At 46.2% G+C, this 1075982-nt stretch overlaps 4 protein-coding genes, 2 long non-coding RNA genes and 2 pseudogenes across 18 annotated transcripts; 4 read left to right on the top strand and 4 right to left on the bottom strand.

Moving 5' to 3' along the window:
* Positions 1–158689: 158689 nt before the first annotated feature.
* On the top strand, positions 158690–173341 carry POMP (proteasome maturation protein). The gene is made up of 6 exons (XM_008275217.5): positions 158690–158746; positions 160998–161095; positions 161469–161529; positions 165007–165108; positions 169694–169787; positions 173168–173341. The coding sequence occupies exons 1-6, from the start codon at positions 158744–158746 to the stop codon at positions 173233–173235; spliced, it is 426 nt and encodes a 141-aa protein (XP_008273439.1). The 5' UTR covers positions 158690–158743; the 3' UTR covers positions 173236–173341.
* A 4223-nt stretch (positions 173342–177564) lies between these two features.
* SLC46A3 (solute carrier family 46 member 3) lies at positions 177565–203682 on the bottom strand. 2 transcript variants are annotated; one of them, XR_016213359.1, is made up of 7 exons: positions 203343–203475; positions 202774–202987; positions 191241–192111; positions 188473–188556; positions 184071–184176; positions 182642–182798; positions 177565–178941 (listed from the first exon to the last, which is right to left on the bottom strand). XR_016213359.1 is itself a non-coding variant. In XM_002721432.6 (6 exons), exons 2-6 carry the CDS (start codon positions 202960–202962, stop codon positions 178860–178862), a joined length of 1383 nt encoding a protein of 460 aa, XP_002721478.3. In that variant the 5' UTR covers positions 202963–202987; positions 203343–203682; the 3' UTR covers positions 177565–178859. The 2 variants fall into 2 exon arrangements, 1 of the variants encoding a protein (XP_002721478.3); XM_002721432.6 differs by lacking the exon at positions 184071–184176 and having other exon boundaries at positions 203343–203682.
* Positions 203683–203842: 160 nt separating this feature from the next.
* On the top strand, positions 203843–205208 carry LOC138843835 (uncharacterized). Its single transcript, XR_011378864.2, has 2 exons — positions 203843–204554; positions 204644–205208. It is a non-coding gene; the product is annotated as an uncharacterized LOC138843835 (long non-coding RNA).
* Positions 205209–282952: 77744 nt separating this feature from the next.
* MTUS2 (microtubule associated scaffold protein 2) lies at positions 282953–946472 on the top strand. Of its 9 annotated transcripts, XM_089304269.1 has the most exons (17): positions 282953–283084; positions 283674–284080; positions 303898–303963; positions 493039–495422; positions 502267–502507; positions 549536–549724; positions 736705–736866; positions 776336–776434; positions 801957–802168; positions 876261–876327; positions 924286–924500; positions 931848–931953; positions 935271–935344; positions 938656–938754; positions 940012–940131; positions 942138–942235; positions 943839–946472. In XM_089304269.1, exons 4-17 carry the CDS (start codon positions 493266–493268, stop codon positions 944053–944055), a joined length of 4056 nt encoding a protein of 1351 aa, XP_089160395.1. In that variant the 5' UTR covers positions 282953–283084; positions 283674–284080; positions 303898–303963; positions 493039–493265; the 3' UTR covers positions 944056–946472. The 9 variants fall into 9 exon arrangements, 8 of the variants coding, with proteins under 8 accessions (XP_089160395.1, XP_051690092.3, XP_051690088.3 ...); XM_051834132.3 differs by lacking the exon at positions 283674–284080 and having other exon boundaries at positions 283013–283084; positions 549539–549724; XM_051834128.3 differs by lacking the exon at positions 283674–284080 and having other exon boundaries at positions 283013–283084.
* Positions 726472–728903, bottom strand: LOC108178980 (S100P-binding protein pseudogene; annotated as a pseudogene).
* Positions 946473–949423: 2951 nt separating the features above from the next.
* SLC7A1 (solute carrier family 7 member 1) lies at positions 949424–1036763 on the bottom strand. Of its 4 annotated transcripts, none has more exons than XM_070049065.2 (13): positions 1036383–1036763; positions 991384–991480; positions 973485–973873; positions 968858–969016; positions 966354–966507; positions 962062–962183; positions 961377–961599; positions 959890–960029; positions 957402–957504; positions 955510–955727; positions 955115–955281; positions 954565–954673; positions 949424–953611 (listed from the first exon to the last, which is right to left on the bottom strand). In XM_070049065.2, exons 3-13 carry the CDS (start codon positions 973852–973854, stop codon positions 953508–953510), a joined length of 1869 nt encoding a protein of 622 aa, XP_069905166.1. In that variant the 5' UTR covers positions 973855–973873; positions 991384–991480; positions 1036383–1036763; the 3' UTR covers positions 949424–953507. The 4 variants fall into 4 exon arrangements, with proteins under 4 accessions (XP_069905166.1, XP_069905169.1, XP_002721471.2 ...); XM_070049068.2 differs by lacking the exon at positions 1036383–1036763 and adding an exon at positions 1035854–1036262; XM_002721425.6 differs by lacking the exon at positions 1036383–1036763 and adding an exon at positions 1025158–1025246.
* LOC149124651 (uncharacterized) lies at positions 1009657–1018769 on the top strand. The gene is made up of 2 exons (XR_016212946.1): positions 1009657–1010246; positions 1014222–1018769. It is a non-coding gene; the product is annotated as an uncharacterized LOC149124651 (long non-coding RNA).
* Positions 1036764–1070923: 34160 nt separating the features above from the next.
* Positions 1070924–1071767, bottom strand: LOC149124650 (heterogeneous nuclear ribonucleoprotein A1 pseudogene; annotated as a pseudogene).
* Positions 1071768–1075982: the final 4215 nt, after the last annotated feature.

Genomic DNA, 1075982 nt, shown 5'->3' with positions numbered 1-1075982 from the left:
TAATTTATAATTTACATAATAAATTATATATTAACTTATAATTTATACAAGTATACTTTAGAAAATTTGTGGGAAATAGAATTAAGAGGTAAATTTATTTTGGTGAAAAAAATTTGAAATCCATGTATGCATTTTTTTCCATGATACACATTTTCCATAAAATTTTGATGACTTCTTGTGTATCTCTTTCTTCTTATGCATATGATTAATTTTTTTCTTCAATGAACACATTTTTATCTTTTAGTCCTGCACTGAGGTAGACTATAAGCCCGAACTAAATTTTAGGCTCCAAGCACAGGGATAAGCAGAAAAATAGAGATGACGCACACTGACTAGGGATTGGAGCTTTGGTTTCGCAAATAGTCATGAAGTCACAGGACCTTCCCTTGAGTCTCCAGCAAATCCAGGTTGGTTTGATGACATGGATGAGGAGGTATGAAGCAGCCACAAGCAGAGACAAGTGACAGTGGTAAAATCCACTTGATATGGAAAGTACTGTTGCATAAAGAAGTTGCACAGGAATAGAGAAGCAAGACCAAGAATACAAAAGTGGCAGCAAAGTCAGGAAAGTTACCTAAAGGAAAATCATATCTATGTGATGGAGAGAAGAGAAATACAGAAGCTTTTAAAATCCTGTTTCTTCTCCATTATATTTACCTGATAACTATGGGTGGAATTCATTAAGGAGAGAGAATGAGACTTAGGAGGAAAGAATAGAAACTCAAGCCTCATCATCAATGACACTGTTAAAAAAGACTTTTAGTTTAGGAAGCCAGCAACCTGGTGCAGTGGGTTGAGCCACTGCCTGTGCTGCCAACATCTCATATGAGCTCAGGGGTGATTCCCAGCCGCCGGTCCAGCTCCCTGTTTTTTGTTTTTGTTTTTGTTTTTTTATTTGACAGATAGAGATAGTGAGAGAGAGAGATAGAGAGAAAGGTCTTCCTTTGTTGGTTCACCCCCCAAATGGCCGCTATGGCCGGTGTGCTACGGCCAGCACTGCGCTGATCCAAAGCCAGGAGCCAGGTGCTTCCTCCTGGTCTTCTGTGCAGGTGCAGGGCCCAAGCACTTGGGCCATCCTTCACTGCCTTCCCGGGCCACAGCAGAGAGCTGGACTGGAAGAGGAGCAACCGGGACTAGAACCTGATGCCCATCCAGCTCCCTGTTAATAAGCCTGGGAAAGCAGCAGAAGACAGCCCAGTGCTTGGGCTCCTACCACCTGCATGGAGAGCTGGATGGAGTTCCAGGGTCCTGGTTGCAGCCTGGCCCAGCTCTGGCCTGTTTGAAGAGTGAACCAGCAGATGAAGGATCTCTCTCTAATTCTAACTTTCAATTAAATAAAGAAATCTGAAAAAAAAAAAAAAAGGAGAAATACTTGCTTGTTTGTTAAACACACAAAGCAGTGTTAGTAGCAATCATCCTAGGCAGTTTTAGGAACAGAAGACAATGTTGCAAGATAACAAGCCATTTTTCCCCCTAGGATTTAGGAAGGAGAAAAGGGCCAACAATTAGCAAAGGAAAGTTTCTAGAAAACTAGTGGAGATAAAATGTGGAATCATGAAATCTTAGCATGCAAGTGGCCTTATAGCCGGCCTAGTCCAACCACCTGATTCTGCTTTGAGAAAACAAGTGGTGAGGTCATATGCTTGGCCCAAAGTCACACCTAAATCAGAGTGCAGACCTGACCCTGGACCTTCTGGGGCTTCTGGCTTAGACCCCCCTCTACCCCAGCCCCCTTAGCCCTGCCAATAAGCTGGTCCTGAACATCCATGGCTCCGCCCAGAGGACTTCATCATCCGTGAAAGGAAAGAAGGACTTGCTTGCAGGTCCAGATCTTCCTTTGACTTCATTCAGGTCAAGATCACGACCTTCTGCTGCAGAAAGCAACATAGAACAAAGCAGAGGGCAAAGAGCTTCTCCTAGTTAATTGGTTACATGCACAGGCTCTGGGGCCAGCCTGCCAGGTAGTTGGCTCTTACAGCTAACATGACCTTGAGCCGCCCCACCCCTCTGTGCTCCTTTCTCTCTAAAGCAGGGATGATGATGGGATAATAGGGTTGTTGCCAGGATTAATGAAGGATTAATGAAAGAATCCAGATAAGCACCCTTTTCTTCACAGTCCTCTGCTGCTTAAGTCCAGCATAAAACCTAAGAAAAGCCCCCAGCTCCTTAAATTAAACCAAAACCTTGATCTCCTGAGGAAGGAAGCAGACTCTCATCTTGGTGGAGACCTTGCCCTCACCCTGAGATAGCTGCTTGGATAGCCCACTGATCACTGCAGCCCAGGGTACAAGTTTATGGCATTCAAGGCTACCCTGTAGCATTGCATCTGCATGGGCAAATGTTTCTTTTCTTTTTTTCTTTTTTTTTTTTTGGACAGGCAGAGTGGACAGTGAGAGAGACAGAGAGAAAGGTCTTCCTTTGCTGTTGGTTCACCCTCCAATGGCTGCCTCAGCCAGCGTGCTGCAGCCGGCGCAACGCGCTGATCCGATGGCAGGAGCCAGGTACTCATCCTGGTCTCCCATGGGGTGCAGGGCCCAAGCACTTGGGCCATCCTCCACTGCACTCCCTGGCCACAGCAGAGAGCTGGCCTGGAAGAGGGGCAACCGGGACAGAATCCGGCACCCCGACCGGGACTAGAACCCGGTGTGCCGGCGCCGCTAGGCGGAGGATTAGCCTAGTGAGCCACGGCGCCGGCCGGCAAATGTTTCTTTTAACTTCCACCAGCACCTTTGAGTCTGGTTGGAGTCTGTATCAGGAGCCCACTAAAGACTCACACAACACAACAGCAAATGTGGCATGTCCCCTGCAAACCCGTGTGTAAAATCCCTTCCTGTTTCTGTCTCAAACCCAACCTGTTTCTATTCAATCATTCCACAAGCTCAGGTTGAGCTCCAAAGTGGGAAGCATCTATAAGGAAAGGGCTCCAGTGGAACAGCTCAGAGGAGAGAGGAAGCTACCAGGCTGCCGGCCCACCTGGTCCTCTTCTGGCCACCAAGGCCTCCTCCATCGCCAGGACAGCTGCAGCTTATTTTTTGACTTTGCCTGTTTTGCTCTCTGTATTTCAAATGTTATCCTACATGGAATCAGTAAGCGGAAGAAAATAAAGGTAGAAATCCTGTGATTTCAGGGTCTAAGAAGAACTGCAATTATAATTAACAACCACGGACAACATGATTTCAGCTTAGAAAATCCCCAAAGGCTCATCCTTTATCCATGAAGAGTCCAGATAGTAAGGGATGTGTCCAGCGAAGACCCCATAAGTAAATGAGTAGCGCGGTACTGGAGATTGGCTTTTGTTCCGTAGCTCTATCACTGGGCCTTGCCGGAGAACAGTCACTTAAGCATGTGGCTGTATCTTTGTCACTGCTTGTAGTTTTCATTGTTAGTGGTGTGAAATGATTTTTGAGAGGACTGATCACATCTGGAAGTTGGAAAGCTTGCAATAGGCCACCAGGAATAACATCAGCTTCAGAGAATCCTCTAGGCCCATAAAAAAACCTTTCAGGTTTTTGGTCTGATCCCTCAGCACAAACATTAAGATACTAACCACAGGGACTGGTGCTGTGGCAAAGTGGGTTAAACTGCTGTCTGTAGCACTAGCATCCCATATGGCTGCCAGTTCAAATCCCAGCTGCTCCACTTCTGATCCAGCTCCCTGCTAATGCAACTCAGAAAGCAACAGAAGTTGGCCCAAGTGTTTGGGTCTTGCACACACGTGGGAGACCGGGAAGGAGTTCCTGGCTCCTGGCTTCTGCCGGGCCTAGCCCAACCATTGCAGCCATTTGGAGACTGAGCCAGCAGATGGTTTTCTCTCCTTCCATCTCTGTAACTCCACCTTTCAAATAAATAAATCTTTTTTTTTTTAAAGAAGATGTTAGCCATAAAGTAAAGACCTCAGCTTCAGGAGGAAGGTATAGGAAGGTCTTCTTTCAAAAGTTCATGCATATTGTAGGAAAATTGGATGGATCTAAAGTTTTTGCACTAAAATAAAGTTATCTCTTAACTGCATTTTTCCATGAACATTTTGAAGGTGGGGAACTCATGCAGGTGAGAACCAAGAGCAGGTGCTGTACCTTGGAAGAGGAGGGCTGTATTTTACTGTTGAGCCTTGGATCCTCCTATTACCTGGTCATCCTTGGGAGCATTGTAAAACGGAAAAAGCAGACTTTCTATGGCATCTATGGGAGTTAAGGGTGTAAATGCAACTTGGGATCCAAGATCTCTAATGCGTGCCAGGATCTGCCACCATTTGCTCATGCTGGGCCCGCCCAATGGCACCTGAAACACCCTAACAATTTCCAGCTGCCTGTGAAGTCTGCCATTGTGTGAGCGCTGGCCCAAGAGCCCCATGAAGACGCTCCTGAGCCCTCTGGTCTACAGATCCTTCTCTCTAGAATGCAGAGTTCTACAGTTTTATTTTATACTTTCCTATTTAGACACCATTAGGAACTGCAAGGGACAGTTTTTAGTCACTGGGTGCTTGTTTAAAAACCAAACACAGGAGTTGGCATTGTGGCATAGTGGGTAAAGCTGCTGCCTGCAATTCCAGCATCCCATATGGGCAGTGGTGCAAGTCGCACCTGCCCCACTTTCATTACAGCTCCCTGCTGATGCACCTGGTCAAGAAGTGGAAGATGACCCAAGTACTTGGACCCCTGACACTCACGTGGGAGACCCAGAAGAAACCCTTGGCTCCTGGCTTCAGTCTGGCCCAGCCCCAGCCTTTGTGGCCATTTAGGGAATGAACCATTGGATGAAAGATCTCTCTCTCTCTCTCTCTCTCTCTTTCTGTAACCAATGGCAACTTAGGCAATAAAGACCAAATTTAATGATCTCGTAGAATAACAATTCTGCATGAACTGGTTTGCAGCTGGATGTGGCAGTTCCACAGTGTGGTACCTGGGCAGTACCCGGGCCACCTTGTGTTTCTGCCCAGCCATCTCTGACTCTGCTTTATGTCATAGGTGGCTTGTACAGCTACACTCATTGTGCCAAAAACTCGCCCAGGTTAGTGTGATTTTGAAACCAAAGCCTAGGTAGTCCTTTAGCTGGACGCATAAGGGAGAAAAGAGACTGTAGAATCAGAAATTAACAAAGTAAGGGTAAGCATTGTGGTGCAGCAGGTTAAGCCACTGCTTGGGATAACTGCATTCCATATCAAAGTGTCAGTTTGAGTCCTGGCTACTCCCCTTCTGATCCAGCTTCCTGCTAACACATCTGGGTGATAGCACACGATGGCCTAAGTGCTTGGGTCCCTGCCACCCACATGGGAGACCTGAATGGAATTCCTGGCTCCTGGCTTTGGCCTGACCCAGCCCAGCTGTTCTGGCTGTTGTGAGCATCTGGGGAGTGACCCAGAGGATGGAAGCTCTCTTTCTCTCTCTCCCCTACTCTCCGTGTCACTCTGTCTTTCAAATAAAATGAATAAAAAAAATATCAAAGAGAGGAAAGGGTCACATACTCTAACATGTATTACATGGCATTACAGAGAAATGTTTCCCTTCCACCTATGTATTCCCCGTGTGCGTGTGTGTGTAACAGCCAACTCACAAAGTATAATTTACAGGAGAAAAACTTTTTATACAGAGTGGAAAAGAAGTAAAAGCATCATCTACACTATCTTAGGGTGTCTGGCTGAAATTGTTCAAGACAACAAGAAATAGTATGAGAACACTATCATAGAGTAATTTCATCATTGTGTGGACATCAGGGCATACTTACACAAACTAAGCAGCTCTGAATTCACCAGGCAATGTAATATTTCTTAAAAATTTTTTATTTAATTATATGAAAGGCAGAGTTACAGAGACAGAGAGAGAAGTCTTCCATCTGCTGGTTCACTCCCCAAATGGCCGCAGCAGCTGGAGCTGGCCCGATCTGAAGCCAGGAGCCAAGAGCTTCTTCTGGGTCTCCCACGCAGGTGCAGGGGCCCAAGGACTCGGGCCATCTTCTACTGCTTTCCCAGGCCACAGCAGAGAGCTGGATTGGAAGTGGAGAAAAGCCAGGACTTGAACCAGCACCCATATGGGATGCTGACACTGCAGACAGTGGCTTTACCCCGCTACGCTACAGCGCCGGACCCGCAGTGTGATCTTATGGAACCACCATAACACAGGTGATGTGTCATTAGCTGAAATGTCTTTACGTGGCGCATGACTGTATACTGCAAGAGACGGAAAGACATCATCTTCTTTCCAGACACGCGGGTGTTTTGCATTTCCTTGCTTTTCTTGCAGCTGATGTTCTCATTTGACAAGCTGTGGCCCACAAGGGTAATAAAGTTAAGTGGCACAAAAATTCCAGGCCAGGTGAAGATGACACCAAGTTAGCAGACGCAAGTTCCTTCGATTGTCATTTTTCTTGTCCTGGCAACCTAGAGGTCACGGGTGGTGCCATATGGTCCTTCTAGACGCAGGTGTCCTGGACTCAGTTCTCTCTCTGCGAAGCGTCTTAGCACTGGAAGAGAAAGACCTGGACATGACATACCACTGAAAAGTCGTGGGAAGTTTGTTACTATAGCATAACCTAGCTCAACCTGACTAAGATTCTGAAGTAAGAAATTGCACGTACAAGGAAAGCAGTTGAATACACAGATAAGATCAGCACATGATTGATGTAGAGAACTGGGAGAATTTCTTTATTACATGTTTGGCAAAATTCACCAGTGAACTCATCTGGCTCCAGCATGTTCTGTTTTGGGAGGTTATTTACTATCTGCTCAATTTCTTTAATAGATACAGGCTGATTCAGATTGTTCCTTTTGTGACTTTTTTGTCGATTGGCCCATTTCATCTAGGTTGTAGAATCTGTGAGCACTGAGCTGTTCATAGTTCCTCCTTTTAATGTCCATGGGCTCTGGAATGACGCTCCCTCGCTCATTTCTCTAAAAGAACTCTCTAAAGAACTTCTCTAAACATTTCTTGCAAGGCAGACCTGACAGCAAATTACATCTGAGGGACATGGGCGTGGTACAGAATGCTAGGGTTTTCTTTTTTTTTTTTTCTCCTCTTAGCACTTCACTCCATTCTTTTCTCACTTGCATGGTTTCTGGGGAGAAACCAGATATAATCTTTGCTTCTTTATAGGTCAAGTGTTTTTCTCCTCTGGCTGCTTTGGAGGTTTTTATCTTTGCTTTTCTTTCTTTCTTTCTTTCTTTTTTTTTGAAAGGCAGAGTGGACACAGAGAGAAACAGAGAGAAAGGTCTTCCTTTGCCGTTGGTTCACCCTCCAATGGCCGCTGCGGCTGGTGTGCTGCGGCCGGCGCACCGCGCTGATCCGATGGCAGGAGCCAGGTGCTTCTCCTGGTCTCCCATGGGGTGCAGGGCCCAAGCACTTGGGCCATCCTCCACTGCATTCCCTGGCCACAGCAGAGAGCTGGCCTGGAAGAGGGGCAACCGGGACAGAATCTGGCGCCCCGACCGGGACTAGAACCCGGTGTGCCGGCGCCACAAGGCGGAGGATTAGCCTAGTGAGCCTCAGCGCCGGCTATCTTTGCTTTTCTACAGTTTGAAAATGAGAGGCCTAGGTGTATTTTTTTTGTCATTTGCCCTGCTTCATGTTCTCTAAGCTTCCTGAACCTGTGATTTGGTGCCTAACATTCATTTAGAGGAAAATCTCAGTCTATTGTTTCAGATTTTTTTTTCTATCCCTTTTCCTGTAGTCTCCTTGAGTATAATCACTATGGTAGTTGTTCCACAGTCTTGAATATTCTATTGCATGTCTTCTATAAATCTTTTCCCCTCCCCAGTATTGGAAGATTCTGTTGAAGTATCCTCAAAAGCGGAGGCTCTTCCCTCAACTATTTCCAGTTGGCTAAGCCCATCAAAGACATTATTCATTTCTGTTACAGTGGTCTTGATCTCTAGCATTTCCTTTGCATTCTTTCTTTGGATTTCTCTCTCTCCGCTTGCATTGCCCACGTGTCCTCGCATGTTGTGTCTATTTCACCCATCAAAGCCCTTGGGTGTTAATCATAGCTGTTTTAAATTCCTTATCTGATAGATCCAACATCCCTGCCTTATCTAGTTCTGATGTTGCCTTTTAGTATGCATTGTAAATTTTTTTCTGGATTTGGTACTGGGTAAAAGGATCTGCTGTGAATATGCCTGTTGTGGTATGATGGGGAGGTGAGCGCAGAGGGGAAACATGGTGTGGTCCTGTGATTAGTTCTCCTTTGGTGATCCAGTGCCTCTGCACTGTGAGTTCCACGAATGTTTCTTGGTTCTTTTGTTCTCCTTTCTCAGGTGGGGCAGGAAGCAATTGGGTATTTCCTTCCCTCCAGGTCACTTAGGCTCAGATAAAACCTCAGCAGGTTAGGTTCTCACTACTTCCTCCTTGCTAAGATCAGAGTGCTCAGGGTGCTTCAGAATTGTCCCCTTTCTCTTCCCCTGCTAGAAGCACAAGGGGATTTTTCCTCTGATATACATTTTTACAAGATTTATTTATTTATTTGAAAGACAGAGTTACAGAGAGAGAGAGAGAGGTAGAGACAGAGAGAGACTCTTCCTTTAGCTGTTTCACTCCCTAGATGGCCACAATGGCCAGGGCACAAAAGCCACGGGCCAGGAGCTCCATCCATGGCTCCCACAGGATGGCAGGGGCCCAGGGACCTGAGCCATCTTCTGCTGCTTTCCCAAGTGCATTGGTAGGGAGCTGGATGGAAAGTGAAGCAGCCAGGATTCCAATCAGGTGTCTGTACGGGATGCTGGTATCACAGGTAGTTTAACCCCATGCCACAACACCAGCCCCTTTTCTTTAATATTTACTGTGAGAACCTGAAGACAAAACCCACTAAAGTATAGGGGTCCGTGAAGACTGTGTGCCCATGGAGCTTTTGACCATGAGACTAGTCTACACAGAGCTTCCAGAAATTCTTCCTTACAGTTCAGGGTTCACACCACGCTTCTGGTTCTTGCAGGGAATTTTTCTCCAATGTGTTCCAGACCTCACATCCACCTGCCTGTCTCTCCAATTTGGGAAGAATAGTTTCATTTCTCTTGGGGATCTAAGAAGACATTGATTTTTCAATTTATTCACTTTTGCTTGTAAGGGAGAGTGAAAGTTTCCCGGCTCCTTACATGTAGAACTGGACATGATAGATACATAAAGTAGGAAGAGAAGGAGCAGAGACCACTGAAAATCTGATCACTGCCATAAGTTTTGAGATATTTGAAGCAACACATATGAAAAAGACAAAAATATTGAAAAAAACCTAATCAGACATTCACGGAAATGGGAAAATGATTATGATATTTCCAACTTTGTTATTGGCCTGAACCAATGAATCTAAAAATAGAAGGTAGTGTCTATTCAAAACAAAGAGGGGAAAAATTTCATAATATATAGAAAAAAAACCTGACTCTGTAGATCAAGAGAACAGATAGTATTCCAGGAAAATTTAGAGCGCTACAATGCTCAGGAGATTAAAATGCACAGATCAAGAAGAATTTACCAAACATTTGGGCAGCAAAGCAAAGAGAAATTAGACTAGCCACAGACTTCTCTTCCAGGGGCACAGAACCAAACAGCAGAGCCTGCAAAGGCCTAAGAGGCGCGGTGGGCCAGCCCAAGGTGTGATTTAGCAAGAAGGATAGAGGCAGGCGTTTCTCAAATAAGAACCCATTCAGGGACTCCGATGCCATCACTCTGCATGAAAAAGTTGCACGACGTGACAATCCAATGCAACCAACTAAAACAAATGAATGAAACACAAAAACTCAGGAATAGACACTGTGGGAAAAGGACTGAAGGTGACTGTTCAATCTGTTGGAAGACACTCACACTTAACACACACATACATGCACACTCACACATACACACACTAAGCACACACATGCACACTGACATAACACACCAAGAACACAAATGCACACTCACACGTACATATACTAAGCACACACGCTCACACACTAAGCACACACATGCACACTGACACGTGCACACCAAGCACATGCATATACAATAAGCACACATGCACATACTAAGCACACACATGCATACTGACATGTACACACACTAAACACACATGCACACTCACATGTACACACACCAAGCACACACATGCACACTGACATGTGCACACATGCACACTCACACACATACTAAGCACACACATGCACACCCTCACATACACTCACACATACTAACAACTCTGAGAACTATGCCATTTGATAGAATGTAAAAGTTGTAAAATGAAGCAAAGATCAGGTGAACAGAAATGAGGAGTAAGACTACTGTTGTCCTGCTTCTACAGTCGTCAGTTGATGCTATCTTTAATTTTTTTTAAAGATTTATTTATTTATTTCAAAGTCAGAATTACAGAGAGAGAAGAGAGGCAGAGAGAGAGAGAAGTCTTCCATCTGCTGGTTCACTACCCAGCTGGCCGCAACGGCTGGAGCTGTGCCGATCCAAAGCCAGGGGCCAGGAGCTTCTTCCAGGTCTCTCACATGGGTGCAGGGACCCAAGGACTCGGACCATTGTCTACTGCTTTCTCAGGCCATAGCAGAGAGCTGGATAGGAAGTGGAGCAGCCAGGTCTCGAACCAGCACCCATATGGGATGCCAACGCTTCAGGCCGATGTTTTAACTCGCTGCACCACAGTGCTGGCCTCCAATCTTTAATTTTTTAAATAAGTAAAAATGCCTGTCATACTTGCAAGAAGTATCTTCCTTAATATGTTCTATTGATGTATTATGACAGGCAGAGAGACAAAAGGAGAAAGAGAGGCAGACAGGCGGAAAGAGAGATCACCTCTCGGCTGCTTCACTCCCCACGTTCGTGCAGTAGCTGGGGTGGGGCCAAGCTACTCCCTCCGGGCCTCCTCTGTGGCTGACAGGCACCCAACTACTTGAGCCACCACTGCTGACTCCCAGAGTGTGCATTAGCAGGAAGCTGGAAGGGAGGACAGAGCTGGCACTCACGCCCAAGTGTCTGAAGCACCAGCGTAGTCACTGTGCCAAGCGCCTACCATAAAGCTCCTCTTTGACCTCTGAGAAAACTTACAGGAATTACTTTCTCATTGTTTTGTAATTTAGACTCATTGTAATCTCTGTTTTCTTTGAGTAAACTCCAGCAACATGAAAAACATTTATAAATAGACCTCTTTCTATTAATTTCAAAAATGGCACTTTCAAATATCTATCCATTCAATCTCCAATCTGTATAAATGCATTGAAAATTATATGAAATAAATGGTACGTGGCCAATGATGGTTCTTTTTTAATGGGGGTCTTGGAGTAACTTAAAACAAACTTTCATCTTTATAATCTCTGCATCTGTTTTCTTGACAAAATTAACACAGGGATTTCTTTTCCTCCAAAAAAGCTGAGCATATATTTATATCAAGATATTATTATAAGGCATTAAATATATATATATTTATAGCAATATACTAAAAGTGGTATAGAAATTAAAAAGAAATAGAAATCGGGATAGTTGTTATTTTTTACTGTGCTTTTTTTAAGATTTTGATTTAAAAATGTAAACACATAAAATGTTTTTGGCTCAAGAAAAATTAGGAAGTGCATTGATCAGTAACAATGAGAGTAAATTAATGCCAAAAAAATCTAATTTCTTCCCCTACTCTCTCCAAAATACATATAATCTCAGAGCTTTGCTGGCATGTTTTAACAAATTTTCAAGAGGCAGGTCATTGCTAGCTCATAAAACGAACAGAGAGGGGTCGGGTATTGTGGTGCAGTGGGACACTCACATGCCATACAGGAATGTTGGTTCAGTCCCCACTGCTGGGCTTCTGCTCCAGCGCCCTGCTGATGCCTGGGGAAAGCAGAGACGATGGCTCCAGCACTTGAGTCTCTGCCACCCAGGTGAAGACCTGGATGGAGTTCCTGGCTTCTGGCTTCAACCTGGCCTGGCCCTGGGTGTTGTGGCCTTTTAGGGAGTGAACCAGCAAATAGAAGAAGAATGTATTGGTATTAACAGGTGGGACCCAGGTAGGCATTTAGCTTACTGGTCAAGAAGGTGGTTAGGACACCCATGTTCCACACTGGGTTTTTGTTTGTTTTTTAAACACTTATTTGTGTATTTGAAAGGCAGAGTTACAGAGAGGCAGAGGCAGAGAGAGAGAGAGAGAGAGGTCTTCCATCTGCTGGTTCACTTCCCAAATGGCTGCAATGGCCAGAGCTGGGCCAATCCAAAGCCAGGAGCCAGGAGCTTCTTCTGGGTCTCCCATGCAGGTGCAGGGGCCCAAGGACATAGGCCGTCTTCCACTGCTTTCCCAGGCCATAGCAGACAGCTGGATTGGAGTGGAGCAGCCGGGACTCGAACCAACACACATATGGGATACCAGTGCTGCAGGCTGTGGCTTTACCCACCATGCCACAGTGCCAGGCACTCCCACATTGGGTTTTATTCTGGACTCCAGTTCCTGACTCCTGCTTGCTAATGCAGACCCTGGGAGGCAGCTGTGCTGGCTCCAGTGACTGAGTTCATGCAGGGGACCTGGACTGAGTTTCTGACTCCTGGCTGTAGCTCCCAGCTGGGGGGCACGGTGGGCATTTATGGAATAAACCAGCAGATGGAGGTGCACGCTCTCTCTCTCTCTCTCTCTCTTTCTAATAAATAAATGGAGGAAAAAACAAAAAGAAGCAAAGGGGCCTTGGCGAAGTGACTAGGTAGGTTCTGCGAGTGAAATTAGAGCTCTAATAAAAGGGCTTCAGGGAGCCTGTTTGCCACTTCTGCCCATTTGCAGACACTCAGAAGGTGCCATCTGGAAGAAACAGCCCTCCCCAGGCTGCGAATCTGCTAGCGCCCTGTCTTGGGCTTCCCAGCTTCCAAAATGTAAGAAATAAGTTCCTGTAGTTCACCAATGACCCAGCCTAAGGCATTTTGCTACATAAGCCGGAAGAGACTAAGACCACCCGCAAGGATGGCCCAGACAGGAAGGGTAGGGCCGCGGGAGCAGGGCGGCTGCGGAGGCAGGCCATTGTCCGTCTGCAAAGTGGCCCACGGCCAGGAGGCCCAGACTTAGTGTTCTGCTGCTGCCACCTTGAAAACATTAATGCTTTTTTACAAAGTGGCTCTGTGTTTCCATTTTTTTCTGCACAAACCATGTGGCTGCTCTTTCACGAAAGGTAACCAGGACAGTCAACTGGCTCACTCTCTCTGCTGGGCCATGAAGATGTGCTGAGCTCTGGGCTTCCTCAGGCTGGAAGCAAGATGGTTGCGGGGCTGGTTCAGATCCACAAGGCTATAAGGAACACACTTGGTCTCAACATTGACTTTCCCCCTCCATGTCTCCCCTATGGAACTTGATGGCGGATCTTGTTCTTAAAGATGTGTTATGGGGCCAGCGCTGGAGTGTAGCAGGTAAAGCCGCTGCCTGCAGTGCTGGTGTCCCATATGGGCACCAGTTCAACTCCTGGCTGCTCCACCTCCGATCCAGCTCTCTGGAATGGCCTGGGAAAGCAGTGGAAGATGGCCCAAGTTCCTGGGCCCCTGCACCTAATTGGGAGACCCAAAAGAAGCTCCTGGCTCCTGGCTTCGGATCGGCACAGCTCCAGCCGTTGCAGCAATCTGAGGAATGAAACAGCGAATGGAAGACCTCTCTTTCTGCCTCTCTTCTCTCTGTATAATTCTGCCTTTCAAATAAATAAATAAAAATCTTTAAAAAAAAAAAAAAAAGATGTGCTTATTTGGGGCCAGCACTGTAGTGTAGTGGGGAAAGCTGCCACCTGTAGTGCCGGCATCCCATATGGGCGCCAGTTCAAATCCTGGCTGCTCTACTTCTGATCCAGCTCTCTGCTATGGCCTGGGAAAGCAGTAGAAGATGGCCCAAGTGCTTGGGCCCCATACCCAAGAGGTGGACCAAGAAGAAGCTCTTGGCTCCAGATCGGCCCAGCTCTGACCGTTCTGGCCATTTGGGAAGTGAACCAGCAGATGGAAGACCTCTCTCTCTCTCTCTTTCTCTCTCTCTCTCTGCCTCTGCATCTCTATAACTCTGCCTTTCAAATAAATAAATCAATCTTTAAAAAAAGAAAAAAAATGAAAACCAAGGAGAAACTCTTTCATCTTGAATAGTTTAGATCAAAAGTTTTATAAACTATTTCTGTGAAACACTGGTACCCAGGAATTGAATCAAGTTTTTTTTTTTTACTTATTTATTTATTTGAAAGGCAGAGTTATAGAGAGGCAGAGGCAGAGACAGAGAGAGAGAGGTCTCCCATTCACTGGTTCACTTCCTAGATGGCCACAACTGCCAGAGCTGCACCAATCTGAAGCCAGGAGCTTCTTCCAGGTCTCCCACACAGGTACAGGGGCCCAGGGACTTGAGCCACCCTCCACAGCAGAGAGCTGGATGGGAAGTGGAGCAGCTGGGACTTGAACTAGCACCCATATGGAAGTTAAACTTCCTGCACAGGAACCATGAAAGTCCCAGAAAGCCACATGCATACTAAACTCCTCCCCATATGTGTATTTACTTGGGACACCACCCCCTAACTCATAAAAGAAGCTGATAACCAGGGAGCGGCCCTTCTTTTGCCCTTGGCTTCTGGAGCCTCCTCTGGCCCCTCCCCTCTTTCTTTGTAGACAGCTCCCTGGCTCACACAGCAGCCATCCCTCAGTGTGTGGTGGCCTGCGCTCCTGCTTGAATGTGCGTTCACTCTCTCTTTTAACTAAATCCTGCTCCCACTGTGAGGTGTATGTAAGCCTCAGCTTTGGATTCTTATCTCTGTGGGGGCAAGAACCTGGAATAAAGATTAAGAGACAGAGGCGGAAATCTTTACTTAATATATACTAAATTGATCTTCTGTATATAAACATAATTGAAAATGAATCTTGATATGAATGGAATGGGAGAGGGAGTGGGAGGGAAATTATGGGGGGGGAGCCATTGTAATCCATAAACTGTACTTTCGAAATTTATATTCACTAAATAAAAAGAAAGAAAGAAAAAAAAGAGACAGGGGCGGGCACTGTGGCTTTGAAACTTAAGCTGCCTCATGGGTGCCAGTTTGCGTCTCATCTGCTCCACTTCCAATCCAGCTCCCTGCTAATGGCCTGAGAAAAGCCGTGAAATATGGCCCAAGTGCTTGGAAGAAGCTCCTGGCTTCAGCCTGGCCCAGGCTGGACATTTGGGGAGTGAAGCAGTGATGCAAGCTCTTTCTCCTTCTCTCTCTGTAACTCTGTTTTTCAAATAAATAAATAAATCTTAAAAAAAACAAAAGGTTAGAATACATAGCCCATAGCAGGTTTCCTCTGGGTATAGTAACACTAGTAAAAGTCTTTCTAACTAACTGAATCAGGAGGGCATGTTTTTCAGTACAGGCTCTATTTGCATATTCACTAGAACTACTGAGTTTCTGCAAGGTATTATGCACTCTCAGATGGAAGTACTGAGCCTGCTCCCCTTGGCCTCAGGGCATTCTAAATGCCCCCTGGAAGATCAATGCCACCCTTGGTTAGTCAACACCATGCCCCACCCCCTCCCCCCAATCAAATGTTCAATTCCTAATCCTGAAGGTGATGGATGGCATTAGGAAGTGGGGATGTAGGGCCGGCGCTGGGGCACAGCGGGTTGAAGCACCGGTATCCCATATGGGTGCCAGTTCAAGACCCAGACGCTCCTCTTCTGATCCAGTTCTCTGCTATGGCCTGGGGTAGCAGTAGAAGATGGCCCAGGTCCTTGGGCCCCTGAGTCTGCATGGAAGACCCAGAGGAGGCTCCTGGCTCCTGGCTTCAGATCAGCGCGGCTCCGGCTGTTGCGGCCATCTGGAGAGTAAACCAGCTGAAGGAAGACCTCTCTCTCTGCCTTTCCTCTCTCTGTGTAATTCTGTCTTTCAAATAAATAAAATAAATCTTTTTTTAAAAAAAAAGGAAGTGGGGGTGTAAATGGGAGTAATGCCCTTAAAAAATAAATGAAGACTGCAGACAGCTGCCTTGTCTCTTCCAGGTTGTGAGGGCTCAGCCTGAAGTCACCCTCTATGAACCAAGAAACAGACCCTCAGTGGTACCACTTCTGCTGGTGCCTTGATCTTCGACTTCGAGCCTCTAAAGCTGCAAGAAAATTATTCCTACTATTTAGAAGCCAACCAGTTCATCCTATTGTGTCACAGCAGTCCAAGAGGTTTAGGAAAGTAAATGAAGGCAAGAGTGTGTTTTTATTATCAACATCCCATTGTACTTCGTATAAATAAAGATGGAAATTAGCACTCTCTCAATGCTCTTGAGGTAACAGCCCCGAGACTCCCGGGACATCACTGGATTGCTGTGGGTATGAGTGGTCAGCTGTCGGAGGGCAGGAGAATGCAGTCTGTGGAGGCGAAATGCAAAGGTAGGAGCTCCACGAGGTGGTTTCACAAGTCAACCCTCAGGATGTGAAAGACGCCACCTGCAAAGGCTCTATGGGGCCCCATTCTGACTACATAGCATTCTGGAAAAGGCAAACCTCTGAAGAGTGGACAACATCATGGTTGCCAGGGGTGGGGGTGGGAGAAGGGATGAGGAGGCGGAGCACAGAGGATGTCCCTGAGAGAGGGCATCCATCATTGCACATCTGTCCAAGTCCACAGTGGGTCCAGCACCCAGTGAACCCTGATGTCAGAACCCTGATTCTGTGTGATCCTGAAGTATCAGTGTGGCTTTATTGATTGTGACAAAGGAACCATTCTCAGGCAGGATGTGGTGACAGGGTGTAGGGGTGGGGGCATGGGACGAGGGGAGGGGCATGGGCGAACTCTCTGTATCATCCTCTGCATTTTGCTGTAAACCTAAAACAACTCTAAAAAAAAAGAGCCTCGGACCATTTGTTTAGAAAAAGCCAAGCTTTGGTTTCTTATGTCACTATTTTCAGGATGTTGCAAATGACCCTTCACTATTTTTAGGATTCAGCAGAAATCTAAGATGTGGTCTTGCTCATCACTGCCCAGTGTCTGGCCAAGAGGTACAGCTAGATGCTATGGAATTATGTACTTAAACATTGAGAAGGCATGTGTGAAAAGTCACACAAAGGAAAGAGGAAGCGATTGAGCTGAAAGTGGTGACTAATGGAGCAGCCTAGGGAGAACCAGACTATAAATCCAGTTTCACTATTTGCACTGCACTTACGAAACCGTCAAGTAGTTCTGATTCACCTCTTTCCATACCAACTTCACTGAATGTGCTTTACCATAGCGACACTTATTTGTTTTCTTTCTCTAATGAACAAATACAAGCTGTATGTGGTATACAATATGTTTTGAGGTATAGAGATGCTGTGTAACAGGTAGATGAAGTTTATCATTTTTTGTGATGAAAACATTTACAGTCTATTCCCTTAGCAATTATTTTTATTTTTTCTTAAAGATTTTATTTATTTATTTGAGAGGTAGAGTTACAGACAGTGAGAGGGAGAAACAGAGAGAAAGGTCCTCTGTCAGTTGGTTCACCCCACAATGGCCACAACAGTCGGAACTGTGCCAATCCGAAGCTAGGAGCCAGGTGCCTCCTCCCAGTCTCCCACATGGGTGCAGGGGCCCAAGGACCTGGGCCATCCTCCACTGCTTTCCCAGGCCACAGCAGAGAGCTGGATTGGAAAAGGAGCAGCCGGGACCATAACCAGCGCCCATATGGGATACCAGCTCTGCAGGCCACAGCTCTGGCCCTTCCCTTAGCACTTTTTTAAAAGGTTAATTTATTTATTTGAAAGGCAGAGGCATAGAGAGATGGAGACACACACACACACACATACACACACACACACACACACACAGAGAGAGAGAGAGAGAGAGAGAGAGAGGTCTTTCATCTGCTGATTCACTCCCCAGATAGCTGAAATGGCCAGAGTTTGGGCTGATCCAAAGCCAGGAGCCAGGAGCTTCTTCTGGGTCTTCCACATGGGTGCAGGGGCTAAGGACTTGGGCCATCTTCTACTGCTTTCCCAGGCTATGGCAGAGAGCTAGATCAGAAGTGGAGCAGCTGGGATTCGAATTGGTACCCATATGGGATGCTGGCACTGCAGGCCAGGGCTTTAGGGCTTTACCTGCTATGCCACAGCCCCAGCCTCCTTAGCAATTTCCGAGTGCACAATACATCGTCACTAACTGTCATCATCATGTGGTACACAGGTCTCTTGAATCTATCCCTCCTGCCTAATGACTTGGGAATTTTCTTCTCTTTGCCTCTGGATTTGCCTTCTTGCTGTCCTCTATAAAGGTAGAAGAATGTAAAAGAATTTCCAGTTACTTACATTCTTCAGGATAGCACCAGAGAAATCTTAACTCACCTACTGGAGACCAAAACAACCAGGTGAGATAAGCGGAGAGAGCAGAGGTTGTTGGATTTAGATCCCAGGGAACCCAGGGAAAGCTGCTCACCTGGCTTAGGGAGCCTGGAAGCCCTTGGCCACTGAGCCAGCATTTTCCTTTTGTGCTGCTGAGGGGCAAGGAAGCCTTGGATCCCACTTCTGTCACTGACCAGGGGGTGATCTAGGCCAGAGCCATAACCTCTGCACACCACACTTGCACAGCTGGGATACAAGCAATGCCTTCTTCATTAAGCTGGAGGTGCTTCATGTGACCTGTGTGTCGTAAATGCTTGCGGCATACAATCCTTAGGGCTTCCTCATCAAACTGATGCTTTGTTGAGGGAATCTGCCTGTTACCTCTCCATGAGTTAAATTTTCAAGAGATTGAATCTGCTGGCCCAGCCAGCCTGGACAGGGTTATAGGTATGTGTGTGTGTATGTGTGTGTGTGTGTGTACACATGTGAGTATGTGTGTGCACACCCAGAGGGGGAACTTCAGCATGTCAGATGTTCAACCATGAACTCTAGCCACAAACAGCACAGGGCCTACTTTGAAAAAGCTGCCCATATTGTAAAATCGGCAAGAACGTGCCGGCGCTGTGGCGCAGTGGGTTAAAGCCCTGGCCAGAAGCACTGGCATCCCATATGGGTCCCGGCTGCTCCTCTTCTGATCCAGCTCTCTGCTATGGCCTGAGAAAGCAGTAGAAGATGGCCCAAGTCCTTGGGCCCCTGCACCCACGTGGGAGACCCGGAAGAAGCTCCTGGCTCCTGACTTTGGATCAGCACAGCTCCGACTGTTTTGCGGCTATCTGGGGAGTGAACCAGTGGAGAGAAGACCTCTCTCTCTGTCTCTACCTCTCTCTATAACTCTGTCTTTCAAATAAATAAAATGTCTTTAAAAAAAATCGGCAAGAAGACAACTATATGCCTCTATTGCTGGCCTGTGTGTACTGTTTCACCCCTACCCTTCCTTCAGGGCCCTTGGGCCGTGCTGTGGACAGAATGCTGTGAATTAATACACTGAAGCCCTAATAGGATTGGAAGGTGAAGTCTTTAGGATGGAATCAGCTTACAAGGGCAGGGCCTTCGTTAACGGGGTTCGTGTCCTTATGAGAAGAGGCCGGAGAGTTACATTGCTGTCTTTGTGCCCCACAAGAACGTGGTCAGAATGAGGTAGGCAGACAGCAAGTGAGCACAGAGGGGCTGAGGACGGCCAGCACCCAGGTTGCAGCACCTCACCAGTCAAATCCTGCCCCTTATGTGCAAACTGCACCTACCACACGGGCTCGGCACACCCACTCCCATCATGCACCTGTACCTCATGCCCCATCATACACCACTGTAACCCACTCCCATCATGCTCTTGAATCTCACTCCCCATCATGCACCAATGGCACACCCACTCCCATCATGCGCCTGTACCTCATGCCCCATCATACACCACTGTAACCCACTCCCATCATGCTCTTGAATCTCACCCCCCATCATGCACCATTGGCACACTCACTCCCATCATGCACCAGACGCCATGACATTTCCTGGATTCCAGCACAGGTGCTGCAGCCCCTCGTGTACCAGATGACTTGACACTTCAGAGATTTCCAAAAAGGGGGCTGGAAGTGAGCAGTACTCAAGCCCCACTCACAAACTCCACCTCATTTGAATATTCAGTTAAGCTTGTTCGTACCCCCCTCTGAATGTGTGCTTTCCCTTTCTCTTTGCCTTTATTTTTAAAAAAGATTTTATTTATTTACTTGAGAGGCAGAGTAACAGAGAGAGAGAGGGAGAAACAGGGAGGTCTTCCATCCACTGGTTCACTCCCCAGTTGGCCACAACAGCTGGAGCTGGGCTGATCTGAAGCCAGGAGCCAGGAACTTCTTCTGGGTCTCCCACGCAGATGCAAGGGCCCAGGCACTTGGGCCATCTTCCACTGCCCTCCCAGGCCATAGCAGAGAGCTGGACCTGAAATGGAGCAGCCAGGACTCGAACTGGCATCTGTCTGTGATGGGCTTTACTCGCTACACCACAGCACTGGCCTTTTCCCTTTGCCTTTAAATAAATCTTGGTTACCTGCTCACCTATGTCTCCTTGAATTCTTTGACATGTGAAGACAAGAACTTGGACCAAGTCTAGCTGGGGGTCTCCCCCACAACAAGAAAGTGGCCACGTGCAGACCTGGAGGAGGTCATCACCAGAACCCCACCGTACTGGCAGCTGATCTTGGACTTCTGTTCTCCAGAACCAGGAGAGAGAAACAGTTAATATTTAAGCAGCACAGTCTGGTGATTTGTTGCAGCTGCCTGGGCTGACAAAAACAGGGGAAAACATAGGGGACAAGAGAGAGACAAGGGAGGGGTTTTATGTCAAAGGCTCTATCTACATTGGGGAGGGGCAGCCTTTCTGTGATCAGCAACCCAGATTAATACAGAAAATCTAGCCTTTAAAAAAAATCTGAGGGGCTGGCTTTGTGCTGTAGCAGGTAAAGCTGCTACCTGTCACACCTGTATCCTTTATGGGCACTAGTTCAAGTCCTGGCTGCTCCACTTCTGATTCAGCTCCCAGCTAATGGCCTGGGAAAGCAGCAGAAGATGGCCCAAGTGCTTCAGCCCCTGCATCCACATTGGGGACCGGGAAGAAGCTCCTGGCTCCTGACTGAAGCCAGGCTCAGTCCAGGAGAAAATAAGCAGACAGGGAATCCAGGCTAGAAGAGCCCAACCTGCAAGATGCCTGCAAACAACACTGGGAATTCCACGTCCCATTGTGAACCACAAGTGGCCAATTTAAAAGGCGCAGGGAGCCGGCGCCGCGGCTCACTAGGCTAATCCTCCGCCTAGCGGCGCCGGCACACCGGGTTCTAGTCCCGGTAGGGGCGCCGGATTCTGTCCCGGTTGCCCCTCTTCCAGGCCAGCCCTCTGCTGTGGCCAGGGAGTGCAGTGGAGGATGGCCCAAGTGCTTGGGCCCTGCACCCCATGGGAGACCAGGAAAAGCACCTGGCTCCTGGCTCCTGCCATCGGATCAGCGCGGTGCACCGGCCGCAGCGCACCGGCCGCGGCGGCCATTGGCGGGTGAACCAACGGCAAAGGAAGACCTTTCTCTCTGTCTCTCTCTCTCACTGTCCACTCTGCCTGTCAAAAAAAAATAAAAAATAAAAAAATAAAAGGCGCAGGGACTATGATCTTTTATCAATTTTTCAAGAATTTTCATTTGGACCTCCTCTTTGCAGAAAGATTTTCTGCTCATCATTGGGTCAATGGGGGAATGGGCAAATCCTTGCAATAAGCTGCAGTGAGTGAAGAAGGAGAGGACCTGTGGCTGATGGGGAGGCCATCCTACTGAGGATGCTCAGGTCACGGGGGTGTGCACTGATGATCAGCAGCTCTAGTCCAAGTCCAGGCAACTGATCAGCAATGGAAAGAGGCGTCCATAATGAAGCAAGAGGATGTCTGAGAATCGGTGGAACAGCATGGAAGACTTGGGTGGGCAGATGAGCACCCATCAGAAGGTGGCATGAGGCTTCTGGTAGGTTTGGCAGCCAGAACCCAACCTCTGGACTGGAGTTGTAACAAACAAGACCTGGTAACAGTCTCAGGAGAAGATGTGAGCAGAAAACCGGGACCCGGTCCAAGGCCCAGGAATAGAGGGGGAAACAGGTAGGGGGTAGGTGGGAGAACTCAAAGACCAAGGGGCCAATGGCAGTGAAGTCCCAGAACTGAGGGATTTCCTACAGACTTCTACTAACTGGAGACTAGGAAGAGCTTTCTTGATACTGTCAGCATGCAGAAAAGAAAGATTCAATAGTCACCTACACAGGTTAAGCTAGCACGAGGACAAGCACAAATTCCAGCTCTTTTTTTAAAGATTTATTTATTTGAGAAGAAGAGTTACAGAGGGAGGGAGAAGCAGAGAGAGGGATCTTCTATCCACTGGTTCACCCTCCAGAGGGCCCCAGTGGCCAGAGCTGGGCTGATCTGAAGCCAGGGGCCTCATGCCATCTGCCACTGCTTTCCCAGACCATCATCAGCTAGATGGGAAGTGGAACAGCCAGGACTCGAACTAGCACCCATATGGGATGCTGGCACTGCAGCTTAACCTACTATGCTACAGTGCTGGCCCTGACGAATTTCAATTCTTTTCCCCTAGCCAATGGCTGAGGAGCCCTGCCGGGGGTGGGGAACCTTTTTATGTGCCAAGGGTCATTTGGACATTTATAACATCAATCACAGGGCACACAAAAATCATCCACCTAAAAATTCACCTGCAATAGTTCAATTGTACTCCAGATCCCTCCTGCAGTTGCCTTCACAAGGCCAGATTGAATGATTTCACCGGCCTTATGTGGTCTGTGGGCCAGATGTTCCAGATTATCCAGCACGAGGCCAACTCAATATGCCCCTGCCTCGTGTGGCTGAAATTCTTGCTTATCCTTTTTGAGAACAACCCACCCCTCTGCTGGCAGCAATGAGAGGAGATGGCATCGCCACCTGGGCACGTAGACAGGTGGAGACTTAGGAATCGGGAGCCGATAGTCTACTGAAGAGAACACAGGATTCAACTCCTCCCTCTTTCCCCGTAGCTTGGGGCAGTTCTTTTGCTAAGAAGCTTTCTTTTCCTTCTAGTTCGTAAAGTATGGAGCATGCTCAGAAAAGATATTTTTAATGGTTGCTGGTGGCGAAGAGCTCAATGCTGAATTTCCCACCTCCACCCATGGACGTGTCTCAGATAACAACCTGTCTCTACCTAGGGCCGCCATTCTTCTGAGACAGGTGTCAGTACAAGTCTCCCAACAAGGAGGCATCAAGTATGAGATGGCCCTGGTGGGGGTCTCTTCACCACTGTCCTTTGAACACATCCATGAAATGTCTTTGGAGAACTGCCACTGAGGGCATTAGACATCATTCGGTTTGCTCCACGATGGCTTTGACCTCTGACTTCCTTTCACCTGGGTCATGAGTTGTTCCCGCTATTCCCATCGGACAGCTCTTGATCTATTTCTATGTGCAGGAGATGGTGCGAGGCTTGGCGCAGATACGAGGCGAGGCTTTAAGGGGCACACAGCCTAGTGGGGACACATTACAACAACATGAATAACTGCAAGAGGCTCAAACCAGACTAACACATTACATGTAAAAGCTACAGCAACACAGTTCTCAGGAGTCCCAAGAATTCTGCAGAAGCAAAGAGGACTCTCCCAAGAAGATAGACTCACAGAACTGTAGGAATTTGCACACGTGGTTGCCCTCAGTCTCAGTTCATCCTAGCTAACCATAGGAATGAGCCACCTTTTTCATTATTAAAATGTGCTTATGGGGTGCACTTTTGGCTGCAGAGTCTGGAAAGCAGCAGCGATGGCTCAAGTAATTGCAGCCCACATGGTTCATCTGGGTTGAGTTCCCAGCTCTCAGTTTTGGCCCCAGCCCAGCCTCAGCCCAGCCCTGGCCGCTGTGGGCATTTTGTGAGTGAACCCAGGGACAGGAGCTTTGTCTGTCTCTCTGTCTTCCCAAATTAAAAAAAAAATGTATTTCTTAAGCAATTAGGATTTACCCAATTTATACCTCTTAGGGATCACCCCAAATCTATTCCCACAGACCATAAGCTATAATCTTTCTTCTAGGCTTATCAATAAAATAACATGAGAATTTTTAAAAAATCAAGAGGACTTGATCAATTCATTCATTTATTGGAAGCATTGAACAGCCCTGGCTTGACTCAGCCCAGGTGGCAGAGGTTACCAAGAAAGGAACAACAGCGAGTGAAGCAATTAGAGTTGTTTTCCACCTTACAAAGATTCCTAGAGGGCTCCTGTGAGGCTTCCCTGGAGGATCTGAATATGTAAGTGTTGTTCCACAGACCAGTGGCTCCCGTGGCTGGGGAAGGGCCCGGTGCACGCAGAGGGGTCAGGGAAGCAGGGAAGCGGATTTAACCCGGAGGTGTTAAAAGCCTCTGAGAAAAACAGATCAATAATTTCAATACTTTGCACATGTAAGACAGCAAGTCCCCAGTGTGCTTTCTGTTTTGATTTGATCTTAGTGTCCATTAGCCAATGGTGACAAACTCTATAGTGAGAGTTGCAAAAATTGAATTTCCGCAAGGTGTTTGAAGAATCTGTGGCAGAAGAGGATCCGTGGGAAGGAGAGGTACCCTCAGAATAGATTCCCGTTTTCAAAAACAATTTCTTTTATTTTTGTTTATTTGAGAGGAGAGAGAGAGAGAGAGAGCGCGTGCTCTCAACCACTTGTCCACACCCCAAATGTCCACAAAGAGCCAGGAGCTAGGAACACAAGCAGATCTCCCATGTTGGCTGCAGAAGCCCAACTATGGAGCTAGCAGCACTGCTTCCCAGGGTTGGCACTGGCAGGAGCTGGAGCGAGCTGCGACTTGAATCTAGGCACTTACAATAAGCATTCTAAGCGGTGTCTTCATCCACTAGGCTCAACACCCACACCGGTAGCAGATTGCAAATGTAGAGTGCCTTCTTCCTCTCCAGTCGCTCTCACGGAGAGCAGGGAGGACAGAGGGATGGTTAGTGGTGTTACAGGAACCAAACACGTAGTAGGTGTGTGCTTGCAGTATGTGCATATAAAAAGGCATGCATATTACGCATACATATGAATTCTAGGTGCATGCCCAGCAATCCAGATGTTGGTATTCCCAGCCTAGAACTGCAGACAAGAAGACATTTAACGCATGTTTATAGTGATAAAGCGCCTACTCAGTGTGAGGCCCAGACCACGTCTTCCAAGTGCGAAGTCGAGGAAGATCCTTCCCTGTGTCGGCACTCTGTAGTCCAGTGCCACTCCAAAACGCCAACCGTGTGATTAGCGCAGAGCACAGTGAACCCCAACATCCAAGGACTAGTGGAACCGGAGAATGTTAGCTAGGAGTTTTGGGAGCCTAACCGTTGTTCAGATTTGTAAATTTGGGGCCCGCCTAGGAAGCTTCCCCCGCCCCGTTGCTCAAGTTTGGGCTGCCAGGGGCACGCGCAGGTTCCTGCGGAGGCAGGGTCGTTCCTGCGGAGGCAGGGTCGTTCCTGCGGAGGCAGGGTCCCTCCGCGGGGCAGCCCGCAGCTCCATCCGCCAAGCTCCGCTTGCTTCCAGAGATGCGGTGCTCGGGGCTGGGAGGCTTGGCACGGCCGGCGCGGCGGCCCCAGGGGGAGGGTCAGGGCTGAGACAGCGGCCCCATCCCATTGTTTCAGGCCGGGGCTTCCTCCCGGAGCGGCGGGCCGAGCGGGAAGGGGCCGGGCCGCGGCAGGAGCCTTTGGGATGCCGCCGCTGGCTCTCCTTCCCCTCGCCGGGAGCTTGGGTTTCCCGGGGTGTGTGCGGATTCGCAATAAAAAGGGAAAAGCACGATCCAAGTTAATTTTCCAGCGCCGGGAGGAAATGCTGTTTCCTGCATCGTACAAAACTGGTGCCAACAAGACTGACACAGGAGCCATTGTCCCACTAACAATGTGATGGGGAAGGACGCCTGAGAAAACAGACCTGGGGCCGCCGTGAGCGTTTGATCCTTCCCTGTAGGGTGTGTGTGTGTGCGTGTCTGTACAGTGTGTCTGTGGTGCGTGTGTCTGCACAGTGTGTGTGCTTGTGTATAATGTGTCGGCGTGTCTCTGCTGTGTGCAGTGTGTGTGGGGTGTGTGCCTGTATGCGACGTGTGTGTACAGTGTGTCTGTGGTGTGTGTGTCTGTATGTGGTGTGTGTGTCTGTATGTGGTGTGTCTGTACAGTATCTCTGTGGTGTGTGTGTACAGCGTCTGTAGTGTGTGTGTACAGTGTGTGTGTTTGTGTGTGATGTGTCAGCGTGTCTATGTGGTATGTGCAGTGTGTGGGGGGTGTGTGTGTGGTGTATGTGTCAGTGTGTCTGTGTGGGGTGTGCATGTGTGCAGTGTGTGTGTGTACAGTGTGTGTGTCTGTGTATGATGTGTCAGCATGTCTCTGTGTGGTGTGTACAGTGTGTGTGTGTGTATGATGTGTCAGTGTGTCTGTGTGGTGTGTACAGTGTGGGGGTGTGTGTGTGGTGTATGTGTCAGTGTGTCTAGGTAGGGTGTGTGTGTACAGTGTATTGGGGATGTGTATGTGGTATATGTATCAGTGTGTGTCTGTGTGGGGTGTGAGAGTGTGCAGTGTGTGTATGTGTGTGTGATGTGTATATGTGCTTGTATCTCTGTGTGGGGTGTGTGTGTGCAGTGTATGGTGTGTGTATGTGTAATTGTGTACAGCGTTTGTGTCAGTGTGTGTGAACAGTGTGTGTGGTACGTATGTGGTGTATGTGTCAGTGTGTGTCTCTGTGGTGTCTGTACGTGATATGTGGGTGTCTGTTGTGTGTGCATGTCAACGTGTCTTATGGTATGTGTGTGCAGTGTGTGCATGGGGTGTGTGTGTGTGCAGTGTGTCTGTGTGGTGTGTGTGGTGTCTATATGTGGTGTGTATACAATGTGTGTGTGTGGTGTGTGTCAGCGTGTCTGTGTGGTGTGTGTGTGCAATGTGTGTGTGTGTGGTGTGTGGAGTGTATGTGTCAGTGTGTGCAGTGTGTCTGTATGCGGCGTGTGTGCAATGTGTGTGGGGGTGTGGGATGTATGTGTCAGTGTGTGTGGTGTGTTTCTGTATGCAATGTGTATGTGTGTCTGTGTGGGGTGCATGTGTCACCATGTGTCTCTGTGGTGTATTTCTGTATGCGGCGTGTGTGCAATGTGTGTGGTGAGTGTGGGGTGTATGTGTCAGTGTGTGTGGTGTGTTTCTGTATGCGGTCTGTGTGTGTCTGTGTCGTGTGCAGTGCGTGTGTATGGATGTGCTGTGTGTCTGTGTGCCATGCGCGGTGTGTGTGGTGTGTGTGCGGTGTGCCGTGTGCTGTGCGCGGGGTGTGCATGGGGACTGGCAGAGACAGGCCCCGCCCCTTCCCTCCCCATCTGTGTTCCCCACACACCTTCTCCTCTGAAACTTCCAAAAGAAAAGACAGGGAAGGACAACCAAGGGGGAAGGAAAGAAGAGAAAAGGGAAGAAGAGAAAGCCAAGCAAACCACTAGGTCGCCCCAAGTCACCCGGCCCGGCGCGGGGAGCGCCCTGGAGCGGCGGCCGCGCTCGGGGCAGCCTGGCACGTGGGGTCCCCCAGCGCCCCGGCGCCCGTCTGCTTGTCCCGCGGGGTACTCGGGACGAGGGGCGCCCGGGGCGCGGCTCTGGGAGGGGCTCTGGGCGGGGACCGGCTGGGGGCGGCGGGCGCGGGCGCGGGAGCAGCGCACACGGGTGCAGCCCTTGCCACCTGGGCGCCCCGGGGTCAGGGCCCGGGCTGGGGACACGGTGGCGGCGGCTCCGGGCGGGCGGCTGCGGGGTCAGCTCGCGGCCTCGGCGCGCGCACGTAGTCCCGAGATTCGGGACGTGGAGTGCCTGCGAGGAGGCTGCTCGGCCCGGGGCATGGGCTGGGCGATAAACAATCGCACAGGATACACAACACCCTGAACTGTCACACGTCCCTCGCAGGAAAAGATAAATAACATCTGAGGAGCCGCGGCGAGGCTTCCCCGGGCCGAACAAAACCTCTGGGAGAAGAAAGTAAACAAGCCAGCCAGGGGGGTTCAGGCGCGGAACCTGGGCGGGCAGGGCAGGGCCGGCGTGGGCTGATTCCCCAGCTCCCGCCGCGCTCGGGGCCACAAGTGGGTGTCCTGGGCCCTGTTAGGAGCCCTGCCTGAAGCAGGGACGTTTAGACGGAAGAATTTTCCACGCATAACAACTTTCTTCTATAGGTTTTCCCCTTGGGGTGGAGAGCCCAAAGCAGTCCCTTGCTTTCTGGAAGCCGGCCCGGCCCAGGCCTCTGTGGCTCGGGGCCAAGACCCTCTCTCTGGGCCTCTTCTCTTTTGTCTGAACGCTCAGCTCCCTTTTTTTCTTGCCCCCCCCCCCCCCCCATGTTATTTTCCTGTCTGCACGAACTGGGCCACTCCAGGTCCCTCCAAGTGCCTCCCCTCCCCCACTTAGCTTTTCAGTACTCTTTAGCTGCATGCAAATGAATGTAGGTAATGTTTTTGATTCGGGAAGGGGCGTTGAGGACAGTGGAGATGTGGTGAGAATGTGGGGTGGCCACTTTGCTAAATGCTTCATGCCAGACTGGGATGTCCTCTTCCCTTTGGGGCTGCTCGGACCCCTGTCTCAGCAGGGACAGGAGGACACAGCACATTTGCGTGTCTAGATGGTCTTGAGACCACACAGGCATGATATGTTGGATCTGTGTCGATGCAGGCACGGATAGGTGGGTTAGTAACTGGCTGGCGAATAGTTCCCGTGATGCTCTGACGGCAACACTGCTGGAATCTATGGGAAACTTCCATGCGTGGTAAACAACCCAGCCATCTAGCCTGGACTGTAGGAAGGCAATCCTGTTTGGTTGATCGCTGCCTTCCCAGGGCCTGGCTGAGTACACAGAGCATAGTAGGTGCTCAATAAGTATTTGTCACTGAACAGGTATTGTTGACTTTCTTATCAAATTTGGAGGTGACACAAAAGTAAGATAGTAAACATAATTGGTTACAAAATCACCCAAGGATCCGGCAAAACAAGCAAATGAATCTGCAGTGAGAGCATTCAAAGTTCTTCTCTCCTTTTTCTTTAAAAAAAGTTGGTTCATTTATTTTAATTTTATTTGAAAGGCACAGAGACAGACAAAGAAAGATCATTCATCCATTGAGTCACTCCCCAAGCAGCCAGGACTGGGCCAGGCTGCAGCTGGGAGGCTGGAATTCCACCCAGGTCTCCTGTTTAGGCTGGGAAGGAACCCGATACTTGAGCCATCACCTGCTGCCTCCCACGATGCTCATTAGCAGGAACCTGGGTTAGAAGCCGGGTGGGGGATAAACTAGGCCCCCTGATTGGGAGGCAGGCATCCCAAGCAGCGACTTTCCCACTGTGCCAACTACCACCCTGAAGGTCCTTCTCTTAAACCCCACCCCCCCCGCTTTGAGTCTGTGAGTATAGGTTAGGGACGAGAGGATGACGCGGCCAGTCACACAGGCCATAGCTGGAAGTCAACTCATTGTGAGACATTGGGGACCTGTCTGTCAAAAAGTGAATGTAGCCTTGGGCTGCGTTCAAAGTGGTAGAGGCTCTGGGGCAGGCTCTACCTGTGACTGTTAGGCCTCACAAGCTCAAAGCTCAGCACCACACTCCCATTTGAAGCAGGGATTCAGGTATAGCCATCTCCACTGAGAATAGAGGGACCCAATGGAGTAGAAACTCTGTATCATGTATGAGGATGGTGGAAAAGAGGAGATCCTTTAGACACTTGCTTTCAAAAATGTTGAGACGCCAGGCAAAAGCAGAGGTTGAAATGATGTAGGCACTCACACCCAAGACAAACATGCGTGAGAAGAAACTTGAAAGACATGGAGTAGGATCAGACACACCCCCCCCCCCACAAACACACACACACCACCACCACCATCACCACCACCACACCACCACCACCAACAACAACAACAAACCAGAGGGCAGGGCCTATCAAGGAGGTCAGAGATGAGAATGCCTGCCCACAGCTCATCCAGTTCCTGCTGGCTGTTTCCTCGGGTAACAGATGAACTCCTGATACATACAGCTGCCTCAGGAGGAAGTGTGGTTCCCACAAGAGGCCCGATTCCAGAAGAAACCTGGGTGACTCCTCACCAGGAATTTAGTGAGGTGAGGCTTAAGCATCCCATGGGGCAGGTGGGCTGCAGAGCCAGCCTGTTAGGTCCCCTGGGGTTGGTGTTTAAGAGCCACTACCACTACCCTATACTGTTCTCTTATCTGTCTGGTTCTATTTTGCTGGAGGCTCACCCTGCCTTCATGTGATTTCTTAAACCTAATGAGATCATCAAGGTACTTTTTATTATTGTTTGAGAAAAACAATATGCATCATGGAAACAAGAAGTGAGCATTTCTGGGCCTCAGCTTATAGACTGTGAAGTTTTAAGATATAACCGCTCATTGTGGATGATACAATGTTCATGAATAGAGCAGGTTTGTAATAAAAATGTGAGTATTTGCAAAAATCTGTTACTGGCAAGGATTGAAAAACAACTGGAACTGTATGAATGGCTGGGAGGAATGCAAAAACGTCCAATCATTTTGGAAAACAATTTGTGAGTTTCTTATAAGTTTAAACATGCACTGTCCCACTAACCCTGCCACTTTGCTGCCAGCATTTATCCAGAGAAGGGGAAATTTCCATCCACGCGAAGACCCAGAGGCAAATGTTTGTAACAGCTTTATTTACAATGTGAAACCCAGAAACAAGTCAATGCTCATGCACTAGTAGATGGATAGTTACATCCACGCAATGGACTATTACTGAGCAATCACAAGGAGCAAGTTGGCGATACATACAACAATATGGGCAACTCTCAAAAGCTGCCACTGAGTGAAAGGAGGGACAGAGGCTGTTTACTGCAAGGCTTCGTGTGTGTTGGGGGGGGGGGTCAAATATTCATGGAAATGCGTTTTGTGAGAAAACTACGCATGCATTTCGAAAACGTTTGTGCACAAAATAAACTTGTACTTCCACTTTTTTCCTCTAACTTTCTGAAGTGCTCTCATAGTTGACATTTGGGAAGGCAAAATAAAACAAAAAGCAGATTGGTGGTTGCCAGGGGCTGGGGATGTGGTGAGGGCTTGGCTACAAATGGGCACAGTAGAACAATTTGGCATAATAGAAATATTTTGTGGTTATCCAGTGGCAAACATCTGGAAAAGGCATAGAACCGGGCAAGGGACTTCTATTGTATGCAAATGACACTGTTATAGAAGTGATTTAAAACCTCCATCCTTATATGTAATAGTTACCTTCTAGCGACTTGCATAAAGTTGATATTCAATAGATATTTGCTGCGGGGCCAGCTGTGTGGTGTAGTGAGTTGTTTCCCTTTGCAGCACCAGCGTCCCATATCAGAGCCCTGGTTCGAGTCCTGGCTGCCCTGTTCCCCTTTAGCTCCCTACTAGTGTGCCTGGGGAATCAATGGAGATGGCCCAAGTACTTCCACCCATGAGGGCCACCTACATGGAGTTCCAGGCTCCTGGCTTCCCTCTGGTCCAGCCCCAGCTATTGTGGCCATTTGGGGAATGAACCAGTGGGCAGAAGATCCCTTTCTCTTTCTCCCTTTCTCTGTCTCTCTGTCACACTGCTTTTCAAATCAGTACAGTAAATATTTTCTTTTAAAAAAATAAATGTTTGTTGAATGAATAAATGAACTGCATGGGAGTTTCGCCGTTTAATGAAGTCAAATTGCATAGAAAGGAATTGGAAGAGTGTTAAGTGCTCTTCTCTTAAGCTGCCCTGCCCTCTGTCCCAGGGAAGGGCTGCCCACAATCCCTTGTGACTTAGGGTGGTGTGGGTGGGCAAGCTTTGCCAGGAGGAAGCTGCCCATCTGGGATCGAGTCGTCTTTCTGAGGAAATCTGACTCATCCTGGGACTGGGGCCTTCTCTCAGGAAACTCCCAGTAGCACACCCAGTAATGAAAACTGCCAAGTCCGTTGGAGGGTCTGCATGGGCCAGCCCTTGGAGGGAGCTGCCAGCAATTGCACTGCCAGGGGTGTGGCATCCCACACACCCATTGTGTGAGTGGGAGTGTGTGGGCATGAGTGTGCAGGGGGAAACCTCAAACTTCCCAGAGTCCGACTTGTTAAACCAAGACCAGGTCCAACCAGGATGAAGAGGGGACTCAGTGATCTGACAGCTACGTAGCAAACAGTACAAGCAGAATTATGTTAAAGACCTGGCTCGTAACACTGTGCAGGAGAAACCCTCAAAAATGCAAGTGCCACCACAGCATCCCTATTCCCTTCTACTTTTCTAGTCTAGTAATTGATTAAAGAACAAATAGATCATGAAAACCACCCCCCCAACTTAAATAATTACCTGTGAATACTGGAATAACACAGCTAGCTTTAGACAAATAAGCCAATTTATATGTACAGACAATTATTTTGCCAACTGACTTTTTTCTCTACAAATTTATCACTGGATTCTCTTTTGAAAAAAAATATTAACTATTTTTAAGTGTTTTGATCCTGTTCAATATATTCACAGTGTTGCGCAAACCAATTTCCATAACTTTCTGTCTTGCAAAACTGCAAAACTCTTTACCCATTAAACAGCAACTCCCCATTCCTTCCTATCCCACCCTAGCCCCTAGTAACTGCCATTCTACTTTCTGCCTTTATGAATTTGCTTACTCTGGATACCGAGTCTGAGTGAACTCTTGCAGGATTTGTCTTTTTGTGCCTGGGGTATTTCACTTAGCACAGTGTCCTCAGGCTTGAGACAAGTTTTCTCACTTCTGAGGCTTGGTCATGCATGACACATATATTGAGCATCTTGTTTATCCACGCATCTGGTGGTGGACATTTGGGTTGCTACACCTTTCGGCTGTTAGGTACAACACTGATGTGACCCTGGACATACAAATATCTCTCAGAGACCATGCTTTCCATTCTTACAGGCTTATACCCAGAAGTAAAAATGGCTGATCATATAGTAGTTCTGTTTTTAACCATCTGAGGAGCCTCGATACTGTTTTCTATAGTCATTGGACCATTTCACATTCCCACTCACAGTGCACATGGATTTCAATTTCTCTACATCCTAGCAACATTTGTACTTTCTGTTGGGTGTTTGTTGTTGTTGTTGTTAGGCTGTAGTTATCCCAGTGGGCGTTATGGTTATCCCAGGAGGTGTCACATCATGGTTTTGATTTGCATTTCTCTAATGATCAGTAATGTTGAACATTTTGACATGTGCTTGTTGACCATTTATGTATCTATTTAGGGAGGAATTCTATTTAAATCCTTTGCCAGTTGGGTTGTCTGTTTTGTTGTTGGTGAGTTGTAGGTTTTTTTTTTATGATCTGGACATTTAGATACAGACATATGATTTGCAAATATTTCCTAATATTCTATGCCTTGCATCATGGTATTCTTTTATTGTTGTTGTTTAAAATTTATTTTATTTATTTGAAAGGCAGAGTCACAGAAAGAGGGAAGGAGAGAGAAAAGAGGAGAGAGAGAGACAGAGAGAGAGAAAGAGAGACAGAGAGAGATCTTCCATCCACTGGTTCACTCTCCAAATGGCCACAACTGCCAGGGCTGGCCCGACCGAAGCCAGGAGAAAGGAGCTTCTTCCAGGTCTCCCATATGGGTGCAGAAGTTCAATGGCTTGAGCCATCCTCTGCTGCTTTCCAACCCGTATTAGCAGGATCAGAAGTGGAGCAGCTGGGACTTGAACTGGCACACATATGGGATGCAGGTATCATAGGTGGCGGTTTTACAGGCTTCACCACATAAAATCTGGCTTCACCAGATAAAATAGGATGGAATTTTGGTGCTGTATTTATGTGGTGTGTTAGTAGTAATTTATGAAACTCTAGCATCCTTGGGAAGTGGAGTCTAGTGACAGCCAAAGGATTGTTTCTTCCATCCTGTTTAATTTTCTTTTTGAGTTTAACAGTCTTAATTGGCTTTATGTTTTATTCTGCACCCACACTCACATTCACACAGTGTGAACAGGCAGTGCCATTGCTGGCAGCTCCCTCCATGAGTTAGCTAAGGACACCACCCAGAACTGGAATGCAGGAGAGGGGGCGCAGTTTGCACCCCACAGGCATTTAGCAATGTTTAGAGTCTTGGGTCAGTGGATGGGGGTGTGCCACTGGCATCGAATGGGCAGAGGCCAGTGATGCTTCTAAATACTTCACAATGAAAGACTATACTTTCAGGGATCATTTCTATAGGTCGTTACTGAATACCTCACAGTGCACAGGACAGCACCATGTCTTCACCCAACAAAGACTGACCCAGCCCCAGAGTGCTGCCCTATGGTGATCCTGAACTTCTGGTTCTCTACCCAGAGCCCTCTTACTGGAGGATATGCCATGCCCCAGATGCTAACAATTTACAACTACTTCTGGTGCATAGAGGAGCCACCCAAAGTAACGAACTTAGCTGTGCCTGCCCTTCACCCCCATCTAAGTACTCCCAGCCAATGACTGACTGACACGGGGGTTCAAAAGCCCTCACCCCTGGCTTGAAAGAGGAACAACTCTGTGGGCCCATCTGTGTTCCAGAGCATCTGCAGGTTGGGGATGAGGCTGAAACTGCCTGCAATGGATGGAACGTTGGAATCTCCCCCAGTTCACATTGTGGACCCCAAATCCCAACGGGATGGTATGGGAGGGTCTAGGGGAGGTAATTAGATCACAGTAGTGGAACTCTTATGAATGGAAGAAGAGATCAAAGAGCTAGATCGCTCTTTCAACCATGTGGAGCATACTAGTGGGGAGGGCCCTAGCTTGAACCCAAGCATGCTGGAACCCAGATGGTGGACACGCAGCCTCCGCATGCATGAGAAAGAAGAGTTCATTGTTTAAACCACCCAGTGTATGTTTGTTACAGCAGTGGGAGCTGACGAAGACAGCACATTTTTCTCAACTTCTGTCCCACCAACCCTTTTTTTTTTTTTTTTTTTGCTTCTAATGCCTTCTTTCAGATGCCCCCTGGGAGCATGTCCCCCCAAATGCCTTTTACAAGAATCCCCATTGCAGCTCTGCCTCCAGGGACCTGTCCTAAGACAGCAGCCGTGACCAACATTCTTCAGTGGGCACAGCATGGACGATAACTAAAGCCTTGGTGCTTGAAAAGAGCTGGAGCCATCCCCAAGAGCTTCTCTGTTAGCCACTGCTGGTCCCCAAGGTGCAGCCACGAAGTGACCAACCCACCACCACGGAGGCAGCTGGCCCAACAACACTGTGTGATTGACTAAACCGGGAGAGCGTGTTAAAGCCTTCTAGTACATTCAGTCTGGTGAGCATGGGTTACAGCTTGCAGTTTTAGCCACAAAACTAATATTAAAATGAAGACAATGCTTATTGGTCTCCCTCTCCTTGACTCATGGGTTTCCTGTCTCTTGTCTTCCAAACCTCCGTGGTTTCCATGGCAATCTTCTAGAGAATGTGAGTCAGGTAAGAGCCATACCCAATAAGCAATTCTTTAAGGCTCCCATCACCTACAAGGCTCCTATCTCCAAGGCCAAGTGTCCTTTTGATCTGATCCTTATGGAAGCTCTTGGCACACCTCTTACCCATCTCCTCAAGCTTTTGAAACACAGCCCTGGGGTGAGCATTTGGCACAGTGGTTAGACTGTCACGTGGGTGCCCATGTAGCCTGTGTCCATGCCTGGTTTGAGTCCAGGCTCTGCTTCCAATTCCAGTTTCTCTCTAACGTATACCAAGGGAAATAGCACATGATGGCTTAAGTCCTTGGGTCCCTGCTACTTACATAGAAGCCACAGATGAAGTTCTGGGCTCCTGGTTTGGGCTTGGGCCAGTCCCAGCTGTTGCACGCATTTGAGGAGTGAGCCAGTAGAAGATTTCTCTCTCTTTCTCTCCTGCTTTTCAGATAAATCAACTTAATTAACTTACAAAAAAGAAAGAAAGAAAACATAGGCTTACTTGTTTCCTAAACATTCTGCCTTCTGAACAGGCTGATCTCCTTGGCTGTCCTCCCTGTGCCTTCCCTGTTGACACCTGACAATCTCCTCTTTCACTCCTGTGTACCTGAGGTTTCCAGGGCTACTTCTCTGTTAGGCTGACTCCTGAATCTTCCATTGGTTCTCCCTGTTTCTGGAGCAGTGATCAGTCTACTATAATTACTTAGTTGTATTGTCTTCCCTGTAGCCTATGTTCCTTGAGTTCAAGGAAAGCTTTGTTTTTATTATTTTTTATCTTGAGACCTAATAAGACCTTGGGGTGCACCAGAACCCCTTTACTGCATCACCAAGTGAATTCAGCGCTAGAATGCCTACATTTGCAGCTCTGTCATGTGCTGTTCTGGACCCTTGGCAGGGTAATACTGTTAACTTCTTCTCAAGTTATTGTGAAGATGAACAGGCGTACCCAGAGAAATGCAGGGGATGTAGGCAGACAGACAACGGCTGGGTTATAAAGCACAACCACGACATATAGCAAACATTTCATAAATGTCCATGACTTATTCTTATCCTGACTGCTAATTCCTGTCCTCGAGGAATTAATAAATAAGCAAGAAATACAAAGAAATGCTGCCTTACCAACCAGACAAGACACTTATTTATGACTTTAAAGAGAGGCGACATGTAAACTGTTTAACTAATCTGCTCATCATAGCTCTCCCAGGCCCTCTGCCTGTGAGCTGTTCTGGGAAGGTGGAATTTGAGATAAGCCCAGAGAACACGTGAGCGATGAAGTCAGCAGAGAGTGGAAGGGAATGTGTTCCTGGAAAGAGGGAAGAGCTTGTGCAAAGGCCCTGAGGCAAAGCAAAAAACCTCCACCACCTCTACTGAGCTCACCAGAGAACTAGCGTGACCCAGGGGCCAAGACGAAGACATTTACCTAGTGCTTGAGGGCTTAGAGGGGAAGGAGGATGAGGTGAATTGAAAAGGCCAGACTGTTCCAGGCTTTGGGAGGAGGCATGTGGATCTTACCTTAGGTCTATGGGAGGGTTTGAGTCAATGTAAGAAGACAATATGATGACAGAAAACAAAGGTGGTTTCACTCTGGAGCCTTTTACATTAACATTAAACTGCTATGAATCCAACCAAAAGGTCATTGGCAACCTTAAGGGCCAAATAATGACTTCTCCATGTATCTTGGAAATTCCTAAAAGCCATTTTAATTTCTGGGAACACACAGGAATGGTTAAGGTGGTAAGGGATTTGCTTTGAAAGTCAATTTACCAGAGTCCACAGGTATATAAAACCTTCATAAGATTTGGATTTTCTTTTACGTTATGGCAAAGTTTGAATGTTAGTTGAGCAATCTTGAATTTGTTCATATAATTTTCAGGCGTGTCTTATATAAAAGAAGTTTTATTCTGATGGTTAAGAAACAAGACCTGGTGGCCAATCACAAGGTTTTTGTGAAGCCTTGAACTATAAAATTCTACTCGCACATATTGTTTTTGAAATGAGAGCTACTATTTCAAATCTTGTTCAGGTAAAGGAAATCATTTATTTAAATGGAAGTGAAAAAGTGGTGCCTTGGCAAGTCTCATAAATTGAAAAGTGACTAGTTTCAACCAAATAGACCGTGTTTCTCTGTTATACTTTCTCCCTTGAAGTTTTAAACTTGCTCATTTCTATGTAATCTTAAAAATTGTTTGGTGGGGCCTGTACTGTGGCATGGTAAGCTAAGCCTCTACTCGCAGTGCTAGCATCCTATATGGGTGCCAGTTCTAGTCCTGGATGCTCCTTTTCCGATCCAGCTCTCTGTGATAGCCTGGGAAAGCAGTGGGAGATGGCCCAAATCATTGGGCCCCTGTACCTGTGTGGGAGACCCGGAAGAAGCTCCTGGCTTCTGGCTTTGGATCAGTGCAGCTCCGGCCATTGCAGCCACATGGGGAGTGAACCAGCGGATGGAAGACCTTTCTCTGTCCATAAATATGCCTCTCAAGTAAATAAGTAAATCTTTAAAAAATTGTTTGGTTTGTGATTTCTTTTAGTTACAGATGCTGCTCTATAATGAGGAGGTAATAGCCAGTCAACTGCATCATAAATTCAAAATTTCATATGTTGAAAATGCACTTAATTCACCCAAGCTGTTGAACGCATAACTTAGCTTAGCCTTCTGTAAACATGCTCAGAGCAGTGACATTATCTTACACTGGGGCAAAAATCTGCAACACAAAGCCTAGTGTCTAACAAAGTACTGGATATCTCATGGAACTTTTGAATATTATACTGAAAGTAAAAAATAGCACCTTCTTAAAGTGAAACATTTTTATATCAGGGACCATTTGTAAAGCCTTGCAACTGACAGCTTTATTAGTAAGCTAATTACTTTTCCTTAAAGTGTGTCTTTAAAGTTGGTAAATGCCATTTTTTTAAAGATTTATTTATTTATTTGAAAGGCAAAGTTACAGAGAGGCAGAGGCAGAGAGACAGAGACAGAGAGAGACAGAGACAGAGACAGAGACAGATAGAGTCTTCCATCCGCTGGTACACTTCTCAGATGGCTGAAACGGCTGGAGCTGGGCCGATTTGAAGCCAGGAGCCAGGAGCTTCTTTCCAGCCTCCCACACAGGTGCAGGGGCCCAAGGACTTGGGCCATCTTACATTGCTTTCCCAGGCCATAGCAGAGAGCTGGATCAGAAGTGGAGCAGCCGAGACTCGAAGCAGCACCCATATGGGATGACAGCACTGCAGGTGGTGGCTTTACCCATTACACCACAGAGCCAGCCCTCAAATGCCACTTTTGTCCCTAGCATTTTCTTCTTCGGAAGTTTACTCTGGTTGTTTTGTGCAGAATATGTTTGCTGGGGGCAGTGATAGAACAGAGGCCAAGAAGGGAGGTCACTGTGAGGATCTGGGCTAGAGATGAGGCCGGTGCAGGTGACTCCGTGTGGCCCTTGGGAGAAGCAGAAGGAGTTGAGGATGGGTTCCTAGGAGGCCTTGCTGTGCCTGCAGATGTGGAAGTGAGGATGAGGGAAGAACCATGGGTGGTGTCCACATTTCTGGCTGCAGCAAACAGCTGAGTGAGGCCATCTGTCACCGAGATGATGGAGTTGGGGAAAGGCACTGGTTTGCGGGATGGTGACTGGGTCAAGAGTTCCACTTTGGGCAGGAGCTGTCCAGTAGGCAGGCAGACAGAGGAGCAGGGAGATGGGAGGGGAGCGTCCTTCTAGGAATTGCTAGCACATGAACAGCAGGAGAGGGACAGGGTGAGGCCACCTGGAGAGAGACAGAGACAGAAGAGAGCCTAGAGCCAGCCCCTGGAAGCCAGCATCAACAGGTTGTGCTCCTGTGTGAGGGAGGCCGAGTGAAGTCAGCAGCAGCTTCAGGCAAGCACAGCAAGAAAGAAAGTGCAGAAACTTGCAACCTCTGATGAGCTAGGAGAAGAGGCTTTGAGGCATGAGGAAGGGGGCGGGTAAATCTAACGCCAAGGCCAGGAAAAGGAAAGACAGAACCAGCATTTCTTGGGTTTGTGCTGAGGCTGTTTTGAGTGACCCAGACAAGAGGAACTTGAGGGAGCTTAGGCCAGACACTAGAGTGGAGTGAGCCTGAGGAGCGAATGGGTGGGAGAAAGTCGACATTATTGTCAGTGACGGGGTGGCAAAGCTAAGTGTCAGGGCAGTAGGCAGATAAAGAGAGAAGGCGGTGGTGCACCGGCAAATGCTTAGCAAGCAAGCCACCTCCCCTGGAAAACCAAAACCATCAGTGGACTGGAATAAATATTCTCACTGTGGACACTGTTAAGTTACCACCATGATGTCAGACAGCTCGTGAAATTCCTGATGACTTAATGGTTGGTGCTTGGGAGCCAGTACCACACCTCTGCTTCTGGGAGGGTCCTTCTCAGGACAGCAAGTGCTAACCCCCCCGGGTGGGCTGGGGGCATGGTGCAGAGTAGAAGGAGAGCACCTCGCTCCAGGCAAGGAGGGTGAGGACAGAGGGAGCTGCCAGGTGGTGGTGTGGGTGCTTTTAAGGAAGCAGAGAAAGCCCTTGCTAAGTCTCCTGTTTTCTCAGTGACAAGGGCAAAGGCTGTCAGCTGTGGTTGAGTGGTGAATGCGATTTGGCCTGGATGGAGCTGAAAGATGGCTGTCGTTGAGCTATTTGAACAGGAGCAGTGGAAGGACAGGAAGCTGTAGCCATAGATGGTGGGGGCAGTGCTGGGATTATGGATGGGGGTGGGGAGGGGAACATGATGCCACCACCCAGGATGTCACCTGCTTGGACGTGGCCATGTTGAGGCTGTTGAGCCCTCAAGGGCCCCAGAAGCCAGCATGGCAGAGGTGTCATCTCCTTCTACATGGAAGTGGCCAAAAATGCTGCAGGAGCTGGAGCTGAAGGAAGACAGAGAACTACAGCTGGTCTAGGGGTGTGTGTGTGTGTGTGTGTGTGTGTGTGTAGAGGGGTGAATCTGGAAGTCTGTGCATGACAATTAATAGGAAGAGGCAGAGGAGGAGGGCCTATGAGAAATACAAGTCTCAAAAAGCAGTGATCCATGCAAGAGGAAGGGAGAGATGCAGTCTGTAATGGCACCCCACGAACACACAACTTTTGTTTCTGGTGCTGGGGCCCAGAGGATGTTAGAGAGAGAAGCACTTCCCAACTGCTTGGGCTGTAGTGGAACATGGTCAAAGCCAGCCAGGTTCTCCTGAAGGAACAGGATGGATCCAGACGGGTGACCTGTGGGGCCTGCCAGTGGCAGAGTGGAAGCATTAGAGGGTTGGAGGGAAGGAGAGGCCCTGGGGGGTGGGTAGGGGATGAACACAACACTATGGATGCCCAACAAGGCCTGGATTTGGGGCAATGATTGTCCTAAGAGTGGATCTGATTTCATGTAATCTTGTTTGGCTACAACACATTCCACACCAGTATGTCTCCAGCATTATCAACAAGACGTCAGACTTGAGATCCCATGCGACATTACCTGATGTAACCTCTAAGCAGACTGAAATTCTGTGTGTCGAGCATCGTTTGGCATCTGCCAATCACTGAGCCTCTTATGTCTTAAATTAGAATCTCCTGAGTTCTGTTCAGATTTCTGGCATTTGACTTAGATTTGTTGCCCTATGAGGCTCTTGCCTTAGATAACTTTCCTCTCTGAAATTCTATTTCATCATTTTTAAAGATGTATTTTTTTATTTGAAAAACTGTTACAGAGAGAGAGGTAGAATGAGAGAGAGAGAGGTCTTCCATCCTCTGGTTCACTCCCCCAAAATGATTGTAATGGCCAGAGCTGGGCCAATCCGAAGCCAGGAGCCAGGAGCTTCTTTTGGTCTCCCACATGGATGCAGGGGCCCAAGGACTTGGGCCATCTTCCACTGCTTTCCAGGCCATAGCAGGGAGCTGGATTGGAAGTGGAGCAGCCAGGACTCAAACCAACGCCCATATGGGATGCTGGCATTGCCGGCAGGGGCTTTAACCTGCTGTGCCACAGCGCCAGCCCCTGAAATTCTATTTCGATTTTGTATATCCTTTGTTTGCTTCTCGTAGCTGTCCCCTTATGCTCTGGGAAGCAAGTCTTAGATGATTTGTTGGCCTTTAATTGTCATGCTGTCAACCCAGAGCATATTCCTTTCAAAAGTATTTTCTTTGATTATTCCAAATCCACTCCCCCAACCCTAAATAAGAGGCCCAGGAACCTTAGCCAAGACCTATCAGGTCTCCTTGAATCATGGGTGGTATTAGTATTAGATATAATAAGCCTGGTAATATCCCTACCTCTTTCTATACATGTTTCAAAACAGCATTGAGGAAATACATTGACCACAAATATTTTTTCTGCAGAATTTAAGAGATTCTCAATTGTCAACAAAAGATGGCAGCGCAATCTAGTCTGCTGCATTAATACAATTTGTAGACAGCTGCCAACTCCTGTCTTAGAAGAAAAACACCCTATTATCCTGAAGACACAGGGTTTCAAGCGCCTGATTTTATAACTTGGAATTTTCCATCTTTACGACCCAGCATTTGGAAAGAGAAGAAATGCTCTCTTGGATTTCTGCTTTTCGGGGTGGTAGCCTTCAGCATAGCAAGAGTACAAACGAAAAATTCAACAAGGCACAGAAACTGCTGCTTGAAAGCATAAGGCAGAGCTATGTTTGGTGTGGGTGTCACTAGTTCTATGTTCTCTAAACAAGATGAGTCCCCTTATGAAATTCTCCATGTGCTTTAGAATTTAAAACAAACTCAAAACACTAAAACAGTGGGGGCCGCCGCTGTGGTGTGGTAGCTAATCCTCCGCCTGCAGTGCCAGCATCCCCTATGGTTGTCAGTTCGAGTTTGCCAGTTCGAGTCCCAGCTGTTTCACTTCCAATCCAGCTCCCTGCTGATGGCCTGGGAAAGCAGTAGAAGATGGCCCAAGTGCTTGGGCCCCTGCACCCATGTGGGAGACCCGGAGGAAGCTCCTGGCTCCTGGCTTTGCATCGGCACAACTCCAGCCGTTGTGGCCATCTGGGGAGTAAACCAGCAGATGGAAGTCTTCTCTCTCTCTCTATCTGTAACTCTGTATCTCAAGTAAATAAATAAATATTTAAAAAACTTAAACAACTACTGAGTCCCTCAACTATTCTGTATAGGGTGGCAAACAGAGCATAATGATGTTAAATACATGGATCTATAAGATAAGCCTGGCTCCTGCTCAGCCCCGCTCACTGTATTCAGAAGCCTGTAAGAGCCCATAAGATAGGTATTTCTGCTAGACATAGGTGCCCTTGTTTTGCTATTGAGGACAGTCCATAGCCTAAGCCTATTTATTAAGTGCCTGATCTATGCAAACATCACTAAGGTTTTTTTTTTTTAAGGTGGGAGCAATAATCTAGTTAGTAAATAAAATTGCAACGTGCAAGTGATAAGAGATAAAAGGAAGCCCTAAACCCTCTGCGAATTTAAAGAAAGGGGCATCATTTCTCATCAGAGGCTGCAAGAAGGAATCTTAAAGGAAGTGGAAGTTGAGTGGTGCATCAAAGGAACAGGGAGTCAGAAACAGAAGGAAGAGATAATGGAGAGATCAGTCAAGGCCAGGGAATTGGTAAGAGCAAAGTCATTCATGTGTTTAGGAAATGCCAAGAGCCCTGGTTTAGGAGGAACTCAGAGCAGAAAAAGAAGAGAAGATTTGTTTATGTGAAGGCTTGTACGGGTACCAGGCAAAGAAATGAGATTGCTATTGGAAAAGCAATGAGAAGCACTTAAAGCTGCGAGACTCCCGGCACATGGAGAAAGCGGGAGACGGGGGAAGAGCTTTCTGCTGAGATCTTGTAGGGGGCCTTCACAAAGCTCATGGGAATGCATTTTATGGGAAAACTATGTACGCATTAAATATTTTTTGCACCAAAATCAATGTCTTCTAATGCCATCTTCCATGATGTTTTGTAAATACTATCAGAAAGGTGTTCCACGTTTAATATTCTTTATTGTTACCATTTTGCTGTAATTATTATTACACAAATTATTGTTATCACAAATATTGATGACCACATGCTGCGCACTATTCTAGGCCTTGGAGAAACACAAGTGCTCAAGACAAAATGCCATTTATTGGAGAAGTCAGATAATAAACCTGAGTAGGGGAGGGATTTTCAGGTTTAATAAGTCTTACTAAGAAAATAAAACTGAAAATATGTCCCTTTGGGGGAACATGGTAGGGTAGGTATTTGGAAAAATGTATCCACTGAAAACAAGTAAAAATGCTGGGAAAAGTAAATTTTTTAAAAGATTTATTTATTTATTTGAAAGGCAGAATTACAGAGAGGCAGAGGCAGAGAGAGAGGTCTTCCATCTGCTGGTTCACTCCCCCAGTGGCCGCAATGGCCAGAGCTGAGCCAATCTGAAGCCAGGGGCCAGGAGCTTCTTCCAGGTCTCCCACATGGGTGCAGGGGCCCAAGCACTTGGGCCATCTTCCACCGCTTTCCCAGGCCATAGCAGAGAGCTGGATCAAAAGTAGAGTAGCCGGGACTTGAACCAGTGCCCACACGGGATACCGACTTCACCCGCTATGCCATAGCGCCGGCCCCACTAAAATACATTTTTAAAACCTTCATGAAAGCTCAGATATAATAAAGCGAATGTACTAGATCGAAATCTGCAGGAAGGAGAAGGAGAGCTGCGTCCTGAAGTTGCTTTTACCCTGAGGATGATTTCGACACAGAGAAGCTGAATCTGGGATTTGGTGGCCTGGAGGGGTAGAGGGGGTGGATCCTAGCCTCCCTTCTCCCACTGGAGGATTTGCAGTGTGGCCTTCTCATCACATCAAGCGAGGGCTGCCCCAATAGCGTTAGGCTCAACCAGAAGCACCCCTCAACCCTAAACCCCTGAAGGGCTGGGACCCTTTACAAATCCGCAGTTAACTTTTTTGTAGAAAGTTACTCTGGACGATGAAGACCACCCAGACCATCTGGAAGGAGCCACCAGAGCTTCAGCTGTTCAATCTCAGACCCATCCAGGGAGCTCTGCGATTAAAAAGAAGAAAACCGGCAGGAAAATGCATCTTCCGTGGCAGCGAGAGAGCCGAGGCCGCCGCATCTCCTCTGTGCCCCGCCGAGGTCCGCAGCAGCCGTGGGGGCAGCCGAGAGGAGATGAGTCCCTGAGAGTTACATGATGACAGCCAATGCCAGAAAGTGAAGCCGGCAGCTGGTCAGCCTTGCTGGACGCACTTGGCGTTAAATCACTGAGCCCTCTAAAATAAAAGGCGCAGTCTCGACCCAGAAGTAGTGTCTTCCTCCCCACCACGGCCACTGCCAGGCGGTGCCCAGGCGGCATCATGACTGGAGTCACAGCCTTCACGGTGGGTGCCCCTGGGGCAGAATGTTCTACCTTCAGCACAGAGAGAATCAAGACTCCGGACAGAGACTTTTCCACTGGCTGGATGCCAATTAATAAAGCACAAAGGAAAGGAAAAAATAGTAGAAATTTTACAGATTTTTACATTATTACACATATTTACATGGCTTTTAAAACCTTTTAAAAAGGATTTGTTTATTTGAAAGTCAGCATTACAGAGATATAGGGAAAGACAGAAAGAGAGAGGTCTTCCATCTGTCAGTTCACCTCCAATTGGTTGCAACAGTTATGGCTGGGCCAAGCTGAAGCCAGGAGCCAGGCTTCATACAGATCCTCCCATGTGGGTGCAGGGGCCCAAGGGCTTGAGCCATCTTCCCCTGCTTTTCCAGATGCATTAGCAGAGAGCTGGATCAGAAGTGGAGCAGCTGGGACTCCAACCAGTGCCCATGCGGGTTGCCGGTGTCCCAGGCAGTGGCTTAACCTGCTGTACCACAACGCTGACCCATTACATGATTTTCTGAATTTAATCTTTCCAATGTATGACTAGGTGAAAGAAGGTTGCTTTTTTTTTTTTTTTTTTAACCTGATTCTTAAATAACAGTGCAGTGGATTCATACTTGTTAGAGGTTTTACATTGACAAAGCTTTACAAAAGAAAGGAAGGAAGGAAGGAAGGAAGGAAGGAAGGAAGGAAGGAAGGAAGGAAGGAAGGAAGGAAGGAAGGAAGGAAGGAAGGAAGGAAAGAAACCCTGTGTGGTAAACATCATTATGCCCATGATATGAAAAAAACGGGCTCAGTGAGAAAACAGTGGCTGGCTGTGATCCGTGTACACCACCAGGTCCTTTTCCTGGTGGAATCCTCAGCAGCCTTTGCTGTAATTGCTTGTTTCAGGTTCACACCCCTCCAGGCCGTGCGCTCCGTGAGCCACAGCGGACTTGTCCGCACGTGCTCAGGCTGGGCCAAGCACACTATATACCAGGGGTCTTCAGAAAGTTCATGACAAATGCATGTTATGAAAACAGTTGGCATGGATTTCAAAAACGTTTGCAGCAGAAGGAACTTGCCTTCTAACTGCTTTTCCCCACAAGCTTTTGGAAGTGCCCTCATATATCAGGTGTCCAACAAACTTTGGTTGAATGGAAGAAGGAAGGGCAGAACCAATGAAGCAAATGGAATCCAAGGAACCAAGTTTGTTTGTGGCAGAGATATTTCAGTCAAGTTCTTATTTTGGGGGAAAATGGCCTGGCAACCGCCTCACCATTCTTAAATTAGCATCTTTAGGAAGTTGTAAGCGGTTGATAATGGAGGCGTATCTCAAATCCGCTAAGAGCAGCTGGTAACACTAACTCATAATTTCAAAGAGCAAAATTTGCTTTAAGATTGAAGGCCTACTGCCGGAAGGTAGCAAAGCTATGTTCTGATTGCTTTCATCAATGTCATGCCCTCCCACAACTGGTAGAAGGACCATATTGTTCTGTGTTTAAATGCACCATGTGTTTAGAGTATCGCTGTTGTTGTATTTTCTGTTGTTTTCTGGTCCCTGTCCCCTCCCCAAACTCCCACCTCTACCAGCTAAATCTAAAAACAGAACGAGGCTTGGTTTTTGTTCATTGGTTATCTATAGCAGTATTGGGTTCCCACATAGGCAAGCATGTAAGGCCAAATTCACATAGGGTCAAAATTACAATCGGGAATCTTTTGAGTTGTTCATCAGTTAGCAGCCAATTTTCCTCTGGGATTGCAGGGAATCACCAGGTCTCCTGTTCATAGCAGACAAAATTGCTGTCTGGGTTTAGGGTCCATGAGGTAGAATCACGCTCCAAAGAATGCGCACATCACTGTAACAAATGGGAGTCAGCAGTATCCAATTCTTCGTCTCTCACTCGCCCTGAGTTGGTCACTCAGAGACAAGCAGGATTGCCAGCACTCCATGTGTTCTCCCTGCCTCTCTCCCACCCAGAGGTCAATCGCTGTGCTTGGCCAGGGGGTACAAACAAAAGGCTCTCTCCTTCCGTCTTGCAGGTCCACAGCCAGGAATCTTGACTTACATTTGCTCAAGATGTAAGACACAGAGATGTCCACAGGCCTGGGTACACGGAGGTGGCAACGGCTCACGTGGTGGGCAAATGGAGACATCTGCACAGAAGCGCTGATGCTTGTCTTGGGTTTTGAGGGTTGCTTGTGAGTTCACTAAACTCAGAAGGCGAGGAAAGCCTGTAGAAGGAAGAGGGCAGAAGGCAGAAGATAAAGTTAGCATACCCTAAGAGGTGAGTAGTGCAAGACTTGAGCATAGCATTCCATGTTGTTCACCAGCCAGAGGATCGAATAGTCTTGAGTCTTTTTCACCTGTTCTATGCTGGAGGCTCCCGTGAGTGAAAGAAAAAAGACCAAACTACAGGTGTCTCCTGACCAGGTTCCTCCCAGGAAGTCAGCTCTGGGCGGGTGAATTCCCCTGCCTTTGTCTGGTCAGTTCTGTCTTTGATCAGTTCAGGTCTTTTTTTTTTTTTTATAGTTGCATTTGTTTATTTGAAGGCAGAGTTACAGAGAAGCAGAGGCAGAGACAGAGTGAGAAAGGGGTCTTTCATCTGCTGGTTCACTCCCCAGATGGCTGCCAATCCGAAGCCAGGAGCCGGGAGCTTCTTCTGGATCTCCCACGTGGATGCACAGGCCCAAGGACTTGAGCTATCCTCTACTGCTTTCCCAGGCCATAGCAGAGAGCTGGATCAGAAGTGGAGCAGCAGGGACTCAAACCAGCATCCATTTGGGATGCACAGCACCAGCCCCCTGTAGTTGTCTTGACCTTTGAAAACACAGGAAGCCTCCCCACTTGTACTGCCTTCAGGAGACACCCCTTCCCACCCAGAGCCCAGCAATGGTCCCTTTGTGGAACGCAAAGCTTGCATTCAGTACCGTTGACGACGTGGGAAAGGCTTGACTTTGGCCAACATGTGATCCGGTAGTGATTTGGCAAGATTCCAAAGGAAAAGCAACCGGTGTCATTGCCATCGTGTTATTTTGCACTTCCCTGTGCAGTAAACATGCTTGAGGCAAGATACAGCCTGAGCTGCGGGGAGTGCTGTAACCCAGCAGCCTGCTCCAGTCACCGGGAAGGTAAAAGCCAAGGCTGGACAGAGCGAAGTCAGCTAGAAAACTATTTTCTAACTCTAAGAATGTCAACTGCTCACAAAATCACCATTTGCTTCTCGTAATGCTCACCATCCAGCCTTGTGAAAGAGTCGTTGATGCGGGCGATTTTCTGCTACAGGCAGATTTATAAATTCCCAAGCAAAATATTTGAGAATGGGAACTCTTTGGGAAATACACAGAGAAAGAGCAAGGGAAGATGGGAGCCAAGTGCTACCCCTCCTGGCAGTTTTTAAACAAGTCTCAGGAAGAGGTTTCAAAGTGTTCGAAACATCTGGTTTTTATTTGAAATATAATTAGAATTGTATCTTAATATATGAGGAATTTTAAAAGCCAAGAGGAAGTACATTTCTGGGTGACCAAATGCTTCGGATGATGTCAGAATCATGGCATGAAGAAAGAATACCAGAGTCTTTGGCAGCATTTTGAGAGATTTTCTGCTTGCGTTGTTTCATTATTCCTGTGGAAAGTTATTTACAAATGAAACAAGAAAGAAAAGAATCAGATTTTATCGAACATATAATTAGGAATCAAGAGATTCCTAAGTGCAACTGGTATAAAGAGGAAAAAAAACCCGTTGATAAGTCATGGTTTCAAAATGCTGATCAGTTTTAAAATAAATGTTTTGCTCCTTTTTCTTTCCATTGTCTGCCCTTTCCCACTCCTGTTTGTTTTCCTTTTGTCTATTTTCTACTCTGGGAGTGATGAGGACAGAGTAGGATGTACTAGGGCACTTCCAAAAGCTCACGCAAAAATGGATGGTATTAAACTTATTAAAAGTTAAGTTTGTTTTGCTGTTATACCAATTTGAAATCCATGCATAGCTTTTTCATAACACTCATTTCCATGAATTTTTGGATGACCTGTCATATGCGTGGACCTCCAAATATTTTTGGCACCCAAATGAACTGATCTTTTAATTCTATCTTCCACAAAATTTTTAATTTATCAATTGTTGTTTGAGAGGCAGGATGAGGAAGAGAGAAAGAGAAAGAGAGGGAGAGAGGGGGAGAGAGAGAGAGAGAGAGAGAGAGAGAGAGAGAGAGAGAGATTCAGATCCAGAACCAGGAGCTAAGAACTCAATCCAGATCCCAACAACCTGCTGTCTCCCAAGATGCACATTAGCAGGAAGATGGAACAGGAGTTGAAGCCCGGGATCAAACCCAGGTACTCCAAAATGGTTCACAGGTGTCTGCACTGGCGGTGTTTAGCCTAACGGTGTAGCCACATCCTCCCAAGAACTTTCTGAAGTAACACCATATTTATTTGTAGAACCAAAAAGGTGAGCACGTGGCCACTGCCTGGCTCCTTGCCCCTGCTCACTCACCTGTCTCCTCTTGACCAGCTTTTTAAAGTCCCAATACCCAGACCTAGGACATGGGTCCTGGGGGCTCACACCTAGGCATCTGTTTGTTAAACACTGTCCTGGCAATGCTGATGTGCAGTCAAGGGTGAGTCCCACACTGCACAGCATCGTGGCCAAGGACTCCCTGCAGAACTCCAGGCCAACAGCCCAGATTCCCAGGCTTTTGTAATCACAGGCTGGGAGCACTTCACAAAGCACTTGGGAAAGCAACATATATTTTGGTTTGTCAACACATGAAAAAGCAACAATTACCACCTATTACCATGATCGCTGAATGGAAATGTAAAGGGGCACTGGAGCTGGCATTGTAGAACAGCAGGTTGAGCTGCTGCCTGCAACACTGGCATCCCATAGGGGAGCACTGGTTCAAGTCCCAGTTGCTCGGCTTATGATCCAGCTCCCAGCTAATGCACCTGGCAAAGCAGCAGAGGACGGCTCAAGTACTGGGGTCCCGATCATTGATTTGGGGCACCTGGATGGAGTTCTTGGCTCCTGACTTCAGCCCCTGCTATTATGTCCATTTGGGGAGTGGACCAGCAGGTGGAAGATCATGCTCTCTCTCTCTCTCTTTCTCTCTCTCCTTCCATCCCTCCCTCTCTCTCTGTTAGTCTGCCTTTCAAGTAAATAAAATAAATCTTAAAAAAAATGAAGGGGGCATTTTAGTATTGAAATAACTGAAAGTATGTAATCTGAGTATTAAAAATCTCCTTATATTTATATATAATATATACATATAGTTATGTATGTGTGTATACATGTATGCAAATATGTGTGTATATACATACATAATTATAAGGACAAGGGCAGTTGAAAAAACTTGAAAAAGTTTGTGGAAAATAATTTTTTTAAAAAGATTCATTTTACTTATTTGAAAGACAGAGTTACACAGAGAGAGGAGAGGCAGAGAAAGAGGTCTTCTATCCACTGGTTCGCTCCCCAATTGGCTGCAATGGCCAGAGCTGCACTGATCCGAAGCCAGGAGCCAGGAGCTTTTTCTGGGTCTCCCACGTGGGTGCAGGGGTCCAAGGACTTGAGCCATCTTCCACTGCTTTCCCAGGACATAGCAGAGAGCTGGGTCAGAAGTGGAGCAGCCAGGTCTTGGACTGGTACCCACATGGGATGCCAGTGCTTCAGGCCAGGATGTTAACCTGCTGTGCCACAGCAACAGCCCCAAAAATGACTTTCAAAGATAAGCTTATTTTGGCACAAAAATTTATGTCTATGCATAATTTTTTCATAATATGAATTTACCAGGGATTTTCTTTCTTGAAGTTTAATCCTATACATGGATTTCAAACTCTTCCACATCAAAATAAACTTAGCTTTTCAATACATTTTCTACAAAGGTTTTGCTGTATCCTTGTAGATTTTTTTATTTTGAAAACAATTGTAAAATATATGTAACACAGCATGTACTGCCTCAGCCATCCCTAAGCACACAACTCACTGGCATTCAGCATGTTCCCACTGCTGCGCACGCGTCACCACCATCCATCACCACAACCTGTTCAGTTCCCCAAACTGCAACTCAGATCCATTAAACTAGAGCCGCTGCCATTCCTCTTTCTGCCTTGACAAATCGGAAGTTTCTTCTCCCAAGAGAAGAGTCATGCAATGTGTGCTTCTTTCTGTCTGGTTTATTTCACTTAGTCTGATGCCTTGAAGATTCACTTGTAGCACGTGTCGAAATTCCTTGTAGCTGACTGCTATTCCATTCTATACCTGTACTATATTTTGTTTATTCATTCATTGGTTGCCTGGTGATATCTCACTGTGGCTTTGACTTGCATTTCTCCAATGGTTAGTGCTCTGAAGCATCTTTTCTCATGCTTATGGCCACTTGTGTATCTTCGTTGGAGACACTTTCATTGCCTGTTTTTAAATGGGGTTGTTTGTTTCTTGCTGTCGTGTTAAGTACTGATTCTTGGATAACAGATCAGCTAACCGTATATTCAATCACCAGCAGGAGGGCCTGCCTATCCCTCTCACATGTCAAGGCCAAGGTTTTTAAATACTATTCAGGTCGATTAGTGCCTGGAATAGCCTAACCCCCTTTCATCACTTTGACCATCATAGGGTGTTTCTGTCCCAAGGCATCCCAGCTAATAGTGCAGCATCTGCTTGGAAACAGGGGAATCCAGGGAAGGGAGGGTTGGAAATCTGGCAGTTGGCCCCGGTTTGGATCTCTAAGGTCGATTTGGGCACAGGGCCTGAACTAGGGGAGCCCAACCAATGCTCTAGTTATCTTCTGACCACTGTTGGGCAAGACGGCTTGGCCTACGTTGCCGCCACTTCAGATCCTCAGGCTGCACTGTTTGCAGGGAGAATATGGAAAACGTGGCTCTCTGCATAATATCCCAAGAAGAATAAAAATAAAACAGCTCTGCTTTATCTGGAGGGAACGCCCGCTTACCTCAAGCACCTCCCAAGATTTTCCAGATGGTTCTGGAAATCATGAGAAGGGCTTTCTGTGCTTGGTGTGCTGGGGGAGCTCGCCTCTTGGAACGTGTGCCTTCAGCGTTGAACTTCTACCATCCTTGATATCTGGGTCAACGCGTCCTCTGGGCAGCCACAGCCTGAGCACGCTCCAAGGCATTGGATCCCCGCCAGCGTGGCATGGAGGCTGCAGAAAGTGGCCTTGAACTCTCTGTGTCTGGGTGTCGTCTGGACTGTTGGCTTCAACGCTGGGGACAGTTCACACTGAACTGGTATTGCTGCTGGGGTCCTGTGTCTGGGACCTCAGGGCTGTGTGACTGAGTGTGACCTGCCTCTCACCCACCCCGCTGATGTGAGCGTGCAGCTCCCTGGCCAGATGCGCAGGGGATCTCACTCTCTGTAGGGGGAGGCGGCCTTTTTCAGCACACTTTCATTCTCTCCCACGTGGAAAATGCACCCTGTTGTCCCAGCGTCTACGCAAACCACAGCATCAAATTGTTCCTCATAAATACATACTTCGCTATTTGTCAATTAAAAAATAAGACCTGAAAGAGAAAGCAAACGCTTAACAGAACAAATTGATCCCACTGGGGTCCTGTTGTTCCTCTATCAAATGTGTGAACCATTCCAGGTGGGCACAAATAAAGCTCACACTCAGATCCCACCACATTACTTTGAAGAGAAAACCTTGTATTTCAGCTACAGTTATTCACCAGCCCACATGTACCTTGAGACGATTCTAGCACGCAGGTACTTCCGTATTCCCAGCTGCAGATGCTAAACTGAGTTTCCCCAGTGAGAATAGTCTCATGTATTTAGCTAAACACCTGAGTTCAGAAAGTTCAGGAAAATGTGTGCTATGAAAAAAAGCATGCATGGATTTAAAAATTGTTTTGCACCAAAATAAAACTTATCTTTTATTAATATTTTCAAGATGTATTTTACTTTTTTGAAAGGCAGAGAGGGAGAGACGGAGAGAGAAAGAGAACTTCCATCTGCTAGTTCACTCCCCAAATGGTCCCAATAACCAGGGCCAGTGTCAGGAGCCAGGAACTCCATGTGGTTCTCCAATGTGGGTGTCAGGTGCTGCTGTTCCAGGCATGTTAGCAGTGGGGCAGCTGGAACTTGAATGGGTGCTCACCAGGGATGCAGGTGTCGCAGTCAGCAACTTAACCAGATGTGCTACCACACCGGCCCCTAAGCTGCTTTTTAAATTCCATTACCCACAAATTTTCTGAAATCCTCTTGCATTTATTTATTTATTTTTGTTTTTTAAAGATTTACTTTTTATTTATTTGGAAGAGTTACAGGGAGACAGAGAGACAAGGAGAGGGAGAAGACTTCCATTCACTTGTTTCCTCCCCAAATGGCTGTAATGGCTGGAGCTGAGCTGATCCAAAGCCAGGAGCCAGGAGCTTCTTCCAGGTCTCTCACATGGGTGCAGGGGCCCAAGCACTTGGGCCATCTTCTGCTGCTTTCCCAGGCCGTAGCAGAGAGCTGGATAGGAAGTGGAGCAGCCAGGACTCGAACTGATGCCCATATTGGGCCTTGGCACTATAGGCAGAGGCTTAGCCCACTACGCCACAGTGCAGGCCCCCTACTCTTGTATTTATTAACCCATTCATTTCCTACTCGTCCCAGGGAGATTGCTGCAATTCGAGAATTTCATCGAGTTTGGAGTCTTCGGGAATAATGAAAAGACCAACCACTTGAGGGTAATGTGATGCATTTATTACTCTGCTGGGGCCCTACAAGAGAATATTTAACCACAATTCCTATTCCCTTTCACAAGGAAAATTTCTTCTTGGACTGCCTGGCTGTGGGAACAACTTGGATCCCATCTGCAAAGCTCCTTCCAAGGAGACTGACACTGAGCGTGCACTGCTTGCCAAACACTTGGCTAATCGGTTTACATTGGTTAAACCATTTAATCCTCATCATCCTAGAAAACAAGCACTGTTATTATAGTCATTTTTCACATGAAGAAATAAATCACGGGGAGGTCAAGCCATTTGCTCCAGGTCACGCAGTACATGCGAGAGCCTGACTTTGAACCCAGGCTGTCTGATTTCAGAACCCTGCACGTTCTTAGCTGAGTTACTTAGGCAGCAACTTGGCCAGATGCTCATGCGTTCTAGTATTCAACAAAAGTCTATGAAGCAACAGCTATGTGCTAAACACTGGGATGAACCCCGGAGATGCAAAGTTGAAGGGTAAAATCCTAGACCCTGGGTACTAGTGTGGGGGGTGGGGAGGGTCACCCTTATTTTCTACTCCTGATGTTTGCACAGAAGAGAGGGACTGGGGCCGGCGCCGCGGCTCACTAGGCTAATCCTCCACCTAGCGGCGCCGGCACACCGGGTTCTAGTCCCAGTCGGGGCGCCGGATTCTGTCCCGGTTGCTCCTCTTCCAGGCCAGCTCTCTGCTGTGGCCAGGGAGTGCAGTGGAGGATGGCCCAAGTGCTTGGGCCCTGCACCCCATGGGAGACCAGGATAAGTACCTGGCTCCTGCCATTGGATCAGCGCAGTGCGCCGGCCACAGCACCAGCCATGGCGGCCATTGGAGGGTGAACCAACGGCAAAAGGAAGACCTTTCTCTCTATCTCTCTCTCTCTCACTGTCCACTCTGCCTGTCATAAAATAAAATTTAAAAAAAAAAAAGAGAGAGAGAGAGAGGGACTGGCTATGTCAACTACCCAGGAAGGAAGTGAAGAAAGAGTTCAGCCCACTTCTGTCTGTCTCCCTCCTGGGAAGCAGTGGTCTCTGATGGTTACCAGGTGATGGGTGATGCGGGAGAAGTAACTTAGCAGATCCAGCAGGAAGGGGAGGAGGTGTTCTGCAGGGCAGAGGTTGTCCATGACCCTGGAAAAGTCTAATTCAACTGCTGTCCCGGAAACTTCATTGGCCAACAGCTACTGAGGACCTGCCCACAGCCCAGGACCTGCTGCTGGTGACAATACTTGGGAATGAGAAAGAATTGACCTCCCTGTGAAAAACACTCAGCAGGCAGAACTTCACTTCTCCCGGCCTTGCCTGCCCTGAAAACACAACGTGGGCAAAGCAGGGCATCTGTGCTCACAGTCTTGTGGCCACAAAGGCTTCTGGGTGCCAGGGCTCTATGCACAGCATGTGCTACTCCACAAAGGTACACAGGAGGCTAGGAGGGTGAGATGAAGGGACCCCCTCACCCCAGATCACGGGGCAGGGGGGCGCCAATGGCTTCTCCCTGAGAAAGTGGTACGCGCTTACTTCAAAAATCCACTGAAGGGTGGGCATTCGGCCTGGGGGTTAAGATGCCTGAGTCCCACATTGGAGTAACTGTTCCAGCTCCAGCCCCTGGTGCCAGCTTCCTGCTAGTGCAGGCCCTGGGGGACAGCAGTGACAGCTCAAGTAATTGAGCTCCTGTCATTCGTGTGGGAGATGGCAACCGAGTTCCCAGCTCCTGGTTTTGGCTTGGACCAGCCCCAGCTATTGCAGGCATTTGGGGAGTGAACCAATGGATGGGAGCTCTCTCTCTTTCTCTGAAAAAGAAATAAATTCTTTAAAACAAGTCACGGGAAAGTGGAACTAAAAGATAAGTTTAATCTGGTACAAAAATATTTTGAAATCCATGCACAGGCTTTTCATAACACAGCATGTTCCACGAACTTTTTGAAGACCTCTCTGTGCATGAATTCCAAAGTTCTTTTTTCTTTTTACAAATTGAGGTATTGGCGCGGGCACTGTGGAGTTGCCGGGAAAGCCGCCACCTGCAATGGCAGCATCCTACATGGGTGCCAATTTGAGTATCAGCTGCTCTACTTCTGATCCAGCTCTCTGCTGTGGCCTGAGAAAGTAGTTGAAGATGGCCCAAGTCCTTGGGACCCTGCACCAATGTGGGAGACCCAGAAGAAGCTCCTGGCTCCTGGCTTCAGATCGGCGCAGCTCTGGCTGTTGCGGCCAATTGGGGAGTGAACCAGCGGATGGAAGACCTCTCTCTCTCTCTCTCTCTCTCTCTGTGCCTCTCCTTCTCTCTCTGTGTAACTCCGATTTCCAAGTAAATAAATACGTCTTTTTTAAAATATTTTTAAAAAGACGTATTTATTTACTTACTTGAAATTCAGCATTATAGAGAGAGGGAGAGACAGAGGGGCACAGAGAGGTCTTCCATCCCGATTCACTCCCTAGATAGCCACAATGGCCAGGCTGAAGTCAGGAGCCAGGAGCTTCCTCCAGGTGTCCCACATAGGTGCAGAGGCCCAAACACTTGGGCCATCTTCCACTGACTTCCCAGGCCACAGCAGAGAGCTGGATCGGAAGTGGAGCAACTGAGATTTGAACCGGTGCCCATAAGGGATGCAGATGCCACATGTCCTGCTATACCACAACAGCAGCCTCACAATCAATTCACTTTTAAATCTGCTTTCCACAAACTGTCATGGGTGAACTGAGTCGTGGGGGACCACAAGGCGTTGGAGACTGTGAGGGGTGGAAAGAGCTTCCAGGCAGGGATGGGGAGGAGGAAGTACAGAGGCAGGAGAGGAGGCGGTGTGCTTGGACACCTGGGCGACCCGCATGCTGCCCAGTGTGAATCAGGCGCATGGTGTCTGCAGCCATGGGGCATGAAGTGAGACTGGGGAGATGGGCAGAGAAGTCCTGTGGAGCCTGGGAGGCCGTAACAACGGCTTTGGTATTTCACCCCGAAGGCAATGGAGAGCTCTCGTTCTTTTTATATGCTTTTTTTTTTTTAAAAGAATTTTTGACAGGCAGAGTGGACAGTGAGAGAGAGAGAGACAGAGAGAAAGGTCTTCCTTTTGCCATTGGTTCAACCTCCAATGGCCACCGCGGCCAGCGCACTGCGGCTGGCGCACCGCGCTGATCCGATGGCAGGAGCCAGGTACTTATCCTGGTCTCCCATGGGGTGCAGGGCCCAAGCACTTGGGCCATCCTCCACTGCACTCCCTGGCCACAGCAGAGAGCTGGCCTGGAAGAGGGGCAAGCGGGACAGAATCCAGTGCCCCGACCGGGACTAGAACCCGGTGTGCAGGTGCCGCAAGGCGGAGGATTAGCCTAGTGAGCCGCGGTACCGGCCTTATATGCTTTTAATTGATTGATTTTATTTGTTTGTAAGGCAGAGAGGTGAAGGGAGATGGAGATCTGCCATGCACTGGCTCACTTCCCAAAGGCCTGGGCCCGGGATGCCTAGAACTCAAGCTGGGTCTCCCACGTGAGTATCAGGGAACCAAGTGTTCAAGCCATTGCCTGCTGCCTCCCAGAGCGCACATAAGCAGGAAGCTGGGGTTGGGGGCAGAGAAGCCAAATGCTCTGATATGGGATGCAGGTTTCGCAAGTGATGTCTCAATCACTCCGCCAAATGAACACCCCAACCCAGCCAAGAGCCCTTGCAGATTTGAAAGCATGGAGTGTGACACGATTAGTTTTGCCTTTTGGTGAAGTTTCTCCAGCAACAGCAGGGAAAGCTTAGACCTAGGAGGCCCTGCTAGCAGGCTAGGTATTGTCCAGGCAGAGGAAGGCAAGGAGCTGAAGTGAGGAAGTGGCCGTGGGGGTGCCGAGGAGAGAAATCCAAAAGCCACCACTAGACCTCGGTGAGGGGTCAGCTTGGGAGCCAGGCAGAAGCAGCCTGAATCTGCCTTAGTGACTGACTGTGTGTTGGTTCCGTGCCCACAACTGGGAATTCCAGGAGATCAGGGAGGGGATGATGGCTCAGCTGCAGCCAAGTGCATTTGGAAGAGCTCACGATGGCAGCCCTCCCATGCTGTGCTTAGCTCCTGAACCGGTCCATTGAGCCGGACTCCGATTTTGCCACAGGCCACCAGATCCTCCCATGATCACCCCCAACACTCACAGGAGACGGCGGTCTCAGTCCTGTGTCCTGGCCCTGAATCGGTTTGCTTTTCTTTCACTCAGCTGCAGCCCTGGCACCTACCCCTCCCCTCCTGTGCTTCTCCTGCCTCCCAGGTCACTCCTGCATCCTCCACAGCAACTGGTTCCTCAAGTTTTTCTGAGCCTGTTTCTCTTCCCCCCCATAGCCAGGGTCAAGCTTTCTCGATCCAATCACCTGCCCCCAGGCAAACACGTTCCTCCCCTGACTTCACGCTGGCCACCTCATCCCAGTTATCTTCAATCACCCTCCCAGCTGTGTGGGACCTATTTGGGGTCAGTTTTGCCTAGGGCTGGCTGATGTAGATTAAATCTGGCAGTGGGTGCGCACTCTCTTTCAGGACAGGCCTGCCAAAAGTCACGCACACTCTTTCAACAACAGCTGAAGGTGACGGGCTGTCCCCAGGTCAGCAAGAAGCCTTGGGACCACAGCAGCCTGGAACTAAAGTGTCTCGGAGTGTCCCTCTCCGCCCCCCCCCCCACTACCTGGCTGCAGACCCAAGTTTGACCAAGACAATCCTTCGCATTCCCCCTGCTCTGTCCTAGGAGACTGGCCCAGGCGTGTGAGAAGATGGCAGGATTCTGGGCAAATCTGCAGATCACAGAAGCAGTTAATTTTAGCAGACAATCAGAGAAGCTAAGTTTAGGACTGAATTAGATCTCGAATTTCCTTTCCTCTGGCCGCTGCAGCGTGGAGGAGGTGCCTACCAAACATGGTTGATTGCTGTTGGCCAGGGCCAGCATTCAGGACGCTGGCAGCCCCCGGAATGCCTTCTGGGAGCCTTGCTCATTCAACTGTAATGCCCATACTTTCCCATCCAGGAAGCTTCATGTTGACATGAATTGGAGCTTAAACATGGCTCGATTATAGACCAAGCTCTGCTAATGAAAAGGCACTGCTAAATGGAAGCTGTCACAAGGGACTCAACCAAATGCAAAGCAGCCCTGCAGCCAAAGTTCAAAAATATCACTCCGTCCACACCGCCCCTCTGATGAGGCAGGCCAGCCAGCCAGCCCACGGGACAGCCCCAGTGCAATCGCCTTCAGTCCTACTCATCGCATGCTGGCGCTGGCCCCTCGCTGACTATTGCCAAGCCACCCCTGGGGAGAGCTCCGGGTGGGAATCCAGCGGATCTGGCCCTCACCATCAGAATCACGTGGGCAGGTCACTTTGGCTTGCAGCTCTCTCGTCTCAACACATCAGAGGTGGCTTGGTGGCCATGGTGTGGGTGGCAGTAGGTGCTAGCTGCGCTCCGTGTCCCAGGGGTTCTTTAGCCGGCAGCTATCACGGTGCCCAGCATCAGATATGGCGGGATGCAAGGAATTTGGGCAAAGACCCCAACAGGGCCGCCCATCCTCCAACTCTGTTACAAGGGATGCTGGCAGCTCCAAGTCATGTTCTACGTGCGGTCCAGCCTGGACAAGCACCGGCGGAGCAAGCATCCTGTGCCCTATGCAGGACCCCTGGGCGGTGCTCCTGGCCCACCCAGGGGTGACTTCATTTCTACGAAGGAATGTGTGGAGCACAGGGAGAGGCTGGAGCTGCAGGCTGCTATCAGCCAGGCCCCAGATGCAAAGCTCCAGGGCTCACCCAAGGGTGCCACGGATTTCATCCAGACCTACGAGAAGGATGACGGCCCCTCGTCCTGCTGGGTCCAGAGCGACGCCCTGTGGAAGGCAGCGGAGAAGAGCCTGCCCACGCAGTGCTGGCTAAAGGACCGCTATCTGAGCACCTTCTGGGCCTGCCGGACAGAAGTACCTGCCTGAGGGCGGTGGTGGGCGTGGGCGTCTCGTGGGCTCCTGCTGGCACAAGCTCAAGACCAAGAGGCAGCCAGTTAGCGGGGAGCCACAAAATAAGAGAAATTCAGTCTTGCCCGAAGACTTGGCCAAGACTTCAATATGGCAGGAGAGCCAGGATTCTGAAATGCACTTGGCAGTGTGTAAGGATGAGCAACTTGGGCGGGTGCTGTGGCACAGTGAGTTAACGCCCTGGCCTGAAGCGCCAGCATCCCATATGGGCGCAGGTTTGAGACCCGGCTACCCCACTTCCAATCCAGCTCTCTGCTATAGCCTGGGAAAGCAGTGGAAGATGGCCCAAGTTCTTGGGCCCCTGCACCTGCGTGGGAGACTCGGAAGAAGCTCTGGGCTCTTGGCTTCGGATTGGTGCAGCTCCAGCCGTTGTGGCCAATTGGGGAGTGAGCCATCTCTCTCTCTCTCTCTCTCTCTCTGCCTTTCCTCTCTCTGTGTAACTCTGACTTTCAAATAAATAAATACATCTTTAAAACAAAAAACAAAAAGGATGAGCAGCTCACGCCTGGAGAAGACTCAGAAACAACCTGATGAGGATGAAGAAAAAAGCAGCCCTACCCCACAGATGGGAGCTGCGGTGAAGACCATCCCCCCATTACTGGAGAAGCTCCCCAGGCACCTGTCTGCAGTTACGCAGACCTTTCTGGGGCATAGTAGTGAGCTGGAGGCTACTCCCTCCTGTTTAGAGTCTGGTTGGAGAGCTAAAGGATACCCCATGTGGGCCTGATGAGATGACAGAGATTTGCAAAAACAAACAAAAAAACAGATGATGAGACTCTAGAGATGATTGGTCAAAAAATTTGGTGCTCAGAATGTAGCCCAGAGCATCGAATTCTGAAAGAAGTAACTGGCAAGATCAGAGCGGGAAAATGGGCACAGCAGATGAGACTCTTACTGAAATTTGGAGAGTTCTTCCGTTAGCACTGACACTTGCCAGGGCTGGCACTGTGGCACTGAGCTTTAAGTGTGGCCTTAACAACTGAAAGCTGAGCACCAGTTCCGTCCCAGCAGCTCTGCTTCCCACGCAGCTCGCTGCTCATACCCCTTGGAAAAGCAGGTGGTTCTAGTGGCTGGGCCCCTGCCACCCATGTGGGAGTCCTGGACAGAGTTGCTGGCTCCTGCCTTCCTCCTGGCCCAGCCCTGGCCATTGCAGCTATTTGGAGGAGTGAACCAGCACATGCAAGTTTCTCTCTCCCTCCCCTTCCCCCTCTCCCTCTCCCTCCCCCCCTCCCCCTCTCCCTCTCCCTCCCCCTCCCTCCCCCTCTCCCTCTCCCTCTGTGTGTGTGTGTGTGTGTGTGTGTGTCTGTGTGGGTTGAGAGCTGTCCCTGGCCATGGAAGGACAATCTAAACCCATATGAGGAGCTGGTCTACGTAACAGTAATCCTTTGTGGGGTGGGAACCCCTACCATATTGGCAATAGCTAGTGACTAAGTCAAGGGAGGAAGGTTAGGTGGCATACATGTCTTTTTTTTTTTTTTAAAGATTTATTTATTTATTTGAAAGTCAGAGTTACACAGAGAGAGATGAGGGAGAGAGAGAGGTCTTCCATCCATTGGTTCACTCCCCAAATAGCCTCAAAGACCAGAGCTGCACCAATCCAAAGCCAGGAGCTAGGAGTTTCCTATGGGTCTTCCCGTGCAGGTTCAGGGGATCAAGGACTTGGGCCATCTTCTACTGCTTTCCTAGGCCACAGCAGAGAGCTGAATCAGAAGTGAAGCAGCTGGGACTCAAACCGGCTGCCATATGCAATGCCAGCACTGCAGGCAGTGGCTTGACCAGCTATGCCATAGTGCTGGCCCCAAGCATACGTGTCTTTTAGGTAGTACACAGGAGGACCCTCATGTCTGAGGCAGAAACTCCTGCAGGCTGCATCAGAGTCCAAGGGAATAATCTAGAAACGTGGGGAGATCTCAGAGCAAGGCCCTGAGCGTAGACTACGCCGCACCCTCATATCCCGCAGTGGGCTCCGGTTTCTAGACTGCTTGAGAAGCCCATCCACACTTTGCTGACTAAGTACCTGGCTGTTGTTGGCTTGCATCCCTTCACAGTCAAGTCTCTGGTGTGTGTGTTTCTTCCCCCACTGCCCAGTTTTGTTTCACACACACACACACACACAATTCTGGAGTCTCAAAAGCAGTCTTACTCTGTCAACAGTCGTGTGCTTCTGTTTACTGAGAATGGTTTTGTGCTGAAGACGGTGTGAGGCTTAAAAACGAGCTACTGGATTGGGTCTACTGTGTTAGGTTGCATTGATTATTGACAATAAGTGGCATTTTTGGTTTTGAAAAAAATACATACAAAAATTCAGATTTCAAGCACCTAAAGGGCATTAAATGGGAAACGTGTGTGAGAACTTGCGCTCCGCACAGAGGCAGGGAAATCTGAATTCTTTTGCAAAGCTTGCCTGTGAACAACGTCTTCTCCGAGAGGAGCACTTCTATGTATTCATCAAGCAAGCGGTCATGAACCTGCTAACAACGCGGAGGTATAGTCTTGTTCCTTTGTTTCGTTGGTTTCTTTCTGTGGTGTGTTCTACTGGCCCCAACCCTGTAAGCAGTAAGGGGCTCTGTTTTTATTATCTGCAAGGTTGAGAGGTGAGAACAAGAAATTCAGAGAGAATGAAATAAATTAAAATAAAAACAACGTGAAAGAACGTCGCATGCGAGTTTGGGTTTCAAAGCTAGATTTTGAGTTGCGCAGCAGAGAGAAGAGTTTAAATGAAAAAGTCGTGAGTCTCAAAAATGACAAGGCTTTGAGGGACTTGGGGCACAGAGTGTGTGCTGTAAACGGTGTGGTTAGAAGAATGAATGATCAGACGAGAAGGACTTTGTCCAGACCATGGGGCAGACAGGACGAGGGAACCCAGGACATGGGTAGGGAGAGAATAGTCTGAATCAACCAAAAAAGCCCTCATTGGGTTTACTCTGAATTCGCTAAGTTTTTGCCAGCAACAGAGTGGAAGCGCAAGAGACAAAATCCAATTCAGTTCTTTGAAAAATGACGCCGCATGTTTGTTTCATCCCTAAGTCTTACGCATGAGGTTTTGTAATCACTAAAATACGTTATGCTTCATAGCCTGTTGCTGGTTCTCACACCATTTAAGTCAAGGCTGACATCCTGCTACACGCAGGGACAGCTACACGGGAACCTGTGCTGAGGGATGGGTGCAACATACAGGTTATTGAATATTTTTACAGTTTATTTATATTTGAAAGTCAGAGAGAGAGAGAAGAGATCGACAGAGATCTCCTATCCTCTGGTTCACTCTCCAGATGCCTGCAATAGATGGGGCTGGGCCAAGCTGAAATTTGGAAGCAGGAAGTCAATCCAGGTGTCCTACGTGGGTGGCAGGGGTCCAAGTACTTGTGCCATCACTGCTGCCTCCTAAGTGTATGCCTCCCAGGAAGCTGGGATCAGAAACAGACCAAAGGCTTGAGCCCAGTCACTCTGATATGGTTTGCAGGCATCCTGAATGGTATCTTAACCACTGAACCAAATGCCTGCCCTGGTTATTCAACATTTTGAAATCATCCCTGAAATTGAGTGCTTGCTACATGCAGAGGCACTGTGTTTGGGGCAATGTGTCTCACACAGATTATAAACATCTTCATGCATTTATTCATTCAATAAATATAAAAATTCTGGGCCCAGCACTGTGGTATAGCTGGTAAAGCCACCACCTGCAGTGCTGGCAGCCCATATGAGTGCCAGTTTGAGTCCTGGCTACTCCACTTCCAATCCAGCTCTCTGCTAATGGCCTGGGAAAGCAGTGGAAGATAACCCAAGTGCTTGAGCCCCTGTACCTGCATGGGAGACCTGGGAGAAGCTCCTGGGTCCTGGCTTCGGATTGGCTCAGCTCTGGCCATTGTGGCTATTTGAGGTAGTGAACAACTGGATGGAAGACATCTCTCTCTCTGCCTCTGTCTCTCTGTAACTCTGCCTTTCAAATAAATAAATAAATCTTACAAATAAATAAATCTTAAAATTCTAGGAAACATGCTAGCAACTTAATGGTGAAAGGATAAATCAGTTTCTAGTGCTACAGGCCTTGCAGTCTGGTGGTTAGAGACAGACAGGATGTAAGAATGAGGAGAGTAAGGGCTGCCCTATGGCAGTGATGCCTGGTGGCTGGTGCTATGGGAGTGCCTCCCTGTAGCCTGGAGGTCACTGGTGGACACAATGACTGGGCTGGGGCAGCAGCTCAGTGCAGAGGAGCCTGCCATGGTTTGAACAGAATTTGGCTCCCAAGCCTGTAGATGTTTAAATCCCAAAGTGGTGGGTTGGTGGTGCTAGGAGGTGGGGGCTTGATCTAATTATGGTGCTTAGAAGGTTTAGGTCACTGGGGGTGTACCCCTGGAAGGTAGTTCTCATGAGAGCATTATTATAGAAGTCAAGCTGGGCCTAGCCACTTGCTCTGCTTCCAGCTTACCGTGTGATCTTTCCTCTGTCGATTTTCTATCATTGCCAGTCTGCAGCCTCACCAATATGGCCAAGTCAATGGGGCCTGTCTAGACAGTAAGCCTCCAAACCATTAGCCAAAACCTCCTTTCCCCTTTTTCTAGTAGCTGGGCCTCGGTATTGCAGCACCGTAATGAAAAGCTGCCTAATTCAGAGTTCAACAAAGGTACAAGACGAAGGACGGTTGAGAAACAAGACAAAGCAGACGGAGGAACAGCAGGTGCGCGGGTCCTGCACTCAGACACAGCACAATACATTCAGAAGACTGAAAGAAAGCCAGAGCGGCCAACATGCTGAGAACAGTGAGGAGGTGGTGCAGGATGAGGCTGGAGTGTAGCCGGACCTGAAGGGCTGTGATAAGGAACAGGATCTTTATCTTCAAGGGGATAAAAGGACGCTCCTCAGCCGGAAAGTGACCTCTCAGGTGGTTGGGCTACCCCTGGAGCTGATTTTTAGTACAGACATAGAAGGCATTCCATGCAAGGCAATTTCCTTGTAAGAAAATGGACTCAAAAGAAGGTTCATTTAAATCCTGTCTCAGTTCCTATCTCCTCCACCCACCCCTAGTCAGGGATGTGGCGTGGGCCATCCTTAGTACGTGGGGTTAGCCAGGGTGTGTGCGAAGCTGCTTCTCTTGTGACATTCTCTGAGTGCCTCCTACGTATGAGTGGGGCTGGTTACGGAAATGCACTGGGGCAGTGAGTGCCTCCTGCTTCTGCCTCGCCGGTACCCAGTCCCTGGCAACAGGTCCTTGATGGTCCTTTGGGGAACCCCACTGCTGCCCCTCCCACTCCTTTTGAGTGTGGCTGGGGCCAATTCCATCTCATACTCTCCGGGGCTGAGTAGGATCCACTCAGGCCAAAGGATGTGTCCCATCGCTTCAGGCCTGGCTCAGGGAGAGCTCAAGAGCTGGCCTCATCCACTGAGTCTCAATTCTAGCACCTCTTGTGGAATGAGGAAACACCTTCCTTTCTTCTGGGATTATCTCATTCTACAATGAGATATGCAGGCTACCACAGGCCAGCAAGAAGAGAAAGTCTGTTTGCTTGAGGTTGAAGCCAATGTCCAAGGAACTGGAACTGAGAGACAGAGACAGAGCGATTTCCATTTGCTCGTTCACTCTCTAGATGCCTGCAACAGCTGGGGCCCAAACCAGGAGCTGGAAACTCAATCCATGTCTCCTACGTGGGTGGCAGGAGCCCAGCTACTTGAACCATCAGCACTGCCTCCCAGGGTCTGCATTAGCAGGAAGCTGGAGGCAGGAGTCAGAGCTGGGAATTGAACTCAGGTGCTCCGGAGTGGAGTATCTGTGTCTTTTTTTTTTTTTTTTTTTTTTTGATAGGCAGAGTGGACAGTGAGAGAGAGAGACAGAGAGAAAGGTCTTCCTTTTCCGTTGGTTCCCCCTCCAATGGCCGCTGCGGGGTTGGGAAGTTGGGAGCAAAAAAATAAAAAAGCAAAAGGGCGAAGCTGAAGATTCTAAAGAGAAACTGTTCTTTCTCCTTTTTCTTCCCAGTGTGCAGCCTACCCATCTGTCTCTGCGATTTTCTTCCTCTTCTGGAGTGTGTAGTCCACGGGACACCGAAATTCCAGTGCCACAGTGCACAGCATGAACGATGCCTTGACAGCTGGCCAACATTCAGCATTGACGTCCTGGAGGAACCAGCAGTTCCAGTCAAGTCGCTTTCCTTCATTCGTTCAGCAAGTGCGGGTTCAGCACTGGCTGGGTGTTCAGGATGCAGACATGGACATGACAGAAGCCACTGTTTCTACCTGTATCATGAAACGATTAGGTTCTCTGTCTAATTAGACTGTTTGGGGTAAAAAAAGAAGTGTTTCGGTTCATTTAGGCTGGTGGGAGCTGCTCTGTGTGTGTGTGTGTGTGCATGTGCGTGCATGCTTACCTGTGTGAAATATTGAAGGTACAAAGAAATCAGCTAGTCTTTGCGGGGGGGTGTTGCTATATCTAATTCTGATTATTTTGAAAGGTTAAGTTACCCTGAGTGAACGGAGTCATTACTCACGGTGCAATTCGAGCCACTATCTCCTTATTTCCTGTTGTCATAAATTTATAAATAGAGAAGAAATTCCTGGAAGGCCATTTCATACAAACCCAAACATTTCATAAAAACACCAAAATTTCATAACAACAAGCCCAAAGTAAAATTTTAAAAAGCCCAAACATGCTTTCATATTCACCTATTATAAAACTGAACACCTAAAGAGCATTCTTATTAATATTGCTTTGAGAGGGAGGTGCCTTTCTCTGAAGGGAGGAGAGAACCTCCACTTTGACTATGACCTTGTCTAAACAAGATAAGAGTCGGAGAACTCAAGGGGCTTCCATAGCCTTGGAAACTCATGACTGGTGCATAGGGAGATTACTGATGCCATAAACAGGAGTGTCAATTTGTAAAGTCAACAACAGGAGTCACTGTGCACTTACTCCTCATGTAGGATCTCTGTCCTTAATGTGCTGTACACTGAGGCTTAATGCTATAACGAGTACTCAAACAGTATATTTCACTTTGTGTTTCTATGGGGGTGCAGACGATTGAAATCTTTACTTAATGTACACTAAACTGATCTTCTGTAAAAAAAAAAAAAAAGAAAGAAATTATCAATTCCCAACTTGACTCTCACTGGGATTAAACATGACAATAGGTCTGATCTGATTTCATCATCATTTAAAAAAAATCATCTATTATTTTTCACTTTAGGTTTCTGTGTGGGAACAAACTGTTGAAATCCTTACTTAAGGTATACTAAGCTGATCTTCTGTATATTAAGATAATCGAAAATGAATCTTGATGTGAATGGAAGGGGAGAGGGAGTGGGAAAGGGGAGGGTTGTGGGTGGGAGGGACGGTATTGGGGGGAAAGCCATTGTAACCCATGAGTCGTACTTTGGAAATTTATATTCATTAAATAAAAGATAAAAAAAAATATTGCTTTGAGAGATTTTTTTAAAAAAAGATTTATATATTTATTTGAAAGCCAGAGAGAGAGAGAGAGAGAGAAATATCTTCCATCCACTGGTTCACTCCACGGATGGCCTCAACAGCCAGGGCTAAGGCAGTCCAGAGGCAGGAACCAGGAGCTTCTTCCAGGTCTCCCACATGGGTGCAGGGGCCCAAGCACTTGGGCCATCTTCTACTGCTTTCCCAGGACATAGCAGAGAGCTGGATCAGAAGTAGAGCAATGGAGACTTGAACCAGTGGCCATATGGGATGCCAGCATCACAGGAGACAGCTTAAACTGCAGTGCCACAGCACCGGCCCGGGGGGATTTTTCTGCCAAGGATGAACCTACTGAGAATTCTTCAGAATAAGCCTGCTCCAATTCAGGCTAAGGAGGGCATCTTCCACCAGCATAGTCACCCTCCTCTCCAGGAGACCCTTGACACCGTGTAAATCTCAAGCATCCGTTTTGCTAAGTGAATGTGTGTGCATGCCTTTGAAATTCCTTACATGGCAGCAGCGGAAGAACTTCCCTTCCCTTGCTACCAAGGCAATGGTCGAGGGCTATTTGCTCTGGTATGTGCAGACCAGACCCCAAATGCCTTCACCCAGGACAGCCGCCTTACTCGCGAGACTCGGTACAAAAGGAAGATGACAGACCCTTGTTCAAAAAGTCCTAAGAATGCCACAAAACTAACAGCAAAGCATTAAACTAACACAGGCCCTGTGAGCAGGGGCCCTGGGCAAATGCAGTTTGCCTGTCCCCAAGGCTGGCCCTGCACTTGTCTGGATAGTCAGGCGGCTTTGAGGGCTGTTCACCAGGTTGTCTTCCGTATCTCGCAGCAAGCTCTATGGCACTTCCGTTCTTCTCCTGGGCCCTGCCTCATTTCTCTCAGTTCCAGTATATTCTTCTGTCTTCATATCTTGAGCCATGTATGTTCCCTCCCTCCCTCCCTCCCTCCCTCTCTCCCTCTCTCCCTCTCTCCCTCTCTCCCTCTCTCCCTCTCTCCCTCTCTCCCTCCCCCTCTCCCTTTATTTTTCTCTCTCCCTCCTTCTCTCTCTCCCTCCCTCCTTCTCTCTCTCCCTCTCCCTTTCTCTCTCCCTCTTTCTCTCCCTTCTTCTCTCTCTCCTTCCTTCCTTCTCTCTCTCTTTCCCTCTCTCTCCCTCCTTCTCTCTCACACTCTCTCCTCCCCCCTCCCTTCTTCTTTCTCTCTCTCCCTCTCTCTCCCCCTTTCTTTCTAACTCCAGCATTCTGACACGCCTACATTTAGCACAAACGATCTCTGGATTCAAACCCAACACCCAATCCAGAGTTGGGTGGGATTCCGCATACACATGAGTATCTCCAAAGTTCCCTGCTGCCTTCAGGCTTCCTCTCGTCTGTGCCCAGATCAATCAGAACCACCAGGTGCTCGTGTAGCCTGCAGGTGGGACACGGTGGGGAGGCGGGACCGGAGGGGATGCTCTGAGCCTACGCAGAAGGCCAAGAGTCAAAAGGGAACTGATGCCCCCCAAACCCTCCCCCTCACTTCACCCCTTTGCTACCATGCCTTCCATGTGTGGTATGGTCCTCTCCCATTCTCCACACTTGCAATCACACACTCTTGCTCCTGGCCTCATTCTTCTGAGCTTCTGCATGGAGCTGTCTTGGAGCCACAGCTGGATCAGCAACGCCAGGATGAAGGCACAGCCAAGGACCCAAGAGCGAATGCAGGATGACAGCGCCAGGCGTACCAAGGCCATGCACTTCCTCCAGCACATGTTCTAAAGGAAGAGGAAGTGCTTGACACATCTGTCCTTTGCCTTTGTGAAATCCACTTTTAGAAGGTTCTAGTCTTAACTTGATGACTCACAAAAGAGGCTATTCATGGACCCTTTGGGCAGAAGACTCAATGAAGTGAGTCACCTCTCTATTTACTAGATTTTATTGGGAATGTTCAGTGAAATCCTTTCCCCTGGGAACAGGAAGCTTTTGGTGTTGCTTACACAGAACACATGGGAGGAGGAGAGCAGAGTGCTGATGGGTTGACGTTCTGATGCTCGGAGGCCCACAGAGCAGCAGGCCTGGAGGAGGGCAGTAGCCCAGTGTATTTGACATAGTCAAATACAGTAGTCCCCTCCTTCAGAGGACAAGGCGGGACAAAACGATCCTTATTGGGAGATTTCCAGGAGACAGAGAGTAAGAAACAGCATGGGGAGCAGTGATAAGAAGCTTGACAGCTGAGTCTTTGGAACCAAGGTCACTGATTTTCCTACCAAGGATGCCAAGGTGTCTGCAGTGAATGGGAGGTTGTGCAGTCAATCAACCCTGGGTACCATCTGGAGCATTGCCCATGGCAAAAGGGCAGGCTCTGAGCTTGCCAGCCTCAGGGCAGGCAGGAAGCAGGTGGATGGACAACTGAACACCAGAGGCCAGCAGACACCACAGGTGGATATCCCAGAGCCTGCAGGCACTCAGAGCCCTCTCCTCCTCCACCGCCAAGGGTCAGGTAAGCCCCGTATCCCCTACCCAAGCAGCAGACACCATTTCAGGAGAAGGCCACCTGAGCCTGAGCAATTACACAAGGGAAGCAATTTCACAACTGCTAACTGAAGAAACCTTGGAGATGATCAGATGGGCTAAGCTTTAACCCTGATCAGATGTTTTATTAAAATGTTCCCAGTAGGGGCAAGCATTTGGCCCAGTGGTTAGGATGCTGACTGGGACACTTGCAGCTCATATCAGAGTGTTTGGGTATAAGTCCTGGTGCTGCTCCAGGTTCTAGCTTCCTGCTAATGCAAGCTGTGGGAGCTAGCAGGCGATGGCTCAAGGAGTTGGGTACCTGCCACTCACATGGGAGACTTGGACTGAGTTCCTGACTCCTGGCTTTGGCCTGGCCCAACCCTGGCTATTGTGGGAAGTGAACCAGAGGATAGGAAATTTCCTATCAGGTCTCAGAGAAGACTTCCCAGGAGTCAAGACTTGAGCCAAACTTGGGAGAACAAAGAGACATGAACTAGAGTTTAGATTCTAGATGAAGAAATGAAGGAAACATTTTTCAGGCTGGAACAATAGGAAGCTGCAGAGTGGAGGGAGGAGAGAGGATTCCACGTACCAGGGTGTGGGAAGGAGCGTGAGAGTGGAGGGGTCCCCTCAGGAAGAGGTGGCAGTCAGAAAGGGCAGAGAGCAAGGCGTGTGTTTATGGTGTGTGTGTGTGTGTGTGTGTGTGTGTGTGTGTGGCAGGGATCCAACCACAGTCACACTCCTGAGAAATGGTGAGGGCCTGCGCCAGATAATGGCTTTGCAAGGGGACAGCTGGGTTCAGACTTGAGAAGTATGTGCGAGATAAACTCTAAAGGGGTTTACATCTGATGAAACATAGGAGGCAAGTGGCAGGGACTTGGAGAGCTCTGGCTTCACTGTAACATCAGAGTGGGCACTTTGTCCCAAGGGAGTAAAGAGCAACAGCATTCAGGGAAAAGATGACCCATTTGGTTTGGGATGGGATTGACAATCACCCAGGAGGACTGATGAGAAGGCACCTGAGATCTAGTATTTCAGGATGTCTCTGAGTGGCCAAAATGCAAACTTGGTCTTGTCACTGGGCTTGTCACCTTGGCAGTCACTGGGGATCTTAACAAGAGCAAGTCCGGTGGATTGAGGAGGATCAGAGTGAATAAGAAAGAGAAGTTGGTATCTTCTCCAAAAACTCTGATTCCTCCCGATGCTCCCCTGCCCCCCACCTTGGCAAAGGCCTCTTTGGAAGCTGGGGGCATCACCTCACAGTGTGTATCTGACTCATTCTCTTCCCACGGGATCTCATGATTCCTCTCGCCTTTAATTCACACATCGCTTTTAATTCCACATTGCCTTTAATTCAGCCTGCCCAAGATTTGCTGCCTCAACTTCCAACAGAACATGGAAATCTTTCAAACACACAAGTGTGTTTTCTAAGTGACTTTCTAGAACCTTCGGGAAAGCCCAGACTCCTGGGTGTGACCCCTGAAGCCCGCCGGGACAGGGCCCCTGAATTCCTCTCTGGTCTCCACCATCCCCGCACCCCTCCCAGAGCCACTCGGCTCTGCTCAGGTTGAGATCCCAAGGCCCCCTGTGTCCCTTTAGCGCCGTGGGCACCCTGTGTTCATGTCCAGCATGGCACTCCCTGGTCACCATTGTCACCTGCTTGTCCTTTTGTCCCTATCCCATCCCCCAGTCCACTAAGATAGGGACCACATCCTATTCATTTTTGTTGTTGCTGCAGCCAGGAGAGGAACTGGCATGAATATGCAAACTCAATGAATGTATAATGAATAAACAGTCCATGGGTCCAGCGCTGTGGCGTAGCAGGTAAAGCCACCGCCTGCAGTGCAGGCATCCCATATGGCTGCCGGTTCTAGTCCTGGCTGCTCCACTTCCGATCCAGCTCTCTGCTGTAGCCTGGGAAAACAGAAGAGGATGGCCTAAGTCCTTGGGTCCCTGCACCTGCGTGGGAGACCCGGAAGAAGCTCCTGGCTCCTGGCTTCAGATTGGTGCAGCTCCAGCCATTGCAGCCATCTGGGGAGTGAACCAGTGGATGGAAGACCTTTCTCCCTCTCTCTCTCCCTCTCCCTCTCTCTCTCTCACTCTCTCTGCATCACCTTCTCTGGTTATGTAACTCTTTTAAGTAAAATAAATAAATCTTTAAAAAAAAGAAAAAAATGGATAAACAGCCCAGATACCGAGTAATCAAACAGCTTAATTATGAAGGGATGTATGATAGGATTTCAAAAAGTTCACAGAAAAATGGCATAAAAATGCAAGCTTATCATGATACCAACAGTTTTTTGAAATTCACACCTAGTTTTTTTTTGATGTTATACATTTTCCGTGAACTTTATGAAGACCTCTCATATAATTCAAAAATGTCTTTTTTTTTTTAAGATGGAAGAAAGCTGAGGTTTAGCTGCAAAGAACAATTAGCCAATGAAGAGAGGTTGCACAAGGAGAGAAGACGCCACCGGGAGACATGCACACAGGATGTCAGAGCACCCAGGAAGTGCGAGCTCCGGGGGTGGTGAGTACAGCTGCAGAGGAAGCAAGAGTGGCCTCAAAAGTAGCAAGGGGCCCAGGTGTTTGCAAACAGTGCTGAGGGGTTTTTGCCCCTGGTGGCCTCCACTGGCTCAGTGACAAGGTAGCAGCTGCTGAGTGCAGGCTAGGGCAGGGGGTGGGTGGGGAGAGGCCCTAGGCAGGGTGGCGTGGACTGTGCCGTGGTAATGATCACCCGGAAACTCAGTGGCATAGCACGATGTGCATGCATTTCTCGGTGTGCAGAAGTCCCACGCAGCTGGGAATCTGGGATCTGCTCCCTACCTTTCCCCAAGGACCCATTCTGCTTTCAGAACTGCCAGGGCCCAGCTCCAGATGCAAATACAGGGTCCCAGCTTGGAGCTGAGACCACCATCTTCCTTCCCACGGGCCCTACTGCCCAAACCCATGGCTGGTGGCCAGCCTCCAAGGGGCAGGACCCCTACATCGAGTTGCCCACTGAGTGTGCGATGTGGCTGCTGGCCACGGCTTTGCTCTGCCTGAGATGCCACAAGGTGTGTGTCCTACTGCTGTGATCTGGTTGGTTTGTGACCCTTCCAAAATTCTTGTGTTGGAGACTTAACCCCTAACACAGTAGTGTTTGGAGACATTTAGATTGTGCGAGCTCTGTCACACATGATACATGTCCCCACTGAAAGGACTTGTAGAGGTGGATTCACTCGCCCCTGCCCATCTGCCTTCTGCATGTGTGTAGAAGACCCACCCCAAATGCCAGCACCTTGATCTTGAACTTCCAAGAGTGGAATTAATCTCTATCCTTACAGATCACCGAGTCTCAGGCATTCTGTGATAGCACAAGACTCACTAGGATATCAACCTTGCACGTGTGTGCACCCAGATCCCCAGTGGGCGTGGAGACTGATGCTGGAACACCCTGCCTTCCACGTGACCCAGTGCTCTCCCTCCTGGGCAGGAGCTGCAGTGGAGCAGGAACAAGGAGGGGAAACTTGGGCTCTGGGGACAAGGAACAGGTGGCTAAGAATGCCTCCATGGAGTCAACGACAGCAAGAGGTGGCCCGCACACTGTGCTCCATTGTCCCATAACCCTTCACTTCCAGATCAAAAGGTCAAAGCTACAACTCCTAAGCATTTCAAGACAGTGACTACAGAGCAATAAACCTCAACCTTCCTCCCCACCCTTGGCCCCCCCCAAATCCCATATTAGCAGCTCACTTTCTTTACAGAAAAAAAAAAATCCTAATACTTTGCCCTGGCTTTTCACCTCGGGTGCTCTGGCACAGCATTCTCACGCCTCTGTCCGTGTCTCCCGCCTCCCACTGTGTTCCCCAGGTGCAGCAGCGCTCAGCAGTGGGCTCTGGGTTTCCACATCGCTCTCTCCAGGGAACATTCCACAAGGCTGTTGCTTAAGTGCCTCGTTGATTTGTGCTCACAGCGTGAAAAGAAAATGCAGGATATTCACGTGGAAAGGCCGGTCATTCGCCTGGCGAGAAGGCTGAGCTGACCACACAGCCTGGGCCTTGCGAAGGCGGAGCCTCCCCAGCATTGCACTGCTGCTAACAGACCCCTCTCCCTGGGCCCGCGCTCATGGGGCGTCTGTATCTCCGTGTCTCGCCCCATGAGCCTGGGGTAGAAGCTGGAATTTTATCCTCATCCCTAAACACGATGCTTAGCAGAGCTAAACAAAGTCAGCACACATCGTTGGCGCAGTCAGTGGTGTGAAGAATTGCGGTTGCATGCTCGTGTTATTGCAGTGGTCAGAGACATGAAACCAGAGTTTCCTCGGTAGCACCCTGATTCTGGAAGCACAGGGCCCTACCTGGAGCTCCTTGGGGACTGCTAGAGAATCCATCAATTGGCTTCGGCTAGAGGGGCCACAAATCCTGAAGACTGAATACAAAAATGTTTGGGGGGGAGGGGTACATGTAGTTTGTGGAGAGGAGGTGAATGACCAAGTAGAATATTCTCAAAGGGATCTTGAGCTGACAGAGCTATGCATCTTTGCTCTGAAGCAGTGGTTCTTAGAGTGTGACGCCAGAGAAGCAGCAAATTAGAAACGCAGATTCCTAGGCCCCACCTCAGACCTGCTACAGCCATAAACTTCGGGCCAGCAAATCCTTGAAGAAGTCTTCCAGCACACTGTGTTGTGCTTTCAAGCTTTAAGACTAGTAAAGGACAAGAAGTAGTTTGTTCTGTTTCCAAATCTGTAGAGGAAAAAAGTGGCAATAAAAAAATAAAAGGGGGAGAGAGAGAGAGAGAGAGAGAGAGAGAGAGAGGCAAAGTACAGCAAATAGAAAAATAAGTCCAGGGGCTGGCATTGTGGTGCAGCAGGCTAAGCCACCGCCCGTGACACTGGAATGCTACAACACCAACATCCCATATGACGGCTGCTTCATGTTCCAGCTGCTCCACTTCTGGTCCAGCTTCTTGCTAATGTACCTGGGAAGGAGTGGAAGACAGCCCAAGTGCTTTGGCCCCTGCTACCCATGCAAGAGACCCGGATGGAGCTCCAGGCTCCTGGCTTCGGCCTGGCCCAGCCCCTGCCATTGCGGCCTTTTGAGAGAATGAACCAGCAAATAGAAGAATTCTCTCTCTCTCCCTCTCTCCCTCTCTCTTCTCCAACTCTGCCCTTCAAATAAATAAATGAATCTAAATGAAAGAAAGAAGCCCAAATACATCAGGAATCAAAATGCCTGTGGCTGTACAGGAGGCCTGGATTGGTCGGAAGCAGTCACCGGCTAACTCACATCGCACAGGGTACGCACATTCAGCTGTGGCTTGTCCTCTGTAACTCAGTAAAGGCGGAGCACCAAAAGAGGGTTTACAAAAACACGGCAAGACAAAGAAACAACAGTGGGTTGGCGCAGACAGGAAGACTCATTAACAGTGCAGACAGCGCTTGCTCTCAGGGTGTTCCGTGCTGCTGTAACGGATTATCACAGATGGGTCACTTATAACGAAGAGAAGTTTGTTGGTCCATGATTCTGCAGCACCGTCACGTGACAGAGGGCAAAAAGAGCCAGAGAGTGAGCCAGGGAGGACAGAGCCTTTCCTCTCCTAAGGAGCCCATTCCTGCCACAGCAGCGTCAAACTGTTCTCGAGGGCGGTGCCCATCACCCTAGCACCTGCCATTAGTCCTTGTCTCCCACTGTCATTGCACTGGGCATTACGTCTTCAACCCTGGTTTTAGGGGGACACCTTCACAGCAGAGCACAGAGCTGTACAGTTCTGTGAGGGCGCAGGCTGGTCCAATATCATGAGCCAGTGGGGAGCAGAGCGAAGCCGTTGCTCTTCCCTCTCCGCTTGCTGCAGGCAGGATTGGGATGCCCGGAGACCTTGGCTCATGTTTTGCTGGTTCTCTCATTTGTTGCATTTGGGCCAGTGTGTTAGCACTTTCTGAGCCAAGAAATAAATTCCCCGTGATGTGTACAATCCTGACCATCACCAAAGGTATTTGCATCACTCTTAGTAGTATTTTATAATGGCCACAAATACTAAGTCTTTTCTCGATTGGTTCAGCCACAAGAAGCCAGAGGATTGGGCAAAGGTTAAGAGGCCACTGGGAAAAGGGTACAAGATAAGCCCCAGCTATGCAGAATGAGGCCAGGTGGGGAGAGACTACCAAGGGGCTTTGGAGATGCCAGAACCAGAGGAGGTGCCACCTGTCTGCAGGACGGAAGACAGTGGTCAGCCAGGGTGGGAGGGGGTTTGCTGTGATGAGGGAAAGGAAATCATGTATTTGACGCAGGAGCAGTGGAAGGGACGCAGGAGCAGCAGAGGGGACAGCCTCCAGGCATTCTGAGCTTCCTTTTCTTTTCCATCCTTTTTTACCATTTCAAAGTTTTATTTTGTAATTAATTGATGAATAATCATTGGGTGTTTATGAGGTACCGTGTACCATTTGGATACACATACGCATTATGGAATGAGCACACCAGGCTAATTAGCATATCTGTCACCTCAAGCAGTGAGAAGATTTACAACCCTCCCTTTTAACCATATCTCCAAACACACAGAAGTGGCAGATGGGCGGAGAAAAGCCCAGCCGCCTAATCATCAGAGGAATGCAAATGAACCTGTGGGCATCAGAACCCTCACACCTGTTAGGGCTTCCTTAGAGCTGGAAGCCGGGGCAGAGCTACTGATCCAGGAGGAGGGCCTCACCTAGAGCTAAATACAACGCAGAGGGGTCCACAGGGGGCGGGCCCAGCCCTGTGAAGTCCACATGGGAGTGGTGCTGGGCAATCGTTTCATCCCTCTGAGACTCAATCTCCTTGTCTTCAAGACGGGAATCACCAGGCAACCTCAGTGAGCTGCTGGGAAGAGGAAGGAAAACAGCACAGGAAGATGCGCAGAGGCCAGCACTCAGCAGCCATGAGGTCTTCGGCCTATTTTCTATTCCCCTGGGTTGAGTGACTTGCATTAGAATTCATTTTGTGTTTTTAGATTTCCAACAACTGCACGTGGTACAGCACGAATTATTCCATTTTGTTAGAAAATGTAGCCCCGCCTTGCATTGCAGCTGTCCTGACGGTCTGCAGAAACATCATCCAAATCTAAATGTTCAGACGTGTCTAAAAGTTGAGTCTCTCCCTCTGGAATGTTCTAGAATGTCCTGACTTAGTCCCGCTGTCATTTTCCTTCAGTGGTTCAGAATAGTCTCTCAGTGTTTATGGTTACAAAAGTCTATCACCAGGCTAGAATTTTCTCCCAGGTTCTACAGCGCAGATGCAAGCAGCCTGACAAGCAGTTCCTCTCGGAGGGCACACCTGTGCCTTGTGGAATGCCCCTGCATGGTGTCTTCACTCAGTGCATTGCTACAGAGGGGCCGGAAGGGCTGGATCCTGAGCTGGGGCCCAAGCCTGGAGGAGCGCTGTGTCTAGGGAGAGAGGAGGACAGTGCAATGCTTCTGCGCTTCCAGATGTGCTGCACAGAGGCCCTGGGGCCGGAGCAGCCCAGCGGCTGCCCCCGCACTGCGGAGCAGAATCCAAAGATGGGATGGGGTGGAAGATGCCATCTTTGACCTGTTGAGGTCCTCCTGTCACATCAGAGGGGCTGCCTGGGCCCTGCTGGGTGCCAGGAATCCCTGGCCCTCGACATCAGCTCCCTGGGCAGCAGGAGAAGTGAGCACAGCCAGGGAGGCAGAGCTGGAGAGGAGAGATCACCCTGGGAGGGCAGAGCTGGAGAGGAGAAGTCACCCCGGGAGGGCAGAGCTGGCTGGGGCTCAGGCCTCCTGTACATCAACTCTCATGAAAAGGGTGGATGCTACAGAATCCAGACCACCTCTGGTCCCCACTTGCTTGGTACAAGATAAGCCCAGGAGGGGCTGGTGCTATGGCATAGCAGGTAAAGCTGCCGCCTGCAGTGCCGGCATTCCATATGGGCGCCGGTTCGAATCCTGGCTGCTCCACTTCTGATCCAGCTCTCTGCTATAGCCTGGGAAAGCAGTAGAAGATGGCCTAAGTCCTTAGGCCCCTGCACCCACGTTGGAGACCTGGAAGAAACTCCTGGCTCCTGGCTTCGGATCAGTGCAGCTCTGGCCATTGCAGCCACATAGGGAGAGAACCAGCGGATGGAAGACCTCTCTCTCTCTCTGCTTCTGCCTCTCTGTAACTATGCCTCTCAGATGAATAAATAAATCTTAAAAAAAAAAGATATGCCCAGGAGGCAATTTGGAATTGCTGAGGAGTTAATAAAAGAAGGAGCCGACCAGATACATAAATAAACAGATGCAATAGCGCGGCAGTACTAAAAAACAATTCCTTTTGTTAAAAAAAAAAAAAAAGCCTTACTTATTTATTAGAAAAGCAGAAACAGAGAAATCATGTCTCCATGTTTTACTCCCACACATGGTCTGCAGCAGCCAGGGCTGGGCCGGGCCACAGCCAGGATCGCAGGACTCAGTCCAGGTCTCCCACCTGGATGGCAGGGGCCCAAGTGCCCAAGCGATCACCTGCTGCCTGCCGGGACGCCCACCCGCAGGACGCTGGGTCCGAAGCAGGGCAGACTCGAACCCAGCTACTCCAGTAAGGGGTGCGAGTATTCCAAAAGCAGCATCTTAACCCCCACACCGAATGCCCTCTCCCAGTTCCTTCTCATGGTGCTTGGAACCTGCTCAGAAATCACCATTTTCACGGCAACATGACGCAGTAGAGAAATCTTGGCGCCGGGCCCAGACACACTCAGACCCAGTCCCAGTCTTGACTCAGAACACTTGGGAGACTTGGACAAGTCCCGAATCCTCAGCGTCCTCACGGGTCAACTGCAAACAGAGGGCAGCGGAGGCTGAGTCAGACCCCACGCCTGGTGCAATCCTAACCGTTCAAGAGAGGATGGCGACAGTGATGCTGGAACCCGAGTCCTGCCTTCCCCTTTTCTTTGTGGGATCCCTGGACAGGTCCTTGGGGTAACTCTTCTTCTCTTTCCTCTTCTCCCTTCTTTTCCCTGTTAGGCCCTTTTCATTGTCGCATGTGGCCTCTAGCGGTGGCAGCTGTGGGTCCCTCCTCTGTCCCCACGTTCCAACCCAGTGTGCTTGGAGAGGACAATTCCACAGCAGCCAGGCTGGCCCTCGTCACACCAGCTAGACGCAGCCTCTGTCACCCTGGATATCCTCCTGCATGCCTGCATGCGGCTTGGGGTTGCCCGCAATGCTTGCTCTGTCACAGCGTGCCTGGCGTGGTGAGGACTGTGTACCTCTCATTGACTCTGCTGAATCAGACGCCATGAATGCTGAGACCAGCGGTTTCTGCATGGACTCCCACTCAGCACTTAGCGGCTTGCCCTGCACATGGAAGTGGCTGTGAGGTGTCAAATATGAACGAGTTTGGGAAGCGTTACCCCAAAACCTGCCACTTTGGTGGGGGGACGACCTTGATCCGAAGGCACTTGGGGAACAGCAAGTGCAGGAAGGGGCTCTATGCAAATTGCCCTTTTTCTGCTTGAAGTCAGGCCCATTCTCATGCCCTGTATCCTTTACTCTCCCCTAATCTGGCTGCACTCCACTCCCCCCTTTTCTTCCCTGTGAAGAATTAGACTTTGTTGGATTTTGAGGTATTCCCTTTCGCTTCCTGTGCTGTACCCTCCCCCCGTGCACATAATAAATTTACACATCATTTCTCCTGTGACTCTGTCTGCTAACAGATTCAGTTAGGGGACCCTCCGAGGGTAGAGGGAGAGTTTCCCCTCCCCTACAAATGGAATTGCAAAAACAGCACATGCTGAGCAGGTTCACAAATGATGCGAAGTGCTTTTACCCTACACAGTTCTGAACTAGCCTACGGTGGGCGAAGGACATCCAAGCCAATGTATTCTCAAATAGCTGTATTCTCAATAGCTCATGTTTCGATGCAAGTGTCCGTGCCAGTCTTCTGAGCAGAATGGCAAAGCCACGTCTCGAATTCTTTGTATTGGTCTTCAGTTTTCTGGGTTTACAACATAAAAAGGAACCTGATGCCGCATTCCAGGGCTATTACCAGGCAAATTCCAATACTACAAACTCTAAAAGGTCATAAAACACATCCTAACAAAAGTTACTTCCAATAAGAGAGTCTGGCTGACTAGGGTTTAAATCTCTTGTCTTCTGAAGTGGACACTTTGTTATAATCTGATTTCATTTGGGGCTTTGCTAGCAAACTCTGTAAATCCCAGTATGTTGCTGGCGGGGGAGATGGAATTGTTGGGAAAGCCATGGTGAGGGGGCGGGTGGAGGGAACATTAAGTAGAGATTAAGAAAAAATGCACAAAGGAAACAAGAAAAGAATAGGCACATTGAGTGTGTGTGTGTGTGTGTGTGTGTGTGTGTGGTGGGGTCCAGCCAGGGGTTGATGGAAGGAGCCTCTCTTCTGTGCCTGCCAACTTTTTCTTGGTGTCTTTCTTTACAGAGACCTGCCAGACCCCAGAAACATGGGCAGACCTGAAAGATCTAGGAAGCCAGGAAGCTGGTGGAGGACCTATGTGTGGACAGCCCCGCACTGAGGCTGCTCCTGTGCTAAGGAGCCTGGGAAAGCTCTCAAGAGACAGCACCATGGGGAAAGGAGTCTCCTCCCCGCCACACACCTCTGTTCATCTCCAGCTTCTCATCTCAGTCTCCGCAAATCTTAATCTCTACTCATCTCACTCTCTACTAATCACCCTTCCTACGTTTCCCGTTCTGGGCATGTCAAGCTAATAGTTGGTACACCGTTGTTCCAGGAGATATTCCTGAACTCAGCAAAGTCAGCTCTGACTGCTTGTGACTCCAGTGAACATCCTGGTCGCGCTGACTGGTGTTTTATGAAGTCGGCCTGTGTCTTACTAGCGCTTTCAAGACCATGAGGTGACACAACGTGGGGTCCGTCTGTGAAACTGAAGTGACTCAGCGCCTCTTTCAGATGCATCCGCTGAAAGAGAAATACGAGTGGGCGAAGTGTAACTCACCTTACCTTAAAAAAAAAGGAAGCAGCAGAAAAAAAAAGCCCTCTACGCCTCAGGCACAAATAACAGACAGTAAAATAGCAAACACGGTGAGTTGCTGGGACTGGGTTTTTGCTGCAGTGCGGATGGAGACCCGCTTACACCTCGTAAAGAGGCGCTGGGGGCTGGGACCTATAGGAAATGGTAAACAGGAGGGTAGAACAGAAGAACAGAAGGGGAAGGACAGCTGTTCGTGGAATCAGTTTTGTGATCGGGAGCATGTAGCTTGGGAGAGACATTGTGCACACTGTACTAACCCTCTTCTTGGAACGCCCCACATTCCATGTAGGAGAGCTGGTTCAAGTCCCAGCTCCTCTGCTTCCTACCAGTGCATCCTGGGAGGCTCGAGCACCCTGGACCCCTGCCACCCACTGGGGAGTCCCAGCTGGAGTTCCTGGCCCCTGTATTCAGCCTGGCTCAGCCCTGGCTGTTGCACGCGTTTGGGAAGTGAGCCAGTGGCTGAACGATATCTCACTCTCTCAGTCTTTGAAGTAGATAAAGAATGAGTAAATAATGTTAAATGATATCTCTGAAAAAATAAAAATATGTAGATTAATTGCAAAGACTAGCTTTCTGGAGCTGGCTAAAGCTTTATGGGTGTGTGTGCACACACACATATCGTTCCACCTGCTAGAACAGTGGTGGGTGCTAGGTAAGCTGTTAGACAAATTAGAGGGGGAGGAGGAATATTTGATGCATATTCAGCTTCACACTTTCCTGGGGCAGCTGGTCAAGCTGTGGCTTGGATTCCAGTATCCCGTATCAGAGTGCCTGGTTCAAGTCCTGGCTACTGAGCGCGTCTGATCCAGCTCCCTGCTAAAGCCTCCGGGACGGCAGCCAGAGATGGCCCACGTGGGCGACTCGGAAGAAGCTCCTGGCTCCTGGCTTCAGCCTGGCCAACCCGGGCTGTTTGGGTCACTGTCTGTCTCTCTGCCTTTCAGAGAAATAAATCTTCTTATTGAAATCTATCACGCGGCACGGTTCTGACTCCTCCGCGAGTCTTCCCGTCGGGGACCGTATTTAGCACAAATGCCCCCCCGTGTTTCCATGCAGCTGGAGAGTCCTGCTGTTTCGCACCTTTCCAGCTTCCCTGACCCTGGGTTTTCTTTTTTTTTCTTTTTGCCACAGAATGGCTTCTGTTAGCACCTGGGGACTCCCCGGGGACAGCAGTGGGCGCCCCCGGGGGAGCAGAGGAAATTAGACTCTGACCCGACGGCATCATGACTTCGGGGGCCTCGCTGTTTATTTCCTCACACTCCGTCCACCCACCAGCTCGTCACTCACCTTCTTCCCCCGTTCCTCTCCACTCCTGACACAAAGCAGAACAGCAAGGGAGCAGAAGAAATGGACTGGGCTGCCGGCGGGCAGCTGAAAGGTCAAAGCCACAACAGCCTGTATTTAGCCAATTGGTGGGAAGGCTGCTGGGGATTGAACAAGGGCCCCAAGAGCAGGTTTGCAGTCTGAAAGGACCAGCTGAGGGCGCAAGGGAAGGCTCCCCATCTTCTGGAAGTCCGTGGCAGGTTCAGGCAGTGATGCTACATGGAGAGGCGGCCTCAAGTGTCTGAGGCCATAGAAGGTACTTTATGTGGTGAGATCCCCCCCCACGCACACACACACACACACATGCACACACACATACTGCCTCTCTCCGCAGTTCTTGTCACTATTGTACACTGTGCTTATGAGAAAGCAGAAGATTGTTGGGGTCTCTGTTGTGGCACAGCTTCCACCTGTGATGTTAGCATCCCATATGGGCACGGGTTCAAGTCCTGGCTGCTCCAATTCCCATCCAGCTCCCTGCTAATGTGCCTGAGAAAGCAGCAGAAGGTGGCCCAAGTGCTTCAGTCCCTGCCATCCATGCAGGAGACCCTGATGGAGTTCCAGGTCCCAGCCGTTGTGGTCATTTTGGGAGTGAACCAGCCGATGGACTCTCTCTCCTTCTTTCTTTCTTGCTCTCTCCTCTCTCACTGTCACTCTGCCTTCCAAATAAATAAAATAAATCTCTTTAAAAAAAAAAAAAAAAAGAACGTTGAAGATTGCCTTTTGGGCAAAAAAGCAAATACATAGGGCCGGCACTGTGGCACAGAAGGTTAAAGGCCTGGCCTGAAGCATCGGCATCCCATATGGGTGCCGGTTCTACTCTCGGTTGCTCCTCTTCCCATCCAGCTCTCTGCTGTGGCCTGGGAAAGCAGTTGAAGATGGCCCACGTCCTTGGGCCCCTGCACCCATATGGGAGACCTGGAAGAAGCTCCTGGCTCCTGGCTTTGGATTGTCGCAGCTTCAGCCATTGCGGCCATCTGGGGAGTGAACCAGCGGATGGAAGACATCTTTCTCTCTCTCTGCCTCTCCTTCTCTCTCTCTGTGTAACTCCGACTTTCAAGTAAAATAAATAAAATATTTTTAAAAAAGTGAATACAATAATTTTTAAAGTTGTAAAAATTCCCAGTGTCTGTTACTTCCTCATTATAAGTTTATTTCTTTGGCTCTTTAAAGGTTTCTGATTAAAATTTAAGTCTCGAGTCAGAGGTAGGGACTGCTTGTTAAGTTCACAAGAAGAGGAACTAGCAGCTGGTCCCCCGGGAGTCTTAGGCTCCAAGTTATTTTGACACATTGGACATCCTAGCTGGCTCCAGGCCTGCTAAACTGGGACTGAGATGTCGCTGAGGCGAACCTTTTCTTCTGGCTGAATTAGCTCCCAGGACATGAGCCTGGTGGGGATTTTTAGTTCCCCAAGTCCAAAGGCAAAAGTCAAAGCCAATCAACATATTGAGAACATGTTTGCGATTTATGACAAATTTAAGTCGCCTTAATATAAGAGCTCTTGCAAATCAATGAAAGATGAATACCACATAAAAAACCAACAACCAAAAAAAAAAATCCAAAAAAAATGGAAAAGATGATTTATAAGGTAAGAAATACAAAGAGACGCTGGTATTGTGGTTCAGGAGCTTAAGCTGCCTCCTACAATGCTGGCCCATCGGATCAGAGAGCCAGTTTGAGTCCTGGCTGCTCTGCTTCTAATCCAGCTGGCTGCTAACGTGCCTGGGAAGGCAGTGGAAGACGGCCCAAGTGCTTGGGTCCCTGCCACTCATGTGGGAGACCTGGATGGAGTCTCTGGCTCCTGGCTTTGGGCTGGCCCAAACCTATTTACTCTGGCCTTTTGGCCTTTTGGGGAGTGAACCGGTGGACAGAAGATGCATCTCTCTCTCTCTTTCTCTCTCTCTTTCTGTTCTCTTGCTGTGTTTATTTCTTGCTTTGTCACTTTGCTTTTCAAATATATAAATAAAATCTTTTATTTAACACAATGCTATACAGAAGCAAATGAAGAACACTTAAATTCACAAGTAAACAAATAAAAAATAAAGCAACAATGAGATCCCTTTCCACTCATCAAACTGGTGAACAATTTGTTTTATTAATGTTAAAAATTTGGTTTTGGCAGGGGTTCAGGAAAATGGAGACCTTTTCACATTGTTTGTAGGCACGTAAATTGGCACAGCCTTTCTTGAGGGAAGTTTGGGGTTTTTAGCAACAATTCTTTAACTCAGTATCCCTCATCATGTGTGCCACAGGGAACTGGCTAAGTAAACTATGTCACATCTACACTTCGTCGTTGAAAATGACGCTGTGGAAGAAACATTCAGTGACATTGAAGGGAAAAAGTAGCACAAAATAACAAGTTCAGTATAATGCAGTGTTGGCTTAAAATGCACACACATAGGGAAAGGCTGAGAAACCAGATTCCTTGTAATATAAAGTCATTAAAATTGTGATATTTATTTTGTTCCCATGGGTGTGAGCCCACTTAAAATCTAATCAGGAGAATTTCCCCGCTAGTAATTGGCTGATGAATATTTATCCATCTCCTCCTACAAACCCCACACTGTTCTAGGTGAGAAACACAGAAGTGACTATAAGACATGACTCTAGCTGTCCTGTCCCTTTTGGTCACTGCAGTACAGTCTGTCAGCTGGTCTGGGGATAAGAGTTGAGAGGGTGACCGATATTATAAAATTATATTTGGGATAGGACCAGAGTGAGGAAAAGGATTGAGCCACGTGACGAGCGATCCAGGCAGGAGGAGGGCAGGTGCAAAAGGGCAGAGATGGGAGCAGCATTGAATGCTTATGGGACAGAAAGGAGTCCCTGGTGGCAAGAGTCTGTGTACAGAAGATAAGAAATGAGGTCAGAATTAGGCAGGGGCCAAATCTCAGGCTCTCTGAGGACAAGCTAAGGAGGCTGAATTTTATTACAGGGCAGTGGGATGGCACTGGCAAGACTTTATGCATAATTTGATCAAATGTAGTTTGTAGTACAAAAATGAAACCTAATAACCTATTGGTAATGATTTACAATTAACTTTACATATATGGCTTCCTTTAATAAAACCATTCTGTGGTGTGATTTAATTACTTATTCTCCCCATAAATCTACTACAGAGACTCGAAGAAGTTGGGTAAGTTGGCCAGGGTCACACAGATGGTCAAGGGCAGGATTGCATGAGAATTGGGGGACCCTGCCTCCCGGGTCAATTACTGGGAATTAAAATAAAATGCAGGCTACAAATACCATTAGTGGTTGATGTGGAAGCTAAAACACACACCTTGCTGTGTGAGCACAATGAATGAATGAATGAACCCTCCTGAGTCTCATGCAGATTTCAGAGGAAGTAACTGAGGGACTTAGACTGGGTGGTCCAGGGCATTGCTCCAGGATGGAGATTTCAGCTGCAACCTTTGGCATCTTCACTTCTGGTGGGCTTCAGCCTCCTGGAAGATGACCTGCGTGCCCTGGACGCCGGCTCTCTTTCAAAGGGCTGTGCAGCCCGGCCCCCAGGTGCCTGCTGCTGGAACCAAGCGCTGCTCCCAGGGCAGCAGGTTTGCCTCCGCCTGTCTCATCAGGCCGCAGCAACATCTGGCTTCACAGCAGCGTGTGTCCAAACCCTTGTTTGGACTTGGACTCTTCTTTGGCCCTTTAGTCTTTGCTTCAGAGGAGAGGCATCTAAGTGGAGCTCTCTCCGCTGAGACTTTCCCGGCATCATGGCCACTTGCTGGTGCATCTCACTTGCTCTCCGAGAGGCGCTGATTCTTACTCCTCCCTCAGCCGGTCCTGACCGCTCCTGAGCTCACAACCCAGGCTACAGGGAGCTGGGAAGGCAGCCCATGCGCTTGGTGAGCTGGTTTAGCACTGGGCTTCCCTGGGCTTCTCCAGGCTCCTTCACACCCCTAACTCTTGGGGATTTGACTTCAGCCCTCTGAAATAAGCGGAAAACTTCCCTACGCACTTGACACTCACGTAGTCAAGTGCATAGACACTGAAAGTTGCATGGTCGCCACGGTCTGGGGCAGGAGGGGATCGGGAGCTGTGGTTTAATGGAGAGTTTCACTTTTACAGGATGAAAAATGGCCTGGAGCCCACTGCATGACTGCATGCATACACCTGACACTATTACACGGGACACTTCATAAAGGTTAAGATGATTCATTTTATGTGTGTTTCTTAGCACAGTGGTTTTGAGCCATTAAGGGTGGCCCTAGTCTGCCCAGTATGCGCTTTTCCTGCCAGGCCAATTGCTCCAACTTGTGGAGCTCAGCTTCCTTCTGTGTGAATGTAGCCTTTGGCAATGACTCTCTTGGACCTGGCCTTTGGATTCAGGGCACAACCAAGAGCCCACAACCCTGCAGTCTCCATGAGAACACAGACCATCTCCTCAACTCACTCCAAGGATAGCTCCTACCCCACCAACCTCAACCTCCCTTCCTGTCAAAGCCACAGATGGCTTCCACTTTGCCTAATGCAGCAGCCACTTCTCTGTCTTCCTCTGAACCTCTGCCTTCGACACAGCTGAACTTCTTCTAAGAATATGTTCTTGTCTTGGTTGCAAGATCACCTCATGGCCTGGTTTCCTCCTAATGCACTCAAAATTTAGATGTCTTTTCTGGCCCCATCTCTTTTCAACAACTCAGTGTCAGTGCCCTGAGGGCTCTGCCCTTGGCCTTCTGTTCTTTCCTCTTAACATTTCCTCCCTAGACCGCCTCCTCTATCCCTTTGACTTACACACAAGTCAATAAGCTAACTTCTAGGTAAGTACGTTCAGCCTGGACCTTACCAACAAGCCTCGGAATCACACCCCCATCCCCACTGTCTCCTGACTTCTTCACTTGGATGTCTGTATCAGCTTATGCAGCACTGTCAGTTCATTGGGGGGTATAAACACAAAATTGTTTCATGTTTTCCCACAACTGCCCTGATTATGCTATTCTCAGTAGTCAAGAATTTGGGGATAGTTCAGTTCAATTACACAATGTTCAGATTATTAAATCAGTCTCATCCTCAATTTTAAAAGCTCAGTGTTGTTTATATTTAAATATTATCTCAATGGCTGATTCTCTGTCTGGGACAGGAAATGTGTAAAATTAGTCCTAAAACATCTTGGAATACCAGAAAGCAAGGAATCTATTAAAGAATCCTAGGGTCATGCCAAAAAAATTCAGGAGCCAACTTGAAGCGTCTCCCTCTGTCTAAAGATGGAAACATTAGAACAGCAATAAAAATACTAACTGTAGAGGATTACACACATAAAAATTATTGAATTTCTAAGACTATACTGAAACATTCAAACATCTTTCAAGTTATTTATCACCTTTTGAGGATGGTAGGGAACCAACACATTATTTTGACAACTTGTAAGTAAAGCGAAAGAATAAATGTTCCTACATAAAATGACATTCAAGGCAAGCAAGTAGTTGATGAGGGAGAATTTCTCTCCACAGAACTACTTTTTGCCGCTAATAAGGAAAGAAGGACTGAATTAGAATACCAGTTTTTTTTTTTTTTTTTTTTGGAACCTCTGATAAAATGATATCTAAGAAGACAGCTGTAAAAAAAAAACATAAGGGGGAAACTTCATTAAATTATATTTGGCAAGGATTTCCTGGGTATGGCTCCAAAGGAACAGGAAACCAAAATAAAAATAGACAAATGGAACTATATCAATAGTAACAAATTTCTAATTTTAAAAAAATCTTACCAAAAAGTGCTCAATTGGATCAAATTTATTTATAAAGATTTTTAAATAAAAAATTTTAAATGCATCAAAGGATACAATCAACACAGTGAAAGACAACTTCAAGAATGGGAGAACATATTTGCAATTCATATATCTGATAAGGTGTTTGTCTTAGTCTGTTTTCTCCTATTTTAACAGAATAACACAGACTGGGTAACTCAAGAACAATGGAAACTCATTTGGCTCACAGTTCTAGAGTCTGGGACTTCCAAGGGCACAGTGCAGGCATGTGGAGACGGCCATCATGCTGTGTCCTAATGTGGTGGAAGGGCAGGTGAGCATGAGAAACAGAGAGAGAAAATCAGAGTAAATGACATCCATTCTTCTACAAAGCCCCTCCTGATAACTGAACCACTCTCCTGAAAACAGCATTAACCCGTTCATGAGGGCTTTTTAAGGCTTCACCTCTTAACCTTGTTAGAATGACAACTATATTTCAACATGAATTCTGGAGGACACATTCAGGGCATTGCAGGCTAAGGACTCAACAGTGACAAAAACAAAACCAACCTGATTAAAAAATGGGCAAAGCACTTGAATTGGCATCTCTCCAGACAGGATACACAAATGGCCAACAAATATGCAAAAGATACTAACCACCACTAATTGATAGGGAAATGCAAATCAAAACCAAAGTGAGGGGCCGGCGCCGCGGCTCACTAGGCTAATCCTCCGCCTTGCGGCGCCAGCACACCGGGTTCTAGTCCCAGTCGGGGCACCGGATTCTGTCCCAGTTGCCCCTCTTCCAGGCCGGCTCTCTGCTGTGGCCAGGGAGTGCAGTGGAGGATGGCCCAAGTCCTTGGGCCCTACACCCCATGGGAGACCAGGATAAGTATCTGGCTCCTGCCATTGGATCAGCGTGGTGCGCCGGCCGCAGCACGCTGGCCGCGGTGGCCATTGGAGAGTGAACCAATGGCAAAGGAAGACCTTTCTCTCTGTCTCTCTCTCTCACTGTCCACTCTGACTGTCAAAAAACAAAACAAAACAAAAAAAAACAAAAAAAAAAAACAAAGTGAGAGATCACCTCACATTCATTAAAATGACTACTAAAAAACTGAAAAATAACAACTGTTGGTAAGGATGTAGAAAAATTAAAACCCTTGTACATTGTTGGTGGGAGTATAAAATGGTACAGTTGCTGTTGAAAACAGTATGGAGGTTCCTCTAATAAATACAACTAGAATTACTATGTATTACAAGTCCCTCTTCTGAGTGCAGACCCAAAAGAATTGAAAGCAGGATCTTGAGAGATATTTGCACATCTCATATTTGCACATTCTCATAGCACAACATTCACAATAGCCAGAAGGTAGAAACAACCCAGTTGTCCATCAATGGATACATGGATAAACAAATTATGGTCTATACATACAGTGGAATATTGTTTAGACTTAAAAAGGAAGGCATTTCTGACACGTGCTACAACATAGATAAATCTTGAGGATGTTATAGGAAGTGAAATAAGCCAGTCATCAAAAGACAAATACTATATGATTCTAGTTATATGAAGTACCCAGAGCTGTCAAATTCATTGAGACAGTAGAATGGTGATTTTCAGAAACCAGGGATATGAGGAAAGGTAGGTTGTCATTTAACGGGTACAGAGTTCTAGGGGGTTATAAAATATTCATTTATTAATCATTTGAAAGGCATAGAGGAGAGACAGATAGACAGACACAGATATACAGATAGAGTTGTCCTCTATGGTTAACTTCCCAAATAGCTGCAAGAGCCAGGACTCTGAGCCCAGCTGGAGCTAGAAACCAAGAACTCCATCCAGGTCTCCCACATGGATGGCAGAAACCCGTTTAAGTGAAACTCCACCTGTTGCCTCCCTGGATGTGGATTAGCAGGAAGCTGGAATTGATAGTGGCTACTGGATGTACTTCATTGCAGGCATCCCAAGCAGCATATTAGCTGCTGTGGCAAACACCCACCCAGAGTTTTAGTTTTGTAGTTGAAGAAAGTCTGAAGAAGAATGGTGGTGACGGTTGACCCAACAATGGGAATGTACTTAATGCCACTGAACTGTGCATTTCAAAATGGTTTAAGCTGGTAAATTTTATGTGTATGGTTTTATTTTTTACTACAATAAAAAGAAAAAGAGAGAGGGAGAGACAACTGGACTTTACATTCCTCCTAAGAAAGAACATATCATCACCTATGAAATAGTCTTGCAAAAAATCAAACCAATTTAAATTCGATCAAGCCTCTGCATCTAACTACCAATTTACAGAAAACCCAGGGCCGGGAAACATGTGAAACAAGGTCACATGGAAGCAATCAGCAAAATCCAGGCTGTGGGAAAGCCTACAGGAAAAACAACTGACTTTCTTCAGTAAATAAATTGCAAGGAAAAAAAAAACTCGAAGGAAAAGGAAACCATAGATTAAAAGCGTCTTAAAAGACATTAAAAAAGGAAAACGAATTGCGATGTATGGAATTTATTTGGATGGTTATTTGAACAAACTATAAAAACATTATGACATAATTTGGGGATTTTGATAATATTCAGGGATGAGATGCTTATTTTTAGGCCTTTAAATAAATGAAAATATTTGCGGGTGAAATAGGATGATACCTTGGATTCACTTCAAAGTAATTTGAGGTGGGGAAGCTGCAGGGCAGGGCTGAGACAAGATTGCTTGTGAGGTGGTGATCATAGAAGCTTCTGGATGGGAGTCATCACAAAAGCTTTCTTTCAAAAATATTAACCTTGGGATAGGCGTTCAGCCTGTGGAGATGCCCGAGATGCTGGTTAAGTCGTCTCAGTCCCACATCGCAGCGTCTGGTCCAACTCCTAACTCCAGGTCCTGACTCTGACTTCCTGCTAATGAAGATTGGGAGGCAGCATTGATGGCTCAAGTGATGGGGTTCCTGCCCGCCCCCCGCCATGTGGCTGACTGGGATTGCATTCCTAGGCCACTGTGGGTACTTGGAAAGGGAATCAGTGGATGGGAGAGCTCCCTCTCTCTTGCTCTCTCTCATAAAGAGTAATAAATAAATAAAATACCTTATTTTCCAATTATAGTTTTCCTCCTCTTCCCCCAGCAGAAGCATAAGAAATGAGGGGCCTGGGCGGCGTGGGGTGGGGACGGTCACAACCTGCAAACAGCGCCCCCTATTGAAGATCGGGCTCCGGTTTACTTCTGAGCTTCCCCCTCTACCCACAGCCCTCACCACAGCGCCAAGGCTGGCTGCTGCCTGAAGAACAGCAATCTTGGGTGGGGAACCCGAAGACAGCTAGAGTCCGGCCGCCTTCTGAGCTGTCTACAAAACCCACAGGAAACTCATGTGTCATCCGTGGCAAATGGCGGAAACGTAGGCTGCCCCAGTGGCACGCCCTCCCTTGGCTGTTCCTGCTGCATCTTTCTCCACATATCCTGGCAGAATCAGGCAATGTCTGTGCAGCTTTTAGGACAATCAGATGGGGGAAGGGGCGGGGGCGAACTGGGAACGCTGACTCTTTGCCATTATCTTGGGGGTCTCGCTCTTCATTTATTGAATGAATAAATAGGCCGGCGCCGTGGCTCACTAGGCTAATCCTCCGCCTTGCGGCGCCAGCACACCGGGTTCTAGTCCCGGTCAGGGCGCTGGATTCTGTCCCGGTTGCCCCTCTTCCAGGCCAGCTCTCTGCTGTGGCCAGGGAGTACAGTGGAGGATGGCCCAAGTCCTTAGGCCCTGCACCCCATGGGAGACCAAGAGAAGCACCTGGCTCCTGCCATCGGATCAGCGCGGTGCGCCGGCCGCGGCGGCCATTGGAGGGTGAACAAACGGCAAAGGAAGACCTGACCTTTCTCTCTCTCTCACTGTCCACTCTGCCTGTCAAAAAAAAAAAAAAAAAGTGAATGAATAAATAAACAATAAAAGAGCTCTGTGTAAAATATGACCATATGGAACCTACCATTAAGATTCCCCTAACCTAAGTATTCCAGGAAGTGAAAAGCTGAATGTCGTGCCATCAGTAACATAGGACTTCAAAAAGATTGTCAAGAAATGCAATTAAAAGACAAGTTTATTTTGCTGCAACATATTTCCAAATCCATGCCCATGACAGGTCTTTAGAAAGTTCACAGCAAATGCATGTTATGAAAAAAATTGTTTATGGATTTCAAAATTTTTTCCATTAAAATCAACTTGCTTTTTAATTCTTTCAACCAAGCCTTTTGAAGTACTCTTGTAGAACTGGCCACTGGAATAAATTTGTTTCTAATTTCATTGTTATGATTACTCAGTGTTTTATGAAGGAATAACTAATAGCTAATATTTCAGCTTTTTCTTCAGGGTTTGTGCCATACAGAAGGAGCTGTGGCAGTGCTCAGGAGAACACAATGAATGTTGATTCTCTCACTGTATGAGTGCATGTTTCCTAGTACAGAGCAAAGGAACCATGTGGAGAAATCAAGACAAACCCAGTTGCTATGGGTTTACTCACCCCTTTCGAGGCCAGCATCCAGTATGAACCCTGGTTCGAGTCCCAGCTGTTCCACTTTCAATCCAGCTCTTGCTGACACACCTGGGAAGGCAGCAGAAGGTGGCCCCAGTACTTGGACCCCTGCCACCCATAGGGGAGACCAGGATAGAGTTCCTAGTTTCTGCTTCAGCCTGGCCCAACCCCAGCCATTGTGGCCATTTGGGGAGTGAACCAGCAGATGAAAGATCTCTTTGTCTCTGTCTCTTCATCTCTCTGTAACTCGGCCTTTCAAGTAAGAAATAAATAAATATTTTTTAAAAAGAAAAAGAAAGAAACTCATAAAGACAGCTGTCTGCTTTGCGCTGAGGTACCCAGGGCTGTCATGGTCTCTAATGAAGATGAATTGAATCTTTTAGGGACTGCAGATGATGCCAACCCAGTTTGGTGGGGAAAGCAAATATTAGAGGAATCTAAGTTTATTTTAGCTAAATGCAAACATGCAATGACATCTAGGGAAAGACCCATCTGTTCATGAGTAGTTCCAACAAGCTTTTCATGAAAGCAAGCACAGGCAAGGGCATTGATCACCACAGCCTGCAAAGAACGGAGACTGGGAGACTTCTTCAGAGACCTTGACAACCCACTTTCTGAATTTAATCTCTTGGGAAGTAAAGTTGGAAAACGTGATCTGTACTGCTGAGGAGATGGAGTCTAATGACCAAGAGTAACATCAAGAGTCCTGGCATACAGGGCCTGGCATTGTGGCTCAGCAGCCTAGAGCCGTCACCTATAATGCAGGCATCCCAAATGGGCACTGATTCAAGCCCTGGCTCCCTCACTTGCAGTCCAGCTCCCTGCTAATGTGTCTAGGAAAGCAGCAAATGATGGTCCAAGTCCTTGGGCCCCTACACCCACGTGGGAGACCCGGAAGAAGCTCCTGGCTCAGGGTCATCACTGTACAGCGGGTTAATCCTCTGCCGGCATCCCATATGGGCACTGGTTTGAGTCCCAGCTGCTCCTCTTCCAATCCAGCTCTCTGCTGTGGCCTGGGAAAGCAGTGGAAGATGGCCCAGGTGCTTGGGCCTCTGCACTCGCATGGGAGACAGGGCGGGGTGGGGGTAGGAGTAAGCTCCTGGCTCCTGGCTTTGGATTAGCTCAGCTCCAGCCGTTGCAGCTATTTGGAGAGTGAATCAGAGGATGGAAGACCTCTCTCTCTCCCTCTTTCTTACTCTCTCTCTCTCTCCCTCTGCCTTAAAAAAAAAAAAAAAAAAGTCCACATACAGCAAGTCTTCTGGCAGGATCTCTCTCCTAAGCCTTTGCTACATTCACAGAATGAATGAGGAAGTTAATCAGGAAATGAAATCAAGGATATTGGTGGTTGTGATAAGGGCCTGAGTATCTTAATTTGTCCTCTAGATTCTTGCCCCTTTCATGTCCATATGGTCACGTTGACAGCTCCCCTCTTTGACTCCTGGATGAGACACAGGGGCATCCTGGGAAGGTGGGCGTTTTTGATCGATAAGTAAAGAGAGGACTTTAAATCTCAGGGCTTGGAAGAGTTCCAGCTCATTTAGGCCTAAGTTAGTCGCCTGCCTACTCACAGCCTATCAGCTGAGGATGCCAATGACAGTGCATTGCATTATATGAGCCCCATAAGGTCATCTTGGCGGTGCTGAACGAGAATGCTTTGATCAATACCTGTGTTTTAGACTCTGCTTCAGGGTCCTCCAGCAGGCCTGTGACATCACGGGAGGGCTGTCCTTGGAGGGGCTCTGGCCTGCAGTATTTCCTGCTCACAATCAGAGGCCTCAGTGGACCCTCTCAAGGCCAGTGCGTGTTCATTATGAGGCTGCTTGCTGCGGTCAGAGAAGTCTTGTCGAGACTGGCTATGCTTGCTCTGCGTGTTGCTGGTATTCTGCGATTTAGCCACATCTGTGCTACTAGGACAACAGACACTCTCCAAGATGTCTCTGCCTTCTGTACTGAAGGCCAAGAAAAGGAAACCAAAAGTGACTGCCTGGTCATAAACATTTCCTCACTTCTAGAGCTATTACATTCTTCAAAAATATTTATTAGCGAGAGAGAGTGAGCGAGGGAGAGAGAAGAGTTCCCAGCCACTGGTCCATTCCCCAAATGCCCACAATGGCCAGGTGGAGCTTTTCATAGAAATTTTGGGACAGAATCTTTGCTGAGAGGGATCTGAAAAAAAAAAAAGGCGTTTCTTATAGGAAATATTTCCAAAGCATCATTTTCCTCTTATGCTTCTGGGGAAAACAGCTGTTTGAGGGAGTCATTCTTTGCTATGTATCCTAAAATGATTCTTCCAGAAAGAGAGAAGGAACAAAGTTGTGACTTATGTTTTCAGTGGGATGATCGTTTGTCAGCGTCAGCCTGTCATGACTGGTGAGGTCCTTCCTGTTAAACACATACCTTGTGAAATTCGAACACAGTTTTGGATCAAGGAACTATTTATGGAGCAATGGCATCTCCCAAGACAGAGCATCACCCTTGAATTAAAAGTTGACTTCAACATTTGTTGCACAAATAGAAATCTTATTGTCTAGACTGAGATCCAGCTTCCGATATTCCTTTGTGTGTTATCAGTATGTATCTTGACTAAATCATCAAAATAATAATAATAGCTTGCCCTTGAGTAATTACAGAAATCTGATTTTTAGATTGGCAAGGAGGACAAGTGTGAGAGTTTGGTGGCAAATTTTTCTTCAAAAATAGAAAAAAACCGTTGTGTAAGAAGTTTATGAAAGCAAATGTTGGGGCCGGCGCTGTGGTGCAGTGGGTTAAAGACCTGGCCTGAAGTGCTAGCATCCCATATGGGCACCAGTTCGAGTCCTGGCTGCTCCACTTCCGATCCCGCTCCCTGCTAAATGCGCCCGGGAAAGCAGCAGAGGACAACCCAAGTCCTTGAGCCCCTGCACCTCTGTGGGAGATCTCCAAGAAGCTCCTGGCTCCTGGCTTCAGATTGGCACAGCTCCATTGCGGCCATTTAGGAAGTGAACCAGTGGATGGGAGACCTCTCTCTCTGTCTCTACCTTTCTCTGTAACTCTGTCTTTCAAATAAATAAAATAAATCTAAAAAAAAAAAAAGAAAGAAAGTGAAAGTCTGGGTTCTGATGAGGAATTTTTGGGGAAAATGGATTCTGTGCTGTATTGCTACTAGATAGAATTCGTTCCTTTCTTAATGGAAAAACAAGATTCCTATTTGAGAGCTTTTCTCTAAAGCTTTAGATTGATACCAAAAACTTTTATACTTCAAAAAAAATTATTTGTAATTTCAAAACTAAAAATGTTATTTTTATACATAATCTTAAAATTATTAAAAAGCCTTAAGTTCTGGCAGAGTATAGAAGGCGAATAAGGAATGATGGCTGGGGCCAGCGTTGTGGTGCAGCAGGTTAAGGACTGCCTGCGATGCAGCTTCTGCGGGTGCTGGTTCGAGTCCCAGCTCCTCCACTTCCGATCCAGCTCCCTGCTAATGAATCTGTGGAGGCAGTGAGAGATGGCCCAGGTACCTGGGACTCTAACCCTCTGTAAGAGACCCAGATGGAGTTCCAGGCTCCTGACTTCACAGCCTGGCCCACTCCTAGCTGTGTGGCCATTTAGATAAAGAACCAGTGGAAGGAAGATCTCTCTCTTTCTCTGTCTCTTCCTCTCTGTCTGTAACCTTGCCTTTCAAACACATCATTTTTTTTAAAGGAATGGTGGCTGTTAGGTTTGTTTGTAAAAGTATATTGATGAAAATCCTTTTATGCAGAAAACTCAGTATGTGAGATTTAAACTTTCCTCTGTATCAGCGCAAAAGTGGAGTCTCATAACAACTTGGAATTTGGCTAGATGACTTTAGGTAGGTTTTGTGTCCAGATGTGTGGTTTTGTTAACACAATCACCAAGATGTTGGTGATCGGGTGTTTGTTAATTCTTGAGTTAGAAAATCTGTCTTTTTAAAATACATTTAACGTTTCCTATACCAATGAAGTTTAATGGAAATCACTATTTGAGGTGCAGGAAAGGAAGCCTCATATAGTTTAAAGACAAACATGTTCAGCCCCAACGATCCGCTCAGTGTGCATTGAGGTAGACGGAACTCAGAAATGACTGCAGTCCATGATGGGGCCAGCATCCAGTTCTAGCTTCACTGGGCTCTGAAAGTTGACTTCTGTGTGAACTCTATGTACCACCTATAATAAAATAGTCAGAATACTTATCTGGCTAGGAGATAGATGATAGACAGATCATAGACAGGTAGATATGGTAGACAGTAGATAGATATTCAAGTTAAAATCTATTGACCTTCTGAGTACGATATAGAAACTGTGACAAATTTAGTGTATGTAGTCACTAAAGGCTTGCATGTTTAACACTTTTTCGAATACATCACAGGAATGACTTCCCCAAAATGTACATTACAGCTGCATTGGGAAATGTGGTCGTGAGCGCATCACATCATAAGTTGACTGGAGAGGCAACAGGATTTGCCTTTGTGAAATCTGAAACCAAGGTACAAGCAACAAAAGCTATTGAGGTTAAGTCTAGATCCTAAGAAGGAAAAAACCCCACAATGGTAGGTAGCCCATGTTGTAAACAAAAACACAACTTTGTTTAGTCCTTTCAATTTCTTAATGGGCTCACAGAAGAATCACCGAAAATCGGATGTATTTCCTGGAAGAGTGAGCAGTAAGCGCATTCCTGCCTAGGGAGTAGCTGGGGAGATACTTATTTAAAATTTAAACACATGTAGTTGAAGTAAAATGAAACCAATGATAACACTGCCACAGAGAAGAAGAAAGAAGGGGAGGAGCAGGAAAGGCCAAAGACTCAGCCGTGGGCAATGCCAGTGTCTGCAAGATGGAAAAATCCAGACTGCCTCGCAGTGCTCCCAAGTAGAGACTGCTGAATCCCGAAACAGGCCCTCCTAGAAAAAGCGAAACCGAAACCGTTGAAGCGTTCAGCTTATCTGAAGTCAGACCAGGGAAGAGGAAGAGAAGAAGCAGCTCTCTGAAGACGGATCCCTGCTCCCAAAGCAAAGAAAACGACTCAGAAGAGCCACACTAAACATGAGCTCCAGGAAGTGGGCAGTTAGCGGGGTGGTGAAGACACTCACCTCTGGACCGCAGCGCCCAGCTGCGGGTCCGGACTCCAGCTTCCCCGTGATGCTGTGGTCCGGTCCCTGACATGGAAGATCTGGATTTCATTCCTAACTATTTGGCTGTTGCAGGCATTTGGGGAGTGAACCAGCAGATGGGAGGTGTCTGTATGCTTTTCAAATAACAACAACAACAACAATAATAAAATTAACTCCAGGAGCTTCCAAAGAAAATAAATCTAAAACCATTTCAAGTTTAGCATAAGGTTACCTCTCACCCAGTTTCATAGCCAAGAATGCTCTAACTAAATTTCTAATTTCTCAGCAGGCAGAAACCTCTACTGACAAGGAAAAATATACTGGAGACGCAAAAGATGGATCCCTTTAAAGGCAAGAAAAAGCATAAAGACAGAAAACGGGAAGAGGTTGCAACATCAAGAGTGCTGGCAATATAAGTCAGTGGCATAAAGTCAGTTGTAAGCAATTGGGCTATGCTCCAAGGTTAGGTTCTCTCTTAACAGCTTGACAGTGCTTGAGAGGAAAAGTTGAGGTGAATCATATGTTGTTCTAGGTAACGAAGAAGAAACAACATGGTGTCAGGCATCTGAAAGCCCAGGGTATAATCTACATGGGCAGACTGTATAACCCTGCAGACTGCTGACATCTAGAGATCGCTTTCTTGATGTTATAAGAGGAAGACACAGAGCTGGAAGTAAAAGCAACTCAACACGGTCTTGCCTAAATTGCAAAAGTCTCAATGGTGTTTAAGAGAGTACATGGTGTGCCAAGCGGTAAAGGAGGGCTTAGGGGAATTCCCAAGGGAATAGCCCCAAGCTATTTTTATATCTGGGATGTGTTGAAAGAAAACTGAGAAGTTCCCACAGACACGCTGTTCCGCTAAATCCCGCACCTCCCTATATCTTAAAATATTTAAAAATACATCTCTTTTGCATAACAAACCACAGGAAAGCTCTGTTACTTTCATTTGCTAGAGGGAACTGTACCCTTGATGTGCGGGGATATGTTTGCCACACGGTGTAAAACTTTTTTTTTTATTTTTTGTGTTTTATTTTCAATATTCTTTACATAGAAGGCCACATCTGTTTGTCCTTTAGGGATAAAAAAAATGGATTTGGTATGTGAGACAAATTTAATTTTGCCATGTCATCAAAACAGATCACATTAATTGGAAGCTTCTGTTTCCTAAATAAAGCTGGTAGGGATAACTGTATTAGTTACCTGTTTCTACATAGTAAATTATTTCAAAGCTTAGTGGCCTAAAATAAGAGTATTTATAAAAAATATTTTATATTTTCTGTGGGTCAGGAAGGGCTTAGCCAGTGGTTGTGGCTCAGGGTCTCTCGTGGGTGTGTCACCATCTGAAGGCTTGACTGAGGCTGGAGGTGCTGCGTCTGGGACGGCTCAAGGGACACTCGAGGGACAGGTGAGTCAGGACCTCGGCACTGGACCTTCTCTGCACAGCAGATTGAGTGTCCTCATGGCTGATGGCTGGCTTTCCAAAGCAGTGATCCAAGAAGTTGCAACGGTTCCAATGCCTGTCCTAACCCGTTTTCTGTCACTATAACAAAGCACCTGAAACTAGGTAATTCATAAAGAATAGTGGTTTATTTGTCCCTTGGTTCTGCAGGCCGGAAAATCCGAGCAAATGGGCATCAACATCTGCCCAGCGGCTTGTGGGGGCCATCTTGCTGTGCTGTAAGACAAAAGAGGTCTCACCTGGTGAGCAGAGCAGGCACACCAGCTCAGCTCTCTCCTTATAAAGCCACGGATCGATCATGGGGGCCCTGCACGTGTGATACCATCTAACTCTGATTAGCTCCAAAGGCCCAACTCCAAAATGCCTGTAGTATACAAATTTGGGGGTTGAGTTTGCAACACCTGAGCTTTTGGGAAACACATCCAAACCATCAGCTGGAGTCACAGAGGAAGCAGGTCTCCAGATGCGTGCCAGCAGGTATGGTTGCCACCGGTGGCACGTGGCTAGTGAGCACTTTGAACGTGGCTGACCCAAATTAAGATGAGCCACGAATGTAAAATGCACAGTGGGCTTTTGAACACTTCGTATTTTTTAATGAGCCTGTAAAACATCTCATTAATTAAAAATTGATTATCTATTAAAATGATAATATTTTGGATTTCGTGGGTAAATAAGATATAATATCCAATATAACAATGTGTCTCCTTGGGGATGGTGTTGGGACATAGCTGGTTAAGCTGCGGCCTGAATGCTGGTATCCCAAATGAGCGCGGCTTCTGAGTCCTGACTGCTTTGCTTCAGATCCAGCTCCCTGCTAATGAGCCTGGAAAAGCAGCAGAAGGTGGCCCCTGCATTCTCATAGAAGACTGGATGGAGTTCTGTGCTTCTGACTTCAGCCTAGCTCAGTCCTGGTGGTTGTGACCATTTGGGGAGTGAACCAGTAAATGGAAACACTATCTCTCTCCTCTCTCCCCTGCCCCCTGCCTTTCAAATAAATTAATAAATAAATAAACCCTAAAAAAAGAAAGGAAGAAATTGTGGCTCCTATACAACTTAAAATCCCATTTGCGGATTTGAGGCTCAGGTTTGTAATTCAATTATATGCCTATTGGACAGGGTTACCCAGACACTTCCCAGCTACTTCAGGAACTCTAAACAGCGGTCAAGGTTCTGTGCCAAAGTTTATTCCTAAGAAGTAGGGAGAACCGGAGCTCCAGACATCAAGGCTACTGTGTAAACCACCTCTAACCCCTCGAACCGCCCACCCCGCCACAACTGGACAACACGTTGCTATTTCCCCATCAAAACATGCCACCAAGAAAAAGCTTAGGGCAGGCATTTGGCTGTGATTAATTCCCTGCTCGGGAGAGCCACATCCCACATTCAAGTGCCTGGGTTCACATCCCACCTCTGTTTCTCATGCCGGCTTTCTTCTGATGCACACCTTGGGAGGCTCAAGTACTTAGGTCTCTGCCACCCACTTGGGAGGCCTGGATTGAATTCTAGGCTCCCAGCTTGGGGCTGGATCAAGTTCCAGCTGCTGCAAGGCATTCTGGGAATGAACCAACAGGTGGGAGATTGATCTCTCTCCCTCCCTCCCTTCCTCTCTCTCTCCCTGCCTTTAAAATAAGAGTACATTAAAAAATTTGAAGCCTAAATTCATTCATGCTATCTATAGAACTTAATGATAACTTAAGTGTTTAATATCATTTTCATCTTAAAATGAAAGGCAATTAAAAAAAATTGAAAATCCAAATGTGAAGTAATCAGGAATAGGTAAAAGGAATTATTGCTGCTATGATTGCTCCCCGTGAGTCCCCCCCACCGATGGGGGCCAGGAGGAGAAGGGTCTGGAGGAAGCCCCAGAAAGTGATGGAAATGACCTTGTGAGGAACAAACCACACTGCACTGGCATTGTCCTGTGTGTGCGCTCAGTGGTTAATAATCGTAAGTCAAAAGCCTTTCACTGGAGCCTCATTAGAGTCCACCCTAAAGTTCTCATACACCAGTATACCACCTGTATCCACTGGGCTCACTGCTATTGGCTGCAAGGGAACCTGGCAAGTCTAGCAGTGTGCGGAGAAAGGCACCCTTTAGGGTTTTTGATCCGCACATAGTGGTCTATTATTTTTCCCCAAAACAATCCACTTCTCATCATGCAGGACACGGCTGGGTTCCAGTTTGTTCATATGACCCATATGGCTTTTCTCTATGAAAATACAACTCAGCTTCACCATGCAGGAGCAAAACAGAATGTCTATACCTATTTCACAGTACCTGCTGTCTTTCTGGTACCTAAATACGGCTGCTCACCCATCACCAGGAGGGCATATGTATTGAGTTTGTTGTCCAGTGGAAGAGATGGACGTCACTGCCATCTTCCTTGCTTTGTGAACCACATGCCCATGTAGAGAAAGCCCAGACTCTTTGCTCTAAATAAACATACAGCATGCATGCTAGGAGGCCACAGGGAACAGAGAAATCAGCAGACACGATCTGCATGTTGTTCTGGAACTTACATTTTTGACTTTAGGTGAGCTGCTAAGCCTCTCCAAGCTTCATCTAGAAAATGAGAACAATGCTACATTCCTCACTGGGTTTTGGAGAGAACTCTTAAGGTGCTAGGTTCCAAGCAGGGCACATGATAAAGTTCTTAATAAACGTTAATCTCCCTCCGTCCTCCTCCCCCTCCCTTGCCCTTCCTCTCCATACTTGGGCGGTTGAAGGCATTGCTTCAGGTCTGGTGTTTCATGTGGCCACCGGGCAGAGTCTGAGTGAAAACAGAACAGCATGATTGGTGATGGCAAGCAAAGATGAAAGTTTGCAGCATGAGACGAAACACTGACGCAGACTACCACTATGTCTGGGCACACCAGCCCGGGGCCAACAGCAAATGTGTTCCTTGGTGACGTGGAATGAATCAAGGCATGGTCCAAGTGTTTCCTGTGTGGCTGGGTGACAAATGGCCAGTGTGTGACAAGTCCAGACAGGATGGGCTTGGGAGGTGTGGTGGGGGTGGGGAAATCACCATTCTGGCCCAGCTTGTCGGAAAAGCCACCCACTTGGTTTCTCTTTGCTAGAGAAGTGGGACTTTAGAGTGATTTGAATATCGGTAGGAGGGGAGTTTTTAGCTAGGAGAGAAGGGGTGTTCTGGGCACAGCGTGTGGCCTGAGACAGTTCGGTGGGTGGAAGTCTCAGAGTGGAGGAGAGGACACACTGAGCATATGTTAGGCTATTCCAAGTCAGCAGTGAAGGAGCAAACCACCCTTGTGACCAGAGGGTGACGCTTCTGCAGAGCCAGGCTTGCGGAGATGCCCAAGGACATCTTCTGGAACATGGGTGCGGCTTCATTTGAGAGGCCAGGCTACGAGTGGGACGCAGGAGGCTCGGCACCCTTCCAAGGCAACGATGGCAAGGCAAAGCCAAAAGGTTGGACCAGCTGACAGGGACAGCAGATGGTGCAGAGAGACCTGGGGCCTCTTGCATTCCCACGGGCAGCTCTGCGAGCAGTGGAGCTGCTGCTTTTCCACTCAATCTGTGCAAAAAAGAAAGGATTGAGACCTAGTGGAGGAAGAAAGACAAGGAAATCACATGACTGAGAGACAGAGGAACTCCGCTCCGACATCACGCCCCCCTTGCTCTCCATCCCTCAGCTGATGCCATTCAATACACAAACATCTGCGAGACCCAAATTCCTAATGGAGACTGTAAACCTCACACGCCCAGCGCCCAAGGAGGTGCCATTGCTGCATTTGCAGGACCCCTTGAGCTTAGGTTTCAGGAAACCTCCTCCCTGCCCATGGCATTTTGCTTCCTGCTGCCTTTCCCATCCCTCCACCTTGCTTCTGCACCGACAGAACTTTGCCTTCTTCAAACCAGCAGCTTCTTCCTTCTGCAGAGACCCATGAACTGAGTGTGAGCCGTCAGAGAAGAGAGATGGGCCCCTGTCACAGAGCATGGGAAAAGGACATTGGGGGCTTGGGGGAGGGTCTGTCCCAGAAGCCAGGTGTCAGCACGCGTGTTGTAGATACGTGGGAGGGATGATGCAGCAGGCAGTTGGCTGTTCCCAAAATTCCCTCTCCGCTTCCTCCAGGCGCACCATGGGTCTACATCCTCCATTCTTTATGCAACCAGCTGGGGGGCCACAGGACTGAGTTCCCGCAAATGGAAAGTGGGTAGGCCCGGTTTGTTTGTTTTCTAAGATTTATGTATCTATATGAAAGTCAGAGTTACAGCGAGAGAGGGAGAGAGAAAGAGAGGGAGAGGGAGAAAGGGAGAGAAAGGGAGAGAGAGGGAGAGAGAATCGATCTTCTATCTGCTGGTTCATTCCCCAGATAATTGCAGTGGCCAGGGCAGAGCCAGGCTGAAGCCAGGAGCCAGCAGCCAGGAGCTTCTTCCAGGTCTCCCACATGGGTGCAGGGACCATCTTCCACTGCTTTTCCCAGGCCCTTGGGAGGGAGCTAGATTGGAGGTGCAACAGCCAGGACATGAGCCAGTGCCTGTATGGGATGCTGGCATCCTGGCATCGTAAGTAGCGTTATCTACTTCGCCACAATGCTGGCCCCTAGGTCTGTTTTTTTTTTTTTTTTTTTTTTTTTGAACTCCCATGAGATCCTCTGTGTTCTCTCTTCCTTTGACTGCTGACCAGACTCAGAGGCTCCAGTGAAGGACCATGAATCCCTAGGGGACACAGAGCACAATGACTTTGCGGGACACTCTTCCCCCACCAATTTACCTTGCACTGAGCAGGAGAGAAATCAACCTTGACTGTGTGGGGGCACTGAGCTGCAGGAGGCTGCTGTTTCTGCACTTGGGCTATGCAGACTAATACTCATGTGGACACTGGAGAATGGCTATCTGCCAACAGATATTAAAATGGTTGCTCCCTGGGAAGGCCTGGCCAGGAAGCCTGTGCTACGGAGCCAGAGATGATGAAAGAAACCAAACAGACAGTTAAAAAAAATGGAGCAGCTGGTGTTCTGGCATCGTGGGTTAAAATCACCACCTGCAATGCTGGCATCCCATATCAAAGTGCTGGTTTGAGTCCCAGCTGCTCTACTTCTGATCCAGCACCCTGCTAATGGCCCTAGGAAGGCACCAGAAGATGGATCAGGTACTTGGGACCCTGTCATCCATGTGACAGACCCTGATGGAATTCCAGACTCCTGGCCTTGGGGTGGCCCAGCTCTGGCTGTTGAGATCATTTGGGGAGTGAGCCAGAGGATGGAAGAGATGTCTGTCTGTCTGCCTGCCTGCCATTCTGGTTTTAAAATAAATAAATAAATCTTAAAAAAAAAATTGGAGGTATCACTATGTGAACATGTAAGAAAATATTTAAAAATGTATTCCAGGGGCTGGTATTGTGGTATAGCAGGTAGAGCCACTGCCTGCAACACTGACATCCCATAAGGGCACCGGCTCACGTTCCAGTCGGTCCACTTCAGGTCCAGCTCCCTGCTGATAGCCTGGGGAAAGCAGCAGAAGATGGCCCCAGTACTTGGGGCCCTGCCACCTACATGGGAGACTCAGATGAAGTTCCTGGATTCCGGCTTAGCCCTGGCTGTGGTGGCCACGTGGATAGTTAACCAATGGTTGGAAGAGTCTCTCTCTCTCTATCTCTCTATCTCTCTCTGCCTCTTCCTCTTCCTCTGAAACTCTGACTTTCAGATGAACAAATAATCTTTTTAAAAAACAATTTAAAAAATTTCCATACCTGGGGTAGGTGTTTGATGGCTTGGGATGCACTCCATACTGGAGTGTCTGGGTTCAAATCTCAGCTCTGCTCCCAATTCCAGCTTTCTGTTAATGTGCACCCTGGAGGCAGTGGTGATGGCTCAAGTATCTGAGTCCCTGCAATCCATGTAGGAGAGTTGGATTGAGACCTGACCTTCTGGCTTAACCCTGGCATAGGCCTAACCTTTGCAGGCATATGGAGAATGAACCAATGGATGGGAGATGTCTTTCAAATAAATAAAATAAGCAAAAATTAAAAGGAAATTTATTCCAAGGATGGCGTTGTGGCGCAGTTGGTTAAGCTACCACTTGCGATGTCGGCATCCCATGTTAGACTGTTGGATCAAGTCTCAGCTGCACTGCTTCTGATCCGGCTTCCTGCTAATGTACCCAGGAAAGTGGTAGAGGATGGGTCAAGTACTTGGGTCCCTGTCACCCACGTAAGAGACCCAGGTAGACTTCCTGGCTCCTGGCCTCACTGGGGCCAGTTGGGGAGTGAGCCAACCTCTCCCTCCCTGCCTCACTGTATTTGAGTAAATAAAATAAATAAAAATAAATCATTAAAAAATTATTTCATGTCCAGACAATTCAACACAGAAAGAATAAATAACAAATGATGAATGGTGCTGGGACAAGTGCATATATCTATGTGCAAAAAAATGAAGTTGGGCCTCTTACATTGCATAGAAAAAAATCAATTCCAAATATATCATAAACCAAAATGTAAGAACCAAAACTATAAAAAAAAACTTAGAAAAATATAGGAGTAAGTCTTTCTGGACTTGGGTTAGGCAAAATCTGAAGTATGACATTGAAATCACAACAAAGGACAATAAGGATAAATCAGACTTTATCAAAATTAAAAACTTGTGCTTTAAAGGACATGTGCAAGAAAGTGAACACAAGCCACACAATGGCAGGAAGTATTACTTCATGAGAGACTTGTATCCAGAGCTACTACATCTCAATAATAAAAAAGACAAACAATTTAAAAATGGGCAAATTGTGTGAACAGAAATTTCTCCCAAAAAGATATATAAATGGCAAACACATGAAAACACGCTCACTATCATTAGTCATAAGGAAATACAAATCAAAAATCACAATGAGATGCCATTTCACACCCACCAGGATGGCTGAAATTAAAGCCAGACAATAACAAGTGTTGACAGGGATGTGGTGAGATTGGAACCCTCATCCATTGCTCATGGAATGTGAAAAGATTTCACAGATCCTCAGATTGTTAAGTGAGTGAGCTGTATGGTGTATGAATTATATCTCAATAGAATTCTGATTATCTAAAATCATACTTCCAACTACAGAATGACATACTGTCCCAGGACATACAACTGAGCTGCCAGCGACAGGCCCGATTTACAGCAAGACTTGCTCAGGACACCTGTACTCAGAGACTGATGCGCTGGACTGCCCACAGCACCCCCAGGCTCAGTGGAAATGTAAGTAAGCCCAAGACGCTTCAGAGCACGCTTGCTGGTGATGTGCCGGTGATATCTGATCACTGACTCTCTCGTGGCCGGGGAGAAGTCGTCCTAATGCACAATGTTTGCCGATTCCCCGGAATAGACACTCCCATCACTGCCAGCTTCAAGTTACTTACAAAAGGCCTCTGCACTGGGGCCGGTGCTGTGGCACTGGGGTAAAGCTGCTACCTACAGCACTGGCATCCCATATGGATGCCGGTTTGTGTCCTGGCTGCTTCACTTCTGGTCCAGCTCCCTGCTAATGGCCTGGGAAAGCAGCAGAAGATGGCCCCCGTGATTGGGCCCCCGCACCCACATGGGAGACTCAGATGAAACTCCTGGCTCCTGGCTTCGGCCTGGCCCACCTGGCCATGGCAACCATCTGGGGAGTAGACCTGTAGGTGGAAGATCTCCGTCTCTGTGTCTCTCCCTCTCTCTCTGTAATTCTGACTTTTAAACAAATAAATAAATATTTCTTTTAAAAAAAAGGCTGCACAAGGAGTTGGAGGAGAGCTAGGTTGGTATACCATCTATAATGTTTCTGCTATACAGTTATGATAAACAAGTAAATAATCTCAAAAGCATAACAAATATTAAGATGCATCATAATTAAGAAGTTATGAGTTTTAAACATTTAAAACTTTTTAAATAGATTTATTTATTTTATTCAAAAGGGAGAGTTACAGAGGGATAGGGAAAGACAGAGACTGAGAGATCTTCCATCCACTGGTTCATTCCCCAAATAGCCACAGTGGCTGGAGCTGGGCCAGTCTGAAGCCAGGAGCCTGGAGATTCCTCTAGGTCTCTCACGTGGGTGCAGGAGCCCCAGCACTTGAGCCATCCTCCGCTGTTTTCCCAAGCCATTAGCAGGGAGCTGCATTGGAAGTGGAACAGCCAGGACTCAATCTGGTGCCCCTATGGGACACCAGGACCACAGGTGGAGGCTTAATCCTCTGTGCCACAATGCCGTCCCCAAAATCTTTGTTTTTAGTATGACTTATTTAATTATAAGGTTGCAATTTTGATAATGGATGTATTTATCAGTCATTTTGCAAAATGCCCCAAAATTTCACAATTGGCTCTGGTGAGGTGGTTCCAGTCATCCCTGAATCTCTGTTTATTTCAGGCTAGGGCGGCTCAGAGAAAATGGGTGAAGTGTCTCTCTCCTCTTATCACCTGCACGGTGCCCACTCCTTTAACTGAACACAATTTCTGTCCCTCCCCAAGCCACAAACAGGCAATTCCGGGAAGACTGTACATCTGTTAGAAGTGTTTCCTTTGGCTCAAAATAAAATTCCTGCCTTTATGATCCCATTCACCAATTTCACCTTGACCCCCTAATACTCTGTCCCAACCCAGGCGCATGCCCAAGAAAGACTAACAAGCAAACAAGAGGAGCAGGCTGGGCCGGCTGGTGCGTGAATGCTTTCTCTGTATGCTTCAGGAAGATAATGCTCGGGTCCTTCAGCCCACAGCGAGTGAGTGGATTTTGAAGTTACGAGAAGCGTGGCTTGGCTCTCTCACCCCACCCCACCCCCACCCTGGAGTGGAGCAGAGTGTGAGAGTGTAATATTTCCATGGAAAAATCCACAGACATTTCCGGCTGTCGGCCCTCACAGCTGGAGGTAATACGCTGAGAACGGAATCCAGACTTGTTTTGTTTATCTCTTCTGTTTGTTTGCCTAAACAAACAGAACCTGTGAAGATACCAGGGAGGCTGCTCCGAGGCCTCCCAGGAAAGCAAAGGTGCAAATGCCCCTCTCCCTTCTCCTGCTGTGCGTCCTGGATCCCCAGGTAGGGATTAAACAGCCCCGCCTCTGTGCTCTACAGCTCTTTTCCTTGCCGCTGCTGCACTCATGAAGCAAATGTTTCCAGGGGATGCAGGTTGTGCTAGGTGACTGGACACCCAGGCATGACATGACCAAGCCATTCTGTCCTCAAGGGCCTTCTACCTCTATTGGGAGAAATAATCACTCACTTTGTCTTCCGGCCCCTCACAAACAGATCTTCAAAAATTTCAAGGCCCAGTGGCTGAGTGGCCTAGCATTACTGATGCCACCTGGAAGACCCACATCTTGCATAGCGATATCCGGGTTCAATACCTGGCTCCAGCTCCTGACTCCAGCTTCCTGTTAATGTAGACCCTGGGAGGCAGCCCTGATGCTCAAGGAGTTGAGTCCCTGTCAGCCAGGAGGGACCTGGATTGAGGTCTTGGCTCCTGGCTCTCACCTGGCCCAGCCCTGGCTGTTGCTATTTGGAGAGTGAACCCACGGATGGGAACTCTTTGTGTCTCTCTGCTTCTCAAAAAAGTAAATTATTATTATTTAAAAGTTGATGGAAATGTCTTTTATGGAAAGGCTATGCATGGATTTTAATTTTTTTGTACCAAAATAACTGTTTAAATCCATTTTTTTTCTGCAAAGTTTTTGAAATCCTGTGGTATGTTGGCTACACAAGGAGCCCATATTGCCTACTAGGAAATATTTCCGGAACATCAGGAATTCAAGATTTGTCAAATGAATGAAACAGGTCTGTAGAGACAGACTCTCCTGTGTGCCCAAGTCTCTGAGAGCAACTAAGGAAAGATCTACCTTAAAGGCAGCTGAAACTCTCTAACCACACTATACCCTTCTCCCTGACCAACCTGCACATATCCTTAAGCCGTGGTTTGACTTGGTAGCCACAGATGAGCGAAGGAATACATGCATGGGGACTTGAAGGGCAACTTCAATTTCTGGGTCAAAGACATCCTGGGGAGAAAGAAAAGCGATGGTTCAAAAGATGTTTCGGGACTCCTAGAGGCTGCAGTGTGAGACTGCTCTGAGGGTGTCTATTTTCAACCAGCCATTGGATAAGAACATAGGAGAAGCTTTTCAAAAAAAAAAACCCACGAAGACCAAAGGGAACCAAGGAAGAGATGGGAATTTTCCAGGCCCTTTCAGCCATGCCCATATGTCATCTGCCTCCGGGTAAATACATGAGACACAAAAGCAAACACCCAGGAAGAGATGCTTAAACATTTGGTGCACACACATGTTCACGCATGTGCAGTCACCACTGATCACGAGATGGACTGGAGTCTTTTATTTATTATTAGTTTAGAAATCTTTGCATGTATTTATTTATTTATTTGAGAGGCAGAGAATGAGACAGACAGATGGACAGGGAGCTCCCATCTGTTGGCTCACTCCCTAAATGCCTGCAACGGCAGGAGCTGGCCGGGAGCCAGGAACACTATCCAAGTCCCCCATGTGGGTGGCAGGAACCCAATTACTTGAGCCAACACCACTGCCTCCTAGGGTCTCCCTTGACAGGAGCTCCAGCTGGGAATCAAATCCCCACACTCTGGTGTGGGAAAAGGGCATCCAGTTAGGCCAAACGCTAGGCTAGATATCCACCTTTAATTTTAATGAGCAAGCTCTTGAAAAAAAAGTATTTCATCCATTACTCTGAATAGCAAATTTGTGCAGGTATAATTCATGTAACTCCACTGGGCTTCTGTTAATTAGGGGCAATCTTCTGTAATGTTCAAAATAATCTTGATGTCTGATTTTATACAAACCAATGGGGCCTCTATTTGGTAACACAGTTTAGCTGATGTAGATGGTTCCTCTAACTACAAAGGAATATTCTGGAACAGTCAAGTGTTCATATCCTCTCCCAAATAGCTTCAAATCCAAAAGGAACAAAACATGAGATTCCATCCAGTCTGCAGCAATAGTGACTGGTCCTCCTGTAGAAGAAATTGACATATTCAAGGTCACTCCAAAGGCAGGGCTTTAATTGTCTAGCCCAGGGTCCTTCAGGTCCCAGACTGAGATAGGTATCTCATTTTATAGGCAAAGAAACTGAGGACTTCTAAGGTCATAACACTAATATGGGACCCTCGATAGCACAAATGAAATCAAACCGGTGGCTTGTCTTACCGGGTCTCTGTCTCTCTTCTGCTTTTTGTTCTGGAGGGCTGATCTGGATGGACTACCCCAGTAGTTCTCACTTTGTGGTGCCCAGACTGCCTGAGAACTTATTCAAGTGCAAGTTTTCAGGTGCCACTGAATCAGGAGCTTTGGAGTGGCATCCTGCGTCTGTGTTTTGCCAGGCCATTCAGGGGGATGCTGTTGTAGGCTAAGACGGGAGAACCACTTGACAACATCAGATAGATTCCCTACCCCTTTGGGCCATGGACAATGGAGAATCCTGGCAGGAGGTTTCAACAGACAGAGGAGTGAGTTCAGGTTGCTTTTCTCCTGCTAGGTTCCTGCCCTGCAGAATTGTGTAGGAGTGGCTGCCTCCGTGCCCCCAGAGGTCATTGTACCTGTCAAGGCAGCCACTGAGCCACATGGCTCATTCATCTGGAGCCAGGAATCATCCCCTCCCCTTATCCCAGGGACTAGGGATGCTAACATGCCCTGCTTCTTACTCTAGATCCCTGCCCCGCCCCTCAGGGTTCCCCAAGCTTCCTCTCACATCTTTGCAAATGGTCCCTGGATCCAACCCTCTCCTGATAACCCAAAAGCAAATGTGACATGAGAACACTCATCTGAAAGCTGCCTTCTCAGGAATGAGTAAGCTCATGGCATGACCCAACAGGGCTTTTCCCACGTGGGAGAATAATTTATCTGCCTCTCTTCCACCCTTCTAGTAAGAATGACATCCGGATATTTCCCCAAAACCATATTAGCAGCATACGATTTACTGACACAAGACCCGACTGTGACAGTTATTGTGTAATTTCCAAGATGAAATTTATTTCGCCCTACAGATGGCTGGTCTTGAATTTCTTTTTTTCATTCCCTTCCCCCTCTGCCTGGTATATATACCACACAGCAAAAGCTTTGGCTCAGTTTGGGTCAAGACCCTCTCTGATGACTCCAATGTGCCTTTGTCTCCTAAGCCACAGCCTCTTCTCTCAACCCACCTTGCTTCTTTTTGTGTGTGGAATAAATTCCACTCAACATAAAAATCACATCTTCCCGACTTGCAAGCATCTGGTTCTGCAGCACTAAGGACATTCTTCATGCAATCATCACTACGCACCCACAGAACTCTTTTCCAACTTGCAGAACTGCAAGTATGTCCATCAAATAACAACTCCTCCTTTCTCCACATCCCTAACCCCTGGAAACCACCATCCTACTCTGTCTCTCGAATTCAACCACTCTAAGTCCCTGATTGCATGATTGGACTCACACTGTGCTTGTCTTCTGTGACTGGCTTATTTCACATTTTAGCATAACGTCTTCATGGTTCAGCCGTGTTGAAGCTTACAAAATAATTCCCTTTATTTAAAGTTGAACACTGTTCCATCAAGTACATGTACTACATTTTTGTTTATCCACTCATCTGTGTGTGAATGGCCACTTCGGCTTGCTGCCACATTTTAGCTATTGTGAGTAATGCTGCTATGAACATGCATCTGGCTGGCGCCGAAGCTCACTAGGCTAATCCTCTGCCTGCGGCGCCGGCACACTGGGTTCGAGTCCCGGTCGGAGCACCTGATTCTGTCCCGGTTGCTCTTCTTCCAGTCCAGCTCTCTGCTGTGGCCCGGGAAGGGCAGTGGAGGATGGCCCAAGTGCTTGGGCCCTGCACCCACATGGGAGACCAGGAGGAAGCACCTGGCTCCTGGCTTCAGATTGGCACAGCGCGCCGGCCACAATGCGCTGGCCATAGCAGCCACTTGGGGGGTGAACCAATGGAAAAAGGAAGACCTTTCTCTCTCTCTCTCTCTCTCTCTCTCTCTCACTGTCTAACTCTGCCTGTCAAAAAAAAGAAAAATGCATGTGCAAATATTTCTTTGAGACCTTGTCTGGACGTCTTTTGGGTATGTAACCAGATGTGGAACTGCTAAATTATATGGTGGCTTTCTGAGGGGGTCACCATTCCACTTTCCATAGCAGATGCTCTGTTTTTCATTCTCACTAACAGCACAGGGGTTCCAATTTCCACACATCTTTGACAACACTTGCTAAGTTTTCTTTGATAGTGGCTATCCTAAAGGGTGTGAAACGGCATCCCACTGTCATTCTGTTTTACTTTTGTTTTCTAAGAATTATTTATTTATTTGAAAAGCAGAGTTACACAGAGAGAGAAGGAGGGAAAGAGAGAGAAAAAGAGAGAGAGAGAGAGAGAGATCTATCTGCTATTTCACTCCCTAAATAGCCATAATGATTGAGGCTGGGCTCTGCCAAAACCAAGGGCCAGGAGCCAGAGGCTTCCTCTGGGTCTCCCAAGTGGGGTGAAGGGGCCCAAGCCCTTGGGCCATCTTCCTCTGTTTTCCCAGGCACATTAATTGAGAGCTGGATAAGAGGTGGAGCAGCCAGGACTCAAACCAGCATCCATATGTGATGCAGACGCCGTAGGCTGTGGCTTAACTGTGCCAGAGCACTGGCCCCCTGTTTTATTGTTAATGGTATTTCTCCACCTATATGCCCTCTTATGTGCCCGTTAAATATCCTGCCTGTTGAAACCAATCTCCTCCCCTTTCCCATTTTCTGAACACTTTGCACTTTTATTTCAGTACCTACTTTCTCTCCCTGATGCTCTTGGTGATTTTAATCTGCCGGTCTCTTCAGTCTGGCTGTAAGCTCCCTAAGGACAGATGCCCTGACTCGTTCATCTCTGTATTTCCTAGGGTTTTTAGTCCAAGGCATGATATGGTGTAGGCTCCATAATCTCATCTAGGAGTGGGCATCTGGTCCAGCAGTTAAGATGCCCGCATTCCACGTCAGATTGCCTGGAGTCAGTCCCCTGCTCCAATTCCTGACTCCAGCTGCCTGCCTGCCGATGCGGTCCCCAGGGGGTGGCAGTAATGGCTCAAGTGACTGGGGTCCTGCCACCCACGTGAAAGACCCCGTGCTGAGTTCCTGGCTCCTGTCTTTGGCCCTAGTTGGGGTCTGTTACTATAATCTGGCTTGTGAACTGGTGGATGGGGGCTCTCTCCCTCTCTCTCCACATCTGTCTCTCTATTTCTCTGCCTCTCAAATGAATAAAGTTAAAATAAAATAAAATAAAAATAATAAAATAAAATACATCTGACTTGAAATGTTGAAAGTCATCCAGTTAATGGTGAAACCTAAACCAGACCCAGGTTTCTTAACTCTTGGTCCGATAATCTTCCTCCAGTGAGGAAGAGTAGAACTGTACAAGAAAAAGTTGTTAAGTTTGGAAATGAGATGTGGCTTCCTAACCTAAACTACTACCTCTCAACTTCTTCCTTAACATATCCGTAGTAAGAAAGAAAAAGAAAAAGCAGGCTGCTCTCAGATCCACAAAGTTCATGCTGTCAGGACGATTAGAGTGGCTGGGTTTCTGGAAATCAGCTCTGCACTGATGGTACCACCTCCTGCATTAGCTGAGCCGCCTCCGACCACATACAGACAGATGTGCCTGCCCTCTGATACCGTGCCCAGTGGTGTTTGGTTTTAATCCTGATGGGTTTTCATGGACTCCTTATCCTCTGAGAGATCGGTGCTCACGTATCCTTCCTTGCCGATAACGATATCTGTGTTCTCACAGCAGCTACAGGAGGTAAGTTAAAGGGCAGGAAGGATATCTAGTCTGATATTCATCTTTTGTGACGTGGTGGAGAACTGGCCCAAGCATCTTCCACTCATTTTCCTTCCATCCAGGGGTTCGCTCCTTGTTTTGCCTTCATGTCAACTCCTCACAGTTCAGGCCTTGGGAATCTCCAGGGATGATGAGTTGGCTCTGTGATGTGGCAGCCAACATCCTGCCCACAGGGTCACCCTGATCTTCAGAGAGCAGCTCCTCTTATCACCTGGTCGGGGAGAGGCCTCCCTTTGGGCACGGAAGCCCCAAGTGGGCTGTGGTGAGATCACAGGATAAAAGCCACTTCCTGGCTTCAGGCTCTTTGATTTCTTCTCTGAGGGTCTCCAGAGGGCAGCAGATGGAGATGGGAAATCTCACCCTGTCCCTTTCTAAGGGCTTCTCAGGGAGCCCGACCACTGTTAGCGGTTGTCAGGGCTAGAGTCTCCCTGTGAATAGGATTCCATGGAGCCTTCTAATGGATTTCCACTCCACGGGCTCTCCTTCCCAATTCACACTGTGGGGCCAGGATGGTAGGGTCACGTGTTAATAGCCCCAGATAACTCTGTTGTGTCTTTTACATTCTAGGCTAATGAGTCCAAGGCAGCTGTTTCTGGAGGCTTGTCTGGATCCCTTAGGCGGGTGTCGCTGTCCCGCTGTCCGCATTGGTCCCAGTGGGAGCCCTGTTCCTTTCCTGTCATCTGGATCTAGGAGAGATGGAGCACATCAGGGTTCCTGCAGGACTGAGCTGCCCTGTCCCATGAAGCGTCCCAGAGTGAGGTTCACTCTCCTTGGTCAGCTCCAGGTCTCATGGGTCAGGGATAGCTTGTGACGAAGGCTTCCCTTCCATTGCAGTGGGTCCTTGCACTCATTTCTACCGACGGGGTCCCAATCCAGAGCCATATGGCGGCTGTTATTCGATCCGAGCAGACACTGAATTGGGGTCAAGACTCAGACCTGAGGTGCAGTTTCCATACCTTCATCCACCCATGTGCTGTACCCCTTTAATAAGATCATCCCCCCTCTGTGGGACAGGAGGAAAGAGAAGGCAGTAAGAGCAAAGAAGCTAGGAGGACCTCAAACGTACAGGGTTCCGCATGATGTCTACAGAGTCACTCTGTCTGGGCCCATTTCTTGGCTCTGCCGTAAGTTTTGTGATTTGGGACAAGGTACTTAGCCTCTCATCCTTGTTCATCTGTAACACAGAAAACTCTCCATGACAGTTATGCAAAGTGAAGCGCTTGATGAAGCATCAGACACGCGGTCGCTGATCTCATGGATCTTACAAGTTGAGCCAGAGGTGAGACCATCTCCCTGCTCCAGCCACACCAGCTTCTCCAGTGTCCCCTAGAAAGGTGAAGCACATGCCTGCCTCCGGGCCTTTGCACTGGCTGGTGCCATCACTTGAAACTTACACCTCCAGAAACTGCTCACAACTTGTTCCCTCAATTCCTTCCAGTCTCTGGTTAAATGGTCCCTTACCAGGATGTCTTTCCTGCCTGCTGTATCTAAAAACAGCCTTCCCAGCCCCATTCCTCTCTATCTGCCTTCCCTGTTTAATTTTTCTTTAGAGCCCTTATTAATATGGGGCATCTTACAGAGCTGGGTGTCTCTCTCTTACTTGCTAACCTCTCGCCTCTAACATGTAAGTTCCAGAAGACAAGGATTTTTTCCTAGTGTGTTCACGACTGTTTCCCCAGTACCTAGCACGGGGCCTAAGACATCACAGATGCTGGGTGAATGAATAAATGAGGGGAAAAATACTTAAGCACTCAGTGATAGGCCAGTGAGCTCAGCATGGAACTGGAAATGCACACAGAAAGAGTGCTGAACTCAGGGGTCAAAGGCAGGGCAGCAGGCAGGCAGGAAGAGAGCAAGTGCAGCATGTGCAAAGGCCCCGGGGAAGCATAGAGCACTGTGAAAAGCCTTCAGCTTTAAAGGACAGTGTCACGAAGGGGCAAGGAAGGAGTCTGGAGATCATGCAGGGCTGGAAGGGTCTGCTCTCTGCTCCCGGCGTTACACTCCCGTGGCAGAGAATCAGTGAAGTCACGACTCGCAGAGCTAGGAGGAGAGGGGAAACCGTGCAACTAGGCTAGGAATGGAGCGGAACAGGAGAGTGATCAGTACTGGCTGAACAGCCCTAACCCAAACATTTGAAATATCAAAGGCTCCAAAATCTGAAACTTTTTGACATGATGCTACAAGTGAAAATTTTCACACCATGAAATAAAATTGTTAAAAATATTGTGTAGGAGGCTGGACTGTGGCACAGTGGGTTAAAACCCCAGCCTGCAGTGCCAGCATCCCATATGGGCACCAGTTCTAGTCCCAGCTACTCCACTTCTGATCCAGCTCTCTGCTGTGGCCTGGGAAAGCAGTAAAAGATGGTCCAAGTTCTTGGGCCCCTGCAACTGCGTGGGAGACCTGGAAGAATCTCCTGGCTCCTGGCTTCAGATCAGCTCAGCTCTGGCCATTGCAGCCATTTGGGGAGTGAACCAGTGGATGGAAGACCTCTCTCTCTGTCTCTACTTCTCTCTGTAACTCTGTCTTTCAAATAAATTAAGAAAAATAAATCTTTAAAAAATATTGTGTAGGAGCCCGTGTTTGGTGCTGCCACTTGTGACACTTGCTCACCATACCAAAGCGCCAGTTTGAGTTCTGGCAGCTCCTCTTCTTATCCAACTCCCTGCTAATGTGCCTGAGAACTTGGCAGAAGGTGGACCAGTTACCTGGATTCCTGCCACCCATGTGGGAGATCCAGACGGAGTTCCTGGCTCCTGGCTTCAGCCTGGCCCAGCCCCGGCTGCTGTGGCCATTTGAGGAGTGAACCAGCAGACGGACAATTTCTTTCTCTTTGTCTCTCCCTTTCTCTGGGTCACTCAGCATTTCATATAAATGAATAAATATTTTTAAGATGCTGTATATCATTAGCTTTTGGCTACATATATAAGATATACCTAAAACAGAAATGAATTTCACATTATGTTTAGGCCTCTTGTCCCTAAGATATCTTATTATGTATTCTATACACAAATATTGCCAAATAAAAAAAATGACATCCAAAGCCCTTCTGATCCAAAGCATTTCAGATAAGGGATGCTCAACTCACAATTTAATATTGTGTTTAACTAAATGAATAATCTCCACTTCCTCTGTTGACTTTTTCTTTAATATCCTTTCCTTCATTGTATAACTCAGAAACTATTTATGAATTCCCTCCTATGTGCCAGGCACCATGTGGTCCCAGGCACCGTGAGGAATCCAGATGGACAACCAACTTCCCACCATCATGGAGCTCACTGTGCAGTGAGACAGAAGGGGGGGGTCAAGAAAACAGAGAGACAATATTTTCAAGTGACACTAAGAGATGAAAGAAAAAAACAGGAGACAGGGCTAAAGATACCCATCTGCGACAAAATGACATGAACCCTGTGCAAAGCCAACTTCAGCAGCCATGAAAGTGTGTGTCACAAGGGAGGTTGAAGGGGGCATGCATCCCAGCTTCATCTCTCGTGTAGCTGAGACTGCCCAAGAGACGTGCAAGTGAGCACCTCATCAGAGGATGTTGTCAACCAGTGGTTTGAGGGGAACATCCATTTTATTGGAAAACTCTCCTTCCTCCCCTGAATCACCGACCTTTCTCCCTCTACAAGGTACTAGAAGCCCCATGGATGTCCCTCCCCCCTGGCAGGGCAGCTCTGGGCCGCCTAACTTGTCCCTGCCTGCCCTTCCATGACAATACTCTGTTCTCTTGCCTTTCATTCACTCAGGGTGCGTGAAGGTAGCCGGTTCACTGGAGGGAGCTGAATGCAGTCAGCTGGCCCACGTGCATGCAGGGCCCACCATCACACACTGCTAGAATCCCCTGGGGTCCACTTGACAATGGAAAAAGGGCAGGAGGACCCCTGGGCCACTGAGCCCCTGTTGGCTAAATCACCTCAAGGCTGCACCTGCACCTGGGCAGTCCGTCCTTACTCACATGTTGCAAGGGTCCCCTCAGCCACTAAAACAAACTCTGTAACCATCTTTCCTTCATTACACTCCATCCTGTAAGACAAGGGAGTTCCCTCCGTCTGGCCCCACCCTGTTAAGCATGTTCCGCCCATGACGTGTCCCCTCAAATGCACCTGTCTTGTGGCTGGCAGGGAGCGAATTGTCTGCTGTTTGTCCTGGGTTCCTGGGCACACCTGCGGGCTGACTTATCATTAAGACTCCAGAGGTCAAGAACTCTCTGTTTATTTGCACATTTATTACTGCAAGGAGCAAGTTTCAATAAGGCAAAGAAGGAAGCACAGATCAACACAGCACTGGTCCCGGGATAGCAACACCAGGGTAGTTATTGGTATTAAAGAATAAACAGTTTTAAACGATGCATTTATTTTTCTTGAGAAATAGTAGGTGAATCCTTTCCCAGCCACTAGCCTCTCCTGATTCACTCCCCAAATGCCTTCAATGGCCAGATCTAGGAGCTGAGGCCAGCAGCCAGGAACTCAATCTGAGTCTCCCATGTGGGTGGCAGGGATCCATCTGCTTGAGCCAAGAGCACATGTCCCAGGGTCTGGATTATGAGGAAGCTGGAGTTGGGAACGGAATCAGGAATCAAACCCAGGCACTCTGATGTGGGACACAGGCATCTTAACCACTAGGCCAAATGGAACCCCTGCAGAGGTTCCAAAGGGAGGTTCTTTTTTTTTTTTTTTTTTTTTTTTTTAAGATTTATTTATTTATTTGAAAGGCAGAGTTATAGAGAGTCAGAGGCTGGTTTTCTCCCCAAATGGTCAGGAGCAGAAGTGGAGCAGCCAGGACTTGAACCAGAGCCCATATGGTATGCCAGCACTGTAGGCGGTGGATTCGCCTACTACACCACAGCACCACCCCTATAAAGAAGGTCTTCAGAAGAACTTTTATGGACAATCGCTACAATCTAGCTTCTCAAGGACACACAAAACGTCGGACTTTGTTGCCATCTGTCCTGATGTCAGCTGATTTCTGTCTGCACCCTGATATTGCCATGGAATTATTCCAAGCTGAAATAGAAACGGAATCCAGGTAACACAACAGGGTAGAGTTTGCACCAAGGAGCCCACTATATTCTCACTGGAATTCTCACAGGAGTTCTTTCCTATTTTATTATTTAATTTTTAATCTTTTATTATTGCTATTTTTACACCAGTGATTTTCAACCATGGAAGTATATTAGAATTACTTGGAAAGTTTGTAAAACTTCCAAACCAAGCCACACTGCAGACCAACTACATCAGAATCTCTGCTCTTGGGATCCAAGGTCAGTCTTTTCCTTGCTAAGTATAATTTTTAACTGCACACAATTATTGTTCATGTTTATGAGGTATGATGTTTAAATACATACCTTTTCTTTGCATTTTTAAACTTTTAATTACAAATTTTTGAGCATGTCTTTTTCTAAAACTCATTCATTTTCTAAAGACATTCAAAAGAATATCTTTTTTTAAAGATTTCTTTATTTATTTGAAAGTCAGAGTTACAGAAAGAGAGAGGAAGAGAGATCCTCCATTCGCCAGTTCACTAACCAAATAACCAAAACAGCCAGGGCTGGGCCAGCCAAAAGCCAGGAGCTTCTTCCCAGTTGCCCACATGGGTGACAGGGGCCCAAGCACTTGGGCCATCCTCTGCTGCTTCTCCCAGATGCTAGAAGGGAGCTGGATCAGAAGTGGAGCAGCTGGGACTCGAACTGGCGCCTGTATGGGATGCTGGCATTGCAGGCAGCAGCTGAACCAGCTATGTCACAACGCCAGCCCCCAAAAGGGTGTCTTTATAGACTACTTAAACAACTGGGTTCAAGTCAAGAGAAAAAGTTTACATTGTTGCAATTAAAGAATAAAAAGGGTCTTAGAATTCCAGTGGTTTATTAGCAGGACCAGTATTGTGGTGCACTGGGTTAAGCCACTGCCTGTGACACCAGCATCCCACTTCAGATCACCAGTTTAAGTCCTGGCCACTCCATTTCTGATCCAGCCCCCTGCTAATGTATCTGGGAAGGCAGCAGAAGGTGACCACAGTATTTGGGTCCCTGCCACCCACATGGGAGGCGCAGGTGAAGCTCCTGGTTTCTAGCTTCTGCTTGGCCAACTCCAGCAGTCGTGCCCATTTGGGGAATGACCCAGAAGATGGAAACTGTCTCTCTCTCTCTCTCTCTCTCTAACTGCCTTTCAAGAAAATAAATAAATAAATAATTCAAATAACTGAGAAGCTGGTGCTGTGTCACAGTGGGTTAAGCCACCGTCTGTAATGCCAGCATCCCATATGGGCACCAATTTGAGTCACTACTGCTCAATTTCTGTTCCAGCTCCCTGCTAGAGCTCCTTAGAAAGCAGTGGAAGATGGCCCAAGTGCTTGGGCCCCTGTACCCATGTGGGAGACCTGGAAGAAGCTCCTGATCCCTGGTTTTAGTTTGGGCCAGACTCAGCTGCTGTGGCTATTTGGGGACTGAACCAGCAAATGGAAGATATCTCTCTCTCTTTCTCTCTCTCTCTCTCTCTTTAACTCTACCTTTCAAATAAATAAATAAATAAATAAATAAATAAATAAATAAAAATGAATAAAGATGAGACTGAAAAGAGTTATAAATTTGCCCAAACACACATGCCAGAGATGGCAAGTGCTAGGGCTCAACCACAGCTCTGAAGCCAAAACCCATACTTAGCTACTATCCTAGGTGCTGCCCTTTAAAAACAGAGACATAAGGCCAGTGCTCTGGTGTAGTGGGAAAGCTGCCGTTTGCCTGCATTCCATGTGGGCACTGGTTCAAGACCTGGCTGTTCCTCTTTCAATCCAGCTCTCTGCTGTGGCCTGGGAAAGCAGTAGAAGATAGCCCAAGTCCTTGGGCCCCTGCACCCACGTGGGAGACTGGGAAGAAGCGCCTGGCTCCTGGCTTCAGATCAGCCCAGCTCTGGCCATTGCGGTCATGTCTCTCTGCCTCTGGTTCTCTGTAGCTCTGCCTTTCAAATAAATAAGCAAAGAAAGAAAGAAAGAAAGGGAAAGAGAGAGAGAGAGAAAGAGAAAGAAAGAAAGAGAGAAAGAGAAAGAAAGAAAGAAAGAGAGAGAAAGAAAGAGAGAAAGAGAGAAAGAGAGAGAGAGAGAAAGAGAGAGAGAGAGAAAGAAAGAGAGAAAGAGAGAAAGAAAGAGAGAGAGAAAGAAAGAAAGAGGGATGGAGGGAGGGAGGAAGACGGAGACGCAAGCCTGGTGCAGAACAATGCTCAGAGTACCATCTAGCTTTGGGTAACACAAGCAAGCAGGCCTCAGCGTGCACACCTGGGGAGGAGCCCAAGCGTCCAGACTGCCACCCACTTCGGATGCCCGGGGCCTGGGTACTTCCCGTCAAATGTTCTGCTGTGTAGCTGTTTTTGTCTGTTCATTTTAAATACATGTTTGCCATGAACTTTTTTCTTAAAGATTTATTTATTTATTTGAAAGGCAGAGTGTTACAGAGAGGCAGAAACAGAGAGAGAGGTCTTCCATCCGCTGGTTCACACTCCAAACGGCTGGAATGGCTGGAGCTGTGCTGATCCGAAGCCAGGAACCAGAAGCTTCTTCCAGGTCTCCCACGTGGGTACAGCAGCCCAAGGACTTGGGCCATCTTCTAATGCTTTCCCAGGCCACAGCAGATAGCTGGATCAGAAGTGGAAAAGCTGGGACTCGAACCAACACCCACATGGGATGCCGGCACTGCAGGCAGCCCCTGTGTGGCTGTTTTCAACGATGAATATGCACAGTTTACAAATGCCAATATGGATGCAACGTCAGCATTAGTGGAGTAAATAAGGGTGAGGCCCCCAGGGTCAGGCAGCACTCCTGTCTCCCTCTGGCTTCACCTCCCTGAACATTTGGCCTCCTTCTCTGCCAGTCAGGATGGGAAAAGCGGCCGCCTCCCGGGAACACTGCCTGTACCATGCCCACGCTGTGTACCTAGCATCATCGCCAGCACCATCTACACAGTGCTGGTCATAAAGCCTGAAGCTGCTTCCTCATTGAAACCTCGCCGCCCATCGATGGCAACTGGAGTTTTTATGGCTGGGGAACCAAGGTCCGCATCATATGAAAACACTCGCAGGGCCGCTAAACACAGCCTGGACGACCGCCAATTCCACACCTCCCGCCCCTGCGCTCCCCCTCCTCCACCCTCCCACTCACTGGCCTCTGACTCTGAACTCTCGCGATGCTCCTTGATTTCCCATGTCGGAACACGGGACAAGATGAGGTCATTTTCTTAAATTTTTTTTTTCTTTCAATCGGGAGGGCGCTAAAAAAAGAATCCCAATGAGTCAAAACCAAAACAGCGACCATCTGCGTGCAGAGCTGTCCATGGAGAGGGGAGAGGCCATGGTGACCGTCCTGCAGGGCCTGACCGCGGCTCCACTCAACACACACTTGCAAAGCTGCAAGGACCCAGCCGGTGGCCTCCGAATGTTTTAGGCGAGGCCTTGCTTGTAAACAGTGACATGCTTGTTTGGTTTTTAGCCTGAGCTAGAACAAACATGCTTGCTTTGGTATTATTGGTGAGGGGACATCATGGCAGACCACAGAGCCACGCTTTAAGTTAGCAACAGCCCCCGGTGAGCCAGACTTGATGGTATGGGCAAGACTGGGAAAAAAGTGCCTTTTTCAGTTCTTCATGAAACTCACAGTTTCTCACATAAAAAAAAAAAAGCAGCAATATTTTTCACTGTGACTTCTGACATGTTCTAAGGAACGCCCACTTCCCGCAGGAAGTCCACTGTGAGTTGAAGGGAAAGGAGAGATTGATCTTCCCTGGACAGGAAGCGGGGAGATCCTCGATGTCCCCATGGCTCTCTCATTTGCACACGTAGCTGTGGACGCCAGGGTTCAGGCCGAGTTAATTAGCAGTGTCGACGTAGGAGAAAGTTCCCGAACAGGATGCCGAGGTGGCCGGGGCAGCTGGCCAGAGCGCACGTAGGGGCCCAATCGTCCTGCTGGGCCTCTGACGACAAATGGGACTTGGGGTCTGGATTCAAAAGGGGTCCTGGCATTTAAAAGAGCAAAACAGACATGTTTGCGAAAGCACACGTGCTTTCCCTCACACACACAGCGGGGCTGGAAACACAAAAGAAATGAGCCCGCCCTAGAGAGCAGGTCTGAGCGGCAAGAAAAGCTTCAAGACAGCGCCACGTCCATATGGGAACCGGAATAGCAAAGCCTGAAATGTTGGCAACCTACTTCCCTGCAGGGAAGCCACTTGGGATACATGTGGAGTGAAGGATCCAGCCTTTTTTTTTTTTTTTTTTTTAAATATAGCGGCATAGTGGGTGAGGCAGGGGGTGTGAGGTTGGGAGGATGAAGTCCCCCCCCCACCCAGGGTGAAGGTCTTTCTCAAAGAACAGAAACTTGTGTGCATGGAGAGAAGGAGAGTCAGAGAGAGAGAGGACGGAGAGGGAGGAATAGGTCTTCCATCCGCTGGTTCACTCCCAGATAGCTGCAATGGCCAGAGCTGTTCTGATCTGAAGCCAGGGGCCAGGAGCTTCTTCAGGGTCTCCCATATGGGTGCAGGGGCCCAAAGACTTGGGCCATCTTCTACTGCTTTCCCAGGCCATAGCAGAGAGCTGGATTGGAAGTAGAGAAATGGGGACTCGAACCGGTGTCTGTATGGGATGCCAGCACTACAGGCGTCGGCTTTACCTGCTATACCACAGCGCTGGCCCAGGTTTCAGGGTTCAGAAAGAATGAAGCAAGGATCAGCACGAGTAGGAATGGGGGTGTGACACAAGGAAGAGGTTAGGAGCAGCAGCAAGCACATATGGAGGCCCTCGTGTGGCCCAGGCGGTGCTTGGACCCTGCTACTGGGTCACTTCTCTCCTGCTGGGCCTCCCACCCCCAGCCCGTGGATGCTCCGGAAGCCTGAGTCATCTGGCCAGCCTGCACGGCCCTCAAAGGGGAGAGAGATGGCGTTACAATTCCATTCTTCCTGATGCCACAACCCCCAGTGCCATGTAGTCATTGAAGACGGGAAGGAACGCAGGATGCGCTCAGGAAACAGCCCAAGAAAGCTGAGTGCTGCACGCAGGCATCAGGGCAGCTTGGGAGTGACCCTGTCAGGGCCGTGACATCTGAAGAGGGACTGCCTTGTGCCGGGCCGTGCGTGCCGTACGTGACACTGCGGCTGAGTGGGATATCTTAATATTTTGACAGATTGTCTTTCTGGGTGTGGTGCACTATTGTTACACATGCCGCACACCCAGACAACATTGTGTGAGGATTTGCTGCTTACCTGGGAACTCTGGGCGCCAGGATTTGAACTGCAATAGTCAGAAGGGGTCCGCCCTGGCCAGCTATCTTGCTCTAATAACTGGAGGCTGTCCCCATAACCCAGGACTTCAGGGAGCTAACAGAAGGAAGAACCGACAGTGAGACCATGCAAGGAAAGAAGACCAACCCAGTTGCTTCCAGCTAGCTCAGAAGCTAACTAAGAAAGCCTTTCTCCACACACTTCCAGATCTTTCTATGGAACAAGAAAACCTCTTGGGCAGGCGTGACGCTGTCCCGCTCTGGACTGAATTCCTCTCAATCTGCAGTCTCCGTGTTGAGGTGCTTGTCGGATATCTCCACAACGCCTGGTTCTCAGCTCTGGGACCGCTGCCAGTTTCACTGCAGTCCCCAAAGAGTCAACAATAAGATTCCTAAGAAAGCTCCTCCTCCTCCCCGCATGCTCACTCATTTAGCGAGTGCTGTACCATCTGCTTTTTTGGTGAAGGGTTTCTCCGTGTGTTTGAGGCCCTGGGTGTCTAAGAGCCCTGTGTTCCGGCCAGCTGTATTTGAGTGTTCTCTAATTTGCATGACCAGAAAGGATTACGTTTGATGTCTTTTGACAAGAAGGGTGACTCTATTTTTTTTTTTGGGGGGGGGGAGTGAGAATCCTCCTCCCATCAAACATAGGAGTGCTAGGGAGCTTCGGCGTAGTCCTATTTCAGGTCCTTTGGGTGCAGTAGCTCAGTGCTGCTACTCTTTTTTTTTTTTTTTTTTAAGATTTATTTTATTTATTTGAAAGAGTTACAGAGAGAGGTCTTCCATCCGCTGGTTCACTCCCCAGATGGCCACAATGGCCAGAGCTGCACCGATCTGAAGCCAGGAGCCAGGAGCTTCTTCCGGGTCTCAGACATGGGTGCAGGGGCCCAAGGACTTGGGCCATCTTCCACTGCTTTCCCAGCCCATAACAGAGAGCTGGATCAGAAGAGGAGCAGCCGGGACTAGAACTTGTGCCCATATGGGATGCTGGCGCTTCAGGTCAGGGCCTTAACCCACTGCTACTCTTGAACCAATTTGTCTTCAGTGATGTTTGAGCCACACTAAGATAGCTGCTTAAGGCCCAGATAGGTTGCGGTGGTTAGAAGAAAACCCTTCAGTCACTGATAGGGGAGCCAAGTCCTGCATACCGTATTCAACTGAACTGCGAGCACCACCTATGCATGAAGTGTTCTGTTAGGAGCTTCACACACCTGCAAGCTTTTGTTTAATCCTCAGAATAGGAGTAGGTGTTCCATGCCCATGTTATGAAGAAATTGAAGCTCTGAGATATTGCTTGACTTGTACAAGGTCAAGGTCATGTAGTGACTATATATATAGTGACTTCTGCATCTAAAAATAATGTGGTAAAAAGCATAGAACAAAAAATTAATCATCTTCCTCAAGTCTGAGTGTCTGGGACAGTGATGTCAGCCATAGGCATCTAGTTGGGCAACAGTCTCGGGAATAGTTTTATCATCTCAAACTGAAACTCTGCCCATTTCCCTCCTTCTCCGCTCCTGGTAACCACCATTCTATTTCCTGTCAGAGGAAGGTGGACTAAGCTAAGGCTCTCACATAAGGGGGGTCATGCAGCAATTGTGCTTCTGCACTCGGCATGATGTTTGTGAGATCCGCCCACATTGTAGTACATGATAGAATTTCCTCTCTTCCTAAGGCTGAGCTCCCTTGTATGGATAGCCCACATGTTCTTTTTTTCTTACAGGTGTAGGATTTGAAGCTAAGTGTGGGAGCCTCCGAGTCCGATGTTCTTTTCAGGGGGACTGAATTGTGCTGCCTTGCCAGTGCTCCAAATGGAAGATAATTAGCAACATCACATAACATGACATGAAATGACAGGGAAACGAGGTAGAGGCCTCCCAGCTCTGCTCTTAGCATTCTAAGGTCGGAGATGGAAAGCCAGAGGCTTGATGGACTCAGGCATTTCTGAGTGGAGTGCCCTGTCTTTTGGGTCCCACGGGGAGCATCTTCCTACTCTTTCACTCACCTCCCACTGATCCCACATCAGCCTCCCACCAGCCTCCTACCCGGGGCACACCCAGGCCTTTCCTCTTCTGTGAGTCACGTATTAAGGGCTCTAAGACGTTACCAACTAAATATCAAACTCCCCACCCTGCCCTCACCACCCAGCCTTCCCTGTTGCCCAACTTCTCAGCCCTGGTGAGCCCAGCCGGTGTCGCGTATCGCTTCCGCGAGTCTGCAGCGGGGGTAGTCCGGGCCGCCCTCTCTGGTTTTCATCACCCACAGTCAGCTGCCAAGGACAGCAGCAGCTGCCCCTCCACAGCCTGCCTCATGGCTGTCCAGCTCCTTTCCTTTGCAATGGCAGCACCGTCTACCTAATCGCCCACAGGGAGCCTCGCACCACCACCTGCAGCCATTTCGCTTGCGTGGCCACACTGCTCTCCTTCCGCTAGGCCCCTGCATTGCCATCTCCTCAAATCCACGTCTCTCCCCAGCTGCTCCCTCGCGGCCTCCATCTCCACGTCCTCCTTGGGCAGCTTGGGTTTGTCCCAGGCTCCCCACCTCCACCCCCACCCGCACACTTCACATTCAACGTCCAGCATTCCCTGCACATTTGCACAAACCACTGCCCAGAACTGGGCCTGCCTTCTCGTCCACTGCCCTAGGAAATCCCCACTGTCCTCGCATTGTATTCCAAAACCACTGCTCCACTTCCCACCCAGCTCCCTTCTGGTGACCTGGGAAAGCAGCAGAGGATGCCCCAGGTGCCTAGGCCCCTGCACCCATGTAGGAGACCCAGATGAAGTTCCTGGCTCCTGGCTTCGGGCTGGCCCAGCCCTGGCTGCTGCAGCCATTCGGGGAGTGAACCAATGGATGGAAGATCTCTCTCTGTTTCTGTGTCTCCCTCTCTGTAACTCTTTCAAGTAAATAAATCTTTTTTAAAAAATGTATATGTCAATTTATTGTGTTTGAAAGCAGAGAGTCAGACAGAGACAGGCTGACAGCTCTCACCCATTTGTTCACTCCCCATGAAACTGGGAGCTGGTATTGCAATCTGGGGCTCCCACACAGGTGGCAGAAACCCGGCTATTTGAGCCATCACCTGTTACCTCCCAGGGTCTACATGAACAGAAGCAGAGCAGAGACTCAAACTCAGACACCTGGAAACAGGACCTCTGCATCCCAAGTGGGGTCGTAACCGCTTACTGCAAACGCCTCTCCCCTTTGGGCTGTAATTTGCAACCCGTATTAATTCCATCCATTGTCTCATTTGTTATCTCTGGGCTCTCAGGCTTCAGTATAATTCATCTACTTCTTTATAAACCTTTTTGTATACTGCATATAAATGTTTTCTCTGTTTACTGAGGAGATGGATAAGCTGATTACCATAATGTGACCATTGTACATTGTGTATATGTGTCAAAATATCCCACTGCACCCCGTGAATATGGACACACATGTATCAGCTAAATTTTGGGTGGACTGGCTTATTTCATTAAGCAAAATGGTCTCCAGTTGCATTTTTTCTTTTTTTGAAAAAGACAAGATTTCATTATTTCTGATGGCTAATATACCATTGTGTGTATGTACCATGTTTTCCTTATCCAGTCATCAGTTGTTGGATATCTGAGTTGATTCCATAGTGGAGGATCACGTCTGTGACTGTAAAGCAAATTGAAAGTATGTGATTGTAAGAAGTAAGAGAAAAAAAAAAAAGAAGGAAAGAAAGAGGAGGGGAGAAGGGTGGGTGATATCACTATGGACTTAAAATTACAAATATGGAACACATTAAATCTGTTCTCTTTATATAAATAAAAAGCAAAAAAAATTGAAAAGAACTTATAACAGAAAAAAATTTAAAAAAATCCACCCCCAATTTTTTAAAATAAAGAAATAAAATGTCTTTTTATATACGTTCCTTAAGGAATGAGCCAGGCCAGCTCTTCATGTTCCCAAATGGCCCCTCACCCTCACAGCTGATCTTACAACAACAATTTACACCATAAGCAAGTCAGGGTGAGGAGCCTCGAGATAATGTGACAGTTAGTCCCTAGCCAGGCTGGCTAGAATGGGACCAGTGAGGAGGAAGAGGAGGGTTTGAGGAAGCAGGGGCGGGGTCCAGATGCTGATCTGCACCTGAGAAGATCCCGGACACATCTGGGGGATGTTGTGTTTGACCCTACACTGGCAGGGGACTGTGGGCATTGTGTGAAGCCAGCACTTGCACCCCATGCCCAGGACATGAAGCAGTACCTGAGGTCGCCCCAAGGGAAGCCACACACCACCAGAAGGCTACCTTGCCATCAGCAGCAACCATGGGCAGCACTCCAGACAAAAGGTGTGTGTGCCCCAGATCATTAAAGGCCAATGAGAGCCTCCCCTGGCCCCCCATATCTTCTTCAGGCTCAGGAAAAACTGGAAGGGGCGTCCCTCACCTGGGTCCCACACGGGAAAGGCAGGGGACTGTGCTGGAAGCCACCACGTGGCTCACACCAGCAGATCAGGACCAGTGGGCTGCGCTGAGCTCATTTTCAAGTGTGGAAATTCCCCTCCTCCTCACAATCCCAGCACCCAGCAAACATCCGCAGGCTGGGGCACTTGGGGCGCAGGGCCTACAGCAGAGGATTTGAAGGTGACCTAAGAGGAGCCTTTGGCTTTGGGGACAAGGCCCCAGACCCCAAAGAGGAGCAGGGGTGGGATCCCAGCCCACCCGGGGACCCCCTTGCACCCAGCGCCTCCCTACACGCTGCAGTTCCTGCTCAGCCCCTGCAGGGGAGAGAGGCCACACTGAGATCACGAGAAAATGCATCCAGGGTAATATAACGGCGTGGGCTTTAATTCAAGGACAGCCACGAGGATGTGAGAGGTGCAAGAGTCCAGTGGGGATGTGGGGGGAGGGGAGAGCCCATTATTCATGTATTCTTGCATCAACACTGAAGTCAGAATGAGTGGGGCTGAAGTGTGGGAAGGCAAGGGCAGCTGCAGGTGGAGGTGGGACACCAGGAGCCGCCACCCTCACAGCCACGAAGGAACCTCTTCTGCTCTCCCTTACTGGGCATTTCTGGAGCCTACAGGACCAAATCTCAATCATTCAACTCAGCCAGCATTTGCTTTGGTTGTACAAAAGGTGCTTTAAAAAAAACAAACCTAAGCCGGCGCCGCGGCTCACTAGGCTAATCCTCCGCCTAGCGGCGCCGGCACACCGGGTTCTAGTCCCGGTCGGGGCACCGGATTCTGTCTCGGTTGCCCCTCTTCCAGGCCAGTCCTCTGCTGTGGCCAGGGAGTGCAGTGGAGGATGGCCCAGGTGCTTGGGCCCTGCACCCCATGGGAGACCAGGAAAAGCACCTGGCTCCTGGCTCCTGCCATCGGATCAGCGTGGTGCGCCGGCCGCAGCGCGCCGGCCACGGCGGCCATTGGAGGGTGAACCAACGGCAAAAAAGGAAGACCTTTCTCTCTGTCTCTCTCTCTCACTATCCACTCTGCCTGTCAAAAAAAAAAAAAAAAAAAAAACACACACACACACACACACACACACAAAAAAAAAACTACAGCCATTTGTATGAGGATCTAAGGCTTTTGCAGTAACAGAGAGGCAAACCCACCTTGTCTTCCACTGGCAGGGAGCAGAGTCCCAGCTACTCTTGACTTCTGAGCCAAGAATAGAATCGCATTTTCATGTTGCATTTGGCATCTTAGACCATCATTCTGCAGAGATAAAGGATTCACTTTCCTGAGCTGATGCTTCCTTTCCCCCATAGAATCAATGATGTGCAGCACAGAGGCCGAGCATGTGTATAAAATTTAGTAAGAGGGGCCAGCGCTGTGGCATAGTGGGCTAAGCCTCCACCTGTGGTGCCAGAGTCCAATATGGACGTCAGTTCGAGTCCCACAGCTGCTCCTCTTCCAATACAGGTCTCTGCCATGGGCTGGGAAGGCAGTGGAGGATGCCCAAGTGCTTGGGCCCTGCATCCGCATGGGAGGCCCAAAGGAAGTACCCGGCTCCTGGCTTTGGATCGGCACAGTTCCAGCCGTTGCAGCCATTTGGGGGGGTGAACCAAAGGAGGGAAAACCTTTCTCTCTGTCCCTCTCACTGTCTATAACTCTACCTGTCAAAGAAAGAAAGAAAGGAAGGAAGGAAGGGAGGAAGGAAGAATAGCTCCTCATTCTCTGAGATCGTTTTGAAGGGAACAGTTATCGCAACAACCTTAGGAATGTCATGTTGCACTTCCGACTTCACACAAGGCCTCACTCAAGGTGCTCCACACCGCTGGAGGAGTGTGATGAGGCCAAGTCTACTGAGAAGATGGGTTCATGTGCGATGTATAAAAAGGGAAGTGAGGGACTGGTCCCTTCCATCCATGCCTACTTGGCATAGAGCTAGGTCCCTTTAGAAGCTGGTACCACCTGTGCCACCCACACCCCATCCCCACCCCCACCCCACCCCCGCTGTGCTGCTTCTCCATGGCTCAGGGATGCAAAGTCACATTCAGCACTTTCCTTCATGTCCGAAGCACCTTGACAAGCGTGCACAAGGCCATCTGAAAAAGTTCATGGAATGTGGAATTAAGTGATAAGCTCATTGTAGTGCACGATATTTGAAATCCATGTGTACAAGGAGCCTTCAGAAAGTTCATGGGGAATACATGCCACGAACAAGCTCTGAATGGATCACATCCACAGTCCTACCAGATCGCGTTGCCTAGCAACGACATCACAACCGTCTTAGCTTGTATAAGTGCACTCTGCGGTTTGCACAGTGACGACGTATTGTCTAATCATGCGTTTCTCGGAATGCATTCCAGTGTTCTGCGACACCCAAGTGCAAGTGTTAGTTTATTCTTTCACCGTTCCTTGCACTCTACAAGGGCAAATTCGGTGCCTGCCTGCTGCGTTCATCACAGCCTCCAGCTGTGGACACCTGACCCACAGGTGGGGCCTCAAAACTAAGTGCTCACCTTCCCTGAGCGGCTCTAGTCCTCTGAACCTTGTAGAACTCCGTGGAGGGCCCGAATCGCTTCATAATTAAGTTTGTTTATTAGATAAAAGTTCCCTGCTGGGTAGTTGAGATCTTTCAAAACTCTGGAATAATCTTAAAACTATGTGTTTTTTTTTTGTTTGCTTGTTTTTTGTTTTGTTTTATTTTTTTTTGTTTATGTTTTTTGACAGGCAGAGTGGACAGTGAGAGAGAGAGAGATAGAGAGAAAGGTCTTCCTTTGCCATTGGTTCACCCTCCAATGGCCGCCATGGCTGGCGCACTGCGCTGATCCGAAGGCAGGAGCCAGGTGCTTCTCCTGGTCTCCCATGGGGTGCAGGGCCCAAGGACTTGGGCCATCCTCCACTGCACTCCCGGGCCACAGCTGGCCTGGAAGAGGGGACAGAATCCGGCGCCCCGACCAGGACTAGAACCCGGTGTGGCGGTGCCAAAGGCAGAGGATTAGCCTATTGAGCCGCGGCGCTGCCCTTGTTGTTGTTTTTTAAATCAAGGCTGCCTGGGGGCCGGCCTCTGTGGTGCAGCTGGTTAACGCCTTGGCCTGAAGCGCCAGCATCCCATATGGGTGCCGGTTCTAGTCCCGGCTGCTTCACTTCCTGTCCAGCTCTGCTATGGCCTGGGAAGGCAGTAGAAGATGGCCCAAGTCCTTGGGCTCCTGCACCAGTGTGGGAGACCCAGAGGAGGCTCCTGGCTCCTGGCTTCCGATGGGCACAGCTCCGGCCCTTGAGGCCAATTGGGGGGTGAACCATCAGATGGAAGACCTCTCTCTCTGTCTCTCTCTGTCTCTCTCTGCCTCTCCTCTCTGTGTAACTCTGACTTTTAAGTAAAATGAATAAATCTTTTAAAAAAAATCAAGGCTGCCTGGACATTTATTTATTTTTAAAGACTTATTTTATTTATTTGAAAGACAGAGTTAGAGAAGGGGGAGCCAGAGAGAGAGAGAGAGAGAGGTCTTCCATCTGATGGTTCACCCCCCAATTGGCAGTAACGGCCAGGACTGGGCCAGAAAGAAGCCAGGAGCCTGGAGCTTCTTCTGGGTCTCCCACATGGGTGCAGGGGCCCAAGCACTTGGGCCGTCCTCTTCTGCTTTCCCAGGTGCATTAGTAGGGAGCAAGATGGGAAGCGGAGCAGCTGAGACTCGAATTAGCATCCATACGGAATGCTGGCATTGCATGTGCTGGCTTTAACCTCTATGCCAAAAGGCTGGCCCCAAAACTACAGTTTTGAAAAGCAGCCATTGAGATTTCTCCTCTTAAACTGAGAGCAAGTGACATGACATCTATTACAAATACATTGTGTCAAGCACTTGACACACAATTCTCATTAGATTCTTGTAATAGCCCCAGGAAGGAGGTTTCTGTGTTGCCTATTTGTATTTTCTTCCAATTTCAGACACACTGCCATTGAATTATCATAATCCTGGGTTCAGACATATTGTTACTGTTCCAAGAATGGCCCTCTCTCATCTTTTATTAACTTATCTATTTTGTAATTTATTTTTGAAGATTATTTATTTGAAAGGCAGAAGGCAGAGAAACAAGAGAGAGTCAGAGAGAGGGCGATCATTCAACCAGTGGTGCACTCCCCAAATGGCCTCAACAGTGGTGGCTCGGCCAGGCTAAAGCTAGAAGCCAGGAACTCCATCCCAGTCTCCCATGTGGGTGGCAGGAACTTGAGTACTTGAGCCATCATCTGCTGCTTCCCAGGCGCATTAGCAAGGAGCTAGATCAGAAGTGAAATAGCCAGGACTCAAATCGGCATCCCTAATGCAGGCATCCCTGATGGTGGCTTAACCAGCTGCACCACAACACCTGCCCCTGGTCTACAGTGTAAATAATAAAATAGACCCAGTCTGAGCACTGGAGCATGAACAGTAATTAACTCTACCTAGGTGTTTCTCCCATCCTATTCTGCTCGCCCTACTGTACAGAATTGTGTTATTTCCTTGTCTCCCCCCCCCCCCATTGTATGCCTAAACACTTGATTGCTTGATTTCAATTATTCTGGACTTTATTTGCTTATTTCTTTATTTAGAATTACATTTCTTAGATGCATCCATTTATCACATGCACCTACAATTCTTTTGTTTTTGCGTTGTGTAATTTTTCCATACAGTTGGATGATGGGTGCTTTGTCAGCTTTCCATTCTCTGCTATCAGGAAAGGCTGTTTCTCTGGCATGTAATGCCCATTTTACAGATTTACAGAGAAGGAAACTGAGACACAGAGAAGTTTAGTTACCTACCCAAGATCTGTCAGCCAACAAGAGGCTCAACTAGGATTTGAGTTTAAATCCCTCTGTCTGTAAATCAAGGCCTTTTTTTTTTCTCTTTTACCACTGCATTATGCATCCTCTATTAGTTATCTCAGAAGGAAAAGACATTAGAAGGGAAGGAGCACATTTTCCTTGCTCATTTTATTGGTAGAAAGTTACTCAACCCACGTTTTGCCTACCAGAGAAGAAAAACTTGTAAGTTGAGTTAATTAGCCTTTCTATTTTATGTAAATCACTTATTCTCTTGGCTGCAGTAATTATCCACTCCTCCCATTTCAAAAAGTAACATAGTTGGGTGTAATACTTTATATTCAAGATTAAATGCCCAATTAGACTGGCTTCACACCTGTAGTCTGTTTAGCTCTTGGTTTTGTGTTTCAATTTCCCTTTGCTATAGAATTAACTCTGTGTGTGTGTGTGTGTGTATAGTTTCTTTTAAGCCAAAGTTCTAAAGAAGAAAATGATAGAACAATAGAGTGATATGTTAGTTCCTTCAGCCTGCTATAATGTTCCTAGAAGCAGGATTTGTTTCTTCAGATTAAAATTACATTTTGTATGGAAAACAGATCTGTAAAATAAAAGCTGTGCTCATATAAATGGTAGATAACAATTTAAAAATGGTAATGATTTCACTTACATGCAAATGAGTTTTCCAAAGAACAGTCTTAGGTATTTAGAATTTGGAAAAGACAAATGGGAAAGAATGCATGCTATGTTTTCATGTATACATTTTGTGCTTTTAAGAAATAGGCATTTCTGTGCTTCGGGAAACCCAACAATGTAAACTTTGTATTCTCGTGGCGTTTAGATGTGGACCAGATTGAAGTCTGGCTTTTACAGGTTTGTGCCCCCCACTTCTGTCCAGCTCCAGGAACTCCACAGCCGCCTCTCACTCCCTGTCTCCCACACAATTCTCAGAAGCAGCCCATTTCTTCAACAGTCACTCCCCACTTCTGTTCCAGCCTTCTGTGTGTGTGCAGATCAGGGGCGTGTACAGATGTTTTTATTACTGCTTGAAAATATCCAACAAAAACCATGCAAACACTGCATAGCTGCCTTACAGTAAACTTAGAGCATGGTTCTTCAAAAAGTTCCTGGGAAATGTCTACCATGAAAAAAACTATGCATGGATTTTGAAATTAGTTTGCACCCAAATGGAGACATCTTTGAACTCCACTTTCCTGGGGACTTTTTGAAATGCTCTCATGGGGTGGTGGTGGGGGAATGTGTGCACACCCTCAGCATCCTCATTCAACTCCCACTGGTGTGTGCATTCCTTCTCAATGGAATGCACATGTCCATAGGCATTGTGCACAGGGTGGCAAACAGGGGTTGGTCTACATTGCTTCTCCTATGCGGCTTAGCTTGGGTTTTTGCGAAAGCAGATGCTGAGAGAAAAGACTCATGAGAAGGTGGTCTCATTAGGGAAGTGCAGGTAACGCTGTTGGGACTGGGGAGAAGCAACCCCCCCAGGAAGGACAGCTACCAAGAAAAGAGTGCCTGTCATATATGATGGAAGGGCTGGCGCCGTGGCTCACTTGGCTAATCCTCCACCTGCAGTGCCAGCACCCCAGGGTTCTAGTCCCGGTTGGGGCACCGGATTCTGTCCCGGTTGCTCCTTCCTCTTCCAGTCCAGCTCTCTGCTGTGGCCCAGGAGTGCAGTGGAGGATGGCCCAAGTGCTTGGACCCTGCACCCGCATGGGAGACCAGGAGGAAGCACCTGGCTCCTTGATTCAGATCAGTGCAGCACGCTGGCCATAGCAGCCATTTGGGGGATGAACCAACGGAAGGAAGACCTTTCTCTCTGTCTTTCTCTCTCACTGTCTAACTCTGTCTGTCAAAAAAAAATCAAAATAAATAAATAAATAAGTGATAGAAGTTCAACTCCCAAGGAAATCTGTGCATGGGTACAAAATCTGCACCTCCAAGCGACCAGACCCCAGAACTGATGAAGCTGGGGTAGTCACACTCCCCAGACTGCCAGTCTGAGGGCTGCAGGCGGACAAGGAAGGAAGAGCTGATTTCTCCTGTGGGTGTCCCCAGCTGGGGAGGGCCAGCTGGAACTTGGCTGAGAACAGCACTGAGCGCCCTAAGTGATGTGGGCGGACCCGAAGTGTCTGCTGTCCTGCTTTGTTCACTTAAGACCAATTACAACACAAGCACTTCCTGGTTGGTTGCTACACAGTTTTTACGTGTATGAGCTTAATTTCTGCACGATATTTCATAATGGAGCCATAACTGAACTAACTTTAGTATTAGATATTTTGGTCATTTCAAAATGGAATGAACAGGTGGGCAACTACTGGTTAACTCATCTCTGTCCAAACTTTAAAAAAAAAAAAAAAGCAGGAGCCATATAAGAGGTCTTCAGAAGGTTCCTGGGAAGTGCATCCTATGAAAAACTATGCATGGATGTCCGACATTATTTGCACCAAAATAAGCCCACCTTTTACTTCTATTGTTCCAGGAGCTGTGTGAAGTGCCCCCCATATGGTAGGGAATGGAAATTTTCGATAAACATATGAGCGTCTGGGAACAGAGGGAGTAGAATATTGCAAGTGAGTGAGAGTCAGGAGCCCTGAGAATCACAAGCGAGTAGACTACGCAACCCAGACTCTGTTATCTAGGGCGACACTTTAATTGCTGGGATAGGATCAGGCAATAGCTGTGCTCTGTTCTTCAGAGTTGCCAAGGTCTATAAATTCTGTAGGTCCTGATTGTTTAGAAGTAGCCTTGTGCCAAAAAGCAGGTTTGACACAAGAGCCCTGGATTGTGCTGTGGCTTTGCTGTCAGGGTGCTGTCTAAGCTCCGGGAGGCCCCTGTGAGTGTCTCTGCTGCACCTGTAAATCCAGGTGTGGGGCAGACAGTCGACAGCTTCTCCTCCAAACATCGCCACCCTCCTCCTTCTTTGCTGACTCCCAGCTTCTGGCGGATGCTAGGAGGAAAGTCCCAACTGTGATGGGTTGGAGTCAAATGCGGTAACTCCATGCCTTCACCACTCTCCCATTCCCAGTCTCCTAGGCAGTCAGCGGCGGTCAAGTGAAATGATAATCATTCTTATAATATATCACTTTCCATGTATTCCTCTTGAAGTAATTTATGTACTTATGAGCTCATTAATTATAATATGCATGTATAATTAAATTCTCACAACCCCACAAGCTGAGTGTACCTTATCCTATTTTCCCAAGGCTGAAACTACGAATGAAGGAGTTTTCCTAAGGGCATGTGGCTAGTAGATGCTGGCACTCCAACCTTTTCAGAAAAGGTAGCAGGTAAGAGCTTTTGACTTCCTCTTTTTCCTCCCCTTAGGTTGTAGATGGCTCACAAATCTCCCTTCCCTCCAATTCTACTATGACTTTCTCCACGCGTACACTGGGCCCCATCTAAATGATGCTCCAGGACAAATGCCCCTTCTATGTGCTCAAGCCTCAATTTGAAGAAACTGTCCCTCAAGCCCCACCCAACCTGCTTGCAGTAGTAAGGTTTTTGTCACAATAACAAATACCTAAGAGAAGACACTTGGGGCTGGCACTGTGGTGCAGTGGGCTAGGCCTCAGCCTGTGGCACTGGCATCCTAGGTGGGCACCAGTTCATATCCTGGCTGCTCCTCTTCCAATCCAGCTCTCTGCTATGGCCTGGGAAAGCAGTGGAAGATGGTCCAAGTGCTTAGGCCCCTACACCCACGTGGGAGACCTGGAAGAAGCTCCTGGCTCCTGGCTTCAGATCAGCCTTGGCTGCAGCCATTGTAGCCATCTGGGGAGCGAACCAGTAGATGGAAGACCTCTCTCTCTGTCTCTCCCTCTCTCTGTAACTCTACCTCTTGAATGAATAAATCTAGAGAGAGAGAGAGAGAGAGAGAGAGAGAGAGAATATACTTAAGAGGGGGAGAGGTTTATTTCAGCTCCCAGTTTTGGAAGTCCACAGCCAAGACCAGGTGGCTCACTGGTTGAGTCTCTGTCTGGTCTGATGAGGCTGGAAAATGGCAGCAGCGAAGCCCCTGGGGGAAGGGACCACACAATGAGCCCAGGAGAGAGGGCAGCTAGGCCCAGCTTAGGCTCTCATAGCCACTGTCTCACAAGAACTCCCTCCCAAGGCCACGCTCCCCATGACCTGAGGGACCACTGGGCACATGCTGTTATCGCTGGATCAAGCCTCCACCCTCTCAGCCCCATCCATCCGTGACTTTGGGGTTTATCAACTGCATGAGTTACAGAGCCACGTCCTAGTCAAACTGCAGCTGGCCTCTCAGCTCTTGAAGTTCTGACTCACGTTTTTTCTTAGTCTTTACCTTGGATGCTCCCTTTTGGCCCAAGACATACTGTGATCTCTTGGACTCACACTGTGAGTTTCTATTTTTTTATTTTATCTGGCTTTTTTTTTTTAAAGATTTATTTATTTATTTGAAAGTCAGAGTTACACAGAGAGAAGAGAGGCAGAGAGAGAAAGAGAGAAAGAAAGGTCTTTCATCCACTGGTTTCACTCCCCAATTGGCCTCAATGGTTGGAGCTGTTCTGATCCAAAGCCAGGAGCCAGGAGCTTCTTCTAGGTCTCCCACGTAGGTGCAGGGACCCAAGGACTTGGGCCATCTTCTACTGCTTTCCCAGGCCATAGCAGAGAGCTGGATCGAAAGTGGAACAGCTGGGACACGAACCAGCATTGGCCAGCACCTCATCCCAACTGCACAGGGTGTTTGGGTCCCACCTTTCTGGAGCCCAAGTACCCCCTTCCATGGGAGTGTCGTGGACCCAGCCGTAACTCCCCAATTCTCCCCGTTATTAGCGGTCAAGGGCTCCCTCGCAAGCACAGCTCATCTTTCGTCCCAGGCCCAGGCAGCCGTAACGAGTCCTCTGATCAAAATCACTCTAGATTCGCATGAGCGGCTTTCCTCATTTCTTCTGAAGAAGTTGTAGATAATGCCAGCTTCCAGAATGCCGGTTCAGGAAGACAGTGCCCCAGTTCTTAAAGAGGAGAAGCCTTGTATTCCAGAAATCTCTTCCACTCACACCCCCTGGACATGACCTTGACCATTCAGAAAAGAAATCCAAGAACACCAAAGCATCATCGGCATGAACGCACTGAGACCAAGTCAGCCTGAACTGACCCCATTTTCGTTTGTGAGAGGGCAGATAAATTAGAGAAGCAAATCTGAACTCAGACCTCATAGCTCTGGTGTGTAACAGGCCGAGGAAGGGAGGGCCGGGTGGAGTTGCAACCTGCCCTCCAGCAGTTACGGGTGCTTTCAGTCTTTATCAAGCTGTTCCTGCCTTGAAAATACAAAAGAGAAAGCTTCCATCTGAGCAGCTGTTCTGTTTAAGTACTCAGAAGTTTGCTGTGTGGAAGAAGGGTAGAGCTAGCAGTGCGTACAGAGGGAGGCAGATTTACGCTCCAAACAGGGGAAGAGGAACACTTGGAGCATGTCTTAAGCCCGAGTCACTACAGTCAGGTGTCTTAAACCTGAGTCATGACCTAAGTCATGTACAGATCCCCTATGGAGAAGCAGTTTTGCAAATCTCTAGAGTTTACAAGTTCTTTTTCTCTTTTTTAAAAATATATATTTACTTGAAAGGCAGAGAGAGAGAGAGAGAGAGAGAGAGAGAGAGATCTTCTATCCACAGGTTCACTCTCCAAATGGTAGCAACAACTGGAGCTGAGCTGATCTGAAGCCAGGAGCCAGGAGCCAGGAGCTTCTATTGGGTCTCCCACATGGATGCAAGGGCTACTTGAGCCATCTTCTACTGCTTTCCCAGACACACTAGCAGGGAGCTGGATCAGAAGTGGAGCAGCCAGGACACGAACCAGAGCCCATATGGGATGATGGCGTTGTAGGTGGCAGCTTTACCAGCTATGCCCCAATGCCTGCCCCTACAAATTCCTTTTCTATAGTTATTCTTAATTATGGACAAACATGAAATGAAATATAAAATCCTTACACTTATATGAATTTACAAATCAAATTTATAACTACATTTACAAATGTGCAGACTAAAGGCAAGCAAATCGACAACATGTGAACAATTTTTAAAAATAAACAACCTTATTTTAATGGTGGAGATGATGCTGTTTTGCTGAAACAAAAATCACCATTCCAAGCATGAATATGGTATCAATGACTCTTATCTTAGGCAAGTGCACAATCATGACTGTATGAATGGTAACAACCCAACCCCAACATACTTCTTTTTTTCTGAGCCACAGAGAAATCTTCATTTGAAGCATGCTATGTCACTTTCCTTCCTAAAATCACTTATTACTATGTTCTTTTCTCATTCATCCCAATTAAAGCAGAACTATTTTCATAGCACAAAAACAAAAGCAAGCCCTGAAAAATATCTTAAAGTGGCCCTCATATAAAAAGTGATCACTATGTCTGCTAAAGCCCATAAAATATACAATACAGAGAGTGGACTTCAGTGGAAAACACAGATTTCGGGTAATAATAATGTATCTGGATTGACTCATCAGTTGTAACAAATGTCCCACACGAATGGAAGACATTAAAAGTAGGGGCATTGGAGGTAGGGAGCTATAGGAGAAATGTGCTCTGTCAACCTAGGACTGCAAAAAAAAAAAAAAAAAAAAAAAAGGCTACTAATTAAAAAGGAAGTGGTCCCAATAATATTCTTGCGTCAGATTGTGGTTGAATCAAGTCCCCACCACAGTTTCTAGGAAAAACTGGGGGCTGAGCTGTTGTGAGAAGTTGTTAGAGCCTGTTGACTCCAAGTGCCCCAGAAAATGCCTGCAAGGCCGTCGTTCAGAGATGTGCCCCTGGAGATATGTTCTCCTGGAGAGAAGTCCGAGCAATCTCCGCTTCCAAGATGATATAATTCCAGTTTTTATGGAGATTTCTCCTTGAGTTAATTCGCTTTTAGCTCTACTTTTCACAGACAGTGCAGTGGCCCAAGGCCAGAACTATAATATGCTCCAACTTGTAGCTTCCTAGGGCGTTTTTCCTATTCCCACAACCCTGTACAGATAGATAGCAGCGCCTCCTTCCCTGCCAAGCCATTGCCGATTTTCGGTCCTGGGAAAGAATATCTACTAAACCCCACTTCATTCCAGGGACCCCAGGCGCACTCCCCGCCGGTGGCTGGCCGTGGTGCACTCCGAGCCGCGTGCCGTGGTGACAGTCCTGTCTTACATTTTTGAGAAACCCATTTCTCACTGTTCTCTTAGATGAAAAAAAAAAAATCTAGAAAACCTTTCTATTTCATTATTCCTTCCAGGAATCTCAGGCCAGGACTGAAGCGCTAAAAGACCCCTGGTAACTCGTAACTTGTATATCTTATCGGAGTCACAAGTGTTCCTCTTGGCTTAGCTTCGGCAGACAACACGGGTCTATTATTAGATGCTGTCATGGCCTTGGCACCAAGTATGTGAAGTCCCTAGGCAAGGTGTGCCTTTGGGACAAATATTTAATTTCTTCAACTGGGGTAGAATTTGTGGATTGGGTTCGACTTGTTTTCCATTGGAAAGCAAGGAAGCCGGGTCCCAGTCATTAACGTGGATATCTAAGGGAAAAGAGACACCATGTGTCCTGTTCCTCTGCCGCTTCTCATTCATTACCTGAGACCTTTCAGGCTTCGGACTTCGGACTTCCAGAATGAATGCCGGCCTAGAGGCACGGCTTCTTATCGCCACCTACAGCCTCCGTGGAGAACTGCACGGGCATTTCCGACATCCCAGTCCCACAGCAGACGTGGGGGAGGTGGCCCAGAAAGAGGAAATGTATTGGAATAGAAAAGAAAGAATAAAATCGAAGAACACACGAACAGTCAAAGATTCCAGGGAACTTGTGTGAAAAGTTAATCGCTGAGGGAAGCCTATATTTTTACCTCTATTTTGATATCTCCAAAAGGGACCCTTTTATAGAAGATCACAAGCAAAAGTCCAGCTGTCTGAAACGAGGTGATGTTTTAGGTATAATGACAAGGTCTGCTCATCATTTCGGAATGAAATGATAAGCTGTCGTTGGAGAGATGTGAACACACTCGTTTTCATCATCGCTGGCGCAGTGTGTACCCCATTGGAAAGCCATTACGTGGTCAGCTTCAATATATTCTTGACAACAGTAGCTAGCTAAAAACAGACACAACAAGCATCCCCAGCATGCTAGAATTTTCGCTTCAATGGTAATTTTTTTTATACCTTCACCAGTTTCAGGAAAGGGTGGGTTCAAGTCAGGGGCTTCCTGGACCCGTTCAGAACAGGACTGCTCACGAAGCACGGCGCAGCGGGCCCCCAGAATGGTGTTCTGGAACACACCGACCCCATGCGGTGTTATCTTTGCCACATTTTGCAGTTTTGTGTGAAATTTATTTTTAAGCTTCAACAAAACATGCCCATGTTTATCTTCAATGCTGAAAGAGTTTAATAGTTTAAAACAAAACTTTTAAAAATAATTAAATATACAATGAATGCTGAAACATGAAAGTCAGACAGAATGTTACCTCGACAATAAAGGGCTTTCTAAAGATCAAAGAATCGCTGTTTGTTTTATTTGCCAGAGACAAATAACAAGTACTTTCACTTTAAGGGATTCAGATGGCTTGTGAAAGAGGTTAGGAGTTTCATTGCCCCACCCCCACCAAGATAAAAGCTTCCTCCACTGCAGCTTTGTGGAGCTGTGCACTTTGCCTGTGGATGCTGAAAAGATATACTGTGTGTTTTAAAAAATGGAACACTGAGATTTGATTGAATCAGCTAGTGATGATCTGAGCCCACGATATTGGCAGCATTCTCTTCAGTCTTACTTAAAATCATTGAAGAGGGGAAAAATAGCATGGGCTTTCCATGGGTAGCAAATAATTCATTGAATGGGCCGCCATGTCCACTGCTGTATGCCAATGCTTCTGAGTCCACCAGTGGTCCTGTTGAGTTGGTTATAATGCAACCTGTGATAAAGGACAGAAGAAAGAGGCTTTCTGGGAATGAAATCCCCTTTCCCCACTGAATCCCTGCAGATTTGGCTTCTCTCTAGGGTCCTGGTATGATTTAAGGCAGTTAACGATTGACATGTGAGCGCAGGACAAGATGGAAGTATCTTCTCAATGCAGGCTGCAGTGGCCTGTAAGAGACAGGTGTGCAGGTTCTTTATGAGCTGTTGTAAGCAGGCAAAGAAGCGGGTCCTTTCTACCTGTAGGTATAATGTCCTACAAAAATACTATTCAAAGAGAAACAACAGTTCTTTTCATTTATCTTATTTGTGTACTTTGAAGCAGTTGAAATGTGCTTTTTTTTTTTTTTAACAAATGCTTCAACAAAGATTAGCTTTTGTGTATGGCTACATTGTGATTTCTGGTGGCTTACAGCATGGTTTCTAGAGTTGCGACCCAGGAGTCCAGCCATGGGGTTAAGAGCTTGCACAGAATCAAACAAACTGACTCTCACTCACTTGTGGGATCTGAACAAGTGAATGAAATTTTCCAGGCCTTCCTTGTTCATTTGCAAAATGGCAAATATTAATCGCCTTTCACTTGAAAACTTTTTATGAGGACTAAATAAATGAGTGTAAGGATCTGAGCCTCTGCAGGGCCTTGCACTGAAAAAAGAATCCATTAAATAATAACTGTTATTATGATAAGTAAGGGCGTGTGTCCAAGTCCTAAAGTTAGTTACAAAGAATCAGGACATGGGGCAGGAGTTGAGGGCAATCTAATACTATCTCTCTTTTCCAACTTGTTTCCTGGTTGTTCTATTCTCATGGAATTGTGTGGAAGCTGTTGTGAGGAGGTCATGATGCAGAGAAAATGACCCTGATAAACAGACATGACAACATTCTTGCTGAAGAGGGTTCTGTTGAATAGTCATCCCTTACGACTTTGCTTGGGACTGAATGTAAGTGCAGTGAGTGATAAATGATTTCCCATGGCTTCAGGAAATCTTAGCCAAAACTCAAGAAAACAGAACTCTCATGGTTGGGAGATGCCAAGAATCCAAACACCAGAAACTCCCCAGATCATGGCATTGGAATGTATTGAATCAGCAAGTCCTTTTTTTTATTTCTGCTTAACTTATTGTAACGGGAGGCATTGCGGCAGAGTGGTAAAATTAGGTAGCTCAAATGTATTGCTGTTTTAAATATTATTGCATAGTTTTTCATCAATAATTGATTGTGCTTGTTGTTTGATATTGAATACTTATATACGCGTCAAGCAGTGGGAAAGGTAGATCGTAGGTATTAGTGATGATAAAAGTAAGTTTTGGGGCCAGTATTGTGGCTTAGTACGCTAAGCCTCCTGTGGCGTTGGCACCCCATATGGGCACTGGTTTGTGTCTTGGCTGCTCCTCTTCTGATACAGCTCCCTGCTATTGCACCTGGGAAAGCAGTGGAAACTGGCTCAAGTCCTTGGGCCCTTGCACCTGTTTGGGAGACCTGGAGGGAGCTCCTGTCTCCTGGCATTGGATCAGCCCAACTCTGGCCATTGCAGCCATCTGGGGAATGAGTCAGTGGATGGGAGACTTTCTTTCTGTCTCTTTTTTGTCCGTAATTCTACCTCTCAAATAAATAAATAAGATCTTTCTTTTAAAAAAATTAAGTTTTAAAAGTATCAAAGATAGAGAAGGGGACTGCTACTTTTAACAGAGGGACTTGGAAAATAGGACTAGTCATTTTGTGTAGATGAATTCTGTTTTGTGAGTACTTCAAGACATTCATAGAAAATGGAATTAAACGAGAAATTCTGGGGTGTTCATTTGGCCTAATGATTAAGCTGCCATTTGGGATGTCTGCATCTCATATTAGAGTACCTGTGTTTGAGCCCTGGCTCCACTCCAGTTTCTAGCTTCCTTCTAAGGCAGACCCTGGGAGACAGCAGGTGGCTCAAGTGGCTGGGTCCCTGCTGTCCATGTGGGAGAACTGGATTGAGTCCAACAGCCAAGGAGCCATTGCGACCACCTAGGGAGTGAACCAGAAAATGAGAGTTCTCCCTCTCGGTCTGTCTATCTCTGTCTCTGCTTCTCAAATATAATAAATAAAACATTTTTAAAGAAGGTGAACTTTTTTTGGTGTCTTTTGAGATCCGTGCATAGTTTCTTCACACCATGCATTCTTTTTGTTTGTTTGTTTGTTTTTGGTTTTGGGTTTTTTTTTGTTTTGTTTTGTTTTGACAGGCAGAGTGGACAGTGAGAGAGAGAGACAGAGAGAAAGGTCTTCCTTTGCTGTTGGTTCACCCTCCAATGGCCACCGCGGTGGGTGCGCTGTGGCCAGCGCACCGCACGGATCCGATGGTAGGAGCCAGGTACTTCTCCTGGTCTCCCATGGGGTGCAGGGCCCAAGCACTTGGGCCATCCTCCACTGCACTCCCTGGCCACAGCAGAGAGCTGGCCTGGAAGAGGGGCAACCGGGACAGAATCCAGCGACCCTACTGGGACTAGAACCCGGTGTGCCAGTGCCGCAAGGCGGAGGATCAGCCTGGTGAGCCGCAGCGCCGGCCTCATGCATTCTCTCTTAATTATACCTTGCAAGTCTTTCCAGCCAAATCTCCAATTCATCTTCATTTTTACCTGTCCTGCCTCCATCTCGCTAAGAATGAATGGTTTGTGTTAGTGAGCACAGATCAAATCTTTACAGTACAAGAGTCTGTCTTGCATTGCATATGCCTCAGACAGCATCATCAGGTCGTAAAATCCGTTAAATCCGACATGGCTGTGGTGTGGTGGAAGGAAGACTGCTGCGTACCTTAGTAGGTATTTGATAGAGAGTTGCTTATCTTGCTGTATTTGGTATTTGATGCTTGTTGATGGGTTGAACACTTAAGAATCTTGATAGCCGGGATGTCAGATTTTACTGCTAATTTGATGTACAGCTTTTGGAGGTCTCCTGGCCTGAGTTTATAGTTTCCTGGCTTCCTACAGAGAGACTGTGCACTCATGATTCTTAAAATAGGATACTAATTTCCCTAGATAGAAGACTTAAAGATTAAGTCAGAGAATGTACATAGCCAGAAGATAAATATCTTCCTAGAGAATCCGTTTCATTTGAGGGAAAAGAACCTTCAAGTTTTGTTCTCTGTTGCCATATGAAACCAAACAAGGGCACATTAGGCACTGCTGAAATGTAAAGTGCGTGTGAATTTTGTGGGCACTGTCAACAGGTTTGGATCATGCTCACATATGGCTCCCATGTTCCTGTTCACTTTCTTGTGCTTTTTTATTTTTTCCATGGAGATCTCTGAGAGATAAGTATTAAGAGTTAAATGAGGCCGGCGCCACGGCTCACTAGGCTAATCCTCCACCTTGTGGCGCCGGCACACTGGGTTCTAGTCCCGGTCAGGGCACCGGATTCTGTCCCGGTTGCCCCTCTTCCAGGCCAGCTCTCTGCTGTGGCCAGGGAGTGCAGTGGAGGATGGCCCAAGTGCTTGGGCCCTGCACCCCATGGGAGACCAGGAGAAGTACCTGGCTCCTACCATCGGATCAGCGTGGTGCGCTGGCCGCAGCGCACCCACTGCGGTGGCCATTGGAAGGTGAACCAATGGCAAAAGGAAGACCTTTCTCTCTGTCTCTCTCTCTCACTGTCCACTCTGCCTGTCAAAAAAAAAAAAAAAAAAGAGTTAAATGATAGCTACTTCTTTTAGCTCCTGTTTTGTCCTGATCTTAAAGTTCAGTCGTGAATTGCTTAAGAACAGGGACATGTTCTAAGAAATGTGTCGAGATGAGCTTATTATGGGGCAAAAAATTGAGCGTCCTCACACAAAGGTGGCAATGGCATCCCTGGGTGATATGATCTTAATGGACCACCACAGTACAAAGATACTTCAAAAAGTCCATGGAAAAATAAAATGTTTATTTTGGAGGGAAATTTGAAACTCATGTATAAGAGTACAATGTACAAGTACGCCGGCGATGTGGTGTAGCAGGTAAAGCTGTCACCTACAGTGCCAGCATCCCACATGGGTGCCACTTCAAGACCCAGCTGCTCCACAGCCTGGCTGCTCCACTTTCGATCCAGCTCTCTGCTATGGCCTGGGAAAACAGTACAAGATGGCCCAAGTCCTTGGGTCTGTGCACCCATGTGGGAGACCCGGAAGAAGCTCTTGGCTCCTGGCTTCAAATTGGCACAGTCTGGCTATTGCAGCCAACTGGGGAGTGAACCAGTAGAGGGAGGACCTTTCTCTCTCTGCCTCTCCTTCTCTCTCTATGTAACTCTTTCAAATAAATAAATCTTAAAGAAAGAGCAAGAGAGCGAGCGAGCGAGTGAGAGAGAGATAGAGAGAGACGGAATCTTCCATCCGCTGGTTCACTCCGCAGATGGCCTCAAGAGTCAGAGCTGGGCCTGGCTGAAGCCAGGAGCCAGGAGTTTTATCTGGGTCTCCCACATAGGTGCAGGGGCGCAAACAATTGGGCCATCTTCCACTACTTTCCCCAGACTATTAGCAGGGAGCTGTAACAGAAGTGGAGCAGCCAGGACTTGAACTGGTACCCATATGGATGCCAGCTTTGCAGGTGGCGCTTTATCCACTATGCCACAATCCCAGCCCCATTAATAGTATCCTTTTAAAATGAAATTTTGCATCTGTTTTTTGCTGGCACATAGAAACACAATTGACTTTTGCCTATTAATCTTATTATCTGATGATCTTGCTAAATTCTTTCTTATATAATTTGTGGTGGATTCTTTGAGTTTTCCAGGTAGACAATTATTTAATTCATATAGAGTAACAATTTTGATTTTTGTGCTTCTTAGTGCTCATGCTCCTTTGCATTTCATGGCTTTTGTTGATGTTCTCCAAATGCCAGATCTCGGGCGCAGAGTTATTAGGAATGGCAGTGGTTTATCTCCTTATGTCATTCCTTGTTTTGAAAGGAAATGCTTTTAACTTGTTGACTATGGAGCATGATGTTTGCCGGAGACATTTTTGCAGTTACCCTTAATTAGGTGGGCTAAGGATGCTGTTTTCTCTTCTAAAAGGGTTTTGCTTCCTTGTTTGCCTGTTTTTTTTTTTTTATGAGTAGCTTGTGAAAAATTTTTTTAAAAAATTTAGTTATCTGATAGGCAGAGGGAGGACAGGTCTTCCCATCTACTGATTCTTTCCCCCAAATGGAAGCAATGACCAGAGCTGGGCTGATCCCAAGCCAGGAGCCTGAAGTTTCCTCTGGGTCTCTCACATGGCTGCAGGTGCCCAAGGACTTGGGTCATCTTCCACTGCTTTCCCAGGCCATAGCAGACAGCTGGATTGGAGGTGGAGAAGCCAGCACCAGCCCCATTGTGAAATTTTTTGGAATACTTTTTTAAACCTCTTTTGAAATACCAAAGTGATTTTTTCTCTTTGAATCTGTTAGTGTGGTGAATTGCATTGATGCATCCTCAGATACTGTAATAACCTTCCATTCCCAGAACCCTGGCATAGAACAAAAAGAAGATCTGAACAAAAGGCGAAAGTAGCTTAGGGATGGCGAGAAGAGGATTCGAGAGCAACTTGGACATCAGTGCTGAAAAGATGTGATGATAGGTCATAAGGGGGCCGTGGCAGAGGAAGATGTCAAGCTTCTAACCTGTGCAGTGGAATGGCTGTAGTGGCATTTATGTGGAAATGAAACACTAGAAAGGGGTCTATCATGAGTTATACTTTATGCTTGTTATTTGTAGCTTTGAGGTATCCAAAAGAGAATGCCATGTTGGCAGATGGATATACGGGCTTGGCACCAGGAGGTGATGGACAAATACATAAAAGATCTGTGCAGAGGCAGTAACAGAAGCCCTGGGCATTAGTAGTAGTAGCCCCCAGAGAGAATACAGTCAAATGCTTCATAATGCTGCTACATAAAGTACATGTGGGGATGGGCATTCAGCCTAGCATTAAGAGGGTGGTTAAGATGTCCATGCCCCATATTTGAGTATCTTGGTTCAATTCTTCAATCTACTACTGACTTCAGCTTCCAGCTAAGGTCATGTGGGGAAAGTAATGGTAAAGGATCAAGTACTTGGGGTCCTGCCAACCACCAGGGAGATGTGGATTGAGTTCCTGGCCCCCAGCTTTGGTCCAGCCTGGCCTTGGTCATTGCAGGCATCTGGTGAGTGACCCAGCAGATGGGAGCTCGCTCTCGCTCTCTCTCTCTTTCTTTCTCTCTGGCTCCCAAATAAATAAATACTTTTTTAAAAATTAAAAGTACAAAAGAGCACATGCAGTCTATTGTTGGCATGATGCATTATGGCAGAAGAATATGGCACCCCCCACCAGTGAGCCCATACTTAAAGAAGAGGGCCTTGTCCTAAATCACATTATGGGTAAATGAATATGCACACACATGATTTATGTGAAAATAAAATATTCAAAATATGTATTTTTACCGAAGCATAACCTAGCCTAGCCTTTGTCAGAATAGGTTACATTATACTACAATAACAAAAAAGCAAAGAAAAAAAATCTACTGAAGCCTCAATGACTTGAAACCACAAAGACTTGCAGTGCATGTTGTAGTGCAGCGGGTTAAGCCACTGCTTGAGACACCTGCATCCCCTAGCCAGTCCAGCTTTGACTACTCACTCTTCCTGTCCAGTTTCCTGTAAATGCATCTGGTCGGTAGAAGATGATGGCCCAAGTGCTTGGGTTCCTACCACCCCAATGGGAGATCGGGATAGAATTCCATGCTCCTTGCTTTGGCCTGGCCTAGCCCTGACTATTGTGGGCAAAGACATGAACAAAAGTATAAAATATTATTGAAGGACATAAGCATGTTAACTCTCCCCAAATCAATGTATAACTAATGCAGTTCCAATCATAATCTCATAATCTCATGATCTCTTGATAAAGGCATTTTCTTTTTTTTTTTTTTTTTTTTTTTTTTTTGACAGGCAGAGTGGACAGTGAGAGAGAGAGACAGAGAGAAAGGTCTTCCTTTGCCGTTGGTTCACCCTCCAATGGCCGCCGTGGCCGGCGCGCTGCGGCCGGCGCACCGCGCTGATCCGATGGCAGGAGCCAGGAGCCAGGTGCTTTTCCTGGTCTCCCATGGGGTGCAGGGCCCAAGCACCTGGGCCATCCTCCACTGCACTCCCTGGCCACAGCAGAGAGCTGGCCTGGAAGAGGGGCAACCGGGACAGAATCCGGCGCCCCAACCGGGACTAGAACCCGGTGTGCCGGCGCCGCTAGGCGGAGGATTAGCCTAGTGAGCCGCGGCTCCGGCCGATAAAGGCATTTTCAAGTTCACGTGAAATAATGGAATTTACCCACAGTGCTGCTGTCAGGACTAAATGAGCTAAAACCCCACTAATGCTAGGATAGTATTTGGCACACATATACATTCAATACATGTTAGCTAGTTTTGCTATTTTGAAAAAATTGTTTGATCATTATAATGAGGATTATGCAAACATATGTAGTATACATGGGATTTTAATCTTGCCATCCAGAAGAAAATATAATTAGACCCCTATTTAACGTATATTCAAAAATAAAATCAGTGTGGATTAAAAATATGAAAAATAAAACAGCAAATATTTTAGCATAAAATTGAAGCTAATAAGTTTATACGCTAGGGATTAGGGGAACATTTTCATATGAAATAGCAAACCAGCGAGTTGTAAAGGAAAACAGAATATTTTTTAAAATGTGTATGTGAAAGAACCACAGACAGAAGAAATCTATTAGAATAGAATATGGGAAATAACTTCATGAGAAAGATTAACATCTAGAGTATGTAATGGGTGTCCACGAATTTATATAAAGAAGAAAAATTCACAGAAAAATGAGCAAAAGGACGTATGAACAGCTAGTTCCAGAAAAGCAAATCTAAATGATAATTAAATAGGTTTAACAATGCTTAATAATGATTAGAAAGATGCAAACTAAAGAAGCCATGAGTCAACACTCCTTATCCATCAAACCAGGAAATATTAAACTTTTGTTGACCAAAATTACAAATGCAAACTTAAAAAAAAAACTTTCATTTAGTTCAAAGGCAGAGGGACAAAGAAAGAACTCCCATCCTCTGGGTCACTCTCCAAATGCCTGCAGCAGCCCGGGATGAAGCCAGGAGCCAAGATTCAATCCAGGCCTCCTATGTGGGTGGCAGGGATCCGAATACTTGAGCCATCACCTACTGCCTCCTAGGATGCTTATTAGACAGAAGCTGAGTGAGAAGTGGTGGAGCCAGGACTGGAACCAGGCACTCTGACATGGAACACGGGTGTCCCAAACAGCAGCTTATCAGCTGCTCCACACACCCAACCCTGGAAGATACTAGGACAAGTCCCTGGCTTACTCTGCCCTTTAGGTCTGCGAGTGTACGTTCATGTGGACTCCAGACATGGAGTTCTGCACCTGATTTCAGTCACTGGGTAGTGTCCTTTGTTCTTCATTTTGAACTTTATTACTGCTCCAATCCATGACCACAGGGAAGCTCCCTTTAGCAGTACCAGAAGAACTTAAGCCAGGCAAGTTCTAGCAGCCTGGGTTGAATTCTGGCTAAATGTAGCTTTCCGGATCTAAGACACGTATGGCTGTCCTTACGTAATTCTTCCCCTAGCTTCTCACAATGTCTCTCAATCCACCACTCCCCCATTCTTCTTGGGAATCTCTCAGCATAGGCCTAGGGTCAAGGCCACCATGATAGCTACTGTAGTCAATAAATTAGTCTCAGGGCCAGGCATTTGGCATAATGGTTAAGGAGCTGCCTGGGACACCTGAATCTCATGCTCTTTATCCCAGCTTCTTGTTAATGCAGACTGTAAGAGGCAGTAGGTGATAGCTCAACTAATCAGGTCCTTGTCTCACCCATATGGGAGACCTGGATTGAACTCCTGGCTCTTGGCTTCAGCTTGGCCTTGCCCACGTTATGCCAGCCCTGGGGGGAGTGAAATGGTTGAGAACTCTCTCTCTCTCTCTCTCTCTCTCTCTCTCTCTCTCTCTCTCTCTCCTCCCCACCTTAAATGAATAAGTAACTGAAAGTTTAAAAGTAAATTAGACCAGGGGCCGGTGCTGTGGTGTAGCAGGTTAAAGCCCCGGCCTGTAATAGTACCGACATCCTATATGGGCACCGTTTCGAGTCCCAGCTGCTCCTCTTCTGATCCAGCTCCCTGCTAATGCGCCTGCAAAAGCAGTAGAAGAGGGCCAAAGTCCTTGAGCTCCTGAACCCACGTGGGAGACCCACAAGAAGCTCCTGTCTGCTGGCTTCAGATCAGTTCCGCTCTGGCTGTTGAGGTCATTTGGGAGGTGAACCAATGGTTGGAAGATCGATCTCTCTCTCTCTAACTCTTTCAAATAAATAAAATAAATCTTTAACATCAGAAAAAGAGTGTTGGAGTTTGGAGTGCAACAACAAGAGACATGTGCAAACAAGAAGCATATCTGTGTACTATGGCTGTTGTGACAAAACCATGACTATGTGAGAGGACGTCAAAAAGTGCAAACAAAATAAGAGACAGGTTTATTTTTCTGCAGAAAATTGATGTTCAGGCACAAGAATCTATGCGTGGCACACAGAGGGTCTGTTTTCCCTAGAAAATGGCAATGGAAGGGGGGTGCAAAGGATTCATGAGGTTTGACCTATGACAGTACAATAGAACATTCCAGAATGAAAGGAGGACAGGGATAAAAGCACAGGGGTACAAAACATAAGACATGCTCAGAGAAGCCCAGGTAAATTGGCAGAACTGGACTAAAGGGTGAAGAATGAAGTTGGCTGATCACAGGCAAGCTGTTTCCCATTCTGACGAGTCTGAAGTTAATCCCAAAGGGCAGGCCATGGGGAGCCGCTGAAAGAGATTTGGAATTCAGAAGACAAAACACCTTTGACACCTAAGGAGCATGGTTTGGAACAAGGCAAGGAACTCTGCTTGTGGCTCAGGCATCAAGTAATTAATTCCATTAACTACAACAGCCCATTTCGCAATAAGGTGGGTTCACCAAGGCACTTTAGAAATAAGACCTTTCTTTCTCACCGATGTAGACACCCAACTAGAATGACAAACAAGCACACTCTATTTTTCTCCTGAACTCTATTGTATGAACGTAGTTGTACACCCTCATTTAACAAATGTAGTGAGGATGAATAGACTTTGGCATCCATCCCAGATACTGAAACAGTAAGAAAGCAACAAAACAGGGAACACAATATCTATCCATCAATTCAATTGTATGGTTAGGATTATGGAGAATTGTAAGAGTTATGATTTCCCTGGCAAAGTATCAAAAAAAAATCACACCTTCAAAAATTATTCAGCACAGCCATTTGGCAGTCAACCATCCTGACAGGATGAAAAATGTTGAGTAAACAGCCTACGTGTAATTCCCCATTCCTGAAGAAGTCAAGGAAGGATGTTTTCAAAAGTCCAGAACAACTTATTTTAATAAATAGCATAGTCAGGAAAAAAGAACGAAAACTCCCCAGGCTCATGTAGAAGACGGAATCTACCTGTTGTTTTAAAAGGTAAATGGTTATATTCTGTCATGGAGAAGAATGTCTGTGCACCTGCTCACCAAGAGATGCATGGCACCTGCCTCCTGGTGCTGAATTACAATTGTCCTCCATTCTCTTCTTTTTCCCATTTGATCCCATCTGCTTTTCTACAATGAGTCTGCACTCCTTCTAGAAGAAAAAAAATTATCAAATAGACGAACCTTACCATTAGAATGTTGTATTGGGCTACCTTTCTCAGTTTTCTGTCTGTGTATCTATTTATTTAAAAGGTAGAGTGACAAAGAGAGGGAGAACAGGAGAGAGTGTGTGTGTGTAGATGAGAGAGATCTTTTTTTTTGTAAGATGTATTTATTTATTTGAAAGCCAGAGTTACACAGAGAGAGAAGGAGAGGCAGAGAGAGAGATCTTCCATATGCTGGTTCACTCACCAGTTGGCCGCAATGGCTGGAACTGAGCCAATCCAAAGCCAGGAGCCAGGAGCTTCTTCCAGGTTTCCTACGCAAATGCAGGGGCCTAAGCACTTGGGCCATCTTCTACTGCTTTCTCAGGCCACAGCAGAGAGCTGCATAGGAAGTGGAGTAGCCGGGACTTGAACCGGTGTCCATATAGGATGCTGGCGCTTCAGGCAATGGCTTTACCTACTACACCACAGCACCAGCTCTGTGAGAGCTCTTCTATCCTCTGGTTCATTCTCCAAATGCCTGTGACAGCCAGAGCTGGGCAAGACCCTAAACAGGAGCCAGAAACTTCATCTGGGTCCCCCACGTGGGTGGCAGGGACCCAAGTACTTGGGCCATCATCTGTTGCCTTTCCAGGAAGCTGTTTTGGATATGGAGGCTCCAGGACTTGAACCAGCTCTCCAACGTGGAATATAGTGGCTTAATTGGCTGCACCACAACGCTCACCCTGATTCTGAGTAAGATTTGTGTAAATTCTTTTGAGGTAACCATCTAGTGTGTTTTGAATAGAGGTAAAATTTTCTTTCCACAACTCTTTGCCTATAAGAAAACATTTTTGAATTTTCAATAATATAAAACCTGGGTGCTGGTGCTGTGGCATAGTAGCCAGTATCCCACATGAGCACCAGTTCGAGTCCCAGCTGCTCCTCTTTTGATCCAGCTCTTTGCTATGGCCTGGGAAAGCAGTGGAAGATGGCTCCTGAGCTTGGGCCCCTGCACCCACGTGGGAGAGTGGAAGAATCTCCTGGCTCCTGGCTTCGGATCGGCCCAGTTACAGCTGTTGCAACCATTTGGTGAGTGAACCAGTGGATGAAAGACCTTTCTCTGTCTCTCCTTCTCTTTGTCTATAACTCTACTTCCCAAATAAAAATAAATGAAATAAAATAAAAAATACAAACCTGATGCTCTTAACAATTTGTGTCTGTGGAGAATACTGGCACTAATATCTACAAGCAGAAGGGGACTGAAAAACTTCATGAATATATTACATTCAGCCTTGTAAGGTATTGAGTCCAGCATTTTTAGTAGGGCTTCTGAATTAAATTTGTGTTTGTCCAATATTAAAATGATTCTATGCTCCTATGGGTGGGCTGGTAAATGAAGGGAGAAAGTTATGGTAAAAGAACCAGATCTAAAATTTTAAATTCATTCATACAATCCTCATACTGTATGCTCCAAGGCTAATGAATCAAGGTTCTGTGGTGGCCTAATGGGTTTAGCTGATGCTTGGAACACCTGCATCCCATATCAGAGAACTACTGCACCCTGGCACATCCACTTCCTATCTAGCTTCCTGCTAATGCACCTGGGAAGGCAGTGGATGAGGGTGCCAGTACTCAGGCCCCTGCCACCCACATTGGAGACCTGGATGGAGTTCCAGGCTCCAGGCTTCAGCCTGGCTGTTGTGGCTATTTGTAGAGTAAACCAGAGGATAGAAAATCTCTCTCTCTTTCTATGCCTCTTCCCCCAAATCCTCTCTGACATTCTGCCTTACAAATAAACAAAATGAAAGTTTTAAAAAAAGAAAGGAAGAAAATGCAGGCCATTTGTTAAGCACAGACTGACTTGAAGTAGGGCTACACGAAGCATGGGAAGACGAATGTTAAACTTTGCTGGGTGTGATACAATGCAGGTGTAAAAGAGCAAACACTTGGATTCAAAATAGTCCACTCAACTACTGTTCTCAAAGTCTAGTTTTTTTCATAATCAGAGGGACACACTTTTAAAAGCAGTTCCATATGAAATCCTGGTCAGCACATTATTTCAGCTGAAATATCAAACACTCATCCCTTAGGGTTAAAGAAAAGGGGCTGTCGAAAAAGCTCCATCTAAAGTATTACTCCACCTCCTAACACATGGAAGGGGCTCGTGAAGAAAGCTGTGTAAACACGATTTATTGTAAAGGAAGCACATCACACCTCTCCTGACACCATTAGATCATTTACAAAGATCTAGGGGGATTATCTATAATTTGCAGATTGCTTTCAGGTCTTATGAAACAGAGTAACTTTCTTATTGGTTAAGATTTGTACCATCCCAATGACATGAACTTTCCTCCCCAAACCTTGTAGAGCAGCACAGTTTCTGAAACTTTCCCCATCCTACAATATTCTAGTTATTGGTGCCTTGGAAAGAGGTTACGCAAACTTTTGACACTACTTCTTTTCCTTCTCATCTCCCTCCAACAATGGGGTTCTCAGCCCCTCCTGCCATGTCCTCCACAAACCCCATGCTTTGGATTTCAGAGCACAAAAGAATCCATCCAGCTGAGAAGAATTGTCCTCACAGACTAGGAGAGGAAAAGGCCAAGTGGCCCTGGACAGAAGTGGCAGCCAGAGGAGGGACAGGCTGGACATATTCATGCACCAGTAATTTTTATCCCATCACATACACATCAGTGGTTCTCGGTGTTAGTGGAAATTAGGACTGTGGACTTTGGGGTGGGATGCCAGGTTTTGTTAAGTCTGGTCCTGGAGGGAAGGAGATGCGACAGGTAGGGAGTCAGGGCTTGAGCTTTAGGGTCAGCACCAGGCCCAGGAAGGTGCTTCTGGAAATGACATAAATAGGTCAGCTAGGATCCACCAATTTCCCATTCAGATTAGTCAATCTTGCCTTATAGGCACAACTGTTTGTTCACCTTTCCATTACCACACCCTTCATTCAATAATCCACAGTTCATATGAACTTTTCTATTATTTCTACACAATAGTATAAAGCTACAGTCCCGGGTTCATGGAAATAAGTCAGTGGAAATAAGCATTAAAGATTAAAGTATGTATGGGGAAACTTTCAAAAAGTTCAAGGAAAATGGAATAAAAGATTATGTTGGTGTAAAAAAATTGAAATACATAGCATATATCTATATTTTAATTTACCACAAGTTTTCTTGGCATGTCTCAACCTTTGCTGAAACTTAGTTTTTTCAAAAATGATGCCACGTTCCTCCAAAGCTTGTCAGGGGTGTCTACTCTTCCTCCTACCTTCCTGGACTCACAGGGCAAGAAAAGTGTCCCCACTACTGACTGCTTGATCATTAGTTAACATCAGCACTACTCAACCCACATTCGTGCACCTGCCTTTCACTTGTGTCCCATTATAAGTCGCAGTCTGAAAGGGAGTTTTTGACGATGTTCAACAACAGGCTTTCACCAAATATGTGTGTGGGAGCGTGGGTATTCGAAGGTAGATAGATCACACTGCTCAGCCTCCAGGAGCCTGTAGTCTAGAGACTAAAGCATCAGAGAGGCTTCCAATAAAGAGGACGTTAGAAGCCTAGGGAGAAAGGGCTGCAGGCGGAGGGGTCACTGCACTCCTTTCTGGTTACTTTCTTTGTCTATCTGACCCAGGGACCCCTATGGCCACCTGGAAGCCCTGTCCTGCTTCCTTGTCACCATATATATGCTTTCTGATCCCTCTTGATCTGCCCCTACGTTCTGAGAATTGCTGCAGGCCAGTGCTGCGGCCGACTAGGCTAATCCTCTGCCTGCAGCGCCGGCACCCCGAGTTCTAGTCCCGGTTGGGGCACCAGATTCTGTCCTGGTTGCTCCTCTTCCAGTCCAGCTCTCTGCTGTGGCCCGGGAAGGGAGTGGAGGATGGCCCAGGTCCTTGGGCCCTGCACCCGCATGGGAGACCAAGAGAAGCACCTGCCTCCTGGCTTTGGATCGGCGCAGTGCGCCGGCCGTAGCGACCACTTGGAGGGGGGGGGGCGGTGAACCAATGGAAAAAGGAAGACTTTTCTGTCAAAAAAAAAAAAAGAGAGAGAGAGAGAGAGAATTGCTGCAGAAAACAACGGAACTTTGGTGCACTTTTCTGTGTCATGAAATCTTGTGCTCCTGGGGGCATGATCTATCACTTTGTCCAGTGCATCCATGTTGCACATGTTACTTGCCTGTCACTTAGTAACCATCTTGGTTATCAGATTGACTGTTGAAGCACCACAGTGCCTGTGTTCAAATAACCCTTATTTTACTTAATAACAGCCCCAAAACACAGGAGCAATGATGCTGACAATGCAGACAGCCAAACAGAAGTCATAAAATGCTTTCTTTGAGTGAAAAGGTGAATATTTTTTATTTAACAAGGAAAAAAAATCACATGCTGAAGACGCTAAGATCTATGGTACAGAAAGTTGTCTGAGGGGCCACACTCATATAACTTTTATAATAGTATATTACTATAATTGTTCCATTTTATTATTATTCTCTTACTGTGACTTTTATAAATTTTATCCTAGGTATTGATATAGAAGAAAAACACAGTACACATGTTTCAATTCTGCAGATATTTCGGTGATTTAATATTTATTTCAAAATCAGCATAACTTGTAGCTTTATTGCTTAAGTTTGTGTAGGTGTCCTATATATAGGATGGTGGGACATAATGGGCTAACATCGTTCTCCGTTCCTAGCAATCTGGTTTCTTCTCCCACCATTTTACTTACATCCCTCAACAGGTCGTACAATGATCTCCCAGTTTGCCAAATTCCATTGTTTTTTCCATAACTCTTGACATCACTGGTCATTCCTTTATCTAGATATAATACATTTTGTGGCTCCTGAGACATTCCTGAGGTCTGAGACACTTTCCTACTTCTCCATGTCTTTTTCAAAACCTTCTAGCTTCTATCAAATTGTAAAAGCTCCCTATTAGATTTTAAAACCTGCCTGGGTGCCTGCCCCCTGTGTACAGGACACTGCTGTGAAGATAAAACAGCCTGTGGGTAGGGTTTGGTCTCAGACAAAGAACAAAAGCAGCAAGGGCAAGTGTAATTCAAGGTTCTCAGAGAGCACTAAGATTTCAGCCCTAGGACAAGATGAAATACAGGAAGAGGGCCCATACAGGAGGCAGCCAAAGGTCACCAATGGGGAACAAGCTAGAACAAGGGCGAAGGGTTCTTGCCAGATGCTGTGAATGTGGCTTAACTTTTGTAAAAAGATCTCCACTAGGTCCCATTGCCCTCACGGAAACATCCCAAACCTCAGCACATCAAGTAAGACCCCTTGTTTCGGCCCCAACCAATCTCATCTCTTCTTATTCCTGCTGCTCACCCAGGACTCCAACATGGAGTTTTCCACTGCTCAGAAATCCCCACCTTCCCATGCTTCCTCTTCCTTGAATACCTTTTTTCTCTGTTCCAAAATACTTGCTAGCTCAATTCCTTTCTCTATCAAGCATTTACCACATACCGTAAATATCTGTTCACATGTCTATCTCCCCAGGAAAATGTCCATTTCTTCTATATAGTTCCAGAATCTAGTACCCAGCAAATGCTCAACAAATATTCATTGAATGGTGATCAATGAACAAACATGAGTCTTTGTTAAAAAAAAAAAAAGAGTTCTAGTTTTAAAAACTTCCCCTGAGGTGGGACTGAAAGGGAAAAGATACAAATGAAACATTCAAGCTCAAATCTCAAGGAAAATATGAATATTCCAGAGGAGCACAAGTTATAAAAACAGCAGTAGGGAATACAGCTAGATTACCCCAGTAATGCCCATGCCTGTGCACAGAGTAATAACAAATCTCTTTCACCTCCCCCTCCAATCTCCTTCAATGGCTTTTAAGACAATGGTTTCACCTTTAATCTGGACGGCATAAAAAATGTAGGCCCCATCTACTTTACTCTCTGAACATCAGCTAGCCAGGCCTTCTCCCTCAGTTCAGTTTTCCCCCAGGCACACCTTCAGGTGAAGTTCTTCCTACTGCCTCAAATGACTCCTGTCTTATCCTTTGGGTCCCCCGGCACAAGGATTCCTTAAATTGTCTCCATTACATGACAGTCAAGCAAAGATCTTATACTGTAGCTGGAAGACAATGCAGTATAGCGGTGCTACTATGACATTATGCTCTGGGCCTCTGGGTGTATTTCTTCAACCGCTTTCTCTCTAGGTTTCCTCGCCTACACAACTGGGTTTAAGAGTGGTACCTGCCTCAAGGTACTGAAAAGGCTGAGGAGGGTAATTCCTGTAAAACACTGATCGTTGTGTTGATACGTAATTGTGGGAGCCCAATATGTCAATCAAGATTGCATTTCACCACTCCCCCCCCCGCCCCGCCCCCGCGGCCCCTTCCTCTAGCCCAGGGACCACATCAGCCTGATTCTTTGGCCTCATCAGAGTGTTCTGAACACAGGCCTTCGATATATGTTTAAAAATAAATAAAAATCTTGTATTCTGCTTCCGGCACTCCAGATGAACGACCTCAGGCAAATCACTCAACCCACATAGACCGCATTTACCCTGTGCAAACGGCAATGGCTATTAATAAAGCGGAGTCCGCGTCTTCCCTCCCCGCCGCACGTCTCGTCCCGAACCCGCCCTCCTCCCAGCCCACACCCTACTGCGCCCTTGGCCCTTGCTCCCTCGGGACAGCAAGCGTGGGAGCCTGGGCCCCGCGCGGCTCCCTCCCCGCACCCCGCGCCCTTCTTCCTTCCTCGCCCGGACGGACGCACTTCCGGCGGATGTAGCGGGGCGGCCCCCGGAAACGGAAGTGAGCGCTGGGGCAGGCTGACCGTCACGGGGCTGAGGCTCGTCGCTGAGCGGGTTGAAGATGGTGAGTGAGTGCCTGGGCAGCCCGAGGGCCAGGCGCCCCCGGGAGAATGGCCAGGCAGCAACGGATCGCTCCCCTCAGCCTGTCCCGCGGTAGTGGCGGCGGTAGCGTGGGGATGAGGCCGGCCTCGGAAGCCATGAGAATCTGTCGAGTCACGGGGTTGGGGCGGATGGTGGCCGTCGCCGGGCCCGGGTCTGACGCTAGTGTTGGAAGCAGCGATTGGGCTTTATCCTGTCCCTTCTCCCTGTCCGACTTTTCGCTTAGTTTGCGCCTTCCCAGCATGCCCAGGGCCCTTCCCCGTGGTGGGTACGCGGAGCAGGAACGTTCCGTGGGGGTGGCGCCGCAGACTACACCGTCCCTGATGGGAAAACCTCCGCTAGCCCGGGGTCTGCAAGCCACGGCCCCCGCCCACATCCCCGGCCCTTGTAGCTGGTTGATAACCACAATTGTAGAGCGCATTTGTATAACCCGGTTTTACTCCACAAACACCTATGAGAGTATGCAAGGGTGGGGGGGAGAGGGGTGGGAATCAGAGTTACTCCTAGTTTGCCAGGGTCTTTTCCTAATCCACCATGACTGCTTGTAGGGGGGGAGTTGGAACCTGTTGTTCAAGTCCTTCGATTCTGGACTAAGGATTCTGGGCTTTATCCTGCAGACATTGGTGAATGAATGAAAACTTCTGTAGTAGTTGTTAGTGGAAGGGGCGCTGTGTTTTAGGAAGCCTTGCTGCGCAGACCTGGAAAATGAGTGAGTGTAAGATAGCAGGACCTCCTAGACTGCTGTTGGAATCCTCCATTTGTGAGAGTCTGGACCAGATAAAATATCTGGCCAAATAAAATACGTGTGAGTCATGGAATGAATAAAGATGTTGGCTTCTTAGCTCGCCCAGCATAGTATATCAGACTCATTAACCAACTGCCTGTAGCTATGTCACGTTTTTCCGCAAAATTGCAGGGTTATTGTACTTGAAAAGTCGTGATTTAAGGTCAGCATCCTGTGTTTTACCTGTGTCACACTACATTTTATTTAACCTTGTTTTTATTAGATTAAGCCCTTGGGAAGTAGACATGTTCTCAGCACCTAGCAGGTTACTTAATACATAAAAGGTGCCCAGTAAGTATTTGGTGATTGCAAGTTTTATAGTGCAGAAGTGTAGTTGATTATGCATCAGTGTAATTCCCTGCAAATCAGATTTTATTTTGTTTTATCCTATCCTGATTAGATAAATTCATTTTTTATAGTTAGTGCTTGCCTCTTATAGAAGCTAAAGACTTCCTGAAAGTCCCCCTTTTTCTTTGGTTCTATGACCTCTCTTTTCTAGCTATTCTGGCTGTTGTTAATCCCATTTCTTTGGCTCTTTCTTTGTCCGTAAGGAATGATATTCCCCAGGATTCAGTCCTCAACCTTTTCCTTCTTTGTTAAACATCCCAACCTAAGGGAGCGTTGTTGCCAGTGAAAGCAAACATGATCATAACGTAAGCCTTCTGAGACTCAATTGCATAAGACCCAAATTTCTGTGCATCTGAGGCTTACCGTTTTTTCATATTCTCAGCCCTTACTTCTGCCCCATTCATCCAGATATTTGGCCAGTCATTCCAGACTACTTGTAGCTTGTTCTCTTACACAGTTGACCCTCCATGTCCCCAGGTTCTGCATCCTCAAATTCAGCCAATGCTGGGTCAGAAATATTAGGGGAAAAAAATTATGTCTGTACAGTACAGAATATGTACAGACTTTTTTTTTCCTTTGTCATTATTTCCTAAACGATGTTATATAACAACTATTTACATTGTATTAAGTATTATAAGTAATCTTGAGATGGTTTTAAAGGTTAGGGGAGGATATGGATAGGTTACTTGGAAATAGTGCACCTTTTTATATTAGAGACTTGAGCATCTGTAGAGCTTGGTAGTTGAAAGGAGTCCTGGAAACAATCTCCCATGGATGCTGAGGGAGAACTAATATTTTCATACTTTTATGCATATTGTTATTTCTTTTCTTGGAATGCCTTTCAGTTTGGCAGTCCAGGAGTCCTCTCCACCCCGAAATTTGGTTCTTACACCACACATGCCCCTCTGCAGTAATGCTCAAAGCCTGTAATTATTTGCCTATAGGCTCTTTGAGGGCAGAGACCTTATCTTTTCCTTCTACTGCTTAAACAGTGTTTTTTTTTTTTTTTCTGTCAGTGTTCAGTGTATGTGTGCTTAGTATCTGTTTTGTGTTTAATAATAGTGTTTTTTTATTTGTGTTGTAGAATGCCAGAGGACTTGGATCTCAGCTGAAGGACAGTATTCCAGTCACTGAACTTTCAGCGAGTGGGCCCTTTGAAAGTCACGATCTTCTTCGGAAAGGGTATGTGGAGAAATTGTGACTTCAGCTTTGTTAGAGTGAAATGCGTCTGTGAAACATACTTTATAATATTCTTTAAATACTTTGCTGTACCGTAAGTGTGTGTGTGATCTGGGACGTGGTAAACAGTAACAGCATGGGCTAGGGAAGAGTCCGGGCTGTTTCCTGCGGTGGAAGAAGCTGGTCGTTCCAGGATAGGATAGTTTGGTGTGTAGTCGTGTGAATTCCTGGAACTGTCTCCACAGCTGCAGTACAGAGCAGTTTCATCCCACCCGAGTAGCTGGCTCGCATCCTGGCGTTCTGGTCAGACCCTTGATGTGTACAGTTTTGATCTTAGTACTGTGATATTTACTGTCTCTGTTTTTTTTTTTTCCAGCTTTTCTTGTGTGAAAAATGAACTTTTGCCCAGTCACCCTCTTGAATTATCAGAAAAAAATGTAAGTATGTTGCCTATTTTTATTGATACTTGGATGGTTTCATTTTAGTAAAACAATTCTGCTGCTAAAGCTTTGACTGTGAAGAATATGAGGTCTTATTTTCCACCTCCTTATAGGGTAGGCTTTCAAATTATTATACTGTTTTACTAAAAGTCCCTTTCTATGCATCCTTTCCTATCTTTTTTATGTACATCTCTAAAGATTGGTCCACCTCTCAATTCCTCTCAGAATAATTTTCTCATCTGATACTTGTGTTTTCTTATGCATTTTTCCCTTGATACTTTTACTGTTGATCTCCAAAGCCATATCTCTAGCCTTGAACTCTTTCTCAGGTTGTGCCTCTCAAAGTTAGTAAGGAATATATCCACCAGGCACAGTAGGTGCACAGATGTGACATAATCCCTTCCTTATGGAATATACATTTTAGTAGGGAAGACAGGCCAGCGCCGCGGCTCACTAGGCTAATCCTCCGCCTAGCGGCGCCGGCACACCAGGTTCTAGTCCCGGTTGGGGCGCCGGATTCTGTCCCGGTTGCCCCTCTTCCAGGCCAGCTCTCTGCTGTGGCCAGGGAGTGCAGTGGAGGATGGCCCAGGTGCTTGGGAGACCAGGAAAAGCACCTGGCTCCTGGCTCCTGCCATCGGATCAGCGCAGTGCGCCGGCCACGGCGGCCATTGGAGGGTGAACCAACGGCAAAGGAAGACCTTTCTCTCTGTCTCTCTCTCTCACTGTCCACTCTGCCTGTCAAAAAAAAAAAAAAAAAATAGGGAAGACAAGCAGTTGAGAAGAGACTTCATAATGTGCTGAAGAGGGCCAGGAATGGGGCAGCCACCCATGCGTTGGGCCTTTGGAGGGCTTTGTAGAGGAGGGGACGTTGGAACAGTTTAAGGCCAGTATTTACCAGGTGTGTACTCAGAAGCCACTCCCACTCATAGGAGATAATAAATGTAGATGTTCCAAAGGCAAATTAAATGTTTTAGAGTATGTTTAGGGCAAGAAGAAGGAGTAGATCACTACAGAAAGATGGCAAAATGTGACCGAGGTAACTGAAATATTGTCAAGGCTGTTTTCTGTTGTTTTTATTGTTGGGGTCTTTGTTTTGTTTTGTTTTTGCCTTTTTAGCAAAAGGAAATACTTTTCTATAAGAAAGAGTAGAATACATGATGTAATTATGCAGTTGTGGTTCAGATAAGAAAATCAAGGAGCTCTTAGTTTGCTTTAATTGCATTCAGGTTTCAGGCTCAGAGGAGATTTACATGCATATGAATATGAGCACGTATGATTTTAAAACCATGCTGATCACCTCTGAGGAAGGTGGAGAAATAGTCCACATTTCTAAAAGGGATAAAACTGAAAAAATGTAGATTATCTGTGGTAGCATTGGTTCCTGGCAGTGTTCTTAGTGGGTTACTAAGGAGGTGACCGTGACTGTTTACTAAAGTAAGTGGTGATTTCCAGCACCTAAGTGAGCTTAAAAAACGGTAGTCTTAATTCACTCTTTTATCAAATTACCACATGAGTTCATCAAGGGGAGGAGTGATCTGACAGGGTAAGCATGATGATAAGGGGCGGATTGTGGGCTGACTGAGAGGGCTGCAGAGCAGAATGATTTGCTTGACAGCTGTACTGAGCGGTGACTAAGGAATTGTTGGTTTACAGGGAGTGTTTAGGTAGGGGTCTTGAGCCTCTACATGTCTCAGAGAGCAGGGTGACTACTAGGAAAGACTTGAGGAGAGCATCAGAAATATAAGTGAGGTTTTTTGGGGAAAAGCCTAGTAGTTCATTTCGAGGAATAATTGAACTGTGTTGCTGATGACAAAATGGACCAATAGGCCAAGGTGAAACTTTCAGAAAAAGTTATAGGGGTGAGTGTGAAGTTCTGCATCTGGGTCCAGATACAGCAAGTTACACATTTGTAGGAAGATGAACCTGACTTCGTATGTAAGAAGCTGCAATGGCTGGAGACATTTTTGATTATCACAAGTGGTGTGACTCGGGTGGGATGTTAATACCAGTAATGATTGAGTAGATACTAGAGATACCTCCGAACGCCCTAAAATGCGCAGGACAGCCCCCAACCCAAACAAAGAATTGCCTGGCTTAAAATGTCAGTGTTGCCAAAAGTTGAGAAACCCTGACCTATATGTAATGTTTTTCTCACGGCGTTGTAACCTCCTCTAGGGTAGACCAGTAGGTCTGGGTTTGTGTTTTGTGTGTGTGTGTGTGTGTGTGTGTGTGTTTTTTTGATAGGTAGAGTTATAGACAGTGAGAGAGAGAAAGGTCTTCCTTACGTTGGTTCACTCCCCAAATCAAATGGCCGCTACTGCTGGTGCTGCACTGATCTGAAGCCAGGAGCCAGGTGCTTCTTCCTGGTCTCCTGTGCGGGTACAGGGGCCCAAATACCTGGGCCATCCTCTACTACCCTCCCGGGCCACAGCAGAGAGCTGGACTGGAAGAGGAGCAACCAGGACTAGAACCCGGTGCCCATATGGGATGCCGGTGCTGCAGGCGGAGGATTAACCAAGTGAGCATGGTACCGGCCCCTTGGTCTGTTTTGTATTTTGCCACAGAGCCTAATTCTGCATGTTCTATGAATTTGTATGTTGGTTGATAATTGTGGTTTTAATATCACATTAAAAGGTGAATGTATTCAGAGAGAGAGATATCTTCCATCTGTTGGTTCACTCCCCCAATGACTGCAATGGCTGGGGCTGGGCCAGGCCAAAGCCAAGATCTTGGAGCTTCACTGGGTCTCCCACGTGGGTGTAGGGGCCCAAGCACTTGGGATGTCTTCTGCTGCTTTCCCAGGCACATTAATAGGGAGCTAGATCAGAAGTAGCACATCCAGGACTAGATCCCATATGGGATGCCGGCACTGCAGGTCCCAGCTTAACTAGCTATGCCCCAGCACTTTCATACTCAGTAATTCACAATTTTTATTAGTGCATGTTATATTTTCTGCATTCCAAATTATTTATGCCTTTTCTCTACTTGCTTTGCAGTGCTTCTATTCAAAGTTACTTAAATAATGAATATGCCTTGTAAATACACTTGTAATATGTAATACACTATAGTTTTTTTTTGACAGGCAGAGTGGACAGTGAGAGAGAGAGAAAGGTCTTCCTTTTAGCCGTTGGTTCACCCTCCAATGGCTGCCGTGGCCAGTGCGCTGCGGCCGGCAGAATCCGGCACCCCGACCGGGACTAGAACCCGGTGTGCCGGCACAGCTAGATGGAGGATTAGCCTAGTGAGCCGCGGTGCCGGCCAATACACTATAGTTTTATGAATCTAAAATTTAGTCATTTTACACTGGAAGTATACTGCTATTGCTGTTTCAAATATATGCATGTGTTCTAAAATGTGTCAAAAGTTGGGTACTTTGTTATTGGTATAAAAATCCTTTAAGTAAGTATTGTGTTATACATGTATCACTGCCAACTATGAAAGCTGAACATTATAAAGTTACATTGTCATTTGTAGTTCCAGCTCAACCAAGATAAAATGAACTTTTCCACACTGAGAAACATCCAGGGTCTGTTTGCTCCACTGAAACTACAAATGGAATTCAAGGCCGTGCAGCAGGTGAGTGTGTGGACTCAGTTATGCACGTGTTCAGGGTGTTGGTATCCTGTGGTCATAAGGACTTTTCCATGACATAACAGCTATTCAAGCCTTCCCTCAGCTCCCATGCAGCTGTTCTCCTTTCCCCCTTTTTAGGGTGTGACCATGATTCTTCATGGAGGAAAAAGTCACTAAATGGAAAACTCTAATTTTTGGTTCAGTATCTAAAAATATCTATCTATTTTCATGTTTTTCTGCCTTTTTTTTTTAAGGAGACCTTCATATTTTATTGAGGATTTCTTTTAAAGATATATTTACTTGTTTGAAAGGCAGCAAAATGACGAGGGTGAGGGGGGAGACAAAGAAAATCTCCCTTCTGCTGGTTTTTAGCCCACATGGCTGCAGTGGCTGGTTCAAAGCCACGATGAAGCCAGGAGCCAGGAATCACATCTGTATGTGGGTGCAGGGGCCCAAGTACTTGGGCCGTATTCTGCTGCTTTCCCAGTCACATTAGCAGGAAGCTGGATCAGGAGTGGAGCTACTGGGACTCAAAGTGGCACTCCGATATAGGATGCTGGCTTCTCAAGTAGCAGCCCTCGTGTTTTTCTGCTCTTTGTGGGTTCCACTGAACTTGCGATGACTCTCAGGGTACAAGTAGAGGTGCCGAGTGTGTAATCTGTATAGCTGACTATATCTGTGGTGAAGGACTAAGTGTGTCTCCCCAAGTGTGTGAGAATCATCCCCAGCCCTGTGCTCTGGCTTCTGCCATATCGCGTGCTTCAGGGATACCTTCAGCACCTCCCTCTTGCTCTGTCTCAGCAGCAGCATTTCTGTGTCTTTGAAACTTACAGTCTTTTCAAGCAAAACAAGAATTGTATCAAACCTGAATCCCTGCTAGCAGCTTCTTTCATTGTTCTATTGTCCTTCACCCCTTTTTCATTCTACCCATTGTGTTCTGGCTCGCATCAGTCACACCAAGGAAGCTGCTTCTAACTAGTAAAGACTTTCCCTGCTTGCTTTACTTGGTTTCTCTGCAGCACTTGGCACTAATTGAGCGCCTGCCTTCTTCCTTGGCTTTGGAAACACTTTTCCTGATGTCCGCTGTCCTTCTGAACTTCATTATCAGGTGTCTCTGAAGGTTCCTTGTCCCCTTCCCTCCCTGTTTCCTTCCTGTTCATACAGCTGTAGTCATTAGCATTTATATGCTGCTGTTTCCCCAGTTAAAATCCTCAGGAGCGGCAAACCTAGAGGCTTTTCCTAAGGGAGGTTCCACAGGCACCTCACATCTGACTGCATAGTACAGAGTAACTCACTGCTCACATACTCCTTACCACGTGCAGATAGGTTCTGCCTGAGGCAGAGGGGGGACTGTTCATCTTGGTTCTTACCCAGTACCTTGTCCCAGCCCACTCCCTCCCCCAAGCCTAAATATCTGGTTAGTTATTTGATTTTAACATTGGTTCTCACCCCTGGTGTGCTTCGTTTAGATTATTTTAACACTTACCCTTCCAGCTTCATGGTTCACACTCTGTAGTGGAAATAATCTTTGTAAAACAGAAATTTGATCAAGTCACTCTCCCATTTTGCCATTAAAATAAAAGGCAACTCCTTAACAGTTGGTGTTTTTAAATTGGCTTCTCCTTCCTTCCCACCATATTCCGTACCCTGCTAAACTACTTGACATTTCCTGATTATGTTCTTTCACCTCTTTATTTTGCACGTTTGCTACTAGTGTGGATTCCTTTCTCTGACTTAGTTAAAATTCTTTCAGTAAATTCCATTAGTGTCGTTAATTGTATTGGCTAAATCCTTCTGAAAGCTACTTTATTTCCTCCAAGAAAAAGCTCTAAAAAGCACGAAGCTTTAAGTCAAAATAACCTGGGCCTGAATCTTGGCTCCAACATCCGGTCTTAAAAATTCACGTGAGTTAAGAGACCTTTCCAAACCTCGTGTTTTTTCCTTGTTCTTAATGTGAAGTGGAGAGAGCAGTAAGAACAGCATGGGGTTATTCTGAAGAAGAAATGAAATGACACGCGTGGCACAGAATTGTCAGCTTCCCCTTTGATTTCCTGTCGCTTGGATTTCAGCTGCGTATTGCTCATATTTTGGACCTAAGTTTTAATCCCATGTGATCCAAAAATCTTTGCCCGGAATTCTGAGCCTTTTCTCTTGATCCCTGGATCCCTGTACTTTTGCAGTTCTTGCTTGTTGAGATGTATAATCGTTTTTGCTCCTCCTGCTTGTTTGTTTGTTTGAAAGGCTGAGAATGAGAGCGAGAGAGGGAGAGTAAGCAAGCTCCCACCCACTGATTCCCTCCCCAAATGCCTGCAGCAGCTGAACTCAGCCAAGCCAAAGCCAGGAGCCTGGAACTCAGTCTGCCTCCCACATGGGTAGCAGGGACTCAAGTAATGGAGTCATTACCTGTTTGCCTCCCGAGGGTTTTCATGAGCAGGAAGCTGGGACCCGGAGCGGAGCCAGGACTCAAACCCAGCAGTGCAATAGGGGATGAGGGCATCCCAAGCAGCATCTGGCCTGCTGCACCCCATGCCCATTTGTCTTCCCTGCACGTGACACCTTCTCTGGGCGGCACCTCTGATACCACCTGCCAGACCCCTTGCGTCTGGTGCAGTTTACAAGCTCCTGTTTTTCATTTCTTCCTCCCCCCAACTTTCCTTCTCCCTCCGCCCTTTTTCACACTTGCAAAGATTTAAATCTGTAGGCCAACGTTTATTGAAAATAACATCTTTAGTCTGGATACCTTTTTTTGGAATGAGGGGAAACTCTGAGCATAACTCCCTGCTTAGGTTCTAAAGGTATGATTATCTGTAAAATGCTAGTACCATTTGACCCTGAACCACCTGTTGCTCTCTTGGTAGTCTTCTGGCAATATCCCATATTATCTGCAATTGTAACTGCTGGATAGCTAATAGAACAGAGAAACTGGAAACTTGGTTAGGTGCGTTCAAGTTTGTCGAGGAGCTGCCATGTGCCAGTGACTACTTATGTACTGCACCACCCCACAGTATCTTGTTTCACAGAGGAGGAAGCGGGCTGAGAGGGGTCAGGTAACTTGCACAATCCGTGAGCTGGGAAAGTGATGAGGTCAGACTTGAACCCACATCTTTCTGCTCCCGGAGCCTGTGCTTCTGTCCATTATCCTGTACGTAGATAACAGTCTGCAGGAGGTGTGTTGATTACTTGAAGCAGTTCAAAGCAGTCTACAAAGTGAACTAATCTGTTTACTAAGTAAAACAGTGCTTTCACTGAGTCAGGATTTTTTTTTTTAAGATTTATTTACTTGAGAGGCAGAGTTACAGATGGAGGGAGAGACAGAGAGAGAGGTCTTCGATCTGCTGATTCACTCCTCAGGGCCACAATAGCCGGAACTGGGCCAATCCAAGGCCAGGAGCCAGGAGCTTCTTCCGGGTCTCCCACACGAGTGCAGGAACCCAAGCACTTGGGCCATCTTTTTCTGCCATCCCAGGCCATAGCAGAGAGCTGGATTGGAAGTGGAACAGCTGGGACTCCAACTAGTGCCCATGTGGGATGCCGGTTCTATAGGAGTATGCTTAACCTACTATACCACAGTGCTGGCCCCAGGGTCAAAATTTCTTTAGGAATTTGATCATCTCTTGTATGTCAGAAATGAGATACAATGTTAGGCTCTGTGATTTTGTGTTTTATGTGATGTGTGCTCTGGTTTTCCTAGACAGGAGCAAAGCCTCAAAATATTTGTAGATGTGGCAAGATTAAGTCAATAAAAGCTACAGTTTTACAGTGTTGGCATTTTCACTAGAGCTTTGAGAATTTTTTTTTCTTGAAGATTTATTTGTTTATTTGAAGGGCAGCAGAGCAATACAGATCTTCCATCTGCTGACTCACTCACCAAATACCCACAATTTCCAGGCCAAAGCTGGGGCCAGGAATTCTATCCTTGGTTTCCCACATGGGTGGAGGGACCCAAGCACCCAGGAGGGCATCTGCTGCTGCCTTCCCAGCTGCATTAGCAGGGAGCTGGATCAGAAGTGGAGCAGATAGACCTTGAACTGGCATTCTGAGATGGGATGCCAGTGTTGCAAGTGACAGCTTAGCCTACATGGTGCCGGCTCCTTGAGAGATATTTTATTTATTTTTTGACAGGCAGAGTTGACAGTGAGAGAGAGAGAGAGACAGAGAGAAAGGTCTTCCTTTTTCCGTTGGTTCACCCCCCCAAGAGGCCGCTACGTCCGGCGCGATGTGCTGATCTGAAGCCAGGAGCCAGGTGCTTCCTCCTGGTCTCCCATGTGGGTGCAGGTGCCCAAGGACCTGGGCCATCCTCCACTGCACTCCCAGGCCACAGCAGAGAGCTGGACTGGAAGAGGAGCAACTGGGACAGAATCCGGTCCCCCAACCGGGACTAGAACTCCAGGGTGCCTGCGCCGCAGGCAAAGAATTAGCCTAGAGAGAGATATTTTGAAACTTGGTATCTAAAATATGAGCTGGTGTTTTTCTCCACAAAGTAACTTGATATTTGACTTAGTTTTGTGACTCAGAATGAAGAACATGGAATTAGATTGTACTTGTATTTTTTTCCCCTTACCCTTGCCCTTTCATTCTTTTCCCGAAGGTTCAGCGTCTTCCGTTTCTTACAAGCTCAAACCTCTCACTGGATATTTTGAGAGGTAATGATGAGACTATTGGATTTGAAGATATCCTTAATGGTAAGTATCATTCAGACCTTTTTATGGAACTCATGTTATATATAAGGTGGGAACAGCCCAATAAAGCAGAATCTACAGTAAGAGAAAATGTAATGGCAACAGCTGTTCCCCATTTTTTAAAAGTGAAGATTATTTGTGATATTCTAAGATAGTCATTTCAGTGAAGTAATGCTCATCATATATTCATGTCCTGAGCATCAACTCTGGTATGTCAGCCTAATACGATATTCCTAATACGATATTCAGTATTCTTGTTTGTGAGAGAAGTCTCATTTTAAAGTGACTGGAACAAATACGATAAAAGATTTCTTTAAACATAGCCCCCAAATGTAAGTGAGCGGTGAGTAAAAAGAAGAATTTTTCACTTTTCACAAAATACTTGGAATGACTGTGGTTATGTAGAGATGAATAACTTTTAAGCAAGAACAATGCATGCAGCATCCTCTATTTCTTTGGTCCTGCGGAAGATAAACAAATACAGCCCTGCCCCATCTTGCCTCTGTGTGTTACCTCCCAGCGGAGCAGGAGAAAGAGCAGCCCAGCAGGATTAAGTCTAATTCGTTTTGCTTGGCTGCTGATGTCCGGTAAGGAAACGCTGTGGACACAACAGAAGTCTAGAGGGCCTCCTCTTTCAGAGTCTTCCCTGAGGGAATTTTTGAGTAAAGGAAAACGTGGGATTCCTAAGCTTATTGCATTGAATTTAGACCTCATATAAAACTAGGAAGGATGTAAATGCTTACATATACTTTTAATTAGTTCTACAAATGAGCCCATGTGAGACTCTGCTTCCGTAAGTTTCTGTAAAGGAAGGGAGACTCAGCACTTACTCATCAAGTACTTATGTGTCAGGGCGGGGAGTGCTCTGAGGAGACAGCAAGCATCTGTGCTTTCCAGGGGAGAGGCAGATGTTAAACAGACACGGTTATCCACTGTGGTAAACCCGAGGAATACAAAGGGTGCTGTTGTGTTAGGAGAGACGGTGCCTCTGGGAATGGAACACGTGCGGTCGTTCGTGCAGAGTAAACGGGTTAGTGGGACTGCTAGCCGAGGGAGCAATATCTTAGCCAGAAGAAGCGATGCATGTTCAGGGTCTCCGTCCTGAGAATAGCTCAAGAACCGCAGGGCGTGGGGTCTTACTCCAGTTACAGGCTGATGAGCCAGCCTGCTGTGGTTACACGGATGCTGGCAGCAGACACAAGACCCTGGAGTCGAAGAGCAGTTTCTTGCTCAAAGCAGGAGCAGTAGCCAGATGACCAGAGTTTCCATTGGCTCCCTGAGCCCCACCTCCTTCAGGGCAGGTGAGGCCTGCGTGTAGGGTGTATTTCGTTACAAGAGAGGGACGTGAGTGCTCTTAGAACAGGCAGTAAACCTGCCTCTCCCGTGCTGCTCTGCCTGCTGAGACTGCTCACTTCAAAGCTGCCCTGAAGAGAGTCCCGAACAGAGCCAGCCAGCCTCTGCAGACATGAGAACTGTGGGAGGCCGGCCGAGAATCGTCTACCCCTCACATAAGAGCGCTTCGAGAAGACCCGTAGGACTGGGGTGTTGAGCGGAGTGCAGAGAGGGGAATAAGATGAGGTCAGAAACGTAGACAGGGAACACGTGAGCTCAGGCCTGCAGACCAGCAAAAGAAGTTTGGAATTTATTCGGGACGCAATGAAAACCCTTGAGTATTGTGCAGCAGGGTTGTGGATGTGGTATAATTTCATGTTTGGAGAGATCACTAGGCACCTGGCTGTCTTTCCTTGCATCTGTGAGGTAGACAGACACTAGCTGGAAAGATCCCTCCCCAGGGTAGGTGATTTTGATCACTGTGGGGCCACTGTGCTGTCCTTGGGGGTGGTTCCCCCATTGTGGGACCTGACTGTACAGTATGCAGGTGACTGTGGCTTCACCTCAGGGCCTTGTGTTCGCTGTGCTTTCTGCTTGCAGTGTTTCCCCTCAGTGTTCAGTTCTCAGCTGAAAGGTGGCTTTTTTCTACCGACAGTAGTCCCTAGTTGTGCGTCACTTTACCTCACCTTCATTCTTCCCATAATCCTTCTCTTATGTTTGCTATTTGTCCTCCTCAACTTAAATGTAAGCCTCTTGAGAACTGGGCTTTGTCTCAGAACTGTTGTGTCCTGGTGCCAGCTAAGGTGCTGGAGCCACAGTCAGGGTGTGAAGTGCTTGCTGACCACGTTTTCCTCAGCACCTTGGACCCAGAATTCAGTGTGAGTCCACGAGGGTGTCATTTGTTCACCTGAACATTGTCTGAAGGCTATTAAAGTTCGGAGATGATGACATTGTTGCCTGTTTGTGGGTGAAGTGCTTGGCCAGGTCAGTTCTGCACACTTTACCAGGTGGGGAAGAGCATGTGTGGAGAAGATCAAGGCAAGTCAAATGCAGACTTTCTTGGTGCTGGCAAGGGCCTGTCCTGCGCTCCAATCCCTCACTTAACGATGAGTAAGCGGAGGCTGACAAGAGGTTCCAGTCTGCAGGCCGGCGCGTTGCTCACGTGGTGTTCTGTCACCAGAACAATCAATCAAAAATGATGTGTTTCATAAGTGTGTACTTTATTAAAGTAAGTCAGAAGCTTAAAAGTAGTTTAAAAGGATGTTGTCGTTACATAAATGAATATATTCTCTGTAAGAATAGAATTCTTTTTTTTAAAGATTTATTTATTTATTTGAAAGTCAGAGAGAGAGAGAGAGAGAAAGATCTTTCATCCAATGGTTCACTCCCCATTTGGCCGCAACGGCAGGAGCTTCGCCGACCTGAAGCCAGGAGCCAGGAGCTTCTTCTGGGTCTCCCACGTTTGTGTGGGGGCCCAAGGACTTGGGCCATCTTCTACTGCTTTCCCAGGCCATGGCAGAGAGCTGGATCAGAAGTGGAGCAGCCGGGTCTTGAACCAGCGCCCATATGGGATGCTGGCACTTCAGGCCAGGGAATTAACCCACTGTGCCACAGCACCAGCTCCAAGAATATAATTCTTACAACATTAGAAACTCAGTCATTAACCCTTCCCTCATTCCACAGTTACCTGCTGCTTTAGGCTGTGTCCTGGCAGACCTTTTTCTGTGTCTCCACACAAATAGATGTAGTCGGAAAATATTCGCTGTTGCCTTGGATTTTTCTTACCACAGTTGATATCATGTTGTATCCACCTTATAGAATCAGTGCAGGGGTTAATGCATGCTCAAGCTGGGGAATGTTTTCACTGCCCCCAGAAAGTTCCTTGATCCCTTCGCAGGCAGTGCTACCGCCCAGCCCCAGGCAACTCCTAGTCTGTTTTCTGTTACTTTGGATTACTTTTGACTGTTCTGGATTTCCATGTAAGTAGAAAATCATTGAATTTATTATTTTTTTCAGAATCTTTGGAAATGTTTGTTTCTGTTTGCTTTCAGATCCATCACAAAGTGAACTGATGGGAGAACCACACTTGATGGTGGAACATAAACTCGGTTTACTGTAATTCAGTGCTCTGTCCATGAAAACAGAAGAGCTGCATCTTGTTTATACCTGTCTTCTTGCTATAATTTGATGTATACAGCATTAAAAAATACTGACACATTTGAGAATTTTTGCCTCAGCAGTCTCAGTATCTTTGAAGTTATTTGGGTCTCTGGTTTGTGGCTTTGGAACAGTTCAAAGTACTTAAAATGATTTTATATCTCCTTTTTTATATTAAAACAGTAGTCTCCTGCGCATTTAAAATATGATTGCCCATGAATATTATAAAACTGTCTATAGATTCCAGCTCGGCCCAATGTTCAAGTGTTGCATAAAGTTAATTCTGAATAATCATTGTCAGTATTTAAGTCTGCAGACTTCATTACGGGCATCTTTCATAAAAGCGTTCATAATTGATTTCAGTGGCAGTACTTCATATTGACTCCAGTCTAAGAGACTTCACTTTGTCTTGTTTTGCTGTAAACCATTAATATTCAAAAGGTAATATTTGCTGTGTTGACGTTATTTTAGAGTGACAACTATTGTTTGATTCTTTCAGGTTGAAAAATATACACCCAGAGGTGTTAATTTTGGTCTTGTCTTTAAAGTGAAAAAAAAAAAACAGAAGGTATAAACTGCTAGTTTATTACAAGCAATACTGTTAAAACATTTTTTGTTACTAATTTATATAACCCAAGATGCTTAATTTTTAAAAACTATTAGAACATTTGTGTGTAAACTGCATCTATGAGCAAATTCCATAATAACTGACTTAAATCTTCCACATGATTGCTCTTTCTTATGTTCTTTATGAATGTGATATATGAAACTTGAGATTTTTAGAACATTAATGAATGGATCATCTTTCAGTAACTAAAAATACAGATTTTGCTGATCGGGTTTTAAAGAAGCCTCTTTATCAGGTAAGTGACTGATTTGAGATGCTTGACAGTGACTGGAGACTTTTGCAGAACAGCTTTGGGAGTGGACTGCTACTGGCATCTAGTGGGTGGAAGTAAGGAGTGCAGCTGAACTTCCTGTGAGGCACTGGACATTGATCTTTGTTCAGGTAACAAAGACACTAAAGGGAAATGATCTTAAAACTCCTAAGTCTTGTACATCTTAAAAAATAGTTACTAATGAATACCTCAGAGTCCACATTTTGTTTCCTGCAGCGAAGAATCACGTGGCTCACCAGAGTTGACGAGGTTGACAGGCCTTGAGATGAGCCAAATGATTCATTTTGTAAAATTTCTCTTTTGCTTCCTACTATTAAGCTTAAAATAATCCTTGTCAATGCAGCATTTGCCAACCCACTTCACGCATTTAATAATGAGAGATTCACTAATTGTTTCTGGAATCACTTAGCTGAAGAAATGGGAGGTTTCTTCTGCACCTGAGTTTCCTTCCTGAGGAAATAATGGATAGAGTTAAATGGGGGTCTGCTGTTGGGAGGTTGCCAGTCGCTGACTCCTTCCTGCTCCAGTGCAGCCCTTGTGTTCTCAGATGAAGTTCATGTTATTGCTTGTAGTCAGGGTCTCTAAGTAACTGGCATCAGACAGTTGGTGTTACGGGGAGCAAGACCCACAGCGATGTGGGAACTGGGATGAGTTACCAGGGGAGATAGGGTAGGCTGTGAGTGTTGGTTAGGAAATGAGCTATCTCTGGCAGGCAGTTGTACAATAGCTTTCTTATCTGATCACTTGAAATCACAGGCCCCTGTTACAGCAAGGATCTGGGCAACCAAAGTATGAAAAGGTCAGGATGCCAGAGTAGCTGCTTCCAACTGCATTGGGAAGTTGCAAACAAGTGACAGAACTGCAGATCTCCAAAGCACGCCTAAAGCAAGATCAGCGTCTCCAGCACCAGCACAGCTGGTGAGGTCACTGCCCCACCAGATCTGTTGTGAAACCTGGGCCTTTGGTTAGGACCAGGAGTACCCCCAAGCACAGAATGGAGTGGGCATACTCAGAAGGGTGTTCCCAAGGTGGGGGTGGAGGTCAGCTTAGCAGAGAAAACCAAATCCGGAGAAATCCAACATGCGCAAAGATATGTAGACTTCACGAATTTTTATCTGCAAAGAATTCAAGAACATGTGAAAAAAATACTCCCTGGATTTCCTAGAAGTCCTTGCTGGCTTGGGTTGAGACCAGGCCAAGGTTGTAAATGCTCCCAGGTGATTGGATTAGCCTAGAATAAAGCTTGGTGTTTGGATTAATTTGGATTAATGCTACTGCCTACCCCCAACTGTTTGAATAAAAAGAAGAGAGGGTTGAGAAGCACTCATTTAGGCCAGGGGTTTCCAGATCTGGATGTCAGTCACCTGGGGAGGTTTTTAAAATCCATTCCAGAAACTTTGGGCATCAGACTAGGGATTTTTTTTTTTTTTTTTTAATTTCCCCCAGGTAATTTTGGTGCACAGGCATTTCTCCAAAACACTGAACACAGGGCACCCTATTCTTACTCTTGGGATTTTTGACTGTTCAGTGAGCAATCAGAGAAGTACTCTCAGTCCATTAGTCTTCTATTACAGGGGTTATGAGTCCCAGGGATCCTGATGGATACCTGAAACGTTAAGGCCCCTTTATAACCAACAGCACTTCAGAAATGGCATGGTGGGGCAAGCACTGACGCTGCTTGAGACACCCGTGTCCCATACTGGCGTACCTGGCTTCAAGTGCCAGTGCCACTCCCAGTTCTGTCTTTCTGCTAATGCACAGTTTGGGAAGCAGCAGGTGATGGCTCGAGTAATTGGGTCACTGCCACCCTCGTGGGACACTCAGATTGAGTTCCAGGCTCCTGACTTCACTAGGCCCAGCCGTGATTATTTGGGCCATTTGACTAGTGAACCAGTGGAGGGGAGATCTGTCTGTCTTTTTGCTTCTCTTTTCTCTCTTTTACTTAAAGATTTATTTATCTGTTTATTTGAAAGAATTAGAGAGAGGGACAGATGGAGATCTTCCATCCAATGGTTCACTCCCCAGGTGGCTGCAATGGCCAGGGTTGGGCCAGGCCAAAGCCAGGAGCTGGAAACTTTATCCTGGTCTCCCACATGGGTGGCAGGGGCCCAAGCACTAGGGCCATGCATCTTCTGCTGCTTTTCCCAGGCCGTTAGCAAGGAGCTGGATTGGAAGTGGAGCAGAAAGACTTGAACTGGTGTCTGTATGGGATGCTGGCACTGCAGGCAGCAGCTTAACCCACTACATCACAATGCTAGCTCCCATCTTTGCCTTTTGAATATTTAATACATAAAAACAAAAGAAATAGGACCAGTGTTGTGGCGTAGCTGGTTAACTCACCACATGTGGTACTCATGTGTGTGTTGGTTCATGTCCCAGATGGGATGCCCTCCCAAGCCATCTCCCTGCTAATGTGCTTGGGAAAGCAGTGGGAGATGGCCCAAGTGCTCGGGCCCCTTGGCACTCACACGGGAGACCTAGGTGGAGTTCAGGGCTCCTGGCTTCAGCTTGGCCCAGCCCTGGCTGTTGTGGCCACCTGGGGAGTGAACCAGCAGTGCTCTCTCCTGTCTCTGTAACTGCCTCTCAAGTAAATAAATTTAAGAAAATAGGAGATGGCCGGCGCCATGGCTCACTAGGCTAATCCTCCACCTTGCGGCACCGGAACACCGGGTTCTAGTCCCAGTCGGGGCGCCGGATTCTGTCCCGGTGGCCCCTCTTCCAGGCCAGCTCTCTGCTGTGGCCAGGGAGTGCAGTGGAGGATGGCCCAAGTGCTTGGGCCCTGCACCCGATGGAAGACCAGGAGAAGCACCTGGCTCCTGCCTTCGGATCAGCGTGATGCGCCAGCCGCAGCGCGCCAGCCGCAGCGGCCATTGGAGGGTGAACCAACGGCAAAAGGAAGACCTTTCTCTCTGTCTCTCTCTCTCGCTATCCACTCTGCCTGTCAAAAAAAAAAAGTATATGTAGGGGCCAGCGCTGTGGCGTAGCTGGTTAAGCCTCTGCCTGCTGCATTGGCATCCTATGGGTGCCATTTGGAGTCCCAGATGCTCCTCTTCTGATTTCAGCTCTCTGCTATGGCCTGGGAAAGCAGTGGAAGATGGCCCAAATCCTTGGGCCCCTGCACCCACGTGGGAGACCTTTAAGTATCTCCTGGCTCCTGGCTCCAGCTCAGCTCAGCTCTGGCTGTTGCACCCATTTGGGGAGTGAACCAGTGGAATGGAAGACTTCTTTCTCTGGTTCTACTTCTTTCTGTAACTCTTTCAAATAAAAATACATAGGTAGCATATTTTGTAACTTACAGGGTGGCTTACTGTTGAAAGGTATCAGCTATATATTTCAGACTCATAAGGCATGAAATATATAGCTTTAAATAATTTCTACAAGTAAAAAACCCACAATTTTGTAGTCATTTAATTGAGTTTCGAGAACATGTACTGAGGCCACAAAAAATAAATCAAACATTGTCCCTGTCCTCAGGAGATGATTGTCCAGTAGGGGAAATAATTCCAAGGCAGTGGGAAATGCTGGGCTGGAAGTCCCAGGTGTATGGGGAGGCTGGGGCCCCGTAGGCCCTGGGGAGTCAGGGGAACACAGAGGCCAGGGTGTGGCTGGCACTGGGAAGTCTCACTGTGATGTAGGATGAAGGGCTAGTGGAAGAGGACCGAGTGATGTTTCCCAAGACCTCAGGGGTCTGGGGATGAGCATTGGGTGCCAGGAGACAAGACTGGAAGGGGTCCAGTCGGGGCGGGACCAGCATGCTTGCTGGATCCTACTCCCATGGGTGTCAACCCTGCAAGGTGTGTGTTTTAGAAACGCAGTTCTCTGGGCCATGGGGACTGTGCACGTGGTAGCTGGGAGAGAAAGGCTCAGGGTAGAACTCCCAGCCAGGGTTTGCGGAATGTGTATATCCCACTGACGTGAGGAACAAGTGCTGGCGCTACAGTAGAAGCTACTTTACACCACAGTTGGTGGTTTTTCAAATTTCTACAGGAAAATTTCATTTATAGTCTTTTTTCCCAGTCACCTCTGTGTTGCATATAAAAATATGATCATGCTGGTCGCGGATGAAACCCACGAGGGAAAATGAAGAAGCATGTTCTTTTCAGAGGACAGAATGGGTAATCACTGTTGCTGCCCTCAAGTGGAGGAATGCTTTCCTTTTTAGGATTTTGTTCTTAGTCAAAGCTGGTTATCAACAGCCCCTTGATGGGCTCTACAAAATCAAGCACTATCCAAGTATAGGCAAAATTATATTAGAAATATTTGAAAATTTGCATCACCATTTATCAGTGAGTTGCTGTGATTTTTCTTATGTCTTCAGAATCCCTGAGATAGATCAGAAACCCATTTTGCAGATGAAGGAATGGAGGTAAAGAGTTCTCGATTGCAGCGAGCCCGGAGGAAGTCCGGCGGATGATGGCTTTGGATCACATCTGGTGTCTTCATCTGTCTGGATACTCTTGACTTTGAGTTTCTTTTGTAAGTCCACAAGTGAGCAGTATTTTGAGATTTGTTCTTCTCTGTGTTGGAAATGTACTGCTTGAGAAGACAAAGTGCTTCAAGTGCCTGGTGCCATAAGCAGTTAAAGCCAGGAGCTGGTGGAACACTGATTATGCGGGAGCACTGATTGTGGAATGAGTTCTGTTCTGAATTTGCACTGCCCGGCGTGGGCGACCACGCGTGGGTGTCCTCAGCCTGACGGCTCTTCCCTCGGCTCCTCCTGTAAGAGGAGCCTGTAGCTTCCCTCGGTCCAGTTGATGCACTTGACGGCGCTGCAAAAGCACACGAGACATTGTGAGATCAGGAGGGAGAGTTCATAAACAAGGAATCCACACTCCCTTCTCTGATCCGGTCATGTGGCTTTGATAAATTCTACCAGTTGTGTAGAGAAGGAACATCCTGACTCCTCAGGCAGAGCGTAGCTGACCCAGGATGCAGCGCAGTGGGAGAATAATAACAAACCTACCTGAGCTTATTTTCTCTTTGGGACCCCTGACATCCCAGCTGTCCCCCGGCTACTCTTTGCAGACCACAAAGAATAGTGGGAGCTAAAGCTGTTCCTGAAGATCTTGTTCAGTAGCTAAGAAGCTGTTTGGTAGCTGCACCTTCAGCTCAGAAACAAGGGTACTTGGAAAAAATTAAAACTGCATGCAATTTTGATCTTAAAACTATTGAGCAGGATAAGATTAAAATAATCTCAAAAGCCCATCCACATCTACTTCATTATAATGAGCAATGTTAAGTATCAGTTTTTGACAACATTACCAAAGATTTCCTTATGTTAGTTCATGATCAATCATGAACCTTTTCTTTTTTTTTTTTTTTTTTAGATTTGTTTTATTATTTGAAAGGCAGATAGAATGGGAGAGACAGAGATCTTTGATTTGCTGGTTGAATCAAATGGCTCAAATGGCCAAAATGTCCAGGGCAGAGCCAGGTGGAAGCCAGGAGCCTGGAGCTCCATCCTGTCTCCCACCCACATGGGTGGCAGGGACCCAACCACTTAAGCCATCTGCTGCTGCTCTCCCAGGTGCATTAGCAGGGAGCTGGATCTGAAACGGAGCAGCCGGGACCTGAACTCGTGCTCTAATGGGGGATTCTAGCATTGCAGGGGGTGGCTTAACCCAGTGCACCACCCCAGTGCACCGCAATGCCAGCCTCCACTGAACCTTTTTTTAAAGTTTCAACACATGTTCATGAGTTGCTTTATGATAGAGCTCAGTAAACTACATCATGTGCTCACTGACACAGCATGTATTTGCAATTTTGCCAATTAGATGAATGACTTTTTTTTAAACATACTTAGTAAAAATAACTTTTCATCAAAATCAGAGCAGCTGCGAATACTGCTGTACTCTAATACAGATCTAGGTATCAGAATTCTGTCGAAGGGCCTGTGTGGTGGCATAGCAGGCTAAGCTGTTGCTTGCAACATGACATTCCCACATTGGGGTGCTTTGCTTCTGATCCAGCTCCCTGCTAATGCACTGGGAAAGCAGCAGATGATGCCCCAGGTACTTGGACCCCTCTCACCGCATGGAAGACCTGGAGGGAGTTCCTGGCTCCTGAGCTGGGCCTGGACCAGCCTCAGCCATTGCGGCCATTTGGAGAGTGAACCAGTGGTTGGAAGACCTCTTTCTCTCTGTCTCTCCATCTCTCTCTCTCTCTCTGTCACTCTGCCTTTCAAATAAATAAAATCAATCTCTCTCTCTCTCTCTCTCTCTCTCTCAGAATTCACTTGAGACAATATATGAAAGCTTCAAAAAGTTCATGGAAATGGAATATTAAAAGCTGTGTCTTAGTTCCATTTTTCATGAGCTTTTAGAAAGTACCCTCTTAGATATTCAGCTCCTGTTAGGAATAAGACATGGGCTGGCCCTTTAAGGAGTTCACGGTCTGGGAACAATGCTTTCAGTTTAAGAAAATTATTGGGGCTGGCGCTGTGGCATAGTGAGCTAAGCTTCTGCCTGTGGTGCTGGCATCCACATAGGTTCAAGTCCTGGCTGCTCCTCTTCCGATCCAGCTCTCTGTATGGCCTGGGAAAGCAGAAGGACTTGGGCCCCTGCACCTGCAAGGGAGACCCCAAAGAAGCTCTTGGCTTCTGGCTTTGGATCGGCCCAGCCCCGACCTTTGTGGCCATCTGGGGAGTGAACCAGCAGATGGAAGACCTTTCTCTCTGTCTCTCCCTCTCTTTATCTATAACTACCCTCAAATAAACAAATAAAAACTTTAAAAAGATTATTGTTCGTAAAATTAGATTAATTTGAAAGGCAAAGACACAGTTACACAAAGAACTGCCATCAGCCGGGTCATTCCCTAAATGTAGCCAGGGTTGGGCCAGGCTCAAGTGACAAAGATGCAACTACTTGAGCCATCACCTGCTTCCTTCCAGGGTGGGCATTAGGGGGCAGTGGGAGTGGGGAGTAGGGCTGGAACTTGCACCCAGGCGCTCTGATAGGAGGTGTGGGTGTCCTGGAAACCAGCAGCAGAATGCTTTGCAGGCCTGAGCTGGTAGGGACTGTTCTCCCGTGCTCTCAGCCTCACCCTACAGTGCTTATGAGGAGCAGAGAAGGCCTGGTGCCTTGTGACCTGCCTTCTCCTGGGTGCTGTCGCGGTGCTGTGCTGTCAGCCATGTGAAATGGGCCAAGCTCAGTGCAGGTGCTTCAGCGAGCTCTTGCTTCAAGGCCTTGGCCCCACAGACTGTCAAATGCATGTGCTTGGGCACTGTTGCGACCACTCACCCAGCTGGCTTACACTAGGTTCATTGGAAGGCAAAGGAAGGAAGAAATATTTCATCCGTGTTTATGCCTCTGATCTCTATCATATGTACTATACACAAATGGAATTTGGGGCTTGGTACTTATAAATCATTAAACAAGCTGATAGTAGAAGACCTCTTAATATTCACAACATGATTATTAATCCATGTTAAAGTAAATCGCATTATAATCTGAGAAAACGAAATTTAAATGTTATCTGAAGGTATTTCAGAAATTCCAGGACAAAACAGGGCAGGTGTTTGGCCTAGCGGTTAAGCTGTCAGGATGCCTGTGTCCCACTGTGGAGTACCTGGATTCGATTCCTGGCCCTGGCTCCTGATTCTAGCTCGCTCTAATGCAGACCCAGGAGGCAGCAGTGATGGCTCAAGTCGCTGCTGCCCAAGTGGGAGACCTGGATGGAGTTCCCTGCTCCTGGCTTTGTAGAGGGCATTTGGGGACTGAACCAGTGGAAGGGAGTGCTTTCTCCCTGGCGGTCTTTCCACCCCCAGCTTTTCTCTAGAAGAAATAAAAATAACTTCTTTTCACAGTTTGAGGACTGCCCAGCAGGCGGGCATCCCATGTTAGAATTCAAGTGCCAGCTGCTCTGCTGCCGATCCAGCTCCCTGCTAACGTGCTAGGAAAGCACTAGATGACAGCCCAAGTACTTGGGCCCGTGCACCCACGTGGGAGACCAGGATGGAGTTCTTGGCTCCCGGTGTCAGCCTGCCCCAGGCCAGGCTGTTGGGGCCATTTGGGAAATGATCCAGCGAATGGAAGATCTCTTTCTTCTGTGTCTCTGCTTCTCTCTCTTTTTTAAATAGATAAACACATCTTTAAAAAATAATAAAGTTTGAAGAAAATGGAGTGAAAGGATAAGCTTATTTTGGTAGAAATCCATGCAATTTTTTCAGCATGCTCACTTTTGAATGACACTTCCTATGAACTTTCTGAAGTGTCTGTGCATTTTAGATGCTTATCTGATGATTTATATTTCAAGAGAAAGGGGGAACCTCTCAGGCTCTCTAACCCACTCTCTCTCCTAGCTCTGGTCTCTCTCAGTCTCCAAAGTTGCAGACTTCCGTTTCTGAAAGTTATCGAGGGGAGCACATCCTGGGGCAGAATCCCAGCAGCTCTGCCCGAGGTGACCGCTGCAGTCAGGGAGTTCACTGAATGTAGCTGCCCGCCGAGAAAGTGACCGAAAGTTCCCACTCACCTCAGGCTGATCAGTGGGATTAGTAACAGACCGGCAGACAGCAGAAAAGTGAAGCCCGGGAACCAATCCACTGTGGCTGAATAAATTCCGTTAAAAGTAGACCCTGAGGCAACACCAGCCAGGGTTTCTAAGAAGGCAATGCAAGCGAACAGGGTGCCTGTTGGGGGAGGGGTGTGGAGGAAGACAAAGAAAGGGCTGGGTTACAAAACAACAAGCAAAAGCCAGTGGAGCCAATTGGGATTCATTGAAAAACAGCAGACATGGTGACACTGCCTGGTGAATGAGTTATTCCTTCAAAATCCCTGAGGATCATGGGAAGCCATTTTTGCCAATGGAGAAACCACAGCAAAGAGTTCTTTCTCCTTGGACTCGAGGTGGGAGCTGCTGAAAATGAGAAAAGCTGAATTGCAATGTCCAGAGGGCAACCGCAGCTGACCCAGGTCTCTGCTCCTGGCCACAGCATCAGGCAAAGCTGCACCTGCCCATTGCTGTTCCATCCCCAGGCTTATCTGCCACACCTGTGGACACGGTGGCTCCCAGCGAGCAGCGCTACCCACCCAAGGCCACCTGCAAAGCAAACACATCCTTTTCATCAGCCTTTCAGCGCTGGCAAGATTGACAGGTGCAGGCAAAGACTGATGAGATCCTTCCCATATACTCTGCACCTTGAACTTCACCCCACCCTCCAAAGTGATCCACAACTCCAGGCTCCACAATGTTCCTCGAGTTTGAGGCACCAAGTGAACCGCCCTGTGCTCTAGTGAAGCCTTATGCCCCAGTTTGAGGTGAAGTGGCTCTTTAACACCTGCTTCCATTTCACCTGCTCGCCGCTGCCTCTGCTCTGGGGAGCCTGGCGAGGTGAGAAGAGCAGGCCCTTTGCCGTGGCCACACCTGCTGTGCACCAGCTTTGCCGGAGGGCCAGTGTGCAGCGCTGTTAGAGAAGTGCCAGATGCCTGCACATTCTGTCCAAGTTCACACTGGACATTCTTCTACCAATTGTCGGTTCTGCCTGGAGTCCCTGCCACAGCCAACAGTAGTATGGGGGACAGACAGTGCCAGTCTTGTTCTGTGACGTTCTGGTAACGCACTCTTGGTGGGAAGTGGGGCAGACCGTGCCATCTGCCTGACACAGTCCGACTGGCATGAAGGAACTCTCCCTTGCTGAACTCCTCGGAGCAGCTCAGCTTGTTTAACAGTTGCCGGAGAGAAACAGTAACGACAAGTGCAATTAAGTATATTTCCCAAACTTTTAAAAAACCCAGTAGAACTAAAGAAGCAAGTCTGGTTTCCTCTGTTCCAATTCACAATAAAGGAGCACACAGGTTATGTCAGGGTAAAGCAAGTAGACCAAGACGGCTTTAGCTGTGAGTTTCACAGTGTAAGAGCATAGAGATGACTTCAAAATCATTATCAAGATTCTATTTCTCACCTTTCTTAAGTAGGATCAATGACAGACGTCTGAAAACCTCTGCAGTATTTCCCGTCCCCTTCTGATTATGTTAAAGTACAGAATACTTTCACGAGAAATGGCCAGTCTTTAAGGATAATAAAGGATAGGAAGACATTTAGCTATGAAATTTCCACAGCAGTCAAAGGATTTCTTGGTTTGCAGTTAGAAACGAAGTATTTATGCTCTCCTAGAATGATGGAGTCACAGTTCACAAAGTCACATCATTCAGAAATGCCAAAATGTATACTAAACACTTTTCAGTGTTACTGTGTTTAACACTGGGATGACTCTTCAGAAGCCATTACAGGGGACTGGCATTGTGGTGCAACAGAATGAGCTGCCGGCCGCAACGCCACATCCCATATCAGAGCACCGGTTTGAACCTGGCTCCCTGCTAATGTACTGGGAAAGCAGCAGAAGATGGTACATGTATTTGGGCCCCTGCCTTCCATTTGGGAGACTCGTATGTTGCTTCGGGCTCCTGGTTTCAGCTTGGATCAGTCCCTGCTGTTGCAGCCATTTGAGGAGTGAACCAGTGGATGGAAAATCTCTCTCTCCCCTGTCTCTCCTTCCCTCTCTCTCTCTCTCTCTCTCTCTCTCTCTCTCTCTCTCTCACACACACACACAGAGTTTTTCAAATGAATAAATAAATCTTTTAAAGTAGGTATAAACAAAAATATCCTATCTGCCTATAATCCGACAATTCCAGTTTAGCTCCAAGTCTTAACAGGGAGGCTTTGTTCCCTGGTAGCTTTGTGGAGATGGAATACACAAACCCTAACACTCAGCATTTGGAAGTGAACAGTTCCAAGGATCTCAGTATGTTCACGGAGTTCAGTAGCCATCAGCACCATCTAACTAGAATGTTTGCATCAAAGGCAAACTCTGCACACATCGTCGGTCACTCCCCATCTCCCCCGACAGTTAGCGGACCTGAATTTAAGTCTGTACCCACGGATCTGCTGATTCTGGACATTTCGTACAAATAGACCCGTACTTAGGTGTGGTCTTTGGGCATTTTGCATCTTTAATTTAGCATGAGGACCTCACAGCTTCCACACATGGCGGTGTGCATCGTATCCTGTTTTCTTTTTATGGAGCACTGGGAGCCCACTGGAGAGACACACCACCATTGTTTATCCACTCATCGGTTCATGGGTATATGAATTTGCCTCTTTCAGACTCTTGGGAATGCTTTTATGAACCTTTGCGAGGTCGTGTGTGGACATGTTGCTTCCATTTCTCCTGGGCCCATGTGTCAAGGTGGAGCTGCTTAGTCAGCAGGTGATTCTGACTGAAGAACTGCCAAACTGTTTTCAAAAAGTGGCCGCAGCATTTCCTGTCCATCCCAGGCTCTCCACCTCGGCGCTAGCATTTGTTAGGCGCGATCTTCCATTGGCTGTCCTAATGGGTCTCAATGCAGTTTTCATTTGCACTTCTCGGATGACAGGTGATTTTCACCTTTTTCTCATGTGCTTATTGGTCATCATCTTTGGAGACAAACCTATTCAAATCTTTTGCCTAGGGGCCAGCACTGTGGCATAGCAGGTAAAGCTGCCGCCTACAGCATCCCATATGGGCACTGGTTTGAGTCCTGGATGCTCCCCTTTCAATCCAGCTCTCTCCTCTGGCCTGGGAAAGTGGTAGAAAATGGCCCAGATCCTTGGGCCTCTCCCCTGCACCCAAATGGGAGACCCAGAGGAAGCTCCAGGCTCCTGGCTTTGGATTGGCATAGCTCCGGCCATTGTAGCCATCTAGGGAGTGAATCAGCAAACAGAAGACATTTCTCTCTCTCTCTCTCTCTCTAGCTCTGCCTTTCCAATAAATGTTAAGAAAAATAAATCTTTTGTGTATTTTAACGTTGTTGAGTTCTAAAGTGTGATATATGATGGATACAAGCTCCCAATCAGATTTAGGATTGGCAAATATTTTCTCCCCTTCTGGGGTTGTTTTCTCACTTGATGATGTCCGTTGAAGCACAAACATTTTTCAAAGGACAAACTCCAGACAGCATGTTTGGATAAAGTCTAATTTATCTGTTTTGTTGTTGTGGTTGTGCTTTTTAATGTCAGATTTTTTTTTTTTTACAGGCAGAGTTAGTGAGGGAGAGAGACAGAGAGAAAGGTCTTCCTTCCATTGGTTCATCCCCCAAACGGCTGCTACAGCTGGTGCGCTGTGCCGATCCGAAGCCAGGAGCCGGGTGCTTCCTCCTGGTCTCCCATGGGGTGCAGGGCCCAAGCACTTGGGCCATCCTCCACTGCACTCCCGGGCCACAGCAGAGAGCTGGACTGGAAGAGGAGCAACCAGGACAGAATCTGGCGCCCCAACCGGGACTAGAACCCCGGGGTGCAGGTGCCGCGGGTGGAGGATTAGCCTAGTGAGCTGTGGTGCCGGCCTAATGTCAGATTTAAGAAACTATTGCACAATCTGAGGCAGCAGGCCGAGTTTTACTTAGTGTAGTTATAAATTTTTATATTCCTAAGTGATTTTCAAGGTAACCATCATCACACAACCTATGAATAGCTGTGTGATTAATCAGCTACCTTATGAGTGGGCAAAAAAAAATCAAGAAATGCATTTTTAATTTCTTGAAGCAGGCAGTCTTCTGCAGTGTTGTCTAAACTGGCATAAATACAATGGCATAATTATGGATTATCAGTAAATAATCAAATAAGGCCACTTATACCCGGCTGGGATGGGAAACAGAAGAAAGTTCCAGAGTCTAGGGCTAGTTCATGATGTGAGAGGGACGGGGGGTGACCACAGCCCAGTATCCTACTAATGGCTAGGCTTTAGCTAGAAATTTCACGCTTGTCTCCTTCTGCACTGGTGGTTCTGTTGGATCATCTGTAGTTGGGAGGATGAACCCACAGGTTTTAAGACTTGGGCATCCTTGCTGGCCCAACTTCCTGTGCACTTGATCAAGGGATGATGTGGGAGAAAAGGTTATGGTGTGTCTTCTCTGTTCCTGCCACACATTGGGCATCTCCCTGGCTGCCTTCTCACTACCTGCATCACCACAGTGCCAGGCAGCCGTGTCTTTGCATTTGAAGCAGTTGAGTGAGATCCTGTTTCCTCCCTGGACTTGGACTTGGGTGCAGCTGCAGTATGTGCAGCACCCAGAGAAGGGACAGGATCAGAGGTCAACATACTGCATTCCATGTCCAGTCAGTCCTTGGTGTTCGCAGGTTCCTCATCTATGGATTCAACTCATCTTGGACCAAAACTGTAATTAGGCCTGCAATGGTTGCATCCTACTTAACATGTGCAGGCTTTTTTTTTTTTTTGGTCCTCATTCCCTCAGCAATATTACATAACAGCTATAGACATAGGAGTACACTGTGTTAGGTAAGATCCGTAAACTGGAAATGGTTTACAGTGTACAGGAGGATGTGCGTGGGTTCTATGCAAATACTACTCCAATCGATAGAAGGGACTTGTGTGTGCATGCATTCTGGTATCTGCAAGGATCCTGAGACCATCCTCAGTGGTTCCTGAGAGATGGACTGTATTTAGAAGTTATGACCCTGGGGGCTGGCACTGTGGTGTAGCAGGTAAAGCCGCTGCTGACAGTGCCAGCATCCCATATGGGCGCTGGTTGAGTCCTGGCTGCTCCATTTCCAATCCAGCTGTATGCTGGCTTGGGAAAGCAGTGGAAGATGGCCCAAGTCCTTGGGCCCATGCACCCACATGGGAAGACCAGGAAGAAGCTCCTGGCTCCTGGCTCCTGGCTCCTGGCTCCTGGCTTTGGATCAGCACAGCTCCAGCCGTTGTGGCCTTCTCAGGTGTGAACTAGTGGATGGAAGACCTCTCTCTCTCTCTCTCTCTCTCTGCCTCTCCTTCTCTCTCTGTGTAACTCTGACTTTCAAATAAATAAATATTTTTTTAAAAAAAGAAGTTAGGACCCTGGCTAATAAGCTGTCATTTAAATATGTTCTGTCTCCCCACTGTGAGAAATGTAACTTTGAAGGCCAGACAGAAACAGAATTCCCAGGCTTTTTTTTTTAAACAGTTCCATGCTGAAACACGATAACACTGAAAGAGCTGGTGCCTGGGTCTCAGTCCCAGGCTACAGTCATCCCAGGCCACAGGCTCAGAGAGACGCATGTACACACATAGGGGTATGCAGTGCCCCCTCCTCTGCAGTCACCAGGTCAGGCCCTACCCTCCTGTAGAGAAAGTCACTGCTTGGCTCCCCCTGGAGGAGGTGAGCGCTCATGGCAGGCCCCTTGGGAGAAAGGGCTGGGGAAGTGGATTCGCCGACCCCCCCACTGGGTCCAGAGCTGTCTCTTGGTTGGGAATTCCACGGATCCAGCAGCCGGTGGATTTGGACCAGTGCAGATTGTAGGCTGCCTGCACCCCGTGAACCCGCGACACTTACCTTGTTCGGTAGAATGAACCACTTTGGACAGCATGGCCCGCAGCACAGACAGCGGCACGATGGTGAAGAGAAACGGCACCCTGACTGGGAGGAAAACGGCAGGAGTCACTGTGGGTCACCAAACCCACAGCCAGCTCCAAAGGCGAAACCTTCTGTCTCCATGTTCATTTTCTGCCAGCTTCCTAGTGCACTGCCCCGAAAGATGGAATTAACCAATTGTAGGATTCTCTCTGATGAATTTAACAGGGACTCTGCATATGTGTCAGCCTAAGGGTACTTTAGAATTCTTATTCCAGGCCGGCGCCGCGGCTCACTAGGCTAATCCTCTGCAGCGCCAGCACACCGGGTTCTAGTCCCAGTCAGGGCACCGGATTCTGTCCTGGCTAACCCTCTTCCAGGCCAGCTCTCTGCTGTGGCCAGGGAGTGCAGTGGAGGATGGCCCAAGTGCTTGGGCCCTGCACTCCACGGGAGACCAGGAGAATTACCTGGCTCCTGCCATCGGATCAGCGCGGTGCGCCGGCCGCAGCGCGCCGGCCGCAGCGCGCCGGCCGCGGCAGCCATTGGAGAGTGAACCAATGGCAAAGGAAGACCTTTCTCTCTGTCTCTCTCTCTCACTGTCCACTCTGCCTGTCAAAAAAAAGAAAAAAAAAAGTCAGTAGCATTTTGAGTTATATCATAAAACAGAAGTAGATTATTGGGGCTGGTGCTGTGGCGCAGTGTGTTAAAGCCCCAGCCTGCAGCGCCAACATCCCATATAGGCTCTGGTTCGAGTCCCGGCTGCTCCACTTCCCACCCAGCTCTCTGCTATGGCCTGGGAAAGCAGTGGAAGATGGTCCAAGTCCTTGGGCCCCTGCACCCATGTGGGAGACCCAGAAGAAGCTCCTGGCTCCTGGCTTCGGATCAGCTTAACTCTGGCCATTGCGGTCATTTGGGGAGTAAATCTCTCGCTCTCTGGCTCTATCTGTCTCTGTAACTCTGCCTTTCAAATAAATAAAATAAATCTTTTAAAAAAAAAAGAAGTAAATTACATTTTCAGTCTGTTTTAAAGCTTTTAAAATATTTTCACATGTTAACTTACCAGACCTTGGCAGCTGGTAGGGAGACAGAATATAAAACTGGAATTTACTGACTAGTAGGCATCGTGCTAATAGCAAGCAAGGGTATCTAACCCAATACAAGCAAGGACACTTCAAAAAGCTTGCGGAAAAATGGAATTAAAAGATTAGTTTAGGGGCAGGTGTTTGGTCGAGCATTGGACCCACCACTTGGGATGCCTGCCTCCCATATCAGAGCACCTGGTTTCAGTTCCAGCTCCTCCACTTCTGATCCAGCTTCCTGCTAAGGTGCACCAGGGAGGCAGCAGGTGACGGCGCAAGTACTTGGGTCCCTGCCACCCAGGTGGGAGACTCGGCTTGAGTTTCAGGCCCTTGGTTTCACCCTGGCCTAGCCTTGGCTGCTGAGGACATTTGGGGAGTAAACCAGCAGGTGGAAGATCTCCTCTCTCCCTCTCTCTCTCTCTCCCCCTCTCTCTTGGACTCTCTGCTTTTCAAATAAAATGAAACATTTGTAAGAACTAAAATAAAAAGATAAAAAAAAGTTTATTTTGATGCAAAATTGTTTGAAGCCCATAATAGTTTTCTCATATACTTTTCATGAATTGTTGGAAAACCCATTGTAGTCATTATTACCCCCTGAAGTAATTACCACTGTGACCATTTTAGAGATGCGAAATGAGAATGCAGTGTAGTTAAATAATTCGCCTGGTGCTTTAGATGGAGAAAGTGCCCGTTTTTCACTCCACTTTAGACAGAGCGGCCTGGAGCTTTCTGGAGTTCCCCCTGTACAGTTCTAGTGTCTTTGCCATTGTAGGATCTCACTCAAGCCCTACAAGAACAGATAGGAGGTGGGGGGTAACTACAGAAGCAGTCCAAGGTGCCCAACAGCAACTTGGCAACCATCACTTCACACAGTGACCGACTGGCTCAAAGATCAGTTTGCAAAATCTTGTGTGCAAGAACTTTCCCCTTGAATTCAATGAGCGGGCGCTTTTCTTATAAATATTTGGGAGCATCCTCTCTATGATTATTCTAAATATTTTTAAATGGAAAATAGCTTTCTTAACAGCATTTTAAGAAATGCTCATGTCACAGAAAACTATATTGAAGAAGAAATTCCAAAAAAGAATGTTCTTCAAACAATTTTTTGGCAAATATGAGAATTTGGAAAGTTGCTGTTATTCAATAAATTATTTTTTTTAAAAAAGATTTATTTCATTTATTTGTTAGGCAGAGTGACAGGGAGACAGATCTTCCATCCGCTGTTTCACTCCCTAAATGGCCACAGTGGCTGGGGCTGGACCAGGCTGAAACCGGGAGCCAGGAACTCCATCTGGGTTTTCCATGTGGGTGGCAGGGACCCAAGTTTTTGGGCCACCTTCCACTGCTCTCCATGGCACATTAGCAAGGCACTGGATTGGAGGCAGAGCAGCCAGACCTCAAACTGGTACTTGTATGGGCTACCAGCATCATAAACAGCAGCTTAATCTGCTAAGCCAGAATGCAGCCCTTAGTAAGTTAATTTTTTTAAAGCAAATTTGATTTTCAGCTTGGTGGCTTCTGGCAAAGCAGGCTTTTTTTTTTTTTTTTTAATATTCAATTAAACTAGAATGGGGCAAATAAAGAACTTTCTATTAAAGCGTTTCTCCAACAGACCGCGTTCACCTTCCATAAAGTGAAATACACCGCTCTAAGGCCACATTTGCAACTCACCCAGAAACATCATCAGAGTTGTCCTGGCAAACGCAGTCAGAGCCATTCCCGACATGGTGGTGAGGATGCCGATGAAGGCGATGTGGATATCTTCCATGCAGTAAGAGAAAAGCCATATTCCCAGGAAGCTGCTTAAAAAAGAGGCACTCCCCAAAGCAGACCCGTAACCGATAAAAACCTCGTTCCAGCAGAGCGGTGAATTCAACTCATAAAGGATAAAAATCGGGGACATGCCAACCACCAGGAAGAAGTATGTGATTACGGTACAAATTAACAAGTAGAGCGTGATCCGCCGCTTCCTGGAAGCATTTTTAAAAAGCGCATACGTTCGGTAAAATAGGTTTTTAAAGCCTTCACACCACGACATAGCTACACTCTCCGGCGAAGGCTCTTTCATTGGATCGCCGAGAAAAAATAAAATGTAGATCAGGTTGACAGCCAGCGTCACGGCAATGATTACGAAGGACCACACGAAACCGAGCTCTCTGATAAAGTAGCCAGAGGCGAGCCCCGTGAGTCCAGTCACAAGTCCAAGTATGAAGTCGATCACAGCTATCCGGATAATTTTCTGCTTGTGGTCTTTACACTGATCAACTATGTAGGCAAGGCAAGCTCCCCAGAAGGTGGTGTAATTGCCACAAAGTGCACCAAGGAAGGTCGATGCAATCAGAAGCTGGAAGGGGAAGGCAAAATAGGAAAGCAGGCAGAGCCAGACGCTGGTGGCCAGGGCCCCGGCGGAAGACAGAATCATCGGGAGCTTTCGTCCGTGGAGGTCACTGTTGGACAACAGTATGAACGTGGACACCAGGCCAGGAATCAACCCGCTCATTTCCATCTGCAGGCTGAAAAGAGACGCTTTTTTCTGAACTTCCTGCAGAGGAATAAGAAGACAATATATGCACAGAGGTTTATACAATGTGCATTGCAGTATCCTGGTGCATGCTTTTCTTTTTTAAGATTTATTTATTTGAATGGCAGAATTACAAAGAGAGGTAGAGACAGAGAGAGGTTTTCCATCTGCTGGTTCACTCCCCAGATGGCCACAATGACTGGGATGGACCAGGCTGAAGACAGGAGCCGAGGGCTTCTTCTGGGTCTCCCACGTGGGTGCAGGGGCCCAAGCACTTGGGCCAGCTTCCGCTGCTTTCCTGGGCGCATTAGCAGGGATGGGAACTGGAGCAGCCCGGATCCAAACCGGCGCCCACATAGCATGCCGGCACTGCAGGCTGGGACTTTAACCCACTGCGCCATAGTGCCGGCCCTGGTGCCTACTTTTCTTGACGTTGCCAAGGGCAGAGAGTCTCTGGTGTAGGGGCGGGCGGGACCAGCTTCAATCTTCATCTGAGATGCAAAGATGACATCATCGTTCACACTCAGTTGCGATACTGAAGTCCATTTGTGGGGACATTAGCCCATAGAAAGAAAAATGTACTGTTATGTGTGTTCTGCAGAGGACTTGTAGATCCCAAAGCCTCTGGCGTGAACTGAAGTCCAATTTGTCTGTCTTCTCGGAAGAGTGGGCACCGAGAGCTCACAGTCACCGTTAAGCGACATTTCCGTGAGACGCCTTCCTATCTGTGCTAACACAGAACAGGAGCAGCCGGGCCGCCCTTTCTACCTGGCTCTCCACAAACAAATCTGTGATACGTATTCCTTTTTTTAAATTACAGAAAAGAAAATTTAAAATAAGATCAAACCCAAAGAGAAGCCTTGTGTTGACTAATGATGGTAGCAGGCCACGCATCAAGGAGCAAGATAACCTCAACTCCCGAGGACTGAAACGATGACAACTGCACAGACACAGAGTGAAGGATGGGAGAACTGTAATGCCAGTTATTTCACAGAAAGAATTTAAATTTTTTTAAAAAAGTTATTTGAGGAGGTGCCAGCACTATGGCACAGTAGGATAAGCCTCCACCTGTGGTGCAGGCATCCCATATGGGCACCGGTTCGTGTCCCAGCTGCTCCTCTTCTTTTTTTTTTTTTTTTTTTTTTTGACAGGCAGAGTGGACAGTGAGAGAGAGAGACAGAGAGAAAGGTCTTCCTTTGCCGTTGGTTCACCCTCCAATGGCCGCTGCGGCCGGCGCACCACGCTGATCCAATGGCAGGAGCCAGGAGCCAGGTGCTTTTCCTGGTCTCCCATGGGGTGCAGGGCCCAAGCACTTGGGCCATCCTCCACTGCACTCCTTGGCCACAGCAGAGGGCTGGCCTGGAAGAGGGGCAACCGGGACAGAATTCGGCGCCCCGACTGGGACTAGAACCCGGTGTGCCGGCGCCGCTAGGCGGAGGATTAGCCTAGTGAGCCGCGGCGCCGGCTCTGCTCCTCTTCTGATCCACCTCTCTGCTATGGCCTGAGGAAGCAGTGGAAGATGGCCCAAGCCCTTGGGCCCCTGCACTCATGTGGGAGACCTGGAAGAAGCTCCTGGCTCCTGGCTTCAGATCAGCCCAGTTCCGGCCATTGTGGCCATTTTGGGAGTGAATCAGCAGGTGGAAGATCTTTCTGTCTCTCTCCCTCTCTCTGTCTGTAACTCTACTTCTCAAATAAATAAATAAAATATTTAAAAATAAAAAAAAATCACAATGAGACACCACTTTACCATTGGATGGCTGCCATGAGAAAGACAGATAATAACAAGCGTGGGTGAGCATGTGGGAAACCCCAGCCCTCTCATAGAGTGCTGGGGGAGATATGCAATGGTGCAGGCGCTCTGGGAAGCACTTTGTTCCTCACATCATCAAATATGTACAGCTACTGTATATGATCTAGCAGCTCTACTCCTGGGTATAGACCCAGGAGAAATGAAAGCATAGGTCCACCAAAGATTGCATGCAAATGTCAATAACAACTTGGCTCTCAATAGTCAAACCCAAAGGCAAAGACCAAAACACCCATCAACAGATGAAGAGGGGAAAAACTGGCGTGTCCACATAATGGATGTCATTTATCAACAGAAAGACACGAAGTACGGCTTCATGCCACAACATGGACAAACTTAGAAAATGTTATGCCAAATGAGACAAGCTGGTCGCTAGAGTCCGCATATTGCTTGGCTGGATTTCTAGGAAATGTCCAGGATAGACAAATGTAGAGAGCCAGAGAGTATAAAACTCGCCACCCAGGACTTGGAGGTGGGGACACAGGATCGGGGCCTGACAGCTAGTAAGTGTGGAGGTCCTTTTGGGGGTGATGGCAACTGCCTACAATTGACTATGGCAATGGCTACACAACTCTGATTTGCTAACAGTTATTGAACTGCACATTCTCGACAGGTGAATTGTGTGGTATGTAGATAATATCCTCGTGAAGCTGTTCTTAAAAAGAATAAAACATGTCCAACCCAGTTAATGAAGCATTGGAACTAGACTGATAGAACATGGGCACCGCCAAGTGCAGCCTCTGGGCCTTTTTCCTTCTGCTGGGGTTTTAAGGTAGGAGACCAATACCTGTCTATCCACCTTTCTACAGGTGCATCTGTCACCTTGGGAGATTTCTACCTAAACCAGTGGAAGCTCAGGAGGGATCTGCTGGGAGCTGCTCCTGCAGTGTGACCCATGTTGGACTAGAGTGGATTCTGTGTAGATTCATTGACCTTCTCACCCGGATGTCCCAATGTATCCCCTCCTCTCTAGAGGTACTTTCTAAAAAAAGAGAAGCCCTCAGGAAAATAATGAGCCCAGTGGGCTAGGTAAGGTCCCTTTCAGAGACAGGTATCTGGATGGGTGTGGTAGTCTGTGTAGGTGAATGGGTGCTGAGCGAGAGTTGAGCAAGCATTTGTGCCATGGGCCCTCCAGCTATCGGGAGAAGCCCATGGGCACCATCTTGGTATTTTGAAATACATGCATCAGTGGCAACGTGCATTGTGTTTGGTGCAGCAGTGAAGTCACCAGGTAGGCTGTCTACATCCCACATTGGGGTGCTTGGTTCAAGTCTTGGCTACTCCACTTCCAATCCAGCTTCCTGCTAAGATACACCCTGAGAGCAAGCACATGATGACTCAATTATACTCAGTTCCCTGACACCCACATGGAGAACCCAGATTGAGGTCCGGGCTCCTGGTTTAACCTGACCCAGCCCTGGCTGTTGCAGACACTGGGGAAGTGAACCATCAGAGGGAAGATCTCTCTCCTTATGTATGTTTCTCTGTTTCTTTGCCTTTCAAATAAAATGAAAATAACTATTTTTCTTCAAAAATTCATCAATGGGCTGGTGCTGTGGCGTAGTGTGTCCCAGCTGCTCCACTTCTGATCCAGCTCTCTGTATGGCCTGGGAAAGCAGTAGAAGATGGCCCAAGTCCTTAGTCCCCTGCACCCACATGGGAGACCCAGAATAAGTTCCAGGCTCTTGGCTTTAGATCAGCCCAGCTTTGGCTGTTGCACCCATTTCGAGAGTGAACCAGCACATGGAAAGACCTCTCCTCTCTCTGCCTCTCTGTAACTCTACCTCTCAAATAAAAATAAATATTTAAAAAAATGCATCGGGGCTGTCGCTGCAGCTTAGTGGGCTAAGCCTCTGACTGTGGTGCTGGCATCCCATATGGGCACTGGTTCCTGTCCTGGCTGCTCCACTTCCAATCCAGCTCCCTGCTAATGTGCCTGGGAAAGCAGTAGAAGATGACCCAAATGCTTGAGCCCCTAAACCCACGTGGGAGACCAAGAAGAAGCTTCTGGCTCCTGGCTTCTAATCGGCTCAACTCCAGCAGCTGCAGCCATTTGGTGAGTGAACCAGAGGATGGAAGACCTTTCTCTATGTCTCTCCTTCTCTCTGTCTGTAACTCTACCTCTCAAATAAATAAGTAAATAATTTGAGAAGCAGAGTCAGGCAGGGTAGAGGGGTAGAGAGAAAGAAAAGATCTCATATCCACTGGCTCCTTACCCATGTGCCCACAACAGCTGGGGCTGGACTGAAGCCAAGAGCCAGGAGGAACTCAATGCAGGTCTCTCACATGGATGGAAGAAACCCAACTATTTGAGCCATCACCACTGCCTCCGAGTCCACATTAGTAGGAAGCTGGAGTCAGGACCTGAAGCCAAGCATCAAGTCCAGGTACTCTGATATATGTAGGAGTCTTAGCCATTGGACCAAATGCCTACACCAATGGAAAGAATTTTGTCTGACTCAAAAACAATTTCTGGGGGCTGGTGCTGTGGTATAGTGGGCTAAGCCTCTGTCTGCGGCACCGGACACCCATATGGGTGCAGGTTCATGTCCTGGCTGCTTCTCTTCTGATACAGCTCTCTGCTATGGCCTGGGAAAGCAGTGGAAGATGGCCCAAGTCCTTGGGCCCTTGCATCCACTTGGGAGACCTGGAAGAAGCTCTTGGCTCCTGGCTTCGGATCAGCACAGCTCCAACTGTTGTGGCCATCTGGGGAGTAAACCAGTGGATGGAAGACCTCTCTCTCTGTCTCTTCCTTCTCTCTGTATGTAACTCTACCTCTCAAACAAACAAATAAAAAATAAAAATAAAAAATGAAAACAATTTTTGTCTCTGCTTCTCTGTATATTCTGAGTTTATTATAAATAATACATGCTGTTTTTATGATGGGAAATATCAAACTCATTTTAACAAAAGATTTATTCATGAGTATCTAGAATACACTCCAAGCAAAGGATGAACTACACAAATAGAAAATATGTCCACTTCCTTTTTTTTCTTAGTTTTTTTTTTTTTTAATTTACTTGAAAGGCAGAGTTACAGAGAAAGGAGGGGGTGGGAGAAAGAGAGACAGAGCTTTCATTTGCTGATTCACTCCCCACATGGCCACAATGGCTGCGGCTGTGCCAGGCCAGAGCCAGGAGCTTCTTATGGGTCTCCCACATGGGTGCAGGGGCTCAAGCACTTGGACCATTTTCTACTGCTTTCCCAGGTGCATTAATAGGGAGCTAGATCAGAAGTGGAGCAGCTGGGTCTCAAACCGGTGCCCCTACAGGATGTTGGCGCTGAAGGTGGTAGATTTACCTGCTAGGCCACATGCCAGCCCTGCCACTTTATCTGCTGTAACCTAGCCTATGGGAGGCAGGAACTTTGACTTCTGTACCACAGGGCCACCTGCTCTGGGAACAGTGCTGAGGCAAAGGTCGGCACTCAGTAGAGACTGACAGAATGAATGAGTAATCAAGTAGTGCAGTACAACTCGGTAGCTGTGCATGACCCTGACCAAATGACAGAGCTCAGTAGCTTCTTCCTCCAACAAGAGTAGCCGTCCCTACTTCACAGGCTGTTGTGGACATTAAATTTAAATAAATATAAGTGCTCAGCACAAGGCTGTGGCTCCTACTCAGTGTTCAAGTTTAATTCTTTCACCTTTGCTAGGGTAGACTTCTCCAGCTCATCTTTGGGTCTCTACCAGATAGAGCAGCCATCAAGTAAATATTTAGGGAACGACTAAAGCAAAGTTACCTTTGAATCAGCTTCTCAGCAAGATTTTCCTCCTTTGGGTTCCTCCCATTTCTGCCCCTGCCACACAACTCCTGCCACGCAACTCCTGCCTTCCTCTTTGTATCTGTCATCACTCTTAACCCAGTCTTGTACACAGACTGCCTTCTCATGTGGAACCTGTTTTCAAACGCATATTTTAACAAAGACAAATTCAAGCCCTGTTTCTGTGGGGAGCAACTGGGAGCAACTCGGACTAGACTAAGTTACTGGAATTAAGACTTATTCTATGCATCTGCTTTCCCACAATATGGTGGGAAAACAGCTTCTACACAGCTGCCTCCAGTTCAACCAATAAACTGTGGGACCTGCTCCTGATTGGAGGAGAGCAGCGTACTCGGTGTGTGGGTAGCAGAGTTGGGATTGGTGGAAGAGGACTATAAAGGAGGAGAGAGACGGCATGCACCAGGAACATCTAAGGGGAACATCTATCTGAAGGAACACCTGTGCAGCCCCCGAAAGAGCCGGCCGGCGGTGTGCCGCTCCCCCGCGGAAGTGGGGAAGGTGGCAGGGGGAACCGCCCTTCCACGGAGGTGGAAGGGACGGTAGCCAACCCGGGAAGAACCGCAGCAAACCCGGGGAGGGCCGAGCAGACGAAAGAACAGCGCAGGGTCTTGTGTCGTTCCCCCATGAAGAGGGGGAGCGACAGTTTCCATCCCAAAGTCAAAGTCCAGACACAGGAAACAAATTGTGCACGTGTGTCTGTCTGTATCTTTGGAGCTGTGGGACATTACCATCGTAAATTCTCTAAGGGCAAATGGACAAATCACAGTCCACAGAGTGCTGATTCCTGTTTGAGACTGAATATCACGCCAAGGTACTGAGACAGGAATGTAGGGAAGGAAGCAATGGCAATTTTAAAGAAGTCACAATTTCATAGGCGACAATGTATGTGGTGACTCCAACTGAGTAGAAGATATTTCGTGTCATTTTTCCTAAGTAAGAATCTGCTGGTTTTGAGAGATTGAGTTTGTTATTAAAATGTTCAGTTTCTCCCAAGCTGCTTTTCTGTAACGGCAGGGTCTCTACTTTGAAAAAATGCTTGGGGAGGATAGATACCCATCACCAACTGAGTTATAGGGGCACTTCAAAAAGTTCATGGAAAAACAAAATTAAAGATGTATGTTTTGGTACACAAAGATTTTCAAATCCATGCCTAGTTTTTTTTTTCATAATACACATTTTTTCATGAACTTTTTGGAGACCCATTGTGTGTGCGGATTTCAAAAAATTTTGGCACCAAAATCATCAAATCCTCTTACCTTTTAATTCCACTTTTCCCTGACCTTTCTGAAGTACCCTTGTCATTCAAAACTAATCATTTAACAAGAGGAAGGAGTGAGAAGGAGTTTACAAATTCCTTCCTCTACAGTAGTCAACAACCATGCCCAAAATTTCTTACTCCTTAACCAAATATCCCTTCCCACAGCGTCATCATGCTGTTAAGAGGTCCTTTAGAGATTAACCTCATTGCCCGAGAAAAGTGTGGCTCATAGTCACAGGGCTCAGAAACCCAGAAGAGCTGAACAATAGGTTAGATTAATACCAAGCTGTTTCTATGAGTATGCTGATGTAGATATATGGTAACCCAAAATGGGTTGAAAAGACAAAACTTTCACCAATAGACTCCCAATATATCAAATATAAATGACAAAGCTCACTTTATTTTCTATCTATGCCCTGAAACTCGTAATACCTTTCATTCCAGTGCGTATACATATGTGTGTCATATAAGAATAAGACATCTAATGTATTATTATCATACGCCCTACCTTCTTGCCTACAACTGATTTTTAAAAAAAGATTTATTCATTTATTTGAAATGCTGGTTCACCTCCCAAATGGCCACAACAGCCGCAGCTGGGCCAGGCTGAAGCCAGGAGCCCACAATGATACCCAGATCTCCTAGGTGGGTGGCAGGGGCCCAAACACTTGGGCCATCTTCTGCTGCTTTCCCAGATGCATTAGCAGGGAGCTGCGTTGGAAGTGGAACAGCCGGGACTCAACCTGGCCTTCCAATATGGGATGCAGGAGCTGCAAGCAGCTGCTTAACCAGCTGTGCCACAATACTGGCCCCACAATTGATGTTTTGAGAGGAGTTGCAAGAAACTGAGTTTGAGCTGGAAAAGAAAATTGATTCATTTATCATATTAGGGACTCTGTGCTATGGCCTCTCTTATTTTTAGGGTTTGAAGAAGAGGCCACACCTCCCTAACTTCCTTAGGATGAGTGGCCAGGGTCCCCGCAGCAGCGCTGGGTGCTGCAGATGGAGGCTCAGGGAACAGGAACTGTTTGCTCTTGGGCTTAGCGGGAAGAGGATGTTCTCCAAGGGACCAGAAGGAAGTGCTGAAGTGGCGCCTCCTGGAGGAGAGAATGCTCGGTTTGCGGCCCTGGCCCAGCTCTGGGTGGGGCGGTGGGAGTGAGGGTGGCTTTCAGGGAAAGGATCTAGAGTAGCATGTTCTCTGGAATAACTGATTCAATTAAAAACAATTAGTAAAAAAAAAAAAAATATGCAATTTGAATCCGTGGGCAAAATCTAAATGAGGCCACTGCTCCGAGCAGTGAGAGGTTCTCAGGAGCTGGGCCAGGCCAGAAGCCAGGAGGCCAAGACCCATTGCCTTTCCAGACCTTCAAGTTTTCTTCTCCATGGTCCCTCCCGAAGGAACAAGGCGGCTGCTCCCAGGGGTCTGGTGATGAAAAGCAGGGAATCCAAGGCAGAAGCAGTCGTGTCCATCACAGCTGCTGGGAATGACAGATGACAGCCAGCCAATGCTCAGGAAGGGAGGCGGAACCACCTGGGCGACCTTGGCCCTCATCTTGGTAGGACCTTTCCATGGGCCAGAACCGCCCAGTCATTCCTAAGAAAACCTCTCCCACGGAAACGAGGAAATGAGTAATGCACCCCCCACCCGGGGTGGGGGAGGCGACACCACCTGACAACTGGGGTGCATCTCAGAAAGCCCAAGAGCCTTCCCTCTGGGCCCCCTGCGCCACGTCCCTGCCTCCACGGAGAGCCAGTGGGAGGTGACTCAACTCCTGCAAACACTTCTCATTTTGCACCGGGAAGGCAGCACCGCATCTGGGCCGCACAGAAATATCCCCAAGGGGAAGATGTTCCAGGTTTATAAGTGGTTTGTTTTTGAGGCATTGAGGAAAAAACATTTCCAAATCTGGATGTGTTCTCTGTTGCATCTGGGTCTCGGTAGCCTTCCATCCAAAACCACTGAATGGAGCAGAGAAGTGGGGAGGCATCCCCTGTTGTAAGGAGAGGGGTCTGGGGGGAAGGGAAAGGCCCCAGAATATCTGGTGAAACATATTCTGTGACCCAAGAGGCAAAGTGCCATCCCAATACAGCCGCTGCCACCCCCACGCCATGACACCCATCCATGGTTCTCAGTGATGGGCCACCTTTTGCAGTCCTCGAAAGCTGGGCCAGGGCCGGGCCTGGACTGCATTGTAGCATGTTAAGCCACCGCCTGTGGCACTGGCATCCCATATGGGCACAGGTTCAAGTCCTAGCTGCTCCACTTGTGATCCAGCTCCCTGCTGGTGGCCTGGGAAAGCTGTAGAAGATGGCCCAAGTACTTGGGCCCCTGCACCCACTTGGGAGACCCAGAGGAAGCTCCTGGCTCAGCCCAGTTCTAGTCATGTCCATTTGGGGAGTGAACCAGTGCATGGAAGACCCCTCTCTGTTTCACCCTCTCTCTCTAACTCTGCTTCTCAAATAAATAAGTCTTTGAAAAGAAAAAGAAGAAGAAAGAAAGCTGGGACAAGCAGTTGCAGAAGGTGGCTGGAGGAAGTGGGCAAAGGAGAAGCAGAAACCCTACATCCCACCCACCCCACCCACTCTTCGTTGGTTCAATGGCCAGTCTTTGCTTTTTGCATAAAGGAGGGAGACAGCCCTGCAGGAAGTGAGACTGACATTTTCCAAGATGACAGAAAAGAGCTGTGAGGAGGGTGTTCAGCCGGGCAGGTAAGACGCCAGCCAGGACACCCGTAGCATCCCTATGAGTGTGGCTGGGTTTGAGTCTTGACTGTGCTTCTCACTCCAGCTTCCTGCTAATGCAGACCCTGGGAGGCAGTGTAAGGCCTCAAGTTATTGGGTTCCTGTCACTCACATGGAGACCTGGATTGAGTTCTTGGCTACCAGCCCCAAGTACCACCCGCATTTGTGGAGGAACCAGCAGATGGGAGCTCTGTGTCTGTCTCTGCTTATTGAAATAAATAAATAAATAAATAAACAAACAAATAAATAAAAGCTAAGAAAGGCAGGGAGGCTTTGTTTTTGTTTTTATTTATTTTTTTTTTAGAAGAACTAGAGTCACACGAAAAGGAGGTTTTAAGAAGAAGCAGAGGGGGCCGGCGCTGTGGCGCAGCAGATAAAGCGCTGCCTGCAGTGTGGGGCAACCCTCCAGGCTCCTGGCTCCTGGATCAGCGTTGAGGCCATTTGGGGAGTGAACTGGTGGATGGAAAACCTCCCACTCTCTCTGCTTCTGCCTCTCTGTAACTGCCTTCCAAATAAATAAATGAATCTTTTGATTGATTGATTGATTTTTTAAGCAACAGGTAGGGGCTGACATTTTGGCATAGCAAGTAAAGCTGCTGCCTGCAATGTTGGCATCCCTTATGAGTGTCAATTTGTGTCCTGGCTGCTCCATTTCCAATTAGCTCTATGCTAATAGCCTGGGGAAAGCAGTGGAAGATGGACCTAGTGTCTGGGTCCCTGTCACTTACGTGGAAGACTTTGATGAAGCTCCTGGCTCCTGGCTTTGGCCTGGTGCAGCCCTGGCATTGTGGCCATCTGGGGAGCGAATCAGCAAATGGAAGACCTCTCTCTCTCTGTCTCTCTCTCTCTGTCTCTGTGTGTGTGTGTGTGTGTGTGTGTCTGTTTCTCTTTTTGTAACTTTGACTTTCAAATAACTACAATAAATCTTAAAAAAAAAAAAAAAAAAAGGCAGATGAAAGGTTGTCAGGAAAGCCCAGGATGAGAACTGAGTCTGATGAGTTCGGGTCACCCTGGAGAGGCCAAAGTATGATGACTTAAAGCCCCAGCCCACTTTCCCTTTTTATGCCATTTTAGGGGTATTTTAATTTCTTACCTCCTGGAATTCAAAAATCGGGCTGCTTTTGTTTTTTTCACACTCAGAAACATTGCTATCAGATGCAAAGGAGTAGTTGCCCGTTTCCTCCCATATTCTCCTGTACACATACTGCGTTGTCAGCGGCGAGGTTAAGGTCATGGCAAATGCATTCAGGAAGATGGCAGGTTCCACAAATAAAACCTTCATGTTGCCTGCGTGAGGCGGCGGGGGCCTGTAAGCAGAGGAGGAGACAGGTTATCGGCGGCGTGCGATCTTACCCCGAAGCTGGGTCCTCAAAGACCTGCCAGCGAGAGCGCAGATGCGCAGGAGGCGCCTCGCAGGACGGGAACTTCTGCTGCGGGGCCCGCGGCTGCCACGAGCGGCCTTTCGCAGAGGAGACCCGCCGCCCTCCGCACCCGCTCCCCACGCACGCTGCCAGCTGCTGTCCCTAAAGTAAACAACTTCCCTCCGGGACGCGCGGTTGCGTAACTGTGCTTATTTTGCTGCGTGTTAACCCACTAGGGGTGGACGGGGGCTTATAAAAGCAGCGATCAGCAAGGGGCCTGTGCTTCATTTTTTCAACTCACCCCACGACCGCGGTCCTCCTGCCCGGCGAGGCGCAGTCCAACCCCGTCGGCGGGCTGGCTGCTCCGAGGCCCCGCGCGGGCAGCGCCCGGCCGGTCTGGGGCGGCCGGGGACGTGCCGGGGCTGGGGGTACGCGGGGAGCCGGCAGGGGCTACGCAGCTGCGCGGGGCTCCGGAGGACACGTTCCGGAGCACTGGGGCCGGGAGACTCGAGCCCTGATTTATAACGCAGACCGAGGCCAGAGCACTTCCGCGTGCAGGGTGACACCTGCGCCGCTCCCCGCGCAGCCCTCGGCTCTCCCCTGCTGGGTCTGCTGCTGGCGAGTCGGGCGCTGCGTCTGTCACTCGGTCCGCGGCCCCGCCCGCGCTGGGAGCCAACTCGCCAGTCGCGGGCTTAGCACAGCGGCTTGCCGGGGACACCCCAGCTCCTCTGCCATTGGACCCCGTGGCCGACGCCTCCGCGGCGATTGGTCCGCCCGCATGTCACTCTCGTGCGCCCGCCTCCCCTTCCTTCCCCCAACCCCAGCAGAGAGGCCTGGAGTGATTCGCCGGTGTCACTGCACAACTGGCTCGCTCGAGGGTCTCTGCGGTTGCAAAGGGTTTCTGGGTCCGAACATCGAGTTTCACGGAATCAAACAAGACATCAGTTTTAAAAACATCAGGGTGGGCCGGGCAAAGTGCCCGCAGAAGAAGCGTAGTTGGAAGGGACGGCATAGGGTGCGCCGGTGGGGTGCGGTGGAGCAGCCTTGGGCTGCTCTTTCTAACGCTGCGACCTTGAACAGCCTACGGACTCTCTGTGCCTCGTGTCTATTTCTGTGCGATGGAGGTAACAGCAGCGTTACCGGGCGCCTAAGAGGAACCGAGGTGCCCCCGCGCCCCCGCCGCAGACCACCGGGCGCACACCTATAGTAGAAGGAGCCAGGCTCTTCTGTTTGCAAAGAGGAAGAATGCATGCATGAGGAACTGCGGGCGGTCCTCGGGAAAAGGTACTAGGTAGAAGTGAGCACGGGTTGTGCAGTGTGAGATGAGGAAGAGTTCGAGAACGCGAGGCCTGACTCTGCACTGGCTGCTGTCCCGGAAGTGAGGATAATCCTGTGTTAGCAGCGTCTTAATGCATCTTAGCCCGCAGGAGGCAAGACGAGACGCAGGCGACAGCCACGGGGGATTAGAAACTCAGCAGCCCCACATGCGAGTCATTTTTGTGGTTTAGACAAGGTTTGTCTGTGTTCGCACAAGATTATGGCGTGGTCTTGCTTGTTTTTCGCTTGACGCTGGTGTAATGGGAAACTGCTTTTCTTCAACAGAACACCGTGATCTAGAAAAGCCTATAGCAGCACCAAGGCCAGCCAATGGGGCTGGGCTAGCACCTGACTGTCAGACCGCTTCCTCTTTCTCAGCACTTCCTAAATGATAGTTACCTTGCTGAATGTGGAGTCCAGTCTTTGGTTTGTATCCTAATTGCTGCTTAATAGCTCATAACCTTGGCCTTGTAACACTTCTCAGTTTCTGCAAATGAGCATGTATAGAGCACTTAACTCTTGAGTTTCAAACAAGGGAGTAGGGCTGTTGGAAAGAAGGTATACATGGGGCAGGTGCTGTAGCTTCAAGACCTGGCTGCTCCACTTCTGATCCAGCTCTCTGCTGTGGCCTGGGAAAGCACTAGAAGATGGACCAAGTCCTTGGGCCCCTGCACCTACATGGGAGACCTGGAAGAAGCTCCTGGCTCCTGGCTTCAGATCGGCACAGCTCCAGCCGTTGCGGCCATCTGGGGAGTGAACCAATGGACAGAAGACCTCTCTCTCTCTCTCTGCCTCTTCTCTCTCTGTGTAACTCTGACTTTCAAATAAATAAATAAATCTTTAAAAAAAAGAGAAGGTATACAAAAATGAGTCAGATGGCGTTCCCTAGGCAAAAGGATAAAACTTAAAATGCTATGCACTATGCTAGGTGCTATATCAAGGACACATTCAAAGTGGAAGGGCCAGTGAGAGTGGCAGACTCCACCCAGATAGAGCTGGAGTTATCTCCATCTGTCTACACAAGAACACAAGAAAAAGTAAGTGAAATAATCTATGCACACGTGTTTTTGACTGCTGTAAAGCACCATGAGGCTTTAGCTGGTATTACTACAGCAACATCTACTCTGGGACTGGCTGAATCTGCTTTCTAAACAGTGTTGGCTAGCTTAAACCCTTTTGTCTTAGCTAGCAGGAGTAAAAGGATCACTTCAGGAGCTTGACTCCTGTAAAATCAAGAAAGTCAAGGTCATTACCCAAATGTTCCTGTCTCAAAACAGCAATGGTTTTTCTCTCAAGCTTCTTGTCAGTCTTGGATCACTAGGGAGCTCCACTCACTATTGTTTTCACTCCCCAAGATAGATGGAGCCATGACCTGAATGTTGCTGCTGGCACCAGGCAAAGAGAAGGGACCATGGTGTAGCTGGCACCAGCTCTTCACAGCTTCCCCCTAGAACTGATTCGGGCCACTTCTCATGCTCAGTGGGCCAAAATACATCTAAGCACCAGGTAGAAAAATGTAATCCCTCATGTGTTCAGGAGGAGGAAGACATAGGGTTGAACAGCTCTAATGACACCCATGTCCCCAGGCTGTGATACCTGGTGAAAATCAATAGAAGGCAGAAGGCAGTTAGAAGGTGTTCTTATGGGGCTAATGTACTTCTGTGCTCTCTGGTCTCCAGGTCTTCTTAATGTACAGATGTTCCTCGACTCATGATGGGGTTACCTCCAGTTACACCCATCCTAAGAGGAGGTATTATCCGTTGAAGATGGATGTAATGCACCTAACCTACCCCACGTCCCGGCTCAGCCACACAACGCACTGCAGAGCACCGGCTGTGTCCTCTCGTGATCACGGGGCTGCTGCCACTGCCCAGCATCCGAGAGGATCAGACTGCATGGTGCCAGCCTGGGGAAGGATCAAAACTCAGCGCTACAAGTACCGTCTCTACTGAGTGCTTTCCCACCATCATCATGGTGAAACACTGTTGAGCCATCGAAAGTGGGGAACCCTCTGTTCTGCTGCCAGAATGGCAGGTGACAGTGGGCGTTATGTGAACTTGTTCTTTTCTCTTCCCAAATAATATTAGGTATTATTTGAATATGTGTTCAATTGAGGAAGCCTTAACTGACCGATAACTGGAATCTCTCACTGTGGATGTGCAAGAAGAGAAGTCAAAACACCACAGTTGATCATCAAAGAAGTTCTTCTTTGTCTGATATGAAACAGTGGAGGAAAAACCATCCCCAGAGCAAATGTGTGAATATCACCAGAGTCCAGGTCTTCCTGCTCCCAGAATGGTCTTGTTGCTCCTCACAGGGTCTTGCTTGAGCTTTGCTCCTTCAAAGATTCTGAGAGAAGAAATTGAAAAGGAAGTCCATGCCTCCAGGAGGATCTTGAACTTTTAGGCTTTCAGTTCAATAACCTAGACATCGTCATGTAAGCATATTACAGACCGATGTTGGCTTTCAGGGTCTGTATTTGTATTTCTGCTCATGGTCACCCAGGCTCCAAGCAGAGGGACTTCACTAATGTCAGTGATGAGGAAAGAAGGGGACTAAATATGAAATGACATACCCAAGCTAAGTGAAGAACAAGCAATGTCCCATCACATTGTTCAAGAAAAGTTTTCAGCCGGCACTGTGGCTCACTAGGCTAATTCTCCGCCTGCAGCGCCGGCACCCTGGGTTCTAGTCCCAGTTGGGGGACCAGATTCTGTCCCAGTTGCTCTTCTTCCAGTCCAGTGCTCTGCTGTGGCCTGGGAGGGCAGTGGAGGATGGCCCAAGTGCTTGGGCCCTGCACCCACATGGGAGACCAGGAGGAAGCACCTGGCTCCTGGCTTTGCATCGGCACAGCGCGTCAGCTGTAGTGGCCATTTGGAGGGTGAACCAACGGAAGGAAGACCTTTCTCTCTGTCTCTCTCTCTCACTGACTCTGCCTGTAAAAAAAAAAAGTTTTCATGGTATTCCAATAAAAAGTGTGGGCGAGTTGGAAACCTCTGCCACACAAATAGACATGCTGTACTCAGAGGAACTCATATGTACTGGGCAGAGCTTCATGTCAAAGGCAAAAGGCGAAGCCAATTATAGTAGCCATGAGATTTTGTTGATTTGATGTGGCATTTCTACTTCAGGTAAAATCGGCAAAGTCAAATGTGATGAAAAGCACTTAGTTACACCCATAACTGCTTACTATGTAGTTGTCAATGCAGTGGTGATAAGAGTCCAGTGTGACCCAACTCCGGGCACAAATTGTTGAAATGAAATGTAATCTTGTCATATGACCTTGGTCAATGATTTGCCAAAGCCAGCCTGACTAGATCTTATCTTTGTGAGAAACTCATCACCTGACTTCAGCCCTTGGATTTTCTTGACCTCTGTTGCACTGGACACTGCTGAACAGATTCCTCCTGAAAACATTCTCCTCCACTGGGTTCCATGAGCAGGTGGTCTTCCTGTCCCTGGAAATGCTCTGAGGTTCCTGTGTGAGCTTGCTTTTAAGTTGGCACAGCTCCCCTGGTTCCACTGCAATTCCCTTGTGAGTCAGCTGTCACAAATCACCGTGACCTCACCCCAGGCTCTTACCTCAAGGCCATCTTCTCTTGAACTTGACACCCAGAGTGTCTGCATGAATACACACGCAAATCCCCTATCTAAAATACTTGGGGTACGAAGTGTTTCAGATTTCAGAGCTGTATGTTTAGACTTTACCAGAAAAGCATCCTTAATTTGAAAATCTGAATGCACTGAAATCTAAAATTGTCTTCGTTGTCCTATGCAGCACTCCAAAAAGTCACAGGTTTCAGGGTATTTCAGATATTGGATTTTCAGATCAGGGATGCTCAACATATATATATATATATATATATATATATATATATATATATATATATATATTTGACAGGCAGAGTGGACAGTGAGAGAGAGAGACAGAGAGAAAGGTCTTCCTTTGCCGTTGGTTCACCCTCCAATGGCCGCCGCGGCCGGCGTGCTGCGCTGATCCGAAGGCAGGAGCCAGGTGCTTCTCCTGGTCTCCCATGGGGTGCAGGGCCCAAGGACCTGGGCCATCCTCCACTGCACTCCCTGGCCACAGCAGAGAGTTGGCCTGGAAGAGGGGCAACCGGGACAGAATCCGGCGCCCTGACCGGGACTAGAACCCGGTGTGCCGGTGCCGCAAGGTGGAGGATTAGCCTAGTGAGCCATGGCGCTGGCCTCAACCTATATTTTTAAAATGATTGTCAATATTCAAAGCAGATATCATATTCCTCATAAATCTGATTTTTTTTAATACTCACTGCTTCAGTCAATTGTGTCACTTGTCTAGCCAGCAGAGACAGACTTGGGAATTATTCCTAATACTTTTGGTCATCAAATACATTGCAAATGCTTCATATCATAAATAAAATGGCTTTTCAATGCCTTTGCAAGACGTGTGGCTATAAGGCAGGCTCCTTGCTTTAGGATATTTAGGCTGAACAGCTCTTTTCTGATGTGGCCAAAATGGAGGTGCTGCTTTGTCATTGGTCCATTGGTGACAGGCATTTGAAGATTGCTGGAGAGAAGGTGAGCAAATATGCAAAGGGATCAAGGAGTTCATTTGCAAGCCAGAAATCCTGAGCCTTTCCTTCAAGGTTTCAAGTTATGACAACACACCTTATAGGCTGTGATGGACCCAAGAAGACTCGGTTTTCAGAAATGCACAATAATGGCTTCAAGAAGAAATCCACCCTGAGAGTGGTGGTGGAGAGCCAGCCTCAACAACAGGGCCTGTCTTGGCCTAGGGGAGGGTGAGTTAGGAACAGAGTGATGAGATGGCGTTGGAGCTTGGGGTCCCCTGAGAGAAATAACTGATTAACTTTAAAGGAAACCATTAGTCATTAGACTTGGAACCAGGAACTCAGCATCCACAGTGGGGAGTAACCATGCTATGACTTTTACACCCAAGAACTGCACTTCCTGTTTTCTGTGTTGCCAAAGCAGAGGCTGGAACCTTAGACTCAGTGACCAAACTTCTCAGATTCTTTTTCACACAAGTGCAGCAAACAAGATGAATATACAAACACAGAACTTGATTTGTTTGGGTAGTGACTTCAATGTTGCTTTTTCCCCTCCCCCAGTAAATGAACCAGGACCCCCCCGGACAGCTGCCGGAGCAGGGTCTAGACACTTGCTGGGTCTTCAGTAATGTTTGGATGTGGGTTTACATTTTGCTTGATCAGATACACATAGTACTGTCTTTAAGAAAGTGCAGAGGACAACCTGGTCACTGCTCTGAACTAACATTTTTCTTTTCAAAGGAGTTAGGCTGGTCTTACAAATTTTTGGGCATGGGAACAGAGAAGGGTTTAAAGCCAGCAGAATGAGTTACATTCATGCCCACACAACCCAACCCAGCTCCTTCCAGCTCCGACTCCTTTGTCTAGGTTCACTAGGCTAATCCTCTGCCTGCGGCGCCGGTCGGGGTACTGGATTCTGTCGTGGTTGCTCCTCTTCCAGGCCAGCTCTCTGCTGTGGCCCAGGAGTGCAGTGGAGGATGGCCCAAGGACTTGAGCCCTGCACCTGCATGGGAGACCAGGAGAAGCACCTTACTCCTGGCCTCAGATCAGTGCGGTGCGCCGGCCACAGCGGCCATTGGAGGGTGAACCAATGGAAAAGGAAGACCTTTCTCTCTGTCTCTCTCTCTCACTGTCCACTTTGCCTGTCAAAAAAATGAGCAAGTAATGGGACTGGTGCTGTGGCATAACAGGTAAGGCTGCCACCTGCAGTGCTGGCATGCCATATGGACACTGGCTCAGGTCCCGCCTACTCCACCTCCAATCCAGCTCTCTGCTATGGCCTGGGAAAGCAGTAGAAGTTGGCCCAAGTTCTTCAGCCTTTATACCCGTGTGGGAAACCTGGAGGAAGCTCCTGGCTCCTGGCTTCTTGTGGATAGGTGCAGCTCTGGCCATTGGCAGCCATCTGGGAAGTGAACTAGTGGATGGAAGTTTTCTCTCTCTCTCTGCCTCTGCCTCTCTCTCTCTCTCTTTAACTTTGCCTTTCAAATAAATAAATAAATAAACAAAATCTTTAAAAAAATGAGCAAGGATTTTCTTTTGGTGTTGAAATTCATTTGATCAGCCTGAGGTGAAATGAACGAACAGTTGCACACACTGTAAGTTAAGAAGTAAATTGGTAAAACTTTTTTCAGAGTAACAACTTAGCAATGCACACTAAAATCATTATACATTCTGTACCCAGAAGGCCTACTGATGAGATAATATGACTTTAGCTACTTGGATTTTTATCATAAAGTTACTTATAAGTTGAAAAGACATAAATCTCTCTCTCCTCCCCACCCCAAATATAGTTGAAATAGTGTATGCATATACTTGTTTGTTTTCAAAGGATATTTAGTTACAAGGACAGTTCTCATGACATATGAAAAGAAAATAGGCAACAAAAATCAGGTAATATATTTTTTGTTAAAAAATAAGTATAAATGTGAATGTATAGAAAAAAAACCCAGAAAGTAATATATCAGATGTTATAGCAATTATCTCTGAGTGGTAGAATTACTAACAAGTTTTTATTGGCATGTTAAATACCATAGACAGGGCAGGTGTTTGGCCTGGTGGTTAAACTGCCTGTTGAGACTCGTACATCCTACATCAGAGTGTCTGGGTTCAGTCTTGAATACAGCTTCCCGCTAAGGCAGTCCCTGGGAAGCAGTGATGACGGCTCAAGTAGTCTGGGTTCCTGCCACCTGTGGGGGAGACTTGGGTTGAGTTCCTGGCTCTGGACCTTGGCCTCTGCCCAGCCCAAGTCACTGAGTGCATTTGGGGAGTAAAACAGCAGCTAGGAGCTCTTTCTCTGTCATGTGCTCTGTGTCACAAATATCATCAACAGCATAACTTTCTATATTCTTCATATTTGCAACGGTGAATACAAATCAATTTATCATCAGAAAGGGTTTGGTTGAAAGAAATGAGTGGGGGATGATAATAAAGCAATTCTTTAAGGAGACCACTCACAGTCATTAAAAAGCTTTAGAGAAAAAAGGAAAAAAAGCAAACCCAGACCATCTCAAAGGTTGATACCTCCCAAGTGGTTTTACAAACTTTAAAGCTGATTCAGCAACCATGTGACAAAACGTGCCAGGTCGCCTAAGATAAGGCAGGATGCATACTGATGGCTGCCAAGTCCTTTATCTGGACAAGTTCTGCCAAGAATAGAGAAATAAGTGCTCTGAAGGGAAGCAGCGGCACAAGGGTGAACTTAGGGGCTAGCGGAACGAACCTGCTTGCAACCAGACTCATAAGAGGGCAGGAGGGACCCCCAGGAACTGAAGGTGAAATGCCAGTGTTGACTCTTCCCGACCCACGCCTGTGAGATGAGAGCTGTGGAAAGGGTCGCTCCTGGGATCCAGGCCCAGCTACCTACTACCCCCTGAGTTTTCCTGGCAAACTGTCCGCTACACTCTCATCTTCCCCCTCCCAGCCGCTCCTTACTCACTTTTTATCACTGCTGTCCCATGGCCAGAGCCCTCCCTGCAGTTATAAAACCAGGGCAGTCCCGCCAGCTGGCTTACACACCTGGGAGAGCCACGCCCTTGGGTATGGTTAAAGGAAGGAAGATAGAATTTATCTTGCCAACCTTCAAGTCAAGCCTGACTCATTCTGGGTTACTTTGTTTTTATTTTCCCATGAACTTGACAGTAGACACTGCTTTGCAACATGCAGAAACCCTTCAGGCACTCAGAACAGTCTGGGCAAATATACTTGGCTCTCCCACAGGGCCAAGTACAGGTGTACCTGTACCGACACAATACAACCATTTTCTTAGCACTTACATTGCAGTGGGTTCACAAGTAATTGAGATGATGTATAGGTTATACACAAAAGTGATTTCATTTTAGATAAGGGACTGGGGTGTCTGCGGATTTGGGGATCCTCAGGTGTCCTGGAACCAGTTCCCCATTGATTCTGGGCAGTGACTGCATTAAGAACATGATTAGGCAAACTGGAAGCAAGGAGCTGGCAAGCTCCAAACATAAAGGAAGGAGGAGGGGAGGAGAAGGGGAAAGGAAGGAGGAAGGGGAGGAGGAAGAGGAGTAGAGGAGAAAGATAAGGAGAGGAGTTGTCACAGGTTAAGCTGTGCTGGTTCGAGTCCTGGCTGGCTACTCCACTTCCAATCCAGCTCCCTGCTAATGTGCCTGCGAAAAGCAAAAGAAGATGGTCCAAATGTTTAGACCCCCGAACCCAGGTGGGACACCTGGAAGAAGCTCCTGGCTCCTGGCTTCAGCCTGGCACAGCCCTGGCCATTGCAGCCATTTGGGGAGTGAACCAGCAGATGGAAGATGGAAGACATCTCCCTCTCCTTCTCTCTCTCTCTCTCTCGGTCTCTCCCTCTGTTTCTGTAACTCTGACATTCAAATAAATAAAAATTGCTGGTGAGAGATGGATAGGCAGATTTTCTTCAGGAGAGGCTACAGTAATACCCCATGAGCCACTGCATCAGGCTCCTGCAGTGAGGGAGAGAGATTGGGCTCAATCCCAGCTCCTACAGGACAGAGTGGGTGTCAGTGGCTAGAAAATTACTAGGAGGAAACACCAAGGATAAGGGATTCCTGGTTAGCCTGACCTGACAGATCACTACTGAAGGCAGCTGCTAAGATACTGAGGATGGCAGATGCCCAGGGTGGGTGATTTTCACTAAACCGACTTGTCAGGATGCTTCTTCCATCAGCACAGAGGGGCCCGAGGTCAGGACTCAGAAGAAGAGGGGGAGGAAGAGGAGGAGGAAGAGGAGTAGAGGAGAAAGATAAGGAGAGGAGTTGTCACAAGTTAAGCTGTGATGGAAGGCTTGGTCAAAGGAGAGCCTTAGTCAGCTCCTCCTGCAAAGAGAGAGCATGGACCGCATCAGCCCCGTTCCCAGAGCAAGAAGAAGCCGAGCAAAGTGAAACTCAGTGTCTGTTCTGAGACTCAACAGACAATGCGTGCCTGTGAACAGATGTGGAGAGACAACAAACCCAGAGTCCCTGTTGAGAGGCCCCATCTGGAGCAGAAGGCTTGCAGCCCTCAGTCGGTGCACACGTGTATACGGGCATTTTGATAAATTGCTGGGGGCCTTTGGGGGTGTAGATTAGCCTGAGACTATACAACTCAGGGGTTCTGTGGTCTAAAGCAGGGGAGATCTTGCCTCCAGAAACTCCACCAGGCTCTCGTGATGAGCATCAAGGAGGATCCTCTTGGCTTAGGTGGGCAAAGGGGACTGTTGACCATTTTGAAAGATGCCCAGAGTATTCTGCTAGTGAGGAGCTCCCCTCTGGGTGAGACTACAGGGGCCTTATTGCACCTGGGGAAAGGCATTTTCCTGCCTCCTGCCCACTCTGGCTTTCCTGTCTCACCCAAGAAAGGAACAAAAGCTGATACAGATTTGTGGAGGTCACAGTCCCAGGGACTTGGGTCCGTTGAAAGACCAATATTAGTTATGAGACTCAATTAGAATGCTGCTGCCCCCCAAGAAAGCTGTAGCAGGACAGTGGGTGACCGATGAAGCTGCATGGGGGCCTCTGTGTAGGAGTTTCTGATATCTGCAACAACAACAAAGATGAACCACAGCCCAGCCCCTAAACAGAGTCACGTCCAAACTCACACACGAGGCCTCGGTCACATCCACCTTTCAACAGAAAGCTGCAGAACAGGTCAAAAGGCCAACAAAAACCCAGGCCAAAGCATTGTATGCAGTCATACAGTCCCAGATATGACAGAGTTTGAGGAATTGTTGGGCAGTCAATTGAAAATCACTGTGACCTCATAGACAGGGTTCTGTTGGAAAAAGTAGACAACTGGCAAGAACAGATAGGTGGTATCAGCCTAGAGATGGAAATTCTAAAAAAACAAACAAACAAACAAACAAAAAACCCACAAGAGAAATGCTAGAAATAAAAAACACTGCAACAGAAATTAAGATCCTGCCTCTGGTGGGCTCTACAGTAGATTAGCAATGGCCATGGAAAGAATCGCTGAGCTTGAAGACAGAACAAAGTGTGTTGAGTGCCAGTGTGGGAGAGATGCCATGATCAGCACCCAAGAACAGGACAAGCAGTCTCTGTCCTCTTGCAGCTGCATCACTCAACAGCCATGCAGAAAATTCAGGATGCACATGCTGGGATCGGAATGTGTCTCCCCAAAGTTCAGGTGTTGGAGGTTTAAACCCCAAAGTCCTGTGTTAACGGTCTTTGGAGGTGGGGCCTTTGGGAAGTGATTACCACTAGATGATGAGGTCATGGGGGAGGGGCCCCCATGATGCCATCCGTGGCTTGACAAGAAGGGGACAGAGAGCCCTGAGCTGGCTCACCTGCTCCGTGTCACCGGGTGATGCCGTCCGCCATGGTGGGACACAGCAGGAAGGCCCTCACCCGAGGCTGAGCAGATGCTGTCTCCACACTCTTGGACACACCAGCCTCCAGAACTGTAAGAAGTAAACTTCCTTTTGTTGTACATGACCAGTTGCAGGTATTCAGTCCTGGCAACAGAAGGCAGACTGAGACAGCATCCATTCACCTGTGTGTCCCGTCTTCTTCCTTTCTGTCGCCACTGTCTGCCAGCAGCCCAGCCTAGGCCTCCCGCTGTTGGAAGTCGCCTGGATTGCTCTCCCACTGTCACGCGGCAGGGTTGGTGCCTTCTGCAGGACTTGGGGGAGCATTTGTTCCCTGTCCTTGTTTGGTGGCTGCTGGCGATTCACCGTGTCCCTTGGCTTGTGTCATCCGTAGCATTCTCCCTGGGTGACTGTGTTGGTCACATTGGATTGGGATCCACGCTATTCCAGCATGATCTCATCTTAGCTAATCACAAAAACTCTATTTGCAAATAAGGCCACATTCTGAGGTTCTGGAGGTTAAGATTTCCACTTGCCTTCTTGGGCACACAACTCAGCTGTAACACTTACATCTTCTACATCAATTTCTGTTCCAGTAAGGGAAAACTCAGTGAAGAAAGTAAAAACACAATAAAAGTGACTACAGAAAGATCTGCCTTTTATTACTCACTTGGGCCAGCAGCTCTGAACAACAGCAGTTGATAGAAATCTTCCTCCCTGTTTGTTGGTTCAAATAATTGAGGTGGGTGATGGGTTTAAAATTAACTCTTTGATTCTCTTCCCTTCCAGGGTGGGAGGTAATTCCCCCCTCTTATGACTTCAGATTGGAGTTAATATTTGTTATTGGTAGCTGAAAATGTTAGTTCATACAGAATTTGAATGATGCCTTTGGAAATTTATTCTTTTTATTTGTTTTGAAACTAAAGAAGAAATCAAGGCAGCTAGAAGAAAATTAAACAAAAATAAAAATAAACATATTAGGAATAATTACTGAAAAGGAAGTTTGTAGTTAATGGGGTGTAAAGAACGAGCTAGGCTGGGTAGTAAGCCACAGCTTTTGTAGCATTTAAACTTGAGGCTTAGAATGCTATGAGGTAGTAAAAAAACAAAACAAAACAAAACAAAACAAAAAAAACACTCCATTGTCTTCATCATAGCTCTTTCTGATGTCAGAATTTGATCATATCAACAGTGAAATCTTATCCTTCCCTAAGCTGATTTTTAAAATTTGTCATATAAATTCTACAAAGGCTTCTTGAATACCACTATGAAGGTGTTTCACAGAGTTAGAGGAGGAGTGGGCATTTAGCACACTCCCATACCAGAGTACCTGGGTTCAATTCCAGCTTCCGGCTACTGCAAACCCTGAGATGCAGCAGGGATGCCAAGTAGTTGGCTGAAACAGCGGTTACATATTTTCTCATAGTTGGGAGGCTAAAAGTACAAAATCAAGGCAGGGTTGTTCCACTGAGGCCTCGCTCCTTGGTTTCCAAATATTTTTCTTCCCCCTCTTTTTTTTTTTTTTTAAAGATTTATTTATTTGAAACTCAGTAACACACACACACACAGAGAGAGAAAGAGAGAGAGAGAGAGAGAGAGAGAGAGACAGGTTGTCCATCCGCTGGTTCACTCCACAATTGGCCGCAACGGCCGGAGCTGCGCCGATCTGAAGCCAGGAACCGGGAGCTTTTTCCGGGTGTCCCACGTGGGTGCAGGGGCCTAAGGACTTGGGCCATCTTCTGCTGCTTTCCCAAGCCATAGTAGAGAGCTGGATCCGAAGAGGAGCAGCCGGGACTAGAACTGGTGTCCATTTGGGATGCCGACGCTTCAGGCCGGGCGTTAACCCGCTGCACCACAGCGCCAGCCCCTCTTCTCTTTGTATCTTCACATAGTCTTCCTCCTGTTCAGAGCTGCCCTTGGTTCTTGTCTTTGACTCCCAGGAACACCAGTCTTGTTGGATCAGAACTCACCCTTATGGCCTTATTTAACTTTTTTTTTTTTTTCAGATTTATTTTATTGGAAAGGCGCAGTTACAGAGAGAAAGAGGGAGAGGCAGAGAGGTGGAGAGATAGACCTATCCACTGGTTCACTCCTCAAATGGCCACAACTTCCAGGGCTGGGCCAAACTGAAGCCAGGAGCCAGAAGCTCCTTCTGGGTCTCCCACATGGGTGCAGGGGCCCAAGGGCTTAGGCCACTCTCTATTGCTTTCCCAGGTGCATTAGCAGGGAGTTGGATCAAAAGTGGAGCAGCCGGGACTCAAATTGGTGCCCATATAGGATGCCGGCACTGCAGGCAAGAGTTTTAACCCTCTATGCCTTCAATACTGGCCCCGGATTCATTTAACTTTAATCACCTTTTTAAAGGCCCTATCACCAAATACAGACACATGGAGGGTTAAGGCTTCAACCTATGAAATTTGGGGAGCTCAGTTCAGATCACAATAAGGTGTTGTACTACATTGCCTTGTTATACACCTTTTATACTGCTACTGTCTAAATATGGCTTGCCCCCACCAAAACTCATGTTGAAGCATATTTCATTACAATGGCAGTGTTGGGAAGGTGGGGCATCATGGGAAGATGTTTGTGCCTTGGGGGCAGGGCCCCTTGAATAGATTCATGGCATAATACTAAGCGACTTCTCATGCTCATGGTGTTGGGGTAGTTACGAGACAGGCTTATTATTCTCTCTCTGTCTCAAAAATTTATTTATTTGAAAGGCGGAGTTACAGAGTGAGAGAGGCAGAGGCAGAGACAGAGAAATCTTCCATCCTCTGATTCACTCCTCAAATGGCTGCAACGGCCAGGACCAGGCCAGACCGAAACCAGGGAGCCAGAAGTTTCGTCCAGGTCACCCAAGGAGGTGCAGGGGCCCAAGCATTTGGGCCATCTTCCACTGCTTTGCTGGGTGCATTAGCAGGGAGCTGGATGGGAAGTGGAGCAGCCAGGACACTAACCGGCACCAGTAGGGGAAGCTTAACCTACCAAGCCACAGAGCTGCCCCTGTGGTCTCTTATGCAGGTGTCTGCTTCCTCCTCTGTTTTTTTTTTTTTTTTTTTTTTTTCCCCGCCATGAGTGGAAGTGGAAGCGGCATGTGACCCTTGCCAGATACAGTTGCTCCATCTAGGATTTTCCAGCTTCCAGAATCATGAGCCAAAATAAACCCCTCTTCTTTATAAACCACGCAGTCTCAGTTCTTCTGTTCAACAGCAACAGACAGCAGACGAGACAGACATACTTGTCCATTGAGGACTGCCGGGTGGACACCAAACTCCCCAAATTTTCATGTCCCATTATATAAAATGGCATGATATTTGCACAGAATCTGCATGCATCCCCCAGGGGGTCAAAATCACCCTAGATTTACTTATAAGACCTAACAAGATATAAGTGTGATGCAAAGAGTTATAATACTCCATTGCTGAGGAAGTGACGACAAGAAAAACAAGTCTGTACATATTCAGGACAGGTTGCAAATTTTTTTTCTGAGCATTGTCAGTCCGTGGTTTGTTGGATCCACAGGTGCAGAACCCACAGTTAGAGAGTGTCGGCTGTAGCATAGCATTTATGTGTTAGGCAGTTCATGAGAAGCGTTCAAGTTTAATTTTCTCTCTGAGCCCAAATCCCTGGCAAACAGTGACAATTTACCCAAAGACTGAACTGGCCCAGGTGGCAAGTCTGGAACACCAGATCAATGATTTATGCCTGGTAAAAGGGGAGGGAAGGCTGGGGAGGCAGGTTGGGCAAGAATATTAAATTCCAGAGTAAAATTTATCGCAGTCCTTAGAGGAGGAAGCAATGATACACAAATGACACATAACAGGCAGAGCCCAGAAAGCAGCAGCCCTAGGCAGAAGCCAGGACCCTAGGGGCTGCCTTAACTCAGGATGTGCCCACCACACCAAGGAAGAGTGTGGGAGAACTGAGTAATTGAAGTAAGGACAAGAAATGGAAGTTGCTAGCAATCAGAGGGTACAGAGGAAGAGGAAGAGGGTGACTCTTCTCAAATATAATTTCTCTTCCAAATCTGTGTGCTTCTTAGAGTGGGAGGGATGTGTGGCCGTGTCAGGAAGAGAGGTGTGTGCTGGAGACTGGTGTGGAGTCTCTCCAATAGTGCAGCTTGTTGCCAAGAAGGCTTGGTATAAAACAGGGTTGTGAGCACGGGAAGTGTATCATTTCCCCAACCTCTAAGTGGTGGCCACGTTTCTTCTTGGCCATGTGGGCCAGAAGTAAAGCAAGTCCCTGAGGTTGACCCTTGAGTGTCAAGTACTCCATTCTCCCGGCTGCCCCATTTTGAGGAAGAAATGGAATTAAAGATACATTTATTTTGGTGCCAAAAAAGAAATCCAAGCATGATTTTTTTCATTATGTACATTGTCTGTGAACCTTTGAAAACCCCTTCATATGCATGGATCTCAAGATCTTTTTGTACCAAAATAAAGTTTTTTATTTATTTGAAATATAGAGATGGAGAAAAATATCTTCCATGCACTACTTTACTCCCCAAACATCCAGAACAGCAGGGGCTAGGCCAGGCCAAAGCCAGGAGCTGGAACTCCATTTGGGTCTCCCCTGTGGTTGGCAGGGACCCAAGTACTTAAGCCATCGCCTGCTGTCTCCTAGGGAGCCCATTAGCAGGAAATGAATTGGAAGCAGGGCCAGGACTCAAACCCAAGCACTCCCATATGGGATGTGGATATCTTAAGTAGCATCTTAACCACTGCACCGAGTGCCTGCCCCTAACCTTATCTTCCACAAACTTTTTGGGAACATCCTTGTATTTTATTTATTTATTTTAAAAGTTTTATTTATTTATTTATTTTTTGACAGGCAGAGTGGACAGTGAGAGAGAGAGACAGGGAGAAAGGTCTTCCTTTACCCTTGGTTCACCCTCCAATGGCCGGCGCACCGCGCTGATCCAAAGCCAGGAGCCAGGTGCCTCCTCCTGGTCTCCCATGCAGGTGCAGGGCTCAAGTCCTTGGGCCATCCTCCACTGCACTCCTGGGCCACAGCAGAGAGCTGGCCTGGAAGAGGGGCAACCAGGACAGAATCCGGTGCCCTGACTGGGACTAGAACCCGGTGTGCCGGCGCCGCAAGGCGGAGGATTAGCCTAGTGAGCCACGGCGCCGGCCACATCTTTGTATTTTATCCCTTCAATGCTCAAAACTCAGAACTTGATCATGAGGTGTTATTGACTGACTTGTGCAGAACTGAAACTTGTCACCAGATTCATGCCTTAGCAGCAGCTGATGCATGGTACCAGTTCCTCTTAAGCCAGAACACAGAATCTGAAAAGGCACATCTAGTGGGATATTCCACTAACCATTGCTAAGCCACACAGCATGACAATAGCATGCCCTGCTCATGGGTGGCGGGGTATCTGCCTCGCCAGAACACCAAGGTCGTATTTTACTGGGAACAACTGCCAAAAGCCTAGAGGCTCAAAAGACAGTTAGAAATGTTATCAGTGAGCTGCACGTTTTGGAAACTTGAAGAGGGAGTCGATCACCGCTGGTCTCCTCCCACATCCACGCTGCTCCTTGTCACATGCACATTTTCTTAACCTTGCCGCTAGGGCTAGAGTTTCACTCAGATGGTTCTCCTTCTCCACAAGCCCTCAACTCCAATGTCATGGCCCTCCATCCCCAGTCCCAGAGGCTGAGTCATTCTTAGCCTAATCCAATCACTCTCCTCCCATTTGGATTACTGTAACAACGGCATCCTGGCCTAGAGCAGTCTGCCAGGCTGCTTCACAGTTAGCAAGGGGACACATCCCACCCCCCTCTTTTTTTTTTGCTTGTGGAAATTGTATGGTGGTGAAGCTTAAAGCTGCTGCAGCCATCTTGTGACCATGAGACGAGCTAGTACCGGACAAACTGCCGTGGATGAAGGGCAAGGCGGAAAGATAGGAAAAAACTCGATTCCTGAATGAATGGTTGAGTTGCTGAGCTGTACAACAGGGGAGCCCGCTTTTCTGGCCGCGGCTCACTAGGCTAATCCTCCGCCTTGCGGCGCCAGCACACCGGGTTCTAGTCCCGGTTGGGGTGCCGGATTCTGTCCTGGTTGCCCCTCTTCCAGGCCAGCTCTCTGCTGTGGCCAGGGAGTGCAGTGGAGGATGGCCCAGGTGCTTGGGCTCTGCACCCTCATGGGAGACCAGGAGAAGCACCTGGCTCCTGCCATCGGATCAGCGCGGTGCACCGGCCGCAGCGGGCTGGCTGTGGCGGCCATTGGAGGGTGAACCAACGGCAAAGGAAGAGCTTTCTCTCTGTCTCTCTCACTGTCCACTCTGCCTGTAAAACAAACAAACAAACAAACAAACAAAAAAAAAAACAGGGGAGCCCACTTTTCTCGGGACCTGTTGCTTATTTTTTTGAAATAACAGGTGTAAGTTGAATCCAATGTATACTGTTAAATTTTCCATAGTTTGGGTTAGTCTGCTTCTACCACGTCCTGCTCTCACTGGCTTTTCTCGTGGAGCTTTGATTTCCGACTTGACATTCACGTTTGTGCAAAAGATGTTATCCTTGAAGAATGTTGTTTGGGGACTGAGAGAGACCTGTGACAGAGGTGCTTCTGCATTGGTCGGGGGCTGGGCCAGTCAAGGACACCTTAGACTCAATACCTGGCTCAGGATTCCGCAAGGCAGCCTGGCTTGCAAATCTGCCAGTCAAAACCCCTCCAGGCCAGCTTTCCCCTTGATTTCCAGCCCTGCTCAGCACCTGGCAGCCTTCCTGGAGGACCCTTAGCATCAAAGGCAAACTTTGTTTCAGTTTCACACCAACCTTGACTGGGGGTGTGAGAGGTGCTTTTCCGATTGTCAGGCTGGAGGAGGTTCTGGGCTCCGGCTCCTGCCTCTCTCCCTTTGGGAGGCCCAGGAAAGGAAGCCCGAGACTGCTGTTTGTGGCAAATGCCCTCTCTCATGCCGTAGTGTCCAGGAATGCCTGCATTCCACTTCTGGTTTAGGCTTTCCTTGACCTTGGTCTGGGCACAGGCTACCAACATGTCAAGTCTTTGATTTTTAAGGTGATGCTCTTTGTAGTTCATCTGACAACATGCTGTTTCCAGCGGGCGGGCTGATCAGCCCCTGCAGTTCCTGTTGCTTGAGAAAGGACCCTTCTTCCTCTTCCGGCATCAGAGCCAGGACTCTGCTACTTTCAGTCAATCAGCTCTGGGCTGCATGTCCCACCACCTCCTGGAGGAATTTCTGTGGAACACTTGCAAGTTGCCCATAGTATCCATCCTTAGAATTTGGAACATTAGAATTACAAAAATCTCTACCAAAGGAAAAAAAAATCTATAAAAGTTGTGTTGTGCAATTATGGCAGTGGGAAAGAGAGACTTCCCATGTATTGAGGACTGTCAGGGATTTGGCACTTTGGTTTTGTTGTCTCTGAGCTGAAAGCCTGTCCCATAGGTTCTGCAGTGAGGGTTGATCACTTACTATGTGCAGACAGTGGGAGACAGCCAGGGAAAGAGGGAGATGAAGGAGGAAAAAGGAAAGAGACAGGGGACTGGGGCCGGTGGAACACAGGCTGGGCTGGGGAGGGAGAGAGCACTGCTCCATTCTGCTCCTGCCCAGAATAAACTCACAAGAAGTGGATTCTCCATGTTTGCGCTCTCTGGGGCCAGGCAGAGCATATTGTATGAGAGCACCGAGGGCCTGTGCAGAGCCTCCCCACTGGAGCAGAAGCACAGCTTGGGGATGACAAGCCAAGGTTACAGACTGTGCATTGTACCTCTGGCTTGATATTTTCAAGCTGAGAGCCTTGATTAAAATTGTATTTAGGGGCAGGTGTTTGGCCTACCAGGTGAGACACTGGTTAAGACACTTGCATTCCCCATAGGAGTGCCTGAGTTTGAGTCCTGGCTCCGACTCCTGACTCCAGCTTTATGCCAGTGCAGATCCTGGAAGGCAATGGTAACGGCTCAAATAATTGGGTCCCTGCCACTCAGATGGGAGAGCTAGATTGTATTTCTGGCTCCTGGCCCAGCCCGGCTCTGGCCATTGCGGGTATTTGGAGAATGAACTAGCAGATGGGAGGTGGAAGTTTCTCTCTCTCCCTCTCTCTCTATTAATACATACATATATATATATATATATATATTTAATATTTATTTATTTTGTTTGAAAGAGCTACAGAGAGGCAGAGGCAGAGAGATAGAAAGAAAGAGGTCTTTTATCCACTGGTTCACTCCCCAGATGGCTTCAATGGCCAGAGCTGTGCCGATCCAAAGCCAGGAGCCAGGTGCTTCCTCCAGGTCTCCCACGCCAGTGCAGGGGCCCAAGAGCTTGGGCCATCTTCCATTGCTTTCTCAGGCCATAGCAGAGATCTAGATAGGAAGTAAAACAGCAGGGACTTGAACCAGCACCCATATGGTATGCCAACACTGCAGGCAGCAGCTTTACCTGCTACACCACAGCACTGGACCCCCATAAATATATTTTTAAATTCTATTTAGAGCCCCTTTAGCTGTGATGCCTACAAAGTCAGCTTCAGCTAGACATGATACCTTGGAGAGAGCACTGGGAAGCCAGGGTCCTGAGTCCAGCTGGGTTTTCCAAGAAGTGGCCTCTTGAACTTTGGCAGAATCTCAGCTTCTTTTAGCTTTTCTGCACCCTACTTAAAATTTAAAAAAGGAGCAACAAGACCATCTGGAGGGTTTCTCCAGATTCTGGAATACAGCTATACGAATGCAAATTTGCTTGATTTGGTGGCAGATCACTGAGGTCTTCTGGTAGACCTGTTCTCATCCCTGCCTTATTGTCCTTATCATCTCCCTGGCCCTGTGCTCCTGGCAATATCATGGCTGCTTGCCACAGATGCAGCCCAGACCCTGCGGGACCCTGTCTCAGCTGCTGGGCTCCAGATTCAGTCCCTGACCAGGAAACCAAGGCCTCAGGTGAAGGGAGTGCCTCACCCAACACAGAGCCCTTCTGTGGGGACAACTCGCCTCTCAGCAGTGGCCAAGAGCGTGTGGATGCATTGCTCAGGCTGCCATAACAAATACCACAGATTGGGGGCTTAGATCATGGAAATTTATCACCCACAGTTCTGGAGGCTGGACATCCAAGGTCAAGGTGTCTGCAGGGTGGTTTCTTGTGAGGTGCAAGTGGCCACCTTGCACCTTTCCTATGAGCACACACATCCTGGTCTCTCTCTCTGTCTCATAAGGACACCAGACAGACTGGATTAGGGCCCACTCATATTACCTGTCTGTGATGTGGTGTAACTACACAGTCACTTAAAGTTTAGATGAGTTGGAATCCTTGTTCCCCTGCAATGTAACCCCATATTTTTAACTATCAGTTCAATAGACCCCCTTCCCAGGATGGACATGTTGTGTCCAGGACCAGGCCGATGCTCAGACCTCAGCCGGGGCTGTGTATCTAATTGGGGCACCACCCACTTCCTTATAAAAAGAGGTGGGAGGTGGGAGGTGGGAGAGACCTCTCTTCCCATTATTGACTCTGCTTCAAGGTACTGCTCTCGTTTTCTCTTTCCACTGTGGACTCTTCTTGAATGGACCTCTTCTACTGTCACTTGGAGGTACCATTTTTTTGTTTCTCTCTCTCATACTTATGGGCAGCTCTTTGGCCCACTCATGATGGGCATTTGTCTGTGTGGATTGGCCCACACTCTTGCATGAATGTGTGTTTATCCCCTCACAGTTAAATAAATTCTGTTACTATTTGCACACATTAGTCTCCACTTAGTGTTTCTACCTCTGTGGATTGGACATTAATACATTCATTGCCCGTGACACTTCTACCCAAGTCATCCCCTCAAAGATCCTGTCTCCCTGTCTCTAATACACTCATATTCCAAGGTGTTGGGGTGTGGGCTTCAACAGAGGAGTTTTGAGGAAACACAACCAGTTCACAACAGGATGCAACAGCCCTAGATTCCCTGTCTCAAAGCAGAACAACTCCCAAAGGCCCTCTTGGGTCCAGAACTTTCTAGAAGCCTGGGGAGGACTCAGTTACTGCCCCCTCCACTCATCACTCAGCCACCTTAGGCCCTGCCTCAGGACGTCTCCTGCACCCATATTTCTGACTCAGAGTCATTTCCAGAACCAGACCCAAGATAGGCTCACTATCTTTTTTTTTTTTTTTTTTGACAAGCAGAGTTAGACAATGAGAGAGAGAGACAGAGAGAAAGGTCTTCCTTCCGTTGGTTCACTCCCCAAATGGCTGCCACGGCTGGCGCGCTGCGCTGATCCAAAGTCAGGAGAGCCAGGTGCTTCCTCTTTGTCTCCCATGCAGGTGCAGGGCCCAAGCATTTAGGCCATCCTCCACTGCCTTCCCAGGCTTCAGCAGAGAGCTGAACTGAAAGAGGAGCAGCCGGGACAGAATCCAGTGCCCTGACCAGGACTAGAACCCGGGGTGTAGGCGCTGCAGGCGGAGGATTAGCCTAGTGAGCCGCAGCGCCAGCCAATGCTCACCATCTTTCAAGTTTCTCCTCCAAGGAAGAATATTTTGGGGACTGGTGTTGTGGTGTAGCCAGCAAAAGCCACTGTCTGAAATGCTGGCATCCCATATGGGCACCGGTTCAAGACCCAGCAGCTCCACTTCAGATTCAGCTCTCTGCTAATGGCCTGGGAAAAGCAGTGGAAGATGGCCCAAGTGCCTGGGCCCCAGCACCCATGTGGGAGATCCGGAAGAAGTTCCTGGCTTCAGCCTGGCCCAGTCTTGGCCATTGGGGCCATTTGGGGAATGAGCCAGTGGATGGAAGATCTTTCTCTCTTTCTCTCCCTCTCTCTCTGTAACTCTTTCAAATAAATAAATACATTTTTTAAAAGTATGGTTTGATGGCATATCAACAAGGTGACTTTTGCAGTTGCATCCTCCCCTGGCTGCATGACCCTGAAGTAAAGTGACTGGCACTGTGGGGGAGGGGCAAGTGTGGGATCTGGTGGAGGAAAAGGAGTTTGATGGGTAGTTTCTTCCTTTCTTCTAAAATAAAAATTTATTTATTATTTATTTATTTGAAAGGCAGAGTGACAGGGAGACACTCAGAGACATAATGATCTTCCATCTGCTGGCTCACCCACCTAATGACCATAACAGCCTGGGTTGGACCACGCCAAAGCCTAGAGCCTGGAACTCCATCCGAGACTCCCATGTGGATGGCTGGGACCCAAGCTATTGGGGCGTCCATCATTGGCTACTTTCCCAGGTGCATCAGCAGGGAGCTGGATTGGAAGCAGAGCAGCCAGGACTTGAACAAGCATACCCACATGGGATGCTGGTGTTGAAAACAGTGTGTTATTCTGTTGTACCACAACATGGTTCCTTTTAAAGCACTTTCCTGGTCTAACTCAGAGTCACCTGACGGCTCTTTCTTAAATAATCAGAGGGCTTAGAGGCTCACATATAAGCAAAATTACTTGTCATTCATGCAGTTCTATTCTTGGAACCAATCTGACTGCCTTTCCCAAGCTCTCAGCATCCCCCAATGGTCTAACCTTCTCCCTGCTTATCGTTCATGTGCAAACTAGGAGAGAATTTCGGGTTATCACAGTCATGGGTAGGAATGGGGTGAATTTAGCTGAGATTCTACCCTTTATTGAACTTCTATTGTCTGCAGGGTGCTCCACCATGGGGAACACAGGAAGAGCAGAAGAAAAGCCCCTATTCTAGCATTGTTACAGAGAAGATGGAGAGATGCGTCGTAGTCAGACTGAAGCTTGTCATTGCCACGGGAGACACACCCCAAAGGGAGGACATTAGCCGCTTTAGGGAGGATCTGACAATGGTGAATCTGACATCTGATGATGAAATCCAGGTCCTATGACCAAGGGTGACTCCAATCTTGGGAATCCCTTTGTTAAGTGGGAAGTTAGAAATCAGCCGGTGTTGGCCAGCGCTGCGGCTCACTAGGCTAATCCTCCGCCTGTGGCACTGGCACCCCGGGTTCTAGTCCCGGTCAAGGCACCGGATTCTGTCCCGGTTGCTCCTCTTCCAGTTCAGCTCTCTGCTGTGGCCCGGGAAGGCAGTGGAGGATGGCCCAAGTGCTTGGGCCCCTGCACCCACATGGGAGACCAGGAGGAAGCGCCTGGCTCCTGGCTTCAGATCGGTGCAGCACGCTGGCTGTGGCGGCCATTTGAGGGGTGAACCAACAGAAGGAAGAGCTTTCTCTCTGTCTCTCTCTCTCACTGTCTAACTCTGCCTGTCAAAAATAAATAAATAAATTAGCCGGTGTGTCTGAGAGGGGCCTGAGAGAAATGCAACTTCTGCAGAAGCTCACTTGGGAAGCAGCCCAGCATCTACACTTCAAAGTGCTGCCCAGACTCTGAACACTTTCCAGGTGGTCCCAGCCCTTCCCCCAGGAGAATTTTGTCTCTTCAGTACCAAATGTGTTACTTGGCCTGATAACATGAAGCAATACAACTGCTATGTCCTACCTCCAAGGCAGGCACCCTAGCCCCATGCCAGGATGCCCCTCGCCCCAACTGATAAACCTGGGGAGGAATTTCCTAATTTCCACTCAGCAAGCCTTTGTCCTGGAGGAGGAGGAGGAGGAGGAGGAGGAGGAGCCGAGGAAGGAGAACCTGAACCCCTTTTCCCTTATAAGCCCCAGTCTTTTTTTTTTTTTTTTTTTTGACAGGCAGAGTGGACAGTGAGAGAGAGAGAGACAGAGAGAAAGGTCTTCCTTTGCCATTGGTTCACCTTCCAATGGCCGCCGCGGCCGGCGCGCTGCGGCCGGTGCACCGCGCTGATCCGATGGCAGGAGCCAGGAGCCAGGTGCTTTTCCTGGTCTCCCATGGGGTGCAGGGCCCAAGCACTTGGGCCATCCTCCACTGCACTCCCGGGCCACAGCAGAGAGCTGGCCTGGAAGGGGGTTAGCCAGGACAGAATCCGGCGCCCCAACCTGGACTAGAACCCGGTGTGCCGGCGCCGCTAGGCGGAGGATTAGCCTAGTGAGCCGCGGCGCTGGCCCTATAAGCCTCAGTCTTAACAAAGACTGCACGCTCAGCTCTCAGCTCTCCGCTGAGCCGCCCACCTGGCCTGCCTGGTGTATTCTCTGCATTTAACCACGTAACCTTGCTTTCCCCCACTCTGAGTGACTGGGCTCTCTCTCTGTCCCTTCCGTTCTGATGGATGCCCTGTCCCCAATAAAACCTTGCTACTTCACTCTCTGTCTCAAGTCTGAATTCTTTCTTGCACGAAGCTAAGAACTCCACCACTCCCTTCCACTGCCACCTTTGCTGCTCTTTAGCTCATCATTCACATCAGTTAAAGACCTATGAACTTTGTTCTGGGGTAGACTGGATCTCCAGCTGCCTTGAGTTTATTTCACTATCAATTGTGTTGCAGATGGTGGCTTGGAAACCGCAGAATGTGAAGTTCAAGTCTGCAGTATTAATACAAAAAGAGTCACACATTTCTCAGGTGTTCTTTCTGTACCAGTGACTGTCATTGTTCACAGAAACTCAACAAAAAGTGTATTTATGTCTGCCCTGTTTCCTCTAGGAGTTCCATGTACGTCCTTAAAAAAATTACGTTGAGCAAAATATGTAGCTTAGGAAACAAGTAAGGGAGCTCTCAGGCACTGAGAAGAAATCTCCCTGAAATCAGATAGGAGAAAAGCATCAAGATGTAGCTCCCAAATCCACCTCCTGCCTTCCATTGGCTCCTAGTGGAATGGCACAAGAACACTAAGCACCAGGCAGAGATTGGCACCACATCTAATAACCTGGATGTGGATTTTGGGGTCTCTCTGAAGCCAAAAGTCTGGAAACCGCCCCTGGGCAACACCAGGTTGCATGGACCTTCCATTGCACTCTCTGGTCAAGACTCAAGACTTTGGAGCCTGGGAATGTTCTAGAAGCATATTGCAGGCTTCTTATGGAGGCCAAAGCAAGTTTGGCAGAGGGCTCTATACTGCGAAGTCAGCTTAAAACATAAAGAGATTCTACAGACTCGAAGTTGCCCTCTCTCTTTAGGTGGCACTAAAGTGACTCCAGCCCTGGGTTGGGACTTATGGCCTGTATTTGCCCAGCCAGCTCAGGACTGGCTCATTGGTTTCGTATTCACAGGTTCAGAGCCCTCCTGGGGCACGCTGACTTGCTCTGGAGCCCTTCAGTCCAATGCGGTGCTTTAGCGTCCCTGCGCATTCCCTAGGTAGTGTCAGCCTCTTCACAACGTCCTCACCCAGACCCATGATGATTTATACTCAGTTGAAAATAAAGGTAAAATTCCTTCCTTCTTTCCTTCCTTCCTTCCTTCCTTCCTTCCTTCCTTCCTCTCTCTCTCTCTCTCTCACTCTTTCTTTCTCTCTTTCTTTTTGACAGGCAGAGTTAGACAGTGAGAGAGAGAGACAGAGAGAAAGCTCTTCCTTCCATTGGTTCACCTCTCAATGGCTGCTACAGCTGGCGCACCGTGCTGATCCGAAGCCAGGAGCCAGGTGCCTCCTCCTGGTCTCCCATGCAGGTGCAGGGCCCAAGCACTTGGGCCATCCTCCACTGCACTCCTGGGCCACAGCAGAGAGCTGGCCTGGAAGAGGGGAAACCGGGACAGAATCCGGTGCCCCGACCAGGACTAGAAGCCAGTGTGCTGGTGCCGCAGGCGGAGGATTAGCCTAGTGAGCTGCAGCACCGGCCAATCCAGTTCTTTTTCATAATTTACATTTTTCTATTTGTCTTCTGTTACAAGGCATTATTTTTTAAAAAAATTTTTGGAAGGTTGGTGCTTTTTAATCTCTAAGAGGAAATAGTTTATTTTCTGCATTTTTAGTAAGTTCTGTGTGAAGGGCTGAGTGGAAACCATTCACACACCATGCAATGAAAATACATTGCATTTGTATGTCAGAATTTTTTTCCAGACTCCTTTCAACAATCATTTGATTTTATAGCTGTAAACTGATGTGTATTTAGATACACAGATAGAACCAGATTAATCTGTGCACATAAAGATGCAGCTTTAAATACATGTGTATACATATATATATATATGAAAGATGTGTTAATATTGGGTATGCATGTTTGTGTGTGTGTGTTACATGCAATTGTAAAATTTGAGGAAACTATAGAATTGGGACATCAATGCTAATTTTGTCTAGGAAAAAATATAATGTGTGTAGTAGGACCCAGAAATCTTTCAGCAATGAATTTTAAATGATCAGTTTTCTCAATTGCTATTTTTTTTTTTTTTGACAGGCAGAGTGGAGAGTGAGAGAGAGACAGAGAGAAAGGTCTTCCTTTGCTGTTGGTTCACCCTCCAATGGCCGCAGCGCACCGCTGCGGCCGGGGCACCACGCTGATCCGATGGCAGGAGCCAGGTACTTATCCTGGTCTCCCATGGGGTGCAGGGACTTGGGCCATCCTCCACTGCACTCCTGGGCCACAGCAGAGAGCTGGCCTGGAAGAGGGGCAACCGGGACAGAATCCGGTGCCCCGACCGGGACTAGAACCCGGTGTGCCGGCGCCACAAGGTGGAGGATTAGCCTAGTGAGCCGCAGCGCCAGCCTTCAATTGCTAATTTTAAGCTGCATTTGAGGAAATGGACATTTTCTGTGTGCACTCCTTGGGACAGATACTTCTTTTAATCTACTTCTCCCTTTAGACCTTGGGATTTAAAAAAAAAAATTGAAATGCAGAGTTACAGAGAGAGAGAGAGAGAAAAAGAGAGAGAGAGAGAGAATCTTCCATTCACTGGTTCACTCCCCCAAATGGCCATAATGACCAGGACTGGGTCAGACCAAAGCCAGGAGCCAAGAGCTTTACCCGGGGTCTCCCATAGGGGTACAGGGGCCCAAGGACTTGAGCCATCTTATGCTGTTTTTGACCTTAGGATTTTTAATCCCACCTAGAACATGCATTTCTAGCCTGTTTGAGGGGAGAAACTACTTTTCAGAGAGAGAAAGAGAGACAAATAGAGAGAGAGAGAGAGATCTTCTATCTGCTGATTCATTCTCTGAATGCCTGTAGCAGCCAGGGCTGGGCTACGCTGAAGCAGGGAGCTGGAAATTCCAGCCAGATCTCCCACGTAGGTGGCAGGGACCCAGCTGTTCGAGCCATCACTGCTGCCTCCCGGGGTCTGCAGAAGCAGGGAGCTGAAACTGGAAGAAAGGGCAGGACTCAAACTTAGACACTCTGATGTGGGATTGGGATCCCAGCAGCATCTTGGTGCCCATGCCTGATCCTCACCCCACTTTTTGCTTTCTAAAGCTGTGTGTGTTCTCACAGGAATACTCACAGGAATAGCAGAGAAGCTTGTAGAGAAAATCCCAAGATGCCTGGGCTATCTGACACCCTCACCGCTTCCTTGCCAAGAATCTCTGGAAACTGAATGGACAGGACTTTAAACTGTCCATGGATACATGGAATTAAAAGATAAGTTTATTTCAGTGCCAAAAATTTTTGAAATCCATGCAGAGTATTTTCATAATATTCATTTCCATAAACTTTTTGAAGACTCCTGATATACATGGATTTCAATTTTTTTTACACTAAACGTAATTTATCTTTTTTTTTTTTTTTTTAACTTGAGAGGCAGAGTTAGAAAAAGAGAGATGGGGAGACAGAGAGAAAGGTCTGCCATCCGCTGATTCACTCCCCAAATGGCCACAATGACTGGAGCTGAGCTGATCCGAAGCCAGGAGCCACAAGCCTCTTCTGGGAACAGGTGCAGGGGCCCAAGGACTTGGGTCATCCATCTTCTGTTGCTTTCCCAGGCCATGCAGAGAGCTGGGTCAGAAGAGAAGCAGCCGGAACAGGAACTAGCACCCACATGGGATGCCAGCGCCTCAGGCGGAGGCTTAGCCCACGATGCCACAGCCCTGGCCCCAGTAGTTTATCTTTTAATTCCAGTTTCCATGAACTTGTTGAAGTCACCACTTCCTTTTGTGATGGCCAGAGACTCACCAAGAGGTTTGGCTCTGCCTTGGGCACGTAGCCAAGAAGGTGGGATTTTTGACACTAGAACAAAATTGTTTCCGTTACCAGTCATACAACAATCAGTAATAATCATTATTCTCACCATGAAGAATACGTTTTCATGTTAAAGATACTATTTGGCCAGCTCTGCGGCTCACTAAGCTAATCCTCCGCCTTGCGGCACCGGCACACCGGGTTCTGGTCCCGGTCTGGGTGCCGGATTCTGTCCCGGTTGCCCCTCTTCCAGGCCAGCTCTCTGCTGTGGCCCGGGAGTGCAGTGGAGGATGGCCCAAGTGCTTGGGCCCTGCACCCCATGGGAGACCAGGATAAGTACCTGGCTCCTGCCATTGGATCAGCGTGGTGCGCTGGCCGCGGCGGCCATTGGAGGGTGAACCAACGGAAAAGGAAGACCTTTCTCTCTGTCTCTCTCTCTCTCACTGTCCACTCTGCCTGTCAAAAACAAAACAAAAAGATACTATTCAATTCCGTATGTCATTTTAGGTATTAACTAAAATTCACATTTAGCAAAAATGCTACACTTCACAATACTGTTTTCCTCTTTTACATTAACTTTTTTTGAGAGACAGACAGACAGATACCTATGTAGAGAGAAACTCCCACGGAGAGAAGCTACCCAAATGTCTCTAGCATTCTGGGCTGGGCTAGGCTGAACCTGGGAGACGGGGACTCAATGCCGGTCTCCAAGGTGGCTGGAAGAAGCTGAACTACTTGAGCCATCAGCACTGCCTCTCACGAGCGTGCATTAGCAGGAAGCTGTACACAGAAGACAGAGCCCAGTATCAAGCCTTGGTACTCCAATGTGGGGTGCAGATTTGTAACCACTAGGCTAGGTTCTGCCTCCCACCCCTGCCCTGTCTTACATTTTAAGCACATGAAAAGACTTCCAAACCATTACATAAAACAGCAAAGTGGAAATATCACAGGTGCTGTTTCTTTGTCTTTACAATCATGATGCTGTCATCATTGATTTCAACTCTGCCTGTTAAACACAGTGACATGTGGCTCCTTAGGACTGGGGGCAGGACATGGACCTGAAGCAAACACGAGTAATTTCCAACTGTTGTCCATTTATTCTCCAAGCAGTTGTATGTAGGTAAGTCCATGTAAGTAAAAAGAAAATTTTCCAAATCACCTTCTGTTTATAGAGGCAAGTTGGTGCTATATCTGTGTGTGCTAACTTGAAGTTTACGTATAAAGTGAAACTCAACAATAATTGTGCAGAACTTAGACCACAAGCAGCCTTCCAGGAAGGTGCATTTTGTGCAGCATCATTAGTGCATACTCCTTAGGAGAAGCAGGGGGCCTGTTTGTGTCCCCGGCTTCCTGCAGCTGTCACTCCGTGAAGTACAGAGGGACTGTGAACTTGGACAATTTGGACTTGAGTGCTCTGTACGACCTTGGGAAAGTGACCTGTGTGTTGCCTTTCACTTTAAAAAAAATTTTATTTATTCTTTGCCCCAAAGAAACCTTTTATTTAGGGAATATAGACTTCATGCATTTCATAAGTACAACTTTAGGGATATAGTGACTCTTCCCACCATACCTGCCCTGCCACCCACACTCCCACCCCTCCTGCTCCCTCTCCCATTCCCAGTCCCATTCTCCACCAAGATCCATTTTCGATTAACTTTATACACAGAAGACCAACTCTATACTAAGTAAAGAGTTCAACAATTTGCACGGAAACAAAACAAAACAAAAGAAAACAAAACCTGTTCCTCAGCAGTTGAGATAAGGTCTGTTCAAAGTCGTTGCGTCTTGTAGTTAATTTCACTTCTTTCTTTGTTTTTTTTTTTTTTTTATAAACTTAATTCACTTTAAGGAAGCACCCAAGAATGATAAATCTTTTGGGAACATTTAGACATATTTATAATACAAGTCTTTGAGGACAGAGGTCCTGCATGGGAAGTTAGCATACAGTGACTCCTGTTTTTAATTTAACTATTAACACTCTTCTGTATGACATCATAAACACGATAGCTTGTCCACTCACCTCACATAACTTCGCTGGAGCTTCCATAGCTGAGGAGCTTAAAACTCACTGTGTGAACACTTTCTGTGTTGCGTCATGGTCTCTGTATCAGTGATGGACCACATATATGACAGTGGTCCCCAAAGATCATAATGGAGCTGCAAAATCCCTATCCCTGTGGACAGATTATCAACGGTGATGTTGGTGCACAACACAGTACTGACGTGTGTGTGGCACTGCTGATGTAAACACACGTACTGCCCCTGGTCAGTGCCGTAGAAGTGCAGCACGTATAAGGTGTAGACAGAATGCTTGGATAACAACACTAGGTTGTTTCTGGTTTATGTACCAGGGTGCTTCAAAAAGGCTACGGCAAAAAATGGAATTAAAAGGTAAGTTTGTTTTGGTGCAAACATCTTCAAAATCCATGCATGGACTTTTCATAACACATATTTCCATGAACTTTTTGTTTAATTTTTACTGGAGAGACAGAGACGTAGAGGCAGAAACCTCCCATCCAGTGGTTTACTGCCCAGATGCCCAGGACAGTCAGGACTGTGGGTGGGGCTGCAGCTAAGGGCCTGGAACTCCATCCTGCTCTTCCACATGGGTGACAGGAACCCAGTTCCTTGAGCTGCTGCACCCAAGGGTCAGCACCAGGAGGAACCTGGCATCAGGAGTTGAGCCAAGACACACATGTAGGCACCGTCATGTTGGATGTAGTGTCCCAAAAGGCATCCTAACTGCTGGGCCAAACACTTGCCTCTCCAGTAACTTCTGGAAGAATCTTTGTATTTACTGTACTATCCTTTTTATCATGATTATATATTATATTCCTTCTGTTTTTTTTTTTTTTTTTTTTTTTTTTTTGCTTAGGGACAAGTGTTTGGCACAGTGGTTGAAACACAGCTTGTGATACCTGCATACCATATCAGAGTACCTGGGTTCAAGTCTCAGCTCCACTTCTGATTTCAGCTTCCTGTTAAAGCCCCCAGTGGGAGGCAGGAGGTGATGATCCAAGTGTGGGGAGCAACTCGGACTAGACTAAGTTACTGGAATTAAGACTTATTCTATGCATCTGCTCTCCCACAATATGGCGCTGAGAAGGAAAACAGCTTCTACACAGCTGCCTCCAGTTCAACCAATAAACTGTGGGACCTGCTCCTGATTGGAGGAGAGCAGCATACTCGGCGTGTGGGTAGCAGAGTTGGGATTGGTGGAAGAGGACTATAAAGGAGGAGAGAGACAACATGCACCAGGAACATCTAAGGGGAACATCTGAAGGAACACCTGTGCAGCCCCCGAGAGAGCCGGCCGGCGGTGTGCCGCTCCCCCGCGGAAGTGGGGAATGTGGCAGGGGGAACCTCCCTTCCACGGAGGTGGAGGGACGGTAGCCAACTCGGGAAGAACCAGCAGCAAACCCGGGGAGGGCCGAGCAGACGAAAGAACAGCGCAGGGTCCTGTGTCGTTCCTCCACGAAGAGGGGGAGCGACACCAAGAACTTGGGTTTCTGCCACCCACACAGGAGGCCAGATTAATTTCTAAGCTTCTGGCTTTGGCCCCACCCACCCTTGTTGTTTTAGCAGTGAGCTAGTAGATGGAAGATCTCTCTCTCTCTTTCTGGCTTTCAAACATGCAAAAATAAATACATAAGGGTTTGAAAGTTTGTCATCAGTGTCACGTGGCACCCTGGCTGCAGTATCACGCGTCTCTTGTTTGCTCAGCATCTCTCGATTGCGTCATTTTGTCTTGTGCTTGATCTGACCTCGTGTTGTTTTGTTCCGAGGGCTCCCGGGGACAACAGGCTGTGTCATGTAGACCTGCATACATACACGCACCTAGGTGTGCAGTGGGCTGCACTCTCTGATGTTCACACCCACAACATCGCCCCGTGGTTCACTCCCCAGAATGTGTCCCAGTCATTAAGTCAAGCAGACACTTGACTGCTGTAGTTTGTACCAGGAGCCCCAGAAGTCGCAGGCTCTGTCTTGGGCCTGTGGGGTGTTCCTTCTCTTCCTTCTCCCCAGGCTCTGGTTCCAGCCTGTTGTCCGCCTCCTGAATGCACTGTAGGTGTTGTCCCAGGTGTTGCCTTTGGCTCTTGGCTCTCACTCACCCCATTGCTGCTCTTCTTTCTTCTGGCTCCCCACTGAGCTTATGCACTTTCTGCTTCCCCCTTTTTTAAAAAGCTTTTATTGAATGAGTGCATATTTCATAGGTACAACTTTAGGAATACAGTGATTCTTTCCCCCATACCCGCTGTCCCATCCCCACCCCCTCCTGTCCCACCTCCCGCTTCCTCTCCCATCCCATTCTTCACTATGGTTCATTTTTAGTTTACCTTTATATGCAGAGGACCAACTCTATGCTAAGCAAAGATTTCAACAGTTTGCACCCCCCACACAACATATAAAGTACAGTTTGAGAACAAGTTTTGCAGTCAACCCCCATAGTATAACTCATTAAGGACAGAGGTCCTATGTGGGAACAAATTCTGTTTTCATTTAACAATTGACACTCTTATTTATGATGTCAGTGATCACCCAAGGCTCTTGCCATGGGCTGCCAAGGCTATGGAAGCCATCCGTGACCCTAGACTCCATCATCTGCTTCCACTTTCACCGATGAGCCCAACACCTGTGTGCCAGGCCAGGCCAGCCTTCCCAACAGCCAATTCTCTTCCCTTCCGAGGAACAAATCCAAAACCCCGCCTCTTCCTTTTCTCTCTTCCTCCTTGGTAACATCCTCCTATGGGTTCCCACTTTTGTAAATTAAAGCCCTGTCTTTCAGTGAATCACACACTAAACCCCAGAGTCCTCTTGACACTCGCTTCCTGTTATTACTCACATCCAAACAGAAGTGAGCCAGATGGGGCCATTGGACAGACATGGAGCGCCTTAGATTTGGCTCCTGGTTACACCATGTGTCAGCTGTCTGACCTTGAGCAAGCTTTTTAATCTCTATGAATCTTGGATGCCTTATGTGAATTTTGACTTAGAATGTCAGAAAGAGCTAAAGTTTATTCTTTGTGTAATGTCCTTTCCCTTTAAGGGGTATTGGATTTCTTTAATTATTGTTTTTAACTGTGGTAAAATAGATGTAACGCAGCTTGCCATTTTTTTTTAATAGCAGCTCAATTCACAACAGCCAAGATGTGGAATCAACCCAGATGTCCATCAACTGATGACTGGATAAAGAAAATGTACTACATATACTCCATGGAATGCTACTCAACCATAAAAAAGAATGAGATTCTGTCTTTCGTAACAAACTAAATGTAACTAGAGACCACTATGCTTAGTGACAAAGGCTAGATCCCAAAAGACAAATAATATATGTTTTCTTTTATTTGTAGTTAATCTATAGAGTACAAAAAAGTGATATATATGAGTGAAATTGACATCTTGATATTTGATTGTTCTTTATATCCCTTGTCTATATTCCTGTGGGATAGTCATCTTTATATTTTCTACTTGTTGGATTCTTTATTTAGTGGAGGGTTAAGCCTATGACTATAAAGTGAATTGAAAGCATGTTATCGCAAAAATGAAAATGAAAAAAAGAAAGACAGGAAGGAGGAGGGAGAGAGGGAAGTATTGTTATGGGCTTAAAATGGTTTATATGAAATCTTTTCTATTTATTTAAATTAAAAAAAGAAGAAAAAGATTTATTTTTTTGAAAGGCAGACTGGCGGGGGAAGGGGGCAGAAACAGAGAGAGAATCTTCCATCTACTGGGTCACTCCCCAGATGGCTGCAATGGCCAGGCATTGTCCAGGGTGAACTCAGGAGCCAAGAAATCCATCCTGCTCTCACATGGGTGGTAGGGGCCCAAACGGTTGAGCCATCTTCCCCTGCCTCCCCAGGGCCATTAGCAGGAAGCCGGATCAGTAGTGGAACAGCTGAGACGCGAATCAGCACTCTGCTATGGGATGCTGAAGCAGTGGCTTACCCCAGTCCCGGTTTACCATCTCAATTCTCTGTAGGTGACCAGGTCAGTGGTACTCGGGGCACTCACACTGTACAACCTTCACTACCATCCATTCACAGAACTTGGTTCACCCGCCCATCAAACACCAACTCCTCATTTCCTCCCCAGTCCCTGACAGCCTGCTTTGTCCTTATGATACTGACTACCCTGGGGACCATATGGAGGTGGAAGCATTGGTCCCTGAGTGTCTGGCTTATTTCACTTGGCATAATGTCCTCAAGATCCATCCATAATATAGTATGTGTCAGCATTTTCTTCACTTGGAAAGCTGCATCATAGTCCATTGGATAGACAAGTCACATGTTGCTAATGCATTCATCTGCCAGTGGACACTTGCCTGCTTCCACCTCTTGGCTGTTGTGAATGAGGCTGCTGCGAACACAACTGTGCAAATGTCTCTTCAGGACCCTGCATTCAGCTCTGCTGCTATATTCCCAGAAGTGGGGTTCCTGCATAATACGGTGATTTTATATGTAGCTTTTTGAGGAACTGCCATACTGTTATCCTCAGCAGTCATCCTATTCTCTATCCCTGCTAGCAAGCTCACCAACACTCATTTTGTGTGCTACTCATATGACTTTTTATTTGTTAGTTTATTTATTATATTTGACTTGCATAAAGGCAGAGAGAGAGAGAGAGAGAGAGAGATAGAGAGAGAGAATGCAAGCAGGCTTCCATTGGTTCTTTCACTCCCAAAGGGTCACCTGGGTAGAAACTAGGAGCTGCAAACTGAATTCAGGTCTCCTATGTCAGTGGCAGAGACCCAGCTACTGGAGTCATCACTGCTGTCTCTCAGGTTCTGCATTAGTCGGAAGCTGGAATCAGGAGCGGAACCGGCACTCTAGTGTGGGATTTGGGCTGCATTCCCTGCCTCAAACTTCTTTTTAAATATGAACAGTTAACTAGATGTTATCAGTGTTCCTCCACACTTAGTCTGAAGATCACCTCCTCAGAATCACCTGCAGAGCTTGTAAAAAATGCAGACTCCAAACCCCACCTGGGGTCCCTGGGGGTGGGCTTTTAAACAAGCTTTTGGGCCCATCACCACCTGCCCATAGAGGAAGACCCCCAGCCAGTGACCCTGTAGGCAAGGAAGTTGGACCCCTAAAACCCAGAGCTTGTGAGAGGACTCAAGCCACACCCATCGGGATAATCAGCCAGTGGACTCAAATGACAACACAAATTCAAGGGTGACAGTCATTCATATTGTCTTTCCAAGTTTTCCTTTTTTTTTTTTTTTTTTTTTACCATGATCTACTAAAATATCAAGCTCTGGAAACATGACATTTTTAGCTTAAGGAAATGCTCTTGATCAAACCCAGATTTCTACTGGTGATACTCAGTGTAATACCCATTATCAGCTTCCCACAGATCTCGGAGGAACGATTCTCAGCCATTAGGGAAGCAATCTTCACAAGGGCCACTTCCCTGGCCACGGACGCCCGCTGTGCTGTGAGTCACGCCTTTTGTCTTGTGCCTGGGACCTGGGGATGTTTATGAAAAGTTGTAAATATTAGGCATAATTCCTCTCTTCCTAGATTCCTTATTTCAGGAACATGAGGACCTCATCATGTACAAGCGTCATAGCACTTCCTGCCGCCCCATCGTCACCTGGAGATGTTCTCGTCCTTGTTTCACCAGATTTTTTTAGAGGCTGTTGAGATCAGTGTGTCATAGGTGTCCTCCAGACAACAGTTTCTGGATTGCCAGCAACCATGTTCAAATGCACATTGACATTCACTGTCCTGCAGAGGAAAATTGCGGGGGGGGTTCCGGGGTCCCTCCTCCTCATCTTGGGTTCATGGTTGGGGCCCCTACAGTAAAAGATTAACATGTACCTTCACTGAATCTGAGTTCTACATGACACAACAGCTTTTATAGAGAAATGAAGGCCCAAAGAAACCCACAGGAGCCTCCGTATTTTTTACGCTGGTTTTGATGAAGAGGTGGATTGTCACAGACAAGCCCAAGTATGATGAATAATAATAATAACAGTAATAATAAATCTTGTGGAAATAAACTGTTCAGATTCCTCTTTGTGACTTTCACGTTCAGGCATAAGAAAGCCCCTTGCCTCCAGGAACAGGGTCTCCCATGAGGGTCCTAAGACCTGCTCAGGGCCAAGGACAGAGGGGAGCGTCAGGTGGCCTTCTCTGCTTCCACCTTCTTGAAGGCCAAGTGACACATTTTGGGGTCGCATGCGTCCCAACTCTATCCTTCCCAGCTTCATCTTTGGAGGGCAGGAAGGAGAGTCTTTGTATTAAGAAGTAAATGCTTTTGAGAAGCAAGATATCTTTTTAAATGCAGGCTCCTTGAGTTTCAATATAACATCTATTTATTTGCTTTCGTGAAATTCCCATAGCAAGTGGAGATATAATTATGATAATGTTTTCCATGATATAATCCTGGTAATATTTTCCATAGCATGCTAACTCCTGATTTGCAGGTTCATCTGTGCTCTTACTGAGTTTTAAGGTAAAGCGTGGATGGTTTGTAACTTTTTAGAAACACATAGATTAGGTCACCTGAGTTACTCTCCTTAGCAGTGCTGCTCTGCATGCCCCGGAACATGGATAACAGATTCCTGAAGACTAAAGCAGACAGGACGTAATCCAGACTACCCATCTAGGCTCAAACCAAACAGAGCAAAACAAAACCCCCAACATTCCATTGGACCCTGTCGGTAGAAACACATATGTAAACTGTCACCTCTCCCCATTCTTACCTGGCACACACGAGTGGAGGGAGAAAAGAAAGCTGGAGATGAGATGATCAGATGAGCTGGGGGGAGTCCACGGAAGTGAGTGTGAAAGACGGATGTTTCTGGAAACGGTATTTTCAGTTGCTACAGGGATACCCTGGGTGCCTGCAGTGACATCCACGTCAACACCGGCTGTGCTGTAGAGGTTGTGAGGCAGGTGAATGATTTATTGGGGAGGGAAGGCAGGTTGGGAAATGTCAGCCCCAATTCTCTTTCCTTCCACTTGGTGAAAGGCAGCAGTGACCACTTACACAGGTGGACTCAAACTCTAGGGGATGGTCCCTCAGCCTTTAATGTGGATACCTGGGGGCTTGGTTCAAATGCACATTCCAGTTTCACAGTGTCTGGCCCCAAGCCTGGAGAGTCTGAGACCTTTAACGAGGTCTCATCCACTGCTGTGTTGAGTAGCCCGACAGCTCTTTCCTGTTCTCTCTCTCTCTCTTGGCCTTTGTGAGCCATGCTAAGTTTGCACCTCATTAAAATGGCAGCTGTGATCAGAGGCAGACAGGTGCTTTGTCTTCTCTCCCAGCTGCCAGGGCAGAGCCCTGGAAGCAAGCAGAAGAGCTCAGCCCTGACAATGGTTAGCCTGTTTGGTTTTTATCCGAATCAGAGTCTTTGCTTGATAGCTACAGTATGCTTTAGTCTTTCTATTTTTAAAAAAGTATTCATTGGGGCCAGTGCTGTGGCATAGCAGGTAAAGCCACCGCCTGCAGTGTCAGCATCTCATATGGGCGTGGGAGACCTAGAAGAAGCTCCTGGCTCCTGGCTTCAGATTGGCCCAGCTCTGGTTATTGTGGCCATTTGGGGAGTGAATCAGCAGATGGAAGACCTCTCTCTCTCTCTTTCTCTCTCTCTCTCCCTGCCTCTGCCTCTTTGTAACTTTGCCTTTCCAATAAATAAATAAATCTTTTTTAAAAAGTGGAGCAGTAGGTTCACTGGGATCATTGCAGTGGAAAACCACCTGGGAGAGGGTTAGCTGTGATCTCGGATGTGTTAAGCTCATTGTTGAAATGAAGCTGGCCTTTGGTTTGCTTGCACAGGCATCCAAGGCATTGAAGCTCATGGCCTCCCAATTTGTGCTTTTAAGCCTGTCACCACTCCGGAGTAATTTTTCAGATGCGTCTTTAGTTTGAGAATCACAGAATTAAATGGCCCTTTTAGTGACCGGAAGCTCACGTCTTGCCTGTCTTCAGGTTCCCCATGGCATCTGCTCAGCCAGGATGTGCCTACGTGTGTAGTCCAATTCCCACCCCTGCTTTCTGGAAACATATGCTGCCTTGACAGCTTGCTGTCTTCTCTAAAGTTAGGTACATCCTGTGGCTTGCTCTGGCCAATTGAAGGTGGGTAGAGGTTCTCTTAGTTCCAGGAGGCAACTTGCAGGGACAGTGTAATTATGTTTCCATTCATCCAGCATCACAGAAACATTCACCTAAGCAGGGCTGGGGAAGCTTTTGTTCTGCCAAGCGCTATTTGGGGATTTATAATAATAATGAGCCTGGGGGCTGGTGCTGTGGCATAGCAGGTAAAGCTGCAGCCTGCAGTGCCAGCATCCCATATGAGCGCTGGTTCGAGTCCTGGCTGCTCCACTTCTTCTCCAGCTCTCTGCTATGACTTGGGAAAGCAGTAGATGGCCCAAGTCCTTGGGCCCCTGCACCCACATGGAAGACCCAGAAGAAACTCCTGGCTCCTGGCATTGGATTGGTGCAGCTCCAGGCATTGCAGCCAACTGGGGAGTGAATCAGTAGATAGAAGACCTCCCTCTCTCTCTCTCCCTCTGCCTATTGGTAACTCTGCCTTTCAGATAAATAAATAAATCTTAAAAAAAAAGAGCCTCCCCTGGATTTATTGAGTTTTGAGTCCTGTCTGGCAGGGCCAGAGCAAATGATTTCCTAGGGCATTCCTCACCCCTGACCTAAAGGAACCTCCCATCCTACCTCTAACCTAACCCACACTATGTATGTAGGAGGAGCTACAAACAACCCTTTGTTGTGTTAAGCCTCAGGTGTGTGTGCTATAGCAACCTGACCTAATCTTACCCCCTCTGAGTCACTGGCACTTGGCAGGTGCTATGATCAACCAATTGCAAGTAACAGAATGACCAGGAAACAAACTCTTGGTTTAGTCTTCATATTCCATTGCAGGAGGCCAGGTGGGAAGGAAGGGGTAAGTTTTCTTTTTCAAGTTTAAAGAAACAGGTATCAGAACCACCATGGGGAATCATTTTCTCATCTCCATTAGCTGGCTGGTGGTCCAGTCAAGTGCTGAAATTAATTCGTATACATGGTAAGGACTATAAATATCATTTTTTTTTAACAGATAAACTTTAGCTGTCTAAAATGTGTTCATTCTTCACACTTCTCTCTCAAGGGCAGACATCCAGGGGTATTTCAAAAGATGCATGGGAAAAGGGTATTAAAAGATGAGTTTAGGGGCAGGCATTTCACCTAGTGGTTAAGGTGCCAGGTCAGCTGTCTGCATCCCACACAGGAAGGCCTGGGTTTCACACCCAGCTCTATCTCCCGACTCCACCCTGGCAGGCAGTGGTGATGGCTCAATTAACCGGGTTCCTACCATGCACATGAAAGACCCAGACTGAATTCCCTTCTCCTGGTTTTGGCCTGGCCCAGCCCTGGTCATTGTGGGCATTTGCAAGTGAACCCACAAATGGAAACACTCTCTCTCTCTCTCTCTCTCCATGTCACAGTGCCTTTCAAAAAATAAATCATTTTTTAAAAATTGAGAGGAGCAGGAGCAGGGCAGGGGAGGCGTGGCTGTTCTGCTTTGGCACATGACACTTTGGTTTGCAGCCAGCTCAGTGTTCTGCCCAGGTACAATTCCTTCTTTTGCACACAACATGCTCAGAATGGTGGTGCTGCTCTTCCTGCCGCCTCAGGAAGGCCACAGACGTGTCACACTGGGTTATTCTGGCATGCGTGCAGGGTGTGTATGTGGTGGGGGGAATCCCTAACAGGGCATTGGGGAGTCTTTTGCAGTAGCGTCTGGAGGTGCCTTGCTCCTGCCTGGTTTGGAGCTGCGGATGGTTGCATAGTCAGGTCGGGAGATGGGTGTCAGGTCAGGAGGGCCTGGATTTAGAGAACCTGCTTCCATCCTGTCTCTGCAGCTGCCATTTCTTGGGCTCTGGGACCGAAATCCTCTCCTACATTTTCTACTGTCTGTCTCTGACTTAGGCTCCCCCCAGGAGCTGGCAATGGCAAATCCGGTCATTGGGTGAACACTCCCTTGCCATGTCTTTCTTTCATCTTTCCTGAGTTTGGTATCAACGTGAAAAAGGAAGACATGCATTCTCCCAGATGTTCTAAATTGTTGGTTTGTTTGTATAAAGCACAGCGAGAGGCTATGCGGGTCAGACTGCAGATACAGCGCTGTGAAGTGGTTTTGACCTTGGCCTCTGAGCTCAGGTTGGTGGGTCCAGATCCCACCCTGGCATTTCCTAGCTGAGTGATCATAGGCAGCTCCCTCAGCCTCTGTGGATCTGAGTCTCAGCATCTGTGACGTTTGAAAACTCCTTGAGGAGCTGTAAGTGGTAAGGACAGCATGTTACACAGTTCAGGAAGGAAGGGATACAGTACAACGGACAGCACTGGCCAGGGCATCTCCTGCCTCTGTGACGTCAGGCCAGCCAACAACTTCTCTGTGCTTCCTCATCTCCCAGATGGGGACCATAAAAAGGAGTGAAGCTCAAAGGAAACAGCGTGCAGAAAGCCCTTAGCAAATAGTGCAGGGACATTCAAAATACTCCATAAACACCAATTACTGTCATTATTATTTCATAAATTCTTGGCATTCAAGGAAATCACCACCTCCTTCCCGAACTTCCTGTGCGTGCCTGTTTTTGGAGGCATTTCAGTTTGAAAGACTTAATTCCCGGTGGTTGTCTAGTTTTTCCTTTGATGGGATCATTTCTTTGATCCAGGGGGACAAAGCGTTAATGTTGGTCATCAACAGGGCAACGCCCAGGAACTACTTTTTTTTTTTTTTTCATGATATAATGTCATTTCCCAGAAATTCTCCAATCAACACATGCTTTAGGGGCAAAATAAATTTGAGACTTCCGTTAGTTCTTGCAAACATATTGTAACATCTCCCAGATGCTCATATTTTCCTATGTGTTCTGACCCTCCCTGTAGGAATGACAGGGCGCTGACAGCCAAGGAAGAATTGCTTGGGTTCTTGCAGTGCCTTCTCTTTGGCTTGAGGTATCTTTTCCACTGGAAGTTGATAACAAGAAACTTGTGTCATATATATTTAGGCTACAGTAACTTTGCTCAGGTTTGTTTTCTACTTAATTTTAGTAAATTTTCCAAATGCTGCAGAATTAAGCAGACATTGCTGAGTGTTCCCTTGCACCCCTGAGAAATTCTACACTCATCTCAGCGCCCAGATCAAAAGAGCCTCTCAATTTATTACAGGCGTGGAAATGAATTTAGTGTAAAGAAAGCGGCATTTCCTTTCATCTCTTAGCTTTTACATATACAGACTCCAAGCTTTTGGTGTAAAGCAATTATTAATATTTTTTTTAACTTCTCTGAAAATGCTGGTGCTAAGCGTTATTGAGGAACAATGCTGAGTGTGATGGCTTTTCAGAAAGGAACACTCCCGGCCTGGACTTCACACTCTCTCTGGGGCTTGTCCGCTTTTAGGGAAGTGCTGAGTCACGCGCTGTGCTGTGCGCAGGCTATAGTTTATGAGACAGCCACGTGCTGGCAAAAGGTCAGCTTAGGCCCTCTTTGCCCATCAACAAGTTTATCTGGCGTGCAATGCAACGCCTTAGTGATGCTTGCAATGGCACATTGGGTTGAAAGAACTTTTACAAGCTTTTGACAAACATAAAGTTAACTAAGGAGTGTTGTTGGGTTCTGCAAAGATTCTGTGCTTGGGCAAACGTTAGTTAGGCTCAGGAACCTTCTCTGAGGCTCTCTGAAGGCTCATTTGTAAAATTCACTCTTAGCCAAGAGCCCTGCTGAGTCATATTAGCAAGAGTTCCCCAGCTTTGACATCTGTTCGCCTTTAAAGTCTGTACATCATCCCCCAGGAGGTTTCGGATCACCCACCATCTCCCAACCTCGAATGCTGTCTCATCATAATTTCCCCTCCTCCGAGCCCAGCTCTGCTCCTTGCATAAATCCCTATTTGCCCTTGCTGTACTGGGTTTTGAGCCGAATCTGTCTCATTGCATAGTGGTCCCTGTACCTATCGCAATAGTCCAGAATAAAATCTGCCTTGCTGTGCTTTGATAAGAATCACTGACTAACTTGCTTCTTGAAGAGCCACCAATACCACTAGCAGAATTCATCACTGGGGAGCCTCCAGAGAAAGAAGTACCAGGGCTGTGGTGTCCGTTCAGATCAGAGTTGAAGCAGCATTCTGGGGATTTAAGGGGAAGAACGGTGCCGGGAAGGGGGATTGAAAGAAGCAGGAACCATGTGAGTGATCCTTCGTGTCCAGGAGGAGAGTGAAGCCAGCTACGGGAGACAGGAAGTGCAACATGTGTTGCCTTCAGAAGGAAGTATCCCGAATCTACAACCACCGCTAACAGTTTGGGAAACAACCTGATATTCTGTAGTACGGAGAGACTGTAGGAGCCAAAGAAACCACAGTGCTTTGTATCTCCGTGGGAGGTGTCTCCTCCTGTGCCCAGCTCCCCCAACCTCCAATATCCCTCTGTGGGGTGGGCTTCCAGCACACCTCCACCAGGGAGCAGGGTCGGTCGCTGAATGTCAGATCACTGTAGCCGTTTTAGGTACCAGTTCTGGAAGCTCCAACAGAAAGCAATGCATCTCAGGGTCTCGGTTCGGCCGCGTTCTGTGCTGTCACTGCACGTCCCCTCCCACGGTCTTCTCTTGTAGCTGTGCCCCTTCCAGGAGAAGGGAGCTGGCCCTGCAGCATGGTCTCACGAATAAAGCCCTCTTCCGCGGGCTGTCTGCCCTCCCGCCTCTTCCTCTCCTCCTTCTCTCCCCAGGCTCTTTCTTCAAAGCCTTGCTCAATTTCCTGCGTCGCGATAACACGGAATGGCACCAGCTCAATCTCTGAAGCCTTTTACCAGCCGATGGGCTACCCCGTGCCAGGGGCGGTTATTTATTTGCTTCCCAGGAAACCTCACCATCCAGGTGGGGAAGGACTGGTTTCCTGGCAGAGTGCTTCTAGAAAGACCACCCCCCTCTAAGAAACAAAACAAACTGAGTCTAGGTACTTCCTGTTTCCTCAGTTTAAAGTACTCACTCCCCTGGCCACAGCACTTCAAAGGCACAGCCTCCTAGGTTTGGGCTCCTGGGCTTTTGGCTTTTAACTCTTCACAGTTTCCTGTAGTGGCCATTCAGCTACCTTAAGGAATGGCCTACCATGCGCATACCCGGTCTTGTGTGTTATCCGTGCGGTTTGGAGGCGTTAAAAGAAAAACTGACACCAGTTAAACTGAACAAAGTTTCCAGAATCGGGCAGCTTTCCAGACCTAAGATGGTACCAAATGTTCCATCGCACCCCAAGCACAGGTGGTTGGTATAGACAGAAAAAGAAGCCGCACAGAGAAGCAATCCGATTGGTGGCAGTCTTCGCCTTACTCAGCAGTCTGATTGGATGAAGTGTGACTGCGGTGATTGGCTAACACTCAGTCGCTTGGTTACGAGGGTATCCTTGCGAATTAGTTTGTTGACACACAAAGCTAGGGTACAGTTCTCTGTACAGAGGTCGCTTTGGGTCACACTTTGTCATCCAAGTACGGAGACAGTTTTAGGCCAAACTTCTTAACAATTTAGCAAGGGCTTCAGAAAAGAAAGCACGCAAGTGTGAGGTCAAAAGCACTCAGTGAAAGCCACTGCCACTTGTAAGGGCAAATATTTATTAAAATTTTTGGAAATGGTGCCCTATCCACCTTCACTTGCAAAATTATGACAAATATCATTTTCCATGGCCCTCTACGAAGTTATTTGCTTTGAGATGGACACGACAATGCTGTGTACATCTCAAGGTCATGGGGTCATTTCTCAGATACACATCTTGCATTTTGGAAAATTCCCTGGTATCAATCCAGTCTTTTCTTGGAAGGAACATGTGAAGGAGCTCTCCATCATCTAAACTTCATTAGCAATGAGGCAATGAAAGATGGAAAAGATCTTAAGGAGACCCAGAAAGTGAGTTGTGTGACTGTGGGCAGATTGCCCCCTCTCAGGGCCTCGTTCTCCTGTGGAAAGTGGGAAGGAGAGAACTGTCTCACAAAGCAAAGATCAAAAGCCAAAGGAGACAATGAATGGGAAGGTACTTCGGACGACTTGAATGCACTCGCCAAATGTCAAGACTCTCGCTGTTCTGATGGCAGCCAAGAAAGAGGGACGCTGGTGGACAGGGGAGTGAGAGTGGACAGAGGGACAGGGCCAGCCTCTGGGGCTGGGGCCAGCACTGTGGTGCAGCTGCTTGTGCTCCAGCATCTCATATCAGAGTGCCATTTCACATCCCAGCTACTCCGCTTCTGGTTCAGCTACCTGCTAATGCACCTGGGAATGCAATGGAAGATGGTACAAATACTTGGATCCCTACCACCCATGTGGAAGACCCAGATGGAGTTCTGGCTCCTGGCTCTGGCCTTGCCCAGACCTGATTGTTGTAGCCATTTGGGAAGTAAATCAGTGCATGGAAGACCACCCCCCCCCCATCATTTTTCTTTCAAATCAATTAGTCAGTCTTTAAAAACAAAGTCCGTCTGGAGGGTGGAGTGCCTGTCATGTCAAGCAGAGTGAGAAAGACGTGAAAAGGCTCTGGGATGGACTTTATTCCTTCAGAACACTTGCACAGGGCATGGCCATAAGGGGTTAAGTTGGCCAGGGGTTGTGACAGACATGTTTCATAGTGAAAAGGGTGTGGGTGCTAATGACAGAGGGGTTGGCAGTGCCCACTGACAATCCAGAATGACTTTGGGGAAGTAGCTCCAACTCTGTGTTTTAGTTGGTGATCTCTAAGTGGAAGATGATGGTGTCATTTATGTGGCCATTGCTGAAAACCAAGGGGGACGATAGGAGTCACTGCCTTCCTGGCCACCCTCCTGGTTTTGAGAAATGCTTGTTTCTCTTAAGAATGTCGTTGATGCAGCAATAACTATGATTCAGTTTCTTAAATACTGGTCCTTGAGTGCCTGTCCCATTCTCTGCGACCAGATGGAAGTTCATCAATGAGCCTCAGCTGCCTTCTCAAGCATCCAGGAAAAGCCCTTGTTTCGTCCCCACTTGAGCTCAACTGGCTGCTTTTTTCCCCTATGAAATGATAGTTTTGCTTTAAAAATGCAGACATTTGGGGGAGTGAACCAGCAGATGGACAATCTCTTTCTCTGCCTCTCTTTGTCTCTCTGTCGCTCTGCCTTTCAAATAAATAAATAAATCTTAAAAATATATTTCTCTGGCTGGGATTCCAGTACTCTGTTGAATAGAAGTGGCAAGAGTGTGTATCCTTGCCTTATTCTTGATTTTATAGGGGAAGATTTCAGTTTTTTCCACAGGAATGCTGTTAACTGTGGGCTCTTCATATGTGGTATTGACTACGTTGAATCAACTTCCTTCTATTTCTAGTTTGCTCAGTGTTTTGTCATGAAAGGGTGTTGAGTTTTATCAAATGCTTTTTCAGTCTCCATTGAGATGAGGCTTTGTGCTTCCTTCTGTGACTATGACATGGTACATTAATTGATTTTCACATGTTGAACCACTTTAGTATTCTAGGAATAAATCCCACTTGGTCATGGTTTAAAGTCTTTTTAACGTGTTGTCGAATTCAGTTTTCCTGGAAAGTGGTTCCATGCACATTAGCATTTCTAAATGACAGACAGCCACAAGAGAGACAAGAATGTTCAGTGTTCAGCAGCAGAAGGGCACACAAACAGGCCAGGAGGAGACATTTTAATGTTGATAGAGACCTATCTGGGGATTCGCATTCCCTCCCAGACCTCCCAGCTCCTTGCCGCCTGGTCGGAGGAGAAAGGGGCAAGGCAGAGTAGTTGTTGGGGTTCATGAACAAGGATTTTCCCTGGGGGTCCATGAGGAATCCCAGCAGGAGCTGGGCACTGAGTGGGGATGCTTGGTTCATTTGGCAGTATTTTTTGTAATATCTCATCTAGTCTCCCCACTTACTCCTGGATTGCCAGGGCCTAAGATTTTGCAGTCCAACCTAACTGGACAGTGTGCACTGGGCCTTGGAGCCAATGGCTGCATAAGGCACAGGCCTTGCTCTTTGGCAACCTGCAATCCTGAAGAACACAGCCAGACACCACGCAATCTCCACTAGTCATGAAGTGCATGGGTGTCAGGATCTTTATGTACAGGAATAGAAGACATACTGATGAATAAATTTCATGATGTGGGGGCAAGCACTGACCAGAACTGCCTCTAGGTGGCACCTTGTCAGTGCTCCAGTGACTCACGCCATTCCAGAGATCCTTAGCTTGAGGGTCTCAGACCTGAGGCTCAGAAGGTAGGAAAAGGGGCCAAAGCAAAATAAACCACGAGCAACGTTCATAGGGTAACCTAGTCATACAGTATCTGCCTTTTCAGAAGAAGACAAATGAGAAGGACTCCGCTCCCGGAAGTAAATGCGTCGGTTTGTCTCCAAGTTGTTTTTCTTTGTGCAACAAAAAGTTAAGATAGGACCAAATAAAATTACCTTAAAGTCATTTCTGGGAGCCCAAGAAGGGATATGAAAGATGGAAGAATACAAAACATAGGAAGATATCCAGGCTTTTCTCCACCTGCCAGCTGTGTGATCAGGAGCCCTTTGCTCCCTTCCTTACTCAACAGCTGTGAGCCTCCTTGCTGCGGTATTGTGAGGAGATGGAGAACAGGGCTGTGAACTTCACAACAGCACCAACGTGTAAGATGACTATTGCATTTATTGACAGTACAGAATATTTATAGATTTGCATATTACAAGTAAACAGGCATTAGGATGTCACATATAATTTGTAGTTTGAATGTTAATTTTATATCAAACATACTCTGGTTCTACTAGTAAAATACAAATATTTCACTTTTTTTTCCTTGAATCCTTGAAAGAAACCACAAAGTTTTTCACGTAGTTTGATCTTAGAATCTGCACAATTATTTTCCAATGTATAATTTAATTTTCTGAAGAAAAAATGCTCCTTTCCTCTTAGCACACAATTTATGACCTCCAGGGTCAGGGAGAGACCAATCCTAGCCCAGACCCCTACCTCACGGCCTTTGTTGTTTCCCAGTGCCATTTTCTCTAAGAATCTATGACTGCTATTGTACCAAGTAGCCCAGACTAGGAAAACAGCTTTCAGTAACAATTTTGGACTTTATGCCTAAGTCAGGTTAATCCTAAATCTTGACACTTCGAAGGAGTAGTTTTAATTTTTCTAGATGAAAAACGAGAGTCCACTCAATGCCAAATGCCAGACTCAGGCCTCAACCCAGGCAGCTACCTTCCACTAGAGGGCAGTAATCGTATCCTGATGTGCTGGTTCGATGCGCCAAAGACAGTTGTCATTAGGAACCCACACTCACCCCAGGGAACAGCCGCTGACCCCGGGAGCACAGTGCAACAGGACAGGGGAAGATGGAGGTGGTATGCGGTGGGATCTGAGGGGATGGCTCACTAACAGTCTTCTGACACTGTTGGCAGCCTGGGACCTACTCGTTGGGGAGGACCAGTGGCTTGGAGTCCCCAGCACTGTGATGTTGTAAATAATGCACCAAGTTTGTGAGGAAGCTGGGAGCACCCTGAGCAAAGGAAGGACCAGAGCTCACAGTGGGGCAAAATGAGAAGTTAGAGAGTTTCTCTCAAAGTCACCTCCCTTCTCCATGCTGGCTCCAGACTCCCAGACCTTCCTATGGGGCAATATCTTAGGTTCTCGGACAAGGAGAGCTACAACCTTGGGCACAAAGCTTCTGTCCATGGATTTGGAGGGGCTGCCTCTGTGTGTGTGTGTGTGTGTGTGTGTGTGTGTGTGTGGTGGAGTGGAGGGTGGGATGTTGGTAGTCCCAGCACAGGTAATCCAGTTGGGGGGCCTGGTGCTGGACAGGGTAGTGTGCCCACCATGCCTGGGCTGAACAGGCATGGAAAGCAGTCCGAGAGCCCTCCCCACAAGTCCTGACAGAGTACATGGAGTCAGACGTGGCTTCAGGAAAGGGCCTGAGGCCTGGGCTGGGCTGAGACAGCAGGCAGCGTTCTACCAGAAATTATCCCAATAAGTTAAGTTTTCTAGCACTTGACTGCATCATTCCAAGTGCAAGGTACGGATCTCCTGAAGGTGCTTAAGGCGGTGTTTTTCAAAGGAGAGTCCCCTGCTGCAAGCCTCAGATGCATCTGGAAGTTCTCAATAAAGATGTAGAGGGGCTGGTGCTGTGGCGCTGTGGTGCAGTGGGTTAATGCCCTGGCCTGAAGTGCCAGCATCCCATATGGGCACCAGTTCAAAACCCGGCTGTTCCACTTCTGATACAGCTCTCTGATATGGCCTGGGAAAGCAGTAGAAGATGGCCCAGGTCCTTGGTCCCCTGCAGCCATGTGGGAGACCTGGAAGAAGCTCCTGGCTCCTGGCTTCAGATTGGCACAGCTCCAGCTGTTGCAGCCAATTGGGGAGTGAACCATTGGATTGAAGACCTCTCTCTCTCTCTCTCTCTCTCTCTCTCTCTCTCTCTCTGCCTCTCCTCTCTCTGTGTAACTCTAACTTTCAAATAAATAAATACATCTTTAAAAAAATAAAGATGTAGACTTTGGGGCAGTGGTTAATACACTGGTTAGGATGCCCATGTGCCATATTGGCGTGGCTGGGTCCAAGTCCTGCCTCCACTTCCAATTCCAGCTTCTTTCTAATGCAGTGGCTGCAGGTGATGGCTGCAGGTCAGGTCCCCGCTACCTATGTAGAGGACTAGTATTGAGTTCCTGTCTGCTGGCTTTGCTGCAAGCCCTGCAACATCTATCTTCACATAAATAAAGAAATAAATAAAAATTTAAAAAATAAAAATTTAAAATATATAGCTATTATCAAAGAAGACCAAAATAACAAATGCTGGTGCAGAGGTGGACAAAAGAAGATTCCCATTCACTGCTGATAGGAATGTAAATTAGTACAGCTGCTCTGGAGAACAGTATGGAGGTTCCTTTAAAAACTAAAAATAGCTCTATCTCATGACCCTGATACCCCACTGTTTTCCAAATACCCAAAGGAAATGAAATCAGGCGACCCAAGAAATGCCTGCTTGCCTATGCTTATTGCAACAGTATTCACAGTAGCCAAGATGTGGACTGAACCTAGGTATCCAATGTCAGATGCACAGAGAAAGAAAATGCGGTGTAAGTACACAATACAGTGTTACACAGGTATAAACAAGGAATGATATCCTGCCATTTGTGGCAACATGGATGGAACTGGAGCACATTATATTAAATGAAATGAGCCAGGCCTGGAAAGACAAAGACACAGATTCTTACTTAGACATGCAGTCTAAAAACTTTGCTCTCAGTTCAAAGTGGAGCAGTGGTCACTAGCAGGGAGGATGGGCAGGAGGAGGGAGGCTGGAGGGAGATGAATAACTGGTCCCAAAATACAGCTGGATGGGAGGAATGAGTCTTTGTAGAATGCAAGGTAGGGTGGTTATTGTTTGCACCAATTTATTTTGTGTTTTATGAAGAACCAGAAGAGAGAAGTTCAAAGGTTCCCAATAAAATGAAGTGGGACCACTTGTTGGGATATAGCAGGTAAAGCCACCACCTGCAGCACCAGCATTCCATATGGGCACCAATTCGAGTCCTGGCTGCTCCACTTCTGATCCAGCTCTCTGCTATGGCCTGGGAAAGCAGTAGAAGATGGCCCAAATCCTTGGGTCCCTGTACCCACATGGGAGACCCGGAAGAAGCTCCTGGCTCCTGGCACCTGGCTTCAAATCAGCCCAGCTCCAGTTGTTGTGGCCATTTGGGGAGTGAATCAGCGAATGGAAGACCTCTCTCTCTCTCTCTCTCTCTGCTTCTCTTTCTCTCTCTGTGTAACTCTGACTTTCAAATGAATAAATGAATTTTTAGAAAAAAAGAAAGTGTCAGCAGGCTGTGCTCCCTTCTGCATCTGGGAGGTCTCTCCCAAGCTCTCCTGGCTGTTGCCAAAGGTCACTTTTTGTGGTTGTGGCACTGAAAGTCTTAGCACCCACCAGCTTTTGGCTGAAGGTCACTCTAGGGCCCTGCAAGAGCCTGTGCCCTCCCCCTCCACGTGGTCCTGTCCTGACCTACTTTCTGCAGCAGCTAAGGCAGGTCATATATCACTAAGTCTAATCAAGGGCCTGCTGCCCTGTCCCCCGGCCCTATTTGTTGTTGCTATGGTTTATCCTCACCCAAACTCATACTGAAGCTTGGGCCTCATGGTCACAGTGCTGAGAGCTGGTGGGGCCTATAAGAGGAGATTAACTCTTCTCCTGCAGAGCTGCGTTCTCCCTCTCACAGGACCGGATGGAACACTCAGCGTGGGTTTCTACATGGCGAGCTGGGCATCTTTGCTCACTCTCACACAGGCGCCTTCTGCTACACTTGCCCTTTTGCAGGAGGCCCTTGTGCTAAGTCAAGCAATAGGTGAGTCAAACACCTTTTATTATTTCCAAATTTCCCCAGCTCAGTATTCTGTTACCACAACAGCCAATGAACTAATACAGCTGTGGATTAGTCAGTTTGGGCTGCCACAGAAAACCACCAGAGACTAGGCAGCTCAGACAACCGAGAAGTTTTTTTTTTTTTTTTGAGATGTATTTATTTATTTGAAAGTCAGAGTTATAGAGAGGCAGAGGCAGAGACAGAGTGAGAAGTCTCCCATTCATTGCTTCACTCCCCAGATGACCGCAACAGCTGGAGCTGCGCTGATCCGAAGTCAGGATCCAGGAGCTTCTTCAGGTCTCCCACACGGGTGCAGGGGCCCAAGGACTTGGGCCATCTTCTACTGCTTTCCCAGGCCATATCAGAGAGCTGGATCAGAAGTGGAGCATCTGGGACTCTAACTGGTGCCCATACGGGATGCTGACAATGCAGGTGGCAGCTTTACCCGCTATGCCACAGCACCAGCCCCTAATATCTATGCTTTTAATTAGGAAAGTAAAAATATTCCTGAGGCTCTCTGAAGACCATGGCTTAAGATCCTATGGGGCGGCCAGCGCCGCGGCTCACTAGGCTAATCCTCCACCTAGCGGCGCCGGCACACCGGGTTCTAGTCCCGGTCGGGGCGCCGGATTCTGTCCTGGTTGCCCCTCTTCCAGGCCAGCCCTCTGCTGTGGCCAGGGAGTGCAGTGGAGGATGGCCCAGGTGCTTGGGCCCTGCACCCCATGGGAGACCAGGAAAAGCACCTGGCTCCTGGCTCCTGCCATCGGATCAGCGCGGTGCGCCGGCCGCAGCGCGCCGGCCGCGGCGGCCATTGGAGGGTGAACCAACGGCAAAGGAAGACCTTTCTCTCTGTCTCTCTCTCTCACTGTCCACTCTGCCTGTCAAAAAAAAAAAAAAAAAAAGATCCTATGGGGCAAGCAGTGTCACACATGGCTTCCTAACCAAAAGGAAGGCTGGGAGTTGGAATGGAAATGGAAGGGAGATCAAGGTTGGAGAGTGGACCATAAGTGTACAGAGGAGGCACACAGCTTGTTCAGAGAACCAACGGTGATCAGCACAGCTGGAGGATTGACTTGAACCAGGAAGTAGCAAGAGGTGATGTTGGAGTAGCAATGGGGCCAGGCTTAGTGAGTTTGGATTTTACCCTTGCAAAAGTTGTCAAGAGCAAGAACTCACTTGTGTCAGACTCAAACAAAATGGAATCAGGAGGCTCAGAGGTGAGTTCTCAAGGCATGTCCTCATGCCTGTAAAAACTGTCACACAGACTCTCTGAAGGGCTCCTGGGCACACACATGGGGTCTTCAAAATGTTCATGGAAAACACACATTATGAAACAACTACGTGTGGATTTCAAAATCTTTTGCACCAAAATGAACTTACCTTTGAACTCCATTTCTCATGAACCTTTTGAAGTTCCCTCATATGCCCATGACAAGAGCTTTTGCCAAGGACTTTCCAAACCGCAGCTTGCTACGTGAGTTACAAGGACATCGGCCACAGTCTCCACAAACGAACTGAGGTCAACTCCTGTGATGAGCCCTAGGCCCCATGTTCTCTTTGTCTCAGAACAACTTCTGTGTACTCTGCATTTGACCTTGAAAGAGATCTTGTCTCCTCTTGCCTCCAGGCACCTGTGGTTGCCACAGCACACATCACATACTCCTCACTGCGACGCGCTGCTCTTCCCAACTGAGCTCCATCATTTGGAAAGCCGCTCTTTCTGTTAATGATTTAAGTGGACTCCTTGAAGACATTGGAAGATGTTCCAGTTATCTATCCCTGTATAAAAAACCACACTGTACCCAGGCTGGGATGCTGTGAAGGTTAGGCTCAGCCACCAGTGTACTCCTAGTCACTGCTGTTTGGAGAGTGTCTGGGGAGTGAGCACATCACGAGACCCAGGTTGAAGCTGCAAGGCTCCTTCCAGCCTAGCCTCAGCAGTCTCACAGCACGACTTGTGTTGTAAACTCTTAGCTACATGCAAGTCACTCAGACCAGCCCCAACCCAAGGGAAGGGAAGTTATCCTGCACTTCTCAATGGACAAGCATTGTAGAGGAGCATATGGGATAGGAGATGTTGTTGCAGTCCTTTTTGGAAAATCCTACATATTAGTCAGCTTTTTAGGATGATAATGAGCTCCTCCCACCACAGGCAACTACTTTTATAAAGTATTTTATTTAGCTTGCAGTTTTGGAGGTTCAAGTCCAAGACTGGGCTGCCCCATTGGTTTGGCCTCTGATGAGGGCAGCAGATGTCAATAGCAGAGAGTGGGCAGAGGAAGGATTACAGGCAATCCAGGAGGCAGTGAGAGAGTGCATGGGCCTAAACTGAGGCTTTTACATCGACCATTGCATGAGAATTCAAAAGGCCAAATGAGAGTTGTGTTCTGAGAGCATGCACCCAATAACCTGAGGACCTTCTGCTAGGTCTCAACTCCCAGTAGCACCAGCCTGGGGATAAAACCTTCACACACAGACATTTGGGGTACACCTAAGCCAATATTAATATCCAAACCATAGCATCCCCATCTCCCCTAAGGGATGATTGAAAGGTTTTAAGCAATAGTAGTAAGTTAGACCGTAATTTCAGAAATATCATTCTGTCAGAAGCTTGAGAGTTAGTTGGAATAGGCCAAGAGAGGAAGTGGAAGATGTGGTAGGAGTTTGGCCTAAGTAAAAATGGTAGGTGTGGGACTTGGGCAGACTGGAGATAGCTTTTGCAGGCAGAATCCTGCCTGCAAAATCCTGAAGACTGACTAAAGAAGAGAGTTTAAGGAGAGGGAGAAGCCAAGATTCAGGGCTCAGCAGCTGGCAGCTGGTGTGAGTGACACAGGCACAACAGTAGGGCACATGTGATAGAAAACAATAGAACTGATTTTGAACAGGGTTTCGATGAGATATACAAGAGGAATTTTCTAATAGTTGGTTCTATGAGTTTAGTGTACAGAAAAATTTCTTATCTTGAGATGTTGACTTGAAAATCATGAATATGTAGTTGGTAACTGAGATGTTTAGAGAAAATGAGATTTACCACAGTGAACAGTGTGACACGAGAAAAGCAATGAGACTCAACAGAATTCTGGGGAGTCCCAACTTTTTTTAAAAAAATATTTATTTGTTTGAGAGGTAAAGTTACAGACAGTGAGAGGGAGATACAGAGATAAAGGTCTTCCATCTGTTTGTTCACTCTCTAAATGGCCACAATGTCCGGAGTTGTGCCAATCGGAAGCCAGGAGCCAGGTGCTTCTTCCCGGTCTCCCACGAGGGTGCAGGGGCCCAAGGATTTGGGCCATCTTCCACTACTTTCCCAGGCCACAAAAGAGAGCTGGATTGGAAGAGGAGCAGCCGGGACCAGAACTGGCAACCATATGGGATGCTGGCACTGCAGGTGGAGGATTAATCTATTGTGCTATGGCATTGGCCCCTTAAGATTTATTTATTGAAAGAGAGGGAGAGAGAGAAAGAGAGAAAGAGAGAAAGAGAGAAAGAGAGAAAGAGAGAGAGAGAATCTTCTATCCACTGATTCTTTCTCCAGCCCCTCCAATGGCCAGGGCTGGACCAGGCTGAAGCCAGCAGCATCCAGGTCTCCTATGTGGGTAGCAGGGGCCAAAACACTTGAGCCATTTTCTGCTGCTTTTCCCAGTCCACTAGCCAGGGGCTGGGTCAGAAGCAGAGCAGCCAGGACACATACCAATGCTTATATGGGATGCCAGTGTTGCAGGCCACAGCTTTACCCACTACACCACAAGGCTGGCCCTGAGTCCAAACATTTTAAGTCCAGGCAAAGGAGCCTGAAGAGAATTCAATGATGTGGGAGGGCATGGTAAATTGACAATGGCTCCCAAAGATAGATTCACATTCTAAATTCCAGAACATGGAAATGCTGGCTTACTTAAGAAGGGCTGACATTGTGGCATAGAAGGTTAAGCCACTGGCTGCAATGTTGGCATCCCATATCAGCGCTGGTTTGAGAGCCGGCTGCTCTACTTCCAATCAAGCTCTCTACTAATGCACCTGGGAAAGCAGCAGAAGATGGCTCAAAAGCTTGGGTCCCTCTACTTAAGTGGGAGATATGGAAGAAACTTCTGACTCCTGGCTTTGGGCTGGCCCAGCCCTGGCCATTGCAGCCATTTGGGGAGTGAACCCGCGGATGGAAGACCCCCCCCCCCCGTGTCTTTCTCTCTCTGTGTAACTCACACTTTCAAATAAATAAATAAAACTTTTTAAAAGAAAAAAAAGTATCTTTGAGGATGTGAGGGAATTATCCTGGATTATCACCATGAGTTCTAAGTGCCATTACAAGTGTCGTCATAAAAGAGGCAGCGAGAGATTAGAAACATGCAGAAGAGAAGGTGACGTGAACATGAGGGAGAGGATTAGAGAGATGTGGCTGCAAGTCAAAGCATGCCTGGATCTACCAGAAGATGGAATAAGCAAGGTGTAGCTACCCCCTCGGCACCTTCAGAGGGAGCATGGTCCTGCTGCCACCTTGATTTTAATCTTTTGGCTTCCAGAATTATGAAAGTTTCTGTTGTTTTAGGCCACTTTGCTTGTGGCCATTTGTTACATTGGCTCTAGGAAGCTAATAGAGAAGGAAAGCAGGGGAGTGTGATATCATGGAAACCAAGGAAAAGCGTATTTCAAAAGGATGCAATTCATTCTGCTAATAGTTATTGAGGACATTTGCTGTAGCAAGCCCTGTCCAAGGTGCTGGAGATGCTGTCCTTGCAGAGACTACATTCTAGAGAAAAGAAGACAGGTGAATAAGCAGTGTCCAGCGCACGTAGAGGTCAGTTAAAACAAGGATGAAGGGAGTGGTGTTATGGCATAGTGGGTTAAGATGCAGCCTGCATTGCTGGCATCCATCCCATATGAGCATTGGTTCAAGTCTCAGCTGCTCCACTGCCCATCCAGCTCCCTCCTTATGTACTTGGGAAAGTAGAAAAAGATGGCCCAAGTACTTGGGTCCCTGCCACCCATGTGGGAGACCTGGATGGAATTCCAGGCTCCTAGCTTTAGCCTGGCCCAGCCCCGAACATTGTGAGCATTTGGGGAGTGAACCAGCAGATGGAAGATTCTCTCTCTCTCTCTCTCTCTCTCTCTCTCTCTCTCTCTCTCCTTTGTAGCTCTGCCTTTAAAATAAATAAATCTTTAAAAAAGCCAAGGATGAAAAGAATAGTATTAGACATTTGATTTTTATTCTACCACCTGGTATCCTTTCATTTTTACTTTTATTACACACTCTCATTTCCTTTTAGACAATTTCCTTCCCCATTGTAAGCTGTCTCGGTACCCTACTGGAGTTTGGATTTTAAGAGAAATACAGATGATGCTCATTCATTCCATAAACGAGGCCCTGATAATGATTTTCAGTAGTGGTCATGACCTAGACTCCTACAGCTGTCATGGTTTCTGCCTTTCTTCTGATAGTGGTTCTCCAGATTTCCAGGTTTCCTGCTCTATTGATTTCCTTTTGGTTCCACTCTCTGTTTAAGGCAGTCAGAGTAGGTTTCCTTAATTGCAAACAAAGGCTTCTAACTGACACAGGATCTGTCATCTTTTAGCCAGATTATGAGTTCCTGATGGGTGTACAGAGAAGTAGAGACATGTGGCAAAGAGAAAGTTGTTATAATGGCTGCAAGAAGATGCAACTTAAGAGAGATTTCCTGGCTATTTCTTTCCCCCTCTCTTCTTCAAATATTGAGGAGACAGACATTGATGGATGGGAGTCAATAGGTGGGCAAAGGCTGAAGACACAGGAGAGAAAGGGGGTAGATGATGGGCATATGTCTGTGAGTGTAGAAGAGATGGGATCTGCTCTGGCTTGAATGTTTGTGCTCATTCTCCCAAACTCTGCTGTTAAAAACTGAACCCACAAGTTGATAGTATCAGGACACAAGGCTTTGGAGAGTGATTAGGTCACCAAGGAACAAGATCAATGCTCTTATAAAAGAGGCTTGAGGAGATCCTTCACCCATTCCACAGAGAAAGTAGGCACCATGTGTAACCCAGGAAATGATCTCTCACCAGACACCAAATATACCAGTGCCTTGATCCAGGGCTTCTCAGCACCTAGAACTGTGAGAGATACATTTGTGCTATTTTATAAATAGCCACCTAGTTTATGATATGTTTTTACAGAAGCCCAAATGAAATAACAATCTCAAACACAGATCCCAAAGATCTCTTCTACTGGTAGAAGATAAGGAGATGCCTATGAATGGGACTGACCTTGTAGGAAAGGTAGTAAAAAATTGTGAAGCTCCTTCATAATGTGTCTTATTTTCTCTGAAAAGTTGAAGGTCAGATAATCAGCTATGAGTAAGGAGCAGAGTGGTAGGATTACTGGTTTAGCGAGGGCCATGGTTTGAAGTCATCCTAGTAGAGTGCTTATTATAAAGCAAGTCAGAAGAATTGGCTGCCAAGGTTGTAGGCCCATTTTGAGTTAGGCACCATGAATTTATAGTGACATAATTTGGGAGATAGTATGGTTGCTTAGCAACATTGAAAATTAAGATTTTGTCAGGTGGGTGTGAGAGAAGACAACAGGTGACTTTACTGAAAATAATGCCAAGAGACTTTTGCCATGATGAAACACTGGGACAAAGAAAAAGAAGGAGTATGGAGGAAGAGCACCTGGGTGCCCCAGCTAGGAGGATAGGGTTGTGGTCACAGCCAGGATGCTGGAGCTCGAATCCAGAGGAGTGTCAGGTCCAGGTGATGAGATGTTTCAGGTCGCGGCCACAGAAGGGAATGGAAGCACAAGAAGAGGTGTGGAGGAGAAGGTTGCTACTGATGGGCTGGCCAAGGAAACAGAAGCCTAGCTACATGAGGTCCCTTTCAAAGATGTTTAATTTCCTCACACTTGACTTAGAAAGGAATACTGAGCCAGAGAGTACTGTACTATGACAATACTTTTGGCTTCTATATCCACCAAAATGTTTTTTGGGAGGCCAGCGTTGTGGCTTTGTGGGTAAAGTTTCCATCTGCAACACCAGCAACCCATATGGGCACCAGCTCGTGTCCCTACTCCTTCACTTCCAACACAGCTCAAGGCTGGGAAAGCAGCAGAGCATGGCCCAAGTGCTTGAGCCCCTGCACCCACAGGGGAGACCTGGAAGAAGCTCCTGGCTTCTGGTTTTAGTCTGACCCAACCCTGGTCCTTGAGGCCATTTGGGGAGTGAACCAATGGATGGAAGACCTCCCTCTCTTTCTCTCCTCTCTCTTTCTCCCTCCCCCCCCTTTCTGTAACTCTGTCTTTCAAGTAAATAAACACATCTTTCAAAGAAATGTTATTGGAAACTCCCAAGGGTCCCAGCATAGCATTCTCAGAACTTCTCTAGAACACCCCATTCTTCTCTACTTCAAAGTTAGAGCATCTCCAAAGACTTGCCATTTCTTCTCTGGGTCAAGAGCAAAGCCAAGTTTCCATGATCCAAACACAGGATTGCTTCACTATTATTTTATTATAGTAACAAATCTAACTTTATCTGATTTTTTTCAGTGAGACATCTGCCAAAATCACATCAGCAGATTCTTCAGTTTGATTCATCTGCTCCAAGGGGATGGTAGGTGTTGCCAGGTGGACAGGAAATGGTTTGAAAAAGACAGAGAGAGAGAGAGTAGGGGAGGGAAATGAGTACCAGCCCCTTGGGAAGACTCAGGACACATCCAGGTTCCCACATTTCGATTCCACTCTGGTATCCTCTTTGCCGGGTCAGCTTCTCTTGCTACCCAGCTGGAATGCTGCTAGCTGTGTGGCCTCCAGAAGATTGCGAGGCTTCTCTAAGCCTTACTTTCCTCATCTGCAGAATGGGAGCTAGTGATAGTAACCAGCCCAGAAGATGGCGTGCAAGGTGAGAAAATGCATGCAAATCACTTAGCACAGTTGGCCACAGATGTTCACTTCATGCCAGCTATTTTGTGTGCATGTGTGTTATACACCGAATTATTTATTTGTTAAGTGAATTTATATGTGAAAGCACACCTCATTTACATTATAAGGGAAAGCAATAAGGGTAAGCAAAAAATTGTAGCTTCTATGTCAAATCAAAAAAGTACATTTTGAAGAACATATAGCCAGTCTGTCATACAGGATTATTCTGTATCATGTGAATCCCCTACCACCTGCTGAGGGTGACTCAGGCAGAGGGTTTTTCCACACACCTTACACTTTTACAATGTTTTCTCTCTGTAATTTTGCTGGTTTTTCTACCTCCGTTGCATTCATAGGGAATTTTGTCTGGATGAGTTTTCTGAGAGAGTGAGGGCTGACTTACGGCACAAAGTCTTCCTAGGCACACACACTTTCCCATCTCTGAATCCCCTGTGTCACATCAGCTATTATTAATGAGCATTTCTGTCAAGGTTTCTGCCACCTGACTGCCAAATGGCACTTCTTCTGGAACACAGGACGTTTACTCAATAGCCTTGCTGCAATCTTTTGAGGTTTCCATAGCACCAATTACTGAACTTTTTTCCCCTGTAGTGGTAAGATGTGGATTGCAGATTTAAGTTCAGACATTTTGAGATGAGGTCGATCAATTAAAATTCAAAAACCATAAAAGTAAAAGGAATATTGTTTGGGGTCTTTGGAATTGCTATATGGGAGACACAAATTCAGATAGCTCTGAATCCGTGTTCGGAGGAGGGCAGGCATAGTGGGAGCTTATCTGTGAAGAAGAAGCAGGGGCTGCACGAATGAGAGACCGATAATGAGAAGAATGTACAAACAGAATGGAAATGTGGAGAAGGCAAGGATCCGATAGCCTCACACTATGGGTCTCGAGCCTCCGAATACAACGTGATTGCTTATTTAGGTCATTCCAGATGCCTGTGAGATCCCAGAGTCCAGGTGACCAAAGATCACCTTGTAAGCAGTACTAGAGATGTGTTTAAGGCCTGCTTCCTACTCATCTCTTCACTCCATTTTGAGAAGCTCTTTCTTTATGTTACTTTTCTGTTTTACGATTTATTTTATTTATTTGAAAGGCAGAGTGGCAGAGAGATAGGTAGAGACACAGAGAGAGCTTCCATCAGCTGGTTCACTCTCCAAGTGGCCACAACAGCCAGAGCTAGGCCAGGCCAAAGTCAGGAGCCTGGAATTCCATACAGGTCTTCCTATATGGATAGCAGATCCCAAGTACTTGGGTCATTTTCCACTGCCTTCCCAGGAGCACTAGCAGGGAGCTACACTGGAAACAGGCAGCCGGGACTTGAAATGGCATTCAGATATGGGATGCTGGTGTTGCAAGTGGCAGCTTAACCCACTGCACCACAACACAGGCCCCAAGATGCTCCTTGAATCTTGTTTTCAGTGCAATGTTCCTTTCATTTTCACAAAGACACTGATATTTAAAGTATACTGAAGGCAGTCAGCATGGCAAAAGATCAGGACAGCTTGGTCTCTGAAGAGTAGAGTAATTAAAGAAACTTTTTCAAATAAGCTGGAGCCCCTGAAAGAGATGTTTGCTGTTTCTGTGCTGGAAAAGAGATCTTGAGAGAGCTCATGGGAAATGTGCATTATGATAGCTTTGCACGGATTTCAAAACTTCTTTTCTTCAAAATAAGCTATCTTTCAATTCAATTTTCCATGAATTTTTGAAGTCCCTTCACGTTCCAAATGAGTTAAATGGAAGAACTGAAATGAGTTTCAATTCTTCTTTAAATATAATTTATTACAGAACCTTAATCAATCAAAGACTTCATTATAGAAAAACAGTTTAAAATTGTTGTATGATAACTTGCTATTTCTGTATTTTTTTTTAAGATTTAGTTTATTTATTTGAAAGACAGTTACAGAGAGAAAGAGGGAGAGACAAAGTGAGAGATTTTCCACCTACTGGTTCACTCCCTAGATAGCCACAATGGCTAGGGCTGGGCCTGCTGAAGCCAGAAGCCAGAATTGGGCCATTTTCCAATGCTTTCCCAGGTACATTAGCATGAGCAGGGTTGGAAATGCAGTAGCCGGGACACAAACTGGCACCCGTATGGGATTTTCTTGCCCACACAGAGCTAAAAGCTCAAGGCAGAGGCATAAATACCGTGCACAAGTGAGAGCAAGATTTATTTAAAAGAGAGAGAGTTAACATACATTCACACGTTAGTATGGGCCACCCACAGAGAGATACCTGTCACATGTGAAGCAAAGTGTTGCCTAGGAGGAGAGAGAGGGGAAGCAGGAGGCCTGAGAAAGATCCCCAAGCGTGCTCAAGAGCAAAAAAGGGCCCCTCCCATATTACCACCCTCTTTTATGAGGTAGCGGGTGGAGCCTGGTGGAGTTCAGTGTGCAAGAAGCTTTCTGGAATGTTCACTGTGTCTCCACATGGAGTTTAATTCCCACGTGGCTATCATGGTGTCTCCCCCTTCCTGCTCCTGGAAGAGACACAGGTGCATCCTGGGAAAGTAGGTGTATCAAACTGACAGGTGAGGGTACACAGTGACAATGTGGGGCTGGCAGCAATTTCAGCTCATCTCCTATCTAATCTTCCTGCATACTCTCTCCATGTCATACTCACAGTAGAGTGCGTTATCCTCATCCCTTTAGCAATAATTATAACCAGGCACAGCTAGATAACCATATTGTGGTGGCTATTGTCAAATAGGAAACTGCTACTTCTCCAAACACTACCTATGCTATAAAGACTGCTTGGTTTTTGAGTATATGTGCTGCCAAAGCAAGCACCACTTGGTTTTTTAAAAATAGTTCAGATAACTTGTGGACGTTGGAACTCGGTGATGAAATCTAAGATCTTCGTTTCAAGAGGAAGAAGCAATTACCATTTGTAATTTAATTAGAAAAACTCAATCAAAGGACTGCCGGATCTGTTCTCCTGATGAATATGAAAGTTCACCAGGGAGGAAACCCTTATGTGAAATGTAGTTGGGGCTAATTAGCCACAGCACATGGGCTGGAACGGGCGCCTTGCTCAGGGCTCCCCAGAGTTCCCCAGGGCCAGGAGTCAATGGTCGTTTAGCAAGTAATCACTTAGAATCACGTTAGAATATGCCTGTCTATTGTTATGTTTCACAGTACACAGTGTTCCCACCTATATTTTCTCTTCACATTCAATACTCAGTTGCTCAGAAACATCCCCTGTGTAGGCTTATTAGTATTTGCTGATATGGTGACCCTGAACTGAAACCAAGCAAGGCTGTCTGATCTCTACAAACAAGCCCAGTGGATTCCAGAGAGGCTGGGCCACTTGGTGGAGCTGCTGGTGCCGGGGGTCTCGGCAAGTGTCCCCAGATCCTTGAATAAACCTAAAAGCTCAAGTTGCAGATCACGTGTGTGGAACAGCAGGATCTCTGAAAAGGGCACCAGGAGTCTGGTGCTCTGTCTTCTAGATTTTGTTCTGTGTGGATTTGAGATTATTTCCCTGGGCCGTAGTTATTCCGTCCATGAGAGGTGGCAAAGGTGGGAATATATCACAGAGTAGGAGATGGGAAAATATAAAGATATCATTTGCTATGGATTTTTGTTTTACTTATTTATTTACTGGGAAGGCAGAGAGAGAGAGAGAGAGAGTGAGTTTCCCATTCACTGATTCACACCCTAAGTGCTCGCCATGGCCAGGACTAGGCTAGGGCTGAAGCTGGGAGCCAGGAATGCAATCCAGGGCTCCCATGAGAATGGCAGAAGCTGCCAGGGTCTGCGTTAGTAGGAAGCTGGGGTCATGAGCCCGGAGTGGAACCCAGGCACTGATACTGAACCCGAAAGCCAACGCCTCTCCTTGACTCAGCAGGATTTGAATGTGAACCCCAAAATCCGTGTGCTGGGACCTTTATGCCCAACGCAACACTGCTGAAACGGGACCTCGGAGAGGAGATTGTGTCCCGAGGGCGCTGCCTTTATGAACGGAACAGTGAGGCGACCTGACCGGCTAAGGACGAGTCCGGCCCCATTCTCTCTGCCCCGTTCCTGCTGTCTTGCCCTTCCGCCTTCCACCGCGGGGTGGCAGCATCGGCGCCCTCCCCCGGACGCCACGCCCTGGACCCGGAACCTCCCCGCCTCCAGAACCCTGGGCGGTGAGCCTGTCACCCTTCTAAAGGGCACCCCGGCATTCGCTCCCCGCCGCACACGGCCGACCAGCTGTGAAGCTGGCATTCTGCACAGCGAATCTGCGCCCCAGCGCGGGGGCTCGTCCACATCCGGCCTCGCGTCTGGCAGGGGGCTGAGGCTGCCCGGCCACTCTCATCTCCTCATCTGAGGGTCCGCCCAGGCTGGGGAAGGCTGTGAAGACCCCCGACACACACACACACACACACACACACAGGCGCCTTTCAGTCAGCGGGCACCTGGCAAAAGCTAACCCGGCAGGGGGCTGAGGTAAAAACACACCTGCGGAGCGACTCCCTGCCTGGAGGGGGCGCTGTGGCGTCGGTGACGTCGGCGCGGAGATCTGAAAGCGGACAGGAACCGGGCAGGAGAGGGGCTGCGGTCATCCTCCGGCCATTCAGAATACTTCTTATGGTTGTATGGGGGGGGGGGGTGTCTGTAAGTGAATTCCCAGGGGACAACAGCGACTGCGCAGGGGGGTGGGCGCCTGGGCGCCCTCGCTGTCCGGCCGCCCTCTGCAGCCCGGAGGACGTGGGCCGGCCGCTGCTGCCCCGCGGGGTCCCACCAGGCGCGGCCCTCTGCGTGCTCAGGCACAAGGCCGGGCCCTGCGCCCCAGCTGTCCGCACCCAGCCCGCGAGCATCCCGAGGACAGTGGTCGGCACGAGAGAGACACCGCCGGGCAAGGGAAGCCCCTGCCCAGGTCCTCATGCCGTTGTTACAAAGGGCCTGCAGCGCGGACCCCTCGGGGCTCCAGACCACCGCTCGGACCCTGCGGTGGAGCCCTATCTGCGTAAACAGGGCTTCCCCGTGGGGCCTGATGCCCTCTGCTGGGCAGACTGGGCGTTGCTCCTGCAAGGCTGGCAAGCCCCAATGGGAGACCGCGATTTAACCCTCTGGGCTTTTGAAGTCAGTTGTGTGTTTGGCCAGTTCCAAAGCGAACTGCTTGCTTCAAAGGAAAACTGTACCATCTAGATCTAAGATATAAAGTCCAGCAGAAACGACCCTGCGAACAGTTGGTGCTTAAAAAAAAAAACTGGTCCTACTGGGCCATTTGCAATCTTGCTTGTGGTGTGTGAAATAGTCTTTATAATCTTTAAAACTTTTCTTGTTGATTTGCATTTTATTTGAAAGGCAGAGAGAGAGATACAGAGCAAGATCTCCCATCTGCTGGTTCACTTCCCAGATGTCAGCAACAGCTGGGGCTGTGCCAGGCTGAAACCAAGAGCTGGAAGCCCTGTCCAGGTTTCCCACGTGGGCAGCAGGAATCCAACCATTTGAGCCCTCACCTGCTGCCTCCCAGGGTGCTCATTCACAGGAAGCTGGAACTCATGATCAGAGCCGGGTCTCGAACCCAGGCACTTCGATTTGTAATGTGGGGATGTGGGGGCTTCTGAAGCCTTGTTTTTGTTTTTCTAAGGTTTATTATTTGAAAGACAGAGTTAGAGAGAGAGAGAGAGAGAGAACGAGAGAGAGAGAGAGAGAGGTCTTCCATCCGATGGTTCACTCCCTAATTGGCCACTATGGCCCAGGGCCATACCAGGCCAAAGTCAGAAGCCTGGGGCTCCATGTACGTCTCCCACAAGAGAGCTGGGGCACAAGCACTTGAACTGTCATCCACTGCTTTCCCAGGTGCATTAGCAGGGAGCCGCATCAGAAGTTGGGCACTGGGACTCCAAGTAGCACTCGTATGGGATGCTGGCATCACAGGTGGCGGCCTGACCCACTGGTACCACAGTTCTTGCTTCCCAAGTGCTGTCAACTTCTGTGCCAAATACCCACCCTGCATATTATTTAAAAATTATTGGAGTAGGACCACTTATTAATACTACCTTTGTCCAGAGTGTGAAGAACTTAATGGCTTTTGTTTTCAAGTTCTATGTATCTGGTCATGTTTTATTTTATTGGAAATTGGGAGAATACCTTGTGGAAAATTCGATATTTAGCTGTTAAATCACTGCCTCTAAGGTACCTTCTCTTTTTGTCAATGATTTTACCGAAACCATTCCGTCAAGGCCGGCACCATGGCTCACTTGGCTAATCCTCCACCTGCAGCACTGGCATCCCATGTGGGTGCCGGGTTCTAGCCCTGGTTGCTCCTCTTCCAGTCCAGTTCTCTGCTGTGGCCCAGGAGGGCAGTGGAGGATGGCCCAAGTGCTTGGGCCCCTGTACCCAGATGGGAGACCAGCAGGGGGCACCTGGCTCCTGGCTTTGGATAGGCATAGTTCCGGCCATAGTGGCCATTTGAGGGGGTGAGCCAACCAAAGGAAGACCTTTCTGTCTCTCTCCCTCACTGTCTGTAACTCTACCTGTCAAATAAATAAATAAAAGAAAATAAAAGAAAAGAAAAAGAAACAAAACTATTCTGTTCCTATCCCACCGTGTGTGGGGGGTGGCGGGGCAGGGTGGACCGGGATGACACCTTTGTGTGTGTGTGATGGACATGAGACAAAAGTGAACAGTGAAAAATGAGCTTATACAACTCACTGGACAAAGGTTCATGCATGGAACATGAGTTCATTTTTTTTTTGCACCAAATGAATTTATCTTTTTAAAAAATTTATTTATTTTGAAAGTCATAGTTACACAGAGAGAGGCATCTTCCATGCACTGGTTCACTCCCCAAATGGCTGCAATGGCTGAGGCTGGGCGGGGCCAAAGCCAGGAGCCAGGAGCTTCCTCCAGGTCTCCCACTTGGATGGCACCATCCTCTACTGCTTTCCCAGGCACATCAGCAGGAAGCTGGATAAGAAGGAGCAGCTGGAACGTCAACCATCGCCCATATAGGATGCCAGCGTTGCAGACAGAGGCTAAACCTGCTACACCACAATGCCAGCCCCATGAAGTTATCTGTTCATCATACCTTCCACACTATTTGAAGTGAAAAGCACAAGGGTGTATGTGACTCACACAACGAGCTCTGGTATAGACTTGACTTTGTGCTAAGCACAGTGGCATGCCCTGCACCCACCTTTGAATTTTAATTCCGTTTGAATCTCACAGCAGCTTTGCAAGGCAGGTGTCATGCTTCCATAGGAAACCGAGGCTCAATGAAGTTAAACCACTTGCCTGAAGTTGTTCCACTAGTAGCTGAGGGTTTGGACTCAATGCTAGTTCTTCCTGACTTGAAGTTCTTTCACCACGCAGTGTGACCACCTGATGAAAGTCCCTAACCCTGATTAGTTTTGCAAAGAACAAAAGTTGTAGGATTGAGCAGATTGTGCAGCAAGATGACACATTGCAATTTACAGACGATGAAATTGCAGCCCAGAGGAACAATGCCCTGGGTTGGGTATTGCGGGGAAGAGTTAGACTCCAAGGCCCATCACCTCAATCCAATATATTCCATGGCTAGAAAATCAGCTTTCGAGACTACAGATAATCTTTGAAAATCCCTCCTTTCTTAACCACTTTTTGGTGCTTGGGCCCTCCAAAACTGCCTAGAGTGAGAAATGGAAAAGAATGACTATTTCAACAAGAGTTGACATGATGGAGTTGGCGCTGTGGCGTAGTAGTAGGCTAAGCCTCCACCTGTGGTGCCAGCATCCCTTATGGGTCTAGTTCCTGTCTCAGCTGCCCTTCTTCCGATCCAACTCTCTGCTATGGCCTGGGAAAGCAGGGGAGGATGGCCCAAGTGCTTGGGCCCCTATACTCACATGGGAGACCTGGAACAAGTTACTGGCCAGCTCAGCTGTGGCCATTGCCGCCATTTAGGGAGTAAACCAGCAGGTGGAAGACCTTTCTCTGTCTTTCCTTTACTCTGTAACTCTATTTCTCAAAAAATGTGTAAAATATCTTTCAAAAAAGAGAGTTGAAGTGACTTGAATGTTGGCATGGTCTAACTGTTTCAGAAGGAGAATACAAGTTAAGCAAAGGGGCTGCCCACTTTAACACCACTCAGCATAAACTTACAATCAGCAGATTAATCTATCGATGTGTGCTGACATCTTCTGTGTGCTAAGCACAAAGGTAGGTGATAGACTCCAGAAATGACTATGGTTTAACTGAGCCAACTGGGGTGAGCAAACATGTAAACCACAGTACACAGAATGCAAGTCCTACCCGTAGCCACAAATCACGGAAAGAAGAGCCACAAATACCATGGAAAGAGTGAGGGACAGCTCCACAGACATTTACCCAGGCCAGGGGACCTTCAGGATGGAAATGCTGTCCACACATTTTCCTAGTCCTTTTACCCACGAAACATGCATCCTTCAATTCCAAGTTGTAAATACAAGAGGATACAAAATAATCAAGAAGATGGGAATAAACATTTTTTACTAGCAACTAGATTATTTTGGCTAATGAGGAACAGAGAGATCTGGATTACTAGAAGGTTCTGGTAAATTTAAATTCTCCGGAGGAATTGGGCAGCAAATGAAAGCTTAATTTCAGCTTGGTTAAACACAATGTAATTGGAATAGTTAAATTGGTATGCTAATTTAATTACAAATTTGAAATAAAATTGAAGTTAGCGAAAAGGGTAACTACTTATAAAATCTTAATGAATTTTCAATGTAAACATCTTCCCAATTAGAAATAGAATTAGCTTTAGTACTCCCACATATATTACACTGAACTCAGGACAAATAAGAGAATCTAGGAATGAATAGTGGACCTCTGTAGATGACAGAATTACATATTTAAGATGTTTTACAAAAACGGAAAATGAAATTGATTACTGAATCTCAGAATTGGGAAGGACTGTTTAGGCTCAAAAGTAGTAGAAAAATAGACAAATTTAGCTAAAATTGAAAGTTTCCTTATGCATCATTTTAAAAACCATCAAAAAAAAACAAAGCAAGGGGCCGGCACTGTGGCATAGTGGGTAAAAGCCACCGCCTGCAGTGCCGGCATCCCAAATGGACACCAGTTCAAGTCCCAGCTGCTCCACTTCTGATCCAGCTCTCTGCTATGGCCTGGGAAAGCAGGCCTCTCCTCTCTCTGTGTAACTCTGACTTTCAAATAAATAAATAAATCTTTAAAAAAAAACCCAAAGCAAACTATAGCATGGGAGAATAGTTGTAGAATTAAGTTAATCATTATATTTTTAAGATCCTAAACATTAAACAGATTCTCTAACAGCCTAACAGGTGCTATAACAATGCCACATAACATATCTCCTTCAAATTCAGTGAGCAGCATTTATTCTCAGACAAAGTCTGCAAGTCAGTTCTGATTCGAGTTAGACTGGACTTGGCTGCCTCTGCTTCAGGCTGCAGGTTAGCTGGGCTTGGTTGTATGACTCTGCTTGGGTGCAGGTCTACCCCAGGTGTCTAATCATTGTTAAGGTCGGTTAGTACCCAGGGTTGGTTTTCACCCTGATGGTGAAAGGGTGAAAGTGCAAGAGAGAAACTACACCAAGTAATAGCAGTTACAGCCATTCCTTGTACCACGTCTGCAAATAATAGGAGCAAGTCTACCATCAGTGGGAGTAGGGAATGGTATTCCAGCCATGGGGGGAGAGGAAGCAGAATAGATCCAAGTGATCACAATGCAAAAAAGAAATATACCAGCAACCCACAAACAGAAGAATTTCACAATTAATAAATTGATACAGAAAGGTGACCAACTTCTTTAGTAATATAAAAATGGCAATTAAAATACATTGAGATAGCACTTACTACTTATTCACAAAAAAGTATTAAAGAAATCAGACCATTCAATAGTAAAGTTTCTTCCTAACAAAACAACATCCAGATGACTCTATAGTAGCATACAACTACACTTTCTAGGAGCAGTCATTCTATCTTATGTAAATTCTTCCAGAGAATTGGAAGAGTAGAAATGTTCATAATGTGTTTATGGCATCAGGACAAGCAAAGATCACCGAAATAAAGGGAAATTACAGTTCAATCTCATTCTTAAGCAGAGACGTAAAAAATCCCATATAAAATGTTATCAAATAGAGCTTAAGAGTATATGAAAAAGATAGGACACATGACAAGCTACTTCAAACACCATGGCTTTAATAAAAGAAAGGTTTACAGCCTGGTGGGACTAGGATGGTGGACAACTCTGCTTTAGCAAGTCATCCAGAGATCTAGGTTGCTTCCACTTTGTTGCTTCCACTCTTTGTTCCCAAGAATGCTGCTGCCTTCCTCTGAATGACCACTGGGCCATTCCTACATCAGTGGTGTGGTCAAAGCAATGTAATAAAAAGCAGAAGTCCAGGAGAAAGTGTTTCTTTAAACTGGAGGCACTTAGAAGCTACATCATCACTCCTGGGATGAAAAGAATTTCTTACTATATGGCCACAGTAAGAGGACAATGAAATTTTTAGAGACAATTGGCAAACAGCTACACTAGAAATAACTCTAATAATAGATGTGCATGACCTACATACAGAATATCATGAGATTTTATTGGAAGGCATTGAAGAATACCTAGGTAAATGGAATGATAGTCATGTTTTTGGAAAGGAATACTTGATATCCTGAAATCATAATTTTTCTCCAAATGTAAAACAAAAGCTGAATGAGATTTTCTTAAAGTTGACAAATTAGTTCTGAAAATTATGCAGAAGAAAAAAAGGTCATAGGATAGGTGGATTTGCCATAGCTGACACAAAGACTAATAATAAATTTGTAGCATTTATGCATTGAGTACTGGTGCTGGGATAGGTAAATTAACCAGTGGAACAGAATAAAAAGTTTGAAAGAAGCTCGCCTACTTATGGATCCTTGATATATAACAGAAATGGCATAGAAGGTGATGGAGGAGGAAGAAGGAATTACTTAATAAATGGTTCTGGATCATCTGAGCATCCACATGGATAAAATTAAATTAGATTCATGCTTCACAAAAACCAATTCCAGTTGGTTATGTTCGTAATGTGAAAGGCAGAACTTTAATATTTTTAGAAGGAAATGCAGGGGTGCTGTAGTTTGAACATGATTTTGCTCCCAATCTCACACAGGATGCTGAGCCCCAGGATCAGGGCTGGTGGTGCTGAGAGGGTGGAGGCTTGCTGCAGCAATGACGCTGTTTAGGAGGTGGGTCTAATGGGAGGTCCTCAGGCCATTGGTGGTGTGCTCTTGGGAGGCAGGATGCTTGTAACAACTGTCCAGCCTCTGTCTTTGCTTCCTGTTTGATCCTTCCTCCACAACCAATTCACCATTGCCTTCCTTCACCCTCACCAGATGTCCAGCCAGTGGGGTGGCCCAAGCTTGGACTTTCATCTTCTAAAACCATAAGCCAAATTAAACCTCCTGCCCTCACAGGTGTCTTCTCTGTGGTGTTTGTTATGGTGATGGAAAGCTGACTGATATGAAGAGAATATCCTTGTAACCTTGGAATTTATTTTTTTTAACTTTTATTTAATGAATATAAATTTCAAAGGACAGCTTATGGATTACAATGGCTTCCCCCCCATAACGTCCCTCCCACCTGCAACCCTCCCCTTTCCCACTCCCTCTCCCCTTCCATTCACATCAAGATTCATTTTTGATTCTCTTTATATACAGAAGATCAGTTTAGCATACATTAAGTGAATATTTCAACAGTTTGCTCCCACACAGAAACATAAAGTGAAAAAATACTGTTTGAGTACTAGTTATAGCATTAAATCTCAATGTACAGCACACTAAGGACAGAGATCTTACATGAGGAGTAAGTGCACAGTGACTCCTGTTGTTGACTTAACAAATTGACAAATTTATGGCCTCAGTAATCACCCTAGGCTCTTGTCATGAGCTGCCAACGCTATGGAAGCCCTCTGAGTTCACTGACTCTGATCATATTTAGACAAGGCCATGGTCAAAGTGGAAGTTCTCTCCTCCCTTTAGAGAAAGGTACCTCCTTCTTTGGAGACCTGTTCTTTCCACTGGATATCACTCGCGGAGATCTTTCATTTAGGTCATTTTTTTTTTTTTTGCCAGAGTGTCTTGGCTTTCCATGCCTGAAATACTCTCATGGGCTTTTCAGCCGGATCCGCATGCCTTAAGGGTTGATTCTGAGGCCAGAGTGCTGTTTAGGACATCTGCCATTCTATGGGTCTGCTGTGTATCTCACTTCCCATGTTGGATCATTCTCTCCCTTATTTATTCTATCAGTTAGTATTTGCAGACACTATTCTTGTTTATATGATCCCTTTGGTTCTTAGTCCTATCGTTATGATCAATTGTGAACAGAAATTGATCACTGGGACTAGTGAGATGGCATTGGTACATGCCACTTTGATGGGATTGAATTGGAATCCCCTGGTATGTTTCTAACTCTACCGTTTGAGGTAAGTCGGCTTGAGCATGTCCCGAATTGCACATCTCTTCCCTCTCTTATTCCCACTCTTATATTTAACAGCGATCACTTTTCAGTTAAGTTTCAGCATTTAAGAATAACTGTGTATTGATTACAGTATTCAACCAAAAGTATTAAGTAGAACAAACAAAAAAAATACTAAGAGGGATAACATATTAAGTTGCTCATCAACAGTCAGGGTGAGGGCTGATTAAGTCACCGTTTCTCATAGTGTTCATTTCACTTTAACAGGTTTTCTTTTTGGTGTTCAGTCAGTTGTCACTGATCAGGGAGAAGATATGATATTTGTCCCTTTGGGATTGGCTTATTTCACTCAGCATAATGTTTTCCAAATTCCTAACAGGGATCACTTTTCAGTTAAAATTTAAACACCTAAGAATAATTGTGTGTTAATTACGGAGTTCAACCAATGGTACTAGAACAAAAAAAAATACTAAAATGGATAAAGTATTACATTGTACATCAACCATCAGGACAAGAGCTGATCAAGTCACTGTTTCTCTTAGTGTCCATTTCACTTCAACAAGTTTCCCCTTTGGTGCTCAGTTAGTTGTTGCCGATCAGGGAGAACATATGATATTTGTCCCTTTGGGACTGGCTTAATTCACTCAGCATGATGTTTTCCAAATTCCTCCATCTTGTTGCAAATGACCGGGTTTCGTTGTTTTTGACTGCTGTATAGTATTCTATAGAGTACATGTCCCATAATTTCTTTATCCAGTCTACTGTTGATGGGCATTTGGGCTGGTTCCAGGTCTTAGCTATTGTGAATTGAGCTGCAATAAACATTAAGGTGCAGACAGCTTTTTTGTTTGCCAATTTCATTTCCTTTGGGTAAATTCCAAGGAGTGGGATGGCTGGGTTGAATGGTAGGGTTATATTCAGGTTTCTGAGGAATCTCCAGACTGACTTCCATAGTGGCTTAACAGATTTGCATTCCCACCAACAGTGGGTTAGTGTCCCTTTTCCCCCACATCCTCTCCAGCATCTATTGTTGGTAGATTTCTGAATGTGAGCCATTCTAACTGGGGTGAGGTGAAACCTCATTGTGGTTTTGATTTGCATTTCCCTGATTGCTAGTGATCTTGAACATTTTTTCATGTGTCTGTTGGCCATTTGGATTTCCTCTTTTGAAAAATGTCTATTGAGGTCCTTGGCCCATCTCTTAAGTGGGTTGTTTGTTTTGATGTTGTGGAGTTTCTTGATTTCTTTGTAGATTCTGGTTATCAACCCTTTATCAGTTGCATAGTTTGCAAATATATTTTCCCATTCTGTTGGTTGCCTCTTCACTTTCCTGTTTCTTTTGCAGTACAGAAACTTCTCAATTTGATGCAATCCCAATTTCTTAAACAAGACACAGAAATTCATGAAAGGAAGAAATGATAGATTTGTGTACATTATATTAAGACTTCTTCAAAATATGCCATAAAGAAAATGAAAGTCAAATCGTATTTAAGAGAACATTTTAATACATATAACCCATCAAAGTGTTGATATACAGAATATGCAATGAAATTCTACAAATTTATAATATAGATGGCCACATACATTGAAAAATAGGTAAAAGATATGAATCAGTATTTTACAAGTAGGACCACAGTTAAATATTTATGCCCATCAGATTGCCAGAAATTGAGAAATCTGACCAGATTGAGTGTTGGAGAGGAGAGAATAAGTGAGGTCCTTATATAGTGCTAGCAGTAATGTACATTGGTAAAGCCACATTGGAAAAATAATTGAATTATCTTGAATACTTTTTGATACATCAAGCAATTTTGTGAGATGTCCAAGTGGATTCATATAACAAAACACTGGAAGCAACCCAACAGGGGAACAACGGAATATTATATAGCACTTAAAGTGAATTATATAGCAGTTGAAGTGTTATGATATCTACATATGATATCATATGAGAGAGAGAGAGAGAGAGATCTCCTACATATCATAACACAGAAGGATTTTAGAAGCATTCTATTGAGAAAAAAAGTTGCCAAACCCTATGGAATGTGATACATTTTTTATGAAACTAAAAAAAATCTTATCACTATATTATTCAGTTATATATACACATGCTGATAAACTTGTTTCAGATGAAAAGAGAACTATGGACATAGCATTCAGGGTGAAGGTTGTATTAAGGATGGAGTGAGGAGAAGATAAGGGGCATGAGAGAGGGGCTGCCTGTGGATTCACGTTGTTGGTTTGGCCCATTAGTTTGTGGGTGTTGTTTTGGTTTATAGCTCATATATGTTATGCTAACTCATCTGTATTTTCCAGTGTTATGTTTAAAAATATGCCAAATAATCAGGAAAGAAATCTGATGTTTCAGATTTGCAAAAGCTTTAAAAGGAGATTAAAAGAAAGGTGAAATGGCTTTTCTTGTACCTTGACATTAGGAGTATAAACTGGTGTAGTCTTTTAGTTGGTGACCCCTTCTACATATATATATAAATACATATATAATTGTGTATTCATGCATATGTATACATATATAATCTATGTGTATGTAGTCATAAACATATTTATATTCTATAGCCCAATAATACAATTTTAGGGAAATAAAGGCTTAAAAATCTCATCTGGAAGCTAAAAATAAAGTTATATACACAAGGATACAGTGAGCATGTTCTTTTCCACCTTGAGGACTTGTTGTTTTCCCTTTTCTTTGCCTGAAAGTTTTTTCCCTTGAAACCTGCACCAGGAAGAAGAGCCAGGCATGCAAAACCTTGGAGGAGGATGCTCTCTCATCCAAAGTGGATACTTATCCCCTCCAAGTTCCTACTATAGCATCCTATTTCTTTCTTTCTTAAATATTTTATTTATTTATTTATTTATTTGAGAGAGAGAGAGAGAGATATCTCCTCCACCCACAGTTTATTCCCCCAAATGCTTACAACACTGCAGGAGGGGCCTGGCATTGGGGCGCAGCCCCAGCCTGCAGCTCAGGCATCCCATATGGATGCCTGTTCAAATCCCGGATGCTCCACTTCCAATCCAGCTTTCTGCTAAGGCCTGGGAAAGCAGTGGAAGATGGCTCAAGTCCCTGGGCCCCTGCACCTGCATGGGAGACCCAGAAGAAGCTCCTGGCTCCTGGCTTCGGATCCTGGCCATTGCAGTCATTTGGGGAGTGAACCAGCAGAATGGAAGATCTCTCTCTCTCTCTCTCTCTCTCTCGAGCTACCTTTCTCTGTAACTCTGTCTTTCAAATAAATAAAATAAATCTTTAAATAAAACACATTGCCGAAGGTCTAGGGTGAATCCTGGAGCTGGGTACCCAACACATGCTTCCCATGCAGTGGCAGGGACCCAGCTATGTGAGTTGTTAACTGTTTCCTCACAGTGTGCACATAAGCAAGAAGCTGAAATTGGCAGTGGAGCCAAGAGTGGATCCAGTGCTCCAATGTGGGATGTGGGCATCTGAAGCAGTGTCTTAGCTGCTCTGTCAAACACCCATCCTATTAATTTCTTGCATGGTTGTTGTACAACCCATAAATGTCTAGAATGTAAATTCCTAAGGGCAGAGACCAGTCTGATGTGTGCACAGTAGTTGCTCCAGCTTCTCTCACAGTTCTGGCACAATAAGCACCTGTTGAGAAATGAAGAAGAGGGCTTTTCTTGAGCCAAAATGGTCAACATATGTACCAGCAATTGTGCAATCATACTGCTCTCTGAAAAATGCCTTTGTGAGATCTTAGGTAAAATGCTAGGGATTCTCATTCCATTAAGAAAGCCTCTTGCATGGACTCCTATGACTAGAATTTTTGATTCTACAAATAAAATAATAAGCAGGGAACCCGAGGAATTAGGAAAACCTATTTGAATATGCCAGTTTTATGAGAAGCAGTCTTTGTATGTCACAGTTTGTGTTAAAACCTGTTACATACTTCTCAACAGGCTTCATCAGCATGACCAAAGCTTATTTTACCTCAAGTACATAAAACAAAGAGAAGCAAAGATCATTTTTTAGGTTCACAGGATTTTAGCTATGGCCTGAAATTGATGTCACAGTCCCTAGGGACTCATAGTGCATTTTGAATTCAAATACCATAAAGAGGTCTGTAGTCATTTCTATTTTACTGATGCTTCAGTCATCAGTAAATACCTGGGGGAATTTACCTTAGGTCTAGGAACAGAATTTAAGGCTTTATATTATTTTTTCATACTTTACACTGCTAAGAACCAGAAAGCAGAGCAGTCTCTAAGCAGAGGAAGAAAAGATCTTCCGGGCAAACATAAAATAAGGGTAATGCATCATTGAGGTAAAATCCAGCCAAGCCAGGGGTGCCAGAGTCTTTTGGGATATTAACTGCAACACTGTTAAGTTGCAATGGAATTTCAGAAGAACAAGAAGAAATTCCTGAAGCTCTTGGATATAACAGCCAAGGATAAATCTCATGCAGTGTTCAACAACAGTAACCAAATCAGTAATCTCTGTTGGAGGGAGGAGGGATTGTTGGGATTTCAGCACCATGGCCAGCGCTCACGGAACCTGGGAGGGGAGAGGGAGCCTGAGAAGGCTGCTGCAGGCAGCACCCTCAGAAGCCAGGGCACTCTGCTTGCTCTGTCCTGCCTTCCCTGCTCTCAGAGAAAGGAATTCCATCTTTCCAGAGCTACGCTGCTGGTGGCAGAGCAGCAGCAGAGGGCAGAGGAAACTTTGGGGGGTTCGGAGTCTGCTGTGCGGAGACCAAGCCTTAGGGGCACTGCGTCCCAGGATCTGAGCTGTACATTCAGAATGGGCAGTTGCAGCTTGCTTGCAACTGAATGGAAATATATGCACCCCAAACCTCGCACGAGTCCTGGCTGAAATGCCCACAGATCTGTAGATATATATATATATATATATATATGCACACACACACACACACACACACACACATATATATAGTTACAGAAGCTTCTTTTGGTGAATAAATACTTGTATATGTTTTTCCACCTTTTAACATTTCTGTGTGTATGTATGTTTTGGGTATGTTGTGGTGTCTTGCTATTTTAATCCAATCATAACATCTGTTTTCAATTTGTAAATGTATAATTTATATTTGCAATTAATAATAATAAATTGCAGTTTGTTTAAACTAATTACAATTGTATAATGGAACATAGTTCTATCATGTGCTTTTGTGCTTTCTGTTGATTCTGCTGGTGCACAGAGGGCGTGAGCAGTGGCCACTGCAGATCTTAGGATGTTGTCGAGGATGTGTCAGTATTCGAGTTAGGAGTCCCCTCATACATCTGGAAGGACCATAAACACACTGATCTCTGTGCCTCTGCCTGTATCTATGCAGTGGACAGAGAGACTCCTGGTGAAATGGGAAGGAGCCACATGGGGCAAAATCAGAAGATGCTTCACACTTTGGCTGTACAACCTGACCTGGCTAATTCACTTCTATGAGCCATCTGTAAGAGTGAGAATAGTAAAAAGTATACAACGTACTTTGCAGGCAGGAATCCAAGATAATGGATACAAAAGTGGTTTTTGCAAGTTGTAAATGCCATTGATAAATAATTTATGATGGTTGTTAGCATTAAGGCTTATTATTCATCTCCTGGCTGTTCTCTGCACCCCACTCCTGGAACCAAAGGCATACCAAGTCCTCAAATTCTAATGAGAAACGTTGACTGAAGACGGATGTTTGAAAGAAGGGCAGGAGGAGAATAATCAGATTCGGTCATTTGTCTTCAACAGAAGTGTACTGGCTCATGGCTCTGCAGGCTGGGAAGCTCAAGATCAAGGGGCTGCACCTGGTGAGGGCCTTTGTGCCACATCATCACACAGCAGAAAGCACCACACAAGGAGAAGAAAGAGCAGGAGAGCAAACTCATGGACCCTAGCTATTTTTTCTTAAAATATTTCTTTATTTTGTTTGAAAAGCAGAGTTAAAGGGAAGGGGAGAGACAGAAAGAGACCCTCCAAGTGCTGCTTCACCCCCCAAATGGCTGCAATGGCCAGGGTCGGGCCAGACTAGAGCCAGGAGCCAGGAGGCTCTTCTGGATCTCCCACATGGGTGCAGGGATTCAAGCACTTGGGCCATCTTATACTGCTTTCCCAGGTGCATTAGCAGGGAGCTGGATTGGAAGTGGAGCAGCCAGGACTCTAACCAGCACCCACATGGGATGTCAGCATCACAGATGACAACCCAATTTTCCATGCCACGGCTGCATGCCCCAAGCTCCTTTACAATCTGTATTAATCCATTAATGAGAGTGGAGCCCCCGTGACCTATATACCTTCCAGCAGGTCCTACCTCCCACCACTGCCACATTGAGGACTAAGGTTCCATCACTTGATCATTGGAGTGTGGGTGTGTGGGGAAGACATTCAGACCACAGCACCCCAGGAAGCACAAAGGTATCACTGGAGTCTTTTTTGTATAAATGTATCCAGGTACAAGGATGTGGATACATTTGAACCCTGGTGTGTTGTGTGGTAGAATGTGGAATGGTGCAGCCACTACTGAAAAGAGTGTTGGGCTTCCTCAGAAAGTTAAAAATAGAATTACCAGATTACCCATAAATTCCTCTTTGGGGATATATCCAAAAGAATTAAAAGCAGAGTCTCAAATTAAAGCAGCACTTGTCACCATAGTAAAAATTTCGAAGCAACCTGAGCACCCATTGGTGGATGGACAAACAAACGTGATCTACTCATACCATGGAATATTATTTATCCTTGGAAAGGAAGGAAATTCTGAAACTTTCTATAGCTTGCTGAAGCTTGAGGACATTATGCTATGTGAAATAAGCCAGACACAAATACTGCATGGTTCTACTTTTATGAAGCACTTGGAGTAGTCAAATTCATATATATATATATATACACATATATATATGTAGAGAAAAATTAAGAAATTCAACATCATAGTAAGGGAGTTTAATACTCTCAGCAATTGATAGCTCATGGCGATAACATAGTTGAAAGAATACAGAATATTTGCACCACAAAATTAAAGTTTGACCTATAAATCTCAATATAGAACCCTGCACCTAAAAATTAGATGATATACATTGTTCTCAAGAACATGCAGTATTCGTGAGTACAAAGAATCTGTATCAGACCATGTTTTCTGGATGAAATCAAATAAGAAAGCAAAAGCTAGATGACATCTAACACCTCCTGTATTTAGAAATTTACAATCCAGTCCTAAATTACTCATGGATCAAAACAATGATTGATCGTAACAGAAATTAAGACTTTACTACTTCATGATATTGAAAATATCACAGATGAAAATGCATGAGAAAAGGGACCAGTCTTGTGGCCTAGTGGGTTAAGGCATATCCTATGATGAAAACTGAACTAAAGGCAAGTTTATTTAGGTGCAAATTTTTTTCAAAATCCATGCACACTTTTGTCAAGGTATGCATTTTCCATGAACTTTTTTTTTCAAAAAAGGATTTATTTATTTGAAAAGCAGAATTACAGAGAGGCAGAGGAGAGAGAGAGAGAGAGAGAGAGAGAGAGAGAGAGAGATGTCTTCCATCTTCTGGTTCACTCCCCAAATGGCCACAATGGCCAGAGCTGAGCTTATCCAAAGCCAGGATCCAGGAGGTTCTTCCAGGTCTCCCATGCGGGTACAGGGGCCCAAGGACTTAGGCCATCTTCCACTGCTTTACCAGGCCATAGCAGAGAGCTGGACTGGAAGAGGAGCAGCCGTGTCTCAAACTGGCACTCATATGGGATACCAGCACCGCAGGCGGCAGCTTTACTTGCTATGCCATGGGGCTGGTCCCCTCCATGAGCTTTTTAAGGACTACTGATACAGCCTCCTGTACTATTCCATCCTTCAGATGTGCTAATTGTAAATAAACTCAAACTGTATTCCCCATGTAGTAATTAGGAAGTGATGCATCTGGGGTGTTTATTAACTTTATATATATATATATATATATATACACACACACACACACACACACATAACTGTAGGCTTCTATAATTTCATCTTGAATGATGCTGGGGAGGGGGTGGCAGGAGGGGAGTGGGGAAGGCTTTAAGAGGAATGAAATTACAGTTTCAATTTGGATTGGATTGCATTTTTTTAATACCAGCGAATCAGACTGTTTATTAACACCCAAAAGTGCCAGGAAAAGCTATCAAATCTGCCCTAGATTCTTCCCGAGAAGGGAGATCAGATAGAACCGTTTAAAAAAAGGCAGTGGTGTGGAGAAAAAAAAAGGTGCTATTTCATGGTTTCCCTTGACCAAGCAGTACAGTTTGTTAAAAAAAGATTGAACTAGTATAAAATATTGCTTCAAGTTTTAAAATAGCCACTCCCTAAAAGACTGTAAACCAAGCTAAACGGAGCCAGGACCAACACCATCCGTTCATCTTCATCATGGCAAATCCTCATCAACTTGGTCTCACTTCCTCCCCTGGGGGCGTCTCCCCGCGCCCCCTCCCCGCTGGCCAGAGCTGGAGCCGGACGCCCTCGCGCGCGCGTAAGCGCGGGGCGGCCGGCAGAGGGCGCTGCGGCTCCCCGGCGGCGGGGCTGCGGCCGGCGGCTCCGGGCGAGGGGCGCGGGCCGGGAGGAGGCGCCCGGGGCTCGGCGTGTGCGTCTCCGGGCGGCCGGGAGGGGGTGCGCGCCTCTGCCGCCCCGTGCCACCCCTCCAGCGCGGGCCTCTCGCGCCCGGCCGCTGTCACCGCGCCGGCACCTCGCGGGCGAGGCTCGCGGGCTGCGCTGCGCGCTCGGAGGCCCCGCAGCTTCTCTTTGTCCGGGCGAGGCGGCCGGAGGAGCGGCCGCTGAGGCGGGGAGCGCCCGGGCGTCGTGCGGGCGGCGCGGGGTTCCTCAGCCGCCCGCCGCCCGGCTGCGCTCGGAGCGGGGGCGGCGGCCCGGGTGGTGCCTGCGGCGAGGTGAGTGCGGGGACGCGGAGCCGGCGGGGGCGGGCGGGGGCGGCTGGGGCGCCTGCGGGTGCGGGGGCGCCGCCTCTCCCGGCAAGTTTGCCGGCTGTCTTTTGCGGCAATCCGTGGCCGGTCGGCGGAGTCCAGACCTGTCAGTAAATCGGAAACTCCAGCTGGGGCGAGGGAGAAAGAGGAGGAGGACGCGTGTTGGAAACGGGGTGGTCGGGATGGCAGTGTCCCGGAGGGACAGCGGTGGGCTTTCGGACTTGGTTCCGGGCTCTATCCGACCCAGGTGAGCGATTCCCGCCTTGCGCAGGGCGCGGCGGGTGGCTCCGGGCGGCTTGGAGACAGGTGCGCGCGCGGAGCCGGCTGCGGGCTGCGCCACTCTCTCGGCCTCTCCAGCGTCCCAGCGCCGTTCCCTCCCGCCCGCCTGCCTCACCTGCTCCGCGGCTCCCTGGGCATCTCCGCCAGGTGCAGCGCGCTGCGTTTCGGAGGCGCTGCTGGGGTAGTTGGAGCGATTCCTCCCCATCCACCCTCGGCTTTGGATAATTTGGTCTGTGCCTTCGTCTTAATTTAGTACGGATGTGTTATTTCCTTCCAGCGTTCTAATGGGGGAGCAGGGACGCGGCTCGCTACGTCTCCCCCCACCCCCCTGTCTCATTCTGAGCAGAAGGAATCGCAGGCATACAAGTGATGTTACTACCGTTCTATTTTAAATACAAACACGGGAAGAACTCTTGCAGCATACCAGAGGCGCCTGTACTCTGTTATATAAGTGCTTTAAAAAAAATCGCCTCGTATTGGTGAAGTTCCGAGTGGATAGCAAAGCAGCTAAGAGAGTGTGGAGGTGGCAGAACCTGCTCATCTCTGCTGTCGACCAAAACTTTGCTTCACGGTAAACGCTGGGCTTTTCAGATGCCACGCAGGAAAAAAACCTCGGAAACCTCACTGGGTAGAATTGCAAAGCGTTTAAGAAAACAGATTTTGTCAGCTCTGTGCTGGACATCGGTGAGCACTGTGTGACCACTTACGGGGGTCTGGGGAGATCACAGGTATCCGTTAACGACTTTCACTTATTGAATGGTTTTATTTTGATCTCTGATGGAAACCTAGTAATTGTTGAGTTGCCAGTTATCAAAGGCGTCCCAGACACGAAACAGAACCCCCACCCACGCGCATTCATGGTTATTTATTTATTTTTGGGTGAGGAGAAGAGGAAAGAAGAAAAGGATCAGAGGTACTGTGTTAAGGGCCCCTTAGTCCGCACCCCCCCACACCTGCTGTAATTGGTTTGGGGAGATACCCTGGCGTCTGCATTGTTAGTGGTGATTCTGATCCCTAGCCAGAGATGGGACCCATTGGAAAGCATTCTGTGAGTTTGCTGCTTTGTAACTTAAGCCATTCTCTGGTGGTTTAATAAGGTAGGTCAAAAATACATGGGGTTAGAAATACCGGAAGAGAATGACAATAGGAGATTTTTCCAGGAATTCCAGTCCCTGCTGAGACTGGTTGATATCTATCAGGGACCCATCGCTCTGCCTCCTGTGCTGAGCTGGGTGCTAAGTGGTACCCTGGCTCGTGCAGAGGTGGAAGTGAAAGTTGAGTTACTACACAAATTATGCTTTTATGTTTATGTGAGAAAGGAACCACATCTTATTAAGGGTTATTCTCATTCAGGCTTCTCCCCCTCAAATCAAAAACTTATGTTGATATAGATGAGTAAATTCCATGCAGAAAGCTTTTTATGATATTTCAGGTCTGAAATCAACCTGACTGCTGAATCAGTGCTTCTCTCTGCCTTATGTAACTCCCAGGATCCACATCGGAGAACAGCTCTCGTGGGTGGTTTATGAAGGCTTATATAAGAGCTACGACTGTGCTTTTGGTTCTCTCTTAAACTCCCTGTTTGGGCTGTTACATAATTGACTGGGAACTAGGCTGGTAAAGCCCGAATCGGGGGAGGATGCACAAACCCCGTTCTGCACATGCACTTTTATAATGAATTGCTGCTGCTGAATTAGAGGGAACAGCAGGGATGGTGGTTTGTGAAAGGGAGATAAGAATAGCATCTCGGGGATTGATGTAATAGAGGACTGTTATGTTGAGCGATTTTCTGGAGGTTTGCATGCTGTGGTGGAACCTCTGGTCTGTTGTCTCTCTCAGCAGAGGCGGATTGCCGGGGAGGCTGATGACTCTTAAGCTCCAGGCTTCTTCAGAGCCCCTGGGAGGGGCCCTAGCACTGTGTTTGCAGGGTCACACCTGAGTTTGCAATTGTAAGTTTGGGTTGTTTTTAAACAGATAGGATGCTCTTTCTACCCTTACACACACACACCACCACTATATAAACCCTAAGATTGCACAAACCTGACTCTGCCTCCAGCTGCAGGTTGTGTCCAACTGTTAGCTCATAAAAGTGCCTATTCTTATTTTCCTTCTTGTCATCCTATGCAATGATACAATAAAAGCAATCTGGCCAGTATTGTAGCTGACTTGCTGCAAAAATGCACATTGCTAGAACATAGGTCTATGGGGAGCTATTGAAATCAGGTGGTTGGGGCCGGCTCCGTGGCTCACTTTGTTAATCCTCTGCCTGTGGCGCTGGCATCCCATATGGGCACCCGGTTGCTCCTCTTCCAGTCCAACTCTCTGCTGTGGCCTGGGAGGGCAGTGGAGAATGGCCCAAGTTCTTGGGCCCCTGCACCCGCATGGGAGACCAGGAAGAAGCACCTGGCTCCTGGCTTCGGATTGGCATAGCTCTGACTGTAGTGGCCATTTGGGGGGTGAACCAATGAAAGGAAGACCTTTCTCTTTGTCTCTCTCTCTCTCTCTCTCTCTCTGTCTAATTCTGTCTGTCAAATAAAAAAAAAAAAAGAAATTAGGTGGTTACCTAGAGAGCCAGCTCTTAGCCTCGCCATGTCACAGGAGGCAGACTTTTCTGGATCTGAGTGTGGCCAGAGGTAGAGAAAAGCAGATATGGCCGCTAGACGGGAGCAGAAGGGTTACAGCTCTTCCTTGTCCCAGAAGCAGCCTGCTAAGGGGAAAAGCAATGAGAAATCAACTACTAAATTAATAAAAAGTTAATTGGAACAGATAGCATCAGCTCTATAGGAGATAGTCTTGTGAGCTCTGTGGGGTCAGACTCTGGTAGGAAATTTAAACAGCATGCAGACAAACGCAGATCTGGAAAATCTCTTGCATTTGTTTTCAATGCAGGTCAAGGAGGAATAAAGAATTTTGGCTTGACCCCATGGGCAATTTTTAAATTATTTAAAGTTGATTTATTTGAGAGAAAGAGAGAGCCCCTCATCTACTGATGCACTCCCCAAAGGCCCACAATGGCCAGGACTGGGCCAGGTCAAAGCTGGGGACTGGGAGGTCCATCCAGGTCTCCCACAAGAGTGGCAGGAACCCAACCACTTGAGCCATCAGCTGCTGCTTCCCAGGGTTGCACATGAGCAGGAAACCAGAATCAGGAATGAACTTAGGACTCAAACCCAGGCATCCTAACCAGGATCTTAACTGCTACGCCAAATGCTCACCCCAGCTACCTCTGTTAAGCAGTTTTTATGAGCACATAGGGGGCTTGTTGAAAAGAGTTGAGGAATTTCCCTGAGATAATTTCTAGTTCTTGTTTCCTTCAGATCATAGTGTGTTCCTTCCCACTAGCCCATGTACTGCATCCAACCATCCATCCATCCAGCCTTCTTTCCATCTGTCATCCATCCATCCATCCTCCATCCATCCATTTATTCATCATTCATTCATTCTTTCACCATCACCTGTCATCCGTCATCCATCATCCATCAACTCTATTCATCTGCACATTCATCCATCCTCCACCCACGAAGACTCTTTCCTTAACCAAGTTTTAGTCACACTCTTCTGAGCCCTACTCGTTAAGCCTGGTCTATAAGAAGTGTAGCTTTCAGCACAAATGTTTTGTGTCCCCCACTTACCTGAACTTGAAGACAGTCTTACATGACCTCTAGCTGCCCGAAGTCTTGGTCCTCCTTAGACCCATTTGCCCAGAGTTCCCCAAGACTTCCCTCAAAGAATTGAGCTCTTGTTCCAGCCAAAGCCTGGCAAAGGCTCTCACCTTTCCCTTAGTATTAGAGCATTTATTCAAAACAAAGCAGCGACTTAGGATGAAAAACCCTCCCTTTGTCCCTCTGAGAGGCACTGGTGTCTACCACCCAGGAGTGCCTTCTCAGGGGAACCCAGAACCATTCCTTTGCAGTGGGATGTCAGGAAGGACAGAGCTCCTCATCTCTCCCCCCTGGAAGAGGAGGGGACCTCACCTTGATGGGTGCCAGTGAGCAGACACAGGTGGCCTAATCCTGCAGACGTTGGCCACCTCCTTTAGCCTGCCTTCTGTAATTTTCTGCTTCCCTGACCCTGCCAGAGCCCTGCTCATGCGGGCTCCTTCTCCCTTTGTACACCCAGCCTGCTCCACTGCTCCACAGGAGTCGGAGTTGAGCTCAATTCTGTCCTGAAGCAGTACTGTCCTTACTACCTTTAACTAATATCCAGCTTTTTCTTTTCTTTTTTTTTTTTTTAACACCATCCAACAAATACTTTTGAGTATCTCTGGGTGCCAGGCACTGCTGTAGGCATTAGGTATGGAGCAGTCAGCAACACAGGAAAAAAAAAAAAAAACAACCAAAACCCAAAACTGTACTTTTGAAGAACTTAGAACTTACAGTGTGGTGAGAGGAATCAGATGAGCTTAATTAAAGCAGCTAATATTGTTGCCAAATTGGAAATCAAGTACTTGTCACAAGAGAAGCCGATGACTCAGAGGAAGAGGATGTGGGAAAAAAAGGGAGACGGCTTATTTAGGATGCCAGCAACTGCGGAGGTGGCAGGCTAGCGCCTTAGCATCCTCTGCACCAAAGGGAAGCTGGTCAGGGGTTTCCATAGGGAAACCCATTGCAAGCGGAGTCCTCATCTTGTGCCCAGGTTGTCGGCACCAGGGCTTCAGGAAAATGCAAACGAAAGCATTCATCAAAGAGGGGGTAGGAGGTCCTAGGTTAGACCTCGGTCACTGGGGTCCTTTTATTCTCAAAATAGTGTCCTGTTAGGATCTGTTACAAGAGGCCAGGTGGGTTAGTACTAGGAAGGAAAGTAAAACAGAGATGGGGAGAAGGGCCAGGAATTGGTGTTTCAAGTAGGGTGGTCAGGAAGGGCCCACTGAACGGTGCTGCCGAGCCTGTAGCGTGAGGCCCGTGGGTGTGGTTCACCAGGGAGCAGAGTGTGCAGGCCCTTCAGTGAGGACACGGCTGGCACACAGGGAGCCAGTGCTCCAAGCACTCATGCCAGCAGTGGTGTTTACTTAGGACCGCAGCCCCTACCCAACCCCCTTTCACAGCCACCTGAGGCTGGGTCAGCCAACGCTGGTGTTGCTCTGGGGGCCTTAGGTGGCGTGGAGACCCCAGCAGGAGTGGGGAGGGAAGCTGTGCCTTCACCAATGGCTCCTTTAGGCTTGGCTGTGGGAAGGGGGTCTGCGGGCAGGTTTCCTTTCAGCCTCCATTCCCTCTAGGAACATCCAGACCCATGGCGGAGAGGGATGCAGAAGGGGTGCCACTGGTGGGAACCACGCTGCTCTCCTGGGTATGTCTAAATGGCAGGAGCCTTCACCATCTTCCGATGTGGAGCTTAGCCAGGGAGAGCCCGGGGCCCAGAGGCAGCTCTGGTTATCCAGGGGACGTGGGAGGGAGTCGCTCAGGGGCTGACTTCTGGGTGTCCAGAGGGTGCCGTGCCTCTGATGCTTGGACCACGCTCACACACACAGGCTGCAGCAGGCTGCGTGGATCCCTCGGGGGAGGTGAGGAGGAGGCCCCTGGAGCTGCTTCCAGGAGCTCTCTGCTGGGTTTTAGTTACAGCCATGCTGGAGGCATGGAGGTCATGGGAGCGGACAGAAAAGGGGGAAGCTGTTTACTTCTTTATTTTTTGTTTCTTTTCTTTTCTTTTTTAAAAAAGGACATTTATTTGAAAGAGAGAAGGAGAGGCAGAGGGAGACACACACACACACACACACACACACACCACACAGATCTTTCATTTGATGACTCACTCTCTGACTGGCCCCAAAGGCCAGGGCTGGGCCAGGCCGAAGCCAGGAGGAAGGACCCAGGAGCTTCACCGGGGACTCCCACGTGGGTGCAGGGCCCCAAGAACTTGGGCCATCCTCCGTTGCTTTCCTAGGTGCATTAGCAGGGAGCTGGACTGGAAGTGGAGCAGTCAGGGCCCATATAGCTTTACCATATGGTGGTGGCTTTACCTGCTATGGCACAGCGCTGGCCCCAGAAACTTTTTAAAAGATTTATTTATTTATTTAAAGGTCAGTTACACAAGACAGGGAGAGACAGAGAAAGAACTCTTCCATCTGCTGATTTACTCTCCAGGTGGCCACAACAGCCAGGAGCCAGGAGCTTCATCCCAGTCTCCCACATAGGTGGCAGGGGCCTAAATACTTGGGCCATCTTCCACTGTTTTTTCCAAGGCCATTAGTGGGGAGCTGGATTAGAAGTGGAGCAACCAGGACACAAACTGGCACCCATATGCTTTACCCGCTACATGGCCATGCTGGCCCCAAGAGAGACTTTTTAAAAGAAGATTGATTGTCATCTCTCAGGCAAGTGCACTTCCCTTGACCCAGAGAGGCTGGGCTGTGTGACCCCTGGAGATATTCTTTGTTAGTCTGGCCACCCTGTGTGTGCCCACAGACCACTGCATCAATAGGTTTAGTTCCCATACAGAAACAAAGCAGTGTGCACACACATTGGGCATACAGTCGTAGTAGGTAGGTAGCAGTGTGTGTGATTAGGGCCAAACCGATATTAATAGGGCAGATTGATACTGACTCAGGGAATTCTGACTCACCCGCAGAAATGAAAAGCTAGCCTGGTGCGTTAGTGTCTGTGAAGACTAATAAGGCAAATAAATTTGTCCAGAAAACAGGCTAATGTTGATAGAGTGATTTTAAATGCATTTCAGAGGCGCAGTGGATAAAGCATGGAATATAATGCTGTGGATTATAAGATGTGAGATAAAACAGGAGAAGCAAATAACGAACCACTTAATAGGGAAGTTAAATTTCCATACTTCACCAGGCTGCCAGTGCCAAATATGTATCTGAAAACCCAATATATGAACACTGTCTGCCCAGTGACAGTATGGGAGAAGTAATGGCAAGCCATCCAGAATTAATTGTCTTTGTACGAAGTTGTTTGGAATTACTCACAGTAGATTCCTGAGACAGGCGGTCTTTCTCTGCAAACAAATACTTGTCTTCTCAGGTTGTCAGTGTTGGCATGGATTAATCCAAACAGATTCTGTTTCTGATTTTTATATTATGATCAGCTTATTTTGTAAGGCAGTCGATTTGAGAATCATGCAGTAGAATGATTTTGGTTGAAGTTGGTATTTCTAAGCCTGATGCATTTCTATTAGTGTTACATGGTATCTTAGGAAGTGTTTTTTTATGGTGAACATGCTAAACATCACATTTACTATCCCAAAGAAATTAAATATCTAAAGCATCCTCAGAAATTAAATATCTAAAGCATCCTCCTAAAGAAATTCACATTTATTGTTTTATTTATTTATTTTTGACAGGCAGAGTTAGACAGTATGAGAGAGACAGAGAGAAAGGTCTTCCTTTTTCCATTGGTTCACCCCCCAAGTGGCCGCTGTGGCCAGCACGTTGCGGCCGGCGTGCTGCGCTGATCTGAAGCCAGGAGCCAGGTGCTTCCTCCTGGTCTTCCATGCGGGTGCAGGGCCCAAGGACCTGGGCCATCCTCCACTACACTCCTGGGCCACAGCAGAGAGCCAGACTGGAAGAGGAGCAACTGAGACAAAATCCGGCCCCCCAACCGGGGACTAGAACCCTGGGGTGCCGGCGCCGCAGGTGGAGGATTAGCCTAGTGAGCCGTGGCACCGGCACATTTATTGGTTTAATTGGAAGCTAGTGTAGATTTATATGGACTGTGCTAATTTGCCTCTGTCAGATTTATGGTGATTCTAATGTAAGTTCATTGCTGTCTACCCCTAAACTTCACATTGAACGTTTTCTGCTGGATTGGAGGACTGCAGTTTTGGCTGTAGCTCAAGATATTGCAATGGCAGATAAATGTGGGTAAAAACTAGTATCTCAGTTTAGGTCATTAAAAATGATAAAAGGGTAAATGTGGTATAAAAATCACCCTTGCCTGCAGTCAGCACTAAAAACAGAGGCTGGTCAGGCACTTGCCTCTGATGCAGACTTTACGGAGTATGGCATTGTGTGCAAATAGGAACAGAGTTTATTTGGCAGTGAGGGAATAAATATACATTCATGTGCTGGTGTGGGCTGCTGAAAACACAAATCCCCAACACAGGTGGGCCAGAGGATTGCCTGTAAATGAGAGGAGAAAAACAAAATGATAGCTGTAATTGGGAAGGTCTGCCCAAGAGCGGGAGAGCGGGAGAGGTCAGTGTGAGACCAGTCTGCAGTGGAAGGAGCATGAATGAGAGCAGTCTGTCGAGTGCTTTCCACAGTGAAAAAGAGAAAAGCAAGAGCAGTGCTTCTGAGCAGGGTCCACGGCAGAAAGAGAGCTCTCTCCTGCCTCCCACCTGTTTTATAAGGAAGAGGGTAGAACCCCAATAGGATATACAAATGGATGGGGTCTTAGCATGTGCCCAGTCCTGAACTGCAGCAGGTGCATCCTGGAAGGTGGGCGTATCAAATTGACAGTTAAATAGAGGGCTATGTTGCAGGAATACAAGAGGTGCAGCTCACTTAAAACTTGTTTTGTTTTGTAAGATTTGTTTATTTATTTGAAAGTCAGAGTTACAAAGAGGTGGGGGGGAGGGGAGAGAGAGAGAGAGAGAGAGAGAGAGAATCAATCTTCCATCTAGTGGTTCACTTTGCAGATGACCACAATGGCCAGGGCTGGGCCAGGCTGAAGCCAGGAGCCAGGAGCTTCTTCCAGGTCTCCCACATGGGTGCAGGGGCATAAGAACTTGTGCCACCTTCTGCTGCTTTTCCCAAGCCATTAGCAGGGATCTGGATTGGAAATGGGGCAGCTGGGATGTGAAATGGTACCCATATGGGATGCCAGAGTTGCAGGTGGTGGGGTGGCTTTACCCACTAGCCCATAATGTTGGCCCCTTGCCTAAAGTTTAAATAACTAGTTACATCATATAAAAAGTTTGACAACACATACAAATGGAACCCTTCAGCAAAGACTGTGAAACATATTGGTTCAAATCATTTAAATAAATCTTTGTCTTGTTGGCTGACCATTGAAGCTAGACTTCAGCAACTGTACGTAATAAAGAAAATAGACTACATAGTTAGTCCAGGATACAAACCACAGTTGGAATAACAAAGTGACTCACATCAACAGCAACAAATGTTTGGGGGTGGGTCTGATTTCCAGAGTTGTAGTATTATTAAAAATCCAGTTTTCAATACAGTTACAGAACACACACACACACACACGCAGGAATATATAGATCATACACAGGAAAGAGAAACAATCAGAAGTATCTCTGAGAAAGTCCTGATATTGGAATCATTAGACAAACATTAAAAATAAACTATGTAAATGTGTTCAAAGAGGGAAAGGAAACCTCACTTAAAGAATGAAAGAAAATTATGAAAATAACGTATCACCAAATGAGAATAACAGTAGAGGGGAAATTATAGAAGAGAAATTATGGAGGTAAAAGTAGGATAATTGTAGTGAAAGCATCACTAGAAGGGCTCAGTAGATTTGAATTAGCAGAAGAGAGAATCGGCAAGTTTGAAAGTAGGTCAGTTAAAATTGTACAGTCTGAGGAGTAAAAAGCCACAGGAATAAAGATGAATCAGAGTCCCAGACGTGTGGGGACTACCATGGGTACCAGCATATGCACGGTGGACATTTTCCAAGAGAGAGTGAAAGGGCACAGAAACAATGGTTAGAAATTCCCCCAGTTTTACAACATTACACACTTAAGACACTGAGTGCACTCAAAATAGTATAAACAGAGAGCCCACACCCAGCCACAAGCTGTCAGAAGCCAAAACAAAAAGAGAAAGCAGCAAAGGAGAAGAAAACCGTTTTATGAAGTTATCTTTAATAAGATTAACAGCTGACTTCTCAGAAACCATGGAGTCCAGAAGGTAGTGAGATAATATGTTCAGAGTGACCAAGCAAAGACCAGCAGTCAGGAATCTGGTGTCCAGCAAAACCATCTTTAAAAAAAATTCAAAAAGGTGAGATGTCTCAGAAAACCACGAGAATCAGACCTACCCTTCAGGAACTGTTGAAGTTCCTTTCAAGTTGTAACAGAAGGACACCAGCCAGTAACTCAAATCCACAGGAAGAAGTAAACAATACCAGCGAAAGTAATTAAACAATAAATATAAAGGAGAAGACCCTCTGAGAAAATAACTAAAAATATATATATATCAAGAGAAGCAACAAGGGAATTAAGATGGGATAATGAAAAATACTATTTAACACAAAAGAAGGCAGTAATGGTGGAATATATGAACAAAAAGATGTAAGACAGAAAAAAAGCAGTATGTACCAGTAATTATATTAAGTGTAAATAGACTAAACACTGTTCAAAAGGCAAAGATTGCCAGAATGAATTAAACAAACACTATCCAACCATCTGCTTTTTTTTTTTTTTTGTTTTTGACAGAGTTAGAGAGAGACAGAGAGAAAGGTCTTCCTTCCGTTGGTTCACCCCCAAAATGGCCGCTCTGGTCGGAGCTATGCTGATCCTAAGCCAGGAGCCAAGTGCTTCCTCCTGGTTTCCCATATGGGTGCAGGGCCCAAGCACTTGGACCATTCTCCACTGCCTTCCTGGGCCACAGCAGAAAGCTGGACTGGAAGAGGAGCAACTGGGACAGAATCTGGCGCCCGGGGTGCCAGCACCGTAAGTGGAGGACTAGCCAAGTGAGCCATGGCACCGGCCATCAACCATCTTCTTTTTACAACAGTCTTGCTTTATATTTAGGGGCTGAAGTACTTTGAAAGTAAAAGAATAGAATAAGGTGTACCATGCAAACACTAACAAAGAGAGCTGTTGTGGCTATATTGGTATCAGGCAAAGTAAATTTTTAAGTGAACATTTAGACAAAGGTCATTGTGTGTTGTTAAAGGGATCAGTTAGGAAGTCATCTATAAACATTTGTGCACTTAACAATGGATATCCAAAACACATGGAGCAAAACCTGGTAATTGAGGGAGAAATAGAAAATTCAACAATAATAGTTGGAGATTTCAGTACTCTACCTTCAGTAATGGATTGAAGCTAGGCAGAATATCAGCAAGGAAATAGAAGGCTTGAACACCTCTATAAATATTAGTACAAATAGAAGTAACAGATATCTAAAGAATGCTCCATCTGGGGCCGGCGCTGTGGCGCAGTGGGTTAACGCCCTGGCCTGAAGCGCCAGCATCCCATATGGGCACCGGTTCGAGACCCAACTGCTCCACTTCTGATCGAGCTCTCTGCTATGGCCTGAGAAAGCAGTGGAAGATGGCCCAAGTCCTTGGGCCCCTGCACCCACATGGGAGACCTGGAAGAAGCTTCTGGCTCCTGGCTTCAGATCAGCGCAGCTCCAGCTGTTGCTGCCATTTGGGGAGTGAGCCAACGGTTGGAAGACCTCTCTCTCTCTCTCTGCCTCTCCTTCTCTTTGTGCAGCTCTGATTTTAAATAAATAAAGAAATCTTAAAAAAATAAAGCCAAATGATATATGATGGTCAGTTTACTTGGTGTATTGTTATTTTTTTTAAAAAAAGATTTTATCTATCTTTGAAAAGCAGAGTTACAGAGTGAGAGAGGAGGAGGAAGAGAGAGATCACCTATCTGCTGGTTCACTCTACAAATGGCCACAATGGAGCCAGGAACTTCTTCTGGTTCTCCCAAGTGGGTGGCAGGAGCCCAAGAACCTGGACCATTTTCTACTGCTTTCTCATGCACATCAGAGGGAGCTGGCTCCAGAAGTGGAGCAGGTGGGACATGAACCGGTGGCCATATGGGAAGTTGGTATCACAGGTGATGGCTCAACCCACTATGTCATAACACTGACCCTGAAGTGCATTTTTAACTTAACAAAATTTTCAATATATGGTACATTATAGGCACACAGCCCACTGCAAGCCAAGGAGCATCTTTACTGCCTTGGGGTTTATCTGAGGAATATGAGATTGATTTAACCCATGCAAGGCACTCCATACATCATATTAATGGAATACAGTACAAAAACCACGCAATCCTCTCAATAGACATGGAAAAAGCACTTGACAACTGCAGCAGTGTTTTATGGTAAAATGAAAAAAACACAAAACCAGGAAAAGGATGAAGCTTCCTTGATCTGATGAAGGACATCTATGGAAAGCCTGCAGTTAGCATCATGCTTAAATGGAAGACTGTTTTCCTCTCATGATAAAGAACAAGACCAGAGACCTCCTCTTGTCACTCTTGTACACCATAATACTGGGAAGTAAACTGAGCAGAAGGCACTCAGCATCTGTACGGTGACAGCTACAAAATGGAAATTGAAAGAAATGAGAGACTTCCTGAGTTCGTAGCCTTGAAGATTTGTACCTAGAATGAAAAGAGAATGGTGACATCTCAAGTATTTCATGAAGAAAAATGACCCAATTAAAAATAGGGCAAAGGATTTGAGTTGGATTTTTCTTTTCTTTTCTTTTTTTTTTTTTTAAGATTTATGTTATTTATTTGAAAGAGTTACAGAGAGAAGTAGAGCCAGAGAGAGAGAGAGAGGGCTTCCATCTGCTGGTTCACTCTCCAAATGGCTACAACAGCTGGAGCTCAGCTGATCTGAAGCCAGGAACCAGGAGCTTCTTCCGGGTCTCCCACATGGGTGCAGGGTCCCAAGCACTTGGATTGTCATCCCCGGCTTTCCCAGGCCATAGCAGAGAGCTGGATCAGAAGTAGAGCAGCTGGGGCCAGCACCGTGGCACAGTGGGTTAATCCTCTGCCTGCGGTGCCATCATCCCATATGGGCACCGGTTCTAGTCCTGGCTGATCCTCTTCCCATCCAGCTCTCTGCTGTGGCCTGAGAAAGCAGTAGAAGTTGGTCCAAGTCCTTGGGCCCCTGCACCCACATGGGAGACCAGGAGGAAGCTCCTGGCTCCTGGCTTTGGATCAGCGCAGCTCCAGCCGTTGTGGCTACCTGCAGAGTGAACCAATGGACGAAGACCTTTCTTTCTGTATTTCCCTCTCACTGTCTGTAACTCTACCTCTCAAATAAATAAATCTTAAAAAAAATAAGTTGAGCAGCTGGGACTTGAACCGGCACCCACATGGGATGTTGGTGCTGCAGGCTCGGTCTTTAACCCGCTGCACCACAGCACCAGCCCCATTAAGTTGGAATTTTCTAAGAAGATACACAAATGACCAATAAGCATGTGGAAAGGTGATAGCATTCGTCACAAATGTGGTTAATATTAGTCAAAACCACTGTGTGACAGAACTCCACACCCACTAAGGCTAAAAGAAAGATAACAAGTGTTGGTGAAGATGTAGAGACTTGGGGCCTTGATGCGTTGCTGTTGGGATTGTGAAATGGTGCAGCTGCTTTGGGAACTGGGACTTATTCAAATTACACTTAAATTATAGAAATAGAGTTCACGTAAGTCCCAGAAACTCCATTCCCAAGTTATTAGGCAATTTTTGTTACCACAGTGAAGCACCTGAGAAAAATAACTCTATAAAGGGAAAAGCTTTTAGCTTTAGCTCACAGTTTCTGAGGTTCACGTCTAAGACTGAGCAGCCACATATGTTTTGGCTTCTGATGAGGACTGCAATGGCAGAGTGCATGTGGAGGGAGGGTCTCGTGCTGGATGATCCAGGATGCAAGGGGAGTGGCTGGGTCCAACTCAGGCTTCTATTACCAACTCTCTCATGAGAATTCCCTTCCTAGTATGTGCTCCCAAAGACTTGAGGACTTGTACTTCCCAGACAGTACCAATGGAGTAAGTTCCCACACTGTAAGTACCGTTAGCTTAGGACTTTGGAGTTTAAATTCCTGCATGAGTTTGAAAGCCAAATCATGTTCAAATCTTAGTATTAAATATATACCCAAGAGAACTGAAAACTTATATCCGCATAAAGACTTGTGCACAAATGTGTACAGAACAGCCCCAGGTTGGAAATAATCCAAATGTTCAGCTGATGGCTGATTCATGCTAACCACTATGCCGCAATGCCATCACAGAAAAGAACTTTCTTTAGCTGATTCATGGATACATAGAATGTACATATACATAGAATGTGGCATATTCACATAATAGGATACTAGTCAGCCATAAAATATTAAAGTACTAATTCACTTAGCAAAATGGCTGAGTTTTGGAAGCATTTTGTTTGGTTAAAGAAGCCAGACACAGAAGACCACCTAATTTAGGAATCCACTTGTGTGAAATATTCAGAATAGACAAATGCATAGAGACTTCTGGAATTGGATAGTGGCAATGATTGCACAACTTTGTGAATATACTAAAAACTACTGTACTCATTAAAATTGTGAATTTTTATGTGATTTACATATCAATATAATTGTTATTTAAAATAGTATTTGTCTTGAGTGTATCAGTTTTCTGTTGCTATAAGAAAATACCTGAGGCTGGGTACTTTATTATTATTTTTTTTAAAAAGGCTTTATTTATTTACTTGAGAGGTAGAGTTATGGACAATGAGAGGGAGAGACAGAGAGAGGTCTTCCATCTGCTGGTTCACTCCCCAAATGGCTGCAATGGCCAGAGCTGGGCCCATCTGAAGCCAGGAACCTCTTCCAGGTCTTGCATTTGGGTGCAGAGGCCCAAGGACTTGGGCCATCTTCTACTGCTTTCCCAGGCCACAGCAGAGAGCTGGATTGAAAGTGGAGCAGGCAGTACTCAAACTGGCACCCACATGGGATGCTGACACTGCAGTTGGGGGTCCTACCCACTACACTACAGTGCCGGCCCCTATTTATTTACTTTGAAATTCAGAGTTACAGAGAGAAGGGTTGGGGAGAGAGAAAGAGTTCTCTTCCATCTGCTGATTCATTCTGCGATGCTCATGGCTGGGCCAGGTCAAAGCCAAGAGCTTCATCTGGGTCTTTCACATGGGTGACAGCGGCCCAAGCACTTAAGCATCTTCTGCTGCTTTTCCCTTTAGCAGGGAGATGGGTCATAAGTGAAGTAGCCACCACACAAACAGCATGGTTTTAAGCACTATGCCACAATGTCAACCCAGAAAAGAGGTTTCTTTAGCTCACAGTTTTGGAGACAGAAACTCCCAAGATCAGCCACTGAGTCATGGTGGTTACCATCGCAATAGTGGGAAAATGTGTGGGATGATCACCCAGTGAGACAGGAAGCCAGAGAGCAGCTGCGAGTCAGGCTTGCTCTTCTACATCAGTTCACACTGGCAGGAGTAACCAGGATCCCAGGAGCACTACCGTAATCTCTTGCAAGGGGAGAGCCCTGCATCATGTAGCCACCTGCCACTAGGCCTCACCTTGTAAAGGTCCCCTACCCAGCAACACCATCCTGAGAAACATGCCTCCAGCATATGCCCCTCGAGGAACAAGCCCCACCCAAACCATAGCACGGAGGTTCTAGATCCCTTTTAAATGTTCCGTGTCCCCTTGGTTCTGCTCTGCTTCTTGCTACCTCAAAGTCCAGGGAAATCTGTGAATCAGAAAGCAGAAACCTGAGGATTACATGTGGGATGCCGCCAGCTATAGTAGAGGAATCCATGAGTTCAAGGAGTTCTAAGGGCAACATTCTGTGTGTTTTTTTTTTTTTTTTAAGATTTATTTATTTATTTGAAAGGCAGAGTTACAGAGGGGCAGAGGCAGAGAGAAGAGAGAGAGAGAGAGATCTTCTGTCCACTGGTTCACTTCCCAAATGGCAGCAATGGCCAGAGCTGAGCTGATCCAAAGCCAGGAGCCAGGAGCTTCTTCTGGTCTTCCACACAGGTGCAGGGTCCCAAGCACTTGGACCGTTTTCTACTGCTTTCCCAGGCCATAGCAGAGAGCTGGATCAGAAGTGGAGCAACCAGGACTCAAATCGTGTCCATATGGGATGTCGGCACTGCAGGCAGTGGCCTTACTCGCTATGCCACAGCGCCAGCCCCTCTGTGTGCCTTTTAATGTAGGGACAAACTCTGAGTGTGCAGCAGGGCCATACAGAGCACCACTGCAGTGCAGCCTTTGCTGCCGTCTCTCTCACTAGGAAAGGCTCAGCTATGCGCAGCGTCGTGTCAACAGGTGTATAAATAAGGAAGAGAGAGGCTATGCTTTATAAAGAACTCCTGTTGAATAGAAGTGTAAAGGGAGTTACATATGCAATTTAAAATGTTCTAGTAGTCAAAAAGAAACAGATGGAATTCATCTCTGTTATTCAACCTAATAGATCATTTTACCATGTGGAAATGTTTCACATCTTTCTTTCCCTGCTGAATCTTCAAAGTCGTATATCTTAGAACACAGCTCAGACAAGTTGCATTTCAAGTGCTTCGTAGCTGCGTGTGGCAGGTGGCTACTGTATTGACAGTTTAGCATGATTTCTATACAACTCCCACCAGACACTCAGCACAGTGTACTGATTTTGAGCTGGATCTAGATTCAGATTCCAGCTTTGGCTCTGGCACTACATTTAACTATTCTTAAAACCTTTACTGGCCAGCGCCGTGGTTCACTAGGCTAATCCTCCGCCTTGCGGCGCCGGCACACCGGGTTCTAGTCCCGGTCGGGGCGCCAGATTCTTTCCCGGTTGCCCCTCTTCCAGGCCAGCTCTCTGCTGTGGCCAGGGAGTGCAGTGGAGGATGGCCCAAGTGCTTGGGCCCTGCACCCCATGGGAGACCAGGAGAAGCACCTGGCTCCTGCCTTCGGATCAGCACAGTACACCGACCGTGGTGGCCATTGGAGGGTGAACCAACAGCAAAAGGAAGACCTTTCTCTCTGTCTCTCTCTCTCACTGTCCACTCTGCCTGTCAAAAAAAAAAAAAAACCTTTACTACATGTTTTCCGAAATCATACAGTGTATTTCTAAAGTGTGACATACATGATGTTTGCTAGGCTAGGTGCAGGAAATGCATTTTTGACTTTCAATATTTTCCACTCACCGTGGGTTTCTCAGGGTATAACTCCATTGTGAGTTCAGGACTGTCTGTGCAGTGTTATTTTAGTGTTCTAGTTATTGTAGGACCCAGTGATGTAAGGACTCCGTTCCACCCGGGTGAGGGCTGGTGGTGGTCAGGAGGGGCTTCCTCAGAAGCTGAGGCTGGAGCTGTCTTTTGGAAGAGGAGGTAGATGAAGGAAGAGACATTGGAGGAGGAGAAAGGAGCAAAAGCAGAGGCAGGGGGCGTGCAGCAGCACTGCTCTGAAACTTGCTTAGTTGTTGGGATGGCCCGGAGCAGGGACGTGAATGCATGTCTGAAAGACTGGTGTTTCTGCTGTCAGTCCAGCATGCAGGGTTCACTCAGCCTGTTCAGAGAGCTCCCTGGGCTGCCCCTGCCTCTTGCTGTGCTCTGTGGAGCCTACTCTAGATGCAGGAGCGTTCCTGCAGGCTGAAGGCTTCTCTGGATGAGGCCAAGCACTGGGTTCTTGGGGAACCCCTGGCTCTTCTGGTGTGGCCTCCTGACAGCATCCACACATGGATGAGGCATGGTCAAAGAACTCAGGGAAAATTTGTGTAATGAAAAAACTGTGTGTGTTTCAAAGATTTTTTTCTTTTGCACCAAAATACTTACCTTTTCCATTTTTCTGCGCACTTATGTGAAGCACCTTGTATATATCCAGTCTTCACATACTTTAGCTAGAGTACTCCTCAACTTTGCTTATATTCTTACTTTGCATCTGTATTAACGTAATGCCACTTTCTACCTTTCTTTCACAATGGGTAGTGTGATTCCAACTGGTCTACTAACCCGAGTCTGTTACATTTGCGGCAGCTTTATAAGCAGTGGCTCTCAGCACTCTGCTGATGGTGGTTTTCTTTTCCTGTTACTGTCAGTGCTGCTCTTCAGGGGTTGCCATCTGAACTGATGCATTTGCCTTTGACACGATACTAGAACAAAATATGAGTCTGTTTCAAACTGGGAAATGGAATCGAAAAGTAAGTTGACTTTGGTGCAAAAGAATATTTACATATACCTAGTTTTTTCCTAGTACATGTTTTATGTAAACCATTTGAAGACCCACATAGGTATGAATTTCAGATTTTTTTTTTGCACCAAAACTTACTTTTAGTTCCATTTTCCTCGAACATTTTGAAGCCCCCTCACGAGTCACTGCTGGAACATGCAGAGTGCCTTTGGATGTCGGGTTTACTCTGCTTACCTTTCTCTTCGTGGAGTTTGTCACCACTCCATTTAGTCACAAGGGTGATTTGCTCCCATATCTTCTCCTTGCACAAGTAATTTTAAAAAGTCAGGAATAAAGAACAGCTGAATGGCACTAAAACAACATCAGCAAAGTTTATTTTGCAACCGGCTGCTCTTTCATGCAAAAAACAAAGCACTTTATGGTAGGCTGCTGGTTTAATGGGTCTCCTAGTGGGAGGGAAAATAATTTAAACCCTTTCCTACTTCTCTCACAAGAAAACACATTTTGCGAACACGTAAATTTTCTGCATCCAGGGTACTCACGTGACATGTATCCTGTTGGTCTTTAGTTTCAGTAGTCGGTGTATACCTCAGATTGCATGGTAGTGGTAGGGTAATCGTGCTGTTTGTTCTAGGGTGGTGTTCATGGCAGGGGTGGGGCTAGGGGTAGGTTGTAAGACAGATGGGTTGTTAAATATATGAGGGAACTTCAAAAAGTTCGTGGAAAATGGAATCAAAAGATAAATTTATTTGATGTAGAAAAGTTTTGAAATCCGTGTGTGTGAGGAGTCTCTAAGACGTTTATAAAAAATGCACATTGTTAAAAAACTGCACAGTTTTCAAATCATTTTTGACCAAAATAAACTTCCTCCTTTTAATTCTGTCTTTCCCTGAACTTGAAACCATATTTATTTGAGAGAGATAGAGGAAGAGAAAGACAGAAAAAGAGAGTGTTGCCACCAGCTGGTTCACTCCCCAAATGCCCACAACAGCTGGGAATGGGCTGGGGCTGGATCCAGGAGCTGGGATCCCACCCCAGGTTCCCACGTGGCTGGCAGGAAGCCAACTAACTGAGCTATCACTGCTGCCTTCCAGTGTGTCCTGGCAGGAAGCTGGGGCCAGGACTCCAACCCAGACGCTGCTCTGTGGGGCGTCGGCATCCTACTTGGTGTCTAAACGCACACCACTTCCATGAACTCTGTGACGCGCCCTTGTGTTCTTAGAAGTAACCGTTCCCGTGGTTGCATCTGTCGTGCAGCTCTGACTTGCTTCCTTTCCTTAGTGTGAATGCTGCCTTCCCAACTCACGAGGGCTCCTGTGCGTCTCGATCCTGCATTCCCCCACGTCCCTGCAACTTGCCCCTTCCTTGTTCTGCTCTGCTTTTGATTTCCCCTGCCTTCTTAGAGACCAGCATTCTGATCCTTCCCTTTTGCTCTCTTGTCTTTGTCTTGGCTTTCTGCGGCATTTGTGCTTTTACAAAGACATGTGCTCTACATGGGGAAGCTGAGGGGGTTAGGTTCGCAGTCAGGGGTACGCGTGTGGCACAGCAGCCACAGCACCAGTTGGGACCTGCATCCTACATTGTCCGGGGAGGCCACAGGTGATGGATCATGTAGTTGGGTCCCAGCCACCCGCATGGAGATCTGGATTGAGTTTCTGGTTCCTGGCTTCCAGTTCTTGGATGTTGCAGGCATTTCAGGAGTGAACCAGCAGATGGGAGCTTGATCTCTGTCCTTAGAAATAAATAAAATTAAAAAATAAAATTGACAAATCCAGTTAAAATTAAAAAGAAAATTGAGAAGGTATGTGTCGGCCCTTCCAAATGTTAGAGATAATTTGTCTTTTAGTTACTGCTGATGATAAGTTGGAGTGGAAGTAGTTGATATTATTGCCCAGACCATTGAAGCTACTCAGGAAATGATGTGTATTTGAGAATAAATAGTTTTTTCTGAAAATTCATTTGTTTCACAATTATTGGGTTTTCCAGTCTTGCCTAATTTCTTGTTTGGAAAACTTTTGAAATTGCCATCTTGTAGGTAAAATCTGGTTGAAATTCAGCAATTTGATATGAGTCAGTCTCATAATAGCAGGTAGCATTTGGGATTAAAATTCGTGTCTTTTCTACCACCTAACAGTCAATCTTCATGTTGGCAGTTTAGGAAGAAAATAGCTTTTGCTGATGTTTTTTGAAGCAGAGTTTTCTTAATGACTTATATTAGACTGTAGGACTCACAGTCGCTGTGGCTTCTGATTTCTTCTGAAATAGGAAATAAGAAGCATGAGAGAGTCTAAATTTGGCTCAGTTAAAGAAAACGAAGATCTCTGAAGCAGACACAGTGATTTGTGTATCAGAGCCCTCCTGCCCCTGCCAGAGGCTGTGTCTGAACTCCTTAAGAAGCTTCGTGTGTCTGCTGTATTTCAGAATCTGCTTTCCGGTCATTAACCACTATAGGGTTAGATAGAAAGAAATTGAAGTCATTTCATCCTTTGAGGATTAACCTGAAAATAAGATTAAGTATCTCTAAGATCTGGGCTCAGCCAAGGCATAAATGGGGAGTTTATAAAACAGCTCCAATTAGGAAGAGATTATTTGTGCTACCAGTACTGTACAGGTTGAAGGACTTCTAAGCTGTTGTAATTTTTCAATGAGAAGTATGGTGATGAATTAATTGTTTATGCTTTCCTTACCATTTTCCGTCTTCTACTTTTTTCTTTTTCAGGTTTCCACAGCTGGATTGTCGACCATTGTCACCAATGGCCATAAAACTTGTTTTCAGGGGGTCACGGTAAGTTCATGCGGATTGTTACTTGATTTATTATTTCATTTAGGTTGGATCTGCAATTGCCTCTTAAATGTTTAACACTTTCTTGTTGCTCGAAATAAATAGCTGGGTGTAGTTTTTTTTCTTTTATAAATGATCATTAATGAAACAATCAGTGCGGATGAAATCTCCTATAAAAGCTTTGTACAGTCCTGCTTTTGTTAACATGTGAAGAACATATTCAAATGTGATGTGAGACTCGAGTATATGCACATGTTTTGCTAATGCTCTTACATCTGTGGAGTCTGTCTATAACACACAGTTCTTTCTTAGCAGTAATTAATCTTCTACTGCAACAAAAGGTTATGTGTCATTGTTGACACGGGTTTAGTAATATCTGTGGACAGAAAGGGGACGAGAGGATGCAGTAGTGTTGGTGGGCTTGTTCTGAGCAGGGGAATGCACAAAGGACCAGGAAAAGACCAGGGAGAAGTCGATGCAGGTCTGAGTCCATGAAGCTAAGAACCGAAGCTTTAGCAAACAGCCAGGGCCACAGCAAGTTTACAGCACTGGAGAGACGCACTTTCTGAGAGCCGCTGCTGGCCCACATGGCCCTCTGGGCAAATTAGACAAAAGTGCCCCTTCCACAACATGTTTTCCTTCTATCTGATGGACAAGTGTTGGGCTGTCCTGATTTTTCGAACAAGACACTTTATTGTTGGAAAGTTGTAATGCCGGTAGTCAGCTTGCCCATCTTGCAGGGATCAGAGTTACGATGAGAACATGGGCAACTTGCAGACTCGTCACTGTGCATGTGACGCAGTTGGTGCCCTTGTGCAGTGTACAACCTGAACAACCAGCAGGCTGGCTCTGCACTGCGGGGATTCAACCCCTGACAGCCTCTAAGGGAGGGAGGGTTTTTTGTTAAATTCTGGTGACAGGGGGAGAGGGAGTAAAGCAAGAGTTGGCAAGATGGCTTTGATTGGAAACTTGAGTGACCTGAAAGAACCCCTAAAGTAGCTTCTACAGATTTGGATCATGAAGGGGGTAGCTTGAGATTTCTAGGTGTAAAACCAGGAAAGAAAAACCTAAACTATGTTTTTTTTTTTTTTTTTAAAAGATTTATTTATGTGAAAGAGTTACGGGGTGGAGAGAGGGAGAGGTTGATCAATCTATCTATTGATCTTCCCTCCACTGGTTTACTCCCCAAATGGCTGTACTGATCAGGGCTGGGCCAAGCCCAGACCAGGAATTGGTAGCTTCATCTGGGTCTCCCGCATGAGAGCAGGGGCCCAAATACCTGGGGCATCTTCCACTGCTTTCCCAGGCCATTAGCAGGGAGCTGGATTAGAAGTGGAGCAGCCAGGACATGAACCGGTGCCTGTATGGGATGCCTGTGTCGCAGGCGGCAGCTTTACCCGCTGTGCCTCAGCTCTGGCTCCACAACCAGATGTATGGCTGAGCTCTTGCCCTTTAGTGATAGACATTATGTACTCTCAGGTCCCCCTACTGTCGGCTGTGGTAAGCTTTTTTTCCATGGATCACCGTCTATGTGATGCTCTTATTCTCAAAGATGGCTTAAACTTGAAGGTTTTTTTTTTCCTCCAGTTAAAGGGAGCTGCTTTCAGAATGTTGACTGTGTACAGATTTTTGTAATTAATGTAGATCTTGGTTGGCAAATACAGGGGAAGGGGGTGAGCAGTCCTGTGGGGTCAGGTACTGGGTTGCCAGTGGCTGATTGGAAAGTGACTGAGACACAACCAACAGATACAGGGGCAGAACTTGCAAAGTGTAAACAGGTGAAGGTGATGGTGATGGTGGCCGGGCTTTTGGGTGGAGGTGGCGGTGGCTGGCGCTGCAGGATGCTCCGGATATGGGGGCTGTAGGGGAGTCGGCAGCAGCTGTCCTGGTGGTGAGGACTCAGAGGTAGCAAAGGCATGGCACCTGGCCAAGCAGCCTGGCCATAGACATAAAATCTGTGGCCTGAGAGAAAGCGTTCGCTTCCTTGGGTGCTGAGGACAGAACTGGTCAGGGGGAGATTCAAGGGGCCTCCTTGTTTTGTGGAACACAGAGGTGGTTTTCTTGTGTTGTTTATGCGGCTGGCTTTATTCCCTGAGGGACAGCACTGCACCTTGTGAATGACCCCAGGGGCCTCAGAGAACAGCTGTACTTCCAGCAGGCACTGGCGTTTATTTCTTCTACTCTATCTCACGTCCTGTAATTTCTCTGTCTGTCTCCCTTGGTCTCTGTCTCTCTCTCCTTCTTTCTTTTTCACGTCTGTGGTGGGGAATTTGATACCCTGAATTCTGGATGCACAGACACATGATCAATTAAGGCAAACATTTATGAGATTTAGGCTGAAAACCTGATGTTATTTGCACCTTAAACCTCCCCTTTCCCCTAAATACCCCAACACAGGAATGCTCTATGTTTGAAGGAAGTATTTTGTAGGGTTTGTGTTTATTTATTTTTTTAAAATAAGTATAGGGGCAAAAGGAAAAGGAGAAATAGGATAAAGATTTTTTTATTAATCAGTTTCCCCCTGGATATTTGCTTAACTCTCTGTCTTACTTTATGAATATTCTATTTTTTCCCCTGTGTCTTTGGAGAATACCGAAGGGTGAGCAAATGAAGATGTTTTATCTCTGATGTTTAGCACCTGTGATATTGAGCTAATAATTTTGTCTTCTATTTTTTCCTACCTTTCAGTAGGGAGAATGAGATTTGTTCTTGGAAAACACTGAGGGAATATTTGTGAAAACACCAACTTAATGAATGTGAAAATGAAACGGGATGAAAGGTTTGATGATGATGATCATGTGTTCTCACCATCATTAATCATCGTAGTTTTTAGATTGAGATAATTCATCATTATATGCGACAAATAATTGGCCTGGTTAGTCTTTTTTTTTAAGATTTATTTATTTGAAAGGTAGAGCAACAGAGAGAGAGAGAGAGAGAGAGAGAGAGAGGTATCTTTCACCTATTGGTTCACTCTCCAAATGGCTGCAATAGCTGGGGTTGGGCTAGGTGGACTCTGGGAGCCAGGAGCTCTTACACATGGATGGCTGGGACCCAAGTACATGGACAGCCCATCCATTGCCTCCCTAGGCACTTAGCTGGAAGCTGGATTGGAAGCACAGCATCCAGGACTCTAACCCATATCCCAGGTGATGGCTTATCCCACTGCACCACAACACAATGCCGGCTCCAATCCTGGTTTTTTTTTTTTTTTTTTTTTTTTTTTTTTTTTTTTTTTTTAAGATTTATTTATTTATTTGAGAGGCAGAATTACAGAGAGAGAGAGGTCTTCCATCTGCTGATTTACTCCCCAAATTGCCACAATGGCCAGAGCTGGGCCGATCCAAAGCCAGGAGCCAGGAGCTTCTTCTGGATCTCCCATGTGTGTGCAGGGGCCCAAGGACTTGGGCCATCTTCCACTGTCTTCCCAGGCTTCCCAGGCTAAGGAGCAGAGAGCTGGATCAAAAGAGGAGCAGCCAGGACAGGAAGCGGCGCCCATATGGGATGCTGGCCCCGCAGGCAGAGGCTTAACCTACTATGCCACAGTGCCAGCCCAATCCTGGTCATTAAGAAGAAATCCTTTATGGTGGTCACGTGAAGATGGGCAGATTCTGCAACAGAAGAGATTTAGACATCATGGAGAGCATTTTGTGCAGGGCAGTCAGTGAGTGATCCTCTGCCCGAGGCTTGTAGGTTGGGTACATGCTGTGTGTGCGCTTAATGGGATGGAATGACCCCCAGGTGTGCAACCGCTGATGCCGTCTCCCACGATGTCAGGTGCGGTCTTGGCCTCCGATGCTGCTCAGCTGCTCCGTATGGCACACTGCGAGGCAGGTGCTCCTTCCGTCTCACTCGCCAGCTCCCCGGTGTGAACTCAAGCTGGGGCTGCAGCCAGGATCCCTGTCGTCCCTGGGCTTCACTGTCTCCTTGGGCCAGCTCTGCTCTTCAGGGTCGTCTTCTTCTTTTTAATTTTCATGTCTCAGATTCTGTGTGTTTCAGATCAGCCTTGTTATCCCCCAACTCTGTTTTTAGATGGAGCCGATAATTCTCTTATTAGAGGCACCGGCTGAACCAGGCCACAGGCTTCCCAGACGCCAGCGTGCAACAGCTCGTGAGATGCGCGGGTCGGGGGGCGGCTGGCCACAGGTTCTTTTCCAGGGACCTTAGAGATTTGTAAAGGCCACCCCCCCCACCCCCCCCCCGCCAATGCCGGGTCCTGTGATTTAGGACTGAAATATCCTCCCATGGCGAGCAGATGAAGAAACACAGAGCTGTGTGTGTCTTTTGTTCTGCTTTCCAGGTATCCTCGAGAGTAGATTAGAAGCATCAGAGGTTCGGAGTCTGTTATTCCAGGGAAGGTGAGGGTAATCTTTTCCCTGCTCTGAATTTTCTTTACATGGAAAACACAGGAGAAGAAAAGGCCAAACGCACTTTAATATTTAAGCCCATGGACCCAGAGCCTGGCAATTTAGGAGACTGATTATTGAGGGCAGAGGGAAGGTAGCTCAGTAAATGTCACGTGGGCAATTCTGTTAAGATGACAGAATAGTATAAGCTGCTTTGTTGGCGTTTCCAAATGGTGCATAAGACAGTGCGATTTTCCATGCTCGGCTCTCTCAAACAGGCTGGTGTTCAGCCGCTGTAGTGAGAAATTAAATCTGTGGTCATCTGTCTGATGGGAGGCCAGATTTTATTAAACCAGGTCATCAAGGCACACACACAGGGGCCTGGGTCATCTGGCACTGTGTCATCTTTGGTAATGAAGTGGGTAAGCATGCCAGGAGGCAAACAGCATGACTTCCCAAGTGCAGGGAGAAGCAGAGAGCAGGGACCTGCGTGCTGTTCGAAGTGTTCCAGTTCATGGTGACTTGCAACGGGAACCCCTCCCGAAGTTCCTGTACTCAGGCCAAAGGTGGTCATTGTCTTTGAAATCATCACTGAGATCAGAGAAGAGTGGGACATGGGAGAGTTTTTAGTCACGTGTTTTCCGAGTGCTGGCTTCAGCTGGCATGTTTGAGGGCACCATGGAAGCCCCTGCCTCCATTTACAAGGCTGCAGACCTGAGTGGTCTCAGCGTCTTGGCAGTGATTTCCTGGGGCAGGATCTTGGGCTCTGGCACGGGGAGATCAGCTAGAGATGCATTTGTAGTCCTCCTTTGGGAGGCTTAGTGTGGTTCTGTCTAATGGTAGGGGAATGAATTAAACGATTTTACAAATGGCTTTTTAATATCCGCTTTTGCAGGGAAAGGATTTTGTGTTCAATTCTTGATCATATTGACATAGTTGTTCATTGTGCTTAGCCTCCTGATGGTTAAACCGCTGTGTGTGTTTAATGCTCGGCTGTGGACGCAGGGATATGCCTCTGAGGTGCCCGGATGAGAGAACAACCTTTGCAGAAGCAGTTGCAGACCCCACGTGTGGCACGTGGGGAGTGGGGGTCAGGTCTGTGGCATTTTCTCTCCTTGCCCTGTAGAACTCTAGAATGCAGACATCCCAAGAGGACAGGGTCTCTCTCTGTCTAGTCACTGCTGTGTCCACTTCTTTTGCCCTCATCTCAGTGAAAGCAAACCGGGAAGATTTACGTGGTCTTTCCCTGACCCTTGCAGCATTGCACAGACATCCTGAGAAGTCAGGGAAGCGCCTCCTGTCAGAAGCAGGAGGGAGAAACGTCCTTATTCACAGCATGCACCTTCGATAACAGGACACCTGGCGCTGTCCTGGAGGTCCCTGATGAGTATGGTTCTTCTTGGCATTTCTTCCACAGACCACAGCTGTCTTTGCAGCTCAGGATGGAATGGTGCAGGGGTCATGGGAAGGCCACGCAGAGGGACGGTGCAGAGTGTGGTGACACTTTGGGTCTTGTCTGGGTCCTGGCATTTTGCAGTGTGTGACCTCACCTACCTGCCAGTTTGCCTTCCTGTAAGGTGGCATGGTACCTGGCTGTCACTCAGTGGGGTCTCAATGAGAAAGCCAGGGAGGGTGCCTGGTCACGTGGCAGTGCCTGGCACAGGTGCACACTGCCTTTCCCCACGGTGCCTGGCACGGGTACATGCTGCCTTTCCTCACCTGTGACTGCCGCAGGGTGCGTGCTGCCTGGCCCCACGTGTGAAAGCCTCCCTCACCAAGCTGCCGTTTCTGGGCTTGCCAACTTCCTACTTTGTTTTCAAACATCAATGTGATTTCCCACCCCCCTCCTCCCTCGCACTCAGAGATATTCAACAGGGTCCTGGAAGGGACTGGAGCTGCCTGTGTTCTGCTCTGCATTACGGAGCATATCTAAGCATTTACATAACTGCACCAGTCTGAACTAGTTTGTTAACGAGCCCATGAGCTTCGATATGGAAGCCACGTGAGAGGCCGTGGGGAAATCTAAACCAAGTTCTGAGGTCTCCCGATCCAGGGCAGCTCTGTCTTCAGAGCTTCATTTAAAGCAATAGCAATTCTCTGTAATAACTAAAATGCACGGAAGAATTGGATCGGAAACCCCGGGCTAATCACGAGTTCTAAGGAGTGTTTCAGTTCACTCACGCACTCTTCCATCCACTGGAACGCACTGTGCACTTCTGAGTCCATCAAGTCAAAAGCTCTGAATATTTTAGTTCTGTTTTCTCTTTTTCTCTTTAGGAGAAATTAAATTATCTGGGCAGGCTGATCTCTACTGGCTATTCTACATGTGCAAACGAGCAACCACTGACCATGTGTGGGGAGCAATCCGGACTAGACTGAGTTACTGGAATTAAGACTTATTCTATGCATCTGCTCTCCCACAATATGGCGCTGGGAGAGAAGTAAACAGCTTCTGCACAGCTGCCTCCAGTTCAACCAATAAACTGTAGGACTTGCTCCTGATTGGAGGAGAGCAGCGTACTCGGCGTGTGGGCAGCCGAGTTGGGATTGGCGGAGGAGGACTATAAAGGAGGAGAGAGACGGCATGCACCAGGAACATCTAAGGGGAACATCTAAGGGAACACCTGTGCAGCCCCCAGAGAGCCGGCCGGCGGTGTGCCGCTCCCCTGCGGAAGTGGGGAATGTGGCCAGGGGGAACTGCCCTTCCACGGAGGTGGAAGGGATAGTAGCCAACCCGGGAAGAACCAGCAGCAAACCCGGGGAGGGCCGAGCAGACGAAAGAACAGCGCAGGGTCCTGTGTTGCTCCTCCACGAAGATGGGGAGCGACATAATGGTGCCGTGACTTGGATATGAAGCCTAGGCAGGGTTTAGTGTCGTTCCTCCACGAAGAGGGGGAGCGACACCATGCATACGTAATAGACTACCTGTGAGAAGAACTGGTGTTTTCTTATGCTTCCAGTGAAAGCAGTTCTCATTTTGCATTTAAGAAACAGAGCTGTCTTGTGCCTATGAAGAAGATGCGTATTTAACAAAACCAATGAGTTTTCATGGGCAGAGGGCGTGGGGACTGCCTTCTTCAGCAAAGACAGAGAGGAGGAAAGTGGTGGTCTGGAACCCACCACACTGTCCCTGCAGAGCACGCGCCTGGCCTCAGGGATGGCCACTCTGCCTCCCTTATGCTAGGTTACAAACACAGGTGCTCTCCCTGCTGGACCCTGGGCTTCTTCAGGGGTGTGACCCCTCTCTGCTCAGGCCTAGTGTTATCTGACACCATGGGGCTCAGTCAGTGTTTGGAGAACCAGTGAAGAGTCTTGGTCTGAGCAAAGTTCAGAGGGATGGGTCTCATCCTTTAAGAGAGGGGCTGGAGGGGCTGGCGCTATGGCGCAGTGTGTTAAAGCCCTGGCCTGCAGTGCTGGCATCCCATATGGGTGCTGGTTCTAGTCCAAGCTGCTCCTCTTCTGATCCAGCTCTCTGCTATGGCCTGGGAAAGCAGTGGAAGATGGCCCAAGGTACCCACATGGAAGACCTGGAAGAAGCTCCTGGCTTCGGATTGGCACAGCTCCAGCCGTTGTGGCCATCTGGGGCGTGAACTAGTGGATGGAAGACCTCTCTCCTGTCTCTGCCTCTCTCTGTAACTCTTTCAAATAAATAAAATAAAAAAATTTTTTTAAAGTGGGGCTGGTGTGGAGGAGTTCCTGTCCCTGTTAAGTCCCTGCTGAGCCATCACCATGTCCTGTAGCCTGTCAGAAAATCAATCGAGGTAACTTTCTTCCTAAAGTGGGAAGATACTGAAATAGGCACGAACAATTTAGACTTTTCTTCTAATAAAATCATTGCCACTTGAGGTTTGTTGTAGTGTCTATTTGATTCTTTTTATGGGCTCTAGTGCAGAGGAGAAGCCGAGGTGAGGGTGAAGTCTAAGGATTTGCCTTCCAGAGAGAGAGCAACAAGTGGCACGGGAGCCCTGACTTTGGGTTTCTCGATGAGGGAGGAACAGGATGTCCACAGGAAAGAGGCTCCGTGAGGGAGCTGCTCAGTGGGCTTTCAGACCTGGGGGGCGGATTCTGCAGGACAATAAGGAAAGCTTTTGGGGCTGATAAGACTTGATTTTGTTCAGCTCTCCCCCTTGTCTGTTATTTGCACTGTACCTTCTGTCCAGTTGTTGCCCTGGCAAATGGTTGGGGACTGATTAGGAGCTGGCAGGAGTGTTTGTGCAGGTGAGACCCCATTTCCTTCTCTACATGGGCCAGTTCCTACATCTGTGATCTCTTGTTAGCATTTTCTTGGGCTCCTTCCAACCTTGGCTTTCTCAACACCTGCCAGGCCTGTTGCCCGCTGGGGCACCGTCTGAGGAGACCAGGCTGCAGCCCTGGGGATTGGTGCCCCCTGGGAGCTGCACTTTGCCTGCTGGGCCTCCATTGTCTGCACAGCTCAGCCTGGGGAGAAGAGCAGGCTGGAGGAGAGAAGCTGGGCCTGCTCCCCAGAGCAGAGACTGAGTTCACTTGGGCCTTCTGCCCCCACCCCCTGCTACTCACAGGTTCCTTGGCAGGAGCACAGAGGCCTCTACACCCTTCTTGTTACAGCCCCATTTCCTGTGACATCTTCCTCTTCCAGTTCACGTGTGTGAGTATTTATGGAATGCCTGCTCTGGGCTATCCATTGTGCTAGGTGCCAAGAACATACAAAGGAATAAAATTGGGCTCGTGCTTTCTAAGAATTCACTGTAATAGGATAGCCTAGTACAGAAACAATCACAAAAGGAATAATTTAAAGGAATGTTAACAAGAAAACGTAAGAGTGGGATTCACAAGTCTCCTTTTCTTCTTCCTGCCAGGTTACTCAGAGCTCATATATTTGGGGTTGGTCAGCATTTGTTTAATGTGGGGGGTTTGTATGTGTAGTACTGGGTGACAATGATCGCTTCTCTGAAAAGTAACTTTAGATACTATGAGAATTATAATAGTTCAAAGGATTAAGTTATATCAGTTAATGGTCTCTGGTGTGACAAGAAGGGCAGTGAAAGAGAAAAGAAGAGAGAGGGCAGAGAGAGAGAGGGAGTCAGAGTCAGAGTCTTCTATCTACTGGTTCACTCTCCAAATGCCTAAAATGACTAGGGCTAGTCCAGGCTGAGGCCAGGAGCTAGGACTCTAGCTGCCTTCCCCACGTAGGTGGCCAGGCCCGGGTACTTGGGCCATCTTCAGCTGCTTTCCCAGGTGCATTACCAGGGAGCTGGATTGGCAGCTGAGCAGCCAGAACTTGAACGCTGTATTCTGAGATGGGATGCAGGCTGCAAGTTAACCCCTTGTGCCACGATGCTGGCCCCAGAAGTGTTTTTTTTTTTTTTTAAGATTTATTTTATTTATTTGAAAGTCACTGTTATAGAAAGAGAAGGAGAGATCTTCCATCCTCTGGTTCACTCCCCAGATGACTTCAATGGCTGGGGCTGGGCCAGGCCAAAGCCAGAGCCAGGAGCTTCCTGGGTCTCCCAAGTAGGTGGCAGGGGACAATGCACTTGAGCCATCTTCTGCCTTTCACAGGCCATTAACAGGGAGCTAGATCACAAGTGGAACACCTGGAACTCAAACTGGTGCCCACCTGGGATGCCTCTGTTGCAGGTGGCAGCTGAACCTGCTATGCCACAGTGGGGGCCCTCGCAGAAGTATTTTTATAACAAGCAGGTGTGGTTGTTGAGTTTAAAAGTAACTGAAGTTAGAAATATCTTACAGCAAGCCTTCCTCTTTATTACTACCTTATAATATTTCTAGCCCCACGCCCTCCGCATCCATCCCTCTGCTGTTGATGAGAGGGCATTTTGGGCCTTGTGCTGTCCACCTGTGGTGATTCTGCCCCCCTAACCCAGCAAGTGTCCAGCCATTTCTGGAAGCACAGTTCCCAGCTGTCCCAGGTTGGGAGGTTCTACCTGGCAGCTCATGGGTGGAGGCGGGGACCTGCTCATCACCCCGACAAAGACTTCTACCCCACGTGTGTCGGTAGTTCCAAGGCTCAGCACCCTGGCCCGGATGAAAGCCTCTGTTGCTTGTGTTCATTTGAATGTCTGATAATACCCCAGATCGCGTGTGCCCATACAGACAGTAAAAGCAGGATTTTGTAAAAGGGGGCTAGAGGGCTGGGGAGGGAGGCAGTCGGGAGATGGTAGTGAATTTCACTGCTAGCCTTTTCCGTTTTATTTTGGCCTTTGCTGCATGGTCTTAGAACAGTCTTGTTTTTATTATTTATTCTGCAAGACAAATTGTTTGATTATTGCTTAGCATGTTGCAGAGAACTTTACTAACGGGTCCCCAGTGTCTAGCACAGGCCTTGTGACATAGTCTACAATTAATATGCATCTGTCAGGCAGGCAGGATGCATAATTGCATATATTCCCGGAGATAAGTTGTGTTTTGTTTTCCAAACACTCTCATACTTTCCCAGCCACCTAAGTATGCTGGCAGAGCTTGTGAAAGTCATCTCCGTGGGTCAAAGACAGTGTTAGGTCAGTATGAACAAGACACCTGGTGCTCCAAAAGGGAGAGGTTAGGAAGTCATCAGCTCCCGTTAGCGGGTTGTTTGGAAAGCAGAACAGGCACAAACACGGCGGAAGTTCTAGAAAGTCCGCTTGGTCTGGAGCCACAGAGGAATCTGTGATAAGCAAGCAGCTGTACCAAAAAGCAAACTCAACATAAGCCTATAATAGCCAAGCAAGTGGGCATGATACACAGTCCTCTGCGGAAGTGGAAGCTTAGCTGGTTGCCAGTGCCACCAGTGAGCTCAGGAAGCATCTCTCGTCAACCCACCCCGTGGATGCCAGCCGTGCCAATTCTGCTAGGCAAAGCTGCTGCCTTGCTCCCCGCCGGTGCCTCTCTCACTGTTTTCCTGTGTGCTCTGTTCCAGCCCCACTTCCGCCCTGCTCCTCCATACCTGCCTTCTGCCGCAGCTACCTGCTTGCTGTCAGCCGCCTTCTGTCCAGGGGCTGTCTCTCCTCTCTCATGTCTCCCTGAGTCTTTGTTTCTCAGACTTGACACCCTGGAACAATCTGAGGCCTCTGTCGCCCATTCTTTCCCCATCTAGAAAACAAGCCTCAGTCATGGTTTATTGCTGGGGCTTAAAAAGGACATGTTGTTGTTGCTGTGGATTTGTTCTGAGAGAAGTGCAATGGGGGTAAGAGGCGTGGAGTCACCACACAGACCCGGGGATTCAGGTGAAAGCGGGATAGAGGCAAGCAGCTCACAGACTTGTTTATTTCTGTTGGTGCAGCAGCTTATATAGCCGAGGCAGCCAATCTGGTAAAGGGGCGGTTTATGCCCCAACCAGTCACTTCCTATTGCTAGGCAGGCTCCTTTGCTAGGTGGGCTCCCCTGCCATTTCCTGAATAACTGAACACATGTCTCGCTCTCTAGCCAGTGCCATCTTGGCACAGCCTTCTCATTCCACCACACATTGTGTTCCGAGATGTGAGTTGGTAATGAGGAATGATATGGATAAGAACGCCAGCAGGAGTCCAGTCTGTAGAAACCTCAGGTGTTTCAAACAGTTTACTGGGGACAGTTTCATCTTTCTTTGGTTCTTGGAGCTGACAACAGGGCTAGGAGGGCATTCCTGTCCTGTCTAGCAGGGACCCATTGGGTGGGTGCCCACTGGAGTTGGTGCCCAGTGCCCTGCCTTCTGGCTTATGATGGATGTGAGGGATTGTACAGTCCCTCCCTGGCCGAAGAAGGGATCTGAAGATGTGCTTATAACGAGTCTGCAAACTCCAGGTCTAGAGACAGGTGAAAATGTAAATGCTGTCCTAATCTGAGACAGAGGTCCCGTCCGCATTTGTCCAGGGCCTCATCCAGTTTTTGGATGCAGGTGAGAGCAGGCCAGACTGTGCTTTCTCAGGGTCCAGGTGCAACATAGAAGGTGCGCCAGTCTCTCACTGTGCCCTGGCCTTGGCTCCAGGCAAACTCAGGGAGAGCGGTCCAGCATTGCTAATGGAACTGTACCAGCCACACTGGGCTAGGCGTTCTGTCAGTCTCACCAGCAGCTTGCCCCCTACATCCAACCCAGAACTTGGCAGTAGTGAATATAATTCCCAGCAGCAGTAGGTTTGGAGCAGCTCTGTTTACAAGAGCAATATTAAAAACATAAATTGCCCAGAGGGTGTGCTTAACATTAAAGCGTGCAGCAGTAGAAGGGAGAAGGGACTTGTAAAAATGAAATCTAATTTTGCTACAGAGAACTTCTCTTCTCTGTGCAACATTTCCTGAGGATGTCCCTAAACCATCCCGGAGACTGGTCTTTAGACAGGTGATTGATTTTTTTCCAGCAGGAATTCAGACAGAGAGATTAAAATTAAAACCTCATGCTGGGTGTTAAAATTTCATTACCATACCTGTCCTTATTATAATTACTTGTTGTTTTCTATTCATATGAGACCACTGTGTAGAGAACATGTATCTTGATTTTTGCATTCTACATATCCAGTTACCTTTTTATCATGGTTTCATTTATTTTTAGATGAAAATTTCATGTTTGTATGCAGCTGAGTATGTCTCTCTGTTGCCAAGGAAGAGGGGGATCTCGCTGAAAATGAGGATGATCATTTATTTGCAAGTTAAAAAATACTCCGAAAAGGCAGGAAGTTTGTTCTGGCTTGAAGCTTGTTTGTTCTCTGAGGGCTGTTTCTATGCTGTGTTTTGTCTTGTGTGTTTGCAGTTAAGGCTTTTATTTATGGAAAGAGAAAGGTGTTAAAAGTGTCTGGGAAGGACCTATGAGAAAGAAGAAACCTGTAGCATTTGGGTAATTTAAATGCAGAGCTAGTGATTCAGAAAGATTTGCAACTGTGTTTTTAAATGTCTTGTGTAAACCTGGACACTTGACCACTGGCCTTGTTGGAATTCATGTTAAATGATCCATGTTGCCCAAAGCCTTGGCATGCATTGCTGATCTACAGAGGAAAAACATCAGAGCACTTGTCTTAAAAACAAGTCATAGCACACAAATAATTCTGGAAATGTGTACTGAGTGCCATGCATTGGGTGCCAGGCGGGTGGCACAGAGGCAGAGATCAGTGTGCAATGGTGCTTGCCCTCCGGGGGCTTAGTGTCTAGGGCAAGACACAGGTGAGTACCGAGGCTGTGGTAGTGCCACGTGAAGGGGGCTCTGATCAGCAGCGTCCTGAAGCATGTGAGTCTGCAAGCCTTCCTTCCACACAGGCAGGATTCCCGCCAGAGAATGTGGTAGAGAAATGAACGTGCTTATCAAAGGGGCTGGTGCAGGTGCAGGTCCCCGGAGCGTCAGCTGCCCACCCATGCCCAGTGGGACATAACTCAGTGAAGTAGGAGCACTGGAGCAGGACCCAGCCTGCAGCCCCAGGCCTTAGGCACAGCTTTCTGGAACAGGCGGTGCTACAGGTGTGTGTTGTTTCCATTCCAATTCCCCTAAAACATGTTCTTTCTGAAGCAGCCTGTCTGGGCCTTTGCAACCAAATGCAGGTGACATTCCTCTCCTTCTCACTGTTGGCTGGTGCGCTCTCTCAGAACCAAAGCTACATCCCTCCTCCTGCCTGCCCCCTGCTGCTGGGGGTGCCAGCCACTGGCCTGCTTGCTCTCCTTCCTGTCTCAGGGTGCGTGCTTGCTGTCCCCTCTGCTTGCAAGACTCCTCCCCATGTTGAGAACAGGGCTTGCTCCTTGGCTGCGTTCCCATCTGGAGGGACTGTGCCTGGCCGTACTGTCCAGGGTGCTGCTGAGTCCCATGCCCTTTTAATGCCGATCCTTGCCTCCAGAGCATCGTCCCCGTGCCACCTGCTGGCTTATGTCTGCAGCCGTGATTTGGTCCTGGGAGAGCCATAGTTCTCTACTATGTCACCCACACCTCAGGTGGCCTGGTCTTTACTGAACACGTGTTAGAGGAACAAGCCAGGGGGAGGACGCAGGTCCTAGGTGTAGGGACACTTGTGGGAAGGTCCCCTGTCAATGCTTCCAACAGGGAAGTTAACAGCCTTCCAGGATTCTAAATATTTGGAGAAGCTGAATGTATCTTTGTGTCTGAGAAATCTAAATTGACAGAATTTCTAAATTCTTGGGAAAAAAAATTGTCCCTGCCAGAAGCCTGTGGATAAACAGCCCCAGGTGACTTAAAGTAGGTCTGATGTTGAATTATCATCTACACTTAGGTGAATGTTCTGTTGGGCTTCAAATATCTTCATTTTGTATCTGATTAGAAGAGATTTTCACTTTGAGAAGTGAGAAAGGGAGGAGAAAAGTTCATGGAGTCTGTGTGTGTGTGTGGTGGGGGAGTGTAATTTTCAAGAGGTTAACGAAATCCCATATGAGGGGCTGGCACCATAGCATAGTGGGTAAAGCCATCGTCTGTAGTGCCAGCATTCCATGTGGGTGCTGGTTTGAGTCCCAGCTGCTCCACTTCTGATCCAGCTCTCTGCTATGGCCTGGGAAAGCGGTGGAAGATGGCCAAGTCCTTGGGCTCCTGCACTCGCATGGGAGACCCAGAAGAAGCTCCTGGCTCCTGGCTTTGGATTGGCGCAGCTCTGGCCATTTTGGCCAGTTAGGGAGTGAACCAGTGGATGGAAGACCTCTCTTTCTCTTTCTGCATCTCCTCTCTCTGTGTAACTCTGGATTTCAAAAAAATAAATAAATAAGCCTTTAAAAAATCCCATATGAAATATTTTCCACCGTAGGTTGTGCCTTTGTTAAACTTTTACATTTGACTGTGAAAGCAGCAGTTCGTTGAAATGGGATCTCGTGCTTTTTTCCTGCCAGAATTCCTGCAGCCTAGAATGGTCCTGTATGCTGTGGGTCTTTGGGGAGGCTCATGAAACTCTTTTGGGGACAGACAGTGGGACGCACATTCCGTTTCCTTGTATTTGCTGTCAGGACTGCTGCAGGTGGCTTCCCTTGGTCACCTGTGACGTCCTGCACTGTGGCATCCTGGGTCCATGTGGTGGAGGAGAAACTGTGATGGCTCCACACCCTTGTCCTGGGGGTAGCAGCTGTGTGCAGGGTTAGATAGACGTCCACATCACAGTACCTGCTTTTAACTAAATTAGCCTTCACAAATACCTGAGCGGGCTGAAGAGCAGAAACTCACCATCGCAGTGAAAGGGCGACAGAGCAGCATGCACCTTGAGAATGGCAGAATTGATATTGCTTCAGAAGCGCCAAGAAGGGCTTTGGAAGTGTGGATTTGCACTCGTTCTGGTAGGCGCGTGTCTGTTGTCATGGGCTTGTGTGTCTTGTTATGTTCCTTCTAGGTCAGAAGCTGGTGCGAGTCTGTGTCATGCACAAATAAATAAGTGTGTGCACTGCAGAGATGCATGCCCACACTTCCTGTTGAGGTGGCCACCCACAAAAGCTCAGTGCCTGTGTTTGAGGGTCTTTCCCAAATGAGGCGTCAATGCTGGGGGGCTGTATTTCAGAAATGCAGAGTCTCAGGCCTCAGCCCAGACCTGCTGAGTCAGAAGCGGCTGCTGCACAAGGCTCCCGGGGATCAGCCTGCACAGCTCAGGTTGTGGGGTGCTGCTCTGGGGAGTATTGTATAATCGGCTGCTTCCGGGCATCTGACATTGGAGAAGGACCACTCCCCGTGAGAAAATGTGGGACCAGCCAGCTCTGGCTGTGCATTCCAGCTCACAGCCACTCACACGCCTGACTTCGGCAGCTTTCTGATCTTTCCAGATCCCGTTTTCACATCTGTGAACTGACCCACCTGCCCGGGCCTCCTAGCGATTTCCAAGGATCACCTTCATGTGTCACACTCCCAGGAACTGCGGGTCACCCCCCCTCCTTCTACGGGGGCAACTCTCCCTCTCTTTGTATTTCCCAGCACAGAGATTTTTTAATACTTTTTACTCATCTGTTTCCTAAAAGTATCTTGAAAAAACCATGTGTACGCTCACCTTTTTGAAAATTTCATTGAGAAGTTTCATCCTAAGCTTAAAAAGCTGCCGGGGGATCCCTAGGGTATTGTGAACGTGAACAATGTGTTTAAAACAAAACTGGTCCTGTCACTTTTTTTTTAGTCTAGTTGGTGGAATCCAGGCAATTGGACTGACTCTCATGGGAGGTGCAGAGGTGGGAGCAGCCAGAGGTTGTAACCTTCCTTTCTTTCTCTGACTTTGATGGAGTCACCGGTAGTGGCGGAGTCCCCTGCAGATCTGGCTCCCGCTGAACAACCACACAGTGATTCCAACTTCCTCCTGAGGCCACAGTCACATCACACTTCCCTCTGTTGCTTCTGCTCAGAGGTGGTGCTGGCATCCCGCCCTTAATTATCCTAGTGTTGCTCCAAGGTTCCTAGTTGGCCTCTTAGCCCTTCCTTTATCATCTAACCAGTTCACTACAAGAATTCCCCCTGTGCCAAATAGAGTGGATTCTGTTTTTCCTGGGTAGATTCCCAACTGATGTGTCCTCTAATCTTTGCTGAGACAGGGTGTGTGGAATTGTCCTGTTGTCACTGGAAGGTTTTACACCCCACAGGTGTGCAGTTGTGAGCAGGAGAGATGTACCCAGCCAGAAGCTTTGGGGGAAACTACAAATAGAGCTAAGGTCCTGTAAATGCATTCCCTTAAAATGAGTACCCTAGAAAAGTCTTCGTGTATGGCAGTTTGATGATTGCTGCCTTGCTTGTTTAGCAAGTGTTGCTGATGGGAATGGGTGGCTGGCTGTGTAGCAAAGTCTCATGTTGTCCAACACATCCTGAAGCCGCAGTCCATAGGTGGCTGGCCTGGGCATCTCCAAGGGCCCGGCACTTGGCTGAGCAGACTGAGTGACCCGGGGAGCAGGCGGGCTGCAGGAGCCTCAGCAGCCCTGGACCGGCAGCCGGCAGCAGGGCTGCTGTTCGCACTTGCCAGCAGCACTCACATTGGTGCTGATGTCGGCAGTTGTGTGCACCTGCCGCTTTGCTTTGGAACTCTGCCTTTTATCTGGGGAAATCTCTTTGACAAATTTGTTTACAGAATCTCAAAGTGTGCGTTTATTGGCTAGCCCACTAAACTGAAAATAGCCTGAGGAGGGCCTGATAAAAGATTACCTTTCATTGGTCGAAGGAACCAGAGGGTTTCTCAAAACAGGAGTACTATTTAGCATCTTCTTTTTTGCTGTGATTTTATGAGGTTTCACATATATTCTGAACTTCAATCCACGCTACCTCTCAGCCACTGTCCCCTCGACAAAACCCAGAAAAGGCACTCAGGACTTACTTTTCACTTTGGACTTACAGGGAGATGTTGTATTGAGTCCATGTTGTTGATGAGGAAGCCAAGACTCACATAAAGTAGTGTACTTAGAGCTACATGGCTGGAATTGAACTAGGTGCCGTGGCTTCAGAACATAGCTTCTTAACCACAGATGCAAAAACATCTGAGCAGAGGAGCAGGTTAGCTGCTGACTCTCCAGGGAGGCACTGATCTTTCCCAATGGGGTTGAGGCCCGTGTGCTTCCCTTACCTGGGAGAGAAGGACCTGGGCATTGAGTATATGGAGACAAGGATAAATTAAATCTACAGCCACAATGAATACTGTTTCAAAGAGTCACTCTGAGTACAGAATTGGGGTTTCTAACAGGGAATTAAAAGGGAGGGAGGGAAGGACAGAGAGAGAGAGAAAGATGTCTTCCATTCACTATTTCAGTCCCTAAATGGCTGAAACAGCCAGGGTTGGGCCAGGCCAAAGCCAGAGGTTGAGAACTCCATCTGTGTCTCCCACATGGATGGCAGGAACCCAAACACTTGGGCCATCTTCTGCTGCCTTTCCAGGCACATCAGCAGGAAACTGGATTAGAAAAAAAAAAAAAAACAAACAAAAAAAACCCAAAACCCTACATGAAAGATCTCCGCGAATGAGATCCACTGAAAAGAACAGGTCATCAAAGAAGGAGGTACCTTTCTCTGAAGGGAGGAGAGAACTTCCACTTTGACTACGACCTTGTCTAAATATGATCAGAGTCGGTGAACTCAAAAGGCTTCCATAGCTTTGGCAACTCATGACAAGAGCCTAGGATGATTACTGATGCCATAAACAAGAGTGTCAATTTGTTAAGTCAACAACAGGAGTCACTGTGCACTTTCTCCTCATGTAGGATCTCTGTCATTAATGTGCTGTACATTGTGATTTAATGCTATAACTAGTAATCAAACAGTATTTTTCACTTTGTGTTTCTATGTGGGTGCAAACTGTTGAAATCTTCACTTAATATATGCTAAACTGATCTTATGTATATAAAGAAAATTGAAAATGAATCTTGATGTGAATGGAAGGGGGAAGGAGAGGGAAAGGGGAGGGTTGCGGGTGGGAGGGAAGTTATGGGGGGGGAAGCCATTGTAATCCATAAGCTGTACTTTGGAAATTTATATTCATTAAATAAAAGTTAAAAAAAAAAGAACAGGAAAAAAAAAAAAGAATTGGAGCAGCCAGGACTTGAACCAGCACCCTAATATATGGGATGCTTATGGCTTATATGGGATACAGACTGTGGTTTAACCTGCTACACCAGAATGCTGGCCCCACCTTATGGGAAAATTGAGAAGAGGATAACTCTAGGAGACAAAGGCAGGCCTCCTTATTTGTAGAAATCGACTTTCTAAGACATCATCTTCTTTTTTCTTTTTTAAAGTTAAAATGGGCAGTGTTTGGCTTAGTAGTTAAGCCACTGGTTGAGCCACTGTGACCCACACTGGAGTTTCTCTGTTTGATTCCCAGCTCTGGTTTCTGGCACCAGCTTCCAGCTGATGTAGATCCGAAGAGGCACTGGGGATGGCCTAAAGAGTTGGGCTCCTGGCCGGCGCCATGGCTCACTTGGCTAATTCTCTGCCTGTGGCGTCAGCACCCCAGGTTCTAGTCCCATTTGGGGCGCTGGGTACTAGTCCCGGTTGCTCTTCTTCTGGTCCAGCTCTCTGCTGTAGCCCAGGAGAGCAGCAGAGGATGGCCCAAGTGCTTGGGCCCTGCACCTGCATGGGAGACTAGGAGGAAGCACCTGGCTCCTGGCTTCGGATTGGCGTAGCGCTGGCTGTGGCAGCCATTAGGGGAGTGAACCAGTGGAAGGAAGACCTTTTTCTCTGTCTCTGTCTCACTGTCTATAACTCTACCTGTCAAATAAAAAAAGAAGAAGAAGAAGAAGAAGAAGAGTTGGGTTCCTACTACCCAAATGAGTGACCTGGGCTGAGATCCTGGCTCCTGACTGGCCCTGGCCCAGCCTTGGCTGCTGTGGGCACTTAGGCTGTGAACCAGAGGAGGGGGTCGGGGGGGGGGGACACACACTCTCTCTCTCATAGATAAATAAATAAATATTCTAGACACTAACTTCAGCTGCTCTGGGATATGAAAAGAGCAAGGGAGGACCACATTTCCAGGGACTTGATGGATGGAAATCATTGGCAAAGAACTCGAAAAACATCAAGGAAGCTGTGGGACAAGAGGAGAAGACAGAGACACCACTGCAGCCAGCTGCCGGTTGTGAGTGGCCATCATAGCACAACAAGGTAGGAAGAAACCAGCGTGCACCCTGCTGCTGGCAGCGTTAGCCGACAGGGACTTGCACAGTCACCCACGGACTTTGACTTCAGCCCGGGGAGCTGACGAGGGTCTGAGCAACCACCAGGTTTGTTGTGGGGATGCTGCCCTGCTTCCTTCCCCTCCCCGCCTCCTGCACAGTGCCAGTGCGGTTCTGCTCCGGCTGGTATCAGAATCAGCATCAGGAGCAGATGCCATCCTCTTAAAGAGAAATGAGAGGTGACTGCTGCAGCCAATGTCACTGGTGATATTGCCTGAGGGAGCTCTGAGTGCGGCCTGGAGCGCCAGCCACAGGGCAGGGTGCCCACCTAACCCCATGAAGGGAGAGCACATTGCCTGCCCCCCACCCCCACCCCACCCCAAGGGCTCCCAGCGAATAGCAGGGAAGAAATGCAGTCTTACAAGGTGAGTGCAGGCTGCTGTGGCTCACTTGCGTGTGGCTATGAGATTTTATCTGAGGGATACATTTATGGTTCCCACTGGTCTGGAGGGTTGACGGGGTGGGGGCCCACTGAAGCCTGTGGGGGTGCTCTTTTCCCTTCTGTGTCACTGACACCTGCACTCAGATTGCCAAGGTGGAACATTGACAGGCAGCTGGCTCTGGAACACCTCAGCGCCCTCTGTAGACAGAGTAGCCTCATGGGGCTGAGTGGATCCCCTGCTCCCTGTGACTGTGGGAGCCCTGCTTGCTGTGACTGTGGGAATTCTGTGACTGCACGATAGGGCATGGGGTGTGGTTGGGTCTCTGGGCAATCACTGTGTCTGGCTTCAGAGGCTCAGATTTTCCCGAGTGCCTGGGATGTGTCATAGGAGAGGGTTCAGTGCTTACACTGAGGACCACACAGATCCTTTGTGAGGTTCTTGTGAATGTGTGGGTGTGGTTTGTAGCCACTGTGGACTTGCCCTGGGCACTGATCACCTTGTCGGAGTGGGGGGAGGCAGTGATCACAGCAGCTGATGCGATCATACCCTCCCTTCTGGCAGTAGAGGAGAGGTACTATTCCCAGTGTGGGTGTCACCTGGACTCTTGCACATACCCAAGCACTGGCCAGAGCTCCCTGCCCCACTAGGCACACACCTCTGAATATCCACTGGAGGAGCAGACACTCCACTAAGCCACAGAGGTGTAGTTCAAGGCTAAAATCCATCAGAGGAGAAACAACAAGTAGTTCCACAGTACCTAAAAATAAATATAGAAACATGAGAAACACGAACAAGAAAGACAATATGACTCCCCCCCAAGGAACACAGCAGCACCTCAATATTAGAATGGGAAGACAAAGATACTGATGAAATGCCTGAAAAGCAATTCAAAAGAATGATCATAGAATTACTCAAAAGCTATGAGAAGCAAATTCATGAGATAAAGGAATCCATACATGACATGGATGAAAAATTTTCCCTTGAGATGAAGATATTGAAGAGAAATCAAACTGAAATATTAGAAATGAAGAATTCAATATGTCAATTAAAAAATAAAGTGGGAAGCCTTAACAACTGACTTGGTGAAGCAAAAGAAAGAATATCCAAGCTTGAAGACAAATCCTTGGAAATATCTCAGACCAAAAAAGAAGAAATTAGAAAAAGTAAAAAAAAAAGTGTTTGATATTTATGGGATACTATCAAACAACCCAATATATGGGTCTTAGGAGTTTCTGAAGGTGTGGAGGGAATGAATTAGAAGGCCTATTTAGGGGCCAGCGCCATGGCTCATTTGGTTAATCCTCTGCCTGTGGCACCGGCATCCCATATGGGTGCCAGGTTCTAGTCCCGGTTGCTCCTCTTACAGTCCAGCTCTCTGCTGTGGCCCAGGAAGGCAGTGGAGGATAGCCCAGGTGCTTGGGCCCCTGCACCCGCATGGGAGACCAGGAGGAATTACCTGGCTCCTGGCTTCGGATCAGCGTAGCTCCAGCCATAGTGACCATTTGGGGGGTGAACCAACAGAAGGAAGACCTTTCTCTCTGTCTCTCTCTCTCACTGTCTAACTCTATCTGTCAAAAAAAAAAAAAGGCCTATTTAGTGAGAAAATTAGAGAAAACTGTCCTAATGTGGAGAAAGAAAAGGACATCCAAGTACAGGAAGCACAAAGAACTCCCAATAGACATGACTAGAAAACTTCTTCAGCAAATTATAGTCAAACTTTCAACAGTAAAACAAGGAAAAGATTGTAAAATCTGACAAGAGAAATGCCAGATAACTTTCAGAGCATTTCCAATTAGACTGACAGCTGATTTTTCATCAGAAACCCTACAGGCTAAGAGACACATAGTCCAAATCTTAAAAAAACTGTCAGCCCAGAATACTGTACCCTGCAAAGCTCTCATTTATGAATGAAGGTGAAGCAAAGACCTTCTGTAAGAAGTAGAAATTGAAATAATTTGTCACCACTCTCGTCCAACCTTGCAAACAATGCTTAAGGATGTGCTGCACACAGAAACACAGAAAGATAGTTACTATGAGTGGATGTGGAGTCAGAATATATCCTAATGAAAGTACTAAGTAAAGATTTCAACAGTTTGCACCCACACAGACACACAAAGTATAAAGTACTGTTTGAAGACTCTTTTTACTGTTAATTCTCATAGTACAACACTTTAAGGACAGAGATCCTACATGGGGAGTAAGTGCACAGTGACTCCTGTTGTTGATTTAACAACTGACACTCTTATTTATGATGTCAGTAATCACCCCAGGCTCTTTTCATGAGCTGCCAAGGCTATGGAAGCCTCTTGAGTTCACAAACTCTCACCTTATTCAGACAAGGTCATAATCAAAGTGGAAGTTCTCTCATAATGGAGGGATTTGACCAACTCAAAGAATGAGAGGAAAAAGTGAGTGAGGATATACCATTTGCCCAAAAGGCTGAGTCTTCATTTGTTTGGGAGTTTCAGCATACATAATTCCTAAAGTTGGAATTATTTTGTACAAGAGACTCTTGAATGAATATGTCCAGGGATTGAAATCTGTTTTTTAATTGATATATCTGGATTTATTTATAAAATAATATATATTCATTATATCTTTAATTGACAGAATACTTGTACTTATTTGTAGCTTATGGTATTATAATTTGATACATGTAGACAATGTGTAATAATCTATTAGGGTTGTTCGCATTTCCATCTCCTCAAATACTATCATTTATCTGAGTTAGGAACCTTCACCAATGCCACAACCAGATAAAGATGTAACAACAGGAACAATAACAGCAGAACCCTACAAACCATAGACCAACAACCCTGATGAAGATAGAAGCACAATTTCTCAACAGAATATGAACAAATTAAATCTGATAAGATTATAGTAATACAAAAAACTATACACTGTGATCAGGTAGGGTTTATCCCAAAGCTGCAAGAATGGTTCAAAAGCTATTTCTTCATTGGTTTGTGTGTTTTTAGTTTTTTAAAACACTTTATTTTGGAATAGTTTACAAAACAAAAATTGTAAGGTAGTAAAGCGAAAAGTTACTGTATATCCTTTTCTTTTTTAAAGATTTATTTTATTTATTTGAAGGACAGAGTTACAGAGAGAGGTAGAGACAGAGGGAAAGGTCTTCCATCCACTGATTCACTCCCCAGATGCCTGCGAATGCCGGAGCTGAGCCGATCCGAAGTCAGGAGCCAGGAGCTTCTTCTGGGTCTCCCATGTGGGTGAAGGGGCCCAAGGACTTGGGCCATCTTCTGCTGCTTTCCCAGGCCATAGCAGAGAGCTGGATCGGAAGAGGAGCAGCCAGGACTAGAACAAGAGCCTGTATGGGATGCCGGCACTTCAGTCCAGGGCTTTAACTCTCTGCGCCACAGCGCCGGACCTTGATATTCTTATAGTTATTGTAAATGAGATTTCCTTCTTAGTTTCTCTTTCAGTGAGATAATCATTGGTAACTAAGTATACTACTGTGGTTTTTGTGTATTGATTTTGTATCCTGTGACTTCACTGAATTGCATTAGCAGTTCATAAAGATTTTTGGTTAAGTGTTTAGGTTTTTCCATGTAATGGATATTTTGATTTCCTGCTTTCCAGTTTTTTAAGAGTTATTTATTTATTTATTTATTTGAGAGACAGAGTTACAGACAGAGATAGGGAGAAACAGAGAGGTCTTCCATCTGCTGGTTCACTCCTCAAATGGCCACAAAGGATGGAGCTGGGCCAGTCCAAAACCGGGAGCCAGGAACTTCCTTCTGCACTTGGGCCACTTCCACTGCCCTCCCAGGCCATTAGAAGGGAACTGGATTGGAAGTGGAGCAGCTGAGACTTGGGCTGACGCCCACATAGGATGTTGGTGCCAGAGGCGCAGGCTTAACATACTGTGCCAAAGCGCTGGCCCTTGCTTTCCAACTTTGATGTCATTGATTTTTTTCTTTCCTCATTGGTTTTGCTAATACGTCCAATACTATATTTACTAAGAATGGTGGAAATAGACACCCTTTTCTTGTTCCAGATCTGAGGGGAAATGATTTCAGCTTTTCCCTACTAAGTATGATATTGGCTATCTGTAGCCTATGTCATTTTGAGGCATACACTTCCATACCTAATCTGTTGTGAGTTTCATCAGGAAGTGCTATCTTGTCAAACACCTTTTCTGCATCTATTAAGATGGTCCTGTGTTTTCTTCCATCATTCTGTTTCATTCCGTTCATGTGATTTATGACATTTGTTGATTTGCAAATGTTTAACCACACTTGTTATCTCTAGGATAAGTCCCACTTGATCATGATGTATGATCTTTTTCATGTAATGTTGGATTTAGTTTGCTGATACTTTGTTGAGAATTTTTGCACTTATGTTCATCAAGGACAGTGGTCTGTGTGTGTGTGTGTGTGTTTTTTTTTTTTTTTTTTGTGCTGTATCTTTGGTTTTGGTGTCAGAGTAATGCTGGCCTCACAAAAAGAGTTAGGTAGATTTTATCATTTTCAATACTTTGGAATAGTTTGAAGAGTTTTGAAGAATTCAATGCAAAAGCCATCAGATCCTGGACTGTTCTTTGATGGGAAACTTAATTAGTGCTTCAGTCTTATTTTTCATTATGGATCTGTTTAGATTTTTCTGTATCTTCTTGATTTAATTTTGGCTAGTTATAGCCAGGAAATTATCCATTCCTTCAAGGTTTTTCAATTTGTTAGCATATAGGTTTTTGTAGTAGCTTTTATGGGCTTTTGTATTTCAGTGGTGTCAGTTGTAATGTCTCCATTTTATCTATAATTTTATTTAATTGAGATTTTTTCCTCTTTTTTGCTGTGTTAGTCTAGCTAAAGATTTGTCTGTTTTATTTATCTTCTCAAAATATCAGTTTTTTGTTTTGTTGATCTGTCTTTTTCTTTTAGTGTAAATTTCACTTATTTATGCTCTGATTTGTACTATTTCTGTGTCCTACTAATTTAGGGTTTGGTTTGTTCTTATTTTTCTAACACCTTGAGATGCATCATTAGATTGTTTATTTGAGATCTTTCTGTTTTTAATGTAAGCATTTAGTGCTATAAACTTTCCTCTTAATACTGCTTTTGCTGTATCCCACAGGTTTTTTTTTTCTTTTTCAAGATTTATTTATTTATTTTAAAGACAGAGCAACAGAGAGAGAGAGGGAGAAACAGAGAGAGAGAAATTGATCTTTTAGGCCGGCGCCGTGGCTCAATAGGCTAATCCTCCACCTTGCGGCGCCGGCACACCGGGTTCTAGTCCCGGTTGGGGCGCCGGATTCTGTCCCGGTTGCCCCTCTTCCAGGCCAGCTCTCTGCTATGGCCAGGGAGTGCAGTGGAGGATGGCCCAGGTGCTTGGGCCCTGCACCCCATGGGAGACCAGGAAAAGCACCTGGATCCTGGCTCCTGCCATCGGATCAGCGCGGTGCGCCGGCTGCAGTGGCGGCCATTGGAGGGTGAACCAACGGCAAAGGAAGACCTTTCTCTCTCTGTCTCTCTCTTTCACTGTCCACTCTGCCTGTCAAAAATAAAAAAAAAAAAAAGAAATTGATCTTTTATCTAGTGATTCAGTTGCCAAATGACTGCAAAAACAGCCCTGGCTGGGCCAAGCCAAAGCCAGGAGCCTGGTTTAACCCTCTGTGCCACAATACTGGCCCTTTTCGCATAGGTTTTGATATGCTGTCTTTTCATTTTTGTTTGTTTAAAGAAATTTTTTAATTTCCTTTTTCATTTCCTCAGTGATACACTGGTCATTCAGTAGCATGTTGTTTAGTTTCTTTGTATTTGTAAATTTTCTATATGGCTTAGGAATTAAACCCCTGGCTAAACTGAATTGCAGATTTGTTTTCTTCACTGACCTGCTGTATTTAGTAATATGATGATTTACATTTGCATAGCAATGAGTATTGGTCCAAGTATTTGCAGGTAGTTATTTAAATGTGTTTCTCTACTATGTCCCCAGCTCTCCTTCCTCCTTTGCTTCATCACCCCACCTCCCAGGCAAGCAGGACAGACGGGACATTGTTGTCATTATCCCCAGCCACATCCAGTGCATCTTGAAAATCTGCTGCCTCAGAGATGAAAAGTAAAATTATCAATGTGTGCCCACCATTTATCCCCTTCTTTTGTTGAAATTAGCATGCAGTGGAGGGACAGACACTTCAACATAGCATGTGTTTATCAGACTGTGAGGGAGGGAGCCCTAACTCAGAACATGGGTGGAGTTGGGGCTGGAGGAAGCTTCCTCCAGAACCTTGCTGAATGGAAATATCTAGCTGGAAAGTGCTGAAGGTGAGCGGGAGTCAAATTCAGACAGAGTGAGCTGTGCTGGACCAGGAAGTGGGGCAGCTAGCGTTTCAGCCAGATTTCCAGTTCTTCCTTCAGTCCTGATTGCTTGTACTGAGCTGCCACTCAGGCAGGAGGAGGTGGGAGTAGGTGAAGACAGCAACCCTTCCCAGGGAGGGGCCACACAGAGAGCAAGTGGCTTTCATATCAGGAGGCAGCGAGCAAATATTTAGAAAGTACTCAGAATGGGCTGTCTTTGGGGAAAGGGAAAAACAGGTAATTATGATTCTGTCACAATACCAGTGACATTCTTTACAAAAACAGAACGGCAGAAAATATTTGCAAGCTGTTCAGTAGACACGATTAAAGAACTTAACCCAGTAGCTCCCCCAAAAATCCAATTAAAAATGAGCCAATGATCTGAGTAGCCATGTCTCAAGCGAAGACATACAGATGGTCAACAAGTATATGAAATAATGCTCAACTGCACAGATCATCAGGCAAAGGGAAATCAAAACCATAGTGAAATATTCTCCTCCCAGTTAGAATGGCTGTTAACAAAAAGACAAAATACCACATGTGAGATGTGGGGAACGGGGAAGCCTCATACTCTGTGGATGGAAGTGTGAATTATGGCAGCCCTGGTGGGAAACAGAATAGGGTTTCCTCAGAAAACGGGAAATAGAAGTATGATATGAACCAGCAAGCCCCCTGTGGGTAGATATCCAAAGGAAAGGAAACCAGGATATCAAAGAGATACCTGTACTCCCAAGTTTATTGCAGCACTGTTTACAACAGCCAGGGCATGGAATCAGCTGCGATGCTCCACTGGCAGCTGAATGGATAAAGAGCTTGTAGCTGCATATACATGATGGAACAGTACTCAGCCCTGAAAAAGAAATAGCCCTGTCATTTGCAGCAGCGCGAATGAGGCTGGAGGACGTTGTGTTAAGTGAAACAAGGCAGACACAGAAGGAAAATTATTGCATGTTCCCACTGACATGTGAAGGCTTAGAAGGTTGACCTCACAGAAGTAGAGAGTAAAACAGTGATTGGCAGAGGCTGGAAAGGGGGGGTGGGGGGGCATGACTGATGGGTACAAGGGTACAGTTGGATGGGAAGAGTAACTTCTTTTTTTAAAGATTTATTTTATTTATTTGAAAGAGTTATGCAGAGAGAGAGAAGAGGAGAGAGAGAGAGCGAGAGAGAGAGAGAGAGCGAGCGTACTTTCATCTGCTGGTTCATTCCTCAATGGCCTCAGGGCCAGAGCTGGGTGGGTCTGAAGCCAGGAGCCAGGAGCTTCTTCCAGGTCTCCCTTGTGGGTATACTTGGGCCATCCTCTACTGCATTCCAAGGTATGTTATCAGGGAGCTGGATCAGAAGTGGAGCAGCTGGGACTGGAACCAGTGCTCATATGGGATGCTGGCACTACAGGCCAAGGCTTAACCCGCTGTGCCACAGCACCAGCCTCAAGGAGTAGCTTCTAATGTTCTGTAGCACAGTGAGATAACTGATTGAAGAGAGTTAATTGTCAAAATAACCAATAGAGAGGATTCTGAATGTTCCTAATACAAATGATAAATGTTTGAGGTGATGAATATACTAATTAATTTGATCTTTACATGTTATGTGCATGCATTAAAATGACACTGTATCACATAAATATATACAATCATATGTGTCATAAATAAACATAAAATTTTCTAATTCTCTTTAAAAATTTTAAATTAGGAACTGGCATTTTGGCATAGAAGGTTAAGCCTCTGCTTGCAGTGCCAGCATCCCATATGGGCACTGGTTCAACTCTTGGCTGCTCCACTTCTGATCAAGCTTCCTGCTAATGCACCTAGGAAAGCAGTGGCCACATCCCTTGCCAGAGTTCCTGGGTTCAAGTCCAAGGCCTGCTTCTGACCCAGCTTCCTACTACAGCATACCCTGGGAGGCAGCAGGTGGTGGTTTAAATACTTTGGTCTCTGCTATGTATGTGGGGGACCTGGACTGAGTTCCTGTTTGGTCTGGTCCAACCTGGGCTGTTGTGGGTATTTGGGAAGTGAGCCACTGGATGGAAGTTCAAGGACCCCTGAACTCACATGGGAGACCTGGAAGAAGTTCCTGGCTCCTGGCTTTGGCCTTGCCCAACCCTGGCTGTGGTAGCCATTTGGGGAGTGAACCAGCAGATGGAAGATTTTTCTCTCTCTCTTTCTCTCTCTGTATTTCTGCCTTTCAAATAAATAAATATTTTAAAATTCGAATCTAATTAATTTATTTGAAAGGGTATGGGGGAGAGATCTCCCATCTGCTGGTTTATTCTCCAAACGCCTACAATGGGCCAGGTTAGGGTTGAAGTCAACAACCAGAAACTCAATCCAGGTCTCCCATATAGGTAGCAGGAACCTAGCCACTTGGGCCACCACCTGCTGCCTCCCAGGGTGTGCATAGGCAGCAAGCTGGGGTCAGGAGCAGAGTCAGGTATTGAACCCAAGTACCACAATGTGGGTTGCAGCATGTTAGCTGGCATCTTTACCATAAGGCCAACTGTCTGCCCCTGGGTTTTTATAGATGTCAGCAATGGTGCGATGTTGAGGCCCTGTACAATCATCACATTTGGTTCTCATCACTGTCCTGGTTCAGTGGTTCAGCACTGTGGGGGTAGTTGGGGGCTGGTGGGAACCAAGAGCTGGTGTCATCCCAGCCTTCCTGATGGTCAGGGATGGCTGGATTCTTCAGAGACTTAGGAACAGAAGGACTTGGGGACCTCACCTCTCCAGTACAGTCATGTTTATGGAGGAACATGTTTATGGACTCATGTGTCGGCTGGGCCTGTGTGGATGCTCTCTTATTTCCTAGGACGTATGCTGGCTTGTTACGTCCCATGTGTGGACATTCACCAGCTTCCCAAATTATAAAGTGAAGACTTTGGTGAGTCTGAAGGAATCTGTAATATTGAGGAGGACTGTCTACTGTGAAACTTCACTTTTTATTTCTGTGAAGTATATTGAATTAGAAAGGCAAGTCCTCCTGTAACCAGAAAGGCTATGTTTATTTAAGGAATTTCATAGGGGCTAGCATTGGTGCAGTGGTTTAAGTGGCCACTTGGGATGGTCACATCCCTTACCAGAGTCCCTGGGTTCAAGTCCAAGGATTGCTTCTGACCCAGCTTCCTACTAAAGCACACCCTGGGAGGCAGCAGGTGGTGGTTTAAGTACTTTGGTCTCTGCCATGTATGTGGGGGACCTGGACTGAGTTCCTGTTTGGTCTGGTCCAACCTGGGCTGTTGTGGGCATTTGGGGAGTGACCCACTGGATGCAACACACACCACTCCCCTTTCCAAATAAATAAAATAAATAAAAATGAAGGAGATTTACACAGATACATCACACACAGAGAAAAGATACGATGGGGGGGGCCGCTTTTCTGTGGGCTGAGCGGCTCCTGGGGGCAGTGGAGGTCTTCCCTGTAGCCGGCGGCTGGCACTGCTGCATGACACAGGCAGACTGGTGCTCTTCACCGCAGTGTTAATCTTGCCCATCACTCACGGCCCTTCTGTGTTTCGTTGTAAGATGTGCCTGGGGGGAGGGACAGATGGGGGGAAGGAGTTAAATTGCATTTAGATGTGATCAATTAGGCAAAGTGGCAGATAGTGTTGACAGAGTGGAGTTAGAATTTGCTTAATGGTCGTGTTCTGCCGTCTGTAGATGAAGAGAGAATCAGAATGAACTTCTGGCTTTTGCTCCTCCAGGGCAGAGTGTTTCCAGCATGATGGAATAAGCAGAGAAGGAGCCCCCTGATGACGTGTAAAATGGGCAGCAAGGCGTGGTGGAGCGTAGTATGTTTGTATTTCTAAAAGGTTCATGTGAGATTATGTGGACTAATGGCCCGTTTAACAGTGACTGCCAGAATTGTGGTAGAGCATTAATTGTAAGTAGACTGTACACCCATGTTAAGCTCCACAGAATTAATGATCTTTATGTAATTTGGATGCTGTGGGGACAGACAGGCCTGATGTAGGTACGGTTCTGTTGCTTAATAGCCTGATGTAGGCACATCAACTGTCTTTTTCTGAAAAGATTTTTTTTTTTCAAAATGTAGAGTGACAGAGAGGTAGAGAGAGAATGAAAAAGAGCTTCCATCTGCTGGTTCCCTCTCCAGATGGCTGCAGTAGCCAGGTCTGGGGTGTCAGGAGCCAGGAGCCAGGAACTCTATCTGGGTCTTGCAGGTGGGTGTAGGGGTCCAAGTACTTAAGACATCTTCTGCTGCTTTCCCAGCTACATAAGCAGGGAGCTAGATTGGAACTAAAGCAGCCAGAACTTGAACTGGTGCTCTGATTTGGGATGCTGTCATGGCAGGCGGTGGCTTAACCTGCTGTGCCACAATGTTGGCTCCAGCACATAGCCTCAGTTTACTTTACCCAAATGAGTGATAATGGTCAGCCCAAGGACTGCTTTGAGGATAACATGAGATGATTTTGTTTGTATGTGGATAGAGAATCAGAGAGATTCATTGGGAACAGCTTTGAAATTTCTGGAAAAATGTAACTTACCTAAGTTGATCTCAAAGTTGTAGGAAATGTGAACAGTCTAATAATGAGTGATGAGACTGCATCAGTATAGCTTCTCAACAACGAAAACCCCAGGACCAGATGACTTCACGGCTGAATTCTACCCAACCTTTGAAGAAGGACTAACACCAGTTCTTCTGAAACCATTCCAGACAATGGAACGGGAGAACTCCTCTAACCTCATTCTGTGAGGCCAGCATTACCTTTATTCCAACACCAGACGAGGATGCAAACAGAAAAAGAAAACTGTAGCCCAATATCCTTAATGAATATAGAAATAAAAATTCTCAATAATCCTAGCAAACTGAATCCAACAGCACATCAAAAAGATCATTCATCCTAAGTGAGATTTATTGCAGGGTTAGTTCAACATATGCAAATAAATACATATAATATATCACATCAACAGAACAAAAGATAAAAAAAATCATATGAGCATCTCAGTTGATGCAGAGAAAATGTCTGACAAAATACAACACCTATTGATGATTAAAAAATCCTTGAAAAACCTAGGTGTAGAAGGAACATACCACAAAACGATAAAGGCTATGTAAGACAAGCCCACAGCCAGTGTCATATTGAATAAGGGGAAGGTTAGAAGCATTTCCACTGTGATCTGGACTTGGATAAGGCTCTCTCCACCGCCACTGATGTTATTCCATATAGTTCTGGAAGCTTTATCCTAAGCTTTTAGGCAAGAGAAAAGAATAAAAGGCATGCAAATAGGAAAAGAGTTTTTTGTTTGCAGATGGCATGATTTTATGTATAGGGGAACCAAATGACTCTATCAAGAGACTTTTGGAACTGACATGTGAATTCAGCCAAGTTTCAGGATACAAAATCAACATGTACAAATCAGTAATGTTTTTATATACCAACAGTGATCTTGCTAAGAAAGAACTCACGAGAGCAATTCCATGCACAATAGCTACAAAAAATTAATTACCTTGGAATAAATTTAACCAAGGATGTGAAAGACCTCTATACTGAAAATTACAAAACACTAGTGAAACAATTTGAAGAAGCACAAAAATGAGAAGAATTTCCATGTTCATGGATTGGAAGAATTAATATAATCAAAATGTCTTTACTATCCAAAGTGATTTACAGATTTAGTGTAATTCCCATCAAAATAACACCATCTTCACAGAATTAGACCAAACAGTCCTAAAATTCATATGGAAACACAAGACCCTGAATATCCAAAATAATTTTGAATGATAAAAATAAAGCTGGAGGCATCAGACATACTACAGGGCTAATATAACAAAAATATCATGGTACTGATGTAAAAATCAACATGTGGACTGAGGAAACAGAGTTCAAACCCCAGAAATGCATCCAAATATTTACAGCCAACTTATCTTTGACCATGGTGCTAAAAGCACTTCTAGAGAAAGGGTAATCTGTTAAGTAAATGCATTTACTTAAATTTCCACATGCAGAAATTTGAAATGGGACCATACCCCTCACCCTACACAAAAAAATCAACTCAAAGTGGATCAAAGATTGAAGAAATGTAAGACCTGAAACTATGAAGCTACCAAGGAAAATATGGGATAACACTCCAAGGTATTGGTACAGGCAACCAAAAGACCCCCAAATCACAGGCAACAAAAACAAAACTAGACAATTAGGATTATATTCAATTAAGAAGACTCTGCACAGCAAGATCAATAGAGTGGACAACCAACAGAATGGGAGAAAATATTTGCAAACTGCATCTGATAAAGGACCAGAATATATGAGGAGCTCAAGAAATTCAACAACATGAATGATCCAGTTAATAAATGAGCAAAAGATCTGAATGAATGTTTTTCAAAAGAAGCAACATAAATGGCCAAAAACACATGAAAAAATCCTCAGTATCACTAGCCATCAGGAAAATGCAAATAAAAATCACAGTGAGGTATCACCTCACTCCAGCTGGACTACTGTAGTTAGAAAGAAAAATTACGAATGTTGGCGAAGTTATGGAGAAAGAACTCTAATATGCTGTAGGTAGAAATAAAGACTAATTCAGCCATTATGAAAAACAGTATGGAGGGTCTGAAAACAGGTCTGCCACATGACCAGGCTATCCCACTTTTGGAAACACATCCAAAGGAATTGAAGTCAGCATATGAAAGAGGTATCTGCACTTCCATGTTTATTGCAGCCCAGTTCATGATAGCCAACATGTGGAATGAACGTAGATGCCCATCAATGGACCAGTGAATAAAGAACATGTGGTATACTCATCCAAACACAGTGAACTACTGTTCAGCCATAAAAGGAATGAATGAATTGTTGATTATGATACTAAATGAAATAAACCAGACACAGAAAGACAAATGTATGTCTTCTCTCATATGTGAAAGTTAATTTTTGTGTGTGTATTCTAAAAAGTGTGGATGCCATAATAGTGATGTATGGATATTGGTAAGTGTTGTCCTCTCTGAATTATACCCCTTACACAGTAAGGTACCCTTGTTTCCTCATTGTGTGATATTTGTCATGAATTCTGTGTTATATGGTATTAATATATCCACCCATACTTTCAAAAATAGTATGTGTATATATATCCGTTTTTTTGACAGTCAGAGTTAGACAGTGAGAGAGAGAGAGAGACAGAAAGGTCTTCCTTTTCCATTGGTTCACCCCTCAAATGGCTGCTACAGCTGGCGTGCTGCGCCGATCCAAAGCCAGGAGCCAGGTAATTCCTCCTGGTCTCCCATGCAGGTGCAGGGCCCAAGCACTTGGGCCATCCTCCACTGCACTCCCTGGCCACAGCAGAGAGCTGGACTGGAAGAGGAGCAACCGGGACAGAATCTGGCACCCCAACCAGGACTAGAACCCTGGGTGCCAGCGCCACAGGCAGAGGATTAGCCATGAGCTGCGGCGCTGGCCTACATATGAAGAAAATGTGAAAAAATGTTAAAAGTTGTTAATAAGATAAAGTAATTTTTTAAAAGAAAAATTCCTGACAGCAGGCAATCAGTAGCCAATAGCTGCTGTTTTGTTATGCCCCAAATGTGACATTTGGGAATACTCTAAAACAAATCAGGGGTCTTGGGTCTTTGCTTGGTTGTATTTTTGCAATGCTTTGCACAGTGTGGTCATGCAGTTGGTACTTCCTAGGTGTCAGAAGTGAAGCGGCAAGTAGTCTCCATGTCTTTGACCTGAGGAATGCAGGTGTGAGAAGGATGCAGATGTGGCCACTTGGAGCACTTGAGTTGGAAGTCAGCTGTGCGTGGTCTTCTTGGACCCTGTCTGTAGAGAGGTTCAGAGAATCCTCTGGGTTCCTTCCCTTGGACTGTCACTACACTACCCCTTCCCATATATGAGGGATCTTCAGAAAGTCTAGGAAAATGTGTATTATGAGAAAACCATGCATGGATCCAAACAAATTTTTTTGCACTGAAATAGACTTATTTGAGAGTCAGAGAGACAGACAGACACACACACACACAGAGCATTCGTGTCCAGTGGTTCTCAGCCTGCAATGGCTAGAACTGGGCTAAATTGAAGCCAGGAGCATAAGTTCAGTCAGGTCTCTCACATGGGTGGCAGCATGCACGTTCCTTGATCCTGTCCCTTTGGTATATTTTAAATTTTTAAGGATGGCCCAAGTGCTTGGGCCCCTGCACCCACATGGGAGACCTGGAAGAAGCACCTGGCGCCTGGCTTCGGATCGACGCAGTGCTGGCCATAGCGGCCATTTGGGAAGTGAACCAATGGAAGGAAGACCTTTCTCTCTCTCTCTCTCTCACTGTCTATAACTCTGTCAAATAAAAAAAGGGAGTACCCATTTATGAGATATGGTGTGATAATTTGATACATATATCCAATATGTGATAATAAAACCAGGTTAGATAGCATTTGTGTCTTAATCATTTTAAAAGAATTTTTGATGAACAATAATTGTACGTATTTATGGAGTGCAGTGTGGTGTTTCTAGAAATGCATGTAACGTATATTGATCAGATCATGGTAATGGACATTTTCCTCTCCCTGTCGTTACATTTTGTTTGGAGCCTTAAAGTGTATCTCTATTATTTGTTCATAGATTATATGCTAGAATATTGTGAACTACAATCAACCACAGTGTTGTAGAATTCTAGAACTTACTCCTCCTGTAGACTCCTCTACCTGTAGACTCATGTTTTAAAAACTTCCATTTTTTTCCCATGAACTTTTTGAGCTGCCCTGTGTTTCAAAAATATGTGGAAAAGAAATTCCTTTATGTTTTCATGCTTAACCCATGAGAGAGAGGCTGATATCTAGAATATAACGTCATCAGAAATAGGCACTAATCTTTGTGCATCTGTACAGCCCTCTGGCCCCACACATGAATTGAATGTACATCTATGACAGAGGAAATAGCACAAGTCAATCTCGATGCGATCGGTTGGTTTGAAGTTCGGAAAATACTTACTTGGAATGTTATCTGATGGCAGGTACCCAGATCTTCTGTGATTAAACAGGTAAAGAATAACAGCAATGGTACAAGAAAGCATTAGAAAAACCACAAGAAAATAGGATTTAGTGTATATGAAACACCTGGTGGACAGGAGCCATTAGGAACAAGAAGGGATCAAGGGATCTGATCAGATCAGAGTGAAATCCTGTGCCATGGAAACAGAGTATAGCTAGAGTAGGAAATATTCATATCTGCTGCAAATAGCATTGAATATTTATGTATTTGTTATGCAAAGAGCTTATTCAAATTGATTAATACTAGAAAAAGGGCAAAGAACACAAAAGACAGGTTGGCAGAACGTAGCTGATAAGCACATAGAAACATGTCACTTTCAATAGCATCATAAAATACCAGCAAATGGAAGGCATTTTTATCTATTAAGTTTGAAAAGAAATCAGTGGGAACAGTGCTTAGGTTGGCAAAGATATACTCTCTGTTTTTGGTTGTCTTGTAAAACACAAACTTTTGAAAAGCAATTGCACATATAATTCAAAAATCAGTAAATGTGTGGATATCTGTCTCCATGTCCTACTCCTGAGAATGTATCCTAAGGAATGAGTGTAAAAGAGAAAGCCCTACACATGTAGGTATAGCTGTATTTATAATGGAGAAAATCTAGACATGTTTAAAAAGCTAGAGACTGGGATCCATCTCGATGGCGAATTCTCCAGTCATTAAAAGTGATGATTTTGAAGTTATTGTAACGTGGAAAAAATTTAATGTGATACTGACTGAAACTAGAAATCATTTAGGGTTAGTGCTGTGGCACAGTGGATTAAAGCCCCGGCCTGCAGCGCCAGCATCCCATATGGCCACTGGTTCAAGTCCTGGCTGCTCCACTTCCATTTTAGCTCCCTGCTAATGCACCTTGGAAAGCAGCAGAGGATGGTCCAAGTCCTTGGGCCCCTGCATCCACATAGGAGACCTGGAAGGAGCTTCTAACTCCCGGCTTTGGATTAGCCCAGCTCTGGCCATTGCAGCCATTAGAGGATTGGACCAGCAGATGGAAGACCTCTCTCTTTCTCTCTCCCTCCCTCGCCCTCTCTCTCTCTTCCTCTCTCTCTCTCTCTCTCCCTCTCTCTGTAACTTTGTCTTTCAAGTAAATAAAATAAATCTTTTAAAAAAAAGTTAGACATGTGGAAAAGAAGACATGCATAAGACTAGAGATGTCCCAGTTAGTGATCCTTTTTTTCTATTTTCCCTATGGGCTTCAATGTTATTTGCTCTATCATTTAAAACATTATATATTTAAACAATTATCTTTACTCCGCTAAGAGCGATCAAAAAGAAGAGATGACAAACAATTCAAACATGAAAGTCTGTCTAATGCTCTCTCATCTCCTGTTCTTAAGTGTTCTACCAACGTCCAGGAGAGCTCTGGTGACTCAGCTTCAGCTTTATCCAAAGGTCCTCAAAACAGAGAGGCCCAAGCTCATCACATTCAAGAATTCCTCCTGTGCTTTCTTTCCTCCTGTTTCCTGCACAGTTGCCTTCCTGGACTCCCATGGGAAGGCCTGCAGGCTGCTTTGTCCCCCAGACAGGTAGATGATCCCTTAGTGAAATCCAGTTCCCTTGCTATTCAGACCTTTCAGGTCATCTACAACTCCCTTGTCCCCCACGAGGTACAATTTGTTAGTTTGAGGGACATAGGTAGCCCTCTGGAAAGCTAATGAGATAGGCACAAATTGTGCTGTGGCCCAGCAGTTTCTGTGGTGAGCCATTGTGTCATTACTGTGTGTTTGCCCAGCCTTGTAAGCATTCTAATACCGCCTGAGGCTGGAAACTTTGACCTGAACCAGAGGGTGCTAATGGGCTGCTGTTACTGCTGCTCCTGCGTGTGTGTCCTGAGCTCTGTGTACCTGTCTCCCCACATTTGCCTGCAGAAGGTTTTCTAGCGAGGAAAATTGAGCTTGTCTTAGCAGAAGAATGTTTTACAGGTGCCATAAGTGATGTTGGGTTCTGCTGAAAACAGATCTGTTTTTTAAAGATTTATTTATTTGAAAGACAGTTACAGAGAGAGGTAGGGACAGAGGTCTTCCATCTGCTGGTTCACTCCCAGATGGCCGCAACAGCTGGAGCTGTACTGATCCAAAGCCAGGAGCTTCTCCCACATGGGTGCAGGGGCCCAAGGAGGGCCATCTTCTACTGCTTTTCCAGGCGATAGCAGAGAGCTGGATCAGAAGAGGAGCAGCCAGGACTAGAACCAGCACCCATATGGGATGCCGGCACTTCAGGCCAGAGCTTTAACCCGCTGTGCCCCCAACAGATCCTTTTTAATATAAAGTTTATTGTCAGCTCCCAGTCCCCATTGCAGTTTCTCCTCAGGGATTCAGAGCGTGTTAGGGACCCCTAATTGCATTCCTACAACATGGAATCTCCTTTGGTACCATTTTGTCTCCTGGAGAATCTGTGAGAACCTCATGCATTAGTGCATTTTCTGTTGCTATAGTGAAATACCTGGGGTTGGATACTTTACGAAGAAAAGTTTATGCAGCTCACAGTTTTGGAGGCTGCAACTCCAGTGAGTGTGGTAGCAGCACTGGCAGGGGCCTGCCCGGCCCCATCACCAAGTGGTAGGTGGTGTCAGGGTGAGAGCAAGAGCACATGGAGAGATCACATGGGGGAACAGGCGCACAGAGACTGGGGAGGGGCAGCCCTGCTTGCCTTCAGCAATCCTGTCTCCAGAAGAACCAGGGTCTCATGAGAACCATGCCATTCTGCCCGAGGGCAGCGACCCCAGTGACCCAGTCACCTCCCACTAGGTTCCACCTCTCACAGGTTCCACACCACCTCCCACCATCCTCACCCCGCGGACCACGCTTCCAGCCCATGAATCCCAGGGAGATGTGTGATTCATTTATTTGACTTTCTTTAGCCTCTCTACCTCCTCCCATCACATGTTCGCAAATGCAGGGAGTTCCTTTGGAAATATCTACCAATACAAGTTCACAAGGAAACTACATGCTAACCACAGCAAGGATTGACAAGGCCTGTACAGAGTAATAAGAAAGCGGGATCGCTTTCCATGCTATTTTATGGGAAAGGCAAGGTTAACCCAATTCAGGATATCGTATTAACCCTAGTTGTGAGCTGTGAACCTCTGCAGCTGGGAGCACTCTGTGCTTTAAGAATGTCTCATGGCAAGTGGTTGGCACTGCAGCCAGTGAAGTTCCCAGGTCTCCTGGCTCATTGGGGGGAGGGGGAGTGCGAGGAGGAGCCTCTGCTGTAACTTTCTAGGTTTCTGTTGCTGTGGTCTGCACTGCTACTTGGATGCTACTGGGTACCCAGGTGGTTCAGTGGAACTGAAAGGCTGAGACAGTGGACATGAGTGTAACGCATGGGTTGGAGGCACAGGAGGTTCTTGAAAGATACTCAGGTGTCTGAGACCCTGACTTCATTAGTTGTTGTCGGTGACATTGTGTTTCTCTCTGAATGTATGGAACCCAGCTGTAAGTCAGTCAGCCTGCTGCGAGTCAGCACTGCGGTGCTTTGGGCACTACTTTCAGTTTTCACGTGGGCCATTGGCAAGATCGTCTGCTTCCAGGCTTGGCTCTAGCTGGTGATCCTGCCAGTGCCTCCCGTTGGTTGCCAAGAGGCCCAACTTTGATTGTGGTGGGGTTAGTCAGCTAATCACCCCCTTTGCAAAAAGCACATCTGAAGTTTCTGTTGCTGTTTTGTCAAGGAAGGATTTAGCATTTCATTTCAGAATGATACGGTGGAATAGGGGCTTTATGATCTGTTGGATTCACTTCTATAAGAAATTCAGGCTCTGCATGATTAGAAGCCAACCTGCCTGGTGGAGAGAAAACATTGATAGGAATAAGTAGTCCTTGAGCGCTGTCCTCAGAGCGAAACAAAGCCACCCATCAACCCAGCAGAGGAAGGAAGGAAGGAGTCCTTTTTCTTTAAAAGAATTTATAAAAATAAAACTCCGTTTCCTGCAGTGTTGTGTGTGGGAGGACAGGAAGTGGAGGGAACAGAATATTCTAGAGGTTCAGTAAAATATTTGGAACCCAAGTAAATCTGACAGCTCTGGACATTATACAAGCTTATTGTCTGTTTCAGGCAACAGCATGTGTATAATGGCCTCATGTAAGAAGCTGCAGCTGATTTTAAGACTGAAATAAAATAAACAGAGACAGTAATCTTTTGTTGTAATTCCAGGGTAGAAATGTGTCAAAAACAGCATACCGTATCCTGTGGACTCCCAAGAGTTGGGGGGGAGGGGACAAGAACATTTTGTAGGGGCTCAGTATTTTCAGCTCTACAATGAGGAATCCTGAGCACGGCTTGTTAAAATAAAGCTTAGATTGTTCTGCAATTTACAATCCAGTGTTCTGGTTTACTACAAAGAATTAGGGGACTTTGATTCTCAGTCTTATTTGAAGAGCATGTTAGCAAACTGTAGATCAAAAAATAATTTTTTTTTTTTTTTACAGGCAGAGTGGACAGTGAGAGAGAGACAGAGAGAAAGGTCTTCCTTTGCCATTGGTTCACCCTCCAATGGCCGCCGCGGCTGGCATGCTGCGGCCGGCGCACCGCGCTGATCCTGCCTTTGGATCCTGCCTTTGGATCCTGCCTTCTCCTGGTCTCCCATGGGGTGCAGGGCCCAAGCACTTGGGCCATCCTTCACTGCACTCCTGGGCCATAGCAGAGAGCTGGCCTGGAAGAGGGGCAACCAGGACAGAATCAAGCGCCCCAACCGGGACTAGAACCCCGTGTGCCGGCGCCGCAGGCGGAGGATTAGCCTATTGAGCCATGGCGCCGGCCACTGTTTTTTTTTTTTTTCACCAATAAATTTCAACAAAGTCATGTGGTAAAATATAACTTAGAATATATTAAATTAATGGTTGAAGACCATGAATTAAAAAACTCTTTGATGGTGACTTAACAGTGACCGAACTAAATCAAAGGAAGATTAAAAAAACATGTGGGTCTGTGACTGTGTATGATCAAAAATTTGTAGAGTTTTAAACTTAAACAAATCCTTAGTCAGTGTTAGAAATAATTTATTATATATTTCAAAAAAGTTGGAAGAGAAGATTTTGAATATTCTTTTTGTTCTAAAAGATTATTTATTTGAAAAGCAATTAGAGGGAGAGAGAGAGCAGGAGAGAGAGAGGGAGATCTTCCATCTGCTGGTTCACTCCCCAAATGGCCGCAATGGCCAGAGCTGGGCGGTTCTGTAGCCAGGAGACAGGAGCTTCTTTAAGGTCTTCTACGTGGGTGCAGGGGCCCAAGGACTTGGGCCATTGTCTGCTTACCCAGGCACATTAACAGGCAGCTGGATGGGAAGTAGAGCAGCTGGGACTTGAACCAGTGCCCTCCATGGATGCTGGCCTTGCAGGCAGTGCCTTTACCCTCTATGCCACAATGCCAGCCGGGACTTTGAATATTTCCAATTCAAAGAAACAATAAATGTGTGGGGTTAAAGACAAGCCGGTGGTCCTGACTGGATCATTTCTCATTGTGCAGATGTTCCAGAGTATCACACCATAAAGGTGCGTAACTATTATATGTCAATTCAAAAAAGCTAGACATGGTGATCTCACTTATGAAAGTAAAAGCAAATACTTAGCAAACTTTCAAAGAAAATAATGCAGTTGCTTTTTAAATGTTGCATCACTATCTCAGTGAATTTTTATGAAATGTTAAAAAAATAAAAAGCTCAGATTCTTCACAGCCAAGATGCTAGCCAGTCACTTGAGGAGGAGTGTCATGCATCCTCATGAGATTCTTTCCCTGGGGAAAATTTGGTTGATTTCTCAGAAAGGCAGAAGTTAGTGAGTGGAAAATACAAACCCTGGGTCCAAATCTGTGATTAGCAGCTTGTGTAATGTCATTTTTACAAATTATTAGTAGTGTGTTTGTTTTTGTCCCCATGTACGTAGTTGACAGCTACCAGCAATTGATATTTTTGGTTTATATAGACACAGTCACTCTTTTTGTTTATTTACTTATTTGAGAGGCAGAGTTACAGACAGAGAGGGAGAGACACAGAGAGAGGTTCTCAAATGACCACAACAGCCAGAGCTGAACCGATCTGAAGCCAGGAGCTTCTTCTGGTCTCCCACATGGGTGCAGGGGCCCAAGGATTTGGGCCATCTTCTACTGCTTTCCCAGGCCATAGCAGAGAGCTGGATTGGAAGAGGAGCACCCAGGACATGAAACAGCGCCCATACGGGATGCTTAGCCTGCCGTGCCACAGCACCGGCCCCAACACAGTAACTCTTGAAGCATATGAAATCATACTGATAGTTTTGAATTAAAGTTTGAAATTAAACACAAAATTCTTTCAATTGAATACAAATGCAGACATGTGTGTCTGTGTGTCTACTGTATGTGTGCCTATGTATTTTTGTATATGTGTGTGTAAGTGCATGTATATGTATGTGTGTTATACTTGTATGTAGACAAGGGTACTTAAAAAGTTTCTGGAAAATGGAACCAAAAGATAGATTTATTTTGGTGTAAGAAATGTTCAAAATCCATGCATAGTTATTTCATCATATACATTTTCCATGAAAGCAAGCCCACCACCAGTGGCCCCCTCCTCTTTGTTTTCACTTGGCCTCTATGGATTTCAAAAATACTTTGCACTAAAATAAACTTGCTGTTTAATTGCATTTTCCATAGGCTTTTTAAGTACCTTTGCTTATGTGTGCAGGTGTCTGTGTCCTCTTGTGTGTGTGTGTGTGTGTGTGTGTGTGTGAGTGTTTGTGGTCAGCAGACCAACTCACAGATGGCAGTGTTCGTAGCTCTGTCATTTACAGTAGCTCTTGGAATAAATTTTAAGGTGCTGAAGAATTCTAGGTACGGATTCTGGGGTCTGTCTCTTGAGGTGCTAGTTGAGACTCTAGACTGGGCTTCAGGTTTGTGTACTGCTCACATCTGGGCTGCAGATGATGCAGATGACCGCAAATGAAACAAATCTTGCTGTGGAAGCTTGAAGGTGGAGCTAATGGAGTCCCTTCCACTTTCATTCTACTTCTTGCTCTTTCCCAAATCTGGTGGGTGAGGTCTTCAGTCATACATCAGAGTTAAGTTAAAGCCACAAAACACCTAGACAATATGAAATCTTCATATGGAGTTGGCAAACTGCCATGCTGTTCTCAGCCACTTGAGCTTCCAAGCGTGACCCTATGATTCCTCTTAAGGATTTGATGAAGAGAAGCCAGATTTAGTTATATGCAAATTGTTTTTAGCACCATGCCTCTGTCATAGACTGTACATCTTGGTTGGGGAGAAAATACAACTGGTGCTGATGGTGGAATCCCTGCACTGTGAGATGAATGATGGAATGTGTGGGGTATTCTACTTAAATGATCCCATTTAGTGAGCCAGGAAGGAGCAGTATCATTGCGAACAGCCTATTGGATTTCCATGGTGACATTCTAGGGAGAGCCAGCTCCACTAGAACGAGGGTCTCTCACACGCTCAGCTGCTGCAGGTCTTTGTAATTGCTTTACCTTGCAATTTCTTTGATGCACAAACCACACTGTTCTCTCAAAAACAAAACCAGAAACAAACCATCTGAGGCTGTTGGGGAACTCTGCTTAAAGTTTGTGTTCTTCCTTCTCTTCATTTCAAAGGCCAATGGAGAGTTTTTAGGATATTTTATTGTCTTTGAAAGGCCAAGTGCAGACAAGGGGGAGGGGGGCAATGATGGCATGTTTAATTTTTCACGAGGAGTGCATGTTAGTGCCTCCCCAGGTAGGCGGCTCTGATGCTAATTAGCAGGAAGATGTGTGCTCTCTGCATGGGAGCACATGTGTGCGTTGCATTTTGCAGCTGTTGTGAGACAGTGCCTCTGCTTCCTGCACTGTTTCATTGTTTTGATCCTGTTTGAGCTTAAAACATAGCTCACCAGGAGCTGTGTGAGTTTTTTCCTGCCTCTGGTGAAATTCAGGTGATTAGAACATCATTTTCCTGATGTTCAAATAGTTGATGAGCCCAAAAGCTTCTAGAAGTGTACAGAGAGAGCATGAGAGCAACAGAGGTGTGTGCTGCCTTGTGCTTCCCGGCAGGTAGTTTTTATGGCTTTACTACTGATCTCCATGGCATCTGTGCTTCTTGGGTGCCAGAAACTATGGGTTAGAACTACTTTGCATTAAAATACTGAAAGGACTGATTCTTGGTTTTAAGCCAAGTTTCAAAACTTATTTTGAAATGGCTTAAAGTAAATAATTTATTATAAACTCTTTACATGATTACCTTATTTTAAAGATGACTACATGTAAGATTTAGAGCCTGGTCCCAAGGAATGCTTTTTGGATAAGGTATGCATAATTTTTGGCTTAACTTGGCATAATTTTCATTTAGCTTTTATTTTTGATAGAGAACTAGATGAATTTCGCCGTCTTATATTCTTTGATGAAAGGATAACCTTCTGTATCTGACTTCCACACCTGAACTTTTTATAAAGTTGCTACATACACCTCAGAATATGTTTACTGATTCCTTATGAGGATTTATTGGAATGCAAAGTAAATTTAACAATTCAGATAAAGTTTTTAAGGGCATGAGTAGGATCATGAAAAATCAAAGCACATCACTTGCACATGCAGCCGGAAGTGATGTAGTCATGTTTTAAGTTAAACAGATAACTTCTGAATGTCTGCGAGCAGAAGAAATCATGACAGTTTTAAATCACACCTAGTATATTTCAGTGGCAGCTGGTAGATTCAGGAGGGCAGAATGACGGTGGATGAGTGTGAGTCGAATCTTGTGTGAGACAGGTACCAAGAGTGGCAGAATTTGCAGTGAATATTTCATTATTGCCACTAAATACATTTTGTTATGGCTTTGGCCCCTGGAGGTATGCTACCAAAGCTTCTCTTATTCCTGTTGCTGATTTCATATAGAGGTTTTAAGATTTAAGAAAAAAGAAATAAAAGAGAAGGGGCGTTGTATTGATCAGCAATACCAAGAGAAGTTTTTAGACCTCTTCAGAGTCCTGGGTGCCTCTAGGGAAGAAGAAACTTGATTCCAAACTTCAGTACATCTCTCATCGTCTCACTGCTGATCTGATCTTTTCTGCCACATATTCTTTTGTACTGCTTAAATCATATCTAATGGGAGGAGAGACTAAAAGGCTCGGGTATTTACATTCTATTACAGCTCTTCATCAGAAGGCGTAGGTTTCTTTCAGCAGTAAGGTGGGGAATATTGGAAGTGACGTTAGCAGGCAATGGGGAAGGTGGCGCTTTCTTGTAGGCAGTGTGGAGTCCAGATCAGCTGTCGTGAGGATACCGGCAGCCTGTGCACCTGTGTCCCAGCTTGCTGCTGGTCTGCCACAGTGGCTGGCTATTGGAGCTTCTGTTCTTTGTTCTGAAATCCTGGAGCAAGAACTCAGGGGAGCAGCTGCACTGCCCAGCCCTTCCTCCAGCAGCAACCATCACTCATCAAGACCCGTGGTGTTTGCTGACTCCAGGGACCGTGGTGGCTTGAAGGCCCTGGGATGGTTCTGAGCCTTCGAAGGAAATTCCGAGAAGGTCTACACAAGTGTCTGGATAACGCACAACTTCCTGCCTGCTTCTAAGGAAGTCAGAGCACTCTGTTCATATTGTGTATCTTTCTCTGCTTGTAGAGATGGGCTGCCATAAAAACAAGCAAGTTACAGAAAATGAACATCAGGAGGTAGTGTTTTCTTTCAAGTTAACCCAGAAGATTTGGGATATAGATTTTAGCCTAGTCAGGTGAAAAGTCACATGTTACTGTAATCCCGTGCTGGTGCCGAGCACTGGAACCTTTCTGCCTTGGAACCTTTACTTACCCTGAGTTGTCAGAGGCACAGTCGTCGCAGACACCACTGGTGACTTGCTGACTGGGAAGCCGGATTTCCGGTGCCCTGTCCTCTTCCCTTGCTGTGTTGGAGCTGAGCTGCAAGAGGAGGAGTGGGGTGATCAAGGATCAGTGATGCTGCCTGGGGAGTTCCTTCTGTTCCATTGGTTTTGCTGCTGCTTCTGTCTTCCCTCTCGTCAGACTTTTGTCCATTCATAGAACTCAGATCTTGTAAAGACAGGGCTGGAATGCGTTTGTGAATCCTTGGTCTTTTGGATTTCAGGAACCTGATGGTCCTGTAAAAATAAATACTCTAAATTCTATTTATTAACTTTGTTTTTAAATTAATTTTAATTTAAAAAAATGCATTTTATTATCTGAGAGGCAGAGTTACAGAAAGAGAGAGAGAGAGAGAAAGAGAGAGAGAGAGATCTTCCACCTGCTGATTCACTTCCCAAATGGTTGTAATGGCTGGGGCTGGGCCAGGCTGAAGCCAGGAACCAGGATCTTCATCTGGGTCTGCCACATGGGCTCAGGGGCCCAGAGATTTGGGCCTCTTCTGCTGCCTTCTCAGGTGCATTAATAGGGAGCTGGATCCTAAGTGGAGCAGCCGGGACTCTAAGTGAACCAATACCTATATGAGATGCTGTTGTCGCAGGTGGTGACTTAACCCGTTTCAGTACAACACCAGCCCTTATTGTATTTTTTGATATATATTTTTATTTTTAATTGACACATACAGGATAAGGGTATGTATTTGGGAACAGTGTGATATTGCAATACATGTACTCAGTGTTTAATGATCAGATTAGGGCGATTGGCATAGCTGTTATCTCATTCATCATTTCTTCATGTTGGAAACATTAAAAATAATCTCTACCAATTGTTAATTGCTGTCAACCAGAGTTATCCTGCTGCTGTATACAGGACATTAGAAGTTATGCCTTCTATCCTGCTGTGTCTTTTGTAGCTATAAACCATTCTTTCTCTGTCCTCCTCCCCCAGATTTTGAAGACCATGTAAATTTCAAGATATCCCCCATTGTCAGGTGCACCGTAATTGTCATTCTCCCCTTAATTTTGTTGTCAGTACAGAATTCATATAAGGAAAGACTTTTCAATCCCAGAAACACAGAGTTATCATCTCAGACTACAGGTTGTTTAGAAGTGGAATAAATTAACTTTATAAAAAGCTAACTGTTTACCATCTTTTTAAAAAATTTGATCATAGGCTGATTGATAAAAACTCATTTCCAACTAGCATTTGTGAGACCTTGCACTGGGTGATCCCTGGGATTCTTCTCAGGTTCCTTGCCCCACATCATGTGTGTGTGGGATGCACTTGGTTTCTCATTTCTCTTAGGTGCAAGCAGAGAGGAGAAGGTTCAAGTAGTATCCAGGACATGGCCAGAAATTTTTCTGAGATGTCTTTCTAAAGCACCTAACTGTGATGTTTGTGCAGGGTTGATTTGATGATCTAGAAATTAGCTGAAAATCCTTCTGAAAGCAAGACACTTTTGGAGCTGTTGAAGAACTCTGGACTTGACTTGGCTCCCACTCTTTACTAACCAGGCCTGGCTATCATAACTCACTCAAGTAGCTGAGTCCTCAACGCTAATTAAGGCCAGTGGTGCCCAGTTCTGATGAGTTTTAACTGGATAGCACATTGTTCAGGTGACTTCACATTGACATTTATCACAAGGTCCTTTCATAACTATTATGTTCCAGTTCCTTCTAACTGGTCCTTAAAGTAATTCTATAGTGGCTGGACTTTGATTGGTCCATTCGTAAATAAATTATCATTGGAAAGAAAAGTTCTTTCCTTTCACTAATATTCGTAAGACTTTGTTAAAATAGACTAAGAGAGTGGATCCCTCTATTTTATGTGTCTGTTCTCTGCACAATATAAAAAGCATTTTGGTTGTATTAATCAGTTATTCAGACTACTTTAAAATGTTCACTCTTGGGCTAACACAAAATCTGATTTCCTCGTGTACATTAGTAAAAATGTATGAGGGATATTTTTAGAGCGAAAATGAATGAAATTTTTATTTTCTTCTAGACTTAGGTCTGAAGGAGGAATCCACTTGAAATGTCACTTACTGTTTGAGCAGTCAGTGATCCAAGTGGTTGCACAAATGGCCTCCTGTGTGGGAAGAAGTCCCCCTGGAGTGGAACTGCACCTCACAGCGCCCCCTTCCATTCTTCAGTGTAGTCCTCTGGTTGGGGTTTCCACCATCCCCTCACGTTGACAGCCCACGGTCATCAGTGTCCAGGCCCCGGGGAGTAGCTAAGCTTGTTCGTTTTTTGAGATTCATTGTGTGTGTTAGATTTGCAGTTGGTCAGGGATGGAGGTTATAAAGGCATGGACATTTGCTGCAGCTCATGAGACAGAGTCTGGTGGTTCAGGGTAGAGACCAGCTTGGGTAGAAGACTCTCCAAGCTGTGATTTCTACTAGTGTAGGAAGCCAAATAAAGTCACTAACATCTTGGTTTTCTGAGAAGGTAGAATTGATTACTTTGAAATCTTTCTCCCTTCATCCTGCCCCATGAATGACATGCTGTTGTTCAGTTTCAGTTCTCGGCACAGCTTGCACGTGGAGGGAATTCTACATATTTATAAACTTGTGTCCTAATTTCCGTCCTGTTCCAATCGATTTTGATAGCAAACGAGGGGATTTTTGTCCATTATTATCAAATATCTCCTGAGCTCTTCCAGAAGTCTAAGTGCCAAGTGTTGGCAATGCAAAGATACTAGAGACACAGCTGCTGCCAATGTTAATGATGTGATGAATATTTATTAAGTACCTACTCAGCGCTACAACTGTTGTCACTTCCTTTGCTGTAATCCTTGTAACTTCCTGCCAGGTAAATGAAATAACATGTCACAGGATACAGAGTTGGTGGGGCTGAGATTGTCTAACTCGTAAGCTGCTTCTGTCTCTTTGTACTGATTGAGTTGGAGTGAAAGGTTTCTCTTCTGAGCAGCTGGGTTGATGAGATGTCCTTTATTCAGCTGTGCAAGACTTGGAGAGCAACAGATTTTGAGGAGAAAACTTTTCTTTTTTATGTAGGTGCCCAGTAGTAAATGCAAATTAGGTGCTCAGTATTAAATGAATTTTAGATGAATGAATAAATGAATCCAAACAATGTTATTTGTTCTTGGGTAGAGAAGTTCCAAACAGAGTCAGTGGATTCATTTTTTGTGTGTTGTTGTAGTAGGCCTGTGTATTGAATGCTCTGTATTCATGTTAATGTTTATTTTTAAATGGTTAACTTAGTCTGCTCTTGTGGAAAGAGGAAAAAAAAACCATAAAAAATACATACCATTGAATTGCTGTAGATTTAGCTTCTTCCCGGGAAGAAAATTGCTCAGCTGAATCCTGTAATTGGTCACTCTAGAGCATTGGGGACTGTTCCAACAATATGGAGTGAGTAAGGAAGATAAAATTATATTCTTAAGGAAGAAGAAAATCAGCTTCCACTCATTGAAAGAATTATTCCTACTAAAACGATCTACAGCAATTATTTAAGTGATTATTATTATTTTTTTTTATTTTTGAAAGGCAGAGTGGACAGTGAGAGAGAGAGAGACAGAGAGAAAGGTCTTCCTTTTTGCCATTGGTTCACCCTCCAATGGCCGCTGTGGCTGGCGCGCTGCTGCTGGCACACTGTGCTGATCCGAAGGCAGGAGCCAGGTGCTTCTCCTGGTCTCCCATGGGGTGCAGGGCCCAAGCACTTGGGCCATCCTCCACTGCCTTCCAGGGCCAGAGCAGAGAGCTGTCCTGGAAGAGGGGCAAGCGGGACAGAATCCGGCACCCCAGCTGGGACTAGAACCTGGGGTGCCGGTGCCGCAGGTGGAGGATTAGCCTGTTGAGCCGCGGCGCTGGCTGATTATTTTGTAGTGTGGTGGAATTTACTTCGTTCATGGCTTGTTTTGTCTTTTATAACCTGTTTAAAGTGTTTTTCTTAGACTGAAAATATGTGACTTGGATAGGTGGCAGAGTGCCAGAAGGGACAGAATTCCTATAGCTGCCTGCACACTGTTACCCTGAGACACTCAGCCAATAGCTGAAACACGGCCCTGTCTGGGAGGGCGTTAGCCCTCTAATCTTTTGCCTTCTGCTTTTCTTCTTTATGGCAGGAGTTTTCTGATTGTTAATCAAGGTAGGAATTCCTTATTGATTTCCATTTGGTTGTGAGGGGCCTCCCAAATGAGATGGAGATAGCAAGCATAGGTGGGGATATTGAATCTGTGTCTGTGTCCCCCTTAGCTTATGAATTCTGAAGCAAAGAGACCATATATGACATCAGGGGTCACTTGCAGTTATTTGTATAGAATGCCCAGTTAAGATGGGTTGAATGGTGAGATGCACCAGCACACATAAATATGGAGGCTGATCTGTAGCTGGGTGTTCAGCCTCACACCAACTAACGTTTCCAGCTCCTTTCCATGTGACTCACATGGCTCTGCCCTCATGCACATCCTCAAGGCATCCTAAAGATACCTGCAGAAACTCCATGCCTCTTCTCTCAACACACTGTCCGGAGGAAGAGAGAGAATGTTTCCTGAAGGCCTCAGACGCTTGAGGAAGGTCTTTTACAAAAGTCCCCGTGAAAGAACTCATTGACCTAGGTTGTACCCCAGGCCCATTCCAAAACCAAGCACGTGAACCCACTTTCTCCTGAGGGGTTGTGTTGGTGGAGAGGTGCTTACTTGAATAGAATCAGTGACAGAATGCATGCTGGGTAGATGGGCAGTCAGTGTGCCCTATACTTCTTGTGTCACCCATACACCTAGGACAAAGCTTGGCACATTAGAGGTTGTGATAAATATTTATCAGAGTAATTTACTCTTTGATCTTTTGATTTCATTTCTTGAATTCTATAATTGCTTTTGCTTCCTGGGAGATAATCATTTTAATTGCTTACTATTGTCTTACTTTTAAATGTGATTTTAAAAAACATTTTAAGGCCGGCGCCGTGGCTCAATAGGCTAATCCTCCACCTAGCGGCGCCAGCACACTGGGTTCTAGTCCCGGTTGGGGCGCCGGGTTCTTTCCCGGCTGCCCCTCTTCCAGGCCAGCTCTCTGCTGTGGCCAGGGAAGGCAGTGGAGGATGGCCCAAGTGCTTGGGCCCTGCACCCCATGGGAGACCAGGAGAGGCACCTGGCTCCTGCCTTCGGATCAGCGCGATGTGCCAGCCGCAGTGCGCCGGCCGCAGCGGCCATTGGAGGGTGAACCAACGGCAAAAGGAAAACCTTTCTCTCTGTCTCTCTCTTTCACTATCCACTCTGCCTGTCAAAACAAACAAACAAACAAACAAAAAAACAAAAAAAACACAACATTTTAATAGGCAAGTATTAGGGTTCTTAAAAATAACTTATAATTAGAACAATGTGGTAGATATATGCTTAGGCAGCATTGCTAGCAAATCACAGTCTAAGGGCTTTAGTAAAACTAAGAAGGCAAATCTGATCCATTATTTATAATTAGTAAGACAGTGGAAGTATAACCGAGAATATCATATTATAGTGATGCATATGGTAGGAACCATAAAATCTCACATTACTTGTTGGCATTTGCTCAGTTAAAAGAAGTGAATTTCATGTGAGATTATTGTAAATCCTGTGACTAATGCAATGATAATGTTGCTTTGGTAAATGAATCCATAAGAAGATTCTTGTGAGCTTCTCCACTGATCCATGGTAATATGGATATATGTGCATTTCACCTCTTGATGCCATAAACTGTAATTAAATTCCTCTGTTTGGTTTCTTCACATAAACTTAGCATCCAGAAAACAGTTTTCTTGGCTGCTTCTCGACTTGGGTGCTTTTTGTCCCATAAGGAGCATCCAAACATGTCCTACTTAGCCTTTGAACATGAAACTCTTGCACCACTGGACACAGAATATGGCTTTAGGTATTTTCTCATACTGCGTGAGGTTGATGGCTTCAGTAACAGCTGGTGGATTAGGGTGCCTGCTTTTTGACTCTGAAAAACTTTAGCTGATGTATGTAAAGGTCACACCTACTTTTTGTTGTCCCTTAGTCTAGGTCCAGAACACTTTCAAACGTTGAGCTTTGTAGTTTAAAAAGAAAATAACGTATTTTCTTGTTTAAAAAAGATTTATTTATTTGAAAAGCAGAGATATGGAGAGAGAGGGACAAGGAGAGAGAGAGAGACAGAGATCTTCCATCCACTGGTTCACTCCCCAAATACCTGCAACAGCCAGGGCTGGCCCAGCTGAAGCCAAGAGCCAGGAACTTCTTCCAGGTCTCCTACATGGGTGCGGGGGCCCAAGAACTTAGGTTATCTTCTGCTGCTTTCCAGGCACATTAGCAGAGAGCTGGATCTGAAGTGGAGCAGCTGGGATTCGAATTGGTGCACATATGGGATGCTGGTGCCGCAGGTGGAGGCTTAGCCCACTATGCCACAGTGCCAGCCTTCATTTCGCTTTTTACAATTGCAAGGTGTCCTGCACATAACAAATCTTCCCAGGCAGACAAATCAGTTAATTCACAAGCTTTTATTGGGATTCCGCTCTGGGGCAAGGCTCCTCGGTCCCAACAGAGCAGGGGCCCGGGAAGTCGCACATCAGAGATTGGGAGGGCTCCTTTTATAGATTCAGGGCATGGGGGTTAAAGGTTGAGGTGGGTCTGATCCTCATTGGTTGACCTTTAGGCACCCGCGGGGACCTTGACAAAGACTTTTCTTCCCCAGAAGTGGGGGTAGGGACTCTCCATTCCTGGAAGTATAGGCCTTCCCTCCTTGCGGATCCCAAAGCTACCAACAATGTGTGTTTCATTGGCTGCCATGACACTTTCCCCAGGCTCCTTATTGCATGTCCTGGTGATATGAAGTGTTAATAGTGAAAATATGACTTGGGAGCAATCATTGTTTGAAAACATTCTTGAAATGTCATTACTGCAAACTGAGAGAGTAAATTTCTCCTAGACAGGGTATATTGCTGTATGTGCTTTATGAAGGAGTTTTAAATTATCATCAAATAATAGCGCTCCTTGACGATCTAGTAGAGGTTACAAATTGATAAGGGAGAACTCCATAAAATGAGGTGATGGAGTTTCCATTTAGTGTTAAATGTACATTTTTTAAAAAATGAAATAATATTTTTAAATTATTTATTTTCATTTGATTTTAAAGTCATAGAAAGATAGATAGATAGATAGATAGATAGATATGGACAGAAAGAGATACCATCTGCAGGTTCACTCACCAAATGCCTGCAAAGCCAGGAATTGGTGAGACTGAAGCCAGGAGACCAGAACTGAATCTGAGTCTCCTATATGGGTGGCAGGGTTCCAGGTACTTGAGCTATAACCTCTATCTCATAGGGTGTGCATTTACAGGAGGCTGAATTAGAAGCAGAGTAGCTGGACTCAAAGCCAAGCACTCCCATATGCATTGTGGGTGTCCCAAGTAGCAGCCTAACTGCTGTGCCAAATGCCCTCCCCTTGAGTGTTCAGCTGATATTGACAGTTGAGATTGAGGGAACAAAGTATAGATTGACCTCAGTCAAGGAGACAGTGGAGCAAGAAGTTGAGGGTTTTTCAGATCCTGAGGTTGAGGCAAAGTAATAAAAATGTAGGAATGAGCTGACATATTGAGACAAGGCAGTTTCAGCTACTGCAAGTCCGTTCACTATTTCATTACATTTTTACCCAACTTTTGCTGATATTTTCTCTCTCCAACATGTGTTTTTGCTGTTCTGCACAACACATTTTGGTTAATAATTTGATTTAAGAAATAATTCTGTGTTCGTCATACTCACACCAGTTCTGGAAAAAAAAACCCTGCCATTTACTGTTGATGAAATTGCAGTCTCATTTCCTTCCTGACTTCTCGTTATTATTTTGTATTTGCATATTACCCCAGGCTAATGAGGAAAAAAAATATATTTTATCAAGATCAGAATGAATCTAGCAAGGTTCGTTGCTGAATACTTGGGAAGCACAACAGAACAGGAATAAAGGAAAGTGTGAATGAACCATGCTGTTCTCTGTTGGATCATGTAAAGTGGGAAAGCCAGGTCTAGGTCCTGGTAAGTTTGCTGACATAGTCATGCTCCTGACTTAGATGTAGTTATTTCTCAAAAATCAAGGATTAGAAGAAAAAGAAAATTACACATTGAAAAACTATGTTTTTGTTTTTTAATTATTTATTTGAAATGGGGAGGCAGGGAGGAACAGAGAGAGAGAACACTGGACAAGGCTAAAGCTGGGAACCTGGAACTCAATTCTGGTCTCCCACAGGAGTGGCAAGGACCCATGTATTTGAGCCCCCACCTGCAGCCTCCCAGGGTCCACATTAACAGGAAGCTGGAATGTGAAATGGGTGTGGGACTTGAACTCAGGAATTATATGAGATGCAAGTGTCTCAACCTCTAGATCTAATTCTTGCCCCCATGTAGGTTATAGGAGGAAAAATTAAATCTTAATATAACATTCATACTTTGGAAAATTAGTAAAAAGGAAAAGAAAAATAGTCATCATTAGTCATACTACTAAATAATCACAGACAATATTTAGAGTATTTTATTCAAGATTTCTTGTATGTTTATAGGTATTTTTCCTTTCTTTATGAGTTGAGATTATTTTCAGTTTCAGCCATTTCTGTTTTTTGAGAAGATTAGGTAAATGAGAGAAAGATGACAGTTATGCCCATGGTTAACAGCACAGTACAGTGTATTGTTGAAAGAAATTTTATAGAATATGGAATAGACAATAGTTAATATTTGCTTTTATGATTAAATGCGTTTTATAGAACTATGTATGTATAAAGTATTTATAGACAAAAAAAGAGGACCTGGAGTACTCAAAACAATTTCAAAAGAAAATATAGGTAGAGGACTTACACTACCAAATATGGTGTGTGTAAAAATAGACATAAGGATCAATGGAACAGAATGAAGAGGCCAGAAATATACCTGAATTTTTGTGGTCAATTTATTTTTGACAAAAGTACCAAATTATTTTAATGGAGAAAGAATCTTTTCAACAAATGTTGTTGGAACAATTAAATATTCATTTTGAGAACAGTCAAACACTTACCTCACACCATGTGCAAAAATTATCTTAAAATTTACCATGGATGTGAAGTCAAATGTTAAAACTTTAAAATGCCTAGAAGTTCAGTTTTGTGCGTTCATCAGGGATATTAGTCTACAGGTCTCATTCTTTATCTTTTTCTGGTTGTGGAATTTTTAACAAGTTTTTTTTAAAGGATTTATATATTTATGTGAAAGGCAGAGAGAGAGAAGAGAGAATCTTCCGTCTGCTGGTTCACCCTCAAATGCCTGCAACAGCTAGGGCTGGGCTAGTTTTCAAAGCCAGGAACTCCACCCAGGTCTCACATGTGGGTGGCAGGAACCCAAGTCCATAGGCCATCACCTGCTGCCTTGCTAGATGCATTAGCAGTGAGCTAGATCAGAAAGTGGAGGAGCTGGAACTTGAACCGGCATTCTAGTATTGAGTGTGGGTGTCCCAGGTGGCAGCTTAGCTTGTTGTGCCATGATACCTGCCCCAGGTGATCTTTAATGAGTGAATGGTTAAAAACTGTGGCACATCTATGCCGTGAATACTGTGCTACCACAAAAAGGAATGAGTTGTTTACACATGCAACAGCTTGGATGATCTCCAGGGAATTAAGTTGAGTGGGAAAAAAGCTAATATGCAAAGACTAACTACTATATGATTCCTTTAATACAACATTTTTGAAATAACAAAATTATAAAGCTGGAGAATAGATTGTTGGTTTCCATGAGTTGGGAATGGGGGAGCATGTGGCTAAAAGGGGTAGCAGATGGGAGCAGGAGCCTGCTGGTGATGGCCTAGTTCTGTATCTTGATTGTGGTCATGGATACAAGATTCTAAACACTTTATAAAATTTTTAGGAAGAGATGCCCAAAATTACTAATCATTAGGAAAATGCAAATAAAAGTTACAGTGAGATGCCATTAGGATGGTAGCTATTAACAAATTTTTTTGAGGATATAAGTGTTAGGATGTGACAGAAGTTGGACCACTTGTGCATTGTGAGAATGTTAATTGCAATGGAAAATAGTTTTGACAGCCTTCAAAAATTAAAAGAGCTACTATATGATCCAACAGTTCCACTGCTGGGTATATAACCAAAATAACTGGAAGCAGGCTCAGACGCTGATTTGGAAACCCATGTTCACAGCATCAGCATTCACAGCAGCTTAAAGGTAGAGTCAGCCCCAATGTCCATAGAGGGAGGATTGGATAGAGAGAATGCGTGTGCACTGACGATGGAATATTATTCAGCCTTGAAAATGCATGCTGCAATGATGATGAACTTTGAGGGCATTTCAGTGAGTGAAACAAGCCATCACCAGAAGACATGTGCTGTAGGATCCCATCTGCAGGAGGTACCCACAGAAGGCAGTTCCTAGAGACAGTAAGTTGAATACCCTGGTGGTAGCCAGGAATGAGTTCTGTGGAATTTGGTTGTTACGGTTGCCAACATTGTAAATGGACTTAATGCCACTGAAATGTACACTGAAAAACTGGCTAAAAAGGTGAATTTTTTATGTGGTGCGTATTTTATCACATTAAAAATTTGCATAGACACAAATAGTATTTAAAACTGGTGAAATGTGAGTGGAGTCTGTAGACTGTGTTCTGGTTTGATATTTGACTGCAGTGAAGCAGTGTGTTCTCATTGGAGGATGCTGAGGGAAACATACATGGGGCTTTCTGTGAATGTTTAAATATTTCAGAATAAAAAGTAGCGATTTTTTGTTTTATCAAGAAGTCGCGAATTTTCTTGGTAAACAGTAAATATACAAAACTGTCATCATTACCATTTTGTCAGATTTTTCACCCATATATTTATGAATTAAAATGCTTAGTTCTCATAGGGTTTTACATTTGCAGCTTTAGCTTTTTTTTAATGAGAGTTCACTCTGAATTACTCTGCTGAATTTCATCCTCAGGGATTTCAATGATTGAATTTGACTTTAGATCATAGTTCCCATACATATAAATAAATTTCTGTATAGAAGGCTTGATTTCATCAAATGTGGTTTGGATATTTCAGGAAAAGCCACATTTATATTTTGCATTACATCTTTCTCTGTAGTGAATCTATTTTGTTTTATACATCATCTGGTAAATAGTGAAAAATGTGTGAGATTAGACATTTGTATTCAGCTACATCAAAAAACGTTGTTGACAATTGAGTGACACCACGAGGCCAATGTAGAGGAGTGGACCTGTTGGGTTTTCCCTGTAGATAAAGGAAGGAGAAGTAGCTGATGATGGTTGCTTGTGCAAGCCTGTGCTCTGACTACTGTTACACTTTTATAAATGGGCATCAAGTGTTCTTCAGAAAAGTACATTGTAGCCTGGAGACATTAGTGCCTTCCCCAGGGTTAGACAGCCAGTCAGTGCCCAAGCTGGGAGCCAGACTTACTTGGGGGCGGCAATGAAGTGCAAGAGCGATGAGGAGGCTTTGGGGTCAAATTGAAGAGGACACCAGTTTAACCACTTTTATTAAGCTTTGGCTCTGAGTGGCCCTTGTTGGTAACAGCACACACCTGCATGGCTCAGTCTTGAACTTGAACAGTAAATGCTGTATTTCAGAGAGTAAATTGCTATAAACCAGTAAATATTGAGTCTTCATTTCTTGTTGTGGTCCCAGGCGGTGTTTAGGGACTAAGAATTCATCAATGAACAAAATCCATCATAATCAAGGAAAACAATAAAGTGTATGTACGATAGTGATAAGGGCTGTGGGAAGGGCTGTGGGAAGGAAGGGCGATGGAATGTGTCAGATGGTTGATATTTTGAATGAAGTCAGTGGTGAGAGCCTCACAGGGTGGGCCTTGCTGACAACAGTGAGGAGCTAAAGCTTGTGGGTCGGCTGGGGAAGGGCCTTCTGAACAGAGGAGCCCTCATGTGGGAAGGAGCCTGGTGTGTGCACACAGAACAGGAGAGGCCAGTGTGTGTGTGTGGCAGAGTCACAGGTGTGTGTGTGTGTGTGTGTGTATGGGTGTAGGTGGGTGTGGGTGTGTGGGTGGGGTGATAGGTGGCTGAGAATGAGGTCAGAAGAATATGAGGGACCACATCAGGATGAGACTGGCAGCCCACTGTTAGGAGTTGGGTTTTGCTGTGTGGGATGGGAGGAGCTCAAAGAGTTTTGAACAGAGAAGTGCTCATCTTACCTAATTTTGAAAGCATCTTTGCAGAGGAGAGACTGAAGGGGGCCCAAGGAGAGAGCAGGCAGGCCAATCAGGCAGTTGCAGTGGTGCAGGGTGGAGCTCAGAGGGCTTGGAAAAGGTGGCAGTGGTGGAGGGTGAGAAGTGGCTGGATTCTGATGACAGTGTCCAGGTAAACTGCCAGTGGATTGGCTGCAGTTCTTTGGCTTAGCAGGGAAGGAGATTGTGGGGAGCAACCCGGACTAGACTGTTACTGGAATTAAGACTTATTCTATGCATCTGCTCTCCCACAATATGGCGCTGGGAGAGGAGAAAACAGTTTCTACACAGCTGCCTCCAGTTCGGCCAATAAGCTGTGGGACTTGCTCCTGATTGGAGGAGAGCAGCGTGCTCGGCGTGTGGGCAGCCGAGTTGGGATTGGCGGAGGAGGACTATAAAGGAGGAGAGAGACGGCATGCACCAGGAACATCTAAGGGGAACATCTAAGGGGAACATCTGTGCAGCCCCCGAGAGAGCCGGCCGGCGGTGTGCCGCTCCCCTGCGGAAGTGGGGAATGTGGCCAGGGGGAACTGCCCTTCCACGGAGGTGGAAGGGACAGTAGCCAACCCGGGAAGAACCAGCAGCAAACCCGGGGAGGGCCGAGCAGACAAAAGAACAGCGCAGGGTCCTGTGTCGTTCCTCCACGAAGAGGGGGAGCGACATAATGGTGCCGTGACTCGGATATGAAGCCTAGGCAGGGTTTGGTGTCGTTCCTCCACGAAGAGGGGGAGCGACAGAGATGAAGTTGTGGATGTCATTGATGAGATGGGGAAAATGGGAGGGTGACAGAGGAAAAGCTCAGTTTTGGAGGAAGTTTGAGTGTTCTCAGGGGGAATGAGTGTGTGTGTGCAAATCATGGTAGCGCTTTCGGGCAGGCACAAGTCAGTAAGCTGTTCTTCAGGAACTTGCTGATAGATTACAAGAGAGAAAATGCACTTAAGTTTAAAAACTGTTATCAGTAATCTCCCTCATTTGTGGAATCCAGACAAGCCAATCTCATGGAAGGAGAAGGGAGAATGATGGTTACTAGCAGCTGGAGAGGGAATGGCCAACAGGCATATAATTTTTTTTAAAGATTTATTTATTTATTTGAAAGGCAGAGTTACAGAGAGGCTGAGGCAGAGAGAGAGAGAGAGAGAGAGGTCTTCCATCCAATGGTTCACTCCCCAGATGGTTGCAACAACCAGAACTGTGCCAATTCGAAGCCAGGAGCCCCTTCTGGGTCTCCCACATGGGTACAGGGGCCCAAGGACTTGGGCCATCTTCTGCTGCTTTCCCAGGCCATAGCAGAGAGCTGGATCAGAAGTGGAGCAGCCAAACTCAAACTGGTGCCCATATGGGATGCCAGCACTGCAGATGGCGGCTTTACCCACTATACCATAGCACTGGCCCTATGGCACAGAATTTGAAGAGACTAACCAATCCAGAGAACACCAGTTAACAATAGATAACTGTATTGTATTAAATACTCCAAAATAATTAGCTGAGAGGACTTTGAATGTCTTCACCACAAGCAAAGGATAAATGAGATGACGGTTATGATAAACACCATGCGCGGTTATTTCACAAGGTATGCATACATCAGAACATCACATTGTGCTCCATCCATAAATGAGTTCAGGTATCATGTGTCCATTAAAAACACAGTAACATTTTGACAAAGCATGTACAGTTTATGGGTGGCAGTGGTCGAAGCTGCTGTGGAAACGTCAGGTGAGGAATGATTGCCATGGGCTGTGGTAGTGTAGGAGTAGTGAACTTGGCTGAGGAATTTGTAGGGTTTGGTTGGGGAAGCCAGTCAGTTGGGAGTGGCTCACAGCAACACAGAGTGCATCATGTTGGTTGACATGCAGGAGAGTTTGAGTTGGGCATCAGTGGGGTGAAGGTTGGAAATACTCAGATTCCAGTTGAGGTGAGGAAAACCTTGGGTTCTGGTTAAGGCATTTGGCCTTCATTGTGTAGATAAACAGCCGAGATCAAAGGGGGTGCATTCATGTAGTTGGCTGGCTTGAGGCATGAGGGAGTTGAATCACCTCCCTCGGGTTCTTAGAGGCAGGCCTCTTTGCTGTGCGATTTTGCATATTCTGTGGGTGGTTTTGACGTTGCTGACCACACCCTTCCGGATATACTTGCTTCTTTTGGCTCCTTGGGCACTACTCATTCCTGAAGCACCACCAGTCCCTCTGGCCAGAGCTCCCTCCTCATTGGCTCAGGAAAGAAATACTTACGGAGAGTCAGCTCTGGGGCAGACCTCATGCTGGACACAGCACAAAGCAGGCAGGCTCCCCAGGGGAGCAGACGTAAGTGGACGGCTGCACAATTCCAAGGCTGTTAAGCCCAATACAAGAAAACTGAAGATGGAGTGACCCCTGTGGAAGGGACTTTAAGCCCGGGTCTTGGATCTGAGGAACACTGGACAGAAGGAAGGAGGGAGAACATTCCAGACTAATGTGCCAAGGCCCTGGTGGGAATGCACTGCGTGCACTTAGGAAACACCAAAGGCTGGTGCAGCTGTGAGTGTGAGGGAGGGTCCTCTGTGCACTGCCCTTGGACCTCTTCTCTGCCCACAGCATGCTGTCATTGGGATCTCATCTGCTCTTTGGCCTCAGCTGTCCTGTAGGAAGTGGTTTCCTCCTCTCACCTCTCATGACATCTAGGCTTCTGCCTAGCATCATCACCTGATGAGCTGCTTCCTTTTTTTTTTTTTTTTTTAAGATTTATTTATTTATTTCAAAGTCAGAGTTACACACACAGAGAGAAGGAGAAGCAGAGAGAGAGAGAGAGAGGTCTTCCATCCACTGGTCCACTCCCCAGTTGGCTGCAATGGTCGGAGCTGTGCTGATCCGAAGCCAGGAGCCAGGAGCTTCTTCTGGGTCTCCCACGTAGGTGCAGGGGCCCAAGGACTTGAACCATCTTCTACTGCTTTCCCAGGCCACAGCAGAGAGCTGTATCAGAAGTGGAGCAGCTGGAACTCGAACCGGTGCCCATATGGAATGCTGGCACTGCAGGCAGCGGCTTAACCTGCTATACCACAGCGTTGGCCCTGAGTGTCTTATAGGATTAAACTTCTCTTTGTCCAGGACTCCCTTTCCACCCCTCCTGCCTTTCCCACAGTGCCATTGCTGCTCTTCCTCACTGCCTTCCCTACATATTCACCTGCCCCCTTTTTCCCTGGCAGAATGAATTGGTCCTGGAACCCTCTATAGCACTATTCCTTCCTCTTGCCAACCTCTGGCTTGTACCAAGCATTGTGCATTTGTTTGGGTTCTTAAAAGATTGACCCTTTCTGGACCCTATATCGCTAAAGTCTTGTATGGTAGTTGGTTGGCTCAGAGTTTTGCTAAGTAACCACTTTATGAGCAGAATAAAAATACTTATTGAAACGTGGGCAAAATTGCTTTCAATGGGACAGGGAAAGTCAAGAGAATGGAAAGTCACAGCTAATACAGGATGAGAATGTATCAGATGGAGAAGGTTATCTGAGTTTCCTTTTGGTATCATAAGCAGGGCATGCTGTCGGTTGTTACTCTGGCTGGAGACCTTGCATGAATCTTGTAAAATCTGAAAAGCAGGAGATGTTTAGAGTGAGAACTGTCCCTCTGAGGTTTTATAATCAACCTTTGGGTCTTATCCTTTACCGTTGGAATTGCATTGTTGATGTCCAGGGTGAAGGGAAAGAGACAAACCATAGATGTTAGGAAGAATAAAGGAAAAGGTGTAAATTTGTATGCTAACTTGAAGCCACCCCCTAAGAAAAAGTGTAACTGATACTGAATCCTGATAAGCAAGAAGCGCCTTGGAAGTAATTAGCGTTTACTGAGAGTGTTCTGTGGAATCCAGGTTTTCATTTCTGTTTTAATTCCTTGTGATGATGGTGGTGACAGGTTCATTGTTCACTTGCTCTCAACTCTTCCCAGGGGATGTAACTCTCACTGCCTCCTGGTGCTGTGTGGCAGGCTTCAGGAAAAAAAAAAAAGTATCTCTTGTTGGTGGCATTCATTCAGGGGAAGAAGTTGGAGACATTTAGGGGTTCCCTTACCTTGCCAGGATGATTGAATTAAGACATGCCTCACTTACCCCAGACTCATTAAGCTCATTTGCACGGTAGCGTTTTCCTTCTGTGCCAGCATGAAGCTCGCAGGTACACGTTCATTATTTCTGACTTTCTAATTATAGCAGTCAGCACAGATTCGAATGAGCTAACCAGTCCTTAGATAATAACCTTGTCCCTCCCCCCACAAAGCCCCACTGCCTTGCAGGTCTCCCTTCTGAACTGGTGGGGAGCCCAGGGGGTGCCCTGAGCTCGGGTGTGTCTTTCTTCAAGACTTTCACACTTTCCTTCCTTTACCTATTTACTGTGCCTTAAACACAAAGCAGTGCTTTATGCTGCCTGCTGGGATTTGCATTTCAAAACAAAGGGTGGAACACTTTTTCTTCTTGGAGAGAAAGGTAGCCTGGGCCTGGGAAAAAAACATTCCAGCTCTGAGCTGCTTGAATTTTGTGATTCTGCGAGATTCTGTAGTAAACACAACCAGAAAACACAACTGAGGAGGATCAAAACTCCCAAAGATTTGGAAAGAGAGAATCTGGGAAAGCCCCCGGCAACTCCCCCTTATCTTGCCTGTGTGTTTTCTGCTTTCAGTGGAGTTTAAGCATAAGAAAGCAGATACATCCCGCCGTGGTGAGACTGTGTAAGGCTGAGGAGAGGGGGTGCCGGGTGTGGTGCAGCAGGGCTATTTCCCTGGGGTCTCATCCACATTGGCTCACACTCGCATTCCAGTGTTTGTTTTGGAGGACCTAGCAGGCAAGTTTCTGTGCAGTGTGGCAACTTTTTATTAGTCTGTAAATCACAGTATTGGCTCTGGCACTTCTTATTTTGGCAGTGTAGCCTCACTCCTGATGATTTGTGCTCTACTACTGTAGAATGGTGTAAGTCATGGGAGCGCTTGGTGGTCCTATCCGAATTCTAGACTCATTCTAGTGTGAAGGGGTCTTACCGACGCACCAGACAAGTATGCTTCTTTTCTTTTTTAAGATTTATTTACTCATTTGAAAGGCAGAGTTACAGAGAGGGAGAGGCAGAGGCAGAGAGAGAGAGAGAGGTCTTCAATCTGCCACCCCAAGATGGCCGCAATGGTAGGAGCTGGGCCAATCTGAAGCTAGGAGCCTGTTGCTGCTTCCGTGTCTCCCACGAGGGCACAGAGGCCCAAGCACTGCCTTCGCAGGCCATAGCAGAGAGCTGGATCAAAAGTGGAACAGCTGGGGCCGGTGCTGTGGCTCACTAGGTTAATCCTCCGCCTGTGGAGCGGGCATCCCATATGGGCGCCAGGTTCTAGTCCCGGTTGCTCCTCTTCCAGTCCAGCTCTCTGCTGTGGCCTGGGAAGGCAGTGGAGGATGGCCCAGGTGCTTGGGCGCCTGCACCTGCTTGGGAGATCTAGAAGAAACACCTGGCTCCTGGCTTTGGATCGGCACAGCGCCGGCCATGGTGGCCATTTGGGGAGTGAACCAATGGAAGGAAGACTTTTCTCTCTCTCTCTCTCTCTCTCACTGTTTATAACTCTACCTGTCAAATAATAATAATAAAAAAAGTGGAGCAGCCAGGACTCACACCAGCACCCATATGGAATACCGGTGACACAGGTGGCGGCTTTACCTGCTGCGCCACAGTGTTGACCCCCAGACAAGTATGCTTCAAACATCAGTGATCTGATGCTGTAGGCATGCTTGTTTTTTTTTTTTTTTTTTTTTTGCCATCTGAGAACTCCGTATCTCTCTAGATTATACTTCATATTTGGCTTAGCCTCATCCTGAGCATGCTCACTATGGCCTTGACTCTGCAGCCAGCCTGCCTGGTTTGAAGTCCCAGTTCCATCTGCCGTACTCAGAGTGACTGTGAGCATCTCATCACATCTCTCTGTGCTTCTTTGTCACCAGGTGCAAACTCAGGAAAAATACTACTATACTACTGTCTCATAGGTTTTTGTGAGAACTCAATGAAAAACAAAAGCAATGTAAAACAATTACAGGAGTGCCTTGCACATAATAGGTGTCCACAAAATGCTATTATTCATGACATATTTTTACAATAAACATGAAGATAGCTAATTATTAAATAAAAAGTCACTTTTTTGCCACCTGGAATTAGCTCACATTTTATTAGTGGGAGACATAATCTTTCTGTCATCGGGTTTCATGTGTCTTGGTGCTTGGTTCCATCCTAATTACCCTGAACCACAGTCCCCAGGGACCGCCCTCCGTTTGAGCCAGCTGTGACTGTCAAACCAGCTGCCTTCCTGGGCCTCTATTGCCTCTTCCCATTGGTTCTATTGTGCCTTTTGACATCACAAGGACCGCCTCTAATCACTCCTCTCCATTACAGCCCTTTGCATGGCTGGAAAAAGCCATCATGTCTCCCAGAGCCTTGTTGTTCCTTCCTGCACGGTGTGAGGAATGTTTTTCCCTCTGCACAAGCCCAGCCTGTCTGGCTTGTCTGCTGTCATCCCTCAGCATGGAAGGCAGCTGGGGGAGAAGAGACTTGTCTGAGGACATGTAGGATCCATTTTGCGGGTGCCAATTAGCGCTCAGAAACTCTGTGAGCACCTGGAACTTGAAAGCATCCAAAACCTTTTTTAGATGCAAAAGTTGCAGGTGGATACAGCTGATATTCCCATTGAGAGCCAGAAATGTTAATTTAAAGCAGTCTTGGAAAACTGGTGCTGTGGTTACCTCTGTGAGAGGGTACTGGGTGGCAGGTGAACTTACTTTTCACTGTATATTCCTTTATCTTTCATATTTTACACTATAAAGTGTGTTACCTATTAAAAAATTCACACACATGTAAGAAAGGCAGAATTGGATTGGAATTGGAAGTTATTTTTAAAAAAGTAATACGAGGGAGCTTTGCAAATAGTAACTTCCTGACTAAGGGAACAAAAACATAATGGGGGCACTTAGTTGATGGATATGAATAAACATAACAAATGACAAAGCTGTATCTCTGGAGGAGCAGGTGTTAAGCTTTGCATTTAGTACACCCATGTCCCACATCACAGAGTGTCTGCCTGGGTTTGCATCCAGCTCTTGCTTCTGATTCCAACTTCCTGCTAATGCAGACCATGAGAGGCTGCGTTGATGGCTCAAGTAATGGGGTTCCTGCCATGCACATAGGAGATCTGGCTTGCATTGCCAGCTCTCAGCTTTGGCCTGACCTGGCTTTGGTTGTTGTGGGCTCAGTGAATGGGAGCTGTGTTTTTGTGCCTCTCAAGTAAATAAAATTAATTGAAAAATTAAAAATAAACAGCACTTTTCCAAAAACTTTCTCTCTAGGCTGTGTCCCTTTTTCTCCTGTTCCCCATTTAGCCTGGCCAATTCCTGCATCTCCATTAAGATCCAGCCCAGGAATGATTTGCCCCCAGGAAGCCTTTGCTAACCCTCTAATTCCTCCATCAGGCTGGGCCTGCGGCCTCCCTGCCTGTTTCCTCAGCCTCTTGGGCACCCTTCCTGCTGCATCTGTCATAACGACTTGTTTCCTTCCCAGCTTTTTCACTCCCTACACCCAACTCCTACAGGGAGGGTGTTTTCTGTTGTTGTGACAGAGTCCCTGAGACAGTGCAAAGGAGTCTTTCTGGGTCATGGTTCTGAATGCTGGGAAGTCCAGGATTGTGGTTGCATCTGGTGAGACACTTGGGCCATGACATGGCAGAAGTATGAAGGGAAGATAGTCAGGTGCCTAAGAGAGAGAACAGGATGGGTGGACTCACTTTGTATCAACTCCATCTTCCAGTAACTAATCCAGTCCCCCACATATGACCTAATCACCTCTTAAAGGCCCCATCTCCCAATACCACCCCAATGTCAGTCAAATTTCAGTGTGCGTTTGGGACGGGACAAACCTTGTTCACTCCCTAGCACAGGGAGTTGTTCCCTGTACTCCCAGTGTGTATAAGCTGCTGAGCATGGAGAAGGTATGAGATGTGCATTCACTGGATGGACAAACTGTGCAGGATGGACTTGTGAGGCCTGCTGGGGCAGCTGGTGCCTGACCCAGTCTGATGTCCTAGTAGCATTGTTCAGGCTGAGATGAAAGGAACAGCAGGATCAAGGGCATAGACATGAGTGAGGTTATCCTTTCAGACCAAACCACTCTATAAACAAAAGAATTTTAAAGACTTACTTATTTGAAAGGCAGAATGATAGAGGGAAGAGAGGCAGAGAGATCTCCCCAAATGCTGCAAGAACCAGGGCTGGTCTCCCCCATGGGTGGCAGGGACCCAAGGACTTGGGTCATTATCCAGTGTGTGTCAGGTGCATTAGCAGAGAGCTGGTTTGGAAGCACAGAGTAGCCGGGACTGGATGCAGGCGTCCCCAGCTGTAGCTTAACCCCTGTGCAACAATGCCTACCCCTCTAGAAAATGTTTTAATCCAAAACACACCTAACATTTCCTCTCAGAAGATATTCAGTGTTTACCTAAATTATTTAAAAACATTTATGCTGTTTTGCTTTTTGTCTTTGCTTCAGAATGAAGATTGCTCTGAGTCCCTTGTTTAGTTTGCGAGTGTATCTGGAGTCATCTCATGTGGCTGCAGGAGAGGTTGTTGGGACTGGCCACTATCTCCTTCCTGACTCTTTCCCTCCATCTCCCCTTCCTCCTTCCTTTCCCTTCCCATTTCTGTATGATTCCATGATGTAAAAGATATCATCCAGACATCAGAAAACTGCAGTGAGGAGCGTCTGGTTGTGCAGTGAACCTGAGGTGCAGGACTGTGGTGCAAGGCAACAGGCGACAAAGCCACAGGAGCAAATGCTTAGATCTCCTGGAGTTCACTAAAAGCAGAACTTACTTCCATCTAGAGGAGATCCAAGAATTCTTCAGGATGGGACTCACACTTTTTGCATGAGATCTGAATTTAGTTGTGTGTGTGGAGAGGTGTGGGGTGGTGGGCACGAAGTGGGTGCAAGAGGGTGGTTGGGCATTCCTGGGGGAAAAAAGAGTAGACCATCAGCAAGTGTCAGAAGGCAGCATGGCCAGGAGTGCACCCAGGAAATGACAGTGCTCCAGAGGGCTGGGGAGGAGAAGGCAGAGCAAGAGAGAATCTTCCTGGGTGGGTGCATTCCTGGGGTTGCGAATGCCAGGTGAAATGTTTGGAACCACTGAAGATTTTTGTGTTTGCGGAGCTGGCAGTTGGTGTGTCAGGGCAGTCGTCAGAGTCAGGTGCCCCAACAAGACAGAAGCACTGGTTTGAGAAGCTTGCTTATAAAGTCAGCTGGACAAGAGGTGTTCCATGTAGGGAGAGAGAACCAACAGAAGTAGCAAAGAAACTAGTCTGGTACACAGTGCTCAGAATGGATGGTTAAGAGTTTAGTCTGGGCCCAGTTTAATGTAGACAACAGAACGGGGTGGGCGTAGGTTGCAAATGACCAGGGAGACAATAAAAATGACGCTCTTTTCCTGAGTGTTTAAGGTGAAGTCATTGGTCAGCTGATTTGTGGGCAGAAGTTGGTGGAGCTGCAGTGATGGGCTGTGTTATCTGTTCATTATGTGTGTTTCTCTCAGCCTTGATGTGCCCGATCATGGTTCTAAGGTTTGATGATGAGTAATTCTGAAACTTTCTGGAATATAGGAACAGAAGTGCCCCTTGAAGCACTGTGTTTTGCTGGTTGCCTGGATGAGCCTGCATTTCAGAAATATGTGAGGGGGGCATAGGGGGAGAGTGAGGTACTGTGAATATTGAGATACCCTCCAAAGGAAAGCCCAGCTGACTAAGTGAGAAGACAGGTTCAACAGACTTTCCATTTGAATAGAACATGATTACAATTATTTCTAGCCTTGAGTTGTGAGGCTTAGTTTCTTCCATGTGCAGATTTTTAATTTTTTATGACTCAGAGACATATGTTGAAAATCTCAGATCTGGAGAGAGATTGTTTTGCCTTTCCTAAAGACTTAAGATTTTGCCTGTGCAGCAAGTGTGGGCAAAAGGCACACAGAGCAAGTTGTTACTGAGAACTTACAGGCTTGTGTCATTTGATTCTTCAGGGTCTGCAAGCTCACTCACTACTTAGCTTTCCTCTTCATCTTTCTCCCTGATGTGGACTGAACATTGTCGTTTCCCAGTTCACATGTGGAAGCTTCAAGCCCCAGTGTGATGATATTAGAGATGAGGACTTTGGGAAGTAATTAAGTGAATACATGAGGATGGAGTCTTTTTTAAATTTTTTATTTATTTTATTTTATTTTTTGACAGGCAGAGTGGACAGTGAGAGAGAGAGACAGAGAGAAAGGTCTTCCTTTGCCGTTGGCTCGCCCTCCAATGGCCGCCGCGGCCGGCACGCTGCAGCCGGCGCACCAAGCTGATCCGATGGCAGGAGCCAGGTACTTATCCTGGTCTCTAATGGGGTACAGGGCCCAAGCACCTGGGCCATCCTCCACTGTACTCCCTGGCCACAGCAGAGAGCTGGCCTGGAAGAGAGGCAACCAGGACAGAATCCGGCGCCCCAACTGGGACTAGAACCCGGTGTGCTGGCGCCTCAAGGCAGAGGATTAGCCTAGTGAGCTGTGGCGCTGGCCGAGTCTTTTTTTTTTTTAAAAGATTTATTTATTTATTTTAAAGTCAAAGTTACAGAGAGAGAGAAGGAAAGACAGAGAGAGGGAGAGAGAGAGAGAGAGGTCTTCCATCCGCTGGTTCACTCCCCAGTTGGCTGCAATGGCTGGAGCTGCGCTGATTGAAAGCCAGGAGCCAAGAGCTTCCTCCAGGTCTCCCATGTGGGTGCAGGGGCCCAAGGCCTTGGGGCATCTTCTAATGCTTTCCCAGGCCCCAGCAGAGAGCTGGATCTTGAACCGGTGCCCATATGGGATGCTAGCACTGCAGGCAGTGGCTTTACCCACTACACCACAGCATCGGCTCCAGAGGGTGGAGTCTTAAGGTTAATGTCCTTGTGAAAAGCAGAAGCAAGGACAGAGCTGCAAGAGGGCGGCCATCAACAAGCCAGCAAGAGAGCCCTCGCCAGAACTCGGCTATGACGGTGCCCAGAAATCTGACTTCTGCCTCCAGAACTGAGAAAATAGTTTTCTGTTGTTTGAACTGCCCCGTCTACAATATTTTGTTATGGCGGCCCAAACCAACTAATGCGGTCTGCCCACAAGCACAGCTTGTAAACAGTGCAGCTTAGGGCTCACAGTCACATGGATATGGTGAGCTGCTCCTGGAGTAGGTCCTCCTGTGTACTGCGTTTTGGTATGTTTGATAGACACAGTGGCTGCTGTGGGCTCTGCACATGGAAACCTGGAGCCATTTATGCATTTGACCAGCTTGAGGTTTAAACACGGAAGTTCTTGAGTGAACAGTAAAATGAGTGAATTGGTTAATTTGTGATATCAATTTGGGGCTTCAGCGTCCTGTAACAACACAAGAAGTACTGAAGACGAAATAGTTCCCAGCAGAAAAAGAATGAGGAGAAGAAAGAATTTTAAAATCCATCTGTCCGTTGTAGCTCTCCCCAGATACACCCGTTCACAGAGGCTGACGGACAGCTCATGCGTGCCACGTTGTGTTCAGACTGACATGGGGAAGCAGAAGCTTATATCCATGTGTGGAGGTGGTCCCTGGGGTACTTTTGTGTCCCCCAGATCTGAAGCACAATGAACCCCCTTAGAATGCAGATTCGTGGGTCTCTGAGGCAGCAACACTCTCCAAAAAGAACACATCTTAGGAACCTTTTATTGTACTATGCTGATAATGGTGGCACCATGTCATGGGTTTTATTTGCAATGAGCTATGCATCATTGGAGCTTTCATATATATGAATATACTTTAAGGAATTCTGTGATCCAATGAAAATTATAGATAGGGATCTGGAATTTGTAACTCCCCAATATTAATTCAAGACATTAGAGAATTATTCATTCTCTTAGATTAAATAATATTAATAGATAGTTTTATCTACCCGGAATAGTTTTTTTTTAAACTTTTATTTAATGAATATAAATTTCCAAAGTACAGCTTATGGATTGCAATGGCTCCCCCCCATAACTTCCCTCCCACCCGCAACCCTCCCCTTTCCCGCTCCCTCTCCCCTTCCATTCACATCAAGATTCATTTTCAATTCTCTTTATATACAGAAGATCAATTTAGCATATATTAAGTAAAGATTTCAACAGTTTGCACCCACATAGTAAGACAAAGTGAAAAATACTGTTTGAGTACTAGTTATAGCATTAAATCACAATGTACAGCACATTAAGGACAGAGATCCTACATGAGGAGTAAGTGCACAGTGACTCCTGTTGTTGACTTAACAAATTAACACTCTTGTTTATGGCATCAGTAATCACCCTAAGCTCTTGTCGTGAGTTGCCAAGGCTATGAAAGCCTTTTGAGTTCACCGACTCTGATCATATTTAGGCAAGGTCGCAGTCAAAGTGGAAGTTCTCTCCTCCCTTCAGAGAAAGGTACCCCCTTCTTTGATGACCTGTTCTTTTCACTGGGATTTCACTCGTGGAGATCTTTCATTTAAGTTTTTTTTTTTTTTTTTTTTTTTTTTTTTTTTTTTTTTTTTTTTTTTTTTTTTTTTTTTTTTTTGCCAGAGTGTCTTGGTTTTCCATGCCTGAAATACTCTCAGGGGCTTTTCAGCCAGATTCGAATGCCTTAAGGGCTGATTCTGAGGCCAGAGTGCTGTTTAGGACATCTGCCATTCTATGGGTTTGCTGTGTATCTCACTTCCCATGTTGGATCATTCTCTCCCTTTTTTATTCTATCAGCTAGTATTTGCAGACACTAGTTTTGTTTATGTAATCCCTTTGGCTCTTAGTCCTATCATTATGATAAATTGTGAGCAGAAATTGATCACTGGGACTAGTGAGATGGCATTGGTACATGCCACCTTGATGGGATTGAATTGGAATCCCCTGGTAAGTTTCTAACTCTACTGTTTGGGGCAAGTCAGCTTGAGCATGTCCCAAATTGCACATCTCTTCCCTCTCTTATTCCCACTCTTATATTTAACAGCGATCACTTTTCAGTTAAGATTCAACACTTAAGAATAACTGTGTATTGATTACAATATTCAACCAAAAGTATTAAGTAGAACAAACAAACAAAAATACTAAGAGGGATAACGTATTAAGTTGTTCATCAACAGTCAGGGCAAGGGCTGATCAAGTCACCATTTCTCACAGTGTTCATTTCACTTCAACAGGTTTCCTTTTTGGCGCTCGGTTAGTTGTCACCGATCAGGGAGAGCATACGATCTTTGTCCCTTTGGGACTGGCTTATTTCACCCAGCATAATGTTTTCCAAATTCCTAACAGGGATCACTTTTCAGTTAAAATTTAAACACCTAAGAATAATTGTGTGTTAATTACAGAGTTCAATCAATAGTACTAGAAGAAAAAATACTAAAATGGATAGAGTATTACATTGTACATCAACTGTCAGGACAAGAGCTGATCAAGTCACTATTTCTCATAGTGTCCATTTCACTTCAACAGGTTTCCCCTTTGGTGCTCAGTTAGTTGTCACTGATCAGGGAGAGCATATGATAATTGTCCCTTTGGGACTAGCTTAGTTCACTCAGCATGATGTGTTCCAGATTCCTCCATCTTGTTGCAAATGACCGGGTTTCATTGTTTTTGACTGCTGTATAGTATTCTATAGAGTACATGTCCCATAATTTCTTTATCCAGTCTACTGTTGATGAGCATTTGGGTTGATTCCCGGTCTTAGCTATTGTGAATTGAGCTGCAATAAACATTAAGGTGCAGACAGCTTGTTTGTTTGCCAATTTCATTTCCTTTGGGTAAATTCCAAGGAGTGGTATGGCTGGGTTGTATGGTAGGGTTATATTCAGGTTTCTGAGGAATCTCCAGACTGACTTCCATAGTGGCTTAACCAGTTTGCATTCCCACCAACAGCGGGTTAGTGTCCCTTTTTCCCCACATCCTCTCCAGCATCTATTGTTGGTAGATTTCTGAATGTGAACCATTCTAACCGGGATGAGGTGAAACCTCATTGTGGTTTTGATTTGCATTTCCCTGATGGCTGGTGATCTTGAACATTTTTTCATGTGTCTGTTGGCCATTTGGATTTCCTTTTTTGAAAAATGTCTATTGAGGTCCTTGGCCCATCTCTTAAGTGGGTTGTTTGTTTTGATGTTGTGAAGTTTCTTGATTTCTTTGTAGATTCTGGTTATCAACCCTTTATCTGTTGCATAGTTTGCAAATATTTTTTTGACAGGCAGAGTGGACAGTGAGAGAGAGAGAGAGACAGAGAGAAAGATCTTCCTTTTCTATTGGTTCACCCTCCAATGGCCGCCATGGCTGGTGCCCTGCGGCCGGCATACCGCACTGATCTGAAGCCAGGAGCCAGGTGCTTCTCTTGGTCTCCCATGCGGGTGCAGGGCCCAAGCACTTGGGCCATCCTCCACTGCACTCCCGGGCCATAGCAGAGAGCTGGCCTGGAAGAGGGGCAACTGGGACAGAATCTGGCACCCCGACCAGGACTAGAACCCCATGTGCCGGCACCGCAGGTGGAAGATTAGCCTATTGAGCCGTGGCGCCAGCCCAGGGAACAGTTTAAACAGTGGGAGATTTAGTCTATAACTTAAAACGTGTGCCCTTAAAATTTGATTGTCCTTCTGTAAATCCAGGAAGGGTTAAGTTTTCTTTTTCTTTTTTTTTAAGATAAACACTTTTCACTTTTATGTATTTATTTAGTTATTTAAGAAACACAGAGAGCTCTAGTTCACTCCCAAAATGCCCACAGTGGCTGAGACTGGGTGTGGCCAAAACCAGGAGCCAGGAACTCAGTCCAGTCTTGCATGTGGGTAGCAAGATCCCAGCAACTTGAGCTCATCACTTGCTGCTCTCCAGGGTCTGTTTTAGCAGAAATTGGAGTCAGGAACCAGATCTGGGTATCAAACCCAGGTAGTCCAACCAGGGATGTAGTCATCCTAATGACTGGGCCGTGGGGTTAAGCTCTTGAATTGTTCTGTATGCCCACGTTGACACCAGATCCTGTGACAACTGCAGAGAAGCAGTAGACTTCTGCTGTCCGTTGTGGTAACCACCGACACAGGTGGATATCTAAATTTAAATGAATTAAAAATAATGATGAACCCATTTCCTCCATTTCCACCAGCCGTGTGTCCAGTGGTCACTCTCTGTGCCAGCTAGTGGCTACTATGAGGTAGTGTTAGAACTTTGCCACCATCCCAGGACGTTCTGGTGGATCATGCTGTGTGGGGTAGTTTTCTCTGGTCCTGATTAATTGTAACCACTCTGAGATCTAAGGCAGAAGGGTGTGAAGACAGACAGGCTAAAAGAAAATGTAATGAATACTTTATCAGCAGTGTCTCTGTGTAGCATGTGATTGATTATTGGACTAATTTTGTAGGTAATAAATGATAGAATCTTATATTGTGCTGGTTCTGGAGGAGCTGAGAATTTTCCCGAGTGTTAAAGTAATCACCCAGCAGACTTTGACAGGCAGGGACATAGTGGGAGTCTGCAAGAACGGATTGAAGTTCCCTTGTGGGATGGAGAGTAGAGAGTGTCAGATGTGCTTTAGGCAAGAATAGTTGTATGAGTTTGCAGCACCAGTGCAAAATGAAAATGTGGCATCTCTTGTGAAAAAAAAATTAGTAAGAATTTCCAGGTCACAACAGCAGAGAGTTCAAGCAAAAGTGGGGCCCTTGTCACCCAGCAGGTGGCATGGCCTGTTTTTAGAAAAAGGCGAATAAACAAAATTGAAGGTGTTCTCAAAGGTAAGTAGTAAGAGAAAGAGCCAGAAACACTGTCAGTACTGAACAGCGTTCCTTTGTCTCAGCTTATCATATCAGAGCATGGTAGACTCATCGTGGGCTGTGGATTGGGGCCTGAGCCCTGTCCTGCCACCCCGAGCGTGGCACTCGAGATGGTGCTGTTCTTCTGGACACAACGGCAAGCAGTAGTGCCTGGTGAGTTCCTTCATCTCTGCTGAGTACAAACTGGGTCTCTTCAAAGAAAATAAGTGATGAGGTTTAGAAGGTACCACCTGGGTGCCACCGTGCTCCATTCAGAAGTCTGTTTGTTGATGGTTGTACCAGACCTTTCCCCTTCATTTTGAGTGCCTCAAAGGGACTTAGCACTCCAAATGAAAAACAAGTAGAAATCATATTGGATGCATAATGTTTTTATTTTAGATATACTTTAAAAAAAAACCTGTTTAATAGGTTGAAAATTCTGGGCATTTTATTCCCCTCCTCCCAGTTTTTTTTTAACTGTTAACTTTAGTTTACTTTTGTTAAAGAAATTTTGGGTATTTTAAGTATTGTGTCTAATGTTCTAAATTTTTTTTTTTTTTATTTTTATTTTTTTTTTTTTTATTTTTTGACAGGCAGAGTGGACAGTGAGAGAGAGAGAGACAGAGAGAAAGGTCTTCCTTTGCCGTTGGTTCACCCTCCAATGGCCGCCGCGGCCGGCGCGCTGCGGCCGGCGCACCGCGCTGATCCGATGGCAGGAGCCAGGAGCCAGGTGCTTTTCCTGGTCTCCCATGGGGTGCAGGACCCAAGCACCTGGGCCATCCTCCACTGCACTCCTGGGCCACAGCAGAGAGCTGGCCTGGAAGAGGGGCAACCGGGACAGAATCCGGCGCCCCGACCGGGACTAGAACCCGGTGTGCCGGCGCCGCAAGGCGGAGGATTAGCCTAGTGAGCCGCGGCGCCGGCCTAATGTTCTAAATTTTTACATTTAAAATATATGAATGTTTATTTATGAAACTGTTTAAAAGTACAGTGTGGATTTAAGCTTATCACTAATCTTTAAAAGTAAGATGCAAAGTACAAAACGTATAGCTGCTCCACGAAGTATCAAGCTCATGTCACATATTCTCAGCAACTCAAGAGAAAAGACAGTGTTCATTCTTGCATCAGGTGTGCACTGTCTCAAGGAAAAAGGCATATTATAAAAATGATTCTATGTATAGCATGCTATACAAGATGCTGTAGATACAGAAGTACAGGTGGTTGTAGGTTGAGCCGGGTTGACACTGGCATGCAGTGCATCAGTTTGCAGAGAGTCTGCTGAAACACATCCTTCAGAAATGCAGTAGCTGTGTGGGACCTCGGCCATTGATTTCTTAGTTTTTTTTTTATTATTATTTTTTAATGCAGTTTCTGTTTCACTGTATGACTCAATCCATATATTTTTCATGCTGGTTTCTGAGATGAATGACCACATGTCTTACACTTAATTTCTGATTTCGTGTGAACAGCGATGTGTGGTGTCATCTTCTGGTGTTGTGCCAAGTCTGTGCTCAACTGTCTGCCTGTGAGTAATGATTGGAGTGTGTGTCTATAATGCAAGTGCTAAGGAGAATAATAATCAAATAATGCAGACTTAATGAAGACATGTACCTTTTATTTGGCAAAGACTTCTAAAGTTCTCTTTACTCCTACCTTTACTTCAGTCCCTGCCACTACCGCCCAAGCTGGGCAAGGACAGAGTCTCAGTTTTACTTCTCTAGGCAATTAAACACATTTCCTCTTGACATCATTTAGCTTTTCACATTGAGTTATTTGGAGATTCACATGCAGTTGTAAGACAATAATAGAGGCTGGCGCAGCTGTAGCTCACTTGGCTAATCCTGTGGCGCCGGCACCCCGGGTTCCAGTCCCGGTTGGGGCGCCGGATTCTGTCCCGGTTGCTCCTCTTCCAGTCCAGCTCTCTGCTGTGACCCAGGAGTGCAGTGGAGGATGGCCCAAGTGCTTGGGCCCTGCACCCGCATGAGAGACCAGGAGGAAGCAACTGGCTTCTGGCTTCAGATCGGTGCAGCGCGCTGGCTGTAGCAGCCATTTGGGGGGGTGAACCAATGGAAGAAAGACCTTTCTCTCCGTCTCTCTCTCTCTCACACTGTCTAACTCTGTCTGTCCCCCTCCCCCCCAAAAAAGGCAATAATAGAGACTTCGTGTACCCTCTACCCAGTTTTCCCTGATAGTTATATCTTGCAAAACATATAATAAAAGGGCTGGTGTTGTGGTGTAGCAGATTAAACTGCTGCCTTTGATGCCAGCATGCCATGTGGGCACTGGTTCAAGTCCCAATTGCTCCACTTCCAGTCCAGCTCCCTGGATTAATGCACCTGGAAAAACAGTGAAAGATGACCCAAATGCTTGGGCTCCAGCAGCCACATGGGAGACACAGATGGAGCTCCTGGCTCCTGGTTCAGCCTGGCCCAGCCCTGGCCATTGTGGCCATTTGGAGAGTGAACTAGTAGATGGAAGATCAATGTGTTTCTGTCTCTTCTCTCTCTGTAATACTGCCTTTCAAATAAATAAATAAATAAATAAATAATTTTTTTAAAAAAGCATACAGTATCACAACCAGAAGCTTGACAATCCACTAACCTTGTTGAGATTTATTGGTTTCACCTGTGTTGTGTTTTGTGTGTCTGTGTGTGTGTGGCGGGGGGATGGTGTTCTGTTCAACATTATCAAATGTGCAGGTCTGTGTGTGGCTGCCACAGTCAAGATTCTGAATTTCCATCACTGTCAGGATCCCTAATGTTGCCATTTGTTGACCACAGGCCTGTCCCTCCCCGTCATTAACCCTTGGTAACCACTATTCTGTTCTCCATGTCTGTTGTGTTGTCATTTCTAGACAAAATCCACATAGTAATATGTAACCTTTAGGGTTGACTTTCTTCATTCAACATCCTTCCATGAATATTAACCCACATTTTTGTGTGCGTCAATAGCTTGTGTCCTTTTGTTGCTGAGCAGTACTTACCATATGGCTGCAACTGAAATTTGTTGGAAGGATAACCAGGTAGTTTCTAGTCTTACAAACAAGGCTGCTGTGGACATTCATTGTATCGGAGTGCTGCAGCAAATCCCACAGACTATGTGGCTCTTATGGGAAATTTAGGACTTGAACAAATGAGTTTGGAGCCTAGTCCTCAGTTCAGCACTTGACATTTGTGTACGGGTTTTTCTGTCAGTGTCAGTTTTCATTTCTCTAGGGTGAATGCCAATGAGTGCAGTTTCTGGGCCGTATGGTAATTGCATGTCTGAATTTTTGAAAAGTGTCCTCTGGTTTACTTTCTCATCCTCAATGTATGAGTGACGAATTTCTTGGGATGCTAAGCAGTATTTGGTACGTCACTACTTTATATTGTTGGCCCTTCTTACAAGTGATGTCTCTTTCTGGTTTTATTTAGTGTCTTTGTAGTGGCAAATTAAACTGAACAGCTTTCCATGTGCTTACTGGCTGCCTACATTTCCTCTCTGGAGAAGGGTCTGTTCATGTCTTTTGCTCATTTTAAAATTAGAGGCCTTTTTATTTTTGAGAGTTCTTTGTGTATTTTTGATATTAATTCATTTTCAAATATGTGGTTTGCAAATACTTTTTCCTTTAAACAGGGTCTCTCAGAATAAAAGTTGTGAAAATTATCAATTTTTCTTTTTATGTATTTTACTTTGATATGAAGCCTATGATTCTTTGCCTAGCCCTAAGTCCCTAAGATTTTCTCCTATATATAATACATATATTTTAAATTAATCTTTCACATTTAAGGTCATGACCTTTTTAGAGTTAATTTTTGCTGTAAGATTGGAGATTTAGGTTGAAATTATTTTTCTGTTTATGGATGTCTGATTGATGCAGAATCATTAATTAGAAAAGCTGCTCAACTTCCGCTGAATTGCTTTTGCAGCATGATCGGATATTAGTTAAGCATACTTTTGTCAGTCTATTTCTGGGTCCCCTGGTCTATTCCACAGGTTTATTCTCTGCCAATACCAATGTCTGATTAGTGTAGTGATAAAATAAGGCTTAACAATGAGTGAGCAGTTCTTTTAATAAGTTGTTTCTTTCCTCAAGGTTATTTTAGCTGTGGTAGGACCTGTAGCTCTTCATATAAATTTTAGGATGAGTTTATGTCTATAAAGAAAAAATACACAACAAAACTATTGCTCGGATTTTGATGGTTACTGTATTAGATCAAATGGGGAGAATTGACATTTTTACAATACTGGATCTTCCAATACGTGGAAATGGTTAGGTCACTCTATTTATTTATATATATTTATCAGAATTTTATAATTTTTAGCTTAAAACCTGGCACATAGTTTGTTAAGTGCACACCTAAGCACTTCGTTTTCTCTGGAGAGATTGTAAATACTGTGTTTTTAATTTTGGTTGTTGTATGTCTTTGTTAACATATAAAAATGTGATTGATCTCACGTCCTTAGACTTTGCTGAACATATTAATTGTTTCCAGGAGATTTTTAAAGTAAATTCTGTGTAGAAATCCATATCATATGCCAATGAAGGTAGTTTTATTTTTTTCTTCTAATCCAAATGTATTTCTTTTCTTGCCGTATTGTGCCTGTGAGCACAGTTGGAGCTCTGTTGGATAAGGCTGGTGAGAGCAAGTGAGCTTGACTTGTTCTTCATGTCAAGGGAAAAACATTCAGACTTTAAAAAATGCAGTTTACTTTTCTGAAGTGTGATGTTTGCTATAGATTTTTTATGGGAGCTCTTTGTTAAGTTGAGAAAGATCCCTTCTCATCCTAACTGGCTGAAAATTTTCTTTGTCATGAATGGGTGTTGTTTGTGTGTTTATGTATCAAATGATATGATTTTTTAAGGATTATTTGGCCAACATGTACAGTCGATTATGTTGACTGTTGTTCAAATGTTGAGCCACCCTTGCATACCTAGAAGAACATCCTAAGTGTCACGGGATATCATTACTTTTACATACCTTTGGGTAAAAGTTTGTGATATTTTGTTCAGGAATTTTGTGTAAATTCATGATATTATATTCTTTGTACTGTCTTTGACTCTTTGATTTGATGTCAGGTAATACTGACCTCTTAGAATGAGCTGGGAAGTCTTCCCTCATTTTCTGTTCTCTGGTAGAGAGTGTGTTGATTGGTATCAATTTGGTTTTTTTTTAACTTTTATTTAATGAATATGAATTTCCAAAGTACGACTTATGGATTACAATGGCTTCCCCCCCATACCGTCCCTCCCACCCACAACCCTCCCACCTCCCACTCCCTCTCCCTTCCATTCACATCAAGATCCATTTTCAATTATCTTAACATACAGAAGATCAGCCTAGCATACATTAAGTAAGGATTTCAACAGTTTGCTCCCACACAGAAACATAAAGTGAAAAATAATAGATGATTTTTTTAAATGATGATGAAATCAGATCAGACCTATTGTCATGTTTAATCCCAGTGAGAGTCAAGTTGGGAATTGATATTTTTTTTTTTTACAGAAGATCAGTTTAGTATGTATTAAGTAAAGATTTCAACAGTCTGCACCCCCATAGAAACACAAGGTGAAATATATTGTTTGAGTACTCGTTTGTCGCTCCCCCTCTTCGTGGAGGAACGACACAGGACCCTGCGCTGTTCTTTCTGTCTGCTCGGCCCTCCCCGGGTTTGCTGCTGGTTCTTCCCGGGTTGGCTACTATCCCTTCCACCTCCGTGGAAGGGCAGTTCCCCCTAGCCACATTCCCCACTTCCGCAGGGGAGTGGCACACCGCCGGCCGGCTCTTCTCGGGGGCTGCACAGGTGTTCCCCTTAGATGTTCCCCTTAGATGTTCCTGGTGCATGCCGTCTCTCTCCTCCTTTATAGTCCTCCTCCGCCAATCCCAACTCGGCTGCCCACACGCCGAGTACGCTGCTCTCCTCCAATCAGGAGCGAGTCCTACAGTTTATTGGTTGAACTGGAGGCAGCTGTGCGGAAGCTGTTTACTTCTCTCCCAGCGCCATATTGTGGGAGAGCAGATGCATAGAATAAGTCTTAATTCCAGTAACTCAGTCCAGTCCGGGCTGCTCCCCACACTCGTTATAGCATTAAATCCCAATGTACAGCACATTAAGGACAGAGATCCTACATGAGAAGTGCACAGTGACTCCTGTTGTTGACTTTACCAATTGACACTCCTGTCTATGGCATCAGTAATCTCCCTATGCTCCAGTCATGAGTTTCCAAGGCTATGGAAGCCCTCTGAGTTCTCCGACTCTTATCTTGTTTAGACAAGGTCATAGTCAAAGTGGAGGTTCTCTCCTCCCTTCAGATGAAGGTACCTCCTTCTTTGAAGACCTGTTCTTTCCACTGGGATCTCACTCGCAGAGATCTTTTTGCCAGAGTGTCTTGGCTTTCCATGCCTGAAATACTCTCATGGGCTTTTCAGCCAGATCTGAATGCCTTTAGGGCTGATTCTGAGGCCAGAGTGCTATTTAGGACATCTGCCATTCTATGAGTCTGCTGAGTATCTCACTTCCCATGTTGGATCACTCTCCCCTTTATTTATTCTATTGGTTAGTGTTAGCAGGTACTAGACTTGTTTATGTGCTCCCTTTGACTCTTAGTCCTTTCATTATGATCAATTGTGAACTGAAATTGATCACTTGGAATAGTGAGATGGCATTGGTACATGCCACCTTGATGGGATTGAATTGGAATCCCCTGGTATGTTTCTAACTCTACCATTTGGGGCAAGTCAGCTTGAGCATGTCCCAAATTTGTTTTTAAACATTGTCATATAATTCTCCAATGATTCCTATTGGGGAGGTTTTTACATTATGAATTAAATTCTTTAATAGTTGTGGAGTTATTCAGATGATTTATGGTGGTTGAACTGTGGTAATAAAGAACTGGTGAATTTAATTTAAGATTCTTTATTATTTCACTTCGGTTTGTAAAACTTCGTTTAGCTACTCTTCAACACTGGATCTCTTAGCAGTAGGTTGTTAGCATTTTCCTATGTGAAAGAGTGTCTTTACTTCCTGCTTATTCCTGAAGGGTGGTTTGCTATATAAAGTCTTCTCAGTTGACAGTTTGAAATTTTCTTGAGCACTTTGAAAAACATTGTGCCTCTCACTTCTGGCTTCCTTGGATTCAGATGCGTAATCTGAGTTTGTATTTCCTCTACTGGTCATCTGTTTCTCTCTGGCTGCTTCTAAGATTTTGCCTTTAGTTATGAGAAATGTAATCATCATGTGTCTTGGTGTTTTTCTTTCCGTTTGTCTTACTTGGGATTCAGTTTCTTGATTTTGTAGATTCATATCATTCATCAACTTTGAGATATTTTCAGCATTGATTTCTTTTTTAAAAAATATTATATTGCTGGTACTATGGACAATATATATCTCTCAAATTTTTTAATAAATTTATCATTTAATCCCATTTTGTTTGTTTTTTTTTTCAGATTTATTTTATTTATTTGGAAGAGTTACAGAGAGGTAGAGACAGAAAGAGAGAGAGAAGTCTTCCATTGGCTGGTTCATTCCCCAAATGGTTGTAACAGCCAAAGCTGGGCAGAAGCCAGGAGCCAGGAGCTTCTTCTTGGTCTTTCATGTGGGTGCAGGGGCCCAAGAACTTGAGCCATCCTCTGCCGCTTTCCCAAGCACATTAGCAGAGGGCTGGATCAGAAGTGGACCAGCCGGAACTTGAACCAGCCCCCATAGGGGATTTCGGCACTGCAGGCTGGGCCTTAACCCGCTGTGCCACAGCACCAGCAGTGTTTATTCCTTAGTAAAGATGCTTCTCAAGTTAGATTGGGTTATGCACCAATAAACCCCCCAAAAAACAGAAAATATGATCAGTGGGAAATGCATTTCCTCCCCTACTGAACCTCACAGCTTGGCCAGCCAGCACACTGTGGAGTGAGTTGTTTACCCTGGTGGTGGGTGGCAGGAATGACTGGGAACAGTGGCGGCGCTGCTGCCCAGCCTGGGGAGAGAGGACGTGGGGCACATCACTGCTGGGTGCAGAGTGGAGCACAGCTTCTCTGAAGGCACGTCACTCCCGCACTGACTGTGACGTCAGAAGGTCCTAGCTTGAACCACCTGTACTCTTGGGTCACTCTCTCTTTTCCTTCTTAGGCTCCAACGAGACAGACTGTTGGACCTTTTGTGATTGTCCCACAGGAGCCTGAGGCTCTGTTGATGTTTTCCCCCCAATATCCCTCTTTTTTTGAGATTGGCTACATTTTATGGAATTGTCCTAAAGTTCACAGATTCTCTCTTCTGTTATGTCTGCTTTATGATTGTACCCATAAATTGAGGTGTTTTTTTTTTTAATTCTGCTGTTGTAGTTTTCAATTTTTTTCACTTGTTTTGAGAGATTTTATATTTGCTTGTTGGAGAATTGATATGCTGGTTGCTTTAAAATCCTTGTCAGGGAGTAGGCGTTTGGCCTAGTGGTTAGGGTTAAGATGCCAATGAGGACACTAGGGACCAATGCTAAAATGTTTGGGTTTGCTTCCCAGCTCTGGTTCCTGACTCCAGCTTCCCAGTGATGCAGAAATTGGAAGGCAGAGGTGATGGGTAAAAGAAATTGGGTTCCTGCTGTGGGAGGTTTGGATTGACCAACCCTGGCCCCTGTGGTCATTTTGGGAGTGATCCTGTGCATGGAAGATCTCTGTTTGTGTCTCTCCCTCTCAAATAAATAAATAAATATTTAAAAAGAAAATGCATTTGTTGTCAAGTAATTCCAACAACTGCTTCCTCTCAGTGTTGATGTCAGTTGCCTTTTCTCATTCCAAGTTGTGATTTTCCTGGTTCTCGTCGGGTGAATGCATTCCGCTTGCATTCTGGACATTTTGACCATTAGTTTGTGAGTCCTCTTTAGGTCACTCTGTGCAGGTTTAGTATGCAGGTCCTGACCTACATCAGTGGGCTGTGGCTCTGAAGATAATTTACATTTTAAGATTACTTGAGGTGGCTGTTGCATGGAGCCTCCCAGTGGTCTCAGGCAACACTGGCTGAGGGGTGGAAGTAGCTTAAGGGGCCAGTCCACTTTGGGCCTCTATAGGGGCAAGTGTTTCCAAGGGACAGTGCAGCTCTCTGTGCCTGCTACTGGGCTGGTTGTGTTGGTTGCCTTTGCTGCTGCTGACCAGGACCCTCAGGAACACAGCAACTTCCTGCACCAGGTCATGTGTGGTGGGTTTTCCCTGACTGTGGGGGCACTGAGCACCTTCCCTAGTGAGTCCTTGTGTGGGAAGATCCCTCTTGCCTGTGCTTGTCCTGTTCTTTGGTGTCTGTAGTGCAGAGGATGATCTTAATGCTTAAGGCTGCTTCTGGGGTGCATTTACAGTGGAATTTCCCCTCTGGGTCCCAAATCATTCCAGGAACACAGTGGCCACTTATCGGGGTCACCTGGATTCTCTTGCAGCCCCTCTCGCCTGGTTCACTCAGTGTTGCCAGCAGGATTCTGATTTGACTCTGATTAGGAAGGAGCTGCTGGATGAGAATGAAGAAATGCCAACCGTGGGTGGCAATCTGATTTTGGGTAGGGGGATTCTATGCCACCCTGCTACCTATCCTGCCCTAGGGTCCTTAACCACCACACCTGCCTCTTTACACCTCTCAGACCTCTCCTTTGATTCTCAGGTTATGGTCAGACTTAGCCTGGAGCAGCAGGGAGAAATGAGTCTCTGCCCTCCTGCCCAGATGTGTGTGTTTTCTGTTAGCTTTCATTCCTGTTTGTGTTTGATTTTATACTCCTTAGATTGATGTGTAATCAAGCCATGTCCTCTTACTCTTGAGGACACACGTACAGTACTCTGTTGCATCAGGCCAAGGTCAAAATCCCAGCAGCATGGAGTCAAGGCGTTCTGTTAGTATAAAGACAAAGTTGAAGTCCCCCTGTGCTGGGAAGAAAGGAGAGGGGTCTGCTGCTGCCCCTGAGTGGGGATGACAGGCTGAGCTGCCTCTGCTGCTTTCCATCCTTGGCCCTGGCCTGGCCCTGGGCCCTGTGGCCAGTGCTGGTCTGACTGATGGGCAGTGCTGTGACCATCTGGCCTCCCAGTTTCAGCTCTTTGAAGCAATGCCCTGGAGTTCTCCATCAGGGAATTATCTGTGAATTATCTGGAGGTATTTCCTGGGCTTTGAGCACTGAAAAGGAATGGAGGAAAGTGTGGAAATCACTTTAAGATTAACAGAGAGGCAGACGAAGTCTGTAGTTGATGACTGTTTCCCCTTTAACATGGAGCTCACACCTGGCCTTCTGTTGAGGAAGATAACCCAGCCCCAAATTTGTCTTGTCCATCATGGAAGGTTCTGCTAAGGCGTCTGCTTCTGCTCTATTCTGAATTACAGAAGAAATAATTTACCTCTCGCTCCCAACCATAGCTCCTTCTTCTAATGCCAAGAGGACAGTGAGATGAGTGATGTCTTATTTGCCCAGGAGCATGGAATAGTTCAGACTAAGCAAGGTCTTCCTGGGTTGGGTCAGTTTTGCACTTTGCCCAGCACTGAAAGTTGTGCTTAATGATTCTGACCCGAGAAGCTATTGGCCATGCTCACCTTGTAAGGGTCACTGCACCAGAAATAAATCCATGCTGGCTGTCTTCATTTAGTGATTGAACAATTCATGAATTCTTGCCTGAGTTTGTGTAATTTATGTTTTATGCAAGACCCGTGTTTTCTTTTTTTAAAAAAATTCGTTTATTTTACTTAAAAAACAGAGAGAGAGAGAGAGAGAGAGAGAGAGAGAGAGAGAATATCTGCTGAATCACTCCCCAATGAGTACAACAACCAACAAGGCTGGACCAGGCTGTAGCTAGGAGCCAGAAAACTCCACTCGTGTCTCCCATCAAGGTCTCCCAGGACCCGGGTACTTGAGCCATCACCTGCTGCATCCCAGGATGCATTAGCAGGAAGCTGGATTGGAAGCAGAGGTGGGACTGGAACCCAAACACTCCCATAATGAACTGCAGGTGTCTCAAGTGGCAGCTTAACTTGCAGTGCCACAATACGACCAGTGTTTTCATTGAGGACGTTGAACAGTGAAATGAGTTTGATCTTAATACATGTGTGAACATACAATCAGTTTAAGTGTTTTTTAAGCTGATATTTATTTGACCATACTTCATAAACTAAACATTTACCAATATCTGGTATAGGCTGTGTATTCCTTGTCTGGAGTGCTGGGAACCAGAGGGTTTTTGGATTTGGTGATATTTGCTAGACTTCACTGGTGAAGCATCATCCCTAATCCACTTATTTGAAATACGAGATCCAAAACTTTTTGAGCACTGACATGATGCCACAGTGGAAAATTCTATACCATGAAACTTTGTTTCATGCATAAAATTATTAAGAATATTATATAAAATAACTTCCAAGCTTTGTGTAATGTATTATATGAAACATAAATGAGTTTTGTTTTTAGGCTTGAGTCCATCCCCCAGATGCCTCTTTATATATGTATGAAAATATTGCAAAATTAAGAAAATTCTGGAATCCGAACCACTTCCAGTTCCAAGCATTTCAGACAAGGGGCGCTCCAGCTGTATATGCAAAGCCTTTAGAACAGTACCTTGCTTACAGAAAATGCATAATTGATGTTATCTTTTCTTGGGTGGGTGGTGGTTGTTTTTATGAAATCAAAAGAAAGGTATGCCTGTAGGAATTAAAATCAGTACTTAGGGGTGGAGATTTGGTGCAGCAGTTAAGTAGCTGAGTGGGACACCTGCATCCCCTACTGGAGTGCTTGGTTTGAGTCTCAGCTGCCCTGCTTCTGGTCCAGCTTTCTGCCACTGCACATCCTGGGAGGCAGTAGATGAAGTATCAAGTACTTGAGTTCCCGTGGGAGACCCACATGTGAGTTCTGAGCATCAGCCTGGTCCAACCCTGTTGTTACCGGCTTTGGGAGAGTGAAACAGTGGTTGGAAGATCTCTCTCTCTCTCTCTCTCTCTCTCTCTCTCTCTCAGTGGCTAGAAGATTGATCTCCCTCTCCCTCTCACCCTCTCATTTCCTTTCAAATAAATACAGTGAAAATAAGTACATCATAAGTAGGTAACTAAAATCAACAGATAAAGATGCAGCCACTTTGGCATTGTTTTGTGCCACCAGGATCTTGAATACTCTGCAAGTAAGAACCAGGCTGTGTGTGCTCGGCTTGATGGCACCCTGTCCTGTGTGCCTGGCTATGTTTGCTGTCTTGCACCACTCCACACTCTCCCTTCCTCCTCTACTCACAAAGGTAGGAAGTCTCTTCCTCTGTCCTTATTAAATTCTTCATAACAGTCAAATTAGAGACAATGGTATTAAAGACACAAATCCCCATCGAATCTGTTTCCAAAAGGTAGTGACTTCCACGTAGTGTACAGTCACGACAGTTCATTTTGTTGTTCTTTGTTATTAAGAAAAGATGATGTTAATACGAAGTGAGTAATAAAAAATCAATTAAAATCATTTAGGGAAATTAAAGTGCTGACAAGTTCATAATAGCTTCTCTGGTTGTGAAATGAGATTGACTTGGATTAACCATTGGTGGTGCACAGAACTGTGCTGGATTTGTTGAAGTGTGTTTCCATTAAAATGACAGCTGTGTGTGAGAGCCAGTTCCAGGGCGCTCAGTTGCGGGACCCATGAGTGTGAAGGAGAGAGCTAATCCAATAAGACAACTTGTCCTTAATTTTAATTAGGTAAATTCCCCTTCACGTTTTAATTGCATAAACTTAGTCATGGCTGGTGCAGAAGCAAGTGGCCAACCATTTTGTTGTCTAACCCTAGCTGCTTTTTCTGACTTATTTAGAAAAAAAATCAGCTTACAGGCTAAACTTTGTTCTTGATTGTGAATTTTGAAGTAACCTCCTGAATGAGAGGAGTTTGTCAGTCTTCTTTTCAATTTTCAAGTTTTTGTTTTACAAATCCCTGCTACTCATCTTTTGTAAAAATATACTGAAAAAGTCCTGTAGTACAATTTGCTATGTAACAATGTAGTTGGATATCAGGAGCTGATATCAGGAAAAGTGTTTAGTTGCTGCAGTGACAGTTGTGTACTTCTATTATATGATTTCTTTTTTGTTTTTAAAGATTTATTTATTTGTTTGAAAGGCAGAGTTACAGAGAGGCAGAGGCAGAGGCAGAGAGGTCTTCCATTCACTGGTTCACTCCCCAGATGGCTGCAATGGCTGGAACTGTGCCAATCTGAAGGCAGGAGCCAGGAGCTTCTTTCAGGTCTCCCACGTGGGTGCAGGGGTCCAAGCACTTGGGCCATCTTCTACTGCTTTCCCAGGCCATAGACGAGAGTGGGATTGAAAGTAGAGCTGCCGGGACTCGAACTGGCGTCCAAAAGGGATGCTGGCACTGCAGGCAGTGGCTTTACCCACTATGCCACAGTGTTGACCCCCTATAATATGATTTCTAAAGACTGCTAAAGCCTTTGTATTTTTGGAGTGTGTGGATTTTGAAGTTTTTTGTTTTTTTTGGCAGTGTGCGTATAAAAGGGATTCTAATCTTTGTTTGAAAGGCAGTTACAGAGAGTCAGAGAGAGAGAGAGAGAGATTGAGAGAGAGAGAATCTTCCATCTGCTGGTTTACTCCCCAAATGGCTGCAGTGGCCAGAACTGCCAATCCAAAGCCAGGAGCCAGGAGCTTCTTCCAGGTCTCCCCCATGGGTGCAGGGGCCCAAGGGCTTGGGCCATCCTCTGCTGCTTTCCCAAGCCATAGCAGAGAGCTGGATTGGAAGAGAAACAGCTGGGACTTGAACTGGCACCCATATGGGATGCCAGCACTAGAGGTGGTGGTTTTATCCACTAGGCCACGGTGCCGGCCCCAGTGAAGCAGCTTTCTTACTGTTGTTCCAGAAGGTAAACAGGGGCCAACGTGGGAACTGGTTGGTGGGCTCCATGGGTCACCTGTCTCTGGGTCAGTGTTTGCACCAGAAGAACGCTGTGTGCTGGGGTGAGCCCTTGCCTGCCTTCTGACTTTTGGGGCTGGGAATGAGAAGCTAGGCCTGATCCCTCATTGTACTTGTTTCCTTATTGAGCAGAATTTAAATTGTGGGTTCCTCTGTTTAGGTATAAACTGAAAGTAGAAGGAAAGTGTATAGAACTCAATAGGGAGATGGTTGGTGATTTCAGTAAGAAAAAAAGTCTTATCTAATATTTGGTTAGCCCCCCAGGCACTGATAGAAGGTTTTGATAGAATCAGTGATTTTTAGTTTAGTTCAGTCTGTGTTTCCTGAGTGCTTGCCTTATTTCCCTAGTGGAATTCTCCCTGGAACATCTGACCTAGAGTAGAATCTGAAACATTTTTCTTCTTGGTCTGTTACCATTAATGGTGGATCGCGTTAGCTCCAGCACACCTGAGGGAGGGCACTCCTATTAGTGACCACAGGGTTCTCTGTTACATTCGGGATTGGGAGGAGGGAATACCTGATGGGGCAGGGGTGGCTGAGGAAAGTAATTTTCAGGTAATTGCAGTAATTCCTCCTTGTGGGTTGAGAGTCCTGGCCCTTTTATAGCTATATGTTTTAGAAGAAAGAAGAAAATATATAGGAGACAAGTGGATCTTGTGTCCGACGATTCTGGGGTCTGATTTTAACTAACCACACCGTGACTTTGGAGAAGTAATTTGTGGTATACGGAAAAACTGAGCCCAAGTTGTCATTCTCTGTGGTAGAATTATAACTGTGGACTTTTGCTTATTGGAGCAGGCTTCCTTGCCTGTGGGTGTGGCCACAAAACCTACTTGGGTGAGTGAGGTATTAGCAGGTGTGTTACTGGAGAAGCTTGTGCTCAGGTGAGACATGCCCTGGGGTTGCCACCCCTTTCTCCTGGGCCCCAGGGTGAAATAGGAATAGGTCTGAACCCACCTCAACCTGGAGCCCCTGCAGGTGAGCCAGCCTAAACCAGCCAAGCTTGCACTGATAATGTGAGAATAAGCAGTGTTTGCAGTTACAAGCCATTGAGATTGGGGGGTCACCTGCCATGGCGGTGGCAATATTGAGGACCGTGTGGGTGTGCCTCTCTCTGTACAGCAGGCCTATCATCTCCTCTGTTTCACGGAGTGGTTCTCAGGCTTGAAATACAGCACTCTTGTCAGGACTGTGTTTGACTCATAGTAAGCAAGTGATAAGTAGCTATTTTAAAGAATTAAAATATGAGGTATACACCCAAAATAATGGGCATACTTTGTGCGTAGTGGGAAAGTGAGCAAGTAAAGAAGACAGGTAGGGCTGGCATTGTAGTGTAGTAGATAAGGCTACTGCATGTGATGCCAGCATCCCATATGGACAGCCAGTGAGAGTCCCAGCTACTCCACTTCTGATCCAGCTCCCTGCTAGTGCACCTGAGAAAGTGATGGAGGATGGCCCAAGTGCTTGGGCCCCTGCATCCACGTAGAAGACCCGGAAGAAGCCCCTGGCTCATGACTCTTGGCTTCAAAGCAGCCCAGCTCCGGCCATTGTGGCCATTTGGGGAGTGGAGAGGTGGTTGAAAGATCTCTCTCTCTCTCTCTCTCTTTCTCTCGTTATATATATATATATATAAACAAACTCTGCCTTTCAAATAAAAAAAAAGAAGGAAGGTAAGTAAGGCTGTCACATTGTATCCTGTGTTCACTGTAAAGTGGTTCCCATTCAGGGTGCTTTATATGAACTCAGTGTATGAGGTACTTAAAACATTTGGGGAAAACGGAATTGCAAGGTAAGTTTTGCCACAGAACAATTGTGAAATTCATGCATAATTTTCATAATGCATATTTTCCCTGAATATTTAAAGACTCACATATGTATGAGGGTCTTCTGGAGAAACAGAAGCAATATGTATTTGTCTGCTTACTTGTTGATTTATCTGCATATTGGAATCAGCTCACAGGACTTGAGAGCTAGCCAGTGTGAGGTTTGTGGGTCAGGCCAGGAGCTGGACACTCAGGTCTGATTCCAAGCTGCATTTTTGAGTCTGCATTCTGCAGCAGGGCAAGCTAGAAACACAGGTGGAGTTTCTGTGGCAGGCTGCAGGTAGGATTCTTTGCAGACTCGGAAAGCTCAGTCTTAGTCCTAAGGCCTTCCACTGGGGGCCTGAGGCCCAGCCGCATTGTGGAGGGAAACCTGCTGTTCTCAAGCTGACCTGTGTAAAGCTAAGCACATCTGAAGAAGACCCTCACAGTGACATCTGGACTGGTGTTGAGAGCCATAGGCTCACACGTTGACACACAGAATGAACCATCACCCTGGGCCTGTGGTCCTGAGTCATATGAGAACTGGAGCCTCCCTCCTTGGCTGTCATCTTGTTTTATGCTTGCAGAAGTCCTCATACCCTTATCTCCCATCATTTAGCAAATGAGGAAACAAGTGAGTCACTTAACTAGAATCACACATTTGTCCACTCTGGAGGCCTACGTGTGTCCATTCCCCAAGTGCCTCCTGGAAAGACCATTTCCCAAGTGGCAGTGGTCAACATTAAGTGAGCCACAGCTCCTATGGGATTTTCTGGCAGACACTGACTTGACTTTGTGCTTGGAGGCCTGTTAATTGGACTGATGAGATAGGAATTTATTGGTAGACACTTTAAATGTAGCAAATGCTGGAGGCTTTTATCTGTGCATATTTTGTTTTAGCAGTTGAGTAGAGTTAACAGACTTAGTCCTCACTCTTCTTAAGAAACATTTTTGAAGTCTATGCACAGTTGCATGTATGTCCCATATTTTCTCAATTAATACCCCAATGAAGTGAAGATTCTTGCCAGACAATGAAGTAATTCTATTGTATATGCCTATATAGAAGGGATTCTTGCATAGTGTAATGCAAAAGCCAGCCAAATGTCTATGCAGAATAAAGATATTTATTATTAAAGTTAACTTTGGATATCGCTCCCCTTGCATTGTGATCTCACAGGTTTACTCCTCCATCTTGTGTACTCACTTGTCAGTTTTATGTTAGTGTTCCTTTGAGCCTTTTCGAATTGCTCACTGTTATGCTGTAGGACATGGGCACTAAATACTGCTGGGGATATCAGGGCATCTTTCAGGTGAAGATGCTGTGATTTGATCTTTGGTAAAGTTTATTTTTGTATTGAGTTACAACTTATAGTAAAGATACACATCTGAAGTGTATGGCCTGATGAATTTTTACATACATGTTAACCTGTGTAACCCACTCCCTATCAAAATACGAAATATTTCCAGCCCCCCAGCAGGCTCCTGAGTGCCCATGCCCAGCCTCTCCCCACACCCCAGGAACACAGTTCTGTTATCATAGAATCATTTTGTCTGTACTTGAACTTCCCTCACGTGGAGTTACAGAACCTGTGCTGCTGTATGTCTGGGAGCTTCTGCTGCATGTTATGTATGCAACAGATAGCATTTGTAGTGTGAACTGTTGATGGACATTTAACATTATTCTCATTTTTTTTTGCTATTCTGTATAATACTGTTATGAGAATTTTTGCCCATTGTTTTTGGCAAATGTAGAAGCTATTTTCTTTTAGTGTGTTCTCAGGAATGAATTACTGGGTCATAGTAATATATATAACAGGTTTTCAAAAAGTTCATAACATGTACATATTATGAAAATACTAGGCATGGCTTTATTTTATTTATTATTTTTTGACAGGCAGAGTGGACAGTGAGAGAGAGAGACAGAGAGAAAGGTCTTCCTTTTCCATTGGTTCACCCTCCAATGGCCATCGCGGCCGGCGCACCGCGCTGATCTGATGGCAGGAGCCAGGTACTTATCCTGGTCTCCCATGGGGTGCAGGGCCCAAGCACTTGGGCCATCCTCCACTGCACTCCCAGGCCACAGCAGAGAGCTGGTCTGGAAGAGGGGCAACCGAGACAGAATCTGGCGCCCCAACTGGGACTAGAACCTGGTGTGCCGGTGCTGCAAGGTGGAGGATTAGCCTAGTGAGCCGCGGCGCCGGCCAGGCATGGCTTTCAAAACTGTTCTGTACCAAAATAAACTTGTCCTAGCTTGTTGTAGTGTGTTAGTTGTGAGGCACTCATAATGCTAAGATATCGGTTTACAAAGGGCTCCAATCAGAACAACACAAACTCTGCTAAAATCACAGCAAGAACAAACATCAAATTGATGGTGAAGCTGAAGTGGAAAAATGGTGAAACCATTGAACATTAGTGATGTTGATACTTTATCCAAAGCTTATGGGTCCAATTCCATGAAGAAATCATCAGTTTACAAATGGGTGACTCATGTTAAGAAGGGAGATGATGTTGAAGAGGAAGCCTGTGGCATCAGACTATCTCCATCAATTTGTGAGGAAAGTATTCACCTTGTTGGTGCCCTGATTGAAGAGGTCCAACATTAACAGCAGAAACAAAGGCCAACACCACTGATGTCTCAGTTGGTTCAGCTGACACAATTCTAACTGAGAAATTAAGATACAGCAAATCTACTCCTTGATGGGTACCAAAATTGCACCTCGATCAACTGCGGGCAAGAGCAGAGCCTTCAGTGGACATCTTAAACAAGTAGACTTAAGAGCCCTACTGACGCAGCACTGTCACAGGTGTGCCTCCAGGACCAGGTCCTTGGGATGCTCCAGCAGTTCCTGGCAGTCTCTTTCCTTGCACTCCTTGGGGTTGTTCTCTGAGGACTTTGCAGGGCTGAGAATGCTTGGGTGCTGGTGAGCCGAGTTAAAGGGCTTATCATTGCTTTTGTGTTCCTTCTCAGCAGTGCTTAAGACCACTTTTTTTTTTTTTTGAGGCTGGATTTTGTTTTATGGAAAGAAAGATTTTCTCTGACTTAAGAGCATGATTACAATTAGTCTCATGGACCCTGGGTGGGTCTTTGCTCATTGCTGTGATGTTTACATGGCTGTGTGATAGCAAGACAGCATACTGGCTGCTATGTCACTTCCAACCTGCATGCCACCCCCCCCCCCACTCCCACCTTGCTCCCCACCCAAAAGCCTGAAAATCGAGTTGACTTGTAATGTTTTTAGTTTAGTTTGGATTTCTCTGGACTAGCTGTTTGGCAGGGCCTCCCATTGCTTTTTTTTGAATGTCCGTGGCTATGTGAGATGCACAGCTAAGAAAGCACTGATGCCCACCTCCTCCCATTCCTTGATCATCTGTGACTTTGGTGGACTTATTTGCTGGGGCCCAGACTGCCCCATGTGGCCTGGAGAAGAGTGCAGAGAGCTAACTCACTTTCAGGCTCAAGAATCTGTCCTGTTTCGCCTGTTGGTAGAAGGAGCACCCGGGGAGTGACGAGGTAGGGTTTTCCTCATCCAGTGTTCTCCAGTGGTTCCCTGTGTTGTTGGTCCCAAGGAAATGGTGCAGTATTGCCCACTGCACTGAATGGGAGCTGTGTGCCCGCTGAGGAGTGAAGTCCACCTGAGATTTCAAAAACGGTTCATGACTTCATCTGCTCGGTAGTTCCAGTTTGTTTCTTTGTGCATGAGAATGTGATGTGACATTCTATGTGTGATATACAGTTCCTCCCACCTCCGACCCCTGCTTTAGGGGAAGCTCTTGGGCAACAGAGGAAATGGGGGCCTCAGAACCAAGATGTTCTGAACAGTGCAAGGGCAACTCGTCAGAGAATCTGTAGGAACCCAAGGAAGGGCTTAACCAGAACAGGGGAGCAGATTCTCGTGACTTTACGTGAGATTACAGTGGTGCCGAGGAAGAGGAAGGTGGTCCGAGCTTCCAGAGGACTTCTGAGCTCTCCACAGCTGCCATCTTCATGGCTGCAAACTGAAGTTTTGGTCAGGCAGAGCACGTGGCCCCTGCATATCCTGGGAGCACAGCCTGGGGTGCACCTGGGCTGGGACAGCTGCCTTCTTGGTGACCTCTGGGTGGCCATTTCTCAAGAAGGGCAGTGACCCAGGCTCCTGTTCCTGGGTTCACAGTACGAGGGTCAGTTGACCTGTAGGACTGAGGTGTAGGACTTGATAGTGGAGGAGTAAGACACGGGTTTTAGTGGAAGAGCAGCTCTTGGCGATTCCTGACGCCAGCACAGACTTCCTCTTTCTGCAGTGGTCCTGTGTGCTGGGGAGGAAGAAGGGTGCTTCTCGAACTCCACCCTTATGCACGCAAGCCCCTGAGAACATGGAAACTAAAGTTTATTAAACAGGGCTTGCTTCATTAAAACTGTGTTTTTGCTTTCCTAAGGAATTTTAAGTAGTGTATCTCTATTCTTCTGATTATTATGATATTAATCAGCATAATAACTTTTTCTTGCTCTGTTTAAAACCAGTAGTGTGTGTATCACAAAGAAAATTAGACTTTTTTATTAGTGGGTATAGTCTGGAGGAAGCCAAAACATTTAAATTTTATGTTAAAAAATAATTGTGTGGGGCCGGCGCTATGGCATAGTGGGTAAAGCCACCACCTGCAGTGCTAGCATCCCATATGGGCACCGGTTCGAGACCTGGCTGCTCCATTTCCAATCCAGCTATGCGATGGCCTGGGAAAGCAGTAGAAGATGGCCCAGTTCCTTGGGCCCCTGCACCCATGTGGGAGACCTGGAAGAAGCTGCTTCTGGCTTCAAATGGGCGCAGCTCCGGCCGTTGCAGCCATCTGGGGAGTGAACCAGCAGAAGAAAGACCTCTCTCTTTCTCTGCCTCTCCTCTCTCTCTGTGTAACTCTGACTTTCAAATAAATACATACATCTTTAAAAAAAGAATCATTGTGCTTCTTCATTTTCCTTTCTTACTGGCATATGGAACACACAACTATGGGATTTTGCTAAACGTCCTGTTTGAGGGTCTTTGTTCCCAGAAACAGAAAGGAATTTGTGATTGGAGACATTGAGGCACAGGGAGCCACAGAAAGGCCAAATGCCAGTCCCCTTTTTCACTCAGGATGAAAATGAAGGCACTAAGACTTTCCATGGAAGACGTTGAATGGCCTTTATTGCTTTTAATGTGGGGCTTTCCAAACATGAGCATAGTTTCATCCTGTGCACTCACTTCAGTCATGCAGGTACACAGTAGTAAGATCACCTGTGAAGTCATACTTCTGCACTTCAGTTGCTTGATCCTTCTTCTCATCTAGGCTTTTCAGGAGTGAACCAAAGTTGTTGGTCAGAGCTGTCACCCTCGTCCTGTCTTCGTCAGCAGGTCTGTTCAGTATTTCCATTCATCTTCCTCCCAGACTTCACAGTGCCTCCCGTTTCTCCTCTAGCTTTCCTTGCTGTTAGGGTCACACTTCTTCACTGGACTCAGAGTCGGGGTTGCTTGTGCCAAGTGCTTTTCCATGCACCATTTCTTTTCTGTCAAATGCTAACTTTTAAAGATCAGCTTTCTTGTAGCTGCTTAGTAGTACTGTTTAAATGTGGGAGCAACAGAGCTGCAAACCAGGCATTCTAAACTAGAGAAATACAAGGGTAAACGCTCAAGAGTGTTTGTTCCTATTTTTTGTGTAAAAGGGAATTTTGTATTCTCGTTGATATAACATGTATCTTTGTGGCTGAGTTGCTTTTTGTACTACTAATGATTTCTATGTTTCAGCCTAAAGAAAGGTTGAGTGGTATTTAAAAAGCATGGACAAAGAAGTTTGTAAATGTTTACCAAATAACTTAAAAATTGAGTATTTGTTTTATAGTCCAAAATGAATCTTTCTATCATTATTAATTCAAGGTTGAATTTTTTTATATTACAATTTTACAGAGTAAAATTTAAATTTGAATTCTGCTTCCAGCTCAATTTAAAAAAAAATCACCACCAAAGAAAACGTAAAACAAAGGAAAGTAAAAAATCCTATGTTTGCATGTGTATGTTCTTAGCCGTGCTATTAACATCTAGCCAAAAGGAGAAACTTACCCAAATGTCAATCAACAGATAAATGGATAAATGAATTGTGGTATGTATATACAGTGGAATGCCATCAGCCATGAACCTCATGCATGCTGTAATGTAGATTAACCCTAGAAACATGCTCAATCAGAGAAGCAAGACACAGAAGGCCACATATTTTATGATTCCCTTTTTATGAAATACCCCAAATAGCTGAATCTATAGACAAAAAAGATTGGTGGTTTCCAGGAACTGGGGGGGAGGGATGTGGAAAGTCTCTGCTTAATAGATGTGGGCTTTCCTATTGTGGTGGGGAAATGCCTTGGAACTAGATAGATGTGGTGGTTGCACTATGGATGTGGCAAATACCACTGTATTATTTACTTAGAAATGGTTACTTTTCTGTGAATTTCACCCCAATCATAATCAAAAAGCAAAATATAAAAAGTAAAAAAAAAAAAACAAAAACAACAAAAAAACAAAACTGTGTTTGAAGGCACTGGAGATCTACCAATGAAACAAGGAGGAGTGGAGCAATGCTTTTGTATATATTGTTTTAAAGATTTTGAGAGTCAGGGAGAGAGAGAGAGAGAGAGAGAGAGAGAGAGATCTTTCATCTGGTGGTTCACTCCTCAGATGGCTACAACAGACAGGGCAGGACCAGGCTGAAGCTTCTTTTGGGTCTCCACGTGAGTGGCAGGGGCCCAAATACTGGACTATCTTCTGCTGCTTTTCCTGGGTCAGTAGCAGGAAGCTGGATCAGAAGTGGAGCAGCCGGGACACAAACTGGCATGACTTTTTTTTTTTTTTTTTTTACAGGCAGAGTGGACAGTGAGAGAGAGAGACTGAAAGAAAGGTCTTCCTTTTCCATTGGTTCACCCCGCAATGGCCGCTGCAGCCGGCGTACCACGCTGATCCGAAGCCAGGAGCCAGGTGCTTCTCCTGGTCTCCCATGCGGGTGCAGGGCCCAAGCACTTGGGCCATCATCCACTGCACTCCCGGGCCATAGCAGAGAGCTGGACTGGAAGAGGAGCAACTGGGACAGAATCCGGTGCCCTGACCGGGACTAGAACCCGGTGTGCTGGCGCTGGCGCTGCAGGCTGAGGATTAGCCTATTGAGCCGTGGTGCTGGCCTGGCATGACTTTTTGCAATAAGTTTCTCATTGAGTTGTACAGAGGGTCAGACTGGACAAATCTTGCAGATTTACAGGTGTTAGAGAATTAAAATGCAGTTCAGAGCCCGCAAAAAGTCAGCGGTCCTGGTGAACGCATCATGATGTCCTTTGGAAGTCCTCAAGGATTATGATCTAGGAATACAGTTGAGCTATAGACAGCCCAGCCCTTGCAATTAGAAACCTAGCACAATCCCTTCCTAAGTTAAAGCAACCTTTCCTACCCTAACTGCTTGCCAGGAGGAAAAAGCAAAATCCTCTCTGGAGAAAGATTATATTATTTGACACTAAATTATTTTTATCATTTTTCATGCACAATTTGTAGCCTTTAATAAATAGGTATGGGAAAGTACCAAAAATGACTGAAAACCAAGAGACAAAACAGAAAAAAGGAATAAACTCTGCTGTTGGGTTACTATACTCAGGCAATTAAATAAGATGGAAAATTAAAATGGAACTAGAATTATAAGAGGGTCATTCTGAAAGCTATGAAAAAGTATAAAAATTGGATCTAAAAATTTAATTGAGGGGGTGCCAGTGCGTGGCTCAATAGGCTAATCCTTTCACTGCGGCGCCGGCACACCAGGTTCTAGTCCCAGTCGGGGCACCGGATTCTGACCCGGTTGCCCCTCTTCCAGGCCAGCTCTCTGCTGTGGCCCAGGGAGTGCAGTGGAGGATGGCCCAAGTGCTTGGGCCCTGCACCCGCATGGGAGACCAGGAGAAGCACCTGGCTCCTAGCTTCGGATCAGCGCGGTGCACCGGCCACAGTGCGCTGGCCGCAGCAGCCATGTGGGGTAAACCAACGGCAAAGGAAGACCTTTCTCTCTGTCTCCCTCTCTCACTGTCCACTCTGCTTGTAAAAAAAATTTAATTGAGGGGGGCAGGTATGTGGGATAGTGGTTAAGAGACCGATTGAAATTCCCACATCCCATATTGGAGTGTCTGCATTTGAGTCCTGGCTTCACTCCTGATTCCAGATTCCTGCTAGTTTGTACCTTGGAAGGCATCAGGTGATGACTTAAGCAGGTGGGTCCTTTCCATTCATGTAGAAGACTCAGATTGAATTCTTAGTTCCCAGCTTCAGTCTTGCCAAGCTTCAACCAGTGTAGTCATTTGGGCAGTTGAACCAGCAGATAGGAACTCTTTCTCTCTGTTTCTGCATCTCAAATAAATTAAAATTTAGAAATAAAGTAAAAAAATTAGCTAAAATAATAACTAAATAATGCGTTTAAGTATGCATTAGGCAACAACTGAAGAAAGAAATGGTGAACTAGAAAAGAGATTAACATCCAGCTAAAGCATGGATATGAAGAAGAATTAGGAAAAAATTGGCAAGCAGAAAAAAGCATAAGAGACATATGGAACATATGTGTTAAATGCATTTATTTAGTATCTCAGAATGTAATGAGATAGAAGGGAGGAAAGACAAATAATGGTTGAACAGATAATGTCTGAAAATATATACAATGAGGACATGAGCCAAAGAAAGTTAGTGTTAACTATGCTATTGTCTAAGTAGCCTTGGGGCAAGGATCTTTACTAGAGATGGAGAGAGAATGACAGCTGTTCTAAGTATACAGGTAAGTAACAGAAGTGTAAGGCACAAATAAGAAGCTGAAGGAAGAAATTGACAAAGTCATAATCACCGCTGAAGCTCTCAACACCTGTCTGTCTGTTTGTGGTGGAACAACTGCGCCAGCAGTTCTCTGGTGTTTTAGTCTTGGATCCTTTCTGCATTCAAAGTTTTGAGGGCTCCAAAGAGCTTGTGTTTGTGTGGGTTATTTCTATGAATATGTGCTCTTTTTGTATGCTATTATAATGTATATGCATATATACTCAGAAATCAGCTTAGAAATTTAAGGATATTTATGAATATGTAATACATCAGTATGTATGTAGAATAGTAATATCAAACCAATAATGCTTATGTTAATAACATTTTTATGGGAAAATTACTGGTTTATAAGCAAAAATTTAATGAAAAGAACGTGATCATTTTACATTTTTGTATATTTTGTTACTGTCATCTTGACAGAAAATATAGACAAAAGAAAAGAACATCTGTTGCTATATGTTGAATGGTTGACATATATGAAGGAACTCCAGCCTCACAAAGGTGTATTTAGAAAAGGGAGGCATATGTTAATAGCTTTTTCTGTAATTGTAGATACTCTTTGATGCACCAGACGTGGCAAACCATAGTTTATTTTTTCTTTATTTTTTAAAGTTTTATTTATTATTTATTTGAAAGCCAGAGTTACAGAGATACACACACACACACGCACACACACACACACAGTGAATGAGAGTGAGCTATCTTTTATCTACTGGTTCACTCCCCAGAGGATTGCAATGGCCAGGGATGGCCCAGGCTGAAGCCGGCCAGGAACTTTGTCTGGGTCTCCCATGTGGGTGGCAGGGTGCCAAATATTTGAACCATCTTCTGTTGCTTTGCTCAGACCATCAGCAGGGATCTGGATCTGAAGTGGAGCAGCCAGAACATGAACTGGTGCTCCTAAGGGATGCTGGCATCAGAGATGGTGGCTCTACCTGCTCACCACAACTCTGGCTATTCTTCTTCCTCTTCCTCTTCTCCTCCATCCCCCCTTCTTTTTTTTCTTCTTTTAAGATTTTTATTTTTTCTTATTTAAAAGGCAGAGTTGCAGAGAGAGGGAGAGACAGAGTGAGAAATCTTTCATCTGCTGGTTCACTCCCCAAATAGCTGCAATGGCCAAGGGCAGGGCCAGGTCAAAGCTAGGAACCTGGAACTCCTTCCTGGTCCCCTATATGGCTGACAGGGCCCAAATACTTGACTATCTTCTGCTGACTTCTCAGGCACATCAGAAGGGAGCTGGGCCAGAAGTGGAGCAGCTGGGACTGGAACTGGTACTTTTAGGGATGCTGGTGTTACAGGCAGTGGCTCAACCCACTGCACTACAATACCAACCACAAGTGTGTTTTTTTCCTAAAGCTTAGTTGCAAAGTGGCATCTGAAACCATATGGAAAACTTTTAGTACTATGTTACAATTCATGGGTCTGTCTCATACTTTGAATATTTATTTTTTTACTCATGCATGATTTTGGTTTTTTTTTTAACTTTTATTTAATGAATATAAATTTCCAAAGTACGATTTATGGATTACAATGGCTTCCCCCACATACCGTCCCTCCCACCCACTACCCTCCCCTTTCCCACTCCCTCTCCCCTTCCATTCACATCAAGATTCATTTTCGATTATCTTAATATACAGAAGATCAGCTTAGTATACATTAAGTAAGGATTTCAACAGTTTGCTCCCACACAGAAACATAAAGTGAAAAATAATAGATGATTTTTTTTTTCAAATTCCCTCTCTTTTATTTTCTTTTTTTTTTTTAACTTTTATTTAATGCATATAATTTTCCAAAGTACGACTTATGGATTACAATGGCTTCCCCCCCATACCGTCCCTCCCACCCACAACCCTCCCCTTTCCCACTCCCTCTCCCCTTCCATTCACATCAAGATTCATTTTCGATTATCTTAATATACAGAAGATCAGCTTAGTATACATTAAGTATGGATTTCAACAGTTTGCTCCCACACAGAAACATAAAGTGAAAAATAATAGATGATTTTTTTAAATGATGATGAAATCAGAGCAGACCTATTGTCATGTTTAATCCCAGTGAGAGTCAAGTTGGGAATTGATAATTTCTTTTTTTTTTTTTTTTTTACAGAGGATCAGTTTAGTATGCATTAAGTAAGGATTTCAACAGTTTGCACCCCCATAGAAACACAAAGTGAAATATATTGTTTGAGTACTCGTTATAGCATTAAATCTCAATGTACAGCACATTAAGGATAGAGATCCTACATGAGGAGTAAGTGCACAGTGACTCCTGTTGTTGACTTTACCAATTGACACTCCTGTCTATGGCATCAGTAATCTCCCTATGCTCCAGTCATGAGTTTCCAAGGCTATGGAAGCCCTTGTTTAGACAAGGTCATAGTCAAAGTGGAGGTTCTCTCCTCCCTTCAGAGAAAGGTACCTCCTTCTTTGATGACCTGTTCTTTCCACTGGGATCTCACTCGCAGAGATCTTTTGCCAGAGTGTCTTGGCTTTCCATGCCTGAAATACTCTCATGAGCTTTTCAGCCAGCTCCGAATGCCTTTAGGGCTGATTCTGAGGCCAGAGTGCTATTTAGGACATCTGCCATTCTATGAGTCTGCTGAGTATCTCACTTCCCATGTTGGATCACTCTCCCCTTTATTTACTCCATCGGTTAGCGTTAGCAGGTACTAGACTTGTCTATGTGTTCCCTTTGACTCCCAGTCCCTTCACCATGACCAACTGTGAACTGAAATTGATCACTTGGACTAGTGAGATGGCATTGGTACATGCCACCTCGATGGGATTGAATTGGAATCCCCTGGTATGCTTCCAACTCCACCACTTGGGGCAAGTCAGCCTGAGGATGTCCCAAATTATACATCTCTTCCCTCTCCCATTCCCACCACCATGTTCAACAGGGATCACATTTCAGTTAATTTTCAACACTTAAGAATAACTGTGCATGATTTTGTAACACATTGAGCTGGTAATTTAGGAAAAATGTATTCACTGAGTTAGGCAGATCTTTCAAATGTTGAGAATTTCATTTATGATATTAAAAAACTAACTGGATTCAATATTGTCAATATATTGAACTATTAAAATAAAAATTCTGTATATCAGGAAAACACAAAATGGCAGAGCACAGAGTGAGAAAGTACATGTACATGACAGAGATCACATATCCAGGATACTAAAATAACTCCTTCAGAACAAAGTAATGACAACTCAGTAGAAATGTGGGCAGAATACTTGACATGCACTTCATGAGACAAAATATCTAAATGACTGATAAATAAGTATAAAGACATTCAGTCTCTAGTCATTAAGAAAGTGCCATAAAACTACAATGAGATACCAGCTTCGCCTCCCTACCCTAATTACTAGAATTAAAAAGATGAACGTAATCAATCTTGGCAACTGTGGAGAATGTCAGAACTCATATACTCTGTGGCTAGGAGTGAATGTTGATGCAGCAATTTGTAAACTGTTAGAGAAAACATGAGCATTTGCATGATCTATATAGCTCAATGATCTCATTCCTAAGCATGTAACTAGCAAGAATGTGGCCTACATATGCACCACAACACAGGTACATGAATGTGCATGGAACAAGTTATTCCCAACAGCTCCAAACTTGGAATAACCCAAATCTCCTTTAGTAAGAGAGTAAATCATCAGCCTGTGATATATTGTTGCAATGGAATCCAGTATAGCAGCCAGTAGAACTGTTGCTTCTCAGAGTGACATAGATATGTCTCACAAAGTGTTGAGTGAACAAAGCCAGACACAAAGGGTATGTGATATATAATTTCATGTTGTATCAAGGTCAAAACCAGGCAGCACTAATCTCGTGGGTAGTGTTCTTATAGGGAGGATGGTGTGGAGGAGTGTGAGAGGGCACACAGGGTGGCTTCCATGCTGCTCGTCCAGTTCTAGTTCTGGATTTGGGTGGTGGTGTCATTGAGATGTGCAGTTTGTGCTGATTCATTTAATGAATCACTTTTCTGTATGGGTGTTATACCTTAATAAAAGCTTATATCAATATATATTAATAAGAAAAAAATTTAAACTATAAGTTATATCCACATCACAAAAAAGCTTGGAAAAATAGTTCAAAGAACCCAATACCATGATCCCTCCAGCTGCCATTCTTTTGATAGTATGCTTAGAATCCCCTCCTGAACAGTTATGAGGATTATGATTTGGGGCAGGTTGCTTAGTTCTTTAACTTCCTCATTCATAGAACAGAGATTATAATAATGCCTATTTCATGTTGTCTTGAATATCAGGTCGATAGTATATGTAATATGCTCAGTGAAGTGTTTGGTTCATAGTTAGCACTTTATTCATTGGTAAATACTTCTGAGTGTGTGCTCATTTGTTGGCACTGGGTTCCTGATGGCGATGCAGGGAAAACTGTGATAGAGTTCATGAACTCCTGTCTTGTCTGGTAGTCCTTAACCACCTGTTTCAATTAAAATTAAAGTAAAACAAGTTCTGTTTTTCAGTCACACTAGCCACATGTGCAGTGCTGCAGAGCCATCCATACACAGCTAGGAGGTAGCATGCTAGCACATACATGGATCATTGGCATCACCACAAAAATGGTCTTTTGTACAGTGTTGAACAGTGCAGGTGGTAGATGTGGGCATTGGCAGGTGTTTCGGTAGTGGTGAGTCTTGATCTGTTCTGAAAGACAAGTTTCCGGGTGGAAGGATTGGGGAGGTTGACTATTCCAGTAGGGTGAAAGAGCAGTAAGGCAGGGCTTTGTGAGGGAATTTTGACACCTGGGGACTCCAAGTAGCTCGGTGGGTATGGCAGGTGCACATGAAACCAGGGAGGAACTCAAGCTAAAGAGCTTTTCTTTAGGACACTCAGAGTGCTTTTGTTGGTGGCTTGCTTACCTCCTAAGGGTTAATGCTTCTTTTATCAACTTACTTAACAAAAATAAAACTATCACACTTGATAAAAATATTTCTTCTTGTCTTTTGTTTGCTTAAAAAAAATCACATGGAGATGTTAAAGTTTAATGTAAACAAGTCTGTTGTTTTTCCTTGAAAATTTCTAAACATGGAAGGTATCACCTCTAGGGGCTGAGAAATTTTCAATTCTGTTTGATTTTTAAATTTTTGTCTGCTATTGTTATGCATTTTTATATAATAGGGTGTCAAATTAGCATTTGTATGCTTGGGATGGAGTGCCTAACACACCCACTCACACACACACACACACACGCACACGCACATGTAGATTGCTAGCTTGTAATTCCCAAATAGTTTATTAAACAACACTTTCCATTACTGCTGATGGATCCTTTGTCATATGTTACATTCCTGCACATAATGAGATTCATATCTGAGTTATTAGTTGTGTTCTGTTGTTCTTTCTTTCCTTATGTCATTGCAAGATTGTTTATTTATGCCACAACATTTATGAAATGTCTTTTGGTGCTTGTAAATTAGAACTCGTGATGACTTACTTTCCCTTTTTGTGTTTGTTTGAATATTGAAACTTGTGCTGAGGTCTGGGTTCTCGTCTGAGCAGGCTCAGTCATATAGCTTGTCCCTGACATGCAGACTAGCATGGTATTTACTACAAACACCATTCTCTCCTGATAGGTACATCTTTCAAAAATGTGTGCTGCTCTTTTGGTACTTTGAATGACAGCTTTACCTCTGGGATGATGATATAGTTTGTAGTGTGTTCAGCCCACAACTCCAGATATGTGGAAAGATCTTGGGTATCAGTGTCTCAATCCCTGAGATTCATTGCTATATAGTTTAAGTTACATTGTGTAAGTATCAGCTATGGGAAAAAGGCTGTTAGCAACATTTTATTGATAAGAAGATTAAGAAAGCTAAAAGCAATTAGTATGTGGAAGGCACATTAAATTAATAAACCTGGTTAGAATTTCCAGTGAAACTTTTTGTTCCCCTGATTTGTCTGTCTGTGCGTGCGTGTACACATGTTTGCATATACGTGAGTACCTGCTAAGGAATGGAATTGAGGGGACTAGGACTGTTGTAAGTTGGGATAATTCACAAGTATATTTATTTCTTCCATAGCTCATGAGGCAGAAGGCATGACATGAGCTAAGGGACACAGTTTGGCCAGTGTATTTGTCTATTTTTTGTTGCTATAATGACATACCTGAGGCTGGGTAATTTTATAAAGAAAAGTGGCCTCCTCACAGTTCTGGAGATGGAAGGGCTCGGGGCCAGCATGGGCCTGGCTCTGATGAGGACCTCATGGTCAATGACATCACATGGCGGGAGGGTTCATGGAAGAGATCACATCTTGGACAGGAAGCCAGAGAGTCAGGGGTCAGGCTCACTTGATGACAAAGCACCTGAGTTCTGTGATAATTACCTTGACCCCTTCCAAGGGCAGCTTCCCCAGTGACCTAAGGACCTTCCCCTACGCCCCAGCTCTGGAAGGTTCCACCACTTCTTACATGGCCACCCTGAGATGGGTGGCCTCCAGAGATGGACAAGCCTCCAGCAGATGAAGCCCCTGGGGGGCTCACTCGGATCCCACCCAAACCAGACAGCATGGAGGTACTACTTGAACATGGCCAACAGCAGTATCTTGTATGCAGTGGGTTCCTGTAGTTTGCCTTCAGGCAGCTCATCATTGATTGAACCAGAAAATAGTCCAATTTACAGAGGTTTCTTGAAAGAATACTTAGTTTTTCTTTCAAAGCATTTGAAATTCAATATTATTACTTATTTTAAATGGAATTGGGGCCGGTGCTGTGGTGCAGTGGGTTAATGCCCTGGCCTGGAGCGCCAGCATCCCATATGGACACCAGTTCAAGACCCAGCTGCTCTACTTCCATTCCAGCCGCAGCGGCCATTGGGGGATGAACCAACAGTAAAGGAAGACCTTTCTCCCTGTCTCCCTCTCTCACTGTCCACTCTGCCTGTCAAAAAAAAAAAAAAGTTAATTAAACTTAAAATATAGACTCACGTAATTGCCAAACTATGAGGGTGTGGTCCTTTCCATTCTCCTGTCAGGGGGTCTTTCCACCTAACCATAGGGGCCAGGGTCTGGCATGGAAAGGATCCCCAGTGTTTATAAGCTGGGCTGACCCCTTGGGAATCAAAAGTAAGAAAACTGATAGTGAAAAGGACCTGCAGGTGTTAGGGGAAGGAAGGGCTTCAGCCAATTGATTTGGCCGCATAGTTGCTGAAGTTCATAAAGTGAGTATTTATGCTTGACTTTTAGGTTTGGGCCCATTGGAGATATATGGGAGATTTGATAAACCAGGAATTGAAAGGGAGGAAAATGTTGTACCTTTTCTGTGGCAATAGACAAACCCAAGAATTGTAAATTTCTTACCGTCTCATTTAAACAGGCTTTCAGGGTCGTTGCATTCTCATGAGCAAGAAAAATATCATCCACATAATGCTTGAAACAGGGGATGCTTTCAAATGATTGGCACTTGGTGGGTGAGTAGGGAGGGGGTGCACCCTGGAATGAATGAGATGAAAGATCAGGGACTGGGCTGTTGCTTTGGAATGTGTGAGCCAGTGTCCATTCCATAGAGGGATGATGCTTGATAAAGATATTTAAATGCAATTTTGCTATCTTATTTTGATGGATGTTAGATTTGTTCTGCAACGTGTTTGCAGGTTATTTATTAATTTAGATGAGGGGTCTTCAGAGTATCTACCAAGTCCATCTGGGATCGTCTGCTTTTTTGCAAAATAAAAAGGTTGTGACTCTTAATCAAAATGAATTATGAGTGAGTTCCTATCATGGACCTAAAGCAAACTCTTAATTATAACATTTCATTTACTAGTTCTTAGAGTTTGTAAAGACTCTAGCTCAATAGTCAGTACTTGTATCTCTAACCTATTTCAGGTCTTTCTAGAGCTACTTAAATGACATTTAAAATTTAGGAAAAGATGAGTAGTCAATTTTTGTATTTTTTTTTGTAAAAAAAAAAAAGATTTATTTTTATTTATTTGAGAGGCAGAGACACACAGAGAGAGCTTCCATCCACTGGTTCATTCCCTAAATGGCCACAGTGGCCAGAGCTGGGCTGATCTGAAGCCAGGAGCCAGGAGCTTCTTCCAGGTCTCCCACATGGGTGCAGGTGCTGAAGCACTTGGGCCATCTTCCACTGCATTTCCAGGCTATAGCAGAGAGCTGCATTGGAAGAGGAGCAGCCAGGACAGGAACGGGAGCCCATATGGGATGCCAGAACTGCAGGTGGAGGCTTAATCTACTGTACCACAGGGCTGGCCCTTCCTCTTTCTTTAAGATAGGATTTGAGGACCTTTTAGAAAGAGAACCCATGAAAACCTTAAGAAATGGGACATAGTTAAATTTTTACCCAGGATTTAAAGATAACTTTTGAATTTCAATTTTGTTGAGAGGAATGGGAGAAAAACTCCTTATACTGTTTTGACAATTGTAATTTCTGTGGAATCACTGAGATTAGAAGTGATTTTAAGGACAGGTCAAATCTCCCCTGTCTAAAATGCTTGGAATGAAAAATATTCCAAGTTTCAGATTTTTTTCCAATTTTTGAATATTTGCATATACATAGTGAGATCTCTTGGGAAGGTGTGACACAAGTCTAAACATGAAATTCATTTACGTTTCATATACTCCTTATATGAGGGTAATTTTATGCAGCATTTTTTAGTGTACTTGTATTTTGACTGTGACCCATCACATGAGGTGAAATGTGGAGTTTCCCACTTGTGGCATCATGTTGGTGCTTTTATAAAAGGGCTCAGATTTTGGAGGATTTGGGATTTCTGAATTAGGGATGCCTTGAGGTCAACTTTCTTTAATAATTCAAATGGAATTCACAAGCCATCTCTTTCTTGGTCAAAGATGACAGTTCATTTTCAGAGTTAGCATATTTGTGGAATCAAAAATCATTGAGCAGCGTGCTGTGTTTTCCCTAGTGAAATAATTTGGCTATTAGCTTGGCCTCCAAATCTAAGCTCCTTCAGAGCAAGACTCTGTGCCCAGGTGCTCAGCAAACACCATTTACTCACTTACGTGACTTCCATATTCCTACAGGAAATAGTGCTGCTGGAGGTGGTGAGTGCGAATGTTGTCAAATGATCCTAAACCACCTACATACTTTTAATTCATTTCTCTGCTTTAAGAAATTTAGACTCAGGTTCAGAGGTAAAATTTGGAGGAAAGCAATTTTGGATTCTGTATAAGAAGGAACTTTGTAGCTCTTTAAGGTCACTCAAAATAGAATGGGCTGTCTTGTTAGACAGTGACAGTCCTAGCAGTTAGAAGTGTTCACACAGATGGTAGGCACCTACCTGTCAGAGGGTCTGTTGGTGGGAGTCCTCTATGAGGTAGCAGATTAGTTTTGTTGAATTCTAAGATTCATGCTATTCCAATCTGGCTTATTTCTATGCTCTTGTAAAGTATCTGCTTCCTGTCTGAGTAAAAGCCAGAGGAAGCTTTAGTACCTTGTTTGCAATGTATTCTGCAGCACCATGGTGGACAGAGAACACCTGGCTTCATTATGGTAGTGTAAGTCCTTCCTTGTTTCACAAGGAGGTGGGTAAGATAAGAACCGACATATCCTGGGGCCCAGTGTGGCTCTTTCATTATAAATAAAACAACTGTTCTCTCTCCAGTACCCTAGCTTGAAGTTATGTTGGCTTTGTTTGGATCTCAAGTACAGGATGGGGCTTCTTCCCCAACCCTGTTGGGTGTCCATTGTGTCCTCTTGGGCTTAAGGTTGTCCTGAGTGGACTCCTACCCGCAAACCTGGGAAACTGTTTAACATCACTAAGCTTCACTTTTCTTTTACCCTATAGAGTACTTGTAGAATATGAAAGAGAATATATACATACACATATAGATATGTGTGTGTTTGTGTGTGTGTGTGTGTGTGTAATATTGAGTATCCTTTATCTGAAATGCTTGGGATCAGAAGTGTTTCAATTTTTGGAGTTAGAAATTTTGCAGAGACTTTACTGGTTGAGAATTCCTAATATAAAAATCTTGGTAGCTTGTATAGGTGGAATGACATAGTACTTGTTCTTTTGTTTTTTTAAAATATTTTATTTATTTGAAAGAGTTACAGAGAGGGATAGAGCCAGAGAGAGAGAGAGAGAGAGAGAGAGAGAGAGAGAGAGGTCTTCCAGCTGATGGTTCACTCCCCAATGGCCGCAATGGCCAGAACTGAGCTTATCTGAAGCCAGGAGCAAGGAGCTTCTTCCCAGTCTCGTATGCATGTGCAGGAGTCCAAGAACTTGGGCTATCTTCCACTGCTTTCCCAGGCCATAGCAAGAGCTGGATCGGAAGTGGAGCAGCCGGGACTTGAATCAGTGCCTATATGGGATGCTGGCACTGCAGGCCAGGGCTTTAACCCTCTGGGCCACAGTGCTGGTCCAAGTACTTTTGCGACTGGCTTACTGAATGTAGTGTCCTCAAAGTTGCTTCATGTTTCAGAATTCCCTTCCTTTGAAAGACTGAATGATATTCTGTTGTATGGATATACCAATTTTTCTTTATCTGTTCAACTGCTGGTAGACACTTGAGTTCTTTCCTCCTAAAGCCTATTACAAGGCTGCTATAAATGAGGGGGTACATTTATCTCTTCAAGACCTTACTCTAAAATTTTTATCCCAAATAGACAACTGAAGTGCCTGCATATTTACTAAAGTCCAAAAAGAAATGGAGGAATTGAAACTTACCTTGTGAGACATTAATACATACAATAAAAGCTACTATTAATAATAGATCAATAGTAGAATGAATAATACACAGATCTATTGATAGAATAGAATGGAGACTCCAGAAACAAATCCCAGTCTCATAAAATTTTACTCTATGCAAAAGTAGTGTTTGAATTCTGTTGGTAAATGAGTAGCATATTTAGGTAATAGCTACACTCTTAACATTTCAGCGGGGAAAGTTACAATTTGCAGAGTGTGTTCACTTTTTGTAACAACTCCGATGCATATTTATGTCACTTGCCAATAAGTCCCACAGGAAAAGGCAGAATCTTTGTTTGAGAAATTCTCAGCGGCTTATCTGGGGCATATTTCAGTGATGGTGACAGTGACAGGTCATTTCCGAGCTTCACGCTGTGAGCGTTGACAAGTCTGAGTGAGTGTCCCAGTGTGTCACTTCATAATTTCAAGGCACTGAAGATGATACAGATAGTGTGAGTTTTCTTTCTAAAAATAAACCAAGTTGGTGACCTTCCATTGGTTTGCCCTGTTATTCTCTACACCCAGAGCGTTGGCAGTGTCATCTCTCTGAACACAGCTGGGCTGACTCAGGGTTCGTTCATTCACTGAGGGGCTCGTAGTGGATGGAGGCCTTCTGAGTAGGCAGGTATTGTGGTGGGAATGTTCTCAAAGTGGGGCCACGAAGCGAGGTAGGATTTGAGCAGGTAGATATTTGAGAGAAGGGGGAAGGTGTCCTTCCAAGAACATGAGTGATGTAAAGACACTTGACATATGCAGTGGTGTCTCTCCCCCACTCGCGGAGGAACGACACCGGACAGGACGCTGTTTTCTTTCCCTGGTCCTTCCCAGATTTGCTGCTGCTCCTCTGCGGAGGCGGAGGAGCAGCACCAACGAGCTCTCCGACCGACTCTCTCAGGGGGGCCGGCCTCGCATATTGTCTCTCTCCCCCTTTTATAGTCCTCTCCCAACAATCCGTGCTCCGCTGCCCGCGTGCTGAGCACACCGCTTTCCTCCAAACAGGGGTTGGGTCAGGAATCAGCTAATTGACGAAGCAGGTGTCTAAGATTTGTTTACTCCCTCTCAGCGCCATATGGTGGGAGATCAGACGCATAGAGTTAGTTTCAGTCCACAGTCTCAGTACTTATTTGTCTCCCGGGCACCCCGCCATGTTGCGGGAGACGGACCCTGCTCCCCACACAGTGGTTTGGAGAAGTGGATGTGGGAGGAGAGGGAGGAGTGATGGGGTTAGGAATGAGAGCTCAGAGGTAGAGCTCCCAGCATGGGGACTTCCGTATGGGGCTGAGTTTGTTACTGAACACTCATGTGTAGGGGTGGTTGCAGCAGAGTATTCCAGGAGTATCTTTTTAGTCATGACCTCATGGACCTGCACTCTGTTGTTGCCTGTCCCTGGGAGGGTTACCATTCACTGAGCAATGTCAGTTGCCATAGTTCCTTAGCACTGGATGTGCAAGAACACAGTTGATAGATCCTGGTTTTATGGGTAAGAAAGCAGAAGTTTGAGAGACCAATTTGTCAGCTGTTATGTTTGTTGGCCAAACTGTGGTCCATAGATGGATCTCCTTGGTTCCAAAGACTGTTGCCCTTTCCACTCCACAACGCATCTTTTACTTGCACCTGCCACTTGTCTGCTGTAGTGCCAGAGTGGCATTGAACAAATTTCTATGATGTTTCATATTACAGCTCACATTATCAGTATTGTACCCATGCATAATTTCATTGACTTTAGGAAATAAAACAGAAATACAAACAAAAAGCAGATTTATAAGTATCTGGAGATGACTCTTGCATTGCACCCCATTTAAGGAAAGACTTTATCTCACTGTCAGCATTGTGCCCTGCCAGGCAGACCTGCTAGATAGGAATGCAGTGGCCCACTTAGGCTGTCTTTAATTGCTCACTATAAATAGCTTCATGATGTTGCCATAAAAAGCCTGTGTTCTAACTGAGGAGCTCAGTGTGACCCATATATGTGATGATTTTCTGGGTGTCTGTGTCTGGGGAAGTTGGTGGCCATGGATGAGACTGTGTTTCATGTTGAGATGAAGGCTTAATGTCCATGTGCATAGTTTCTTAGCCTCCTCCTGGCAGATTCTGTTGTCCCAGTCCTTCCTGGCTGCCCTCAGGTGTGGTGAGTTTGAGGTTGACACTATCTCACTCTTAAATGCCCCATAGAATTCTAACACCCACTAAGCTGTGTCAGGAGAAGAGCCTGCCTGAGCCTAGTAAAAGCAATTTTTTTTTAAAAAAATTAGTTATTCAAGAGGCAGAGAGACAGAGACATAGCTTGGATCTGCTTGTTTATTCCCACGTGGCTTGGGCTGAGCCATGCCAAAGCCAGGAGCTAGGAACTCAATTCAAGTCTCCAACATGAGTAGAAGGGAAATTATATTAGAGCCATCACCTCCCAAAATCTGTGTTGTCAGGAAGCTGGGGTCAGATCCTGGAACCAGTATATGACACAGACACTCCAGTATGCAACATTGGCATCTTAACCTCTGGGCTAAACACCTGGCACCTGAGCTCCATCCTGGTGCCCTGGGAGGAGCCTCCACAGGCCTTTATGACCTGCCCCTATCTGCCAAGATGGTCAACAGAATCTGGGCACCTTGCTTTGCTCACACGTGAGTGAATTATCTTGATTCACACACAAGATCACCAGCCGTTGGCCATCCGGGCCCCATCCCCACTCCCAGGCCATCATGTCTCTTGAGGTTCTCTCCTGGCACAGCTTGTGGGGGTTCCACATCAGTCCAGGATGGCCATAGCCACCCCCTGGTCCTTCTGGTTTCTGTCCTCTCCCTCCTGCCCCACCCCCCACTGTAGGTTGGTTTCTCACCTTTGTACAGGGCATCCCATCTGAACCTGCTGTGACATCCCCACCCCACAACTGTCTTTTCAAAAAGACCAGGATCCTCAGAATTGGAGACTTGGAAAGATTAGGAAAGTTGTGTTGAAAAGGGATGGTGTGATGGGTAAAAGAAGTCACAGAATAAAGACCCAGACTCTGAGGAGGGTGTGGCTCCAGGTGCAAAGCCCCAGGCTCCAGCAAACCAAACACTGTAACTTGGATGATTAACTGGGACAAAGAGAGGGAGTGGGTGAGGGAGTAGCAGGAAGCCACAGGGAAACTGGACAGAGGAGCTGGGAGGAAGAAGGTGGGGTGGGGACAGAGGGGTGCAGGCTGTCCCAGAGAAACAGTGACTTTCTTGGCCTGGGCCTCGGCAGCTGCCTTTCTGTGTGAGCTCAGAGATGTACCACAGGGACTCCCGGATTTGGAGGCACTGAGTGGATTCTCATTAGACTGAAAATCCACTTGGTACCTTGGCCGGCAGACGTGAGTGACTTGGTTACAATATCTGGCTCCTTCCTGCTCACGAGAGGACAGTCTTCTGCATACACAGAAACAAGGAACAGCAGGCATGCAGTTTGCCACTCGTGGAATTCCCGTGTTTCTTTTACAAGTGGCTTTTCTGACCCCAAAGTTCATCACGACCCAGTGAGGCAGGGTACTTCGCTCATTCCATAAGATGGGAAGATATTCGCGTCACCTGCCACAGCCATGGAGGTGGACGTAAAACTCCCTGATTGACACCTGCCTCTTTCCCAGGGCCACCTTTCTCCTCAGAAGTGCATGGGCCCTGCAGTGGGTGTCAGCTGATGATCTGTCGACCTGGCGGGTTGTGGAATCCGTGTTGTGGTGTGCGTGGGTAGGAGTCCAGGAGGTGGGCCTATAAACAGGCAGTGGTGTAGGCTGGGGCGTGGTTCCCGAGCACAGCCTGCTTCCTGAAACTGACAGGTGCTGTCACCCAGCATGTGGGATCACTGCTTTGGTTTCTGCTCACACTTTTTTTAAAAAAATATTTATTTGACAGGTAGAGTTACAGGCAGTAGAGAGAGACAGACAGAAATGTCTTCCTTCCATTGGTTCACTCCCCAAATGGCCGCCATGGCTGGAGCTGCGCCGAACTGAAGCCAGGAGCCAGGTGCTTCTTCCTAGTCTCCCATGCAGGTGCAGGACCCAAGGACTTGGGCCATCCTCCACTGCCTTCCCGGGCCACAGCAGAGAGCTGGATGGAAGAGGAGCAACCGGGACTAGAACCTGGTGCCCATATGGGATGCTGGCACTGCAGGTGGTGGATTAACCAAGTGAGCCACGGCGCCGGCCCCTCTGCTCACACTTTAAGAAAGCAAGGAGAAATCTCAAAATGCTCCCCAGGGTTCACGTTTTGCATATTTCTCCAGCTTGGTTAGCACAGTGTGTTGGAATCCTCAGCTTCATCCACAATCTCAGGTGCTCCCCTTCCCCCTAACAGGTCGTCACCAGGTTTTCAGAGCCGCCAGGAGGAGGAGGACATTTTTCAGTGGCCTGTAATTGGCAGTCCTACCTGTTCCCCACAGGCCTGCTGCTTGCTTGGTCTATCTTGGTTAAGGTTAAGCAAATCTATAAATATTGTGATACTTTCTGTGACTTGAGATCATTTTGTGTCCAGCCTCACGTAACTGGAAGATGAAGAGGACATCAACAGTAGGCTGAAAGGATGCTGGTGTAACCCAGATAGCTATCAGACAATCTGTGTATAGAGTGGAGTGTCTATATTCTTAGTCTGTTTCCTATTGTTTAAAAATATCTCCCAAAGCTTTGCCTGTGTGGCTTCTCAGTCTGCGTGCTGCTAGTAGTAGTGGATTAGAAGGTGTGGGGATTCTCTGGAGGCAGCCACGTTGACAAGAGCGAGAAATAGGAAACAGAAGAGGCGATTCCAGCCACTGCCCAAATTGGGGCAACAGGTGCCAAGTTCGTGGTGATTACACAGCACAGTCCAAGTGAGCCTTGTAGAAGGCACAGAGCCGAGGACGTTGGTCCTGTTGAGCATCTCAAAAAGGGCAGATTTACTTTGGTGGCCTGTGTTGTGGAAGGAGAAGCCAATGGCTGCATAGGCTGCTTTAAAGCTATTTCTGTTCAGTATTTAACAACAAAAATTTTTAAATTTACATTTAAGAAGACACAAATTCTGTTTTCTGGGACAATGGTAATGGGCATGCTTTCCCAACCAAAACACAACTAAAATCACAAACGGGGTCTCCAGGAGAGAAGTCAGGCCAGCTGGGGGCCTTGGGCCCAAGGAGCAGCCCAGTGGTGAGGCCCCCCTGGGTTTTCTTCTCGTCTCCCTCATCTCTGAGTCAAAGCAGTGGAGACTGAGAAACCAGAACAGCCAGCAGGGCCCACTTCTGCCAGCCAAAAGCCTAGAAAGGAGCCTCTTAGCAAGACAGAGCCGTTCAGCCAAAACCTCGCTCCTCCAACCAAGCGCCACAGGAAAAAAAAATGGCTCTCCCACCTGTGCCAGGAAAGATCAAGGAAGGAGTCTAGGGTTCCACCCCGAGGAGGCTGCAATTAGGTATTTTCATTGCCCCACTAGGATGGTGTGACAGGACGGAGGTGGCCTTGACCCCCAGCCTGGCACCAGGGTCACCAGCTCCCAGTGTCGATAGGGCCACACACTTCCTCTTCTGTGGTGCAGTGGAGGAGCCTGGACTTCGAGCCCTACCAGTCAGTAATGAGCTGCTCCCCTCCCCACCAGTGCCATTGGGATGCTCATTGCATTGTTAATAATAGTTGATATGAAATGGATATGAAATGTTTAGCATGGGCAAATCCATAGAGACAGAAAGTAGATTAATGGTTTCCAGGGACAGGGGATAAAGTCCTGGAAATGGGTGGTGATTACTGATAGGTTTGGATGGGTACAGGTGTTCTAGAATTAGAAAATGGGAGTGGTTGCAGAACTTTGTGAGTATACTAAAACCCCTGGATTATACACTTCAAAATGGAGAATTTATGGTATGCCAATCCCCCCCCATCACATTTCAAACAAAAATTATACACTTGAAGCACATAAAAAATTAAAAATCTCAACAAAAAAATAGAATCTATACAGAAGGACCAGACAGATTTTAGAACTGAGATATATAACTGGATTAAAAAAAAATCAAGGGATAGGTTCAGTGGAAGAATGGAAGGAACAGACCAAAGAATTGGTGACCTGGATGATATAGTAACAGATATTATCCAATTTGAAGGACAGAGAGAAAATAAAAAAGAACTAACAGAATATCAAGGGACATTTGGGACTAACCAGTGATTGTTGATGACACTCACATCATCAGAGCCTTAGAAAGAGAGGAGAGACAGGTTGAGTTGACAAAGGGCTCAAAATTACTGAGAACTTTGGAAATTTGACAAAGAAATACAAACTGATCCAAAAAAGTGGTGTTAACCCCAAAAGGATTAAACCTAAAGAATCCCACACCAGGGCATATCCCAGGCAAACTTCTGCAAAGAAAAGATGTAGAATGCAGCGTTAGAGATGTGAGGCTTTACCCGTCGAGGAAAAGCAGTTGGGTGGCCCTGGCTGTCTCGTTAGAGAGCAGGGAGGCCAGAAGGCAGCGGAACTCGGACCCTCTCCACTCACTGCATTGTGGCTGCTTCCATGGCACTCTACCCTCCAGTTCTGCCCAAACTGAGCAATTTAAACAGTAAGTATAAAATGTCACTGTTGATACTTTGATAACAATTGTTGGATATTTGGCAATAATTCTGATTAACATACAGAAAATACAAGTCACCCATAATCCAACTACCTGGAAAGTCACTGTTAACTTTTGTCATGGTTATAGCCAGCCTTTTTACTGTATACTTTACACGATTGAGATGATCTCAGATGTGTATAATTTCATTTACCTTTCTTATGTTTTTCCACTTTGTTACATAATAAAAATGTAATTTCTAATGACTGTGTAGCCTTTCATATTCTGAGGGTAAAATGATTTATGTTTGATCATTTTGGTGCATTGCAAAGTATTGCCATTTGATTTTTAAAAATAAGCTTTCTTTTTATTTTTAATGTAAACAACATGATGTTATGGGATACACACAGATAGTAAAAAAATCTCTTATAATGAAGCAAATCAACACTCATCATCTCACAGTTACTAGTTTCTTTGGTTTGTTTCTGAAGCAAGAACAGTTAAGATCTAGTTGTACAGCATGAATCTCCTATATAGTACTATTACTTTTAAAGATTTAGTTATTTGAAAAGCAGAGTTACACAGAGAGGGAAAAACAGAGATAGAGAGCAAGAGAGAGGGAGAGGGAGAGGGAGAGAGAGAGAGAATGAATGAGAATATCTTCCATTTGCTGGTTCACTCCCTAAATGGATGCATCAGCTGAGGCTGGGCCAGAATGAAGCCAGCAGCATAGAACTCCATTTGGGTCTCCTACATGAGTGCAGGGGTCCAAGCACTTGGGCCATCTTCCACTACTTTCTCAGGTGTTTTAGCAGGGAGCTGGATTGAAAGTGGAGCAGCTGGGACTTGAATGGATGCCCCTGTGGGATGTCAGTGTCACAGATGGCAGCTTAACCTGTGGTGCTACAGTGCAGGCCCCAATATACAACACTATTTCATTACCTGTAAGCCTAATGTTGTCTATTGGCTCTCTAAACTTATTTATCTGACGTTTATGTTTTTTTTTTTATTTTCCTGTAATTTACATCTGTTCAGTGTCTTCAGGATTCATCTATGTTGGGACAAATGGTAAGATACCATGCTTTTTGTAGGGCTGAACTCCATTGTATCACAATTTCTTTATCTATTTATCCATTATAAACAATGTAGATTTTTAGAAAAAAATATTTGTTTATTTGAAAGACACAGTGAGAGAGACAGAGAGACAGGGAAAGAATTGATCTTCCATCTGCTGGTTTACTCTCCAAATGGCCAGGACATCTGGGGCTGGACCAGGTTAAATCCAGAAGCCCAGAACTCTACCAGGTCTCCCACTTGGGTGGCAGGAATGCAGGTACTTGAGCCATCATCTGCTTTCCAAGCACCTTAAAGGGGAGCTGGATTGGAAGCAGAGTAGCTGGGCTTCAAACGGGCACTCCTGTGTGGGATGAAGGCTTCCTGAGGCCCCATGACACCTGCACCGCAATACCATAGACGTTGGGTTGTTTCTTTATCTTGGCTGCTGTGAATAATTCTGCAAGGAACATTGCACTGCAGATGTCTCTGAAAGATATTGATTCATATCCTTTAGGTATGTGCCCAGAAGAGAGACTGCTGGGTCATGGGCTAGTTCTACTTTTTAATTTCTTGAGACACCTCTGCACTGTTTTCCATAATGACTGCACCAGTTTATATTCCCACCAACAGGGTGCTGGGGTTCCCTTTCTAATCCCCCCCCACCTATACTTGTTCTCTTTGGACTTTTTGATAGTAGTCATCCCAGCAGATGTGAGGGAATGTGTCACTGGGTTTTGATTTGCATTTCTCTGATGGTTAATAATGTTGGGCACCTTTTCCTATACCTGTTGGCATTTTTGTCATTTCTGTTACTTAAACAACACCTCCATGCACATCTATGAATATGAAAATTGGCTGTACCTCTGGTTGTTTTCTTCGAGTAAGGTCTTAGGAGTAGGATTCTTGGATTAAAGAGAATAGACATTTAAAAATTTCTTGATCTATTTTGACTAGTTACTGTCCATAAAAATTGTACTAGTTTGGGGACTGGCACTGTGGTGTAGCAGGTAAAGCCACTGTCTGCAGTGCCAGCATCCCATATGGGCGCCGGTTCGAGACCCGGCTGCTCCACTTTCAATCCAGCTCTCTGCTATGGCCTGAGAAAGCAAGAAGATGGTCCAAGTCCTTGGGCCCCTGCACCCATGTGGAGACCTGGAGGAAGCTCCTAGCTCCTGGCTTCGGATTGGCACAGCTCCGGCTGTTGCGGCCAGTTGGGAGTGAACTAGCAGATGGAAGACCTCTCTCTCTCTCTCTCTCTCTCTCTCTCTCTGCCTCTCCTCTTTGTAATTCTGACTTTCAAATAAATAAATAAATCTTTTTTAAAAAAATTGTACTAGTTTATGTGATGGGAAGAAGGCTTGTGTTTACATTATAGCTATATATATTATATATACACATATTATAGCTATATATGCACACATCCATACATATACTATACATACATATAGCTGTATATATATTTATATCCATCTCTATATATGTATGTATGTGTGTACATACATATATATACACACATATATATATACACACACACAGCATTCTCCTACCAGTTAAGTCAAAGATCTTGATACATTTTCATATTTCTTTTTTCCTCTGCCCAGCTGCCCTGGCCCCAACTCCTTATTATTTCACATATTACAGTTTGCTGGACATTAGCTTAGAATATCCTCAATATTTTTTATGCAGTAAGATTCCTCAGACTTTGCTGTAAGTGTTCTGAGATGTTGATTTCTCTTTTTTCTTGGGTTACCATCTTCCTCTTGCAGCCGCTTCTTGTTCTAGCTCCCCCAATTGAGTCTCTGCATTAGCTCTGTGGATGGCAGACCGCTCTGTGCAATTAGCAGCAGTGTAGCATCTGTGGAAGGAAATCGACCCAGTTCCCTTGTTTCTACCCAGTGCATGCCATCGACTACCACAGCTCACAGAACTGTGAAGAAACTGGCTAACGTTTCTCCATATCTTTTTGCCTCAGTCTATATCAATTCATTGGTAGGAGGAAAATCTGAAATTACTAGACTTGGGAAACCAAGATTTGGGAGAACTGTTAGAGGAGTTGGCAGAGCCTGGACTTTCCTGGGCTTCTCAGAGGTGCTGCATTGGGAGCAGTATGACTTCTCGAGCTCTGAGGACATTGGGTGTCTGCGTGTTGAGTCCTGACCAGCCCTGCTCAGAATTGCGGCGGGGATTGGTGGGGCCAAGCTTGCAGATGGAGTGTCTTGAGAAGCCCTGTGGATCCTCTTTCCTGCACCGTCGATCTCTCCCTTTCTTTTCCACCATTCTGGAGTAACGCACAGCCATGCTGGGGTAAAGCCTGCCTTTCCCTGCCTCCCTCACTCCCTCCTTCCCTGTCTTTCTTTGTAAAAGTTTTATTTCAAAACTTCCTCTTGTAATGAAAGGGGAGTACTTGAATATGTGTAAATAATACAAGAAGTTTTATAATTAAATATAAATGTCCCTTTCACACCAGATGTCCACTTTCTTTCTATGGAGGCAGAGACATGTTTTGTTTAAACAGAGCATAATCATAGATGTTCACATATATGTATGTGAGTTTATGTACATGCATATGTATACGTCACATGTGTCTAATTGTGTGTGAATATGTGGAGGGAGGATAAGCGAGGGGAAGATGAGGGAGGGAGGGAAGGGAAGAGAGAGAAAGAGAGAGAGAGAAATACATGTTTTCCTACAAAACTAGGCTCCCTTCTTTGGCTCCACTTCCTCCATCTACCTTGCAGTTCCCTCTGTAGGAAGAGCTGTTTGTAGACACCTTCTCACTTTCCCACTCTCTATCCTTCTCAATAAGTTTCTTATCCCATTGCTCTCTGGGAGCTGTTCTTGCCAACTTCACCAGTAACTTCCGTTTCAGCTCCAGTGGCCCCTTTAGATATCACCTTACGCATCCAGGAGCCTTTGAACAAGGGCCACTGCTTCCTTCTCCCTCCTCTTCTTCCTTCTTTCTCTTTTTCTAATTTGAGAGGCAGGCAGAGACAGAAAGACAGATGGAAGTAGAGAGAGCTCCTATCAGTTGGCTCGCTCTGCAGATTCCCACACAGGCAGAGCTGAAGCCAGGAGCCAGGCACTCAATCCAGGTCTCCCACGTGGGTGGTGGGAGCTCAAACTTGAGCCATCACAATGGCTTCCTAGGTACTCTCTTCTTCTTGTCTCTTGTGCCTCCTCTGTCTTTACTGCCTCCTCACTGCCACCCCATCTTCTCACCTGGGCGTTTAATGTTTGTGTCCCATGGCTCAGCCACAGGTCCTCAGCTTTGTCTACTCTTCCCAAGCTCTGGCTGTGAAAGCCATGGGATGGCGAAGATTTTCAGCTCTAGCCCCAGCCACCCTACTGAGCTCCATACTTACTGGCTAATTGTTTCATTAATACCTACACCTAGAGGTCTAATTGATATCTCAATTAAGTAGCATTTTTGATTCTTCCTTACCAACTGATTTCTCTCCAACTGTTGACATTTTAGTAAAATATGACTTTGTAGAGTCTGCTTTCTAAATCCACAACCTCAGCAAGTCCTGTTGCCCCTACCTTGAGAGATATGTTCCCCAGTGTCCTTTGATGGTATTCCTCCAGTCCCCACCACTCTTCCTTACACCTCCTGTTTCTTTCCTTTTGCCTTTATTCTGCAAATAAGGAAGCTTTTTTTTTTTTGACAGGCAGAGTGGACAGTGAGAGAGAAAGAGACAGCGAGAAAGGTCTTCCTTTACCATTGGTTCACCCTCCAATGGCCGCTGCAGCTGGCAGGCTGCGGCCGGCACACCACACTGATCCGAAGGCAGGAGCCAGGTGCTTCTCCTGGTCTCCCATGCGGGTGCAGGGCCCAAGCACTTGGGCCATCCTCCACTGCACTCACAGGCCTCAGCAGAGAGCTGGCCTGGAAGAGGGGCAACTAGGACAGAATCTGGCACCCCGACTGGGACTAGAAACCAGTATGCTGGTGCTGCAGGCGGAGGATTAGCCTGTTGAGCTGCGGTGCCGGCCATAAGGAAGCTTTTGACAATGTAAATTGGATCCTGTCATTCCCTATATTACTTAGAATGCAATCCTTTCCTCTTTACAAAAGCAGTACAGCCTCTCTCTGTTTCCAGAACCAGTCACTCTTTCCTCATTCCCTGCAGGTGCAGTGCCTGAACTGTGCCTGGTGTCCAGGAGGTCTCTGAATTAAAAGGACAGTGACTGCATGTATAGGCACAGAGTTATGGTTGACACCACGGAAAAATAGGGCTGCTGCAAATTTCTGTGCATCCTTCTGGGGCCTCCAGTGAACTGAGACAAGGTTCCAGTCTGTCTGAAATTTAGTCATGTGCAGGAAGCTTTACTGTGTTCTTAACACCCAGGACCTTGGGTTGGCAGAACCCAAATGCTCCGGCTCCCATCCTTTGCAGTAACAGCTGGCCTTTCCTGATCGCATGTTTCTGAGCAGAATCACTACACTCCAGAGCTCAAACCTGCTTCATCTTGGCAGGATCTCACACTGTGCATGTGTGGCTGATGCTTCCATATGTTCTCTCGGTTTTGATGTGCCTCCCGTTTTAGAAACATGTGGTTTGTGTGCAATTGCTCCCTTCAGCTGATGAACAGCATGGTAATTGCAGTCACCCTATGGCATCTGTGTGTCACTTTCCATTTTAGTACCGTAGCGGGACAAGCCTCTAGTTTTAACCTGCATGCTTGTAACGAGGTTCATGTGGATGCTTGTGATTTATTATCTGCATTCTTCCAGCTCTTTCCTGACAATGGTGCATTTCTTTATAATTTGTAGAGTTCTTTCAATAAAGCTAACCTTCTTTACAATCTCCTGAGGTAGGCAAGGTGGTAGCAGGTGCCCTGTTTTGTATATGGGGAAAGCAAGGCATAGCCCTGAAATCACTTGTTCAGGTCCCACGTTTATAATCAAGACCTAGATGTTGGGTCTTAGTGTTTGGAGTTTAAAATGGACTTTCTGGTATTTTATGTTCCTGCCAGCCTCTCTAGGTGTGCAGTGATTCCTGTCTGAAGTATGTGATGGGTTATAACATTGTCTATGAGAGAAGCTTCTGTTCTGAAAGGTGTGGGTGTGTGATTGGCTGTGTTCATTGGGACTCTTCAGAGAAACAGAACCAAAGTGAGGGGCATGTGTGTTTTAGATGTATAGATAGATACAGATAAAGATGTAGAGACACTTATAGAAGGGCTTATCATCAGGAATTAGCTCATGTCATTGTGTGGCCCGAGCAGTCTGAAATCTCTCGAAATGGCCAGTGGACTGAAAAACTGGAGAAGCATTGATGTTGTAGCTTTGGTTTGAAGGTTGTTTGGAGATAAAATTCCTTCTTCCTCTGAGGATCTTGGTCTTTCTCATAAAGCCATCAACTGATTGGACATGGCCCACATGTCCAGATCTGTTCAGCCGCAACAACTGACCTAGGTGGTTGAGACATAAATTTTCCCATCATGTACATTGGTCAGCTATGCATCACTGCAATGAAACAATTGACACAGGATCCTTATGAAGAAAAAGCTTATTTTTCTCTCAGTTTTGGAGGCTGAAAGTACAAACAGCATAGGGCAAGCTGTGGTGAGGGCCCCCGTGGCAGGTAGCAGGAGATGTACAGGAGGAAGCTCCCTGCTACTGTGCCTGGGAAAGCAGAGGAAGATGGTTCAAATCCATGGGCCCCTGCACCCATGTGGGGGACCCGAAGAAGCTCCAGACTCCTGGCTTCAGAACTCGAGCCATTGCAGCCATTTAGGGAGTGAACCAGTGGATGGAAGACTTCTCTCTCTCTGCCTCTGATACTAATTTTCTGTATCTCTGCCTTTCAAATAAATAAATAAATCTTTTTTTTTTCTTCAGACCTATTGTCATGTTTAATCCCAATGAGAGTCAAGTTGGGAGTTGATAATTTCTTTTCTTTTTCTTTTTTTTTTTTTTTTTACAGAGGATCAGTTTAGTATGCATTAAGTAAATAAATAAATCTTAAGAAAAATAATAATTGAATGGAAAAATGACCATTTTACACATATGCAGTAATTTTTTTATTTATTTGAAAGGCAATAGAAGAGAGAAAGAGAGGGACAGAGAGAGGTAGAGACAGGAAGAGAGAGGTCTTCTGTTCACTAGTTCACTCCTCAAATGGCTGCAACATCCGGGGTTGGGCCAGACCAAAGCCAGGAGCCAGGAACTTCTTCTGGGTCTCCTATATGAGTGCAGAGACCCAACCACTTGGGCCATTCTCCACTGCTTTTCTTGGTACATTAGCAAAGAGTTGGATTGGAAGTGGGGCAGCCAGGACTCAAACTGGTACCCATATGGGATGCTGGCACTGCAGGCTGGGGCTTTAACCTGCTGTGCCACAGTGCCAGCCCCCCTTATACAGTAAATTTTAAAGTAATCACAGATCATTAAAACTGTAGTAAGTATAACATTCTTAACCATTGGTTTCACAAAGGTATAAAACAAAGTTTTATAACACTCTATTTGCAACAGTACTGATATACAGACATTTCTTTCTCTTTTTTTTTAATTTTAGCCCCCACATTAAGAGAGAACATGTGCTATTTGTCTTTCTGGGTCTGCCTTATTTCATTCAACATCATATCCACTTTGCTCCAAATGATAGAATTTAATTTTTAAAAAGATTTATTTATTTGTTTGAAAGTCAGAGTTACACAGAGAGCGAAGGAGAGGCAAAGAGAGAGAGAGAGGTCTTCCATTGCTGGTTCACTTCCCAAATGGCCACAACAGCTAGAGCTGGGCCAGGAGCCATGAGCCATGAGCCAGGAGCCATGAGCCAGGAGCTTTTTCCAGGTCTCCCACATGGGTACAGGGGCCCAAGTACTCTGGCTGGCTTCTGCTTTCTCAGGCACATTAGCAGAGAGCTGGATCAGAAGAGGAGCAGCTGGGGTACAAACCGGTGCCCATATGGGATGCCAGTGCCACAGGCGGAGGCTTAGCCCACTACGTCAGAGCACAGCCCTACTTGTGAGTGTCTTTAGAACTTGGGTCAGCAACTCACTGTCCATTCTCCCAGTGAAGCCTGCTCCCTCTCTTTGTAACAGACTTCTACTGGAATACCACCACTGTGCTCCTTCATGTGTGGGGTCTGGCTGTCTTCCTACTGCAGCACTTCTGTCACCATGACACTGCAGCCCGCGGACCCTGCCGTTCTGGGAGCTGGTGTTGTGGTGCAGTGGGTTAAGCCTCTGCCTGTGACAGTGGCATCCCATATTGCAGTGTCTAGTACCAGTTCTCTACTTCTGATCCAGCTCCCTCTATTTATACTTGGGAAGGCAAAGGATGATGGCCCAAGTGCTTGGGCCTCTGCCACCTATGTGGGAGACCAGGATGGTGCTCCTGGCTCCTGGCTTTAGCCTGGACCAGATTCGGGCTGTTGTGACCATTTGTGGAGTGAACCAGTGGATGGAAGATCTCTCTGCCTCCCTTTCTCCCTAGCTTTCTGTCACTCTGCCTTTCAAATAAATATTTTTAAAAGCCTAAAATATTCACTATTTGGTTCTACAAAGAAAAAAAATTTGAGATAACATTTTTAAGTTACATTGTAGTCAAAGGCTTAATGTTCCACTAAACAAAGAGTTTAACAAGTAAAAGAACCTCCTCTCGGCCAGGGAACCACAGTTGGGCTACGAAGGAAAGCAAGAACGGGAAGGCTGGACCCTACCTGAAATGTGTTCCATCAACAGAGGATTAGGAGATCTAGTTTTCCTCTTTCAGTTTCCTGCCACAGAAAATGCTCCCAGCCCTCTGATGCAGTGTCTACTCCATGTACGATCCACAAACCGGTGCTTTCAATGTTGGGATGCCGGGGCTGTGCATCTGTGTATCCCTGGGACCTGTGTGGTGTTAGTGACCAGAGGAGATGGTTGGAGTTATGGGGCCTATTATGGCCATGCTGAGGGTAGCATCCAGTGTGACAGGAGCATCCCCGTGGTGTTTTATTGTGTGGATTTGTGATTTGCAAGGGCAGCCGATGCAAATGGGCGGAAAAGCAGTGCTTGATGGTTACTTGGTTAAACCACGTGGCTTTTAATCCAGACATTGCTCACAAATCAGTGCATCTACTCCTTATGCCTGGGCAGGTGCTGAAAATAGTACCATTAAGTAGAGGTTGGTGTTGCACTGGAGCTTTTTCAAAATGCTATGGGAAAGCTTCATTTTGTCCATCATTTGAAACCGTTTTAAAGATATCTTTTTTAATGGAATTTTCTTTTAAAAGACTTGTTTATTTGAAAGGCAGAGAGAGACAGAAGAAGAGAGGGAGAAATATCTTCTACTAACAGCCAGGACTGGGCCAGGACAAAGCCAGGTACCAGGAACTCTATCTGGGTCTCCTACATGGAGGGCAAGCACTCAGGCCTTCATCAGCTGCCTTCCCAGGTGCATTAACAGGGAGCTGGATTGGAAGCAGAGCAACCCAGACTCAAACCAGTGCTCTGATATGGGATGCTGGCTTTGCAAGAGACAGCTTAAACAAGGATGCTGCAATACCAGCTGCTATAAAGATGTCTTAGAGCATTTAAAAAAATAACACTATACCAACACTATACCAATCAGTAGGGCCTTTTCCTTAATATTGTGTACGGAGGTGCGATATCTGGTTGGGGGCCATGAAATGAACCATTTCATGAAGAAAACAGATACCATGACTCTGGTATGCAGTTCCGTGGTCTGGGAAGCAGGGGCCTGGGGAACGGCCAGAGGAATCCTTAGGTTTTTATTTGGAGGAATTGTCTGAGTACCTGTTTTTCTTCAAGCTGGAAAGGAAATTATAATAAAACATTCAAATTATTAGTTCAGAGAAATATTAAGCCCATTACAACTTAAGCAATAAGGTCTATAGAAAAAATGGGCCATAATGTACAAACAGGGAGATAATCTCAGCTGTTTATTTGCTTGGTATAATGGGATGCAGACATTCCATTTGTTGCTATTACCACTAATAACAGCACCACCTTCATTTTCATGATGCTTTTTATTTTATGCAGAATTTTCCACATGCTTCAGCTCATGTAGTTATCCCATCAACAAATGAAAAAGTGTCGACAAAAGAAATTCAGTTTTTAAACAGTCAAGCGTGCTTGCTCCAGGTCAGGAAGCTTTTATGCGGCCAAAATGGGACACACATTTCAGTACCCACATCCCATTTGTGTGAGCCCAAAGTTTCCTTCATAAATAATAGAAGGAGTGACATATGTGGGCTGCGTAGAGACAGTGGTGCTGGACAACTTATGGTAGCACTGATTCCAAGTGGGAGTACCAACGGTGAAATCCAACATAAAATTTATGACTTTATTATTAATGAGGACTGCTGATTTTCACAAGATGTCTATGGGGATTGCATCTAGGGGTGTTCAAACTATTTACACAGAACTTTTATTGAAAAGAAATTTTGGCTTCGATCAAATGGATTTTGATGACTGTTCAGCTTCTGAGCTCTGCATAAGGTGTGAGGGATTTCAGATTCTAAGCCTTGGTGTCACAGCAGCCACAGGTGTGGTAAGGAATGATTTCTCTGAGAAATGACCCTCCTACTGTTTCAGGACACTTGGCCACAGCCAATAGTCAGCATTATTAATCTGTGAAGTAATTGGTGCCTCCAAAGTCCTTCTATGTTGTTTTAGCAGATGGCTGTGCAAAGAGTCAGCTAAAATCATGCCCATTCAGCAGCAGGAGGCGTTGCAACCTGCAGAGCTTCAGAATAAGCAGTAAGCATTTGGGGAGCAGGACATTTGAACGTCTGGAAACCCCAGACAGTCTTAAATTTGCAAAGGATCCAGTGGTAAATAATTCTGAGAACAGCCACATAGTAACTACTGGCTGGCCCGAGATGCAGCAGCATCTGAATACAGACATCAAAGCTGCCTGTTGATGCCCTGAATTCTGAGAGCTGCAGGCTGTTGGGGAGTGATTTTCTCATCCTGTGAGGCACTGTTCCTGTCTTATAGGAGAAAGCAGTCCTTGAAAAGGTAATTCTTTAACAATTACTTTAAATTTTTATTTTGGGAGTTTTTTAAATGTAGAAATACAGAAATGAATTCACCTTGTGTGCATGTCCACATTATGCTGGTATTTTGCATTTGATGAAGGTTTTTAAAAAGGAAATAAACAGAAACAGCGGTAGCCTTAAATCCCCATATTATTCCCTTACCTGTGTTCCTTCCCCTAGAAAACCCGTATTCATAAGTACGTGCTTTCTTCCAAGATTTTTTGCTTTTACATAAAATGTATATATCCAAGGGAATCTATAAGGAGGTTTCAGAAAGCTCATGAGACATTTGCATATCTTTAATTCCATTTTTACATGAACTATTTGAAGCCTTCTTGTATAATTCTATTTTGCATGTTTAAAGTGCATGTGTATTTGATATTTTTTAGAAGAAAACACCAGCATTATTTTTTGAGATTCAGGTGGAAGGATTTACTTTACTCCTTTAACTGCTCTGTGATACGAATCTCTGCTGTTGACACACCTTGAGATTACTTTTCACTTTTCACTCTTAGCAAAAGTAATGCCGCAGAATTTCTGATAGACACCTTCATAGACACACATCAGATTCCTCGAGGTGGTCGTTTTCAGACTGTCATTCACTCATGGGTCATGACAGTAACTTAATAGATGGCAGTCAACATACAAGGTAATAATGAAGATTTGTTACAAACTGTTGTTATATGAAGAATGTCAAAATTCACTATGCATTCTAAGAGTCAATTTTGTTAAGATTTTATTTTCACTAGGAGTGTGTGTGTGTGTCTGTGTGTGTGTGCAGGTGCACTGGGCTGTACGTGCAATGTGTTTCTTACTGAGTGAGGGTTATGGTTAGATGGTCAAAAGCCAGCACTCTAGGGCGTGTACACCACACCCTTCTGCTGGGTCACAGGTGATCTTCAATGATACTGGCTGTTGCCACACTGCTCTTGAGAGTGAGTGCATCTTACTTTCAGAATATCTTTCTATTTCACTACAACCTAGTTCTGGGCTTTTGTGACAAGGATTTCTCTCTCTCTCTTCTTTTTTACTTTAAAGCATTTCAAATTCAGAAAAGGATGAAGAAGAGTTCAGTTAACACACATAGGTGTAGTAGTTTTTAACATTTTGCCACATTTGCTTCATATATAAATATATACCCAGATCTAATATTTTTCTTGAAAGCAAAGGAGGTCATATCATTATCATCAGGGTAGGATTCCTGACAAGGAACATGAAATGAGGGGAAAAGGGCATATTATTATGTAAGGGATATAATTCAGTGAAGATAGCATTGATAAATATTATATATCAAATAACAGAATATCCACACACTTTTATGTTTGTATACAAATAAATATATAATATATGTAAACATATATATGTAAAGTTTATATATATATGTAAAATAAGTATATATATATATATATATATATATATATATATATAAACTTCCAGGCATGAGAGAAAACACACTGAATTTATCTTTCTGTGTCTGGATTAATTCACTTAGCCTAACAAGCTCCAATTCCATCCATTTCTAATTGTAATTTAATTTGCTTTTCCTGACTACTACTGAGGTGAGAATGAGTTAATTCTAAGGCTTGGAAATAACTGGGATGAAGATTTAATTTTTTATTTTACCCAGTGTTGGGTAGTCCTAAGAAGAATAACCAGAGCAGGTGGAAAGTAGAGACAAGAAGGTGAGAAACAGCTCCTGTTTTGATATCCAACATGCAGGAGTAGGGTCTCAGCCTGGAAAGGGACCGGACTTGATGGTGCTCTGTCCTGTCCAGCATAGTATGGGCTGCACCTGAGGCAGAGGGTGAGTGTATAGATGCCCTTAGCAGCCTGCATTTTATATAGGTGAGTAAAGTGTGCTGGGTGTCCCATGCTTGCACATGTAGTATGCAGGGCAGTTCTCCAAGGCTTCTTGGAATTATTATTATTGGTCTCTCTCCCAATTTTCTCGAGTCATAACACCCTCTTCCTCTTTTATTTTCCACCTTTGTTACTTGGGCCAGTGCAGAGAGTGAATGGGGAGGGGAGAGGTACTGACAGTGGGTCTCTGTGTTGAGGACACTGTGGCCAGGGTAGTTCCCAAAAAGGCTGTGGGACAATCCATGGAGTAGCTGCAATACTAGAGATTTTTGGTGCGTGGGAATGTGAGTACAATGTTGGTAGTTTTCCAAGAGAAAGTAGAAATATTTTTCAAGGTTGATTTTGTGAAACCTCTTGAGTTTTTGTTTTGAAAAGACTTATTTATTTATTTGAAAAGCATAGCTATGCAAAGAGGGAGGGGGAAGAGGAAAGGAGAGAGAGAGAGACAGAGAAAGAGAGAGAGAGAGAGAGAGAGATCTTTCATCTGCTGGTTCACTCCTCAGATGGCTGCAACAGATAGGGCTGGACCACACTGAAGCCAGGAGCCAGGAACTCCATCCTGGTTTTGCACATGGGTGGCAGAGGACCCAAGCACTTGGATCATCTTCCACTGCCTTCCCAGGTGCATTAGGAGGGAGCTGGATTGGTAACACAGCAGCCAGGACTCGAACTGGCACTCTATTTGGGATGCCAGCATTGCACGTGATAGCTTAACCCTCTATGCCACAACACTGGCCCCTCTGAGTTCATTTTTAAAATATTTATTGATAATTTCAAAAACATAGTTTGGACCAAATAAGCCATATCTGAATTTAACGTGTGAACCCCGATTTTCAGCTTCTATGTTAAGGGAACAGAACTGTGAAATGGCTAAAAATTTAAAAATCCTGAACAAAAGGTTGATTCTTGGTGATCTAATTTGTCATTGCCCCTTTTCATCCTGGGTGTATACACACATTTTGAAGGTGTTGTATGATACTGGGTTATGTTCCCTTGTCCTTGTTCCTTAACACAGTGCCTGCTAATGCTTGTTGAATGGATGGATAAATGCATTATGGAAACATCCAGTTCCTATATTCCTTAATAATTGAAAATATTTTTAAAAAATACTCATTCATTTGAAACACAGAATGACAAAGAGGGACACACACACACACACACACACACACCATGGTGCGGAAGGGAAAGAGCAAGATCTTCCTTTTCCTGATTCACTCCCTAAATGGCTGCAATGGCTGGGGCTGGGGCAGACTGCAGCCAGGAGCCAATGACTCCGTCTGGGTCTCTCACGTGGGTGGCAGGGGCCCAAGCACTTGGGCTACCATCCACTGCCTTCCCAGGTGCAGTAGCAGGGAACTAGATCAGAAGAGTAGCCAGGACTGGAACCAGTGCTTGTATGGGATGCTGGCATTACAGACAGTGACTTCACCTGCTATGCCACAACATCGGCCTCAAGTATTGAAAATCTTAAAGTTAAAAAATGTAATTGGGTGCATGTTTAGCCTAGTGATTAAGATGCTAGTTATGATCCCTCAGTACTGGCTCCAGCTCCAGATTCCAGCTTTCTGTTGTGCAGACCCTGGGAGGTAGCAATGATGGCTCAAGTAATTGGATTCTTGCCTCCTACGTGGGATATCTGGATTGAGTTGCCAGTGTGGGTCCAAGCTCTGGTCCAGCCCCAGCCTCTACAGGCATCTGGGAGTGAACCAGCGGAGGGAGGCTCTCTGTCCTTTTTCTGTCTCTCAGCCTCTCAATTAAATTTTAAAAATGTGCTTGAAGTTTTCTGATTTTGTGTTATTTTCTTAGGGCTAATAGCAAGAGGAAATTTCTGCTGTGTGAGACTCTTGCGCACATCACACCCTGACAGTCGTTCGTGTTTCACCAAATGCCGTGTAGCTAATTCATGATTTATGAGAAAAGCTCAGCACAGTAATAGATTAGACAGCCAGTAGAATAAATAATACATGGCAAAGCTACATATACAAAGAAAATATGCATAGCTCTTGGAAAATCATACAAGAAGGGTTGGCGCATCTGGGGCCTTTGCTTCCCTGGGGAAAATGTGAGGACTAGATGATAGCCCTTCAGTCATAAAAGGGAAATGACATTCCATTTGGGCATTTGATCAGACCCAGGAGTTTACAGTGCTGAGGAAATTCTGGAACAATTAATGCTCTTCCACACTTAACCTGGTTGTCAGCACAAATGGGATTGGTGGTTTCAGGATGTTACTGGTTTGGAATTTGACCCATAATCTTTTCCAACCTTAGTGGTCAGTACCATCAAGGTGTAATATTTATTTTAAGTCAAGAATTGTCCTTAGGCCTCCTTCCTCCCTGATCTCCAGGCCCCCATCTGAGTACCTCACCTTCCCCCCGGCCAATCTCTGGCCATTCCTGCCCTTGACTTTCTTCCCTGCTGGCCTGGAGCACAGAGGCGTGGTCATAGTCAGCAGGACCTTGGCCCGGCTAGGTGGTCCTGTGTCTTCTCCTGGCTCCTGCTGTGACACTCTGCAGAGGTTTCTTCAGGTTGTCTGCTCATTGGGAGCTTCTGGTGCTGAACCCAGGCCATCGCTATCTCTCTAGCTTCCTGCTTGTGGTATTGTAGAACTAACTCTTCAGATGAATATGGTGAAAGTTTATGCGGATCTGGCTGAAAAGCCCATGAGAGTATTTCAGGCATGGAAAGCCAAGACACTCTGGGGAAAAAAAAAAAAAAACCTAAATGAAAGATCTCTGCGAGTGAGATTCCAGTGGAAAGAACGGGTCATCAAAGAAGGAGGTACCTTTCTCTGAAGGGAGGAGAGAACTTCCACTTTGACCATGGCCTTGTCTAAATATGATCAGAGTCGGTGAACTCAGGGGGCTTCCATAGCCTTGGCAGCTCATGACAAGAGCCTAGGATGATTACTGAGGCCATAAACAAGAGTGTCAACTTGTTAAGTCAACAACAGGAGTCACTGTGCACTTACTCCTCATGTAGGATCTTTGTCTTTAGTGTGGTGTACATTGAGATTTAATGCTATAACTGGTACTCAAACAGTATTTTTCACTTTATGTTTCTGTGTGGGAGCAAACTGTTGAAATCTTTACTTAATGTATGCTAAACTGATCTTCTGCATATAAAGAGAATCGAAAATGAATCTTGATGTGAATGGAAGGGGAGAGGGAGTGGGAAAGGAGAGGGTTGCGGGTGGGAGGGACGTTATGGGGGGGAAGCCATTGTAATCCATAAGCTGTACTTTGGAAATTTATATTCATTAAATAAAAGTTAAAAAAAAAAAAGAATATGGTGAGGGTTTGGCCAACCAGCTCCAGTGCCTTTTCTTGAACTTTGTCCTCCTTCTTGACACTGTCTGAGTGCTCTGTATATGTCAGGCGCTGTTCTGAGGATGAAATGTATGTTATCTCATTCAATTTTCGCCACACCCTACGGGCAGTATACTCAATGAACCCTGGTTTTTGCAATGAGGAATCTGAGGCATTGCAACATCTTGACTATGTCTGCCTTTTTGAAACTCAGCTTCTCATTTCCTTTCCATACTGGTTCATATCCACGATTGTGTAAATGCCTGCTGGGTTTCAGTTATAAAGATGAGCAGTGTGGAGACTCTGTTCCTCTTGGGGCTTGCAGAGGAAGTGTTGCCAAGCAGAAGATCTGCCCATCCACATCCTTCCAAACAGCCAGACACTGGGATTAGCACCGTTGGAGGAAGAAAAGCTTTATTACAAGGTAGCCACGTAAGGAGGTCAGGAAAGTGATATCTCCATTCAAAATGGGGTTCGGGAATGTGTGGGGTTTGGGTAAATGGTAGCATAACTAGGCAAAACTGAGTGATGGAAGTCTAGAGACAGGGTGAAAAGGCAAAGTTTCTTAGGCATGTGCATAAGCAGATCCCACGACTATATGTCACACCTGTTCAAAGATGGCCACCAAAATGTCACTAGGAGTTTCTCACTTAGCATTATAGTGGACCTTTAAGGGAAGATGCTCAGATCAGCCAGGTTGATCTGTGCGCAAGCTTCAATCGCCATCTTGGTTTTGCCTGGTTTTAGTTTGGGCTGGGACCTTCCTGAAAGATAGCTCAGTAGAAATTTAGTAAGAACGGTATTATGGGATAGCATGTTAGTATGCGACCTGATGGCATGTAACTATTATGGGATGTTAGTGTGTTTAGACAGATGAGTTTTTGCTGCTAAGCAAGAGAGGGAGGTTCTTTATTATCCACAGTTTTGGAAGGTAAGAGATTACACTGTGTTGACTTGCAAAGGATGAACGAAGTAGGCCCAGGCAGCTGCTCAGGGTCATTGTCCATCCTGAGGGTTAGAGAGACGCCTTTCTGAGGAGGTGCTGATAGAGCTGTCATAAAGGTTCAGTAAAGAGTTGGATGAAATAAGATGGGAGGTTATTCCAGGAAGAGGACATAGCAGGATCAAAGGCAGAGAACTATGAAGAGGCCTGATTGTTTTGTGAAGACTACAAGTGGCTTCCTGTTATTAAATTGATATAAGAGTGGGTGAGACATTGTAGGAGGCAAGCATGATGTGCTAATGAGCTTGGCCTTCATCAAGTACACAGTCAGGCTGAGGAAGAATATGAAGCTTGGAACAGATGTGGACAGGATTGTAATTGAGTTGATTGGGGTGCATTTTGGAGGACGAATGGGAGGGAAATGTGGGGAGCAACTGGGAGCAACTTGGACTAGACTAAGTTACTGGAATTAAGACTTACTCTATGCATCTGCTCTCCCACAATATGGCGCTGGGAGAGGAGGAAACAGCTTCTACACAGCTGCCTCCTGTTCAACCAATAAACTGTAGGACCTGCTCCTGATTGGAGGAGAGCAGCGTACTCAGCGTGTGGGTAGCAGAGCTGGGATTGGTGGAAGAGGACTATAAAGGAGGAGAGAGACAACATGCACCGGGAACATCTATCTGAAGGAACACCTGTGCAGCCCCCGAGAGAGCCGGCCGGCGGTGTGCCGCTCCCCCGCGGAAGTGAGGAAAGTGGCAGGGGGAACCACCCTTCCACGGAGGTGGAAGGGACGGTAGCCAACCCGGGAAGAACCAGCAGCAAACCCGGGGAGGGCCGAGCAGACGAAAGAACAGCGCAGGGTCCTGTGTCGTTCCTCCACGAAGAGGGGGAGCGACATAATGGTGCCGTGACTCGGATATGAAGCCTAGGCAGGGTTTAGTGTCGTTCCTCCACGAAGAGGGGGAGCGACAGGAAAGTCAGAATTAAGGGAGATGAGTTATGTAGTGAAGATCCAGGTGAGGGATGGTGAGGCCCAGAATAAAGTCTGTGGAAGCAGAGTAGGAAGATAAAAGAGAGAGTGGATACGAGACACGTGTGGAAGTTCAGATCAGCAGGACATTTTCTGTAGCTCCAAAATGTTGGAAATATCTAAATGACTATTGGTGAGGGAATGATTAAATTAATGGTATATGACCAGCTGTTCAAAGGAATAAAGCAGCTTTTCTGTGTACCAACATGGACAAAGTTGAGCAGTATCGGAAGTGGGTAGGGGAAGTAAGGTCTAAAAGAATTGATTTGTAGACTCTGCTAATCATGACTATAAAACAAGAATGTGCATAGACACTCTGGAAGGATGTGTGGGTCACCTCTGCAGGGATGGGGTGGAGTAGGGGACACTCGCATTTTGTGATGTATCCTTTCTTTTTTGAACTTTGCACTATGGGCATATATGAATATGGTCTGTTTTATTTTAAGATAGTTTATTTGAAAGGCAGAGTTAGAGAGAGAGATAGAGAGAGAGAGAGAGAGAGATCTTCCATTCCGCTACTTCACTTCCCACTGGCTTCAATTACTGGGGCTGGGCCAGGCCAAAGCCCTGTCTCCCACGTGGATGGCAGGGGCCCAGGCTCAGAAGTGGAGCGGCTGGGACATGAACCAGTATCCATGTGGGATGCCAGTGTTGCAAGTGGTGGCCACAACTCTGGCCCCTAAGTTTATTTTTTCAATTCTCATGTTAACATGATATTAATGCAAAGAGAATGGATTCATACAATTCGTGTGAGCAGTCAGTCCACCAGTCATTCAGAAGGGTAGCAAATTCCTCCCTTTCCTTTTTTGCAAAGGCATCTGTAGATTCTGGACTCAGCCATTACAAGGAATACCAGGAATATATTAGGATAATTCCCAGATTCCAAGTGGTTTTACTGAGGAATTGAAGGTTGGAAGAAAACTTAACTGAGAGATACTTCTTTAAGATAGGAGCCCTGAGCAACCATAGCTGAGGACTTAAATGAAGACCTTCGTTAAGAACTCTGCATTGAGAGAGATGGATTCCATGGCCACATGTTCCTTATTTGTATTTATGGTGATTAGTCCAATCAGAACACTGCCCAATTAGGGCTGCCCTATACTTTTTAAAAAACCATTGTTAACAAGGATTATCTTTGAAAATTAATGGTGCTTCTTTTCTGGCTTACAGAATAAAATTATAAAAATTAAAGATTATATTGAATTTTTAAAGGTGTGCTGGTTTTTGTCAGCTATAAACAACCCCTTTTTTTCCCCAAAGAAAACTTTTATTTAAGGAATACAAACTTCATGCATTTCATAAGTACAACTTTAGGAATATAGTGATTCTTTGCACCATATCAGCCTTCCCCCCAACACTCCCACCCCTCCTCCACCTCTCTTTTTCCATTTCCAGTCCCATTCTCTGCTAAGATCCTTTATTAATAAACTTTATACACAAAAGACCAACTCTGTACTAAGTAAAGAGTTCAACAGTTTGCACACACACACACACACAAAAGAAAAGCCAAAAACTGTTCAACGGTCGAGACCAGGGCTGTTTAAAGTCATTGCATCTTGAAGTTAATTTAATTTTTTAGAAACTTAATTAACTTTAAAGAAGCACCAGAGGTTCTGCATGAGAAGTTAGTGCACAGTGATTCTTGTTAATTTAACAATTAACACTCTTATGTATGGTGTCAGTGATCACCTGAGGCTCTTGACATGAGCTGCCTAGGCTGTGAAAGCCTTCTGAATCCACAAACTCCATTATTATTTAGACAAGGCCATTAGCAAAGTGAAAGTTCTCTCCTCCCTTCAGAGAAAAGTACATCCTTCTTTGATGACCACTTCTTTCCACTGGGGTCTCACACACCGAGGTCCTTCTTGTAAAACATTTTCTTGCCGTGGTTTTCCCTGCCTGAAATACTCTAGTGGGCTTTTCAGCCAGACCAGAATGCCTTAAGGGCTGATTCTGAGGTCAGAGTGCTACTTAAAGCCATTGTCATTCTATGAGTCTACTGTGTGGACTGCTTCCCATGTTGGAGCATTCACTGCTTTTTAATTCTATCTACTATTATTACCAGACCCTTAATCCTATCCATATGGTCACTTTCACACTTAGGATGGTATTTTTACCACCCAGTTTAAGGGCTGGATTTTAAACTGTACACTTAGAAATAAGTCCGTAGGAATGTCTACAGAAATATACAGCTTTACAGTTACAAATTTAATACACTTCATAATTACAACCTTAGGAACATGGAGATTCTTCTCATTGTGCCCACCTTCCCACTCATACTCCCACCCCTCTTCTTCTTCACTCTCCTTTTCCCACTCTTACTTTTTACTTAGATCTATTTTCAATTGACTTCATACACATATGTCTAGCTCTATGTTAAGTAAAGAGATCAACAAATAGTATGAAAAAAAACCTGTTCCTAAATAGTCAAGACAAGGGCTATTCAAGACATTGCTTCTCAAAGTGTCAATTTCACTTCTACATATTGCCTTTTAGGTGCTCTATTAGTTATCACAGGTCAAGGAGAACATATGGTATTTGTCCCTTTGGAACTGGGTTATTTCACTAAGTATGTTTTGAGATTCATCCATTTGTTGCAAATGACTGGATATCTTTTTTTATTTTTACCATGAAGTAGTATTCCATGGTGTATATATCCCATAATTTCTTTATCCAGTCTTCAGTTGACAGGCATTTGGGTTGATTCCATCTTTGCTATTGTGAATGGAGCTGCAATAAAAATGTGGCTGCAGAAAACTCTTTCATATGCTGATTTCATTTACCTTGGGTAAATTCCCAGGAGTGGGATGGCTGGGTCATATGGTAGCTCTATATTCAGATTCCTGAGGTATCTTTATACTGTCTTCAAAAGTGGCTATACCAGTTTAAAATTCCACCAACAATGGATTAGGGTACCTTTTCCCTCACATTCTTGCCAGCATTTGTTGTTTGTTGACTTCTGTATGAAAGCCATTCTAACTGGGGTGAGGTGAAGCTTCATTGTGGTTGATTTGCAGTTCCCTTACAGCTAGTGATCCTGAATATTTTTTTCATGTGTCTGTTGACTATTTGGATTTCCTCTTTCTAAAATGTCTGTTTAAGTCCTTTACCCATTTCTTTTTTTTAAAGACTTATCTATTTAGGAATTATAGAGAGGCAGAGTCAGAGACAGTGAGAAAGGTCTTCCATCCACTGGTTCACTCCCAAAATGGCTGCAATGGCCAGAGCTAGGCTGATCCAAAGCTAGAAGCCAGAAGCCTCCTCCAAGTCTCCCGTGCCAGTGCAGGGTCCCAAGCACTTGGGCCATCCTCTACTGCTTTCCCAAGCCACAGCAGAGAGCTGGATTGGAAGTAGAGCAACTGAGACCCGAACCAGTGCCCATATGGGATGCTGACACTGCAGGCAGCAGCTCCATCTGGTATGCCCCTGCACATTTCTTAACAGGGTTGTTTGTTTTGTTGTTGTTGAGTTTCTTAATCTCTTTATATATTCTGGTTTTTAAAATCCTTCATCAGTTGCATAGTTTGCAAATAATTTCTCCCATTCTGTCAGCTCCTCTTCAGTTTCCTGAGTGTTTCTTTTGCAGAACAGAAGCTTCTCAATTTGATGTAGTAATCCCATTTGTTAATTTTGGATTTGATTTCTTGTGCCTCTGGGGTCTTTTCCAAGCACTCTTTTCCTGTGCCAATGTATTACAGGGTTTCCCCAATGTTCTCTCTTTTTTTTTGACAGGCAGAGTGGACAGTGAGAGAGAGAGATAGAGAGAAAGGTCTTCCTTTGTCTTTGGTTCACCCTCCAATGGCCGCCGCAGCTGGCGCACTGCAGCCAGCGCACCACACTGATCCAAAGGCAGGAGCCAGGTGCTTCTCCTGGTCTCCCGTGGGGTGCAGGACCCAAGCACTTGGGCCATCCTCCACTGCACTCCCTGGCCACAGCAGAGAGCTGGCCTGGAAGAGGGGCAACCAGGACAGAATCTGGCGCCCCGGCTGGGACTAGAACCTGGTGTGCCAGCACCGCAAGGTGGAGGATTAGCCTATTGAGCTGCGGCACCAGCCCCAATGTTCTCTAATAATTTGTTGGTATCAAGTTGTAGATTTAGGTCTTTAATCCACAATGAATGGGTTTTTCTATAAGGTGTAAGGAGTTCCTGCTTCATAGTTCTGTATGTGGAAATCCAGTTTTCCCAGCAGCATTTGTTGAGGAGATTGTACTTGCTCCAGACATTGGTTTTAGCTGCTTTGTCAAAGATAAGTTAGTTGTACATGCTTGGATTTATTTCTGGCATTTCTGTTCTGTTCAGTTGGCCGATCTGCTTTTGTACCACTACCTGGCTGTTTTGAATATAACTGCCTTGCAGTATGTCTTGAAATCTGGTATTGTGATGGCTCTGGCTTTGTTTTTGTTATATAAGTTTGATTTAGCTATTTGGGGTCTCCTGTGTTTCCATGTGAATTTTAGCATCATTTTTTTCTGTATCTGAGAGAGAATGTCCTTGATATTTTGATTGGTATTGAATTGAATCTGTTTATTGCTTTTGGAAATATGGATATTTTGATTATATTGATTCTTCTAATCCATTAACATGGAAGAATTTTATATTTTTTGGTACCTTCTATTTCTGTAATGTTTTGTAATTTTTGTCATAGAGATCTTTGACATTCTTGGTTAAATTTATTCCAAAGTATTTGCTTTTTTTTTTTGAAGCTATTGTGAATGGATTGATCTTAGAAGTGTTTTCATTGTCTGTGTATACAAAAAATTGTTGATTTTTGTGTATTGATTTTATATCCTGCTACTTTACCAAACTCTTCTATGAATTCCGATAGTCTCTTGGTGGAATCTTTTGGATCCCCTATATATAGAATTATATCATCTACAATTAGGGATAGTTTGACTTCCTCCTTCCCAATTTGTATCCCTTTGATTTCTTTTTGTTGTCTAATGGCTCTGGCTAAAACTTCTAGGACTATATTGAATGGCAATGGAGAGAGTGAGCATCCTTGTCTGGTTCCCAAACTCAACAGGAAAGTTTCCAACTTTTCCCCATTCAATAGGATGCTGGCTGTGTGTTTGTCATAAATTGCCTTAGTGTGTTGAGGAATATTCCTTCTAAACCCAATTTTCTTATAATTTTCATCATGAAAGGGTGTTTTATTTTATCAAATGCTTTCTCTGTATCTATTGAGGTAATCATATGGTTTTGTTCTTCAGTTTGTTAATGTGGTATATCACATTGACTGATTTGTGAATGTTGAACCATCCCTGCACATCAGATATAAATCCCACTTGGTCCAGGTAAATGATCTTTCTGATGTGTTGTTGGATTCAATTGGCTAGAATTTTGTTGAGGATTTTTGCATCTGTGTTCATCAGGGAAATTGGCCTGTAGTTCTCTTTCTCTGTTGCATCTTCTTTAGGTTTAGGAATTAAGGTGGTGCTGGCTTCATAGGAAGAATTTGGGAGGATTATCTCCCTTTCAGGTGTTTTGAATAACTTGAGAAGAATTGGAGTTAGTTATTTAAATGTCTAGTAGAATTCAGCAGTGAAGCCATCCTCTCCTGGACTTTGCTTTGTTGGGAGAGTCATTACTGATTCAATTTCTGTCTTGGTTATGGGTCTGTTTAGGTTTTCTGTGTCTTCATGGCTCAATTTAGATAAGTTGTATGTGTTCAGAAATCTATCCATTTCTTCTGTGTTTCCCAGTTTGTTGGCATACAGCTCTGTGTAGTAATTTCTGATTATTTTCATTTTTGTGGTATCTGTTGCTACATTTCCTTTTTCAGCTTTAGTTTTATGAATTTGGGTCTTCTCTCTACTTTTTTGGTTAGTTGGCCAATCTTGTGTCAATTTTGTTTATTTTTTGAAAAACCAGCTCTTTGTTTTGGTGATATTTTGTATTGGGTTTTAGATTCAGTTTTGTTGATTTCTTCTCTAATTTTAATTATTTCTTTTCTTCTACTAGTTTTGGGTTTGGTTTGCTGTTGTTTTTCTAAACCCTTGAGATGCATTGATAGTTCATTTATTTGTTGCCTTTCCATTTCTTGATGTAGGTAGCAATTGCTATAAACTTTCCTCTAAACATTGCTGTTGCTGTATCCATAAGTTTTGATAAGTTATATTGTCATCTTCATTTGTTCCCAGAAATATTTTCATTTCTTCAATGACCCACTGTTCATTTAGGAGCATGTTGTACAGTATTCATGTGTTTGCATATCTTCTAGATATTCCTGAGTTGCTGATTTCCAGCTTCATTCCATTGCATGTTATGATTTTGATTTTTTTTTAATTAGCTGAGACTTGCTTTATGACCTAACCTGTGGTCAATGCCAGAGAAATTTCCATGCACTGGTGAGATGAATGTATATTCTGCAGCTGTAGTATGGAAAGTTCTGTAGATACATGTTAGGTCCATTTGGTCTACAGTGTAGATTAACTCTGTTGTTTCCTTGCTGATTTTCTGTCTGGTTGATCTGTCCATTGCTGAAAGTGGAGTATTGAAGTCCCCCAATACTATTGTATTTGAGTCTATATCTCCCTTTAGATCTCTTAACATTTCTTTTTTTTAAGATTTATTTATCTATTCGAAAGTCAGAGTTACACAGAGAGAGGAGAGGCAGAGAGAGAACATTTCTTTTAAATAGCCAGCTAGCCTGTAATTAGATACATATACATTTATAATAGTTACATCTTCCTGTTGAATTGATCCATTAATCTTTACGTAGTGCCTTTGTCTCTTTTAACCATTTTTGTGTTATTTTGACTGATAATAGGATAGCTACACCAGCTCTTGTTTTGTTTCTGTTAGCATGGAATATGTTTTTCCATTCTTTCACTTTCAGTCTGTGTGCATCTTTGTTGGTGAGATGTGTTTCTGGTAGGCAACAAATAAATGGGTTTTGTTTTTTTAATCCATTCAGCCACTCTCTTTTAACTGGAGAGTTGAGGCTATTTACATTCAAGGTGGCTATTGGTAAATAACGACTTTGCTTTGCCATTTTTCCACAAGTATTCCTATTTTTTACTTTGGATTTCCTTTGTACTTTTACTGGGATATTTTCTTCCTTTACCTTCTTTTGTAGTGATGACCACATTTCTGTGTTCCTGTGTGCAACACACCCTTAAGGATCTTTTGTAGGGCTGGGCAGGTGGTAACAAATTCTTTCAATTTCTGTTTGTCATGAAAGGTCTTTTTTCTCCATTCATTCTTTCTTCTGCTTCACCAATTCTGTTGTTAAAGCTTTTCACTGAATTTTTTATTTGTTCTATTTAATTCTTCATTTCCAAGGTTTTGTTTTACTTTCTCTTTAAGATCTCATTATCGTGGAAGAAATTTTCTTTCATGTCCTGTATGGATTTCATTAGTTCAGGCATTTGCTTCTAATTACTTCTAAATAAAACTAAGATCAATTTTTTGAATTCTATTTCTAGTATTGAAGTGTTGTAGTTTTTCAGGGTGTCATGTTGTGTTCCTTACTCTTATTTTTTGAATTGGTGCATTTATTATTCAGCATTTGTGGAAATACTCCTTGGTTTCTTCTTTGATTTTCGCTATGGCAGGTTTTGTCTTTGGATTATGCCTCTGGATTGGTGGAGTGTCTACTTTCTCAGTGAATACCTAGAGGCGTGTGGTGGGTGTGGCCATGGAGCTCTGTTCAGTGCTCCAGGATGAAGGCAGTGTCTAAGGTGACACCAATTTGGGTGTGGTAAATCTCTCTCCCTTTTTTTTTTAATCAGAGGAGAAGTTTCTGCTCTGTTGGCATACATTCAGCTCACCTCATTTCCTCAGAGGAGACCAGTGCCTTTGCGCTAGCCAAAGTGAGTATAATATTTGTTCGTGTTGCCACAAGGACCACAAAAGGATCTGTGCAGTCCTCAGTGTAAGATCAGATTCCCCAACAATGTCCCTCACCAGGGAACCAGGGAGCCCTGAGTGTGTGGAGTCTCCCACGGTGACTGCCCCAAGTCTCAGCCACACTGTGAGCCCTCCCATGTGGCCTCAGTGTTTTCACAGCCCTAGTACACAGCTTCCCACAGTCACGAGCACCCAGCCCCATATCAATTCTCCCCACCAGACTCAGGAGTCTCTGGTTGGCTGGTTGCTCAGTGCGCACATGAGCTGGCACAGCTGTTATCTATATACAAAATGGCACCTGCTCTCTATTGGCTTGTTCTGCTTTCAATTATTGGTCCTTTTCAGTGCCCTAACCGGAAAATTGATGTGAATGGTCTGCCCCATGGGCGTTGTTTTCAATATCATCTCATTCCTTTTTAAAACAAATTATCCATTTTTTTTTAAACTGATGATTTTTTGGGACATTACCCCCACAGGTTTTTTTTGTTTTGTTTTGTTTTGTTTTGTTTTGTTTTGTAAGGCATCAATGATTTCACCATTCTTCTTCTCTGGCTTCATCATCATTTTGATGTTTGTTGCTGCTTCAGTTTTAGCAGAATTCATGTTGCTCTCATTGGGGTTCTTTTCACTCTAATGTCTTAGGCTTCTTAGTCATTCAAACTAGATCCTTTCCAGAATGTTATAACAAGTTAGTACACATGTATTTTGGTGGGAAAAAAATTAAAATCCATGTGTAGTTTTTTCCCATAATATGCCTTTTTCATGAGTTCTCTGAAGACCTCTCATACTGTAGCCTAACTGCCCAAACAGGCAGAGTCCCCTCACACAATGACTGCTTCTGCCCAGCCTGCCATTAGGCAGGTTTCAAACTGAGGGTTCTTATTTTGGCTTCAGCTTTTTAATTTGTAAGCCTTTCCTCTGATCTTGTTCTGCTTTTTGCTCAACTCTTGGGATTCATTTTTAGCTCTTCACTGCTGTCCTGATTAGTTCACTAATCAGGGTCAGGTTGTTGGGCTGTTTCCATTCTCTGAACTATCTGCCAAATTGATGTCATGTTTTTTGAGTAAAAAATTCAAATTCAAAAATTTAAAGCAAAATAACTGGGACAGCTTTTGAGTATATTCAGTCTTTAAAAAGTGAAAAGATCAATTATTTAAATGTGCACATGTATGTCTCACCTGTTTATGATTTTGTATATGCCACACACATACTGATGACAACTTATGTCTCATTTTATTGTATTAATTGTGAGTTATTCTTGCAATTACTTTTATTTATTTCATTTGAGAGAACAGGGAGGGAGGGGAGAGAAGAGAAAGAGAGAGGGAGAGAGATCCCATCTACTAGATCACCCTACAAATGCCTGCAATGGCATTGGATGAAAATTGGGAATTCAATCCATAGCTCTCATGTGAGTGGCAGGGACTGACCCACTGGAGCCATCACTTGCTGCCTCCCAGCTCTGTATTGATGAGAAGCTGGATTCAGGAGCCTGAGTCAGGTTTTGAACCCAGGCATTCTGATGTGAGGCCTGGTCAGTTCAACTGCTAGGCCAGATGCCTGTCCCAATTGCATGCATTTTTTAAAAAACTCATTTTGGGAGGCCTAATGACTCCTCAAAGGAGCACCTGTGAATATGTTGTATTTCAGAGCCAAGGGGACTTTGAAGATGGAGTTAAAGACGTGAAACTTAAGAGAGGTGGGCCTTAATTATATAAACCCATGAAGGCAGAGAACTTTGGGTGAGTCATAAAGATGTAGTAGAAGATATTATGAGATCTGAAGCATGAAAGGAGTGCCCTGCCCCGTGGAAGGATGAGAATGTACACAGGCAGCCACGTGGAGGAGAGACTATAGCCAATGTGGACGCAACCTAAAGTCTGCAACTATAGGAACAGAATTTGGCCAACGACAAAGGCAGAGAGCTTGGAGGTGGGCTTATCTCCGGGAACCCCAGTAAGGAACTTACTTGTGAGAGTCTGAATAGAGGCTCCACTTGAGCCACACTGTGTGTACCTTGGCATCAGCAAGACACAGAACTGAGATGGGTGTGTGTGTGTGTGTGTGTGTTAGTAACTAGGTTTGTTACAGTAAGAAAATTAATGCATTATTTTCTTGCATCACAAATATACTTAAACATTAATTTAGGTCTTAACAAATCTTAAGAAATCTTGTGTTCATCATTTGATAAATCAGTCCTGTGGTCATGCTAACCTGTAGTGCACAAATTGAAAAAATATTAAGACAGTCTTTTAAAGTTGGAAGCAACTTTTTTTGACTTTAAAATAATTCCATTTATCAGTAAACATTGTTTCCTCAAACACTGTTCCCTCAACAGAAGGGAACCTGGCTTCCAGAAGAGAATTAGGGAGGGAAGCACTTCTTCTTTTCTTCTGTGGGGACATGTTTAATTTAAAGCTCATGACCAGAAGAAACTCTGTCATACTTAACCAAATTATATGATGCATTTTGAAAAGGAAGTCACTTTCCAAAAGTCACGTTGAGGGGAGGTCATTTGGTCTAGTAGTTAAGATGCCACTTGGGACACCAGCATACCATACCAGGGTGCCTGGGTTCAGTTATCAGCTCTGGTCCTGATTCTGCCTTCCTGATAATGTGCATCCTGGGAGAATTCAAGCAATGGATCAAATATTTGGGTTCCTCCAGTCCACATGGGAGACCTGGATTGAGTTCCTGGCTCCTGGCTTTGGCTTGGTTTAGCCCTGGCCATTGAGAGCATTTAGGGAGTAGACCAGTAGATGAAAGATTCTCTCTCTCTCTCTCTCTCTCTCTCTCTCTCTCTGTGTGTGTGTGTGTGTGTGTCTGCTTCTAAGATTAAAATTTAAAGCAAAATCACTTTTACAGCTTTTGAGTAAATTCAGTGTTTAAAAAGTAAATGTAGGGAGCAAGCATTTAGCCTAGTAATTAAGAGATCTGTTTAGCCGGCACTGCGATTCACTAGGCTAATCCTCTGCCTTGCGGTGCCAGCACACCGGGTTCTAGTCCCAGCTGGGGCGCCGGATTCTGTCCTGGTTGCCCCTCTTCCAGGCCAGCTCTCTGCTGTGGCCAGGGAGTGCAGTGGAGGATGGCCCAAGTGCTTGGGCCCTGCACCCCATGGGAGACCAGGATAAGTACCTGGCTCCTGCCATCGGATTAGCGCAGTGCGCCGGCTGCAGCACGCCAGCCGCGGTGGCCACTGGAGGCTGAACCAACCGCAAAGGAAGACCTTTCTCTCTGTCTCTCTCTCTCACTGTCCACTCTACCTGTCAAAAAAAAAAAAAATCCGTTTCCCAATTCAGAGTATATGGGTTCAATTCCTGGCTCTGGCTCCTGACTTCAGTTTCTTGCCATTGCAGACCCCAGGAGGCAATGATGATGGTCAGTAAATGTGTTTTCTGCCAGATACATGGGAGACATGGATTGGGTTCCTGGCTCCTGGCTTCAGTCCCAGTCCAGCTGTGGCTGTTGTGCACATATGGGGAGTGAACCAACAAATGTGAGAGCTTGCTCTCTTACTTTATCTCTGTGTTTCTCTATGTCACTGCCTCTGTGTGTCTGTCTTCAAATAGATAAAAACATTTAAGTGAATGTACTGAGTTTGTGAATATTGGAAATAAATTGATATGAGTCCATGACATTAAAACTGGCAGTTCTTTTCCCAAGGAACATTTCTCCCTGCTTTTAAAAAATTCAGTTATTTTCAAATAGGTCAGATATTTACATTGTTGAAAAATTTTAAAAGGATACCAGAAGGTATGCTTTGAGAAGTCTTTTTTAAAAAGATGTATTTATTTACTTGAAAGTCAGTGTTACAGATAGAAAGAGAGACAGAGATCTTCCAGCAGCTGGTTCACATCCCAGATAGCCACAATGAGCAGGCTATGCCAGGTCGAAGCCATGAACCAGTAGCTCCACCCAGGCTTCCCATGTGGGTGGCAGGGGCCAAATATTTGGTTCTCTTTGTCCGCTTTTCCCAGGCTATTAGCGGGGAGCTGGATCAGAAGTGGAACAGTGGGGACACCAACTGGTCCCCAAGTGGGATGCTGCCACCTTAAGCGGTAGCTTTACCTGCTAAGCCACAACTCAGGCCGCTTTGAGAAGTCTTTTTTTTTTTTTTTTTTTTTTTTTTTTTGACAGGCAGATTGGATAGTGAGAGAGAGAGACAGAGAGAAAGGTCTTCCTTTGCGGTTGGTTCACCCTCCAATGGCCGCCACGGCCAGCGCGCTGTGGCCGGTGCACCGCGCTGATCCAAAGGCAGGAGCCAGGTACTTATCCTGGTCTCCCATGGGGTGCAGGGCCCAAGCACTTGGGCCATCCTCCATTTCACTCCCTGGCCACAGCAGAGAGCTGGCCTGGAAGAGGGGCAACCGGGACAGAATCCGGCACCCCGACTGGGACTAGAACCTGGTGTGCCGGCGCCGCTAGGTGGAGGATTAGCCTGCTGAGCTTAATGCAGCTCTCCCCACAACCTGTTCCTCTACCTCATGAGGTGATGTGTTAGTTTCTGTGTAGCCTTCCAGGGTCTTGGGGGAGGGGTTCTTTATCCAAATACTAGAATAGACGGCACTTCTTCCTGCTCCCCTTTCTTACTCAAAACTACCTACCAAAATGTTATTGTCCTTGTTTTTCATTTCAGGGCATGTCCTGGAGCTTGTTCTATCTCAGGACATAGGGAGCTGCTTCATTCTTTTTAAAGCCCCATAGTGTATTTTAGGGGTAGATACACCATCATTCATGCCATCAGCTTTTTGCAGATGGCTACTTGGGTTGTTTCCAATGATTTTCTTTTACAAGTGCTGCTCTATATTGTATATGCATGGACAGGTGTATCTGTAGGATAAAACCTCAGAAATGAGGTTATGGGTCAAAGGATACATGCATTTGTAATTTTGATAGACATTGTCAAATTTTTCCGCAGATTTTTTTTTTTTTAATTATCCTGTCCCCAAGAATGGTTAAAACAGACTATTGCCTTGTGGTAAGCAGCATTATTGTATCATTTATTATTCAAGCCAGGACACTTTTGAGGGTGCAAAGTAGTTCTGTTGTTAGGATGATGGGTAACAACTGGCAGGACTTGGTAGGAAGTCTGGGATATATATCTTTTTAAAAGATTTATATATTTATTTATTTGAATGTCAGAGTTACACAGAGAGAGGAGAGGCAGAAAGGGAGGGTAGAGAGAGAGAGAGGTCTTCCATCCACTAGTTCACTCCCCAGTTGGCCACAATGGCTGGAGCTGCACTGATCTGAAGCCAGGAGCCAGGAGTTTCTTCCAGTTCTCCCACACCGGTGCAGGGACCCAAGGACTTAGGCCATCTTCTACTGTTTTCCCAGGCCATAGCATAGAGCTATATCAGAAGTGGAGCAGCCAAGACTTGAATTGATTTATCCCCCTATATGGGGGGATAAATGAATTGATTTATCCCCCCTATATGGGATGCTGGCACTGCAGGAGGTGGCTTTACCCGCTATGCCTCACTGCTGCCCCTGGGATATATTTTGACTTACTCACAAAATGTGCTGTTAGAGTTTCAGGTTTTCCTCAGGGGGCCTTGGGTGAAATTAAAGCTCAAAATTAATCACTTAATGGGGTCAGCCTGTAGAAGTAAAGCCAGTGCTGATGGCTGTACACCAGTGTGGATAGACTTAATGCCACTGAAGTTAATGCCATGTAGACATGGTTCCAGTTTATTTTCTGTATGTTTTGCCACAATTAAAAACAAAAATAAAAATTTGAAATAGGGGAACACTACTGCTTCAGGAACCCTCATGAATGAATCAGTAATTCTGCCAAGTATACCTACTGCATGATTCTATTTATGATATTCTAGAAGAGGCAAAACTGTGGGAACATAACATAGGTAGGTCAGTAGCTTTTATGTCCTGGGATTGGTGAGGGCTGACTGCACAAGAGCAGGAGAAAATTCTGGAAAGTGCTGGAAACATCATGTGTCTTGATATGGTGGTGGTTACACAACTACTTGCATTTGTCGGACCTTGCAGAACTATAACTGAAGTGGGAAGAATTTCACTGTACGTAAATTGTACCTTAACAAGAAAAAATGAGAAAACAGATGCCAGCTCCCCAGTATTGTATTCTTGAACATTGGGCAGGTGCCGTGCCTGGGCTGGAATTCTTGTCTGGGCAAGGGCAGCATGATCTGAGTGTCACTTGCCAAGGGACTCCCTTCCCAGTGACTGTGTGTAACTTGCACTTTTCTAGTTGTCGTAGGTGGTGGTGACCAGGACACAGATGCAGCCAGGGCAGAGTCCAGCCTGGGGAGAGGGTCTTTCACTCTGTGTTCCATCAGAGTCATGGTTGCTATGCACCTGTCTTGTAATTCTGTGAAGTTGATGTCCTTTGGTTTCATGCACGCCTTCCTAGGAATCAAAGTAATGCCAGTTTGCTTCCTAGAGTTGGTAGTAAGTGTATATCAGGAGGTCTGAAGATTTGCACAAAAGGACTCTGCAGTCAATATGGACTAGCAGACTGTGCTTTTCCATTTCTAGAGAGCCTGGGTTCTCATTGTGTCCCATTCAAATCATCCCAAACTCTACCTTCTCAGGACTCAGCTGGTTGGGAGAACTCTGAGGGAGGATCTTGTGCATGCATTTGGTTCCCTGGGGAGTTCTTGATGCTGCAGATTCTTGGGCCCCTCTGGAGGTCCTTGGAATCAGGGACTCTGAGCCATCTGATATGTTAGTGCCTCCCAGGTGAGTGTGAGACACTCCGAATCCTAAGAACCAGACTCAGACTCTAGAGCCACTGCATCTCAGGCAGTTCCTAAGTCTCTAGTGACTGTGATGATCGCAATTACAAGGAAAGGATGTAAACAGGAAGTGAAGAGCCCACTGGTATGGGTGGATGAGTGCCCGGTGTAACAGCTGCTGAGATGAAAGGGCTGCATTGTCAGTGCTGCTGGCCACCCTTTCCTTTAATCCCAGCTCTTTGCAAGGAGGGCACCTTCGCCATGGGTGCCTTGCAAGCATTCTCCATTGTTTGGGTTCTGTGGCTTTGCTGCTGGTTCTCTCGTTCTGCCTCCACTCTTGGGCCTGTCTGGCTTCTGATTGCTTCCTTTCTTTACCCACTTCCAGCTCCATAGCCAAAGGACCTGAATGGCAATTTGGCTTTCCTTTTCCCTTGCTCCCTGGGAGAACGGATTTACACACATCCAGGCCTATTTCTGTTACCTGTTGCACTTGAGTTAATGGTTGCTGAATGGTCATGAGAGCTTTGCTGAATTCTGCATGCTGTCCTCGTTTTGCTCAGACAGAAAGGAGGGAAAGGTGTGGAAAATAAGTTGAGGTGAGAGTGCTGAACTGTGAGTGGTTTCAAATCTCATGCTATGGAGAACCTTGGAGAAAATGAAAGACTCCAAAAAGAACTGAACCTCTCTCTTCTCCCTGACTCCCTTTATTTCTTTTGGGGAAATCTTTGCCTTTCCCTTGTATCAATAAAACAGGTCTTTATGAGATTTCTGTACCTGGTTTTGATTGCATACATGAGGGTACATCGGAAAGTTTGTGGAAAAATACAAAATTTTAAAAAGATTTATGTGTTTATTATTTGAAAGGCAGAGCGACAGAGAGAGTGGGAGAGAGAGAGAGAAAGCAAGAAAGACCTTCCATCTGCAGATTCATTCCCCAAATGGCTTCAAGGGCCAGGGCTATGCCAGGCCAAAGTTAGGAGCCAGGAGCTCCATCCATGTATTGAATGTGGGTATCAGGGGCCCAAGCACTCAGACCATCTTCTGCTGCTTTCCCAAGCACATTAGCAGAGAGCTGAGTCAGAAGTGGAGCAGCTGGGACTTGAACCAGAGCTCATACGGGATGTCAGTATCACAGGCAGCGGCTTAACCTGCTGTGCCATAACACCAGCACCTGGAAAAATTAAATAAATGAAAAGTTTATTTTGTTGAGAAATTTTTTGAAATCCACATAAGCTTTTTGCATAATATGTTTGTTTATGAACTTTTTGAAGACTTCTTGTGTTCATGGATTTCAGTATTCCTATTTAGCAAAGTGAACTTATCCTGTAATTTTCCATGGAATTTCTGAAGTACCCTTGTATTTGAGCAAATCACTTACCTTAATAGGGCTGCTAACTCGCGTCCACAAGACGGACTGCTGTGTAGCGCTTGGCAGCCTGCTTTCTGTACTGTATGTGGAAGTTCTGCACGGATTGGATGCACTGGTGAAGAATCACTGTAATAGCACTGAATCCAACAGAGCAAACTATATTTGGTGGCTTTTGAACTTTGATAACCTCATTTGGGAAATATGGATTAATGTAGATTCTTACTACTTTGTGTGAAAGGCTTAGGGCTAAATAGGTGCAAGAATTTGTATTTTTGGAGTTTTTAGGTTGTACCCGTGTCATTTATAACCTGACATTCTTTGTAGGGTCTGGGTCAGCACCCGACATCAAATAAATATGTTAACCTTTCCAAAGTGAAATGAATGAACCTGCATGCTAAGTAGATCTTAAAAATAGTCTAAATAGCTTCCTATTGGTTTAGGTTATGTTTTAAGTCAAATAAGTTAGGAAAACTCTCCAAAGTTTTTAGGGTATTTTGGTATTCAGAATTGTGGTAAAGGGACATGGGCTTCGGTCTAACAGTGTGGTCTGCAATAGTGGTATACACTCAGGTTAGCAGATGTATGGCTTTGGTTTGTTCTAGGATGGCTGAGGAATTCGTTGGGTTGGGAGAAGATTCCAATGAGCTGATGCATATGTCAACCTTTTGTAGCTGATTTTCATGCCACAATCTACAAGGACTGGATGCTAGTGTGCAGAGATGTTTATCAGGGCTAGTGTTAGGGTTTTGATCATGAGGAAAAAAATCACCCAGATTCAAATGCTGCCTTGAATCTGGCTATATCATACATGCATGCTATACATGGTGCCATTCCCTTGAGAACAGAACACGAAGTAGTTGCAAAAATCCGTAGTCATGTCACAGATTTGCTGTGATGACTAAATATGATAATGTGTTACAGCATTATTGTGTGTAAAATTAGCTGAGAGGGTGGTGAACTTAACACATGTGAACTGGGGATTCTATTGTTATAATCATTGATGTTAATAGAAAGTAGCACTGTTTACTCTTATGCCAGGTATGAACGGTTCATATTAAAATTTGCTTCTTGTGTTTTGAAATACTTCAGCAGTGGAAAAATAGCATTCTTGTATTTTTTAAAAGCTTCTTTTCTTTTTCTTCCTGGCTTTTGTTCAGTGGTTGTGGTCAAGTTGCTTGAACTCTGAGGACTGTGTCAGCTTGGCTGGGCCACAGGGCCCAGATTTATGTCAAACATTATTCAGGGTATTTCTGCGAGGGTGGTTAACATGGGATTAATATTTAAAGTGGTGGATTTTGAGTAAAGCAGATTGCCTTCCGTAAGGGAGAAGAAGGGCCTTGTCCAATCGGTTGAGGATTTGACTGAACCCAGCCCTGCAAGAAGGAATTTTGCCAGCAGGAGGTCTCTGGGCTGGAGTGGAGTCCTCAGCTCTTCTGGGCGCTCCAGCCTGACAGCCCACGGTAAAGGCGTTGGCCTTGCCAGCCTGCCTCACCTTGTGAACCTGTTCCCTGCAATAAATCTTTCTGAATGTGCACACCCTGCTGCTGCTGCTTCTCTAGAGAGCCCTGACCTGTTGACCTTGTTTGGTTTCCTATTTTATAGAACAATGAAGAAGGTGATTTCTGAGTTTTCCTCTAATGGTTATGTTATGAGAAGTTATTTGTGTCTACAGCAGACAACTTGGGTTTGGAAGGTGTCCAGTATGGCTGAGGCTTGGGCAGCGGAGAGCAGGGGAGAATGGAGGGGGAAGGATTTTGGAGGAGGGGGCAGAGGGGCCCGAGGGTCCATGTGGAGGTGTCTGGTGGCATTTGGGTAGGGTCGGTCACAAGGGTGATGGTGATTCATGGAGAGATGGTTGCAGACCCATCATGTAGGAAGAGCTGTGGTTCCTGCTGCAGGTGGGAGGACCGGCTTCCTGGCCTCAGAGCATAGGAGGAAGCCCAGCAGCAGGGACCTCTGCTTGTCTGCTGTGAAGACACCATTTCCAGTGTCCTATTCACGGTGATCACATGCCACCAGAAGCACACACCCCTGGGCCACATTGCCACAGAAGCTGTGAGTCTGTGGCTTCTGGGCCCCTTAGAGGGGCACATCCTGCATGACTCTCAACCTCAGCTGTATGGTAGAATCCTAAGGCTCGGGTGAGGGTTTAGGATATCAGAATTGGTTTAAATGAACAGATGATTCCAGTGTACAGTCTATGTTGAGATCTGTTGTGCAGAAGAGGAAATGACTAGAAGGGTAGCATAGGGACACAGGTGTAGGGAGCCCTGCTGCTTCTGGGGCTTCTGGGACAGGATGTGTACAGATTCTGTGTCAGATTAGGGGTGCAGGGACACTACAACCAGAGTGTCACCCTGTCTAGGGATTGAGCTCAGCCGTTCCCTAGCTTCTCTGATTATGAAGTGCGAATAACACGTGTACCTGCCTTGCATGTTTTTGGTTTCTCAAGACCTGTCTGCTCCTTGGGAATTCGTTTTGTACAAATGATGTTGTGTAACACAGTGTCGTCCTTGTTAGTGACAGCTTTTCAGGAATCACTTTACTTTCCAATTTCTTTTTTTTATTATTTATTTATTTATTTATTTTTCACAGGCAGAGTGGACAGTGAGAGAGAGAGACAGAGAGAAAGGTCTTCCTTTGCCATTGGTTCACCCTCCAATGGCCGCTGCGGCCAGCGCACTGTGGCCAGTGCACCGCGTTGATACGATGGCAGGAGCCAGGTACTTATCCTGGTCTCCCATGGGGTGTAGGGCCCAAGTACTTGGGCCATCCTCCACTGCAGTTCCCTGGCCACAGCAGAGAGCTGGCCTGGAAGAGGGGCAACTGGGACAGAATCCGGCGCCCCGGCTGGGACTAGAACCCAGTGTGCCGGCACCGCTAAGCGGAGGATTAGCCTAGTAAGCCACGGCGCTGGCCACTTTCCAATTTCTATGCTCCCTCCACTACAAAAAACACCATTATTTAATTTTTTTAAAAAAAAGAACACTAGAAGAATGGATATGTGAGTGGACAGATTGATCAGGAAAAAAATTGCAGTATAAATATGAGGGTGCTTCTGCATGGGAGACCTGGAAGAAGCTTCTGGCTCCTGGCGCAGCCATGTGGGGAGTGAACCATCAGACCTCTCTTTCTTTGTGCCTCTGCCTCTGCTTCTCCATAACTCTACCTTTCAAATAAATAAATAAGTCTTTTTTTTTTTTTTTTAAAAAAGGGTACTTCAAGAACTTTGTGAAAATATAATTAAAAGATGTTTGTTTTGGCGCAAACTATTTTTGAAGTCCATGCATACATTTTTCATAATACATTATTTTCCATGAACTTTTTAAAGATTCCTTGTATGTAGACCCAGTAACAGGGCCTTTAGTAAGCTAAACACGTCCAAGGTAATCACTGAACATATGCAGTTATTTCAAAAATGTATAATTATTACTTTAACCTGAAAAATGCCAAAAATCCATTAATTACCAAATATTCAAAGCTGTGTCTTTGGAGTAGACAGACTCAAGGAGTGTCTCCAAGGGAGCTTTGTCAGGAAAGGGGGATACATTTATGTGTATAAACATGAATTCAGGGGAGAAATGAAGCGCCATTCTTCCTCCTGAATTTGACACCGTTTAAAATTATGTAAATCCGTGTCTCTGATATTTGTTGACTCTGAGAACCAGCCCCTTTGCAACATGAAGATGCCACCCATTCCGCTTTCTTTAATCAGAAGCAATTGTTTGTAGGACAGCTTTGCACTGCTGTGATTCAATTGGTTTTGGACCAGCTTCTAATCAAGAGATGCTGATGCTGTCTTGTCAACACTTTGATCTGCTTAGCCCTGTCTACTGAGGGAGGTTTCTATTGATTCCCTGTAATTTAAGATGCTCTGTGGGGCATGCTTTATAGCATTCATGAGGCTGGGCAAGCTAGGGGCTAAGAATCTGCACGTGGGTCAGCTGCTGGTAGTAGGAGGCAGCTTCTGGAAAATAATTGCTTAGTAATATGGGCCTTAGGGAATGAATTCTCATCTTGCCCATGACCTCACTGGTGAAAGAAGCTTGTGAAAATGAGGCTTATGGTAGACATTTGCCCTCACAGTTCAGACGCCTGTCAAAATGCCCACATCCCACAGCAGAGTACTTGGGTTCAATACCAGACTGTGGCTCCTGACTCCAGCCCCTGCTAATGTACCAGGAAGGCAGCAGGTGATGGTCTGAGTATTGGGGTTCCTGCCACCCATGTTGGAAACCTGGATTAGGTTCCTGGCTCCTGACTTTGGTCCTGGTCCTGTTCTTGCTTTTGAGAAGTGAATTAATGATGGGAGTGCTGTCTCCTCCCCCATCTCTCTGCCTCTCAAATTAAAAATGTTAAAAAAATAAGAGTTTTGGGGGATGCACATACAGTTCAGATACAGTGCTAAGAATTGAATTAAAAAAAAACTGGCCTCCTTAATGAATCTCTCATCAGCTTCCCAGATACACAAGAACATCCCTTTGCAAATGCTCAGAAGTACAAGGTTGCTGGCTTAGATTTGGTGTGTCTGTGACAGGGCTGGGGAGTCCTGGCATCTGGGTCATGGTGCAGTAGGGACGGGGTCTGCAGTCCCAGGGGGCCTCTGCTTGGCATCTCCAGGGTCTGGGCAAGGGGAAGCTGTCTGGGAGGACGAGGGCAAATGGCAGCCACCCATTGCCTTCTGTTAGGACAGCGGACGTGGGGTGACAATGGACTGGGCAGGGTGCAAGTGCTGCCCCCTAGAAGGGAGCCTGCTGGGCCCTCTGCACCAGGCCATTTCAACTTCCACCCTGATTCAGGCAGCTGGATATTTTATGTGGAATTTCCCAATTTGTGCTGGTTGAAAGCGAGTTCAGATCTTTACACTGTGAGAGTGTAAGCTGGCGGCCAGGTGTGGCCGTGTGTCAGGTGTTTGTGTCCCTGCTCTTCTGTCCATACCAGTGCCCTGTGCAAGAGGAGGGCGTGGGAGACCTTGGGAACTGGCAGGGCATTGTCCTGTGTTTGGTCTCACTGCATGGTTCACTCATTCCTTGGTTATTGATGAGCCTCTCAGTGCCTGGCTCAAGGAATGTGGGGGCCCAGGGGCTCCCAGGCAAGGGAGATGTTCAAGGCTGGGACTCGGATGGACCTGATGCCATCATGGAGTGAATCTTGTCTGTGGAGTCAGAGCGAGAGGGTTCCCAAGGGTGAAGGCAGGGTGGAATTGACAGGTAGATCTTGGGTGCTCAAGAGCTTGAGTTCTGCTGGAAGAGCAAGAGGGAATCACGTAGCAGAGAAGTGACAGGACCAGAGCAGAGAGGAGGTGGGAGGGCCAGTGTGGGTGTAATTTAAGGGCTAGGTAGCCTGCTGCTCCAAGGGCACCTGGGGTAGGGCACCTATGAACATCCCTGGGTGCTGTGGGAATGACTAAGACTTGCCTTTGCACAAGCTGGACCAACATTTTCTTGGTTAATAAATATCTTTTCTCCAATTTATTTCTGTGGGGGGAATGTGCCAGTTATGGAACTCAGGTGTACCTCTTCACCCTCCAACATTTTTTTAATTTTGGGAGCCGGCATTGTGCCACGGTGGGTTAAAGCCTCAGCCTGAAGTGCCAGCATCCTATATGGGTGCCGGTACTAGTCCTGGCTGCTCCTCTTCTGATCCAGCTCTCTGCTATGGCCTAGCAAAGTGGTAGAAGATGGCCCAAGTCCTTGGGGCCCTGCACCAGTGGAAGACCTGCAAGAAGCTCCTGGCTCCTGGCTTCTGTTGTGGCCATCTGGAGAGTGAACCAGTGGATGGAAGACATTCTCTCCCTCTCCCTCTCCCTCTCCCTCTCCCTCTCCCTCTCCCTCTCCCTCTCCCTCTCCCTCTCCCTCTCCCTCTCCCTCTCCCTCTCCCTCTCCCTCTTTCCCTCTCCCTTCCTCCTCCCTCTCTTCCCCTCCCCCCCTCTGTTTCTACTTCTCTATAACTCTGCCTTTCAAGTAAATAAATAACTACATAGCTTTCTTCCTCTTTGCCCTTCATGCAAGGGTCCTGGGGCCAGAGGCAGCACCCTGGAGGGTCCTTGGGGCCGTTGCTTGGGAAGTCCCAGTTGTTCTGCTTCCACTTAAGCTCCCTGCTGACGTGTCTGGGAAAGCAGAGGAATATGGCCCGAGTACTTGGGTCCCTGCCACCCACATGGGAGACACTGGTGGAGTTCCAAGCTCCACCCCCTGACCCACCCGTGGCTGTTGTGGCCTTTGGAGGAATAAACTGGTGGACAAAAGATCTCTCCCTCTCTCTCAGCCTTTCTGCCTTTCAGATCAATAACATAAATCTTAAAAACATAAAGTGGGAAGGAAGTGTCACAGGATCTCTCAGGTCAGCCAGTGTGCTGTCTTCAGTCTCTAGGAACCTGAGCCACATGGGAGTCCAGCCAGGGGCTAACCTAGCTGTTCTTTCCTTTGGACCCAGGATCTGATGGCTTTGGAAAGCCGCTGGCACAGAAGCTGCCGGTCCCCAGCATCTGCACCTTGCCCCTCTTCTTTGTGGACCTAGGAAATTTTCTTTAGGGGAATTTCCCAATCTTCCCCCATCTCCTCTGTGGTTCCCACAGGGGCGTTCCTCTCACTTAAACTTCTTTTGCTTCTGTACCTTCGTGGGCATAAGCATTTGGAAGGAGAGTACCTTGCTAGCAATTCCTGCTCTCTGCAGTCACCAAGCTTCCCAGGGACTGGTGAGTACTGAGCCTGCTTGGGGGAAGCAAACAGAAAAAGGGAAACTAGAAGAAAGAAGCAAATTAATATTTCAGCAGCTGTTTTTCCTTGGTGGTGTGTTGATGGTACCCTGTGGTTTCAGAGGCAAAAGGAGCAGAAACAAGGACTGTGGGGGACAGGGGAGGTGAAGAGGGAGCCAGGACCTGCTGCTCTGGGAGGGCTTGGCCTCTGGCCTGGAGAGAGGGGCTGGGGCAGAGGGAAGGAGGTGTGGTCTGACAGCTGCACCCAGACAGGAGCAGGGAGATGGTAGCTGAGTTGCACGCTGTGAACAGATTGCATGCTTCCCCTATTTCCAGGAAGATGCTAATGAGTATTTCTGTAATAATTATCTTTTCAGAGCTTCACAGCCACCTCCAGTAAAAAAAGCTTGCATTATCCCTGGTCATTTGTGGGGTCTCTGCTTGACTGTCCGTTCTCTGATTCCTTGGGGCTTTTGGAATATTCTGGTCTTAGGTTTGCTCTTATTTTTAACTTTTTCTGATTGTGGTAAAATACACTTAAAACCTACCACTTGGATGGTGTTTAAGTGGATGGATCAGAGGCACTGAGGGCATGCTCGTCGTTCTGTGGTCACTCCACCATTCATCTCCAGAACTTCTTCCTCCTGCCAAGCTGAAACCTCATGCTGGCTGAACAGTAACTCCTGGTCCTGCCTCCCAACTCTAGGCCACCGCCATTCTGTTCTCTGCCTCTCTGAATTTCACTGCTCTAAGGACCTCATCTAAGTGGAAGGACATGCGACTGGCTTATCTCACTTAGCTTAATGTCCTTGAGGTTCAGAATGTCATAAATATCCACATGTGTCAGAATTTCATGCCTTTTTAAGGCCGAATCATCTGCAACTGCATGGCTATTCCACATTTTGTTAACCTGTTTATCCACAGGTAGACATCTGGATTAGCTCCACACTTCAGCTGTTGGGACTAATGCTGCTATGAACACGAGTGCACAAATATTTTTTTGAGACCTTAATTTTAATTCTTTTGAGCCTATACCTAGATGTAGGACTGCTAGATCCTATGGTCATTCTATTATTAATTTTTCAAGGACAAAATACACTCTTTTCCACGGTAGCTCTACCTTTTTATAATCTTGCCAATAGTGCTCAGAAGTTGCAGTTTCTCCACATTCTTGCTGACATTATTATTATTGTTTTTGTTATTTTGGATAGCAGCCACCTAATGGGTATGAGGCTGCATCTTGTCAGGGTTCTGATTTTCATTTTTGTAATAAGTAGTGATGTGAGAATCTTTTCATATACTTACTGTCTATTTGTGTATCTTCTTCAGGCAAATACCAGGTTCACATCTTTTGCCCACTTTTAATTTGGGTTGTTTGTTTTTGTGGCGTTTTAGGAGTCTCTCTCTGTAATGAACGTTAATCCCTCATCAGTAATATGTAGAAAGGAAGTTGCAGGAAGACACCCTTGCCTTGTTCCCTGTCTTAGAGGAAAAGCTGTAAGTCCTTCACCATGAACTTTGATGTTTCCTGTGGGATTTTCATATCTGACTTTTATTATCCTGCAGTGGGTTCTTTCTACTGCCAGTTTGTTGAGTGTTTTATCATGAAAGGTATGGACTTTTCTCAAGTGCTGTTTCTGCAGCAGTGGACTTTCTTTCTTTGTTCTGTTAATGTAGTACATGTCATGGGTCAGTTTTCCTATGTTGCATTTTAGGAATAAATCCCTATTTCTCGTAGTGTATTATCCTTTTCAATACGCTGTTGAGTTGGGGTTGGTAGTACTTTGTTGAGGATTTATGTGCATCCGTGGTCCTAAGGGATAGTGGTCTGTAGTCTTCTCCTAATGTCTTTCTCTGGCTTTGGTATCAGGGTAATGATGGCCTCCTAGAGTGAGTTAGAAAAGATTCCCTCTTGAGAAGTTCAGAGTTGTTTCTTCTTTAAATGTTCAGTAAAATTCATCATCGATGTCATCAGATGTAGTACTTTGTTGGGAGAGTTTTGATTACTAATTAATTATTCTAGTTTTGGTTCTATTTTTTCATAATTTAGTTTTGGGAGGTTTATACTTTTAGAATTTGTTCATTTTAACTTCAGTTATCCAGATTATTCATATAATTGCTTATAATTCTCTCTTATAATATTTTCTAATTCTGTAGAGGCACCAGTAATGACCACAGTGTCACTTCTAATGATAATAAATTCATTTTTTCTTTTTGTCTGAGTCTGCTAAGCCCTGTCAGTTTTGTTGGTCTTTTCAAAGAACCATTTTTTCATATCATTGTTGTTTGTATTTTGTATATATCTACTTTAATCTATATTGTTGACTTCCTTCTATCAGCTTTGGTTTCCATTCATTCTTTTTATAGTTCCTTAGGTCTATTTTCTTAAGTTACAAGGATAAATTGTTCTTCTTTTAAGTTTATTTTGTAAAACTTTGAGAGGCAAAGAAAGAGTGGGGGAGAGGGGAAGGAGAAAGTGTAGGGTGAGAGAGAGAGAAGAGGAGAGGGGAAGAGGGAGAGAGGGAAAGATCTGCTGGCTCACTCTGCAAACACCTACAATGAGCAGGTCAGACCAAAACTGAGAGCCGGGAACCCAGTCCAGATCTATGGCAGGAATCCAGTTACTCAAGCCATCACCTCTGCCTTCCAGGGTCTGCTTTAGCAGGAAGCTAGAATCAGGAGCCAGATCTGAATATCGAACCCAGGAACTCTGATAAGGAACTCAGGCATCTTAATCACCATCTTAACAGCTAGGCTAAATGCCTGTTTCTATACTTTTTTTAATATTAAGAGTGTATAGCTATAAATGTCCACCTTTGCACTATTTTCACCATGTCCCATCAATTTTGGTATGTTGTACTTTCATTTTTATTTATCTCGAAGTATTTTCCTATTTTTTCTTGTGATTTCTTCTTTGACTCATTGGTTGGTGTTTAAGGAGTGTATCATAATATTTTCACAAATTTGGTAAAGATGAAAATCATTCCTTCTGTTGATTTCTAACATCATCACCTTGTGGTTATAGAAGATATTTTACATGAAATCTGTCTTTCAAAATCAGATAAGACTTAATTTGTTGCTTACAGTATGGTCTATCTTGGAATATTTTCCCTGTGCACTTGATTTATTGTGTATATTGTTATTGTTGGGTTGAGTGTTCTTTGCCTATCTCATAGATCTAGTTGGTTTATTGTGTTCTTCAAGTCCTCCATCTTCCAACTGTTTTTTCTGCCCATTATTGAGAGTGGGGTATTGTCATCTCCAATTATTATTATTGTAGGAACTCTTCATGGCATACTTCAATTCTGTCCATTTTTGCTTCATTTCTTTTGATTATCTGTATTATGTGCATAAATGTTTTTGATTGCTATAACATTACTATACTGAATCTTTTATCAATATATAATGACCTTTGTCTCTTGTATTCTTTCTTATTTAAGAACTACTTGTCTTAATTTAGTCTGGCCACCATTACTCCCTTTTTGTGTGGAATATATTGTCCTATCCTTTCACTTTCAACCACTTTTCTTTTCTGATCTAAAGTGATTCTTTTATAAACAGCATGCAGTTGGATAATTTTAAAAAATCTCTACTGTTAGTCTCCATATCTTTTGTTTGGAGAGTTTGATCCATTTACATTTACAATGATTACTGCTATGGGGGATGTCTGTCATCTTGCTGTTTTTTTTTTCCTGTGTGTGTGCCTTACAGCTCTTTTGTCATTCATTTCCTGAATTACTACTTCTTATGTGTTAACCTCATTTTTTCCAATAAAGCATTTTAATTCTCATTTCCTCTTGACTATTCTATAACTGTTTCCTTTGTGATTACCATAAGGATTCAATTTAAAATCCTAAATATATTACACAGTGTTTTGAATTTGTACCATCTTAACTCCAATAACACACAAAAACTCTGCTTCTTTGTAACTCCATCCCTACCCCTTTCAGTTGTGGATGTCACACAATTACATCTTTATACACTGTGTATCAATACATATATCAATAGTTGTTTTATTTAAAGCATTCACCTCTTAAATTATGCAGAAAACAAAAGAGGCAGTCACAAGCCTAAGTTACAATGACACCAGCATTTGTATTTATCTGTGGATTTGCCTTTACAAGATCTTTCTTTCTTTTCCTAGTTTTCATGACCTCCTGTCTTCAATTTTAGTGTGCAGGACTTCTGTCTTGTAGGGCAGGTCTAGTGGTTGTGAGGCCTCTTCACTTCAGTTCACCTGCAAATGTCTTAATTTCTCCTTCACCTTTTTGAATGTTTTTTAAAACTTTATTTTCATTTGACACATAGTAATTATGCATATTTGTGGCACAGCATGATGTTTTGATATATGTGTACATTGTATAATGATCAAATCAGGGGCCGATGCTGTGGCGTAATGGGTTAAAGCTCTGGCCTGCAGTGCTGGCATTCCATATGGGTGCCGGTTCGAGTCCCAGCTGCTCCACTTCTGATCCAGCTCTCTGCTATGGCCTGGGAAAGCAGTAGAGGATGGCCCATCTGTACCCATGATGGAGACTGGGAAGAAGCTCCTGGTTCCTGGCTTGGGATCAGCTCAGCTCTGTCCATTGCAGCCATCTGGGGAGTGAACCAGCGGATGGAAGACTCTCCCCGCCTCCGTCTCTCTCTCTCTCTGGCTATACCTCTCTCTGTATCTCTGTCCTTCAAATAAATAAAACAAATCTTTAAAAAAGAAAGATCAAATCAGAGCATTTCACATATCCATCATCTTAAGCATTTATCGCTTCCGTGTGATGAGAGTGTTGAAAGTCTTCTTCCAGCTATTTTGAAACATTTGGCTTATTATGTTAATTATATTTACCCTACTGTGCCATAGCGACAGAATTTGTTTCTCTTATTTAGCTGTAACTTAGTACCCACTGATCAACCTCTCCCTTTTCCCCTCTCCTCATTCCCCTCCCCAGACTCTGGCAGTCACTGTTCTCACACCTTTGAGAACAACTTTTTTAGACCCCGCATGTGAGTGAGCTCAATAGTTCTCTTCTGAGCTGGCTTATTTCACTCACATAATGTCCTCCAGATTTATCGTTGATGTTTTCACAAATGAAATTTCATTATTATTTTTGGCTGAATTATATTGCATTTTTAGATGCGCTACATTTTTTTTAAAATCCACTCATCTGTTGATGGATACTTGGTTTGGTTCCATATATTGGTTTTTGTGAACAGTGCTATAATAAACATGTGAGTGCTGTTATCTCTTCAACATACTGTTTTAATTTTGTTTGTGTATTTATTTATCCAGTAATGGAATAGCTAGATAATATGTCATTTGTATTCTCAGTTTTTTGTGGACCCTGTATACTTATTTCATAATGACTGTATTTATTTACATGTTAACCAGCGGTCTGTAGGAGTAACTGTTTCCATACATCCTTGCCAGCGTTTGTTATTTTATCCATTCTAACTAGGATGCAAATCCCTAATGACTAATGATGTTGAGTATTTTTTCATATTCTTGTTGGCCTTTTATATGTCTTCTTTTGAGAAATGTCTATTTATGTATTTCTCTTGTTTTTAAATTGGATCATTTATGGAGTTTTTTGGTTGCTGTTGAGTCGCTTGAGTTCCTGTGTGTTCTAGATGTTAACTCCTTGTCAGACACGTAGTGTACAGATATTTTCACCCATTCTGTAGATTGTGGGCTTTAACCCATTACGCCACAGCATCGGCCCCTGATTTGATCATTATACAATGTACACATATATCAAAACATCATGCTGTGCCACAAATATGCATAATTACTATGTGTCAAATGAAAATAAAGTTTTAAAAAACATTCAAAAAGGTGAAGGAGAAATTAAGACATTTGCAGGTGAACTGAAGTGAAGAGGCCTCACAACCACTAGACCTGCTGATTGTTTCCTTTGCTTTGAAGTACATTTTAGAGCCTTTGGTTTTGTTCCTTTTGCTCAAAAAGATTGGCTATTTGGTGTCTTCCATGGTTCCAGACAAACTTCAGGATTGCCTTTTCTATTTCCATGAAGAACATCATTGATATTCCTGTAAGGATTTCATTGACTCTGTAGATCTTGTTGAGTAGTATGGGCATTTTAACAATGTTAATTCTTCTGAACCAAAACATGGGGAACTTTAACATCTATTTGTGTCTCCTTGGATATCTTTCGTGAAGTGTTTTTATTCAAAGTTTTGTTTTAGAGATCTGTCACCTTCCTGGTTAAATTTATTCATAAGTATCTCTTTTTATAGCTATTATAAATTAATTTTCCTTAATTTTAGTTTCACATGGTTCACTATTATTACATAGAAATGTTAAGTGATTTTTCTATGTTGATTTCGCATCCTGCAACTTTATTCATTTGTTACTTCTAATGCTTTTTTTAATGGAATCTTTAGAATTTTCCATGTTTAATAATGTAGCCTGTGCAAACAGCAACAACTTGACATCCTCCTTTCCAGGTTAGATGTCTTTTATTAATGTCTCTTGTCTAACTTCTCCAGTGCGGACTCTTAGTACTTTGCTAAATAGAAGTAATGAAAGAAAATGTCCTTTTCTTGTTCTGTGGCTTTTCCTGAGGAAAGGCCTTCCACATTTTCCCCAGTCAGTGTGAAGCTAGGTAAGTGTTTTTCATGTATGGCCTTTAGTTGAAGTGGATTCCTTCTATGCCTAATTTGTTGAGTTTTTATCATGAAGTGATGTTGAATTTTATCTGGTGCTTTTATTCCCTTTATCTGTTGAAATGGTCATGTGATCTTTGGCTGTGATTCTGTTAATGCAATGTATCACCTTTATTGGTTTGCATATATTGAGCCATCCTTGTGTATCTAGAATGATTCTGACATGATCATGATAAGTCATTTTCTTAATGTACTGTTGAGTTTGCTTTGCTAATATTCTTCCCTCACATTTAAAGGACAGCTTCAGAATATAGGCTTTTTGGTTGAGAGTATTTTTCTTTTAGCATTTTGAATGTATTGGTCCACTGCCTTCTGGCCTCCAACGTTTCTTAAGAGAAATTTGGTAATCATATTATTGAGAGCTCATTGCATGTAATGAGTTACTACTATCTCACTGCTTTGAAGATTCTCCTGGGCTTTGGTATTCTGTACATTGAATGTAATGTATCTTGGTGTAGGCTGCTTTGAGTTCATCCTACTTGGAGTTCATTGAACTCCTTGGATGTTTACATTTATGTCTTTGATCACATTTGAGTAATTTTTGACCATTGTTTCTTTCAATATTCTTTCTGTCCCCTTATTGTCAGGTACTCCTTCTGGATCTCCAACAATGTATATATTATTCTACTTAATGATGTTCCACAGATCACTTAGACCCTGCTCACCTTTCCTCATACTTTTTTTTCCTGTTCTTGAGATTCAAACATTTCCATTTCTCTGACTTCAAGTTCACTGATTTGTCTTCTATCTGCTTAAATCTGCCTTTCAATCCCTCTAGTGAAATTTTTATTTTTATTATTTTACTTTTCAGTTCCAGAATTTTTGGTTTCCTTTTAGCTTCTGTGTATCTTTGTTGATATATTTCCATATTGTTCATGCACATTTTTTTTAGTTTCTCCATTTCTTCTTTTAATTCTCTGAATACATTTAAGATAGCTGTGTTAAATACTGTGCTTTTCATTTGCAAACAGGTCTGTCTCAGGTACAGTTTCTCTGGCTTTATTTTTACCTTTTGAATAGGCTATAATTTCCTATTTCTTTGCATGCTTTATAGGTTTTTTTTCTGTTTGAAAACTGGTAATTTGAAGTTAATAATGTGATAATTCTGGAATTCAGATCCTCTCCCTTCCATAGAATTTCCTGGGGCTAAGTTTTAGTTTTGATTGATACAAGCTGTATCTGCGCTAAGGATAAGACTGAGGTTTGGGGCCAGCACTGTGGCATAGCAAGTTAATGCCCTGGCTTGAAGAACTGGCATCCTATATGGGCACTGGTTCAAGACCCAGGTGCTCCACTTCCGATCCAGCTCTCTGCTATGGCCTTGGAAAGCAATAGAAGATGGCCCAAGGCCTTTGGCTGCATCCATGTGGGAGACCCAGAAGAAGCTCCTGGCTTCGAATTGGTGCAGCTCTGACTGTTGCAGCCAGTTGGGGAGTGAACCTTCGGATGGAAGATCTCTCTCTCTGCCCCTCCTTCTCTCTGTGTGTAACTCCACCTTTCAAATAAATAGATAAATCTTTATAAAAAAAAAAAGACAGGTTTAAGCTTAAGCCCTTTTCAGAGCCTGCATTTTTCTCCAGGCATGTGTGGTTCCTTTCTGATTTTCCTCATGTTTGCAATTGCCTTTGAGTTATCTTATTCTTCAATGTCTGGTTCCCAAATGGGGATAAAGAGAAAATGAATGAAGGAAAGTTCCTGGCTCTTTAAACCCCTTGGAAGTCACTAATGTGAGTGGAGGGGCTTCTTGCTAATGCACTTGTGAAGACAGAAGAGGATGGCCCAAGTGCATGGGTACCTGCCAAAGTGGGAGACCAGTATGGAGCTCCTGACTCCTGATTTTGGCCTGGCCCAGACCTGGCTGTTGCAGCCATTTGTAGAGTGAACCAGATGATGTCTGTCTGTCTTCCACTCTCTTTGTGTTGCTCTGCCATTCAAATAAATAAATCTAAAGACAAATTAACGTGACTGGAGGGGAAGGAGCTTTGAACAATGGGGAGAGGTACAGTGACACTGTCTGCTGTCTCTGTTTCTGCACCTCCATGATCGGGGCAACAGTCAGTGATCAGAACACTGATACCCAATATCGTGAGGACAGAGGCTGCCTGCAGCGGCTTCCACAAGGTGCTTTCAAGCTGTACCAGGAACACGTGTAGAGCTGCGTGCCACAGGACTGAGATGGGAAGGATGGATAGCCGCTGAGGATTTGAAAATCAACTGCAATTAGCCACAATTTACAGCCTGAGGCTTCCCTTGGATGTTGCAAACCTTTAGTAGTTTCCCGAGTTCCAAAAATAGTTATACCAGGCAGAAACTGAGGGCATAACAGTTGTCTGGATGTGGACCTAGGTTCCTGGGACTTCCCATTCTGCTTTCTTAGAGGAATCCTATCCCTGCCTCCTTTTATCAAACTCTTTGCTACCTCAATACAGTATTTATCACAGTGTACATAAAAATGTCATTGCACCTTGGTTAGTGGCTTCTCTTCCCCTGGGGGTTGGAAATACCTTGGTAGTAGTGATGGCATCTTATTCACATTTTATTCCCAGAGCTCTGCTCAGAGATGAGCTACCTATTTTACAACGTCCACTCTTCAGGTCCTCCAATGTGGATGTGAACATCCTGCTAGACTAAATGACCACCCCTAAGGTCCATTGTGAACTTCTGACCCTCAAAACTTTGTGTTGTTTGAAGCCATTGGGCTGTGATACTCAGTTACACCAGTGCTATGGAATGCATATACTAGAGGTACTGAGTAGGCTGTACTTTACCTAAGTCTGTGGTTTGGAGGACTCTTACCTTTCTTAACTTCGCTGATTGTGTTCTTTTGGCAGCCTCAGTTACCTTAACAGAAAAATCTGAGTTTGGATCTTAGCAACTAGGCTAAGTGGATTTCCCACAGTGTGTATGTGGGTTTCCTGCTCTTGACTGGTGATTCCTACTTGTACCAGAATTGATGTGCTATATACCTGTGTATAATTGTTGCTTCTAGACAGATTTTTAATATCTGGTTTTAATATCCAAAGTAGCTTCAGATTATAACACAGCAGGAAAAGTGATGTTCTAATGCAGACATAGTGATAGTTGAAAAATGGGATACTTAACTGAAAGCAGGGAAAGTTGCAGGAAAAATGAAAAGAGGAGATGCCTCGATTCCAGTATGGTTGCATTTGAGCTACTATCATAGTCAATGAGCAAACACATCTTTAAACCATAGCTGTTAATCCCTAAAACTGTCACCACACAACATGAGTCCAGTGACTCATGTTCGCAACGATCACTTTAAGTCACCATGAAAATGTTTTGACATGCATTTTCCAAAAACACAAAATTTTATGGTATATTCTAAGAGCTCTCTCTTAACATAATTCAGACTTTCAAAGGTGTTGGCTTTAGGTGTGCTTCAGTTGCTGGAAAATGACCTGATGTGGAATACCTAATTCCCTGATGATGCTAGATAGGAAATCACCCATGAGCTTTAGCAGAGGATAAATTCACAAATAGCTGTGTGAGTGAGCGAGACATTGAAGATTAGGTTTTAATAGTGCATAGACCCTGCTGTAAAAGTGTTTCTCTACAGAATTATAAACAACAGACATTAGAGTTAAAGGAGTACAAGAAGAACATCAGGATTGGACAGTCACACCCCAATTTAGACTCATTATAGTGATTTTGCTGTGGTCATTGGAATGGGGGGGTGAATTGTTTTTTCTTTTTAAACTTCTTTAATAACAGTTATATCATGATTACTGGACACCTAGTTCTTTTTTGTGGCTTTTGCATATACAAAGATGCTTTAAAGGTTCATGAAAAATTACTATTGCTGTCTCCACCTTACAGATGGTAGACGTGAGGCACAGAGAGATCAAGTAATTAGAGTTTGTCCAGCTGTTAAGTCTGGATTCCAATGAAGGAGTCTGGCTCCAAAGTCTGTGCTCTTAGCTGTGCTCTGCACTAACTTCTCCGGCAGTTTTCAGCTGTACTTCTGCATTGCCTCTCCTAAACCTGCCCATGCTGTAGGTGTTGGTGGAATTTCTCTTTGACGTTTTTGTCCTTGCTCAAGTCATGTTTTGCCTAGTCTGAGCAAACTGTTCATTCTGTCCCTAGTGATTCTGGTCTAATCCACTTTAGTACTATGTCACCTGGATGTCATTCTTGTTTAACAATGTGTACCATTTTCCATTTCCTACAGAATAGAGGCCAGATTCCCAAGTGTCATATTTTCGATATTGAAGGACTGAGTGCTTGGTGTGGTGGGTTGAGCTGCTGCTTGAGACATTCACATTCCATTTCAGGATGCCTGGGCCTTCCCCACTCTTCATTCCAGATTCCTGCTAAGTACACTTTGGGAGGCAGTGAGTGATTGTTCAAGTATCTGGGTCCCTGCCAACATTGTGGGAGACTCAGCCTGAATTCCAGGCCCCTAGCTTTGGCCTGGCCCAGCCCTGGTTGTTGAGGGCGTTTGAGGAGTGAATCAGTAGATAGGAGAACTCTCTCTCTCTCTCTCTCTCTTTCAAGTGGTAAGAACTATGAGAAAGATTGTGAGCAAAATAAACCCTCTATGGTAACCTTGAGCAGAAGAGAAAGGCTTGTGCATGATGCCTTGGTGATGGACAAGAATTGAAGACCAAGCCAAGCAAGATGCTCCTGCTGGCCCTTCTTGTGCCTGGCACCACCTCCACTGCAAAACCAGATGGCTACTGGTTACAGCACTGTCAGTCACAGGGACCATCTCACATCCAGTCTCACCATCATCTTGGCCTTAGGGTCGTGTGCACAAGATTCAAAATCACAAGCAGGAAAAGTCGTTTGACCAAGCCTGGCTCACTCCTCTGGGGATGGGGGAAGGAGGATAAGGAGTGCTTTCCTTTGGCTTCTTTAATAGGATGTAGGTTCTCTTCTTCCACTGAGACTGACAGCATGAAAATTACCCCAAAGTATGAAGTTGATTTGGTTCCTGGCTGCAAAAGCAATGAAAAATATCCCTACAATGGTGTTGATCCAACGTTTTCCTTTGCAACTCAAAGGGGATAGAATATATGCCCATGTGTGCTCACACACACACACACACATGCACATACAAATGTTTAGCTGAAAAAGATTTCAGGACACAATTCTTACCCATGGAAATGGGATAGATATTTTCTGTTACACTCTTACTTTTAAAAAGGTAGTCATGACTCACTATAGTGATTCAAGTTTAAAATCTTACCCTACAATATTTTCTGTATGTTATACTTAAAACACTCTCAATGAGTTGTTTTACCCAGGAAATGCTTACTTACATAATAGACAAATCCATTTACAATTTTGATCTTTGAGTGTTTGCAAAGTACAGATAGATGCATCCTTGACATGATGAGGTTATTCCCAACAGCTCCATCAGCAGCTGAAAATATCCCAAGTGGAAACTGCGCTCAATACACCTAAGCTACGGATTGGGACTCTGAGGGGGTGAGGGGCCTGGAAAGAAAAGGAAGAAACATACATGCAGTAACCTTCCAGGAGCCCTGAGGGAGGGGGAGAAAGGAGAAGGATATACAATGTAATCTTTGGATGCTGTTGTTTCTGCTTAACAGACCTCATGGAGCACTCTGAGAGCTTCTGTGCAAAGTAGTCTACTCCCATGTCAGAACCCTGATTGGGTCACATAAAATGCCTCATTAGCATATACCTTGTCCAATCAGAAAACTTCCTCCTTTAGAAATGCATACAACTCTGAACCAGGCAGACTTGAGCAGCAACTCTTAGGGCAGGCAGCCGGGTGCAGGGCAGGTCCTGCTGGCTCCTAGAAGGCTTTCGCTGCTTCTTTCAGTAAGTATTGTTATCTTTGCTCAATCCTTCCTTGTCCATATGCCTCATTCTTCATGATCACGAGACAAAGAACCCAGCAGAGAAGAGAAACTGTAGCACAGACGACTGCATCACTCTTCTCTGGCAGAAAGAAGCTGTGATCCATGAGACTGTTGTGCTCGGAGGAACCTTGCAGAGAAAGCTGTGACCTGATGGGAGAGGAGAAGCTGAAACCCAGAGAGCTGTGACACAATGAGCTATAACACAGGAGCTGTTCTGTTCCTGATGAACCTGGGGAAAAGAAGACTCTGTCACATCTCTCAGGGATAAGACTCAGGCTACTCTTGCCATGTCTGCAGCACTGTCAGACCTCACAGCTCAGCTGCACAGCACAGTGTGGAATATCCGGTTTCCTGCTCATAATCACCAGGCTGACAGTGCTACAACTGTTGCCTCTGTCCTGAACTGAGAGATGGGCTGGGGCAATATTGGGCTATCCAAATAAAAATGCGAAATGTGAGTTCTACTGAATGTGTCTGACTTTCACATCTCCTAATGTTAGGAAATTCTAGGGGCCTGTGCTGTAGTGTAGTGGGTAAAGCCTCCACCTGCAGTGCCGACATCCCATATGGGCGCTGATTTGAGTCCCTGCTGCTCCATTTCCGATCCAGCTATCTACTATGGTCTGTGAAAGCAGTAGAAGATGACCCAAGTTCTTGGGCCCCTGCACCCATGTGAGAGACATGGAAGAAGCTCCTGGCTCCTGGCTTCAGATCAGCACAGCTCCGGCCTTTGGCCATCTGGAGAGTGAACCATCAGATGGAAGACTTCTCTCTCTCTCTCTGCCTCTGCCTCTCTGTAACTCTGCCTTTCAAATAAATAAATAAATCTATCTTTAAAAAAGGGAAATTCTAAGCTGAACCACCCCAAGTTGGAGATCATCTGTATGGCATTTATTACCTTGACAACAAAATAGATAAAATATCAATGTATTGTGTAATGAAAGGCAGCCTTTTGTCATTTCCTAACAGAATATCTCATTCTTTCATCAAAAGTTGCCTGATGCAATAGTTCTAGCCTGTTTTTTTTATATCACTTTCCAGGAAACTTTAAATCAATAATATTTTGCTGAAAGGTGACAGGTTTGATTTTTGGTGATGATTCCACAGTCATGTTTCTTTCAGCAAACTAAACACTTGCCCCACATGAGCTCCTTTGCTGGGTGTGATGGAGGATACACAGTTACACTGGGCTGGGATCCTGTTCCCAAGATGCTGAAAGTCTAGAAGAAAAGACAAGGATGTAGAACATAGTTGTACCAGGTAGAAAGCGGTAAGAATCACAAGTAAGGAAAATGTGTGGGAATTCAGAGGAACATGGGTGTCTGGTTCCTGATGAGCAGGTTCTGTGGGATCAGGGAGGACTTAGGGACAGCAAGAGGGATTTCCCCATCACCTGTTGTCTGCTGCAGTGCGGCCAGTGAGGCCATACGGGATTGACCAGATTCACAGACCGAGTCCCTCTCCCTCCTGCAGTGAGAACTCCTGTCTCAGCACCTCTTTGTTCCTAGCATCTGGGCCACTTTTTTTGTGATGCTCAACACAAATGCAGTGAATGAATGAACTGCATTCTGACAGCAGAGCTCCTGTGGCTCAGCCCATCAGCCTGACAGCCAAAGGGCCCTGCACAGCCAGAGTGGGACCTCAAGGAGGTACATAAGAGCTCTTTGGGGAAGTAGTGCCTGCCCAGAAGCTGGAGTGAGGCTAGAATTCATGGGCATGGCTTGGAGCACAGTGCTAGCCTATCCTCAGATCAGAAGAAACAAGTTTCATCTGTGAGCTCATCAGTTTTCTTGAGTTTCTGTTAGGTGAAAGTTGTTCTGGGATGGGAAGGGATTTACAGGTGCTGAAAGGCAACGACTCTCTCCTAAAGAGAAGTCTGGTCTGGAACAGAGTAGGGCAGGGATTGGTAGGGAGGAGGCACACACAGAAATCACCAAGAATAATAGAGACAGAAGGGCTAAGTGCCATAAGTGGGGTGCAGGCCAAGAGAGCTAGCTGGTGACCTTTATCAACACCATGTACAGAATTCTAGGTTGACTATTGCGGATGTGACTCAGGTGTGTTATGGTACAGGACTGTTAGCCTTCTCTAGTAGTGGTACCAATATCTTGGAACTCTGCTCTTTCCTAGCCCAAATTAACCTAGTAGCATTAACCCAGTACAGAGTATTCACCAAAGCACTGTGTGTACTAGGAGACCAGCTGAGCGCAGAATCTGCTCTCCAGGAATACGCTGCATGGAAATCATGCTGAAAATGATACGAGTAGTATTGTGTTATCTGCTTTTGCAAGATGAAACTATGTGTCCTGGCAGATGGCCCATAGTGACAATTCATGTCTGACTACAGCCAATTCTTTAATAGATGAAATTCTGCCTCACAGAGACTTTCCCCAGGCCCCTACTGTATGTGAATCCATTTCTTGAAGAGACTCGATATTTATCCTGCATTGACTGGCTGTACAAGTTCTAGAATGGAGAGAGGCATGTCCCAGAACCAGAAGACAGATGGAGATGGGGATGGCCTTAGAGCTGGGCTTGAGATGGGCAGAGCAAAGAGCTGCGAAGCAGTGGAGAACACTCCAAGCTGCTGCTAAACCCAAGTTCAGATACAGAGCTCTGTGCAGTGGATGCTGATAGGAACGAAGCAGGTGGAAACTACATCAAAGCTCGTGTTTTGGTTCTGTGGCCATTAGTCCCTTCTGTAGCCCAACAGTTGTTCATCAATGAGTCTGTTTGTGTATTTTCATGCAGTAGCATAATACTCCTCCTTATTTTAGATCCACTATGTGCTATGAGTTTTACATACATTTTTCCTAGTCCTCACAACAAAGTTACAAGCCAGTGTTTTTAGTTCATTAAAATGCATGAGATTAGTGAGTTAGCACAGAGTCAGAAGAGCTAGAAGCTCAATTCAAAGTAGAGGGTGCCACATTCCTCTTCATTGTTCACCATTCCCCTTTGTCTCTGTCTTGTCTTTTTATGGCAGTCAGTATAAGAAGCCTAACAACAAGCAATTTTCAAAAATCTCCTTAAGACAGGACATCAGGAGACTGTGCCTTCTGAGTAGTGCTCTCCCTGATAGAACATGCTGGATGGTTCAGAAATATCCTGAGCTGCCACTCCACAGGGAGCTGGAAAATCTGAAAATTTCCTTTGCCTGGATCCAGTCTTTGACTCTTGTGACACTGTGTCTCACTCAGGATTTCTGCAGACTTCTTCTGTTGAGCTCAGGCACAGAAGGAAATGCTGTCTCCATTCTCCATTCTCTCACTCAGCGTCTGTAAGTGTAGGGTCTGCCCTTGTCTGCACAAGCTGGAAATGCACCTGGTTTTCTTCTGGATCCATTTCAGATTCAGATGTCTTGCATTTCAACAAGAATATCCAGTCTGTTCAGTTCCTGGTCATCGAATAAAACTTCAGTTGGAGTGGAAGTACAAACTCCATCTTTGTAAATGAGCTTATTGCTTTATTCACCATTAAAATGCTCTAAATCTTAGGACTTTGCTGTAGTTTTTATTTCATGAATCCATAAGAAAACAGCAGCTTCAAATTTTTAAACACGTCCTGCAGCATTCAGAATCTTGAAACAGAAACTGCAGCCCTCTGCCTGCTTTTCCCACTCCAATTCCTTGTCTTCAGAGGCCACGGATTTCAAACCAGTGTGCAGCTTCTTCCAATTTCTAGCTCCACCATTATCAGAATAGACTCTTTTTCTATTTCTTGTTATCAGTTTTGGATGTGTTCAGTTGGTTTTTTCTCTCAGTGGTAGGTAATTCAGCTCTTAATGCATATTTCCAGTTTCCCTTTTCCAAGACTTCCAAAATTTGGGTAAGTCAGCAGAAACTGTTTACATCGTATATCTATTACATGTCATTTACTAACTGTTAATGTCCTAGGATTTCAGTTTCACCTCTGAGGCTGATTCATGCTGCAGGAGGCAAACACTGCTCATTGCTGCTTTCTTTCCTGGAAAGAAAGAGGAAATAGTTCTAGTGTTTACTGTCTTGCCATTTGGCTCAGCACTGCCTTACTATGCTGAGCCAGGTACCAGGGCCCATTCCCTGCCCTGGCCCTTCAGAGAAAGACCTGCATGGGTTGCCTGTAGGGAAATTTGCTTAGCGATTAAAGATTTTCTTCAACGAGAGAGAGAGAGAGAGAGAGATGTCTCATCCACTTGTTCATTCCCCAAACATGCATAACAGCCAGGACTGGGTCAGGCTGAAACAGTGAACCAGGAACTCAGTCTGGTTTGCTATGTGGGTGGCAGGCAGCCAATTACTTGACCTGCTGCCATCTCCCAGGGTGAGCATTAGCTGGGAGCTGGAATCAGGAGCAGAGCTAGGGTTCGAACTGAGGGAATCCAGTATGGCTTATAGACATCATAAGTAGCATCTTATTCACTGTGGCTCATGCTCAACAGTTTCTTAGTTCTTAGAAAAACAAACAGAAGAAACAACCTGTTGTATCATTTGGACAGAGAGTTCCCAAATGCTGCAGAGCACTCACCAAATACAAATATCCAAACACGTTGGGGGCACGTGTTGTGTTCTTCTCACTGCGTCCACCTGCCACAATCTTGTTCATTCCACTATGAACGGGCTCACCTCTGGGCCTGGTCACTGCTTGCTTCCTTTTGGTCCACCTGTCCTGCTCTCTTCTTCTCTCACCCTGTCTTCTTTACTCATCTGCATCACCATTTAGCAGAAGCATACCCCCTCGTGTTTTGTAAAATATATATATTCTTGAGTTATTGTGTATTTGGAAGTGGATTTATTCTGTGCTCACACTTGATAGTTTAGCAAGGTATAGAAATCTGTGTAAAAATCCTTTTTCCTTGCAATGTTACCATGGTTCCCTTCACTTCAGGTCTTAATTTTTACTGTGTAGAAGTCCATTTCCAATATGATCTGTTTTCTCTCTCTGAAAGACTTGGCGCCTTCTCTTTATTTTGAGAGCACTGATATCAGTGTGGTGCTTTGCAATACGCCAGTTTGTGTTTTCTGTAACTCCGATGATAAGCCCTGTTCTGGAGACTTGTGTCAGTGTTAAGAATTTTCTTGTTTTGTTTCTTCGGGAATTTTCTTCTCTTGTTTTCTCTTCTTTTTTTTCCTGCAGATATATTAGAATTTAGAATTCCTAAATTGATCTTCTCATTCTTTTAGCTTTGCACCATTGGTTCTGATTTCTGATTTCTGATTTCTGAGATATCTTCTATACTTTATTTTTCAAGTCTTCTGTTGATTTTTATATTTTAAGTATCATATTTTTAAGATTTCTATGATCTAGTATTCATTCTCTGGCCATCCCTTTTCATAGCATTGTAAATCTATTTTATGCATTCTCTGAGGGAATTAATCAGTATTTTACACACTTGATCTTAGCCAAAAGGCCGAGAAGCGATGGAATTAATCAGTATTTTAAAATGTTTTCTTTTGTCTTTCAACTGGGTAATGTCTACACAGATGTAATACAGTCATACAGTAGAAGAACATTCAGCAATAAAAAGGAACAAACTATTGATACATATAGTAATATGGATGAACAGTGGATGCTATATGCATTCTATACTAATATTAATTTAATAAATGTGAGTATGACAACATGCCAGATTAATTAAAAATTAAATGAACTTTTCAATAATAGTAATATAATAAACTTGTTTTCTAGATTGATCCCTGTTAAAAGTGAGGAAGCCATACTTAAAAGGTAACATGCTGGCCGGTGTCGCGGCTCAACAGGCTAATCCTCCACCTAGCGGCACCGGCACACCCGGTTCTAGTCCTGGTCAGGGCGCTGGATTCTGTCCCAGTTGCCCCTCTTCCAGGCCAGCTCTCTGCTATGGCCCGGGAGTGCAGTGGAGGATGGCCCAAGTGGTTGGGCCCTGCACCCCATGGGAGACCAGGAGAAGCACCTGGCTCCTGGCTTTGGATCAGCGTGGTGCGCCGGCCACAGCGCACCAGCCGCGGCAGCCATTGGAGGATGAACCAACGGCAAAGGAAGACCTTTCTCTCTGTCTCTCTCTCTCACTGTCCACTCTGTCAAAAAAAAAAAAAAAAAGGCAACATGCTGTGTGATTGAAGCAATAGGGATGGAGAACAGATCAGTGTTTGCTAGAGCCTGGGGGGGGGGCTGATTACAAAGAGGTAAAGTTATGGTGAGAGAAGGTTTTGGGGCCGTGTGGCTCCCCCTCATCTTGACTATGTTGATGTTTTCTCCATGCATTTGTCAAAACTGAGAGCTATACACCAAAAAGAGTGCATTTATTGCATGTAAATTAAAACAAAGCTTTACTTTTTTTTGTATTTCTTAATGTCTTTTCTCATTTTAAGGCCTTCTTACATATTTGGTAATTCTTAGTTACTCAAATTAAGAGTGAGGCGCCAAAAAGCAGATTGGAATCTAAAGCTATGTGATGTGTGCTCTATGCATTTGCTTTAGTTGTTGAGATATGGAGGACAAAGGGCTAAATGATGTTTTAGATGCACACACACAATACACAAGACAACACACATGACACACATGTGATGTCCATATGCCCCACTAGATTCCCTCGGTTTGAACCCTAGCTCTGCTCCTGATTTCAGCTTCTTGCTAATGCTTGCCCTGGGAGATGGCAGCAGGTCAAGTAATTGGCTGCCTGCCACCCACATAGCAAACCAGACTGAGTTCCTGGTTCACTGTTTCAGCCTGACCCAGTCCTGGCTGTTATGCATGTTTGGAGAATGAACCAGTGAATGAGACTTTCTCTTTCTCTCTATCTCTCTCTCTCATTGAAGAAAATCTTTAATCGCTAAGTAAATTTCCCTACAGACAACCCATGCAGAGAATGAATATACAATACACATGACAAATGCAACACATATGACACACAACATACATTGGTTTACTCTTCGAATTATTTGGAGCCAGGAACTCAGTTTGAATCTCCCACATGTCATGGACCTAACTACTTGAGCCTAATTACTGCCACCTGTCAGGGTGTGTATTAGCAGGAAGGTAGAATCTGAGCTGAAGCCAGGACTCAAACCCAGGCATTCTAAGATGGGACATGGTAACTTTTTTTTTTTTAAGATTTATTCATTCTGTTTGAAAGTCAGAGTCACAGAGAGAGGTTGAAAGACACCTTCCATCTGCCAGCCTCAATTGCTCAACAGCCAGAGCTGGTCCAGGAGACCGGAGCTTCTTCCAAGTCTCCCAGGTGGGCGCAGGAGCCCAAGCACTTGGGCCATCCCCCACTGCCTTCTCAGGCATATCAGCAGGAAGCTGGATTGGACGCAGAGCAGTCAGGACTTGAACCCATGCAAATATGTGATGCTGGCACTGCAGGCAGCAGCTTCACCAGCTATGGAACAGCACAAGCCATGGGACATGGCATCTTAACTGGTGTCTTAACCACTAGGCTAAATACCTGCCCCTGAATTTCACTTTTCATTGCCCATGGGCTGGTGCTGAGTCATAGTGGGTAAAGCTGCCACCTGCACTGCTGGCATCCCGTATGAGCACTGGTTCAAGCCCCAGCTGCTCCACTTCTGATCTAGCTCTCTGCTATGTTCTGGGAAAACAGTGGGAGATGGCCCAAGTCCTTGGACCCCTGCACCGCATGGGAAAACCAGAGGAAGCTCCTGGCTCCTGGCTCTGGATCAGCACAGCCCCGTCCATTGTGGCCAGTGGGGGAGTGAACCAGTGGATGGAAGACCTCTCTCTATCTTTCTCTGTCTCTCCTTCTCTCTCTGTAACTCTGACTTTCAAATAAATAAATACATCTTTTTTTAAAAAAGTCATTGTTCACTCCTCCAACAGGACAAAAGCAAAAGCTATGTATATTTCAGCCCTTGGGGGACCAGTTGAAACACTTATCTGTAAATACATTTCATTTTCTGTAATTCAAAAAATTTGTGTTTTTATCTAGATTCGGAGTCCATATGTTTCTTTCTAGTCTCCCATTGATAAACACAGGCACGTAATACTGCTATTAGAACAAATTGCATCTTAGCTTGAATTGTAGATAGCATATTAATCTTGATGATGTTAGTTTTTCTCACCTGTCTCATGAAGTAGTGGCAGAGAATTTATCATTGGCTCTTGACAATCAAAAACAGTGTTCTTGCTGCCTTTTGAAACTGCCTATCATTTAAATTCAGTGTAAAAAAATATTCTTCCTCCACCAGACTAGATAAATCCCAGTTTTTTTCTGATATGTAGATAGGGATTGTAAAGATAATTGAAATCTACAGATAATCCCCATGCTTCATTTCAGGTCTTATTTTGTCCTCTTTCCTAATCAGATCCTTTCTAGAGCAAGCAGAGTTTAACGGATTTGAGTTTCACAGTGGCCTCCTTTCCTTAGTACTTCCTGGGGGAATAACAAATAAATAGAGCTTGAGGAAGTGGGTAGCTGGTGCAACAAGCCACTTTAGCATTCCTTAAAGTCCAGCCCCAGGCCTTAAATGGTGTAGCTGTTGTGGTGCATGTTATGTGGCCAGCTTAAAGCCTTGAGAAATGTCCTGCATCCACAAATGCACTCACGTTCATATGTGTGGAGAAGAGTCAAACAACCTCATTCTCACCAATCCCTCTGTTGGAATTCTGATCTCCTTCTTACCATTGTTTGGTGTGTAGTGTTTCTGTTTCATACCCTGCCTTGAGTTCATTATCATAGTTACTGGCTGTAGCTACATTGTATCCATTATATCCTTTTCCCTCAGGAGGTCATAATTCTTTGGGGATTGGGATTCCTGTTTTATTTATCTTTAATTCCTATTTTTCCTTGGATAAAACTCAATGATCAACAAATCAGGTGCATCTCAGAACCCCTTGGAGTTGTGTCTCCACGCCATCTTGTTTTTCCTGCCCTGCTAACCGAGGAGGCTTGTTCCAGATCTGGGGATGGGTATGAGCACTAGACTCATAGGTATGAGCAGGAGGAGCCTGGCCCCTACCCAGCTTTGAGAAAACCACTCAGCGTCACAATACAGTTTCCTCATTTATAAAATGAGAGAGTTGAACTAATTAATGTCCCAGTTCTTCCCACTGCTAACACTCCTTAGTGATTCTACTATTAATGTACTCCCAGCAAGGCATTACCCAGAGGGCTAAATAAATTAAGAAAGACCCAGTGATGCGTCCATATTAATTTATTGTGCACATTTTTGTTGAGCACTCATGAGGGGCTGGATGCACTCTTGTGGGCACTGGAGTTTGTGGTGAGCAAGACTTGGCTCATCCTTAACCTCATAGAACTTTTGTTCTATTGAGATAGGATGATGGTGAACCCATGAACTACATAAGGAAGAGCTGGAAGAGGCTGTGAAAGAAATGACAAGGAGCCATCCCTGGGTATTGAGAATGACCATCGGGAACACCTGTTGGAGGAAGGGTGCATTAGGCTGAGGTATGACATGTAATGGACATAGGGAGCCAGGCATTGGGTACGTAAAACCGTGTGGACATGGCAGGACTCTGTGGCTGCAGCTGAGAGAGAGGGGAGCATTGACAGGTGAGAGAGGGAGGTTTCACAGGGTCACAAAGCTTGGGGAAGGGATGTCTTTGCAGCATCTGTAGCTCAGAAATGACCCTATTTGATTAATGTGTCAGATACTCTCCTCTACTCCCTTTCCCCTTCCTCTCCTTCTTCCTTCTCATCCCTCCATTCCTGTCTTCTCTTACTCTCCTTCTGTAAATCTTTATTTTTTAATTAATTCAATTATTGTGCATATTTGTGGGGTGCAGTGTGATCATTTGATACAGGTATACAATGTATAATGATCAAATCAGGATAATTGTTGCCATTTCCATCTTAGGCATTTATCATTTCTCCATGTTCTGAGCATTTGACCTTCTACTTTTTAAAGATTTATTTATTTGACAATCAGAGTTAGACAAAGAGAAACTGAAAGAGAGTGAGAGTGAGAGAGAGAGAGAGAGAGAGAGAAAGAAACCTTCAGTTTGCTGGTTCAATCCCCAGATGGCCAAAACCAACAGTGCTGAACCAAACTGAAGTTTCTTCTGGCTTTCCCACATGGGTACAGGTGCCCAAGAACTGGGGCCATCTTCCACTGCTTTCCCAGGTGCATTAGCAGGGAGCTGGATAGGAAGTGCAGCAGCTGGGACTCGAATCTGCACCAATATGGGATGTGGCACTGCAGGTGGCAGCTTACCCCACTGCAGTACAGCACTGGCTCCTGAACTTCTCTCTGTTAGTTCTTCATACAATATATGAGGTTTTCTGACTATAGTCACTAGTATGCTGTAGCACGTGAAAAGTTGTTACTCCTGTCTGACTGCATTTGGATGCCCGTATACAACCTTCCTCCATCCCCTCTCCTCCTCCCCTTTCCAGCCTCTGGTAATCAAGATTCTACTTTCTTTTCCCTTGAAATCAACCTTTTTCCTTCTATCTGAGGGTACTTCAAAAGGTTCAGAGAAAAATCGAATTAAAACCCAAGTTTATTTTGGTAGCAAAGTGTTTTGAACGCCATGTGTAGCTTTTCCATGAACCTATTGAGGAAGCTTCTTATGCATGTGTCTCTAGAGAATCAAGGGCAGAAGCCTGGAGAACTGGTGGGTGACCTGTGAGTGGTGTCTACAGCAGAAGACAGTAGCGAAGCAGATGGGGAAGGGCAGGCACTCTGGAGATGAGGTTTGGAAGCCCAGCTCACAGCCCTTGCTACAAGGTTGGGCTCAGTAAAGAGGAGGGGTCAAGAAAGGTTCTAGATGTCCATCTCTGTTAGCAGGGGAGATGGTGATACCCATAAGCCAGGCTAGGAGGCCTGGAGGAGTGAGATGGACACTAGGCAAGGGGTCTTTGCTCTAATGCTCTGGAGCCAGTCCATACATTTCTAATATCTCAGTTCCCCTTGATAAAATGTCATTTCCGGAAGCAGCCTGTCTCCCATGTTTGCCATGAAAAATAATAGCTAAAAATAATTTCACTTCAGAGATATGCAGTAAGATATGAAGTTCACTGAAATGATCAGAGTCTAGTTAAAAAGTGAAAACTGAGGTTTTTCCAGCGAGTCAAGGTAAGGTTTCCAACCCGGAAACAATGGTCAGTTGCCTGCGTTGGCAAAGTTTGGTTACAGGTCTCATACTTTTCTTACTGTTGGAAATAGTTTTTTTGGTGGTTTTCTTGAAGGCCCATGGCTAGGCCCTATCAAAGCCTTGATGACATAAAGACCTCCCATGGGCTCACCTCTCAGACACATATTTAGATCAAATCCCTACCCTTACTCCACTAACGATAATATACAACGTGCTTTGAGGAATATATATCAAGGAAACTAAGGATGCCATAGCTGTGTGTTCATTGATTCTCTGTGAAAAGTTATTTTAAAAGGCTAAAAAAGTGAAAAGAGCCTAAAGTCTGACAGTAGAGGAATCCATGAGTAAATCATGCCACAAATGACCATTAAAAATTATAAAGTATTTACTACATGAATTTACATGGGAAGAAACTCAAGCAAAGTGAAAAATTGGAATTATGAAACATATGAGTTTTTTTTTAAGTCTGAGATATTACCTAGCACACTCGATGTCTTGGGGTGGGACCAGGGGGTTAGTGCATACTTGTACCTCTTTTATGCAGTTATAGTCCTTTTATTGTAAAATTGGCAGTGCTTGTGGCTGGCGCTGTGGCATAGCAGGTAAAGCTGCCGCCTGCAGTGCTGGCACCCCATATGGGTACCGGTTTGAGTCCTGGCTGCTCCATTTCCAATCCAGCTCTCTGCTATGGCCTGGGAAAGCAGTAGAAGACGGCTCAAGGCCTTGGGCCCCTTCACCCATGTGGGAGACCCAGAAGAAGCTCCTGGCTCCTGGCTTCGGATCAGCACAGCTCCAGCCATTGCAGCCAACTGGGGAGTGAACCAGCAGATGGAAGACCTCTCTCTCCTTGCCTTTGCCTTTCTGTAAATCTGCCTTTCAAATAAAAAAATAAATAAATCTTTTTTAAAAAAAAATTGGCAGTGCAAGTATTACCATTTGGAAATAAAATAATCATCTTAGGCAAAAAACCAATACTAAGCACCATGGACAAGGAATAAATATCCTCTAGTTCCCGGCTGAAATTTCTCCTGAAAGGATTTGTTTTTTTAAAGCGGAAAACAAATGACTTATGTTGGCAAATGTAAATGAAGCCTCTTTTGGAGAAACATGCAACTTTTTTTGAGAGACTTTAAACATGAAATGACATAATATTCTGCTTCCATGTCAGATGGGTCTAACCTTTGAAAAACCAAGTTTGGTGGTGTATAAAGGGGAACACAGCAGATGATTTCTTGGGGACCTTTTCCCTTTTCATAAAGCATCACTGGTTTCATCATTCTTCCATCCAAGTTTTACCATAACAGTGATATATCTGGGGCCACCGTCTGCAGTGCCGGTATCCCAAGTGGGCGTCTGTCCAAATCCTGGCTGCTCCACTTCTGATCCAGCTCCCTGCTATGATGTGGGAAAGCTGTGGAAGATGGCCCAAGCCCTTGGTCCCATGCACCTGCATGGGAGACCTGGGGAGAGCTCCTGGCTCCTGGCTTCAGATTGGTACACTCCAGCTATTTCAAACATCAGGGCAGTGGACCAGCAAATAGAAGACTTCTCTCTCTCTTTCTCTCTCCCTCTCTCTCTCTCTCTCTCTGCCTCTGCCTCTGCCTCTGCCTCTGCCTCTCTGTAACTCTGCCTTTCAAATAAATAAATAAATCTTGAAAAAAAAGAGTGATATATCTACGAATAGTCTTCATTTTTTTTACTCAGTGTAAAATAAAAACTTTTGCTGCTTTAACAAAGATATTTTGAACACAATCCTATTTATATATTAGAATAAAATGTAAAATGCCATCCACATTATGTACGTAAGATAAGGACTTGAAAGCAGGCTTTGGCCAGCTGCTGTATTTTGTATTATTTGGCATGTTTTTTGCAGAATTCAGCACCACAGACAGCTACAGAATTCTTACATCCCCAACCAATATTTCAGTTTATAACTATATTGAAGTGACACTGAACTTGTAAAGTTAACTTAAGAGAATATCAAGGATTCTTTTTTAAAAAATATTTATTTATTTGAAAGAAGTACAGAGAAAGAGAGTGAGGAAGGGAAGGAGGGCGGGAGAGAGGGAGGGAGGGAGAGGGAGACAGACAGTGACATCTTCCATCCACTGATTTACTCCTAAAATGTCCACAAATGCCAGGCTGGACTGCCAGGCTCGCACGTCAGTTGCAGGGCCCAAAGACTTGAAACATCTTCTGTGCATTAGCAGGGATCAGACATGGAGTAGCTGGGAGTTGAACCTGTGCTCATATGGGATGCTTGTAATGCAGGTGGTGGCTTAACTTTTGTGCCACAACACAGGCCTCAAGTATAAAAAATGTTTTTTAAGATTTTATTTACTTATTTGAGAGGTAGAGTTACAGACAGAAGAGAAGGCCGGACAAAAATGTCTTCCATCCTCTGGTTCACTTCCCAAATGGCTGCAACAGCCGGAGCTGAGCCAATCCTAAGCCAGGTGCCAGGAGCTTCTTCCAGGTCTCCCATGTGGGTGCAGGGGCCCAAATATTTGGGCCATCTTCTACTGCTTTCCCAGACCATCAGCAGAGGAGGAGAGCAGAAGAGGAGCAACCCATATGGGATGTCAGTGCTTAGCCTACTACACTACAGTGCTGGCCCCCCAGGTAATGAGTTTTAAACTTCCTGTAATTTGCCTATTTAGAACAAACATGCACAACCTTATCAAGTACAACGAAACACCAGAATATTCCTAAGTCATTATAATTGCAGAAAACATAAAAGAATTATTGCACTGAAACTTTCTAAAGGGGGTGAATAAATTGATTATATGTAAATATTTGCATGTGACTACAAGTAAAATTATCCTAGTAAATGTTGTGGGACCATCCTAGACTCCAAACACATGTACCAAAGAGATTTCAACTAACGTTTGAAAGCCAGGATTTTGCTGTCTTTTGCATTATTTTATTTACCACTGAGTTTAGAGTTCATAACTTATGCATTTTTCTGTGTTCTGAAGTTCTTCTGAAGGGTAATTTATTACAAGGCAGGGACTATCATGGGAGCCTCTGTGGTAAGTTTCATTAAATCAGATAGAATTGAGTTTGCACATTGATGCACAGTGTTTGAATATCAAGCATTACACAGCAGATCTGGCTGCTAAGCAAAACTGCACCGCCCTATTTCTCAGTCTCTTAAAGCCATGCTCCCTTCTAGTAAATAAAAATTCCCCCAAATTCCTTTAGTCTGTTTCCTAAATAGATTATTGGGACAAACACACATGGTCAGAATGTATTTCCATCGATTCACCTCCTGGGGTCAGGGAGTTCCTCATTTGGGAACTGTTGCTTTCCCATCTCCATCTTAGCAAGCTGGGAAAAACAAACAGCCCATGTTGTGTTAAAAGTAGTGTGAACACTGTGTGAACATTCACCTTTTTGAGCTCCAGTTGGGAGAAGATTATTTCACCCAAAGTGCCTATTTTGTACTAGGAGCAATCCTAGAAACCACATGGGAAACAAACATCAGAGCTGTTAACCTTCAGCCTACCAAGCCTGTAGTTTCATAAAGGGAATAAGATATACAAGCATAATAAAGAGAAATAGTTAACCCTAATGAGGCAAGAGGTAGCCCTCGCTGTCCATGTGTTCCCTATGCATGATTCAACAAATTGTGAATAAAAAATATTCAAAAAGCTATTGCAACTCTGCTGAACACACACAAACTTTTTCTGTGTCATTATTCCCTAAGTAAAAGCATAACAACTATTTGCATAGCATTCATAGTCCATTAAGTATTATTAGCAATCGGCTGGCGCCATGGCTCACTAGGCTAATCCTCTGCCTGCGGCACCAGTACCCTGGGTTCTAGTCCCAGTTTGGGTGCCAGATTCTGTCCCTGTTGCTCCTCTTCCAGTCCAGCTCTCTGCTGTGTCCCGGGAGTACAGTGGAGGATGGCCCAGGTCCTTGGGCCCTGCACCCACCTGGGAGACCAGGAGAAGCACCTGGCTCCTGGCTTCGGATCGGCTCAGTGCACCGGCCCCAAGGCACTGGCCATAGCGGCCACTTTGGGGGTGAACCAATGGAAAAAGAAAGACCTTTCTCTCTGTCTTTCTCTCTCACTGTCTAATTCTGTCTGTAAAAAAAAAAGTATTATTAGCAATCTAGAGATGATTTATACAATACAAAAGTTGCATTTTATGTTCTACTTAAAACTATTGGTTGAACTCTGTAATTAATACACAATTACTCTTAGGTGTTTAATTAATGCAATAACTAGTACTCAAATAATATTTTACACTTTGTGTTTCAGTGTGCGTGCAAAATGTGGAAATCTTTACTTAATATATGCTAAATTGATCTTCTGTATATAAAGATAATTGAAAATTAATCTTGATGTGAAGGGAAGGGGAGAGGGAGTGGGAGAGGGGAGCGTTGTGGGTGGGAGGGAAGTTATTGGGGGGGAAGCTATTGTAATCCACAAGCTGTAATTTGGAAATTTTTGTTCATTAAAAAAAAAAAACAGATGCCAAGCATTGAATACTAGTGTAGTTTAGGATAAGTTCTATGCTATAGGTCGAACATCTCTAACCTAAAAGTCTGAAAGCCGAAATGCCCCAGAGTACAAAACTCTTTCGGTGTCCCCAGAAATTATTTCAGATTTCAGATTTTTGGATTAGAAATGCTCAACTGCTAAAATCTGTGCCAATATTCCAAAATCCAACAAGCTCTGAAATTTGAACACTTGCAGTCCCAAGCATTTGGATAAGGGATACTCATTCACTGTCCTTTGGCACTTTAATTGAGGATGTGGAATGAGAACAGCAACTGACATGGCCAGGAAGAGGTGTCCTGGGACGTGTGGTTATGAGTGTTACTAGCAGAAAGAAGCCTTGCTTCTCCATGACTCTAGATGACACAGTTGGAACAGTACAGTTGTGGGCAGCTCCGAGCCAGGGGCTGCAGAGGTTGGGCCTCTGGGTTCTGTTGTGTGGGGGCTTAGTGGGAAGTTACTGAGGCTGGGGAGTCTTTATCCCCGACACTTGGGGGAATCTGGGTTCTCCATGAGAAGGACGGTTTGGGCAGGAGAGCATGCAGCTGTGTGCAGAGAGCTGAGAGTGGTCCTGTGGAAGAAGGGTTGCTCACTCTGCTGGAGGGAGGCGAGGCACAGGGAAGCCAGGGGTGGTGGGGAGGGCTGGTGAATTTCCTGGCCCTAGCTGCCCAAGAAAAGAATTAGAAGACTACTAGGCATCAGATGGGGTATAAACCTAAGAAACAGTTACATTCCTTGAGATCTTTGACTTAACCACTGAATGTTTTTATCAAGATAAAATGCCATTTCCTGCTAAGGCCACCACTCCTGGCATTTTTATAATCATGGAGCTGAAGCATGTGACAGTGAATGCCTTTTCTCCAGGAAAATGCACCGTAACTGGGGGTTCACATAGTTGGTCCATGTGTTTGCATATTTTCATTACATACAATCCAGAATTATGAGCTTGAACTTTCAAACTTCATCCTAGCAATGGAACTTGGGTTGAGCTCTGGATTCAGAAAATGTCTCTAATTTACATTTACTTTGTAAGTCTCCTGGCAGGGTGATGGTGCTCAGGGAGGTGTGAAGTCACACAGAGACAAGAAAGCAGGAGATAGCAATGCGACACTGCTGCATGTAGTTGAACAAGGCTTTAGATTTGCTTCTCCTGTCACTGGTGAGCCTTCTGTCCTACTTTGGCTTCTGCGTTTGCTTCTGTGTTCTGTTCCTGCAGTGGTGCCTTTGCTTGTCTTCTTCCCACACGAGCTCCAGGTTTCACCCGTCCGCAGCTGTTTCTCACAGCTTCCACTTTACATCTCTATCCCCGCTCCTTCGTGTCTTAGCGGGGTGACCTTGGGAGTGTCACTTCTCTGTGCCTTCATTTCCTTAAATGCAGAGAAAGAAAAAAGTGAGGGAATGTTGATGCCTATCTCTGGAGGTCATTGCAAACCTTAAGTCACTTAATTTAATTAAAATTCCAGATAAAATAAGGAGCCAGCATTTAGTTTAGTGGTTAAGGCACCTGTGTCCTATATCCTAGTACCTGGGTTCAATTCTCAGCTCTGGCTCCTGACTCTAGTTCTGATTGGTGGTTAAGATGCCCATATCCCATAGTGGAACACCAGAGTTTCATTCCTAGCTCTGGCTCTGATCCTAGCTTCCTGGTAATGTAGACCCTGGGAGACAGTAGTGCTGGCTTAAGTAGCTGGGCTCCTGCCATCCATGTGGGTGACCTGGGTTGAGTTCCAGTCCCTGCCCCAGCCCAGTCCCTGCTACTGCAGGCATTTGGGCAAATGGACCAGTTGGGTGGGAGTTCTCTCTCTCAAATAAATTTTTGGAAAGTTAAAAACAGATTAAATGAAATTAATTACAATAGTATAATTATGAGTTAAAATTAAATATACAAATCTGTGTAACTGCTGAACCCCTAGAAATTTCTGACTTTCCACTCTCCCACCCCTGAACAGTAGTCACTATTTGCTGACAAGGAACGTCTAGGAAGCAATTATTTAAAAATTAAAATGGAGCTCTTTCCAGCCAGTCACTATTTCACACCTGTCTCTCCCTAGTGCTCATGTTGTGGGCTGCAGTTTGTGGTGCTCATTCTGTTCCTGCTTGCTGAGCAGTTTCTCTCCTTCTCCCAGGCTTGATCATTCAAGACCCACATTTGTGGAATGTCTTGCCCTCCTTGACCTGCTGGGCCACCTCTTTTCCAGCTCAGAGAGCGCAGCAGTGGGGTAAATGGCTGTCACGTTGATTTGCCTGCAAGCTTTGTCTACAGAGGATGTGTGTGCATGTCTTCAAGGAAAACACTTTTGACATTGAATGAAGAAAGCGAGAGGGCTCTGTTGAAAATCCCTTGTTTGCCAAGAAACCAAGGCAGGGGCCTGGGTGCCAGCTCCGTGGTGGAGGGCTTTACTGGGGTCAGGCTGAACCTAGGGTTGTGCTGGTTTAATAAAGACAGGCATGGGAGAAGAAGGAGAAGGAAGGGGAGGGAGTGGGTGTTCCCTGCACATGTACCCACCCCCATGCATGGGAGAGAAGTTCCAGGATGCCCAGTGGATGCCTGAACCCCAGGGCAGTATCAAACCCTGCATGTGAGTTTACACACATAGTTTAGTTTGTACGTTAGGTACAGTAAGAGATTAGCAACAGCAGTAGGAAAATGGAGCCCCTGCATTAATGTACTGTAATAGAAGCCACGGGAATGTGGTCCTTCTGTCCTCTTGCTCAGAACTCCTCGTTGTGCTTTCAGCTGTTCGCTCAGGAAGCTCTTGGTGCCTCTCTTTGGCATAGCTCACACCAGCATAACCACTCGGGTGCTCGGACACCATTAGTCAATAAAGTAAGGGTTCCTCAAACACTAGCAGGTGACACCATGACCCCAAGATGGCGACTAAGGGTCTACGGGGTGGGCAACAGACAAATAGGCAGCATGGGCATGAGGACAAAGGGAGACTTCATGTCCTGGGCAGGGTGGAGAGAGACTGCAGGGTTGCACCAGCCCACTCTGAAGGGCACACAGCTTAAATGTGATGAATGCTTTATGTCTGGAATTTTCTATGACATCGTTGACGGCAGGTCACTGACACCTCAGAACGTGAAGCTGTGGAAAGGGGGGTACTCCTGTGTTATTCTGCTTTAGAACACATAAAAATGTGCTTTTTTAAAATTTTTGACTGTGAAGCAATGTTGAAGAATAAGGAAGGGAGTGGAATCAGGTCGCCATGCCACCGGGTGACCTGTTTCAGTGGAAACAGCAGCAGCCTCCCATGCAATGCATGTGTGTGCCTGTACCTTCTCATGAAAGAGGAGGAACGTGTGAGGACAATTACCTGTGTCTCCCCAGTGGAGGAGTTAGTGTTGGGGCAGAACCTTGTCATTGTCAAACTCCTCCATCCTCAGCGCCTGATAACCTGCAGTCATAGTAGTGGGTGAGGTAATTTTGGCTACACATTGGATCATGTAGTGATATTTGTGCGTCTATTTTAACAGAAAAGTGAATATTGTATTGGATTTTACACTCTGGGAAGGCAGAAATGATGTGGCTCTTCCTCATCATGTATTCATGCTACAAAAATGTAGTAAATGCCTAGGTATTGAGTGGTGTTTATTTTCTATGTCTAGAACATCTGGAAGTCTTTTTGTTAAATTTGGCGAAATAAACATATAAGAGATTGAGAAAATAATCACACATCTAGTCTATTCTGGCAGACCAGGGGTCTTCCTAGAGGAAGTGATAACGAAACTGCAAACTAAAGATTATAAAGGAGTTAGTTGGGGGAGGTTGGAAGAGGATTCCATGTGCTATGCAGGCAAAAGAGTATGTTGAAAGGCCCTGAGGTGGAGAGAGAAAAACAAGTTAATGTGAGGAATGAGGCCAGTGTGGCTGCAGTGTGGTGAGGATGAGGCCAGCCAGGTGTGCAGGGCTGGAGCAGGGGACAAAGTGAAGTGTCAACCACACCTTTGTATTTTGAAAATTTCAAACCTGTAGAAAAGTTACAGATGTAACAAAATTAATTAGCTAGATTTTCAAATGGTTACCATTTTGCCAGTTTCATTCTCTGTCTTTTCCACACACACACACACACACACACACACACACACAGTTTTATTTCACACACGCACACACAGTTTTATTTTGTTTTTGATGAATTACTTGAGACTAAGTTACAAAAATCACATCGTTACCCAGAATTCTACATCACGAGTCTTTCCCAGAAGAAAGATAATTTCTACATAAAAATAGTCCTATTACACACCCAAGAAAATTGATATTGATAGAACACCTTTGCCTAATGTACAGCACATGCTTAAATTTCTAATTGTCCCAATATTGTCCTTTGCTTATTTATAAAAAAAGAAGTCCAGGACCCATTCATTAACATTTGGGGGCCAGGTAGGTGGTTATTTTGTGAAGCACCCCTCAGTTGAATTGTGATGATTTTCTCATGATTACACTGGGGCTGAGCATTTAAGGCAAGAACGCTGCCCCAGCGAGGCATGGCTGAGGACTGACTACATGACGTCAGCCACCATGATGTCACTTTCCACACCTGGAGAGGTTGAATTTCATTACTTGGCTAAGGTGCTCTCCACCAGATTTCTCCACTGTGAAAACAAAACTTGGCTTTTGCAAGAAATAAGGTAATTTGGGAATGAGACTGTAAGGTTCTGTGAATATCTTGCTCCCCAAAGATCTTTTGTCTAATGTTTTCCTGCCCACTGGTGACCATCACCCAACTGTTAATCCAGCGATTACAAACTAGTGATTTTTCTATTTCAATTTATTTTTTCCTTTGTCAGTTGATAACCTGTGAAGAAAAGAGACTCCAATTCACTTCAACCCTTTGTAATCATTATCAAGGTCAGGTTGGAGTTGTGCATCTTTAAAACTGCAACTTAGAATTTAATATGCATTTATTATCCATTTGGAACACTCCATATTTGGCTGCAAGAGCCCCTACCTGAAAGGACTGGGAGAAAAACATGGAAGGAATGACATATCGTAGGGAGGTGCCGAGTACCTCTGTGCCTCTCCCATGCTGTTTTCTCCTGAGACTGTGTATCTGTCACTCCAACGTGAATCTGGTCTTCTCTTTCTCTAGGTCTCATGGAGTCACTGGTGCTCACTCAGTGGGAACCTAACGGAGGAATCGCCCTGTTCCAGACGAACATGATGCTTGGGTTTAAAACTGTCGTGAACACAGTGAGAGCAGTGTCGCAACGTGACCACATCTCAGAGGAACTAGCCCCTTGAGATTCTCCTGCCCACCGCGCTTGGCCCGGCGGAAGTGGGGCTACATGGCCAGCAGCCGCCGCTGAAGGGCTGACAATGAGCGTCCCAGTGGCTCCCAAGAAGCCGTCTTACACTCCGTTGCGGGACGGCAGAAACAGCACGAAAAATAACAACGAGGGTGTCCTGAGTCTAGGGGACCCCAATGCCAATCCCATCATGTTGGGGGTCAGCTGCTCGCAGGAGGAGCCCGAGACTCGGCAGGGCCTGGCCGAGGAGACAGGAAGTGCAAATTCGAATGAGCAGGAACACCGAGCCCAATTCCAGAAGGAGCTTCTGCAACTTCAGGGCTTTGGGCAAGGACCCCAGGCTGGTTCTGCCGGCCGGAGAGACCTTTACCTTCCTCCGACCCTTCAGCAGGAACTAAGCGATGTGCACGTGCAGGGGAGCAGCCCGGATCTCCTGCAGGTCCCGTGCAGCGTTCGGGGGCCAAGTCTGTCAAGTTGGAGGGGTTTGATGGGTGAGATGGGTCCGGAGGGTCTGGCTAAAAGGGATGCAGAAATCGCCCGACCAGTGCCCAAGGACAAATTGGCCAAGACCCTTGACAATGAGGAGTTGAGAAGACACTGTCTGGGAAGGGCCAGTGGCTCTGGGAGCCTGACTCTGCAGCACGCACAGTCTGCTCGGCTGCCTGTCCCTGAGGCCCGGGCTCCTGTGTCTGAGGGCAGGGAGGGGCTGCAGGGGATACTGATGGACCCCTGCCCCAGGGCAGCCTCTCCTCCCGCTGCCGGTACCTCCGAGGGAAAGAGTGTGCATTCTCCTAAACCATCTACCTCAGAAGCCAAGGAGCCCGCCTCCTCTGATACCCAGAAGGAGGGCACCCAAGTCCTGAATGTTTGCAACGAGCACACGCTGCGTTCTGCCCACCTGGAGCCTACTCTCCACTCAACCTCAGCAGCAAAGGAAACCCTGAGTAAATCAGAAGCACAATTAGGGCAGGGAAACGGGGAGCCCAAGCCAGAGCTGAAATCCACTCACACCAGGGCTGGACAGGAGTTAAAGGTGAGCCAGACAGGGGGCCTGGGATGTGACAAGGACCTGAAGGGACTGTGCAGGGAAGCACAGAAGGAAGCCACTGGTGGAGCTGGTGGTCTCTCCAGCAGCAGCCCGCACCATGTTGGGGTGGGAGGAGGCAGTGGCGAGGAGAAGACAGAGGCCACCCTGAATGAGGAGGGCTCTCTCTATACCAACCCTGCTTCCTTGGAAGCCACCGAGAGTCAGCACACTGGCAAAATCTCCCCAGATGCAGGTGGGACCCTGGGTGAAAGGGTATCCAGCAACTCTGCCCCAGGTGACGGCCATGTAGGTTTTATTCCTAATGATCACATGGACAGGCAATTCCTGGGCATCAGTGAGAAGAGGAGGCTGGCCAGTGGGAACAAGGCCAGTGCCGTGGTGTTGGCATCAGACTCTTTCCTAGGAGCAAGCACACCTGCAGGCCTGGAGCGCCTGAACCCTCAAAACGGCCATTTAGAAGCAGGGGAAAGCAAAGGCATCACTCCAGCAATGGCAGAAAGTGGGAACCTTCTAGAAAATGCAGCTAGAGCAGAAATCCCCCCAGTGGGAGCAGATTCAATTCCCAACATGCCAGCACCCCCACACCCAGAGATAACTGTGAATGTGACCCACCAGCCTCCACCACCCAGCAGCAGTGTTCAGGAGCTTGGCGTGTTCCGTGTGGACACGGGGTCACCCTCGGCAGCCCCACCCGCCACTGACAGGGCGGGGTTGTTGGACACATCCCCAAAAGTGCCTGACAAGGACACCTGCCCCAGGGGGATCCCCAAGCCTGTCCTCACGCAATCCAAGGATGCAGCTTCCTTGCAGGAGGGTGTAGAGAACCATCAGGTTGATAAGACAGAAGAAAGGACAGAAACCAAGCCCCTCATCATGCCCAAGCCGAAGCACGTGAGGCCCAAGATCATCACGTACATCCGGAGGAACCCTCAGGCCCTGGGCCAGGTGGACACTTCCCTGGTTCCCATGGGGCTCCCGTATGCCCCGCCCACGTGTAGTGTGCCTCTTCCCCAAGAAGAGAAGGCAGCGAGTGGTGACCTCAAGCCATCCGCCAACCTCTATGAGAAGTTCAAGCCCGACTTGCAGAAGCCACGGGTCTTCAGTTCTGGGCTGATGGTGTCTGGGATCAAGCCCCCAGGACATCACTTCAGTCAAATGGGTGAAAAGTTTTTGCAGGAGGTAAGAGACTCTGACTGTGATACTGTCCACAGCTTGAGCGTCCTAACCTGTGTTACATGTCTTCAAAGAGTTGTGAAAACAAACTGTTCTGAGGCAATTTCATGGCTTTGCAAATACACACATGCAGAAATGGATGTTTTTGGCTAGAGAAATGGGCAATTTGAGAAAAATATTTGAGAGGGAAAAGAAGAGAGGAGGGGGAGGGAAAAGGGGGGGAGAGAAAGAGAGAAAGAGAAAGAGAGAGGAAGGGAGGGAGAGAGAGATCACTTCTGCTGGTTCACTTCCTAAGTCTGTGCAGCAGCCAGGGCTGGGCCTGGCCAAAGCTAAGAGCTAGGAACTCAGCCTGGATCTCCCCCATTGGTAGCCATCTTGCTGCCTACCAGGGTCTGCATGAGCAGAAGCAGGAACTGGGACCAGAGTCCAGGCATTCCAGTGTAGAAAATAGGCATCCCAACTGGCATCCAAACTGCTATGCCAAATGCCCATCCTGAAATAGACATTTTGGGCTAGAAGAGTTTGATGGTTATACTGAGGTGGACTCAACATCCAAGGAGACCGTTTAAATGTCACTCGATAGGATGCATATGAAATGACAATAGGTATGCCTTTAAATGAGCTTCCATGTTGAAATAAATGAGCACAGTTCCTTCACCCAGGTCAAAGGAAGACAGAATCCAAAATAAACATATTAATTCAAATTGATTGATCCTCCCATGGAGAGTGTTTTTAGGGGGAGAATCTCATATTCATGCATGGGAAGGACATAGTGAGTGAGCAGAAAGCAAAGTGTTCAGCATGAGCTCGATGTTTCAAGTGAAAATAACAATTAGAGCTTTTAGGTGAGTGCTTGTATGGCTCCCATTGGGTAGCCCCTGGTCTTTGTCAGTCTTCACAGGTCCCTGTAGCAACTCTCTGGAAGTTAGAGCTTCAGATTTTATCACTGTACAGACAAAGAAAGACTTGGAGAGGTTTAAGTCACCATGTAGGGTACCACAAGCAAGGACGGCACTGGGCTCCTTACTCAGGCCTTACAGTTCAGCCTGCTCTGTGCTGCCCCATCAGTGCAGGAGGCAGTGGCTGCTCCCAATGCAGTGTCTCCAAGGCAGCCAGAGTAAGCAGCTACAAGAAGGCTAGGTCTCCTAACCACCCTGCAGGGCTGCCCCGGTCGCTTGGAACACAATCCTGAAGGTGTAGGATGGCTCCTTCCTTAGGATGTGTGCCCAGTGTGGCTCCATTTCCTACCCACATTACTCTCCATCTACTCTCCCTCTGCTGCCTCAGGATTTTTGCACCCCCCCCCCACACCAGTTATCTGCATGGCTCACTCCCTTACTTTCTTTAGATTTTTTTTTAAGATTTATTTGTTTATTTGAAAGTCAGAGTTACACAGAGAGAGAAGGAGATGTAGAGAGAGAAGGGTCTTCCCTCCTCTGGCTCACTCCCCAGATGACCACAATGGCCAGAGTTGTGCCGATCCAAAGCCAGGAGCTTTTTTTTTTTTTTTGGACAGGCAGAGTGGACAATGAGAGAGAGAGACAGAGAGAAAGGTCTTCCTTTGCCATTGGTTCACCCTCCAATGGCCGCCATGGCCAGTGCACTGTGGCCGGTGCACCTCGCTGATCTGAAGCCAGGAGCCAGGTGCTTCTCCTGGTCTCCCATGGGGTGCAGGGCCCAAAGACTTGGGCCATCCTCCACTGCACGCCCGGGCCACAGCAGAGAGCTGGCCTGGAAGAGGAGCAACTGGGACAGAATCCGGCACCCCGACCGGGACTAGAACCCGGTATGCGGTGCTGCAGGCGGAGGATTAGCCTATTGAGCCTTGGCACCGGCCAAAGCCAGGAGCTTCTTCCCAGTCTCCCACATGGGCGCAGGGGCCCAAGGACTTAAGCCATTGTCCACTGCTTTCCCAGGACATAGCAGAGAGCTGGATCGGAAGTGGAGCAGCCGGCACCTATATGGGATGCCAGCAGTGCAGGCAGTGGCTTTACCCACTATGCTACAGTGCCAGCCCCCACTTTCTTTAAATTTGTGTTCAAGTGTTGCATCCCTGGAGAAGCCACCATGTTCCCTCTGATTCCACTTCTCTGATTTATTTCTTCCTAGCACATATATGCAAGAATGGGAACTCTTTACAATTCTTGTCTCTGCTGTTTAGAACAATGCATGGTACAAATATGCACTGGACAAATGCTGAATGGCAGCTGAGTTATGAATTCCATATATGCTGGCTCCAAACAAAGGTAGGCCAAAGCTAGAGATGGAGCAGCTAAGTCTAGAGCGGAAATCTGGCTTGATTGGACACACCAGCCTATATAAAGCCTGTGTTGATCACAGGAAACATCAGATGTAGCACAGAGAAAAGGGTGAATCTGTTCTCAGCAGGAGGCCCCTACCAGGGTGGTTACTGACCAGGCATCCCAGCAAGCTGACCACCTGGGCCTGGCCCATAGGATGAATCGCAGGGCTCGCTCCGTGTCTTCTGATTCCAGCCTTGTCCAGCAGGCACTGGTTATAACTGCTTCCAGCCTCTGGTATCCAGAGACTGGAGGCTGAGCTGAGAAGTCAGGAGTCCCATGTCTTTGGCAGGGGTTTGTCTTGCTGTGTGGGACTGCACAGCCTCTTGTTTGTAGGTGGACTTCTTGGCTTGTGGCATGTTCTGGCTGGAAGATATTGTAATGTGGGCTAGGAGGTGGCACACACACACACACACCACCAAAGTGGACAAATGGCTATTCTGGTATTAGACATGTGTGACTTGAGTTTGGTGAAGATGAGGCATGCTCACATCTCCAAACACTCATCTTCCTGGGACTTGGGGGCTCAGAGCCAGGTTAGGGTGCTGGGCTCTCCTCCCCCACGAGGCCAGTGAGAGCTGACTCTGTCCCAGGACACAGCTGCCGAAGCTTGTTAGATCAATGAGGGGACCTTCTTTTCCCCAAAGGAACACCACAGAAGATCCAAGCAGAGAGCCTGCATTTTTCTTCACAGAGACACATGCATGAGGGAAAGTTGATTCGGAGAGGTAGGCGGAAAAAAAATCCCATTTTTGTTGCCTGGAATTCTCTCTCTGTGACCTTATTTGTTTTTCTGCTTGTATTTCTTTTCTGTGTTGCTTCTGCTCCCTTCAAGAATAATTTCTACATTATAAGCATATTTTCCCCAAGCTTTTTCCTCTCTTTTCTCCTCTGGAAGCCATGCCAAGTCTCCAGGAAATGAGATTGTGAGAGTGTCGTGTTGATTCATAGTTCTGAGGATCCTAGAGAGACCCCATTGTGGTGCCAGCATCACAGCCCCATGGTGGTCACTGCACCTGGGGGTCACTTTTTGCTGTGTTCAGAGCATCTGAGAAGCCCGCGTAAGGTCCTGGTAAGATAGTGCAGGGAGCCCCGACTGCTGTGCTAATTTCCATGGTAACCTGCGTTAATCAAAAGTAGCAAACGGGCTGGCCCCTGGCCATGTGCTCCTTCTGCTGTGACTTGATGTGGCCCAGTGAGTCCGTCGCCTGGGTTCAGGCTCTGTCCAGGCTCTGACTCAAAAGCCACCCATCTCACAACTCCATCAATATGCCCTGCCTGAGCAATCCATGGGCAGCTTCAGTCTCCATCCAGGAAAGCACTCAAGTTGACCAGTTACAACAGAAAGACTTGTCAGTTACACAAGCCATATATTTTTAAATAAAAAGTGAAAACCAAGGCAAGTTCAGACTCTTGCATGTTATTTCAGATCCCTGCTGATGGAGATAGTGTGGCTAGAAGTGGAGAAATCGGGAATGAGAGCAACAGCCTCCTTGGCTTACAGGTGCAGCACAGATATTCTGGGCTGTTGCATGCCGAGGGGATATGGTGAGCATGTTGGTTTAGACTTTTAGTCTCAGGGTTACTCCCTCCCACTGATGATAGGGGAGAAAATGGTGAGGGGAAGAGGGAAGAGAGGAGCCACTGAGGAGAGCAAGGGAGGTGTGCTGTCCATGTGCAGGTGTGTGTTGCAGGGCCCGTCCTGTCCCCTCTCCCTGGCACCACCTCATCCCTGAGGGGCCCTGCCTTAATCAGGATACCCCAGAGAAACAGAATTAATAGGAGGCAGAGGTGTGTGCACATCCCTGCATACACACACTGCTCCCATACAGAGAGAGATGGGTCGATTGATTGAAAGGAGTCAGCAATGCATGCTCTGCCGGGCAGGCCAGTCCAGCAGTGTGGACACCCAGGGAGCAGTGCTGAACTTCTTTCTTCCTCCAGGGAAATCAGCCTGCATTTTCACTAAGACTTTCCACTGATTAGAAGAGGCTCATCTACATTATGGAAGGTATTCTGCTTTATTGAGGGTCTGCTGAGTTAAGTGTTGGTATTGTCTTTAAAAAATACCTTCACAGCAACATGTGGGGTAAGGATTGATGGAACATCTGGGCGCTGCGGCTCTGCCGAGCTGACTCCTAACACTGCTGCTGCAGGTGTCCTGTCCCCTGAAGCTCTCCCCCTATCTGCTCAGCACATGGGCTGGGGGAAACAGGACGGGGTGCGTGAAAAGAGGGATAGCCAGGAAGAATTGTGTGTGTGTGTGTGTGTGCGTGCGTGCGTGCTTTGGTTTTAGGAGCTGGTTTGACATTCTAGGATTCTTTTGTTTGCATTCAAAATTCCTTTTCCAAAAGTACTCCATGGGAGGGGGAGGGGGAGTAAGAGGAGGAGAGGAAGGTGGATACCTGTTCATGTTTGTGACTGTGCTGTGTTATTTGTTTATGTTCTGTCAAAAACATGAAAGAAAAGAGCACGGAGCTTTTTGTAAATTCCCTTTTAAGTTAGCAATGCATGAACTAGGCACCCAAGGCGTCCTTTCTGCCTTTTAAAATAACTAGTTATCTCTCCAGAAACAAATGACCTGACAAAATAACAGGTATTGGAGTTGCCGAAGTCATTGATGGCACTGTTGAGCAAGAGCGTAGAGAGGTTTTGAACCCTGAAAAACTATCCCATTTTGAAGAATGGAGTTATTACTGAGATCAGCATACTGTAATCCTGACAGCCTGACTGAAGTGGATTGGGAATGATACTTATTTCTTCATGACAGTACCTGCTCAAGGCCATGAGCAGTGGTACCTGACATTTAGAAACTAAAATAAAAAAAATAAATAGAGGTTTTGACTATGAGAGAAAGCTGGGGAGCAGGAGTTTAACCTGGCAATTAAGACACCTCTGTCCCACATCGGAGTTCCTGGATTCTATTCCTAACTCTAGTTTCTTGCCCGTGTAAGCCCTGGGAGGCAGCAGGTGGTGGCTCTAGTACTGGGGTCTCTACTAGTAATGTGGAAGACCTGGACTGAGTCTTTCAGCCCATGGCGGTTGCAGGCATTTCAGGAGTCGACCAGCAATTGGGAGTGCTTTCTCACGATCTCACATTCTCTGCTGCTGTCTCTATGTCTCAAATAAATAAATAAATATTTGAAAAAAGAGAAAAGCCAGAGATTGATAGTGCGAGGGGGGAGGTAGAGAAACATGAAACACCTTGTATCAGCGTGCAGATGTAGAAGGTTCCTTCACAGGAATGTAGTTTGCCACAACCAGATCCTGTAGGTCTGCTGGAACAATCATGCATATTTTACAAGGTGATGATAATAAAATTTTAAAGCCCTAATCTTTTGTTTCAATAATGTCAGTTTTAAGGGGAACCTTGTATCTATCTCCACATTAAAAGAGTATCAAATTAGTGGTTTCTCTCTTCAGCTTGGATCAAAGCTTTATACCCGCAATTGAAGAATGATGTTAAATGCTTGCGATTGCTGAATAGATGGAGTCTGACATAGAAGATGTATTGTTACTTAGAGCAGAGTTAATTAACAGAGGTGTCTTTTCATATATTGCCCCCAGCACTGTTTTTTTTGATGGTAATTTTAAAAGGAAATAGGTCATTTAGTTCTGTTTCTATTTTGCATGTTTAAAATGAAGAGACAGTGATCATATGAGCAGTTGCTGTGAGCACAGAGTGGCATATATGAAACATACCCTCGAGTCAGTCTAAACAAAGTGCTAACTGCAGGAGAGGATCACAGCAGTGTCATGTTGTTAAGGTGAGGAGGACATGGAAAAGGAGTCCTTTCTCTGATGCAGGTGTGTGGACTGCAGCTGTGTGCAGACAGTGTTGTCCGGGCTGGGAATTCGGCAGTCGCCAGGACTCTGCCTGCAGCTTCCCCTCTGGTGAAGTTGGCTCCAACTTCCCTCTGAACATCACCTTTCTAGAGACATACCATCAAAGGAGGGCATTCGGTCTCTGGTTTATCATTACATAAACAGATATTGGAGGCCTGGAAACACATTTTCCATTAGCTTCTCTGTTTTTTCCAAGTAGCTGTTAATTTCTTATTAACAATGCATATTTTATTCTCTGAGTTTCCTGGGGAAGACTAATATACATCAATGTAATTCATATATGCCTTGTGAGATAAGGTTAACCAAAAAAAAGCATGCCTTTTCTCCAAAGGGATAATGAAACATTCGTAATTTTATGAACATTTGCTAAATTCTTTCTTTGCTTCTTTGATACTATGCATTTATAGATTGGCTGCTCACTCAAATTGCAATGATTTTGTAACAGAGAAATGAAGAGACCTTAAGGAGTGAGTTCCGTTTTCTCTCCTAGAGACTCCTAGGGTCTTTGTCCTAGAGGAGACTTGGGGGTCATGCAGTAGTATTGTCAGCTTGGTGATGGGAAACCCTTGGCCTAGAAGGGGTCTGCAGTCAGGCAACCCCATGGAACAGGGTGGTCCTGGCTCCAGTCTGGGTCTCCCGATCCCGTTGAGCACTTATGCTGTGGTGTGAAGTTCTCCAACCGACTGTCTGATCATTTATCACAGGTCACAGACCATCCAGGCAAAGAGGAATTTTGCTCTCCTTCCTATTCTCATTATGAAGTCCCTCCGACTTTCTATCGATCTGCCGTGCTCCTTAAGCCCCAGTTGGGATTGGGCGCCATGTCTCGCCTGCCATCTGCCAAGAGCAGGATTCTGATCGCCAGCCAGCGGTCTTCAGCAAGCGCCATCCACCCACCAGGACCCATAGCAGCTGCCGCGAGTCTCTACAGCACCGATCCTTCAGGTAACTGCTCTGACGATTGCCTTGGTCAAAACTGCCTTCCATGCTTGCAGGGGAGCCTCCTCCATCCTTCCGTCTGTCTGTAGAGACACTGGCGAGAATCCATGTGCAGCTGTCAGCTGTCATCCTCCAAGGCACTTAGAACGGTGGCCCTTTGCCACCACCTGCCTCCTTGGGGTTTCTGCTTTTGCTAACACACTCTGTAGACCGGGGTCAGAAGACTTTCCGTCAGGGACCAGAGAGCGTATGGTTTATAGTTTGTGCAGCCCCATTGTAGGCCCATGTGAGTGAACAAGTGCATTCTAGCACAACTTCATTTACAAGAATGACACAGAACTAGAGTGTAGTGTGTCAGAGACATCTTCCTCGGGGGCCTCACTGGCCACTTCACCCTTGTCATAGAACGCCCCGTGTTTGCTTATGAAGCCGCCCTGCTGCCCGTCCCAGCTTCCGCCCAGCCCTGCAGTGCTGGATCGGGCAGCCCTGAGGTTCTCTGCTCACCTTTACTGATTTCCCTCCTTTCCTTTGCTTCTGTGCTTCCCTCCAGGATGTGCACACTGTCCCATTACAGAAAGAACAGATGCTCATTGTACACCAGTTAAAATATAGACAAACATGACAAGGATATACAAACATAACAAATATGATGTAACTGAATATAGACAAGTAAGAAACTAATACTATTTATATGTTTAGTGCTCAGCTACTGTTAGTGTTATGGAATATTTGCTTAACATTGCTTTATATAATTATCACATAATATACATTTTCTTACTCTTATTCTTTATACATTTCACATTATTTTATTATAGAGATAATATAGGGGCAGGTGGTTGGCCTTCTGGCTGAGTTGTCAGATTGGGCTTGATTGTCAACTCTGGCTCCCGGTTCCAGCTTCCTGCCAGTCACACTGTGGGAGGCAGCAGGTCTTGGGTTCCTGCCACCCATGTGGGAGACCCAGATTGCATTCCTGACCCCGAACTTTGGCCTGGCCCTAACCTGGCCACTGCAAGCATATGGGGTGTATACCAGAAGATAACTGATTTGCTGTGTGTTTCTCTCTCTGCCTCTTGAATAAATTAAAAGAGAAATAATACATACCCACTGTAAAAAATTTTGACTGTGGACAAATATGGCACAATTTCGGATATACAGAATGTGAAGGAAAAACTAATAATACTGATTTTTTTAGCAACCAGCTATTGTTAATATTATGGTATATCTTCTTCCAGTGTACTTGTTTTTCTATACATCTTTCAACAGTTGAAATGGCAGTGAGTATACGTTTTTGTTTTTTTCACTGATATCATATTTTAGGCATTTCCTGTGTCATGGAAATGTTTCAGAAGTATGTTAATAGAGTGCAATATTCATGTATTCATCAAGCCTTAGATGCTGATGGTGTACTAGAAGCTGTAGACTGAGGACTATACCATGAACAAACACAGGGCTGCAGCTTACAGGCTGATCGGTAGAACAGACAATAAAAAATAAGCACCAAAACAAGTAGTTTTAAATTCAATAAGTGTTCCTGAAGCAAAGAACGCAGTGCTTCTGGGAACTGTACCCGGAGGGTCACAGAAGTGGTTCCAGGACAGCTTATTGAAGAAAGTAGGAAGAGAGGGTGGCTTGGAAGTAGCAGAATTTGTTTAACCAATCTCCACTGTTAGCAAGTGGGTCTGCTTATTTTACACTATTTATTTTTATGTTATTTATTTATTTGAGAGGTAGAGTTACAGACAGTGAGAGGGAGAGACAGAAAGAAAGGTCTTCCATCCACTGGTTCACTCCCTAAATGGAGCTGGGCCAATCCGAAGCCAGGAGCAGGGAGTTCCTTCCAGGTGTCTCATGTGGGTGCAGGGGCCCAAGGACTTGGACCATCTTCTACTGCTTTCCGAGGCCATAGCAGAAAGCTGGATTGGAAGAGGAGCAGCTGGGACTTGAACTGGCGCCCATATGGGATGCTGACACTGCAGGTGGCAGCTTTACCTGCTACGCCACAGCACCAGCCCCTATTTTACACTATTTTAAATAATGCTGCAATTCGCATCTTTGTACAGAGTTGTCTTCATTCATATTCTTTTCTTAGGATAGATTATTTGAAGGGTAGTTATTGGGTAAACATTAAGACCAACTAAATTTGTGGAAAACAAATGGTCTCACACTAATGTTTCTTGAGAGTGATTTTTTTTTTTTTGCTATATTCTTCCTGGTAATCAGTGTTATCGTTATCATTCTTATTATAGTTCTTTATTATTTCAGGAGGACTTTTTAATTTGCTTGCCATTGTGTTTTTTGTGAACTGTCATTTACACAGGTGGCTCTTGATGACTTTAATTGTTTTTACGGACAGGCACTTCTATTAAAAAATCACCTTAATATGTTGTGATGAACCTTCTTATGGTTGTCAGAACTGGAACAGATCAATTATGTGATTCAGTCAGTCCCTCAACAGGGGTTACTGAGGGGCTGTCAGCTCTGTTCTGGGTATGGTAGGTAAAGCAGTAAATACAGACAAAAATCCCTGACTCCATTTAACCTAAATTTTAGAATGGGGGAGACTTTCTTTTAAAGATCTATTTATTTATTTAAAAGGAAAAGTGCATCCACTGGTTCACTCCCTAGGTGGCCACAATAGCCAGGGCTGAGCCCAGCTGAAGCCAGGAACCAGGAGCTTATTTCAGGTCTCCCATGTGGGTGGCAGGGTCCCAAGTACTTCTGCTTTTCCCAGGCCTTTAGCAGGAGTTGAATCAGAAATGGAACAGCCAGGACTTGAACCAGCACCTATATGGAATGCTGGCATTGTAGGCAGTGGCTTTACCTAGTATGTCCCAATGCCAGTCCTGGTGGTGGGGAGTTGGAGGGAAGATTGTTTAAAAGGTATGTAAATGGGGCCAGCACTGTGGCATAGAGGCTAAAGTTGCCGCTTGCAGTGTCGGCATCCCGGTTCAAGCCCCAGGCTGCCCCACTTCCGATCCAGCTCTCTGCTAAGGCCTGGGAAGACAGTGGAAGATGGCCCAAGTCCTTGGGCCTAAGTCCTGCACCCACCCATGTGGGAGACCCAGAAGACGCTCCTGGCCCCTGGCTTCATATCAGCCCAGCTCTGGCCATTGTAACCAGCTGGGGAGTAAACCAGCTGATAGAAGACCCTTATCTATCTCTCTGCCTCTGCTTCTCTGTCTCTGTCTCTCTCTGAGAGTCTCTCTCTCTGCCTCTCTATAACTCTGCCTTTCCAATTTTATTAATTGAAAAGGTTTTTAAAAAATTGTAAGTTTTAAAAAATTGGTAAAGTTTTTTAAAAAATGTAAGTAAATGCATTTTACCTAGTCTGTTGGGAGAAATGAAGGGTATCAAAGAAAATGAGACTTTAGAGAAGGAGACTAAGGGGTTTTGGACAGGAAGGGAGGGAATTAAATCTTTAAATAAGGAAGTTGGAGAGGAAGTGCAGAATGGAGCCACAGGGATATGGAGTTCCAGGCAGTGGGAGGAGCCAGTGCAAAGGCCCTGAGCTGGCCGGCGCCACGGCTTGATAGGCTAATCCTCTGCCTGCGGCACCGGCACACCAGGTTCTAGTCCTGGTCGGGGCGCCAGATTCTGTCCCGGTTGCTCCTCTTCCAGTCCAGCTCTCTGCTGTGGCCCAGGAGTGCAGTGGAGGATGGCCCAGGTCCTTGGGCCCTGCACTGGTGTGGGAGACCAGGAGAAGCACCTGGCTTCTGTCTTCGGATCAGCGCAGTGTGCCGGCCGCAATGTGCCAACCGCAGTCGCCATTGTGGGGTGAACCAATGGAAAAGGAAGACCTTTCTCTCTGTCTCTTTCTCTCACTGTCCACTCTGCCTGTCAAAAAAAAAAAAAAAAAAAAAAGCCCTGAGCTGTTAAGCAGGGCAGGGAGGCAGAGCAGAGTTGAGTAGCAGGGAGCTTGGTAGGGAGTGAGAATAGAGAGGACATTGGTTTGGTAGGGTGATGGTTGCTTAAGCCCTAAATGCCATTGAAGGGATTTAACCCTTGTTCTAGTTAAGAAACAAAACCACTGGAGAATATGGAGCTGGGAGGATGTGATAGGACTTTTGTTTAAACAGGATACTCCTGCCTCCTGTATTGAGGACAGACTTTGGGGAACAAAGGCAGAAGCAGGAAAAGCAGTCAAGAGAATGCAATGGTCTAGGTGAGAGAAGGTAGGGCCTTGGACCATCCATTGATGAGAGACAGAGGAGGAAAAAAAAGGACTTCTTTAGTGACTGGCTATGGGCTATGAGAGAAGAGGAGCAATGAAAAGTAACAGCAGTTTTTGGCCTAAGTCACTAGAAGAATGGAGTTGCTGCATGTGGTGAGGGGAAGTGGGTTTGGAAGGGCAAGAAGGAGCCAGGTCAGGGCATAGGAAGGTGGGAATGCCTCTGGCCATGCTGCAGGATAAAGCACTGGGTCCGTGGGACTAGCAAACAGAGGACAGGGCCTGGCTGGAGACAGGTGAGTATTAGCCATCAGCAGAGAAATGGTGTCTACAGCCATGATGTTGCCCTTCTGTGGGCTGTATAGCCATTCATGCCACTTCACCTTCATCCCTAAGTTAAAACTTGATGTGAACTTGAATTATGCACCTTTGAAATAGTATGATAAAAAATATTCAGTTTTACTTTATGGATAAAACCTGGAACAACTTCAAATTCCTGAACAATGAACTGAGTTGAGATTTGTCTTGCAACTGTCAAGGTTTTAAGGGCATACCATGTGGATAAAAATACTGCTGGCCAGTGGCCATGGGAAGATGGAGACCTTCTGTGGGTGGTTTATTTATATTGGGACATTTGTGTAAAGATTGTCACTTCTTCTAGTTCAGTTCAGACCTTGGATGTACACAGTGAGGGGCTCCCTGATCCGTACTGCTTCAAGACCCCAGGCCCTTTTCTTGGGCTTCTGAGTGTCTTTGTTTAGAGAATTCTGTGTGCCCTCCTCGTAGTCATCAGAGAGCCAGCAAGGCTGGTGATGGTGATGGATGTCACTCCCACAGCTAAGTTGGTGACAGTGATGGGTGCCACTCCTGCAGCAAAGTCAGTGACAGAGATGGGTGTCACTCCTGAGCTAAGTTGATGACAGTCATGAGGGTGTCACTCCTGCAGCAAAGTTGGTGACAGTGATGGGTGTCACTCCCACAGCTTAGTTGGTGACAGTTTATGGGTGTCACTCCAACAGCTAAGTTGGTGACAGTGATTATGGGTGTCACTCCTGCAGGAAAGTTGGTGACAGTGATGATAGGTGTCACTCCTGCAGCAAAGTTGGTGACAGTGATGGGTGTCACTCCTGCAGCCAAGTTGGTGACAGTGATGGGTATCACTCCTGCAGCAAATTTGGTGACAGTGATGGGTGCCACTCCCGCAGCTAAGTTGGTGACAGTGATGATAGGTGTCACTCCTGCAGCAAATTTGGTGACAGTGATGGGTGCCACTCCCGCAGCTAAGTTGGTGACAGTGATGATAGGTGTCACTCCTGCAGCAAAGGTGGTGACAGTGATGGGTGCCACTCCCACAGCAAAGTTGGTGACAGTGATGGGTGCCACTCCCGCAGCAAAGTTGGTGACAGTGATGATGGGTGTCACTCCTGCGCTAAGTTGGTGACAGTGGTGGGTGCCACTCCTGCAGCCAAGTTGGTGACAGTGATGGCTGTCACTCCTGCAGGATATGGAAGACACCAGATCCCTTCCTAGCTGTGGGGAGCATCCCCTGACTGAAGCTCTGGGACAGGTCCCAAGAGATTCCTGCTGTGGTGACTGGGAGCCTACTCACCCTCACTGGAGTCCTGCCAGTGGCCTTTGGCCAGGTGACTGGACTGACTGGCCACAAGCAGCAAGCCCCCACCCAAGCATTCATTCTCCCCTCAGGACTTCCTTGACCTCCTTCCTGAGGCCTCTCAGGTTCAGCCTTCCCCATGGAAAATCTTCCAGCAGAGAGAGGAGTGAGGCTCACTCATGACTAGAATTCAGAAAGCTGTGCAGAAAAAAAAAAAACTAATCCTTTGTTCAGTATCCACTTATTAACGTTTGTTGCGTGTTAGCACACGTAGGATTTGGCCACGTTAAAACGAACTTCCCTGTGTTTTTCAGCACTCAGTTAACTCAGGGAGAAATCCATCAAGACTCAGTCAGTTGATGACGCGAGGACATACACAACCAGATTGAAAATAAGGGGTGGATGCCTGATGTGGTGCCTACCACTTGGGATGCACGTGTCCCAGATTGGAGTGGCTTGTTTGGCTCTGACTTAAGGGGACTCTAATACAGATTTCTTTGCCTGACTCCTGTCTGCTCCATACGTTTTTCTGCCTTGGTCTCCCCAAGCCTTGATCTCTGGTATCTTCTGTTGGTCAGCCTCTGTTTTCATTCCCTCTCTCTGTGCTGTAGCTTAGAAAGTGACCCTGGATGGTCAGCTAGGGCAATGGCAGGGTTTATCTTGTTTGTTGTCCTTCTCTGGGGGTCACAGTTCTCTGCTCTGTTTTTCAGTTTCTGAAAAAAATGAGCTTCATATATTTTGCATGGTTATCTGTTTATGGAGATTGCAGTACATGTTCATTCTTGAGTGAGATTTCACTTTCGTATTCATCCAAAATTATGAGCGTCAGATGGTATTTGCTGTATCGAATACGACCTTTCCCTTTTGTGGCCACCTGGTTACTTCCCGGTGATTTTATTCAGTGCTTATTTTATGTCATTGTTTTAAGTCTGCTTTAAAAAGTGCATCTGTAAACAGTTGTATTTGTATGTTTAACTGATATCCATATTCCCTAGGTTGAAGTCTTATTTGGTTGTTGTCACGTATTCATTTTGTGTGGTTGTGCAAGGCTGTGAGCACAGTCACAGTGGCAGACGAAAGCTGGAGAAAGGAACCATTTTTAATGACTCACCTGCTACTTGGCGTTCACATATTTCCAACCCCAGGTGATTTCTTTTACTCCAAATTCTGCGACTTGATTTGAAATATGAATTGCATTTATTGTCTCTCATTGCTCAGGTAGGAAACCTTTTAATTCTCTGACAGGCAGCAAGCTGTGACTTAGATGAGAATAATTCCTGGTGTTTCCACTCCCTTGCTACCTGGGTAGGTAAAAGAATTAGACTTGCAGTAAATACTTACCAGCCCCCAATGCAGATTTTCCCAGAATTTTATGTCATAAATAATGCTACTTCCTGAAACCCTTACGCTTTACACTTTTTAAGAAAGATTTATTTATTTGAAAGACAGAATGACAGAAAGAGAAACAGAGAGAGGTCTTTCTTCTGCTAGTTCACTCCCCATATGGTCATGATAGCCAGCCATGGGCTGAAACCAGGACACAGGAGCTCCTGTCATGTTCTACCAAGCGCTTAGGCCATCTTCCCATGTTTCCCCAGGTGCATTAGCAGGCAGATGGAGTGAAAGTGGAGCAGCCCAGACTTTAACCAGTGCTCTGATATGGGATGCCAACATTGCAAGTGGCTGCTTAACCTGCTGTGCCACGATGCCTGGCCGTTTTTGATGTGACTATATCCACTGAATAATAAAGGAACTTAAGCACTTCCTTAAATTATTACAGCAAGTCTGTGTTTTTGAGTCCAGCACTCTTTGCCTGCACAGTAATGCTTGCACCTCTGGCAACAGGCTTTGTATGAAACTCAGGATGTTGTTCGAGTGCTCAGAGGACTTGCAGGACTGCTGCTTCCTTTTCGATGGTGCAAAGTCTGTGTTAGTGAAACCCAGGACTGTGTAGGGAAGCAGGTTGCTTTGGGATTCTTCACCTTTAAGGAGTAAAAGGGCTCTACTTTCTTCACTGCCTTTTAGTAAATCTATACATATTTTGTGTTCCAGAAACTCATCTCCAATAGTGTAAAACATCATGCAAAATATATTAGCCTATTCAATGCACAGCATGCCTGGGTGTAATTTCTGTGTGTGAGTAAATGCACCTGAAATAAATTCATCCAGTGTTGCCAAAAGCATATTGTTGTTTTATAAGCTAATGCAACTGGAAAGAACTATCATATTTTTTTGATGAGAGTAGTTGAAGTGCCAGAAGTTTCTAGAAGAATGCATGAGGATACTTCATTCTATAAATAGCAGATAAAGTCAATCTAATGAAAAGTTGGGATACGTCTCAACTTACAGTTCTGTTATGAAACCTGAATATTATATAAATTTGGAGTAATTTATATAATTTATAAACCACATAATTATATAATTATATATAATATATAACTGTATATAATATATAACATTATGCAATGTATTATATAATCTATTATAATGTATAATTATGTAATTTATATAGTTATATATAATATATAATTTATATAGTTATACAAATTTATATAATTTATAAACCACATAATGCTGTGGTTTGAAGATGATTTGGTTCCCAAACGCATGATGGACTTTAAATGTCAAAGTCACAAGTTAATGACACTAAAAGGGTAGAAACTTAATCCAGTTATGGGGCCTGGGAGGTGGGTCTAGTGGGGAGTTCTGAGGTCTTTGGGGGATGTGCTCATCAGAGAGCTGGTTGTAAGCCTGAGTCAGTCCCAGCCACTTGTTTTTTTCTTGGTCCACCCTGTGATCCTGCCTTTGCATGAGCTCCACCATTGCCATCCAGCAAAAGCCTCTTTGCTTCATACACAGCCTGTCTTGGGTATTTTGTTGTAGTAATGAACAGCTGAATAAGACACAAGCCTTCCTCTTTGGTGATTGTTTTTGAAAGCAAGTGAATTCTATGCAGTTTCTTTTTTTTTTTATTTTTATTTTTTTGACAGGCAGAGTGGACAGTGAGAGAGAGAGACAGAGAGAAAGGTCTTCCTTTGCCGTTGGTTCACCCTCCAATGGCCGCCGCGGCCAGCGCGCTGCGGCCAGCGCACCGCGCTGATCCGATGGCAGGAACCAGGAGCCAGGTGCTTTTCCTGGTCTCCCATGGGGTGCAGGGCCCAAGCACCTGGGCCATCCTCCACTGCACTCCCTGGCCACAGCAGAGAGCTGGCCTGGAAGAGGGGCAACCGGGACAGAATCCGGCGCCCCGACCGGGACTAGAACCCGGTGTGCCGGCGCCGCAAGGCGGAGGATTAGCCTAGTGAGCCGCGGCGCCGGCCTCTATGCAGTTTCTGAAATGTAGACAGTAAAATCTTTTAAAGCAAAATTGATCAAAGAATTTAAATAAATATAGTCTGAATAAATGTGATGATGTTAGACAATTAGCTGAATATAATAGTATGCTCAATATTTCTGGTGTAAGAATTCTACTGTGAAGTTATTTTTCCCTGGAACATTTGCATTTTTGGTATCAAACCATGTAATAGTTCTGAATCTTCCGGTTTGCATGAGAAGACTAGTTTAGATTTTTTATTGCATTTGGTAGCTGTGCAGGATGTTAGGATGAAATCCTTGGATACCCTGGCAGCTGCAGGACCTTCTCTGCCTCTTTGCATTCTGGCAGAGCTCAGGGATAGAAGGCAAGGACCCCAGGGGACACATGGATTCATTCAGTGAGCCTGCTCCCAGCACTGGCGCTATGCAAAGCACAGGGTGTGTTGTGGGAAGGTGTTATTAGAAGGGGAAGACTATTAGGAGGCACGTCATCTTCTATTGGCAAGCCAGGGAAGGCTTTGTAAGGGAAAAGGCACTGGCTTGGAAAAATCCATAGGATGCACAGAGTGAAGCAGCAAGATCTGTCACAGAGGTCTGTGGCTTCTTTAGGAAACAAGGCCTGCATTTATGGGTATATAATGGGGTTTGTGGGTTGAGTGTCATTGGTAACAAAAACAGATGGGGAGGTTGGCACCAGATTGTGAAGAGAGATCAGTGCCAGTCTAAATCAGGAGGAGGTTTTGTGGGTTTGTTGCTTTGTTTTTGGTAGAAAATTGGAAACCTTTAGGTTTTTCAATAGAGAATTGACACAGTTTGGTTTTTTTTTTATAGATTTATTTTATTTATTTGAAATCAGAGTTACAGAGAGAGGTAGAGACATAGAGAGAGACCTTCCATCCACTGGTTCACTCCCCAACTGGCCCCAATGGCCGGAGCTGTGCCGATCTAAAGCCAGGAGCCAGCAGCTTCATCCAGGTCTCCCATGCAGGTGCAGGGGCCCAAGGACTTGGGCCATCTTCTGCTGCTTTCCTAGGCTATAGAAGAAAGCTGGATATAGGAAGAGGAGCAGCTGGGACTAGAACTAGCACCCATAAAGGATGCCAGCACTTCAGGCCAGGGCTTTAACCTGCTGCGCCACAGCACCAGCCCCTAGGATTTCCTTTAAAGATTTATTTATTTATTTTGAAAGGCGGAGTGATAGAGAAGGAGAGACAGAGATCTTCCATCACTGGTTCACTCCCTAAATGACCACAGTGGCTGAGGCTGGGCCAGACCAAAACCAAGAGCCAGGAGCTCCAGCCAGTTTTCCCAAAAGGTTGCAGGGGCCCAGGCACATGAGCCGTCCTCTACTGCTTTCTCAGGTGCATTACCGGGGAGCTAGATCAGACCTGGAGCTTCTGGGCCTCTAATTGCTTGTATGTGAGATGCTGGTGTTGCAGGCAGCTGGACCAGAAAGCTGGCCCCACAATTAAGCATTTTGAAGAGATAGCTATGAGCAATAGTATGGATGAGCAATGGTGAGGGGAGGCATTGTAAGCCTGAAATAATTATTTCATACTTTTTCATATTTCCCAGATTTTATATTGCCAGTGTTGTTTCAGTGATCACCAGAATTTTCTAAGTTGAGGGTCTGCACTGTAGAACTCAGGAAGATCAGATAGGCAGGTTGTGTAGTCTAATGGTCAGTCCTGGTACTCCGAGTCTCAGCCTAGAGTCTCTGTTTATTAGTTACTTAATCTGCAATTTCATGAGCCTCAATTTCTTCATCTCTAAGATGAGAATAACCTAGAACCAAAAGCATTCGGTTGTTGAGAGGACCGAATAGACGCTTTCAGTGTCCCTGACATTCATAATTTAATCAACAACTCCAAGGTCTCCAAGGCAAAGTCTCTCCTGCCTCCTCCCTTGAACCTATGCATACCTCTCTTCCTCTCCTCACACGTAGCCCACAATGCCATCCATTTGAGTTTTCAATCATGCAAGCTTTTTCTGCCCTCAGGGCATACCTCCTAGAATATATTTCTTCTAACATCCTCCAAGGCTACCTCTGTCTCCTGCTTTAGGATTCTGCATAAGCATCTCTGCCCCAGAGACATTCACCATCATCTTTACAATGATTTTTCTGACGCTTTCTCCTGTTTATTTCCTTCACTATCTTTATCACGGTCCGTAGTTATCTTATTTTGCCTTTGTTACATAAGTTAGCTTCTACCCTACTGCACTATATAGTTTATGAAAACTCAGGGATTTACAACATTCCTGTCCATTGAAGAAATGTTAATAGCAGCAGAGCAGTAGTCATTGGTTTTGTCATCATTAGTGAGAAGAGATAAAGTAGGTGGTAAATATTTTAAGCTTTACTGTGTCTGCTGCGACTGCTCAGCTCTGCTGGTGATGTGTATAAAGAGCCACAGCCATGGCTGTGTTCTAATAAAAGTCTTTACAAAGTAGATGCCAGTTTGTGTGCTGTTCTTTGCTGAATGGCTGCTGTTACAGACAATCACCAAACTTCAAGACACTCAGATCCACTCTCTTACTACTTTACTAGGCTTAGTATTCAGAGAATTTCTGAAGACCTCTGTGGGTCAAGTGCTGGTCTGAGCTTTCGGGATTCACAGATTTAATACAGAATCCATGACTCTGCGGGGGGTACAAAGAGATAATTCAATGATTACAGTGTGAAGAGATAAGCACTTGATAGAAGCTTGTGTAGAAGGTACAGAAGGAAGGGTACCCAACTCAGCTGGGGCAGAGAGGGACTCTGAAATATTTTATAAAAGAGGTGATTTGTGCTGAATCTTGATGGACAAATAGGAGTTTTCTGAAGTGAGACTGGATGAAAGTAGGATATGTATTTGTCAAGGAGAGAGGTCATCAATTTGAGTGATTGGGATCCCTCATAAGGACCAGTTACCAAGTAAGGAACGTTGGAGTTAGGCAGGAAGAGTTGGTTAGTTTGAGGTTCCTTGGGGACATTGAAGTAGAAATGTTCAAAAAGGCAGACACTGGGTATACAGGCAAAGTTACAGATACCATACCCCATAGATGTGAGTGGAAGCCAAGAGAGTGGATGAGCAGCTTCCGGGAAAGATGGGTGGTAGAGTAACGAGACGGCCGAGAAGGGAACCTGGCATCCACACTGATGGGTAACTGAAGAGAGAAGCCAGTTAGAGACAGAGTATTGTAGGCGAGGGGAAGCACCAAGAAAATGAGGGAACACCAGGAAGAGGGAGCTTTCTAAGTTGTCTACTCTGTCTCACTGGAGAGAGGATAAGAGAAAATGCAAAGAAACTGTTGGGATTGGAAATCAGGAAGCAGTTGGTGACCCAGTTTTAAATAATCAATTTTAGTAAAATGTGGGGGTGGACGTTACCTATTAGTAGTTGAGAAGTGAATGAAGGGTGTGGAAGTGGAAGCAATGAGAATAGACTGCTGTTTCTAAAAATGCACAGATAGAGAGAAAGCCATGAGTGCTAGCAGGAGGGAGAGCAGGGGCTGGAGTTTTGTTTTGCCTTTTAAAGTGTATTGGAGGAGATTGGAACTAATGTAAAATATAAAAGAAACAGTAGCCCATGGAGAGGAGTTGGTGGAGGGTATGGTGATGATAACTGTTAGACAAGAACCCTCAGAGGGAGTTAAATAATGGGACCAAGATTACAAGCAGGAGGGTGACTCCTGAATAAAAGTAGGGCATTAATTCTTCTAAGACAAAGGGGCAGGGGGAGAACAGACTTAAAAAAAAAACTGAGTGAGCAAAGTGGTGATTCCTATGCTAAGAATAAGAGCAATTGGCATTATCTAAATTCCAATTCCCTATTTTTACTACTGTTTTATTTAACAGTGTATCTACAAAGAACATTATTAAATCAACTGGGAAAATATCTCCATAAGACAAACTGGTGCATTACTGAGATGGGTAAAGAGAACATGGTCTAATTACTGTTTCTTGCATTTCTTAATGATACCAAATGACTTTGGAACTTATCTTAGAAGCTGCACATTTTACCATATACTTGAATGTTACCCACTTATATATACTTTGGTAGTAGCTATATTTTCACTGTGCTTTCAGGGAAAGTCTGTCTTATCATTGGCTTATTTTCCTGGCAACTGAGCATGCCTAGTAATGCCCTAGAGAAACATGGAAAATGCACGTTTCCTTAGCTCAGACACAGAAAGTCAGTTTCAGCCACTCTGGGGCTGCAGCATAGACTTACAAAATATTCCTTTATCTTATGGATTAAATATTTATCACTCCAAACTGTGTCAGAGATTAGTCCACAAAGTCTTATGCTGATGGTACTAAGAGGGTGGAAATCAAATCTAATTATTGCATTTAGAGCTGGATCCCATGGGAACTGATTGGAGATTGGGTCATTAGGATGGAGCCCACATGTCTGAATCCTGATGGCTTTACAAGGATAGACAGATACATATAGAGATTTGCCTTCCCTGTGTCTTTCCATGTGATTCTCTGTACCACTTTAAGATTCTGCAAGAGGCTATATCCAGGGACTGGATCAATGACCCTCTAGAATCATGAGCCAAAAATCAACGTCTTTTCTTTATATAGTAGCCTGCCTCAGATATTTTTGCTATAGTGATGAAAATCTGGTTAATACTTTCTGTTTATTGGAAAAAGTAGTGAATTAATTTTAAGCTTTATTTATTTGAAAGGCAGAATTACAGAGAGAGGAAGAGACAAAGAGCAAGATCTTCCATTCACTGGTTCACTACTCAGATGGCCACAATGGCCTGAGCTGGGCCCAGCTGAAGCCAGGAGCTGGAAGCTTCTTCTGGGTCTCCCACATGGGTGCAGGGGCCCAAGCACTTTGGTCATCCTCTGCTGCTTTCCCAAGCACATGAGCAGGGAGCTAGATCAGAAGTAGAGCAGCTGGACATGATCTGGTGTCCATATCTGATGTAGGTATCAGCAGGTGGTGGCTTAATCAGCTACTCTATGATGCTGGCTCTGAAACACCGGATATTTGACAACTACTTATCAAATACCTACTACATGTTGTCTTAGGAACTGAAGATACAATCATGAATGGGGCAGAAGAGGTTCCATAGGCAGTTATTGTACAGAGTGACTGAATGCTGTGTTGGCCAAGTCTCCTGAGATGGGGAGCACCTAGCAGGTGCATCCAACCCCAGGTTGGGGTCCAGGAAGGTTCTCAGGTGCAGTGTGGTATGGAAGGCAAAGGGTTTGAGGTGTTAGGGTGATGAAATGATAAGAGTGGAACCAAGGGTATTTCAGGCAGAGAGAATTGTACATGGAAAGAGAAATTGTACATGCAGAGAGTATACATGTGAAGATGGATGTGGCCAGAATGTGAAGTGTCATGGGAAGAAAAAAATTAGAAGATGGTGACACCACTGCGAGTTGTGCCAGGAAGTTTTCCCAAGAGCAAGAGGGTGTCTGGGCAGGGCTTTGAGCAGGGGATTGATAGGAACATTATTTCTTTTGTGGGAACATCCGTTGGACTGAAGTTTGGAGGGTAGGAATGGAGTGGGGGTGGGGAATGGTTGGAGACAAGATCCTTTGGGGGGCTGTTGCTGTATACCAGAAAGGCTGGCCCTACTAGGGTTAGGAGCTGGGAGTCACTAGCCTCCTGTATTAGGATTTTCCAGAGAAACAGAACCAATACGAGAGCTTTATTATGAGGAGCTGGCTCATGTGATCATGGAGGCTACAGAGCCCCATGACCTGGACCTGCTGTTGCAGCCTAGAATCTGCAGAAGGCAGTGGGAGAGTTTGGGGGCTTGATAGCCAGCCAGCCAGTGATCACAGAGGTATTTCAATCTGGTCTGAAGGTCCTAAGAATCAGGAAGTGTAGGAGCAGGATCAAGATCAATGTCCCTGCTTAAGTGGTTGGGCAGAGTGAATCTAGCCTTTCTTCAGTTTTTGTTCCAATCAAGTCTTCAATGAATTACAAGATGCTGACCACTTTGGGAAGGGCCATCTACTTTACTCAGTCCACTAATTCAAATGTTAATCTCGTCTGGAAACATCCTCATTGAGACCCCTAGGAATAATGTTTAACCTGGTACCATGCCCTAGTCAGGTTGACGTGTAGAATTAGTCATCACACCTCCTTACACTGTGAGCAAAGTTTGCATCAGAATGCTTTAGAATGGAGAAGAATTAAGGAAGAACAAAGAAGAGCAGTACCAGCCTTGGCTCAAGTCAACTGGCAAAAATCCATTACTAGTTCTAAGGAACTCAGCTGAAAGGTGTGGCCCTTGCAATTAGCTGATCCATCTGTTTCTGTGTTTGCTTTGATAGCAAACATGAGGATGCATAATATGGACTTCAGTGTTCTGCTATCTTTGAACCTTTGGTTGATGTGGAATCTCAAGATGTTTCGTTTAACATTGTGCATGGGTACTTCAAAAACTGTAGAAAATGGAATGAAAAGATGATCATATTTTGCTACAGCAGTTTTTGAAATCCATGCATAGTTTTTTTTTCATAATATGCATCTTCCATGAACTTTTTGAATACCCTTGTAGATGAGAACCCAGCGCATACTTTATCTTCATGGATCTTTTATATAAAAAGGAATTATATCCTTACTTTTATGCACTTGTCTCCTTCCTATTCCAAACCATGACTTGCAAGCATGGCTTTCAAAGCTGAGAGAGTACTGAGTGCTTTGGGTAGGTGGCATCTTATGCTGAAGTCAGGGGATGAGATCACAGAAGAAATGTTTGTGAGACACCAAATATGTCCTGGCTTTCTATTCTGCGGATGCATTAGCCTACATCTCTTTTTACCTCCCTTTGGGACTTTTGAGCCTGCAGTTTCTATTAGATGCTTCAACAAGATGTTCTTCTGGAACTTCTTTCTTCTGAGATGAACCCATGTGTCCTACCTCTTTGGTTTACATGTGTGTTTCGCTGCAGTGCTTCCTTAGTGATTCCACAAGAGAGAGTTCAAAGGAAGCAAAGTTGCAGAGTCTTTGCATTTCTGAAACTATCTTTCATCTGCATTTACTAGATTAAAATTAAATTTCTAGGTGGAAATAGTTTTCTTTTAACATATGAAGACTTATTGTGCTGTTCAAGAGACATGATGAAGCCAGAATGATAAATATTCTTTAGTAAGTGCTCTGATTATTCTCTGAAAGTTTTAGAATTTTCCTTTACCCTTGGTGTTTTGGAAATATGTGTAAGTGTGTGTGCACTTGTAGGTGAGAGTGTGTCAGAGGGAAGAAGAGGGAGAGATGTTTATCTTACTGCCAAATGGACTATCATAGTCATCACTAAAATGATGACTTATGTCTCCCTTTGAGTCTGGGCAACCAACCCTTGTTCTTTCTTGTAATTTGCACCTCCCAGTGTTTTCTGTCTTCCTGGAATTTCCATTACCTGGTAGATTACTTGTGTCATTTTTTGGGGTGGGGGGGGATGTCTCTTCTAACCTCATGTTTTCCTTCCACATTTTATGTGCTTTGTTTTCTAATGCTTTGGTTCAATTTTTGTTTTTATGTTTCTAGTTTTTAAGAATGCTTTCTTGGTTGCTAATTACTTCCTTTCATAAAATACTGTTCTTTAGTTTATTATGACAATATCTTTCCAAATTTGTTCACGGATAATAATATTATATCTATTAGGGTATCTTTTTTTGCTTCAATTCTTTATATTCTGCAAGGCGATTTTTCTCTGTTTTTTGTTTGTTCCATCCTGCAAGATTTTCCCAAATAGTTTATGAGCATTCACTCTTTTGATCATACTATAACTGTCATATTAAAGAATGGGTATTAAAAGCGTAAAATAAATTGGAAAAAAACCATTTTTTAATATAGCCCAGACATAACAAGGGGGATTTTTAGCTTTCAAAGGTTTTATTCAATCAATTTAGGAGCCAAGCAGTCCTAGCTGTAGTCCAATCTCATTTGTACAAATTTGTAGTCAGTTTTCGCCTTCTATTCATTCTGATGCTTGAGTTGTGCCCTCCAGCTCCATCAGCAGCCAAGGATGCAATTACCCTCCCACCGCCAGGTGAATATTTCTTTCTCTTTCATAAAGGTACAGTATACTATATTAATCAAATCTTTTAAGAAATAAAGAAACCAAGAGAGAGAATAAAAGTTATCTACTATTATTGTTGGATTGGGTGGACTTGAAGTCCGTTTGTTTGGGGGCTATTTGGGGCTATTTCCTCCCATACTGGTGTTTGACAGGGGGTGGAGGGTGGGCAGTCAATACTTGGGTACTGGGCACTCCTACCAGGCCTGGAGGAGATGGTGTTGTGGCGATGGGGGTGGGGTGCACAGCTTGTCCCTTACCTATCAGTGCACTTCTTGCTCTACCTTCCCTAGGATCTGTGTCCCTGAGCCCTGGCCATCCAGGCTGGGAGGTCAGTAGGCTGCTTCCTCAGCCTCGGCATTGTTGTCTCAGTTGCCACAAGCTGAGCTTTTCCCCCTTGGATCATCAGCCAGGGCCTCCATCTGGTTCCATATTCTAGAAACTGTTGAAGTACCTGACTCAGTAACTGCAGGTCTCTTTCTCTCTGTTGTACTTGGTCTCAATATGTAAAGTGCTTAATAGAAAGCACTCAATCAATGTTAGCTGTGATTTTTAATTTGACCTCTTAAAACTAAATTACTCCCATTTTTAAAAGACTTTATTTTTTATTTGAGAAGAAGAGTTACAGAGAGAGAGAGAGAGAGAGAGAGAGAGAGATACAGAGAGAAAGGTCTTCCATCTGCTGGTTCACTCCCTAAATGGCCACAACATCTGGAGGAGGGCTGATCCAAAGCTAGGAGGCAGGAGCCAGAAGCTTCTTCTAGGTTTCCCATGTGGGTGCAGGGGCCCAAGGAGTTGGGACATCTCCTATTACTGCTTTACCAGGCAGAAAGCTGGATCAGAAGAGGAGCAGCCAGGGTATGAACCAGCACACATAGGGGATGCCAGCGCCCTAGGCAGAGGCTTAGCCTACTATGCCTCAGTACTGGCCCCCAATTACTCTCATTTTAAAGCATCTTTGACTAAAGAGGAGAAAGAATACCTGTGCCCTGTCCACCACCTTGAGCTGGCAGTGGCCTCCTGATTCCACTTAAATCCTGTCCACAATGGTGACCAGCATCTTTTAGGCTGCTGTTCAGTATTTTAACATGGATCTGTTTGATCAGTATTATGAGAGCATGGATGAGAATGCATGCCATGAAAAAGGATCCTGTATCATCATATTATACTTTTCTGAGTTTCTCCTTAGCAAGTAGAGTATTTGCTTTATTTTTTCTCCATTTTAATATATGAGAGCCATAGATCAGAAAACATATGATTTAACTGAATTTTCTCATAAAAATATCATTCCTTCTGATTAGCTTTTGAGCCTCTGATAAGTTCCCTGAAAATCACAACTAGGTTCTGGGAGCTGGATCAGCCTGTGTCCTGTAGCACAACAGTTTAGTAGCATGAACATATTGAAAATCAGTGAATAGCTGACTAACTTTGCTTAATTCTCAAAGATGGTGCTAGTACAAGGTCACCTGTATTTGATTTACCTTTTGAAACCGATTATATTTTTTTTTTATTTATTTTTGACAGGCAGAGTGGACAGTGAGAGAGAGAGACAGAGAGAGAAAGGTCTTCCTTTGCCGTTGGTTCACCCTCCAATGGCCGCCGCTGCAGCCGGCGCACCGCACTGATCCGATGGCAGGAGCCAGGAGCCAGGTGCTTTTCCTGGTCTCCCATGGGGTGCAGGGCCCAAGCACCTGGGCCATCCTCCACTGCACTCCCTGGCCATAGCAGAGAGCTGGCCTGGAAGAGGGGCAACCGGGACAGAATCCGGCGCCCCGACCGGGACTAGAACCCGGTGTGCCGGCGCCGCAAGGTGGAGGATTAGCCTATTGAGCCACGGCGCCGGCCTGAAACCGATTATATTTATAAGCAATTCTGTCCGTTTCTAAGCCATAATTATGTTGCTTGTACCTTCTGTCACTTCCTTTGATGGGCAGCACTCTTTCAGGCTCCTTTTGTAATCCTCACTTTTCAATTTCCACTTCAATTGCCTTCTGACATAGAGGTTTTGATTCATTTGTAAGCTGTTAATTCTCCTTGGTGGTGATTTTATTCTAATTCAGTGGGGAAGACATCACTGTGAATCTCTAGATTAAATGTAATCACTCTAGGTAAAATTAACAATATCTCAACAGGATTGCAAATGCAGACGCAGAGATCCTAGTTATGCTAGTAATCAAAAAAAAATGTTTAACGGCAAAATTTTAGGTTGTTAGAAAAAAGTTAAAGTCAAGATTTGGACCTCAGTTTCAAATGCGGTGCATAAATAGGTTTCTTGGCTTCTGTTGATTATTGCGTATGTAGCACAATGTTCTGTTTTTACCTTAGACTAATGTGTTCATGTGCTTCTAAGCCTTTGAGTATCTTCTTTTGAGTAGGATCCATTCAGATCTATCTGCTGTTTTCAAATTTGATTATCCTTTTACTGTTGAGTTGTAGTTCTTGATATATTTTCAATAAAAATCCCTTATCATAAATATAACTTGCCATTGTGTCTCCATTCTATGGATTGTCTTCTCACTGTCTTGATTTTGCCCTGCTAAATTAAAAAAATAATAATTCTGAAAATGTCCACTGTATTTTGCTGCTTATGCTTTTTGCTTTTTCAGTGTGCTTTCCCTTATTTAAGAAGACTTTTCCTAACTCAGGTTTATGAAGATATACACCTTCATTTTCTCCTAGGAGTTTTATCTCTTAGATTTACCTGTATTATCCATTTTGAATTAACTTTTGTTTGTAGTACAAGTGGGGATCCAACTACACTCTTTTGCATGTGGATGGTCATTTTTCCCAGTGCTGAAATTTCTTTTTAATGTTAAGCATTTGGTTTTGTTGAGAAATTATGATCATTGTTGACTGATAGTTTATCAATAGACATTTCTGTCTCATTTGCATCAGTCTTCACATTCAGGGACTTTTCAACCTATATCCAGATTTGCAGGTATTCCTTAAGGGTTGGAATTGTTAGTAAAACCTGAGAGCTATAGTGCTAGGGCAATCAACTATCCTAGTTTGCTTGATACTGAGCAGTTTCCTAAGATGTGGAAGTATTAGAGCTGAAGTAGGACAGTCCCTATGTAAAGCTGAGACATTACTCTTCTGGTAGGGAGAATGCCCCATGGAATTGAACTTCATCCTCAGATCCAGAGAGTTGGGTATCAGCTAAGCTGCAGCCTACTGAAAGCTGATGGCTGGAAGACCCATTTTTCAAAGGTGACTCACTCACATTACTGATGGGCTTGTGCTGAGAATTGGTGAGAGGTCTCAGTTCCCTCCATGGGGATCTCAACACAACTTTTGCCTGCATTCTCATGGTGTGGCAATGAGTTTTCTCTCAATGAGCACCATAAGAAACCAAGGCAGAAGCTGCAAGGACTTTTCTGGCATAGCCTTACAAGCCTCATATCTGTGTTCTTCCATCATGGAAGTCAGCGCTGATTCACTGTGGGAGGGAGTTACATCAGGGGTGATTACAGAAGGGAAGGTCATTGTGGGGTGGGGCAGGACATCTTGGAGACTAACTGGCATGATCTGCCTTCTGGCCTTCAGTGATTGATGCCCTTCTTACCTGAATCACCATCTTTGGAGGCCCCCCAAAGTCCCCTCCTTTAAAGTATCTGCTCAGAGCCCAGAATGTGGTCACCTGAATAAGGTCCAGATGTGAATGATGCTACTTAGGTATAGTAGAGTGCAGCTCCTTGAGTACAGTTTCTACAGAATCAAAAAAAAAAAAACGTTATCTAAAAAGATAAATCATCCCACCTCTCTACCCAACAGAGAGGAGCTGGCCAGCATAGAGCAACTTCAGTAGACCATCCCTCAGAAAGAGACATAATGAGAGACATCCTGGAGTCACAGGCCCCTGGCAGATCTAAATGACTGAGAGCACATGTGGATGATTCCTTGGTTAAGACCAAGCTCTAAGAAAAAGCTCTGCTACTGTCCTGATGATTTTTCGTGGCTCTTGCCTCCACCTTCTCTGCTCCTGGTTCTGTCTTCTTGGATATTTTTCCCCTTGAAATGCAAGGTTTGAATCTTCTGGATGTTTGTCTGAAGACCTCTCAATTAGAATGGGTTTCTGTTTCAGTCTAAGCTGTGGTGTGTCTGTTAGTGTCATTCTCTTAAAACACTTGCGGACCTCCTATGAATATTACTGGATTTGCTCCATTTGACAAAAATCATATCCCAAAACTGCTTCAAAATAATAAGGCTTTCTCTGCCTTGGAGTTCTGCTGAAGCTGCTAAGGGACAGCAACATTAGGGTTCCCATAAACTTCAACAGTTATTTAAAGCATTGTCTTAGAACTTCTAAAGTCTTACCAAAGGATTTTTTAAAAAAATTTGTTTAAGGTATACAAAGTTCATATATTTCATATATACAGATTCAAGAACATAGTGATACTTCCCACCACCCCTCCTTCCTGCCCACACAACCACCCTTCTTCTTCCTCCCTCTCCTCTTCCCACTCTTAATTTTTACAAATATCTATTTTTAGTTTACTTAATGATCACAAGGTTAACCCTACACTAAATAAAGATTTCAGCAAATGGTATGAAGAAAAAGCACGGTTCCTCAACAGTCAAGACAAAGGCTGTAAATAATCATCAAGTCTCAAAATATCAATTTCACTCACATTTTGACTGTATCATTAAAACATGCCTCCTGATAGTAGCATGAATATGATCATTACCCAGAAGTCATTTCGTACTTTTGATATTGTTTACTGAGGCTGGAAATTTTTAACCCAACCAGTCCTGGCTCTTTAGTGTTTAACAGCTCCTCTGTGTTGAAGAATGCTTGTGCATTATTGATATACTTCAAGAAGGAAGAAGTTGGGTAACATCTTCAGTACTCTGCCTGGATACCTCCTTAGCTAGATGCCCAGGTTCATTAGGTAAAGTCTCTATATTCCATTATACAACAGGGAACATTCATTACTAAAATTTCTCCATTGATTCACAAGGATTCACCACCAATCAATTTTTTTCACCTCCCTCTAAGCCCTCACTGATGGCTTCTTCAAGGGTTATAAGAATTTCAGGGGAAGGGCCGATGCTGTGGCTCACTTGGTTAATCCTCTGCCTGCGGCGCTGGCATCCCATATGGGCGCTGGATTCTAGTCCCAGTTGCTCCTCTTCCGGTCCAGCTCTCTGCTGTGGCCTGGGAGGGCAGTGGAGGATGGCCCAAGTGCTTGGGCCCCTGTACCCGCATGGGAGACCAGGAAGAAGCACCTGGCTCCTGGCTTCGGATCAGCGCAGCGCCGGCTGTAGCAGCCATTAGGGGAGTGAACCAATGGAAGGAAGATCTTTCTCTCTGTCTCTCTCTCTCACTGTCTATAATTCTACCTGTCAAAAAAAAAAAAAAAGAATTTCGGGGGCCAGCATTGTGGCATAATGAATTAAGCTGACACCACAATACTGGCATCCCATATGGGCACTGGTTGGAGTCCTGGCTATTCCATTTCTGATCCAGCTCCCTGCTGGTGGCCTGAGAAAGCAGAAGATGGCCCAAGGGCTTGGGCCCCTGCCCCCATGTAGGAGATCCAGATGAAACTCCTGGCTTCTGGCTTTGACCTTGCTCACCTCAGGCCATTGTGGCCATCTGGGAAGTGAACCAGCAGATAGATAGATAGATCTCTCTCTCTCTCTCCCCATAACTCTGCCTTTCAAATAAATAAGATGACCCTTAAAAATCAGTTATGAATGTATCTCTGAAGCTCATAAGGCTTTCACCAATGCTTTCCTCTATCTCTGCATTTTCTACTCTGTCCGGTTCCAAGGCCACTGCTACATAATTTGCTTCTTGTTACAACACTGTCCTCTTGCAAGTACCAAAATCACTGAATACCAAATCACTCTGAAGCTTCCTTGCTTAAAACTACAAGAATTATTTATTTAATGGTTTTGGTGTGTTGAGGATTTGGAATGGTTGAGCCTCTCATTAAGCTGTTGTCAGACTTGGATAGATCTACAGTCCCCCGGAGGCTTGGCTGATGGTGGAGGAGCCACTTCTGTGAGATGAAGTTACTCACAAGCTCATATCTTGATGCTGGCCGTTGGCTGGAAGCCTCACTCTTTCCCATGAGGACCTCTGCACAGGGGTGCTTGAGCGTCCCCACAGCATGGCTGGCTCCTCCTTGCTCAGGAAGTCTCTATAAGGTGTTTTATGAGCAGAAGTCACCCGCTGTCACTTCCACAGTCAACCCTGATTCACAGAGAGGATCACTGGAGAGCCTTTGTGGAAGTCAGCTTGTCGCTCCCCCTCTTCGTGGAGGAACGACACTAAACCCTGCCTAGGCTTCATATCCGAGTCACGGCACCATTATGTCGCTCCCCCTCTTCGTGGAGGAACGACACTAAGCCCTGCCTAGGCTTCATATCCGAGTCATGGCACCATTATGTCGCTCCCCGTCTTCCTGGAGGAACGACACAGGACCCTGCGCTGTTCTTTCGTCTGCTCGGCCCTCCCCGGGTTTGCTGCTGGTTCTTCCCGGGTTGGCTACCATCCCTTCCACGGAAGGGCGGTTCCCCCTGCCACATTCCCCACTTCCGCAGGGGAGCGGCACACCGCTGGCCGGCTCTTCTCGGGGGCTGCACAGGTGTTCCTTCTGCTAGATGTTCCCCTTAGATGTTCCTGGTGCATGCCATCTCTCTCCTCCTTTATAGTCCTCCTCCGCCAATCCTAACTCGGCTGCCCACACGCCGAGTACGCTGCTCTCCTCCAATCAGGAGTAGGTCCTACAGTTTATTGGTTGAACTGGAGGCAGCTGCGTAGAAGCTGTCTTCTCCTCTCCCAGCGCCATATTGTGGGAGAGCAGATGCACAGAATAAGTCTTAATTCCAGTAACAGTATAGCCCGAGTTGCTCCCCACAGATCCCCCTTTCTTTTTATTTTTTGGCGTTGATACGCGCCTGTCTTCAGTGTCCCGCGGCACACACTCTGCTCTGCTTGCTAGAGTCGCCACAGGTTCTTACAAGTCCTATCAATCAGGAAAACCGAATCCAGGTCCTCTCTTCGCCATGTTGCGAGGAGGTTTCTAGGCGCTGATGCGTGCCCGTGTTCAGTGCCCCGCAGCGCATGCTCTGCTCTGCCTGCAGGGGCTTACAAGCCCTAACAATCAGGCAAACCGAATCCAAGCCTTCTCATTGCCATATTGTGGGGAGGCTTATTGGTGTTGATTCGTGCCTATCTTCGGTGACCTGCAGCTCATACTCTGGTCTAGCTGCCTGCTGGTGCTTATCGCCCTAATCAGGCAGACCGAATCCAAGCTCTCTCATTGCCATGTTGTGGGGTGACTTATTGGTGTTGATAATGTGCCTGTCTTCGGTGACCTGCGGCGCATAAGCTGCTAGCCGCCTGCAGGTGCTCACCACTTCCCTAATCAGGCAGACCGAATCCAAGCTCTCACATTGCAGTGTTGTAGGGAGGCCTCTCTATTTCTCTATTTCTCTATCTCCGGGCATTCCTATTTCTCCCATTTTACTTCTATTTTCCAGCATTCCTATTTCTCTCCTTTTACTTCTAAACTTCTGTTTCTCTTATCCCTGCGGCTTCCCGGCGGCGCTCGCCCCGAGGCTGCTTCTCGGCACCTCGCCCCGCGGCAGCTTCACGGCTCTGCGCGGCTTCCCGGCGCCTCGCCCGCCGGCGCCCACCCCGCGGCGGCTTCACAGCTCTGCGCGGCTTCCCGGCGCCTCGCCCCGCCGGCGCCCGCCCCGCGGCGGCTTCACAGCTCTGCGCGGCTTCCCGGCGCCTCGCCCCGCCGGCGCCCGCCCTGCGGCGGCTTCACAGCTCTGCGCGGCTTCCCGGCGCCTCGCCCCGCCGGCGCCCGCCCCGCGGCGGCTTCACAGCTCTGCGCGGCTTCAGCCCGCGCTTCTCTCATCTGCGCGGCTCGGCTTCGCGCGCACACTCCGCGGTCTCCACGCACTTCGCGCCCGCACCACGGCCTCGCGCCAGCCCTGCGTTCCCTATCTATTCACGCCCCGTGCTCTCTCTGCACGCGGCGGCTTCCGCGAATGTTTCCGCCACCACCGGCATTCAGTCCAAGTTCCCTGGACTAACCTGGCGAATTTCAACCTGGCGGCCCACGTCTCTGCTTCTGGTTCCAGATCTTCGCCTCTTGCTCCCCGGGGTGACTTGAAGAATTCCAAGGTGGCTTAAGTCTTCGCCTCGGCCTGCACTCGCGGCTTCATCCTCCCTAACATTTTTCTCTACCCGGTATGTTTCCCTAAGTTTTCTTCCAACAATATTCCTCTCATTTCTCCTGGCTTCTCCCCACAGTCCGTATCCGAGTCCAAGCCTCCTCCAGGTTTCACTTTCGCTTTCAATCTCCTAGCTTCCCCGCCATAGTCCGCATCCGAGTCTATGAAAGCTTTCACTTTCGCTTTCAATCCTAACTTCTTTCCCACAGTCCATATCCGAGTCTATGCCTGGGCTTTCAATAGCTTCTTCCGGCACCTAGGCTCTTTGCTAGTCTCTCTCTCTGGCATTTTCCTGCTTCTTCCCGTTTCTTCCCTCCTAAGTTTCCTATCCGAGTCACGGCACCATTATGTCGCTCCCCCTCTTCGTGGAGGAACGACACTAAACCCTGCCTAGGCTTCATATCCGAGTCACAGCACCACTTGCTGCTCCTCCGCACGCGGAGGAGCCGCACCGGACCGGGCGCTTGTTGTTCCCTTTTTTTACAAGTCCTTTCTATAGTAAAGTAAGAATAAGTAAACAGCAAAACTCCCAAAGCAAGAATGAGTAGAGAGAAATGAGAAAGAACGAAGTAACGAACTTCCCCGCGAACTCTCCAACGCACTCTCCAACCAACCCACACCACTATGCCGTCTCTCTCCTCCTATATAGTCCTCCTCCGCCAATCCCAACTCGGCTGCCCACACGTCGAGCACGCCGCTCTCCTCCAATCAGGAGCAGCTCCTGCAGCTTGTCAAGTTGGTGAGAGGCAGCTGGGTAGAAGCTGTTTACTCCTCTCCCAGCGCCATATTGTGGGAGAGCAGATGCATAGAATAAGTCTTAATTCCAGTAACAGTCTAGTCCGAGTTGCTCCCCACATCAGCTGTTGTGCACTTTGACCTTTGTTCTGTTCTTTTCCCCTTGGTGAGGAGATGCTTTTTGAAATGGCAAAAACCATGACATTGATGATAGCAACACTAAGAGTGCTTCTCGTTTAGCAGGTGGTCATTACGTATCAGGAAAGGTGAGGAGCATGTTGGATGTAATTCCTCTTCGGTCATTATCTTCATTTCTCATGAGAAGGAACCAGTGTTCAGAGAGTGTCAGTCTGGCTTGAGATTCTGCCCCTGGCAGTAATGGACTCAAACCCAGATTCTGTAGTGTCATCCTGAAATGGGCTGCTTCCCTTGCTTCAGTGATGGTCTTCTTTTCTCCTCTGGGACAGCCCCAACCTTAACACTGAAGGGTTTGTTTAAAGAGTTCTGTCCCAGTGGGAAGGAGGCTTAGTAGAAACTGCCACTGTTTGTTCCGGAGTTCCCCAGCAAGGTAGGAAAGGAAAAACTGCTCAGCTGTGCCAACCGATCAAACAGCTGCTCCCCTAAAGTATTTGTGGAAGAAGACAGTGGTTTTAAAAGCAACAGGGAAAAACTGGAGTCAGACTTTAAAAGGTAATAATTGGCTCAAATAATATGTTGTCCTGCACATATAACTATGCTGAAAAAACTAACTCCAAATTTAAAATTGTAAGAAAAAAATGGCTTTGGAATGAAACTCTTGAGCCCTTCTGCTTAACGAACTCACCTCTATTTCATATTTTTTCCCCAGAATTTTGTCGCCCCTTTGTTTTGAGCGTGTTCTTTCTTTTTTTAAAAATTTTTTATATATTTATGTGAAAGACAGAGAGGGTTCCCATCCACTGGCTCACTCCATAGATCCCACAGTGGCTGGGAGCCAGGAACTCAGTCCAGGTCTCCCATATGGACGGTAGGAACTCAACCACTTGAGCTATCAATGCCGCCTCTCAGGTTCTGCCATTAACAGGTAGCTGGAATTTGGGTTGGTGCTGGGACTTGAACTCACACAGCTTAATCACTAGGCCAAGAACCTGCCTCTTATCTCATTTTTATTTATTATTTATTTATTTGAGAGGCAAAGTTACAGAGAGAGGGAGAGACAGAGACAGAGAGAGAGAGAGAGAGAGAGAGAGAGATCTTCATTCACTGGTTCACTCCTCAAATAGCCACAATGGTTGGAGCTGGGCTGATCTGAAGCCAGGAGCCAGGAGTTTCTTCCAGGTCTCTCATGCGGGTGCAGGGGCCCTAGCATTTGAGCCGTCGTCCACTGCTTTCCCAGGCATAAGCAGAGAGCTGGTTTAAAAGAGGAGCAGCTGGGACACAAACTGGCACCTAGATGGGATGCCAGTGCCGTAGGCGGAGGTTTCCCGTTATACCACAGCAGTGGTCCCTTCTCTTCCCCCCTTTTTTAATAGGTTATTTTTTGTTTTATTTTTTATTTGAAAAGCAAGTAGACTTCTGGAATTTAGTGTCCCAGAATTCTTACATTATGATTCTAAATTCTAAGGCTCATATAATGACTGTGGATCATCTATATCAACGTTATTCAATAGAAACATGATGTAAGCCACAAAGTAATTTTTAATTTTCTAGTAAAAACATTAAAATAAGCAAGTGGAAGTTAAATTTAATTATATATTTTATTTAACCCAATATCTTTAAAGTGTTATCATTTCAACATGTAACCACATTTAAAACAAAACTATTAGTGAGGTACCCTGGCTACTTTTTCCCCACACTAACTTCACAATTCAGTGTGTCTCTTGCAGTCACCATATGTCTGTGTTCTGATGGGCTACATCTCAAGTACTTGGGCTACACGTTGCAAAAGGCTGTTGTATTGGACAGTGCAGATTCATTGGGAACAAGGGGTGACTTTCAATTCAGAGGTGATGAGTTAAGTAGGAAATTATGCACTTTAGGAATAATTAGGAAAGCTTCTAATAGAATTATCCACTTGTTTTTCTTCATCTTCATTTTAAATTTGTTCTAGAAGTAGGACCAACCTGTTCTACTGTGCCAACATTATTTCAGGAGGAAGAAATTCCATGGCATGTAAAATTCCATGATATGCTGATTATAACAGTATTCTTCAGTTGTATTCACAAATTCTATCCTATTTCTTCAAAACAATAGCATAAATTTCTTGTTAATTATATATCTGTATGTATTTTGTTCTTATATTGTCTTACAATTATGTATACTAACAACCAGCCCTGGGATTCTAATTTTCCTATGCAGCTGTCTTCGCCTGTTGCTATTCCTCTTAAATTGCAGTGACAGACAAGTAGAATGAACCATTCTTTTTTTTAACCTGTTAGATTTATTTTAATAATGTAACCATGTACCAAGAAATATTGCTATTATCCCAACCCAAAATATATTTTATAGAATATAGAAAATAGCTTTTGTCTTATTTTGCTAAATATTTGCAATTTCTAAGTAAACATTTCATCTCCTAAAAGAAGAAAAAGAAACACACAGAGAAGACAGCCAGACACACAGAGTGAGATATCTCACACCCACTAATTCACTCCCCCAGTGTCCCACAACAGCCAGGGCTCTGTCTGGTCAAAGCCAGGAGCTGAACTCAATCCAGTCTCCCTACTGGGTGGCAGGAACCCCATTATCAGAGCTGTCACTGCCACCTCCCTGGAAGTGTACCATCCTAGGCAGTGTGGCTTCCAATAGGTATCTTAACCAGTAGACCAAATGCCAACCCACCCCACCCCTTTGATCTTGGGCTGCAGGTACCCACCGATGTGAGCCACCAGCCTGTCAGACCCACGTGGGGACCACTGCTCCTTTGTTTCTGACTTTCCCACAACACCTGTGAAGTGCCTTGCCAATGATGGATGTCTGAGGATGTGTATGAAATTGGATTGATAGGCGTTTTCTTTCTTAGCTTCTTTATTTTACTGACTGGGATGTCAAGAATGTTAGAAAATGACAGATGGATCTTTATGAACATAATATTCAACCTTAAACACAGTACAATCAATTCTAGTTGATTGAGATATTTCTGTGGCATTACAGAGCTCAGTGTGAAGGAGAATTAATGCAAAAACGAAAAAGGCAAAACAAATATAATTCTTCAAGTTTCATCAAAATGGAAACATTCACTTTCTTCAAAGGATTTATCTTTCAAAAAATCGTATTGCTTTGAAAGTGCAATAGTGCAATACTTCTTTTAAATATTCAATAGCAGCAAAATATCTTTTGTTGTTTAAATAGAAATTTTCATCTTTTTTTGGCAAAATCTCATCATAGTATAAAGCCTTGATAAAAATAAGTGGGTCCACTCTAGCTTCTTTGCACAAGATTTGAATATTTGATCTTAAGGGATTTTTTAATGTTTATTACCTTTTGAAATTATTTTAATTATTTCTCCATCATGGTTAGATTTAGTTTGGAGAGTCTTTCATGTGCTGTGCACAGTCATGTCCTTTTCTTTCATTTCACCTTCCTGATAGAAGTGTTTTTGTAGAGGACACACAATGACAAACCAAGTTCTCTCTCTAACAGAACTTTTGAAAGTGAGGATGTTGGTATAGGTTGGGATAATAGCAATAGCTGTGTCTAATGTATTCCTGTTAACTAAATTGGTGAAAACAATTATATATTCCTGTTTTTAAAATGATTTATTTATTTATTTGAAAGTCAGAGTGACAGAGAGAGAGAGAGAGAGAGAGAGCAAGAGAGAGTGGAAGAGAGAGAGAGAGAGAGAGAGAGAGAGAGAGAAAGCACAGAGAGAAAAAGGTCTTCCATTTGCTAATTCACTCCCCAAATGGACATGAAGGCCGGAGCCAGGAACTCCATTTGGGTCTCCTATGTGGGTGACAGGGGTCCAGATACTTAGGCCATCATTTGTTGCCTTCCCAGGTACATTGAGGGAGCTGAATTAGATATGGGGCAGCCAGGACTCAAACTGCCCCTCTGATACGGGATGCAGGTGTAGCAAGCAGCAGCTTAACCTATTGCACCACAACTCCTGTCTCTGTGTTCCTTTTCTTAGAGTTAACTTACTGTTAGTTTTGTGAGCTGTAACTCATGAACTATATGAAGTTTGCCTTACAATTAAGTGGTTTTTAGTATATTCACAGAACTGTGCCACTATTACTTCAGTTAATTCTAGAACATGTTATGATCTCAGAAAGAAAAGAAGAAAACCCCGTACCCATTTTCAGGCACTCCTCATTCTCCTCTAACCTCAGTCCCAACAAATGACTAATCTACTTTCTGTGTCTCCGAATTTCCTATTCTGGACATTTCATGGCATCATATAATATGTGGCATTTTGTGTGTGGCTTTAATATGTTCAAAGTTCTTTCCCATTGTAGCATGCATCAACATTTCATTCCTCTTGATGACTGAAATGTATTCCAGTGTCTGGGTTTCCCACATGGTATTTATCAACTCAGCAACTGTTGTACATTTGCACCTTTCTCACCATTTGTCTATCACAGTTCATGCCACTGTGGACACTGGTTTATACAGGTTTTATGTGGACACATGTTTTCACTGGGATATACCCTAAAGTAGAATTGTTCAGTCATGTGGTAGCTCTGTGTCTGCACCATTTTACTTTTCCACCAGAAATTACATGGGTTACGCATGCTTTTCAGACCAAATAAACCATTACTTATCTGAAGGCATCAAGATTTGCTGTATTTTTGCAGCTGTATTTTTCAGACTTCTATAGTTTGAGTATGTACTGTGATGTCTTTAATCCATCTGAGTTGTTTTTAATGTGATGTGAGGTAGGAGGTGTAACTTCCTTCTTTTGCATGTAAGATGACCTTTTGTTGAAGAAAACTGTTCTCTCCTCCATTGATTGGTCTTGGAGGGTGTGATGAAATTCACTTGAACACAAATACTTGGTTTACTCCTGATAATTAGTACAGCTGTTATGGAGAACATTATGGTGGTTCCTCAAATAACTAAAAATAGGTTAACCATATGACCCAGGTATTTCACCTCTGGTGCCAGCCAATCCTTTCAATCTTTTAACATAAGAGGTGTCTTCCCATTATGTTGAGTAGTGTTTTATAATTTTCCTTGTAGAGTTCTTTCACATCTTTGGTTAAATTTATTCCAAAGTATTTTGTCTCTCTTTTATTTTTAGCTATTGTGAATAGGATTTCTCTTATAAGTTCTTTATCTAAAGTTTGTTATTGATATACAAAAATGCTACTGGTAGCCGGCGCCGTGGCTCAATAGGCTAATCCTCCACCTTGCGGCGCCGGCACACCGGGTTCTAGTCCCGGTTGGGGCGCCAGATTCTGTCCCGGTTGCCCCTCTTCCAGGCCAGCTCTCTGCTATGGCCAGGGAGTGCAGTGGAGGATGGCCCAGGTGCTTGGGCCCTGCACCCCATGGGAGACCAGGAAAAGCACCTGGCTCCTGGCTCCTGCCAGGATCAGCGCGGTGCGCCGGCTGCAGCGGCGGCCATTGGAGGGTGAACCAACGGCAAAGGAAGACCTTTCTCTCTGTCTCTCTCTCTCACTGTCCACTCTGCCTGTCAAAAAAAAAAAAAATGCTACTGGTTTTTGTATGTTGATTTTGTATCCTGCAACTTTATTGAGTTTATTATAAGTTTAGAAATTGGGAAGTGTAATCCCTTCAACTTTTTTCTCACTTTTCAAGATAATTTTGGTTGTTGCTATTCTGTGTCTTCCATATCAATTTTAGAATCAGCTTGTCAATTCATACAGAAAAGTTTTATGGGCTTTTAAATAAATATTACGTTGAAACACAAAGTGTAAAATACTGTTTCAGTACTAGTTATAGCATTACTTCACATTGGACAACACACTAAGGACAGATCCCACATGAGAAGTAAGTACACAGTGACTCCTGTTGTTGACTTAACAATTTGACACTCTCGTTTATGGCGTCAGTAATCTCCCTAGGCTCTAGTCATGAGTTGCCAAGGCTATGGAAAACTGATGAAATCTTTACTTAATATATACTAAATCAATCTTCTGTATATAAAGATAATTGAAAATGAATCTTGATGTGAATGGAATGGGAGAGGGAGTGGGAGATGGGAGGGGTGCGAGTGGGAGGGAAATTTTGGGGAGGGGGAAGCCATTGTAATCCATAAACTGTACTTTGGAAATTTATATTTACTAAATAAAAGTTAAAAAATTACATTGAATCTGTAAATCAAGTTTAGGTGTACTGTCATCTTGACAATGTTATGTCTTCCAATCCATGAACATGGAATGTCTTTCTAATTCTTTTTAGCTTCCTTTATTTTTTTCAACAATGTTAGTTTTCAGGGTATAAGTTTTATACTTGTTTAGTTAAATTTATTCCTATTGTAGCTACCCTGAATATATAAATGGGCTTAACACAAATTTGGCTTGGATTTCTATTTAGTATTGGGAGAACACTTAGATAATTTGAATTTATAGTAAAGCAACATGAAATATTATAGAATGACTTTTTCTTAAAATTATTTTGTTGTCTCAAACAAGTATATTTCATATTTTTAAACAACTTTAAACACTTTTGTGTAAGTAAAATGAATACACATCAAAACATTTTTTAGAAATACTGTATTTTGCTCTCACATTGATTAGAGCTTTAGCAGTGAGGTGATTGCATAGTTACCTTAGATGGCATAATGGGAATCCCTCCTTTGCTGCACTCTGCTAGTGGAGATGTAGATGGTGGCACACACATACCCCCAAGAGGTTATGAAAAGCTCCATTTCTGGGCCGGCGCCGCGGCTCACTAGGCTAATCCTCTGCTTAGTGGCGCCAGCACACCGGGTTCTAGTCCCGGTTGGGGCGCCGGATTCTGTCCCGGTTGCCCCTCTTCCAGGCCAGCCCTCTGCTGTGGCCAGGGAGTGCAGTGGAGGATGGCCCAGGTGCTTGGGCCCTGCACCCCATGGGAGACCAGGAAAAGCACCTGGCTCCTGGCTCCTGCCATCGGATCAGTGCGGTGCGCCGGCCGCAGCGCGCCGGCCGCGGCGGCCATTGGAGAGTGAACCAACGGCAAAGGAAGACCTTTCTCTCTGTCTCTCTCTCTCACTGTCCACTCTGCCTGTCAAAAAAATTAAAAAAAAAAAAGAAAAGCTCCATTTCTTATATAACTGAGTAGGACAGGCCTCTCAAGCACTTCCAGGAGGGCTTGGGAGAACCATGAAGGCAGTTACTGCTGAGCTCTTGTTGTGGTTAGGGTGTGAGGTTGAGTGATGATTCCATGGACAGGACCTTGCTTGGCACAAAAGGAAGGAATCCCTGGACTTTTTTTTTTTTAATCATCCCAGATGTGGACTGTTAGAGAAAGAAGGAAAGGTCAGTTTTAAAAGCTGTCAGCATTCAGATACCAAGAATTGGAATCCTGGCATGGGCACTTAGCATAGCAGTTAAGATGCCTCCCATAGAAGTACCCAGGTTCAGTTCCCAGCTCCGGCTCCTAACTCCATCTCCTTGCAGGTGTAGATCCTGGGAGGTACAGTGATGGCTCAAGTAATTGCATTCTTTTATTACACCTAACTACTGATATTTAATGACTAACATGCACTGTATCTCATTTAATTGAATGTGGGCTTATTGAGTAAACCACAATGGTGCTTTATGAGGCCTGTAGCTAGAGGCCAATAAGATGAAAATTCTGTTAAATGCCTTGTTCAAGAGCCCAGCGTTACATATTCTGAGAAACAAAGCTATCATTAATGTCTGGAACTCCAAGTAGAAAAGACGTGTCTTGTGCAGCTTTGTGTTGTAGCTTAAGTAGATACAGAGACATGTGTGACTTTGATTTATATTTTGATACCTATTATATCCCAATATTTTTAAACTCCAGAGGGGACAACCTTGAATAATGAATTGTTGCTGACATTAACTAAAACAGCCAGCCAGACTGCTGTGTAAAAATATGCAAACTGGACCAACAGTTGGCTAGAACTTCTAGAGTGTTATATGATTGCCTGGGGCTTGTCTACTTGTGGCTGACCCTTGTGTCCTCTGATGGACTGAATTTCTGTGTCCCCCTAAAATTCCAATGTTGAACTTCTAAGCCCCAATGTGATCATATAGGGATTTGGGCATTTAGGAGATAATTAGGTTTAGATGAAGAGATAAAAGATGAGCCCCCGTGATTGGAGATTAAGAAGGGATACTGGAGCTCTCTCTCTCTGCCATGTGAGGACACAGCAAGAAGCCTGCTGTCCACAGTCCATGTAACCAAAACCCAGCCATGCTGGCCTCTTGAGGCTGGACTTCTGTCCTCCATAACTGTGAGAAATAATTTTTTTTTGTTGAAGCCATTCAGTCTATGATGTTTTTATGGCCTCCTGAGCTGACTGAGATAGTTCCCATATTTTATCATAGACATGTTGGTTAAGGGCTGAAAAGCAGCAGTTACCCAATGAGTTGCATCATATGTAATGATGATGGGTCCATCTGTAAAGCCTAGAAACTCCCATTGCAATTTACCAGTTGATCCTAAGTGTTTCTGCAGGTTGCATAGGACATTAGATGAGGGGTGACTTTCCCCAACACTGGAGGCTCAGGCAAGGGACTGAGGAAAGGAGAGGCCATCCCTATCTTTAGGGAAAATATTTCAGGGGGTCCAGGTGTTATTTTCTCCTCTGCCATAGCTATCTGAGCTTGTAGGGTGTTATTTCTGTGACCCAAGGCACAATGGGAACCTAGGTATGGAGGGTGACAGATTTATGGAAGGATGAGCATGTGACCAGCATTTACCAGCCTAATTCATATCCCAGGGCTATGGTGAGCAGGTTCCTGTATCAGACCCCATGGCAAGTTTATGGTCATTATGGGTGTTTTAGAGACTACAGGAAGCTTGGTATGGCATTGCTCAAATCTCTGCAGAGGGAGAGTCTTTGAGGGCACTGAAGAGAATGCATGTTGATTGCAATTGGGCAGGTTCTGGAGCCTTTCAATGGAGAGAGTCCCATAGAACATGGGTTTCAGTAAAATTCAAAAACAAGATTTATGAGCCCAAATAGTGCCTAAAAGATGCTGAACTTCTTTTAATATTCTGGGTGCTGACAAGATCAACAGAAGATGTTTCTTGATGCTATCAGGGATGGAGTGTCCTGAGGTTGACCAAGTAATTTTCAGTAATTTAAGGTGGCACTCTGCACAGGTCCATCCTTTTTAAATGAACTCTTTGGTGAGTATTTGTTTGTATGTTGCACACAATGTGTCTAATGAATGTCCTCAGAGGAAAATGGTGTAACATAATGTCATATCTGTGTTCCAGGGGAAGTTTGTATGCAGTTAAAGTCTTCCCTGCAGGAATTTAGATATTGGCAAGGTATTGGCTTAGCTATTGCTAAGCTAGCTTGTGTGTAGCTACCAGGTAAAGGTAAATTGTGTCCCTTCAGAGGCAAAAGAAAACCATGACCAGGAAGCTTTTGAAATAGGAACTGAGAAAAGCATATTAGACCAATTTGTAATAGCATAATATTTTCCAGTTGCAGATTAAATGGAGTCACTATTTCAGTAATATTGTATCTGGAGGTCTTACTGGGCCATAGGGCATAGTTCAATGAGAGGTGCCATGTACTGTGAATTTAAAAACAGGCCATACTGGTTTGTAAGAAGAGAAGGAAGGGTGGGCATTTGGCCTAGCAGTTAAGACTTGGTTAGGTCACCAGCATCCCAGGCTGGAGTACCTGGTTTTATTTCCCAGCTCCAGCTCTTAACTCCAGCTTCTAGCTGATGCAGGTTCTTGGTGATAGTGGTGATGGCTCAAGTGATTATGTTTCAGCCACCTACATGGGAGACCAAAATTGCATACATACATACATACATACATACATTCTTGGTTCCTGACTTTGGCTGAGATATTAGGGGGAATGAACCAGTGAGTGGGAGTTCCCTCTATATCTCTCAAATAAAAATAAATAAAATATTTTTAAATGGATTATTTATCCTAAAAAATGAAAAGCAGTAGATGTAAGGTTTCAGTCCTTATAAGCCTTGCCTTGATTTACATTGAGCCATATTAACTAGTTTAACTAGGAATGTGGTCCATGAGTTTCCATTTTACCAAGTCAACTTGTATATGTCAAAAACTTAATTCTGTTTCTATTTATTAACCACTGGGTCAGAGTTTCTATACTCACTTTGAGATATTTTAGGACAATGTGTGCTATGAGCCTGGGAAATTGAGGCAACATGGTAATTCCTGTGTTTATAGTGAAATATGGTTATGCACCCTCTCTTTTTTGTTCAGTAACTCTCTAGACTTTTAATCTTTAAATCTGTATTATAATCACAGAGGGTACTTTATTTAAATTTAAAGAAATCCAAGGAATAGCTAGAGTTAAAGTCCAATATTAAGGCCAGGGAAGTTTGCTGGTCGGTGCATGAAGCAGATGTTTAAGGTAATGCAGACGCTGTGCTGTGGAAATGCAGAAGTCAATCCGTGCCGTTTTTCTTTCATTGCATAAATTCTAGGAGTAAATTTTGGATTTCCAGTTGGGTTCAAGGATGGACTTCTGTTTCAGATTTTTGTCTCTTCTGTTATATCTGGGTTTCTCTCTCAGTCTACCCTCCCCCCATCTGTTTTCGGTTGCCATTGTTGTTACTGTGGCTTCTTTCTACTCTGCTCCAATTATAAAGTCCTTCCTCTAGTATTGTCCAGATTAGGGACCTCCCCTTAGATGGTTACTTCTCAGGGTTTAGGGACAGTGGGCTCAAGTGGGGTCTGAATTAACCCCTTCACAGGACTGCAGGATGCCCTGGTAATTTTCTGTATATCTCCAAGGACCAGGAATTTTATGGTGACAGGCAGCAACCAAGATACTTAAGAGCCCCGCAGAACCATCTGCTGTGCCAGTGCAGACCGCAGCACTCTGCATGATAGGCTGTTGTTCTCGTCCTCTCCAACTCTTCCCCCATCCTGCTTAATGACTGCGTTGTCATCAGCTTCCACCCCAGTGGGCCTGTGTCTTGCATAGAATCTAGTGGTTCCCCTGAGTGCTTTATAAATCTGGAGCAGATGACTGGTTGGAATGCACAACCCGTTGGTCATAGGGTAATCTTTCCCCTGAGCCCAGCATCAGACAGAACTTCGTTTGCAGATATACAGGTAGGTCTAGGCTGAGACACAGTATTCTCAGCCTCTGATAACCACAATAAAATGCCTAGGACAGGCTGACCTTACCAAAAAATCTTACAAAACCTTAGCTCATGGTTTTGGTGGTTAAAGGCATGTGACTGGCATTGTCTCAGTTCAAGTGAGGACCCTTTTGACTGCACCATGTCATCCAGATGACAATGTGGGAGTGTGGGAGCCACAAAGTGATCCAAGAGACAGACAGCTTGGGTGGGATTAGGCAGGGCATTTATAATAATTCTTTCAGCAAAAACTACCAAGGAGTCACAGAAGAACCACCTTTAACCTTTTTGAAAGCAGTGCCCTCTCCCCAGTAAGACCTAAGGACTTCCCACCAGACTCCACCTCTGAAAGATTCCACCACCTCCTAGTAATACCACCCTGAGACCAAGCTTCCAATACATGGACCCCTGGGGGACACTCAGACCATAAACAACCGCAGCAGATGCATACCAACAGTGATTTTTTAAAAAGATTTTATTTATTTATTTGAGAGGTAGAGTTACAGACATTGAGAGGGAGAGACAGAGAGAAAGTTCTTCCTTCCATTGGTTCACAACCAAAATGGCTGCAACAGCTGGAGCTGCGCTGATCTGAAGCCAGGAGCCAGGTGCTTCTTCTCGGTCTCCCATGTGGGTACAGGGGCCCAAGGGCTTGGGCCATCTTCTACTGTTTTCCCAGGACAGGGCAGAGAGCTGGATTGGAAGAGGGGCAGCTGGGACACAAACCAGTGCTCATATGGGATGCTGGTGCCACAGGCAGAGGATTAACTTACTGCACCACAGCGCCAGCCCCCCAAGGTGATTTTTTTTATAAATTTTCTTTTACTTTTTTTTTTTTTTTTGACAGGCAGAGTTAGACAGTGAGAGAGAGACAGAAAGAAAGGTCTTCCTTTTCCATTGGTTCACCCCCCCAAATGGCTGCTATGGCTGGCACACTGCAGCCAGCGCGCTGCGCAGATCCGAAGCCAGGAGCCAGGTGCTTCCTCCTGGTCTCTCATGCAAGTGCAGGGTCCAAGCACCTGGGCCATCCTCCACTGCCTTCCCGGGCCACAGCAGAGAGCTGGACTGGAAGAGGAGCAACCAGGACAGAATCCAGTGCCCCAACTGGGACTAGAACCCGGTGTGCTGGCGCCGCAGGTGGAGGATTAGCCAAGTGAGCCACGGCGCTGGCACCTCCCAAGGAGATTTTAAGAACGACTCTACCCTGATCCCATATTTCTACTCCTACAAGCCAATTAATTATTGAAACTTTAAATTTAGATGCTCGTAATCTATAGCACAAGCTCTGTAGGACTCAACAATGCTGCATGGGGCAGTAGACCTCAGAACACAAGCTAGTGGGCAGCAAGCTTGCTCTTGGGCAGCACAGTTACCTCACAAGCCAGAGCATGAAGGAAGAGCCTATGGGTGCTGCTCCTTGTCTCAGCACCCTGATCACAGCACCTGTTGTTACAGTCACTCTGAAGAAATAAAGTGGTTCTCCAACCAGAGTTGATTGTGATATCAGGACAAAGCAACAGAGTCTGCAAAAGCTTCTTACGTGTATCATTGAGGTATCTGGAGAGAGCAGTGCCAGCCTCCCAAGACAAGTCTGAAATGGCTTGAAAAAGCCAGGAGAGAATGCTGGCTTAGAGTTTCTCTTATCATCAAAAGAGCAAGGACGAGGGCTCCCCTCGCGTTGCCTGGGGATTGTGTGGCTGGAATCCAACCCCTACTCCTGTCTCTTTTACCAGCATCAAAAGAGGAAACACTTGCTTTCATTTCAGCTTTCCTAGATGTGAGGCCAAAGGAGTGAGAGTGGGGAAGAGGGAAGGGATTTGAAATTAACAACTGTTAGTAGTGAAACATCGGATGGGATGCGACTCTTTATTATAATTCTTGAATATTATTTCTTTTTGCCCGTTGTAAATACTTTTTCATAATTTTATATTTGGATTGTTCATTGTGAATATATAGAAAGTCACTTGATTTTTGTATGTTGCATTTCATTGTGCACCTTGCAAAGATCTTTTATTGGTTCTAAGAGTTTTTCAGTGAACTTTTTTGGGATTTCCTATATACAAGACCATGTCTTCTGCAAAGAGAAAGTTTTGCTTTTTGTTTCTGGGTTTCATACTTTTAATTTTCTTGCCTAATTGCTGTGACTAGAACATCACAGACCATGCTGGATAGAAGTGATGGGGCAGACACGCATCTCTTATTCCTCTCTGCTGGGGAAAGCATCGAGTCTTTTCTGTTAAGTATGACGATAGCTGTTGGTTTTCTTAGATGCCTTTTATGAGGTTGTAGATGTTTTCTTTTGTTCCAAGTTTGCTAAGTGTTTTTCCACATCTATTTGGGGGAATCACGAAGTTTTTCTTTATTCTACTAATGTGATGTAGTACATGGTTAGATTTCTATATATTAAACTAATATCGCATTCCTGAGATAGGTCTCACTTGGTCATGACATGTAGTCTTTTTTATATGTGGATAGTTTCAGTTTACCAGTATTTTTGGTGAGGATTTTGCATTTATAAGGGTTACCAGAGGCAGTTTTCTTTTCTTGGGATGGCTTTGTCTGGTTTTGATATAAAGGTTATACTAGTTTCAAAGAATGACTTTAGAAGTGTTCCCTCCTATTTTGTTTCTCTTTGGAATAATTTTTGATGAATTGATATTAGTATGTCTTTAAATGTTTGATATAATTCACCAATAAAAATGTCTGGGGCTAGAGCAAGTGTTGGGTTCAATGGTTACGATGCTCCTTTTGTTGCTCCAATCAGACTGCCTGGGTTCGAGTCCCAGCTCTGCTTCCAGTCCTGGCTTTCTGCTGCTGTGCACCCTGGGACACAGCAGTGATGACTCAGGTAGTTGGGTCCCTGAAGCCCACATGGGAGACCCAGATTGAGTTCCTGGCTCCTGGCTTTGGTCCAGTCTCAGCTGTGTGGGGATTTGGGGAGTGAACCAGAGAACAGAAGATCCCACTGTCTGTCTTTCTGCCCTTCAAACAGATAAGAAATATATAACATAAAGATTTAAAACTTATATAACTGGGGGCTGGCGCTGTGGCGTAGCGGGTAAAGCTGCCGCCTGCAGTGCCGGCACCCCATATGGGGGCTGGTTCGAGTCCCAGCTGCTCTTCTTCCAATCCAGCTCTCTGCTATGGTCTGGGAAACCAGTACAAGATGGCCCAAGTCCTTGGGTCCCTGCACCCACATGGGAGACCCAGAGAAGGCTCCTGGCTCCTGGCTTCAGATCGGTACAGCTCTGGCCGTTGCGGCCATCTGGGGAGTGAACCAGTGGATGGAAGACCTCTCTCTGCCTCTCCTCTCTCCGTGTAACTCTGACTTTTGAATAAATAGATAAATCTTTAAAAAAAGTATATAACTGGGACTAGACTTTTCTTTGTGTGAAATTTTTAATTACTAATCCAACCTCTTTTTTTAAGTGTATTCAGATTTTCTATGTCTTCTTGATTCAGTTTTCATAATTATGTCTCTTTGGAATTTTCCCACTTTATTAGGTCATTTAATTTTTGAGACACAATTGTTTGTAGTAGCTTCACATGAAGTGTTTTATCTCTGAAAGATATTAACTATAACAACTTTTTCATTTCAAATTTTGATCATTTTAAAAATATATATTTATTTATTTTTTGGAAGTTAGGAGGAGAGACGTACAGATTGAAAGAGCAAGAGAGAATCCTCTGCTGGTTCATTCCCCAGATGGCTGCAGTGGCCAGGCTGGGCCAGGCCAAAGCTGGGAACTAAAAGTTTGACCCAGATCTCCCATGTGGTTGGGAGGAAACCAAATAGTTGGGCCATCTTCTGCTGCTTTTCCCAGGTTGCCAGCAGGGAGCTGAATCAGAAGTGGAGCAGCTGGGACAGGAACTGGCACCCACATGGGATGCCAGCTTGCAGGTGGCAACTTTACCTGCTACAACACAACAGCCCCAATATTTATATATTTTAAAGAGTGACAAGGAGAGTGGGAAAGGATGAGAGATGGAGGGGAGCGGAGGGAAGGGAAGAGGAGAGGAGGGGAGAGATAGAGAGAAAGAAAAAGAGTCTTCCATCTGTAGGTTCACTCCCCAAATGGCCGCAATAGCTAGGTCTGGGCCAGATTGAGCCAGGAGCTTCATTGAGGTCTCTCACGTGGGTGAGAGGGGCCTAAGTACCTGTGCCAGACTCTGCTGCTTCTGCCCCATTTAGCCAGGAGGTGGATCATCAGTGAAGCAGCTTGGACTCAAAATGATGCTGTAATATGCTGGCATGTCAGTTGGTGGCTTAGCTGACTGTACCACAAAGCTGTCTCCTAATTTTTGTAATTTAAACCTTCTGTTTTTGTATGGGGAGCATCAAGCTAAAGATACATTAACTTTATTTACTTTCCTGAGAACTGTCTTCTGATTTCATTGGCTTCTCTATTGTTTTTCTCTTCTATGTTTGTATGTATTTCCTCTGTGTTTTCTTCCTTCTTTTTGGTTTAAGTGCAGTTTGCTCTTCTTTTTTCTGTGTCTTTAAGTCTAAGTTTACTTTATTGAATTAACATCCTTTTTCCTGTTTTAATCCAGGCCCTTACAGGTAAAACTCTTCCTTCTTAGCATTCGTTAGTAGTTTATCATAAGTCTTGGTCTGTCACGTGCTTATTTTTATTCCTATTAAAGTATTTTCTAATTACCTGATCAGTCCTTTGACCCAGTGGTTATTTAGGTTTGTTAATATATTTGTAAACTCTGAAATTTCCTGTTACCAATTTTTAATTTCTTTTTAAAGGAAGTTATTAATACAGTAGAGTCTCAGGATCTAAAATATTTTTATTATTTCAGAGGCAGAGGGGACAATGAGAGAGAGAGACATACAGACTTACCTACAGCCAGTTTACTCCTCAGCTGCCCACAACAGACCAAAGCTGGGAGCTGAGAACTCAATCCAGGTTCTTACATGGGTGGGAGGGACTGAACTACTTAAGCCAGTATCTGCTGCCTCCTGAGGTATGCATTAGCAGGAAGCCAAAATCATGAGTAGAACCAGAAGTCAGACACAGGCATTCTGATAGGAATACAAATGTCCCAACTAGCAGTTTAACTGCTGGCCAAATTTTGCCCCATGGGCTTAATTTGTTGAAAATTATTTTGCTAGCTAAGATTCTAAGTTGACAGTTTTTATGTTGACAGTTTTTATGTTTTGAATCCCCTGGACTTAGAATATATCATCTCAGGCCGGTGCCGCAGCTCACTAGGCTAATCCTCTGCCTTGCAGCGCCAGCACACCAGGTTCTAGTTCCGGTCGGAGCTCCGGATTCTGTCCCGGTTGCCCCTCTTCCAGGCCAGCTCTCTGCTGTGGCCAGGGAGTGCAGTGGAGGATGGCCCAAGTGCTTGGGCCCTGCACCCCATGGGAGACCAGGAGAAGCACCTGGCTCCTGCCATCAGATCAGCGAGGTGCGCTGGCCGCAGCGCGCTGGCCGCGGCGGCCATTGGAGGGTGAACCAACGGCAAAGGAAGACCTTTCTCTCTGTCTCTCTCTCTCTCACTGTCCACTCTGCCTGTCAAAAAAAATTTTAAAAAAAGAAAAAAAATTAAAAAAAAAGAATATATCATCTCACTGCCCTGTGGCATCCACTACTTCTGATAAGAAGTCAGTTGTTAATCTATTGCTCCACTTGTACCTGATGAGTCATTATTTTTTCCCACTTTGAAGATTTTTTTCTTTCTACATTTTTTTTTGTTGTGATTTATCTAAGTTTGAATCTCTGTTGGATTTTCTTGGTATTTTAAAGTGTGCATTAATATTTTTCATAAATTTCAGCACATTTCAGTTACTTATTCAAAATTTTTGCTGTTCCTTTTGGTGTCTCTTCTCTTTCTTCACTACCCATTATTTTTGTGTTATTGTACTTACTGGTGCCCTACAACTCTTTGAGGCTATTATCTTTTCTTCCTGTTGTTCTTCTGTGTTCCTTTGATTGTGTAATATATAATTAATCTGTTTTCAAATTCACTGCTTTTTCTGTCTGCCAGTTCAGATCTGTTGTAGAGTCCCTCCAGTTAATTTTTCATTTTAGTTATTTCACTTTCCAACACCAGAATTTCCAGTTTGTTCCTTTTTCTATTATTTCAATCCATTTATTTCTATTTTCTATTTGATAAAACATTGTGGTCACACTCCTGTTACTTCTTCAGGCACAGTTTTCTTGAGTTCTTTGACTAGATTAATAGTAGATGTGGGAAGACTTTCTGCAAAGACCTGCTGGTACTTTGCATGTGAGTCACATTTTTCTGTCATTTTCCATGTCTCATTATTTTTGTGTGATTTAGACATGTTAGTTACTATATTTTCACATTTATGGTTATGGATTGCTTCCTTTCCTCTCTGGGCTAGTTGCTTTCTTACTTATTTGCTAAGTGACATAGATGGTCTGTGGTAGTGAAGCCTGTGCCTCCGGCATTGTGAAGTCACTCATGTCACTGCACAGAAGGCACACACTCAGGCATGTGCACTGTCACACTGACAGTGTCTGAGCAGGGCTTTCTTGGACTGCTTACCCCCAGTCTCTGCTAAGCAGCTTCCTCTGGTATCACACCCAGCTTCAGGCTCCACTGATTTCTGTCCTCATCGTTCTCTACAGTGTGGTGAGTCAAAAATCACAGACTGATGCAGTGAAATTCAGGCTCCTCTTCAGGGCTCATTTGATGAGCCACTCCTGGAGGGTAGGTCTGGCTCCAAGGTGGCTCTCCTCATCTCTTCCCCGGCTCTGTCTGCGCATTAACTTACCTACGGTTTATATTCTTGCCTCAGTGAAGCCAGGAGGCTCCCTCTGACATTTTACCTTCGAAATATCCATTATTTCTAAGAGTATTCTTAGGCTGTAACCTCCTCCACACTTTGCCCCAAATAAATTCAGTTCCAGTGCAAGGACTTTAGAGATATCTCTGTTCTTACTGCCTGCTTCTACTCTTGGGTGAAATCTTTCGGTCATGAATGTGATTCTGAGAGCGGTGATTTCTCCTGGAAATGACTCCTGGCTTGTAAGTGGGGTGCTTAGTAGTGCCAGTAGCCTGCAGTCTTTTCTTTTTACCTGTCCTTGTCTTGAACCTGTCATCTACAAGTGAGCCAAGGCAGTGGTGATTCAAGCTCTGATAGCTTTGAGCCTGCTGTGCCTGGGGCGTTGTCCCTGTCCTACACACTGGGGCTGCATGTAATTTATTCTGTGCAGCATGGACTTGGGCTAGAGTGAGGATGAGAAGTGATGGTGGCTTTTTATCCCAGTGAGCCACTTGTAGCCTTTGACTCCAGGGAGAGGAAACCTGACAGCACGTCCTTTTTTGGCCACACCCATTTCTGTAGACTTTCCTTCTTTCACAAATATGGGATTATTTTCCAGAAAAGTTGTTTTGATCAGATTCTTCTCACTTGAGTTTGTATAATCTAAAGTCAAGTATTGATTGATTATGTGAGAAATAATGGATAATTAAACATAGTATCAAAATTTGATAGATTTAATGTGACTTACTGTTGAAATTACATCTGATTTTTAGCAAACCTTTTACTGTTCTACACACATAATCCAAAACCAGTTTGGTATAAACTTACTGTGAAAGTTATATCTGATATATAGGGATACTGTCACTCTTCTGGGGGGCATCACCTAAAAATATATAAAATGGCAGAACAATTTAAAGGCATTGAATGTGACATTAATTGATGATACAAAAATAGCATTTCTCCTTGTTAAACAGTGCATTATTGCTTCTTTTTCCTAGTTGAACATTTTTTTCCTAGTAATAGTACAGACCTGAGCTGGGAATTTGCAGTACCAGTTCCCTGTCCCTCTTTCTCCCTGTGCTCACCTCATTATCCATCTTCTACGTCCTGACTCAGAATCAGGAAACCAGAGCTGTACAGATTCTGCCTTCACCTGGACGTACAGCTAGACCTGGCTTCCTTTTTGGAGGCACTGCTAGGGAGAGGCACTTTTTTGTGAGCCACTATCCACCAGATGTGGTGTCTACTGGTTCTCCCTGTATCTCCATAGATGGATGCTTTTGAATCCATAGTTTCATCCTTGATATTTTAGACATTGATTGTTTTTACAATCAGGCTATTGTTTAAATTGTGTGTAACCTGAAACCTGGTTTTCATTGGATAGGAAAGAGTTGAAGCCAGCCATTGAGTGCAAGTACTCCCAGGAAATAAGGCTGCAGGCAAAGTTGCTAAATGGTTTGATGAGGATGATTTTGCAGAACAGGAGGGCTCTTGGGCCTTTTCAGTGTCCTATCAAAGGGCAGTTGTGTGTTGAGAGTATTCCGGTTCTGTCTGGTGCTGAGGGCCTTCTTGTAATGTGATGGTCATCGCATGGCTGACAAGGGGAACCCAGCTCAGACTGAGAGCCAGGAGGCACTGAGGTGCTGGGTTTATAGACTACTGTTTTATTATTTCAAAACAAGCTATATCTGCACATATCTGGGCGGTAATTTTGAAGTCGGGACTAATATAAAAACAGATCATGGAAAAAAAGAGAAAAGAAAATGTTAATTTGGTCACCTGTCAAGGTCAGTTACTCAGTCTTTATACTAAATGTAATTGTCCCGTGCCTTACATGCAAGGATCCCTGCCTGAGAGGAAAGTGATTTTCAGGATTAGAGGGAGGGCTCAGGGTTACACAGCCAGTCAATGGGAGAGCTTAGATTTCAACCTGACTAGCCCCACTCTATGCCTGCAAGCAGATGAAGGTTAGTGACGTTATGGGCATAAGCACCTGAATTTTTATTCCAAGTTCTTCTCCCCACAGAGACAAAGAATTCAAAGTAGAGGGACAAATATAGTGCATGAGTGAGGGCAGGCTTTATTTAAAAGTGAGAGTGGACATAGTGTGAGTGTGGGCCACCCCACATTGAGAGATAACTGTCGCAAATGGGCCAGAGAGTGGCCTATGAGAAAGGAGCTTTGTAGGAGGCCAGAGGGCACATAAGGAAAGTACAGAGGCCAGAAAGCAAAGAGGGCCATTCGCACATGTGTGAAAGTTCCTTTGATGCAGTAGGGGTGGCATCCTAATTGAATACACAAATGGGGTGGAGTCTGGATGGGGTTTAGTGTGTGTAAGACTTTCTGGGAGTTTCATGGTGCCTCCACATGGAGCTTAACTTCCACATGGCCATATAGCATCCTCTCCTTCCTGGTCCTGGATGAGACTGGGCATATTGAACTGACAGGTTATGGGGATGAAGTTAAGTGCAGGACTTTACAGAACTTGTAAAAAAATTTCCAGCTTCATTTATTTCTACCTTGCTCCCTGGTTAGCTCCCATATATCAGAAAGAGGATTCTCTTACTTGTTTCTATGAGACTTACTACATTCTCACTATAATCACTAATACATACATGCCACAAGGGTTCTGTGTCCATCATATGTCAAAATTTAAGGTGTAAATCTCAATTTCCCACATCTAAGGACATTTGCAACGATGGGTATTTTCTTTACATTCTGCATCCTGGGCACTTCAGACACTTTCTTGGAGCCTTATGAAAGGATTATTTGTCCCCAGCTCAGCTGTCCAATTAGATTATGCCCTTCTCCAAGGCAAGGGCTACATTTCTCCTGAGGTCTCCGAAGCACGTGGCCTGCAATAAGGGGCCTTTCTCTTAGGTTCACCTGCAAATGTGCTGAGTCAAACCCTGGCAGATCAATTTCAGTCTGTTCTCAGGGAGTTGGCTTAGAACTCACACTCCATGGCATTCTCTGTCTTGCTGTTAACTGAGAAACTTTTCGTTTTGGTCTGGATTCATCTCAGCAGATTTAAAGAAAGCCTCCAGTTCCAATGCTGCAAAATCCAGTCTACCGAAGTCTGGACTCCGTCCTCCTGGCTACTCACGTCTCCCAGCAGCCAAGCTGGCGGCGTTCGGCTTCGTGCGGAGTTCCAGCGTCTCCAGCACCCAGTCGGTGGACAGCGTGCAGCCCGAGCCCAGCAGGCCGGCCAGCCGTAAGTGGGGCGGGGTGGGCGGGCGGGGCACCTGGGCTGTCTCGGGCAGACAGGGTGCTGGGGATAAAGATGGCTTGCAGTGTAACTGTGTGTTATTTTCCTTGCATGACTGGTGGAGTATTTGGATCTCTGCCTTTCGTTGGCCATTGTCTTTTAATCATCTAGTTAAGAAACACCGCCTGTTACTATCATTTTCTCTGTTGTGGGGAGTTAATGTGCCAGGAAAAGATTCTAAAGCTCCCCTTACAATCTAGAGGACTGATCCAGGGACTGATTCTGGGAGCCCATGGCTTCATAGATTTCGACTAAGAAGTCAAAGACCCAAGAAGGGTGTTAACGGTACTGTGCCATCATGAAGCGTATTAGACATTAACAACAGCTGAAGGAGTCGTTTGGTCAGTGTCTTATGTTGGTGGAGCATTTGATTGGATTTCTAACAGATGACTAAATGGTGTTAAACACGGGAGGCTCTGTGTCCTCGCCCAGGAAGGTAAAGTCCCCAGTAGCTGAGACTGCTGCTGCAGGCCTGTTCCCCGAGGCTGATGTTGTAGACTGTTTTAAAGTGTGAATTAGTCACCTTCCCAGCAAGTCACAACAGCCAGCGTGGGGTCTGGAGGCTCCCATTTGGCTGAGCTTGTGATGACACACCTCAGCCTCATCAACTTCAAAGTCACGGCTGCTGGTTCTGAAGCTGTGACAGCTCAGATGCTGATTGTCAGGAACTTGCCAGAGGCCAGGAAAGTCTCAGAGGTGCTCACGTGCAGAGCTGCTTGGAAGGGATCATAGAAGTGCGGCAAGTGGGAGTAGTGAGAGAAGGCAGCGAGGAGAGATAGAGGATTTTTTCAGTTTTCTTTCTCCGAGGGTCTTTTCTGTCTTTTATTTTTTTTATGCAGAGGGAGGCGTGAGGTGGTTTGCAGAGATGATGAGGGAAACGTTTGTACCTTTCCAGTTCTAAGTTTTGGTCTATTTAGCTATTCCTAAAAATAACTTAATTTTCCTTTGTCTTGATATATTTGTCAGCGGGCTCTTGGGGGTGTTTCTGTGGTTTGCCTGGTTTTCTGAAGGCACTGTGGCTCAGCTTTCAAATGGGGATTCATTTTAGGACCATCACTGCATCTTAGAGATTACATCATTATGTGACAGATATCTCAAAATCTACACCATGCTAAGCAGTAAAGATTATTTGCAAGTATGTGATCCTAGTTTTTAGATGTGTGTGTGTGTGTGTGTGTGCACAGTAGCAATCTGAAGATTTTGAAGTACAGGAGGAACTATTTATGCCATCATTTTTTGTAATAAAATTCCCAGTGACATGTTTCTCTTTAAGAGAGAGAATTAAAAGAAAAAAGCCTCGTATGGTGTGTGTCTTTCCAAGGAAGCAGTTTGGATTTTGATTTCTTACAAAGAAAAACAATACACCTCATGGTGAGTTAAGCTGTGTCCCTGTGTCAGCAGCTTCGGTTAAAAGAGAGCTGACAGGTGTGGACAAAATAATCCCAGCTGTGCTAAGGACATTTTCTTCTCACCTCTGCGTCTAAGTATTGTGGGGACTGGGTCTCCAACTGGGCTCAGAGAGATCGCCAGCTAGACTGAGTTCAGGTTCATGTCTTCCTGTGTGCAAGAATACAACTGGGAGATGTAGATAGAAGTGAACAGAAAAGCAGGATTTACTGAGAGGCAGAGGGATAGTACACACTCAGATGTGAGTGTGGGCAACCTCATGGGGAGAGTTGGCCTTACCTGTCAGGATCTGTTACACCACCATTGAGTGCAAATAGTTTATCCCAAACCTGGTGAAACTGGGCACCAATAGTTAACCCTATACTTGGTGACATTTCTATTGCCCAGTATTCGGCTGTCCCAGCATTAATTGTACACGTGCCTCACCTGGGATGTTCTAAACCTCTAGAACAATACATTTACAATGTATAAAGAATGTATAAGGAACTTTGGTCAACAATTGCCAACAACCTTATTTCAGACCCTGCCAAACTGTCTTTTCTAAAACAAAAGTCTTTTTCTGCCTTGACTAGTGATCTCCAGGACTTCTTTGGATTAGAAAATTCTAAACCTAACACCACCCAGGCTGAGGTTGAGCTTTTTATAGGATAAAGAGTGGTACCTGGGGCAAGGCCCCATTGAATGTTCAATGGAGGCAGGGTATAGGGTGGGGCCACAGCACAGGTGTTCTCCAGGAAGGGGTCCTGTGGTGTCTGGCCTATGATGGGGAGAGGGGCTGAGCTGCGTGATGTGGAGTGGCTGAGCCGAGTCTTCAGCCGTATTGCACTGGGTGGAACATGATGGGATTTGGGTGGTGCACATGGCCTAGGTGTTAGCATTCTTTAGCTCCTCACCACTCACTAACTACCTGCCTACCCATACTGGAAGGGGTACCAATAGGAGCCCCCTGAGTACCCAGAAAGACAGGCCTGTTATGTGCCAAAGAAGATAACTCCTAATTTAAAGACTTCTCTCTCTTTTTAATTTGAAGTAAAAGTAATTCTTTATTAAGGTAAAATGATTTTCAGAATGGGTCGCCCAACAAACCCAACAGTGTACTGTATGTAAGAGATGCATCCAATCAAAAAGGCTTGGAAAGTTTGATAATTAAATATACAGCAGAGAAATAGAAAACAAAGAAAGTAGGGGATGTATGCATTACTATCTCATATTAAGGAATTCAATACAAAGACCATACAGTTAGGAAAGGGGGTATAAGGGATATAATTCAGTGGAATTAATATGACATCCACATTTTTTACCATATATGATATATATTAAACAGTTTTGCATTAAAGTGATACTCTAGTCAGAATTGTTTTCTCTTTATGTATGCTAGACTTGATTCTCAGTTGTCTGTCACTTATCCTGGTTTCTGTTCTTTGCTGGAGAGACAATGCTTTGATGACAATGATCAAGTAAAATGAGAGGGGCGGAGTCCTTCAATCCTGTCCTAGCAGCCAAGATTTGCTAGTTCAGCCCATGGAAACAACTGACATAAGCCCAAAATTGGTCCATGTTTGGTTTCTGCCAGAAAGTGAGTCTTTTTACGGATGCTACTTTCACAGAGGAATCATTTAATGAGAGATTTAATTAGTGATTACATTCTAGCACAGTAGATGCCTTAAAACATGAAACATGAAGGTAATAAGGAACTAGTTGCAAAGGTATAATTCTTATTTTTAGAGCATTGTGCACATTAATAGCTTGTGGGAAATCCATACTGGCTATGGCATGCTAGAATTGGGACACCTTTAAGTGATTCCTTGTTAGTGTTTTCTGGGCTACCCTGACACTTCGTGTGCTGTCTTCCTGGGTCAAGAGTGGCATGAGCTCACAGTGTAGAGAGCAAAGGCCCATGCAGTCCTGTGGCCTTGAGGCCGTAGGACCTCGTGGGTGCCTACCATTCCATGTGAACCTTCCCCCGCCCTGGCTCAGGCTTTGTCAGAGGCTTTCTAAGTGCCTTTCTGTGTCTTGCACGAGGTTGTGTCCAATGGAGCATACCTAGGGAAAGGAATTATGTTGCTGGTCCTTTGAACTGGCTGGTATATCATGGTGCAGTCCACTCATCATCTGAGAGCGGAGCAAACCACTCAGTGAGCCTTGCTCTGAGCCCAGGGCGGGGCTGTTCTGCCTCTGTTTCCTTCTGAAGGCTGCCTTACATGAGGAAAGACGTCCTCATGGTTTAAATGTCTTTTCTTTCTATTAAGAAACAAATCTTGGGGCCCACGCTGTGGCATAGTGGGTAAAGCCACCGCCTGCAGTGCTGGCATCCCATATGGGCACCAATTCGAGTCCCTGCTGCTCCACTTCTGATCCAGCTCCCTGCTAATGTGCCTGGGAAAGCAGCGGAAGATGGCCTAAGTCCTTGAGACCCTGCACCAATGTGGAAACTCCTGGCTCCTAGCTTCAGATAGGCCCATATCCTGCCGTTGCAGCTGTTTGGGGAGTGAACCAGTGGATGGAAGATTTTCTCTCTCACTCTGTGTGTGTGTATGTGTGTGTGTATGTGTGTGTGTGTGTGTATCTCCTCTCTCTGAAACTCTGCCTTCCAAATAAATAAATACATCTTAAAAAAAAAAAAAGAAGAAGAAGAAGAAAATCTCGAAGTCAGAGCTTCCTGGAAAAGCTCCTCAGGCCAAACCCCCCCATCCTCTCCCCTTCCCAGACTGTCAGCCAGACCCTCTGGACCCTCTGAGGCTGGAGAGGGTTCTGTCTTGTGAAGAAGCCCCTCTGAGCCTGAGCAGCTCTCATGCTGGCAAGTGCCCTCTATGGACTGCAGCCGCCTCCTTGTAATTTTCCACAAGTAGCCACAGTTCCTGAGGGTTGGTTCAGCTCCTTTCTCTTGGTCATGCCTCCAGGAGAGCCCCAGGAGGACCCTTCACTCCTACACAGATTCTTCGCTAGGAGAGCACCAGGGTCACCCACCAAGAACATCAAATATAATCTCAAATTACCCCAGTTAGTGGCCCCCCAGGGGGTAAGGAAATTTGATGACTTTGAATTTCCCCGTGTAAACTTAGGCCTCATTGAATGTGTGGCTCATGAACTCTATCATTTTCCAAGAAGGAAAAGATCCCAGCTATGCTTCAGGTGACTGTAGAATTCAGTGTTGTGACATACTGCAGGCTAAAGTATGCCTGGTTGCCCAGGTAATCAATTATTAGGTGTAGACTTCATTGTGGCAGTGGGCAGGTAGGTGTAACTTAAGTCAGAACCTTCAGGGGAATGTGTAGAGGGGAGATAGGAAGACTTAGGGTTTTACAAATTAATCATTAAGGAAAATAGATCATATCACCCAAGGACAGAATAATTCATGTGGGGGATCTTATTTCACTGAGGGTTCTGAATTATTGACTAAATTATCGATTGCCCAAGAAACAAAAAACACTTATCAGAACAGAACATAGCATTTGCAGCTGGTCTTTCCAGTTTCTCCTCCTCTTCCTCTCTTTGCAAATACTGTCACGTTTTTCTCTACGGGATAGGTAAGCTAAGAACAGAAATCATGGGGCAAAGAATTTGGAAAACGAATAAGGAAAAAAATGGGACTTTTTCTCCTATTCCTTCTCCTGGTCCAGAAAGGTCATGAATGAGGGGGATGCAGCCAGGGAGGTGGGCAGAGAGGCTGAGGTTTGCATCAGTAATCGACCAAAGGACACACCTGCTCAGTGCCTGAAAAATGGCACAAAGTTGAAGGTTGGAGGAGGAAGGTTAACTTCTGACTAGGATGATCAGGGTTTTTCTTTTTTAATTTTATTTCTTTATTTGAAAGGCAGAGTTACAGAGAGGCCGAGGCAGAGAGAAAGACATATCTTCCATTTGCTGGTTCACTCCGTAAATGGCCGCAATGGCCAGAGCTGGGCTGATCCAAAACCAGGAGGCCAGGATCTTCTTCCAGGTCTCCCATGCGGGTGCAGGGGCCTAAGGACTTGGGCCATTTTCTACTGCTTTCCCAGGCCACAGCAGAGAGCTGGATCGGAACAGGAGCAGTCAGGACTTGAACTAGTACCTATATGGGATGCTGGCATGGCAGGCAGTGGCCCTTGTTTTTAATTTTTAAAAAGCAATTTATGGGGCCAGCGCTGTGACATAGCAGGTAAAGCTGCTGCCTGTTGTGTCGGCATCCCATATGGACACCATTTCAAGACCAAGCTGCCCCACTTCCGATCCAGCTCTCTGCTATGGCCTGGGAAAGCAGTACAGGATGGCCCAAGTCCTTGGGCCCCTGCATCCACATGGAAAACCCAGAAGAAGCTTCTGGCTCCCAGCTCCAGCCATTGTGGCCATTTGGGGAGTGAACCAGTGGATAGAAGACTTTCTCTCTCTCTCTCTCTCTCTCTCTCTCTCTCTCTCTCTCTCCCCTTTGCTTCTGCCTCTGTTAACTCTGCCTTTCAAATAAATAAATAAATCTTAAAAAATAATTTATATATGAGGGAGGGGGAGGGAGAGTGTTCTCCCTTCAGCTGGTTACTCCCCAAATACCTGGGAGCCTGGAACAATCCACGCCTCCCCCATGTGTGGCAGAAAGCAAACTACGTGAGCCCTGCACACTGCCTCTCGGGATCTGCATTAGCAGGGAACTGCAGTTGGGAACTGGAGCTGGGGATCAAACCCAGATCCTCCCATGTCTCAGCTGCTGGGCCAAATGCCCAGGCTCTGCCTTCCTTTCTGTTCAGTGATGAATCCTGGTCAAGCTTTCCTCTCTGGGCTGTGTTCCATCCTCCTTGTTCTTGTCATCATCTGTGGTCACTCAACTAAGCTATGCCCCGGGTCTCTTGTCTTGCCAGCCCACAGGCACAGGGCCCCAGGTCATCTTCCATTTGGCCCTGTTTTGATTGCTCCGTGGTGCTCCTGTGCCTGCTTCAGCTCTTTGCGGGTTGTCCAGGTCCTCCGTGGCCTGGTCCTGGCTTCCTTCTCTGCTTTCCGACACATCACCCCTTGACACACACCTTGGCTAGACTCGATCACATTTTCTTCTGATAGTATGTACTTTTCTGCCTTCCAATTCTGGTTTAAACGATTCATCTATGGAATGAACCACCCCCCACAGTCTGTGCAGATTCTGTCACTTTAAACCGTGGATGTCAAATTCCGATTTCTCTGAAAAGGCTGAAGCAGTGTGACTGTTTCCTCCCGGAAGTCCCAGAGCTTGCTGCTTGCGTCACTTCTCACATGCTGTCTGTTGTAGTTGTGTGTGTTTCTGTGGTCTTTCTCTCCTTATGGAGGGTAACCTCTTTGAGGATAGGGTCCATGTGTCTTCATAATTGTAGCATCTCTCACAGTAATGAGCATTGTCCTTTATACGAGCAGACTTTTAAGGGAAGTTCTCTCTCTAGTAAGTTTTTATTTTATGTAAGAGTGTGGAAGAAGAGACTTTTGAGAGTAACCTGTGTAGTATTCACAGTGTGTCATACTGAGAACACATTTGTATTTCTTGCACAGATTTTAAATGTTGATGAAGCTTATAATTATGATTTTAACAAATTCTTAGGATTTCTAAAATGTTATTAACTGTGATGTACCTATAGATAATTTATGTAAATCTAAGAGTAGAAAGATAATAGATCATTTAAAATATAATTACACTCAGAGGTAAGAAATCTTACATAGACTGGCCTAATAGACTCACAGATGCCTACTGACCTATATATCTTCTTATGTATGATTAGTCATTTTGAAAGAATGTGGCCCCAACTCTGCTGTTGAGGTTATTCTTGAGAGAGTTTCAATGTTTCCAAAATTAAGTGTCTTGATTGCAGAGATTAAACATTCCCATTAAATTCTAGAATTTGATTTCTTGTTTTAAAACTTAAATAGAAGTTTTTTTTAATTATTGAATACATTTTATGTTCTGGGGAGAATATTCTGAAGTGAAAAATCACTAGCCTTTCTGGACAGTTAATCAATGAAAATGAGCGTTAATATGAAAGCTGTTTGCAATGTTAACTTCAACATCTATGCTCATGGATACCATAAAATACGTCCATATACATAACACGTTTGGTTTTCTGCGTCTGGCACACATTTTATATAAGATCAGAGTTGATGAGAAGTGTTATTAAGAACTGCTTCAGAAACAGCCATTAACCCATCTCATGTTCCGTTGGTAAGGAGGGAGTCATTTTTTATTCATGGAGAAGGAGCTGTAAGTGGCTTCTGAGGTCACATTTCAGAGGAGCTCTGGGCTGTTCGAGATTAAGCCTTACAGATGTCTTTCATTCCCTGTCAGAGCCCTCAGACAATGGTCAAGTGCACTCCAGGATGGAACTTGAGAGTAAACTTGTTTTTGTTTTTTAAAAAATTACTCATTTATGACTTCAGGATAAACTGGAAGTTTGGAGAACATCTTTTTATTTGTAGCAAAAATAGCATCTGGGTGAACTGTCATTTTTCTTGGCTGTCTTGCTTTTCTGTTCACTTCCTTTCCCCAGGTCTGCATTCTCAGCACTTTTGTGGTACACACGAGCTCAGCAATGAGTCTACTCTGATCTGGACTCCAGGGTCCTCAGGCCTGTGAGGAGTGGGGAGAGGGGATAATGCACAAGTCCATGCAGGGAAGTGTTAGTGTGCCCATGGCTGAAGACCACCTGCCCTTGATGGGGTGGGGGAGGGGAAGGAGGCACAGAAGGGAGGAAGCATCTGGTTGCCCCTGAGTTGGGGTGAGCAAAGAACTTATACCCCACAGTTCCTCCACTGAGTGGCTCAGCACTACTGCACTTTTGTCTTTGAATGCAATCATCCCATCATGGTTTTAAGTAATGACAGTCTTTCGGATTTGCTGTAAAATATGATAGCAAAAAATAAATAAATAAAACTGGAGTGGGGTAGTAGATAAAAAATATTGGCAAAGTTTTGAAAATGGAAGATGAACCATGAGGGTTCATTACACTACTTAGCTCCCCTTTTTGTATATGCATTGGTCAATTTTTCATCACCATCACTTGAGGCAACTGACTTCACAAAGAGAAAAGATTTATTTGGGCTCATGGGTCTGGAAGGTCACTGTCTTTCCTTTAAATCCATGAGGACCCACTCATGGAGGCTGTACCCTAATCACTCCATCCACTGCAATTATCTCCCAAATGCTGCATCTCCAAGTGCTGTAATTGGATCAAGTTTCCATAAACTTAATACTTGTTTAAAAGAGATATTTTATTTATTTATTTGAAAAGCACAGGGACAGAGGGAGAGGAAGAGACAGAGAATGAGATCTCCATCTGCTGTTTTACTGCTCACATGGCTGCAACAGTTTGGGCTGGGCCAGGCTGAAGCCAGGAGCCAGGAACTCTGTGCAGGTCTCCCATGTGGGTGGCAGGGACCCAAGTACTGGGGGCATCTTCTGCTCCTTTCCTAGGCACATTAGTAGGAAGTTGGATCAGAAGTAAAGCAACCAGGACTCCAAACTGGCCTTCTAATATGGGAGGCTGTGTTGCAGGATGCAGCTTAATCCCCTGTACCACAGCGCCAGCCCCGCATTCTTACTCTTGACTCACAACTTTGGGATTTCAAGCCCTGCATGTGTTTGGAAGCCAAATAATATTCACACCATAGCAGCATGTTTAAAATGCTCCATAAAAAGAGGTTAAAGTCCTACCTTCTCCCTGTATTGGCTTTTATTTCTTTGTGTTTTATTATTTCTTCTATTTATTCACTAATTTTTACATTTAATGGTCCCTAGAATGTTCTTAGGTCGACACTTGCTTATTTTTTCTTTCAGTTTTATTGAAGTCCAGTGGACAAGAAAGACTGGATATATATATGGTGTACAATGTGATGTTTTGATTTATGCATACATTGTGAAGTGATTATTGCAATCAAGGTAATTAACACACCCATCATCTCACATAGTTACCTTTGTGTGTATGTGTATGTGTATGTGTATGTGTGTGTGTGTGTGTATGTGTGTGTAGGGAGAACATTTGAGATCTGCTGGTTGGTGGGGTGTTTAGCCTGTTGGATTAGGTGTTCCTGTCCCACATAGGAGTGCCTGACTCAGTGCTGGCCTCCAGCTTCCTGCCAATGCAGATCACTAGAGAAGGCAGTGAGGAGTCATGTAATGGAGTCCCTGCCTCCAGTGTGAGAGGTCTGAACTGAGTTCCTGCCCCCAGCGTGAGAGGTCTGAACTGAATTCCTGCCTCCAGTGTGAAAGGCCTGAACTTAGTTTTCCTGGCTCCCAACTCCAGCCCTGGCCCCGTTGCAGCTGTTGTGGCCTTTTGGGGGAGTGAAAGAACAGATGGAAGCTCGCTCTCTCTCTGCTTCTCAGGTAAAAGTTAAAAAAACAACACACATACAAAACTACTCTCTTGGCAAATTCCAGGTACACAACACAGCAATATAAACCATCAGCCCCATGTTGCATGCTGGCTCATCCCTTGTATCTGAAACTTTGAGCCCCTGCACTATTATCTCCCCATGGTTACGAGATGGTACAGCGCAGTGGTGAAATCATGGACTCTGGAAACAGACAGCCTGGGTTTACATCCTACCTCTGCCATTTGTTAGCTCTGTGACTTTGGGCAAGCTACTTTACTGCTCTGCACCTCTGTTTCTTTATTATAAAATAATAATAATTATTATGTAATTTAAAAATCATCAATAGAATTGATAGGAACAGTAAGTGGATTAATATTTGTATATGCAAAGTACCTAGAATACAGCATAATAACATCTTCATCATCCTCATCCTCATCATCCTCATCCTCATCATCGTGTTTCTGTGGCCATTTCCATCCTTGGACATGAAGTGCATGAAGTTCAAGGTCGAGAAGGATTCAGAAGCTCAGTTGGAAAAATGGCAGTGTTGGATTAATGATGTCTGCAGGATGAGGTATCCGCCTGTCAGAGACCTGGTGTCCATCTGGTTCTTTTTTTTTTTTTAAAAAAAGATCTATTTATTTATTTGAAAGTCAGAGTTACACAGAGAGAGGAGAGGCAGAGAGAGAGAAAGAGAGAGAGAGAGAGTCTTCCATCCACTGGTTCACTCCCCAGTTGGCCACAATGGCCGGAGCAGTGCTGATCCGAAGCCAGGAGCCAGGAGCCTCCTCTGGGTCTCCCAGGCAGGTGCAGGGGCACAAGGACTTGGGCTATCTTCTACTACTTTCCTAGGCCACAGCAGAGAGCTGGATCGGAAGTGGAGCAGCCGGGACTCGGACTGGCATCCATATGGGATGCTGGCACCATAGGTGGCGGCTTTACCTGCTACGCCTCAGCACTGGCCCCCCCATTTGGTTCTCAACTTTCATAATCACCTCTCACGTGGATGGTGAAAGCTTTGTGAGTGTTAAGCTGAAACATAGCAGTATTATCAGTTATGAGACAGGGAGGTGAAGGCCAATCTGATGATTTTCATGTGAACCCTTTTTGGGGCCAGAAGCTTGTGGTTTTTGGATATTGTAAAATAAAAGCAAAGGAAGTCGTGTTTTGATTTCTTTATCTAAAAAGGCTGTGCCATGCCTTTAGGATATAATCATTTAAGATAATACATTCAGTTGGGTTCCCTTTAAATGAAACATTTATGCAAGGTGACTAATACATAGCACATTAATCTAAGCTGATGGCTTTTAAAACCTTTGCTCAAAATAGAAACTGTGAGTTGGATCTGAATTATTTCTGTAACTTTCCAATGTTTGTTGAGAAACAAAAAAGGGAACATTTGATTTTTCACTATGTAAGGGGCTTCTCACAGCCTCTGATTTTGCTCATCTGATTTCCATTGTACTGGGGTTTCCTTTGTTAAGTATCTCAACCCAGTTTGGGTGGGTAGAGAAAAGAGAAGAATGTGAACAGCAAAATATCCTTCTGATTTTCTCTGGAAAAGAGGAAGTTAAATAAATGTCATTAATGGATTTAAGTATCTAGTTCCCTGGAATCTGTAATTCCATTATTTAAAGTATTCATTTTAGGGGGAAAATAGAATTATTTAGACTGAGTCTTGCTATTAATTTTCCTACTTATCCCCACACAATTAAGTTCTATCTATTTCCTGTTTGCTTCCTTCACTTACGTTTACAAAGATTGTGTTTTTTTCTCAGTACTATTCTGGATTACCTGCACAGGACAAAACTTTCATTATTATTTAAGTAGTGCCTAGTTCATCCACCTTACAGTTTCACAAAACTGTTAGCAATAACCCTGTTGGAGCAGGTGTTTGACTTCTGGTTAAGATGCTCACATGCCTTATCAGAGTCTCTGGGCTTGACACCTGCTGCTGATCCTAGCTCCTGCTAATGCAAGCCCAGGAAGGCAGCAGGGTGATGGTTCAAGTGATTGGTCTCTTACTGCCCACACCTGGCCATGGCTGACATTTGGGGAATGAACCAGTGGATAGAGGGGATCTCTCTCTCTTTCACTCTCTTTCTCCAATTTTTAAAATTAAAAAAAAGAAACCATATTGACCCTTTTGGGTGCCATATTTGATTGTGCTCTAGCTTATTCATGATGTGTAATGAGGAAAGGACATCTTGAGATATGGGAATAGCAACATGCATCAAAATAATATGCACCAAACCAGCATTTATGGTAATAGTCTTTGGAATCCTCAGTTTAACCTCACTGGAGTCATATTTTTATTATACAGTTAAGAAGGATTCGATTAAATTAATTGACTACTCCTAGCTGTCATGAGCTTGGATTCTGTGACTTTTTTCTGTAAACAACAACAACAACAAAAACTCTATGGAATCACTTATGGTCCTAAATGGGAAATGCCTAGAATCGTATTTGAGGAACGTTAATAGGATAGTGGTGTATACAGTAACTTGAAGATAGGAACTGGGTGTGAGAGACCTTAATGCTTCTGCCCTGCCCTCCCCCAGAGATGCATCAGGGTGCAAATAGGTTCTTGGATTCTGTCGAGATGCAGAAATTTGTATTTTCATATAAAGGAGATGTCAGACCATTGGTAAAATACTGTCTAAGCAATCAGAAATCTCTTAAATTGGCGTTTATAGATAGAAAGAAAACTTTGCTTCTTTGAAATGCATATCATGGCCCATGAATTTGCCACGCAGATGGTAGAACTATTACATCGTTTTAGACACCTCACATTGCATATTCTTCACAAAAGCAGTCTGAATGGAAAATAAGATAAGACAGAAATGCACAAGATACATGGAGTGAAATGTAGATTTTTATCTGCTAGCAGTTACCAACTGAAAGGAGATATTATAGATCCTGTGATTAAGACTGTCTCAACCCCATCAATGCTGGAGCTGCTACTGATTGGTTTGCTCAACCAATAGACACCAAAAATTGCATCTGGCAAATGTGATCGCTTTTTGACACTAAATTGACATGTTTTGCTGAATGTTCTTACACAATTAGATATGAGCAAGTTATATGTCTGAAAGACAGTTTGGGGTTCTTTGGTGATTCCAGTAAGTTAACTTCACCAATGAGGTCTGCATATCAATGACAACTCTATGCATGTGAGAATTTGGTATTAGCATCTGAAGATTCCTTCCAGCTGTGTCATAAAGATGACTTTGAGCCGGCGCCGCAGCTCACTAGGCTAATCCTCTGCCTAGCGGCGCTGGCACACCGGGTTCTAGTCCCGGTTGGGGCGCCGGATTCTGTCCCGGTTGCCCCTCTTCCAGGCCAGCTCTCTGCTGTGGCCAGGGAGTGCAGTGGAGGATGGCCCAGGTGCTTGGGCCCTGCACCCCATGGGAGACCAGGAGAAGCACCTGGCTCCTGGCTCCTGCCGTCGGATCAGCGCGGTGCGCCGGCCGCAGCGCGCCGGCCGCGGCGGCCATTGAAGGGTGAACCAACGGCAAAGGAAGACCTTTCTCTCTGTCTCTCTCTCTCACTGTCCGCTCTGCCTGTCAAAAAATTAAAAAAAAAAAAAAGATGACTTTGACCAGGTCAACTGGCCATATGCTCTGGGGTAACTAAAGGGTCACTAAAGACTAGCCGTTGTTGTTTGCTTTTGTTTAGACTCAGTTCATCTTGTCATGAACAGTAACTGATTGAAATACTGGAAACACTGATTACATCACTAAAGATGATGTATTTTTCTGTCTTTATATCTAATACATATTTCATAATTACATATAAAAATTGTTTTATTTGTTTCTTTTTTCCCCTTTTAAATTAGCATGGTATTAAAATGTCAGGAAGGTGGACTGGACTGGTAGCCAGAGCTATTGGATGCTAATCTCAACTCTTAACACCAACCAGCTGTGTGACCTTAAGCAAACTAATTTACTTGTTTGGGCCTCGGGTTCATTTATTGTTTTTTGTGTCAGAAGATTTGGCTTAGTGGGTTAAACAGCTACCTGTGACACTAGCATTTCATATGGGTGATGGTTCAAGTCCCAGCTGATGCCCTTCTGAACCAGCTCCCTGCTAATGTGCCTGGGAAAGCAGCAGAGGATGTCACAAGTACTTGGGCCTCTGCCACGCACATGGGAGACCCAGATGGAGTTCCAGGCTCCTTTCCGTCTTAGCCTAGCCCAGCCCTGGCTGCTGCAGCCTTTAGGGAGTGAACCAGTGGATGGAAGATGTCACTGTCTGTCTCTCTCTGTCTCTGTCTCTGTCTCTCTCTCTCTGTCTTGCTCTCCCTTTCACATAAATTCAATAAATAAATCTTTAAAAATTATTTTTGTATTTAAGAGGCAGAGGTACAGAGAGAGACACAGAGGCAACTTCATTCGTTGCTTCACTTCCCAAATATATGCACTGATCAGGGTAAGGCCAGGGCCAAAGCCTAAAGCTGGAAACTCAGTTTAGAAACTGTCTCCCATGTGAGTGGCAGGGATTACTTGAGTTATCACTGCTTCATCCCGAGATCTGCATTAACAGGAAGCGAGAGTTAGGAGCTGGAGCTGGGAATCACACCCAGGTACTCTGATGTGGGATGAAGATGTCTTAACTGCTGGGCCAAACACCCACACTTGGGCCTCAGGTTCTTTATCAACAAAATGAGGTATTTGGACTTGGTTATATTCAATGTTCCTTTTAAATCATTTGTCAAAGTTTCATCAATGTTGAACTGAATGACAGAATGTGTGTGTGTGTGTGTGTTCCACTTAGTGGTTGTGGGACTATAACAAGCATGATACCAACCAGATCAATCAGGCGTTGTAGGGTTGTTGCTGAGTCTTTACGAGGTTGATGTGATGCCAGTGCTATTTTAACTTGGCACACACGGAGCCATAAATAAAGCATGAATCAGCCCTCCGTAAATCTGCTTGCATGCCTGGCCCACAAAGCTCCTCCATCTCTGCCATGCGAGGGCTGTGTGGGTGCCTTCACCTTGGATATCCGCCTATCAAGCAGTTCAGGACCTCGTAAAGATAGCCAGGATGCTCTGAGAGCAACAAAACCCTGCTAGGTAGAGTGAGATGTATGTCCTATGTTCGATTTTTATCCGGAATACATGCAATAGGTTTAGATTATATGTGGGTGATTTTTGATGTAAATGTCTAGTTCTTCCTCTCCAGCGAGTGGGTGAGTCTCCTTCCTGTGAAGCTAAGATGTTGAGAGTTCACGTTCTGGGATCGGAGCCCTTAGTCTATGGTTCTATTTATGTAGTAATTCAGAGTTCACTCTGGCTGTGGTATTTCTTCACATTATTGCTAAGTAGGGTTGCTTCTTCCAAAAATTTCTAAAAATGGCTCTCACTTCCGTGTGCTTTTCATGTGAGAGCATTTCCCTGCTTGTACGTGACAGCCTTTCTGATCTGAGTGCCTGTTCTCTTCCTGCACACTGCGGTTTCTGTGGGCCAGGAAGAAGATGCTTTGCAGTCCTTTACTTAGATAGCTTCTTCATAGGGGTCCAAAGTGATGTGCCTCCCTGCCTGCTACCACCCTTCAGGACTTCCACCAAAGGGCCCGTGTCCTTTCTAACAGGGTGTGCAATGGAAAGCCCTCAGCAGTCCTGGGAGACATGGGAGAAAGTGGCCCTGCACTCTTTCGTCTTTTAGTCACTGCCGTGGTCATCTTAAGTATCAGCAGATGCTGGGACCCTCCCTGCTCCCTCTCCTTGGTTTTTAGATTTGACCACTGAAAATGTGACAGCAGTGCTCCGGGGATCCTCAGGCACAGTGCTCTGGGGGCGTCTGTGTGTGGATGCATACACACTCACCAAAGGTCCACCAAAAGCTCAGGCGAGGGCTCCCCGCCCCACCTCTTGCCCTTGCCAGACTGCAGAGGCCTCTCCACTGGCTCATTGAACCAAGTATGAATCAAAATTATTTTTTAAAAATACCTTTTTTATTTAAGTTATACAAGTTTCATGTATTTCATACGTATACATTTAGGAACAAAGTGGGGTTTCCCCTCCCTCTTGCCCCCACCACCCCCACTCTCGGATTCCCATTCTTAATTTTTACACTGATCAGTTTTAGAATTATCACTTTACTTAGTGGTCTTATAGTTAGCCCTACTCTAAGTAGAGGAGTTCAGCAAATAGTATGAAGAGAAAGAAAACAAATCAAAGCAAAACTAAACAAAAGATTATTCTTTATTGGAAGATATGGGGCTATAAATAGCCATCCATTCTCCAAATTCTGTTTTGCTTGATTACATTACATTTCCAGTATTTTATTGGCTGCATTGGGTCAGAGAAAACATGATATTTGTGTTTTAGGGACTGGCTTATTTCACTAAATATGGTGGTTTCCAGTTGTGACCATCTTGTTGCAAAAAACAGGATTTTATTTTTTTTACAGCTCAGTAGTACTCTATAGTGTGTATACACGCACACACACACACACACATATATATATATATATACATACCATAATTTCTTTATCCACTTTATATGATAGACATCTGGGCTGATTCCATAGCTTAGCTGAATTATTAGAGAACATGGGGAAACTCTACAAGACATTGGCATAGGCAAAGAATTCTTGGAAAAGACCCCAGAAGACAATCAAAGCCCAAATTGACAAATGGGATTACATCAATCCGAGAAGCTTCTGTGCTGCAAAAGAAACACTCAGCAAAATGAGAGGCAACCAACAGAATGAGAGAAAATATTTGCAAACTGTGCAACTGATAAAGGGTTGACATCCAGAATACATAAAGAGCTCAGGAAATCCAACAACAATAAAACAAACAATCCAATAAAGAAATGGGCAAAGGACTTAAACAGGAATTTTTCAAGAGAGGAAGTTCAAATGGCCAGCAGACATTTGCAAAAATGCTCAGGTTCACTAACATGAGAGAAATGCAAATCAAAACCATAATGAATTTTTCATCTATCTCCAGTTAGAATGGCTCACATACAGAAATCAACCAACAACAGACACTGGCAAGGATTTAGGAAAAAGTTACCCTAATCCACTACTGGTGGGGATGTAAACTTGTGCAGCCAAGTGGAGGACAGTATGGAGATACCTCAGAAATCTGAACATAGACTTGTCATAGGATCCAGCCATCCCACTCCTGGGAATCTACCCAAACCAAAAGAGATCAGTACATGAAAGAGATACCTGTGCCCCCCATGTTCATTGCAGCTCAGTATTAACTCTTTTACATATAAGTGACACCATTAAGTATTTGTTTTTTCTGTGCCTGCCTTATTTCACTGAACAGAGTGTCTTCCAGTTAGATCCAAGTTGCCACAAATGACAGAATCTCATTTTTTATGGCTGAATAGTATTCCATGGTGTATGTCTACTACATTTTCTTTATCATTCACCCATTGATAGAGACTTAAATTCTGTGTCTTGGCTATGCTGTGAATAGCACTATAGTAAGTGTGGAGCATGAGTGTTGCTTAGACATACAGACTTAACTTCCTCTGGGTATGTGCCCAGTGGTGGGATTGCTGGATCATATGGAAATTCTGTGTTCTTATTGACCTGTAAAAGCTAAAAAAAAAAAAAAAAAAAAAAAACAAACAAACAAAAAACAAAACCTGTAAATCTCATAGTAGAGGGCAGAATGAATAATGGCTGGGAAGAGCAGGAGGGAGGTGGGGAAGAGAGATGATTAATGGATGCAGGAGGGACATTGGAAGGAAGAGCATATTTTAATGTACTAAGGCACAGTAGGCCAATTATGGTTGACAACAATTGTATATTTCAAAGTAACTATTCAAGAGGATTTTGAATGTTCTTAACAAAAGTGGTAATTGTTTGAGGTGGTGGAAAAAAATTAGCTTTGTACTGAACATACACATTTCTTATCATTATTCCCCAACCAATACAGTATACCAACTATTTCCATAGCACTTATATTTTATTGGCTATTATGAGAGGTCTTCAAAACATTTATGGAAGACCGGCGCCGCGGCTCACTAGGCTAATCCTCTGCCTTGCGGCGCCGGCACACCGGGTTCTAGTCCTGGTTGGGGCGTTGGATTCTGTCCTGGTTGCCCCTCTTCCAGGACAGCTCTCTACTGTGGCCAGGGAGTGCAGTGGAGGATGGCCCAAGTGCTTGGGCCCTGCACCACATGGGAGACCAGGAAAAGCACCTGGCTCCTGCCATTGGATCATCGCAGTGCGCCGGCCTCAGCGTGCCAGCCGCGGCGGCCATTGGAGGGTGAACCAACGGCAAAAGGAAGACCTTTCTGTGGGGAGCAACTCGGACTAGACTAAGTTACTGGAATTAAGACTTATTCTATGCATCTGCTCTCCCACAATATGGCGCTGGGAGAGGAGAAAACAGCTTCTACGCAGCTGCCTCTTGCCAACTTGAGTGATGACCTCCAGGAGCTGATCCTGCTCCTGATTGGAGGAGAGCAGCGTACTCGGGTTGGGATTGGCGGAAGAGGACTATAAAGGAGGAAAGAGACAACATGCACCAGGAACATCTAAGGGGAACATCTATCTGAAGGAACACCTGTGCAGCCCCCGAGAGAGCCGGCCGGCGGAGTGCCGCTCCCCCGCAGAAGTGGGGAAAGTGGCCAGGGGGAACTGCCCTTCCACGGAGGTGGAAGGGTCGGTAGCCAACCCGGGAAGAACCAGCAGCAAACCCGGGGAGGGCAGAGCAGACCAAAGAACAGCGCAGGGTCCTGTGTCGTTCCTCCACGAAGACGGGGAGCGACGTAATGGTGCCGTGACTCGGATATGAAGCCTAGGCAGGGTTTAGTGTCGTTCCTCTATGAAGAGGGGGAGCGACACTTTCTTTCTGTCTCTCTCTCTCACTGTCCACTCTGCCTGTCAAAAAGAAAAAAACATTTATGTAAAATGTATATTATGAAAAAACTACACATGGGATTCAACATTTTTTGGCACCCAAATCAACTTATCTTTAAATTTAGAAACATTTTTATTTATTTATTTATTTATTTATTTATTATTTATTTGTTTGAGAAGCTGGGAGAGAGGGCACTCCCATCCCACTGGGTCACTCCCTAAATGCCTACAACTACCTAGGCCCAACCAGGAGCCAGGAACTCAATCCAGGTCTCCCATGTGGGAGGTAGGGAAGGTCATCACATGTCATGCCCCAGAGTGTACATTAGCCAGAATCTGGAATTGGGAACAGAACTAGGGCATAAACCCAGTTATTCTGATATAGGATATGGGTGTCTTAACCAGCATCTTCACTGCTAGGCCAAATGCCCTCCCCCTAAATTTTTTTAAAAATTTCATTTTCTGGGAGCTTTTTGAAATCCCTTGGTCTTAGTAATCTAGAAGTGATTTAAAGCCTACAAGAGGATGCACATAAACTCTATGAAAATACAATGTCATATTATATAAGGTCTGGAGTATGTGTAGATTTGGTAGAACTGACCCTCATGGAAGTGGAGACAGGAGAGCAGCCGCCCCAGGGTCTCCTGCCACAGGCACCATGACAGAAAGCTGTGGCTCCAAATCTCTTGCTAGCACCATGTACGAAGAAGTGCATGTGGCAGGGGATTGACACATCAGGCAGCTGCAGCCATCAACTGCCAACACGCATTGACTCCGACTGCTTTGATTAGGAAACAAAAAATGTCAACCCATCTCTGGTGCTGACAGCCATGAGGGGCGCCTCTAAGGTTGGTGCCCACATGGCAAACTTCCGTTGCTACCGGTAAGGTCTGTTAATGAAGGCAAATGAGGCTGGACAGACCTTGTCAGAATAGTTTCCCCAAAGAAATAGGCTATTAAGCTGGGGGTGAGGGAGCTAAGTTATGGTTTGAGGCAGGTGCTGTTAGTTTGTGTCCAACAGTGGCTCTGAACATGCTTGAGGAGTAGACCGTGCTGTCCTTGCTCTAATCCCAGCTCAGGAAAAGGTGTGCTCCCTGGCCACGACCAGCAAGGTGTCCAGGAAGCGTGTATCTCTTCCGATAACCCTTTATGTCTGCAGGTGCATCAGTGTCCTTCTTCTCATGCCCTCAGTGGTATCATTCTTCCAGGAGCTGCTTTTACCATTGCAGAAGCCTTAAGTGTCAGCGCTAGCCCCTCGATCTTCCCCAGGTGATGGTGATCATTCCACAGACAAGGAGAGGATGCAGGAGAGGTGGGAGGACTCTTACTGCAGTGCGCGGTTGGGTAGTGATGGAGCCAGGGCTGGAACAGTGCTCTGACACCCTCATGCCATGACACACACAAGGATGAGAAGCACTAGGCATAGCTCAGAGACTGCCTGGAGGCAGGTGCACTTGTTCTGTGGGTAGCGTTAGCCTGGGAGTGAGAAAACGCCACTGTTAAGGCCCTGTGACATCAACTGGCAGCCGCTGGAGTCTCAGTTTCCCATCAGATCCTCTTTAGCTGAGTATCCACAGGATGCTGAGTTCAGCTGTCTCCAACACATGGGAGGACCTTAGTGGTACTAAGGTCTTGGCTGTGGTTATGTGTGAGCAATCCCCAGAGAGCCATGGGGATGGAATGTGAGCGTATGTGTGCTGGGCACAGATGCTAACAGGATCCTGTGCTCCTTCACCAACACTCCAGAGAAGCAGGAAGAAGGGTGGTATGATAACAAGGGAGTTAGGACAGAAAGCATCTAGATGCTAGCCAGGTGGCAACTTGGGCCAATCATAGCATCCCTGTGGGTGCCCGGTGTCCACCCTGTGAAGTGAGGTCATAGGGCTCAGACACCTGAGCCCCCTTCAAGGAGCCTGTGTCTGATCTTGTGAATCCAGAACAGAGGTTTCTCAGGAGGTTCCAGGGCCCCTAGAACATAAGTTTTCTTCGTCTCACAATGTCATCCAGGAGCTGAAGGGAAAGGCTCCATGAACTTCTCATGCATTTTATTTAATCTTAACTGGAGGACATACGAGGTATGCTACCTATGTATGGCATTGTCTATAAGAATAATAACAGAACTGTATTCCTAAAATATGCATAATTGTGGGCCTGTGCTGTAGTATAGTGGATAAAGCCATCACCTGCAGTGCTGGCATCCCATATGGATACCCATTCAATTCCCGGCTGCTCCACTTCCAATCCAGCTCTCTGCTATGGCCTGGGAAAGCAGTGGAAGATGGCCCAAGTCCTTGGGCCCCTGCACCCATGTGGGGGACCTGGAAGAAGCTTCTGGCTCCTGGCTTTGGATTGGTGCAATTCTGGCCGTTGCGGCCATCTGGGGATTGAACCAGCAGATGGAGGACCTCCCTCTCTCTCTCTCTCTCTCTCTCTCTCTCTCTCTCTGCCTCTGCCTTTCAAATAAATAAATAAATAAATCTTTTTAAAAATGCACCTATGTAATATTTCCAATTTAATCAAATATAAGCTGTCATGATAATATTGCTTAGTGGACAAAATCCTGAGTCTCAGCACATGCATACATATCAGACCAGTTTGAATGAAGAACAGTTTCAAAAACTAATGTAAAAATATCATAAAGAGTGGGTGAGGTTATATAGCTCCCATACAGTTTTCTTTGATCTGTACCTTTTATGTATAAAGTCAAGTGATAAATGGCCTAGTATATACTGGAAAGTAATTATAAATGTAACAGTCAGTGTTGATTATGAGAACCATAAATGGCACATATTCATATATGGCAAAACGTTTTCATATATTCATATGAGTTACTTTGAAAAATACGTTTGTGAAATGTAGTAAGTTTAAACTCTGCAACTTACAAGTTTGATTTGGAGAAGTTATATGATTATGTCATTAAGGCAAAAAGTGAACTAAAATCTGTAGGAAAATCAGCAGTGGAAAGGGTTGTTTCTAATTAAATCTTCCTTGTACTTCAGTGCTCTCTTGTTCGGAGCTCTGACCTCCTAATGAGTGATAATAAGAGCAGTTTTCTTCCACCAAGCAGCACCAAACTTGCCTCTGTTGTGGCTTGTCTAACTTTGAAGCAGATGTCTGTATAAAATTATATTTTAAAAAACCCTCTCTATAGTTCTAGCCCCAAAAGATAAAACAAACCCATAAAGACACGCAATTAGCAAATGTCGAAAGATGACTAGCCATGCCTATGGGAGCATGGATGAGACCAGGAAATCTGCTACCACCACTGTTCATTTCTGTTGACTTAAAAATGCTGTTCAATTTGCAAATAAAGGCACCTGCTAAAAATATTATAAAGGAAGAGAAAAAACAACATTTCCATATAAAATGCCACCAATGGAAAAAATCAAAAAAACTGAAAACTTTTCAGAACCAGGAAGTAAGGAAGCCCATTACAACATCCAGGATAAAGAAGTAGTAGTACTGGGGCTGGCACTGTGGCGTGGCACGTTAAACCTCCACCTGCAGTGCGGGTATCCCATGTGGGCACTGGTTCGAGTCCTGTCTGCACCACTTCCAGTCCAGCTCCTGGCTGATGCACCTGGGAAAGCAGTGGAAGATGGCCCAAGGGCTTGGGCCCCTGCACCCACGTGGGAGACCCAGAGGAAGCTCCTGGCTCCTGGCTTCAGCCTGGCCCAACCCTGGCCATTGCAGCCATTTGGCGGGTGACCGAGCAGTTGGAAGATATCTCTTCTCTTTCCTTCTCTTTCTCCTTCACTCTGAATTTCTATCTTTCAAATAAAAAAAATATATTTTCTTAAAAAAAGATAGTACTTTTCTTTAGCTGCTAAAATATAAAGTGGAGAAGAAGGTCTGAGGGATGGCAACAGAAGACTCAAAAGCTCTAAACATGGACATCAACAATGTGGCAAATCTGTGAAGGAAACTGGAGACATTTTGCTGAGGACAGGGAAGACTTGAATAAGTGAGAACACCCATTTTGTTCCTGGATGGGAAGATTCAGCACTGTAAAGACGTTGGATGCCTCCCCATTCATCTCAACGATGTGTTGACTACAGTGCCAATCATAATCCCAGTAGGACTTGACAAAGAGATTCTAATGTTCATCTCTAAGGAAAATGTACAAAAATAATGGAAAATATTTCAGATGAAAAGTCATGGAGAGACATTTTCCTTTCTGGTTTAAAATGTACTAGTGATTAAAAAAATAAACAGGGCTATCAGTGGAATGGAACAAAAGATCCAGAAATAGGCCAAGTCAATCAATCACAATTTCTTCATTATGGTATGTGCATGACTCGTGGATAGTGTACTGGGAAGTCCTCCCACCTGCTGTTTGCAATCTGGAGACCCTGCAAAGCTGGTGGGGTGATTTGAAGACCTGAGAGCCAGACAGTGAATGGCATGGATTCAAACCAGATTCAGAAGGCCTTTAGAGCGGAGTGTTGAGGACAGGAGATCAGTGACCCAGATCCAGCAGTCAGGTAGAGAGCAAATTCAGGCTTCCTGCATCTTCTCCTTCTCTTCAGATCCCTGGAGGACCGGCAGGTGCCTGACCACACAGCAGAGGACCATGTCCTTCACTCAGTTCACCAATTCAAATCACAATGTCTTTGAGAAACACTGTCATAGACACATTCAGAAATAGCATTCCACCAGCTGTGTAGGAGTTCTGGGGCTAAGTTAACACTGAATTAATCATGACACCTAACATGTAAAGAAATCTTACAAATCAATAATTTAAAAAAAACACACATGTGCTATAGCAAAACAGAGAGAACATGAATGGACATCCATAAGAAAAGTGAAGCTGACATCCAAACAAACTTACAGGAATGTTTTTTGACATCACTCCTGATATAATAAAACCAACACTGGACCATATTTCCCAGTTACTCCATTAACAAAGATCGAAAAGGATGCCAGTACATAGAATGTTGATGCGTATGTGGGCAACAGGGCAGTTCCATACCAAGATCAAATTTATGAGCTGGTGCAATATTTAAGGAGGATACTTCAACTCTATTTAAAAAGAAAACCTTTAATATCATAAATATCTTTTTTTCAAGTGATTCCACATAAGGAATTATCTTGAAGTAATCAGACAGATATATCTAAAACAATGCTTTCATTCTTGTTATAATAATAAAATATAACAACTGAAGACTTTCAAAAATGATTGGTTAAACAAAGCATTACGCACTCATATAATCGAATGCCATGAAACTCTTGAAAGTGATGCTCATGCATATTCTGTCATAAACATTCATGATTATTTAAATGCAAAAATCAATATGTATGCATGAACCTATTTTTTGTAGAGCAGATATAAATGCATAGATTTCTTTCTGCTTTAATGTTAATAATTGGAAATATTGGAGACATTTTAATTTTAATTTTTGAAAGGCATTGTAAATAATGTCATTATCTGAAGTACTGTCATATGCTGGTTCACTTCCCAAATGCCAAAAACAGCCAGAACTGGGCCAACCCGAAGCCAAGAGCCTGGAACTGCCTGAGATCTCCCACATGGGTGGCAGGGTCCAAAGTCCTTGACCCTAGGGTGTGCATCAGCAGGAAACTGTACTGAAAGCAGAGGAGTCCAGTCTGGAACGAGGCACGCTGGTATGGGAGGTGGCTGTCCCCAGTGGCACCCCAATGGCTGTGCCTAATGCCTGTGCCTATTAAAAATTTTTTAAAATGTTTGTATTCTCTAAACATAGAAAGTGAACTAAGAAGAAAAGATGATAGATTGCAGCTATAAAAGAGGAGAGAATAAAAAGGGGGACACAGGAAGGCTAACTGACCCATGGTTACCAGGAACCGGAGAAGGAGTTTAAATCTCAGGATGAAGTGAGGAAGAATTCACCACTTAAAGATATCCTGGTGCCCCCAGGGCCTGGTGCACTCTGCAGTTCCCTCTGTGTTTGAACTCAGTTCATCCTGGCAGTGGAGATCAAAGTGGGGCAGAAATAATCCACAACATTCTGACAAAAATTAAAGATGAAAGAAGGCTGCATAAAATAATTGATACGGCAGGGAAACGCAGAACCTGCGTGTGTTCAGAAAAGACTTGGATAAAAGCTCCCTTCGTAAGTCGCGTCGTGTTACGGAATCGACAACGCATGCCATGGGAATGCCAAAGCGCTTCTTAACAGAATGTTAGAGCATTTGCGATTTTCTTGCCTGCCTGTATTTCTCAAGGGAGTGTTATTTCATTGATCATAAACCCCCCCATAATTCCTTATTACTTTTTAAGAGGTAACAATATAGGTGTTTTATGGGACATCTCCAAGAGATAACTCTCACTGATCCCGAAGGAAATTCTGTTAGCACAGTTCCACATATGTTGTCACACACGGATCTCTGAAAATGTCTTTGGTGGCTCTCGTATTATAAAATTCCAGTGGCCGGCACTCTGGCACAATAGGTTAATGCCCTGGCCTGAAGCGCTGGCGTCCCATGTGGGTGCCGGTTTGAGACCCGGCTGCTCCACTTCCAATCCAGCTCTCTGCTGTGGCCCGGGAAGGCAGTGGAGGATGGCCCAGGTCCTTGGGCCCCTGAACCCACGTGGGAGACCCAGAGGAAGCTCTTGGCTCCTGGCTTCAGATTGCTGCAGCTCCAGCCATAATGGCCAATAGGGGAGTGAACCATCGGATGGAAGACCTCTCTCTCTTTCTCTCTGCCTCTCCTCTCTCTGTGTAGCTGTGACTTTCAAATAAATAAATAAATCTTTAAAAAAAAATTCCAGAAGTATTGAATGGGACCCACTGCTTTTGTTCTTGCTGGGTACTTGAGGAATGAGACAGAAATAGATCTGGATGGTGCAGAGCTGGGCTTTAAAGAGCTTGTATTTATGTTGAGTAAGAAAAAAAAAACTTCCCTACATAAAATTAAGTTTCTATAAGGAATTGTGTTTGCAGTCAGTTCTCTATCTGCAGGTTCCACAACCCCAGACTCAAGCAACTGTGGATCAAAGTTATTTGACAAAATCATTACATCTGTACTGAACATATGTGAACCTTTTTTTTCCTTGTTGTACTCCCTGAACAGTATAGCATAGCAACTATGTCTGCAGCATTTGCACTCTGTTAAGCATCATGAGTAGTCTAGAGATGATTTAAAGTCTACAGAGGGAAGTGCTTGGGCTCTCTGCAAGCCTTACAAAGTCTTACATAAAGGACTTGAGCATCCATGGGTTTTGCTCTCCGAGGGGGTCCTGGAACCCATCCCCCGCAGACACTGAAGGACTCCCGTTGACAGATTGTGCACAGGCAATGCCACATAGACACGGGAATTTCTTGACGAAACATAGTAACAAAGTTATGCTAAGCTCCTTTCCAGGCGCATGTCAGGCTGATGCTGCGGACCAGAAAACAGTACAGAACCCAGGTTGTCCAGTGAGGAGGCTCCAGTAGAACTTCCCATTCTGCCCTCACTCGCACACTCAGCCTCACACTTCCACACTTCTCCCAAAGTCATTTCCCCTGTCTGTAAGCATGAAGACATGTAATCGAGGCTCCTTGCAAGCAAGAGGTTGGAAAATGCAGTGCAAATAGGAATGCTTATTGTACAGCTGCATCCTGAGCAGAAAGACACTGTACCCTTTGTTGATGCCCACACCGGCCCCTGCCTGAGATCCTCTCCCTGAGTCGGGGCAGGTGTTCCAGGTAAACAGGTTTCCCGGTGGGAGAAGGAGGGATCGGGCTGCCATTGGGAGGACAGAGGTTTGAGGTTGATGTCGTGACAAGGTGAGATTTGCACTGGAAATGACCCACTAATGAGGAGCTCTGTCAAAGCCAGTGGATTCTGTCACTGCATTTCCTTCTCCCTGGCTACATTGACTGTGTCTGTGCTGATGAAACTGAGAAAATGTTTTCCTTCTATTTACTGCAAGACACACTCCTTCCCCACACTCATTTGCAGCTACTCTGGGAAGATCCAGGTAGCTCTTACTTTCCTCCTCAGTTGCACCTGTTAATACAGGGACACAGTAGTTTTGCAAGGTTGTCTGGAATCAGTTTGCATGCATATCCAACTACGTGTGTTGGTTTATTTAGCTAAGGAAGGGGAATGAATCAGGTAGAAAGGGGCAAAAAAAAAAAAAAAAGAAAAAAATAAACACAGACCTGTCTTGATGACCTCTCATAGGGAGCCTCTTACAGGAGTTGAAGTTCCCGTCTGACTGAGGGCTGGGAACCAGTTGATGCACCTCACCTGAGTGGACTCACCAACCTGCTGCCATCACTGCTTCTGTCCTTCATCCCTTTAGAGGCAGAGAGATTTATCATGTTGCTTGGGAATTTTAAAATAGAGCTTTTGCGCATAACACCTGGTTGTCGGCTGTTGTGTCTGTGCCATCCGTGGTGATTAGTTCCATGCCTTTTGTATACGAGGGGCTAAGTAAATGTTTAAAAGTTGGAAATAATTTGGCTGGCGCCACGGCTCACAGGCTAATCCCCCTCCTGTGGTGCCGGCACCCTGGGTTCTAGTCCCGGTTGGGGCGCCGGCTTCTGTCCCACTTGCTCCTCTTCCAGTCCAGCTCTCTGCTGTGGCCTAGGAGTGCAGTGGAGGATGGCCCAAATCCTTGGACCCTGCACCCGCATGGGAGACCAGGAGGAAGCACCTGGCTCCTGGCTTCGGATCGGCGCAGCATGCCAGCTGCAGTGTGCCGGCTGTAGTGGCCATTTGGGGGCTGAACCAACAGAAAAAAGGAAGACCTTTCTCTCTGTCTCTCTGTCTCTCTCTCACTGTCTAACTCTGCCTGTCAAAAAAAGTTGGAAATAATTTAAAATCTATGCTAAAAATCAAAATTATAATACAGGCCTGTTGCATTTTCTTTATCTTTGGCCTTGATGTGGTTTCTTCTGTTAGCACCTCCTGTTATGTGTTCTTTTTTTTTTTATTTTTTTTTTATTTTATTTTATTTTTTTATGACAGGCAGAGTGGACAGTGAGAGAGAGAGACAGAGAGAAAGGTCTTCCTTTTGCCGTTGGTTCACCCTCCAATGGCCGCCGCGGCTGGCGCGCTGCGGCCGGCGCACCGCGCTGATCCGATGGCAGGAGCCAGGAGCCAGGTGCTTTTCCTGGTCTCCCATGGGGTGCAGGGCCCAAGCACCTGGGCCATCCTCCACTGCACTCCCTGGCCACAGCAGAGGGCTGGCCTGGAAGAGGGGCAACCGGGACAGAATCCGGCACCCCGACCGGGACTAGAACCCGGTGTGCCGGCGCCGCTAGGGGGAGGATTAGCCTAGTGAGCCGCGGCGCCGGCCTGTTATGTGTTCTTATTCTCCTATCAATATTTGAAATTATTTTTTCAAGTGCACAACCAGCATTCATTGTTTCAGCCTCCCTAACAGGTGCCCTTTTTGCTTCTTTTCTCTGTATTTATGTTTTAAAATCACCATTCCTAGTTCTATCCCTGATGGACTCTTTTTTTCATTTTTGATGAGTGGGCCAACTAGCCTGTCATTCATCGTGTTCTCAGCTTGCACTCACATCTCCCCTCTCACTTTGAAGTTTTTATCATTTGTTAACTTACCACAATGATATTTCTGTTTTAATATTCCAAATGTGAACATGTGAACAATTCTTTTTTGAATGTTCATGTTGAAACTCCTGTGTTAGACTAGGAGTTTCCTCCAAGAATAAAACTGTGGTGTTCTCAGCTCCTGGCTCCATCCTCCCCTGGGACCTCCTCTTCATTCCCCCAGATCACCACCCTCATCCGCACACATCAGGCCCTGTCCCCCGTCCTCATCCGGACACACCAGGTCCTGTCCCCCACCCTCATCGGGACACACCAGGTCCTGTCCCCCACCCTCATCGGGACACACCAGGCCCTGTCCCCCACCCTCATCCGGACACACCAGGCCCTGTCCCCCATCCTCATCTGGACACACCAGACCCTGTCCCAGGTGTGACTGTGTCACCAGGCAACTGGACTCTGTGGCTCCATGCACTCTGCTCAGCCCATGATTGCCAGGGATTTGATCTTATTATCCTTTTGCAGAAATAAACAAATAGTTGTTTTCCCTTGCTGGTAAAACACCTTAGCCTGACACCCAAGATCTTCCTGTATCTACTCTGGGCCTGTTAACTCAAAGCCATGTTATTCCATTGATAATGGGGATTGGGACACAAATTCAGTAAACTCCTGTTTCATGGTTGATCTGTGTCGCATTCTCTGCTCTGACTGGAGGATATTTAGGATAAAGAAGACTTAGTCCTTTTCACTGAAGAGCCCTGGATTGGTGGAGGAGATACACCAACATTCTATTTAATAGAAATTACGACAGTTGAGCATAACACCTGAAGTGGAGATACGAAAAAAGTAAAGCATACAAACACCGGAAGTGGAGATACGAAAAAGTAAAGCATACAAAATCTAGTGGCCAGTTTACATCCATTAGGACGGTTATTATATTAAGAAACCAAAACCAGAAAATAAGTGTTGGCGAGGATCTGGGAAATGGGAACCTTTGCTTATTGCTAGTAGGACTTTTTTTTTTTTTATTTGAGAGGTAGAGTTACAGACAGTGAGAGAGAGAGACAGAGAGAAAGGTCTTCATTCTGTTGGTTCACTCCCCGAATGGCCACAACAGCTGGAGCTATACCGATCCAAAGCCAGGAGCCAGGTGCCTCTTCCTGGTTTCCCATGTGGGTGCAGGGGCCCAAGCATGTGGGCCATCCTCCACTGCTTTCCCAGGCTACAGCAGAGAGCCAGACTAAAAGCAGAGCAACTGGGACTAGAACCTGGCACCCCAACCAGGACTAGAACCTGGCGCCCATATGGGATGCCAGTGCCACAGGCGGTGGATTAACCTAGTGCGCCACGGCGCCAGCTCCTGCTGGTAGGACTTTAAAATGGCATGGGCAATTTCTGGCAATTTCTCAAAAATTACGAATAGAATTATAATATGATCTGCAATTCCACTTCTGGGTATATACTCAGAAGAATTAGAAGCAGCATCTCAAAGAGATTTTTGTGCAGCCATGTTCACAACAGTATCATTCACAATAGCCAAAAGCTGGAAATAAGCCTGGTACCATGCTGAGAGAAGAAACGGATCCGTATTTACTGCAAATACAGTGTCTTGTCAAACTTTTTAAATAGAGCTTTGGCAAACAAATTGATAGGAATTCGACATTATTATAGTTTTAGTATATATATATACACTATATATATACTATATATATAAACATATATATTTATATATATATTATATATAGTATATATAGTATATATATTTATACTATATATATTTATATATAGTATACTATATATATTATATAGTATATAGTATACTATAGTATATATAATATACTATATAGTATATTAATGATTTTGTGACCATTTTAAAATTTACTTTATGTGAGTCAAGTTGAACATTTTTCATTTATTTTTATAGCTCTTGCTTATTTCTTGCTGAACTATGGTCTTTTTACTCTTTATTTGTTAGACTTATTTAGTGGGGTCATGTAAATTTAATGTAAATGTAAATTAAAAAGATATTAGCTCAAAAAAATTTTAAGCACCAAAATAACAGTTGTGGCATAGCCATACAATGAACTATTTTTCAGCTTTGAAAAAGAAGAAAATTCTGACATGTGCTACACATATGAACCTTGAAGACATTATTCTAAGTAAAATAAGCCAGACTCAAAAAGACAATTCTTGTATGAGTTTGCTTTTATGAGGTATCCAGAGTAATAGAATTCATTGAAGCAACAAGTGGAATGGTGGTTGTCTTGGGCTGGGGAGAAGGAAGAACAGGGCGTTAGTGTTTAATAGGTGCAGAGTGTCTAGTGGGAAGAAGTGAAGATTCTGGAGCTGGATGATGGTGATGGCTGTGCAACAATGTAAATATACTCGGGGCCAGTGCTGTGGCACAGTGGGTTAAAGCCCTGGCCTGAAGCACCGGCATCCCATATGGGCGCTAGTTCGAGTCCCGGCTGCTCCTCTTCTGATCCAGCTCCCTGCTATGGCCTGGGAAAGCAGTAGAAGATGGCCCAAGTCCTTGGGCCCCTGCACCCGTGTAGGAGACCCGGAGGAAGCTCTTGGTTTCTGACTTCAGATCGGCTCAGCTCTGGCCAATGTGGTCACCTGGGGAATGAACCAGCAGATGGAAGACCTCTCTCTCTCTCTCTCTCTCTCTACCTCTCTCTGAAATTCTGTCTTTCGGGTAAATAAAAATAAATCTTTGAAAGAAAAAAATGTAAATATATTTAGTGCTCTGAGCTATTCACTTCAAAATGTTAATTTATAAGTATTTTAAGATGGTAAATTTTATGTTATGTGTATTTGAGCACAGTTTAAATAAAAAACAAAACAGCTATGGAGGGCCAACAATGTTGTCATCAATAAGGAAATAGAAAACTCCACCAAGTGAGCCTGGCTGTCATTTTCACGACGTGTAGGGCCAATGGAGCACAGGTGTTCATCCAGTAGTGGTAGTGTCTTAATAAATCTGTGCAAACGTGAGATCTGAGAATGTGAGAAGCATCACGCTTGGCTTCTTGAGAGCTTCGCTCCTTTCAATTGAGGCGCTGCTTGAGTAATTTGCAATTCAACCCAAGAAACACTGAAGGTTGCCAAGCAACACATGACTACTGTCAACAGAAGCAAATCTAACATTAATTTTATATCTCCTAAGATGATCGAAGAAATATTTAATCTAAATGTTTTCATTTCTACATACTCTATTGAACAATATAAACACTTCGTCAAGAACGCATTGTGCTGTTTCCACTAGAGCGGTGTTTCCCACAGCAGCCCTGGGTTTGTTTGCTTTGCCAAGGCACATTCAGTCTTTAAAGAGACCAGAAGCAGCCTGTGGTTATCTGCCACCAGATTTGCACCAGGAGGATTCTCACTTTATAGAAGAGGTGCTGAAGTCACTGAGAAAATAAAATCACTAAAAGGCACACTCTTTTTTTTTTTTAAATGATGATATTTTTGAAGTCAGAGGACTTCTTTTTGGTGCAGCTTAGAAAATAAAGTCAATAGTTAAGATGACTCTTTGGTGGGTTCTGCATCTATGATTCAGTTAGCCTCAAAATGGAAAATATTCCAGAGAAAATTGCTGTAGGGAACATGTGCAGACTTTTTCTTGTTCCCTAAAAAGCATGGTATAAACATTATTTAGGAATGAGTGTTTGAGCATTAAGATGCCAGTTAAGACACCCGCATTCCTTATCCGAGTGCCTGTGTTTGTTGCTTGTTGCTGGTGCCTGCTCCCAGCTTCCTGCTAACGTGGACCCTGAGAGGCAGCAGGTGATGGCTTTAGTAGTTGAGTTCCTGCCACCCATGCAGGAGACTGAATGGACTTCCCAGCCCCCAGCTCCAGGCCCGGCGCAGCCCCAGCCATTGTGGATATTTGGGGAGTGAATCAACAGATGGGAGCTCTGTCTCTCAAATAAATAAATAAAAATTAAACTATTTAGGAAACATTTATGTTGTATTCCTGAGAGAAGAATTACTTCTTTAGGACGATGCGCACAGGTAGATGCTGTACTGTTTTATGTAGGCACTTGGGCATCTACAGATTTTGCTATCCTTGAGCGCTGCAGCCATTATCCCTCAGATACAGAGGAGTAACTGCACTTCCTGCACAGAGCAACAGGACAGGCTCACACCAGAGAGCTCCTTGTTAAAGTCTGTGACCCACAGAAACAAAATCATTAGGAGTACCAAAATGAAATGATTCATTAGCCAAAGGACACTATACGAGAAAAAGCGTTGCTTCTTCTTCTCAAGCAAGAACTGTGTATTCTACTCAGACTGCCGTCCCCACTTTGTGTCTCTGACTCTGTCCCAAGCAAACAGGTGAAGAACATACTTAAGCATTGGAATTATTTGGACATTTTCTCCAAATTCCAAAAACGAGATTGAGCAAAAGTCCTCACACTGGATCTCCTCTTCACCTTGACTCCTGCGCCTGTCCTGGGAGCCCAGGGGGTGCCCCATCCCACCCTGGATCTTCCCAGTTCCTTATCTTGTGGTTCCAGTGAAGTTCACTTCCACAGGACAGGAACAGCTGCCACCCCAGGCCGCACTCTGTGTTCAGCTGCTGCCTTTGATGCTGACATTCATACAGGGTCCTGGCTGCGCCACTTCTGATCCAGCTTCCTGCTAATGTGCCTGGAGAGGCAGAAGATGGCCCAAGTTCTTGGGCCCCTGCCATCCACTTGTGAAGATTGGCAGACCATTCCTTATCACCCTATGATGGGACCCTCACTGTTATCTTGACCATGAAAGAGCCATGGCTGTTACCTTTGCCTTCTGCTTTGCCCACAGGCCTAAGACATTTGGTCATTTACAAGTTGATCCACCCTGACTGCAAAATCCAAAATCTGAACTCCAAAATCAAAACTTTTTGACATGATGCCACAATAAAGAATTCCATACCTGACCTCATGGGATGGGTTGTAATTGGAAGGCAATTGCACTACGAATATTGTATAAAATAACCATCAGCCTATGTGAATAAGGTATACATAGAACATAAAGTTCATGTTTAGACTTATATCCCATCCCCAGGATGTCTCATTATATATTTGCAAATATTCCAAAATCCAAACTAATCCCAGATCCAACCCACTTCTAGCCCCAAGCACTTCAGATAAGGGATACTCACCTATATTTGAAGGCATAATTTATCCTTGTCACTTTTGTGCTATTCCTTTGGGGATTTAGCTCTTGGTTTTCTGATGCATGCATCATTTATTTAGATGAAAACAGTTTGTAAGCAGTTGTTCAGAGCTGGTGTTTTTTTTATTTTTCCTACTTCATCCTTTAGTAGGATTTTTTCTCTTACTATAATAGGATTCATTGAGAGCTCTGGCAAGAGGTTTGTTTTGAAACCCAGGCTGAGGCCAGATACGCTTGTGGAGAAGCTGGTGTAGCTCTGTGCCCTATGTACTCTGCAGTCTGGGCTTCTCTTAGACATTTTTATTTTCTGTCTGGAGGTTGCCTTGCACTGATGGTTGTTTCTGCTATTTCCTAGGTGCATGATTTGCTAACACGAACCCAGAGTTTGACCCCTGCTTTTCTTCCTGACATGTAACCACTAAAGGGACTTCCAGTGCTCAAAGGCCATGCCTAGACACTGGCACACAGATAGGAAATCTATTTCTGAGCCAGTCTTGTGGGTCCACGAGTTGATTAGGACTGGTTGGATCCCTTTCTGCATGACATAATGTATTTTGTCAGAGCTGGAATAGGTTGAAGCTATGAACTCAGGCAATTCCTTGAATTGTTTGAATTCAGAAACACTTGAAGGAACTAAAAATAGTTTCATGGGGCAAGAAATGTATCAGAACATGTCTACTTTTGGAAGGCACTCTCTGTAATCTGTCTCCAGTGCCTTGGTTGCATTCCCATGGGAGCCACCATGTGCTCAGACAGTGGAGAGCAGTGGCTTTTGTTCACAAAGGGTCTTGTCCGGTTCCTGGGGTCCCCCAACCCTAAGAGAGAAGGACTCAGTGCCAAACAGATGTAGTGGACTGAACCATACTACAGCATTGGAGCTTGAGAGGCTGTCCTCAGTCCTGGGCTGAGAAAGCAAGAGGTGGGCTGTAGCCAGGAGGGACAGGACAAAGGGGCTCCACAGAGTAGGGAGGAGAGCTGGGTTTTGAGCTTAAATCATTCTGTGGAATGTTTAGTAGTGGGAGCTTTGTTGCACAAACCACTCCATGCAAGTTGCTGGAGACAGTTACTGTGACTGTCATCTTTTAAGTTTTCCATTGTTGGTAGAATGACTCACTCAAAGCCACACAATGTCTGGAAGACAGCCGGGGTATTAAGCCACAACTCAGGTTGGCTTTGGTCTTATAAAAAGAGTGTGGGTGTGGATGTGGATCCCACCTGTGTCACTCAAGAGAGGCAGGGTCACCCTATGCTTTAGTTTCCCCCGTGGGGACAATAGGAGCAACTCCATCCTTCCTGCTACACAGTGTGGTTTTCAAGATTACTGTTTTCAGTCGAGATCACTGTACTCAGTGAGTGTTTAGTGAATATATGTTATATACCACATATGAAGTGCTACAAATACAGATATATATTTTTTTACTTATTTTCATTTATTTGTAAGGTAGAGCAGTAGAGAGAGAGATGGAGGAAGAGAGAGATCTTTGATCTGCTGGTTCACTCCCCAGGGCTGGGCCAGCCTGAAGCCAGGAGCCCGGTACCCATTGGGATCTCCCACGGAAGTAGTGCTTGAGCCGTTATCTACTGCCTCAGGAAACTGGAATGGAAGTGGAGTAGCCAAGATTTGAACGGGCACTATGATAGGGGATGTGGACATTGCAAGCATTGGCTTAGAGTGCTACACCTTAACACCTGCCTCATCAGAAACAAATTGAAAAAGGCCTCATCCCTACTTTTCTAGAGCTGTGTCCTTGTGGGGTGGCATCAAGGTTGAAGCATTACATGTTATAAGGTGCTGAGATGGAGACTGAGTGAGCGTGTGAGTGTCTAAGTGTGCTTGGAGCATCAAGAAGGCAGGAGAGGAAGAGGAGACAAGCAGGAAGGAGTAGCAGAGTTTGTCAGATGGGGCAGGCGGAGATTAACAGCAGCAGGAATTCACAGAGGGCTGGAGCTTTGCAGGACAAGACTTGCTTGCAGGACTGTCAAATGTCCAGCATTGACTGGATACAGTGGGGACCAGGAAACAAGGTTCAGCAAGCAATGTGTCAGATGTGTGGATTAAAGAAGACCACCCCAGGCAGATTAGGGGGAGGAAGAAGCTAGAGGAGAGGCGAGGCATTAGAGCAGCCCAGGTAATGGCTGATGCAAGCTCCTAACAGGACAGCGACAGAAGGGAGAGGAAAGGATGGTTCTAAGAAGTGGATGGGGGGCAGGCGCTGTGGTGCAGCAGGTTAACGCCCTGGCCTGCAGTGCCAGCATCCCATATGGGTGCTGTTTTGAGACCCGGCAACTCCACTTCCTATCAAGCTCTCTGTTATGGCCTGGAAAAGCAGTAGAAGATGGCCCAAGTCCTTGGGCCCCTGCACCGGCATGGGAAACCCAGAAGAAGCTCCTGGCTCCTGGCTTCGGATTGGCGCAGCTGCGGCTGTTGCAGCCAATTCAGGAGTGAACCATTCATTGAATGTAAGACCTCTCTCTCTCTCTCTCTCTCTCTCTCTCTGCCTCTCCTCTCTCTGTGTAACTCTGACTTTCAAATAAATAAATAAATCTTAAAAAAAAAAGAAGTGGATGGTAGTGGTTGTAGGATCGTCTCAGTCAACAACCCATAGAGAACCAAAAAACGTAGGGATAAAAACAGACATCACTCATGTAAGTGAAATCTCAGTATTGTGGTTTTTAAAAAAGAACCATCTTACAGTATATGAGTTATATTTCAGTGAGAAAACAGAAAAAAAAAGAACCATCAATATTTACATGAGCAGTGATGAAGAGAAACATACTTTTCCCACATCAGCAGTGAGTATCTCTGAATGGTGGCATCTGGGGTGATTCTAGTTTTTTTTCCTCCCTTTCTTCTTACCATTGTGTAAAATCTTTGTTGACAGCCACCTACTACTGGTGTAGTTTGTACATTTATAAAAGAATGCCAGGCTGCCCTCAGATGTATTCCTCGAACTAGGCCCTCTTCCAGCTGTCATTCTTTGCATGCCTGGTGTTCTGCTCCTATCTAAAACTGAACAAGTACTAAACATTCAGTGATTCAGTGGGGAATCAGAGAAAGAAGAAGCCCTTCATATCTGAGGCCTTTACATCCTGCATCAAAAGATGACCCCAGTTTGAAAGGAAATTGCAAATGATAAAACAAAGGTGAAGGTCAAACCACTGCCCTAAACTCGGGGCCTTGTGAAAGATTTCCTTCGGTTTTTCTAAATGTTGAGGCAAGAACAACTTCACAGAGTGCTGGAAAACCCGGTGCCCTTTTCCTGGTTTATAAATATTTAGTACCACGATTACTCATAAATCCAGGCATTGCTGTGGAAGTATTACTTACTGATAGTCTGTTTTTCTTTCATCTAGAATGACATCAAGATTCAGAAAAGACCGGTAGTCATTTTGCTGAGTTATTTGGGAGAACTGTAATTCTGAATGTCTGTCACTGGGCCAGGGCCCAGATTTTGTGGAATAATATTCTGGTTTTCCTTTCACAATTGGAATTATAAGACAGAAAACCGGGGCTCACAAGGGCAGCCCTCCCAGAAGACTGGTTTCTGTCTGCGACAGAGCAACAGGTGCTCTTTCCCTCCAGGGAGCACTTCCCCATGAACTCCCATGTCGGCACTGGGTACACAAGGAGGTGCAGCCTCATCAGCAAAGGTGCCTTTTTAACTTTCTATCTTGGGGAATATGATCATGATGGAAAGGAGGGTGGGGCGAGTCCTGATGGGAACACTAAGAGCCCTGTACTCAGAACATGGGCCCTTGAGGCTGTCCTTGGCATAAGTGTGCAGTGCTGTGCAGACTTGGTGAAGCTGAGAATGCTGTGTGGGGGTATGGTAGGGAGAGTTCTGGTCCATCAGGCCAGAACAATGAGGACTGGCTTCATTTTCATACTTGGATGAAACTCCAGGACACTTCTCATTCCTAGCATGGCTCTGTCTGCTGGTTATTGATCATTGCTACCATGAAACTTTTGCAATTCATATTTTCAAAATGTTTTGTGACCATGTGCTTTACATAGCCGTGATTGGAAGATAAAGTTGTTCCCATCCTGTAGAGAACAGTATTTATCCAGATGCCATTTATTGATGAGAGCAGGAGTTTGTGTAGATCTGGAGTACATTGTTTGTTTCTCCACTGTCTCTTGTGGCAGAGTGTTTGTGGTTGGTACAAACAGGTGATAGAGCACCTTGGATCTGGGGCTAGCACTGTGGCAGCTGAGATGCCAACATCTTGTTTGGACACCCGTTCGAGTCCCAGCTGCTCCACTTCCAATCCAGCTCCTTGCTAATGTTCCAGGGAAAGCATCGGAAGATGGCCCAAGAGCTTGGGCCCCTGCACCTATGTGGGAGACCAGGAGGAAGCTCCTGGCTCCTGGCTTTGGCCTGGCCCAGCCCTAGCCATTGTGGCCATTTGGGGAGTGAACCATTGGATGGAGGACCTCTCTCTGTCTTTCTCTCTTTCTCTACCTCTCTCTGTAACTCTTTCAAATAAATAAAATAAAACTTTAAAAAAGCTCTTTGATCCACAATCATTTTTTTAACTTTTATTTAATGAATATAAATTTCCAAAGTACAGCTTATAGATTACAATGGCTTCCCCCCCATAACGTCCCTCCCACCCGCAACCCTCCCCTTTCCCACTCCCTCTCCCCTTCCATTCACATCAAGATTCATTTTCAATTATCTTTATTTACAGAAGATCAGTTTAGCATACATTAAGTAAAGATTTCAACAGTTTGCTCCCACACAGAAACATAAAGTGAAAAATACTGTTTGAGTACTAGTTATAGCATTAAATCTCAATGTACAGCACACTAAGGCTAAAGATCCTACATGAGGAGTAAGTGCACAGTGACTCCTGTTGTTGACTTAACAAATTGACACTCTTGTTTATGGCATCAGTAATCACCCTAGGCTCTTGTCATGAGTTGCCAAGGCTATGGAAGCCTTTTGAGTTCGCCGACTTCAATGTTATTCTGACAGGGTCATAGTCAAAGTGGAAGTTCTCTCCTCCCTTCAGAGAAAGGTACCTCCTTCTTTGATGACCCGTTCTTTCCACTGGGATCTCACTCGCGGAGATCTTTCATTTAGGTTTTTTTTCTTTCCCCAGAGTGTCTTGGCTTTCCATGCCTGAAATACTCTCATGGGCTTTTCAGCCAGATCCGAATGCCTTAAGGGCTGATTCTGAGGCCAGAGTGCTGTTTAAGACATCTGCCATTCTATGGGTCTGCTGTGTATCTCACTTCCCATGTTGGATCGTTCTCTCCCACAATCATTTTTTAAAAAAAGATTATTTTTTGAAAGGCTGAACAAGTGAGTAAGTAAATGACAGAGAGAGAGAGAGAGAGAGAGAGAGAGAGAGAGAGAGAGAGAGACACTCCATCTGCTTGCTTATTCATTCCATAAAGGCCCACAACAGCCAGGGTTGGACCAGGCTGAAGCCAGGAGCTGAGAGCTCCATTTGGGTCTCCCGTGTACATGGGCAGGAACTCGAGTACTTAAGCCATCATCCTCTGCCTTCCAGGATGTGCCTTAGCCAGACGCTGGATCAGAAGCGGAGAAGCTGGTGCTCAAACCAGATACTCCAACATGGGATGCTGGCATCCCAAACAGTGGCTTAACCCACTGTCCCACACCGCCTGCCCTCAGGATTACTTTTCACACATTTAACCCAGAACAAGTTCTCCTCCACTTCCAAATCTCCAGTTTCTTCTTTCACAGTCACGTCCAAGTGCTTCTTAAATCAGCTCCCTAGCACCCCACCTTATCTGGTCTCCATTCCTTTCTGACTCTTCTCTTGCTTGGCCTCTGGCTGTTTATCCTGCCCACATCCCAGGCTCACTCCCACCTGAGGCCTGGGATGCCTGTCCCCACGTCTTCAGTTCATCCCTGCAGCTGTCACTTGTACCTCTCCAGTGAGGGACCACCTGACCACCTACATTAATGACAGTCTTCACCTCCTGCATTCTTTCCTCTAGCTCTTCCCCCCAAACACACTGATTACACATAGCCACATCCATATGCATATCCATATACATAGATACACAATTTATATGTATATAATCATCTTTTGGCATCTGTGGGGGATTCATTCTGGGAGTCTCCTATAGATACCAAAGTTCACGAGCATTGAATTTGCATGCAACCTGTACATATCCTTTTGTATACTTCAAGTCATCTCCAGATTACTTACAATGCCTAACACAATATAAGTGGTGTGTAAATACTATGCAAATAGTACAATGCTGTGCAATGCTGTATTGTGTATGGGGTAATGACAAGAAAGTTTGTCGATGTTTGATAAAGATGCATTTTCCTGCCCCAAGCATTTCCATTTGTGATTGGTTGAATCCAAGGAATGCAGAGCCCATGTCTATGGAGGGCAGACTATAATTTATTTTTTATGTGTTTCAACTCTGGAACTGTGGCTTGGCGTTTTAAAATATACTTAACAATTGTGTTTGTTAGTTAATTTGTTAGAGAGGCAGAAGGATGGAAGGACAGAGCTCCCAGCTGGTGATCTACTTCCAAGAGGCCCTCGACAGTCTGGGCTGGTAGGGAAAAGCCAGAAGGATTGGTACCTGTAGTTTTTTGCAGTAGTCATACTAATGGAATGAGGTGAATCTCATTATGTTTGACTTCAGTTTCCACAGAGGCTAGTGATGTTGGGCATCCGTCTCAGATTCATCTGCAACTCCACTGTCATTACATCCAAAGCCATAATTGAACTTCCATAGATTTTCCAATTTTTATTGTAGTAAAATACACATGACAAAGTTTGACAATCATCACCATTTTAAGTGTGCAGGCCGTGGTAGTGAGTACATTCCCATTCTTGCATGCAGCTCTCACAACCATGCTTCTCTTTTTTTTTTTTTATTTGTATGTATCTCCTAAATACAACTTTAGGCACATAAAAATTCTTCCCACTCACTTCCCCTTCCTCCTCCCTCTCCTGTTTAGTCCCAGAAAGAAAAAGAAACAGAAAGAAAGAAAAAAAAGAAGGAATGGAATAAAAAAACTAAGAGAACTGTTCCTCAACAGTCTAGACAAGGGCTGTTCTATGTTATTGCTTCTCGAAGGTGATTTCGCTCCCCTGCCCCCGACCCCTGCCCCCTTCCTTCCTCCCTGTCTTTCCTTTTAGAAACTTAATTGTCTTTAAAGAAGAACCAACCTAAGGATGGTACATCTCTTGCGAGCCCTTAGACATACCTTTAACTTATGAGATGTCGTAATTGGAGGTGATACTTGAGAACAGGTTTTACTATTAAGTCTCATGATACAACTCTTTGGGGACAGAGATCCTGCATGGGAAGTTAGTGCACAGTGACTCTTATAACCATTCATCTTTAGAACTTGTTTTTTTGACTTCCCAAACTGAAAAACTCTACCCTTATAAACAATAATTCCTCATCCTAACTGCTCCAGCCCCTGGAAACTGCCACCCACTCTACTTTCTGTCTCTATGCATGGGTGTACTCTAGGTACCTCAGATAACTGAAATCTTTCTTATGATATTGTCCTTTAGTTACTGAATGATTTCACTTGGCACAGTGTCTTCAAGGTTTGAACATGTTGTACCATGTTTCAAAACTTCCTTTATTTTTAAGACTGAATTATATTCCATTGCATGAATAGGACACAACTTGATAATCCATTCATCCATCCATCCCTTTTCCACATATTTGATATTATGAATGATGCTGCTATGAACATGGGATATATATCTTTGAAGCCCTGCTTTTAGTCCTTTTGCCTATATATCCAGAAGTGGAATTGTTGGATCATACGGTAATGCTGTTTTTAATACTTTAAGGAACCACAATACTGTTTTCTGCAGTGACTGTACCATTTTTTTATTTTTTGACAGGCAGAATTAGTGAGAGAGAGAGACAGAGAGAAAGGTCTTCCTTTTTTCCGTTGGTTCACCCCCCAAGTGGCCACTATGGCTGGTGCGCTGCGCTGATCTGAAGCCAGGAGCCAGGTGCTTCCTCCTGGTCTCCCATGTGGGTGCAAGGCTCAAGGACCTGGGCCATCCTCCACTGTACTCCCAGACCACAGCAGACAGCTGGACTGGAAGAGGAGCAACCTGGACAGATTCAGGCACCCCAACCAGGACTAGAACCTGGTGTGCCGGCGCCGCAGGTGGAGGATTAACCTAGTGAGGCGCAGCACCAGCTGTGACTGTACCATTTTACATACCTACCACCAGTGCAAGACTTCCAGTTTCTCCAAGTCTTTGACTAACCCTTGTTATTTTCTGTTAACATTTTGTAGTAGTCATACTAGTGAAGTAACATCTCATTATAGTTTTGATTCCAATTTCTATAGTGATTAATGATGTTGAACATCTTTTCATGTTATTATTGGTCATTTGTATATCTTCCATGAAGAAGTTTCCTTTTTTAAATTTTTTGTTATTTGACAGGTAGAGTTATAGACAGTGAGAGAGAGAGACAGAGAGAAAGGTCTTCCTTCCATTGGTTCACTCCCCAAATGGCCACCATGGCCAGCACTGTGCCAATCCGAAGCCAGGAGCCAGGTGCTTCCTTCTGGTCTCCCATGCGGGTGCATGGCCCAAGCACTTGGGCCATCCTCCACTGCCCTCCAGGGCTACAGCAGAGAACTGGACTGGAAGAGGAGCAACTGGGACTAGAACCCAACATTGATATGGGATACTGGCACCGCAGACGGAGTATTAACCAAATGAGTCACGGTGCCGGCCCCCATGAAAAAGTGTCTATCCAAGTCCCTTACCCATTTTTTAAAAATATTTATTTGTTTATTTGTTTTTTTTTTTATTTTTTAACTTTTATTTAATAAATATGAATTTCCAAAGTACAGCTTTTAGATTACAGTGGCTTTTCCCCCCTATAACCTCCCTCCCACCCACAACCCTCCAAATCTCCCACTCCCTCCATTCCCATCAAGATTCATTTTCAATTATCTTTATATACAGAAAATCAATTTAGTATATACTAAGTAAAGATTTCAACAGTTTGCACCCACACAGAAACACAAAGTATAAAGTACTGTTTGAATACTAGTTATACCGTTAATTCACATAGTACAACACATTAAGGACAGAGATCCTACATGGGGAGTTAAGTGCACAGTGACTCCTGTTGTTGATTTAACAATTGAAACTCTTGTTTATGGCATCAGTAATCACCCTAGGCTCTTGTCATGAGTTGCCAAGGCTATGGAAGCCTTTTGAGTTTGCCAACTCCAATCTTATTTAGACAAAGTCATAGTCAAAGTGGAAGTTCTCTCCTCCCTTCAGAGAAAGGTACCTCCTTCTTTGATGACCTGTTCTTTCCACTGGGATCTCACTCGCAGAGATCTTTCATTTAGTTTTTGTTTTGTTTTGTTTGTTTGTTTGTTTGTTTGCCAGAGTGTCTTGGCTTTTCATGCCTGAAATACTTTCTTGGGCTTTTTAGCCGGATCCGAATGCCTTAAGGGCTGATTCTGAGGCCAGATTGCTGTTTAGGACATCTGCCATTCTGAGTCTGCTGTGTATCCTGCTTCCTGTGTTGGATCGTTCTCTCCTTCTTAATTATATCAGTTAGTATTAGCAGACACTAGTCTTGTTTAAGTGATCCATTTGACTCTTAGTCCTTTCATTATGATCAGTTGTGAACTGAAACTGATCACTTGGAATAGTGAGATGGCATTGGTACATGCCACCTTGAAGGGATTGAATTGGAATCCCATGGCATGTTTCTAACTCGACCATTTGGGGCAAGTCAGCTTGAGCATGTCCCAAACTGTACATCTCCTCCCTCTCTTATTCCCACTCTTATATTTAACAGGGATCACTTTTCAGTTAAATTTAAACACCTAAGAATAATTATGTGTTAATTAAAGAGTTCAACCAATAGTATTAAGTAAAACAAAAAAAAGTATTAAAAGGGATAAAGTATTAAGTTGTTCCTCAACAGTCAGGACAAGGGCTGATCAAATCATTGTTTCTCATAGTGTCCATTTTACTTCCACAGGTTTCCTTTTTGGTGCTCGGTTAGTTGTCACTGATCAGGGAGAACATATGATATTTGTCCCTTTGGGATTGGCTTATTTCACTCAGCATGATGTTTTCCAGACTTGTGCCTTTCAAATAAATAAAATAAGTAAATAAAAATTAAAAATAATGATACTGTTGAGGCAATAACAGTAAAATAGTCTTCCTATGTGTAGGTAACTTCAGACTTCTAAAAAGACACTTTATATTTACTTGGGTTTTTGTTTCATTGCCAAGATTGGGGTGGGGGGACGTGGAGGATGACTAGTGTCATTACCATTACTAGCAGCTGACCAAGTAGGGGGTCACATGTGCACATGAGAAGAATGTGGATTTGGTTGTTAAGTAGTGCTCTGTATATGTCTGTTATATCTAGTTGGTTTGTTGCATTGTTCAGGTTCTCCATTTCCTTATTTATTGTCTGTCTGGCTTTTCCATCCATTATTGGGAGTAAGGTATTGCCATCTCTGTTACTATAAAAAACTATTTATCCTTTTAATTTTATCATTTTTGCATCCTATATTTTGATGGTCTTTTTTAGGAGTTTAAATGTTTATAATTGCTGTATCTTTCTGCTATATTGAACTGTTTATGGATATATAATACCCTCTTTGTCTCTTGTAATTTTTAAAATTTAAAATCTGTCGGCCGGCGCCGCGGCTCACTAGGCTAATCCTCCGCCTAGCGGCGCTGGCACACCGGGTTCTAGTCCCGGTCGGGGCGCCGGATTCTGTCCCGGTTGCCCCTCTTCCAGGCCAGCCCTCTGCTGTGGCCCGGGAGTGCAGTGGAGGATGGCCCAAGTGCTTGGGCCCTGCACCCCATGGGAGACCAGGAAAAGCACCTGGCTCCTGGCTCCTGCCATCGGATCAGCGCGGTGCGCCGGCCGCAGCGCGCCGGCCGCGGCGGCCATTGGAGGGTGAACCAACGGCAAAAGGAAGACCTTTCTCTCTGTCTCTCTCTCTCACTGTCCACTCTGCCTGTCAAAAAAAAAAAAAAAAAAGAGCCGGCGCCGTGGCTCAATAGGCTAATCCTCCACCTTGCGGCGCCGGCACACCGGGTTCTAGTCCCGGTCGGGGCGCCGGATTCTGTCCCGGTTGCCCCTCTTCCAGGCCAGCTCTCTGCTATGGCCAGGGAGTGCAGTGGAGGATGGCTCAGGTGCTTGGGCCCTGCACCCCATGGGAGACCAGGAAAAGCACCTGGATCCTGGCTCCTGCCATCGGATCAGCGCGGTGCGCCGGCTGCAGCGGCGGCCATTGGAGGGTGAACCAACGGCAAAGGAAGACCTTTCTCTCTGTCTCTCTCTCTCTCACTGTCCACTCTGCCTGTCAAAAATAAAAAAAATAAAAAATAAAAAAAAAATCTGTTTTCTGTTATATCAGTATAGAATTTATTCTCTTTTGATTACTAGTTCCATGAAATATCTTTTCCAAACCTTTTATTTTCAACCTATTTGTGTCTTTGAATCTAATGTAAATCTCTTATAGGTAATATATACTTTGATCATGATTTTGTTTCTTATCCATTCTGTTAGTCTCTTTTGACGTTAATTTAATCCTATTATGTTTAATTACCAACAAGAAGGGACTTCTACCATTTGTCATTTTTTTCTTTATACACCTTATTGCTCTTCTGTCCTTCATTTCCTGTATTACAGTCTTCTTTGAGTTGATATGATTTCTTTTGTAAAATTCCCTTCTTATTTTTGTGTATATTCTATAGCTGTTTTTCTTTGTGGTTACCATGGAGATTACATTTAACATTCTAAATTTATGACACAGTAATTTGAATTTATAATTTATACCATTTCACTTCAATAATGTGCAAAAACTGCTCTTTTCTAGTTCTGTCCCAAACCCTTTCAGTTGCTTATGTCACACAGTTACATTTTTATACAGTGTATGTCCAAACACAAAGAAAAATAATAGTTTTTTAATTATGTATTTCCAAACAATCTAGTTATCTATTGACAATATCATCATGATTAAATTACGGTATTCTCTCTCTCCCTCCCTCCACCCTCTCTCCCTCCCTCTCCCTCTCTCTCTCCCTCCCTCCCTCTCTCCCTCTCCCTCCCTCCCTCTCTCCCTCCCTCCCTCTCCCTCCTTCCCTCCCTTTCTCTTTCTCCCTCCCTCCCTCCCTCCCCTCCCCTTTCTCTCTGCTCTTTTCTCTTTTCTCCTTTTGGGATTACCACAACATACAGATGTTAGTTCAGTTGATGCTGTTCCAGAGGTTCTATAGACTCTGTTCACTTTACTCTTCATGATTCTCAGACTTGCTGGTCTCTGCTTTCCTGTTTTCAAGCTCTCTGATTTCTCTCTGCTGCTTGCCCATCTGCCTTTGAGTCCTGCTAGTGGACTCTCCATTTCCATTTGCCTTTTCAGCTTCCTAGTTTTCTTACTCTCTTTAGATTTTCTGTCTCTAATGTTTCTACTTTGTGCGGACATTGTTTGCTTGACTTTGCCGCGTTCTCTGAGCAGTTGTGAGGAAAGAAGTTTTAAATTCTCTGTCTAGAAGGTCTCCTACCAGCCTTTTTCAGAGACAGTGTATGCTGGTTTATCTTCTCCTGTCAAGGGGCTATTTTTTTTTTATTTATTTGCCTTGTGATTTTTTTGGTTATTTTTGTTGAATATTGAGTGTTTGAATCTGATAAAGTGGTAATTCTGTAAATCAAATTTGGACATACACTGTATAATTCTGTAAATCAAATTCCCAAGCTTTGCTGATTTGTGGTTTTGATTTTTTTATGTTTGTTGTATGCTGTTTTGGTGCCAGGGATCACCCTGGGGTGTAAATGTGAGATCTTTTCAGCTATTTTCTGAGCCCCAATCCCAACCTGGACACGCACAGCAAATTTCTAACCTACCTTGTATATGCAGGTGCTGTTGAATGTCCTAATCTTTAAAAAATAATTCCCCAAAAAGAAGAAGAAATTAAAGGTGGAAAGAAACCACCAGCCTCTTAATCCCTTGAAGTCACTTCAGCCAGAGGGGGAAGGGCTGATAACATTGGAGGGAGGTGTAACAACATTGGTATCTGCCTCTGTACACCTCTGGGATGAGTAGCAGTCAGAACAGAGCTCAGATAACTGATAATTAGGAGACACAAACCTTTATCTTCACCCTGTCTCCTGCAGCTATGTGCACTCTCTTCCATGAACATGTGCACAGCTTTTGTCATGAGACAGAGGGATCAGGATAGACAGCAAGTACTTTGCTAAGAAGTGAAAGTGATCAGATTGACCACAGTTGCTGTGCTGGATTTTCCCTGGGAGTTGCAAGCCTTCCGAACAGTCCAGAAATCCAAAGGAGTTACATCAGTCAGGTTCTGCCTGTGTAATTGTTGTCTGGGTACAAAGACATCCCTCTGATACTTCCTGTCTGCCATCTTCCTAAAATCCTGCCTACATGAGGGTACCTCAAAAAGGTCACAGAAAAAAATGGAATTAAAAGATTATTTTGGAGCAGCATTTAGCTTAATGGTGAAGATACCACTTGAGATACCTGCGTCACATATTGGAGTGCCCAGGTCTGAGTCCTGGCTCTACTCCAATTGCACAGACCCTAGGCGGTAACAAATGATAGCTGAAATAATCGGATCCTTGCCTCCCATGTGGGAGACGTGGGTTACAATCTCAGCTTCAACTTTGGCAGGGACCAGCCTCAACCGTGATGGGCATTTGGGAAATTCACCAGCATATAAGAGGCCTCTCTTCATGTGTGTGTCCCCTTCTCTCTTCGTCTCTCTTTCTCTCTCCCTCCCTCCCTTCATCCCTCTATATTTCTGCCTTTCAAAATAAAGAAAATTTCAAAGTTATTTAAAACTAGAAGATATGCTTATTTTGATGTGAAAGATTTTAAAATCTGTGCATAGTTTTCCAAATACCTGTAACATCTGAGGATGGGCGAAGCTGAACCCAGGAGCCTGAAATTCAGCCTAGGTCTCCCACATGAGTGACAGGAACCCAAGTACTTGAGCCATTGCCTGCTCCTTCCCAAGGTCTGCATTAACAGGAAGCTGGAATTGGAAGTGGAGCAAGTACTTGAGCCCAAACAGTCCAATAAGTGATACAGATGTCCCAAGCAATGTCTTAACCACTGTGCCAAATACCAGCACTTTGTGTTCTTTAATTCTTTTAGGTACCTAGGTTTACTTTGTAGGTACAATTAATCATAAAGCCTAACTTCATAATAAATAACTGACCAGTCATCTTAAAGCAGTTTATAATCTGATCCATTCTCTTCTGCTATAGGTTGAATATTTGCTCCTCAGAATTCATGTGTTGGAAACTCAATCCCCCAAGTCATGTGTTAGGTATTTGGAGATGGGCCTTTGAGAGGCGATTAGGATTAGATGAGGTCATGAGAGTGGGGCCCCCATGGTGGCATCAGTGCTTTGTAAGGAGAGGAAGGGAGACTTGAATGGGTACACCCGCTGTGTCTTGTCACGTGACACCCTCCCACATGCCATGAAGCAGCAGGGAGGCCCACACCACATCCCAGTACATTCATGTGGACTTCCCATCCTGCAGAACCATGAGCCACATAAACCTTCTTATGAATGACCCAGTCTGTAGCATTCATTTACAGCAATGGCAAACAAAGGCACCTCCATTTGAGGTGTTTATAGAATAGTAAGTTCTAATATCAAGTTAGATACTGAACTCAATATCTGTTTATGAACTCTGAGCATATTATGCTAGTCCAGTTTGAGCCAAGACAACATTTACTCTTTGACTTTTGTGTTCTCTGTATTCTAGTACTTGGTCTCTGTGGTTCCATCAGGGTAGTCATTACATTTCCTTCTATACGAAAAATGGCCCTGTGTTCAAATACATAGGCCAGTTGCTTATATTTGTTTGTTTTCACTGACTTTAGCATGTGCCTCTAAACCTTTTGTGCCATGACTTCCTCCCTCTTGAGAGCTTAGATTTCTTTTTTTTGTTTGTTTCCAGCTTCCACATTTAATAACTTTAATAGGTAAGTATCAAAATAATGACTATACACGCTTATGTATCAAAGATTTCTTTCTCTAAGATTTATGTATTTATTTGAAAGAGTTACACAGAGAGAGGAAGAGACAGAGAGATATTCCTTCCACTGGTCCACTCCCCAAATGGCTACAACGGCCGCGGCTAGGCCAACCCGAAGCCAGGAACCTGGAGCCTCCCCTGGATCCCCCACAGGTGCAGGGTTCCAAGCACCCGGGCCATCCTCCACTGCTCTCCCAGGCACATTAGCTAGGAGCTGGATTGAAAGTGGAGCACCCGGATCCCAAACCAGCGCCCACATGGGATGTCAGCGTCGCAGGCAGCAACTTTACCCACTATGCTACAACACTGGCCCCAAAATTTGTTTCTAACTGTTGAAGTTTGGATGACAGCACTTTGCTACCACCAAAACAAATTTTAAGATATAGAGCAATTATCTAACATGTGTTGGATAATATGTGTTCTTTGGAAGCAAGTATTATATAGAATTTGGTTTTTCTCCTGTCACTTCATGAGAAATAAAACATACATATGTCTATGTATATACGTATGTATACATATATATAAATTTTCTCTCTATTAGTGTTTGTCAAAATTTTTTATCTATGACTGCTATGAGAAATATAATCACAATTCAGGGGCCGGTGCTGTGGCACGGCGGGTTAACGCCCTAGCCTGAAGCACCAGCATCCCATATAGGCGCTGGTCCGAGACCCAGCTGCTGCACTTCCAATCCAGCTCTCTGCTATGGCCTGGGAAAGCAGTAGAAGATGGCCCAAGTACCCGGGCTCCTGGTCCCATGTGGGAGACCTGGAAGAAGCTCCTGGCTCCCGGCCTCATATTGGCGCAGCCCCGGCCATTGCGGCCAACCGGGGAGCGAACCATCAGATGGAAGACCTCTCTCTTGCTCACTGCCTCTCTTCTCTCTGTGTAACTCCTTCTTTTTTTTTTTATCTTTTATTTAATGAATATAAATTTCCAAAGTACGACTCATGGATTACAATGGCTCCCCCCCCATACCGTCCCTCCCACCCACAACCCTCCCCTTTCCCACTCCCTCTCCCCTTCCATTCACATCAAGATTCATTTTCGATTTTCTTAATATACAGAAGATCAGCTTAGTATACATTAAGTAAGGATTTCAACAGTTTGCTCCCACACAGAAACATAAAGTGAAAAATAATAGATGATTTTTTTTAAATGATGATGAAATCAGATCAGACCTATTGTCATGTTTAATCCCAGTGAGAGTCAAGTTGGGAATTGATAGTTTCTTTTTTCTTTTTTTTTTTCTTTACAGAAGATCAGTTTAGTGTACATTAAGTAAAGATTTCAACCGTTTGCACCCCAATAGAAACACAAAGTGAAATATACTGTTTGAGTACTCATTATAGCATTAAGCCTCAATGTACAACACATTAAGGACAGAGATCCTACATGAGGAGTAAGTGCACAGTGACTCCTGTTGTTGACTTTACAAATTGACACTCCTGTTTATGGCATCAGTAATCTCCCTATGCACCAGTCATGAGTTTCCAAGGCTATGGAAGCCCCTTGAGTTCTCCGACTCTTATCTTGTTTAGACACGGTCATAGTCAAAGTGGAGGTCCTCTCCTCCCTTCAGAGAAAGGCACCTCCCTCTTTGAAGACCTGTTCTTTCCACTGGGATCTCACTCACAGAGATCTTTTTGCCAGAGTGTCTTGGCTTTCCATGCCTGAAATACTCTCATGGGCTTTTCAGCCAGATCCAAGTGCCTTTAGGGCTGATTCTGAGGCCAGAGTGCTATTTAGGACATCCGCTATTCTATGAGTCTGCTGAGTATCTCACTTCCCATGTTGGATCACTCTCCCCTTTATTTATTCTATTGGTTAGTGTTAGCAGGTACTAGACTTGTTTATGTGAGAGCTTAGATTTCTAGTTACCATGGAGGTGACTTAAAAAGCTTGTGGAAAATGGAATTAAAAATCAGATTTATCTTGGGGGTGGGCATTGGTGCAACAGTGAAGTTGTATCGGGAGACTCTGGGTTGTGTTCTGCCTCCACTTCTGATCCAATTTTCTGCTAATATGCACCCTGGGTGCCATCAGATGATGGCTCAAGTACTTGAGTCCTGGCCACCCACATGAGAGAGCGGGATTGTGTTCGACATTCCCGTCTCAAACCTGGTTCGGCTGTGGCTTTTTGGGGGAGAGAATGAGCAGATAAAAGATCTCTCTTTCTCTCTCTCTCTCAAATAAAAAAAAAAAAAGAAAGAACTAAGTTTACTTTAGTGCAAAAATTTTGAAATCCATGCCTACAAAAGCATCTTCAGAAATTCACAGAAAATATATATTATGAAAAAGCTGCATGTAAATTTCAAAAATTTTTGCACCAAAAGAAACGTATCTTTTAATGCCATTTGTCCTTGAACTGTTTGAAGTCCCCTTGTACAGGTTCTGGGTCTCTGAGACAAGGGGCCAGTGGAGATGAGTGACTGTCCTTTCTCCATGGGCTCTTGGTGATTTTTCTCTCTTGGACGTCACCTACCCTGCAATTAGCAACTGCTTTGCCAGACATTGGGTTGAAACATTCAAGGGTCTTGAGTCAAGGTTGTGAGCATTGAGAGCTTTCTTCTTCCTCCTAAGTTTTCACAGATGGAAAATTGCACTAGGGACCGCTAACCCGATGCCATTTTAAATAATCATTTGAACTTTCTTTCATGGACCTAGATTTAATTTATTTGTGAATATATATGCATAAAGTCTCTCCTGATTCCATCAACACAAGCAGTTTCTCAAATGAGAATCATCATTTCAGAAGAAATGAGGAAAGCATTAAGTTTAGAATCTGCAGACTGTCCCAAGTAAGCTAGGGAGAGATTGAAGCCCACCAAAATGTTAGGCTCATCTTCTGCCCTTGGGGGCACCTGTGCCCAGCACCACTCCCCTGGGGGGGGCTGCCCTGAGCTCCACTGTGTTTCCTGGCACTGCACACACCCTGTGGAGGCCCAGGAAGACATGAGTCAGCGGTGCAGCTGGCTCCTCTCAGCCCCCGTCCTGTCGGACAGTGTGCCAGAGCAGTGAAGGAGAACAGAAACGGGTCCTGTGTGCAGCAGCTATTTTGGGAACGCCTTCCTTTGGTAAGGAATCAAGTTGTCCATGTTCAGCAGCGTTCTGAACACGTTGTTCCTTGTCCCAGGCAATGGTCTGAGGGCTCCCTGGCCTGGAAGACCATCTTCTGATGATATTTGTTCCTGGGTTTCTTCCCTCACGTCTTCCTGCCCCAGTGCCCTGGTATGTGATCAGGTAGCACCAGTCCCTATGGTGACTGCTCATCTGCCTGATGTTTTATTTATATCTTCGTATGCAGTTTTATTATAATCTTTCATTTGTAAATGACATCTCATAATTCTACTTATTTATGGGGTGCAGTGTAGTAGTGTGTACAGTGTGATTATGAAATCAGGGTAATTAGCATTCCTTTGTGTCGAGAACCTTCACACTCCTTTCTTCTAGTTACTATAAAATGTGTAATAAATTTTTGTAAACTGTATACATCCTCCCACTATTCATAAAAAGATATGAAATCAAATGAAGTATCCATCTCTGGGAATAGGAAAAGAAAATGTGGTTGAAATGGAATATTATTCAGCCCTGAAAAAGAATAAGCCCCTTTCATTTGCAGTAACATAGAAGGAACTGGAGGACTCCATGTCAAGTGAAATAAGTCAGGCATAGAAAGACTAGTGTCACTGGATCTCTGCCACATAGAAGATTAAAAGTTAATCCCCTAGACATGCAGGGTACAGTAGCAGTCAGCAGAGGCTGCGGAGCAGGGATTGGGGAATAGGTCCCAGATAAATAAGAAGACTAGGTTCTGGTGTTCATCTGCCTGATTTAAAAGGAAGCTATCTGATTGTTGTTCCAGGAGGGTTTGCTAGTGGGCCGCAGTCATCTGCTGGTGACCACTTTAGAGTTGGAGCATTAGAGTGGAAGTCCCCTCTTCTGCTGAAGGGTAGGGGGCCTCTGAGGCTGCTTCCACGCCCCTCCTGGCACCTAGTGCACGCTGACACGGATCCTCAGCAGCAGGTGTACCCCTCCCACTGAAGCATCATGCCATGGTCTGCAGCTTGTGCTTGAAAATGCAGCCACATCTGGATCAGTGTCAGAGTGTGCCGGATGGCCAGGAGCGGGGTGTGGAAGCAACCTCAGAGGTCCCTGCCCTCCACCCAAAGAGCAGATTTACCATTCTAGTTCTCAACTTCAAAGTTGTCATTAGCATAAAATGCATTCACATTTGGTTGAGGGAATGAAAGCAAAGGCAAGTTCATGACCCCTGCCACCACACGTCACCCTCTTCTAGGTTTGGCAGCCCACAACTGATGAGCAGCAACTGGGTGACAGACACTGAGGTCTAGTGCTGAGAACACTGAGCACAAGGCACTCACGGTGCAGGACAGAGTTAATCGTGAAGTCTGAATGGTGCAAGCTTTTCAAGGAGGGGAGACGAGTTGGATTGTCCAGCTGGAATCAGGGGCCTTGTAGGCTTGACAGGAAGACGTCTCAAAAAACAAACAAGGAGTATTGCTTAAAGGAGCATGAAGCCACTTATCCTGGCTCCTATGGAGAATTCCTGGTTCTACCATCATGAAAAGTCAGCAGAGAATACTAAGTTGGGAAGGAAGGTAAATGAAGTGTCTTATGAGATCTTTAATAAAGCCCTACTCTTTCTATGTTGAATAATAGGCGCAAGAAATTCACTGTCAGATCCTCAACAGCAATAAAATAGAGCTAGCAAGGCTCTGTCCTGTGTCAGGTACACAGCATGGGAATAATCTGGAAGCACTAAGACACACAGGAGATGGTTGTGTTTTTTTGGTGTGAGGTTGTACTCAGCTTTTGTGTATCGATGCACTAGTAGAAAAAATAAAATAAAAAAAAAAAACAGATAAAACTGTGGGAGACAAATTTAATTAGGCAGACAACACAGATCTGTCTGCTTTATTTCATTATTTCTACATGTAGCACCCCATGTATCTTCAATGTTTAATAAATTGTTCATGAAACAAATAAATAACTTCCAGGAACTCCAAAAATGTAACTCTGCTTTGATTTTTTATAAAAAAAATAAGGATTATACAGCAAGTCTACTTGTGGGTATTACATAGACAAACAAAATAATTGGTATAAAGTACTTTGATCATAGAAAGTCTGGATATGATCATTATTGCTAATGAAAGAATGAAAGATCAAGTTCTCATGTGGATTTAAATTGATTCAGAGAAAGGAAATTTGTGCAAATTCCCTTCATCGAAAGGAGTTAATGGGGTGCCTCAGGAATTGGTGCCTTGCATATGAAATAATTAGTTGGAGAAAAGTAGCTAGCTCATTGAAGTAGCTGATGACAGAAAATTATGTAGGCTGGCAAAACCCACAGAGAATTCCATAAACTATTCCAGAAGGGGCTAATCAAATGGTACGACCAGAAAATAGGACAGTAGTTCCGATTTAATGAAGATAAATGACTGCCCTAGGAAAGGAAATAGTTTCTGTTTTCTCAGCATGTTGATTTGCCAGGAGGTGTCTAACACGTGTGTTGCAATACCGAAGTGCCACAGTCATTCATTTTCTGCATTCTTTTCTCAGCCTACACCACTGTTCACATGTCAAACAAGCATGCTAGAAAGCAGGGGGCGTAGACATTGAGAGTGAATCAAGATACAGTCCCAGTTCTTAAACTAGCTCACAGTGTGGTGAGAGGCAAAGAAAGACTCCCAGAAAGAGCTATGGAACCATCCAATAAGTAACTGTAGCAGTTTTCTGTTGCTGGGTAACAGTTACACAGACTCAGAGCCTTAGAACAACACCTAATCTCCCGAGTTCCATGGCCAGGAGTCTGAGCGTGGGTTAGCAGGATCCTCTGCTCCTAGGCTCAGCAGGCTGCAATCACGGTGTGACCTGACCCTGTCCTCCTCTGTGGAGGAAGGAGATTCGATTTCCTTGTGGCTGTGTATCTGACAGTTCCAGCTTTTTCTGTCTCTTTGGAGGCCACCTTCAGTTTCTTTCTTTCTTTTCGAGATTTATTTATTTACTTGAAAGGCAGAGTTCTAGAGAGTGAGAGTGTGTGAGGGAGAGAGAGGGAGGGAGGGGGAGAGAGAGAGAGAGAGAGAGAGAGAGAGAGAGATCTTGTGTCCACTGGTTCACTCCCCAAATGGCTGCAACAGCCAGGGCTGGGCCAGGCAGAAACCAAGAGCCTGGAACCCCAGCTGGGTCTCCCCCATGGGTGGCAGAGGTCTAAGTACTTGGGCCATCTTCCACTGCTTTCTTAGGTGCATTAACAGGGAGCTGTATTGGAAGCAGAGCAGCCGGGATTTGAACCCATGCACATGTGGGATGCCAGCATGGCAGGTGGCTTCACTGGCTTTGTCACAATGCAGACCCCTCCCCACCCCTCAGTTTCCTTGGCCACCTGTAGTTCTTAGAGGTCACTCACTCACTGTTCCTTGCCATATTGGCTGGCTTAACATCACTTCCTCCCTTAAGTTAACAAGGAGAATCTCTCTGTCCAATCCAAGATGTAGACTTCTGTAACCCAACATGCCCATGGGAGTGGTATCTTGTCGCTCCCCCATTTGCGGAGGAACGACACTGGACCCTGCGCTGTTCTTTTGTCTGCTCGGCTCTTCCCAGGTTAGCTGCTGGTCCTTCCCGGGTTGGCTGCCGACCCCTCCACCTCCGTGGAGGGGCGGTACCCCCTGCCACTTTCCCCGCTTCCGTGGAGGAGCGGCACACCGCCGGCCGGCTCTCTTGAGGGCTGCTCAGGTGTTCCTTCAGATGTTCCTGGTGCATGTTGTCTCTCTCCTCCTTTATAGTCCTCTTCCACCAATCCCAACTCTGCTACCCACACGCTGAGCACGCTGCTCTCCTCCAATCAGGAGCAGGATCAGCTCCTGCAGCTTATCAGTCAAATTGGCAAGAGGCAGCTGTGTAGAAGTTTGCTCCTCCCCAGCGCCATGTTGTGGGAGAGCAGATGCATAGAATTAGTCCTAGTTCCAGTAATTTAGTCTAGTCTCAGTTGCTCCCCACAGTATCTCATCACCTCTGCTGTGTTCTGTTGGCTGTTCTAAAACTTCACAGATCACACCTGTACTCAAGGCAAGGGATTACTTGGGGCATCAAGAATAGGAGGTGGATCATAGCCACACCTTAGAGTCCTTCTGCCACAGTCATATACTAGGGACTTAGCAAAGAGCACATCTGAGAGTGATGCATTTGTAAAGGTTAGCAGATGTATTATTCATCGATTTCTCGTGACATTTTTGGGTGCATCCTTGCATTTACTTTATCATTGGAGCTGATAGAACTGTCTTTATTAACCTGCCTTTTATTGTTGTGCTATCAATGTTTTAAAAAAAATTATTTATTTATTTGAAAGTCAGAGTTACACAGAGAGAGAAGGAGAGGCAGAGAAAGAGAGAGAGGTCTTCCATCTGCTCGTTCACTCCCCAATTGGCCACAACAGCTGGAGCTGGGCCGATCTGAAGCCAGGAGCTGGGAGCTTCTTCTCAGTCTCTCACACTTGGGCCATCTTCTATGGCTTTCTCAGGCCACTGCAGAGAGCTGGGTCGGAAGTGGAGCAGCTGGGACTTCAACCAGCGCCCATATGGGATTCCGGCACTGCAGGAGGCAGCCTGACCCACTACACCACAGCGCCGGGCCCCTGCTATCAACTTTTATAAAAATTCCCCGTGTCATCTCAATTAGAATAATCACTACTGTGTTGGTCAAAAGCATAAGACCAAAAGAACAAATTTTCATGTATCTTCAATATTTTATTTTAACCAAAAATTTATAAATATTAGTTTATCAAGGCTGTTTCCAATCTCTAATTTAGATTTCTTTTCTACTCAGTGAGCTCTTAAAGATATGCTCAAAGTAATCCAATTGAAGAATACTTACACCACCTGCTCCTGCTACCCAGTCTTCTCAGCATCTCAGGGATTTGTTAGCACCCTGCTTCAATCATATCTTTGCAAAGCATGCAATCTCTTCCTTACAGAAATGGCCTTGTGTACTCATATGCCAGTTAATATTTTAATTAAATTATGTAATTGCAATGGCAAGTATAACTAGTTGGAGGCAAGCACAACCAACTTATAATAGGACATAAAACCTGACTTCAAATGGCAAAGACACCCAGATAAAGTGGCTTCCTTAAGTGGCATCTTGTGTATACCTGACTCAAACCAGTATTATTACTGCCTGTGCCTCCCACTGCTGTTACATGAAATTTTGCTTCCACATTTGTTGTAGACTTTTTTTTTTTTTTTGCAAGGAGTGGTAGTGGTTCTTTATATGTCTCAGTTCATTATATAAAGCTCTTCACAAAATTTTATTGTAAAACAAAGTACCAATAAAGCTTTACCCTCCACCAAAGACTACCAGCTCCTTTGTTATAAAGGGAGCTTTGTAGTTTCTTCAGGTCTCTCCTTTGCCCTGGCTAGAATGGCAAGTTCAACACAAGATGAAAATATTGCACACCTATTTGGAAAATGATGTGCCTGGTTTTTATAAAAAGATTTTATTTGTTTGAGAGGTAGGGTTACAGATAGAGAGAGGGGTCCTCCATTCACTGATGCGATCCGAAGCCAGGAGCCAAGAGCCAGGAGCTTCCTTCAGGTCTCCCACGTGGGTGCAGGGGCCCAAGGATTTGCGCCATCTTCCACTGCTCTCCCAGGCCACAGCAGAGAGCTGGATGGGAAGTGGAGCTGCCAGGACACGAACAGGTGCCCATATAGGAGTCCAGCGCTGCAGGCAGAGTCTTTACCCACCAAGCCACAGTGCTGGCCCTGTGCCTGATTTTTAAATATGATGATTGTACATTGCTTGCTTGGCACTCAACTTTAGATAACTTTGAGAACAAATTTGAGAATTAAATTTTTGAGCAGTTCCCAGAGTATAAAACAGGTTTATACTCTGATTTCTCCATCCAAAGATTTTAGCTCTCTACTTGGATTTTTTTTTTAGAACAAGAATAACCAAAAAACTTGTACTTTTGATGATCATGTATTCAAAATTAGTGGATAACACTGTTATTGTAAATCATCTGGTGTAAGGCATTGATGAAACCCAAATCAGACCTCCTTGTTAATGTTTGATAAATATGTAAGGAGAACATGATCTATGTGGCATCTAAGATAAATGGATTATCCAACAAGAAATTCTGTATATTACCTATGCAAATATAATTTGATGCCAGCGTGAAGGCTGGTAATATTGGGCATGTAATGTTCACATTTCCTGGTGAATTGAGTCTAGAGAATTGATACTTCACAGTCCTGAGCTCACTGCTATCCTACCTGTGACATAGAAATGTAGTGATATCCATGTTGTAGGACTGTTGAAGGGCAAAAAATAAGTTTATGCAGAGTGGCTAGCACAGTACAGGACCTGTTATCCATGCAACACGTCTGTTGAGTGAATAAATGAACAAGTGAGCTGCTGTGTAATTATTATTGTGGCAGTCATTTTCAATAAGTACAGAGAAAAGTAATGAGATATCCACCGAGGACTAGCAGCTAACAACACTTGCTGCACATACTTTTGTTTAGCAAGGGACTGTAATACCGATTGTATATAAAAAAATTTAAATAAAGCCTGTGTGTCACAAATTCAAAGCAGAATCTACTGCTTCTAAGTCAGGTTCACTAACTGCAAGTGAAGTATATTCAGAAGGAAGTAACATTCACCTGCCAAGGAGGTGACGTAAATTATGTTCCAGTTGTGGTTGGCGCCTTACTAATATCCACATGTCTACTCTGTCCCTTTGAAAAACTCTTCTGTTGATAAAACAGGAGCCATCAGCTAGCTGGTTGTGTATCCGTTCTACAGCCATAAGTATCTGTCAGACCCGAAATTTTGAAACCAGCTACTGCTGTCTTCTTGGTCATCTAGCATATGAAGGAAGAATTTTGTGTTTCTAGTGTTAATAGCCATTATGTCCAAATGAATAGCAATTATTTGTTTCCAGTATTTTTTTAGGGTATTAAATAAGGAATTAAGACAGAGAGGACTTTCCTAAATGTGTTTAAAAAAAAAAAAAACATAGGGGCCGGCACAGTGGCATGGTAGGTTAAGCATCTGCCTGTGGCACCAACATCCCGTATGGGCTCTGGTTCAAGTCCCGACTGCTCCACTTCTGATCCAGCTCCCTGCTATGGTCCAAGTGTTTGGGACCCTGCACCTGTGTGGGAGACCAAAAGAAGCTCCTGGCTCCTGGCTTTGGATTGGCCCAGCTCTGGACGTTGCAGCCATTTGGGGAGTGAACCAGTGGATGGAACACATTCTCTCTCTCTCTCTCTCTCTCTCTCTCTCTCTCTCTCTCTCTCCCGTCTCTCTGTCCGTAACTCTGCCTCCCAAGTAAATAAATAAATCTTTAAAAAAAAAAGATACAGAAATGTTTACCATGTGGAGGAAGAACCTGATGGATTTAGGAAACTGTCACTATGGCTTGAAAACTCCCATAGTACCTACAGCTGAGTAACTTGTTACCACAACACTTGGTGGGTTAAAAAGCAAGCGTGTTATCTCACAGGATTTCTAGGATCTGAGTCATAGCGCAGGTTGGCTGGGTGCCTGTGGTTCCAGGTCCCTCCTGAGGTTATAGACAAGCTGTCAGACAGGGCAATCTCATTGGAAGTCTCCTTTAGAAGGAGACTGATTCTCGGAGCCGGTGCTGTGGCTCAGTGGGTAAAGCCCTGGCCTGAAGCACCCGCAGCCCTTATGGGCACTAGTTCTAGTCCTGGCTGCTCCTCTTCCATTCCAGCTCTCTGCTGTGGCCCAGGATAGCAGTAGAAGATGGCCCTAGTTCTTGAGCCCCTGCATTCGCGTGGGAGACCCATAAGAAGCTCCTGGCTCCTGGCTTCAGATCCGCACAGCTCTGGCCATTTCGGCCATCTGGGAAGTGAACCAGCTGATGGACGACCTCTCTCTCTGTCTCTACCTCTCACTGTAACTCTGTCTTTCAAATAAATAAAAATAAATCTTTTTTTAAAAAAAAGGAGACTGATTTTCAAGCTGACTCATGTTGCTTGTGGGTGTTGGACTGAGGCTTAGTTACCTGCTGGTTGCTTGCTGGAAGCCTGTGGGGAGCAACTCGGACTAGACTAAGTTACTGGAATTAAGACTTATTCTATGCATCTGCTCTCCCACAATATGGTGCTGGGAGAGGAGTAAACAGCTTCTACACAGCTGCCTCTCACCAACTTGACAAGCTGCAGGAGCTGCTCCTGATTGGAGGAGAGCAGCGTGCTCGGCGTGTGGGTAGCAGAGTTGGGATTGGTGGAAGAGGACTATAAAGGAGGAGAGAGACAACATGCACCAGGAACATCTATCTGAAGGAACACCTGAGCAGCCCTCAAGAGAGCCGGCCGGCGGTGTGCCACTCCCCCGCGGAAGTGGGGAAAGTGGCAGGGGGCACCGCCCTTCCACAGAGGTGGAAGGGATGGCAGCCAACCCGGGAAGAACCAGCAGCAAACCCGGGAAGGGCCGAGCAGACAAAAGAACAGCGCAGGGTCCTGTGTCGTTCCTCCACGAAGAGGGGGAGTGACAGAAGCCTATCTTGGTTCCTAGCCACGTGCGCTCTTTCATGGACAGGCATGCCTCAAGATACTGCAGCTGGCTCCCCTCTGAGTAAAGAAGAGAGAGTCACCTAAGATGCACATCATTATATTTGTAACCTCATCTTGGAAGGGACACCCCACTAGTTCTGCTGGATTTTTCCTGTTTGCAAGGAGCCTCAGTGAGTCCAGAGAGGATCAGACACAGAGCATGACTGCCAGCAGGGGGCGCTTCTTGGACACCCTCCTTGAGGCAGCCTACTACGCACAGGGAAGAGTTTCCTAAAAGCATAGTAAAGATGCTTCCTGTTTTGTTATCTGGTAAACTTAAAATGCAAAGGGAAAGTATTTGATGAAGCTGTGAGATTGCTCATTTGTATGACCCTGGAAAAATGCCCTGATGCCTCTGAACTTCGCAAACTGAGTTGTTCCCGAGGACTCTGTAACCCAGGGAACTAGTCTCCAGTCCATATCTGTAAGTCTGCTGCTTTTGACAAGGGATCAGGTCTGGGGGCTTTGACTCTGGGGTGCGTTGCAGCCATGCAGTGGCTCGTGAAGCTGAGCAACTGGTGGGACAGGACAGGACAAGGCAATTGCTCCATTGCTAGGGCTGACCTAGTTACAGCTGAAAGAAACTTCAGTAATTACAGAACTCAACTTTCTGGTGATAGAATTTTTTTAAGTTTTTTTTTTTTTTAAAGATTTTATTTATTTGAAAGACAGTTACAGAGAGCAGTAGAGACAGAGAGAAAGGTCTTCCATCTGATGATTGACTCCCCAGATGGCTGTTGCAGCCCAAGCTGAGCCATTCTAAAGCCAGGAGCCAGGAGCTTCTTTCGGGTTTCCCATGGGGGTGCAAGGGCCCAAGGACTTGGGCCATCTTCCACTGCATTCCCAGGCCATATCAGAAAGCTGGATCAGAAGTGGAACAGCCGGGACTCGAACCAGTAACCATATGGGATGCCAGCACTGCAGGCTTGGGCTTTAACCTGCTGCACCACAGGGTCGTCAGCCTCTCTCCCAATGCACAATAATAGTAACAAATTAGCAAATTCTACTCTCAGCACCTTTTGGCTACCAGCTGAGCTGCAACCTCTCCTCTGCAGCTACATCTCTGTCTCCCTCCCCAGCCTCTTCTCACTGTTACAGGGATCAGGGTACCTTGTCCACAGCTCTTCCCCATTGTCAGCTATCATCTCCGGGAAAGGAGAGGTGGCTGGCACTGGGCTCCATTGTGGCACTGCCTCCAGCTCCAGCACAACATGCTTGGCTGCTGCTCCCAGCATGCCTTGGACTCAGGTCCTCTCTACCCCTTCATGAGCCCTCCTCATTAAGTGAGAACCGGCACCCCGCCAGCCTGCTCACCTTCCCCAGGACTCCCCAGGAGTCCTCTGCTTCTTCCTGCTTTTTTTCTTTTATTCTTTTGAAAATTTTGTTTTTAATTAACACATAATAATTTTACATTTGAGGGTACTTCAAAAACTACATGGAAAGTGGAATTTAAAGTTACATTTATTTTAGTTTTTTTGTTTGTTTTGTTTTTGTTTTTGTTTTTTTTTTTGGACAGGCAGAGTGGACAGTGAGAGAGAGAGACAGAGAGAAAGGTCTTCCTTTTCCGTTGGTTCACCCCCCCAAATGGCTGCTGCGGCCGGCGCACCGCGCTGATCTGAAACCAGGAGCCAGGTGCTTCTCCTGGTCTCCCATGGGGTGTAGGGCCCAAACACTTGGGCCATCCTCCACTGCACTCTCGGGCCACAGCAGAGAGCTGGCCTGGAAGAGGAGCAACCGGGACAGAATCCGGCGCCCCGACTGGGACTAGAACCCGGTGTGCCGGCACCATAGGTGGAGGATTAGCCTAGTGAGCCACAGTGCCGGCCTATTTTAGCATAATATTTTTGCAAAAAGTCTATACATGGGTTTCAAAAGTTTATGGCACCAAAATAAACTCACCTTTTAATCCCATATTCCATGAACATTTTGACATATTGTCATATTTTTCAAGTATACAATAATGGTGTGATGCATGTATATATTTTGTAAATATCAAATTAGAGATTTACCATATCCATTACCTGTTTCAGTTGGGTGGAAGAAACATCAAGACACATTGTATCTTTTTTTAAAGATTTATTTATTTGAGAAGCAGAGTTACAGAGGGAGTTCTTCTAACTGCTGGTTCACTCCCCAAATGGCCGCAACAGTCAGAGCTGGGCTGATCAGGAGCTTCTTCTGGGTCTCCCACATGGATGCAGGGGACAAAGCACTTGAGCCTTCTTCCACTGCTTTCCCAGGCCATCAGCAAGGAGAGATTCCTCCGGGTCTCCCACACGGGTGCAGGGGCCCAAGCACTTGGGCCATCTTCTACTGCTTTCCCAGGCCATAGCAGAGAGCTGGATCAGAAGTGGAGCAGCCAGGACTCGAACCGGAGCCCATATCGGATCCCGGCACCACAGGCGGCGGCTTTACCTGCTACACCACAGCGATGGCCCCTAAAGGGTTAGTTTCAAACTTTGAGTTACCATGATGTAAAATATGAGGAGACTTAAGAAAGGTCATGGGAAAATGGATTTAAAAATGAGCTTATTTAGGTGCCTTTAAATAAAAATCCAAGCATAGTTTTGTCACAATATGGTATTTTCCATAATTTTTTTTTATTTTTTTTGACAGGCAGAGTGGACAGAGAGAGAGACAGAGAGAAAGGTCTTCCTTTTGCCGTTGGTTCACCCTCCAATGGCCAGCGTGGCCGGCGCGCTGTGGCCAGTGCACCACGCTGATCCGATGGCAGGAGCCAGGTACTTATCCTGGTCTCCCATGGGGTGCAGGGCCCAAGCACTTGGGCCATCCTCCACTGCACTCCCTGGCCACAGCAGAGAGCTGGCCTGGAAGAGGGGCAACTGGGACAGAATCCGGCACCCCGACCGGGACTAGAACCCGGTGTGCCGGCGCCGCAAGGCAGAGGATTAGCCTAGTGAGCTGCAGTGCTGGCCTCCATAAATGTTTTTAAAGCCCTCTTATATCTGTTCTTTTTATTTGATGACTCCTCAATTGTAGATGCTTTTCGAGTGTTTAAAAAGCAGCATGAATTAATCTATCGAATCTTTCCCATGTTTTTCCTATAACGTTGAAGATGTTTATAGCATTACTGGAAATATAAATGAATGAAAAGACCACCATCTTATGCATAATTAAACATAACAAATCCTATGACCGGCTAAATCAATTAACCATTACCCTTCTCACAACACAGTGTGTCAAGAATCAATTCCATAAATGATATATTTTTGTATTGATGGTGTAAAATGGGATTCCTGCTCAGCTACCACTAGAATATCAGACAAAAAATCAAAGGTTTTGAGCATGACTTGGCATATCTGCAGGAAAAGCATTCAGAATACCTATCACTCCAACTGTTTGACGTGCCTGCACTCCAACTATTTGATGTGTTTCTACTACTTGAAATTATTTAATATGGCTGAGCTGGGTGGAATTTTGTGGGTCAGCTATTACAAAGTGAGATACTCTGTTGTGTTAGTGTTTCTGCTTCTCAATTGAAAACTCCATTGTTTGATCTCACGTTTTGAGTCTGCATTTTGGCAAGGAGCCCATCACTCCAGAAAGAGAGGGAAAAGTGGCTGTTGTCATAAGGATATGAGACACGGTAAAGCAGCCCCTTTCAACAGGGTAAGTGGGAATGCAGTTACTTGAACTGATGCTGCCTCCTGCTGTTGGGATAAGATGCCACCCGGGGGACCATCCAGAGCACACCGGGTCTATAACAGGAAACCCAGACCCAGTTTTTACTACTCCAGTTTCATTGCCCTGAATTGTAAGGATGAATTCTCATGGATCTTAAGGTTGGCACAGATAAAATATAATACTGTCACAAGGCCCCCCTAAGAGTTGGAAGGTTTACTTAAATTTGATGAAACTGGAATCTCTCTGATAGCACTAAGCATGCTTTGTCAGACTTGGAGAGATGTGTGGGTTTCTGTAATAACACCCAGTAGGGAAAATAAGGCTTGACCAAACTGGCGGATCTAAGAGGATCAGGATTTCATTAAAAGGGGCTAATAGTATGTGGTCTTTCCATACCATTGTAATTCGCAGTACCCTTAGCAAAATAGAAACACATAAACTAAGTCCAGTGCATTCGATCTTATCACTAAAGACAAAGTGGAGCTATTGTGTCTCTTCTTTCAGCAAAATGTATCACCCTTCACTACCTCCTAACAGAAACTGTGCCCTCGTGGGAAGAGCTGAGTGGGGTGAACACACAGGAAGGGATCATGGAGTGGCTGAGGTTACTGCAAATGATAAACTGTCACACAAACACAGGGCTGGGAAGATGCGAACTGATAGGTTGTTTTATAACAAGTAGGAAGTGATTTTAATATTCTATCCATATGTATGTATATAAGCTTGTGTATCAAACACATATATATGTATATTATATATATATGTATATATGTATATATATACACACACGTATTTCAGACTTAGTGTGAACCAGAGAACTTTTAGGTAAAAAAAGGAGAAAATCTAAAGGCAGTAGGATTAAGCAAAGCAATTTTGAGGTTGGACATCAAAAACAAGCCCATGGAAACCAAAATTAATGAACTGGATGTCATCAAAATTAAAATACTTTGTTTTGCATCCTGTTAAGGGGATGAAAAGACAACCCATGGCCTGATAGAAATACTTGCAGACCACAAGTGTGACAAAGGGTTGTTATGTGTAAAGAACCCTTGAAGCTCACCATTAGAAAAATCCAACTCTCCAGTTCTGGCATAAGGAGCAGGTGCCAGCAGCCACCTCACTGGAGGAGACATGCAGGTGGAAAATGAGCTAAGCAGATACTCAGCATCATCTGCCATCTGGGAAATGCCATGACACCACACTGTGCTGTCACCTTACACATCTATCAGGGCGAGTACAATAAAAAGTATGGTGAGAAATGCAGACGTGGGCAGCTCAGCCCCTGCTGGAGGGCATAGAAAGCGAGACAGCCACTCTGGAAGACGGCTCAGCAGTTTCATACGGAACTACTCAGTTTTCATGCTGCCCAGCAGTTGCACCCTGGGGTGTTTGTTTCAGAATGATGAAGACTGGAGTCCACACACGTAAAAACCCTTGCACATCAGTGTGCATGGCAGCCTCTTGGTCAGTAGCCCCGAACTAGAAACAGCCCTGAAGGTCTTCTGTGAGCAGCTGATTGAACAGTGGTTTTTCCACAGCATGGAATACTGCTCAGTAGGGAAAAGAAGCAAGTGACTGATACCCACAGTGACCCAGAGAAGTCATCAAGGACTATACTGAGTGAACAGAAGCTGATCCTGGGGCTGGTGTTGTGGTTCAGCAGGTAAAGCCACTGCCTGTGATGCCAGCATCCCATATGGGTGCCTGTTTGTGTCTTGGATGCACCGCTTCTGATCCAGTTCTCTGCTAATGGCCTGGGAAAAACAGCAGATGTTGCAAGTACCTGAGCTGCTGCCACCCATGTGGGAGACTGGGATGTAGCTTCTGGCTCCTGGCTTCAGCCTGGCCCAGCCCTGGCCATTGAGGCCATCTAGGGAATGAGCCAGCAGATGGAAGCACTCTCTCTCTCTCTACCTCTGAATTTCAAATAAAATAAATAAATCTTAAAAAACCATTTCATTAAAAACATTAAATAATTGTTATATTTATGTAAATTATGCAATATATGTAATTATACAATACACACTATTTGTATGTATGTTATTCTATATATAATAGTTCAGCTTTTACAATAAATGAGCACATTGATTAATAATGCAGTCACTGAAGAACTTGACCAGTTTGAAGTATTCAGCTGTTTTGTTGTGAGAAAAAATTAGGAAGTTGCTTTTCTTTCTTTCTTTCTTTTTAAATTTATTTGACAGAGTTAGACAGTGAGAGAGAGAGAGACAGAGAGAAAGGAGAGAAGCAGAGAAAAGGACTAGAAGAGGAGCAACCTGGACAGAATCTGGCACCCCAACCGGGACTAGAACCGGCCCCCATATGGGATGCTGGCACTGCAGGTGGAGGATTAACCAAGTGAGCCACGGCGCCAGCCCCAAGAAGTTGCTTTTCTTAAACTCCCTTGGATAAGAGTTTCACCTCCATGGTTTCACCAGAAGATAGCATGACCAGTCAGCTGCACATTAACTGCAGAGCCAGTTCTAGTGCCCCTCACCCAGCAACATCACTCATCATGGTTGGTCACCTCCTTCTTGCTGTACTTCCTGTGTATGGTCTACGAGACCCCTGTGGTCAGGGTCTGGTTTGCTGCTGTCACCTGCCTGCATGGGCTCTCCTGGCTTTAGCACTGTTTGTGAGCCCATGACTCTCACTTTTGTGTTTTCAGCTCACTCCTTTCTCTTGAGGCATGGGCTGTTATCTCTGGGGCATACTTGACATTCCCCTTGGGTTCTCCTAGGCATTTCAAAGTTAGCATGTCCATAACCCAGCTGCTGATTTCCAACTCCCCCCTCTCCTATCACCCCATCTCCAGCCCAGCCTTACCCTCTCAGGTGGTAGCATTTTCCTTCTTCTAGTGTTGTGGCTGAAATCTTTGAAGTCTTGAGGTTGTTGCTGACTCCTCTCTTTCTTTCACGCCCCAGCAAGCCATCTGTCAGCTAGTCTGGGTGATTCTGCCTTTGAGGTATATATTCAGGATGAAGCTACTTCTTTCCATAGTGATCAGCACCTCTGTGACCCCAGCCTCCTGTCTCTGCAAGGGTAACCACAGTAGCATCCACTCCAACCCTGCCATCAACATGGCTTCCAGACTCATCCTTGTAGACCCTGAGTCAGTTGATGTCACTCTTCTGCTCAAAGCCATGCGGTTGCCTGCTGCAAGATGCACTCAGTTTTCCTGCTGCCATGGCCCAGGGCCACCTGCAGCCCTTACCTGTGCTTGTTGGATTCAGTTACACACAGATGAACTGCCTCATTGCCATTCCCTTGACCTCCACCTTGCTCATTCTCCCAATTCCACACAGTCCGTGCTCAGTCCTCCTCTTCCTGGTGAGGCCCACCTCCACTTCGTCTCCCACTTAGCACCTGCAGGTTCCCTTGGCCAGCCTCCCGTTTTGCTTTTCTCCACAGTATGCACCACCTTTCAACATGGTCAAGTTAGCTGTGTATGGCTGCTGGAACAGTGCCAGGGTAGCATGGAGCAAGGTGCCTTAAACAACAGAAATTTGTTCTCTGTCAGTTTTGGAAGCTGGAAGTCTGAAAGCCAGGTGTCAGTGGGGCCACTCATCCTGCGAGGACACTGGGGGACTCCCCTTGGCCCCTGCTGGCTTCTGGTGGTTGCTGCAGTCCCAGGTGGTCTCATCCCTCATCCCTGTGGTCATCTGTCTGCTTCCGTCTGCATGTCTGTGTGCGTGATTCCTCTTCCTACATGCACGCCCATGCCATTGGCTCTGAGGTTCAACAACGCCCACCAGTGTGAACGCCTCTTCACTTGCTTGTATCTGCAAAGACCCAGTATCCAAATAAGGTCCCCTTCACAGAGTCTGGATGGGCGTAAGTTTGGGTGGGGTCACTATTCAGCCTGAAACACATCCCACAAAATTGTTTAGTTGGTTGATTGTGTTACTGTGTGGCTCGCTGCTCCTTTGAGGCAGGACTGTATTTTGGTCCTGAATGTATAATAGCCTTGCTACTTTGCCTAGCAAAGGGTAGCATCTCAAATAAACTGAAGAGTATGAGTTTTAAAATTATATGGTTCATTTAGGAGTTTATCACTCTTTCCATGGTAGACTAATATGGGTAAAGTTAGTCAATTTCTTGGACAATGTTTTTTGAACAAATAGATAAATACAAAGAACTAAGTAAAAAGTTAAAGTAGAGAACAGTTTTAAATAAATAATGCTTTCTTTTTTAAAAAATTTGATTTTATTTGAAAGGCAGAGTTACAGAGAAGCAGAGGCAGAGAGAGAGACAATCCCAGGCCATAGCAGAGAGCTGGATCAGAAGTGGAGCAGGGGGCCAGTGCTATGGCATAGCGAGTAAAGCCACCTGCAGAGCCGGCATCCCATATGGGTGCCAGTTCAAGTCCCAGCTGCTCCACTTCTGATCCAGCTCTCTGCTATGGCCTGGGAAAGCAGTAGAAGATGGCCCAAGTCATTGGGCCCCTGCACCCGTGTGGGAGACCCAGAGGAATCTCCTAGCTCTTGGCTTTGGATCAGCGCAGCTCCAGCCATTGCAGCCAAGTGAGGAGTGAACCAGCGGATGGAAGATTTCTCTCTCTCTCTGGCTCTCCTTCCCTTTCTATTTAACTCTGACTTTCAAATAAATAAATAAATCCTTAAAAAAAAAAAAGTGGAGCAGCCGGGACTCAAACGGGTGCCCATATGGGATGCCGGCACCACAGGCAGAGGCTTTACCCACTACACCACATCACTGGGCTGATAAATAATGCTTTCTAAACCATATTATTAGGGATGGCACTCTGTCTTAGCAGGTAAAGCTGCCACCTCCAGTGCCGGAGTCCCATATGGGCACCCGTTTGAGTCCAGCCTGCTCCACTTCCAATCCAGCTCTCTGCTATTGCTTGGGAAAGCAGTAGAAGATGGCCCAAGCCCTTAGACCCCTGCACCTGCGTGGGAGACCAGGAAGAAGCTTCAGGGCTTTGGATCGGCCCAACTCCTGCCATTGCAGCCATCTGGGGAGTGAACCAGTGGACGGAAGACTTCTCTGCCTCTCTGTAACTCTGCCTTTCAAATAAATAAATCTTTTTTTTTTTAAATATTATTCTTGCTACGTGTAAGTGAAAAATTCACTCATATTCGATAACATTCCCAGAGATAAAGAATTGTGTCAGTGTAATTCAGAATATTTACTGTAGTACCCTTTGTCCATGGAGGCTGCCTGCTGAGATCCCCCAGTGGGTACCTGAACTGCATAAAGTACCAAGCCCTATATATGCTATGTTTTTTCCTGTACATAGTTAGTTATGATAAGGTTTGTTTTGTAAATTAGGCATAGTAGGCAATTGACAAAGTAAGTAATAATGAAATAGATAATTATAACAATGTAACAGGGGCCAGTGGGTTAAACCACCACCTACGGCAACTGGATCTTATATCAGAGTGCCAGTTCAAGGCAACTGCTCCACTTCCAATCCAGCTCTCTGCTCCCATGCCTGGGAAAGCAACAGAAAATGGCCTGAGTGCTTGGACCTCTGCCACCCACATGGGAGACCCAGGTGGAGTTCCAGGTTCCTGGCTTCAACCTGACCCAGCCTGTCATTATGCCATTTGGGGAGTGAACCAGCAGATGCAAGATCTCTTTGTCTCTTCTTCTCTAATGTCACTCTGACTTCCAAATAAATAAATGAATCATATATGTGTATGTATATATGCATATGTGTGATCTCTCAAAATATCTTATTCTACTGTGTGCATCTTTCTTATGATGTGAGATGATACAATGTCTTTGTGATAAGAAACGAGGTGAAAAACGGGCATTGTGTCCTAGTGCCATCCTACTACATACGTTATTGAACACAGACACTGCGATACTGTGACAGCGGCTCTGATAACCAAGGTGGCCCCTAGGTGATGAATGGGGAGGTAGCGTATTCAGTGTGGATACACTGGACAAAGAGATGATTCGTATCTCAGGGAGGAAGATATCATCATATGAGAATTTGTCCTGCTACTCAAAGCACAATTTAAAATGTATGAATTGTTTCTTATTGTTGGGATTTTCCTTTTTAATATTTTTTCCTGTGATTGAGCACAGGTACCTGCCACCTCAGACAGAAACTGTGAATATGAGGGGACTACTGTGTGCACTTGCTGTCTGAGTGTTTCCAGTGCTAACTGCCAGATCTCCTGGTTTCTGATAGACGGTTGAGTCACTGAGTCAGATCCACCCTGAGAATCCATCCAGGACTTGCTGTGTCCAAGGCTTATTGTTGCCCATTGGTGCTACTTGGGACTTCAGCCCTTGTCAGCTGGGGACTATGAATGAGTGTATAGACCCAAATGGATTTTTTGAAAGCCATAAAAAAGTGACTTGGGGTCTTGTCTCTAAAAGTTAGGTCTTTTTCAATCCCAATTTGTGTTTGTATGTGTGTGTGTGTGTGTGCATGCATGCATATATGTGTGTATGTGGTGATGTGCAATATGTGTGTAATGTGGATGTGTGATATGTAGGGTGTATATGGTATGTAGTCATTTAGAGTGCCCAAAAATTTAGTAATCAAGATAGAAAATCTTTATTTTAAGTTGTGTATCTGAGAGACTCTCTTCTGTTGGTTTAGTACCAATGTAAACTGGGGACTCAATCCAGGTCGGGACTCTTTGGGACTTAACAATGAATGCACTCACACAGGTTAGGCAGAATGTTTCAAAATTATCTCCATGATCTCTTCCTCCACGTCAGAGATCGTGAGTGCTGGAGCCCCAGCTGGATGAAACCCAAGGAGCTCGCTTGCCCTTGTAGCCTACATCTCAGATACTCTTTAACACACAGGGGCGGGCAACCTTTGCCACGGGCCATTGAATATTTATAATATCATTTGCAGGACCTATGAAACTATCAGCTTAAATTAGCCTGCTGTAGATTCAGCTGAGTTTCAATTGCGGTTGCTTTGGCAGGACCAGACCAAATGATCTCGCAGACCTTCTATGGCCCATGGGCCAGATCTTCCCCACCTCCGCTTTAATTGGCTGTGGCCAGAAACCCTGTTGCACATCCTTTCGTGAGTGTCCCAGAATCAGCTCAGGGAGAACAAGTGTGTCACTGCTGCCCTGCTGTTACAGAAAGACTCGAGGACCCAGAAAAGAAAGATGTGTGGAGCCCTGTTTCCCCCTTCCCACACCACAAGCACCCACCCATCCGGCTTACAGGCGATGAGGCTGGAAGATGAGAGGAGCTGGCTTCACAGCAGCAGATGCTGTGCGTGCTGAGCCTGGCCCGGGAGGCTCCGGTGCATGTGCAGGGCTGCAGGGCTCCAGGGCTCCCTTCTCCCCCTCCGGCCTCCTTCCCCTGGTGCCGAGCTTGCCGTCTGCCGTGTTGTCTGCGTTATGACTTCTGTCCTAAAGTTTGCAGAGCTGTGCATGCATGGGCCTTCGATTTTGGTAACAGGTTTGGTGCATGCGCACTGCTGTGGAAGAGAGGTAGGTGCCCCACATAAATCCTATGGTTTCTGATTATAACCTCCCGTGCCACTCCAGGGTGATCTCTTTGAGCCTGGTTATTGACAGGGCTCTTGAAGAAAAGCCTTTCTAGTGTCAGTCCATCATGTGGCCTGGTTTAAAGTATCTGGTCCTTTGTCTGGGGATGATGTGTGCGTGAATTTAAATCACTGCACTTTTGTACCCAAGTGAAAACCCACAAAGAGAAAAAAATCCCCAAAAGAAAAGATCCTTTTTTTTGGATATTAAAAATAAAGTATACTTTCCTGAAAAGATTTCTGGGAAATCCTGACACCACAAATAATTACATATTAGTCTTAAGAAATCATTTCAAATAAGAAATTATTTCTGTCCACCTTAAGTCAAAATATTTTAAAACCAGATCTTCTACTGGTACTAGAAAAATTGAAATAATTGTGTAGGTTTTTTTTCTGCTTAAGCAGAAAAGGATGGCAGTAGATTTTTATTTAAGGTCAAAATGTATTTTAATAACATATTTGAAAAGATTTTCTGTAAGATTCAACTTCAAGAGTAAGGATGACTGTTTCTTTAGCAGGGCTAGGGAGCCTTTTTTTTCTTCCAAGGGCCATTTGTGGGCTACACAAATAATCAACTTAAAAACTAGCCTGCTATCAATTTGTTGAATTTTGAGTTCCACCTGTAGTTGCCTTGGCAGGGCCAGACCAAATGATTTCATGGGCCTCATATGGCCATGGGCAGGACGTTCTCTACCCCTGCTAGAGCCCCTAAAATGGTGAAGAGTTTGAATGTCAATGGTTTGCCCTGCTGGAGGAATGCTGGGCACTATGAGCCAGCGGCTCCTCCCTGCTATGCACTGTGTCACTCTCTCCACAGAGATAGCCCTGACCGTGCATCAGGAGATAAAGTGTAGATGCTCCCTCCTGCCACAGGGCCATTGCATATTCTGTTCCAGCCCAGGGCCGTCTTTGCCCTCATTCTTCAGTTAACAAATCTCAGCTGAAGCATCTCACCTCAGGGAAGTTAATCTAGCCTTGCTGGTTAGATTAACCCTCATTCCCACTCCAGTCACACATGTCACACCCCATTCATGTCCCCCTCCGTTATAGCCCTTGTCAGACCTGCACTGTCCTATTTTGTGTCATTTGCTAACATCGCTTGATCTCCATGGCTTTTGTCTATCCCATTGCCTTAGTGCAAATTTTAGAAAGAGATGAAACCAGTCTTAGTAATTATATTTATAATTTATATTTTATATAAAGCAAAGGAATTGCTTTTAGAACATTTGGCTGTATTTCAGATGGGGTTGTGTGTTTTGATGCAGTAGATGGTTTTGGAGAGAAATTATCTTCTGTATATCTTTGGCTATCATTCCAGTTTCTTTTTTCTTTTTTTTTTTTTTTTCTTTTTTTTTTTTTTTTTTTTTGACAGGCAGAGTGGACAGTGAGAGACAGAGACAGAGAGAAAGGTCTTCCTTTGCCATTGGTTCACCCTCCAATGGCCGGCGCGGCCAGTGCGCTGCAGCCGGTGCATCGCGCTGATCCGAAGGCGGGAGCCAGGTGCTTATCCTGGTCTCCCATGGGGGTGCACGGCCCAAACACTTGGGCCATCCTCCACTGCACTCCCTGGCCACAGCAGAGAGCTGGCCTGGAAGAGGGACAACCGGGACAGAATCCGGTGCCCTGACCGGGACTAGAACCCAGTGTGCCGGCACCACAAGGCGGAGGATTAGCCTACTGAGCTGCAGCACCGGACATTCCAGTTTCTACTATGAATGAAGCATTAACGATGTTCTGAGTGGAAGGGAAGCGTGTGAGATGCAGTTTCTCTGCTCTGAATCACTTTTTTCTACTACTCACAGTAAAATGCTGTGAGAAATTGAATTTCTACAAATTGGTACATTTCTGTTACCAAACAGTTCACATCAGGGTACAGCCACTGCTGGAACCACATTGCTCGTGCTGTCCAAAGAATTATCTGGCCATCATCCCCGTTAGAAAGAGGATGCAAAATGCCAAGTCCTGTGTACCATTTATGTCTCTATGTTGAAGATTTCATGTGTATTACTGTGTCTGGAGCAGAAACTTATGTTACAGAAACTTTAAAACAGTCCTATTGATCTGCAGAATTGAAGATTAAAAACAGGCTGACATGGAAGATGGACCAAAGGTTGTACTGAAAATCTGAATAAGAACCTTCTGGAAAAACAGACCCTTTCACCACCTCCTTGCACATTCTTGCCACCTATGGCATGGGCTTCCTGCTTTCACAGAACGGTCCAGCAGGTGTCTTAACACCTGGACAGCAGCCCCAGGCCCATTTCTGTCTCTACCCTCGTTAAGTTTCATCGTCCTCCAATAATTTTCTGTTATGGATGTTCAGGGTTACAGTGCATGCAATTCATTTCATATTCAGAACCTGCTTAAATAGATGAATTTTCATTTGCCTCAGCAAGTCAGACTAGTTGCTGTGCACAGAAGTAGATTGTAGTATGTATTTACATACAGATTTTCAAAATTAAATAAATGTGATACAGATATCTTTGTAAGCTTGAGTTTCTTTAAAAGTTTATTTGAATGTTTGGCATTTAAATACTTATCTGTAGCCTACCAATTGTTCACCATACAGTTTAGTTTAGAAAAGTTTGTTTGTGAAGTAAAGATTTATTGCCCTGAAAATTTTGTTTTTAATTTAGAAAAAATATCCAGTTCAGTTGACAATTAAAAGATAAAAGCAATGACTTTGCCGTAAGCTTCTATGCAGTTAATTCAGCTTCTGAAGCACTGCAACATTTGAGGCTTTCTGGAAGAACAGGAACATCTGGGAAACCACGTGTTGTAACTTAGTGTCATAGGTGATTCTCAAGTACAGACCAGTGTCCATTCACAAGGGGGTCATGTTCTAAGAAAAGTATCCCTGGGTGATTTCGTCATTGTGGGACTATGATAGAGTGCACTTACACAAACACAGATGGTCCAGCCTTCTACACTTCCAGGCTGTATCGATATGGCACTGTCTGTTGCTCCTGGAGACATGAAGAATGAAACACCAGGGTATCAAGTCCAGCACAAGACAAATGATGCCATGAGGAGACACAGTATATGGGCCAACCAGCGTGACAGTACCTTTTTTTAAGAAGCAGAATATACTCTAAAATAATGAGAGAAGTATAGTATGATACATAGATAACTCAATAGCATAGTCATTTATTATCAAGGGTTATGTACAGTACATAATTGTATGGGCTGTACTTTTGTGTGACGGGCAGTGAAACAGGTCACCATGCACATGTGAGCAGTGCACTGCACGGCAGCTATGACATCACTGGGTGATAAGAATTTCTCAGCTCTTTTATAATCTTAGGGCTCCATCATTACACATCTGGCCTCTCGTTGACTGAGAAGGCATTATGTGTTATGTGACTGTATTCACCAGAACCAGTAGTTAAGCTTCAAAAAATGAAGTTCTTCCAATAATGTAATCATTCATTTTCCTTTTAGTTAAGAAATGAGCTTTTCTAAATCTTCCTCCTTTAGTACTTTATGTAAGTTAAATTGTAAAAGCAATCCCTCTTAATACTGAAAACTAATGACATCTGCATGGCTTCTAAATTTGACCACTAAAATGGAAATTTTTTAAAGATTTATTTATTTATTTATTTGAGAGGCAGAGTTTTAGAGAAAGGGAGAGACAGACAGAAAGGTCCTTCGTCCACTGGTTCACTCCCCAAATGGTCACAATAACTGAAGCTGGGCTGATCTAAAGCCAGGAGCCAGGAGCTTCTTCCAGGTCTCCCTCATGGGTGCAGGGGCCCAAGCACTTGGGTCATCTTCCACTGCTTTCCCAGGCCAGAGCAGAGACCTCAATCAGAAGAGAAGCAGTCAGGACACAAACTGGTGACCATATGGGATGCTGGAGCCACAGGCAGAGGCTTGGTCCACTATGCCATAGTGCCAACCCCTAAAAATGGAATTTTAAAATGGTATTAGATAACTAGATAAGTTAAAAGTCAGAATTTATTTGGGAGTAAATTTCAGTAATAATACTGTTTTATATTGTACACATTCTAAAATAATATTGTATTGCATGCATTCTTCGTGCGCATATGATGCTGAAAGAGAGACAGGGTCTGTGAACAAAGACAACAGGGAGGGAATAACCAACGCCCTTTCCTTTTGCCTTTTGACCTAATTACTAAAGGGACAGGTGATTCCTATAATTTTGTTGAACTAATGTCATTTTCAATTCTATCAGCCGACATTTAGTATATTTATTATGACAGATTTCTTTGATGTTTATATTAATGAGCACATTTTGGAGCAAGCCTCAACAACTTACTAAGTCCTAGAAAACAGAGGGCAGGCTGGGGCCGGTGCTGTGGTGCAGTGGGTAAAAGTGCTGCCTGTAGTGCCGGCATCCCATATGGGTGCTGGTTCTAGTCCCTGCTGCTCCACTTCTGATCCAGCTCTCTGCTAAGGCCTGGGAAAGCAGCAGATGATATCCCAAATCTTTGGGCCCCTGAACCTGCTTGAGAGACCCAGAGGAACTCCTGGCTGCTGGCTTTCAATCAACCCAGCTCTGGCCGTTACGGCCATCTGGGGAGTGAACTAGCAGATTGAAGACTCTCTCTCTCTCTCTCTCTCTCTCTCTCTCTTTCTCTCTCTCTCCACCTCTGCCTCTCTGTAACTCTGCCTTTAAACTAAATAAATAAATCTTAAAAAAAAAAAAGAAGAAAGGATTTATTCTGAACATTGTCTGAATGCTTTTTTATGCTCCTTGGAAGACTGCCCTTGTGTTTTGGTCATGACTTTGCAGACACATGTCAGCCCATGATGATGCCTAGCTGAGCTCCACACGGACGGCTGCTTAGAGAAGCACCGCATTGCACAGTCGCTCAATAAACAGCACTGGATGACGCCTCTGTACTTGTAAAAAGCAGGTTTGACCACCAAGTAGCTGGTGTTCTTTGTGAATTATCTCTCTCAGCCCTCTCGCAAGTAAAGTAATTGCCATTAGAGTCACCTTGTTACTGGAATAAATTCAATAACTTAACAATGCATAAGCAGAGAAAGGGTCAGCATCCCCAATTCAAAGAGTATGTGTTCACGCCTTGGCCGACCCATGTACCTGCTCATTTCCAGACCAAGCAAGGACCCCTGGTCTTCCCATAGGAAGCTGGGCTGGGTATTCAAGTGGGACGCTGCTGCTGGCTGGAAGAGTTCATTTCCAGTCTGTGAACAAGTTGCCTCCTCTGTATTCCACCCGGAGCTCTCAGTACCATTGTTTCAGGATCACTCTGTTCAAGCCCGGAGCAGGAGAACTCAGCTGGGGAATCCAGACTCTGCTGTTGCAGCGTGGCCTTGAGGAGAGGGCTAATGTTTTGCATGCACCACCACACAAATGTGGCTCCTTCTACTTTATTAATCCCTGCTTATGTATGAAAAGAATCTTTTGTAACTCCAGTATCTGGTCTAGATCATGCTCCTGTCAGCCCTAATACTTCCAGCCAAATCCACTGCTGGGAGTCCCACCACACAGGTGATTCCTGTCTCAGGCCGTGGGCTGTCTGGCAGCCTTGTATAGAGTGGCTGCCCCATCCTTTTTCTGTGTCTCAGGCTTGTTGGAGTAAAAAAAAGCAAGGGAAATTCAAATTGGGCCTCAGTAATTTTTACTGGCTGTGCAGCTATTGAGGAGATGGAGACACAATGCTTGGCATTTTATATAAGTGGAATGTAATAACAAGATAAGATATTAGCGCGAGAGTGGGGTTCTGTATAGGTCTCCTGCAAAATGTCCTCTTATTTTACAAAATAAAAACATAAAACAAACAAACAAAAGCCACATTGCTAGTGTGACCGTGGCTAGGTAACGTAACATCGCATTTTAGTATTTAAAAGTCAAATAAAAGGAGTTGTTTGGAAGATAAAATGGTTTTGAGTTGATGTCAACGCTGTGTTAAGCCATGGCCTCCAGCACCAGCATCCCGTATGTTTGCTGGTTTGAGTCCTGGCTCTTCCACTTCTGAACCAGCTCCCTGCTAATGCACCTAGGAAAGCAGCAGAAGATGGTCCAAGTACCAGAAGAAGCTCCTGGTCCCTGGCTTCAGCCTGGCCCAGCCCCAATTGTTGCAGCCATCTGGGGGAGTGAATCAGTAGGTGGAAGATCTCTCTCTCCCTCTGTTTCTCCTTACATCTTCAGGCCATGTGCTGGACTAAAATTTCAGAGCTACCTTATTAAGATGGAAGGGAAGGGGCCGGCACCATGGCTCACTTGGTTAATCCTCCACCTGCGGCTCCAGCATCCCAAAATGGCTCCGAGTTCTAGTCCCAGTTGCTCCTCTTCCAGTCCAGTTCTCTGCTGTGGCCCGGGAAGGCAGTGGAGGATGGCCCGAGTGCTTGGGCCCCTGCACCCACGTGGGAGACCAGGAAGAAGCACCTGGCTCCTGGCTTTGGATTGGCGTAGCTCTGGCTGTAGTGGCCATTTGGGGAGTAAACCAACAGAAGTAAGACCTTCCTCTCTGTCTGTCTCTCTCTCTCACTGTCTAACTCTGTCAAATAAATTTAAAAAAAAAGATGGAAGCGAAGACTGCACTTGGGGACATAGGCAGAAGGTTCTGCCATGAGGTTGAAAAAATAAGGGATGGCTATAGTGTCACAGAAATGCATTTCAGCAGGAGTCCATGTTTGAAACCTCAGGGTGGTTTTGCTACTGTCTGCCTACATGACATGCAACGTGTCACTTTACTGGGCCTTTGTCCCATCATTTCTAAATTTTTACTTATTTATTTTCATTTTATTTAAAGGTCAAGAGACAGACAAAGAGAGAAAGATCTTCTATTCACTGGGTCACCCCCAAATGCCCACAATGGCTGGGCTGGGGTTGGGCCAGGCTAAAACCAGGAGCCTAACTCTCAGTCTGGGTCTCCCATGTATGTGGTGGGGAAAGGGACCCACCTATTGAACCATCACCTGCTGCTCCCCAGGGTGCACATTAGCAGGAAGCTGGAATAAAAGAACAGAATCAGAACTCAACCCAAACCTTCCTATAGGGGATGCAGACATTCCAAACAGTTTCCTAACTGTTGTGCTAAATGCCCTTCACCCCACACTTTCATCATTTGTAAAGCCCAGAACCTACTGATCTCTGCAATCCCTCAAATATGATGCTTTCTATTCTCCTGAAAGCACATTGTCCCAAAAGAGACTAAAGCTATTTATGATTTTAGTCATTTAGGGTTTAGTACACCAAGAAGTTACCCTTGTCCCTTTGAGTGTACTTTGGCCTGTGAAGAGAAAACGTACCCAGCAAATTGAAGCATTTAATAAACTGAATAAAATTGTGTAATGAATTAAAGGATTAGTCAGACTTGATATTTCACGGGGAATTAAATGTTGGTAATGTCCAGTTCAGTGTCTTCTTCAATTTAGGACTCCTGGCTCAGGCTGAAATTAGCATTATAATTTATTGTAATAGGATTCCATTGCACACTCAAGCTTGAAATCCTTCAAGGAGATAAAATTACAAAGAGAGCCATGGACAAGGAGGATTGTTTATCTCAATTTGAATATGAAGATGTACTTTGAGCCAAGAGCTGTAAGAGGGAGAGACATTACAGGCTAGTGTATGATCACAAGCAGGCACATAAAGTCACATTAGGATGAGATCCATTGAAGTGTGGACAAAGTAGAGAAGGCGAAATGTAGTACAGAGACAGGGTTTAGATTGGGGAAGGCTGCATCTGGGGTGTGTGTGGGCCGTCTACATGAAAATGTGCAGCTGCCAAGTGCATGAACAGGTAGAGAACTTTGAAGTCAAGTTCAATGGAAATGCGTAGACTTAGATATTATTCCTGTGTGGGGAGTGAACAAAATTATGGGAATATCAGAGCCCACTCAGGAAGAGAGTCTCAGCTGAGGATTCAGATGACAGCAACTTTTAGGGTAGAGAAAAACCAGCAGAGGGAATTGGGGGCGGAGCTTCGAGGTAGGAGACAGCTGAGGAGATCAGTGCTTCAAGGGGGGGGGGGGTATCAAGTGGAAGTGCTTTGTGAGGGTTGCAGTGTGAGTGGGGGTGGGGGGGTTCTTGTTGTTTTAGTTGAGACTTAGCAGCCCTTAATAAGTACACAGGTACACGTACCTCAAAAAATTGATGGGAGAAAGGAATTGGAAGATGCTCATTTTGCTACCAAAATATTTTAAATCCATGCATATTTTTCTTTTTCCTAATGAATTTTCAGTGAGTGCTTAATGCATGCACTTTTAAAAAAATGCTTTTATTTATTTTGAAAGAGAGTGAGAGACAGAGAGAGATCTTCCATCTGCTGGTTCACTCAACAGTTGACTCCAACAGCCAGCACTGGGTCTGGCTAAAGCTAGGAGCCAGGAGCTTCTTCTAGTCTCCCACATGGGAGCAGTGTCCCAAACACTTGGGCCATCCTCCAGTGCTTTTCCCAAGCCACTAGGAGGGAGCTGGATCAGAAGTGGAGCAGCCAGGACTCGAACCGGTGCCCATGTAGGATGCCGGTGTCACAGGTGATGGCTTTACCCACTATGCCACAGTGCTGGCCCTGGTTTTTTTCATAATATGCACTTTCCATGAACTTTTTGAAGGCCCCTTCAATATGACCTCAATTTTCTTTGCACCAAAATAACTATCTTTTTAAAAGAAAATGTATTTACTTATTTCAAAGGCAGGGAGAGAGACAGAGACAGAGAGATAAAGGTCTCCATTTGCTGGTTCACTCCCCAAATGGTCACAACAGCCAGGGCTGAAGCCAGGAGCCAGGAATCCATTTCTGTCTTAGCAACTTAAGTACATGAGCCATGTTCTGCTGCCTTCCCAGGCACATTAGCAGGGAGCTGGATAGGAAGCAGACCAGCAGGAACTCAAATTTGGCCCTGTGATATGGACTGCTGGCATCACAAGTGGTGGAGTTATCCTCTATACCACATCACCTGCCTCTATAATAGCCATCTTTTGACTGCATTTTTCCAAAAACTTTTTGAAGCATTCTCATATGTGTTGACTTAAGAATGAATGGATGGTGAACAAAGGAATTTACCTAGACTTCAGTAAGGAATGGGAAGAACTCCCTGGATTTAGATACTGGAGAGAACTGAACTGGAGGAGGCGGTGTTAGAAGCTGTACTGAAGTGGATTCGAAATCCAGGGGCTGTGAGAGTGCTGATCCCGTGATTGCACTGTTCTTTCTGGACAGGGAAGGAGAACCAAACAAGAAGCACAGTGGGACTGCGGCCCTTGTGTGAAAGAAAGAGGAAGAACTGTACTTGAACTCAGAACCATGGTGATCGGAAACCAGTCTAGAGAGGCAGGCCACAGTGGCCTGAGTATGCAGGAGTTTTGGCTTAGTGGGTGTACAACCTGTGCAACTGTACAGGATGCCACACTCAGAGAGGACACAGTTGAGTTAATGCTCTGTTGTCATCATCTTGAAACTTGTTAAAATTTTTGTTTTGCTCCAGCCCTGCGTATTTAGTGGTCATCCTGTGTAAGAGCAGATAAAGAATTTTCTGTTGATTTTTGTTCTCGTTCTTTCTTTCATTCTTCTATCCAAAATATATCTGTTGTGTGTTCTGCCTATGTAAGTCAGATACTCCCTTATGGGTATTTAATTCTTACTCTTATACATGTTGGTTGCAAGGTAATTGCACCTTGTTCATTTTTTAATCTAACAATTTTTCTTCAATAATCTTTTTGTCATCATTGTTATAAATATATATATATTTGGTATAATATGTTAAAATCAATATCTGGATATCCTTGATTTTTACTTTTTGAAGTCAGCTTTTCTACTCTAAGGATTTGTCTATGTTTGCAAGTAGAAAATTGAGAAGGGATGCTATTATTTGGCAATTTCGAGTCCCAGGGTAAGTAAGTAATGATGTCTAAAGTGCTTGCTGGCTTGAATTCTCCAGTCATCTGCTTCAATTTGGAGTTTATTTTTTTTTTCTTTAGGTCTAAATGATAATAGTTTTAAGGAAATAAAATTCAGAAGTCTGTGTGACACTAAATATTTAAGAATTGGTTTACCTTCACATTTTAATTTATATTTTGCTTGTAAAACTTGAGTTGTTTGATCTATTGTCTAACTATCTGTCATTTTCATATGTGAGCTGAAGGGTTTAATAAGCCAAGATATGGGGGCATTTGGTACCCTGTTAAACATCTTTTATTTACTTAAGAAAAAATTATCGTTTGGGATGAACGATTAGGATGGAAATAGCTTATTGATTCTCTCCCAGAGAAGGTTAAGATGATGAATTCTTGGAGCCCTTCAGAGATTAGCAGTTGGTCAGTACTACATTCGAGGAAATTATATTGCTCCACTTATTTTTATTTTAGGGTTTAAAAACTGTATTTGTGTGCTTCCTGAAACTAAAATTGCAAAAACATATCTTTGATTTGCATTAACATTCTAAAAGCTTCTTAGATCTAAATTTAGATTTAACTGAGATGTTTGTAATCTCTTGTCCCTACATGAATGTTTAGATATTTAGATGATATTTTCCCATTCTGTGCAGGGAATAATCTTCTACATGCTATAGAAGATATATTGTGAATTGTGACAGCATTCTTGCAAAAGCAGTCTGACCTCATTTGATTTTATATTAATTAGGAAAAAGTGCCAAAAGGTTCACAGTTGTTTCACTCCATTTTCCCCTAAAACCAGCTTTTCTTTACTTTATTGGAAAACGTGCTTCATTTATCCCAGATGTTTCCATGCTACCTAGAAATACAGTGCTATGCTTGTGCCATTTGTTTTGCATAATGTGGCGTATTGCATGTTGGGTGTACTCTTAGATATGCTATTTCCCTCTGAGATGATCAAGAAACCAATTTCCTCATGACAAAAGGAGGAAGGTCTTGTGGCAATCTTCACATTTCTATTTACTATTTTACCCTTGAGAAATCCTCCACAGTATTTAAACCTCAACATTTAAACACACACACACACACACACACACACACACACACACACTGTGTGCCCTCAGATCTAGCACAGTAGCTTGCAGGCCCTGTTCATTCGTGTTTGTCATGGTTTCCCATATTGGATTATGAAATTTGAAAGTATTTTATGCCATAGCACCAGGTTTGGGTTTAGACTGTAAGAATAAGTAAAATATGAATAACAGATTAACCAAAGAGTGTTGTGTTTTGCACTCTAAAATTACTCTCAATTTGCCTAATGAACATTCTGCTCTCCATTGATTAGGGACTATGGTTGATGTGGCTTAAGGTATGGATCGTGATTCTCTGGCAACACCAACAGGATTTTTACCACATGGACAAAATTCCCTTCTGCATGGCATTGTAGAACTTGGGCAGAATAGATTGAAGAGCTTGTGTCTTTGTCCCAGTGGGGCAAAAGGTGATTATTTGTGGTCAGTATTTCATGAAAATTAAATGCCTCAGATTTGCATTTTATAAGGATTGACTCTTTGCAGTGTCAGTATTAAATGCTATGCCTGGCCAGCATCTTTCCAGTACTGTTCCTTTGCTGACATCATGTAGCTTTCCGTGCCTCAATTATATTTCAGCCAACAACATGTTCATTAATTAAATGGATAGTTTGAATCTCCAAATAAGTGGGATATTTAGGTCATGTATATTTCAATAATCTGAGAATTGTATTTTTTAGGCTCTTAACATATCATTGCTTAATTCTGCTTTTAGAAAATTTGATTTTTATTACTGGCTGAATATTATTTAAAGCAAACATTGACACAGAAATCCAATATTATTTGGATACTGGATATTGTAAACACAATCTAAGTTCTTCAGATAATAAAAATCACATGAGAATATGCCTCTTAGTTTTGGAACACAAAGACTAATGGGCAGTAAAACATAAATATTTATGGGTGATTACAAAGGGAAAGAGTTTGATCCCATTTACCCCCAAGGGAAAAGGATTTGCTGGCCCTCTCTTTGTAATTACAGTCATTTCCATTCGAAACTCTCAGAGGCAGTAACAGAGAAGAAAATGACAATACTCCATTGCAATAGCCATTAGAAAACATGTGCTTTCCACTTAAAATATGGGCTGGAAAAAATTGCTTTAGTATGGGAACAAAGAAAGCAGCCTTTTGTGTGTATCTGTCGTTACCACTTTGTACAGACTGTCAGTGACTAGGAAGTGCTATGGCTTTAGAGGGCTGCCATATTTCTAGGGTTGTGTTCAATTATGGAATATAGTGAACTCACTAATGATTTGCCTTTGAGCAAAACAATCGGATGTTGCTAACAGAAGTAGACCTTTGGCCTTCTGTGCATGTGGCCAGCAGACACTGCCTGCTAACCCACAGCTCCATGGCTAGGGACTCAACAATGTGCTTCATTTATTTTCTTGAAATTTGCAGCAGAGGTTGGCTTGTATCTTGTTGTGGCCACTGAGCATCCACTTACATATCGCATGTATTTTAAAGGATTCATTGATTTAAATGTAAAAGTGCAACTGTCAAACACACAGGTTGGCCTGGGGGTGAGCTCAACATCCACATACATTTATAGGTTCTCTTTGTGTATTTAGTGGGCTTGAAATTCACAGTCCCAACCTGCTCATAAAAGAATCACAACTTGGTTATGAGCCACCATTTCTGCGGCAAACAGAGAACATGATTTTGCCACTTCAAGGTAGCTCAGTGTGTGCAGAATTGAAAATAAATGTTGTCTTTTGCCTAATTACACACTTGATGCAATTTTTGCCACTTAATTTCAGTGTGGATTTCTAACTTCCTGATTGCATTGCTCTTCCCTCTGAAAGGTTTTCTCTGCACTCACTGTGCAACCCATTGCTCTGGGAAGTGGTGCAGTAGAGGGCAGGGTATCTGGCTCTCTCTAGGCCCCCTGCACTGGGGATCTCCTCTGCTGGTGTTTAGGATCACAGTCATCTTCATGGCACCCTCTACTCTTGGTGCAGGTGCTGTTTGGTGCTGCTCCCCGTTGGCCGCCACTGTCGTCAGTTCAGGCCACTATAACAAAATGTCTCAGACTGGGTCATTTATACACAAGCAACAGGCATCTAATACTTAAATCCTAAAGGCTGGGCAGCCTCGGATCAAGGCACCAGCAGATGTGATATCTAGTAATGGCTTGCTCTCAAAATCACAGATGGCGCCTTTGGTCCTCACACAGTGCAGGACGTGGTGTTATGGCAGAGGACAAGTTCTCTTGGGCTGGTTTGGGGTTTTTTGTTATTGTTGTTTGTTTGTTTAAAGATTTATGTATTGGCCGGCGCTGTGGCTCAACAGGCTAATCCTCCGCCTTGCAGCGCCGGCACACCGGGTTCTAGTCCTGGTCGGGGCACCGGATTCTGTCCCGGTTGCCCCTCTTCCAGGCCAGCTTTCTGCTATGGCCAGGGAGTGCAGTGGAGGATGGCCCAGGTGCTTGGGCCCTGCACCCCATGGGAGACCAGGAGAAGTACCTGGCTCCTGGCTTTGGATCAGCGCGATGCGCCAGCCGCAGCGCACCGGCCGTGGCGGCCATTGGAGGGTGAACCAATGGCAAAAGGAAGATCTTTCTCTCTGTTTCTCTCTCTCTCACTGTCCATTCTGCCTGTCAAAAAAATTAATTAAAAAAATAAGATTTATGTATTTATTTGAAAGGCAGAGTTACAGAGAGGCAGAGAAAGAGAGGCCTTCCACCCACTGGTTCACTCCCCAAATGGCCACAATGGCTGGAATTGAGCGGATCTGAAGCCAGGAGCCTATAATTTCATGTGAGTTTCCCACATGAGTGCAGAGACCCAAGCACATGGACTATATTCCATTGCTTTCCCAGGCACATTAGCAGGGAGCTGGATCAGAAGTGGGGCAGCTGGACTCAAACTTGCACCCTATGAGATGTTGGCACTGCAGGCAGTGGCTTTACCTACTACACCACAGCACTGGCCCCTGGGCTTGTTTTTAAACCTATTCATGGTGTTTTGCCCTCATAACTGAATCCCCTCCCAAAAGACTCTGCCTGTTCATACTATCATTTTGGGCAATGGGCCATAGGAATTTTGAGAAGACACATACATTAAGACTGTGGCGGCCGGCGCTGCGGCTCACTAGGCTAATCCTCCGCCTAGCAGCACCGGCACACCGGGTTCTAGTCCCGGTCAGGGCGCCGGATTCTGTCCCGGTTGCCCCTCTTCCAGGCCAGCTCTCTGCTGTGGCCAGGGAGTGCAGTGGAGGATGGCCCAGGTGCTTGGGCCCTGCACCCCATGGGAGACCAGGAGAAGTACCTGGCTCCTGCCATCAGATCAGCGTGGTGCACCAGCCGCAGCGCGCCGGCCACGCCGGCCATTGGAGGGTGAACCAACGGCAAAGGAAGACCTTTCTCTCTGTCTCTCTCTCTCACTGTCCACTCTGCCTGTCAAAAAAAAAAAAAAAAAAAAAAAAAGACTGTGGCAACAGAACTCTGTGGTGGCTGGGCCATCTCTATTTCTGTTTTTTTTTTTTTAATATTTATTTATTTATTTGAAAGGCAGAGTTACAGAATAAGAGAGGGAGAGATCTTCCATCTGCTGGTTCACTCATCAAATGGTTACATCAGCCAGGGCTGAGCCAGGCCAAAATCAGGAGCTTCTCTGGTTCCTCCCACATGGGTACAGGGGTCCAAGCACTTGAATCATCCTCTTCTGCTTTCCCAGACACATCAGCAGGAAGCCGGATCAGAAGCAGAGCAGCCGGGCCTCAAACCAGTGACATATGGGATGCTGGCACTGCAGGTGATGGCTTAATCTGCTATGCTACAGTGCCAGCCCCTATCTCTGCATCCCCACTTCCATTGGCATAGCCAGTTTGCCGAGACTCTCTGTGTCTTCTCCGTGTGGGCACTCAGCTCTAAGCTCCTCTTGGAGTCTCCAGCAGGCACAGGGGCTCCTAATTCTTCTGTTTTCCTTAGAGAGACTGTGGGAAGGCTTTCCCCTCGTTTGGGAGAGAAAAGCCATTTCATTCCACCTCCACTCAGATCCAGCCTGGATTTGCTCAACTATTACTTTCACTGTCTTTTTGGACACACAGGTTGTTTCAGGCCAGATGCTGCAGGGAAAAAGAGAAGTTCACTTGTTTTAAATTTATTTGCTTATTATTTGTGGGAGAGAGGGCAGGGAGAAAGGGTGTTCTTATTTACTGGTTCACTCCCCAAATGCCTACTGTGGCTGGGCTTAGGCTGGGGCTGAATTCAGGACCTGGGAGCTCAATCCAAGTCTCCCACATAGGCAGCAGGAACCCAGTACTTGGCTTATCACTGCTGCCTCCCAGGGTTTTGCATTGCAGGAATCTGGAATCAGAGCTGGAGCCAGGAATCAAACCCTGGTATTCCAATATGGGAGATGGCATCATTTTATATATATACATATATTTTATTTATTTATTTGAGAGGTAGAGTTACAGACAGTGAGAGGGAGAGACAGAGAAAGAGGTGTTCTATCTGCTGGTTCATTCCCCAAAAGGCCACAAAGGCCGGAGCTGCGCCAATCCAAAGCCAGGAGCCAGGAGCTTCTTCTGGGTCTCCCATGCGGGTACAGTGCCCAAGGACTTGGGCCATCTTCCACTGCTTTCCCAGCCCATAGCAGAGAGCTGGATGGGAAGAGGAGCAGCCGGGGCTCAAACTGGCTCCCATATGGGATGGCGGTGCCACAGGCACCAGCTTCTGTGCCACAGCGCCAGCTGTGCTAAATGCCTGCTCCGGCGTTCACATTTAGACAACATGCATTTGGGCTACCCAGACTGTGGGAGGCACAAGTCAAGAGTTCAGGGCAGGCCGGCGCCGTGGCTCACTAGGCTAATCCTCCGCCTAGCGGCGCCGGCACACCGGGTTCTAGTCCCGGTCGGGGCGCCGGATTCTGTCCCGGTTGCCCCTCTTCCAGGCCAGCCCTCTGCTGTGGCCAGGGAGTGCAGTGGAGGAAGGCCCAGGTGCTTGGGCCCTGCACCCCATGGGAGACCAGGAAAAGCACCTGGCTCCTGGCTCCTGCCATCGGATCAGCACGGTGCGCCGGCCGCAGCGCGCTGGCCGCGGCGGCCATTGGAGGGTGAACCAACGGCAAAGGAAGACCTTTCTCACCTGTCTCTCTCTCTCACTGTCCACTCTGCCTGTCAAAAAAAAAAAAAAAAAAAAAAAAAAGAGTTCAGGGCAAAGATCTGGGCTGGAGGTAAAAAATGGGAAGTCAGCCTAGCAGTAAAGGTGCCTGCATCCCACATCAGAGGACCTAGGAGGACACTTGGCCCTGGCTCCTGAGTCCAACTTCTTTCTAAAGCAGACCCTGGGAGGCAGTGGTGATGACCCAAGTAGCTGTATTCTTGCCATACACATGGAAGACCTGGACTGAGTTACTGGCTCCCAACTTTGGCCCAATCAGGCACAAGCTATTGTGGGCAATTGGGGAGTAAACCAGTGGATGGGAGCTTGTTGTTGTTGTTGTTGTTTTCTTTCTCTCTCAAATTGAAAAATAAAAGGAAGTCATTGGGCTTTAGGTCATTCTGAAAGCCATGAGACTAGAAAAGATCACAGAGAGAGTGAATGTAGTAGAAAAATAATGTCATAAACTTCGTTCAAAGAAAAATTCTGAAAATAAGCTACTAAAATTAAAAATCATAATTTAAAGAAAATTATTATCGGCCCCAAGGCTGGATGTTACATTCTAACTCATGGAGGTTGTAGGGAATTAGTACAAAAAGGAAGGCATGTCTCTACGCCCAGCCTTTCTTTGTTTATCTCAGAATCATCTCTATGGAGGCCAGGCATCCCTTCCTACTCCCCACAATGCTTTATCAGTAGATTGAAACTGACACATGTAATGAACCTTATTTTTCAGCATTGTAGTAGATTTTAAGATAAGCAAAGCAGCAATTGGTTTAAATATAAAGGTAACACTATTTTGGGGGGGCCAGTGCTGTGGCATAGCAGGTGAGGCCACTGCCTGCAGTGCCAGCATCCCATATGGGCGCCAGTTCGAGTCCCTGGCCACTCCACTTACGATCCAGCTCTCTGCTATGGCCTGGAAAAGCAGCAGAAGATGGCCCAAGTGCTTGGGCCCCTACACCTGCATGGGAGACCTGGAAGAAGCTCCTGGCTCCTGGCTCTGGATTGGCCCAGCTCCGGCCATTGTGGCCACTTGGGGAGTGAACCAGCGGATGGAAGACCTCTCTCTCTCTCTTTGCCTCTCCTTCTCTCTGTGTAACTCTTGACTTTGAAGTAAATAAATAAATCTTTAAAAAAAATGCCATTTTCTTCCTGGAAGTTTCTGGACTGAAAACACTTTAAAACCTCTAGCCACAGCCTGGAATTGGTTCCCATTAGTCCAAGACTGGATCAGTGCAGACATGCCCATAACATCACACAGAACCTCCAGTGTTCAAGTATGCTCAGCCACACTTTCTGTGGTGGAATCTAGACTCGAGGTAACCTACACTGGTTATCTCCCACGATCTCTTGAATTCCCCTATGCACGGCTTTCATTGCCTTCTTTCCAAGAAGAAACAAGATCCAAGACCTTGAATAGGATGGCCATGAATTTTTCAGAATCCAGGGGTCTAAGAAGGTCAAGGTCTAGAGCTGCATTGTTACCTGAAGAGCTCATGTGTGGCAGCTCTTCTGCTGGCTTGGTTTGTTGTCATGGACTCATAGTTAGAGAATTTAATATGGACGTTTGGCTTATAGGTTGATTGTTATGAAGCATAAATGCAGTAAAATTAAAACTTTAGTTTGGCCAAAACATTTATACATGCAGAACTCAAATTTACTTTCTGCTAATTTTTGTTTGGTGCCCTCTCTGTCCCCAGTGACTGCATTGCTTTTCCCTCATAATTAAAATGAATTGTAATTATTTAAAAAAATAGAATTCTTAGACTAACCATAGAAAGTCCCCTAACTCTTGGAGTTTCAAAACAAGTGTTAGAAACCATCATGTTTCTAAAAAAATGGCTTTTTTAAAAAGATTTATTTATGTACATGTGGGGTTTCCCTAGGCCCTATTGATATTTGGGACCAGATCGCTTTTTTAAAAGATTTACTTCATTTTACTTTATTTACTTCATTTATTCGAAAGATAAAGTGAAAGAAGAGAGAGAGAGAAAGAGAGAGAGAGAGAGATCTTCCATCTGCTGGTTCACTCCCCAGATGGCTGCAATGACCAGGTCTGGGCCAGGACAATACAAACATAACAAACAGTGGGTTTAACCTGCTGAGCCAGATAGATAGATAGATAGATAGATAGATAGATAGATAGATAGATAGAATAAAATAAAATAAAATCTTAAGTACTGCATTTCTGGGTGCATTAGCTGAGTTGGAAGCAGATAAACTGGGACTGAGCCCAGCACTCTGATATGGAATGCTGGCATCACAAACAGTGGGTTTAACCCGCTGAGCCACAGTGCCAGCCCCCAGGGCCTGACCATTCTTGTTGAAGGGGTTTCCTTGTGCAATGTAGGCTGTTTGGCAGCACTCTTGGCCTCATCTTCTAGGTACCAGTTACACCACAGCCCCAGTCGTGATGATCAAAAATATTTCCAGGCACTGCCAGATGCTCTCTGGGATGTAAAATCACTCTCTAGGTCGAGAACTGTGACTAAAAGAACAGAATTTAAGACCTTTCATTCACTACTAAGAAATATTTAAGATATTCCAAATTTTATGTATGGATTTTTTTAAGATTTATTTATTTATTTGAAAGTCAGAGTTCTACACAGAGAGGAGAGGCAGAGAGAGAGAGAGAGAGAGAGAGAGAGAGAGAGATCTTCCATCCGATGATTAACTCCCCAATTGGCCACAATGGCCGGAGCTGCACCAATACTAAGCCAGGAGCCAGGAGCCTCTTCCAGGTCTCCCACGTGGGCACAGGGGCCCAAGGACTTGGGCCATCTTCTACTGCTTTCCCAGGCCTTGGCATAGAGCTGGATCAGAAGTGGAGCAGCCGGGTCTCCAACTGGTGCCCATATGGGATGCTGGCACTTCAGGCCAGGGCCTTAACCTGGTGCGCCACAGCACCAGTCCCTTATGTGTGGATTTTAAGTTTCTAAACTCCTTGTTTCTTTTTTCTGTCTGTTGTGGATTGGAAGGTTCAATGGACCAAAACATAGTTGGTATGATGGTGTAGGGTTCCCTGGTAGTCTCTGATCGGCCAGGAATAAGATTTACTCAGGCAATATAGTTGAGAGTAGAGCACCAGAATGGAGACAAACTGGGGCTCAGGAGCAGAAGTGAATTCTAAGAAACCTGTAATCCATCCAGGCGAGCTGTGAACTCTCCAGCTGGAAGCCTACTTTAGCTTCCACACCACAGTTTAATTACCACAGTAGAGCACTGTGCTAGCTGGCCGGTGCCGTGACTCACTTGGTTAATCCTCCACCTGTGGCACTGGCATCCCATATGGGTGCCGGGTTCTAGTCCCAGTTGCTCCTCTTCCAGTCCAGCTCTCTGCTGTGGCCCGGGAGGGCAGTGGAGGATGGCCCAAGTGCTTGGGCGCCTGCACCTGCGTGGGAGACCAGGAGGAAGCACCTGGCTCCTGGCTTCGGATTGGCATAGCTCTGGCTTTAGCAGCCATTTGGGGGTGAACCAACAGAAGGAAGACCTTTCTCTCTGTCTCTCTCTCTCACTGTCTGTACTCTACCTGTCAAATAAATAAAAATATAAAAAAAGAACTGTGCTAGCAATGAAAACTCTTGACCCAGCCATGGTGAAATTCCTGTATAGCACTTTATTTGTGCTCATTAGTTTCATGTAGCATAGGCCAAAATACAGAATAACAGGTGGGTGTTGATGGTTGATTTATGAAAAACAAAGCAGTTTTATTCCACTGAAAGGAAAAGTGGTTTTTTTTTTTAGGTTTATTTATTTATTTGAAAGGCATTGATTTATGAAAAACAAAGCAGTTTTATTCCACTGAAAGAAAAGTGGGGCTTTTTTTAGGTTTATTTATTTATTTGAAAGGCAGAGTTACAGAGAGAGAGAGAGAGTGGAAAAGAGGTCTTCCCTCCACTGGTTCACTCCCCAAATGACCGCAATGGCCAGAGCAAGGCCAGTCTGAAGCCAGGAGCCAGGAGCTTCCTCTGGGTCTCCCACGCGGGTGCAGGGGCCCAAGGACTTGGGCCATCCTCTGCTGCTTTCCCAGGCCACAGCAGAGGCTGGATCAGAAGTGGAGCAGCTGAAACTTGAACCGGCGTCCATATGGGATGCTGGCACTACAGGTGGCAGCTTTACAGCACCGACCCCTGAAAGGAAGCTGAGACCCATGAAGTTAGGAAGAAAGGAAACATAAGGGTACCTCAGAAAGTTCATGGAAAATGGAATACACAGATAAATTTATTAGGATGCAAAAAAATTTGAAATCCATGCCTGGTATTTTCACAGTACACATTTCACAAACTTCTGGAAGACCCCCTGATACAATCTCTTATTACTGTCTAAAACAAAATCTCCATTGTAACCACAGGCAAAGGATGGTTAAGGTGAGTTGGTGTAGGAAGATCTAGAGTGAGTGAGTGGAACTGGAAAGAAATTAGCAAACTTAAATGTGAAGGTAAAGATTTTACTAGGTCAATAGCTGGCCTACATTTTGTCAAAAGAGGTTTTTGAAGGCAAAGCCCTTGGAAATGGGTAGCAGTGGTACTGACCATGGAGAAGATCTCTCTCTTTCTCTCTCTCTCTTTCTCTCTGTCTCTCTCTCTATCTCTCTCTAAGACTTATTTATTTGAGAGGTAGAGTTACAGACAGAGAGGGAGAGACAGAGAAGAGGTCTTCCATCTGCTGGTTTGCTCCCCAAATGGCCATAATAACTGGAGCTGGGCTGATCTGAAGCCAGGAGCCAGGAGCTTCATCTCTTGGGCCATCTTCCACTGCTTTCCCAGGCCATCAGCAGGGAGCTGGATCAGAAGTGGAGGAGCCGGGACATGAACCAGTGCCCATATGGGATGCCGGCACTGTAGGCGGAGACTTAGGCTACTGCGCTATAGTGCTGCACCTGGAGAGGATCTCTGAAAGGGGGAGAAAGAAGTGGACACCTGTACTCAACAAACTAAACGGAGTACAGTGATGCTGTGTGCCCTCAGTCCTTGAGATTTTCAAGGGAAATTAACTACAGGAAGTAAATATATTCCTTAAACGATGAACAACAAATCTTGAACACTTTGATGATTTTTATTCCTGTTTGGAAAATCTGAAACTACATTTGCTCTTCAGTATTGTTCCAGCAAGTCCATTGTACCTTATATTGCACACATGCCCATGGACCAGCTGGTGGTTTTCGGGTATCCTGCTTTATCTTACTTGGTCTATCTAAACAGCTAAGCCCGTCCACTTAAAACTACCTAGGAAATTTTTCCCTCAGTGTGAAGAGAAATGTTATGGATGGATTATAAATAAGCTCTTTAAAAGCTGGTAAAAACGACTATCGACCTAGGCACAGTACCGTGTAGGCTTTTGAGATGGACAAAATTTATCTGAAAATTGGAACGTAAAATGTGTTAAGTGAAGAGAAAGCTCTTTCGGTCCTAAATTTGTTTGCTTAACAATTTTGTCCTTGGTGGTTTCCAGATGAAGATGTTGTTAAAGAAAAAAAAAAAAAAGAAATGTGGTTTTTTAATGACTTCAAATATTTCTCTGTGAAACCTTCTTTGTGGGGGTTGAATAATTTATGCATCTTTAATATTGGAGAGGCGAGTTATTCCTTGAAGGCCAGCTTTTCATAACCACTTTGCCATGGCTGATTGATCTCTCCACTCACAAAGATACACATCCATGAATCCAGGAACCAGTAGGTCACTTCAGCCCAGTGCTTGTAGGCTTATAAGTGGGTCACACGAATACAGGCATATGTAAAATACTCATCTTAATTGCCTACTGCAAGTGTTGTAAAGAAACAAACATCCCCAAGACAAAGAAAGTGGGCTGTAGTGTGGAGGAAGAAGCTGGGTTTTCCTAAATGCAGGTTGATTAAGTACAGGCTTGCACCAGCAAATCTTAACGTGCTAAAGTCACTTGATTTGGAAAAGAAGCCTGCGCTTTTTTTAATTTTTAATTTTTTCTTTTTAGTATTTAATAAATGTGAATTTACAAAGTGCAACTTTTGTATTGTTGTGGCTCCCCCGCCGCCAACCTCCCTCCCTTTTGCGGCCCTCCCTTTTCCCAGTCCCTTTCCCATGCCGCCTTTCATCGAGTTTCATTTTCAATTACCTTCATATACAGAAGATCAACTTAGTATACTCTAAGCAAGGATTTCAACAGGCTGCACTCACACAATCGCACAAGGTATAGGGTATTGTTCGACTAGTAGTGTTGTTTTTAAGTTTCATAGTAAAACACATTAAGGACAGAGATCCTACATGGGGAGCATGTACCCAGCGACTCCCGTTGTTGATTTAACAATTGGCACTCTTATTTATGGTGTCAGCAATCACCTGAGGCTCTTGCCATGAGCTGTCTAGGCTATGGAAGCCCCTTGAGTTCACCGACTCTGAACTTGTTTAGTCAAGGCCATATCACAGTGGAGGTTCCTTCCTCCCTTCAGAGAAAGGCGCCTCCCTCCTTGATGGGCTGTTCCTTCCGCTGGGGTCTTGTTCACCAGGATCTTTCGTTTAGATTGTTTTTGCCACCATGTCGTGGTTTTCCATGCCTGTGAGACTCTCATGGGCCTTTTAGCCAGATCCGAATGCCCCAAGGGTTGATTCTGAGGCTGGAATGCTGTTTTGGGCGTTTGCCATTCTATGAGTCTGCTGTATGTCCTGCCTCCCCCACAGGATCATTCTCTCCCTTTTAATTCTATCCTTCATTATTTGCTTACACTGGTCTTGTTTGTAAAATGTCTTCGACACTTACCCTATCTTTTTGATCGGTTGTGTACTTATACTTATCACTTTACCAAGTGCGCTGGCATTGGTACATGCCTCCTTGATAAGATTGAGTTGAAATCCCCTGGCACATTTCTAGTTCCACCATTGGAGGTAAGTCCAAGTGAGCATGTGCCAAGCTATATATCTCCTTCCCTCTCTTATTCCTACTCCTATGTTTAACAGAGATCACTTTTCTGTTAATTTTTAAATGCCTAAGAATGATTGTGCATTGATTACAGAGTTCAACCAGTGGTCTTATGTAGAACAAACAGAGCAACAACAACAACAAAATACTAAAAGGAATAAAATAGTAAGTTGTTCCTCAACAGTCTAGACAAGGGCTGATCTTGTCATTGTCTCTGATAGTGTCCATTTCACCTCAGTGGGTATCATTTTAGATGCTCGTTTAGTTGCCATGGATCAGGGAGAACATGATATTTGTCCCTTTTGGACTGGCTTATTTCACTCAGCATGATGTTTTCCACATTCCTCCATTTTGTTGTAAATGCCCGGATTTCATTATTTTTTACTGCTGTATAGTGTTCCATAGAGTACATATCCCATAGTTTCTTTATCCAATCATCAGTTGATGGACATTTAGGTTGCTTCCATGTCCTAGCTATTGTGAATTGAGCTGCAACAAATATTGAGGTGCAAATGGCTCTTTTTTCTCCCCTTTAATTCCATTTGGGTAAATTCCAAGGAGTGGGATGGCTGGGTCCTGTGGTAGTGCTACATTCAGGTTTCTGAAGACTCTCCAAACTGTCTTCCATAGCGGCTTTACCAGTTTGCATTCCCACCAACAGTGAATTAGTGTCTGTTTTTCCCCACATCCTCGCCAGCATCTGTTGTTGGTTGATTTCTGTATGTAAGCCAATCTAACCGGAGTGAGATGAAACCTCATTGTGGTTTTGATCTGCATTTCCCTGATGGCTAGGGATCCTGAGCATTTTTTCATGTGTTTGTTGGCCATTAGGATTTCCTCTTTTGAAAAATGTCTGTTAAGGTCCTTGGCCCATCTTTTTATTGGGTTGTTTGTTTTGATTCTGTGGTGTTTCTTGATCATTTTATAGATTCTAGTTGTTAATCCTTTATCTGTTGTGTAGTTTGCGAATAATGTCTCCCATTCAGTTGGTTGCCTCTTCACTTTCCTGACTGTTTCCTTTGCTGTAAAGAAACTCTTCAATTTGAGGTAATCCCATTTGTTTATTTCATCTTTGATTCTCCGTGCCTCTGGGGTCTTCTCCAGGAATTCTTCGCCTGTTCCAATATCTTGGGGGGTTTCCCCTATGCTCTCAATTAGTTTCATGTTGTCATGGCGCATCTCTAGTTCTTTGATCCATGTTGAGTGGATTTTTGTAAAAGGTGTAAGGTAGGGATCTTGCTTCATACTTCGACATGTGGACATCCAGTTTTCCCAGCACCATTTGTTGAAGAGGCTGTCCTTGTTCCAGGGGTTGGTTTTAGGTCCTTTGTCGAATATGAGTTGGTTATAGATATTTGGATTGATCTCCAGTGTTTCTATTCTGTTCCATTGGTCTATCCATCTGTTTTTGTACCAGTGCCAGGCTGTTTTGACTATAACTGCCCTGTAGTATGTCTTGAAGTCTGGAATTGCGATGCCTCCAGCTTTGTTTTTATTATAAAGGATTAGAAGCCTACACTTGATCGTGGAGAATTGGACTCTCGTGGACATCAGTGGATATTTGTCTGTATCTGCATATAAATCTGCAACATTTGACACAGCGATTCTTCATTTATTTTCTGGGTTCCTCAAGGTTAGCATGATCCCAACATGTTGTTTTCCTGCAAGTCACAGATCACAGCCCAGCCTGTAAGTGACTTCCCTTACATGTACGTCTGGTGGCCACCATGGTCAGTTAAAGAGTGAGGAGTCAGGGTTTGTGGCTCTTCCAGGTTACACAATGTCTGTGAGACAGAATGTCTCAGGGTAGACCATGCTGTAGATGCAAGACCCTGTCTTCAGATGAAAATATCATTTCCTAAAAATTGTGGTCTCTTCAGTGTACAAATGTTCATAACATGAGTTAGAGTCTAATTGAAAAGCAACTTTATTTGTATCCAGTTGATTTAAAGTCTAAGCATTTCAATATCTCCTCCAAAAAGTTTCATCTCTTTTATGATTGAACTCTTTCCTCTCTAATAGGATAGAATTGAAAGGTTTTTTTTTTAATTATTTATATGACAGGTAGAGTTATAGACAGAGAGAGAGAGACAAAGAGAAAGGTCTTCCTTCCATTGGTTCACTCCCCAAATGGCCGCTACGGCCAGCACTGCACCAATCCAAAACCAGGAGCCAAGTGCTTTGGGCCGATCCGAAGCCAGGAGCCAGGTGCTTCTTCCTGGTCTCCCACGCAGGTGCAGGGCCCAAGCACCTGGGCCATCCTCCACTGCACTCCCGGGCCATAGCAGAGAGCTGGACTGGAAGAGGAGCAACCAGGACTAGAACCCGGCACCCATATGGGATGTGGGCGCCATAGGCAGAGGATTAACCTAGTGTACCATGGCGCCGGCCCCAGGGGCCTGAAAGTTTTCAAAGCTTCCAGAGAAGAATGACAAGGTGATTTTTCTCCTTCTCACCATTTCAAAATCCTTGGAGACAAAGTGGCAGACACAGGTGGGGATGAGCAAAGCTGTGCCAGCACTGCCTTCTGCTCCTGAGCAGCCTGGTCTCTGTGCCCCATCAGCTCCTGGGGGTGCAGGGGCTCCAAGAGCTGTCCATCATTTCCCCAGTGACAAGAGCATGATCTGCCTGAAGAACTAAAGCAGCAACCTGGCCACCATGGAGTCAGGGACAGGGAAGCCATCTGATGCCCCTTCCCCTCACACCTGGGGCACTGCCCGCTCTCACGCAGATGCCCACCTGGTGCTATGAAGCTCTGCTCAGCAAAGTGCTGCCATTTTCATCCCCAGAGTAATACCTGGGAAAGAGCTGCTTGGTCCACCTCCCTGGGGATTAAGAATTCATAATTTTGAGATTTGATTCGTATGTATGATTGATGCATTAAAAACAGAATATTATCCCACTAAAAGGGGTATTGAGCAATAAAATCCCTTTGAGTGATTTTAAAGAACTTTAGAAAGCATTTTGAAATTTCTTTTATATGTGGAATTTTTTCAAAGATCTTTATAAATTATGCCCTACTGTATAAATGGAGGTATTTCGGAACATATGTTGAAAAATGGAACTAAAAGATGTTTATTTTGGTACAAGAATTTTTGAAATCTTTGCATTTTTAAAAGATTCATTCATTTATTTGAAACTAAAAGTACAGAAAGAGGGAGAGACAGAGAGATCTTCCATCTGCTGGTTTACTCCCAAGATGGCCACAATAATCAGGATTGGACCAGGCCAAAGCCAGGAGTCAGGAGCTTCATCTGGGTCTTCTCCATGGGTAGCAGGGGCCCAACACGTGGGCTATCCTTTGCTGTTTTCCCAGGCCATTAGCAAGGAGCTGGATTGGAAGTGGAGCATCCAGGACATGAACTGGCGCTATGGGATGCTGGCATTGCAGGTGGCAACTTTACCAGCTACACCACAATGCCAGCCCCAAAATATATGCATTTTTTAAATAATACAGATTTTCCATGAAATTCTGAAGGACACTTATGTGTATGTGTGTGCATGTGTGTGTGTGCATATGTCAAACTTTTTGATCAGGGAATTTTCAATAAATATTTTTTTCTTTTTGATATTAGAAAATACTTGTAATAGAATTTTTGCTTGCTAAATATGTCTAAGAAAAGTGCTAAACACATTTTTATTTAGTAAGTCAAGAAGAAGAATTAGAGTGTCTACTCCATTTTCTCAGCCCCCTTTGCCTCTGCTTTAGGTTGGTAAACTGATGCATCTAGCTCTTGCTCCCTTTGGCTCTGCAGGTGAGAATAATTTTCTTAGTTCCCGTATCTGAAAAAGGTTAAGATGTCTGCACCTTGAGCCTGGAGCTAAATCATCTTAAGGCAGAAACCTTGGAATTGCCCTCAGCTTCCTTGTGTTCAGCACCCAACACACGAGGACATGTTGGCACTAACTCCAACATGTGAGAGGACTTCAAAAACTGTGTGCGTAAATGGAATTAAGAGATAAAAAAAAAAAAAGCTTGAAATCCATGCGTAGGCTTTGGCCTATGATGTGCACTGCGATAAGAAGCTTTCGGAAGCTCTCCTCTTCAGCCACAACTTGGCTGTTCCGCACGGATTCAGTATCTGCATCTGCACAGACTTCCCTGGTGACTAGATTCTCAGCTTTGTGAGAGCAGCACGTACGAATGCTGTCAAGATATTCTGTAAAACTGCTTACTCTCCCTGTAAGGCCTATCATCAAGCATTCCCTGAGATCCTCCAATGGCCTGGTTCTTTTCTAAATTCCTTGGATACATCAGTGAGCAAAGAGGAGAAAGGAAGAGCTGCCTTTGTCTAGCTTACTTCCTAGCAGGAGGAGACAGTGATAAATGCATTAAATATATACATGTTAGAGGTGATAAATATAAAGGAAACACATTGGGGGCAAGGGATCAGTAATATCAGAGTACGAGATTATGGTGGATGAGAAGGTTGATTTAAAAGACTTGGAAAAGATGATGGAGTTATGCAAGGCGATGTCTGGGGAGTGACTCCTGAGAGCACCCTGAGGCAGGAGCAAGCTCATGAGCTCTAACAGTGATGTCAGAGGCCCAGATGGCTGCAGGGGTAAAAGCCAGGTGGGAATCGCGAGGTGAGCTGGAAGGTGTCGGAGGGAGCAATTTGACACTTGGAAGCCACAGACAGCACTTTGGCCTTCCTCTGAGTGGGATGGGAAGTCAGTGGAGAGTTCTGAGCAGAATGATGGAAACAGAGTTAGGTGTTGTTGGTAGCCCCCTGGCCACTGTGTTGAAACTAGACTCCGCAGGGCTGTTGCCATGATCCAGGCAAGATGAGACGATGAACTGGACCAGGGTGGTACAATGGAGGGAGTAAGGAGCCAAGTCCTGGCTGCATTTTGAAGTCAGTGCCAACAGGATATCCTGATGGATTGGATGTTGGGGTGTGAGAGGAAGGGAACCTAGCATGGTTGCTGATGTTTTGACCTGAACAATTGGAAAGATAGAGCCGGCGTCAAGTAAGATGAGGAAACCACCCAGGGGAAGAGGTGAGGTTGGGAGGAGATCAGGGAATTCATTTTGCACTGATTTAATTGTGTTTATCAGACTTCTAAGTACAGATGCCAAGGAAAAAATCTGGAGTTCAGAGGCAAAAAGTGGCGCTAGAGATTTAAGGTTGGGAGTTGTGAGCAAATAGATGGAATTTCACTCCATGAGGTAAAGAGGATCAGCAAGAGAAATGGTATAGGATGATGTGAGCGTGAGGATGATGATGTTCATGGGCTGAACCCTGGGGGCATCCAGGCATTAAGAGATTGGGGAGGGACCGGCACTGTGGCACAGCGGGTTAACACCCTGGCCTGAGGCACCAGCATCCCATATGGACTCCGGTTCTAGTCCCAGCTGCTCCTCTTCTGATCCAGCTCTTGGCTTTGGATCAGCATGGCTCCAGCCATTGCAGCCAATTGGGGACTGAACCAGCAGATGGAAGACCTCTCTCTCTCTCTCTCTCTCTCTCTCTCTCTCTCTCTGCCTCTCTTCTCTCTGTATAACTCTGACTTTCAAATAAATAAATAAATCTTAAAAAAAGAGAGAGAGAGATTGGGGAGAAGAGGAAGAAGCAGCAAAGGACACCAAGAAGGAACAAGTAGTGAAGCTGGAGGGAAACCAGAGAGTATGGTGTCTTGGGAGCTGAATAAAAGAAACTGTATTTTAAGCATGAGCAGGGGGCCCGCATTTGCCACAGTGGTTAAGTTGCTGGTGGGGACCCCTGCATCCCACACTAGAGAACCTGAGTTCAAGCTCTGCTTTCTCTCCCTGCTCCGGTTTCCTTCAGATGCACACATTGGGAGAGAGCAGATGTTGGCTCAAGTAGTTGTGTCTCTGGCACTGGTGTTGAGATCTAGACTGAGATCCAGGCTTCTTGCTTTAGCCTGGCCCAGCCCTGACTATTACAGATATTTGGAGAATGAACCATAGAGTGGGAATATCTCTCTCTCTCTCTCTCTCTCTCTCTCTATATATATATATATATATATATATATCTTTGAAATAAAATAAATTTTAAAATGTTAAGTTATTAATTAGGTCAAGTCAGATGTGTAGATAAACATTAGAAATACTGTTATTTGGGTCTTCTGTATCATTACTTCATTATTTATTTTTTCTCCACATTACCTGACTCCTCACTCTAACTACGAATAGAATTTTCAGATTTGCTATAGCAGTAGATAGTAGATAGTGTCACTTTCCCCTTCAATATTTTATCATAAAAAATGCTCAAGCATTTAAAAACTTGAATAACTGTAGAGTTTATACCTACATGCCCATCATCTAGATTCAATGATTAGCATTTTTCTATATTTGCTCCATCATGTATTGCTCCTGTATCCATTAATTCACATGATTTTTGTTGGACATGTTTACCAGTTTGCAGGGCTGGGTGTTTGGCCTAATAGCGAAGACAAGTGTGGGATACCTGCATCATGTATTACAGTGGCTGGGTGGGAGTCCCAGCTCCACTCCCAATTCTAGCTTCTTGTAAATACAGACCTTGGAGTCAGCAGGTGGTGACTCAAGTGATTGGGTCCCTGCCCTACATGTGAGAGCCCTGGGTTGAGTGCCAAGCTTCTGGGTTTGTCCTGCCCAGCCTTGGCTGTTATGGGCATTTGTAGAAGTGAACCAGTGAATGAAACCCCTGCCGTTCTCTGCCTCTCAAATAAATAAAATTTAAAAGTAAATTGCAGTCATGGATATACTTAACCCATAAACATTTCAGTGTGATTCTTTTGGTAAAACTTGCCTATGGTGAAATGTATGACTGTTTCATTAAGTTAGTTTTTAATAAATGCATCCAACATGTGGCCCAAAATCCAAACCTTTGTGTTAAGGTATAAAACATTCTGTCATTCTTAGCTCCCTTGTGCTCCTCCCATTAAATCTCCATCTGTCCCATCCTCCAGAGGCAGCTAAATGTTCGCATTTCTCCAATAGCAATTAATATGGCTTGTTCATGAATGCAATATAAATGGAATCATATGCTATATACTTCTTTGTGTTTGGCTTATTTTACTCAGCATAGTATTTTTGAGATTCACCTGTGTTGTTGCATAAAATAGTACACTTGTGCATCACTTAACAGGAATGCATTCTGAGAGCTGCATTGTGTGGTAGCATAGTCATTGTGAGAACATCCTAGAGTTACTTACACAAACCTAGAAGGGGCAGATCAGTCACTCCACAAGGCCTCTTGATGCAAACAAGATGCATGCCGAACACAGGACATGTGAGTCTGCTTCCACTCTAACACAAAACACTGTTCTACAATAAAGTTTAGGGGTTTTGTTGAAAGTTAGGAGTCGACTCTAAAATAATAATAAAGATGTAGCATGGTAAATACATAAACCAATAGCACAGTCATGTATTATTGGTATGCAGCATGTACATAATTGTTGGTGCAATGCTTTTATACCACTGGCAGCACAGTAGGGTTTTTTTAAAAGATTTATTTGAGAGGTAGAGGTACAGACATAAAGAGGGAGAGACAGAGAGAGAGGTCTTCCATCCACTCGCTGGTTCACTCCCCAAATCGCTGCAACAGCCAGGGCTGGGCCAATCTGAAGCCAGGAGCCAGGAGCCAGGTCTCCCACACGGATGCAGGGCCCAGCATTCAGGTCATCCTCCACTGCTTTCCTAGGCCATAGCCGAGAGCTTAATTGGAAGAGAAGCAGCCGGGACATGAACTGTTGCTCACATGAGATGCTAGTGCTGCAGGCATAGGATTAGCCTACTATGCCATAGCACTGGCCCCACACAGTAGGCTTTTTTACACCAGCAGAGCGCACACACACACACAATGTGTTGTGGTACATAATGTTACCATAGCTATATCATTATTGGATGGTAGGAAGTTTTCAGTTTCATTATAATCTTATGAATAGTGTCATACAAAGGATCCATTGTTGACCAAAATGTCTTGTGTGGTGCTTGACTGTAATTTATTCTTCTTACTGTTGAGCACTATCCCATTATCCTGTTGATAAACTCCTATAGGATAAAGCTGATAACACTGGGCATTGTGACTGTTTAAAGCAAAGACTGTACAAACATTTTTGTACATCCTTTTCATAGACATATACTTCAGTTTATTTTGAGTAAACCCATAGTGGTAGAACTGCTGATTCACAGGGTAAATGTATGTTTAGTCTTAGGGCCAGCATTGTGGCATAACAGGTTGAGCTGTCTCCTGCATCCCATATGGAAGCCAGTTCAAGTCTCGACTGCTCCAGTTCCAATCCAGCTCCTTGCTGATGTGCCTTTCAAGAAAGCAGCAGAGGATGGCCCAGGTGCTTGAGCAACCCTGCACCCTGGCTTCAGAGCCTGGCCCAGCCCTGGCCATTGCAGCCATTTGAAGCATGAATGAGCGATGGAAGATCTCCCTGTCTATCTCTCCCTCCCTCTCTCTCTGTAATTCTGCATTTCCAAATAAATAAATCTTTTTTAAAAATGTAGGTTAAGTTTTACTAAAAAAAAAAAAGCTTTCAGAGTTTTTTTCAAAATGGATGTGTTAGGTAGTAAGTCAGAAATAAGCTTATGTGTGTGTGACAAAGGCCTAAGGCACTGACATCCAGGTCCAGCATCTGCATCTCAAAGTCATCCCAATAACCTTCCAGGTGCAACCCAAACATCCTGCCCCTTCTACCCAATCACCATCCTTCCTCTAACCAGGGTGATGCCAGCCAGGCTTCCCCCTGTCTGATAACTTCAGGGGGGAAATTCAGAAAGGAATTTTTCGTATTTATATCCAAAAAGTCCTTTGTTCCAGGAGGAGATGAGGTGGGAAGGCAGGACCCACTCCCTTAACAACAACCCCCCCCGCCCCCACCTCGGGGCCAGCGCTGTGGCTCACTTGGTCAATCCACCTCCTGTGGCACCGGCATCCCACATGGGCGGCTGGGTTCTAGTCCCAGTTGCTCCTCTTCCAGTCCAGCTCTCTGCTGTGGCCCAGGAAGGCAGTGGAGGATGGCCCAAGTGCTTGGGCCCCTGTACCCACATGGGACACCAGGAAGAGGCACCTGGCCCCTGTCTTCAGATCAGCAAAGCGCCGGCCATGGCGGCCATTTGGGAAGTGAACCAACAGAAGGAAGACCTTTCTCTCTGTCTGTCCCTCTCACTGTCTGTAGTTCTACCTGTCAAAATAAAAAATAAATAAATAAAATTTAAAAATTAAAAAAACCCGGCCTTAACTGGACTGCACACTCAGCCCTCTGCCTCTCTGCTGAGCCGCCTGTCTGGCCTGCCCAGGTGTATTCTCTCCACTCAACTATGTAACCTCGATCTCCCCCAGTCGCTCTGAGCGACTGGGCTCTCTCTCTCAGGTCCTGTCTGGAGAGGTGCCCATCTGTTCTTATGGATGTCCCTACCCTAATAAACCTTGCTATGTTGCTTTCCCGTCATTCTGTCTCACTCCTGAATTCTTTCTCTGCAGTGTGGGGAAGACGTGAAACCAATAAAATGTAGTAATGCTAAAAGCCTGCAACCTGATAGCCATTGAAAGGGACAATATGAGGGTGGAGTTCCCTAAAAGCCACTTTCCCAGAAAATTCCCTTGGTTTATCCTGTCAGATGGTTCTCTGGAAAACCCCGAAGGCCATTACTAAACTTGATTCAGAATTTGCCCAATGCAAGCAGCCTTTTCTCTGAAGACATCTGTTGAAAATAACCAGAATCAACTACTGAGCATTTTGATTGTTGGAGGCCGAGGATAACAACTGGAGAAAACAGGCTAACCAAAAATATTAAAAATAAAAGCAGGATGTGAGATGATTATCCATACAGGGTCTTAAGTAGCTCTGACATGGTCCTGGCAATCTGTAAGCCCATACTCTTGCCTGTGACCATGCTCATCTCCATGGCTGTGTGAATGCTCAGAGAAGAATTGAGGAGGTCCTAAATTTCCACATGAACTTGAAGGGTTGGGCAAGCAGACAGTGAAGGCTAAGGTAGTTGTAAGATGCCTGGCTGAGTGCTGAAGCATGCCCAAATCACACGGAGAGATGTGTTAGTTCTAGTTTCTAAAAGAAATTTATTGATTTATTAGCTGGTCATTATGCAAACAGAGCAGAGACTTCAGTGGCTATGCATGATGAAGGATATAGCAGAGATGACAAGGAATTCACAGAATTTGTACAGAATAGTCATTAAACAAAAATAAATAGCAGCAACAATAAACCTTAAGGAAAGGGGGAAATTAATTTTAAATAAGAAAGTGATGAGACATGCAAAGAATAAAGTATGGCTAAATACATGGAAAGAAGGACAATCATTTGAAACCATCCCTGAGGAAGTCCGTACCTTGGACATACTAGACAGTATTTTTGTATAGTCAAGGAACTAAAAAAAACATGTCTAAAGAAATAAAGGAAAGTATGAAAGCAATACCTCCCCAATTGTAAAATATCAAAAAATACATAGTAATTACAGGAAAATAGTGAAATCAGGGCCAGTGTTGTGGCACAGCAGGTTAAGGCACAGTCTGTAATACCAGCATCCCATATGGGTGCTGGTTCAAATCTCAGCTGCTCCACTTCCCATCCAGCTAATGCACCTGAGAAAGTAGCAAAAGATGGACCAAGTGCTTAGGCCCCTGCACCCATGTGGGAGACCCAGAAGTTCTCAGTTGCTGGCTTTGGCCAGGGTCAGCCCCAGCCATTGTGGCCATGCTGGGGAATGAACCACCAGATGGAATCAATCTCTCTCTCTCTCTCTCTCTACTTCTCCCCCCATAACTCTGCCTTTCAAGTAAATAAAACAAATCTTTAGGAAAAGAAAAATAATGAAATTCAATTTCTTGATTTGAAAGATGTAATAACAAATGGAAAAACTCCTAAAGAGGCTCAACCACAGATTTGAGGATGCAGAAGACTCACCTCCCTTGAAGATACATCCACTGAAATTATCTAATTGGGAAACACAAAGAGAAACATTTGAATAAGTAGTAACAGAGTCTCAGAAACCTGTGAGACACAATCAGGAATACCAACACACCCATATTGGAAGTCTCAAGAGGAAGAAAGATAAGGATCCATAAAGAATACTTGAAGAAATGACTTGACAAAGTGATCAGTTTAAATTCCTAATTGACTATAAAGATAGGATTAAGTGTCAAAGGTATCACATAAACAAGAATAGTGTCTGCTAATAATAACTGATAGAATTAAAAAGGAGAGAATGATCCAACATGGGAAGCAGGATTCACAGCAGACTCATAGAATGACAAATACCATAAACAGCACTCGCCTCAGAATCAGCCCTTCAGGCATTCGGATCCAGCTAAAAAGTCCATGAGAGTTTCTCAGGCCTGGAAAGCTAAGACATTGTGGAAAAAAAATTATGACCTAAATGAAAGATCTCTGTGAGTGAGATCCCAGCGGGAAGAACGGGCCATCAAAGAAGGAGCTACCTTTCTCTGAAGAGAGGAAAGAGCTTCCACTTTTATTATGGCCTTGTCTAAATAAGATCGGAGTTGGCGAACTCAAGAGGCTTCCATAGTCTTGGCAGCTCATGACAAGAGCCTCGGGTGATTACTGACATCATAAATAAGAGTGTCAATTGTTAAATCAATAATAGGAGTCACTGTGCACTTACTCCCCATGTAGGATCTCTGTCCTTAATGTGTTGTACTATGCGAATTAATGGTAAAACTAGTACTCAAACAGTACTTTATACCTTGCATTTGTGTGTTTTCAAACTACTGAAATCTTTACTTAGTATATGCTAAGTTGATCTTCTGTATATAAAGATCATTGAAAATGAATCGATGAAGAATGGGATGGTAGAGGGAGTGGGAGATGGAATGGTTGCAGGTCAGAGGGTGGTTACAGGGGGAAAAGCTGCTATAATCTAAAAGTTGTACTTTGGAAATTTATATTTATTAAATAAAAGTTTTAAAAAAAGAAATAATGACTTGAAGCTTCCCAAATTTGATGAGAAGCATTACTCTATATGTCAAAGAATCTCAACCATCTTCAAGTTGTATAAATTCATAGAGAACCCTGCTAGGCACATCATAATTAAACTATAAAAAATATGAAGACAAATAGAGTATTTTGACAATCGAAGCAGTTCATCAGAAGTCCAGAGGACCCTTAGTATAGCAACAGCTAATCTCTCACCATAAAAACCTTAAGGCTAGAATATCATGGCATGACGTACTCAGAAGTGCTCAACAAAAAGACCTACCAAGAATTCTACAGCCAGCAAAACCATCGTCCACTAATAAAGGAGAAATGAAACATTAACACAGTAACGAAAATTGAGAGAATTCAGCACTATCTGACAAGAAGTAAAAAGAGCGTTAGAAAACTACCAAGTATTTATTTAACACGAAGTAAAGAAGGCAGTAATGGAGAAAGTAAAACAGACAAACAAAAACAAGGTTGTGGTGCAGCAGGTTAAACCACTGCCTGTGATGCCAGTATACCATATGGGCACCAGTGTATGTCCCATCAGCTCCACTTCCAGTCCAGCTCCCTGCTAATGCATCTGGAAAAGCATTGGAGGATGGTTTAAGTACTTGGACCCCTCCCACCCATGAGGGAGACGTGGAAGAAGCTCTTGGCTCCTGGCCACCTGGTCCAGCCCCAGCCAGTGTGACCATCTGGGGAGTGAACCAGCAGATAGAGGATCTCTCTCTCTCTCTCTCTCTCTCTCTCTCTCTCTTTCTGTTTCTCTGCCCCACCCCCCATAACTTTGCCTTTCAAATAAATACGTAATTTTTTAAAGCAGAACACAGAGCTATATAATAAGTATGAAAAATATCTATGCCCATATAAGAAGAAAGACTGGAAAGAAATATGCTAGCATATGCTGCTAGTGGCTGTTAGTGGACTATGAGATTTTCAAGTATTTCTGTTTATTATTTCATTTTTCTCAAATTCATTTTTTTTTTTTTTGGACAGGTAGAGTTATAGACAGTGAGAGAGAGAGAGACAGAGAGAAAGGTCTTCGTTCTGTTGGGGCACTCCCCAAATGGCTGCTACTGCCGGCGCTGCACCAATCCGAAGCCAGGAGCCAGGTGCCAGGTGCTTCCTCCTTGGCTCCCATGCGGATGCAGGGCCCAAGCACTTGGGCCATCCTCCACTGCCTTCCTGGGCCACAGCAGAGAGCTGGACTGGAAGAGGAGCAACCAGGACTAGCACCCGGCGGCGCCCATATGGGATGCCGGCACCACAGATGGAGGAATAACCAAGTGAGCCAGGGCGCTGGCCCCTCAAATTCTTTACCTTATTTTGATTCAGTTATTTTTATATATTTTATAGCAAAAATTGAAACATGCTTCGAAAAATTCTGCCCGTATCAAAAGAACACAACGGAAAGATGGAAGTTCTTTTCCTTCTTTATTTTTCTGCTCTTTGGACGTAACACTGATAATAGCTATTAACTGTTTAGATATTTTCACCCTTTTCTATAATTTTACAATAGGGGTATGCATCAAAAAGAGTTGTTTTGTATTTTACTGAAACATGGTAATATGCTACAGCTTTTCTCCTTTGATAATATATTGAATAACTATTTCTCTAATAGAATTCCTGCAGATCTATTTCATTCTTAGTGATGTCCACCTAAACACCTATTGAATGGACACATAACTTATTTGCATATTTTACATTAATTAATATTTAGATTGTTTCCTACTTTTCAGTGTCATAGGCATTGCATTAATGTTCCTGTACATAACCATGTGTCATTCCTGGCTCCTGGCTGTTGCCTGGCCTAGCCGTGACCATTGCAGCATTTCAGGAAGTGAACCAGTTGATAGAAGATCTCTCTCTGTCTGTCTCTCCTTGTCTCTATAACTCTATCTTTCAAGTAACTTAATTTAATCTTTAAAAAATCTAAAAAGTGAAAAAAACATAAAAAATACCACAAATAGCAAAGTAACAAACATACATCCTGCCATATCAGTAATCACTCTAAATGTAAATTAATTAAACATCAAAAATTAAAAGAACCAGACACTGGAATTATAAAAAAAATCCAAGTGTATACTATCTACAAAAGACAAATTTTAGATTCAATTTAGACACAAGTAGTTGAAAGTTAAACGTGGAAAAAATATATTACACAGTGTCCAGATGAGAACTGGAGTAGCTACATTAATAGGAGACCAAATAGACTGTAGAACAAAGATTATTAGAGAAAAAAGAATAAAATAATTTTAGAATAGACTCTATCAATATATGAGGATAGTTCAAAAAGTTCATGGAGAGAGGAATTAAAAGGTAAGTTTAGGTGTGGGCATTTGGCCTAGCAGTGAAGATGCTGGTAAGGTTAACTGTAACAACTGTAACATAGAGTACTTCAGTTTGATTGCTCACTCCTGTTCCTGATTCCAGCTTCCTGCTAATGTGGACCTGGGAAGTAACAATGATGGGCTCAAGTAATTGTGTTCCTGCCACCATGTGGCAAACATTCATTGAATTCTGACTCCTGGCTTTGGCCTCTTCACAATTGCAGGCCTTCGAGAAGTGACCAGATGATGGCGATTCTCATTCTTTCTTCACTCACTCTCTCATCTCTGTTACTCTCTGCCTCTCTGATAATTTTAAATTTTTTAAAGATTTATTTATGTATTTGAAAGAGTTACACAGAAAAAGCAGAGGCAGAAAGAGAGAGAGAGAGGTCTTCCATCTGCTGGTTCACTCCCCAGTTGGCCACAATGGCCAGAGCAGCACCGATCTGAAGCCAGAAGCTAGGAGCCTCCTCTGGGTCTCCCATGCAGGTTCAGGGGCCCAAGCACTTGGGCCATCCTCCACTGCTTCCCCAGGCCATAGTGGAGAGCCGGATGGGAAGTGGTACCCATATGGGATGCTGGCACTTCAGGCCAGGGCGTTAAACCACTGCGCCACAGCGCCAGCCCCATAATTTTAATTTAATATAAATTTATTTTGTTGAAAAAAACTTTGAAATCCATGCATAGTTATTTCATAATCCACACTTTCCATAAACTTTTTGAAGATCCCTCATCTAACAATTATAAACATCTATGCATCAAACAAACAAGTCCAAAATACAAATACATGAAGCAAAACTGAACGAATTTAGGAGAGAGACAATTGAATAGTAGTAATTGGCAACTTTAATATTCCAGCTTTATTAATAGAGCACATAAAGAGAAGATCAACAAGAAAATGGAAAGCTATAAAACACTATAGATCATCTAATCCCAATAGACATCTGTAGAGCTCCACCAAACAGAAGCAGAACACACATTCTTCTCAAATGCACATGAATTAATCTCTAGGGAAGACCACATGGTAGGCCACAAAACAAACCTTAGTGAATGTAAAAAGATGAAATTATATAAAATATATTATTCAGGTATAATGGAATGAAATTAGGTATCATTAGGGTGAAAGGAAATTGGAAAATTCATGGATATGTATAAATTAAGTAAACACTTAGATAATCAATGATTGACTCAAAGAATAAATCACAAGGGAAAAATTAGAAATATTTTGAGATGAATGAAAATGAAAAAAAAAAAACCTCACCTATGGGATACAGCTAATATGGGGCTAAGGTGAATTCACAATTGTGAATGCCCAAATTAAAATATAAGAAAGAAGCAGATATTATGGTGAAGTGGGTTAAACCACCACTTGGAATGCCTTCATCTCATATCAGAGTGCCAGTGCAAGTCCTGGTTACTCTGCTTTTGATCTAGCTACTTGCCAATAAGATCTGTGAAAGCAGCAAATAATAACTTAAGTTTTTAAGTTTCTGTCATCATGTGGGAGATGCAGATGGAGTTCCTGGCTCCTGGTTTTGACCTGGCCCCGCTCTGGCTGTTGCAACCATTTGGGGAGTAAACAAATAAATGGAAGATTTCTCTCTCTCTCTCTCTCTCTCTCTCTCTCTCTCTCTCTCTCTCTCTTTCTCTCTCTGTGTGTGTGTGTGTGTGTGTGTGTGACCATGCTTTACAAATAAATAAATCTTTTAAAAAGTTACAGACATATTATGATAGGTCTAAAATCAATAACCTTCATACTTAGAAAAAAAGCAAAAAACAAAATTGAAAGCAAGTAGGTGGAGGAAAACAATAGTAGAGAGAAAGTCAATGAAATAGAGGGCAGGAAAACTCCAGAGAAAAATCCAAGACCTAAAGTTGGTTCTTAGAAAGAACTACAAAATTAATACACCATTATTGGGGGAGGGCAGTGGCAAAAACCAAGACAATACTACCAATGTTAGAGAATTTTAAATATTAGAGAAATTTAAATGACCAATTGTATACTAAGGAATTAGAAAGCAAAACAAGGTGGACAAATTTCTGGAAAGAAAAATGTTTTGAGCATTAACTGAGATTTTACAAAACTTAAACTTATTATAGCCAACAAGTGTTACAAATAAGTGTTAGCTACTACAGTACTTAGATTTCTTTGTTCCGAACTACCCTTGTCTCACAAATTCAGAAATTTGTTTCCTTAAAATATTATTTTTCGGCTGGTGCTGTGGCTCACTTGGTTAATCCTCTGCCTGCAGCACCAGCATCCCATATGAGCGCTGGGTTCTAGTCCTGATTGCTCCTCTTCCAGTCTGGCTCTCTGCTGTGGCCCGGGAGGGAAGTGGAGGATGGCCCAGGTGCTTGGGCCCTGCACCCCATGGGTGCACCTGGCTCCTGGCTTCGGATTGGCACAGCATGCCAGCCGTAGCAGCCATTTGGGGGGTGAACCAATGGAAAAGGAAGACCTATCTCTCTGTCTGTCTCTCTCTCACTGTCTATAACTTTACCTGTCAAATAAATTTAAAAAATATAATTTTTCCATTGAAGATTACTTTCCTTGTTACCCAAACAAAGTTAATCTAGCTTAATGTCCGCACTCAAATATCTGAAGGTTAAATGTCTGTGCTGAAACTGTTGTGCCCCGGAATTTCCAGTGATAGCTGCCCAGCATCCCTAAGGAACTGCGGCTTCTCCTTCCTTCTGCTGCGTTCCATGGTTGCATTGACCTCTGGACTTCGTTCCCTCCCAGGTTATAACAAACTGGAGCAGCGTTAGTCTTCATTTCAATAACTATCCTTCTGAGTACAGTGAAACGTCTCCAAGGTTTTCTGATGCACTTTCCTTCTTTATGCTTCTCTGTCTTCTCTGTCATTTCATGTTTTCATAACTGTTAAATCCTGGAATGAATACATAGAGTGGCTGCTCTCTTTGTATGCCAAATAGCCTTAAAATGCTAGTAGGCGCCTGTAGGTTCATTTCCAAATTGTTTGATTTGTACTCTTAGATTACTTCCTTTCGTGATGGTCTCATTGTACTGGAAAAGGCTAGAATTCTTTTCAATGCTCAGCTTCCTTGGAGTGGAAATGCCATGGGTGAGGAGCCAGAGGGAGTGAGTTGCGCCTGTAATTTCTGACTTCCTCACCAGCATGTGGCTGTCGACAGTTACTGAGCCAGATCATCAGCTAGAAATCAGCAACTTCAACCATCGCAAAGCTGTTGGAATCAGATAGGATTAAGTGAAATGATTTTGTGAAAGTGCTGAAACCCAAACTTTCGTCTAGAGATTTGCCAAGTGTTCGTTTCCTGCCTTTCCTTGGGTAAATCAATCAATACTTCATCAATAAATAGTAGCTTATAAATCTTACAACGTGTAAAACAATGAAACAATAAAGTTTATAAACTGTAATGTATTCTACCAGTGTAAAATATTATCATTCCCTTATTTTCTTGTTAAAATGCCTTGTTTGTGATAACATGATTATGTATTATAGTGTATTCAAAAATTCATCGTGGAAGCCAGCGCTGTGGAATAGTGGGTTAAGCTGCTGCCTGTAGCACTGGCATCCCAAAAGGATGCCGGTTCGAGATCTGGCTGTTCCACTTCCAATACAGCTCCCTGCTAATGTGCCTGGGAAAGCAGTGGGAGATGGTCCAAGTCCTTGGGTCCCTATACCCACATGGGAGACCCAGAGGAAGCTCCTGGTTCCTGGCTCCTGGCTTCTGGCTTCAGGCTGGCCCAGCTCTAGCCATTGTGGCCATTTGGGGAATGAACAAGTAGATGAAAGATTTCTCTCTGTTGCTCTCTGCCTCTCCCTCTCTGTAACTCTGCCTTTCAAGTAAAATAAATAAATCTTTTAAAAAAAAACTCATTGTGTTTAGGTATCTGTAGTAATACAGTTCCTTATTCTACAGGAGGGAGAGCACATGGGATAAAATGATAAAAAGAAAATGATTTCTGGGTGTCTAACTTACAAATTTTTATAATGCTTCTATTTTATTTAACAAGGCAGAGAAAGACAGCATTCCTGACCACTGGTTCTTTCCCCAAATGCCTGCAGTGGCTTGGACTGGGTTGGGCCAAAGCTGGAAGCCAGGAACTCATCCAGGGCTCCTTTGTGGGTGGGAAGAACCCAGTTACTTGAGCTATCACCACCATCTCCCAGGATCTGTATTAGCAAGAAGCTGGAGTCGGAGTCAGAGCTGATATCCAACCCCATCACTCTGATATGGGACATGGGCATCTTAACTGGTGACTTAACTACCAGGCCAAACACCTGCCAGAGGCTTTTATTTAAACCACAGGGCCTCAGCTTACCCACGTTGTGTTCATTTTTGGCTGTGCTGCTCTCAGGAGTCCAGACACCCAGTCTGAGTCTGAGAGTGTTACCTTAGACGACTGCAGGTGATAGAAAACAGGACAACATCCTCACGTGTCTCCATCTTCCATATTCCATCGCTGGCACTGAAATCTCCAAGATACAATTTTTTTCCACATGGTTGGCTCACAGGGAAACTGATTGAAGAGGTGAATTACAGGTATGAAAACAACAGTGAATGAAAAGCAGTTGTTCAAGTGGACACATGACAATTCAAAGAGAATGAAGCTTGTTCTGTATCACTGAGATGCATGGGTATGCCTGGGTTCTGTATAACTGTGATGTTGATGGCGCAGCAGCTGCATGTGTGTCTGGGATCTCTGTCATTCTGAAAGCCCTTTGGTGATGTTAGGGAAGGAGACTCAAAATGATGAACTGGGGGAAAAGGAGTGTCTGGGCTGCTGCACCCAAGACACTGTGTGGAGCTGGATCAAGGCACTACAGAACCCCTAGGCTCCTCACCAGAGGCTGATCCCACAGATCCCAGGGTGAGGGGAAGGCAGTGAGCCCACCATCGCCTGCCTCATGAGAGCCTTTGTGATTAGAACCACAAAGAAAAGTAAACAGCCCTTGGTGCATTTGCCCTGAGTGTCTCTGGCTGCACGGTAGCTGGTCATGCCTGCGGAAGGATAAAATCTATTTCTACATCTTCCCTCTTACCATTGTGAAGGCTCCAGCAGAACAGAACTTTGTACAGCATCTGCAACTGATAAATATTGTATCAGAGATGCACTGTGCATAAAGCAGTGAGTTATTTCCCGAGTGGTGAATAAAGCCTGGGAGAGGTGTTAACAGCATGGAAGTCCGTAAGGATGTCATAAATCTCACATTCTGCTTTGTGCTGAGATATTTTATTGCTGCGTTGATAGCAGTTGGGCAAAAAAAATATTGAGTAGTAAATCACTCAAATTAAGTAATTTCAGGGTCTGTGTGCACTCGTAAACTTTATCTAGGTCTTAAATGTTTTGGTCAAATTTTATGAGACTTTTTTTGCTTGAGATTCAATGAGAACATGTTTTGGAAAAGATCTGGGCTGGTTTAGTATAGAAAATAATAGATGTGTGACACTGTTGGCTAACAATGCTAAGCATGTCACATTTTCTGAACTCCACTTGAAACTCTAGTCATTTATCTTGAAACCCAAACTGGCGGATTATCTCTGAGGTTATGATCAGGCTGTCTACTGTGTACCTGAGAGCAGCACTCTAGGGTTTATATTTATTTAGTTTAGACCTAGAATGGATGAAAAGCAGAGATGGTAATTCACAGTGAAAGACAATGACTTGAGGACACCATAGTGTGAGGGGAAGGGTGGGGCAGAGGAACCAAGAGATGCATTTTATATTTTCTTGGGGATTAACTCGTTGGGTAGACTGAGTTGATAGCATATATTTACATTTTAATCCAATGAGGTAGAAAGGTGATTGTTTCTAACCTGTAAGTGCAGAAATTCTATTACAGGCTGAATATCCCTAACCAAAAAATCCAAAATCCAAAACTTCTGGAGCACCAACGTGACACCAGAAGTGGAAAATTCCATCCTTCACCTCACATAATTGGCCAAGGACAAACATAGGTGCACTAAAAATACTGTGTGATATTACCTTCAGTCTGTGTGCCTAAGGCATATATGAAACATAAGTGAATTCCATGTCTCCACTTGGGTCTCATCATACATATGCAAATATCCCAGAATAAATCCAAAACACATCTGGGGCTAAACACTTGGGAAAAGGGATGCTCCGCCTGTGGTGTATCCTGACGATCTCTCTGTGGTCACAACACAATACAGGAGCTAAAGGAGAGTGACACCCCCTCTCCTTCTCCTGAGTGTGTTTCTTGTTCTCTTGTACAGTCTTGCAGTCCGAAGCAGCTGGACCACACTAGAAGGGAGGAGAGTAGTAGTGAATAGGAGGGCACCCACCATTCAGTTAAGCACTCCTGGCCAGCCAGTGTGTGAAGTCTTAAAAGCTACAGCAGCCATTATGACATGGTCTTCCAGGTTAGTAATGAATTATGGGCATGTCAGGTGCATAAAGGGGGGTTAGGGAGGCCCCAAGGCAGCTAGAGGAGTGTACACAGCCCTGCCTGGGCCAATCAGGGGCATTGTCCTGTGAAGTGAGGCCAGATTGTTGTTGGAATAGTTTTCAGGTGGGGAAAAACCTAAGCAAAAAACCAATTTGATATGTTTAAGGGACTGAAATAAATTGTATTGGGGGAGCATATAGTTGATGGGGGAGACTAGGAGATGGAGCTGGAAATGGGTTTCCAGGCAGCTACAAAGAAAACCTGGCTGCCTGCCAAGGAGCCTGAGGCTGGAGCCTTGTAAGGGTGGTGGATGGGGGCAGATTCAGGTGGGTTTTTATTTCACAGTTTATTTTATTAATTTTAAGGCCACAGATATAGAGAAAGACAGAGAATTGCCATCTGCTGATTCACTTCCCAAATGCCCACACAGTTAAGGCTGGACCAGGTTAGAGTTAGGAGCCAGAATCACAGTCCTGGACTCCCATGTGGGTAGCAGGGAACCAGGTACTTGCATCTTCGCCTGAGCCAACCCAGGTGCACATTTTCAGGAAGATGGAATCAGAAGAGCCCGGACTCAAACTCATGCACTCCGGCCAGCGCTGCGGCTCAATAGGCTAATCCTCTGCCTAGCGGCACCGGCACACCAGGTTCTAGTCCCGGTCGGGGCGCCAGATTCTGTCCTGGTTGCCCCTCTTCCAGGCCAGCTCTCTGCTGTGGCCCAGGAGTGCAGTGGAGGATGGCCCAAGTGCTTGGGCCCTGCACCCCATGGGAGACCAGGAAAAGTACCTGGCTCCTGCCATCGGATCAGCACGGTGTGCCGGCCACAGCGCGCCAGCTGCGGCGGCCATTGGAGGGTGAACCAACGGCAAAAGGAAGACCTTTCTCTCTCTCTCTCTCTCTCACTGTCTACTCTGCCTGTGGGGGGGAAAAAAAAACTCATGCACTCCAATATGGGTAGGAAGTGACAATCAGCATAGCTATTTTAACAAGTGAAAAATATAGGCAGTAGCACAAATACCCATGTTCTGAGCATGAATGTTCAGAGATATTAGTGTCTTCCATAGTCTGGTTTTTAAGGAGATGAAACATTAATTACAGTATTAGTTGAACTTTTCTGTGAACCTCCATTCAACCCCAATATGTTCTAATCTGGATTTGCTTATCATTTCTTTGCATGTGCTGTACACACACACATACACACACACACATATATAATCACATATTTGTAACTATGCTTAAAATATTATAATGTTTTGACATCTTCAACTTTTGCACCCATGGTATCAGCCTATATAAGATAAGATATTTTGCAGCTTTTAAAATTCCCTATTACTTTTTAAGGTTTATTTATTTATTTGAAAGTCAGAGTTACACAGAGAGAGGAGAGGCAGAGAGAGAGGAGAGGGAGAGAGAGAGAGAGAGAGAGAGAGAGAGAGAGACGTCTTCCATCTGCTGGTTCACTCCCCAGTTGGCCACAATGGCCAGAACTGCACTGATCCGAAGCCAGGAGCCAGGAGCTTCTTCTGGATCTCCCAGGCAGGTGCAGTGGCCCAAGGACTTGGGCCATCTTCCACTGCTTTCCCAGACCATAGCAGAGAGCTGGATGTGAAGTGGAGCAGCCAGGACTCGAACCGGCGAGCATATGGGATGCTGGCACTGAAGGCTGCGGCTTTACCTGCTACACCACAGCACCGGCCCCTCCCTATTATTTTTAAGTATATCCATATTGATCATTTCTGTGGCTTGAGCCCTTCCTAAAATCTATAATATAGTGAAGTGCAAAGGTAATTTAGAAAGCTCATGGCGAGGGGCCAGTGCTCCAAGTCTTTGGGCCCCTGCACCTGTGTGGGAGACCAAGAAGGGGCTTCTGGCTCCTGGCTTCAGATCTGCCCAGCTCTGGCCATTGTGGCCATTTGGGGAGTGAACCAGCAGATGGAAGACTTCTCTCTCTCTCTCTCTCTTTCTCTCTCTGCTTCTCTGTAACCCTGCCTTTCAAATAAATAAATAAATCTTTTTTTAAAAAGTTCATGGGGAAATGGGGTTCCAAGTTAATTGGGGGGTGCATATTATGATGTGATGGGTTAAGATACTGCCTTGGGACACCTTCCTGGGATCCCCAATCCAGTTTGCTGCTCATCCACCTGGGCAACAGCAGAAGATGGCCCAAGTGCTTGGGTCCCTGCCACCCATGTACATAGTTCTGCCCTTCAACCAGGTGTGGCCAAATGTCATTCAAAGAGATTCTCCATTGATATTCTCCAGCACTAGATGAGCAGTTTCCCATTTTTTATAATTTTATTGTTGTTAGCACCAGATTTTTCTATTTTTGTCCACTGAGAAGTGCCAGTTTTATCTTACTTTTTTAGTTTTCACTTCCCAGATAACTGTGTGTGTGTGTGCACCTCTTTCCCTGGAGATTACAACGTCACCTATAAATTGCCAGTTTATACACATCCCACTTTCCTGTTGAGTTTTTGTCCTTTTCTTACTTATTTTGAGTTTCTGTTTATTTTTCTGATTGTTGATGTTTGGTTGGTTATATGAATAGCAACTATATTTTCAGTTTTCTTGTGTGTGTTATAGATAGAAATATTATTTTAATTTAATTTTCATCAAATTATTCTTTTCCTTCATGGTTTGTACTGTTATTTTTTTTTTAATTCTTCCATACTCAGTTCCCGTCCCCCTCCCATACATTTTTCTTTAAGGTTCCAAGTTTCACTTTCCATCTCTCTGTTGTCATCTCTCATGCCAGTGATCAGCTGATTTATATGCATGGCTTGAGGCAGGCGTCTCATTTTATTTTTTTCAATCAAGATAACTGGTGGTCTGGGAACTACTTATTAAATATTCTATTTCTGCTCATGGCCACAGTTCACCAGCACCTTACTGCTTTTTGCATGAGTGCAGGGTGGTTTCTGAGATCTCTGTAAATACTATCTATTTACTCCTGTGCCTACACCACTGAATTTTTAAAATTTCTATTTATTAATTGATTGGAAAGGCAGATAGAGACAGCAACAGACAGAGATCTTCCATTTCCGCTGGTTCACTCCCCAAATGCCCCACAACAGTTGAGGCTGTGCCAGACTGAAGCCAGAAGCTGAGAACTCCCTCTGAGTCTCCCACAAGGGTAGCAGGGACCCAAGCACTTGAGCCATCACCACTGCCTCCCAGGGTGCATCTTAGCCAGAAGCTGGAATTGGGAGTGGAGCCAAATGGTGAACCTAGGCAGTCCTGGTGGGATGTGGGTGCCCACATGTGTCTCAACTTCTGCACCAAACACCCATCCCCACACTATTTTAACGACTATTAACTGTACCCTAAGTATTGAGATTTGATAGGGAAATTTTGTGTACTCTTTTATCCTTTATTATTGTCTTGCCTGTTCTTGGAACTTTGTGCTGTGTGTATCTTATATAATCCAACTTAATCAGCGAAACAATGCAACTGTTAAGGTTTTTATTACTTTTTAAGTTAATAGAGTAACAATGAGAGAACTGAGCTAATTTATGGTATTAAGTTTTCTTTTCTGAGAATATTCCATATATTTGAATATTTCAAATTTTCTCGTATATCCCTCAGTAGTATAATGTACTGCAGAATAACCCTTCACATCTTTTGTAAGATTCAGTTGTAATTTTCAGCTGCCATCCCCTTCAGATATGTTCCCTGCTCTTCAACATATCTTCCATTATGGCTCATTTACCTCATTTTCCTTGTGTGCTGCAGTGTGCTGTCCAGTCTAGAGTCAATCCCATCTGGACTGTTTTTGTTTATATTTTAAATAGCTAAATTTTCATCTCAAAAAATTCTAGTTAGTTCTCCATATCCATATGTCATTTTATTTCTACCTTTTTTGTTCCATGATGTCTTTGTGGTTTGTCATTAATTTTTTAAAGATTTATCTATTTATTTGAATGGCAGAGTTACAGGAAGACGAGAGAGAGAGAGAGAGAGAGAGAGAGAGAGAGAGAGGTCTTCCATCTGCTGGTTTACTCCCCAAATGACCACAACAGCCAGGGCTGGACCAGGCTGAATCCAGGAGCCAGTAGCTTCATTTGGCCCAAGTACTTAGTCCATTTGCTGCTGTATCCCAAGGTGCATCAGAAGGAGCTAGACTGGAAGTGGATCAGCCAGCACCCGAACCAGTGCTCATGTGGGATGCTGGCACTGCAGGTAGCAGCTTTACCAGCCTCTGTCATTAGCTTTTAATGAATGTGCCTTTATTTATTTCTCTGAATATCCTAATCGTATGTGTTTTTAAATCTTTGTTAGACTGGTCCATAAATCTCTATAGATGTTGCTGGCTATCTTTCTGCACTAGTATGTTTTGTGGCTTCTGTTGATGGCTCACTTTGGGATTATTGTTGTTTCCCTTTTTCCCACAATGTCTGTTCTGTTTAGTGATTATGTCCACCAAACTTCGGGTCCTCCCGTCAAAATGAGGTCTTCACCAGTGGCTTGAGCCCCTGTCCCATGATATGATCAGGTCAGTGGGAGGGGGGAAGCTGCCTTGGTTCCTGGTCACCAGGCTAGTCTGAACCACTCCACCCCCCACCCTTTCCCGCATCCCACCTAGGTCCGCAGCCTCCCAGAAGCTGGACCCCAGGCTGCAGGTGTCTTCATGCCTTTTCCCTAGGCTGGCCCCTGCTTGACAGCCTGGCTGGGACTGTCCTGCTGCCCTCCAGCTGGGTGCCTCCCATACCCAAGACACCAGCCTGGCCCCTTTGTATTCTGCTCCAATTCTTATGCACAGCTCTGACTTCATGTGCAAGACAACCGTGTCTACTTCTGTTTATGCTTCTAATCTGCCCTGGGCATATCAGAGCACAGGATAGACAGCCAAGGGTGATCCCATTTTGCCGTGACTACTTGTCCCCAAACCTGATTTTTTAAAAAAGCCAGTTTCAGAATTATGTGGCATTGCCCTAACAGTTGCCCATCACCAGAGTGCAGCTCTGTGTCCTTTCAGCCCCTGCTCCCATGTGTCTTTACCGGACCACGGAATTGAGGGTGACATCGTATCATGATCCACCAGCTGAAAGATTAATTCAAGAAGGATGATTAGAAAGAGACATCTGAATAGTTTATCTGAGCCATAAGGCGTGGACATCAGTGACAGAATTTAAGTAGCTGAAATGAATTCTCTTTAGTTTCCTTGTCTTACCAAATTAGCATCAAAACATTTTTACTGTTTTAGGTAAAGCAGTGTTGGAAAATCTAACTGCTTGCTGATCATAAATTACTGCCTTGTGCATGCACTGACTGAACAAATACTTTATGTTAATAAAATATGTAGTTGGCTTTTTGGAATAATGATGATATTATGGCATTAATATTGTTTCAGGCAGTATCATACTATTTTTTTAAAGCAATTTGTTCACAGATGAAGTAAATAAAAAATCGTATCTTCTCTTTAACAAATTCTGTATTCATTGCTTCATGCTTTTGGAGAAACAAGAGTCATCAACCTGGAATAGATTTGTCCTTTAGAATTAGGATTGTGTCTCCAAAAGTGCCATATTGAATTTGGGTGAGTGCTGCCTGTATGTTCCCAGCATTCTGCTGAGTGAGTATTGGGCTGTGTATCTCATCGTCATCACGCCATCCAACCTGAAAGCAGACTAATGAAGCAACCTCCCACAGAATAAAAAGGTAACATTACAGGTTCTTCATGAGCTGTCAGATTTACATGCATTTTTAGCATAAATAAAAGAACACACTTTGGGGGTCCAGGGCTGTGGTGCAGCAGGTTAAGCTGCCATCTGCAATGCCAACATCCCTTGTCAGAACGCTGGTTCAAGTCCCAGCTGCTCCGCTTCCAATCCAGCTGCCTGGAAATCCACCCAGGGAAGGCAATGGAAGATGGTCCAAGTGCTTGAGTCTCTGCCACCCATGTGGGAGATCCAGATGGAGTTTCTGACTCCCGGCTTGGACCTAGCCCAGCTCCTGCCATTGCAGCCATTTGAGGAGTGAACCAATGAATGGAAGTTCTCTCTCTGTGTTTCTCCCTGTGTCTCTGTAACTCTGCCTTTTAAATAAACAAGACGGGTCTTTAAAAGAAAAAGAGCACACATCGAAAGATGAAAAATAGTATAAAGGCACTCAGGCTTAGTTTATTATGGGTTCTGCCAAATGGTATTTGATGTGTGTGGTGAAATGTAAGGCATGGAGTTCCAAGTGTCTTTTCATGTTCTCATTTATAAGATCACTAGAAGAGGATGCAGCGTTTGATTTTAAATATTAAAATCTCAAAGCTTTTCAGATGAAGAATTCAGAGAGCCTACATCCCCCTCAGTCAGAGGCCACCATCACTTGATGCTTCAAGGAAGCTACATTGAATTCCCAAAACAGGACCTAGATTATTTTTTGGTGTTTAAGTATGGGATAAACATTTTTTTCTTCTGAAGATTTCAGGTCTATACAATTTAGTACGGTTCATCAGAATTCATAGAATATGAAATACATTCTTAAGAACTTGATTGCTTTTATTTATATTTGAAGCCTCTGTAATATTAAAATCTTTGCTGAGAAGGACCTCTCTGTGCCTTTGAATAACCATGAAAAATTCTTTGAATAATAGCAATAATGGGTAACCAGACAGTCGTGCATTGTTACTTTTAAAACCTCATTTAGGAGCCACGTTGTGGGTTAAGCTGTGCCCTGCAATGCCTGCATCCCATAGCAGAGGACCAAGTCCTGTCTGCTCTGCTTCCGATTCAGCTCCCTGCTAATGCACCTGGGAAAGTGGTGGAAGATGGCCCACGTCCTTGGAACCCTGCCACCAACACAGAGACTCAACTGGAATGTCTAAGTCCTATCTTATGTGATGGCAGTGTGGGGAGTGAACCAGCAGATGGCAGCTCTTTCTCTGTTTCTCCTTCTTTGTCACTCTGCCTGTCATATAAATAAAATATATCTTTTATAAAAGCCTGATTTAAATGCCAAAATTAAAGCATTGTGCAGATGATGTTTGATCTTAGAAAATTTTTTAAAAAATATTTTATTTCTTTATTTGAGAGGCAGAGTTACAAAGAAAGAGAAGGAGACACAGAGAAAGGTCTTCCATCCGCTGGTTCACTCCCCAAATGGTCCCAATGGTCAGAACTGGATAGATCCAAAGCCAGGAGCCAAGAGTTTCTTCTGGGTCTCCCACATGCGTGCAGGGGCCCAAGCACTTGGGCCATCCTCCACTGCTTTCCTAGGCCATAGAGAGCTGGATCGGAAGAGGAGTAGCTAGGACTCAAACCAGTGCCCATATGGATGCTGGTGGGGCAAGAAGAGGCTTATCCTGCTATGCCACAGTGCCAGCCCCTAGAATCCTTTCAAGACCAGCCCTTTCACCTAAGCAATCTTGAATATGAGATGCTGTCTCATAGAAACAAAAGCATAAATCCATAGATTATACATGCAGGAGGATATATGATACCTCATGTCATGGCAAAAGTTGGAATAAAATGAGTGGCATTCAACAGGGGAGTGGTTAAACACAGTACAAATCATGGAACTCCATGTCATAGAATGTCATGAGGCTATGAAGGAGAATGAATTGGAACTCTGCTAGATGACTTGCAGGAATTCCTATGATTAAAGAAAAATGAAAGAAAGTGTACAAATGAATGAGGAAGGGAGGGATGAAGAGACAGAGGGAGAAAAATGTAAAAATCCATAATTGTGTGAAATCAGGTGTGTATGTATGATACATGTAATAAAAATTTTAAATAAACAAGTGAGATGTCATCTTGTAAATCCAAAACATGCACAGGTTCATACTAAATGGCTCTGCATTCTCCCTCTGCTGTAACAACATAGTTCTGGGAATGAAGGTCCACTGGTTTGAGAACCCTGGACAAGGCACTGTCCTTGGTATGAGACTCTGCCAGGTATAAGCTATTGCATTGCCTTCAATTGCCATACTCTTGGGGAGTTTGGGGTTCTGTTGGTCCCTCCTTGATGTGCACATAATGGGGTAAGGTTCCCTAGATGTTGGTACCTTGCTTTGGGGCATGATTTCTGCCAATTCTCCTAACTTCTGGAAATCAATGGCTTTGACCTGTAGCTTTCTGGCAGCAATTCCTGGTTGTCTCTATGGCTCCACCATGGGCCACTGACTTTAATCTTGTCTTGACCTTTACCTTTTGTGTAGTTTTTGCATCTCTACCATTCCTCTGGTTGTAAGGTATTCTATTCCTAACATTTTATTTGTCTTTACTTAGAACAGCCTGTCTTTATCCACTGTACTTTACTTCAGGATCAAGGGTATTTTAATACACACTCTATTAAGTGCAAGTTCCCTTTCCATTGACTTTTATGGACGTTCCATAATGCCTATATTATTGATAAAATATTTTAGATATTTACATATCTTAAATTTCATGTAGATATGTAATCCATCACATGTTGCTTTAGAAGTTTGTATCCCATAGTTTAATTAGGCTGGTTGGATTGAAATCTGTGGCACTTCAGCGTAATAATTTATTTGTCTTGCAAACGAACTCAGAAAATCTGTTTAGGAAAATCATTTTTTAAAGATTTATTTATTTGAAAGAGCTATACACAGAGAGAAGGAGAGTCAGAGAGAGAGAGAAAGAGAGAGAGAGAGAGAGGTCTTCCATCTGCTGGTTCACTCCCCAATTGGCTGCAATGGCTGGAGCTGGGCCAATCCAAAGCCAGGAGCCAGGAGCTTCTCCAGGTCTCCCATGAGGGTACAGGGGCCCAAGGACTTGGACCATCTTCTACTGCTTTTCCAGGCCATAGCAGAGAGATGGATGGGAAAAGTAGCAGCTGGGACTTGAACTGGCATCCATATGGGATGCCGGCACTGCAGGTGGTGACTTTACCCCCTAAGCCACAGTGCTGGCCCCAGGAAAGGAATTTTAAACATTTTTTAAATTTTATTTGAAAAATATAGAGACAGAGAAAGATCTCCTATCCGCTGATTCATTTTCAGAATGCCTGCAACAGCCAAGGCTAGGCCAGATCAAAGGCAGGAGTTAGGCACTCAGTATGTGTATCCCACAAAGGTGGCAGGGACTCAGGTACATGAGTCATTATGTGCTGCTTCACAAGGTACACATCAGGAAACTGGATAGAAGTGCAAGCGCTGGGACTTGAACCAGGCACTGTCTGTATGTCCACTTCCTAGGAAGCGAATCTTAAAGGCATAGACACCAACCATCCCTCAAAACCAGAAATCCTTTCTGAAACACTTCCACAAAGTGCTTTGCCAAAATTTCCAAACATTTTGCTGTCACTGTCAGAAACTCATGGTCCCCAAAGGTAAACCATTTTCATCTGCGTATATTTCTTTCTTGTTTGCATCAGGCTTAAATCTGGCTGGTGTCTGCTCGTGCTTTCCCTGACTACCAGATAAAAATTAGTTCCTTTCTAAATGAAGGTGATATCAAGATCCTATAACATGCTTCATACATGATGCGTAGCATTCAACCTATAAATTACCAGGCATTCCATGAGCAAAGACCACATAGATTAAAATCAAAAGGAAGAACAGATAATAGCAGCTTGTGAGACTGCTGGAAGTGCTGGGTTGTTTTCTTCTCTGCTTCAGTGCTCAGAGCTGCAGATAAGCCAAAGACATCAGGAAAGACACCAGGGAAGGTCTCGCCTGTCTTACTGTTTTCTATTCATACTAACAGGTTGGCTGCTCAGATCCTTGCTGCTGTGACTTTCTGATGCTTTAAGGCATCCTGAGTTTGGTATTTTGCATTTTTTTTTTTTTTGCTATTTTCTCTAAGAGAGTTGGTCTGATGTTAGCAACTTCTTCATAGTCAGAAGCAGACTGAACACACATTATAATAAGAAATGTCTGTTAAATAGTACTGATTTATTTTCATAAACTGAGGTCATAATATTTTGGCAGAATTGAGGTTTCAGGTTCACAGTGTTGCGACTAGAGTTCAGGTGATGATTTCATTTCTGGGGACTGATTTCAAAATGTGAAGGTGACTTGAATTACTCAGGGCAGGTCACTTTCTGGATGGGTTCCTGATGCACAGATGTATACAGAGTATATGCATGGGTTGCACCATCAGCCAGGAGCACCAAGTCTTTGCTCCATTTTTCCACCATCAGGATTTTGCCCGCATGCTGATAATAAATTAATTCCCTTCAGAGATTTACCTTCAGCATCACAATCTGATTTTCTGTGGTATAACCAAATGCCACGTTGCACATCCGGTCCATCCAGCTAAGCACTGAACTGCTGGGGTTCAAGTCGTCATGGGAGTGTATTTAATTCATCATTTTATTGTGCCTGTTTTTTAACATTTTAGTACCAATCTTTCCTGGTGAATGACTTGATGAATCAACTCAAGTGATCCCTCTAAAATGTTGATGTTGAATGTTCTATGACAGTATAAACCAGTTCAATTTTTTTTGACAGACATAGAAGACAGTGAGAGAGAGAGAGAGACAGAGAGAAAGGTCTTCCTTTTGCCGTTGATTCACCCTCCAATAGTCGTCGCGGCCGGCACGCTGCGGCCGGCGCACTGCGCTGATCCGAAGGCAGGAGCCAGGTGCTTCTCCTGGTCTCCCATGGGGTGCAGGGCCCAAGCACTTGGGCCATCCTCCACTGCACTCCCTGGCCACAGCAGAGAGCTGGCCTGGAAGAGGGGCAACCGGGACAGAATCCAGTGCCCCGACCGGGACTAGAACCCGGTGTGCCGGTGCCGCAAGGCGGAGGATTAGCCTAGTGAGCCGCGGTGCCGGCCAACCAGTTCTATTTTCTAACATTTGTAAAGTTGCCATCTAAAAGATGACTGTTTTAGACATTCTTACTGTATTAAACTTGTAAAAAAAAAAAGTTTAAAAACTTTTCCGAACACAAATGAATAATTCTCTGCTCCTGTCTATTTCATGAGCACCTATGGTTCTTCAGTCACATTAAATTTCTCTTCACACCACGGATAAATACAGCTTAGGATGCTCTCATTAGCCACAATAGAAATGTCACAAATACTTTATCTTCTCATGCAGTGTGTCCTGTGAGTTTTCTTCTCATTCTTCTACTCTGAACAACGTTTCAGGTTACATTTATATTCACAGAAGGTTGTTGCTGTGTGTGTATGATTCATGAACACAGCTACATCCAGTAAAAGACACCATATTCTCCAGCAGTTTTTCCACTGAACTCATTATCTCAGAGTTCCAGCAGCTATTTCGCTCATTCCAGAATTGTGGCATAGCGGGTGAAGCAGACACTTTTGATGCTGTCATTCCGTATGTGCCTCAGTTCAAGGCTCAGCTGCTCCAATTCTGATCCAGCTTCTTGTTAGTGCACCAGGAAAAGCAGCAGGAGATGGCCCAAGTGCTTGGACCCTGCTACCCAAGTAAGTCATGTGCATGGAATTTCTGGCTCCTGGTTTCGGCCTGGCCCAGCCCTGACTGTCATGCCATTTGGGAAGTGAACCAGTGGATGGAAGATCTCTCTGTCTCTCTCTGTGTCTGTCTCTTCCTCTTTCTGTAACTCTACCTTTCAAACAAATAAATCTTAAAACCAGAAAGAAGCAAATTTTATTGAAGCTTAAGTCCTTTTTATGTGTTATTAAGTTTTCATTGCAAATATTTCCTGTGCCAGTATTTATTATGGCTTATTTCAAAATGACATCTTATCTTGTCTTCCCTCCATGAAGATATGCTCATTTGCATATTAAATATTTAGCATAGTTTTCAGTGTTTAGTTATTTATTTTCATTCACTTGAAAGACACAATGACAGACAGAGAGAGAGCCAGAGAGGGAAGGAGAGAGAGAAAGAGAGAGAGAGAATCTTCTATCTGCTGGTTCATTCCCTGAATGGCTACAACAGCTGGGGCTGAGCCTGGCCAAAGCCAGGAGCTGGGAACTCCATCCAGATTTCCCACATAGGTAGCAGAGGCCCAAGTACTTGGGCCATCTTCCACTGCCTTCCAAGGCACATTGGCAGGGAGCTGTATAGGAAGTGGAACAGATGGGACTCGAACCAGTGCTCCTATGAGACGCCCACTTTGCAGGTGGCAGTTTAACCCACTGTGCAGCAATACTGGCTCCCTGCAAACATTTTTGCATAGTCAGTTCAAAGCCCTGCTGTCACCAGACAGTGAAAGCAGAAAACGTCCACAGAAAGGTGGGTCACTGGTTATAAATGGCCTCCTTTTTTTTTTTTTTAAGATTTATGTATTTATTTGAAAGTCAGAGTTACACAGAGAGAGGAGAGGCAGAGAGAGAGAGAGAGAAAGTCTTCCATCCTCTGGTTCACTCTCCAGATGAGAGCAAAAGCCGGAGCTGTGCCGATGCCAAGCTAGGAGCTTCCTCCGGGTCTTCCTGTGCAGTTATAGGGGCCCAAGAACTTGGGCCATCTTCTACTGCTTTCTCAGGCTACAGCAGAGAGCTAGATCAGAAGTGGAACAACTAGGACTCGAATCAGGGCCCATCTGGGATGCCGGTACTGCAGGTGGTGGCTTTACCCACTACTCCACACCGCCTATCCCCTACTTTCACTTGAACAATGCTATCCACCCTTTGTTCCTTTTTGTCACAGTAGGTTTGACTACCTGGAGAGAAGGAATCTGAGGACTGTCTGGGTTTTCTCATGTTACCCACGATTCGGAATTAATTATGGGCTGCTTTCTTCTTCTTTCAGGGAGGGGAAAATTTTGGTTCTCACAACATGGAGCATTCACTGTCCCAGGAGACCTATCTGCGGTGTTAAATATTGTGGGATGGAAAGCATTCGTCTTGAGAGTTGAAGGGTGTTTTTTTTTTTTTTCACCTGAATTAGAAGGGATTTGATGGTGAATTGTTCCTAAAAGCTAAGTCTCCTATCCGGAGGCAACAGGAACACTGTGAGCCTGGATGTTAAGAAAAAGCAGTGACCGGCGCCGCGGCTCAAAAGGCTAATCCTCCACCTGTGGCGCCAGCACACCGGGTTCTAGTCCCGGTTGGGGCACCGGATTCTGTCCCGGTTGCCCCTCTTCCAGGCCAGCTCTCTGCTGTGGCCCAGGAGTGCAGTGGAGGATGGCCCAAGTGCTTGGGCCCTGCACCCACAAGGGAGACCAGGAGAAGCACCTGGCTCCTGCCTTCGGATCAGCGCAGTGCGCTGGCCGCAGTGGTCATTGGAGGGTGAACCAACGGCAAAAGGAAGACCTTTCTCTCTGTCTCTCTCTCACTGTCCACTCTGCAAGATTACACTGAGGGCGTTTCTGAGCAGAACTAATCGGTAAATGTGTGTTCCATGGTGGCCTTGCTGTTTCCTTTAAAAAATTGCTTTCACAAAGGTTTAACCTTTCTTTCAACTGCATTCCTCCAGTGGTGAGATAGGTTATCTAGTGCCCAGCGCCATTTATCAAGGGGTTTGTTGCCACATTTCTTAAGCGTTTGGTGATGTGGAAACACCCTGAGCCTGGCCAGATCAGGGACAGGTGACTAAGAAGTGCTCTCTGCCCAGACAGCCTATGAAGAGAGCAGTCAGTGGGGCTGGCAGTACTGACCCCACGGGCTTTTGGGGGGCTGCGTCCGTGAGTGTGCCTGTGAAATACTGCTACTTGGAACAAAATGGATGCAACTGCAGCTCACGATGGTAGGTGACATGAGCCAGACTCAGAAGGACAAACATCTCATGGTTTCTCTTATGTGTAGAAGTTACCATAGAGCATCAGCATTGTGTGGGCATCATCTCATTTGGTGAATGAACATTGCTTCATTGACTTGTACCAGGTAAATGAAAATATACCCTTCTTTCCCCATGTTCTGAGCATTGCCATGACCCCTCACTTTGTGATATGAATACCTCTATTTTCAAGACATTTTTTAAAAATTCTACCCAGAAATTAAATAGGTGAAGTAACAGTCAACACGGATGTCATTGTGGATTCCGTCTTTAAGTGAGTTTGGTCATGTGAGCCACAAAGCTAAGTAGTTTTCCTACCACTAAGAGTTGGTGGTATTCTGCTGGAGACGCCAAGGACAAGCTGTAATTGGGAGTCTCGTGCTGGGAGCTCTATGCCTGTATTTTCAGTCGCCCACAGACATCTTGCCGAGCTGGTGATTCAGCCTCAGCTTTTTAACTCCATTGAAGAAGTTGCTATTTCCAAGGAAACATTTTTGCTGTAATTTGGAAAGAGAGAAATCTACCCCGTAGCCTGGAGGTTGACGGGATAAGAAGCAAAACAACTCTCTTGAATGCTTTGAGAAGGAAGAAGAAAAAAAAACATTTTAGTCATTCCCATTTCAGAAGGTTATTCTCATCTAAAAAGGCATTTGAAAGGTTGACATGGAATAGTGCCACCACAGAGCCTCGCATGGTGAATGGAAGTAATAGGCAATTATTTTTGTGGGAGTTTCTCAAAAGAAAAGCAGTGTGGGACTGGGTAGAGGAAATCTAACATCAAATGGGGAATTGAGCAGTTATTCAATGAATTTCAAACAGTGTCAAGAGCCAGTCATGAATTTTGCCCTGAAGTATGTAGATTGACTTTTCTGGAGAAAAATAGCTTCCAGTCCCTCTTCCATTATAAAGATAATATGGTTTTATGTTAAAAAAATGGTCAATGTAGAAAATGACACAAAAGAATTGATTTCAGTCTTTTGCTTCTGCAGTATCTAACGAGCACCTACTGTGTACAGGGCTGGTAGAGGGGATTCTGCAGTGGGTAGACAGGCATATCCTTGCCCCTAAGTATTTTCTGGAAGGTTATATCAGACATAATCATGTATTGGTAGATGCACTTAGATTTGTGGCTAATTTTGTAATACATTGTCTCCTATCATTGGAGCAGTTCTGTGATATAATATGATCTGTCCAGTAGGTGGTTCTTCAGTGATAAAGATGACCATAATCACACTCATTAATGATGACACAGCATTCAGTTGTAGGATCTCAGTATTTAGGTAAAATAATCTCCTGTTGAAAAACATTTAGACTGTTTCCAGAGTCATCTAATCTTTATTTTATTTATTTATTTATTTATTTATTTATTGCTGTGTTTTTGTAAAATAAACAGCCTTTATTTCTTGCAACAATTGTGGGTTTGACAGAAAATGAGCAAGAGTGCGGAGTTCCCAGGTAACCCTTCACCCTGCTCCAGTGCGCCCTAACATATTGCCTTAGTCTGGGACATAGTTACTTGAGTCAATACTGATAGAATATTAGTTAAAGTGAATTAATTCACACTAAGCCTCACTCTTTCTGTTGGACATTCTATGGATTTGACAGATGTCGGATGACATGGATCCACCATTACCATGTCATATGGAACAATTTTACTGCCCTAAAATACCCCTAGTTCCACCTGCCGTCCTACTTTCTCATCCACACCCAGACACTGATCTCTTCACCATGTCCATACTTTACTTTTTGCCCAAGGCATTTAGAGGGTCTTTATGTGTGTGTTATGCGGTTTTCAGATTGACTTATTTCTCTTGGCAGTATGCACTTAAGGAACTCCATGACACGTCACTTGCGTGGATGTACCCAGTTTATTAATACATTCACCTAGTGAAGGCCATCTGGGGCCCTCCCAAGTTTGGCCAGTTATGATGCAAGCCATTTTAAGTATTTTCAGGTTTCCAGTGGCTGCAAGTTCTCCATTCTCTCAGACAAACACAAAGAATGCAATCACTAGTCATGTGGTTGCTTTGTAAGAATCTGCCAAACGGCCTTCTGACATGGCTGCACTATTTTGCATTCCCTCCAGCAATAAATTAGAGTTCCTGTTGCTACATGTTATCACTAGCATTTGATATTGCCAGTGTTTTGAATTTTGACCATTATAATAGGCCTGTGGTGATGCCTCCTTGTTTAACTTATATTTTCCTGATGACAAATGATGATGATCATCTTTTCATATGCTTCTTTGCTCTCTTTGGTGAGATGTTTGTTAAGATCATTTAACCATTTTTTAATGAGTTGGTTTGTTTTCTGTTTAGTTTCAACAATTTTAGTATATTCTGGATACAAGTACTTCACGAGATGTATTTTTGCAAATGTCTCCTTCTATACTGTGGCTTGTTTCATTCTGTGAACATTATCTTTGACAAAGAAGATTTTCATTTCAGTGAAAGCCAACTTATCAGTTTTCTTTCATAGCTCATGCTGTTGGTGTTGTGTCTAAAATATTGTCAAACTCAATGTCATCAAGCTGTTATTCTTCTCCCATGTTATCTTCTAGTTGTTTTATAGTTGTGTCCTTTACATATAGTTTTATGATCCATTTTGAGTTAGTTTTTGTGGAGGGTGTGTGGTTTGTATCTGCATTCACTGCTTTGTGTATAGATTCCATTTATTCCAGCACTGTTTGTTGAAAAGACCATTCTTCCTCCAACAAATCACCTTTGTTCTTTTGTCAAAAGAAAGTTGACTCTGTGTGGGACAGTTTCTGGACTCACTATTCTTCTTCAAGGATCCATCTGTCTACCCTTTCTCAACACCAGACCTCCTTGATTACCAAAACTTCACAGTGAGTTTTGAACTCAGGTAGTGACGGTCCTCGACTTTGCCTTTCTCCTTCAATATTCTGGGGGCTGTTCTCAGTCTTTCGCCTTCCTGTGTGAGCTCTACCACTGGTTTCTTAATATCTGTAAAATAACTTCAAAGAAAATTTATTGGAAATTTATTGACTCTATAGATCAAGTTAAGAAGAAATGACATTTTGACAATGTTGAGTCATCCTATCCTTACTTATGGAATATCTCTCTAATGTTTATTTATTTGACATCTTCCTTCAGAGCCTGCAGTTCTTTTTCATATGAATTTTGCACATATTTTGTTGCATTTGAGCATGACTATTTAATTGGGGATGCTCATTATGTTTTCAATTTCAAATTCCAAGTGTTCACTGGGGTACAAAAGAAAGCACTTGACTTTTGTTTATTAACTTTGTATCCTCTAGCTGTGCCATGAGCACTTAGTAGTTCTTCTAAGAACTTATTGTGTTGACTCTTTGAGTTTCTACATCATCTGTGCAAAAAGAAAGTTTTATTTCTGTCTTCCTACTCTGTGTATCTTTTACTTACTTTTTCTGTCATCTTGTAGTCCCTATGGTTTCCTGTACAACATTGAATAACAGGTAAAAGAGTGGGCATCCTTGCCTTGATCTTTCTAATAAGGCATCTAATTTCTGAATGTGGGTTCTTATAGATATTGTATACCAACTTGAGAACATTCCCCTATACTTTTAGTTTGCTGCAAGTTTTTCTTCTTACCGTGAATATATTTTGGATTTTAGCATATGGCTTTTTCAGTATGTATTGATGTGAGCACATCATGTTTCTTATCTTGCCTGTTAATGTGATAGATTACATTCATTGATTTTTGAATGTCAGACTAATATTGTATACCTTGAAAAAATCCTCTTTAATCATTGTATTGGTTCTCTAGGGCTACTGGAATAAAGTACTACAAACTGGGAGACTTGAATACGGTAGCTTGTTGTCTGATTGTTGTGAGATCCAGGTGTCGGACCATCTATTCCCAGCCTCCCCCAGCTCCTGGTGCTCTACAGGCCGCCTTTGGTGTTTTTCGTTTTGTAGATACATCAGCCCTACTTCTGCATTTATTTCACATGGCATTCTCCCTATGTGTATGTCTCTGTTCAAATTTTTATAATTTTATTTATTTATTTGAAAGAGTTAAAGCAAGAGAAAGGAAGAGATAGAAAAAGAGAGGCCTTCCATCTGCTGGTTCACTCCCCAGGGATCCCCAGGGCTTATACCAGTGCTCATATGGGATACCAGCATCTCAGGTGTCAGATTAATTGGCTGTGCCACAATGCTGGCCCCTAAATGTCTCCTTTTTACAAGATTACCAGTGATACTGTGTTAGGCGATCATCCTCCTCCTATATGACCTCACCTCAATTAATTACATCTGCAGGGACCCTGATCCAGAAGATGACATTATGATGTGCAAGGGTTAGGACTTCAACATGTGAATTTGGAAGGAGATGCAATGCAACTCATACAGTCTGCCCTTTGGCCTCTAAAAATCCATGTCTTCTCATATACAGAATACATTCACCCCATCCCAACATCTCCAAAAGTTTTAACCTAGTCCAGCATCAGCTTTAAGTTGAAACTATCATTCAAATATTGTTTAGATCAAGTATGAATAAGACTTCAAATATGATTCATGCTGGGGCAAAATTCCCCTCCATGGATGAACCTGTGAAACAAGATGAGTGATCTGCTTCCAAAGTACAGTAGTAAGGGCAGGCATAGGGTAGACATTCCAATTGCAAAAGGGGGAATTAGAAGGAACAAAAGGGATCATGGTTTCCAAGCAAGTGTGGAACTTAGCATGGCAAATTCCATTTGAATTAAGACTTGAGAATGTTTATTGGTTCAACAGTGTTCTCTAGACCCACAGGGCTGACATCCTTGCCCTTCCATGCCCATCTGGGGTGGTATCCCTGCTCCCCCTCCAGGGCCTAGATAGCAGCCTCATCTTCTGGAACCAAGGAAAAGCTGGGCCCTGGCTTGCCCCTTGGGTCATTTTACTTCTTTCTGAGCTGGATCTACAAGTGGCATGCCTAAACTTTCTAGCCATCAGTTGTCCAGCCAAACCTTTTGTGTTCTCTCCAGAGCATGCTTTCTCATTTTTTGCAATGATTAGACTCAGAACTTTCCAAATCTTCAAGTTGTGGTTGCTTATGGCTTAATAATAAGTAGCTAAGTGAAACCAGGTCTGCATGTCAACACTTTGCTTTGATGTGTCCTTAGTTAAATATCTGAGCTCATCACTTACAAGTTCGACTTTCCCCAGGAGACTAGAAGGCAAGCCAAGTTCTCTGCCATATTAGAATATACATTGACTTTCCTGCAGTTTCCAGAGATGTATTCCTCATTTCCATCCAGGCCCTACCAGAAGCACTGTCACTGATCATATTTCTAGCCACAGTTGGTTAGGCTCTGGTTAAGTGGTTTCTCCTACAGTCAGGCCTTATTAAAAACAACAGCATGCTCTGGGCTTACCTCATATGGCTACTTTTCCCCACCCTTGTCAGAAGCATGTGAGAGTCTGGAAAACATGGAGTCTCCATGGATTTTCTTAACTTTCAGATTCATCCCTGCTGAGCACCAAATCAGTTAGTCCAGGTTTTCCTGTCCTTAGACTGGTTCTTGCAGGGGTGTCTGCTGTTGTAGGTTGTGAGTCTCTGGATCTGTCCCTCTCTACAGCTGGGGGGATGGTGGGAAGTAGAAGTTTGCCCTGTGACCTCAGTTTTCTGGTGGATTTAAGAAGAGTTGTAGGTTTTAAGTTAGTTCAGGTTTGTTGTTGTGGTTGTTATGTGGATGAAATTCACAACTTCCCAGTTACATTCTGGACTGGAAGGCTTTGATTTGGAGATTGATTTTGTGTGTGTGTGTGTGTGCGTGCGTGCGTGCGTGCGTGTGCGCTATTCTTGGCAACACACTATCTGTAGGTTGATTCCTCAAAGTGGATCAAAGTTTATGCAGAATGCTAACTGATACAACTTGGCCAGCTATACTCATGTTGCCGTTGATTTGTCAACAATGTTGCAGTGGATTCATTTCTGAGAGGAGCAGCGTGGTGGGGGCAAGAGGCGCAGACCCCGGGAGTCGGGAGTCAGGTGAAAGCAGGCTTGAGGAGAGCAGCCTGCAGACTCGTTTATTACAGTTGGAACAACATCTTATATAGCCAAGACCAGCCAATCTGGTCAAGGGGCGATCTATGCCCCAACCAATCACAGCCTGTTGCCAGGTAGGCTCCGTTGACAGGTGGGTTTCAAAGCCATTCCTGAGTAACTGACACTTGCTTGCCAGTGGCTACCTTGGCGTGGTCTTCTCATTCCACCACATACTCAGACCAGTGTGAATGGATTTGCATGTTTCCGCACAACTTCACCCACATTACTATCTGTTTTTTATGTCTTTGCCAATTAGATAAGCAGAAAGTGAGATCTTTTAGCTTCACTTGCATTTCTTTGATTAACCATAATCCTATCATTTCACATTTATTAAACCTGTCTATTTCTTCTTTTATTAATTATGTGTCCATGTGTCACCTATGTCTGTACTAGAATGTTCATCTTTTTCCTATTATTTTATAAGAAGTTTGCTGTGTGAATATAGATTTTTGTGTTTCTTTTATTTTATAAATGTTTTTAAGTATTTTGTTTATTTTTAACTTTATAGTAGAAATTTTGTTAATAACTTTTAAATCGTTTTAGTAGAATACATATATATATATATATACTTTCTCTTTGATTTCTTAAAATGTATTTATTTGAGAAGCAGACAGACACAGAGAGATGCCATCAGGTACAGAAAGCACCCATCTGCTGGTTCACGCCACATATGCCTGAGATGGCTAAGGCTGGGCTAGGCCAAAGCCAGGAGCCAGGAATGCATTGCAGGTCTCCCATGTGGATGACAGGGATCCAATTACTTGAGCCCTCACTTCCCCCTCTCAGTATCTGTATTAGGATCCAGAGCCCGGGATCAAACCCAGGTATCTGATGTGAGGGGCAGAAGTCTTAACCAGCAGACCACGTGTCTGCACCCCCAACACCACCTGGCAAAGATTTTTCCCTGTTCTCAGAATACTCAGTTGTTTTTATTTTGGCCTTGATTTTTGTTCACCCATGTTTTCCTCTGGTCTTTAAAATACAAATCTTTGGATCATCTGGAATTTATTTTGGTAGAAAGCCTGAAAATAGGGTCAGTCTTGATTTGTAACCCCGTGGCTAGCCAATTGTATGAGCACTTAGGAAATAGCCCCTTTTCCCACTGACTTAGAATGCTGCCTCTGCCCCCTGTGGAGTTCTCCTTCTGTACCCTGCATTCTGTGGATTTGCCTGAGTCACTCTGGGTAATACTATAGCATTTACTCCCAGGGGTATGCCTCCCTCGAGTTTCCTCGCTGTTCTTCTCGTCCCTGCTATTTATCCTCATAGATTTATTCTTCAGGGTAACCCTTTGGACATCATTTGTCAAGGTCACTTCCTCCCAGATAGGAGTACTTTTCTTGTTAGTTTCACACATTTTCAGTTTTATATATATACACATAAATACATATATATACATATGTGTATATATATATATATATACATGTTTTCATTTAGTTGTAAATAATCTGTAGGGAATCATTTATGTCCTTAAACTAATCAAGTCATAGAGCAATTAAATAACATTGATGATTAACTGGTTATTTAATTGATACCTATTATTTATAACATTTTCAGTGGGTTGCTTTTGTACCTAACAGGTACATTAGCAATTCATCTGAAATGAATGACCATTTATTATCTATAATATTCAAAATGCTTATTCTAGTCTCATATTTTAGCTATGCTCTTTAAAAAATATTAAATAGTAGTGTTGTTAGCAAATTCTGTATTTTTATCTCCCTTCAGGCTGTGTTGGGAATGCTTCTAAAATGTGTGTGAATCTTGATAGTTTAGCTTATGATGATTTAAGGAATTTTCTCTATTCTGATTTTATTCTGTCTTTATTCCAATCAAGATAAAGACTTGAACTTTGTCAAGTGTTTGTGTAAACCAATGATTCTATGACTTTCCTCCTTTAATTGTTGACATAGTGAAATTGTTTAAATAGGCTTCTAGTGTTGCATTATTTATTTTTATACTGTTGAACTAGTTCATTTGCATATTGATTCTCTCTAATCTACTCATGAAACCATCTTGGCCTGGTAACCAGCAGCTTTCCCAATGATTTCTTTGCTATTTTTTTTTAACTTCTTTAGGAGTTCTAGTTAATTTCTAGAGCACAATTTCCTATGAAACTATCCATTTCACCTATTTCCTAATCCATTATCATACAGTTCTTCAAGTTTTAGCCATAACTCTGCCCCCTTTATAGCCAAGTTTGTTTATTGGCAGGTTTTCTTGATTAGCTAGATAGAGGTTGGCATGGAGTATGGCAGTTGTCTTCTCAAAAAAATCTCTAATTTATTCATCTATCATTTTTCTTTCCCCTAATTTAGCATTATATGTTTATTGTTACGTAAGTCTTTGGGCTTGTCAAAAGCATATTTCTTTACGCTTTTCATAGCCTCTGCTGTTGAATGATTACTTCATTAATTTTATTCTCTCCTAGTACAGAGGATAGATACTCTGAATTTATTTTTCACTGTATTCTACAGATTTTATTAAACAGTTAAGGTGAGATAGGTGCTATTTGATCAAATTAATTCTGGGGGTATATGGACATAGCATCCTGACCTCAATCAATTGACTTTCCCATAAGGTCTCTGAGAACTCAAGTTCCAGTTCTACCAAGGTAAGAATCGACATAACTAGGATGAACTGCACAACATGAACTTTTTCTATTCTGAAGAAGCTTAAGTGGCTTCTGATTTAAGGCAATGGTGAGGCCTATTCTATTTTACTTCTTTCATTCAGCAAACCCAAATCATACAAAATTAGGAAAGTATATGCATGACCACCAGCACAATGGGAAGTGGAAGGAGAGCAGGGTTATGTCAAGCTAGGAAAAGCTCCTTAGCTTGGTATATCCAGTGCCTCGCCGTCTAGGCTGTAGTCAGCTCTGCAGTGCAGAAACAAAGGAGAGAGAGGGATTAGCTGGCTCTGTCTTCCCATGCAGGCACAGAAGCCCCTATGTTTACCGCCTCCCCCCCACCTGCTTTATGGAAGGGAGGCACAAAGCACACAGACCCAGCGTATGCTTGTCTCATTCCCATTCTCTGTTGGGAAGAGTGGGAGAAAGACAGCAATGTAAGCACAGAAAAAAGGAACTTACTTCTACAGGCCAAGTGTCCTCAGTATCCTTTGTTTTTGTTATTTTCTGTAGTCGTGGTTCTGATGCCTTTCCAGATCTGAGAGCTGGCCAGAGCGCTTGGCTTACTTTTATTTTAACTGGTTGTAGCTAGTTGTATAGAACTGTGATCTCTGGAGGTGATTTAAAAGCTTTTCAACGTTTTGGAACATACTGACTATGGGCTTATGTTCTGTGTGCTGGCTTTCCTGGACGTTCCAGTCTGCTCTGGGCTGTAAAAGCATCCTTATAATATCTTGTTTCTCCCAGGACCCCCTGGGACTTTCCCATTCCCGGGGTCTGTGTTTATGGTTGTTTCCCGGACTGGGTTTCCTATGTCCCAACATTAACCACATCTCAGGCTAAGGGGGCTCTGGTGTGTTTGGCTGGCTGACTGCACCTCCCAGGCCCCCGACGATCTTCGCTGCTGCTGCTCCGTGGCAAGGGGAGAATTCTCTGGTCCCTCTGTTTCCTGGTTTCAGGTGGGTAACGCTCCATATCCTTGTAGCTTCTAGTCTCGAGTAGGTACCGACAAACATGAAGGGTATGTCCAGTGAATATCCTGGCAGCCGCTCTATTCTGACAACCTCTGTGGTCTTGATTCTTTCTTGACTGGGGATGTCCCTTTCTTGGCTTTAGCCCAACCACATAAATAGAAATTATTTTGCTAGAGAAAATGGGTGAAAGCCCCAAAGAGACATCTCTCAAGACAAAGGGCCAACAGGTTTTTCACTAATTATCGTGGAAATGCAAATCAATCCCATGGTATCCATTAGGATTACTTCTATCAAAAAGAAAAGAGGTAGATGTTGGCTGAGCGTGGAAGAGAGGACACACTCAGACACTTGGTAGGAATGCAAGTTAGTGTAGCTATTATAGAAAACAGTATGAAGATTCCTTCAAAAATTGGAAATAGAATTACCATAGGATTCAGAAGCCTCACTACCCAGTGTATAAGCAAAAGAACTGCAATCAGTGTGTCAAAGGGATATCTGTAGTCCCTTGTTCATTACAGCTTTACTCATAATAATCAAGATAGGAAAAGAGCCTAAACATCTATCAATGGATAAAGAAAAGCTGGTGTGCATATGCAACAGAATAATATTCAACCTTAAGAAAAGGGAAATAGCACCATATGGGACAACACGGATGAACCTGGAGGATGTTATACTAAGTGAAATAAGCCAGACACCAAAGACAGATACTGCCTGATTTCACCTGTATGTGTCGGAGTCACATAAGCAGAACATAGCATGATGATTGCCTGGGGGCCCGGGGAGACAGAAATGGGGAGATGTTGGTCAAAAGGCACAAAATTCCAGTTATGCCTGATGAATAAATGCTGCAGATGTAATATACAGCATGCCAACTATGGTTTAAAATACTCTATTGCATATTTAAAATTTGTAGAGAATAAATCTTAAGTGTTCTCACCACATACATGCACACACGTACACACAGCTATATGAGGTGATGGATGTTTTAATTAGCTTGATTATGGTAATCATTTCATAATGAATACATATATCAAGATACCATGTTGTGTACCATAAATATACATGATTTTTATTTGGCAATTATACCTCGCAAAAATGTGGTAAAAGGAAATAAAGTCTACAAACCCAAACAAAATCTATTTTGTTAGAGTTTCTACAGAGTTTTTGCATGTGACACAAAGGGGTTCCTGTGAAGAGAATGTCCCTATATGTTACTTCCATCAGCTCTGTTGCCTAGACACCAGGACTGACAGTGACACAAACACTAGTGATTCCACTCTGGGCTTCACTTTGTGTATAGTTAGATGGCCTATATATGCCGTACCTTCTTCTCTGTTAATGCATTTCAATTAAAGTCAGCAAACACGTAGCAGGAATCTGTTCCGGGGCAGCCCCTGAAGTGGATGATGAGATACAGTCTTGACTGTAAACAATTCATGATCTCATGGAAGGGCAGACAGACAGAACTAGATGTGATATAAGCAATCATGCATGTGCACATGTGTGGGGGCGCATTTTTGACAAATATTAGAAATGAAGGAGATAGCATAACTTGGACTTTGTGATTTTTTGATGTCTGTTTAAGTTACTTTTTTTCCCTTTACTGTCTCCTCTTCCAGTATCCTGTTCTTTTCACATACTCTTTCCTCAGCATAAAAGACAAAGCATGCATTTCCTGCTGTGTCCCAGAACACTTGGATTCTGGCATTAGAATTCACCAGAATGGATGGATTGGGTCTAGTCTAAGAGGCTCTCAAATTTGAAGGGGTGGGGAGTGATGGACTTGTAAACTACTTTGAACAACTAAAACAAACAAAAAAATGTAAACTTGTGGAACTTGCTTACAGAAAACTGTGCTATGGATTCCTGGAGCCTCTCTAGATCCCCTATGGTGAGGAACTGCTGAAGCCAATGTAAGATAAAACCTGTTCTGGTTTTGATTGCTAGTCCTGGAAAGAAAAGTCATTTTTTTTTTGAACCATACAGGTTCCCTGAGAACTTCCACTAAAATTGCCACTGATAGGGGCTGGCTCTGTGGCACAGCGGGTTAATGCCTTGGCCTGAAGCGCCAGCTTCCCATATGGGCGCTGGTTCAAGACCCAGCTGCTCCACTTCCGATCCAGCTCTCTGCTATGGCCTGGGAAAGCAGTAGAAGATGGCCCAAGTCTTTGGGCCCCTGCACCCATGTGAGAGACCTGGATGAAGCTGCTGTCTCCTGGTTTCAGATCGGCACAGCTCCGGCCATTGCGTCCAATTGGGGAGTGAACAGCAGATGGAAGACCTCTCTCTCTCTCTCTCTCTTTGCCTCTCCTCTCTCTCTGTAACTCTTTCAAATAAATAAATAAATCTTAAAAAAATTGCCACTGATCATTCCCAGCACTGTTGAACACAGTCACCAGCAGTATTTACTAACAAACCATGAAGAAGTTTGTGAACCCATTCCCCACACACATAAAAGTATGGCCACCACTTTGATACAATTAGTTGTCTTTCTCAATTGTGAGAACTCATATATAAAACCCCAGCTAACAGATGTGATACTGTAGAAGCCATCTGCTTCAAGTAAGACTGCTGTAATGATGATGGAGAGACTCTTAGGATGATATTTAATATCTCTTCTTGTTTACAAAATCAAGTATAGTTGCTCTACTTTTGCTACTTTTCAGGTGTGATGAATTTGTGATTCATTATAAATAAATCACAATATAATGCTAAAAAAGAATCTTTTGTCAGTGTAAGGTAAAATATATAAATAATTGCAATCTCAATGCACTATGAAAATTTCAGTGAATTGTCACCAGCAGGTGATTTGGTTCTGAGTAATTGCATATGATTTAAATCCCCAAGTGGTGGATTTTGACTTGTGGGCTGAACATTCTCAACAAACAACTGCGTTTCTTACCTGTCTTAGGATTCTATTTTATGAAGAGTATTTTCAGTGAAACACATTTGTTTCTGTTTCAAATTTTTTACCTTTCATTTGCTTTCTTATTTAAGGATTAATAGACATGACAGTTTTATGAAAATCTTTTACATTAAAAAAAACTTTACAGAAAAGAAAAATTACCATTTTTCAGTTTTTATTTGTTTGAGAGGGGAAGAGGATGAGAGAGAGAGAGAGAAAGAGAGAGAGAAAGAGAGAGAGACTGCCCATCCATTAGTTTATTCCTAAATGCTTGCAATTGCAAGGCCTATGAAAAAGCCAAGAGCCTGGAACTCAATCCTGGTCTCAAGGACTCAACTACTTGAGCCATCATCTGCTGTCTCCCAGTGTCTACACTGGTAGGAAGCTGGAATCAGGAGCCAGAGTTGGGAATTGAGCCAGGTGCTGCAATGTGGGGTGCAGGTGTCTTAGCCGGCATCTTAGCCGCTAGGCCAAAGACCCACCCCTACAAAAGGTGCCTCATTCCTCCTTTCCCTGCCCTTGGTTTCTTTCACCACATTACCTGTTTGTCTTTATAATATTTCTTACTGACAAAGAAGAGAAGAAAAAGTTAAGATGTGTTTTACATTTGATGTGAATCAGATCCATAGAGGGGAAGAGCTTTCCACTGAGTTCAACAGCCCCAGACCTGAGTTGGTGCCTCAAGGTGGCTCCCAGCTCTGAGCCTGGCCACTTTCTGCTTGACCTTGAGCAAGCTACTAAACTCCATCAGTTTATCTTTTCTTGTTTGTAAAATGAGCAGAATAATTCTATGGAGACTTTAAATGAAAATCAAATGCCCAGCCCAGGATAGCACTCTTGCCCACAAACACCTTAATCTCTTCCTTTTGTGGTAATTATCTCCTCTGTGAAGGTGAATGCACTTGTTCTTTACTTGTGTACTTGCTGCCCTTTCACTTTGCTGGGACAGGGACTTGAAGTCCAACATCTAGCACAGTGCCTGGCATACTCTAGCAGACTCTCTCATCTCAGATCACATTCACTTGGAAGCTTTTACTGATTGGCCCCACCTCCCAGGCAGAGTAGACATTTCTGTCTCCCTCAAGCTCTGACGTTAACACGGATTTCTTTAAAAGGACACGTTAACTTTGATTGGCTGTTTTTTTTTGTTTTTTTTTTTTTTTTTTTTTGGACAGGCAGAGTGGACAGTGAGAGAGAGAGACAGAGAGAAAGGTCTTCCTTTGCCGTTGGTTCACCCTCCAATGGCCGCCGCGGCCGGCGTGCTGCAGCCGGCGCACCGCGCTGATCCGATGGCAGGAGCCAGGTACTTATCCTGGTCTCCCATGGGGTGCAGGGCCCAAGCACTTGGGCCATCCTCCACTGCACTCCCTGGCCACAGCAGAGGGCTGGCCTGGAAGAGGGGCAACTGGGACAGAATCCAGCGCCCCGACCGGGACTAGAACCCGGTGTGCCGGCGCCGCAAGGCGGAGGATTAGCCTAGTGAGCCGCGGCGCTGGCCAGATTGTGTGTGTTTTTTTTTTTTTTTAAGATTTATTTATTTATTTGAAAGGCAGAGGCAGAGGCAGAGGCAGAGGCAGAGAGAGAGAGAGAGAGAGAGAGAGAGAGAGAGCAAGTCTTCAATCCGCAGGTTCTCTCCCCAAATGGCTGCAACAGCTGGAGCTGCACCGATCCGAAGCCAGGAGCCAGGAGCTTCTTCTGGGTCTCCCACGTGGGTACAGGGGCCATCTTCTACTGCTTTCCCAGGCCATAGCAGAGAGCTCGATCAGAAGTGGATCAGAAGTCTAGTCGAGACTCGAACCAGCACCCATCTGAGATGCTGGCACTGCAGGCGGCAACTTTACCTGCTTCGCCACAGTGCCAGCCCCTTTGTTTTGTTTAAGTCTCTTCTTCCTGTGAGTCACCCAGCATCTCTTAGGCAAGGTACTATCCTACTCATCTTTGTGTCCTAACATCTAGGGTAGTGCCTAGTGTCAAGCAGGTGGTTAATTTTAAATGAATGAAAACAGTGAACTTCCAGATGTTGGGCTTACATATGGATGAACTGACTTTGCTCTGGCATTCTGTCCCATTAGCCCCAGAGCCTGGCCCAGCTCTGGGCGAGCAGGGGATCTATTGTCCTGAGAGGTGCGTTTTAGTTTAGGATCGCCTCCTTGCTTGCAGAATTGTTTCATACCCACTCACTCCCATGTCCTGTTGGTTTAGCATTCACCCCAGACACCCGTTATTTTTATATCCAGGACATAATTTTATTTTTGAAAGTAGTTTTTAGTAGAAACATGTTATCATGTGTTTTTGTGTGTAATTTAAAATCTATATTAGGGTGTATTCTGCATATCATAAAATTCTCTAAGTTCGGGAGCACAATTCTTTTTTTTTTTTTAATTTTCTAAGAGATTCAACCGCTGACCATATCAAGATTTAGGATTTTGATCATCATAGTAAGTCTTCATGCTCCTTTGTGGTCAGTTGCTGCTCCTACCTCAGCTAGTATTTTCTGTCTTTATAAACTCACCCTTCCTGGGAAACCCACACAGCTGGAACCACGCCATGCATGGCCTCTTCCTGGGAAACCCACACAGCTGGAACCACGCCATGCATGGCCTCTTTCATCTGGCTTCTCTGAGCATGATGCTCCCAGGGTCCTCTGTGGTGCAGAGTCTGTCAGCAGTACATGCCTTTTTATAAAAATGCCACTTCTTTGTTTTAGGGAGCTCCCATCTGCTGTTTCACTCCCATAATGTATGCAACAGCCAATGTCAAGAGCCAGGAGCTCAATCCAACTCTCCCACATGAGTGACATGGACCCTGACTACTTGAACCATCATGTATTGCCACCCAGGGTACACTTTAGCAAGAAGCTGGGACTGGGAGCAGAGCCAGGACTCAAACCCAGGCACTATGATACAGGATGCAGGTGTCTCCACTGACATCTTAAGCCCTAGGTCAACACACACCCCAATGCACTTTTTTATTACTGGTCAGCATTCCAATTTATGGTTACCACACATTTTACTCATCTGGCTTATAGAATTATGTTATATCCCAAAACCAATTATACTATCTGGTAATGTATGAAAACAGTCTAATTTTATTATTTTACTGCCCCCCCTTCTCTGAAGTACCTGTTCATGTGATATCATCACCTTATCATCCAACCTGTCTTTGGGTGACTCTAATGCAGAGAACACTTAGGAAGCCAGAATGGTTCAATTTCTGTTCATATCTCTGATTATTAAGCACTTTAAGATACTAAGTAAGACATCATTCTGTTCTTTGAGAGGCTTGCAGTCTAGTAATAACAGCAAACAATTATTGTCTATTGTTGTCAGGCATTGTTTTTGTTTATTTGTTTGTTTGTTTGTTTTTGACAGGCAGAGTTAGTGAGAGAGAGAGACAGAGAAAAAGGTCTTCCCTCTGTTGGTTTACCCCTCAAATGGCCGCTACGGCCAGAGCTGCACCAATCCGAAGCCAGGTGTTTCCTTCTAGTCTCCCATGTGGGTGCAGGGCCCAAGCACTTGGGCCATCCTCCATTGCCCTCCTGAGCCACAGCAGAGAGCTGGACTGGAAGAGGAGCAACAGGGATGAACCGGCACCCCAACCAGGACTAGAACCCAGACTGCCAGCGCCGCAGACAGAGGATTAGCCTACTGAGCCGCGGCGCCGGCCTGTCAGGCATTGTTTTTTGTTTTTTTTTTTTGTTTTTTGTTTTGACAGGCAGAGTGGACAGTGAGAGAGAGAGACAGAGAGAAAGGTCTTCCTTTTGCCGTTGGTTCACCCTCCAATGGCCGCCGCGGCCAGCGCACCACGCTGATCTGATGGCAGGAGCCAGGTACTTATCCTGGTCTCCCATGGGGTGCAGGGCCCAAGCACTTGGGCCATCTTCCACTGCACTCCCTGGCCACAGCAGAGGGCTGGCCTGGAAGAGGGGCAACCGGGACAGAATCCGGCACCCCGACCGGGACTAGAACCCAGTGTGCCGGTGCCGCAAGGCGGAGGATTAGCCTAGTGAGCCGCGGCGCCGGCCCGGCATTGTTTTAAATACATTACATGCATCATCTCATTGAATCCTCACCCCGACGTAGGAGGAAGATAATACCATTAACTGTCCCCTGTTATAGAGGAAACTGGCTCAGTGAGGTTGGGTAACTTGCAAAGCAACTTATTTAGGAGATAGCATGGGTGCCAGATAGTGCTGGTATCTGATAGAAAAAGCAGAAAGAACAATTCCTAGGGTTATGAATGACAAGGATAACAGAGTTTGTGCCAGACTAAACTGGAGATGCTGTGAGACAGTCACAGAGAGATAAACAAGGCTGGAGAAAGACATTGAGTGTCATGAGCATGCAAAAGGAAATAAAGTCTTGAGAGGGGTGAGGTCCCCCAGGGAAGGTGTGGAACAAGAGAAAAGCGGAAGCTGAATGATGGGGACGACACCACACCAACAGGAAATGTGGCTGAAGCAGGAGAACGAGAGCAGAGCCCTGGAAGCCAGTGTCAGGTTGGGCAGCAGCAGCAGACGCAGCATGAAGACCAGGAAGGTGGTTCCTTCAAGAGATTCCAGCACTGAGACTGTGACTCCTCACAGCATCACTGGGAGATTTCTTCTTAAATGTGACAGATGTGACTTATACGTCTGGGGTAGGGAGCGAGGAATGGAGGAATGTTGGAGATAGGAGACGGGAGGAAAGCATTTGGTGGATCTCAGCCCTGGCCGTATATTAGAACTTCCTGGATTGAGGAGAGCAGTGGACACTGTGGCTTGAGAACAACAGATTCTCATTCAGCTGATCTGGCGTGGACTGGAGCATCCATGACGTTTTTATAGCTCCCTAAGGGATCCTGCTTCATAGTCAAGGTTGGAAAGCACTGGAATAAGTGAGGGAATGGTACTCAGGAGGAGAGGGAAGCAACCAGAGTTAATAACAAGGTGAGGGGGTTGGCCCCCACCTTGGGGAAGAGGATGTCTGCATCTCTGAGACAGGTGCAAAGATGGGTACCTGTGAACCTAAGTTTACAGATGTAGAAGTAGGAAGTAGAAATAGCCCATTCCTGTCTATCTCAACTTTCTCAATTGAAGAGTGAGGCTAATAGTAAAATGAGGGGGTTTGGGGCTACATGGCTTGAGAAAAGAAGTAAAACTTTGGAATATGTGCTGTAGGGAATGGGGTGGGAGATGAACAGTGGTCAGCTCCCATCTGGAGTTGGGAACTTTCAGAACTAAGGTGCTTCTGATGTGCAAATCAAACATGGAAGAAGCTTTTCCTCCAGGAGCTGAGGAGCAGAGAGGGAGGCTTGCATTCGTGATCGAGGGTTCCGTTTTGCCAAGGAAGGGTTTAGTAAAGACAGGATGTTAAGATTCTGAAAGCCCAACTGATGGAATGGTTCAGGTTTTCAACTGTGGGTTTCAGGATAAGTAGAGAAGGGAGTGAGGGCAGAAGGAGGCTGATGAGGAGAAAGTGAAGGCTATGGATATAGTGAATGGGCCCTGGAGATCTAGCAAAAGGCTGGGGAGGTCGGGGGCATGAGAAATCTGGCAGGATGGGAGCTGTGTGGATCCGCTCCACAGTGCAGTGCCCAGCTGTGGTTACAGCTGAGTGAGGCAGGGGAAAAGTAGAACCAGTTGGAGCTGTAAAAGAACTATGAGGCCTTAGATGCCTCATTTATTTTGAGATTTAAAACATCCTGTTAAGAAGTTAAAGATGAGCCATATGTACGTAGTTCTGATGAATAAGAGGGAAAAGAGGGTGAGGACTACTGGGACAAGGAGAGACAGAGGCTCAGCCATGAGCCTCAAGGGAGGATTTTTTTGGCTACGGATGGTTGGGATTGGAATGGGGAGAGTAGAAATAGAAAACTTTCTGCCAACTCATCTTTATATTTGGGAAGAGTGAGCCTCTTCAACCAGAGAAGGTTGTAGAGAAAAGGGAATCCTAGGAAAAGACCAGCTTGGAGTAGGCAGGGAAGTTCATGGCTGGTGCACAAGGGAGCTGTTTCCCAATGTGTGGCGTTGAATAAATGGCAATTGCATTAGACAGCAGGGACCTCCAGCAGGAGAACTTGAGTCCTGCTTCCAGCCTTCTAGCATCCTCAAAGGTCATCACACAGAAAGTCCCAGAGTGTGTGCCATTCTCTAAAGATCCCTCTAATTCTTTCCAGCAAAGAAAGAGTGGGCCTTGGGCATAGAGCTGGATTTTAATGTGGTCTTCTTGTTAGTGTTTCATGTGTTTTAATAGTTACTTTGTGGAAAATGATCTTGGTATGTTGATGTTGCAATATAAAATCCTATGTAAAAATGCATTTCTCAAAAGTGTGAATTTAATTTTTAAATATGTAATAAATAATAGCAAGAGTGGCAAATGGAAGTGGCAAAAAAAAAAACGTGGTATGAGAGTGACTGAGTGTTTGGGTTTATACAGGACAAGATGCGGGGGGGGGAAGATCTGGAAGGCGAGGAGGAGGTGGCAAGTTCAAGAGGGGAATAAAAGCTATGACAGTATAGAGGGCTTAGCATCCTGAAGGTGAACCTTCCATAGATCCTCCAAGGTTCCCTCAGGGTTTCCAGCACCAGAAGAGGCCTACAGGGCTTCTCTACCTAATCTTGTGCACTGCAGGATGGACTCAGAGCCCAGGCAGAGAGGCCACTGATCCAGGGCAGCCTCGTCAGCCGTGCTCCCAAGTAGTCACTGTTAATTCCTTGTGCACACCCATGAGACTGCTTAATGAAGACACAGCGAGAACTGCAGATAAACCCAACCTGAACCCACCCAGCACCTTGCTGTGGCTCCTTCCCTCCCAACATTTGTTTCATTGGGAACAAGTTTCTGAATGAGTGTAGTTGAGGGTCCTTGGGTTTTTAAGCAAGGCAAGATTGAGAGATTTTTATAGGAACAGATGGGAAAAACAAGTGACAGATAATACTCAGACTGGGAAAAGAGCTTGAAATGTTCTGAGTCTGTGGTGGTGACATTGCCTCTTGCAGTACTGCTGTGGCTAGGGAGCATTTTATTCTGTGTATCAAAACCCCAAGGAGCTTGGCTGTGTGCATGATTTACAAGAGGAAAATTGATGACTGCAATATTGGCATGCCTTCTAAATGCCCTCAGAACAGTACCATTGATTACAGCCATTCAGAACAATATGCTTCTCATCGACCTGAAAAATGAAGAGCTGCCCTATTGTCTTAATCCATCTCTGGAAATAATGCAGGCATTTCATCTCTCTCACATGGCTCGATTTCCCCTTCTAGATTATCCCAGAGTGTCTCCATGAGCCCCGCTCCCCACTGAAACATTAAGCCTGGAGGCAGGGCACAGGGAAAGGAAAACTAAGAACCTCACTTTTCTCTCCTCTCTCAAGTTGTCATGGCAGGGAGGGGATGATGCTGAGTCTGGGCTTTCAGATGTTTTTGTTTGAATATGAGCATATTTCAAAAAATTGGGGGGAAATGGAATTCCTAAGTTGGGGTAGGCATTATAGTGGCTAAGGTGCCGTTTGGGACACCTGCATCCACTATCACAGAGTGCCTGGTTTGACTTCTGGCTCCACTCCTACTCCAGCTTCCTGCTAATGCACACCCTGAGAAGCAGTAGGTGATGGTTCAAGTAGTTGGTTCCCTGCCACCCACATGGGAGGCCCAAGATGAAGTTTCTGGCTCCTGGCTCTGCTTCACCCAGCCCCAGCTGTTGAACTTACTTGGGACATGAATTAGCAGATGGGAACTCTCTCTCTCTCCCTTTCTTTCCTCTCTCCCTATCTTCCTCCCTCCTCCCCGCTTACCTTTCAAATAAACATATATACTTTTTAGAAAAGGTAAGTTTTATTTGGTGCAGAAAATTTTCAAAATCTGCTCAACCAAGAGGTTTTCAGAAAGTTTGATGAAAATCATATTAGGAAACAACTATGTATGGATTTCAAAATGTTGTTACAGCAAGAGTCACCCATGGACCTTTGCCATAGGACATTCGGTCACTGTTGTTCTTGAGCTAAATTAAATGATGGTTCTTTTTATTGACAGCTCAAAGTGCAAAGTAGGAAACAGAAGATTTATAATGTGAAGTCATGAGTGCAGCTGTGGTGGAAATTGTACAGTGAATACAAGCTCTTCAGGCCAAGTTGGTGTAAAGAACATCATTCAGCATACAGTTAAGGGCATAAGCTGTGAGCTCAAAACTCTCGAGGTCATGGGGCTGGCGTTGTGATACAGCAGGTGAAACCACCACCTGCAGCCCTACCATCCCGATCCCGTATGTGCGCTGGTTTGTGTCTCAGCTGCTCCACTTCCAATCCAGCTCCCTGTTGATAGCCTGGGAGAGCAGTGGGAGATAACCCAAGGGTTTGGGCCCCTGCACCCACGTGCAAGACCCCAATGAAGCTCCCGGCTCCTGGCTTTGGCCTGACCAGGCTTTGGCCTGGCCTAGTGCTGGTCATTGCTGTCATCTGTGGAGTGAACCAACGGATGGAAGATATCTGTGTATGTGTGTCTCTCTACCTCTATAACACTATAATAAATAAATAAATATTTAAAAAAGAAATCTTGAGTTCAAACCCAAGTTCTGCACTTACTCAGAAGTAGTCTCTCAGTGTCGTTCAGCCTCAGCTTCCCACCTGGAAAATGGGGATACTAACACTGACCAACCTGGGATAGTTGTGAGGTGTTTTGTTTATTGTGAGAAAATATATGTAACACTGAATTGGTTGTTTTAATCACTTCAGTGCACATTAGATAAATTTACATTATTGCACAGCCATCACCATCCACTGACTTTTTCATCTTCCTAAACTAAAACTCTATACTTATCAAACCAAAACTCCTGGTTCTCCTCTTCCCCCAGCCCTGGCACCCACCCTGCCACTTTCCTGCCTATGGATTCAACCACTGCAGGCACCTCATTTCAGTAGAATCATGCAGGATTTGTCCTTGAGGTCCTTGGAGACCCTTTTTCACTCAGTATGATGTCCTCAAGGTTCACCTGTGTTGTAACATCTGTCAGAACTTCTTCATTTTAAGGCCAAATAATATGCATTTATCACATTTTGTTTATCTGTCCACATTTTAATGGGCATTTGAGCTGTTTCCCTATTTTGGAGAATAATGCTGTTGTGACCACGGGTCTACAAACATCTGTCCAAGGCTCTGCTCTCAGTCCCTCTTGTACATACCCAGGAGTAGAACTGCTGGCTCATATAGTAATTCTGTGCTTAATTTTTTGAGGAGCAACCTTACTGTTTTGAGTTTTTTATGAGAAATTAGAGCAGAGCCCTTGAGGTCCTTCTGAAATTTGCATTTCAAACTTCGCATAGAAATAAAACTGGGTAACAGGTAAAGCTGCCACCTGCAACACCAGCATCTGATATGGGTGCCAATTCATGTACTGGCTGCTCCTCTTCTTGTCCAGCTCCCTCCTAATGCTCCTAGGAAAGCAGTGGAAGATAGCCCAAGTGCTTGGGCCCCGACCATCCATATGGGAGACCTGGATGAAGCTCCTGGCTCTTGGCTTTAGCCTGGCCCAGCACTGGCCATTGCAGCCCTCTGGGGAGTGAATCAGCAGATGAAAAATCTTTCTCTATCTCTCCCTCCCACCTCTCTCTATATATAACTCTTTCAAAATAAATAAATACATTTTCAAAAAGAAAGAAAGAGGACTGACTTATCCTTCTGCCCTAGGGTCTTGCCTGTTGTCCAAACTACATTTGCAAGGTAATCATCCCCTTTCTACAGATGGGTAGCAAAGTGTTTCCAAGTCGTGGTTAGTCCACTACACATTATGTTTTCTGAGTTCTTACATTAGGCTGAGTTAACACATATTGTAACCAGTTGATAGTAATAATTGGTGAGGGTACTCCAAAAAATTTGTGGAAAAATGGATTCAAAAGTTTATTAGGGTACAAAAGGCTTTGAAGTCCATGCGCCATTTATTCACTGTATTCATTTTCCATGACTGTTTGGGAAGCCTTTGGGACCCATCCTGATCATCGTCATTTCTGGAGCTAAGCATGTCCTGGCCACAGTGGGTCAGGGGATGTGATGCTACAGGTGGGTGGCTGGGGAAGACATAGCGATTTCCAATGGGAGTAACATGGTCCATGTTCATGCAGTGTCTTGAACAAAATCTTGCTCCAAAGTGGAGAAAATCCCTCCCAGAGGCACCTGGCTGGAGAAGTGGGTGTTTCCACTAAAGGTGCCTGTTGGGGACTCTGTCCTGACATCAACGCCTCACGTAACATTTTTAGTCTCGTTTCTCCTTTCTTCTGAGGGTTTCATCCAGGGTCCTTTCCTCCTCTCTCCAACAGCCTCATCCACCCAGTGGATCCTGTCCTCTCCTGAGTCTCCACTTCCTTCCCAGGGTCTCTCGGAGCTCCTTTGTTGATTGGCACTCTTTTGGGAAATTCACTGTGTGCCAGGCACTGTAATAGCTGCTGGAGATAAAGCAGTGAGCAGAGCTGATGTGGCCCTGGCACTCACGGCTGATGTGACAGTGGAGGTGGCAGAGGGATGGAGGCAGGTGTATCACCAGTAGGATGGTTAGGGACACTTCTGTGGGAGAGGAGCGTGTGAGTGGACATCTAATGCTTCTTGCTACACCTCTGGATAACAGGAAGCCTCTAAAACAGTTGGTTCATAGCTGATCTCACACCTGCCTCTTTTTCCTGCAGTGTGTTCCTGCTTTAGCATGTTCTTAGTGAGTGGTAGCGCCATCCTCCTGGGAGTTATCCATGGGAACTTTTTATTCCACCAGATATAATCAATGACCAATTCTTCTTAGTTTTTCTTAAAAGATTCTATTTATTTGAGAGGTAGAGTTACAGCCAAGGGGGGGGAGAGACAGAGAGAGAGAGAGAGAGAGAGAGAGAGAGAGGTCTTTCATCCACTGGTTCGACTCCCCAAATGGCCGCAATGGCCAGAGCTGAGCCGATCTGAAGCCAGGAATCTCTTTTGGGTCTCCCATGCAGGTACAGGGACCCAAGCATTTGGGCCATCTTCTACTGATTTCTGAGCCCATCAGTAGGGAGCTGGAGCAGAAGAGGGGCAGCAGGGACATTAACCGGTGCTCATATGGGATGCTGGCACTGCAGGCAGAGACTTAGCCTACTATGCCACAGCTCCAGCCCCAGTTCTTACCAGTTTTACCTACTGAGTATCTCGTGAATCTGTCCTTCTGTCTGCCCCTATCACAGTACCACTAGCACCAGCATGTCATTCTAGACCACCACAAGATATACCCTTTCCTTGATAACCACTCTGCAACCAGAATCATCTTTTAAAAATGTGCGTCAGGTGTGGGCACTCGACGTGGCAGTTAAGATGCCAGTTGAGACTCAAGCATCCTATAATGGAATGCCTGGGTTCCAGCTGTGCTCCCAATTCCTGCTTCCTGCTAATGCCCACCCTGGGAAGCAGCAGGTGATGGCTCAAGTACTTCTGTCCCTGCCACACACATAGGAAACCCAGGTTGAGTTCCCAGCTTCCAGGTGTTATTACTGGGTTTGCGTCTTCCTTCTTAAGTGTTTAGCTCCACTGAGGCTCTCGTTCTGCAGTCTTCTTCCCAGAGGAGCTTCTGTTAGAATGAGCTGCATGAATGAGTGAGGCAGTGAATGAACAGAGGCAGATGGCCTGGATCGGGACCAGGTGTGGGATGGAGTAGGGGCAAGAGTTTAAGAAATATTTCATGCAAGACCAGGCAGTGGGATTTGGCATACAAGTTGGCCCAATGCACTGTGTGGTACAGGACCTCAGTCAGTCTCATTGGCATTGGAGCATTCAGACTTGGCATATCAGAATCCATGCCATGTGGCCATGGGGGAAGCGAGACATGTTGCAAGCCCTTGGCCTTCTGTGTTTCCTGTGCCTTGGCACTGAGGTTTCCATTCTGAAAAGCACTCCGTCAGTAGACTCAAGGAGGAGCTTCCTGATCCCGTCTTGGTTTAAAGATAGGTGACTGTCCTTCCTCCCAAGCCTCCAACACAGTTAGCTTCCTCTGTTTACACCAGTAAGCCCTTGCTTGTGACAAGAAAATAGAGGAGCACTTCACAGAAACATACAAACACTGCCAGCACAGATTACATCCACCTCACCTCACCCTGCAGCTCAACTTTATGTACTCATGATCAGTCAAATACAACTGCCTTCAGGCTAGTGACCCAACTCCACACCACAGGCCACCTCCTCTTTTCTCTCTGTTCCATAGTTTTAAAGTTACAACATGCCATTGCTTTTTTAAAAAATAGTTTTCCTGGATAACTTACACAAACTAAATGTATGCTGGAATTCTGTCTTCCTGAACAATGCCTGATTCTGAGTATCCCCTAGTGTACAAGATGCTGTTTCCCTACAACACACACTTGCTTCAACATTAAGCAGTTCCCAGGTGAGGATTTCCTGGATGCAACCATTGTGATTCTCCACCTAGCTGGAAATCACAGGAATGCAGAACTGGCCAAGAGTGTGTGTCTTGTGTTCTGGACAGGAAAGGGAGAGAAGGATCCAGAGGCAGGTAGGGCAAGAAAGGGCACTTGATATGCCTTGGTGTTTGTTTTTGAGAGGAATCCTGGGGCTCTTCATTTCAAGTGAGATTAAGTGAGGATTTCTTCCTGCTGTTCATGGACTTTCTACTTGGATTGCTTGCGACCCCCTCTGGTCCACCTGTCACAGTGCCATTCCAGAATGGAAATTCTGACTACTCATATACAAAAGTAAAGAACTCCTGCCTGTGAAACATTGATTCTAAATTCTCTTTGACTCATGAGTGGCCTTGTTCGTGGTGGCTTTACTTTTGCTATCAAGTAAAATCAAAGACTAAGTAACACTGTCTTAAGAACCAAACTTTTAAAATCCTAGGGTTTCCTCTTTGGAATTTGGATGCTTTTTAATATTGTGGGTTGAGTGTAAAGGTGTAAAGAGAACACAATTCTTTTTTTTTTTTTTGTAAGGTATATTCTACTTATTTGAAAGGCAGAGTCAGAGAGAGAGAGAGAGAGAGAGCTCTTCCATCTGCTGATTCACTTCCCAAATGGCCACAACAAACAGGGCTGGGCCAGGCCAAAACCAGGAGACAGGAGATTTTTCTGGGTCTCCCACGAGTGTACAGAGGCACACAGACTTGGGCCATCTTCTGCTGCTTTCCCAGGTGCATTAGCAGGAAACTGGATCAGAAGTAGAGCACCTAGGATTCCAACTGTTGCCCATATGGGATGCTGGCTTTGCAGGTGGTGGCTTAACCCATCACACCACAACGTTGCCAGCCCTGAGAGCACAGTTGTATAGCCTGTGGGCTTTAACTCCTGACTGTGAAGCAAAACCTGGGCAGGGAGTTAGCTGGAAGGTCATGGGAACTCCAGATGGGGGACTCATGCTGAGGGGACAGAGATCTCTACGAAAGGAAGACAGAGCTAACAGGCCCAGCCACTGGACCCCCAGGTCCATGAGCAGCCTCCAGTTTCCTGGCAGGATGTTTCATTGAATTGTTCCAAGCACTTGGACTTGGGAGTCAGACTTGACTTTGAAGCCTGACCCTATACATTCTACTTTTATAGTCTGGCCTGATTCAAATCACTCACCCTCAGTCTCTACCTTTATAAAGTGACCAGAAGTTAGCCTAGGGTTCCTCTATGTAAGTGCTTTGTAAAGTATCTGGCCTCCGGGTGCTACTACTTCCTGTTTGTTCCAGGCTGGGCAGTAGGGCAGTATGACAGAGACTTAGTATTAGCCTAATATCAAGACAGCCAAACACAAATAAGAAGTTCTTGTTCTGATTCCAGCTATGATACTGGGGTTCAGACAGAGTGTACCCAGTGGTAGCAAATCCAGGGGAAGCCAGGGACCAGCACTGGGTGGGTCTGGGTCTGTCACATAGTGACTTGTGCTACAGAGTTTGGGTGCGAGCATTTAGGATACCTTGTCCTGGACCGGCTTGTCCAGGAAGCATCATGGGCAAAACTGAGGCCCTTAAAGCTGGTCCAGGTTTTATTTTTTTCCAGAATCCAGGGGACTGAGGAGGAAACTTCAACACTGAAACTGCTCTGAGACCATCTAGCAAGCATGTGATGGAGCCATGTGCTTCCTACTCGGTCAGATGGCTCCAGGGGCCTCCAGGTCCATAAGGGTTGGGCCACAGGGAGTCAGTGCTCATAACCAGTCCCCCTGTGCCTCCCTTTCCGTGAGGCCATCTCCAGGCCACTGTGTGGTGGGCCAGTGTGGGTGATGCCTACCCGGTTGATGCATTATTGGGTGGTAGGATTTTTCTATTGCCACCTGGGAAGCTGCCACTGATAGCCACCTTCAGCGCGTGACATGTGGCAGAGCCGAGTTCTTAGCTCAGGGTCTGAAATCAAGGTTCAGGTGGGCTGAGGCTTCATCTCCAGGCTCAGGGAAAGAGTCTGCCTCCCAGCTCATCCAGACGATGGGCAGAATTCACCATGTTGGGGTTTGGCCTGAGTGCCTCCTTTGCTTGCCAGCTGCTGGTCAGGGGCTTCCAGCAAGTGGAAACTGCCCTCTGGCCTTGCTGTGTGGTCTCCTGCATTCAGCCGTGCATTGAATCCTTCTTGTGATTTCAACCTCTTGACTTTCTCTTGTGCCTCCAGCTGGGGAAAACATGCTCTGAGAAGGGGTTCGTGTGGTTGGGTCAGGCCTATTCTGATCAGTCCCTTTTCTTAAAATCAGCTGTGCTGTGAACTTAACCTAATCTCCAGAACAAAATCCATCTGTGGATAAGGACTGTGAAGGTGTGCCCACCAGGGGGCGTGCCTGCTGGGCGCCATCTTAGCAACCTGCCAACTGCTCCCACTTTGATCACATGGCTGACTGTGTTTTGGTATCTTTGTATGGATTATCTACCATCAGAAAATTCATGGAGAGGCCAGCATTGTGGTGCAGCAGGTTAAACTGCCACCTGCAATGCTGGCATTCCATATCAGAGTGCCAGTTCTAGTCTCAGCTGCTCTGCTTCTGATGCAGCTGCTTGCTTCTGTGCCCAGGGAAGCTATGGAAGATGGCCCAGGTAATGAGCCCCTGATACTCATGTATGAGACCAGGCTGGCCAGGTTGGAATTCCTGGCTCCTGGCTAAGCCCCAGCCCTTCCAACATCTGGGGAGTGAACCAACAGATGGAAGGTATTTCTTTCTTTGTCTCTATCTCTCTCTCTCTCTCTCTCTCTCTCTGCCTTGCCTTGCCTTGCCTTGCCTTGCCTTGCCTTTCAAATAAATAAATTTTTAATTAAAAAAAAGCTGATGAGGGTCAGCATTGTGGCACAGCAGGTTAAACTGCCACCTGCGATAGCAGCACCCCAAATGGGTGCCAGTTTAAATCCCGGCTGCTCCCCTTCAGATCCAGCTTCCTGCTAACGTGTCTGTGAAAGCAATGGGGGATGGCCCAGGTGCTTGGGCTGCTGCCATCCATGTGGGAAACCCAGATGAAGCTTCTGGCTCCTGGCTTCAGTATAAACTAGCTCTGGCCATTGTGGCAATTCAGGGAGTGAACCAGAGGATGGAAGATTCTCTTTCTCTTTCTCTCTGTCTCCCTCTCTCTCTCTCTGGAACTCTGCCTTTCGAATAAATAAATCTTAAAACAAAAAAAAAGCTCATGGAAAAATACAGTTCAAAGGCAAGCTTATTTAGGAAAAAAGAAAATTTGGAGAATGAACCCAGGCATATGGGGGAGAGGGGTCTGCCTAGTTTCCTCTATTATGAGAAAAAAAACATGCATTTGAAAAATCTTGCAGCAAAATGAACATCTGTTAATTCCACTCTCCATGAACTTTTTGAAGTACCCTGATATGTCTGGAATTTGCCATTATTTGAAGTAAATGTTTTCCTTCTTGGAGTCGCCCTTGGTTCTGTTCCCATTGGCTGCCAACATTTTGCCGAAGTCTGCTTAGGTAAGGAAACGTTAGCAGCGATTGCATTACATAAGTGTTTTAGGAAGCAGTTTATTCCACTTGGGCTTGAGCCTGAGGGCTACAGACTGGCCCACACTTTCCTTACCAAGCACACTGAGCACACAGTCTTCATGTCCCACTGTTCAGGGTGTGAAACAGGAGGTTGCCATCCCTCCTTCCCAGCCTCTCTGGCCTGGAGCTACTGCCACTTGGTCCAAGCAAAGTTTTCTTGAATTCTGTGCCCTTTGGTTATGTATTGGGCCTGATGAAGAACCCAGATTCTGCTCTGTATTAAAATGTGTTAGTCTATTCATTGTCATGTGTGAGTCTGAATTTCTGTCAATAATAGATGTTTATACTTATTTCTGTTTACAGACACTCTTCAGTTGAATGGATATTTTAGTGAGGTATGAAATCTTTTTTTGTAACTTTGAAAAAATTTTTTTGATTAACATGTAGTCCTTGCAGAACCTTTATGGGGCAGAATTCAGCATTTCAACACATGTACACAGCATGAACTGATCGAATCAGACAATCAGCACTCCCAGCTCCCCATTCTTCCTCCATGTTTGGAGCCTTCCTCCATGTATGGAGTTCCTCTCCTCCACTTCTTTCACACTAAATAACACAGGAGCGTGACCCGTAGTTGCTGCATTGTGCTGTGAACCACTGGAACCTATGACTTCTGGCTGACTGTGTTTTGGTATCTTTGTATGGATTATCTATCTGTCTACCTATCAATCAATCAATCTGTCTTTCTATCTATCTATCTATCTATCTATCTATCTATCTATCTATCTATCTATCTCAGAGACTGAGAAAGAAAGAACTCTCATCTGCTAGTTCACTCCACAATGCCTACACTGGCTGGGGCTAAGAGCCAAGATCTGAATCCAGGTCCCCCGTGTGGGTGGCAGGGATCCAACCACTTGAGGCATCAGCTGCTGCAGACGCTGAGTGAAGACTCAAACCCAGGCACTCTGATATGGGATGTAGGGGTCCCCACATGTGTCTTCACTGCTTAGCCAAATGCCTACCCCTAGACGACGACGACGACGACTACTACTACTTCTTCTTCTTCTTCTTCTTCTTCTTCTTCTTCTTCTTTCTTCTTCTTTCTTCTTCTTCTTTTTCCAACAATAAGAAAATGTGAGAGAGAAGCCTTTAGCTGGCTGTTGCTGGGGTTGGAGACGGAAGGTGTGTGAGAGTGCTGCCCACGCAGCCAAAAGGCACCCTGTCCCTTTGGAAAGCAGAGTGAGCGTCGGTGTTTGCTTGCACCTGGTTGCCCCCTCCCAGTGAGCAGTGGAAGCCTTGCCTGTTTTGGAGGACCACAGGAGGAAAGCAACCGAGTAGAGAGAAGAGTGTGCAGAAGAACTGAAATTCACGGGGTCCAGCCCAGTGTCAGAGCCTGACATTCAGAAGCCAGCACACATCCTGTCTTCACTGCTTCAGGCCCCGTGCTGAGGCGGCTGGCGTCTTCCTGGGGAACTTAAGTCTATGCTTATTGTCTCATGAAATTGGAGGCTTTGAAAGCATTAAGTTCATTTATTGGACTGTTTATCATAATTTGCAAAAACAGTTTAAATGTCATTTGCTTGAGTGAGTGTAGATAGATTTTTGAAGATTTGCAGTTTTATTTTGCGTAGATGATAGTTGGAACAGCAGATGTGATTCATAGCTTCACCAGTAGAAATGAATGGAAGCAGAGCTTTTTTTATTTTGTTTTACCATTCATTACAACTTTAACTTTTTCCTTTATGTTGTTGGCTATATTTGGCTTTCCTGGATGTTACAAGTCATTGATCACAAACTGGTTTAAATTTACCTTTACCAATAGTTTCTTTGTGTGTGTGTGTGTGTGTGTGTGTGTGTGTGTGTGTTTACAACAATTTTTTTAATTTGGGGGGGTAACATGAAATACCTATTTTTAAGGAGCACAGTGCAACATTTCAACACATATTCATAGCTTAAACTGACTATATCAGGCAACTCGCCTTTCCATTTTCTTGTCTTTCCATTGTGTTTGGAGTCACCAGCTCCTCTGTTCCAGTTCTTTATAAGGGATATCATCCGTCATTGTGAACTACAGTCACCCCACTGTGCTACAAAGCACAGATCCTGGGAAGGTCACCCCGCTGTGTGTTTGGGTGCGCATTATCCATGCTCTCCCCCACATTTCTGCCCCAACCCTTCCTGCCTCTAGTAATCGCCATTTTAAGTTTGAGCCAAGCATATCTATGTGTATTATTATTTTTAGCTTCCACGTATTGGGAGTGAACAAGTGGTAATTGTTTTTCAGAATCTAGCCTTATGTTAAATAAGGGCTTTCAAGTTTTGAAGTTTTGTATTAGAAAGAACTTTCAAGGAAAGGGTTGCTCTTCATCTAAGCAGGAAGAACCACGGTTTTCAGAAGCTGGAGAAGGGCAGCTCAACTTTGGTACTTAACACCTATCACCCAGCAGTGCTTGCTTTTCTGATACTGCAAAAAAGGATGCAAGTGAAAAAAAAAAATGCTGCCTACCCCAGCCTTGCCTGGTACTCAGGTATGAGGCAGGATCTGTGCCAGGGCTGGCTCAGTGACCACGGTTCCCTTTCATCAGAGCTGAGAGTTAGGGGGGGCACAGCCAGAGCAAAGGAAGGCTCGCTTTGTTTTGCTGCCTGAGCCCAGTAGATCTTGTGCTTTAAAAACTGCGTGTTTCTCCGTGTCACCCTACGATTCTGCCAGCAAAGGAAGTGTCCTCCACTAAGCCATGGTTGAAGAATAGCACTGTGCATTTCCTCTGCACAATTTCAGTTGGATCATTTGCTGCCTCTGTTATCAAGGTTCTCTTTATTGTGACTGTAGAGCAAGGTCTTGGACCTAGAATGGGTATTCAGTGTTCTGGATTGAGACTGTCAGCATCAGGACCTCTCAGTGCAACTGCCTGGGTTCTGACTGGGACTGAGCAGGGTAATCAGTATGTGAATTGGGAGTCTCCATTCATGAACCATTGAGGAAACATTGTTGAATATTGGAGACGCATGCTTCTGCAGTCCCTGCTCACCTAAAGGAATAACCAACAAAGTAAGTGAGCGCTTGTAACTAGAAAACTAACCCAACAACGAACTTGATGTGACCATCTTGGTGTACACAGAGGCAGAGAAGGACAGCAATTTGACTTCCTTCAGCTAGGGCAGTGGTGCTCAAGTGGAGCAGATTTTCCATTGGAGCAATCCAGCAGTGTCTGGAGATAGGTTTTTGGTTGTCACAACTTGGGGTAGAAAGGGAGGATGGGTGCCCCTGGCATATGCTGAGAATGGGACAGAGAGCTGCTGGACACCCAGCAATGCACAGGACCATACCCTTCCCCTGCTCCCACCAAAGAATCCTCTGGTCCAAGATGGGGTCAGTGTCCCTGCTGAGCAACTCAAGGCTGAAGTCCTCCATCTGTGTTGAGAAATAAAACCAGTGTGTTGAAAGAGAAAAAAAAAATGAATGTAGACCATCCTTATAGACCCTGAAGGAAAAGATGGAGTTTTCTGGCGCCTGGGAAGAAAATTGCTCAACATTGAAAGGAGGAATGAGAGTTTGACTTGCAGTTAACTTGCCTCCTTCCAGCCAACGTGCTGTTTGTTTCCTAGGAGGCTGTTCAGTGTTTTCTCCCTTAAAGGTTTCATATTCCCGGGAAACTATTAAGGAGACAGAGTTCTTTGTAAGAGGACAAGAAGGGGCAGGCATTTGATGGAGCGGTTAAGATGCCACTGGGGACGCCTGCATCCCACCTCAGAGGGCCTGAGTTTGAGTCCTGGCCCTGCTTGCAATTCCAGCCTCTTGTTGATGCACATCCCTGGAGGCAGCTCGAATTCTTGGGTCTCTGCCCCCCACTTGGGAGACCTAGATGGAGTTCCAGACTCCTGACCTCACCCTGGCCCTGGCCTTTGCAGGCATTTGAGGAATCAATCAGTAAATTAAAGATCTCCTCTCTCTTTTCTCTTCCCCTTCCTTCTTCCCCTCCCCTCCCCTCCCTCTCCCTTCTTCTTTTCTTCCTCCTCCTCCTCCTTCTTGTTCTCCCTCTCTCTCTCTCTCTCTCTCATACACACACACACACACACACACACACACACACAGTATAAATTAACTCCTTCTAGTGGTCCCTGTAATGTTTAGATATATAATAGGGCACTTTAAAAAGATTGTGGAAAGTGGAATTTAAAGATAAGTTTGGGAAGGACTCTGGCCTCAGAATCAGCCCTTAAGGCATTTGGATCCAGCTAAAAAGCCCATGAGAGTTTTGCAGGCATGGAAAGCCAAGACACTCTGGCAAAAAAAAAAAAAAAAAAAAAAAAAAAAAAAAAAAAAACCTAAATGAAAGATCTCTGTGAGTGAGATCCCAGCGGGAAGAATGGGCCATCAAAGAAAGCAGTACCTTTCTCTGAAGGAAGGAGAGAACTTCCACTTTGACTATGGCCTTGTCTAAATAAAATCGGAGTTGGTGAACTCAAGAGGCTTCCATAGTCTTGGCAGCTCATGACAAGAGCCTCGGGTGATTACTGACATCATAAATAAGAGTGACAATTGTTAAATCAACAACAGGAGTCACTGTGCACCTGCTCCCCATGTAGGACCTCTGTCCTTAATGTGTTGTATTATGGAATTAATGGTAAAACTACTACCCAAACAGTACTCTATACTTTGTGTGTCTTTGTGGGTGCAGTCTGTTGAAATCTTTACTTAGTATATACTAAGTTGACCTTCTGTATATAAAGATAATTGAAAATGAATCATGATGAAGAATGGGATGGAGAGGGAGTGGGAGATGGGATGGTTGCAGGTGGGAGGGAGGTTATGGGAGGGAAGCCACTATAATTCAAAAGTTGTACTTTGGAAATTTATCTTTCTTAAATAAAAGTTTAAAAAAATTAAAAAAAGATAAGTTTGGGGACAGGTGTTGTATGGAGTGGGTTAAGCCACTGTTTCTGACACATCTCATCTCAGAGTAAGTGGTTCAAATCCTATCTACTCTGCACTTGCAGTTCAGCTCCCTGCTAATGCCAGTAGGAGTCAGCAGATGCTGTCCCAAAAACTTGGTTTCTTGCCACCCACAAGGGAGACCCAGATTGAGTTCCAGGCTCCTGATTTCTGGCTTCAATCTGTCTATCCCTGGTTATTGTGGGCATTTAAGGAGTGAACCAGGAGATGGAAGCTATTTCTCCCTCTCTCTGTTTCTCCTTCTCTATCACTCTGCCTTTCAAATAAATAATTATTTTCTAAAAAAATTATTTCAGTATATGTGAAGGAGCTTCAAAAAGTTAGTGGAAAATGTATATTATGAAAAGACTATGCATGGCTTTTGTTATGGTTTGAACAAGACTGGGTTTCCAGTTCATGTAGATGTTTAAACCCTAAGGACTTATCTTAATGGTTAATGAATTAACATCAGTGGTTGATCAGTTAAAGGTAGAAACTTGATCTAGTTGTGGCATCTGAGAGTGGGGACTGTCAGGAGATCTGTAGGTCACTAGGGCATGCCCTCAGAAGGCATTTCTGACACAAGGAGTGGTTGTATAAGCCCAGCGCACTTACTGTTTCTCTCTCTCTTCTTCCTTGTTCTCATCATCCATCTGCCATCCTCAGGCCTCACCAGTGGGACTGCCCTGGACTCTGAATGTCCAAGGTTCACAGGGCTGAAATAAGCCTTCTCCCCTCCTAAGTATCTCATCTCAACTGCTGTAAAGTAGTGAAAAGCTGACTAATGCAGGTTTCCAAAACAATTTTTTTAGAGATTTATTTACTTACTTGAAAGGCACTGACGGGGTGAGACAGAGATCTTTTATCTGCTGGTTCACTCCCCAAATGGCCACAATGGCTGGGGCTTGGCCAGGCAGAAGCCAGGAGTCAGGAGCTTCATCTGGATCTCCCACGTGGGTAGCAAATGCCCATGTACTTGGGCCATAATCTTCTGCTTTCCCATATGCATTAGCAGGGAGCTGGATTCTAAATGGAGTAGCCAGGACTCAAACAGGGGTGCACATGAGATGCTGGCATCACAGGAGGTGGATTAACACACTGCACTGGGGTCCGGTGTTGTGGCATAGTAGGCTAAACCTCTGCCTGGGCTGCCGGCATCCCATATGGGTGCCAATTCGAGCCTGGCTGCTCCTCTTCTGATCCAGCTCCCTGCTAATGCTCATGGGAAAGCTGTAGGAGATGGCCCAAGTACATGAGCCCTTGCCACTCACATGAGAGACTCAGCTGGAGCTCCTGGCTCCTGGCTTTGGAGTCCCAGCTCTGGCCATGGTGGTCATTTAGGGCATTAACCAGTGGGTAAAGGACCTTTCTCTCTGTCTCTCCCTCTCTGTCTGTAACTCTACCTCTCAAATAAATAAAATTAAAAAAAAACAACATTGATACAGAATGCCAGACCCCCAAAAAGTTTTTACACCAAGGTTTACATCATTTAATTCCATTTTTCCATGAACTTTTAAAAGTACCCTCATATAAGGGGAAAGCGCCTGGGACCTAGATCCACTTTTGAATATTAACCCATGTTCTCAGGCTTTGTACGTGGTTTGTTGCCAGAACTTGACTCACTAACACAGCATTTGATGTGTAATGTTTCATGAGCCCATCAGCTTCTCCAGCACAACTATTTAAACAACCCTATGACACAAATTAGGATAAGTTAGAACCCAAAATCCACACTACAGAAATGGAGCACCTGAACTTTGTTGCTCTATTAATAAAAGCTGATCTATGTAAACCCTTGATCATTTTTATAGTTTCTTATCCCATATTAATAACTTGAGCAGAATTTAAATTGAGTTCAAATCAGATGCTCTTATGTTTTAACTCCCGTATTAAGCGTATAATTAAAATGCTCCAGTTTAAAGATTTTTCCCCAGCGTATTAAGAGCTGAAAGATTCATGCAATGATGAACTGGAGTTAGAGTGCTCATCGATGATGGCTCAAGCTTTTAAGTGCTTCAGATAAAGAAATGGGGTTTATTACAACAGGTCTAATTGATAGGAAAGAGGAACCGTACAAAGTTGCTTTTAATTACTCAAAGGTCTCTTGATAGATCCTATTAGCCCTCGGTCTTTTAAGTAACTAACCTCCATCAATATTTAACCATGGTCTTTCCTTTGTCAATGGGGCTTGGAAAAAATGAAAAAGAATTTGCCAGATCAAAAGGAAGCTTCAAGTCGTGCATGTGCTGGGAGTTCAAAAGCCCCCGGAAGGGTGATGATGGCTTTGATCTTCTGTGATTCCTTCTGTGACTGAGAGTTCGCAGCCACACTCGCTTCTCTGTCCTTGTTAACAAGCTCTGTCTTAGGGGGTGCTGAGGGAAGACATCACAGGGAAGGCTGTATGTGACCCCTGAACCAGGCCAGGGGAGACCCATAGATGTGTCCAGGGAAGGCTGTATGTGACCCCTGAACCAGGCCAGGGGAGACCCATAGATGTATCCAGGGTTGCAAAAGGTGAGATCCTCAGAGAGAGAGGAAGGGCAAGGATTCTCGACGGAGACAGGGAAGTTTTTCTGGAGAGTCTAAGTGCATGAGGGGAGGGATGAAGAGGAGTGGGAGAAAGCTTTTCTCCTCTTTACTATGATTCAGCTGTGGTCCACGTCCGAAGAAGTAAGTCTGGGGGAGTTTTGCCCAGCCTGGGCACTGAGATTCTAAGGCCATCCATCAGTTAGGCACTGGGCAGGCCACCTGTTGGACAGAGAAGATGGTCTGTGTCATTACTTGCTTCCACCTGTACAAATCATCTGCTTCACTCATGGATCTGGCTGCCAGCCATGTCTGGAGGGTGTTTCCTTAAGGCTTGCACAGCACAGGATCTCGTAGACTGTGGTGGCATTTGGGGTCATGGGAGACAGATGGGGAGCTCAGGGATGAAAGAGCTGCCCTCTGTGAATGTGGTACTGCTGCCAACAGCTACAAGGCACTTGGTTCAAGTGCTTTTTGTGCAGGTGAACGTAGTAGCAGAAAGTAAATAAATAAGAAGCCATTTAGTGATGCAGGCTTCATTAACTTTCTTAGAAGAAAGTTACCAGTAAGTATCAGAGCTGGTACCGGACTTGAAAGACAAAGCCTGTAGTGTTCATGACAATACCATATGGGATTTCTAACCATTAAAGACTTTGCTGTCCAAGCCCATCTAAAATGGCCCAGGAGCCTGTTCCCTTCAGCAGGAATCCTAGAGGAATCACCTTCCACTTAGCCCCTGGCCTGCAGGTCTGTCCTGCCACTTGGATATAGGTCTGTCCTGCACATTGGATATAGGTGAGGACGTGGTCTCTGGCCCAGAGCTAGAATCATCTGCTTGACTCCTGGGGTTCTGTGTTGAGAAAGACTCTGAGGCCATGCCTATCCCACTGAGAAGTTAATATCTGCTCTAGATGGAGGGGGCGTGGTGAAACAATGCATGTGTTTCTCCTTCCATTAGGACTAAGAGTCCTGGGGGGAAAGTGGATGGAGAAAGAACCACATTTCTCTAAAGCTCCCTGTCTAAGCCAGACCCCCAAGAAAGAGATGACTTACTGCCTTGGAAAGATAAGAAGCTAAGGGAAGACTGGAGGCTGGAAGGAAAGGCAAGAGTAGGTAGGCTAATTGACTTTGGACACGAGGCTCAGTGTAGGGTGCACAGCAAGGCAGTACTGCCCCTTCCTGAGAGCTGATATGCACCACAGAATATACTAAGCACTTTATTTTAAATACGTAGTAGCTCTTTTACTGTAACTCTGATTAGTAGGCACGACTGTTAGCCCCATTTTAAAGATGAAGAGATGAGGTACAGAGAGATTAAGCAACTTGTCCAAAGTTAGACAACTAGCAAGAGGTGTATCTGGGATTCCAACCTAGTCAGTTGTTATGGTTAGATAGCAGTTCCATGTCACTGCCACCCACCAAAGACCCATATGTTGAAGTTTTGACACCCACTCATGTCTTATGTTAATGGGTTAAGAATGGAAATTAATCCAGTCATGGTGTCTGAAGGGAGAGGGGAGGCTTGGTACATGAGTGGGTTGTGTTAGGTTGTTAGGGCAGACCACATATGAAGCAATCATGGTGGATTTATAAGGAGAGATCACAGGGAAGAAGGTGATGAATGTGCTCCTGTCAGCTTCCTGGCCCCCACGTGATCCTCCCTCTGCACACACTCTGCCGCCCACCCCCTCATCAGACACTGAATTAATGGGGCTGCCCCACTCTTGACTGTCAACCACCAAAACCATGGACAGAAGTAAACCTTCATTATCAGCTAGCTCCACTCAGGGGTTTTAGCTATAGTAATGAAAAGCTGACTAATAAAATTAATCTAAAACTCTTTGCCTCTTCAAGTTTATCAAACCCAGTGGTTAATGCTTTAAAGGAAACAGAAGTGTAAAAAACAGAAGTGTAATATGCAAGACAATGGTTTTAATAGTACTTTTATTTGGGCATGGAGAAAAAAAATCTCTGAGTTTTATCTGTGAATTGTCTTCAAAAATATCTGAAAAACACTGCACTATACAATAGATGACACCCGTCCATTAAGCAACAAATGTCCCATCTTGGCCATGCCCGTTGTGACTTCGCACACAGGAGCTGTTGTGAAATGCACAAAGCTGGCTGGCACCGCGGCTCACTTGGCTAATCCTCCACCTGCGGCACCAGCACCCCAGGTTCTAGTCCTGATTGGGGCGCCAGATTCTATCCTGGTTGCTCCTCTTCCAGGCCAGCTCTCTGCTGTGGCCTGGGAGTGCAGTGGAGGATGGCTCAAGTGCTTGGGCCCTGTACCCTCATGGGAGACCAGGAGGAAGCACCTGCCTCCTGGCTTTGGATCTGCGCAGTGCGCTGGCGTGCGGACGGCCATGGCGGCCATTTGGAGGGTGAACCAACAGAAGGAAGACCTTTCTCTCTGTCTCTCTCTCTCACTGTCTAACTCTGCCTGTCCAAAAAAAAAAAAAAAAAAAAAGAAAGAAAGAAAAGAAAAGAAAGAAAGGAAAAGAAAAGAAATGCACGAAGCTTTTAGAGAACTGAGGAAAAGAAGCCGCTGTGACAGGACACAGTGGCCCCTGGGACAGATTCGCATTCGGTAGTTTATTTGTTGGGACAGCTGATATTTCTCACATACGGTAGGATAGGAAGCCACAGGGTACAGTCCCAGCAGCCTGCACCTGGTGTGGTTGGAGGAGATAGGGAGGCAAAGATGCATGGGGCTCAGACAGCTAGAAAGGAAAGTGGGAACTTCGGAAGACTACGTGGAATCGTTTGAGCTTCAGTGAGATTGATGGTGCACACAGGAGAGAGAATGAACTGAACGAAGGAGCTGAGGAGGAGAGGAGCTGATGCCACGGTCTCAGGCCCAGGTGTGCAGGGCTGACCTGAGACAGGACAAGAATACGGATTTAGATTTGAAATCTGTAAGGGAAAGCGAAGCATACTGGGAAGAGAGACTCAAGGAGGATTCCTACCCATTATTTCCAGGTTTTTAGATCAACGGTAATGTTAATAATGAGGAAACCTGGCGGCCAGCATGCAGCAGGGAGAAATGTGCTTTTGCCATCCCCTCCCCCAAGAGGTCTTCCCCATACTCCATACAGAGGAGATGTCCTCTCATCCACCCTGGGATTTTCCACCCTCTGCCCCTTGTGTGCCTTTCATTACTAATCACAGCTTGTGATGATTCTATCTGGGCACTTGTGTATGGTCTGTCACCCCTACTGGGTTGTAAGTTATTTGAGAATCGGACCACATGTGGCCTGTGGCCCCTGCCTGGTGCTCCTAACAGGCTGAGAGTAATTGTATATTGAGCAAATGAATAATTTGGAATAAGGAAACATGTGGAGTTGGAAGTTTCACCAGACAAGTGGGGCCATCTCATTCAAATGCAGGAGTGATTCCATGAAAATGAGCTGAGACCCCACACGGCAGCATAGGACTCACTTAAGCTGACAGGACCAGGCCCCCAGAGGAGAGGGTGCAGAGAGAAGAGAGAGGAACTGCGGAGTGCAGGGATGCCTTCAGCTGAGCGCTGGGAGCAGAGCAGGGAGCCAGGAGAGGCAGGAAGGGACCCCTGAGCTGGCAGTGAAGCGGCTATGCTCAGAGGCTGTGCATGCCCAGGGCTGGCTGAGGAAAATGGAAGTGGTAAAAGGCTGTTCTGCTTGGTAACTAAGAGATCCTTTATAACCCTGGAGAAGGTCATTTTAGAAGACAGCAGATTGTAAGGAGTGAGCAAGTGGCAAGAATGAGGATGAGAAAATCAGCGCTTTGAAAGGTTTTGGCAATACAGAAGAAAAGAGTGTCTTTTAATTTTGTTTCAAATTGACACGCTTAGCTCACTTACTATGTACAGTTTAATTGTACGTATTTAGGGGGCACAGTGATGTTTCAGTATCTGACTGCAATGGGTAATAATCGAATCAAGGTAATTAACCTGTCACCTTATGCATTATCATTTCTTTTTTTTAATTTTTTTATTTTTTGACAGGCAGAGTGGACAGTGAGAGAGAGAGACAGAGAGAAAGGTCTTCCTTTTACAGTTGGTTCACCCTCCAATGGCCAGCGTGGTTGCATGTGCTGCGACCGGCGCACCGCACTGATCCAATGGCAGGAGCCAGGTACTTATCCTGGTCTCCCATGGGGTGCAGGGCCCAAGCACTTGGGCCATCCTCCACTGCACTCCCTGGCCACAGCAGAGAGCTGGCCTGGAAGAGGGGCAACTGGGACAGAATCCGGCACCCCGACCGGGACTAGAACCCGGTGTGCGGGTGCCGCAAGGCAGAGGATTAGCCTAGTGAGCCGCGGCGCCGGCCTGTATTATCATTTCTTTGTGGTGGGAACATTCAAAATCCTCTCTTCTGGCTATTTTGAAATATCCAGTATATGAGCCATTCTCACCTAGTATGTTTGTTTGAGATGGATAGGAAATTTGAGGAAAAGGCTTTAAAAAATTTGGAGCTCATTTTTCGGTAAAAGTCAAACCAGTTAACTCCCATTTGCGTCTCCATCAAAGCTGAGTGTTCTCACAGCTGTAGCCCTCCCTGCAAGTCCTCCCCGTCTCTCTCCCCTGTGCAGGCTCACAGTCCCTGACCTCTCCCACCCCATCCTGCCCCTCCCTCACCTCCTCCAAGTCTTTGCTCCAATGTCCCCTTCTCAGGCAACCTTCCCCACGTCCAGCGCCCGCCCCCGCTCTTCTGTGTCATTCTGTGCTGTGCTGTCCAGCACACTATGTTTGCCTAATCCCTGTATTCCTGTTTCACCTCTGGCCCCACCCACCAGAATGTCAGCTCCTGGAAAATAGGACAGTGGCAGAAATGTATCTCAGGAACTACTTTTTTTTCAGGCTTATTTATTTATTTGAAAAGCAGAGTTAAAATGAGAGGGGAAGACAGGAAGAGATTTTCCATCTGCTGGTTCTCTCCCCAGATGATCCCAATGGCCAGGGCTGGGCAAGACCAAGGCCCAGGAGCTAGGAGCTTCATCCAGGTCTCCCACGTGTATGCAGGGGCCCAAGCCCTTGAGCCATCTTCCTCTGCTTTCCCAAGCACATTAGCAGGGAGCTGGATCAGATATGGAGCAGCCAGGACAGGAACCAGTGCCCATGTGGGATACTGGTTTTGCAGCCTTACCTGCTGTGCCACAACACTGGCTCCAGGAACTACTTATAAATAATAAATAATAAAATGAATGAGTACAATCATGACTGAAATTAAATTTTACTAGCTACCAGCTTAACAGTGAACAGCCACCCTGCAGTGCCCGCCTGTCACCAGGGCAGGTTCAGAACCCATTTCTTATAATACAAGTATGAGTCTCCCCCTATTGTCGGGCAGGTAACAGGCAGCTGAGTTATGTGAAGTTATCCCTTCTCTTCCTTAAAAGGAGACTGAGACTCCAGGGAGTGAAGTTCCATGTGTGCATGATGACTACATTGTAGAGAGCCCTGGCCGGTGTTGAACCTGTGCTTTGCAATACTGCACTGTCCACTTAGCACTGAAGATGGTAGGTCTCATGTGAACTATTCATGCCACAGGGCTCTGCTCGAGGTGGCTGATTCAAAGTGCAGAAATCTCATTGTGGGAAGATTCACGGCATACTTTATCCCTTTTAGTATTTTTTGTTTGTTTGTTCTACTTAATACTATTGGTTGAATTCTGTAATTAATACATAATTATTCTTAAGTGTTGAAACTTAACTGAAAAGTGATCCCTGTTAAATAAAAGAGTGGGAATAAGAGAGGGAAGAGATGTACAATTTGGGACATGCTCAATTGGACTTGCCCCAAATGGTGGAGTTAGAAACATACCAGGGGATTCCAATTCAATCCCATCAAGGTAGCATGTACCAATGCCAGCTCACTAGTCCAAGTGATCAGTTTCTGTTCACAGTTGATCATAATGATAGGACTAAGAGTCAAAGGGATCACATAAACAAGACTAGTGTCTGCAAATACTAACTGATAGAATCAAAAAGGGAGAGAACAATTCAACATGGGAAGTGGGATACACAGCATACTCATAGAATGGCAGATGTCCTAAACAGCACTCTGGCCTCAGAATCAGCCCTTAAGGCATTCAGATCTGGCTGAAAAGCCCATGAGAGTATTTCAGGCATGGAAAGCCAAGACACTCTGGGAAAAAAAAAAAAAAAAAAAAAAACTAAATGAAAGATCTCTGCGAGTGAGATCCCAGTGGAAAGAACAGGCCATCAAAGAAGGAGGTACCTTTCTCTGAAGGGAGGAGAGAACTTCCACTTTGACTATGACCTTGTCTAAATAAGATTGGAGTTGGTGAACTCTAAAGGCCTCCATAGTCTTGGCAACTCATGACAAGAGCCTAGGGTGATTACTGATGCCATAAACAAGAGTGTCAATTTGTTAAGTCAACAACAGGAGTCACTGTGCACTCACTCCTCATGTAGGATCTCTGTACTTAAAGTGCTGTACATTGAGATTTAATGCTATAACTAGTACTCAAACAGTATTTTTCACTTTGTGTTTCTGTGTGGGTGCAAACTGTTGAAATCTTTACTTAATATATACTAAATTGATCTTCTGTATATAAAGATAATTGAAAATGAATCTTGATGTGAATGGAAAGGGAGTGGGAGCGGGAGAAGGGAGGGTTGTGGGTGGGAGGGAAGTTGGGGGGGGAGCCATTGTAATCCATAAGCTGTACTTTGGAAATTTATATTCATTAAATAAAAGTTAAAAAAAAAAGAAGTTAGTATGACTAAGTCATGTGATTATAACCTAAAAAAAATAAAATAAAACCATGTTTTAATCATAATAATAACAATAATAATAAAAAGATTTATTTAATTCAAAAAAAAAAAAGAAAGGTTCATGGCACCCCTGAACCAGAGCTCAGCAGGGGTCCAGCTCCACAAGGGAACTCCTGGATGCGTTGGACAGCATCCTCCAGCACGGGCCAACCACAGCGCATGAGCACACTTCCAGAACTATCTCTTAGAGCCCAGTGGGTAAAAACCCAGCCGTGGTTTAGTGACCACACATCCCTGAGAGCTGCATAGTTCAACAGAGAAGAACTCGCTCTGAAAAGGGATGGGAGCAGAATCACACATTGCAGCAACTCCTTCTGGGCACCTGCCCTCAGCATTCTCCTGAGGCTCTGACTTTCTGGTGTTTGATCTCTATGGGAGAGACATGGAGCAGGCACCTGTAGCTGGCCCAAAGCCCCAACGTGTGAGCATGTTGCTGTCCCTGTAAGAACATTACTGGGGCTGGCTCTCAGCATCACAGAGCTCTTTGAGCAGAACAAATGTGGCTCCTTATCCCAAGTCTGCTTGGTACCTGACTGCTATCGGAGCCGGCAGCCCCCTAACAGGCACAGAGCCACCTGAGCAAATGTAAGTCTTGTCAGAGAGTTGCAGCGTGCTCGCAGTCACACCTGCTACCTGTCATCACCGTCAGACAGCCTGATCTCTGTCCCTCGTAAAGGTCATTGACTTCACTCAGCCAACCTAGTATGCAGGAGAGTTTCAGAGGTGCCATGCTGTTGGAAGTAAAGCTGCAAAGCCAAGTTTAAATATATCCACTTCCTTATATCAAGCCATCTCCTGGGGTCTGAAACGCAAGCATCCTTTTAGTCTGTGTCATTAAAGATAGGACTTAAGGGACTGGCGCTGCAGCACAGTGGGTCAAGCCTCTGCCTGTGTGAGTTTCCACTTCTGGTCCAGCTCCCTGCCAATGCGCCTGGGAAAGCAGTGGAAGATGGACCAAGTGCAAGTGCTTGGGAGACCCTGATGAAGTTCCTGGCTCTTGGCTTGGGCTTGACCCAGACAAAGATTTTTTAAATCTTACATGAAAAAAAAAATGACTCTACTCTTAGTATCTTTTTTGTAAGAAACAGGACTTAAATTTGAATTTTTGAAATGTCTTTGCTTCCACATCTCTCAACCTAGCCTCATGTGACATTATTCATTGGCCATGTCTACTTATTAAGGCCTTTTACTTTCTCCCCTGCAACAGCTCTCTCTCTCTCTCTCTCCCACATTTTTTTATTTATTTGAAAAGCAGAGAGAATTACACGGAGAGAGGTTCACTCCCCAAATGGCCACAGTAGCTGGGGCTGGCCATAAAGCCAGGAGCCAAGAACTCTGGATCTTCCACAGGGTGATTGGGGCTGAAGCACTGGGCCATCTTCCACTGCTTTCCCAGGTGCATTAGCAAGGAGCTGGCTGGGAAATGGAGCAGCCAGGACTCGAACCAGCACTGCAGTGTGGACAGGTAGTGCCTTCACAGGCTGTGCCACCACGCCAGCCCCAACACCTGCTTAGTGAAGGTGAATGAGCGGAGAGTTCGAGTGAGACATCACATGAACTGGGCAGCCAAGAGGGTCACTGCCGTCCCTGTGTCTCGCCAAGTCTCATTGCTTCAGCACGATTTCCTGATCTGTTCAAAACCGTTGGAGGCTTCCCAGTGCTGAGCAAAGGAAACACAGCTTCTGTAGCGTGTCACTTGGGGCCTCCTACCATTGCTCACTCAGTCTCTCCTTCTGAGTTTTGCATTAATTCTCCTGACTTACACTTTGGCCGAACCAGACTTCCCTACTTCTGGCCTTTCCTCACTACTTTCCCTTCTACATAGCAGTTTTCCCCCCAATCTTTACAAAGCTGAATTCTTCCTGTCAAAAGCTCTCGAATGTCTCTGATAATAGCTTCCTGGGTGCCTCTGGCTTGACCTCTCCCTGTTCTTCATTGGCACCTCATTTTCTTTTTTTTTACTTTTTTTTATTTTTTTATTTTTTTAACAGGCAGAGTGGACAGTGAGAGAGAGAGACATAGAGAAAGGTCTTCCTTTACCGTTGGTTCACCCTCCAATGGCCGCCGCGGTCGGCGCACCATGCTGATCCAATGGCAGGAGCCAGGTGCTTCTCCTGGTCTCCCACACGGGTGCAGGGCCCAAGCACCTGGGCCATCCTCCACTGCCCTCCCTGGCCACAGCAGAGAGCTGGCCTGGAAGAGGGGCAACCGGGACAGAATCCGGCACCCCAACCGGGACTAGAACCCGGTGTGCCGGAGCTGCAGGCGGAGGATTAGCCTATTGAGCCGCGGCACCTACCTAGCACCTCATTTTCTGCCTGGCCATTGCAGTTTGTGTTTCTCTCTTGTCCCTCCCAGGGTTCATGTGCTATCAGTTATCACCCACATGATCGGCATCAGCCAGCACTGGCCGAATGCCACTGTGTCTTTGCTGAACTTCTGCAAATCGATGCATTCACATTAAAGTGAATTTCTTGGGATTAGAGGCCCTCTTCCCCTTGTTGCTGAGGCTTAGCACAGTGTCTGAGAGGCCAGTGGCCACGGAGCCGCCTTTCAGTGGGTCATGTAAGGGCTTAGCCAAGCACCAAAGCCTGCTGTGAGACTTTCTTCTGCTTAAGCCATCTTTTGAAGCCTTAACTCAGCCTTAACTGTTCCGCTTTCTAAGAGATACCGAATTTGAGACTTTTTGTGTCTGTGCCCTCTGGAATGTCAGCTTTCCTTAGACAAATATTTCATTTTGAAAAAGAAATGATTTTGTGAAAATGGCAAGATAGCAGCATTATTTTAGCTCTTTAGGGTGAGAAAGAAAATAGACACCTGGGTTAAAATATGCAGACGTTAGGAAATAAAACATTCCGTTGATACTTGAATAATTAAACTAAATTTTGTCACCAAGTGATAAATGCTGTGAAATCAATGAAATATTCATCAATTAGGTAATCACGCAACCAGAACATTATACAACTTGATTGCCTGGGATTGTTTAAAAAAATTCAGTGAAGAGAGTAGTTTAATCATTATAATATGGATAAGTCTTCAAAATCCATGCAACATGTTTCCTAGAGTTTAGCTATAATGTCATCATATCATTAAGGCTATTTTGTTTTATTTCTGCAGACTTCCTGTCTTTTAAAAACCTCATTTTACAGGCATTTGGCACAGTAGTAAGATGTCACTTGGGATGGCCATATCCCCTGTCAGAGTGCATAGGTTCAAGTCTCAGCTCTGCTTCCAATTCGGGTTCCTGCTGACATACAACCTGGGAGGCAGCAGATGTTGGCTCGAGTACTTGTGTCACTGCCACACGTGTGAGAGACTCAGATGGCTTTGGGCCCTGCCTGTTGTGGGCATATGAGGAGTGGACCCACAATGGAAAAGATCTTTCTCTCCGTCTCTCTTTCTCTCCATCTCTCCCTCTATTTCTCTCTCCCTTCCTCTCTCTGTCTCTCTCTCCCTCCATGCCATCTTCCCTTTCTCTCAAATAAATTTTTTACAACACTGACAAGAGCTTTTATTTCGTTTTATTGACACGAAACATAACTACTACAAGGGAAAAACGTATGAAGAGGAGGTACCAAACTTCAGTTTCACAACTGATCCTGCCAACAATGCAAGTACATGAGGACCTGCACTCCATCGGCAACACAGGTTATTTTGGGCTCCTTACTACGAATCAGCTAAACAGCACATTTGTACTCTGCTTTGTCAAGACCTTCGTGGTGAGAACACCATGGATGAGCAAAGCTAGGGAGGCAGAACCCCACTCAAATGTAAAAATACAGCAAGAATTCTACCTGAAATACTAGACTGAGAGGCCAACAACACATATGAGATACATGGCTGTGAAGAGAGTAGAACTCCAGAATCCATCCACTACCATTTTTAAGGCAAACATGCCAGGGGCCGAGTTTTCTTTGGTTTCTTTTCTTCTGAAAGAATGGCGTGTTAGCCACTTGAGAACAGCTCTCTCCCTATCCCTCCTCAACCCCCAGCCCAGTGGATTTAATTAAGATGTGAAAGCTTTGGAAAGACAGAATTATCTGAGCTAAGAAGAATTGCAGTTGTCACATTTTCTAGTTAACCTGCCACTCACTTGATGTGGCAAAGGCAATGATCCTGTTACACATTCAGACTTAAACTCTGTCCCAGAGGGCAGGAATACAAGGCCTAGATTTTTCCATGAGCAGAATACTGTCCCTTTGCATTCCTTGGGTCTTCTATGGAGAACCTGAGAGCTGCAGTGCTAGCTACTCCAGCTACACTTAATTGTAATTGCTGTGATTCCAAAGGTGGGGTGTTTGGCAGCTCTCACTCCATCAGAATAATTTAGAGAAGCCTGGGGAAGTGACCACCAAAGGAAAGGCTCACAATGTCAGCTGAACTAACAGGCTGTGACTGTCACCATTGAGTAGAACTTTGCCTTTCCGTTTTGGCCCCAGAATCTGAACCAAGTAGCCAAGGAAAAGAGAGTGGATAGAAACAGTAGACATTTAGGGACATCTATCCAAATTCATAGGTAACTCGAATGATCAAGCTTTTCCAAAGTCAGTTTCTAAAATAGGGTAGGGTGTTTAAGGTGGGTTATTCACATACAAAGACAGGGCTGATGAATCAGCAGAACTAGACAGAAACTCCAGAAACCATCAACAACTTTTACAGGCAGTGAACAATAGCAGCATGAACACCAGACTGCAAAGCCTTCTACAATGACATCCAGACCAGTTTGTAAAGAGACAATAGCACACTCCTAAGATAGCCCTGAAGACAGATACACAAAGTCTGTCAACTTTGGTTGGGACAGGGATCAAGTAATGCTTCAGTACAAAGGCTTAACCACAATTAGATTAGAGCCACTTGAGCAGTTCTGTGAAACCATGTGTCAGGGGCCCGATAGGTGGGACGACGCTAACGTCCGGAAGGCACCTCTTGTTAACTGATGATGGCAACCAAGGGGACCTCTCCAAGGACTCTCCCAGGGGATGGTGGCTCCCTGGCCAACATTCACACCTCTTACTTCATGCATCAACTCCGACATACAGCTGGGGTTCAGCAGATGGAACTGAATAGCAGCTGATAACTCAGTGGCATGGGCCTGTCACACAGCCAGGACTCTGGGTGGGCAGCTCTTTCACAGAGAGAGCAGGGAGCCATGTCTAACACAGAACACGGAGATATTGATGGTAGAACCCTGGGAAGCAGAGTGGTCACTGGGGGTCAAGAAAAGGAAGGTTCTAGAAGGGTGGGGAGACCGTCACAAGGTGTTCAGCAGAGGTTAGTCAGCTGTCTTCTGGCAGAGCCAGGACGAATGAAATGTGTAAACACTATTGTGCAAAGTTTAACAGTGAAAAAAGCCAAATAATAATAAAGGCAGCCATTAGGTACAGAAAGGAGAGGGTTTGCACTTTAATTCATCCTTTCAACAAAAATTTCTTCTGCTTCAAATGCCCTGGATTGCCAGCTTTAAAATACTGACAAATATTCAGAACTTCAAGCAAAAAATAACAGGGGTTGGTTGTTAAAAATGCTATAACCATCTATGAGTCATAAGCAATACTCAACAGTGGCTCCCAGCCTAAGAAGAAGCCGTTCCTTACAGTAGGTTAAAGGTTAACTTCTTTTGGCACTAGAAGGAGGTGTCACTTCTGTTTGTTTGAGCCTGGGTATTTTGGCTTAAAACTGGCTTTCAGGAGGCAGCCACTTTCAACTTAATAAATAAAAATAAAAGAGATCAACTTAACACTGCTTAAGCATACACAGATAGAAACACAAAATTAGGAAAAATCTCATACCAAAAAAAAAAAAATTCAAGTCAGCAGTAGGCATTTCCAAAAGGTGACAAGTTCTTTGAATGAAAATCTTGTGAAAAATAAAATTCAAAATCTGCAAAGCACAGAACAGCAGAAGCAAATGAATGCTCCTCTGGACGGGGCCCTGGCTAGAGACCTTCCCTGTTGATGGGCTGTGACAAGTGGACTGTGCAAGAAGTCTGGGAGATGCTGGAACTGATGGTAGCTTCACTTTTCGAGTCAACCCACTGAGTCAGACTGTGTCTTTGTGGGGGATTCTGTTGGAGTGGGGTGTAGTTTTGCATGCTGAGAGCTGAAGGATGCTGTCATTTTGGGTTCTCCCTATGATGAACTTGTTTCATCAAGGCGTGTAGCTCTCCCAAGGCCCCTTGGTTGGATTCCACTGGATATTGTATATGAGCAACGGCCCTCCTGAGATCAATTTGCTTCTGTTGTTCTAGATCTGATTGTGAAAATGTCGAAGCATTAGTCTTAGTATTGGTTTGTAGAACAGGAATGACTTTGCCTAGTCTTTTCTCATGGATTTTCATCTTCCCAGAATTCTTGTCAAAAGCATATTTGTTTGGTGAATTGGAAACAACTGAAAACTTCATTTCACGACTTGATTTATGTGATCCACTGTTTCTCCAGGATGACTCCGTGTTAGGAGTCTCTGGGTGCTCTGAGATCTGAGGGAACACAAATGTGGGTTTCTTTTTTTTTTTCTTTTTCTTTCTTTTTTTTTTTTTTGGACAGGCAGAGTGGACAGTGAGAGTGAGAGAGAGAGAGAGAGACAGAGAGAAAGGTCTTCCTTTTACAGTTGGTTCACCCTCCAATGGCCGCCGCGGCCAGCGCACTGCGGCCGGCGCACCATGCTGATCCAATGGCAGGAGCCAGGTACTTATCCTGGTCTCCCATGGGGTGCAGGGCCCAAGCACTTGGGCCATCTCCACTGCACTCCCTGGCCACAGCAGAGAGCTGGCCTGAAAGAGGGGCAACCGGGACAGAATCCGGCGCCCCGACCGGGACTAGAACCCAGTGTGCCAGAGCTGCAAGGCAGAGGATTAGCCTAGTGAGCCATGGCGCCGGCCAGATGTGGATTTCTTACAATCAGGCAGATTTTTACCAGAGACAGCTGGTTGAATGTTACTCTTTGAAGAGAGCAGAGGCCATTCCCAGGCAGAATTGTTGGGACTGATCCATTCAGATTCAGGACAAGCTTTGCCCTCATTTGGGGTGAGACCATCTCTCACCTCTTCTTCCGTGGAGGAGGGCTTTTCAATATCTTTGAATGAATTAACCTTTTTCTTATCACACACAGCATCACAAAGCTGTTGGATTAAATGGTGCAACAATAGTTACTTTTATGACATTGTTTTCTAGTGCAAAACATCTGTTTAAAAGTGTATTAAGGCCGGCGCCGCGGCTCACTAGGCTAATCCTCCGCCTAGCGGCGCCGGCACACCGGGTTCTAGTCCCGGTCGGGGCGCCGGATTCTGTCCCGGTTGCCCCTCTTCCAGGCCAGCCCTCTGCTGTGGCCAGGGAGTGCAGTGGAGGATGGCCCAGGTGCTTGGGCCCTGCACCCCATGGGGAGACCAGGAAAAGCACCTGGCTCCTGGCTCCTGCCATCGGATCAGCGCGGTGCGCCGGCCGCAGCGCGCCGGCCGCGGCGGCCATTGGAGGGTGAACCAACGGCAAAAGGAAGATCTTTCTCTCTGTCTCTCTCTCTCTCTCGCTATCCACTCTGCCTGTCAAAAAAAATAAATAAATAAATTAAAAAAAAAAAAAGTGTATTAAGAGTTAGGGCTGGCACTATGGCATAGTGGCTAAACCATTACCTGCAGCGCTGACACCACATATTAACGCTGGTTCAAATCCCAAGCTCCACTTCCGATCCAGCTCTCTGCTATGGCCTGGGAAAGCAGTAGAAGATGACCCAAATGCTTGGGCTCCTGAACCCACATGGGAGACCCGGGAAGAAGCTCCTGGATCCTGGCTTCAGATCGGTGCAGCTCCGGCTGTTGCAGACATCTGGGGAGTGGAATAGTGGATGGAAGACCTCTTTCTCCCTGCCTCTACCTCTCTTTAACTCTGCCTTTCAAATAAATAAATACATCTTTTAAAACAAAAAAGTTTAGTAAGAGTTGGTCCATAACCAACTGATATACTTAGTTGGGATAGTTTAAAGACTCAGTTACCGGTCCCAAGCTGCACAATGAATTTGAATTTTTCTCTCATAGAGTATCAGGTAGAATTTGACTCTCTTTCCCTCCATTCTCAACATGTCCACCATCATCTTTATGCAGCCCTCATCCACATGCACTTGATGGGTCATCATCTTTGAAAATCTCCTGGATCTCATCCTCTGTGTAGCTGAAATGGCCATCATCTTCTTCCCCATCAGATAGCTCCAGCAAGGAATCATCCAGTTCTTCTTCCAAGGATCTCCAAGAAAATGAGGCATTATCTTTATGCAAGAAAGAGGTCCTGGAAGGCTGTTCAGAGGGCATTAGTGAGCATGGTATATTGTGTGGAGCTCCTGAAGAGATCTTTGCCTTTGCCACAAGACCTAGTGGAAAAGATTTCAGCTCCTGCTAGCTGTTCTTTTAGGAGACTTGTCAAAATGATTGACTGCCACCTTCCAGGTTACTTTGAAGCAAATTCCAGTCTTCACATCATTTCATCTCTGGAAGCCTGGGGGGACGACAGTGCCTTACTCTGCCCCTGTGCCCTCTTCCCAGCCTCCCCACACCCTTCAGTTAAAATTTTAAAATATATAAACACCTCCTTTATCTTTGTATAGTGCTTGTCCCTCACTGCCATTATTTCTCCTTTTTTTTCCAAATTTAGTCTCAGTTATTGGTATCCCTAATAAATGAAGTAAAGAAAATTGAATATGGATCAGAACCCCTAAATTCTCATCCTGACTTTGGACATAGTCAGAATTATGTTTCCCAGGAGGCTAAGCGGGCCCCACTCATTAAGGTGCAGGGGGTATAACTCACCCTGTAGACCCGCCCTTCCTCCTCGCAATCCCTAAAATTCTACCAGTGACTTTTCTTCCCTCACTATAGGCTGTCCTGGCTTGGATTTGCATGTTTTCTTTCCGTGGTTATCCTAGTGTGTTTTGTGCTGTCATAACAAATTACCATCTACTGGACAATTTGTAAAGAACAGGAATTGAGTTACTCACACCTTTGGAAGCTAGGAAGTCCATGATGAAGGTGCTGGCAGGCTTGGCCAGGGGGGAGGAACACTGTGTCCCCATAAGGCAGATGGCAGAAGGGCAAGTGACCAAGTGCTGCATGGTGCCTCTTTTGAAAGGGCTTTCATCCCATTCACTGAGAAGGATGCCTCCTGGCCCAGTCACCTTAAAGTTCCACCTCTTAATCTCATGCCATTGACAACATCTGGATTCGGGAGGGGATGTGTTCTAACCAGAACATTAATACAGAACCAGAGAAACCCAGACACAGCTAATTTGGCAGAAGTAGATAAGAAGGGTGAAGAGGTACAGGGGTGAACTGAATATCAGCTGCTCACATACAATCTTGGTTATTCTGCTGTAATGAATGGGATGTGATAGTGGGTTTGAGCACTGTTCTTCATTGTGTTATATGAGAGTATATAACAGGAGACTGGGACCAACTGGCTGGGATTCCCTGCAGCTACAATGCGGGGATGTGGGTCAGGGAATCAGGATAAATAAGTTCATTAGAGAAGGAAACGAGGAGTCTCTCAGGATACAGACACTGAGCCGGGTAACAATTTAGGGATCTTGGTCCATCCAGGGAATCCCAGAGAGGGGACTTATGGATGAGAAGGCTTTTACAAAGGTATAATCCAAGTACATAAAACTTACCCTTTCAAAGTGTGCTTCAGTGCTTCCTACTGTATTCACAAGGTTGAGAACCTTCCCCATCCCCCAGTTTCTGAACATTTTCACCACTCCAGAAAGAAAGCCTATTCCCACCGGCAGTCACGTCCCATCCTCACTCCCCTCAGCTGCTGAGCGGCTCCTCGTTTTATCTGTGGATTTGTCTGTTGTGCACACTTCATAGTCAAGGAATCACACAGCATGTGGTCCTTTGAGCCTGGCTTCTTTTCACTTAGCATGTTTTCAGACTTCATGCATGTTACAGACTGTGTCAGTGCTTCATTCCTCCTTACAACTGAATGATATTTTGTCTGGATATTTCATATTTCATTTGCCCATTCATCAGTTGATGGACATTTTGGCTGTTTCTACGTTGACTATCATGAATAACGCTGTTCCTGAACATTTGTGTGCATGTCTTAGTGTTGACATATGTTTTCAGCCCTCTTGGGTGTATACCTGGGATAGAATTGCTGGATCAAACGGGAACTGTGCACTTGACATCTTGAGGGACTGCCAGGCTGTTTCACCAGGCACTTACACATTTCATAATCCCACAGTAACATATTAAGTTCCCGGCTGCTTTGAATTCACAGATACTTGTTTTTGGCTATATTTTTATATGTTTTAGTTGGTTTAAGTTAGGATCTCATTGTGGTTTTAATTTGTGTTGCCCTTAAGACTAACGGTACCTTTTAGTGTGCTTATTGGCCATTTATAGATGTTCTTTGGAGAAATGTCTATTCAAAACATATGCTCTTTTTTTCTCAATTGATTTGTCTTTTTACATTTGAATTTGTAAAAGTTCTTTGTGTGTTCTGGTTACTAGACCCTTATCAGGTATACAGTTAGAAAGCATCTTCTCCAATTCTATGGGTTGTTTTTTCACATTATTAATAGTGTCCTTTAAAGCACAAAAGTTTTGATGATGTCTAATTTATCTATTATTTCTTTTGTTGTTTGTGTTTTAGGATGTCATATCTAAGAAACCATTGCCTAATCCAGGATTATTAAGATTTACACCTACGTTTTCTTTTAGAGTTTTGTTTTTGCTTCTTACATTTACATCTTTAATATATTTTTAAGTTATTTATGTATTTATTTGAAAGGCAGAGTGACAAAGAAGAGAAAGAGAACTCTCCCACTTGCTGGTTCACTCTCCAAATACCCACAACAGTTGAGGTTGGCTAAGGCTGATGCCGGGAGCCAGAAACGCCACCCAGGTCTCTCAGGTGGGTGGCAGGGGCCAAGTACTTGGGCCATCATCCATTGCCTTCCCAGGTGTATTAGCAGGAAAATGGATTGAAGTGGCAAAGCTGGGACTCAGATCTGCACTCCAACATGGAATGTGGTTGTCCCAAGCAGTTGCTTACCTACTGTGAATGCCTGCCCCAGTCTTTCACGTATTGTAAATTACTTTTGAATCTGGTGTGAGATAGGAGAATAATTCCTTGAAATTTTGTTAGACTCAATTGATGATCTCAGGGTGTCCAAGCATTGAGAGGGATGAACTTTAAGTGCTGTCCGTGGAGGAAGAATAAGGATTTGCTGTTGAAAGGTCAGATGATTTAGAGACAAAAATGTAGAGATTAGTGTTATATAAACTTAATTATACCAGCTGGATTCTGCCATCTAGCAGAATTTATCCCTCCCAAGTTCTCACACTCTAATGAAGGAGATCATGTGTCCCAAACAGTAAGTTAGTGATGCACTGGTTCATACAGCTACAAAAGAGAGCCACTGCCTGGTAGGAGGCAAAAGGCTGCATCCTTTAGTTGCGATGAGCAGGAGAAACTTTCTCATTTTGGTGATGATAATTTGACAAACATGGGGAACACTGCTGGCATGGACTAAGGAGGGGAATTAAGGTGAATAAGCTGTCCACAAACCAGCCCAGTAGGTAAGAACAGTTTATGGAAACTCCCTCTGTGTTGTGTGATTTCCTGAAAGTGTTGAGTTTCTCCCTGGCTCGTACCCCTCGGTTAACACTCATCAGCCTCTGTTCTCCACGTTCTCTTAGATTTCTGCGTGTCTTCTCAACAGTGGTCCTGACACCCCAGCCACCAAATGCCAGTGTCACTTCCCCCCAAAATACCCGGGAGTAGTGAGGCCCTCTTTAGAGCAACTTGTTCTGACTGATATTTTTCATCATATATTCAGCCTTCTTTGTGTCTCTATTATGAAGCTCAGAGCCTTGTATATAACTGATGTTCAGTATGTTTGTTAATTTTAGTTAAGTCTGTGCTTGCTCTTCCTTCAGTTTTGTTTCATTGGGAAAACAAAAAATAGGGACCAACACTGTGGTGTAGAGGGTAAAGCAACCATCTGCAGTACCGGCATCCCATGCGGGTGCCAGTTCTGGTCCTGGCTGCTCCACTTTTGATCCAGCTCTCTGCTATGGCCTGGGAAAGAAGTAGAAGATGGCCCAAGTCCCTGGGCCCCTGCACCCACATGGGAGACCCAGAGGAAGCTCCTGGCTTCTGGCTTCAAATCAGCCCAGCTCCAGCCAGTACAACCATTTGGGGAGTGAGCCATCAGATGGAAGACTCTTTCTCTGCCTCTGCCTCTTTGTAACTCAGCCTTTCAAATAAATAAATAAATATTTTAAAAATTAAAATAACAATGAAATAAAAACTTTTGAATAAAAAAAAATGAAAAAGTTACCAGAAAGGCACAGACAAGCCAGAGACTGGGAGAAAGATGTGCCTGTCAAAAAAAAAAAATTTGAAATATATACCCAATAAAGGACTATTCAGAGAGCGAAGGCAAAACCCCTCAATACAAAAATGGACATCTTATGGAATAATAAAACTTGAATAGATACATGTATATGAATAAAAACTAAACCCTACTAGTTTTCAGAGACTTATAAATTAAAATCATCTACTATCAAATTCAACTGATTGGGAAAATTAAGGTCTGCCAGTGCTGCATTTGTCACATGTAGTTCATGTGAACTTCCACAAGCAGTTAGGAAAGCAGTCTGGAATATCTGAAAGTGGAGCAAGCTTCCCTGTGCCCCCGCCACTTCCATGGCAATGGAGGGGGTGACATTTTATACTTCCTAAGCTTGGTCATCCACTGTGTTGTTATTCTCACCATTGTCTAAGTCTGGAAAGGCTCATTGGATATTTTATAGACAATCACACTCCTGCTTTTAGTCCTCCATCCTGAAGGCTCAATCCGACTAACCCATCCTGCCCTTTCTCCTTGCTTACAGATATTACTCCTTGATTGCTTTCCAGCTCCCATGTGGTCGTGAACTTAAAATTAGCATGCACATTAACAGCTCAGGTGTACCACGTGCAATGTACTCAACACTACTCTGCCTTCTGCCCTTCTTGCATCAACTGTTAAAAACTTCCCGTGTATTAGTGTGTGCCCTTGTCCCCACTTAGACATGAAGACCCTAAGGTGAGAGAGGTGGCAGGCAGAGGAGTCGGTGCCCCGTCAACTCCGTTGCTGAGGCTTCTCTTTGCTGCACACTCAAGTGGAAGGGTGGGTGAACTGCCTGGGTATTTCAGGCCAGGTGGGTGGGAATGCAGTAACTGAATTAGCCATGTGAACAACTTCCCCACCCTCTCAACTCTGCCACTTTGTTCTGGCTCACGCAAGCAGTTTATTTCCAGTTGTTTTCCTTCTCTTATCAAGCAGTTGGTTTTCTGGTTTTCTGTGGTCAGCATTGTTGTAAGGTGCTCGGAGCATATTAAGACTTCCACAGCCATGTCCACGTGCAGAGGACTTTTCCAGTTGCTGAATAATGTGTCTCTAATTACTGGCTAAACCTAAGCCGGTTTTCAAAGCATAGAACTGTTGATCGGCAACTGTCTCCCGTCATAATGGACAAGAAGAGAGTTTTCCGTCACTGTTTTGTTTTATTTGTTGTAATTCAAGCCTTCTGACAGAGGGGAATATACTCTGACACTCGTATTTCAAATGCATGAATCATTTCCCAGCCTGGAAAACAGCCGACCTCTACGTTAACAGGTTCACTGAATAATGAAACCCCTGTTAAGACAGTGATGCCGGGTACAAGAGGGTTTGATCAAAAGGCGTTTGAACTCCGCAAATGATGCAAAATGTTTTTCTTCTTAAGAAATTGTAATAAGCGGTTAAGCAAAAGTCTCTGTGTGAAACATTCTGCGCTCGGTTCAGCTTCCACCACACTTGTCAGTGAAGAGGTTCTGGCAGTGTGTCAGCAGGAGTCTGGACGTTAGGTGATTCCCGTGAAACGTGTCCAGGGGCCGAGCCCCACTGCCCACGTCGGAGTTGTCATGGGAACCTCCAGAGAGTCTCTGATTGCTAGCGCTGGACTGGTGAGCCCACTTGATGCTTCAGTGTTTGGCAAGCTCCGCGTGTCACTTTCCCTGACTGCCTGCAGATCAAATGCGTGCGTGCTTTTTCAGTCTGACACCCGAAAACAGTGCCAGTCCCTTCAGGGGAGTTCCGTGCGCTTGTTCCTGGTGTTCTCTTGGCCCTAGCAGGAAAAACCTCGCACAGTATCTAAAAGAACAACAGGACTTAGCTTCTGTTTTAGGAAATAAAGCGTTATTTTTTCCTTCCTCAACATACACCACAAATCTAATCAATTTTCAGACTTTCAGGTCTTAGAGGGGCAAAAAACAACCATGTCTCGTACTAAAAGGTTGAATAAAATCTCTGGATATTATGAACACTGAGCCATTTTAGTAATCTTATCGTTTTTACTCAGTCCCTAGCTAGGTAGAAGGTTATGATTATTGGTTTTAAATGATGAAACCAAAAAAATGTAATCTTTCACTCCATGCCTCTACTTCCCCCAATGCCATTGCTTGTTTTGCAGGGTACATGGCCGCGTTCTGACAACTGGATCCTTTTATTCTAAACCAGCAATGATTTTGGTGGATTCAGGCTCTCCACATTAATAGATTAGACCCCACAGCTGCACTCAGAGATAGAGAATATCATTTGACAGGAAGTGGATGACGGTGTCATTGTCTTCAAGAGGCTGCAGATGTGCAGCCCACAAAGGGTTGGGGAAGAGAAGAAAAGTCTGGGCCACACCAGCTTTTCTCATGGAAACCTGGCGCAAACACACACTGCAGTGTGCCCTCTCTCCGGGGTGTCAGAGCCCTTGATTGTCTGACTTCTGTATTGAGAAGTAAACCCCAGTCGTCAGTAGATGCCTTCTGCCTTTGAAATGAGTGAGGCTCAAATTCAAGATCCTCTCACTCTGGGGAGTGTTCACAAGCCTGGAGGGGAATCTCTATCTCCCCACTTGCTACTCCGCTCCCTTCCTCCCACACCTGTCACTCTAGAGGCAAAGTGACCTGAGTTTCTGAGAGTGCTGAACTCCCTGGGCCAGTGGTCCAGAGACACACAGTTCTCTCTCTGTATCCACAGGCTCTGCATCTGTGTATATTCAACCAACCTCAGATCGAAAACATTTCTCTCAAAATTGTGTCTCTGCTGAATAGGGGCAGGTTTTTTCCTAGTCATTATTCCTTAAACAATTCATCGCACCGACTGTTTAAATAGCATTTACATTGTATTAGGTATTAGAAGTTGTCCAGAGAGGATTTAAAGTATACAGGAGGCTCACAAAGGCTCTCTGCAAATATTAGAGCATTTTATAGAAGGCACTTGAGTGTCTGAGAAGTTGGACCCCCACTCTGGGGGGTCCAGTCTACCTTCAACTCTATTTTTATGCTCACTTCTCCCGGGTCACTCACATTTCAGCAAAGGGCTGCTCTGTGTTTGTTTTCAAGCAAATGGGTATCACAACAGTACACAACTACACACACACACATAAGCGAATTGTGTGTGTGTGCGCACGTGTGCACGCACCTGGATAAACTTTGAGCGATGAGCAGCTTCTCTGGCTTTTGTAGCATACCATTCAATGTAGAGAATTGAGTGATAGGCATTTATCCTGTGACCAAAGAGAGTTCATTTCCCCATCCTGTTGGAGAGAAGTATTTCTCAAGGCCACTCAAGTTAAGAACTCAAGTTCTGGGACCGACATTGTAGCGTAGTAGGTAGAGCCGCCACCTGTGATGCCTGCATCCCATATAGGCTCCGGTTCCTGTCCCAGCTGCTCTACTTCTGATCCAGCTCCTTGCTAAAGGCCTGGGAAAAGTAGCAGAAGATGGCCCAAGTGTTTAAGCCCCTGCCACCCAATTGGGAGGCCTGGATGAAGCTCCTGGCTTCAGCCTGGCCCAGCATGGGCCTTTGTGGCCATCTGGGGACTGAACCAGCAAATGGAAGATCTCTCCGTCTCTTCCTCTCTCTCTGTAACTCTGACATTCAAAGTAAATAAATAACATTTTTTTTTAAAAAAAGAATGAACTCAAGTTCTAAGGCAGATGGCAGCCTTGGGATGGGTGGGCAAGTCTCCAGGGTGAGGGGGTCCATCTATTCTTCATGAAGTTACAATTAACACCCTGTCTGCCTCCCTCCTACAGGTCCAGCCTTTGCTAATGAAGAACAGCCAGGCCCGAAGGCAGCTCTGCCTGCCAAAGATGCACCCAAAGGGACCAGCCGGGCGGCCCCTCCGACACCCTCCAACATGACGCCAGCCCGAAGGAGCTTACTGCCCGCACCAAAATCCCCTGCCACAGCCGCTGGTAAGCCCCTGTGCCTCAGAGAAGCTCCATAGTGGAGTACCTTTCTGCATTAATAAAAAGCCTTTGAAGGTCCTGTGCACATCAGTTATTTGGTTGAGATTACAGATGCATTTTAAATGACATTTATAATTAATAATAGTACCACCACTGTTTCAAAGGCACTTCTTATATATTCATGTTGAGATTCTCTCAGTTCTTTCTCACTGCTCCCCCGGTCTGATAACCCTTTGAATCACATAGTTTTGATTCCAGAAAGCAAAAGCCAAGCTATTTTAAGCAGATTGGCATTTGGCTCAGAGAAGCGGGTGCTCCGGAAGCTGTAGGCTGCATCTCCAGGAGGGAGACCCAGCACCCCCATGGCGAACCACTGCCCCCTGCTGGCTGCGGGCTCCACCTCCAGAGATGGGCAAGACCCAAGGACTGGTGGCTACTACAGGACTCCAATGTGCCTGCTAGATGCATGCTAGCAAAATGAATCCCCCTGTCCTGCATGTCCATATTCATGAAGCAAGGGACTGGACTCCGCTGGGCAAAGATGCGATGAGTAAAAGGGCTTGTCCACAGACACTGCTGAGGCAGGCCTCCTCCCTTACCTCGCACAAGTGCATCTGTTCTCCTGCAGTGTGTCTGTGTGTCTTGTTCCTCATTTTCCATCTTCTGCACTATAGAAGGCACATGAACAGGAAGGTAGAATGGGGGTTGAGCCCTAAATCCACTGTAGACAGCTCACTGAATTGCTATTTATCCCTGCATATTTTTCTCTTATGAATATAATCATGTATCAACATATAGATGTACACACATGTGTGGGTTTTATGGGTTTATAAACATGAATTTGCATTATAAGAATTTCTAATCCAAAAATCTGAAACCTGAAATGTTCCAAAATCTGAAACATTTTCATGTTTAATTTGAGAGGCGGGAAGAGAGGCATGTGGACAGATGGAATTCCCATCCACTGGTTTGCCCCCCCCCCCCCCCCCGCCAAATACCTGTAACAGCCTTGGCTGGATCAAACTGAAACTAGGGGCCAGGAGCCCAATCCATCTCCCATGTGGGTGGCAGGGACACAACTTCAATCACCTGATGTCTCCCAGGCTGATTGTAATGGCAGAAAGCTGAAATCAGAAGCCAGAGCCACTGTTCAAACCCACATTCTCTAATACGGGATTCAGGCATCTTAACCAACATCTTAACTGCTTGGCCAAATGCCCACCCTGCTAAAATCTGACACTTTCTGAGTGTCACCAACATGAAACCACAATGGAAAACTTCACCCCTGACCTCATATGACAAGTTACAGTCAAAACAAAGATGTTAACAAAATTCATGTTTAGACTTCAGTCTCTTCCCCAAGATATCTCATTATATCAACTATTCTGAAATCTGAAGTTTGAAACATTTCTGACAAGGAGTACTCTTTCTACATACTGCTTTCTTTACTCAAATGACACCACAGAAATGCTTTCAAGTCAGGGGAATGGCCCGTTCTTTTCAGTGGTCTTCATGGTGTGGTATACCACGATTTATTCAGCTGTCCTCCCACCGATGGGTACTCACTCTGTACCTGGTGTCTGCCATGACAAATAATGCTGTAGTCAATAGCCTAGAATGGGTGACATCTCTCCATGGGATCGATTCCCAGGAGTGGGACTGAGTTGTTGGAAGTCTTGGTAGATAGCCCTACATTCCTTTTCCAAGCACTCCATGTTTCATGTTTCCACCCATATCCCAAGTGGGAATAACTGTTACTCTTTTCTTAAATTTTGGTCCACTTAGGAGTAAAGTGCTATCTCAGAGCTGTTTGAATTTGCATGTGGGTCTCTTGGGTAGTAGGACTTAAATTGGCATGCCTGGTTTCATCCTTCCTTCAGGGAAGGTGTGCTGTTCAGGGTAGTGTCCCTTTGAGCATTCCCATTGCCTGCTGCCATGACTGACACAGAGCAGGTACTTTGTACCTACTTGTTGATGAATGAATGAGTGTCATGTGTCATTTGAATCTTTCCATTTCAATGCATTAACAGGATGACCTCCGGTTTAATTAGCAAATAATTAGTCATGCCCATGGTAAGTCAAATCAACCCTCTAGACTCGCATTTCTCAAACCTTGGTGCTCCAGACCTTGTAAAAATCCAGATTCCTGTGTGCCTCATTCCCAGGATTTCGGATGCAGAAGTTTTGATTTGGAGCCTGAGAATTTGCATTTTTAGCAAATTTCCCAGGTTCTGCTGCTGCTTCTGCTTTATGAATCACTGTAACAGAAAAACAAGCTAGGAATTTGAACAGACACTTCCTAGAAAATGCAATGCAAATGGCCCTTCACCATATGAAAGGTCAACCTCATAATAAGAAATGCGTAAAGCAAAACTATAATGGACCACATTGTCACACCTATTAAACACAAGAACCCAGAATTTGACAACATGCTCCATTTGTGAAGCTACAAGGAAATGGTGCAGATCCTAGAGATTGTGGCAGTGTCTAACTCAGTTGTCCCACCCTTAGGACTGGCCACAACACAGTGCACAAAGTAGTAGCCAGACACTGAAACCTACTCAAATGCTCATTAATAGAGGATTGACTATGAATAGAGTCTCATGCACTCACAGGATGCATTGTGAATGAATGTTGCATGAAAGGGAAGTGTCTGTTTGTACTGCTAGCAAGTGGTTTCCAGGAGATATCATTAAGAAACGTGGAGAAAGGAGTGTAGGGTAGGCTGCCTTTTATCTAAGCAAGAGATAAATTTCATTATAGATGCAGTGTATTGAGAAAAAGCATTAGTAGAAGATATTAATATTTGTATTCTGTTTTTGAAGATTTATTTATCCATTTGAAAGAGCAACAGAAGGAGACACAGAGAGAGAAAGAGAGAGAGAGAGAGAGAGAGATCTTCTACATGCTGGTTTACTCCCCAGATGGCTGCAACAGCCATGTCTGGGCCAGACCAAAGCCAGGAACCTGGAATTCCATTCATATCTCCCACATGGGAACATCTTCTGCTGCATTCTGCATGGGAAGCGGAGTAGCTAGAACTCAGACCAATGCTGTGATACAGGAAGTCAGTGTCACAAGCAAGGGTTTAACCCGCACCACCACAGCGATGGCCCCTGGACTTTTTAACTTTTTTTAAATAATTACCTATCCTATAGGTGAAAAGAAGGATGGAATGTAAGTAGAGTCTATAGTGATAGACTGAATACAACATGTTTACTAGATTTGACTTTAAAGTCACATAAGTATTTTACAAAATTACATGTTACCATTAAATTTTACAACATGTAAAAAATCAAAAGTGAAAGTAATTATACAGTTGGGTGCTGGCATAACTAACCACAGAACAATGATTTCCAGTGACTTTAAAACCCAATAGTTAAGGGCAAACATTTTGCCTACTGCTTAAAATTCTGTCTGGGGCACCCACATCACATATGGAGTGCCTGGGCTCAGCTACCTATCCTACTGATAATGGAGACCCTAAGAGACAGCAGTGATGACTCAATTAATTCATATGGGAGACCTGGATTGAGGTTTTTGGCTACCAACTTCAGCTTGACCCAGCCCTGCCTGTTACAGGCATTTGGAGAGTGAACCAGCAAATATGAAAGCAATCTCTCTCTCTCTCTCTCTCTCTCTCTCTCTCAATAATTTTTTTAAGTAAGCCAATACTTTGATTGTACATCCCTGGTAGTATATAATCTAGATTCAGAAAGAATTGCAGCAAAAATATAAGACTGTTTTCAGTAATTTTGTTATTGGCAGTAGTGTTAATACTATAATTCTACATCTGCTGTTTTTCTGCATTTGTATCTTATGGGATAAATGGGGTATAGGTATTACGGGATAGGTATTAACTCATCTGAAATGTATTTTTGATTTCCAGCTGTGTCCCCTGGAACATCATAAACAGTGAGTGATGAACCAATAGTTCCCGTTCCCAGACTGTGCTCTCTAAATATATTTCGCTTTGAAGGGAGACATGGATCCTGGGAGAAATGACTGGTACTGGGCATAGAACAGGAAATCTAGTCTCCCAGAACATCTCGCCATATCAGAAACTGAGACACACTCAAAGAGTACTGGAGTTATAGCAAAATTACTCAGGAATCAACGTGAATGAGCTGCTAAAAATTAAATTTTTAAAGAGAAAGTTTGAGTATCACTATGATTAGTAACCACTATGAATTAATCCTCATTAAAATATGTGCTTCCATAAAGGCGAACAAAACAAGACAAACAAACAGACATTAGACACTTTGAAAATGCTAGGAAATTACCTTGCTATTTTGAAAGTAGGTAAGCAAGAAAAAAGAAAATATTTGAATTCCTTCTCCATTCAGCCTATTTGCTTCCAAACAAACAATTTATAAAGGAGAAGTTTCTCTTTATAAAAATATCCTAACTAGGGGCTGGTGCTGTTGTGTAGCCAGTAAAGCCACCACCATCAGTGCGGGAATCCCATAAGGGTGCTGGTTCAACTCCTAGCTGCTCCAATTCCAACCCAGCTCTCTGCTATGGCCTGGGAAAGCAGGGAAAGATGGCCCAAGTGCTTGGGGGACTGCACCCACATGGGAGACCTGGAAGAAGCTCCTGGTTCCTGGCTTTGGATCTGCGCAGCTCCGGCTGTTGCAGCCATCTGGGGACTGAACCAGCCTCTGCCTCTCTGTAACTCTGCCTTTCAAATAAATTTTAAAAATATTTTTAAAATTGTGTATATCTTATCTAATAAATTAGATATGATTAAAATATTGTTTACAACCTTTAATGAATCAGGGATGAAATCAGTGATAATCAGTTGAGAGACACAGTCAGACATGAACTATATATGTATATATATATAAAAGATTTATTTGTTTATATGAAAGTCAGAGTTACAGAAGGAGAGGGAGAGACAAAGAGAAAAGATCTTCATCTTTTCTGGTTCACTTCCCAGATGGCCACCATGCCAAGGCTAGGCTAAGCTGAAGCCAGCAGCCAGGAGCTTTATCCAAGTCTCCCAATGGGCGGTAGGGGCCCAAACTCTTGGGCCATCTTACACTACTTTTCTAAGGCCATTAGCAGGGAACTGGATCAGAAGTAGAGCAGCTAGGACATGAACCAGCGCCCATACAGGTGGCAGCTTTACTTACTACACCACAATCCCGGCCCCATTATGAACTGTATTGATGGCAGTTCATACTTTTTTTTTTTTTTTTTTTTTAAGATTTTATTTCTTTACTTGAGAGGCAAAGCTACAGAGATATAGAGAGAAAGGACTTCCATCCTCTGGTTCACTCCCCAAATGGCAACTGCTGGAGCTGAGCCTATCTGAAGCCAAGAGCTTCTTCTGGGTCTCCCGTATGGGTATAGGGACCCAAGGACTTGGGCCATCTTCCCCTGCTTTCCCAGGTCATAGCAGAGAGCTAGATAAGAAGAGGAGCAGCCGGTTCATGAACCAGCACCTGTACGGGATGTCAGTGCCACAGGCAGAGTCTCAGCCTGTTACGCCACAGCGCCAGCCCCGGTTCATGCTTTTTGTTACTTGTGACTTAGTCTTGGGGAAAAATGAATCTTGATACGGCCATTAGATTTTACTAATTTACTGGAAATGCAAAGGAATCCAGAGAAGCATATCAGAAACACCGTGGGGCTAGACTCGGCAAATCCAGACTCTGGAAACTGGAGGACCAGCGGATTCACTGAACATTAGCAGCAACAACAAAAACTGCAGAACACAAAAGGCAAACACCTCTTGTGGGGTGGGATGGGGCGTGGGGAGATGAAGTTGGAACCTGCAGGCTACTAATGACTCAGGGATATCAACAAATTGCAAATAGGGATCTAATTTTGGAATGTAACTCACATTCATCAAAATTTTTTTAAGTAAAATTGTTGAAATGTGGACATTGGGTATTTATGGAGAATTTAGTATTAAGTAATAGTGTGTTGAGTTTTATGATAGCATTTATGGTTATGCTTTTGAAGAATCATTTTAGAGATTCACGTAAATAGGGACACTTCAAAAAGTTCATGGAAAATTGAATTAAATGATGTTTATTTTGAAACAAAAAGTTTTGGAGTCCATGCACAGTTTTTCCATGATACACATTTTCTGTGAGCTTTTTGAAGACTCCTCATCTGAGTGGTATGTTCCCTGGGACTTAATTCAGAGTAACCCAGGATGGTGGTAAGTATAGTTGGTGTTGGGTAGCGCCATGGCTCACTTGGTTAATCCTCTGCCTGCGGCGCCGGCTATGAGTGCCAGGTTCTAGTCCCGGTTGCTCCTCTTCCAGTCCAGTTCTCTGCTGTGGCCCAGAAGGGCAGTGGAGGATGGCTCAAGTGTTTGGGCTCCTGCACCCTCACAGGAGACCAGGAAGAAGCACCTGGCTCCTGGCTTTGGATCGGCGTAGCTCCGGCCGTAGCAGCCATTTGGGGAGTGAAACAACGGAAGGAAGACCTTTTTCTCTGTCTCTCTCTCACTGTCTATAACTCTGTCAAATAAAAAAAATTAAAAAAAAAATCTTCTTAAAAAAAAAGCGCCTGGTGAAACGTGCAGAGATTGGCTGTGTCTGTGGAGATACTTACAGGGAAATAAGGTATGTCAGGTTCAGTGAAGAAGAGGGGACAAGGGAGGCAGTATTTAAAACCACACAAATGCATTTTCCCAGTGTTTTGGCTACCTAGGGGACTTCAAAAGCCATGTCATCTTGATAACAATTCTCATCCACCTTGTATTACTTTGTAAAATACTTTAACACACTGAATCTAACTTGAATCTCACAAAAACCCTATGAGGTAGTTAGGGAAATGATTGTTTTGCACGTGGGGAAACTGAGGCTCAAAAGAGTTGAAATGAATTATTCAAGGTCATGGAATGGCAGGCGGGGGCAAACGTGGGTTGTGTAGGTCTCCAGTGCTTTCTCTATTATCATGCTGTAAATACCCCCGGGGACTGTCAGATTCCACTGGTGGGCTGCAGTATGTGTGTTTGTTCCCAGTAGATTTCCTGTGTGTGAGCTGGGATGGTGGTTAACAGGCAAGGCCCTCCTGAAGGTTACCTGGTCGGGAACTGGGAGTTGCGCTGACCTCTGTGATCTTTCCCTAGTCCTTGTTCCTGCTTCAGCACACCCCGCGTGTGACCTTCAGGTTTTCAATAAAACTGCAGATAATGCCTTTTGGGAAAGAAGTGTTGGCCTTTCCCTAAAAACTGGAATCATTTTGTGTGTGAAAACATTCATCCAGTCCTCCCTCACTGAACACACGTGTGTTAATTTTCTCCAAAAGCAAAAATTTAAGTCTACCTGCTCACTCCTTCTTGTGTATTTATTGGTTTTTATTTGGAAGACAGAGTGATAGAGGCAGGGAGGAGGGAAGATCTTACATCCTCTGAGTCACTCCCCCTAATGCCCACAACAGCCAGGGCTGTACCATGTGGAAGCCAGGATCCAGGAACTCAATTCAGATCTCCACAGGGCAGGAGCCCTAGTACTTGAGCCATTATCTGCTACCTCCTGGGATGCACATTAGCATGAAGCTGAATTGGAATTGGAATCAAAGGCATGAATTAGCCCCAGGCACTCTGATATGAGATGCTGGCATCTTAAACAGTGTTAGAACCCACTGCCAAACAACATCCACCCCTTCTTATCTTCCTGATGAGCTGTCACTTTGTTGAAAACTCAAGTGAGCATTCTTTCAGGCTGTTCTACACGGAACTTACTCTGCTAACGTAAGTTTTGATGATGGCGATGGTTACTTCCTTTCCTCCTCCAGACCAAAGCACATTATATACTTGCTGAACCTGTACCGATTCAGTGACCAGCTTACTGAAAACTGTGCTGCAGGTTAGGATGTTCTGGAGATAGAAAAACGTGACTCCTGTCCCCAGAGGACTCATAGGCTGATGGTAGAGAAACACAAAGAAACCTCAATTAAAGCATGGATCAAAAACGCTTTGATGAGCTGATGTATATATGGCCTGGTTAGAAAAGACCACAGTTTCCTTCTCTTTGCATCTGTACTGCTGGGCTGACTTTGCATAGGCTAAAATAAAGTCCAATGTTTTGCCCGTCTTTTATAAAAAATATGTGTTTCCCTCTCTTTGTATAGCAAACTACTAACAGGATTTCTTTTTCAACCATATGTTGTAGAAGATTTTGGTATAGAGGCCCCGAGGTTTGTCAGAATTGCAGGACTAAAGCAGTCATTGAAGCATACAACACAGACTTGGTACTCTTTACAGAAGAGACCAAACAGCCTTTGCCAACAAAGCCAGGTGTGGAGCTCAGGACAGGGTGGCCAACATGCTCAGCTTGCTCCACTTCCCGTAAGGAAGCCTGGTATGCTCCAACCCCAGCCGCACCCATCCTAGCCATTGGCTGTGGAACAACTCTTTTCATTTGTCTCAATCAGTCAAATAATAATAATAAGAGGATCATAATATGTACTCCACAATATTGTTTTGGGGATTAATGCAAATGCAAAGACATGGAGCTTAGTAGGTACTGATGAGTGCTATTTAAATCGTAATCTGAGGGTGGTCTTTCCAGTCTCTTACAGGCAGGAGAAGAGGTTTTGTGAAAGTTCTCTGTCTTCTCCAAAATCAGTGTTTAGTTGTGTTTCCCCTTCACCCTACTCTGCCCTGACCATGAATCCTACTCACTTTCTCCCTCCCTGAACTTCCCCCCACCAAGACCCTCACTGTGGCACAGAGGGGAGCTGTTTGCCAAGAAGAGCCTACCTGGACCCCATGCCCTTTCAATGGAAGGGGCTGTGCTTTTCAAAGCTGGGAGGAGGAGAAAAGGATGAAAAACCCCTGAAACACTCTCTGTGCCTTTCTCTAAGTGACAATTTGCTGCCTTTTGTCCAAAGACAGCTGAGTTTCCAATGCCAAGTTTGCTTGCACTTGGGAGTTCCCTGCAAACCGGCACCAACACGGGGGCCTTTCTCTGTGAGTCCCTCTGGTAGAAACATCCATCGTGCTGCCTGGTTGGCTCTGCTGTGGCCTGAATGTACAAGTAGTTTTCAAAATGTCTGTGAAAAACACAGGTTATGGAAAAAATAGTGCATGGATTTCAAAAAAATTTTGCACAAAAACAAACTTTCCTATTAATTCCAGTTTTCCAAGAACTTTGAAATGTACCTCATATATGCACTCCACCACTGCCTACACACACACCCAAATTCCTACTGGAAACCTAACTGTTACCGGAGAATGGCAGGGTTCTTGTCTTCATGCAAGAAAGAATTCAGGCATGAGACAGAGTAGTGGAAAGTAAAAAGTAGCAAAGTTTATTAGGGTAGGGACATCTGCAAGAACGGATGGGCACCTCTCTAGACAGGACCTGAGAGAGAGTGCCCAGTTGCTTGGCTGGGCAGGGGGGAGCGAGGTTACATGGTTGAGTGGAGAGATTACACCTGGGCAGGCCAGGCGGGCGGCTCAGCAAAGAGGCAGAGGGCTGAGCGTGCAGTCCGGTTGAGGCTTTTAAGGAGATGGGTCTTTGTCTTCACACATCTCCTCCTGAAACAAAGGATTTTCTTTTTTCTTTTCTTTTTTTTTTTTTTTTTTTTTGACAGGCAGAGTGGACAGTGAGAGAGAGAGACAGAGAGAAAGGTCTTCCTTTTGCCGTTAGTTCACCCTCCAATGGCCGCCGCAGCCAGCACGCTGCGGCCGGCACACTGTGCTGATCCGAAGCCAGGAGCCAGGTGCCTCCCCTGGTCTCCCAGCACTTGGGCCATCCTCCACTGCACTCCCGGGCCACAGCAGAGAGCTGGCCTGGAAGAGGGGCAACCGGGACAGAATCCGGCACCCGGACCAGGACCAGAACTGGGTGTGCCGGCACCGCAAGGCAGAGGACTAGCCTAGTGAGCTGGCCGAAACAAAGGATTTTGTGGATGTAAATATTAAGAAGCTCCTATCTGAGTTTTCCCCTGAAGGTATCAGACAGGAGAAAGCCTAGCTGGCACCATCTTGGGTTCAGAGGAAGGGTGAACAGGACCCCTTGGAGAATCGGGATCCGGAGCAGGGTGTTTGAAATGCAGCTACTGGGCTGCATCTGGGAGATTGTGGAAGATTTGTCAAGGGCGGGGACCTCCACGTGGCAGGTTATCAGGTAGAAGGGGGCAGGTCAGGAAACGAGTACCGGGCTGCCCCTGAAGCATTATCGGGATGGCTTTGAGATGCAGCATATGCTGGACATAGACATCTTCTCTTTAGGCCTGTTACACACACATAAGCTCATATCTAACTTCCTACCTAACATAACCACCAGGGTATGGCCTTAAGAGGTGGGGCTTGGACAGGAAGTTAATGTCAGCAGTATCGGTGCCTTGTAAGAGGCCTGAGGGAGCTTGTTCACACCATTCCCCACAGAGGACACAGAGGGAGTCCCATCTGGAGGAACCAGCCCTCTGTGGACACTGAAGCTACCAATGCCTTGACTTTGAACTTCCCAGTCTGCAGAACTGTTGAGAAATAAATTCTGTTGTTTATAAATTACCCAGTCTTGGGCATTGTGTTCTAACAGCTCCAATGGGCTAGGACTGGCCTCAGTCCCTCCATACCTTCCTTGTCTCCTCTCCCTGGTTAGCACCTGTCTTTCCCTCAGATCTTGACTTAATTCCTCTTCAAGGATCTTCTGCCTCCATAGTGCTTCTCAAAGGTTCAGTGATCTAATGACTTCTGGGCTTGTCTGACATTTCTCTGCACCCCTATCCATGCTGTTCTGCCCAATGTAATCATCGCAAAACCCTTAGCACAATGTGCCTGGCACAGAGCAGGCCTTCAACAAACACTGGTTGAATGAAAGTCCCAGCTCCCCTGCTGATTTGGAGGCACTGCCACAGAGTGTTCAGAAAGGACTTGGAACTTGCTGCAGGTGATTGCCCAAGGAGGCACCAAGACAAACCCTAGGAAAGTAGGGGGCATGCCTTCTCCCATTTTGCTAGGACAGGCTCCTGCAAACACCCCAAGAACCCACCTGAGTTCTTGAATGGATTCTTGTGCACTCCTTGTAGAATGGCTGTGCAAGTCTACTTCTTGGGCACTACAGCAAATTACCACAACCCACAGGAGAGACACAGCTGGCAACTGCTCATAGCCAGTGAGCCCCTAAGTGCTAAGTTGCTGTATGTTGGCCCAGATCCACTTGGAAACTTCTTTCAGTGGTGCCCTAAGGCTCTGCACTTGATTTTCAAAAGATGTGGTTTTATACATGGTTCCATCATTGACTCAAAAAAAGAGGTACTCTAAATTCCTCATATAATAGTAAGAATTGACAATCCCCCAGTTTACTGGGCCAACAGCTCACCAGCACCTCCTGTGTAGACGGGGGCTGTGACCCCTCTGTGAGCAGGTGAGCCGGCTGTTACCCTCCCTGAGCCACTGAGCTGAGCTCCCTGCTGACCGTCTACCTCTGTCTTGCCAACTGCATGAGATGACTGAAGCTGTGAGGTTACAGGTCTAAGATACGAGGGTCCTCCAAAATATTTGTGGCAAAATGGAATTGAAAAATAGATAAATACGTTTTGATGGGGAAAACCTGTGAAATCCTTGCATTGTTTTTTCAGAATATGCATTTTTCATGAACTCTTGAAAACCCCTTACATGCATGAAGTTTGATTTTTGCACCAAAATAAACATTTGTAATTCCATTTTGCATGTACTTTTTGCAGCATCTGTATATGTTTCCTCCTTCTCCCCGTGTTGTTGGGAGGCCAAGAGCCATGAGAGAGAGGCCTTGCTTGTGTTCTGCAGCTCAGGTTAGGAGGCCACACACATTGCCCTCAAGACCCAGAGAAAATGGAACTGAGTTGTCAGCAGAGGACTTGAATTGGGAAAACAATGCAGAAAGCTAATTTTAAATGAATTTCCGACTTTTTTCTAAGTTTTATCTAACTCTAACATCTGAGGCCTCCAGCATTTAAAAATCATTGCTGCTAAAAGGTAAATTTTATTAGAGAATTTCAGCTTTGCATCTATTGGTTTTCATTTCTGATTTACATAAAATCCAGTTTCTAGACAAAAATCAGTTTTCACATTACCTTGTTCTGTCATCAAGCTAATTAAAAAGCAGAAAGAGAGCAAGTAATTGGATTCCTTGGGACTGAGCTGCATTTGGGTTATTTTAATTACCTAGATAACACAGATCTGATTGCCTTAGTCTTTGCTGGAAGAATTTCTACTGTGACTCTTTGCTTCCCTCCTTTGGCAATCCCAGGCTAATGATGGCTGGGCTCTCTGGTCTCAGGTTGTCTGCTGTGACTGTCACACACTGTTATAGGTGGATCTGTTGTGTACCAGCAACAGAACATGCTCTGGGAGCCCTTGGGTTTTTCCTGTAACCTAGATCTCCAATAGGAGTTTTCCATGAGCAATTTTTTTTTTCTGGTCCATTCATTGAACAAGTGTCTAAGTGCTTGCTTTAAGGCACAGGTGACTTGAATTCCAGGATAATTAGAACAGCCCTCAGCTTTGAGAGACTACAGTGAGGTAAATGGATTTGTAGGCTAATCACTACAATGAGAACAAGAAGCTTGCAATATTGTTATCTGGATTCCAATTAATTCCAGCAGACCAAGAATTCGCAGTAAGGAGGGTAAAGGAAAGAATGACCCAGTAAAGTTTAAATGAAACACAATAGATTTTATGGATGATTTATTTAATCATTTACTATTGATTATTTGTGCAGTGACTTTATAATTTTAGAAAAACCTAGGACAGTTTGTGGTAAAGAGCACAGAATAACACATATACAGGGATAAGAGTTCAGATAAGATACCAGTGTTGTAATGTAGTGATTAAGCCAACAACATCCCCAGCATCCAATATTGGAGCACTGGTTCAAGTCCCAGCTCCTCTACTTCCAATCCAGTTGCCTGCTAATGTTCCTTGGGGAGAAGCAGAGGATAGCGCAAGTTCTTGGGCCCCTGCCACCATATCAGGATGGAGTTCCTGGCTCCTGGCTTCAGCCTGGCCCAGCCCCAGCTGTTGCAGCCATTCGGAGAGTGAACCAGTAGGTGCATGATACCTCTTTGTCTCTTTCTGTCTCTTTTCTTCTTTTCTCTATCACTCTGGCTTTCCGAGAGAGAGAGAGAGAGAGAGAGAGAGAGAGAGAGAGAGAATTCAGTAGGGGCCAGCAGTTGGCCTATAGTTGAGATGCTGGTCAGGACTCCTGCGTTTCCTATGGGAGCGCCTGGGTTTGATACCTGACTTGTCATCTGATTCCAGCTGCCTGGTAACACAGACTGTGGGAGCCAGCCACCCACATGGGAGACCAGGATTGAGCTCCTGGTTCCTGGCTTCAGCACTGGCCCAGCCCTGGCCATACAAACATTTGGGAAGCAAAGCAAAAGATAAGAGCCTTAGCTCTCTCTTTCTCATTCTTTTACTTGTTCTCTGTTTCTCTACCTCTCAAATGATAAATTTAAAGAAAAAAAGAATCCAAGTGATAAAAACGAGAAAAGGGTGGCAAAACCAGGCTCAGAGCTGCCTAACTGCAATGGTAAAAAAAGAACCTGTTCAAGGTGGGGGTCAGGGAAGAGCCTCCTTGTTCATCAAAAGAGAAGAATTTATTTTCCAGCATATATTTTTGAGATCCTAATTCTATGAATTTTTAAAAATTACATTGAATAATAGACAATAACTTTGGGTGTGTGATTTAAAGTCATGCTTTTTGAACAATAATTAGAAAATAGTCTAAAATTTTTGAACAGGAAGAGCACTTCTAAGCATCACATGAAAGCTGCAAACACTTTTAAAGTGACAGACTTAACTGTGTAGGAATTTTAAGCTAGTTTCTACAATGAAAAATACCATGGACTTGAGGAAAAAATGATAAACTGATAGAAACTTCTCCAGCAAAGTGTCAGCAGGCAAAATTGGCCTAAAATTGATGAGAAAATCAATGAGAAATGAGTTTGAAAAATGGGGAAGAGGAATTCACACAGGAAAATTACAAAGTAGTGAATGACTAAGCGCACAAAAAGATTCGATTGTAAAATGAGAAACCACCTTTTTCACCTTGAGTTGGGAAAAAATTAAAAAGAGTTCCTACATCTGCTGTTGGTGAGAATATGCAAACATCCTCTTGTAGCAGTAGTGGGAAGGGAGATAAGTACAGTCTTTTGGAGAGCAGTTTGCAATGTCTGATTAAATGAAAGTGTGCATTATGTGTAATCCAGTATTTCCACCTCTGAGATTCTCATACAAAACTACTTGCTGAAGCAACAATGATACATGGTTATGTACAGGAACTCTTAATGCAATGTCTATGACACTGAAAAGGAGGAAACAATCTAAATATTAACCAATGTGAGAATATGCAAATAAGTTATGCATCCATTCAATAGGTGTTTAGGTGGTCATCACTAAGAATGAAATAGATCTGCATGAATTCTATTAGAAAAATAGCTATACTATACATTGTCAAAGGGGGAAAGCTGTGGAATATGACTCTGTTTCAGTAAAATCCAAAATCAAAATCTTTTTGATGTGTGCCCTTTTTGTAAACTGATAGAAAAGGGTGGAACTATCTAAACAATTAATAGCTGTTATCAGTGTTACGTCCAAATGGGGGAAAACTGATGAAGGAAAAGAACTTCCATCTTCAGTTGTGTTCTTTGGATATGGGCAGAATTTTTCCGAGCATGTTTCAATTTTTGCTATAAAATATATAAAGATAATTGAATCAAAATAAGGTAAAGAATTTGGGGAAAATGAAATAATAAACAGAATACTTCAAAATCTCATAGTTCACTAACAGCCACTAGCAGCATATACTAACATATTCCTTCCAGTCTTTCTTCTTATATGGGAATAGATATTTTCCATACTTTTTATATAGCTCTGTGTTCTGCTTTAAAAAATTACTTATTTATTTGAAAGGCAAAGTTATGGGGGGTGGGGCAGAGAAACAGAGAGAGAAAGAGAAAGAGAGAGAGATCTTCCATCTATTGGTTCACTCCCCAAATGGCCATATTGGCTGGAGCTGGGCCAGGTTGAAGCCAGGAGCCAGGAGCTTCTTCTGGGGACTCCCCCATGGGTGCAGGGGTCCAAGCACTTGGGCTGTCTTCTACTGCTTTCCCAGAAACATTAGCAGGGAGCAGAAGTGGAGCAGCTGAGGCTTGAACCAGCACCCATATGGGATGCTGGCATTGCAGATGGTGCCTTAACCCACTGTGCCACAACACCAATCACTCTGCGTTCTACTTTCACATTTAATATTATGTACTAAGGATTTTCCAATGTCATGATTAAAGGGTGAAAACATTATTTTAATGATGCTATAACTTCATATTTATTAACCACAATTTATAAACTGTTTATCTGTTCAGCATGTCACTGTCATGAGAAAACAAATTGTAATACATTTATTCTACAAAAACATTTTGCTTGGGGTTGTCAACACCCCCAACCAAGTATGGTGAGGATTTCCAGGGAGGCCTCCCAGGACTCAGAGGTGGTTATATTTATGGTTAAAACTTACTGAAGTGAAAGGATACAGAATACAGTCTGCAAAACGAAAAGGTTCTCCAGGCGAGGTTCAAATGAAATCAAACACGAGTTTCTATCAGCCTCCTCCCAGGGGAATAGCTCAAGCTGGACTTCCTTGCTCCGGCAGTGATAGGTTTCATGAGCACAGTTTGGCCATTGAGAGGAGTTCACCTGGGTCTGGTCATTCCCGTAGCAACTGTTCTTGCACAGACTACCTAGGCAGATGGATGCCATGTGGCTCAAGATCACGGGCCTGCAAAACACCAGGCTCAGTAGCAGCGTTCCCAGAGCTCAGCTCCCCAGAGCTGGCCTGTGGCCACTCATCAAACATTCCCTGTTAGGGAATGTACAGGATCCCGGCATCTCAGGCCTGCTCAGTTAGCCCTTTCCCACAAATAAGCTGTGGCCCAAGTTTCTCACATGTCCTTAGGATAGACTTCTGAAAGTGGAAATATTAAATCACACTGAGATGTGTTTTCAAAGTAACACAGAGGGCCCAACCTTGTGGCACAGGGGGTTAAGTTTCCGACTGCGACACCAGCATCCCATAGCAGAGTGCCAATTTGAGTCTCAGCTGCTCTGCTTCCAATCCAGCTCCCTGCTAATGTGCCTGGGAAGGCAGCAGCAGATGGCCCAAAGGCTTGGACCCCTGCCACCCAGGAAGGGGACCCTGATAGAGTTCCTGGCTCCAGGCTTCAGCCTGGCCCAGACCTGGCTGTGGCAGGCATTTGGGGAGTGAACCAGCAGATGGAAGATTCTCTCTCTCTCTCTCTCTCTCTCTCTGTGTGTGTGTGTGTGTGTGTGTGTATGTGTATCTCTCTGCCTTTCAAATAAATAACAAATAAATGTTTCAGCTGGAGACCATTATGTTTAGTGAAAAAAGCCAGACCCAAAATGACAAATATATATTTTGTCCAATTTGTAGTAGCTCATTTATAAAGGACAAGAAAAAAAAAACTGGATGTATAAGAGTGAATTGACAATTTGATCATTGCCCTTATCTATATCCCTGTGAAACAGTGGTCTTTCTACTTTTTATTTATTGAACACTGTATTTAGTTGAGCATTAAGCCTGTTATTATAAATTAAAAGTATGTTAGTGCAAAAATTAAAGGAAAGAGGAGGGAGGTATGGAGGGAAAGAGGAAAGTATCATTACATTCTTAGAATTGTATCCATGAAATACATGAAATCTGTTCTCTTTTTTAATAATAAAAAATTTAAATGAATAAAGCAGAAATACCTTAACTGTGACTAGTTGCTGTATCATAAATCAATTAAGTCAAGGATGGACTATTAAGTAATAGTTTGAAAGCTAAAGTAACACAGTCTAGGAGTGTGCCTCTTACAAACTCCAATCAAGAATGTGGAGAACTCATAGAAGCACCTTGCCAGTTGGCGCCGCGGCTCAACAGGCTAATCCTCTGCCTAGCGGCACCGGCACACCAGGTTCTAGTCCCGGTCGGGGCACCGGATTCTGTCCCGGTTGCCCCTCTTCCAGGCCAGCTCTCTGCTGTGGCCCAGGAGTGCAGTGGAGGATGGCCCAAGTGTTTGGGCCCTGCACCCCATGGGAGACCAGGATAAGCACCTGGCTCCTGGCTTCAGATCACCGCTGTGCGCCGGCCGCAGCGCGCTGGCCGCGGCGGCCATTGGAGGGTGAACCAACAGCAAAGGAAGACCTTTCGCGCGCTCTCTCTCTCTCTCTCTCATTGTCCACTCTGCCTGTCAAAAAAAAAAAAAAAAAAAAAAAAAGAAGAAGCACCTTGCCAGCATCTGCATCCAAGTATACTTTTAAAGTGACAGGTGTCTCTGTTCTATTAAAGGGGATACATGAGTCAACATTAGCTTAAGTATAATGTTCTGTGTTGATGTGTGAGTGTTTCACATACCAGGCATACAAAAAGCAAAATCATTTTATAAAAGTCTTGTTTCTTTTTTGTAAGATAAATGTATTGAGCACTTTTTTTTATATACCATGCACTATGATTAGGGATTTATGTTCTCTACCTCAGTTAATCATAGAAGAAACTGGGAGGTTGGAGAAATTAAGTAACTCCCCCAGAATCACACAGAACAGAAATCATCCCAGTTTTTTCTGGCTTTAAAATGTATAGACCTAACCTCTGTGCTGTGCTGCTGAAGTATTCTTACTCAGGTGACAGCAAACTGTTTTATTGACATGACCAGGATTTAAAAATACAGTGTGTGGGCAGGCATTTGGTACAACAGTTAAGATGCGAGGCCAGCACTGTGGCTCATTAAGTTAATCCTCCGCCTGTGGTGCCGGCATCCCATATGGGTGCCAGTTCTAGTCCTGGCTGCTCCTCTTCCAATCCAGCTCTCTGCTATGGCCTGGGAAGCAGTAGAAGACATCCTTGGGCCCCTGTATCCATGTGGGAGACCCAGAAGAAGCTCCTAGCTTTGGATTGGCCCAGCTCCAGCAGTTGTGGCCATTTGGGGAGTGAACGAGCGGATGGAAGACCTTTCTCTCTGTCTCTTCCTCTCTCTGTATGTAACTCTACCTCTCAAATAAATAAATAAAATCTTTAAAAAAAACGGTTAAGATGCCCCTTGAGATACCCACCTTTCATATTGAAGTGTCTCTGTTTGAGTGCCAGCTTCACTTCGGATTCACACTTCCTGCTAACGTGTGCCCAAGGAGGCAGCAGATGTTGGTGTATCTGGATCCTACCACTCATGATGGTAATCTGGATTGAGTTCTAAACTCTTGGCTTCAGCCTGGTCCAGTGCCAACTATTGTGGCCATTTGGAGAATGTACTTTCTCTCTCTCTCTCTCCATTTCTCTCAAATAGAAAAAAGTGAACTTCTTGTAGTTCACGGATACGAATCAGTGCACTTGATTTGAGAGGCTTTAAATTTGACATATGAAGAACTGAAAATCTTTTCCTGAACATGTTGAGAAAAAGAACCACTGAAAAACTAAAGCAGCCTCACCATTCCCAGGGAATATTTTTAGGCAGGAACCTGAGAAAGACACCAGCTGTTCATTTGCTGTGTAACTGTTGGCTATCCTTCTATACCTTTGTCTGAAAAGGTGTTTTGTCTTCTATGCAACATAATGTCAACATGACAGAATCAGAAAGCATATTAATCAATAAGCAATCTCTCTTCAGATCAATATTTTCAACTAAAAATATTTTCCTGTTTGCTATAATATTGCAAAACAGAAGAGTCAATGGGTAAAGCTTAACTATTCATGTAAAATGGTAGGAACCAATGCACTGGACAGGTTTTGTATTTGACCTATAAAGAACAGGAAATCGTCCATTATTTTGAGAAAAAGAATCAGTGAAAGGTTAAAGCTAAGCTTCTGGAAACCTTCCTTCCGCACAGCCACGAACTGGATAGTTACTCTTTCTGTTTGTATCTTAAGCACCCCACCCACAACACTTCCCATCATCATTTGATGTCCATAAGGCAGTGGTCATTAACTTGGGAGAGGGAGACAGCATGATAGGAGTGGGTTGTATTTATACCTCCAGACTTGTTCTGTGAAGTACATTAGCTCTTAGTCTGTGTCTGAAACCTTGTGAAGAAGGCCTGGACAGAACACAAGTATTAAAGGGTCTGGGAAACTGTGAGATAACTAGCAAGAACTGGATCTTTAAGATGTATTTGAAGTATTTGTTTTCATTTTATTTGAGAGAGAGAGAGAGAAATTCTTGCATCTGTTGGTTCACTCCTCAAATGGCCAAGGCTGAGCCAAGGCCAAAGCTGGGAGCTAGCAACTCAATTCCATTTTTCCATGTGAGTGGCAGGTGTTCAACTACTTGAGCCAGCAACACTGCCTTCCAGGGTTTGGATTGGCAGGAAGCTGGAATCAGGAGCTGGAGCTGGGACTTTAAGGGCATTTTATCCTCTTGGGCAAATGCCTGGCTCCCCAGAGACTCTGCTTATATAATAAAATTGTTTTTGTTCCCTTAAAAGTTTTCTTTTGTCTCCAATTTAAAATCTGTAAATTTGAGGTATTTCAATGTATATTACAATTTAAAAATATAATCAGCTTATCAATATCACCTGAATATGTTTATTGAGCACTTTTAAAAAAGGTTTATTTATTCGACAGGCAGAGCTACAGATAGAGAGGGAGACTCAGAGAGAGAGAGAGAGAGAGAGAGAGAGAGATCTTCAATCTGCTGGTTCACTCCCTAAATGGCCGCAATGGCCAGGGTTGGGGCAGGCTGAAGCTGGGAGCCAGGAGCTTCTTCAGGGTGTCCCGATGCATGGCAGGGGCCCAAGCACCTTGGCCATCCTTGCTGCTTTCCTAGACACATTAGCAGGGAGCTGGATAGGAAGTGGAGCAGCCAGAACTGGAACAGGCACCCATATAGATGCTGGCATTGCAGGTGGTGGCTCAGTCTGGTACACCACAGAGCTGGCCCCTTGAGCTCTTTCTTCAGTGTGTATCTGTGCCAGATTCAGATGCTCAGATTTCACCATGCCCTCCTGCAGTCTGCTCAAAATTCATCGTCCTTTTCCAGGCACATTTGTTTGATTTACACATAATGGCAATACATATGTATGGGGTATGAGGTGATGTTTTCATTCATGTATGCATTGTGCAGAAATCAAGTCAAGGTAACACCTGCCAACACCTTAAGTTTCCATCACTTCTATATAGTGAGTACATTCAAAATCCTCTCTTCTAGCTATTCTGGAGGTACATAATGCATTATTGTTGAGAAGAGCTACCCTGCCAGGCAGTGGAACACCAGCACTGATACCTCCTGTGACATTGTACCGTTGTCCTGCTTCTGCCTGCCCCACCTGCCACCACCTCTTCCCAGCCTCTGGGGACTATTCCACCCTCAACTCCTGTGAGATCTCACTTATTTGGACTCCACATGAAGTGAGATCATAGAGTGTTTGTCTTCCTGTGCCTGGCTTATTTCTGAAGCAAAGACATTGAGGAAGAACTTGGAAAAATAAAATATTTGGCTTTAGGAAAAACAAGCAAAAATGGGTCACTTGCCTGCTACTGTAGTCTTGGTTCTAAATGATTTGGAGATTGTTCTTACTATAATAATATATGGTATCTGTTCCTTTAACATAAGTAGCACTTAGAGGAGGTTATTGTTTCTATGGAAAAGGCATGATGCCTCTTGATGTAGAAGCCGTTGACTCAGGAGTGTTCAGAAACCACCCAGGAGCAAGACCAGAAGGAGGCAAGTTCAAAGCAATTAGGTTGCTCTGGGCTCTTCAGTGCAGATGGTGTTATTGCTTGGTGTTGACTGTGTTCCCCCTGAGGCTGAGTCTGAATTGCTATCACAGCTTCAACGTATTTGTCATTGTGAAGCCAACAGGGGGACCTGCAGTGGGTTTGGGGATAGAGGAAGTTGCAGGGAAGTCAAAGTGTTTATAAAGAATCTTTGCAGGAGAAATATGAAAGTAATATGCACAAGCCCCGTTCCTTCACATGAGGTCACAGAGATAGGAAAATAGGATGGGGGTGATGCATGCAGTGCCTGGTAAGAGGAAATGTCTACGTCATCATCCCAAGAGCTGCCATCCTAGATGATCCGCTTGCTGTTGTGTTTGGGATCGCAGCTTGTGAATCACAAGTCAAGTCTCAGACATCCAGGGAGTAAGGGCAGGTGAACATGTGGCTAGGCATCCATTCATTCAACAGAGACTTATTGAACACCTCCTTTGAGTTGACTACTGGGCCAGATACCTGGGGAGATCTTGATCCATAAGATGCATACTCTCCATGTCTCTGTTGATGTGATGTCACAGAAAACAGAAACAGAGAACCCATATTGGTATACTTTATTACAGTTATGTTGAGCACTATGAAGGGGAAATGAGTGTGCAATGGAAGCATGGGGTAGGGAGACCTAATGCAGGGTGCAGATCACATGGGCAGGGACCCAAAGGTTCCATGGAAATTGCCAGGCTATCACAGTGAGAACAGCCTTCCATCCGGGCTAATGCCACGAATTCATTCCCTCTTCGGGAAATCACAGGTTTCCCAAGCTTCCCTCCCCCTTATAATCTTACTAGGACTGCTGACAATCAGATACCTTGTTAAGTCTGAAAATGAAAGAATGAACCCCCTGCCCCCTTCCTCTTTCAAACCTTTTATGGAGGAACCTGCAAACTAGGATGTGGTCAAAAGACAAATAACATGAACAATATCACAATGAAAATTCACAGCTGCTTCATCAGTCTCAAACTTTACTGGTGAGTCCAGTAAGATTCACTGGAACAGTCTGGATTTTTCTTTCAAGGCACTTGAGTTTAAAACCTAGTAACTTCATCTTCTAATGCTGGATGAATGGCCCAGTGTACTGTTTAGCTGTTATAAATGATTTGCCACAGAGTGATCCAAGTGAGACAAAAGAAGCATCTCTCTCTCTCTTTCTCTCTCTATCTTTCTGCCATACTTTTCAAGTAATTTCATGGAAACAACAATAAGAATAATATGTGAGATGATTTGGAAAGCAAATGGAACACACCTGTACAGCCAGAGAAAAATCCTTACCTTGATATTAACCCACCTGCAGGCTGGAGTGAAACCTTTGTCTATGGAAGGTCCTCAGAAATAGGGCACAAAAATCCTACCTCTCATTGATGAGGTTCTACACGTAGTGTATCTCAAAGGTTACCTACCTGGTGTTTTGCCCACTGTGCTTGTCAGACTTGAAGAGCCGTGGGAGCTGGTCTAGCAGTAATAAATGCAAAATGGCCTTTTTGGAGCTGTGTTTTTCCATTGTGGTTTCTGACATTCGTATGTTTCAGAAATCTGCCTACTGTGCTATAGGAATGCATTGTTATGCAGATTACAACCATGAGCTAGCCCCATGATGAGCATGGAACTTTTAATTATGTGTCAATGTTTCAAAATTCCCCATTTCTTTTCATATGTGTGTATTCTACTGGCTGTGTTACGCTGGTGAAGCACAAAATGCCAGCAGTACCATTTTGAACTATTTGAAGACAGTAGTCTTCACAAAATGTAGTAGTGTAGTGTTGTGGGAAAACTAGTGAGGTGAGTCCTGGTGTGGAAGGGCCTGGATGCATCTGTAGGCGCCTGGCTCGGGCACACTACTCCCTCCGTGTCTTAAGCCCTTCTCCTTGCCTGTCCACACCCAGCATTGTTCAAACATCTGATGCTCTGTCCTAGACACTTGGCCAACTTGGTGACCACCATGCCATCATGAACGTGGTCTCTACAGTTAATTGCCTCCTATTACCTACCAGACTCTGCCCCAAGGTCTGTCCACGCACCCTCTATCTAAATATCAGGGGCAGGCCACGAATACTTCTTTTCTTATGGAACCCAAGGCTTCCCCAGTGCTGTCAGTTCTGTGCAGCTGACCCAAGATTTGAGTTGAAGTCTGTCTTTTTCCAAAACAAGCTTCACTTTCTTGAAGATTTGTTTTATTTATTTGAAAGACAGCATTACAGAGAGAGGTAGAGACAGAGAGAGAGAGAGGTCTGCGATCTGCTGGTTCATTCCCAGATGGCTGCAACTGCCAGAGATACGCCGATCTGAAGCCAGGAGCCAGGAGCTTCCTCTAGGTTGCCCACGTGGGTGCAGGGGCCCAAGAACTTGGGCCATCTTGTACTGGTTTCCCAGACCATAGCAGAGAGCTGGATCGGAAGAGGAGCAGCTGAGACTAGAACCGGTGCCCGTATGGGATGCTGGCACTGCAGCCAGCGGCCTTACCTGCTACGCCACAGCATCAGCCATGCTTCTCTGACTTATAAACTAAATTCATTTACATATTGAAAGACTGATTAGATAGGGCACTAACTATAACAAGACTGCAGAACATGAAAATGTGGCTCCATAACATGTATCTCATGAGAAGATACTTAGAATAACCCTTCTAAGGGAAGCCATATTTATTTTGGTGAAGCACTTGGAGTGGACAAGATCCCAGATGAGCCTAAATGTAGTTAGAACTGTCTTTATGTCCAACAGAAACAGAGTCGGCCTGAAAACACCTGTTAGCTTGTTTCTGTGGCTTTTCTGTAGTCGCCTGGACACGAGACTGAGCATTGCAGGTCTGCACGAGAGACAGGACCCTGATGTGGCCTAGAAGTAGCTCTGACTATGGAACAGTCTACCCCTTAGGGAGGAGATGGGGAGTGAAGGAGTAGAATGTCTAATTATCCAGTGGTGGATTCGGGCACTGTGGTGTAGCAGGTAAAGCTACTGGCATCCCATATAGGCACTAGTAGTCCTGGCTGCTCCATTTCCAATCCAGCTTCCTGCTAACGGCCTGGGAAAAGCAGCAGAAGATGACTCAAATATATGGGCTCCTGCCACCCATATGGGAGACCTGGAAGAAGCTCCTGGCTCCTGGTTCCTGGTTCCTGGCTTTGGCATGGCCCAGCCCTGACCATTGAGGCCATTTGGAAAGTGAACCGTGGGGCCGGCACTGGGGTATAGCGGATAAAACTGCCGACTGCAGTCCTGGTGTGGATGAGTCCCAGCTGCTCCACTTCTGATCCAGCTCTCTGCTAAGGCCTGGGAAAGCAGTAGAAGATGGCCCAAGTCCTTGGGCCCCTGTACCCATGTGGGAGACCAGGAGGAAGCTCCAGGCTCCTAGCTTCAGATAGGTACAGCTCCGGCCGTTGTGGCCGATTGGAGAATGAACCAGCGGATGGAAGACGTTCCTCTCTCTCTGCCTCTCCTTTTTCTGTGTAACTTTGACTTTCAAATTAATAAATTAAAAAAAAAAAGTGACGCAGTAGACAGAAGATAAAAATCTCTCCCTCTGTGTGTGTATGTTTGTCTCTCTGTCTCTCCCTTTCTCTGTAACTCTGCCATTCACATAAATAAAACAAATCTTTTAAAAAATCATCCAATGCTTATAACTTAAAGTAATGTGCCAGCATCATGCTGAGCCTGTGAGATGGGATGATGGAACCAGTGGCGTGAAGCAAGCCAAACTGACGTGAAGCTTCCTTGAGGAGCAACTATGATAATAATAGCATTCATTGAGCACTGCCTCTATGCCCATCATCTCATTTCATCCTCACGTGTACACTGATGAGGTACAGGTGCTACTTTTAACCCTAGTTTAGAGGTTAGGAAACTGTGGACTAGAGAAATCAAGTAATTTGTCTCTGGTAACAAAAACTAAGCGATTGCAGGGCTGGATTCACGCCCAGGCATCGGACTGCAAAGCTCGCTGGCATCCAGCACCCTTTCCTGCGGGCCAGGATTAGGGCGTTCTGACAGTAACAGCCCGGTTCACACGGCTGCTGGGACCTGAAGCCAGTGTGCCTTTGACCAGCAAAAGAACAGAAACTCGGAAGACCTTCTTTCTAAAACTGCCTAGACTTTTCTGGATTTAAAAGAACAAGAGCAAAAAGCCACTTTGGGCACATTTCTGTTTCTGGGTGATTTTTTATCAAATGACTGGGACAACTTGACAAAACAAGCCACAGCAAAGTGTTGGTCTCTGTCGTGCAGAATTTGAATAGCAGAGGAGACAGGGAAGAAGTCAGGTGGAGATTCTTGCCACAGCTGCACCACTAGTAGCTGTGTGACCTCGGTTCAATTGCTTGGCTTCTCTGACCCTTGGAGCCCTTGCTAAAAAAAAGGGCAATAACTCCAATCTCCTTGAGTAATGATTGACTGTACTGGCCCGGTGCTTAAATCTACCTGCTCTATCTTAGTCTGTGCTGGCTGCTGTCACTGAACACCATAGACTGGAAGACTTCTCAACAAGATGTATTTCTTTGTCATGATACCGGAGACTGAGATGCTCAGGATTAAGACACCACAGTGTTTAGGTCCAGTGAGGGTCCATTGCTATCAATGGTACCTTCAAGTCGGAAGGGATGAGTGTGCGACCTTGGGCCTGGTATAGAAAGATGCCAATCCCTTTGTATGAGGGAAGTACCTTCGTAGCCTAATCACCTACTAGCTCCACCTCCCACACGTCTTAGTGCCACTGTGTTGGGGATTATTTTCAAGTTACAAAAAGAGGAAGAGCATACAAATATTCAAACCATGGCAGGTTCTCAACAAATATTTCTAATAAGTTAATGTTAATAAATGCTGTTTTATATGCTTGATTCCTGGAATTATGTGAAATACTTTTTTAAAAAAACTTTTATTTATTTATTTATTTAAAAGAGAAATAGAGGGGCCAGAGCTGTAGCGTAGTTGGTAAAGCCACTGCCTACAGGGCCAGCATCCTATATGGGTGCCGGTTTGAGACCCAGTTGCTCCACTTCTGATCCAGCTCTCTGCTATGGCCTGGGAAAGCAGTAGAAGATGGCCCAAGTCCTTGGGCCCCTGCACCCACATGGGAGACTCAGAAGAAGCTTCTGGCTCTTGGCTATGAATCAGCCCAGCTCCAACCATTGAGGCCATTTTGGAGAGTGAACCAGCAGATGGAAGACCTCTCTCTCTGTCTCTCTTTCTCTCTGTAACTCTGCCTTTCAAATAAATAAATAAATCTTTTAAAAAAGAGAGAGAAATAGAAAAAGAATAAAAAGACAAAAAGAGATCTCCCATCTGTTAGTTCACTCCCCCAAATGCCTTCAATGGCTGAGGCTGGGCCAGGGTGAAAGCCAGCAACCCAGAACTCAATGTAGGTCTCCCATGTTGGTGGCAGGGACCCAACTATTTGAGTCATCATCTGCTGCCTTCTAGGGTGTGCATTAGCAGGAGTATACTCATGATTGCTAAAAACTGCAAGTTTGGAAGCATCCAGACTTTCACCAGTGGTAGAATAAATGAAACCATAGTGATATATGGACACAATTGATCATTGCTTGCTAATGAGAACGAACTAAGGCTACTTGCTGCAATCCAGATGAAAATTACAAACGCAACGTTTGATGAAAATTTCAAGACCACAGAATCCATGAGGCATGAGAACATCGATGGAAAATTTATAAGAAGACATAATAGCATTGCTTAAGGATACTTGTGAAATAGTAAAAGCACAGAGAAAAGCAAGAAATGATGGCTGAAAAAAATGTCTTCACCCTGGCTTTCTCATGCAGGAGAGGAAGGGAGACCTGGAATACTTTTGCTTCCAGCAGTGTCTAATGTTCCAGCTTTTCACCTGTCATGGGTGTTTGCTTTATAGTTACTTGATACACTGTACCAGTAAGGTTTAAGTGTTATGTTTCACAATGAAAGCTGTTAAAACTATACTACAGTATTTTATTAAGAAATTACATGGGGGCTAGCACTGTGGCATAGCCAGTAAAGCTGCCACCTGCAGTGTCGGAATCCCATATGGGCAGCGGTTTGAGTCTTGGCTGCTCCACTTCCAATCTAGCTCTCTGCTAATGGGCCTGGGAAAGCATTGGAGGATGACCCAAGCAGTTGGGCCTCCGCACCCAAGTGGGAGACCTGGGAGAAGCTCCTGGCTCCTGGTTTTGGATCAGCCCAGCTCCAGCAGTTGCAGCCATTTAAGGAGTGAAGCAGCAGATAGAAAACCTCTCTCTCTCTCTCTCTCTCCCCCTCCCTCCCCCTTTCCCTCTCTCTCCCTCTGACTTTCTATAATGCTGTCTTTCAAATAAATAAATATATCTTTAAAAAAAAGAAAAAAAAGAATAGTTCATAAAATAAAAGGATGATGGAACCTTTGGAGCAAGGCCATAGAACACTGACACAAGGACACTTATTTAAATACATGTAAACCATGTTGAGTTTTTTAAAATTATGTTTAATATTCTATTATTGATATGGGGAAAATATTTACTCAGACAAGCACAATTCTATCGTGTTCTTGAATTAATATAAAAGCAAATTACTGAGTGGAATGACATAACTAATCCAGAACATTTCTTTCATTTCGGTTTCTATGATTTCAGTAGCTAAACTGCCACAGTGAATGAAATCCAAATACCTACTTATGTAGTTTCACAAAGATAAAGTATTTTCCCACCACTACTGATTCACATGTTCTCAGTGCCTCATAGATCACAGAGCATATCTCATAGAATGTCCCGATTCCCCAGGAGAACTGGATTATTTTCTTCCCACAAATCCATCACATTCAGAGCGTGGCTCACTTTGCTGCAGGGTGTACTACGATTTCTCATTACTCACTTAGGACATGCCTGTTTATTATGTGGGAGGAGTGGTACTGGAGTCAAAATGAGATGAGAAAATAAGAAGTTTCAGAATGTCAAGAATTCGCCTCATATCAAGGTCGATTTCCTTTTCCACAGAGGGGGGAATAAAACGGGAAACTGCATGATTAGTTACTAATAATAACCAATTCACTTATTTACACATATTTACACTTTGGATGATTCTCATGCATCACGTTGTCTGATGAGGTCTATGGACAGGTGAAAAGGAATCTAAGGCACTATAACCAAGTTGCAGCCCCAGAGCACTCTAGCACCACCTGGAGGCCTGGAGGCCAAGGTCGGAGGGATGGGTTGGAGCAGGGTTCCCTGGAGACGGGAGGCAGAAGGCTGCTGCTGAGAGGTGATCTGGTCTGATTGATGAAGTTGCAGTGACTACGAAAAACGCTACACTAAGGGAGACACAGATGTACATTTCACATGATTTGGCGCTTTATAAAGAGAGTGTAAAGAAGTGACCAAGGAGAAGGAAATGAAGATGAGAACATTTCTGGCTTAGGCAAAAGGTGCATTTTCTGGGTTAGGGAAGCTAAGAGGGAGAAATTTGATTAGATGACAGCAAATTCAATGTTGGTCATATTGACTGTAATGTATGTAAGAGACATCCAAAGAGAGACGGTCATTTATCAGTTGGAGATATCTATATCTTTCTACATATCAATATTTATCTGGAACATAAATATTAGGAGGAATTCAATAAAAACAGGGCAGAAAAATCAGAGATGAACAAATTATGAAGGAGACATGTCAAGAAAATTTCCCAGACATATAGGGTGAGAGTTTATAGATTAAAAGCAGAAATGGGGAAGAGGGGAGTTCCAGGGACCTGGAACCCAACATAGGAAGGAGGCAAGGGAGCTTTTCAGAATGATAGTGAAGGGAGATTCCAAGATGAGAGCCATGCAGCAGTCCTGGAGATGACCACTCTGGAATAAAGTGGATAATTGAGTGCTCCAGGAAGAATGGCTTCAGGAAAACAAAATGAAACTGAGATAAAACTTTAGGTGTTGGAACTGTGAGAGGAGGGTAGAAGATAGTAATATGTACATAGAAAACCAAACAAACAAAAACCAAAGCTGCTGTTAAATACAGGAAAACCAAAAATTCTTAAAAGTAAAGAAATGATGCAGTTGTGAATAATATTATGTAGTTATAACAAGGTAAATGTTGTTTTTATTAAACCAAAAATAAGCTGTACTTTTTTTACGATTATTGTATTTGAAAGGCAAAGTTACAGAGGGGCAGAGGCAGAGAGAGAGACAGAAAGAGACAGAGAGAAAGGTCTTCCATCTGCTCGTTCACTCCCCAATTAGCTGCAATGGCCGGAGCTGCGCCGATCCAAAGCCTGGAGCCAGGAGCTTCTTCTGGGTCTCCCACACGGATGCAGGGGCCCAAGGACTTGGGCCATCTTCTACTGGTTTCCCAGGCCATAGCAGAGAGCTGGATCGGAAGTGGAGCAGCTGGGACTCAAACTGGCACCCATATGAGATGCCAGCACTGCAGGTGGCGGCTTTACCTGTTTGTTACACCAGAGCACAGGCTCCAATAAGATGTATTGACGTGGAGTGTTATGTGAAGAGGAGCCTATAGAAAGAAGCACTTTCCATGGTAGAAAACTACTAAAATATATCTAAAGTGTAAGTATCAAGAAATAGCTTTGTAAACATGTCATTTGGCTCTATGGAAACAAATACTAGAAAAGTAGCTTAAAAGGTTGAAAATGATAGGTATGAAGGCATAGGAGGGGTGAGGCAAGATAGTACTGTTTTTGGTTTAAAGCTTCATTGATCTTTTAGAAAGAGACAGAAATAGAACTTCGGGCTTTTTTTTCATAGGCATTAAAAAGGAAGTGCAAGAGCTGAGGAGAAAACACGCGAGAATTGTTGGGCTGTGCTGGGGCTGTGATTACAGCTGGTGACTCTAACTGCGGTGGCGTCATCTGTGTGATTGCGTACTCTGCTGGACTAGAAGAGGGTGACAGTGGGATTATGCTAGGGTTGGGTTCTGCAGAAAGTTGGGCCCATGCCATTTCTTTTGTCTCAGATATTGGGACAGGGTTTTGATAAGAGGGTAATAGAAATAAAAATACACTGGGGGTCAACTTTAGATTGGATGAGAAAGGAGATGAAAACAGCAATGCCTGATGGTATGGGGGGAAAGTGGTTAGTCGTTTAAGAAACTAACTGATGGGGGAGATGTTGTGGCACTGCAGGTTAAGCCATTGTGTGGGATGCCTGCATTCCATATGGGGATGCCTGGTTTGGTTCCCGTCTACTCCAGGCTTTCCACCCAGCATTCCTGCTAATGCACCTGGGAGACAGCAGGTTCTTGGTTTCTTGTGAACCATATAGAAGACCCGGATGGAGTTCCTGGCTCTTGGCTTTCACCTTGGCCCACCCCCATCCATTGTGTGCATTTGAAGAGTGAACCAGCAGATGGGAACTCACTCTTTCTCATTATGCCTCTCAAATAAATAAAAAATAATTTTTTTTTTGGAAATGAACTGATGGAGTGCTGATAGCATAGTGAGGCCAGAGAATAGAAGTTTGTGTGCAGCAAAGGGGTAGTGTGGATTTCAGAGGTGAAGTTCAAGGCGAAGACAAGGTCTAAGGTGGTGCCCAGAGTTCCTGACTAAAGGAGCCTCTGGGAGTTACAGGTATCAAAGGCTGGGTTGCTAGGGGAGTTGTGCATGGAGTCATTGGTATTTCCCGCAATGGCAGAGCCTGATGGTAAAGAGGAAGGCTGTGCCTGGGGTTTAGCCAGGAGCAGTAGCCATGCTGAAGTTTACAGCAGGGAACAGCCTCAGATTAGGCCAGCCAGAACCTCTCAGGAAAAGTGGCTTCATACAAGTGGGGGTTTCTAGGGTATTAGAGGGTATGAAGGAGACCTCCTGACCTGGCCATATGCGAGGTGAGGAGGAAATGGACAAATGGTTTGAGAAGGTTCCTCTGAGAGAGGCTGGGGATGCAGTGGGAGAAGGGGCTCATTTACCAAGGGTGAAGGTGTCCGTGCAGTGTGTGTGCAGGGCAGGTCAGAGAGCAAGGTTCAGGGCTGGTGCTGTGGCTCAGCAGGTTAAAGCCCTGGCCTGAAGCGCTGGCATCACATATGGGCACTGGTTCGAAACCCGGCTGCTCCTCTTCCAATCTAGCCCTCTGCTATAGCCTGGGAAAGCAGTGGAAGATGGCCCAAGTCCTTGGGTGCTGCTCGTCACGGGGCAGCAGGTCCGATAGAGCTCCTCAGGGAGAGCCTGGGGAGCTCGGGGGGCCGAGTGGGATGATGAGTGTCGGCGGCAAAGGAACCACACCAGAGCTGGGAGATCAGTCAACGCCCAGGGCACAGCCGGGTTCTCGACTTTATTGGGAGGGGAAGAGCTTTTATAGACACAGAAAGGGGGCTGTCCAGGGCACAAGGGAACTAAGCCAACCAGCTGAAAGGTAAGGCAGGACATGAGCCGGGCACACCCTCAAGGGCCTGTCACAGCCGAGAATACGAAAGTCTCATGTCAGGCCAGGTACCTTCCCCGGGGGCCATCTTAGATTGTTGGAAACGCTGAGTCACTGAGATGCGGAAGTGCAGCAAACTCGAGCAAAGGCTTAGAGGCCTTATTGAACTCCAGCAAAGGCTTAGAGGCCTTGTCCAGGGAAGGCTTAGCGACTTTGTTTCCTTTTCGGTTGGAGCCCCCTGCACTTGGGCCCCTGCATCCGTGTGGGAGACCCAGAAGAAGCTCCTGGCTCCTGGCTTCGCATCGGCACAGCTCCAGCCATTGCAGCCAATTGGGGAGTGAACCAGCAGATAGAAGACCTCTCTCTCTCTGCCTCTCCTCTTTCTGTGTAATTCTGACTTTCAAATAAATAAATAAATCTTTAAAAAAGAGAGGGAGAGCAAGGTTTGGACCAGGGTGGAAAGAAAGTTCTGATTCCCCCTGGCTTCCGGCATTTAAAAACAAGTGGAAGAGTGAGTGTTTGACGTAGTGGGTAAGATGCTGCTTGGGCTGCCGACATCCATGAGGAAATGCCTGGGTTGGAGCCCCATGGCCAGCATGCTACTGATGCGTCCCTTGGGAGGCAGCAGGTGAGGGAAGACTTTTTAAGTAGTTGGGTCCCCGAAGCCCACGTGGAGAACCTAGATTGAGTTCCTGGCATCCAGCTTCCATCCCAGCTGGGCGCCACTGCAGACAGCTGGCAAGTTAATCAGCAGCTAGGAGCTCCCTCTCTCTGTCCCTTTACTTTCAAGTGAATAAGTAAGTAGTAAACTAACAAAAGCAAAAATGAAAATGAATGGCTTAAGCCATTTCCTAGGCTCTTAGCCACAGCCCAGAATAGAAGAACTTCAGCATCTCCATTCTCCTTCCATCTCCCCTCGCTGCCCTCCTTTTGAGCCTCCCCACTCCTGTCCCATCCTTGTTCCCTGCAAACCCGCAGGTGGACTCAGACCTGCCAGGATTCACTGTGCTTCCCAGCAGAGGAGGGTGGCAGGCCACGTAGCACCTTCTTCCCCAGCATGTAGTGAAATTCCAGCTAGATGTGGGGCAGAAAGTTCCAGGTTCAGATCTCAGCACAGCCTCGTGCAGGTCAAGGTGAATATGCTACTACAGCCTCCAAACCTTCAGCTCCTTCATTTGCAAAATAATAGTACAGGTCAGGTATCTCTCATTCAAACTGCTGGAGACCTTAAGTAGTTCCCATTTGGGGACTTTTCATATTTTAGAATATTTGTTTATATGTAATGAGATATCTTAGGCATGAAATTCATTTATGTATCATATATGCCTTATAGCATGGCCTAAAGTAATTGTACCCCACATTTTGGGTGTGCCTGTGTTCTGATTGCAACACATAAGATCAGGTGTAGAATTTTCATTTTGTGGCATCATGTCAACACTTAAAAGGTTTTGGATTTTGGAGCATTGCAGGTTGCAGATTTTTGGATTAGGGATGTTCACCCTGAACCAATCACAGTAGCAGTGGAGTTTGACGAGGGTGAAGCAAGATCACATATATCCAAGCAACTGCACCTGGTACCTGGCGTTTATAAATCCTCAGGATAAATACACCCCAGGAGGATAAGTCAGTTCCTCTGTCTTCCACTGGGACAGTGCTTCAGGGACCCTTGGTGCGCGTTAGTGAATATTGGGAAAAGGGAGACTGATACAGCTTTCGCACATATAGATGTTTTTAAAAGCGCTTCTTCACTCTTCTATCCTTACCTTTTCTTTCTTTTTTTTTTTTTTTAAGATTTATTTATTTATTTATTTGAAAGGTGGAGTTACAAAGAGGCAGTGGCAGAGGCAGGGAAAGAGAAATCTTCCATCTTCTGGTTTACTCCCCAAATGGCTACTGCAGCAGGAACTGGGCCAATCCAAAGCCAGGAGCCAGGAGATTCCTCCAGGTCTCCCATGTGGATGCAGGAGCCCAAGGACTTGGGCCATCTTGTACTGCTTTTCCAAGCCATAGCAGAGAGCTGGATTGGAAGTGGAGCAGCCAGGTCTTGAACCACCGCCCATATGGGATCCCAGCACTGCAAGTGGAGGCTTCACCCACTATGCCACGGCACCAGCCCCTATCCTTGCCTTTTCATAATTAGTTCAGACTTAACAATTCCTTGGTCTGACCCCAGGGAATCTTTAGGCCTCTTTTTCTCCTTTACATTTCCAGCCTCAATATCTACCCTTGTGCATTCAGTAAATGATTTTTTTTGTTTGTTTGTTTTTTTTTTTTTTTTTTTTTTTTGACAGGCAGAGTGGACAGTGAGAGAGAGAGACAGAGAGAAAGGTCTTCCTTTTGCCGTTGGTTCACCCTCCAATGGCCGCCGCGGCCGGCGCGCTGCGGCCGGCGCACCGCGCTGATCCGATGGCAGGAGCCAGGAGCCAGGTGCTTCTCCTGGTCTCCCATAGGGTGCAGGGCCCAAGCACCTGGGCCATCCTCCACTGCACTCCCTGGCCACAGCAGAGGGCTGGCCTGGAAGAGGGGCAACCAGGACAGAATCCGGCGCCCCGACCGGGACTAGAACCCGGTGTGCCGGCGCTGCTAGGCGGAGGATTAGCCTAGTGAGCCGCGGCGCCGGCCTAGTAAATGATTTTTGAAAGGTAATTCTCTCAAGTACAGCCTGATGCTCAGATGGTTCCCCTCATTCACTCCCAGTAGCAGCTCTTCCTGTTGATGGTTTTGTAAAACTATGATTGGCAGGTGAGCATGGTTTCCTTCTCTTATTCTTACACACATAATTCTGGACTCTCTCTCTCTCTCTCTCTCTCTCTCTCTCTCTCTCAGCTCCTCTGAGTTTCTCTTTGATTTGGTGTATTTTTACCAAGATAATGCATCCTTTCTTCACTCGGTTCCATCCCTACAAATCTTACCTTGAAATGCTCCCCGTTCAGTGTGTCATGGAAGTGACATGAGAATCAGTATTGTCCGATTACATCGTTCCTTGCCTCCTTCCGGTTTCCCTGGTGCATTGCTAGCCACTGGCATTGTTGCTGCATTTGCATTTCATTCTCCTGGCTGCTCAGCATCTCTCTCAAGACTCCTGTTCCTTGTCTGGGTGCAGGATCAGCCCTCTCAGGCAGGAGTGTTCTATGACTGGGGGATACAGTCCCTGGCTGTAGAGATTTCCTTATCCTTTCTTTTTGTTTGTGTCCTATCTGTTCTCCCTTATGTTGAGATTTATGTCCAGCAATTTACAGCCTATTGTGTGTAAGTTTAAGAGCCTGTAGAAAAATTTCCTTTGACTTTTTTTAGATGTGCTTATTTCTTTTTATTAAAAAAATAGTGTATGGCATTCTTGTCACCATCATCTTAACGTCTGTTTCACTGTTCATTTAGATGTGTTCAGTGAGGGCCCTGAATGAGCTGTTGTCAGCGTTTGTCATTCTTGTTGACTGGCAGCCCCCTGCTCAGAGCAAGCCGAGTGGCCTTGGACCTTGTCAGGTTCTTGCAGCTGCTGTGCAGGTGGTCTTTGCTTCAAGCATCTGTAATGGAAGTGTGCAAGGCGTCTGCCCGCGGTTGTCAAAGCCACTCTTTTCACCGGGGCAGGTCCTTGTCCCCAGGAGCCCAGCTTCTGCTGCTCCCTTCTGGAAACTCCCCATGGATTTGCCAGGCAGTGCCTTTCGCCTGAGGCTCTTGGGTGCCCCCTGCTTTTCTGTCTGTGGGGAAACACATCCCACGCAAAAGGGCTTGTCGTGACTTGCCTGCAATCGGGTGGATATTCTCAGTGGCCGTATTTCAAAATTAAACTTGCAGATTTCTCTTCTGGGACCAGACTGGGATTAGCATTTCTTCCCCCTTCCATGTCCTTCTTCCTCACCCTCAACCCCAAAAGACTGAAGTTCCAAAGGTAGCTCCGGATTCTGTATATTTACATCCCCTTACATAGCTCTGAGTCCCTGTAGATAATGTAGACAGCTAGTTTTGACCAATACACAACCCTAAGCAAGACAAGCATGTATATTTATTTATTATTAAGGAGCTGTTTTCTCTGACCAGCATTGTATCATTCAGATTTTGTGTGGTTCCAAATTACAGAAAATTAATTCAAACTTTGTTGCCTTCAGCAAAAGAAGAAAGAAAGAAAGAAAGAAAGAAAGAAAGAAAGAAAGAAAGAAAGAAAGAAAGAAGAAAACAAAAAGACGGAGGGATTTTCGGCTCACACGGCTGAGATGAGGGGAGGTGGTGCTAACGCGAGGGGTGAGCTGTACCCAGGGACCCCAAACATCGCTGCATGAGTCTTCTCCACCTCTTGGTCCTTTGTTCCCCTCTGTTGGTTTCTTCTTCACAACTGCTGGCTCCAAGGAGGGGCACAAAGAGGACCAACAGCAGTTCCAGGCTCACCTCCCACCAGCTAAAAAATCCACTAGAAAGACAATTCTTTTCTAGTAATTCCTGCAACATTCACAAGGTCAGACACTCATCGCTCATCCTCCCAACACCAGTGTCACTTCGTTCTCACACTGGGTTGCAGATTAACCCTAGAGACTGATGTTAAGCTCCAGTGAGGCGGGCCTGGGCCGCCTACCCACCTCCAGACCCGAGTGATCGGCCCCAGCTGACCCTCTGGAACAAGAGGGAACGGTGGGTCCCCAGAGGTTGGCTTGAGCATTGCTCAAAGAAGCTGGCCAAGCCAACACAACACAGAGAGATACTCAGGAAACACCTCGTCTGTCCTGGTGGAAGAGACGCGGGGAAAGTCAAATGGAATCTCAAAGAAAGACTGAGAAACATGGAGGAATCAGGGAAAGTGCCATAAGGAAGTGTGGGGGACTAATACAGGCCAAGCAGTTGGTGCCTTTTTGGAGAGTAAAGCATTTCCTCATTCCTGCTCCCAGGGCAGAAGGGGGCAGCTGAGTAATGGCCCCTAACTATGTCCCTGGGCTCATTGCCAGAACCTGCAAATATGGCCTGCTACCATAAGGGGCTCTGTGGGTGAGATTAAACCAGGGAGCTTGAGATGGGAGGCGGCCCAGGAGTTATCCAGACAGAGCCTGTGTGAGCACAGGCATCCCTGGGGAATCCGAGGAGGAGCTGTGACGCTGGGGGCAGGCAGGGCAGTGATGTGCTCCACAGGTGGAGAAGGGGCTCGAGCCAAGAAATCACGGAAGTCACTGGAGGCACAGAAAGGAAAGGACAAAAGCAAGGCGATGAATTCTCCCCCAGAGCTTCCAGGAGCCAGGCCCTGTCAGCACCTTGGTTTGGGCCCCCAGGCCCTGATTTCAAATTTCTGACCCCCTAGAACTGTAAGAGGATGGATTTGCATTGCTCTAAGCCACTAGGTGTGTGGCGGTTTGCAACACTGGCCACAGGACGCTCAGGCAGAGCGGGGGCATGAGCTGAACCCGAGGATGAGCTGACCGGGCCAGGCAGATGAGGGAGAAGACAGCTCTCCAGCCTCAGGGGTGGGCAGCAGCAGCCGTTAAGAACCTGAGCGTTTCGTGGAAATGGCAGTGTCCCAGCAAGGACGAGGGGAGAGGACGTGAGATCCTGGGGTCACTTGTCCCCTGCCGTGGAGCTGGGATTGATTTCCCACGGAACACCAAGGCAAGCTTCGGAAAGGCTCTGAGAAGTCAGCTCCTGTGATCTGGTTGATGATTTAAAAGGGCTTGTTCTGGTGTGGACAGGAGGATGAGTTAGGTCCCCAGGAAGAACACATGACAGACAAGCCGCTTCGGAGGTGTGTGTAGTTGTCCCAGCAGAAAAATGATGAGGCCTGAGCGAGGGTACAGTGAGCAGGAATAAAGGGCCCCACTGGGCAGAGAGGGAGGCAGAACGCGCAGTGACGGATGGATAGGGAGGGGAAGGAAGGGGCCCCACTGGTGGCTGCTTTCAGGGAGTGGGAGGCAGGGAATTAACCAGCCCAGAAAACACGGGAAGAAGAGCGGCTTGGCAAGGAACCTGCTTGTGGTAGTTCCACTGTGGGCACAACGCCTCTGTCAGCTAGTAGGTGAGGGCAGTATCTGGCCGGCAGCTGGAAACAGGTCTGCGTGTCAGCCCAAAGGTCTGGGCCATCTGGATGGGAAACGACAGATTTGGTGACTGTCCAGGTCTGCGTGTCAGGGGTGTAGGCAGGTGAAGTGGACATCTCTCGCCAGAGTGGACGGGAGAAGGTTGAGGCTGTAGGCAGGTGGAGTGAACATCTCTCGCCAGAGTGGACGGGAGAAGGTTGAGGCTGAATCTTGTGTCACCCTGGCTCAGGTGTGCTGGGAGGGAGGCTGGGAGGCAGTGGCCTGAGGGCGTTAGGAAAACCATGAAAGCAAAGACCACATGGGCGTTTCTAGACACTCAGCAATCTCACTGAGATCAATGGAAGCTTACGGTTAGAAAACATTTACACTGGAGTCGGCATTGTGGTGTGGTGGGTAAAGCCACTGCCTGTGATGCCAGTATACCCTAAGGGCCAGAGTTCAAGTCCTGGCTATTCCACTGTCGATCCAGCTCCCTACTTATAGCCTGGGAAAAGCAGTGCAAGATGGTCCCTGCCATCCACATGGGAGACAGACGTTGGAGTTGAAGCTCCTGGCTCCAGCCACCATCTAGGGTGTGAACCAACCAGCCCTGGCCGTTGCCACCATCTGGGGAGTGAATCAGCAGATGGAAAATAGAAAAGATAAGAAAAAACTTTTATGCTGAGTCTACATTGCCAGAAAATTGCAAGACAAAAAGTTGTGACTGTAATTCTTTGTGCCATCTAGAACTCCCAGAACCACACAGGAGCCCCACAGGCAGCCCTGTGCTCCTACAGTGAGGTCTGTCTACAGAGGAAGAGCAAACTTTCCTGTGCACATTGTCTCTGTAGGATTGCATGGGCCTGACTGGTCTCTCTGCATTCTTTCATGCATCAGACAAATCATTTTATTTTGGTTTTCGTTTTGTTCTTTTTGTGTTTGCTTATTTCTTACTATGCAAATAGTATAGGATCATCATACAGAGCAGAAGTAATACAGAAGCATATTAAAATAAAAAAATAAAAGCCCTTCAGAGCAACTGCTCAAAAGTAACAGTAATTAGAAGTTTGGTGCCTATCTTTCAGACACTTTGTATATTTACAATCATAATATGTTGGTGCCACTACAATATAGAGCTACTTCATTTTTTTTTTTCGACATACTGTCTTGTATTTAGGCATTCCCCAGTGTGAAATTTTGTTGCTTACACTTCTTTATTATTGTCAATACTAAGTGTCTTCAAACTTACATCTTAGTGCACTGGGGAAGCGTTCCACAGAACCATTTGTAGATGAAAGAATTTCAGGATCAAAACTCTGAATGTTGGGGCTGGCACTGTGGCATAGTGGGTAAAGCCGCTGCCTGCAGTGTCAGCATCCCATATGGGTGCTGGTTTGAATTGCAGCTGCTCCACTTCCCATCCAGCTCTCTGCTATGGCCTGGGAAAGCAGTAGGAGATGGCTCAAGTCCTTGGGCCCCTGCACCTGCATGGCAGACCCAGAAGAAGCTCCTGGCTCCTGGTTCCGGGTCGACACAGCTCCAGCCATTGCAGCCATCTGGGGAGTGAACCAGCAAACCAGCAGATGAAAAACCTCTCTCTCCCTCTCTTTCTCTCTGACTCTGCCTCTACCTCTCTGTAACTCTGCCTTTCAAATAAATAAATAAATCTTAAAAAAAAAAAAAAAAAAAAAAAGGAAGCGACATCGTGTCCTGCTGCCAAGACAGACCCAGGGACATCTCAGTGTGTGTTACATCTTGAATCTTCCGTCCATTGTCCTGTGACTTTCTGAGGAAAGCCAGTTGCCTAGCACACAGGGAGACGTCACACTGTCCCTCTTGTGCCATGGACAGCATCAGAGGAGTGCCACGAGCTGTCCTTAGATGTCACCCTCGCTCCAGTGATCTCTTCTGAAGACCAGCTTCGGCAGCAGCGGCCACAACAGTCCAGCTGAAGCCGAGAGGGCCATCTCTAGGTCACCTCTGTGCACCAGCTGCACAGAGATTAATCAGAGTCAGAGCCCGTCCCCTGGGGCTCGGCTCTGGATGGTGCCGGAATCATTAGCAGTTATGTGCAGCTACCGCTTCCTCTCCCGTCTTTTGAAAATTTGTTTTGGTAGACAGAGGCAGGCAGACTGAACTTGTGGCTAAGGACTAACAATTTTAACACTAAGATCACTTGTCAGGACCCATGGGGTGGCAGTGACCTCCAGAGAAGGAGGTGTTTCTCACCAAGTCAGGACATCAGCAAGCTCACTGCCCTGACCGCTCAAACCCAGCCTTGTTGTCCAGGTACAAGTGAGTCTGCCCCACGACTCAGGGAGTGGAGACCACAGCAGCTAATTGTCCAGCTGTATTCTGCTGTTGGTCTGTTGGCTTTTTCTTAAATCATCCTTTCCGTAAGCCGTTCATATTGCCGCTTCCACCGTAACATACGTTTTCTGTTTCTCTTCTCAAACTGTATACAGGAACCAAGAAAGAAGTACAGAAAGATCAAGATGTGAATAAACCGGCTGTCTCTTCTCCTAAGAGAGCAGCAGCTTCAAGCACCAAGCTTCACTCCCCAGGTACGTGAGAAATCTGGTCTGTGTTATCTTGGGAGAAGCCCTGAACTCGGACTTTATCTTACTCAGCTGTCACTAATGGAGCAGCGGCAGCCCATGTGGGAGCGTGATCGTTCAGGGAACCAGGTGCACATGCTGATGGGGTCTCACTCTGGATGGCGTGACCCAGCTGTTGACCTCTCTTTCCCTTACAAATGAGATATTCTGCTATATTTCAGTGGCAGACTGCTCTCTATATAAACATGCTGGCAATTCTCACAGCGTGTAGAAATAATTCCAATAGAGAAAGCAGACTTTTGAAGATTCAACCTCAAGAGATAATATTTTCTATAAGGGAGAAAAACAGAAGCAAGGGACACCAAATGACTGTGACTTTTTTCATTGAGGAAATCGTTTATTTATACTCAGATATGAGTAAGCTGTATAGTTGGAAGTACAGTGTGTTCGTTAAGTGTGATGTTCTTAATATGCCAGGTAATTTCCTGGGTTCTTTAAATTTGTTAATGTGCTTAATGCCAACAAGAACTCTGTGAGACACAGGCTTTTATTGCTGTACCCCTTACCTATGAGGAGCCTTAGGTTCAGAGATTATATTTAATTTGTTCAAAATCATAGATAAGAAGTAGTAGAGCTTTGGTTTGAACCCAATCCGAATCCCGAATCTGCATTCTTTTTTGTTATTTGTTTTAGAAGCAGAGAGACAGTCACACACACACACACACACACACACATATACGGGGGAGGGAGGGAGAGAGAGAGAGAGAGAGAGAGCGAGAGAGCAAAAGAGGAGGGGGATCTCCCATCCACGAATTAATACTCCAAATGCCTTTAATGGCTCCGGCTGGGATGGGGCCAAAGCCAGCAGCTGGGAACTCAGTTTTAGGTCTTTCATGTGGGTGGAAGAGACCCAATTACTTGAGGCATCACTGCTGCCTCCCAGGCTCTGCATTAGCAGAAAGCTGGAATCAGGAGCCAGACCTAGTCCTTGAACCCAGGTACTCCAGTATTGGACACAGGAGTCTTAACCACCAGGCTAAACACCTGCTGTCCAGCCAGACTTTCATCTTAATCTCTGCACTATTAACCAGAAATCTTGGAGAATACAGTAAGTGTTGAAATTTGTAGTTACTTAAAAATTTATAAGAAATAGACCAAAGTCTCATATGCGATGGTGAGGAGACAAAGCCTAGTTCCTAAATAGGGTAGGAGGTTAGATCTGAGTACCCTGCATGAGTCTGGAATTTCTGAAGGGCAACCTTTGATGGATGAACTGGGAAGAAAAAGAAAACACCCCGCAGGAGGCCGATCCACTGCAGCACTGGAAGGAGCAAGGCCTCCCTCAGGAACCTCTATCCACCACCCTGCCCTGCTGTCATTGAAAAGCTGGATTCCACACTACCACAGTGGCCTGGAAACACACTGTAAAATGCTGTGGTCATTGTGGGCACTTGGCAGAATAAAATGTAGATTATTGTATGCCCAAGGAAACAAGCCACCACAGCTAAGATCTTTATATCCTAAAAGATGAGAATAAAAGCACTATATCACTTTAGACTTTGTTGAGATGTTCATGTTAAAACTGTTAGGATGACCAATAAAATAGAGTGTAGTGTTCTGAGCTGGTACATGGTAAAAAGATGGAATGAGAGACTTAAAAAATCAAAACAAATGAAGATAAAATGTAGGAAAAGGAAAAAGAGAAAAGAGGAAAGAAGGAAGAGAGAAGGGAAAAGCTGAGAAATCAAAAAGTGTTTGTTAATTATGTGCTGTGTTGCTGTGAAATCTAGCTTCAGACTGTTCCAAAGAGCCTATACTATAAGAATACCTTTTACCTATTCTACAAGAATATTACAGAACTAAGAGGGAAAGGATGGAAATATTTATTCCAAGAAAACACTGAACAAAAGAAGGCTTGTTACCCTATAGTTTCCAAATATCTCTCTTGCAGTGTGATAAACAAATACTGAGCTATATTTAAAATATAGAACTTGGTGAGCTTTGGCATACGTACTCATCTGTGAGATGAGTGCTGAAGTCAGGATCATGCACATCTATCAGAGGTACCTGTACCTCTGTAATCCTACCTGCCTGCCCCTCACCTCCAGGCCAACCCCCAAACAACCACCGACCTGTTTGTTACTATAGATTTATGAAATCATATAACTATACAAGGGTACATTATAAAGTTCATGGAAAAGTAGCATTATAGCGTAAGTTCATTTTGGTGCAAAAAAATTGAAATCCAAGTATAGTTTATGCCATAATTCACATTTCCCATAAACTTTTTGAAGACCCCTCATATTTTTAACTTCTTAAGAATGCATCAAACTTTTACAAAGTGGCTGTACGATTTTGCATTTCCAACAGTCCTGTGTGATAATTCCAGTTCCTTGCCGATACTTGATCTGGTCAGCCTTTCTAATGTTAGCCACTGTATTAGGCATGTCGTGTATCTCATTTAGGTTTTTTTGTTTTGTTTTGTTTTGTTTTTGACAGGCAGAGTAGACAGTGAGAGAGAGAGACAGAGAGAAACGTCTTCCTTTGCCGTTGGTTCACCCTCCAATGGCTGCCGCAGCCGGCGCGCTGCGGCCGGCACACCGCGCTGATCCGATGGCAGGAGCCAGGTACTTATCCTGGTCTCCCATGGGGTGCAGGGCCATCCTCCACTGCACTCCCGGGCCACAGCAGAGAGCTGGCCTGGAAGAGGGGCAACCGGGACAGAATCCAGCGCCCCGACCGGGACTAGAACCCGGTGTGCCGGCGCCGCAAGGCGGAGGATTAGCCTAGTGAGCCTCGGCGCCGGCTTCATTTAGTTTCAATATGCATTTCCCAATAACCAGTGATTATGAGCACCCTTCCATGTGTTTATTGATGATGGGATTTTTTTGATGAAATGTCTACATTGGGTTGTTTATTTTGAGTTTTGGTGGTTTCTAAATATCCTGAGTGCAGTTCTCTAATCATCCGTGTGATCAGTCTGTCCCCCCCTTTCCCCAGGTGTGCCTTGTTTTGCATTTGCCTTACATTGTCTTTGGAAGAGGAAGAATAGATGGTCTTAATTTTGATGAAGTCTAATTCGCATTTTTTCTTTTATTGGCCATATTTTTTATATTATCTAAAAATATATGCATAATCCAAAGTCTCAAAGCTTTTCTTCAAAATATTTTCAGTCATAGGCTATAACCCAGTTCAGTCAACTTTTGTATATATGTGAAGTGTGGTTTTTTTCTCTTTCTTTTAGCATGAAGAGATACAGCTGATTTCTTTTCTGATTATTATTTCTTTATTCTGCACACACAATATTAAAGTAACAATAACTGATATCAGTTTGGGATCTTTCTTCTTTTCTAATGTGTTTGTTTAGTACAATAAATTCTGCTCTGTGTACTGCATTAGCCACATCCCTTACTTTTTTTAAAAGATTTATTTATTTATTTATTTATTTGAAAGTTAGAGTTACAGAGAGAGAGGGAGAGACAGAGACAGAAAGAGAGATCTTCCATCCACTGGTTCACTCCCAAGATGGTCACAATGGCTGGGGCTGGGACAGACCAAAGCCAAGAGATTCATCCAGGTCTCCTACATGTGTGGCAGGGACCCAAGCAGTTAGGCTATCTTCTGCTGCTTTTCCCAGGCAGTTATAAGGGAGCTGGATTGGAACTGGAACAGCTGAAACTCAAACTGGCACCCATATGGGATGCTGGCACTGCAGGTGGTGGCTTTACCAACCAAGCCACAACACTGGCCCCCACATCCACTACTTCTGATACACTGTCTTAATTTTCATTGAGTTCAAAATAATTTCAAATTTTCTTTTTTTGATTCCTTCTTTTGCCCATTATATCAGTCCATTTACAATTGCTATAATAAAATATCTGAGGGGGGCGGTGCCATGGCACAGTAGGTTAATCCTCTGCCTGTGGTGCCGGCATCCCATATGGGTGCCAGTTCTAGTCCCGGCTGCTCCATTTGCAATCCAGCTCTCTGCTATGGCCTGGGAAAGCAGTAGAAGATGGCCCAAGTCCTTGGGCCCCGTACCTGCATGGGAGACCGGGAAGAAGCACCTGGCTCCTGGCTTCGGATTGGCTCAGCTCCAGCCATTGCTATCATCTGGGGAGTGAACCAACGGAAGGAAAACCTTTCTCTCTGTCTCTCCCTCTCACTGTCTGTAACGCTACCTCTCAATAAATAAAATCTTTAAAAACAAAGAAATGTCTGAGGCAGGATACTTGGTATTGTTATTTAGCTCATAGTTTTGGAAGCTAAAAGTCTAAAAGCATGGTTTGGGCTCTGGTGAGGACCCCAGGATGGCATCACAACTGGGCAGACGGCATCATGCTGGATCACACAGCCGGAAAGGGCCCACAGCCTTGTCCCCAGAGCTAGAGCCAGTGCAGGGGCCAGTCTTACCCTTTTATAACAACTGTCTTGTGACACCTAACTGGGCTCCATGAGAACTACTTAATATCTTCTGACAGAAGCCCCAGTGACCTCCCACTAGGCTCTACCTCTTCGAGATTCTGCCGCCGCTCACTTCACTACACGGAATACCAAGCTTCCAACACATGACCTTTGAGAGACACACTCAAGCTGTATCCAGGCTGTGGCAGTTGGAGACTCTCCAGAGACCTAGTACTGATGTCTAATATAATTCCATTGTGGTTGGAGAACATAATTTGTGTGATAAACGAAAATATTACTCCTCTACTCAGAACACTTCTGGTACCAAATGTGTAGATTTTTGACCTCATGCATCAAGCAATTCTTCAATTCTCTGCAAACACCAACTAGGCATCACATAACTTAATTTAATTCTAACACTACCCAGAGTTAGCACAGATCCCTTAGAATAAGGGCTTCATCTCACAAACTTGTCCTCATGTCAAATGTCAATCAAAAGTTATAGATACGTGGGATACCTACATTGCTGTCCAACCTGGCTGCAAATGTTTCATTTACATTTAGCAGTTTATTATAAAGGAAAGGATAAAGGATACAAATATAGTACATAGGATGAGGTCTGGAGGGATTCTGAAAGCAGAAGCTTCTATACCCATCATGAAGTTGGACTACGCCATCTCCAGGACATGAACCCATTCACCAACCCAGAATTAGGGATTGTTATAGAGGCTTCATCACCTAGGCATGATTGATTGATTAATAATTCAATCTCCAGCCTTTTTTTTTTATTTCCCCGGGGCTTAGAGGTGGGACTGAATGTTCTGAGCTTATAATCATGGCTTCATCTTTCTGGTGGTCAGCCCCTATCCTGAATCTGCCTAGGAGTCACCAAGAGTCTCCTCATTAGAACAAAAGGTACTTCCCACTCAAGAGATTGCAGGAACTTTAGGACCTCTGTGTCTCAGGAATTGGGAGCAGAGACCAAATTCACATTTTATTATGTCATAGATGACTTGAATCCTTTTAAATGTATTGAGATATATGACCCACAACAGTGTCTGTCCTTGGTAAATGTTTTGTTCATACTTAAACACAATGTCATTTCTGCTCTTTTTATGAGGAGAGTTCTACAAATGCCATCGGTCATGTAGGCTGATAGCATTGTTCAAGTGTTCTGTATCTTTACTGAGTTTCTGCCTGCATGTTCTTTCAGCACTTGTGAAGGATCTTGAAATCTCAGGCTTTAATTGTGGATTTATCTGTTTCTCCTTTCAACTTATCAGCATTCAATGCATGTATTTGGAGCTCTGCTATTAAGTACACAAGCATTTTATCATTTTGATGAACTGACTAATTTATCATTGTGAAACAGCTCTCTTCAGCCCTGGTAATATTCTCTCCTCCAAAATACACTTTGTTATTAATAGAGCCACTCCTTTCTATTAGTTTTTAATATTTGTTATCCATAGAGCCACAGCTTTCCATTAGTTTTACAAAGAAACAATCTCTTCCTATACTTTGTCTTTTCATCTATTTATCTCTTTAGATTTAAGTAGAGTTTTTTTAATAGTTGGCATATAATTAGATTTTGCTTTTTAAGCAAATTTCTTATTTTGAAATGCACTTAATGTTATTATTAATTTGGTTGATATTAAATCCATTATCTTGCTACCCTTAATATATTTATTTATTCTATTTAAAAGACAAAGAGACAGAGAGAGAGACAGACAGGCCAACAGAGGTCTCCTACTCACAGATTCATTCTCCAGCGCTCACAACAGCCAGAGCTGAGGCAGACCAAGGCCAGGAGCTGTAACTCAATCTGGACCTCCCTCACGGGAGACTGAGATTGTATTGGAGCCATCACCCACTGCATCTCAGGGTGCACATTGGCAGAAAGCTGGAATCGGGAGCAGAGCCAGGACTTACACCCAGGCACCACAATATGGGACGTGGATGGCTTCACTGTTAGGCCAAATGCCTATCTCCCAACCTTCATTTTTGGTAGATATTTTTGCTTTATTATCTAAGTTGGCATTTTTTCCTTTAAACACTTAAAAGATTTTGTACCCCTTATCTCTTACTGTGAATGGTTTACAGAGAAAAACTTTTGTTGTCCTTATCTTTGTTCCTCTGAACATAATTTGTATTTTCCCTCCTGGCTACTTTAATGGTGTTCTTGTTATAACTAGTTTCAAGCAATTTAATTACAATATTCCTTGGTGTAGTTTTCTTCTTTTTTGTGCTTGAGATTTGTTGAGATTCTTGTATCAGTGTTCTTCAAATTTGAAGTATTTTTGCTCGTTATTTTTGCAATATTTTTCAATCCTGAGCCTTCCTCTTTGGAAACTCCACTTACACCTCCATTTGACCATTTGTCCCACAGCTGCTGTCTAAACAGATATTCTGTTCTTTCTTTGAGTCTCTTACCTGTTTCATTTTGGATAGTTTCTCTTGGTATTGTTCACTAATCTTTTTTCTTCCATTTTCTTTTTCTTTTTTTAAGATTATTTATTTGGGGGCTGGCACTGTGGCATAGCAGGTAAAGCTGCCACCTGCAGGGCCAGAATCCCATATGGGATTCTATTCAAGTCCCAGCTGCTCCACTTCCGATTCAGCTACCTGCTAATGCACCTGGGAAAGCAGAAGAAGATGGCCCATAACCTTGGGCTCCTGCCCCCTTTTGGGAGACCTGAAAGAAACTCCTGGCTCTTGGCTTCAGAAAGGTTGGCCCAGTTCCGGAACATTGTGGCCATTTGGAGAGTGAACTGATGATGGAAGGTCCGTTCTCCCCCCTCCCCCCCCCCCGCCTCTACCTCTCTCTAACTCTGACTTTCCAATAAAAATAAATAAATAAATGCTTTTTAAAAAGATTACCTATTTGAAAGGTAGTGTTACAGAGAGCGAGGAGAGAGAGGGGTGAGGTCTTCCGTCCAGTGGTTCACTCCACCCAAATGGCTGTACCAGCTGAGGCTGGACCAGGCTGAAGTCAACAGACAGGAGCTCCATCCAGTTGTCCCTACACAGGTGATGAGACCCCAGTGTGTAGGCCATCTTCCACTGCCTTCCCAGGCACATTTAGTGGGGAGCTGGATTGGAAGCAGAACAGCTGGGACTCCAACCAGCACTCCAGCATGGGACTCTAGTGTTGCAAGTGTTGGCTTAGCCCACTTTGCCACAATGCCAGCACCAACCCCCTTTCTTTCTTATAGATAACATCCATTTATTTATTTATTTATTTATTATTTTTTTTTTTTTTTTGCCAGGCAGAGTTAGACAGTGAGAGAGAGAGTTATAGACAGTGAGAGAGAGACAGAGAGGTCTTCCTTCCATTGGGCCAGAACTACACCGATCCGAAGCCAGGAGCCAGGTGCTTCCTCCCGGTCTCCCATGCGGGTGCAAGGACCCAAGCACTCAGGCCATCCTCCGCTGCCCTCCCAGGCCACAGCAGAGAGCTGAACTGGAAGAGGAGCAACCAGAACTAATACCCGGTGCCCCAACTGGTACTAGAACCCAGGATGCCAGCGCCGCAGGCGGAGGATTAGCCAAGTGAGCCACGGTGCCAGCTGATAACATCCATTTATTAACTCATAGTTCTGTAGGTCACACATCCAGGTGTGGCTTATCTGGATTCTCTGCTCAGAGTATCATGAGGCTAAAGTCAAGATGTCAGCCAAGCTCTGGAGAAAAATCCACTTCCAAAGTCACTCAGTTTGTTGGGCGTATCCCATTCATGTGTTTCTGGGACTGAGATCTCTTTCCTTGCTGGCTGTCAGCACTACCTTCAGTTCATAGGGCCATCCCTGTTGGCCCCCCCATATTCAAAGCAGTAATGGTGTGTTGAATCCTTTTCAAGCCTCAAATCCCAGACTTTTAAACAAATCTGCTTTTTTAGGCTGATGAGGTCAGCCTCACCCAGGATAGTCTCCCTCTTGTTATGGAACATAATCATGGAGTGGTACCATTGTCTTCACAGGTTCTGCTCGTACTCAAGGCCCTGTATGGATGTTTTAATAAGCTCAGGTTGCTACTGCAAATACCATAGACTTAACAGCTTAAACAACAGAAATTGACCACTTAGTTCTGGAAGCTGGGAATTCCGAAATGAAGGTGCTAGCTGATTCAGTTCCTCATGCAGGCTCTCTACCTGGCTTGCACAAAGAGGAGGGAGAAATCGCCTCTCTTGCAACTCTTCTTATAGGATACTAATCCCATTTATGAGAGCTTCTCCACCACAACCTAGTTGCTTCCCAAAGGCTCTACCACCAAATGCCATCACACTGGGGATTAGGATTTCAGTTTATTAATCTGTGGGAAGGGAAAGGCACAAATATTCCATCTGTGACAACAGTGTGTGAAAATACAAGGGCAAAAATATTTATGGTAATCTTAGGATCTTGCTTGCTACAGGTGGATTTCAGACTAGCCCTAGAGAATGGCAGCCTGAAAATGAAACGTGATCGTGGTGGGGAGAACTAGAAGGCAAAGTGTCCCTGTCCCCACACTCAAGGCCTTTCTTCCTTCCTTCATTTTTGAAGATGGGTCTTCTTCCTTCAGATTACCGAATGTCAAAGAAGCACTTTGAGGCTTCACGTGACATCTGGATAGGAGAAGGTGGTAAAGTTGAGGAATCTTTCTCTCCCCTGCTGGTCTTTAAATTGGATGAGGATAGCAATTTCTTGTCATCTCTTCCACTTCCAAAACCAAACAAGACAGAACAATAAATTTCCCCTGACCCTTCTATTTCTGACACATCGCCCTCCCCAAATGTACACACAGGCTTGAGAATGAATTGACTGTGTTCCCTGTATCCCTACCTCTGATTGCAAGTGACTCCTCTACCCATCACTCCATTGACTCTGCTCCTACAGTGGCCAATGTTGGTTATCACGTCTTAGTAGACATGTTCTATTCCTTATCTTATCTCTGTGACATTTGACATCATTGATCACTCCTTCCTTACTGAAGCTTTTTCCTTCAGCTCTGTGACATCACGACCAGCTGGTTCTTTTGGAACTGCAAGTATTTGTTCTTAGTTGCCTTCATTAGAAGCTCTTCCCCTTCACTTTCCTCTGAAACCGTATTTTGGCCCAGAAGCAAACCCTACCCAAAATAGACTGAACTGATTTTGTATCTTGATTCAGTGTCACATGATGGGAACGTTGGGGAAAAAATTCCATATATTTTCTAAGCTTCAGTTTCCTCTTCTATAAAACGGAAGCTGTATCCATGCTGCAGTTAAGTTGATGAGAGTGACAATGCATTTAGAGCACCAAAATATTGGAACTACTTTCATAACTCTAAACTCTTGATAGCAGGGACCATAAGGGTATTCTGACACACCTGTTTTAACACTGGTGGCAAAATATCACTATGTTCAAATGGGCCCATGAGAGCATTCTTACTGAGTCTTTTTGACTGATAATTCACATACCATAAAATCTACCCTTTAAAATTTATGTGGTTGGGGGCGGAGCCAAGATGGCGGAATAGTGAGGGCGCGCACCGATAGTCCGGGAAAATTTAGTTTAATAAAAGGGGAGTTACGGTAGCCGCAGAAAAAAAGAACCAGGAAAAAATTGCACGGGAATCGTGAATTGGAGGACCTACTGGGAGAACAAGGTCGCCCACCGCGCGGAAGCCAAGTCGCGGGACCAAGCCGCAGAAGCCCCAGTGCTCCAAGGGGAGTGCCTGCCACACAGACAACAGCGGGGAGACTTGGGACGCTCAGGGCTCCGAGTCCACACATCGGCGCTGGAAGGGGAGGTGAGCTCAATAACCCGAGACATTGGTGGGGAAACGGGGGTCAGAATCTAGAGGGGGGCCGGAAAGTGCAGCAAACTCACTACCGGAAAGAAGGAAAAAAAAGCTTCGGGGTTTCTCTTCCCCCTAACCTTGCAAAGGCTACAAGGCTGCAAGGCTTGAAGAGACAAAGAGCAGGCCTCCTCTCTGGATTTACATATCAATGGGGGAGAGCTAAGGAACTGAGTCACTACAATTCAGTAGCCTAGGCAACCCAGTGGGAGTCCAGAGGAGCCAAAGACTGGAAGCTAAATACCATCAATTCTGCACAGCCATGCCCTGCGGTGTTACTTACCCCCTGAATAAATAAAATAAATAAATAAAAAGAGAGAGATTTACCACGCATAACCTGAGGGTGTCACCTTTGCACACCCTTAACCAGGAAGAACCAGGCAGAGCTCTCAGGCCGCACCCATCTCAAGCCTCCAAGGCTCCTCCAACAGCAGGCAGTCCACTTAACACGGACACAGTATAAAAAAAAAAAAAAAACGCACAGTGACGCAGGAAGAATTAACTATGCCGAGTAACAAACACAGAAATAGAGGGAGCAAGATCAACGATGACACTATGATGCCTCCAAATAAGCAAAACACCCCAAGCCAAGAGTATGAAGATGATGAGATAGAAGAAATGCAAGATACGGATTTCAAAAAATTTATGATAAGAACATTTAGAAGTTTTCAAAAGCAAATCCTTGAACTACAGAAATCCTTAATGGACAAGATTGAAAATCTCTCTCGTGAAAACGAAATTTTAAGGAAGAGTCAAAATGAAACTCAGAAACTAGTAGAACAGGAAAGTGTTATAGTGAAGAGAAATCAAAATGAAATGAAGAGCTCAATAGATCAAATGACAAACACATTAGAAAGCCTTAAAAACAGAATGGGTGAAGCAGAAGAGAGAATATCGGACTTAGAAGATAGAGCACAGGAAAACATACAGTCAAACCAAAGAAAAGAAGAGGAAATTAGAAACCTAAAAAATATTGTTGGGAATCTACAGGATACTATTAAAAAAACCAACATTCGAGTTCTAGGAGTTCCTGAAGGCATGGAGAGAGAGAAAGGATTGGAAGGCCTTTTTAGTGAGATACTAGCAGAGAACTTTCCAGGTTTGGAGAAGGACAGAGATATCCTAGTACAGGAAGCTCATAGAACCCCCAATAAACATGACCAAAAGAGATCCTCACCACGACACGTGGTAATTAAACTTACCACAGTGAAACATAAAGAAAAGATCCTAAAATGTGCAAGAGAGAAACGTCAGATTACTCTCAGAGGATCTCCAATCAGACTCACAGCTGACTTCTCATCAGAAACCCTACAAGCTAGGAGGGAATGGCGAGACATAGCACAGGTGCTAAGAGAGAAAAATTGCCAGCCCAGAATATAATATCCTGCCAAGCTCTCATTTGTGAATGAAGGTGAAATAAAGACCTTTCATAGCAAACAGAAATTGAAAGACTTTGTGGCCACTCGTCCGGCCCTGCAAAAGATACTTAAAGATGTGCTACACTCAGAAACACAGAAACACGGCCATCAATATGAAAGAAGGGAAAGGAAGAACACCTACCAGTAAAAGAGCATGGGAAGCTCAAAGCATAGACTAGAAAATTTTCCGGGAAAATGGCAGGGCAAAGTCACTACGTATCAATTGTCACATTGAACATTAATGGTCTGAATTCTTCAGTTAAAAGACACCGTTTGGCTAACTGGCTCACAGAACACAACCCAACTATTTGTTGCCTACAAGAAACACATCTCTCTAACAAAGAGGCATGCAGACTGAAAGTGAAAGGTTGGAAAAAGATATTCCATGCCAACAGAAACCAAAAAAAAGCAGGTGTAGCCATATTAATATCAGACAAAATAAACTTTAATACAAAAACTGTTAAGAGAGACAAAGAGGGACACTATATAATGATTAAGGGTTCAATTCAACAGGAAGATGTAACTATTATAAATGTATATGCACCTAATTACAGGGCACCGGTCTATTTAAAAGATATGCTAAGGGACTTAAAGGGAGATTTAGATTCCAATACAATAGTACTGGGGGACTTCAATACTCCACTCTCAGAAATAGACAGATCATCCGGACAGAAGATCAACAGGGAAACAGCAGATTTAATTGACACTATTGCCCAAATGGATCTAACAGATATCTACAGAACTTTCAACCCTACATCTACAGACTTCACATTCTTCTCAGCAGCGCATGGAACCTTCTCTAGGATTGATCACATACTAGGCCATAAAGCAAGTCTCAGCAAATTTAAAAGAATTAGAATCATACCATGCAGCTTCTCAGACCACAGCGGGATGAAGCTGGAAATTAGCAACTCAGGAAACCCCAGAAAGTATGCAAACACATGGAGACTGAACAACATGCTCCTGAATGAACACTGGGTCATTCAAGAAATCAAAAGAGAAATCAAAAACTTTCTGGAAGTAAATGAAGACAACAACACAACATATCAAAACTTATGGGATACAGCAAAAGCAGTATTGAGAGGCAAATTTATAGCAATAGGTGCCTATACCAAGAAATTGGAAAGGTACCAAATAAATGAGCTTTCAGCGCACCTCAAGGACCTAGAAAAACTGCAGCAAACCAAACCCAAATCTAGTAGGAGAAGAGAAATAATTAAAACCAGAGAAGAAATTAACAGGATTGAATCCAAAAAAACATTACAAAAAATCAGCCAAGCAAGAAGCTGGTTTTTTGAAAAAATAAACAAAATTGACACCCCATTGGCCCAACTAACTAAAAAAAGAAGAGAAAAGACCCAAATCAATAAAATCAGAGATGAAAAAGGAAACGTAACAACAGACACCACAGAAATAAAAAGAATCATCAGAAATTACTACAAGGACCTGTATGCCAGCAAACAGGAAAACCTATCAGAAATGGATAGATTCCTGGACACATGCAATCTACCAAAATTGAACCATGAAGACATCGAAAACCTAAATAGACCCATAACTGAAACAGAAATTGAAACAGTAATAAAGGCCCTCCCAACAAAGAAAAGCCCAGGACCAGATGGATTCACTGCTGAATTCTACCAGACATTTAAAGAAGAACTAATCCCATTTCTTCTCAAACTATTCAGAACAATCGAAAAAGAGGGAATCCTCCCAAATTCTTTCTATGAAGCCAGCATCACCTTAATCCCTAAGCCAGAGAAAGATGCAGCACTGAAAGAAAATTACAGACCAATATCCCTGATGAACATAGACGCAAAAATCCTCAATAAAATTCTGGCCAATAGAATACAACAACGCATCAGGAAAATCATCCACCCAGACCAAGTGGGATTCATCCCTGGTATGCAGGGATGGTTCAACATTCGCAAATCAATCAATGTGATTCACCACATTAACAGACTGCAGAAGAAAAACCATATGATTATCTCAATTGATGCAGAGAAAGCATTTGATAAAATTCAACACCCTTTCATGATGAAAACTCTAAGCAAATTGGGTATAGAAGGAACATTCCTCAATATAATCAAAGCAATTTATAAAAAACCCACAGCCAGCATCCTATTGAATGGGGAAAAGTTGGAAGCATTTCCACTGAAATCTGGCACCAGGCAGGGATGCCCACTCTCACCACTGCTATTTAACATAGTTCTGGAAGTTTTAGCCAGAGCCATCAGACAAGAAAAAGAAATCAAAGGAATACAAATCAAGAAGGAAGAAGTCAAACTATCCCTCTTTGCAGACGATATGATTCTGTACTTAGAGGATCCAAAGAACTCTACTAAGAGACTATTGGAACTCATAGAGGAGTTTGGCAAAGTGGCAGGATATAAAATCAATGCACAAAAATCAACAGCCTTTGTATACACAAGCAATGCCATGACTGAGAAAGAACTGCTAAGATCAATCCCATTCACAATAGCTACAAAAACAATCAAATACCTTGGAATAAACTTAACCAAGGACGTTAAAGATCTCTACGATGAAAATTACAAAACCTTAAAGAAAGAAATAGAAGAGGATACCAAAAAATGGAAAAATCTTCCATGCTCATGGATTGGAAGAATCAACATCATCAAAATGTCCATTCTCCCAAAAGCAATTTATAGATTCAATGCAATCCCAATCAAGATACCAAAGACATTCTTCGCAGATCTAGAAAAAATGATGCTGAAATTCATATGGAGGCACAAGAGACCTCGAATAGCTAAAGCAATCTTGTACAACAAAAACAAAGCCGGAGGCATCACAATACCAGACTTCAGGACATACTACAGGGCAGTTGTAATCAAAACAGCATGGTACTGGTACAGAAACAGATGGATAGACCAATGGAACAGAATTGAAACACCAGAAATCAATCCAAACATCTACAGCCAACTTATATTTGATCAAGGATCTAAAACTAATTCCTGGAGCAAGGACAGTCTATTCAATAAATGGTGCTGGGAAAACTGGATTTCCACGTGCAGAAGCATGAAGCAAGACCCCTACCTTACACCTTACACAAAAATCCACTCAACATGGATTAAAGACCTAAATCTACGTCCTGACACCATGAAGTTATTAGAGAACATTGGAGAAACCCTTCAAGATATTGGCACAGGCAAAGAATTTCTGGAAAAGACCCGGGAGGCACAGACAGTCAAAGCCAAAATCAACTATTGGGATTGCATCAAATTGAGAAGTTTCTGTACTGCAAAAGAAACAGTCAGGAGAGTGAAGAGACAACCGACAGAATGGGAAAAAATATTTGCAAACTATGCAACAGATAAAGGGTTAATAACCAGAATCTACAAAGAGATCAAGAAACTCCACAAAAACAAAACCAACAACCCACTTAAGAGATGGGCCAAGGACTTCAATAGACATTTTTCAAAAGAGGAAATCCAAATGGCCAACAGGCACATGAAAAAATGTTCAAGGTCACTAGCAATCAGGGAAATGCAAATCAAAAGCACAATGAGGTTTCACCTCACCCCGGTTAGAATGGCTCACATACAGAAATCTACCAACAACAGATGCTGGCGAGGATGTGGGGAAAAAGGGACACTAACCCACTGTTGGTGGGAATGCAAACTGGTCAAGCCACTATGGAAATCAGTCTGGAGATTCCTCAGAAACCTGAATATAACCCTACCGTTCGACCCAGCCATCCCACTCCTTGGAATTTACCCAAAGGAGTTTAAATTGATAAACAAAAAAGCGGTCTGCACCCTAATGTTTATTGCAGCACAATTCACAATAGCCAAGACCTGGAACCAACCTAAATGCCCATCAACGGTAGACTGGATAAAGAAATTATGGGATATGTACTCTTTAGAGTACTATACTGCAGTAAGAAACAACGAAATCCAGTCATTTGCAACAAAATGGAGGAATCTGGAACACATCATGCTGAGTGAAGTAAGCCAGTCCCAAAGGGACAAATACCATATGTCCTCCCTGATCGGTGACAACTGACTGAACACCAAAGGGGAAACCTCCTGAAGTGAAGTGGACACTATGAGAAATGGTGACTTGATCAGCATAGCCCTGACTGCTGATGGACAACTTAATACATTATCCCTCATAGTATTTTTTTTTGTCTGTTCTACTTGATATGACTGGTTTAATTCTGTAATTATCACACAGTTATTCTTGAGTGTTGAAAATTAACTGAAATGTGATCCCTGTTGAACGTAAGAGTGGGAATAAGAGAGGGAAGAGATGTGTAATTTGGGGCATGCTCGGGCTGACTTGCCCCAATTGGTAGAGTTGGAAACATACCAGGGGATTCCAATTCAATCCCATCAAGGTGGCATGTGCCAATGCCATCTCGCTATTCCAGGTGATCAATTTCAGTTCACAATTGATCATAATGAAAGGACTGAGAGTCAAGGGGAGCACATGGGCAAGTCTAGTATCTGCTGACACCAACCGATAGAATGGATAAAGGGGAGAGTGGTCCAGCATGGGAAGTGAGATGCTCAGCAGACTCATAGAATGGCGGATGTCCTAAATAGCACTCTGGCCTCAGAATCAGCCCTGAAGGCACTCGGATCTGGCTGAAAAGCCCATGAGAGTATTTCAGGCATGGAAAGCCAAGACACTCTGGCAAAAAGATCTCTGTGAGTGAGATCCCAGTGGAAAGAACAGGTCTTCAAAGAGGGAGGTGCCTTTCTCTGAAGGGAGGAGAGAACCTCCACTTTGACTATGACCGTGTCTAAACAAGATAAGAGTCGGAGAACTCAGGGGGCTTCCATAGCCTTGGAAACTCATAACTGGTGCATAGGGAGATTACTGATGCCATAAACAGGAGTGTCAATTTGTGAAGTCAACGGCAGGAGTCACTGTGCACTTACTCCTCATGTAGGATCTCTGTCCTTAACGTGCTGTACACTGAGGCTTAATGCTATAACGAGTACTCAAACAGTATATTTCACTTTGTGTTTCTATGGGGGTGCAAACGATTGAAATCTTTACTTAATGTACACTAAACTGATCTTCTGTAAAAAAAAAAAATTAATTATCAATTCCCAACTTGACTCTCACTGGGATTAAACATGACAATAGGTCTGATCTGATTTCATCATCATTTAAAAAAAATCATCTATTATTTTTCACTTTATGTTTCTGTGTGGGAGCAAACTGTTGAAATACTTACTTAAGGTATGCTAGGCTGATCTTCTGTATATTAAGATAATCGAAAATGAATCTTGACGTGAATGGAGGGGGAGAGGGAGTGGGAAGGGGGGGGTTGTGGGTGGGAGGGACGGTATGGGGGGGGAAGCCATTGTAACACATGAGTCGTACTTTGGAAATTTATATTCATTAAATAAAAGATAAAAAATAAAAAAAAAACAAAACAAAAAAAAAATTTATGTGGTTTTTAGCACATGCACAAGATTGCATAACTATCATCGTTAATTCCAGAACACTCAGTATTCCAAAATGAATCCATGCACCCCTTAGGAGTCATTACTGAAACTGAGCTTCCCTAAGTCCCTGGAAACCACTAGTCTACTTTTTGTTTTATGGATTTTGCTACTCTGGAGATTTCATATAAACATAATCGTGCAATATGTAACCTTTTGTGTCTGTTTCTTTCACTTAGCACACTGTTTTCAAAATGCATATGTGTGGTAGCGTGGATCAGTATTTTGTTCCTTTTTATGAATGAATGATATTCAGTTGTGTTGATATAACACATTTTGTGTATTTCTTTTTTTTTCCCAAAGAAACCTTTTATTTAATGAGTACAGATTTCATAGGTACAACTTTAGGAATATAGTGATTCTTCCCGCCATACCCACCACCCCATCCCCACTCCCACCCCATTTCCCCCTCCCTCTCCCATTCCCAGTCCAATTCTCCATTAAAATTCATTTTCAATTAACTTTATACACAGAATACCAACTCTATACTAAGTAAAGATTTCAACAATTTGCACACATACAAAAACACAAAATATAAAAAACTGAGAACAAGTTTTACTGTTAATTCTCATAGTACAACTCATTAAGGACAGAGGTCCTGCATGGGAAGTTAGTGCACAGTGACTCCTATTGTTGATTTAACAATTAACACTCTTCTGTATGACGTCAGTGATCACCTTAGAAGTAAGTCTGTAGGAAATGTATGTGGAACTATAGAGCTTCTCCCTCTCTTATTACCACTCTTATTTTTTACTGGGATCTATTTTCAATTGAGTTTTACATATATATGTTTAATTCTACGTTAAGTAAGTGTTCAACCAATGATATTAAGAAGAAGAAAAAAAGCTGTTCCTGGACTGTTAGTACATGGGCTGTTCAATTCATTGCTTCTCAAAGTGTCAATTTCACTTCTACAGGATTCCTTTTAGGTGCAGGTACCCTATTACTTATCACAGATCAGGGAGAATATATGGTATTTGTCCCTTTAGGACTGGCTTATTTCACTAAAAATGTCGTCTTTCAGGTTCATCCATTTTGTTGCAAATGACCGGATTTCATTTTTTTACCACTGTGTCATATTCCATAGAGTACATATCCCATAATTTCTTTATCCAGTCTTCAGTTGATGGGCATTTACATTGATTCCATGTCTTAGCTATTGTTAATTGAGGTGCAATAAACATGGGGGTGCAGATACCTCTTTTATTTGCTGATTTCATTTCCCTTGGGTAAATTCCAAGGAATGGGATGGCTGAGTCATATGGGAAGTCTACATTCAGATTTCTGAGGTATCTCCATACTGTCTTCTATAGTGGCTTTACCAGTTTACATTCCCCAAACAGTGGATTAGGGTACCCTTTTCCCCACATCCTCACCAGCATTTGTTGTTTGATGATTTATCTACATCAAACTAGAAAAGAATCTGCTCCTTTCTGGGGTTAGGAAATATCAACCTTTTGTTCCCCAGTGAGGGTGTAACTTGTTTAATGACTGGGTTGCTGCCCAGTCTCATGATTCCTGCTAGAAGGAGGTGCCCCACGTGCACACCACCTGCTCTTTGCGTTTCTCCACCACTCAGAAAACCCAGGTAAGCAGCTGCCAATGCTAAGTAGGAAAACATGAGGACATTTCAGAAAGTTCATGGGAAAAATAGAATTAGAAGATAAGTTTATTTTAGTGCAAATTTTGTTTTGTTTTGTTCGTGTTTGGAAATCCAAGCATAGTTTTGTTTTGTTTTGTTTTGTTTTGTTTTGTTTTCATTCTGGGCATTTCCCATGATCTTTTTGAAGATCTCTTGCAGTGTACCACTGGGCACAATTTTCTGAAATACATTCAGATTGGTTTGATCAAAATAAAGCCTATCCAAGTCCAAAATCACTCAGCACAAGTGCTCCCTCTGGGATCCTGCTGTCTGTTAAGATGTTGACTGAGCTCATGAAGTATTTTTCCTTAAACTGAGAAGCTATCAAAGTTGTGTCCTATAATCACTTTCTCTCTTGTTTGCAAGTATGAAGGTCATGGTCCTTCTCAGATGTTGTAAAAACATGCAGGTTCCAATGTGACGCTGGTTGCTTGTTGCTGTGCCCGTGAAGCTTCCCAGCTTTCAAATTACACTGACACTGTCCATGCTTTCGAGTCCTCTGGTAAGTGACCAGAAGACTGCGGATAAATTTTTAATACTCTCGTTCCATTTTCTCAGGCATGTCCTCTCCAGAGCTCAACCTTTGCACGCAAACTGTTTATAACTCAGCCTTGGCACGCACACTGTTTACATTCACCTTTGTGAGGTTAGTGACTTTGTCCTGAGGACCTCGGAGTTGCCATCCGTCACCCGGATCAGCAAAAATTCTGTCTGCCCCTATTCAGAGTAACTTATTCATTTTCCTGAGGGTAGTTTCAACTGATAGGCTAAGTCAAATGGGCTAAAAATAGAGACTGGGCAAGATTTGGACAAGAGGAGGGTGTTCTAGATGTAGAGTTTGTCCCCTCGCTCCTGTGGGACATGGTACAGATGGGGTAGTTAGTGTCTCTAACTTGGGCAGAGTGTTGAGACCCCTTGGTAGGGGTGAAAAGCCCTAAGAGGCAGCAGTGAATTAATGAGTCCCAGACAATGGACGCCCTGAGGGCAAGAACAGGAACTTGTTCCCCTACAGAGAAAGTGATCAAAGGGCTCAATTATAATTGTCCCCTGTGAACTGCAGGACATGAAGCTCTGTCACCGGAGAAGAGGCAGTGGATGTGGAAGCCGTGGGGTTCTTGTCTTCATGCTAGAAAGAATTCAGGCGTGAGACAGAGCGGAGTGATAAGGCTTTACTGGGGACAGGGCATCTGTCAGGACGGAAGGGACAGAGAGAGGGCCCAGTTGCTTGGACTGGGGGAGAGTGAGGTTACACGGCTAAATGGAGAGAATACTCCTGGACAGGCCAGGCGGGCGGCTCAGCAGAGGCAGAGAGCTGAGCATGCAGTCTGTTTGGACTCCCTAGGTTTTTTAGGGAGTCTGTTTACCCACCTCCCTCTCTCCAGGACAAAAGGCTGGGAGTCCTAGTGGTAGGGTTTGTTGGGTAAAAAAATTAGCAAATGTCTCCCCAGATTTGCTGACTTGCTGGGCAGAGTAGTGGGGCTTCCCTTAGGGTGTCTGTGAAGGTTTTATGGCCCCATATTATCAGGTCAGGTAACTCATTTGGTCTGGAGGAGAGAGAATGCTTCTGGGAGCTTCCCTTGGGGAGAAGGGCTGGGAGCACCTGGGAGGTTATCAGGGTCTGGGGCAGGACTCTGAAGTGCAAGATGCTGGACTTCTGGAGTTTCTGCAGTAGGTGCTGGTCTTCAGGCCTATCTCACACACACAGAGGTTCAATTTCCAACTTCCTACCTAAGTTTGACATCAGCTCTATCTGTAGGTCATGGCCGATGCTGGCCCTAACATCTTTCTGCTCATCTACATCATATAGAAGAGGTGCATGGGAACTAAAAGTCAATAGCTGTTGGGAAGGGTCCACAGCATTCAGTATTGAGTATTTCTACTGGTATTTCTGCTTTTTTTTTTTTTTTGTCACTTCACTTGAAGACTCCAAAATGATTAATAAGCCCCATTAATCTCAGCTTCCTCTCTCAGCTGGGTGGAAATCAGAAGGACAAGGGAGGCGACCAGAGCTTTGTGTCTTTGGTAAAAAACAACACAGATAAATAGGTTCTGCCTGCCTGCTTTGCTGCTTTGAACCTTAGACCACCAGAGAAGCAATAGGAAAGCTGCAAGGAGCAGGGAGGGAGACGATCAGATATTCCAGCATCTGGAAGTGTCTCTGGGGCAGGGGTGTGGTGTGACTCTCGTTTATGACCTGCAGGGCGGTTCTTCCTGAGAGTGTGGCTGTCGGAGGGCAGAAGGAATTCACCATCACCATTTTTTTTAAAGATTTACTTATTTATTTGAAAGTCAAAGTTACACACACACACACACACACACACACAGAGGGAGAAAGAGAGAGAGAGAGAGAGGTCTTCCATCCTCTGGTTCACTCCCCAGTTGGCCACAACAGCCATAGCTGCATCCATCAGAAGCCAGGAGCCAGGAGCTTCTTCCCTGTCTCCCAAGCAGGTGCAGGGGTCCAAGGACTTGAGCCATCCTCTACTGCTTTCCCAGGCCACAGCAGAGAGCTGGATCAGAAGTAGAGCAGCCAGGTCTTGAACTGGCACCCATGTAGGATGCTGGCACTGCAGGCGGCAGCTTTACCTGCTACATCACAGTGCCGGCCCCATCACCATTTTTCATCCTGGCATCCACCGTGTGCCCTGTGAGCTCCAGGCAGCCCCCATCCTCCAGAAGCTTTCCCTCCCATTAGCCCCTTACTCCCTAAGCAGATTACCATTTTTTCTGCATTTATGTGCTGGCTTCTGCGAGCAGACAGTGAAAGCAAACACCTGTCCTGCCACAGGTGGAGCTGACGGGGATGGGGAGGGGTCTTTCATCTTCTTTCAGCTTAGGCTCTCCACTCCCAGTGTGGCACAAGAGTCTACATTCATCTTGGTGGGTCACCCTGGTGATGGTTGGACATATGGATGGACAGGAAAGTAGGTAGCAAACCAGTACTTAAGGAAGTGAACTATTAACATAGTTAAAAACTGACAGCACATCAAAGACTACTGTTTTCAGGGAAGACTAAAAATACACCACTGGCAGAAAAATGATTATTAGTCTCAGGCAGAGATTAAATGTGATATATTTAGAAAATGGCAAAATGCTTTTTAGCTAAAAGTAGTAGAGAACCCCACAACCACCCTTGTTTCTCAACTTTTCTTTCCTACAGTCTCAGCTATGAGGCCTGAACCCTAGTCTATTCTGTGACATTGAACGGGTACCAAGCAGAGTCCCAACGAAGGGCGCTGGTGTCACAAGACAGCAAAGCTGCTGCCTGCTGTGTTGGTCCCCAAAAGTGATGCTCTCTGGAGAGCCTCTGTCTTAGCTCAGAACCTGGGTGGATGGCAGCCCCAGGAATAGAAATGGGAATTGAGTACACCATTGTTGGATAGAACTCTGGAATTTTGAGGACTGAGTAAAATATAATAATGATACCTATATCAAAGTCAGAGCCAAGAATAGGATGTCACTGATCCCTTCTGTATTGTCCATTTACCACTGAGAGTAATTTCTGACCTCATGATGATAGTGATGATGATGGTGATGACAATGGCAGTGATAATAATATTTAAAGGTAGCAGGTCCAAGTAGCCATCCCACCCAAGAATAAACCTGACAGCTAAAAACACGTGACTCTGTTGGTGCTTAAAGACACCTGCCAGCTCAGAGGTGACCTCCTTTAGCATAGATGGCAATGAGCTTTCATTCACTGAGCTGGAAGTAAGTTTCCTTATTTTCTTTAGGTTTCTGAAAGAAATGCCTTCTGTTTTACCAGTAGCAAGCACCTGATACCTTAGCACATTTAATGAAAGCACTGGAGTGTTTTGTAAACTCACCAGCCACAACAGTACAAAAGCAAAAAAATTGAGGTGGGAAAAAAATCCACCTTAGACCTCAGGTTGTTTCCTAAGATCACCAACAAACCACTCAGCTTTTACGTTTGTTTTGTTGGCAGATTTGAGAATGTTGAGATGTACTACATATTAAGATTGACTTGCCTACAATATGCTAGCGATTTTTCTAGAAGACTATGGAAACAGTTTCAAAGAAGGGATAATTTCACGTTCTGCCATCCCGTTCAGTCACAATAATTTAACTTGTGTCATGTGTGAAGTCACATCTCAATCTCTGATGACTTGTTAAAAGGAAGAAGTTGTAATTAAAATTAGTGTGGTTCCTGTTACATTAGCAATCAGAAGCATTGAGATCAATTAACCACTTTTCTCCTTAAAAGATGAGGCTCTTGAGTATTCACAAGCCCATAACCCTCCCAGGTTGCAGTGTATCAGGTTCTGAAGAGGTTGCTGTTGGCTGATTTGTTTTGTATGTTGCACTCTGATATTTTAGAGGAGAAAACAACAAACAGGGAAGAGAGAGCACTTGAAATATTCAAGGTGATTGATGATCACTGTGGCCGGTGTCCATGGCTGACCTGCCTGTGCGAAGGGAAGGATGCACCCTTGGGGTGTGGGTCCATGGTCAACCACAAGGTTCTCCAGCTGCCTGTGGATTCCAGGTCTCTCCCAGCCTTGCACACAGCAATGGGGTCCCAGGAAGACACCTGCTCCCCATGAGTCTTTGATTATGATGCATGGCTTTCCTAGGATGGATGGATGGTGGGTGGATAGGGGTCTTTCTTGCCTTCCCGCCTTCCAGCTTCAGCCTTAAAGTTGCCTCTTCTTGACCCTCCCTCATCCCAGGCAGAACTCCTGGTGCCACAGCACCTCATATTTGTGTGGTGGCAGCCGGACCTCAGAGGGCTTTTGTGGGCCAGGGTAAGGAGTAAGGACTTTCTTCTTACTGTGATGGAGAGCAGTTAGGAGAGGAGGAGGGCCAGCGCAGGTCAGGAGCTGGCTCACATTTGCAAAGATCATTCTGGCCACAGTGTGGGGAAGGATGAGAAGAAGCAAGACTTCCCATGAGAAGATAAGGGGTGATGGTGGCTTGGGCTAGACTTGTAGCCATGGAGGTGGTGTGAATTCACTTTGGAGGAATATGTTGGAGGGGACCTGATAGTGTTCTGGTGCAGGAGAGGTAGTCAGGGTTTCGACTTGAACTTGATGTTGAAGAACAGGGTCACTAGAGCAACCACCTGAAAGAGGGGAAGGGACACTGGGGCAGTTCAGAGGTTGCTAGGTAAAGAGATTTCTTAATCTGTATTTTTGGGGTGGTACCACTATGGACTCATGCAGATTCGTTGATTTATTGCTTTGTAGCCAATTACAGTTATTTTTCTTTTTGATAATCAAGTTGTCCCAGAACTTTGGTCAGGAGGAGCCCCTCCAAGCTGGCTGCATGTTCTGCTGCCCTGCTCACCATCAACCTCAGGGAATTTCTAGCACAAGGTACCTCAGACCAGCCTTGCACTTTCCTTTTACCACATCTGGAATGAGCTGTTTATCCAAGGAGTCTCCGTTGTTGTTAGTGAGAAAAGGTATAAAGAAAACAGGAACTGGATGTTTGGCGTATTCATTGCCACTGGGGTATCATTGCTTCCAGACCCTTCCAGAGACAAGAATGGCAAAGCGGCTTTCTGCTTGTGTAATCCTGAATTCGTAGTGATGTATGCAATTCAAATTTAATACAGCAGGCCTTCTCTTAACTATCTAGTTCTATATATGTCATTTTTGTGTTGAATGAAAATTTTGGAACCTAATAAAATTAACATACCTCTTTACTAAATATATAAAATCATTTCCAAAATCGCAATACTAATATCATTACTTGCAAAAAACCTCCAGGTAAAGCCATTCTTTTTTTTTTTTTTTTTTTTTTTTTTTTTTTTTTTGACAGGCAGAGTGGACAGTGAGAGAGAGAGAGAGAGAAAGGTCTTCCTTTACCATTGGTTCACCCTCCAACCGGCACACCGCGCTGATCCGATGGCAGGAGCCAGGTACTCATCCTGGTCTCCCATGGGGTGCAGGGCCCAAGCACTTGGGCCATCCTCCACTGCACTCCCGGGCCACAGCAGAGAGCTGGCCTGAAAGAGGGGCAACCGGGACAGAATCCGGCGCCCCGACTGGGACTAGAACCCGGTGTGCCGGCGCCGCAAGGCGGAGGATTAGTCTAGTGAGCCGCGGCGCCGGCCTCAAGTAAAGCCATTCTAAAAGAAATATAGGAGTCACCAGGTTATTGTAAGTTTGTCTTTCATCTGGATTGATTAGCTTATTTCCCATGAGACATTTTCAAAGAGTAACCCCCTTTAAGAAAAATAAAAAGCAACTGCCTCAACTCTCTAAACAGGTATAGAAGAAACGTTAGAAGCTGAAAAGAATTTGGCAGTATCATCTATTAATCTTTTTCCAAGCATGAAACTTTGCACTGAGAACCATATAAATAGTGCAAATAACTTAAATGTCTGTTTTTTCTTTTAATACTTAAAATGGCAAACCACAAGCAATTCCATCTCTGTGCTCACTTTTGATGTACTCCTCTCTAGATGAAGCTGCTGTCAGGTTTGGTTTGATTTTGTTTTTAATTTATTTGGGAGGCAGAGAGACAGACAGACAGACAGATCTTCTATCTGCTGGTTCGCTTCCCAAATGCCTGCAACAGCTAGGACTGGGCCAGGCCAAAGTCAGGAGCCAGGAATTCAATCCAGGTTTTGCACAAGGGTGGCAGAGACCCAGCTACTTGAACCATCAGCACTGCTTCCCAGAAAGCTGGCTGGAGCCAGGGGCCGCCTCCTGGACACAGGCTTTCCAGCTGCCTGCTCCCTGTTGTGCTATGTGTGCTGAGCATTTTTTCACAAGTGACTGGATTTTTGTTGTTGTTGTTGTTTATAGGCTACCCAAAGCAGAGAGCAGCAGCTCCTCGGAACGGATTTGCACCCAAGCCTGACCTGCAGGCGCGCGAGGCTGAGAGGCAGCTGGTGCAGCGGCTGAAAGACAGGTGCGAGCGGCAGGCCCGGCTGCTCGGCCTCGCCCGTGCGGAGCTGAGAAGGGCCGTCTGCGGCTTCGACGCCCTTGCCGTGTCCACGCGGCATTTCTTTGGAAAGGTGAGGCCCCATTGGAAGACTGTGGAAGGGCTCACGTTCAGGGGATGGGCAGGCGGGGGGAGGTGATGGTGGCAGGCTGCGGGTGTTTTCGCATGGTTTGGGGGTTAGACTTGAGTTTTGATTGTCAGAAGGTCATGGCAGCATCCAGTCATGTTTGGGGAGCCAGATTTATCCTTAGGTGGCAAAAAATAAATTGGTTCAGGAAGACTGATGAATAAGCTTGATTGCAAAAACGCAAAGGTGTGAAGGAAGAAAGAAAAAGATACAGGTGAACATTTCTGAAGGAAGTGGAGCAGGTGAGATGAGTGGGTCCTCAAGTGTCTGCTCGCTTCTGCTCCGTCTCAGTTCTGTTCCCCTTGGCTGTTGATGGGAATGCAATACACAGGCCGAGTGGTTGTAGGGGGGAGGGTGTCTCATCAGGTCCCTGATCACGGTGTCACAGCATGAGGCAAGGTGGGGGTCCTGCCTGCACCCTCGGTTGTGATGATGACAACACAGGGATCACTGGTTTCTTCTCAGCAAGTGTCTGGGGGGCTCCTGGGACCACCCAGCCTCTGTGTTTATTAGCAGGAAGGCAGTTCAGCTTCCTAGCTCCTGGACAGCGAAGGGGGAGGCTGGTGGCCGCCTGGTGTCTGGCTGCCACTGTGTGCCACCTCGAAGTGGCCACAACCCAGCCTCCTTGCAGGAGGAAATGAGCATGGACTCGGGGATCTGGACCTTGTGAATGGGCTTTCTGCATCTCAGAGATGCCCCCCTGCTGTCTCTGAATGGGAGGAGATAGAAATGCTCTCCACATAAGAAAGTGGATGGACTGAAGTTCCGGCTAAGTTAAAGAAGAAACGCAGGAGACTTCAGTGTAAGTAGCGTCACGCGTGCTGGTGCCTGCTTCATTTACCCTCTGAGCCTTAAAAGGTGGAGCACCTGGCCCTTGGGATGACTGCTGCTCCTCCGCACACACGCATTTTTCCAACTCCTCCTCTCCCTTCAACTCTCCAGGTGTTTTTGATGTAGGTAAGGTAGCGGTGTGGGGAAGGGACGTATTTGCAAAGCAAGAGAAACAATCATCCAAAAGTTTAACAGAGCATAAGGACAAGAGATAGTCCAGGGGATGTCTAACCTGTTGCCACAATGCTTTGTGGTCAGGGGGAAGCCTGATTTGTTGCAAATGGGACAGAGACTTGGAGGAGCCAGAATGGAGAGAGAGGCAGGACTTGGGGTGAATAGAGAGGACGCAAGAGCATTGTGTGGGAAGGGAAGCCCCGGAGCCTGCATCTGCATAGGGCGCCCCCTGATCGTTGTGCTGAAATGATGTGTGTGTCCCAAAAGCAGTGCCCCACAGAGCCTGCTCCAAGTACTGTGCCTGCTTCTGCTCTTAAGTCTCTAGGGGAAGGAATTTCAGAGCCAACCGCTCAAGACCAAAATATTCCCAGTCTCCAGGGATGGGATCCCCAGCCATGCCCAGGCAGCTCTTTGAAGTGCTAAGAACCCCAGGCCTGGAGTGCAGGCCATGGAAAACATCATGGGAGGTGGAAAATAAAGCTCAGGTCAGCATCTTCTCCTTGTTTATGAAAGATCCCCAGGGCCAGCGCTATGCTGTAGTGGGTAAAGCTGCTGCCTGCAGTGCCAGTATCCCATATGGACACCGATTGGAGTCCCAGCTGCTCTGCTTCCCATCCAGCTCTCTGCTATGGCCTGGGAAAGCAGTAGAAGATGGCCCAAGTTTTGGGCCCCTGCACCCATGTGAGAGACCTGGATGAAGCTGCTGGCTCCTGGCTTCGGATCGGCGCAGCTCCAGCCATTGCGTCCAGTTGGGGAGTGAACAGCAGATGGAAGACCTCTCTGTCTCTCTCTCTCTCTCTGCCTCTCCTCTCTCTGTGTAACTCTGACTTTCAAATAAATAAATAAATCCTTTTTTTAAAAAAAAAAAGACTGATGGGCCCATTCAGTTCCTGTCTCATACTCTTTGTCCTAAAGGGTCTACTTTTAAAAAATTAAATGACACTTTTTTGAAGGCGGAAACTCATTTTAATCTTTTCATTACTGAAAAAATATATTGATTGATTGATTGTCATGTTATTTTGAAAGGCAGAGAGACACAGAGAGGACAGAGACCTTTCATCCCTGGCTTACTTTCCAAGTGCCTGCAGCAGCCAGAGCTGGCCGGGGCCAGGCAGAAACCAGGAACCTGGAACTCAGTCTGGGTCTCCTACCCAGGTGCCAGGGTCCCTGTGTCACCAGCAGCGGCCAGCTTCCCTCAGTTCCTTTTCGCCAGCAGAGTAATGAGTTGTAGTTCAGGGAGACCAAAGTAGAGCTGTTAAAACAAAAAGTTTACTGGGGCAGGTGTTTAGCCTCGTAGTTAAGACCCCTGGGTCCCACACTGGAATAACTGGAATAATTCCCAGTCCTGCTCCCAATCCCAGCTTCCTGTTCGTCAGACCCTGGGAGGCAACAATGATGGCTCAAGTAGCTGACTTCCTGCCACCTGCATAAAAGACCTGGATTGATTTCCCAGCTCCCACTTCGGTCTGGCCACTGTAGGTGTAGGGAAATGAACCAGAAGATGGGAATTCGCACTCTCTCCCTCTCAAATAAATAAATAAAAGTTTACTAAAGTAAGTTCTGAGAGAGGAGTGGACCCATAGAAACAGCACGTGGCCCCCTTTCTTCCTGGTTTGGGGCTTTCACCCCTGAATCACCATTGCCTCAGTCACGTGGCCAAGATGTCATGATTGGCATTTGTGATTGACATCTGGGAGTTGCATACCCTTAGGCCCTGTGTGCATGTGGCTACAAACTAGACTTTTCTAGGTTGGCTGAGCCCCCATTGTATCAGGATACTGTAACAAGTCCCACTGCAAAAGAGGGTGGCCTTGGGAGAGTCCCAGGTGAGAGCAGGGTCCTTGGTTTCACCCCTGGCAGCGGGAGGGCCCTGTGGCTCTTCCCCAGTCACCCGTGTCTAAGGGTCTGCCTGATGCAGAGTCCTTGAGCCATCACCTGCTGCTTTTCATGGTGCACATTAACAGGAAGCAGGATCAGAGACACAGTAGCCAGGACTCGAACCCGGCACTCTGATGTGACATGCGGGAGCCTCAAAGCAGAATCTTTTTTAAATTTAATTTTAATTTTAAAAATTTTAAGGTAAACAGATTTCATGTATTTCATATATACAGATTTAGTTCCCGCCTTGCCCTCCCTCCCTCCCTGCTCCCCCTCTCCTGTTCCCTCATCCTGGAGTCATTTAAACACCAGGGCTGTGCAGCTCCCCTCAGGTGCTGGGGAAAGCCTATTCCTGGGGAAGCTCCCTGCTGTGTGGCCATCATGAAAATATGAGGTAGGTTATTCTTTGGGGAAAAATCATTTAAATAACAAACTCCCATAGAGTATCTAAAACTTGTATCCTTTTCTATGGATGTTGTGAATTTTTTTAATATATTTATTTATTGGAAAGGCAGAATTATAGACAGAGGTGGAGACAGAGATTAGAGAGAGGTCTTCTATCCGATGGCTCACTCCCCAAAAAGCTGCAAGGGCCAGAGCTGTGCCAATCTGAATCCAGGAGCCAGGAGCTTCTTCCGGGTCTCCCATGTGGGTGCAGGGGCCCAAGTACTTGGGCCATCTTTTACTGCTTTCCCAGGCCATAGGAGAGAGCTGGATCGGAAGTGGAGCAGCTGGGACTTGAACTAGTGCCACATGAGATGCCAGCACCGCAGGTGGTGGCTTTACCTGCTATGCCACAGCGCCGGCCCTTGTTATTTCTTACAGCTTCTTCAGGAGCAGCACCTAGAGAGGCGAGTAGATTGCTGGGGAGTAGTTGCCCAGGCAGCCTGAGCCCTCTCCCATCTCCCCTTGGTGCCTGGTTCCTAGACGGTATAACTGACATGGCGGCTTTTGCTGTGGTTTCCCATGTGGGACTAGAACTGGCATCTCGTTGCCTGTAAGGAGTCTGGGTAGAAGCTGTCCTCCATGTAACCCATCCCTCCTGCTCTCATTCCCTCTCTCTCCCCCCTCTCTCTCATACACACACACAAACACACAGAGTACATTCTCCATGGTTCCCAAGACAGGCAGCTTCCACCCTGGGCATTCTGTTTCATGCCACACCCCCTAGATCCATGGGAGAGGTGAGTGCTGAGTCTCAGATCCTGACTTCCCACTCCAGAGAAGAGGAGAGGAGAGGCACTCCGATCCCCAGAGCACAGAGTGGAGCGTGCTGATGTCCGTGCAGCTGAGAGCTCCAGGGGATGGAGGAGGAGAGGTGCCTCCAGCTGGGGCACCCGGGGCCCTCCCAGAGGAGGATGCTTGTGAGCTCAAAGGGGGCTTGCATCTCAGAAGGCGGGGGGGGGGGGGGAGGCTTAGGCAAGAGAGTGGCTAGCTGGGAAAGGGCTGGACCGTGGGCAGAGGGTGAAGGCCTTCATTTGCCTAAAGCGCGGAGCGTGAGACTGAGAATCCCTGGGCATGAGACTGTGGAGATCCGGGCCTTGAATACAATAAACGAGAGGGCAGTTTTGGGTGCAAAACAGGAGTGTTTTCCTGGCTGAGAGGTGGGTGACAGGAGGAAACTCCAGGCCAGTGGAACAAAGAGGGGGCTCTGGGAGAAGGTGAGTGGGCTTGGGGGTCGATGGAAAGCAGAGGGCAGAGACAGGGCCTGGAGACCCAGTTGTGAGCCTGACAATCCGAGGGGAGATCCAACGTGCCCTGGGCAAGGGACGTAGGTTGGACCCGCCCTAGCCCAGCCCTGACAGCAGCCATGAGGATGTCATGGGACTGTGGAAAGCTGTGCTGAGAACATGGGATCTGTGTGCAGGAGGAGCTGGAAGTGTTAAAGGGGACCTGGGCCTGGGTCCCTGTTAGGACATCTCTGGAGCATCCATGAACCCTCAAGGTCCCGGGGGAGATAAAGCAACACCAAGAAACCCAGAGGGATGGGTGTGGTTCCTTCAAAACACACTTCCGGCTCAGATGTCACCTGTCCCTTTAAAACTCAGGGCATTGTGGCACAAGGTGTTAAACCCCAGCTTGGGACACCCACCTGCCATATCAGAGTGCCTGGTTCAAGGTATTCCGCTTCCAATCCAGCTTCCTGCTGATGTGCCTGGGAGGCAGCAGGTGATGGCTCAAGGACTTGGGCCCCTGCCACCCACATCAGAGTCCTGGTGGAGTTCCTGGCTCCTGGCTTTGGCCTGGGCCAGCCTTGGCTCTTGGGGATTGGGGAGTGAGCCAGAAGCTACAAGGGCTGCCTGTCTCTTTCTCTGTCTCTCCCTCTCTCCCTGTTAATCTGCCTTTCAAATAAATAAATCTTCAGGAGGTAAAACCTGGAGCTCCCACCCCCACCTTTAGGGGTGTCCTGCGTGTCCCCCACCCCTTCCAGGTGTTCAGTGGGGCTCTGGGTATTTCTCCTACAGGAACGTGTACTGTCCTGCGTGTACCAGCTCCTGCAGGCGTCCAGTGTCTCCATAAGGGACTCAAGGTGCTGGGGGTCAGGGGTGCACTAAGAGAAGTCAGTTTAGGGTCCTGCGTAGATGCCATTAGTAGGAGTGTGCGCACAGAGGAGCCACAGGACAGCATCTGGGGAAACAGTCTGTGCTTCCCCCCAGCCCTGGGGGAGGAGCCAGGGTGGGAGCAGGGCCCTGCAGGTGTGACACAGAAGGTGAGGAAATTTGGAGAGGTCAGGTGGGGCAGGGGTTTCTTCAAGGTGAGACTGATGGACATGCGGGGTTGGGGGAGGCAGCCTGAGGGAGAACCCGAGTTATGCATGCGGAGGATAAGAAAGTTTTCCGTGTTCCTCTGAGACCTCACGGCTTAGCGGACTGGGGGCCCTTCGGCCGGTGAAGAGAGCGCTTCGCCCCATGAGAAGTGGCAATGGCGCCATCTACAGGGCGTTGTGTGGAAATGAAAAATCCGTGCGGAGAAGCTCAGGGCCGCCCAAATTCCAGGAGTGTTTCAGGACAGGTGTTCCCAGTAGTGTGTGCCGCAGACCCGCTTTCTCCACACACTCAGCTGGAACTGAAACACACAGCCACATCCACTTTTTCATTTCATTCCTGACAATCAAATTACCACGACAGCAAGAGTAAGATTTATGGGGGTACAGGCGGTTTGCCTAGCAGACAATTCATCAAGGCAGTTATAGGCTGCACAGGCCGAACAGTGAAAAGTATCTATACCTTTAATTCAGTCCCGGGAGAGTGGCAGCTTCTGTCCACCGAGATACAGAAGGAGAAGCATTTAAAATCGCACAGTATCAGGAATGGCGCTGTGGTGTAGTGGGTAAAGCCACCGCCTGCAGTGCCGGCATCCTATATGAGCGCCAGTTCAAGACCTGGCTGCTCCACTTCTGATCCAGCTCTCCGCTGTGGTCTGTGAAGGTGCTAGAAGGTGGCCCAAGTCCTTGGGCCCCTGCACCAAGTCCTTGGGCCCCTGCACCTGCATGGGAGACCCGGAAGAAGTCCCAGGCTCCTGGCTTCGGATTGTTGTAGCTCTGGCCCTTGAGGCCATTTGGGGAGTGAGCCAGCAGATGGAGGACCTCTCTCTCTCTCTCTCTCTCTCTCTCTCTCTCTCTTTCTCTAGCTCTGCCCTTCAAACAAATAAATAAAATCTTTTTTAAATTCCATTACATGACAGTTTTCTCTTGGAATAGACTGATCCTAAGGTATGCTCTGACGACATGGGCATGGGTGTGAGTTGATACAGCTCCTCAAATGCTTCTCCAAGAGGAGCTCAGTGACTCCAAACATAGAGTATTGATGAGGAGAGGGAGGTGTTGATTATGCTCAATCAAGACAATGGGATACACTCACTGAAATATCACACACTACCTTACACCTGTGTGCAATTACTAAATGTTAATTTTAAATGTTTTACTTTGGGGAGATGGACATGCTGCTAACATCCCATGTTTAATACATGCATCAAATTACTACACTGTACCCCGTAAATATGAACATTAAAATAATTTTTAAAAATTCTTCTTCAATACTATTACCCTAAATTGTGTTTCCAACTGAAAGAAAACAGGAGCCAGAATTATTTTTTGAATTTATTTTTATTTGGCAGAGTGGCAGAGAGAGAGAGAGCACACACTAAAGTGAGATCTTTCATTTAGTAGTTCACTCCCCAAATGCCTGCAAGAGCCAGGCTGAAGCCAGGAAGCCAGGAACTCCATTCAGGTTTCTCACGTGGATGGCAGGGACCCAAACGTTGAACCGTTTCCTGCTGCTTTCCAGGGTGCACACTAGGAGGAAGCTGTGTCAGAAGCAGAAGTGGGACTTGATCCCAGGCACTCTGATACAGGATTCGGGCAGCTTAACCCACTGAGCCACAACACTCACTCCTCTATATTTATTTGAAGAGCAAGACAGAGAAAATAAAAGAGGAATGGAGAAGGAAACCAAGAATAAATGCAAGGAGTAGAAAACAGTACAAAGGCGCTACAAAATACATGTTAAAAATAGAGCTAATCAGGCAGGCGCCGCGGCTCACTAGGCTAATCCTCCACCTGCGGCGCTGGCACCTCGGGTTCTAGTCCCAGGTGAGGCGCCGGATTTTGTCCCAGTTGCTCCTCTTCCAGTCCAACTTTCTGCTGTGGCCTGGGAAGGTAGTGGAGGATGGCTCAGGTCCTTGGGCCCCTGCACCCGCTTGGGAGACCAGGAAGAAGCACCTGGCTCCTGGCTTTGGATCAGCGCAGTGCTCCGGCCGCAGCGGCCATTTTGGGGGTGAACCAATGGAAAAGGAAGACCTTTCTCTCTGTCTCTCTCTCACTGTCCACTCTGCCTGTCAAAAAAAAAAATAGAGCTAATCAGAAGCAAAACTATAAACACCATGACTCCTGTTGAAAGTACGGTGATCCTACTTGATTGCACCTGATCCATGGAGGATGTGTTTCAAGAACCCACATGAGTGACTGAAACTGCATGGAACCTTACGTGTACTTACATACCTGTGATGAAGTTTAATTTAAAAGTGAGGCATACAAAGAGATTGACAACAGTAACTAATGATGAAGTAGAACAACCAGAACCATTTGTTGTAGTCAAAGCTGTATGAGTGATGAATGTGGCCTCTCCCTCACATGTCTTACTGTGCTGTACCTGCCCTTTCTCCTGTGGCAAGGCGAGATAATACAGTGCCTGCCTGGTGAGGTAAAGTGTGGTGAATGGCAGAGGCATTGTGACGTAGCATCAGGCTGTTGGGTAAGGGTAAGAGTCACTTGAACCCGTTGGGCACTGAGGTATTGCACAGTTGACCTGATAACTGAAGCAGCTACTTAGTGACTATTGGGTGGGTAGCAAACACAGCGTGAAAACGCTGGACAAAGGATCCCAGGCAGGATAGAGCAGGACAGCGCAAGATTTCGTCACATCGCTCCTTTTTTGTTTTTTGTTTGTTTTTGAGAATGGCATGGAGTGGGCTTCCAAAAGAGGAAAAATCCCCAAAAAGGACCTTCTAGCACTGGTATTTTTAAGCACAATTTCAAAGGAAAAAAAACTTGACAATCAGATTGGCATTCAGTTGCCAGGTGGGGACAAAACCCAAAGGACCTGATTTACAATCCTTTATCCTACCTGGCTTGCTGATGATAAGACAAAGAGTGGGACAGGGAACTTGTTTTCACGGTAAACCACACCACTCCTTTTAAATCTTACCAGTTGTCCAAAAGAAAGAATGAAGGAGGCGGGAGGGTGAGAGTTTGGGCAGGAGGGAGGGTGGGGGGAAGTATCACTGTGCTCCTAGATCTGTATATGTAAAATGCATGGAATCTGCTCACCTTATATAAATTAAAAAATTGAAAAAGCAGAACTGCAAGTTATAGAGTGGGAGAAGATAATCAAAAGCATGTATCTATTGAATTTCATATCAAAGTTATATAAAGAATTTCTGAGATTAAAAAGGAAAATAAACTTGTAAATTGTTTATTTCTGGAATGTTCCATTTAATATTCAGACCCCAGTGGACTGCAGGTGACTGAAGCCAATGAAAAATAAAAACAGGAAATGGGATACTACTGTGAAGGACAGAGTAGGACTAATTAGCTAGCACTAATCAGAAGAGAATGGGGGCACTTGCTTAGTGCTACAATTAGGCTGCTGCTCAAGTCACCCATATCCCATATCAGAGTGCCCGGGTTTGAGTCCCAGATCTGCTTCTGATTCCTTTTTTTTTTTTTCAAGACTTATTTATTTATTTATTTGAAAGGCAGATTTACAGAGAGGCAGAGGCAAGGAGAGAATGAGAGGTCTTCCATCTGCTGGTTCACTCCCTGAATGGCCACAATGGCCAGAGCTGTGCTGATCCAAAGCCAGCAGCTTCTTCCAGGTCTCCCCTGGGGGTCCAGGGGCCAAGGATTTGGGCCATCTTCTACTGCTTTCCCAGGCCATAGCAGAGAGCTGGATTGGTAGTGGAGCAGCCGGGACTCAAACCAGCGCTCATCTGAGATGCCAGCACTGCAGGCAGCAGCTTAACCCACTACGCCACAGTGCCAGTCCCTTGCAGAGTTCTCATCAGACACCATGGAGGCCAGAAGGCAATGGAATATTTTCATTTGTGAGACAAAACGGTCAACCTGGAATTCTGTATGCAGTGAAAATATCCTTTAGAAATGAAGGTGACGTGCAGGCATTCTCAGAGGAAGAAAAACTGAAAGAATTCGTTGTGTGCATTCCTTGTCTGAGAGGACCAAGGACTTGTCCCACAGAAGGTAAATAACACCCAAGAACAGTGGGTATGGAGAGGAATCGTAAACATCTAGGTAAACCCAAGACACTCTTATTTCTTCTACTAAGTTCTTTCAAATCTATCTGAAAGTTGAAAGCCAGAGTATCCCAATGTCGAATGGAGTTTGTAGTGCGCCTTAGATGTGACTCATGAGATGCGTGACGCCCCTCACCCCCGGGAGGGGGTGACCAGGGATCCATGTGGCAGGTGGGTGTCCACACACCACGGGATGGGAGGTTGGTCAAGGACTTGCTGGGACCACGCTGTGAAAAGTGACAGCTGCGCATTGTGACTCTCAGTAAATCAAAATGACAGCCTAGAAATGTCGCTCCCCCTCTTCGTGGAGGAACGACACAGGACCCTGCGCTGTTCTTTCGTCTGCTCGGCCCTCCCCGGGTTTGCTGCTGGTTCTTCCCAGGTTGGCTACTATCCCTTCCACCTCCGTGGAAGGGCAGTTCCCCCTGGCCACATTCCCCACTTCCGCAGGGGAGCGGCACACCGCCGGCCAGCTCTCTCGGGGGCTGCACAGGTGTTCCCCTTAGATGTTCCCCTTAGATGTTCCTGGTGCATGCCGTCTCTCTCCTCCTTTATAGTCCTCCTCCGCCAATCCCAACTCGGCTGCCCACACGCCGAGTACGCTGCTCTCCTCCAATCAGGAGCGAGTCCTACAGTTTATTGGCTGAACTGGAGGCACCTGTGTAGAAGCTGTTTTCTTCTCCCAGCGCCATATTGTGGGAGAGCAGATGCATAGAATAAGTCTTAATTCCAGTAACTCAGTCTAGTCCGGATTGCTCCCCACATAGAAAGTGTCCAAATGACCCAAACAAGCACAGGAAGGGAGGAACAGGGAAAAGAAACAGAACAAACAATAAAATGGCAGATTTCAATTCAAACCTCAGTAATTGCATTAAACGCAATGCAATTATTTCAACCAGGCAAACAATGCAATGCAATTACTTCAGCCACAGCAAATGATGGCTGGGCCAAGTCTGCTTTTGGAAGTAAAGTTTTATTAGCACACAGTCACCCTCATTCCTTTGCCGCCTGTCTGTAGCTGCTTCCTCCCTACAACTGCAGAGGTGAATAATGCAAGAGACTGCAGGCCGCAGAGCCCAGCATTGTGTGGGCCTTTGCAGGAAGCTGTGGTTCAAATGTGTCTCCCCAAAGTCCATGGATTGGAAACTTAATCTTCATATGTTAGTGGTATTTGGAGGTGGGACCCCTGGGAAATAATGGGGTTACATGAAGTCAGGAGTGTGAGCCCTCCCCCACCCCAGTGGCATTCCTGGATTTATAAGAAGAGACCCAGGCTGGCCCGCCTGCTCTGCCCCACCAGAATATAACAGCAGGAAGGTCCTCAGCACGTGCCAGCAGATGCCAGTGCCACAAGAGCAACCTCTGTCTTCATATGTGACCGAGTCTGTGGTGTTCAGCTTCAGAAACATAAAATGGGCGTATGACATAGGAAAAGTTTATCCAACTCAGCTCTGAACACCGCCTTTAAACGACTTGGGCAGGTGCTATAGCACAGCGGGTTAAGCCAGCACTTGGGGCGCCTGCATTCCGGCAGAGAGGGCCTGGGATGGAGTCCCACCTCTGCTTCTGATCCAGATACCTGCAGATGCACAGCCGGGAGCCAGCAGGTGATGGCTCAGAGGCTGAGTCCCTGCCGTTCACCTGGGGCGCTGGATGGAGTTCCAGGCTCCTGGCTTTAGCATGCTCAGCCTCAGCTGTGTGAGCTTGTGCAAAATGAACCAGCAAATGGAAGCTACCCCCACCTTGCTTTCTCTCTGCCTTTCAAATAAATAAAAATAAATGAGTAAACTCTAAAAAGACTAAGATTGCCGGACTGTGTGTGGAGATGAGGGCTGGCTCTATGTCACCAACAAGCAGTGCACTTCCAGTATAATGATATACCTAAGTCAAAAGTAAAAGGGCAAAAAATGGAAGCACAAATCAAAATAAGCTGATTGGGTTGTATTAATTTTAGACAAAATACATTTCAAAGCAAAAAATTTTACTTTTTTTCTTTTAATAGAAAATGCATTTTGGCCGGCGCCGCGGCTCACTAGGCTAATCCTCCACCTTGCGGCGCCGGCACACCGGGTTCTAGTCCCGGTCAGGGCACCGGATTCTGTCCCAGTTGCCCCTCTTCCAGGCCAGCTCTCTGCTGTGGCCAGGGAGTGCAGTGGAGGATGGCCCAAGTGCTTGGGCCCTGCACCCCATGGGAGACCAGGAGAAGCACCTGGCTCCTGCCATCGGATCAGCGCGGTGCACCGGCCGCAGCGCGCCAGCCACGGTGGCCATTGGAGGGTGAACCAACGGCAAAAAAGGAAGACCTTTCTCTCTGTCTCTCTCTCTTACTGTCCACTCTGCCTGTCAAAATAAATAAATAAATAAATAAATTTTTTAAAAAATTAAAAAAACAAATGCATTTTATCTTTTCTTTTTTTAAAGATTATTTATTTGAAAAGCACGTTAGAGGGAGGAAGAGACAGAGAGGGAGAATTTTCATCCACTGTTTCGCTCTCCAAATGGCCACATTGGCTGGGGATGGGCAAGCCAGAAGCCAAATGCCAGGAATTCTGTCAGGTCTCCTAGCTATCTAGGACCAAGCGCTTGGGCCAACTTATGCTGCTTTCCCAGGTACATTATCAGGGAGCTGCACCAGAAGTGGAACAGCTAGGACTTCAATCTGTGCTCATGTAAGATGCCAGCATCGCAGGCAGTGGCTTAACCCGACTGCACCACAACACCTACCCCTGCTCTGCTTCTGATCCAGGTTCCCACTGGTGTGCCTGGGAGGTACTTGAGCCCCTGCCACTCATGTGGGAGACCTGAATGGAGTTTGTGGCTCCTAGTTTCAGCCTGGACCAGTCACATTTGCTGTGGCCATTTGAGGAGTGAACTGGCAGATGGAAAATCTCTCTTCCTCTCTCTCTCTCTCTCTCTCTCTCTCTCTCTGTCTCCCTCTCTCTGTTCCAATAACTTTAAAATATAAGTAAATCTTTAAAAAAATGATCTAAGCTGCTTCAAGAAAACAGAAAAGGGGCAGCAAAGTAAATCCAAAGTAAGCAAAGAAAAGAATAGTAACGATAGGAGGCAAAATCAGTGAAATTGAAAACAAAAAGATATTAGAGAAAATCAATGAGACTAAAAGCTGGTTCTTTGCAATGGTCAGTAAAATTGATAAAGCTATCCTAAGACTGACAGCAAAGGAAAGAAAGTTGTCAACATCAGGAATGAGAGAAGGGTTACCCCCACCCACGTGACAAGGAAATTGGGTATCGGGACAGGTGACAACTTAGATGATTGGTGCTATGAGTGCAAGAAACCAGTCTCAAAGCGTTACATGCTGCCTGATTCCATGCTGGTGAGATTTTACAGAAGACAGAGCTACAGTGGCAGAGACAGCTTAGCAATTGCCAGGGGTTGCCAAGAGAGTGTGCAAAGGGGGAATTTTGGATGAAGCTCTTCTGCCTTCTGATAGTGATGGTGGCAGATACACGTCTAAAATTTATACTACTGTACACACAAGAAAAATCACACGCACAGGCAAACACCACCAAGTCAGTGTTCCCAAAACTTAAACTCAACAAAAGGAAAAGCACCACAATGCGTATGGTCATATTCTTGAGATTTTTTGAGTCTTATTCATTGAAAATGCACAGAAAAGGCAAATACTCTAGTGCTTGATGGTAGAGTTCTGTCTTCATCATGGGGACAGGTTGCCTGTGTAGCAGGGGAGTAGCGTGAGGTGTGGTTGATGGTGAGTAGTATTCAAAGCACTCACCCCACTTCCGTGATGGGGCAACAGGCATTCGGGCTTCTTTCCCCAGAGCCGTAGCCCTGCATCTCAGTTAGGACTCAGATTGTCAGATTATCACATGAAGGCCAAGATACAGAAACAGATTTGCAAAAGGCGGTGCAGTTAACCTCCAGCCTCCTGTTCATACTCACAGACAGAAATGGTCCATGCTGGGAAGGGGCAGTCCTGGAAGAATCCTAAGATCTCCGCCTTTGTCTATGTTGCACCTGCCTCTGGCTGACACCTAGAGGAGGGAATAAAAGCCAGTGGAACCCCCATAGCTGGAGGACCCCAGAAGGACTCGTGCCATGAAGCTCTGGGGATTGCAAACCCGGAGCTGCCATAGGTGGAGAGGGAATGGCCACGGCTGCTGGCGTTGTGTCAGCGGCTGAGCACGTTACTGAAAGCTGCAAGGAGGCTGGAGGAACAGCAGTGGCATCAGGGGGCCTGGAGAGTGGGCTGTCAGATCTGACAGCCAGAGGCCGGGGACCACGGGCTCTGCATGGCCGCAGGTGTGGTGTGAAAGGCGCCTGCCCTGGACCTGTTTGGGTGGGTCATGACTGAAAGGCTGCCAGCCCAGGGCCAGGATGGGAAGAGAAGCAGAAGCAAGCGAGTGCCTCTCCCACCATCACCAGTACCAGGGTCCAGGCCACATGGAGTCTACCCAGGATGGAGCAGCTGAGGAGGAAAACCCAGGACAGAGTTTTTGAAGTGGAAAGTGGCTGATTTATGTCAACCCAGATTGAGAAATTACAAGATTTAACTCTCCACCTAAAGGCAATTAGATGATGCTTCCTAATTCTGAGGACAGACAGAGGCTTAAGATTAGAAGTGAAGGTCAGGAACCAGTGCTATGGCGTAGTGGGCTAAGTCTCCGCCTGTGGTGCTGGCATTCCATATGGGCACCGGATCAGGCCCCAGCTGCTCCACTTCTGATCCAGCTCTCTGCTCTGGCCAGGGAAAGAAGTGGAAGATGGCCTAGATCCTTGGGCCCCTGCACCCATGTGGGAGACACAGAGGAGGCTCTTGGCTCCTGGCTTCGGACTGGCTCAGCTCTGGTTGTTGCAGCCATCTAGGGAGTGAACCACTGGATAGAACACCTCTCTCTCTCTACTTCTGCCTCTCTGTAACTCTGCCTTTCAAATAAATAATAAATAAACCTTTTTAAAAAAAAGAAAACAATGCTTTTGAATACTTTTTAATCTACAAAATTCATTTGTATATGGATTATAAAACTTTCTATAAAACTGTAGTAATTGAAAGTAGGAAGGACTAGTGTGTTATGGTTTTGTTCCTCTTGTTAAAGAAAAGAGAAAAAAATGAGACAGATCTTCCATCCACTGGCTCAGTCTCCAAATTCTGCAACAGCCAAGTCTGAGTCAGGCCGATGCTGGGGCCCAAAAACATCACCTGGGTCTCCCATGTACGTGGGCAGGAACTCAAGTACTTGAGCCATCATCCTCTGCTCCCAGGCACAATAGCAGGGATCTAGATTGGAAGCAGAATAGCCGGGACTCCAATGTGAGACGCTGGCGTTGCAAGTGGCTACGTAACCCACTGGGCCCCAGTGCCGGCCCACAGTCTTTTTGACCTGGTAATAAGAGTATAATTAGCCCTTACAGTCTGCAAAGCATTGGTTCCAGGACACCCCTCCCACATCCAAAGTCCACAGATGCTTAAGGCTCTTCTATAAAATGCTGTAGGATTTCCACTGAGCCCATGTCCATCCTCCTGCATAGTTCAGATCACCTCCAGATGACTTCTAATGCCTAGTACAATGTAGATATTGTAAAACCAGTTGTTATACTGCACTGTTTAGGGGAAAATGAGGGGGGGAAAGGCCTGTATAGTTTCAATACACATGCAGTACTGATTACTGGTACTTTCAGTGCTCAGTTGGTTGAATCCCTGGACACAGAACCCACAGATCTAGAGGGCCATCTGTGTGTTGTGGCATGCAGACAAGGCCCCAGGCCACAACAACCGGCCTGTCTAAGCAATGGTCTAATGCATGGTGCGCTGAGGTCACAGAGGCCAGAGTGCTCCGGGCTGCACCACAGGTAGGCGGCAGCTCTAGGATCTGATGGTGCTGGACCCTTGACTTGTGTACACTTTCCCCTCCGTCCCTCACACACCCAGGAGGAGCAACAGGGTAGCCCAGTGGCTCAGTGCTCAGGGTATCCTGCCCTGCCCTGTAGTGGGGGAGGCAGAGGACTTGAGAGACAGAGCCTTCCCCTCAGACAAGCCAGGGCCAGAGTGGTGGTCCACAGCGGCTGGAAAGAGCTTAAAGTGGGGACTTCCCAGAAGGAACAGGGGATTCCTCTGCCCGTCCTCATTTGTCCAGGGGTTTGATGTGGCATCACCAGTGATCTCCCTCGCTGCTTCTTGTAGGTTAAATTGGCCTGCTTTTACAGGGGTGGGGCACCTTTGTTTCTGCCAAGGGCCATTGGAATATTTATAGCATCATCCATGGCCCATACAAAACAGGCAACTGAAAAATCAGTCTGCTCTAGATTTATTGAATTTCAAATCCTGCCTGTGGTTGCCTTTGCAGAACCAGACCCAGTAAGTAGGTCTGCAGGCTGGATCTTCCCCACCCCTATAGCAGGAAGGCACTTGGGCACTTGAGGGGATGGGTGTGGGTGCTCAGCTGTTGTGATGGAGAAGAGATGGACAGGCTGCTACAGAGAACCCATGCTGGTGGGGGAGGCTGTGCTGCTGGCTTCTTCCTACCCTCCTAGGACAAACTACAGGATTTGAGGAGGGCTGTGCTCCAGTGAGGGAAGAGAGGTGGAGCAACCCAATTTAGAACCTGGAGCTGGTTGGCATCCTTTTGCACTGGCAATCCATCTGCAGCTGGGGTTCCAAAGGGACAGACTCCTGGACTTCTGCCCAGGTACACGGCTGGTGTTGAGGAAGAGAGAAGGACACTCTGTGCCAGGAAGAAATCTGGGGCAGAGAAAGTAGACTAGACAGAGTGAGGAGGAAGCTTGCAAGTGAGGTGAGCAAAGGAGGCAAACAGCTAAAATCTTTTACACTGTGAAGCAAAAAGATTTGGTTCTATACAACCAGAAGGTGTGGTGCTTGTAGCATATAGATGGTCACAGAATGGAAAATAACCTGTCACAGTGCAAGAATGGCTTTACAGATGTTAGAACAGAAGAACTCATATTTGATTTCTTTTATCATCATTCTTAGCTAACATGTGTATTCCCTGTGTGCCAAACATGTGGGCAGGTGCCGACTACACGCTGTCCTATTTAATCCTCTCAATAACTCTTCTGTAGGCATTGTCATTAGCTTAGAGAGATGAATGACTTTGCCTAAAGTCACATAAGTAAAGCAGCAGGGCTGGGACCTAAAGCAAGATGGCTCCAGTGTTAAAGAATGTTCCACACAACTCTGCTGCTGCCTCCTAGTGTATATTTGAAATGATCCTTAGTGCAATGAAGTGAGAAAGTACAATGTGGACAAAGCACAGACTTGGTTATTCGAAGCCTGTCTCAGCTCTGATTCTCATCAGTGTAGAACCTCTCTCTGTTTCGTCATCTGCAATGTGGAACTGTTAGGAGGGTGACCTGTGATGATATACATGAAGGTGCTTTGAAATACCCCACCACTTGGTGCTGATGACTTTACTCATTGAATGCCTGCTCTGGACTGGAAACTACTCAAGGCATGCGCTGTGCCCTCATGGGGCTCAGAGGCTAGCAGAGGAACGCATGGAGTCACCACACATGTAAATATAAAAAGGAATGCTAGGGAGGGTTACCCCCAGGAGGTCAGAGATGTGATCTGAGATTAAAGAATGAGGTTCAAGAACAACAAGGCCAGCAGGGTGCGAAAGTGGGGTGGAGCCTGAGTGTGGAAAGCACTGCAGAGGGAGGGGCATGGCACATCCATGGAGCTGGAAGGAGGCTGGGATGACCAGAGCCCTAGGCTAGAGACGTGGTGGCCAGGCCAGGGCTTGAAGAGCCTCCCGAACAGTGATAGGGACCTCGGGACTTAGCCAAGAGCAGGAAGCAGCCTTGAGTGGAGAGTGATCTCAGCAGAGTCACATTTGAAGAGCAGAGACACAGGAAGACCAAAAGGAGGTGCGGATGGGGGGTTGAGAGATGGCTGGGCAGTCAGCTGGTGGGGTGGGGGGTGATGTATTGGAGTAGGGACAGACACAAGGCAGCCACCAGGAGTGAGAGCCACACCTCTGGAGGGGGAGCTCAACGGACAGGGGTACCACTCACTGTTATAGAAACGGCAGGAAGAGTGGAATCCATGACGGTTCATGAATTGGGCTCTCAGGCAGTTAGAGGCACCTTTGAGACAGCCAGTGAAGATGCTAAGCGGGCCAGCTAGCACTGCTGCTCTTCAACCATTAGCTGGCACTTTTGTCTGACACTGACTTTAAGACATGATTGAGCACCTGTCATGAGCCTCCATGGGCTGGGCGCAAAGTGATTTTGCTTCAGCTGTGACATGGTGCCTTCCCTGAGGGAGCTGGCCCCATTCCTTGAGACTAGATGAACACGTGACCCAGTGGGAAAATACAGGTCAGGGTAAGATTAATTGCCACAGATCAGGGTACACTGAGGGTGCATGGGAAAGCTTTCTGGGAAAAGTGGGGCTCGAATGAAAGAAACCCGGCAGGCTAGAGACCGAGGGGGAGGGAAGAGAATGGTACAGGAGCATAAGCGAGAGAGCAGAGTTCGAATCCTGTGTCAGGAGGCAGTGAGGTTGTAGACTGATGGTGGACCACAGGGCATCTATGAGATAGCACAGAGACTTTGAGCCCAGCCGCTTAAAAAACCTGGATTTGAAGATGGGGTATCTGCTTCCCGTGGTTGGCTTTCATTGCCTTGGCATCTTCTGATCTTGTTAAAGGACAGATCAATCATGGCAAATGGCAAACCCAACTTCAAATGACATGAACATTGAAAGAATTTATATATATGCTGTCCTCTTCTTGCATAGAGCAAGCATTGTCTTTAGCTTTGAGCTGTCCACTTGTTCTCTGTAATAGGGAAACTAATTAGTGCAAAACATACAGAGTGCTACAGGGACAGCCTCTTGGGGGTCCATTTGAAATAGGCTGACCTATATAGTACATAATTAAACCTGCAGTGGAGTTGCATTTTGGTAAATGCTTTTAAGCTAATGAATGCTTTTCCACTCCTGCACGGCAAAGTCCCTGAAGTAGAGGAGAAAAACTTTCCTGTATATTTATAAGGCATTCTCTTTGTGTGAATAGATCTTGTGAAAGGTAGACAGTAACAGGAACTACACAGCCAAGAGCATAATCTACTCTTCCACCGAAGAGACGTTTTCATATGGGAACAAGGTATAATGCATTCCATTCCTGCATCCAAGCCCAGGGGAATTCCTGTGTCCACTGGACTTCTGATTGTCTCTGGACTTTGTGATGTAATCATTGTTTATGCCCTCCCACTTAATAGAAAATTCCAGCTTTGCATAATCCGGGGTCTGATGTGGTACATTCTGTATAGAAGAAAAGAAGTCTGGCTGCAGAATATTTGACGGGCAGAGTTAGACAGTGAGAGAGAGAGACAGAGAGAAAGGTCTTCCTTTTCCGTTGGTTCACCCCCCAAATGGCCGCTTCAGCCAGCGCAGTGCACTGATCCAAAGCCAGGAGCCAGGTGCCTCCTCCTGGTCTCCCATGCGGGTGCAGGGCCCAAGCACTTGGGCCATCCTCCACTGCCTTCCCAGACCACAGCAGAGAGCTGGACCGGAAGAGGAGCAACCGGGACAGAATCAGGTGCCCCAACTGAGACTAGAACCTGGAGTACCAGCGCCACAGGTGGAGGATTAGCCTAGTGAGCCGCGGTGCCAGCCTGCTCTGGATATATTTGAGCACATGGGGACAAACCCAGATAAGCCATGAGAAGCAAAGAGGCCAAACTGCCTTCTCAACCCTCACATCTCTTAACAAACTCTAGGTCCCCCAAGAGCTAAAGGATTCAAATAGTAGCCTCTCTTGTTTGTGATTGCCAGGGATCCTGTCTTGTGTGGTTTGCTCCTCCTCCTGTCCATGCTGACAACAGCTTGGGTGACTGGGACCTCCCTGCACAGCTGCTGACATCATCTCTCCAGGGATGTGTACTGTAGATGTCCAGTTCCTCCATGGGAGCCAGCCTTGTCTCCAAGGTCCAGCAGGCTTGCAGGCTCCAAGCCATCAGGATGCGCTAACAGTGTTCTCAGGAGCGTCAGAAGGCAGGCTGATGGTGTTCCAGCCCTCACGGGAACAGCAAGCAAGGCTACCCAAATATTCGCCCTGTGCATGTTCTTTTATGCTGCAGCCCAGGCGGTCACGCCTGATATTATTGTCCCTGTGGCCCTACAGTAGCTTTCCAGCTTGCTCAGAGCAGGCCTAGAAGCTGGGCCACAGGCCCCTGAGATGTCCCTGGGGCTCAAACACCCAGACAGAGAGGAAGTCATAAGGCAGAGATGGCGGGGACAACCCAGAAGGTTCCAGCTGCTTCCTTCCACAGACCTTTGCTTACTTGTCTTCCTCTTCCCTTCAGAAAGAGGGGAAAGAGGGATAGAGAGTTCCTTTGGTCTCCCTCCAGCTCCATCCCATTCAACTTGGCAGTGGCCCCGGGACCCACCACCACTGAAGCCTTTTGCAGAGGCTACGTGTTGCCTGCCGCTGCTGGAGCTCTCCCTTCACTGTTCGCTGTTGGCCCTTGTACCCCGGCTTAGGACAGATGAAGTGCAGGGCACAGCTGCTATGCACTCAGTCAGCCAGCAGTAGAGCTGCCGGCACCCAGGCGTGAGCCAAAGTGAGCCACTTCTATGTTTATCAGAACAGGGAGCCGCTCACCCTCCAGGAGATATGTGACCGTTGCGTCGTCTGACCTAGCCTTCCCCAGCACTGTCTCTGCACGGCAGGCAGGGAACCACATCTCAGTATACACAGCACATGTAGCAAAGAAACCTACAACAGCACAGGGACCTTGGTAAATGTGGAAGGATAAAGTGCCCATTCAGAGCGCCTTGAATAAACGGGTGATTGCATTCAGTGAGCATATTTAAAGTTCATTTTGAATAATGCGCGGAAAGAATGAACAAATGAAAGAATGTGTCAAAAAGTGTTGGACCCTCACCAGGTAAAATCTTTCCTTTTGTTCAAGAAACATTAAAATTCTGAGACTTGTTAAAATGGTCGGGAAGACGTTATTCAGGACTACCATGAAAAGCATCAAGAATTCTGCAGTGCAGCTTGACTCTCAGAGCAGCTGCGACAGCTGAGGACTTACAGCCAGCAAGCAAAGGGAGAGAGTGCATGGAACAATGGGGCAGTGAGGGTCGGGGACTTTTGCTAAACTGTCTGGACAGGCTTCTTGCTGAAGTTGAGTCGGGTGATCATATATCAAGAGGGAGGGTTGAGGAATTTGGTGAGATGTGGAGGGGATCAGGTAGGTTTTAAGGCTGAGGGAGATTCCCACTAAACTGACTCAGCAGGATTCTTGCTCCAGCTGGACCAGACAAGGTCAAAGACAGGGCCCGAGGAGGGGGTTCCCATGAAAAGAGGGTATAGGAGAACCTGCTGTGGTTTGGATGTTGAGTGTTCCCCAAAGACCCACCTGCTAAAGGCCTGGTTCCCAGGCTGGCACTACTGGTGGTGGAACCTTATGGAGGTAGAGTTTATGGAAGGGTGGTTGAGGACATGTCCTTGGAAGGTGATGCCCTCTGAACCTCTTGAGCTCTCCTGAGAGGGTTGTCATAGAATCCTGCAATTGGGCCCAGTCCCTCTCTCTGTGCTTCCTGCCTTGTGATGTGATCATCTCTTGGCAGTGCTCTGCCTTCCACAATGGGACCCTCACCGGAGCCTGCAACATGCCATCTGGACATTCAGCCTCCAAAACTGTGAGCTGAATAAACTTCTCTTTCCTTCCTAAGTAGCTTGCTGTGTTGAGCCTGAGCGAGTGCAAACAGAGGAGCACTACACACTGAATTGATTTCATGGCCCTTTATTGCCTCCAGTGGAGAATGGGCTCCTGACCTAAGGAACTCTCCACCCTGAAGCTCAAGGCAACAGTGCTCATAAAGGCAAAAACCACAAGGAAGGGAGGGGGAATACATGGTTGCTAGGGTCAAGCTGACCTAAGGCCTATGTGGAACTAATACCAATTACAATTTTGACATTAGTCCAAATGTGTCCTATCTGTATTAAGCTTGAATGATCATGCTAGGGAGTTTCTATGCTCTGCCAAGTGGGATGCAGCATACTGTTATTGTACGAGTACAGTTATTGTCTAAGTTTTAGACCATAGTTAGTTTCAGACCAGAGTCTCATGGTGGAGGGTTCTTTTTCAAAATGGAGTTTTAGGTGCTCTAAAATGGAGTCCCTACTGTCAAGGTGTTACTTCAGTCTCAGGTATTTTGTTAAAAGAACAAAAGACAGCAATACAGAACCTAACAATACTCTTGTCAAGGAGCGAGTCTTTGTCACTTTGTATGGTCAACAGATTTTAATGCACTTCTTTTCTCATGTGTTTATCCGTGTGTGCACAATGTACTTGAACAGCTGAGTCCATCTGCACAAATGGTCCCCTGAAGAGAATCACTCCAGTAAGCCTGCACTCCCAGCAACAGACTTAGAAATGGAAATGCAGGGCCACTCATCCTGCTTGGTTTGCAAAGTTCAGAGCTATGTGGAGCACAAACTCTAGGTCCCTGATCAAGCCACTCTCTCCACAGAACAAGGATTTAAGAAGACACCTTTCACTAATAAATCTTGCCACTTGTGTCTCAGTAGATTTCCACCCCAAGGGCTTAAAGGTTTAAAGGCCCAGAATCTTGAAGTTTCATGTATTCATTCTACAAATTTTATTGAGTGTCTACTTTGTGTTTGACAGGGTGCTTGGGATCAAGTTGTGAGACCAAGATAGCAGCCCCTGCCCTCATTTTCTTTTAAAGATTTATTTTATTTGTTTGAAGGGCAGAATGACAGAGTGATAGGGAAAGAGGAAGGAAAGGAGGGAGGGAGAGAGAGGGAGATCCAGAGAGAAAGAGATCTCTCAGTCTCTGGTTCACTCCCCCTAATGGCTATAACAACTGGGCTGAGCCAGACTGGAGCCAGAAGCTTGGAATTCCGTCTGGGTCTACCATGTGGGTGGCAGGGACCCAAGCACTTGGGCCATCTTCTGCTGCTTTCCCAGGAGCATTAGCAGGGAGCTGGATCAGAAGCAGAGCAGCAAGGACTCGAGCCACTGCTACAATCTGGGATGCTGGCGTCTAAGGCAGCAGTGCTGCAGTGCTAGCCCCAGACCCCTGCCCTCATTGAGTTTACCCAGAACTTTACAGGTACTTGGTGCTGTGGTTTGAACGTGGCCTCCAAAAAGAATGTACTGGAAACTTAAATCTGCAGTGCAACAGTGCTGGAAGGTGGGTCCTAACAGGGGGTGTTTAGGTCAGGATAATTCCACTTCCTCGAATGGATTAATGCCAGTCATTAAAGGGCTTGAGGCTGTGAATGCAGTCACCCTCTCTCTCTCACTCTGCCCTCCTGCCAGGGGGGTTTGGAGCAGGAAGGCCCTTTTGAGATGCTGGCCTCCCGATCTTGAACTTCCCCAATCTCCAGAATCATAGATTTCTGTTGTGGCCAATTGGGGAGTAAACCAGCAGATAGAACATCTATCTGTCTCTGGCTCTGCCTTTCAAATGCATAAAATAAATCTTTAATTTAAAAAATTAAATAAAAAAGTAAATAGGCTGCTGGAGGCACGGGAGAAGGAGCGGTTAGGGACAGACACGGTTAGGCAGACTAATGAGTCAGTTTTCTACGTAATAGCAACAGAAAGCAGGCTAAGCATTTGGGGGAGTGTGTGATCAGCAGTGTTGCATGCCCACGGAAGGTCACTCCTGTGCAGAATGGCCAAAACCAAGGAGAGGAGCCAGCACGAACTCTGGACAAGCAGCTGGGAGCTGTTGGAGCAGAGAGGCAAGAGTGGTGGCATCCTGGTTAAAAGTGGAGTGGGGGAGAAGCAGGCAAAGTTGGGTGAACATCTGTAGGACCTGGCGAAGGATTGGCTCCAGCATGTTTCGCCGAGGTGTTGAGAGCGAGTTTGGCCTCATTTAATCAGGTAGATGGCGAACAAAGCCGCTTGCCGGGACTGACATGGTGCACCCCACCGTCAGTGACTGAGCTCCCAGCAAGGGCACTCAGCATTTTTACAGCCTGTCCGTGACATTCACAGTGATTAACAGGAAATGCCATGAGCCTGTCGCAGCTAAAAACACGGTTTATGTGATGATGTCACTGCTTCATTTTGCACACACTTTGACCAGAGCCGAGACCCTTGTGCTGTGGAACTTGGGCCCCATGAGGAGCAGACCTGTGGACACAGCATGGCCCCCACCCCAGAGTCAGGAGGGTTCATCTCCCAGCTGCACCAGCCTCTGTGAAATTAACCCAGGCAGCAGGAGGTGGGGAGGTCGTAGCTCATTCTGGGTCTCTGCGACCAGACTCCAGGGTATTGGTGGACACGCAGGTTAGCAGCTGAGATCCCCAAAGGGGCATCAGGTGGAGTCCGGAGGTTGGCTCTGCCCTCTTCTAATTCCTTTATGTGGTTAATGTGGTTAATCTTGCAGGTAAAAAAAAAATCTTGCAGGTAAAGTGAAGTGCCAGTTGATGTAAGATGCGGCAGGCCGAGCTGTCTAAACCTAGGTGTCCAGCACGGTCGCACCCAGGTGCCTTCCTCTGTGACCCGCCTGTGCGGAGAGAGGGCCCACAGCAGCTGTATTTCTCCAGGGTCTCCACTCTGGCTCCCGTCTACGCTCATGAAGCTTGGATTCCATTCTTATTTTATTTTATTTTAATATTTATTTACTTGAAAGGCAGAGCTACAGATAGTCAGAGGGGACAGAGAGAGAGAGAGAGAGAGATCTGCCGGTTCACTCCCCCAAATGGCCACAATGGCCAGAGCTGTGCTGATCTGAAGCCAGGAGCCAGGAGCTTCTTCTGGGTCTCCCACTTGGGTGAAGGGGCCCAAGGACTTGGGCCATCTTCTACTGCTTTCCCAGGCCATAGCAGAGAGCTGGATTGGAAGTGGAGCAGCCGGGACTTGAACTGGCGCCCGTATGGGATGCCGGTGCTTCAGGCAGCAGCCTCACCTGCTATGCCACACCACCGGCCCCCATTCTTATTTTATTTTGGCTTCCTAGTTATCCAAGCAGCTAAAAAGTGACTGTTTATCATCATCAGAGTGGGTGTTGACTTGGCTCCTGGAGATCATCTTATTTTAACACAGAAAAATAAGTAAGGTAAGCCGCCTCTGCAGGCACTGTGAATTGGGTGAACACTTAGGGAAATGCCTGCAGGCTCGTGCTCGGACTGATTTATGTGGGATGAGTGCGTCTCAGTGGAATGAGTTTGGCTCCATGGGTACTTGTTTTTTGCGGGCACATCCTCAACTTTTGAATCCATTTGAACTGAAAAGGGCATATTCCTGATTTATGTTTCACTGTCTGAGTCTACAGTTTTCCCAAGGCTGCTGTACTGCCCCCAGCAATATTTCTTTTTTTAAAAGATTTATTTTCATTTTATTTGAAAAGCAAGGCAGTAGACACACATGCACACGCACACGCACACATACACACACACACACACACAGACAGATCATCCATCTTCTGGTTCACTCCCCAAATGCCTGCAATAGCAGGGGTGGGCCAGACCAAAGCCAGGAATCCAGAACTCAGTGTGGGTCTCCTGCATGGGTGATGGGGACCCAGGTCCTTGAGTCATCCCATGCTGCCTCCCAAGGTGAGCATTAGCAGGAATCTGGAATTAGAAGAGGAACCTAGACTTGAACCCAGGCACTGCTGTGTGGAACGCAGGTGTCTCAGCCTCTGAGCCCTACAGTGTTTCTCTCATGGCCTGCTTCTGTCCACCCCTCCTTTTCTCATAGCAATGATAATCTGTACATTAAGTTATGTAACACTTTGTGGACAGTGTTACATGCTTGATGCCTTTGTTCTCATTGAAAGTGAACTTGCTCACCCTTTCTGCCCTGTGCAGAGTGGACGGTGGAGGGGCAGGAGCAAATGAATGCAGGGAGATGCGTATGGAGGGTGCTGATGCAACCCCAGCCAGAGGTATGGTGCTCTGGACCAGGGTGCTGGTGGAGGAGGTGATGGAGAGAGAGTTGGGATGTATTTTGAAGGTGGATCAGATTGTGAAGAGGAGTGAAGGGACTGGATGGTGAGTGAGTTGTGATTGTTAAGTGGGAGGAGAAGGTGTCGGGTGAGAAGACAGGGTCTGCTCACCCTAGCAGTACATATGGGGTCTCAGACAGGTTTTGCTGTATTAAGCAATCCAGTGCTATACACAGCAGGGCCAGGCTTATGAATCAGAATATCTGAAATCCATATTTGTAACAGACCACTAGGCTATGCTGTACTGCAGCTCAACAAGCCCTTCTGGGGACCTGACTTATTTTGCTTAAGTGGCTATTTCAAGATGACAGGAGCATAAATAACTCTTTTTGTCAGAATTTATCAATATCTTCATTATGTAGGGAAACATTGTCACATCACACTTTCAAAATACCGTGTCTTTTTGGTCTTTTTAAAAATGGGTACCCTGCAAGATTTATCAGCAGGATACTGAGGAGAGGAGGAAAAAAATTCTTGTCAGTGTCTCGTGCTGGCCAGGTTTGAAATGAAGGAAGGAACAGGCAGCTAGTACTTCTATACTGGACGGTTTGGAGATCTTCACAGGTTTCATGGAAGGAGTCACAAGTGTTTGTGAACCAATGCACTTGTATTTTTTGTGGGCTTTGGCTCAGCTGTGGCTAGGATGTCAGTCAAGTCGCCAGCATTGGTTGGACCCCCACTCGGAGCAGAGACTGCCAGTGAGGATGGAAAGACTTAAAGAACAGTCAGATGGTATGTACTGTCTGGGAGCTTATAACCCAGAAAGGAAAAGAATGCCACCTCTTCAGACATTCAAAAATACCAGCACAGAGAGTCTCATCAACATGGAATACCACTGTTGTACATTTTTGCATTTTCTCAGATTTAAACATGTACAGGTGAACACTGCATTAGAAAACCCAGAGTTGACCGGCACTGTGGTACAGCAGGTTAAGCTGATTCGAGTCCCACCTGCTCCACTTCCAATCCAGCTCCCTGCTTATGCACCTGAGAAAGCAGCAGAGAATGTCCCAAGTGCGTGGGCCCCTGCACCCACGTGGGAGACCTAGATGAAGCTCCTGGCTCCTGGCTTGGGCCTTGCCCAGCCCTAGCTATTGCTGCCATCTGGAGAGTGACTCAGCAGACTGAATATCTCTCTGTCTCTCCCTCTCCCCCCCCACCCCAACAACCCTTGTCTTTCCCTCTGTCTCTGTAATTCTGACTTTCAAATAAATAAATAAATCTTTTTTTAAAAAAAATCAAGACAGGTGTATGTTCTGGCAGTTGCGATGCTGCTTGGGGTGCCTGCATCCCATATATCAGAGGGCCTGGCTTTGAGTCCGGGCTTCACTTCTGATGCCAGCTTCCTGCTAACGTGCATCCTGGAAGGCAGCAGGTGACAGCTTAAGTACCTGCGTCCTTGCCGCCTACGTCGGAGACCCGGCTTGAGTTCCAGGCTCCTAGCTTTGGTCTGGACCTGCTACAACTGTTATACTGTTGGAGGCATTTGGGGAATAAACAAGAGATAGAAGATATCTCTTTATCTAGTGGGTACCCAGGGAGGCAGCTCAAGTATTTGGATCTGTGCTGCTCACATAGGAGACCTGGATTGAGCTGCAGACTCTTGCGTTTGGCCTGGCCCAGCCTCAGCTGTTGCTGGCCTTTGGAGAATGAACCTGCAGATGGAAGATCTCTATCTGTTCTCACTCTTTTCTCTCGGCCTTTCAAATAATTAAGTAAATATTACAAATATTTTTCCTCCAATTCCCAAAATCCAACATTGCAACTCCCAGAACCAAACTCTCTGGGGAGATGATAATCCAGTGACCAGCGAGTGAAAGAAAGTTCCCATCCTTAGGCAGGACATGATGCAGCTCACTGCCACTGGAAGATCCGACAGTCACTGTCCAGGACCCAAACCCAGTTAGGAGACTCAGCGGCCATGCATGCTTAACCATGATTTTCGTCCCTGTGATCCTTGGCTATCAAATAAAAGGCAGCCCTCCCACCTGCTTGGTGATGACCATCACCCCTGCATGAATTTGTTTAGGGTGGCTGCCTGGAGGCGGCTGTCTCGGCAGTGGTCTCAGAGCATGTGAATCTTGGGGGTTGTGCTCCAGGTGCTGAGCTGAGGCTGTGGTCCGAGGGAAGCCCAGCCATGCCCAGACCTACAGGAGGTTCTGGGCTGCACCCCACCCCTCAGAGGAGTCCTGTCTAGAGGCAGAGACCCCAGTGTCCCACATCAGTCCCCCACTGGCCACCTCTGTGGGAGTGAGGAGAGTAACCACCCAAGCAGCCTTAAATACGATGACCCATTCCAGCCAATGACCCTTCTCTGGACAATGTCACAAGTGTAATCTCCTGCAGTAGCTTAGGTGTAAATTACTTCCAGCAAGGTACAGGATCTGGACAAGGCACCAAGAGTGTCCACAGCTTCATTGCCTCCCTGCTAATGCCTTTGTTCCATTGTAAACAAACTCCCACACTTACCAAACTTTTTATTTAAAAAATGTATTTATTTGAAAGTTACAGAAAGATAGGGAGAGACAGAGAGATCTTCCATCTGCTGGTTCACTCCGCAGATGACCTCAACAGCTAAGACTTGGCCAGAGCAAAGCCAGGAGCCAAGAGGTTCATCTGGGTCTCCAACGTGGGTGGCAGGGGCCCAAGCACTTGGTCCATCTTCCACTGCCTTCCCAGGCCATTAGCAGGGAACTGGATCAGAAGTAGAACAGCTGGGACTTGAACCAGCACCCATATGGGATGCCGGTGCTGCAGGTGGCAGCTTTACCTGCTACACCACAGTGCTGGCTCCCAACCTTTTTCAAAGACGTTGTCTCCACTCCCTTTCTGACCCATTGCTTGTATCAAGTAGTCACTGTGCTTCCATCCAAATATCCTCCACTTTAGGGGCTGTCCTCACCGTGTGTCCCTCCTTACCAGCTTCTCCATGGTTCTCACCACCACCCAACCTAGCCCCATTTGTTAAAGACTTGCAGGCATGCTTCCCTCTCGTCTACCCCAGCTCTTACCAAAATGACTGTAGGTCTCACTAGTTGACAAGACAACCAACAACTAACAACTGAACCTTCAATTCCTGAAATGGCTCAGTTCCTGAGACCTCTGCAGCTCCACGTGAGCCATCCATTCCAGGAGTTACGTCTGGATTCTGCCTTACCCCAGACTGCTCTGCGACACAAAGGCAGATGAACTGCCAGGCCTGCCCCCGCCTCTCTGCTCTGCTGGCCCAGTGCACCTGCCTCACTCCTGCGGTACCTCTTCTTCACCGCAGAGATCTCCCCGCCTTGGGTCCTGCTTTCTTCTACTGAATCAGAATAAATTTTGCCTCCATTTCCTCCATAACCAGAGCCACCGACTGCTCACAGAGCACTCTCCAGGGCAGACACTTGGCCTAGTGGTTAAGACGTCTGAGTGTCACACTGGCATAGAGTACCTGGGTTCAATACCCAGCTCCAGCCCCTTCCTCCAGATTCCTGCTAATGTGCACCCTGGAGGCAGCAGATGATGGCTCAGGTACTTGGATGTCTACACTTCCTCCTGCCTCTGCCAAGTGGGAGCCTGGATTGAGTTCCCAGATCCCAGCGCTGGCCTGGCCCAGCTTTTGCTGTGGTGGGCATTTGGCGAATGAACTGGTAGATGGGAGATAAGAACTCTACTCTGCTCTCCTCTCCCCTTCCCTCTTCCCTCCCCTCCTCTCCCCTCCCCTCCTCTCCTCTCCCTCCTTCTCTCCCCCCTCCCCTCCCCTCCCCTCCTCTCCCCTCTCCTTTTCTCCCTACCCCCTCCTTTCTGTCTCCCCACTGTGTGTGTCTACCTATCCAATAAATTAAATAGATAATTTTTTTTAAAAAAAGGAACTCCAGTGAAACTGAAGTCCACAGTAAAGAAGAAGTGACTATATGGACTTCGCCTTTGATATGACATGAATCAATTGAGATTGTAAGAACATCACCAAGCAGCACAGAATTCTGAAATGGAAAAAGACTGGGAATTCTGGAAAAGGGGGTGGTGCTGTGTACCTGCTCTGACATCTGCCCTATAAATTGAACAATATTTTGTGCCTATTCAGAGCAAACACCACTCTACTCTCGGATCCTCATTCATGGATTGAATAGACGGCCCTAGGATGGCTAAAATGTCATCTTTCACTGTTCGTTCCTAACTGGCATCCTCACCACTCCACTCAAGTTCTGTCGTTTAGGTACACTTTATACGTTTTCTGGATTTTATGTGCTTTATTATTCTTCCAAAAGGAGAGCGCAGGTCCATATCCTATGAACATTTTTTCCCAATAGGTTGTTTGTCTTTTGCATATTGATTGCTGATAAATTGTATATTGGAGTTGCTAGCATGTTATTGGTGATAGGGATTACAAATACTGTCTTCATTCTATAGAGGTCTTTTTACTTCACTCATGCTGTCTTTTAAAATACATGAGATAGGTCTTATAGGTTTGATCCATACTTAGGAAGGCCTTCCCTCCCCCCCAAGATGTATTTTTGCCTCTGAAATCTTGATACTTTTCATTTTACTGCTTAGATTTAATATGAAATTTACTTTGTTGTATGATTTGAGGTAGAGGGCTCTCTTTTGCATTTTCCACCTAAATAATACGTTGTCTTAAACCACCAAAACTACTCCATCACGGCCTGTAGCTACTGAGCAGCTACTGCAGTAGCTTACTGAGCTCCAAATCCAGACACTGATGTTTCTCTCTCTTTGATCCCATGAGTCAACATATCTATACTGTGCCCAGATCACTATAAAACAGTAATTAAAAATTACTATAGTTTTGTAACACAATTATATAGGTCAAGCATTTTCTCCTTGTCAGCATTATTTTGGGGAAATTTTTCTGACTGTTCTAGTGCAATTTTCTCTTCCAATTGAATTGTTAACACCACCTGTCACATTTGAAAGGCGTGTGAATTTTACTTGCACTGGGTTAATAGATTAACTTGAAGAGAGTTGACATCTTTGCAATATAGGGTTATTTAATCAGGAACCAGAAATGGTATTGCCTCATTTATTTGATACATTTTTCAAATTCATGGTATATATGTATCTATACATATCCATTCTTTTTGTTTTGATTTGGTTTTGCACATATCCAAATACAAAATCTGTGTACAGATTAGTTATTCTTTTAACTGTCCACAAACACCTATGATACTTGGGTTCCTTTTTAAATTTTATTTATTTGAGAGGCAAGGAGACAGATAGAGCTCCCATTTTCACTGGTTAATTACCCAAATGCTACAACAGCCAGGGCTACTGGAACCAGGGCAGGTGGAGCCAGGAGCTGGCAATGCAATCCAGGTCTCCTACATGGGTGGCAGGAACCAAACTGAGCCGTCACTGCTGCATCTGGGTCTGCCTTAGCAGGAAGCTGGGGTCAGAAGCCCCAGCTTGGAATCAAACCCAGGCACTCTGATATGGGACACTGGCATCTTAACTGCTACACTAAGCACACAGCTCTTGGGTTCCTTTTGATTACGTCACTGACATTGGTACCCAGACCCCACCACCATTATTGAGCTGTCAGAATTGTGTTGTCTCTGGTCTGCTGGTGGAGTTCTCTGTGAGGTCGACCTGTGATGCTGTCTGTTCACTTCTCTATTTGCTTCCAAGAAATACTCATGAAACTGAAACCTGGCTTTGGGAGAGAGGGAGGGAGAGGAGTTGGATACACGTCCTCAGCCACCATCTCCATTGAGAAACCTTCCTGTTCAGCAAAAGATGTTGTCCCCACTTCCTGCTTCATCAGGCAGAACTGGACTTAGTAGACTGAGGCAAGATCTCCCTCGATGGTTCACACTGCCGCCACCTGCAGAATTAAATAGCTCCAAGTTCATTCTCACTTCCTTCTCAGCGAGCTGATAAATAGCAACTTTCTCCAGTTCAGACTAAATACCTCCCTACCTCCCACCCCCCACCCCAAACACAGACCCCAGGCATTCAGGTCTGTGTCACTAATCAGAGCCCCGGGCCACTGTTTAGGGCCTTCCTCCATCACTCCCACCCTCTCTCACTTCTTTAGCTTCTCCTGCCATCCTACCTCCTTGCCACCCAATAAACAGGCTATGGTCTCAGGTCCCCCCTTTCCCATCCCCCTCTCTACCTGGCATCTAATCTAAAAAATTTTTTATTTTTATTTAATTATTCTTATTTATTCGAAAGACAGAGAGCTAGAGACAGAGACACATCTTCCATGTAGTGGTTCACTTCCCACAGGCCCTCAACAGCTGAGACCAGGGCGGGTCAAAGCCAGGAGCGAGGAAAGCAATCCGGAGACAGGAGCCCAACTATCTGAGCCACCATCCGCTGCTCCCTGCCGCATGCATCAACGGGAAACTGGACCTGGAAGCCAGGCAGAGACCTGAACCAGGCTCCGGCATGGGTGTGGGCATCCCAGGTGGTGTCTGAAGAGCTGTGCCACACGCCTGCCCTGTCTAATCTTCCCACTGCCACGGTTGATGTCCTGCTCTGCGCCTGTGTCCCCACGGTGCTGCTTGCACGGAGCATATCCCCAGGGATGTCCTCAACAACAAGGGCTGTTTTTAAATTCCTGCCTTCTTGAATCCCATCACCGTCATCCTGGTCATGATAATTCTGGAAGCTCTTCTTCCTCACCTTCTGTTACTGCACTCCTGCGCTTTTCCTTGTTGCCTGATCATGGCTTTTCTCTTGCTCTCTTTGTAGCTGGGGTTCCACTTCCCCAATCCATCTCTGACTAACTCCTGTCCTGGCAACCACAGATACATGAAAGGCTGCCTGGGCTCTCCCTTGAGTAGCCACCTCGTCCATCAGCTTCCTGCTCATGTCTCTACCCTATTACAAGGACCTCAACGCCACGATCCCAGCCCGTGTTCCTGGGTGTCCTCCCTTGCCTGTTCCTGGCCTTGCTTACTCTGCCACACTTGGCACCATGGTCACCCAGACTAAGAAACTGGGAGTTCTCTGTGATGGCTGACTTTATTAGAAGCTAAGCTTCTATTAGGAAATCCAGGTTTCCTTCAGCCTCTCCAGAAGCCTGTTCTAGATTCTTTATGTCATTCTAAATGGGAGACGAGTGACGATGACAAGTTGTTATTTTTTTATTTCAGGGTTCACTATTAAGCCTTCAGAAGTCTTTCTACTAAGAAAGGCTCACCATTCCTGTGTTGATTGTGAAACTCACATGTTCCTGAAATTTCTTTACACAGTGCCCAGCAAATCTTCAGCTGTTTTCCTAATGTCCAAGAAGAGAATGCAATGGAGCACATATTCAATATAAAAACAAAGTCACCAGTTTTTCTGACACTGAGTTGGGGGGCAGGCATGGGGTGGGTAACAGCTTTCTTTTAGAGAATTTTTGACTAATTAATTTCATCTGAATAGTCAGCATTTATAGTCATGTTAGGTAGTTATGACATAAGCATTGGCCTTTCTTCATAAATTGACTAGAACCTATACATAAAGTTTCCACTTTAATCATGTTGACAGCTGGGCCAACCTTGCCAAGCAGCCGGCTAAGCTGCTGCTTGCAACACTGGCCTCCCGAATCCGAGCGCTGCTTCGACCCCCAGCTGCTCTGCCTCTGACCCAGCTCCCTGCTAATATGCTTGGGAGGGCAGCAGAGGACAGCCCAAGTGCTTGGGTCCCTGCACCCATGTGAGAGAGCCGGATGGAGCTCTGGATTCCTGGCTTCTGCCTGGACCAGCCCCAGCCATGGCGGCCATTTGAGAAGTAAACCAGCAGATGGAAGATCTCTCTCTGTGTGTCTCTCCCTCTCTCTCTCTATCATTCTGCTTTTCAAATAAATAAGTGGCCGGCACTGCGGCTCACTAGGCTAATCCTCCGCCTTGCGGCGCCAGCACACCGAGTTCTAGTCCTGTTCGGGGCGCCGGATTCTGTCCCGGTTGCCCCTCTTCCAGGCCAGCTCTCTGCTGTGGCCAGGGAGTGCAGTGGAGGATGGCCCAAGTGCTTGGGCCCTGCACCCCATGGGAGACCAGGAGAAGCACCTGGCTCCTGCCTTCGGATTAGCGCGGTGCACCGGCCGCAGCGGCCATTGGAGGGTGAACCAATGGCAAAAGGAAGACCTTTCTCTCTGTCTCTCTCTCTCTCACTATCCACTCTGCCTGTCAAAAAAAAAAAAGACAAATAAGTAAATCTTAAAAAAGAATCATATTGACAAGATTTATTTTATTTATTTGAATGAGTTACAGAGAGAGGTAGACACACACACACACACACACACACACAAAGAGAGAGATAGAGAGAGAGAGGTCTTCCATCTGCTGGTTCACTCCCCAAATGGCCACAATGGCCAGAGCTGAGCCAATCTGAAGTCAGGAGCCAGGAGCTTCTTCTGGGCTGCCACATGGGTACAGGAGCCCAAGGACTTGGGCTATATTCTGCTGCTTTCCCAGGTGCTTTAGCAGGGAGCTGGTAAATCCTTTCATAACCTGAACAGCTCCTGTTAGGCCTCAGCTCCCAACATTGCTAAAGTAGGGCTGAGTTTCCAGTCAAACCTGCTAGTGTGAACACAGGGGAAGGAGTCACTGGGGGGCCATCTATTGAAAGCTGACTACTGCAGTTATCAGTGTATTTTTGCCACTTCAATATTTATAACATAAAATATATATAGCATTATTTTTGCATAGATTTTGATCTATGTAAGTATCTTAAGTGTGTATGTATTATCCTACATACACACTTAGGTGTTTTTTTTAAAGATTTATATTTGAAAGACAGAGTTACAGAGAGAGAGCGAGATAGAGACAGAGAGACAGAGACAGAGAGAGAGACAGAGAGACAGAGAAGTATCTTCCATCCACTGGTTCGCTCCCCAGATGGCAGCAACAGCAGTTTGTAGGCCTGACCAAAGCAAGGAGCCTGGAACTCCATCCAGGTCTCCCACGTGGGTGGCAGGGGTCCAGGTACTTTGGCCATCTTTATTGTTTAGGGAATAACGACAAGAAAAGTCTGTACATATTCAGCACGGATACATCTTTCGAAAACCATTTCCACGGAGGTTGGTTGAAGCTGGGACTGGGGAAGCTGGGATAAGAAGGGTCACCTGTGTTTGCTGGAAGGCAGGCTTCACACTGAGTCCTCCCAATTCCATGCAGCAACAAGTTTACTGGAGCCTTCCCTTTGTGCATGATTGTCATTCTGCTCTCCACAGGGAGGAGCCCCTCTTCCTGCAACAGTGGGAAACGTGGCTGTCACTATCCACAATGCACTTACCTTTCACTCTACCCTCTAATGAACACAAAGCTGCTTCAATTGTTCACCTATATAAGATATATATATACATACATATATGTCTATACACATAGCGATGTCTCAAGTTAATTAGGTTAACTTTTTGCTCTCTTTTAAAGATTTATTTATTTATTTATTTGAAAAGCAGAGTGACAGAGAAACAGAGCTCTTCCATCCACTAGTTCATTCCCCAACTGAGTGCAATGGCCAGGGCTGAGACAAGCTGAAGCCAGGAGCGTGGAACTCCATCCAAGTCTCCCACATGGGTAGTAGGGGCCCAAACACCACTCAGGGCATCTTCCACTGCTTTCCCAGGCACATTAGCAGGAAGCTGGATCAGAAGTAGGCAGCCAGGACTTGCACCAGCAGTCCAATATAGGATTCCAGTGTCTTAAGTGGCAGCTTAACCCACTGTACCACATCACTGTCCCCTCATTTTATAAATGATTGTTATTCACTTGTAAAAAAAAATGAATGAAAACATTCTTTGTTTATTTTCCCTTTTGGGTTCCCTGCACGTCCTGTTTGATTTTAATGATTATTTTACTTATATGGTTCTAACACACAGGAGCACACAAAGGTAAACTCACAGAGGCATCCTTCCACTGTCTTCTATCCCCTTCTCTTGGTCCCTGTTCTTTCTACTTGATTCCCATCAACACCCTTGAACTGGTGAGAATAGTCAGCCCAGCCATCCTGCATAGTCAACTATATTTCCTTATGGCTTTTTTTCATGAAAGATAATGTATATAATATATTCTTTTGCACTTTGCTTTAAACACTTAATATATTAAGAAATCGTGCCAGATAAGTTCACAAAGATTTTCTTCATTCTGCTTTTTAATAACCGTAATACTCCAGTGTGTAAATGTACCATAATTTGTTGACTCTTTCTCCTACATAGAGGCATTTAGAATGGCTTTTATTGTTTGGTAATTACCAAAAAAATGCTACAATGAGCAACCTTATGCATTGTTAGAGATGTGAAATCCTCAGTGTGGGATTCCTAGGTCAGGAGGTAAGCACAATCACTTATCAGCCATTTGGCTAAGATCAGGCCGATGAAGTACGAACGGATATAATTTGGTTAGGTTTTCCCAAACTCTATTACAAAAGGCTTGCACCAGTCCGCGTTCCCAGCGGCAGTGTAGGAGAGCAGCACCGGCCAGAGCACTGTCAGTTCAGTGAGCTGTTGTGCTCACTCGTTTTAGCCAGCCTGATAGGGAAGGAGCAGCGTCTCAAGGTTGTTTCAGTCTGCACGCCTCTATGAGAAACCTCCTACAATTGTATATTTAAGGGTCATTTTATATTCATTATAATCATTGACTTCCCACTTTTCTGTTGGATTCTTCCTCCTTGATTCTGTAATTAAAAAAAAAACTATCTATTTATTTGTTTGAAAGGCAGAGTTACAGAAGGAGAAGGAGACACAGACAGAGAGGGAAAGAGAAAGCTTCTGTATGCTGCTTCACTCCCAAAATGTCCGCAACAACCAGGTCAGGTCCAGGCCAAAGCCAGGAGCCTGGAACTCCTTCTGTGTCTCCCATGTGAGTGGCAGAGGCCCAAATACTTGGACCATCTTGCATTGCTTCCCCAGGTGTATGAGCAGGGAGCTGGATCAGAAGTGGAGCAGCCAGGATGCAAACTGGCCCCCAAAAGGGATGCCGGCACTGCAGATGTTAGCTTAATCCATTACATCACTTTTGAAGAGTTCTTTATATGTTATGGACATTTATCCTTTCTTTGTAACACATGCCACAACTACTTTCTTCTTTCCTGTCAGTTATCTTTTGACTATAATTTATGATAGTTCCATCATCCAAATATATAAAAAAGTTATATTCACAGTTATTTTTTACTGTGTATTAGCATAGTTAAAATGTCTTTCCTACACAGAGAAATTCACTCTGGCCTTTTTTTTTTTTTTTTTAGTACTTGTATAGTTTTATTTTTAAATTTAGATCTCCTACCCGTTTGGAATGTATATTCCTGAGTATGGCTTGAGATGTATATTTAATTTTATCTTTATTCAAATGATTTACTCAGAGCTACTTATTTAAAAGCTTATCTTTATCCCAGTGATTTGAGATGATAGCTGTATCCTACGCTAACTTCCCATATGTCCTTAGATCTATTTCTTTTTTTTTTTAACTTTTATTTAATGAATATAAATTTCCAAAGTACAGCTTATGGATTACAATGGCTTCCCCACCATAACGTCCCTCCCACCCACAACCCTCCCCTTTCCCACTCCCTCTCCCCTTCCATTCACATCAAGATTCATTTTCGATTCTCTTTATATACAGAAGATCAGTTTAGCATACATTAAGCAAAGATTTCAACAGTTTGCTCCCACACAGAAACATAAAGTGAAAAATACTGTTTGAGTACTAGTTATAGCATTAAATCTCAATGTACAGCACACTAAGGACAGAGATCCTACATGAGGAGTAAGTGCACAGTGACTCCTGTTGTTGACTTAACAAATTGACACTCTTGTTTGTGGCATCAGTAATCACCCTAGGCTCTTGTCATGAGCTACCAAGGCTATGGAAGCCCCCTGAGTTCACCGACTCTGATCATATTTAGACAAGGCCATGGTCAAAGTGCAAGTTCTCTCCTCCCTTCAGAGAAAGGTACCTCCTTCTTTGATGACCCATTCTTTCCACTGGGATCTCACTCACAGAGATCTTTCATTTAGGTTATTTTTTCTTCCCCAGAGTGTCTTGGCTTTCCATGCCTGAAATACTCTCATGGGCATTTCAGCCGGATCTGCATGCCTTAAGGGCTGATTCTGAGGCCAGAGTGCTGTTTAGGGCATCTGCCATTCTATGAGTCTGTTGTGTATCTCACTTCCCATGTAGGATCGTTCTCTCCCTTTTTGATTCTATAAGCTAGTATTTGCAGACACTATTCTTGTTTATGTGATCCCTTTGGTTCTTAGTCCTATCATTATGATCAATTGTGAATAGAAATTGATCACTGGGACTAGTGAGATGGCATTGGTACATGCCCCCTTGATGGGATTGAATTGGAATCCCCTGGTATGTTTCTAACTCTACCGTTTGAGGTAAGTCAGCTTGAGCATGTCCCAAATTGCACATCTCTTACCTCTCTTATTCCCACTCTTTGCATTTTTTTTCTTTTTTTACATTTTTTTATTTTTTTAACTTTTATTTAATAAATATAAATTTTCAAAGTACAGCTTTTGGATTATAGCAGCTTTTTCTCCCCATAACCTCCCTCCCACCCGCAACCATCCCATCTCCCGCTCCCTCTCCCATCCCATTCACATCAAAATTCATTTTTAATTATCTTTATATACAGAAGATCAATTTAGTATATACTAAGTAAGGTTTTCAACAGTTTGCACCCACACAGAAACACAAAGTGTAAAGTACTGTTTGAGTATTAGTTATACCACTAATTCACATAGTACAACACATTAAGGACAGAGATCCTACATGGGGAGTAGATGCACTGTGACTCCTGTTGTTGATTTAACAATTGACACTCTTATTTATGGCGTCAGTAATCACCCGAGGCTCCAACGCCGATCTTATTTAGACAATGTCATAGTCAAAGTGGAAGTTCTTTCAAGTATCATTTCCGAAATGAAAAGACTTGAAAGTCACTACTCTCCTCATTACAACAATAATAAGCTAAACAAAACAAATATCAACAGCTTCTCTGGGCACACTAAGGAGTTGCAGTTACAATGCAATGAGCACCCAGGAATCATCAAAGGTCGTAAAGCTGGAATCACAGCTGGGACCTGCTTATCTGGAACAGAGCCCTGGCTGAAGCACTTAGAGGGTAACTTTGTGTGAAGGCAATTTTACCCAGTGGCTGGAGGCCATTCCTACCATGAATGGGAAACTCCCAGGCAACATGGACTTAGGGATCCAACACTTTGCTTTATCTTGAGGAATCCCACCAACTTTTCATAGTAGAGGGCTTAGAAACATCATTTATTAGCTATGACAGGGAAGAGGAACAGTAACCATTGTGAAATAGGATGAAAACCATCTTCTTATTTAAAGGCTTAATTGTGAATCGTTTAAATATATTCATTAAAAGATAAAGATTGACAAAGTGAGTATAATAACAATATTCGACTACCTCTTGTCTTTTGGACATTCACTAAATATACTGATTCAGACAAGTTCAAATAAAGTGATAGCAAAAGATATGTTAAAACTAATTGAAAGAAAGCTGGAGGTACTACACTAATTTCAGATAAATGGAATTCAGAACAAGGAAAATTATCAGAGACAAACAGGAAGATTACTTAATGATTAGGCAGCCATTGCTTTAAAACCTAGCAAATTTGTGTATACACCTAAATTCAGAGCTGCAAAATAACACTTCAAAAACCTACAGAATGAGGGTGGGCATTCTGGCAAAGCAGGGTACGCCACTGTTTGGGACACCTGTATTCCATTTTGGAGTGCTGTTTGGAATTCTAGATGCTCCCCTCTCAATGCATCTCTCTGTCTTTCTGCTGCATGGTTGACCAGGATGGAATTCCTGGCTTAAGCCTGCCCAGCTCCAGGTATTGCAGCCATTTCAAGTGTGAAACAGTGAATGGAAGATCTCTCTCTCTTTCTGTTTCTCTCTCTCTTTCTCTCTCTCTCTCTTGCGTGCGCGCGTGTGCTCTCTCTGTCTCTCCCCACTCCTGCTCTACCCAGACACCCTAACTTTCAAATAAATAAATATTTTTTAAAAATTGACAAAATTTCAAGGAGAGAGAGAAAGTTCCACTATTATATTTGGGAACATCAATCTTCCATTAATTGGCTGTTCAAAAATGCAAAAAAAAAAAAAACAGAAGCATAAACTTGACTTTAATAGCCTTATCAATTACTTTGGTCTAATAATATTTACAGAATTCTTTGTCCAACAAGATCAAGCTTCCATGGATGGACCACAGTCTGGACAACAAAATACACCTGAAACTGTGAATGTTCACAAAACACATGAAGAATGTTCCCAGATAATAAAGTTTAAGAAACTGTAGCAAGAAGAACAATTGAAGCATGAAAAAGAAAAGGAATGAAAATTGAAGTATAAATGAATAATATTGAAAAATAGGAAAATAATATATGAAAATCAGCAAAACCAAAAGATACTTCAGTGAAATAACAAATTCATAAACCTCTCTCCATGCTCATTAAGAAAAGAGAAAGACAGAAATTACCAGTATCAGAAATCAAAGAGTGGCCATCATTGGAAATGAACATTAATGTTCCATGGAAACTTAAGGATAATAAGGGGCTACTAAAATCACTATGCACAAAAATTTGATAACTTCAATGAACAGAACAATTGCTTGAAGCACAAATTGCCAATACTTACACAAAAAGAAATATAATCAGTCAAGGCCCATTTCCTTTAAAAGAATGGAATCAAAGATGCATACTTCTTCCCACCACCACCAAAAAAAAAGGAATGAAAATATCAGGCAAGGGTAACTCATAGTTGAATTCTACCATACATTCCAAGTACAAAAAAGGACAACTCTCTACCATTTCCTCTTGAGATCTGAAGTGTAGATAATAATTTATAACTCAATTGGTGAAATCAGCATTACCTTAATAAAAAACTTGTTAAACTTCTAAGAAAGGAAAACTATAGAAAAACATTTCACTTGAACAAAGATGCAAAATAAAAATAGAAAGCAAAATAATAATAGGTAATATCCAACAATTTTATGTAGTACAAGCAAGTGGTATTTATCCCACGTAAGCAAGGCTGTCAGCATTTAAAAAAATCAATAAATTGGACATACTACACAAACTGCAAAAATGTTAAATGAGTACATCAACTTTTGTAGAAGATATTTGGCATAAAAAAACTGAGCAAACAAGGAACAGAAGAGAAATTCCTCATCTAGATAAAGAATATCTACCAAAACCAGCTTTAATAATGAAATTGGACAGTTTTCCCTTAAGTTGGAGAAAGCGGGAAGTGTCTTTTTCTCACCACTACTTTTCAATATTATGGTGGAATTACTAGACAGTGCAGTAACACAAAGAAAGGATACAAAATGCATACATATTGGGAAGGAAGACATAAAACTGCTAGCAAATGTCATTATTGCATGTATAGAAAATTCAAAAGTACATCATAAGTACCCCTGGAACAATGTTAGTGTAGCAAAGTGGCAAATTACATGTACAATTTCATTGTTGTTCCATGTATGGGTAAGAGCTAGGATTTGAAATTTAAAAACAAAATTAAGCATCATTTAAAATTGCATCAGGTTAAGAAGCAATCCCAATCGGTGTCTTTTAACTGGACAGTTCAGGCCATTAACGTTCAATGTGACTAATGAAAAGTGGTAACTTTGCCCTGCCATTTGCCAAAGATAAGTTCTAATATATGCTTTGAATTCCCTGTGATCTTTTGCTGTGAGGTTTCCTTCCTTTATCTTCTTTCATACTGATGACCGTGTTTCTGTGTTTCTGTGTGTAACACATCTTTAAGCATCTGTTGCAGGGCTGGACGAGTGGCGACAAATTCTTTCAATTTCTGTTTGTTATGAAAAGTCTTTATTTCACCTTCATTCACAAATGATAGCTTTGCAGGATATAATATTCTGGGCTGGCAGTTGTTCTCTCTTAGTACCTGAGCTATATCTCGCCATTCCCTCCTAGCTTGTAGAGTTTCTGATGAGAAGTCAGCTGTGAGTCTGATTGGAGATCCTCTGAGAGTAATCTGACGTTTCTCTCTTGCACATTTTAGGATCTTTTCTTTATGTTTCACTGTGGAGAGTTTAATTACAACGTGTCGTGGTGAGGATCTCTTTTGGTCATGTTTATTAGGGGTTCTGTGAGCTTCCTGTACTAGGATTTCTCTGTCCTTCTCCAAACCTGGGAAATTTTCTGCTAATATCTCACTAAAAAGGCCTTCTAATCCTTTCTCCCTTTCCATGCCTTCAGGAACTCCTAGAACCCGAATGTTGGGTTTTTTAATAGTATCCTGAAGATTCCCGACAATATGTTTTAGATTTCCAATTTCCTCATCTTTTCTTTGGTTTGACTGTATCCTTTCCTGTTCTCTGTCTTCTAAGTCCGATATTCTCTCTTCTGCTTCTCCCATTCTGTTTGTAAGGCTCTCTATTGTGTTTTTCATTTGATCTATTGAATTCTTCACTTCAGTCACTACCACAGTTTCCTGTTGTACTAGTTGTTTCGTTTCATTTTGATTCCTCCTTAATATTTCATTTTCACGAGAGAGATTTTCTATCTTGTCCATTAAGGCTTTATGTAGTTCAAGAATTTGTTTTTGAGAACTTCTTAATGTTCTTACCAATTTTTTGAGATCTGCTTCTTGCATTTCTTCTATGTCATCATCTTCATAATCTTGAATTGGGGTGTCTTTTTCATTTGAGGGTGTCATGGTGACTTCCTTGTTTTTATTACCTTGGTTTTTGCGTTTGTTATTTGGCATATTGGAGATATTTGGTTTCTTCACTGTGGTGCTTTTTCTTGTTATACTATGACTCTAGATTAAGTGGACTATCTGTTTTTGATGGAGCCTTAGGGCTTGAGATGGGTGTGGCCTGAGAGCTCTGTTTGGTGTGCCAAAGGTGACACTCCCAGGTTAGGCGTGGTAAACCTCTCTCTCTCTCTCTCTTTTTTTTTTTTGATTCAAAAGGGAAGTTATTCTGCACAGCTGAACGAAGTTGGAGGTAGTTAGCAGGCAAATGATATACCCACAGGAGCCAGAGATCAGAAGCTCTTTCCCAAGGACCACACAGGGAATCTGTTCGGCCCTCAGAGTGGGCTCAAATTCTCCTTCAGTCTCCCACTGGGTTGCCAAAGTTACGGAATTGTAGCGTCTCTGGAGAGTACTCAGGTGAATTCCGTGAGTTCTCTCCCCCACCGTCTCTTTTTTCACAGTCTCAGTTCAGTAGCACCACAAATTTACTAGGTCCTAATCTCCTGTTAATTCGCCCCACCCAGAGTCAGGTTTTTCTGCTAGGCTCAGGGCCGGTGCAGACCTGAGGTTGCTCTGCTTATGACGTATGTCCAAGATGGCGCCTGCTCTTTGTCTTGCTCGCCCTTGTGAGGTGAGCGGAGAGAGAGAAACCCGTGTCCGTACCAGTCACCTTTTTTTTTTTTTTTCTCTCTCTCTCTTCCAGTTAGCCTGGTGAACTCTTCCCCCCCGGGGGTCGTTCCCTCTAGTCTCCTCTCTCCGCTTGCCTGCCTGTGTCTCGGGCTATTGAGGTTCAGCTCACCTCGCGTTCCAGCGCTGGTGTGTTGAGTCTGCCGCTGGTGTCCCGAACTGTGGGCTCCCACGCTCTCCACGCAGGTCCGCTGTGAATCACGCGTTCCGGAAGAGTTTCTTCTGCTGTTTCCTCCCCTACTCTTCCTTGAACATGCAGTATCTCCACTTTTATTAAACTCTCTCTCCCCGGACTATCAGTGTGCTCCCTTCCTATTCCGCCATCTTGCTGTTACCACCTTAGATCTATTTCTGAGCTTTCTATCCTATTTTATTGGTCTTCAGTCTATTCATACACCACTGCCACAATATTTTCACTATAGAAGCTTTGCAATATATTTTAATATTTTATAGGCTTAGTCCACCTGCATAGATTTTTTAAAAAATAGTTTCCTGCACATTCTTGCATATTTGTTTTGCCAAATGAACTTTAGTATCCATTGTGTCTAAGTCCATAAAACAAAGACTTGTTGGTGTTTTCTAAGGAGATTGCTTTAAACTTATAAATTAACTACATGAGGACTGCATTGTTATGGTACTGAGTCATCATTTTTTTTCTATCACATTGACTTTCAGCTGTGACTTTGTCCAAGGGGAAAGATGAAATCAAGGGTTTTCTTTCAGCACCAGCTACCAACCCTTGACCCCATTGCCTAGAGGGGGAACCTGTGGAAGCACTGCTGAGTCATCATTTCAAAAACAGGAAGTGCTTTCCATTTTCTTAGTCTGCTTTTGTATCTTTCTAGAGTAATTTCAAATTTTCATCAGAAGTTTGGCATATTTTTTGATAAATTTGCTCAAGTATGTCATCTTCTTTGTTGCTGCCATAATTGGGATTTGTCTTCCAGGAGGTTCTTTAAATAATTAATATATAGAAGCATGAAGAAGTTGTTTGGCACATCCCTTGGGATGCCTGCATCCCTTATCAGAGTTCTTGGGTTTGAGTCCTGGCTTCACCTCCAATTCCATCTTCCCATTAATGTGCACACTGGGTCCCTGGTAGCCACATGGGAAACCCAGACTGAGTTCTGGGCACCTAGCTTTGGCCTTGTCTATCCCATCCTTTACTGTTGTGGGCATCTGAGGAGTGAACTAGTGAACAGAAGACCCCTGTCTGTATGTCTCTATCTCTGCTTCTAAGTAAATAATGTATAATTTTAATAATGTAAAGTGAATTTTATAATAAATATAAATATAAGTATAAATAATAAATTTTTAATAATGTATACAAAAGTGATTGATCTCTGTCTTTTGCTTTTAGAAACATTCATCTATTTATTTGAAAGGCAGAGTGACAGACAAGAGTAGGGAGAGACAGAGAGCAAGAGATCTGTCTGCTGGTTCACTCTCCAAATGGACACCACAGCCAGGGCTGGGCCAGGCTAAAGCCAGAAGCCAGAAACTCCATCCCAATCTCCCATATGGAGACTTGGGCCATCATCTACTGCCAAATACTTGGGCTGTCATCCGTTGCCTCTCAGGTGCAGTAGCAGGAGGGTCAGAAGTGGAGGTGATATGGGACTAGTCAGGGAGATAGAATTAGGTTCATGAGCTGAAGACCATACTCCCTTACCCCCATGTGATCTCACCTGTATCCACCCACGTGTCAATCAAACTATGTAACCACACCCCTTTGGGAAGTGCATAAGTAGCCAAGAGAGCGCTGAGTTTGCTCCTTTTGCCATTACTCATTGGCACTCTCCTTTGCCCGCTCACACTCCCCGGCCTGCTCCCTGGTGGACCCCTGAAAGACTGGTATGAAGATCCCCATTTACTCTTTCTGACCCACTCTGCCTTAATAAAACCCTCACGTTCTGTGTATTATTCTCACTTTCCAAATAAATCCTAAACCTTGTCATGTTGCATGTCTTGTTTGAGCGGGTGCTTAGAATTCTTATCTAAGTAAATGACAAGAATCTCAAATATTAAATTTTGGCTTAAGTTAGCCTATAGGAGAGGCAGGATTCAATCCCAGGCACTTTGATATGGGATGAGGGCAACCTGAGTGGTGGCTTTACCTGCTATACCACAACTCCCATTCCATATGTTTATAGTTTGCTGCCGTACTGAATTGTGCTACTGTTTGAGTTACCTTTATCAATGACCATGGATTTTTTAGGGAATTCCAGTTATATTAGCATACTATGGAAAAATAGAGACCATTTTACTTCTTCACTAAGGCTTATATAATCTCTAATTTCTCTTATCTAATTGCATTGGCTAATACAACTAGTACAATTTTGAATAGTTATAGGGGTTGTAGAATCCTTGCTCTGTTCCTGACTTGAACAGAAATTCCTTTAGTAATTTCCACATTATGTAGAAATCCTTGAGGACAAAGGAGTTGTATCACAGTAAGGTGGTTTGTCATGTGGGGAAAACATGTTTCAATTCCTGTTTCCCGAGTGCTGTTAGCGGGAATGACTATTGAGTTTCTGTTGAAGGGTTTTTCAGCATCAGTGGAGAGAATCATATTTTTTCCCTTAGATCTGTCAGTGTTGATTTCCTAATATTGAACCAGCCCTAAATTACTGAAAGGCAGTTGGTCATGGTGTGTTGTTTTCTTTATGTGAAATTGGATTCTGTTTGCTAACAGGTTATCCCGTCCTTTGTAATCAGTGTCTGGGACTTACACGGGTCTGCAGTTTTCTTTTTTAACTTCTTGGTAGAGGCTTTTTAAGGTTTCAGTATCAAAACAGGTCAGGACCAGTGCTGTGGCGCAGTGGGTTGATCCTTCGCCTGCGATGCCAGCATCCTAAATGGGTGCCGGTTCTAGTCCCTGCTACTCCTCTTCCAGTCCAGCTCTCTGCTGTGGCCTGGGAAAGCAGTGGAGGATGGTCTAGGTGCTTGGGTCCCTGCACCCATGTGGGAAGACCTGGAGGAGGCTCCTGGCTCCTGGCTTCAGATCAGTACAGCTCTGGCCATTGCAGCCATTTGGGAAGTGAACCAGAGGATGGAAGACCTTTCTCTCTGTCTCTGCCTCTCACTATCTGTGGCTCTACCTCTCAAATAAATAAATAAAATCTTAAAAAAAAAAAAAAAAAAAAAAAAACAGGTCATGCCGGCGCCACGGCTCATTAGGCTAATCCTCCGCCTTGTGGCGCCAGCACACCGGGTTCTAGTCCCGGTCGGGGCGCCGGATTCTGTCCTGGTTGCCCCTCTTCCAGGCCAGCTCTCTGCTGTGGCCCTGGAAGGCAGTGGAGGATGGCCCAAGTACTTGGGCCCTGCACCCCATGGGAGACCAGAAGAAGCACCTGGTTCCTGCCTTAGGATCAGCGCGGTGCGCCGGCCGCAGCGCGCTAGCCGTGACGGCCATTGGAGGGTGAACCAACGGCAAAAGGAAGACCTTTCTCTCTCTCTCTCTCTCACTATCCACTCTGCCTGTCAAAAAAAAAAAAAAAAAAAAAAAAAAAAAAAAAAAAAAAAACTTAAAAAAAAACAGGTCATACTTAATTTATTTAGGAAGGAAGATTTCTTTGAATTTTGTATTCTTGTTTTGTACCAGTTTTTTTTTCTTTTGGTGCTGTAATAAATCACCACAAACTTAGTGCCTTAAAACAATGCAAGTTTATTATTTAATTATCCTTGAGGCCAGGAGTCCAAAGTGTGTCTCATGAGCTAACGTCAGACTTTAAGCAGATTGCGCTCATTTGTGGAGGCTATAAGGGAAAATTTGGCTCCCTTGCTTTTATCACCCATTTTCCTAGGCTCAAGACACTCTTCCATCTTCAAAACAGCAATATTCAAGTATTTCTCATATCCCATCTCCCAGACTCTCTTCCTCAATCTTCCACTTTTTTTTAATATTTTAAAGGATTTTTTTTTAAGATTTATCTTATTTATTTGAAAGGCAGAGCTACAGACAGAAAGGGAGGGCGAGAGAGAGAGCTAGCTTCCATCTGCTGGTTCACTGCCCAAATGGTTGCAATGGCTGGCACTGCTCCAGGCCAAAGCCAGGAGCCAGAAGCTTTATCCAGGTCTCCCACGTGGGTGCAGGGGCTCAAATATCTGGACCATCCTCAGCTGCTTTCCCAGGCACACTAGCAGGGAGCGAGATTGGTAATGGAACAGCCAGGATGCAAACAGGCACCCTTAAGGGATGCTGGCACCACAGGCTGCGGCTTTACCTGCTACACCACAGCACTGGCCTCCATCTTCCACATTCAAAGGCTCTGATGGTCACACTGGGCTCACCTGGGTGACACTGAATCACCTCTCTATTTTGTGTTCAGCTGAGTAGGAACCTTACTTCTCTCGATTCGTTGTTGTGTCCACAGCATGCTGTAGGGTTTGGGGATTTGGACATGGACAACTTTTGGGGGGAAGGGACATGATTTTGCATATTATTTTTCCTACTGTACTTCCAATGATCCAGAATAGTTTATAGAACAGTGGAACGATCTCATCTTTGAAGGTTTGGTGGAAGACCACAGTGAAAATGTCCAGGTCTGACGCTTTGTGTGTGCGCTGGTTCTGTAATCATTGTCTCTGTATCTTCTGTGGATCCTCTCCTGTCTGGACTTGCTATGCTTGGCTCCATTTTGGTTATCTGTATTTCCTTAGAAAACTGTCCACTTAATATAGAATTCTAAAGACAGAGTTTATTTGTACTGAGCTCTACAAACCTAGCCTCTTAGGATTTTTTTTTTCTGTTTTCCTTGTTACTTCTTATTTTGTTACCTTGTGTCTTCTCCCTCTCTTTTTTTTTCTATTGTTCAGGTTAGCTAGTAGTGAGCTATTTTGTTAATGTTTTTCAAATAAGTGTACCAGCTTTCTGTTCTCTGCTTTATTAGTTTGTGCTTTTATCTCTGTTGTTTCTTTCCAAGTGATTTATTTTAGCTTATTTTGTTGCTTTCTAGTTTTGGGAGCTAGATATCTAAGTCATTTAGTTACATCCTTTCATTTTTCAATTGTGAAAAATTTTTTTTAAAGATTTAATTGTTTATTTGAAAGTCAGAGTTACAGAGAGAGAAGAGGCACAGAGAGAGACAGAGAGGTCTTCCATCAGCTGGTTCACTCCCCAGTTGGATGCAATGTCTGGAGCTGCGCCAGTCTGAAGCCAGGAGCCAGGAGCTTCTTCTGGGTCTCCCACGTGGGTGCAAGGCCCCAAGGACTTGGGCCATCTTCCACTGCTTTCCCAGGCCACGGCAGAGAGCTGGATCGGAAGTGGAACAACCGGGTCTCGAACCAGCGCCCATATGGGATGCTGGCACTTCAGGCCAGGGCATTAACCTGCTGCGCCACAGCACCGGCCCCTCTCACTTATTTCTATCCAACAGCCAAGGAGCTTATTTTACTGTCTGTATTCTCTCTTCCCTCTCACACATTTTTAGCTGTATTATTTCCACTTGTCCACATGTGCAACATTTGTAGACTAGTCTTCCACTTTCATTCTCATCTTGGTTTTTGCCTTAAATCTACAATAATATGTAAATGAATTCTCAGTTCAGTCCTTCTGCTGCAAATTTCCCAGTCATCTCTCAGGTGCGGAAACTCATTTGCTAGGCAGTTCCTTAAGAAACACTCACAGGGTCAGATTCCCCGTGTTCTTGTGTGTTTCAAACTTTTCCAGTGTCCTGGATACTTGGACAGCTCAACCTGATGTAAAGTGTTGGCCTAGGTTATCTTTTGGTTGAGTTTTTTGAGTTTGTTTTTGGTTTTTATTTTTAAAGATTTATTGATTTGAAAGTGTGGCAGAGAGAGGGACACACACACATATCAAGAGAGAGAGAGAGAGAGAGAGAGAGAGAGAGAGAGATTTGCCATGCCCTGTTTCACTCCCCAAATGCCTGCAACAGCTGAAGTTGGACCAGACCAAGCCAAGAATACTACCCAGATCTCTCACGTCGGGGGAGGGACCCAGACACTTGAACATACTCCACTGCCTCCGAGAATGCAGAAGCAGGAAACTGGATCAGAAGCAGTGCAGCTGGCTTCATCCATTGCTCCACAGTGCCCACCCCATTGGTTTGTTTCTAAATTCCACTCCAATATTGTCTTGCTCTGAATACCTAATACTCTTGCCCTGGTAATCAGGTGATTGTTGTGCTTAGAGATCTTTTTTTTTTTTTTCTTTTTAAATCTCTGGACTCTGACGATGTTTATTAGGATGAATCTTGAAGTTGCTAAATTTAGGTGAACTTTCCCATACCCAGGGTTCCCTTCCCATTGGATGATTCAATTCTCTGGAAAGTTTTCTTATCTTTTAGTTTTTAAGTATTAGTTCTGTTTTGTTTTTACTCTTCAGAGAGACTAATAATATAAATACTAATCCATCTTTATCTGTTTTCCACTTCTACTATTTTCTCTGGAATCTTTTTTCTTCTTTCTTTTTCTCATTTTTATTTTCTTGTTTGCCTTCCCACCTTTTAAAATGCCCCTTGGGGAATTTTCTTTTGAGTTTATCTTATCATAAACATCTTGTAATTTAATTTTCATATATAAGACAATTTTTTGTCTTTTTCTTTCATGAATTCAATCAACTCTTTTCTACTACTTTGATATATATAATATATATATATATATATATATATATATATCTCCCAGATGCTACTTTTGAGTGTTCTTGCTTCATGGTTATTTTCCTGTGGGAAATTTTAATCAGTTAAGATATGTTGAACCTTATGTTCTGAATAATTCTGTATGTGTTCATTCGTTTTTTTTTTTTTTCTCGTGTTTGTTTTTGTAGTCAGGACCTGATTTTCAAGATGCCTGACTTGGTGCCTTCTTTTGGCCAACATAACAAGGTTCAGATTCTTTAGTTGGAGTTGTGGTGTGCGTGAAGTAAGGGATTCGTGTCCTTTATTTTTTGCTTTTTTTTTTGCTTTTTTTTTTTTTTTTTTTGTCTTGCAAGACCCTACATTTTCTGACCTGAACTGAAACTCCGTTGATCCCATGACCTTTTTGCCTTGTTCTGATCAGTGGTTCCCAGTGATGTTTTTGAATCTCCTGAATTAGTGTCAGTTCAGAGCCAGTGTCCAGTAGTCCTAAAGGGTCTGATTATGTCTGTTTGCACCCTGAATGGTTACCTGGAAACCTTTTGGGAAGGCTGAGAGAAACATTTGATTTTTATACTAGATTTTCAGTAGATTACCAGGGCCCTTCCTCCAGGGGATACCGTCTCCCTTTCATTCACACGTGCTGGGCAGTAAACAGACTCAAGTCTGAGAAGTCGGTAAGGGACCGTGACCTCTACTTTTATGATTGAGGTTAGACTTTGTTCACTTGACCTACAGCTTTTCTGCTTATCCCAACCAAGTAAGAATTTGATGGTCTTCCTGTTTTGTATCTAGACCTGTGTGATCCATTAGCCACTGCTATGGTTCTGCGTGAGTCAGGCCATGCCAATACAGGCATTTGTGTGTCTCTATACCCAGTTCAGCTGGGGACTATCAGTGTTCTCTTTACTACTGGAACTAGAGCTATTAGCATGTTTAATCAAATTATAGAGCCAATTCCAGAAAGCTTACTGGTAGATAATTGTATTTCCATCTTATAGAAGACATAAGCAAGGCTCTGAGAGAGCAAGTGAGCTGCGCAGTCACCCAGCTGAGGCTCAGATGGAGATCCGTCTGACCTCTGTGGTGAGACTGTTCTTTTTCTTTCTTCCACTTTGCTTTACAAGCACAGTCACATTGTTGATTGATATTCAGCTCTGGTTCAGTAGGATCATCCTTCTCATCTAATAAATGTCAGATAGACAAATGCCCTTGGAGGCTTTGCCAACTGCTCCTCATCTAGTGTCTGATCCCACCTATCAACTGTCCTTTCTTGTGCAACTTACTTATCCAGCTAGTAAAAAATAATTTGAATTTTGTTTCTCTTAGGAGAGCAGTCAATTCTTCTGAGTGTAAATCTTCTGAAACTTGAGGCAGGCACATCTCCTGCAGTCATTCAAGTCATTGGCTTGCAGGAAAAAAAAAAAAAAAGGAAAGACACTGTCAAAGATTAACAGACTAGAAAACAAAAAATTATCTTACATTAGTAAAAACATTCCTACTTGAGTATTACAGATAAGTAACATCTTTTTCTTTTAGTTCTCTTCTTGACAGTGATCTAAGAATACATTTAAGAACAAGAGCATGTGTGTCATGTTTCTTAATTTTCTGAATTCTGTTTACTACATCAAAGGTGTTTCAGAACATTGACTGGATATACAAGGATGCTCATAGTCACCAGTCACTTCCAAGTTAAAGCTTTCTTTTCTGAACTGTCCCTTTCCAGCCCATTTTTTTATCTCATTAAAATCTTGAGGTGGATTGTGTTTGGTCAAAACTGTGCATATTTTCCTGGTGGTCTCCATTGCTAAAATGTTGTGATAGATTTCCAGCTTATATTGTAGATACAAAGCAAAGAGGAGGGGCCTGGGCAGCGGAACCAACATAAACAGATGGTTGCCTTGACGATCTGTAAAAGACCCTCTCATGATCATTTCTCATGGTTTTCTTTTTGAGATAAATAATGACACAGAATTTCTGTATCTCGTTGACCTGCAAACAGCACCAGGGCTCACGGATAGCACCAGACACCAAAATGCCTCTGCCAGGAAGCCAGCGTCACTTGGCTTGAGTTCTCCGAGGACAAGGCTTGCATCTCTAAAGAGAATGTTCCTTGAGGAGTATTTTTAAGGCAGATGGTGTGTAAGAGTGTGAAGAACAGCGGAGAGCAGCGGGGGGCTGTGACATTCTGGGCAAGACCAATGGAAATGGCTGTTACCGTGTGAGGCAAGGCATCCTGGTGGAAGAGCATGGGGCAGAGGGGTGACATGATATCACAGTTAAGGAGAAATCACAGTCCTCAAGGGGGTGGGGTGGTGCTGAGTGGGGAGCAGAGTTTGAGCCAGGAGACTTGACTCTGACCCGAGTGATTGACAATGAATGATGGATGTGGAATTCCCATTTTAAGGAAGACAAAGAAATCACAGTCCTGGGCGAGTTTGACATTGACATGCACTTGCTTTCCACTAGGCCAGTTTTTAAGTGGTTTGTACATTTCTTTTTGCTTGCTTTTTTTTTTTTTTTTTTTTTTTTTTTTTTTTTTTTTTTTTTTTTTTTGACAGGCAGAGTTAGAGAGAGAGAGACAGAGAGAAATGTCTTTCTTTTTCTGTTGGTTCACCCCACCCCCAAAGTGGCCGCTACGGCACATTTGTTTTTAAACGTGCTTTTAAAAAAAGCTTTGCAATAGATGTTTCAGTTCCAGCCTGTGAAAATGTGGGGCAATTCTATAAATATGTTTGAATTCCCTTTTTCATTTCAGTAGGCTCAGATCCCTTAACCAGGTTAGAGCACAAAATTGCAGTTCGATTGCCCTTGTGGATAAAAGGCTCCACAATGACATGGAATTAGTAAAACACAGGGCCTTAGTGTGATCTGTGGACTCAGACAGGAGCTCAGAGCCCCACTCTGTCATGTTCTGGCTTCATGAACACACAACAGGTTGTGTAATCTCTGAGTCCCAGGTTTCTCATCTATACACTAGACTTGACAAATGCTGTTGTTTGGATGTTGAATGGCCCCCAAAGGCTGGTGGGCTTGTTCTCTGAGGTGGTGCTGTTGGGAGGTGGTGGAACCTTTAGGGAGTGAGGCCTGCTGGGAAGTTCTTGGATTATTGGGGGTGTGCCCCAGAGGGAGATTTCAGACCCCAGTCTGTCTGCTGCTCCCTGTGTACGTACTCTACCATCTGCCTTCACCAGAGCCTGCATCATGATATTGGACTCTTAGCCTCCTAACCTGTGGGCTAAGAAACCTCTCCTTCATAAAGAGCATGTCTCGGGGATTTCACTGTAGTGATGAAGAGTTGATTGACCCAGGAATGGTGCTTACTTCACGTAGTGTAAGAGGGTGACATGAGATTGAGCACAAGCCCATGCACAGTGCCTGGCATCTATTTGTCAGTCCGTTAACTCTCGTCATTAGTTATTGTTTCCAAATATGAAATGGTCGTAAGGGTTGATCTGATGAGATACACCATTAGGCTTTCAAATGACTTTGCTAAATACTTGCTCCTATTTAAATGCATCAAAAATATGCCAAGCATAAAAGTTACCTCAAGCTTTTTAACGTATCAAGAGCCAGGCGCCAGTGTTGTGGTCTAGTAGGTAAGGCCACTGCCTGCAATGCCAGCATCCCATATGGGCACTGGTTCATGTCCCGGCTGCTCCACTTCAAATCAACTACCTGATAATGTGCCTTGGAAAAGCAGTAGAAGATGGCCCAAGTGGTTGGGCCCCTGCCACCCACATGGGAGCACAGATGAAGCTCCTGCCTCCTGGCTTCGGCCTGGCCGAGCCCTGGCCTTTGTGGACATCTTGGGGGTGAACCAGCAGGTAGAAGATCTCTTTCTCTCTCTCTTTCTCCATCTCTCTCATTAACTCTGACTTCCAAATAAATAAATCAGTCTTTATAAAATAAAATATCAAGAGCCAGAGTGCCCCTGATTTCATGAGCCGTCCAGGTCATTTTTCCCTACACCAAGTCCCAACAGTCTTAACCCCCACTATATTTGCCTTCAAGAAGTTGAGTCTTTGTTTCAGGTACTCAAGCATTTTGGGGACTCCCCAGAGAACTACGTGGCCTACACCTTGCCACCATGATATGGGGACCAGTTTCTCTCCCTCAAAATGAGTTTCACTGACCATTTTTCCTCTGCCTAGAATCCAGTCCCCAGGTACTGAATGTCCCGAGAAGGACCTGTGTCTTTCTCACCTCAGTCGACAGCCCCATCCTGATTCCTTCAGGGACTTCTCCAAAGGCTGGCTGGCTGGCTGCCGAAAGGGCCGCTTCCCTCTCAGGAACTCTCCCTCCCTCCAGGTGGCCTTCGAAAGACAGCGAGCAGCGCCCATTGTCTGTGGTTTCTGCTCACCATTCCTACCCAGAAAGGACAGAGGATTCCAGTTATGGAGCAGGGAATATCCAGGTTGAGCCTGGGATACCTTCCTGTGTCTGAGAGCAAGGAGAGTGGACGAGTGCTTTGGGCCAACAAGAAGCTGGAATGCACTGTGCCGCTGAGAAGATGCTAAATGCAATTGACTCGCACATACTGTGTCTATTAAATTTAAAACATCAGCTTATCATTTAAACTGTCCTGAATGAGTCAGATGAAGCAAACACCAACCTCATGGGGTACCATTGCAACAGCAGTTCAGAAATTGACTCTGGAAAGGAAAGGACGAAGCATTCATTTTGTCTTTCACATGAGAACTGTATTGCAGGGAATTTTAATAACCATCATTGATAAGGAAAAAATCTTTTTCTTAATAAAATCTTCAGCTAATAAATGCAAAAAAAAAGTCGAACAGAATGACCTCTTGCAGCCTCCAATGAAACAATCAGTTCAGGTAATAATTATTAGCAGACAAACTGTTAGATGGGGGCAGGTATTGTGGCACAGTGAGTTAAGTCTCACCTGCAGTGCCAGCATCCCACATCACAGGGCCAGTTCGAGTCCTGGCTGCTCCACTATTTACCCAGCTGCATCTGAGAAGGCAGCAGACTTTGGCCCGAGTGCTAGGACCCCTGTGATCCAAATGGCAGAGCAGGATGGAGTTCCTAGGACCTGGCTTTGACCTGGCCTAGTCCTGGCTGTTGAATTCATCTGGGGAGTGAACCAGTGATAGAAAGTCTCTGTCTCTCCTGCTCTCTAGGTTGCTCTGCCTTTCAAATAAATAAATCTTAAAAAATAAATAAATAAACACTGGATGAAAGCTTGCTGGGGACTTTACAAGGCAGCAGATAAGATCCTTTGCAGCTCACTAAATGGGACATGAGACACTGTACTGCTCCTGGTGGAACGCAGTGTGATGCCCACAGCGTCATGGCTAAGGTACTGAAACCCTGCGGAACTGAGCTGGAGCCTCATTCGGACTCAAGAACTAAATCCCACTTACAGGGAGGTAGGGACAAGGATGCGAAGAAGAATCTGATCTGTGAGAAGCTCTGTAGGACAGGGAACCAAATTTCTGAACAAATCAATGGCTTAGGAGAGAAATCGGGGGTGGAGAGGGGCTTATGCCCAGAAGAGACTTAAAATATTATAATACATGAACCTAATTTGAGTCCTCATTCAAGCAAATACACTGTATCCTCCCCAAAAAAGGAACTTTTTTAGAAACCAGCAGAATTTTGTTAGGGGTAAGCATTTTGATGCCAAGGATGTAGTGTACATTTTGTTTGGCATTTTAATGCCATTGTGGTTATGTAAGAAAATGTTCATAATTTTCAGCAGTGCTTACTAAAGGAAGTAGGGCTTGCTTAGAAATCCTTTGTCAATTAAAAGAAAAGAAAAAAAGTGTAAATGAAAATAAGGTGGCGGCCGGCGCCGCGGCTCACTAGGCTAATCCTCCGCCTAGCGGCGCCGGCACACCGGGTTCTAGTCCCGGTCGGGGCGCCGGATTCTGTCCCGGTTGCCCTTCTTCCAGGCCAGCCCTCTGCTGTGGCCAGGGAGTGCAGTGGAGGATGGCCCAGGTGCTTGGGCCCTGTACCCCATGGGAGACCAGGAAAAGCACCTGGCTCCTGGCTCCTGCCATCGGATCAGCGCGGTGCGCCGGCCGCAGCGCGCTGGCCGCGGCGGCCATTGGAGGGTGAACCAACGGCAAAGGAAGACCTTTCTCTCTGTCTCTCTCTCTCACTGTCCACTCTGCCTGTCAAAAATAAAAATTAAAAAAAAAAAATTAAAAAAAAAAAAAGAAAATAAGGTGGCAAAATCTTGACAGTTGCTGAATCTGAGTGATGACTGAGGGAAAAAGTAAAAAAAAATTAATGTTTAAAAAGAGAGAGAGAAGGAATAGATACAAGAAATCTACTAGAACCCCAATGCCTGTTGAAACTAGAAATGGGTTATGAAGATCCCTTGTATCAAGGTTTCTCAAAAAGTTCACAGAAAATGGGATTAAAATATAAGTTTATTTTGGTGCACAAAAATTAAAATCCATATGTAAGTTTTATTATTTTTCTCATAACATTAGCAGAGATGAGAATAGAGGTTCTTGTCTTTTTTAAATAAATTTATTTTTTTAAAGATTTATTTATTTGAAAGGCAGAGTTACAGAGAGGCAGAGAGAGAGAGAGAGAGAGAGAGAGAGAGAGATTCCATCCACTGGTTCACTCCCCAGATGGCTACAATGGCTGGAGCTGAGCTGATCCAAAGCCAGGAGCCAGAAGCTTCTTCCAGGTCTCCCACATGGGTGCAGAGGCACAAGCACTTGGGCCATCTTCCACTGCTTTTCCACTGCCATACCAGAGAGCTGGATTGGAAGTGGAGCAGCTGGGACTTGAACCAGTGCCTATATGGGATGCTGGCACTGCAGGCAGCGGCTTTACCAGCTATGCCACAACACCAGCCACCATGTTCTTGTGTTGACACAGAAAGAATTCAGGCGTGAGACAGAGAGCAGTGATAAGCGAGGTAGCAGGATTTACTGGGGGTCGAGCATCCATCCGAAAGCTGGGCATCTCTCCAGATGGAATCTGAGAGAGTACCCAGTCATTCAGAATGGGGAAGGTAAGGCTGCATGGTGTATTGGAGAGAGTACACCTGACAGGCCAGACGGGCATCTCAGCACAGGGCTGAGCACACAGTCTGCGTTCAGAATGGGATCCAGTTCTTCCTGCCATTTCTCCTTCCTCCCACCCTCTTCTCCTGGGAAAAGGATTTGCTGGGTGGGAAAAAGGTATACAATTCCTCCCAAGATTTTATTACTCAGTGTTATCAGACTGAGGCACAGATAGGCTTCTCCTAGGGTACCAGGGTGTGGGCAGGACTTGGTAGGGCAAAATACTGGGCTGTTCCAAGGTGAGCAATGAGGCTGTTTAACCTGCTGTGCCACAATGCTGACCCCCATCAGCTTTTTTTTTTTTTAATTAAAAATTTATTTATTTGAAAGGCAAGGGGGGGGAGAGAGAGATAACTTTTTGAAGTAGCCTTGTATATGTCTGTATCTGTATATGTTTATAATTTTTATAGCGTGTAAAGAAAACAAAGGGGCCTGCGCTGTGACGAAGCGGGTTAACGCCCTGGCCTGAAGCACCGGTTTGAGACCTGACTGCTCTACTTCCAATCCAGCTCTCTGCTATGGCCTGGAAAAGCAGTACAAGATGGCCCAAGTCCTTGGGCCCCTGCACCCACTTGGGAGACCTGGAAGAAGCTCCAGGCTCCTGGCTTCAGATCGGCGCAGCTCTGGCCGTTGTGGCCATCTGCGGAGTGAACCAGTAGATGGAAGACATCTCTCTGTCTCTACCTCTCTCTCTCTCTGTAACTCTGTCTTTCAAATAAATAACAAATAAATCTTTAAAAAAAGAAAACAAAGGCACAGTTCAAGGACACTGGGACGGGTCTCAAATCCGCACGCTACGCCCTGTGATCTCAGCAGTGCTCTGCAGGATGGAGTAGACCCTGGCTTGCTTCAGCACCCTCCTGGCCCAAGAGATGCTGAACTTTACTTTCATTGTATGGCTTCTCCAGTCTCATCCTGATTTCCTATGGGCAACCATGCCAGCTAGAGGCTGCATTCATCGCCCAAGAATAAGCAGTGGTTTCCTCGTGTGGTGGAATAGGAATTCTAATTTAGAGAGAGACCATTTCCTCAGACAAACTCTCTGCAGGAAGCCGGCCTCGTCACAGACTCCATGGTGAGCACAGGCTCAGGTTCCTGGGGCCTCCATGGCTTCCAGCTCCTTCGCTCTGTTACGATCTCGAGACTTCTAGGGTGTGAGATCTCAGGTGCATTCAAACCACCCCTTTAAACAATCCTCATGAGATGCTTATGAAATTTTACCAGCTTAGCTATTTTTAAAAAAGATTTATTTATTTATTTGAAAGTGAGAGTTACACAGAGAGGGTGTTAACCTGCTGCACCACAGCACCAGCCTCATATTAGCTATTTTTAAATGCAGAGTTTCACCATTATGAATGCACAGAAAGATCTCCATAACTCTTTTCTTGCAAAACTGCAGCTCTCGCATTAAACAATTCCCATGCTTCCCAACCCCCACCTTAACAGCCACCTTTTCTGCTTTTTGCCTTGATGAATTTGATTCCTCTCCTTAGCTCACCTGAGAGGAATCAGGCAGCTTCTGTGCTTTTGTGGCTGCCTGATGTCCCTCAGGTTCATCCATGCTGCACCATGCGTCTCACTTCCCTTCCTTTTCAAGGCTGAATAATATTCCATTGCATGGAGAGGCCACTCTCTCTCACTTCACCGTTGGCTACTGTGACTAATGAGTGCACCAAGCTACCACTGCTCACAAACGTACAATTTCTCCCCCAAGATTTCAAAAGGCCCCGCTCTCAGGCCAAGGTTCAAGCTCAAGGTCGTGTGAACTCCCCTTCTTTTGAGAGGTCTGCTAAAGCTCACCTCCAAGGAGCAGACGCCTGCACGGGAGGGCCGTAGCTCTGTTCCGTGTGCCACACAGGGCCCAGAGGGCAGTCCCTGCCTTTTCCTGGCCACACTTCATTTCAAAACGACGTAAGTGAAATCTGCCGGCAAGTGGCTGACAAGCGAAATTGGCTCCCTTTGCCCTGGTTTTGCAACCCGCAAGGGTCAGCTGCTGTTGCGTGAACAGTGTCTCTTCCCAGAACTTCATTCCAAATGCGTGAAAGGCCATGTTTGTCTCATTTAAAAAAAAATACTGTACTTCCTCCAAACAGTGCACAGTTAGAAACCTGAGGTGTTTCCCACTTGGATGCAGTGACGATTGATGCTGAATTGCATATCCATATGCATGTACCCTTGCAGTATTCTAGGACAGAATTGAAAATGTTGGTTCGAAGTGCGTGTTCGTTTAAGTTTTGACAGGTCCAGCAAAATTGCCTCCCTAAAGGGTTATGTTAATTTATGTACTGGCTTTAAAAGAAAGAGCTGACCTTACTCTTTCACACTTAGAGCAAACATTCTAGTCTGTTCTAACTTGCTCACCAGTGTTGTCCTCTCTACAAGTAAACCTAACTTGTACTACTTCATTAACAATCTGCTAGGAAAATTATCAGTCAAGTGATTACAGTTATCTGATTTTTTTAAAAAAAAAGATTTACTTATTTATTTGAAAGTCAGAGTTAAACAGAGAGAGAAGGAAAGGCAGAGAGATCTTCCATCTGCTGGTTCACTCCCCAATTGGCCAAAACAGCCGCAGCTGTGCTGATCCGAAGCCAGGAGCTTCTGCTGGGTCTCCCACACAGGTGCAGAGGCCCAAGCACTTGAGCCATCTTCTACTGCTTTCCCAAGCCACAGCAGAGAGCTGGATTGGAAGTGGAGCAGCAGAGACTCGAATCAACGCCCATATGGGATGCCGGCACTGCAGGCAGCGGCTTTACCTGCTACACTACAACCCTTGTCTGGAATTATCTGATTTTCAACAGCATCTGTGTGCTGATAGCCTTAGGCAAGTTTAGTGGGCAAAAAAAAAAAAGTCATTGTATATTTCTGCACATGAGAAAATTTCAAGGTTTCTTCTGAGACATAAAGTTAATCTTGTAAATGTTAGCATCTTTTACTTTCAAGATCATAATATTTATTTATTTATTTATTTACTTGACAGGTAGAGTTATAGACAGTGAGAGAGAGACAGAGAAAGGTCTTCCTTCCGTTGGTTCACTCCCCAAACAGCCACTACGGCCAGCACTGCACCGATCCGAAGCCAGGAGCCAGATACTTCTTCCTGGTCTCCCATGCACGTGCAGGGGCCCAAGCACTTGGGCCATCCTCCACTGCCTTCCCGGGCCACCACAGAGAGCTGGACTGGAAAAGGAGCAACCAGGACTAGAACTGGCGCCCATATGGGATGCCGGCACTGCAGGCGGAATATTAACCAAGTGAGCCATGGCGCCGACCCCAATGATAATATATTTTTAAAATCAAATATTTTCTTTAAAAAAAAGAAAAGGATACATATTTATTTTCATTTTATTTGAAAGGCAGAGAGAGAGAGAGAGAGAGAGAGAGATCGATCTTCCATCCTCTGGCTCACTTCGCGAAAGTCTGCAATAGCCAAGGCTGGGCCAGGCCTGAGCCAGGAGCCTAGACCCAATGTGGATCTCCCTTGTGTATGGCAGGAACGCAAATACTTGAGCCAAGACCTGCTGCCTCCCAGGGTGCACATTAGCCAAGCCAGGACTCAAATTTGAGGCACTTGGATATGGGAGACAGATGTCCCAAGCAGCCATTTAACCCCTGTGCCAAACACCTGCCTCTCCAAATCTCTTGAAAACTTCAGCACCCTGTTCCCCTCCCTTTCTAATTCATAAATATTTGAAAAATTACTAATTGCTGAGAAAGATCAAGTTGGCTAAGGGTCTCAAGCCAGTTTGACTGGAAGAAACATCTGTCCCCAGACCCCAATCTTAATGACTTAGGCCACTCTGTGGTCTGTGTCACGGTCAGCCTGGGCAAGGGACTTCCCAGGGATAGTTCCAATAGGAAGATTTCATCAAATAACGACATCCAGGTTGGAAAATGAGCAATCGGTGGTTCTCACCGACAATAGATACCCTGGGAGGCCATCTTCATGGCGTTTGTAAACATTTTTATTTGTCGGTAAGACAGCGGGATTTGCGCAGCGGCGAGAGCGCGCTGGGGCCTCCGCGGACCCGGGCGCCCCTGGAAGCCGGCTCCTTTTGTGTGCGCCCGCCCTCCTCTGCTCCAGCCTGCGCGGTGCAGAGGCGCGTCCACGCCCAAGCGGGCTGGAGCCCAGGCCCGCAGGCCTCCTTGGGAGGCGGCTCCGGTACCTGCCTCGTTGTCGGGCGACAATTGATTGGCCTCCATCCGAGGATTCCGGAGTCGAAGTGACCTTCCCTCCCGCCGGTCCCCTCCCTTCCTCGCTCCCGCCCGCCTCACGCCGCAGAATCCAAACGCTGGCCGCTTGGCTTTCCTCCTTCTCCTCTGGAAATTCCTCTGGCTCCGGGATTCCTGAAGTTATTAGGAGAATTACGGTAGCCGAGGGGAGCACATGGAAGTTGTGACAGCTCCCAGCGGCGCGCCCCTTTCGCGTGTGCCCGTGGCGCGGCTGAGGAATCACCGCCGACACATTGAATGAAGTCAGCCTGCCGGGATGGGCCACTGCTGCTGCAAGCCTTATAACTGCCTTCAGTGCCTGGACAACACGGTACTTCCCTTGCCTGTCTCTCTTCCTCCCTCTCCTCCTTTGCAAGGGCAGGGGGAGGCTTGAGCCAGCCCCAGCCAGTGCTGTCTCTCGTCCCCAGCATGCCTGTGCGCTTTGTTGCTGAGCAGGGGGCTCCTTAACTGGCTCCCGTGGGCTAGATTGGGAGTAGCATTCACGGAAACATTTGCTCTCACATACTCTGCAGTGCCTTACATAATTCGGTATTCCTGCAGTCTCCCGTGGAACTGTTGCATTTTTCCTGAAATAGTAGGGACATCTTGAAAGCCACACTGCCAGGAAATCCTTGGAATATTCTCAATGCCTTTGAGTGTACCTGGGAAGCCTAAGACGCCCCGGTTGGGGGGGGGGGGGTGTAGATTAGCCAGGCTCCTTTTTCTGTGGCAAGGGCTAACTTTGAAAGTTTACCTTTTTTTTTTTTTTAAAGGCATCTCTCCTTGTCGTTTATATCCTTGATGCCAGAGAAGGCACACGGGCAGGGCATGGTTCTTTTCTCTGTACTTGTTTGCATCAGAGAGCAGAGAATATCAGAGGTTGCGAGGGTCTGAGGGTGTGTTCAAGTCTTCATTGGAAGGAAGATTCACAGCCAGGGGACCAAAACTAGAGAAGGAGGGAGAACTGTGTGGCAATTCCAACACAAAGCCTTTCTTTGCCTGCTCCCTGAGCCTGCAGAGGGATTAGGTTATGCTTTTAATTTTACCACGAGAAAGGTATTGGCAAAGACTCTTGTCTCTGATATATTTTATTATGCACTGTTTGGGTTTCTCAAAGATGCATGAAATGGGATTTCATAAGGGGTTGAAATTGCCTGCTTTAAGCTATCCACATGGGCATCAGCTGTCCCCATAGCTTGAGGTGAGGACGTGAACAGATGAAGGGAAATATATGGTTTAATTTAAAACTCATTACAAGGCAGTCACATGGGAGCATCTTAGTTATCACTTCTGCTTGTGAACTTCGACCCAGAGTAGGTTTGCGATTATCAATGAATTTCAAAATTTTTTGGCACCAAAATAAACTTAATTGCATTTCTCATGCACTTTTTGAAGTGCCTTCCTAGATGCAATAAACTGATATCTTGAAAGTCTCTTTAGTACTTTTGTGCCAATGAAAACTATTTCAATGGGTTTGGCTTTGGCTTCAGTGACTTTGAAGTAAAATAATTACATAGTCCTTACGTGCTTTTAGCAAATTCAGATACAAAACATTTGCACTCAAGTATCTGCAGCTCCAACACTGAAGGACTTAAATCCTTTTTCAACAGAAGTGGTCACAAAATGGTGTTGAAGAAAGGTTTTCAATGGTAGCTGTAATAAACAGGAATGACATGTATGATGATAATATGGAGTTCATATTCCTAAACCCTGATATAAAAGTTTTAGAAATAAAAATTGTAATTTATAGGCCTTCTTGTTGGAGAAAATATATTTTAAAGTGAATCTATCCCACCTGTCTTGTTTCAGATTGGTTCTTGAAATAATCATCCCCATGTTATTATTGAGGTCTGAGACTTTGGAAGATAATTCGATGTTATTTTGCCTCTTTAGCCTTGTGTGCTGTTTAAGTAACTTTCCGATGTCTTTGCTTTGAAACTTCAAACTCAGTACGAACTATTCTTGACTAATATAAACTAAAAAACTTACACTGCATTTATTAACTTTTTCATTACATTGAGGTCTATATTTTGGGACTTTTGCTATATTTCAGGATAGTATTCCCATTTGAAATTTCACAGGTATTTATCCTTGTGAGTATCTCTTGTGAAATCTTAGACTTTATTTTTAAAATAAGATGTGTTCTATTTAGTTGCCTACTTTTCGGGATACCTTCATGGGCACTATGTGAAAATCATTTTATGAGAACAAAAAGTTCATGGAAAATGAAGTAAAAAGTAAATTTATCTTGGTGCAAAAAATGCTGACGACTATACGTAGTTTTTTCATAATAAGCCTTGCCATGAACTTTTCAAAGACCCAGTGTATTTGGTATTTACTTTGTGAGCGAGTCACTGTTTGTTAGAAACATCATAATCTCAAATCTCAGGAACCAGTGTCCCTTCAATTCCACCACAGAATTCTTCGACTCTAGCCTCAACATCATCTGAAAGAGGCCTGACAAATAAATTAAGTCATTTCTGATGACTTCTACCCAGCTTAACAAATCTCAGCAAACTAAACATTTTCTCCAAACTTCATAGAGAACGAAATGAAAACTTGAAGAACTAAAAACAAAATAAATGGTATTTCTAACAGTTTGTTCATGGTGAAGATAAAGAGATCTTGAAAAACATGGCGACAATGAAAGATCATTTTTTAAATAATCAGTGTCATAGATGAGGCTGATAAATGCCAGCCTGAAGATGCTTCCTTAGCATTAATTTATTGGTGAGGAAATTATAGAATCTTGTCTAAAATAGAAAATGAAAAAAAAATTAAGTGAACAAAGTTTTTATAGGCTAATTGTGCTTCTGTATTTCCAACTTATAGAAAGTAATCCATTAGTAATATTTAATGCTGATTTAATCTTTGCCATGTAACTGCAAGAACTAGCAAACAATTCTCAAATGGCTTTGCTGGCCCGTTTGGGGTTTACCAGTTACTGGTTTGGTTGTGCATCCACCATTTCCAGAGAATTTATAAGCAGGTAGGCAAAAATGGCCTGTATAGAGCAATTCAACCTACATATGGGACTGGACTACAATTAAGTGAAAGTTATGAAGTACTGACTATGCCTGTTTCTGGAATTTAGTGAAAGAAGTCAGACTAGAACCACAGCAAGCTTTCTTGGGGAAGGAAAAAAAAAAGTGGAACATGAATTGTGCTTTGAGGAGTGAAGTAGAAATTGACGAAGCTGAAGATGTGAACTTGTCATTCCAAGCAATGAGTGTGTTCAGGAAGGTGTTTCAGTTCAATCTGATGACGTCTGAGGTAGCAAACCTCATGGGAAACAAAGCGCATAGGGAGTGTGGGTGATTCTCCAAGCTGAAAGCCAGGCACAGGTTTTAAAAGTTGAGTTAATGAAAAGTGGCAATCTCTTGGGTTTTTGAGCAGAGGTACAGTCTGTAGTGAGGCACATCTGCTCGTGTTTACAAATTTAAGGCATGACCCAGGAAGACCACCAGGACCCCCGAAGGGTCCCAAAGGATCTGTCCCTTGGGTCACCACCTGTGAACTCGGCGTGATCCAGGTTGAAGCCAACAGCGATGGGTGTGCAGAAGCACCTGATCCATGACCTCCTGGAGGTGGTCAAAATTAGGAACTCCAAGTGATTAAGAGAAAGAAACCAGGCGTAGAAACTAGAATTCCAATTTTTTTTTAAACGAGAGAGAGATATAACAAGCTAACAAGCAGTAATGGGCCTGACACATGTTATTTTCTTTTAGCGTCAGAAGCCCAGCATAGAAGAAGCCTTGGTGTGAATGGGATCCAAAGCCAGTGAGTTAGGCTCTTGAAGAACCCAGTGGCCTGAGAGCCTTTCGGGGGAAATGTCCCATCATCCCTCTGGCCTGAAACGTACCCATGAAGCCATGCGACTGTTACTGGCCCCGGAGACTGACTTGTTTAAAGCTGTCTTTGCCGACCAGCTCTCCTGGTCCTTTCTTGAACTGTGTGGTTGGATTCGGTCTGTTGCCCAGTCTTGTGGACCAGGTACTAGCCAGTCCTCCAGGGCCTGATTTGCATATCTCTATCTAACCTTCCGTATGTGGATTGTAACCACGGAAACTAATCCTATTTACCTTTTCTCTGAATTCCTGATGGGGTGGGAATTGGGAGAAGGCACTTCACTGTTCCCCCCAGGTGTGTGCAGGCTCTCTGACAGTAATAGGTCATTTGGGAAGGTGATTAAAGCAAGGTAGAAACCCCAAAGGCCAGGAAACTTCTTTTAATTGTTCTTAAAAGATTTATTTATTTCTTTATTTATTTATTTATTTATTTGAAAGGCTGAGTTACAGACAGAGTGAGGTCTTCCACACGCTGGTTCATTCCCTATATGGCCACAACAGGCGGAGCTGGGCCAGTCTGAAGCCAGGAGCCAGGAGCTTCTTCCAGGTCTCCCTTGTGAATTCAGGGGCCCAAGCACCTGGGCCATCTTCTGCTGCTTTCCCAGGCCATTAGCAGGGAGCTGGATCAGAAGTGGAGCAGCTGGGACTAGAACCAGCACTCATATGGGATGCCGGCGCCACAGGAGGAGGCCTAACCTGCTACACCACAGCAGCGGCCCCAGGAAACTTCTTAAGTGATCTGAGGGTACTTTAAAAAGTCAATAGGAGGGGCCAGTGCTGTGGTGTAGTGGGTAAAGCCGTAGCCTGAAGTGCTGGCATGGGCGCTGATTCAAGTCCTGGCTGCTCCACTTCCGATCCAGCTTTCTGCTATGGCCTGGGGAAGCAGTGGAAAATGGCCCAAGTCCTTGAACCCCTGCACCCACTTGGGAGACCTGGAAGAAGCTCCTGGCTTCGGTTCGGTGCAGCTCCAGCCATTGTGGCCATCTGGGGGGTGAGCCACGAGATGGAAGATCTCTTTCTCTCTCCCCTCTCTCTGTAATTCTTTCAAATAAATAAATAAATCTTTTAAAAAAAAGTCCATAGGAAAATGCATATAACGAAAAACCTATGCATGTTCACATTTTTTGCATCGAAATTACCTTATTATTATTATTACCTTATTATTACTCAAAAGTGACTCTATTTTCCATGACCTTTTGCAAGCGCCCTCACCCACAAACAGATTAAAGATGAGGGCATGAGCTAGTTTCCTTCCTCCTGCACTTACTCCAGAATTTCCCCGAAGCATCAGTTAGAATTAGCATACCTCTCCCTGGGCCCATGACTCTGTCCATTTCAATGGCTTGTTAGTGATCCCTGATATCCTCCTATGAAATTCCCTTATTAACTATAGTCTCTTCCCCCATATACCCAAGGGCAAAGGCTGGAATTGAGCACTTTTGAGTTTAGCCATTCTGATTTCTTTCTTTTTTGACAGGCAGAGTGGACAGTGAGAGAGAAAGAGAGACAGAGAGAAAGGTCTTCCTTTGCTGTTGGTTCACCCTCCAATGGCCGCCGCGGCCGGCGCACCGCGCTGATCCGAAGGCAGGAGCCAGGTACTTATCCTGGTCTCCGATGGGGTGCAGGGCCCAAGCATTTGGGCCATCCTCCTCTGCACTCCCAGGCCCGAGCAGAGAGCTGGCCTGGAAGAGGGGCAACCAGGAAAGAATCCGGAGCCCCAACCGGGACTAGAACCCGGTGTGCCGGTGCCGCAAGGCGGAGGATTAGCCTAGTGAGCCGCGAGGCCGGCCTGATTTCTTTCAATGCAACCTTTGGATTTACTCATTTTTCACACAGACATTGAAATATATTGGAGAATATTAAAAATGTTTGCCCTTGACTGCTCTATATTAAATTTTATTTCGGAGTAGAAAAGCAGATCATTTATACAAAACCACAATGGCCTTAGTGTTAATTATATGTGGAAGAAATAATACTTATTGACTAATTCTGACGTGGTATCCATGCTGCCTTAAAGCCATAATAACTGAAATGAAACACAAAAGGTCAGTCTACCTCCCATGAGATTTTTCCACAAAGATATATTATGAATCTGGCCAATCTTCGCAATATTAATATTGAGAATGAATGCAGTATTCACCAAAGTATGATAGGCAAACAGCTTGAAGACTTGTTCTGTTGATGTCACGTTTGGGCTGGTTTATTTTGAAATACAAAAGAAAATGTTTTCCTGTGAAAACAATGTTCTACCTAGAAATAAACCCTAACCTGAGCCCTGGGTGAAAAGCAATGTTGTTTTAGTATAAATACATGTTGCATTTGAGTTTTTTAAATTTCCAGTAAAAGGATCGAGAGTTTGGCAAAAATGATCTGGCTCACATGATTAGATTTTCCTGATTTAAAAAAAAAAAATTTACGAAAGGCAGAATTACAGAGAAGGAGAGAGAGAGAGAGAAAGAGAGAGAGAGAGAGAGAGAGAGAATATCTTCCAGCCATTGATTCAATCCCCAAACTGCCAACTCTGAGCCACATTGAAGCCAGGAGCCTGGAACTCCTTCCAGGTCTCCCACAGAGGTGGCAGGGGCCCGAGCATTTGGGCCATCTGCAGCTGCCTTCCCATGTGCAGTAGTAGGGAGCTGGATCAGAAGTGGAACAGCCAGGACTTGAACCATATAAATGGGATGCCAGCATTGTAGACAGCAGCTTAACCTCCTATACCACAACTCCAGCCCCAGATTTTTCTGATTTGTGCTGTCTTCAGAGCAGATTAAAATTATAGGGAAAATTAGTTGGGGGTCTTTGGGCTTACATATATTTTTATTTACTATACATGCTTTTTATTTTTAAATTTATTAATTTATTTGGGAGGCAGAGAGAGAGAGAGAGAGAGTAGAGAGATAGCTCCCATCCACTGGTTTACTCCCCAAGTACCGGGGCAGGGCAGGGGCCAAAGCCAGGAGCCGAGAACTCAATCCACGTTTCCCATGTGGTTGGCAGGACCCCAAATGCTTGAGTCATTACCACTGCCTCCTAGCTTCTTTGTAGCAGGAAGCTGGAGTCAGGAGCTAGAGCCAAGCATCAGCCTGGGCACTCTGATAGGGAACACGGGCATCTTTATCAGCAGCTTAACCACTAGGCTGAAGGACCACCCTCAGGTTTTTTGTTTTTACTATCAAGTAGGAAAGAAGGGGTTTGTGGAAATGCTCAGAATCACAGGGAATGTTATGAAATTGTCCTCAATACTCCTTGTAGCCGTCTAAGAATTCCTGCAGGGAGTATCAGAGACCAGTGGGAGGACCTTGGAGAGTCAAAGAGAAGGGTCCATCTGGTGGGGTGATGCAAGTCCCCAGAAAGGCCCAGGCATTGTTTTGTGTCCCTGGTTCTCCTGGTCTGGGTGCTTCCTTCGTATCTTCCCAACTACCCATCTTCTGGACTCATTTTAAATGTCCCAGTGTTGCCCCATTGAGTTATACCTCATTGCTGTCTGATCGCTTCTGCATTGACTGGGAGATGAGCTCTTTGGAGGTAGAAATATCTACCTGGCACATGTGAGCACTCGCAAGCATTGTTTTGTGTAAGTATCCAATTGCTGGATCCACTGGGGGCCAAGACACTTGAGATTCACCCAGCATTCAAGTTCAATAATAAACCAGCTGCTCGGTTGGTTTCTCTGTCAAGGAGGGGCTTTGACAGCTGATTCCCGAGCGTACAGCTGTGTAGGTGATGCTAACAAGGAGAGGCGTTTTCACTTCCTGTTACCGACAGGTTCACATGGTAGCATCAGCCATTTGAACAGATGACTCACACTGACCAAGCATGTTAAAATAACGGAGTGTGGCAGGCTAGCCTGGGGCTTGGCCACACATCCAGTTGTTAGAAGTTAATGGAGTGATGAGTAGGTTGCATGCTTTGCTAAGCTTCTTCGACTAGAAAAGATGAAAAGCAGCATTTTCCGAATCTTGATGTGAATGGAACGGGAGAGGCAGCGGGAGATGGGAGATGGGAGGGTGGCGGGTGGGAGGGAAATTATTGGGGGGAAAAGCCACTGTAATCCATAAGCTGTACTTTGGAAATTTATATTTGTTAAATAAAAGTTAAAAAAAAAAGAAAAAAAGAAAAGCATTTTCCAAGAGTTTGTGGAAAGCTTAGCGACGGGAGCCATGGCTGGACAGAAGTGCAAGCTTCGTGTGGCAGGTTTGCAACGATATGTTTGGGGTTGAGAGGTAGAGGCTGTCTCGTGGGAATAGCTCCTCTTGGATTCTGTCTGGAAATGAGGCACACAGACCACGCCAAAATGAATGGAGAATGCAAAGGAGAAGGGTTCATGACCGAATGAAAGAGGTGGCTAAGATGATGCAGCTGCTGGCTCAGGGCTTACAAGGAAGTTTCCAAAGTGTCCATTTGCAGTTAAGCCTGTCCCAGAGTAAACATTCGTGTGAGAGGAATGGTCTCCTTAGGCCCTGCCGATTTCTGGACTGTGTCATCAGAATAGTTTGGGTGGTTAATACTGGGTTCTATTTTTAGCCTTCTTGAGTGAAACCAGGAGCTCATGTGCTTGGCACTTGTTCCGAATTTTCCACTCATCCCCTGTTTAAGGAAGCACTGACCTAACCCTGGGCTGTCAGAGGAGGCCTTGCTCATACATCACTTGTACCCACCGTGTCATCACCGGGAGCCGGCTTAGGTGGAGGAATAAAGAGGGGAGGCATCACTTGAGATTCTTTCCAAGGGAGTCCTGGGTGTTGGACCAGATCTGAGCTCACTGCTGGGTTTTGTTGAGCCACTGTGAATGAAGGGACATCTTTCGGGGGCAAGAAGTAGTAAGTGGAAGTTTCCTTTAATTCACCGCTTGCCTAAGGAACAGGGGGCCTGCAGTCCTAGCTGTTGACGTCATTCTGGTTTGGCTTGCAGGAAACAAACAGTACCTTACTTGATGCAGAGAATTCATAAATTAGAAGAATTGATAGGGTTTCAAAAACAAGCACTTAAGGAAGAAAGGCTGTCGCCAGACTGCACCAACTGGCTGGGCTGAGCGAGCCCCAGCTGAGCTGAGCCAGCACCTTGGCGGGGATGTGTTCAAAGGCCATCAGCAAGGTCCTTCTACAGGCTGTTCAGGAAACTAAACAGCCCCCTGTCAGAAGCTACAGCCCAAGCAGACTGAACTGAAGTGGGTCTGAATGCCAGAAATGTACTGACAATTACTCACAAGTCAATGCCAAGGATAAAGACAGATAGTTTAGGTGGTCTGGTGGGGTGTGAATGCAGCCAGGGAATTTTTTCATGGAGATGGAGTGGTCAGGGGCTGATTCTGCATCTCTTCCCCTCAGATGTGAAAGATTTGTGGTAAGAAGCACTCAGATCCAAACCGAGGATCAGTGCAATTTGGATTTTGAGGTTGCATCTATTTAAGTGTAGGGAGGAGGAATGCTAATGATTGATTGTGTTAATGATTTAACATTGGGTTAAAACTCCAGATTTGCCATCTTCTGGTGGGTTGTGCAGGGGCATATGTCACCACTGAGCCCCAGTTTCCTCCTCCATAAAGAGAAATGAACCCCAGGATCCACTGCCTTGTGCAGTCAGCCCCTATGTGTGGCTTCAACCAGCCACAGGTTGAAAATCTTGAGGGGAAAAACTGTGTCTGTATTGAATATGCACAGACTTTTTAGCTTACTCTTTGCCAAGAAATACAGTACAGCAACTGTCTACGTATTTCTTACATTATGTTAGGCATTATAAACAATCTGGAGACGACTGAAAGCCTAGGGGAGGATGTGCATAGGTTCCATGCCACTTCATACAAGGGACTTGAGCATCTGCAGAGTTTGGTGTCCACAGGAACTGGAACCCAGCCCCCACAAACGACAGTATTTGGAGGGGTGAGTGGGGTAAAGGGCATACGTAGCACTGTGCCTGGCCTACAGGACATGTTTGGATAAGCTAAGCATTAATAACCTTTAGTAGCTCACGAATAATAATTATCCAGGACTCACCAGCTTGGTGGCTTACCTTGTGCATTCCACCCACCCTTGGTAAGCCATTGGATGGTTGTAGTTTGAAATGGGTTGATTTGTAGCCTGCACTTGAAAACAGGTGGGGATGAAGGTAGATGGGGCCAACTTCAGTTTTATCTCTTTCCATGACTTCTGCTTCCCCAAATGGAGATGGTGAGGGCCTCTGTTTCCACTTCTGTTTCTCTCCTCCCTCCTCTTCCATGTTGTCTCCCCACTGCCTTCCTTTTCTTTTATCCTCTCATTTTGTTCCCATTGTTCTACTAAAGGCCTGGCCACAAGGTACCAGCACCAGCTTTCACCAGAGTGACTGGAGTCTGAAGCTCTCATTGCCCATCTCCCCAGCACTGGGTCTGCCTGAGGCTTGTCCTTCTCACATGGCCTCTGGCCCCTCCTTCCCAAACACCTGATTCCTCTGTGACTTCAAGAGTTCTTTGTCATGACAATGGGCATGTGTTCATCAGCTCTTAGTTGTTATAGTGAAAGGCCTAAGACAAGATACTTGCAGAGGAAGGAAGTTTGTTTTTCCTCATGGTTTTGGAGGTTCACAGTCCAAGATTGGACTGATTTGGCCATGTGGTGAGCCTGGAGGGTGGTGATGGTGGAGCATTGTGGAGGAGGAATCACACCATGAGCCAGGAAACAGAGAGAGTGGCTGGGGCTCAGCCCCTCTCAAGAACTGCCTACCAAGGGCTTTGCTGCAGTGACCTAAGGACCTCCCACTTGGCCCACCTGCTGAACACCCTATGTGGATTAGGTGTCCACTCTCTTAGAACCCTCAGAACATGACTTTGGAACTTAATCATCTGCATGACTTCAGGAGCCCTATCCTATTCAAACCATAGTACAACACCATCACCATCTGTCAAGGGCCACTCCAGGGAACTGAGGGAGACATGGGCTTTGGGTTAGATATTAGAGTTAGCTCATTATTTTTGTTAAATGCTGATTGTTCACTGGCCTCATCTGAATCTTTGCACCTCTTATCACTCACAGGGAACACTTCAGTGATGCTATTTCTGGACTGATAAGTACAGCATTTCAATGTTCTGGCTATGTTTAGGAATAAAAGGATATGAGTGTTCAACATTATTCTTGCTAGTGGAAAGTAGTTGGGTTTTTCACTAGTTCCTTTTAGAATAAATAATGAAATTGTCCCTTTCCAAAATGACACAGTTTCTTAATTTGTAGTAACAAGTTGATTGTCAGCTGGCCATGTTATGCTGCTATTAGGACAAGCATGTCATCCTTGCAATATATCTGATTAGAACACTTTGCCTTTTTGTGATTCCCCAATCTTTAAACCACATTTTCAAGCTTCGAGTAGAATCAGGGCAGAGCCAGGAAGGTGCTTACCAAACCAGGTCTGATTCTGGTATATGAACTCTAAGCATATTTAATAATTAATACAGAAAAGCACCTATTATCAATAAGATATTTTCTAGTTGTAATAAACAATAGACCTATAACAACAAACTAACACTTGCATGAGCTTGCTAAGTGCTGCACTGTTATAACTCCATCACATGTATTAATTTAGCCCTCATGACCACTCTGTGAAGTGGGCATAGCATGGAAATAGCATTGGCTAATATTTCAAAGCACATACACGCTTACATGTAACTGTTTGCCCTAAAATTCAGGGAAAACTAATATGCCATGGGCTGGATGGGAAGAGAGAACTTTATGATTGAGTTGAATGAGTTGTGGGTCTGTCTTAGTCTGCTCAGGCTGCTGTAAAAAATAGCACAAACTGGGTGGCCTACAAGCAATAAAAGTGTTTTGTGCCCAGTCTGGAGGCTCCAAGCCCAAGATCAAGGCAGCAGGTTCATTGCCTGGTCAGAGACACCTTCTCACAAACAGATCCTGTTGTGTCCTCACGTGGGGGCCAGGCAGCCCTCTGGGGCCTGTTTTATAAGAGTGCTAATCCCATTCACATGAGACTTCTCAACGTCTCCACACCCTAACACCATCACCTCAAGGGTTAGGAGTTCTGCCATGAATTCTGGAGGGACACACAGGTGTAGACACTGGAAGGGCCCATTGTCTTGCGAAAGATGGATGGTAGTGCCATTTGTTGTTAAGAGAGCCATTAGCTAATAACTGTTGGTATCTATGGCTAAAATAACTCTCTGTTTATGACTGAAACCAAGTTTTACAATGGATTATTATGTCACTGCTCAGCAACAGCCCTTCGGAGGCCCCTAGACTATTCATCAACCTGAAGTAGTACCCTTGTTATCTGAGTTTCAATACAGATCCAGACAGAGGCCTCAGAGGCCTGTGAAAACACCTTAGTCCCACTGGGCACAGGATCTGCAGGGGTACTGAAACCACAGGGCAAGGTTGATGACAAAGGAACAACACTCACCAGGCCCTGACAACATGCACTCCAGGTGTTGGGGCCACGTGGTAGCCAAGACTCCTTCTCCGGAAGTCAGTTTGTCTGGGAGCGCCTCCTATAGCATGGCAGAGGCTTGCTTTGACAGCCTGTGTGTTTGTGTGTCTGACTTGAAGCCTGTCTTCCCTAGAGTTGATCAGTAATGACACCATCATAAACTGCTCGTGGCAACTCAATAACCCAGATGACGAATTAAGCCTACTTTCCACTGTTTTTCCATTTGATGTCATAGAATGCATTTGATTTGAGAACAATCTATCAGTCATTTGGTTAGAAATGACATTCTTAGCACTAAATAATATTTCAAGTGTGAGATTTCCTCTTGTTCTCTCTACCGATGCTGATAATAGAAAGAAAAAATAAAAACTTGAAGCCTTTATGTATTTCTGTTGGTCTTACTATAAAGAGAAATATTTCCTCTGCTCTTAATCTTCATTATTTATTGGGTTGCTAATCAGGTGTGTGGACCAAAGGGTAAGTTTCAGGGGACAGTTGGTAAAACAAGCATTTGCCTCTCAGAGAAATATGGTAAAAAAAAAAAAAGCCTCATCATACTACTAATGATCACAGTGTACAATGACATATGACAGATTACTGCACAGGACATAGACATGCAAGTAACTGTGGCAGGGTAACATACAAGAATGGAATAGAGAGAAAAGCACAGCTGTGGGTATCAGTAATATTGTATTGCGAGCTTTGCCATTTGAATGTGATTCCAACGAATGAGTCAGATTTGACTTTGTAAGTTTTTAATATGCTTTATATAATAAGAAAATTATCTCCTGAAGAGTTGGACTTATACATATTTGCTTAATATGATTCATTAATTAAACATGTGAAAGAAAGTGCCTATCTAGCATAAAACTAGGGGACTCTCAGTATCCGTTTTGCTTTTTTCAGAATGAAAGTGCCCTTGTGAAAGAGAAAGAGCTGTCAATCGAACTTGCAAACATCAGGGATGAAGTTGGTAAGTAGGGCATTGCAAATGAGGAGCATAAAGAATGTCTTTTCCTGATCCGTGTGAATGTGTAACAAAAGCAATTATGTCTCACGTAACAAGCCCGAGTGAGCCTGCACAATGAATGGAGCATTTCCCCAGCGCAGCGGTGGGCTGCCGGAGCCTTGCAGGGAGCCGTAATTTCTCAATCTCTGTTGCTACAAAGACAGCTTCGTAATTGAGCTAATCAGGCCCTGACTCTGCCCTCCGCAGCTGGCAGGGCATGCATCAGTCTGGGTTGCTTGCAGTGAGACGCGCCCCTCCACGCGGACGCCCTCTGATCACACAAGGGGTGGGGGGCGAGGGGCTGCAGGATGCAGATGTTCCATGGCTTCCTGCCACAATACATCCAGCCCTGAAATACGCCGTGATCTAGAACAAGGGCAAAACCACAAATCTGGCTGAATTCAAAACAGGAAGGTTCATGCTGGAATTCCTAACCTGTGGGATTCACGAAGGGAGGATATGGTTCAGGCTGAGCAGCCTAAGACCTCGGAATGCAACGATGAGCTCCAGCTCCGGGGCTGTGCTAAGAGCTCAGCTTGCATTGGAGACCAAGGACCAGAGTGGCTGCTTGCCACATTCTCATTCCTTCATTCCACTTTCTCTCTTGACAATTGGGTATGGTCGCCTCGGGAATCAGTCGGCAGAGGTGAAATAGACATGGCCTCTTCCTACTCGCCTGCTATCCTCTTTCCCAGTGAGCATTTCTCTGTCTTGGATGCCCTGGGAGCAGCTGCCCAGGGACAGGGGGTGGTTTCCTTCATGAGCTAGCTCATCCTCCTTGGCAGGTGCCCAAGCATGCAAACAGGCAGAAGGGCACAGCTCCCCGGAGACCACAGATGCCTGGGAGTACAGTGGACAGGGCACTGAGTTCTCCACCTTTCTGCTCCCTACCCCTTCTTAAAATTTATTTTTTCTCCCTTGTGAATTTGTGACTTTTTAAAAATGTGTTTATTTGAAAGGCAGCAATACAGAGAGAGAGAGAGAGAATCTTTTTCCATCCGCTGGTTCACTCCCCAATGGTACAGCGGCCAAGGCTGGGCCAGGCTGAAGCCAGGAGCTTCATCCAGGTCTCCCAGTGTGGGTGCAGGGTCCCAAGCACCTGGACCATCTTCCGCTGCTTTCCCAGGAGTCTTAGCAGGGAGCTGGATCAGAAATGGAGCAGCTGGGATTCCAACTGGCACCCATATGGGATGGTGGCACTGCAGATGGGAGCTTAACCTACTGTGCCACAGTGCCAGCCCCAAATTTTGTGACTTTTTGCATCATTGGACTAGGTCAGCAGTAGCCTCTTCCCCCTTTTAAGAACAGGAGCCCTTGAGGGAAAGCAGTAAATAACAGTACTCCCTTCCCAGGGCACCTGTGTGGGGTCTGGAGGGGCTCCACTTGGCCCTCACTGCAAGGGACCTACCCCCCACCATCACCACCACCACCCTCCCCTTCCTGGCCAGGAGCCCAGGAGCTTAACTCACATGTGGGCTTTTCTAAGGAAAGGCCAGGAAAGGCAATGGCAGAGTTTATGCGGGAAGCCAAGGTGTCTTCATTTTCAAGGAAGCTGAGTTGTGTTTTCAAAGTCATCCCTTCCAATCTTCTGGCAATGAGGTCATCCCCAATAGCAGCCCCTGGGGATGACCCCATTGCCAAAACTCCCTGTTTTTCACCTCAGAGCACCCACTGGAGTTCCTTCTCCAAGGTGATCACCCCTCCTCAGCCACTGCGTCCTCAGGGTCTCAGATTGAGAGTGCCTCACTTTCCCAAGAAGGGAAGCCCTGGCATACCCGCTGATGGTGACTCTGCCACCTGCGGGGACTGTTCTCATTCCTCTCCAAGGAGGTCTTGCCATCCATTCGCCAGTGGAGCCACTGTTCTATGGGGCTGTAACAGGGCTGTCTGTGATGTGGATGCACCCATCGCACACACATGCACACACACACACACATAATGAGAGACCTCTCCAAGGTCTCTTTGCAACATGTATTCTACTCCCCCTTCCTCTTTTTTTTTTTTTATTTTTTTGACAGGCAGAGTGGACAGTGAGAGAGAGAGACATAAAGGTCTTCCTTCACCGTTGGTTCACCCTCCAGTGGCCACCACGGCTGGCGCACTGCGCTGATCCGATGGCAGGAGCCAGGCACTTCTCCTGGTCTCCCATGGGGTGCAGGGCCCAAGCACTTGGGTCATCTTATACTGCTTTCCCAAGCCATATCAGAGAGCTGGAAGTGGAACAGCCGGAACTCGAACCGTGCCCATATGGGATGCCAGCACTACTGGCGGAGGCTTTACCCACAATGCTACACCACCAGCCCCTTTTCTTTCATTCTTAGATAAACACAATCACTTGCTAGTGGTTTCCACGGTCTGTTGGGCCCCCACACAGCTTCTCAAACATTAGAGTGGGGTTAGATAATACCATCTATATATATGTCTGGTTTCATGTTGATTTTCACTGCAACAGCCAAAATCTCAGCCTCACAAAGATATGACATTATCTAAAGGAACAAAGCATGAGCACATGTTGAAACCAAGAGCTAAGAGATTGATTGTATGGTGTTCAAGAGAGACCCAACAGAGTGTTTCCCTTGTAATTCTGAGAATCCAGCAACGCCCCTCTGAGTTGGCTGCAAGAGACTCTTGGTGCCTTGGCGTACAGTTTGAGAACCACAGACTTAGGTCAACTTCCTGCCCTCATCAGCATTCCCATGGGCAAAAGATGTGCACCCTGATGCAGCTGGGTCAGGTTTGCCAAGTCCAAGGTTGCTTCCCTCTGTGCTTTCCCAGAGATTCTAAATGAAGCAGGCACTACCCAAGGATTGCATGGGTTTTTTGTTTGTTTTTGTTTTTGTTTTGTTTTGTTTGCTTTAAGTCATTTGATTTTAGCATCAGGGCTAAGAATAGAACCAGAATTCATCTGCCAAATGAAAAAAAGCTATGAAGGGAGGGCAGAAGGCCTTGGCGGCACCAAGACCCAGCCCATTCAGCCCAGCACCAGACTCCACCAGACACTTTAGTGAAAAGGAGCCAATCCACTGTGGAGATTGCATTTATGAGAGAAGAAAGACTGAAGAGAAAGTGGGGGATCAACTGTGAACTGTGAAGCCCATAAATTCTGGAGTCCTAACCAGCAGTGAGAGAAGAGAATGATGCCTACAAACCTTCCTTGTGAATGTTCCAGAGAGCAAGCTGTGGCCAGTTGTATCTCCTTACCACCTCCCATAGCCTTATCTTTTTTAAAATAAGATTTATTTATTTATTTGAAAGGCAGAGTTATAGAGAGGCAGAGGCGGGGGGGGGGGGGGGGATCTTCCATCCACTGGTTCACTCCCCAGATAGCCACGACGGCTGGAGCTGGGCCACTCTGAAGCCTGGAGCCAGGAGCTTCTTCAGGGTCTCCCTCACAGGTGCAGAGGCCTGAGGACTGGGCCATCTTCTACTGCTTTCCCAGGCCATAGCATAGAGCTTATTTGGAAGTGGAGCAGCCAGAATTCAAATCGGTGCCCATATGAGATGCTGGCACTGCAGGCGGCGGCTTTACCCGCTATGCCACAGTGCCAGCCCCCCTGCCCTATCCTTATTTGAGCCTCTCATCAGCTGAGTCTTATGGGAGCCACTAGAGATAAGAAGGATAACCAGTGATGACAGGAAGATGGAATTTCTAAAGGTTGAGAACTTAGATGTGGACGAAAGGAAGAAGCAGATGGTTCAGGCGTGTTTATTGCAGATTCCAGTTTTAATATTGGAGCAAGCATTTGGCCTAACACGTAAGATCAGTTAAGATGCTCATGTTCTGTATCAGAGGGTCTGGTTTTCATCAGACCCCGGGGGAGAGCAGATGATGGCCCGAGGAACTGGGTCCCTGCCATCCATGTGGATCTGGATTGACTTCCTGATTCCCTGGCCCTGGCCCAACCCCCAACCATTGTGGACATTTTGGGTATAAACCAGCAGATGGGAGCTCTCTCTGTCTCTCATATCTCTAGCTCTATTTCTGTCCTTCTCAAATAAATATGTATAAGTAAAAAATAAAAGCTTTTCTATATCCATGAAACTGCTGCCTAAAATTCTACCTGTACCTGCTATTAAGGGTCCATGGTTTGTGCACAGACTTGGGATGAATGAATACAATCAAAGGCTTTTAGCATGGAGTCAGGATCAGCTGTGGCCCTCAGCATTGGTGCATATTAGAATCACCTGTGATATCACTCCAGTCAACAGAATGAAAATATTTGAGGGTGACTCCTATGCATCTTTAAATATCCCAGCATTGTTATTTTATTATTATTATTAAGTACAGTGAAGTTAGAGAACCAAGGAAATACACTGAAGGAATGGAGTTTTGATTTAGGTCCGGGACAAGGCTGGGAACAGATGGGGCATGGAGCTACTACAACCCAGAAAAAGGGACACTCTCCCTCCAGTATGCACAGAGTGGTTATGTGAGCTAACGTGACCTGGGGATTGTGTAGGAGTAGGACTCAGCCCATATCTTCAAGGGGTTTGTAAATAAAGGCTCCGTGGAGGAAGTGCTAAGATGGGCCTTGCACACAGACTTAGATGTAGCTGATGCATGTAGGCAAGGAAAGAGCACAGTGACTGAGCACCCTGCTGAACCTGATGCCCAGTGTAAACAGGCCCCTGGCCAATGGGTGCCAGAACCACTCCCGGCATTACCCACTCCACCTACCTAAGGAAAGAAAACTGCTTCCCCCTTCCTCTTTCCATGTAACCAAGTCGTTATAGCTGTCATTTCATAGGCAGAAAATATCCTGTAATTATGAGAAACTAGAATAAGCCCTCCCCTTTTGAGCGACAGATTTTTCCCATTTTTATGTAGTTATGTCACTAATAAGGTTAGTGTTTGCAAATTATTTTTTTCTGTTTTGTTATATTTTCTTGGAAATATATTAACAAAAGAGTAGACCAGTAATTCTGGTAAGATTTCACATTCGTTCTAAACTCACCTGAATGTGAAAAGTCCTTGGTGTTTATTTTGTAAATCAAGATAAAACAAATTGGGTGGATTTAATCGCAGTGTAGCTAGGGTTGCCTTATAAAGAGGAAATTAAAATCCCCGTCTCTCCCTCTCATTTCCTCCCTTGTGAGCATGTGTGGGGCACACACACACACACACACACTGAGAAGAGATGTGTAATATCCAGTTCTATATCAGAGTACACTTGGGATGGAACCGTTTTCGTGCAGGAGTTGAGTCCTTGTGGAGTGACTGAACTTGCAAAATGCCTGCGTTCCATTGTATCTCCTTGGGGACAGGACTCTCTGTTGTGTCCAAAGACAAAATTACCACAGATTTAGCTGAAAAATCTTAATTGGCTTTTATTTGTGACTGTGGAGTTAGGCAGCCTCTCATTGTACAAAACAGAAGAGTATTCCAATGAGCGAGCATAGGAGGCAGGTTTGATAGACGGGGAAGTGCTGAGAAGACCAGAAAAGCAGACTGGTCATTTCCAAATTACTTTCCTTGGGAGGATTAAGGCAGAGGGACTTCCTTATCGCACGAGCTAAAATTAACTTGTTCGGGGACTTGCCTGTTATCTCTCTCTTCCGGTTTCCTGCAGTCTTATGAACAACCTCGTTTTGGCATGGTCACGTGGGGCTTCAGCAGGCATGACTCGATTGTGGTTTGATCTGTTGCACTGAGTGCAGAAGCTCTGTGCAAACCAGCGGCCTCCTGTGCAGCCTAACAGGTGTCGAAAATGGCATTAGTCAAGTTATAACTGGAAGAACCTATCATACATAGAAAAGAACAGGGCCGGGCTGGTGCCGTGGCTCAATAGGCTATTCCTCCGCCTTGTGGCGCCGGCACACCGGGTTCTAGTCCCGGTCAGGGCGCCGGATTCTGTCCTGGTTGCCCCTCTTCCAGGACAGCTCTCTGCTATGGCCCGAGAGTGCAGTGGAGGATGAGGGCCCTGCACCCCATGGGAGACCAGGAGAAGCACCTGGTTCCTGGCTTCGGATCAGCGTGCCGGCCGCGGCAGCCATTGGAGGGGGAACCAACAGCAAAGTGAAGACCTTTCTCTCTGTCTCTCTCTCTCTCTCTCTCTCACTATCCACTCTGCCTGTCAAAATTTAAAAAAAAAAAAGAAAGAAAAGAACAGGGCCATGAACTTGAACTGAAAGATGGCACGAGGTGTGGGCATCACAGCAGCTACAGCGTGGCTTATGGAAGCTGCCGGAGAGAGTCCTTCTGCCCTTCTCATGATTGACAATCATATTCTTTTTTTTTTTTTTTTTTAAGGCAAACAGAGCTAGGGTAATCTGATTTGTCTATAGCTGGATGGTTCAATTTCATTGACTCCTGCTGATAAGGACAAAAGCTTATGTCTGTGTTTTGGTTGTGCTCAGGTTAGCTGTAATCAGAGTTACTTAGGTTTCCTTTACGTGGCTATAGGCAGTTAGCCTTGGGAATCCACTGTGGCTTCCATTTCTATCTACCATTGTTTTTTTTTTTTTAAAGATTTATTTATTGAAAGAGTTACACAGAGAGAGGAGAGGCAGAGAGAGAGAGAGAGAGAGGTCTTCCATCCACTGGTTCACTCCCCAGATGGCCACAACGGCCAGAGCTGTGCAGATTAAAGCCAGGAGCCAGGAGCTTCTTCAAGTCTCCCGCAGGTGCAGGGGCCCAAGGACTTGGGCCATCTTCTACTGCTTTCCCAGGCCACAGCAAAGAGCTTCTACCATTGTTTTAACACTAGTCACCCTCAGAGAGATTCTCGTCCTCAAATCACCTCCAGGGATGATGGCTCCTGTCTTGTCTGTGGAGTTGTCCCTAGTTGGGTCTGTACTTGGAAGAGCCTTCCCCAAGCTATGATGGCTGTGGGGGTGAAAGGACATTCAGATCCCTGGGAAACCAGCATCCAGCACCACAATCCAGGCAAGGATTTAAAATCACATTTAAAAGTGCTCCAGAAGGGGCCGGTGCTGTGGCATAGTGGGTAAAGCTGCTGCCTTCAGTGCTAGCATCCCATATGGGTGCCGGTTCGAGTCCTGGCTGCTCCACTTTTTTTTTTTAAAGATTTTTTATTTATTTATTTATTTGAGAGGTAGAGTTACAGTGAGAGGGAGAGACAGAAAGAAAGGTCTTCCTTCCATTGGTTCACTCCCCAAATGGCCGCTACGGCCGGTGCACTGCGCCAATCTGAAGCCAGGAGCCAGGTGGTTCTTCCCAGTTTCCCACGCGGGTGCAGGTGCCCAAGCACTTGGGCCATCCTCCACTGCCTTCCCAGGCCACAGCAGAGAGCTGGAAGAGGAGCAACCGGGACTAGAACCCGGTGCCCATATGGGATGCTGGCGCCGCAGGCAGAAGATTAGACAAGTGAGCCACTTTGCCAGCCCCTGCTCCACTTCTGATCCAGCTCTCTGCTCTGGCCTGGGAAAGCAATAGAAGATGGCCCAAGTCCTTGGGCCCCTGCACCCATGTAGGAAACCCAGAAGAAGCTCTGGCTCCTGGCTCCTGATCGGCACAGCTCCAGCCATGGCATTCATCTGGAGAGTGAACCAGCAGGTGGATGACTTCTCTCTCTCTCTCTCTCTCTCTCTCTCCCTCTCTCTGTAACTCTGCCTTTCAAATAAATCTTTTTAAAAAATTGCTCCAGAAAAATGTAATTTTGCAAGTTTGACCCTTGCAGTTTGGATGATCCACCATGCCCCAGATACTGATTAACTGAAAGGTCCCCCTTACAGCTGTAAGCGCTGACACAGAGCCGTTGGATGTGCTTCCTAAAGCAGATTAGTTCCTTGTGAGACACTGTCCCTGAGGTGCTGTTTGATGCCTTCAGGTAGATCTTTCAGGTCCTCTCTCTAGCAAAGCTGCTATCGCAGTATCCTCATTATCACCTTATTTGAAAACTTGAGGCTTCTAAAGCAGGATGAATTAGCTTAACCCCACCAGACAGAAACCCGCAGGCAATGCAGCAGGGAGGTACCAGTGGTGCCCCTATCTGGGTCAGACCCGCTGCCAGCCCGACTGGCTCCTGGGGAAACGTGCATCCCGACTGGAGGCAGATTGGCTAAGCCCCATGCAGCTGCCACCACAGCCTCTCCCTGCTGCTCACAGCTTTGACTGTGCATGTGTGGTGAAGGTTTCTCGTTATGGCGCTCTCAGCCTCCCCAGCTGCTCTCCTCTAGTTCACCTGCCACTGCCCCTAGGCCTAGTGCTGGGGGACGGAACTGCCCTACGCCCCTGTCCTCGGCCTTATGTCCTGCATCTCTGGAGTTCCTTGCAGCCTCTGCTCGGGCCATTCCTGCCCAAGCCAGGCTCCCAGGCGTTTAATTTTCCTCCCTACCTTCCTCCCAATTTCAGATGGACTTAGCCTTTTTTATTTTTTATTTTTTATTAATTAATTTAATGCTAAAAATGAAATGTTTTGGAGGAGAAATCACCAGAGCATTATTTTTTTTACCAAAGTTTCCCAGGCATTGTACAGAAATCTAAGGTTAAATCAGCATCTGGATTAAAGTTGGCTGAAATGCAGCAAAACCAAGCCATAAATATTTGCTGTAATATAAAGGAAATACTAATAATTTTGGGAGATTTGACATAAAAGTAGGATAGAAATCTAAATTTGTGTTGGTAAGGGCTGAATTCTTAGTTATTACATTAAGGTACTTACTGTCTAGCATGAATTTTTTCTGTCTATTCTCATTCCTAACTAGCAATTCACACTTACATGTATATCAGTGGAAGTGTATTCTGAGATGGTTTTACCCTTCATGGTTGCACATAAAATTTGTCTTCCAAGTTTAAAAAAAATTTTTTTTTATTTGAGGGGCAGATAGAGACAGGGTACTCCCATTGGTTCATTCACTTCCCAGATACAGTGGCTAGGGCTGGGCCTGGCAGAAAACAAGAGTCAAGCATGTAATTCAGGTCTCCCACATGCTATCCAGGACTCCCATGTGCAATCCTGGTCTCCCACATGTCATCCAGGTCTCCCACGTGTCATCCAGGTCTCCCATGTGTAATCCAGGTCTCTCATGTGTCATCCAGGTCTCCCACATGTCATCCAGGTCTCCCACGTGCAATCCTGGTCTCCCATGTGTCATCCTGGTCTCCCATGTGTAATCCAGGTCTCTCATGTGTCATCTAGGTCTCCCACGTGTCATCCAGGTCTCCCACGTGTAAACCAGGTCTCCCCCATGTAACCCAGGTCTCCCATGTACCATCCAAGTCTTCTACATGTCATCCAAGTCTCCCACATGTCATCCAGGCCTCCCACATGTAATCCAGGTCTTTCAATGACATGAGCCATCACTGCTGCCTCCCAGGCTCTGCATTAGCAGGAAGCGGGGGTCAGGAGCTGGAAGCTGGTATGGAACCTAGCCATTCCAACATGCACTCTAGGCCAGTGCCTGCTCCTATCTTTTGGTCATGTTATTACTGGCCCTTAGATTCCACAAGGCTTAGTACTTCCTCAACCCTGCCCCCATGGGATGTTTTTCTTTGTTCAAACTGTTCAAAAAGTGTTAATATTTTCATTTCGCTTATTTTTAAAAATGAGTTAATGTTTTATTTATTTGAACGGCAGAGAGACAGAGACTGAAAAAGAGAGATCTGCTTTCTGCTGGGTCACTTCCCAAATGCTTGCAACAGCTGGCACTGGGCCAGGCCAAAGCCAGGAGCCAGGAGCTCCATCCGGGTCTCCCGTGTGGGCACCAGGAGCCAAAGTACCTGAGCCAGATCTGCTGCCTTCCAGGGTGCACATGAACAGGAAGCTAGAGTCAGAGGCAGAGGCAGGACTCAAACCCAGGTATTCCAATCTGGCGTGCAGGTGTCCCAAGCGGCATCGTAACTGCTACACCGTATGCCTGCCCCTCCTCCCCACCCCATATCTTCATTTTATAGGGTAGGAAATTGAGGTTCAGAATTTCAAGTGATTTCCTAAGCATTCAGCTGGTGGGGACAGAGCTGAGTCTTAAGTTCTTCCCATATATATATAGGGTGTGGGTTTACCATGGCTTCACTACCCATACCACCAAGAGTTTGCTTTCCCAGTTTTAATTTGGTAAACTGAAAAATCAGATAAAATAGCTGTATTCTCCCAATTCTATTTGATTTCCTTACAAAACTATTATCGATGCCAGTATGAACCTGTCCAAACACAGGTCAGAGTGTAATTATATTATGGTACAGTGTGATGTTACTCAATCTTAGACTATACCCATTGTGATTGGGTTCAGGTCAATTCCAAAACCAGAGTAACTTGTTCATTTCTCTCTTAGACAGAGTCTTGAGGTGAATATTAAGGGGTGGGTGTGGCCCTGCACCACAGTTCTCGGGGACCCAGGCACTGTCCTACCACCCCAAGACAGACCCTCCTCCAAGGTGGCAGCTAGTGCAGCAGTCATCATATCTACATTCCAGGTAGCAGAGTAGAGGGAAGAATGAGCAGAGAAGCAGAGAGAACAGGTAAGCTCCCTTTGGGGGAGAGTTTCAGGAACTGTGTGGACCTCACTTTACATCTCCCTGAACAGAACTGTCACAAGACAAACTTAGCCACAAGGGGCACTGAGAAAGGTGCTTTTATGTTATTACTATTACGGCGTCCTCGCCCTGATATGATGTTATGACTGTGGCAGAAGGAGAGAAAGTACACAAACAGCCAGCGGCTTAGGGCCCCCAAGGCATCAACAGTAAGAGTGGGTTAACACTTCTATCCCATGAGGTGAGTGACAGCCAAGGATCTAGCAGGGGATTTGGGAGAACAGCATGGGGGCTCGGTAAGGGTTAATTCCCTTACATTTTTTTTTTTTTGACAGATAGAGCCAGACAGTGAGAGAGAGAGAGACAGAGAGAAAGGTCTTCCTTCCGTTGGTTCACTCCCCAAATGGCCACCATGGCCAGCGCTGCGCTGATCCAAAGCAAGGAGCCAGGTGCTTCTTCCTGGTCTCCCTTGTGGGTGCAGGTGCCCAAGCACTTGGGCCATCCTCCACTGCCTTCCCAGGCCACAGCAGAGAGCTGGACTGGAAGAGGAGCAACTGGGACTAGAACTCGGCGCCCACATGGGATGCTGGCGCTGCAGGCGGAGGATTAACCAAGTGAGCCACGGTGCCAGCCCCTCCCTTACATTTAAGATTAGATTCTGCTGACTTCCTTCCATTCCTGGCTTCACAAGAAGCTGCCAAGTGCAGACAGCAAGATCACAAAAATAATGTACATTTTCTGATTTGCAAAAAAACAAAAGCATTTCTAAGTAAACCAATTAAAAGACAGACTAGAAAAAAACATAAACAAGGAAGACTCAGGGGCTGGTGTTATAGCATATGGGGTTAAGCTGCTGCCTGTGGTGTAGGCATCCATTATGGGCACCCCTTTGAGTCCTGGCTGCTCCAGTTCCGATCCAGCTCACTGCTTGGGCCCCTGCCACCGACGTGGCAGACCTGGATGGAGTTCCAGGCTCCTGGCTTCAGCCTGGCCCAGTCCTGACCATTGTGGCCATTTGGGGAGTGAACTATCTCTTAAAAAAAGGAAGACTCAGCTATATGCTGCCTAAAAGAAACCCACTTCAAATAGAAAGACAAGTCAAATGGATGTTCTATGCTAACACCTGTCAAAAGAAAACAGAGGGTCTGTCCTCATTATCAGACAAAGTGGACCTCAAGGACGGGAGTTTGGCTCAGTGGCAAACGCACTGCTTGGGACCCCCACCTCCCATACCAGAGTGCCTGCCCAGAGTCCCAGTTCCTCCACTTCTGGTCCAGCTCCCTGCTGATGGGTACACTGAGAGGCAGCAGATGATGCCTCGAGTACATGGGTCCCTGCCCTGGGCTGCGTTCCAGGTTCCTGGCTTTAGCCTGGCCCATCTCTGGCTGTTGTGGGCATTTGGAGAATGAATCAGTAGAAGGAAGGTCTCTCTCCATCTTTCTCACTGTCTCTCTGCCTTTTGAATAAAATGAAAATCTTTAAAACTTTAAAAATAATACTTCTTAAAAAAGAATTATTTATTTTGAAAGAGTTGCAGAGAGAGGTGGAAAGAAACAGTGAGCGAGATCTTCCATCTGCTGGTTCACTACCCAGATGTCTGCAATAGCCAGGGCTGAGCCAGCTTCACCCGGGTCTCCTACATGGGTGGCAGGGACCCAAGCACTTGGACCATCTTCAGCTGCTTTTTCCCCAGGCCATTAGCATGGAGCTGGATCTGAAGTAGAGAAGCTGGAACACAAATAGGCACCCATGTGGGATGCCGGTGTCACAAGCAGTAGTTTTACTCACCATGCCACAATACTGGCCCCCAATAAAACATTTGTTTAATAAGTAGACTTTGAGGGGCTGGTGCTGTAGCACAGCAGGTTAACGCCCTGGCTCCCTGTCTCTCCTCTCTCTGTGTAACTCTGACTTTTGAATAAATACAATAAATCTTAAAAAAAGATTCGAAAGACAGAGTTACAGAGAGAGAGTAGAGACAGAGAGAGGTCTTCCATCCATTGTGTTCACTCCCCAGATGGCCAAAACGGCTGGAGCTGCACCGATCCAAAGCCAGGAGCCAGGAGCTTCCTCTGGGTCTCCCACGTGGGTGCAGGGCCCAAGGACATGGGCCATCTTCTACTGCTTTCCCAGGCCATAGCAGAGAGCTGGATTGGAAGAGGAGCAGCCGGAACTAGCACCGGCACCCATATGGGATGCCGGCACTTCAGGCCAGGCCTTTAACCTGCTGTGCCACAGTGCCGACCCCATAAATAAATCTTTAAAAAAAACATAGACTTTGACCAAGGAATATTGCTAGAGATGAAGGTGGCACTGCAGTATGAGAAAGGGGGCCAATTTACTGAAGAGATTTAACAGTAGCAAACATCTATGTGCTTAACAATAGAGCTCCAATACATGGGAGGCAAAAGCTGACCCAACAAATCCTTAGTTGTGGTTGAAAACTCCAGCATTCCTCCCAGTAGCTGTAGAACAAGAAGGGAGAAAATTAGTGGGATGCAGAACCAAACAACCTACACCAACCTGACCCAACTCACATTTACAGAGCAACCGTCCAAAAGCAACAGAATCCCACTGTTTTCAAATGCACGTGGAAGAGTCAGCAAAACAGATCATATTCTGGGCCACAAAACAAACCTCCACAAATCTAAAGGACTTAAATCACACAAAGTATTTTTGGACTATAATAGAACTAGTCTCTAAACCTGTTACCATGAAGAGTTAAGAAAACTGCATATTTGGAAATTGAACATACTTCTCAATAGTGCATGGATCAGAGAGGAAATCCCAAGATAAATTATAAAATAGAAGTTGACTGAAAATTAAAAACAAAATCTGAAAGATTCAAAATCTTCTCTCATCAGCAGAGTTGAACCTTTTTGTGCAGCTTGCCCAGGAAGGGGCAGGTTAAGCTGCTGCTTGCGATACCAGCATCCCATATTAGAGCACTGGTTTCAGTCCCAGTTGCTCTGCTTCTGATCCAGCTCCCTGCTAATGAGCCTGGAAAACAACTGAAGATTGTTCAAGTGCTTGTGCTCCTGCCACCAATCCATCAAAAACCTACCAAGCACTGTCACAGTAATCTGTTAGTAAGGTGGGGAGTATTATCTGAAAAAAGCCTTGAATCAAGTCTACTGTCAAAAATATTTTTGTGGCAATGTATCTTTGTGTATACTGATTTTCTTGCAAAATAGATCGCCCAGGCAAAATACCATCCAGGAATCACCTGCCTCTCTTATAGACAAATGATATCAGTTCTGGTCTGAGAAAAAATTCACCCCAGTGATGTCAGCTGCCATGATTACATTGTACTCCAGTAAATGTAATTTGCTAAAGTCATTTTAGCTTCTGTCCCAAACAGGTGCTTACCCATGCATGGTAATAGCAAAACTGCAAACTCCCTTACATGTACCAGAGACTGGATTTGGTTGCCATGGAAAATACATTCTCAGCTACAATTCTGCAGAAATGCTACACCTTCTTTGAGACAATGATTTATCCCACTTGGCAGCAACACATTTTCTGATATTTATAAAATCCTGTTATGCCTAGATGCCCAGCTCACTCTAGTGATTTTTGGTGGACATATTTGCTTTGTGGTCCTCTAGAAATATTTACTCTTTTACAAATACAGATGGTTTTGCTCTCTGACGTATGTTAATATTTTTACATCTGTGGGTCTAATCTCTAACAAACCTGAAGGGGCTGGCGAGAACAGCTCTGCTATCAGTCACCCTGGGGATGAGCAGCGTCTCAAAATGCGAAGCCTGCTGCCTCTATGGATTCGGGACTTCATAAATCTAATATTAAATAGTGCTATACAGTTTACGGAGCCCTTCCCCATACAGTATGTTCTTTGATCCTGACAACGACCATGGGAGAAACGTAGATAATGCCACCACCATTTTAGCAGTAAATACATCATGGCTAGAGAGATTGAAAGCAAACCTGGAATCACAGAGCTGGCTCCTTATCTCTTCCCACCGTGACCAGGCTAGGCTGGCTGCCTTCATGTTCTAACTCCTGAGGGTGTCTGGGAGCAGATATTAAATAGCAAGGAAAAGCCGTGACAGGTTACAGATTTAACCTGAAAATTGCCAAAGAGCATTCTGTGGAAGATGGGCTTCAAGTAACAGTCACATACCAATTATGCAGATCCTCGCCCCTCATGGGGGAATTTCTCATCTCAGATCTCCTCTTAGTGTTTTATCTTGAGGTCCTGACCCAGGGCTGAGCACAAATAATGTGGGTCACTCATTGCTTCCTCTTATAAATTTGGTGGAAACCAGGAAATCCACCCTTGTTCTGTGCCAGGAGGCAGAGAGGGAGATGACAAGGCCCCTGGCCTCAAGGAGGACCTGTGTCTGGGAGAGAGAGCTACAGAAGCAGGCACCATAGGCCCTCTGTACCCACAGACTCAACTAGCTGTAGATGACAAATTTTTTAAATTTATGACTGCACTGAACATGTACAGAATTCTGCTTTGTCATTATCCCCTAAACAATATACTATAGCCACTGTTTACATAGCGCATGGGTTGCTTTTAGTATTGTAAACAATCTAAAGATGATTTAAAGTCTATGGGAGGATGTGTATTGCTTATGTGCAAATACTACATTGCTTAATTTTTTATTCTTATTTGCTAATTTGAGAGAGAAATAAACAGGGAGAGAGCCCAACTGCTAGTTCACTCCCCAAATGCCTGCAGGAGCCTGGAACTCAATTTGGGTCTCCCAGGTGGGTGTCAGGGACCCAACAACTTGAAGCATCATCTAACTCCTGGCTTCAGCTTGGCCTGACCATACTTTTGGGAGCATTTGGTGAATTGGAATATCTCTGTCTGCCTTTCAAATAAAATGAAAATAGATTATTTTTTTTAAATCACTGATAGTACCAGGAGGGTATTCAGACATTCAAGACTACTCCCAACATTTGCTTGATCCAGCAGATTTAAACAAAACAATAAATTGCAGTATATGTGGATGCAAGATTCAGGTCACTCTTTTTGATTAAAAAAAAAAAAGTGGCACAGCAGCCAGATATCAGCTCTTCAGGAGCTGAATTGTGTTGAAGAAGATGACAACTAGATGAATTCTCTATTGCAGGTAACTATGCAGACCCACTAGGGTTCAGAAATGGAACTCATCCAGATCTCAGGGCCCTTTGTCCCTTAACACAGAAGTTTCTCTCTCTCTCTCTCTCTCTCTCTCTCTTAAGATTTATTTATTTGAAAGGCAGAGTAACAGAGACAGAGGGAAAGAGATTCCATCTGCTGGCTCACTTCCCAAATGCCCTCAACGGCAGAGGATAGACCAGGTGGAAGCCAGGAGCCTGGAACTCCATCTGGGTCTCCCATGCAGGTGGCAGGGTCTCGAGTACTCAGGCTGTTTTCTGCTGCTTTACCAGGCACATGAGCAGGGAGCTGGCCTGCAGCAGTGTGGACTTGGACATGGGATCTGTGTCACCAGTGGTGGCTTAGCCACTGTGGCACAACACTAGCCTGCAGTTTTCTTTTGAAAAATCTACCAATGAAAAATGTGGTCGGAGTTTAGCCAGTCAGATCACTGGCTCCGGGCAAGATGCCAACCAGAGGGCTCAAGGCAAGTAAGTGCCTGTGTTTCTCTTGGGGCAGTCACTGTGGTCTTGCCTTTCAGATTCTTCTTCATTCTCACACCAAGCATGGCTGTGACTCTCAAGCAGACGCCTTGTAAGTGAGTTTTCGAGAGCCTGATATAGAAAGCCAACTGACCAACTTAACTCGCACTGAGGAACCCGTGTTCTTATGGGCGAAAGTAATCAGAAAGCCACAGCCGTAAGTGAGACCGCTCAGGGCTGTGAGGGCTGTGGTGCTGTTGTGGACAGTGACTGTATTCACTTCCAATCCAGGTTTTTGCCTGCCTCTGAGAGACTGGTGTTGTGTGCAAATGGCAACAGGATTTAATTAGCAGTGAAGGGATAAACATGCATTCACGTTCCCACACTGAGAAATAGCCAACGTGAGTGGGCCACAGGGTTGCCCATGAATGAGAAAGAGAAAAACGGAAAAAGTACCTGTTAGCGAGAGCCGGCGAGGTCCGTCTGAGCCTGGTCGGTGGTGGTAACAGAGCTCCATCTCACCTTCTGCCTTTCTCTAAGGAAGTGGGTGGTGCCCTAGTTGGATACACACGCAGGGTGGGGTCTGAGCATGCACCCTGGTCCTGGGATGACAAGTGCATCCTGGGAAAGTGGGCGTATCCAACCAAATTAAAGAGCTAGGGTTACCTGTTGAAAATAAGAGTGGGAATAAGAGAAGGAGAAGATATACAGTTTGGCATACGTTCCCTAGGACTTACCCCTAAGGGTAAAGCTAAAAACTTGCCATGGGACTCCAAATCCCATTAAGTTGGCAGGTACCAATGCCATCTTACTAAAGTGATCATTTTAAGTGCATAACTGATCATAAAGATAGGAATAAATGTCAAAGGGATCACATAAATATGATCAAGTGTCTGTTAATAATAATTGATAGAATTAAAAAGGAGAATAATCCAACATGGGAAGCAGGCCACACAGCAGACTCCTAGAAAGACAAACGCCCTGAAGAGCACTCTGGCCTCAGAATCAGCCTTTTAGGCAGTCGGATCTGGCTAAAAAGCCCATGAGAGCATTTCAGGCATGGAAAGCCAAGACACTGTGGCAAAAAATGGCCTACATGAAATATCTCTGTGAGTGAGATCCTGGTGGAAAGAAGGGACCATCAAAGAAGGAGGTACCTTTCTCTGAAGGGAGGAGAGAATTTCCACTTTGATTATGGCCCTGTCTAAATAATGTCATAGTTCATGGACCCAAGCCGTGGCAGTTCATGACAAGAGTCTTAGGTGATCACTGAAATCATAAATAAGAGAGTGAATTGTTAAATCAACAACAGGAGTCACTGTGCACTTGCTCCCCATGTAGGACCTCTGTCCTTAAAGAGTTGTACTGTGAGAATTAATGGTAAAACTAGTCTTCAAACAGTACTTTATACTTTTGTGCCTGTGTGGGTGCAAACTGTTGGAATCTCCATTTAGTACAGAGTTGTATATTAAGATAATTAAAAATGAATCTTAATGAGGAACGGGATGGGAGAGGGAGCAGGAGTGGGATAGGAGGGGGGTGGGAGGTTGGGTATGGGGGAAGGAACCATTGTAATCCAAAAGCTGTACGTATGAAATTCATATTTATTAAATAAAAGTTTTCTAAAAAAAAAAAAAAAAGAGAGCGAGCTAGGGTTACATCCTGGGACTATAGGAGTTCCAGGGTTCCAGCTCCCTAAACTTTTAACTAAGGGCCTAGTTAACACCACATCTCACTGGGGTGTCCCTGGGCGGCCATCTGTATAACCCTTTCTCTTCCAGGACCTCTGTTCTTAGCCACTAATTCTCCCATGGGGCAGATTAAAGCCAATTACATTCACCTGGAAGCTTTTACCAAGTCTCCGTACCTCACCTTGCACTTCCAGCTCCCAGAGCCTCAGCGGCCCCGGACCTAATGCCTCACGTTCACAGCTGTGAAACAGATACAGTGTAGGAGGCAGCTGTTTCCAGACCCTGGGCAGTAGACGCTATGAGCCTGTGGTCCTTGAGAAAAGAGAAACACCCTGAGTCCCGTGTAAGCCCCCATGCTCTGCCTGGGGCCACTGCCCAGACCTGTGGCTGCCATCTTGCTGATCTGCAGAGGCCCATACAGAGACTCAGGGCCACTGAATTGACTCGAAATTGTGGTGCAGCCCTGGGAGCTGATGGGGGTGCCCAGGGTGGTGCTGTGCTGGGAGTGGCAGGAGTTCTAACCCAGCTAATGTGGGGAGATGCCACCCACCACCTTCAGAAGTCAGTCTATGCCTTAGAAAGGCAAGTCCATGGGGCTGCCTTGTGGCCTAGTGGGTTAAGCGCCGCTTGTGTCGCCAGCATCCCATATGAGCACTTCTTCCAAAAGCAGCTGCTCCACTTCCAGTGCAGCTCCCTGCTAATGTACCTGGGAAAGCAGTGTAAGATGGCTCAAGTGCTTGGGCCCCTACATCCACGTGGGAGACCCGGAGGAAACTCCTGGCTTTGACCTGGCCATTGCAGCCATTTGGGGAATGGACCAGCAGGTGGAAGAGCTCTCTCTCTGTCTCTCCCTTTCTCTCAGTAACTCTGCTTGCCTTTCAAGTAAATAAATAAATAAATAAAAGCCAGTCTTTGAGGGTACCATACTGACAATGAGAATCTGAAACCAAAGAAAAACTGAACTAGATCCCCCCAACAAAGAAAAAAGTGACAGAGTGGAAGGAGCCAGTCATTAAGTTCCAGCCTCCAGAACAAAACATTAAGGGAAGGCAATGAGATACAAACTCCCTATAATGTATCATCCATGATGCTGAGCATGCATTAAAAACAAAACAGATGTGGCAAGAATCAGGACCTGTAGTCAAGGAATAAAACAGCCAGTAGAAATGGGTATTGAAATGACGCAGATATTGGAATCAGAGAAATTTTAAAAAGCTATTAATGTGTTCTAGCACTTCTGGAACATAATGAGTAGAGGGAGGCAGAAAATAAGAACTATTAGTAAAAAAGGAACTGAATGAAAGTGTTACCACCAAAAAAAAAAAAAAAAAAGAACTTCTGAAATTAGAAGTTCACTGGACATAGCAGACTGAAGATGCAGGGGGAAAAATCTGTAGATGGAAGACAGATCAACAGATAGGATCCAAGGGGAAGAGAGAGAAAAGCGATTTTAAAAAGCAGACAGAATCCCAGTGATCTGTCTATCTATGCAGCCTAACCGACGTGCAATTGAATTGTCAGAAGCAGAAAGGAGAGTTTGCAGAGGAACAATCTTTGAGGAAATAAGGGGCGTCTTGAACTTGATTTTCCTAAGAGCAGGCTGCAGACCTAAGAAGCTTTGTGAACCTGAGACCGGATAAAGACAAAGACAGCCATACCTGAGCACGTCAGTCGGAGTGCTGAACGGGAAAGATGAGGAAGTCGTCAGGGAAACTGCGGCAGCCACCACAGCCTCCAAGGGGACCGGGATGTGGCAGCTTCACCTCGCCAGAAATGAATGGAGGCCACTGTGAATGACATTTATATGAAGTGTCTAAAAGGAAACAAAAAATCTACCTACCCAGAAGTCAACATCTATGGAAAATATCCTCCAAAAATACTGGAAACTTCAAAGCTACTGTGGTTGTGAGGGGGAAAAAGAAACAAAAATTGGCAACTTGGATGCAGAGGAAAGAATTTACTAAAAATGACTGTGTCATTGTACACCCTCCCCAACAATACTAGAGTGCCCCTTCTTCCACATCTTTGTCAACATTCTCTGGTGGTTTGGTTGTGGTTTTATCCATTCTAATAGAGGTGAAAAGAGTATCTTGTGGTTTGAATTTACATTTCCCTAATCGCTAATGATGCCAAGTGCCTTAAATGCAATAATTGTGCATTATCTTTTGTGAGCTGTCTGTGCCCTTTTTTTAACTGAATTGCTTCTTGTCTTTTTACTGAATGGCACCTGCTCCCTCCACTTGGGCACACAAGCTCTCTCAAGCTTGCCCCAAGTCCCACCTGACCCACCTACTCCCTTGTGTTTGTGATCCATCTTCTCAATCCCAGAACTGAGAAAGGACTCAGAATGGCCTAGGTCCACAGGCATGAAATGGATAAATAGAAAGAAAAATCTATAACTACGCTATAAAGTGTTTTAAGAGTGCTGTTCTTAAGATACTTCTGAGTGCCTGTTTTGCATAAAATATTCTAGGTGTTTTATTCAGAGATGAGGGGGATTATAATCCATAGTCCCAAGAAATGTCTAATCAGGCCAGAAAATGTACATGACTGTAGCACAACGTGCAGTGAGTGTTCTCTCCCCACAGTATTTATTTGCCCCAGATGCTGTTCGAGACCTCATTTCTTCACACTGCGTGATCTCTCCACGGATCTCATCGACCCCTATGGCTCTGACTGTCACCTGCGGATGCTTCTTTCTAAGGCCATGACTCGAGCCCTAGTCTCTCTGTTGAGCCCGCCTCTCGGTGGGCCACAGGTAGGACAGCTCTTGGTGGTCAAAGCAGTTTTCTGTCCATCCACCACTGAGCCCCTGCCTCAGAACAAAGCAGACCTCTGCCCGCCTTCCTCAGTGCTTAGCTTGGGTCAAGTTCAAGATCAACTTCTATAACAAAGAGACCCCTAGACACAGTGGGATAGAGAGAGGGATGCTCTCTTCTCAGCTCATAGTCCTAAGACAAGCAGCCCCGGGGGTGTGGGGGACACACACTGCTCCAAGGACATTGGGGTCTGGGCTCCTGTGTCCCAAGCCTGTGTCCCTTCTGTGTGGTTGAAGCTGATACACACAGACAGCATGGTTCAGACTGGTGGGGAAGAAAGGGGAAGCAAAGAGCCCGACGTGGTCCTGTAGGAATATGATCTAGAAGTTGCACCTTTCACTTCTTCAAATCCCTTTGGCCCAGAATTGCACAGCCACGTGATGCTGCACGGGAGGTTGGAAAACTGGCTCTCTAGTAGGGAAGCCATGTCCATGAAAACTCCAAAAGGATGAGTCGTAAAGCAAAGAAAGGGAGATGGGGAATAACCCCCAGGCTCAGGCACAGCCTCTCAGGGTCAGCCGTCAGCACACCGCAAAGCAGTCGCTGGCATGGAGGTCTGGCTCCATCGTCAGCTCCACCTCCCCCCTCTTCTTGCTCTGAGTCCAGTAAGCTACCAGGTCCAGTTGAGCATAATTTGGAAGTGAGTCCTGGTTCTGTTTTCTCCTCATTCCCATAATGGCTTACTCCTCTGTCTTAGTCTGCCTTCTGTTGCAATAACAGAATGCCTAACACTGGGTAATTGATAGAGAATGGAGGTTTACCTGGGCACGTGGTGCTGGAGGCTGGGATATCCGAGAGCATGGTGCTGACATCCCAGTGAGCTCCTGGTGAGGGCCTTGTGCTGCTTCAATTCAGGGGCGAAGCAGGGGTTTGGGAAAGAGAGAAAAGGGGGCCAAGCTCCCACCATCAAACCCATTCCCAAGAGAAAAACATTAATCCACTCACAAGTTGTCTGCTCTTGTAGTTCTCACGCCTCCCGCTAGGCCCCGCCTCCTAACACGGACAGAGCCTCAAACCACAGCACCCTCCTGTTGCGCAAACCTTCCCTCTGGCCCCCCAGCCTCCATTCTTGCCCCAAGTCCATCCTCCCCATGCTACCCTTGGCACATGCATATTTGAAATGAACATCTGACTTCACTTCCATGATTTTTTAAAAAATATATATTTATTTGAGAGGCAGAATTACAGACCGAGAGAGGGAGAGACAGGAAGAGGAATGGGTCTTCCATCCACTGGTTCATTTTCCAGATGGCCACAACAACCAGGGCTGGGCCAGGCCGAAGCCAGAAGCCAGGAGCTTCTTCTGGGTCTCCCTTGTGGGTCCAGGGTCGCTTGCAGTAGGGCTGTCTTCCACTGCTTTCCCAGGCGCATTAACAGGGAGCTGGATCAGAAGTGGAGCAGCCAGGAGTCTGAACCCATGTAAGGTTCAGGCGCCGCAGGCGGAGGCTTAACCTACTACACCACAGCCCCGGCCTCCACTTCCATGATTAAAAGCCACTAGATGCTTGCCTCTGGCAGGAACGGTGGTTGTCAATAGCTAGAGGGCTGGGCACTGCCTTCCCTTTCACAGTGCTTGGGTTTTTTCCCTCATGCAAACAAGCAAACCCTCAGTTCAGTGGCTTTCCAACATTCATGGGACAAATAGCATTCCACTCCTTAGCCTGGCAGACTGGGACTGCTGTCTGCTCTCCCAGGTGTAACTCCTGCGACTCCCCTAACCACATCCCCCAGGGAAGTCCTGCCAACTTCCATAGCCTCTCCCTGGGCCGTCCTCACCTCTCCTTCTACCCCCTCTCTTCCCTCCACCCTGCACCGCCCCTTCCCACTGCAGCCAGGGCCCCTCCATGGGGAGGGGCTGTGTTTAATCATCAGGGTCCGTTTCTCAAATGTGCAAAAGATTGTGTATTTGAGGAGCCTGAGAGCACATGGGTAAAATTATTTGGGGAGAAGGCGCATGCAAGAAAAACTGTTGAAATATTTCTTTGCAGGCAATAAATAACACAGCAGACTAAATGCAAATGGCATTTGACACGTTTCCGTGAATTGCTGTTGCCTGCCCTTACTCATGAAAAGTGCTCCTGGCTCTCTTGGCCTGTGATTGTTACCAGATGCTTGCAGACCACAACACGTATATCATCCGTAAAGCAAGGGGAGAAAACAGAAGCGTCTCCTCAGGCCTCGTAAATTCATCCTTGGGACAGACTCGCGCAATAAAAGAGATTAACAAGAGAAAAACAAGGCAATGTATTAACGCACGCAGTGCACATCATGCTGCAGAAAATTAACTCAAAGCAGTGCTTGCAGACGTCTTGATGCGAACACTGCATTTTAGCAAGATGAAGGGAAGCAGTCCCGGGCTGCCACAGGTGGGAAAAGAACTCCTGCGGTAACATTTGCTCACAGTTCCCATTCCTCCCGCACAGTGCACCATCTGTCTCTGCACTGTCTGTCTCTGCGCTGATGGAGGTGTTGGGGGAGAAGGTCATCCTGTCTTTGGGAAAGGATGGAGAAGGGTTGGAGTGACCTCTTGTCTTCAGATCTCCGTCCTGCTTTAGACGAACAGAGGGAAGGCACAGAGCTGCCCTGGGTTGTGATTGTCTTTGGCTCTGCAGTTTCATATTTTGCAGGGAACTATCTTGGCTTCTTTTGTAATCTAAGCCATGATTTGTTGGCTATCTATGAAATATCAGGGAGCGGGGCCCGCACTGTGGTGTAGCGGTAAAGCCGCCGTCTGCAGTGCCGGCATCCTATATGTGTGCTGGTTCAAGTCCCAGCTGCTCCACTTCTGATCCAGCTCTCTGCTGTGGCCTGGGAAAGCAGTGGAGGAGGGTCCAAGCCCCTGGGCCTGTGCACCCGTGTAGGAGACCTGGGGGAAGCTCCTGGCTCCTGGCTTCCGATCGGCATAGCTCCAGCCCTTGCGGCCAACTGGGGAGTGAACCAGCAAATGGAAGACCTCTCTCTCTCTCTCTGTCTCTTCTTCTCTCTCTTTTTAACTCTAACTTTCAAATAAAATAAATAAATCTTTAAAAAAAAAGAAATATCAAGGAGCATAAGCACATGGTTTTTAGTTCTCACACTGACCCTGCGTGTTCAGTCCGAGGACCCCTATTTTGCAGATGAGACTATTGAAGCTCAGAGAAACAAACAGTTGACTTGGCCAGGCCAGACTTCTATAGCAGAGAGTTGAATCTGAGTGGAAGGTTGTCCCGCTCCCAGACCACTACTGCTTTTCCACAACCACTCTACCTCTCCTGTCTACAAGAGGTATGCTTTTTTTTCTAAAGATTTATTTTATTTATTTTCATGGTAGAGTTACAGAGAGAGAGAGAGAGAGAGAGAGCGCACTCATCCATCAGCTGATTCACTCCCCATATGGCTTCAGTGGCTAGGGCCAGGAGCTAAGAACTCCTTCTGGGTCTCCCATGTGGGTGGCAGGGGCTCAAGGACTTGGGCTGCTTTCTAGGTGCGTTAGTAGTGAGCTGGATAGGAAATAGAGTAGTCAGGACTTGAACCATCACTCCAATATGATATGCCAGCATCGCAGGCAGTGACTTAACCTGCTGTACCACAACACAGGCCCCCATAAATGTGCTTCTGTTTTGTTTCTAGTTCTGTTTCTCCACTCACAGGAACTGGTTCCCAGCATCCTGGCTGGGCACACCGGTCCCTGTCTTCCTCCAAAAGACACTAAAGCCCTAAAACCCAGACACCAGCAATGCAGAGTTGTTTCTCAGCTCCTCCTCACACATCCAGCCTTGCACGTGCAAGTCCAAGTGTCCTTTTCTTCCATCAGAGAGCCAGTGCAAAGCCTCCATCCCGGCACTTCCATCTGCTTTTCTCCCTTCTCCACCCCCAAACCCTGTTGCCTCCTCTTGAATTGTTCCCAGCAGTGATGCCTTCAAAGAGCACTTTGTCCGTTTAGGAGCTGTGTCCTCTGTTCTCAGATGACGTGGTGTCCAGAAGAATGTGGGCAGGGAGGTGACCCCTGGGCCAGAAAGAGAACTCTGGGGCCCAGGAGAGGCGACTAGTGTGGGGCTTCCATCTTTACCATTATTTTGCTTTCGATGAGTGAGCACCAGGGAGATGCTGATTTTTTTCTTAATACAAACTATTCACAGATTCATTCACGTACTTAATATAATTCTTTTTTTTTTTTTTTTGACAGGCAGAGTGGACAGTGAGAGAGAGAGACAGAGAGAAAGGTCTTCCTTTGCCGGTGGTTCACCCTCCAATGGCTGCCGCGGCTGGCGCGCTGCGGCTGATGCACCGCGCTGATCCGATGGCAGGAGCCAGGTACTTATCCTGGTCTCCCATGGGGTGCAGGGCCCAAGTACTTGGGCCATCCTCCACTGCACTCCCGGGCCACAGCAGAGAGCTGGCCTGGAAGAGGGGCAACCGGGACAGAATCCAGCGCCCCGACCGGGACTAGAACCTGGTGTGCCAGCGCCACTAGGCGGAGGATTAGCCTATTGAGCCGAGGCGCCGGCCAACTTAATATAATTCTGTCGTCTGAAATAAATTCAGTCTGAGAAAACAATGGCAATAGCAATTTTGCTTCTGCAGGATTATTCTCTTGTTTAGTGAGTTTTAAACCAGACTGCTTCTTGGGGGAGTGCATTTTACTTATGTTTGAGAGAGAGAAAGAGAGAAGAGAGCTCCCATCCGCAAGTTCACTCCCTGAATGCCTCCAATGGCTGGGGCTGGGCGCCAGGAACTTAAACCAAGTCTCCCACATGGGTGCAGGGGCCCAACCACTTGAGCCATTACCACTGCCTCCCAGGGTCTGCGTTACAGGAAGCTGGAGCCAGGAGCCAGTGTCAGGAGCTGAACTCCCCAGGCAGTTGGATGTGGGACATGGGCATCTCAACCAGCATCTTAACTACTGCATCAAATTTGTATCCCAGAAAAGCATTTGAAATTATTTTCTTTTCCATGAAAAAGCGCTGGACCTCAGGAAGCAACCCCACTCTACACATAAACGCACAGAAATGCACCACGCATACGCCAAGTGCACATCAGAAGTGTGTTCAGCAGAGAGCAGCTGGCATGACAAAGCATCCTCTTCCGTCGCACTCTCTGCTGCTGTGGGTGGTGGCAGGGGATGGCCATTTGCCCAGGTTTGCATGGAGTTGCATGTAGACCCCTGAGTTCAACAGCTGATCAAGCAGGGCGCAGGCAGCAGGCAGAAACCACACCAGTTAATCTAACAGTAAGAATTTAATACGAGGTGAGGAGCCCTTATCCAAAATGCTTGGAACCAGATGGGCGTTTTCAGATTTTGGAATTTCTGCATGTACATAACAATATGTATGTACAAAATATACTGGGGATTGGATTCATCTGTGAACATGATACAAATTATACACTTATGTTTCACAGAGCCTACGGGTAATTCTAGACAATCTTTGCTTGCATTTTGACTGTCACCTGTCACGTGAGGTCAGGGAACTTTCCACTTGCATCATGGTGGTACCCAAAATGTTTCAGATTTTTGGATTAGCAATGTTAGCTGCTTGTATAAAGAATTGTTAACTAGGGGCCTAGGCCGTGGTGTAGTGGGTAAAGCCACCACCGGCAGTGCATCCCATATGGGCGCTGGTTCAAGTCCCTGCTGCTCCTTTGCCAGCTTTCTGCTATGGCCTGGGAAAGCAGTAAAAGATGGCCCAAGCCCATGGGCCCCTGGACCCACGTGGGAGACCCAGAGGAGACTTCTGGCTCCTGGCTTCAGATCAGCACAGCTCCAGCCATTGCAGTCATTTGGGGAGTGAACCAGTGGATGGAGGACCTCTCTCTCTCTCTCTCTCTCTCTCTCTCTCTCTCTCTCTCTCTTTCTTTCTCTCTCCCTGCCTTCCTCTCTCTGTGTGTAACTCTGACTTTCAAATGAATAAATAAATATTTTTAAAAAATTGTTAACTGGACAGTAAAAAGATAAAAAGTGAATTCTCTGGTATCATGAAGATGACAAGTGCAGGAAGCAGCTGGAGTCCTCAGAAGTTTTTGGAATTATGAGAACTTAAGAAGCATGGGAGGAACCGGCACTGTGGCGCAGTAGGTTAGTCCTCCACCATATGGGTGCCGGTTCTAAACCCAGTGGCTCCTCTTCCAATCTAGCTCTCTGCTATGGCCTGGGAAGGCGGTGGAGGATGACCCAAGTGCTTGGGCTCTGCACCCACGTGGGAGACCTGGAGTAAGTTCCTGGCTCCTGGCTTTGGATCGACCCAGCTCCGACCATTGCAGTCATTTGGGGAGTGAACCAGTGGATGGAAGACCTTTTTCTCTGTCTCTCCTTCTCACTGTCTTTAACTCAGCCTCTGAATTAAATAAATCAAAATTTTTAAAAAGCATGGAAATGGATCTTAGATAAGGGACCACTGGTTTGCTTTTGCTCATGCTGCTGAGCTTGAATGAGGGACTCCTGTGGCTGAAATCCACACCCAAAGAAAGAGAAATAGCATATGCAAAGGTCCTGAGGCAGAAATGCACTTAGTACCATGGTCCTTTTCTTTTAGTATCAGAATCACCTGGTGGAAGGAGGCTTAAGAAAATACAGATTGCTAGTTCCCAACCCAGAGTTTCTGGTTCAGTAGGAGGGAGTGAGGTCCAAGATTCTGCATCTCAACCAGTTTTCAGAGGCTACTACTAATGCTGTGGGTCTGGGGATCCTGTTTTGGAAAAAGATAGACTTAAAGGTGTTCAAGAAATGGCCAAGAGGCAAGAGTAACAGGAACGGAGGGAACCCAGGGACAGTGAGGGATGTCAGGAGGTCCAGGGCTCAGCTGGTGCAGGACGAAAGCCACCTGATGCCTTGGCCTTGACCCTGAGTGAGGCGAGGGCTTCAGGGATTCCCTGTGGCTGCTGGGGTGAGACTCCAGGGTGCAGGGGCCAGGGCTGAAGCAGCAGAACAGCCCGGGGCTGTCCCCATGATCAGGCAGACACACGGCCATGACTGCAGCCAGGGTGGTGGCGGTGAGGAGGGGAGACGTGGTCACACGCCACACATGGCGAGAGCTGACGTCGCTTAGCTGTTGTGATTTGAAAGGCAAATGCAAGTCACAGAACTGAAGGCAGGAGCAGGAGACTTGTGAATGTTTTGTGGGGAGCTGAGCTACAAAGAGGAAGAAGAATGGAGGGCAGCACAGGAAGAAAGGGTGCGTTGTGTGGTTTGGTTTGGGAAAGTTAGGAGAGACCCAACCATTCTTAGGGACTGCGTGCATAGAACCAGCGAATGACACCCCAATGAGAAGCTGCGAGTGAGGCTCAGGGTAAGGCAAGAAGGTGCAGCAACCCGACTGAGGCCAGCAACCATGTGCCCATGCTGACACCCAGGCCCTGGGGCGTGTTCCCTCCCGTGGGAAGGGGGCTGTGCAGGCGCAATCCAGTGGAGGCTCATGACGGGGGCAGGGCGGGGGGAGATTACCCTTTGGGGCCAGGGGAATCCCAGGGGCCCTTCTTAGCGGGAGGCTGTCATAGGCTCACAGACAAGGAGCTGGAAGCAGAGATCAGAGCAGTCGGCAAATGCTGCACCGCCATCCTTGACGACAGAGGAAGGAGCCAGAAGCCAAGGAGAGTGGGCAGCTTCCAGTGGGCAGAGAAATGGACCCCCCACCCTGGGGGGCCTCCAGAGAGGACCACGGCTCTGCCCACACCTGGGGTTTGAGTCAGGGAAACCCATTTTGGACTTCTAGCCTCCAGAACTGTGCAGTCATAAATCTGGCCTGTCTTAAGACACTAAGACTGTGGTCATTCGTCACAGCAGCAGCAGGAAACTCGTCCAGGGCATGCATGGAGAGAGGCAGTCTGCAGGCAGTGTCCAGTGGAACGTCTTTCTCAACCAGCTGTCAAGGCCACAAGCCCAGCTGGGGCACAGTTCAGAGGAGGTTGAGGCACAGAGCCCGCCCTCCTGACCATGTCACTGCATTGTCTCTTCTAAGCAAACAAAGGACCCTGTACAAAGTGACTGGTGAGTGGAGACAGCCAGGCTGGAGCCCTCCTGAGGCAGGGCTGCAGAAGCCATGGCTACTGGCTATGGCCAGGACCTGAGGGTCCCAGTGCATCAGACACCACAGGTGTGTGTGAGGAGGGTGGCAATGGGATGGCATGGGGAGCAGGTGCTGGTCGCTGACTCCCTGGGTGCACTTGGGGTAGGTGTCGCTAGATAGCCATGAGACCTGGGAGGATGGTGAGCCGAAGGCAGGAGCCAGGATGGGGATTGTATATCCTGAGGCTCAAACAAGCCAGCAGGGATCACAGCCTCAGAGCCAAGCTTGAATGCAGAGAGTCAAGGTCGGGGCCAGGGCTGAGAGTACAAACCAGGTGAGAACTGGGAGGCCCTGGATTGAGGTGGGTCAGAGTGGCAGCCAGGGACCGGCCCTGTGCTCAGTGACAAGGCACTGTATAGTCCATTGTCAGTTACTATAGCAAAATGCCTGAGGCTGCGTACTTTATAAAGAGGTGTCCACTCACAGTTTTGGAGGCTGCAGATCCAAGGTGAGGCAGTCTTGTCTGTCTGGCCTGCGGTGAGGCCGCCGTGGCAGATGGCAGATGGTGGCAATGTGTGCCAGAGAAGTCTTGGAGGCCAGAGGAGAGTGGCCACCGCCAAGCTTGCTCTGTACCAACCCATCCTTGAGAGAACTAATTTGCTCCCAGAGAACTGCATTCATTCTCACCAAAGTCAATGTCCCCAGTGACCTAATCACCTTCCACGGAGCCCCACCTCTTCTTGAAGGTGCCGCATCCCCCATGAGACCACACTGGGCTCTAAGCTTCCTGCACACACAAGATTTGGGGGACACACTGTAACCACACGCAAACCCCAGTGCATACCAGTGACCCTGTGCTGTTTGAGCAGCCTTCCTGATTGAGTGGCAAAGGCTGTTGGTCTCCTGTACTCCAGGGCTCTGCGCCTGTACTCCAGGGCTCTGCGTACTGCGCCCTGAGGCCTCAATGCTTAAAGGATGCCGCTACCCCAGCAGCACCAGAGTGTGAAATGCAGGATGTCCAGCTCTGCTCCAGCTCATCCACCACCAGAATTATGTCTGCACTTCACAAGGCCCCTGAGCACTTGCATTAGTTTAAGAAGCTCTCTCTTTGCATCCAGCGGTGCTTCTGAAAGTCTGCCCCCAACCCTCCCCTGCTCCTCAGCCAGCAGCATCAGCGTCCCTTGAATGGGCACTTGTTTGAAATGCAGAGTCTCAGGCCTCCCCCTAGACCTGGCGAGTCAGAAGCACTGGCTGTTGCAGGGCTCAGCCATGCCGTACGTCGCTCGCGACTCCAATGCCATGCTCAAGTGTAAGAACCACTGGCTTAGGATGGAATGGTGTGGTGGCCACAGGCATGGTCTTGAGAGTCTCAGCTTATGCGCTCACGTTACTTCTGTAAAAGGGGATGATTAAGTACAAACCCTGCCCATTTCAGAGTTTCTGTGAAGTGCAGTAACCCCTGCTGGCTTGGAGTGTGTCCCCCAAGTTCCATCCATTGGAAGCTTCAGCACCCAGTCCATCTGGGAGGTGCTTAGGATGAGCTGAGGTCTCCAGGGCAGGGTCCCCATGGAGGCATCAGTGGCTTCATAAGAGGAGGAAGGGCGCCCTGAGCTAGCACAGGTGCTCTGTGTCACCACACTATCGCACAGCAGGCAGCCCCTACCGTGCCAACTGTGACCCAAACAAGCCTCTATTCTTTCTGCATTACCAGGAGTTGAGTTGATCAGGAGCCAGGAGCTTCTTCCCACATGGGTGCAGGGTCCCAAGGACTTGGGCTATCTTTCACTGCTTTCCCTGGCCATAGCAGAGAGCTGGATCAGAAGTGGAGCAGCCAGAACCAGACCAGAACCCATATGGGATGCCGGCACTGCAGGTGGTGGCTTAACCTGCTACGCCATAGCGCTGGCCCCCTGAGGCCATGTTCTTGCACATGATGCCATGCTCAGCCCTGCACTAGGAGAAATGTCACACCACTGGCAGTGTCCCTGGGAGTACATTTCATACCTGGTCATCATGTAGACTACCCTCACAGCTGCAATCTTTATTTAAAAAAAATATTTATTTTATTTATTTGAAAGACAGAGTTACACAGAGAGAGGAGAGGCAGAGAGAGTGAGAGAGAGAGAGAGGTCTTCCACCCACTGGTTCACTCCCCAATTGGCTGCAATGACTGGAGCTGCGCTGATCCAAAGCCAGGAGCTTCTTCTGGGTCTCCTACACAGGTGCAGAGGCCCAAGGACTTGGGCCATCTTCTGCTGCTTTCCCAGGCCATAGCAGAGAGCTGGATCGGAAGTGGAGCAGCTGGGTCTCAAACCGGCACCCATATGGGATGCCAGCGCTTTGGGCCAGGGCATTAACCTGCTGCGCCACAGCGCTGGCCCCACAGCTGCAACCTTTTCATGCACATCCAGCCTTCTCTCCTGCCCTGGAAAGGGGCTGGCGTGATTCCTCCCTGATTTTCCTTCGGTCTTTGCTCTGACTCGCCATTCTAAAGCCTTTCATTCGTTCCTCCTTTCCCTTGGCTGCCAGGGACCTCAGTGAGAGGAAGCTTCCTGCCCCTTAGACCCCATGCTGGGGGCTCCAGGAACAGGAATCCACTTCTCCCTGGCCCCAGCTCCCCAGTGTGGCATGACCTTCATTTCCCGTTGAGGGTCACTTCTCTAAATGTGCACACCATTCCTAGTGACTGGGCAAGGGAAAGGGGCTGCTTGTTGGCCGGAAGCTGGGCTCTGCAGAGAACCCACAGCTGTGGATACCTTGACACCCATGAAAGCAGCCAGTGGGCTGTTCTGTGCTGAACGCAGCCCAGGAGGGGTCGGTTACCAGCTCCAGGGGGACATAAACCCATCAGTCAGGACAAGCCAGCATCTGAAGGTAGGAATACTCCTGCTCTCCTGGGAGGGACGTGGCTCTGACAGTCCTGCTCCCTAAGAGGAGGCAGCCTCCTGCTGCTTCCCCCAGCTGCCCGAGGACTCCCTGCTCTGCAACAAGTGACTGATGGCTTTATTTCAAGTCAGCACACGTCTGTGGAAACGTGCCATGAGCCTGGCACTGTGCCATGTGATGAGGACCTACGGATACAGACAGCCCAGCCAAAAGCATCGCACAGGCTTTTCTCTTTTTAAAAAAATGTTATTTATTTGTTTTCCTTTTATTTGAAAGGCAGGCAGAGACAGAAGCAGAGAAAGATCTTCTGTCCATTGGTTCACAAATGTCCACAACAGCCAGGACTGGGCCAGGCGTGAAGCCAGGAGCCCAGAACTGAATCTGGGTCTCCCAAGTGGGTAGCAGGGACCCAAGTACTGCAGCCATCACCTGCTGCTCCCCAGGGTGCGCATTAGCAGGAAGCTGGAATTGGAGGTAGAGCAGGGCTCAAACCCAGGCACTGCAATTGGGGCTGCAGATGTCCCCAGGTGAAATCTTAACCCCTGCACCTGACCCCCACCTCTGAGTCCTACGTGGAAACCATCATAAGCTATTGGTGATTGGTAGAAGCCTTGCTTCTTCTGGGTATGTGCCAAAAAATGAGTGGTCAGAGACAATTGGAGAAATTAGATTCTTTGGAATCCGCTGGATGTATTTGATAGAGAGGCTGGGAAGAGGGGATGCAGAAACTCACGCCTTGCATGCTCAAAATTGGGTTCTGTGTCTTTAAAACGCGACTCCTACATTCCTGTGCAAAGTTAAAGGCAGTGAGCCATGAACATCAGACAAAGACAGTCATAGGTCTGGGCAGATTCACAGGAAGGGCCTCCCAAATTCCATGCAGGGCACAGACCACCCAGGCCAGGGCGGGAGTAGCATTTGACAGCCTGGAAAAAGGAATGAGAAATTTGAGCCTATGTTTGGATCCAGCTCCCTGCTAACATGCACCCTGGGAGGTAGCAGAAGATGGCCCAAGTATTTGATCCTCTGTCACCCATGTGGGAGACTTGGATGGAGTTCTTGGCTCCTGGCTTTGAGCTGGTCCAATCCTGCCTGTTGTGGGCATTTGGGGAGTGAACCAATTGACTGAAGATGGCTCTCTCTTTCTCTGTCTCCCTCAATCTCTGTGCCTTCCCAGTAGATGAAAACAAATAAATATTGCTTTTTTTTTTTTTTTTTTTTTTTGACAAGCAGAGTGGACAGTGAGAGAGAGCGAGACAGAGAGAAAGGTCTTCCTTTGCTGTTGGTTCACCCTCCAATGGCCAACGCAGCTGGCGCGCTGCAGCTGGCGCACCGCGCTGATCCGAAGGCAGGAGCCAGGTGCTTCTCCTGGTCTCCCATGGGGTGCAGGGCCCAAGCACTTGGGCCATCCCCCACTGCACTCCTGGGCCACAGCAGAGAGCTGGCCTGGAAGAGGGGCAACTGGGACAGAATCCGGCACCCCGACCGGGACTAGAACCCGGTGTGCCGGCGCTGCAAGGCGGAGGATTAGCCTAGTGAGCCGCGGCGCCGGCCAAATACTGCTTTTTAAAAATAAGATTTGTGGGGCCAGTGCTGTGGCATAGCAGGTAAAGCCACACCGGCATCCTATAAGGGCACTGGTTTGAGTCCACTTCCAGTCCAGCTCCCCGCTAATGTGTCTGGGAAAGCAGTACAAGATGTCCCAAGTCCTTGGGCCCCACACTCTCATGGAAGACCCAGAAGCTCCTGGTTTCAGATAGGCCCAGCTTATGCCATTGTAGCCATTTGGGGCGTGAACCAGCCGATGGAAGATCTTTCTCTCTGTTTCTCTCTCTCTCTTTAACTTCTCTGTTTTTCAGATAAATAAATAGATGTAAAAATAAAAATTAAAAATTTGATTTTTAATTTGATTAAAGTTAATTGATTGCCCTGCCCACTTAGGAGTAGGGGTCAGCTCGAGGGTCAAGGTCAGCCACATCCTGTGTAATGGGCCCCCAAACTGTGATGAGAGCAAAGGATTACATCATAGGAACTCAGTTTTTAGAACTCTGGTAAATTCTACACCGTGAAGACAGACCAGAACTGAAACCCTTGCCTCTATATGAACATTTCTTAGTAGTTTGCTAAAAGCCATCCTCAGCTGCTTTCCCAGGGACTTTAGCAGGGAGCTGGATCAGAAGTGAAGCAGCCGGGACTTGAACTAGCACCTATATGGGATGCCGGCACCTCAGGCCAGGGCTTTAACCACAGAACCAGCCCCACTAATGTTCTTTCTAAAAGGGAGGTTCAACATGGAGATGATGTCACCTGGATCACTTACATAACAATATCAAGTTGAGATGTAATTAAAGGATCCTTTTCAATGCCAATTTGGCACAGCAAAATATCCAAGCAGTGACTTGCGCGCTGTGGCCAGTGGAGACACTGTGTGCCCGTCCTGGCTCCCGGCCTTGAGAGTGGTCCCTCAGAGTGTCCCCATGGAGGGACTGCCTTAGTCAGGGCCACGGAGATGCTTTCAAATCTCCCAAGCCCCGGTTAGCCTGGAGGGAAGGCAGGGGCGGGCTGAGTGAAACCTCCCCCTGCAGCGCCACTTCTTGCATACAGGCAGCAGGGATGCTCCGGACAGCGTATTTGTGTGCTTTTCATGGACGCATAACCATCCTCCTAGGTCCACTTCCTCTTTTCTCCTTTGCCCCATGAATCATTCTCGTGCTTTTCTCCTCCCAGACCACGAGGCTGCTGGGGGGTGGGGCATTGCAATCACCTCCGTTCCTACAGTGCTAACCCCGTATGGCAATGCTCAGCCTTGGTGTGGAAGAGCCCATAAAATGCGACTAAGGAACTTTAACTGACCAGGGGTTTTGTGTCTGTTTTCCCTTCTCTTTCTCTGTTTCCCTTCTTCTTAAACATACGACGGAATGGCAGTTTGTTCAGAAGAGCGAGGCTGAGAGGCAGAGCGGGGTCCGATCCTGGGTCAGCTGAGGCGAGTGACTCCACACTAGGCCTCTCTTCCTCTTCTTTGTAAGATTTCTTTATTTTTATTCATTTGAAAGGCAGAACGACAAAGACACACAGAAAGAAAGAGATCTTCCTCACTGGTTTACTCCCCAAATGGCCCCAATGACCAGGACGGGGCCAGGCCAAGCCAGCAGCCTGGAACTCCAGCCAGGCCTCCCATGTGGGTGCAGGGGCCCAAGCACTTGGGCCACTGCTTCCCCCAGTGCGTTAGCAGGGAGTTGGATCAGAAGCAGAGTAGCCGGTTCTCCAGCTGGCACTCATATGGGATGCCCGTGTGGCAGGCGATGGCTTAACCTACTGTGACACAAGGCCAGCTCCCTCTCTTTCTCTTCTATATAATCAGAGCAAACATGCCCGCCTCACCCAGCTGTGCCGTTTGCCGTGAAGCTAAACAGGTTATCACTGTGGGTTGCAAACCCTAAAACACACGTAAGCCAAGCTTTGATGCTGCTGTTAATCTGTGTTAATTGGGAATGTATGACTCTACAGCAGTGGGTTTTCCCTGTAAGGGAAGCTTCTCTCTTTGGGAGCCCATGTTGGAAGGGAAACTTAACACATGCATATGTACATGTATATGAGGATGTATCAGTGATACATATATGTTAATATATACATCAAGGCATGTTTGTATGTTATAACTTTTTTAAAAGATTTTTGTATTTATTTGAAAGTCAGAGTTATACAGAGAGAAAAGAGGCAGAGAGAAGCCTTCCATCTGCTGGTTCACTCCGCAGTTGTCTGCAACAGCCGAAGCTGAGCCTATCCAAAGCCAGGAGCCAGGAGCTTCTTTTGGGTCTCCCTCTTGGGTGCAGAGGCCCAAGTGCTTGGGCCATCTTCTGCTGTTCTCCCAGGCCATAGCAGAGAGCTGGATCAGAAGTAGAGCAGCAGGAATCGAACCAGCACCCATATAGGATGTCAGCACTGCAGGCAGGGGCTTTACCTGCTACACCACAGTGCCAGCCCCACAACATTTTTAAGAGAGGCAGTGAGACAGGAAGAAACGGAGAGAGATTTCTTTCTTTTTTTTTTTTTTTTTTTTTTTTTTTTTTTTTTGACAGGCAGAGTGGATAGTGAGAGAGAGAGACAGAGAGAAAGGTCTTCCTTTTGCCGTTGGTTCACCCTCCAATGGCCGCCACGGCTAGCATGCTTTGGCTGGCGCACTGCGCTGATCCGAAGGCAGGAGCCAGGTGCTTCTCCTGGTCTCCCATGGGGTGCAGGGCCCAAGCACTTGGGCCATCCTCCACTGCCTTCCCCGGGCCACAGCAGAGAGCTGGCCTGGAAGAGGGGCAACCGGGAAAGAATCCGGCGCCCCGACCGGGACTAGAACCCGGTGTGCCGGCGCCGCTAGGTGGAGGATTAGCCTAGTGAGCCGCGGTGCCGGCCCGGACAGAGATTTCTATCCACTTGTTCACTCCCCAGTGCCCACAACAGCTGGCCCAGGCTGAAACCTGGAGCCAGGAACCAAATCCAGGTCTCCCACGTGGGTGACAGGGACCTAACTACATGAGCCATCACCTGCCGCCTCCCAGAGTGCACATTAGCAGGGAGCTGGCCTTGTGGGCAAAGCCGGATCTCAAGGTCGGGCACTCTGATAGAGGACACAGGTGTCCCAGCTAGCTAGCGGCTTAAGCACTGTGCCAAAATCCCATCTCCACTGTCGTTTATGTGAGAAGGCAGTGGACATACTCAAACTGCTGTGGGTGAGCCGGGGTCTCCATCGCAGATAGTGCGTATGGAATTCCAGGATGCTGAACACGCAAGGTGCACAGTCTTCTCCTCTGACGGCTGGGGATGTTGAGAGAGAGAGGCCACATGACTCGCCCAGGCTCCGCTCACAGCTGAGGTTGATCCAGCCTTGGCCAGAGGCTAGGGACAGTGCCGCCCTCCTGGCTTCTGCCGTTGCCTCTCCTCTCTCCTCTGTGGCCACTCCCTGTTTTGGCCTGTTGCCTCTTCTCCCCATGCCTTCCCCCAGCTCCAGTTACCAGGACGCTCTGCTGTTCAGGATTCAGTGAACTCTTGTGTGAGACAAGGAAGATGGGGCAGGAGTTCCACAAGGCACCGAGGACGACTATCCAGTGGGTGTTGGGTGGCTGGGTTCCCAAACTCTGACCCATGGGGAAGTGAAACAGTGCACCTTGAAAGTCCACTTCCTGGGGCTGGCGCTGTGGCGCAGTGGATTAACGCCCTGGCCTGCAGTGCCAGCATCCCATATGGGCACCGATTCAACAGCCGGCTGCTCCACTTCCGATCCAGCTCTCTGCTATGGCCTGGGAAAGCAGTAGAAGATGGCCCACGTCCTTGGACCCCTGCACCCGCGTGGGAGACCAGGAAGAAGCTCCTGGCTCCTGGCTTCGGATTGGCACAGCTCTGGCTGTTGCGGCCAATTGGGGAGTTAACCAACAGATGGAAGACCTCTCTCTCTCTCTCTCTGCCTCTCCTCTCTCTATGTAACTCTGACTTTCAAATAAATAAATAAATCTTTAAAAAAAATAAAAAAGACAGTCCACTTCCTTTAAAAAGCTGTCATTGCCACGTAGTGTTCGGAACTCCTGATGCCTAGAAAATGCTCTTTGCAGTGCTGCAGACAAACCTCATATGTTCCTTCTCCAAATGGTTACAGCCCCTCAGGGAGAAAAATACATGTGTCAGGCAGCCCCAGCTTTTCTGCAGGGACTTTATTCAGTACTAGGGTCTCTCCCGAAGCTTATGCCTTTAAGACCTCCATACCGTGATAAAGGGACCCCAGCATGTGAGCCCCATGACACAGAGCATCCTCGTGTACCGGGGCTTGCCACGGTCCAGCACCCTGAGGTGTCTGTTTTCTGTGCTGATTGACAATCCGGCCTTTGGAAGGCCCTTCTTGGGTACCATGGCCTGCAGGAGAACCCCACTGTAAGATTTGGGAGCCACAGGCCCCTGTGTGTGCATCCATCAATCCATAGACCCAGTAAAGGCTTCCTCAGTGCCCGTGGCATGGGGCTGGGTCTTTGGCAGGCACCTCCAGTGCACCCACTGGGACCCTCAGCCAGAGTCCTGTGGGCTCCTAGCCTCCCCTCGTGATGTCATCCCACATGGGCAAGGCAAGTTGCCTATACAACCCAGTGCATCCCTGGTCAAGCCACTCTTCCCCATGCTACCGCCTGACTCCTGGCTAGCGGGTGGACTCTGGCCACTGCCAAGGCTCCCAGGCCATCCTCCTGCTGGCTTCCTAGCCTCCACCCTGGCCTCCTGCACTCTGCCATCCACCCAACTGTCAGAGGGATCTTTTAGAAGCATCATTAGTTCTTGTCACCCCCTGTTGGGGACCCTCCAGGGCCTTCCCACTGTTTGCAGAGAGAGGCCCTGATCCTCCCCAGGGACCACAGGCCCGTGTAAGTCTGTTGCTCCCTGACCCTGGACCTTCGCCTCCTTCCACACCTCCTCCAACGATGCTGGGTCCCTCTGGTGGTCTCTGTTCCTGGGTCCTCTGTTCCTCTGTTCATGGGTGGCAGGATCGTTCCCACCTCAGGGCCTTTGCACCTGCACTTCCTTCTGCCTGGACCACCCTTGCTCCACTGCACTGCACTCTTGCTCTCATTACAGTCTGTTCCAATGGTGTCTTCTTCACGTGGCCTGCCTTGTTCCACCTACATAGAGTAGCCTTCCCAGGAGCTGGCATTTAGCCTAGAGGTCAAGACATCCCTGTCCCACATCCAAGTGCCTGGGTTTGGTTCCTGGCTCCAGCTCCTAACTCCATCTTCCAACCAGTGCAGATCTTGGGAGGCTGCAGTGATGGCCCCAATAATTGAGTTCCTACCACCCATGCAAGGAGAGCTAGATTGAGTATCCGTCTCCTGGCCGTGGCCCTAGCCCAGTCCCAGCTGTTGAGGACATTTGGGGATGAGCCATCGGATGAGAGTTTCTTTCTCTAATAAATTCAAATAAGGAATATTGAAGTGGGCTTCCCCTTCCTGCAATCCCTCCTTAGCATTTCCCCTGTTTTATTATCTTCGCTGCTCTGACCTAAAGCTTTTGTTATCTAAAATGTTGCCATCTAAGTTTTCTGCTCATTTACTTGCTTGACATCTGTGACAATGTGTCTTGTTAGCCACTATGCCTAGAACTACTTGTGGTGCTCAACAGGGGCTCCCCAAATTGAGGGACTGTTTTAACTGCTGACCTGTCTACCTGGCCAGAGATAAAAAAAAAAGGAGGGGGGGGTAGGGCCAGCTGTTGCCTACTCACATGTAAGGGGAAGAACTGCTATCCAGTAGATGGTCGAAGGAAGACACAAGGGCACTTCAAAAAAAGTTCATGAGGAATAGAATTAAAAGATAATTTTATGTTGGTACAAAAAAACAATTGAAATCCATGCATAGTTTTTTTTATAATATGCATTTTCTGTGAACTTTTTCAAGGCTTGCCTTATGCTCAAATTTCAAAAAAAAATTTTTACATGGAAATCGGCTCACCTTTAATGCCATCTTCCATGAACTCTGTGAAGTCCCTTCATCTGCCAAAGCATTGCCTGAAGTCTGCAGTGTTGTAAGTTGGTGTCCTAGGTGCCTCCCACGTGGAAGGGTAGAGGAAAGGTGAGAGGCCCCGCCTTCTCCCACCCTGACCTTGGATCTTAGGGAAATGGACGCCGAGCTACGTGCTGGACACCGGGTAAGGTCACTGAGTGTGACGAGGGCCAGGCACTCGGAAAGCAACTATAAATGCTAGCTGTTGGTTTTCAGCATGAATTCCCTATTGGTCACCAGGCCCTGAAGATGACGAGGGATGGGGGAGCTCCCTGGTTTTTCATTCTTGCTCCACAGTGGATCCACGCTCCTTCCATCTTTCATTTTCAGCCCTCCCTTCCCCTCGCCTTCACCCTTGCATCAGAAAGAAGGATTTAGAGGACGAGGGTCGGAGGGCCAGAGCAGGATCCCTGGCATCGGAGTGTCTCCAGGCCATGCCCAGCTGCGCTCAGGGGAGTCCTTGGCCACCAGAGGGCATTTTGGGGCATCACAGCTCCCCCTGGTGGACACACATTTGATCGAGGAAAAGCAAAAGCACAACTTCACTACCTAAAATAAGTTCACAACCTGTGTAATTCCACTCCTGGGAATTTATCCTAATGCTAAACAGCGAAGTGGTACCTGGATGGATGTGTTCATTCTATTATCTGTCATAGCAACTTTGGAAACACACTAAGTATCCAACAATATAGATTATGTTACATCAACATAAGACAGATACCCATGAAGATGTTAAATAGGAAGACAGGGAAAATTCCTGACAAAATAGGAAGAATTCATGGCACTGCAGTGCTATGAAGGGGCCATGCAGTTGCAAATTCTATTTTCTTTGTGTAGTGAGATTAGGGATAGTTTTTATGTTACATTTTTCCCTTGACAGCTATTTTGTCTTTTCAGTTACTCTATATCTCCTACAAAAACAACTTAATCTTTCCTCTAACTGTAGTGTTGCCTTCCAAAATGTATAAGGTTCGCGACTGTTTCAACAGCATATGACACTGTTGTGTGTATACCTGAATATGTACTCTCAATATGGTAGCAGCCTATGTATTACTTATACTATATATAATAATATAATTTCATCATATTTCAATGACTTATTTTATAATTGTTATATATAAAGCACCCCCGATGACATGCAAGGTATTATAATATTCTAAGCCTTTTTCACAAGCCATAGATCCAGATAATTCTCTTCATTTTGAGTCTAGTGCTGTGTCCACCAACCCTTGGACTTCTTTGGAAAACCAGTGAAAACTTAATAATTATTCTAGAGGCCTTTGTTAAAAAAGCAAACTGATCTCACTTGCTAAACATTCTCCTACCCACTTAAGTTTGAAATTAACCTTGTCCTACAAAGAGTTCCACCAGCAATTTTACTGTTGTCTCAAGGGCCACACTCCATCCTGGTGATTTATACTCATACGTGGGCAGATTGGTGTCTATTTTTAAATGAGTGAAGATATTCCAAATACAGTGTTACTCATATTTTAACTATTTTTAAAGATTTGCCTTTTTTAAAGAGTTATTGATTTTGTTCAAAAGGCAGAGTTACAGAGAGAGAGGGAGAGGAAGACAATGAGAGATCTTCCATCTGCTGGTTCACTCCCCAAATGGCTACAATAGCCAGAGCTGAGCTGATCTGAAGCCAGGAGCCAGGAGCTTCTTCTGGGTCTCCCACGCAGGTGTGGGGCTTGGGTCATCTTCTACTGCTTTCCCATGCCATTAGCAGGGAGCTAGAGTAGAAGTGGAGCAACCAGGACTCAAACTGGTGCCCAGTTGGGATGCCAGCACCCCAGGCGGAGGCTTAACCTACTATGCCGCAGCACTGGCCCCTCATGTTTTAATATTTTACATCATATACTCCCTCATCCACAATGTGTGTGTAGAGTACATGTGAGTGCCTTGTTCATTATTGATGATCAATCATCTAAAGCTATACAACAGATTTTCATTTTGCTTTAGCTTTTCAAACTCATGCTTATGAATTAGACTGCTGTGTTCTCTTGGCCACCCCTAATATTATTGTTTTTCAATGACTATTTAAAAATGTTTATATTCTCAGTGCCCTAGGTTCTAGGGATTGATTAGGGTGGAGTGATGTACCCAGCATTTTCACATGCATAGAAATAAAGAAATCATTCAAGTAAGACTCCAGATGTTACCCAACATTATTAAATTAGCCTGCATCAATCTCAGTGTGCAGAACGCCAGAATAGATACATTTCTGAAGATTTCCCAGAGGCAAGAAGATTCTTATTTCTTGAGGGACTCTTTTATTGGTCCTTTTTCCCTTATGCCTCAGCTGCTGTTATGATCCAGTATCTTCTGAGGCCGCAGCTTCTGACACAGGCTCACTGCAGGAATCTCAGTATCACCTCTCTCGTGCTGCATAATAGTAGTTGAGAATTTGGGAATTGGAACTCCAGGTATTAAAAAAAAAAAAAAACACGGTTACTTTGCCACTTTATGGACTGAAAAGCTGAGACCAACAGCTCATGATTTATTGAAGGCAATGGCGCAGCTCAGGGGCAGTGCTGGGGTGAAAACTGGTCGCCTCAGAGCCCCGTGGAGTTCCAAGTACAGGAATCATCCTGCACAGTGACCGTAGAACAGCAGGTAAAGCACAGAGGTCGGGCTGCCGAATGTCGTAGCCTTGCACAAATCTAGGTGTCTCCTTCGTCATGAGAGTAACTGCTAAAATCCTTTTATTCATAAAGGGTGCAAATCAAACTATTTATTTATTTACTTGTTTGGGGGAGACAGAAAAAAAAAGCAACATTGGTTCATTCTCTAAATACCTGCAAAGACTGGGGCTGGGTCAAGGTCAAAGCCAGCAGTGAGGAATTCAATCTGGATCTCCTCCGTGAGTGGCAGGAACCCGATTACTTAAGTCATCACTGCTGTTCCCAGTGTCTGCACTAGTAGGAAGCTGGAGCCAGCACTCCCCCCACCCCCAGGCACTCCCATAAGGAAGGCAGGTTTGCTAAACATTGTCAACCTGTGGGCCAAATGCTCACCCCATGGATTTTATTAAATACCTATCATTACAGGTGAGCCTTGTAACTGAACACACAACCTCCAAAGAGAGAAGGGATAGAAATAGAGGTAAACTTGTGTTACAGATGGAATTATGCAATCACATTGTCTACATCTTTCCTTTTCCAGCTTAAAAATACATGACAGACATCATTCGATGATACTACAAAATTTTTGTGTTACATTTATGCTGGTTATCTGTGTCCTTTTTTATATATAGGATTTATCTTGTATTTATATTGTGTTTATCTTCATTTATTTAACTAGCCTCCTCTTTTGTCCCTAAAGCAAATTGTGCCGTGGTGTGCACATGTGCCATTGTTGGGCTAAAGGCATGCCATTTCATTTTTGTCATTCATGTCACTCGTGTGATTTTACTCGTTGCTTTACTTTTTAGACTGCTGTAGTCCATCTCCAGTCTGGTCAACTATTGCCTTGATTCTCTGGAGTTAAAGATACTGATATTAACATAAGAGAAATAATTTTCCCACGCAAAACGTTTCTTTCCAAAGACAATATAAATAATTAGTATTTTTATTATTTCCATTTGAATTGTCTGCACTTAACAAATTTCTAGCCAAGAAATAGTAGGAATGAGTCTTAGGGTCCTTATCTATCTGTGTGTAGCTCTCATTTCTAAAATGCTGTAGAGGTAGGCTGCCCCCATTTGGTTTATTTTTCCAGGCTATATCTTCACCATTCTTGTGCAGAATTTTAAAACCGGAACAGAAGCTTCCCTTTTACAAAAAAAAAAAAAAATTCACTGTGCCTTCTGAGATACAACTATCTTCTCTGTCGTTTTATTTTTTGAGAATTTTCTTTCCTTTTTTGGTGAAAGCGTTTATTGAGACATGACTCACCGTGCCATCCACCCAGTTCAAGAATATGACTCAGTGGCGTTCAATCAGATTCACAGTTGCGTGGTTGTCACTACACTGTTTTAGAACATTCCATACCCCAAAACGACACTCATATTTAAGATAACACCCCCACATTTAAGCTCCTGTCCCTGTCACTTGCATTTGAAAGCACTTGGTCCTCAGAAGCACCAGGATCAATTCTGTTCCCTCCAACAGCCCAGAAAGGGGGTTTCTTCCTTCCTTTATCTTCTGGGAGTTTCATCCTTATCCTCCCCACAGAGAACTGTCTCCCAGGCTTCCAGCTGCGTCTGTTTCCTCCTGAGTGGTGCTAACCCTCTCTTCAGTTTCCTGCCGGTTTGTGCCTCTCACTATAGCCTTTCTTTGTAGCCCTGTTCCAGATACAAGCAAGCATGGTATCCCTGCTATGAGTTATCCCACCCACCCACTGGTCCATGATCTGCGGGACAGAGGCCCATCCTGGATGCCCCTCCCCACCTCCCACTCAGAAATCCCTAGGAGGCTCACCATTGCCTGGGGCTTCCCCAGCAGTGGAGAGTGGAGCCCTGGTGTTTGGCCGCAGGAGGACTCTGCCTTCTCCCAACATGGAGAAACGTCTTCCTCCTCCACTTGCCTCACTTTAACTTGGTCTCAAACCACCAACCACTATTTTCTTCATTGGTGTTTCATGGCCTTTGTTCTATTAAAATCCCCTCATCTGGGATGAGCAGTATTTGTGCATGCACTTCTTGCCTGGTCTCTGGGTTCTCACAGCTTTGGTCACTAGCTGGTGAAATCCTGAGGGTGTCCTTTAGCTGAGGGTGGGGGACCAGAGTCTCTGAGAAAGCTGGAGCCGGTATCGGGGTCGAGGGGAGGGCTCAACTCCTGGGAGCAGGCATTTCCTCCCTGCTGCTCCCAGAGCAGATCCACTTTGCCCATCAGTTACCATGAATGAAATTCCTTCTATGGATCTGTGTCATCGGCGGAGAGGGGAGGACCCCAGGGATGCTCCCTCATGGCCTCACCACCAGGGACCCCAAAGTCTCAGACCAAGTTCACCTTTCCTATTGATCTTCATTTCCTATTGATCTCAAATACTAATTTGAGACCCAGAATGGACTGTTAATAATATCCCCCTCTCTGCACCATAATATTAGTATCAGTATCTCCATGCAATAATCAGTGATGCACAGTATTTTCTGGTCCACCATAGAAACAACTAAAACAAAAGAAATTGCTGTGTGAAAGATATTATTCAAATTTACTGTTATTCAATCGAAAAAAAAAAAAAAACACGGGGCCACTTCTGCAATGTTACGACCAAACACACACAAGCTGCATGTCAGGAAGAATCGTCAGGTGCACCTGATGTCAGAACCTGACGTCCACATGATACCTGGCTGGCCCCTCCGGAGGGGTCGGGGTCCTGGGAGTTGATCACAGGACAAGGGACAGCCCCAGTCTGAAGGGAAGCAATTAGACAGGACAGCGCCCGGCACCAGAATCCTTTTCTAGAAAGGGTGCTGTGGGGAAGCCTGCGTGGGTCTGAGCCCTGGAGGGCTCTGATGTGTCGGCGTAGGTGTTCTGGTGTTGATGAGTGCCTGTGAACAGAGGAGAAGGCCCTTCTCTGGGAAGGAGGGTCACTAAGGAATTCGGGGCTGTGGGGTGCAAGGTCTTTTTTTTTTTTTTTTTTGCCATTTTACAGTAATGTTCTCCCAACTTTTCTCCGTGATTTTGTTTTTCAGCAAAGTAGAAAAATTAAACTTCAACAGTAATTGTAGCATTTGCTTAAAACTTAGACACACAAGACTTTTCTGAGCGCATTTTTTTTCACCCATGTTGTTAGAGTTATTAGCTCAAGGCAATAATAAAATGCAGAGCGGGGACCAGCACAGTGGTGCAGCGGGTTAAGCTGCAGCGTACAATGCCAGCATCCCATATAGGCGCTGGTTTGAGTATCAGCTGGTCCACTTCTGATCCAGCTCCCTGCTCATGGCCAGCGGAGGGTAGCCTAAGTGCTTGGGTACATGCATCCAAGTGGGAGACCTGGAAGAAACTCCTGGCTCCTGGCTTCAGCCTGGACCAGCTCTGGCTGTTGCAGCCATTTGTGGAGTAGACCAGTGGATGAAAAACCCTTCCCTCAGTTTCCCTTTTTCTCTGTAATTCAAATGAATAAAATAAATCTGTTTATTAAAAAAAAAAGTAGAGGACTTGTAAAGTCATTTTGGTTTTTGCTTTTGCTTTTAAACTCTCCCTAGGCATGGGCATTTAGTGCAGTGTTCAGGGTGCCGTTTGGGGCACCTGAGTCCCACATTGGGGCGCCTGTGAGAGTCCTGGCTCCACTTCTGATTCCAGCTTCCCGCTGATGTGCACCTTGGGAGGCAGATGGTGGTTCAGGGTCACTTGTTTGGGCCCCTGCCACTCACAAGGGAGACCCAGATGGAGTTCCAGGCTCCTGGCATCGACCTGGCTCAGCCCTGGCTGTGGGGGGTATCTGGGGAGTGAACCAGCAGATGGGAGATCTCTCTCCCTGTCTCTCAGATAAAATTAAAAAATGAATAACTACAAATGCAAGAAGTGAATAAAGAACTATACTCTGTACAGCCAGTGAGCTCCCTTGTTGCCTGCGTAGGGAGCAGCAGCAGCACCCCACCCCAGCACACCCTGATTACACTGCTGGATCCGAATCCTCCAGTGAATGGGTGGACTCAGGACACTGGGCCAGTGGAAGGCCTCAGCTAAGACGTCCATGGGGACAGTGACGGGCTGACAGGCTGCAGGGCTGGCAGCTTCATACCCACAGTTCCCATAGGTCACCACTTATTTCAACAGGGGGAGAAAACCTTCGATCCTCCCTCATGCGGACTCGATTCTTCCAAGTCCAACTGTGGCAAAGAATCAGCTGCCTCTGGAGGATGGGATTCTTTAAAAAAAATTATTTATTTATTTGAGAGGTAGAGTTACAGACAGTAAGGTCTTCCATCTGCTGTTCACTTCCTAAATAGTTGTAACAGCTGGAGCCGGGCTGATCTGAAGCCAGGAGCTCCTTCCAGGTCTCCCACGTGAGTGCAGGGGCCCAAGCACTTGGGCCATCTTCTACTTCCTTCCCAGGCCATAGCAGAGAGCTGTAACGGAAGAGGAGCAGCTGGGACTAGAACCGGCGCCCATATCGGATGCCGGGACTAGAACTGGCACCCATATGGGATGCCGGCACTGCAGGTGGAGGATTAACCTACTGCACCATGGCCCCAGGATGGGATTCTTGATTAGAGTGTCGCCATGATCTCTGACTACCTTGGATTATGTTCCAGATCACAGCCAACCCCCTCGCCTCCACACCTCCACTCTCCCAGTGTAGGTTACAGCCAACCAGCACTATACGCATCTCTGTTTTAAAGTCAATGAGAGGCCAGCGCCGCGGCTCACTAGGCTAATCCTCTGCCTTGTGGCGCCGGCACACCAGGTTCTAGTCCCGGTCGGGGCGCCAGATTCTGTCCCGGTTGCCCCTCTTCCAGGCCAGCTCTCTGCTGTGGCCAGGGAGTGCAGTCGAGGATGGCCCAAGTGCTTGGGCCCTGCACCCCATGGGAGACCAGGAGAAGTACCTGGCTCCTGCCATTGGATCAGCATGGTGCGCCGGCCGCAGCGCGCTGGCCGCGGCGGCCATTGGAGGGTGAACCAACGGCAAAGGAAGACCTTTCTCTCTGTCTCTCTCTCTCACTGTCCACTCTGCCTGTCAAAAAAAAAAAAAAAAGTCAATGAGACCTGGAACAGGAGCCCAGAGCCGGAGCCACGTGGCTGCTGGCATGGGCTCCCACCCTGCAGTCAGCTTGCCTTCAGTGATCAGGGGCTGAATGTGGAAGGGCACAGAGTGGCAGACCCTTCTCCTGGGGCTTCTAGAACAAAGTGGTGGAGAAGGACAGGTGACCCTGAGATGGTTATATAAAGCCTCAGGCTAGCAGGAAGGGAACACCCCCGTTCTCTGAGGACGCTCTGCTTGGCACCACAGCTGGATGGGAAGAGCTGTGGGCATCGGTCCTCAGCCCCATCTCCATCTCCGTGGTTGCACAGCTCTCAAAGTCTGCGGGACATGAGAGGCACCCCCCAACCTTGTTACGGTTGTCCAGGCTTCTGGCTCAGGGGCTGTGATTCCCCCAGGCCACACTTAGCACAGAAAAAAGAGAGAGAGAGAGAGAGAGAGAGAGCTCCCAGCTCTCCCCAGGTGCCTACCCTGGCCAAGGCTGGACCAGATCAAAGGCAGGAACCAGGAATTCACGCTGCCACCCATGTGGATAGCAGGGACCCAACAGCTTGAGCTACACCTGCTTGCTTTCTCCGTTAGCTGGAAGCTGGAATCAGGAGCCAGTGCAGGGAACTCACAGGACATGGAATTTCTTCTTCTTTCTTCTCTCTTCTCTCTTCTTTCTTCTTTCTTCTTTCTTCTTCATTTATTTACTTGAAAGGCAGAGTTACAGAGAGGCAGAGAGAGCAAGAGCGAGGTCTTCCATCCACTGGTTCATTCCCCAAATGGCTTCAATGGCCAAAGCTGGACCAATCCGAAGCCAGGAGCTTCTTCCAGGTCTCCCGCAGGTGCGGGGGCCCAAGCACTTGGGCCATCTTCCACTGCTTTCCCAGGCCATAGCAGAGAGCTGGATCAGAAGTGGAGCAGCCGGGACTCGAACCAGCGCCCATATGGGGAGCCGGCACTGCAGGCGGTGTCTTTACCTGCTATGCCACAGCGCCGGCCCTGACGTGGATGTTCTAATCAGAGTGATAACCGTGAGCCTAAGTGCACACCCCAAAAGTCTGCATCTTTGACAGCTGCCCCTCTAGGAGCAGCTGTGTGGGCCTGGGTCCACACAGGCCAGCTCTACCCCTTCTGCCACATGGGCGAGACGCTGGGGCTCTCTGGCTCCAGTTTCACCCCCGTATGCAGGGTCTCTGTGAGGATCAAATGCCATGGAGGGGGAAGCCTTTTACACACTGTGCAACTCTGCGAGGTCAGAGGATTGGACCCTGCTCTGGCACTGACCCCGGCGGAGTGCCCGTGGATGTCACAGGCGAGCCCCAGCGTGCTAAGAAAGACCTTGTGCTCTCCCCGCAGCCTTTAGCACAGCCAAGTGTGAGAAACTACAAAAGGAGAAGGAGGACCTGGAGCGGCGGTTCGAGGACGAGGTGCGCCGGCTGGGCTGGCGCCAACAGGCCGAGCTCCAGGAGCTGGAGCAGCGGCTGCAGCTGCAGTTCGAGACGGAGATGGCGCGCCTGCAGGAGGAGCACCACGGCCAGCTGCTGAGGATCCGATGCCAGCACCAGGAGCAGGTCAGTGGGCGGCGCAGGTGATGGAGGAGGCAGGCGGGGGGAGGGGGCAGCCCAGGCCTCATTGCAGGAAGCCCTGCTCAGTAGCAGAGCTCTTCGTCAAGGTCATTCCGTGACCTCAGTCCTTGTTCTCTGCCCTCCTCCCCTTCCCTCCACTCTCTCTGGCCTCCCTTGCTCTCCTCGGAGCCCTGGATGCCCCGGATCAGGAACGCTTTTCCTCCAGGCACTGCCTGCCTGCCCTCAAGGCTTTACTCCAAGGTTTCAGGGAGGTCTTTCTGTATCTTCCTTATCACACTCCCCCCCACCCCCTCCAGTCCCTTGTTGCCTTCTAGCATGTTCCATATTTTACTTGAGGGCTGTCTTTATCGTCATCCTCATGTTCTTTGGGGGCAGAGGTCGATAACGTGTGAACACGCACTGGCACCGCTTTCAACTCCTTCCGTGCCCTGACTCATGAAATCCTCACACTCACCCTTCCAGGTGAGGTCCATTCCTAGCCCCATTTTACAGATGAGAACATCGAGTCCCTGAAGCTAAATACTTTGCCAGGATTCACAGGGCTGCCCTGGGAAAAGCTTTGGTCTCCTTAGCATAGGCCTAAGGGAAGCAGGCAGCTGTAAAGAGTGCTCTTCTCAGCTCAGAAGACCCAAGTTAGTGCTGGGGGGGTGGGGGGCTCGTTATCGTGGACATTTGGGTCACCCTACACCCCGGGGCATCATGACTCACAGGGACACAGGAGAAATTTCAGAGTAACAAGTACTGTTGATGTTATAATAAAAAAAAAAGTCTGACTTGCTTGCATTTCAGTCTATGCAGTAAGCATCTCTGATTAGTCATTCACTTTCTCTAGAGCCCCATGAACACCAGACACACCTGCCTGCTTGAGATCACTTAGAACTGGAGACTGGGGACTAGGAGAGGCTACAGCCGAGGGTACCTGCTGCTGTTAAGATTAGAGACAGAGCCCCCAGCACTGCGCCTCCCGTGCTCTCTACATGTGCATGTTTGCTCCTGCTGCTGTCTGGCTTCACCTGCTTCCTGGAGCCTTTATACCCATGCCGACCTCACACCTGGCACAAACACAAATGTGCTCTTTGTCTCTGGACCCCTGGACTGTCTGTTCCCAATTTTAGGCAGAAGACATGTTTATACCTGTATTTACCAAAAACCTCAGGGCAGAAAGTCTAGTCCAGTCCAGAAGATGCCAGGAGTGGGGAAGGCGGGGTGGGGATGATCTGCTGGCGAGAGGACACGTGGCAGAGGCGCCTCCTGAACCAAGGCTCATGTGGTGGTGCCGCGGAGTTGAGGCCACGTGGTGGCGCCATGGAGTCGAGGCCACTGCCGAGTGGCGCGTGTGCATTGGTGGAGCACAGCCTAGGGCCAGAGAGCCCCAGCAAGATCTCACCTGTGCAGAAGCACCTGCTGGGAGATACGCTCTCACCCCTCCTTTGAGCCTGTTGGGGATTGCAAAAGTGGGAGGGCTTAGAAGGAAAGAAGTCCCGAGGTTCCCATTCGAGAATGAGTCCCGTACTCTGCCTGTGTGCGGTCAGGCGCCACGTGGTGAAATCTGATCAACAGCAGACCCCAGAAATGGCGGCGGTCCCTCCCCTGAGGTGACATCACCCAGTTACATCGAGGCATCTTACTTGGTGTGATTGAGCTCTGTGGTTCTTACGGTGGCAGGATCGCCCAGAGACACAGTTCTTAGGACGCACCCCTGTCATTGAGTCACATGTGACTGCAGTTAAAAGGTGCCCAGTCTCCCGAGGGCTCAGAGTTCCGCTCCTCTTGATCCATTACGTTGGCTAAAGCTGCTCATTTCTTTACTCCTTCCTCTACAGGACACCGGGACAGAGAGCAAGGATTGTAAAAGGATCATAAGATGCTTATTCCATGGGGGGAATTCAGAGGTGCCCAGGAAACTTAAAACAGGACAGGGGGAGGTTTAGGAGTTGAGCACTGACTTCCGGCGATGAGAGAAGTGATGGCGGAAATCGCATCAGGGTGCGTTACACCTGACTGAGCCTCTGCTGTGGACATCCAGGGGTTTGTGGGAGACCGAGGAGTCAGATCTGCGAGTCCTTTGCACTGTGCGCCAGGCGACGCCCCTACCGACCTTCGGAGGGAGGAAGAGGAGGAAACCGCGCTTCGTTGAACGTTCTGATGTCCAGACAGAGATGTGCTCATGGGCTCACAGGGACAGCTGAAATGGAGATGCAGGCAACCTAAGGTTCACTTACTCCAGACTGGACTGCCTCCCTTCCCAGGGTTGGTCGCAGGAGCAGTGACATCTCTGACCTTCTGGAACCTGAAAAATCAGGTGTTCCAGTCTGGCCGCTCCCTGTGACCCGGGGCCCAGGTCAGCAGCAGGGTGGGGGCAGGGTGATGCATCAGTTCTGACTCTCAGGACCTGCTGAGGCTGCAGGCGTCACCCTCCGCTCACACTGGGGCTTGCTCAGGAAGGCAGCCTCCCCTCTGGCTTCGCTGCAGGAGCCCATGATGACAACACCTGCCAGATCTTCCTCTCGCCCAAGGGACAGGGCTGTGTCTCTGTGCGTGGTCCCTGCCCTGGCTACACATTGGGATCACTTGGGAGATGTGGCAAGAGATCGAGGAACTCATGAACGGAATGCAGTTGCTGGCTAGGGCCTGGCCTGGGGCTGCTTTCAAAGCTCCCCAGATGATCCACGTGCAGGTGTGAGCGTCCGGGAGGTACAAGGCCTTGTTCCTGAACCCAGCAGGCGCCCGTTAGGAATCTGAGCAATCCTAAGGTGAGGAGGGGTCTTTCCTTCTTAATGAGACATAAAGAAATGGCAGAACTCCTATTTTAAAAGTATGACGGGGCTGGCGCTGTGACTCAGTGGGTTAAAGCCCTGGCCTAAAGCACCAGCACCCCATATGGGCTCTGGTTCTAGTCCCAGCTGCTCCTCTTCTGATCCAGCTCTCTGCTATGGCCTAGGATAGCAGTAGAAGATGGCCCAAGTCCTTGGGGCCCTGCACCTGTGTGGGAGACCCAGAAGAGGTTCCTGGCTCCTGGCTTTGGATCGGTACAGCCATGGCCATTACAGCCTTCTGGGGAGTGAACCAACGGATGGAAGACCTCTCTCTCTCTCTCTCTCTCTCTCTCTCTCTCTCTCTCTCTGCCTCTCCTCTATGTAACTCTGACTTTCAAATAAATAAAATAAATCTTTAAAAAAATTTTTAAAAAGTATGACGATAAAGGTATTTAACCAAGATCATGCTTGTTCTATATCAAGCTACCTGTTAACAGAAGCCAATTGCCACAACTTCCGTTTCTCAGACCATGCAAAACAGATTTTCCCTGGACTCACACGTGCTTTGTCGTGTTTGCCACAAATACGGTTCCTTGCAGCCCAGCTTCTGTTCCTCCTTTCTGGCTGCCTTTGGCTGTTCCGCAGGCGTGAGCAGCCACAGAGCTGGGTTTCAAGGATCGGTCTTCTCCCGGGTCTGGCCCTGAAGTCACTCCCTCTGCCTCATCCGCTATGAATACATTACATGTCTGGGATGGGGCCAAATAGGAGCATAATCTGGTTTGGGTTGAATGAACATGGAAGAGACAGCGCAGAGCCCAGGCGTCTCCGTCCAAAATGTGCGTCTTCTCCAGGGGGAGCTGTCAGCGCTCCAGGTGGTTGCATTTTGCAGATGGCTACGTGAAGTCGATCCTGCAGCTCCGTTCTGTCCTCCCAGAGGTGGTGGCTATTCCAACCCTTCGCCGCACTGTAACTCAGCCGGGCTGCATGGCAGGCAGCTGTGGGAACGGAGTCCCGTCTCGGCAACAGCTGCCTTCCCAAGCAACAAGGACTGTTTAGTGGGCATCTCAACAGCCTCCTCCGTGGCACGGCCCAGAAAGCTGTCCGGCGGTGGCCCAGCAGGTGTCTAAGGAGCCCCATTCAGGCTTCTAGAAGGAGGAGGAGGATGCCTGGGCCAGTATAAGCTTGCCGGGGGCCATTCACGTCCTAGTGACTTTTGTCTCCGTATAGTGATGGACCCTGCAGAAAATGAACTTGTGTCTCCTGTGCCTTGTTTTGTGTAAGTTCCACCCCCACCGAATGCCTTTTCTGAAGGTTTCAAGGCCTTCTCTGGTCTGCAGTTCTTACTGGCCACTTCCCAAACATGAACTGGTGCTCTGGGAAGAAGCCAGGAGCCGGGGGAGGCGATGTCATAGGGGATTAATGCTGCCACAGGGGAGACTGGCTGACGGCACACAGACCTTCCCCGTGGAGGATGGAGGATGCCTTCTTCAAAACCTTGAAGATGCGGGAAACCTAATGTACCGCAGAGGAAGGAATTATTGCCTTCTAATGTTGGCCCATGGGCTCTCACTGGTTTCCTTCCAAACCTGCTAGAACATTCTTCTCATGCCACGTGGTTTGGGGGTCAGGGGAGACCAGTGTTCCACTCACTAACGGACCCCTGAGAGGGGTTGTGTGTAGATCATGCCCTTACTCATCCTTGATTCCTTAGACAGAATCAGGCCTGCTTCCCAACAAAACAGAAGGGCAGAGACTCCAGCTGCAAACGGATACAGTATCCCCACCTCCCCTGGATTCTTCTCGAACTTGGCCCAAGATTTTCCATGACACAAAACTGCGCCGTACCTCAAATAATGAGTATTTCCACACATGGTGTGTTATGGATGAGTCTACCTGGTATCATGGAGGATTTTTTTTTAATCAGTGATTTATTTTTCCAAAAAATGGAAAGACTTTGGACAAAGATTCTATTTAGACCTCAGACAAACAAGAACGGAACAACTAAATACTGTTGTCGTCTTCCTTTTTTTCAAATTGATTCATAGTTCTGAGACTCACGTGAGAAACAATTTTTTAATACAGAATGGCCAGTAATTAAGAGTGAGTCTGAGGACCTGCACTGTGGTGTAGCAGGTAAAGCTGCCGCCTGCAGTGCCAGCATCCCAGATGGGTGCTGGTTCTAGTCCTGGCTGCTCCACTTCTGATCCAGCTCTCTGCTGTGGCCTGGGAAAGCAGTAGAAAATGGCCCACATCCTTGGGCCCCTGCACCCGTGTGGAAGACCCGGAAGAAGCTTCTGGCTCCTGGCTTCAGAATGGCATAGCTCCGGCTGTTGCAGCCATCTGGGAAGTGAACCAGCAGATGGAAGACCTCTCTCTCTCTCTCTCTCTCTCTGCCTTTGCCTCTCTGTAACTCTGCCTTACAAATAAATAAACAAACCTTAAAAAAAAAAAAAAAAGAGTGAGTCTGTCTTCAGAGTGGCATGCAGCTTTCCTGACTGAGGCTGAGCACTCGTTGGATTTTTTGAATTTTATTCCTGCGTTAGTGGATAAAAGTCACGTGACCTTAGGAGAGAATCAGACTTTTTTTTTTTTTTTTTTTTTTGCATGAAATGATCAGATCCAAAATGGGATTCTGGGATTCTCGCCACTTTGAAATAAGAAGGCCCACGTGTGTATTTCATGGGCAGCTTTCCTTTCTTGCCCCAGATCGAAGGCTGGGCTGGGAGGTGCCCCCAGGGACTCAGCTGAGGTTCTCTCGGCGAGTATCTGTTAGAAGCAGTGGGTTCCTAACTCCCACAGCAGAGAACTTCAAGACCTGGGCACATTTTCTGGTTCCGTGTTTTCCAGCTAGCAGATTTTGACCCATCAGTAGATCATGAAATAAATATAGTGGCTTGTAACTGAAGAACAAGGTAAAATAGAACTGTACAGAAGTGTCAAACCAGATTATTGCAAAGAGGAAGGGTTGGTATCATTGTGTGAAACTTTGGTGTGGAGGGTGCTGGTGTGTGTGTCCCAAGTGACAGTGTACAGGGGTATTTTTTTACAGTGAGTCGTTGACAAAGAATCTGGATAGACGCTGTTGGGGTTTGTCCAGCAGAGGTTTGCTGTCATAGGGAAAAGCACCCCCCAAGTCACGCCTTTGAATATGAGCAAAATGATGGGCGCGATAATAAAACACAGAACCTGGTCGGCAGGAGGGTGGGTGGAGGGAGTGGCTGGAGGAATCAGGAAGTGTGAGAACCAAGCCCTGGACTGGCTGTGTGATGTGTGAGAGAGGCCCTGGAAGTGCAGCGGCAGCCCCGCCCAGAGGCCCCGCCCAGGAGCTGCTCCAGAGGCCCCGCCCAGGGGCAGCTCCCAGAGGCCCCGCCCAGGAGCTGCTCCAGAGGCCCCGGCCAGGGGCAGCGCCCCGTGACCACCCCCCGCCCTGCCCAGGAGCAACTCCCCATGCCCGTGAACACCACCACCACCACCACCGCCCAGGAACAGCTCCCCTGACCCCCGCCAGAGGTCCAAATTGCAGTCAGGGAGGAACTGTGTGCAGCTGGCACAGGCAGGCTGCCGTCGTTTCCCTAGTGCTGGGAAGAGGACCCTCAGGTTCTGCTTGTTGCTGTTGGTGGGGGAGGCAACAGTGTTACTTATTTTTTAGTTTTTGCTTATTTGAGAGGCAGAGAGAGCGCTTCGGTGCGCCGGTGTTCTCCCTAAAACCCAGGATCTGGAAACCCAATCTGGATCTCTCGTGGTGCTGGCTCAATCACTTGAGCCATTCCTGCTGCCTGCCACCCTCCCCCCTGCCCCGCCTGGATCTGCATTAACGTGAAGCTGTCATTAGGAGCAGTGCTGAGAATTGAACCTGGGTACTCTCACATGCAAGGGGGCTGCCTTAATCCCTAAGCTAGATCCGCACACTGTTGCATTTGAGAGAGCTTCCTCTTTGGGGTCAGACAGACCTGCGACCCCTGCCAGCTCTGGGGTTTACTAGCTCTTGGAAAAAGCATTTCAAATCTCTCTAAGCTTCAGTTTTCTCATCTGTAAAATGGGCACACCTCATAAGTGTGCTCTGAGAGTTAAGTGGAGTAAGGTATAACAGGTGGCTTCACAGAGGCCAGTTTTCCCGGGACATGTGTGCTGTGGACCCTGCCGCTGCTGGGGGACACGGAACAGACCACCTCGTAGGAAGGACCCTTTTCCTTCTCCATCACTGCCTCATGGAGCGATTGGCACAAGGAGAAGGAATGGGAGGGAGAGGAAAACGGTCCAGGGCCCAGGAACAGGGCTCCCCACGGGTGCCTCAGCAGCCACCACCCTCCTGGAACCCCATCCTCCTGCAAAGAGCCAGGTGGTAGCAGTGACTTCAGTGATGCTGGGACTGCCTTGTCCCCAGCTGATCCTGCCCCTCCTGGCTGGGCAGTGGGCTGAGGGTGACCGGCGTCTCAGCAGAAAGACCTGCCCTTGACACTTGGGCCACTAACATTTCCCTCCCGTTGCATTGCCTTCTGTTCCCCGAGCGGCAAGGCTGTGGCTCACACCCGCTCCCAAACTCTCTGCAGAACCAGTAACTGTGGCTCCCCCTCAGGTGGAGGACATCACCGCCAGCCACGAGGCCGCTCTCCTGGAGATGGAAAGTAACCACACTGTGGCCATCGCCATCCTGCAAGATGACCACGACCACAAAGTGCAAGGTACCCACTGCCAGCCTGGTGCCCAGTGGGTGGGGCGGGGGCGGAGCTTCCAGGCCCAGCCTTTCCCGCTGCAGGGACAAGGAGCTCTGTTCCTCCTGTGCACCCCTTCCTTCCTGGTGCATCCTGGGGTCGGTTGCCCTGCAAGGAAGGAATAGAAGCCAAGGATTCAGGTCATGGGTTCTTCCCTCCCAAGCAGTCACACTCAACCTTGCCTGAATATTAGGATCATCTTGGTGGGGCGCAGAACCCAAAGGTCAACTCCAGCCACGTCCCACCCTCAGGGTGTGGGCATGGTTGGTTGGAGCTACAGCCCAGGCGTCACGTTAGGACTGGTTAAAGCTCCTTGGGACAAGGATGTGGAGCCAAGCTTGAGACAACTCTTCCGAAGTAGACCTAGACATCGTGGGCGTGACCCTGTTTGCTGGGCTCATAAAAGTGACAGGAGCGCCCAGCGTGGCTGCGCCTGTCTCACATGCGTGTTTGTCTCAGGTCATGGCAGCACCTCCAGTGTGCACAGCCCCTGCTCCGGGACCACACTCGCCACCAGTGCAAGTTGAGTCTCTGGTTGGCCTTCTAGTAACTTTGCGGTCTCTTTGCATCCTTGGGGTTTTATGAGGGCCACAGCAGCATAAGCAAGTTCCAGTGTGAGGTTTCCCACTGTGAAAAAAGCAGAATGTGTTCCCATGCATTTCCATGCATATGGACAATTTACTTCTCAATTTCTCCTTACTTCTGCCCCCAGTCAGCGGCTGTTCATGGATGCGCTTGTCTCCATCTAAGCCCAGCCCCACTGCCCCTAGGAGTGGGTGGTGTGTGCAAAAGTCCATTCTGGAGGCAAGGGCAGCCGTTTCCCAAGAACTGGTTGAGTGCATTACCTGTGTCCTATTAGGGTATCTCACACAGAGACTTCTAGTCCCCACTCTCACCTGCACATTGGAGCCAGGTGAAGTGTTTTGTTTTTTTTTTGAATACTGATGTGCAAGTCCCCTTTATGGATTTCAGATTACTTGCTCTGGGGTACAATCAAGTCATCAAGTTTTTTTTTAAAGATTATTTATTTATTTATTTATTTGAGAGGTAGAGTTACAGACAGTGAGAGGGAGAGACAGAGAGAAAGGTCTTCCTTCCATTGGTTTACTCTCCAAATGGCTGCAACAGCTGGATCCAAAGCCAGGAGCCAGGTGCTTCTCCCTGGTCTCCCACGTAGGTGCAGGGGCCCAAGGACTTGGGCCATCTTCTACTGCTTTCCCGGGCCATAGCAGAGAGCTGGATTGGAAGAGGAGCAACTGGGACTAGAACCGGCGCTCATATGGGATGCCGGCCCTGCATCAGGATTTTTTTTTTAAACACCCTAGGATCTAGATGATTCTAACATACAACAAAAGGTGAGAAACATGATCTTTCATATTTATTTATCTGAGAGACATCCAGCAATGCTCACAATGGCCTGGGGTGGGCCAGGCCACTGCTGGGAGCCAGGAACACCATGGAGGTCTCCCACATGAGTGACGGGAACCCACACGCCTGGAGCATCACTGTTGCCTCCCAGAGGCCGCATCACAAGGAGGCTGGAGTCAGCAGTGGAGGGGAGGATGAAACCCGTACACTCCGAAGTGGGGTGCAGTCAGCTCGGGCAGGATCCTCACCACCAGGCCACGTGCCCGACCCCCGGGCAGCTTTTATTTCTAGTTACGTATTTGACCCCGGCCCCCGCCCATGCCTAGCCCGATTAGACTTTGGGTCTGTGGGTTCTCAGAGTGTGGCTGAGGCCACCAGGGTGAAACCACAGTGCTGGCCTGGCCGCCTCATCCGTGCTCCAGCCACTCTGCTGAACATGTAAGCCGCTTCTGATGCCCGAGCCAACGGGCTGCTGGGCATGGTGGTGTGGTGGTGTGGTCATGGGGCATGAGAGAGTGAACCTGGGAGGGGAGGGATATGGGAACTGAACCCTCACTGCACAGGCGGTTTATGTTAGGAAAAGGGCAGAGAATCTGCGGGTGCCTGAGGGAAGGCTCTGAGTTGGCCATGATGGTGGAACAGTAGGGATAGGGGTGTGTGTGTGTGTGTATGTGTGTGTAGGGTTTGTGTATGTGGTATGTAGATCATGTGGGGTATGTGTGTTGTGTGGTATGGGTAGTGTGCCTGTGATGTGTATGGTATGTGGGGGGTGTGATGTGTATGGTATATGTGTGGCATGTGTGTGATGTATGTTCATATATGTGTGGTATATGTGGTATTAGATGTGTGTATATGTGTGCTGTGTGTTTGTGTATGTGGCATGTGCATAATGTGTGCGTGTACCTGTGGTGTATGGATATGTGTGAAATGTGGGTAGGCATTTATGTGCACTGTGCATAAACAAAGTGTGTGTATGTGTGTTTTGTGTGGTGTGTGCAGTCTATGTGCAGTGTGTGTGATGTGTATATCTGTGATGTGTCTGTGGTGGGCATACCTGTGTGATATGTGGATGGTCTGTATGTATCTGGTGTATAGATGTGTCTGTGTGTAGTGTGTGTTGTATTTGTGTCTGTGTATAGTGTGTGTGTCTGTGTGTAGTATGTGTATCTGTGTGTATACGTTATGTGTGTATAGTGTGTCTTTTGTGTTTTGTGTGTGTGGTGTCTGTGCGTGGTATGGATGTGTCTGTATGTGATGTATGTATCTGTGGTGTATGTATTCTGTGTGTGGTTTGTGATGTGTGTGCTGTGTATGTGTGGTGTATTCTGTGTCTGTGTGTGGTGTCTGTGTATGTGATTTGTAGTGTGTGTATGTGGTATGTATCTTTGTGTGTTGTGTCTGTGTGTGGTGTGCATATCTGTGGGTTTTGTGGTATATGTGTATCTGTGTGTCTTTGTGTGTTGTCTGTGTGTGGTATGTGTATCTGTGAGTTGTGTAGTATATGTGTGTTTGTTTGCAGTGTGTCTGCAGTGTGTGTCTGCTATCTGTGGGTTGTGTGGTACATGTGTGTCTGTAGTGTGTGTGTATATCTGCAGCACTGTGTATGGTGTATGCTGTCTGCAGATTGTGCGGTATATGTGTGTGTTTGTAGTGTGTGTGTGTGTGTGTGTGTCCGCAGTGTGTCTGTGTGTTCTGTTTCCCTGCCTCTTCTCTCTCTCCTTCTCTCTCCCTCTCCTCTGCTCCGTTTTTCTTTCTCCTGTATAACAAGCTGGCCACCACTTCCAATTTCCAACTGGTAGAGTTTCTGTAGGCTTGAGTTTCTTGATTCAGGACCCTGAAGGTTCTCAGTCCGCCGACAGAGTCCGGCTTTGTCTCGCCCAGAAGAAAGACTGACTGAGCATTTGGTGTCTTCTCTGCAGAGCTGATGTCTGCCCACGAGCTGGAGAAGAAGGAGTTGGAGGAAAATTTTGAAAAGCTGCGGCTGTCATTGCAGGTTAGCGTCCCCCCATCCTCTCCCCTGAGCCCGGGTGACGGCAGATCCCCAGCCCCCTGCGCAGCCGTTTTGCTCTGGGTGCTGATCTGGACAAGCCTGGGAGGCAGAGGTGAGAACTCCTCCCCACCCGGGAGCAGTCTGCTGTCTGCGACACAGACACGGTGACACAAGGTGACTCACCTGCCCCAGATGAATGATACGGTGCTGAGCGGGGCAGAGCCTCAGAGGGCCGGCTGTGCACCTGCAGTGGTCGGAGCGACTGAGCCGTGTTTGAAGAAGGGAAGGATGTGGAGCAGAGAACATTCAGGCGGGGCTGAGGGCAGAGGTCCCAGAACAGACTAGGAGTTGCAGAACGGACTTTGGTCACCTGCATGGGGGGTGGGATGAGAAAACGCTCTGTGCTTCAGGGGCACCTGAAGGAAACGGTGGTCTCAGGCGGTAGAGGAGGGCCTGCCTCCCTGCTGGCCTCTGAAGGGAGGGGCAGCACCTCCCCCGGGCCCTCCCAGGCCCCTGCCTTCTGTGCAGAGCACGGCCCAGGCCCCAGGACAGAGGAGCCTGGGAAGGCAGCCCCGCCTCTATTTCCCAGAGCAGAAGTTCTGGTCACAACGAGAGTCTTTTTTTAAATATTGGGGACGTTCACCACTGGACATTGTGAACGATGATTCCCACATGAGGGTATTTCAGAAAGTTCAAGGAAAATGGAAGTAAAAGGTAGGTTTATTTTGCTGTGAACCACATCTGAGATCCATGCATCGTTTTTTCATAATGTGCCTTTTCCTTGGCCTTTTCTGGAAACCTGTTGCACTGTCAAATATGAGAACAGGCAGGAATTTTACTTCTTTCGTGGCGCACTGTCCCCTGGCATTGTGCATTCCCAGAGCCTGCCCTGTCCAGGAAAGGACCCCTGGCTGGAGGGATACCTGGTGCTACAGCTACCAACTGCACCTGCTGCATGTCTGAAAATAGGCCACTTGCGGCCCTGGCCCACCACCATGCCGTCCACGCATGGCCAGGCCTGCAATGCCCCAGGACCACCCTCTGCAAATCAACCCCAAGCTACCTTCCTTGCGCGTGCACCCACGTCTGGCACCAAACACCGCCCAGCCCCTGACCCAGGAACGTGGTAGCCCCACAGTGATGTAACAGAAACTCCACCCATGCCCGAACCAAAAGAAGCCAGAGTCTTGTTCCTTTCTGAGGCTGCACTATGCCGTGAGCCCCCCACGTTGCCGTGAGCTCTGCCTGCAGCAGAATACACCTGCACTGAAAGTTATTTGGTGCAAGGACGGTGGATCTGCACAAGCCAGCTTCCCCAGGCTCCTGGCAGCTGGAGGAACCCATGTGGTGCTTAGAGATTGAACCGTTGACCTTAAATCCCTACAGTGCCTCCTGTTGGAGATCTTAGGCAGGTAGGTAACCCCTGTACGCCTCAGTTTGCTCATCTTTAAATGAGGATAGCTCAAAGGGTGAGCAGATTAAGGGGAATCATGAATGAAAGGCATACAGGTGATGGCTGTTGCTAATTAATAGAGCCTCTGGGGTTTTTCTGGTTGTTTGTACTATCACCATCCTCATCCTCATCCTCACCATCATCGTGCCGCTCATGGACTGCTGAGAGGCCCCCGCTGGCCGAGGCTGCCAGCTGGATCTCTGTGCCTCTTAGTCTGACAAGTAGAAAACGAGCCTGTTCTGATGGCCACAGCACTGTCCTGTGCCCTGTGACTGCTCTGAGCGACTCTGTTTGGATAGCAGTGAACGAAGCGAGAAGACTCAGCTTGGTGCCATGGATCCACTGTGGGCAGTGGAGGCCTGCTGAGATTTCCTTGTCTGCTTTTTAATGCAGGGGAAGAGACTCAAAGTCTTCCTCAGACAGCACTGATGAGGTCGGGCGTAGGAGCCACGCAGGACACGGTTGAGTGCATGGCCACGTTCGGAACGTGGCTGCAGCCTCACCGGGGCCGTGATTTCCACGCGCCAATGCTGTTGTGTTTAATGGCACTGTGGGGACTTTTATTTCTTAAAACTGAAATGGAAGTAGTTAGAAGGTGGAGGAGGAGCGGGGGAGGAGGAGCCGGCCCTGGGGGGTTTGCAGAGTTCTCTGCCAGAAAGCGGTGCAGCCAGGCTTCGTAACGCCAGTGCTGCCATGTGGAGTCCCAGAAGTCACAGCGCCCTCTCCTGCTCTTCCGTGGGATGAGGCGCGCGGTTCCTGGGGTCCCCCAGCCCCTGTGTGTGACGGAGATGGTGGTGGTGGGTGGGGAAGCCGGGGCCTTGTGGCGTACATGAAGCATGTGGGAGTGACGCTTTCCCTGGGCGTCAGGGGAAGTCATTGTGGAGCATCCTTTGCCTGCCAGGTGATGCAAGTCCTGGCTGCGGTTGAGGGGAGGGCTCAGCACAGCTCTGTCTGCCCTGAGCTGGGGACGGGGCTCAGGGTCGGGGTCTGGGCAGGTGCACCTTCAGCCCTTTAACCTCATGTACGGGGCTGCCCTGTTGCTGGCACCAGCAGGCAGAGGGTCTGACAGGGAGGATGGGACCGTGGCTTGGCTCCTATTGGGGATTTGTCACCAGCCCTGAAGCTAGAGGAAGCTGGCAGAGGGAGGCAGAGCCAACCGGAAGTGCTGGGGTGTGGGAACCAAGACTGGAGAGGGGAGACCACCTCAGAGGCTAAACAGAAGAGTGTGCATGGCACCCAAGGGCACTGGGGGGTCTAGTGAGGGTCACTGGGGTCAGGTTTTCCTGTTCATTGGAAAGAGGAGCCCGGATGCAGCTTGGGGCCAGCAGAGCATCGCGCAGTGCTGGGCTGGGAAAGAGCCAGCAGGGGGCCTGAGCCCAGGGAGGGGAGGGGACCCCGGGGTCAATCCCAGCTTCCTGGGACACGAAGGAGGCAGGATTTGATCACTGGCTCCTAACTGGGGAGGGATCCCCAGGCAGAGAAAGGAGCAGGACGGGGAGAAGATTCCTTGCTGAGAGCTGGTTTTCCTTGCCCCTGAGTAGCTGCGGTTCTGCAGTCAGGGCTGATGCTCCTGGGCTGGCCAGCTCCGTCCTGATTGTCTGCATCGCTCAGCTGGGCCTAAGAATTCCCCCATCAGCACTTCTATGTCTGCTCTGGACACCGCACCAAGGAGGGGCCAGCTAGGGTGTGTTGGGGGCATCTCTCCCCACCACGCAGATGGGGACCCCCCACCATGACCCATGGGAGACCCTCTCTCTGAAGAGCCCCAGGGCGAGCTGGCTGGCCCTGACACCCCAGCTGCCCAGGCGGGGCCGGGTGTGCACAGAGGCCCCCATCGGGCACCTCATGGCATTCCTTGCAGGACCAGGTGGACACGCTGACCTTCCAGAGCCAGTCCCTGCGAGACCGTGCCCGGCGCTTCGAGGAGGCTCTGAGGAAAAACACGGAGCAGCAGCTGGAGGTATTCCAGGTTCCCCCGGCCTCCCAGCCCCACTGTGGCCAGGGCCTCCTCAGCCCTAGACAGCTGGCCACGCCCTCCCCACACAACTGCTGTCACCACTTGTGCCCAGGACACACCAAAGCTGTGGCTTCTCCCGCTACCCCAGACCCCTGAGCTCCTGGCCTAAGCAGAGTCTGGAAGGTTCGCCATGGCCTCAGCTGCCTCCATCCCACTCCCTCCCAGCTTCCCTTAAAGCTGCTCAGGGCAGCAGCGGCACTGGCTTCAGCGTGATTTGTGGTTGGAGGGGTTTCTTCCATTAAAGCTGGCAAAAAGTCCTTCCCCTAGTGCCAGGTTGCTGGGTAAAACACATGACCCCCAGGTCAACTTGAAATACAGATAAGTGAGTTTTCGAGGATAAGTATATGCCAGGCGATACTTATACTAAAGTTTCTTATCTGAAATTCACAGATAATGAGAGGTCCCGTGCTTGTATTTGCTACATCTGGCAACCCTGCCGCACCAAGTCTTTCTCTAAAATGACTTTTCTGCTTTCTTAACTACCTTGCTCATGTCCTATGCATGGGGCAGGGTCTTTCTACTGGCATGAGGGGGCTGGGGGGTCCTGCAAGATCACTCGCTCCCTGGTGAATCAAGCGTCTGGGTGGGTGTTACTCTTGCATCTTCTTGATTTTTTATTTATGTAAGAAGGAGAGAAACAGGCAGAGCTCCTGGCCAACTAGTTCATTCCCCAAATGCCCGCAGTGGCCAAAGCTGAGAGCTGAGAACTCAAGCCAAGTCTCCCACGCTGGCGGCTCCCCCTCTCTCCCTCTCTCCCCCTCTCCCTCTCTCTCCCTCCCTCCCTCCCTCCCTCCCCTCTTCCTTGGTGTTGCAGCTGCCCATTGGGAAGCTTGCTAGTGATGGCCAGATTTACCCAGATTCAAAATGTGAGCTTCTGCCTGGACGTGAAGTGTGGCGGCAGAGTGACTAAGCAAATGCATCCTGTTCTCCTGCAGATGGGTAGGATCTTAGTAGCTGAGTGACGCCCATCCCATGGTGGGTGCACTGGCAATTTGTTCCCGGGACTGGGAGGAAACGGCTCATTCGTTAGCCAGGATCGTCCGCTTCCCATGGGAGAGCCGACAGTGACCGCTGGGCGTGACCCCTTATTGGTCGTCGGCGGCACTGGGCCCTCCCCAGACCTGCAGACGCACGGTGTGGGTTAGTACTGGGCTTTGCCAGGACCCGGCATGCAGCTCGTTGCTCCGCCTGCCCCTGTAGATCGCCCTGGCCCCGTATCAGCACTTGGAAGAGGACATGCAGAGCCTGAAGCAGGTGTTAGAGATGAAGAATCAGCAGATCCACCAGCAGGAGAAGAAGATTCTTGAGCTGGAAAAGCTGGTGAGCTGGTGTTTGCCCAGGGGAGTGGGGGCCACGGGGCCCTGTCCCTGGTGCAGACACCTCTGACTGTTATTAGAGGCAAACCGGGGTATAAGTGTCTGCCTCCAGCACCCTGGGTGACATGGGCCTCCTGGCACCTTTCAGACCCTCCCGGGATGGCCAGTCCTGATGGACTGATCAGACACAGAGCCTGCTCATCCTGCCCTCACCACACTACCCTCTGAGAGCAACCAGCCATCCCCCTCCCCCTCCAGGCTGGCCGGCTGCACCCAGTCACCCACAGCCTCCAGCTTACTGGACTGTTGGAGGCCATGCTCCAAGCCTTCTGAAGGCAGGAGTTATTTTTCATCCAAGCAACCCTTGTAGGGCAAAAGAGAACCTGTTTGTCCACTTCTCACTTGCTGGAAGTGAGATTAAATATATGAACAGTGAATGTGTCACAGTCTTTTCAAACTATTTTTGTTTGCTTTTTTTGTTTGAGAGAGAAAGCCCATTCGCTGGTTAACTCACGCAATGCCTGCAACACCTGGGACTGGACGGGGGCTGGAGCCAGGAAGGAGGAACTCAATCCGGGTCTCCCACTTGGGTGGCTCGGTGACTGGAGCCATGACTGCTGCCTCCCAGGGTCCTCATTAGCGGGAAGCTGCAGCCAGGAGCCAGAGCTGGGCACTGAACCCACTGCACTGATGCGAGACTTGGGCATCTGAACCTGTGTCTCCACCACTAGGCCAGACGCTGCACACTCAAGAGATAATGTATGGGGCAAGCGTTGTTGTGCCATGAGTTAAACCACCACTGGGACACCTGCATCCCAGAGTGTCTGTTCGAGTCCCAGCTGCTCTGCTTCCAAAGCTGCTCCCTGCCCATGCTTCTAGGAAGGCAGTGAATGATGACCTGACTACTTTTTTTTTTAAAATTTTTTGACAGGCAGAGTGGACAGTGAGAGAGAGAGACAGAGAGAAAGGTCTTCCTTTGCCGTTGGTTCACCCTCTAATGGCCGCTGCGGGCTGCACGCTATGGCTGGCGCACCGCGCTGATCCGAAGCCAGGAGCCAGGTGCTTCTCCTGGTCTCCCATGGGGTGCAGGGCCCAAGCACTTGGGCCATCCTCCACTGCACTCCCGGGCCACAGCAGAGAGCTGGCCTGGAAGAGGAGCAACTGGGACAGAATCCGGTGCCCCGACCGGGACTAGAACCCGGATTCCTGCCACCCCTGTGGGAGACACAGATGGAGTCCTGGGCTCCTGGCTTCCTCTGGCCCAGCCCTGACTGTTGCAGATATTGGGGGGAGTGAACCAGCAAATGGAAGATTGATAGATTCATTCCCCACCCCCTTCTCTCTCTCTGTCTCTCTGGCCCTCTGCCTTTCAAATAAATAAATCTTTACCAAAAGTATTTATTTCTAAGTCATGTTGGAGTAGAACCATACTTGAGCCAGCTCCAGGCCCTCGGGGCACAGCGGCAGAGAAGAGCATGAGCGGTAGGTGAGGAGGGAGGGATTTTCTGACAACATGCGAAGCGGCTTCTTACAGCCTCGAAGGGAAGCAGTGCATCCACGTCATTTCTATTTCTGTCCCCCGATTAATTCATCCAAGTGTGAATACTGCAGCACATACACCTGCGACTAGGGGCACGGAGGCAGCACAGTTGAGGCGTGGGGACCCACGAGTCAGACTCGGCCCTGGTGGTGTTGGTGGCTCTTTGCTGACAATGGCAAGGGCCCGGGACTCTCACTGTCAGAGATATTCTGTTTGACAAAGGAAGACAATACACACACATGCAGTGTATATAACACGAACACGTCTACACTGCACACAGCACACTCTGGCATCTTCTATTCTGTTTTGTTTAAAGACGAAAATGCTGGGCACATCCCTCTCACCTGGTTTTGGGAGCCACGAATGCATCGCAAACACAGCTGGCAAACAGGCCACAGGCCCCAACTTGCTGCCCACCTAATGGCCTTGCGGGGACCCTGGGGACCCTCTTAACCCTGTGTCCTCCCCAGGCGGAGAAAAACATCATCCTGGAGGAGAAGATCCAGGTGCTGCAGCAGCAGAATGAAGACCTCAAAGCAAGGATCGACCAGAACACGGCTGTCACCAGGTGGGTGTGCCTGGCCCTTGGGCTGCCCGAGCATCGTGGGTGCCACCTCCGGAGCGGTTTCACTGTTGAGCTGCTTCTGTCGGAGTGTCGGTGGCTTCACTGTGAGCTGTGAGACGTCCCCATGCAGTCTCTCGGCGATGCCCCTATGACCAGGAGAAAGCAAGGCCACACCGGGGCACCACCAGGGGGCTCCACCTGGGGACAAACGAGTGGAATCGGCAAAGCAGGTGGCATGGCCACCAACAACACTGGGAGGTGCAGGGCACTTCTATTTGGAAGAGATTAGGAGAGAGACACCTGCTGGGTATTCCCAGGCCAAAGAGAACCCTGCTGAGCGACACCGCCATCTTCCAGAGACCCGTGTTCCTGCTCGGTCCTGCCTGTCCCTGCGGCTCCGTGCCAGGGGAGGGGGTTGGAGGCCTCTCCCTTCTGTAGCGCAGACTGGGGAGAGAACAGTTTGGGACTTCTTGGCCCAGCTGGAGATTGCATGAGGGCTGAGCCGTCTCGGTAACAGCCAGGCCGGCACCTTAGCCTGCTGTTCAGGATGCAGCTCCATGGTGTGTCACCCTGTGCAAGTGCACACTCACACCACAAAGGCACTGCATGCTCACACACACTCACCTGGCCCTTGCACGCCCATGCACATGCACCCAGTCGTGCCCACTCCCCCATGTCCTCATACTTGCACACTCAACTCTTCCTCTTGCCCACATGCTCTCACATTTGCACGCTTACCTTATGTGCATACACACCCCTTACACACACACAAACCAATGCATCTGCATCTGAGTTCCGGTGCCGGCATTTTGTTCCCACCTCAGTCACGCAGGAAGGACTGTGCTGGGGTAGCAGGTGCCATGACCCTTGCGCCTCCAACCCCCGGCCCCAGGCATAGGCAGGAAGTCCCACCCACCTCCCTGCAGATGCAGGGAGAATGCACTGGAGCAGCGCTGGCCCCTGCAGGCCCCGCCCATCACAAGCGTTAAGTGCACACTTCAGCCCAGAGGGGTGGTCTTCCTGTGTCTCAGTCTGTCCACTACAAAATGCACGTGTACCGATTGTTGGCTGTATGCAGCAAAGCCAAAACTCCGAAGGTCAAATGCAGTCATTAGTTTTCATTGCACATCCTTGATCAGCAAACATTGAGCATCACTGTGTGCTGGTGCAGTGGTGGACGCCAAGGAGGCAGCACGCAGAGCCCTGGCCCCTGTTCTCCAGAGCAGCCGCGGCAGGGGAAGCAGACGGAAGTCGTGGAGACAGGGGCTGGGGCGCCGAGGCCAGGAGCAGACACCCTAGCTGCACCTGGGGTCGTCAGTGCCTCCCGTGCTGTCGGCCTCGTCAGGCCACTGCCTCCCGACCTCCCTGTTTGTCCACTGCAGCCTCGGGCTGGGCTCTGTCCGCTGGCCGAGCAGCGCCTCCCCTGACCGGGCACAGGGCCTGCAGGTTGCACAGGTGTTGGCGGAGAGACTCCGGGGATCTGTGATCGGGGGCACAGGCTGTGTTTGTTTCACCCTGGGTGGCCTGGCCCTGGCTCTCCCCTGGGCCCTGCGTCCAGCTGCGCACCTGCTCACGCACTGCCAACTTTGTCCTTTTCCCCGTGCAGACAACTGTCAGAGGAGAACGCTAATCTGCAGGAATACGTGGAGAAGGAGACCCAGGAGAAGAAGAGACTGAGCCGAACCAACGAGGAGCTGCTTTGGAAGCTGCAAACCGGGGATCCGACCAGCCCGATTAAACTCTCCCCCACGTCTCCAGTTTACCGAGGTTGCGCCTCCTCGGGGCCCTCCTCTCCAGCCAGACTCAGCACGACGCCCAGATGACGTCACCACGCAGCCTAGGGGAGCTCCGGCTTCCGGTCCACCGCGAGGGCGGACTGACCCGGGCCCGGCCCGGAGCCGGCCCAAGCGCGCATGCTCAGTAGCTGCATCCTGCCTCGTAGGCCGCGTCCTCTGCCCCCCACCGTGTGAGACTGTCCTGGTGTTGTTGGCATTTAGGAAGGTGTGTGATGTGCAAGCGTTTTACCATAGTTAGCGCCAAAAGAAAGACAACTCCAGTTCTCGAGGGAACTTCCACTGCAGAATTTCAGGTCACAAAAAGCTCAATTTTCAATATACACTCAGAAATCGTTGTGTACTGCACCGAGATGTGTGTGTATTTAGATACACGGATATACACATGCGGCGGTTCTCAGTTGCATTTTTTTATAACGTCAAGTGCTGACATATTTTAGTCACGGTCAGCAGTTTTCTAACTCGTGCCTAAGAATTATTGGGAAATGACAATGCATTTCTATCTAGTTTCCCAGGAATATTTCTACCCAAAATAGAAAAAGGAAAAAAAAAAAAAAAAAACCATACGGAGCAAAAGCGCCTTTGAACCTACCACCAAGTGGTACTCTATCTAGCATAAACACCAGCCATCTGTGAACGGTAACCGCCTTCGTGAGAGTCAGCGTCTCAGGCCGTCCCAGGTGAGGGCTCCACTCGCAAGGTCTAGTTAGGAACGGCTCTGCCCTGCGTGGAAAGCCCAGGGGAATCCGCCGCTTTGCAGGTGTTCCGCACCACAGCGACTCAGCTACCGTCTCCTGAGCACAGGTCTTGATTTCGTCCTGCGTGGCATCTCAGAATCGAGCTGTAAACTTTCGGGATCCTTGAGAGAGAGAGAGAGGGTGAGGGTGACCCTGGAGGTGACCGAGACCCTTGGTGCACCATTCCTTAGGAAGGGAAACTGGCAAGCGACGGGGCCTCTGTCTGGACCAGGCTTGCTGCGAGGCTGTTGCTAAATGCGCTCAATTCATTGGAAGCCGATCTCAGACTTGCATTTCCTAGGTAGGCTCCCCACTTCAGTTTGGTTCAGCGACTCGGCTCCGTCACTGCACATGAAGGTGGCTCAGGGGTTCCGGCAGAGGCTTCCAGAAAAGTCATTCTTTCTGGTGGGTGGCCAAGCAGTGCTCCCCCCTCCCCCACACGGTGGTCCTGTTTCCGGCCGAGAAAGCTCCCGGACCGGGGCCGGGGCGCAGTGGCACAGCCAGTGAGGGCTCCCTGGCCACCGGCCTGGCGTCTGTCTGGGACACGATAGCGTTAGGATACAAAGAGGCACCCCCGTGGCAGAGTGGAAGACACAAGTGACAGAAGTAGTTTTGACCGTCAGTGGGGGTGATGGCGCCTTTTGTCTAAGACCCTGTACACCTCTCCCAAAGACCCCTAAAAATCGCCCTGAGCGTAGGCTGGGCTGAGCACACCCAAGGCACGAAGTTCCAGGCAGGGGTCTTGCGAGGGCTCAGAACCGGGGACGGCAGGCAGGAGGCCACGCAGGGGCGTGCCCAGAACGCGCAGGAGGCCACGCAGGGGCGTGCCCAGAACGCGCGTGTGGCTTGCATTGGTGACATGAGCTAATGACATCGGGCTTCCTGGCCTGGGGGCACATCTCGTTTTCTCTCAACCCTGCAGGGGCCCTGCCCGTGCTGGGGACACCCACGGTAGATAGGCATTGAAGACACATTTCTTTTTGCTTCTGTGGCTCTGCATGCTGCTGTAATGTTGGGGTTGGGCATCCTGTTAGAGTAGATCCTGCCATGATTATTTATTCTCTGGGCGGGCGCAGGCTGCCAACAGCAGCTAGGCTGCAGCTTCGCTGTCTTGCGTAACCGCCGCCTGCCAAACGCAGTCACCCAGCGATACAGACTCCCCCGCGATGTTAGCGTGTGGTGCTGTGTGTTAGGCTGTGCGCTCAAAGTTGTAGCGATGGTAGCGCTAAGTAATCCCTCACCCACCCGGTGGACCAGATCTTTGCCCTGGACAGCCGTGACCTTGGGGTTGAGCTGATGTCCACATGACCCTGGCTTTGTTTTTTGCTTCATGGACGCCCATCACGTCTAGCTCTTCATCTGAGTCATTTCTGTTTCCGAAACACATGGGACAACAGCTAGTGCTGCTGCGCCCCCTCCTGGACATTCCCCCCTGAACACACAATTAGGACTGGGACTTCTCTCTGCCTCTGTCTCCATTCCCAGCTCGGGGGCAGGGGCCCTTCTCAGACATAGACGCTGCAGCGGGAAAGCCCTGTCTGGTAGCAATCGGGAGACGTGACCGTGGCCTGGGTGTCAGCCTGGGGCGGGAGTGGGATGGAGGTCTGGCACTCTCTGGGATTAGTCGAATGGGGTCACCGCGTTCCTCCTCCCTTCAGTTTCTGTGTTAACGTATCTGTGTTTAAAGCCTATTAAAATGAACATGAGGGACTTTCTGTGATATGCACTTGGTGTCACTGGAGACCTGACCCTCAGGCCGGAGAGTCCAGGCAGGGAGGTGGGGGCAGGGCAGGGTCGGGGAGGCGTTGGCAGGCTGGGTTCCTTCCTGTGTGTGTGTGTGAGCACGTGCAGGGGCACCTGATTGTCACTGAGAGCAACCCTGGAGACCTCCTCTCCGACCGGTGAATTCTTCAGCAGCGCAAACCGCGGCCTTGGGGGCTCAGTGGCTCCACTCGGCGGGGCAAGGTGGGCTGGTGTGGGTTGGAGGGACACAAGTGGCTGAACACAGTCCCCGCACTATGAGGTTCAAGGTCAGACCTTGATGGCTGTCCTGCACGAAGCTCATGGAAAATGGAATTAAAATATTAATTTATCGGGGCATAAAATTTTTGAAATCCATGCATATGAAGTGTCTTCAAAAACCCACAAAAAGTGTACATTATTAAAGTCATAAACTATGCATAGATTTCACAAATTTCTCACCTGTTTTCACCTGCAAGTGCTCGCTCCCCTCATCCCAAGGGCCTTCAGTGTGGGCAGCTGCAAGCCTGGCCCTGGAGTGGCCTGCAGGTGCCTGGCACTTGTGGGGTCACAGGAGTCCCCTGGGTCTGCCACCTCCCTTGGTGGTCTTGCAGGGTGCGTAGGCGTGGCCCTGGCGAACACGGAACAGACTCTGCACAGAGCACCCACGTCACAGGCCCCCTGGCCCCCAGGATCCCCTCGGGAGCAGCCCTGTTTTTCCGCAGTGCCCACCTGGCGATCGCCGGTTTCCTCAGCATGCCCTTCTGTTTTGGAGTGTCTTGAGAGCTCTCCCCACTGTGTGATAACCACCTCCCAGTGTCCCTCCACCCACTGCGTGCACTAAACAAAGCAGATGTCCCCACAAGGAGCACACTGGAGATAGCCCCAGCACCCGCAGTACGCGCGGGGACATCAGAGAACTGCCCCTCCCGTACTGACTGTGCAGCAGGTGGAGGCCTCTGAGGCCAATTCACCCACCAGAGAGATGCCCGCCGTCCCTCGGGGGAGACTTGTGTTGTCCTCCGTGGGAGGGGGCCAGGAGGAGCCGGGAGCTGCCTGAAGGGGGTGTGGCTGTGGCGGCATGAAGCAGTGAGTGACAGGAGTGACACTTGTCATCTCATGACACTCAGCAGGCGAGCGTCCTGCGCCCGCAGAGTCCACGTGAGTGCTGCAGACATGCAATGCCAAGGGCTGTTCAGCCATTAGGACCTGGGGAGTCTGTTACGTTCAGGTGAGGAAATAGGAGAGGATCGCGGAAGTTTCACAGAAAACGGGATTGGGGCAAAGATTACAAATTCGCGTGCATCGAGGGGCTTCAAGCAGTTTGTAAAAATGTGAATTATGAAAAACCATGCACGGATTTCTTCTCCAGGATCCCTCGCCCGTCTGCTTCTCTCAGTCCTCTTGCCACACATCTCAACCAAAAAAGGGCGCCCGTGGGGCTTCTGCACCCCAACCTCTGTTAATGCCCTGCCTGGCCCCAGCAGGGAATTGCGGGCCTGTGCGCCTTACTCAACGGTTTCTGGAAGTTTCTCCCGGCACCAGCACGTGCACCCTCCCCCTCCCCTTGGGTGCCCAGGTCAGGTGCACCCCAGCCAGCCCCATTGGATGCTCGCTGTCCAGTGGAGCCACAGCTTCCCCTCTGCACCCGGGCCACCACGGTGGGTAGCTGGGGTCCCGGCGCGCTGCATACACGTGGGCACCGCATGACCCAAAAAGCACCCGAGGGAGCTGTGGCTTTCCTTAGTGGACTTAACTGCCTGTTGTTTTCCCAAGGCCATTTTGCAACTTTGCCTTGTTGCTGTGTTTTAAGTGTCTAGGGCAAACGGGCTTAATTTGGTAAAACTTGACTGGTGGTGCCTGAGCAAGGCCCGGCTGACGATGGGATTGGAAGCCCAGGCAGTTCCCTGGGGCTCTCCCTAACGCAGACAGACGCCCTGTGCAGGCCGCTGGATAATGTGCCCAAAGTATTTCCTAGCCAAACTGGAAGGGCAAGTTGCTGCAGGCTGGAACAGGCTGCGCGCCGAAGCCCAGGCAGCAATTTTTCAAGCCGCCTGCGCTGCCGCACTGTGGCCACTAGATGGCAGTGTGTCACCGCGGGACCCAGGAACAGCCTGAAGTCGAGCGGAGTCCTGGGCCCGGCTGCTTGGCAAAGCCGGCCTGCGGTGTAGGGCAGGGGCTGCTGGGCCCCCGTTCTCGCTTCCCTGCAGTGTAACCGCGATGCATAGAGGGGGCCCACGGCTACCGGGGACCCCAGACACCTGCACGTCCGTGCTGTCCCACAGCCCGTGCTCTCGGGTCGGCTTGCTGATGAGGCCGCGAGCTCAGAAGGGACTCCAGGCCCAGACCCCCAGTCAGGAGCTTGGACACAGCTCGGTCCAGCTCCCTGGAAGGAGGTTAAAGCTTATCACGCAGGCAACAAACAGGTCTTCCGGGATAGCCCCGGAATCCCCGCTTCTGTGTGTGGGAACGAAGGGTGCCTTGCCCGCCTGGACCTCCAGAGCCAGAAATGCCCCCTTTCTCAAGGGGGGCTTGGCGTCAGGTTCTGAGAGCTACAACCTGCCCCGTCCACCTCATTCCGCTAGACACGTGCGGGGCAGCCAGTGCAAGCCTAAGGCGACAGTAGAGAGGGGGGTTTGCAGCCTCTCTAGGGTCCCAGGTCCAAGCCAGGGTGGACAGAAGATGGGAGGTGGAGGGAGGATGGTGTTGGGGGAGGGGGACCCAAACTAGGTGTGAGGGGTTCCCCAACAGAGGCTCAAGTGCTTGGAATAAGACACCCCTCCCTTCCCCACCCAGTGACTGCAGGAAAATAAGGCTGGGCACTCCAGGCCATCAGCCGTAGGACAGAACAGGATCTGGAACTTTCCATGGGGGCACAGCCACATTGCCAGAATTCCCGAAACCACACCATACACACGGAAGGCAGAGACAGCATTTATTAGAATTTGTGGAAGCATGAAATAGCGCTTTTTTTTTTCTTTTGACCATGGAAAGCACGGTGGGAAGTCGTGGATGTACAGTGTAGTCAGCAGAAAGGGGAGATGGAAGAGTTTCACATTTTTTTTAAGGTGAGAGGCGACACCTGCACTTGCCCTTAAAAAATAAAATACAATACAGTAAAACCCAGAGGGGCCCAAGCAGCAACCAACCTGGTTTGCAGTTAGCATCAGAATCTAAATCTAGTATAATTATTTAAGAAACTCTAAGAAAAACTAGTAGAAAAATAGAACATCAAACAAGCAAAAATTATCATACAATTTACATAATAAAAATGCACAACTCTAATAATGGCTCCACATTCAGTAGAAGACAGTTTGCTGGAAACCACAGCGCTCCAGGTTTGATAATAAACCCACCCTCTTCAGCAGCACGACCCCCTGTGCCCCTAAAACCCAGTGAAGCCAAAAGGCACAACTTAAGCAGGAAATGTATCTTAAATATATATTACAACGTCTCCAAAGGGAAAATAAGTCCCAAACTTAAAAGTCTGTGATGGAGAAAACAGGAAATCAGAGATCTCAATAAATTAACAGAGTCCCAGTGTCCTCCTGGCCTGTTTCCTGTCCCTGCTGCACACACTCATACCCTGAGAAAATCCGCCCGGCCCAGGTCTCTGCAGCTCTGCCCGCTCACGGGGTGACCCAGGCCTGTGCCCTGAGACCCTTTGGCAGAGCCAGGGCCCTCTGGAGACAACACACCATGCCTCCAAGAAGCAGCAGGCACAGAAAGGCTGCAGATTCCAGAGAGGAACTCGAAAAGCAGTTGACACTGTTTTTTGGCCTTACAAAAGCCTTTAGGCATCGTAACCTCGCTGATGTGTGGAGGGTACTATCTTGCACTACCTGATCAGTTAAGTGTGTCGCTACTCGTTCCCTCCAACATGTCCACAGAAGTCTGACAAAACGCTTATGTCGCTCTTGCTGCGGGGAGGGAGGGGAGAACGTGTGATGCTCTTATGACCACAGCACACAGACGCCGTCTGAATGACGTGCAGCAACACCAACACGGCATGAACTCAGTGACAATTCCATGCACATAAGTCACACCCCGTCTCCCCAAAAATTCCCTCCTCCAGAAGCTTGGCAGCCCCCGGGAGTGTGCACCTGGTGACAGCTCTCCATCCAGCCCAGGGCACAGTCAGAGTCCACCCCTAGTGCTCGTGGTGTCGAGGGGGTGCATGTGTGCAGATGCACCCGGGCACCTGGGGTGGGGGCAGGGCCTCCAGGCCTGGGCGTGGCCATCCTTGTCCCAGGAACCCAGCCAGCAATGCAGTACTCCCGGCTCCGCCTCCAAGCTCCACCTGCCTGGCCTTGGGTGGGCCTGCCAACACCAGCTGGTGGCAGACATAGGGAGAATGGCATGTATGACCCGAGTTCCATCTGCCTGCCCCAGCGCCAGGCCGGACGTGCAGGTGGGGAGCGTGGCACAGGACGGGAGGACCCCCGCGCCGCAGGTGCCGTCTGGTGCCTCCTGGTGCTGTGCCGGGGGCCGCCCCGTCAGCAGTCAGCATGCGGGACCGCATGGATGATCGCCGGATGGAAGGCAGAGGCTTGGTGGAAAGGGTTTGCTGTCGCACAAAACACAAGCTCAAAGCGGGTGATGATCTGAGCCACGCGGCAGGCTGTCTGTCCCTCTCCCTCCTACAGAGGCCCCACGCCCACCCCGCCTCTGCGGGGCTCCCCTGCTCTGGGGCAGAGGTCCTGGGGTCCTTAGCGAATAGGGGTCACGGATGCACACAGACGGTGGGGGCGAGACGGGAGGGCCCCTTATTCATGGCACATGGGTCTTTCCAGGGTGGGTGGGCTTGCGGCTGATGCAGATTGTAAATTTCCCCTGCAAGATAATCCTGGGCCGGCTGTGAACCCAGGATGATTCTCACGGGCACAGAGACGTTAGGAGACGCCAAGCCGGGCGCGTCAGTTCCCATCCAGCTCCCCGCTCATACACCTGGGACAAGCAGCAGAAGGTGGCCCAAGCGTCCGAGCCCCTGCACCCACGTGAGAGACCCAAAAGAAGCTCCTGGATTTGGCCTGGCCCTGCCCAGGCCTTTGCAGCCCTCGGGGAGTGAACCAGCTCTCTCTCTCTCTCTTTCTCTGTAGCTCTTCCAAATAAAATAAATCTTTAATAATAATAATAATAATAATAATAATAAACAGAGCCGCAAAATGATGGGTCCCTTTTTTGTGCCCGTGTGTGTATTCATTGCAGGGGAAGGCACCTGGGATGTTAAGAGAAAGCCAACTACAATGCAGGGGTTCACCCAGACACCACTGCTTCCGGCCCTGTCCCCGTGTACGGGGCGCTCCCAACAACGGTACAGAAACGGGTGGCCACAGGGCAACACCTGGGCCGGTCCCACAGTGTCCCAGACAATCAGGAGGGCGGACCCACGCAGCGCGCCTTCCCTCAGTGCAATGCGACACGTGGCTGACCGCAGTCTCATCTGCAAGGTGCTATCCTCTGTGGACATCTCAGGCAGAAAGAAAAAAAGAAAAAAAAAGTTTTCCCTCCCCTCCCCCAGCTGTCCTTGGACACCCTCTTTCCCTCAAGTTCTCTTTGCCTATGTAGAAAAATAACAGCCACAAAAAAAAGAAGAAAAAAAAAAAACAGGTATTAGGTCCTAAGAAGACAACAGACAACCAAAACCCCAATAAAATAAGTTAATGTTTATCAAAATATTTTACAGCACCAAATCTACATAAATTTAAATATCTTTCTTTGGAAACCCAAGCTCTGAGCTTCGTGCCACTCCCTCTGGGACATTCAGAGATGCTCAGAGGGCAGCTTCCAGGAGGCGGCAGCGCCTGCCACGGGCTGGGCCCTGGGAGAGCCGGCCCTCGGGCTGTGGCCCTCATTCTCGGAGTGCTCTCCGAGAACCCTCTGGGACACGCGGAGAGACAAGTGCAGTCAACGTGTAGGGCTTTTCCGAGTGGGAGGACAGCCAGGGAAGGAGCGGGAAACAGCTTCGCAAGCAGCTCTGGTGCTTCCCGCGGCAGCGGAGAGGGCACCAGAGAGGTCACCCGGGGCCCGCTCCCCAAGGAGCGTGCAACCAGGGCTGCCGCCGGGGGCTGAGCGGGAGGGGCACAGCGTGCCGGCGCGGACACCTGGGTCCCGGCGGGGCCTCGGGCAGGCTCAAGCACTTGAAGCGGGCGGGAGTGTGGCCGGCCAGGCAGGCGGTCGCGATCCAGTTTTCTGAGCCAAGCCCCCAGGGGAACCTGACGCAGGGACTCGCAGCTGCCAGGACTGAATCCCGTGGCGCACACGCAGGGGCTCACAGCCCACGGCTGGGGTCACCAGGTCACTGAGCTGCCTCCTGCTCAGGGAACCTTAGGCACCCCAGGAGATTCGGTGACTGGGACAGTCCCCTGGAGACTTCTACACGCCGCCACCCCAAGGCCAACGCTGCGCCCCTCGTCGCCCGTTCCAGAGGCTCAGCACGCATGGCCAGCGGCGATCGAGGCCAGCAGCCGCGAGCCCCGCCGGGGCTGGGGCAGCGTCTGGCGTGCGCACTGCGTAGGCGCCCCCAGCCCCACTCTCCCCGCCGCTGGAGGCCCTGCATCCTTTGCAAATCAGACCCCTGACTGCAATCCCAGGGGCCGCCCACCGAGGGCGTCCGGCTCGGAGGGGCCGGGCTGGGAGCAGCAGCCGGGGCCGTGGGCCTGTGGCGGGCCGCGGGGTGCGCAGTTCACAGGCCAGCGTGGTCCCGGGGAGGGTGGCCCGCGGTCCCGAGCTGAGGAGAGAAGCTGGCCGCCGCGGCCCGGGACAGAGCTGGCGACAGAAGCGCTGTTTGCTTGCTTTGGAGCGGGGGTGAGGAGACATGGCGGCCACCCCCCTGCCAAGGAGTTGCTGGAGGTGACCGGCCTCAACCGCCGTGGCCGAGGCTGCAGTTCAAGTAATTGCCCGCTTGGGGGCGCCGGGGATGTGGGTGGGTCCCGCGGCCCCGCTGGGGAGGGCAGGGGGCGTGGCGGCCCTCAGGGGGTGGCCCTCAGCGGGCGGGGCTGCGCGTCACTTGCACTGGTCCAAATTGCCCTCAGGAGTCCTTGCCTGGCCGGCGGCCAGGGACGCCTCCTCGCTGTGCCACAGCCCGTAGCCGAAGTAGATGATGAAGCCTGCGGGCCGAGAGCAGAGGGATGAGGGTGAGCGCAGGGCGCGCGGTCCCTACCCCTGACTTCCCGCCTCTGGACAATCAACAGCTGCCTCATCCTGCCTCGGGCACGGGCTCCCGGCTGGCCTCACTGCAGTGTGCCCTGGGCACACATGGCAGCTAGCCCTCCTCCCCATCTCTCCCTTCCCAGGACCTGAGGCCCTCCCACTTAGCCCTGGGTCATCTCCTGGAGGCCTAAGACCACCTAGCAGTCACCCTGTATGCCCCCCCATGAACCACGGGAGACCAAGAAGGCTAAAAGGGCACAAAGGTCAAGGCCCACCCCCTGGCACCTGCACCAGCACTTAAGACACAGGGAAAGGAAGAACCTGACCACGCCCCCTGCCGAGGGCCAGAGGCCCAGAGGTGGGGCACAGTCAGCCGGCCGCAGACCAGGCTGCACCACCCAAGAGGACCAGAGCCCCCCACAGCCTCTGTCCAGCAGCACCTCCCCCACGCCCACTGTCAGCAAAGGAGCCGTGGGCAGCCCGGGACAAGGACACCCGCCAGGCCCACAGCCCACAAGGACCAGGCACTGGCTGGGCCGGGAGGAGCCACAGCCCAGACTTCCCCAGCTGGGATGGAGCTACCCAGTGCCTTGCCCACCGCAGACTCATGGTCTTGCTCTGATGAATGCCAGGCTCTGGCCTGAGGAGAGAACTACAGTTTGGACAAAGGGCTATGAAGACGACAAGTGTGTAAATGGGAGGGAGGGCTCACTGCCTACCATGAGTTCCATTTTTTCAGAGGAAAACGCTGACTACTACATGGCTTCTTAGGAAATCTGAAACACGGGGGACTTGACATCAACCCTCGGCCCTGTAGCAGGAAGACAGATGAACAACCCACACAGCCTTGGGGGGGGGGGGCACAAGAGCAGCCGAGGATACTGGCTGTGCTGGTCGCAGGGACACCCACCTATCAGCATCCACACGGCGAAGCGGACCCAGGTGCCCTGATCCAGCTGCATCATGAGATAGACGTTCACGAAGATGCTCAGGACAGGCAGCAGCGGCACGAAGGGCACCTGCAGAGACATTGGGGAGCGTCAGACCCCGCCCCCACCCCACCCCAGCAGACACCGCCCCTCCCCCACCTCCAGCCAGGAGCAAATCTGAAGTGGTGGAGATTGGGTTTCATGCTACTCCTTGCCAAAGTGAGCCCTCCTCTAGTTTTGCTCTCTTGCTAGTTAAAGAAGGGACTAGAAGGGCAACTTCCACTTTATTTCTAAGGTTGGATTATTGTATTACTTATCTAAAAATGCAAAAACAAAAAAACAAACCCCAAAGCTGCAGTCTCCTCTGCGATCCACCCTACCAGATGGCCCCGTGGACAGGCGTGCCCGCCACACTTTCCAAAGCTGGCTGGCAAGCACCTCCCTCAGAACACCCAAGTTCCCCAGCAGGAAGACCCGAGTCCTCGGCCCACCCCGGGGTCTCCCCCAGGCCCAGGAGGCCAAGCCGCTCACCTTAAACGACAGCTTCGTCTTGCTCTCAGGCTGCCTCCAGATGATGGCTGTGACCAGCGTGCACAGCACGGCAGAGCCTGAGAGCACAAAGATGGCCCACAGCGACCCTTGGGCCAGGGCCTGCTTGCCGAGCACGGCCACAATGCACACGGTGATGATGAGAACAGCTAAGAGGGAGGAGAGACAGACAGATGTGATTCAACCATGTCCCAAGTCCTCACGGGTATTCCCAGTTCTGTCCTAAAATGTGTCAAGAGCAGGGCTCCACTTCTGTGACGTCAGCTACAATCAGGACAGAACGACTGGCACCACAGACCAGCAGTGAGACAGACACTGACTGCTGCCCCCACGTACCCTATGCCCCAAGTCCCATACACGGGAGGGCATGCTCTTACCTATGAGGCTGGCTGACACATTCACGATTAGCCCGGAGAATTTGGAAGGCTCCATGGTTTTGGGTGAGAACACAGCTTTCAAAGAGAATTTCTCTGATTCTGGCAGAAAGCCTGTCTGGGAGTCACTGGTGCTCACCAGTTCATTCTGGTCCACTTGATCTAGCTCATCGGTCGTCCTGGCCATCTGGTACACCAGATTAGGCTGCTCTGGCTGATACCTGCGGAGAAATGTATGGAGCGTGAGCACTGTCACCAGCTCTAATTAAGCAAAGGGACATGTACCAACTCAAGTTCTTAATAAGTCTTCAAGGGCTGAGCTGCCTAGCACACAGGCACTAGATGGAAAGGAGCGATCAGAATGGTGCAGTGTGGGTACAGAACAGCAGAGACCTGGCTCCTGCACTTGCTCCTTTGAGGTCTCTGTTTTGGGGGAACATGATGCCTACCACACAGAAGCCCAGTGTCCTGAGACAGTCTTGCTATTCCCCTATGAAACAGCAGTGGCCCATGGACAGTAAGATGGCCACTTCTCACAAGATCATGACCGAAGGGAGCTAAGAGTATGGGTGGACACAGGAAGTGGTTGACATGCGGCTCCTGCTAGATACGTGTCTGTGGGCTTCAGGGATTGACACACTGTGTGTGTGACTTAACTGGATCAGTATATTGCAAAACTCCAAGGCCTCGGAGCGTGCGGCTCCGCAGAGCTGGGTGCAGGAGCAAGCCTGTAGCAGGGTTTCCAGTTTACCAGATGTCACAAGGAAAGTGCAGCGTTAAGGGAGCTTCCTTATCTCTTCACCCAAAATGACCAGAGTGCAAATCCTGGAATCTTGCAAATCTCTTCCAAGAACTTTTTGCATTATTTTGCAAACAATCTCTTTTAAGAGTGAGCATAAAGAGACTTGACCCTTTGCAGCCAGATTCCCACGTGTAGCATCACTCAATCAGGACCAGGAGAGGGCCTCAGGAAACAGTCTAGCACTGAGCCCCCGGGAAGGAACGGGGGCGAGGGGGGTCTGCAAGCTTGTTCAGCTGATTGTATGCAGCCACTACAAAGGCTCCACTCAGGCCTTTCATAAACTAGGTGCCGAGTCCCTGAGAAATGGAAGCAACAGCTTGTGGGTTTAAATGCCTGAGAATGATTAAAAGGCTCTTGCCGGTCGGCTGAGAGGGTTCACAGGCACCTGTTCTCGTGAAGAACGTTGTCTCAACCACCCCAGAGGAGAGCCTTGGCCCCCAGTCATGAAGGAGCCCAGGGAAGTATAGGAGGGATAGATGAGGACAGCAAGGCACAACAAGCCACGGCAGAGCCATCCTACTGTGACTGTCTGTGGTCCCAGCTGCCTGCTCCACACAAGACCGCAGCAGCCAGCACCTGGCAAGTGACCCTGAATGCCAACCCAGGCAGCTCTGGCCACACAATGGGGTTCTCTCCTCCGGCCACAGTGTCCCAAGCTACAGAAACATCGTGCTGACCTAAGCCTTTCCTGTCATGGATTCTCCCAGTACCCACGAGGGCCAAACCCCAGTCCCCACCGTCACAAGAACCTGGAGCGAGTTGCAGGTACTACCCTAAGCTTTCAAGAATTCTGACCCCAGGATCCAGACCCAGATCCAACAGAGGGGCTGAGAGTCTGTGTTTATCCTAACCCATAGCCAGAGAGAGGAGGGATGTGTGAGACAGCGGGGTGGGCGGGCACCCCTGACGTTTCAAGGTCATATCCTCCATCAAGGCTCTCAGACACCAGCTTCCACCCTCCCCTCAGCAGCGCCCAGGGGGGCTATCACCAACATAAAAGTCAAACCATCTACGCCGTCCATTGGAACTGTTAGAAGGCCATCATGGTGCACCTGCATTTCTGTCCTGGAAACTTACTGGAATAGATACATACCGTAACACCAACACACAGGCTGCCACTAGAGAGTAGGCCAGCAGAGTGCCAATTGACATGAGGTCCACCAGGTCCTTCAGGTCGAAAAGGAAGGCCATCACAGCTGGGGAAGAGACAGACATCGGGGTCCGTGGATGGCCCTGTCACCACCAACAGCCACAACCACCCACCTGTGGACCAGGGCATGCAAGGGCCACTGCTTTTACTCTCACCCACCCCCAACCTTTCCCTGGAAAGACACTGCTTAAAGAAAGACAGGTCAGGATTAAATTACACACACAACCCCTAAGAGATGGTCATAACAATTAACATTTGCATCTAGAGAACAAGCCATCCATCTAGCACACAGGGAGAAATTGTTAGACATAGCTGAAGCCACACTGGAAGGACTCCCAGGGGCTCCTCACCCAAACAGGGCGGCAGCGAAGGCACAGCTGTTCATTACAGGTCAAATCCCTTCACGTGGGAGAAACGTTTAGAGTGGCTCCCAAATGATACCAGCCCTGTCACCATGTCCCTGCCCTTTGAAAAGAATTAAACACGCATGTGTATCTGAAAAGCCTTTATCATTTTTTTATGAGAGTATGTGTCTATTTATGTGGCTACGTACGTCAAGTCTCCAATTTAAAACATAACACACTGAGATCTACTTGCAAGTCATGTGCCATCAACACGAAACAGATAACCAGAAAACCATCATTTTTCCTCTGGAGCGCCAGTAGAACACCACACTGAAACAAATTTAAATTGAGGACGACAACAGGTCTAAAGGGCCATGAAGCCCTTTCAGAAAGTAGAACAGTATCCAGCTGGACGCACCACAGATGCCTGTGCTCCTGCTCAGGTCTTAGAAAATCAATTACCACTCCCACGGAATGCAGAGAATGAATATATCCTTGGTTTGTGAATGGCATTTACTTTATGGTCCCTTGAAAAAGCCTGTCTTGATCTCCCTTTACTGGCACAAGCAGGAAACGTGGGCTTGTCTTTAATATGATCAAATGATGAGTAAACACTGGAAAACTCGACTTCCAATTCCTGAATCCCTTAAACATATTGACCATATCCTGAACTAATGGATGGGAGATTTTTCCATCTCTCAAATTAAACAATGTAGACAAATAAAATACAAGAACATATCCCATTAAAAAATTAATCCACAAAACTAGACATATTTTACTGAGGGCATAAATACTAATGAAACATAGTAAACAGTAATGCATTCACTTAAAGGCCAGTCAACAAGTCACTGGTATAACCTGCGACCACTGCCACATGACCTAAGGTAACCGAAGACCCACTGCTCTGCTTGGACCTGGAGGGAGCCCGGCTGCTTCGGCATAAACACAAACCACGATCACGAGTCAGCTCTGCCCCTCCTGGCTGTGCGTCCTCCCTCCCCTTCTCTGGGCCTCCACTGCTGCTGCTGTCCAGTGGCACAGAAGTGCTACAAAATGCAACCGTGAAAGGAGGAGATATACAGGACAGAGAGCAGAGTACAGTCTGCCTTTCAGGTTCTCCCCAAGACCCTTGTTCAGGACCCCTGGAACATCACAGGGCTCGCAGGGGTCTGGAGCCCACTGATGTCACCCATCAAAGCTGTCAAAACTGATTTGTCAGAAAGAACCCCCTATCCCAGACCTGCCATCCTTATTTACAAGGTGGGGACAAATGGCCTCATCTGCAATACCATGGGTACAGGCAATATGGCATCCTATAAAACTCTGACTTTAAGGGGCACTTGCTGGGGCTGGCGCTGTGGTGTAGTGGGTAAAGCTACAGCCTGTGGTGCCAGCTCAACTGGCTGCTCCACTTCTGATCCAGCTCTCTGCTGTTGGCCTGGGAAAGCAGTGGAAGATGGCCCAGGTGCCTGGGCCCCTGCACCCATGTGGGAGACCTGGAATAAGCTCCTGGCTCCTGGCTTTAGCCTGGCCCAGTCTAGCCATTGCAGCCAGTTGGGGAGTCCTCTCTCTGTCTCTCCCTCTTTCTCTGTAACTCTTTCAAATAAATAAATAAATCTTTAAAGGAAGAGAGAGAGAGAGTGAGAGAGTGAGAGAGAGAGGGGCACTTGTTTTCCAGAGAATTGCTGACCTAAGACACACGACACTGAATTTCCAGGTCTTTCTGGGCTTGTGCTTGTACCAGGCAACAAGGTCAGCCCACCAGAGTCTCCTCAGGAAACGTTCAGGGAAGGGGAGAGGCGGATGGCTCTGAGGGGTCAGTGGCACTCCTAAGCTCTGTGCACTGAAAGGATAACAAAGAGATCAGACTCTTCGAGAATCCCATCACAGCCTCCATAAAACCGGCCTCTGCCTTTTGTTCGAAAGGGCAGTTGTCTTTGCACAAGGCAGGTTCCAAGAGTAAAAAGCAGGCACTCGGAAGACGAGCTCAAGCATCACACGGACCAGTGCGATTCACGCCGTCTCACCAGGCAGTGCTCACTCAACTGTGCCAACAGCAGTGCTGTGAAATGAGCTCCAGTACCTACCTGCAATGGCGCCCGAGGTCAATGTGGCGATTATTGGCGTTTTGGTCCTATCGTTGACTTTGGCCAGAAATCTGAACAGCAGTCCATCTTCGGCCATGGCATAGATAACACGGGGCATGGGGAACATGGAACCTAATAGACTAGGAGAGGGGAAGAGGAAAAATGCATGAGTGGGGGCTGCTGGTCAGGAGTTAAAGGCACCACCTAGGACATTGCGGGGAGGCACCAGAATTCCTCAGCAGGGACTACCATCCCTCCATGCTGCACGAAGAAGCCCACGGTCTGTGCTAGCATTTACTGTATGAACTCCAGTGGAAGTACAGACCATACCTATGGGTTTAGGCCAAGAATGGGGACCATCTAACATGGACTAGCATGAGATCCAGCCAAAATCTGTACGCAGGAGCTGCCGTTGTGGTGCCGTAGGTTGAGCTACCACTTGTAACTGTAGCAACCTATACTGAGTGAGGGTTCACATCCTGGCTGCTCCACGTTGATCTAGCTCCTACTAATGCATCTGGGAAAGCAGTGCACGATGGATCAGGTGCTTGGGTCCCTGGCACCCTCATGGGAGACCCAGATGGAGTGCCAGGCTCCTGCAGCCACCTAGGGAACGAACCAGCAGATGAAAGACCTTTCTCTCCTCTGTCTCTCCCTCTCTCTCTGTCATGTCACTCTGACTTTCAAAAAAGTAAGACTTTTTTTTTTTTAAAGCTGTATGCAAGGGAAATTTTGTATGCATCCCTGTAACCACTGCTGGCTGAATCAGACAGAAAATAAATGCATTGCTGCCTTCACAAGGAAATTTTCCATGCTTCATCAATTATTTAGCAACAGTTCCTGTTTACAGAGGTTAGTAGGAAACACCAGGGGCAAAATGTTTCTCATTAAAAGGCACTCATTCCCCTTTCCAAAGTAGCCCCTACTTTACAGCCAAACTAAGAGCCAAAAAATGGTGCTCAAAGAGGACTTTGGTCCAGTGATCAAAGCCTGGGCCAGTAAGCCAGTCCCTCACTAAGCAGACCATGGCGAAACATGGGCCTCAAGCTCTTCATGAATAGAAGTATGGTAGGCTCTTCCTAGCCAAGGTTTCACTTTCCAAGGCCCTGCTACTAAGAGGCCAAAAATCAAAACACGGACAGTTCCAGAAGTAAACAATTCATGAGTTCTAAATAATTTTTATTATAGTATATTGTTCTAATTATTCTACTTTCCTGTTAGCTAGTGTTGTTGCTCTCTTGTTGTGCCTAATTTATGAAGTACACTTTGTCACAGGTTATGATCAGGTAGGTACACCTAGGATTCCGTGTGATCTGCAGTTTCAGGCCTCCACTGGGAGTCCTTGGAATGTGTCCCCCTATGGGGAGGTGTGACAGCTGTTATCTACCACACAGATGTCTCTGGGGATGATCTACAGCAAAGACAAGTGGGGAAACACACACTGCCTCACCCTTCTCGGAAGGAGCGGCGTGGAGGGCGTCTCTCACCTGGCAGACAGTGCACAAAGGGAGCCCACGGCCACTGCATACTTAGCGCCTTCCCAGCCCACGTGCTTGAAGGCGTCGGGCAGGGGGCTGTCCTTGTCCAGGCACATGTAAGGCATCATGAGTGTGAGGGCCGCAGACACCCCGAAGTAGGCGATGAAGCAAATCAGCAGCGACAAGACAATGCCCATGGGGATGGCCTTCTGGGGGTTCTTGACCTCTTCACCTGGAAGCAGCCAGGGTCAGCCTCAGGAGACACAGCCCACACCCATGCGACCGCGGCACCCACAAGTGACTACCCCACAACGCTCGGCCCTGCAGGAACCGGAGTCTTCCAGGCTTCCTCGGTGACACAGACCAGCCAGCCCGCAGCCCCAGGAGGACACACTCCATCTCCTTGTCATGGTTCAGCCAAGGAGGAGACCTGCCAGAGGGTACCCTGCCGATTCCACAGGCCAGGATGACAACGTCTGTGGTGGCCTCATTGCTCCTGGTCGATGAGCAGACACAAAATCAGGCTGTCATGACCCCATTCTGACAGGAGAACGGAACTGTTCGTAGGGTTCATGCAGGTGCTGCCACTCAGGGCAATGAGGAAGGTGGGGGTGGTGAGGGAGGTGGGGCGGGAAGCTACAGACGGCCATGCCCACGGGAAGGCAAACATTTGTGTGAGGAGCAGAAGGCGTACCTGTGGTGGCAATGCAGTCAAAGCCCACGAAGGCGTAGAAGCAGGTCGCCGCCCCCGACAGGACGCCAGAGAAGCCAAAAGGCATGAAGCCACCAACACCGGGCTTCCCTTCCTTCGTGTCACTAGGAAAAAGAGCCAGAATCACAGGTCATGACACCTGCTGTGTGGTCAGAGAGCAGTGCTCACCCCACCCTCACGTCCCTGCCAGGCCCAGGCTGCAGACCCTCAGGCCACCATCCTGGGGCCATGGCACTCCCCCTCCTGTTTGGTGTAGCCCAGAGTCCCAAGGGTTCCAAAGCCTCATCTCCATTAAGGGGCTCTGGTGGGGAGAGGCAGGAACAGTGAGGGACGGGGGTTCAAGAGGAAATGGGTGAGAAAGTGACTGCTGCAGCTGGGCCCCGAGTAAGAACTCGTGCTTTGAGGACATGGAGCCACCTGCCAGGCTGCCCTGACCCAGGTCCCATATTCACCAGTACCTCAAGTCCAAACAAACCTTTCTGGAGATACTAGAGCTGATAAAGAAAGAGTGGATTGTTTTAGTCACCAACAACCAGTGCTCCTCAGCACACATGGGGCACAGAGCCAGGGGTGCTGGGCAGTGCAGCTTCTGCCCGCTGGGGGGCCACATGGGCGGGGCCCGGCACCTGGGTGCTGCAGTAATGGATGGGACATAAACATGCACACCTCACAGAGCTCGGAAACATTCCAAGCCCCTGGTGCCTGCTCTGGGAGGCCCTGGCTATATCCCCACGTGCTCCGTTGGTGGGGGTGCCCAGTGCAGTGGCTTCCTTGGCCTCTGCCATCTGTCACATGTGAGGCGTGCAGCCTCCGTCTGTCACAAGTCACCTGAGGCCTCCTGCACCTTCTTTATTTTTCAGTTTGAGAGGTAGGGAGACAGAGAAAGCAGGAGACACAGATACAGAGAGTTCCCATCCACTGGTTCATTCCTCAAATAGCTGCAATGGCTCTGGGTCCTAGGGCCAAAACCAGAAGCCAAGAAAACTCAATCAAAGCTTCCCACCAGAGAGGCAGGGGCCCTACTACTCGAGCCATGACTACTGCCTCTTGAGATGAGCATTAGCAGGAAGCTGGAGGCAGGAGCTAGAGCTGGGTATCAAACCCAGGTACTCTGTGTGGGCTGCAGGCATCTTAATCAGCATCTTAACGGCCAGGCTCAAGGCTTCTAGCTGGGGTGCACAGCCATTTGTCTACATTCTGCTAAGCAGACTGGTGCACATTCAGCATGGGCAGCTCTGGAGAAGTGTCTGGGGATGGAGGGAATGAGAAGGTGCTCTTCTGCTTTCCCCCTTCCCATCCAGCTAGTTACAGTGGCCACTGTGGGCCCAGGGCTGGGCTGTGGGCAAAGCCACAAGATGCAAGGGCTGCACTCCCAGCCCAGAGAAGGGGTGTGCTCGGCTGACCACGGCCGGATTGTTCACTGAAGAGAGCTGCATTTTGAACTTGCTGAAGCCAAAGCCGTTTTGGGGTTTCCTTCTTGGAACCCCAAACTCAAGACGTCATCCAAAAGAATTTCCTGCACATGGCACCAACGCCTCACTCCTACATGTCTGCTGCCTGTTTCCAACACACTGGGTGGGAAGAGCCGAAGGCAGCGCTAGCCAAGGGCAGCGGGCACAAGCTGGGCTGTGGGAGCCCATGCCTACCCCAGAGCTCCGCAGACTGACTTGCAGCTCAGGGGAGCCTTCTCAGGTGGCCATGGAGGGAAGAAGGCATCATAAAACCCAGTACAACGCCACCCTCACAGGCTGAGTGCCCTCTCTGGTACATGGCTTGGTCGGAAAATGCCCAGTTTCGGAGAGACACGCAATTTCACACCAGACTACGTGGCCACTGTCAGGAACACAGAAATCTCCAGATGCGAAACCAAGAAGGAAGCTGAGCAAGCTGAATGAAACCAAAGAGCAAGGCGGCAGATCCCCTGCCAACCCCAACTGCCCCCTCGCAGGTCTTCAGATGGAAGTGAAAAGGCACCACCCATGACCACCAGGCCAGGCCAGGCAACAGACACCACGTTGTGTGCGAGGCTGATTCAAGGCCAGTTCATGGTCACCACGGCCTCCAGCATGAGGACAGCCAACTAAAGTAAACACTGTCAGCTGGCACAAACAATCTTTTCACAAAAATAGTTAAATTAAGTCTCAGCTGGCAACCGAGAAACAGGAGGCACCCTTAACTTCACTCCGGCCCTGTAAGAAGCAACCAGTAAAAGACGTCCAAGTTTGTAGAGTCTACTGTGGGACTTCAGTGCACATTCTGAGCTGGCTTTAGCTCCACTCCAAAATAATGGGCACTGACCAATTAGACATAAACAGAAAAACAAGATGGCAGACAGGTGGGCCCCTGAGAGGGCCAGAGAGTTGGGACTGCTAGTTTGGTGACTGAGACATCACAGGAGGGCCTCTTTGGCTTTGTTTCCTGGGAAACTGGAACCAAAGCATGGGGTCCTGGGCTGGCCAGATGCTTGCCTCTGGCTCCAGATGTCCTTCGTTGGGGAAGCCAGGGTGATGGGCCAGGTTGTTACTGTGACAACCCAATATTTTAATTCTAAAAAGCTTCGGTAATAGAGTCACGCTTTTTTTCTCTCCTGATATCATTAAAAGGCTAGCAAAGCATTTAAAAATAAAGTGGGGCTGGTGTGCGCAGCAGGTTAAGTTGCTGCCTGCAGCGCTGGCATCCTGTATGGGTGCCAAATCAAGTCTCAGTTGCTCCACTTCTGATCCATCTCCCTGCTAACGCACGGGGGAAACCACTGGAAAATGGCCCAAGCGCCTGGGTCCCTGCACCCATGTGTGAAACCTGGATGAAGCTCCTGGCTCCTAGCTTCAGCCTGGCCCAACCCTGGCTGTTGTGACCATTTGAGAAGTAAACCAGAGGATGGAAGACCTCTCTCTCTGTCTCTGTCTCTACTTCTCTCTCTGTGCATGCCTCTCCTTTCTCTGTAACTCTACCTTTCAAGTAAATAAATAAATTTTTTAAAAAATAAAAATACAGCTTGGACATGCTCACTCAGACTTAACCCTTAACGGTAGAGCTAGAAGTGTGCCAGGGGATTCCAATTCAATCCCATCAAGGTGGCATGTGCCATTGCCATCTCACTAGTCAAAGTGATCGGTTTCAATTCATAATTGATCATAATGATAGAATTAAGAGTCAAAGAGATCACATAAACAAGACTAGTGTCTGCTAATAATAACTGATAGAATTAAAAAGGAGAGAACGATCCAACATGGGAAGCGGGATGCACAGCAGACTCATAGAATGGCAGATGTCCTAAACAGCACTCTAGCCTCAGAATCAGCCCTTCAGGCATTTGGATCTGGCTAAAAAGCCCATGAGAGTATTTCAGGCATGGAAAGCCAAGACACTCTGGCAAAAAAAAAAAAAAAAACACACACACACACAACTAAATGAAAGATCTCTGTGAATGAGATCCCAACGGAAAGAACAAACCATCAAAGAAGGAGCTACCTTTCTCTGAAGGGAGGAGAGAACTTCCACTTTGACTATGGCCTTGTCTAAACAAGATCAGAGTTTGTGAACTCAAGAGGCTTCCATAGCCATGGCAGCTCATGACAAGAGCCTCGGCTGATTACTGATGTCATAAATAAGAGTGTTAATTGTTAAATCAATAATGGGAGTCACTGCACCTACTCCCCATGTAGGATCTCTGTCTTTAATGTGTTGTACTATGCGAATTAACGGTAAAACTACTACTCAAACAGTACTTTATACTTTGTGTATCTGTGTGAGTGCAAACTGTTGAAATCTTTACTTAGTATATACTAAGTTGATCTTCTGTATATAAAGATAATTGAAAATGAAAAAATAAAAAATAAGCAATCTAAGCAAAAATTAAATAAAAATAAAAATACATACAGTGGCATCACTATGGTACTGCAGAGAAAAACCTGAATACAGAATTCAGAGGTTATTATGAAACAGAATATGAGGAAAGACAGCTCATTTAGGAGATCCAGCATGGACTCCCTAACTACACAGAGTTTGGAATAAGAATGAAGATTTTCTTCTCCCTGAGTACCTTCCTTGCCATACAGTGTTTTGTCCACTTCCAAGGAAAAAAGTTTAACACAAACTCCAGACATATAAAACGTTCTCAGCTACTTCACTGCAAACACACAAACAGAAACTTCAATTCAGATGATGTGTTTTTAAAAGGCACATATTGTTCTAGCCTCTTGGACCCCCCCCCGCCAAGGCCATCTGGAACGTAGTGAGCGGCTGTGCGTGGAGGATGGCTGCTGATCACTCACTTGTTCAAGCAGTGGAAGTCAGGCGTGAGCTGCCACTTTTCGATGGATCCTTTCACAAACCCCGACACCATTATGAAGCCCAGGACCAGGACGTTGATGCAGGTGAATATCTTGTTGACCATGGCTGATTCCTTCACACCAAGGGTCAGGAGTCCTAAAAACACATACAAAAGAGAAAACTGCATGTCAACCACACACCAAGTTAAGTCCGTCGTGGGTTGGGAACAGGGACAAGAAAGGGGCTGAGAAAGAATCCAAGCGGCACTGAACCTCCCGAGACCTCGGGCGTGGGGAGAGGTTTCTGGCAAGTTATCAGAGTTGGCCTCTGGAAGGGAGGATGCCACTAAGGGGCACCCAAGGGCTGCGGAGATCTGGAGCGTGACAGCGGCTCCGGGCAGAGGGTGGAGGGAGCCTCAACCACACACTGAGCTGCTTGCTCTCGGGAGAAGGGCACTGCTGGGAAATGACCTTCTGAAACAAATCCAAGAGGACACACTCTGCTGGGTTTCTTGGTCGAGCGAGAGCTGTTTTTCCAGGAGGAAGTCATTCAGATCAACTTCAGGGGCTTAGCAGTAACAATGATCTGGGGTTTTGGGAACCACTGACCCATACAGCTCCCGGACTCAGTGCATAGAATATCTAAGCCAGACCAGCTCTAGCCTGCCAAGTTCACACTGGGGAGAAACACACACACACACAGTCAAGTGACGAGAAGGCACACATGATAGCACCAGCTTTGAGGCTTAGGCCTCGGGGCCACCTTAGGATGGGCAAGTCCACAGCCAAGTTGTGCTGGGCAAGACAGGAGACAAGGACGGACCCAGGGACAGCTTGACCAACTGTATCATTTGGGACGACGGCCCTACCACGGCTGCCTTTTAGACCTTTTGAGATTAAACCTGCTGTACACGTTAGATTGAATTCTGAAACGCAGGTGTCAGAAGAGAATTCATTAATTAATCACAGGATGAACATCTCATTGCCTTCCAATGTATTTTTTTCTTTAAGTGTCCTTCCCTCTCATGTTCATTAAAATGAAAACCTCACTGTGGTTGTGCAAATTTATTTTCTGATACATGTGTCTGCCAGCTGGACCAGAAATCCTGTTGAGGCCGGCTTGTGGGAAATTATTCCAATTACATGGGGTGTGAAATAAGGCATGCTTTAGAAACTCATCTAAGATTTTCTGACCTCAGACAAGAATGTATCTGCATCTCAGCTTCATGTTTACACAGTTGGTGCACCGTGGAGCAAACCCCCCCCATCCTAGTGGCCAAGACGTGGACAAGTATCACCAATGAGAAGTTGCCAACCTCTGACTTCAAGTAGTACCTGGAACTTAAAAAGTTCTGTAACCACAAGTTGGAGGTGGAAACTATATATGGTAATGGTGTGTGAATGGTTAGTAGGTGTGAAGCACCCGAGATGCCTTGTAATGCCTAGGTACATATTAGAGGTTCAGTAGAAGCCACTCCTTCACATTTTCCTGGCAGGTGAATAACAACTTTCCTCTCCAAATGGTCAACTGTTGAGTCAAAAGAGTTGTTGTTGTTGTTGTTTTTAGCTTAAAAAATGTGTGTGTTTATTTATTTGAGAGACACAGACAAAGAGAGAGGGAGATCTCCCATCGACTAGTTCACTCCCCAAACACCTGCAAAAGCCAGAACTGACTGGCCAGGCTGAAGCCAGGAGCTTCAGTTCAGGTCAAGTCTCCCATGTGGGTGGCAGGGACCCAAGTACTTGAGCCATCACTGCTGCCTTCTCCCAAGGTGTGCATTAGCAGGAAATTGGAATGGGGAGCAGAGCTGAGACTCAAATCCAGGCACATCAATGTGGATGTCCCCAAGCACTGTCTTAAATGCTATACTAAACCCCTACCCTGTAAGGATTTTGGGGCCAATGTTGTGAGACAGCAGGTTAAGCTGCTGCCTGCAGGTATATCACATAAGAGCATGGGTTCCAGTCTCAGCCACTCTGCTTCCAGCCCATCTCTGTTAATGAACCTGGGAAAGCAGAAAATGGCCCAAGTAGTTTGACACTTGCTACCCACATGGGAGACCCAGATAGAACTCCTGGCTCTGGCCTGGCCCAGCCACAGCCATTGAGACCATTTGCAGAGTGAACCAATGGGTGAAAAATCTCTCTCTCTCTCTCTGCCACTCTGCCTTTCAAATAAATAAAATAAGCCTTTCTTTAAAAAAAAATTATTCCTGGATCATCTGTACAAAAAGCCTGTTGTATTAACAAAATCTCAGTTCACAAAAAGACTCAACGTCTACGATTCTCTTTTAACTAAATGGCACATGACTCAATAGGTATAAACAGGCCAAACCTAGCTGAATCTATAAGAAACTTTTAAATAAAAAATTTCTACATGAAAAACTATAAAACAACAAAGAGATGGAGGAGGGATGAAGAGAAAACAAGCACATTTGAAAGGGGAGCCTGTCACAGAAACTGTTTCCATCATTCAACCCGGTCTCCTTGTCGACACGTGGGCTTACCTGTTAAGATGAGAATTATGATCACAGCAAATATGTCGGGGTTTTCGGCCAGCACCCCAGGAGCATTCAGGGCCATGTGCGTCTTTGCAAACTCCCCAATGGGTTTGCCTATCAGCTCATCAAACGTTGCACTCCAGGCCCTCGCTACACTTGAAGCACCTGCCATGAAATACACACGGGGAGGAAACTGGTCAACAGTGCGTTCACTGTCATCACAGGTTGACAGGTAGAGCATCCATGTGGGGATCACAGGCAATACCTTGAAATCTGGCAGTGGTGCCCAGGATAGGGTGAACACTCAGTGGGAAGGGAGGGTCACCTCATGTGGAGAGCGAAGCGAGAAGCATGAGAAGGCTTCCGGGCTCGGGAAAGCAAGGCACCTTATATCATAAGCCCTACGTACCCGCATAATTGCGTGTTTACAAAAGGCTCATGGAAAAGGGAATTAAAGTTTATCTGGTACAAAAACAAAAAAACCTTGAAATCCATGCAGTGTTTTCATAATACACATTTTCCATAAACCTGCAGAAGATCCCCCAGATTTACCTGACTTAACGACATTCCACCTTGCAAGTTTCAGACATCATGGTGATGGGAAAGTGATCCGCCTTCGATAGAAACTGTATCTGGAAATTATGAATTTGGATCTTTCCTGGGCTAGTGCTGTGTTGGCCTGGTCCTCTCAGGTTCTGGGCAGGAGGGACACAATAGCCACTCCACACAGTGCCGTGTGGCTAAGCAGAGATGGGTGGCAGGTTGGGTGGACCCCATGCACTTTCTACTTCTGACTCTTTGAGCTTACCATGGGCATACCTGGACACAGCCCCATCACAAGTTGAGGAGTATCTGCACACATGTTTGCAGTACACAGCACACACAGTGCGAGTGAAGTAAACATTTTACCAAACAACAGTTACGCTTATCACTTGAGACTCACTCTGATGGTACCGACTTAATTCTATCCATTTCACTTCATTAATAAAAAAACCACAGGTAACCATTCATGAACGTGATTTCATAGTGTACTCCCGGGATGCAGTGGGAAGTCTGCAGAAACACTGGGTAGGAAGCCCTTCACCCAGCAGCGCTAGCAACAGGGTGCTCCCTGGAGGAATACTACTCTCGTAGCAAGAAGAGGGGTCCAGGGAGATTGTGAAGGGGCAGACCTCCACCTCAGGGACAAGGCTACCCATTCACAGCAGAGCAGATAACCGGCCACCCTGCCACTCTGTGCATGAATTGGTGCTTGTACCACCTGACTCAGTGGCCACGATGTCACCTCACGTCCCTTGTGCACAGGATCAGAGCTTGACCCTCCCCCCTTTCTCCTTGCACTATAGCTGATTTCTATCTCTCATCTAATTATTTTTTTTTAATAAAAAATTATTTATTTATTTGAAAGGCAGCAACAGAGAGAGAGAAGAGAAACAGAAGGGGAGAGATCTTCCACCTGCTGGCTCATTTTCCAGATGCCTGCAGGGGCCGAGGTTGGGCCAGGCCGAAGCCAGGAGCCCAGAATCCCTCCGGGTCTCCCACATGGGTGCAGGGGCGTAAGCATTTGGGCCATGTTTGCTGCTTTCCCAGGTACATTATTGGGGAGATGGATGGGAAGTGGAGAAGCCAAGACTCAAATCAGCACTCCAATATGGATATGGGATTCTGGTGTTACAAGCAGCACAGTTCCTTCATTTAATTCTGAAAGGAGTCGCTGTTTTTCCAGTGTTGTTTCCCAGCAAATGTCCCTAAATTCCAATACGTACATATGGCATCTTCCTTGATTTTCAAAGGGGGTCTGAATTATCTGGAATTTTGCCAGAGGGATCTGCACACTACAGATTCAATTTTGTTAACATGGTCTCATGCTAAGTGATTTTCCAACAATTTAAAAATTTAATTACATTTCTTTTTCCTGAGCAGCTGATTTATTATAAATTCTATCTATCAAGGGCCACAACACACTGGTCTTCCCACCAATCCCACTGGCGGCTGGCTCCCTGCAAACTGGGGTCTCAGACCTCCCTCTGATGGATGTGAGGGCTGCCTCAGTTTTTCCTCCCAGCCTACCGCCTTCCCACTTCTGAATTATGGCTTTATTAAGAAATGTCCAATAGACGAACAGCTTTTCCCCAGTAGCTAGGACTGAGAATACGTTTTCCTAATACATGCACGAGTCTGAGTCAAACCAATAGCACTCTGGCAAAGAGTCTCACATGCCTTGGTCTAAAAGCAAGCACCTCTTGCTCCGTGTTTTGTTTTCCGGCCTGTTCAGTCCTTGAGAAGCACAACAGGTTCATTCAAAACAGCTCCAGCCTCAATGGGAGCCTGGAGTGTGGATGTTATACTGAAAAAAATACTAGGAATTTTATTTTAGAACTTTGAAGCTATGCTGGCTCTCAGAAGATTACTGCAGAAGCTAAAAAGGAGAGGTCAGACAGCCTGAGTATTAGCCCTCTGCCAGCCAGCCTGGCACAGTAGCAGTAGCATCCCCCAAGGAGAGACGAGGCCATCAAGACCCCAGGAACACGAGAATCCCAGCAAGGAACACAAAGAATCACCTATGAGGTTCCCAGTGTGGGCAGACCAAGAAGTGAGTGGGCACTTGCTACAAAGTTAGATGAATGTTTAATGGTCATGTGGATTTCTACTTTTGGGAGGTGGCCATTCATATCCTTTTTGTATTCTTCTATTTGGGTGTTTGTCTCTTCTAAGCTGATGTGCTCAACTTCAAGGTATAATCAAAACACAAACAGACGGAAAGGTGAAGCATATTCAGCCACCAAACTTTTGGTCCCTTTGCTTGTTGGGTGATTGTGCTTCGTGCCAATGACCAGTGCTGTCACTGTGGAGAACGGAGCCCTGCAGCTTGGGAGGGGATCGCAGTCAACAAAGGCTTCAGAACCACAAGGGGACTTGGAAAATTTCATGGAAAGAAGGAATTAAAAGATAAGTTTACTTTAGTGCAAAATTTGGAACCCCATGCCTCGTTTGTTCGTAATACACATGTCCCGTGACCTTTTTAAAGATCTCTCATATGCATGAATTTCAATTTTGGGGGCCATCAAAATAATCTTTTTCTTTTTTTTTTTTTTTTTTTTTTTGACAGGCAGAGTGGACAGTGAGAGAGAGAGACAGAGAGAAAGGTCTTCCTTTGCCGTTGGTTCACCCTCCAATGGCCGGCGCGCTGCGGCCGGCGCACCACGCTGATCCGATGGCAGGAGCCAGGTACTTATCCTGGTCTCCCATGGGGTGCAGGGTCCAAGCACTTGGGCCATCCTCCACTGCACTCCCTGGCCACAGCAGAGAGCTGGCCTGGAAGAGGGGCAACCGGGACAGAATCCAGTGCCCCGACCGGGACTAGAACCCGGTGTGCCGGCGCTGCAAGGCGGAGGATCAGCCTAGTGAGCCACGGCGCCGGCCCCAAATTAATCTTTTAATTCCCTCTTCCATGTGATTTTGAAGTACCCTTGTATGCAGATGCACTAATCTAGACTTTCTCTTCTGAAGACAGTTTGAAGGGGAATCACAGACACACCCAGAGATGTAAAGTAATTCACTATCTACAATGACAGCCTAACTGGAAACTATCTGAACATCTCACAGGAACATACAGTACCTCACACTGTGTATCTACATGCACAGAGGCACGCCACCACGGGGAGATGACTATGGCAAAGCAGCTCACGATGACACATATCTACTACAAGGGCATGCACAGCTGAATTCTGTGGAAACTGCAATGGCTTTTTTATAACATGCATTTTCGTGAACTTTTTGAAGCACCCTCCTATATTGCTTTATAAACAATCATACTGTACAAAAATATACATGTATATTCACAAAAGTATTAACAATGGTTATATCCCTAGACAATATACTCTTTATGAACAGAGACTGCCTTATTCTTCTATCGTGTCCCTAATACCCAGTCACACGCCAGGCACAGAATATATGCTCACATAAACTGCTGTGGCCACATACAACACTGGCAACCCATAAAGGAGTGCCAATTTGAGTCCCAGCTACCCTGCTTCCACACCAGCTTTCTGTTGTTGCCTGGAAAGGCAGTGGATGATGGCCCACATGCTTGGGACCCTTCTACCAACGTGGGAAACCTCAATGGAGTTCCTGATTCCAGGCTTTGGTATGGCCCGACCCCAGCTATTATGGCCATCTGGGGAGTAAATCAGCAGATGGAAGACATCTCTGTGTGTGTGTGTGTGTCACTTTGTGTGTGTGTGTCATTTTGCCTATAAATAAATAAATCTTTTAAAAAAATAAGTATTCGGAAGGGTAGAAAGAGATGGAGGGAGGGAGGGAAAGAAGTTGTTTCTCTATCAACTGTTCAGAAAAATCCTATGAGTTCTGCATCTTCTATGCCATGTTAACAAGAATGGCTTCCTTGTGGCCTGGCTTGGCACTTGCACAAGGGCAGAGACAATGAAGCCACAGGCTGCTTCCCCTTCCATTAAGTGACAAAGAGACATTTTCAGCGGTCAAGCCAGAAGGTAGCTCCTGGGGAGGAGGCACCCCCAGTCTCCATGGGGATCAAGGCGCCATGGTCCACCCTCCGGTGATGGCAGCAAACAGTAGGGGGTGGAGTGAGCAAGCCCAGGCTGCTTGGACCTACCGATGATGTAGGAAAGGATCAAGTTCCAGCCGGTGATGAAGGCCCACAGCTCCCCGACTGTGACGTAGCTGTAGAGGTAGGCTGAGCCCGTCTTGGGGACCCGGGCACCAAACTCGCCGTAACACAGGCCAGCCAGCACCGAGGCCAGCGCGGCAATCAGGAAGGAGATGACGATGGCGGGGCCAGCATCCTCGCGGGCCACAGCTCCAGCCAGGACGTAGACGCCTGCACCCAGCGTGCTGCCCACCCCAAGGGCCACCAGGTCGAACGTGTTCAGGCAGCGGGACAGCCGGCTCTCTTCCCGGCTGCAGTCCACCACCTTCCGCCGCAGCATCCGCTGGCCAAAGTTGAGAAGGACCTTGCAGCCCATGGCCCCACTCAGCTCAGACCTGTCACAAAGAAGGAACAGAGACATTTCAGCACCGCCACACACTTCGCCCATGAACCTCAGCTTCAGGCAGAATTAAGTACAGCCGAGTGGGAGGCTCCTTCACAGTCACTTCCTGTTGAGCTGCTTTAATTCTGAGAATCCTACCATCTTTGTCACAACACATGACTTCTCCAGTCGTGTTGTCTTGCCCGCATTTGCAGTAATAACACCCCGGGAAGCCTATTTGCTGAGCTGACTTTACTGCCAGGCCCCTGGGCGTCTATGACTATTCCCAGTCTTAACTGAGAACCTTCCATGGGCAGAAATCATGTAGTGCAGGAAGCTCTAAGGAATGGTTGGTCTCCTTAGCAATCATACCACAGTGCTTCCAGAGGTTCACGGAAAATGGAAGCGAAAGATAAGCTTGCCTTTCCAGGAAATCGATGTACATTTTTTTCATAATATGCATTTTTGTGTTTGAAAGCTCCTTGTATATATGGAGGTCTTCAAAAAATAAAAAGAGTATCATGAAAAAAATCTATGCATGGATTATAATATTTTTTTAAAAATTTAGTTACTGGGATCAGCACTGTGGCATAGCATGTAAAACCACCACCTGCAGTACCAGTAGCCCTTATGGGTGCAGGTTTGAGTCCCAGCTGCTCCACTTCCAATCTGGCTCTTTGCTATGGCCTGGGAAAGCAGTAGAAGATGGCCCAAGTCCTTGGGTCCCTGCATCCGTGTGGGAGACCTGGAAGCTCCTGGCTCCTGGCCTTGTATTGACCCAGCTCTGGCTATTATGGCCATTTGGGGCATGAACCAAAGGATGGAAGACCTTTCTCTCACTCTCTCTCTCTCGCTCCTTCTGCCTCTGCCACTCTGTAACTCTCTGCCTTTCAAATAAATAAATAAATCTTTTAAAAATAATATTTAGTCACTTATTTAAAAGAGTTACAGAAAAAGAGGGAGAAAAAGAGACAGGGAGAGAGGGATTTTTAAGAGACAGATCTTTCATCCACTGGTTCACTCCCCAAATGGCTGCAATGACCAGGGCTGGGCCAGGCTGAAGCCAGCAGCTTCTTCCAGGACTCCTGCTTGAATAGCAGGTGCCCAAGCACTTGGGGCATCTTCCACTGCTTTTCCCAGGCCACAAGCAGGAAGCTGGATGGCAAGAGGAGCAGTCAGGACACAAATTGGTGTCCATATGGGATGCCAGCCTCGCAGGTAATGGCTTTTATCCACTGCGTCACAATGCTGGTCCCTGACTTACAATTTTTTACAACAAAATTAACTTAACAGCACATTTCCCATGAACTTACTGAAGTACTTTTGTACAATTTACCAGGAAAAAATGATATTATTTCAAGTATACTCTAATGGAAGACAAACCAAACCATATCTCAATTTAATTATTAAATCTCCAAGGCCTTTAATGACAGTGACAATGCTTTTCAGATTTTTCTCGGATCCTCTGAGGACACGGATCAAGCTATTTCCACTTCTACATCAACACAGCTAGGTCTAGAACAGAAAACTACTAAATTATTGTTAAGCCAGGGCTTTTGTAACCGGCACTATTCCAGGAGATGCTTTTTGCTGAACCAAAATGTCAGCTGTGGATATTGGGCTGGTTGACTGCAGGTGTTAAGTTGATTGTGTGAAGGAGTACTCAGACAGCTTTTAAGCATTCTGTTCCCAGGAGAGACTGACATTTGAACCAGTGGACCGAGTGAGGAAGAGGCACCCTCCCCCACCACAGGTGGGCACCAGCCAGTCGGCCAAGGGCCCAGACAGAACACGAAGGAGTAGAACCACACATTTATGGCTCTCCAGCCCGTGTGCCAGCCTCCCTGGCTCTGAGACCTCTGGACTTGGGCTGAGCCACACGACTGGCTTCCCCACGTCGCCTCCATCATCATGCAAGCCACTTCCCTGTTAAGTATCTGCACACAGGTTGAACATTCCTAACCTGAAAATCTGAAATGTTCCAAAATGCTGAACCATTTTCAGCATTGCATCAGTGTTGTCCTGAGTGTCATGTTGACAGCGTTGATGCAGACATTTCAAAATGGGAAAAATCCTGAAATCTGAAATATTTCTGGCTCCAAGGGTTTCAGATAAGAGATGTTCAACCTGCCTGTGTGTCCATGTCTGTGTGTGTATCTGCTTTTCAAATAGATAAAATAAACTTTTTTTAACTAACAAGAGAAACCGGGTGTGAGATATATGGGTGTGAGGTAACTCTAGCTTCATCATTTGTCTGTAAGTCTAGAACTATTCTTGAGTAGTTTACTTTTTTAAAAAATTGCCAACCTAACAAGCACTTTTGGCTACTGAGGCCACCCCCCTCATCATCAATTTTCTTTTTGTCATCAACTGATACTCCATTGACCTTACTTAGCTACAGTTAAGCCATAGGAAAACAAAAACATTCTCAACGGACATCACAGGTCTAGAAAAATCCACACGTCATCATGTGACCGCTCCTCCGCCTGCCCACCCCTCCACACAGGCCCAGGCCTCAGGGGCTCAGGCCCTCTCTGTGCAGGATGCGCAGGCGCAGTGGGTGGTCCTTTCTGTGTGCTGACAAGGCCGAGAGAAGGGCACAGTCTTGAGACAAGATGGGGAATCCCTCGTTGTGCACCTGAGGAAAAGGGCTCAGAGAGCTGCGCATGCGCAGGCGGCAGGCTCCAGGAAGGAAACGTTCTCCTGGACAGCAGATGGGGCAAGGAGCAGAGGGAACCAGAGGAAATGAGGGAGACGGTGCTATTTGTGGGACAGCAGTGCAGTGACAAAATCGCAGGCAGCGGACTTGGCTGAGATGCGGCGAAGAGGTCAGTGGCTTTGCGGGGTGTTTCCTGTGATACCCAGGGCTGTTGCTCAAAAGGGCCGGGGCCCAGAGCCGGCTGAGTTATTTCAGCAAGGCAGGCGGTGAGGCCGGGGAGAAGCATGGCTTCGGGGCTTCTGGAAGGCACAGGGAGCCAGGCCCTGCTGCAGCTGCACACCACGGCCCTGGAGGGCTCCAGCGCTCTCCAACGGAACCCGGGCTTATTCCTCCCAGAATGGTCTTTTGCTTTTCTTTCTTACAGAATTTAGCCTGGTTTATTCAAGTGGCATTGCACACCACAACGCAGTGACTGGTGAACGGGAAGATGCAAAGGCTGTGCGGGGGTGCAGTGGGGACGTCTCAACATCCCACGCTGGGCGAGGATAGTGTGTAAAGGGCACAGGAGCCTTGCAGGGAGGCAGGTGTGACAGCTCCGCTCCTGCTCAGGCTGATTTCAATCTGGTTGGTAAATGTCACTGCTGATACGCTGACAGACGGACAGTGCCTGTCCGCTCCTCTCCTCTCCCAGGCTCAGCTTCTGGTTAAAAATGAGCAGGTTATCCTCCTCAAAACACTGAAAGCCAAGTGCAAGCTAGAGGCAATGCCACTCCATTGCACCTTCCTTCCTAGGCTGCACTGAGCCCAGTGACGAGGGGCCCAGGAGATGAGGGGTCTGAGCCTCGCTCTGTGGCAGAGCTCGTCTGTGGTCAGCTTGCCTCTCCCAAAAGGGTCCTATTGTCCTAGGCAGGACCAAAACTGTAAGACCGACCACACCGGGATCCCTGGCAAGGGGTACGCTGGCACCCAGACGGGCCCTGGGGATCATCTGAGTGTCCTCAGAACAGAAGGTGCATGTGGACCCCATGACCTCACAGATGCAGTGTGTGTCACACACACTCACACACTCACACACACACATTATCATCATGCATGGCACCTGCCAGAACAAAGCAAGCTCACTCCAAGAACAGACTTATGTTGGCGGGACCCCAGCATCACCTTCAAAATGAAGGGGACAGGTTTTTGTTAAGTAAGAGAAATTTAGACTCAGGTACTGGTTTTCAAACTTAAAGGGAAAGAGGATTCCTACGTGAGACCATCCTGACTATACAGATGCGATTCATGCCTCCTTGAAGAGGCTCAATTGCTTCAGAACAGGTCTTGGCCCTTTGGAAGTTCTCTGCGTATCGACAGGAGTGGCCAGAGCAGAGACCCCAACTAAAGCAGAACTTAAGCGTTGCTTGCTATCTGGGGAAAGGCCACACTCGATAATTTTGGATAACAATGGAGCAAAAATGCAGCCAGTTTCTGCTGGCGTGCCCAGGGCTGAAAATCTGGGTATCATAGATGTCTCAAGTTGGGGGCTCACTCCTACTTCCCAGGTGAGGAACAAAGAAGACACTTGCTAACTATGTCAGGGGTTTATTTGAAGAAATCGCTGTTCTGTGTCCTTGGAAGTTCTGCAGAGTCCTGTTCTCCGCAGGGCGTTGTCTATCAGCACTTTGCCCACATTACGGCATCACTCACCTTCATCCAGGACTCCAAGACAACAGCAAGACGAGAGGAAGCTTCTCTACACAGGACTAATCTAATCTTTCCAGTCCCAGCAGTGTCAGACTGACACAGACTTCCTGCTGTTGGGGTCTACACAGAAAGCTGCCAGAATACTTTAACAGTATCATCTGAGGCCCAGCATTAGGGACAGTAGGTTAAGCCATGTTTTTTTGGTGCCAGCATCCCATATGGGTGCCGGTTCAAGTCCTGGCTGCTCCACTTCCGATCCAGCTCCCTGTTAATGTGCCTGGGAAAGCAGCAAAGGATAGCTCAAGTACTTGGGCCGCTGCCACTCATGTGTGAGACCCAGATGGACCTCCTGGCTCCTGGCTTTGGCCTGGCTCAGCCCTGGCTGTTGTGGCCATTAGGGGAGTGAACCAGCAGATGGAAGATATATCTTTCTCTCTGTCTCTCCCTCTTCTTCTCTGTAACTCTGCCTTTTAAATAAACAAGATAAATCTTTTTTTTTTTTTTTTTTTTTTGACAGGCAGAGTTAGACAGTGAGAGGGAGAGACAGAGAGAAAGGTCTTCCTTTTCCTGTTGGTTCACCCCCCAAGTGGCCGCTACGGCTGGCGCGTTGCGGCCGGTGCACTGCGGCCGACGCGCTGTGCCAATCTGAAGCCAGGAGCCAGGTGCTTCCTCCTGGTCTCCCATGCGGGTGCAGGGCTCAAGGACCTGGGCCATCCTCCACTGCCCTCCCGGGCCACAGCAGAGAGCTGGACTGGAAGAGGAGCAACTGGGACAGAATCCGGCGCCCTAATCGGGACTAGAACCCGGGGTGCTGGTGCTGCAGGCGGAGGATTAGCCTAGTGAGCCACAGCGCCGGCCCAAGATAAATCTTTCAAAAAAATAAATCACCTGGAAATTAGGTTACCCTTTCTTTTTGGGAAGAATAATCTGTACAGCTGTTGACACCAACTTTCATCCTTGCAATACTAAGAATCTCAGACCTGCCTTACTCCCTAGCCACTCATTATCACAGCACACTTACCTTAGGCGGCAGCATCCTCTTAGAAAGGCAAAGGAAATCTGTCCCCTTCCCACTGAAATTCTAACTCCAAATTGTATTCTAGTGATCACTGCCTGAGAAGAGGAGGAAAAAGGTCCACGGGGCCAGGGCTTCACAAATACAGACTTTCTCCTGCTCCGTTTTGAAGATTTCTGATAAAGTGGGCGAGGGTGAAAAAGTCACAGCGTGACTTTTTCAGTCTCAGATTTAACACACAATTCCATCACTGGAAAAGCCCAGTTTAATGGCCTGAGGACAGAAAGAAATGGAGCTAAAACAGGCTGCTTATACTCTATTTATCAATACCAGGCTTTGCAGAAAATCCTCACTGAGTCATGATTTTAGCTTTCCTTTCAGTGGTCTTCAGAATGGTCCAGGTTCCAAATAACTGCCTCCCTCCAGGTTGCAATCTCGTGGAATGAAAGCTCTCGCCCGCCTCCCAAATGAGTGTCAGTTTGAGTCCAGGCTTGCTCCACTTCTGATCCAGTTCCCTGTGCCTGGGAAAGCAGAGGGAGATGGTCCCAGTGCTTGGGTCCCTGCCATCTCCATGGGAGACCAGGATAGAGTTTCAGGCTCCTGGCTTTGGCCTGGCCTGGCCCAGCCATTCTGGCCATTTTGGGGTGAACCAATAGATGGAAGATTTTCTCTCTCGCTCTCCTCCCCTCCTCCCTCCCTCCCTCCCTCCCTCCCTCTCCTTCTCTCTCTGTAACTCTACTTTTCAAATTAATAATTTATTTATTTTTTAAAAATACCACTCATTCTAATAGATGACAAGACTGTGCTGTCCATCAGAGCCAGGTTACAGAAACTAGGTCTTTGCTGGTGGTAGCACTCGGGAGACCATGAAAGGGTAGCTATAGTCAACTGCGTCATTTCAGTTTCCCTGAAGCAGAAACAGCTGGCTGACCGTGGCTGGCATGTGGGAGGTCGCCCCGGGGCATGACCTGTAACAGGGAGCAGAATGCTTATGACTGAGACATCTGCCACCACAGGCACCCATCCTCCCATCCTGGGAGGAAACATAGGTTCCAAAAAAGCGCCCTCTAGAATTACTGGCCATTGTAGGAAAGCAGAAGTAGACTCAATGACAAGCAGGGGAAACCTGTGTTGAAGGAAGTGATGTCAAAACAGGATTCACTTCCCCCAGATGTTAGCGGGCACAGGTGCAAGAAATTAAATTAACAAAACAGAAAACAAAACCAACCCAAAACTCAGGGTGCAGATGGGACTGGTAGACACTAAGGATGGGAACCTCGGCAGGATTTTTGTGAATGGAAGACAATGACACAGCTGGACTGGACCTCAGAAAGGGGCAAGGGATGTCACTGGGGAAGCCAGACCAGGGACAGAAAAGGGAAATAGCATGGTCAGAGTCAGAGACTGAGAAAGGGCAGGTAAGTACTGATTGAACAGGGCTTCACTCCCACTCACAGGCCTGCTGACAGGCCTTTAGATGCCTGACAAGGAAGTGAATGAGGGGGTAAAACAAAGCATAAATATTGGAGCTGCTGCCAATTGGGGGCACTGGGTTACCTTCAAATAGGAGGGAAAAAAAATCTCAACAAGTTCACTATGCATCAAAGGGAAAGACTGTATCCACAAAAATTCAACTCACACACAAAGTATATAAGGATATAATTGATACAGAACAGCCTAACTGTGAAAATCATGAGGAATAGGCTCTGAGAGGCAGAATACAGTTTGATTTCAAATCGTTCTGGATGTTAACAGGATGCTACTATGAGAAGTGGAAAAAGGGAGGAAGACCCCTTCCTTGTTCACTTGTAGGAAAAGTTAGCAAATACAGCAAAATTACATGATCATTAAAAATGATGTTTTTCTGGGCTAATTGTAGATAATTAAGAAGAGTTCTGGGGCGGGCACTGGGTGCAGCAGTTATGACGCTGCTTGGGACGCCAGCATCCCATTTCAGAGCGCCTGGGTTGCTCTGCTTCTGGGTCCAGTTTCCTGCTCATGCACATCCTGGGGGTCAGCATGTCCTGGCTCAGGTTCCTGGGTCCCTGCCACACACCTGAGAGACTTAGCTTGAGTTCTGGGCTCCTGGCTTCAGCCTGAGCCAGGCCTGGCGTGTTGTGAGCATTTGGGGAACGAACCAGGGGATGGGAGCTCCCTCCCTTTCTCTGCCTTTCAAATAAATCTTAAAAAAATGTAAATGACACTACTTTCAAGGGAGGAGGGGGGAAGGTGGCATTTTATCAGAAAGAACAGAGATATAAAGTCAGTCCCTCCGGGCAAGTCTTTACATCCCATTGGGAGCCTCATTAGGAAGACACCTTATCTATACTATTTTTACAGTATTGCAATAAGGTATTTTGCAAATTATAAGTTTTGCAGATTATGACATATTGATATATAGAATCATATATTATATATAATAATTTGTAAATTATTCATAATTTATCCTACTATTGAACAAGGAAGGGTTTTTCTCCATATCTTTTTCCACTTTTCATATTGACATCCAGTCCACAAGCCACAAGTAATGTTGCTTCACAAGCCTGGCACGGGCAAGTACAGGGCCAGTGAGACAGCTGAACATCAACCTTCACCAGTCTCAGCTATAATCTCCCAGTCCCAGAGCCTCCGCTCCCAGACACCCATTTCTCCCTCCTGACTCCATAGGGGCTGATTGTGGGAAGTTCCCAGAGACCTACAGGGAATCCCACACACAACTATGCTTATGGCAAAACCAAAATCGCACAGAGGGTGGCCAAGGGAACCTGGTGGAAGTGCGTGCTGCCTGCTCGGGGCAGCCCCCAGCTGCAGACCAGAAGAGCAGTTTCCAGGGACAGTGGGGCATCAATTAACCGAAACAGAGCTACTCAGGGAGGTTCCAACGCAGAGGCTGATGTCAACCTCTCCAGAGAAGGAGCAGCTAGGGAGCTGGAACCCTGCGGGGCTCCAAGATGACTGAAACTGGTCCAGATCTCGCCCAAGCAGATAACCCACAGGGCCAACAGCTGCCATGCGGTACCAAGGGCAGATCCGAGCAAGAACTTCCACGTGTGAATCTGCTGCTGAGACAGCACAGGGTCGGCATTTCTAGCAGTTTTAACACTAGCAAGCACGGCGTCAGCAAGTTCAGAACATCATCTTGGCGCAGGCATGTGGGGTGTAGCTGGGTATAAGGTGCCCCAGTACTAACTGCTGAGGGTATTCTGCAGTTACAGGTGCTTTCTTTTCTGTGTTTGCCATCTCATCCACAATGAGACACGTTACTGTTGCAATCAGAAGGCAAGATAATAACTAGTAACAGCCAACATCCTGGAACGCCAATCAATGAACGGGTCTGTATCTAATTTATTTTCAGACCACCTTAACAAGCGGGTGTAGCCACTGACTCCTGGTAATCATTTTTGCTCTCTGAAATCTCAGTTACAATCTGTCCATTGACTCTCCCACAAAGAAACACAGGGCAGCTCTGCCACAGACACTGCCTACACCACCTGCTTGACTACGCTCAAGTCCCTTCCACGCTGTTTACACACGTCCAAGAATGACGAGCAGATGGGCCAGCCTTGTGGTGCAGGACATTAAACTTAAGCCTGTGCTTGGGAAGCCGGCATCCCATAGGGGATGGCCTGCTGCTCCACTTCTGATCCAGCTCCCTGCTAACGTACCTGGGAAAGCAACAGAAGATGGTTCAAGTGCTTGGGCCCCTGACAACCACATGGGAGACCTAGATGAAGCTGCTGGCTCCTGGCTTCGGCCTGGCTCAGCTCCGGCAGTGGTAACCATTTGGGGAGTGAACCACTGGATGGAAGAACGAACTTTCTCCCTCTCTCTCTCTCTCTGCCTTTCAAATAAATAAAATGTCTTTAAAAAAGAAAATAAAAACCTGAGAACTTCAAAGTGATCTTCACAAACACAAACTAAAACCTGAGAGATGTTTTTCCCCTTAAGCCAGCAGGGTGTTGCCACTGCTGGTGGAGTGAGCTGTTGCCACTTCAGGAGAAATGATCAGGGCCTGTGTGAAGAATTGCATCGACAAAAACTTATTCTACCTGCAGCTTGGAGCTTACTATCAGACTCATATTGGTAATATAGAGAGAAAAAATCCACGTACAAACCTCACAGGCAGCTCCAGGGAGACCCACACACACACACACAGTGCCTCCAGCTACATTGTCAATTAACCAGCCCTAAGTAGGGGCCTGGTCCTAAGGATTGGGAGCTTCCATAGACTACAACTTGGTATCAACTGTGAGCGTTTATTTCACTGGGGCCTTGAGAACAGGGAGCTGGCTCTCATAGGTGAATAAAATGTTTTAAATAAAGTTTCCCTAAGACGAGGACATCGGTGCTTGAATTCATCGGGCCTCTAAGCTAGCCTGAAAGGTAAATGAGAGTTTCTTGGGCTCCTTCTAGAAATGCCCCATTTCTAAAGCACAAGGAGAGTGAGACAGAGGATCTCCCGCAAAGCTAATTTAATTCCGACTCGACATTCACAGACTCATACTTTCCACTCCACTCATTTACTCGCTCGACAAACCTTAACAAACCAAGCAGTTCATCAGTGTACACACCAGCCTGAGACCACCTGAGTCCCCCAAGCCCTGGAAATCGTCACTCCTTAAGTCTTCCCACCATCACAAGCAACTGTGTGAACAAAATTGGAATTCCCACAAAATTCACCATTCCCAAAGTAGACAAAGAAAAGAAGCTGCGAAAAATTAGGAACTGACCCCAAGCCAACTTGTTGGCAAGCTGGGGCCTGCTGGAAGCAAGCAGCCTCCGGGAACACGAGCTCCATGCCAGATCTACACACTACGCATGTCCTTCAACCTTCAAGAGAAACCAGGAAGGCACCAGGTCGGCCCTTTTGCAGGAGTAAGAGCGTGGTGCTCTGGGAGTACAGCACGCCGCCCTCAGTCACAGAATTCACAAGTATGGAGCCAGGATTTGAACCGAGGTCACCGAATCCCGGAAGCTGTAACCTATGCTAGGTGCCAACCTGACTCTACTTTGACCAAGCTCATTCTCCCTGCTGCCTGGCAATCCTTACTGTATTTCTCACCAGCAACAGCTGCTTCTCAGAGGCAAAGATCCCGGCAGAAATGAAGTCAATCGTGCTTCACACAGGAGTAATCCACTGACTTCCCCTGTTGGCCAAGAGCTGCTGACTTTGAAACAGTAGGGGGATTGCAGGTGCAGGACCCAACTGGCGCTTGGATGGAAAACTCTGCAGAAAGTTCTACAAAGCATGACAATAGCGGTGTCCCTAATAAAAATGAGGAGAAGGTGCCAAAACACCAAGTATACATTCTCCTCCAACTGGCAAGATGCTGGAAGGAAAAAGGCCAAAGGGGAGAGAAGGTGGCCTGTGCTCCCACTGTCGTCAGGAAGCTGGACACCAAGAAGGCAGTAAATCCTCAGGAATTTTGGCATTAGCCAGGACCAACAGTTCTCATCGTTTTTGTTGCATGGCCCCGCTAATGTGGCTGCAGCAGCCAATGGCACCCTCCACAAGAGGCTGCCAGAGCCCCTGCTGTGACCCAGGCCCGCCAGGCCCCACACCGCCAAACAGCTGCGGGGCTACTGAAGTGGCCCCAGTGTGCAGAGCAGAGTCAAAGCGAGAGAAGAAGCCAGACTGTTGGCCTGCACCAGCAATGGGCATGTCCCTACCGAGACCACCTGTCCCCTGATCAGGGCTCAGCGTGGGTGCCACCTCACCAGACGGCAAGGAGGCTCAGCTGGGGACAGTGCACGCGACATGGATCCCACTGTGCCGCAGTGAGATGAGGGCTCCTTCCTGCCTCACCAAGGGCAAGGCCAGGCTGGGATGCGGGGTCCCACAGGGAGGACCACACCACCAACACCTTCACACCGGTGAACCTGGAAGAGCTGGAGGAAGCCATCAGGACTGAGGGCAGTGACAGATGTGAGATCCGCCAGCCCTGGGGGTAACGTCCTGGGTCCTGATCGCCTGCCCAAGCTGGGAAAGGCCAAGGCCACAGAACTCGCCTTGAAACTGGGATAAACGTGCACCGCTGGGATTTCAGTATTAAAAGCAAATAAAATTTCTTCTCCACACATACACAATACACACACACATGCACACAGCACGCACGGCATCTTTTAAAAAAATAACAAACATAGCTTGTATACAAAGAATGGTCTGGTGGGAATCAAACCATTTTTTGTTGTTTTTTCTTCATTCATTTGACAAGCACAGATAGATGGAGATTGAGAGAGAAAGGCAGAGAGCTCCTACCTGCTGGTTTATTATCCAACTGCTAAGAACCGGTCTGGGGCTGAAACTGCAGGTGAGATATGGTCCAGGTCTCCTATGTGGGTAGCAGGAATCCATCTACTTGAGCTAGCACTGCTGCCTCCTAGGGCCTGCATTGGCAGGAAGCTGGAGTCAGGTGCCAGGGCAGGGACTTGAACCCGCATAGTCTGGTATGGCATGCAGGCATCTTAACCAGCGCCTTAACCACTAAGCCAAGCATCCACTATTTGGGGCACTTTTTTACCTTCTGCATTTTGACAATTTGTTTCCATAGTAAGTATGTATTGTTTCTGAATTAAGCAGAAGGAAATCTCTTAATGAAATCAACAATCAAGGGTTACACTGGAAGGATGAGGGCCCAAAGACAACTCAAGCCCATCTCAAATCCATCAAGATGTTGAGAAGTACAAGATGTTGAGAAGTTTCATTGTGTTTTTCTCTCTACACTTATGGATGTCCAGAAATTGACAAAAATGAGTAAAAACAGAACTCACCTAAAGTTGACCCAGAAAACACTATGAAATCCTTTCTACTACCTGTAGCAAGCACCCCACCTCCGCCTCCAGTGCCAGGACAGCCCTGAAGTGTTAAAAGCTATTGCCACATATTAATGAGTTCATTTATAATCTTAATATAGAGGCCAGTATTGTGGCATAGCAGGTAAAGTCACTGCCTGAGACAGCGGCATCCCATATAGGCACCAGTTCAAATCCTGGCTGCTCCACTTCCAATGTAGCTTCCTACTAATGGCCTGGGAAAAGCAGAGGAAGATGGTTCAAGTACTTGGGCCAGATGAAGCTCCTGATCCTGGCTTTGGCCTGGCCCAGCCCTGAAACATTGCAACCATCCATGGAGTGAACTAGCAGATGGAAGATCTTTCTCTCCCTGTTTGTCCTCTCTCAGTAACTCTTTCAAATAAATCTTTAAAAAATAATAATAACCTCACATAGGAGTAGATTGAATCACAGGAAATGATCAATACTCAACCATCTTTTGTTTGACCTAGAGATGTGTTATGGGAAGACCTGGCCGTGCATCTCCCCAGCTGTGTCCTCAGGCATCTCCTGAGCCTCAGTCTGCTGACCATCGCCCATTCTCTGGCATCCCTCAGCAATGTGAGTTCCAAAGAGCAGGCTTAACACAGAAGGAGCAGTTCTCGAGAATCTCAGAAGCACATGGCTGCTGGGGGTGGAGAGAACACCGTCCAACACAAATGTGGGGGATACAGATCAGTTTCTCAGCTCACCCCTTACCTTCGGCAGGCTACAACCCCACTGGGGACCCCAGCTTGCAGTGGCTGAGATGCAGGCGGCACATCAGACAGCACCATCGGGGGTGTGGACGATGGCGACCTGAGGGACTCGCACCTTTGAAGCAAAGGCAGGGCACCAACAGCGCGGTATCTGCAGAAGACCAGTCTGGTCTTGTGCAAGACACGGGCACAAGGACTTGCACTTGATAGAGGCTCGGCCTTTTCCTGCTCAGTGCCTTTGTTTTCATCCAGCTACTAAAGCACTTAGCACAAGCAAATGCCATAACCTTTCATATCGCACTGCCATTTGTTGCCCTGTTCCCGTCTGTTTTGTTTTTTTTTTTTTTTTCCTCAAACAGCCCTGAGGTAGGTATGACACACACATACACACACACCCTTGGTTACTATGGGAATTATCTGCACAGTGTATGTCACGCACAAATAACCCCTCAGCAGGAAATGCCACGTTTTTTGATAGGTCTTCCTGGCCCATTCACAGCCGTACTTCTCCGGTGACTCAAATTTCAGCCGCTCACTGCTGAAGGAAAGCATTAATGATTGGAAAGAAATGTCACAGTTCATCACCTTACCTATCATCAGTCCTCAACCCCAGCACCCACCCCTCTCTTTCCAACCATGAGGTTTTCTCCTGATGTAATCTCCTGTGGGCAGATGGCCCTGGAGGCGCTAACTGACCAGTCTCAACTGGAGAGGAGAATGTGACTTGATTTTCCTGCAATTCCTTTGTGGCATTTAGAAACAAATGGCCAGTGACCAGGACGTTTGATAGAACCCACAATCAGAGGCCAGGAGAAGCGACACCAGAGGGCCTCAGGGGAGCAAGCAGAGATGGACACAGCAGCCCAGAATGCTGGGTAAATGCAGCGACTTCCCACCACCCAAGAGAGAGCAGGACGGTGCCGAGTGTGCTGCAGCTCTTTCGGCATGTCACCTGGACCATATTCGAGCCTGTGTCACGCAGTGCCACCTGCTTTGCTGTGACAGAAGGTTCTGGTGCAATGTCATAAGCGCAGATGTCACTCCAGACCCAAGCCTCTCAAGAGGCCAACGTCCAACCCAACGTTCCAGACAGTGAATAATCGAGGTCCTCCCAGCCATGGTTACGGCTCTGTGACAATATGACTCCCCGTCATCACAGAATGAAGGAGAGCACAGATCATTTCTACTGTTTCTGAATGAACCCTTAAGGGCTAAAAATATGAATTTCAACTTACACCTCAAACACTAGCCTCTCCAGTAGCCACCACCACAGAAAATGTACTGTGAGGGGGTTTTTGCTGCATAAGCCAGCCATGGGACACTCCAAATCACATTTCCTTAGACAAGCAATGTGCTTCACATGTCCCTCAAGAAAGAATGAGCACCCAGAGTCATCTGCCAGCCAGCAGGTCAGTGGTGGCTGGCGACATTCTTGCTGCCTGGAGGATAAATGGACCCTGCAGAGCTATGACCCTTTCACCAGCTTAGAATCGGGATCATCGCAGGAAAAAAAAAAAGGTGCAAAAATAATCACAAAAATTCTTCCTCTCAAGAAGCCAGAGCAGGTGATCTGTGCTGGGCAGCCCCTAAGGTAGTACCCCCCCCCAATCCTGTGTTCGCAATCCCTATGGAGGTCAGAACTAGGAACCACTTCTGACACATTAGGCTCCATCTAACTAGCAGACCCTGCTTGCTGGCCTCATGAAGTCAGCTTTCATGTGAGGAAAACAGGTGGCAATGAACTGGATCTCCAGGGGCCTCTGGGAACCCCAGGGAGCTGATGGGAATTGAGGGCAGCCTCCAAGGCAGCCTTATCCTACACCAGGAGGGAACTTGGCAGTGGATTCCTCCTCAGCCAAGCCTTCAGATGAGAATCAGGCCCTGATGCAGACTAGCCTTGTGAGGCCCTAGGACTTGCAGTCGGGCCGACCCCTGACTCACAGATGCTGTGAGAAAACAAGATGTGCGTTGTTTTAAGCTGCAGCAGCAATGGATGATTAACATATGCTCCAAGCCCTCACTGGCAAGTAAGTCTGCAGTCACTGTCTCTCTAAACCCTCAAGGAGCTAAACCCCAGAGCCCCAGTATTTCTTTAATGCTCTGCTTCTATGGTGGGGTTAACCCCTGTGTCATCAGACTCTCTTTTTTCTTGGTTAAGGCTGAATGATGTGAAAGTAATTGCCTCCTTCTGGAAAAATAGCATACATTAAATGGCTATTTCCATTAAAAAATATTTCTCTCTCTCGGGCCACCATTCTAGAAGGTACAGGAACTGTAACAGAGGAGCCTGTTTTGCCTGCCCTAAGCCTGGAAGGGAAGAAAGGAGCTGCCTGCTGTATTCTCACTCTGCCATGCTGCACCTACTACCGGTCTTCCCTCCTTCGAGGGGAGGGAAAAATGTCAGCAAACAGAACAAATGAAGTTCAGGGGAAGAGAAAACGACAGACCAACAGAGGAGTGGCCAGGTCATGGAGGCCTGCAGGGCATCCGCCTTGCATGTGGATCTGAGATCTGGCCTTTGTGTCGTCACTCAAGGAGGGACTTCAGGGGCCGATGTGTGGCTCAGAGTTCCACTCGGAACACCTGCATGCCCTGGGGAGTGCCAGTAACAGTCCTGGCTGCTTCACTTCTGGGTGAGCTTCTTGTTAAAGTACTTCAGAAGCGCCAGACAACGGCTCAGGTACCTGAGCCCCTGACCCCGACGCTGGAGACCCAGCTGGAGTCCCTGACTCCTGACTTTGGCCTGGCCCAGCCCAAGCTGATACAGCCATTTGTGGTATGAACCAGCAAATGGAAGCTCTCTCCCTCTGACTCTCCCCGTGTGTGTGTGTGTGTGGTGTGTATGTGTGTGTCTGCCCTTCAAATCAATCAACTAACCAATCCTTGGGGAAAAAAGAAATCAACTTAAAAAACTAATAGTGAAAAAAGGAAGGAAGGACCTCAGGGTGGCACCCTGTGAATTCCTCCAGCCCAGGCAGGGTTCAGGACCAGGCCCGAGAACCACCACCCCCAGAAATGCAACAGCCTGATTTCTGGCTTCTCACTCCGATGTCCACACTCAGCCTTGGTGTTAGGTAATAGAGCAAGAGGTTCTAAAACAGTGTTTTAAGGCAGCGGAAGCACATCTGACTGGTGCAGCAAGGGGAAGACGGCAGAATGGACCCACTCTTGTGGAAGCCCTTTTACTAAACACACACCTAACATGAGAAGGCTCCTCAAGGCCTACAGGCCCCAGCACACAACGGCTCTGGCCTCCACAGAACACCCTCCCACTCCTCACTGGCAAGGATCCAGATTTACCCACTGTCTTTGGGAAGGTGCACCTGCCAATTCTGAATCTCTGTTTCTGACAAAGTTGCAACAGTCTCCAAACAAAGTGCCTGATGCGCTCTTTGCCTCCAGGAACTTGGCGTTCAAGAGGAGGCCCTCTCCCTTCCTCCTTTCAGTGCAGCCTGCTCCCAGGTACTCACAGGTAGCAAAGGTCACTGCTGTGTCCCCAGCAAAGTTCTTCTGATTACAGGCTCAGCGTGGGCTCTGTGCACATTCTTAATATAGCTACAGCCTTGGAATTAAGGCTGTGAATGGCCTCAAATGACTGCAAGAACGTGAGTGACACAGAGAGAGAGGGAAAAAGGTGAAGCTCGTGATACAATCCCTCTCCACGGAAAAAACCTTCTCCTCCATCCCAGACCACTCCTATGCCAAACCCAAATAGCAGACTCAGAGCCAACTAGACCTACCCCTTATCTACAACAGGCCCACAGCGCCTCCCTGGCTAGCCCTGACCTCCTGTACCCATCCGGCTGAGAACTCCCAGCTCCCAGGAACCACCTGACAGCCACTGGCCTACACAGACAGTTACAGTGTGGCAATCCAAGGACAAGCTACCAGGAAATTTTTAATTGCAAGGGTGAAAAGTGAAGTGAGAAGAATTAGAGGAACAGAAGCCAGATGAGAAGTCCTGGAACAGGAAGGAAACTGGAACTGACCTATGACCTTGAGAAATGCGAATGCCAGGAGTTAGAGGCAGACCCGCAGCCAGGTACTTCACTGCCACTGTGCTGCCCCGGCCCCAAGCACAGAGCGTGGCAACGCAGCACCTGCCCAGGCGTTGGCCCAGAATGAGGGGGAACGGCCTGGCGGGGAAGCTGACCAGGCCTGGTGGGGAAAGGTCTTGCCTGCTGAAGGACATGACGAGTGCCAGGGTTCTACACCATGGTGCGTGGCTGTAGTTTACAACCATTTATTACATATCTTAGAAAGCGCCAGAGAGAGGGTTCACAGGCTCCCAACACAAAGAAATGATAAACACTTAGGGAGATGGAAATGTTAATTGTCCCGATCATTACATACTATATACACAAATTGAATTAGCATTGTACCCCCATTAAAATTGAAAACAAGAAACGTTCTATTGGGAGGAAATGCAGGAGCTTAAGAAACACAGGCAAACTTGTTTTCTACTGAGTCACCAGCAAGAGCAGAGCCAGGTGCGTCTGAGAAATCCCGCAGTTAGAGATTTAAAAGGATGAAGACTAGGGCTTCGGTGTTCAGTTCTCATGGGTAGAAAGGAGTAGCGGACTCTAGCACAGAAGAGAAGGCCACCTGCTGTGCTGCTGCCTGGCACACTGTACCTGGAATCCGACGTGAGGACTCTACACCTTCTCACTGAGGATGCACCTGGATCCTGGAGGAAGACGGCCCAAGGGCTTCGATGGGGACTTCAGGCTCCTGGAAGGCAAGAAGAGCTGTCAGAGGTGCTCTGTCCTAGAGCCCCAGAACCCCCAAGCATTCAGCCCAGCCCCACTGCAGGCAGGACACCCCAACTGCAACACCAACTGGAGACAGGGTGAATGGCAGGGAGAGACAAGAGGGTCCCACCAGGAGCACTAATAAGAAGGGATGCCAAGGGGAAACTCCAACAGGAAGACGAGACATATGGACCAGATGACCTCCAGATCAGAGACTGCCACCTCACCTCAACAAACAGGGTCTCCTATTGCAAAGGGATGACGTGATAGCATCACATAGGCTATTTCTGCAAACCCAGGCCAGAGACGACAGGCACAAGCCCTGAGCCCCTGCTAGGGGTGACATTCCCGACACAGGTATTGGGAAGCAAGATCACCAGGGGTAGGAAACCTTAGCTGGTGCCTTCAGGAAACAGCCAGACCCCACTCCCCGTCATTGCCCATCTGGCCAAGGAGTTCACCTGAATATACTAGCTAACATAGGCAGGGCACTTCAAAAAGCACAGTATTTTCATAATCCGCATTTTCCATGTACTTGTTGAAGACTTTCATGTTGGCACAGAGAATATATACCTGCCCATACAAAACACAGCAGTCTGATGACTTGGGTGGGGCTGAAGGCTGTCCCAAAAGCAGGACTTGGGGCCTGGAGAAGTGGCCAGCAGTCCGAGAAGGAATGAGATGGAAGGTACAGATCCGGTGCTGACCAACTCCATAAAATCTAAAACACAACCCACGATCCCATGCCCCTAACTCAACACATTGCTACGTCTTGGTGATCATACGCTGTGGCAGCCCTGAGAAAAGCAAAGGTTGATAGACCCAGGCGACAGTCCACATGGACACAGACCTCCCACTGCTCAACAGAGAGCTGGGCACCAAGGTGCTGGTTCTCATGCCAGTCTGTGTTGGCGGGACAGGAAGTAGCTGGAGACTTCAGGAAAGGCTTTTATAAGGAGGTCATGTTTGGAGGACGGGATTTACTCAAACACAGAGAGAGCGGGAAGTCTTCAGAGAGGGAGAACTGACCAGAAATACAGAGGCTTGGGTGTAACAGATGCACTAATGATCCCAAAAGATGTCCCTATCCTGACCCCAGGAATCTTGTGACTGTGTCAGGTTGCACTGGTGGGAGAAAACAGGTGCAGAAGGAATGAAGAAACTGATCAGCTGACCTGGGGAGAGGGGGAGCACCTTGGAGGGGAGACCCCTGTGATCATGAGGGTGCTGAGAGCATGGAGGAGGGAGAAAAGCTAGCATCAGAGAGGCACCACAGGAGAAAGACACCACCAGCCACTGCTAGCTTTGAATGCCTTTAGGGACCGCCGGCCAAGAGTGCAGGCAGCCTCTAGGGGCAGGGAAAGGCAGGGAGGTAGACTGTTACACGCTCCCTGGCAACACCTTGACCTGTGCCCATTTCCAACTTCCCACCTCCAGACTGTATGGTTATGTTATGCTGTTTTAACTCAGTAAAAATAATAAATAAAAAAAGTTTACACTTTGAAAAAAGGCTAGAAAACTGTCAGAGTGCTGAGGGCACAGTCATCCAAGTACTTGTGACTAAATCAAGGACGGTGTACTTTATTCTTAAGGGAAGGGATTCAGCCAAGAGCCATGTGCAGAATCTGTCCCAGAATCTGGCATAAAAGGGGCAGAACCTAAAAGGGAAACTACTGACACTTGTTGCCAATCATGAAATCCAAACATTGAAGAAAAAAAATTTAAATTTGGAAAATCTGAGCTCTTGACAGCTCCCTAAACCTTGAGCTTCCCAAATGACATTGGGGCAATATTAACAAATGTAAAGTTTTAATTATTATTTACTTACATTTTATTTGAAAGGCAGAAAGAGAAACAGAGAGATCTCCCATCTGCTGGTTCACTCCCTACATGCCCACGACAACTGTGGTGGGGCCAGGCTGAAGCCAGGAGCTGAGAACTCCATCCAGGTCTCCCATGTGGATGGCAGGGACCTAACTGCTTGAGTTATCACTGCAGCTTCCTAGGGTGCACATTAGCAGGAAGTTGGAATCTGGAGTGGTACCAGGACTTGAACCTGGGCACTCACTGCACTATGAGATGTGAGTGTCTTATGCAATGTCTTTAGTGCTGCATCAAATGATCACCTCTTCCATATACTTTCACCCATCCCTAGATGATTTATGATACCTGATACAATGTAAATGCTAGGTAAGGCCGATGCCGCGGCTCACTAGGCTAATCCTCCGCCTACAGCGCTGGCACCGTCAGGGCGCTGGATTCTGTCCCGGTTGCTCCTCTTCCAGTCCAGCTCTCTGCTGTGGCTCAGGTCCTTGGGCCCTGCACCCGCATGGGAGAAGGAAGCACCTGACTCCTGGCTTCAGATCGGCGCAGCGCGTCAGCCGTGGCGGCCACTTGGTGGGGGGGGGGTGTGAACCAACGGAAAAAGGAAGACCTTTCTCTCTGTCTCTCTCTCTCTCACTGTCTGTCTGACAAAAAATAAATAAATAAATAAATAAATAAAAAGTAAAAAAAAAAATAAATAAAAAAAACAATGTAAATGCTAGGTAAATAGCTATGAAACCTGTATAGTTTAGGGAACAATGACCGAAAAAGAGTGTGTATGTGTTCAGTGCACATGCAATTTCTTTTATTTCACTGTTGGTTGACTCACATGCAATTTCTTTTATTTCACTGTTGGTTGACTCCATATATGTAGAATTTAAAGATACAGGAGGGCTGACATAGCTGATGAATGGTACCCACACTTGGAATATCCAAATAATTCAATAAAACAATAATTCAGTTAAATAGGATCACATGCAGGTATATGATCAATTCAAAGTACAAAAGAGACCCATGTATTTTAGAGTCCAAAAAGCTCATTAGGGATGGGCATTTGGCCTAGCAGTTAAGACGCTGCTTGGGACACCTGCATCCCAGAGTGCCTGAGTTCAGGTCCCAGCTCTGATCCCAATGCTAGCTTCCTGCTAATGTGCACCCTAGAAGGCAGCAGACGGTGGCTCAAGTAGCTGGGTCCCTGTAACCCACATGGGAGACCTGGATTGAGCTCCCAACTCCCAGCTTCGGTCCCAAGCCAGGGACCATTCTGGGAACCAGCAGATGGGATGTCTCACCCTGTCTCTCTGCCTCTCAAGTAAAAATGAATAAATACATGTGTTTTCATTTGTTGTTTTTTTTTTTTTTTAAAGCTCATTACTATGCCTTCAGATTCTACAGTGGAACCAGGTACCACCTGTCAAGTTTTGATGTAGCATCAAAAGGAGTATCCAGTTTTTGAAAAGGCAATGAAGTTCTCCTTTTCCAAATAGGTACTAGTGAGGCCATTATTTTCCTTACTTATTTCAACCAAAATTATTTCAAGTTGTTCTCCATGTTAATTTCTAATGGGTAAAGACTTAGATACCACTCCCATCAGAAAAAGCTCCTGGGTGTCCTTGGGAATTTTTAAGAGCAGCAGGGAGCAGGTTCTCAGAACAAACAGTTTGGGGACCACAGTTTGCAGGGCTGCCTGATGAAATGAAGGCAGCCAAGCTCAGCATTCGCCCCACAGCAGCAAGGCTGCTTTCCTGCTCCATTAGGCATGAATTAAGCAGCATGCCATCGTGATTCCTGCTCCAGTCACACTTGCCTGTCATGGTGTAAAAGCGGTTAATGCTAAACTTACAAGTTTAAGAAAGGCATGCCATACGTTAATCCAGAACAAACTTATCAGGATTAATGGGACTGGAATGCATAGCGAATAAATGCATTAGGAATGCTTTTCTTAAACCCAGGAATGTTCCAACCGACTTACTCTAACTTTTCAGACTTGAGAATTCCTTTGTTAAAAAGCAAAAACAGCAGAGTAATGAAAATGCTATACTTCATGACTTAAGAATTCCATTTCATGTATTTCATAAATACAGCCAGCAGCATTCCAGCACTGCCTCTGAACGGCTTCCAGGAGCACGTGGGAACTGTAAAAATGGGATTGAGACACCATGTGGCCGTACCGTAACATATTAATAGCAAACACCTGGCACACCAAGGCCAACTACATACATAAAATAACCTGAAAGCATCAGCAAACATATCCCACTTTACAATTTGTAAATCAGAAGCAGTCAGATCTTCCCATGAGGTTTAGTGAAGGGAACCGCTGTAAATGCCTTTCAACTTATTTTATTCAACATAATGGCCAACTCTGGGGCAATTTATGCAACTGCTTTGCCTGTGGATGCATTCTTACACTACTCTTCATTCAACAAATATGTCTTATGCCAACAACAGCTCTAGAACATGGAGGTACAATAGTGAACTTACTAGGCCAAAATCCCCATCTCAATGGCATTTACGTTGTATTGCTCAGAATATTTGTTAAAAAAAAAAAAAAAAAAAGAAGGAAGGATGAAACACTAACCAGATGTGACAAACTTCTGATCTCCCAAAGCAATACAAGAGATCATGAGAAATAAGGGCACCCTAACCATATAAGCAGGTGCTCCAGTACACAACAAGGGCAGCTATTATGGTTTTTGGCAACTGGAGCCGAGGAATCTGACAAATGAAGCCTGCTACCAACAATCACACGTGAAGGCTGGTAAGGGATTCATGTTCAGTCTACGGGCTTCTGCTTCAATCAATAACTCTGGTAAGGGATGGCTGTTTAGGCTGGCAGTTAAAATGCCAGTTAAGATGTCCACATCCCATTTTAAAGTGTTTGCTTCAAAATTCAGCTCCTGTTCCTGACTTCAGCTTTCTGCCAATGAACACCTGGAGAGACAGCAAGAGATGGTTCACCTGGATGATCACTGACATCATAAATAAGAGTGTCAATGGTTAAATCAACAACAGAAGTCACTGTGTACTTGCTCCCCATGTAGGACCTCTGTCCTTAATGAGTTGTACTATGAGAATTAATGGTAAAACTATTCTTCAAACAGTACTTTATACTTTATGTGTCTGTGTGGGTGCAAACTGTTGAAATCTTTACTTAGTATAAAGCTGATCTTCTGTATATAAAGATAATTAAAAATTAATCCTAATGAAGAATGGGATGGGAGAGGAAGTAGGTTGTGGGATGGGAGTAGGGGTGGGAGGATGGGTATGGGGAGGAAGAACCACTATAATACAAAAGCTGTACCTATGAAATTTATATTTATTAAATAAAAGTTTTCAAAAGAAAGACTGGCTCAAGGGCCCAGGTCCCAGTCACACAGGTATAAGATTGGATTGGGTTTGCAGTTCCCAGCTTCAGACCATCCCAGACACAGTAGTTGCAGTCATGTGAGGAGTGCCAGTGGATGGGAACTGAGTTCCTTTGGGATAGCCTAGGTCCTACAGCATAGCCACGAGGACTCCCAAGAAAATGGTGTGTGTGTGTGTGTGTGTGCATGTGTGCCAGTCTTAGAAGGAGGACCTTAGTAGTTTATAAAAGCACATGACTGTAGCTTGCTAACTGGAAGTTCAATTTTTCTTTTGGCATGAATACTGTTTTGAAATTTCCATGTCAGTTTGTTATGTTTGTTAAGAGGGACCACTGGCTTAGAGGCTCAAATAACTTGGCTGTTCCAGGAAAGAGAAAGAGGATGGATAAGGCCCTCTGTATCCCTATGAGCACAAGCCTCCAATACTCACCAAAGAACTCAAAACTGGGGCAGCACTGTGATGTAGCAGGTTAAGCCACTGCCTGCAGCACTGGCATCCCATATGGGCCCTGGTTTGAGTCCCCACTGCCCTACTTCTGATGCAGCTCCTTGTTAATGTGCCTGGGAAAGCAGCAGAGGATGGCCCAGGTGCTTGGGCCCCTGCCACTCATGTGGGAGACCCAGAAGAAACTCTAGTTCTTGGCTTAGGTTTGCCCTGGGTCCTAGCCATTGCGGCCATTTGGGGAGTGCACCAGAAGGAAGATCGATCGATTGATCGATCGATCTCTCTCTCTCTTCCTCTCTTTCAAATAAATAAAATAAACCTTTAAAAAAGAAACTCCCAATTGTCCTCTAAGGCTCTCCCAGACCCAAATCCTTCCCCCCTTCTTCCTGAACTGATCCTGCAGTGCGGACACCGCAGGGATGGCATGGAGAACTGACCATCCCATGGCTGGTGGCTGTCCCGGCCGATCCTCTAAGAACTGATGATTCCAGAGAGGCTTCCTGAACCACAGGAACTTGGGCAGGATCCCCGCTATCCTTCAGCCTTCCAGTCTCGGTCAGGCACATTTGAATCTTACCCTGAAGAAATACCTGAAGTTGTATACTCGTGAGGGGCAGACTGGATGGTGAGAGAAACCACAAGGCTTGCACGCACTGTGTCACGCTCCCTTGCACTCCCACCTGACCTGCCGCTGCTGACATCCACGGTTCTTCCGCAGCACACAGCAGTCCCACCAGCTCCGTCTTCCACCCACAGGGAGCAGATTTTACAGCTACAACCCAACAGTTCTCCCGGCAGCCTCGGAATGCATCCCAGTCAACACTTCACCTCTTCTCCTGATTCTTTTATTATTTTACTTTTTGCACAGATAAAATTATACCTGTATATTTATTATGTATGATATTTTTAAATATATGTACACTGTAGAATTAATTACTAAGTCTGGCCAATTGATGTAGGCTTTACCTCACAGTTACAATTTTGGTGGCCTTGTCCTAATTTCTAATGTCCATTCCGATTCCACTTTTAATGGTATCTACCCCAGTTCCTATCCTCTCCCTAAGGTGGCAAAATTTCAATGTAAAAGCTGTCTGAAAGACTATACAATCTATACAGACATTTGTGGTTCTAAAATACTTACGGGGTGGGGGTGGGCGGAGAACTAAAAATTCTAAAGGAAACGTGGTCAAGGAAAAAAGATATTTCTCTCCCAGCCAATGAGATGACAGAGAACTTCTTTATTTGACACCTGAGAGTGTGCAAAATGAAATCCAAAATTCTAAGAGGTGGAAGGTAGCAATGAGGAACCTCAAGCAGAAATCCTCTGGGTTTATAAAAGGAAAAAGTGACCAGGGCAGGAGGACACTGGAGAGAGAGGTGTAGGCATAGTGACCAGGGCTGGACGGGGGGGAAGATGGGGGGACGACATGGATTTTCCATGCGGTCATTTCTTTCCTGCACCTTACATGCTCTCGCCCACCCACCACCCTCTGAGTCCCACCTGTGGCCCAGCACCGTGAAGTCAGTTACCCCACCCAGTGCCGATCCCATACACAAAGGCTCAAGTTTCTGTGAAGCACCTACTGCATCATCAAACGTGTGTGCCCGTTCCCAAGGCACCGCAGGCCTGTGGTCTCATTCAGTACTGGAACCACGCCTCTGATGGTTAAACAGCTCTGTCATTCACTCCCCCATACACAGGAAAAAGGCCAATGTGGGAAGGGGGTGTGAAGGAGAGTCTTGGCTCCACGCTCAGCCTGTCTTGCTCTCAATCCACTCTGATGCTCCAGGACGTTTGCTGCTCCTGAAATCCGCAGGAGACTTACAGTGGGGCCCGCAGGGCAATGGGCCATGGCGTAATTACAGTGGAGTGCAATTACACACAAGCCTGCTCCTCCCACTCAGCAAACACAGCAAGATGCACAGATAGCATAGCTTCTGAACATGACTTTGGTTTTAATCTCTGCTCACCCACTGACGAGCTGAATGAACTTGGGCAAATTATTCCCCATCTCACTTTCCCTTTCCTCACTTCTCCAAAGGGGAAACCATTGCTGAGCTTCCAGAATTGTTTGGCGAGGGGGAGCACATAAATATATCAGGTGTTTTTAAATGAATACATTCTGAGAGAATTTCTCTAAATAAATGATGCAATTCCAGAAACACTTTCTCTTCATTTCATTCTGTTCTTCAATCACATGCTGACATTTGGGAATTTCTCTAACCAAGCAGGTAATGAGCAATAGCAACAGAAAAATACAGCCAGGAGGAGCCGCTGTTTAAAGAAATCCTTCAGTTTAAGGCAAGAATTGTTTGAAGCGTGAATAATCGGCTCGATTACACCTTTGTCGATATTTTAGGGTCATCTGGGGCCCCCATCCTGAACTTGCACATTTGCTGTTTCTGTCTGCCAGGGACTCCACCCAGAGTATAAAACCCAGTCTCCGCCGATGAGAAGGTAAGGGAGCTACTTGGAAGCCCAGGGTCAGCTGGGAAATGAGCAATGGATGGAGAAAGGCAGCCTGGGGGAAGCACAGGGTGGCGTGAACAGACCTGGCTTGGAGTGGTCAGCAGAGCAGGCACGCCCTGGACAGAAGCTGGAGCAGCTCTAAGGGCCCAGGGGCAGCTCATCCCCTGGCCTCACAAGACGAGGGCTGGAACTGCTGTGCGGGGACTGCGTCACACCTTCTGCAAAACCTCTTCCAGCCCTGTGCCAGCTGCCCTTGGAAGCACACACTCCATGGCCCCCACTTACACGTCTCCCATGACTCAGCAAATATATTCTATGGTCCCTTATATACAGGCCCTCTGTGCCAGCTGTTCTTGGAAGCACACACTCCACGGCCTCCACTTACACATTTCCTGTGACTCAGCAAATATAATCTATGGTCCCTTATACGCAGGGTCCCCTGTGCCAGCTGCCAGGGCCCACTTGGATCTATCAATCCACTAGGAAAACAAGCCTCTTTGGCACCTGCCTGCTCCTCGCAGAGGAGCCTGGGAAGACAGCACTCCCCATGCAGGCCTGCAGCACTCTCCCCAGGATGCAGGCCATATTCCACCTGCTAGTTCCCTTCTCCCAGCATGTTCTAAAACAGCTGCACCTACACAGAAGAGTCCTATGGGTGTGGGCCAAAAAGCCATCCCTATACCTAACCCTCATCACTCCCAAAAGGCAGTGGGTTCATTCATTAAGCTACCTCTTGGCCAAGTTAAGGCCAAAGTCATTTTCTCTTTCTGGGACCAGAGAAATTGGGCCATCAAAGCCTAAAATGGAGGTCAGCATTGCGACATAGTGGGTAAAGCCACCGCCTGCAATGCCAACATCCCATTTGGGCACCAGTTTGTGGCCCGGCTGCTCTATTTCCCATCCAGCTCACTGCTAAAGGCCCTGGGAAAAGCAGCAGAAGATGGGCCCCTGCCACCCACATGGGAGACCTGGAAGAAGCTCCTGGCTCCTGGCTTTGGCCTGGTACAGCCCCAGCTGTTGCGGCCATCTGAGAAGTGAACTAGCAGATGAAAGATTCTCTCTCTCTCTGACTTTTAAGTAAATAAATCTTAAGAAAAACAAAAGAGGACGGCGGTGATGTTGCATCAGTGAACTACACACTTCAAAGTGGTTATAATGGTAAATTATGTGCATTTTACCACTCGCAAAATGCTTATAATCCAAAAACAACATTCAAGACCAAAAGGGTTCTTCAAAAAGTTAAGCACAGAGGCACAAAATGTTTGATCCAGCAATCCCACTCCTAGGTATATTCCCAGGAAAGGTGAAAGCCTTCATCCACACAAAAACCTGTAGCCAAAAAAACAGAAACAACCTAACCACCATCAACTGATGAATCAGGGGGTACACAGAATATGGCAAACTCATGTGATAGAATATTATTTGGCCATGAAAAGGATTAGAGCTCTGACATATGCTACCACATGGATGAATGCTAAGTCATGATGCAAATGAAAGAAGCCAGGCCCCAAAGGCCACAGGCTGTGCTAGTTCACTTACACAAAATGTCCCAAATAGAGATGGAAAGGAGATTAGTGGTTGCCTTGGGCTGGGGTGAACATGGGAGGATGAAAGGAAGAGTGATACCTCATGGTACAGGGTTACATTTAGGGGTAGTGAAAACGCTCCCAGATTATGGCGATGGCTGCATGCTCCTGTGACTACACTAAAAACCCATGAAGCTACATTTTATGTGGGTGAACACTAGAGTAGGCAGATCATATGTAATAAAGTTGTTTTTACAAGAATCCCACTCCACAGGGACCAAAGTATAGTTTTTCTATTACCCTTGCCCAGGCAGACTCAACAACCTCTACAGCAGTTCCTGGATCAAGCTGTAGTTTCTCCCACACACTTCAATTCTGTTGCAAGTCAAACCTCTACCACCCACGTACCCCCCAAAATCAATCATTATTGCTTGGTTGCAGTTGGTAAAAGGTTCTTCACTCTGCTTGCACACACCGTTTACCATATGCAATACTCATTTTGCTTGTGGAGTTTCACAAATGTGAAATTAGCTCCTATGTAATAAAGCCTCCCCTCCTGACCCATGCAGCTCCATCTTTCATTGTTCTGTGACACTGCAAACATAGCCCCAGTTTTAATATGCAGTTTAAATATTTCAATGGTGGCAGGACACAGAATAACAAACTTGAGAGGATGGTGGCGTCTGTTGGTTTATGCAACATGATTGAAGCTTTCATCTCCTAACAGGGTGAAGGGAGATGGATAGCAGCCCCTCCCACTCTGTGAACATACACAGTCCAAGCTCTGGGAGGGAAGGCAAAATAAAACCTCATCAGCCTTTGGCACAATCTTTAACATATAAATGTTTTAAGCAATTAAAAAGAGGTAGGATGTTACTGAAAATTATATATTAAGGTACTGAATTTCTAATAGTTAAGTATTTATATTACTTTGCAATATTGTGCCATCAGTAATTATTTTAGAGGCAATATTTTGTTCCTTTTCAGGGGAGTGGCTGCATTCTCATCTATCACTGGGGAGTATATTCTTTATACTGCTTTTGAAATTAATAGTAGAATATTAAGGGTACAAACAGATTTAGGAAACAATAAAAACATTGCATGTGCAAAAAAAAAAAAAGCAGCAGCAGCAGCAGCAGCTAGGGTAGGTAGGTGGTTAGCTTAGTGATTAAAATGTCACTTTGGGATGCCAGCATTCCACATTGGATTGCCTGGGTTTGAATTTTGCCTTTGCTTCTAATTCTTGCTAATGTACAACCACATGGGAGACCTGGATTAAGTTCCCAGTTCTTGGCTTTTTGTGCCTGGTCTAGTCCCCCACTACTGCAGACATCTGGGCAATGAACCAGCTGAGAGGAGATGCATGTGTCTGTCTGTCTGTCTCTCTCCTCCTCCTCTCTCAAGCAAATAAAATGAATTACAAGGTTTTTTTTTAAAGATACCTGTATCCCACATTGAAGTACCTGGCTTTGATTCCTCACTCCAGTTCCTGGTTCCAACTTCCTGCCAGTGCAGACCCTGGGAGGCAGCAGCGACCACTCCAGTAGTCAGGTTCCTACCACCTGGACGGAGCTCCCAGATATCAGTGCTGGTCAGCCAAGCCCAGCAGCAACTGCCGGGCATCTGGAGAGTGAACAAGTGGATGAGAGTGTCCTCACTCACTCGTTCTTTCAATAAATAAATTAAAAAAAGCTCGCCAGGGAGAATAAAGTGTCTTCACCTTGGTTCAGCATATTCCTAAGGCCATCAGGGGTACTCCAAGGCAAAGAAGGCCCCCAGGCTGAGAAAAGCCATGCCCAGCTCACCGAGTTCCTGGCAATTTGGGATTACTCTCCACCCTGCATGTTCTGAATGGCCACAGGGCTGGGGCATGGCTTTTCGTCTAAGGCACATCGGACAAGGTGAGCTCCTGCAACACTCGTGGGCGTTTATAAGCTGCTCCGTACAATCTCCTGCAGGCAGGTGTCAGCCCATCCCTTCCCTCCTACGGATGCTCCTGGACAGCTCAGCAGCTCCAAAGAACCCAGGAAAGACAAATGAGCCTTGGATGTGGCCCATAGCCCGCGAGAACAGCTGCGCTTCAGGGAAAAGGTTGCCTGTGCCAGTTGTAATTACCAAAGGGAATTAAACAAGCACTTGCAAGCCTCAGTCTCTGGTCTCTGCACTTCTTTTATAGACATGCGGTGATTTGTTCTCCTGGGGCTGAATCCCTGGCTGTACCGCTGCAGTTCTGCACAGGAGCACACGCAGGGACACAGAACCTGCATGCCATTGAGGGGGAAGTCGCCCCAGGCTCAGGGAGTGGTTCATGACTCCTGAGAGCTCCCAGCCAAGGGACCACTGTCCCCTGGTGGGGCAGGCTGGGCAGGGCACTGCACGCCCTGGGCCCTAGCCAGAAAGGACTCAGTCAGAAACTGACCTTGCCCTCTCATGTCTTCCACCAGTCTTATACCAAATTTCTTCTAGAGGCTGCGAGAACATTCTCACCTGTGTGAAACGAACCCACCAGGGTCCATCTACAACAGGAGAGGATGTTGGGAAGTGACCCCACCTCACTGCAGTGTTTTCCTTAAAGGAAACTTTTTGCCATTTAAACTTTTTACCATTTAAACATTTAAATTACCATTTATATATTTACACAAAGGTCTTCAAAAAAACCTCCTGGAAAATGTGTGGTACAGAAAAGCTGCATTTTTAAAAAAATTTTTGGACCAAAATAAACTTATCTTTTAGCTCCACCTTTTATGAACTCTTTGAAGCACCCCCATACTCTCACAAACAAATGCAGCACCATCAAAATGATCAGGAATCAGATGCTAACTCGTCCTTATCAGCTGATTTTGGGAGAGCCAGCTGTGCGTGGGGGGGCCCTGCTGGCTACAGCCTCCAGGTGTGGGGGGGGGGCTCCTGATGTGTCACTGACCTGTTTGTTCTAAACACAACTGAACACATACCTGTTAAAATACAAATGCTCATTTGTGCATTCCCTAAAATCATCTTGCACGCAGGCAAAAGGCACGCTTAGGAAAACAATAATAGTCTAGCAGCCAGCAAACTGACACGTGGCCCATTTTTGTGTTGACCATGAGTTAAGAATGGATTTATTTTCTACAGTTGGCTAAAAAAAAAAAAATAAGAGGATGAGGAGGAGGGCAGGGAGAGGAAGACGAGAATTCTGGCAATTAATGTGATGGAGACCACAGGTGTCCTGTAAAAGCTGAAATACTGACTACTTGGTCCTTCACAGAAGCTGTCTAAGCCCTGATCTAGTCTATACCAGTATTTTACCAAGAGACAACTCAAGTCCAAATACACCCAGTGACACAGAGCCCGAGACCTGTGTTCAAGTGTTTCTAAGTGAAGAATTACCAGAGAAGCCATGAGTGTAAACACATTCAAAATGGGCCTCTGCCCATTGTTTTTTTTTTTGTTTTTTTTTTTTTTTGTTTTTTTTTTTTGACAGGCAGAGTGGATAGTGAGAGAGAGAGACAGAGAGAAAGGTCTTCCTTTTGCCGTTGGTTCACCCTCCAATGGCCGCCGCGGCCGGCGCGCTGCGGCCGGCGCACCGCGCTGATCCGATGGCAGGAGCCAGGAGCCAGGTGCTTTTCCTGGTCTCCCATGGGGTGCAGGGCCCAAGCACCTGGGCCATCCTCCACTGCACTCCCTGGCTACAGCAGAGGGCTGGCCTGGAAGAGGGGCAACCGGGACAGAATCCGGCGCCCCGACCGGGACTAGAACCCGGTGTGCCGGCGCCGCTAGGCGGAGGATTAGCCTATTGAGCCGCGGCGCCGGCCGGCCTCTGCCCATTGTAACAGATTTTAAGAACTCAGTCTTGTCTAGGGAGAAGACATTTGGCCTGGCGGTTGAGTCGCTGGTTAAGACACCTGCATCCCGCATCACAGGGCCTGGGTTCAATTCCCAGCTCTGGCTCCTGAGTCAAGCTTCCTGTTAACATGCACCATGGAGGCAGCAAGTGATGGCTCAAGAATGTGGGTCCCTGTCACCCATGTAGGAGATGTGGATTGAATTCCTGGTTCCCAAGTTCAGCCCTGGCCCAGCCCAGCCATTGTAGGCATTTGAGAAGTATACCAAAGAATAGAGAGCTTGCTCTTTCTGTCTGTTTCTCTGCCTCTCAAATTAAAATAAATAATAATTTTTTTTAAAAAATTGAGTGTTGACTAAAGTAAACAAAAATATGAGACCGCACAACTCATCCAACTTGTGTTTGTCCTCAGCACACCCAGGGGCACCTGGCACAGTGCTGAGTCCTGAAATCACATCCTGTCTGCCCCAGGGCCACTCACCCACCCACCATTATGAAGCTCACCTGTGTGCATCCCAAGACCTCCACCTGCATACGGGAGGGGAAGGTGAATCAACAAAGCTCACGCCTCCCCACAGCCAACTGTGGCCACCACACCCTCCCCTTCCCAGAAGGCCCAGGGGCAGGGGGTGCCCAGGGCCCCTCCCTCTCTACTCTAGGCTACTAGCACCTTGCCCTGCCTTTGCAAACAGTCGCTTCATTAAACTTCCCTCAATCCACCCCATTTGAAAACGCCGTCTGCTCCCTGCAGCTACTAATGCCAACTCTCGCAGTGCAGGTTCTAGGTCCACTCCAAGCCTGACTGACGGGCCACACGGGCTCCCAACCGGCAGAGCCTTGAGGAGCCCTCCTCTCTAGCAAGTACAGCAGACTGACCGGCACTCCCCCAGGCCCCACAAACTCCTCCAGGGGGCCTCAGGACCGCTGAGGATGTCACCCTGCACTACCGAAACGCATTTTCTTTGCCAAAGTTCTTCCATTTAAGTTCCTATCTGAGCAGCTGGCACACTGCACACACCACGCTAGGCCATCCACACACGCGGAGAAGCAGCAATCAATCCTCATTTCACGCCAGGGGAAAGGCGGGCCTCAGGTGGTGCTCAGCGGTGTTATTCAGAGTTCTAAGTGGCCGATGTGGCCTGCCTCTGTAAGTAATCGCTTGGTTAAACAAAGAGTTGTTCCCCCGGATGCACACCCACGGCCTGCCAGGCGAAAGAGCGGACACAAGGAGGCTGCCCACCAGTCTGTCCGTGGACATCTGCTTGCATCACCCAAAGTAAAGAAGGAAGAAAAGTTTTCTGACATAATATAGAGGCTCCCAGACACCCCAATCACACCATCATACACCTGGATCAGCCACAGTGTGAGGACATCCAGCAGCTCTCACCCGAGTGTGAATCCTGGGCGGACCATTCACAATGTACCACAGGGTAAAGTGAGCCAGGGGTTGCACTGGAGAGCGGTCCCTCTCCTAAGGCTCCTCTGCCCTGAACTCGGCCTGGAACAGGATGCCCTGGGCCCAGCAGCTCCTACTAAGCTGTGTTACTCGGCCAAACTGAGTACACACTGTGAATAAACACTTTCCAGGCCAGTGCTGTGGCACCGGCAGCTCATATGGGCACTGGTTCTAATCCCGGCCACTCCTTTTGCAATCCAGCTCTCTGCTATGGCCTGGGAAAGCAGTGGAGGATGGCCCAGGCACTTGGACCCCTGCACCCACGTGGGAGACCCAGAAGAGGCTCCTGGCTCCTGGCTTTGGATTGGCTCAGCTCCGGCCCTTGCAGCTATTTGGGGACTGAACCAGCAGATGCAAGATCTTTCTGTCTTTCCCTCTCACTGTCTATAACTCTACCTCTCAAATAAATAAAATCTTTAAAAAAAAAAAAAAACATTTTCTTGTGCCCCAGGTTTTGTCTGCTCTTTGACCTGATAAGGAGTCAGCAGGCCTGCCTGCCCCAGTTGTGTTGCCTTGGGCAAGCCTCTGGCTGTCTCTGATTCAGTTCTGCCACCTGAGGCTGGGAAGATGACACACACTTCCACCTCCACCCCACCCCATCCTCTCGCCAACGTCAGGATCAAAGAACAGAGTTATGACAGTAGCTAAAATCTCAGATTTAAAGATTCCAGTTATCATGGCCAAGATACTTAGCGTTTCTGAGCCCCTTCTATGTGAAGCACTTACATCATAGTGTCAGTTCAAGTCCTAGCTGCTCTGCTTCTGATCCAGCTCCCTGCTAACGTGCCTGGGAAAGCAGCGGAAGATGGCCCAAGTCCTTGGGCCCCTGCCACCCACATGGGAGACCTGGATAGGTTCCAGCTCTCAGCTTCAGCCTGACCCAGACCCAGCTTCTGTGGATATTTGAGGATAGAAGCTCTCTCTCATTCTGCCTATCAAATAAATAAATTTTAAAAAATAAGAAAAAAATAGTGACAAGCACTTGGAAAACAGTAAGTACCATGCATTTGCTATATTATTAGTTTCTTAACTGTAAGAGACCTCAGGAAGCAGATGTGTAAACTGCTGATTAACACACATGTCTCACACTGGAGTGCCCAGGTTCAGTTCCCACCTCTGGCTCCTGACTCCAGCTTCCTGCCAGGGCAGATCCTAGAAGGCAGCAGTGGTGGCTCGAGTGAGCAGGCTCCTGCCCTCCATGTGGGAGACATGGACTGAGTTGTCAGCACCAGCAGAGCACCAGCAGGTGTAGACATCTAGGGAGTGAACCAGCAAGACACAGCCCTTTGTCTCTCTCTGCCTATCAAATAAAAAATTGTAGAAGTGAGATCATATTAGTGCCAATTTACAAAGTGCTATGAAGATTATCCAAAATGGTAACTGTAGTTTTATTACATGAAAGTACTTTTGTCTTTGACAAAGCACAACACAAATAAGCCATTTTAAAAAATAAAAGTCCAGTTATTGTTTATGTCCACCTGCCCTCATTCAGATAATTGAAGATTTGAGGGTTGTGGCCCTAAATACTAAAATGGACTTTATTAAAAACATAAACAATATGGGGAAGTTGAAAAAGCATAAATAATGAATGAATTCTTTGCCCCAGATTTGCATTTGAAAACAAGTAACTATTTCAATGTCCCGATTTCCTTAGCTCCAGTAACTGAAGCTCTTTGCTGTGCTAGCACTGCTGAGCTGGGGGAGGGGCAGGAGTCCTGGTGGTGACCACAGCCACCCTGCATCCCCAGGATGCCTTCCAGACGCTAGAAGCAGCGGACACGTGTTCCGTAGTGGTCACGCCCATGGATGTCCCCGCTCTGCCCAGAGGCCTTTTTATCTGGGGCTGGGTCTTGGGCCAAACTTGGAAGCTTTCACTTTGATTAAGACAATGAAAAACTGGCTGCACCTGTTCCACGATGGGGGCAGCATCTCCTACTTCTTGTGCTCTGAACTCAGGAGGTGAAGAAACAGAGGCCACCTTCCCCGTTGCAGGAGGTCTGGACGCTCACAAAGCCCCAGTATTTGTTTTGCCAAACTGTGTATACATTCAGTTTGGAAATGTTTGTTTTCCATGTCCCGCTGTACATCTCTGAAGACAAATGATGAAAGGATAATATCAAGGGCATTTGTTTTTTACTCATCCCCCTCCAACCTGATTATATGAACCAGTCTCACTTCCTGCCTTTTAACTTACATCTGTGGCCACGCAGCATACACTCTCCTTTGTTGCCCTTTATGTGTTCCGTGTCACTTCAAAACCCTTCTTCAAAGGAAAGGTCAAAGTGAAATGTCACCGAGAAGGATGCCAGATGGCCAGTGGCCAGGGAGCCCAGACGTGAGGCTACCTGTGGCGTGTGATGCAGGCACGAGGCAGGTGGGGAGGGCCTGGCAGCTGCTCTGGGCCCCCCAGCATGGCCCTAAGGTCGACACTTGTCTAGAACACCTGATCTACCTCTGAGTCACCCTCATGCCAGGAGCAGCCCAACCAAGCAACTCAGGCCCCCAGGGCGCAAAGGCTCCAAGCTGGGATCCTTTACCAAAGAGTGAGCTACAGGCAACAGAAAAAGCAGCTGCGATCGCTGCCCTCGAGGGACTGGGAATTTAAGAGGGGAGAAAATACAGAGTCCCTCCTCCCCTTCAGACCAGGATGCCTGAAACCAGGGACCATACTGAACCCTAAACACAGGTGCACTATGTTCCTACACCTACACACCTATGATAGGTAATTTATAAATCAGGCAGAGAGAGAGAGAGAGAGGGTCACGGTAAATTCACGATAAAATAGAACATTTACGGGGCCAGCACTGTGGTGTAGCGGGTAAAGCCATCACCTACAGTGCCCGCGCTGGTTCGAGACCCGGCTGTTCCACTTCCCATCCATCTCTCTGCTATGGCCTGGGAAAGCAGTAGAAGAAGGCCCAAGTCCCTGGACCCCTGCACCAACGTGGGAGATCAGAAAGAAGCACCTGGCTCCTGGCTTCGGATCAGCACAGCTCCTGCCGTTGCGGCCATCTGGGGAGTGAACCAGCGGAGGGAAGACCTCTCTCTCTCTCTCTGCCTCTACTTCTCTCTCTGTGTAATTCTGACTTTCAAATAAATAAATAAATCTTTAAAAAAAAAAACAATTACAGCAAAATACTATGACAAAAGTTACGCGCATGTGGGCTCTCTTCCCCTCACAAAGTATCTATTTAATATTTTTGATGCCAGTTGACCACAGAAAGTGAAACTGTGGCTAGTGGGGCACCATATTGTATAAAAAGGCATAAAAGAGACCACGTAGGAGGACGTCCGCAAGTTGGGCAGGGTCGGACACGGCAGGCAGCCACCGGGGTGCGTGCTCCGGGCTCAGGGGCCTGAATGAGAAGGGAAAAGCCACGGAGAGACGAGGGCGGGACTGACCGCAGGCCAGGGCCGAGGTGGGAATGAGTCTGACTGGAAGAAATGCCACACCTGGCCGTGGAGGTGACAGAGACCTAGGGGAGAGGCTAGCGCGGGCCGCGCCTTCTCCGCCTGACGGGCTCTGCTCCACTGGACGTCCGCGGGCGACCGGAAGTCCATGAACGACGTGAACAGGAAACGATGGAACAGCGCTGGGCATGATGGGAAACAGAAGGGAGGCCCACGGACACGCTTCCGCAGACCAACGGGCCAACGCACACGGCTGCCGCAGCTCGACTCTGTGTGGCAAAAGAGCCCCACTAGCAAAATTGGAGAGAAACTGGACTAAGGAATGAGTGGTACAAAAGAAACAGTGGCCGAAGCCAAAATAAAGTCAGGTGGCTGATACATACGGAAACCTTGATGGAAAACCTAAATGGAAAATAGTCTGCCCAGGTGAGCCTGGTTTCGGGAAAAAAAAAAAAAATGGGAGCCTTCAATCACTTATCTGTACTCTGAAAACTTCATGACTTAACTAAAGTTCACGCAGGAATACTTTCATCAGAAATTCATGGGGGGATGACGTATTTCTGATCACCTGATCATAAATTAGTCGGAATATCTGCAGATCCGAAAGCAGGGCTCATCACAAAGCCCTGTGTTCTGGCAGAGCAGATGGAAACTTCTGGGCCACAGCTGGGAATGTGAGAACCTGAACCCAAGACCAGGGAGCAGGAGTTGCCAGGAGCGAGTTCACTGGGAGGAGGCAGCTGGGGGGTGGGGGAGCTTATCTGGGAGCCAGAGGAGGAAGCACAACAGGAGTGAAGGAGAAAAGCACAGTTTTAAGAAGGCCCAGGCAGACGATGGACTTCTCTGAAGCCGCACAATATCTGACCTCATGTGTCTCCCTTAAGGCACACCCTCACCTCACAAAGCAGGCCAGGTGCCAAAGCGTGGCAAGTATTGATAGCTTAGTGCCAGATCAAATATGGGAGAACTTCAAAGAGCTGGTGGAAAATGGAATTAAAAGATAAGTTTCTTTTGGCATTAAAAAAAAACTTGAAATTCATGCAGAGTCTTCCATAATACACATTTTCCATGAACTTTTCAAAGATCCCCCTCATATAGGATGTCCCTGTTAAATGTGAATTTCATATGGAAAACAAATAGTACAATAACTTTGCCCCAAATAAGTCCCAAATGTCACCAACAAATGTGTTAGTATAAAAAGATGATACCCAGAAAGTCCCGTGCTTACCTACACCACTGCTCATTAGCTAACGAAGGGTTACAGCTCTAATGAACCCTTACTAACGTGAAAATATCATAAGTCAAACCTGCTCTGAAGGGGCAGGCGTTTGGCCTAGTACTCTGACACCTGCATCACACATCAGAGTGCCTGGGTTCAAGTCCTGGCTCTGGATCCTGAGACCAGCTTCTTACTAAGACGCATCCTGGGGGAAAGCAGGTGGTAGCTTAAGTCGTTGGGTCCCTGCCAGCCACACAGGAGATCCAGATTGAGTTCCAGGCTCCTGGCTTCAGCCCCATGTTAGTTCTGATGTGGCAGGCATTTGGGGAGTAAACCAGCAGATGGAAGCTCTGTCTCTCTCTGCTTCTCGAAAAGAAAATAACATTGAATCCACCAAATCTGCATATCAGAGCAGTCCCCTCTGACCATGGACCTAAATGGGAGCTGTTGCTTAGCATCCTAAGAAAGACCAAACATTAAGCTGAACACGAGTCAGGGTCTATGATTCAATTTAGTAGGATGTGCAGTACTGCTCTTTGCTAAATCGGAGAACCCCTGTTTGACATTCACAGCTCGGGCATGAACACCACCCCCTCTCCCAAGACATACACACACACACACACATTCCCAGCTCTCCAGCAAGACTCACAAACAGAATCTGTAGAAACTGGGTAGGGCCCAACCACATAAAATATTCCAGAGACACGAGTTGGGGTGAGGACGAACAGATCCCTGGATGGTCTCTTAGAAAGATGCAAATGTGGGGCCAGCGCCGTGGCTCACTTGGCTCATCCTCCGCCTTCAGCTCCGGAATCCCATATGGGCGCCGGGTTCTAGTCCCAGTTGCTCCTCTTCCAGTCCAACTCTCTGCTGTGGTCCAGGAAGGCAATGGAGGATGGCCCAAGTGCTTGGGCGCCTGCACGCACATGGGAGACCAGGAAGAAGCACCTGGCTCCTGGCTTCGGATCAGTGCAGCTCCGGCCATAGCAGCCATTTGGGGGGTAAACCAATGGAAGGAAGACCTTTCTCTCTGTCTCTCCCTCTCACTGTCTGTAACTCTACCTGTCAAATTAAAAAAAAAAAAAAAAAAAAAAAAACAACAAAAAAACAAAACGCAATTGTGAACATGTGGTAGGGGCCGAGTTTACAACAAGATGAAAATCCACGCTAAGAGTCTGACATTCTCTCTAGCTGGCTTAATCCTCAACAAATGGGATTCTGGGCTGACTGCTTGCGGCGTCACAAGTCTGCAGAACTCTGTGGGATGCCGGCCACGAGGGCAGTTAGTTTGGTAACTAACCTGGTGTCAGCACCTGACACCAGGTTATTCCCTGAATGAAGGCATACATGAATGAGTGCTGTAGCTTCTCAACCTGCCTGTTTCGAGACTTGAAATCTTAAGAATTGAAAAGGAAAGTTCAGGGTAAATGGTAACATTGCGTAGCACTCTCAGGGCAGCAGTTAATCTTCTTTGCCCTTAACCAGTCCTTCAGCTTATGATTGTTTAAGCATCTGTGCTGGCCTAAACCAAACAGAGGAACAAAAACACCTGCTATTCCACCTGAGGAGGCACATGGTGAGACTCTCAGAGCAGAGAAGGCGCCCACATCCCAAACGCAAGCCAGTCTCATTCAGAAGGCATTTTTTCCTATGTCCCTCTGTGAGCTGTTGTAACTGTCCTTTAGTTGTGGGAGCTTTTAATCAAACATCTAAGAACACCACGACTTATTTATACATAAAAGAACTATTCGACCCAGGCCAATTTCTCTTGATTTGAGCTGGAAGAATTCCCAGGGACACTTCATCAAAACAATCAACTCCAAAAAAAAAGGCATATATATAAATAGCTTTTTAAAAGTACTGTCTATTGCTTCTAATTTAACATAAATCCCCAGTATATTTGGGGTTTTAAAAACGAAACCTTTATTTGCTTGGCTACTAGAAACTCAGTGTACTGCTAAAGGATCCAAATTTGGAATTTACCAAAAAAAAAAAATTTAAAAATAGAGCTTGGAAAAATGAAAGGTGTACTTTGCTTTTGGATATGCTGTTTCTTGGCATAAAAGAAAAACACCATACCTCTTTCCCTAAATTGTTGGGTGTTTTACAATATTAGAAGAGTCAAGTTAAAAGTTAGGATTTTTCATATCAATGCCTGAATAATTTAGATTCCAAATGCACTCTATTTCCTCAGTACTATTTCTTCAACCTTGGCCCCAAAGAACCCAATTGCTGTGCCCACGTGGGTCACTGGTGGTCTAAAGCTCCCATCCAGGCAGGGACCAGGACTGAAGACACACTTTTAATTCAATTTCACCAAACACCACTAAAGCTTGTTGCCAGGTGTTCCTATGAATAAGAGCTCCCTGGTGGAGCTATCAAGAAATAGCAGGGAGAAAGAACTAGACACCTAAGCCCAACTTTCTAACAGCAGGGAACTAGTTAATGCAACTGACATGGTCTTAAAATCAGAGGGGTCCCTTGCAATGGATCGTTGGTTTTTGGGGTCACCAACCCTCCTTTTTAAAGGCTGACAACAGCAATGCCAACGTCAAGTCAAGCCTCCCCTTCAGGGAACTGCAGAAAGCTTGAGAGGAAGGGAGCAGAGACATTGCAGGCCTTCGCGCACCGGCTCTGGATTATCGTTTATCTGTTCATCTGCCAAGAGTCTCGGTAGGGGAGGGCCCTGAGGGCTTTCTGGACCACAGATGTGCGGTCAAAAAGCAAATGGAAGTATGTGAGAGAGATAAAGAGGGAACCGGTGTCTACTGCCCAACTGCCACATGCCGTGTGCGGTGCTGTGTTGAGACCTGGCTGGCCACTCCCTGCTTCTCAGATTCTGCAGAAGGTGGCACCTGACAGGCGGGCAGAGGAGCTTGGAGCAGGTTCCTCCACCCAGCTGGCACCAGTGCCAGGGCTAGGGAGCAGTGCCATAGGCCACAGGAGCCCTCACCCTGAATTGTCACCTCCACTGCTGGGGTTTTTGTTTGTTTGTTTGTTTTTTGTTGTGTTGTTTTGTTTTGTTTTGTTTTTGTAAACTACCTAAATGTAAGTGCCAATGTAAAACTTTATAAATTATCAAGGGTGAATGGGGCCGGTGTTGTGGTGCAGTAGGTTAAGCTGCTGCCAGCATCCCACATGAGTCATTGATTCAAGTCTCAGGTGTTCTACTTCCAATCTAGCTCCTTGCTAATGTGACTGGGGAAGCAACGCAAGATGGCCCCCTTGGACCCCCTGACACCCACATGGGAGACCCAGATGAAGATCCTAGATCCTGGCTTCAGCCTGTTCCAGCACCAGCCATTTGAAGAGTGAACCAGTAGATGGAAGATCAATCCATCTCCCTCTGTCTCTCCTTCTCTCTGTAACTTGGCCTTTCGAATCTTTTTTTTTTTTTTAAGTGAATTACACAGCCATTTCTAGAATTCAGATAAAATTCCACACACAATGTAGAATCTTTTATCGCAGTCTTGTTTGGCTAACGGGACAATGAACTTGTCATTCACAAGGGGCCAAAGGCTCCCTTTTCCGCACCTCCATGGCCCCCTTCTCGCCTGGCTGACTTTGCTGCTGTCAGCGTCTGGCTTTTCTCTACAGTTCAGGACAGAGGCCTGGCTGGAATCCAGTTGCAACTTGTCTCCTATCCAACGGGGCCAGGGTCTGCAGGAACAGAGCACCAGATTCAATGGGCCCCCACAGTTAGCACCGAAGGGTCCAGGGCAGATGGGACACTAACTGCAGGTAGCGGTGTCCCCTGGGCTGTGGCACTGTGAAGTCCCAAGGGAGAGGAGACAGGTGGAAGAAAACACTCTAGAGGACAGGAGCATCCCCTGGGATTTGGCTTCAAGAGGGGGACCCCTACATCAGCCAAGGGGGCTGTGTCCATCCAGAGGCTGCAATTCACTTCAAAACAACCAACAGAACATAAGCCAGACAGCTTGTACGGGCATCTTGGTACCACGCATGCCCTGCTCCTCTCGGAAAGAGCACACAGCCTGCATTTGGGGAGCCAAGAACATAAGAAATACTATATTTGTCAAAGGCAGTCTACTCGAGCCAAGCGTCCTGTCTTTGCAGAAGCTACAAAGCAAGCTTTGTGAAGCAGGTATGCCCCATGGTAGGTAGTACTTTCACAGGATCGATGAGCAACCCCAAATGCTGAGCGCCCCCCCCCCACCCCGGGAGCTGCTTTCCTTTCCTGTCCCCTCCCTTGGGTGTGCTCAATTTGATACCAGCCATAGTAAGTCTACTTGCTTTCTGCTTATTCCAAAACATAAGCTTGCCAAGGAACATGCACCTGACTTCCAGAGCTAGCTGCTAAGTCCATGGCTTGTCTCGCCATGACCCATGGCAGTCTGAAACTCTGGTCACATGTACCACTCCCAGTCTCTCGAATCCTTTGGCCAGGCCCCTTGGGAATGCTTTGCCACCCCCAAACATAAGCCAAGGCTGCCTCACAGCTGGCAAACTAGGAATGTCCTCTGTTCTGTAATACAACCCTCATCAGATTTCTGTCCAGCGAGCAGATATTTAAGACATCCGAACTTGAAGTGTACAATTGAAGTCTTTTTTGCAAATCTGTTTGCCATCCTTTGTCCTCCTGTGTCCCTTACGTGAACTTGGTGGCACGGCTAAGCGGGCAGCGTTCAGTACAGGGCCTGTGACTTTTATATACACAAATCTGCATGCATAAAAAAGAATGCCCTGTTGTCACTGGCTCAAATCTGCTGAGGCCAATCTGAAGGACCTTGGGCAAAACCTCTCAAGGCCAATGAAAAGCGCCAGGTATCCCACTCTGCCCAGGCTGAGTCTACCCCGGATTCCAGGGAAGAATGGGAACAGCTGTAGGCAGAACTGCACCTCTGGCCCAGTCCGCTCAGATCTGCACTTTCTTCCTGGGAGGTCATGGAGAACTCTTCAGTCTGGTCAGCCCCTGGGCCAGCTCCTGCACTGCACCTGTTGCCCAGCCCAGGTATTCTGAGTGCTCCAGCCCTTGAGCATCCACCAGTGTTGAACAGATGACTCATTGATACCCGGTTATCAGTCCCCAGTCCTGACCTGCCAACACAGTTGTCCTGTTCTCACATCCAAGGCTCCCTTCCACCCACTTGCCCTTTGTTTTGCACACAGGGCTTGGTAGCAGACAAGAACCTTTGCCCTCCAATCATAAGCCTTGGCCCCTTTATTCTGCTGGGGAAATTCTATTTCCAAGGCAGGTGGGATGGAGGGAAACAGAAGCAGGAACATGAGGGTTCCCCAGAAGAAATGCTGCAGGCACCAAGTCCCTCGGTCTGGGTATCTCCCCACAGCTGCGCCCGGGTGTGGCCACCGCTGCCAACGCTGCAATGTCCCGTCCCCACTGCATGCAGGGTGGGTCGCCGCAGGCGCAATTCCTGTCCTTTTCCTTTGATGAGGCCTGTATATATTTTGATGTGTATGGCTGGCTGATCCTTTTGAAAAATAAGCCCTCTCAGGCTTCCTCTCTGGTGAGATAGTTTGGGGCTAGGACTTCTCATGGCCTATCCCGACATTCCAACCCTCCCCAGAGACACCCCACACCACAGGACGCCGCTACTGCTGCTGCTGCTGCCGCCGCCGCCACCAAGACCCTGACACCAGGAAGCACATGCCGTGTGTGGATAAGTGCCCACCAGTGGCTCATCAGAGCAGGAAAGCCTTGGCTCCGACTCTGCAGTTACACTGCGGGATTAATCCATTCTGAACAGCAGAAGCTCCCTGGTGGTGGTGGCAGGGGCAAGTGTTCCCTTAAGGCGATGCAAATCTGGTGGACTGTGTAGATGGTGGTACCGGCTGTCTGAAGAGCCCCTCTGCTCCTTCCAGTTCACACCAGTGCCTGCTCAACACTTTTGGGCTAACAGAAAAAGTGACCCTTCTCAGTCACAATCTTTGTCATCATCCTAATGCCAGATCCCCTGTTTCTACTACACTGACCACTGTTCTGCTCAAAACTGCACAGAGCCCTTTGGTGAACCCGAAAATCATGCAATGTCATTGACTCCCTGATTACGATGGGAAACACCAAAGACAGCAGCATCCGCAAATGCAATCCTTCCAATTCCAAAAACACAAAGCACGGCCCGGGCACGCGGACCCTGCCCAGAATCACCAGTCTGTGGCTAATCTGGCGGCACAGAGGCCTCTCGGCTTCCTAGCATGGCTCCCAAGAGCTGGGAAGCCTGGGAACCAAGGCAGATCCTGGAACTGCTGCACATGGAGGGGAGTGTGGTAAGCCCAGGAAGCCTTTCCCCCAAGGGGCTGGGCAGCAGAGGACAAGAAAAGCAGAGGACAAGAGTCCTCTGGGCTCTCAGACTTTGATGGCCCTTCGAGCCGTGTTAAAGCATCCAGGACTGAGAAGCAGGCCCCATCACAGTGCCTGGGTTTGAAACCTGGCTCTGGCTTCTGATTCCAGTTTCCTGCTAATGCAGAGCCTTCTGCTCCTGCCACCCATAAGGGAGATCTGGACCGAGTTCCCAGCTCCCTGCTTCGGCTACCTGGCCATTATGGGCGTTTGGGAAGTGAACCAGCAGATGGGAGCTCTCTCTCTGTCTCTCAGATAAATAAAACTTAACGACAGAAGTCCAGGAGTGGACATGGTACAGCCCCTTGGGATGCCTGAATCCCATATCGGAGTGTCGGAGTGTCTGGTTTGAGGCCTAAGAATACTATGTTCCTAATCCAGCTTCCTGCTAATGCACCTAGGAGGCCTCATAGGATGGTTCAAGTGCTTGGGTTCTTGCCACCCATGCGGGAGATCCAGATGGGAGTTCCTGACTCCTAACTCTGGCCTGGTCTAGCCCTGGCTGCTGTGGCTATTTGAGCAGTGAATCAACAGATGGAAGAGCTCATGTTCCCATTTGTGTTTGTCTGTCTGTCTGTCTGTCTCTTTCTCTCTCTCTCTCTCTCTCCATCCTCCCATCAAAATAAATACATCTAAATTAAAGGTACAGGATTCACACTGGGCTTCCTCTCTGCTTTACCTCATCTGATTTCCTGGCACCTCTGCAAATGCCTCTCACTTCTGAGATGGACTTCATGCTATCGCCCTTCATGCTCAGACAATCCACAACACTCGTGCAGCACACACCTTGTGATGCTCACCTAACCTTACCCTTTGCAGGCACTTTTCTTTGCATTTACTGATTATTTCATTTGAAAGGCAGAGACAGGGAGAGAGAGATCTCCCATCCACCGGGTCACTCCCCAAATGTCTGCAATAGCTGGGCCTGGGCCAGGCCAAAGTCAGAGGCCAAGGACTCCCTCCAAGTCTCCCACATGGGTGGCAGAGACCCAAGGACTTGAGCCATCACCTGTTGCCTCCTACAGTGCCCATTAGCAGGAAGCTAGAACCGGGAGCAGAGCCAGGACTCGAATCCAGACATTGGATAGGGGATGCCAGCATCTCAAGTATTATCTTAACCACTGCGCCAAACGCCCACACCACAGGCATTTTTCATACCTTAAAACACATGTCTTCATTTCCTCACCAGGTTGCTGCAAACATTCAAGACACGTCTCTTTAGCTGACTGCTTTTCCCTCTCCAGCAAGGCAATGAGTGCTATAAGGTAAAGTGATTATTAACAGGCCCAACTGCAAAGTATCACCCGTGTAATGTGTTGTTCATCTGAATGCCTAGTGGGGTGAGTCTGTAATGTCCATGGAGCATGAGCTCTTCCATCTGTCGATTACTCCTCAAACAGCCACAGCAGCCAGGGCTAGAGACTGAAGGGTAAGTCAGGTGATGATAAGCGCCCCTCTGCATTCCTGCAAGAGGCGCCATAAAAACTCTTGCTTTCCCCCAGGAAGCAATGCCATGGTGTGATTTGCATAAAGGCAACACATACATGGTGCCAAGCCACAAACCCCAAGTCCCTTCCACTTGACCCCAAAGTCACCACCCCCCTCAAGGGCCTTCCCTAGAAGATCCATTTTCTAGAAGTGATTGTAAGGCTCATATTTGGAAGAAAAGATAGTCTATTTAATGGGAAGTCCTCTAAGGAGCATACAGATTAATGAACCAGACCACACAGCAAAAAAAAAAAAAAAAAAAAAAAAAAAAAAAGAAGAAGAAAGAAAGAAAAATCATATGCAATGGCATTTCACAGCATCCAGTTCCCACTGCTTCCCCCCAGCCCCCAACTCTTGGCTTTTCCCATGAGAAGGCACAAGGAAACCATCTAAATCAAGAAATTTCAGACGACTTCCAGACGTTTCCATGACCACGTCGGGTAAAACACCTGCAGAAGCTCAGGACCACATCCAGGCTTTTTGAGAAACTGATCAGCTTCACTCTCTTCTCTCACTTTGAATGCCCCCAGGTCAACTTGGGTGCTAGCTTCTGCAACCCCACTTCTGGAGACACATCCAGAAGAAACAAAACCAGGGCATGGAAGGGACATCTGCACTCCTAGGCTCACTGCAGCACAAGCCCCAACAGCCAACATACGGAAACAACCCAAGTGTCCATGGATGAGTAGACAGATAACGAGCGGGAGCTCCACATACACACTGGAGCATTATTCAGCCTCAAAAAGGGGCAAATCCTGCCGTCTCTGTCAGCACGGAAGAACCAAGAGCATCATGTTCAGCGAAAGAAGCCAGGCACAGAAAGACAAATACCACGGGATTGCGCTTATGTGTGGAAGCTATGGCAGCTGAGCCCGGAAGTAGAGAGGAGAATGGTGGTTCCCGCTGAGCCCGGGGTGGCTGGGGAAGGGGAGCTGTTGATTACAGTGTACACGGTTCCAGACAGGAGCACTCCGTCTTATGAATGGTGACGATGATGACAAGGCATTACATGCCTCCAAAGAGCAGGTCTTCGATGTTTTCGCCACAAAAACGACCTTTTCAATCAGCCTGATTTTATCACGCACATTGTAAACGTGTATCAAAACATCATTGTACTCCACAACCACAGTTGTCAAAAGTGAAGATGACAAAAATAATAAATACTGAGTTAAACAATACAATACAATAACATGTCTAGACAGAAAGTTCTGAAGTAAAGGACAGGGCAACTCAGCCAAGGCTTCCCATGACCTTTCAAGTCCAATCTCGGCCGTGGGCTGAGCCTGGCACCTCTGGGGAATCAGACTAAGCAAGCACCCCTTTTCCCTCTAAATAGCCAAAAATGCATAAAACACAAGAAGGCCCCTGGGTGCATCTCACTGTGTGCATCCCTCCTGGGTGGCCACCCGGTTTAAGGTCTTCTGAGCAGGGGACCCTGGAATGCTGCCCCCCACACCCTCACAAGCCCTCTCGGTGCTGGCCTGTTCCCCCTTACCCCACCCCCAGGTCCACCTGCAAGCCAAGTTCATCTCCCCCTTAATTAGAAAGCTACCGACACCCCCCACCCGCCTCTGCTGTGAAGAATTTCCTGACCAGGGAGCCAACAAGTAGCAACTTCTCCTTGTGCACTCTGCCTTGCTCAGCCTCCTGGGGGCCCTGCTCGGCCTGCAGATTCATGCAGACCCCTGCACAGTGGAAGCTGTAACCCCAGGACTTGCGCGACACCAGGCACGGGGATTTCTACCTGGGTGACACTTGCCTTTCTGAAGCTCTCACAGGGAGTTTGGCCATGGCCGCAGGGCTTTATCCCCAGCACAGCCTACAAAGTGGTGCCTATTCATGAGGAACCTGAGACACAGAGCCACAGGTGGTCATGCTACACAGCCCTCCTGAAGGTGGGAGAGGCCAGCGCTGCGGCATAGTGGGCTAAGCCTCCGCCTGCAGCACCAGCATCCCATAGGGGTGCTGGTTCTAGTCCTGGCTGCTCCACTTCCAAGCCATCTGCTGGTGATGGCCTGGGAAAGCTGTAAGTGTGCGGCCCCCTGCAACCACGTGGAAAGACTTGGAGGAACCTCCAGGCTCATGGCTTTTGACTGCCCCAGCTCCAGCCATTGCAGCCATTTGGGGAGTGAACCAAAGGATGGAAGACGTCTCTTTCTCTTTTCTCTCTCTCTCTCTCTCCCCTTCTCTCTGTCTCTCAAATAAAGAAATGAATAAGTAAAACTTTAGAAAAGTAAATAAAAACTTTAAAAAAAGAAAAGTGGGAGGGCCACCTGCCACTTGGCTCAATGATCCCCAACCCCGGTGGTCAGGGGGTCCTTCTGTCACTTCCTACAGCCGTCCCGACCCCTTCCTTGCCAGCAGACCCTCAGCTATCACTTCTCGCCACCGTCAGGAGCCCCACCTCTGTGGCAGAACTCACCACTTCCTCTCTGCAGGCGGCTGCAAACAGATAACCGCGCCTGTCACAAAGGAGCCCCTGGCTTGGGCCGCCACACCCCTCCCTTGTACAGGTGCTGGCTACTCCAAGGCACCCCTGGGAGCTGGGAAGAAGGCCTCACTGTTACAGAGCCAGAACCTGCATTTCAGTGCCACCCCCGGGGAGGGAGTGTCTGTAGGTACACACCGGTCTCGAGAGTTCCAAGACACCCCTAGTCTGACTTTATGATATGAAAGGCACTAGTACCTCATCATGCAAAGGTCCTGACTTCAACATCAAGATCTGTTCTCTCTCCGTATCCCTTCCGCATGCCCCTACTGCTGTGTCTATCCAACTCATGTGCATGGACCCACCTTTATGCTTTTAAGGTAGTGATGAACAGGAAAAATGAAGAGGCAGATAGCAAGACACACAATTGCAATGGGAATGCTTGCTGTTTTGTGTACAGCTTGTACTTCGTCTGGTTCCTAGGCTGGAATTTCTGTTCTTGTTGGTGTACAGCTCGCATGTTTAGGTGCAGGCCCTTCCTAAGGTCTACACCCAGCAGGGTTATGGCCCTCAGGCCACAGAACTGGAAAGGAGACTATGCCTGTGAGAGCAGGTCACGAATTTCTGTTCATGGAAGGAAGTCTAGCAACAAAGATGCTTCTGGCAGAAAGGAGGAGAACTAACATCTGCAGGGGCACCCATTTCATTCAGGGCAGCACAGCTCCCTCCCACAAAGCATCAGGAACCCCACCTCCCCTCTTGTCCTCCTGCCACTGCCTCTCCACAGCAAGATGGCACCTGCAGCTTTTGCATCATGACCTGACACCTTACGGGACAGAGATCCTGCTGGGGCCTCTGGGGTCACACCCAGCATCCCCCAGCCCACTGTGGCTCAAAGACTGTGCAGGAGATGCAGCTGGACCTGGTCTGCAGATGTTCAGCCCAGGGCAGCTGAGAGCAATAGGACACTGCTGTCCAGAGTTAACACAGAGCGGCCAGGAGCAGCAGGAAGGTGATGAGAATTGGTGCGGAGTTTTTTCCTCCTCTCCTGGACTCCAGCCTTACTCAAAATCACCCAAGAAACACAGGTGGAGAGGCCCTTGCCTTCACTCGCCAGACCACAGATGCAAAAAGGCCTTCAGGCACCAGGCCTGAATCCTGATGCAAATGTGGACTGACTGCTTTTCTAAAACGATTGCGCCAAGACTGAGACAGCCAGGCAGACAGTCTTTCCAAGTCAACACGACTGCCCCAAGAATTAGCCAAGGCTCGTGCTCATCAGCTCCCAAGGCTACCCCTACCCTGGGGGGAGAAAGTCAGCTGAAAAAGCCATGTCTTCCAACGAAACTTTTTTTTTTAAGAAACCAAACTAGCTGCTGAAAATTGAAAGATAGAGATTTGTGCGGTGAAGTGTGTTCAATCACAATGGCAAATAATCACTCATTTCAAACAACATTAATGTATGTTACAGCATAAAACCAAACTCATGAGGTAGCTTCCCAATACCGGCATCAGCGAAGGAGATATCTGTAACTTGTACTTGAATTTCTTAGCAGACTACATTAAGTACTCTGAATTCTTACAGTAAATTTATTTTTATAGAGAGGCATAGTAAATAAAAGTTGACAAGGAACAAGGACAGATATTTGTACACTGTTTTAACAAATGGGGCAATCTATTTTGTACTTGTTCCTCATTATGTCACTATGCTCTTATCCCACAATCCCCTTGATTTATGATTGTTTTAAGAATTACATACAGAGACTTGTTACTTAAAGGATATTTATTTTCTAAGTAAAAAGCAAAACATAACAACATGCAAATTCTTCTTAAGCAAAAATCAACCTTTTCAAGAACTATTTAATGAAATGATTGCTAGTATTAAATTTTCAACTCTCTGTCCAATTTTAACCCCTCAGATTTGAAAGTCAAAACAACAAAAATGAACATTTCTGGGGCAAAGCATCTGGCCTGGTGGTTAAGTGACCAGTTGAGATGCCCATGTCCCATATCACAGTGCCTGGGTTCAATTCCCACCACTGGTCCCCAACTCCAGCTTCCCACGTATGCAGATCCTGGGCAGGAGTCAAATGAACAGCTCAGTGGGAAACCCGGTTTGAGTCCCCAGCTTCTGGCTTCAGCCCCCTGCCAGGAGCCACTGTGGACGTTTGGGGAGTGAACCAAGGTGCTTGCTGTCTCTGTCTCTCAAATGAATCATTTTTTTAAATATGTCTTAATTAGCATTTCTAAAAGGGTGTCTTTTCTCTTCCCACAACTCCCTAACCCTGATAGAGAAGACTGACCTTAAACTCGATCACGGTCAAAACACTGAAATTAACAAACGCACAACCCATTTCTGAAGAACAAAAAAACATGTATATCCCAAACAGGCTACCTTTGAAACACAAGTGTCACGTGTGTTGAATAAGGCGCCACCTTCGGCACGGGCCAGCCACACAGGAGAACTTACAGGTCTGCCTGGGAGAGCAACACCCACTTCAGACCCTCAGATCACCACAAAGAGAAATTTCTCCTGTCCCCTGGTGCCAGCAGCACACCTGAGATTCAAAGCCGGTGCCGGTGAGAAGCCACTTACCTGGCCAAGTCTTGCAGTGCTTTCACAAACACAAGTCATCCTCAGGATCTTTTTTTTTTTTTTTTTCACTTTTAATGAAATAGACAAGAGTAAGAAACATCAGCAAGCACCACTGTGGGCAGTGAAACTGAGTCCCCTCTCAGGGAAGCCTCCAGTCTGGCAGCAGCGTGCGTGCCTGCGTGTGTGCCTGACCACAGTGTGAATTCAGTTCTCGCTGCAGACTGTGACAAGCAAAGTCTGGGTGCCACCAACGCTGCTCCTGGGAACACACCCGTGTGTGGGCGGCCCCATCCCTAACGGTGCTGGGAAGGGCCACCCCAGCCTGGGGCTTCTGGCACCCCATGTGGATGGCATGGGCAGGCACCATGGGCCTGGTGCTCCCACATGAGGAGTGGGGTGACCTTACCAGGGCAAGGCTTGGGGCGGCCCCTCCCAAATAAAACCACAGACACCAGGGATGCTCTTTTTTTTTTTTTTTTTTTTTTTTAAGCAAACCTACACTGCTTTGTAAACTTTGTGAACTCAAAGTGAAGATGTGGCCAGTGCAGATCAGGCAACCATTCTCAACAACAGGACAGGACAGGTAGGCAGCTATGGGTGACAGGGAGCTGAAGCCTTACCCCGTCTGTCAGGGCACTCAGTAGCACACAACATTCTGACACTCTGATTTCCACAAGACCAGATCATCTCAAAGCTAGAAATGTCAAAACTATCCATGCACAGTATGATCTGTACTAAAGGAACAAAAATGTACGACATATTTGTACCAAATACAACCAACCCCAAACTGAGGTGCCAGGGCAAATTTCAGCAGAAGCTTGAAATAACTGACTGTCCCATCCACCTGCCAAAATATTACTATGTAGTTCAAACACATCCCTCCTCTAAAATATCCTCCTGTTTATTAGTGATTATAAAAATATCACTCTATAAATATTTGTTGAGCACTATTTCAGGTACTACAAACATAACAACGAATAAAAAAAGTGCAATGTTGAGTGATTTCTTTCTGTGCAAATGCTTCATTTAGATAACACTGAATATGGAAAACTGCACCCAGACTTTTTTTTTTTTTTTTTACTTTTAACATTAAAGCTTTTTCCCATAAGGTCAAATCTTGGAAAACACCATTTTTACTGCCTACATAATATTCTAACGTGTTGTAATTTACTGAAAGACATTTCAAAAAAAAATCACAGAAAGATGTAATTTAGTAAGAACATGTTAGTCCTAAACGTAGACTCGTACCCAAAAAAGGGAGGGCAACCAAAGCAAACACAAGCTTACCGATCTCTCAGAGCCCCGGATGCTGCTCCAGAGTGAGTGATGCTCATTCACCCCCAAGGCCTGGCCACTCCAAGGTCTAATTTGTGGATCTCCCTTTATAAACCCCACTCCCTCTTTGATCAAGGAGGACATTGTCTGTGCAGAACAATACGTTTTCATTTCAATTTCCCTTCTTTTCAGGAAAGGAAATGTTTGCACTTCAAAGGGTTCCTTTGAAAAGTGGCCCCTGGTCCTGGCCCATCCAGGTTAGGAGTGACTGGGCTCAGCAGGGTGCACGGAGTCTGGGCAGCTGCCCACCCAAGTCCCTCTCAAGGCCAACTCCTTCAAGGGGAGGGTCTGGGACAGGAGGAGAAAAACAAACACATGGAAAAATACTTGAGGTTTTTGATCGTGACCTTCAGAAGCCCTTTTCCAGACACAGAGTGGACTTACAACGCAGGGAAACTGAGGCTGAGCAGACAGGGAAGGTGAACTAGAGGCTTCCAAGAACAAAATCATTCCAGAAACCAGACTCACGTGGCGAAGCAGGCCTGGAAGGAGGGGAGACGCTCTGTTGACAGCTGGTAGTGACAAAGAGGGCAACGGTGCCCATGGATGAAACACAGAAGCCAGAACCCAGCTGCACTGCGGGCGGAGGCTCTGAAAGCTTCCCCCGGGATCTTCTGAGCAGCAGCGCCCACCGTGGGCGGCAAAGAGCAAACCTTGCAGTTCAGAAGGGGGCCCTGGATTTCTCTCCCGGCCAAAGCCTTCCGCCAGAGGCAAGTCGACTGATCCCCTGGGGTAGTCAAGAGATGCCCTCCATCGGGCCCCATGCCCATCTCTAACCTCTGCCAAGTCCTGGAAGCCAGGGGCATGGAACAGACAAGAGAGGACCTGCAGCATTTCAAGTCTGGAACAAGTTCTGGGTTTGAGGAACTTCCCTTCCCCGCCCAGAGGATACGCATGGCCACAGCAGCTCTAAGGGTGAAGTCCACTGCTGGGCATGAAAGACAGCACGCTCCAGGCAGGGCGCTCACCCAACACTCAACCCCAGGGCTGAGCCACAGGCTCCTGATGGCTGCGCAGGAGGAAAAGGCACCGCAGGTCTGGTGGCCAGGCCACCGGGGCTGAAGGACTCTTCCTCCCGTTTCCTGCAACTCAGAAGTCTACCTGCCCAGCAGCTGCAGGCACCAAGCCTCCGTGCCAGGAACAGCAGTGGTTTTGCTCTTCTCCACCTTCCACTTTTTGCAAGTTCCCACATTTTTCCCAATCAGCATTCTAATTTTTTAGAAACACTTTTTCTTAAAGAGGCTTAGGAGGTAGAAAATGAAACTAGAGCTCCTTAGAAATATCCCTGCCTTAGGCCGGTGCTGCGGCTCAATAGGCTAATCCTCCACCTGTGGCACCGGCACCCCGGGTTCTAGTCCCGGTCGGGGTGCCGGATTCTGTCCCGGTTGCCCCTCTTCCAGGCCAGCTCTCTGCTGTGGCCAGGGAGTGCAGTGGAGGATGGCCCAAGTGCTTGGGCCCTGCACCCCATGGGAGACCAGGAGAAGTACCTGGCTCCTGCCTTTGGATAGGCGCGGTGCACCGGCCGTAGCACGTCAGCCGCGGCAGCCATTGGAGGGTGAACCAACGGCAAAGGAAGACCTTTCTGTCTGTCTGTCTCTCACTGTCCACTCTGCCTGTCAAAAAGAAGGAAGGAAGGAAGGAAGGAAGGAAGGAAGGAAGGAAGGAAGGAAGGAAGGAAGGAAGGAAGGAAGGAAAGAAAGAAGGAAGGAAGGAAAGAAGGAAAGAAGGAAAGAAAGATCCCTGCTCGGATTCCCCTCAAAACTGTACAATTCCCAGGAAAGGCCATTGTGTGGACAACCGTGGGCTGAATGCAGTGGTATCCATGTGAACTATCCCAGCTGTGCTCTCACACTGGGGTTCTGTAAGAGAATGGCCTTGTTCTTAGGAAACACACACAGAAGCGTGGAGGAGCAAATAAAAGGGCCTCCAACAATCCCAAAACAGTGTAATGTGTATGTGATGTGAGTGTACAGTATGTGTGGTGTTGTGATATGTGTAAAGTGGGTGTGGGTGTGGTATGTGTATGTGGTATGCATGATGTATGTACATGGTATATGTGTTGTGTGCATGGTGTTTATATATAGTAAATGTGTATGATGTGAGTATGTATGATGTGTCTGAGGTGTATGTGATGTGTGTATGGTACATGTGTGTGCTGTGTGTAATGTGTATGATTGTGGTGTGTGATGTGGATGTGTGTGGGGTATGTGGATAGTACATGTGTGTAATGAGTGTACAGTATATGTGTGATATGTGTGTGGTGTATAATGTGTGTGAGGTGTGTAGGATCCATGTGTGTGATGTGAGTATGTAGTATATATGCTGTGTGATATGTGAACGTGGTATATGTGTGGGGTGTGTGTGGTGTAATGTTTGTGTATGGTATGTGAGTGTGCAGTGTGTGTGATATGTGTAAAGTGTGTGTGTGGTGTGTGATATGTGTGTATGGTACATGTGTGTGATATGAGTGTATAGAGGGTATGATATGTATGTGTGGTGTGTGATGTATGTGTTGCATTGTGACATGTGTGTGTTTGGTGTGATGTGTATGGTACATGTGTGGTGTGTGATGTGTATATGGTGCAGATGTGTGTGGTGTGGTGTGCATATGATATGTGAGTGTTTTTCTGTATGGAATGTATATGATATGTATATGTGTAGTGTGTGATATGTGTGTGTGGTACACAATGTGTATGTGTAGTATATTGGCGTACTATGTGTGATATGTGATGTGGGGGGGTATACTGTGGCATGTTTGCATATTGTGTGATATGTGTGTATGGTACATGAGTGTGTACTGTGGGGTATATATGATTGGTACATGAGTGTGTAGTGTGTGTGGTGTGGGGTTGGGGTGTATGTGTGGTGTGTGATATGTGTGGTGTTTGTATACTGTGTGTGTATGGTACAAGAGTGTACAGTGTATGTAGTGTTTGTGTACTGTGTGGTGTGTATGTGTGATGTGTGTATGGTACATGAGTGTGTAGTGTGTATGGTGTGGGGTTGAGGTGTGTGTGTGGTGTGTGATGTGCATATGGTGTTTGTGTACTGTGTGTGGCGTGGCTGTGTTTGGTGTGGGGTTGGGGTGTGTGTGTGGTGTGTAATGTGCATGTGGTGTTTGTGTACTATGTGTGGTGTGGGTGTGTGTGTGGTGTGGGGTTGGGGTGTGTGTGTGGTGTGTGATGTGCATGTCGTGTTTGTGTACTGTGTGTGGTGTGGGTGTGTGTGTGGTGTGGGGTTGGGGTGTGTGTGTGGTGTGTGATGTGCAAATGGTGTTTGTGTACTGTGTGTGGTGTGGGTGTGTATGTGGTGTGGGGTTGGGGTGTGTGTGTGGTGTGTGATGTGCATATGGTGTCTGTATACTGTGTGTGGTGTGGGGTTGGGGTGTGTGATGTGCATGTGGTGTGTGTGGTGTGCGATGTCTGTGTATGGTACGTGAGTGTGTAGTGTGTGGTATGTGTGTGTAGAGAGAAAGCGAAAACTGGTGGATCTGAGAGATCGGCACCCGAGAGCTCTCTGAAGGCTACAGCTTCTCAGTGTTCTCCAAACCCAGTCAAAAGCAAAGAGGGACCGGGCAGAAAGCAGAAAGGGGAGGGCGGAGTTTCCTCGCTGCACCACCCGTGCTCCCTGCCCAGGGGCCTCCAGGGGAACCAGGGCCCGCACCCCAGGGCTGAGGAGAGAACACCACAGGCCCCAGGAAACCCCCCCACCAAGGGAGATAGGGCGGGGGGCACGGGAGGGCCCTTGGACAGCGCTGCCCACCACATCCTGAGGGTGCCAGAAACACGTCCTCCAAGGAAGGGGACACTTCCCCACCTCCCCATGTCGTGGAAATCCACAAGCGAGCGCTGGGGACAGGACCCAAGCTGCCGCCGGCCTTAGGAAGGATGGCGCAGAGAAAAGGAAGCCGCCTGTCCTGCAGACCCTGTTCCCAAGAGAGGGCCGCGAGCAGGACTGCGTGGGGTCCTGTGTTCTGGCCAGGAAGATCTGTGTCCAGCCAGGCGCTGGTGTCGTGAAGGCCGAACTCCTGACCCAGAAAGCCAGCGGCCTGGCCTCTGCCACGCACACCAGCTCCCGGGTCTGGCCACGGTGCTGGCCATATCCCAGCACAGCTGGGCCCAGCACACAGGGCTCTGCTGCTGCGTTCCGAGATAGCAGGGAGAAGTCAGGGTGAGGAGAGGGCGGGGTGACTTACTCAGCAATGGGGCGAGGGGAGAGGGTGTGAGGCGAGTATTTGGCACAGAGGTTACAACACCCTTGGGAGGCCTGCGTCCCGTAGTGGCTATGCACCCGATTCCAGCTTCCTGCCAATGTGCACCTTGGTAGGCTGCAGGTGATGGCTCAAGTACTTGGGTCACTGCTCACCATATGGGAGGCCTGGATGGAGTTCCTGGCACCAGAGTTCAGCCTGGCCCTGCCCCAGCAATTGTAGGCACCTGGAGGGTGAACCAGCAAATGAGCACTCTTATTCTCGGTCTCTCAAATATGTAACGGAAACAGAGGGGGGCATAGCTAACCGTGTCAGGTCTGTGTGCTGCCATCTCAGCGTGCACCTGGCATGCAGGACACATCCTGAGAGAGGCTGACACCCACTGCCCCCACCACACACACACTTGGGGTTAGAACTCTGGAGCCAGGCAGCCCCGAATCTTCATTCTGCCACTTGTTACCTCTCCGTATGCCCGTGGTGGGGCTGCCTCCTTCTCCCCATTAGTCAAGGCTGATACCAGCCTCACTGGGAATGCGGAGATTCAAAGACAACCTGTGTTAGGTGCTGCACATAAGCTAGATCTGGCAGCACCCAACTGCATCCAGCCCAGGCCTTCTCCCGTCTTCTCTCGTGCAGTGTGACAGGCTTCAATTAAAGGTGCTTGGCAGGCAGATAAAAAACGCAGGGCTGGCACTGTGGCGTAGCGGGTAAAGCTGCCACCTGCAGTGCCAGCATCCCATATGGGCACTGATTCGAGTCCCGGCTGCTCCACTTCTGATCCAGCTCTCTGCTATGGCCTGGGAAAGCGATGGAAGATGCCCCAAGTTACTGGGCCCCTGTACCCACGTGGGAGACCAGGAAGAGGCTCCTGGCTCCTGGCTTCAGATCAACACAGCTCTGGCCATTGCAACCATCTGCATAGTGAACAAGGGATAGAAAACTTTCTCTTTCTCTCTCTCTCTCTCTCTCTGCCTCTGCCTCTCTGTAACTCTGCCCTTCAAATAAATAAATAAATCTTGAAAAAAAAAAAAAAAAACAGGGAAGAAGACACATCCCAGCCAACCTTAACCGACACCAACACCTCTTGGTCGGGGGGCATGACAGTTATGACAGTGGGGGGAACTAACACAGCCAGCTTCCACTCCCTACCTTACTCATAGTAACACCCAGGGGCTATGCCCACCACCCCTTCCCCAAAAGTACAGCAGAAAGTCCATGAAAATGGAATTAAAATGCTTATTTTGGTGCAAAAATATCTTAAGTTCATGCCCAGCTCTTTTTTTTTTTTTTTTGACAGTTAGGCAGTGAGAGGGGGAGACAGAGAGGAAGGTCTTCCTCCCGTTGGTTCACCCCCCAAATGGCCGCTACGGCCAGCACGCTGCACCAATGCAAAGCCAGGAGCCAGGTGCTTCCTCCTGGTCTCCCACACAGGTGCAGGGCCCAACCACTTGGGCCATCCTCCACTGCCTTCCCGGGCCACAGCAGAGAGCTGGACTGGAAGAGGAGCAACCGGGAAAGAATCCGGTGCCCCAACTGGGACTAGAACCCGGAGTACCGGCACCGCAGGCAGAGGATTAGCCTAGTGAGCCACGGCACCGGCCCATGCCCAGCTCTTTCATCATCTGCATTTTCCATGAACTCTTTGAAGGCTTCTCGGATTACCACCTGGAGGGCTGGCATCAGGCAGAAAACAGATGCTCTGAGTTTCTGGCTTTGGACGGTGAACCTGGCGGCAGATACCTGGGCCCAGCGGCCTCCCAATGCTGTAGGAGTATGAATACCTCCTCTCATTTAGACACATTCCCAAAGGAGGAAAACGGGAGAGCAAAATTAAGTATCAAAATTATTTTTTCCCACACCTAAATCAAATAACTAAGCTCTCCTCCAATATAACATTTACATTGTTTCTTTCCAATTAGCATTCATATTAGAAGGGGTGGCATTTGGCCTAGCTGTAAAGCCACCCATTAGGACATCTACGTCCCCTCTCAGAGTGCGTGGGTTCAAGTCCCGGCTCTGCCTCCCAATTCCAGCTTCCTGCTAATGCACACCCTGGGAGGCAGCAGGTGATGGCTCCAGTGGTCGGGTCCCTGCCACCTATCCGGGAATCAATTCTCAGCTCTCAGCTTTGGCTCTGCCTAGTCCAGCTGTTTTCTGTCTCAGGAAAAAAAAAAAAGAGAGAGAGAGAGAGAAAGAGAGAAATAAAAATACACAACCACAACAACCACTTAAGTGTGTGCCAAATACTATGTTAAGTGTATAACATGGAGTGGCAATTTCAATCCTCTCAAATCTAAAAAGTAAGTGCTAGAATATTACCCAAGCAATATGGGAAAGAAGTTCAATATGGCTCCCAGATACCTTCAAGAGGACACTTATCCTCCAAGCCCCTTCTGCTGGAGGGGCCCCAGCATCTCTCAGAAGCTCAGGTTGGCTGCCTCAAGCAGTCCCCACTGCTGGACAGTCTATACCGTCCCAGACTCACTGTGCACAGAGCAGACAGACCAGCTGGGACCTGTACCTGCACACATGGGCCAACTTCTGGTGGTTCTCCCCGTCAGGAACCCTACCCGAACAAAGTCTCTGAAAAAACCACAGCAGTGGGGCTATGAAAAGGTGAGAGAACAAAGGTACCCACGCCTTCTGCACCTGCAGCAAAGGCAAGGGAAGGTGGCCACCCACCCAGGAAAGGGGCTACAATGTAGAAAGACACAGCCTCGCTACCGGAGGGGATGCTCTTTCTGCCACCTCCACATAAGCCCTCTAAGTCAGCATGTTCACAGGTGTCCCTGCCCTTGCCTTCTGACTGCCATGACCACACCTGAAGGCTGGAAACAGAGAAGCAGGGTCAAGAACAGCAACGAGAGGCACTGGTGCCTTGGGTCTCTCCAAGGACATCACGGACTCCGTGCTTCCTAGTGTCACAAGGGGGAGGGTAGAGGAAAAGGCTCCTGGAGTCCCCAGATGGAACAAGCAGGCCAAGTTCAGAAAATTGCAGGGGCTGCACGTGGCCGCAGAAGGGCAGAGCCAGAACCCCAGAACCCCAAAGTGGTGCTGCTGCTCGGCTCCCCAAAGCTGTGCCCTTCACTGCGGGACAGGGCACCATCCCAGGGTGCACCTCCGCTGGAGAGTATAGCGGCCTCCTCCCTCGGTCGCACAGTTCCAAGTCCCACTCACACAAGGGCCGGCAGAATGTTCAAGGGCAAACAGAATGGAGAAGAAAGTTTGAAATCCACTGCCTGGTTTTCGTGAAACTTCTGCTAGACCCCTTGTGTGCCTGCATTTCAAAATGTCTTGCACCAAAAGAAACGGAGCTTTTCATTCCACTTTCCACATGGTACATTCAGCAAGTGTACCCTAAACAGGGCCCTCACCATTCAGAACCATAACCAAGATGTGGCAGGAGGAGTGACACTCCCAAAGGTCAGGAATGCCTTCCCCGCGGCCCATGTTCTTGGGCCGACCAAACCCACACCAGAAGCCAATGCCACATGTCTGAATGAATGTCCAGTAGTCAGCGCACCACCCAATCTGCTGCCTGTCTTCCAGCAGCTTCCAGGTGGCAGATGCACCAAGCCTCCTTCAGTAAATTCTGACCAACTTTGAGCAACTGCAGAGTTAGCTGCTTGGGGGTATAGGCAGAGCGAGCAGGGAGAAACCAAGAGAAGCCAGCCACTCAAGTTTACCGCAAGGCCAGTTATCGGCCACGGAAGATGCTACCACCCTACTCCCTCACAGGCAAGAGAGGTCTACAACATGAGGGAAAGAGCCACAGCCTGCAGCCCAGGAAACCCCTCCTAAACACCTAGGATGCCCATGGGGCAAGGCCACCATCAGGTCACCCAGTGGAGGATGGCAGAGGATAAAAGGACTCTGAGCTAAAAGAGACACCTAGGCTGAGTGTGAGGCCAACAGGAAGGAGCCCACCACCCCGAGGCTGCTGGCTACGACATCACACACCGGGGAGGGGCCACAGGGCTGGCCTAGACATGCAGTCCAGCTCTGTCCCTTCAGGATGCAAGTATCTAAAAGGTCTGGTGACTTTCAAAGGCAGCCGCTGTAGCACAGTGCGATGCCAGCATGTCCCATCAGAGTACAGTCACAGCCCTGGCTACTCCGCACTTTCCACCCAGCTCCCTGCTGATGCGCCCGGGAGGCAGCAGATGATGGCCTCAGTAGCTAAGTCCCTGCCACTCACCTGGGAAGCCCAGAAGGAGCTCCTGGCTCCTGGCTTCAGTCTGGCCTTACCCCAACCGTTGAGGCTATTTAGGGAGTGAACCAGCAAATAGAGGATCTCTGTCACTCTGCCTTTCAAATAAATAAAATCTTAAGAAACAACAATAGTCCATCTTAAACCTAACATGCTCAACCTTCTCATCTCCTTAAGGTTGTGACTCCAGGGCCAGCACTGTGGCATAGTAGGCTAAGCCTCCGCCAGTCTCTATCCTTAATCCATTAACAGGGCCTGTGCTATGGCTGTGGCATAGCAGGCTAAGCCTTCACCTGCAGTGCCAGCATCCCATATGGATGCCAGTTCGTGTCTAGCTCTCTGCTGTGGCCCAGGAAGGCAGTGGAGGATGGCCCAAGTGCCTGGGCCTCTGTACCCACACGGGAGACCCGGAAGAAGCCCCTGGCTCCTGGCTTCGGATCGCTGCCAACTCCAGCCATTGGGGCCATCTGGGAAGTGAACCAGCAGATGGAAGACCTCTCCCTCTGTCTTTCCCTCTCTCTGTAACTCTACCTCTCTAATAAATAAATAAAATCTTAAAAAAAAAAAAAAAAAAAACTCCGGCTGTGCAGTGTGGAAATCTATTTCACCTCTCTTACCACTCACCTAAAGCCCCAGGCCAGTCCTGTGGGCGCACCTTTCACAGTCACCCAGAAGATGCCTCTGGGTAAGATGACACAGAGGCCAAGGCATCTCCCGGGTTAAAGGAAGTAAATTTTTCGCCAAGATTGTGAACACTCTCAGCACAAAAACACGACAAACGTTTAAAGCGATAGATAGCCTAGTTCCCCCGGCTGCAACATCACACAATGACATACGCACCCAAACATCACACCAGGACCCGACAATGTACGATTCGGACGTGTCAGTCAAAGATGAAACAAGTTTCTTTCCCTAACAAGAATGCATTGAGTCATGTCTCAAATTCCTCCTTTTAGGGTTAACAAGCAGCATCTCTAAATACACTGTCAATCAACAGAAAGCATTCATATAAGACATAACGCTGGGACCCCCGACTTAATGACCTAGTTCTGCTGGATTCAGGAAAGAGAAGTTACAGACCTGAACAATCAATAAGCATTTACTTGCTTCCTTCAGAGAATGAAATTTTGTACCAAACAGAATTAAACCTGTGTCTCAACTCAAACTCCCTGAGGTCAACAATCTTGCCTTTCAAGCCTTTTTTCCCCCTCCAGCAAATGGTCATATGCCTAAACAGAAGCCACGTGGCTCCGACTCAGGCAGCTGAGACCACCCCCTCTCCCTACTTACTGAGCCTTTTCCCGTTCGTTTACTCAAAGTTCCTTTGACATCCTTTGAATGTTAGTCAACAAGGAAGCTTTAAGAACGATTTTCTTCACTGTGGATCTTTCCAGTAAGTTTCTCTTCTTACTGGGGCTCAAGACAAGACCTTTTTTTTTTCCTGCCAGAAAGGCGGGTTCGCATAAGAATCGTGGTAATTTCCACTGAGAACAACTGAAAATACCAGGGCGAATACGTGCACCACAGTTTCCTATTATCTGACTGAAACATAAACGTTGAGATAAATCCCTAATAAATTATAACCCGAATTCAACATAGTGACGGCTCCCGGCTGCAGGCTGTCAGACACAGTCCCACCAGCCAGCTTTTAAGGGGCACATTCTGAAGGGGGTGGCGGGGGTACCCACCAGGGACGAAGATCGCAACCCCCCACCCCTACCCCACGCCCGAGACTCGGGTCTGGAACACAAGCCAGCACGTGACAGCACGGCCGTGGGTGTTGGGAAGTGTAGTCTGGTTCACATGTCTGGCTCGCCTACCCGCTCAAGACGCACGCAACTCCGATCTGGCTCCCACGCCTCCCCCCTACCCGGGGAACAGCGCGGCGAGCCGGCCAGCGGCGCGCGCGGGACGGCCGCCTTGACCTGCCCGTGCCCAGGAAGTTTTCTACTACGCAGAGAGGAACACGCGGAGAATAGGTTGTCCTAACGAAGCCGGAAGAACTTCCTCCTCCTGCGAACCATCTGGACGGCTTGGCCAGCCCAGAGTTTTAGGGCCAAGCCGGGTCACCAGGAAGCCCACCCAAAGGAGGACGTCCCCAAGAAACCCCTGGGGACCCAGACTACGGGTGCAGGCGGGCATTCTGGGGGTCTCATGGAATGGGCAGGCGCGCACCGCGACCACCGAGCAGGGCTGCCCAGCGCCGTTTCCCAGGCTAGCCAACGTACCTGCCGCGGGACCACCCTCCCGGGGCGCGGGCGGGGTCCCCGCGGCGGCCGATGACACATCCTCGGACCTCGTGGCGGGGCGGGGTGCTCCGCAACGCGCCATGTAAGGGAAGCTCTCCCGCGCTGCCAGCGGGCTCCGGACGCCTCCTGGACCAGCCCCCGTGCCCACCGCCGGCCCCTTGCCCACCCGGACCACCAGGTGCGTGGCCGGCGCGCGGGGTGGGCATCGCCGGCGCGCCCACGCTGACTCGGGCGGTGTTGCATCATACACCACGCCGTGCCTTTAGGGAACCGAAATGGACTCCGTGGAAGCCACGGCCGCATGGGCACCGCCCCGCGCGCACACCCCCGGGCCCGCCCTGCCCTCGCCCTCCCCGGAGGATGCCAGCGGCGCCCCGGAGCGGGGCTCTCGCCACTCCCGTGCCGCCGCCTGCCCGAGGCCCCACGCGGCCCCGCGGCCCCCTCCAACCCCCGCCAAGGTGACCCAGGTTGTGGAGCTGCCCCGGTGCCAGCGGGAGCGGGCACTCACCAAGCGGGCGGTGGGATGCGGGCAGGACAGCGGGCCGAAGGACACACGCACGCTTGCACGCACCGACCCGGGGACCCTCGGCCGGAGAGGCGGTGCGGAGGCGCGGGAGCGACGTGGAGCTGCGGTGAGCGCGTGCCTGCCGGCCGCGTGCCGCGCCGCCCGGCTGCTGACTGGCCGCTCGCACCTGCCCGCGCTGACTGAATGGGGCGCCGAGGGCGGGCGGGATCCGGCGCCGGTTTCATCAGCCGCTCTCGCCGCCCGCCCCCCAGCCCGCCCGGCGGCCCTGCCCGTGCCTCGCGTCACAGCCGGGCACCAATGGCAGCGCGGCGCGGCGGCGGCCGCTGGCCCTGAGGCGGCGGCAGAGGCGGGCGCGCCCGTGTGGGCGGGGCGGCGGCGTCTTCGCGCGCGCTGCGGCGGGGACCCGGGGTTCCCCCGGCCGGCAGGCGGGCGGCGCCTCCGGACGCTCCCGCGGCTGCCTTGCGGGCCTGGCCGCCTGTCCGCCAATCGGAGCCCGCGGCGCGACAGCATCCTTGGGTTCCCTGCGGGCCCCGCCGCGCGCGGGCCGGGACTCAGGGCAGCAGGCCGGGCCGCGCCAGCCCTGGCTTAGCGAGCTGCAGTCAGCAGACGCCGCTGGTCTTCCTTATCCGAAATAAAAAGATCTGGGATGCACTATGAGGGTTTTAGAAAGTTAGTTACTGGGGCCGGCGCTGTGATGTAGCGGGTGAAGCCCCTGCCTGTGGTGCTGGCATCCCATATGGACGCGGGTTCGAGTCCCGGCTTCCCATCCAGCTCTCTGCTATGGCCTGGGAAAGCAGCAGATGGCCCAAGCGCTTGAGCCCCTGCACCCATGTGCAAGACCCAGAAGAAGCTCCTGGTTCCTGGCTTCAGCCTGGCTCAGTCCTAGCAGTTGTGGCCATTTGGGGAGTGAACCAGCGGATGGAAGCTTTATCTATCTATGTCTGTATGTCTGTCTGTCTCTCTTTCAAATAAGTATTTTTAAAAAATTTTTTTGAAGTTACTATAGATTTTCATTTCTCTCTCATGGTATTATTTTATTATCGTCCCCTTGCCCATGCTAGAACCTTATCTCCCTGCTGTCGGTGAAGGCCTAATCCACCTGTTGCCAGGCACCTGCACAGCAGGCTGGTGGGCTAATGGCCTCAGCTGCCTTCCCAGTCACTCTCCCAGTGTTGCCAAGAGCGGTGGTCCTGAATCCCACAGTGTTGGTGCCATGAGCTCCCGTGCAGTTGTCTGTCTTTGCTCCAGAAACCAAGAAACACAACCTGTGAAGATCCAGTAATCTGTGACATTGAGTAAGTGGTAGATGACCACCGCGCTCCCCCATATTTCTAAGGAAACAGAAAGGACAAGGGCGGATGGTATCTGCCTGCTTTAAAGCCTTTCCACACCTCCCACCCGCCCCAGCCACCACCAGCACCACCAAGCCCTTGCTCAGTAATGGGGCTCCTGGGTCAGCAGCTGGCTGTTTTCTGCCCTTGAAACTAGCCTAGCAGTTTATGAAGTAGGGAACTGCAGGGCACTGGCTTCACAAAAAGTGTTAGTGAGCACCTAGGAATGCATCTGCATCTGCAAAGGCCAGCGTTTGGCTCCATAATAAGCCACCCCACACCCTTTGTTTTATAATTGTCACAGGTGGCCAGCGCCAGGGCTCACTAGGTTAATCCTCTGCCTGCGGTGCCGGCACACAGGGTTCTAGTCCCAGTCGGGGCGCCGGATTCTGTCCCGGTTGCCCCTCTTCCAAGCCAGCTCTCTGCTATGGCCCGGGAGTGCAGTGGAGGATGGCCCAAGTCCTTGGGCCCTGCACCCGCATGGGAGACCAGGAGAAGCACTTGGCTCCTGGCTTCCGATAAGCGCGATGCTATGGCCGCAGTGCGCCGGCTGCAGCGGCCATTGGAGGGTGAACCAACGGCAAAGGAAGACCTTTCTCTCTGTCTCTCTCTCTCACTGTCCACTCTGCCTGTCAAAAAAATAAATTTAAAAAAAATTGTCACAGGTGATGTGTTGCCCTCAGATCACAGAAGGAGGTGTCTGGCATCCAGGGGCCTCCTCCACCTGCCAACACCACAGTCTAAAGGCTCCTGGCTCTGGCCTGGAGTCAAGTCTACCTGCTTTGCCTTTAGCCCCAGGTGGGGATTTGAAGGCGAACTCCGCTACTTCATTTGCTGTGGGATCTTCTGCAAACTATTTTAGCTCTGTTTTGCTTATAAATCTTATATTTCCCAGAAATCACCCATTTTCTCTTCTTTATGGGCGATACAGAGAGGGAGAATGTAGCAGTTGTGTGGATGTCATATTCCTAGGTACATAGTTATACAGATGGCTTCACTGAATTATACCATGAACTTGACAGTACACCCTTCTTTCCCCACCCCATGATTGTTGCCACTGATTCTGTGATCCTCATATGCTTGTATTAATAGAAAGCAAACCTTAGGTTTGATTAAATAAAAATTACAAGGGGTCATTGTTTCAGACTAAGCTCCTGCACGGGACCTCAACAGACCAGGCTCAAAATCAAAATGGAGTCACCTGTGTCAAAGTGCCGCATCCCGCAGGAGGAAACCGGGCTGTGTACAGCACCTGAGAATGCAGAGTCCAGAGCGGCCCCATTCCCCAGCAGCTTCTGTCAGGATCCTCACACAAACAAGGCAAACTCAAGTGACCTGATGTTCACTCACTGGTTATTTTTCCATTGTTCTACCTCCCTGTTCCTGCCTGAGAAGGAAAGTAACTTTAAAACGGCCCACCCAGGGGCAGGTGTTGGGGGGCAGTGAGCTAAGTCAATGCCTGTGACCCCAGCATCCCTTATGAGCGCCGGGTTCGAGTCCCAGCTGCTCCACCTCCCATCCAGCTCCCTGCTAAGGTGCCTGCAGAAGCAGCAGGAAGTGGCCCAAGCGTTTGGGCCTCTGTACCCATGTGGAGTCCCAGATAGAGGCTCCTGGCTTTAGCCTGGTCCCACCCTAGCTATTGTGGCCATTTGGAGAGTGAACCAGCAGATGGAAGATCTGTCTCTCCCTCTCTAGATGGTAACTCTGCCTTTCAAATAAATAAATTTTTTTTAATGACCAATTCACCTTTCATCTTATTTTTACCTTTTCCAATCACTTTCTGTCATAAAACCATGGACAGTTTTATTTCCAGCAGTGGAAATAGGAGTTAGAGCATCGTAGAGATGCTCTGCTCGGGCAATGCAGAGAACCAACCCAGAGTGCCTTGTGCAATGAGAGTGTTCTGTAACACCACGCAGTTCAGCAGGCCTTCAGAAAGATAACAGGAGAGGCTCAGTGACTTCAGCCACATGCAAGTGACCTGGAAGTATAAAGGATCAGTGTGAACCAGAGGAAAAGTTGCTGTACCCAAGGTCTCAGAAAAAACAAACAAACAAACAAACACAAACACAAACCCAGAGGGTGCTGATGCTGATGAAACGGGCACAGTGCTTTCAGAAAAGCTTTCGGGTGTGATGTTGTGGCACGGTGTGTTAACTCAGCCTCCTGTGACTTCTGACATCTCATGTCAGAGCACCAGTTCAAGTCCCGGCTGCTCCGCTTCTGACCCAACTTCCTGCTAATGCACCTGGGAAGGGAGCAGATGATGGCCCAAGTATGTGGGTCCCTGTCACCCTCACGGGAGACCTGGATGGAGTTCTTGGCTCCTGGCTATGGCCCACTCCAGCCTTAGGTGTTGTGGCCATCTGGGGAGGGAACAGCAGATACAAGATTTCTCTCATCTTTCTCTCTCTCCCGCTTTCTCTCTGTCACTCTGCCTTTCGAATAAATAAATCTTGAAAAAAAGAGAAAGAAGGAAAGAAAGGAATAAAGGAAGGAAAGAAAATAGAAAAGCTAAGCTAAGCTAAGCTAAGCTTTGGGCAGGTCAGAATTCACATTAGAGACCCAGAGAAACCGTGGGAGACAGGGTGCCTAGATCCTAACCAAGGAGCTGTTGAGTCAGATTCCAAGACAATTAAAGAAAGGAGATATGGGATTTAAGCACTAGAGGGCGCCATTCAGGGTTCGAGTACAGAGACCAACTCCCTGCATCACAGCACTAGGCAGGACCCTGTTCAGACAATGGCCAGAATTCGAGTTAGACAGTTATGGACTTCCTGCCAGCTGCTGGCCTGGGGAGAGGTTGTCCACTATAAGCCTCAATGATTTCATCTTTAAAATAAGAATTTTACCAACTGTTGGGCAGGCACAAACTTCATGATAAGTATGAAAAATATATGGAAAAATGAACAGTACAGACAGCCCAGAAGTAGATACAAATGAGTAGCGAGAGAAAGGTGCAAAGGCCGAGAGAGCCGTGGAAGAGGGGTCTCAGCAAAGGGCGCAAGCCGCAGGCAGAAAATGAGTCTGGGCGCTCAAAACTTAACCCAGAATGAACCAAAGGCCTTAGCGAAGCTGTGAAACTCTCAGAGGACATCACAGGAGAAAATGTAGGTGACCTTGGGTTTGGTGACCACTGATTAGATTCAACACCTAAGGCACAATCCATGAAAGAAAAAATTGGTAAAGTCAGACTTTGTTAAAAACCTGTTCTGTAAAATGATAAGAGGCTGGTCTTGTGCTGCGGGCTAAGCCAGCATTCCCTGTGTCAAAATGCTGATTCAAGTCCCAGCTGCTCCACTTCCAATCCAGGTCCCCGATAATGGCCGTGGGAAAGCAGTAGATGATGGCCAAAGTACTTGGGCCCCAACTATTCACATGGGAGACCCAGCTGGAGTTCCAGGTTCCTGGCTTCAGCCTGGTCAGCCTGAGCTGTTACAACCATTTGGGGAGTGAACCAGCGGATGGAGAATCAATCAATCTCTCTCTCTGTAACTCTGCCTTTCAAATAAATAAATTAAATAAACCTTTAAGCAAAAAGATGAAGATTGGAGCACAAGACACCTGGTGTCTGGTACTGCAGTGGTGGACATGTCATACATTTGTCCAAACCCACAGAATGTACAGTACAGAGAATGCACCCTTGCATCAGTCATGCTGGGAAGGTGAGCATGTGAGCTCTGCTGTCGGAAGACATGGGCTCTAACCCCGGCTTTGCAACTTGTAAGCCACACACACTTTGGCAGATTATTTCACTTTCCTCCAGGGCTTGGTTTGCTCACTACCAAGGTCAGGATGGTCAGTCCTGTGAGGAGTAAATGAGAGCAGGTGCATGAAGCACTCAGCCCTGGGCCTGGCGCACCACAAGTGCCCAGTGAACGGGGCTGCCAGGTAGGACACCAGCCTGATCCACAGGGCCACACGACATGCTACAAGGAGCGAATCTTCTGCCACATCAAAGCAGCCTTCTTCTTTATCCTTTTTTTTTAAAGATTTATTTATTTATTTGAAAGTCAGAGTCACACAGAGAGAAGAAGAGGCAGAGAAAGAGAGAGGTCTTCCATCCGCTGATTCACTCCCCAGCTGGCCGCAACGGCCGAAGCTGCGCCGATCCAAAGCCGGGAGCTTCTTCTGGGTCTCCCATATGGGTGCAGGGGCCCAAGGACTTGGGACATCTTCCACTGCTTTCCCAGGCCATAGCAGAGAGCTGGATCGCAAGAGGAACAGCGGGGACTAGAACCGGTGCCCATATTGGGATGCCAGCGCTTCAGCCAGGATATTCAGCACCATAGCGCTGGCCCCTCTTTATCCTTCACAGTGAACACAAAGATGCATTTGCAGGAACCGGCTATCTGTGGTTGGCTCCTGGGTGCTGGGGGAGGGGGAGAGGTATTAAGCACAGCTGTCAATGCCGCCCTCAAAGACCTTTACTGCCACCTGGGCAGCTCATCTCCCTTCCTCCAGGACCCACAGTGCTCTCTCTTCTGGGCAATGCTCTTCTGCCTCTCACCTCCTCCTACTATCACAGACTCCAGAGGAGCTTCTATTTTCCAAATCCCTTGTCCCTCAGCAGAGAAACTGTGTTAGGTGGGCCCTAGCTATGGTGAGAGCCCGTGATATGTGGGCAGATGATGTAAGCTGAGGTCACTTGTCAAGTACTTTTAGAATTGGAATCGGGGCCTGTGTTGTGGCACAGTGGGTTAAACCGCCACCTGTGATGCCGGCATCCCATAGGAGCGTTGGTTTGCACCCCAGATGCTCCATTTCCAATCCAGCTCTCTGCTAATGCACCTGGGGAAGCAGCAGAAGATGGCCAAAGTCCTGGCCCCTGATACCCACCTGAGAGACCTGGATGGAGTTCCTGGCTCTTGGCTTTAGTCTGGCCCAGCTCCAACTAGTGTGGTTGTTTGGAAAGTGAACCAGTGGGTGGAAGATCAGTCTCCCTCTCTCTCTCTCTCCCCTGTCACTCTCCCTTTCAAATCAAGAAAAATAAATTTTTTGAGAACTGGCGCTGTGGCGCAGTGGGTTAAAGCCCTGACCTGAAGCGCAGACATCCCATATGGCCGCTGGTTCGAGACCCGGCTGCTCCTCTTCTGATCCACCTCTCTGCTATGGCTTGGGAAAGCAGTGGAAGATGGCCCAAGTCCTTGGGCCCCTGCACCTATGTGGGAGACCCAGAGGAAGTCCCTGGCTCCTGGCTTCAGATCGGCACAACTCTGGCCGTTGCAGCCATCTGGGGAGTGAACCAGTGGATGGAAGACCTCTCTCTCTGTCTCTACCTCTCTCTGTAACTCCGTCTTTCCAATATATAAAATAAATCTTTAAAATAAATAAGTAAATTTTTAAAAAAGAGAGAATTGGAATAAAGTCTGTTAGCTTTCTGTAGGCCGGGCAGTGTTGCTGGATCAGGACCCACTGAGGCTGGGAAGAGGAGCCAGCGAGGTGCCTGTTTTTTGCCAAAGCCACTTTGCCTTGAGTTTCCATCACATGTATTTCAAAGACCTGATTCATTCATCTCTTCTCTCCTAAGAGAGTCCCTAGGAACTGTCTTGGTTCAGATACAAAAAAATTAACAACACCTTGACAATGAATAGCCAAAACCACAACAAAAAGCGCCTAGCAAATAATTGGATGGCAAATGCAGCCCCTGGGGCCAGCACTGTGCAAAGCAGGTTAAGCCTCCTTCTGCAAGTGCTGGCATCCCATATGGGCACCAGTTTGAGAGCCAGCTGCTCCACTTCAGATGCAGTTTCCTGCTAATGGCCTGGAAAAGCAGCAGAGGATGACCTAAGTCCTTGGGCCCCCCTCTAACTATGCCTTTCAAATAAATTAAAAAAATAAAATTAAAAAAAATCTGCAAAGAAGGAGGAGGAGGAGGAGAGGAAGAAATTGCAGCTGTCAGGCTTAGAGGAGTTAACTCTTGGTCCGTTGATGGAGAACGGAATTAGAACTCCACCCAGGTTTTTAGAAGTGCTCTCACACCAGCTTCATGCATGCCTGTGACACGGTGCTCTCTCCATGACAAAAGCAATGGGTCTACCCTCAAGAGGAAGGGCCCTTGTCACAGTGGACCTCTTTGTAAGAAAATACAGCTTTAAAAAATGATGACAGATGTTCACAAAGATGTACATACATACATAGTTGTTATAAGATCATTTCTCACAGCCAAAGAAAAAACTTCATAAATATCTAAAAATAAAAGATCATTTAAAAGCATTTGGATGCATTCATAAAAGAATATTAAACAGCCATTAAACATCATGTTGCCAATAACACATAATGTAGTGGAAAGTATTCAGATTATAATTAGAATTATTAAAGAATAATATCTGTCTGCACTATACTTTCAATTTTTATCCATGCCTACAAGTAGTACATTGCTTAATTACATGGACAAAATCTGAGAAATGCACTGTTAGGCAATGATGCATAAACATCACCATGTATTCACTCAAACTTAGATGGTTATGACCTCACTAGTGATATAATGAGACCACTGTTATAGATGGTTCATCATTGACTGAAAGTCATTATCCAGCATTAGACTGTAAACATTCAAACATATATAAAAATATGTGAGTTTATATATATTCTGCATACATAAATTTATATTTAATCGGGATGGAAACTTACACAAATGTTGTCCCTCGAGGGAGTTTAAATGCCTTTGTAGAGTTAATTTTAGGGGCCAGCATGGTAGGTTAATCCTCCGCCTGCGGCACTGGCATCCCATATGGGTGCCGGTTCTAGTCCCGGCTGCTCCTCTTCCCGTCCAGCTCTCTGCCATGGCCTGGGATAGCAGTGGAGGATGGCCCCGGTCCCTGGGCCCCTGCACCCACTTGGGAGACCAGGAGGAAGCTCCTGTCTCCTGGCTTCGGATTGGCGCAGCTCCGGCCATTGCGGCCATTTGGGGAATGAACCAACAGAAGGAAGACCTCTCTGTTTCTCTGTCTCTCTCGCGCGCACTGTTTGTAACTCTACCTGTCAAATAAATAAATAAAATCTTAAAAAAAGAATTAATTTTAATTCTTTCATAGAATTACTTCAATTTTCAACATTGAAAAGTTATAGTAAACTCAATAGATGTATTGAAAATCGGAACTGGGGGCTGGTGCGAGGTGCAGTGGGTTAACTGCTGCTACTGCTGATCCAGCTTCCTGCTAATAGGTGCAGAAGTAGCAGATGATGGCCCAAGGACCACCCACATGGGAGACTAGAATCCAGTTTCTGGGTCCTGGCTTCAGCCTCGCCCTCATCTAGATGCTGAGCACATTGGAGAGTGAGCCAGCGGAGAGGAGATCTCTCTCTCTCTCTCTCTTTCTCTCTCTCGCTTTCTCTCCCCCCACCTCTGTCTTTTAAATAATAAAATACATATATCTTTTATAAGAAATCATAATTGCACCAGAAAGTAATAGTTTATCTTCAGCCCCATCCTGCCTACAAACTTTATAGCCAAAGAACATCCAAGACGACACTGTCAATTTCCACAGTCCTTGCAATTTGCTAAGGAGACCATGCTTGCCATCTAACTTTATTGTTTAAAATACTTATTTATTTATTTTAAAGTCAGAGTTACCCAGAGAAAGAAGGAGAGGCAGAGAGAGAGAGAGAGAGAGCGCGAGAGAGAGAGGTCTTCCATCTGCTGGTTCACTTTCCAATTGGCCGCAATGACCGGAGCTGCACCGTTCTGAAGCCAGGAGCCAGGGGCTTCCTCCTGGTCTCCCATGCAGGTGCAGGGGCCCAAGGAGTTGGGCCATCTTCTACTGCTTTTCCAGGCCATAGCATAGAGCTGGATTGGAAGTGAAGCAGCCGGGTCTCGAACCTGCGCCCATATGGGATGCCGGCACTATAGGCAGAGGCTTTACCCACTATGCCACAGCACTGGCCCCGGCAACTAACTTTTTTTAAAAACTTGTTTTGTCATTTTCATTTATTTGAACAGCAGAGAGAGACAGAGGTGAGCAGAGAGAGCCAGGAGCCAGAAGCTCAATCCAGGTCTCTCATGTGGGCGGCAGGGACCTAAGCAGTTGAGCCGTCCCAACCTGGCTGTCTCCCAAGTTCCTGTTAGCAGAAGGAAGGAATGGAAGTGTAGCTGGGACTCAAACCCAGGTACTCAAATATGGACACAGGTCCCAAATGGTACCTTAACTACTGCACCAAACACCCATTCCCTGGCATCCAACTATTAACAGGAGTTTCAGGCCATTAGCACCCAGCAACCAGATAACCAGGGCAATGAGCTCTAAAGATAAAATGATGCCAAATTTTCCCAATTTATAGTTCAAAATAAAAATATTTTTTAAAAGTGTTGAGAAAGTCCAGCGCTTTAGGCTTCCCCCCAAAACTGGCCTGATTCCCTTCAATGCATTTTCCTTTAGCATCGGTTTGTGAACAAAAATGGGGGACCCTGGTTAGCGGGAGCCCTGCCACTCAGTACTCCAGCACTGATGGATCCTCTACCTTGAGCCTTAGCCCGAGTCACTGAGAGGGGGTTCTTCCTCCCCCTTCCTAGCCATTAGAATTTGCTTCCAATGTGAAGGCCATTGCAGATGCTCCCTACTGGGTGTCCACAGTGCTCGGAAGCTTTTTGTGCTCCGTGAAAGTGACTTGAATTTCCCATATCCCTTTGCTGCGTTCTTTAAGACATGACTCCTATATTCATTGACATTTAAGTTTAGGAAACCCACGAGAGCATTCTTAAATATATGGCGTGTTGTGGGCTGATTCATGACCCCTCCCCTCCAAATTTATGTGTTGAAGTCCTAACCCCTCCTACTGCTGAATGTGAATCTGCTTGCTGAGCAGCCCTAATCTGAAAATCAAAATTCCCCAAAATCCAAAACTTTTGAGTCATCATGATACTACAAGCTTAAACTTCCACCCCATGAATCTTTTTATGCAGAGCGCTATTAAAAATACTGTTCATATAAAATTACCCCGAGGCTATGTGAATAAGGTGCATGCCAAACATGAACAAAATCCTAGTTTAGACTCGATGTCATCCCCAAGAGATCTCATTGAGTATATGCAAGTGTTTCAAAACCTGAAAGAAAATCCAGAAACTGAAGCACTTCTGATCCCAAATGTTTCAGGTAACCATAGAGTATTTACAGATAGGACCTTTAATGAAGTGATTATGTTAAAATGAGGTCTTTAGGGTCTGACCAGTGTCCTAAAAAGAGATTAGGAGGCCTGTGTAGTGCTAGATTGTGTAACACTGCCTGTGATACCAATGCTGGCATCCCACATGGGCACCAGTTCGAGTCCTGGTTGCTCCACTTCTGATACAGCTCCTTGCTAATGCTCCTGAGAAAGTAGTAGAGGATAGCCCTGCACCCACGTGGGAGACCCAAATGAAGTTCCTGGCTCCTGGCTTCCATCTGGCCCAACTCTGGTCATTGTATCCATCTGGGGAGTAAACCAGTAGATGGAAGACCTATCACTAACTCTGACTTTCCAATTGATGAATCAACAACAGGAGTCACTGTGCGCCTGTTCCCTATGTAGGACCTCTGTCCTTAATGAGTTGTGCTATGAGAATTAACAGTAAAACTTGTCTTCAAACAGTATTTTATACTTTGTGTGTCTGTGTGGGTGCAAACTGTTGAAATCTTTACTTAGTATAAAGTTGATCTTCTGTATATAAATATAATTAAAAATAAATCTTAGCCGGCGCCGCGGCTCAGTAGGCTAATCCTCCGCCTAGTGGCGCCGGCACACCAGGTTCTAGTCCCAGTCAGGGCACCGGATTCTGTCCCGGTTGCCCCTCTTCCAGGCCAGCTCTCTGCTGTGGCCAGGGAATGCAGTGGAGGATGGCCCAAGTGCTTGGGCCCTGCACCCTATGAGAGACCAGGATAAGTACCTGGCTCCTGCCATCGGATCAGCGCGGTGCGCCGGCCGCAGCGCACCGGCCACGGTGGCCATTGGAGGGTGAACCAACGGCAAAAAAGGAAGACCTTTCTCTCTGTCTCTCTCTCTCTCACTGTCCACTCTGCCTGTCAAAAAAAAAAAAAATCTTGGCCGGTGCCGTGGCTTCCTTGGCTAATCCTCCACCTCCCAAAGCTGCCGGAACCCCAGGTTCTAGTCCCGGTTGGGGCGCCGGGTACTAGTCCCGGTTGCTCCTCTTCCAGTCCAGCTCTCTGCCGTGGCCCAGGAGGGCAGAGGAGGATGGCCCAAGTGCTTGGGTCCCTGCACCCACATGGGACACCAGGAGGAAGTACCCGGCTTCTGGCTTAGGATCGGCACAGCGCCGGCCATAGTGACCATTAGGGGAGTGAACCAACAGAAGGAAGACTTTCTCTCTGTCTCTCTCTCTCTCACTGTCGTAACTCTGCCTGGCAAAATAAATAAATAAATAAATCTTAATGAAGACTGTGATGGGAGAGGGAGTAGGAGGTGGGAATGTTTGGGGGTAGGAGGGCAGGTATGGGGGGAAGAACCACTATAATCCAAAGGCAGTACCTATGAAATTTATATTTATTAAATAAAAGCTTAAAAAACTCTTTCATATAAATCTTATTAAAAGGGGGGGGATAGCACTGGCTATCTGGGGAGTGAACCAGCAGATGAAAGATTCTCTCTTCCTCTCTCTCTCTCTCTCTAAATTCTGCCTTTCAAATAAATAAACAAATAAATAAATCTTGAGAGAGAGAGAGGTATTAGGACATGCAGGGAAAAACACTACACATGTGTGTGCACCAAGCCCATGAGGACACAGTAAGAAAGTGGCCATGCAAGACAGGGAGAGCATCCTCACAAGAAATGACACTGCAAACACCTTGACCTTGGACATTTGGTCTCCCAAGCCATGAGGCAATAGAGATCTGTTGGTTAAGCCACCCAGTCTGAAGTATTCTGCTACAGATGCCCTTAATATGGTGGGTGTTGTATTTAAAAAAAGATTGACTCAGAGCTGGAAAATACAGCCTCAGGGGGGCCCCATGGGGTCCTCCAGGTCAAAGGCCCAATTTGAGGCAGAGCCAAGCCCTCTGACTGACAGTGCGGTGCCAGACTGGCCCATTCATCTGCTTATTTGCTCGTGCGTGGCTTTTAAGGTGTTTCCCACCATTGCTCTCTGCCCTCACAGCAATCCTGCCCAACGTGGAAGAAAGGAAAACCTTGGAGATTCTCCACCTCTCCCTGTCTGTATCATTCCAGGCTTAGTATGATGCTGCCAACACAAGCAATCCCCTTGCCCTGGGCTGATAGGAACACAATGCTATCAGCTTCCGAAGGCTGTTGCTTCCCACTGAGAACAGAGCCGCAGAGTGGAAAAAACAGGGCTCTTGGCATGGACCAGGCGTGGGTGTGAAGCTGAACTCACTCATTAATCAACGGCGTGACCTTGGTCAAGCTATTTAACCTCTAAAAGGCTGCTAAAAGGAGAACAATATTACCCTTGACTGATGACTGTGAGGATGAGATGAGGTAATGTGTAAGAGGAAGGGGTCAGAACCGCTGGCTCCCTCCTACCCTCTCTCCTTTCCTCTGTCCTCCTCCTGTTCCTTCCTCTCCTCTCTGGCCTGAGGAAATCAGAGGAAGGGTAGTAGGGCCTGGGCCCAGGTTCCTGACACTCTTCCACTGCCATTTCTGCTGGAGCACCCCAGCCCCACTCAATCAGAGGTGGGCTGCCTAGGACCTTTAGGGTTCCGTGTGGCACCTGGAGGTGGCGCACCTGCTCATCCTCTTTCCATGGGGGTTAGCTAATTTCTGCAGAGATTTCATTTAACCGAAGCCACCCCTTTCCTTAAACTTCCAGAAAGGCGAGACACTTGCGGGAGCCTGGCCACAGTGGTTCTTTCACCCTAGAAACTATCATTTTCTGCTGCATTAAGTCAGAAAAAAACAATACATGATTTCAGCTCCCTCAAAGACCCCAGGATCTTCTTGGTGGTGAAGCAAAGGCATTTGGGACTTCTAAATGACTTGTGCAGATCTGTAGACATCCCATTCTTGCCCTAAGCTACTCTAACCTCACAGCCTGGGCATTAGATCTCTTAGGGTTGCATGTGATCCAAAACCCTTCTTGAAGAACGGGCTATGGTGGCAGTGAGCACAGGGCGCAGACTAAGGACACAGATGGCGGAGGCAGAGCCGTTCACGTGACTTTCGGCAGGCAACTGGCCTCCCTAGATCTCAGTTTCCTCATCTGTGCTGTCAGAATTGAGATAACACCTGACAATTCCCTAAGCAGAGCTTGGCACATAACAATAATGGCTCCATAAAAGCTTCCCAGTATCATTATCATTGTCATAAATAACCTTCACCTAGTGCACACTCTACTAATGCAAGGAAAAACCCAGCCAAATACCTTCATCACTGCCTGGCTCTGTTATTCTCTGCCTTCTAAGGTTTAATGTGGACAAAAGTCCCAGGGGCAGTGGTATGTGCCAAACAGCTTTTCATTGTGAGCTGATGGCAAGTTATCTGATCCCCAAGTCAACAAGGTGACGGGGACCTCCGTCCACCTGTGAAAGACCATCTGTGAAAGCTCTGTTACAGTTCAGAGCACGGGCAGCTGCTCTTGGACTGAGGGTGTCACCGAGAGCAGCCTCCTCAGCATCACCCCTGTTGACATTCGGGGCCAGATGCTTCTTGCTTGTGGGGTGGTCAGCAGGATCCCAGGCTTTTAAACAAGACCCCAGTTGTATCCTCTCAAGACCGAAAAATGTCTCCAGACACTGCCAATGACCCCTGGAAGGCAAAATGCCCCCACTGACCATCACTATCATAGACAGTGTTGGTTGCTAACTCTTGGGTGCAAAGAGGATTCACAATCGCAACAAGCAGAGTCAGAGTCAGCTGGTTAGCATCAGTTTCACAGAACTCCTGCTAATAGCCCAGCACTCGTTTGGACTGGTTGGTGCCTGTGCCGTCCTGGTCGTTAAATGCACTTAAATACTGACTGCATCGTGATGAGTCTCTGGTGGAGACCTCTTTAAAGTACGGATTAAAACAGGTCTTAGCTGTGCATGAAGTGAAGATGAAGTTCACCCAAGAGCTCCTTGGCGGTTAGAAGTAGTCAAATAGTGGGCACTCGACGCCCCAGGCGTCTGACAGTGCCTCAGGGTGACCTCAATTGTCTTGTCATCGATTGGCATCTTCTAGCCCATCTCTGCCACCGTAGTACAGATATTTGAGACAACTTGGCCCTACTGATGACCACAGGCCCAAACAGATCTGCACTTCTCGAAGAGCAGGTCCCCTCCAATGGCTCCATGACTAGCGCCTTGGTCTCTGAAAGCAGTGCTCTGCCATACAGTCAAGGCAGTGAGGAAACAGGGCTGCTCAAGTGCCCAGTGTGTTCACACCCATTAATTAAGCATTAATTCAGCCTCTCCACCCGGTGTGCCTTGTCCTTTCGGAGTCCAGGCCTCAGGGGTACCTCTGGCTCTGTCGAGATACTTACCATTTCTCACCAGGAGCACCGTCCCATTGTCCCCTCCCACTGAACATACCTAACACGCTGGCCATTTACTACCTTGGGCTTTTTTTAAATAGAAAGATTTATTTATCTGAAAGTCAGAGTTACAGAGAGAGGGGGAGACACACACACAGAGAGATAAAGAGAGAGAGAGATCTTGTATCTGCTGATTCACTCAGCTGATGGCTGCAACAGCCAGGGCTGAGCCAGACCAAAGCCAGGATCCAGGAACTTCTTTTGGGTCTCCCACATGGGTGCAGGGGCCCAAGAACTTGAAACATCTTCCATTGCTTTTCCTGGGCCATTAGCAGGGAATTGGATCAGAAGTGGAGCAGCAGGGACATGAACTGGTGCCCATATGGGATGCTGGTTTTGCAGCCAGTGGCTTTACCTGCTGCACCCAACACCTGCCCCTTCCCGTAAGGCTTTAAGGGACTTATTTAACTTCTCAGGGCTAAACTGTATTTCTCTGAAATGGACACGATAGTGACCCTGCTTCCGAGGTGGTGGTGAAGATTAAATGAGATGATAGATGTGAGGTACTTAGCACAGCACCTGGCACAGAGCAAGCGTTTAATCAGGACAGATGTTTCGTCTAATGGTTAAGATGCCTGTTAGGGTGCCACATCCCACATCAGAGCGCCTGGGTTTCATACTTGTCTCTCACTCCCAAGTCCAGCTTCTTGCCACTGTGGACCCTAAGTGGAGGCAGATGATGGCTCAACTGGCTGGATCCCTGAAACCCACAGGAGACCAGGGCTGAGTCCCCAGCTCCCACTTTTTACTTGGCCCAGTCTTGGCTATTATGGGCATGTGGGGGAGTGAAACAGAAGATGCAAGTTCTCTCTCTCTCTCTTTCATAAGTTTTAAAAAGCAAATGTTAGGGCCAGTGCTGTGGTGAAGCAGATAAAGCCTTCACCTGCAGTGCCAGCATCCCATTTGGGCACCAGTTCAAGTCCTGGCTGCTCCTCTTCTGATCTAGCTCTCTGCTATGGCCTAGGAAAGCAGTGGAAGATGGCCCAAGTCCTTGGGTCCCTACACCCACATGGGAGATCCGGAAGAAGCTCCTTGCTCCTAGTTTCGGATCGGGGCAGCTCTGGCCATTGCAGCCAGTTGGGGAGTGAACCAGTGCATGGAAGACCTCTCTCTCTCTGGCTCTACCTCTCTCTCTAACTCTGTCATTTAAATAAATAAATAAGTCCTAAAAAAAGTTAGCTAGCATTACATGAATTGTTACCCATGTCCTCTTCCTCCAATAAGTGGCCTGCTGCCCTAGAGTGGAGTGGGTCATTTTTTCCACTGTACCCCATAGTACACGATAGGAGGTGGGCAGATTATCTCTGGGGGCTGCCCCCAAATCCTCAAGAATTCACCTTGCGGTTTCTCAGTGGAGCCTCAAGGTTCACCCATAAAACACAGCAGTCACACACGAAAGCCAAATCTCTGGGGACAATCACCAATGCAGAGGCCGGCCTGCAGCGAAGGGAGTCAACCTGAGCACCGGAGGCGATTGCTGCGGGCACTGGGAGAAAGAGGCCCTCCTTTTTCCTGAGATCTCAGGCACCAAGGATGGCCTATTTCTGGAGTTACCAGGGGCTGTTATTGCTAGCAACACCACCTGCCTGAGAACGTAGCTCATAGCGAAGAAAGCAAAGGTCAGAGACATAAAGATGAGGGAATGAGGATTAGAGGGAAAGACTGAATTATATTGCTGGTGTCCTGGATCCAGCCAAACCTGAAGACAGCTGCAGCTCTAAATATTATGCTGTCAGGGCTGGCACTGTGGTGTAGCAGGTAAAGCTGCAGGTAAAGCAGTAGAGGACGGCCCAAGTCCTTGGGCTCCTGCACCCATGTGGGAGACCTGGAGGAAGTTCCTGGCTCCTGGCTTCAGAATCGTGCAGCTCTGACCATTGCGGACAATTGGGGAGTGAACCAGCAGATGGAAGAACTCTCTCTCTCTCTCTCTCTCCCCTTCTCTCTCTGTGCAACTCTGACTTTCAAATTCATAAATCTTTAAAATAAAAAAATATTATGCTGTCAGTAAATAGCTTCTTTATGCCGCGGCTTGTGGGAATTTGAACTCTCTCGTGTATCACTAGCAGTCTCGATCATACTTCCTCCTTCATAACAAATGTCACATTTTGTCATCACTAACTGTTTTCCTCAGCTAGGCAGTGAATTCCATAAAGGCCAGGCTTCTGCCCTGTCCACCACTGCGTGACAAGTAGGGGGTCCGGGTGGGCACTCCACATCTGTTGCATATATGAATGACGCTTAAGTTGAGGGGGTTCCACGTGAGAATCATAGGCTCCACACGGAACAGCGATGGGAGGACAGAGCCCTAGGCTCTCCTCTCGACTCCTCCCCAGCTGAGATAAGAGGCTCTTTGCCTCCAAAGACACCTTGCCATTGCATCACCTCCTGTTTCTCTCACGGCCTGGAGAAACGGATGCCAAGAGATCACCGCAGGCTGTTGGAAACCAGGACCCCTAAGCCATAACACAAGGCTGCCTTCCACAGAAGGGGGCTGTGAACACTTTAGGAGAAATACTCCTGGGCACCTGGGAGTCACTGGTTACCGTCTTCTCAAGACACTAACTTTTTTAGGATTTTCTTTTTTTTTTTTTTTTTTTTTTTTTTTTTTTTTTTTGACAGGCAGAGTGGACAGTGAGAGAGAGAGACAGAGAGAAAGGTCTTCCTTTGCCGCTGATTCACCCTCCAATGGCCGCCGCGGCCGGCGCGCTGCGGCCGGCGCACCGCGCTGATCCGATGGCAGGAGCCAGGAGCCAGGTGCTTTTCCTGGTCTCCCATGGGGTGCAGGGCCCAAACACCTGGGCCATCCTCCACTGCACTCCCTGGCCACAGCAGAGGGCTGGCCTGGAAGAGGGGCAACCGGGACAGAATCCGGCGCCCCAACCGGGACTAGAACCCGGTGTGCCGGCGCCGCAAGGCGGAGGATTAGCCTAGTGAGCCGCGGCGCCGGCAGGATTTTCTTTTTTTTTAAGATTTATTTATTTATTTGAAAGTCAGGGTTGCATAGAGAAGAGACAGAGAGAGAGAGAGGTCTTCCATCCGATGGTTCACTCCCCAATTGGCTGCAACCGCCAAAGCTATGCCAATCGGAAGCCGGGAGCCAGGAGCTTCTTCCGGGTCTCCCACGTGGGTGCAACAGCCAGCTCTCAAACTGGCGCCCACATGGGATGCCGGTGCTTCAGGCCAGGGTGTTAACCCGCTGCGCCACAGTGCCAACAGGATTTTCTGAGATCCATACAAGTGCGTGCACGAACATTTCCGTATGATAGCTGGAGACGCCAGCAGTGCGACCAGGGACAGAATGACTTGTCCTTTACTTCGTTCTTTGAGTTTTGTGTTTTCTTGGTCATAGCAGCCCACAGTCTTTTTATGAATTTATTCTTTTTTTTAAGATTTATTTATTTTACTTGAACGTCAGAGTTACACAGAGAGAGGTAGAGAGGTCTTCCATCCGATGGTTCACTCCCCAATTGGCCGCAACGGCCGGGGCTGTGCCGATCCAAAGCCAGGAGGCAGGAACTTCTTAGGGGTCTCCCACGCAGGTACAAGGGCCCAAGGACTTGGGCCATCTTCCACTGCTTTCCCAGGCCATAGCAGAGAGCTGGATCGGAAGTGGAGAAGCTGGGACTTGAACCAGCGCCCATATGGGATGCTGGCACTTCAGGCCAGTGTGTTAACCTGCTGCACCACAGCGCCAGCCCCTGAATTAATTCTTAATCAACACCGAAAAATTGGGACCGTGTGAGCTTTTGATCCATATATGTATTGTGAAAGTCAAATCAGTGCAAGTGTGTCTGTCTCCTCAAGTGTTAATCATTTCTTTGCAGCAAAAGCACAGCTTTTAAGTGGTCAAAATCAAGACAAATCCACTACAACTGCAAGTCATCCAGGAGACCTGATCAAGATGTAGCAGGACTGCGTTGTTATGCAACTGGGGAGTTAAGGATTGAGCCAAATGTCCATTGGGCTGTGCTGGGGCTCAAAAAATGACACTCCAAAGTATGGTGCTGTGGTATGATGGGCAGCTTTGAACTCAAAGAAATTGGAAAAAGCTTAGAAGCAAGGACTTTTTTATACAATTGTTTCTCTCTCCTGGCAAACACAAGATAAGGGTCTACCCTAGAAGTCCCTTATCTACTAAAGTCCCGGAACTGACAAAAAAGAAAACAATGTCCCTGGGTCCCCTCCCTGAAGTCTCTTTAACTACACTGGTGTCCGAGAAAGGACATGTCACATGAAGAATGTCACTGCACCTGCACAGTCTTTGCCACAAGCTATTATCCGTCTCTTGGGCCCATTCAACTGCCCAAGGAATCATTTGCAAACTATCATCTGTGCTTTGTGCCCACTCATTCTCCCCTAAAAACTCATTTACTCCCCTTAACTGACCTACATCCCTCCATTCTCTCTGATGAAGAAGGACATAAGGACAACTGAACCTTGTTAGTGCATTGGGACGTTACTTCTATGACTTCCCTGTGCCCATAATTAAACATGTATGCCTTTTCTCCTATGAATCTGCCTAGTGGCAGTTCATGTCAGCAAACCCACAGAGGGCAGAGTGGAAATTTTCCCTTTGCCCCTACACCTGGATTCGGGTCCTCAAAGGCTATCTCACTCTTTCTGTCTCACGTGACGACTTTATGATGACTTTATCATCTGTCAGACCTCTCCGCTGATGGGAGCAATGATCTTTGCAGTTTGCAACACAGGAAAAGACCCCTTCCAGCAACTGCTTCAACTCCGCCAAAGGGCACATATCTGCCCAAGCTTGTGCGTCTACTGCTGATTCCACAGGATGATGGTCTGTGAGTGGAGAGCCTGGCTCCAATGCTATCACCTCTGCAGGGCATAAGGAGGGCCATGGGGACAGGAAGTGGACTGGTGGTCCTGGTAGCATTACAGAGAAAGGAAGGCGAGCAGACATGTAAATACCAGGTGTCCACCTATCCACCATAAATCCCCACTGCCCTACTCGCTACGTGTTCTCCAACTCATTCCCAGTGGGACCAGGAAAATCTGTATCCCACCCCCCCATCCAGCCTGGTGATGTCTCCAGCCACGTTGGGCTTGCACTCTAGGCAGGGAAAAGGAGGTTCACGTCCACTTTAGCTAGTTCTGTCACACAACCACACAACGCCACACACTGGCACCACCTCGCGCTCTCACTGCCAGAGACGTGCTGTGTTTTGCCCCCTTTCTAGCTGAGTTTATTTCCTCTGGGAGTCTTGGACACTGGACTGAGGATACAATATGAGCTCTGAGCCATAATCAGAAATTCCCTTCCTTCCCTTTCAACACCAGGCTTGACCCAGATTGAGAACTTGGCCGTCTCCCCCTTAGGTTGAGTGCTTTTCCAGAAGGGTCCGCGGTCTCCTGTGCCAACACACTGCAGGCAGGCCCGCTGGCCCTCTCCAGAGGCTCTCACCAGATCAGGATAGATAACAGCACAGTATAAAGCTGCCGCCTGCAGTGCCGGCATCCCATATGGGCACCAGTTCGAGTCCCGGCTGCTCCACTTCTGATCCAGCTCTCTGCTGTGGCCTGGGAAAGCAGTAGAGGATGGCCCAAGTCCTTGGGCCCCTGCACCTATGTTAGAGACCCAGAAGAAGCTCCTGGCTCCTGGCTTCGGATCAACACAGCTCCCGCCATTGCAGCCATCTGGGGAGTGAACCAGCAGATAGAAGACCTCTCTCTCTCTGCCTCTGCCTCTCTCTAACTCTGCCTTTCAAATAAATAAAAATCTTTAAAATAAAAAAAAATCACTAGAACTTGAATTGACTATCATAAGGACAAAATATACAAGTTCCTCTTCTTGGTAAGTTCTTTCTTTGGTCAGGGGATACAGAGGGCTATGATTTAGCTGCCTCTGTTCCTGTTAAGAAATCTTGAGTTTTTATGGAGGCTTATATGTATAGCACTGATACACAGACAGTGTAACTGTTGGCTTACTGATTAACTTTGGGTAGAATTTTAAAACTTGAAAGAGAAAGACCTTCACTGACTACAAGTCATCTAAGTGTGTTTGCCGTGGTGCCTTGACCTTCTGTCTATACCAAAAATCTCTCCCCATTCATGAGACATACATGTTGCCAATCACAGGGAACGGTATACGTGAGTAGATGCCAGCAGATACCATTGGGAGTATTTTTTTTTTTTAAGATTTTATTTATTTGGCCGGCGCCGCGGCTCACTAGGCTAATCCTCCGCCTTGCGGCACCAGCACACCGGGTTCTAGTCCCGGTCGGGGCGCCGGATTCTGTCCCGGTTGCCCCTCTTCCAGGCCAGCTCTCTGCTGTGGCCAGGGAGTGCAGTGGAGGATGGCCCAAGTACTTGGGCCCTGCACCCCATGGGAGACCAGGATAAGTACCTGGCTCCTGCCATCGGATCAGTGCGGTGCGCCGGCCGCAGCGGCCATTGGAGGGTGAACCAATGGCAAAAGGAAGACCTTTCTCTCTGTCTCTCTTTCTCACTGTCCACTCTGCCTGTCAAAAAAAAAAAAAAAGATTTTATTTATTTATTTGAGAGTTAGAGTTACAGACAGTGAGAGTGAGAGACAGAGAGAGAGAGCGGTCTTCCATCTGCTGGTTCAGTCTCTAATTGGCCACAACGGCTGGAGCTGTGCCAGTCCGAAGCCAGGAGCCAGGAGCTTCCTCCAGTTTCCCATACGGGTGCAGGGCCCAAGGACTCGAGCCATCCTCTACTGCTTTCCCAGGCCATAGCAGAGAGCTGGATCGTAAGAGGGGCAGCTGGGACTAGAACCAGCACCCATATGGGATGCCGGTGCCACAGGTGAAGGATTAACCAAGTGAGCCATGGCGCCGGCCCCGATGAACAGTATTTCAACACTTGCTTGGACTCATTCACTTAGGACAAGCAGGCAGCTTCCCACTCTCACCTGACAGGCATCCTGTCACCCTGTTTCTGACCTGTGTCCTCACTGCCCCCTCATTTGCACATCTCTCTTCCCAGCAGCCCGGAGCCCACCCCACTCATCTCCAGCATGGGTTTCCAGCGCTCATCCCAAGCACTCAGGGAACAACTCAGGAGGCCCCTCTACCAACAGAGGCACACATTCCCTCACCACGAGTCACACACAATAGGTAGTTTAGATACGCTGTTTATCTCTTGCACTTAGGACACTGCTGTTTTCTTGGTACTAAAAACTCTATACAAAGAATCGAGGTCTAAAAACGTGTGTCAGATTCAAGCAACAACACTCAGGTGGTGAGAACTGCAGGACAAGGGTTCTGCCGAGACATCTGGTCTACCTTGTGGTTTTGCTGTAGCCAAGTATGTCCAGTGGGGAGATGGCTCATTTTGCACATTCTCTCATTGATAATAGATCAACACAACACTTCTGTTGCACACAGGTCAGGAAAACCAGACTGCTGATCAACACTGTGTTGTGCCAGCTCTCTCCAGCCTGGGGACTCCTGCTGGGCACTTTTCCTGTGCTTTCTGTCTCCAAACCCACACAGGAACATGCAACTTCTTCCTTTGCTTTGCTGTATGTCAGATAATTCCAGGAACTAGTCTTTTAAGGTGTTAATGGAGGCTAATTGATTCTATGAGTATGTTGACTGAAGCTTCCTAAAGAAATGTTTTGAACAAACATCCACTATTGATTTATACCCTCCAATTCCTTTCTGAGCCCCCACTGCACTGGACAGGGTGGGGATTATAATTTCTTCCCCCATAGGAAGAAAACGGAAGTTCTGAGTAGTTAAGTGAATTGCCCAAAGGGCCTTACTGCTGGAAGGCGCTGGGGAGAAGGAGGGCATTCCAAGGCCCAGGATTCCAGGATGCTGTGCCCCTGGAAGATAAATTTGTTTCTGTCCAAAAATCAGGCACTCAGCGGAGAAAGATTCGTGAAGAAACAAAGATGGAAGTTTTCCAAATTTGATGATAAATATAATGTATAGACCCAAGGAGCTCAGCAAACCAGAGGCAGGACAAATAGAAAGGAAAGCACACAAGCCACAGTCAAACATTTTATAAAAGCAGCAAAGGGGGTCAGCGCCGCGGCTCACTTGGCTAATCCTCTGCCTGAGATGCCGGCACCCCAGGGTTCTAGTCCTGGTCGGGGCACCAGATTCTGTCCCAGTTGCCCCTCTTCCAGGCCAGCTCTCTGCTGTGGCCAGGGAGTGCAGTGGAGGATGGCCCAAGTGTTTGGGCCCTGCACCCCATGGGAGACCAGGAGAAGCACCTGGCTCCTGGCTTCGGATCGGCGCAGTGCGCCGCAGTGGCCATTTGGGGAGTGAACCAACAGAAAGGAAGACCTTTCTCTCTGTTTCTCTCTCTCACTAACTCGGCCTGTCCGAAAAAAAAAAAAAAAAAAAAAAAAGGCAGAGAAAAAAAAAGTTAGTTACGTCAGAAACAAGGGAAAAGACTGTTAAGAATGATTTCTGAATTCTCATCAGAAACAATGGAGGTAGAACACAATGGAATGGCACTTAAAAAAAAAAAAGAAAAAGAAAACAAACTTTCAACCTAGAAGTCTGTATGCAGCAAAAATATCCTCAGGATGGAATAGAGCTCTATGCTTCCCAATCGATGAAAGCTGAGAGAAATTGTCATTAGCACACAGGTGCTATAAGAAATGCCAAAGGCGGCCGGCGCCACAGCTCACTAGGCTAATCCTCCGCCTAGCGGCGCCGGCACACCGGGTTCTAGTCCCAGTCAGGGCGCTGGATTCTGTCCCGGTTGCCCCTCTTCCAGGCCAGCTCTCTGCTGTAGCCCGGAGTGCAGTGGAGGATGGCCCAAGTGCTTGGGCCCTGCACCCCATGGGAGACCAGGAAAAGCACCTGGCTCCTGGCTCCTGCCATCGGATCAGCGCGGTGCGCCGGCCGCAGCGCGCCGGCCGCGGCGGCCATTGGAGGGTGAACCAACGGCAAAGGAAGACCTTTCTCTCTGTCTCTCTCTCTCTCACTGTCCACTCTGCCTGTCAAAAAAAAAAAAAAAAAAAAAAAGAAATGCTAAAGGATGTTCATTAGGTGACACGAGAATCCTAACAGGGCAGTTTAGATCTGCAGGAAGTCCAATTCATTGTCCGGGTGACTTGACACACTTCGGATAGCTGCAGACAGCATTTTGAGGGTCTATTAGGAAGTCTGGGGAAAAAAGTAGAAACGAACATATTTTAAAGTAATGCAGCTACACCATGTGTCACAGGACAGAAGCTGTTTCCCTTTTGATATTGCTCAGGATTTTTCCCTAGGTGGTAGCGAGGTTTGTAATTTTATATCTTTTTCAGTACAAGCGTTTTGTTTTTATCTAGTTAGCATTCCTTTGATTTCTCTAGTGCTTTTGTTTCTAGAATGCTTTTACTGATCAGAGTTTGGTCAGTCACCCATAGGCAATGTGATTTTACAACTTTTCTGTAGTCAGTTGTCACCTCAGATTTCTTACAACATAAGCAATGAAGTTAAGCTCATATTTCTGGGGTCTCCCGTGCTTAGGCTGTTCCATTGTTTTATTGCTACATGGTGTTGTATCATTTTATTTTGGACAGCTTCGTGAGGTAGTTCAATATCAAATAGGGACATTTCTCCCTCTTCCCCCACTTTTTTTAAAAATAAAAATAATTCTTTCTTTTTTTTTTAAAGACTTATTTTATTTACTAATGAAATCTGTAACAGGAGTTTTTATTTATTTATTTATTTTTTGACAGGCAGGGTTAGACAGTGAAAGAGAGAGAGAGAGACAGAGAGAAAGGTCTTCCTTTCCGTTGGTTCACCCCCCCCAAATGGCCTCTACGGCCGGCGCACTGCGCTGATCCGAAGCCAGGAGCCAGGTGCTTCCTCCTGGTCTCCCATAGGATGCAGGGCCCAAGCACTTGGACCATCCTCCACTGCCTTCCCGGGCCACAGCAGAGAGCTGGACTGGAAGAGGAGCAACTGGGACTAGAACCAGCGCCCATATGGGATGCTGGTGCCGCAGGCGGAGCATTAACCAAGTGAGCCACGGCACCATCCCCTTAAATAATTCTTACTCAGGGCCAGCACTGTAGTGTAGCAGGTTAAGTTGCTACCAGAAGACACCAGCATCCCCTATGGGCTCTGATTCTTGTCCTAGCTGATCCATTTCATATCCAGCTCCCCATGATTGCACCTGGGGAAGCAGTGGAAGATGGCCTAAGTGATAGGGCCCCTATACCCAGTGGGAGACCTGGATGAAGCTCCTGGCTCCTGGCTTCTGCCCTCTCTCTGTAGCTCTGCCTTCCAATTAAATAAAATAAATCTTTAAAAATAAAATTCTCATGCATGGGTGTGGTCGTTGACACATAGTGAATTAAGCCACTGCTTTGGATGCCCACATCCCATATCAGAGTGCCGTGTTGAGTCTCAGTCCACTTCCGATCAGGCTTTCTGCTAATGCACCTGGGAGACAGTAGGTGATGGCCGAAGTACTTGGTTTCACACCACCTACTTCAGAGACCTGAATGGAGTTCCTAGCATAGATATTTGTTCTGGTACAGGCCTGACTGTTGTAGGCCTCTGGGGAATGAACCAGCAGATGGAAAAATCTCTCTCCCTTCTCTCTCTGTCTTTCAAATAACTAATTAAATAAATCTTTTTTAAAAAATACTAAATTCCTTACTCTTCTCACTAATTCATTCTTTGAATCATTTTGTCGTGCTCTTCCCTACCACACATAGAACTCTGGAATGGTGAATGGAATTTCTTTAAAACTCCTCATTAATCTGAGAAGAACTTATGCCTTTGCTGTGGCCCTTTTCCTCCAAAGGAATGTAAAGTATCCCCCAACTTAATTAAGTTCAGGCAAGGAATTATAGCTGATGGACTACTGCCTTTGGTAAATCTAATAGAAGACACTCCCTCCTGCATTTAGCTGGGACCCCAAGAGCAATATTCTACACCAGGGAGAAAAAGAATTAAGGACCAACATGCAGAGGCAAACAGTGGAGACACCTGCTGGACTTGACCTTGCTGTTCATTGGAGGGGAAAAGCAGTCTCTCTTGAGAATTCATAATCTCAATCTGGGCCCCACGTAAATTTTAATACAAATCTGTATCACAAGTGACCTGAACAACCTCACATTAGAATTAAATTTAAAGTAGTCAGGGCCAGCGCTGTGGTGTAGCCGGTAAAGCCACTGCCTGTGGTGCCGGCATCGCATATGGGTGCCAGTTCGAGTTCAGCTGCTCCACTTCCAATCCAGCTCTCTGCTATGGCCTGGAAAAGCATTGGAAGATGGCCCAAGTGCTTGGGCCTCTGCACCCACGTGGGAGACCCAGAAAAAGCTCCTGGCTCCTGGCTGCAGATCAGTGCAGCTCCAGCAGTTGTGGCCATCTGGGGAGTGAACCAGCAGATGGAAGACATCTCTCTCTCTCTCTCTCTCTCTCTCTCTGCCTCTCCTTCTCTCTGTGTGTAAATCTGACTTTCAAATAAATAAATAAATCTTTAAAAAAATTAAAGTAGTCCCTGATTGGCAGTGCCTCTCAGGTATGGGCAAAAATATGCATCAATCCTGTCTTTAAAAATTTACCTTCAACCGGGGCCTTGCAAAGGTTTCATAGAAAATCAACCTAACTCAGAAGAACAAGGGAGATAAGCAATAACAGGAGACAAGAGACACGTGTGTGCAGAAATTTCAGATAGAGGGGGCCGGCGCTGTGGCTCACTGGACTAATTCTCCGCCTGCAGCACCTACATCCCATATGGGTGCCAGGTTCTAGTCCCGGCTGCTCTTCTTCCAGTCCAGTTCTCTGCTGTGGCCTGGGAAGGCAGTGGAGGATGGCCCAAGTGCTTGGGCACCTGCGCCCGCGTGGAAGACCAGAAGGACACATCTGGCTCCTGGCTTTGGATCGGCACAGTGCGCCGGCCGCAGCGGCCATTTCCGTTGGGTGAACCAACGGAAAGGAAGACCTTTCTCTCTGTTTCTCTCACTGTCTAATTCCATCTGTCAAATAAAAAAAAAAAGAAATTTCAGATAGAGAAATACTTGGGATATCAAATAACTATGTTTAACATTATTTAGTAAATCATACAGAAGTTTGGAAACAAAGTGGAATGGAACTCTAGAAAGAAAAATGTAATCATTGAAACTAAAAACTTAATTTACCACACCTGTTAGGATGGCTAGGCTACCGACAACAATAGCAAACCAACAAACACATACACACAGAGTAAAAACATAATAGAAAGTGTTGATGAGCATGTGGAGAAAATGGAAACTTTGGGCATTGTTGGTGAGGGTATAAAGTGGTGCATATACTTGGCACTAAACTAGGTGGGTTCACTGCTCTGAAGCACACAAAGAATAAACTGTGACATCAGTATTTTGGGAGAAAGAAAGACCTTATTTGTGTAGCCAACTGGTAAAGGAGACAGGAGTCTTGGCTCACATCTGCCCAGCTGAGAGTCTGGGGAGGGTAATTGTTATTTAGACAGGGAAAGCTGGCATGTAGGAGGTCTAGCAAGGCAAGTGCTGATTGGAGTGACTCAGAACCAGCCATTTCTGGTAGTTTCGTAAGCAGGGCTCCAGCACCAAATCTGCCTGCTCAATGGGCCCCTTGCTTCTGAGACTTCCTACGTGAGCTTCTGGTTGTGCTTCTGTCTCTTATTCCACAGGTTAGGTTTTGCCTCCTGCACCTGCTGAGGTTGCCTGATTTATGGCTTTCAGCTCTGTGTTCCCTCTGCACCTGTGCAACTAAGTCTTCGTGGTTCACCTAAAAAAATAGGAACTTCAAAGATACAATCAGGCTATTGTTGAAGCACAAGCAGAGATATTTCAGGAAATGTATGGGGGGAATATTATAAGAAGCTTTTCAGTTTTGGGGTGTCAAGAGGAAACCCAGTAAGGGGAGGAGTCAAATATTAATACTATGGAAAACAGCATGGGTTCTTCAAATTACGAAAAACAAGGACAGGTGTTTGGCCCAGTGATTAAGATGCCACATCCTACATCAGAGTACCTAGGTTCAATTCCTGGCTCCAGATGCTGATTCCAGCTTCCTACTAATACAGACCCAGGAAAGCAGTGGTGATGGCTCGAGTAGTTGGGTTCCTGCCACCCACAGGGACACCTGGATTGAGTTCCAGCTCGCAGCTTTAGCCCCTTGATTGTTGCAAGCATTGAGGGAGCAAACAGGCAAATGGAAGCTTTCTCTTTCTCTCAATGAATAAATAAATGAAACTGAGTTATCACATGATCCAACAATTCCATTTCCTAATATACAAAGGCATTTCAAAAAGTTTATAGAAAAATTGTATTGAAGGACAAGTTTAACATGCTCCAAAAATATTTTAAATTCATTCATAGCTTTTTACAAAATATGCATTTTCCATGAACTTTTTGGAGTACCCTTGTATACGCAAAAGAGATTAAAATAGAGGCTTAAGCAAAGATTTGTAAGCCCAGGTTCAGAGCAGTATTATTTTCAGTAGCCGAGAGAGAAGCAATTCAATTGTCAATCAGCAGATGAATACATAGAAAAAATGTAGTATCTGCACACAATGGAATATTTTCATTCTTTAAAAAGGAAGGAAATTCTGACACATGCTACAACATGGATGAGCCTTACAGTTATGGTAACCCAACTAAGTCACAAAACGACAGTTGCTGAAGAGTCTACTTACATGAAGTAGCAGAACTGTCCCATTTACAGAGACAGACAGGAGGATAGTGATTGCCAGGGACTGGGAGAAGAAGGCATGGGGCAAAGGGAAAACATCCCTTATATTTTCTGAAGGTTCAGGAGGGTGCACTGACATCGAAAAAATAATAGGAGCAGTGAGCTAAGACATCAGGTAAGATGTCCACAGTCCACATCAGAGTACTTGGGTTTAATATTCATTTGTCTCTTTTAAAATTTATTTTATTTTATTTTGAAAGACAGAGTTACAGAGAGAGAGAGAGAAGAGGCAGGGAGAGGTCAGCCATCCACTCGTTCACTCCCCAAATGGCTGCAATGGCTAGAGCTGGCCCTGGCCAAAGCCAGGAGCCAGGAGATTCTTCTGGGTTTCCCACATGGGTGCAGGGGCCCAAGCACTTGGGCCATCTTCTACTGCTTTCCCACACACAATAGCTGGATTGGAGCTGGATTGGAAGTGGGGCAGCTGGGTCTCGAATCAGCGCCCATATGGGATACCAGCCCTGCAGGTGGCAGCCTAACTAGTGCTCATTCTATTTCTTTCTCTCTCTCTCTCCCCCGCCCTGTCTGTGTGTCTGCCTCTCAAGTAATAATAAAATAAACTAAATAAAAAAGGATTAATAGGAGAAAGAGTTACAAAAATTTATTTAGCATACACAAAAGAAAAAACTAGTGGCTACCCACTAACATGGTGAGGTGTACAGGCTAATATCTCTTTCTTCATACCTTTCTTTGTAGGGCAGAGGGGGGTGCGGCCATGTCGTAATTCTTTTTGAGATGCAGTAAATGATGTTTACAGGAAATGAATGGGTGAAAAGGACAGACGGCCGGCGCTGCGGCTCACAAGGCTAATCCTCCGCCTAGCGGCGCCGGCACACCAGGTTCTAGTCCCGGTTGGGGAGCCGGATTCTGTCCCGGTTGCCCCTCTTCCAGGCCAGCTCTCTGCTGTGGCCAGGGAGTGCAGTGGAGGATGCCCCAAGTACTTGGGCCCTGCACCCTATGGGAGACCAGGAGGAAGCACCTGGCTCCTGCCATCGGATCAGCGCGGTGCGCCGGCCATAGCGTGCCGGCCGCGGCGGCCATTGGAGGGTGAACCAATGGCAAAGGAAGACCTTTCTCTCTGTCTCTCTCTCACTGTCCACTCTGCCTGTCAAAAAAAAAAAAAAAGGAGAAAAGGACAGACAATAGTTTACAAATATTTCTCTTTGGAAGAATGCAGGAGCTAGGAAGCAAACAATAGTTGGACAAAGCCTAGGCAGGTGTGGTGACATTCCTCAGACTTCCAAGCAGGAGGTGAGTTTATTTAATGCAACCTCAGGACTGAAGGCAACTATTTTCTCTTTAGCACGCACGTCCACACATCCAGTCTTTAGGCAGACAAGGAAATAGCAGACCAGCATCTGGTCTCTAAGGGCCTGTAATTTAAAAGGATGCGCAGACTGTGGTGTCGGGTTTGGGCATGAATTTCCCTGTGTTCTTGCAGGGCAGTGGGAGCTGTCATTTACCAGGCATGAAGTGAAGTTTTAGTTGGGAAAGATGGAGGAGTTTTGAAGATGGCTGGTGGTGATTACACCAGGGTGAGTGTACCCAATGCCAATGACCTGAGAGAGAGCGTAAAATGTCCCACCCCAAATATCTTTCCTCAGCATATTCATTACTGAGAGCAATTGGAGATCTCTGAAAGTGATAGCCAGAGTCAGGCACGGGCCACTCTGTCTGATGTCCACCCCTACCAGAGTCTTTCCACAGGAAGAAGAGATTGGAGGTCTTACACCTGACCCAGAGAGAGAGGACTGCAGGTGGCTCTTACCTGGGAAACCTCACCTGCATAAGACAGCCATTGCTCACTAGAACTTCCTCCCCTACCACCTCCCTTCTTTTTTTGAGACTTCTTTTTTAAAATTATATTTAAGGTACACAAATTTAATGTATTTCATATATACAGATTTAGGAACATAGTGATACTTCCACCCATGCTCCTACCATTCTTCCTCCTCCCTCTCCTATTCCCACTCTTTAATTTTTAGAAAGTTCTATTTTCAGTTTACTTTATACTCATAAGATTAACCCTACACTAAGTAAAGAGTTCAACAAATAATATGAAGGAAAAAAACCACACTGTTCCTCACCAGTAGAGACAAGGGTTATAAATAATCATCAAATCTCAAAATGTCAATTTCACTCCAATACATTACATTTTAGGTACTCTAATAGTTACCACACATCAGGGAAACATATGGTATCTGTCTTTTGGGGATGGGCTTACTTCACTAAGTATAATGGTTTACAGTTCATCCATTTCTTTACAAAAGACAAGATTTCATTTTTTATTTGTTGAGTGGTATTCCATGGTGAATATATACCATAATTTCTTTATCCAGTCATCAGTTGATGGGCATCTGGGTTGATTCCATATCTTAGCTAATCTGAATTGAGCTGCAGTGAACATGAGTAGTACAGATAATTCTTTCATATGCTGATTTCATTTGTTTAGGTAAATTCCCAGGAGTGGGATGGTTGGGTCATATGGTAGATCTATTTTCAGCTTTCTGGGGTATCTCCATGCTGCCTTCCACAGTGGATGCTCCAGTTTACATTCCCACCAACAGTGGATTAGTTTGATGCATATAGAGCAGAGATGATGTAGAAGTAGAGAAAGCAAAAGAGTACATGGCAAAGTTATACAATTGCAGTTTCAGAATGAAAGGAGACCTATAATGGAGTCAATAATATTTATTTATTTATTTTAAAAGATCTATTTATTTTTTACTTGAGAGTCAGAGTTACACAGAGAGAGGATAGGCAGAGAGAGAGAGAGAGGATAGGCAGAGAGAGAGAGAGAGAGACAGAGAGAGAGAAAGAGAGAAGTCCTCCATTGGATGGTTCACTCCCCAATTGGCTGCAACAGCCAGAACTGCACCGATCTGAAGCCAGGAGCTTCTTGCAGGTCTCCCACGTGGGTGCAAGGGCCCAAGGACCTGGGCCATCCTCCACTGCTTTCCCAGGCTACAGAGGAGAGCTGAATCAGAAGTGGAGCAGCCAGGACCAGAACTGACGCCCATATGGGATGCTGGCGCTCCAGGCCAGGGCGTTAACCAGCTGTGCCACAGAGCTGGCCCCCAAAATAATATTTAAAGAGGTAGAAGCTAGAAATTTTCCAAAGCTAATGAAAGATCTCAATCACAGATTGAATAAGTCTTTCATCCTTTACCTAGGACCTCTGTGTGTATGGCGAGCCCAACTTCAAAGCCCCTGCAGTCAGTGTAAACTCTACCTTAGCCTTCACTTCCTGTTCTGCAGACCCTCTGGGTCAGAAAAATTGAGTGGGTAGGGCCTTCTTAGTTCATTTATGGGCATGCGCATGGCTCAAGGATGTTCACAACCTTGCACATGATTGTGGTCTGCTAGGTTTCCAGGAATACATAGGAATTCTTGGAAGCCTCCTATGGATTTCACAGTTTCTTTTACATTTTTTGGACAGCCTTTTATTAGCCCCAATTGGTAATGCTTCTTTAAGCAACTGCAATGTTGGACAATTCTACTGATTGTCTTGACAAATTCCTTGTGGGTAGGACTTCTCACGTAGAGAGAGCTCCAAGTCAGATCAAATAAAGAGAAACCCTGAGACAACTGTGGCAAGTTGTCAGGTCAAAGAGAGGCAGTTCATGAGCTGTGCACCCATTCTTTTTCCTGCAATGACTGGGAAGCTCTCCCGGTTTGCAGAACTGTTCCACTGGGCTTTCAAGGGTCCTGAATAGTCAAACAGAGGTATGAAGGATTAGGCAATTTAAATTCACAAGGCACTCCTCTTATTGAGGTATTGCTATTTTTCTTGAGTGAACACTTAGGATTATTGAATAACTTAATTTCCAAAGTTTTGAAAAAGTTGACTTTGATAGTTTTGACCAGTGTTGCTCTTGTTTTTTCAGAAAGATATTTTCAGAGTTCTGTACTTCATCATTCTGGATGTTGTACTCACAGCGAAGGCTCCATCATCTCCAAACTTTGGCAGTGTCTCCCAGCTGATGATATTACTGGATTAAAATTAAGTACTTCTGTCTATCAAAGACACCATTCAGAAAATGAAAAATGGAAGGCAAACAGTGGAAGACGCTGCTTGCAGGACATATAACTGACAATAGATTGTCACAAATCAGTAAGTTTGAAGGGCAAACTAGACACCGCTGAATAAAAAAATTAATGAACTGAAGGGACTATTCAGAATGCCTTGTCAAAGCACAGAGATGCAAAATATAAAAAGATGTTGAGGAGCAGGAGTTGTGGTGCAGCCAGTTAAGCTGCCATTTGCAAAACGCACATCCTGTGTTGGCGTGCTGGTTTCTATCCAGCTTTCTGCCAAGGTGCCTGGGAAGGCAGCAGATGGTGACTGAAGCACTTGCCTCCCTGCCACCTATGTGGGAGACCTAGATGGAGTTCCTGGACCCTTAGTTGTTGTGGGCATTTGGGAAGTAAACCAGTGGATGGAAAATTTCTCTCTCTCTCTTTCCTGCTCTCTTTTTCTTCCTCTCTCTTTGCCTTTCAAATTAAAAAAATATATATTAAGCGTATTAGCATAAGAATAAGAAGATCTAGCATCTCTCTAACTGGATATACAAAAAAGAATAATTGAGAAAATAAAGAAGAGACAGTTTTAAAAGACATATGATTAGGAGCTTTCCAGAAAATTTCTAGACATCAATTCTCAAATACAAGAAATGAAATGGAATTCGGGTAGAAAAAGAAACCCAGAAGCAGATAGATCACAGAAAAACTATATGACAAAAGGCAAAAAGCAGGTCTTCAAAGTATCCAGGGGAAAAAAAACCAGTCTTCCTACAAAGTGATAGTCAAAGTTAAAACTTATTTTTCAGCAGCCATGGTGATCGGAGTCCAGGAAATCTTTTCACTAGGCTAAGAAAGGAGTAAGCACAATTCTCTACTCAGTGAAACCACCAACAGCAAACATTTTCTAACCTAAAAATTAGGAAAAAACATCTTGGCTGAAATGCATACTAGATAAGTAATTATGAACAAATATGTTGTTAAGTATAAATAAAAGTAGATGACTAATTAAGCAAAGTAATATTTAATTTGGAGGTAGGGAGTAACAGGCAAGAATGAAAATTCTCCAAAACAATTGATTGGGTTCTTGGGGTTGGGTGGTGCTGAGCAGTTCACAGATTGGATGCTAGTGACAGACCACCTGGACTTGAATCCTGATTCTGGTACTTTTTCTCTGAATGACTTTGGGCAAGATATTAACATATTTGCACACCTGTTTGCCTTCTTTTAGATGGAAACAGTGATAGCATCTATGGTGGTGATTAAATTGACTAATATATGTAAGACTCTCGAAGCAATGTTAGCACATAGAAAGTGCTTCACTGGGTGTGAGCTACTAGTCTTAGTTCTTCGTGAAAAAGACGTAGTAACTCAGCATTGTGACACATGATTAGGAGCTTTCCAGAAATTGTTGATTTAGCAATCAACAGCATGGTTGCAAAAAAGAGAAAAAACTACATTAAAATCCTTTGTTGGAATGCTTTACACTTTCTACAGAAGAGAAACTAGAATAACCTGCTATCCAATTAGTCACAAATATAGTCCTCAAGTTTTTATGGCCATACACATGAATATTATCTAAAGCATGTCTTCTTTGTGGCATCTGGGCCCTGCTACCACTGTGGTTGGATGAGTTCACAAATCTGTTGTAACCTGTAGCTTCCCCGTCATTTCTCTGTCTTTCCTCTCCCACTAAGCTTTGTTTCAAGGCAGCTATTAAATCCTTCTTTGGGACCAGCGCTATGGCATAGCAGATAAAGCCAGCCGCAGTGCCAGCATCCCAAATGGGCACTGGTTCGGGACCTGGCTGCTCCACTTCCAATCCAGCTCTCTGCTATAGCCTGGGAAAGCAGTAGAAGATGACTCAGGTCCTTGGGCCCCTGCACGTGCATGGGAGACCCAGGGGAAGCAAAGCTCCTGGCTTCGGATCAGCACAGTTCTCACCGTTGCGGCCATCTGGGGAGTAAACCAGCGGATGGAAGACCTCTCTCTCTCTCTCTCTCTGCCTCTCCTCTCTCTGTAACTCTGACTTGCAAATAAATAAATAAATATTTTTTAAAAAAGAAAAAGCCTTCTGCCATTGCCATAGCTACTGCTGCTGCTAGAACCACCATAGCCACCTTGATTTCATGGTTTGGCAAAATATTGGCTGCCACCACCCTAGGAGCCAGAGCTTCTGCCTCCAAAGTTTCTTCCCTTCATGGGTCCAAAATGTGAAGATTGTTGTAACTGACCAAATCACTGTAGCTTCCACTGCCTCCGACATTGCTTCCACTACCACCACCAAAGCTGTGTCTGCCATTGTTATAGCTGTCATAGTTGCCACTCCCAACCATGGCTACAGCCCTGGTTCCCATAACCCTGTCCACCACGTCCACAGCCTCTGCTTCCTGCACAGTAACCAGGGCCACCTCCTCCACAAGCACTATCATTGCCAAATCCATCGTGACCATCCCCACTGCCACCATACCCACCACCACGACTGCCACCAAAGCCAGCTCTGGGGGTGGGTAAAGCATCGGCTGTCTTCCTTCACAGTCTGTGACCACTGCTGGCACGGCATTTCTGAGTGACAATCTGATCCACACAGGCGTGGTCATCAAAGGCCCTTCTCCTTGTCACTGCCTCCATCAGTCATCATCTTGGTCACTTCGATTTTCCCATTCAGGGCAAAATAAGTGATGCTCTTCAATGTCGCCTTGAATGTCGTCAACAAAGCTCTTTTTCACAGTTAGATGGGCACTGGTCTTTGAGAATCTTCTCTTGAGACAGCCCACTTTGGTTCCACAACTCTTCCATCCACTTCGAGTGGCCTTGCATTCATGGCTGTGTCCCCCACATCCTCCACGGGGGCATAGGTGACATACCCAGAGGCCCTAGAGACACAGCCCACGAGCATTCCCTGATTCCCTGTTGCTCAGTATGGCTCCGGAGACTCCTCGGGTGTTGGAAAGCTCAGCAGCTGCAGCTGTCTGGGGCTCTGTAGGAGATTTTTTTTTTTTTTTTTTTTTTGACAGGCAGAGTGGACAGTGAGAGAGAGAGACAGAGAGAAAGGTCTTCCTTTGCCATTGGTTCACCCTCCAATGGCTGCCGCGGCCGGCGCGCTGCGGCCGGCACATCGCGCTGATCCGATGGCAGGAGCCAGGTGCTTCTCCTGGTCTCCCATGGGGTGCAGGGCCCAAGGACTTGGGCCACAGCAGAGAGCTGGCCTGGAAGAGGGGCAACCGGGACAGAATCCGGCGCCCCGACCGGGACTAGAACCCGGTGTGCCGGCGCCACAAGGCGGAGGATTAGCCTAGTGAGCCGCAGCGCTGGCCTCTTTAGGAGATTCTTAACTCCGCGAGATGGTGATGGGAAGAGAGAACCGACTTCCTCAGCGGTGTCCACGAGCAGAATGGCGTCTACCTACGATCCTAATGAAATGAAATCTTAATGCAACGTTGTGTTGCCAGGTAACGTGCACAGATATACAGTTGCGGTGAGGGATTTCAACAAAGCTCTTTCCATAGCAATACTTGAGGGAAGAAACTACCAGCAAGCTTGGGTTAATACATTTCTATACAACATTGTAGACTAACTCAATTCAGAAATCTACTTGTAGTTCACAAGATAAAAGTGAAGCCAGCTGTGGCAGGCACTGCTGGTTGCCTTCCCAGTGCCTGTCTCTCCTTTGTTGTACGCAGAACATTGGTTGCCTATAGAGTGGTGACATGTCCAGCAAATACCCACACTCTCCCACATACCCTACTCTTCTATGTGGCCACACGACGCCCTCAAAGCTCCCACAAGCAACTGACAGCCACTATGGGGTTGGATAGGACTTGAGTGTGGCCCTCATAAAGCTTCAGATGTTGGAAGCTCGGCCCCCAGCGAGGTGATGTTGACAGCTGGTGGGACCTTTAAGAGCGGGCCTCTGTAAATACACATAGGTCATTAGAGGCATCACCCCCAGAAGGCATTAATGTAGTTCTCTTGGGACTCCAGCCTCTCTGGCCTCCTGTCCCACTGTGTTTTCTTTCTCTCTTGCATGCACTCCCACATTGGGATGCTGGCCTCTGTGAGGGCTTCCCCAGAGCCAGGTGGATACTGCTGTCGTGGTCTTGAGATTCTAAATCTGGCAGCCAAATAAGCCTTTATTTATTTGAAAGTCAGAGTTACACAGAGAGAGAGGAGAGGTGCAGAGAGAGAGAGAGAGAGAGAAAGAGAGAGAGAGGTCTTCCATCCGCTGATTCATTCCCCAAATGACCACACTGGCCTGAGCTGTGCTGATCTGAAGCCAGGGGCCAGCAGCTTCTTCCGGGTCTCCCACGTGGGTGCAGGGCCCAAGGACTTGGGCCATCTTCTACTGTTTTCCCAGGCCATAGCATAGAGCTGGATCTGAAATGGAGTAGCCAGAACTTGAACCGACGCCCATATGGGATGCCAGAACTGCCGGCAGCAGCTTTATCTGTTACACCACAGTGTCAGCCCCAGCCTTTTTCCTTTCTAAAGTATCCAGCCGCAGGATTTTGGTATAATAACAGAAAATGGACTAAGACACCACCGCTTACTTTTGCTTTTACTTCTTGTTGGCACCGTGGCTCAAGGATAGGCAGAGATGAGAGCTTATGTTCTGCCCAGTCTTCCCTGGGCATGTGCACAGCCCTGGTCATCTAAGTGGCCTTTTAGGGCCTCAGGAATATGTAGTAGTTTTTCAATATCCTCTAAGGCATTTATTCCAACTAATCAATGCGTTCAATGACATCTCACTAAAAGCCTGAGTCTTTAAGAATGGACTTTGTGCTTTTGTCAATGCAATACCAATCAAGATACCGAAGACCTCCTTCTCAGATCTGGAAAAAATGGTGCTGAAATTTATATGGAGGCACAAGAGACCTCGAATAGCTAAAGCAATCTTGTACAACAAAAACAAAGCCGGAGGCATCACAATACCAGATTTCAGGACATACTACAGGGCAGTTGTAATTAAAACAGCATGGTACTGGTACAGAAACAGATGGATAGACCAATGGAACAGAATTGAAACACCAGGCCGGCGCCGTAGCTCACTAGGCTAATCCTCCGCCTAGCGGCGCCGGCACACCGGGTTCTAGTCCCGGTCGGGGCGCCGGATTCTGTCCCGGTTGCCCCTCTTCCAGGCCAGCCCTCTGCTGTGGCCAGGGAGTGCAGTGGAGGATGGCCCAGGTGCTTGGGCCCTGCACCCCATGGGGAGACCAGGAAAAGCACCTGGCTCCTGGCTCCTGCCATCGGATCAGCGCGGTGCGCCGGCCGCAGCGCGCCGGCCGCGGCGGCCATTGGAGGGTGAACCAACGGCAAAAGGAAGACCTTTCTCTCTGTCTCTCTCTCTCTCTCACTATCCACTCTGCCTGTCAAAAAAAAAAAAAAAGAATTGAAACACCAGAAATCAACCCAAACATCTACAGCCAACTTATATTTGATCAAGGATCTAAAACCAATTCCTGGAGCAAGGACAGTCTATTCAATAAATGGTGCTGGGAAAATTGGATTCCCACGTGCAGAATCATGAAGCAAGACCCCTACCTTACACCTTACACAAAAATCCACTCAACATGGATTAAAGACCTAAATCTACGACCTGACACCATCAAGTTACTAGAGAACATTGGAGAAACCCTTCAAGATATTGGCACAGGCAAAGAATTTCTGGAAAAGACCCGGGAGGCACAGACAGTCAAAGCCAAAATCAACTATTGGGATTGCATCAAATTGAGAAGTTTCTGTACTGCAAAAGAAACAGTCAGGAGAGTGAAAAGACAACCGACAGAATGGGAAAAAATATTTGCAAACTATGCAACAGATAAAGGGTTAATAACCAGAATCTACAAAGAGATCAAGAAACTCCACAAAAACAAAACCAACAACCCACTTAAGAGATGGGCCAAGGACCTCAATAGACATTTTTCAAAAGAGGAAATCCAAATGGCCAACAGGCACATGAAAAAATGTTCAAGGTCATTAGCAATCAGGGAAATGCAAATCAAAACCACAATGAGGTTTCACCTCACCCCGGTTAGAATGGCTCACATGCAGAAATCTACCAACAACAGATGCTGGCGAGGATGTGGGGAAAAAGGGACACTAACCCACTGTTGGTGGGAATGCAAACTGGTCAAGCCACTATGGAAGTCAGTCTGGAGATTCCTCAGAAACCTGAAGATAACCCTACCGTTCGACCCAGCCATCCCACTCCTTGGAATTTACCCAAAGGAATTTAAATTGGCAAACAAAAAAGAGGTCTGCACCCTAATGTTTATTGCAGCTCAATTCACAATAGCTAAGACCTGGAACCAACCTAAATGCCCATCAACGATAGACTGGATAAAGAAATTATGGGATATGTACTCTTTAGAATACTATACCGCAGTAAGAAACAACGAAATCCAGTCATTTGCAACAAAATGGAGGAATCTGGAACACATCATGCTGAGTGAAATAAGCCAGTGCCAAAGGGACAAATACCATATGTTCTCCCTGATCGGTGACGACTGACTGAACACCAAGAGGGAAACTTGTTGGAGTGATGTGGACACTATGGGAAATGGTGGCTTGATCAGCATAGCCCTGACTGTTAATGAACAACTTAATACATTATCCCTCTTAGTAGTTTTTTTATCTGTTCTACTTAATATGACTGGTTTAGATCTGTAATTGATGCACAGTTATTCTTAAGTGTTGAAAATTAACTGAAATGTGATCCCTGTTGAACATGGGGGTGGGAATGGGAGAGGGAAGAGATGTATAATTTGGGACATGCTCAGGCGGACTTGCCCCAAGTGGTGGAGTTGGAAGCATACCAGGGGATTCCATTTCAATCCCATTGAGGTGGCATGTACCAATGCCATCTCACTGTTCCAGGTGATCAGTTTCAGTTCACAGTTGGTCATGGTGGAGGGACTGGGAGTCAAAGGGAGCACATAGACAAGTCTAGTACCTGCTAACGCTAACCGATGGAGTAAATAAAGGGGAGAGTGATCCAACATGGGAAGTGAGATACTCAGCAGACTCATAGAATGGCAGATGTCCTAAATAGCACTCTGGCCTCAGAATCAGCCCTAAAGGCATTCGGAGCTGGCTGAAAAGCCCATGAGAGTAT

The sequence above is a fragment of the Oryctolagus cuniculus genome, chromosome 9 (assembly GCF_051225735.1).
Source record: "Oryctolagus cuniculus isolate XC-2025 breed Fujian yellow rabbit chromosome 9, ASM5122573v1, whole genome shotgun sequence".
NCBI classification, from domain to species: Eukaryota; Metazoa; Chordata; class Mammalia; order Lagomorpha; family Leporidae; genus Oryctolagus; species Oryctolagus cuniculus.
This window is presented reverse-complemented; position numbering and strand designations above follow the sequence as displayed.

Bases quoted from the DNA above. Each gene is read 5' to 3' on its own strand.
- POMP (XM_008275217.5), top strand. The intron at 165,109-169,693 runs GTGAGTGTGTGG...CTTTTCCCGAAG, and splicing joins AATTCAAGGCCGTGCAGCAG to GTTCAGCGTCTTCCGTTTCT. The intron at 169,788-173,167 runs GTAAGTATCATT...GTTTGCTTTCAG, and splicing joins ATTTGAAGATATCCTTAATG to ATCCATCACAAAGTGAACTG.
- SLC7A1 (XM_070049065.2), bottom strand. From the start codon at position 973,854: ATGGGCTGCAAGGTCCTTCTCAACTTTGGCCAGCGGATGCTGCGGCGG. The intron at 961,600-962,061 runs GTACGCCTTCTG...GGCTGCTTCCAG, and splicing joins TGACTGCATTGCCACCACAG to GTGAAGAGGTCAAGAACCCC. The intron at 955,282-955,509 runs GTAAGAGCATGC...CCTCCCTCTTAG, and splicing joins TGTGTCAGCCAGCCTCATAG to CTGTTCTCATCATCACCGTG.
- SLC46A3 (XM_002721432.6), bottom strand. From the start codon at position 202,962: ATGAAGGTTTTATTTGTGGAACCTGCCATCTTCCTGAATGCATTTGCC. The intron at 192,112-202,773 runs GTAAGAAATTAA...ATTCCTCTGCAG, and splicing joins CGATTTTTGAATTCCAGGAG to GAAGTTCAGAAAAAAGCGTC. The intron at 182,799-188,472 runs GTAAGTGTCGCG...CTCCCCCAACAG, and splicing joins GGTTCATTCTACCGAACAAG to GCACCCTGTTCGCTTGCATT.
- MTUS2 (XM_089304269.1), top strand. From the start codon at position 493,266: ATGAGCGTCCCAGTGGCTCCCAAGAAGCCGTCTTACACTCCGTTGCGG. The intron at 924,501-931,847 runs GTCAGTGGGCGG...GCTCCCCCTCAG, and splicing joins GATGCCAGCACCAGGAGCAG to GTGGAGGACATCACCGCCAG. The intron at 940,132-942,137 runs GTGAGCTGGTGT...TGTCCTCCCCAG, and splicing joins TTCTTGAGCTGGAAAAGCTG to GCGGAGAAAAACATCATCCT.